The sequence below is a fragment of the Panthera onca genome, chromosome C1, assembly GCF_046562875.1.
Source record: "Panthera onca isolate mPanOnc1 chromosome C1, mPanOnc1 haplotype 2, whole genome shotgun sequence".
NCBI lineage: Eukaryota > Metazoa > Chordata > Mammalia > Carnivora > Felidae > Panthera > Panthera onca.
The window spans coordinates 180493336-181518133 of record NC_138346.1 but is presented as its reverse complement, the minus strand read 5'-3'; the positions used below and the strand labels follow the sequence as shown (position 1 = coordinate 181518133).

General features: G+C 38.5%; 6 protein-coding genes, 2 long non-coding RNA genes and 4 pseudogenes across 23 annotated transcripts; 5 read left to right on the top strand and 7 right to left on the bottom strand.

The window, feature by feature from the left end:
* Nucleotides 1-71127: 71127 nt before the first annotated feature.
* On the bottom strand, nt 71128-71510 carry LOC132671006 (D-dopachrome decarboxylase pseudogene; annotated as a pseudogene).
* A 43371-nt stretch (nt 71511-114881) lies between these two features.
* On the bottom strand, nt 114882-120947 carry DMRTA2 (DMRT like family A2). Of its 2 annotated transcripts, none has more exons than XM_060621428.3 (3): nt 120453-120947; nt 118291-118854; nt 114882-117049 (listed from the first exon to the last, which is right to left on the bottom strand). In XM_060621428.3, the coding sequence occupies exons 2-3, from the start codon at nt 118844-118846 to the stop codon at nt 115998-116000; spliced, it is 1608 nt and encodes a 535-aa protein (XP_060477411.1). In that variant the 5' UTR covers nt 118847-118854; nt 120453-120947; the 3' UTR covers nt 114882-115997. The 2 variants fall into 2 exon arrangements, with proteins under 2 accessions (XP_060477411.1, XP_060477410.1); XM_060621427.3 differs by having other exon boundaries at nt 120457-120947.
* Nucleotides 120948-120974: 27 nt separating this feature from the next.
* LOC144617252 (uncharacterized) lies at nt 120975-125432 on the top strand. 2 transcript variants are annotated; one of them, XR_013557605.2, is made up of 3 exons: nt 120975-121235; nt 121749-121898; nt 124467-125432. It is a non-coding gene; the product is annotated as an uncharacterized LOC144617252 (long non-coding RNA). The 2 variants fall into 2 exon arrangements; XR_013557606.2 differs by having other exon boundaries at nt 120978-121235; nt 124850-125432.
* A 12100-nt stretch (nt 125433-137532) lies between these two features.
* Nucleotides 137533-666913, bottom strand: FAF1 (Fas associated factor 1). Of its 4 annotated transcripts, XM_060621412.2 has the most exons (20): nt 666408-666452; nt 594386-594454; nt 510536-510602; nt 503772-503818; nt 493109-493314; nt 450822-450913; nt 437147-437238; nt 405012-405117; nt 360042-360128; nt 308387-308482; nt 298657-298783; nt 297631-297769; nt 296636-296717; nt 280991-281145; nt 250074-250210; nt 244757-244845; nt 195036-195116; nt 193726-193803; nt 179167-179382; nt 137533-137791 (listed from the first exon to the last, which is right to left on the bottom strand). In XM_060621412.2, the coding sequence occupies exons 3-20, from the start codon at nt 510590-510592 to the stop codon at nt 137708-137710; spliced, it is 1971 nt and encodes a 656-aa protein (XP_060477395.1). In that variant the 5' UTR covers nt 510593-510602; nt 594386-594454; nt 666408-666452; the 3' UTR covers nt 137533-137707. The 4 variants fall into 4 exon arrangements, with proteins under 4 accessions (XP_060477395.1, XP_060477394.1, XP_060477397.1 ...); XM_060621411.2 differs by lacking the exon at nt 510536-510602 and having other exon boundaries at nt 666408-666913; XM_060621414.2 differs by lacking the exon at nt 510536-510602 and having other exon boundaries at nt 297631-297694; nt 666408-666912.
* Nucleotides 308491-330582, bottom strand: LOC132672995 (uncharacterized; annotated as a pseudogene).
* Nucleotides 457400-458941, bottom strand: LOC132671007 (cytochrome b-c1 complex subunit 7 pseudogene; annotated as a pseudogene).
* A 7351-nt stretch (nt 666914-674264) lies between the features above and the next one.
* On the top strand, nt 674265-679174 carry CDKN2C (cyclin dependent kinase inhibitor 2C). Of its 2 annotated transcripts, none has more exons than XM_060621436.2 (3): nt 674265-674377; nt 674835-674974; nt 678420-679174. In XM_060621436.2, the coding sequence occupies exons 2-3, from the start codon at nt 674846-674848 to the stop codon at nt 678795-678797; spliced, it is 507 nt and encodes a 168-aa protein (XP_060477419.1). In that variant the 5' UTR covers nt 674265-674377; nt 674835-674845; the 3' UTR covers nt 678798-679174. The 2 variants fall into 2 exon arrangements, with proteins under 2 accessions (XP_060477419.1, XP_060477420.1); XM_060621437.2 differs by having other exon boundaries at nt 674269-674381.
* A 30017-nt stretch (nt 679175-709191) lies between these two features.
* On the bottom strand, nt 709192-803807 carry LOC132670840 (histone H3.3A-like; annotated as a pseudogene).
* A 25299-nt stretch (nt 803808-829106) lies between these two features.
* CC1H1orf185 (chromosome C1 C1orf185 homolog) lies at nt 829107-864816 on the top strand. Of its 3 annotated transcripts, none has more exons than XM_060624882.3 (5): nt 829107-829128; nt 838529-838634; nt 851349-851484; nt 862246-862282; nt 864102-864816. In XM_060624882.3, exons 1-5 carry the CDS (start codon nt 829113-829115, stop codon nt 864494-864496), a joined length of 690 nt encoding a protein of 229 aa, XP_060480865.1. In that variant the 5' UTR covers nt 829107-829112; the 3' UTR covers nt 864497-864816. The 3 variants fall into 3 exon arrangements, with proteins under 3 accessions (XP_060480865.1, XP_060480867.1, XP_060480866.1); XM_060624883.3 differs by lacking the exon at nt 829107-829128 and adding an exon at nt 829135-829261; XM_060624884.2 differs by lacking the exon at nt 862246-862282 and having other exon boundaries at nt 864102-864257.
* Nucleotides 864817-875183: 10367 nt separating this feature from the next.
* Nucleotides 875184-898506, top strand: LOC132673432 (uncharacterized). Its single transcript, XR_009608053.2, has 4 exons — nt 875184-875328; nt 876849-876907; nt 877763-877988; nt 898368-898506. It is a non-coding gene; the product is annotated as an uncharacterized LOC132673432 (long non-coding RNA).
* A 16592-nt stretch (nt 898507-915098) lies between these two features.
* RNF11 (ring finger protein 11) lies at nt 915099-955097 on the top strand. The gene is made up of 3 exons (XM_060625109.3): nt 915099-915716; nt 951157-951326; nt 952829-955097. The coding sequence occupies exons 1-3, from the start codon at nt 915594-915596 to the stop codon at nt 952998-953000; spliced, it is 465 nt and encodes a 154-aa protein (XP_060481092.1). The 5' UTR covers nt 915099-915593; the 3' UTR covers nt 953001-955097.
* Nucleotides 955098-961948: 6851 nt separating this feature from the next.
* TTC39A (tetratricopeptide repeat domain 39A) lies at nt 961949-1015981 on the bottom strand. Of its 8 annotated transcripts, none has more exons than XM_060625116.3 (18): nt 1015590-1015981; nt 993412-993519; nt 984731-984862; nt 983838-983914; nt 982598-982665; nt 980874-980938; nt 978746-978845; nt 977371-977436; nt 975368-975476; nt 974779-974846; nt 974636-974695; nt 973594-973755; nt 968926-969017; nt 966642-966762; nt 964456-964567; nt 963938-964052; nt 962738-962854; nt 961949-962190 (listed from the first exon to the last, which is right to left on the bottom strand). In XM_060625116.3, exons 1-18 carry the CDS (start codon nt 1015865-1015867, stop codon nt 962067-962069), a joined length of 1974 nt encoding a protein of 657 aa, XP_060481099.1. In that variant the 5' UTR covers nt 1015868-1015981; the 3' UTR covers nt 961949-962066. The 8 variants fall into 8 exon arrangements, with proteins under 8 accessions (XP_060481099.1, XP_078308041.1, XP_078308045.1 ...); XM_078451915.2 differs by having other exon boundaries at nt 993412-993516; XM_078451919.1 differs by lacking the exon at nt 1015590-1015981 and adding an exon at nt 1002752-1002866 and having other exon boundaries at nt 993412-993516.
* Between the last annotated feature and the right edge of the window lie 8817 nt (nt 1015982-1024798).

Here is a 1024798-nt window from a genome sequence, read left to right as displayed (position 1 = left end):
TTGGCAGGAGAAGACCAGCAATGACAGAGACAGAGCAATGACTGGGCATTGCTGCTCTAGGAGGGTAGTGGTCCGGAAGGGGTGACCCTGGGCTCAGGGAAAGACTCCTCTGTGCAGTCCTTCAGAACTCAGGTCCAGCTGGCCTTCTCTATTCTCCAAGTGGCCCTCCCTGACTCTGGACCTCTCAAGGCCCCATCGCACACCCACCTCTATCATGACCCCATGCTGTCATTGTTTGTTTACATGCCTGTCTCCCCATCCAGGCTGTGAACTCCAAAAGGTCTACCCTGATGTAGCTCTAGAGGCCCAGTGCCTCACTTGGTGCCAGGCATGCATTATGGGTTCTATAACTGAGCGGAACTATCAAGCCCTCCACAACCTTTGGTCCTGAAATCTCAAGCTGTTAATACCTGCCTCCATGTTAGGCCACCAGAGAAGGGCCACACTTTCCCATGCTCTCAGACCTGGGCATCTTGAAGGGAAGGCTTCTGTTACTTTCCAGTGAGCAGGGGCTCCCAAGCCACTGCTCGAGACTCTTCATAAAGCCAAGACCTTAGAGGAACCTGGGGTGTTCATCTGGTAGAGAAGAACGAAATGGGTCCCATTCCTTGTGAAAGGTTTTTCGTGGTGAAATTAGAAATGTAACAGCCAGCTTGACCAAGTGGGAGCCCTCAGCTATGCCCAATATTAAGTCTTTACTTGCTGGACCACAGGAAGGCTAAGGGTCCTGGGGGAAAGGCCCGGATAGCTATTGCCAAATAGTACAAAAATATTTCCATATTTTGGCAATCAGCTGGGCTCAGTTTGACAAACAACCCAGCCATTACACCTAGACACACCATGCCTTGTCTTCCAGGAATCTAGTGCCCAGTGGGGAACTAAGAAGCCAAGCAAAGAGGTCAACATCAGTTACCACCCAATGAGACAAGAGCAAAGCATGCTAGGAGTCCCATGCAGAAGGACCTGAGCAGTTAAGGGAAGGGAAAGTATTTTTGTTAGGGCTTGGAGTTTGGACCAGGCAGCTGAAGGGAGCCAGTAGTGCAGGCAGTGAGAACAAGGACCTGAAAATGTGTGGGGCCTGTTGAGGGATTGGGGCCAGCACGAATGTGGGAAATGATGCAGGAGGGACCAGGAGGCTTCTTTTTATTAATGTTTATTTATTTTGAGAGAGAGAGAGAGCATGAGCATGGGAGGGGTAGAGAAAGAGGGGCACAGAGGATCCAAAGTGGGCTCTGACAGCAGCTAGCCCAATACAGGGCTCAGACTCATGAACCATGAGATCATGACCTGGGTTGAAGTTGGATGATCAACCAACTGAGCCACTCAGGAAGTCCCTTAAAGTGTTTCTTAAACAGGCAAGTGATGGCAAGAAATCTAATTCTGGCTTCAGTGTAGATAGTGGGCTAAAGAGCCAATGGGGGAGGCAGTGAGGCCAAGTAGAGGCTGTAGCAGGCTTCAGGTCAGGGAAGATGATGGCTGGTCAGGGAGGTGAATGACCAGTGAGATGGAGTATGGAAGCCGGGGGATGTGAGTGGGCAGCACTATCTCAGAAGAACATCAGCCACGTAAGGCCAGACTTGGCCAACAGGAATATTTCAGCTTCTAGAACAAGGCAACCTTTAACCTTGAAGACATCTAAGAGTCAAGGGGAATGTGATAGGTGAGGAGTTTTATCTTCACGCATTTAGCCAACAAATGAGAAAATTACTGATGGGTCCTCACAGTACAGCTCCCAGACCGTTGCTATTTATTGGAGTCACCCATTGTGACCCCCCAGACCTTGCAAAACAAAGGGAGAAGTAGTTCCAACTCACTGCAGAAGGTTCACTCACTATTTATCTTTCAACAAAGGATGTGGGCCAGAGTAATTCTTAGGGGCCCCTGGATCATCATTCAACCCATCAGAGAAGAGCTGAAAAGTATAGAATCCAAAGGCTGTTATTTGAGGCTGAGCTGTGGAAAGATCTCTGGGCCAGGAGTCCTGCTGCCACCACTAACTGGCCGTGTGACCTTGGGAAAGTAAATCGCCTGCCCCCTAGACTGTTTCCTCACCTTTAAAGGAGGACTGTGCTGCACCTCACCTGAGGATAGCTCTTCTGTTCTCAACCCACCTTCTGTTCTGTGGTATTAAGCCAGCTATCCAACCCCTCAGCTGTCACACAAGAGCAACCATTTATTACGTACCTACTGTGTTCCAGACTCTCTAAAGGACAACACACACACACGCGTGCGCGCGCGTGCACACACACACGCGCGCACACACACACACCTACCTAAAATGCAGACAGACTGTAGTATCACCACTTTAGAAATAAGAAAATAAGACTCAGTCTCATTCAAGATCAAGGGCAAATCTGGGATTTACACATGAGTATTTCAAATGCTAACATGCACAAGTTTTCTGCAAGGTGATATAGGCTCCTGAGTGCAAGAATGCAAGTGGGACTCAGAAGGATTCAATATAACTTGTCACAGTCAGCAAAGTGGAGGGCCTTCCATTTCCTCAGTGCTTGCTCTCCCTCTCTAAAATATACACAAACCACCTGAAATGACATACTAACCATATGCCTTCCCATTCTTTAAAATGAGTCCTTCCTTCATCACATCAATAAAAGAAAGGACAAGAACCATATGATCCTCTCAATAGTTGCAGAGAAAGCATTTGACAAAATACAGCATCCTTTCTTGATAAAAAAAAACCCTCGAGAAAGTAGGGATAGAAGGAGCATACCTCGAGATCATAAAAGCCATATGTGAATGAGCCAACAGTAATATCATCCTCAATGGGGAAAAACTGAGAGCGTTCCCCCTAAGGTTAGGAAGAAGACAAGGATGTCCACTCCCACCACTGTTATTCAACATAATATTGGAGGGCTTAGCCTCTGCAATCAGACAACATGAAGAAATAAAAAGCATCCCAATCAGCCAGGAGGAGGTCAACCTTTAACTTTTCCCAGATATGATCCTCTATATGGAAAACCCAAAGATTCCACAAAAAAACCTGCTAGAACTGATCCATGAATTCAGCAAAGTTGCAGGATATAAAATCAATGCACAGAAATTGGTTGCATTCCTATACACCAACAATGAAGCAACAGAAAGAGAAATCAAGGAATCAATCCCATTTATAATTGCACCAAAACCCATAAAATACCTAGGAATAAATCTAACCAAAGAGGTGAAAAATCTATACACTGAAAACTATAGGAATCTTATGAAAGAAATTAAAGATGACACAAAAAAATGGAAGAATATTTTATGTTCCTGGATAGGAAGAACAAGTATTGTTAAAATGTTGATACTACCCAAAGCAATCTACATATTCAATGCAATCGCTATCAAAATAACACCAGCATTCTTCACAGAGCTAGAACAAATAATCCTAAAGTTTGTATGGAACCAGAAAAGACCCCGAATAGCCAAAGCAATCTTGAAAAAGAAAACCAAAGCAGGAGGCATCACAATCCCAGGCTTCAAGCTATACTACAAGCTGTAATCATCAAGACAGTATGGTACTGGCACAAGAACAGACACTCAGATCAATGGAACAGATAGAGAACCCAGAAATGGACCCACAAACGTATGGCCAACTAATCTTTGACAAAGCAGGAAAGAATACCCAATGGAATAAAGACAGTTTCTTCAGCAAGTGGTGCTGGGAAAACTAGACAGCAACATGCAGAAAAATGAACCTGGACCACTTTCTTATACTATACACAAAAATAAACTCAAAATGGATGAAAGACCTAAATGTAAGACAGGAAGCCATTAAAATCCTCGAGGAGAAAGCAGGCAAAAACCTCTTTGATCTTGCCCACAGCAACTTCTTACTCAACACATATGCAGAGGCAAGGGAAACAAAAGCAAAAATGAACTACTGGGACCTCTAAAAAGCTTCTGCACAGCGAAGGAAACAATCAGCAAAACTAAAAGGCAACTGACAGAATGGGAGAAGATATTTGTAAACGACATATCAGATAAAGGGTTAGTATCCAAAATCTATAAAGAACTTATCAAACTCAACACCCAAAAAACAAATAATTCAGTGAAGAAATGGGCAAAAGACATGAATAGACACTTCTCCAAGGAAGACATCCAGATGGCCAACTGACACATGAAAAAATGCTCAACATCACTCATCATCAGGGAAATACACATCAAAACCACAATGAGATACCACCTTCACCTGTCAGAATGGCTAAGATTAACAATTCAGGCAACAACAGATGTTGGCGATGATGCAGAGAAAGAGGATCTCTTTTGCATTGTTGGTGACAATGCAAGCTGGTGCAGCCACTTTGGGAAAAAGTATGGAGGTTCCTCGAAAAACTAAAAATAGAACTACCCTATGACCCAGCAATTGCACTACTAGGCATTTATCCACGGGATACAGATGTGCTGTTTTGAAGGGACACATGCACCCCCATGTTTATAGCAGCACTGTCAACAATAGCCAAAGTATGGAAAGAGCCCAAATGTCCATCGATGGATGAATGGATAAAGAAGATGTGGTATATATATACAATGGAGTATTATTTGGCAATCAAAAAGAATGAAATCTTGCCATTTGCAACTACGTGGATGGAACTAGAGGGTATTACGCTAAGTGAAATTAGTCAGAGAAAGACGAAAATCATATGACTTCACTCATATGAGGACTTTATGAGACAAAACAGATGAAATAACAGAAGGGAAACAAAAATAATATAAAAACAGGGAGGGGGACAAAACAGAAGAGACTCATAAATATGGAGAACAAACTGAGGGTTACTGGAGGGGTTGTGGGAGGCGGGATGAGCTAAATGGGTAAGGGCCACTAAGGAATCTACCCCTGAAATCATTGTTGCACTATATACTAATCTGGATGTAAATTTTAAAAAATTAAAAAAATAAATTAAAAGAAAACATTTAAAAAAATAAATAAATAATAAAAAAAATAAAATGAATCCTTCTTCTTCCCTGTGGAAATGAAAATACAATCTCACTGTTCTTAGAGTTTAGACTTTGGTCTCATTCAGACCTGTCACTTAATAGCTGTGTGACCTTGGACAGGTTGTTTAACACCTCTGAGCCTGGAGCACCTTATATGTAAAGTAAGGACAATGACAATTAACTACTCCTCATAGATTTGTAGTTAATCCATATGGAGCATTTAGCTCTGAGTCCGACCCACAATACTACTCAATAATAATATAGTCCACAGCAGAGATTTCTGGAGCCAGACTGGCTGGATTCCAGTTCTGGCTACACCATTGAGTGGCCCTGGACAAGTTACTTAACCTTTCTGTAGTTCAGTTTTCTCATCTGTAAAATCGGATTCTTATAGAACTTACCTCATAAATGGTTGTGAAGATTAAATGAGTTAATATGTATAAAATGTTTGGAAAAACACATTATCAGCACTCAGTAAGTTTTGCCTATTGTTATAGATAACTCTCACCATCTATTGTAAGATAAAGAACAGAAAACCCTTTATAAGATACATTGAATATTATACAAATATCTGGCACCCTATAGGAAATCATTAGAACAAGGGAAATTGGTGGGGAAAGGAAAGAAGAAAAGGGGTTCCACTGAGATCATCAGGGTTAAAGGGCCAGGCAGATATTGGAAGATTGAAAAGGAATTCATGGCAAAGTGCTGGCTAAGACAGAAGGAGCAATCTCTCTTCTCTCTCTCTCTCTCTCTCTCTCTCTCTCTCTCTCTCTCTCTCTCTTTCTCCCTCCCTCCCTCCCTCCCTCAATTGTTGTAAGAATAAAACAGAATGATGACACATGACAGAGACTTCCTAGCTCTTTACCAAACCCATGTCTTCTTCTCCTGGGCACATCACTAGACTAAACTTCCCAGTCTCCTGTCATTAGGAGAAACCACATGACTGAATTCCAGCAAATGGAACATGAGTAGAAGTGATGTGTGCCACTTCCTGACCTGGTACACAAAAACCTCCATCCTCTGTGCTCTTTCCTCCTTCTGCCACTGGGCGTAGATGAGATGAACCTGACAGACCCACAATATGTAAGCAGCCGGGGTCTCTGACTCACCAGCTGGAGGAGAGCTTCCTATCAATCAGGAACACCCATCCTGGACTTGACCTGAGAATGAAATAAATTTTCATAGTGTTTGAACCATATGCTTTCATGGGTTTTTTTGTTACAGCAGCTAGTGCTAATGTTTGAGAAGAGTTTAATGCAGTACCTGGAACATGGCGAGCACTCAGTTTATGGTAGCCAAGAATGCAGGAGATCAGAAAGCCCAACAGTGTTGCAGAACATAAAATATCAAGGCTTATATGGGTTCCAGAAAGCAAGTCTTTTGTTCTCTGTCGTTTCTAAATCCTCAAAGGCACAGAGGGGCACATTTCTGGATCCCTGTAAAATAAGATAGATAATCCTCATCTGCCATGGTGACCCTGAAGAATAAAGGAAATAATTATAACTACCATTTTGTCAAGATACTGTGCATCAGGCATTTAACTAATGGCTTTATTTACATACATTATCTTATTTTTTTCTCTCAAGTATACTAAGAATTCTTATTTTACAGATGAAGAAACTGAGGCTAGGAAGTTAATAGCATGTCTGAGCCACACAGATAGTAAAATAGGCAACCAAGCCAGGTCTGACTGACTGCAGAGAATCCTTAACCACTGGCCTTCCCTAAGTGAAGTGATGCCCTCCAGGGCTCATCTCAGGCCAATTGGCTCCACACAAGGAATTCAGCCAACAAGGGAGGACAGTTAGGTCTGGGGTCACAAGGGCTGATAAATTGAGTCTCATTGTAGGATGTGTAGGATTTGGGGTCTTGCTGGCTCAATCCATCTCTCCAGGTCAGCCCCATCCTCAGCTCCTGGGACCTAGCCAGCTGATGCCAGACCAGCATTGGTGCAACATGTAAAATGCTGAAAAGAAAATGGAGGAAAATAGCTCAGCAGTAGGGAGGAGGGAACTTGTCACCCCATCTCCGTCCATCCCATGCCCAGGCTCCCAGGAGGCAGCTAGAGTTTGGACCCTGGCTCTCTCCCAAGGTCACCTTCACAACAGTTCCACCAGGGCTCCGGCTGGCAGCACCCGCCAACGCCAGGCCGTGATGGATTACTGCTCGCTCTGGCTACTGTTCACTGCACAATCCAATCTAGGAGACACACATATTTCTCAATTCAGGGACTTCTTTTATTTTATGAAAAATCAGCCAGCTGCTCAGGCATGAGTGGCCGGGCTTGGCAAGCGCTTGGATTTTGTTAGACTTCTCCAGCCCTGTTGCCTTCCTAAATTCTCTTCCCTCTACCCTAGTCTACCCATTACCCACTCTTGGCCCTATGGAGGGTGGAAGAAAGAGCACAGATTTGGGAGTCAGACAGTCCTGGGTTAATGCCCCACTTCTGCCACTCGTTCTTTGTGAACCTCAGCTTCCTTGTGCATAAGGTGATGATGATACAACCCACACTTCAGAGTTATTATGCAGAATAAATTAGTCATCAGTTTGGAGTTCCTGGCACAATAAATACCTCACCTGTACCTCCTATGCACAGGAACTTATTCAGTTTCCTCTTCTCCATCTCCATTCTTACTCACTTGCTTCTCATTCTCTCTGTCCTTTGCTGTCTGTCCCTCCTTCTCCCTTCTTCTCTCTTCTCTGTTCAGGTCAACCTTTATACTTTCAGAGGATGTCCCAGACTGCTGTTTTAAAAGGCAGAGCAATTACTACCACAGGTCTCACTGAACTATACTTGTTCTTTATTTTCTACCTTTACCTGGACAACCATGGTCTGTCTTGTGTTGTCATTAGGACATAATTCTTATGACTCAGACAACAGTGATTCTGAGTCTGACTTCTGAAGAGGCTGATTCCAATGCACGCTTAAGATCCCTTGTCATTATCCTGGGGTGGCTGGGTGGTTCAGTCAGTTAAGTGTCTGACTCTTGGTTTCAGCTTAGGTCATGACCTTGCAGCTTTGTGAATTTGAGCCCTGCATTGGGCTCTGCTCTGGTAGTGTGGAGTCTGCTTGGGATTCTCTCTCTTTGCCCCTACCCCACTCACACTGTCTGTCTGTCTCAAAATAAATAAGCTTAAAAAAATATCCTTTGTCATTATCCTTTTAAATTCTAGTGAATCATTTATTCCCAGTTCTTTACCTCCTCTTTATACTTAACCTTTCTGATTTGAATAGGATACCCCCCACTGGCTCAAAGAGGGGGGAAAGTATTCTCTTGTTGGAAGTGACCAGAAGATTACATTCATGGAACTGGGTAAAAGCAAAATAGCAGCCCAATCTATGCCATGAGTTCAAGTTCCTCACCACTTCATGCATCATTTGAGTCATCTCAATGATAACCTTCTAAATGGGCAGAAAATCAAGAAGGGTTACATTTAAAAATCAAAGCTGAATTGGTGCTCCAAGAGAAGATAAAAATTGAGCACATCCTTATAAGAAACCCCTTATAAGGGTCTCCTTGTGACGATGCCGGCTTAAAGGTTGGAAGACATTGGTCTTTCAACCTAAGGGAGACCAGAGACCCTGGTCCAGAGCAGTCACACTCCAAGCACTGGCACCAGCAGCTAGAATGGAGTCAGTGGATTTGGGTGCCTGACTCGTCTGTCATACATGTCAACACCAGAACACAGCATCTTCCCAAACATCCTTGACTTCTCTAGTGGACCTTCCTCACTCAGAAACCCAGCTATTCTTCAAGCACTACTGAATCCATGTTCCTTTCTTCATCCACAATGCTTCTGCCTTAATCCAGGGCATAATCTTTCACCTGAGTCCTGCACAAGCCTTCTTCCTGCACCTTCAGACACCTCCCAACCCCCATCCTCACTACACAGCAATGGTGATCTTTTCAAAATGCAAATCTGACCCATGTCCCTCTACTCCTTGAAATTCTCCAATGCCTGCCACTGTTCTCAGGCTGGTATTACTAGTTAGAACAGCAAACGTTTTCTATAAAGGGCCAGGTAGTAAATATTTTAGGCTTTGTGGGATATCTATACTCTGTTGCGACCACTCAGCTGGGCCATTGTAGCAAAAGCAACCATTGACAATAAGTAAGCAAATGGGTGTGGAGTGTTTCAATAAAATTCTGTTTATAAAAATAGGCAGGGAGCCAGATTTGGCCAGCAAGCCATAGGGTGCCAACCACTGAGATTTAGACCAATACCTGAGTGACTTGGCCACTGCCTCAGAGAGGTTAGCCCCATCACTCACCATGCAATTTTTGCTTTATAGTTCAGCCACACAGTACAATTAATTTTCTCCAAGCAGGCTGTGTTCTATCAAGCCATCATGCCTCTACTCATGCTGCTCATTATGCTCAGGCCTTTACCTTACTAGTTCCTACTTATATTAGAAGGCTTAGCTCAGTCTTTGAAGGGAAATTTGGTCATGTGCATCAAACTTTGAAACACATGTTTCTGTTTGACTCACCAATTCAGCTTCTGGGAATTTATCCCACAGACAACTAACTCACCAAAAGCTTTCAAAGATATACCTATAAAGGTGTTTGTGGCAGTACTGTTTAGAGTGTTAAGATAAATTGGAAACAACCTAAATGTTCATCAATGGGGGAGTAATTAAATTATGGTACACACATATAATATGAATAGTGTGCTAGTATTGAAAATAATGAAGTAGATCCCCAGATGTTCTGATATAAAGTTATTTTCAAGATATATTAAGAAAACAAGATGCAAAAGATTGTGTATAACATAATCCGATGTGTGTAAAGAAAGGATACACACTCACAAATGCTTGGTATGTGTAAAGCATCTAAAATGATACACAAGAAATGTAACAGTGCTACCTCTGGGGAATGGAACTTCAGCTTAGGGATTGGAGCAGGGCTGCCAGATATGGTTGTAAAGCCTGTGCACTATACAAGCCCAGGTGGAGCCACGTGTCTAGACCACAGTGGCAATGGCCTGCCTGGAGCTGTGCAGTATAGCAGCAGCTCTGGTTTTGGAGAAGATAAACCTTTTGTTAGCTACCCTTTTATACTATTTGAATTTTTATGACACCAAAGCCTGAAGCTTGAGAGTCAACCCTGGATTTGAAGACTGTGCTGTAGCTATTTGCTTGCTTGCTAAGCTGTAAGTCTTTTGAGAGGAAAATGCCTGCCTTATTCACAGCACAGTGTGAATGATAACATCAAAGACAGGAAGGAGCTCAAGATACAGAGAGAGCACAGATTAACCTGATGTGGAGCTGGATCTTGCCAGAGAAAAAAGCAAGGAAGGGTACTTAAGCCAAGGGAAGAGCAAATGCAAAAGCATCGATGGGTGAAAAAAGTTGCTCATTCATGTGTTCAGAGTGATATAGAGAAATAGACTGCATGTGTATAGATGGGTATTAGATTTAACACAGTTCCTCAGACCTACTGTGTGCTAGAAAGTCAAGGCCAGCTGTCCAGAACTGGACATGTCATGGTCTTCTGTGATTCCAGTGCTCTTGAACAGGAAAAGGAGAACAAGTTCAAATTCCCTTAATATAAGGTAAGATGTTGTTGGCATCCTGTAGGTCAGAGGCAAAAGACAACTGCTGATAGAGACTATAAGAAAAACTTCATGAAGAAGCTAGTATATGACATGAGGAGGATTTTAACAGGCAGAGATGGAACATAGTAGGGCAGAAGGGAGCAGCATTTTAAGCAAAGGAAAGGAAATAAGAGAGCCCAGGACATGCTCAGGTTGCTGGAGCATAGAGCCACATGAGAGAAGGTTATAGATGAAGCGAGTAGGATTGGTTGGCTAAATGGAGAGGGCTTTGAACATGAGGCCAAGGATGCTGGCCTGTTTCCACACTGTTGGTAGAGTCTGGATTTCCAGCTGACATTCTCAGAAGCTGAGGGTTATTATCCAGGACATTAAGTGGCTAATGGGCCCATCCCAGTGCCCTGCGCAGCCTGGAGCACAAATGTTTTCCAAATGCTGTTTTTATCTCTTGGCAACAGTGAGGCCAAGCCCTCTGAGCTAAAAGCCCTGTATTTGCTGTGGTCCATTCTCCTTTCTACTGCCCATGGCCTAAAGCCGTGAGAATTGTCTCTTCATCATCACCACCCCACCCCAGCCACAGCCCAACCTAGCCCTTCCCCGGAAACAAAGCCAAGCCCACACCTGCTCTCTCTGACCTCATTTCTTCCCCACTAATTGATCAGAGCACAATAATAGCAGGCAGCAGGAGGACTAGTCCCTGATGGACGCAAAGCTCAGGAGAGAGCCTCAATTATTAATCCTGCACCAGCTGCTGGAGGCAACAGGCCTCCTGAGTGCCCAGAAGAGTAGCGTGGTCCCAGGTGGGGACGGGGTCAGAGGTGGGGAGGGTGGCTGAGTAATACCCGGCAGCTTCTAGGCCACATCTGGAGCCCCTGGGGCAACAGGGTCCGATGCCTGGCCTGAATGGATAGATCTGCTAGCCATCTTGGCGACGCTTAGGGGTGGGCCATTTGGAAGGTCCTGAAGACAGGGTCACTTCCCTTCTGCTTATCTGTGGCTAATGCCCTTCCTGCTGCCTCCCCTTCCCAAAGAGTTCCTCTGGACAGAATCAGAGGGAGAACAGCAGCGAGTTCTTCCAGCCATCCTAGCCAGGTCCAAGCTTAATGTCTCACAAGTGTTCTCTCCATGGTTCAAGTCTTCTTCCCATAGTTCAGATCATAGTCTTCCTAGGGAGCTGGGAGTGGAGACACAAATATAACTCCCCCACCTCTGCCTATCCCAACTGTACCCAACTTCTGTGTCTAACCTACCCAGCCTCACCTCCTCCAGGAAATCTTTCCTGACTGCTTCTGCCATTCCTGGCTCAGTTCTCCTCTGAATCCTTTTATTCTGAGCCACCTCTTGGAGTCTACATGACTATAAGCTGTTTTTCAGTGTTCTTTTTTTTTAAGTTTATTTATTTATTTTGAGAGAGAGAGAGAAAGAGACAGAGAGAGAGAGAGAGAGAGAGAGAGAGAGAGAACGATTGGGGAAGGGGCAGAGAGGAGAGACAATTCCAAGCAGAGTCCTCGCTATCAGCCCAGAGCCCAACGTAGGGCTCAAACTCACGAACCATGAGATCATGACCTGAGCCGAGATCAAGAGTTGGACACCTAACTGACTACACCACCCAAGCACCCCTTCAGTGCTCTTTAAAGGCTATGAGCCATTTGCTGTATCCCTGTAAACTTTTCAAGGGTGGGACTCTGTCCTCTCTTTGCTTGTGGGAAAAAGGAAAAGACATGGCATTGAGAGCCAGAAGAACAGAGTTCAAGCTTGATCTCTACCCACTAACAAGCTGTGTGCCCTCAAGGAGGCTGCCCAACCCCTATAAACCTCAGGTTCTCAATCTGCAAAATGGAGAAGATAATAATCCCAGCCTCCCAGGTAAATTGTGACAGGCCATTGGGGTTGTTCTTTCCATATCTCAGTACAGAGCCTGCTTTGGATCTTCTGTCTCTCTCTCTCTCTCTCTCTCTCTCTCTGCCCCTCCCCCACTCATGCTTGCTCGCTTTCACTAAGCTACAAGCAAGGACTGAGGGATTTGAGAATCAATGCAGTCATCCAGAAGTAGCCCAAGTCCTGGAGTCATCAGACATGGATTCAAATCCTACCTCTTATTTGAAAGCTGTCATTTCCTCTCTGAATTTAGCCTTCCCCATGTGGGGATAATTCTAACTTGAAGGAGTAGTAAAAAGAAGGGGCACAATCTCTGTAAAATGCCTGGCAAATTGTGAAGACTCAATGAACAGTATCTATGGGGTTTGGTTTTTGAGAGGTTCCTTTGGTCAGCTTTCTTGAGGTATAATTTACACAGCATAAATGTCACCAATTTTACATGTATAATTCAATGATTTTTTGACAAATGTATCCACTCACATATCACCACCACAATCATGGCACAGAAAATTTCCATCACCCTTTCCATAATACTTTGCTCAAGCCCCCTTTCAATAAATACCCCCTCCCACTCATAGCCCCTAGCAACCACCGATCTGATTTCTGTCCTTATAGTTTTTCTTTTCTATAATTTCATATCAATAGCATAACATATTATGCCATCTTTTGTGTCTTTTTTCATTTAGCATAATACATTTGAGATTCATCAAATGTATTTGATAAATTTATCAAATATATCAATAGTTCAGTCCTTTTTATTAATGAGTAGTTTTCCATGATATGAGTATACCACAATTTGCTCATCCTTTCACTAGTTTGATGGATGTTTGGGTTGTCTCCATACTTTGGCTATTAAGGATAAAGGTGGAGAGTGCCTGGGTGGTTCAGTCAGTTAAGCATCTGACTCTTGGATTCGGCTCAGGTCATGATTTCACAGTTTGTGAGTTCAAACCCCGCATCAGGCTCTGTGCTAACACCATGGAGCCTGCTTGGGATTCTCTCTCCCTCCTTCTCTCTCTGCCCCTCCCCTGCTTGCTCTCTCTTAAAATAAATAAATAAAATTAAAAAAAAAATGAATATGCTATAAACATCAGCTACAAAAGCCATCATTATCATTTATTCTGGAATCACAGAAAATCAGAGCTGGACAGGTCCTCAGAGGTCACCAAATCTAGCATCTTCATCCTGAAGATAAAGAAGATGAGGCGCAGAGGGGAAGTTTATAGTTTAGCTCCTTGCTGCTCCAAGTGTGGTCAATGAGTCAACAGCATTACTGTCACCTGAGAGCTCATTCAAAATGCAGAATCCCAGGCCCCACCCCAGGCTTTTTTTTTTTTTAATGTTTATTTATTTTTGAGAGAGAGAAAGCATGCGCACAAGCAGGGGAGGGGCAGAGAGAGAGGGAAACAGAGAATCTGAAGCAAGCTCCAGGCTCTGAGCTCTCAGCACAGAGCCCAATGTGGGTCTCAAACCTATGAACCATGAGATCATGACCTGAGCCAAAGCCGGACACTTAACTAACTGAGCCACCCAGGCACCCCACCCCCACCCCAGACTTTATGAGACAGAATCTGCTTATTAGCAACACCCCCAAGTGCTTCATAGGCACATTCAGGTTTGAGGAGCACTGTTCTAATAGGCAAGAGATGAATATGGAACTACTACCAAGGCATCTGACTCCCAGGCCAGAGGGGCATTCTCCAAGTCACACTGATTGGCAGTGGAGGTGGTGGGCAATAAGGGTCCAAGGCTTCAGTCTCTGGAGAGCCCTTTGACACTGGGATGGGTCTGGCTGGTCTAGCTAAGGACAGACTGCAGCTGCCTCTATAGCCTTTTGCGGCTGTGGGGCCTCTTGGTATCTGGGTCAGCTTGGACCAATTGCATAAGGTCCTGGGCTCCTTAATTGAAAAGCATAATAATATATTTAGGTAACAAAGCTGTTAGCATGCAGAATTAATGACAGCTATATGGCTTAGGTTGGGGGAGGCAGAAGAAGAGGGCAAAGGAGTCCTGGGTGATTTCAGAGCCCAGAAGTACTCAATAGACTCATCTCCGGCAGACACACCTTAACAGTGTAATTATGTCTATTAAACAGATACGCATGAGCATAATAAGCACACTTTCCCTTAAATAGCTAAGGGAAATAATAATCACTATAATTATTGAATTATATAATAATAATATTTTATAATATTATTAAATAACAACTACAAATTGTTTATAGTTTTAACAAATTTTAAAAGTCTTTTGTTCTCATTAATGGGTGATAATTTCAGGATAGGTTTAGAAGTGAAAATAATATTGCTAGTCATGAAATTTTCTTTTATTTTGTAATTGGCTATTACATTGTATTTTCCAGCTAGGACAGAAACAATAAACTTGATTCCCCCCAAGATGGACAACCAATTAGCAAGTCTAGGACCCAATACTCTAAAGGAGGTGTGATCATATCAGATCATATCTTCAGATATTTTTTGAATGTCTACGGTGTTCTGCTAACTGAAAGCAGGGGGTGGGCAAACTTGAATGAATCATTTCCTTCCAGGAACATATAGTCTAATGGGGGGAGCAGGATAAAGCTAAGACACAAATAAATAACCATACCTGGCAGTCTGTCCATGATGAGTGAGTGGTACCAAGTGTCAGTGCTTCTGTAGCTCAGAGGAAAACAGAATCTCTGGCTGGAGTAATTATGCAATACTTCCAGGAAGAAGTAAGACTGAGAAAGAGAATAACGGAAAGAAAAGGGGAGAAAGTTCTCCATCAGGAAAGGAGGACGGCTGCAATAGAAGAGTGGAGGTTGGGGGTGCCTGGGTGGCTCTGTCGGTTGAACATCCAGCTTCAGCTCAGGTCATGATCTCATGGTTTGTGAGTTCGAGCCCCACATCAGGCTCTGTGCTGACAGCTAAGAGCCTGGAGCCTGCTTCAGACTCTGTGTCTTCTTCTCTCTCTCTGTCCCTCCCCTGCCTCTCTCTCTCAAAAATAAATAACATTTAAAAAAAATTAAAAAGAAAAAGAGTGGAGGTGGGAAAGATATGCTGCAAACAGTTCTTGTATGACTGGAGAATGTAGTGGAAGAGAACAATGGTGTGAGATGAGTGCAGTGCGAAGTTAGGGCCAGCACTCAAGCCAGGCTGGGAAAGCAAGACTTAATCCTAAAAACAACGGGAGTCAGTGAAGAGTTTTAAACAAGGGCCTGATATGGTCAGATTTGTAACTTAACCTTGAGAAAATTACAGGCCCATAACATATTAAATCCAGGAAGACTTTATTCACATGGTCACAATCACATGGTTGTTTTGGAAGCACAGGTTCCTAGGCCCCATTCCTGGCCCAAGTAATTAAAGTTTCTGAAGTGGAAATCTGCTTTAGTTTAAGAATGCTGATTTTAGTTTTATTTAAGAACATTGATTTTAAGCCTCTCACTTTTCCAGAAGAGGAAGCTGAGGTTTAAATAGCAAATGAATTTCCCAAAGATCATAGAACCAGTAACTGGCAGAGCCAAGACTTCCAGACTCTAAAGTCTGTTCTAGGACTCCTCCATTGGAGATGTATTGTATTGTGTTGTGTTGTGTTGTGTTGTATTATTTTACTCTATTTTACAAAGACCTATGTAGTTCCAGATTCTCTTTTAGACATATACAGTAGGACTGTCTTACCCAAAGCCTCCCCAAGAGGAAGCATTCTTATACTTTCTGCTTCCCTTCTCCACTGGCTGCCCTCCAACCTCCCCTCCCACCCAGGTCACCCAACACAGACCAGCAAAGGCCAGTTTGGATCAGTCTTCAGAAGGCCTTCCTGTTGCTATACAGAACACTAATAATTTTCAGCATCTTCTGGACCCAAGTGATGGGTATCACTTGAGCAGATTAAGTGTAAAGAAAGGAGGAGTCAGTTTAATTGCATTTCATGTCACAGAAGACAGGGGATTCATTAGGGGTCAAATTTTGCAAAAACAGCAATAACTTCTCTTGTGCAATCTTCCTCAGCCTACCCTGCCTTCCAGCCCCAGTCACTTGGAACTCACTCCCACAGCTAAACTGGTGGCAAGGAGGGTGTGGGTGGGGGACAGGGCATGGAATCATACTTCCTAATAAGAAGAGATCCAAAATGCAGAATCAAGATTTAAGTAATAATATCCAACTCTTATACAGTACTTACTCTATGCTAGACACTATTTAAAATGCTTTATATTTTTGACCCTTATAACAACTCTCTGAGGTATTTACCATTATTATTCCCACTTCATAGTTGAGGAAATAAAGACCCAAAGAACTTAAATGACTGGCCCTGGGTCTTCACGCTAATGAGGGGTCAAGCTGGGAATGAAATACAGGCAGTCTGGCTCCAGAGCCCATGCTCCTAACTATAATGTTAAACCCACTGTGTGCCTAGCCTTGTGTTAGGAACTGAATACAAAGATGAGTTACAGCCAGCATTAGGGAAGCTCCCAATCTAGTGGTGGGAGGTAATTACTAACACAGACAATAATAGCACAGTGTGATAAAGGCTGAGACAGAGAGAAGCCCAGGGATCTGGAAGCCCAGAGAAGAGCCCTTCCCTCCCACCCCAGCAACCCAGCCTGGAGATCAGGGAAGCATCCTGAATAAGGGGTGCCTGAGCTGCCCAAGGAAGATAATCATCTGCCAATAATTGTTCCCCAGGAGGCTGGCATTAGCATGTCCTGTGCCTGGACCAACTCTGGTCCTGATAATCCCTTCCCCTCCTAATTGGATCTGTATGCTTCACACCCAGATTCTGCCCCAGATGAGAGAAGATTCAGCCAAGCGCCACTTCCTGGATTCTGTATATTCAGCTCCCACTGGAAGGCTCCAGTTTAACAGTCTCCCAAACTTCCATGGCCACAGTGTGGAAGAGATTCTTTGCAGTAAATTTTCTAAAAACCGCAATTCAATTATGTCCTCAAACCCCAAAATAGAGTGATTTTCTTATTCTCTCTTCTTTAGTATCTTTATGGGGAAGGGAACATGCATGGGGACTGGTGTAATCCAGCCACTGGAGGGTTTCAGCAAAGGAGGGACATGAGCAGAGTAGACAATAACTCCTAAGGTCCTGCCTGCATAATGGGGAAGACAGTCCTCAACTGAGATCAGGAACAAAGAGAGCATGTCTTGGCTGAGACAGCTTGAGCAACTGAAGGCATCCTAAGGAGTGTTCCAGCTGTTCCGGTGTTGCATCTGGCATCCTTTGAACAAAGAAAAATTTACAGATGGCTCTGTTTATTAGTTTGCAGGGGCATCCCATGCAGGTGAGGCCTCCAACACATTTCCGGGAAAAAGATGTTATCAAGCACTCCCAGGGATAAGTACTGAATGAACAGGGGGAAAAGACCAGTACTCCTCCTCAAGGCAAGAGGGAAGTCCAAGAGAGCATGACTTTGGCCTGTCTTCCAAACTGACTTGCATGAAGACAGAGTTCTGAGCACTAGGAAACTAGGGGATGGCTGGAAAGGAAGAAAGGGAGATGACCCTGAGGCCATACTGAGATTTAGCCTCTGAGCTCATCACTTTCTGGAGTCTCAGTTTTCTCATCTGTGAGATGTGGCTAATCATCTGTGATAGGCTCATCCCTATAGGCTCATCTCACAGAGCTGTTGAGGGAATTGGATGGGATAATAGCTGTGAATGTGCTTTGTAAATGGATTCAAGGTACAAATGTGAGTTTACAGTAACAATACCCAGTTTGCCTTCTACTCAATCACTGATTCCCCTCCAGGAATACAGTCACACTTTTTGTTTGTTTATACCTATCATTTTATTATTATGGGTATTATTCACTTTATACCATTTCCATTTTTTAAATTTATTTATTTAAATTCAAGCTAGTTAATATACAGTCGTGTATTTGTTTCAGGAGAAGAATCCAAGGATTCATTGCTTACATATAACACCCAGTGCTCATCCCAAGTGCCCTTCTTAATGCCCATCACCCATTTACCCCATCCCCCCACCCAACACCCCTCCAGCAATCCTCAATTTGTTCTTGGTATTTAAGAGTCTCTTATTGTTTGCCTTCCTCTCTGTTTTTATCTTATTTTTCCTTCCCTTCCCCTATGTTCATCTGTTGTTGTGTTTCTTAAATTCCACATATGAGTGGAATTATACATTTGTCTTTCTCTGATGGACTTATTTCACTTAGCATAACATACTCTAGTTCCATCCATGTTGTTGCAAGTGGCAAGAATTCATTCTTTTTGATCACCAAGTAGTATTCCACTGTGTGTGTGTGTGTGTGTGTGTGTACTGCATCTTCTTTATCCATTCATCATTTGATGGACATGTGGACTCTTTCCACAAATGGGCTATTGTTGATATGCTACTACAAACATTGAGGTGCATGTTTATATAATTTTTGTATCCTTTGGATAAATACCTAGTAGTGCAATTGCTGGGTCGTAGGGTAGTTCTATTTTTAATTTTTTAAAGAACTTGTATACCATTTTCCAGAGTGACTACACCAGTTTGCATTCCCACCAACAGTGCAAAAGAGTTCCCCTTTCTCCACATCATCACCAATATCTGTTGTTTCCTGAGTTGTTAATTTTAGCCATTCTGACAGGCGTGAGGTGGTATCTCTGTGGTTTTGATTTGTATTTCTCTGATGATGAGTGATGTTTGAGCATCACTGATGATTGAGCATCTTTTCATGTGTCTGCTAGCCATCTGGATGTCTTCTTTGGAAAAATGTCCATTCATGTCTTCTGCCCATTTCTTCACTGGATTATTTCATTTTTGGGTGTTGAATTTGATAAGTTCTTTATAGGTTTTGGATACCAACCCTTTATCTGATATGTCATTTGCAAATATCTTCTCCCATTCCAAAGGCTGCCTTTTAGTTTTGTTGATTGTTTTCTTCACTGTGCAGAAACTTTTTACCTTGATGAGGTCCCAATTGTTCATTTTTGCTTTTATTTCCCTTGCCTCTGAAGTTGTCTAGTAAGACATTGCTGTGGCAAAGGTCAAAGAGGTTGCTGCCTCTTTTCTCCTGTAGGATTTTGATGGTTTCCTGTCTCACATTAGGTCTTTCATCCATTTTGAATTTCTTTTTAATGGTGTAAGAAAGTGGTCCAGTTTCATTCTTCTGCATGCCGCTGTCCAGTTTTCCCAGAACCATTTGCTAAAGAAACTGTCTTTTTTCCATTGGATACTCTTTCCTGCTTTGTCAAAGATTAGATGGACACACATCTGTGGGTCCATTTCTAGGTTCTCTATTCTGTTCCATTGATTTATGTGTCTGTTTTGTTACTTTAAACCATTTCTGTAAGACAGATGAGACTAGTATCATCTCATTCCATAAACAAGAAAGCAGGGTCCCAGAGAGGTGACTCAGCTATAATCCCGGACTTTTTCTTCTATACTAGAGGAATAATAACAATTAAAATATATACTGCTTTATCACTTTATAATTAACTAAGCATTTATACTTAGATGTTCCTTCTAATCACCCCCACAACCTTAAAAAAGGGCAAAGTAGCCCCTCCCTCCTTTTTATAATGAAACTGATGCTCCTTGCACTGAGAATAGCAGGTCAATGCCACATAGCCAGAAAGAGACAGAACTAGAGCTGGAACCCAGCCTTCCAGATTCCAGAGTCCATGCCTGCTTCTCTCTATTGTTACAGCTCCTTCCTTCTAGTCATTGGTTTCAGAGTTAGAGAAAAGAATTTTGACATATGGTGCCTGACCTTGATTGATCTTGACCACTTCAAATGCAGTCTTTTGAACTTTGAATATGTTACTGTATAAAATGAGTGCACCTCCTTTGCAACTACATGAGGCCCCACATAAATTCTATCACTGTGACACTTGAATGCACCTACTCATTTCCATGTTCCTCCTTCTACTAGCTTGGGAAATTTCTGAGGGCAGGGACCCTGTCCTACCTGCCCTGTGTCCCCAGTGACTACATATAAAAGTCTGCCACAAGTGGCTTTATAATATTGAACAAATCCCTCACTTCTCTTCATTTCAGTTTTACTATCCATAAAATGAAGGAGTGGGCCACCTGGGTGGCTCAGTCAGTTAAGCGTCTGACTGCAGCTCATGTCATGATTTCATGGCTGGTGAGTTTAAGCCCAGTGTCAGGCTCTGTGCTGACAGCTCAGAGCCTGAAGTCTGCTTCAGATTCTGTGTCTCCATCTCTCTCTGCCCCTCCCCTGCTCATACTCTCTCTCAAAAATAAATACATATTTTTAAAAATTTATAAAATGGAGGAGATGTTCACTTCTAAGTTTCTTCCAGCATTAAAATGCTTTGATTTCATAAGAATGCTGTTTTCTCTACCTATAAAAATCACACCTTCCAGTGCCAGTTTGGCTACCAGGACTTCTCTAATCTCCCACAAGCCTTTGGGACTCCTTTCTCTCCTGAAATGCTAGAGTAGTCACTATCTGTGCCACCCACCTGTCCTTAATCCATGCTATCTCATCCATTACATGTTTCTAAGTACCTGTACCTTGTTTCCACACATTAGGATTGCAGTTTGTGAGCAAGGGCAACTTAATACCCTTGTGTTTTTGTCCCCTCGTGTGCTAAGTGCAGCCATGGGTTCATGGCTAGGCATCAGGAGAGCTGGATCTTATTCCCAGCTTCTTCACTGACTCTCCTTGTGACCTTGGACAAACCACTAGACCCCTGAGCCTCAGTTTCCTATGATAGAATATGGTACTAACATTAAAGCTTCCAGAACTATTTTGATACTCAAGTTAGATAACAGACAAAAAGCACTCTGTTAACTATAAAATCCTATAAATGCAAAAGATTACATTAGTGCAATTGGCATTATGATATGATTACTGTTGAATATATTTGACTATGGAGGAATATAAAGATTATGCATGTATTCATTTGTTCAAAAAATTTTCCAGACAATAAGATGGATTCCAGAAGAAAACGAAGGTAAACAAGACCAGTCCCTGCCCTCAAAGGCTTCTCTGACTACAAGAACATCTTAGCAAAAAGAGCACTGAATTTAGAGTCAGAGACTTGGGCTTGAAAAGTCTGATTTCTGTTCTTGTGTAGCCTTGGGCCAAGCCATTTGAATACTTTGAAGATCAATTTTCTTTATTTATAATGAAGAAGCCATACCAGGCCATGCTTCCCAGCCATGAGAGTTTAGGATTCCATAAATATAAGAAAATTCATGGCATCTTTTCAAACTCTAGTGGATCTGTGGGGATGGGGAGAATACATGGTTAACTTCTAAGTGGCTGCTGTCAAGCATAGGAATAGAAAAGTGCACCCTGCCTAGAACGGAAGATGCTGTCCTCAAATAGCGTATTTCCTAAGCACCACTGGGCCCTGGCCTGCCTGTGTCCTTTATTGCGGCCGTGAGGCAGAGGCTGTTTCAGCACCGTGGATAGCTCCACCGTGGTGCTGCCTCCATGGCCTGGAGCCTAAACAGGCCTTTCCACCACCAACCAGATGTTCCTGCTTTCTCAGCCAGCTTAAGGCTAAAACAAACCTTTTCAACCAGGGTTTATCAGAGTTTCTAAATTACATACTGGGAAGAAATTTAATTGGTTTAATTAAGAAAGTTTATTTCATGGTAATTCAGTTTTGTTATGCTGCAAGACTTAATGTGTCCTCTGGTGGGAGCGTCTGTTATAAATATTCATTGCCTCACTCAAATACCCTCTCCTGGCCCTAATCTCCCTCCCTTACCCCATAGAGTTTGAAAATGTGTCTGAAGAATATTGAGGAAAGTGAGGCCTTCCTGAGCAAGGACACCAGGCCAGGACAAGGTCAACTGAATTTAGAGAGGAAGGCACAGAAGATCAGAACTAAAAGAGACCTTTATAAATATAGTGTGCCACTCCTCCTGCGTTTTACAAATAGGGAAGATTGAGGTCTGGAGGAGAAAGGGCAGGTCATACACCTAGCTAGTGGTAGAGATGGAACTAGGGACCAAGTCTCCTGATTTCCAATCCACTGCTCTTTTATCTCCCAAATTCTAAATTCAGGCTATCTCCAAGCTAACTCTGGACATCATCTGGTCAACTTTCTTACTACAGAGGAGGAAACTAAGGCCCAGACAGGGGCCTATTGCCCTAAGCCATATACTGACCCATCTGCCTCCCTCCCACTTCAAGATTCCCCAAGAGAATCATGCAACTTCTGCTGGATCCTCTCTAGTTAAAAGCAGCTCAGTATTATATTTTTACAACTATGCTAGTTGTAGGGAGGGGATAAAATGGATATTTGACATTGCCCTTCCTTGAAGAAGCATGCCGTCCAGTTGGGCAAAGGAGATAAAATGAAAGCAGGAGAGAAAATGGCAGTAACGAGTACCCCTCATGCATTGTTCAAACACACTCCTCACAATTACCCTAATGTGTCCCAGTATTTCATGCTTTTGTGCCTTTGTAGTTAGATATCCTTCACCAATGCAACTACCTAGTCAACTCCCACTCATTCTTCAAGACCCCCCAAATCATTCCAATCCACCCCCTGACACACAGAACCATAACTGAGTTCCTCTCTCCTCCATGCCCCAATGTACTCTACCATCTTATCACATAAATCCTATCTCACAGCATTTACTTGTCTGTTTCCTCACCAGGGTAAACTCCTTGGACTCACTAGTGCCAAGAACATTGTCTGGCAAAGACTAGAAGCTCAGAAAATAGTAGCTAAATGGATGAATATGAAACTGATTTACTGTGGGGTTTCAGTTCATTGGGGTATAAACCTGGAATCGTTTTATTTTTCCAATAACTGCTACCAACTGTGCTCTGTTGAACCCTCTCTTTTCCTGCTGGGTAGCAGGCTGCCCTACAAACTCTCAGTCTGAAGCCATAACTTTTGAGTCACTTTTAGTTATTAGAACAGTCTCACTTGAGTTCTTTAGGATTCAATCCTATTTACTTATTTTTTCCTTATTCTTATATTTTATTCAAATCTCTTGCTACCCCACCACTGTCATTCCCTGCCTTATACCCCACCACCTCTAACCCAGTTAAAGCATCTGGCTCTTGTTATGAGAGGCGGAGTATGCTCTCACCACATCCTCCTCCCTCTTCCACTGCTCTGGTATGGGGGTGCAAGGAGGGAAGCAGGAGGTAGTGGATTCCTAATGTGACAGCTCATGGTGAGGTAGTCCTCTCCTAATTGTGCCTTAGCTGTAGCCACTGACCTGGTTTATTGTCTGTGCAATCCTTATGGTGATGCGGAGTCTCCCCTAAACTCTGCAGAGGAAGGCCCTCCCCAAGAAGCTCTTCTATGCACTGTTCCCCCCTGAGATTTGCCTCATCATTGGCTGACACACCCTATCATGATCTCACAACTCAATCCCCTGATGCCTCTCAATGATGAGGTCCCTAATCTCATCTAATCTCTGTGGACCTCCACTCAGAGGCCTGTGAACACATTCGAGAACTGAAAGGTGTAGGGGGCTTGTCCTTGCCTTTTATGCCTGGCCAAACGACCACCTAGCTCTTCTCTGCTCTTCTACTGCCAGGCCAGTTAGTTAAGTGGAGAAGCAAAATGTCAGTCTATTCTTTCCTTGGGGTCTTGTCTCAGGGAGGGGAAATCCTTTGTCTCTTCCAGGGCAATGGGGTGGGAGGTAACAGCTTTTCCCTTTCCCATTCCTCCTTTTCTAGTGAGGAAGAGGTCAGAGTGGGGCTTGTTTTCTAATCCAGGAGTCTCAGCCAGCAGTGGCCCTGACACCCCATCAGTCTCTGTAAAACGTGGGGACTTAGGGGCACTTGGGTGGCTCAGTCAATTAAGTGTCTGACTCTTGATTTCAGCTCAGGTCATGATCTCACGGTTTGTGGGATCAAGCCCCTCATCAGGTGCAGAACCTGCTTGGGATTCTCTCTCTCTCTCTCTCTCTCTCTCTCTCTGCCCCTCCCCTACTCATATTCTCTCTCTCTCTCTCTCTCAAAATAAATAAATAAACATTTAAAAATAAAATAGGGGCACCTGGATGGCTCAGTCAGTTAAGCAGCCAGCTTCAGCTCAGGTCATGATCCTGTGGTTCACGAGTTTGAGCCTCACATCATGCTCTGTGCTGACAGCTTAGAGCCTGGAGACCGCTTCAGATTCTGTGTCTCCCTCCCTCTCTGCCCCCCCACCACTTACATTCTGTCTTTCTCTCTCTCTCTCAAAAAAAGTAAACATTAAAAAATGTTTAATAAAATAAAATGCAGGGACTTGGTATTTTTTTTCTAAGTCATGAATTTCAGTTGTCAATTCCTGGACCTAAAAAAGGATCCACTCTGCACCTTACTCTCTCCTGCACATAATTTCCTGGAATTGAAGCTAGTGCAAGAGAGGTTCAGAAAAGAGTGACTTCCAGGGGTAATCAGGGGAAACTTCCTGAAGGGAACAGTCTGAAGCTGAACTTTAAGGACCAGACAGAATTAGAATTTCTGTGGAAATAAAGGTAGTCTAGGCATGCAGAAGAGGAAAAGGAATGGTTATGACATTTTACAGGAGATAGTACAGTGCTCAGCATTTAATGGACCCTCAATAAATAACATTAGTTAAACTGATCCATTCATAGCTAGGAGTTTTCTCTGGAAAAAAAATTAAATTTCAGGAACTTTGCAGCTATACTGACTGAATTCAGATCACTACCCTCCCTTTAATCTGGCATCTTTATTTTGTAAGTCCTCCGACCTCTCTGAGTCTCTATTTCTTCATCTAGAAAAAAAGTGGGGGATGATAAAACAATTGAGAGGACTGTTATGAGGATTAACAAGGTGCATGGTACCCTGTAGCTGAGAAAATGCCATGTATCCACCAAATAGGTTTATTTCCTCCTGTGCTCAGAGCTTGACTTCATTTCCCAGTTCCCATGAGGAACCATGAGACCGAACTCTGACCAATGGAATGTGGATAAAAGAGAAGAATATACCTTCAACCTTGGCCCTAAATCCACCATGCATCTTCCAGGTTTCTCTCACCCCTATCAGTGAGGCCCAAAGGGAACACTCCAAGAAAATAAATTTAGGAAAGAGCTCCTCTTGAGAGCCACCTGGCCAACCTCTGATTATGGCAGGTAAGAATAAACTTTTGTTGCTTAATCCACTGAGATTTGAAGGTCGTGTGTTTCAGCAGCAAGCATTAATACCTCAACTAGCACACACATAGAAAGTGCTTGATAAATGCTGGCCATTATTACTAATAATATGTTTATATCACTCTTCAGATTACAAGCACTTTTTATTTCTTCATGTAATTTGTCCACAGTGCCTTTGTGAATGGGGTATGGAGAAAAAAAAGTATTGCTCCATTTTATAAGTGAGGAATCAAACCAAGACCTACTGGTGAATGGAGGTCACATGACCAAGACCAAAACAATTATACTTGACTCAAGCCCCTCTTAACCTGCTTGACCCTGAACACTTGCTCTGCTGGGTCCCATAACCAACATCAGCCCCCCTGGGATCTGTCCAGACCAGAGGGTAACAGTAATCTTAGAGTCACTAGTAGGACACAAAAAGTTAGTAATTCCTGATAAGACTTGTGCATGGGCAGGCAGGCCAGATACCAGATACTAAAGTGAGATGTGGTGACATCATCATTGGCTCAGAAAACCACATGCCACCATGGAAAGAACTAGAAGATGTAGATTCTAGCTCTGGCTCTGCCACCATCTTGCTGAGTGACTTTGGGCAAGTCACTGTGCATCTCAGGACCATAGTTGTGCATCAAAATCTACAAGGTAGCATCAGAACTTAGGGGTTAGCCTTATCCGAGAGGTCAAGGACCCCATGATTGCAGGGTAGGCTGAGTGTCCCCCACCTCCAGGAGACTTTGGGAATCTCCTCAGAGGCCAGCTGAGAATGGGCCAGCTCCATCTCCCACCTCCACCCCAAGCAGCTGCACATGCTTCAAAACCCCAGTCAAAAGGCATCTGTCACCAAAACAAGTGGGCCGCCATTCCAGCAGGGAGCAAAAGCTGGGAACAAATGGTGTTTTGTCTAAACAATTGTTTCCAATAGCAATTCCCTTTCCAGAGTGGCTTTATTATTATTATTATGTTTGTTCACTAATTAGGTTGAGACACATAAACATTTCCAATGTACAGATAACAAATACCTCTATATGAGGGAATCAACTGCCCTCAGACTGCCATCCCCGGTGAATCACCATCTGCCAGGGCTGGGGGGTCCTTAGAACCAGAAACTGCAACATGAAATCCCAAGAGGGGAGGCACTTGATAAAGATCACATGTAGATCAGAGGCAGCGCCAAGATGATTCAAGTTATCTTGTTCCTGAGAGCAGTGTCTAACTAGTTACTAATATGAATATTGTCATATTGTCATTACCATTGTTATTTTAGAATATATCTAGGTTTGAACCCTGACTCTCCATTCATTAGCTGTGTACTCCTCTTCAAGTCTCAATTTTCTCTGCAAAATGGGTAAATAATTGCCATCATCTCAGGAAGATCAAATGAAAAAATATATATGTTAAGTGCCTGGCATTTAGTAAGCAACTGATCCTTCTTAATCAACATTTAAAAATAAGTGGGGATGGGGTGCCTGGGGGGCACAGTTGGTTAAGCGTCTAACTCTTGATCTCAGCTCAGGTCATCATCTCACAGTTTGTGAGTTCGAGCCCCGCATTCAGCTCTGCACTGATGGTGAAGAACCTGTTTGGGATTCTGTCTTTCCTTCTCTCTGCCCTTCTCTTGCTTGTTCTCTCTCTCTCTCTCAAAAACAAATAAAGAAAATTTTACAAAAATAAGTGGGAAACGCCCCAGAAGAAAAAACAGCCTTGTAGTTAAGAGAACAGATATACAGGGGAATTGTGAGGGTTTGAACTTGGCTCTACTATTTATTAGCTGCATGCCCTTAGGCAAGCTTCTAAGTGCTAGCAACTCTTCTTTCCAATTTTGCCTCACTCCTGTTCAGCTTTTAAAGAATTTTCACATCAACTCTCATTGTGGACTGGACGGTGTTTGGGGGTTGGGAGCAAAACTTATTTTACCCATTTCACAGAGGAGACAGAGAGGCCTAGATGCTTGCTCAGGTCACCCAGTCAGGAGGTGGCAGAGCTAGGATTTGAACTCAGGGTTCAGCTATGAGTCCTAAGCCCTTCCCTGTCTTCTAACAACAGCTGGCCCAAGCCATAGAACAGAGCAAAGACTGAGGCTCAGCCCCATTCCAGTTCTGTAATTCTGTGCCAATCACCCCCATCGGTGACAGTGGGTTGAGGGGAGCATGATCCGAGGAGGTGAATGAGAACAGATAATGCCGCACCGCTAGCTTCTAAAGTGAGCAGGTGAAGGAGAGGGCAGTAATTTTAACTGGATTGATTTCATCTGTAAGGCCATTAACTTAATGTCTCCCACTTGGTTAGGAGCAAAGCCAAGACTGGTTTCGGGTTCTTGCAGCCTGCTGCCTCTGCTGCTGGGGAGGGTAAAGAGAAGAGAGGAGTCACCCTCAGATGTGGCCAGACTGGCTGGGGCAAGGGTGAGACAAGAAAGGAGGCACTCATGCTCAGGATTATGAGCATGACTCTCTCAACTTTGTACTCTAGGCAGCTCACTGCTGAGAAAAGTCCACAGACTGAGGATCAGGAGCCTTGAGTTCAAGTCCTGACTCTGCCACTTACCAGACAATTAAATTAAGCAAATGGTTTTACCACTCCCCAGAACTAGGGGTGTGCATCCCTATGTTGAAGGGTTGAAGGGTGACCGAAAGGTGCTGAGCTGAGTGGATGGCAGCCCTTAGTGACCACCTACTCTGCAAACAGGGAGACCTGCTCTCCACTCCAAGGTCAAGGCAGGCTGAGCTCACCATCCTCCCCTTTACCCACCCCCTTCCATAGCCCAGCCTGTGTTTTACACTTAGTGCAGCCTCCGAACAAAAAGGGAGGCTCCACCCGCCTAGCTTCACTGTAGGTCACTAAAACCCTCCCCTTCTCACCCTTGACTATTCCCATCTTCTGCCTCTACTTCTCTAACCACCAAGCTCCTCCTTGCACTTCCACAGGACACACATGGCACCATCTTGCCACTAAACAATTTTCTGCCTGTTAGCCTTGGATCTCCAGCAATAAGAGTATTATAGACTGAATTATGTTCCTCTACAATGTATATGCTGAAGCCCCAGGCCCCAGTGTGACTGTATTTGGAGACAGGACCTTTGAGGAGGTAACTGGGTTAAATGAGATCCTAAGGGTGGGACCTTAATCTAAAAGGACAGGTGTCCTTACAGAAGAAGAGATACCAGGAGTGTTCAAGCACACAGAAAAGGTCACATGAGGACACAGCAAGAAGCAGGCCATCTGCAAGCCAGGAAACGAGGCCTCACCAGAAACCAACACTGCTGGCACCTTGGCCTTGGACTTGCAGCCTCCAGAACTGTGAGAAAATAAATGTCTGTTGTTTAAGTCATCCACTCTTTGTATTTTGTGGCAGCTCCTACAGACTAATATAGAGGGTCTGTGTCACATTTCATTTGTGACCTTGGGTGGTCACTTCCTTTCTCCAAGACTATTTCTACAGCTGATAAAAGGAGTCAGGTCTGCTGAGAGAAACTCAGGAATGTCCTTGTAGAGACGGTGATGGCCAAAATTGAGTAGATGCTGGCAGGAGACACGAAATCCAGCATAGGGAGGGTGCCCAGCAATGTCAAAGAGGCTTGAAACAGCCCATCCTGAACTTCCAGGATCTGAAGGAGTCATGTGTGATCAAGCTGAAGTGGGCAGAGCAGGACATGGAGTCACTGCTAAGCCACACAAAGGGCTGTGTCCTTTCTGCTGAGGGCAGAAGGAAGCCACTGAAGAGTCTTGAGCAGGACAGTGGCATGAGTTGCATCTTAGAAGGATTGCTCAGATGGTATGTGGAACCTGCTTTGGAAATGTAGGAAGGAGACTGATGTCAACTCCCTGACATAGGGTGATGGTCTCAAACAGTACAGCAGGAGGAGGGTCAGTGTGGGTGATAGCAGGAGAACAGATGGACCAGATGTGGTGCTTGTCTGGATGCAGGGGGAGAGAGAAGAATGCTGCACCCATTCTCCACTTGGCAGCTACTACACGGGGCTGGCCAAGGGTGGAGAGGAGCCTGTGGATATGGAGGTGCTTTTCCACATTGTAGGAGGGGCTGTTGTCCACCCCAGTAACCAGCAAAATGCTAGGTACATGACGTGTGTTCAGTAAATACTAACTCAATAAATAAATGTAAAGAAACAAAATGGTTATCATTTTGGCCACACCCTTGGTCTAAAATGGCAATCATAACTCCCCGTCGTGAAACTGGCAATCCCCCAAATTACCTCTTTGACCCCCCTGGACAGCCACATCCTATCAGGACCAGAACCAGAACTCAGATTTTCCTAGTTAGGGATCATGAACTATGAGACAGCTATGCTGTCACACTCCAAATTTCACTTAATCTCTGCAATGACCATTGTAGGTGGAAAGATCAGCCCCATTTTAGAGATGAAGAAACTGGGGCTCAGTGGGATTCAGCAAATGGCCCAAAACCACCTGAGCCAGACTCCCTCAGTCCATCCTACAGCTTCTTGTTTCCCTGAAGGCTCTGAACTCTTCACCTTTGATCAAGAACAAGAACAAATTCCTGGAAATCATCTGCTACATCGTTTGGCTGGAAAATATTTCTTTGAAAAAATATCCTGTCATCTTCTCCTTTTTTCTTCATATTTCAGAGTCTTGGGCCACAGCTTTTAACTTAATCTGCTGGAAAATATGGCCTGGCCATGTACCCTGTCACTCTGATCTGAGGTACAGATCCCAACCACAAATGATTTCCACTTCTCGTTAAGAACATTCATTCATCACATCCCATCCAGGGCCTAGTTGCTCCTCCCTGAGACATGTAATTAGAATAAAATTAGAAATTCAGAGTATCAGAATTTCCCATGGACTGCTTCCAAAGCCAAGGCCCAGAGAGGGGAAAGGACTGGCCCAGAATCACACAGCCACATAGTGGCAGAGCTGGATCTCAAACCTCTGTCTCCCAGCTCTGCATTCAGTTTTCTTCCCTCAGCTCTTGCACACGCTAAATGAAGTCAGAAACCAGCAGGTCCCTGTGGGTCAATTAGCTGTCTCCTTTGAGATGAATTTTTGTGGTGTGATTACTGAGGTTCTGAGCTGCCCACTGAATTCCCCTTCTACTCACTTGCTTTTGAAAACAAGAACTATGTAGCAGAGCCACATGCTGATACCATCATATAAAAAGCTTGAAGAACAAGAAAAAGGTGAGCTTAAAGGGAGTTGGGACAGTTGAAAAAAAAGAGAAGAGACAAATATTAAAGAAGCAAATGAACCCACATTTTGAAACATCTATCCTTGCCGGGCACTGTGCTAGATGAGGTGCATTCATTTCCTCATTTAATCCCCACATCAACCCTAACGGGGTAGAGACAATTAATATTCCCATTTTTTAAATAAGCAAATTGAGGCTGAGGGAGGCTAAAGTAACTTGTCCAAGGTCATGGTGCTGCCAATGGTAGAAGGGATCACAGTCTGACCTCAAGTACAGCACTAGATCTATTATGCCTGGCTCTCCTCATGCACAGGCTGTGTGCCCTTGAGTGGGTCTTATCTCTCTGTGGGCCTCAGTGGCCCCCTGTGTAAAATGAAACAAGTGTAGCTCCACCATTGGAGAGATCTATGGAAAAATAGGACAATAAGAGGAACAACCAGAAGAAGGCAAGGGAGCACAGAGCCACTCTGCCCAATGAGGCCATCAACAGAAAACTCTGTTAATCAGAGCAGAGGCAGGATTTGCACATTGTCATTACCATTCCCCATTCCACCTTCCACTTTAATCTGACTCAGATCTTCGTATATCGCTCTTTGGCTCCTTGGAATGTCCCCCCCCCCCACTGTGGGTGGGGCTTCTGATGGGCTTTGGAGGCCCTCACTGCCAGCCCAACAATGGATTCACACCCTCCTTTTCTGCCAGGGAGGCCAGGAAGGAGAAGGGAAGGGGCTGGGAAGCCTGAGTCTCTCCCACATGCCCTGTGAACAGGGCCAAGTCACCACCATGCCACGTAATACAATTTTAGTCATTCAAGTGTCTGTCCTGTGCGAGGCCCTATACAGGGACAGAGAAATACAAAGGTACAAAGAACATTAACCTAATTGAGCCTCAGTTTCCTCATCTGGAAAGTAGGGACAAACCTCTTCATTTAATCCACATACAACCCTATGAAATAAATATAATTGTTTATCCTATGGAAGTTCTGCTCAGTTCATAAAAAATGCTCAGTAGACATAACTATTATATTACACAAAAACATAGTCCTGCCCTCAGAGATCTCCCAGAGCCGTGAGGAAGGCAGGTCTACATACCCAAGTAATAATATGTGCTACCATTCATTGAACAACTTCTCTTTTCCAAGCATTGCATCTATAGTATTTCTAACCTTCAAAAAATCCTACAAGTCCTAGAATCCTTGCTTTTGGCACCCAAGGAGACTGAGGCTCCCAAAAAGGACAGGCAATTTGCTTCAAACCACCCCCTTAGGAATTTTACCCCAAGATTCCAACTGTCTCTTCTTGGCTCACTCTGTTTCAAAGCAGGCTTCAGTAAGCTCTGGAGTTGAGGTCTAGGCCAGGATCTGTATCATCCAGCACTAGCCCTTTTGGAGGACAGATATTAACAGCTGGAAGAAACCAAGCCAGAAGAAATCCCCAGGCCGCCCATTGGCAACTGACCCAGAATGCCTGGGCAACAGAGTACAAAGGTACAACATGCCAGGTACAAAGAGGGGGTGGGGGCGCCCAGAGAGAGTGACCATGGAACCTTGTGGAGTTTTGAGAAGGAGCCATTTTAAGGGCCAGTCTTCCTCCCTGCATGACCTATGAGAGGAACTGGCAAGACCCAGAAGGAGGCTGGGGCTACAGCCCAGGTGGCAGAGGATGAAGCCTCACCTGATGGCTGTGGAGATGGAGAGGAGGGGATGCCCCATCAGCAGGCATCCACAGGACACCATCTGCATCCCCAACCCTGTGGGGAATACAAAAAATCCCTGCCCTCCTGGGGGCTTCACTTCCTCCGTGGGAGGAAGCCTAACCATGGGAGACAAAATTGAATTCTTCGTAACAACTCCATGAGGCAGAAGTTATCATCAACCCTGACTGTCAGATGAGGAAACAAGGCTCAGAGAGGGGATGCAATTTTCCCAGGTCAGTCTGTCCCTGCCCTGAGGCCTTCTAGTTCTTACTACACTGAGTCATGTCCCTTGGCCCCTCCTTGTCCAGCTCCTCTAGCTTTCAGAGGAGGAGAGGGACACAGGGGCCTCCCTCACAGAGGCCTAGAGACTGGCTGTATGACATACACTTCTGAAGCTTTTTAAAAATTCAGATCCCCAGATCCTGTCCCTAAAGATTCTGATTTGGATGGTTTGGGCAGGGCCCAGGAATCTGAGTTTTAAAATAAATGCCAACTGCTTCCAATTTGCAGTGGTGGCTAAAAATGAGAGGACTTCCTTGAAATGTTCTTTGATCTCTATCCCAAGGCCCAGTGAGGAGTGTGGAAAAGTCACCACCACAGTATGAGCTGAGAGGGCTTCATATCTGTCACACAGGGTTTTTGCTAAAGTTGGTGAGAATTCAGATTTAATCATCATCTGGGTCACTAACTCCAAGAGATCGAGATTCTATTATACTGAGATTTTGCCCTGAGGTCTGGCAAAGCAAGGGATAGTGGTGGACTCTGCAGTTTCCTGCTAAGGAGTGAAGATGAGGCAGGCAGAACAGGCCTGGGGTAGTGAAAACAGCCTTTGCAATCTGTTACAACATTTGGCTAGCATCTAGCTCAGTGGCTAGCACAGCATAGATGTTCAATAAATACTTGTTAAGTGATAATGTATTTGTCAAGGTTACAGGTGTAAGAAACCCAGTTGAAACTTGCCCAGGTAAGGACACTAGGGTATCTCTCATTTCTGAGGCACAGCTGGGCCTTGGGAACCACAGTAGCCATGGGCTCAAATGCCACTGACCTCTCTCTGCATATCAGCATCATCCCATCCAACAAAGACCTGGCTTTCCCCCATATGGCATGAAATGTGATGATCTCCTCCTCCCAAACCTCACATCCCATAACTCCCAGTATCAGACAGGATCTAGGATTTTCCTTTGAAAAATCCTCAGGAAGCCCTCTGACTGGCCCAGCTGAGTTAGGGGTGCACCTCTTGTCAGGCGGGTGGAGTGACATAGCACTGACACTATTCCTTGAGCAGAAGGAATTGTTATGAGTCTGGTACTTACTCCTACTGGTGTCTATTGCCAAAAAAATTATATGAGTGCTTTCCACTGTACAGCATAGTGAATTGTTCATCTTCACGTTATGTTGTTTGGTCCTCAGAATAACCATGATTGGGGGCAATAGGAGAGAGACCTTCTCAAACAGGTTAAGAGGGGGCCCAAGGACACACAGCTAGGTTCCAGGGTGAGGGACTAGACCCCATGTATTCTGACTCTTATGCCACATATTTTTAAAAATAAAATAACAACCAAGGCGCCTGAGTGGCTCAGTAAGTTAAGCGTCAGACTCTTGAATTCAGCTCAGGTCATGATCTCGTAGTTTGTGAGCTTGAGCCCCACATTGGGCTCTGCACTGACAATGTAGAGCCTTTTTGGGATTCTCTCTACCACCCCCTCTTCCCCTCACCTGCTCACACACTCCCTCTCTCTCTCAAAATAAATGAATTAACATTTAAAAAACAATAACAGGGGTGCGTGGGTGGCTCAGTCAATTAAGGGTCCAACTTTGGCTCAGGTCATGATCTCACAGTTACTGAGTTTGAGCCCTGCATCGGGCTCTGTGCTGACAGCTCGGAGCCTGGAGCCTGCTTCAGATTCTGTGTCTCCCTCTCTCTCTGTCCCTCCCCTGTTTTTTCTCTCTCTCAAAAATAAATAAACATTTAAAAAAATTTTTTAAATATGCCACCACCACCAATAATAGCTGTCATATATTAAGTGCCAGTTCCTTTACATAAATTATTACATTTAACTCCAACTACCCTGCAGGTATTATTTTCACTCCCATTTTATGGATGAGGAACTTGAAACCCAGAGTTCTTATGTGGTTTGCTCAAAATTGGCTTAGAAAGGACAAAGCCAGGATTGGATTCATGATGTCTCCAATTGGAAAATCTGAGCCCTTCTTCTTCCACATGCTGCTGAAAAGCCATAATACCAGCACCATGTAATTTGGGAAATGCTAAAAAGTTCCTCCGCTCTACTCCTCCCCCACTTGCCAGTTATAAGTGAATGGCATTCCTTTCAATTGACACTATAATTCTTGGAGCACTATAATTCTTGGATGTTCAAGTGCATCCATACCAGGGATAGAGATAACCACTCTAAGCCAGTGGTTTTCTAAGTGTGGTTGGTCCCTGAACAAGCATCACCTGGGAACTTATTAAAAATGCACATTCTAAGGCTCCACCCCAGACCTACAGTTATGGGTTGAATTGTGTCCCCCTCAAATTCGTATGTTGAAGTCCTAACTCCCAGTACTCAAAATGTGACTATATTCAGAAACAGGGTCTTTAAAGAGGTAATTAAGCTTAACTGAGGTCATTGAAGTAGGCCCTAATCTAATATGACTAGTGTCCTTAAAAGAAGAAAAGATTAGGATACAGACACACACAGAGCAAAGACCATGTTAAGCCACCAGAAGATAGTCATCTATAATCCAAGGAGAGAGGCCCTTAGAAGAAACCTACCAACCCTTGGGGCGCCTGGGTGGCGCAGTCGGTTAAGCGTCCGACTTCAGCCAGGTCACGATCTCGCGGTCCGTGAGTTCGAGCCCCGCGTCAGGCTCTAGGCTGATGGCTCAGAGCCTGGAGCCTGTTTCCGATTCTGTGTCTCCCTCTCTCTCTGCCCCTCCCCCGTTCATGCTCTGTCTCTCTCTGTCCCAAAAAATAAAAAAAATAAAAAAAAAAAAAAAGAAGAAACCTACCAACCCTACAAATACCTTGATCTCAGAATTCTGGTCTCTAGGAGTGTAAGAAAATAAATTTCTGTGTCTAAGCCACCCCAGTCTGTAGTACTTTTTTATGCAGCCCTTGCAAGCTAATACACCTACTAAATCAGAAAGTTGGGGACCCAGCAGTCGTGTTCTAATAAGCCCACAAGGTGATTCTGAGTACACTAAAGTGTGACAACCACTGCTCTAAGCCATTGTCAGACATTGATACCTCTTTGTTGCTGGAATGTGTGAATATAAGCCTGACCTGGCTTCAGCTATAATTCTAGCCTAGTGGGACCAACCTGCTTGAGAGACTGCAGTCAAATACAGTGGGAAGCAAAGATGAAACATGGCGTGGAAGAACAGACTGAGAGTGACAGCGAGCAGAGATGGGAGGACATAGATGACAGTGTTCAAGTCCATAGAAGGCTACTCTAGGATAACCCAGGCCAGCTTACTCCCAAGTTTTGACAATTGAAAGTTACCTTTGTCAGTCTTGTGTCTGTAAATACAGTGTATACTCCCAACAGATTAGACATGGTTCATTTCCTGTACATGCTCCAGGGCACTGGGCACCAGGATCATGGAATACAGGTGTCTTCTCATGGGGAAGCCACCCCTCCTCCCCATCCTCATGACCATGGCTAAGTGCTGGCCTCATCAACTCTTGTCTAGATCCCTGCAACAGCCCTAACTGGTCTTTTACACCTAACCTCTCCTCCTCTCCTTCCTACATCCCTCCACCTGACTTGTTTGGGGGCCTCAAAAGAGCCTCTGACTCATCCTCCTGTCCAATCCCATTCACCCTTCAGTCCAGCTCCAGTTTCCCCTCCTCCCCAGTGACTTTCTTTGTTCCCTGTGTCCCACACCCCAGACTCAGTGGACCTCTCCTCCCTCTGCACTGTTAGAGAGCTAACATTTACTGAGTATTCACTATGTGCCAGGCTCTGTGTAAGACTTTACAATCACTACCTCTTTGAAACTTACAACCATGGATGCTACCATGGATGAAACACAGAAGGCTAAGTGACTTGCCCAAGGCCACACAAAGTGGCAAAGTTAGAATTTCAACCCACAAAGACTGGCTCCAGAGTCGTCACTCTTAATTGTGCCACAACACTGCCTCCACATGCTCTCATTTCTGTCTTTATACCAGGTAAGAATTTCTCCTATGGTAAGCTTTTTAAGTGTAAATTCAATATGATGTGATCTTTTAATTAGAGAGTGCAATTTGCACTGGGCAGATCAGATTGGAGAGAAAGAGTCTGCTACAGGGGAACTAGTGAAGGGGATGGTGGGGACTGGAGTTGGCAGTGTCCGATGTCTTTAGGATGCTTTAGCAGGGCTTGGCCTTTGGTTCTCCAGCAGTGTATGGTCAAGATGAATGGAAGGTGAGAGAAGTCTGCCCTAGTGACAGTGCTAGGGGGACAGAAAAAGAAAAGATGTTCCTCTTGAGCAAAAGCGTGCAGATGTCTAAGGCTGGATTTGCTCTGTGATGTTCAGGTTTTACAGCCATACACTTAGAGCTATAAAAGCACCTTTATTATTGCCATTCCTGAAGGAAAAATAACTTTGTTATGGCTAGTCTGAAACTATCCAGCCCTTAACCTCTTTTGCCCCATTGAAGCAATTGTCTCCATAATTCCATTTCTTATAACACAAGATTTTTTTAGGAATGCAACTTCTGCATCCTAATAGAACATAGCACACGACTGGTGTCTGGTAGGATGTCTGTGCCCCTTGACTGAGCACCCTGAGGGTGAGATCAGGTCAGCTCCATTGCCAGACTTCAGAGCACAGAGCAGGTGCCCAATAGCTGTCTGCTGTGTGTTGCCTCTGCCAATACCCACCATCCCACCACCCTGTATTTCTCCTCTCTGTCACTTCTTTTGGCAAATGTAATATCACCAGCTGGTCTGACCCACCCTGCCCTGTCTCCTTGCAAATGGCTTGGCTCATTTGCAAACCAGCATTGCGCAGAGCCCATATTCACATGAAACTACAACACACACACTCACACGCTGCCATCATTACCATTACAAAATTCTTAGCAGCCCAAAAAGACCTGGGTTCAAACTCCAGCTCTACTACTCCCCAGCTCAGAGATCTTGGGCAAGTTACACAGCTTCTCCAAGCCTCAGTTTTCTCATCTGCAAAATGGAGATAATAAAATACCTCATGCACATGGTTGTCATGAAGATTAAATGAGATAAGGTATAAAGACTGGCGTAGGACCTGACATATAGGCATTAAATGGATGAAGGTTGTTGTTTAGCACTGTTTCTTCCTCACAGAAGTTCTGGGAAAGCAGCAGAGATGGTCCTGGTATTAGTTTACAGAAGAAGAAACTGGGGCATAGGAAGCCTAGGTGTCACCTAAGCCTGTGAACTCTGGACCACACAGACCCCTCCAGCTCCCTTCCTGCTTCCATACCCAGTGGGCTCCAAAAGCCTGCTAGAGGAAGCAAACAGTTCCCTGAGGGGAGGGTAAGTGGCTTTTGTGTTGGCCTAGAGTTTAGATGAGCCAGATAAGTCTGAAGACTTTGGCCCTGGGAACTGAATCTACACTTGACCTCAACTTCTCTCACAAAGCCTAAGACCACATTAGCCATGGGATGCTGACCCCCTGCTCTGGCTACTCACGGTCCTGCACCAAGATGTGTGAGCACTGGGCTCTCTCTTCCACTCTACAGATCAGCAGGTATGTGACTTTGGGAAAGTCACTTTCCCTCTCTGAGCCTCCATTTCCTCACTCGTCTGTCTCCACAGATAATAACACCTGATCTGTAAAGTCATTCAAGGATCCAATAAACTATTGCATATGAAGTACCTAACCCAGGACACAAGACCTGGTCCACATGGTATGCTCAGTAAACAGAAGCTGTTTGACGATGATGATAATGGTGATGCTGGTGGTGATGATATAAAATCTCTGCTCAGCAGAATGGGACCAAGAACCCAGTGAGATTAAAGGCCCACTGGGATAAGCACTGGGCATGTTTATCCTGATGGGTCAGGGGACACTACTGATATTAGGGTGAATCCAAGCGCCACTGAATATTATTGTGCCCAAACCCTGTCCTGCCCTTACCTCTCTTCTTCAAGTCCCTGAGAGAAGAAAGAGTGCAAACAATAATTAAAAAGAATGACTCAGTGGGGTGCCTGGGTGGCTCAGTCGGTTAAGCATCCGACTTCGGCTCAGGTCATGATCTCACAGTTTGTGGGTTCAAGCCCTGTGTCGGGCTCTGTGCTGACAGCTCAGAGCCTGGAGCCTGCTTCAGATTCTGTGGCTCCCTCTCTCTCTGCCCCTCCCCTGTTTCCTCTTTGTCTATCTCTGTCTCTGTCTCTCTCTCAAAAATAAATCGACATTTAAAAAAAAGTTTTTTAAATTAACCATATCATTCTTCTCACTTAATTTGTCCCAGAAATTACAGTTATTTTTCATTTAAATGATATGATTTATGTGAAGATATAATGAGTTTGTTATGGCATTTGAAAATGAATTAATATATAAAATGGTTATTTAAAAACATTTTAATATAGTAAATATCTATAGCTATAACTCACATAAACAAAAGTTCTTTGGAATCTTGAAACTAAAATGTTTGATAACCACTGCCCTAGACAAACTTTTGCACACATGCACCAGGGACGTGATTATCTTTAGCAGAATATCTGTAATAGCAAAAACTGGAGGAACTCAAATGTCCACAAACAGGTGAATGGATACAATAAATTATGATATAGTCACACAATGCAATATTACAGATCATTGGAAATAAATGAATTATAACCTTAAAAAACAGAGGATAAAGGGACACCTGAGTGGCTTAGTCGGTTAAACATCCAGCTTCGGCTCAGGTCACGATCTGACGGTTTGTGAGTTCGAGCCCCACGTCAGGCTAACAGCTCAGAGCCTGGAGCCTGCTTTGGATTCTGTGTCTCCCTTTCTCTCTGCCCCTCCCCTGCTCATGCTCTGTCTCTCTTTCTCTCTCAAAGATAAATAAACATTTAAAAAAAAATTTTTAAAGGATATTTCTAAGATTTATTTTTATTTATATTTAGTAAAATCAAGGCAAGTCACAGAACAACATACTTTATGACATCACTCTTATAAAGCTCAAAAACAAACTATAAACACATATTTAAGGACACATGCATATGTGATAAAACTTCTTTTTAAGCAAGAGAATGATAAATACACAATCCACCCCCTTAGACAGAGGCTGAGGGCTGAGATAAAGGAGGGACACGTACAAGATGAACTGTTGTTGATTATATTCTAATTCTTAAGTTGGGTGGTGGCTGATGGGTAGCCATTTTGTATAATACTTCATAAATATATATATGGTACACACTCTTTATATGTATCAAAGGTAACATTAAAGACAGTGTAATCCCTAGTACTCAGACTGTCCCTCCAAATACCATTTCCCATTAGAAAGAAAGGGAGGCAATAGACAAGTTGCATTTTAAACTAGGAACCTACTGAAACCCACTTTCACTCCAAGCTCTTGAAGAAATGGCTGATTGTAGGTCTGGGACAGGAAACGTAAGAAATGGAACACCTTGTTATCTGAGAAAGCAAGGAAGCTAGCAGAAACTACTGAGGTCACAATCAAAAGGACTCAGGAGCCAAGTTGAAGAGGTTCCCACTAACCAAAGATGGGATGGGATCATTTGAGCATCAGTAAAGATAAAAACTGAAATGGGTTGAAACAGGTCACACTGATTTAGACTCATGAGTTCATAATGATACAAAATCATCTCACTGGTCACCTTTGGGTAATGCTGAGGAACTAACTCATTATTTAAAAAGCTAAATATAAACAGAAAGAATCAAGTTCTTAGCCTGCTTTGCTGTATGAATTGTATCTTGGCATATCCAAAGAGTTAATGAGAGGATGTTACACTATATAGAAGTTCAGCTAAAGAGCAAATAAAACGTGATGGAACTAGAATACCACTATTGTGCAAACTCTGAAGAAGTAGTTGATCTAGGTAATGATGCTGAATGGCTGCTAACAACAAAAAGAGACACGATGATTAGACATCTTTGTGCCTCATGGTAAAAGTTCATCCCACCACCTCTGAGGTGTCTCGCTCACAAATAAAAGCTGATGAGGGCTCTAGATTTAACTACTGATATCCAGGAAACACAAGAGCCAGACGAACATATCAAATATCACTAGGATGCAAGCAGCAAAGTCCAGATGTGGGTTATAGGATGAACAACCACTTTCTTCAACAAATATACAGCTGAGGAAAAATAAGAGGAGGGGCTATCCTACAGATCAAAAGAGATTTAAAAGACACTATCAGATGATTGCAGCATATGGAATTTGTTTAGATTTGGAGTCAAAGTGTAAAAGAAATTACATTATGAATAACCTAGGAAATTTAAACACTATGTATTTGGTGATATTAAGGAATTTTTGTTGTGTTTTTAGGTATGGAAATGACATTGTAGTTACGTATTTTTTCCCAATTTTTTATCGTTGTGATATACACATGACATAAAATTTACCATCTTAACCTTTTTTTTTTTAATGTTAGAGCATGAGCAGGGGAGAGGGGCGGAAGGGAAGAGAGACAGAATCTTAAGTAGGCTCCACACTCAGCACAGAGCCCAACGTGGGGCTTGATCCCACGACCCTGGGATCATGACCTGAGCAGAAATCAAGAGTCAGATGCTCAACTGACTGAATCACCCAGGTGCCCCCTATCTTAACTATTTTTAACATAGTGGTATTAAATACATTCATAATGGGGTGCCTGGGTGGCTCCGTTGGTTGGCCATCTGACTCTTGATTTTGGCTCAGGTCATGATCTCATAGTTTCATGAGTTCAAGCCCCCAACTGGGCTCTGCACTTGCAGCACAGAGTCTGCTTAAGATTTTGCCTTTCTCTCAGTCCCTACCCTACTCATGTGCAGTCTCTCTCAAAATAAATAAACAAATTTTAAATAAATAAATAATGTTGAGCGACCATCACCACCATCCATCTCCATAACTCCTTCTATCTTGTAATACTGAAACTCCCTACCTATTAAACAATTAATTCCCCATTCTCCTCTCCCTCCAGCCCCTGGAAACCCACCATTCTACTTTCTGTCTCTATGATTTTGACTAAGTATTTCATAGCAATGGAATCACACAGTAGTTTTTGTGACTGGCTTATTTCTATAGTTATGTATTTTAATGCATCCTTAAATTTATACACATGGTGACATGTTGTCTAGACTTTGCTTTAAAACAATACGGGGGCATGATAGGGTGGAGAGAGTGGGCAGGAGTAGATGAAACAAGATAGGCCATGGGTTGACAACCTTTGAAGCTGGGTGATAGGTACATGGGAGTTCATTATTCTCACATATATTATTCTACTTTTGTGTGAGTTTGAATTTACTATAATAAAACTTCTTGCAAAGAGCAAAGGCAAAATAAAGATCTTTCCAAGCAGCAGCAACAAGAGAAAGATAATGAAGAAGCAGGAGGTGGTCACGATCATTCAGGTGCAGGATAGGGATACCATTAAGAGAATATGAGAAACAGTTTGGGAGGAACAGTGTTGAGTCGAATTTTGCACACTTGACTTTGAGATGCCGTACTTCCTCATTTAAACATCCATCCAAAATCAGTGCATCTTGGAAAAAACATCACTGGATCACTTCGGAAAAACTTCAAAACTAAGCAAACAATTTCCAGCACTGCCATGGAGAGCTCCATCCTTTGTTCTTCCTATCCAGGAAAGCATGTTTTCCCTGTGCTTCCTGGCTGTAAGTCAGTTCCATATCTGTGACAGCTTCCCTAGTCTCATCGCGACTCAGACGTGACACAGCATTTGGTAACTCAAACACCATCAGAGAAGGGAGGAGACCTTGGCAGGGGGACCAGGAGGGCTTCTCAGAGTACACAATTCCCCTCACCTGACAGAGGGAAAACTGAGCTCAGAGAGCCGACGTAGCCCATCATGCACAGAGCTGATTCACAGTACAGCCACCAGCAGAACTCAGGGCTGAACGTTCTCAGCTGAGAGGGACTGGGCCAAGGAATCAAAAGATAAGTAGCATTTTAAACTAGGAACCCACTGAAGCCCTTTTTCACCACAAACCCTCTGGTCACTCTATGGAAAATCTGTAGCTCCTAGCAATACTGAATAATACAAGTCTATGGGGATTCAGACCTGCTGGAGATCAGCACTTGCAACTCTCTCTACCTTCCATCCCTGCCCCTCAGCACCTACAAAATGGAGCCCCTCCTCCTGACCTCATATCGGGAAGCCCCTACCATCTCTCCAGGCACCTAACCTGATGCCATGTCCCAATCCTCTACACCTCAAAAGGATCCATCCATTATTTACTGAGCACCTGCCATGTGCCAGGCACTCTTCTATTGTTGAAAAAATGTCGGTGAACAAAACAGACGAAAACCCCTGCCCCCTTGTGGAGCTTACATTGTAGTGGAGGGAGACCAACAATAACCATCACAAGTAAGTTAATGATGTGGCACATTAGGAAGTACAGAGAAAGAGCAGGTAGTAGGATTTGGGGTGCTGGGTGGGAAGCGGTCAGTCACTAAGTACCATCTCTGCATCCTCACTGTCCTGGTCCAGGCCTTTATCTTCTCTCTCCTGGATCACTATAGCAGCCTCCTCACTGCCCTCTGTGCCCTCACCCCGCCCCCTCCTATCCATCCTGGAGTCGAGTTCATCTTACTCAGTCCCAGATCTGGCCATCACTCCTTGTGTAAAACCCTCTTATGACTCCCCACTGACTGCAAATCCCTCCAGGACCTGCTCAGTCTCCTCACCCACCACACACCCCTCTGCCCTCCAACCACACCAGGGAATGCACCATTCCTGCCCTTCCTGTAGAAACATCAGCCCCCCTGGTTACTGAGTTCTGCAACAACCATCCTCAGCCCTGTTTTCCATGTGCTGATGAATCATGCCCCAAGATAGCCTGGGAGCTCTGGGTCTCCCACTACCTAGAAGATCAAGAACCACAGCCTCTGCCTTACATCGGGCTTCCAGAAATAGGCTCTGAAGTGAGAAGTTGTGTGCAGAAGGCTTACTGGGGAGTGCTCCCTGGTGCCACACCTGTAACAGGGCAGAGGGACAAGCTGACCCACAATGAATTGCAACTGATCCCACAGACAGCTTTGAAGCTGGGATGGCCCCTCAGAATTTTCCAAACTGAGGAAAGCAGGTTGAACTTTTATATCCCTCCATCAGCCAGTCATTGGCCAGGGCAATCACCAAGATGAAGCATACACTAGGATGAGGCAGTTTCTACAGCCAAGGGCAATTTCTAGTGAGCCACTAGCAACCAATATTCCCAGCAGCAAGGGGATTGTGTGTCAGCCAAAGAGATGGGATCTGTGCATAGCACCACAGTATCCACTACAGCCTCTAACAGACCTGAGTTTGAAACTTGCTTCTGTCAGTTGCTTCTGTCAGTTGTAACCTTTGTGGAGATAATAATAGGCTCTGCTGCTCCCTGGAGGTTGAGATTCTTAAATAAGAGAACTGTCTGGATAAAAATGGCAGTTTGAACTTTAATGCTTATCTTTTCTCCCTCTCTATACCTTCTCCCCTGAAAATGACAGTAAGGAAAAGAGAAGATATAAACATAGAGAACAGGAAGAAAGGAAGAAGAGTCATTAATGGATGCGAAGGTTCAACAAATCTCTTTAAGATGGAAAGGGGAAGGAGGAGTGAGTGGTACTTATTTGGAAGAATGCTGGAGCCCACAACACAACCTAAGCTCTTGTGCTCCACCACCACCCAGTGAGGACACTCAGAACAGCCACACTCAGGGCACCTGGGTGGCTCAGTCGGTTAAGCGTCCGACTTCGGCTCAGGTCATGATCTCGCGGTCCGTGGGTTTGAGCCCCGCATCGGGCCCTGTGCTGACAGCTCAGAACCTGGAGCCTGTTTCAGATTCTGTGTCTCCCTCTTTCTTTGACCCTCCCCTGTTCATGCTCTCTGTCTCAAAAATAAATAAATGTTTAAAAAAATTAAAAAAAAAATAGAACAGCCACACTCACCATTCTCTGTACAAGCTTTATGGGCTGGATACCCTTGTCTGGTAGGATGTTCCTGCAAATGCCCATGTATATCCCCTCTAGTTAATCTGTCTGCTTTCCCAGAAACAATTGCTTACTCCCAAACCTGTTTATGCCAGTTATACTTGCTTTTATAATTATGTGATTCAATTTAATATTAATAAACCAATAAAATATGATTGCAAAAAGGGAGTTGTTTTATGAAAACTAAGTTGAATGCCTTCAAATACTCAGTGAAGGCAGACTGCTATTAAAAAAATGTTCAGATGAGTTACAGACAAGCAGTTGTAACAGATTGGGAGGAAATGATATAAATCTAGAAGGAATTTGTATTCAGATCATTCCATAAGTTCCTTTAAGTGCTAGCTGCATTATAAAGAAGCTGAACCAGGAAACGATAGACAATGCTTTATGCACTGAGGTTTATGCAACAAAAACCTTACAGAATTCCATTTAACAGACCCACACTCAAAGAAAAGGGAGTAGGCATCTATAGATTTTAAGTTAAAATAAAATGTTTACAACAGGTTTCATTTTTAAATTATTTCTGGCTTGAAATAATTTTTTCAACAAACTAAAGTTGCACTATTTTCTACTGACCTAGATAAGACCTGCAGAAGGTGTACCAATGACATGGGAAGATGGGGTAGGGGTGGTAGGAGGTGAGATTTTGAGGCTGGAAAAGGCTGAAAATCTGCCCTCACTAATCTGCCCTGAAAATCTGCCTAGGGAACAGGTAGACTCCACAAATCTCTTCCCTACTCCATAGAGAATGTGGCTATAGATAGTGACCCCAGACCCATCACTATGTTCCAGGCTAAGAGCTTTAGGTATATGAACTCAACAACACATAGGGTAATATTCTTATAGGTCTAATTTACATATAGGAAACTGAGGCACAGAGAGATTAAGTGACTTGTCCAAGGTCATACAGTTACTAAGGGCAGAGCTAGGATTCAAACCCAGGTAGTATTCAAATCCAGGTAGGATTCAAAGCCAGGTAGTATGGCTCCAAAATCCACCCTCTTAACCATATCCACCCTCCTAACCACATCCTTCCTATCTTACTGCAGAAACAGGGCAGTGCCAGAGAACTCCCCTTGTTAATAATTATGTGTTCCCCAACCAAAAGACCAGGCCCTGCCTAGCCCACCTAAAAAGAAACTGGCCCACCTGCCTCCACAGCACACCCAATGCCAGTCAACTTCTTGGATCCTTGTTCTTAACTATGGACAAAGCCTAGGACCTCAACATCAGAGAAACCTTGGCAGTGAGAAAGGATACAGAGCCAAAGACAGACCACAAAAAACTAGCCAAACAGAGAAACTGGAGGAGACAGAGATAAGTGAGGGCACAGGAGGGAAAAATCACTAAGTAATATCCTCAGAGAGATAAATAAAGAGGCTGTATCTATGTTGGGGTGGGGTGAGGGGGAGACAGAGAACAAATAAGAACTCTTAGAAATTAAAAAATATGATATCTGAAATAAAAAATTTCATAGGAGAATTGAGACATAAATTCAAGGAAATAATCTAGAGAGTAGAATAGAAAGATAAAGAACAAGGGAAAAAGAGAAAAGAGATCTGGAAGATCAATCCTGGAGGTTGGGGATCCAAATCATAGGAGTTCCAGAGAGGACACAGAGAGAAGCAGATTATTAAAGAAAAAAATTTTTAATTTCATGGCACTGAAGGACACAAGTCTCCACTTTGAAGGGCCCAGCACAATGAATGACAAAAGTCACCAACATGTCACATGGATTGTGAAATTCCCGAATTCCAAGGATAAAGAGAAAATCCTAAAATACCGAAAAAGAGAGAGAGAGCAGTTACATATAAACAGAAATCACAAGGCATGAAGCTTCTGAACAGTAACTGTAGTTGGGCAGAGCATGGACATTCTAAAGGAAAATGATTTCCAACCCATAACTCTATGCCTAGCTGAATTATTGACCAAATACAAGGGTAGAATATAGATTAAGTCCACATATATGAAAATTTCTCACCTCTGCCCAATTTCTTAGGAAGCAACTGGAGTTTCCAAAGGCAGAGAGTAAGCTAACAAAGACAGAGGACCAAAAAACAGGGACATGGGAGAAAACCCTGGAGAAGAGTTCCTGCAAACAACTGAGCAATACAGTATGGAAGGGAACACCCCTGGGAAAAGGAAGCCCAAAACAGAACACAGAAGGTGACAGAACTTTAGTGGGGAAGAGAGGTGGATGGCAGTTCTGATAGAGCTTTTGGGGAAATAAAGAGTCACATTTTCTTAATAGGAATGCTGATTACTGAGTTACCTAAAAATAGTGCTCCAGATATGCTGGGCAGGAGGATGGGACCAGAACACAGCTAATTCCTTTATTCCAACAGGAAGACAATAGATGTCTGAAGTTGGTAAATTAAGAAATAGCAGTATAAGCATATTACTTTTAATTATGCAGATAAACAGCAGAAAACACAAGTTAAAAAAGCTAAACTGGTTGCTACCAGGGTGCAGAGCTGGGAGATGAATTAAGTAAGCACAGTATGGCTATTTTTCAATAAAAGCTTTCAATTTGAGGGTAGCCTGGGCTTCATATTTTATAAAGCATTTTCGGCTTCTTCGAGAAACTCCCTTGCAGAGACAGGAAACCGAGGCCCAGACAGGGGCAGTGACCTCTCAAGGTCGCACAGCGAGGCCTGACCTCCCAACACTCCTCACTGAAACGCCCCCCCAGCCCAGTCCCCATTCACACACGGTGCACCAGAAACTCGCTAAAGGCCAGCAGGGTGCCAGTGACTCGCACCCACCCCCGCAGCCGAAGATCGTGTCTCTGAACACGGCCACGCAACGGTAATGTGGGCGCTGGCGGACTCAGCCAGCCACAGCCTCTGTACCACCCGTCGCCGTGTCCACACTGTCCTTGGGAGGACACGCGCGGAAACCGCGCGCGGTGCAGCAGCGCCCCCTGCTGGCCACTGGGTGCTATGCTTCGGCCTGCCCCCCACCCCCACGCCGTCCTCTGGGAAGGGTTGGGACCTCGCCCGCGTGGCTCTCAGGACTTACTCAGACCCCGGGGCTGGCCGACTCTGTACAGCCTATGGCCGGGCAGCACTGTAATAACAGAGGGACCCTCTCTAAAATCACAGGACGCGCCGGCCTCCGGGGTCTCCTCCTTGGACGGACGTTAGGGCTCGAGAAGGTGACGACTTACCCAAGGTCACACAGCACGTCTGGTACAACCGCGACAGGCACCCAGACCTCCTGTGGAACCTTCTAGGGCCCAAACCTGGTTTTTAGAGCCCCTCAAACTGGCCTCTTGGACTTTGGGAAAGAGCCAGGGACAAAGAGAATTCGGGTGCCGCCCCGCTAGCACGGACCCCTGGGCAACCTTGGGCGGGACCTCCTCCCCACCCCGGGGCCTGGGTCGGGCCTCAGGGCGTATGACCTCCAAGGGTCCTTCGGGCGCCAAATCTGGGGCTGCGTTCCGCGCTTCTCAGCGGCTCACTGGAGGCGCCAACAGCGGCTGCGGCTGACTCCTGCTGGCCGAAGGAAGAGTCGCTGCGCCGGGACCGACCGAGACCCCACACTGGCCGCGCCTGTTGGGCCTGGGTGAGACCCTCCCGCCCAGCGTGCAGTATCAGCCCCAAGGAGCGCCTTGCGCTGCGCTCACAGCTCACACCGTGAAAACAGGCTCAGACGGGGGCCGGATCCGCATAAGAGGCCTAAATACCCTTCGCAGTTTCGGGTTTCAGATGAAGAGAGACCTCTACTGTGCTTCCAGAGGGAGCCAGGACTCCAGAGTTTGGTGTAAGTCATACCTTTGTCTCTTCTCAGCTGTGTGACCTTGGATATGTTACCAAAACTCTCTGTGTTTCAATTTTTGCCACCAAAATGGGGATCATACCTAACATATAGACACTTTATGTATGTGAACTCATATTGGAACCCTATTATGAGATAGGTACAGTTATCCCCATTTCACAATGAAGCACAGAAAGGTTAAGTAACTTAACCAAGATCATACAGAAAATAAGTGATGGAGTTAGGACAAAAATCCAGGTAATCTAGCTTTAGAATCATTGCTCTTAATTGCCATACTACACTGGGATGATAACAGTACCCACATTATAGTATCATTGTGAGAATTTTATGAGCTGATATATGTAAAGTGCTCAGAATGGTGCCTGGCACATAGTAAGCCCAGGTCATTGTTAACATGATTGTTCACTGAGCACCTACTATGTGCCAGGCACAGTACTAGATATGTTGGCTACAGCAGTGAGTAGGCTGACCCAGCCACTGCCCTCGTAAAGCTGCCAGAATGGGGGCAAAGACATTGAACAAGCCTGTTCAATGGAACAGGAGGGTACTGAGAGTCAGGTTCCCAGGCCAGAGGGTGGCCCAAACCCAAACAGCCACTCACCTGGAGCTGACAGAGAGAAGTGCTAAACGGCAGGCAAGAGTCCAGTACACAGAGATCCCAGACAGGAAACAAATACCTCAAGCTGAGGAAGGCAGTTGGGCTGAGCCTGAGAGGTGAGTTATTTGCCAGGCACAGGTGAGATGGGGTAAGGGTTCCCCTATGGCAGCTGGGGCCTGCATACCTGCCTGCAAGTCCTCAAGTCTCCCATCTAAGTCCAGGAATCACCTGAAGGTTGGTTTTGATTCACAAGACAAGTCATCTTGGTTTAAAGTACACTCCCACAGCCCAGAGGAAATATTTGCTCTGTGAGAACTGGGGTTCTGGTGTGAGGCCTCAGGGAGGTGAATTCTAAGTGGGCTACCTCAGGAGGCAGAGGACCGAACTGCTTCAGAGGTTGCAGGGAGCTCGGCCAGCGTTCCCCGTGCAGGGAGAGTGGTGGGACAGGCCATCTTTTCTGCTTCCTCCCACTGAGCAGATTGCTCTTTCAGAATGTCCTTGTTGATGCCTCGTGGAGAGCTAAATGGATACCACTTTCCCTTGTTGCCAACCAGTTTAGTCAGAATGCTTTCTTACTGGCTCCTGATTGCAGCCAGAGCTTGTGGAAGCGGAATTTTAATCAGGTTAGGAGTGATTCTAGGACTTCGGGGCCCTTTTAGGGAGAACAGGCGGGAGAACTTTCAAGGGAAGGAAAAGGAGCAACATTTGTTGAGCCCCTCGTTTGTGTCAGACCTTAGCAGGTGCTTTACCTCTAGGGTTGTTCTACTTTTAATCCTCAGAGCAGCTTTGCCAGGTAAAGGTAGTATTTGTTATTCCCCATTTCATATGTGATGGAACCAAGACTCCAGGCATAACATACCCACGGTCACAGGGCTGACCAACAGCAGAGGTGAGTTTTGAAGCTAAGTCAGGGTGGCATTGGAAGGGGAATCTTGCCCACCACACTCCAGTGCTTCCTTAGAGAGACCCAAGTGGGAGGGAGGGTGTGTCAATAAGGATGGCAGGGCACTGGAAGGGAAGAAAGGCTGGAGGAAGGATTTTTGCCAGGCCAGAAAAGGCAGAGAAATGCAGGTGAGCAGTCAATGTCTTCACCAAGGTCTTCGTTTTCTCCACAGGCCACACAAAATCAGCATGGCTGGAGCATCCCGCCTCTGCAGGGTATTTTTAAAACCACCCACCTCTAAACTCCTCTGTTCCTGTGCTTTAAAGTTCTTCTGAAAAGTTAGAATAAATTTGCCTGTCTTTTCTCCGAGACAAATGCAGAGGAGGAAAACAAAAAGAACACGTATTTTATGAGCACAAATTTGGGACAGTGACACCTCCAATCATCATTTTATGGCATGATGATATACAGTAATTAGGTGTCAGGAGTAATCTATGGCCATGAGAATAGAGTCATCTCTGGGGGAAAAAAAAAAGCGCTTTCTTCCCAGAAGGAAATCTGAGTAACTGGGAGAGAGAGGAGCAGGAACCTTGGCCTGCAGAAAGCACTGCCTACGAGGCCCTGGGCTGAGTCAGGCCAGGGCACCTCGGGTGTCCATAAGGGAGAGACCAGAGGGTAACAAGGAAGACTGGATTGGAATCTCTACCTAGCACTTTTCTCTGTCAGCCCCAGGTTAATGGCAGCATTTGGGTCTGGGCCACTCTCTGGCCTGGGATCCTGATGTCAGAGCACACTGCATGCTCCTCAGGCTTGTTCACTGTCTGTCCTTCTGGTTCTGACACTCCTTAGCGGCTGAGTGACCTGGACAAAGCTCTTTCACTCTCTGGAAGGCACGTCCTGGCTATGCCAGGGCTTGGAGTCCTCCTGGCAGGTTTCATGAGGAGTGTAGCTGGACCTAGGCCCTGAGGGACGGGAGGGTATGGATGGGCACAGAGAAGCAGGAAAGACATTCCAGACTGAGAAGCTGGCCCAGGCAAAAGTGTGGAAGGGGGAAATCTGCCTTAAAGACCTTCTTAGGGGAGAATTGTTTTTGAGGCTGCATCATTCAGAAGCATTGCCAGTTGAATCCTTTATTTCTATAAGCTAAAATGTCAGGCTTTTACTTTTATTTTCCTCATGAAAACACTACCCAGAGGGCACTTTGTGTCTGATGACCAGGGTTCAATTTGTCTCTACTACTTACTCAAGCAAGTGACCTCTTAGTGTCAACTATGCTCGTCTACGGAAGGGGATAATTATATCTGAGGCTATTGTGAGGATTACATGAAATAATATAACCAAGTCCTAAGCCAAGGGCCTGGAATTATCTTCCCCCAGACCTTCACAGGGCTGTCTTCTCCTTATTACCCTTCATATCTCAGATGCAACCTCCTCAGGGTGGCCTTCCCTGACCACCCAACCTAGGGATGGTGTTCCAGTCCCTTCCAAGGTGAAACCACAGTCTGAAATCACCCTACTTATCTCTTCACTTGCCTGTTGTCTGTCTTTCCCATAAGAATGTAAACTCCTAAGGACCCTCTTCTGTCTTATTTGCAATTAGACTGCCTCCTAGCACATGATAGGTACTCAGTTAAATTCCTGTTGAGTAAATGAATGAATACTAAACACAGCAGATCTTAATAAATGTTAGCTTTTTCCTTCCCCTCTTCACCCTGCTTTTCTTGCCTCTCTCCTTTGGCCAGTAATGATACAAATAGTGAAGCAGAGAAGCCCAGTCCACAGGGGATAGCTTGCACATCCTAAGGCTTGACCTCCCCAGCCATTTCAGGTTAACCTGAGGCATCCAGAGAGAGTCAGTATCTTGCCCAATGTTACAGTTATAAATGACAAAGCCAGGACTGACCCCAGGAACTCCAGCTATGGACATTAAGCTTTCAACCACTACACGGTATGCCTCTTTTAACTAATGTTTTTGAACCAAGAACAGTTCTGGGTAATTCACATGTACTATATATTTTTTCTCAATCTTTTGAAGGTTTTTTTTTTAGCGTTATTAAGGTATAGTTGAAAAATAAAATTGTAATATATTTAATGTGTACAATGTGATGATTTGATATGCATGTACATTATGAAAGGATTAACTCTAAGTTAATTAACTCATACTCATATGTTTACCTTTTGGTGGTGGGATGGTAGTGAAAACACACAATGAGATATCACTTTACACCCATCAGGATGGTTATCATCAAAAAGACAAGAGATGGGGGCACCTGGGTGCCTCAGTCAGTTGAGTCTCTGACTCCTAATTTTGGCTCAGGTCATGACCCCACCATTTAGGGGTTCAAACCCCAGGGGCTCTGTGCTGACAGCAAGAAGCCTGCTTGGGATTCTCTCTCTCCCTCTCTCTGTCCTTCCCCTGATTGTGCTCTCACTCTCTCTCTCTCTCTCAAAAATAAATAAATATATTTTTTTAAAAAAGATAAGAGATAAATGCTGGTGAAGATGAGAAAAGGGAACCCTTGTACACTCTTGGTGGGAATATAAACTGGTACAGCCACTATGGAAAACAAGAAAACAAGATTCCTCAAGAAATTAATAACAGAACTTCCATATGATCCAGCAATTCTACTTCTGGGTATATATCCATAAAGGATGAAAGTTCATTATCTCTAAGAGATATTCTGTTCCATTGATTTATGTGTCTGTTTCCATGCTGATACCATATTGTTTTGATTACTATAGCCTTGTAATTTAGTTTGAAATCAGGAAGTGGGATGCCTTCAGCTTTGTTCTTTCTCAAGATGGCTTTGGCTATTTAGGGTTTTTTTTTTGTGGTTGCATATGAATTTTAGCATTATTTTCTATTTCTGGGGAAAAATGGCATTGGAATTTTGATAGGGATTGCATTAAATCTATAGATCACTTTGAGTAGTGTGGACATTTTAAAAATATTAATTCTTCCTATCCATTAACACAAAATATCTTTCCCTTTATTGTGTCTTCTTCAATTTCTTTGATCAATGTTTTATATTTTTCAGTATATACATCTTTCACTTCCTTGGTTAAATTTATTCCTAAGTTTTTCATTCTTTTTGATGCTATTGTAAATTGGATTGTTTTCTTAATTGCTCTTTCTGAAGGTTCATTTTTAGTGTATAGAAACACAACCAATTTTTTGATATTAATTTTGTATCCTGGAACTTTACTGAATTTATTAGTTTTAACAGTTTTTTGGTGCAGTTTCGGTATATAGTGTCATGTCATCTGTAAACAGAGATAATGTTTCTTCCTTTCCGATTTGGATGACTTTTTTTTTTTCCTAACTAAATGTTCTGGCCAGGACTTCTAGTATTATGTTGAATAAAAGTGTCAAGGGAGCACATCCTTGTCTTGTTCCTGATCTTAGAGAAAAAGCCTTCAGCTTTTCACCATTGAGTATGTTGTTAGCTGTGGGCTTGCCACATATGGTTTTTATTATGTTAAGGTACATTCCACCTATATCTAATTTGTTGAGAGTTTTTATCAGATGATCATATGATTTTATCTTTCATTTTGTTAATGTGGTATATCACATTTATTGATTTCCATATGTCAACCCATCCTTGAATCCCTGGAATATATCCCACTTGATTATGGTGTATGATCCTTTTAACGTACTGTCAAATTCAGTTCATTAACATTTCATTGGAGATTTTTGCCTCTGTGTTAATCAAAGATATTGGCCTATAATTTTCTTTTCTGGTAGTGTCCTCTCTTTGGAATCAGGGTAATTCTGGTCTCATAAAATGAGTTTGGACATGTTCTCTCCTATTCTTTCTTTTGGAAAATTTGAAAAGGATTGGTACATATTCTTCTTTCTTGCTAGATATCGCCAGTGAAGCTATCCGGTTCTGAATTTTTCTTTGTTGGGCTATTTTTGATTACTCATTCAGTCTTCTTACTAGTAATTGATCTGTTCAGATTTTCCATTTATTCATAACTGAGTCTTGGTAGGTTGAATGTTTCTAGGAATTTATCCACTTCTCCTAGGTGATCTAATTTGTTAGTGTATAGTTTCTTATAATCTTTAGTATTTCTGTGTTATCAGTTGTATTATAATTTGTGATTCTCTAATAATATATGAGATTTAGCATCTTTTCATATATTTATTTGGCCTCTGTATATCTTCTTCGGTGAGGTACTTGTTCAGGTCTTTTGCCCATTTTTAAATTGGGTTGTTCATTTTTCCTATTGTTAAGAGTCCTTTGTATATTTTGGGTAACAGTCCTTTATCAGCTGTGACTTTTGCAAATATTTTCTCTCAGTCTGTGACTTGTCTTCTCATTCTCTTGAAGGTGCCATTACTGACAGAAGCTTTTAATTTTAACGAAGTCCAGTTTATCAGTTATTTATTTCATGGATTGTGCCTTTGGGGTTTTATCTAAAAAGTCATCACCATACCCAAAATCATCTAGATTTTCTCCTTTGGTTCCTTCTAAGGGTTTTATAGCTTTGTATTTGACATTTAGGTCTATTATCCATTTTGAGTTAATTTTTGTGAAAGATTTAAGGTCTGTGTCTAGATCATTTTTTTAATGTGGATATCAAGTTGTTCCAGCACCATTTATTGAAGAGATGATCTTTTCTCCACTATACTGCCTTTGCTGTTTTGTGAAAGACCAATTGACCATATTTAAGTGGATCTATTTCTTGGCTTTATATTCTGTTCCATTGATCTATTCATTTGTCAGTACATCATTAGATACTGTAGCTTTATAGTAAGTGTTGAATTTGGGTAGTGTCAGTCACCCGACTTGGTACTTCTCCTTCAATATTTTGTTGGATATTCTGGATCTTCTGCCTTTCCATATAAAAGTTACAATCAGTTTGTTGACATATGCAAAATAACTTGTATTTTGGGGGGGATTGTGTTGAATCTATAGATCAAGTTAGGAATAATTGAAATATTGAGTCTTCCTATTCATAAGTATGGAATATCTCTCCATTTATTTAGTTCTTCTTTGATCTCTTTCATCAGAGGTTTAGAGTTTTCCTCATCTAGATCTTATACATATTTTTAGATGTATATGTAAGTATTTCATGAGGGGGTTGCTAATGTAAATGATAATGTGTTTTTTATTTCAAACATCACTTGTTGGCTACTGGTATATAGGAAAGTGATTGACTTTTGTATATTTAACCTTGTATCCTGCAACCTTGCTATAATTTCTTATTAGTTCCAGGAGCTTTTTGTAGATTCTTTCAGATTTTCTACATAGATGATCATGTCATCTGTTTTTATGTCTTCCTTGTAAGTATGTATACTTTTATTTCCTTTCTTGTCTTACTGCATTAGCTAAGACTTCCACTGTGATGTTGAAAAGGAGTGGTAAGAGGGGATATCGTTGCCTTTTTCCTGATCTTACCAGAAAAGTTTCTAGTCTCACCATTAAGTGTGATGTTAGCTGTAGGCTTTTATAGATATCCTTTACTGAGTTGAAGAAGTTTCCATCTAGTCCTAGTTTGCTGAGAGTTTTTGTCATGAATGAGTGTTAAATCTTGTCACATTCTTTTTCTACATCTGTTGATATGATCATTTGATTTTTATACTTTGATGTTATTATGGATTCATTAATTGATTTTTTGAATGTTGAACCAGCCTTGCATACCTGGAATAAATCCCACCTGGTCATGGTGTATACAAAATTCTCAGTATATTTAAAACATTTTTATTATGAAAAAAATGTAAATATACAAAAGTAAGGAGTATAGTAAAACTGCATGTACCTGTCTCCCAGCTTCATCAGTTATTAACCTCTGGCCAGTCTAGATTCATCTACATTCCTACCCATTCACCTCTCCCCAAACCTTGGTGTTTTTTAATAAAATTCTTTTCATTTCATCCCTAAATATTTCAACATGTAGCTAAAAAATAAGAATTCTTTCTTTATTTTAAACAAATACCCTTAACATATCTTACAGTTTTAACTATTAGTATCATTAAAAATGTAATCAGTGCACACAAATATTTTTAACTAAACTTTTTTACTGATGTATAACAGACATATAGAAAGTGCACTAATCGTAAGCGTACATGAATTTTCACAAATTTTCACAAAGCCTCTGTGTAACCAGCTCTGAGATCAAAATGTAGAACATGAAAACACCCAAAAGTCTCCCTTACCACAGAGAAATTCCCCTGTTCTTCAAATACTTAGGTTTTCAGGGACACAGTCAAGCAAGAGTAGATGATTCTATGATTCTATAACCTGAGCACTCAGAACAATGATTTCAGATGGAAGCAACACAACTAATACCTCAACTACTTCTCCCATTAGTTCAGTTCTTTAAGTAGTCCTTGTGTCATTTAGTCCTCACCTTGACCTTGTGAGGTAGGCACAAGAGGCAGTTCTCCCATTTTATTGAGAAACTGAAGTTTGGAGAAATGGTATGATATGCCCAGAGTCACACAAGTAGTTAATACTCAGTAGAGAAAAAGAAAGGAACTTGTACTTTGCCAGGTACTTTGTACAATTTATATCATGCAAACCTCACAACAGCTCTTCTAAGGGAAGCTGAGGCCTGGAGATACTGGCCTGGAGATAATTTGTCCAGGTAACACCGCTAATGAGTGGCAGAAGCTGGGATCTGAATACAGGTCAGCTGGAGTCTAAAATCAGGCACCACCCATCCCTCCCTGGAGCCATGCCTTCTCTAGAGTCTTGGGGCTGAGCCTCACCCACAGTCACTGACCACACCCCAGCCCCTTCCAATGAGTGTCCATTCAGTTCACTTCAATGCAGTGACAACTGCATTGTTGTTACTGCTCAGACCCACATGAGTTGATTCCTAGTGTCCATCCCCAGGCCTTTTCCTGGCACTTTTGTGGACCTGAAGGAAAATCCCTATCTACTAAACCCCCAGAGGCATACAGAGAGGCATGGAGAAGAGTCTCCAGAGCACCATCCATCTGACACCCTCATTCCACCTCCAAGTTCCTCCTCCTCCTTTCCCCTCCCTTCTTCTTCCCCTCTCCCCCCTCACATTCCATCCTTACTTCTCCCCTCCCTTCCATCCCACAGCCACCCCAACCCACCACCTCTATTGACAAACTTCCGGATCTGCAGTGTCTTCAACAAGTTGGGGTGGGGGGAGGAATGTAATTTTTTTTTTCTTGAAGAGATATTTATTTTTTTTATTTTTTTTCAATATATGAAGTTTATTGTCAAATTGGTTTCCATACAACACCCAGTGCTCATCCCAAAAGGTGCCCTCCTCAATACCCATCACCCACCCTCCCCTCCCTCCCACCCCCCATCAACCGGGAGGGATGTAATTTAAAGTTGAGGCTCAGAAGAGAAAAACAAAGGAGGAAGGCAGAAATTAAAGTAACTCCTACACCAGGGAGTTGGTGCTGTCTTCCAGATCAGTGCCGGTAGGCAAGCCACTCTGGATACTGTCATTCCCTTATCACCAGCGACCTGTGATGAGCCCTAAAAACCAGCAGGGAGGAAAAAGGAAGAAACAGGAAGAAAAACAGGTGTGGGAGTGGGCCCGAGTGTGTGAGTAACAGTACTTAGTAACAGTACTTAGTTTTAGCCACCTCTAATTTTTCATCTTGTCATCACATGCAATTTCTTCTTCCCTCCCCTCCTCATCCCCAGCTGAACAATGATTTCCACACTAGTGGCTCATTCTGGCCTTTTCATGTAATAGATCTGTGGTCTGTACACTTCTCTCATGGGAGACCTCAAATAAGGCAGTGCACTGAAATGAAGCAAAGGGAAATACAGGGTACTTGTTCTAAAGTTGTTAGCTATGTGACCCTCAGTAAGTTATTAAGCCTCTGTGGGCATCAGTTTCCTCATCTCTAAAGTGGAGTTAGATAGATAGCTGCTACCTCATAAGCTTGACAGAGATTAAAGAAGTTAATATGTGTAGAACACCTATAGTGCCAGGCAAACATGAAGTGCTTAATAAATGCTAATATTACGATGAGCACCATCCCCCACTGCCACTTGGTGGCAGCAGGACTCTGTCTTACCTGGAGCATCAGCTGCCCCTGGGATTGCAGAGCTGCTGGGTTTCACTTGGGTTATAATTGCAACTCACCTTGCACACCTCTGGGCTTTACAGGTGCTACTTTCCCACCTCACTCTTTTCTTTCTCCTTTGGGAGAACTCTTTTGCATCTTCAAGACCAGTTCAAATGTCACTTCCTCTGTAAAGGCTTCCCGACTTCTCAGACCATTCAGCCCTCTTGGCTCAGTGTAGCCCCAGCATGTGGTGCTTGAAGAAACGGAAGGACTGAGTCCAACAGGTTTTCAATACCTGCTCAGCCCCTTTCAGGGGCAGGTGGTCCCTATGTGTTTCCTGTGTGGAGCTTAAATAGGAGGCTTCTGGAGGACAGGCACTGGTTGATGATTCATCAGCTAACATTCCAGCACAGATGATTACTAAGAGCCTACTGTGAGCCAAGGATCAAGGACTGAGTCTTTTACATCTTAATCTATAGCTGAAGTATTACTTATGTCAGGGAACAGTCTGTACCACAACATTCCAAACCTAAAGTCAGATGTTCAGTAGGAAACAGGACTCACAATATCCTTGCCCCCAGAGTCTTCGTTCTACTTAGCCCAACTTCTAAGTCAGTGGGCACAGAGAGACAGAAAGAAAATACAGAAATACGGTACACCTAAGATTAAACCCAGCTGTCACCAGAGGGGGTAAAACCAGCATTTATGGAGCACTCATTGCTTGTTGGAACTTTACATTCCTTATTTCATATCATTCCTTTAAGGCAGGGACTATTATTTACTCCCCAATAAAAAACCTGATGCTCAGAGCAGTGAAATGACTTTCCCAGTCTCACAGTCACCAGTGGCATATCTGACATGGAAGCCCAGTTGTGTCTCAGGGAACAACGTGTGCCTTTCTCTCCACAGGGATGCCTCCAATCAGGTGACCAGAGGCCATCCCATAATCTCCCATCACTTGGGTTGACTCAGAGGCTCCCTGACTTTCCTTCCCTGTTCTCAGGACACATTCCTGTCCCAAGCTTATTCATGAGCTCACCATTAATCAGAGATCAGCTGCCCACATATCTTCTGACTTTGCAGCATCCACAAGAAAAGAAAAAAACAAAAGCTCTATTCAAAGCTTTGTGTCACTTAGACTGCCTCTAATACACAGGTGTTGGAGCAAATTGCCACAGACAGGCTCATCAGGGACCAGTGAGACTCCAGGTACAGCCATAAGGTTGACAACATATAGTGGAAGATAGATGCTAAATTTCATCCCTATAAAATTCAGGTTAAAAAGGTGACATCAATATATAAGCTTTTTATCTCGGGCTCTGCCATTAAAGAATCACCCTCTTTCAACCTCTTTCCATTTTTTGAGATTGTATCAACCTAAAAAAAACCTCTCTATAACATCCACATCCACTCAGATCTCTAAGGCCTTCCTTCATGTTCTAAAAATAACGGCACATAAAGCCCCCCCTCCGCCCAGCTCGCAGCACCTCCCGGGCCACCCACCTGAAACAGGAAAGATTTTATGCAGCTGCAAAGATGTTTGCTGTTTAGATGACAACTCAGGTAGAATCCATTAGTACCTAAACATCTTTCAGTGGGAAGCCTCCTGCTCCAAAGGACAGCAGAACTACATGGTGGCAGAGCTTGCCTTTTTATTTTGTTATTTACATAAAGCAAATGTGCAGCGTACATGGCCCTTGCAAACAAGCACTTATCCGCAGGGAGCAGGTATCCGTGTGATGTTGCTGGCTTCCCTTTCATGCCAGCTGGAGGAGGAGGCTGTCCCAGGGACAGGGAATGATGAATCCAAAAGACCCCAGCCTCTTCTCTTGGCCCCTAGGGAGGCTCATGATTTCTGTTCAGTGGCATCCAGAGCTTTCCAGCTGCCCACACCAGCTGTGCTAACTGCGAGGCTGCTCTGGGGCCCTCCATCCATACAGCTGCTGCCCTCACTCATGTGGGCCCTGGACCAGACCAAGGAAAAGACCTGGAGACTGCAATTCCAATCCTGGCTCTGCCAGTTGATGGCTGTGTGACCTTGGAGAAGTAACTTACACTCCCTGAACTTGAATTTCTTTAGGTGTAAACTGGCCTCCAAATTGCCCTAGTTCTCATTTATGGGTTTCTACCAAGCACAAGTGCCATTCTCTTTAGGAACCCAGGATGAGTGTTTGCTGGAGGGCTAGTTCAGAAGACTAGAAGACTATTTCAGGTCCCTGCTCAGAAGTACTTCCCTCCACTGAAGACAGATTACTGAGCCCAGGTACTGCCCCTCATGGACACCCTTCCCAGAGTCCAGCTGCAGCATTTGTCCCCCCTTTTTCAAGTCCTAATATTGGTCTCCTGAAGCTAGTTTTCTTCACTGGTCTTTTTCCCAGCATGTCAGTGCATCGCCATGAAGACTGGAATCTCAGTGAGGCATCCTAACACCAACACCTACACCCACCCCAACATTACACCCAGCTAATAGAACTGGGTGCTCACTAGGACCAGGCCCCGGTCTGCTCATGTTATATGTAGCATCTCATTCAAACTTTAGTGTACCCCAAGAAAAGGCATCTGCCTTTTACACATAAGAAAATGGGCCTAGAGGAAGGACCAGCTAACTCTGTATGGGAGAATGAAGGCAGGCAGCCTGGAGGAGATGGCTTGGGAGCTCCAGCTTTCCAGATAGAGAAGCAGTGGGTCTTCCATGTGCCCCTCTCCCCTGACTGCCACTACCTTTGTAGCCTAGCAGCTGAAGTTAGGAGGTTGTTTTTAAAATTCAGATCCCGGATTGTGAGCCAAACCTTGGCAGAAGCAAAGGCTCTTATTTTTTTTTTTAATGTTTATTTATTTTTGCAGAGAAAGGGGGAGACACAGAACTCAAAACAGGCTCCAGGCTCTGCGCTGTCAGCACAGAGCCTGATGCAAGGCTCGAACTCACAGACTCACAGACCATGAGATCATGACCTGAGCCGAAGTCAGCCACCCAACCAACTGAGCCACCCAGGCACCCCACAAGCAAAGGCTCTTAACTATGTGCCCATGTATTTATCAAGCTAGCACAAGCTGAACATACAATCTCTCACAGTGAAATGTAAGCATAAATTACAGAAAGTTGCCTTTGACAAGGAACAGACTATGCTCCTAATTCTACTGAAGCAAAATCTGCCCTCTCCTGAGGGTGCCCGGGGTCAACAGGCCACATTCTGGCTGAGCTGGGGGCCATGTTATTGGACAGGGAGAGGCAGCCTGCCCCACCTGGCAGCACACTGAGAGGAAAGGGAGAGGGTGGCATAGGTGTGGACAAGTGAGGACAGAGGTGAGAGCATAAGCAAAGACCCACTTCCTGCCCGCCCAGGGAAAGAGCTGGGCCCTGCTCATTGCAACAGAAAAAGGAGGTGGGGCTGGCCCGAGAGGCCTGGGCCTGCCCATAGGATGGGTTCCTCAGCCCCATTCAGAGCAATGACACCAGCCCCAGCCGGGATTCCCATGCTTGCTGCAGGGCAAGGAGGGGCCGGGACAACAGGGGTGTGATCACCACAGCATACAGTCTTGTGCCCTTCCTGCTAACATCTGAATTGGGGCTGCTGATGGGCAGTCTTGGACCTGCATGCTGTGGACACTGTGACCCAGGGGTAGGGCTGGAGAAGGCGGTGAAAAAGAACTGATGCGGACAGCAGATAAGAAGGAAAGGATGGGAAGAAGGTTCCATCAAGAAGGTTCTCACCTGCCTCCTCATCTGCCCCAAACTGCCAGCTGCCAAGTTAGATAAAAGCCGATTAGCTCAGTGGCTTACACGATAGGAGATGTGTTCCTGCTTATACTCCTGACTGGACCACCTTTCACGTGCTCATTCAGGGACTTGGGCTCCTTCCACATGGTGGCTCTGCCCACGGTTGGCAGTAGGCCGTGGCATTGTGTCCATTGGGTCAGGACTGGGAGAAAGAAGACGTGGGGTATTCCATGGGAGGTTTCACAGCCAGACCTGGCAGGGCCCACGTCACTTCCACCCACCTCCCTCAGCCGGAACTTGGCCCCGTGGCCACACCTAACAACAGGCAGGCTGCAAAAACAGTCTGTGTGCCCAGGAGGAGAGGAAAACAGGACTGGTGAACAAGTCAGTTTGTCACCTCAGATCACCTCTCTGCACTTAGCGTCGCAGAACCTTACAATCATTAAAACCCCCGTTGGATGTTAGGACCATGAATTCAGAGAATCTTATAAGTATGAAGTCATAGAACTTGCAAGATCCACAATCATGGAAGCTTTGAAATAATCATGGAAGCTCCTAGATCTGAGGAATTGGTTGTAGATATGTCCATTTCCCCTATCAGATTATAAGTTACCAGAGGGACAAAGTACTTCCTCAGCACCCACAACACTGGCTGTGATGATCGTAGTGCTAGCAGTGGTGGAAGAAAGGGACATGGTGCCTGTGATGTGCCAGGTGCTGTTCTAAGCACTCTGGATATTTAAATTCATTTGCCTCTCACAACACCCTTGAGGTAAGACTATTATTATCCCCAATTAACAGATGAGAAAACCAAGGCACAGAGGTAAAGGAATACCCCTGGGGCCAGGCAGCTAGTGCGCATTCAATAAGTATCTGTTGATCTGGAAGTACTGAACTAGTGTGAACCACTGTCCACCACAAACTGTCTTCATTTTCTCTCTCACTTATAAAGGAAGAAGATGGAAAGCTTTTGGGACATAATTGAAATATTAAAGAGACCCACAGATAGAGAACAACTCACTTTGTTGTTTGCCCCCCAAACTTCTGAAATGAATTCCCCATTACAATGGGAAAATTGGTGGCCTCATTAATTTCTGGGAGGGGGTTTGAAGTCAGTCTGAAGCAGGTGTGGGGGAAGGGCTTATCCCCATGCTCACTGAGGAGGCCTTGCCTGTTCCATCTAATTAACAATAAACTAGACACCCCAACACAATCTGCTTCTACATCTATAACACGCTGACAATCTAAAAATGCCAGCCTCCTCCTTGTGTGTCAACGAAATGTCACTGGCGACATTTGATGCAATTCAGAGATGAAAGTAAATCCAATATTATTGCTGACTAAATAACAACAGGCCCAATCAGGGGCTCCCAAGCCCCAGAGCAGGATAGGGCAAGGAGGCAGTGCAGCATGAAGACAGAGGAAACAGCTCCTTCCAAGATGAACCAACCCCTAGCTGCCCATGGATTGGAAACTCCAACTTGCTGGCCCACTCTGCTGGGGAGAGGCAGGACTTACAACCCCCAAAGCCAGCTGGGTGGGCCAGAGGGAGCTGTCTTCCCTCTCTGAGCCACAATTTCTTCTCCTGTGAGCAGCTCTGTGTGACAGGCAAGGGTCTAGACACTGAGGACACAGCAATCTTTTCTTTTCTATTTATTTGTTTATTTATTTTTGCAGTGTCCATCCTCTCCACTAGACTGTGAGCCACATGAAGGTAAACACCAGCTCTCTCTTGCTCACCCTTGTATCCTAGCCCCACCCACACAGGTGCTCAATCAATACTTGTGAAATGCATGCATGCATGAGTGAGTCACCTTGTTTGGCTTCCCACTAGCCTGGGAGCTTCCTGGGAGGCTATGTGGGCTGCATACCACGTATGAGGTATCACTTATCTCCTGGTGCCCAGTTCCCAACAGAGCAATGACAACCTTGATGCAAACTACACCAGTTCTCACCACACGGAACCCTTCTTGGTGGCACCCAGTATCAAAAACACCTCGACTGGGGGATCAAAATGAACATCACCAGTGACAGGTAGACAGACATCAAGTGCTTCCTGATGTGTCCCTGAGAAGGACACAACATCATTTATGCAGTGTTATAGCCACTGGTGCAGCAGCTGAATCTAATTACAAAGGAACATCAGACAAACCCAAAATGAGAAGCATTCTACTAAAGAAGGAGCAGGGAGCAGGGGGCAGGGGCAGACTGTGTCTTCAAAAATGCCATTTTCATAAAAGATAAAGAAACGCTGAGAAACGATTCCAAGTTATAGAAGACCAAAGAGATGGGGCATTTGGGTGGTAGGTTGAGTGCTCAACTCTTGATTTCAGCTCAGGTCAAGATCTCATGGTTCATGGGATCAAGCCCTGCATCAGGCTCTGTACTGACAGTGAGTAGCCTGCTTGGGATTCTCAGTCTCCATCTCTCTCTGCCCCTCCCACACCCCTCTCTATCTCAAAATATATAAATAAACATTAAAAAAAAGAAGACTAAAGAGATATGACAATTAAATAGAATGTGTGATCATCTACTGGAGAGACAAAATGCCATAAAGAATATTACTGGTCAGGGGGAAAAGCCAAAATGGCAGAACAGCATGGTAGGTTTTTTTGCATCTTGCATCCATGAAATACAGCTAGACCAACACTAACCATTCTACACACCTAGAAAACTGATTTGAGGACTAACACAACAATCTGCACAACCTGAACCACAGAATTCAGCAGGTACGGGGTGCAGAGAGGTGAGCTGGGGGAGAAAGAAGCCACAGAGAGCAGGGAGCTGTTTTTGCTTGAGGAGAGAGGACAGAATGGGGTGTTGGGGAGGGGAGTATGGGAAAAGCACCCCCCCAAAAGCAGCTGGAGAGAAAGTGGAAAAGTGGAAATAGCCACAGGGACTGAACTAAAAAGGGAGAAAGGAGAGGGTTTAAATTCCATTAAGACTGTAAACAAGAGGAGTGCAGAGTCTGCAACTCCACAGCTCGATACCTGGTGGTGCTCTGGTGGGAAGGGCGAATCCCCAGGAGCAGAGTGAAGTCCAGGGAGTCTTTGGGCTACATGGAGAGAGGCGGTTCCCCTGCTGGAAGGACACTGGGTTCAGGCTGTGCGGCCACCTGGTCCCAGCAGACTTCAGAGAACAATCACATTCACGGGTGCTGGAACAAGGTCGTTAAGGGCTACGCCTTGTGCCAGAGGTATGTTGTGATTTTCCATGATCCCTGAAACGCTGTGGCTACATGATTGCGTGAACTTTTTCTGGAGCGGGCTAGCACGCAGCTGCAGTCTCGGGCATCGGCAGCAGCAAGGTCCCACAAACGTTCCTGGGTGCAGCCGGCCCCGGCCATTGTTCGGTGAGACCCTCCCAAAGAGCGGCAGAACGAGTCAAAGCCGCAGTCCCTCAGAAGCGAGGGGTCGGTAAACACAGCCGATCCGCGATAAAACTCAGAAGGGAGGTGGAACCTGGCAACCTGACAGCTTGGTCACAGACAACGTAAAAGCAGGGAGTGGACAGAAGCTGGAGACAAAGGATAGGCACGCAGTTGCCGATCAGAACAGCGCCCCGAGTCTGGGTAGATCGGTGAAGCCATTTTCACCCTCCGCCCCGCCCCGTGCATGCGCATATACATACACACCTGCAAGCTCCACAACAATCTACCCCAGTAGGCTAAGCAGCGCCATCTAGTGGGGAACGGAGCCATTACACTAAGCCCCGCCCAACTGGGCCAACCTTGCTCTTTAGGAACACAAGTCTCTGCCTGCTTAGTTTACTGACTATAAAGAGCTTCATACATTGACTTCTAGGAGAAAACGATGTAATTTCAATCATATTTCAGTCTGTTCACTGGTCCATCTATTCAATTTATTTTCTTCTTTTTTGTTTCTTTTTCTTGAATACAGAAAGAGAAAAAAATTATTATTTTCAATTTTTATTAAAAATATTTTTCTTTAATTTTTATACTATTTTTTTATTTTTTGTAAATTTTTAAAATTCCATTTTACTTCCATCATTTCATTTTATTCCACTTCAGTGTATTCATTTTTTCAAATTTTCAAACATTTTCCTTTTTCCCCCCTTGTTTCTTTAATCTATCAAGCTCCTTTCAACAACCAGATCAAAACACACCTAGGATCTAACATCATTTATTTGATTTGTGTGTGTGTGTGTGTGTGTGTTGTTTTTAATTTTTTTAATTTTAATTTTTTTACCTTATTAATTCCTTTTCTTCCTTAAAAATGACTCAATGAAGGAATTCACCCCAAAAGAAAGAGCAGGAAGAAACAATAGCCAGGGACTTAATCAACACAGATACAAGCAAGATGTCAGTATTTAGAATCACAATAATAAGAATACTAGCTGGAGTCGAAAATACATTAGAATCCCTTTCTGCAGAGATAAAAGAAGTAAAAAATAGCCAGAATGTAATTAAAAATGCTATAACTGAGCTGCAATCATGGATGGATGTAGCAGCGGCAAGGATGGACGAAGCAGAACAGAGAATCAGCGATATAGAGGACAAACTTGTAGAGAATAATGAAGCAGAAAAAAAGAGGGAGATTAAGGCAAAAGAGCACAATTTAAGAATTAGAGAAATCAGTGACTCATTAAAAAGGAACAACATCACAATCATAGGGGTCCCAGAAGAGGAAGAGAGAGAAATAGGGGTAGAAGGGTTATGTGAGCAAATCATAGTGGAAAACTTTCTTAACCTGGGGAAAAACAGAGACATCAAAATCCAGGAAGCACAGAGGACCCCCATTAGATTCAACAAAAACTGACCACCAACAAGGCATATCATAGTCAAATTCACAAAATACTCAGGCAAGAAGAGAATCATGAAAGCAGCAAGGGAAAAAAAGTCCTTAACCTACAAGGGAAGACAGATCAGGTTTGCAGCAGACCTATCCACAGAAACTTGGCAGGCCAGAAAGGAGTGGTGGGATATATTCAGTGTGCTGAATCAGAAAAATATGTAGCCAAGAATTCTTTATCCAGCAAGGCTGTCATTCAAAATAGAAGGAGAGATAAGAAGTTTCCCAGACAAACAAAAAATAAAGGAGTTTGTGACCACTAAACCAGCCCTGCAAGAAATTTTAAGGGGGACTTTCTCAGGGGAGAAAAGATGAAAAAAAAAAAAAAAAAAAAAAAAAAATATATATATATATATATATATATATATATATATATATGTAAATAAATACCAAAAGCAACAAAAGATTAGAAAGGCCCAGAGAACACCACCAGAAACTCTAACTTGACAGCATCATAATGGCAATCAATTCATATCTTTCAGTACTCACTCTAAACATCAATGGACTAAATACTCCAATCAAAAGACATAGGGTAACAGAATGGATAAGAAAACAAGATCCATCTATATGCTGTTTACAAGAGACCCACTTTAGACCTAAAGACACCTTCAGTTTGAAAGTAAGGGGATGGAGAACCATCTATCATGCTAATGGTCAACAAAAGAAAGCCAGAGTAGCCATACTTATATCAGACAATTTAGACTTTAAAATAAAGACTGTATCAAGAGATGTAGAAGGGCATTATAACATAATTAAGGGGTCTATCCACCAAGAAGACCTAACAATTGTAAACATTTATGCGGCAAATGTGTGAGCACCCAAATATATAAATCAATTAATCACGAACATAAAGAAACTCATCGATATTAATACCATAATGATAGGAGACTTCAACACCCCACTCACAGCAATGGACAGATCATCTAATCAAAAAATCAACAAGGAAGCAATGGCTTTGAAAGACACACTGGACCAGATGGACTTAACAGATATTTTCAGAACATTTCAGCCTAAAGCAGCAGAATATACATTCTTCTCCAGTGCACATGGAACGTTCTCCAGAATAGACCATATACTGGGACACAAATCAGCCCTAAGTAAGTACAAAAAGATCGAGATCATACCGTGCATATTTTCAGACCACAATGCTATAAAACTCGAAATCAACCACAAGAAAAAATTTGGAAAGGTAACAAATACTTGGAGACTGAAGAACATCCTACTAAAGAATGAATGGGCTAACCAAGCAGTTAAAGAGGAAATTAAAAAGTATATGGAAGCCAATGAAAATGATAACACCACAACCCAAAACCTCTGGGATGCAGCAAAGGCGGTCATAAGAGGAAAGTATATAGCAATCCAGGCCTTCCTAAAGAAGGAAGAAAGATCTCAGATACACAACCTAAACTTATGCCTTAAGGAGCTAGAAAAAGAACAGCAAATGAAACCCAAAACTAGCAGAAGAGAGGAAATAATAAAGATTAGAGCAGAAATTAATGCTATCGAAACCAAAAACACAGTAGAACAGATCAATGAAACCAGAAGCTGGTTCTTTGAAAGAATTAACAAAATTGATAAACCCCTAGCCAGTTTGATCAAAAAGAAAAAGGAAAGGACCCAAATAAATAAAATCAAGAATCAAAGAGGAGAGATCACAGCCAACACAACAGAAATAAAAACAATAATAAGAGAATACTCTCAGCATTTATATGCCAATAAATGGGTAATCTGAAAGAAATGGAAAAATTCCTAGAAATATATACACTACCAAAACTGAAACAGAAAGAAATAGAAAATTTGAACAGACCCATAACCAGTAAGGAAATCGAATTACCAATCAAAAATCTGCCAAAAACAAGAGTCCAGGGCCAGATGGCTTTCCAGGGGGAATTCTACCAAACATTTAAGGAAAAGGTAACACCTATTCTCTTGAAACAGTTCCAAAAAATAGAAATGGAAGGAAAGCTTCCGAACTCTTTCTGTGAAGCCAGCATTACCTTGATTCCAAAACCAGACAGAGACCCCACTAAAAGGGGAACTATAGACCAATTTCCCTGGTGAACAGGGATGCAAAAATCCTCAACAAGATATTAGCCAACTGAATCCAACAATACATTAAAAAAATTACTCAGCACGTCCAAGTGGGATTTATACCTGGGATGTAGGGCTGGTTCAATATCCACAAAACAATTAACGTGATTCATCATGTCAATAAAAGAAAGGACAAGAACCACATGATCCTCTCAATAGTTGCAGAGAAAGCATTTGACAAAATACAGCATCCTTTCTTGATAAAAACTCTCGAGAAAGTAGGGATAGAAGGAGCATACCTCGAGATCATATAAGCCATATATGAATGAGCCAACACTGATATCATCCTCAATGGGGAAAAACTGAGAGCGTTCCCCCTAAGGTCAGGAAGAAAACAAGGATGTCCACTCCCACCACTGTTATTCAACATAATATTGGAGGGCTTAACCTCTGCAATCAGACAACACAAAGAAATAAAAGGCATCCCAATCGGCCAGGAGGAGGTCAACCTTTAACTCTTCCCAGATATGATCCTCTATATGGAAAACCCAAAGATTCCACAAAAAAACTGCTAGAACTGATCCATGAATTCAGCAAAGTTGCAGGATATAAAATCAATGCACAGAAATTGGTTGCATTCCTATACACCAACAATGAAGCAACAGAAAGAGAAATCAAGGAATCAATTCTATTTATAATTGCACCAAAACCCATAAAATACCTAGGAATAAATCTAACCAAAGAGGTGAAAAATCTATACACTGAAAACTATAGAAAGCTTATGAAAGAAATTGAAGAAGACACAAAAAAATGGAAGAATATTCTATGTTCCTGGATAGGAAGAACAAATATTGTTAAAATGTCGATACTACCCAAAGCAATCTACATATTCAATGCAATTCCTGTCAAAGTAACACCAAGGTTCTTCACAGAGCTAGAACAAATAATCCTAAAATTTGTATGGAAACAAAAAAGATCCCAAATAGCCAGAGCAATCTCGAAAAAGAAAACCAAAGCAGGAGGCATCACAATCCCAGACTTCAAGCTATACTACAAAGCTAATCATCAAGACAGTATGGTACTGGCACAAGAACAGACACTCAGATCAATGGAACAGATAGAGAACCCAGAAATGGACCCACAAATGTATGGCCAACTAATCTTTGACAAAGCAGGAAAGAATATCCAATGGAATAAAGACAGTCTCTTCAGCAAGTGGTGCTGGGAAAACTGGACCGCCACATGCAGAAGAATGAATCTGGACCTATCTTACACCATATACAGAAATAAACTCAAAATGGATGAAAGACCTAAATGTAAGACAGGAAGCCATCAAAATCCTCGAGGAGAAAGCAGGCAAAAATCTCTTTGACCTCAGCCACAGCAACTTCTTACTCAACACGTCTCCGGAGGCAAGGGAAACAAAAGCAAAAATGAACTACTGGGACCTCCTCAACATAAAAAGCTTCTGCACAGAGAAGGAAACAATCAGCAAGACTAAAAGGCAACTGACAGAATGGGAGAAGATATTTGCAAATGGCATATCAGATAAAGGGTTAGTATCCAAAATCTATAAAGAACTTATCAAACTCAACACTCAAAAAACAAATAATCCAGTGAAGAAATGGGCAAAAGACATGAATAGACACTTCTCCAAAGAAGACATCCAGATGGCCAACCCACACATGAAAAAATGCTCAACATCACTCATCATCAGGGAAATACAAATCAGAACCACAATGAGATACCACCTCACACCTGTCAGAATGGCTAACATGAACAACTCAGGCAACAACAGACGTTGGCGAGGATGTGGAGAAAGAGGATATCTTTTGCACTGCTGGTGGGAATGCAAACTGGTGCAGCCACTCTGGAAAACAGTATGAAGGTTCCTCAAAAAATTAAAAATAGAACTACCCTACAACCCAGTAATTGCACTACTAGGTATTTATCCAAGGGATACAGGTGTGCTGTTTCGAAGGGACACATGCACCCAATGTTTATAGCAGCACTATCAACAATAGCCAATGTATGGAAAGAGCCCAATTGTCCATCGATGAATGTGTGGATAAAGATGTGGTATATATATACAATGGAGTGTTACTCGGCAATCCAAAAGAATGAAATCTTGCCATTTGCAACTACGTGGATGGAACTAGGGGGTATTATGCTAAGCAAAATTAGTCAGTCAGAGAAAGATAAATATCATACAACTTCACTTATATGAGGACTTTAAGATACAAAACAGATGAACATAAGGGAAGGGAAGCAAAAATAATATAAAAACATGGAGGGAGACAAAAACATAAGAGAATCTTAAATAAAGAGAACAGAAGGTTGCTGGAGGGATTGTGGGAGGGAGGATGGGCTAAATGGGTAAGGGGGTAAGGAATCTACTCCTGAAATCATTGTTTCACTATATGCTAACTAACTTGGATGTAAATTTTAAAAAGTAAATTAAAAAAAAAGAATATTACTGGGTCAATTGACAAAATGGGAATACAGTCAGAACTGATGAAACTATTAGTGTTAATTTTCTATTGCTGCTGTAACAAATAATCACAAATTTAATGGCTTAAAACAACCGAAATTTATTTAGGATGTGGACATCTTTGGGGGGCCATTATTCCTGCTGACATAGTCATAATTGATACAAGCATCTTACCAATGACAAAATTACTAAAGTTGTTAACTGTCCTGTGCTTATGTAAGAAAATATTCTTACCCTTCAAAAGTATACACTGAAGTATTTATTTGTTTATGGAAAACAAAGCTTTCTTCATTTATTTGACATGCAGGTGAGAAGAGGACTGTAATGTCACTGGCACATCTGCATGAAGGGTTTCAGAAGCTGGTATCCACCAGGCCCCTCCTCTACCAGGAGGACCCTCTGCAAGGGGCAGGCAGCTCACAGATGCCCTCCGTGCCAATCATAGAAAAGTCATGACTGTCCCTTTCTTGCCAATCTGCCAGGGTTCCAGGGGGGAAAAGCAGATAATTATCAGATCCTGGCCCAGGTCCAGCTCCTTGGTGAGGGACTTGAAAAATTGGGCTTTGTGACCGCAGTTCTCCCCTGCAGTGTCCTCCACACGTGATGGAAGAGATGAGCAGTTGCACGCAGGGCTCAGTGGAGCTGTTCACCACCAAGGCCAGACCTGGTCACACCATCACGCTCACATAGTCTTCAGGTTGGCCCAGGATGGCTGCACTGGCCGTGCGGAGTCGCTCTACCAGTCCTGTGGGCACGCCGCTGTTTTGGTAAGTTCGTATCCAGCTCGACAACTGGCATGTCTGGCAAGAAGGAACTGGAGTGGCCACAGCAGCGGAGAAAGAACAAGCAGAGTCTACACTCAAGTATTTAGAGGCAAAGGGTCACGGTGTATGCAACCTACTCTCATATGGAACGGAAATAACAATATACAAAGAGAGAATGGGAGGGGGGAAATGATAAAGCAAATTGACAATTTACAATAGGTACTTCTGGATAAGAAGTATATATAGTAGCCTTCCTACTATATTTGCAACTCTTCCATAATTTGAAGTAATTTCCAAATGAAGTACGTGTGTATGGCTGTGTGTGTGTGTGTGTGTGTGCACATGCGTGTGTGTGTGTGTGTGTGTATTTGCAATAAGTAAGAGTGCCAAGGAGCTGAGACAAGAGGTTTGCTGTGTCTTAGTTTCATCTCACCAAGTAGATTGAAGAACACCTCAGGCGCTCTCCGTTGTCGACAGAACACCCTATGTCCTCAACATGACATTCAGGCTTTTTCATGACCTTCAGCCTCCTCTAGCAATCACATCTTCCATCTCCCATCTATTCTTTTATCCACATCTGATTACTTACCATTCCTCAAAACTACATCATAAAAATTTCTCCACTTATTAAGCATCTAGTGTATACTGGCTCTACCCCCTTGTCATTTCATTCAATCCTCAAAACAGAACTTCAAGTTAGATACCAGTGTTCCCTCTTACAAATAGTGAATCAAAGGCTCAGACAGGTTACTTGATTTGCTTAAGGTCACACAGCTAGAGCTAGACTTTAAATCATGTCTAAAACCAGGTTCTTTTCCATATACTGCATTGCCCCACCCTCTAAGTACTGATTCAATAAACATTTCCTAAGCACTCACTCAGTGCTGGGCTCTATGCCAGGCACTGGGAGTACAAACGTAATCAATCCCACTTCAACCTCCCAGAGTGTATGATTTAGCCACAGAGATAGGGACAGGGCTGAGGAGAGCAAGGGGTTAAGGGTCAGGGTCAGCCGGGTTTCCAGAGTCTGGCTCCATGATCCTAGAAGCTGAGCCAGGAACCTAGGTGGTGGTGCAAGTAAAGAGGGAAACCTCCACGCCCTCAGATGGTGGGGAGTCCTGGGTGAAGGTTCCGGGAACATTTTTCTTTTTAGTCAGGTCTCTGCTGCCCTCTAGTGGGAGATGCAGAGATAACAGGAGGAGAAGTTTCACCCAGAAGTGGCGCGTGGGGGTGGGGAGCCACATTAACTCTGAGCCTCTTCTTAGCCTTGGGATCTGTGACATGGTTCCCTGACTTGTAAATGTAGAGGTCTGGGTTTGAAACTGCAGTTTTGCAGGGGTCAGTCTGCTTCACCAGGAGAGATACTCAACTTTTCTCAGGTTATATACTGAGCCCCAAAATTAACCCCAGACAGAGCCCCTCAAAGACTGAGCTATGATGAAGGTCACAGACTGAATTCTGACCTTGATTAGAGACTAAACCCACCCTAACACCCTACCAGACTTCTGCCACCCCCTCGCCTGCTCCCCAGTTGCTAAACACCACCATTACTAGAAATTAAATTATATCCATTCACAATTAAATAAGCTGTAAAGAAAAACAAAGATGATACATACTCAACATGTATTACTTCCTAATTATTTTATTACATTCTGCTGCTGGCTATACTCTTGAGGTGATTTAAATCTACAGTGTCTGCATGGCACAAATGCTATATAATGGCATGCAAATTCACATCACTCCCCAAGTCCCCAGCATATTCAGGGATAGCTTGAAATTAGCCATGCTGAGAGTCTTTACACCACAGAAATTGGCAAACATTACAGCATCAGGCTTGAATTATTGTTTTGTTAATTGTCTAGACCAGGAATCACCAAACCACAGCCAACATGCTATTTTTGTATGGTGACTTAAGAATGATTTTTACATTTTAAAAATGTTGAAAAAGATATAACAAAGGAGAATATGCAACAGAGACCATATGAGTCTCACAAAGCCTAAAACATTTACTATCTGGCCCTTTCCAGAAGGAGTTGGCTGATCTCTGGTCTAGACATAAGAACGTGTGGGGAAAATGTTAATAATGCAGATTATAAACATGTCAGATCTATAGCTGCTACCACATTATAAATCACACAGATTATTGAGGGAATATTTTTCCAGCATTTGAAAACTATTATCTAATGCAGCAAAAAAAGTCATTCACATCATTGACAAAGAAGTGAAATTCCATGCAAGCTGGTGCAGCCACTCTGGAAAACAGTATGGAGTTTCCTCCAAAAGTTAAAAATAGAACTACCCTACAACCCAGCAATTGGACTACTAGGTATTTATCCAAAAGATACAAAAATACAGATTCAGAGGGGCACATGCACCCCAATGTCTATAGCAGCACTATCAACAATAGCCAAATTATGGAAGGAGCTCAAATGTACATCAATTGATGAATGGATAAAGAAGATATGGTACACACACACACACACACACACACACACACACACACACTGGAATATTACTCAGCCATCAAAAAGAATGAAATCTTGCCATTTGCAGTGACATGGATGGAGCTAGAGTGTATTATGCTAAGTGAAACAAGTCAGTCAGATAAAGACAAATACTATATGATTTCACTCATATGTGGAATTTAAGAAACAAAACAGATGAACATAGGGGAAAAGAGAGAGGGGCAAATCATGAAATAGACTCTTAACAATAGAGAACAAACTGAAGGTTACTGGAGGAGAGGTGGGCAGGAATGGGTTAAATAGGTAATGGTATTAAGAAGGGCACATGTTGGGGGGCCTGGGTGGCTCAGTCGGTTAAGGGGTTAAGCGTCCGACTTCAGCTCAGGTCATGATCTCACGGCTCGTGAGTTTGAGCCCCGCGTCAGGCTCTGTGCTGACAGCTCAGAGCCTGGAGCCTGTTTCAGATTCTGTGTCTCCCTCTCTCTCTCTGACCCTCCCCCGTTCATCCTCTGTCTCTCTCTGTCTCAAAAGTAAATAAACATTAAAAAAAAATTTAAAAAGAAGGGCACATGTTGTGATGAGCAGTGGGTGTTGTATGTAAGTGATTAATCACTAAATTCTACTCCTGAAACTAATATTACACCACATGTTTAACTAAATAGAATTTAAATAAAAATTTGAAATTTAAAAAAAAGAGGTGAAATTTCAAAATATGTAGTGGTAAAGCTGAAGAGGTTTAAATGTAATGACTATAATTTATATGAGTTTTGAGAAACAGTTTTACAGAAGAACATGTATCAGATCTAATGACAATAAATTTATATGAAAAAAAAGCACATTGGAATGCAACTCCATTTGTCAAATTATGGTTGAATCTCAACTATCAGTTACAGATAAAAGAGTTTGGCAAAAGTCAGTGGAAGTATTCTACGAGAATCAATTAGCTAGATAGAATTTATGATAAAGAATATTGTAGAAACTTAACAGAAACCCATGGGGGAGGGAAAGGAAAAAAAAAAAAAGAGGTTAGAGTGGGAGAGAGCCAAAACATAAGAGACTCTTAAAAACTGAGAACAAACTGAGGGTTGATGGGGGGTGGGAGGGAGAGGAGGGTGGGTGATGGGTATTGAAGAGGGCATCTTTTGGGATGAGCACTGGGTGTTGTATGGAAACCAATCTGACAATAAATTTCATATATTAAAAAAATAATAAATACATAAATGAATAACTTAAAAAAAAGAATACTGTATATGTCATCACCATAAATTTTGTTACTCATATTAGTAAAATGTATAATGAACTTATGGATGCAGGCATATGCACACATTTTTGGAGAGCTGGTTGTTAAAAATTTGCCAGCATACTGCTGCTCAACAGCCTTCACATACCCAAAGCAACAGCTATATCCCTAGTTCTAAAAAGGCAGAGATTGCCAACATCTACCAACACCCACCCACTCTTACCATGGACCTTTTTCTAAGACTCCCACCTTTCAGAGTTTGGACCCTGGTATATATTTGCTCTTGTTTTGCATCTCTGTCTTTTTGCCTCACCTTTCAAAGTATCTCTTCAGATTTGTCTCATACCTCCTCAACTGATTTTTTCATTTATGCTCTCTGATATTTAACATCCAAGACTTTTTTCTTCCTGATCATTCTTTTTATGGCATTCTCTTCTCTAGTGGATTCAATAACTTCTCTTGATTCTCTGAAAATATTCATGATAGAGTGCTGGATTTTTTTTTAGAGTGTTTACCTCCCCATCTAGTCTCTTTCTGCCACATAGCTTTTATCTTTTTGTTCGTTCATTTGTTTTATTTTGTTTTGTCTCTGTCTTTTCTACTAGATGCTCTCCTTGGCTCTCTGAGGGTCTTTGCTATCTCTACGTGAGGCATTAGGAAAAGAACAAGCCTCCTTGATGAAATGGCTGATTCCCAAACTAGGGCAGAGAAAGTAGTAGATGAGTCCAGAATATCCCCTTATGCAAGAAAGTGCCAGAAAGTCCATCTTACGATGGACATAAGGGGCAGCAGAAAGGGGCTCCCTGTGGATAAATCTAGAATGAACTGAGCATAATATGCACATACAGCATAATATATTGAGCATAATATTTCATAATATACATATATATAGTAAAACTATATAACTCATTGATCGAAATAAAATCCATGAGATGACATTAATACAACTTCATAAATAAATAAATAAATAGCAAGAGGGGGAAAGCTCTTCCTTGTACCAGGAAAATAACTAATAAATATAAAAGGCAATGGTGGCATTAGAAAATTATCTCCAGATAACATCCGTATAATAATTGATTCAGGCAAGAATAATCGATGATTTGAAAACTGGTGGATAATGAATATTTATTAATTACAAAGGAAAAAACAATAACTTTACACTGAAGATATTTGGCAGACACCTCGTTTAAGCAGGTGATTAAAGTTAACATCACTGGCAAAGGGATAAATGGGCGTCATGTGCCTCCTGACATGTGAACTAACACAACATCATTTGTGTGATATTGCTGTCAACGGTTCCCTCAGGAGGAAACATCAGACAAACTGAAACTAAAGGACATTCTGCAAAATACCTGTCCTGTACTCTTGAAAAAATGTCAATGTGGCAAAGAAAGACTGAGGAATTGCTTCAGATTAAAGGAGCCTAAAGAGACATGACAACTAAATGCAGCACATGATCTGGGATTTTCTGCTCTAAAGGACATTATTGGCACAGTTGGCTAAATCTGAATAAGGTCTGTAGATATAATAGCCCTGAATCAATGTTAATTTCAATGTTAAAAAGAATGTCCTCAGTTTTGAGAAACACACTGAATTATTCAGGGGCAAAGGGGCATCATGTTCAGTGAAAAAATAATATGTTGATATTAGGGGAATTTGGTGAAGAGTAGACAGGAATTCTTGCAATTTTTCTCTAAGTCTGAAATTAGGCCAAAAAAAAAAAACAAAAAAAAACACTCCACACAGTCAAGAAAAATTCTAAAGCTGACTGGGAGCTGTGTGCGCATAGGTCGGGGGTGTGGACAATGGGCCTGGGGGAGGGGGCCTGCTGGGGCCACTTCATTAGGCGCCACCCCTCTTCCCAGTTTCATCTTCCATTCTCCTGCCTAGAGGTGTCTGCCTGGTTGCCAGGTGCCAGGAGTTCAATGGGGCAGGGAAAGTGGTGTTGTGCTGGGGACTCAACATTCACTTAATCTCCTGTTTTCCCACCCTCAAGTCCCCTCCTCCCAGGCCAGAGACCCTCTCCAAAGAATAAACCTCCAGTCCTCTGCCCAGGTTGGGGGAGGGGGTAGTCTGGGCTCAGTGGGAAGAAACCAGGGGGTCTAACTGCTCTCGGCTTTCAGCCCCACCTACTTCTAGAAGTGCCAGAGCCTTTTCGGAGTTCCCAAGGTAAAATCTGGCTGCTTGTAAATCTAGCAAACCCACTGCGGTTTAAGATGCACCTTTCCAAGTCTGTCGAGCTAAATGTCTGAGCTCCACTCCCAGCTTCCAAAAGCTGCTGTCATCTTGTCTCCTGTTCCCTTTGTCCTTGTGGCTTTAAATATTTTAATAAAACCATCCGCTGTCATTTTCCTGGAGTTTCAGGAAAGAGCATGTGTATCCAACCTGTCATCTTTAATTGGAAGTCCTTTGTTATGTTCTCTAATCTTTCTACAATGGCCATATATTTCTTGTGCAATTTTAAAATATATTTAAGCACATGAAAGAGTTAAATGTTGTGAAACCATGTAAAACAATTTAAGAATGGATATTTATCAGGTTTCTGACGGGAAGATAACTAAGCTCTGAGAAGGAGCTGGGCGGTGTAAGAAAAGTAATAGGAGATGCTGCTCATTGGCAATGTGCCGTGAACGCGAAAGCATTCCTCTCCGAACACGTTTTTAACCTTCCAACAGCGACTATTAAAGATGGAGAGCACCTGGTGTGTATTGGAAGGGTCCGCAGGGCGAAAAAAGCTAGCAAAAGACTATGACAGTTCTGGAGCTCAAATTTCACCAAATCCTAGAGGCGGCAGGTACGCGCACAGCACGAAGGCCAAGGCCCTCCTTGGGGCTGAAGATTTGAAAGAGGCTACTCCCGGAGGGGCTCACTCAGATCCCAGGTTAGAAGCAGGCATCTGTCCCCCGCACCAACACGAGGTCAGGATAGATCCAGGGGTGAGTCAAGTCTAAGGCTCGGTGCCAAACCCAGACCCTCTGCCAGTCGGATGCAGAGAGCGAGTCCCCAGCGCGAGCACCGCATCTGGATGCACCCGCGCTCACCTCCAGCTGCGTCCTCCGCTGCGCCGCGACCCGGAAGGGGTGGCGCCGCGAGGAGCGGCCTTTCCAGCTCTAGCCACACAGGGGCAGCAGAGGACAGGCGGAGAAAACCGAGAGGGACTTGGGGATGGGGGTGGGAGAGGGTAGGAGACTGGGAGAAAGACCTAGAGAGGGATACAAAGTACACAAAAAAGAGGTGGCAGAAAAATGGAGAGAGGGGCGAGGAAACTGACAGCCCGGCACTCAGGGAGAGCCTGGAGGCCCCAGAACTATAAAGGAAGGAAGCACTACTCACAGTGAGAGAATTCCTCACTTGTGCAGCGTGCCGCTGGCTCACCTTGTGATGTAAGTATAATGAACCCATTTCAGAGATGAAGAAACTCAGGATGACAAATTACACGGTCGGCGAAGTCACAGAATTGGCCCTAGATCGTTTACTGGTTGGGGAATTTAACTTCTCTGTGCCTTGTTTTCCTTCCCTGCCTCACAGGGTTGTTGTAAGGGTTAAATGAGACGACAGGCAAAGCGCTAGACTAGCTCAAGGCACATAGTAAACACTCAACAAATGCCAAGGGTTATTATTTATCTTTGTTGTTGAATCCTCACAACATGGAGAGGCGCCCTTGGATTCCAGGTTTGCGGAGTGCTGCTGAGAACTACTCCCCCCATGTTAGAGTTGGGGAAACAGGCTGGGAAAGATTGCATGACTTAGCATCCAGGTCTACAGCCAGGGTATAGCAGAGCCAAAATTCAAAATCAGGTCGCTTGTCTCTTTCTTCTACCATGCAGGCTGCCTCAGCAGGGGGCAGAAAGTGCGTGCTCAGCCCAAGTTGCTAAAGTTTGGTTCGACCCTTTCCCACTGAGCACAGCCTGCTGCCAGGCCCTGGGCTGGAGAGGCAGCCGGGGGGTCAGCAGCATGTTTTCATGGCCAAGCAGCTCACTGAGGGAATGACTGACCAGAGCTGGACAGGGGTGGGAGTTCTGTTGGACATGCTCTCTGTTCCTGTCAGGGACAAAGAGAAGAGATCCTGGTTCTGCTCACATACCCACAGTTTCCAGCCTTCAGTGACAAACATCTGGACAATGAGCACACCAAACGGACGGCATGGGAGAGGCACACATTGGCATGGGAAAGGGGCTGTACCTAGTCTTTGAAAGCCTGGTCTCCGATTATTCCTGGGTCCCCCTGGATGAGATACTTAACCTCCCTCTCCTTCCTACCCTCTTCATCTGCAAAATGAGGGTAACAGCAATCCTTTCTTCCTCAATGAGGTGGGGAGGAGGGGGTAGGAGGATGAAATGAGGTGACCAGTGCACAGGACCAGCCCGGCACACAGGATGTTCCAAGCAAGGAGCTCTGTTATTATTTCTAAAAGAGGAATGATAATGCTCTCACAGAATTACTTCGAAGAGTAAAAGAAATAAGGCATGTTCCAGTGCCTCCAACACAGCTGATACTCAGGAAATGAGACTTAAATCAAATCTACTGCCAGGCTTTGTAGAGTTGAAGGGGGACACACACACCCTGATACAGCTGGTCTTTCAGGCAACAATAACTTGGGGACAAAGCCCCTCCCACCCCCAACCACACATCTCAAGAAGAATGTGTTCATGGGACGGTGACGCCTTTGTAGGAAAGTGAGATTTGGGGCCTCCTGGTCAGCCCCTGCTGTGCCCACTGATAGTGAATGTGCACCACCTGTGTACCACCCTCACCCCTTTGCCTCATTCTCAGCAGGTGGCCCCAGACTCTGCATCAGTCCGCTGTGACCCCCAGCTTCCCCTTTTACCAGTTGCCAACATCCTCCACCATCCTTGCCCTTGCCCTTCTGTCCCTCTAAAAAGCAGGATCCATCCTCCTGCCCAAAACCACCTCCACCCCCCCCCCCCCCCAGCCATGCACCTCCTCATCTGTCAGCTCCTCTCCTTCCTGGCCCCTTCCCACCAGCACGTGAACTTGCCCCTCACACCAGCAGGCTGCCCTCCCACAGTCTTCCTTCCTCCCATATTTCCAAATAAGGTCACATTTTGAGGTTCCTGATGAACATGAATTTGGGGAGGATAATATGCAACCCAGTACATTTAAACTCAGGAGATTTCACATAAATATCTAAATCACCACTTCTCTTTTCTTTTTTTCTTTAAGTTTATTTATTTATTTTGAGAGGGGGGAGGGGCAGAGAGAGGGAGAGAGGGAATCCCACGTAGGCTCCATGCTGTCAACTGTGGTGGCACACAGCACGAGGTAGGGCTCGATCTCATTAACTGTGAGTTGGGCGCTTAACTAACTGAACCACCCAGGCACCTCACCACTTCTCTTTTAAGAAAACCAGATGTGACCCCACATCACCCTGCACCCCAGATCCCCGCATGGTGATGAGTGGCTGGAGCTGAGAGGTGGGGAGCACTACCGCAGTCTCTTCTGAAGGCGTCAGACGACTGCAGGAGCACGCCAAGATTAAAGACAGCCAGCACACTCATCTTCCTTAAAACTAGTGGCAACCTTCTGTCAGAGGAAGAGAGGAAGCAGCAAAGTGGTGTGCGTGCAACTTTTAAAGAGGCAACTGCTCTCAACCCAAGTATTTCTGTCAGTCACATTGCCTACCTGGTCCTGGTCAGGATTTTCATCTGGAGGCTGGCTAGATAGTAATGCCATGCTTATGTGACTGTCACTCACTGGGTGCAGCAGTCACTCTCCATACCCACAGCCCTCATTCTTACCATTCCTGCCCACCTTCCAACTGCCAGCACATGCACTGCTTTACCTAAGGGCCTCCTCTGGCTACTGGAGCCCATTTCTCACCTCCGCAGTGCCCCCTCCCCAGACACACGTGCCAGCCTTCAAACACTGGCCAACAGAAGTGGGGGTGTGAACACCCCAGCTCCCTCACCCTGTGGGCAGGATGACTCTAAAGCTCATGTTCCCCACTGAAGTTCCCAGATGGCTGTACAACGAAGCTCCAGCCGCTCATTGTAGTAACATGTTCAGTGACACTCCCTCAGGTGGCCCACTGCCTGCCTGTCTCACTTCCCATCTCTCCTGGGAAGTGCTTTATGGGGTCACCTGTCAGATAAAGTGTTTGCACAAGAGCACTTATGTTAGGGCGGGCTCCTGGAGGAACCTAGGTTTGAGAACAGAGACATGGCCTGCTTGCCTTGTTTGTCTTTCCATCCACAGCACAGAGCACAGTGGATGAGTACATCATAAAGAGTACTTATTATTCATTCATTTATTCTGCAGTATGTAATCTAGCTCCACTCTAGGCCTGGCCTGGATTAGATGCTGGGATACAATGATGAGAGGATCCACTGTGTTTCCTGCCCTCCTAAAGCTTCCAATCCAGGGAAGACTGACTTTTTGTTTTTAATGTTTATTTACTTTTGAGAGGGAGAGAGAGAGAGCACATGCAAGCTGGGGTGGGGCAGAGAGCAAGGGAGACAGAGAACCCAAGCAGGCTCTGTTCAGTCAGTACAGAGCCTGATGTAGGGATCAAACTCACGAACCATGAGATCGGGACCTGAGCTGAAGTCAGACATTTAACCATCTGAGCCACCCAGGTGGCTCCAGGGAAGACTGACCTTTAAGGAAACAGAGATTTCTGCCCTCCTAGAAGCCTACAGCTTGGCCCTTGAAAACTTAAGATCATAAAAAAGTGGAAACAGCACAAGCTGGCAAAGAGTGAGAACAGCACAAGCTGGCAAAATGAGTGGGGTGATCTTTCATTCACTAGGCAAATATCCACTGAGCATTTCTTCAGGCTCTCCTGAAGGCAGGGGTACAAACATGTCAACAGCCAGAAAGAACACCAAGAGGTCAAACAGAGACTATGGCAGCACCAAGGAAGGACTAACTCAGCCTAGCAGGTCCAGGAGGACTCCCTGGAGGAGGTGTCACTTGAGCTGAATTTTGAAGTATAGGAAGGCTTTTGAAAAATCTGGAAAGGAAAGAGCATTCTACACAAAGAAACTGCATGTAGAAAGGTAGGGAGGTGTGATGATGGGGAACGAGTGGCTTGATGCGGGTGGGACAAAGGAGAGGGCTCAGAAAGGAGGAGCAGGCAGGGGCAGGAATATGAAGTTGCTCCTGCGCTAGTCTCAGGCATTCACACCTCATTAGGACTCAGTTTTCTCCTCAGTAGGATGAAAATGTTGAGGCTCTTGTAAAAAATCTATTAATGCAAGAGAAGATCTGGCATTTATACAACACCTGGCATTTCACTGGCCCTCAGGGAACAGTAGCTACTTTATCCTGAGAATGAATCCCAGGAAGTCACTGCAGGATTTAAAACCACACAGTGGCATGGTCAGCCTGGAGCTTTGGGAGATGCCAGTGAGGAGGTTGCTGTGGTCAGAAGAGGTCACCTGCATGGTTTCCAGGCATACCGATAGTTTCCTATGTCTTTCTGCCAGAGAGCTTTCTCTAGTATTGGAGAGAATCATGTGCAGGGCAGGCCAGAAATGCAAAGGAGTTAATACTCCAGGGGCAACCCTCTCCCAAGAAGGGTTGAGAATCAGTGGATAAGACCTTCCAATTCCTGTGGTAACATGTTCAGTGACACTGCCCACTGTGGGACAGTTCACTGCCTCTCAGAGGGTCCCCAGTTGGATTGAGCTCCAGGTGATGCCAGAGGTAACCCACTCATTAGTATATCTTTTATTAGCTTCTCTCCATTTCCTATCTCACTACTGTACTCTCTCACTATGCCTCATAGGACCACCTCCAAAATAAACTACTTATACCCAAATTCATGTCTCAAGATCTACTCTTGGGGAAACCGAAACCAAACAGGTGACAACAGAAATGATCCTAGAAAGCAGGCCTCAGGAGGAGATTCTAGAATTAAATTACTAGGCAGCTAGATGGCCAAAAAAAAGAAAAAAATGCTGTTTCTGCTGGGAAGTGAGATGATTTTGTAGCAGCACAATTACTGACTGACTCTAGCCTGTGATAGACTGGGCAGATATAGAAGTGGAAAGAAAACCAACCACCATGCCATAGCTCCAGCCCTTGAAAGCAACGGAAGTAATGGTAATTATAAGGATTGTGGAGTTGATTAGGTTGTGTTACCTTGAAGAAAGATGATCTGTCAGGCTGTTAAGTCCTCCATCGACTCAGGGCACATTTGAAAACTAAAAGGTCTCCATGGCACAATTTAAAGAGACATTCATCTCCTGCAGCAGGAGAGCAAACTGTGCTGAAAATCAGCCCAAGACTTGATTGGAACCATGACTAAGTTACAAAAGAGACCGAATCCACAGCTCCAGTAAGTCCTGAAACAAAGTCCAAGTCCCAGTAGAGCGGCAGAAGTAGGACGCTAAGACTTGGTATTTGGACTTGAGAACCTTAGGCCCCACATCTTCCTGAGCCCTGTAGGTTGGCACAAATGCTTCCTCTCCCCGCATAGAGGGGAGTAGCCTCTCATTGCCAGGAGACCATGCAAAGTCCTCCTAAAGGCAATTGTCTTCCAAGGTAATAATTGTTTTCCTGCCTCCTCCCACCCCACCCCACCACCCATGACATGTAGGCCAAAAACTAGGTCTGATCTCAGCATGGTTTGATGGAGAAGTACTGTCCCTTACATGGCAGGTAATAGATTATTCACCATCAGAGCTGCAGGAACTAACTAATATATACTAGGAGGAACTAGAAGATTATATATGAAAGCATATCTTGAGGGTGCTGGGCCATGGTAGAGGAAGAATATTAAGCTGGATAGAAAGTAGTTTATCGAAGTAGGTGCTCCTCTCACTCAGGACTTCACATCCTGGCAAAGATGTTCAAAGCCAGTCATAACACATTGCTAGGGTGGTTTCTTGAAGCTTGGAGATGGCATTGGCCTACAGTAAATGAAGCAGAAATACCATAACTGCCTTGGCAGAGTATTATGGAAGAGGTCAGAAAGTTCAGAGAAGTGGGCACGCTCAAATGGATTTATGATGCAAGACCAGACAGCCACCGACGAAGTTCTGTAAGAGGGCTAGAGAACACTCCCTTTACTATGCACTATGGAACAACAGGGAATGCACTATTAAAAACTCAGTGTTGGCTTTCCTCTATAAGCCAAGTTGATGGTAAAGATGCAGCTATGGAACTGGGCTACCTGGTGTCAATGGGAAGAAGGAATTCTAGACTATCAAAAGTCAGATAGTGGCACTTAAACATCAGAAACAAGGTGGGTGTTAAATGGGCAACAAAACTGGAATGGTAACCAAAGACCCTGACCCACAGGGTTATGTGGTGAAGGCTAATAGTGTTTCCAGAGGAGACATATGGGCAGCCATCTAGAGTGTTGACTTACTTATAAACCAAAAAAATATAAAAAGCATGGAAGCAGAAAACTGATCATCAGTTGCCACAATGGAAAATCATGATCCTTTGCCTAGTTTCTAGAGTTGAACCAATTCTCAGATCCAGAGTCCATTAATTGAAGGAGAAGCCAGGTCCCCTTGAGGAAAGACCAAGAAATACCATAGCAAACATATACAATACATATTACCCCTGTCCCCAAAAGCCCTATAACCAGTTACCAGACAATCCATACTGAAGAAAGGGGAACACCCACGGCTATTGAATAAAACTTCTAAACTTCTAGCCAGGAAACTCAACATGCCATCACAGCTCCCTTGTTGGATTGTGGTTATATAAAGGGCAGAAGATATATGGAGTCTTGGCCCAAGTGCATCTCACATGGAATCCATCCCGTGAGGAAAGGTCTTAGTGAGAGCTCCTAAAACTGCCCCCTGCACAGGACAAGAATTGGAATCAGAAGCAGTGCTACAGCATGAGTAGAATGGCAGAAATTAGCGCCAGCATCAATGAATTAAAGAATGCAGGGGTGGTGATTTTTAGCATATCCCTCTCTAGTTTTCCATTATATTCCCTGAAAAAAAAAAAAAAAAGATCATTGTGGACAATAGTGACTACCAGAAACTTAACCAAGTGACAGATCCAGTCACAGCTGTTATGCCAGAAATGTATCTCCACTAGAATCAGTCAACACTTGGTATAGAGCTATTGGTGCAGCAAACATATTTTCAATCCCTATCAAAAAAGAAGATCAAAAGCAATTTAGAGTTCTCATTTCACATTCCCCTAGGATGAGTAGCAAACACATTGACCTTGTTGCCCCAGGGCTATGATTATCCTTCTTGCTGTCTCCATGTAACCAAAGGAACATTGGTCATTTTGACATTTCCACAGAACATCATCATACTGGTCCAGTATACTAAAGACATCATATTAATCAGATCTCATGAGCGGAAGTACTCTGTATACCTTGGAAATAAACATGTGTACTAGAAAGTAGGAGATTAATCCTACAAATATTAAGGGGTCTGCCACATCAATAACAACTTCTGGTACTCTAATGGCATAGGGCATCCTAGGACATCCCACTGCCCCAAAGTAAAGGCTAAGTTATTGCACCTTTTATTTACTATAACTAAGAAAAAGTCACAGCCCTTGATAGGCCCTTTGGGTTTTAAATACAGCCCACATTTACTTATACTGTTATAATCCAATTTTGGGGTGACTGAGAAGTTTACCTATTTTGAGAGGGCTCTACAGCTGGTTTAGGTTGCTGTAAAAGCTGACCAATAAATTCAGTGGTGTTAGAGGTATCCATGGTAGATAGGAGGCTGTGAGGAATCTCTGACAAGCACCCAAATCAGAGTTTCAGTATAGACTTCTAGGATTCTGGACGAATGCTATTCATATTTCTGCAGCAGAGAAGCTTTTGCCATTCAAAGACAGGCTGCTGGTATGCTATTGGGCCTTAGAAGAGATTGAGAACCTGACCTAAAACATTAAATGACTATGAAACCAGAGATGCTTATCAAGAGCTGGATATTATCACAACCACAAAACAATTCTATCATACAATATAAATGGTACATTTGGTACTAAGGTTGAGAAGGTCCGGAAGGTCCAAATAGGGAACCCAAATTCAATGTCTCCTACCTCCATTGCATTGCAGTCTCTCCATAAGTTTCACCTAGGACTTCGTTTTTGTTTTTGTTTTTGTTTTTAAGTTTATTTTTTAATTTTGTGAGAGAGAGAGACCATGAGTGAAGGAGGGGCAGAGAGAGAATCCCAAGCAGACTTCATGCTGTCAGAGCAGAGCCCAATGGAGGAATTGATCTTACAAACTGTGAGATCATGACCTGAACTGAAATCAAGAGTTGGACCCTTAACCTACTGAGCCACCCAGGCACCACATTTTCACTTATGGCTTCTTAGGAGATTTGCAGCAAGTGGCTGATAGGAAGGAGAAAAACCTGGGACTAGTTCATGGATGAGTAGACTCAATATGTTCGCACAAGTAGAAAATGGACTTCTACACTACAACTTGTTTGTGGGTGACTCCAAGACATGGGATCTCCTCCACCATCAGGGAGAACTTCAAGCAGTACATGTAGTCATCGATTTTGTGTGGTAAGGACAAAGGTAAAGATGTATATAGATTCCTGGGAAGTGGTAAAAGGTTTGTATGCATAGTCAGGGTCCTGGAGGAAAGAAAATTGGAAGGTCAGAAACAAAGAGGCTTGACAAAGAGTCATTTAGATCAACCCACAGGAGTGAGCATGAAGTGTAAAGGTATTTGTGTCACATGCAATGCTCCTCAGAGATCCACCAGAGGAGGCATTGAATAACTAGGTCAATAGAATGACTCACTTAATGGATGTTAGTCAAACTCTATCTTTGGCCAACCCAGTGATCATACAATAGGCCCATTAACAATCTTGTCCGAGTGGCAAAGATAGATACTATATATGGCTCAATGTCATGGGCTCTATCTTACCAAGGCTGCTCTAGCTGTGACCACTCTTGAATAGAAATTTTGAATTTCTACAGGTACTGTATCCCACAAGTCACAATACATTGGCCCAGGAGCCAAGTGCTGAAAGTAAAATTGGTTCCTTTACCACCAATGTTAGGACTCACTTGAGAATTCTGTACTTCTGCCCTCAGAACTTTAGTGTCTTTATGGTTAGAAGTTCTGAGGTTCAGGGATGAAATGTTTTTACTAAGGGACACCATAAAGTGTTCCAGTGAACCTAAAGCTAGGACTGTCTTTTGGTCATTTTGGATCCTTCATTCTGGTAAACCTCCAAGCAAAGAAAGGAATCATATTGGCAGGAGTAACTAACCCTGATTATCATAAGGAAATGGAAGTGCTGCTGTATAATGGGGGCAGGAAGGAGTTTGTCTGGAATTTGGTGCTTCCATGATAGATGATAATAACAACAACAACAAAAATGGCAATTGCAGCAATCATGGACTTACAAGAACAAGGTAACTAGGAGCTTAGATCCTTGAAAGTCTGGGTCATCCCCCTGGGCAAGCAATCTAGACTGGCAGAAGTTCTAGATGAGGCTGAGCATAAGGGAAATCCTGAATGGATGAAAGACGATAAATTATAATTACAGCTTCAGATTCACCTACAGTAGTGAGCACTGTAGTTTGTCCCACTGATCCTCCTATTGTAAATCTTTTTTTTAGGTATCATGAATGACTGTACGTTGGGGAATCAAAGTGGACTTAATGTGGTGACAGGTCGGGTCTTAGCAGTGCAAAGGGAAATTGTAGCAAATTCTGTACATGCCTCACCTGGTAGTACCCTTCTACCTGGTCAGCCTGCTTCCATTCTTGCATTCTGCATCCATTCGCAATTCAAGTAATAAGAACTTTCTTTGAATATACAACTCCTAATATCTCTTTCTAGTACTTAAAATCTTCCAGTTTCTGAATGCACTTTAAATCCTCAACATGGTGGGGGCGCCTGGGTAGTTCAGTTGGTTAAGCATCTGACTTTGGCTCAGATCGTGATCTCACGGTTTGTGAGCTTGAGCCCTGCATCAAGATCTGTACTTTCAGCCTAGAGCCTGCTTCAGGTCCTCTGTCTCCCTCTCTCCGCCCCTTCCTTGCTTGCTCTCTCTCTCTCAAAAAAAATAAATAAGCTTAAAAAAAAACTTTAAAAGCATCCCTTCTAAAGAGCATATGACCATAGTCTTTCAATCCAATCTGATAATTTCTACCTTTAACTAATGGGTTTAGTCCATTACATTTTTGTGATTTCTGGTATGTTTGAATTTATTTTTAACATCTTAATTTAGAACTTCCTATATTTATTGCTTTACTAATGCTTCTGTTTTCTCTGTTGCCTTCTAACAGATTGACTAGTTTTTTATTCCTTCTTCTCTAATTGTTTCAAATTATACAATTTATTTCCATACTTAGAGTTACTTTCAAAATTTTAATACATATATTTGACCTAACAAGGTCTAAAGTCAAATACTTTTTTTTAAGTTAAAGAATATCTTTACCTGTGTTTATATAAAACAATGACTTAGAACTTTATCTCTAATCACTCCCTATCTATGTTATCATTTTACAGTATTTTGTTCCACCTTCTATTAGACTGCTGAAAATTAACTTTTATTATCACTTCATATAATCAAATGTTATTCAGCAAATCCACATATTTATATTTTTATTATTATTGTGTTGTACATTCACTCCTGAGTTAGATTTCCTTCTTCTAGAAGTACATCCTCTAGTTGTTCTTTCAACAAAGGTCAGTTACTGGTAAGTATTTCAGTTTTTTTCTGAAAATATCTTATCTTGCCCTTACTCTTGAATGCTGGCTTACCTGTGGATAAAATTTCAGTAGATATTTATTTTCTCTAGGCACTTTGACAACATAATACCACTGTCCACCGTCTTCTCTTGTTGCTGTTGATAAGTCTAAAATTATTCTAATTGTCACCCTCTGTGGTTAATCTCTTTATTCTGTTATTTTTAAGATGTTATCTTTGATTTTAGGGTTTCTCAGTTTCATTTCAATGTTTATGCACAGATTTATTTTCATTTATCCTGCTTGAGATATTTAGGTTTCCTATACCTGAAGACTTCTGTCTTTGATAAATTCTGGATAAATCTTATTCAAAATTGCTTTACAGATTATCTCTGTCTTCATTCTCTCTATTTTCATCTTCTGAAACTTTTATTAGATGAATGTTGAACTCTTTTATCCTCCATGTTTCTTAACCTGTCTTTCATATTTTCCATTTCTGTGTCTATGTTTGTATCCAATTTACTTGCATCTATCTACCAGTTCACCAATTCTCTCTTCAACTGTGTCTAATCTGATATTTGGTCTGCTCATTGAGATTTTAATTTCAATGATATGTTTTTCATTTCTCTAAATTCTATCTGGCTCTTTTTCAAGACTGCTTCTTTCTATTTCATAGTATCTTGTTCTTTTCTTTATAATGCTAAGCCAATGTGAGGGTATTACCAAGTTATATCTGGGCCTAGTCTGCCTAATTCAGTATGCCTATTTGCATGGTTATTGCATTTCTCCCTACCAGATAATATGCACCATGAGGGCAGAGCCATATCTGTGCTTTAATTAATTATAGTCAATATTAATTTTTATGCACACATTATTTCTTTTCTTGGCCAGGAGAAGCCCCTGCCAACTTTTGTTTTTTTGACATAGCCTCACTTACTTTAGATGGCCTACTTTACAGTACAAGAAAGTGTCCCAGGCTCAACTACATTCCCAGCCTATGATCTGGAACTGGCCATTTTCCTGAAGAGCCATAGTTCTCCACAGTACCATGAAGTGAAGAAACAATATTTAGAGACCAAATTTTGGATGATAGGAGTTTTCTTTGCTCCAGATGGTCATTCATTGGCTCTAGGTCTTTTCATTGGACAGAATGAATAAATTTGAATTTTTTAAAAAATTCATGAGTTTATACTAACATTTCGAATTTAAATTACCATTGGAGTTTTACTTAACTCATTTGATTTCTTAATTATGGATGCATAATTTACATACAATAAAATTAACTCATTTGGGGACACAATTGTGTAACATCCAGCACCCATATTCCCTCATGCCCTTTTACAGTTGATCCCTCTCCTGACCTTCAACCCCCAACAACTACTAACCTGCTTTCTGTTACTTCAGTTTTGCTTTTTCTAGAATTTTATATACCATATGACATATATTTTTTTGTGTTTGACCTCTTAGCATATTTTTGAGATACATCCATATTTTTGCAATATTAGTATGACATTCATTTTTGTTACTGAATTAGTATTACAACATATGGATATACCACTATCTGTTTATCCCTTCACCAGTTGATGGACATTTGTTTTGTTTTTGTTTTTTTCAACTTTTGGCTATTATGAATGAAGCTGCTATAAACATTTCAGTAGAAGTCTTTTTCTCTCTCAAAAATAGACGTTAAAAAATTTTTAAAGAGACAGAATGCAAGCAAGGGAGGGGCAGAGAGAGAGAGAGAGAGAGGGAGGGAGACACAGAATCCGAAACAGGCTCTGGGCTCTTAGATGTTAGCACAGAGCCCGACTCGGAGCAAGCTCGGGCTTGCAGAGCAAGCTCGGGCTCACGAACCGAGATCATGACCTGAGCTGAAGTCAGATGCTTAACCAACTGAGCCACCCAGGCACCCCTTCAGTAGAAGTCTTTATGTGGACATATGCTTTTATTTCTCTTGAATAAATACCTAAGAGTAGGATTCAGGGAAATATGATGCATGTGTGTTTGACTTTATTAGATACTGCCAAACTGTATCTAAGAAGTAGTTGAACTATTTTCATTACCACCAGCAATGAAAACTCTAATTACTCCATAAGTTTGCCAGTACTTAATGTTATCACTCTGTTTTGCTTTAGTCATTCTAGTGGTGGATATTGGCATCCCATTGTAGATTTCATTTGCATTTCCCTAATGATAGTACTATTGAGCATCTTTTCATGTACAGATCTTCCGATTTTATAATTTTCTCTTGCACTGAAATCTTGGCTGTTAACAACTATTTGTATTGATGGATTTGTTTCTATCTTTTCTATCATTATAAGTTGCTGGTGGTAAAATTCAGTAATTCATGGGAAGCAGAAAAGTGGGAAACTGAGGGTTTTGGAGTTTGGCAGCCAAATGGAGACCCTGAACCATTACTTTCATAATGAATAGTCTTGGGCAAGCCCATTAGAGTCCCCAAGCCTCAGTCTCCAATTTTTTAAATGGGGATTGCCATCATCAACAAACAGTAATTATAATTATTAGCTATGACTTATTAAGCACTTTCTATGTGCCAGGCTTTATGCTAAGTGTCTTATTATATACTAAGTAAGTGTGTTTATATCATGAAAGTTCTTAGAACAATGCCTAGAACACAATAAGTCTATATTAGTATTAGTATAGTTTTTATTACAGTAAGGTATACATAAATTTTACTATTTTGATTATTTCAAGTGGCATTAAGTTCATTAAGTGGATACTAAGTTCAGTGGCATTAAGTACATTCACATTGTTGTGCAAATATCACCACTATCCATCTCCAGAAATTTTTCATCATCCCATACTGAAATTCTGTACCCATTAAACACTAACTCCCTAACTCCCCATTCCTCACTCCCCTGAGCTCCTGGAAACCACTGTTCTACTTTATGTCTCTATGAATTTGACCATTCTAGGTACCTCATATCAGTGGAATCATGCAATGTTTATCCTTTTGTATCTGGCTTATTTCACTTAGTATAATGTTTCTAAGATTCATCCATGTTGTAGCATATATCAGAACTTCATTTCTACTTAAGACTTTCTTATTTTCTATCTAGTTGTTCTATCTATCGTTGAAAGTTAAGTATTATAGTTTCCAGTTACTACTGCAGAACTGTTTCACTCTAATATCCTGTCAATTTTGCTACATGTATTTTGAGGATGTGTTATTAGGTACATAAATATATTTATCATCATTTAATCCTCACAGCACACTATGAGGTAAGACCATTATTATTCCCTTTACTCAGATGAGGAAAATAAGACTTAGAGAAATTATGTATCTTGACTGAGATCAACACATATAATAATATTTTGTAACAATTCATTTATCACTATTAGAGATAGCATTGTACCAATCCCTAACTGTGAGTATTGACAATTAATGAAAATAATTAAGCATTTTCCCCGCCTTTCCTATTCAAACTGTATGGCAAATTGCATGTAACCAAACAACCTTGGTTGATAAGGAAGAGGGTTTTGGTTTTGTCTTTGTTTTGTGTGTGTGTGTGTGTGTGTGTGTGTGTGTTTTACAAAAGAATTTCAACTAGAAAATGTTGATGGAATAATGAAACTAGAATAAAACACTTTTTTGCAGCCCCTCATGGAATAATGTTCTAACTGATGAACAATGGATGCAAATCACATTTGATAAAAGTTTAATATGTATATTCATTTTCTATAGCTACTGTAACAAATTACTACAAATATAGTGACTTAAAACAACATAAATTTATTACCTTACAGTTCTAGAGGTCAGAAGTCCAAAATGAATCCCAATGGGCTAAAAACAGGGATGTCATGAGGACTGTGTTCCTGTGTTCCTTGTTCACCAGGAAAGAATCCAGTTCCTAGCTATCCTGGGTTCTAGAGGCTGCCTGCATTCCTTGGCTAGTTGTCTCTTTCTCACTTTTCAAAGCCAGCAGGGTAACATCTCCAAATCTCTTTCTGACTCTGAACTCCCCTACGCCTCCTTCTTCTACTTTAAACGATCCTTGTGATTACATTGGGCCCACCTGGATAATCCAAGATTATCTCTTTATTTTAAGGTCATCTGATTATCCTAATTCCATCTACAACCTTTATTCCCTCTTGCCGTGTAATATAACATATTCACAATTTCTAGAGTTTAGGACACAGACATCTTTAGGGGAAGAGCACTAACTTGCCCACTACAATGGAGAACTAGATATTTGCCAGGTATCAAATTATCAACTCACAGGTTATTTAGAGGTCATAAGGGGGAAAATACACCTCAACAATAAAGGAGTCAGATTGTCACCACCTGAACCCACTGATCAATTTTAACATCATTATTGGTGGATGGTCTACATTCTTGTGTTATGTAATATGAAATAAACAGAATTACCAACGAAAAATTCTTAACAAGAATGTTTTACATGACTTTAAGCAACCTTTTGGGTCTAACTTCCAGTTTACCAGAAATACAGGGGGTAGAGGAAAAAAGTTAAATGACACCTTGAAGAAGCAATCAGATTCTTAAGATAGGTAATTCTAGAGGACAATTGCCTTGGTTTCTTTAGTAAACCACTGGCATTAAAAAAAAAAAAAAAAAAATGAAGGGCTGTTCTATGTTAAATGATAAGGTTTCCCCAGAAACAGACTCTGAAACATGGATTTGAGTTTCTGTGGGAAGCCCTGAAGAACCCATAGGGCAGCAATGAAGCAATACAGGGAAGGAAAGGAGCTAATGCAGGGTGTTTTGTTACACCAGGACTGCAGTGGGTAACTGGACCTCAGTCTCATGAGGAAACTCTGGGAAATGGCATAAAACACAAGACTCAGAATTATCACACCTGAAGAGCAAAAGAGCTGGAATGGTTATACACCAATTCTCAAAATCATTTGTAGAGGACTGGTCCCTGGGAGTGTTAATTCCCTGGCACTTTTGGCATGTGGCCAGCAGGTAAAGCAGACTTTTACCCATGGTATACCTAATATATTTGACACTGCAATGGATCACAGTTTAACAGCCCCTTTCTCTATATGAAAAAAAATATTCAGTTTTTAAAGTTTATCTATTTTTATTATTTTGAGAGAGAGCACAAGTGGGGGGAGGGGCAGAGAGCTGGAGAGAGCATCCCAAGCAGGTTCTGCACTGTCAGCACAGATCCCAACGTGGGGCTCAAACTCACAAACTGCAAGATCATGACCTGAGCCAAAGCTGGAGGCTTAACTGACTGCGCCACCCAGGCGCCCCCCCAAAAATATTTTCAATAATTAGTATGAAATAAAATGGAAAATAATCATGAATAGAAAAGAAATACAATGAGAATTTTCTTTTGTTGAAATTTATATGTATAATCATGCCATTAAGTTTTTTAATTTTAAATTAAAAAAATATTTTTAATGCTTATTTATTTTTGTATATTTGCTGCCGAAGCGAGCACAATGCTTATTTATTTTTGAAAGAGAGATAGAGCACAAGTGGGGGAGGGGTAGAGAGAGACAGACACAGACTCTGAAGCAGGCTCCAGGCTCTGAGCTGTCAGCACAAAGCCCAACCTGGGGCTCAAAACCACAAACTGTGAGATCAGGACCTGAGCTGAAGTCGAATGCTTAACCAACCAAGCCACCCAGGCGCCCCTAAATTAAAAAAAAAATTTTTTTTAATGTTTATTTATTTTTGAGAGAGAGAAGCAGACAGTGAACAGGAGAGGGCAGAGATCGAGGGAGACACAGAATCCGAAGCAGGCTCTAGGCTCTGAGCTGTCAGCACAGGGCCCTATGTGGGGCTCAAACTCACAAACCACAAGATCATGACCTAAGCTGGAGTCAGATGCTTAACCGACTAAGCTATCCAGGTGCCCCACCAATTTTTAACTTTAAATAAACAAGGGACACCTGGGTGGCTCAGTTGGTTGGGTGTCTGCCTCTTGATTTCAGCTGGGGTCATGATCTCACAGTAGTGGGATTGAGCCCCACATGGGGATTATATATCTGATTTTTTACTTGAACTCGCCATGCTTACCAAACAAAAATATTGTGCCTCAAATTTCACACTTTGTTTTACTGTTTAAAATTTTTTTAATTTTTTTTAACGTTTATTTATTTTTGAGACAGAGAGAGACAGAGCATGAGCAGGGGAGGGGCAGAGAGAGAGGGAGACACAGAATCTGAAACAGGCTCCAGGCTCTGAGCTGTCAGCACAGAGCCCGATGCGGGGCTTGAACTCACGGACCGTGAGATCATGACCTGAGCCGAAGTCGGAAGCTTAACCGACTGAGCCACCCAGGCGCCCTGTTTTAAATTTTATTTTATTTTTTTAATATGAAATTTATTGTCAAATTGGTTTCCATACAACACCCAGTGCTCATCCCAACAGGTGCCTTCCTCAATGCCTATCACCCACTTTCCCCTCCCTCCCACCCCCCATCAACCCTCAGTTTATTCTCAGTTTTTAAGAGTCTCTTATGGTTTGCCTCCCTCCCCACCATGTACCCTCTCACTCTGATTCACTGGCTGGGCAGCAGAAGTTTCCATGGGTCTACTCAGTGGGTTGTGGCTCTTCTGGTCCCATGATCAGTGCTGGGGTGATACAGTGAGCAAGAGCGTGCTTAGAGGGACTCTGGACATCACCTCCTTTGACATTCATATCACAGCCTTTTCTTCTTGGTCAACATTACTTGGCATAGTTGGCAGGATCCAAAGCTCCTAACCTTTGTCCTGAGCATCACCATAGATTCAAGCAAGGTACCTACAAGGGCCTGTTATGCTCTGACATCTCCCTGGTGGTTTCAGGTCCCAGTGGAAACCAAATGGGAATCAGTGGTTGAGTGAATGGCCCCAGAACAAAACATAGAGGACATGGAAAAATCTTGAGCTTTTCATGCAAGATCTCACAAGTCCTTTTTGATCAGCAAGTACAAAATTCACTTTCAAGTATGAAAATTTCTGCTGAGGAAAATACTCACTAGCATACAGTTTGTAACTGCTATTGTCATTTTTAAAATACTCTTTTATATGTATCAGTTGGTGATACACTCTTACTTGAAACTGCACTGAGATAATTGTATATATCATCTGGGATGTCCGTGTTCAGAATTTCATACCGTAAGTCTATTGAAAAAGAAAAAACTTGGTTCTGTCTTAGACAAACATGTTTACCTTGGAGAGGTTTGGGGCTTCTTCCTCTGCCTTCAAACTGGGAAGATCTTCCAACAGACCCTCAGTGGGAACTAGGAAGATACATAGCAACTCTCAGGGCGCACGTGGGGTTGCTCAGCAACTTGTCAGTGAGCTTTGCTAGATGTGGACACGATGTGGGAGTGTGCATGTGGGTGGTTAGTAAGTATGGACTGAGCTGCTGCTGGGCCATCCTCCTTGGTGGACAAAGGAAGGCAGAGTAGAGGAGTAGGAAAGAAATGAGAAACAAAGCCTTTGGCTTTCTAGCTAAGGGGAACATATTCAATGTGAAAGAGTCGACCTAAAAAAGGGTAAACCCTAAAGTGCGTGGTATGTTGTAATGATAGAGTCCCATGACCTCTCCTGCTTGTTTGAGATTCAGCCAAATTGCTACTATCATCTTAGAAAACCAGCTCTTCCCCAGGATGCCCATAGGCTGCTACTGCAGTGATTGCATCTTCTACAAGATTTTGTACTTTATTGGAAGACTGAAATCAATCTTAGGCAACTATCCTATTGTATTTATTCACTAATCAATCATTATACAGAAAATTAAATATAGAAGATTTAAAATACTGACATCCTACCATTTAGAAACTGTCCATCATGTGGTACTTTCTTTCCAGTCTTCCTTTCCTATGTAGTGTGAGTGTGTCCGAGTCAGTGGCTGCTTATACTGGCACAGGCCATCCAAAAAGTGGGAAGTTCATTATAGAGAGGAGGCATGGAGTGAGCGCTGACACTCTCTAACCCGCCATACAAGATATTTGCAACAAGGGTGTTGGGCACCAAGCTAACAACTAAGTTTTACATTGAGTTTCTGTTTTTCACTGTCCCTTGGGTGTGTGCTTACAGAATTTGAGCACTTCTAAGGCTTATGATAATATTTTCAAATACACTAAAATATATTGCTGATTCTTACCTGCTTTAGTCATTTACAAACAATGACCCCAGCACTGACATATGTTACCTGTACTGTCTTACATGGGGCCCCACACCTCTCAGAATCTGTGGGCTGACCAGGAGCATTGGGCTTTCTAGGCACATTTCACACCAATGATATGCCCAAATTGGCTCTTTTTTTTTAACGTTTATTTATTTTTGAGACAGAGAGAGACAGAGCATGAACAGGGGCGGGGCAGAGAGAGAGGGAGACACAGAATTTGAAACAGGCTCCAGGCTCTGAGCTGTCAGCACAGAGCCCGACACGGGGCTCAAACTCACGGACCACGAGATCATGACCTGAGCCAAAGTCAGACGCTTAACCGACTGAGCCTCCCAGGCACCCCCCAAATTGGCTCTTAAATGCACCTATAGCTGCTGCTTTACATGACCACTGAGGCCACCTTATAATGTTGGGCAGTGTGTAGGACCTCTGTAACTCTGGTACTTCCAGTCATGCAAATTGATGTTGGTAACTCCCTTGTTCTCTAATGATCCTGTGGCTGAGTGGTAAGTCAGGTCAGTAGCCCAGAACATTATCAGGACCCAGGCCTGGGTTCACACTGTGACTTTTCCACATAGGAGGTCAAGAGCTTGGGCCATTCATCTCTGCTCCATCTCTGTTGAGGAAAGGGAATATTGAAGAATTCTCCAGATACAATTGTAGTGAAGGAGGAATGAGTTAATGTAGGCAAAGTGTGCAGTGTGTGTCTTTTTTTTTTTTTTTTAAGAACTCTGACACTTGCATTGGGCTGTTTATCTTTTTAATGTTTATTTATTTTTGAGAGAGGGAGACAGAGTATGAGCCAATGAGGGGCAGAGAGAGAGGGAGACACAGAAACCAAAGCAGTCCCCAGGCTCTGAGCTGTCAGCACAGAGACTGATGCGGGCCTTTAACTAGTGAGCTGTGAGATCATGACCTGAGCCGAAGTCTGACGCTTAACTGACTGGGCCACCCAGCTGTGCCACATTCTGCTATTTAAATGGGAAATAGCTCCTGAAGAAATACATAAACCCACACATATTCACATTCACAATCACAACACATAGACTCACACATAGGCACCCTCCAATTCTTTCACACACAAACTACACCACCTAAATGCCCTACTTGCTTCCAGAGTCTGTCAAACATGGTCATAGTTCCTCACAGGACAATTTCTGACACTATACCCCTAACCCCCATTCCCAGCAGGAACCTGGAATCAGAGTGACTCTCCAAAGCAGTCAAGGAAGGCCCACCTTCTTAATCACTTAGATTTTGCCTCAAAAAAGGACTGAATCTAGAATACGTACAGTTTTCATTTCCTCCAGCATCCACTTATGATTAGAGAAAATAAAACACTATGAGGATCACACCATCCTATACATTGTTTTCTTGATGACTTCAGAAAGCCAGATGGATACAGTGGTTGAGTCAAATTAAAGAGGACATCTATGAAAAAGGCTTAGGCTTTGCATGGAAGATTTCTTAAGTCCATTCTGATCAGCAAATACAAAATTCTTCCTCACAGAGGAAAATTTTCTATTAATGAAAATCCTCACTACCATACATGTTGTAGCTGATGCTATATATATATATATATTTTTAGAAAGAGAGCATGCAAGTAGGTGAGGGGCAGAGGGAAAGAGAGAGAGAGAGAAAGAGAGAGAGAGAATTTTAAGCAGGCTGCACGCTCAGTGTTGAACACAAAGTGGGGCTTGATCTCATGACCATAAGATCATGACCTGAGCTAAAATCAAGAGTAGCACACTTAACCAACTGAGCCACCCAGACACCCCCTATGTTGTCATTTTTATTACCCATTTGCATCAGCTGTCAGCTGGTAATGTACTTAACATTCCCCTAATCAAGGAAATGGCATATACCATCACTATTATACGTTGTCAGATTTTCCTATCTACATACGATTGAAAACAAAAGAAAGAAAGCAAGCAACATTTCTACCTCAAAGAAAGAAAGGTGAGCTTAGCTTGGGGAGAGATGGGGCTCCTTTCTTTGTCCTGTCACTGGAAAGGTCCTCAAACAGGCCCTCTGGGGGAGGTGGGGGACACAGAGTAACTGTCAGGAATTCCTCAGAGAGCTTTGCTTAATGTGGACATGGAACTACAATGCATGGGTGTGATTGGTTAACAAGCAAGAACTGAGCCACTGCTGGGCCAACCTCCTTAAGGCATGGATGAAGGAAGGCAAAGGAGAGAAGCAGGAAGGAAATGAGCAAAAGCCTTTGGCTTTTTAGCTAAGGGGATCAAATCAGTGTGAAATAATCAATCTAAAGAAAGGAAAACATTAAATGCATGTCATGTTTCAATGACAGAGTCTCATAATGGGTCTTGCCCAGTGTAAATGCCCACTTCTTCACATATTAAAGGACCATTTCAGCTTTCATGTCTTCATATATGTGGCTTCTGTATTCATCATGTAGTCTACTGGATTTTTTTACTTTTTTATTGTGATGAAATATACATAACATTTAAAATATTTATGGATAAAATATTTAAAGAATAAAATATTTATCCTAATAATTTGTAAGCATAACTCAGTGGCATTAATTACAGTCACAATTCTTTGTACCCATTGCTATGATTTACACCCCAAACTCACTAGATTGAAAATAACCTCTGTACCCATGAAGAAATAACTCCACCTTCCCCTCTGCCTTTAACCCTTGGTAATCTCTCCTTTCTGTCTCTATGAATTTGCATATTCTAGATATGTCCTATAAATGGTATCATATGATATATGTCTTTCTCTGCCCACCTAATTTCATGGGGTGCCTGAGTAACTCAGTCCATTAAGCATCTACTCTTGATTTTAGCTCAGATCATGATCTCATGGTTTGTGGGATCGAGCCCTGTGTCAGGCTCTGCACTGCCCATCTCCTGCTCTCTCTCTCTCTCAAAATAAATAAATAAATAAATAAATAAATAAATAAATAAATAAACTTAAAAAAAAGATGCCTTGTCTTGCCATTCCATTCAACATTTTGTTGGAGATTCTAGCCACGGAAATGAAGCAACAAAGTGAAATAAAAGGCATCCAGATTAGAAATGAAGAAATATTGGGACCTCATCAAGATAAAAAGCTTCTGCACAGTGAAGGAAACAATCAGCAAAACTAAAAGGCAACCGATGGAATGGGAGAAGATATTTGCAAATGACATATTAGATAAAGGGTTACTATCCAAAATCTACAAAGAACTTATCAAACTCAACACCCAAAAAACAAATAATCCAGTGAAGAAATGGGCAAAAGACATGAGTAGACACTTCTCCAAAGAAGACATCCGGATGGCTAAACAACACATGAAAAAATGTTCAACATCACTCATCATCAGGGAAATACAAATCAGAACCACAATGAGATACTGCCTCACACCTGTCAGAATGGCTAACATTAACAACTCAGGCAACAACAGATGTTGGTGAGGATGTGGAGAAAGAGGATCTTTTTCGCATTGCTGGTGGGAATGAAAACTGGTGCAGCCACTCTGGAAAACAGTATGGAGTTTCCTCAAAAAATTAAAAATAGAACTACCCTACAACCCAGCAATTGCACTACTAGGTATTTATCCAAAGGATACATACAGGTATGCTGTTTCGAAGGGGCACATGCACCCCCATGTTTATAGCAGCACTATCAACAATAGCCAAAGTATGGAAAGAGCTCAGAGCTCAAATGTCTACGATGGATGAATGGATAAAGAAGATGTGGTATATATACATGTGTATATATATAATAGAATATTACTCAGCAATCAAAAAGAATGGAATCTTGCCATTTGCAACTACGTGGATGGAACTAGAGGGTATTATGCTAAGCGAAATTAATCAGTCAGAGAAAGACAAATATCATATGATTTCACTCATATAAGGACTTTAAGACACAGAACAGATGAACACAAGGGAAGGGAAGCAAAAACACTATAAAAACAGGGAGGGGGACAAAACATAACAGACTCTTAAATATGGAGAACAAACAGAGGGTTACTGGAGGGGTTGTGGGAGGCAGGATGGACTAAATAGGTAAGGGGCATTAAGGAATCTACTTTTGAAATCATTGTTGCACTATATGCTAACTAACTTGGGTGTAAATTTTAAAAAAAGAAAAAGAAAAAAAGAAATGAAGAAGTAAAACTATCTCTGTTTACAGATGACAAAGTCTTGTACAACATACACTAAGAGACCCAGTAAGAAAACTACTAAAACTAATACATGAGTTCAGCAAGGGTGCAAGATATAAAATCAATACACAAAAATTAACTATGTTTCTATATACTTACACAGAACAATTCAAAATGAAATTTTTAAAAATTCCATTTACAATAACATCAATAAGAATAAAATACTTGGTAATGAATTTATCAAGTACAAAATTTATACTTAGGAAACTACAAAACATTGCTGAAAGAAATTAAAGAAGACCCAAAGCAATAGAAAGACATCCCTTGTTCATGAATCAGAAGATTTAATATTGTTATGATGGGAATACTTTGCAAATTAATCTATGGATTCAACACAAGCCTGCATCAATTTTCTAACTGACATCGCTACAGAAATTGACAAGATAATCCTAAAATTCATATGGAAATTCAAGGAGCACAGTCAAAACAATCTTGAAAAAGATAAACCAAGTTGAAAGACTCACACTTTGCTATTTCAAAACTTACTACAGGGACTTTGGCTCAGGTCATGATCTTGCGGTTTGTGAGTTCCAGCCCTGTGTCGGTCTCTGTGCTGACAGCTCAGAGCCTGGAGCCTGCTTCAGATTCTGTGTCTCGCGCTCTCTCTGCCCCTCCAATGCTCATGCTCTGTCTCTCTCTGTCTCAAAAATAAATTTTAAGGGGCACCTGGGTGGCTCAGTCAGTTGAGTGGCTGACTTCAGCTCAGGTCATGATCTCGCGGTCAGTGAGTTCAAGCCCCGCGTCGGGCTCTGTGCTGACAGCTCAGAGCCTGGAGCCTGTTTCAGATTCTGTGTCTCCCTCTCTCTGACCCTCCCCCGTTCATGCTCTGTCTCTCTCTGTCTCAAAAATAAATAAACATTAAAAAAAATTTTTTAAATAAAAATAATAAATTTTAAAAAACATTAAAAAATATTTTTTATAAAAAACTTACTACAAAGCTACACTAATCAAGACAGAGTGATACTAGCATGGATCAATAAAATAGAACTGAGAGTCCAGAAATAAGCCTTCACATTTATGGTTGAGTTTTGACAAGGATGCTAAGACAATTCAATGAGAAAGAATAGTCTTTTCAACAAATCATTCTGGGACAATTGGATATCCACATGCAAAAGAATGAATTAGGACCATTACTTCACACATATACAAAAATTAATTCAAAATGGATCAAACACTCAATATAAGAGCTAAAACTATAAAACTCTTTGAAAAAGGGCTCCTGGGTGGCACAGTCGGTTAAGCATCTGATTTCAGATCAGATCATAATCTCATGGTTTGTGAGTTCAAGTCCCTCATCCAATGAGCTCAAGTCCCACATTGAGTGAGCATAAGCCCCACTTTGGGTGAGCATGAGCCCTGCTTTTCTCTCTCTCTCTCTCTCTCTCTCTGCCTCTCACTCACTTGTACCCTCTCTCTCTTTCTCTCTTTCTCAAAAAAAAAATCTCTTTGAAGAAAATATAAGTGGAAATCTTCATGACCTTAGTTTAGGCAGTGGTTCTTAAATGTAATACTAAAGATACAAATATCAAAGGAAAAAACAGATAAATTATATTTCATTAAAACTAAAAACTTGTGCAGCAAAAGACACCACCAAGAAATGGACAAGACAACCCTAGAATGGGAAAAAATACTTGCAAATCATCAAGCTAACAAGGAGCTTGTATTAAGAATATAGAAAGAATTTTTACAACTGAATAGCAAGGGGTGCCTGGTTGGTTCAGTCAGAGGAGGGTGCAATTCTTGATCTTAGGGTTGTGAGTTTGAGCCCCATTTTGGGTGCAGAGATTACTTAAATGAATAAAAACTTAAAAAAAAAAACCTCAATAGCAAAAAGACAATCTAGTTTTTTCAGTGGGCAAGGGACTTGAATAAACATTTGTACAAAGAAGACCTACAAATGAGCAAAAAGCACATGAAACAATGCTCAATATCATTAACTATCAGGGATATGCAAATCAAATCCACATTGATATACCACTTTACAACCACTAGGATGGCTGGAATCAAAAAGACAGATAACAACAAGTGTTGGCAAGCCTGTTACACAGTTGGTAGGATTGTAAAATGGTGCAGCTGCTGTGGAAAAGAGTTTGGCAGTTCCTCAAAAGGTTAAACATAGAGATGTAATGTGATCCAGCAATGTCACTGCTAGGTGTATACTCAAAGGAAATGTATATGCACACAAAAACTTATACACAGATATTCATAGCAACATTTTTCACAATAGTTACAAAATGGAAATAATTCAAATGTTTGCCAACAGATGAGTGGATAAAGAAAATGTGGTGTATCTATTCAGTGGAATATTATTTAGCAATAAAAAAGAATGAAGCACTGATCCATGCTACAACATGGATGAACCTTGAAAATAACATGCTAAGTGAAAAAAGCCAGACACAAAAAAACACATGTTATATGATTTTGTTTATATGAATTTTGCAAGACAGACAAATTTAGAGACAGAGAAAATAAATCAGTGGCTATGTCAGGTTGGGGAGTTTAGGGCAAATGAGTAGTGACTGCTAATGGGCACAGAATTTCTTTTGGAGGTGATGAAAATGTTCTAAAATTGATTATGGTGATGGTTATGCAACTGTGGGAATACACTAAAATCCACAGAATTGTACAATTGAGATATGTGAATTATATGGTATATGAATTATATCTCAGTAAAGCTATTATTTGAAAATCCTCAACTGTAGGAAAACAAACAACCCAATTTTTCAAAATATTTGAACCAACACTTCAGCAAAGATATATGGATGGAAAACAGATACATGAAAAGATGCTTAAGATCATTAGTCATTAGGGAAATGCAAATCAAAACCACAACAAGACACCACACCATTAGTATTAAAATGACTTTTAAAAAGAAAGAGTTAGACAACCAGTGTGCTGATGTGGCAACTCTCATATGTGGCTGGTGAGAATGAAAAATGGTATAGACCCCCTGGAAAACAGACAATGTCTTCTCTTTTTTTTAATGTTTATTTTTATTTTTGAGAGAGAGTGGCTGGGGAAGGGCCAAAAGGGACAGAGGATCCAAAGCAGGCTCCCCCCTGACAGCAGTGAGGCCAAAGCAGGGCTTGAACTTAGAAACTGCAAGATCATGACCTCAGCAGAAGTCGGCCACTCAACCCACTGAGCCACCCAGGTATCCCAATAAGCAATACCTTCTAAAATTGAACATACAATTACCATATGACCTGGCAATCATACCCCTGTGTATTTTACCCTGGATAAATGAAAACTTATGATCACACAAAAGCCTATTCATGGATGTTGATAGCAGCCCCATTCATAATCACCAAAAGCAAAAACAACCCAATGTCTTTCAATAGTGAATGGATTAACAAACTGTGGTGCCTCTGTACAGTTGAATACTATGCAGCAATAAATAAGAACGAACTATTGACACATGCAACAGCTTGAATGAATCTCAAAGGCATGCTGAGGAAAGAAGCCAGTTGTAAAAGGCTACATACTATAGGATTCCATTTATGTAGCCTTCTGGAAAAGAAGAAATTAAAGACAGAGAGCAGATCAGTGGTTGCCAGGGGTTAAGAGTTGGGAAGAAAACTGATTATAAAAGAGCAACACAAGGAAGTTTTCTGGGGTGATAGAAATGTTCTGAATCTTGATTGTGATGGCAATTAACAAATCTATACATGTGTTCCAACTTTTAGAGATCTACTATGGAAAAGTCAATTTTACTATATATAAACATAAAAAATTATAAAGTAAACATCTGTGATATATAAGTATATCTAAATACATTTTATATATGTGTGTGCATATCTGCACACACACTGCACATGCACACATAATGTAAACTCAACAATCACTGTGGATTGTTGAGAACTTTGACCACCAATGAAAGTTTTTGAGGTGAGTAATATTTTATCTCTGAGATTATTTAGAATTGCTAGGCTATGGTGATCATTTAAAAATCCAACCAGCTTGTAGTCAGTATTATTATTGTTTTAAATTCTCTGCCAACAATGCATCCTCTCATTGCTTCCTCAGAAAAGGGTGGCTTCCACCACCCCAACTCTGGTATTCCTCTCTCTTCTGTGGTTCTGGTATAAAAACCCTTAGACATAGAAAAATGGATCCTGAAATTAGGAAATTAGGAAATTAGGAACTCTGCCAGTGTCTGCTAGAGATGACCAAATTCTGGTATGAACAAATCAACTGTGTGTGTGTGTGTGTGTGTGTGTGTGTGTGTGTGTGTGTAAATAAGTAAGTCAGTCCCCAAATGGGGGCAACTGGGTATTGGGTATTAGATGATATAAAGGAATTATTTTTAATTTTTAATGTTTATTTATTTGAGAGAGAGAAAGAGAGAGAGGGAGGGGCAGAGAGAGAGGGAGACAGAATCCAAAGCAGGTTCCAGGCCCTGGGCTGTCAGCACAGAGCTGACACGGGGCTCAAACCCATGAACCATGAGATCATGACCTAAGCCAAAGTTGGATGCTTAACCAACTAAGCCACCCAGGTGCCTCTAAAGGAATTATTTTTAATATTGAGAGTATATGTGGAGGTTTTGTAAAAACATGTCTCATATTTTAGAGATGCATACTGAAGTATTTCACAATGTCTGTAATTTACTTTTAATTCTTCAAAGAAAAATGTGAATTATTAAAGTTATGTGATAAATATGAGAATTTATTATACTCATCTCTCTACTTATATGTTTGAAATTGTTCATAATAAATCGTCTTCAAAATTTTTAAAATTCATTAAAAAAATCCCAGATATATTGAATTTTTAGTGCTAGAGCCAGTGAACCCTTAATCCAGTAAGATCCCACAGCCCTATCCTGTACCTCCTGAGAAGATTTTAAATCAAAAAAAGGTTGGTGCATCTCAGTGTCCCTTGGAAAAGAAAACGGAAAAGCAAGTAAAATGCTTTATAAATAAAGCTTCTACCTTAAAATGCTAAAACAAAGACTATTTAGGGCTGCAATGGGCAAACATTCAGCTATGCTGAAAGTTTGGTTTTCCAGCCGGCAGGCCTTATTCTCTACAAAAGTCTCTGCAGAGAGACTTCCCTCTTTTTAAATCAAAGTGACTTCAGTGTCAGTCACTTGCAAATAGAAGAATCTTGTCACAGTCTTGACCTATGGGGCAAGGTCATAAAGGGCCATGTAACCTTTCACTTTGTTCACTGGAACATCTTCTCTTGGAGCCTTGAGTTAACATGCAAGAGTCTGCTACCCTTAGGCCACCATGACTGAAGGACTACAGATAGGTCTCCAGTCAGTGGTCCTGTTAAGCCTAACTTTCCAGCCATCTAGAACAAGGTAATGTCTTTTTTCCATTAGATACTTTTTCCATTGGATACTCTTTCCTTTTAGTTGGGTAATATCGACATTTTAACGATATTTGTTCTTCCAATCCATGCGCATGGAATGTTTTCCATTTCTTTGTGTCTTCTTCAATTTATTTCATATGCTCTCTATAGGTTTCAGCATACAGATCTTTTACCTCTTTAGTTCAGTTATTCCTAGGTATTTTATCATTTTTGGTGCAATTGTAAATGGAATCAATTCCTTGATTTCTCTTTCTGTTGCTTCGTTATTGGTGTATAGAAATGCAACTGATTTTTGTACATTGGTTTTACATCCTGCGACTTTGCCTAATTCTTGTATCAGCTCTAGTAGTTTTTTGGTGGAGTCTTTCAGGTTTTCCATGTAGAGTATCATGTCATCTGCGAAGAGTGAAAGTTTGACTTCTTCTTTGCCAATTTAGATGCCTTTTATTTTTTTTCTTGTTGTTGTTGTTGTTGTCTTATTGCTGATGCTAGGACTTCCAGTACTATGTTGAACAACAATGGTGAGAGTGGATGTATCTGTCATGTTCTTGAACTCGGGGGGAAAGCTCTCAGTTTTTCCCCATTGAGGATGATATTAGCTGTGGACCTTTCATATATGGCTTTTATGACATTAAGGTATGTTCTTTCTATCTCAACTTTCTTGAGGGTTTTTATTAAGAAACAATGCCTTATTTTGTCAAATGCTTTTTCAGCATCTATTGAAAGGATCATATGATTCTTATCCTTTCTTTTGTTAATGTAGTGTATCACATTGATTTATTTGTGAATATTGAACCAGCCCTGCAGCCCAGGAATAAATCCCATTTGATCATGGTGAATAATTCTTTTAATATACTGTTGAATTTGATTTGCTACTATCTTGCTGAAAATTTTTGCATCCAGGTTCATCAGGGATACTGTGTCTATTGAAATAATCATATGGTTCTTAGCCTTTCTCTTACTGATGTGGTGTATCACGTTGATTGATTTGCAAATATGGAACCACCCTTGTATCCCAGAAATAAATCCCACTTGATTGCCGTGAATGAGTTTTTAATGTATTGTTTGATTTGGTGTGCTAATATTCTGTTGAGGACTCCTGCATTTATCTTCATTGGAAATATTGGCCTATAGTTCTCTTTTTTAATGGTGTCTTTAACTGCTTTTGGTATCAAGGTAATGCTAGCCTCATGGAATTAATTTGGAAGTTTTCCTTCCTTTTCTATTTTTTTTAATAATTTAAGAAGAATAGGTATTAACTCTTTTTAGGTGTTTCGCGAAATTTGCCTGTGAAGCCATCTGTCCTGGACTTTTGTTTGTTAGGAGATTTTTGATTATTGATTCAATTTCTTTGCTGATAATCAGTCTGTTCATTTTCTATTTCTTCCTGTTTTAGTTTTGGTGGTTTACATGTTTCTAGGAATTTATCCATTTTTTCTAGGTTGTCCAATTTGTTGGCATATAGTTTTTAAAAATCTTTTATTATTTATATTTCTGTGGTATTTCATTATTTCTCCACTCTCATTTGTGATTTTATTTATTGGGTATTTCTCTTTTTTTCTTGATGAATCTGGCTAAAGGTCTAACAATTTTATCAAATTTTTCTAAGAATCAGCTCCTAGATTCATTGATCTCTTCTGTTGTTTTTTTAGTTTTGATATCATTCATTTCTGCTTTAATCTTCATTATTTCCTTCCTTCTGCTGTTTTAGGCTTTGTTTGTTGTTCTTTTTTAGCTCCTTCAGGGGTAAGATTAGGTTGTTTATTTGATATTTTTCTTGCTTCTTGAGATAGGCCTGTATTGATGAACCACTTTTGCTGCATCCTAAAGGTTTTGAACCATTATGTTTTCACGTACTTTTTTATGTCTCCTTTTATTTCCTGGTTGACCCTTTCATTGTTTAGTAGCATGTCATTTAACCTCCATGTATTCGTGGTCTTCCCTGATTTTTTCTTGTGGTTGATTCCTAGTTTCATAGTGTTGTGGTCAGGAAAGATGTATGGTATAACTTCAATCTTTCTCCATTTTTTGAAGCCTGTTTCATGGCCTAATATATAACCTATGCTGGAGAATATTCCATGTGCACTTGAAAAGAATGTATCTGCTATTTTAGGATGAAATGTTCTGAATATATCTGTTAAATCCCTCTGGTCCAATATGTCATTCAAAGCCATTGTTTCCTTGTTGATATTCTGTTTAGATGATCCATCCACTGTAAGTGGGGTGTTAAAGTCCCCTACTATTATTGCATTTTTATCAATTAGTTCCTTTATGTTTGCTATTAACTGTTTTATGTATTTGAGTACATAAATATTTATAGTTGTTATATTTTTTTTCATATTGTCTCCTTTATTATTATATAGTGTCCTCCTTTATCTCCTGTTACAGTGTTTGTTTTTAAGGTTATTTTGTCTGATATATGTATTACTATTCCAGCTTTCTTTTGACATCCATTTGCATGATAAGTGTTTCTCATTCCCTCCCATACAATCTGCTGGTGTCTTTAGGTCTAAAATGAGTTTCTTATAAGCAGCATATAGATGGGTCTTTTTTTTTTACCCATTCTGTCACCCTGTCTTTTGATTGGAGTGTTTAGTCCATTTACATTCAAAGTAATTATTCATAGATATTTATTTATTGTCACTTTGTTACTTGTTTAGTGGTTATTTTTGAAGATTTTCTCTGATCCTTTTATTTGTGAGTTCTTTGAATTTTTCAGAAATATTCATTTTTACTGCTTTTGTGTTTCTTACTTTCATACTGTCATTTTTGGTCTCTTCTTTCCACTCAAAGAGTCCTCTTAAATATTTCTTGTAGGGCTGGTTTAGTGCTCAGGAACTCCTTTAGTTTTAGTTTGTCTGGGAAACTCTTTGTCCTACTCTGAATGATAGTATTGCTGGATAGAATATTCTTAGCTGCAGGTTTTTCTCATTCAACACTTCAAATATATTATGCCTCTCCTTACTGGTTTGGAAAGTTTCTGATGAAAAATCTGCTGATAACTTTATGGGGTTTCCTTTGTATGCAACTGTCTTCTTTTGTTTTGGTGCGTTTAATATTTTTTCTGTGTCACTATATTTTCTATTTTAATTACAATATGTCCTGGCATGGATCTGTTTTTGTTGATTTTGTTGGTAGTTCTCCATGCCTCCTGGATCTGGATATCTGTTTCCTTCCTCAGGCTAGGGAAGTTTTCAGCTATTATTTCTTCAAATAAATTCTCTACCCCCCGCCCCCCCTTTCTCTCATCTTCTTCTTCTGGAACTCCTATAATACAAATATTATTATGTTTGATGGAGTCACTGGGTTTCCTAAGTCTACTCTCAGTTTGCATGATTTTTTTCTCTCTTTTCTTCAACTTGATTACTTTCCATTACTCTGTCTTCTAGGTCATTAATTCAGTCCTCTGCTTCTTTCAGGCTGCTGTTTATTTCATCAAGGGTGTTTCTCATTTTGTTTACTGAGCCTTTATCTCTGCTATGTTATCCCTTATTTCTGTGTTGTGATGTCCTCCACTCTTTTCTCAAGTCCAGTGAGTATCCTTACAACCATTGCTTTAAATTCTCCATCAGGAGAGCACCTGGTTGACTCAGGCAATGGAGCATGTGACTCTTGATCTCAGGGTTGTAAATTCAAGCCCCTGTTGGGCTAGAGATTATTTAAAAATAAAACCTAAAAAAATTAAAAAAAAAAAAAGAAATCCTCATCAGGTATGTTACTTATATTTGTTTTGCTTAGTTCTCCAGGTGTGGCCTTGTCCTATTCTTTCATTTGGGGCAAATTCCTCTGTCTTCTCATTTTGTCTAAGTCTCTGCACCTGCTTCTCTGTGTTAGGAAAGTCAGCTACATCTCTTGTTCTTGAGGTTAGTGGCCTTATGGGAAGAAGAGGTCCTGTAGTGCTCTGCAGTGTAGTGTCCCCCTGTTCCATAGGGCCTCCAATATGTGTTGTGTGCTGCACTCTGCTGTTGTGTCCTAGCCACTTTATACTTCAGGCCAGTGGTGTGCTGAGGCTTTCTTTGCCTGTTGTGCGCAATGTTTGGTTGCTGGCCTGGATGTGGCACGTTTTCACTAGTGTGTTCTGGTCTGCTTGTGAAATGAGACCTGTTGCCACCACCACCAGAATGGAGGCCTCACAAAACTCTGAGGTCAAGAGACCTGGTGTTGGTAGGGGTTTAGGACAGTCTTCTGGGTGAGGGGCTTCTGGGAGGGGGGCCTGCCATGCTAGGACTGAGGCAAGTGTGACTGGGAAAGGTGGTTCTTCTGGAGCACAGAGTATGGAGCTTGGTGTAAGCAAGTTAGGTAGGGAGTGTTGGCACTGCTCTGTGTTTATGCTGATGGGCAGAGGAAAGAAATGGCACCAGTTAGTTCATTGTTCCCAGAAGGGTCTCTCTGTGAATGCTGCCTCTTTGGGACATGCTCTGAGATGAGAAACTCACCTCCCCACTGTGTGCCCCAAGCACTCTTGAGATCACTATTTCCAAGCTGTATGTCCAAGGGCTGTTTGCCCTGCCTTTTCTCCAAGAGCAGCCCCAATGTCCTCCAAGCTTTCCCAGAGCCAAGCACACTGACCTTTAAAACTCCAGGCTTTAAGCCCTGCTGGTTGCAGGAACTCATGAAATTCAGGCCCTGTTACTTTCCAAGCCAATTGCTATGGGGATTTGTTTTCTCCCTGTGCTCCCCTGTGTGCTAACTTGTCTCTCACTCTTCCTTGTGACCACAGCTCCCTCCTCATGGAAGCGGCCATGATCCCTTTCTCTCCCCAGCTGTGTCTCCTCATTTCCTACCTTATTTGATGTGGGCTCTTCTCCACCTTTAGTTGTGGAGTTTGTTCTGCCAGTCTTCAGGAAGATTTCTGGGTATGTAGGATAGTTATCTTGTTGTATTCATGGGATGAGATGAGCCTAGGGTCCTCCTCCTCCACCACCATCTTCTCCTCCAAGTGAGGATCTTGAACTTTAAATTCCATCAGTGTCACTGGGACTTGGCGAAAGTGAGGACAATCCTCAAAGTAGAAGAATAAGAAAGGCTTTCCAGGCAGAGGGACTTGCATGGGCAAAGATTCAGGAAAGTTCATGGTCTGTTAGGTGACTCTGAGGAGCTCAGTGTGGCCAGAGTGCAAGATATAGGGAGGTGGGGATGGACATGTGGGGAAAGGGCAAAAACCCACTAAAGCTAAAGTCTCAGGGAGTAGAGAGCAGGGAAAGTTTGAAAAGGATCTGTACAGGTGGGGACACCTGACATTTAAGCTTCATTGGTGTCACAACAAAACCAGGCATAGGCTCCCCAGGGTCCTGCTCTGGGACAATAAACTTCACAGGGTACAAAATTTTAAGAGAATGATTTTCAGAGGCCAACCTTTTTGGAATGAACAGAAAAGATGAAAGACAGAATTTCAATGCCTGGGTTCTCAACATCCTCCACCCAGGCCCATGGTTTCCGCTAAGGGAGTCCTTTGTCCAATGGGATAAAGGGCTGGGCCACTTCATCCCTCCCAAGGCCCTGCTACCACCCACATGCTGACTCTTGACCATTTGGCGTCCCCACCTAAAGGCCCCATAAGTTCTGCAAATTCTGTATGTTGAATATTGAAATATTTTCTTCATCTTCCAATCTTGTGTCTGCTCCAGGGGCCCACCACCCTGCAAAGGGTCAAGTGGTCCAGACACCTGGGAATTATCTGTGAACTCTCCTCTTGGCTTACTCCCCTCACTCCCACCCCCACTGGATCATGAGTGGTGAGTCTGGTTCCTGATAGTTCTTTAAAAAAATTTTTTTGTGTTTATTTGTTTTTGACAGAGAGAGAGAGAGAGAGAGAGAGAGAGAGAGCATGAGAGGGGGAGGGGCAGAGAAAGAGGGAGACACAGAATCTGAAACAGGCTCCAGGCTCTGAGCTGTCAGCACAGAACCTGATGTGGGGCTCCAACTCACAGACCACGAGATCATGACCTGAGCTGAAGCTGGACACTCAACTGACTGAGCCACCCAGGCGCCCCTGGTTCCTGATAGTTCTTGAAGTCAACCTTTTCTCTCCCTGTCCCTGCTTCCCCTGGCCATTTTTTGGTGCTATCATCCTACACGACTTCTACTCAGGAGACCTGGTACACAGTAGACACTCAATAGTGTGTAGCTAGCTGCTGTTGTTATGAAGAAGAGAAGCCGGGGCAGGGGGCGAGGGAGATAATGTTGAAATGACCACTACAACAATCTGAGCTCTCCCATGGTAATCCAGACCCAGATCCTCGGTCCTCCCATGCCAGGGGCAGCTGCAGCAGACTTAGGGGAAAGTTTGGGAATAATATGGATGGTAGAGGTCAAGATGGAAATTCCCATGCCACCTTCCTCTCCCCACAAAGAAAAGGTGATTCTAAAGCCTTCCACAAGATCTCCCAGGAGATCTCAGCAGCGCTCAGGCCCCAGCTCCCTCCCACCTGCTGCAGAAGATCCTCCAAACCAAGGCAGGTACTGCCTCAGCCCCCACTCCCACCACTGCCACTTAACAAACTGGCTTGAGCATCCTGGTTTCTGATTCTGACTCCCTAGAACCTGAATGTGCAGCCCTGGGCAGGTCACTGTCAGTCTCTGAGCCTCAGTGCTCCTGACTCTGCAGTTGGAACTCACCAAAGTGTCAAAGCTGTGACTGCCTACCCCGGGTTTCCATCACTGCATCTGGGCCACCAAGACTCAAGGCCAGGGAGGAAAGGAGCCTGGGAACCTCACTATCCCACCCTCTCAAAGTTTCACTGCTCATGAATCATTCTAAGCTCAACCCAAACTGCTGGCAGCCGGTAGCTGAGGCAAACTGTTTCCCTTCTCCGAGCAGCAGGGGTACACATGAGGGGCAGTTCCTCAGAGCCCCCACCATTGGCCAGGAGAGACTGCTTCAGGAGAGGAGAAGAAGGAGAAGGTCCACTGGGGCAGTGCAGAGGAAAGGAGGTCCAGAGTCCTGGGATGGTGGACAAGTCTACAAACCACTCCGGACCTCAGTTTCTTTCTTCCCTTGTAAAACGAAGCCAATAATAAACAACTCACTGAATTATTCCGAGTTTGCTGTGAGGATGAACTAAAATCCTAATCTTGAAATCCACGAAGCTCCGATCCGGTTGTTCCTCAGAGTGGGAATGGTGGTTGCCAGGCCAACCCTTGGGGTCTGGCTTGAGCACCCGCAGGAACCAAGGAGCTCCTGGAGACTCCATGTAGGTCTCTCCTGAAACTAAGAGACCCAGAGTGATCTTAAGTTCACCTTGGATGGGGATGAAGGCAGAGGCCAGGAAGGGGGCAGCTGGAATCTATGCTGGAAGAGGACCAGAGGCCTCCAAAAAACTGGAAAAAGAGGGTGAGAAGGCTTGAGGGAGCAGCATGAAGGGCAAGAAAATTCACCCTTCTAAAAGTGCGCGCTTTCTCTAGCTTTCCTCTCTTTTTCTAGTAACTCTTCCCTCCTCTTTCTCCTCTCTCCCTCTTCTTTCCTTCCTATCTTCCTTCCCTTTCTCGTTCTCTCTGTTGCCCCCATCTTTCTTCTCTCGCTCCTTCTTGCACCACTTTCAGCTCATCGTCACCCTCGCACTTTATAACCAAACAGCCAAACCCCTTTCCAATTAAAGTGGAATTAGGCAACTCAATCAAATTAGTTCCCTATTAAAGCCCTTCTTTATTAAACCGTTTTTCTTGTCCTGCTATTAAGTTTCACCGCCTGGCGGAACTCGAGCCTGCCCCAGAAGTTTACCTTGGGATGACGCCGGGCCCAGACTAGGGGAGGGAGCACCCTGTTTCCCGGAGAGAGGGAGTCATCCTGCAGGGAGCCGAGCAGGTGGGAGGAGGGGGTCGGCGGGGGAGCCACTATTGTGCTCAGTCCCGCTGCAGGAGGGAAAGCCACTGGGGTGCTAAGAGAGATCTGGCCGGACGGCTCGTCCTCAAAGTCCCTTTCGGATTACACTGCCGCGGACGAGGGCAGCGCCCCCTCCCCCCCTCCGACCTCCATCACCCCAGAATAACTCCCGGGCCACGAGCCTCTGTGGAAGAATGGTCGCAGCCTTCCTTCCCCAGCCGCCTCCGTTGCTTTGGTTCCAAACCTCTTTGAGAAGGGAAGCGCGCGGTGTGCGACCCGTGCTGTGCCCAAATCTGCGGCCCGGGAGAACCGGAACCCGGCCTCCAGCCTCTCAGAATTCCGTAGGAGGCTTTGCCAGCGATCCGAGGATCCAGGGCAATGGCAAGACGACCCGCCGCTCCCGCGCGCCCAAAACAGGAGTGGGAAGGACGCAGGGTCCCCGACGCGTAGCGGGCGCCGCTCCTCGCGGGGTTCTGAGTCGCGCGTCACTCCCGTCGGCGGGGCCTTTCCCTGCGCCACGGAAAGTTTTCCGGCTCCGCACCCCCCGGGGGCGGACACCAGCCAGCCTTAAGTCATGCTGGCACTGCGGGGCCCGAGCGGGAAATCAAGACCTTTTCAATGTGGCCGCCCGAGGAGCGGGACGGGATTCGGTGCTGTTTTCTTAGAAAATAACATTTATTTCTAGCTCATGTCTATGCAAAGGAAAGCACAAAGTGAGCCATTCTCTGCAGCAGCGTTTCCTGCTGCTGTCCCTTCGGTCGGGCTTTTGGCGAGTCCCGGGAGGCGGGGATGCGCCCTCGGGCGGGCGGTTCTGGCTCAGTCACTAGTCGCTCTGTTCCTGCTTCAGTGCGCACCTTGACCACTCCTTAGGGAGAGATCGGCCGCAAGCAAGAGGGGCGGGTGGGCAGGATTTGTCCCGAGTTCACAATATATTTAATCTATAAAACCTGATAAGTACAATGCGCGCATAGTCTACTTCTTTCCATTTTGTCCTTTTTTTGCTTGTTTCTGAATATTTTTCACGTTAATACCGAGGTCACCTACAGATTACAATTAATAACTTAGAATTCCATTTTATAACATTATACACTGGCTTGTATATATATATGTATAGATTATATATAGATTTATACATATATAAAAACTCACACTGCACCAAGGAAACCCATGCTTATCGGCATAAGCAACAAAGAGAGCGACAAATACCGCAACGAGGAAAGTGCACCTTAGAACTTGTTTCCTTTTTTTTTTTTACAATTGATATCGATATATATATGTGTGTCCCAAAGACTCGACTCAGTGCCAAGAGATTTATACATCCTAAATTTATATTTGTTAGAGCGAATATTTTTTTTAAAAATTTAATAAGGAGAGGGAGACACAGAAGACAGACTCTCGGACTATCCTGCCATCCACTGGAGAGCGGGCGGGCGGGACGAGCACAGCAAAAAGGAGAGGCAGGAGCGTGTGTGGCGGCCTCAGCCTCTGAATTCTCAAGAATTCCCCGCCTTTCTTAGAGCTGATAGAGCCTTGAGGAGGGGTTTAGAGGACGAGGGTCAGGGCCACGCACCCCCTCGGAGAACACCTGTATCTGTAGTTGCTCCCTATTGCTCAGCTCTCCACCCTTCCAAAACAAAACTGAAAATCACCTTTGAGCGAGAGGACCCGAGCCGGGGCGCAGAAGGCGCAACGGGTGAAGAGGGACCCGCGGCCCGCGGGATCAAGGCTGGGGTCCCCGTTTGGGGGCCGCCCGGATGCCGGACCCCCGGCCTACTGCTTCTCTGGGGCGCCGTTGACCATAGGCCCGTACAGGCCGCCGCCGTAGGTGGGTTCCTTGTGCACCGCAGCGGCGGCGGCCGAGCGGTCGCGCATGAGGTCGCTGAAGGCGTAGTCCATGGGTGGGCGGAAGCCGAGTGTGGGTACTAGACCCGCGGTCGAGTAGGGAGCCATGAAGGCCAGGCCACGGCTGTGCGCCGCTGCAGCCGAATAGGCCAGGCGCAGGGGGCTGAGGCCGAGCGGCGCGCCCAGTGGGTAGGCGCCGGCGTCGGCGCCGAAGTGACTAGCGTTGGGCTGCAGTGGCGAGAAGGCCGAGCGGCTGCTCAGCGAGCCCAGCGCCCCAGGCGCCATGGCGCCGGCCAGCAAAGGTCTATGGTGCGGAGGGGCAGCGGGGCCGGCCTGCAGCGGCGCGGGCAGCCCCGGCCCCCCGGCAGCGGCGGCATCAACGCGGCCCGGCCACGCGTCTTCCGCAGCTGCTACCGCACCCACCGCGGCCTTATCAGGCGGCGCGGCGGGGCCAAGGCCGGCCGCCAGACCCCCGCGGTGGTGGTTCAGCACCTGCTCGATGGCCTGCACCACGTCGCCGCCGCAACCCTGCAACACCAGCTCCAGGACACCTCGCCGGTGGCCCGGGAAGACGCGCGTCAAGATGTCCAGCGGCGTCCGCTGCCGTGGACCCGGGCCCCCGCCCAGCCCTGGGGCGGGAGCGGCCTCTGCCTCTTCTTTGTCGGCCTCGGAACCAGATTCGGAGCCCAAAGGGCTGGCGGAGCCCGGGCTGTCCTCCTCGCCACCGCCTCCCGGGCCTGCGCTGCCCGGGCAGCTCCCACCTGCCTCCTTGGAGGCCCGGGCCAGGGGCGACCCGGAAAAGGACTCCCCGTCGCCGTTCTCAGAGCCCGAGCCCGGCCGCACCTCCGGAGAAGATGTCCCGGGACCCGAGTCTGCGCCGTCGGGTGATAAGGGCTTCCCCGGTGGCGGCTGCGGGCTGCCTGGGCGGCCGGTCTGAAGTAGCGTCTTGGGGAACAGGTCAAACTTCTGCAACTTGGCTTCTAGGAAGGGAAAAAAGGGTATATGAGGAGTGATTAGGAGCCGGGAGGCGACGGCACCCTCAGTACATTATCCCTTTGGACCCAGTTTCCTCTCTCTCTGAACCCGACGACCTTCATTCACTGGGCTCCAGTGCCTCTTTCTTTTTTCTCCAGTATTCCTTAATCTCTGAGCCCCTACAGTTTTGTCTCACTTCCCCTACCCCTAGGGTGCACTCTTTTGTATGTACCCAGGACCCTAACCACTTGGGCCCTGTAAATTCAATGTTCAGTTCCCCTTTCCACATCTGTGCCCCAACACTTCCACCTTTATTCTCCTTCCTATCTTTGCCTTGACCTGGAGAAGTGGCCTGGCCCAGGAGACAATATAACTTCCACCTATATAATCTACTGTATAGAGACCCCACTCCACATTCATCGTTCCAAGAGCAAACTCTGCCCTGGGTGCCCTCTGGCCTTGGGCAACATAGCTTGTAATGGAAGGCACCTTGGGTATCTAAGAGATCTCAAGCCTTTCTACAGGTAAAAATAGAGCCCCTATTTCTAATCCACCCTTTCCAAAATTAAAACCTAAGAACTTCTTCACTGCCAAGCTGGGGTCTCAGAAGGCCCCCAATGGCCCCAGACTTAATTCCTCCCTCCCTAGAAAAAGGCGAGATGTTCTTGAAGAAGAGGGTGGGGCCAGACTGGGAGTAGTGGGGGGGGGGGGGGGAAGAGTGGGGATCCAGGGAAGCGAGAGAGTTCCTGCTCGAAGGAAACCAGGACAGGTGGGGAAAGAAGCTAGAAAGAAGGAGCAGGCGCAGGATGCGGTTGTCCGGGGAGCATTAGGAACTTGAGAAAAGGAATCAGAGGGGGAAAAGGAAGGGGGTGTCTTCAATACCTAGAGAAAGCCGTTCGGGAAGAAGGAGGAAGACTGGGAGAGGGCCAGATTTCTGAAGAAAGTTGGGAAGGAGCAGAGGAACCACGGCGCGTGAAGAGCAGAACCAAGGTTAAATATGAGACGCGCGGATTTCCGAGCAAAGTGAGCAAGGAAACTGGGACCTGGCTGCATTTGGGTAGAGAAGATAAGATTACAGGGTCTACATTTGGCCCCGCAGTGAAAAACAGGGCCTGGGTGCGCGGTGAACTCTAGCAGTCGGGCATTTAGAAAAGGGGATTCCATACCAAGACAAGTAAGTCTCTGGGCCACGTCCCCTGGGGCCCCTTCCCTGCTTCCCTTCCTCCCCACCCTGCCGCGCGCTCACCTGAGCTCCCCGAGCCCGCAGTGCCGCCTCCGGTCCCTGCGGGCGCTCCTGCTCCCGGCCCCCCGCCGTCGGCGGCGCACACGGAGCCGAAGACCTCGTAGGCAGGTCGCGGCGGGATAATGCCGTTGGCGGCGGCGAGCGCTAGGCCCTCGGCAGTGCCGTAGAGCAGCTGTAGCTCGCGCGCCTCGTTCTCTTCCTGCGCCTGTTGCCTGCGCAGCGCCACCTGCGCCGCCATGACGCGCTGGCGCTCCGCGATGAGCGTGCACTTGGCGCACAGGCAGTCCTTCCAGCGGCAGTAGCGCTTGTGGCCCTTGAGCGCCGACACCACGCCGTGGTTGCGGCAGCGCGCGCACTTGGGGGTCCGCGGGTACTTCTCCGCCGCCCGCAACAACAGCGGCGGCGCTCGTAGCAAGCCGCCCGCCACGCTCACCGGTAGCGACGCGGCCGCAGCCGCCGCCGCTGCCACCGACGCCACAGACGCCACGGGCGGCCCCGTCGCTGTCGCCGCCGCCGTCGCTGCGCCGGGCACGCTAGGCAGCTCAGAGCGCAGCTCCATGGCAGGACCTGGCGTAGAAGACCGTGGGAAGAAGGAAGAGACTTGTGGTGAGGAGCGCACGATGTGCTAAGGTACAGCGTACCCACGAAGAAATCAGGCTTAGGGAGGGAAATTTCGGTCGCGGAAGTTTGGCTAGTGGTGCCAAATTGCCGGGAGGAGGTGCCTTCTGATCCCCCTTGTAAGGCTGAGTTCCCCCACCCCACCCCCACCAAGGCTCTTCTTATATCTGATTTATGCGCTGAGTCTAAGATTTCGTTTGACTCAATGGTTCCGCTGGAAAATAAAAATAAAAAGACACAAAGTTTGAAAAGTTATTGGTTCAGGTGGATATAACGAGGGTATGAAAAGTAAAATATTATTTCCCAAAGTTTAGCTTAATTGGAGTGAGACAGGTAGAGAGAAATATTTGTTTGATGGGACTCGGACTAGAGAGAAAATTTTTGATCCAACAGTTAGACCGATACCAAGAGCAAAACAGGAAAACCGAGGCGAAATGCACAGTTTTGTGGAAAGGTGAAAAAGAGAGAGCTATCAGAGCATACAAAACATGGAGTTCAGCTGGCTGGGTCTGAAGGTTTTGGTGAGAGCAGAAGAGTTAGAAAAATCAGGAACAGAAAGAACGGCTCGAGGAAATAGAGTGAAGGCTAGCAAAACAAATATTTTAAAAGCAAAGTTAGGCGCGGGGGGAGGGGCAGGGACCCGTGGAAATGTGGGGGCTACAAGTTTCATGAAGCGGGGCCTCCAGGGAGTGGGAGAGAAAAATGAGTGTGGAAATGAATTTGGGAGGCGTGGGGGGGGGGGGCTAAAGAGAAAATTAAGCCGAAGAAACTTAAACTTTGGAAAAGCAAACCCAGCCTCAAGGTTAGCTTGAGGGGTGAGGAAAACAACACCAAAACAACAGCTGATACGGGTGTCTGGGTCCCAGGGTTCACTCAGGAGAGAAAGGTGTGCATGAGAGGGAAAAACAAACAAACCCTTCAGGTAAAAGTTGTGGGTGGGGGTGGAGTAAAACCTGTGGCACAATTTTTAGTCTTGTAGCCTGGGAGAGTAGTCGAGAAGAAAAAAGTATCTTGCGAAAAGTTAGGTATTACAGGAGGGTGATCTTTTCTCTGACCATCTCACACTGCCTTCAAGATCCTCTCCTCCAGTCTAGGGACAGAATCGTCAGACACATACTCCCCATCCTGGGATCTCTGCGGGACCCTACTCGAGTGCAGATTCTCGAGAGCTCTGGTCTCAGAATTGGGATCCTGGGACTTGGATAGCCCAGGAGACAGCACCGAGGCAGAGGAGTCGCCTCTGGAACTGGCTATAGGCTAACAACGGAGTCTCACCTGAGCTGCGGACCTAGAAGGCCTAAGCAGGCCCAGCCCCGAATTTCTTCCCTGTCTCTTCTGGGTCCCCGTATTCCCGGGTCCCCGCCAGAGCCCGGAACCGAATCCTCCTGTTCCCGCCCCAGTATCCTAGATCCCTTCCCTATCTGAGCGGCCTCTTCCCTCAGGCCCCTGGGGCCGCTAAGTCCCTAAGGCCGGCGTGGCCCGGGCCTTGTCAACAGGGCCGGTAGACCAGGCCGCCTCCCCCTGCCCTCCCTGCGCCCCTCAACTACCTGCCTTGGGCTCGGGGATCCTCCTCCTCCGCTGGCGCTTCTCGCACCTCGCAGCTCCGCTCGCGATACAGGCGCTCTTGGCCTCTTCCCCTTGCCCCCTGGTCCCTTATCTGACCACGTCACCCTCCTTCGGTCACCATGTCCGAACTTCCGGACCCCCTCGGAACGCTGCGCAGTCCAACGCTTCCGTCGGAAATCCGAGCCGGGGGACTGGTTAGGGACCGGCTGTCTGGAACCCGCGACCCGGCCTTCGCCGCGCGGCGTCCCCTCGCGGAGCGCGCGGGACGCTGCGCACAGCGCGCCCCAGTTGCCCGGCGCTGCCAGACTCTCAATGAGCCGCTCGCCCGCTCTATTGTTGCTCCTTAGGGCTCCATTAGACAGAATTGGACAACAATGTGGCGCCTGCCATTGGCCAGGGGAGGCAGACAGCGCTCTGATTGGCCGGGCCCGCGCCCGGGGAGCCCCGCATTCTACAGTGTCCGAAAGATTCGAAACTCCAAAAGCTCCACAGAGTGCCTCCGGGAGGGGAGGGGCGCGCCGGGGAAGGAGTGGAAAAAAGTAGGCTAGGAGGAGCGTTGAAAATATCGTGACAAGTAGTTTCCGTGCGCCCGAGAGCGTGTGAATTGCGCCTAATTACCGTGTCCGGTGCGCCTCTACGTAGCCGTGTGTAACCCCTCGGCTTCTAGGACGCGGGCTCCGCTGCGCGGCTCTCAGAGGCCCCGGGCGCTTGGCAAGGCCGAGTTTCCCAAGTGGCCCTGGTGGCCGGGGGCGGGATAGGGGCAGGTGACAATTCAATTACCGCGGTCGGGGTGGGGTGGAACGGGGACGCAGGGGTGGGGAAGGGAGAGGGCATATAGCATAAATGCCAAGACGATTTTTCCTGCCTCCTTCCGGCTCTGTTCTACCAAGTCCAATGCGTTTGGGGTAGTTGGGAGCTGTTTTGTATTTTTCTCTTGCCGCCTTTTAAAACACAGATCCTTTATTTTAAAATTCTTGATACGATAGGCATCAAAAAAGGGTAAGTATGGTTTATGAGGATTTCTGTTGTTAAAGAGGAGACGGGAGAGAATTGAGATGACGCTTCCCGTCGGAGCCTTCCAGTTCCCTTGCGCTTCCTTTCCCAACCCTTAATTCCATTCCTCTTCCTCCTCTTGTTCTTTCCTTTCCTCACTTCTGCAGCATCTTGATTTCCTTTAGGTGCTGGTGGGATTCTTTTTGTCACTTTTGTTTCAAATTAACAAAAAGTTTAATTTCTTTTTTAAACGAAAGTAAAACGTGCCCTCTCTGTCTCCCTAGATCCTCTTGAACGCAGGACGCGCATCGGTCAGTCCGTCCTTCCCGGCCTGAGACAAGGTCGCCACGGACCCCCAGAAGTAGTTTTAACTTTCACCTTCCACTCCCGTACTGACGTCACGGCCCTGAGGAACAGCTCGATCTGCAGAGGAGGTAACAGGTTTTGGATTTTGTTTCCCTTTTGAATGGCAACATCTGGAATTAATACCGCGGTTTTCGGGCAGGATCACCTTGGGTTTCTCTGTGATTCTCTGTGCCCTTTCTTTCTGTCTTTTCCTCGGTCCAGTGTTCTCTCTCATTTTTACTCTCCACTTTTCTCTTTCCTTCAGAGTAAAGAAAATTTGTTTAATTAATAGAAAAAACGAGCTTTCACGTTGTTCTCCCTCCACTCCCGATCATGCGTTTCTGTGATGCTCTTTAGAACTTCCAGGGCCACGGGGTTCTGGCCCGCGCAGCCTGGGTCGCGGAGGTCCTGGGCGCGTAGACTCAGTGTCCCGCCCCCGGCCTAGGAACGCACCCCTTTCCACTGGCACAACTCGTGGGCGGCGACCCGCCAGCCCAACCTCTCTGATGCTAGGCACATGCGACTGGGGGAGGAAGGCAAGAAAAGTGGGGCCCCACCCCAGTTCACCGAGCCTCGCAGGGAGGTTCCTAGGATGCTGTCCGGGATGGCCAGGCTGAGGGAGGAAGAGGGAGAGGGAAGAAGGTGGTGTGTGGAAGAGCTGGGCAGAGAGCTTCCAGAAAGCTGACCAGGCCCTCGGGCAAGTGCCCTCCCACCCTGACAGAGTCTGTGATGGTAACATAAACCAGACCCTTTGCTCCTAACAAATTCCACTAGCTGGAGCCTGAGAATATGTTTGGGAGAGAGCAAGGGGTCAGCTCCACCTCGTGTCCTGCATGGAGTCAGGTAAGGGAATGAATCTGGGATACTATGTCCTGGCAGGAGTGGAAGACCCAGACCCCACCTTAGAACACCTTGACATTACAAGGTTAAGGAAATCTCTCTGTTAGCTGCACTCTGGCAGGAGGACATGTGGGAGAGGGGGAGGACTGCGACTGAATCCCGCACCAGGGTGTCTGGTGTCTTCTCCCAGAGCTACCTTGGACAAAGTTTTTCAGAAATTATTTTAAACCCTAAATGAATTGAACTATAGGAATAAGCCTAGCTTTTGGAGAGCGGTGGCCCAGATACTCCTCTTTTTGCTTGAGGCCAGGCCACTGTGTCCTCAACTTCAGTTCAGTGAACCTGGGGGCGCCAAGGGTCCAGCCACAAGGACTTGGGAACCCCACGTTCTTCCACTAGAGTGTGAGGAACCTCATTTCCTTAGGAGGCAGAGTCCACATCCTGGAACCCTGCCCAGAGGGGGAATCTGCTCACCCCTAGAGCAGGCTCCTCTTTCCTTGCCTTCATCACTCAACAGGTCTGGGACCTACAGCCTTTCTTCTGATACATCTGAGATTGGGGTGCTCATGGGAGTGAATGTGTCATGAATGGAGGGAGGCAGAGTCATCCTAGGCAGAGGTCATTGCACTCATACCTCTACAGGCCATCCTGGGGTTAGTCCTGATTTGGACTGATCCCCAAGGGAGCAGCCCTGAGGGCTGTGGCTGTGCTAGCTACCAGTGGTGCCCAAATTGAGGCAGCAGGGACTACCTTCTACACACACCAGAGGGTGGCTTCACACCTGGACATACATCCTGCACGTGGAACCTCATTCTGTGAAAGTCTTGGATACACCCTCACATCTGCTTGCAGTGACCACCCACGGGGTGCACTCACCTCTGAAGCTGCCTTCTCACCCAGAGGACCCCTTCAGAAAGTCTGATTGAATTCACAGCGATCATAATCATGCCCTCATCCTAGGATATCCACTTTGTACTTGACCTCATACCCAGATGCCCACAGACTCCCTGGTCAGTGACTGAACACCTAGATAGAAGCATATGCTCACAGACATGTGCCCTCGCTAGTCCATGGACCCAACCCTGTTCCAGGGCCCTGAAGTTGGACCCTGCACGGAGAAAGCCAGACCACTGGGACGAATGAGGCGGCTCAGGGCAGAAAGCTCATCCTCACACAATCAGGCACAAACACACTCCCTCAAGCACCTCCTCTTAGTTCAGAATCATTTGCTGCGCCGGCGTCTGGGGTTCCCGGGTGAGTTCTCCCAGCCAGGAAAATCCACCTCCACCCGTGTTCGCTGCTGGCCCCATCCCCCAGGACCCCTCCCGCAAAGGGGTGGGGTTCAAAGGGATGGCCCTAGTGGCGACCCAGGGTGAGGCTGGAGTTGGGGTTGAGGGTGTGGAGGGGGCTGGAGGTGCGGCGTGGTGGCGCTGAGTAGGAGCAGGGCCGGGGGCGCTGATGGGGGACCCGGGAGGCATTGACTTTTGCGCTGTTTGCCCGCGGCCTCGGAGCAAGCAGACGCCATCTGTTTGCCGGCTGCGGCACGTCCCGTTTAATTACCCTCCCGGCAGCCTAATAGAGATGATATTAAACTAAATCTTTCTGACATTAAAAGTAATTATCCCCAAACCGGTGGCTCCGGGACGGAATCGCCCCTCCCGTCCCCAGCCCTCCCCTGGCCGCTCCAGATTCCGTTAGTTTGGCTGAAACTCTTTACCGGGAAAGGGGCGCGGAGAAAAGGGGGGAAGGAAGGTACCTTTGGGAGAAGGAATCTACGCGGGCTGCCCCATACACGCTGTTTTCCCGCACAACCACAGACGCACGAACACGCGTGTGGATACACTCACATCTGTACACACACAGACCACGACAACATTTTCCTCCGGATCAACTCTCGCCGTGTTAATTAAGAGTCTCAGCCGCGTGCACCCCTGCGTGGACAGAGAAGTGCAGCCTGGTTTGCTGTCCCCGCCCCCGAGCCCGCTACAATGGCCCTTTTACGGGGTCAAAGCCACGGATCCGGCCTAAACCGGGGCCAGGGACCCAGGCACAGTTCTGCAACCAGAAAGAACCTCTTTCATCGTGGCCCTTGACTTCTCGGGCGCTCTTCCTGTGAGGGGCCCTGCGCCTCGCGATTCCCCTCCAGGCCCTTAAGTCCCGCCAGAGTCTGCGAGGCAAGTTCTATTATTCCACTTGACAGGTGAGACCACAGACCCAGGGAGGTGAGGTGACGGGGCCCCCATCTCAGAAGCAGTACGGGACAGAAAAGAATTCGAACTCAGGAGACCAGAGGAGACCCCTACCCAAGGCCCAAGTTGTGCACGGTTCCAGGCACGGCGTCAGGCTGGGCGCGGCAGATGGAATTCTGGCCCGAGGCCCCTCTCAGCACCTCTCCCTCTGGGGTCCGCGGGACCCTCTGGTGCTCCGCCTCTCCCCGGGCCTTCGACCCCCTTCAGCAGAGGAGCGGGCCAGGGAGCCACCTGAGGGCGAAGCAGCGGTGGCACCGAGTTGAGAGCGCGGCGAGAATCCCCAGCGCAGAGCCCCTGAGCCCAGCCGGCCGCAACCCTTCTTTGAAAGGATCAAGCCCGGGCGTCTGCAGGGTGCGTGCGGAAGCGGCGGCCTCCCAGTGTCGCCAGGCTTCCTGTCTCCACAGCTTTCTGGCTGGGCGCAGCTGAGCCTGGGACAAACGCGCGGAGAGTACTGTTCATTGCCCAACTATTTGCCTGTATTTTTGAGCGCCTAATGTGTACCGTTACCCTGATAAACTCTTGATGTTGCGCTGTGCTGCTTGGTACCCAGTCCTTGGGGGGAGGTGTGACGTTCCACGTTTTAGAGACAAGACCGCCGATGTTCAGCAAGACCCGGAATTCAACTTGCCCGGGGTTACAGTGCGGCTGAGCGTCGAGGAAGATGGGAACCTAGATCCCATTCCCACTCAGGTTCTTTTCTTCTTCAGTTCCAGTTGGACAGGGTCAGACCTAGGGGCTTTCGTTCGGTTCGATTCCATTCAGTTGAGAGATGATTCACAGAAACTCGAGAGAACGGGTCTTTAATTTCATTCATTTTGAGCACCTAGTAAATGCCTTAGGGCTCGAGGATAAATCAGTTGTGAAGGACCCTTAAAGTGTTCATGGACCAACTAGGGACACAGTCACCCATCAGTGACCTCACGATGAGAAACAGTTGAGGTGGGAGTGAGGAAAGGAGGGTTAAGGGAGACTTCCTGAAGAAAGGGATCCCTGAAGTGAAACGTTCAATTTCCCAAATCGAAACATTATTATTGTTTGTTCTGATAAAACATTACAAAACATTTTAGACAATATAGTAAATTTGGAATTCCTTGTCTATTTACCGTTACAAAAATATACTTTTTGTTACTTGTTTTATTTACAAATGTGATAAACATTTTTTCATATTAATATATCTACATAACCTTAAAAATTGCTTAATATTTCGGTGTGTGGATGTACTTTAATTTAGCCAATTTCCTCTTGAGGTATTTTGTTTGTTTCCAATTTTTGCTACAATAAACATTACTACAATGAACATTCTTTGTGAATTTGCCTAATTATTTCCTTAGGATAAATTCTTAGAAATAAGATTGATTGGCCAGAGGCTTTTTTTTTTTTTTTTTTTAAGGCTTTTGATAGCTACTTGTCAAATAGCCCCCAGGAAAGGTTGTGTCAACGAACACACTCAACAGTAATGTATCTTGCTGATCTTTTAAATCTTTGCCAATTCAGGCAGGAAAAAAAGAATCTTTTGTCATTGTAATTTGCATTTCCTTAGTTATTTCTTAGTTTTTCTTTACGTGTTAGTCACTCGTGTTTTTTTTTTAACTGTGTATATTCTTTGCTTATTTTTCTCTCATTGAGTTTCTCCTTTCCTTAATTTGTAATGGCTGTTTATATATTAAAGACAGTAGCATCCTCTTACCTGTAACATATGCTGCATTTCTCCCTTTTTGCTGTTTTATCCAGTTTTGCTGTTACACTGAAGTTTAATTTTTTTTATGTAGCCAAATCTGTCATTTTTTCTTTATAGATGCTTCTTTCTTTATAGATGCTTAAACAAGGATTTTTCAAATCCAACTTTCTGAAAGCATTCACCTATATTTTGTTTTAGCCCCTTTTCATATAAATGATTTACATTTATATCTTTAGTTCATTTGAAATTAAATTTGGTGGAAGCTGTGAAGTAGGTTTGTAACTTAATTCCCCCCCTCCAATGTTAGCCAGTTATCACAGCTTGTATCTAATGGTCCACCCTTTCCCCCTCTGCACTGATCATATATTATATACTGAATTCTCAGATGGCCTTAGGTCATTTCAGCACTTTTCTCTCTATGGAGCTATTTACTTTTGCACCAGCCTCACTAAAAAATTATTGTAGTTCTGTAAAGTTTGGGAGGGCAAGCATCTTTCTGATTCCTGATTCTTCTTTTTCAAATACTCTTGCCAATTTTGGAAAGATAGTCACCTGAATAAATATTTTAGAATTTTTAAAGCTGGCTCCAAAGTGAAAGTAAAATTTTAAAAACCTTTGGAAATTTTATTTAACTGCCTTTAGAAATTAATTTGAGGGAGATTTATCCTATACATCTTCACAATATGGGATATTTCCATCTCGGACACAGTGTGACTTTCTTATTCACAACTTTTATGTCCCCTTGTAAATTTTGTCGTTTTGTTCCTTGAGTTGTTTTTTAAGCACATTCTTTAGTATTTTATGTATCTATCGTGAACACATTGTTTCACCTATTGCAATGTCTAACTGGTTATGACAGGAGCATAAGAGAGTTACCGATCATAGTATATTTAGAGACCGGCCTCCTTGCTGACCCACTTTAAATGAGTTCTCACAGTTTCCCGGCGCTGAGTTTGGAAGGACCTGGAACTGACTAAGCTGACGGAGGGAAGGGCGATTCTACACAGAGGAAACGGTGCGAAGGGCCAGTGATTTGTGCACGGAGTGTACCCACAGGGTGGTCTTTTTTGGACCTTCCTTCTCGTGGTCTCCTTCTTGCAAGAGGGCCTTTGGAAACAGCGATTCCAGGAATCAGTCCTGTGTGACCGTGGGCAAGTCGCCTCCCTGCTGGAATCAGATTGTTTGGAGAACAGCAGCCTCCAGGCCATTGCATGTGGGGAGAGAAGAATGCGAAGATGAAGGGCATCAGGGCTCTTGGCTCTTGGGCTGGATCAGCCGGGGTTTGAGTGCCGATTGCTCCTCGGGTTTGAGTGCCGATTGCTCCTCGGAAGTGCGAGGGGTGTCCGCAGCCGCATACTCGCAGCTTGTAACCCTCAGGTCACCGACCAAAATGAACATATGGGGGAGGGGGAGGGGGCTAGAAGGGAGAGACCTAATCCATCTGCCCGGGCCACACACTCACACATACACTAACCCACGCACCTTTGGCATCTTTCCCTCAAAGAGTTCTACTCAGACTTCCACCCTCCCCTCGCCCTCCTACCCCCACCCCGCACCCCGTCCCATTTCCTGCTGGGACTGCGCAGTCTCCTTCCAGACTGTGTATGGTGGGTGAGTTCCAAGCTGCATGACTGGCTCAGGGCCCGATACTGGTTGGGCCAGAGCCCAACATGTTAACTCTCTTTCCTGGCGGGGCCCTGTGTCAGGGTGGGGAAGTTAGCTGACAAGTAGGTGGCTTCCTGCCCCCCCTCTCCCCCAGCAATGGGTTGAGACTCCAGGCTTGCAGTGACACGGATGCACAGATGCCTTCTCCAGGTGCTCAGGCCCAGGCCACACAGTTACCTGGAACACTTTTGTTCACTGTTTAGGACCCAGCACTCAGGTTGCCCCACTGTCTCTTGTTAGAGGCACAGTAGACACAGACCAACCCTGCAAGCTTAGTGCCTCTGCATTTTGCCCTCTCTGAAGCCTCACAGCTACCCATCTTCATCCCCAATTCATGTCAGAGGAAACTGAGGCATGAAGAAGTAACTTCCCAGAGTGATACAGCTCGGTGGGGGAGGGATGAGAACTGTTCTTTGCATCTGTGGAAGAGACTGGTGAGTCTAGGAGGTAGAGTTGAGGCCACTTCCCCTCAACCCCCACCCTGTCCAGTTCTCAGAACTGACCCCCTAGGAATAGGTGTAGGAGGGGTGGATGAAGGCACCCTTTCTTTTGGTGTTGGGAGCCTCTTTTCTTGGGGTTTTCTTCACTCCCTTTGGAGCATGTACACCCCCTCTCACCCCTCAGGACTGACCACACTCCGCTTTCACTTCTGGTGAAGAGTCTGGCAGCACCTTAACACCTTTGGGCATAGCCTGGCTGAACATGGGTGCTAGTATGGCACATTCCCTCCTGTGTAAGATGGAAGCTTTCATGGGTCACTGTGAGGATTCAATGACACAATTCATGGAAATTCCTTCTCGGTGTCTGACATGGAGAAAACACTCGGGGTATATTGGGTATTGTTATTTGTTAGTCAGTTGCTGAATGAACGATTCTTCTCTTTGCCTTCCCTCCAGAGGGGAAAACTGTTCCCTTCTCAGTACCCTTTTGCTTCCATTAGAAAAAGGACTGGGGAGCTGGGAGCTGATGACAGGTGACTTCTGCTCTTGAACCATAATCTGAAAACTCCCTCCAGAATCAGAATTCTGATGGGGTGTCATGGATTAGAGACCTTCTGGCAGGCCTGGGGTGCTCAAGGTCCCAGAGGGACTCTGGGCCATCTCCTTCCCTAGGTCACCTCATCTCCCCTACCCACCACTCTCTCCAGGGGCTCCATTAACCAGAACATGTTTGCTATAAAGCACAAAGTGATACTGCACCAGTAAGAAAGGAGCAGCACAGCCCAGAGCCCACCCCCAGCCTCTGGAAGCGGCCCCATCTGTCTCTTCTCAGGGCCTCCACTATTTTGGGCACAACATAGCCCTGCTGGTTCCTTGTGGGGCTCTGCAAAGGCAGGGGCTGGGTTCTTTTCCCCATGGCACGGTACCACTTTTATGCCAGAGAACATGGTCTTTCCCTTTGTGTCCATGACCTCCCATAGCATGTAAAAAATTCATAAAATGCACCTTGGTTTTTATATCAAGAACCTGAGGCATGTAGGTGATACTGCACAAGCTAGTTCCTCACTGATGCTTGATGTGGTTGAAGGCATGCCAGAATGGAGTCTTGCTCATTTCACTATTCTGGGCCTTAGTTTCTCCATCTGCAGAATAAGGAAAGGTAGACCTGCTGTATATGGAAATGCTCTGAAATGAGAAAAGGACTATGCAGACCCAGGTAGGAAGATGATGATTGCTATGTGGGATGCTCCATCCAGCTGAGACCTTGGCACTCTCCTTTAGAAATATAGTGAAGTTCCTGGCCTCCACACCTGATTTTCTTTACTTGTGTTTCCACTAGACTCCTCAAAACACAGAGAAAAGTTTCAGTAAGACTCTCCTTGTTGCCAACTCTTCAGAAAAATATCATGCAAATGTTACCAATGTGTGCCCAAGTAAGGCAGGGGACATTTCCAGGGGCCTGGACTCCTGAGCCCAGAGGAGCAGTCTCCATTTTGATCCTGTAGGATGCCTACATTTTGTAACTCTGGGATCTCAGATTGTCAGGCTAGGGCAGTGCCATTTATTACAGAATGGACTGGCCACAGCTCCTAGGTGGGGTTCATCTCTCCCAGAAGCCTATCCAACTATCCAATCAGGGAGCCTCCTCTGGGTTCCCATGGTTCCTGGAACTTCTCTAGCATTGGCCACACTGCCCTGAAATTTGTGGCCTCATCCCAGCCTGGAAATTCTGAGCTGAGGGTAGAGGCTGAGAATCCAGTGTTTACCAAAAAACCTAAATGATGAATAGATGAGTGAAAACTGACCCCATCTCCATAAGGCAAAGAGCACTTAAGTAATACTTCAATTAAATGCAGGTCTAATGAAAATGCATGATGGAAAAAAAAATTTGCTTTGGTGATAGACAGGGTTATGTTATATAGTAGTTATGAGACTTTGGGCAAATGATTTAACCTAAGCTTCAGTTTATCAATGTTTGAAACAGGGATAGTATGATCCATCTCACAGGGTAGTTTTGTAGTTCATTCATTCATATAACATTTACTGTCTGTGCCCTGTGCCAGGTCCAGTGGGGCAGACCAGTCATGGTCTATAAGGGAGACTTCTGTGCAAATAATCATAATAATATGATAAGTGCTCTGCTAGGGGCAAACACAGGGATTAGACAGGCTCCTAACTTGTCCTGGTGATTCCATGAGGCTTTCTGGAGGAAAAGGAGTAGAATGGAGTAATAGCCTCAACTCTGGAGCCAAACCACCCGTGTTTGAATCCTGGCTCCTTGGTTTACTAGCTGTATGACCTTGAACAAATTACCTAATCTTTTGTTCCTCAGTTTGCTCACCAATAAAGTGGGGATATTAATAGCTCCTACTTCATAGGGTTGTTGTGAGTGAAGCATTTAGTGCCTGACATTCAATAAACATATCAATGTTCAATATATTATCAACAGCTATTTACCAAGCATCTATACAGTGCCAGCTCTGTGTGGAGTGATAAAACAACAGATCAGACTGACACAGACCTTACCCTTGTGGAATTTATACCTTAGGCAAAATCTGAGCTGAGTTTCAAAGTACAAATTGCCTCCTATCTAAGGAGAGTTTGCAAAGAGCAAAGGGCAGAGGAAGGAATTCAGGGGCTGCTGACATTTCACAGGCAAGCAGAGCAGAAAAACACTGCACAGGAGACAGAGGGGTTGGAGGAAACTAGTGGCAGGCAGTATCCTAGAAGGCAAGGGGGAAAATGTGTGTGGGAATTTTTATATTCTATCACCTGTGGCTTAGAAGTTACAGCTACTAAAGCAGCTCAAGGATGGGGTGGGGGGCTTACTGATGAGGGGAAACAGAGCAGGTATGGGCTTTGGGCTCAGATCCAGAGTGGAATTTCAGCTCCTCTCTACTAGCTGTATGTCTCTGGACAGTGACATAATTTCTCTGAGCCTCAGTTCCCCTAACTGTAAAATAAGGATACTAGTAGAGTGACTTGGCAGATACTTCTGAAGATGGCATGGGGTGACACTGTGCAGGGCTTACCTGGGTATTCAACACCAACTCCTTTACCCTTTGTTTCTTCCCAGCAGCTCCTGTTGGTTTTGTTCCAGCTCCAATTAATTAACTGCTTCAGTAACCACTGGATGCATGACTGCTATGTGCCAGACCCTGGGCTGGCTCTGGAAATAGATGATTATGACCTGTTCTCTGCCCTTACAATGTTCCCAGATGAGCAAGGTGTTAGAGATGGAAGCGACCACCTGTACACAGACGTCATTTCTTTGTTGAAACTCAGTTACTGAGTCAAAATTTACCGTGTGCTTACTATGTACTAGTCATTTTGCCAGGCCTTGAGGATAAGAAGTGACTCAGACCTTTTGAAGGGCTCAGGAGTCTGAGGTGGGGGCAGGAAGGACATGTGAGCTGAGAGTAACCATTCAGAGTGATCCACGCTACGAGAAGGGTAGCACAGAGCCGAAGATTCACAGCACAGGCACCTAACTTGGAGAAGGTGCAGAAGGTGTAGCAATGGTCAGTGAAACCATTTTGGAGGAAATGAAGTCTAAACTGAAAGCGAAGGATAGAGGGGTGGTAGGAGTCTGGTGGTGATGGGAGAGCACTCAGGACAGAGGGGACAGTGTCCAAGGCCAGAGGTGATATGGAGCTGATGCTTTCAGGAAACTGCAGGTGACTCAGGAAGTATGAGAGGGCATGGCTGGAGGTAGATGGGAAGGGAGGTGGGGGCCAGATGAGAGGAGTTTTAAATCCAAGCCAAGAGTTTGGATTTTATCTGGAGGGCAATGGGAAGCCTCTGAGGGTATGAAAACAGGAGTGTGGCATGGTGAGGCAGGTGTTTTAGAAAGCTCTTTCTGGCAGCTGTGTGGTGACTGGTCTAGAAGAGAGGGACTGGAGAAAGGGAGCTCAACTAGGATGTGGTTTTATGACGCAGGTGGGAGACAACAAAGGTCTAGGGAAGAAATGCCCATGGGAGAACAGACAAAGGAGCAGGGGATGGACTTCGGAGATGTCAAAGATGTAGAAGCTACAGGATGCTTCTTAAATCACTGCATGTACTTAAAAACAAAGGCATTGCTTAAAACTTGGCCCCTGACACATTGGGGAAGGAGTCATTTTGGAGAGCTATATTTTCTATAGAAGTAAGGCTTTACCCATTTTTGTATCCATCAACATTTAAAAAATGTTATGATTGTGACTATGTGAAACGCTTGGTAATATGTCATACTTTCCTTGAACGTGGCACTGCATTGCCATAAACACAGTAGGAGCTTTGGAGTCAAAGGTCTGGGTCCCAAACTCTGTTCTGCTCTTTTATAAGCTGTGGAACTCAGGCTAGTTAGACTTTACCTCTTAGAGCTTGTTTCTTCTTCAAAATAAGGTCAAGATCACCCAGTCGACAGGGTTGTTGTGGGGTTACATGAGGTAATGTATGTACTGCTCTGAGCACATTACTGAGTACATCCTAAATGCTCAGCACGTTAGTCTCCTCTTCCCTCCTTCCCATGATGCCCCAGGATTAGCCTCTGGACACCAGTAACAGTGACACTTTGTGCAGGGGTCTTTACTCTTCCCTGTAGGGCCACAGAGCAGTTCTCTTGGAATTCTTCTGCTTCTCATATTTTCTGTGTCCTCCCCCATAAATGGCCACTTGTCACTGCTATCATCATTCCCGCTCTTTTCCTTAATCCACCCCCCCCCCCCATGTGAGTTTGTAGACCAGGTAATCGCTAACTGCTCTACATGTTAACTAATTGCTAAATGTTAGTTCATTTAATCTTCAGAATCTTATCAACTAGGTACTGTTGTTACCTCCTTTTTTTTTTAGCTAAAAAGTGAGGCACAAGAAGGTGAAGTGACTTCCAAAGGGCACACTACTAGTAAGTGCAGGAGTGGCTTGGATCCAGGCAATATGGCTCTAGAGGCTATGCTCTTAGCCACACATTGTATCACCTCTCACAACTGAGAACAACTAATAATGTGCAAATTGAGAGTTAACAGAATGAAGACTGGAGAGCAAGTCTCTTTTATTGGTATTTCCTTTCAGACCACGCTTTCAAAATACAGCAGGGAGGAGCTGTAAGGCCAGTTGGGGTTGTTAGAGGTCACCTTCCAAAGCAGATTATTTGAGACAAGAGAGAAGCACTAAATGCAGAGGGAGGTTCAAGTCAAGAAAGCCCAACTGTTGTATCTCACCCCCTTTGGGGGGTGTAGCTTTCGTTTAGATGAAAATGTAGCTTGATGAAAAGAAATGAACTTCCCAAATAGTCTGATGGTATCTGCATAAATGGTGGTTCTGAATTTTCTGGCATCAATATTACCCAGTGAGAATCTTATGAATACAGATTTCCTCTTCCAGAAAACTACACATTTAACTTTTTATACACAATTTAGGGGATGCCAAGCTCCATTCTTGGACATAAAATTTAGAGATTTGTTATAAAGAGCTGTGAAACTGAAAATCAGAACCTCGGGCTCGAGTGTGGACTCTTCTATTGACATCCTGTGTGACTTCAGGCAAGCACTGCCCTTTGAGCCCCACATGCAAAAATGGAATAATCATCTCTGCCCTGCTTCTCTCACTGCAGTGGGCCATGGTGATGTGTGTGGAAGGGGTGGGAAACTGCAAAATGCTATCTGAATGCATCAGGACATGGAGGTTCAGAGACGTTACTCACCTTAAGGTCACACAGTTATTAAGTGGCAAGACTAAGGTTCAAACTGGAAGACCCTAAAATCTCATATGTGTGTGTGTGTGAGAGAGAGAGACAGAGACAGAGACAGAGAGACAGAGAGTGAGGAAAGAGGGAGAGGAGGTGGGAGAGCAAAAGACAGAGAGAGAGAGAGAGAGAGAGAGAGAGAGAGATAGCTCCCTCTAAGAATTTTTAAAAGGATCAAATGAGATAATGCATATGAAAGGGTCACATACGTTGTGAAGTGTGATGTTTAAGTGATTACTCGTGGACTGAATTTAGGATTCCATGTTCCAGCCACCTATGGGATCTGGGACTGGGACTGGATGGATGAGGGGCTGAGAGGGATGGTAGAAATGTGCCAGTGATCCTGCTCATGGGGACAATTAGGACGCTCTCCCCCTATCCAAATGAACAACTTCTGTGCTTTTGGGAAAATCTGCCAGAGCTGTGCAACATCTTTAAACCCACTGACCAGCATACTCAGGTCAGCATGTGTAGCTTTGGGAGTAGCGATTTTAATACAACCACAAACTTATTTTATGTTTATAATGTCACCAAATAAAACTTATAAAAGCCCAAATCCTATTCTCCTACATTAAAAAAGAAAGATTCCATAAAAGTCTCATCCAACTCAAGACTTTGGATGCTTACAATTCAGAGATGAACACCTGTGTGTCCCATAAAACTAGTGGTGCCAGAGCATGGCAACATTGCAAGCCAGAAACCTCCCCAAACGGCACCTTCTTAGAGACTGTGGAATATTGTCAATACTTGCTTAAAACTTCAAACTAATGCTTCAAACATACAGCTGATAATCTGAGAAACACTAAGGAATGAACTGGAGCAGGAGTGAGGATGACAAGGAGCCCTGGAACTTCACTATTAACAGCTGGGCATAAGAACACTGAGCACTTGTTCTGACTGACTCACTGCATCTGGAGGCTGGGATGCAAAGCGCAAGGGAGTTTAAAGGTATGAGGAAGAATTGCCAAAAGACATTGCTCTTTCTGTGATAGCAGAAATGACTTAATAGCTCCTCTTGTGATAGCAAGTTGCTTAATGTTTTTCTTAGAACCTAACTTTATGCAAATTGTTTTAATGTTGTACTTGTTGGAAAAAGCCTAAAACTGCTTTGGTCTCCTGTTCTGGAGTTCGACAGAACAGAATGGCATCAGTCAACAGTGACAATTAGCTGAGGCCTTTCGGGGCAATGAGGGCCTATAGGATAGGATTTCATGAGACCTGAGTAAGGAGAATCTCTCAAGTCAGGGTCGAAAAAGGAAGCACTTAATAACTTCTATGAAATCAGTTTCAGAATAAAGTCTGTACCACTGGAATACAGAAGTGAAGATGACAGGGCAGAACAATATGATGAAGTCAAACCTAAATCCGACAGAACAGGTTAAACATGAAAGTGAATTCAGAGTCCTGTCTCTCCACCCCCACCCACACTCTTGCTGCTGTTCCTAAGTATGGTCTGCATTCAGGGCTATAGCTTCTGCATGGCAGCTACAGAACAAGGTCTCCCTGGAAAAAGAAGACCTGGTGCCCTAGTGCATCTGTAGCATTGGAGATGACTATCTTGTGGGACCACCAGGTAGGAAGGTAGGTGTGGACCGCCCCCACCCCCCAAAAAAAGGGAGGTAGGAGTGGAGCCGGAGAGGAAGTGCTCCCCCCACAATGGGTCTCTTTTCCTTTCAGTCTCCCTGGGAGACCTCTGGGGCCAGAGAAGGCCTGCACCTAAGTAGATGGAGCACTGGTCTGTTAGGAACACATCTCTTTCTTGTAAGAAAGTGTTCAGGGGAGGTCCCTGTTTGGAGCATCAGAGAAAAGACACAAGGTGGAATTTTCCTGGCCAATATCCACTTCCAGGCAAAGGGAAAATGACTAAACATATCTTAGGCTTCAGTTGGAGTGTTCTAAGGAACCCTTGACTTGGGCCAGGGGAAAAAACCAGCACTTAGACTATACTTGGGACAAATAGAGAATGTCAAAATCAGAATCCTAACCCCTGGGATAGAGACCACAGGTGACATAAAAACAGATGTGGAGAAACATTCCAAGACCAAAAAGAAATCACTGGCTGTGAAGGCATAAATAGTGCTTCCGTGAACTAAACTTCAAACCCCAAATCCACAGATTAACAAAAACCCACGGTTACTAAACTGTCCCCAAATTATTATATGTAGATTCAGGCAACACAGGTCTTCTGAGCTGAGCCCCCAAGTTTCCTCTCTTAAATACATGTAGTCAGAATTTTCAGCCATAGGATGGCATCCCTTTCACTTGAGAAGGGGACCCAATATCTAATACTAAAACATTAAAAGAGTGAAATAGTGGAGCAAGGTTTTATAGAGGCTCAGAGTCCATGGGGTGACTGATCAGAGTTTGGTGATAGACAAGGTGCTTAAAATACGAAATAACAAGGTCCAAACGTATGGTGGAGTGGAGGGAGGGAAAAGCAGGAGAGAACTGTGTTCAGTGTACACTGAAGGATCAGCAACATGGGAGCTGGTATCTGCCCAAATGCAAACCTAACAGCAGTTCCCTGCAGCTGGGCGAGATACCAAAGTCCTGGTACTGGTCCTCTTCACACTATCTCTATATTCACATAATGTGCTTAAACAGTTTCCCCTGTTGCATGGGAACAGCAAATACCTCCTAGGTGGAACCCGGAGACCCGAGGGAGCAGCAGTAAATAAGTATCTTGCATATATGTCGAATGCAGTCCTCAAACACATCTTACATCTTAGTAAAGAAGTCAGAAAGTACCAACAAAGATGATATGCTTTTTTTCCTACAACAATGTTTAATCTCCATGCTGAGAAGTCCCATTTAACTTATTTCCCCCATGCCTTTTAAAATTAGGTGACAGAGTAGAAATCCAGTCATGAAAATAAAAAGGCAGAGGTGGATGAGCCCTGGCTCAATGAGACATATCAAATACATAGCATCCTGGTGTCACAGGGCAGACAGAACTGTCCTAGACAGTGTGGGGAAAAGATGGGCACTCGAGAGGTAAAAATTCTACTTTGTGATCACTCACACTTGAACGGTGCATTAGTCATTGAACAAGGGCGAGGTGAAGGGGATAAGGGAGGGTGGTAGAGTTGTAATTCTCTATGAGGGGTGGGAACATATACTCATGGATGGGAACTTTTAAGTAGCTATGTTTATTATTACTTTTTTCCAGCAATCTTGCAAGAGGCAGAGTGTGACACTGAATTGAGTGAGACGAGCGTGTAGGTGGGTTGGCGAGGAGCCCTTCTCTTGACGCAGGCCTCTGGCTTGTCAAGGAATGGCTGGTTCCACTGCTGGGCTGTGTTTACTCTTTTGCTTCAAGGAAAAGGGTTTCTTGAGGGAACAACTTTACCTCCAATAGTGATTTATTTGGGTCCAGCTGGGTTACCTAAAAAGAAAGAAAATATATTCAAAAGACTGGCACAAGCACTGTTTTCTCCACATGGCATTCAGATCTTGTCTGTGCAACCTGACTCTCAGTCTGCTAAGCAGTGGCATGAACATTTCCAAACCTGTTCTCTTATTTGATCCTCACAATAAACCTATGACGTAGGTAGAGTTATTACCATCTTATAACAGAGGAAACCAGGCTCATAGAGGTCGAATCTCATAGTTGAGTGGAAAAACTAGCATTTGACCACAGGGCAGGCATAGCTTCAGGAGACTGGACCTCTTCCTGGGCAAGTGGAAGGTCCTTGCCTCCTACATAGCTCAGCTTGGCTGACAGGAGCCCCTAAGGAAAGGGTGTTGGCTGAACAGCTGGTTGGCACTCCTGGGAACTTTTGCTTGATTAACTCCCCACAGCATGGAAGGACTTTTCTGCTTGGTGGGAAAAGAGCTAAGCCTTTGGGGCTGATATGGCTAAACCTCCCTGTAGTAAACTGGACAATGTGTATTCTGCCATGCCCAAAGATCAATATCCTCCACTGAGGACACTCTCCCTAGGAAGGGATATCAACAATCTCCTTGGTGGGGTGGGAGGATTTTTAGTTTGAAAAAATGAGTCAATGCCACAATAAGACTTTATATTTTAGAAATAAAAAAAAATCATTATTTTATAATATGAACTGTTGGGAGTAAAGCTAGACAAAATCTTGGGTCAGTTGGGATAGGCTAATCATACAGGAACTCTATATTAGGTTTATGACCCCTTAGGCCAGGGCAGGGGTGGAGGATTTATGAATCTGAGAGTGAGAGAAAGAAACAAAGTTTTCTTATTTATCAGAAGGGAATATAAATTTTAAAAAGTTAAGAAATAGTAGTGTAGTGGAAAGGACAGTGGGGCTCTGGAACCAGAAAGATTCTGGTTTCAATCACAGCTGTGTTGGCTATTAGCTTTGTGGCTTTGAAGTTAATATGAACCTTGCATGACTGATGTGTGGATTAAATGAGAAAAAAAATACACAATTAGCACAGTGTGTGGCACAGAGTAGGTGTTCAGTGAAGGCTCCTGTGTATGTGAGTAACCGTAAGAATGGACAGACAGATCAATGGATAGTTCTGAGTGTGTGTGATGGGAGGCCAGGTAGTCTGCTATGTGAGAGACAGGGGCTCTGGGCCAGCAGTCTGCAGAGTGTACAGCATTTGAAGCCAGCAATCTTGTCCTCTGCTCAACTCAAGCCACACCTAATGAGATGGCTCTGCTTGTTTTCTCCTAGCCGAGGGGGATGGGGTCCCTGAGAGGCTTGGTGTCACAAGCAGGCTGGCGAGCTGAAGGAGGAACACGATCTTTGACTGTATCCAGATGGAAACCTGGTATGCCCAGGAGGGTCATTAAGGAGACACAACCACCTCCAGAATCCTCTCTGCTTATACAGACCCCAGAGCAAAGGGGCTCTACTGGTATCTCTTGGGTTCTGGGCAGATGGGCAGGCAAGACGGTGGGGAGGGCCCAGCCTGCTGTCTGTCTTCCAATGCACGGGGGGCAAGCTGCTGGCAAATGTTTACCCACTTCCCCAATTAACATACAATATTGTGCTGTCTTTTGTCAACAGAGCCTCTGCTTCAGACTCGTTGGTATTTTTTGCCCAGCTGCTTTGTCTATTGTTCTTAATTAACATGCCAGAGCTCTTCCGGCATCTTCTACTTTGTTATTTGTAGTTTGTAAATATGATGTTTGTTGGGAGAAACCATAATCATAATAGTGCCAGAACTATGCAGACTGGCAGAAAAATTATGCTATAAAGCAAAACAGGCTGGGAGGCTGCCTGCTCCCTGCTCCCTCCTTGCATCCTGCTTAAGTTGTCAACATGCAAGGTCAGAGGTTCAGAAAACATACCCAGTTTTCTTAGACTCAGTGTCCAAGAAAAGTTAAGGGATTTTCTCTGTTTTTTGGGGTGAGATGGCTGAGGCTCGAAAAGGAGGAAAATAAAGTTTCTCAAATCCTGTTACATGCCAGGGACTTTATATTATCTCATTTAATTCCTGTAACAACCATGCAAGGTGGGTGGAGATAACAAAACTGAGACTCAAAGTTGTAGCCACTTGTTTAAGGCCACATGGTAAGGGTCTGTCTATACAGCATAATGGTTAAAAAGGCTGAAGCAAACTTAGATTCAAATCCTTGCTGTCACTTTACTAGCTATGGGCCTTGAAGAAATTATAGAACCAGAGAGCCTAGGTTTTCCCATCTTTAAGATGAGGATAATCAGTTTCGCATTCATAGGTTGGTGTGATGGTTAAATGGAATATTAGTAAAGTGTCTGGTACACTGCCCAAGCCAGTACTTGCTCAGTTGGTGGTAGCCATTACTGGCTGGAATGTTGCCTTGGGGAGGGGTCCTGGTCTAACCTCAGAGCTGGAGCTTTCCCCTGAGGCCTCTTGGGGCCCAGTCTGCACCAGGCTGCCTTCTTATTTCTGCCCTGCTGCCCTTGGGTAATGCCTCAGTATCTGGAGACCCCCTTTGATAGCCTCAGTGGGGCTGTGCTGAACTACTTCACAGCAAACATGGCTATTTGGGGGCTGCTCCTTCTGGTACCCCAGATCAGAAGCACTATTTTTTTCTTTGAAGATCATTTTAAGACAGGAATTTTCAAAATGAACAAGGACAACCTCTGCTTCCATTTTTATTTGACTGTCTTGGACAAAAAGACTGTGGGGAACCTAGGGGGATGAGGTTTTCCCCTGCAAGATAGATGGCCCAGTGTTCTGGGTCCCACTTAAGAAGGATGTGGGGGCACCTGGCTGGGTCAGTTGTTGAGTGTCCCCGACTTCGGCTCAGGTCATGATCTCATGATTCTTGAGTTCGAGCCCCACATCGGGCTCACTGCTGTCAGTGCAGACCCTGCTTCAGATCCTTTGTCTCCCACTCTCTGCCCCTCCCCCCTCTTGCACTCTCTCTCTCTCTCTCAAAAAAAGAAAACATTAAAAGAAGAAGGAGAAGGAGAAGGAGGAGGAGAAGGAGAAGGAGGAGAAGGAGGAGAAGGAGGAGAAGGAGGAGAAGGAGGGGAAGGAGGGGAAGGGGAAGGGGAAGGGGAAGGGGAAGGAGAAGGAGAAGGAGAAGGAGAAGGAGAAGGAGAAGGAGAAGAAGAAGAAGAAGAAGAAGAAGAAGAAGAAGAAGAAGAAAAAGAAGAAGAAGAATGTAGAGCATGCCAGAAGGGACCTCCAGGCAGGGAAGAGCCTAAAAACCACATTCTCTGAGAAATGGCTGAAGAGTGGGAGAGAGAGGAACTGAGACGTAGTGGTGGTGGTTGCTGCTACAGGGGAAGGGCTACCCGAAGGACTACCAAGTAGATCAGATGTGTTATTCATTCATGTTATTCACTGTGCCAATGGGCAGAGCTTGGACTGGTGGGCTAAAATCGCAGGGGAAGCAGAATTCAGGTGGTCAGAAAGAACTTTTTAACAGAGCAGCAGCTGCTGGTGTGCTACTGTGCTACTTTCTTCTTCCTCCTTCTGTTGTTTTCTTCTTGTTCTTCATAACCATCGTCATAGCAGCAACTAGCATTTACTGACTGAGTACCTACAATGTAGCTAGAACCGTGCTAAGTGCTTTATATAGAGTACCTTAACCATTCCTCAAAAAGTCAAATGAAGTAGGTATTATTATTGCCATTTTATAGTTGAAGATACCATGGGTTATCCTGCTCAAGGTACAGATAGAATAAGATCTCACACTCAAGTCTGTCTGACTCCAAAGCTCATAACCAGAATGCTTCTGACTAACATGTCAATAGGCTGCCTTGTGGAAGTGGAGAAGTAGGGAGGGGAGGGGAGAATGAGTACATTCTCTGTTGACCCTCAAAGCATTCAAATAAGGGTATATTTGAGAAGATCATGAAGATAATAATAATGGCTAACATTTATTAAGCATTCATTTTGTAACGGGCATATTCCAAGCATTTTACATTTATAAGATAACTTAATTCTCATACTAATCTTCTAAAGTAGGTATAATTATTATTCCCATTATATAGATGAGAAAACTGATCCATGGAACACATTAAGTAACTCACCCAAAGTCTCAACGCTATTCAGGAAAGAGCCAGAATGTGAATCTAGCTTTGGAATCCATATGTAGAACCACTAGAATATTCAGCCCGAGGTGTGGCTACGAGTAGGATCCACCCAGACAAAAAAGTTGGATGAGATGGCCCTGAGGTTGTTTCTAACCAAGCTTCCAAGAGAGAAGATCTTCACTTTAAGAATGGCAAAAGATCAAGGGTCAGGAAAAAAAAAACCCTGAAATGTTTATAAAATACGAATACAAAAACCCAAACTGAGCTTGTGTTCTGCCATTTACTTGGGACTTTACTGAATTATTGACTCTCTAAATCAACAGAGAAACCCACCCTTTGGGACTCCTTGGGAGAAGAGGCGCATTCTCAGATAAGAGATATGGCCTGACTTTGTCTGTTAGAAAAGGAAAGTCAGTCATTTTGACATTTTATTCATTATACTTAGGAAAAGTGAATAATATATATTCTTATTAAATTAATATTTTAGCAATTCATCTTTGTGAAACTTATGTTAGCAAAAATGGAACAAAGCTATTCTTTCCTAGATCAATTTTCTCAGCAGTTTGAACTTTCATATACATCTTATTTCTATTACTTCCCTGGGCCTCAGTTCCTTTTTAAAAAAAGTCTAACATTGCTATTGAGAAAAATGTGAATCAATGTGACAGAATCTCATCCAGGCCACACCAAGTGAGTCCCAGAATGTTAGGGGGAGAAAGTTCCTTAAGTGCCAAAAGTCCAACCCCTTCATTTTCCACAGGTTGCCCACCTGAAGCTCAGAGAGGTCAAGTGACTTGGCCCAGGTCACACAGTTGATAAGAAGCAGAAGTAGTACTCTACCCTAGAATTTCTGACTTCTATTTTGGGGTTCTTTCTAGCCACAACATTCTGCCTCTCACTTAAAAAAAAAAACGAGCATAAATATACTACTACTACTACATTGGGGGCTACCTCAGAGCAGGAGCTGAGTGATAATAAAATAATAATAGTGGCAATATATGCATAGTACTTTATAGTTTACAACATATTTACACAAACATTGACTCACAATCATATAAGATAGATATTATTATCAGTTCTTGTTATTTTACTTAGTTTTGTTAACAAAGTTAATGCTTTTATTTTGAAACTGAATGAAGATAAATTTGAATCTAATATTTTCACATTTAGGAAAAAATGCTAGCTTCAACAAATGTTGCTGGAACAACTGAACACTGACAGGCAAAAAGACTGGATCTAGATGCAGACCTTACATCTTTCCCAAAAAATTAACTCAAAATGGATTATAGACTTAAAGGTAAAACACAACACCAGAAGATATTCCTAGAAGATAACATAGGACAAAACCTAGATGACCTTGGCAATGGCTTTGATTTTTGAGATACATCACCAAAGGCACAATCCACAAAAGAAATAATTGATAAGCTGGACTTCATTAAAATTAAAAACTTCCGTGAAACACACTGTCAAGAGAATAAGAAGACAAACCATAGACTGAGGAAAAATATTTGCAAAAGACACATCTGATAAAGAATGATTATCCAAAATATACAAAGAATTTTTAAAACTCAACAATAAGATGAACAACCCAATTAAAAAATGGGCCAAAGAGCTTAAAGACACCTCATCAAAGAAGATCTACTACAGATGGCAGATATGAAAACATGCTCCACCACATCATATGCTATCAGAGAAATTCAAATTAAGATAAAAATGAGATACCACAACATGCCTATTAGAATCGCCAAAATCCAGAATATTGACAACACTAAATGCTGGTGAGGATGTGGAGCAACAGGAACTCTCATTCATTGCTGGTGGGAATGGAAAATGGCATAGCACTTTGGGAGACATGTGGTTTCTTACAAAACTGACCATATTCTTACTATATAATCCAGTAATTGTACTCCTTGGTATTTACCCAAAAGGAGCTGAAAACATGTCCACACGACAATCTACAAAAGTCTGTACACAGATGTTTATAGCACCTTTATTCACAATTGCCAAAACCTTGGAAGCATCTTAAGATATCCTTCAGTAGGTGAACAGATAAATAAATTGTGATACATCCAGACAATGGAATATTATTCAACACTAGAAAAATGAGCTATTAAGCCATGAATAGACATGGAGGAAATCTTAAATGCTAAATCAAAGAAGCCAATCAAAAAGGCTACATAGTGTATGATTCCAACTATATGACATTCTGGAAGAAGCAAAACTATGGAGACAGTAGAAAGATCACTAGTTGCCAGAGGTTGGGATGGGTAGAGGGGATGAATAGGCAGACCACAGAGGATTTTTAGGACAGTAAAAATACTCTGTATGATGCTATAATGATGGTTATATGTCATTATACATTTGTCCAAACCAATAGAATGTGTAACACCAAGAGTAAACTCTATATAAACTATATACCTCTGAGTGATAATGATGTGTTAATGTAGGCTCATCAGTTGTAACAAATGTACTACTCTGGTAGGGGATGTTGATAACAGAGAATGTTGATAATGGATAATGGGGGAGGATATACATGTAAGGGAGTATATGGGAACTCTCTGTACTTTCTGCTCAGTTTTGTTGTGAACATAAAACTGCTCTAAAATATAAAGTCTTAAAAAAACATGCTAGGTTGCATTTTTTTGAAAGCTCCCAATGTATTTTAATAGCTCATGAGGGAAATGCACTGCAGTAGTACTTGAAAACCATGCATTGGGAATTAGCCACATTCTGTAGATTAGGAAATGAGATCCAGACACTGTGTTTGCCTATGATCGCACAGCATAAATGGTAGAGGCAGAACCAGAACCCAAGCCTTCTGACCTGTTTGTTTCCTTATAATTTCCATTATAACTATTCCCCCACCTTCTTCATGTGGTATAACTGTGTTCTCACTCTGTGAGTTACAGGCTTAAGGTTCAGTGTGTGGAATGGGGAAACAATAAACCACCAGTGGTTTCTATAATTTATTCTTGCTTTTAGAGTAAAATTTGCATTTCTGAAACTTCCGGCATCTTCAAGGGGAGAAAAGCTCTGTTCTCATATTTTCTGTAGTATTTGGCTGCTCTCCTCTGGGAGACCAATACCACCACTTTCTAGACTGTGTGCTGGCAGCACTGTGTGCAGAGGAGCCTTGCGCAGCCTGATCCCCAGGAGCAGTCCCTTTGCTACACTGGCAGAAAGTTCACAGTCTTTCTGTAGCCCACACAGACAACAAACAGTAGAATCTCATCCATACCCCTTCTTCCTTCTCCTCCCTCCCACAGATGTGAAAGACAACCAGGTACCATCCTCTACGTCTCTGCAAGCACTCATCACACAGTCTCTGCAAGCACTCACTCACCTTTCAGCCCTCAGCAAGCTCTCTCTCCTCCACATTCCTCTGTACTGACCGCCATGGCTGTATATTTATAACGGTGTCAGGATGTAATGGGCCAGGATGTATAGGTTCCAGTTCTGGCTCTAGTGGTGGGACTTTGGACAAATCACTTTTCTTCTCTAAGTTTTAATTTTTGCATTTAAAAAAAAATGTGGGGGGGCAGTGTAATGATTCACTGAGGTCAACTGGGCTGCAGTTGAGCTTTGGAAACAAACACATGGGTTCAAACTCCAGCTCTTGGCCATGCTCTAAGATGCTTAGAGATCCAGTTTCCTTCTCTATTGGGTGAAAGCATTGTTGTAGGGATTAAAATAACTATCATAGAGCCTCACACATGGAAGCAACTATAATTCAATGTCTTCTTTATATCTTAGTAGATGTCATTTGTGTGGTGCGAGCTCCCCAATGATCTAGGGAGGGAGACTTGGGTTGGATTCCTTTGCTAAAACCTCCTAACTCTCTGATGACCATCGATAAGTTACTTAATTTTCTGGTTCATTGTTTATTTATAATAGTGAGACATTTTTGCCACCCAGCATTGTTGTGAAGATTATAAGATGAAGCTTACAATCATGAAGAATTTATTTCATACTCCTGCTTCCACACAGAGGGACTCTGGGATGCTCTCCCCATTTCTCACACAGGGTGAAAGGAGATCTACCTGTTTGGTGAATAGGGTAGAAGAATCTAAACTCAGCCCCTTCCTTTCCCTTTTCTGGAGCCAAACCTGCTCTTCTGTTACAAGGGGCCCGCACTGACCAGTTGTATACCCAGGACTGTGTGGGCAAGTCTGTCTCATTTAGGGACAAAGAATGTATCAGTAAGACCCCTGGCTGCAGATCCCAAGCCATAATCTCTGATCAACATGTTCAGTAACAAAGGTGATATTTGTATTCCCCCCGAGTCCTACTCTTTCTGTTGGTCTTATGTCTTTCAATTAGTCTTGGACAAGTGAAGTGAAGGGATATTATTTAAATGTCACTTAAAACCCCAAATGCCCCCACAACACTGAACAGGGGCTTAACAGTTATGATTGATGTAACTTGATGTAAGGGTCATAACTCTTTTTTTCTCAAAGTCTATTCTGCTTTGGTTAGAAGATGAGAGCAACCTAGTCAGGGCATTAATCAATTCTAAATTGCCACAAAAAAAGCCTATTCTTAAAGACATGCTTTTTTTTTAAATTAAAAGTTTATTTATTATTTTGAGAGAGAGAGCACCCCCACAAGTTGGGGAGGGGCAGAGAGAGAATCCAAGCAGACTTTGACCTGTCAGCAAGGAGTCTGACACGGGGTTTGGGGCTCTATCTCATGAACTATGAAATCATGACCTGAGCTGAAATCAAGAGTTGGACGCTTAATTGACTGAGCCACCCAGGTGCCCCAAAGACATGCTTCTTAAAACAAGTTATCTGAGGGGCGCTTGGGTGGCTCAGTTGGTTAAGCGTCTGACTTCAGCTCAGGTCATGATCTCGCGGTCTGTGAGTTCAAGCCCCGTGTCAGGCTCTGTGCTCACAGCTCAGCTCAGAGTCTGGAGCCTGCTTCAGATTCTGTGTCTCCCTCTCTCTGCTCCTTACCTGCTCTCTCTCTCTCTCTCTCTCTCTCAAAAATAAATAAACATTAAAGAAAATTAAAAAAAACCAAACAAGTTATCTGAACACAAAATGAATGTGCTGACAAACTTCCTTCTGAAGAATGTGTACATAACACACTTCAAATCCTGAGCTCTTTCTGCTCTAGGAGGCAGCACAAAGACTGCTTACGTAAGTTTCCAAATTAAAGTGAAGCTGAATATATATATCTGCTTTTGGTTCTGTTCAAAATTAGCATTTACTTTGAACATGAGAGAACAACTAATCTTTTGGTATAAGTAATCTATTCTGTTAGTTACTCCATTAAAAAATGCACATTAAATACTACAAGTTTAAAAAATAATTACTAACATCATCAATAGTTACCATTTATTTGGCATTTTATAAGTGCCACATGCTATACTAGTTGCTCTATATATTATCTAATTAAATTGTCATAATAATCCTAAGAGGTAAGTACTCCTATTATTCCCATTTTATAGATGAATTCTTTGAGGTCAAAAATGGTTAGGGGATTTGCCAAGGATTACACAGGTAGAAAAGATAAGGCTAGAATTTGCACCCAGTTTTGTGAACTTCCAGCTTATATCAGATGCATCCCCCTTCATCATGTCTGATCCTACTTCTAGTATATGTGCTGCCGAAGCGAGCACTGATCCTACTTCTAAACAGGGAACAGGTAATGTGACTAACTGGCTTTCCTTTGAGCATAAAGAAAGCAGGCACTCTGCAACTTCATCACAGCCCATTTTTCCTGTTGTGGTATGAGCTTTGTTCTTCCCCACAAGAACACAGGCTGTTTTTTGTTACTGTCAATGTGGTCTTAATAGCTAATTGTCCATTTTCTTTAACTACCTTCTGATGAGTTGGGAATCCCTAAAAAGAAAGGCCAGTTATACCCACAAAGTATCAGAGGGAGAACTTAAGACCTGATCTACTGGTCATATGCTGATCAGGGTGTGAAAAGACTTTGGTAACTGTAAAGTCTTTTGCAAACATAAGGGATTACCCATCATCATCATCATCATCACCAAGCAGGACAATGCCAGTTTTCACTCATAGCAACTTCTCTTCTATATTTGCTGAAGGTGGTAATGCAACCCTAAAAGGAAAATTCAGTCTGGAAGGGTGCCACTACGGGACTACTCTATAGCTTATTTCCATCTCAGCTTCCTGTGTAGTTTCTAGACCAACATGTCATCTTCTTGCATCACAGGTAAGAAGTAGCACTGGAACAAGACTTTCCAGAAAACAATGACAGATCTCCTCTTTCCATTATTAAACTGTGGTAGAATAACTGGTGTGCTACAGAGTGAGGTTGGGTGGGCTTCTGCAGCTGCAAAGAATAGGGTCCTACAAGACATTTTATTTCCTTGACTTTTTTTTTTTTAAGATGGGAAGAAGGGAGAATGAAAGAAAAGGTAAAGGAACAACAAAGGGAGAGAAGACTAAAGTGGCAAAGGGATAAAAATTGTATCTTATAGGCTGCCCTATCTGTTCTTTGTTTTATCACATTATAATAATGGTAACAGTTAACCATTTATTGGGAGCTTACTAGGTGCTAACTGTTCTAAATGGTTTACACTATACAACCCTGTGAGGGAGGTGCTATTACTTCCACTTTAAAAATGAGAAATAGAAGCTCAGACAATTATATAACCTGCCTAAGACTGAACAGGCAGGAAGAGGCAGAATAAGGATCTAAAACTAGGTCTGGCTCCAAAGACTGTGTTCTTAACCATCACACCAGATAATATTAGTATTGCAGTCATACACTAGACTATTTATTTCTAAGTCTCGTACTTAGAAGGATCATCCTTTTCATGTAACTGAAGCACGTATCTCCCCAAAACAGAGTGTACTACTATGTCAGGCAATGGGAAAATATCACTATCTAGCTCCTCAATTATCACAAACCCAGTGATTGTTAGATCTGGAAGGGATTCTTAAGTTTATTTATTTACTGAGAGAGAGAGAGAGAGACAGACAGACAGACAGACAGAGAATCCTAAGTAGGTTCTATGCTGTCAGTGCAAAGACCGATGTGGGGTTCAATCTCATGAACTGTGAGATCATGACCTAAGCTGAAATCAGGAGTTGGACACTTAACTGACTGAGCCACCCAGGTGCCCCTGGAAGTTTAAAAAAACATTTTTTTTAAATGTTTATTTATTTTTGAGAAAGATAGAGACAGAATGCGAGTGGGTAGGAACAGAGAGAGAGGGAGACACAGAAGCAGAAGCAGGCTCCAGGCTCTGAGCTGTCAGCACAGAGCCCGACATGGGGCTCAAACTCACAAGCTGTGAGGTCATGACCTTAGCCAAAGTCAGATGCTCCACCGACTGAGCCACCCAGGCGCCCCTGGAGGGGGTTTTTATCTCTGTAACAGATGAGGACAGACAAGTCCAGTGAGGGAAAAGAATTTACCCTAGATTACTTAGCATTCATGGCAGATGTGGGACCAAATCTAGATTCTTCATTCCCACTCTGTGCTTTTAGACAGGCTGTTAATGAGGACACGGCTCTAAAGTGTTGCTAATGTCAAAATGGCCTCAAACTTGGCGCATTGTCAGGGAGACCCTGAACACCAAATGAAAGATGTGACCCTCTCCTTGCACTGGTATCCCTGGTGGTGGCTCTCGTCACTATACTATTAAACAACGATGTTAGTTTAATATCATCTAGTGGGGAAAGCCCAGAGGGAATAGAGGGGCTTCTATCAAGATGGGTAGGGTGGGGGTGGGAAGGAAAGCCTCTTTAGTCTAGAAACAGAAGATCCTAGTGTACAGAGTGAACATAAAAAGCAAAACAATAATAAAATAGTAGAGAACATAAAGAGAATGAGAACAGGCATGTGTCCTCATTCTGGGAAGACAGTTCCCAAGATTAGTCCCTCTTGGGCTCCAGAAGACATGATTTCAAGTAAATAAAAGAAGACCTACTTTATAGAATGGTTTGCAAGCTCACTGTCCCTGAAAGCCTAATAAATAGGGCATAGGCAAATTCACAAATGAGGATTCTATAGTGTGGCAAGAGAAATAAAGTGCAGATCAGCCCCAGTGCTGTGGCAGGTTATAGGTGTGCCAGGATACTAGACTTCTCATCCCTTAGGGCAACCAGAATCCTCAGGGCTGGGTTGCCTTCTAACCCTGAGCAACTTAGTGTGGTTACCCTAAAGAGGCATACAAACGTTTTCAATGTGTGCAATGATTTGTAAAAGGCTAGAAGCACTGGTCTAGGGGACATGCCTCACTTTCAGAGGCTGATATCATGGAAGGCAGCCAGGTCCTTATATAAAAGGTTCCCTAGGAGGCCTCTGATAAAAGATTGGTCTACAAAGCAACCACTGTGCTTGTAGAGAAACCTGTTCAGAACTGTTCAGAACCAGGTTCAGAACTGTTACCTCAGCTTAAAAACCTGAGAAACCCTGATTATTATCTGCCCTATAGTTTCACCACTAGGCATGGACTAAGTGCTAATTAGGGAGGCAGTAAGAATTCTAGTTCTGCATGTATGCTCTTGACCAAGTCATTGAACCTCCAGAAGACCCAAATTTCTCATCTGTGAGCTGGTGACAACATCACTCAACACCTAATAGGTTCTAACAGACCATTTCCCTCTGCATCTTTATTTCACACTGTCACTTGAGAGAGTTGACCAAAATGTCTGATCCTGGCTCTCTTAAATTTCTTACATGATTCCTTACTACAACAGCATAGTCCCCTTTTGCTTTGGCCACATTTTCCCAATTTCCCAATGGGTGGTGTTTCTGGCAAGGCTCATAGCATATCCATAATGGAAGAGATATGATTGGAAAGACAGTTTGGAGATAGATCATGAAGGGTTTGAATGTCTTATTAGGTTTAAACTTTTGAAAAAAAACTTTTCTCCCTGGCTTCAGAGGGATCTGGAGGGGCATGCTCGATGTGCTCTTCAGGCAGAGTGGCTAGGGAGAAAGTAAACATTTTGAATGCATTTTAGTACTCAAGCAGGGCCACGTGAGCTGGTGTGTGCGTAAGTCTGCACGCAAACACCGCTCAAGAGCTGGAGCTTTGAACAGGAGTTAAAAGAGTTGAGTCCCTAACGACATACAAAAGACTTGCCGGTGTGATTTATTCTGATGTATTTACTTATCCAATTACCAAAACAGCAGGAGATCATTAAATTTTCTAGTTACCAGATGCAGCACGTTCAATATCTTAAATGTTACCAAGGCTCTCTCTGAGCTATTTTGATATTACATTTCATCTGCCCAAAAGCTTATGAAACTGGAAGGCAAGAATCATGAACAGAACAGGTGTTTTCTTTGAAGGTTGGTCCAGCAGGCACCTGTACAATACCAAACTTATACCAGAAACTCCCAAACTCTCTCCTGGACTTAAGGAAAAGTACCATGATGGGAAACAAAAGTATTTAGGAAAGAAGATGCTAAGGAAATAGTACTTGAAGGTGGCTGCAGATATGCATTTTACCTACTCTGGTTTTCTTCATGCTCATTTCCTGTCAGTTCAGTCCTTATGTCCACAGAAGGTCAGGGTTCAGAGTAGAGGAGTACAGAAGGTACCAAGCATGCTTTGAGAGACTGCAATCCTGGCTCCTAACTCTAGCACACTGCTTCTAACTACCTGTGTGATCTTGGGCAAGTCACTGTTCCTCCTCTGAGTTTCCTTCTGTTAAATAAGGATGTTGCATCTGATGTACCACTTCTACACCTGCTGTGAGCATCTACACAGCTTGTTTTCCACTGTACTTTACACAAATGTCTCCTGGATAAGATTGAGCAACTTAAAGACAGGAACTGTGTGTTTCCGTTTTCTGTATTTCCAGCTTCCTGCAAAGAACCTGGTATATTATATGTTCTCAATAAATGATCAAACCAAAGAGGTACATCATGGAACACTGAAAAACACAGATAGCAAGCCTTTATTAACAACATTTGTAAAGTTAAGTGGCAAAATAGATGTTTATTCTATTTTATTTTGAAAAAAAATGCATCAAATAAGTGGTATCTGGGCTTAAATGTTATGAAAGGGTGGTGGTGGCTTGGCCTCAACATTCTTTCTCTAAATACTGTCCTCTCACAGACCTTATGCTTTAGCCAATTAGAGCAGTTTGTTATTCCCTAAATATATCTGGTGCTAAATATATCTGGTTCTCCTCTCTGAACCTTTGCTTGTGTTGTTTCCTCTATGTTATTTCCTATACTGGAATGTCCTTCCTCCCCAGTTCCATCTGTTGAAAACTTATATACATCCTTCAAGGTTCATCTTAAATGCTACTTTATCTATAAAACCAGGCCCTAGTGACAGAGCCTAAATTAATCTCATTCTCTAGTTCCTTGTAACAGAGTTAATCATAAGTGGCATCTTCTCCCATTCACTAGGCCATGGCTTCTGGAACACAGGGACCACATATGTTCATTGTGGTCTCTCCCTCAAGTACCTATTCTGCACATGTAGCCCACGTTTGCTACACTAATACCTCTGTTTCAGCTCATGCTCCTCAGACAAGGTGGTTGCCAATGTCTGTTGGCAGACTTAAGGGGAGTGTTTAAACTGAAATGTAGACACTGGCAATGCCAACCTTGTCCTTTGCTAAACCAGCCTTTGACCAGGCAAAGCTACCCATTTATGGAGGCTCTAGCTCAAAGGATCAGCTACAGTCTCACACTGAGTTATCTGTCTTTTGTGCCTCTCAGGTTTGTCTAGGAGTCTATGTCTCCAGTTGGGTTGAATTCTGAGGGCTTAAATGAGGTCTCACTGGCTGTCTATCCTCAGGGCCTAGTGTATTGCTGGAAACAGTGTGAGTTCAATCAATGTTTGTTGAAAGACTGACCTATTGAATGACTGAATAGAGGCTCCCCACTCTTCCCTGGAGTCTCCACCAATCCAAAGAAAGGGAGTCAAGAGGAGCTGTATTCCCAGGTCCCTTCTGTACCTTCCTAGCCTCACTCTGACAGCAGGCAGAGCTTGTCAGTAATACCATTAACAGATCATCCTAGCAGGCCCCCTGGCTGTGGACTCTCTCTGGCCCTTGCTTCAGTCCTGCTGCACAGACATAGAGACTGACAGTAAGTTTGCATCAGTTGCCCTTTCGGAAGGGATAGATTTTTCCTTGTCTATTTAAAATGCTGTTGGAATTGGCTAATTAGAAGGATTTAAAAAATCTTAATACTCTAAAGAGAGAAAACTGGTTCTGAATTCTTAAGCAACATTTTCAGTGCATCTGAATAACCTTAAGTGACTTAGCTGCCACCTGATCCTAAGCTCTGGCTCAGATAAATAAATGTGAAATATTGTCAAAGCTCCAGCTTATAGAACCCTCCAGCTACAGTAAATAAAAGCGTAAGTCCCCATAAACTGCCTGGGACAGAGACATTCTCATATAAAAGGAGAGAAGATGATCTTAAATAAAGCTAAAACGATCAGAAAGCCAATGGTTTTGTTCTAGTTTTTAGAACAGAGTTGTCAACAGGGCAGGTATTATCTATATCTGGGTCATTTAATCAGAGAATCACACAGTATCAGAGCTGAAAGATTAAGAAAGCACTTACTTTAATCTCTTCATATTTCAGATGAAGAAAGTAAGACCCAGAGAAGTACATACCTTGCTTGAAATCACAACAAATGGCTGAAAGAACTAAAATTCTGTCCCGGACATCTGGCTCCCAGCTAAGTTCCCTTCCTAGTCTATCATACTCTTCTGAGAACATACTGTCAATTTTTTTTTTTTTTTTAATTTTTTTTTTTTTTCAACGTTTTGTATTTATTTTTGGGACAGAGAGAGACAGGGCATGAACGGGGGAGGGGCAGAGAGAGAGGGAGACACAGAATCGGAAACAGGCTCCAGGCTCCGAGCCATCAGCCCAGAGCCTGACGCGGGGCTCGAACTCACGGACCGCGAGATCGTGACCTGGCTGAAGTCGGACGCTTAACCGACTGCGCCACCCAGGCGCCCCAGAGAACATACTGTCAAAATGAGAGGCTGACAACTGGCTGTTAAAAAAAAACACCTGAAAATTTTAACCAGAGGGGTGACTTCTAGAGCTTAAATTCTAGAGTCTCCATGGTTTCCCCCCAAAGACTTTGGAGTTCTCTTCCATGACTATGCAGGGGGAGGGAGGAGAGACATGGAATGAGGAAGGGAAGGAGGGAAATCCTAATTAAGTGAGGGTGAATGTGACTACATTGTGGTCCTCTCTTGCTTATCCTCAAGCTGTGAGGATATCCTGAGTTTCTGCCTGGTGAAGATGGAAAATACTAAAGCAAAAACCAAATAAAAACAGTGGATGCGTGAATGGGCAGGAATACTTTATTTCTTTTCATTTATTTACTAAACAAATATTTCCTGAATGTTTACTACAATGTCAGAATCCACGCTAGGCACTGGGATACAACAGTGAACAAGACACTATTTCTGTCCTCAGGGAATGTAGAATCTAGGACAGGATGCAGACAAGAAATTAGCCCACTACAATTCAGAACAGTAAAGGGCTATGACAGGGAAGAGGCTCAGCAGGGGAGCACGAGGAAGGTAAACCTCAGTCCTAGGGTGTCAGTTTATTTCTCTTTCCTCCTTGATGCATTCTAATATGCACACTTGTTTCCTCCAAGCGAATGAACCATTTTTCTGACTTATACTTTCATATACAATGAATCAGTATTAACTACTATGTGCCAAGCACAGTACTAGGGAATATTCAGATAAATTAGACATAATCCCAAATAACTTGATGTGTATAATTCTTTTTTTGTTTAAAAAACATACATCTTAACCTTCATTTTGTGACTGTGTAAACCAGGGCCAAGCATTTCTGCTTTTGGTATCTTTTGGTTTTCCTAGGCCTTGATCAAGTTACTTTCCTTCTCTGTATCTTGGTTGTTTCATCTATAAAATAGGGGTCTTTTCTAGTTCTCAAGGTCTAAAATACATGCATGAGGAAGGCCTGTTCACACAAGGCTCTTACATGAAAGCCAACTAGAGGAAGGAAAGTGAAATAAATTTGGAAATGTCAAAAGAATCTTCAGGTTTGGGATTCAGCCATAGACATTAAACCTGAAGCCTTGAGGTCCTGTTTCCAGGTAAGAAGCAGGGTGTGGTCAGGGTGCAGTAGGCTGGGGCTGGGCTGGGTCTGGGTCTGGGTGTGAGCCTGGGCCTGGGCCTGGGCCTGGGGCTGGGGCTGGGGCTGGGGCTGGGGCTGGGGCTGGAGCTGGAGCTGGAGCTGGAGCTGGAGCTGGCAATGCAGTGAGGCCCCGGGGGGGATTTGGCATGTTGATGCAAGTGCTAATGCACTCTGGAACTCCAGCACTGGCTTTGAAAATTACAAGGAGTGTCTAGAAAAGGTTAATCTGCGCATATACACGTTTGCAGTTGTTTGTATTTACAATGGGGTTATTATACAGACTTTAAGTGAGTAAAGCATGTCTGCAGAAGCACCTGGAATATTGAGCACAGAACTAATGATTTTTTATTTATGGCCAGAAGGAGTCAGATTGGTTTGTATGTAAAGCCTTTAAAAGTTTATTTGATTTCTGATATAGCAATTTTGAATGGTATAATGCTTTATAAACCCCTTATAAAATTAACTTCTGGGACAAAGTAAATAATTTTGTAAAGGTTTAAATACATCAACATACCTATACATAATCAGTAACAGTCACTCCATTTTATGTTTGCATGGTATTGGGAAGGGCCCTGAATTTTGGAAATTTAATACTGGTATTGACATTTATTGTGCAACCTTAAAAAATTTAAGAACTCTAAGCTTCCATGTCCTCATCTGTAAAATGGGAATAATATCTATCTTTCACAGAACTAATATACTTGATTATGCATATAATGGCACAAAAATAAATGGCTTTCATTCATTGTCCTCATTCCCTACCATTCCAAGTCCTTTGTAAATGAGTAGAAAGGGCAGAGACAGTTTGTGAAGGCTCTGAATTCCATTCAGCTTCCATGAAATGGCTATAATTGCCTCAAACATTATTTAAAACTCCTCTGTGTTTTCCTTTAATCTGGTCAGGAACATAAGTGATGGGTTTTCTTATAAATATCACTGGTCCTCTCAATACCTCTGTGGGTTAGCAAAATCCTTGCCTTTTCTTGCCATCAGCTTCATCATAATAGCTTAGATATAGACTTACTACATGCTGGTGCTTTAGAAGTATCAGTTCATTTCATTTTTACAACAACCCTGTGAGGTAGGTACTATCATCCTTATTGTATAGGTGAGGAAACTGAGCTATATAGAGGTTAAGTAATTTGCCCAAGATCAAAGAGCTAGGAAATGGCAGAGTTGAGATTCATCCTGGGATGTTAGACTCTGATCTTTTAACCACCACCCTGTACTGTCTCTCCATCATTCATCTCCTTCAAATCCACTCTAGTCACTGCCAGGGGCATTTTTCTGGTTTAGAGCCAGTGTCATAGTTTAAATCCTCTGATAGAAAGCACCACCTAGATTTTCTCCTGGTACCCCAGACTCAACAAATCTGTCTCAAGTGAAATTTGCCTCCTTAGCAGTCTTCTTTGATTTCTGTACATGGTAGAAACCATCTTTCTCATCATTCACAACTCCTTTCTACCCACCCCCCACCACTGACTAGTTTGACAATCACCAAATCCCATTGATTATTCCTTTCTCCTGATTCTGCCATTTCTTCATCTCTATTTTTTTTTAAAGTAGACTTCATGCCCAGTATGGAGCCCAATGCAGAGCTTGAACTCATGACTCTGAGAACAAGACATCAGCTGAGATCAAGAGTTGGTTGCTTAACTGAGCCACGCAGGTGCCCCATTCTTCATCCCTGTTGATGCCCTCTTAGTTCATACTTCCAAAGCTTACTGTCTTGTCTACTGCAATAGTTCTATCTGGTCTCATTTTTCCAGGCTCTCCCTACTCTAATTCCTCTTAATAAACATCCACAAGCTTTAGACGATAAGAAAAAGGCAAAAATATGGAATCAAAAGACCTAAGTGGAGCCACTGCTCTGCAACTTACTAGCTATGTCAATTTGTGTTAGCCACATGGCAGCTGTAAGCCTAAATATTTCATCTTTATTACAAGGGTTAACACCTACCTTAACTAGTTCAAATTTCCAGTGGGGTTGTTTTTTGTGAGGGCAAGAACATTGTCTAGCCTATTCACTATCATATCTCTAATGTCTTGTGCATAAGAGGTGCTCAAATAATATTTGCTAGATTAATACATAGAAGACTCTTCAGTATTTTTCCATCTCTTATCTCAATTCTTTCTGTGCCCAACTTCATATCCTAAATTCTATCACAGAAAACTGTGTGCAGTTCCCCAACATATACTGGCTTATATTCCTATGGTTTTGTTCATGCTTCTGCTTGGCAAATGTCCATTTATTTTTTTAACTTTTTATTTTGAAAAACTTATAAACTCACAGGATGTCAAAAAAATAGTAGAGTCTTTTGTACCCTTGACTCAGCCTTCACCCAATGGTACCATATTATATAACTATAGTGTGATAAAAAACAGGAAACTGACACTGGTATCATGCTATTAACTAGACTACAGGCCTTATTCACATTTTATCAGTTCTTTTTTTTTTTTTAATGTTTTTATTTATTTTTGAGACAGAGAGAGACAGAGCATGAGCAGGGGAGGGGCAGAGAGAGGGGGAGATACAGAATCTGAAGCAGGCTCCAGGCTCTGAGCTGTCAGCACAGAGCCTGATGCGGGGCTCAAACTCACAGAGTATGAGATCATGACCTGAGCTGAAGTCGGAGGCTCAACCGACTGAGCCACCCAGGTGCCCCCACATTTTATCAGTTCTTATGTGTATTCATCTGAGGGTGTGTATGTGAATGGTTATGTACAATTTCATCTCATGTGCAGATCCGGGTAACCACCACTATGATTAAGATACAGAATTAAACTATGAAATTTATAGTCACATCTATACCCTACAACCACACCCTCTATCCTTATTCCCTGGCAATCACTAATTTGTTTCCCATCCTTATAATTTTGTCAATTCGAGAATGTTATATAAATGGAGTCATACAGTATGTACACCCTTTTGAGATTACCTTTTTCTACTCAGCATAATGCCCTTGAGATCCATCCAAGTTGTTTCACGTATCAAGAGTATACTCTTTTTATTGCTGTTCCTTTTTAAAAACACTTGTTCAAATCCTGTTTCTTCTGTGAAGCTCTACTGACCTTCAAGTAGAACTAAACCCTCTACTGTTCCTTTGGTTCCCACTATAGCCAGTATAGACTATCACAACATTTTTGACCTTTGAATATCTTTATTTGGTCATTCATCTATAAGGCCTTTTGGTCACATCTTTGTATCTTTAGTACCTAGCAAGTACTTGGTAAAACTAGGCATGTGTTAAATGTTTATCAAATTAATGAATGTAGACTAACTTTAAGTTATGGGTAGAAGTATTTTTTTTTTTTAATTTTTTTTTTTTTTTTACACTTATTTATTTTTGAGAAACAGAAGGAGACAAAGCATGAGCAGGGAAGGGGCAGAGAGAGAAGAAGACACAGAATCGGAAGCAGGCTCCAGGCTCTGAGCAAGTGGTCAGCACAGAGCCTGAGGCAGGGCTTGAACCCACAGACTGTGAGATCATGACCTGAGCTGAAGTTGGACTGAGCCACCCAGGCGCCCCCGAGTAGAAGTATTTTTGAAAATAGTATGCAAGTGTTCCTAAAAGGCTACACAGCTCATATTATAGTTGGTCTTCATTATTCCAGATCCTACAATTTGTAAATTAATCTACTTGTTAACATTTATTTGTAACTCCAAAATCAACATGTGCAGTACTTTCATAGTCATTTGAGAACACATGCAGAGTGGTGAACATTTTGAGTTGCCTGATACACATGTTCCCAACCAAGGTCAAACAAGGCAATACTCTGTTTTATTGTTTCAGCTCTGATAGTGTAAACAAATGTCCTTCTTGTGGTAGATTTAGTCACATGTTTTTTTTTTTTATTTTTGTGCTTTTTGGGGTGATTTTGCAGTTTCAAATGGCCCCCAAGCATACTGCTGAAGTGCAGTCTAGTATTCCTAAGTTTAAGAAGACTGTGATATGCTTTATGGAGAAAATGTGTGTGCCAGATAAACTTCAGGCATGGGCTATAGTATTGCTGGCCATGATTCATTGTTAAAAACACTATATATTAAATAAGATGTCTTTGAACAGAAACACACATAAAACAAAGTTACATACTGATTGGTTGATGAAAACTTATAACCAGAGGCTCATAGGAACTTAACCCTGTATTTACCTTAGGAACAATGTTGAGTATTTGGTAACTCAGTGTTTGTGGCAACTTTATACAACATAACTACTGTGAAAAATGAAAACTGTACTTCTCAGTTCTAAAACCAACAGCTCCCTATAGCCCACAGAATGAAATAAGAATACAGTAATTTCTTAACCTCAGATACATTGCTCACCACAATCTGTACTACTGACAAAGACCTTTCTGTCCAGCCAAAGCAATGTATTCTTCTTCATGTTGTGCCTAGCTTGGCAAGATGTGTCCCATGCCTGCTATGGTGATTTCCCGCCTTATGTCCTCTACCAGACTTGGCCTTATAGGTCAAGACCATGTCATAATCATCATCACACCCACCATAGTGTGCCATCCATACATCCTTCTGTCTATCCTATAGTCAGATCTTGGTGGGTCCTTACTCTGTGGTAGGCCTGTGCAAGCTCAGTGCCAGAAAATGGAGGTGCAAAGGCAAATAAGATGCAGTACAGATACTGCCCAAGTGAACTTACACAGAGCAGACCCTGGAGAACTCTGACATAAATTAGGTAAAAATCTCGAGGAGGAAATAAGCCTGTCTCTTACCCTAGGAAAAACACCATAAACTAATTTAGAAATGTTTCCAACTATGAAAGAAATCTGCTGGTTTGGTAAAACAGAAGGCAGATATTAAACTCTAGATACTCCTAGTTGAACACCACTCTTAAACTTTTATTATTAGGCCTGTAAGGCACACTGTTTGATATCTTTACTTGAAAGCTGGTAGTTTCCAAACAGTTAATATTGGACCAAGATCCTGTCCTCTTGAAACCAAAACATAAAAGAAAAAATAAGGATAGGAAAGAAGAGGTGGGCAGAGAAATAATAACCATTAGCACCATACCAGTTACTATTATTAGAGTCTAACTATATGCTGTATGTATTAAATATTTTACATTTGTCTTCCTTTTAATGCTCACAAAAATCCTTTAAAGTAGGTATTGACACTCCCATTTTTACTAAGAGACTAAGTAACCTAAGATCACTCAATGGAAAGCTGATCCAGAATTCAAGGCCAGGTCCATTTGACTCCACAGCCTGTGTATGCTCTTGTTTCAGGATACAATGCTTCTGAAATGTGATTGAAAAGAAGAGGTAGTGTTGAATAAATCATCTTTACAGTGTTGATTTATATTTGCTTATAAAACAAGCAAGGAAAAATAAATACCAACAACTTCTCCTTTATTTTAAGTAGCCAGTTTGAAGAAAGTATTCTCTCTGGGAGGGAAAGTGGCTGAACCCTGAAAGACAACTGCAGAGGCTCTTAGCAGACTACTGCAGATTTTGGGGCAAGTTTATATTGAGTATGTTGGCACTCTAGAATTAGGAGATGCCAATCTCCAGGGATTGTGCTTTTCTCAGGTTCTGTTGAAAATCTCCTTTGACAATACAGGGTTAACTGGTGCTTATTAGTACAGTTGATCCTTGAACAAAATGGTTTGAACTGAGCAGGTTCACTTATATGTAGATTTTTTTTTGATAAATATAGCACTATACTATTAATGTATTTTCTCCTTAATAACCTTTTCTTTTCTCTAGCTTACTTAAATTGCAAGAATACAACATATATTACATATAACATACAAAATATGTGTTAAATTACTGTTGATGTTATTGGTAAGGCTTCCTGTCAACAGTAGGCTATTAGTACATAAGTTTTTGGGGAGTCAAAAGTTATACGTGGATTTCTGACTGCACAGGGGGTTGGCACCCCTAACACACCTATGGTGTTCAAGGATCAACTGTATTCTTTGGAGGCTACTTTGACCCTTCACTACAGGACTAAGTTCTGTTACAAGTGAAGGTAAGAGGCAAAGTCAAATGCTTAGAAGTTTCCCAGTTTACAGAGTTCCACCTACATATCCACTAGTAATCCCCAGAAATGAATTTGAGATGTGAATATATTAAAAAAATAAAATTATAAAAAAAATTATAAAATTATGTTCAGAGAAGGGTTAACATAGCAGACCTGACAGTTATTCTTTCGGAAGTCTTGCTTACAATGTTGGCCGTTGGCTGGCATTTAGGAACTTGGGTTTGGAGAAGCTTCCCACTATTCCCAGAACTGGTAAGAGTGTCTCACTATGCCCAAACTGTTTGTGGAAACAATATAATTTTTGCTGAACACCTGCTTTCCTTCTGGGATTCTGGAATTTTGGGACATGCCACTGCAGAGGGTACATACATGATCAGTCCTCAACTAAAAATCCTGGGTACTGAGTCCCTAATAAGCTTCCTTGCTTGGGAAATTAAATATGTCCTATGTGACTCTACTGCAGGTGGACCCTTGGAAGCTTGTGCCTGGTTTCTGTTGGACTTTGCCCCGTGTGCCTTTTCTCTTTGCTGATTTTGCTTTGTATCTTTTTGCTGCCATAAATCATAGCCATAAATATGACTGGATGCTCAGTCCTATGAGTTCTGCTAAGGAATTATCAAACCTTGGAATAGTCACAGTGTCAGCTGGTGTCAGAAGTGGGATTTTGGTGAAATATGGTGAAAGCATTGTTTGGATAAAGAAAGTTGGAAGGGATAAGGAATGGTCAACCTTTGGTGCCTGAGTGGATATGAAGTCATTCATCCATGGTATGAAACATGTGCTATCTGTTGTGAGAGGTAAAAGTTACCTATGGTATTTTAAAATGATAGATCTAATCTAGGAGAGTTGGCTTCATGGTTCCCTTAACTAGTTTTGGTTATGCTAACTAAAGTGAAGGAAAAAGGTGCAACCTTGTAAGGCCTTTGGCTTTGCTCTCTCTTTTAGGTGACAAGAGAAAGGATAACAAAATTTCCAAAAGTGAGCCTTGCATAGGCCAGAAATGCAAAGTTTTTATTGTTCTCTCCTTCAGGTGGGAGGAAGAAAAGAGTTAAATTGGTTCTCAGGGCTGGAGCATAATTTTAGATAAACCAGAGGGGGAAAAGGGAGAAAAACACTCCAGCCATTTCTGCAGCTTAGCTGTTGTTAGGTCTGTTGCTGCAACAGCCAAGAACTGCTCTCTTCCCCACTTCCCTTGCATTCCAGCAGGGGTCTTCCCCAGCAGCTTAATATTAACCCTGTAAATGCTAAATATACTGCTAGGTGAATAAATTTTCTATGAGAAAGAGGTGGGGGGGGAGGGGGGAAGAGAAGGATTAAAAAAATGGTTTTGTGGCTACTGTATTTGGATATATGGTAAAAAATGGATATAAAACATTACATACTTCTAACTTCATAAATGCTAGAGGTATCATCCCAATGAAAGCTGCAAATTGTTAGTAGAACACCACTTCCTTGATTTTGCCACTGGCGAGTGGGTTAGCATTTAAACTCTGAGTACTGGAAACAGAACAAATCTCCAGAACTAAGGATTTTTGCTTATTGAAGCCTCTAGAAAAAGGGAGATAACATTGGAAAGAAAAGCAATTTCCAGATAGAGATACACCTTGGGAATTAAAAAAAATATATTTTTGGGGCCCCTGGGTGCCCAGTTGGTTAAGTGCCAGACTTCAGCTCAGGTCATGATCTCACAGTCTGTGGGTTTGAGCCCCACATCAGGCTCTGTGCTGACAGCTCAGAGCCTGGAGCCTGCTTCAGTTTCTGTGTCTCCCTTTCTGCCCCTCCCCTGCTCACACGCTGTCTCTCTCAAAAATAAATATTGAAAAGAATTAAAAAAAACCCCACTTTTAGTTTGCTAATGAGCTTGTATACAATTAGGTCTCTGGTCTTTGGAGGCTGGTGATTTTCCAGTGTGGTGTGCATATTTTTGAGTACGTAAATTTGGACAATACCAAAAGGGCTTAGGAAAGCCTTGCTTGTTACTTGAACTTAGAACACTGCTGCCTGGTCCTGCATCATCTTGTCTTTGCTGCTGCTGAAGAAAAGTTGCTGGCTTCTTTTGGGACTCCTAAGTCCACAGATTCTAATTGTCTAGACTTGACTTTAAATAAAAACCTGACACTGTCTGTTGTGAGCTGTTTTGGCATCAGAATGTGCAGTGGTGAAATGAAAGCAAGCAGAGGCTCAATGAACAGGACTTTGACTCTGTGACTGTTGTAAATTTAGGATACCCCTTTTAGGGACCTGAAATTTTGAAAATATCATGAGTATTATCTGTATCATCTGGGTCACATACAAATGCCCATAGGAAAGGGTTTGTTTTTTGATAGGACCATCTAAAATCAAGCTGCTGATTGGCTTATATTTGGTATAGAGAATGACTGCATTCCTAATTTGTGATTCCTGACAAAAGCTGCAAATTGGGGTAGGGCACACCACGAGGAGTGTGACTCCTCTGCCCATTACTGACAGACCAGACTCAACTTCCTTTGGGGGATGTCTTACTATGGTTGACTTGTGTTTAACTTCCCAGATTAGTTGCAGTTTGCAACAACAGACTAATAAATAGCTTGACTCTATTTTTTAACCTTTCCTCTGGTGCATACCTTAGAAAGACAATCTGGATTTTTAAATGCTGCTGTGCTCAAAAAGGGATTGATTTTTTTCTAGGCTGCTCACCAGATAAATGAACAGGACAAAAGGGGTGGGAGGTTATGTAAACTCATTTAGAAAATTTTTTGTAATTCAGGATTTTGACCTGACCAATTCCTAAACATGATGGGTCTTTCTGGTGAAGTTGTATAAACATGATTTTCTATAGGGGTGCCTGGGTGGCTCAGGTGGTTAAGTGTCCTACTTCGGCTCAAGTCATGATCTTGTGGCTTGTGAGTTTGAGCCCCACATCAGGCTCTGTGCTGACAGCTCAGAGCCTGGAGCCTGCTTCAGATTCTGTGTCTCCCTTTCTCTGCCCTTCCCATGCTTGCACTCTGTCTCTCTCAAAAATAAATAAACATTAAAAATAAAAAATAAATAAAATTATGATTGCTAAATATAGGATATACTGATTTTGTAACAAAGGAGAAAACACAAAACAAAACCCTGGCACCTGGGGAGGTGTAGGGGAGGGAGGAAGGCATTAAAATGTTTGCTTTTCAAAACTATTCCTGGAAACTTTCCTCTCTTCCTGAAGGAAAACTCTCCATGCTGGCTTTCCAGGCTGTTGCAAGTACTTTTAATTCAAACTCAATGTTGAGTCTACAATCACAAATGACAGTGGTGACTAAGAGACAGAAGGCAGTAGCCCCACCACCATCACTTTCACACAAAACACCTTCAGAAGTCATGTACACTCATGAGGCAGATAAACTGGTATCATGGACAAGCAAATTTATTTGAGACTGCCTGCTTTAGGCAGTCCCTCTGAAACCAAGGACCGAACTAAATTGTTTGGACTGACTGAGAACCCAAGTGGGGGGCAGGTACCACACTGGGCCTAATGCATGTCCTGCTCGGGGTGCTCTAACAATTAATTATAGATTTTGTTTCCAGGGGTATCATGTATGCTCTCTGGGATTGTACTTCTTGTGTGTACCCTGATATTAAGACACTGCTTCAGCCCTGGAAGGTGTTCAGGTCAGCTTCAACTTAGAATTGTGCTATCCCTGAATTGATGCCTTGGGCCAGGTTTTAAAAAAAAAGGTTAATATAGAAACTTAAGGAGGAAGCCACCTTACTTTCTAAGATGGACTTTAATGATTAATAGGATTTGTTTTTTTAATTCAATGTTATTTTTTTAAACATTTATTTATTTTTGAGAAACAGAGACAGAGTGTGAGTGGGTGAGGGGCAGAGAGAGAGAGGGAGACACAGAATCCAAAGAAGGCTCCAGGCTCTGAGCTGTTGGCACAGAGCCCCATGCGGTGCTCAAACTCATGAACTGTGAGATCATGACCTGAGCCGAAGTCAGACGCTTAACTGACTGAGCCCCCCAGGTGCCCCGGATTTGTTTTAACTGGTGGAGTCCAGGACCTCTAAAAAGCATAACTGAGACCCATACTGCAAGTTGCTCTTACTTTTCTGTAAAAATGTCTTGGTCAAGAGTAAAGGGGGTGATATATGTAGAAAAGACTGATATTCTTTGAAAGCCTTGCTTTTAAGGTTGGCCTTTGGCTGGTGTCCAGGAACTTGGTTTTCAGGAGGGTTCCCAACATTCCCAGAACTGGTATGGTTCAATAAGTCTACACTGTGCAAACTACATAGCTTGTGTTGAATACCTACTTTTCTTCTGGAATTCTCGTACCTCAGTGGAGGGTACCTGCCTTTGTGATCAGGTCTCAATTGAAAACCTTGGGTACAAAGTCCCTAATAAGCTTCTTTGCCTGACAACACTTCACATGTGTTGTCTCAAATCACTGCTGGAGGAAATAAGCTCATTCTGTATGACTGTCCTGGGAAAGGACCCTTGGAAACTTGTGCCTGGTTTCCCCTGGACTTCTCCCCATGTGCCTTTCCTCTTTGTTGATTTTGGTTTGTATCACAGCCATGAGTATGACTACATGCTTAGTCTTGTGAGTCCTCTTAGGAAATCATCAGACCTACAGGTGGTCTTGGGAACCCCTGACACATTGTATGAAAAAGCATACACTTTGGATGTTTCATTCACAATTATGTCAGTTATTATGTATGTGATCTTGGAAATATTGCTTAACATCTCTTAGCCACAGCTGTTCTATTTGTAAAATGGGGCTACTATCTATGCCTTAGGGTTTGTATAAAGATTAAATGAGAGAATACTTTCTGAAGTGTCTGGCACAGGTTCTGGCACAGAGTAGGATATTAATAATTATTTATTCCCCTGTCTGACTGAGAGGTAGAAAAGGCTGTAAGAACTGAAGAGGTCACCAAATCAGCCACAAAAATTTCAAAGAAAACTTTCACATCAGAGATTCACCCACTTTTGGAAGGCTCAGACCCAATTCCTCTTGAAGGTAAGCAGGAAATTGTGCCAGTACATTTCACTGCAAACCTCTTTGGTGTTTAGTTATGTTTCCATGTAATCTCAGGACGATTCTGCTTTCTGGCAACAGTAACATGAAGGAAGGAAGAGAGAATATGCTCACTTAAAGGAAAGTATGCTGAAAGCGAGATGGTGTGGTTTCATCCTGCACACAGTGCCTTGCCAAGGTCATGTCCAGCTGGTGAGTGGTGTTATTTCTTGCGATCACAAGGTCTATACATCTTAAAGGATCATATGTCCTGAGTACCTACCATGTGTTATGTCCTTGCCTTCAAATCACCTCTCTTAATTCTACATCACCTCATATGTGGCTATCATTGTCTGTCTTTTACAGGTGAAGAAACAAGTTTAGAGAGGCTATGTGCCTCGCCCAAGGTCTACCTAATAACTGGTTCTTTATATCATCATGCTGTCTCCCTGTCATGATTGTCAATACTCAGAACACATTTTTTTCCTGCACTAGAGGGGCTGTAATAAATAATGGACTTCCTTCCAAGGAAGAGACAAGTCACAAGATGCAGGTCACCCTCATATTAGGAATGAGGAATGTGTGTAAAAACTTATTTTTTAAAGGTTAGAGACAGGGCAAAAGCAGTGACTTGCTGGAAATGGATAAAAGGAACTCAGCATTACCAAATCAAGCAGCATGGACCTCTGCCCTTTACCAGGTGTTTTCATTATCACTTTTGATCTCATTATCACAATATATTAGTGAGGACACATGACATTATCCTCACTTGAAAGATGAAGTAACTGAAATATAGCAAAGAGAAATAATGTACTTAATGTACCTCAGCAAATAGATGCAAGCGCCAGCATTAGAACCAACATCTCTCTGACCCCAAGTAAAGATGACATAGGAGAAACTATCGAACCATTTATCAAAATACTTAGTCCAGGTGTTAGGAGACTATGTTTAAGCATCTCTCTAATCTCCCCCTGCTTGGCTGCATTTTTATCAATCTCATTTTAAGTACTGCAGCATCCCTTGACTATTCTTCTGGCTTTAGTCTTTCTTTATGTCAATTCATTTTTCCAGGCTTCCAGTGAGATAGAATGGAAAGAATCAGTACCTTGATATTTAATTTCTACTTCCTGGCTATGTGATCTTGGTCGAAACACTTAACTTACAAGTTTCAGTTCCTGTATCTGTAAATGGGAATATTTGCTTGGTATAATAGATTTCGGACATGGGTTTGAAATCTGCTTTTTGTGCCTTTAATTTTTTCAACTATAAAGTTAATACCAATTTCATAAGCTGGTTGTAAGGATTCAATTAGAGGATACCTGTAAAGTGCATAGCATAGTTACTGATAGACAGTGGGAACTCAATAACTGGTAGATAGCCTAACGGTTGTCATTTAGAAAGAGAGGGGTTGCTGGGGCGCCTGGGTGGCGCAGTCGGTTAAGCGTCCGACTTCAGCCAGGTCACGATCTCGCGGTCCGTGAGTTCGAGCCCCGCGTCAGGCTCTGGGCTGATGGCTCGGAGCCTGGAGCCTGTTTCCGATTCTGTGTCTCCCTCTCTCTCTGCCCCTCCCCCGTTCATGCTCTCTCTCTGTCCCAAAAATAAATTAAAAACGTTGGAAAAAAATTAAAAAAAAAAAAAAAGAAAGAGGGGTTGCTGAAAGGAGGGAAGGAAGGCTGTTGTTTTATATGGGTTGGTCAGAAAGGGCCTCAATGAAAAGGCATCATTTGAGTAGGGACTTGAAGAACATAAGGGCATGAGCAATATATATTTCTAGAGGAAGAAAGTGTAAGTGCAAGGCCCTGAAGTGAGAAAATGTTTTGTTGTGTTTCACAAATAGTAAGGATGCCAAGACGACTTGAAAAAATTGAGTGGGGTCAGAGAAATATACCAGGGAGTCACATCAGGGAGGGCCTTTCAAAAATTCAGAACTAGATGGGGAACTATTACAGGGTTGGAGAAAAGAAGTGATGTGGTTTGCCTTATATATTTTTTAAAAAGTCTCTTGGTTTTTCAGAAAAAGAAAATGAAGGGGTAGGGTGGGTGGTGCATGGGTTGAGGCAGAGCAGCCAGTTAAGACATTACTGCAATAATATGGACAAGGGATTATAGTGGCTTGGCCTAGGGTTAGTTGTAGAGTCAATGAGAAGTAGATTCTGATATATTTTGAAGATAAAACCAACAGAATTTGCTTGTGAGTTGGATGGAGAAATGAGAGAAAGAAGAGTCAAGCAGGACTCCAAGGTTTCTGGCCTGAAAAAAAAAGGGGGGAATGAAATTGCCATTTAATGAGACGAGGAAGACTATGACAGGAGCAGATTTGGGTGAGGGGAGGGATCAGGAGTTTAGTTTTGACTATGTTTAATTTGAAATGTCAACCAGACATGAAGTGGAGGTGCTGAGTAGGCAGTTGTATGTATAAATATCTGGAGTTCAGGAGAGAGCCTGGGCTGGAGATATACACCTTTGGAGTTGTAACTGTATATATGACATTTAAAGCTACAAGACTGAGATCACCTAGATAATGAGGGCAGATAGAGAAGAGATTAGAGGACTGACATTTATTGAGCACCTACAATGTGCCAGGCAATGTGAATTTACAAATTATGGAGTAACGTACAGGTAATTATTCTTACTTTGATGATACCATGATGACCATGTCACTACCTTGCTCAGCAAATTTACATGAAATAAAGCCAAGTTCTCTTGCCTGGTATTCTGGGTTTAATACAATTCCCCTTTAGCCTTTTCCTAGAACTTGACTATATACAAACCCCATTTTTCAACTAATCTAGTTTGCACGCCACTATCTAGCCATGCCTTGTGCTTTCCAACATTAGCTTCTTTCTTCAAGCTGTCCTGGCTGCTGGAGAATGTTCTCCTCTTACCAGTCCACCAAAAACCCTATCCATCTCAAAAGTTTTGTTTATCTGCTATACAAAGCCTTTCCTGATCACCCAGGTCAGCATGCATCTTGGTCAACTTTAACTTCTGTTGCCCTTTTTGTCTAACTACTCTTAGAATGAACTCACTGCATGAACTGCATTATGGGGATTATTTTTGTATGAGAAACCCAGGTATTCTCAAAGGCAAGGACCATGCCTTATTCCTTGGCACTTAACAGTGTCTAGAAAAATAAAAGTTTTCTGGTAAACAGAGTGTGAAATACAACTAAGTATATACTTTATCTGGCTGTGACTTTGGAATAGGAATTACAAAGACAATATGAAAAATCAGAGATGATGAAATCTTTTCAAATGTGTAAAACTGAGTTTCATTTACACATTTAAAGTATTTTTTTAGATGACAAACTACTTCCTTGGAATAAATCAGGAGGCATGATAGCATAGGGATTAGGAGCAGACTCTAGAGTCACACACTTAGGTTTGTTTCTGGTTCTGATATTTACTATGACATTGGGCAAGTTACTTAACCTCTTTTGTGCCTGAATTTCCCCATCTCAGTGAGGACAGGATGAATGTTTACCTTCAGAATAGTTTTTAGGATTAAATGAGATAATGCATATAGGGTACTTAGATTAGTGCCTAGTATAGTAAAACCTCAATAAATACTATTATTTAAAAAAAATTATGCTGAACATTTGGCTATTGGATAATCATCATGATCATTATCACTTTTAATATTTCATATCTCACAGTTTATAAAACACTTTTATATACATTGCCTTATTTGAGCCATGATATGGTCCTGGGAGAAGCAGAATTTATTGCTTCTGTTTCAAGACAACTGAGCTTTAGAAAGGGGGTGTGCCTTGTTCAAGGTTGTACAGCTAATAAATGATCTTTTGATTCCAAGCCCAATGTTCCTTCCTCTATATCATTGCCTTTCTCTATTCCATCTCCTTAATTATTCCAACAATCAAGCACAGACACCTAAGAACTATGAGTTTTCAGACTGAGTCAATGTGTAAGGCATTGTTAAGGCATAGGATGCTTCATCTCATTACTTAAAAACAAAACTTATAATTTAGAAAATAATACATTTCAAAAAAAAAGAAAATAATACATTTCTTAAACAAAATGACTAACCTGAAGAAATATAAACCACTCTTGCTAGAAATAGTATTTTCTCCCTTTAATTAGACTGCTAATATACCAGATTAGTTTCACATATAGACCTATTTAGAAGTAACTATATTATTCTTTTAAATATTTTGTTATTTAGTTTTTTTTCTGTAAATATTATATGAACAGTTTAGCAGATGACTTCAACCTATAAATTCAAGCGTCCTGTGGTCAAAATATGCCACAAGCATCTTTCCTTACAACATCACTTTTGGAAATAAAGCAATTGAGAGGCCTCGTCTCTAGTCCTCAGTGGTCATGAACTGGATGTATGCTCTCAAGCAAGCCATTGTACCTGAGGCCCCCACTTTCTCTAACTGGCACTAACAATGACTGCCTTGCTGCCTCCCAAAGCTGACGAGAAAAGGGATAAGGTAGCTCTGTGAGTGCATTTTGCACCTGAGTGACACCTGTTGGTTTCTCTCAGGCAAGCAGTTTTTTGTGGCTTAAGGATGAGATGAATGTGGTAGGGAAGTAACCGCATGGGAGGTGGGGAGCAGGGGAGAAGAAATGAGCAGGAAGAGGAGATGGTGTGAGATTGTGTATGCTTCGGTAAGGAGTTTGGACTTTCTCTGCTAGGCCATTAAAACCACTGGAGGGTTAAAAAAAATTTTTTTTTAATGTTTATTTATTTTTGAGAGAGAGGGATAGACAGATAAGGCTCAAAAAGGGGAGGGGTAGTGCACAAAAAAACATAAAATACCTACGAATAAATCTAATCAAAGAGGTGAAAAATCTATACACTGAAAACTATAGAAAGCTTATGAAAGAAACTGAAGAAGAAACAAAAAAATGGAAAAAGATTCCATGCTCCTGGATAGGAAGAACAAATAGTTAAAATGTCGATACTACCCAAAGCAATCTACATATTCAAAGCAATCCCTATCAAAATAACACCAGCATTCTTCACAGAGCTAGAACAAATAATCCTAAAATTTGTATGGAAACAGAAAAGACCCCGAATAGCCAAAGCGGTTTTGAAAAAGAAAACCAAAGCAGGAGGCATCACAATCCTGGACCTCAAGCTGTACTACAAAGCTGTAATCATCAAGACAGTATGGTACTGGCACAAGAACAGACACTCAGATCAATGGAACAGATAGAGAACCCAGAAATGGACCCACAAACGTATGGCTAACTAATCTTTGACAAAGCAGGAAAGAATATCCAGTGGAATAAAGACAGTCTCTTCAGCAAGTGGTGCTGGGAAAACTGGACAGCGACATGCAGAAGAATGAACCTGGACCACTTTCTGACACCATACACACAAAAAAACCTCAAAATGGATGAAAGACCTAAATGTAAGACAGAAAGCCATCAAAATCCTCGAGGAGAAAGCAGGCAAAAACCTCTTTGACCTTGGCTGCAGCAACTTCTTACTCAACATGTCTCCGGAGGCAAGGGCAACAAAAGCAAAAAATGAACTACTGGGACCTCCTCAAAATAAAAAGCTTCTGCACAGCAAAGGAAACAATCAGCAAAACTAAAAGGCAACTGACAGAATGGGAGAAGATATTTGCAAATGACATATCAGATAAAGGGTTAGTATCCAAAATCTATAAAGAACTTATCAAACTCAACACCCAAAAAACAAATAATCCAGTGAAGAAATGGGCAAAAGACATGAATAGATACTTCTCCAAAGAAGACATCCAGATGGCCAACCGACACATGAAAAAATGCTCAACATCACTCATCATCAGGGAAATACACATTAAAACCACAATGAGATACCACCTTACACCTGTCAGAATGGCTAACATTAACAACTCAGGCAACAATAGATGTTGGCGAGGATGCGGAGAAAGAGGATCTCTTTTGCATTGTTGGTGGCAATGCAAGCTGGTACAACCACTCTGGAAAACAGTATGGAGGTTCCTCAAAAAACTCAAAATAGAACTACCCTATGACCCAGCAATTGCACTACTAGGCATTTATCCATGGGATACAGGTGTGCTGTTTCGAAGGGACACATGCACCCCCATGTTTATAGCAGCACTATCAACAATAGCCAAAGTATGGAAAGAGCCCAAATGTCCACTGATGGATGAATGGATAAAGAAGATGTGGTATATATATACAATGGAGTTTTACTCGGCAATCAAAAAGAATGAAATCTTGCCATTTGCAACTATGTGGATGGAACTGGAGGGTATTATGCTAAGTGAAATTAGTCAGAGAAAGACAAAAATCTATGACTTCACTCATATGAGAACTTTAAGCGACAAAACAGATGAACATAAGGGAAAGGAAACAAAAATAATATAAAAACAGGGAGGGGGACAAAACAGAAGACTCATAAATATGGAGAACAAACTGAGGGTTACGGGAGGGGTTGTGGGAGGAGCGATGGGATAAATGGGTAAGGGGCACTAAGGAATCTACTCCTGAAATCATTGTTGCACTATATGCTAACTAATTTGGATGTAAACTTAAAAAAATAAAAAATAAAATTAAAAAAAAAAAAGAAGGGGAGGGGCAGAGAGAGAGGGAGACACAGAATCTGAAGCAGGCTGCAGGCTCTGAGCTGTCAGCACAGAGCCTGATGTGGGGCTTGAACTCATGTACCATAAGATCATGACCTGAGCCGAAGGTGGAAGCTCAACTACCTGAGCCACCCAGGTGCTCCAAAAAGCCAGTGATCTTAAAAAGCAATGGCCATAAGAAAACTTGGGTTTTAGTGTTGGCTCTGCTTTTATAATTGATCATGTGACATAAGTAAAGTGCATCATTTTATTATGCTTTGATTCTTCCATCTGTAACATGACAGCATTGCTTTGATATCTCTGAGATCCTTTTCAAATATAGTAACGATTCCAATGTAATGTAATGATACATTATTTTGTCTGGTTTAGAGCATTTGGGTATTTTTAACATAAGTATCCATCATTGCTCTAAAGAAAGAATTCATTGCTACCATGCTTTCTTTAGCTGTAAGCCTTTCCTACCTCTTCTGCTTCTCTCCACTTAAGGTAATTACAGCAGATACTATTTACTATGTGGTAGGGACAGTTTACATTCTCGTATTTAATTCTTTCCACAACTCTCGAGATAGATGTTATTATTTTTCTTTCAAAGAAAGAAAGGTGAAGAAATAAACATTCAGCATGGTCAAGTAAGTTGCTCAGTGTCACACAGCAGGTATCTGATGGAGTGGGATTCAGATACAGGTCGAACTGCAACCAAAACTTTTATTTTTAACTATGCTCTGTTTCTACTCAGCCAACATATCTCTCTGCAAGACTCAGTTCAAATTTATTTCCTTTCTAATGCCTTCCCTTACCACTGCAGGGTGAAATTACCTGTCTTTCCAACTGTAGGTATAATTTGTAATGCAATTTGCTTTATGTGTGTTTTCACTAGAATATGAACTCTTCAAGGTCAGTAACAATTTTTTATTTCTGTATCATTAGCATCTGGTATGGAGGTTGGCAGAGTAGCTGCTCAGCAAATGTTTTGTCATATGGAAGAACAAATACATGAACGAAATACAAATTAAACTACTTCTATTTCCTTATGTTGGCAAAAAGGATATCCTTGTGTTATCGATAAAGTCAAACATCATCCAGCAGTAATTTGTGGATACAGACTGTAAGTTCTACAAGGGCAAGAATTATGTCATTATTTTCCACTCCTGTGTTTCCAGCACTGAGCTTAATGCTTAATGTAATAAAGGTGGATGGGTAACAGAGGAAGGAATCTGCATACCCTAAATTTGTAAGGTGTTCCCCCCACAAAGTTAATTTAAACAAACCTTTACTAACTAAGGGCCTACTCCACTAGAAGCTTGTTTATATTCACTGTCTTGTTCCTTTAAACATTAGAAAGAGAAAGAAAAAAAATTATAAGTTATACTTATGGATGGGGAAAAACTAGAAAGCAGGAGAAAAATACAAATACATTCATTACTTTGTTTTAGAATATAAAATGTCTGATACTATATTTCTGAATGTACCCATGTTTGTCTGTTTGGGGAGTTCATATCTATAGGTCTGGAGGAAGAAATGCTCTCAGAGCAAGAATGAGGGCTGTGTGATTACATAAGTGACAAGGAACACAGGGCACCAGTCCTGAAGCCAATCTGCCATTACCATCCTCCTTTCCTAGTATTCTCCAGTCATATTATAAACAGAAAGACCACACTTTCCAGTTGCAGCTGGAGCTTCTCTGAGTTGGCAAAAGAAGGAAAACAGAGGAGACAGTAATGGGAAAGAGTTATGGTATAAAAAGAAAAGGAGGCAGGAAGAGTGGAAAGAAGGGAGGAGAATAAAAAGAGTAAAATGGGATTGGAAAGAACAGGACGGGTGGGAAAGAAGGAGAGAAAAGGAAAGAGGAAGGTTGGGGGATATTGACAACCTCACACTGAGTGGCACTGGGCCAGTACCCAGTAGGTCCAGAGGGGAACTGAGAAGATGGCAGGGGCCCCTTACTGACTCTGAGGCAGGGGGAGTAGTAAGTAGTAGTAGTAAGTAGTAGGGGTTAGATCATTCCTTAACTTTAGGACTCAACTATGTCACTACCAACTAGCTTGCAATGCCCAAGTAAGCAAATGGGCCACTGATGTTCACATGGCTCTAACACATCCAAGAGGTATGGCTTAATGACCAAAGCTCTGGTAGTGAATACTTCTTCTCTTGGTAACTGTTATGAGCAAAACAGAAAGCAAAACAACAACAAAAATCAAATAACTCAATGTTCCCAGCACCTTGACAATCAGCTTTGCTGGGAAAGGCCTGTGTCTGCTGCTATTTTGCTTGTCCCACAGTGCTTTAATTCAGTGGCATACCCACCAGACATTTAGTAAATAGTTGGACAGCTGGGAAATCTTAACATGAAGTATTGTTTTGATTGGAGGGTGGGGGCACAGAAGAACGTTTACCATCCTATGGTGAGAAATCAGTCTCTGCTTTGTGGAGAAAAGGTTGAAGACACAATAAGACTCCTGGAGTTAAGTCTTATGTTATTTGTTATTAAAGAGGTGAGGTCTTAAGATGTGCTTTTTAACAGTCTTTAGTTTGGTTGTAATTTAAGATGACTTTTACAAATTAGATCCTAATCCTTGCAGACACAGATGGCTGTTACAGAATAGCCTTGCAAAAACACTAGTCATTTGACTTGAAAGAGCATTTAGAAAAGGATGAAGGGCTATTAACTCTCACCTCCCCCTGGCTCTAGGAGGTCTAGTGAGTCCTGGGTGGGCTTTCTGGGTTTAGGTCTGGGTCTGGAATCTGGGTGGGCCTATGGCATCTGTTCTTATTTGGAACAGCTTCTCTAGTTCACTCTGGAATCAGAGATTTAGGAACAGACTGAGATCATTAACATTTCACAACAGCAAGTAAATGGTTATGTGTGAGGTACCATTCTGGGAACTTCAGGGGAGATAGACATGAACATGATATGGACAGCCTTTGTAAGAAATCATAGGACAACAGGAAAAGTGATATGAGAGAGGGATGTACAAACTGCAATGGGTACAGAGCTGAGGAGCCTGGGAGAAGGGGAGGGCTTCTGAGACAGCATTGATGACATTTGAGCTGGGCATTAAAAGATGACCTCAAACAAGCCAGGAAAAGTGGGGAGAGTGGATATTCAAAGAAAAGAGAACAGAGTATACAGAAGCAGAGAAACAAGAGAGTCTCGTGTCTTTTGTGAATAGTGAGCATCTCATTATCTCCTGGTGATGGAAATAAGTAATGAAAGGCAAAGCTTAAGGTGGGAATGGTAGGTATGGGTCAGATTGTGGAGAGTTTTTGAAAACATTCTAATGGGTCTATCCTTATCCTAGGTCCATAAGGAACTATTAATGAGGTTTTCTGTTTGTTTGTTTGTTTATTTGTTTTAAACAAGAAAGGGAATGATCAGAATAGGGTTTTAAAAATCCTCTTACAGAAGCAAGCCTCTGGTTAAACTTTTCCTCTGGGGAGCTGGGCCCAACTTGATCTAAACTGGCCTTGGGATAGGGTTTGAGATAGAAATGGGGTTAGGTATGAAAGGAACATTAGAAGAGCCTGTTAATGAGATTGAATAGCATTCTTCAGCAGTGTAAAGAGTGAATGCTTGAGATCTAAATGAAGAGCAAATTTTCTTGGGGAGCTTGGGTGGCTCAGTCAGTTGAGCATCTGACTCTTAATTTTGGCTCAGGTCATGATCTCACAGTTGTGAGATCAAGCCCTGTGTTGGGTCGAGCTCTGCACTGGGCATGGAACCTGCTTGGGATTCTCTCTCTCCCTCTCTCTCTGTCCCTACCCTTTGCACTCTCCCCCCCCCCCCCATCTCAAAATAAATAAATAAACATTAAAAAAAGAGTAAATTTTCTCTAAAACTAGGTGACTGACCCTCGATTTAGGGCAAATCCATAGTTAACATAGTCTGTACTGAAAAGGCTGAGTGTTCAGTCAGTAGAGCTCAAGGTGGGCAGATAGCAGGCCCAAAAACCTCTGCATTTCACTTCACAGTTCCCTTGCTTATTTACAACAGCAACTTTGTACATTTCTACCATATAGTCATTAATACTAACCATAAAACTCAGCCTTTTTAGAAATTGTTCCTCTCTCTCTCTCTCAAAAATAACTAAAAAAAAACCATTAAAATAAAAAGGGGTGCCTGGGTGGCTCAGTTGGTTAAGCGTCCAACTTCGGCTCAGGTCATGATCTCATGGTTTGTGGGTTTGAGCCTCGCGTTGGGCTCTGTGGTGACAGCTCAGAGCCTGGAGCCTGCTTCGGATTCTGTGTCTCCCTCTCTCTCTGCCCCTCCCCTGCTCCTATGTCTGTCTCTCTCAAAAATAAATTAAAAAATTAAAAAAATTTTTTTTAGAGATTGTTCCCCCCACGCTACTCCCAGTAATTGGGTTTAAAAATTAATTGGAAAAAAAAAAAGTTTAATTTTAAAAGCCAGCAGCTCCTTAGACTTTCTCTCCTTTAGTACTTTCACTTTCAGATGAAAGGCCCAGAAGAGGAGTGCCTTAAAACCAAGGGTTGGGATTTTAGAAGTCCTCATCACAAGGGAAAAAAAAATTGTAACTATATGTGATGATGGATATTAGCTAAACCTACTGTGGCTATCATTTCGCAATGTTCACAAATATTGAATCATTATATTGTACACTTGAAACTGATATAAGGTTATATGTTAATTATACTTAAATTTAAACAAGCAAACAAACAAACAAGAGCTGGGAGGGACTAAGTTAGTTCCTAAGTTTTATAAGTTCTTTAAGAGAGATGTTCATCACAGAACATAAGTATGAGAACCAGGCTGATCTTGAACCCCTTGACAGGGGTTCTTTCCTAAGTGTTCACACACTTAGAATTTAACTTCAGTGTCAGAATTAAAGTAGTTTTTTACTTGGCCATGCAGTCTACAGAGCACGTACATGCATGTGTTCCCTGGGACGTGTTTGTGTGTGTTATATATAACAAAGAGGAAGAGAATGGAGCAGTAGGTGGGGCTAGTGAGAGAGGAACCAATGGCTAGCACCTGGAGTCCATTCCAGTGTCCTTGGCTGAGATATAAGTAGTAGGATCCTCATCCCACCTAGGGATTTTGTGGCTGAGTGGTAGAGCTAAACATATACCACTGGTTTCTGTCTCTACTCTGCAAATCTGACAGCCACTGTGAGGGACTAAGATGAACCTTAATTAAATTCTTGCTTTTGTGTTTTAGATGAAGTCTAAGTTATTAGAGTTTACATTATTGGATCAAAATGGAATCAAAGAATATTAAGATTTACTATGTATCCTAGAGGTAAGCTAGTCTAAGCCCTATCCCAGTTAAAGTAGGAACATCAGGAATGAATCCTTCCCCATGTATGTCCAGTAATGCTGGAAAGGGATCATTCAGTAGTGCATGGTTATCTCCAATGACAGGAAAATCACTACTTCATGACCCAAGATATTCCCTTCTTAGAAAATACTTCCCTATATGGGGCCAAATTCATCTCCTGTAACTTTGAAATCACTGGTCCCAGTAACGTCTTTGGAGCCTTACAAAGTAAGATCTCTCTTTTTCATGGCAGCCCTTCAAGTAACTGAAGACAACAATCATGTCTCCCATAGCCTTTCCATCTCCAGAGGAAATGTTCCTCAAATGACAGGATTTCCAGTTCCCTCATCTTCCGATCAGCTCTGCTCTAGACATGCTCTTTTTTCTTCAGGCTTCAGCATGGAGTCTAAGGACTGTTTTAGGGGGAGTTTATTTTGTACACAGCTGAACAGGACCATTAAATTATCTTCTTGTTGGGATTATACCTCTAAAAATGCATCTAGCATTTTGTTAGCAGCCACAACACATTAATGCTTATTCAGCTCAATTCAACAATAACTTCTGCTAAGGCATGGTCTTTCCAGCCCAAACATGAGTAATTAATTTTCTAAATCTAATGTGGGAATCTATCTCTAAATATTTCTGTAAAATTTCTATAGGTTTATTTTTGTCTATTGTTTTAGTATTTTAAGGTTTTTTTTAAATCTTGTTTTTCATAATCTATAAATCTGATAAAGTCTTAAAAGCATGGTGAATAATAAAGGATTGAATATAGAACTTCCTGGTCTACTCTAGCTGTCACTTTCTGGACACCACCATTTAGTCAGCAATGAGACTACCTAAGTATAGAGTTACATCTCTCTATTTTGCCCCAGAATACATTAGAGACTATCAAATACTTTGCTGAAATACAGATACATAATGAGTATAAGTCATTCTCTGTGACTTTCCAGGATAGCAAAAACTGTCAAATCACAAAAAACTCTTGGTTTAGCATGACTTGTTCTAGTGAACCTATAATCGTTGACCCTGATCAAACTGTTAAGCTGATAAGCACACAATTCTCAGATCTACTCTGAGGTATATAGAGATGAGATCTTGGGAAAGATCTTGAGTCTGCATACAGATGCTTGAATAGGGGAAATAGCTAGGAAGGAAGAAAGATTTAGTACCTAATTTCTCACATAGGCTCCTGGGACATGTCTGTTGGCTTGGGAAGACATACCTCCTCCAAAGGCTGAGAAGAGAATGGTGTGTGCAACAAAGTACTCCTAGGCTTGTGGTCTTGTAGTAGGCTGTACCATTGGACTTTTCTTGGACTACTTTGTCCAACCCTAATGATGGGATATCTCCCACTGGACATATTTCCTAAAATAGGCATGTGAACTTACGTCTCTCCTTGGAAAGGTACTCAGTAACTTGAACTCGCCCCATGGAAATCCTTTGGAAGCTACAAAATCAAAGACAATCTGGAGCTTATTGCTGGCCAGGAACCGCCGCTCAAGGAACTCGCCACTGGGGGTCCGGATCCGCAGTTTGCTCACAGGTTCAGCATTTTCTTCCTTTGGCTCTGGAGGCAGGGCCTGCTCTAAGGAGAGTCGAATGGCCTAAAGAGGGAAAAAATCAGGTGTCAAAGTGTGTAACAGAAAGGACTGTGGAGAGTGGGGCAGGGAGAGACTAGAAAGAAGCTGCTGCTTTCTAGAAACTCATCAAAAAGTTATTGCCCTTTATTAACCAAGCCTGATGCTTGAACAATAGAATCACATATTTTTCATTTTCTTAATATTAGCCCAATAAGCAATTAATTAAAAGAAATCCCACCTTAATGACATATTAGTAAACTGATAGGTAACCACATAGAAAAGAAATGTAATTTGTTTTTTACTGAAGGGCTCATGGGTATCAAATACCCAAATTGCCTCCTTTGTAGGTTATGAATTAAGGCTATTAGAAGCATTTACAAAAGACATACAAGTAAATAATATATTTGAAAAGCATACATTTTCCAAGTCAAAATGACTGAAGAGTTTGTAGAATACTAGATATTATACAAACATGAAAATGGACTGGAAAGATTCACTTGAGGTGATGAACAACTTTGGAAATAGTGGTGATGGCTGCACAACATTGTGAATATAATTAATGCCACTGAATTGTACACTTAGAAATGGTTACAAAGGCAAATTTCTGTTGTATATATTTTACTACAATAAAAACAAAGTGGAATGGAATGAAAAGAAATTCAAATGTTAGCTTTATTGGAGGCAGAAGACCGTAGACCTATTTTCAGCCTTGTCACTAACTTGCTGTGGGACTTGGCCAAGTTCCAATTTCTGGACCTAGAGATGGCCAAAATTCTTTACTTCACAGGTAAAAATACAGACTTAAACAGATGGAGTAAACTGTTGAGATCTGATGGCTAGAGTTGGGCTGAACCTAGGTTTCCAGGTTCACAACCTACAGTATTGCATTGTTTCATATTCATGATACTCCATTGGAAGGAAATTAGAAGGTCTCTGATATAGGAATCTATGGCAGAAATTCACTAAAACCTTTTTGTCTCTGGTACTCGGGAGGCATCTGATAAGTAAGCCTGCCATTAGTATGCTCAGCCTTATATTTATATTCTTGCCTGGTTACTCTGACATTTCCATGTTCCCAATTTGTCATCAATAGAAAAACAAAATATTCCTTCAATTTATCTGTGACTATTATAACCAAGTAACATGAATGAGAGAAATTGAAATTTATATTCTCTAAATCCTCAACAGCAATTTTCATTTTTTAATAAAAGTTTATTTGATAGAGGGAAAGAGAGAGAGTGAGCACAAGCTGGGGAGGGGCAGAGAGAGAGGGGGAGAGAGACAGAATCCTAAGCAGGCTCCACATTGTCAGCACAGAACTGAACTATAAATAATAAAGGGGAACTATAAATAAAAGATACAGAATATCTAGAAAACAATGATTGTTGAAATCCATCATGTTGGAATTAATGGGACTCATCCAAGGCAGTGCTCAGAGGAAATTCATAGCCTTAAAATTCTTCTATTATCAGAAAAGAAAGAACAAAAATAAGCTCCGTTGGTAGGGCATGCAACCCTTGATCTTGGGGTTTGTAAGTTCAAGCCCCATGTTGGGTGTAGAGCTTACTTAAAAAAAAAAAAAAAGACTAGGGGGAAACACTAGGGGGAAAAAGCCAATAAAGTAAGTGGGAAAAAAGCTTAGAAGAAAATAATAATAAAGCTAAAGCATACAGGAATGCATTAGAAAAAAATATATAGTTAACCAATAAATAAGCTGGTTCTTTGGAGAAAATCAATAAGCTTCTACAAATAAAAAGAAACGCATAAAAATGTTAACTTATAGAGGGTGGGGAAAACAGGGTGGAAGAAAAAATGTGTTTAAAATAACCAGCAAAGAAACAAAGTTTGTTCAGACACCAATATAGATAAGAAACTAATTTTGTGTCATTCAGGATAATTTGGTTGGTTCTAATACTGGTTTTCAAAAAAACATTAAGAATTTCTGTAGCGTAGGGGCGCCTGGGTGGCTCAGTCGGTTGAGCGTCTGACTTCGGCTCAGGTCATGATCTCGCAGTCTGTGAGTTCAGGCCCCGAGTCGGGCTCTATGCTGACAGCTCAGAGCCTGGAGTATGCTTTGAATTCTGGGTCTCCCTCTCTCTCTTCCCCTCCCCCACTCATGCTCTGTCTCTCTCTCTCTCTGTCAAAAATAAATAAACATTAAAAAAAAAAAAAGAATTTCTGTAGTGTATAGTGAAAGCTATTTTTCTCTATGACTCTGAAGTCATTTTCTTTCTTGAGGCATTGGATAATACCATCTACCTTAAAGGGGATAATAAAAGATGGGAATTACAAACACGATATATGTGAAGTTCCTAGTGTGGTGTTGGATACATAGTAGGCTTTAGTGAATGGTTGCTTGGGTTGCACTGGTTAAATAGTCCTATATTCTTGTTTTTTATATGGGGGAACTGATAACCCAGAAATGGAGACATAAGAAATATAATTCAAAAATCAGAATAATAGGAAGTTAAACCAGTTACTCTTGCCTTTTCTCCTTTCCTTTCTTTCCTTCTTTGGCTAGCATGAGGGAATTTACTTAATATTGGTGTTCTGATCAGCAACCAGTTTCAGCTGAACATTTTCAAATATTAAGTTATTTTAGTAATATTGTCATATATTAATAACCCAATGAATAGATAAACCTGTGTATATCAAAATTAAATTCCAGTTGTACTATGTCTATTACAGCATTCTCCATACTGTACCATAGTTATTTGTTTAATGTCTGGTTTCTCACTAGCTTACAAGTTCCTTAAGAGTATGGAAAATGTCTTACTGCTTATTGCAAGAGTAGCATATAGCACAAAATATATGCTCAATATGTATTTGATAAGAGAAGGAATAAACTAACATGTTAACTGAAATGATACATGCGAAAGTACTTAGTATGGTGATAAGTACACAGCATGTGCTAAATAAATGCTAAAAGAATCTGAATCTCAGGGGCTCTACTCCTAGTAACCAAGAACTCATCACTCCTTTCTCTGAGGTATGACTCCCTCCGGCATCAACTTCCAGACTAATTTTCAACATACATGTCCCTTTAGGGCTACCCAAAAGTTGCTTGTAGGAATAAACCACCTCTGTGGATTAGAGTTATATGTATTTTCTAAACTGTTAAATGGGATCATTTGACTATTTCTAACACTGTGATTCTTTAAAACTATGTCTTTGATGGCCGATGTTCATCACCACTTGCCATCAGGGAAATGCAAATCAAAACTACAATGAGATATCACCTCACACTGGTCAAGAATGGCTAAAATCAACAGTACAAGAAACAACAGGTGTTGGCGAGGATGTGGAAAAAAAGGAACCCTCTTTCACTGTTAGTGGGAATGCAAACTGGTGTGGCCACCTGCAAAACAATATGGAGGTTCCTAAAAAGTTAAAAATAGCACTACCCTATAATCCAGCAATTGCACTGTTGGGTATTTACCCAAAGAATACAAAAACACTAATTCAAAGGGATACATGCACCCCTATGTTTATACAGGAGCATTATTTACAATAGCCAAGATATGGAAGCAGCATACATGTCCATCAACTGATGAATGGATAAAGAAGATCTGGCGTATATATACAATGGAATATTATTCAGCCATAAAAAGAATGAAATCCTGCCATTTGCAATGACATGGATGGAGCTAGATGGCATAATGCTAAGTGGAATAAGTCAGTCAGAGAAAGACAAATACCATATGATTTCACACATATGTGGAATTTAAGAAACAAATGAGCGAATGGAAAAAAATGAGAGGGAGAAAGAGGCACACCAAGAAACAGACTCTTAATTACAGAGAACAAACTGATGGTTACCAGAGGGGAGGTAGGTGGGGCGATGGGCTGAACAGGTGATGGGGATTAAGGAGTATACTTGTGATGAGCACCAGGTGATGCATGGAATTGCTGAATGACTATATTGTATATCTGAAAATAATATAACACTGTGTGTTAAGTAATTGGAATTAAAATAAAAACTTAAAACTATGTCTTTGAGTTAAAAAAATATTTTTCCTGATTATAAAAGTAATATATAACCTTTGGAAAAAGAAAAATATTACAATTAATTTCCAGATTCACCATCCAGAGATAGCCACTGCTACCATTTGATTTTTTAAACCATTAATTTTTTAAACCATTTTTTAAGTGTATAATTTAGTGGCATTAAGTATATTTACGTGTTGTATTACCATCACCACCATTTATTTCTAAAACTTTTTCATCATCCCACTCTCCATCAATTTTCCATGCATAGTTTTATATAAATATATATTTAAATCTTTTTTAAACAAAATTTTAATCAGTGATATACTGTATAAAACTTTGTTTTGTTCAAAGCCATATGTTCTGTCATTTTAAAGTTTTTTATTGAAATATGCTATGAAAAGGTACAATGGATATAGATAGTGTGCAACAGTATACAACTTGATAAATTTTCAAAAAGTGAACATACCCATATAACTGGCCATCAAAAGTCCTTTTGCCCCTTCCTGAAAATTATCTTTCTCAAAGTTAATCACTATCCTGACTGCTAACACTGCAGTTTAAAAAACTTTAACAATTAAATGCTATGTATGGTTAGGAAACAGGCTTTGGGTATGACAGACAGAGGTTCAAATCTTGACTCATAGGCATATAACAGTCTTTATGAACTTCAGTTACCCCATATAATAAATAGGGCCAATAATACCTTCCTCACAATTTTTTTTTGTATAACATGTAGTAATGTTTGTAAAACATCTAGCAAGTGCTGACACATGGCCAGCACTCAATAAGTGCCTAGCATTGAAACTCACACTGTAATACGGTGCTCAGCAGATGACAGTTGTTGTTGTTGTTATCATTATCGTTATTATAATCCCTCTGCACCTATTTTAAATCAGAACTTAATGTGATATTTCCTGGTTTCTCCTCCTGTTCTTCCCTTTAATCCACCTGTATGCTTGCCTTCTATTTTGACATTTCCCTGCACACTATAACAACAGATGCTACATTATTGTCTGAACTCAACCAATTATACTACAGAAGAATAAACAACAGTAGCTCATTACCCCACTCATTGTGCAGACAATATCTGCTTCCTCAATGCACCTAGTCTCCAGGGCTTTTCCCCAGAATGAAAACAGACCTCAGATATCCCACACCAGTGGTCCCAATGTGGAAAACAATGAAGAGATATTAGGTAAGTTGGCAACCTTGGGATGTGAATACCCAAGTTTTACTGGCAAAAAAGAACAAACATACATCAGTAGCTAAGTTTCAAATATACTGGCTAAAAACAAAGGCCTCATATAAGTAAACACTGTTGTAAAACAATGACATAAAGGACACCTACACTTGAATAGCAGTCATAGTAAACACCATTGTTAAACTTCAATTTGATTTGTTCAACAAATATAATTTTTTATTTGTATTATTTTAGGTTTGTAACAAAACAAGGAAACCTAGTATAAGTTGGAAATATAAATTGATCTTGGACTTTTTGTTTGACTAAAAAATATGAATACTCAAAGCATTCACATTTGAAGGATGAGAAATGGGGACTTCTTTGAAGTGAAATTAGGAACTATAGATAGATACCCAGAAAAGACAGTTTCTATGCACTTACATTTTTTAAACAGGAAAAATAATATATTCTTATACCAATCTCTTACAGTAGGAATCAAAGACTGACTTAATTTACATACACAACATGCATACATAAATACATGCATATGCACATTATTTTCTGGGCTTCTGAGTACCCGTCATACTCACATATACAACAGTTTATAGCTAGTTGAAACAGAGTTTGAAATAGGCTAAAGCGAACAGTCATTAATTCCGTAAATTCTTACTGAGCACCTTCTATATGCCAGGCATTGTTCTAAATGATAGGAAAATAGCAGTGAACAAAATAGATGAAAAAAATTCTGCTTATGTGGAAACTATATTTTAGTAGGGTGGAAGAAAGACAACAAATACACACATAAGAAAATGTATAGTTTGTCACAAAGTGATGAATGCTATGGAGAGAGTACAGGGAGGCTGGTAGGGGGGAGGGGTACAACTGTAAACTCTGTAAGCCTCAATAAGTAAAAACTGTAGGCCAGTAAGCAAAGGCCTAAAAGAGAGAGGGAGTCACATGGACATTTAGGTCAGAGAGAAGCATCGCAGGCAGTAATCACAGTAACTGTCAAGCCCTGGCGCCTGGCCTGACTGCAGAATAGCAAGGCAGCCAATGTGGCAGGAACAGAAAGATCAGGGGGAGAAGGGGATGAAGTTGATTAGAGAGGAATCAAAGGAGAAGGGTGAGTAAGTCATACATGGCTTTGAGTAGCCCATGTAATAATTTTTTTCCTAATTTTAAAATTGGGGTATAATTGATATACAGTAAAAACCTGTCCCTCTAAGTGTATAATTTTGTGAGTTTTGGTAAATGCTTATATTTATATAACCATCATCATCAATCAAGATAAAGAACAGTTCTATCACCCCAACCCCCCCCCCCCAACACAGTTCCCCCATTCCTAGTCCCTGGCAACTTCTATTTTGTCTCCAGTTTTGTCTTTTCTAGAATGTTACATAAATATAGTCATAAATATCATATAAATGGCTTTCTTCATTCAGTGTAATGCATTTGAAATTCATTCATGTTGTTGACTATATTGTAGTTCATTCTTTTATTGCTGAGTGGTATTCCATCAAATATACCAGTGTGATTACTCCTTCTTCAGTTGGTTGACACTTAGCTAACTTCCAGTTTTTGGTGACTAAAATACAGCTACTATAAACATTAACTACAGATTTTTCTGTGAACATAAATTTTACTGTTACTTGTATTTCACCTGTGTAAATACCTAGGCATCTGACTGTTGGGTCATATGGTATGTGTATCTTTATTTTATTTTAATGTTTATTTATTTTTGAGACAGAGACAAAGCATAAGCGGAGGAGGGGCAGAGAGAGAGAGAGGAAGACACAGAATCGGAAGCAGGCTCCAGGCTCTGAGCTGTCAGCACAGGGCCCGACACGGGGCTCGAACTCATGGACCATGAGATCATGACCTGAGCTGAAGTCGGAGGCTCAACCGACTGAGCCACCCAGGCACCAGGTTAAGTATCTCTTTAAATATTTTGTCCATTTTATTATTGAATGTTGAGAATTCATTATGCATTCTGGACAGTAGATATATGATTTTCTTTTAGTCTGTGGCTTATCTTTTCAACAGTGTCTTTTGAACGGTGTAAGTTTTTTTTTTTTTAATTAATGTTTGCTTATTTATTTTGAGGGAGAGAGCAAGAGAGTGAGTGCAGGGTGGTGGCGGTGGGGGGGGGGGGTGGGCAGAGAGAGAGAGAATCCCAAGCAGGCTCCATCCACATTGTCAGCACTAAGTCCAATGAGAGGCTGGATACCATGCACCAGGAGACCACAACCTGAGCCGCAATCAAGAGTCACATGCTTAACCAAGTGGGCCACCAAGGTGCCCTGTGATCACAGCAGAGGTTCTTAATTTTGATTTGGTATAATTTAGATACTTGTTATTTTACGGATTGTGCCTTTGGTGTCAGATCTAAGAAATCTTGGCTTAACTCAAGATCATGAGATTTTTCTCCAATGTTTTCTTTGAGGACTTTAACAGTGTTAGGTCTATGACTTGTTTTTTGTGTATGATGCAAGAAATGGACTGGGAGGGTTTTTTTTTTTTTTTATTGTTTGGTGTTTTTACATTTTTTTGCATATGCATACTCAACTGTCACAGCATTATTTGTTGAAAAGATTATTATTTTTCTCATTGAATTGTCTTTGCACCTTTGTCAAAATCAATTGATCATATGTGTGAATCTATTTCTGGGCTATTCTGTTTCACTGAACTGTGGGTCTATCCTTCTGCCAGTTCCTACAATGTCTTGAATATGCTGTCTTGAATTCTGGTAGAGTCAATCTTCCAACTTTGTTTGTTCTTCTTTTTCAAAATTGTTTTGGCTTTTCCAGTTCGATTGCCTTTTCATAGAAATTTTAGAATCACTTTATCAATTTCTTTTTTAAAAATCCTGCATACGCTTAGAATCACTGTAAAGATTGAACTTGTATTTTGAGATATGAAGCCATCTGGGTCTTGAAGTGACATGATGTACCAATTGTGTTTAAAAGGACTTATTAAAAGACATATAGGGAAGGCAAAAATGGAGGCATCAAGTCAAGTTGGAAGGTTACTAAAGTAACCCAGGTAACAGATAATGGTGGCTTGCATGAGAATGATAGTGGTGGTATAGGTACGTAGCATTGGAGTTGTGCATATATTTTGAAGGTAAAGCCAAAAGGATTTGCTCATTAAGTACGGCATGAAAGAGACACGTCAAGGATAATTCTAAGGTTTTTGGTTCAAACAACTAGAAGATTTTCCACTTATTAAGATAGGGAAGACTGCAGGAGGAGTAAGTTTGGGTGGGGAGGATAAGATCAGCTGTTCCACTTAAGATATATTGTTTGTGATGTTATTAGACATCTATGTGGAGATGATGGGCTAGTAATTAGATATTCAAGTCTGGAGTTCAGGGAAAGGGAGGACCTGGAGTTTAAATTTGGATGCCAAGTGTACAGACAGTATTTAAAGTCATGATACTGATGTGATCAAAGGAACAGAACGGATCCTATATGAGAACAATTGGTCTGACCCAATTCTGCAACCATTCTCTGTTCTGGCAACCAATCATCCATCTAGAGAGTATTGACTGCTTATAACAAATATAGTCTTACTGCTGGATAAAGTAAATCGAGGCAAACAGTCATGACCAAAATTGAGATATATGAATTTTGGGCTGCTTTTGGGATATGAGGAACAGTCTGTAGGTTGGTAATTGGATACTGTGAAACTAGAATTTCTAGTCTATTTTAATGGTTCATGAAGACAATGGCAGAATACTTCAAATTGAAACTAATAAATTGTGGTCTCTATAGTTATAATAAGGTGAATTCATGTATTGGCACCTACCTTATTAAGTTGTTAACAGAGATTCAATAAGATCATGTCTGTAAAGTGCTAAGCACAGGGTTTAGCACTTATTAATTGCTTAATAGCTACTGACGATGATGATAGTAGGGATGATTACCTTTGTGGCTCATGTAGTGGTGTTACTTTTGTGGGACAAGAAGCAACTTACATAAGATAAAAATACAAATTATAAGGAACAGTTTGACTTTAATAGTCTACTCATGTTCCCACTTTCATTCTTCCAATGTAGTATAACAGGTAGCAAGTATACCAGTAGGAGCTCTGGTTCTGCTTTTACCAGGCAAATGTTTGCTAAGAATTTTAAAATAGGCTTTTTAGGGGTGTCTGGGTGGCTCAGTTGGTTGAGCATCTGACTCTTGATCAGCTCAGGTCATGATCTCATGGTTCATGGGATCGAGCCCTGTGTTGGGATCTGTGCTGAGTGTGCAGCCTGCCTAAGATTCTCATTCTCTCTTCCCCCCCACCCTGCCCCTCTCCCCTGCTCATGCTCTCTCTTTCTGAAATACAAATAAATAAGTAAATAAAATGGGCTTTTTAATCCTGCTATGATCTGATTTCTTCATCTGTAAGATGGTAATGATACTCAAGTGAGTTTTGTAGGATGGTTATAAAGAGCAGATCAGAAAACTAAAGGGAAGTACCAAGGCTTCTAATTCCATGTTCTTCTGTTCTCTCATTTAATGGTCTTTTAAGACTAGAGTAGGCACCAAGATGTAAAAGAAAACAACTTTGGGGGCGCCTGGCTGACTCAGTCAGTAGAGCATGAAACTCCTGATCTTAGAGTTGTGAGTTCAAACTCCACGTTGGGTACAGAGATTACTTAAATAAACTCAAAAACAAAACAAAACAAAAAAACCCACCAAAACCAGAAAACAGCTTTGGGCAGATAGGCAAAACTTAACCAGCAGCAAAAGGGAATAGCTTTGTGCCTATTCTCTCTCACCCATGATTCTCCAAAACTTGGCTCTTTTAACCTTATCTAATTATTAGACAGTGTTCTAAATTTGTCCATTTACTGTTCCCTGAAGAAGCCCTGTGTCTTTCTCTCTTTATTCATATTACCTAGCCCATGCCCTACCCTTTCCCATACATTCACCATCCACCTATTCATGACTCCATCCAAAATGCTCCTCCACTTCATCTTTAACCATAAAGCCATGTTCCCTCTGTGAAATCTTTTTTATTGCTTTCCTTGTCAGAAATCATCCTCTTCTAAATATTTTTAATACTCTGTGCTATTTTAATGATTTTTATAATGTATAGTATCTTTTCCTATAATTATTTTGTATTCATCTACCCTCCTGTATTAGTGAGCTCCCTGAGGGCAGGGGCTAGGTCTCATACATGCCGCAGCACCCGATTTAGTGATTTGCACAAAGGAGATTAACAAATATTTGCTGAATACTGACTGACTAAAAGACCTGAGAGTCAAAAATCTTAGCTGAAACCTTTTCTACTAACCAAAAACTTGGTGGCAAAATTCAATATTTAGGAAAGATTTCTTAAAGAATATGTAGCTCATACATTTCTCTAGTAACTATAAAATCTGTCCTTTAAGCTGGACCACCAAAAAATATATTATTTGGGCCCTGCAGAGATGCTTTTAGCAAACTGTGCTTTGGCCTTATGCTTTCAAATTATATAAAGCTGTAAGAAGCTGTTATATAGGACTTGCTTTTGCTATTATAGTTGTAGCTACAGTATTCACCATATTGCAGTTCCCCCCTTCCCCCCTTTTTTTCTTTTTTGAGAGAGAGAGACAGGGTACAAGCAAGTGAGTGGCAGAGGGGGAGAGAGGGACAGAAAGAGAGAGGGAGAGAAAAGCAGAGCTTATCCGAAGTGGGGCTCGTGCTCACCTGATGCAGGACTTGAGCTCACCCAATGCAGGGCTCGAGCTCACCCAAAGTGGGGCTTGAGCTCACCCAAAGTGAGGTTGGAGCTCACCTGAAGCAGGACTGGAGCTCACCCGATGTGGGACTTGAACCATGAATGGTGAGATCGTGACCTGAGCCGGTCAGATGCTTAATGACTGAACCACCCAGGTGCCCCTCTTCTTTTTTTTAAAAACATTTTTTTAAGTTTATTTATTTTTGAGGTGAGGGGAGGGGCAGGGAGAGATGGGGAGAGAATCCGAAGCAGGCTCTGTGCTATCAGCACACAGCCAAATGTGGGGCTCAATCCCACGAACCGTGAGACCATGACCTGAGCCAAAATCAAGAGTTGGATGCTTAACTGACAGAGCCACCCAGGTGTCCCTGCACAGTTTCCTCTTGAAGGAAATCATAAGAAGCATTGCTCTAAGGTCTTAGTGCTTGAAAAATCTGGGCATCTTTTGATAAACTGGTCTTTACCTGATGTAATAGATTAAGTGAAACTTGTAAACAATCATTTTAGCCCAAGAAAAGCACCGAACAAATTTTTGGTTCATCCTGAGCAGGTGGGTATGCTGGATTGTCTTTGGTCAAAATGTTAATCTTATTTTTGGCTTTATTTTCCTTTGTCCTGATTATTGTATCTTTTCTTTCTTCCTTAATCCATTTGAATTGCACATATTTATGTAAAATACTTGAAACTCATTTTGGAAGGAACACGTAAAATATATAAATTGGTAAAATATGGGAGGTTTTTTTTTGTCCTTTGAGAATAGCTTTAGAGCCTTTCTCCTTATCATGGTCAAAGGCCAGATAAGAATGTCTTCCTAGATTTTGCTGATTTCACCACAACAGGTACCACACAGCAAAATGAGACCAACTACTAAGGAATTTCACTGTAACCAAGGTGATTTGACTATTTAATACTTCATCTTTCCAAAAGATTTTGAAATACTAGAGATAATTAAAATAATAAAACCATTCTTGTTTCTCAATACAATTATACAGGTTAGGATTTCTGGTTAGAAGGAGAGGCAGTATTACTGTAAAAAGTCAGGTGACTGGGCTTCTAGTCCAGATTATGTGTCCAACCAGTTTGGTGACCATAGGGAAACTGTATAATCTTCCTGGGTCTCAGTTTCTTTAGAGGTTGCACAATAAAACCACCTTTCCCAAGGAGTTGTTTGCTGTACATGAGTGTGCTGAAATATGTTAATTGGTGCTCCATGAAAAAAAAGGGTCAAATAAATTTGGATAAGACTTAAGTAAATTAAGATACACAGAAGATAAAGAGTTCTTTAATGGTGGGGTTTATAAGAGCCTTTAACTGTGACTCTCTGGGGAGGGTGGGTAAAGTATGGAGTATTACCCGAACTTGGTTTTTTGGGAGTACACTCATGGATAAGTGCAATAATGACTAGTTGCAAAATAGAGTGTTCCATCCTCTCACATACTTGTAGCCAGAACATAGATATTGAAGTATGTAAAGGATGTTTATGGGGTCTTCTGTGAGAGGACAGGCTTTATCTACATTGGGAGAGAGAACAGATTTTAGCGTGGGGTAAATAAAATAAATCATCAGAAGAAAGTAAATGTACTACTAAGCTCTAGATCCAGAACATGTGTACACCTGACCTTTAGCAAGTATATGGTTTTAAGATATACTATTGTGAGAGTGTGTGCACTGTGAAAGAGCATCAAAAATGAGAGTCCTAAATTTTCAAACTGTTTCTTGAAATAGCCTAAAAGCATAGTGACAAATCTGTTTCTTAACTTCTGTGAAACATTGCAAACATGATTCCTATAGACACATGCAATGATGTATGACTTTGTATTGGAATGAAGTAAGTGAAACAGCATGAGCTTTGGAGTCATAAAGACTTGGTGAGAATCTCAGCTATATTTCAATTTCTTTTTTTTTTAATGCACGAACAGGAAAGGGGCAGAGAGAGAGGGAGAGAGAGAATCCCAAGCAGGCTTTGCTCTGTCAGCACAGAGCCTGGTGCAGGGCTTGAACTTCTGAACCGTGAGATCATGACCTAAGCTGAAATCAAGAGTCAGACGCTTAACTGACTGAGCCACCCAGGCATTGCAGCTTTTCCATTTCTTTGTGTGACTTCTCAAAGAGCTTTAGTTTTCTCATTTGTAAAGAAAAATCTCTAAGCTTGCAGCTTATTTTAATGGTCAATGAGTAAGCATATGTAAGGCCGCTAGAAAAGTATTTGATACACGGAAGATGCTCAATAAATCTACCTTCCATTATTGAGAGTTTTCAGTGTACACAGACTAGGGTTTGGCAGACATCGTATTTTGCATGTATGTGATAGGCACTCAATAATGTGTTTGAATATGAATAAACTTTGATTTCCAAACAGTGAAAGATTACACATCTTTTAAGACGTGGCTTGAATATCACTTCTTCTATAGTGTAGTCTGATTCTCAAAGCTGTGAAAGATTTTACTTTGCTAATGAACTCTCTAAGTATACTTCTATGTTATTTAGCATGGTTTTCCCTTGATTTGCTGTTCCTTGTAGACATGTCGTATCTTCCCTACCAGATGCAATTTCTTGTAGAAACTGTTTTATTATCTTTTGTTTCTCTTTCAGTGCTTAGCATAATTCTTGTTCAAAAAACATTTATTGAATAAGTATGAAATGACATCCTCTGACCAGGAACGATGACTAATGGAGTTTTCCTTAGCCCAAGTTAGAGCCTTCCAGGCCTTTCCATCACTTGTTAGATGACTTCTTTTTATAAGTAAATCTTGCTGTTAATCCCATGTCTAGAAAAAGTTTCAAAAGTCCTTCTTTGTGAACCCATCCTAGGAAATCATTTGATATCCCTTCCTTCTCTTTGTTCCCACTGCACTCTAGGCACATCTCTATTATAGCTTTTACACATAGTTTTGTAATTCTATTTTTACAAGACTATGAGCTCCTGGCGGGGATGACCCATGTCTCTATCCCTAGTCCTGATCAGATTTTTGGCATGTACTAAGTATTCAAAAAATATTTGCAAGATGAGTAAGTGAAAAATTCTCTATATTGTTATGCATATGACAGGAACTTGGGGAGAGGGGAATAAGCCATGCTAAATGGATTTCCCATATTTAGGGGCCCAATGAAGGTATCACAGAAGTAACTCACAGTGTCTTTTGGTGGGGAAAGTGAAGACTGGGAAGGGGGCCGAAAATACAGTTTTGTATTCTTGGGGTGAGACAATATCCAGGAAGGATGGGAGCATTTGTCATGTAAAAAAAGGGAAAGGAATTTCTTGAAAAGAACAGAAAAGCATGAAACTAGTATAAGGTCAAGTTTTCTAAGAGTTCCATACAATAGAGTAGGAATGATTCTTTCAAGGAAAGGTTAGGTCTTCCATACTGAAATGGGTCTGGGGAAAGTGGAAAGACGTTATAAGAAATATTAATAGCTTCAATATCAAATGCAGTGAAAATAAACCTAGCTTTTGAATAACTTTACTTGAAATTATCCCCTACCTCACGTTCCTCTTCTTGTTCTTTGCGAATCTGCTCCAAACGAAACTGTTCTGCCATCTCTCTCTCATGAGCTTCCCTCTGTCAATAAAAGAGAAAGGGAGCCAGCACTCAATAAACACTAGTTTACTTAAAAAGGCGGGGGATTGGGGCGCCTGGGTGGCGCAGTCGGTTAAGCATCCGACTTCAGCCAGGTCACGATCTCGCGGTCCGTGAGTTCGAGCCCCGCGTCAGGCTCTGGGCTGATGGCTCGGAGCCTGGAGCCTGTTTCCGATTCTGTGTCTCCCTCTCTCTCTGCCCCTCCCCCGTTCATGCTCTGTCTCTCTCTGTCCCAAAAATAAATAAAAAACGTTGAAAAAAAAAAAATTTTTAAAAAAAGGCGGGGGATGGAGGGGGAAGAGAGCTCACGCCCAGCACCGTCATAATAGAAGTGTTTCTCTCTGGAACAAGAGTGGAAATGGAAGGAACAATAAAGTATAGCTCTCTGATCATGTTGAGTACCCATATAAACACCTGTTCAGCTCTGGGAGTGTGGCATTCAAGATTCTTCGGAAGACCTTTCTCTGGTCTTCTTTTCTGGTCTTTTCTGCTATCTCTCCTATACCCAAATATCAGGCTCTATCTGCATTAGCTTCTATCATGCACCCATGCTTTCTGGCTCCTTGCTGCTAGCATATACCACCTCTTGTCTCCTACCCTTTTTCTCTATTCAGTTCACATTTTTAACCTCTTCCATGAAACTCTCCCTAAGCAGATTTCCACTTATTAGCTCTCCAAAAAAAGCTAGAAAAAAACTTTCCACTGAAACTCTTGTTTCCTAATCTCTCACAGAACTCAGTGCTTCCTTTATGACTTTTATGATCCTTGCCTAAGTGTTATAGCTAACTATGTTCTCGAGTTAATCTATTCTACACCACATTGTGAGTCTTTTGAGGGTAGAAATTGTGGCTTATTTTCTTTTCCCTCCTTCAATACTCAGTACAGAAGCAGGTACTCAAGAAGTATTAAATAAATCAGTGGTTTAAACATTGCTGAGTTTTTACTACAGACTGGTTAAAAAACAAGTAAAATAAATATTAGGCCTACTTTTGTTTTCATTTTTCATGAGTGTTAAAAAACTTTGTGTTGTCAAAATGAATCATGCTTCAAAAGCCACGGGTAGAATTATATTCTGTTAACTGAATCTAGCTTTCTCCATTGCAAATCTAACATTCTTATGTATTAAGATGATAAAAGGGCTGGCACTTAAATAAATAATAAAAGACTATTTAGGATTGAATTCTTTGTCTCAGAAGCCCCTTGACCAAACCTACCTTGGCTCTGTCAGCCTCAAGTGAAAGGCGATAGGCTTCATCTTGCTCTCTTTTCACATTTTCTCTGGCTTCACGTTCATCCTTAAAAGAAAGGAAAAGACTTAAATGTCTTTTACCATATTCCTTTTTTTTAATAGAAGAAAACAATGATGATCATCTTGTCTTAGTCCTGTGTAAATTTATTAGAATTAAATAAGGCACTTTAAAGTGTATAGGATAGAAATGAGCAAACAAGAAGAATAGCACAGTAGATGGTGAAATAAGAATGTTTGAAGCCTAGCTCTACCACTTATAAACTGTGTGACCTTGAGCAAGTTATTTAACCTCTCTGGATCTCAGTTTCTTCAATTATAAAATAGAAATAGCATTTGTTTCATAGGGTTGTTGCGAGACTCAAATATAATAACATATAAACGGTCTTGCAAAGCACTTGACATTTCATTTTCACAATGATTAGTTCCCTTCCCCTTTTCTCCTGATTTTTTAAAGATAAACTTGGAGTTGTCACCACTGAGGCTAAGGACTGGGAGAGAGTAAAGGACTAGAAAGTAATCCTCTGGTCAGCATGAGAAGAAGCTGAAAGCAAAATACCCTGGTTAACTACAGTCCACACTACACCACTAAAGCTTGGTTATCGAACTCAGTGTTTCCAACAACATTCACACTCATCAAGTGTGGATGACTTAAGCAGTTATCCAAGTTGAAGATCCTTTAAAACATTTTTAGCTTCTGAAGTGATTGTGCATCTGTCTACATTTAAATTACTTCATATGAAATTAAAAGTTAATTCAACTACCAGAATTTCTACATGTACTTAAATTTAATAAATACCCACACCTGTTGACATTAGAATATAGGTTCCCTTTTTGGCCATTTTGTGTCATAGCTGAATGAATCATATAAAGTCACCAATATCTGAATGTTTTTGACCTCTGAAAATGGAAATCTCATATGGTTGAACTTAACACTTTCTAATGTTTTGTCTTCCCAATTCAATATATACTTAGGTGCTCTCACTGATACCCATTTAAGACTGGCCTTCTCTCTGAAGCCTCAATCTCCTTTTAGTTTCAATGATTCAGCTAATTCCAAAATCTCTGATATAAATAGTAACATTTCACTGATTCCCAATCTTTTAAATAAAAAATTTGAAATAATTATAACTTGCTGGCTAAAGCTAATTGCTATACTATCTATGATGAAAGGGTATGCTAGGTGATTTATATCAGGAACAATATTTAACCTGAGAGATCACTCAGGCTGTGAAGCATTCAGGGATAATTTACATGTCATATAATATTACACATGAATAAAAATGGGTTTTAAACACTTCCACTTGGAGACTTGTACTAAGCAATTAGTATTCATACTTTAGAGAAACAGCATACATCTTTAAATATATTTTCACTAATTCCAGCTGGGTATTTCCCACTTTGGTATATATACTAGGTTTTACTACGACCAGATACAATCAGCCTGATAATTATATTTTGCGCATTTCTGTTTATATTAGCATTTCCCTAATTCATTACTCTGTGAACTCCTCCTCCACTCCATATCCAAGTTTGTACACAGTGGCCACTTAATAGTTCATTTAGCCAAGATCTATATTTGATATATAATGTCTTTATTTTATAAGTCACTGAGGAGAGGTAATGGGAAGATTAGCAGATCTGTATTCAAATCCAATCCTGGCCAGTAGCAAGCTATGTGTTTTTGCTTCTGTCTCCCTTTCCCGTTATTTATTATATTAAAAGATTGAATTTCTAAGGCTTTTATGCCTCTGTGGACAAGTCTACCTTTCAGAAATCCCCAATATACTTAATATAACCTATGGGAGTAACTTATCTTTCTATATTTCAAATGGGGAAATACTTAAGATGTTTAAATTTTTAATTTTACATTACTTTCTTGATCCCACTCCTCTAGTTTAGGTTTCTCTTGTAACATTCTGTACTGTCCCTTTAAAACTTTTATCACAATGACAATTAATTATCATATAATCATTTCCTTAATGTGAGATCCCCCCATGGCACTGTAAGCATCATAAAGGCAGGGTCCTTATCTATATTACACACCTCTATATTCCAAGTGTTTCACACATTGTGTAGTTTTTGGGAGGTGTTTAATAAGCATCTGTTGAATAAAAAAACTATCTTTCCAGGCACAAAATATTTATTGTCTGCAGTAAAAATTAAGGAGGAAGAGAATAGCTTAACAAAAATGCAACCCTACCTGACTCAATGAAATCAACTGGCTGGGCAGAAATGACCTATTATGACACTATGTACAGACAACAAAGGGACCTTCTAAAAGCTACCACAGCTGGAAGCCCTTTGAGCACAAATATAGTTGGTAATAAAAGCATTCTAAGTAAACAGCTCTGTTTTAAAACAGACTGTTGCAGATATGAAAGGCCATTAAATATAGGGATCTCTGCCACAAAATGTGGCACCTGTTATGAGAGGACTTCCTGCACCAGCTAACTTGCTTCCTTCTCTTCCCTGTACCCTCCTTTTCGTATTAGGCATCACATCAGCACTGAGGATGCAGACGCAGGCCATAGTTTAATAGGGGAAGACACAGATAATCTTGCTTGCTTGGATCACCTTCATCATTTTTTTGTGAAGAGTTCGGTGTTCAAGTTTTGCATTATTTTACTTTTATTCCTTAAATAATGTCACTCTCTTTCTACCTGGAATAGTTCTGCTCCATTAGCTCTATCATAAAATCCTACCAGCTTTTTATAGAAATATAAGAGGGCGCCTGGGTGGCTCAGTTGGTTAAGTGTCTGACTTCAGCTCAGATCATGATCTTACGGTTTGTGAGTTTGAGCCCCGCATCAGGCTTTGTGCTGACAGCTCAGAGCCTGCAACCTGCTTTGGATTCTGTGTTTCCCTTTCTCTCTGTGCCCCCTCCCCTGCTTGTGCTCTGTCTCTCTCTGTTTCTTTAAAATGAATAAACATTAAAAAAATTACAGAAAAAAAGAAATATAAGAGAACAACATGTACAAAAGAGCCACTATATAGATGGAGAAACTAAAATCACATGAGGATAGAGGATTCATACAAGACTACCCATTAAGTCAGTGGCAGAACTTAGACTTGAATCCAGGTCTCCTGACAGCTTCTTCTCTCCTGTCTGCTACAAACCAATGCTCTTTTCCTTGCTCACAGCCCTCCTGGACTATCAGACAGAAAGGCCAGATCAGGCATGTGGCTCAGCATGAATTTTTCTAAACTTATCATGGTCAGAACTTCCTACATGTTTGGTAGTTGCTTGTGAATGGCTATCATTTCTTCTTTTCTGTCTTATGGATTTTACATTTGCTTCTCTAACTGCCCTGTTCACTATCATCTCCAATTTGGATGTTTAAAGAACACTGCTTAGGCATCTCCCCCATATTATTCTATATGATTAGATTTTTTTAAAGGAAAATTCCAGGTGTGATTAACATATCATGCACTAATTTGTTCTCATATCTATACATGAGCCTCCTGGAACTTCTCCTCTACCCTACAAATATAGTCCTTGCGGAGACTCCCTGTGCTAAATCTGAGTGGGCACATTGCACAAAGTGATGAGAAATACATGTATATTGTGTGGAAGTAGAACAGCTGGTTCAGGAACTGGTTTCAGGTGCTGCTTGGGCTAGAGCTTGGGCTACTGGGTATTAAAATACTCTTTATCACACCAAAATGTGAAGTGGGATTGCTCAGAACTAAGTGATAGCCTCCACTGAAGCCTTTCATCTACAGCATACTTGTCAGTGCTCTCATACTGCTTTGTGCTACACTCATTTGTATGTTTTTTTACTGTTTCCTACCTCAGCTGTTAAGCTCCCAGAGGGAAAAGACTCCATTTGATATGTCTTTGTATTTCCTATGGCATCTAGCGTATTATCTTACATATGGCAAGCATTAAATACACATTTGTTAGATGAATGAATGGAATTACCAGTGCTCAAACAGTTCTACACCTCAAGTTCTGGAGTCTCTAAGTATTCTTCAAACTAGTAATTTTTATTTACATGTATACATGTATTTTTTTAATTCTGAGTAATATAGGGTGACTTGTTAAGAAGTACAAGAGTTAGAATTTAAACCTATGTTTAAAAGATTTAAAAACCTTTCTCACCCCAAAGCCTATGTTTTTTTCTCACTGTGTCAGACTAGGTGGCTTGGTATAGTTCTCTGAGACAGTAGCCATTGAGTCAGACTTCCCTATAAACCATTAAAAATAATGAAAACATTCTTGGGGCGCCTGGGTGGCGCAGTCGGTTAAGCGTCCGACTTCAGCCAGGTCACGATCTCGCGGTCCGTGAGTTCGAGCCCCGCGTCAGGCTCTGGGCTGATGGCTCGGAGCCTGGAGCCTGTTTCCGATTCTGTGTCTCCCTCTCTCTCTGCCCCTCTCCCGTTCATGCTCTGTCTCTCTCTGTCCCAAAAATAAATAAAAAACGTTGAAAAAAAAAATTAAAAAAAAAAAATAAATAAAAATAAAAATAATGAAAACATTCTGAGCTGTCAAATGGTTCCTAAATGAGCTACTTAACCCGAAATGGAATTTAGATGTAACTTGTTACTCCTCTGTAGTGTTTAAAATTGGTAATCATCAGTTAATCCCCAAAGGCTAATGCAAAGTTCTGAATTATCAAATTGAAGTAGGCTATAGTGGTTAGGCTTGTTTCAAATACTTACCAAATACATACACAAATATGTACATACATATATTATTTATCTCTTCTTCTGAATGCCCAGGTCAGAACATATACCTTGCTCTTTGCTCTGTTGAGTAAAACCTTGTAAATAGGGAGATGGCTCTGGTATGTATCCCTGAAGAGATATGGACCAAGATACCTTGAAATTCTCTCAATATAAATACTTAAAGACGATAGAGAAAATGTAACAAAATTTTTAAAAAGTATTACTCAGCATGTGAGAAAGAAAGAAACAAAGAAAGAGAAATACCTGGGTACCAGAAATAAAAAACTGAAAAATTAGAGCTGTAAATGATGAGGTAGCATGGAACCTGACAAGTTAGATTATCCATTTTGGTAACCTAGAGTCCCAGAAGATTTTATTTTGGACCCAAGTGAGGTAGGGAAATGGAAAGTCATCTATGGGATAACTTTTGGCAGTATGGTGTACGTATAATTTGAGTCTGGGAGTAGGGTGCAGGGGTGGGGGGAGAAAGCTTATTTTAGGAAATGATGGCCAAAAGTTTTCTGAATTTGATAAAGACTATAAAGCCACAGATCTAAGAATCTACATGAATACCAGGTGAAAAAAAAAAAACACAAAGGAAGCTACACCCAGGCACATCATAACCAAACTGCACAAAATTAATAATAAAAAGAAAAATCTTAAAAGAAATCAAAGACATAATATGTACTGGGGAACAAATTAAGAATGAAAGCAGTTGTCTCAGAAACAGTGCAAGTGATAAGATAGTGAAGCAACATCTTTTAAAGCACTGAAAAAAAAACAACATGTCAACCAAAAGTTTTATCAAAGGTAAAATTACCTTTCAATTGGAGATGAAATAAAGACTTTTTCAGATATACAAAGGGTGAAAGAATTAATCACCAGCATGTGTATCGAGGAAAAGCTAAAGGAAGTCCTTTAGGGAGAAGTACCCACAGTACCAACCAGATGGAAATCTGGATCTACACAAAGGAGAACTGGAAATGAGAGCTCCGTGGGTAAATTAACAGACATTTTTTTCTTATTGTTTAAATCTCTTTAAGAAACAACTGAGTGCATACCAATGACATTTTTTAAAGAAACAATCCATTCTAAACAATTAGAACAATCCATTCTAAAATTCATATGGAAACTCAAAGGACCCCAAATAGCCAAAACAGCAGCCAAAGCAATCTTGAAAAATAACAAAGTCAGAGGACTGACATTTCCTGATTTCCAAACTTACTACAAAGCTATAGTAATCAAAACACTGTAGTACTTTACCTATTCTTATAAACAATGGAATATTACTCAGCCATACAAAAGAATGTTACCTTGCCATCTACATCAATATGGATGGACCTAGATGGTATAATGCTAAGTGAAATAAGTTAGAGAAAGGACAAATACCATATGGTTTCATTCATATGTGGAATCTAAGGAACAAAACAAACCAACAAAGGAAAGACCAAAAAACAGACTTATTTACAGAGAACAAATTGGTGGTTGCTAGGGGAGATGGCTGAAATAGATAAAGGGGATTAAGAGTAATACTGTGATGAACACTGAGTAATGTATAGAATTACTGAATCATTATATTGTATACCTGAAACTAATATAACACTGCATGCTAATTATACTTCAAATGATGATGATGATGATGATGATGATGATAAAATAAAAACCATTGTAGTACTAGCAGAGGATACATATCTGGACCCATGCAACAGAGTAGAGAGCTCAGAAATAAACTCTCACATATAAGATAAATTGATTTTTGACAAGAGTGTCAAGATCATCCAAAGGAGAAAGGACAGTCTTTTCAATGAATGGTGCTGGGAAAGCTACAAAAGAATGAAGTTGGGCTCTGACTTTATACTATATAAAAAATCAACTCAAAATGGATCAAAGACCTAAAACTAAAGAATTAAAGCTATGAAATTTTATAAGAAAATATAGGTGAGCAATCCCTATCAAAACAACACCAGCATTCTTCACAGAGCTAGAACAAACAATCCTAAAATTTGTATGGAACCAGATAAGACACTGAATAGCCAAAAGCAATCTTGAAAAAGAAAATGAAAGCTGAAGGCATCACAATCCTGGAATTCAAGCTGTACTACAAAGCTGTAATCATCAAGACAGTATGGTACTGGCACAAAAACAGATATTCAGATCAATGGAACAGAACAGAGAACCCAGAAATGGACCCACAAAAGTTTGGCCAACTAATCTTTGACAATGCAGGAAAGAATATCCACTGGAATAAAGACAGTCTCTTCAGCAAGTGGTGCTGGGAAAACTGGACAGAGACATGCAGAAGAATGAACCTGGACCACTTTCTTATACCATACACAAAAATAAACTCAAAATGGATGAAAGACCTAGACGTAAGAAAGGAAGCCATCAAAATCCTCGAGGAGAAAGCAGCCAAAAATCTCTTTGACCTCGGCCGCAGCAACTTCTTACTCAACACGTCTCCAGAGTCAAGGGGAAACAAAAGCAAAAATGAACTATTGGGACCTCATCAAAATAAAACCTTCTGCACAGCAAAGGAAACAATCAGCAAAACTAAAAGGCAACCAACAGAATGGGATAAGATATGTGCAAACGACATATTAGATAAAGGGTTAGGGTACAATATCTATAAAGAACTTATCAAACTCAACACCCAAAAAACAAATAATCCAGTGAAGAAATGGGTAAAAGAAATGAATACACACTTCTCCAAAGAAGACATCCAGATGGCCAACCAACACATGAAAAAATGCTCAACATCACTCATCACCAGGGAAATACGAATCAAAACCACAATGAGATACCACCTCACACCTGTCAGAATGGCTAACATTAACAACTCAGGCAACAATAGATGTTGGCGAGGATGCGGAGAAAGAGGATCTCTTTTGCACTGCTGGTGGGAATGCAAGCTGGTGCAGCCACTCTGGAAAACAGTGTGGAGGTTTCTCAAAAAGTTAAAAATAGAACTACCCTAGGAACCAGCAATTGCACTACTAGATATTTATTCAAGGGATACAGGTGCTGTTTCCAAGGGGCACATGCACCCTAATGTTTATAAGCAGTGCTATCAACAATAGCCAAAGTATGGAAAGAGCCCATCGATGGATGAATGGATAAAGAAGATGTGGTATATACCATGGAGTATTACTCAGCAATCAAAAAGAATGAAATGTTGGGGCGCCTGGGTGCCTCAGTCAGTTAACTGAACAACTTCAGCTCAGGTCATGATCTCGCAGTCCGTGAGTTTGAGCCCCACGTTGGGCTCTGTGCTGACAGCTCAGAGCCTGGAGCCTGCTTCAGATTCTGTGTCTCCCTCTCTCTCTGCCCCTCCCCTGCTCATGCTCTGTCTCAAAAATTAAAAAAAAAAATTTAAAAAAATTTAAAAAATAAAACAATGAAATATTGCCATTTGCAACTGCATGGATGGAACTAGAGGGTATTATGGTAAGCAAAATCAGTCAGAAAAAGACAAGTATCATATGACTTCACTCATTTGAGGAATTTAAGATACAAAACAGATGAACATAAGGGAAAGGAAGCAAAAACAATATAAAAACAGGGAGGGGGACAAAACATAAGAGATTCTTAAATATAGAGAACAAACAGAGGGTTGCTGGAGGGGTTGTGGGTGGGGGGGATGGGCTAAATGGGTAAGGGGCATTAAGGAATCTACTCCTGAAATTATTGTTGCACTATATGCTAACTTGGATATAAATTTAAAAACATATATAAAATAAATAAATAAATTAATTAAAAAATATATGGGTGAAAATTTTCATGACCTTGGATTAGGCAGTGATTTCTTCAGTATGACAAAGCATAGGCATTAAAAAGAAAAAAAAAATAGATAAGTTAGGCACCAGCAAAATTAAAAACTTTTGTGCATCAAAAGACACTATTTAGAGTGAAAAGACAATTCACAGAATGGAAGAAAAATATTTGCAAACATATATCTGGTAACAATTTAATATCCAGAACTACTATAAGTCAACAACAATAAAAATGAACAATCCAATTAAAACATGGGCAAAGGACTTGAAAATACAATTCTCTAAAGATATATAAATGGTCAATAAGTACATGTTCATAGCAGCACTATTCACAGTAGCCATAAGGTGGAAACAATGCAAATGTTTATCAACAGATGAATGGATACACAAAATGTGGTATACAGATACAACAGAATATTATTCAGCCATAAAAGGAAGGAAGCTCTGATACATACTACAACATGGATAAACCTTAAAGACACTATACTAAGTAAAAGAAGCCTGAAAGAAAAGGACAGATATTGTATATTTCCACTTACATGAGGTACCTAGAGTAGGTAGAGTCATAGAACTAGAAAATAAATCAGAGATAACCAGGGACTGAGGGAAGGAAGAATGGAGAGTTACTGCTTATTAGTCTGGCTAGATCTCTAATTCAATGGTTAACAAAGTGATATGAACAGACATCCCAGCCTTTTTCCTGATCAAAAAAACAAAAACAAAAACAAAAACATTCAATCTTTCACCACTCAGTAAAATGTTAGCTCATAGGTTTTTTTAAATAGATGTCTTTTCAGGTTCTACTCTGTTCCTACTTTACTGAAAGTTTCTATCAGGAATGCATTAGCTTTTGCCTAGTGCATTTTCTACATCCATTGAGATAATCATATGGTGAATCACACGGATTGATTTTCAAATTTAAGGCAAGAAAAGGAAATAAAAGACATCTAGAGTGAAAAGGTAGGTACAACTCTGTATCACACATAAAATTATCAGAGATATGGAAAATTATATGGATTCTACCAAAAAGCTATTTGAACTAATAAGGGATTTTGTAAGGTTGTGAGATATAAAATTGATATACAACTAGCAACTGCATTTCTATTCACTAGCAACAAACAATTAGAACCTATAATTTAAAAAATACCACTTATAACAGCATAAAATATGTGAAATACTTAGGGATAAATCTGACAGAAAGATGTACACTGAAAACTACAAAATACTGCTGAAATTAAAGACCTAAATAAATGGAGAAATACAACATTTTCATGGATTAGAAGAGTCAATATTTTTATATGACAATTCTCTTCAAATGATGTACATATTCAATGCAATTCTAATAAAAATATTGGCAGTATTTCGTTTTCTTGTAGAAATTGACAAACCTATTATAAAATTCATACAGCAATGCAAAGGACCTAGAGTAAGCCAACACAATTATGAAGAGAGAAGACTTACACTACTTGATTTCTTTTTTTTTTTAAATATGAAATTTATTGTCAAATTGGTTTCCATACAACACCCAGTGCTCATCCCAACAGGTGCCCTCCTCAATACCCATTACCCACCCTTCCCTCCCTCCCACTCCCCATCAACCCTCAGTTTGTTCTCAGATTTTAACAATCTCATAGTTTGGCTCCCTCCCTCTCTAACTTTTTCCTTTTTCCTTCCCCCCCCCCATGGTCTTCTGTTAAGTTTCTCAAGATCCACATAAGAGTGAAAACATATGGTATCTGTCTTTCTCTGTAGGACTTATTTCACTCAGCATAACAACTCTCCAGTTCCATCCACGTTGCTACAAAAGGCCAGATTTCATTCTTTCTCATTGCCACATAGTATTCCATTGTGTATATAAACCACAATTTCTTTATCCATTCATCAGTTGATGGACATTTAGGCTCTTTCCATCATTTGGCTATTGTTGAAAGTGCTGCTATAAACATTGGGGTACAAGTGCCCCTATGCATCAGCACTCCTGTATCCCTTGGGTAAATTCCTAGCAGTGCTATTGGCTGGGTCATGGGGTAGATCTATTTTTAATTTTTTGAGGAACCTCCACACTGTTTTCCAGAGCGGCTGCACCAGTTTACATTCCCACCAACAGTGCAAGAGGGTTTCTGTTTCTCCACATCCTCGCCAGTATCTAGGCCTCCTGATTTGTTCATTTTAGCCACTTTGACCAGCGTGAGGTGGTGTCTCAGTCTGGTTTTGATTTGTATTTCCCTGATGAGGAGTGACGTTGAGCATCTTTTCATGTGCCTGTTGGCCATCTGGATGTCTTCTTTAGAGAAGTGTCTATTCAAGTTTTCTGCCCATTTCTTCACTGGATTCTTTGTTTTTCGGGTGTGGAGTTTGGTGAGTTCTTTATAGGTTTTGGATACTAGCCCTTTGTCCGATATGTCATTTGCAAATATCTTTTCCCATTCCCTTGGTTGCCTTTTAGTTTTGATTTTTTTCCTTTGCAGTGCAGAAACTTTTTATCTTCATGAGGTCCCAATAGTTCATTTTTGCTTTTAACTCCCTTGCCTTTGGGGATGTGTCAAGGAAGAAACGGCTGAGGTCAGAGAGGTTTTTTCCTGCTTTCTCCTCTAGGGTTTTGATGGTTTCCTGTCTCATATTCAGGTCCTTTATCCATTTTGAGGTGGGTTTTTTTTTTTTTTTTTGAATGGTGTAAGAAAGTGGTCTAGTTTCATTCTTCTGCATGTTGCTGTCCAGTTCTCCCAGCACCATTTGTTAAAGAGACTGTCTTTTTTCCATTGGATGTTCTTTCCTGCTTTGTCAAAGATTAGTTGGCCATCCTTTTGTGGGTCTAGTTCTGGGGTTTCTATTCTATTCCATTGGTCTATGTGTCTGTTCTTGTGCCAATACCATACTGTCTGAATGATTACAACTTTGTAGTATAGCTTGAAGTCTGGGATTGTGATGCCTCCCGCTTTGGTCTTCTTCTTCAAAATTACTTTGGCTATTTGGAGTCTTTTGTGGTTCCGTAGAAATTTTAGGATTGCTTGTTCTAGTTTGGAGAAGAATGCTGGTGAAATTTTGATTGGGATTGCACTGAATGTGTACATAGCTTTGGGTAGTATTGACATTTTAGCAAAATTTATTCTTCCCATCCATGAACACAGAATGTTTTTCCATTTCTTTATACCTTCTTCAATTTCCTTCATAAGCTTTCTATAGTTTTCAGCATACAGATCTTTTACATCTTTGGTTAGGTTTATTCCTAGGTATTTTATGATTCTTGGTGCAATTGTGAATGGAATCAGTTTCTTTATTTGTCTTTCTGTTGCTTCATTATTAGTGTATAAGAATGCAACTGGGGCGCCTGGGTGGCTCAGTCGCTTGAGTGGCCGACTTTGGCTCAGGTCATGATCTCACAGTCTGTGGGTTTGAGCCCCACATCGGGCTCTGTGCTGACAGCTCAGAGCCTGGAGCCTGTTTCGGATTCCGTGTCTCCCTCTCTCTCTGCCCCTCCCCTGTTCACGCTCTGTCTCTCTTTGTCTCAAAAATAAGTAAACATTAAAAAAAAATTAAAAAAAAATGCAACCAATTTCTGTACATTGATTTTGTATCCTGCGACTTTGCTGAATTCATGTATCAGTTCTAGCAGACTTTTGGTGGAGTTTATCGGGCTTTCCATGTGTAATATCATGTCATCTGCAAAAAGTGAAAGCTTGACTTCATCTTTGCCAATTTTGATGCCTCTGATTTCCTTTTGTTGTCTGATTGCTGATGCTAGAGCCTCCAACACTATGTTAAACAACAGCCGTGAGAGTGGACATCCCTGTTGTGTTCCTGGTCTCAGGGGGAAAGCTCTCAGTTTTTCCCCACTGAGGATGATGTTAGCTGTGGGCTTTTCATAAATGGCTTTTATGATGTTTAAGTATGTTCCTTCTATCCCAACTTTCTCGAGGGTTTTTATTAAGAAAGGATGCTGAATTTTGTCAAATGCTTTTTCTGTATCGATTGACAGGATCATATGGTTCTTTTCTTTTCTTTTATTAATGTGATGTATCACATTGATTGATTTGTGAATGTTGAACCAGCCTTGCAGCCCAGGAATGAATCCCACTTGATCATGGTGAATAATTCTTTTTATATGCTGTTGAATTCGATTGGCTAGTATCTTATTGGGAATTTTTGCATCCCTATTTCTCAGGGAAATTGGCCTGTAGTTCTCTTTTTTTGCTGGGTCTCTGGTTTAGGAATCAAAGTAATGCTGGCTTCATTACTTTGAAAGTTTTCCTTCCCTTTCAATTTTTTGGAAAAGCATGAGAAGGATAGGTATTATCTCTGTTCTAAATGTCTGGCAGAATTCCCTAGGGAGGCCATCTGGTCCTGGACTCTTATTTTTTGGGAGATTTTTGATAACTGATTCAATTTCTTTACTGGTTATGGGTCTGTTCAAGTTTTCTATTTCTTCCTGTTTGAGTTTTGGAAGTGTGTGGGTGCTTAGGAATTTGCCCATTTCTTCCAGGTTGTCCAGTTTGGTGGCATATAATTTTTTATAGTATTCCCTGATAACTGCTTGTATTTCTGAGGGATTGGTTGTAATAATTCCATTTTCATTCATGATGTTATCTATTTGGGTCCTCTCCCTTTTGTTTTTGAGAAGCCTGGTAGAGGTTTACCAATTTTGTTTATTTTTTCAAAAAAAGAACTCTTGGTTTCATTGATCTGGTCTACTGTTTTTGTTTTTTTGTTTTGTTTTTGTTTTTGTTTTTTTTTAGATTCTGTATTGTTTATTTCTGCTCTGATCTTTATTATTTCTCCTCTTCTGCTGGGCTTGGGGTGTCTTTGCTGTTCTGCTTCTATTTCCTTTAGATGTGCTGTTAGATTTTGTATTTGGGATTTTTCTTGTTTCTTGAGATAGGCCCGGATTGCAATGTATTTTCCTCTCAGGACTGCCTTGGCTGCACCCCAAAGCATTTGGATTGTTGTATTTTCATTTTCATTTGTTTCCATCTATTTTTTAATTTCTTCTCGAATTGCCTGGTTGACCCATTCATTCTTTAGTAGGGTGTTCTTTAACCTCCATACTTTTGGAGGTTTTCCAGACTTTTTCCTGTGGTTGATTTCAAGTTTCATAGCATTGTGGTCTGAAAGTGTGCATGGTATGATCTCAATTCTTTTATACTTATTAAGGGCTCTTTTATGACCCAGTATATGATCTATTTTGGAGAATGTTCCATGTGCACTCGAGAATAAAGTATATTCTGTTGCTTTGGGATGCAGAGTTCTAAATATATCTGTTGAGTCCATCTGATCCAATGTATCATTCAGGGCCCTTGTTTACTGATTCTGTGTCTAGATGATGTATCCATTGTTGTAAGTGGAGTATTAAAGCCCCGTGCAATTACCACATTCTTATCAATAAGGCTGCTTATGCTTGTGATTGTTTTATATATTTGGGGGCCCCTGTATTTGGCGCATAGACATTTATAATTGCTAGCTCTTTCTGATGGATAGACCCTGTAATTATTATATAATACCCTTCTTCATCTCTTGTTACAGCCTTTAAAGTCTAGTTTGTCTAAGTATGGCTACTCCAACTTTCTTTTGGCTTCCAATAGCATGAGAGATAGTTCTCTATCCCCTCACTTTCAATCAGAAGGTGTCCTCAGGTCTAAAATGAGTCTCTTGTAGACAGCAAATAGATGGGTCTTGTTTTTTTTTTTTATCTATTCTGATACCCTATGTCTTTTGGTTGGAGCATTTAGTCCATTTACATTCAGTGTTATTATAGAAAGATATGGGTTTATAGTCATTGTGAGGTCTGTAGGTTTCATGCTTGTAGTGATGTCTCTGGTACTTTGTGGTCCTTGCAACACTTCACTCACAGAATCCCCCTTAGGATCTCCTTAGGGCTTGTTTAGTGGTGATGAATTCCTTCAGTTTTTGTTTGTTTGGGAAGACCTTTATCTCTCCTTCTATTCTGTTTTTTTTTTTTAATATATGAAATTTATTGTCAAATTGGTTTCCATACAACACCCAGTGCTCATCCCAAAAGGTGCCCTCCTCAATACCCATCACCCACCCACCCCTCCCTCCCACCCCCCATCAACCCTCAGTTTGTTCTCAGTTTTTAACAGTCTCTTATGCTTTGGCTCTCTCCCACTCTAACCTCTTTTTTTTTTCCTTCCCCTCCCCCATGGGTTTCTGTTAAGTTTCTCAGGATTCACATAAGAGTGAATCCATATGGTATCTGTCTTTCTCTGTATGGCTTATTTCACTTAGCATCACACTCTCCAGTTCCATCCACATTGCTACAAAAGGCCAGATTTCATTCTTTCTCATTGCCACGTAGTATTCCATTGTGTATATAAACCACAACTTCTTTATCCATTCATCAGTTGATGGACATTTAGGCTCTTTCCATCATTTGGCTATTGTTGAGAGTGCTGCTATAAACATTGGGGTACAAGTGCCCCTATGCATCATTTCCTTTATATGTTAGAGTACGTTTATCCCTAGCTGCTTTCAGAATTTTCTCTTTATCCTTGTATTTTATCCTTGTATTTTGCCAGTTTCACTATGATATGTCGTGCAGAAGATCGATTCAAGTTACGTCTGAAGGGAGTTCTCTGTGCCTCTTGGATTTCAATGCCTTTTTCCTTCCCCAGTTCAGGGAAGTTCTCAGCTATAATTTCTTCAAGTACCCCTTCCCTCTCTCTTCCTCCTCTGGGATACCAATTATGCGTATATTATTTCTTTTTAGTGTATCACTTAGTTCTCTAATTTTCCCTTCATACTCCTGGATTTTTTTATCTCTCTTTCTCTCAGCTTCCTCTTTTTCCATAACTTTATCTTCTAGTTCACCTATTCTCTCCTCTGCCTCTTCAATCCGAGCTGTCGTCGTTTCCATTTTGTTTTGCATTTCGTTTAAGCGCTTTTCAGCTCCTCGTGACTGTTCCTTAGTCCCTTGATCTCTGTAGCAAGAGATTCTCTGCTGTCCTCTATACTGTTTTCAAGCCCAGCGATTAATTTTATGACTGTTATTCTAAATTCACTTTCTGTTATATTATTTAAATCCTTTTTGATCAGTTCATTAGCTGTTGTTATTTCCTGGAGATTCTTCTGAGGGGAATTCTTCCGTTTGGTCATTTTGGATAGTCCCTGGAGTGGTGAGGACCTGCAGGGCACTTCCCCTGTGCTGTGGTGTATAACTGGAGTTGGTGGGCGGGCCGCAGTCCAACCTGATGTCTGCCCCCAGCCCACTGCTGGGGCCACAGTCAGACTGGTGTGTGCCTTCTCTTCCCCTCTCCTAGGGGCGGGATTCACTGTGGGGTGGCGTGGCCCGTCTGGGCTACTTGCACACTGCCAGGCTTGTGGTGCTGGGGATCTGGCGTATTAGCTGGGGTGGGTAGGCAAGGTGCACGGGGGCAGGAGGGGCAGGCTTAGCTCACTTCTCCTTAGGTGATCCACTTCAGGAGGGGCCCTGTGGCAGCGGGAGGGAGTCAGATCCGCTGCCGGAGTTTTGGCTCCGCAGAAGCACAGAGTTGGGTGTTTGCGCGGAGCAAGTTCCCTGGCAGGAACTGGTTCCCTTTGGGATTTTGGCTGGGGGATGGGCGGGGGAGATGGCGCTGGCGAGCGCCTTTGTTCCCCAGCAAACTGAGCTCTGTCATCCGGGGCTCAGCAGCTCTCCCTCCCTTTGTCCTCCAGCCTTCCCGCTTTTTGAGCAGAGCCGTTAACTTATGACCTCCCAGACGCTAAGTCGCGCTTGCTGTCGGAACACAGTCCGTCAGGCCCCTCTGCTTTTGCCAGCCAGACTCGGGGGCTCTGCTTGGCCGGCGAGCCCCCCTCCGCCCCGGCTCCCTCCCGCCAGTCCGTGGAGCGCGCACCGCCTCGCCACCCTTCCTACCCTCTTCCCTGGGCCTCTTGTCTGCGCTTGGCTTCGGAGACTCCTTCTGCTAATCCTCTGGTGGTTTTCTGGGTTATTTAGGCAGGTGTAGGTGGAATCTAAGTGATCAGCAGGATGCGCAGTGAGCCCAGCGTCCTCCTACGCCACCATCTTCCCTCTCTCTCCTCTCTCCTTCTATTCTGAATGACAGACTTGATGGATAAAGTATTCTCCGCTGCATATTTTTTATGTTCATCACATTGAAGATTTCCTGCTATTCCTTTCTGGCCTGCCAAGTTTCAGTAGATAGGTCTGCCACTAGTCTTATGGGTCTTCCTTTAGAAGTTAGAGCCTGTTTATCCCTAGCTGCTTTCAGAATTTTCTCTTTATCCTTGTATTTTGCCAGTTTTACTATGATATGTCGTGCAGAAGATCAATTCAAGTTACGTCTGAAGGGAGTTCTCTGTGCCTCTTGGATTTCAATGCCTTTTTCCTTCCCCAGATCAGGGAAGTTCTCAGCTATGATTTGTTCAAGTACACCTTAGCCCCTTTCTCTCTCTTCCTCTTCTGGAATTCCTGTTATACGGATATTGTTTCATTTGATTGCATCACTTAGTTCTCTAATTCTCCCCTCATACTCCTGGATTTTTTAATCTCTCTTTTTCTCAGCTTCCTTTTTTTCCATTCTCTCCTCTGCCTCTTCAATCCATGCTATGGCCGCCTCCATTTTATTTTGCACTTCATTTATAGCATTTTTTAGCTCCTCATGCCTATTTCTTAGTCCCTTGATCTCTGTAGCAATAGATTCTCTGCTGTCCTGTATGCTTTTTTCAAGCCCAGTGATTAATTTTATGACTACTATTCTAAATTCCGTTATATTGCTTAAATCGTTTTTGATCAATTCGTTAGCTGTCACTACTTCCTGGAGTTTCTTCTGCGGAGAGTTCTTCCATTTTGCCATTTTGGGTAGTCCCTGGGGTGGCTCCAAACTGCAGGGCACTTCCCCTGTGCTGTATGGAGTAACTTGTGTTGGTTGGCAGTGCCACAGTCAGACCTGATATCTGTCCCCAGCCCACCGCTGGGGCCACAGTCAGACTGGTGTGTACCTTATCTTCCCCTCTCCCAGGGGCAGGACTCACTGTGGAGTGGTGTGGCCCCTCTCTGGGCTACATGCACACTGCCAGGCTTGTGGTGCTGCTTCAATGGGATCTGGCGTATTAGCCAGGGTGGATCCACAGGTGCACAGGGGCGGGAGGGGCAGGCTTAGCTAGCTTTGCAGTTGGTGGTTGCCTGTGGGAGGGGTCCTGCAGCACTGGGAGGGAGGAAGATCCGTGGGAGGAATGGATCCAAAGAAGCACATTGTTGGGTGTTTGCGCAGTGCAATCAAGTTTGGTGACAGGAACTGGTTCCCTTTGGGATTTCGGCTGGGGGATGGGCGAGGGAGAGGGCACTGGCCAGAGCCTTTGTTCCCCGCCGAGCTGAGCTCTGCCTTCTGAGGCTCAACACCTCTCCCTCCCGGTGTTCTCTCACCCTCCCGCTCTTCCAGCAGAGCTGTTGACTTATAACATTCCAGATGTTAAGTCCCGCTGGCTGTCAGAACCTACGCAGTCCGGCCCCTCTGCTTTTGCAACTCAGACTCGGGGGCTCTGCCTTGCTGGGCGGCTGCCCCTCCACCTCCCCGGCTCCCTCCCGCCAGTTCGTGTAGTGCACACCGCCTCTCTGCCCTTCCTACCCTCTTCCGTGGGCCTCTTGTCTACGCTTGCCTCTGGAGAATCTGTTCTGCTAGTCTTCTGGCGGTTTTTTACGTTATTTAGGCAGATGTGGGTGGAATCTAAGTGATCAGCAGGACGAGGTGAGCCCAGTGTCCTCCTATGCCGCCATCTTCCATATCTCCTCCACACTACTTGATTTCAAGACTTACTATAAAGCTTAAGTAATTGTGTGTGATATTTGTATTCAGATGGGCAAAAAACCACTGGAACAGAATGGAGTTCAGATAGAGATCTGCACATATATATCAACAAAGATGCAAAGTTCAATGCAAAGGACAGTGTTTGGAACAAATAGTGCAGGAACTACTGGGTATCCATGTCTCCCTCTCTACTCTCCCTCCCCCAAAAGAACTTCAATCCATACTTCATACTACATATAAGACTTAACTCAAATGGATCATGGACCTCAGTATAAAACCTAGTTATAGTTATAATACTTTCAGAAGAAATATAGGAAAAAATAGTGACCTGGAGTTAGGCAAATATTTCTTAGATATGACCCAAAAGCATGACACATAAAAGAAAATATAAATTGGACTTCATCAAAATTAAAAACTTCTTCTGTTCTCCTAAAGAGAATTGAAAATGATATTAGGCCACAAACTAGGAGAAAAATCTTTGCAAATTACTTATCAAATAAAGAACGTGTATCTGGAACATATAAAGAACTCAAAATGCAAAAATAAAAAAGAATCCAATTTAAAAAGTGGGCAAAAATTTGCAGACCATCAATAGACGTATGGACATCAAGAAAGCACATGAAAAGAAGCTCAATCTCATTAGTCGTTAGGAAAATTAAAGCCACTATGAGGCACCACTATATACTTGTTAGTATGTCTGTAATTTAAAAAGATTAACCTCACCTAGGGTTAACAAGGAGGTAGAGCCACTAGAACTCTCATACACTCCTGATTGGAATGGAAAATGGTGCAACTACTCTGGAAAACATTTCGGCACTTTCTTAAAAAACTGAGCACATATATACCTACTATATAATCTAGTCATTCTAGACCTAGGTAGTTACCTAAGACCAATGAGAAAATATAAAAAACTTGTATACAACTGTTCATAGTAGCTTTATTTGTAATAGTCCCAAACTAGGAAATAATCTAAATGTATGTCAACAGGTCAATGGACAAAATATATGAGAAAATACAGTTTTGAAAGCAGCAGTAGGTGCTTTCCTCAAACCATTGCTTGTTCAGGGCAGACAGGTATTGGAACCTCTGTCATACTGTAACAATTCCCCTTCATAGGATTTCAGAGTGAGAGTGGTAAGCCAATTATCAGTGGCTTTTCTGCCAATTTTAAGCCAATCGTGACTAGTCTGGAGAAATGAGTTCTGTAATAGAGACCAAATCTCAGAAACTCAAAAGAAGAGGTACGCTTAGAACTGAGTGACTTAAGGTCAGTTTACTGAGGGCAGCCATCACGAAGTGGATTCCTCTCAGGAATACAGCACTGAAATGCAAGGTTAAATGAGACTGCTCAGCTTTCTTCTCAAAACAGTAAAAACAGAGGAAACAGATTCAGTGAGCACTGAAATACCCATTCTCAGCTTTGTCTACCTAATTTTACTAAATGAAAATGATGACGATGGTATAGTGGTCATGTAGAAGGTTGAATCAAAGTGGAGGCTGACAGTCTTTCCACTGGGGACTAGGGGCACATTAGTGTTTAGAGTAAATCAAGTAAAATTTGCAGTGTTTGTTTCAGATACTGACAGGAACTAAGCTCAGGCAGTTACCATATAAGTACAAATAGCTATCATATTGTTCAGTGGCTACTGGAGGGAAGACTTATCCTATATATTAGTAGCCTATTTTAGGATCCAGAATAGCTAACAGTGAATGAAGCATTTGGATCTGCTGGAATACTGTGTGTGTGTGTGTGTGTGTGTGTGTCTGTGTGTGTGTGTGTGTGAGAGAGAGAGAGAGAGAGAGGGAGAGAGAGAGGAGCTAATCAGAAAGAAAAATACAGTGTAATGTGAGCTATTTTGCTATTTAAAAGCTTCCCTTAAAAAAGGCATTTATGCAAAATTTTAGATGCAACTGTTAAATTATTCTTAAAGGTATCATTAATATTGTTAGATGGTGGTTGTACAACATTGTGAATATACAGAATGCCACTGAGTGACACATGTTACAGTGATTACCTGAATGTTATGTTAATTCCACCTCTATTAAAAAATTATTAGAACTAAAAAAATAGTAAAATTTCTGTATATAGTGGAACACTACTAAATAATTAAATGGAATGAATTATTGACACAGGCAACAACATAGATGAATCTCAAATAATTATGCTGAGTGAAAGAAGCCACACTAAAGAATATATACTGTATGATGTAATTTTTTAAAATAAAACTTGAGAAGATGAAAGATCATTTGGGGCATGGGACCTGGAAGGTTGGCATGCAGATGCAGGAGGAAGGAATTATAAAGGTCTATGAGGAAACGTTTGAGAGTGATGGACATGAATATGCTCACTATTTTGATTGTAGTCAGAGTTTCATGACATATATGTATGTCAGAAATTTTCAAACTGCGCAGTGCCTGGGTGGTTCAGTTTGGTTAAACCTCTGACTTCTGCTCAGGTCATGATCTCATGGTTCATGAGTTCAAGCCCTGCTCAGCCTACTTCAGATCCTCTGTTTCCCTTCTCTCTCTGCCCCCCACAGCTCACACTCTCTCTCTCAAAAAGCAATAAACATTAAAAAAAAATTTTCAAGTTGTATACTTTTTATAGGTTAGGTTTATTGTGGATCAATTATACTTCAATATAGCTTTAGAAAATAAATGATTAAAGCATAAGAGACTCTTAAAAACTGAGAACAAACTGAGGGTTGATGGGGGGTGGGTGGGAGGGGAGGGTGGGTGATGCGTATTGAGGAGGGCACCTTTTGGGATGAGCACTGGGTGTTGTATGATAACCAATCCGACAATAAATTTCATATATTGAAAAAAAATAAAAATAAAATAAAAAAATTAAAAAATAAATGATTAATAGTACTAAAAAATTAATGGATGGATTAAGCAGCAGCTTGGACACAGGTGAAAAGAGAATTAATGAAAAAAAAAAGAGAATTAATGAAGTAGAAGTAATGTGAGAAAATCACCTAAACTGCAACACAGAGAGATATAGAGAAATAAAATATGATAGAGGAGTTAAGAGACATGGAGGATATAATCAAGAGTATTTAATATATATCTGCTAGGAATTCTAGAAAAGAACAATACTCAAAGAGATAATTGTTTTGAATTTTCTAGTATGAGATAATATTAAGTGAGTAAGGACCATTTCAAATGATAACCTCTAGTTCTATAGAAACTACTGAACTGCATAAACGTTATCAATTGGTTGAAGTCACCATAGTCAAGGAGTAGAGCTTTGAATGCCACCTCACATGAAGAACACCAGTTCTGCTTCTCAATTCTGCTAATCTAATGATAAGACCTTGAATGACTGGGCTGTAGTAATAAAAGTAGTAGTTAAAACCTTGCCAATCAAAGTAATTCAACAAGCAACACTGAAAACAATTGGAAGCTCATCAGAAATGCAGAATCTTGGGCCCCATCCCAGATTGGATGAAAGCAGAACATAAATTTTAATAAGATTTCCAGGTGATTCCTATGCACATTTAATTCTGAAAAGCACTATTTAAGAAGACTGTATAAGTCTGAGCAGAGAATCTTACAGAAAGCTAGAATCTCTTTGCTTAGAAGTAATATATCTATATTGCTTAATTACAAGTGCTTGGGATGGTTTTTGCTTGCAGTAAAGTTATAAATGGGGGAAATTCATACACACTGGTACACACTGGTACAGAAGAATGGTTCAATACTATTGGATGAGGACTTAATCTGTTAGTGTAGAGGCAGCAGTTTGGGAGACAAGACCTGTGCTATTGTGTGTGTGTGTGTGTGTGTGTGTGTGTGTGTGTGTGTGTTTAATGTTTATTCATGTTTGAGACAGAGAGAGAGAGAGAGAGAGAGGGCGCGAGTGCATGAATAGGGGAGGTGTAGAAAGAGAGGGAGACACAGAATCCAAAGCAGCGGTCACTCAGACTGCTCATATAGGAACATGTCCATTGAGAGCATACACTCTGAGAAAATTAAGAGAAAGACAGTTATATTTCCTCTCCCATATGGCAGCCCTATTACATGGAAAGTCCAGTTAAATGCTCTGGAGATTTTGGTGTGTGTGTGTGTGTGTGTGTGTGTGTGTGTGTGTGTGTGTGTGTTTGTAACAGAAATGATGTAATGGTCTCTGATAACATCTACATTTGGTTGCCACTTCTCTAGTTGGGATTCCTTCCTGAAAGTAAATAAATAAGACAGGAAGAGAAAGCTTGTTTTCTATCATAGGTGAGCAAACTATGGTTTTAGGGCCAAAGCTGGCCTGTGGCCTGGTTTTGAAAACAAGTTTTACTGGAGTATAGTCATGATCATTTGTTCACATATTATGTATGACTCCTTTTGTGCTACAACAGCACAGCTGAGTAGCTGTAACAGAGAGAATATGGCCCCCAAAGTTAAAAATATTTACTACCTGACCCATCACAGAGAAAGTTTGCTGACCCTTTTAAATCATTATAAATGCTGATTACAGCCTTTTTAACTTTTAACTTTTAGTAAGCAGGGAATAAAACTCTAATGAGTTCATGGGAATCTAGGGAGTACTTCAGGAAAAGGAAAGGTCAGATGGAAAGAGTAACTAATTTGTTCAGTACAAAAAACCAGAAGCCATAACCTAGCTCTGACATTAGTGTTAAAGATTTAAAATCAAAGGGGCGCCTGGGTGGCTCAGTCAGTTAAGCATCCAACTCTTGGTTTTGGCTCAGGTCATGCATGATCTCAGATCCATGAGTTCGAACCCTACATCGGGCTCTCTGCTGTCAGCACAGAGCCCACTTCAGATCCTCTGTCTCCCTCTCTCTCTGCTCCTCCCCTGCTTATGTATGTGCGTGCTCTCTCTCTCTCAAAAATAAACATTAAAAAATATTTAAAGTCAAAGGTCTCGTAGCCACATATTTCAAAATTTTCATAGGCTAATAATAGAAGGTCTTGAAAGTGATTTCGAACTACAGATAAAAATAATTCGATTAGGCATAAGCATGCAAGAGAATTATATACTTAGGTTACTAGAAGACGTGGAGGAATACTTTTTTTAAAAAATTTTATTTATATTGAGAGAGAGTGAGCAGGGGAGAGGGAGAGAGGGAGAGAGAGGGGGAGAGAGAGAGAGAGAGAGAGAGAGAGAGAGAGAGAGGGAGAGGGAGAGAAAGAGAGAATCTCTCCATGATGTCAGGCTCCATGATGTCAGCACAAAGCCTGACATGGGGCTTGATCCCATGAACTGTGAGATCATGAGGAGAGCCGAAATCAAGAGTTGGACATTTAACTGACTGAGTCACCCAGGAACCCCCGAAGAATACTTTCTAACTCTAGACACATTTGAACAAATCACCTGCCTTGGAGGCTTAGGTATAGAATTTTTTTTTGTTTTTCACTTGGTATCTTGGCTTAGTTTCAGGCAATGACTCTGTTGAATACCTACTATAAATAATACACTGAGCCAGGTACTGTGGGAAAGAGAAAGAACCAGGTACACTAGTCCTTATGTTAAAGAGTGTTTTTAATTTCATCTAGGAGAAAGGGACAAAGGATTTTTGTTTTTATTTTTATGGAGATTTTGTAGTTATATATTGCTGTTATCAAATTTCTATTGTTGAAAATATAGTGTCAGTAAAAGAATTACCTTTCTACAATAAAAATCACATTACAACACTCTTCTGTCAGTGATTTCCCCACACCTTCAGGATAAAGTCTAAATCTTAACACAGCTGCCCTCACATCCTTAATCAGCTTCATTGGCCACTTCCCCCGTCCACATATCCTATGTAGGCATATAGAGCCCTGGACAGACCAAGCTTTTGCATGCCTCCCTGCCTTTATACATCCTTTATCCTTGGCCTGGAATACTCTTCTCCTTTGGGCAAAAATCACACTTGTCTTTTAGGCCCACCTTAAGTGTACATGTATTCACAAGTACTCTTCTGGTAGAATGGCTTCACTTCTATGTTCTATTCACGTTGTAGTGTTATAGTTATGTATTTACTTATTTGTCTCTCCTACTAGACTATGCATTTAGAGGGCAAGGATACTGTTTTATTAATCTCTGAATTTCCAGCATACCTTAACATCACTAAGTGCCAACTTAACATAACAGTAGTTAATGTTTAGTGAATGCTTACTATATGCCAGGCACTTTTCTGATTAGTTTGTGTATTATGATTTGATTTAATCTTCATATATTGAGGGAAGGAGGAAAGAAAAGAGGTGATTATGTATATAAGAAAGAAAGGGAAAGGGCGCTAAGGTACCTGCTCTAGAAACTATTATGGATCCCAGAAGTGTGAACAGCCTTTCCAAGCTAAATGCTCTTCTTTTACTTTCCTCTTTTTACCATTACTGCTATTACTTCTATCTTGGGTTCTGAGACTTAAAAGATGGCTAGAAGCCTTCAGAGAAATGATAATAGGTAGGGATGGGTGTTAAGAAAACAGCTCTACTGAGGAAATAATCCTTTTGTGTAGATTGCTAGATTATTCCAGGACTACTCTCTGTGACATATTCTGCATGAACGACAAGTTTCTTTTCAGGGGACTCTTCATGCTGATTACTGGGCACAATGTTTGGCACAGAGGAGTTATTCAACAAGTGTGGACTGAATTGAACTGGATAGACAATTAACTGACTCCTTCTGAGTCACTAAAATAGACAAGCCAGTCCCTGGCAATTTTGTAGAGTCAGTGATCTCAAAAAGAAAAAAGTAAGATAATTCAAGTATATAATAATTTAAAGCCAAGTTTTAAAGCCATAACCTGCCTCCAAAGCCAGTGATCATTTTATTTTCTAAGTAAGTACCTGGTTGGTATGAGAACAAAGGAAGCAGAATTTAGTAATTAAATTATTTGTAAGGGGACTAATTGATTAGGCACCAGAAAAAATGTAAGAATGTGCCTTAATTTCTTCTTCAATGTTTGGGAGATGAAAGCCTTGTTTTTGTTTTTGTTTTTAAATTTCCATTTTATGATCTAATTGGAATAGAGCTGGAGCTTAGATATTTAAGATCTTATTTCTGAAAATTTCTTAGGCCATAGGATATTCTAATAATTTTGTTTACAAAACAAGATATTAAAACAGTATTTATTTTTAAAGTATCAGAATTAGACATTTCTCCGAAGAATATATACAAGTGGCCAGAAACATATGAAAAGATGCTCAACATCATTAGTCATTAGGGAAATGTAAATCAAACCACAGTGAGATACCACCTCATATCCACTAGGATGGCTAATATTTAAAATATGGGGTGGAGGGACAACAAGTGTTGGCAATTAGAAACCCTTGCACATTGCTGGTTGGAATGTAAATAATGCAGACAACTGTGGAAACAGCTTGGTGGTTCCTTGAAAAACTAAACAGAATTACCACAAGATTCAGCAATTCACTTCTAAGTATATATTCCCAAAACTGGAAACAAGGACTCATACAGATACTTGCACACTATTATTATTCACAACAGCCAAAAGGTGGAAAAAAATCCAAATGTTCATCAACAGATGAATGGATAAATAAAATGTGGTATGTCCCTACAATGAAACATTATTCAGCTATTAAAAAAAACCTGAAGTACTGACATATGCTACAGTGTGGAGGAACCTAAGGGAAAGAAGCCAGACAAAAAAAATCACACACTATATAATTCCACTTGTATAAAGAATCTAGAATAGGCAAATCATAGAGACAGAAAGTAAAATGGTGGTTGCCAGGGGCTTTTGGAGGAAGGGCAAAGGGGTTGTAGGAGTGACTGCTTAATGGATATGGGAGTAATGAAAATGTTTTGGACCTAGATAGAGGTAATAGTTGCACAACATTGTGAATGTAAAAAATGCCACTGAATTGTACACTTTGAAATGTTAATTTTATGTTATGTGAATTTTGCCTAACCACTCACCCAGTATCAAAATTACAGAGGGAAGTAATATGAGCTGCTGTCTTGATAGCTACAGAGCCAAGAACTAAATAACAACAAAGCTCTCTTAACAACAAAGCTCTCTAACAACAAAGTTCCTCTAAAGAGAGAGGAATATTTTTATTTTTTCTGCACTTGCAGTATAAATGATGAAAGCACTGCTTGAAAAGATGCGTTAAATTGGCATTCCAAAGAAGCGCTGCCAGGTAGCATTGGCTTCATGGTGTACTGCAGCCAAAACATTCACTTTCCAACCAAATAACTTGGATTACAGTCCTCATTCCATTCTGATGTCAGAACAGTACAAGGAAAATGTCATAGGCTTAATACACAGACTTGGTTTGAATTCTAGGTTTTGGTGTCCTTGGGTGAGTTCCTTGATCTCCTTCAACACTGATCAATTAAATCTCCAAAATGGGAGAAATACCTCCTGGCTAGATTACTGAAAGGATGAAATGAAATGATGAATACATATCACCCAGTATAGTATCTGGAACTACAATAGGCATTTGATAAATGTTATCTTAATCATCATCATCACCATCATCTCCCTAATAATATCAATCCCTTTCCTTCTAATAACTAGGTGTGTTATCTCAGCCCAAACAGTTGAATTTCTCCACTTTCTTTTAAGGACTGCCTGGGGAGGGCCTGGGGCAAATCACCATTCATTAACAGCATCATTTTTTATGGGTAGATTGGCAATGGTAGAGGAGGGAAAGCAGGGAAAGGTTCATGAACAATGATATGAACACAATCCTCGGGTCTCTGAAGCATTTTTCCATTCTTCCCTGGCTGACTGCTATACCTCATCCAAGTCACTGCCTAGGTATCAGGGCTGTGATAAGTATCCCAGTGCCAAAAATATGAACATTAGTGGTCCTAAGCATAACTGATACACCATATGTAATTTAGGAAACAAGCTTATACTAAACTGTAAAATAAGTTTAACAAATTTGACAAAATTCTGATTTTTCTGAAATGCCAAATTTCAAAAAGGTAGCTCTCTCTCTGTTTTTTTTCTGTTTATTTGGTGAACCTTCTCTGCTTATTCCATAAGTGCTTAGTCTGCCTTTAGGTATTGACATTCTAAGTTAAAGGTTGTAGGGGCTGATAGTGGAGGGAGGCTCTTTAACCTAAGGGCCCATGGTAAGCCCCTAAATTTGCTGTTTTTGGGTGACCCAGGTTTTGAGTATTAAACAGAGGAACACATGGTGAGGCATCGTTCTGAAATGTACAAAGATTCCAGACTGAAAGGGATTATCATTTTGTTAATGGAATCAGGAATGACTTAAGAAGGCCTGATCCACTCCATGATAAGAATGAATTCCTTAAAAAAAAAAGAAGGAAAGAAGGAAAGAAAGAACAAACGAATTAATTAATTCCTTGGTCCTAGGCCTAATCTATCACTGTGGTTTCCATTCTGTAAAAACCTCTCATTTCCTTGTTCAAATCAAAGCTACCCTTAATTATTTGCAAAGGAAAATGTAGTATTAATGAATATCTCCCACCAATATTTTTACCTACGACTTTTAATCCTTTAAAGTCTTATATTCCAAAGTTTAAAAAGCACTTTCACATGTGATACTCCCAATAATTAGGTTAGCCAGGAAGGAGCTTTTATATATATTCCCATTTAGAGATGAGGAAACAGAGACTAAGAAAGTTTAAGTGATTTTCCCAGGGTCACACAGCTTTTTAGAATGCAGGCCACCTGGTACCTCATCTTTAGCTCTTTCTGCCATTTCATTTCTCTTCAACCTATATGCTTAATGTGTTTCTCCTCTCTAAATTTTCTTCCTTCCAAATATTGTAAATATAGTCCTTCAATCAGTGTAAGAGATAGTCATGGAATGATTTTCCTGGGAATAAACTGTTTACCCTTGCTGAATGAACTGAATAATAGGAAAAACAAATACAGGTTTAATTTATTGTATTATCAATGGATTCTACAGAGACGAGCAAGAGAGTAAGAAATGGATATGTACCTCCAGCCTTATGCTGCAGAGTTGTCATCATCTACTCACATGTCTATTTTTCTCTTCAGATCCTAAGCAAATTGAAGAGACTTTTCCTTGTTTATTTCTGTATCCCTAGTCACAAACAGTGCCTGGGACTTCATAGATTCTTAAAAGTTGAACAATGAAATGAACATTTGGCTCTACAGACATCTGTATTATAAGTTTGTTTGTTAAACTGATTTGCCTATAAAATCATTAATGAACTGCTAGTGCTAAAAAACAGTGAAATAAGGATTATGGCAAACCTGATACTCAACATTCTTTCAGCTTACATACTTGAAAGAATAAGTTTGGTACCTATTATATAAAAGACTGAGTCTAAATGTTAGACTAACAAGTTATTTTTTAAACTTTAATTCTCCAAAGTTTTAAACAGAGAAATCTTAAGATAGTACATTGTAAGACCATGAAAACAGAGAGATGAATTCATAAGTAGCAAGTAACTTCCAAGCCCTAACTGAGACGGTCTTGCTTTGGTAGAATATAAGTCTCTGGAATTTCCGGTGGAGATGTTTAGAAAAGATTCTTTTTCATCTGGATAGAAGTGGTATGTGGGAGTGAGTTGAAAAGCTGGATTTAAGACTGGTTTGCTAATTTCTTTAGTGGCAGGATTTCAAACGATGGACTGCCTTGACTGCCGTCTCAATGTCCGTTTTGGAGGAAGTGGGCTAACTTGTGAGAGTTTATATGTTAAGGCTAAACCAGTCCAGAGAGAATCTACATATCTGCTTGGTAATCTAGGATGAAATCTGCACATTTTTCAAGCATGATGTCTCAGTTCAGAACCCTGTCATCTCTTGCTTACACTATGGCATTGGTCTCTTTATAGGTCTCCCAACTTCTAGTTTCTCCCTATAAAATTCATCACTCATTCATCCACTTACACATTTATAAAACATTTATGCATACCTTCTATATGCCGGGTTTTGTGTTAGGAACTGGAAACAAGCAGATGAGTAAGACAGTTTTTTTTTTCTCTTACTAGATGTAGGAGATAGAAGTATAAACTTGGAAAGGAAGGCAGTATACATGGGGGCCTATTGTGAGTTAGTCATTTTACATATGCTGTTTCTTTTCACCCCAACAATGGGGTATTATTATTTACACTTAACATATGGGGAAACTGAGACTCAAACTGGCTACATAATCTGCTGATGGTATAGAGTTTGTAAGAGATTCAATCAGTCTTTATACTTAGGTCTATCTGTTCTAAAGGCTGTGTTCTTTTCACTAAACCAAGGGTTCTCAAATTTTAAGATATACAAAAGTCACTTGCCATTTTAGGAAACTTGTGAAAACACAGATTCTCTGGCCCATCTGCAGAGATTCTGATTCAGTAGGTATAGCATAGATGCTCAAAAATCTAGTTGTAACAAATATCTACTCAATAGACCACACTTTGAAAAGCACTATACCTCAAAAAGAAGGTTTTCTTTCAAAAAGAAAACAAAATAACAGATAAATTATAAAATCAAGATAAGTACTATCATAAAGATACCAACAAAGTGATGAGCAAATAGCACAGTCATCAGAATTAGTTTCCTAAATTACAAATCTAATTATGTCAACTTCCTGCTTAAAAGAAGTGACAAATACTCCACTGCCCAGTTTAAGATCCAAATTCTATAGCAGAGTGTCTTCAACATGTGGCCCTAATGGCCATTTTCAGACTCTTATCTCCTCCCTTCCGTCTACCAACCCCTCCTTCTTGCTTTATTAAATTACTTCTCATTTTCCACATGTCCCGTATATCACACCTACAAGTTGTATCACATTTCCACATTTTTAAATGTACTTCCTTAGTCCAAATGATTACTTCCTACTCATTATTCCAAACTCAGTTTATATTATACAGAAAGTATTTCATAAGTACTTAGTAGATGCCAGGTACTAATCTAAGCACTTTACAGATATCAATGGGTTTAATCCTATCAAATAACTACTAACTGAGGAAACTGAGGCACAGAGAGATTAAGAGATTATTCTCAAGGTTATGTAGCTGCTAAGTGGCAGAATTAGGATTTGAATTCAGGCACTATGGCACCATAAACTCTTCATGACTAATTTATAGTTGCCTCTCATGAGACAGTGAGCTATTCTCAGGCAAGGACTTTCTTCTAGTTACCGAGGGCCTAATTCAAACCACATCTCTCTTCAGATTCCTTTAATTTATTCTTTTCTCTTAATCTTCCAAACAACTTCTTTCCATTCCACTTGTGTGTCTCCCTGTTTTGAACCTAATTATTCTCTAATTGCTTCATGTACTGAGGTTTCCTTTTTAGAGATAAGTGGCAAGCTCTCTGAGGGTAGAAACTGTGTCTCCCAGTGCATCTTGGTACATGGCAGGTACTGAAAGAATTTTTGTTGTACTAAAATGCAGAGCAAGTATTTTACCAGCTAACCTATGTTCAGTGATTAAAGAGAAAGTATATGAATAGGGAATGGGTAGTTCCTCCAGCTTGGAATGAGGGAGCAAGGGGGTAGGTATGTGTTAGTTACTTTTTTGACAGAAGGCTGTCATTTTGAGGAGCAAATATGAAAGGGCTCTTAGGCATATAAAGACTGTTCTCCATGGTTGACTGGTTCTGACTTTCAAAGAGAAGTTATGTAGTTCAGTCTTCTAGTAAATAGTAATTAGATAGCTATAGCTATATATTTAAATTGATATTTGGATTAAAAAGTTGTATAGAAACTTTCACCCCTTTCCCAGATAAGAGATGTTCACAAACACTTTAGGTTACTTGCAAAGCTGAATTTTTCTATTGCTTTGCATGAATAAACTAGTTTAGGACTACAAAGTACATGTTCTTTGTCTCAGTTACATCTGGAATATTCGCAGTGAATAGATTCCATAGGCTCTATTCTTTGCATTTTACATAGTTATTCTAGTTCATATTTTCCTAAGGATAAACCTTTTTACAACTGTTAAGGTAGTATAATCAAATATATACAAATGTTTATAAGAGCTTTATGAAAAAGAATTTAAGGAATTATTTTTTCTAGGATAAATCTATTTAAAAAGGCAAATGTGTAAATTGGTGCAGCTACTATGGAAAACAGTATGGAGGTTCCCCCCAAAAATTAAAGTAGAACTACCATATGATCCAGCAATTCCACTTATGGGTATTCATCTGAAGAAGACAAAAATACTAACTCAAAAACACGTATGTACCCTCATGTTCACTGCAGCATTATTTACAATAGCCAAGATATAGAAACAACCCAAATATCCACCAATGGATGAATAGATAAAGAAAGTGGAGTATAAATATGCAACGGAACACTACTTAGCCATAAAAAAGAACGAAATCTTGCCATTTGTGACAACATGGATGGACCTTGAGGGCAATATGCTAAGTGAAATAAGTTAGACAGAAAAAGACAAATACTGTGTGATCTCACTTATATGTGGAATCCAAACAAGCAAACCAAAAAACCAAGCTCATACATAACAAAGAAAAGACTGGTGGTTGCCAGAGGTGGGGTTGGCCGAAATGGATAAAGGTGGTCAAAAGACACAAATTTCCAGTTATAAGATAGATAAGCCATGGAGATGTACCATACAGAACAGCAACTATAGTTAATAATACTGTACTGCATTTTTGAAACTTACAAAAATCCATGGGGCGCCTGGGTGGCTTAGTCGGTTAAGCGTCCGACTTCAGCTCAGGTCACGATCTCACGGTTGGTGAGTTCGAGCCCCATGTCAGGCTCTGGGCTGATGGCTCAGAGCCTGGAGCCTGCTTCCGATTCTGTGTCTCCCTCTCTCTCTGCCCCTCCCCCATTCATGCTCTGTCTCTCTCTGTCTCAAAAATAAATAAACGTTAAAAAAAAATTAAAAAAAAAAAGAAACTTACAAAAATCCTAAAAGTTATCATTACTCACAAAAAATTCTATTACCATGTATGGTAAAGGATGTTAAGAAGACTTATTGTGCTGATCATTTGACAACATATACATATATTGAATCGTTATGTTCTACAACTAAAAGTAATATAATGTTGTATGTCAATTATACCTTAACTAAAAAAAAGGAAAATGTTACTTAAAAACAAAAGGCTGTAATTTGAAAGCATCTGAAAATCTTTCTCCCAACTCCTATACACCTACTGGATTTCCTATTATAAGAGAAATATTTAATTTCAATTAAGAGAAAACAACATTAAAAGGAGAAAAAATAACAACAAAAGGCCTGATTCTGTAAGTGATTTTGGGCAAACAACTTATATAACTCTCATTTTCCTCAACTGTAGTATTAAATTAAGATTAAATGATATCTAAAGTTCCTTTCAGCTCAGCCTAGAATAAAAATAACAGCAATAGATAATATTTATTTATATACCTTTTAGTAAATACTAGGTACTAGTACCTATTTTACACATATTATCTTATTTAATCTTCCAAACATGCCCATCAGGGTAAGTATAATTATCATCCCATTTTATACAAGAAGAGACTGAAAACCAGAAACATGCATTTTAACAGACTCCTCCGGTAATAGTGATGTTAGCAGCCACTGTACCATACTTTTTGAGAACTGCTACTCTAATAGATGCAGTCTATACTGGTAAAGTTAGTACAATCCCAACTGCTATGTATAAAATAAGATTCCCCCGACCCCCAATTTGTATCTGTCTTGGGAAAGTCATTTAATGCTGTGTGCCAGTTTCCTTTTCTGTACAATGGGTATAATAATACCTATCTTAAAGAATTTATAGGAGGAACACAAATGGCCTGGTCCCTAAGAGTAGGGACTCAATAAATGTTGTTATTATCACAGGCAACAAATAACATTAGTAATACAATAAAAAAGAACAATAAAAGAACTGTAAATTTTTGCTGAAGCCCATTTTATAGTTACTTCTATGGGCTGTTAATTTTCTTTGCTTTTGATCTTATTTTTTAAGCAAACATACTACAACATGGATTATTTTTGGTATATAGTTCTATAAGTTTCAACACACGTATAGATTCATGTAACCATCACCAAAATATGATACAGAAAACTTCCGTTGTCCCCCCCAAAAATCCCTGGTGCTATTCCTTTGTAGTCATATTCTCTCCTGAGTCCTAACTCCTCTAACAACCACTGATTGGTTCCCCATGCCTATAGTTTTATCTTTTCAAAACTATCATATAATGGAACTATATAGTATGTAACCTTTAAAGACTGACTTCTTCTACTAAGCAAATGCCTTTTTAATATATCCAAGTTGTTGTAAATATCAATAGTTTGTTCCTTTGTATTGCAGAGTAGTATTCCATTGTATGGATAGAACATGGTATAATTTATCCATTTATCCACTGAAGGTGAACTGAAAGATAATGAAGGACATTTGAATTGTTTCCAGCTTTGGAAATTATGAACAGAGCTTTTATGAACATTCATGTACAGGTTTTGGTGTGAACATTAGTTTTCACATTTTTAGAGTTAATATCTAGGCTGTGCGTTAAGCGTATGGTCAAACTTTCTGAGGAAAGGTCAAGCTTTTTCTGAGTGGCTGAAACATTGTGTATTCCCATGAGCAAATGAGTAAGAGTTCAAGTTGTTCTCCACCAGGCATATTAGTGTTCTCTCTTCTAATTCAAGGGTAATAAACATTCCTAGTCCAAGACTCCAAAGGTGTGCAAAGCTGTGATGAATATTTTAGTATATAAACAGTGAATTACTTCAATAAAACAATGCCGTGCAGCCAAGAATTCCAAAAGCAAATCCTCTATTAAAATAGTTTTCTATAGTCTGCCAAAATTTTCTCTAGGATATTTTCCTATATATGTCCAGACATTAAAACACACAAACATAAACACACATACATACACCTCTAACAGTAACAAAACTTTAGAAGTGTGGAGTGTAGGGAATCTTTTTTTTTTTTTTTTTTTTTTTTTTTTTTTGCTTTGACTAACTTTGGTATGCTTTATGGTAAAAATGGTCTGCAAAGATAAGTATTAATAGGAAATGGGGTGTATATATACTTATTGTTGAACTGAAATATCTAATCTGAAATTAGAATCTTTCTGCTAATTAATCAGGTAGTCCCCACTTAATTATAAAATGGGTCTTTCAGTCTTCACCAATCTAGCTATCTATTAGAAAAGTATCTTTGTTTTTTCTAGAAGACACTTCTTCACAAGTCTACCTACTACAATGTTGCCTTTTTTTTTTTTTTTTTAAGCTTAATAGAATTCTCCCTGGTGAGGTCTTTCTTTCTAACTCTGATAGGCAGATTTAACACCCTACATATGTCTCTATCATGGGAATTATATCATTATACTGGAATCCTTTGTTTGCATGTCACTTAACATCTAAGGACTGTATCATCTTGTACATTAGTGCTTAGCACAATGTGGGCATATAGCAAGTCCTTAATAAAAATGTGTTGGTTTAGGGGTCAAAGAAATGAATTAATGGTGGTTTACCTGGTAAACATCTATATATCATCCTTTAAGACTTAAATGTTTCCTCCTCTAAGAAGTCTTCTTTGGGTCATCTCTGTTCCTTGTATTTATTGCCATTGCTATGTTTTCATACTATAGTGCAACTACCTGTTTGCTGGCATGATAGCTAATTAGATATACTGCCTAGTGGGAGAGAAATATTCACAAAGAATATTTGTTTCTAAAGATAAGGATTTAGGTAGTGTCATATTTAAGACACGAAAAGTTTCTTCTGCCTCTTTTTAAAGGATTTGCCTTAAGAGAGTTTCAGTTAACATTTTCTTTGGATGCCTGTCAGGTTTATTACATTGGGAAGGTCTCAACAGCCACTTGAGAACACTTTAGAAGAAGTAGGTTTTAATTTTTATTTGGAGCTACTTTTAAAACAATGGTACACAAAATAAAATATAATAACTAAACATATTACCCCCCCCCCAAGCTAGGTAATATAGCATAATTAAGATAATAAACATATTTTGTTAGACTGTACTTTTACTAAAACCAAAAAGTGGACAGGTTGGGCAAGTTGTTTAACAATGATTGCTTCTACAGTAATACATGTTGACAGCCCAAATCAAAAAAGAATGCATTACTGAGATATCATCAATTGTGTTCTGTCATTACAAGGCAGCTCCACCCAGTCTAAGCTTGTCAAAAAGTGTTACTGTAATCCATGAAGAAGCCTCTACACCTCAGGCAAAGGAAGGAAAAAATGTGAAGGGCTGGCTCAACAGGTGTGTTGAATTGTAATGCCAATATTGAGTCATAAATCCCTTTACATTAGTTTCATATATAACAAATATTAACTTCACTCTGAAGTGTCAAGCATGGCTGGACGGATCCATCAGCAGGCACTTTAAGAGCAACAAATGTAAATAAACAGGGCGTGGATATAACTTTTTAACAGTGAGCATTATTCCATGCATAAGAGTAGACAGTATGACAAATTTTCTTATTCTACTCAAGTGAATATGGTATTTGGGAATCTAGGAATGTCTGACCTACCTTTCAGGTCAGCCCACTCTGATTCTACCTAATCTTGATAAGAACATTGCTTTCAGTTCATCCTTCAAATCTTTAATGTAAATGTAACTCAGCTTTACAGGGGATCATGATATACAAAAAGGACAGAAGTATGTATTCTGGTTTTGACACAGTTGTGTGACTTTGGGCAAACTTTTATAAGTATTATATGTGTCTGCTTTCTCTTCAATAAAATGGGGGTAATAACTATTTCACAAGGTTATGATGAAAACTAGAAGTGATTATTTTCAGGAAGAGTCTAACAGTGCTCAGCACTAGCAGATATTCAACACATTTACTTTCTTTTTTAAGGTACTTCAACTGACACCCTTGCTTCCCTAAGGTATGAAAGTTTGGAATTTAATACAGACTAATAAACTGCTCAGGATTAAAGCCCATGAAAGCAGGGCTGGAATCTTTTCCATTCTATGTCAGTTCCCAGTAGTTTCCAGCAAGTACTGACCTCAACAATCAAGAACTTCTCATGTTGCCAGTCCACAGCAATCTCTCACTTCTCAGCACTCAAAACCACTGAACGTGGATTTTGTTAGTGGGTTATTTTTTTATTATGCTAAAATACACATAATATAAAATTTACTATTTTAAGTGGACGATTTAGTGGCATTAACTACATTCACAGTGTTGTGCAAACCATTACACTATTTCCATAACATTTTCATCACATCAAACAGAAACTCTATACCCATTAAGCAGTAACTCCCCAACCTGCCTCATACCTCCAGTCTGGAGTAAGCTCTACTCTACTTGCTGTTCTTATAAATTTGTCTGTTCAAGATATACAAGTAGAATGATACAATATTTGGCCTTTTGCATCTGGCATCTTTCATTTCAGGGTCTTCAAGACTCATCCATGTTGCAGCGTGTATCAGTACCTCAACATGTATTATAGTTGAATAACATTCTTGGTATGGATATAACACAGTTTTTAATCCATTCATATGCCGATGGACATTTGGACTGTTTCCACTTTTTGGTTATTGTAAATAATGCTGCAATCAAAATTTATGAACAAGTATCTGAGTTCTCGTTTTTAATTCTTTTGGGTATTCATACCTGAAAGTGGATTATCAAGTAATGCAGTAATTCTATATTTAACTTTTTGAGGAACTTCCAAACTGTTTTCCACAGCACATGCACCACTTTACATTCCAATCAGCAATGTACAAGGCTTTTACTTTCTCCAAATTCTTGTGTTAATTTCTATTCTTTTTGATTTTAGCCATTCTACTGGATATGAAGTGGCATCTCCTTGTGGTTTTGATTTGTATTTCCTTAATGACTGATGATGTTGAGCACCTTTTCTTGTGCTTGTTAGCCATTTGAGAATCTTCTTCAGAGAAATGTCTATTCAATCTTTGCCCAATTTTGAATTGTGCTGCTTGGCTTCTGTTGTTCAGTTGTGGGTGTTCATTATATATTCTGGATATTAAACCCTTTTTATATATGATTTGCAAGTATTTTCTTCCATTCTGTGGGTTATCTTTTCACTCTCAATAGTGTCCTTTGAAGCATAAAAGTTTTTAATTTTTTCCTAAAAGTGTTTATTTAAATTCCAGCCAGTTAACAAACAGTGCAATATTAGTTTCAGGTGTAGAATTTAGTGATTCATCACTTACAACACTTGGTGCTCATCCCAAGTGCCCACCTTAAGACCCATCATCTATTTAACCCATCTCCCCTCCAGTAACCCATCAGTTTGTTCTCTATAAGAGTCTCTTAAGAGTCTGTTTCATGGTCTGCCTCTCTCCCTCCCTTTCTCTCTCTCTCTTTTTTTTTTTCCCCTATGTTCACTTGTTTTGTAAAACGTATGGTTAAATTATATGGTATTTGTCTTTCTCTGACTTACTTACCTTAGCATAATACTCTCTAGCTCCACCCATGTTACCGCAACTATTAAGATTTCATTCATTTTTATGACTGAGTAATATTCCATTGTATCTATATACCACATCTTTAGCCATTCATCAGTCAATGGACATTTGGGATCTTTCCATAATTTGGCTATTACTGAAAATAACAGAAGAGAAATAACAACCAACACCACAGACACAATTAAAAGACAATATTATGAAAAATTATATGGCAAGAAATTGGATAACCTAGAAAAAAATGGATAAATTCCTAGAAACATAAACTACCAAAACTGAAATCGGAAGAAATAGAAAGTTTGATAGACTGATAACCAGCAAAGAAGTTAAATCTGTAATAAAAAATCTCCCAACAAACAAAAGTCCAGGGCCAGATGGCTTCACAGGGGAATTCTACCAAACATTTAAAGAAGAGTTAATACCTACACTTCTCAAACTATTCCAAAATATGGAAATGGAAGGAAAACTTCCAAATTCATTTTATGAGGTCAGCATTACTGTGATACCAAAAGTCTTTGGAGACAAAGACTCCACTACAAAAGACAACTACAGGCCAATAGTCTCAATGAACATGGATGCAAAAATTCTCAATAAAATACTAGCAAACTGAATCCACAGTACATTAAAATAATCCCACCATGATCAAGTGGGATTTATTCCTGGGCTTCAAGAGTGGTGGTTCACTATTCACAAATTAATCAACAAGATATACCACACTAACAAAAGAAAGGATAAGAATCATATGATCCTCTCAAAAGATGCAAAAAAAACCCCCCACATTTGACAAAGTACAACATCCATTCATGATAAAAACCTTCAACAAAGTACGGTTAGAGGGAACATACCTCAACATAATAAAGGGCATATAGGAAAAACCCATAGCTAATATCATCCTCAATTGAGAGCTTTACCTCTATGATCAGGAACAAGACAGGGATGTCCACTCTCACCACTTCTGTTTAGCATAGTGCTGGAAGTCCCAGCCACAGCAATCAGACAACAAAAAGTATCCAAATTGGCAAGGAATAAGTGAAACTTACACTATTTGCTGACGACATGATACTCTACACAGAAAACCTGAAGGACTCCACCAAAAAGCTGCTAGGACTGACACACATGTTCAGTAAAGTCACAGAATACAAAATCAGTGTACAGAAACGTTTGTTGCATTTCTATACAGCAGTAAGTTTTTAATTTTTATGAAGCCCAACTTACCTGTTTTTTCCTTATGTTATCTGTGCTTTTGGTGTCATATTTAAGACAAAATCATGAAGATTTTTATCTGTATTATGTTCTAAGAGTTTTATAGTTTTAGGTCTTCGATCCATTTTGAGTTAATGTTTGTATATGGTGCTAGATTTGGGTTCAACTTCACTCTTTCCTATCTGGGTATCTAGTTTTCCCAAACCATTTATTGAAGAGACAGTTCCTTCCTCATGAATAGTCTTGGGGCCTTTGTTGAAAACCAACCGACCATACCTATGAGTACATTTCTGGGCTCTCTTTTCTATTCCATCGGTCTTTATGTCTATCTTTTATGCTAGTACCACACTGTTTTGAAACTATAGGTTTTTGATAAGTTTTGAAATTGTGAAATGTGATTCCTCCAACTTTGTTCTTCTTTTTCAAGATTGTTTTGGCTATTCGGGGTTCCACATGAATTTTAAGATGGGTTTTTCTATTTCTGCAAAAAAATGTCTCTGGGATTTTGACTAAGACTGCATTGCATTATGGATAGCTTTAGATAATGTTGTCATCTAAACATTATTAAGTCTTCCAATCCTGTGAACAGGGGAGGTATTTCCATTTATTCGGGTCTTCCTAATTTCTTTCAGCAGTATTTTGTAGTTTTCAGTATACAAGGCTTGGGTCTCCTTGGTTAATTTATTTCTAAGTATTTTATTATTCTTGATGCAGTTGTAAATGAAATTTGTTTTCTAAATTTCCTTTCCAAATTCTTCACGGCTAGTGTATATAAATACAACTGATTTTTAAATTTGGTATCCTGTAACTTTGCCAAATATACTCTAACAGTCTATTTGTGTAGAATCTTTAGGGTTTTCAAAATATAAGATCATATTATTTTTGAATAGAGATAATTTTACTTCTTCCTTTCCAATGTGGATTGGATGCCTTTTATTTTGCTTGCCCAATTGTGTTTTTTTTTTTTTTTTTGTGACTTATTTCACTTGGCATAATGTTTTTCTTTTTTTTTAATATGAAATTTATTGTCAAATTGGTTTCCATACAATACCCAGTGCTCATCCCAACAGGTGCCCTCCTCAATACCCATCACCACCCACCTCTCCCTCCCACCCCCCATCAACCCTCAGATTGTTCTCAGTTTTTAAGAGTCTCTTATGGTTTGGCTCCCTCCCTCTCCGACCTCTTTTTTTTTTCCTTCCCCTCCCCCATGGTATTCTGTTAAGTTTCTCAAGATCCACATAAGAGTGAAAACATATGGTATCTGTCTTTCTCTGTATGGCTTATTTCACTTAGCATCACACTCTCCAGTTCCATCCACGTTGCTACAAAAGGCCATATTTCATTCTTTCTCATTGCCACGTAGTATTCCATTATGTATATAAACCACAATTTCTTTTTTTTTTATTTTTATTTATTTTTTTTTAAAAATTTTTTTTTTCAACGTTTTTTATTTATTTTTGGGACAGAGAGAGAGACAGAGCATGAACGGGGGAGGGGCAGAGAGAGAGGGAGACACAGAATCGGAAACAGGCTCCAGGCTCCGAGCCATCAGCCCAGAGCCTGACGCGGGGCTCGAACTCACAGACCGCGAGATCGTGACCTGGCTGAAGTCGGACGCTTAACCGACTGCGCCACCCAGGCGCCCCAAAACCACAATTTCTTTATCCATTCATCAGTTGATGGACATTTAGGCTCTTTCCATCATTTGGCTACTGTTGAGAATGCTGCTATAAACATGGGGTACAAGTGCCCCTATGCATCAGCACTCCTGTATCCCTTGGGTAAATTCCTAGCAGTGCTATTGCTGGGTCATAGGATAGGTCTATTTTTAATTTTTTGAGGAACCTCCACACTGTTTTCCAGAGCAGCTGCACCAGTTTGCATTCCCACCAACAGTGCAAGAGGGTTCCTGTTTCTCCACATCCTCACCAGCATCTATAGTCTCCTGATTTGTTCATTTTAGCCACTCTGACTGGTGTGAGGTGGTATCTGAGTGTGGGTTTGATCTGTATTTCCCTGATGAGGAGTGATGTGAGCATCTTTTCATGTGCTTGTTGGCCATCTGGATGTCTTCTTTAGAGAAGTGTCTATTCAAGTTTTCTGCCCATTTCTTCACTGGATTCTTTGTTTTTTGGGTGTGTAGTTTGGTGAGTTCTTTATAGGTTTTGAATACTAGCCCTTTGTCCGATATGTCATTTGCAAATATCTTTTCCCATTCCCTTGGTTGCCTTTTAGTTTTGTTGATTGTTTCCTTTGCAGTGCAGAAGCTTTTTATCTTCATGCAGTCCCAATAGTTCATTTTTGCTTTTAATTCCCTTGCTTTTGGGGATGTGTCAAGTAAGAAATTGCTGCGGCTGACGTCAGAGAGGTTTTTTCCTTTCTCCTCTAGGGTTTTGATGGTTTCCTGTCTCACATTCAGGTCCTTTATCCATTTTGAGGTGGGTTTTTTTTGAATGGTGTAAGAAAGTGGTCTAGTTTCATTCTTCTGCATGTTGCTGTCCAGTTCTCCCAGCACCATTTGTTAAAGAGACTGTCTTTTCCATTGGATGTTCTTTCCTGTTTTGTCAAAGATGAGTTGGCTATCCTTTTGTGGGTCTAATTCTGGAGTCTCTATTCTATTCCATTGGTCTATGTGTTTGTCTTGTGCCAATACCATGCTGTCTTGATGATTACAGCTTTGTAGTATAGCTTGAAGTCTGGGATTGTGATGCCTCCTGCTTTGGTCTTCTTCAAAATTACTTTGGCTATTTGGAGTCTTTTGTGGTTCCGTACAAGTTTTAGGATTGCTTGTTCTAGCTTCGAGAAGAATGCTGGTGCGATTTTGATTGGGATTGCATTGAATGTGTAGATAGCTTTGGGCAGTATTGACATTTCAACAATATTTATTCTTCCAATCCATGAGCACGGAATATTTTTCCATTTCTTTATACCTTCTTCAATTTCCTTCATAAGCTTTCTATAGTTTTCAGCATACAGATCTTTTACATCTTTGGTTAGGTTTATTCCTAGGTATTTTGATTCTTGGTGCAGTGGTGAATGGGATCAGTTTCTTTATTTGTCTTTCTGTTGCTTCATTATTAGTGTATAAGAATGCAACCAATTTCTGTACATTGATTTTGTATCCTGCGACTTTGCTGAATTCATGTATCAGTTCTAGCAGACTTTTGGTGGAGTTTATTGGGTTTTCCATGTGTAATATCATGTCATCTGCAAAAAGTGAAAGCTTGACTTCATCTTTGCCAATTTTGATGCCTCTGATTTCCTTTTGTTGTCTGATTGTTGATGCTAGAGCCTCCAACACTATGTTAAACAACAGTGGTGAGAGTGGACATCCCTGTCGTGTTCCTGGTCTCAGGGGGAAAGCTCTCAGTTTTTCCCCATTGAGGATGATGTTAGCTGTGAGCTTTTCATAAATGGCTTTTATGATGTTTAAGTATGTTCCTTCTATCCCGACTTTCTCGAGGGTTTTTATTAAGAAAGGATGCTGAATTTTGTCAAATGCTTTTTCTGCATCGATTGACAGGATCATACGGTTCTTTTCTTTTCTTTTCTTTTCTTTTCTTTTCTTTTCTTTTCTTAATGTGATGTATCGCATTGATTGATTTGTGAATGTTGAACCAGCCCTGCAGCCCAGGAATGAATCCCACTTGATCATGGTGAATAATTCTTTTTATATGCTGTTGAATTCGATTGGCTAGTATCTTGAGATACTAGTATATTGAGAATTTTTGCATCCATATTTCTCAGGGAAATTGGCCTGTAGTTCTCTTTTTTTGCTGGGTGTCTGGTTTAGGAATCAAAGTAATGCTGGCTTCATTACTTTGAAAGTTTTCCTTCCCTTTCAATTTTTTGGAAAAGCTTGAGAAGGTTAGGTATTATCTCTGCTCTAAATTTCTGGTAGAATTCCCCAGGGAAGCCATCTGGTCCTGGACTCTTATTTTTTGGGAGATTTTTGATAACTGATTCAATTTCTTTGCTGGTTATGGGTCTGTTCGAGTTTTCTATTTCTTCCTGTTTGAGTTTGGAAGTGTGTGGGTGCTTAGGAATTTGTCCATTTCTTCCAGGTTGTCCAGTTTGGTGGCATATAATTTTTCATAGTATTCCCTGATAACTGCTTGTATTTCTGAGGGATTGGTTGTAATAATTCCATTTTCATTCATGATTTTATCTATTTGGGTCATCTCCCTTTTCTTTTTGAGAATTGGCATAATGTTTTCAAGATTTATCTGATATTGTAGCCTCTACCAGAATTCATTTTTAAGGCTGAATAGTATTCCATTGTATGCATATGCCACTTTTTTGTTGTTGTTATTTTTTACCCTTGTCCCTTTATGGACACTCGTGTTGTTTCTACCTTTTGGCTATTACGAATAATGTTGCTATAAACCATGCACAGATTTTTAAAAAGAGTTTTCATTTAAATTCCACTTAGTTAACTTATAGTGTAATATTAGTTTCAGGTGTACAATATGGTGATTCAACACTTTCATATAATACCTGGTGCTCATCACAACACATGTACTCCTTAATATCCATCACCCATCACCTATTTAACCCATATCCCTGCCCACCTCCCCTCGGGCAACCATCAGTTTGTTCTCTATAGTTTAGAGTCTGTTTCTTGGTCTGCCTCTCTTTTTTTACCCCTTTGCTCCTTTGTTTCATTTCTTAAATTCCACATGAGTGAAATCCTATGGTATTTGTTTTTCTCTGAGTTATTTTGCTTAGCATAATACTCTCTAGCTCCATCCACATTTTGCAAATGACAAGATTTCATTTTTTTTGATGGCTGAGGAATATTTTGTTGTACGTGTGTGTGTGTGTGTGTGTGTGTGTGTGTGTGCGTATATACACATCACATCTTTACCCATTCATCAATCGATGGACATGTGGGCTGTTTCCATAGTTTGGCGGTTGTAGGTACTGCTGTTATAAACATCGGGGGGCACATATCCTTTTGAATTTTTGTATCCTTTGGGTAAATATCTCATAGTACAATTACTGCATTGTAGGGTCGTTCAGCCACGGTCAATTTTGGGGAATTAAGAAGATAATATAACTGATTTAAGCAAGGAAAAATGAATATAAGTTTAACAATAACATGTGAATGACATAATAGTTCAGAAGCCAAAGTAAACTGCCCCAGTTAAATGAATTTGTCTCAATAAAACAACCAATGCAATCCTTGTTGTATATGAGCAGCCTATAAAACAGATATGATGAATGAAATGTGATTTATTTTACATTTCAAAATGTGAAATACATGTTAACAAAATTGATTACATTGCTTATTCATACCAAACTGCCTGGAATCCTTGGTGGATAGCTAAGTATTCTGGTAGTCTAGGAATTACACTGAGAAATACCTATGGTTGGCATGTGGCAGGAACCTGAAGAGTAGCTATTATTATTATCTTCATTCTCACCTGTTATACCTGCCTCATAGCTTACAATGGAGAATGCAAGAGCCCTTCTCTGTCCTCCATGTCAAGTTGCCTACACAGCATGTCTAGCTCACTCTGGCTAGGTGCTCCCAGGGCTCTATCTTCCTGATTACTTCCTGAGTTGTAAGCCCAGTGGCCCTATCTTGCTCACAGCTGTGGTACTGGTGCTTTACATAGTATCTAGTACATAGGAAAAGATCAATAAATATTTATGAAATGAATATACAAATCAAGATGAAAGAAATTATTATCTTCTGTGATCTGGGATTAACTATGGAGAAAAAACATTGGATAAAGAATCCTTTTTAAAATATTTATGCACCCAACATAGAAGTACCTAAATATAGAAAACAAATATTAACAGACCTAAAAGGGAGAAAGAGGCAGCAATACAATAATAGTAGGGGACTTTAATACCCCAATTTCATCAATGGATATATCATCCAGACAGAAAGTCAATAAGGAAATACTGGAATAAAATGATAGGTTAGATAAGATGGACTTAAGAAACATATACAGAACATTTTATCCCAAAGGGATCAGAATACACATTCGTCTCAAGCACACATGGAATGCTGTCCAGGATAAATCATATGTTAGGGCACACAAAAAATCTTAATAAAAACTGAAATCATATCAAGCATGTTTTCCAACTGAAATGGTATGAAACTAGAAATCAATTACAAGAAGAAAACTGGAATATTCACAAATATGTGGAGCTTAAACAACATGCTGAACAACCAGTGGGTCAATGAAGAAATCAAAGAAAAAATAAAAAAATACCTTGAGACAAATGAAGATGGAAATACAACCTATCAAAACTTATGGGACACTGCAAATGCAGTTATAAGAGATAAGCTCATGGTGATAAATGCCTATATCAAGAAACAAGAAAAATCTCAAATAAACAATCTAACTTTACTCTCAAGGAACTAGAAAAAGAAGGACAAAGTCCAAAGTTAGCAGAGGGGAAAAAATGGTAAGGATCAGAGGAGAAAGAAATGGAGACTAAAAGACAATAGAAAAGATCAGTGTAACTATATTTATCATGGTGAGCACTGAATAATGTATAGAATTATTGAATTAATATGTTGTATACCTGAAACCATTTTATATCAATTAAATTTCAATAATAAATAAAATATACCATTTTATGTCAATTAAATTTCAATAATAAATAAGAGTTCAGTGAAACTAAGAGCTGAGTTTTTGAAAAGATAAACAAAATTGACAAGCCTTTAGACAGACTCACCAAGAAAAACAGAGGGCTCAAATAAATAAAATCAGAAATGAAAGAGGAGATGTTACAATTGATAGCACAATATTACAAAAAGGATCATAAGAGACTACTACGAACAATTACATTCCAGTATACAAATAAATTAGATCATTTAGAAGAAATGGATAAATTCCTTGCAGGGTGCCTGGGTGGTTCCATCAGGTAAGTGTCGTCCAACTCTTGGTTTCAGCTCAGGTCATGATCTCACAGTTTGCAGGATCGAGCCCTGCACTGGGCTCTGTGCTGATAGCACAGAGCCTGCTTGGGATTCTCTCTCCCTTTCTTTCTGTCCCTCCCCCTCCTCTCTTTCTCTCTCTCTCTCTCAAAATAAATAAACTAAAAAAAATATTCCTTTCAACATACAACCTACCAACACTGAATCAGGAAGAGATAGAAAAATCTGGAAAGAAGTAATCCCTGCACCTATGACACTGAGGATTCCAAATACATTGTTGAATGGATGAACAAAGAAATGAATGAAATAATAAACAGACCAGGAACTAAGTATCATAAACTCTTTATAATCAGAGGTTTCTGGATTACTACTGGCTAAAGAAAATAGGGCATATGAAAATAATTGAATCTATTTACATGTTAGAAAGTATCTATTGTTTGGAACCAGGCTGTAAGTAAAAACAGATTTTAGATGTGGCTACTATCATGTAGTGATATTTACTCTCCTCCTCATCCCTTCATTGTCAATAAGCCTACATTGCAGCAAAGTACCTCTCTGTCCCCAGGACTGAGCCCGGAGCTATATACTTGATAGATGCTCAGTAAACACTTAAAAAACCAAACTAAATCATTACTGAAAGTGTCTGTGAATAAAACTATAGGCCGTTCTACCAAAACAAGAGGCTTATATAATGTATGCTTCTTGATTATATACAATGGAATATTCCTCAGCCATCAAAAAGAACAAAATCTTGCCATTTGTGACAACGTGGGTGGAGCTAGAGTATCTTCTGGTACCTAAGTCAGAGATGCTCTGATAAAATAAGATACTTAGATAAAATAAGTCAGTCAGAGAAAGACAATATCATATGATTTCACTCATATATGGAATTTAAGAAAGAAAACATATGAATATAGGAGAAGGGAAGAAAAAATAAAATATAAACAGAGAGGGAGGCAAACCATAAAAGACTCTTAAATATAGAGAACAGACTGAGGGTTGCTGGAAGGGAGGTCAGTGGGGGGATGGGCTAAATGGGTAATGGGCATTAGGAGGTCACTTGTTGTGGTGAGTACTGGGTGTTGTATGTAAGTGATGAATCACTAAATTCTACTCTTGAAACCAATACTACACTATATATTAATAACTAACTTAAATTTAAATAAAATCTTGGAAGAAAAAGAAAAGAAAATAGAACAATTAGTGATACAAAGGTTAGTGCATTCTGGGCCATTAAAGAATAATTCAGAGAATGAATATGTTTGGGCTTGGTTTTATTTAATAAAAGCTTTGTATAGTATAGGCATCTCTGGTTGCACGAATACAATGGAATCAGGGAGGTAATGGATACAACTGAACCAAAGTTAAGTTTACATAAATTCAGGCCTAGGAAGCTGTGCCCCAACCCTGTCTATGAATTTGATTATAATTGCAAGCTTAAGATAAAGCCTTACTTGAAATTTTTTGAAGAGTAAAAGCAAATTCGCCATTATAAGGGACAGTGTTTCTTGTCACGTACACAGCAGATACCAAATCATTTATGATCTATGCATAGTCCAAAACAAGTCGTTGAACCTAGAAAAGCTTGTCTTAGGAACTCTACTTATGAACTGAATAATAACTTCCATGAAGACACTAAAAACAAAGAGAAATCCTTACCTCTTACAGTTAAATTTCAATAAAAATTTCAATTATATGGAGCCTTGGATTTTTCCTGTAACCCTGATATTAAAATTTGTGCTCAGTATTAAAGGAATTAAAGTCAATTTCTTTACCAATGAATTATGAGGAACACAAATTAAGACGAAAGAATGAACTGGGAATATGCATGCAAATATAGTGCATTCATATTATTATACAGCATAATCTGTAAATCTAGTACTAATGAGACTCAAGATTTAAATGGCTGAAGAATGTGTTTAGTGAGTTATTGTCAATCAATGCCTCTATTCCAGGATAAATGTAATCATGAACGGCAACACACCTATTATTACAAATTCCTAAGTAAGTACAGTACTTCATTATTTCAAAATGTCATTGTCAATTTATAGAGTAACAGATAAACATCTTTCCACCATATACCTGATTACCTTTTCTTTAGAGTAAATGAAACATTGGCTATTAAGGAAATTACAAACATCATTTTTCCAGCAATGAAAGAAACCTAATGTGTATTAAAACTCTAAACTAGTTACAGCACTCCAAAGTTTCGTATTTGTTAATTAGTGCTAACTTGTTAATCAGATTTTATACCACTATAATGAAGAATTCTTTTTTTCAACTAACATTCTTTCTTTTATTTTTAATGTTTAGTTTTGAGAGAGAGAGAGAGAGAGAGAGAGCGAGCAGGGGAGGGACACAGAGAGAGGGAGAGAGAGTCAGAAGCAGGCTCCAGGCTCCAAGTTGTCAGCACAGAGCCGATGTGGGGCTTGAATTCATGAACTGTGAGATCATGACCTGAGCTGAAGTTGAATACTTAATCAACTGAGCCACCCAGGTGCCCCATCAACTAACATTATTTCATGTGAATTCTGCCAAGTATTCATTTAGTCAATCATTTAGCAAACATTTGTTGAGTGCTTACTTCATCCTAGGTATACTGTTAGGGGATACAGTTATAAATGTGAATATGACCCAACTCTTGTTCTTAAACTCAGTCTAATAGAAGAGACAAGCAAATAAAGTAAAAAATATGTCTACATGTTTTCCATTTGTAATAGCTAATGGGTATTGTATTGAAAGTACTCCCTATAGCTGGAAACTTTTCATCATTACTCAGAAATCAAACTTTCTCTATTTGTCTATGAAAAAAATTTTTTCAATTAAAAATATTAGGAGGGATAATTTAATAAGTACCTGTGAAATAAGCATCTCAAACGAACAAATGCTAGCATGTGTTTCATAATTTTTAGGCTGCTTTCCAAACCCAGAAATTTTTTGACTGATATAGCAGTAATGATTACTTGAGATTATTATAGGTCCTACTAGCCATGTGATCTTGGGCAAATGAACTTAACCCTTTCGATCTTCAGCATTCTCATCTGAAAAGTGAAGATAATAGTACCAATCTGTATTAGATTATCTCTCATTTGGTCCTCAGTATCCACACTTCACCTAGCTTTTTGCCCAGGGTGGTTCTCTTGATTTTCAGCTTCTGGTTGGGTTAGGTCAGTAGGAGGTACTAGTAGGAGATCAGAGCTTGGAAGGAAAGTAAAGCTATTTCCGGGTTTCCTCTCTACCAGGACACCAATGGCTATATCCCTCTACTAGATACAGTCCTCTCCATATACCACCTTCTCTAACGCATTTAGGCCTAGGGGTAGTTAACGGCTCCTCTTTGCCCTAGAGTTTGTACTAACTATTGCTGATTTCCATAAACCCTGACCTTACCTTTAAAACAGTTCTTTTATTAAATTGTTCTCAAATAACCATGTTTGAAAGTGCCATGTGTTTTCTGCCAGAACTCTGTGGCAGAGTTTCTGTGACTCATATACAACCTCATGGGGTTGTTTTGAGATCACTTCTTAGCTCAGTGCTTAGCACATTATAAATATTCAGTAAATGTTGACTACTACTGTCATTATCAATATTGCTGTTATTATTATTTTATTTGAGGTTCCATGCTCATGCCATCTATACCAACTGAATATACTAAAGAGACTGAGAAATTCAGAATTCTGGAGATCTTTTACTAAGCCTCCCAGTGTTTCAAAAATATGTTCAAATGTAAAATCTGTTCACTCCTAATCAATCTCAATATTTAAAAAGAGTAAGAGGATCTTGAAAGTGAGTGAAAAAACCACATAGTACACAGGATTTCCTGGACTCTCGTTTCTTTTGTAAATATGCTTCGGAATTCATTTCTTGCAAATTGACCTCCTGTCACCACTCCAAATCTAGCAAAGTATAAATGTCCATAAATTTAAACAAATTGTTGGGTCTTAGGGTCATGAAAAGAAAGGACTGAAAGGTAAACTCAATGGTATAAAAGTCCTTGGTTCATCTGGAAATGCATCTTCATTATCCTTATTTATCAATCATGACATAGGCAAGCATCTCCATTTGACAAATTATCCCATCAAAATCCTATTAAAAGTCTACTTAACCTTTCATCTTACCTCATCCTTTATATCTTCCTGTTGTTGGGCTGTGAAGATCTCCATTGCAGCCATGAGTCTCATCATTAGCTCATCCACTGTTGTGTTACCTAGCAACACACGGAGATTGCCAAATTTCACATTATTAAAGTTATAATAAAATGGAAAGCCATTCTAGAATTAATCAGTAAGGAGTAACTAAAGTCTAATAAAAATTGCAGACTACTATGCTAATATCTAGTTAAAACACTTTCACATTTTCATTGAAAAGTTTCATATGTTCAATGTGAAAGAGTAAAGCAGTATACAGGCAGTTGAAATTTCAAATACAGTAGATTTGAGGGAACCATCTCTCAATGAGAAAGATTTTTCAGCACTATGAAGAAGAATGGTTAAGTCATGAGGATCAGAAGTTCTTTCAAGGTAGAAAAATGCATGTACTTAAAGATACTATCAACAACTACCATTTGTTTATATGCCAATAATTAGGCTAAATAATATCTATCTATCTATATATATATATATATATATCAGTTGGGCAAAAATATAAGTATATATATAGTATTTAGATTATATATTTATTTACAATAGAGTATATGTTACATATTTATTATAATATATTTTATATTATATATTTATATATAAATAATATATTTACATTTTATATATTATTATAATATATATTTATATATTATATATAGTATAGTACATATTATATATTTATTATTATATACAAATATATTACAGATATATTATTTATATATTATATAGTATATATTTATTTATATCTATAGAATTTAGATTTAGATTATATATATAATCTCATTTAACCTGTACAACAATGCTTTGAAAGTATCATTATGATTTTGACTTTGAGAGCTCAAGTAACCTGTGCAATCAAGATCAAGCTGATTAAGTGGTGGGGCCAGGGTTTGAAATCAAATGAGCCTGACTCAAAAAGCCTGTTCTCTTTGCCATCTCAGTACACTATTTATTTAGAATTATCTCTTATCACTAAAAACTCTGGTGACGCAAACAGCAATTCATTTTCTGAAAAAAAAAAAAAAAAAAAAAAAAAAAAAAAAAAAGAGTTCTTTTTTTGCCCAACTGATATTTTTCCCTTTCAGCTGCTTTTAAATGACTATACTATAAACTTTATGAGAGTACTTATTTATTTTATTTTATTTTAATCTTTTAAAGTTTTAATTTTAATTCCAGTTAGTTAATATACAATGTTATATTAGTTTTATAAGAGAGTATTTAAATATTTGATTTCCTTTTGGGGTGCTTGGGTTGCTCAGTCAGTTGAGCATCAGACTTTGGCTAAGGTCAGGATCTCACGGTTCATGGGTTTGAGCCCCATGTCAGGCTTTGTGCTGATAGCACACAGCCTGCTTCAGATTCTCTGTCTCCCTCTCTGCCCCAACTCTGCTTGCGCACTCTCTCTCTCAAAAATAAATAGTAAAAAAATAAAAAAAAAAACAAATAAATGCTTGATTTTCCTTAATGCTATTTTATTCTCTGCCCAATGCCATGACAAAAGTATAGCACATAAAGCACATATACACCATTTCTTGAATGCATTGTCCTGTTACTTGCTTTGGATACATCTACAAGAGAGAAATCCATAAGGATACATAAAGATTTGGCAATTCTTCTTTTCTTTCAAAACTACATGCAAAAGTGCCCATCTTTCTCCACGGCCTGAGAGGAGGTCTTCTTGTCCCATTGATGAAACGGGACAACAAATAGCAAGCATCCTTGCTGGTGTTATTCTAGAGTAGGGCTGGACTAACATGACCTTTCAACGGTCCTTTTCTCTATTTTCCTTATGACCACTGGCAGCAGGTTAGGGAGCATCTGTGGTCCTTAGTAAAAGAAACAATCTAAATAAATCAGTCACATCAGCACCAGTCTCTGAACAAATGAGCTAGAGAACAAATATTATCTTGGTGTGATACCATGGTAGTGAGAAAGCAGAGTTGGTTTTATAGCCACAGTTCTAACCTAACTCCACAACTTAAAAACTATATGTTCTAGTGCCTAGAAACTGCCTAGCACATGACAAGAGCTTAATTAACTATTCACTTAGTAAGCGAATAACTAAGTGAATGAGTGACTGACTATAGCTCTCTAAGGATCAATTTCCTTATCACAGAATACACAATCACTGGTAGTTATTAATTGGTATGACAAATGGAAAGAGTTTTGGAGAAACTTCAATGCAGATTTTGATACTGGGCAAATCTTTGAGTTTCCCTTTCTTATTTGCAAACTGTAGTGACTAAGACTCAATGCATGGGATATGAATTCTTATGTTGTTTATTTATTTTGAATGAGAGAGGGAGAGAGAATACCCCAAGCAGGTTCTGTGATGTCAGTGCAAAGCGTGATGCAGGCTCAATCCCACAAACTGTGTGTGACCTGAGTTGAAATCAAGAATCAGACGCTTAACTGACTAAGCCACCCAAGTGCCTAGGAATAGGACTTCTTTATGGAGGGTACTGGCCATTCATTTTCAGGCTTAAGCCTGCTTATCAACTGTGCTTCAAACCTAACTGTAAGGATTCACTGCCAAACTGGACAAGACAGAGAAAAGGGACCAATTAATGCAGTTCTGGACAAGTTTTTTCTTTATAGCCTATTGCGGTAGTTTTAAAACTTTTGTTTTCAGAACTCATTTACACCCTTAACAACTTTTGAGATCCCCAAATAATTTTTATGTGGGTTATTGTTATCAACATTTATTGTGTTAGAAATTAAAGTTGAAATACTTAAAGCATATTTATCAATTCGTTTAAAAGTAACAATAATAAACCCATTACATGTTAGTGTAAATACCACATTTTTATGAAAAATGGCTCTATGTTCCAAATGAAAAAGTTTAGCAAGAAGAATGGTATTGTTTTAACATTTTGCAAATGTTGTTAATGTCCGGCTTAATAGACCATAACTGGATTCTCATATTTACTTGTATATTAAACCAGTTACAATATGTTGTTTTATGTCTTAGTTAATATTTATGAAGCAAATCTGGTCTCACATAGATATGTAGGTGAAAAAGAGAGGAGTATTTTAATAGATAATTGTAAATATTCTTTGATACACCTAAACTGACAAGTAGAAGTTTCTTCAAGTATGTGAAGAACTTGAAACCATTGATGAACTGTTTGTATTTTGTAATATTAAGATCCACTGACCTATCTTGCTCTTTGAATGGATCTTTAACCTATGCATGATTTTATAACATCATGCATTGGTTATGTTGAAAATATTGGTTCACTGACTTATGCATTTCTCCTCAATATTGACATACCTAATTATATATCAAAAAATCACATTTGTTAATCTTACAACTGATGTCATCAGAAAATTATTTAAGCTGTCAATTTTATGGTGGATGACAATGTTTTGCTTAAAAGCTCAAGTTTTATCAGTGGCAACAAGTACTATCAGTAATACCTAGGCTATTTAAGCATAGTTTGTCTCTCAGTATTTTCAAGTAAAAATGATGTTCTGTAAGAAAAAAATGACTAGTTCAGCTCAAGCAACCATACAAGTGTTTTTCTTTGAGACTACCTTTGTACTCTGAAATGCAGCAGAAATGTGTTATCCATACCTCTCATGTGTCACACAAACTATAAAAAGGGTGAAATTTAATAAAATAATTTTAAAATTGCACATAATAGAGGTAAAGAATATGCTACTGGTATAGTTTTGGTCATGACCTTGATTTGTGTGAAGGTGCCAGTAGTTTTACACAAATTTGATTTTGTGCCACCAATGCAAATGTTAGCACAGTAATAAAAAAAAAAAAGAGGCAAAAAAGAAAAGTCTTATCACTATCATGAAAACAATTTGATGTCACGGATCCAATGAAAGGGTCCAGAGGACCTCCAGGATCCACGGAATACATTTTAAGAACCACTGACTATTATAATACTGCCTTTGACAGGGAAAACAGGAATGAAATATTATTTTCATTATCCATTTACCCTATGTAATTCATTCCCCTAGAAGATCTTCTTTAGCATTGTTTATGAAACTCAATGCTTTAGTTACAGAGCAAACATAAAATACCAGAGGTTTTATTTTGAGTTTTAAAGGCACTAGAATTCACACCATGCCCCGACATCACATTATCCACTATAGAACTTTTAACTGAAATACAGGTAGAAATAAAGTATCTCAGGGCCACCTGGGTGGCTCAGTCAGTTAAGTGACCGACTCTTGGTTTCAGCTCAGGTCATAACCTCATGGTTAGTGAGTTCGAGCCCTACATTGGACTCTGCACTGACAGCCCAGAGAGCCTGCCTGAGATTCTCTCTCTCCCACTCTCTCTGTCTCTCCTCCACTAGTGCTCTCTCCCTCTCAAAATAAACTTAAAAAAAAAGAAAGAAAGTATCTCAGACACAAGCTTTAGCTTGGGGCATGCGAAACATCTTTTCACTATGGCATAGGAAAGATATACTGTTTTCAATTTAAGCTATGTTCTAAATAATAATTTTATAATAATCCTTGGGGTATATCAGTAACAGTTTTATAAAAAATCAGTCACTGTTTTTGTTTGTAAAGAGTATGCTATGTGATTAAACTTACAGGCATCCTATAGCTTCATGCCTTAGCACTGTATCCTAACACAGATTCACACAAATAAGGGGTACCAGCAACCACTGTGTGAACAATTGATTTATAATACCCAGTCACTGGCTTTTCTAGATAACTAAAGATCAGCATTTCTTTCAATTAATCAACATTACAGCAAGAAATCAATATATGTATAAAAAATGTCATGTTTGACAAGTGATTATGACTTAATTGTTGGAGAATTTAGCAGTTCTGAACAATTAACATGATTATGCTATGTCCCAAGGGTTGTACAATTTTATTAAGAAATTTCTGTTGGTGGGGCACCTGGGTGGCTCAGTTGGTTCAGTGTCTGACTTCAGCTCAGGTCATGATCTCACAGTTCATGAGTTTGAGCCCCACGTCGGGCTCTGTGCTGACAGCTCGGAGCCTGGAGCCTGCTTCAGATTCTGTGTCTCCTTCTCTCTCTCCCCCTCCCCTGCTGGCACTCTGTCTCTCTCAAAAATAAATAAACATTAAAAAAATGTTTTTAAATTAAAAAAAAGAAATTTCTGTTGGAATTTAATGCAGCGTATTTCATTTTTCATAGAACCTGTACTTTTTGAAGATGTTCTTTTTTAGGATATTCTACGTTTTAAAATACAAAGATGTTCACCAATATAGAGAATTACTTTCAACTTTGATGGTAAATATTATAAGGTTATCTCATACACAAGAAGACACTCTACTCCCTTTGTGACAGGTACTTTACCTTGTATCACATTTAACACTTCATTAGATGAACGCTTTCCCATAATAATCAGAAAAAGTGGAAACTGATCTGTTTTTTGAGTCCGAATGGTTTGTGCCACAACACTGCCAAAATGTCTATTGCACATTGTCAGAAATCTAAAATGAGACAAAAGTCAAAGTCAATTTCATTTCGGAGTTTAATAAACTTACTAGTTCCCCAACAAAAAACTCACTGTTTTACTAATTATGTTACAAATAGCCTGTCTGTTATCAGTACATACAGTCCTGCTATACAGAGTTTTCAACAATATCTTAAATGATACAGAAATAATTATCATACAGGAAAGCAGGCAGCAAGCCCTAAATGCTGGCTGGAGGCTGAGAGAATAGGATTCTTAGTCTTAAACATTGCAAGCTATACTGCCCCAAACAATGAGAAAAACAAACAAAATGAATTTTAAGAGGAAAGAATTTCTTAAATAGGACAAATACCGTGTGGTACAAAGTTAAATTGACTGGCAGCATCCTAGACTAAACAGGATTTAGCAACATTTTCACAAGTCTTTAGAATCAAGAATTGTACTTTAGAATTGTGTTTTTTCCAGTAGTAGTGGGCCTTCTAGTTTCATACTTACCATGAGATAAAAATAATAATTCTAAGCTTTTGACCAAAAAAGCTCAGAGATATTAGCATACTGAAGTCTAGCATTAGTATTCTTAACACGATCTGGAATAAATGAAAAAACTGATAAAGCTTTTCTCTTCTATTAGAGGACTGTTGGAAATTAGCATTTCTTTCAAGAGAAAAGGGTAGCTTATGATATGTTTTCAGATCTGATGGTAAAAAGTAAATGTCATAATAATAATGAATTATGAAAGACCAAATGCAAATATAGAATGCTTTAATAAGATCCAATTTAATAAAGTCTGTAAAAATAATGGACTTTTAATAACACAGGTCACAAAAGGCAAAACAGTGGAAATTCTGGGGACTAGCCACTGGTACTGGCTTATTAATTCTTAATTATGTTCATGAAAGGCAACTTAAATCGTGTGTTTTCTTATGCCTTATGATAATATTTTAGGTAACAACTCCTCTGAAATGTATGTTCTAGCTGATGAGCAAAATCCTGTTGTCACATGCATTAGAAGGTAAATCTATTTGAAAAGACAAACGGCATTAAAATGTCATGTGCTCAGATTCATTTGATATCCAAATTCAAAACAGAATCAAACCTCTTAATTTTTAAAGCCCATATATCTCTTGTCTATAGAAATTCATTCCAGAAATTTAGGCTGAATCCTCCACAAAACCTGTGCTGTGACTACAGGAAGTAGACCATGTTAAGGGCCACGAGAGCTGTCAGCAAGAGTGTCAAGGCAAGTTAGCACCACAGCAATAAGTTCACTGGGAGGCAGTTTCATATATATATTTAGAGCAGCAATAACCAGATCTCATGGCAATTTGAAATGACAAGGCCCTAAGAAATCAATTGTTGGCCATGAAATATCAGTGCTCCCATGAAAATTCAGATCTTCACATTCCAGAACTATTATACAATAAAAGGTGCTCAAGCAGCCTAAGCCTCCAGTACAAAATTTCACACTCATATAGTTTTAATTCATCAATGGAGATGTGTAGATCAAGACACTAGAATGTTAGGATGCCATTTTTCTTTCTGCTGTTACTAAAATATTTGAGGTCAATCTTGACCCTGATTTGATTGTTGGCAACCTCTGAATTTAAAAATGTCAAAAAACAGCTGGAATGTCATTCCTTACAAAAGGGAGAAAATAAGTCCTTGTTGCTTTCACACCAATGGATTAAGTGGATATCACAGTAGATGCCCATCATAGCACTAGCCTCACAAGTGTATTAAATACTACCTAAACAGGATACCCCCAAAAAAGGAAGGGAAGAAAGAAGCCAGGAAGGAAGGAAGGAGAAAAGAGAGAAAGCAGGCAGACACGCTGGTTAGCTTAGTGGTTTAAAGTATTCAATTTCAAGACAATTTGCCTGGAAATTGTGTACTTCCCAAATTGTCATTTTATGAAAACGAGCTAGAAGGGAAAATAATTATGAAAATAGAGGTAACTTCTTGAGTTTAAATTAATACACAACACACATTTCAAAACTTCACGAAGTGTATTCAAGAGAAATACAGCCTTCAAAGGCACATTAGCTGTTCAATTAACTATAAAAAACAACAAAGTGATCAGTTTTCTAGCAGGTATTGGCAAATCATTCTAATGTTTTGGAAGTTGTGGAGAAATACACAGGAATCCCGCAGCCAGTTGATGCTTTCTAGTGGCCTTAACTAACAATTTGTTCTAATCAAAGAGAGACTTTGTTAAATTTTTAATTAATCTAATTAATCTTCCTAAGATCTGAATCATGTTTACTTTGAGATTTTCAAATTACAATCAATGAGAGCATATAGGGCCAATGGACAGCCAAGTCCCAAATTACAAAATTCCTGCTTGTCAGTTCCTTCTATTACAATTTACAAGAACTTCGCCACACAGATATCACATCCTTCTCATGGCTAGGAGACTCCATTTCTTCCTCTCAACATCTATTCACAGCACAAAGTTACCATTCATAGCATACTACCAACAGCAAAAATCCATTTCAGAACATTAGCACAAAAACAGACAAGGGAAAAACAAATTGTTTCAAGAAAAAAAATGTGGTTTTCAGAATTGTGTGGCATTTTCTTCCCTTTTAAAGAGCTAAAAGTGTGCCAGTGCATCTAATGGCAGCACCAAACTTGTCAGCCTAACTGCATACGGTGTTCAAGAGAGTCAGGTGTCACAAAGGGATAAATGGTTTCCACAACAATTGGATTCCTACAATCTCAAACCCAGAAGGGGAAGCAATGGCAACTGTTCCCTGGCAAGGAGAAATGGCTTTGTTTTTTAATTATAAAAGCTTTAAATAAATGAAACAATTTACTCCTCATATATCTAATTAAGAGGAATCAACCCCCCAAAACAAAAAGCTAAAGTGACAAATTTAAAAGACAAAGAATGAAGGTGGGAGGAAGGGAGGTAAGGAGGAAGGGGAAGAAGAAGGAAAGGTTGAGAAAATGAATGAAGAGAAAACAGTTAATCACAAATCAAGTATAATAAAGCAATTCATTGGTGGGGGCTGGGTGATGGTAGTGGTGGGGGAAGTGAGTGAGAAGTCTCAAACTTTGGCCTTGCTGATGAAACAAAATATAATTAGTAGCTCATATTCACCAGTTCTTGCTCTTAGAAATCTAAAATTAGATACAATCTTATCTTTTAATCTAAAGTTTGGGAAGAAAAAAAGCAGAACATCTAATGGCTAGCATATATTAATCATTAGTAAAATTTTCAGTCTCTGAAGCATAGTACTTTTCTATGTTGCTAATGGAAACCAGGATTACTAATAAATCAGATATGGGAAAAAGTAATCTCATTTTAATTCAAAACAGGATATAGTTTAGTTTCTCTCAATCAAATTCATAATTAAATGAGTCACTGACTTTTACTAAGTTGTACTCCAGTATAAGATACATAATAGAAGAAACACAGCAATTTAGGAATGGTGAGATTCCACAAACATTTACTATCTACTGTATACCAGATAATACAAAAGGATGCACATCTGATAAAAAATGGAGGCTAAAAACTGCTAATGACTCTGTGAGGCTTCCTGATTATTACATTTCAATATGTAATATTGAGGTTCCCAAGGAACCTCAGATGTAAAATGGGAGTAATACTTACATTTAAAACATTTATATTATTGTAAGATACAAAAAGCATCAGAATTATGTTCAAAATATGGTATCCCTTCAAATTGGTAGCTATTTTATTACTAATTGCATAATGATATTTAACATTTTTATCATAACTATACTTTCAGGATTAAAATAAAAGCTTTTGGGGTGCCTAGGTGGCTCAGTTGGCTAAGCATCTGACTTTAGTTCAGGTCATGATCTCATGGTTTGTGAGTTTGAGCCCTGTGTTGGGCTCTGTGCTGACAGCTTGGAGCCTGGAGCCTGCTTCAGATTCGGTGTCATCCTCTCTTTCTCTTTCCTTCCCCCGCTTATGCTCTGTCTCTGTCTGTCTCTTTCTGTCGCTCAAAATAAGTAAACATTTAAAAATTTAAAAAAGAATCAAAAAACAACAACAAAAAAAATCAAATGATAGCTTATACCTAGGGGCTAACACTGAAAGATTTAAAAAAATATATATATATTTTTTAACGTTTATTTATTTTTGAGACAGAGAGAGACAGAGCATGAATGGAGGAGGGTCAGAGAGAGAGGGAGACACAGAATCGGAAACAGGCTCCAGGCTCCGAGCTGTCAGCACAGAGACCAACGCGGGGCTTGAACTCACGGACCGCGAGATCATGACCTGAGCTGAAGTCAGACGTTCAACCGACTGAGCCACCCAGGCGCCCCAGAAAGATTTTTTGCATAGTAAGAATTGTTGACTAAAATCCAAAATAGTCACTGGTTTTATTTTCATTTAGAGAATGAAAGGGGAAGTATTAATATTTGGAAAATAAGAAAAGACATGATGCTACAGCTGTGTAATACTACAAAACCTTACACATTTAAAAGTGGATATGATAGGCACAACACAATTATGTAGCTAAATGCAATCAGAGTCTGTTTTCCCAAACTTACTCATCTCTAATAAAAAAAAAAAATGAAGTAAAACAAAAAGGAAACAGAACTATAATCACTATTAAAAAATGTATTTACTGGGGCACGTGGGTGGCTCAGTCAGTTAAGCATCCGATTTTGGCTCAGGTCGTGATCTCACCTTCGTGAGTTCGAGCCCTGTGTCAGGCTCTGTGCTGACAGCTCAGGGCCTGAAGCCTGCTTCCGATTCTGTGTCTCCCATCCCTCAGCTCCTCCCGTGCTCACATTGTCTCTCTCTCAAAATAAAGATTAAAAAAAAATTTTTTTAAATGTATTTATGTTTAGCAGTGTTAACTGATTTAAAACCAAGAATCAGTATTAAAATTTCTGGCTGCTTACCCTTGAGCCATTAAACTAACATTAATTGTCTTTCTGATAAAGTGTGAACCATTTCTTCAAAATGAGAGGTTACTAAGCAGAAGATATTCATGTTCAACAGTGCTATGGGACTTCTCCAATATTACCAAATAGTTTAAGGCAGAATCTATGTATACATTTCCTTAGCTATAGCTGCTAATTTTATACTACTTCTTAAGTTACTTTGGTTTAAGGTTCTTCTCTTTATTTATTAAAAAAATTTTAATGCTTATTTATTTTTGAGAGAGAGAGAGAGAGGCAGAGAAAGAGGGGAACAGAGGACCTGAAGCAGGCTCCATGCTGATAGCAGAGAGCCCAATGTGGGGCTCAAACTCACAAACCATGAGATCATGACCTGAGCTGAAATCATGAGTTGGACACTTAACAAACTGAGTCACCCAGACACTCCAAAGTCTCTTCCCTTTAAAACAGACCAAACAAGCTGTTTTTGCTAGAGTAATAATCCTCATTACTCACACATGTGCATACATGTGGGTTTGTTTAACCACATTTATGCATATCAGTAGAAAAACCAGAACATAAAAGAAAGAACCCTTGAGATCATCTGCCTATCTAGCCATTCTTTCTTCTGCTTTTCCCTTTAATAAGAAAATTAAAGCCAAGGTCCTTTAATGTGTGAAGTGAGACTTATCAAGTTACTAGCACTGCCAAGCATACCAAAATCAGACCAAAGAGTTTTGTTTCCTACTGCAACACCATTTCCACGTCTGCATGCCTATCCCATTGTTTAGCTCAGTTCTGGAGTTTGTATTGGGAATGATCTTCAGCACCTCTGGTACACCCTTTGTCCTTTGAGGGTAGTTTTGATTTTTGGAAATAGTCTTAAGTATGATTCAAACTGAGTGAGGAAAAGGTATGTGACTAAGCTGGGGGACACTGATTATACAGGCCGTGATCTTTAAGCTTTAATGGCTTAGGAATCACCTAGGGAGTTTGTTTATTTTGGAGAGAGAGTGAGAGGGAGCGAGAGAATCTTAAGTCCTGACATGGGGCTTGATCCCACAACCTTAGGATCATGACCTGGGCCGAAATTGAGCCGGATGCTCAACTGACTGAGCCCCATTTTAAAAGGCAGGTTCCTCAGCCCCATTCCCCAGAGATTCTGATTCAGTAGATCTGGGGAAAGGCCCAGGAAACTGCCCATGTTAATAAGCTGCCAACCCACATCAGGTGATTTTTATATTAGGGGTTAATGGACTACACTGAGAAACACATTTTCAGGGCACAGGACTGCTTTCCTTGTAAAGCTTTAAGCTGTCTCTGAATGAAGTTCTTAAGGAAGTTGTCCCCAAAATGTTTTGGACAATGGCAGCTTCAGTGGACCATGTGTCTAGTCTCCTGGGGTGAAGACCATGTTGAAGATGTTAATTCTCACTTGTTCGTGTGAGCTGCAATGTCTCTATGAGACAACTAAAAATACTCCTAAAGCCTGTGAGCTACAGGTGATAGAGGAAAAACAAAGCAGGGAAAGGGAGCCTGCAATACAAAATAGTCTCACTGAAAAGTTGGTATTTGGTCAAAGACTCAAAAGAGGTGAAGGAGGAAGTGAAACACGTATCTCTGGGAAGAGAATTTCAGGCAGAAAGAACAGCAAATACCAACACCTCGATAGCATATTTTAAAGGTAAAAATAAGGTTAGTATAGCTGGAGCAGAGTGAAGCATAAAAAACAAAACTGATAGTTTTGACTATTTCTATATGGTAAAAAATAGCTTAACAAGGCCAAAAGATAAATGATGAACAGGGGAAAAAATTCTGAATTTCAAACCACAGAAAAAGGGCAAAGTTCCCTAATATACAGAACTCTTACAAAACAATAAGGAAAAGATCAACAAACAATATATAAAGACAGCTCCCAGAAATGGAAATAGCAGTGGCTCATAAACATGTGAAAAGACACTCAAAATAACTCAAAATGAGTTAACTTCTAATTAAAGCTACACTAAGAGGGGTGCCTGGCTGGCTCAGTGGGTGGAGCATGTGACTCTTGATCTAGGGATCATGAGTTTGAGCCCCATGTTGGTTGTGGAGATTACTTAAATAAATAAACTTAAAAAAATAAAGCTACACTAAGAAACTATTTTTCATCTGTCAGCTTAATAAAGCAAGTATTGTACACTGTTAGACGGAGTGAAATTTGTGCCAACTCCCTTGTGGGCAATTTGCCAGTATCTATGAAAATTAAAAATACACACATACTCTTTTTTTTTCTTCCAAGTTTTAATTTAAATTCCAGTTAGTTAACATACAGTGTAATATTATTTTCAGGTGTAGGATTTAGTGAGTCATCACTTACATACAACACCCAGTGCTCATCGCATGTGCTCTGCTTAATCCCCATCACCTATTTAACCCATCTCCCCCGCCCACCTCCCCTGCAGCAACCCTCAGTGTTCTCTATAGTTAAAAGTCTGTTTTATGGTTTGCCTCTCTCTTTTCCCCTATGTTCATCTGTTAAAAAATACACACATACTCTTAACCTAGCACTCCTACATTTGGGAATTTAGTTTAGATATGTTTTTATGTAGGAAATCACCTATGTGTACTCTTACTACAGAACTGTAATACTGGATGCCCATCAGTAGGATCTCATTAAATAAATTATAGTATCTTTGGAAATTTAAAGGGATATTTATCCATAAAGCAGAAAGAGTTCTTTATGAACTGATATGGAATATCTTTAACATATAATGTTAGAGAGGATCCTGGGAAGATGGCGGCATAGGAGGACGCTGGGCTCACCGTGCGTCCTGCTGATCACTTAGATTCCACCTACACCTGCCTAAATAACCCAGAAAACCGCCAGAACACTAGCAGAACGGAGTCTCCGGAGCCAAGTGCAGACGAGAGGCCCACGGAAGAGGGTAGGAAGGGTAGAGAGGCAGTGCGCACTCCACGGACTGGTGGGAGGGAGCCGGGGCGGAGGGGCGGCCCGCCGGCCAAGCAGAGCCCCTGAGTCTGGCTTGCAAAAGCGGAGGGGCCGGACGGAGTGTGTTCCGACAGCAAGTGGGACTTGACATCTGGAAGGTTATAAGCTAACAGCTCTGCTTGGAGAACGGGAGGGCTGGAGGACAACGGGAGGGAGAGTTGTTGAGCCCTGGACGACAGAGCTCAGCTTGGTGGGGAACAAAGGCCCTCGCCAGAGCCATCTCCCTCGCCCATCCCCCAGCCAAAATCCCAAAGGGAACTGGTTCCTGCCAGGGAACTTGCTTGCACCACGCAAACATCCAACGCTGTGCTTCTGCGGATCCATCCCTCTGGCGGGTCTGACTCCCTCCTGGTGCCGCAGGGCCCCTCCCGAAGTGGATCTCCGAAGGAAAAGCGAGCTGAGCCTGCCCCTCCTGCCCCTGTGCACCTTGCCGATCCACCCCAGCTAATACACCAGATCCCCAGCACCACAAGCCTGGCAGTGTGCAAGTAGCCCAGACGGGCCACGCCACCCCACAGTGAATCCCGCCCCTAGGAGAGGGGAAGAGAAGGCACACACCAGTCTGACTGTGGCCCCAGCGGTGGGCTGGGGGCAGACATCAGGTCTGACTGTGGCCCCGTCCACCAACGCAAGTTATTCAAGACAGCACAGGGGAAGTGCCCTGCAGTCCTGCACCACTCCAGGGACTATCCAAAATGACGAAATGGAAGAATTCCCTTCAGAAATATGTCCAGGAAATAACAACAGCTAACGAACTGATCAAAAATGATTTAAACAATATAACAGAAAGTAAATTTAGAATAATAGTCATAAAATTAATCGCTGGGCTTGAAAACAGTATAGAGGACAGCAGAGAATCTCTTGCTACAGAGATCAAGGGACTAAGGAACAGCCAGGAGGAGCTAAAAAATGCTATCAATGAGCTGCAAAATAAAATGGAGACAACTACGGCTCGGATTGAAGAGGCAGAAGAGAGAATAGGTGAACTAGAAGATAAAATTACGGAAAAAGAAGAAGCTGAGAAAAAGATAAGAAAATCCAGGAGTATGAGGGGAAAATTAGAGAACTAAGTGATGCACTAAAGAGAAATAATCTATGCATAATTGGTATTCCAGAGGAGGAAGAGAGAGGGAAAGGTGCTGAAGGGGTACTTGAAGAAATTATAGCTGAGAACTTCCCTGAACTGGGGAATGAAAAAGGCATTGAAATCCAAGAGGCACAGAGAACTCCGTTCAGACGTAACTTGAATCGATCTTCTGCACGACATATCATAGTGAAACTGGCAAAATACAAGGATAAAATACAAGGATAAAGAGAAAATTCTGAAAGCAGCTAGGGATAAACGTACTCTAACATATAAAGGGAGACCAATAAGACTCGTGACAGATCTCTCTATTGAAACTTGGCAGGCCAGAAAGGAATGGCAGGAGATCTTCAGTGTGATGAACAGAAAAAAAAAATGCAGCCGAGAATCCTTTATCCAGCAAGTCTGTCATTTAGAATAGAAGGAGAGATAAAGGTCTTCCCAAACAAACAAAAACTGAAGGAATTCGTCACCACTGAACCAGCCCTACAAGAGATCCTAAGGGGGATCCTGTGAGATAAAGTACCAGAGACATCGCTACAAGCATGAAACCTACGGACATCACAATGACTCTAAACCCATATCTTTCTATAATAACACTGAATGTAAATGGACTAAATGCTCCAACCAAAAGACATAGGGTATCAGAATGGATAAAAAAACAAGACCCATCATTTGCTGTCTACAAGAGACTCATTTTAGACCTGAGGACACCTTCAGATTGAGAGTGAGGGGATGGAGAACTATTTATCATGCTACTGGAAGCCAAAAGAAAGCTGGAGTAGCCATACTTATATCAGACAAACTAGACTTTAAATTAAAGGCTGTAACAAGAGATGAAGAAGGGCATTATATAATAATCACAGGGTCTATCCATCAGGAAGAGCTAACAATTATAAATGTTTATGTGCCGAATACGGGAGCTCCCAAATATATAAAACAATTACTCACAAACATAAGCAACCTTATTGATAAGAATGTGGTCATTGCAGGGGACTTTAACACTCCACTTACAGAAATGGATAGATCATCTAGACACACGGTCAATAAAGAAACAAGGGCCCTGAATGATACATTGGATCAGATGGACTTGACAGATATATTTAGAACTCTGCATTCCAAAGCAACAGAATATACTTTCTTCTCGAGTGCACATGGAACATTCTCCAAGATAGATCACATATTGGGTCACAAAACAGCGCTTCATAAGTACACAAGAATTGAAATCATACCATGCATACTTTCAGACAACAATACTATGAAGCTTGAAATCAACCACAGGAAAAAGTCTGGAAAACCTGCAAAAGCATGGAGGTTAAAGAACACCCTACTAAAGAATGAATGGGTCAACCAGGCAATTAGAGAAGAAATTAAAAAATAGATGGAAACAAATGAAAATGAAAATACAACAATCCAAACACTTTGGGATGCAGCGAAGGCAGTCCTCAGAGGAAAATACATTGCAATCCAGGCCTATGTCAAGAAACAAGAAAAGTCCCAAATACAAAATCTAACGGCACACCTAAAGGAAATAGAAGCAGAACAGCAAAGATAGCCTAAATCCAGCAGAAGAAGAGAAATAAAATAAACAATATAGAATCTAAAAAAACTGTAGAGCAGATCAATGAAACCAAGAGTTGGTTTTTTGAAAAAATGAACAAAATTGATAAACCTCTAGGCAGGTTTCTCAAAAAGAAAAGGGAGATGACCCAAATAGATAAAATCATGAATGAAAATGGAATTATTACAACCAATCCCTCAGAGATACAAGCAATTATCAGGGAATACTATGAAAAATTATATGCCAACAAACTGGACAACCTGGAAGAAATGGACAAATTCCTAAACACCCACACACTTCCAAAACTCAAACAGGAGGAAATAGAAAGCTTGAACAGACCCATAACCAGCGAAGAAATTGAATCAGTCATCAAAAATCTCCCAACAAATAAGAGTCCAGGACCAGATGGCTTCCTAGGGGAGTTCTACCAGACATTTAAAGCAGAGATAATACCTATCCTTCTCAAGCTATTCCAAAAAATAGAAAGGGAAGGAAAACTTCCAGACTCATTCTATGAAGCCAGTATTACTTTGATTCCTAAACCAGACAGAGACCCAGTAAAAAAAGAGAACTACAGGCCAATATCCCTGATGAATATGGATGCAAAAATTCTCAGTAATAATACTAGCAAATCGAATTCAACAGCATATAAAAAGAATTATTCACCATGATCAAGTGGGATTCATTCCTGGGCTGCAGGGCTGGTTCAACATTCGCATATCAATCAATGTGACACATCACATTAAGAAAAGAAAAGATAAGAACCATATGATCCTGTCAAGTGATGCAGAAAAGGCCTTTGACAAAATTCAGCAACCTTTCTTAATAAAAACGCTTGAGAAAGTCGGGATAGAAGGAACATACTTAAAGATCATAAAAGCCATTTATGAAAAGCCCACAGCTAACATCATCCTCAATGATGGGGAGGATCAATGGGGAAAACTGAGAGCTTTTTCCCTGAGATCAGGAACACGACAGGGATGTCCACTCTCACCGCTGTTGTTTAACATAGTGTTGGAAGTTCTAGCATCAGCAATCAGACAACAAAAGGAAATCAAAGGCATCAAAATTGGCAAAGATGAAGTTAAGCTTTCACTTTTTGCAGATGACATGATATTATACATGGAAAATCCGATAGATTCTACCAGAAGTCTGCTAGAACTGATACATGAATTTTGCAAAGTTGCAGGATACAAAATCAATGTACAGAAATTAATTGCATTCTTATACACTAATAATGAAGCAACAGAAAGATAAATTAAGAAACTGATCCCATTCACAATTGCACCAAGAAGCATAAAATACCTAGGAATAAATCTAACCAAAGATGTACAAGATCTGTATGCTGAAAACTATAGAAAGCTTATGAAGGAAATTGAAGAAGATATAAAGAAATGGAAAAACATTCCATGCTCATGGATTGGAAGAATAAATATTATCAAAATGTCAATACTACCCAAAGCTATCTACACATTCAATGCAATCCCAATCAAAACTACACCAGCATTCTTCTCGAAACTAGAACAAGCAATCCTAAAATTCATATGGAACCACAAAAGGCCCCAAATAGCCAAAGTAATTTTGAGGAAGACCAAAGCAGGAGGCATCACAATCCCAGACTTTAGCCTCTACTACAAAGCTGTAATCATCAAGACAGCATGGTATCAGCATAAAAACAGACACATAGACCAATGGAATAGAATAGAAACCCCAGAATTAGACCCACAAAAGGATGGCCAACTAATCTTTGACAAAGCAGGAAAGAATATCCGATGGAAAAAAGACAGTCTCTTTAACAAATGGTGCTGGGAGAACTGGACAGCAGCATGCAGAAGAATGAAACTAGACCACTTTCTCACACCATTCACAAAAATAAACTCAAAATGGATAAAGGACCTGAATGTGAGACAGGAAACCATCAAAACCCTAGAGGAGAAAGCAGGAAAAGACCTCTCTGACCTCAGCTGCAGCAATTTCTTACTTGACACATCCCCAAAGGCAAGGGAATGAAAAGCAAAAATGAACTATTGGGACCTCATGAAGATAAAAAGCTTCTGCACAGCAAAGGAAACAACCAACCAAACTAAAAGGCAACCAACGGAATGGGAAAAGATATCTGCAAATGACATATCGGACAAAGGGCTAGTATCCAAAATCTATAAAGAGCTCACCAAACTCCACACCCGAAAAACAAATAACCCAGTGAAGAAATGGGCAGAAAACATGAATAGACACTTCTCTAAAGAAGACATCTGTATGGCCAACAGGCACATGAAAAGATGCTCAACATCACTCCTCATCAGGGAAATACAAATCAAAACCACACCCAGATACCACCTCACACCAGTCAGAGTGGCTAAAATGAACAAATCAGGAGACTATAGATGCTGGAGAGGATGTGGAGAAACGGGGACCCTCTTGCACTGTTGGTGGGAATGCAAACTGGTGCAGCCACTCTGGAAAACAGTGTGGAGGTTCCTCAAAAAATTAAAAATAGACCTATCCTATGACCCAGCAATAGCACGGCTAGGAATTTACCCAAGGGATACAGGAGTACTGATGCATAGGGGCACTTGTACCCCATGTTTATAGCAGCACTGTCAACAATAGCCAAATGATGGAAAGAGCCTAAATGTCCATCAACTGATGAATGGAAAGAAATTGTGGTTTATATACAGAATGGAGTACTTCGTGGCAATGAGAAAGAATGAAATATGGCCCTTTGTAGCAACGTGGATGGAACTGGAGAGTGTTATGCTGAGTGAAATAAGTCCTACAGAGAAAGACAGATACCATATGGTTTCACTCTTATGTGGATCCTGAGAAACGTAACAGAAACCCATGGGGGAGGGGAAGGAAAAAAAAAAAAGAGGTTAGAGTGGAAGAGAGCCAAAGCATAAGAGACTCTTAAAAACTGAGAACAAACTGAGGGTTGATGGGGGGTGGGAAGGAGGGGAGGGTGGGTGATGGGTATTGAGGAGGGCACCTTTTGGGATGAGCACTGGGTGTTGTATGGAAACCAATTTGACAATGAACTTCATATACTGAAAAAAAAACATATAATGTTAGTGGAAAAAGCAAGGTGTTGAATGGTGTTTACCAGTTCCACCATGGTATAAAACAGGTGAAAAGTAAGTACATATTAGCTTTGGCTTGTTTATATATAAAATAGTCTCTGGATGGATAAATGAGAAACTTACAACAGTGCTTCTGGGGAGGGTAACTAACAGGGGTAAGTATGAGACTTTTCATTTCATACCTTTTTATGCCTTTTGAGTTTTGCTTAATGTCAATATATTAGCTAATCATGAAATAAATATCAAATTTGAAAGACAGTAGGTCCATTACAAAAATAAAGAAAAATTACATGTAATATAAATTCCATAAACTTTTAACACAATGCTAATAACATTTGTCTACTTCTTATCAGTGTTTCGTTCAAATATACCTTTTCCTTTTTGTGGTAATCACTATATGAGTGAATACCATTTTTAAGCCTTCTACGCCATAGTAATGAACTGGCATGGTACTTAAGTGTTTGAATAATATTCCATTGATTAGATGTATATATTGTCACATTCACAAATGTTCACCTATAGCTAGATTTTTCTTTCTAGTTTTTATTATTATGAATAATACTGGGATAATTTAACATGAAGTATTTCCTATGAAGTGAAGTGAAAGTCTGTGAAGTGAAAACATAGGGTAAAAGGATAGAATCATTTAATGACTACTGATCCATATTAGTAATATGTATCAGTCACTTTTTAAAAATTATTTTGAGAGAGAGAGCAAGAAAGAGCATGGGGGAAGGGCAGAGAGAGAGAGAGAGAATCCCAAGCAGGCTCTGTGCTGTCAGTGTGAAGCTCTACATGGGGCTTGATTTCATAAATTGAGATCATGACCTGAGCTGAAATCAGGAGTTGACACTTAACCAACTGAGCCATCCAGGAGTCCCTATACCAATTGTTTTGTAAAAGTATGGTATAATGTTTCTCCATGAAAATGCAATACTATACGCATGTTAGAACACAGCCAAACTAAAGGCAAATTAAAAAAAAAAAAACACAGGTGAGATTTTGGGAAGATTTAATCTAAAAAACATCCCTGGTCTTTTTGAAGCTTATTAGACTTCTTAGTAACAGTAAACTGTTAAATGTCTCAATAGATAAGGAGTCAGAATTTATTCTATTTTTGAGAGAGAGAGAGAGAGTGTGTGTGAGCTGGGCAGGGACAGAGAGAGAGGGAGACACAGAATCGGAAGCAGGTTGCAGGCTCCAAGTTCCAAGCTGTCAGCATAGAACCTGACTCAGGGCTTAAACCCACGAACTGTAAAATCATGACCTGAGCCAAAGTTGGCTGCTTAACCGACTGAGCCACCCAGGTGCCCCAGGAGTCAGAGTTTAAAAAAACGAAATAACTTTTTTTAAAAGTTTATTTATTTATTTGAGAGCTAGAGAGAGAGAGAGAGAGTGACTACAAGTGGGGGGTGGGGGGGAGCATAGAGAAAGGGGCGAGAGAGAATCCCAAGCACTGAGCTATCAGTGCAGAGCCTGATGCAGGGCCCAAACTCATGAAGTGTGAGATCATGACCTGAGCTGAAATCAAGAGTCTGATTCTTAACTGACTGAGCCACCCAGGTACCCCAAAACCAAGTAACTTAATTTATCTCCTTATTGTTACCCATAAATCACTCAAGTGAAAAGGCATTGAGGCACTGACAGTTTAATGACTATAGAGTCATTATTCACACATTTTTTTGGGATGGGCAATAATCATAAATAGATAATTGGCTGTCTTATTCTCACCACTAGTAAGAAATAAACAGTTATTTTAAGTACCTCATACAAATCTTAGTTGGGAGGAATAACAGAGAATATCTAATCCAATTTCTTATAAAATGGAAAAATTCCTTCTCTAGAAATGTAAAGAGAAGATTCATTTTCAGGGGCCATATAAGAGAGCAAATGTATGTTAAATCAAAAAAAATATTTCTTCTGTGTTCTGCCTTTTATCAATCAGTCAATATTTAGAAGGACCTACTAAACATATGACAAGGTAAGACATGGTTTGTGTCCTTAATAAGGATATTTTGGCTTTGATAAATCAAGGCCCCTAAACAGGAAACATAATCTGGCATCTAACTGGGGCCTGAATTTTAGTGGTTCAGATTAAGTACTGGAGAGAATGAGAGAAGGGAAAGGGGGCCCAGAAGTCAGGGAGAACTTTGTGTTCCATAATGGTACTCTTGGACAGCCAATAGGAGAGAAATCATCTCTTATTCACCTCTGCATTCCTAGCACCTACTGACTAATTATATTTGTTGCATGAATAAGCCAATTTATGCTTCAGTAACCTTTATCTCCACTACGATAATGTTGACCATACAACTTTTCTTTTCCTCTTCCAACTACTTCTGAAATCAGTTTAATTAAGACAGTTGGGGGGCGCCTGGGTGGTTCAGTCGGTTAAGCATCTGACTTGGGCTCAGGTCATGATCTCACAGTTAGTGAGTTTAAGTCCCGCATCAGGCTCTGTGCTGACAGCGCGGAGCCTGGAGCCTGCTTTGGATTCTGTCTTCCTCTCTCTCTCTGCCCCTCCCCTGCTCATGCTCTGTTTCTCCCTCTCTCTCAAAAATAAATAAACTAAAAAAAAAAGACAGTTGAATTATAATGGTCTCCAAGGCCTCTTTCAATGTGCTTCTACCATCATAAGTCATTTGGACCCTCAAAATAAGCAGGTATTGGTCCACAAGTTCATGATTCTAAGCTTCCCTCATCATTTTTAGCATACTGCAGTTTTTACATAATTTCATCCTGTCACCACCCACTGACTGAAAATGTGATTTAGAAGAGGTGTAAAATACTCAAATATTAACATATTAAAGAAAGTAGGAATTATTGCAAGCAGCATAATACTGTAGGGAAGAACACGCTTAGGAGTCAAATAAACCTGATTTTGTCACTTACTAGTTGTTTCTTTAGATAACTTAATTGTTCTGAGCGTTAGTTAGCTTTCTCACATATAAAATGAAGATAATGATACCTTTCGAACTGGTCAGCAGATTAATTAATATTACTTTATTTTCTCCCTTTTATGTGCTTCAGAGTCAAAATTAGTTTTTCCTTTATCCACCCCGCCCCCCATTAAGGATAAGGCAAAATGTTTCCTAAAATAAATTATAACAGCAATATCAGACTCACATCGGTCACATAACAAGGTGTTACGATTAGCACCATGCTTGGCACTGTATTATACTGCTGTATAACTTCTACAGTGTACCTCATTATCATTGTAGCATAAGATCATGTACTATTCTAAGGTACAGATTTGAAGTAAAGATATATATTCTTTCATACTGTCATGTTCCCTGATTTTTTCCTATCTGCAAAATTTGGAGATGTGATTTTATTATTATATTAAAAATTTTCAGCATCATTTATTTCAGAGTTGGTTGGCTTCTGTTGGAATGCTGACATTTATATGTAATTTATTTACATATTTGACTTTTTAAAAAGTTTTTATTTAAATTCCAGTTATTTAACATACAGTGTAATATGAGTTTCAGGTGTACAATGTAGTGATTCAGCACTTCCATACAACACCTGTTGCTCATCACAAATGCACTCCTTTTTATTTTCATTTTACTTTATTTTACTTTACTATTTTATTTTATTTTATTTTATTTTATTTTATTTTATTTTATTTTATTTTATTTTAAGAGAGAGTACTAATGGGGGAGAAGGGTAGATGGGGGGAGAGAGAAAAAGAGAGAGAGAGAGAGAGAGAGAGAGAGAATGAATCCCAAATAGGCTCCACGTTCAGTGCGAAGCCTGATGTGGGCTCAATCCCACGACCCTAGGATCATAGCTGAGCTGACATCAAGAGTTGGATGCTCAACCAACTGAGCCACTCAGGCACCCCACCAAGTCACTCCTTAATCCCCATTACCTATTTAATCCATCTCCCCACCTACCTCCATTCTAATGGATAAGAAAATGTGGGAGAGCATCAGCAGAAATCTCATACATAGGAGGAAAATCTTCAAAAGATAAAAGCAACAGTTCAGTATATTAGCATCTTAGTCGCTCATTAAAGCTTTCATGTAAAGCACTTGACAAATGCTCACTTGAGACAGTTGCTGTTTGATAAAGAGCACTGAATGGACAGGTTGACTCTATAGGCTTTTCCTTTATGCTCTATACCAGTTATGAATTAGATCATCAAAAAGGAATACTTAAGGACCATATCACCTAAGATCCCTAAAAAAATTACCATTACTACAAAATATTTAATACAAAGGCCTCTTCTTTTACAGAAGGTTGATATAAGAAACATCTATTTTAATTTAAAATCTGTCATATGCAAAACAGTAGAAAATAACTGTCTACTTTATTTCTTAATGACTCTTGAATAGATAATCATGCAAAAAAAATTCTCTCTTGAATTCAGTGCCAGAAAATCTTGAGATGAGCTGTTAAAATTTTTTTTATCAGTCAATGAGATCTATAAATGATAAACTGTAAACTCTAGGGCATAGTACCTGACACATACTAGAAACTCAAAAAATATATATTAGATGGATAGATGAATAAATGAGAAACATTTTCTGTTTCTCCTAAGCTGCCAGAATTACAGAGCTAAATTCAGTGTTTATGTACAAAACTTGAGTCAACCCAAGTATTTATAAATGTTTAATGGATACTTTACTGGATAAAGAAATGCCTCGATAGTAGAATAAATGGGACAGTAAAAAGCTAGAATAAATGATGATAAAAATGACTATCATCTGAATCTCTAAAAACAAGTTAATACTATGAGTTTCAAAAAGTACAGATCAGTAAACTGGATCTCAGTCCTCTACAAAAGCTAGAAAAGTCACTTAGACAAATGGCTTCTGAACACTTAGAATACAATAGTGATGACTAGGAGACAACATGGGTTATTAAGAATACAATAAGCCTAACTAGGCTGAATTACTAGGCTGAGAACTCATGAGCATTCCATGAGCTTTGAGTATCTGGAGTTCAGTAAGAAGTGATGAGGTATCTTGAAATATCCTTCAGGATAAGATTCAGAAATGCAGGCTAAGTTGGATAAATTCCTTGTCACTGAGAAATCGAACCTGTAGAGTGTTACCAAACTGAAAGTGGTCTCAAATAGCTTACCACTTGGTTTTGTTCTGTCAACATTTTTATAAATGTCTGACATAAACCAAATATACCTTACAGATACAATGCACTGAGCATTTACTCTGTGCCAGACTTTTTCAAAAATCAATTATCCCAGTTAAGTCCAATAACAACTCTAAGGGATGTGGTTTTTAATCTCCATTTTTCAATACAGAAACTGCAACTTAGAGGGGTTAAGCAACTTGCTCAAGGTCCCTATAGTGACCTACTGGCACAGATAGAATTCCAATCCTAGTGTGATTAAATCTAAATTAATTTATACTCAACCATTATGCTGTTCTGCATTTTTATATCATCCAACAAGTAATTATTAGTATTCAAGTAAGAAACACAAGTGAAGAAGATTGATGTAATTCTTGCCCTTAGGAATCTTACATTCTAGTGGAAGAATTAGAAAACAAAATTTTAGTAAACAAAAGCAATGGCTTATTATGAAAAGTTTTAAGAGAGTACTATGAAAAAGAATGATGGTGAAGAAGCTTTCTCTAAAAAGGTTCAACAGGTCTTTTTCAAGAGGAGACATTTATAGTGAGACCTGAAGAAAGAAAATTAAAAGTCATTTCTATCTGATGACTTCTGTTTTCTCAGTCCACTTGTGAGGGCAGCTGGGAAAGGGAGCAGAGAGGGACAGGAGATGTTTAATGAATGAGGAGTAGTATGAAACAGACATCTTACCAAGGGAACAAAAGCTAACTAGAGAATCATAGTAGGCTTGGTCAGCATTATTGTGTACTTGCTTGAAGTTTATGTTTGTTTAGAAAAAAAATTAGTGTGACTATCTCTAGCAGTGTTTAAGTGCAAGGGCACAGATATAAAGAAGGAGAATAGCTGGGTTCAGCAAATTGAGTGCAATGGATGGAGACACTGGTAAGGGAATTTAAGATATTACAAGGAAGTCATAATGATGGGCCTTGATATCTAAATAGGACAAAAAGGGAAATGAAGATTAGAGACACAAAAGGGCAGATGAAGTAAAGTGGTGGGCTCAATAGATTGCAGGGCAAAATGAGATAAAAAACTTTAGCACTTGAGCAAGTTAAGACAGGGATAGGAAGTGTTGGTCAGAGCCAGTGCTTGAAATAAAAATATATGAGGTGATAAAGCTTTTCTTGATGGCTCCGTCTAAGTGTGGTAAATAAGGAGAAGAAAAAAAAATTCTGGAGTTAGGTATAGCTAGGAATGGAAAGGATTATCAAGAATGACAGCAATAGAAATGATAGGAGTTACAATATCATTTATGAATGATAACTCTTGGGAGAGTTAACAGAATCTGAACTTCAAAAGATCTTGTCAGTCAACTGCATTAGTAGAGAATGGCAAAGATCTAGTTTAATGACAACCCAGACCCCCAAAATTATTTAAACAAATAATAACAACCCAGGCCCAGCCCATCAGGGTAGCCCCATATTTGAAAAACTGGTAGGGGGATTTAGTTGACTACCTCAGTTCAACAGGAGCCAACAATATAATTCCAGAATAGAACTGAGCACAGCGTGAGATAAACCTGCTCTAGAGCACTATGCTTGATTTGGGGCACCTTTAGAATGGGCTGGATCTAGACACCCTAGCATATAAGAAGCAATGGAAATAAATATACTTTGTAAAAAAAAAAAAGGCAAGAAAATTAGGGCAAACAAGATAGCTCTGGTTAAACTGACTGTAAGGCAGAACTAAAGTCAGGCTTATTAATCCCCAAGTTAGGCTTATTAATTCAAAACTAGAACCAAAAGGGAGAAAGTTGCAGAAGCCCTCTCTATGAAGAAGTACTGTAGCAAACACCTTTTCTAGCTTTTAGAGTAGCTCAAAAATGTACTACCTTCTGAAGCTTTAATTTCTCTGTCCCTAGCAGTATCCAGGTAGCAACTGTAGTAATAACAGTTAAGCACATTATGGGGAAACATACCTGCATGGCTGTAAATTAGATGTTGAGAACACCTCTAATCTCCAACTCTAAGATTTGGTGAATCCCATGTTTATTTGTTCCTTGAGCAAAAGGTCTAGGTCTTATATTCCCCTTACAACCTTCATAAGGCTTTGCATAGTTATTTAGTACATTTTTGTTGTTGAATAATCCAGCCTGACAAGGTCATGGGACAAGAAACATTATGAAGCAGAAAAGCACAGGTTGATTTGGAATTTATATCTGGTACAACCATTTGCATGACCTTGGGTAAATTATAGAACCTCTCTGAGCCAAAAATAATTTCCACATATGTGACATTGGACCTTGGCTATTTACCTTGCAGAATTGTAGTCAAATGACCTAATATATACACAGTGAGGATTAAATAAACTCATACATCTATTTATATCTATATCTGTATCTACAATTAGTATGGCACATAGTAGGTGCTTTAATGGTTGCAGTTATTATGTGTTTTGGTTTTTTTTTAAAGCAGTAACGATAGTCTTATTCTTAGCTATTGAAACTCTCAGTAGAAGCCCCTCTCATAAATGGCATGAGCTTGGAGAACAATTCTAAGGGTAAAGAAGCTGTCTTTATTGGTGAAAGAGGCAGAAAATGATTGTGGCATCCTTAGCTACACTCCACTAAGGTCACTCTAAGTTATCACAAACTGGTAAGGGCAGTAATCTACTTAAAAACTTTACTAACATTTATTTTGAAAATGAAATCTTGCTTACTTCTCATTTTTCTATTGAAAATAGTTGTGTCCAAGTCATCAGAAAGAGAATTTTAGAGATAAAGGTCAAAGGTCTCAGGTCGAGTAGGTCAGCTGTCAGCACCCTCTTCCCCAATTTTCATAGATGAAAAAAAAAAAAAAAGATCTGGAAATGTTATACCATTTGCCTAATATTTCCTTGTTCTTCATATTCCCAGACCAACTGAGTCCAACTTCCTAACTGCTCTACATTTTATGAATGATATCTACATAAACAGTGGGAAAATAGTTTATCATAGTCTTTTAAGAACAGCAACTGACATATTTAAATGTGCATAGATTTTGCTTTAAGAACTAATAAAAAGTTAATACTTACATAGCTTTCATAATGACCAAATAAATTTTTGTTGCTGTGGTACTGAGTAACTTATTTGGGAGCTACTCAGAGCCTCCAATACCTTATTTGATACTGGGTTCGCAACATAATTTTTCAGATTGAGATATAGCAATCAAAGCTTCTTTACTGTTCATGTTAACTTGCTTCATTCTTTCCTTAGTTGAGATGTGTAGAAAGGTATATTAAAGAGGACTTTCTTGGTGCTGATCATGCATTGAGGAAAAGAAAGATACATACATACAGAAAGATACATACATATCTTCAATTGTTGCTGTGCCTACAGACTGAGTCAGCCAACAGCAGATAAACTATAAAAATCCCTACAGTTAACTTTTAATTCATTAATAATATAAAAATATTTTGTCACTTTTCTCTATTACTGTAATGCAGTCAAGTTCAAAGACACAAACATGCTTGAGGAAAGGACACAAAATCTACTTCCTAATGAATTACCCAAATACATTAGGAAACAGGATTCCACCTGACTCTACAATTCCAGACTGACAGTTTTTGGTGGTATATTTAGCAGATGAGATCACTAAGGTAATTGGGCACTAAAACCTCTTTGAGTATCTATCTAGATTGAGAGGCAAATACTAGAAAAATGTCAGAGGAACCAGTTTCCAATAGGTGGTGACTGAACGAACACATTCCCTTTATAAGTTTTCTGAGTGTTTTACTATCAGTATTTATGGAAGAGGAGAACTGTGCTACTGATTTAAGTGGCATAGTTGATACATGATCAGTAAAAGTTCTTCAGAAACAACCATGAATATAAAAATTATTAACACTAACAAAGCAGTTCATAAAGTAAATAAATCTCTTGAGATCTTTCCAATTTCAGGCAAGGAGAAAAGCAAAAGACATGATGGGGTATATTACTTTAAAAAAGATATTTCATTTTGGAGATGTCTAATTTTTAGAATTTGTTTCATTAGATAACTCATGTTTTGTATTTTATATAAACACTGGAGCAAGTACCTCTGGCAGTCATATTTATCTGAATTTGTATATTCTAAAATTCTAGGTAACTAGCTATTGGGAGGGAATATTTGCATACAACTGCACACAAATTTAGAAAGTCACAAAACAGGAAAGAATCTGGCTACAGAGCACAGAAGGGCAAAAGCTTGGCATTTAGCTGAAACTCTGTGTATCTTGAAAAGATATAATGATTCTTTTTATTCTGTAACTCTTACAAATCAAGTACTTAGAATATTCAAAATACAAAGGGTTTAGCAGAAAGACCAAGGAGAACACCAACAGAGTAACAAGAAAGGTCTAGTGCATGAGAAAAATAAGATTTGCTAAAAACATATAATGTTCTCTTGGACTGTATTGTCAACAGTTCTCACCTTTGATTGTTCTTTTCTAAAACAGTCTTCATATAGACTGTGAAAACACATAGAAAACTGTATCTGAGTTAAATGCCTGTTTTCTAAATAGCATTAATTAGATTAATATCAAGGGAAAAATATATAGCTTGATTCAGATATAATGCATGCACCAGCAGGCAGTTATGATTGCAGTACTAGGTAGTAGTGTAGGAAGTATCCAAATCACAGTAAAAAGGCTTGTAAACCAGTAATTTAAAATTACCTAAAAGAACATTTTTTAAAGGATAATCTTCTATTTTAAAAAGAGTAAAGAATTATAAACAGTTTAGCCATCATCTATATACAGACTGGCTTGTTCTCAATCATAAGAGGCCATCATCTTTTATCCTGTCCCTCTTTTCCTTCCTTTCAGTACTATTAGTAAACTATTCACAACTGCACCCTTGGACAATGCTGAGCAGTAATTATGACTTGCTGACAAAGAGATATGAACAATTACTGAGCCCATTTTGAAACCCTACACTAATAAAGTCATTAGATGCTGCCCTTGCCATGATCCTTCTAAAAGCTTCTGAAGTTACAAGAACACACGGCATTGTTTGCAGGGACAATTGCTGCTGGCAGAACGCAAACCTTGAGTTAAACCATGCTGCAAATTGATCTTGACATTCTGTTAAGACCGCCACTAAAAATCAAAAGCAGAGGAGAAAAGGAGAAAATGAGTGGGTAGGATGTAATCATGGAACAGGAGGGGTTCCTCCTCACCTTCTCTCCTCCCTCTTCACAAAACAAACCAGGGAGAAAATGACAAACTCTCCTGGTGTTTTGGAACCTTTATTTTAAAGCATTAATTAAGCCCTTGACCTGGGATGTTTAGGATGGCAATACATTTCCTTTAAAAGTACTGGAAGGAAAACGTAGCACAAAGGAAATAAAGAAGTTTGGGGAAAATTATATGGAAATCTGGCATGAAGGCTCTCTGGAAGTCTTGGTTCCCTGACCACAACATGTCCATCTGTTTTATCAGCTACTTCTGCAGAATCCATATCTCCTCCTAGGGTAGCAGCTGGGAATTAACACTCCTTGTGTCTCCCATGCAGACCTCACACCTGGGCAATATTTGCTGGATCAAATGGAGGCGGAGGGTTAGAGTAACATGGTCATCTAGGCTTCAGCCAGGCATGAAGCATGGAGTAATTTGGAATTAAGGGTATGCCACTGTGAATATTGCTAATTGCTCAAATGGAAAGTGCAGGTGAAGACAGCCTACTGATAATAAGAGCTTTAAGTCAATTAACTCTTGCCAAAGATTAAGTAATGTGGAAAACTATCACTTGAATATTAAGGCTAAAAAGTACCTGTCAGCATAGCAGCAGAAGTTTCCAGTGATCTGAAATACTGCACTCAAGGACATTAAGTTCAAAAGCTAATATTAACAGGCAACAGAATTCTGTGAATACTGGTACTAACTGTGTAGGCAAAATTTAATGCAACATTATGTATATATATTTCATGCAACCTGTGTAATTCAGGCACTGTCAGCAATTCCTAGGTAACTATTTGCAGCTACTATGAACACCGCTTAGAAATAGTGCACAATGGCTGATTTAACACTTCATAGCATGTACACTGATGTGCTAAATATTTCCACCTCAGGAACTTACATATAAACACCTCATAGCTGGCTGATTACCCAGTTGGCATTATCCTAGTCAAATTCAAGTTTTCTAGAATTAAATAATCTAAACCAGTACTTATACTAGATAGACTGAGACATTTGCCTTGTGGGCCCTCCTGGTCAGAACAAGAGATACCCATTAATCCATTTACTACTGGTTAATACTGGTGGTTTACTGTGCCACATAGGTTATGTAACTTTCCTTGTTGAAGCAACTACAGCCAAAAACTCATAGCTTAACATCAAGGGCATTCCTGTGCCAATGTTCCCATGCAACTAATAGATGTCCAAATAACTCTAATAGAGGGAAGCAAATTAATGCTTATTGTGCTAGTGCTTTATATACTACTATCTATATTTAATTCAAATGATGCCCAAATGGAATTTGCTTGACTCCTTGGCATACCTCATCGTGTAGCCAGTTTAGCACTCTGGTCCTATGAACATGTTTACTTTAATCAATGCCATCACCATTGCAGAAGGCTCAGAGTACCATCCCCGAATAGCCCGATCTGAGGGGGCCAGTTGTTTCAGGGCTATCAGACTTGGTGAGTCTGGGGAAGAAACTCTGGAACCACAGGATGAACTCATCTGGGCTGGAATTCAAGTCTTTTTCCAGAGGGTGTGTGGGTGCCTGGTGCACAGAAGACAGACAACAATATTCTAAAGTGCTACAGGGCCAGCAGAAGACAAGGTACCTGGTCTGGACATTTGTAATTAATTCAGCAAGGAAAATGAAGGTTTTTGCTTTATTAGACCTACTAATGGCTATGGCAGAAGATCACACAATTAGAGTAGTATAACAGCATTTCCAATACTCTTTCCACTGCCATTTATTATTCAATAAGACTATTAGAGATTATTTATCAATATAACACTGACTTTTTCAAAGGCACTGTGTAACACATTGAGACTATAGATATAGCTCTCTTGGTGGGGGGTGACAACATAATAGGGAGACAGACAATAACCATACAATGTTAATGAATTCCATCATTACAGGTTAGTATATGGATATTATGGGAACATAAAGAATGTGTATTTTAGACTGAGAGGCAAGAGAGGATGGACAATGGCAAGGCTTCCTAAAGGTGATAACTGTCCTGAATTTTAAGAAATTATTCTTTTACAGCACAAGAATTTGTTCACTAACAATATATTGTCCTTAAATATATTTTATTGTAGTAGTTAAATCCATGATGATTTTCTACATGTTTCCACATCCAAAAGAGTATCTGATCTCTGCCCCACTGTCTGCCTGTAAGCATATGCCAATATTGGGGTGAATCATTAATAAAACAACTTCTTGGGCTCTGTCCATCCCTGCTAGTTGACCTTAAACCTTAATCTCGTTCAGACCATATATGATTACACTAGCTGGGCAGGTCCTTCTATTTTTTCTCTCCTCCACAATTATATAAACCACTGATTCTTCGTTTCTGATACTTAATTATGAGGTTTAAAATACTAATATTCCTTTATAAAAATAGCAGATATCTCCAACCTAATAAACTAGGAATGCTGCTAATATAAAAAGAGTAAAATCCTAATTTCATTTTTCCATGTGTCATTTCTTTGAAGTTCTTCTTTGGCCCACTCAGGTAGAGTACCTCTCTATGAAGTTCATCTATACTCCCAAAGCACCGTGGGCATACTTCATACTACATATTAGCTCTCTGTTTGTCTTCCTACTAAAGAGTAGGAATTTTGAGCATTATACACTGTATCTTTTTCACCTTCTCATCCTCAGTGCAAAGTACCATTCCTGGTTCCTATTAAATATGCAGTAAATGTTTACTCAATGAATAAACATGAAGAAAATATACCTTTCTTAAGATATTTTTTAGCTACTTTCAGAAATGATCTGCAGGATCTCCTTATTTACTGTTACCTGTTTCTTCAGCTCTTTCAGTTACAGGTATATCCTACTCTTTCTTTCAGGATTATTGTTCAGATGGATACTTGGGAAATTATACTCTCCAGGACTTCTTAAGACTAACAAGGGCTTATTGCCTACTGCTTTAAGAAAGAATGGCCCTGAATTGCAACTAGACATGACAGCCAAGACTGTACAGAGTTTTCCAGGAAAGAAACCTCCATTTAGATATATAATACTGAAATTATAAGCACATTCTTAGGTGGAAATGGATGCATACATTCATTGGCCAAATGCTTACTGAATTTCTTTCTCCTACAGTTTTGTAAATTTAAAGTACCTTGTTTACAGGGCACCTGGGTTGCTTGGTTAAATGACTGACTCTTGGTTTCAGCTCAGGTCATGACCTCACTGTTTCAGGAGTTCGAGCCTCGCATTGGGCTTTGCACTGACAGTGTGCAGCCTGCTTGGTATTCTCTGTCTTCCTCTCTCTGCCCCTTCCCATGCTTGCTCTCTATCTCCCTCTCTCTCCCTCTCTCTCTCTCTCTCTCAATAAATAAATAAATAAATAAATAAATAAATAAATAAATAAATAATGTGCCTTGTTTAATTAGACAAATAAAATGAATAAGACTTTCTGGGAGATCACAATCTAGTGAGGGAGAAGATAGTTATATTACCATTACTGCTAAAGTCTGATGTCTCAATTCATATTTGGAACGTTCCAAGATCAATCCAGAAATTATTCTAATCTATTTTATACAGGTTTAGGTTGGTCAAATTAAGTATTCAACTTAGAAAGAAAGTTATTAGAATCATTTTGGAGGTGGGAAATCCAAATCATCAACATCACAGGGGTGTATAATAGTGACATTCTATAGATATCTGTTTCTTTTTTACTCTAATTTGTTAGTGAAATTAAGAAATTTAACTTATAACCTCAAGTGACATTCATATTCTGGTAACTTTACCAAATCATTCACTTAGTACAGTATTCTTCTCTTATCTTCTACACATGAGAGATTCACAGTAAACTGACTAATGTTTCTGTAGGTTTAGCAGAGTATTTCTTCCGTTATTTTTTTTTTAAAGATTTAATTTTTTTTAAGTAATCTCCACACCCAACATGGGGCTTGATCTCACAACCCCGAGATCAAGAGTCGCATGCTCTACTGACTAGGCCAGCCAGGTGCCCCTTAGCAGAGTATTTCTTTTCTTTTTCTTTTTAATGTTTGTTTATGGGGGGGGGAGGGGAGAAAGAGGGCAACAGAATCTGAAGCAGGCTCCAGGCTTTGAGCTGTCAGCACAGAGCCCCACATGGGGCTCGAACTCACAAACTGCGAGATCATGACCTGAGCCAAGGTCAGATGCTTAACGGACTGAGCCACCCAGGCGCCCCATTATTTCTTAAGCAAAAGTAAATTTGCTTGGCAAGTCCAACCCCATCTTAGGCACCAATGTCCCCAGCTATCACGTCAGGGGGCAGTCCCAGAAAACTACTAAGGAGTCACCCAGACTAAATAGCATATAGGCTCAGGATTTAAAAAAATTTGTGTGATCAGTTTGAACTAGGAAAGCCAGATATGGGATGAAACAAGCCATCCACCAGGAATTTATTTCCACACTTTTTACATTTGTCATACGAAAATCACAGCAATCTTGTTTGTGATGCGTAGAAATCTCTTCTACATTTTCACATATTAATCTGTCATATTTTAGCTTTCTGGTAATATGCAAATGATGGCACAGCAACTTTTGAAATACAGCTCACTGATCAATAAATATTAGTTCAGTGGTCTTCTACTGAACTGAGTGTGAAACTTTGAGGTTTTGTTATTCAGTGTTAATAGTGTCAAATGGATAATTCAATAAATGTTTACGACAAACACCTCTGGACAAAATGTGGTACTAAAAATACAAGTAAGATCATAGAGATGGAAATGCAACTAGACAATTTTATTTAGATGATGGCTGGTAAGAAAACTGTTGCTAAGCTAATCTTTTCCTGTGATAATAAATAAGTCTAATTAATTAAAATATTTTTGCAGTTCAATATATCAAGGGAAATCTACTTTTACTCCATTTTAGGAATATGTCATTCCAATGAAATTTCGTCCTGGGTATGTAAAATATGTATTTTCCATTTGCCTTGACAACAATAATGTGGAGATGTACATGAAAAGCATCTACATGATTCTGTTGCTTTATAGAGAGAAATATAATACCTTAACTTAAAATACTTTTTAATTTGTAATATGGATAGAATTTAATTTTGAGTAAGGATGCCGAGTAACTTAAATCCCAGAAATGGTTAATTCTCTTTTGTCCCATTGGCCCTGTTTCTTGTTTGTATAAATATTTACTAAAGCAAATTCTTAGATGTTTCTATTTTCAGTCTTTAATATCACTTCTTTTCATTTTCATGAATGTAATAATAATAATGAGATGCCATATTTTTAAAAATGTAGATTGAAATATCTTATCATACCTCACAGTTGGTCCTGCAATTCATTGAGAAATAACTCTAAAGCCTTAAACAAGGCCTTTATTTTGTGTTTTAAAAAAAGTGTCATAAGGAGTTAATAGGACACAGCTGTACTGGCTCTTTCTAATAAGCAGCTTCTGTCGCTTTGGTCACCACAGGTGTCTCTGTAACCTGCAAACTCTTATTACTAGTGTATCAAAGTTGTGCTACTTAACAGACTTCTTTGGTAAAACATAACAAAGCAATTACATGGCTGTTGATTGCCAGTCATAAAAAAAAAACCCTCAAACACTGTTTTTCAAAAGAAACTACACTGCAATTTTTTGTCATTGTAAAATAAAAGGAACTAAGGAATTAAATGGAGGATAGAACAAAATAACAGCAGGTAGCCTGCTGAACTTAGCCATTACAGATGGTTTAGAAATAGTGTTTCCTTCTCCATCAAGTTGTGGATAAAAGGAAAGGAGGAGATTCCTTACTGCCAGTGAATGGCAAAAGATTTAGCCAAGTCTCCAGTCTATGTATTTTGCCTCATGAAAGACCTTCGATGCTGCATTTTTATCTGTTTTTGGCACTGCTTTTCATCACCTTTAACTGAGTGTGAATAATAACCTGATTTAATTTAAACAAATACAGGTGCTAAAGGTTCTTTATTTATGTATAACAGGGAACATTTCCAATGCAGACCGAAGTCATCCTGTGAAATTTCCTAACCATTTGCTTAAAGAAATGAAGTATTAGATGAAGAAATTGCTTCAACATTCTTTTGCTTCACATTTCAGGGAAGAATCATTCTTCTTTTCAGGTTTAGATTACATAAAACAAAGTCTAAATGATGAGCAAAAATTCAGTGAGCTATAAAATAATAAAAAAACAAATCAGATGATTTCTAATTGTTCTATAATCATTTAAATTAGGTAACTACAGTAGGCTTGCCTTGAAATGAACTTAATCTCCCTGTTCATAAACCAATACCCTGTGATTATGATTGTGTTAAACACACCCAAAGTAGCATCACTGACTGTTATGGCCACATGTGTGATTAAACATGATGAAATATATTTCAGATGGGAAACTCAAACAGGCAAAATATGAAGACTTATTCATCATTTATAGATATTATGATTAACAAATTAAGTAAATTTATCCTGACAGCTAGGAAAGGGATTTTTTTCCTACTGAGAATATGGATGTGTGCAAAAGAATGTGTGCAATAAGGCGATTACATCAATTAGTATATGCTAGAGTTAAGCTATTACCAACTCCATGGACTAGCCCAGAATGTCTTGCCTTCTTCACTGGAATTATTAAAAAATAAACTTACTACTAAGATTTTATGTTAGACTTGCTCTGCTTTTTCTCAACATTATTAAAAATAGATTTTCTCTCAATATTCAACAACATATGAGAACCTAAGAATATCCAGTAGGTGGAAATGTACTGTACCAGTTTTACTGCAAAACGATGAAAAACAATTTGGTATTTTGGTTTTAGTTTTCAGGTTGCTCTTGGATTTAAAAACCTTTTATAAATTGAGGTATATTTTCACAATTGTAAATAACTGCATACATTAGCTACAACAAATACCTTTTATCTAATTAAATGTAATGGTAGAGGATTTAATGCTGAGGATGAAAATGTTTATGATGATAAGAAACCAAATACAGTAACTTTTTTAAAAAATAGAAGCCCCACTTGTAACAACAGTATTACCTTGCTCTGTTGGCGTCCTTTGTCAGATCCCAAGCCCAGGTTATAAAGTTTTGACTCAGATAAGAGACAATAGATTCAGCACAAAGCATTTGTGAGCAGAACACGTTGGTTAATACACTTTCATCATGGTGGAGGTAGATAGCAAGAAGCTTTCTCTGAAAAGAGGAGAAAAGACAGATGAATTAAAATATTCACTAACATAAGATTTCTTGAATTTTGGAAAGGCATAATCTGTCAATATAAACAGCAAAGACAAAAATTAAATGCTACTACCTAAAAGAGCACCTGACACTTAAGAGTTCCTAAAGCATTCACTAATATGAATAAATTTTGCTTCCTTATACTCTAAAGAGGCTAGGATGATTATATTGTTTTATAGACTGTCACAGACCCCTGTTAACATGTGCAAGCCTATCTGTAGCAGAATATGCAATAGAATTGCATTTTCTTTAAATAAAACGGATTTACAATTCTTCATATTAAAACATGCTTATAAAAGGAAAATTAATTTTGAACTATCCAACTATGTACAGAGAAAAAATATGGATTAAGATTGATTCCCAAAGTCTCTTATGTATTTTTTTGTTTTTAATCTTAACTCTGAGAAGTCTCTTCTACTTGAAGGGAAAAGGTCTGAAATGAAGTTATGTTTTACTTCCACAAGTAATTTCAAAGCCCTTAATGTGTTCTCATATTAAAGTCTTTATGTAAGAGCATGTAACATCTAATTGCCCCTGGAAAGATGGTAGAAAGTAGTTCACATGAATTCTCTCTAGTCTATATTTCAGAAAATGTCCGCTGTGGTTTCTCATATGGTGAATTATTCTTTCCCCTTTGCTTGATAAAACTTGCTATAGAAATGACATTTGTTCTCTTAAAAGCGTCCTCTGTCATAGATGGATAGTTAATAAAATAACTGAAACTAAAAACTGAAATTGAGCAACATAATTTGCAACATGTCAGCTTTAACAACATCCCCCTGCGATGATGATTAAAGAGCCTAAATTGTTATTGACTAATTCTTGGTGCTACATTGTAGAAGAGCTGAGTTTAAAAACAGTCACTTGCCATGATATGGAAAAAAAAATTATGGTAAACACAATATGCAAACCAATCTGTGAAATTCTGGCAAAGGAAAATTTTAAGGAAGCTTAGGGTCTTCTCCCTTCATATTAAATAAGGATGTGATGATAAAAAAGAAAAACTTGCTGTGTGGGATAGGACATTTACAGAGAAATGTAAGGCTCATATTGATGAAAGGATATTGATATTTGAAGCTTGGAGTTATCCTATTCAATAATCCAAATGATGATGATGATAATAATAATAATAATAATAATAATAATGTAATTATTAAAATATTTCCTCCAAAGGTAAATTTTGTACTAGATGAGGGTAACCAGAGGTACATAGATAGATTAAGGTTCCAAAAGCATCTACTATGAATAGGAGGCACTATTAGTTACACACCCTTTACCTACTTTAATCCCCGGAATATACCTGTAAAATAGTATTCTTAAGTTTATTAGCAGATAAGAAAACTGAGGTTTAGAAAGAAGACTTGTCCTAAATTCTACCACAACTAGTAAGTAAGTAGTACATCTGGGACTGGAAGCCAAATTGATGGTACTCTAAGCCTAGTATTCTTTCTTTGGCACTACAGCAGTAGCAGGAAAATCAACCACACTGTAGTCAAGGCTTGGAGTGCTCATAGAATATGAAGATGCCAGATTGGCCCCTGCTCATACATCAGTGCTTCCTGGGCCTCAGAGACAATGTGTAATGGGAATAAGGACAGAATTCCTGAGTATAAGTAGCTCAGTTACTCCAATAGTAGCTGTTTCCATGGGTCAACTCATTTAATCATTCACTCAACAAGCATTTGTTGAAATACTGTGTCAGGACTAGTAGGAAGCAGTGGTGATAAAATGGTCAACAAGACAGACTCTGGGTTTCTTCATCCATGTTGGTGTCTGCAGGTAACAGTAGCTGGTTTCTAGGAAGTTTGTAATCAGATTCACAGTTGGGAGAGATACTTATCTGGTAAATTCCTACTCATCCTTTAAGGCTCAAAGCAAATGCCTCTATGAAACCTTCCCTGATTCCCTCAGGCAGAGCTAACAGCTTCCTTTTCTGGGCCTCTATCTCTTCCCATTAGTATTATCATTGTTTACCAGTTTCCCCTCTAGACAAAGTCTCTCAAGGGTGAGGACTGGGTCTCTTTCAGTCTTTGCATCCCTACAGCTAGCATGGGTCTCAGCATGTTTGATGAAAGAAACTTGAATGCTGATTATCAAACCCCTGGCAAAAAAAGATACCAAATGGCAGCAGCAATGCCAAACCACTTTCAGCAAAAGAATCTAGAAATCTGCTTTAGGAAAAGGAACATGAACCTGGCAGCACTAACAAATTCAGAACTCCTCTTCTTAGGAGCTCTCTAGCTGAATAGACAGAGGGATGTCAACCTCTAATTCTGCTTGATCGTATCTCAGCAACTACATTTAATGAGACACTGGGAACAAGAGAGCTGTCCACTTTTAAATCAGCATATTTCTAACCAAACAATGGCAATGGCTAAATCTTTAAAACGCCCATTTCTCTCAAGAATGCTGCAATGGAACATTTAGACTTTGAGAAAGAGATTAGCGATTTACATTGCTATCTCACTGATTTAATTTAAATGCTCTTCCAAACCAAACACACATGTGCCGAAGAGGCTACTAAGAAACCCAACATGCAGAGTTCCCTATAAGTGCAGCCGACAGTGTTGACTGAAACTAAACTTGGAAATCCAGGGCACTAATGCACAATATCAAGCAATAAAACAGCATCTCTTTGGCAATATTTAATTTAAAAAAGAAGAAAGAGGCAGGCGAAGATCAGGCACTGTCTGTTTTGGAGGATCAACCACTCTGCATTTCAAAGCATTGGTCCCTGCAATATCCAGGTTACTGTGCTAGAATCTCGACTATTATATCGCAGTTGTGAGAGGGAGGGCAAAGATGTGTTTACTCAGTGATTAGGCCCTTAGAATAAGCCTCTAGCTCCTAGAGAGACAGCTCACTACTTATTCATTTGGGCCAATTCACAAAGCCTAGGAAGATTAAACATCCATGCTGAGAAGACAAGCGAATGCAGACGGTGAAAAAGAAATAAAAATTCTTTAAAAACTCTGAGATGACTTCATTATTTTTCCACAAGGAAACTTTAGGAAAGTGTTTAGTTAGAGAAAAACCCACATTGACCTCTCTCTAAACCCTTAATCTTTCCTTTGTGGTGGCATTGCTTTGTGGTAAGCGACTGGCTCGCCTCGCCCCTCTTTTCACTGGAAGCTGAGAGAAAAAAGGCTCTGGAGAAACAGTTTTCGTTCCAGGGACACAAACCCCTGACACTGTTAAACATGAGATGCCAGGAAAACACACTTAAAAAAAAATTCTCACTTTAAGCTCTAAACTGTGAGAAAGGAGATGATAAAAAGAGTAATCAGAAGAGAATCTTCAGGCTGGGGGTGGGGGGGTGGAACGCCCAGAGTAGCTTTGAAAAGGGAAACTGAATAATCTTAAAATGATCTTTCTAACATAATATGCTTTCAACAAAAATTTTTTCTTCTGCTATTTTGACAGAAATACTTAGTAAAATAGAAAACTCTTAATAATATGCAAATGCTACTGAATATGGACTACATAAATCTTTGATTAAACTATAGGCACAGCTAAATAAGCCCGAGACACAGATTTCTGATTATTTTATTGAGCTCAATTAAACACAGGTCCAAACAGTGAGAACTGGGTTCAGCATATCAGAAAACTGCTTTTGTGAAGAAAGGGCGTCTAGTACATTGAAAAAGCATGAGAAAATGTTTTGTTTTCCATAACTATAACCATTTTTCCCTTTGGTCCATTAATAATTCAGTTCAATAACATTTACGGAGTGCCTATGTGTTAGGCATTGAGAATATAAAGATGAATAAAACAAAGTTCCCTTGTCTTCAAAGAGTTGGGGGGGGGTGGTTGTCAGTGTATAGGGGAGCAAAAATTTAATTGCAGTACCATAAGATAAGTGATAAGAATGGGACATTAAAGAAACTACATTTTATTTGTATTTCTAATTTGGCACAGAGGGTGTTAAGTCTGGGCGACAAAGGCAAGCAGACCAGCTACACTCTCCTCAGACTCCCTCTTTGTGATCTAGGTTTTGGTAACATAGTGTAAAGGTAAAAAAGCTCTGTGCTAAATCCAATTTTGCACTTACCATCTGTGTGACCATGGAGCAAGATGGGTGTTTATTCCAAGGACTGTGGATAAAGTGGGTATAGTACCTATTCACAACATCTGGCCCAAAGTAAGTGCTGAATGAAATGTAGGTGTTAAGATGAAGATTCCAGAATTATCCAAGTAAAATAAAGGATTTGAAAGCAATTTCAAAAGAAATGATAGCCAAGAAAATGTATTAAAGATTATGAAGCTCCTCTATTTCTCCTACTAGCAATAGTGTTTATATGCTAAATTGTGTCCCTGCCTTCAGGGCCTCACTAATCTTTACATTAAAATCCAAGAGCTGGGGTGCCTGGGTGGCTCAGTCAGTTAAGCGGCCGACTTCAGCTCAGATCATGATCTCGCAGTCTGTGGGTTCGAGCCCCACATCAGGCTCTGTGCTGACAGCTCAGAGCCTGGGGCTGTTTCAGATTCTGTGTGTGTGTGTCTCTCTCTCTGCTCCTCCCCCACTTGCTCTCTGTCTCTCAAAAATGAATAAACGTTTAAAAAAATAAAATAAGGTAAAATCCAAGAGCTAAGGTACTAAGTTGATGCTTAGGAAAATGCCAGGCTGACAGCAACCAATGTGATGTGGCCTTGAGTTACAGGAACTATTGTATTTAGACACTTAGCATTACAGAACCATAGAACATTAGACCTGGAAGAAATGAGCTGGCTATGTCTCAAAATAAGCCAGGCATAGAGCAGACACTCAGAAAATATTTGCTGATGGACTCAAAGGGAAGTTTTCTAGTTTCTTTTTGAGTACCAGAAAGTCCAGTCTGTGTATTTAGTAATTTTAAAGTTGCTATCATTTTTATAAATGGTAGTTCATAGATTTTTCAGTGTAAGAATTAAAACACATTAAAAATAAAATAATTTCCTTTATGTATATTGGGACCTGACTTTGTTTTCTTCTTTTCTATCATGATTTTCATCACCATTAAGAATCACCATCACTGTTACTTTTTTGGTTTTAAGTCTGGGAATGGTTTATTGATACAAAGACCTGACACAACAATAAACACTAATCCTTCACTTAGATTTATCAATTATTAACATTTTGCCATATTTGCTCTATCATTCATTGTATGCTTCCTTCCCTGAAACATTCAAAGTTGCTGTTTAGTAAACTATACTGTTTAGCTACACACATCTTGACACATCCACCCTAAATACTTCAGTGTCTGTCTCCTGAGAAACAAGGTCACTCCCTTACATGACCATATTTTTATCACACTCTAGACATTTAATATTGTTACAATTTCATCAAGTATATAGTGTCCATATTCAAATTTCCCCGACAACCTCAAAATGTCCTTTGTAGCTGTTTTATTTACTGTTTTAAATCTAGGCTCCAATTAGGATTGTTCCAGTCACTGCCTACTTCTATAATCCTATCCCTGTATATGAATGTTTGTAGATCCAGCCCAGCATCCAACTGAAACTCAAGATAAGTACAGGTGAGAACAGAGGCCAGACAGCATGAAGCCATGCCATTTGGTTCAAATTCCTGCTTTGTCACCTCCCGGTTATGTGACCTTGGGAAAGCTACTTCACTTTTTTGTGCTTTGGGTGCCATATAGCTCTGGAGGTGAGAAGTTCAACACTCTGTCTAGATGGGAGTGGTACTATGAGTCCTATAACAGAGGCAGTCTTAGGGTTTAAGCATAAACTTTGATTGGCTACTTCGTTATAAAGGGAATAACTGAGCTAAATTTGAAATTTGGGTGGTAATAAGGAAAATAAGAATAAAAAGAAGAAAAAGCAAAGAGAAAAGTTTGGTAAAAGGCCCAGTAATGTTAGTAGCCTGATATGTTCAAAGAACTCCAAGCTAATAACTTTTAAAGAGTGAAGAATCAGTGTAGATTGATTTGTGGAAAAAGTCATGACACTTTGTATTTTTGGTTCCCAAAGCTGAGTTCGGGGACCAACAATCAGCAACCAATTGGAGAGGTTCCAAAAGGAAACAGCCAGATATTGAAGGTGAGGTGATGCCAAGATGGTGTCTTTTTACTCTCACTTCCTGAAGCAGATGTTGGGATAGCACTCTGAAATCCTGAGAACATAAATGTATTTGAGCCTCATGCAGGGAGAATTCTCATATGAAAGTCACAGTTAAACCAAGAAAAAAGCCTAAAGTAAAATCAAACTCTCTTCATAAAAAAGCTGACCAACATTAACCGGGACAAAGCTTTATCAGTTTTCATTGTTCAGAGTGTAATATTCAAGTCATAAAGTATTTTTGAGGAAGGCCACCATGTGACTAAAGTTTTTACAAATAAGGAAATTAGAAGCTCAAGTGATTGGCTATTATCACAAAATGTAGAGAGGCAGGTGAGTTCTTTCGGGAGGTTGTGAGAGGGAGTATGGAGGCAAGAAAAGTAGGCAGTTGCAGGCCAGAGCAAAGATCTCATCTCACTGGTTTTCCAGGTGAACACCTAGAAGCAGTACCAACGACTGGAAAAGCAGCCTCATAAAAGTGCAGGCAGGATTTTATCATCTTCTCTTCTGAGAGGAATAACACTACCCCTAGTTAACCTGTGGTCTGTTAAGCAGGCAGAATAATACGAATGTGAATGAATGTGAAGTACACAGTTTGAAAGGCAATGGTACACAAATACTTCTTTTCCCACTTTTAGACCACTGAGAAGAAGAACCCATAGCTTATCCATCACATCATTTCCACATTCCAGGGGGTGGGGGAACCACAGCATAAAGAATTAAAGATAAATTAACAGTACTTTTTGAAGTATATTGATAACAATGCATTCTTGCTGAAAAATCACAGGAATTCTAATGATTTGTGAGTAAACATGTTCAGTAACTTTTTACTACTGTCAAGTACTATCTGGCAGATTTCACAGTAGAACAATGTAAATTATAAAAATAAGCTAAGGCTAAGCATATGGTAATTCTTTTTTTTAAATTTGATTTATTTTGTGTGAGAGAGAGAGAGAGCCAGAGAGTGAACGTGTGAGTGGGGGGAGGGGCAGAGAGGGTGACAGAAAATCCCAAGCAGGCTCCACACTGATCTAAAGACAAGATATCCATTTATGGATTAGTTTGTGGCCCATCAGAAAGACTCTCATAGACTCCAGTGGGCCCTGAATTATACTTAAAGGGACTGTAACTAACACTGGCCTAATGTGAATGACCTAACTGGTCCTTTAGAAAGCTCCATCTTGTACACCTGGTTAGTGAGAAGAGAGGAGAGGACCCTGTTTTCAGAAGGCCAAGTAGGCATGAAGGCAAAAGAAGACATGGAGGTTGTTAGTCTAGCCTTCATGCAAAGGTCAGGGAGAGCCTTCATTATTAGCTTGTAGTCCAGTCTATTTAACCCAGAGAGGATAGCCTACTGGGATTTGTAGTACTGAAATGTACATCTATCTGAAATGCCAGGTGTGCCATATTACATATATTTGAGACCCAGGATGGTTAAAGTCATAGTAGGGGGTTGGTGTGTATGTGTGTGTGTTTTAATAGTCTATCTATGTACACACATAATCTTTATAGCACAAAAGGAGATATACTACACAGTTATGCATCTCACTTTTTCCCCTTTACAAAGTATCTTGAACATCATTCCACATCAATATATATAAAGTGACTTCACTGTTTTTAATGGTCACATAGTATTCCACTGTATGAATGAAATTTAAGATATTTCGAATTATTTGCTATTATAAACAATGCTGTAATAAATATCCTTGTATTTATCTTATTTCTCTATGCTTAGGTATATATGCAGAAAAAATTTTGCTATTATGATATGTGAAAATGATGTATTAGTGTAGTTTTAATCTGTATTTCTTATATTATGGAAGATATTTAGTGGAAACATCTAATTACAGAACAGCGTATTTAGTATGGTTTCATTTATGTAAAACATATCAACATGTTTTCTGATATACATATTTGGAGATTTAAAAAAAAATCACATTTAAGGGGCGCCAGGGTGGCTGAATTGGTTGAACATCTGACTCTTGGTTTCAGCTCAGGTAATGATCCCAGGGTTGTGGGATCAAGCCCTGACTCAGGCTACTCACTAAGCGTGGAGACTGCTTAAGATCTCTCCCTCTCCCTCTGTCCCTCTCCCCAGCTTTTGTTCTGTCTCTCTTTCAAAAAAAAAAAAACAAAAAAAACCCAACAACCACACATTTAATAGTAAAATAACATTTAATAGTAATTATTTTCAGGTTTGGAATTATGTGGTTACTTGTTTTCTACTTTAAACGTACCTGTATTATTTTCTTTCTTTTTTTTCTTTACAACAATGAAAACATACATAGCAAAGTTATATTAGCATCATAGTTCTTATCTCACACATGTGCAGGATGCTGTCATAGCTGTCATAGAAAATTACTCTAAAGACAATGCCTGACTTTAAGGAATTTAAATTGAAAAGAAAACAAAGACAAAATGAAGAGACTGAGCATATTTTCTAAACCACAAATAAGTTTGTTTGCCTATTTTTTCTGGATAATGGAGGGATAGAAACTCACCAACTATGGCTGTAGCTTCAGATTTGTGAAGAAGTTATTTTTCAAGAAAAATATTGATCAGTGATGGTATTTACATTTTTAAACATGAAGTGGAAACAGCATTACTTTAAAATAGGCTGATTTTTTTAAAGTAAAGTAATAAATCTTGATAACAAACATTGTTAAAGCAAAGCAGTTATTTTAGTGCTGTAAACACTTATATAGGGGTTCTCAAAATTCCTTTCTGGAATTATTCTTAGAATTAGTTCATAAATTGTATGAATAAATCAGTTTTGTTATTTTACAAACATTTCAAATTTGTCCCAAATTGCTTCACACCACTTTAGCCATAGTGCTGGGTGCATTTAAGGATAGCATCCTATTTAATCCTCAAAAAAACTGTATCATCATCTCCCTTTTGGTTTTCTTCCCCAGATAAGAAACAAGCTGATTACTTGTTTAGGGCCACAGAATTACTAAGTGGGAAATTAAGAATTGAGCATTGGTTTCCTTAAATTATGTGTAATATTTGGAAACAGCACTGGGTCTGAAGTCAAGATCTAAGGAGGTGTAACAGGATTACTGATATCAAAGCCCAGTCTCCCAAGGGGATGCTAGGAAATGAACAACGCTTCATGTGGGAGATAAACCGTGGCACTGAGATTTTTAGTGCTGTTGGTTTTTAGTTATTACAAATGTTTAATCACTCTCTAGGGCACTTTTTTTTTTTTTTGTACAGAATTCAGAGGTAGCAGGAATAAGAGGTAGGGAGGCAATAAGGAGAAAAAGAACCATCTTTAGGAAACTCCTAGGGAGGGGCGCCTGGGTGGCTCAGTCAGTTAAGCATCTGACTCTTGATTTTGGATCAGGGTATGATCTCCTGGTTCAAGAGTTCGAGCCCTTTGTTGTGCTCTGTGCTGACAGCTCAGAGCCTGGAGCCTGCTTTGGATTCTGTGTCTCCCTCTCTTTCTGCCCCTTCTCTGCTTGCACTCTGTCTTTCTGTCTCTCTCTCTCAAAAAAAGATAAACATTGTGTATATAAACCACAGTTTCTCCATTTATCAGTTGATGGACATTTAGGCTCTTTCCATAATTTGGGTATTGTTGAAAGTGGCCTTTTGTAGCAACGTGGATGGAACTGGAGAGTGTTATGCTAAGTGAACTAAGTCATACAGAGAAAGACAGATACCATATGTTTTCACTCTTACGTGGATCCTGAGAAACTTAATAGAAGACCATTAGGGAGGGGAAGAAAAAAAAAAGGTTAGAGAGGGAGGGAGGCAAAACATAAGAGACCCTTAAAAACTGAAAACAAACTGAGGGTTGATGGGGGGTGGGAGGGAGGGGAGGGTGGGTGATGGGTATTGAGGAGGGCACTTGTTGGGATGAGCACTGGGTGTTGTAGGGAAACCAATTTGACAATAAATTTCGTATTAAAAAAAATCTTCATTAAATAGAAAAAAAAAATCTTAAGCAGCTGACACACAACTGGTGCTGCTATTACAATTCTTGATACGACAGCTTTTGTGAAGGCTTTGTAAAAATTTAAAAAAAGATAAATATTAAAAAAAAGAAAAAAACTCCTAGGAAATTGTGGTGTGGCCAGTGGTAACTCTTCTGCAACCTTAATTAAGGTGATTAACCATTGGCTCTCACTTATCTAAAGATAATATAAGCTTTATTCAATAAATATCTTTTAAATGCCAGGTAATAACAAGGAATCACAGCCCCTTCCATGCCATGGCCCCTGCTGATCTTCCCAGCCCTGTAATCCAACTGTCTTGCATTTTTTTCTCCTGGTCTTAATTTTTTGGTTGTAATTCTCTAATTTTAATCTTCTTGTCTTTGCTTTTGACCTTTTATTCTGTTTAGAATTTTGTTATTTGGCTAAGTATTGCTTATCTTATAAGATTCAGGTCAGATGTACCTCAAGAAATCTCCCTAAACTTTCTAAGGTAGATGAAATACTTCTCCTCTTTGCTTCTATAGCATATTATACTATATGGATGTTTATATTATCCTCCCCATTAAACTGCGAGCATCTCAAGGGCAGGAAAGCTCTATAGTCCAGGTCCTTAGTAGGCATGTGATAAATATTTATGGCCCTCAAGTGCATGAACATCTCTAACAGTTAAGGGCATAGGAGGAGGTCATAAAAGTGATGAACCTGTTGCCAGAAGTCTGTCTCTGTCACAACATACTTAAACACAAGAACTTACAATACCTATTTTACTAAAGTTGGAGCTCTGCTTTGGACGGTGTTTTAAATTTCTCATGAAAAAGGCAGAAAGAACCATGGGCACTCTCTTCATCAAGTACTCTCAAATGAAATCAGTTTGAGCAGTTTTCATTAAGATGGATTGAATGTGGCATCGTGAGAAACACTTTATCAAATGTAGTGTTTTACTTAGTGATTAACTATATACCAGTTGATGAAGCTCCCCAAATCCTTTGTAATCCCACCACTCCAATAAACATTTAATGAGTATATAAGTTCAAAAAGCCTAGCAGAGGATTTAAACCTTCAATCTTGTTTTTATTTACTCTTGGAACTCAATTTCTCACTTCAAGTAAAGAATGCTGGTGCTTGAGGCTCATCTGTTGCCCTGGTAAAATTAATGTGCCTCCCACAGTTTAAATTAAACATGTGATATTTAAGATGAAAGAAATTTAGTAAGAATGCCACAGTATCTGTCACACTTGCTTTTAAAATATGTGAACATCGGCCAACTGTTTTCTTAAAAATGTTTCATTCACAAGTTTTATAAAATAATATTGAAAAAGATGTGTTTTAAGTCTCAAATGTGAAATCTGAAAAGGAGAGATGAACTTTGAAATACAGTGGTATGGTGTAAATCACACTTACCTGTGTTGGAACCTGAGCTCTTATTTGGCCTCCAGTACTTACTACTGATGGGCTTTGGTTAAACTGTATTGTGTTTCTAAGCCTGCTCATCTTTACAATGGGAATGTTGACATTATATGCTCCTATCTCACTGGTTTGTTGTGGGGTTCAAATGAGATACGTATAGGAAAGATGTTCTATAAATCATACAGCACCATATAAATCTATAGTAACAGTATTATTTCTATGTGGACCCTGTTCTCTTTAATTAAAAGTAGATATATATAACTTGGCTGATGACTATAATAAATGTATCTGCTTAGATTTAATTCTGAATAAATTATCCATTATGTGGATAAATTTTATGTAAGTTTATAGTAATGTAGTAACAATGTGTAAACAGTTGTTCTTTAACTTGTAAAAGAGAAATGAGGACAGAAAATGTTGGATGAGGGGGAAAAGATAAAGACAGTTTAGGAATCCAAAGAGGTCAGTGGATTTTGGTATGAATCTAATATGAGGCAAAACATTTAATTTCACAAATGTGAAATTTGCTTTAACAAATGAAAATCATCCCAATGATTTTCATTTGTTAAAACACCGACACTAGTCAAAAGCAAACAATCAATAGTTTCATTAGACATATCCAGAAGTTAATAAGCAAGAGTTGTGTTCCCCTGGATAATCAGTTTGAATAAATCCAAATGCCAGTTTATTATATAAGACATTTAGAACAAGTTCTTTTGTCTATTTTGTACTGTATATTTATGGCTATTTGGGGAGCTATAGTTTAAGTTACAAAAGGCCCTAACATTTTCCAGTTACTTCAACTACTTTCAACCATATTTAGGTCCAATAATAAGTGATTGTTTAAATACAATAACATGGCCATACAATGAGAGACTCTATAACCTATTAGGTTCCTGTTTTAATAAAGTATTCAGCATTACTTACAAAGCATTCTTGCAAGAAAAGTTTGATCTGAATCTGACAAAGCTTTTAGACCTGATATCCATTTCTCAGGAAATACAGGGATAGAGGAACAAGTTAAATAATATCACAAGGAAGCAATTATACAAATCCAGAATTTGGAACAGTCTGTAAGTCATCTAGCATGATTTCTTCACAAAGCAAATGTTATTGAGGGGAGGGAGGGGGAGGAAACAGGACTGGGAAGGAGAGGGTGCTTGTTTAAAAGGAATTTAAGAAATCCAACAACAAAATATATTTTGTGATCCTTGAGTAGATTGTGATTAAAAAAAAAAAAGTTAAAAAGACATTTTGGGAACAGCTAGTGAAGTCCGAATGTTCACTGGATATTAGATGATATTAGGAAATTACTGTTAATTGTTATATGTGATAATGGTATTGTGATTATATAGGAGAATATAATTATTTTTTGGAAAATATATATAGATTTTTTAGGCATAAGATATGATATCTGTAATGTACTTTAAAATGGTTTAACCAAAATAATGAATATACAAGGGTATCACGCAGTTTAAGTTTTAATTATTTCAAAAATGTAACTGCCACAAACTTAAAAAAAAATCATATGAAACTTCAAATTCTTTATATTTGTTTGTTTTTGTATATTTTGAATAATAAATTTTACATTTATTTTCTGTTCTAATCAATGCTTGCCATTTTCAGAGAAGAACTGAAACAAAAATTTATCATAAAAATTTATCAAAATCACAAAACTAAACAAGTATAAAAATGTGAATGATTACATTTCAAATGCTGCTCTTTTATAAATGTTTGGCAGTTAAACTTTTGAAGTTATTAAGGCTGGGGTGCCTGGGTGGCTCAGTTGGTTGAGCATCCAACTTTGGCTCAGGTCATGATCTCACTGTTCGTGGGTCTGAGCCCTGAGTCAGGCTCTGTGCTGACAGCTTAGAGCCTGGAGCCTGCTTCAGATTCTGTGTCTCCCTCTCTCTCTGCCCCTCCCCTGCTCGCACTCTGTCTCTCTTTGTCTCTCTGCCTCTCTCAAAGATAAACATTAAAAAAAGAATGAAGTTTACTAAGGCTTATATCTGCATTGAAACTTTGGGATGTCTATATATGGAAGAAGCAAATATGGCAACATTTGTTAATTATTAAATCTAAGTATAAGAGATTTGGATGTTTATTGTACTATTCTTTTTACTTTTTCTGTATTAAGAATTATTTTAATAACGAGTTAAAATACTATAAAATAATTAAGCAAATGATCATGTTGTTAAAAGGTGAAAATAAGCTATTTTAACAGGATTATAACATGACACAATAATATTAAATACACGCAAAATGACTCATTAAAATATATTAAAAAATGGAAAGAATATGAATCGTAAAACTGTTAATCTATGTTAGAATATTTCCTTTTTGCTTTTCAGTATTTTCCATAAATCTGTATTTATGGAAACAATAAACACGTAAATATTACAAATATATTAATACTACTGTAATTATTATTACAAATATATTTTATTGTAAATATTTATTTCTTCAAAATAACATCCATTTAATATAAATGTAATGGTTAAAAAATAGATGTTTAAAAAAGCCTTTATAATGGGCTAGTCCACTATTCTTAGTTTAGGTAAAGAACAGTTTCTGTTTCTTAATCCACTTCATTCAACTATCATTGATTGCTCTAAGTTTGATCACTAATTATTGTCCATTTAAAAAATTTGTTTAAGGGGCGCCTGGGTGGCGCAGTCGGTTAAGCGTCCGACTTCAGCCAGGTCACGATCTCGCGGTCTGTGAGTTCGAGCCCCGCGTCAGGCTCTGGGCTGATGGCTCGGAGCCTGGAGCCTGTTTCAGATTCTGTGTCTCCCTCTCTCTCTGCCCCTCCCCCGTTCATGCTCTGTCTCTCTCTGTCCCAAAAATAAATAAAAAACGTTGAAAAAAAAAAAATTAAAAAAATAAAAAAAAAAAAATAAAAAAAAAAAAATAAAAAATTTGTTTAAGATGAAATTTTCCTTAGGTCAGAACAGGAATTTCAGGAATTTCGGAGGAATTCTTACACTTTAGTCTCAACACTTCTTGCCCTCTTTAATTCTAGTAACTTTTCCTCCACTCTACACTAGTTCTTCCTTCCATTCTCTTTTTTTCCTTCATTCAGTAAATATATAAAGTATTTACTATGTATAGGGATGTAGGTACACAGTCACTGCCAAAAAGAAAATCAAGTCTTTTGAGAAGACATATACAGAGAATACTTGTAAGCAATGTGTTAAATGTAACAATAAAAAGAGCAGAGGGTTTCCTTACAAAGTACTAAAGGAGGAGGTGGAATAGTGACAACAGTGGAAGAGTCAGGAACAACTAAGTCTTAGAGGAAGAGTAGGAGTCAACCAGGTAAAGGCAGAATGAAGGCATTCCTTACAGCAGAGAAGCATGAACAAAGAGCAAGATTATGGGGAAACACAAATGGAACATTATTACTAAATTTATTAATTGTAAGGCAGGGAACAGGAAGAGTTGAAGCCGTGCAGATAGGTAGGAGCCAGATTACTGAGGTCTTCACTGCTGTATCAACATATAGAGTGTATAGAATATTCTTGTTGCACTGTACTTTCTGAATTCGTCATAAGTGTCAGTCTACCTGATTTCAACATCACAAAGCCCATTTCTATATTTTTGTGTCTAAAGTGACTTTTGAGAAAAAAATATTGCAGTTATTAGATATGTTTTATTAGATGGTCATTTAGGGAATGACTGAAAGAAACCTCTTTTAGCAAGAACCTGTCAATCATGTAACTGAAAAGAACATACACAGGTAGCCTGGTCCCTTCTAAGCATGTCCACCGCCCCCTGCCCCTCCCCCCCCCCCCCCCCGAAAAAACCTCCTGTTTCAGAGCTTGACAAAGCCATCTACATGAGGCAGCAATACCCTATTATACTATTGCCCCTCTGAAATGGGCATCTTGGTGATGACTAGGATGGTAGATGAACCACAAACAAAATCAAGTCTTCAATCTGAAAAACACAGAAAACATTAAGCATTGCCTGAGGCCTGGTGGTAAACCTATAGGAGATGCACTTTTTAATCAGAAAACGTTTAAGATTGCACTTACATCTCGGGCTTTCACATAGAAGGCCTCTTGAAAAGCAGCTTCTAATGAGCCAATAAAAAATACAGGATGGCAGTCACCATATCTATAGGAAAAATTATGTCTATTAATTAAAATACATTTCAAATTTACCTCAAAGTTTCACAAGTCTAATCAGCATCTTCTAAGTAAATGTTGGGACTAGTATCTCTTAAGTACAGATCAAACATTAAAACATTTCTTTAAAGGCTTCACTAGTTCTTAGAAATTTTTTGGCCTATACTGATTATATCAGAATACTGGAATTTTAACTACATCTAGCAAATGGATTTAATAAATGCTACAAAACCATGGTATTTATAAGTAGTGATTCTTGGTTATCCACTTTCATAAGATTTCCCTTACAGAAGCCTTAACTTTCCATTTTAGTTAACTTATTCCAGAAGTCCAACAGAGAGGGAAAAAAATTGTATCTTGCAAATTTTCCAAATTATATTACATTGGAAAACAGAACTAGAGAGAAACATCATTTAAACAAAAGTTAGGGTTAAATATTCAAATCTTCTTTACTTAAACACCTTATAAGAATCTCAAATGCATATAAAACATTTTATAGTAGACTCTTAAAAGAAGAAATGTTAAACAGTTCCAAAACAAAAATTAAAAGAAAAATTCACTTATATTTAAAATTTTAAAATTATTTTTAAATTTAATACTATTTTAAAGGATATTTTTGTTTATCCTATGATATACTAAAAATTAGTATTCTATAACATAGTCCTTTTGGGAATATAGTCAATATATTAATTTGATCCACATTTTGTAATCCACTTATTTTGCTTCTATATAGAGATAACATGAATGCATCTCTGAAGTGGCATAAGTGGCTTACTAGTGAAACACATACTTTGAATACTTCACAGAAAAATTAAAGACAATCTGTGATTAAAATTGCTCCAGAAAAATCACAGTAGCATTAAAAAAACATCAATTTTATATATTTAATGTCCTAACCCTACCTTGAAGAAAACTCTGCTGTAAATTGTAATAAGGCATCTCCTTCATTTTCTGCGTTTTCTGGCACTAAAAAACAAACAAAAGAAAAAACAAAAACCAAAAAACAAAACAAATAGACACAAAAAACAAACCACGTAACATCTAATCCCACATATAAGAAATATATTTAATCAATAAAGAGGAAATAAAATTAAATTTTAGCTTTTGTGATATATCTGAGGAGACATTTTAACTGGACATACATTAGAAGATTTCATCAAACCTTAAAAAAATTCCAAGCTCATAAATTTTGGAAAACCAACTGACACGATCTTAAGTATTTCAAATATGTGCCAGCCATCATTAGGATTTTAATGTTGTCTTAAAATGGTATCTTGTAATTAAATGATATAAAAAGGATCTCGAGTTTCTTAAAAATCTTATTTATAAGGAAGATGGTCAATTTTAAGTAAATATCACATCTATTTCTGCTCAAGGGAGTTACCTAATTTCACTGAGTAAATGAGCCATTTAAGGATTTATTTTAATGGTAATTTTGCATATAGTATCACTTGTGATTCTATAGTATATATTTTGTGGAGTGAAAGAAAAGGAGATGTCCCATTTAGTTTACTTTTCTTTCCTTCGAAAGGTGATACCGGTGAATGGAAAAGCAATACTACTCTTAAAACTGATACCTCCAATAAGATGTGTGGAAACAAGTCAAGTCACAGAAGTATAGCTATTTGTTTATCAGGCTCTAGATTTAAAGTGAAGAGACAGACTCATAACTAATTATACACATGAAACAAATCTATACATTCCTTCACATTTTTAATGAATTTTACTGAAGCATTGGGAAATGTTGAGGTTAATAAAATAAAAATTCAAGAGGCTCTGGTTCTAATGAATAATGTGCCTACTTGCTAAATTTTCTCCCTGTAAACCTGGAAAGTCAGTAAGAGATTTTTAAGTTCATTGTTCTTCCTAAGTTTCTGCAGTAGAGAGTAGAATTATAACGTTGGACCCAAAGAGCTATTAATACTCACTCATTGGAGATTTTCTCAGGGCAGATGATGCCATGCCGAATACTTCTCCATCATCCACCCCAAATTCGGAAGCATCTTCAAAGTCATCTCCATCACTATCACTAACCATATGAACATCGGTGCTTTGCTATTTGAGAAAAGTCCTGATTAGCTTTAAATTGACTTTAGGAAATAAAATTCCAAAACATAAGTTATATAACTACAATAGAACATTAGTATTATAATAGTTTTATTAAATAAGAAGCCATTTGCTAGAGGAAATCTTAATATTTTTCATTTTAAGGCTTACATATTTCTAAACTTGCTGTGATACCCCTATACTAAAGGTTGGAACCTGAGGGAAAATGAAGGATGCTTACAAACTGAATGAAGACAGGGATTTTTGTCTGTTTTATCCCCAGCACATAGTACACAAGTAAGTGCTCAATAAATATTTGCTCAATAAATGAGGAGATGGGTACAGAGAGGTCAGACACAAAGCAAGCTATATGAGTCTTTTAAAAAGCTCACAGTAATCTCTATTTCAAATTGCCACTTCCTTACTGCAGTGGTTCTCAAATTTCTCATTAGTGAAAAATGGTACACTTTCCTCAGTGTTATTAGAGATAACATGAAATAACACTATATATGAAAGCTTTTTGTAAAGTATAGGCTATTAAATATGAGATGTATGATTCAGTAAATGTTCATTTACTACATGTTGGGCACCAATAAATACGCTGTTTATTTTGTTTTCAGCAACATCCGTTGAGATTTAAAGTATTACAATTAAAAACATCAGGTTCAAAAAAATGCACTAGGCTGCTAATCTCTAGGTAAGAACAGAATTTCAAAAATACTGGGATCGAAAACACCCAAACTGTGAATACTGACAAATATTTATGCTTTGAATGAGAAGAGGGTCCCAGCAAGGTATCTGGCTAAATGCCTGTCTATACTAGGTTCAGTAAATAGAATCTATAAAGACTATTTAATAAATGAAATTTCTATCTTTTTAAAATACGGTACTATGCACTTAAACTATGAAAATGGGGAAACTAGTTGATTCTGGTCTATGCAGAAGAGCCTAACTTAGAGATAAATATTTGCCAGGAAAACATCAAGGGAAACTAAGAATCAAAGACTCATAAAACTTGGCTAGAGGGATGTTAGAGTTTAGACAGTTATAAAATCATAGATTTTAAAGCTAGAAGAGATTTTAAAGATCTTTCTTATCAATGTTTTACCTCTTTCCCCTGGCCCCATGGCAAAATATTATGTAAAATTACAATGCATACCATATACAAAAGTAAGGCCACTCTGGCTGATGCAGGGGAGAAGGCAATGGGGAGCCTAAGGCTCCTGGCGTTGGCCTTTTCTTTCTCATATCCCTTTGATAGCTGGGGTACCTCCAAAGGATCTCAGAACACTATGAAACAATTTTTTAAAATAACTGATCCAGCAAGTCTAACAGCTCCAAATAAGAAAGCCAAGATATTTACATTTGACTCAGCTTAGCATTTCCTTCTTGGGCATAACCAAGCATTGATGCCCAGAATTGTAACATTTTTCCCTCTTATCTGAACGACAGACTTCTCAATGGCCTGAATAGAGAAGATAATGAACAAATACTTACTGCATGAGTAAAAATGAATGGTCCTTATCCTAAGCAGTCTATCTGCTATTTTGACCAAATTACTATTTCTCACAGACACCTTGGTTCTACTTAGGATTCTAATCCTACTTGAGTGTTTTGCTTTGTAGGGCCAAGATCTCCTCCGGATTTCAGCAATTCAATAGCCTCAAAATTCAAAAACCCCTTCTCATTTCAAAGTGGTGAGAGAGCATCCTTTACAAAATAACACATTTACTAGGACCATTACTGTGTCTGAATTCCCCCGCTATGTTTCAGTCTGGCAAATATCTGGAGCACGAAGTTCCCTGAACTTTGAGGCTCAGTCTTAAACAAGTAAAGGCTCAGGATCTAAAAGGTACACTACAGTTCCATCAGGATAGACTAGTGGAAAGAAACAAACGTCTAGTATGACAAACCACACATTCTCTATCAGCTAAGCTCTCACCTTAGCTGTCACTTAGTCTTGCCTAACATTCATCTTTCCTTTTAAGAAGCATCAGGTTAAGAAGAAGTGTTGCAGGACACAGAGAGTAAAGAGAAAAGGATTGTTCTACATACCATTTTTTTCCTTACTCCTTTTACCTTACTCACTCTCCTACATCTAAACTTCTTCTCCTAATCCAGTTTTCAAATAATAGCCCCTTTCCCTAACAACAGGACTTTACATCATACTAAGATAGTGATTTTAATTTTGTGCCTATGTAACTAACCCATTATTCATTTTGTCTTCATAAAGTGTAGAATTCCCAAATCTCTTAAGACCCAGAAAGCAGAATCCTACAACGACAACATCTTCAAAGGGAGTTATCTAAAAAGCCAATTTTGTTGAAAAAAGTATATTTCAAATATGAATTATTGAAGTATGTGCAAGAATGAGCTACTTAATTATGTATAAGGAACTCCCAATCTCTTCACATTTTCTTATCAGTCATCTAACAGGTTAGGAAAAGCTTTTTCTAAAAATGAGATAAACAATCTTTTTTTCATTAATGTTTGCTGATGAGAATACATAATCTCTTGGTTTAGTCATGGCAGACTTAAAATTCTTTGAATCCAGAGAAGTTATTTATTCAGAATTTGAAAAGCAGCTAAAAAAAATTTGTGATTCTATTTTGCCTGTTTATTGGCATTCATTTATTCCCATTATTATTTAAAAACATTTACAAAGCCCTAGTAAATGCCACACTGCCTGAACCTGTATGCAAGGTAGTCTATATTCTCTTATGGAACACTATATAATATATACAGATAATTATAATATCTAATGATAAGCGTTATGACAGGTAAAGTTCAGAGGAGAGCATTTAATACACTGGTAATGAGAAAAATCAGAGCAAACTTCCTAGAGGAGAAAGAACCAAACTTTGAGACAAAATTTAGACTTATATATACTTGGCACTAAGGCAAGCTTATAACTGAAGCAGATGTTCCTTTCAGCAACTACTTGTACAAAGGTATAATTTAGTTGCAGATGTGTCCTTTTCAGTGTGATAAGAGATATAATAAAAGTACAAGCAAAGGCTGTGGCTAATAAAAGAGTTACTCTAGCACCAGTGAAGAAGACTGTGCAAGGCTTCACACAAGTGGTAATTTTAACCCATACTTTTATTTTTTTTTCAACCTATGAAGTTTATTGTCAAATTGGTTTCCATACAACACCCAGTGCTCATCCCAAAAGGTGCCCTCCTCAATACCCATCACCCACCCTCCCCTCCCTCCCACCCCCCATCAACCCTCAGTTTGTTCTCAGTTTTTAAGAGTCTCTTATGCTTTGGCTCTCTTCCACTCTAACCTCTTTTTTTTTTTTCCCCTTCCCCTCCCCCATGGGTTTCTGTTAAGTTTCTCAGGATTAACCCATACTTTTAAAAGAGGTATCAATGTTGTACACAGTATGTAATGGAAGACTGGTAGGGAGGAAGTTGTACTCTAGGCAGAGAAAAAATTCAAGCAAGGAATTGGATATTTAGAAAATCAATAAAGAATTCAGGAAAGCAAACTGAATCATCAACCCCACATATGGGAGAAGAATATGAACTAGCATTAAGGCCAAAAATTTTCAATGGAACTACGTTGCAGCAGTCCTTAAACTGGCATTGGTATTTGGACTTTGATGGCAACAGAAGAACTACAAAAGGTTTTTAGGCAGAGGACTGCTCAAGGGAACACCTCTGATGGCTCTCTGTGTGTGTGTACACGTGTGTTTAGGGCAGTATGTTGGCATATGGCAGCTTTGATTTGGAGATGTGAGAAGAAAAACTTATTTCAAAGTTCCAAGTGAGAGGACTTGAGAGCCTATACTTGAGCAGTAGCGGTGGGAACTGTGCTGACAGCTCGAGCTTGGAACCTGCTTCAGATTCTGAGTCTCCCTCTTTCTCTGCCCCTCCCCTACTTGCACTCTGTCTCCCTCTCTCTCAAAAATAAATAAAACATTAAAAAATTAAATATATATGTATATTTATAGATATATATAAAATTATGATATATAAATATGTAAACATATATATACATATTTCAATTGGTGAAGAAGGAAAAACAGTACAAGAGATGAAGAGATTAGCTGTCAAAAATTAGAAAGTTAGATAATAGCCAAATTATGGAAAGAGCCTAAATGTCCAACAACTGATGAATGGATAAAGAAATTGTGGTTTATATACACAATGGAATACTACATGGCAATGAGAAAGAATGAAATATGGCCTTTTTTTTTTTCTTATTTATTTTTATTTTTTTTTAATTTATTTTTTAATATATGAAATTTACTGTCAAATTGGTTTCCATACAACACCCAGTGCTCATCCCAAAAGGTGCCCTCCTCAATACCCATCACCCACCCTGCCCTCCCTCCCACCCCCCATCAACCCTCAGTTTGTTCTCAGTTTTTAACAGTCTCTTATGCTTTGGCTCTCTCCCACTCTAACCTCTTTTCTCTTTTTTTTTTTTCCTTCCCCTCCCCCATGGTCTTCTGTTACGTTTCTCAGGATCCACATAAGAGTGAAACCATAGGATATCTGTCTTTCTCTGTATGGCTTATTTCACTTAGCATCACACTCTCCAGTTCCATCCACGTTGCTACAAAAGGCCATGGCCATGGGGGAGGGGAAGAAAAAAAAAAAAAGGTTAGAGAGGGAGGGAGCCAAAACATAAGAGACCTAAAAACTGAGACCAAACTGAAGGTTGATGGGGGGTGGGAGGGAGAGGAGTGTGGGTGATGGGTATTGAGGAGGGCACCTGTTGGGATGAGCACTGGGTGTTGTATGGAAACCAGTTTGACAATAAATTTTATATTAAAAAATATAGAAAGTGAGAGAGAAATCTTAGAAGCAAGGTCTGAGAAAATTTCAATGCAGACAAGAACTATAAACAGGTTCAGTAGGATGAAAATCAAGGAAGAGAGAGTTATTAGGTAGTTATTAGTTAGGTATTATGACAAAAAACCACATGAAAGAAACCTGAATTTATAACTGAAAGACCTGGCTCTACTATTTTCTGTATGACACTGGGCAAGTGTCTTTGCACCCCCACTATAGAATGTGACTAATACTGACCCAGAAAGGCTGCTGTGAAAATGAAAAGAGATGACATAGCATCTTATAAAAATGAGTATCTGACTCATAAATTCAATTTAAATCACCTGGTAGAAAAAAGCCCAAACTGTAGTCAGTTAAGTGAATAGAAGGTGAAGAAATAGTCATCCAGTGTAGATTAAAGCCCGAAGGAATATTTTTTTTTAGGGAAGACCTGAACATGTTTTTAGGATAAAAAGAAGGAACCAATAGAGGGAGAGGATAAAAATGAAATAGAGACCCCTTGCTCCTCCCTTGTTGTGGGAAAGGGTAGTAAGGGTAAAATCAAGATAATGGGTAGAACATAAACTCTGATAGCAAGAAATTTCTCAACTAATAAATTATGGTAATAAATTTGATGCTGACATAAAAATATCCCTATCTGAATAGTCAAAAGGAAAGGGTCATAAAAATCATGAGGTATCAGTTCATTTGGTGCAGTTTCAAAGAATAGCAGGTCTCTTAGTGACTGGAATGAACAGTTTTTGGCTGGGGTTGACAATGATTATTATTAATATGGGTGAGGAGATAGGTTTCTGGGGAGATATGGTAAGTTCAATTTCGTACAGAGTGAATCTGCAGTGGGCACTCAGATGGAAATGTTCAGAAGGAACCAGACTACTATTTAGCTTGTCTGCCTGTGGTGCAATGCCACATACTATTGACTCCTCCAGCAATACATGGCATTGACCCTAGCAGTATGTGGCATTGCACCACAGGCAGACAAGCTAAATACTTGTCTCACCAAGTTTTAAAAACTGAAATACAGATTTTTGGCAATTATCTGTGTTCAATTTCATTTTGTTAGGTATAAGCTCCTTAATGGAAAGACTTTGCTTTGTTCAATGCTATATTCCTGGCACTTAGACCAGTACCAGGCATAAAGAGGCATGTAACCAGAATTTATTGGATGAATACTGAATGAATCTTTTCCATCACTTAAACCAAAAAACCTAGGTATCATTCTTATCTCTTCCTTTTCTCTTCTCCCACAGATCCTATCAGTCACCGGTCCTACTGATTTTCCCTCCACAACACTTCCTGAATCCATATCCTTCTCTATTTTTACCAATGATATTCTAGTTTGGGATCTCATTATCCTTTAACTGTGCTGGTAAAATAGATTCATACTTATTTCTCTGCCTCCAGTCCTGCTTCCCTTACATCTAGCTTCTGCACAGCAGCCAAAGTGCTCTTCTCTAAAATGTGTATGTTAAAAAATACTTAAAAGTCTTCTATGGCTGCCTAGATTTCAAGTTCCCAACTTGACCTATAAGTCCTATTCACCTTCACCTCATCTCTTATCTTTGTCTTCCACTTTATTTTGCACAGACACCAAACTGCACTCATCTCTGTGCATATACTGCATCAGACCATGTTGTTTCCTTTGAATGAAATTCTATTTCTATGTTTCTTCATTTGGGTGACTGTTCTTTATTCTTTATAATTTGATTTGGATATAAATTCTTCTAGTCTTTCTTCCTCCTCCTCCTCCCCTCCCAACTTGTTCCTTTTCCTCTTCCTCCTACCCCTCCCTCTCTCCTTCTTTTAAAAAAAATATTCACTCACCAATATTTATTTTGTGGCTGGTACAGGCCAGGTACTACACTAGGTGTTAGGGCTACAGAGGTGAATAAAGCAGACACAGCTTTTGCTTGCAAATATTCTTGAACATTGTGCCTCCCACCCCCATATTTGTGCTCCCCTAGTATCTTGTGCTTGCCTCAATTTTCTCGTTGATTATATAACATGAAATTACCAGGTTATATTCATCTGACTAGCTCATAGTGAGCATTCAATAGATGTTTCCCTAACTGAAGTTATTAACTAATTAACTAGTCAACTACATTTGAAGTTTATTTTTTTATTCTTGGGGTACCCCTCCCTCTCTATCAACTGAGAATTGGGTAATTCTCCAGAAGACTGGGTCCATGGGTCTCTACCCTGTCTCACCTAAGCACCTGGGAAAAGGAGAGGGAGATATTTAGCTAGGTACCCAGAGGTATGGAAAGATCATTAAAAGGTGGTCAGGGGCAGGGAAGGCTGGGAAGGAAATTAAAATGGTGAATAATCATAAAAAAATATAGGTATAGGACCAGAAGGAGGATATGAGAAACAAAATTCCCCCAGCTAGAGGACAAATAACTATAATCCATAATATTCAAAACTTAAATTTAACTACTGATCTCAAGTATCTGCTTCCTAACTCCAGGCTTAAGACAGTCAATAGAAAAATGGTAATTGTCCTGAAACATGAAATCATTTAGGAAAAGGGTTAAAACCATAAAAAAAGCAGAACCACTGGATGGAGGCTGCAGGGACACAGGTTCCAGTTTAATATAAGGAAGATATCAACAGACAGAGTTGCTCAACAATGGAACTGGTTTGCCTCATGAAACAGAATTTTGTTACTGGAGATAAAACACAGGTATATTTTGAAGGTATATTCTGAGTGAGCTCTTTCAGCATACAGACTATGGTCCTAATGTTTAGCACCTAGAAGACATTAAATAAATGTTTAAATGAATGAGGGATGAATGGAGAGAAGACTGGAAATCAAATTAAAAAATCCCTTTCAGTTGTATAATTCTAGGACAGCATAAAAGCCCAAGTCACATTTGTCCGTCCATTTCTCACCAGCCACCTGAAAGGGTGATATTTACAATTAGCCAGAGAAGGAAAAGTAATAGTTTCATCCCAAATAATCACATTTTTAGATACTCCCAAGACTGTGACTCTTTAGTTTAGCAAAGCCTCCTAACTCTACTCTACTTCTTCTCTAACCTAGAGTGTGCCAGCCTCATCAACACTCCTTTTACTATATGGCACTGACTTCTTTTTTGCTGAAGGGTCTGGCCAAATAACACATATTTGTGAGAGTGAGAGAAGGAAATAAAATGAAGTGAAACAGGTTATCTGTCACCTTTCAGAGCACAGAATAATGGGGTGGAGCTAATTGGCCACATTTTAATGTAGTGGATTTACCCATTAAAGAGTTGGAGCATAACCTGCTTTAGCACTAAAAACATACTCAAGCACTAGAAAGAAATATTTCTTTTTTAAAAATGTTTATTTATTTATTTTTGAAAGAGAGACAGAAAGCACAAGAGGGAGAGGGGCAGACAGAGAATCCCAAGCAGGCCACACACTGTCAGCACAGAGCCTGATGTGGGGCTTGAATGCACAAACTGAGCTGAAATCAAGAGTTGGACGCTTAACTGACTGAATCACCCAGGCGCCTCAAGAAAGAAATATTTCAATAAATTATTTCTGGCAATTTCTGCCAAACAGTGAAACTCAATATTATGTTTTCTTTCATGAGGATTAGGGAGATAAAATGCTGAATAAAATAGTGTGGCCTCTTTAAAGGAAATTAACATTTTTAGAGGCCCAAGAAAACAGTGCAGTAGTATTTGTAGCAGAGGAAAACCTTTTCTTTCTTGTGGATTTCTAAAAAACGTTAAAAACCGGAGCAGCAAATTATCATTTTCACAGGATGAGCAGGGACTACAATATAATTTCTCTTTCACATATTTAAGTGACATAAATACATATTCAGAAGATGGCTGGAAAGGTCCTGTGGCAGCTTCCACAATAAGTATTCAAAATATATAGTCAGTTTAAATAAAAATTTGCAACTATATTTTGTATAGAATGTAAATGGAAAAAGGTTTGACTGGACTAGTCCATCTGTTGAATACTTGGATCATATGTTAGCCTGAAACACTGAATGAAATAAGTAACATTTTTTTTGTATTATTAGCTATGACCTCTATCACATACACTTTTTTAAGTCATGGTGATGATTTTTCTTAGCACACAGTGGGAGCTCAATAAAAAAAGCTCAATAAAAACTTTTTAAAAAGCTAAACTGTAATGTACAATCTATCTTTCCCCATTCCCTTGTATCCAAAGTCATAGCTGGACACAGAGTGCTATTTGTAACCATGGAAAAGATATTGCCTTTTAACACTGTTCAGACCCATAAAGACACACATCCCGTACACAAACACGCTGAATCTTATCTGCCCCTCTTCTCTTTTTATAACTCCCTATATGCTATCACTGCTTTTATTACATTATGCCATTATTATTAATTTGCTAATTTACCATGTTTGACTCTGAGCACCTTGGTATAGAAACAGTGTTATTCATCTTTGTTACCTAGTATTGAGCACAACATCTGGCTCATAGAAAGTGCTCCAACTCCAGGAGTTAAAGGACCTTCAGGATCAGTCCTAATAACTGTATTCTACTATATAGTTAGCAGCAAAGAAAACCCTTTAGTCAACCTGTCAATTCTAAGTAAAATTCATTTCAACCAATTCACCTGAATTCTGTCTGTTGAAACATGAAACTTATACACCAAGAAGGAGCACATTAGCAATAAACTCGCATGAAAAGTTTCTGTCTTCAAGAATTTACTGAGACTTTATTCACGCTACATTAACTTTATCTATTCATTTGTGTGGCAGATAAAAAAGAATAGGAAGTGGGCAGGTCGGTGAAAGACAGGCCTCCTATTCACCGAAAAGCTGGCAAACAGGCTTACCTCTTCGGACTGCTCCCGGGTCTGCGCAGGTGAAGATCTCCTCCCCACTGTAAGTCGATGGCAGGGATAAGATAGCCCTGATTCAGCAAGACACATCTGTAAAAAGAAGAATCCATCATTTGTAAACAAAATGAGGCCATGTTTCACAAAAGGACTTTACTTTTGATATTTTCTATTATTTTTGAAGTTAGACTAGAAAGCTCACTCTAGTAGTCCATGCATTATATTACCAGGAAGGCTTTGAAAATTTGAAATTTTTCCATATATGGGATGTTACAATAGTCAAGGCCTCTTTTTTGTTGGCTTAAACAACATAAATCTATTTTCTCACAGTCCTGGAGGTTGAAAGTCTGAGAAGAAGATGTTGGTTGGCAGGGTTGGTTTCTTTTTTTTCCTTTACTCTATTTATTTTTTTTCTTTTATTATATTTTCTTTTTATTTTTTCTAGTTAGAAACATTTTATTAAAATGTACCAGATTAAAACCCACATTTTCAGACCACAGGATGTTAATACATTCAACAAAAATTTATATTATCCTACTGCTGTGAATTTATAGAGTAATAACCCAAATCCATTTATTCAGATAACTGAAATACCCTTCCTAGGTTACACTTTGTAGACATCACAAATCCCTTATAATAATGTAAACAAAATGACCCTTCCCTAAAAGGTGAACTTGAGAACTTCAGTCCACTCTTTCAGGACTTGCACTTCTTTGTGTACTTCTTGATGGGGAGTGGCTTCTTTTGGAAATGGAGATCTGGACTTTGGCTGATTCTTTTTTTTTTTTTTTTTAACGTTTATTTTTTTGTTTTTGAGACAGAGAGAACAGAGCATGAACGGGGGAGGGTCAGAGAGAGGGAGACACAGAATCTGAAACAGGCTCCAGGCTCTGAGCGGTCAGCACAGAGCCCGACGCGGGGCTCGAACTCACGGACCGCGAGATCATGACCTGAGCCGAAGTCGGCCGCTTAACCGACTGAGCCACGCAGGCGCCCCATGGCTGATTCTTGATAGTGAAACAGAACTGATTCTTGATTTTGACCTTGATGGGGATCTTGATGTTTTTATGGAACCAGACGTAGACCTCTGTGTGAAGCTGATCTCGATCTACAGAGAAACACAGATCTTGATCGCTGAGGAGATGGTGATCTTGACCTCCTTTCCCTGCTCCTGCTATGTGAACAAGAGTATCATCTACCTCTGGATCTTAAATGTGATCTAGACTGTGACCTGCTTCTCCTCCACCAGCTGTCAAGATGACATTCATAAACATAATGTCCCTTTTTGCCACATTCATAGCATTTATCATTGGGATCAAAGGAATGTTGGGCAGGTGGTTGGTCTATCAAAATCAGAGCTCCGAGGCATATTTGTTGATAATTCAACTCTCACTTGGGAACCACAAATCACCTCCCTGCCCAGGCCTCGCATTGCATCTTCTGCATATCTAGGATCTTCAAATTCCACAAAGGTAAATCTTGGAGGATTTCTCATAATCCACACAGTTCTTAAGATACTGTAATAACCAAAAGCCCTTTCTAACTCTCCTCTGCTGACACTGGTTCCCAGACTACCAACATATACCTTGGTTTTCTCCTCCACACCACCCACAAGGTGACATGATGCCTGGCTGTTCTCAATGCCCAGGGAGCAATCAGTACAAAAGATGCAGCACCGACTCAGTTGCCAATGGTATTGGCAGCCTTAAGTTTTTATTTTAATTCCAGCAGAGTTAACATATACAGTGTTACATTAGTTTCAGGTGTAAATATATTGATTCAACAATTCCACACATCACCCAGTGCTCATCACAGTAAGTGCACTCTTTAATCCTCATCATGTATTTCACCCATTTGCCCATATACCTTCCCTTTGGTAACCATCAGTTTGTTCTCTATAGTTAGGAGTATGTTTCTTGGTTTGTTGCTCTCTTTTTTCCCTTTGCTCATTTGTTTTGTTTAAATTCCACATATGAGTGAATCATATGGTATTTGTCTTTCTGACTATTTTGCTTAGCATTATACTCTGTAGATCCATTCACATTGCTGCAAATGTTAATAGGTTTCATTCTTTTATAGGGCTGAATAATATTTATATATATGTCTATATACACACATATATATGTGAGTGTGTATATATATATAATCTATATACAATGTGTATATATGATCTATATACAATGTGTATATAATCTATATACAATGTATATAATATATATACACAGTGTATGCATAATATATATATATATATATATACTATATATATGTACACGTGTATATATAATATATACATTATATATATATAAAATATATCTCACCTCTTCTTTATCCATTGACAGATGGACACAGGCTGCTTCCATAACTTGGCTATTGTAAATAATACTCCTGTAAACATTGGGGGTGCATGTATCCATTTGTATTAGTACTTTTGTATTCTTTGGGTAAATACCCAGTAGTGTGATTGCCGGATCATAGGGTAGTTCTATTTTTAACTTTTTGAGGAATCTCTATACTGTTTTCCACAGTGGCTGTACCAGTTTGCATGTCCACGAACAATGCAAGGGAGTTCCCTTTTCTCTACATCCTTGCCAACACTTGTTGTTTCTTGTGTTTTTGATTTTAGCCATTCTGACAGGTGTGAGGTGGTATCTCATTGTGGTTTCCATTTGTATTTGTCTGATGATGAGTGATCTTTTGAGCATCTTTTCATGTGTCTGTTGGCCATCTGTATGTCTTCTTTGGAGAAATGTCTGTTCATGTCTTCTGCCCATTTTTTTATTGGATTATTTGTTTTGGGGGTGTGAGTTGTATTAAGTTCTTTATATATTTTGTATAGTAATGCTTTATCAGATATGTCATTTGCAAATATCTTCTCCCAGTCAGTATGTTGCCTCTTAATTTTGTGGATTATTTCCTTTGCTGTGCAGAAGCTTTTTATTTTGATGCAGTACCAATAGTTTATTTTTAGTCAAGGCTATTTTTCATAAGACAATAGACTGGTGCTCCAGGAAACTGTAATAAGTCTAAAATAAAGCTAATCATATATAACCTCCACATCACCACCCACTACTAGTATGTCTGTTACTTTTCCAAATAGAATAATACTTCAGTTTACTAATTCCCAGGGCAGTGCTCTATAAATCTTTTTTGGAAGGTGCTTGGAATAGTGTTTGTTGAAGGCACTAAAAAGAAAAATTTCCACAGATATTAACAATGTCATTTATTATTTAATCATATTAATCCACAATATCAAATTATTATAGCGTATGAATCTATAATATATGTAAAGCACCTAGCACAGTACCTGGCACACAAACATTCAGTTAATTTTTATTACCATTATGATCCAAGATGTTACCCAAAGAATCTGCCTAGTTTAGCCAACATAATTAAAGCCACATATATTTACTTCTATTGAAGTTTTTAGTGGTCAGATATTAAATAATTAATTTGAGGTTTAAATTAAATTTGGGAAAATGTGAGCACATATGAGTACATGTCATTTTTGTCTACATAGAATTAAAACAATATTAAGTAGCCAAAAGAGGGTGTTTTCTCTAATGTTCATGAAATGACACATTGGTGTATTTAATATAATGATGATAAAAAGTTTCTTTTATTATTATTAGAAATAAGATAGGGTCTCCATTAGCACACTGAAAACATCCATTGGTAACTTTTTGGGTGTGAATTAAACTGATATCTGAGGAAACCTAAATATCTGCAAATTCATAAAAACCAACCAAAGACACAATAGTGGGTTGGTCATGAGTACAATTCAAACGTGTTACAAATAAGCTAATTATCTGAAGACAAGTACTGGAATGAAAACTACAAATGTCACATAACTATACAGGTATTTTCAATCATGTGAGGTATGTGCTGTCATATATATTATACTGATAAAAATCATTTGTATTTGATTCTTATTTTTCCTTTAGTCTGGTTAGAGATTTTTTTAAATTATTATTTTTTTTTATTGGAGTAAAGTACACCTAACCTTTGCCATTTTAACCATTTCATTTTACTTATTTTTAAAGTAACTCTATGGCCAACGTGGGGCTCAAACTCACGACTTTCCAATCAAGAATCCCATGCTCTCCCAACTGAGGCAGCCAGGTGCCCCATGGTTAGAGATTTTTGTTAGTTTGTTTTGGCATTTATATATTCTGGCCCTGTACCTTACAAATGCTAGAAAACCTGATTAATAATAATTACAGAAAGCAAACTGCATCCTTCCTGTCATTCTATTCATCATTTATCATAATTAGCTCAATTTATTTTATTTCAGTACCAAGAAAAGCAAAGCTAATTTGGATAAGAAGCACAGGCTAAATTTAAGTCATGTTAACTTTCACAATAGTTTTCATTTAAAAAAAGTTCTCCTCCCCCATCCTGAAATCCTCTGGTAATGAAACAATAATGATGGTAAATGTCACTGACAATTAGAAGCAGTGTAGCATAATGGAAAGAAATTTGGACCAGGAGCCAGAAAAATCTTGAGTCAAGTACTTCCCAGCCTCCGGAACTTGTGAAAGTCTCTATTCTAAGCCAGAGTTTTCCATTTATTGAGGTAAGTAATCCCTGACTTAACTACGTCAATGGACTTTTGAAAGGGTTAAATTAAGGTAAGTAAAAGCTGATTTTGAAAGTATACGGACTAGGCAGAAGACCTATTATCAGTCCAATGATCATTATTTTTAGGACCTGGAGAGAGAAATGGTGATTAGATACTACTGTGACTACCTTTGCATAGCAGCCTAATCATGTGTAAGTTATAAGAGGACATATTTTAGAAGTTGGAGGAAAGTACTCGTTAAAAGTACATAGTACTACAAATGGGCTGGCTCCTCAATGGGCTGGTGTCTATAGTTATTAACATTAACCTTTCCCATAGCTACTAGTAATTCCTGAAGAGGAGTGGCCAGCACTTTCTCCTTAGCCTACAGCTGACCAAGTGGGCCTCTGCATCACTCTATTTCAGACACCAATCACAATCCACTGAGGAAATTACAGGGTCAGGAATTTCTGAGTTACTATGTGCCCAGTGTAAGTCTGTCCTGAGGGAACATATATACCAGGTGGAGAGACAAAAGATGCATATAAGAATAGGCACAAAAAAAAAGGAATAAAAGTGAGTAAAGATGGGGCTATATCTCCTCCAGGCAGTTTCTGTAGGGCTAGCAACCCCTTGGAAGGGACAATGGTTACTCAGAGAGTGATTTCAAGAATTTAGGGCTAAAGTAAATGTTTGCTGGGACTCATAACCTAAATTTATATAAAAGATGTGTAGTCAGAAGGCTGAGATTCTCGACTGGCTAAATCATTCAACTGCCCAATGACTATGGGAAAATCATTTAGAATTTCTGTATTTCAGTTTTCTTAGAAAGAGAATAGATTAATAAACCTGTCCTTAAATATAAAAATAGGGTAATACAATCTGTTCTCCCTCACAGAGTTGATATGAAGATCCAATGAGATAATGTATGTGAAACCAAATGGTTATATAATTATAAAGGATCGATACTATTATCGTTGGGGCATTTATTTTGCAAAAAATTGGAAAAAAGGATTAGGGCTGCAGGTTTGCTTGATTTTATAGTTGAAGAGGGTTGCCTTAAAAAATTTAGATTTGCATACATTATATTAGTTAATTAACCTATAAAAAAATGGTAATCTCTCAATCACAAGACTGCTTTACCCTAATATAATGAAGGACTGTGACTCATTTGCAAAATCTATTTCAAGGCTTTATTCAGGTTTGTTTTTTTTTTCTGGCCATGTTAGACTGTAATTCTCTGACTTTCCATCATCACAGATTCAGAGATTCAAAATAGGCTCACAAATTCAAAAAGAAATCAAGTCAAAATCCCTTTATTATTTAATTCTATACCTTTAAATAAATACAACACATCTGAGGGTATAATCTTCTGAATGCTTAGGGATAGGTTGGGGTAAAAGAATTTCATGCCTAAAAATCTCACTGGCTATTATATACATTAAATGGGTCATGGATTTAATTAAATCAAACTATTATATACATAAAATGGGTTATTTGTTGAATGGCATGAGAGTTATATGTATATTTACATATAAAGACTTTATTTTCTTTAAAGAGTAATTGTAGGTTTACAACAAAATTGAGAAGAAAGTACAGAGGTTTCTCCAATACCCCCTGCCATATGCCCCCAATAGGCATAGTCTCTCCCATCATCAACATCATTTACCAGAATGGGTTTTTTTTTTTACCAACGATAAACCTATACTGACACATTGTAATTACTCTAAGTCCAGAGTTTGCATTAGGGTTCACTCTTTGTGTTGTACACTTCATATGTTTGGAAAAAGGTATAATGGTATTTATGCATCATTATAATATCATACACAGTATTTTCACTGCCTTAAAAATCCTCTGTGCTCTGACTATTCATCTCTATTTCCCCTCACCACACCTGGAAACCACCAATCTTTTTCCTGTCACCATAGTTTTGCCTTTTCCAGAATGTCATTCCAAATTGGTCTCTTTCAATTAGTAATATGCATTTTAAAGTTCATCCATGTCTTTTCATGGTTTAAAATCTCATTTCCTTTTAGTATTGAATGATATTCTATTGTCTGGGTGAACCAGTTTGTTTAGCCATTCACCTACTAAAAGATGTCTTGGCTGCTTCCAGATTATGGCAATTATGAATAAAGCTGCTATTAACATCTGTGAGTAGGTTTTTGTGTGAAGCTGTTTTCAACCCCTCTAGGTAAATGCCAAGAAACTCAGTTGCTAGATCATATGGTAAGAGTATGTTTAGTTTTCTAAGAAACTGCTAAACCATATTCCAAAGTGGCTGTAACATTTTGCATCCCTACCAACAGTGAATGAGAGTTCCTATTGCTTCACATCCTCACCAGCATTTGCTGTTGTCAGTGGTCTGGATTTTGGTCATTTAATAGGTGTTTTTTAATTTGCATTTCTCTGATGACATATGATGTGGAGCATCTTTTCATATGCTTATTTGCCATCTGTATATCTTCTTTGGTAAGATGTCTATTAAGGTCTTTGGCTCATTTTTTAATTGGGTTGTTCATTTTCTTGTTGAGTTTTAAGAGTTTCTTGTATTTTAGATAAAAACCCTTTATTAGACGTAACTTTTGTAGATACCTTCTACCAGTTTTTGGCTTATTTTCTGATTTTCTTGAAAGCAAGACTTCTAAAGTCTGAGTGTCTTGAGTTCAAATTCACTTCTGGTAGTTATTATTCTATTATTTACTCCAATCAATATTTCATATCTTAAACCTCAGTTTCTTCTACAACAATGGATAATATTACCTTTCCTAACAGGCTTTCTGTAAGATGGCTTAAAGGAAAATAGATTTGCCACATACTAGGTATTCCATCAGTTAGTGAATACTCTTAAGATTTAGTATTTTCTTAGGAACATATTAACTATGCCAATGATTCTCAAAATGTAGTTTATAGACAGGGTTCTTGAGATCCTTTTAGGGGGTCCACAACATCAAAATAATTTTCATAATAACACTTAGATGGTATTTGACTTTTTCAATGTGTTTTTACACTGACAATGAAAAAACAATGGTGGGCAAAACTGCTGGTACCTTAGCACAAATCAAGGGAGTGACACCAAACTGTGTGAAAGTCTCCAGTGCCATGTACTCACTATAAAAATGTCCAGTAAAGAATGTCCCTGCTGAATCAGTAAAAAATACTACTTTTAATTAAACATGACTCTTGAGTACATACACCTCTTTTATTTATTTATTTAAAAAAAATTTTTTTTAACGTTTATTTATTTTTGAGACAGAGAGAGACAGAGCATGAACAGGGGAGGGGCAGAGAGAGAGGGAGACACAGAATCTGAAACAGGCTCCAGGCTCTGAGCTGTCAGCACAGAGCCCGACGCGGGGCTCGAACTCACAGACCGCGAGATCATGACCTGAGCCGAAGTCGGACGCTTAACCGACTGAGCCACCCAGGCGCCCCATGTACACCTCTTTTAAAACTCTCTGTGTGAACAAATGGGAAGTCTGCAAAAAGCACTCCTGCTGCATATGGCAAAGTATGATGGTTTTGCTGAGGAAAAAGCACTTGTGTAATTGTTTGCCTTGTGTGCTGAACCAACAATTTTTTCAATGGAACACTGTTTTTACTTAAATGACTGGCACACAAATAATGGCTATTTGGATTTAGGTGTCTGACAGAATTTTCTTCAAAAACGAATGAAGCAAGCCTGTTACTTCAAGGAACAGGTCTGAGTGTTATCAGTTACCCATGAAAAAATTTGAGTTTTCAAATAAAAATTAAAATTTTGAAAAACGTATTAGCCACCATGAGTTCAACAGCTTCCTAAAGCTTAAAAACTTTCTTTTCTTTCTTTCTTTTTTTAAAATAAGATTTTATTTTTAAGTAATCTCGACACCCACAGTGGGGCTCAAACTCACAACCTTGAGATTAAGAGTCGCATGATCCACCGACCGGGCCAGCCATGTGCTCCCTTAAAGACTTTTCCAATGAGATTGGTAGTGATATTAACAGGTGATCATTTTTTTTTACATCAAATAATGGAATATGTCAACATTAGAAAATCTGCATAACTCAGAGGACCGATACTCTCTGGATGAACAATGAATGCATGATATTATAAAATTATGCACTGGAAAAGGATCTATTTAAAGTGCAAGACAGATCAATGGATCTTACTGTAACAAAGTTACAAAATGTATATTTAAACGGCTGTAGATTCCATATCAAAACTAACATTTAGAGGGGCACCTGGGTGTCTCAGTTGGTTAAGTGTCTGACTTCAGCTCAGGTCATGATCTCTCAGTTTGTGAGTTTGAACCCCATATCAAGCTCTCTGCTGTCAGTGCAGAGCCTGCTTCTGATCATCTGTCTCCCTTTCTCTCTGCCCCCTCTCCTGCTCATGCTCTCTCCTTCTCTGTCAAAAATAAACATTAAAAATAATCTTTTAAAACTAACATTTAGCTATCACTTATTGAGTTCCGATCTAGTATCAGATAAGAATATTCACAATTATCTGAAAAGACTATTAAAATACTCCTTCTTTCTCCAGGAGAAGCCAGGATGTAGGCTTGGATTTTCTTCCTATACTTCCACCAAAATGATATATTCACAACAGGTGAATGCAGAAGATATGAGAAACTACTTGTCTTCTATTAAGCCAGACATTAAGGAGATTTGCAAAAGCGTAACACATCACTCACTAATTTTATTTTTTGTAAAATACAATTACTTTTAATTAAAAGGTGTTATTGATATCAACGTGTAATGGACTTATTATCTTTTTTTTTTATTTTTTAATATATGAAATTTACTGTCAAATTGGTTTCCATACAACACCCAGTGCTCATCCCAAAAGGTGCCCTCCTCAATACCCATCACCCACCCTGCCCTCCCTCCCACCCTGCCCTCCCTCCCACCCCCCATCAACCCTCAGTTTGTTCTCAGTTTTTAACAGTCTCTTATGCTTTGGCTCTCTCCCACTCTAACCTCTTTTTTTTTTTTTTTTTTCCTTCCCCTCCCCCATGGGTTTCTGTTATGTTTCTCAGGATCCATGTAAGAGGGAAACCATATGGTATCTGTCTTTCTCTGTATGGCTTATTTCACTTAGCATCACACTCTCCAGTTCCATCCATGTTGCTACAAAAGGCCATATTTCATTTTTTCTCATTGCCACGTAGTATTCCATTGTGTATATAAACCACAATTTCTTTATCCATTCATCAGTTGATGGACATTTAGGCTCTTTCCATAATTTGGCTATTGTTGAGAGTGCTGCCACAAACATTGGGGTACAGGTGCCCCTATGCATCAGCACTCCTGTATCCCTTGGATAAATTCCTAGCAGTGCTATTGCTGGGTCATAGGGTAGGTCTATTTTTAATTTTCTGAGGAACCTCCACACTGCTTTCCAGAGCGGCTGCACCAATTTGCATTCCCACCAACAGTGCAAGAGGGTTCCTGTTTCTCCACATCCTCTCCAGCATCTATAGTCTCCTGATTTCTTCATTTTGGCCACTCTGACTGGCGTGAGGTGGTATCTGAGTGTGGTTTTGATTTGTATTTCCCTGATAAGGAGCGACGTTGAACATCTTTTCATGTGCCTGTTGGCCATGGACTTATTATTATCTTAAGTAAACATTTAATTTTTTCTTGGGACACTTGGGTGGCTCAGTTGGTTAAGTGTCTGACTCTTGGTTTCAGCTCAGGTCATGATCTTGTGATTCTTGAGTTCAGGCCCCACCTCGGGCTCTGTGCTGACAGCACAGAGGGAGCCTCCTTGGGATTCTCTCTCCCCTTCTCTCTGCCCCTCCCCACCTCTCTCTCTCAAAATAAACTTATAAATAAGCAAAAAATAAAAAAACTTAATTTTTCTCAATATTAATTTTGAATATGGCAAATGTTATTAGATATAATCCTTGTAGACAAAAGCTCTTTGGGGTCTTTGATGATTTTTAAAGAGTACAGAAGGATCCTGAGACTAAAAGGTTGTAAATTATGCAAAGTATACAGATAAAACTAATTTTCATAAATAATGGCAATTATTTGAAACAACTGAGAAACTCTCAAAGTGCTTTCTTTTGTGAAGTTTTAGAATCTTCTCAATGTTTCCCCTTACATAATTAAGAAAGCATATAGTGTTTCCTCATAAACAAATTAAAATGAAATATTACAGCAATGTGTAAATGACAACTCCTATAAACCATCATAATTGATCACAGGCCACCTCTAACAAGCCATTGACACAGTACTATTATTTTAAGCTTAGTTGTCAGAATGTTTATAGGGCCCTTCTTAAATAACACTTTCTTTAAAAATATGAATTAGTTCTTCAAAGTATTTTTTATTCTGTAGCTAACTTTTAGCCCTCTCCCCCACATTGCAGCTTGTCTTTTTTCCTCACTGTTAAATCACTGAGACTAAGACATTTTAAGAGTTCTGAATTGGAGACCAAGTTATGGGACTTAGGGCTAGTCATCTGGAGCCTTAATATTCTCTTTTGTAAAATATGAGAGCAACCCACATGAAAGACCTCTCAGACCCTTTCCAGCTCTTATGAAATGTCATCTTAATACATCACTAAGAACATTCAGTTCAATCACCTGAAGGATCCTTGTCCTGAATGTGACACACTTAATAATAAAACCTAAGTATTATAAAACTATAGCTTTACTATTTGTATCTTTTAAAAATTAGTTTGTAAAATACAATGCTCTTGTATTTAAAAAATATTAATAAAAGAAAAAAATTTTAAACACAAGAGCATTGTATTTTACAAACTAATTTTTAAAAGATACAAATAGTAAAGCTATAGTTTTACAATACTTAGGTTTTATTATTAAATGTTTATTTATTTTGAGAGAGCGAGCGAGTGAGCATGTGCATACAAGCAGGTGAGGGGCAGAGAAAGGGAGAGAGAAGAATCCCAAGCAGGTTCCACGCTGTCAGCATAGAGCCCAACTTGGGGCTTGATCTCATGAACCCATGAGATCATGACCTGAGCCGAAATCAAGAGTTGGATGCTTAACTGACTGAGCCACCCAGGTACCCCAATATAAGAAAAGAAAAAAAAAACATTCAAAGCTTGTCACCATCCTGACAAGGCAGCAGCATAGAATACAATCATTGTAGTACAAAGAAGATATACACACACATCATTGAGTATTGCTTTATTGAGGTATAAGTGACCTACAATAAACCATACAGGTTTTAAAATATATAATTTGATAAGGTTTGAAATATATATACAAATACCCATGAAATTACTCAGTAGTTTTAAAAATATTTTAGTAATAATTGCTATTATTGAGAGCTTAACATATATTGGTATTATGTGTGTGCTTTATATGCATTACTCCACTTAACTGTCACAATAACTCTGCTTGGTAAGTATTATTGTAATCCCCATTTTAAAGAGAAGGATACTGAACCTTACATAGACTAAGGAGCTTGCCCAAGGTCACAGAGCTACTAAGTAGTGAGCCAAAACTCAAACTCAGGAAGTTTTATCTCAGAAGCATTTAGAAATAATTCAATCCTCTCTCTCTCTCCCTCTGCCCCTCTCCCCTGCTTCCTTTCTCTCTCTCTCTCTCTCTCTCTCTCTCTCTCAAAAAACAAAGACAAAAACAAAAATAAAAATGGTGGGTAGGGGGGTATGCTCGGGTGGCTCAGTCAGTTAAGCAACTGATTCTTGATTTCAGCTCAGGTCATGATCTCACAGTTGTGAGATCCAACCCCGAGCTGGGATCCTCTCTGGGCTCCTTGCTGGGTATGGGGCCTGCTTAAGTTTCTCTCTCCCTCTCCATCTGTCCCTCCTGCAAAAGCATGCGCATGCGCATGCTTGCTCCCTCCCTCAAATAAAATAAAATAAAATAAAATAAAATAAAATAAAATAAAATAAAATAAAACAATTAAGGTCCTACCATATGTTGTTTGATGGACTGATAAACAATAATTACTTTCTTTGACTTAAGCAAACAGCTGCTCCTGGATATCATCAATTTGTCAGGTACAATATTTTAAATGCTTAACATATGTCTACCATATATAAGAATCCTGCAAATTAAAAATAAACATGATTGCACAGATCACAAAATGGCCTCAGAGGGGTAGAATAACTTGTCTAAGATCACTGAACTACTAAGTGGCAAACCAGATTTTATTCCAAAAGCCATGGAGTTTTCAACTACATCACCTATCTGACCAATCCAAAGCTTTTTATGAATAAGAATCCCTGAAGATGACTGCTGGATCACCCCTTTAAAACTTTCAGATGCTCACTGTTCAGCTAGACAGATTAAGACAGTTATAAGCCAAACTGAATCATGAGGCTGAAGTTTCATTTACTGCCAACCAGAGTGCAAATCAAAAAAGCTTATTTATTCACAATCTGAGCTTTTTTTTTTTTTTTAAATCACTTATGTGCTAGAAAAGTCACAGAGCTTTAATTTGTGGCAGGTTGAAGCAAGCTTATTAAGAATGTTAGTTACCAAGTGCACATCCACTTGTCTGGACTAGCCCATTGCCACATTCTTGTAGCAGGGTTAAATAGCAGTTTAGTCACCTCATAAAAAAAAAAAAGCACACTGTTAAAAAGGAAGTGACTAATAACAATCTGGAACCAATGGAATCTTATAAGAGATGTGCAGGTCAAGATCAATTACCTACAAAACTCCTGTGTAAAGAGCTCAAAAACTGTGTTCTCTTCCTGGCCTTGCTCTATTATATAGTCCTCAATTGATTTGGCAAGGTTGGTAAGGTTTCATGAAATAAACACCAACAGTAACAAATTCTGAGGCTTTCTGTTATGTACAAAAACACGAATGTTATCTTGCAAGCAAGTAGAGTTGGAAGAAACAAGGATGGCTGTTATAGATATGGCTTCATTTTAGACTCAGAAGATATTCAAGTTGGAAGGGTCTTTGAATTCATCAACTGCTGATATCCCAACAAGGAGACCACAGATCTTTAAGTCTCAGCTGAGTTCAGTGCTGCTGCCATACTATCCCCATCAAGCATCCCTTGCTCCATTCAAAGCTAGTAATGTGACTCTCCTGAGAGTTTATCAGCAGCCACTCTTAAGCATGTTCTATCAGTAGCCCCATCATCCCCAGTAGACTCCAAATGAAAAGTAGTTCCTTCTTACAAGAGGATCTAGTCAAACAGTACTATTTAAGGGGAGAAACTGAGATGTAGAGAGGTAATGTTTTACCAAGTCAAACAGCTGCTTAATGATAGCACAAGCATGTTCTCTTGACTCTTAACCTGTTCTTCAAAGATGTTATAGCCAGTTGCCAAATACTATGTTTTGGTTTAATTATCCCAAATTTCTAAAAAAAGACAAAAACTTAGGAAATATATATAAATAAACTGTTCCTGACTTGTTTTTCTGTTTATTTTAATCTACCAGACACTGAAAAGATGTTTAACATGATTAATCATCAGAGAAATGCAAATCAAAACCATAATGAGATGTCATCTCACACCAGTCAGAAAGGTTAGTATCAAAAAGACAAAAAAAAAAAAAACAAAAAAAAAAACAAAAAACAAGTATTGACAAGGAAGTGGAGAAAAGGGCACTGTTGGTGGGAATGTAAATTGGTATAGTTACTGTGGAAAACAATGCAGTTTCCTCAAAAACAAAAGCAACCCTAAAAACAGAAATACCATATGATTCAGTGATTCCACTTCTGGGTATTTACTTGAAAAAAATGAAAACACTAATTTGAAAAGATATATGTACCCAATGTTTACTGCAGCAATATTTACAATAGCCAAGATATAGAAACAACCCAAGTGTCCATAGATAGATGAATGGATAAAGGAGGTGCAGTAAATATACATACAATGGAATATTAGTCATAAAATAGAATGAAACCTTGCCATTAGTGACAACATGAATGGACCTAGAGGGTATTATACTAAGTGAAATAAATCAGAGAAAGATAAATACCATCAAATACCATATGATTTCACTTATATGTGGAAATCTAAAAAACAAAAAAACCAACAACAAAGAATAACTGACTCACAGAGAACAAACTAGTGGTTGTCAGCGGGGAAGGGAATAGGGAGATGGCTAAAATAGGTGAAGGGGATTAAACAGTACAAACCTACAGTTATGAAATAAGTAAATCATAGGGATGAAAAGTACAGCATAGGGAATATAGTCAATACTGTAATAACTTTGTATGGTGACAGACAGTAACTATACTTATCATGGTGGGCATTTTGTAATGTATATAATTGTCAAATCACTATGTTTTACACTTGAAACTAATATAATATTAAATGTCAACTATATTTCAATTAAAAATTTAAAAAAAAACAAAGAAGAGAAAGAAGGGATTTCAAATCAATAATGACTTGAGACTGATCTTTGAGGAAATGACTGTCAAAATAAATAGCATTTCCTAATGCATTTATGCATTTCCTAATGCATTAGTATGCAGAAATGCCTTAGTGAAGCTACTAATTTGTGGCATTCTTCGATAACCACACTCTAAACTATAAGCTGTATAAGCTGGCCATCTTCTTGGGTCCTCAGTGAACATCTGCAGAGGACAAATTTCAATTAAAATTGCATTACAATATTTTTTTATTTTGGTTCTATTTAACCCATAGTTAGTGTCATAAATTACATGTAAATATTCCCAAGATGTGAACTGTAGATTTGACAAGTTGTAAATTCCACATGACACACTTAATTTAAACTGTCTTTTTAATAAAGAATAAATTTATTAAAATTTTTGAAAATATTTAAAAAACATGTTGGGATTCTTGAAAACAGAATCAACTGATGCTACTTTTTCACATTATAATTGTCCACCTTCACACTTCCCTGAACTGGCTCCACATTATCCAGAGTTCTATCAAAGAGAGGTTGCTCGACACAAAAGCTTTAGTTTTTAAGTCTTCTATTGCATCCTATCTCCTAAAACCAGACTGCACCATAAGGAGATAAAGATTTGACCATTGTAATAGAATTAGCAAAATTTCCAAAAAGATGTACTTTTATAAACTAAATAACAACATTCTTGCATTTTATTATTTGATTCTAGTGAGTACATTAGAAGAGCTTCTGAAGTACTTCAGAATACTAGAGTACTTATGAAGAGCATTAGATTGTATAAGAATGTAGCCTATTATTAGACCAGCCTAATGTAGCCTAGTACATAATTTCTCTCATACCTATTTAGTTAAGAATGGTCAGGTTTACGTCTATAAAGATACTAGCTCACACAGACAGACAAGTTACTATTTGCAAGGCAACTTTAAGCAAAAGAAGCTATTTCAGTTGAATCAAGACTTCTGTTTTAAGAAAGTCACCTATTTTGCACAGGGGCAATAATCCATGCTGTGAATGAAAATGGCACTAGTTTCTTAGTTCCTATTTCTACGCTTGGTCATTTAATTGCTTATGAGCACCCTCTGGTGGAGGGCAGAAGAGAGAAAAGAACCTATTAAAAAACATTGCTTCTAACCCACGGGATGGTGGTGGGGGGGCGAATAATCTGAAACGTGCAGAATTCTCTTGAACTTGCCCTTCTTCCCCATAATTATTTCAAAATTTAGAACTAGTTATTGAGTAAGTTATATGAACCATATAGTTACCCAGAGTCTATAACTTAATTATTCGATAAACATTTATGAAGTTCCCATTATGTCAGGTACTCAGATACAGATAACCTGGCCTTGGATCCTGGCTTTGATATTTTATACCATTTCCCAGGAAAGTTGCTTGATCTCATAAAAACCCACTTTTCTAATCTGAGTAATGGGAATAATATCTTTGTTGACAACATTAAAAAGATGATAAGTGAAAAAGTGCCAAGCCTAGTAGACTTAATTTTGCAACTAAAACAAAAACAAAAAACACACACATTTGATATTTGGCTCTTTGTCAGAAAAAAGGATTATCTAATAGGTGTTTTCAGATGCAATGCCCAATTATTTCTGTCTTTAAAAATTTAAGACTAGATGACAGTATTGGTATCAGATAGTTTAATAACACCTTATGTCACCTACATTTAACTTAATTGATATGTGTTCTGAACATACACAGAACAACCCAATGTATTAAACTTTTCCATACCAAAGGTATTCAGAAGATGTTGACTAATATTTAATAAAATAAAATACTTTCTTCCTAGGTAAACAAACCAAGCTTATTTAGGGGTTTCTTATCTATTCTCAACAGCTAGTATGTCATTCTTCTAAGTATCGCCCAGTGAAGAGTATGTTTGTTTAGATATATTTTAGCTCTGAGTACATCTAAGAGCCCATCTCTGACATTCACTACCTGCTTATGATGGAAATTTTTATGAGGATATTTTACAAGTGATGTCCAAAAGTGGAAACTCACTTCAGGTTTCCCATTTAATTCCTGTAAGATGAACTGAACCAAGACTGAAGGAGAGGAAAACAGCCTGCGGGAGGATGGCGGAAGGGGAGAGGAAAGAAGTGTTGCTATCTGCTGCAGTGACTTTGGGAGACTAAGCCTACTAAGGACTCAGCTTAAATACATTTAACCAGCCTGTAAGCTACTTCTCTTCTATCACCACCATTAAAGCAAATCAAGTACTATTGTTCTTTTATGTCTTAAGGCTGCATGGTGCTCTTTTATGACTTTCTCCCATCAATGCTGCCTATGATAGGATTCCACGTGTATAAAAATATTGGAGGGCTAATACATTGAAAGAACACTGTATATAGATAAAAGGATGTGGATTAAAATCCCAACTCTGCGACTTTATTGTGACTTTGATCAACTCTCTTCTCTCGGTTTTATCACCTGTAAAACGAAAAAACATGGACTAGGTGATTTCTAAGTTCCTTTAGCTCACTCTGAACAAAATTTTCAAGGCCATTTCTGGCCCATTTTTCACGCTATTATCTCCATTCTTTTTTTATACTGTATACATAGTTGCTCACTGAACCAAAAATATGCCTTGCACTTGCCTACTCCTAGATTTTGCTCATGCCATGACTTTTGCCTGGGTTTCCATCCCCATTCTCTTCTACCTGTCTCATAGGTATGCTTGGATCATAAGAGAAAAAGTAAGTGAAAGCACTTTGTCAACTCTCAGTTCAATCTCCTCCTGAAAGCCCCTACTATAACCTCCTAATTTCAAAATTTTCTGTTCTCTAAAACACCTGGTATCTCTAAAAAAAAATTTTTTTTTAAGTAAGCTCTACGCCCAACATGGGACTTGAACCCAAGACGTCAAGATTAAAAGGCATACACTCCACTGAATGAGCCAGCCAGGTGCCCCATAAAACACCTGGTATCTTTTGTAATCAATCATACCTAGTAAAACTTTGACAACTCTTCCAGAAATAAACATTTTTAGTCAGCTAGTTCCTGAGGGGAGGAGTACAATCCCAGGTGAGAGCTGAGTAGGAGGAGGCAGTGGGGATTTTAGCAACAGAGGTCTCACATGGGTAGGTCAGGGTCTGGGTTAAAGAGGTGAAAGCTTGGCCCAGGAATTGGACCTGACTGAAGGAAGGGCCAAATATCTAGGAATCAAAACTCTGTTATCCTACATTTATGGAAGTTTGTCCAGGCCTTAGCCCTGTATGACATTTCTGTATTGGGGAAGAGGTAGCCCTAAGAAAGTTATCAATGCCACTTCAATGGATGCAATGCATTGGTGAGCCTGCTGTTCTAGGAGGCAAAAGGGAGAGCAAGTGTCTCAATGAATAAAAAAGGAATTCCGCCCCCCCCCCCCCCAAAAATGTATTCCCAAGTCTCCTAAATCATTTACACCTGTGACAGGGAAGTTTCTGAGGAAACCTGTATCACTGTAAGATAATTTCTTTGGTAGTCATTGTTATTATGCTTCCTTGGAGAAGTATAAAAGCAGAGTATGAACTTGGACTCCAAAGTCACACTGCCAGTGTTTGAAATCCTATGTCTGCTGGCTAATAGCTGTATGACTTTAGACAACTCCCCCATCTTCTCAGTTCCTCAATTCCCTCCTCTGTAAAGTTTCTAACTTATAAGGTTGTTGTGAGGATTAAAGAGTGGGGTGTGTGTGTGTGTGTGTGTGTGTGTGTGTGTGTGTCCATATATACATATGGTAGGGATTTTGCTATATACCTCTGGGGAGTAGCAAACAGATAATACTAAATTTGTCTTAAGTAGAGTGCACAATATGACATTATTCATTCACTTAACTAATAGTGAGCATCCATGAGGAAATCAGCTGAGTGCTAGGGATACAGCCAATGGTGAACAGTTTCCGTTTTGATGAAGTTAATAACCACTGGTTTGTGAATAAAATATGCACCATGTTAGCTGTATTTTATCATGCTATATCTAATCTTTGTTACTGCCTTAGTGAATGTACCTGGCATAGTTTACCAAGTCCTATTCAGAAAAAAAAAGGTTCTTATTTTTCACTCAAGTTCACAAACCTAATAAATAACAGCAGAGACAGGACTAAGATGTTCATTCTTAGCTTTTTTTTTAAATGACATCACCTCCACTGTAAATGTGAACTAACCTGGCTAGCTTGTTAAACTTCTAATTTATTGGGTGTGGGAACATGCTAAAGTTAAATTATGAAAAAATTTCCAAAGTCTCTAGATGTCATTAGATTACCTGAAATCATAACTATATTTAATATATTTCAAGGTGTAGAAAGGCAATGAAAGAAATAAAGAGAGCAGTATATATTGTAATATTTCATCTGTTTTTTGCATGGCTAGTTTCTATAGCCTGGACATTTGTAGAGAGAAATTACACTTGAAATCCTCTATACTTCCCAGGTTAGGCAAACATAATCATTAGGTCATTTGAATTATTTTGTAAGTAAGTTAAAGTATACTTAAAAAAAAAAATACTACTGTTAAAGAAAACGGTTGGTGCTTGGAGAAAAGACTGGAAAATGCTTACCAAATCTCTCACTCAAGAAATACAGGACTTTTGCACCTCTCCAAGGACATGCATATAGCACTGTGGCTATGGTGACCTGCAGTTCACTCAGGTCCTTCACATGTTGTCTTGCTTCATACGGGCCAGTCCAATACTCTGAACATTTTTAAAGTAACTGAAAACCAAACTTTCAAACATTTTTCTAACTGTCAAAGTATCTTTTCCCAGAAGATAATGTAATTCTCTATACAATATTTGAGATTTCACACTATAATGGCTTTACTGAAACAAAAAGCATGAAAAAAACTTTTGTTACCAAAACTACTTAAATACCAAAAAGAAACCACATGTTAAAATAAAAACAAATGCATGTCTTCCAACAATTTATATTTTGTGATAATTGTTGTTATTGAGTAATTAGGCTTATGAAAAGATCTCTTGAAAGGTATTTAACAGTTTATGTTAAATGGGTAAAAAAAAAAAAATCTATCTTGGGTGCAGTGTGTTCAGGTTATAAAAGCACAAGTGCTTATTTTATCTCCCCACAAAGTGTTGCTGAGATAATTACTGCTGACAGCTTTATTCAAGGTTCATTTCACTTCTTCTGCTATTTTTCTCTGGTTAGAAGTTCAACAGAGCCCATGGGAAGCCACACCCCTCACACCTGTTAGGCTTCTTCATGTTACGGAGGGCCAGTATGGACATGTCACTTCAAATTAGCATTGTACCAGGGCACTAACTGTGACAATTACTTATCACAGGTTTAACTAAAAAAAAAAAAAAAAGTTTCTAATTCAACCACAAAAACAGTGTCACAGAATGTAATCTAAACCTGTAAAAGCAGGTTGCATAAAGAACATTCAGAAAGCTGAAGAAAAGGTTCCCAGGGTCGAGCTTTGTGCTATATCTGAATTATTCAGGAATGCTCTGCAACTGAACATTTCCCTTTAAAACAAAACAAAACCAAAAAAGGTAAACAAGGAAGAGCCAGCAATTATACTTTAACAGTAGGCCTCTCTAAATTTTCTTCATAGTCCTCTCCCAAGCTTGAATATGTGATTCATTTTGTTAATTGTTTTGTCATATAACAAATTCGATAATGAAATTTCCAGCTAAAGCAAAGCAGCTACTTCCAGATTTACCAAAGACAAAGCTTTATAACCAGGTAGGAAGGAGGTATTCTTCTCTCCTAATACTTGGTTTTTTCCCCCATTTATAAAGCAGAAAATTATAACTAGAGAGGGCAGACATTAACAAAAAACGAAAAAAGAAAAAGGAAAAACCTCATTCTTAAGTGTGTTTTAGGCTAGTTATTATAAGCCTCTCTGTTTCAAGTGCAAAATAATCTCAGAATTATGCCACCTCTGAAAGACCTGGGATGGTTGGCGGTGGTTTATATGGACTGCTGTGAGGCTAATTGTGGATCTTGAGTTAATTACTCTCTCTTAATAGGGGATTTAAAAAATAAATAAAATGAGCTTTTCCTCCATTTTTACTTCAGTTTGTATTCAAGGAAACACTGAATGATGATGGCTAAACTCTGAATACTTCATTATTTGCTGCTGTTATTTAGATAAAGATCTACAAAGTCCAGGAAATAAATATGTCCACACCATAATCAATGCTGATATACACTAACAAAACAAAAATGAATGGATCTATATTTGCTACAACATGCTCAACTTGCCCAGTGTCCATTACCTGGTCAAAGTTAAAAGTTCAATGTTGTTTCACAAACACAAACACACATATACACCAACAACCTGGCTGAAAGATATAAGCCAGAGCCTGTGGAAACTAGCTTTGAAACAGAATCTAGAAGTATTAAACACTCATGAAAAGCAAAGGACAAAATAATGACTCTGAGCAGGAATTCAGCAGGAGAAAGTTAACTGCTTGTTTATTGGAAATCACATCCATTGAAGAATCCTTTGGAATTTTGGCATGGCAACACAATTTCAGTATCTTAATAGTTCCACAAAAATTTAAAACCATCATACACATGGATAGTGCATTAGAAATGCAAAATTTTTCTCAAGCCAAAATACAGAAGGGGTAACTTATGAAAAAACAAAAACCCTCAAGATACTTTTATTCATCTTCTCTAACATTTAGAAAGTTATTTATTAACAAAGGCATATAAAGTCAACACGAAATATTGATGATAATCCTTTGCTTTATAATCACAACATATTCACAGAGAATCAAGATAAAATCTTTGGTTAGAAGGAGTTTTTACTTCAAGCTGGCTCCTCATTTTAAATTTGATAAAGAGGTTCTGCTGGTGGAAAAACCTCATTATTTTCGAGAGCTACAGTATTAATCAGTGGTGACTTCAGCTCATTATAATGACAGAATCTTCAGATATGCAGGGATAGATCTCAGGCCTGCTTTGTATGCATAAAGAGTACCAAGAAGCCATTTGGCACATGTCTAGTCAATAGTGGGATGCCATTTACCCCACAACACTGTGGAACTCTTTGGATAGCAAACATAGGAGCTGTGGATATTTTTCCAGCAGCATCTAATTCCTTGGCAAAACTCAGGCAGTTATGCTAACAGCTTTGGACATAGTGCTGCTGTGCATCTTGTCGTGGCTTTTCCTCCTGGGAAAAATAGTGTCTAAATTAACTATATGAAGTTAGGCACAGCACCATAAATGCTACCTAGAAACCAGAAAAAAAAAAAAAAAAAAAAGAGAGAGAGGGAGAGAATTTTACCTTGCTGGTTAATCCATGCTTGGCCTTTTCCAGCCATGTGATTCTTCTTCTGCTCAACTCCCATGCCCTTATTGTGAACTTGGAGAATTCTTGGTTTGTGATTCTTTCAACTTTACCTATGTCTCTGTTTAGGTATTTGATCCTAAGGCCCTTAAGGATTCAGCCTGAATCTTATATTCTCAGTTTTAGCCTCCATAGGGCTTAGAAGGTTTCTTTGATAGGTCAGTTATGTAATAAATGTCTATTACTTTAATTTAAATGAGTACTTTGCCTACTTTCCTTGCCAAGGTAAAATATGAAAGATCGTTGTAATTTTTAGAGAAATACAAAATCTGCCTAGGGGAAAAAAATGCCTGGGAACCACTCCAAAGTGAGATAAGAAATACTAAACACTATCATCAGAGTGCCGATTGACCTCTGGGTCTGAGTGAAAAGTATAAGGCCCAAAAGGATTCTGACCTAAGATAGCAGGTTAAATTTGATTCAGTAGTAACTGATAACCTAAAACCACCAGTCAAAATAAGCAAAATATAAACCACTCAAATTCAACATCAACATAATTTGAACTTAAACATTTTTATTTTTTGATAAAATATACTAGTTTCTTTCATATTTAATGTTTCTGTGTAATTATTTTTGCATTCTAATACATTTCATCTCTGTGGATTTCATGGGAATTAGAGTATTCAAATGTCATTTGCACTCCCAATTTGTAAAATATGATGACTCAAATTTATGAGGATGCATAATGTAGCTAGTAAGAATGTTTTCAGATTGGTATAAAACCTATCTAGTAATGTATACCACATATAAAGATACTCTATTACACTGTAAATTACATCTCACATAGGAATAAAAATAAATCAGCATTATTTTACTATCATAGTTTTTAAAAAGGACTCACACTCTGATAAACACAAGAACTGGTAAGTTCTCTAGATCTCTCTAGATACATGTGCATATATTTAGTTACTGGTTCACTGGGTTCTTGTATACACCAAAGAATAATCTTTTGTATTAAACGGAAAATCCTCAAATCCAATAATCTTTCGAAAACATTTTGACACATGATAAAATAATGCCTTATTCCTAAGTCAAGCATGTTTTTGTGGGCAAATTCATACCTGCAGCACTTATTTATGTTAATGCCAAAAACCAGCATAAAATGAAAGCTATGCTAAAGTGTTAACTCTGTAAGAAGTAATCATTTTTGTGTGCTAATATTAAGTCTTATTTTCCAAAAATTAATCAACCTGTAACTTTGAGCTGAATAAATTTACTGAAAAGTATTCCATTAAAGAAAAAACAAAAGAAAGAAAGAAAGAACCATTAATGTCAGTATAGCAAAACTTTTTAGTGAATTTTTTTTCCAGAAGCTAGGAATAGATCATTTTATACATTATTTTAATCAACATATAGTAATGTCAAAAATATTCCTTCAAAGCAAAACAAAATTTCTAGAGATCTCTCAGCAAAGTGGAAGCAAGAAATAAGGAAAGCTTTATTTTTTGAAGGACACTAGTAAGGTTGACATTCATAAGTTGTATATTATTTGAAATTTACCTATTTTCAGTTGATCCATTTCATTTGCTAAAGACTTACGCATCAGAATTGTATAGAATCAAATAATTTGAGAGTTGGGGGTGGGAAAGATGATGGAGAGAAAGGGAGAGGATTCCAATATTTGTAAGGCATCTACTGTGCATCACTTTAAATTCCTCCCCCAACTTTCCATTAACATAGGGTTCTTTTTAAAAAATTCTTTATTTAGAGACAGAGAGAGAAGCCAAGTGGGGGAGAGGAGCAGAGGGATAGAAAGAGAGAGAGAATCTTAAGCGGGTTCCACACTCAGCATGGAGCCAGACATGGGGCTCGACGCCACGACCCTGGGATCATGACCTGAGCTGAAAAATCAAGAGTCAGATGCTCAACGGACTAACCCACACAGGCGCCACTAACATAGGGTTCTATGAGGTAGGTACTATTACCCTGTTTCAGGAAACAGAAGTCCTGACCGACTATTTGCTCTTGGTGGGGTTGAGATTTCATTCTAATTCAAGTTGTTCTGATTCTAGAACATATATCTGTTCACCCATATGAAAAAACTAACTTTTATTTAGCCAGGCAACCCATATTCACTAACTCATTCTATCCTAAAGCTGCTAATATTCCCACATAGCAGATGAGGAAACACAGACTTCGTAAAATTAGTAAATCTGTCGAAAGCTACTTCAAAATCTAATTACATGGTCATATGTATATTTTCTAATATAATTCATTTGTCTGCTAAGTAAACCAAAGTCCAGAGGACTTATGTGACTTGCCCAAGGTTAAACTGGTGGCAAGTTCAGAGCAGAGACTATGAGCTGGGCCCGTGCCCTTCAATATATCATATTCTTCTTTTCATACTTTGTCATTCAAGACACTCCCACACTTCATCACCACCTAATCCAAGAGCTTCCTAAATGATGTCATATGAAACGTTCCCCAGCTAAAATGACATTGAAACTTATTCGACAGAATAAAAATAACATCATTCAAACTTAACTTTTTACAATTTCCTAACACTAAAACTTTTACTTACTTATGCCTTGGGAGAAAGGCTATAGGCTTTGGCTATAGCCAGTCCTGGGTAAAGTCCACTTAGGAAAGGAGGATAATGAAAGCATCCTCTTGTTTTGCTAACCTGGGAAGCATTGACTAAGGTTGGTTCTTAGGGGCTTGAGAACCAGTAGGCTGCCATTTAGGACACATAAAGACAGCTAAGGAGTAAGTGACAGTGATTAATTCTCTACCAGGGTGGGATGCCCTTGGGGATACTGTAAGAAGAGAATATGGCTCCTCTGGGCAACCTTTGATAGTGTAGCTACGTATATCTGGAAGGAGTGGTAGTCACATTTGGGCCCAAATGGGAGACAGCCTCAATTTTCTTGTAGACTCTATCCTTTCCCCCCAAATCCTCTTCTAGGACCTCATCATCTTAGACTCAGTAACTCCATATTGTACCCTACTCTATACCTTAGGCTCATTAATATCATCTTCTCCCACATCATGACCGTACTGCTCTTACCACCTCCCAACTACACTGAGTCTATATTGTGTTAATTCCCTCAGAGCCTAAAGCCTCAACTAGCTCAATAGATATACGAAGTCTGAACCAACCCCTACGAAGTAAAGAGCAGTTGAAGACTCTGCTAAATTATATTCTTTTATTTTTATTGTAGTATTTGAGGGAAAATGTTCCATTTTGACTGTATTTGGGAAATTTTCAGAAATTTTGGCCCAGGTTGAAAAACTTCTCACAGATAGGAAGATAAATGGCCAAACAGAAAGGCCATGTGGTTCCATGGGAGGCATTCTGGTAGACAAGTCAGCAGAATGGGATTCTAGTCCAAACTCTACAACTTTATCACTTTCAAGTGTTCTTGACAAAGTCATTTACCTCTCTGAATCTCAGTTTCTTTATTTGTAAGAGAAAAACAGTAACTCTTGCCTGATTAAAAGATTATGAAAGAAAAATGAGTTAGTCTATGTGAAATGAGTTTAAAACCAAAAAACAGATGAATGGTTTATTCCTCTGACATTTACTAGGCTCATTCTATGCACCATCTGACTCAGCGTTATTTCAACTTTAACTTTTCATATGTACTCACCTTGATTCCCTTATAGGATCTCAAAGTAAAACTCAAGTGCCATACAGTAAGCAGATATGTAATAAAAAATCTGACTATTAAGCTGATGTTGATGATACAAAAAGAACCCTAATTAGTCAAAGTCAAATGCCTTGTAACTCATCCCTGTACATAGCACCAAGATCCTAGAGCTGGCCTTAGTCTTAACAACAATAATAGAAGGAATCCACTACACAGCATGAATTTGACCCCACACATCTTTTTACTTTAAAGTCTGACCATTCCTCATTTCTCCTAGTCACTCTTCTTTAGTTACCTTGTCACTAAATATCAAGTATGTATCTATAGATAGATAAAGAGAAGAGTATTGCTGCTTTTGAGGGATCCACAAACAAGTAGTTAAATGCATTTACACCTAAGTGTAAGTAACTAATTTTATTACCAAAATGGTTAAGTCCCTTCATAGGAGAATAAGAGGAGGAAATGCCTAACTTTGTCTGAAGACTTCAAGGGAAAATGTCACAAAGAAGTGCCGTTGAATCTTAAAAGGATAATTTGATTACGGACTAGGTCACAAGGAATGCAAGCACCTTAGAAGAAGAAAGGAAATGATATAAACAATGGCAAAATGGCAAGAAAGAAGGCAACACATTTAAGAAACAAGTAACTTAATGTTATTGGAGGACAGGGAAGGTACAAAATAGTCAGAAATACAGGTAGAAGGGGGAATGAATAAGTCAGATCATGAAGGGTTATATATGCCCCATATAAGCTCCCATTAGACATTATCCTATAGGCAATGGGAAACCACAGAGAGATTTGAAGCAAGGGAATAATATGATGCAAATGCATTTAACAAAAAAAATTATACTACAGAAGGAAAGACAGACTAGGGGATGCAAGAAAAGGAGAACTGAAATAGAGAAACCAGGAAAAAAATGATAAGAGCCTTAAATAAACTATGGCAGGAATGTTAGAATGACAGGGGGGACAGATCAACAGAACAAAAGAATGAAAACTAAAACCACAATAATTCTTGCCATTTGTTTACATAATTCCAGTATCACAGCAAAATTTAATAATTATTAAATTATTGATCACTGTCACTTGCCCCTTGGCCGTCTTTATGTGTCCTAAATGGCAGCCTACTGGTTCTCAAGCCAGCCGCTAGGAACCAACTTTAGTGAATGCCTCCTGGGTTGGCAAAACAAGAGGATGCTTTCATTATCCTCCTTTCCTAAGCAGACTTCACCCAAAGGCTCAAAGATGATACATTAGAAGAACTCAAAGAAGACCAATGTAGCTAAAAAACAAGAGGTATTATAATGTAACACAACACTAAAGTAGTAAGCAGATATCAGAATATGCAGGGCCTGGTGGGTTATGTAATGATTATGGTCTTTATTTGGGAAGATTAAACAGAGAGATTATTTGAGCAGACATATATACTTTTTAAAAAGAAATTATCCTGATGTAGTATGAAGTGCAGACTGAAGGGAAGTGAGAGTGGATATGAGGGCCCAGTCTGTAGCCTTTTGCAATAGTCCAGATTCAAGAAGTTGGTATCTTGTAACAGGGTGGTGGCAGTGGAAATGGATAGAAGTGAATGAGTAAGAGATATATAGGTGCTAAAATTGACAGGAATTGAATATATGGATAAAGTCAGCAAGGGAGACAGAGGTATCAAGAATAACTTCTATCTGATTTGTGAAACTGGATAGACAGTGATGCCATTTATGGAATCAGGGAACTTTAGAGGGGGACCAAGTATGGTCAGGAAAAAATAAAAATTCAATTTTGGATACAATGAATTTAAGGTATATGGGACCTCTAAATGGAGATGTTAAGAAGGCTTTTCTGGAACTGACATGGGAGGACTGGGCTAGAAATATAAATTTGTTGACCATCATCACATGAATGACAATTTAATCTACAGGTATGATAAGAATGCCTAGGGAGAACTTATGAGACAGAATGAGTACACAGAACTATGCCCTAATGACCTCAAATATTTAGTAACTGGGTAGAGAGGATGAACATCCAAAGGCGACATTAAATGAAGGAGCAGAGACAGGGAAAAGCCAGGAGAGTATGGTATCCTGGGAGGCAGAGGAAGAGTATTACAGGAAGGAGGAGTTTTCAGTAGACTCTAATGCTGCTGAGAAGTAGCACTGAAAATAGCTCAGCAGTGGAAATTACCCAAATGCTTGTTCCATCAATATTAAAACAGGTGAATAATGTGGAACATCCACATAATGGGATATTATAAACCAATGAAAATGAATCAAGTATAGCTACATATAAGAATACAGATCAGGCAACCGACAGAATGGGAGAAGATATTTGCAAATGACGTATCAGATAAAGGGTTAGTATCCAAAATCTATAAAGAACTTACTAAACTCAACACCCAAAAAACAAATAATCCAGTGAAGAAATGGGCAAAAGACATCAATAGACACTTCTCCAAAGAAGACATCCAGATGGCCAATTGTCACATGAAAAAAATGCTCAACATCACTCATCATCAGGGAAATACAAATCAAAACCACAATGAGATACCACCTTACACCTGTTAGAATGGCTAACATTAACAACTCAGGCAACAACAGATGTTGGCAAGGATGCAGAGAAAGAGGATCTCTTTTGCACTTTTGGTGGCAATGCAAGCTGGTGCAGCCACTCTGGAAAATAGTATGGAGGTTCCTCAAAAAACTCAAAATAGAACTACCGTACAACCCAGCAATTGCACTACTAGGCATTTATCCACGGGATACAGGTGTGCTGTTTCGAAGGGACACATGCACCCCCATGTTTATAGCAGCACTATCAACAACAAAGTATGAAAGAGCTCAAATGTCCATCGATGGATGAATAAAGAAAATGTGGTATACATATATACAATGGAGTATTACTCGACCATCAAAAAGAATGAGATCTTGCCATTTGCAACTACATGGATAGAACTGGAGGGTATTATGCTAAGTGAAATCAGTCAGAGAAAGACAAATATCATATGACTTCACTCATATGAGGACTTTAAGAGACAAAACCGATGAACATAAGGGAAGGGAAATAAAAATAATATAAAAACAGGGAGGGGGAGCAAAAAGAAGAGACTCATAAATATGGAGAACAAACTGAGGGTTACTAGAGGGGTTGTGGGAGGGGGGATGGGCTAAATGGATAAGGGGCATTAAGGAATCTACTCCTGAAATCATTGTTGCACTATATGCTAACTAATTTGGAGGTAAATTTAAAAAAAAACAAAAAGAATACGGATCAATCTCATAAACATATGGTTGGAAAAAAAAGAAAGGGGAAAGCAAGGAATGAATAAAGGAGACAAACAGTATATACTATATGATTCCATTTATATATGTTGAAAACCAGACAAAACTGATTTAGGGTCTTATTTTTGGATGAAGGGGACCTGAGAGGGCCTTCTGGAATACTGCAAATGTTCTCTTCCTGCTTATGTGAAGGTACTTTATGAAAATTCATCAAGCTGTACATTTATCATTATACACCTTTCTGAATGAATGTATTTCAATTCAAAGGTTTTTTTCTCCAATACTCTTAAGAAGTCAAGTATAGCTACAATGAGAATTTGGAGGCCTACTTGGTTTGACAATATGGCAGTCAATGGTACCTTGAGGAAAGCTATTCCAGGGGAGAAATGGGTTGAAAGCCAGAGTAGAGTGAGGTGAGAAATCAGTGGAAGAGAAAAAAATATAGATGATAATTACAGATAACTCTTTGAATTTTGGCCACAAAGACTAGGAAAGTAGTAAAGTCTGAGAGAATTTGTTTTTGTATGTTTACATAGATTTGTTTTATGGTGTGTATATGTGTGTTTGATGAGAGGCTTTTTGTGTTTAAACGTGGATAGAATATCCAGCACAATGTGATTCATTAAAATACTAAAGAAGAGATCATTGATAATGTATAGTTGTGAGAAGACAGATGGGAATGGGGAACAGAGCACAGGTAAAGAGATGATCTTATACTCAGCTTGGACTAGAAACAAGGTTTTCTGACTTCCAAACCCAGTGCTCTTTTTCTATACAGTTACCAGATTTGAAAGTGTGGGATTAGGCTAGTGGCAATATTCTAATGTTCAGTTGTAAAGGAGCTTCCAGGTTTTAATCCTGTCTCTGTAGACTTGGACAAGTTTTTAAATAACTACCCATAGTATCTTTCATGTTAAAAATGAGAATGTGAACATTTAATATCACTTCTGGAGTTTTATGGATGAATTGGTAAATCCTCAGCTAGTAGCATTAAAAGATGCAAAAGGCTAGAATGAGGATACCTTCTCCTTGAATGTTAAAAGCTTGTGAGTAAAGTTGCCAATTATCTATAAATCAACGAATCTAAATGAAAAAGAATTGGCAGATATGATACACATGGTGGTCACGTTTCACAGTAAATTATAGAAAGACCTAGTTTCCATTCCACCTCACATTCCATAGAAGTATAATTATTGCCACAATGAATGTAGCATGCTCATCCATAAGCTGCTACACAGTGAACATTGTATCATGGTGAAGAACATAAATGACAGATAGGCTTTTACAGATGTCCTGTATTTCATCCACCTGTGCTATTATGAGAGGTATACAATGTGATAAGGCCATGAACTCTATTCTATTCTACTTGGGCTCAAATACCACTGCCACTGACTACTTATGAGATCAAATGAGTATGTCTCAGTTTGCTCATGTGTAAAATGGGGTAAACAATAATTACCCCATTGGATTGTTAGAAAGATTGAACTATATTTTTATATATATTACTAACACTAATATCTTGTGTATAGTACTTTTAAAGTACTATCTAATGTTATCATTATTCCCAGAAAGAGGTCTAAGATGAGCTGAAGGCAAAGGGACTAATCTTATGGGGACAAAACAGATTCTTTAAGGAAAATATCTGAATGCTTATAACAGGTGAGGTTGGAGAACTACTATGTAGGGAAGGAAAAATAAGAACTTGAGATTTAGGGAATCCCTTATGGTACAGTGGAAAGAGGTTGTAGAGTCAAACCTGGACCAGGATCCCCTTTCTACCAGTTCTTCTGTGTGTTGTTGCACAAGTTCCTAAACCACTCTGAGCCTCAGTTCCTTCATGGAAGGAGCTGTGTAAATAAAGGAATAATAACATCTACCTTTAAGGATTGATTAATGGGCATTTTAGGGATAAAACATATAAAGCCCCAGCAAAATGCTTAGAAGAAAGTAGGATAGATGAATATTGTTCCAGTTGTTACTATTTTTATTAATAACAACAAGAATAATAATTAGAGAGGTGAAGAGAAATGGTTATTTTCATCTAGACTTTTCTTTCTTTCTTTCTTTTACTTCCTGGGGTCATGTCATAAATGTATTCTATTTTTAGCTATAACTTTTTTTTTTTTTTTACATTAAGTAACCCCCCACGAGAACGTGGGGCTCGAACTCAAAACTCCGAGATCATGAGTCACATGCTCTACCAACCGAGCCAGCCAGGTGCCTCAATTGTAACATATCTTGTATCAAAATAACTAAACATCAATTTTTGAAAGTTAATTTAGTTCTCACTGAAAAACTGATGTCACACTGCAAAAGGCTAATTTTCATTAAATTATTTTTGAGTTTATAATCATCAGAAAATATATAAACATCATAATGAAATTTTTGTTTCTGAATTCAGGGAACAAGTGATCTTGTTAGTAAAAAGAAACAATTCCCTGAATAATCATTTTTAAACATGGAATCTTTACATTTTTCAAGAGACTGTTATACCCTTTCCCCCTATCCTAAAGGTTTCATTTTTCTGGTTTGTTTTGGTTTTTCTTTTAGTAACAATTATCAGCTGATATTTATCAGTTCTAAAACAGTGGATAACTAAATTTTGAGAGAGATTCCTAAATGGATAACCACAGAACAGAAAAGTTCATGATAGCACTGGGGTGGCTCAGTTGGTTGAGTGTCCGTCTCTTGGTTTCAACCTAGGTCATGGTCTCATAGTTTGTGGATTCAAGCCCTACATGGGGCTCCATGCTGACAGAGTGGAGCCTGCTTGCGATTCTTTCTCTCTCCCTTTCTCTGTCCTTCCCCTGCTTGCACGTGTGCTTTCTCTCTCTCTCTCTCAAAATAAGTAAACTTAAAAAAAAGAAAAGCGTATCATAAATAATACAACTCTTACAAATCTCTCTTCTTTTACTTAATTTACTGAAGCAGATGATTAAGATAACTGTAGAAGTAAGAAATGCAATGAACACCATGGGGTAACACACTGTTAATAAAGGTCTATTAAATATCATTTGAAAATGTCATACTTATTTGTCACTAGTCTGAAGGTTACCCTTTTTTGTCTGAATTACAAATATTTGAATTTTATGACAGATGAGTTTACATCTGCTCTAAATGAGACTGAAAGGTTAGAAACAAGTAACACAAATCAGATCTGCAGCTTTTCAATTGCACAACTAATCCAAGATAACCAATGAGATGATTCAGGTCAAATTTCTCTTCTGAGTCCTCATTCATGTGTTATCCATATGCTTGTTCACCTAGAATGATTCACTAGCATTTTACAAATCAGGGAATACATCTGTTCTTTTTCATCTCTTCAGATTCTCCAGTTACCTCTCTATTCAGCTCATTCTGCTTGCTTCCTGTTTAACTGTGAAATTACATTTAAATTTTAGGGGTAAGATATTTAAGTACTTCATACTTTCCTTCAGATTTGCATGGTTTAATTTGGGTTACTGTTCTTCCTTCTTCTTGGTGTTTTTTGTTTGTTTGTTTTTGCCTCTTTTCAGTAGTATCAACTACACAGATGGTGGTTTCCAGCTCTCACGGTTCTTCATACTTACCCACTGTTACAGGAGTTCTTCCAGAATTAAGACTACTAACTCTCCTAGCTTCTGGAGTCTAGGGGAAAAAGATGGCTTCTTAGGATGCCTATGCTTTCTCCAGATAAGATTCTATTTTCTCCAGTTATTTCTTGAAATGCCCATCCTTCTCCCATACCACAATGCTCTACTATCAGTGTTTTCTTATGAATTTGAAGCACTTTATATAAGCTGGTATTTATAAAACATTCATTTTTAATTATTCCACTGCTGAGAATACTGAAAAGAAATTAAAATAACCCTAAGAAAGTGTTCAAATACAGCTATTTGCCTTTAAACAGCAAGATGTTGAAGTAATGGTTTCAAATGAGAAAATGATACACAAATAAAAGATAACTTCTGAATTTTGAGATGGAACAGCTAGCATGGTTCACCAGCAATTTACAAGTCAGGTGCATTTACTTATTAAGCAAATGTCTAACTATATAATCAAAATAGCTTAAAATATCCAAATTAATTTGTTACATAAACTTGGAGAACATGTATTGGTTTTTTTAAGTTTTATTTGTAGTATCAGTCCTGTATTTTTTAACCTGTCATAATTAATTCAGTCCTCTTGCACTTTGAAATCTCCACAATAATAAGAACTTTATCAGGCTGGTGTTGGTATGAAGTGGCACAGCAAACTGAAATCCCACCGGGAGCAGTCCACAGACTTCTCTTCTAAGCAGCAGAAAGCTGTTATCATTTTCTGAATTACAGGAACTATAAAAGGACACTCTACTCAAGCTGGCGCTGAATGTCACCTGAAAAGCAATCACAAAAGGGCTCTGTCTTGGCTTATCTCTGAGCTCTGTCACTACGGCAACCAGCAGGGAATAAGTATCTGTGGGTCTATGAATTTCAGAATCCCATAAAAGCCAGGGCTAAAAAGGCATGTGCAGCCTCTCAGAGATTGACTGCATTAATACATTAGCAAATACTGTGAAACACTGGATAAATGTCAGCAATTATGGAAAAAGCATCTAATAACGATATTCGTTGCCTGTCAAACCCCCGTGAGGTTTGATATGTAACTGCCACTCAAAGCTGTCTGTAATTTTATCTCTTTTATACATCTGAATCCACAGCATTCAAATTTGTACTTTGAAAGTAATAAACTGTAAAGCAGTTCATTCCGTGTTGATCACAGCTGTCAACAAACATACAACAAAAGAACAAAAAGACTTTCATTGGCTGTGGGAACAATCACTACCAACAATCTCTTGTAGATGATTACCAAAAAAACCCTTACATACTATACATGTAGAATAGTAAACAATGTCATGATGTGGAATAGCAATTGATAGGACTATTGATTAAGTCACCTTGAGCTCAAAAAGCTACTTACCATGCAGAAATTTTCATTTTAAGCCTTCTCTTTCCGTTGGAAAATTTATAAGAATGTAGCCAATTGAACACAGTTGCAAACATCCCTTTTCTTTACACATCAAAAAATGACATGGAATCTCTGTTAGCTCCAAAACAGGTTACAACGCTATCCTCACCACTTTTCTCAGAGAATTATAGGCAATTGATTACATCTAAAACCCAAGAGTCTAAAGGCACAACTTAACAAACTGGGAACACTATTCTTCAGATTCATATTTCCATTGCTCAAGAAAATGACTTATTAAGAAATCTTATCACATATGTTACAGCTGTTCAAATACAATAGACAGCATGTTAACTTGCAAACACAAATGCCGGAGATTAAGTAGTGCACATACGTATTCTAAACAACCTTCATTTCTCAGTTATAGAATAGGGTCAGGTACAAGAGTTCTAATAAGACCTTTCTCAGTTACAGAGGAAAAGAGCTTGGTTTCTTGAAAAAGAGCAGCGGAGCCTCTGAAGAAAGCAGTAATATGTACTGGAGTACTTGGCTATCAGTTATTTATTGCGATTTAGAGCCAATCACTTGACTTTTCAGAGTTACATTTAATATAAATACAAGAAACATTTACTGTTTATTTTGTGCTAGGGACTCTACTAGGTACTTAAGACACAGAGATGAATAAGATCTGCCTCTTGTCCTCAAAGAGTTCATAGTCTTATAGAGAGAAAAGTATATGTAAACAAATAAGTTATTACAACTACTCTTTATAAGAGCCAGTTAGAAGAAAGAAGTGGTTTGAAATAGCACTGAGGAAAATTTACAATAATATCAACTGTATTCCACTGTGTACTATTTTTATCAAAAATTATTTACTTATAATCTGCTACTTGGCTCAAATGAGATCATATATATGAAATGTTTGTAAACTAAAAATCACTATATGAATGTCTCTTAATGTCCTCAACTACCAGCATATGGCTACTATTCAAGAACACACATATATGCAAACCAAAGTGCTACAATGAAAATCTAAAATTCACTTACTTTCAAAAACACATAAATGCTACCCAAATAAAGGAAAATGAAGACAAATTTTCTCTGTTTCTGCTTTTTATGGAATAAGTGTTAAGCTTCAAACCAGTATGAGTACAATTCTGGAAAAAATCTGACTGGATATTTAAAAATTGAAATTATCTGGAGAAACATGGAACATGGAAGAAATAGCATGGTACAAAAGAAGGTACATGGCATCAGGGAGGGAGCAGATTTGGAGTTGAATACTGATTCTGCATTTTGCCTTCTCATCTATCAATTATGGTTTTAAATCAACATATTCATCATCATCTATTTCTTTAAGTTTTTTAATGTTTTATTTATTTTTGAGACAAAGAGAGGCAGAGCATGTGCGGGGGAGGCGCAGAGAGAGAGGGAGACACAGAATCCAAAGCAGGCTCCAGGCTCTGAGCTGTCAGCACAGAGCCCGACATGGGCTCAAACTCACAAACTGTGAGATCATGACCTAAGCCAAAGTCAGACGCTTAACCAACTGAGCCACCCAGGCACCCCTCATCATAATCTACTATTAAAAATAAAACTTAATGAGGCCCAGTCACCTATAATAAAATGCACCCGTTTTTTAAAGTATTTTTTAAAGTTTATTTTGAGAGAGAGTGTAAGTGTGAGTGGGGGAGGGGCAGAGAGAGAATTCTGCACTGACAGCATGGAGCCCCACTTGGGGCTCGAACCCACAAACCACGAGATCATGACCCCAAAACAAAGAATCAGACACTCAACCGACTGAGCCACCCAGGCACCCCAAAATGCACCCATTTTAAAGTGTACAGTTTAAGGAGTTTTGATACATATATATTTGTAACCACCACCGCCACAATCAAAATATCAAAAATTTCTATCACCCCCCCCCCCAATTTCCTAGTATTATTTAGTTAAGACTTTTTTTTTTTTAATGTTTATGCATTTTTGAGAGAGAAAGACAGCATGAGCGGGGAGGGGCAGAGAGAGAGGGAGACGCAGAATCTGAAGCAGGCTCCAGGCTCTGAGCTGTCAGCACAGAGCCTGATGCAGGACTCGAACCCACAAACCACGAGATCATGACCTCAGCTGAAGTCAGACACTTAACCGACTGAACCACCCAGGCAACCCAAGACTTCTTTATATAATCTGGATATAAGGTCTCTGCCAAATATATGTTTTCCACATATTTCATCCAAGTCTGTGGTTGCCCTTCCTTTTTTCCCTGAATGGTGTCTACTGAAGAGCAAAAGTTACAATCTGTGATGAAGCCAAATGTACTTTTTTTTTTCTTTTATGGTGAGGGCTTTTAGTGTCCTAAGAAATTTTTTTCTACTCTCAAGTCTTAGAAGATTTTCTCCTATATTTTCTTCTACCAGTTTTACAGCTGTAGCTTTTGCATTTAGGTCTATGATCCATTTCAAGATAATTCTTGTGTATGACATAAAGGTTCAAGTTGTCCTTACTGACAACACTATTTGTTAAAAAAAAAAAAAAAAGGACCATCCTTTCTCCATTGAACTATTTTGATATCTTTGTACAAAACCAATTGACATATATATATAATTAATGTATGTTTATATGTGTATACACACACACACAATCTATTTCTGAATGCTGTATTTTATCCATTGATCTATATGCCTGTCTTTACACATATCACATTGGCTTGAATACTGTATTCTTTTTTGAAATCAGGCAGTATAGTCCACCAACTTTGTTCTTTTTCAAAACTGCTTTGGGAATTCTACATCCTTTATATTTCTATATAGATTTTAGAAGTAACTTATCAATTTCTACCCCAAATAAGCTATTGAGATTTCGATTGGGAATGCAGTAAATCCACAGATTAGTGTGGGGAGAAATAAAACCTTGAAAATATTGAAGTTCCAATCCATGACCATGATATACCTCTCCATTAAAAAAGTTTTTTTTAATGTTTATATTTGAAAGAGAGATAGATATGTACACAGTGTGAGTTGGGGAGGGGCAGAGAGAGACAGAAGCAGCCTCCAGGCTCTGAGCTATCAACACAGAGCCTGACTCAGGGCTTGAATCATGAGCTGCGAGATCATGACCTGAGGTGAAGCCAGATGCTTAACCAACTGAGCCACCCAGATGCCCCTATACCTCTCCACTTTTAAGGACTTTATAGGTACACCTCATTTTATCGTGCTTCACTTTGTTGCACTTAACAGATACTGTGTGGTTTTTTTATTTTGTTTTGTTTTGTTTTGTTTTGTTTTATGAATTGAAGGTTTATGGTAATTCTTTATGGAACAAGTCTATCAGTGCCAATTTTTCCAACAGTATTTTTTCACTTTTTGTCTTTGTGCTGCATTTGGGTAATTCTTATAGTATTTCCAACTTTTCCATTATTATTATATTTGTTACAGTTATATGCGATCAGTGTCTTTGAAGTTACTATTGTAATTGTTTTAGGAGACCATGAACCACACCCATATAAGGCAGCAAACTTAATCAATAAATGTTATGTATGTTCTGATTGCTCTAAAACCAGCTTTTCCCCATCACTCTCTCTCTCCTCAGGCCTCCCTATTCTCTGAGACACAACATTATTGAAGTTACACCAGTTAATAATCCTACAATGGCCCCTGAGTGTTTAAGTGAAATGAAGAGTCGCAGGTGTCGGGTGCCTGGGTGGCTCAGTCGGTTGAGCATCTGACTTCGGCTCAGGTCATGATCTCATGGTTTGTGGGTTCGAGCCCCACATTGGGCTCTGTGCTGACAGCTCAGAGCCTGGAGCCCTACTTCGGTTTCTGTGTCTCCCTCTCTCTCTGCCCCTCCTCTGCTCATGCTCTGTCTCTCTCAGTCTCTCAAAAATCAATAAACATTAAAAAAAAAAAAAAAGAGTTGCAGGTCTCTCACTTTATATTAAAAGCTACAAATGATCAAGCTTACTGAGGAAGACATGTAGAAAGACTGAGAGCTAGGCCACTTGCACTAGTTAGCCAAGTCATGAAGGCAAAGGGACAGTTCTTGAAGGAAACTAAAAGTGCTACTCCAGTGAATATATGAATAAGAAAGCGAAATAGCTTTACTGCTGATATGGATAAAGTCTGAGTGGTCTGGATGGAAGATCAAACTAGCCACAACATTCACTTAAGCCAAAACCTAATCCAGAGCAAGGCCCTAACGCTCTTCAATTCTGTGATGGCTGAGAGAGGGGAGGAAGCTGCAGAAGAAAAGTATGAAGCTAGCAGGGGTGTGTTCACAGGATTTAAGGAAAGAAGCCATCTCTATAAGATGAAACTACAAGGTGAAGCAGCAGGTGCTGATGTAGAAGCTGCAGCAGGTTATCTGGAAGCTCCAGCTAAGATAATTAATGAAGGTGGCTACACTAAACAACAGAATCTCAATGTGGACAGAACAGCCTTATATGGAAAAGGATGCCATTTAAGACTTTCATTGCTAGAGAGAAGTTAATGCCCGGCTTTAAAGCTTCAAAGGACAGGCTGACTCTTGTAAGGGACTAATGCAGCTGGTGGCTTTAAATTGAAGCCCATGCTTCTTTACCATTCTGAAAATCCTAGGGCCCTTAGGAATTACACTAAATCTATTCTGCCTGTGTTATTCATTCATTCATTCATTCATTCATTCATTCATTCATTCATTTAGACAGCAAGTGGGGGAGAAGGGCAGAAGAAGAGAGAATCTCAAGCTCAACATGGGGCTCAATCTCACAACTCTGGGATCATGACCTGAGCCGAAATCAGGTCATGACTCCCCATGTGCCCCAACTCTTCCTGTGCTCTTTAAATCAAACAAAGCTTAGATGACAGCAAATCTGTTTACAGCATGGTTTACCAAATATTTTAAGTCCACTTTTGAGACCTGCTCAGAAAAAAAGATTCCTTTCAAAATACTACTGCTTATTGACAATATTCCTGGCCACCCAAGAGCTCTGATGGAAACGTACAAAGAGATGAATGTTGTTTTCATGCCTGCTAACACAGCATCCATTCTGCAGCCCATGGATCAAGAAGTCATTTTGACTTTCAAGTCTGATCATTTAAGAAATCCATTTTGTAAGGCTATTGCTGTCATAGATAGTGATTCATCTGATGGATCTAGACCAAACGGATTGAAACGTTCCAGAAAGGATTCACCCTTCTAGATGCCATTAAGAACATTTCTTGATGCCAAAGTAATTTTGAAGAAGACCAAAGCAGGAGGCATCACAATCCCAGACTTTAGCCTCTACTACAAAGCTGTAATCATCAAGACAGCATGATATTGGCACAAACACAGACACATAGACCAATGGAATAGAATAGAAACCCCAGAACTAGACCCACAAAAGTATGGCCAACTAATCTTTGACAAAGCAGGAAAGAATATCCAATGGAAAAAAGACAGTCCCTTTAACAAATGGTGCTGGGAGAATTGGACAGCAACATGCAGAAGAATGAAACCAGACCACTTTCTTACACCATTCACAAAAATAAACTCAAAATGGATAAAGGACCTGATCGTGAGACAGGAAACCATCAAAACCCTAGAGGAGAAAGCAGGAAAAGACCTCTCTGACCTCAGTCACAGCAATTTCTTACTTGACACATCCCCAAAGGCAAGGGAATTAAAAGCAAAAATGAACTATTGGGACCTCATGAAGATAAAAAGCTTCTGCACAGAAAAGGAAACAACCAACCAAACTAAAAGGCAACCAACGGAATGGGAAAAGATATTTGCAAATGACATATCGGACAAAGGGCTAGTATCCAAAATCTATAAAGAGCTCACCAAACTCCACACCCGAAAAACAAATAATCCAGTGAAGAAATGGGCAGAAAACATGAATAGACACTTCTCTAAAGAAGACATCCGGATGGCCAACAGGCACATGAAAACATGCTCAACATCACTCCTCATCAGGGAAATACAAATCAAAACCACACTCAGATATCACCTCACTCTAGTCAGAGTGGCCAAAATGAACAAATCAGGAGACTATAGATGCTGGAGAGGATGTGGAGAAACGGGAACCCTCTTGCACTGTTGGGACTGCAAACTGGTGCAGCCACTCTGGAAAACAGTGTGGAGGTTCCTCAAAAAATTAAAAATAGACCTACCCTATGACCCAGCAGTAGCACTGCTAGGAATTTACCCAAGGGATACAGGAGTACTGATGCATAGGGGCACTTGTACCCCAATGTTTATAGCAGCACTCTCAACAACAGACAAATTGTGGAAAGAGCCTAAATGTTCATCAACTGATGAATGGATAAAAAAATTGTGGTTTATATACACAATGGAGTACTATGTGGCAACGAGAAAGAATGAAATATGGCCCTTCGTAGCAACGTGGATGGAACTGGAGAGTGTGATGCTAAGTGAAATAAGCCATACAGAGAAAGACAGATACCATGTTTTCACTCTTATGTGGATCCTGAGAAACTTAACAGGAACCCATGGGGGAGGGGAAGGAAAAAAAAAGAGAGAGAGAGGTTAGAGAGGGAGAGAGCCAAAGCATACGAGACTCTTAAAAACTGAGAACAAACTGAGGGCTGATGGGGGGGTGGAAGGGAGGGGAGGTTGGGTGATGGGTATTGAAGAGGGCACCTTTTGGGATGAGCACTGGGTGTTGTATGGAAACCAATTTGACAATAAATTTCCTATATGGGAAAAAAACTCCATTTTCAAAATTTTCTTTGGTGCTATATAGTAACTTTTATTTTTTTGCTGTATTAATCTTGCAGCTTGTGCCTGTGTTAATTTCACTTGTCACTTTTAGTAGTTTTTCCTTTGATTATATTGGACATGCAAACTACTAAACAAAGTGTATAAGAATAAAGATAACATGTAAATTACAAATTACATAAATTACAAAAATTTGTAATTTAATTTTGTTTTGGTCAGATATTGACTTTTTTGCAGTCCTCTAAAATGTACCAAAACTTTATTTATGGTCCAGGCTGTGGTCTATTTTGGTGAATGAACCATTGTTACACTCGAAAAGAAAGTGTACTCTGCTATTGCTGAGTAATGTGTCTATAAATTTCAATTAGGTCAAGTTAGTTAAGAGTGTTGCTCAAGTCTTCTATATCCTTATCTGTTATTTTCTGGCAACTGCTGATACAGGAATGAAATCAGTAGTTATGATTGTAAACTTGTCTATTCTTTTGGTCTTGTCAGGTTTTATTTTATGTATTTTGAAACTGCTTTTAGGAGCATATATATTTAAGACTGTTATGTCTTCTTGATGAACTGTCCTTTCAATCATATGAAATGTCTCCTTTTAATATTCTTTGTTTTGTACTTTGATGTTAACATAGTCATTATAGCTTTCTTATAGGCATTATACTTAAAGTAAGTTTCTGATAGGCAGCATATAGCTGAGTCTTGTTTTTTAAAATTCATTTTGACAATCTTTGCCCTTTAATAGACCATTTACATTTACTGTAATTATAATGCAGTTGGATTTAAATCTTTCATCTTGCTATTTGTCTTGTACATATCCCAATTTTTCTTTTTTCCTGCCTTATTCTGGATAATTTTTAAAATAATTCCATTTTATCCTTCTTAACAGCTTATTAGCTATGTTTTTTGTCTTTTTTTTTTTTTAGTGGTTGCTCTAAGGTTTACAATATGCATCTTTAATATAACAGACTATCTTCAATTAATATTATACTACTTCATGTAGTGTTATTTTCCTTTGGCTTAAAGAAATTTCTTTATCATTTCTTGCACTGCAGGTTTGCTGACACCAAATTCAATTTTTGTTTAGAGAAGTATTTTTCATTCAGTTTTGAAAGAACATTTTCATCTGATATAGAATTCTAGGTTGTCATTTTTTTTTAACTTTTAGTACTTTAAAAATGGCATTCTACTGCTTTTTAGCTGCATTGTTTCTGATGAGAAATCTAAAGAATCTACATTTGTTCCCCTATGTAATCAATGTTGTTGTTTTTTAACTCTTTCTGCTTTGAAATTTCTTCTCTTTATCACTTGTTTTCACCTTTGATAATGATACTCCTCAGTGTAGAAATCTTTGTGTTTACCTTTCATGGAGTTTATTGAGTTTCTTGGATCTGTAAGTGTTATGGTTTTTATCAAATATGTAAAAATTTCAGAGATTATCTCTTCAAATATTTTTTGTCTTGACCTCCTTCCCCTACCTTTTCTCTCCCTTTAGGATCCAATTACATGTATGTTAGACTGCTTGATTTTGTCCTAGGGGTCATTGACACTTTGTTCATTTATTCTTGTCTTTTTTTCTCTCTGTGCTTCAATTTAGATAGTTTCTATTGCTACATATTAAAGTTCACTGGTCTTTTCTTTGGCACTTTCTAATCTGCTATTAAGCCATCCAGTAAAATAGTCATTTCAGATATAATATTGTTTATCTCTAGAATGATACATTATTCCATTTTATATATTCTAGTCTCCCCTCATTAACTACATGTTTTTAAATACTTGAACATGTTCATAATATTTATAAAGCTCAAATCCCTATGTGCTAATTTAATTATCTAAGTCACTTTAAAAAAAAAAATTTTTTTTTTTTGAAAGAGAGACAGAGCGTGAGCAGGGTAGGCACAGAGAGAGAGGAACACAAAGAATCTGAAACAGGTTCTGGGCTCTGAGCTGTCAGCAGAACCCTCTGCAGGGCCCAAACTCAAGAACTGCGAGGTCATGACCTTAGCTGGAGTCAGATGCTTAACCGACTGAGCCAACCAGGCACCCCAATCTAAGTAATTTCTATGTGTATTTCTTTTGACTAATTTCTCTCCTGATTGTGAGTTAGGTTTCTCTGCTGTTCGTATGTATAGTAATTTTTGTCTGGATGCTGGACTCTGTTTTCTAGAGGCAGTTATTTGTTAATCAGCTTGTTCCTTTTGAAGATTGTTTTTAAGCGTGTAAAAAGGCAGTCCTAGAGTAGGTTCACCCTAAGCCTTGCTTATTCTCTCCATTAAGATGTGACTCTTCTGGTGGATATCCTTTGAATGCCCCATTTAGTCACTGAGGTGTCTCCACAATGGCCAGTGGGAACTCAAACTATTCCCAGTTCTATGTGAGCTCTGAGAATTGTTTGCCTTACAGATCCTAGTTAATTGTTCTTTCTCCTGGCAGTTGTTCTTTACCCAGCCTCCTGGAATTTCACCATCTGCATGCACAGATTGGTATTCAACTAAACACCAAGGGAACACTATGTAGATTTCTAGAGGTTTTTCCTCTGCTAGTACTTTGCCTTCCAAAGTCTAGCTGCCTTGACTTCCCTAAACACTTTCTTTTCAAACTCAATAAAATAACCAGTTCCTGCTTTGTTTTCATCTCTGTACTCTGGAATCCAGAAATTCCTCCAGGCAGAATGTAAGACTACCATAGGGCTCGTATGTCTCCTTCAGAGTCCTACATTATCTGTTGTCTAATATCTGAAAATAGTTATTTCACATATTTTATCCAGTCTTCCACTAGTTTATAGAGGGAAGAAAATTTCCATAGCAGTTAACTATTCATGGACAGAAACAGTAGTCTACAGGCTTAGGATTTTAATAAACCCCTTGTAAAATCAAGATTCACAGCATTAGGTCAAAATGCTTGTAAATATCGTGTTGGGGGCTGCCTTGCTTCCATGTGTTTGCCCTCATATTTACTGAGTAAATACGTCCCTTGAATGCTTCATCCACCCTCCCAAATTTCTCTCTCTGTTCAGGGTATAGTCCATTTCACAACTTTTCATTCCTTTAAAAATAAAACTTCCCTCTGCTTTCAAAGCTGTTCTTTCTGTTTAGTCTTTGCCTGTGTTATTTGTAAAAGACTCTATATGTTGACAAGGGCAACGGATGCTCTGAAGCAATGGAGTCTCACTACCATCAGAAGCAACATTATCTATAACCTTGCCAAACAAAGAGCCAGTGAAGACATCCAAAGATTGCCTAAATTTGTCTGACCTAGGATGGGCCAACAAAGTAATTTAAATAGCATAGGATGACCCTGAAGTTACTCAAAGAATGCTTCTGATTCTGCATGTGTATGTGATATACAGAAGGTGCTCACTCAAGGGAAAAGGAGCTAATGTTTGTTGAATGGCCTACTAAATGCCAGATGTTAGTTACACCAGGGGTTGGCAAACTTTTTTTTGTAAAGGTTCAAACAGCAGATATTTTAGGCTTTGTGGGCATGTCGTTTGTTGCAACCACACATCCCTGTTGTTAGTTATACTGTAAAAGAAGCTGTTTACAATACATATACAAATGGGTGTGACTGTGTTCCAATAAAACATTATTTACAAAAATAAATGTTGAGTGGGATTTGGGCTGACAGTTACAATTGCCAAACCCTGCATTATATTATGTGTATTATCTACTTGGTAAAACCATATGAAGTTGTTAATATTCAACCACTGTGTCCATAAAAAGTGGTAATTTCATGTTTCAACCTATTATGTTAATCCATTTAATCTTCACAATAGACTTTCAAAGGTGTCATCCTCACTTTGCAGATGAGGAAACTGAAATTCATACCATAACTAACTTATCCAAATAATAGCAATATTGGGATTCAATGAACTTGGATTGCCCTGCTCTCTCACAAACACACATACACACGTACAAATCAGCGTGGTGTTGCCCTGCTCCCCCACAACTATGTTGTTCTACTTGCCACTAAAGAAATACTGAGTTTTGATAATTTAATTTTTATCGGAAAGAAATTTGTATTAGAAAGATAATTTAATTTTTATTAGAAACTTGAATCTCAGTTTATCAAGTTACTAAAATCATACAAATTCATTGTTTAGTTGTTTATTATCATAGATGTCAATTTAGCAAAACTTTGAACAATTCAAATGAGTGAATGTATAAAACACTATGTTTGATCCTTACGGAGCATACAAAGATGAGGAAGACAGTGCTTACTCCTAATTTTTAGAATTTACAAAAGAGAGGAACACAAAAATATGAATTAAAATGTAATCAAATGTCGCTTTCTTGGGAAGTCATTTTCTTACCACTCCCATCTGTCAGCAAAATTGGTTGCTCCCTCTTCTGTGATCTCTCTGCATTTACGTAGACTGCAATTATCATTGTTTATGTATCTGTCTCACACTATACTTTGCAATCCCTAAGGAATTGGACCTGAAGAACAAACCTTATCCTTGCAACTTTAAGGGCAAGCATGGTTACTGGCCTATAAGAGTTGTTCTACAGATGTCTAGTGAATGAACAGATAGATGGATTAAAAACAGTAATAGCCAAAGGTTAACTACATTAGACACTATCTAGCACTACTTTAGTCTTTGAAATAAACTCAGGGGTAACTGTATTTATAAATACTGACTCTTTCAGTCTTCATAATATCTCTAGGAGTGATTATCTCTGTTCTATAGTTATAGAGACTGACACCCAGAAAGGTTCATTGTTTGTGGTTATTGAGATGGTAAGTAATGGAGCCAGGTGAGAGGAACTAAGGAAGGAAAGAACAAAATAAATAATTTTAAAAGTTTAAATGGAACAGAAATATAAACTAATTTCTAAGAGAGCTGGTAAAGGTGGCATGGGAAGAGGGATAAAGGTAAAGTTTCTTAAAGAAGGGTCTTGAGGAAGGAAATAATTACTGTAGGTATTCCAGGCAGAAGGAATAGTATGATTAACTGACACAGAGCAGAAGGGAGCACCAGGTATATTTAAGGAATGGCAAAATGAGTAGTTACCTAAGCTGAGATATATATGTTATCATATTCAACCATTTATTCAAGAAACATTTATTGATGATTTATTCTGGGCCTATGGGAAAATAAACCTACAAGAGACATTTCAGACCAAAGAATGAAGGGTTTTGAGTGCCAGCATAAAGATCTGTACATAAATCAGCAAGTGCTGGGTTGCCATTGAAGATAAGTAAGCAAGGATGAATGTAATTCATTCTGCACCTCAGAAATATTAACCTTGCAACAATGGATGGAATGACTACAGTAGAGGCTTATGAGTTTACTTAATAGAGAACTACTGTTTTCTAAGTATGTGGTAATTGTGACAGTCTCTTCAGACAGCAGCTCCTATAGAGTGGTGGGCAGGGAACCAGTGGCAAGGGAATGTCCATAATTTGACACCTGACAAACACATGCATCAGAGAGAAGTTACAGAAGAAAATGGTCCCCATTAGAAGGATCAAAGTAGATAACATTCCTATGTTCACAAATTCTTTTTATTTAAAAATACAAAAAGGCAGGAGGGATGTGTGTGGTTTTTGTTTTATTTTTATTTTATAGAAAAGTCACTGTGTAATGATTCTACTTGTAAATGATCTCATTTTCAATGTGAAAATATATAAGCAGCTTTCTAATTCCTAACACATGCCTAAAGACCTGAATCAAAAATTCCTATTTTCTCAAATTCTGGGTTCACATTCCTCTAGCCAATGATGGAACCCTGGCAGACCATTAGTAATCTCAAAAGAAAAAAAAAAAGGCACACAATAAAAAAGTACTAAAAACAGAAGAATTAAATTGTGCTTGCAGCGCTGCTGCACTGCCTCTAACTTGCCCAGCTCCAGCCAAAGGAGAAGGGGGGTAAGTAAGAGTTCTCTACACCATGGCTCCTAAAAAGCAGACTGCCAGCAAATCCAACACTTCTAAAGCACAGAGGAAGCAACCTGATACAAAAGCTGCTGACAAGAGTGCACCCCCTACTGGAAGGGTGAAGAAACCTCATTGTTATAGGCCTGGTACTGTGGCACTCTGAAATTAGATGTCATCAGAAGTCCACTGACCTTTTGATTCTCAAACTTCTTTCCAGTGGCTGGTGCAAGAAATTGCTCAGGATATAAAAATATATTTGTGCTTCCAGAGTGCAGCTATTGGTGCTTTGCAGGAGGCAAGCGAGGCTTATCTGGTAGGCCTTTTTGAAGAACCAGTGTGTGCTATCCATGCCAAACGTGTAACATTCATGCCAAAAGACATCCAGCTAGCATGCCTCATACATGGAGGACATACTTAAGAATCCACTATGGAGGCGCCTGGGTGGCTCAGTCGGTTAAGCGTTCGACTTCGGCTCAGGTCATGATCTCACAGTTTGTGAGTTTGAGCCCCGCATCGGGCTCTGTGCTGACAGCTCAGAGCCTGGAGCCTGCTTCACATTCTGTGTCTCCCTCTCTCTCTGCCCCTTCCCTGCTCATGCTCTGTCTCTCTCTGTCTCAAAAATAAATAAACATTAAAAAAAATTTAAAAAAAAGAATCCACTATGATGGAAAACATTTCATTCTTTAAAAAGAAATTCTCCTCTACAAGTTATTTGTAGTTCTGAACTTTTTTTTCCCCAGAGGGTCAAAATGCATATAAGTATATGATTATAAGTGAAAAAATAGGGGACAGAAATTAGGTACTGACAGTTTTTCCACTTTCATTTGTGTGTCAATTTTTAATATAAATATGGGGACATAAGGCATTAATGTGAGTCAAAATGTTTCAGTGGACAACTTTTGCAGTTCAACTTTATAACAATAGTAAATAAACCTGTTAAATTTTTCGGGACAATGCCAGCATTTGGATTTTTAAAAAACAAGTAAATTTCTTGGGGCACCTGGGTGGCTCAGTCAGCTGAGCATCTGACTTCGGCTCAGGTCATGATCTCACAGCTCATGAGTTCGAGCCCCACATTGGGCTCTGTGCTGATGGCTCAGAGCCTGGAGTCTGCTTCGGATTCTGTGTCTCCCTCTCTCTCTGCCCCTAACCCACTCGCATTCTGTCTCTGTCTCTCTCAAAAATGAATAAACATTCAAAAAAAATTTTAAAAACAAGTAAATTTCTTACTGACGGCAACTAAATGGTGTTTGTAGCATTTTTATCATACAGTAGATTCTAACCATTCACTATACTTTTCTGAGTTGTCCTACATGCAAGTACATGTTTTTAATGTTGTCTGTCTTCTGTGCTGTTCTTGTAAGTTTCCTATTAAAATACATTAAACTATAAAATATTGTTTTTAATAAAATAATCCTGAAGGATTTTTCTTTCTTTGTACAAGCATTATTAAAACTTGGAATTTTTAAAACTATGTATATTCAAATTATCTGCATTATAATAAATAAGGTGTCTAGACATAATTCAGAGTGTTAAAATTATTTCTACTCTCTGGAATCCAAGAGCGTCCTTGTTAAAGTGTAAAATGAGATTTCGCCTACTTGCAACTCCTTGTTCTCACAGCTGAACTGTCACAGCATGAAAACATTCCCCTACTGGTGCAGCTTTAGATACCTATTTCCCTGGTGAAAGAGTGCAAAAGGAACTGAAAGAGTTATTGACAATTCATACAGTATCCCATACCCCATTAGAGTACAACTACAAGCAAAGAAAATATTTTAACTCTGAAGGGAGATGGAACAACAATGTTTTAAATGATTGTTGACTTCATTGAGTAGCACTGAAAATGTCAAAAAAGTGTAGTCTATCAGATTGGTAAGAGACTTAAGATTATACAAGAATCTAATTATAAGGAGTCTATTTCTTTGTCCTGTTTGCTAAGTCAAAGGTTAATGAGAAGTACGCTAAAGAAAACATCTTCTGTGTTATTGCAAAAAATTTCTCATACAACATAAAAATGTAAATGAAAAAAGTATTTTAATCTAGTTCTCCATTAACTTTTATAAAAAATAGCTTGTGAGGTATAATTTACATGCTATAAAATTTACTCATTTTTAAATGTTCAATTAAATGATTTTTAGTAAATTTATAGAGTTGTGCAACCTGGCCATGATCTAATTTTAGAACATTTGCATCATCTCAAACCCATTCACTTCTTGATCTAAGATGTTTCCATAAATTCATGGAAGCCACTGTTTATCTAAAGCTACTATATATTCAAAGCCACACAAATATCTGCAATTGAGCAGGAAAAGCGCAAACTAACCTCACTTTTAATGACCTTTATAATCAATCCTCTACTCTGGCACTGGGAAGAAAATGTTCAGGTGCTTTCTCTGAAAGTTAAACCATTCTAAGTATTAAGTTATGGCACACTGTGTTGGAAAGAAATTAATTATATTTTTGTTGGTAACACATTTCAGGCTGTTTACACAGCTGACATTTCTCAGCTGTACCCAATTCATGCCCTAAGCTGTGAGGACGATCTTGTTTTGTAGCAGATGCCTCCACTTGAGTGATTTAAATACGTATAAAAACACCATCACCTGCAACAATATAGATTACAAGCACCAGCTTTATGAGTTTTCATAATCCTAATGAAAGAAAGGTTTCACAACATTTATTTGCCTAGAATCTCCTTAGAAGACTACAGTTATAAGCTATTTTTGCCAAAATTTAAGTACTGGAGCTAGTGGATCTGCTATGGCACCAGTTAAAAGCAGCCTGGCCCTGAACATCTTTGTTGTATCAAATCATACAGCTCAAGGCAACATCCTGCCAATGTGGCAACATTTGCTCTGGGGAGGTGTGGGCAGGCATCACTTCACAGGTTCTGGGACAAGGTGCAAATATGAATAATGAGGCAAAAAAAAAAAAAATCAAGTCTCTTAATGGAGATTCCCTCTTGTGTTAGCTGTGACTTAGATACAGCATGAGGTAGTATTATAGTCTTGAACGATGAGTTTAAGCTGCTTTCTATATTCTCCTATAGGAATGAAATTGTATTAGAACTCTTTGGTAAAAAATTAAATGTTATAACAATCATTAAAACATGGGCCTCATAAAAGACTGTGTCAATTTTCTTCAATTATTTAACACCTAAGATGTATAAGGCATGATGCTATAGAGCAATTCACTACTATAATACTAACAATTTTTCACTAAATTTTCCACTAAATTTGCCTATCACTCTTAGAACTTGCATCTGAAAAGTCTATTTCAGTCTGGTTTCCACAAAAATGGCACCTCAGGGCAGTTGGCTTTTCAAATCCTATGAAGTCCCACATTTCTGGACTTTATTACTTTGTGTTCTTGCTCTTCAATCAGAATTTCACCAATAATTTCACCAACAGGGAAAAAAACAATCCAAACTAAAACCAGCAACCACATCCCTACCCCTTAGCCATGGAAAACCAGCCAATAATTCTAATGATTTACTATATCAACATTAAAATCAGTTGCTTAGAAATAAATGTGCCTAGGGGCGCCTGGGTGGCTTAGTCAGTTAAGCAGCAGACTTTGGCTCAGGTCATGATCTCACATTTTGTGAGTTCAAGTCCTGCGTCGGGCTCTGTGCTGACAGCTGAGAGTCTGGAGCCTGCTTCAGATTCTGTGTCTCCCTCTCTCTGCCTCTCCCCTACTCACACTTTGTCTCGCTCATTCTCTCAAAACTAAATAAACATAAAAAAATTCTTTAAAAAAAAAAGGAAAGAAATGTGCCTATATGTAAACAATTTTTTTCTGGAAGGATTCACTTAAAATTTTTTTTCTCTATTTTCTGATTACTTAAAATATTTTTTTAATACTTATTTTTGAGAGAGACACACACTGTGAGAGGGAGAGGGGCAGAGAGAGAGGGAGACACAGAATCTGAAGCAGGCTCCAGGCTCTGAGCTGTCAGCACAGAGCCCGATGTGAGGCTCAAACCCACAAACTGTGAGATCATGACCTGAGCTGAACTCGGATGCCTAACCAACTGAGCCACCCAGGCGCCCCTATTTTCTGATTATTTTTAAAGTTTCATAATCTATAAAGCATTTTCCAAAGGCACAGTGTTTAAACTATGGAATAATTTAGACTCAAGTGGCATCTACATAAATTATTTAAAAATATTTCTATCTTCCACAAAATGTATGATGTTGGTGCTGAGAGAGAAGGAGTAATTATTATCCAGATGGAAATGTAATATTTACTAGATAATACAATATTATTATTTGGGTATTTATTATTGTAAGATGTTTACAAGGTCTCAATTTCTTTGCAGTCTGATTTATTATACACGTTAGAGTTAACGTCAAAATTCTTGAAACATTCTCATTTTTCACTTTTTTTTTTTTTAAAGGGTGTCTGGTTAGAACAGCCAAGAACATGGGAAAAAGTGGCGAAAATGTAATTACAATTGGCCTCCTTAGACAATAAAATTTACTCTCTTGGAAAAGAATGATCACTGCAAACAGTATAGATAAGAAAGGTTTCAAAATTAACAATAGGATAATCATTGTAAATAGATATAATAATAGGTAAAAATAATAAACTAAATCTTTTCCTCCAGCTTGTTATGCTGGTGAAAATTATGGGTATGTTTAAGAATAGAGTGCCATCAATATTACTATACAAATTAACTTTTTTAAAAAGTATCAATCTACTATGGGAAATGTAGTTTTAAAACTAAATATGATTAGGTTGATTTTGAGACATCTGTAATTTAGGAAAAACTATTTTGTGTTTGGGATATTTCATTAGGAATGTCTAAATACATTCTTTTTATCAAGGAAAAAATTAAATCAAGCAGCATCAAATTCCTGATACTGATACTGTAACATTACCAAAAGAATGCTGATGTTACTTGGTTTATGATATGTGTTCTGCAAGTGACCTCAAATTATTAGAACTCATTTTCACATTATTTGATTTCTAAAGTTCTTTCAGTGGAATATTCAAAGCATTTGATTCTGCTTTGTGATAATCACAGCCAATTAGACTGAAAATGGCAAAAGAGAGAAGAGAATAAAAAAATGACAACTCAATGGTCACTTACTGAGTCATCTGTGGCAGAAGCTGGCCAGCCCTCCCATAACTGATGGCGAACGGGGATACTCGTAAGGTCATACACATTTCTCTTTACCTATACAAAGAAAGAGACATCACAATTAAAATAAGGTTTCCATATGACTTATGATTGTTGCCACTTACATGATATACATTGTATTTCCTTTTTCTTCTGGATTGAAACAGAATTTGAAACTAGGAAAACAAGAGTCAGAAAAATTTTGTAAAAATAATCTAAACCAAATTTAAAAGTAGATCCTCAATGAAAGCTAGATGAAATAGTAGTTCAAGAAACATCTCCCTCTGCAGATGTTTTTATATTCCTGAATGGCTTCAAGTTTCTATTCAGTCAAGAAGCTTCAGGTACACAGTTTTCACCTCTCATGGACCATAATTATAAATGTTAATAATATATTAAATTTTTAAATGACTCATGATGTGTAATAAAAAAAAGATATACTTTAAGTTTCTATGTGGGAGAAAGAAGAGAGTAGTTTTTGTTTGTTTTGTTTTTTGGAGAGGCCAGGAAGAAAAACCTGAAGGTTTTGACTGTTTGATAGAAGTTTCACAGATATAAAACCACAGTGGGGCGGGGAGTGGGGGTGCCTAGGTGGCTTAGTAGATTAAATGTCTGACTTCGGCTCAGTGTTACGACTTCGTCATGCTCTCACAGTTTGTGGGTTCAAGTCCTATGTTGGGCTCTGTGCTGACAGCTCAGAGCCTAGAGCCCGCTTCAAATTCTATGTCTCTCTCTCTCTCTGCCCCTCCCCCGCTTGTGCTTTTGGTCTCTGTCTCAAAAACAAACATTAAATTTTTTTTAAAAGATATGAAAAGACAGATTATTTCTTTGATCTCACCCCAAATTAAAAACTACTTCAACAGCATATTTATTAACTGAGAGCCATCCATTAACATACTATTTAGGGTCTTCCTGAAAATTGCCTCTCAATGATTCTTTTTAAATACTGTTAAAGATGAAAAACTATTTTTCTCAACATGCAACATTATGCCTTTTCATTTTAAAAGGACAGGAGGTAAGTAACTTATCAGAATAAAGTGTTGGAAGGTTAAACTCTATGTTACCCAGTAATTAAGAGTTGTCATACTGGTCTTCAGCTTTTCTTCTAAACCGGTTACAGAAATTCTGTTTTATTCTCAAAGTACAAATTTAAAAAAATGACAAATCCTAAGAATGGAGAGATCATCCATCTTCATTAACTCTTCAAAGTTAGTTATGGGATTACCCGACTGTAACAAATGAAGCTAGTATTGAACATAATCTGTTCAATAATACCACTTCAATATAGAAAACAAGCAGCATTCGTTCATGTTTTAAAAATGCAGAAACCTAAAGTATCATGTTGTCTAATTACAGCATCTTGTATCACATTACTGTTTATTATACACAAACACATCTAAGTTATCCTTCCAGTGAAATAGAGATATATATTCACCAAGGAAAAGAAAAAAACAAAACAAAAAAAACATGGAACTCAATCTATTTTTATCTCTAATGTACACCTGTGAAAAAAGACTATGTAAGTGAGAACTGAGGAGCTTGGGGGCATGGTTTGGTCCCCACTCAATTCAAACAAACAGCTTTTTTCAGAGGTTCTTAGCAATGGCCTTTCTACCATGCAGTATTTTGTTTATGGTCAGTCACATTAAGTTTGGAAATTTTCGTTAGTTATTATCAACCCAACAATACAACCAAATGCAACTGGATAAACTTCTGACCACTTCCACTAGCTAAGATTATTTTGTCATGCTTAAGGAGAAAGGTGTTCCATAAATACCTATTTATTATTATATTATCTATTATATTAATAAAAGAGAGGGAAAGGACAGAAGAGGTAGTCTGAAACTTTATGCCTTAACACAAAATTCCTTTCTTAAAGTTATTTTTGAATTATGTTGTCTAGATACACTAAGTTTCATCAGCTATTTTTGGGGGGGAAAGGCAAGACAAGTATTTACATCTGTTGGAAAGGTGGCAAGTCTACCCTAGCTTTGGAGAGTATACACAAATACTACGGATTGAGTATATAAACAAATAACTCTGGAGTGGGATTCTTTAAATTCCACCTTAATTCCAAATCACAACAATATGGTATTATGAAATAAACAGTATTTTTCTTCTTCTATTAACTCATCTGTAACTGCACTGAAATGAATAACATTCCTTTGCTATTCTAAGCCTGAAAAGCATGTTCTGGCTATAGTGTTATGTTGGTATAAAGCACAACGCCAGACTGATGTGCTGAACAAAAGTGATCAAAGTTAGAGTAATGTTAGACATTGCACAAGTATTTGGCTTCATTGTTCTTCCCAGAATGACATCTGTTAAGCAACTTGTCATAGAATAAACTGGTTAATGCAGACAGACCTTGGCTGAGATGGTACAACATAAAACATATTAGGCTAATGTTTGACTGTTCCAATAAAAAAGCTAAATTGACAGTTTCTGAGATTTAGTGAAAAGAATCATGTACTAAACCACAACCACTAAGCAACAATTTAAGAGAAAACAAACTAGTTTTCCAAAAATAATTCTGTATTTTATCAAAGCTGTAACTATAGACAAATTTTACCATTATATGAAAGAAAGATAAGTGATATGATAGCAAAAGTACAAAATGAGTGATGCTTTTACTAATGTAGATACTGAAATTCTAGCATCTTCATTGATAGTTTTATGGAATTAAAATTTTACACCATAATCTTGCAGAGAAGGAAAAAATCCCAAACGTACACAAAAGTTAAAAATTATTCTTTTAAGAGATTAGTATTCTAGGAAACCTGAATAACAAAATATAGCTGTGTATAAAATGATGCAGATGAATTTAAGGTCATCACAAATCAAATGAAGAACACAGAGTTCTCTCAGAGAGGGAAGGAGGACAGAAAAACAGAGGAAGGAGAGCAAGAGATTGTGGGGACAAAGGCAGGACTACAGGGAAGGTGGAAAAGGGACAGGGAGGAACAGAGAAATTGAGAGTGACTAATTTGAGAGATTGGACAGCACTCAAGAGAGGCAGTAAGAGCACACACAGGTTAGGCTGCTGTAGCTGGCATCCCCAGCTGCCATTATTGTGCTACTTCTGATGGAGTTTCATCTTTAGAGATTTGTGTTAAATTCCAGTTAAGGACAAGTGGCACTTCACAGGGTAACATTTCCTAAGGGCCTTTTTGTCTTACACATTTTCTTTGATCAGCATTGGCTCAATATTTTGCTGAACCTTCATAATCTTTTCAATTCTGGTTATACATTAAGCTCTAAATCTATGAGATTTCAGGCTGCTAAACTATGCAAATGTTTCAATTAGTTCTGAAGAAATTTAATAATTGCTTTGATTACCAGACGAATATTAAAGCTATGTTGCAAACTATACTGTATATGGATCAAGTATTCTAGATTGACAATAGACTTTCCAGAGTTTGGAGATTTCTAGATTTCCTAAAAGGATAGTTTCATTTCTTCCCATTGCTTCAGATAAAATAGTTGTGACTAAGAAAAAAGATCAGATAAATTTGAAATAGTACAGAATATACTACCGATTTGTTTACTTGCTTTTCATTATTAATATCTGTTTATTATACTATAATTAATGTAAAAAGCTAAGCAGTGATCTTGACTTCAAACTTCACTATTTCCTCAATGTGGAAATTTCAGTGATAAACACAGCACTGGGGAAAGATCACTTTATTATGAACACGTTTAATATAAAATTAAACATGATAATCATCTCCCACAAAGTTTTCTTTTGAGTTCCAAAAATTTTCAAACAATTTTATTTTTTAGTTAAATTTTATCAGAATTTCTTAGAAAAGAATTCTTAGGAAATTATTCTGCTTAAAGGCTAAATTGTGAGTCTCTAAGATTAGCCTCAAATGAGCTGTTTGTAGGTATTCAAATTGAAATATAAAAAACTTAGTAGATAACTTGTCAGCCTTAATAAAATCATTCTTTGTGTGTTAAATGTTGATCAAACTACTGAAAAACATTTCAGAGAATTTTAAATGTCATTCCGGTATTATCCAAGTGAAAGAAGATTCTGATAGAAAAGTCACAAGGTTTGAGATATTATGGCATAATGAGAAGAGAGAACTAGATTTCTAGTCCTAATGTTGCTCAGCTGTTATTGTGGGCAAGTTGGTGAAATCTTTCTGAGACTTAGTTTATTCAATATCAGAAGAGAATAAAACAAGATCACTTCTAATTTTCAAAGTTCTAAAATCCTCTGATTTTGTGACAGTATTGGAGTTAATCCTAGGAACAGGAAGAGCTAAACATATGTAAGACAAGCAAGTAATGAGGGAAAGTTTAAAATCATTCAATGCTAGAATACGGAAGAAAAAGAGTAAAAAGTCAATAGATCAAAAAGGAAAACTGTAGATAATTTCAGGTAAAAAACACAAATATTATATATAATAAGCATATTAGGTGAATTTTTTCCTTAGATGAGAAAAGTCTGAGCTTTTGCTTTTATCACACTAAAAAGTCTACATTTTTTTAAAAGGCCACATAACATTTTCCTCTCGTGAGATTCATTTAAAAATTAAGCCTGTCATGTTGGTTTCCCATATAACTACTCCATGAACCAAATGTTATCATTCAGGCTATGGATTTGCCAGACTGCTACTAACTAAAACAGTTGTAAAGTGCTATTAACTTATGTCAACATCTTTAAAATTTTGAAATCTGGCCCAAGATTCTTAACATATCAAACATTTTAATAAAAATAGAAACAAAATAATTGCCATGGGATTAGAACAGCTACCAATTTATGAGCATTCTACTTCTCACATTTTTTGAATTAAGAATACTATGGCAGATTACAACTCTTACCAAAAGGCACCCTGAAACTACAATCATTCTCTTACCAATATTAGAAAGCCTTTGGTCATATTAGAATGTGAATTTATCCAAATTTTAAATATATCAAACTTTGAACTCCAAGTATTTCACACTATCAAATGATGCTCTGGTTAAGAGTTTGCTAAATAATAACTGCACTGAAAAAATAAGAATTTGTGTGTGGGTGTTTAAATCAAAATAAAGCATACAGACTAGGCTTACTTCCAGTTTCCTAGCAATCTTTGGTGCTCTGAAAGGCTTATACTTAAAAAACCAAATCATTCCTGATCCAGACTGGGTTTTGTACACATACTTCATATCTAAGGACTTTTCTTTTTCTTCTTCTTTTCTTAACATATTATATACTCATCCCAGTTGCAGATGGATTTGTTTTACTAAGATGCAAGTTAAAACCCTCCTAAAAACCCTTCCTGAACAAAAACACTTGAAACCGGATGGTGCAAGGGGAATGAGAAGGTGGCATCAGTAATCAAATGTTAATTAGCAAGCTTTTTTCCCCCTTCCCTCAGGGCTGGCCTGTGTTGGAGAATTCAAATCAGAAATCAATGCTCCAAGTGTTTAACTATTACTTCTTCTCATTAACCATTTAAAAGACTCAGCAATTCTCTCCTCATAAAAACAGTAACTGGAGACATTTCTTTTTCTCAAATACCATCTTTCCAGAAAACAATGAAGATGTTGTTTGAAGAAAACTATAAAATTGAAGTTGCTTTCAATTAGGCTTTGAACTAACTGTATTCCGCTCTTTAAAACATCTTTTGGCTCTAACTGAATTCTTCGTTCTAACAACTGTAACTAAGTTTTGCTTTGTATACCATACTTAAAAACTTATTCCACTTCTTACCTGTCAGTAAGGAAGTTTGACAACTGGCATTTTAAAAGATTACTGGGAATGATGATAATCAAACCAATCAAATATGGAAATGCATCTGAATGCATTTACTCGGAAATGGATTTTAGCCATCCTGCAAAATTACCAAGGATAAGATTTAACACTTACATTAGAAAAATGGTTATATTCATAATTCCCTTTCCTAAAATTTTGGTGTGGGTGAAAATGATGTAATAATTGCAAAGTTAGGTCATATTTTTTTTTCAATATATGAAATTTATTGTCAAATTGGTTTCCATACGACACCCAGTGCTCATCCCCAAAGATGCCCTCCTCAATACCCATCACCCACCCTCCCCTCCCTCCCACCCCCCATCAACCCTCAGTTTGTTCTGTTTTTAAGAGTCTCTTATGCTTTGGCTCTCTCCCACTCTAACCTCTTTTTTTTTTTTTTCCCTTCCCCTCCCCCATGGGTTTCTGTTAAGTTTCTCAAGATCCACATAAGAGTGAACACATATGGTATCTGTCTTTCTCTGTATGGCTTATTTCACTTAGCATCACACTCTCCAGTTCCACCCACATTGCTACAAAAGGCCATATTTCATTCTTTCTCATTGCCACGTAGTATTCCATTGTGTATATGAACCACAATTTCTTTATCCATTCATCAGTTGATGGACATTTAGGCTTTTTCCATCATTTGGCTATTGTTGACAGTGCTGCTATAAACATTGGGGTACAAGTGCGCCTATGCATCAGCACTCCTGTATCCCTTGGGTAAATTCCTAGCAGTGCTACTGCTGGGTCATAGGGTAGGTCTATTTTTAATTTTTTTGAGGAACCTCCACACTGTTTTCCAGAGCAGCTGCACCAGTTTGCATTCCCACCAACAGTGCAAGAGGGTTCCCGTTTCTCCACATCCTCTCCAGCATCTATAGTCTCCTGATTTGTTCATTTTAGCCACTCTGACTGGCGTGAGGCGATATCTGAGTGTGGTTTCGATTTGTATTTCGTTAGGCCATATTTAAAGTGACTGAACTAGCCTGCTTGGGATTCTCTCTCCCTCTCTCTCTGTCCCTCCCTACTCACTCTCTCTCAAAATAAATAAACTTAATTTAAAAAAAAATAAAAAAAAATAAAGTGACTGGACTAATGATAATAAGTTTATTAAAATAAATTTGTGGGGCACCTGGGTGGCTCAGTGAGTTAAGCGTCTGGCTCTCCATCTCAGCTCAGGTCATGATCTCACAGTTTGTGAGTTTGAGCCCCTGCAAAAAGCAGGCAAAAAGCCTGCTTGAGATTCTCTTTTTCCCTCTCTCTCTGCCCCTCCCCTGCTTGCTGGCACGCAGGTGCTCTCTCTCTCTCTAAATAAATACATTAAAAAAAATAGTTTGAAATAAGTTCGTATCTTAAGCTAAAGGTTAAACCTGAATTTTAAAAGAGAATTCCTAAGGTACTTAGATGAGCAAGGCTGAGAATGTTTCTCAAATAGGAAAGATGCTAACTTTTAAGAGCTTTCTGGAAAAACAAAAGGTTTAGAGAAATTGTGAAGTTGCAGAAGTTGAAATCATAAACAATAAATACAATAAATACAACTCTGTATAAATTAAAACTCTGTGTTTTAATGAGCCCTCAAGGTAATTCTTACTAAGCCAAGTTTAAGAAGCACTGTTTTAAGATGTATGAGTTATAGGCTTTCCCAGATAACCATACCTCTCTAGTATACTCATTCTAAAGTCTCTCTGAATTTGTGCCTAATGTAGCCAATCCTTTTTGAGAACAATTATGGTTAACAATGATTTGTTGCAAAAATTCTAGACAGGCTATAATTTTATTTGAATGATAAAGCGATCATTGTTAGTCTAAGAAACTAATGACACCCTACTACCTCTTTACCACAGACTTTATAGCACTGAAATAATTGATAATGTCTTCACCATTGAGAATCTGTGCTTTTCTTCAGTTTTCTACCTTAAACTAAGTGATTGCTTTCTGGCTATAATATGTATTTGGACATTGTAGTAAAACTGCAAATCCACAATAAATTATCTACTGGTCACACTAAATAAACTTGGAAGACACCTGTATACATCAGCTGAATTAAGAAATGTTCTTAAACATCAGAAAACTATATTTGGGGGCACCTGGATGGCTCAGTCGGTTGAACATCTGACTTTGGTTCAGGTCATGATCTCACAGTTGAGATCGATCTCCACATTGGACTCACTGCTGTCAGCCTGGAATCCACTTTGGATCCTCTATCCCCCTCTCCCTGCTGCTCCCCTGCTTGTGCTCTCTCTCTTAAAAATACATAAACATTTGGGATGCCTGGGTGGTTCAGTCAGTTAGGCAACTGACTTTGGCTCAGGTCATGATGTCACAGTTCCTGAGTTTGAGCCCCATGTCAGGCTCTGTGCTGACAGCTCAGAGCCTGGAGCCTGCTTCAGATTCTGTTTCCCTTTCTCTCTGCCCCTCCCCTACTTGTACTCTGTCTCTCTCTCTCTCTCAAAAGTAAATAAACATTAAAAAAAATTTTAATACATAAGCATTAAAAAAAAATAAAGGAAACTATGTTAGAAGCAAATGAAAAGTTTGTTTGTTTTTTGTCTCCCTCATAGGCTAGCTGAAACAAGACCCAAAGGAAAAATAACAGAAGGTTAACCTCCTATGAGTCAGTCAAGACCTTGTCTTACAGGGCAATATCTCCTCTCTATACTTTATGGAAACAGTAAGAGAGTGCAGTTTTTCCAACTATTTAATGGCCCAATAGAAACAAATACTTTTTTAATGCCTGCAATGAATGTATCAGTCATTCAATAAATGCTCTTAAAATTTCCCTTTATTATTTTTTTGAAAGAATTTATAAAAAGTTTATTTTTGTATTAGCCAGCACACATCAAACATTTGTTTTAATTTTATTTTTAAGTAAACTCTACACCCAACATGGGGCTTGAACTCATGACCCCGAGATCAAGAGTAATATGCTCTACTGAGTTGGCCAGGCACCCCAAACTATCATAACTTTTAAAGCTAACTTTGTTGGTGCCTCTGGCAAGCTCAGTCAGTAGAGAATCGACTCTTGATCTCCCCCTTTTAAAATCAGGTAAATTAAGGCACCTGGGTGGCTCAGTCAGTTAAGCAACCAACGCCTGGTTTTGGCTCAGGTCATGATCTCACGGTTTGTGAGTTCGAGCCCTGTGTTAGGCTCCACAGGTGACAGTGTAGAGTCTGCTTGGGATTCTCTCTCTCTGCCCCTCCCCTGACTGCACAGTCTCTTTCTCTCTCAAAATTAATAAATAAATTAAAAAAAAAAAAACAAATCAAGTAAATGAGTCAATCAATTTATAACTCCTTCCACAATGGAAAACACCAATTAAGTCAAAAGTCAATCCTAGAAATAACTAGAGCAATTATAAGAACATTTTTAGAAGTTTTACTTTAACTTAAAACCATTTTATAAAGTTCAATTTTATGTACTACTTCAAAGATTGATTATGTAAACCAAGAAATACTTGTATATCCAAAATGTTTTGATTTTTAAGTCTGAATTTTAGCAGACAATTTGATATAATGTCAGATGCAGTGTACATGTTAATCTTAAGGATATAATTATGTATAAAACCAAATTTATAAACCAATTTATCCCTATAGCTATAGAGATATTCAATGCACCTAGTATATCATCAGACACATGCAAAACTGGCACCATTCTTAATATCCAAAAATAGGATAATTAAATAAATAAGTAAAATATCATGCATCCACTAAAATGGTGATGTAGAACCAGGGTCAGTCAAGTACAGCCCAGAGGCCAAATTTGGTCTGCTATATTTGTAAATAAAGTTGTACTGGAATACCACCACTTCCATTTTTATATATTGTCTGCGGCTGCTTCTGAATTACCATGATGGCAGAGCTGAGTAGATGTAACAGAGGCTATATGGTCTGCAAAGCCTAAAATATTTACTATTTAGCCCTTTACAGAAGAAGTTTGCTGACCCTGATGTAGAAGAATATTTACTAACATTAAAAGTTGTTACATATTAGAAAAACAAGGCTATAAAATTATGTACATTTCTGCTTATTATATATATATATATGCATACTATATGTACAGAAAATAAGATACATAATAAATGCACAGAAAAAAAGATACATAATAAAGGTAAAATTTGTTCTCTCAGTATCATGGGATTATGAGTTAATTTTATTTCATTTTTATCTTTTTGAAGTTTCTATTACTTCTGTAACAAGAATTTTGTTTTGTTTGTTTTTATTCAGAGTAAAGACATGCCCTTGGAGACAGAACAACCTGGTTTTATTTATTTTTTTTTTATTTTTTATTTTTTTTTTAATTTTTTTTTTTTTAACGTTTATTTATTTTTGAGACAGAGAGAGACAGAGCATGAACAGGGGAGGGGCAGAGAGAGAGGGAGACACAGAATCTGAAACAGGCTCCAGGCTCTGAGCTGTCAGCACAGAGCCTGACGCGGGGCTCGAACTCCCGGACCCTGAGATCATGACCTGAGCCGAAGTCGGACGCTTAACCGACCGAGCCACCCAGGCGCCCCAACAACCTGGTTTTCATTTCAGCTATGCTACTAATTATAAGTAACCCTGAACAAAGGAAAGGGGAAGGAAAGAGACACAAATGAACATTTGTTCAGTATCTTCTACAAACCAGGAACTTGGTTTTAACATATCATTTTCACAATAACCTTTACATATACTACTATCTTCATTTTACAAGTGAGCAAACTGAAGCTCAGAGACAACAAATAAGTTATTCCAGTTAATAAATGGTGAGATTAGGGTTTAATTTAGTTTTCTGAGATTCTGAAGTCTAGATTCTTTCACCACTATAGTGTATCTTCTCTTAGCCTAAATTTCCTCTTCTGTAAAATAAAGGGTTATAATAAATTATCTTTAAAATTCTTTTCTACCTGACACTTTTATAATTGTAGTGTGTAAGAATTTTCTATGAGACCTTTTACACTTACTCTAAATGATGGGCATTAAGTGGTAACAAGTAAGAGTGACCAACTATGAATAAAACCTCTGTCATGAGACCAAGAGAGCCTTTTCAGACCTGTTGTGCTGTAATAGGCAATAAAGAGCAAGTTACAGGCTACAGATTTTTGTACTTTTAAGTGCTATAGAGGAATGACAACTGCCAGATCAAATAGAAACTTGTTATTGTTTCAACAATTGAATGCGGCCTTCACAGTAAGAGGGCAGTTCCTGGTGTCACACACAACTGGGAAAGAAATAGCAAGATAAAAAATTTTCAAGGAAAATAAATCAAGGCAAGAGAAGAACAGTTAAAACAGTAAACTTCATAAAGTGAGGGGTAGCAAAAACTCTTTCTCATATAAGCTTTTGCCCAAAGCCTTGAGTTTCCAACCCATGCTAATGTAAGAGTTTTGTCTGGAATAAAAGAATATGAAGACATTTACACTTTGGGCCTGCTGATATTCTACTTTGCCAAAATACAGTAAATCAATTATGCCCTACCTCATTATTCTAGTTTTCCTTCTCTCAGCAGTTGGGCACTCTTAACCAATCCCTCTTCTATGCTTTTGATCTGGACAAGTGAAACTCTGGTCAAGTATTTGTTTTATTTGCAACCTCTACATGTTCTAATGTAAAATTGTGGGGCAATGGCATTGATCTACCCTACCAATTTGTTTTCTTATAGAATTGCATTTCCTTTTAAATTTTTTATACACACAAATACAGAAATTAAACTACTTGCCCAAATGTCATTCAGTTAGTTAACATCTAGGTCTGGATGATAATGCAGATTTTTAAAATTCTTAATCCATTTCTTCTTTCCTGTTAATTTTTTTTTTTTTTTTAAATAAGAAAAGACCATTGCTTCTCTAGCAACTTCAAGTTTTTAAAAGTGCTGCCAATCCTACTGTTTGGGGCAAAGATCGTCTTTATATTTTGATGAAAACTGTGTACCCTTTCCCATTCTGGTAGCACTACACTGATGCTCAGACATGATGTTTATGTTTGCTTTGCTGCTTTCTGTTGCCCATCCAGGCCTTTGCCTTTCTCTGAGATGCTGAAAAAAGTGGTGGGAACCATCAGCAATGGAAGCTCAGTCTATAATCAGGTCTCTTATAATTTTATCTTTTCTTGTTAACAAAAAAATGCAAAAAACAAAGACAACAAAGGGACTTAGTGTTGGGGTCTGAATACTAAAGTGGCCTGGGGGTGTGGCTCATCAAGTGAAAATAAACCATTCAAGTCATCCACATCAAGGAGAAAGTTTGGGAACAACTAGGCCAGTGTTTGCATTTGGGGCCCTGGAGTCAGGAGAGTTACACTTCCCTTCACTCTGCTTAACCAAGGCACCAGAGACAACCTATTTAACCTCTCCTTTCGGACATATTAAGTAATCTCTTCCAAAGAACAACGCTGAGAGATATTGAAGTATACCTGGTTAGGTTTTCTGATTTTAACTTGCTAGTTTCCAAGATCAGCTTTCAGTATTACTCTCTCCAAGAGATATGTGGGTGGGAAGGCAGGGAGGATATATTAAGGAAAGTAGCTGCCATGGCTAAGAGCAAGGTTGTAATAAGACAATAGGCACCAAAATCACATACCTAGTTAATTTTAGGTGAATGAGATAGAGTTGGATGCTGGTTGCAAGGGACAATTTAATTAAAGCTTATCAAAGTGAATTGACACTATGAACTAAAGTCTAATACTGCACACCAAATCCAAACTAAGGACTGATACTGCCAATGCTCAGAAGCTCCATACAACTGGCTTTTAATTAAGGCAGTTACAATCCGATCCCAAGGATTTCGGTCTTAGGGCTGGCTCTGAAATGTAAATATAGCTATTTTAGAAAGAAAATAACAGGAATACCCTAGCATTCCACTTAATGTATAACTAAGATCAGAGAATTTCTTTTTTAAATCACGATTCATTAAATAAGCAGTCCTTCTAAATAAACTGTCTGAAGTCTCCTGTTAAAAAAAAATTACTCCTATTTATTCATTAACAAAGCTATTCCTTAGCTCATCCCTGCCATAACCTACTCTATTCAAAACCATATGGGAAAGGACATTAAAAAACCGCCACAAACCATGGACTTCTGGTATTAGTGCTACACACTGCATACCCCTATTCATTATTCTACCTCCCTTGTTTAATCTATCATTAAGATTCAGTGACCCTACACTAAATTTAAAGCAGATCCTTCCTTCCTCCCATGCCTAAATTCACATACTTTTCTAGTTGGGGATGCCCTCAAGTATTAACAACTCTACGGGGTTTCTCTAATCTCAGCTCTGAACTATGTCATGCTATAGAACCAAGAAATTGCTGTTTTACATCTCTAACTATGGAGGCTTCCATATAAAAGGACCATATAATTTACTTAATAAGATAAAGGGGGAAAAATCACCATTTAATAAGTATTTTTTTCATTGTATACGGTAAAAGAGGCGCATGGAGACACTGTCATATGCTATGTTGTTTTACAAGTTAATATTACCTACAGGCATTACTTCAACTGTATTTATCACAGAACTCAGAGTTTTAAGTAATGGTGAAAATGTCAGGTGTTGACTATCTTAATAAATGGAAAAACAAATGAAAAAAGAACATGCTGATTTAAATATATAGTTGATAAAACAATCATTTTGGAGAAAAGAGATTTCAAGAAATTAACAACGTAATGTTTCTAAAAAATATTAAACTTCATTTTCAAATTAGAAACAAAAAAATCTAATGTACAATGTGGCAAAATAAAGAGTAAGGAGTCACGTGTATGACGGTCTATCAGTGCTAACAGTGATACAGTGATGTCAGATATGTTCTATATCTGTGTTGTCCAATAAGGTGGCCACTAGTCCCAATGCGACTGCTAAGCATTAAAACCTAGCTAGCTAGTGTAGTTGAGTAAGGAACATAATTTAAACTTAAATTGCCACATGCGAATAGTACCTATCCTACTGAACAGTCTATTAAGATTACTTAAGAAAGTGAAGAATACAGAGCAACATAAAAACATACCACTGATAAAACTATATACTTACATACTTCATCTCATTCTTATTTCTTTATAGTCAATACACAAAGGTAGAAATATTGTGCTAAATTAATTTTTCACATGTATACTTTTGTTGTTCTTAACGATGATATTTTAAAGTAGCCTAATAAGTATAAATAAGAATTATATGCTTTAGTATTCTGAAATTGAAGGAACTGTGATAGCATACACATAAATGAAACCTTACTTGAAAAAAAAGAGCAATAATGGGCTATAATATAATCATTAAATATCCAAGAGAGTCAAATATTCTTTATTTAAAAATGTTACATTTGATTTACATAGCTGCCACATTATGTAGGTCTAATTATTCATCAGTTCATTCATTCATTCATTCACAAAATGGTTACCTGGGAACAATTACAATGATTCAGATGCTACTACAACAAATCATGTTAACTGTACACCTGGCAGCAGCATCTGATTTAAGAGAGTGATGATTCAAAATTAATTCCTTCTTTTTGGGCCAAGATTCCTAAAGCATTCATAGAAGCAGAGCTGGGAAGGGGCATCTGGGTGGCTCAGTTGGTTAGGCATCCGATTCTTGATTTCAGCTCAGGTCATGATCTTGAGGTTTGTGAGACAGAGCCCTGCTCTTGACAGTGCGGAGCCTGCTTGGGATTCTCTTTCTGCCCCCTCCCTCTGTGCACACATGCTTTTTCTCTCTCAAAATAAATAAACTGAAGAATTTTTTTTTTTTTAAAAAACAGAGCTGGAAAGAGACAGATATAATGGATGCTATAACTACTACCAGCCTTAAACCCAGTTCCTTATTGATTCAGTAAGTTCTTACGTCAGTGATTACAATACAGCAAAGAAAGTGCTGGGTGAACAAGATTCAGACGTCTATACTCCCTTAAGGAACTACATCTAGTTGGTAAGAAAATATGTGAGAATAGCTTATTTACAGTACAAATATACTTGTTACAGGTTTTTTTTTTAAGGTAAATAAAATGACTGAATGAATAGAAAAAAATGCAGATGGGACCAGAGAAAAGAGTTAAGAATTAAATATAAAACATTTCTCCTCCTTTAAAAAGTAGATCATTTTTTATTAATGCTAAAAATTAGGGTGACATTATAAAAATACTTTTAAGGAAAGTACATAATTCATTACTAATAAAGTACTAGGAGAATTTCTCACTGGATTTCATAAGCAACAGATAAACCTGTTCTAAGTTTAACAAGTACATTCATTGAGTGCTAATAACTCATGAGCATTCATATGGTCGTCCAGCCAGTCAAAAAATATCTGAGTGGCTACAATGAGGATGCTACTATTTTGTAGTAGTTACTAAGAGACAAAGTCTCTGCCTTCATGGAATTTAAATTCATTCTAAAGTATGTGTATGGCAGGTGGGGGTGGGCGGTAAGGAAGGAGACAGAAAATAAGTAAATACATAACAAGATAATTTCAGATTAGGTAAATTCTACGAAGGGTGATATTAGATTCCTACCAGTCATTCTCTACTTTAGGTGAGTTGAATCCTGAATGAGAAAGTACTTATCCCAGAAAGAGTGTTCCAGACAGAGAAACATGAAATGCAAAGGTACTGACAGGTGCTTTATATACATGTATATACTCTCTAATTCTTGCTATCAAGTTTCACCTAGCTTTTATTTATTTATTTTAACAGAAAAAGCATCTGAGGACTTAAACTCTCCAAGTAAGCAGAAACAGGATTCAAAAAGGAATCTATGGGACTCTGAAGCACTTTTTCTTTTTCACCTCACTATGATACTTCCTCCAAAACTCAAACTACAAAAGTCTGTTCTTCGAGAGCCTGAGTGGCTCAGTCGGTTATGCATCTGACTTTTGCTCAGGTCATGGTCTTGCGGTTTGTGGGTTCAAGCCCCACTTCGGGCTTTGTGCTGACAGGTCAGAGCCTGGAGCCTGCTTCAGATTCTGTGTCTCCCTCTTCTCTCTGTCCCTCCCCCACTTACACTTTGTTTCTCTCTCTCTCTCAAAAATAAATAAACATTTAAAAAAACTTCAAAAAAGAAAAGTCTGTGTGTTTTCAGTAGATTATTACTGCCCCCTCTATATTGCCAAAAAATGTTACCCATACTGATCACTTACTTGCCTAACTCTTCCTTCACAGATTGGGTCATGCATTAGTTCAACTAAATAATCATAAATCCCAAATTACTGTCAGCTACAAATTAATAAAGTTTATTATACTAATAGCTAACTCAAAGGGATATTTCAGAGAGTCTGATCAAAGATACCCTGTCTTCAAACACAGCTGGGTGTTGTTTGTATGTTTTAGCTCAAGTGAATAGATATTGTCATGTATTCCAAAATAAATGGCAAGTGCATTTGATCATATTTTATCTTTTGTCATGTTTCACTGCATTATGCTGGTACTGAATAAATTTGAGGGTATCTACTCTTGAAAATTGTGGCAGCCTGGCAATCACATCCAAGGAAAGCCAGTTATTTGAGAGCAACATTCTCTGACACCCCAATATTACCACACCTTCTTCATGCTCTAAATTGAAAAAGAGGACAGGAATAGCTGTTGCTAAAGCACAGCTAGACCCCTATTACCTTGTACATTTAAAAGTAAATCTGGTAAACTTTCTATACTTGTATATGTTTATGGCTCTTTAATTCATCTATTCAACGAACATTTGTTGGGCACTTCTGAAGTTCTGTCTCTGACAGGCATTAGAGTAGCCTTCTCAAATGCAAGTGTACAGAGCAGCTAGAGACGTAACATAAATGGGTGAAATGTGATGGGAAAATGGCATTTAGTTTTAGTTTTGAGGAAGCAAAATTGGGGTGCTGGGGACTACAGTAAACTGGAGAGCATGCCTCATCTACTGAGGCACCTACTACTCTATAACAGCTGATTGCTGCTATGGAAAATCTGGGATTCGATGTTGCCAGAATTTTCTCATTCGTTGAGAGAGGCCAGAAGCCAGGAATTCTGTTTTATTTTGTTGTTGTTGTTGTTGTTGTTGTTGTTGTTTTACATGTGATGTGTCCAAACTTTTAAGTGTTGGCAACCAGTTCAAATATAAAACACTCTTGAACCAAAACTCGTAGCCAAACAAAACAGTCATTGCAGTTGCCAGTTTGCAACCTCTGCAAGAGAGATACAGGGTAGATAAAGACACAATATTCTTGCCTTAAGGGAAGTCACAGCCCTGTGAGGGTTACATTCAGAAACAAACATTCATGGTACAATATGATAACTATTATGATAAAGATATCAATAAAGCATTAGGAGTGCATAAAGACTTAGCATAATGTCTTCTAGCTTTATCCATGTAGTTGCAAATGGCAAGATTTCCGTTTTTTAAGGCTGAACAATATTCCATTGTGTGTATAAATCATATTATCTTTATCCATTCATCTGGAGATGAGGCATCTGAGGCACAGAGAAGATATGTAACTTAACCAAGTTCATATAATAATAGTAAATGCCTCCATTTTATTCCAATTGTAACATACATGATAAGACAATAAATTATACACTACAATATATACTTTTTCTATAGTAAAACTAACAATGTGAATCAAGTGTTTCAGCGTTGTTAAAGTTCAACCATTACTATATGCACATTAATCACTCTGTAATTCAATAAATACCAAAGTAACTTGGTTTGGAAACTGTAGGGGCGCCTGGGTGGCTCAGTCAGTTGAGCGTCCAACTTTGGCTCAGGTCGTGATCTCACAGTCCGTGAGTTCGAGCCCCGCGTCAGGCTCTGTGCTGACAGCTCAGAGCCTGGAGCCTGCTTCGGATTCTGTGTCTCCCTCTCTCTCTGACCCTCCCCCCATTCATGCTCTCTTTCTGTCTTAAAAATAAATAAACGTTGAAAAAAAATTTTTTAATTAAAAAAAAGAAAAAAAGAAACTAATATCACCAAGATAAACTAATACATACAGAAAAATGCTTAATTTCACTAGTAATTAAGAAAATGCAAATTAAGAAATACCATTCACACCTTTCAAATGGGTAACAACTAAAAATATTGACATAATCCATTGTTGATGTAACATGCATGCTCACATAGCTGGTAGGTAAAGAAGAAAGCAAAGCTTTTTTTGAGTAGGGACAATTTGGCAATATCTATCAAAATAAAATGAATGTAACCTTCAACCCAGCCATTCCATTTCTAAGCTGCTATCTTAGAGAAATCCATACAACTCATGAAGAGGAAGTTATCAAATTTTTTTTAGGCTTCTGAGTCATTTACAATGAAAATATTATTTATGTACTTTCTGAGTAATTAAAAAGACAATGACTAACACTATGATGGAAAAATTGTTATGCTTTTCAATGCCAACCTGAATGTGCACAATAATTTCATTTTATTTCATATTACAAAGTTTAGAAAATTTTGAACTATGAAGCACATCTAGGCCATGTATGTAAACTACAAAAGTAAAATAATTTGGTTTTGGGGATGATTTAAGACTATTTGAGATAGTCACTACCCATTCAAAATTAACGCTTGATGTCAGGCCCTTTCCCTGCTCCAGGCAGCTTTAACCAACCCTACCGATCTCACCCTTAAGATACCCCACAGTACAAAATCTAAAAACTGCATCAGGAATTTCCCCTATCTCTCATAAATACAAATAGCATTAGCCTCATAGGCAAGTGAGCATCTAGGCAACTATACACTATTGAAACCACAGTGTCATTTTTTTATCTAACTCATGGGTTAGGCAGGCAATGTCAAGCATATATCTGAGGGCAAGTTCGTTAGTGTTTGACTAGGATACTTCAGGGAATCCTTTTTTCCTCTGTCTTACACATTTCACAAAACACTATTTTTATGAGTAAAAACACAAGGAAGAAGGCAAGAACTGGATAATCTGATAAAGTTAAATTAGTTGCTTTCTAAAAAATATATTTTCCTATGCCAGATTCTTCATCTACCAAACATGATAATCAACACACAGTACATTGTTTTATAACTGCTAAATAAGACAACAAAATTACTGAGGGAAAGAAAGCCAGTTTCTTAAAAAAAAGTGTAGTTTTGAATTTCAACTTCATTCATTTTGAATTTTGAAATCATTCACCTGAATTCATTCATTTTGAATTTCAACTTCATTCACTCCTTCATTTAACTATTAAGTGCCGCATGCTTTATACCTGAACATATCCCTCAGTATCCCTACTAAATAGATGGCATTATTTCCACTATACAGAGACAAATGACACCTAACAATTTGCCCAACTGATATACTTGCTTCTCTATGCAGATGTTATACTTGCTTCTCTATGCAGATGTTTAGATGCCAAAACTAAATTATCCTCATATCTAGTCCAATTTTAATAAATGGCACTACCATTCAGTTACTCAACTCAAAAATTTAGGAATCATCTTTCATTTTCCCCTTATTCTCACCATTCATTCCTTTTAATCCATAACCAAAACAAGACTGCCACTGTCTCTCAGCTGGACTAGTACAAGAACTACCTCAAAATTCTAAGTGTTTTCACTTTTGCCTTCTGCAATCCATTCTACACAAAGCAGCAAAACAGTATTTTAAAAAACATAACTAGATCATGTAATTTTTCTCTTTAAAACTTCTAAAAGCATCCAATTGCACTTAGAATGACTTGGTCTCACTTACTTTTCCAAATTAAGAACTAACTATTAACCTCTCAGCTAACAAGTTATTTGTTTAAATAATGTGACCCAAGCTGAGTATCAGGAATTCTGCTGTTAACTGTGAGAGAGGCAAATTTCATTAAAGTCACAAAACTGGCAGAATAAACTCAGGGCTTTATATAGTAGCCCTGGTATCAGCACTTGGGAAGATACTGACTGAAAATAAAGATAGTTCAAAAGAAAGTGGAAGCAAAAGATGGACACAGAGAATAGTTTATGCTGGCTTGTGCTAGACACAACACTTGTGCTTATTCATTATTCAAGCATTAAAAACTTACTATATGTCAAGTACTATACTGGATAGACCTTGACAGGACTTGAAAATACAAGAAACTTTTTTTCTAGATGTATCAGAAAAATGATGTTTCTTAAAACTCAGTTACTTTCATGCTTCCATGCTTTTCCTCTTGTCCACTTGGAAATTTCTTACCCATTTTTACACAGCCACCTCAAATATTACCTCCTGAGAAGGCCTTCTTCAGCCCCCATAAGTAAAGTTAATCCCAATACCTTCTGTTACAGCACTTACTAAATCATCTTTAATAGGTATGGGTTTATCTCCTTAGAAGTCCACAAACAAATTATCCTTGTGCAGTAGGCTATTAGCATGGTGCTTTGCAAATGGTAACAGCATCACAAATATTTGTTATGTGTAGAAGTCCACATTTCTTTTACATAGGCAGATCTTCATACAAATGACTCAAATGTAAGATATTACATTACAAGGTATCTGAAAAGTCATAAACAAAGAACTCAGCAAAAAAAGTCATTTTATCTCCATGAAAGATTAAAGAAATCTTTACAAAGGTGGCATCTTTGAGCACAGAACTTAAAAACTTTCTGGATATGGACATGGAAGGTAAAAGCAGTCAGAGGAGAAGAGAAAATGAACAAGGAAAAGTACAAAAAGCTAAGGGGTGTGTGTCTAAGAATTCAGAGCAGCTCTGAGTGGTTGGAGCTTCTGGTAACCAGGGGGAATAAAATGAGGTTATTTGTTTTTAGTTCATAGCAACACTCAGACATGAAGAGAGCAATTTTTATTATTCTGTAGATACTTAGGATATAGAATTAAATATCTAATGAGTGTTAAAATAGACCTGAATTTGCTACAGAACACTGTATGATATACATTAATATGGACAAATAAGTAAAACATACACCTACTACTCTCCTCCCGAAGCTTACAACAAAAAAGAGAGCAATGGACACAATGATAAACTATTTTCATGCAATCTAGACCATAATAAATATTAAAAAATATTAAAAACCTATATTCAATGCTTATTAAGTATTAAACATTGTGTTAAGAGCTTTAAATGCAGTAATAAAGTTAATCTTCATAACAAAACCCTAAGGGATGTCATCTTCACAGAGACGAAGGAATTAAGGCATAGAGAAGCTAAATAACTTGCCAAGGTCAGATTTAGTAAGTGGTGGATCTAGCATAAAGTGCCTCTTCAAAAGATGAAGAGAGTGAGTTTGAGTAGATAAGTTTCTTAGAGGCAGCAAAAATTTTTTGTAGTTGTTGAACTAGGTGCTTGGGTTATGCCAGGGAATAAGACAGACATGGTTTACTTCCATAAAACATATAGTCCAATGGGAAAGACAAGTAACCAAACACATAATTACAACTTGTGATCAGTCCATGAAGCAAATAAACGGAGTTTAATGATGGAAACTCACAAAGTAGTGGAGACCTAGTTATATAGGAAGATGGTGGCAGAGAAGGTCTTTCTAGGATGATATTTAAACTGAGACCTGAATGGGGCGCCTGGGTGGCTCAGTCGGTTAAGCGTCCGACTTCAGCTCAGGTCACGATCTCGCTGTCCGTGAGTTCGAGCCCCGCGTCGGGCTCTGGGCTGATGGCTCGGAGCCTGGAGCCTGCTTCCAATTCTGTGTCTCCCTCTCTCTCTGCCCCTCCCCTGTTCATGCTCTGTCTGTCTGTCTGTCTGTCTGTCTGTCTCTCTCTCTCAAAAATAAATAAACATTAAAAAAATAAATAAATAAACTGAGACCTGAAGAATGAGGAGCCAATCATGCAAAAGATGTTCCAGATAGAAGGCTAAGTAAGAGGTAGGCAAGACCCTTATACACATATGTAAAGGAGGCAGTAATTCTCAATTCTTAGTGAATACTTTCTCAGTAAATTCTTTCTTATTTCTATCAGTTGCATTTCAATTTAGTATTATTAAAAACACATTTTTACTGATTAATAAAATCATAACACTGTGTAGTTAAAATGTTAAGCACATAGTAGGTAAACAAAAATAAAATATTGGTAAGTGCTATGTATTTCCACATGTATTTGTATGTCACAGATATTCTAAATGCAAACACTAAAAAATAAAAGTTTCTATACATGTATTTTTGTAGAGTCTGAATCACACATCTTGGCCATTAACACATCTAATAACAACACCATACAGATTGACAATATATTCCATTTCTGGATAATGACCTAACCATGAATAAATCCCGGAGCCTAAAATTTATACCTTTGCTTCACAATAAGTAGTATTTTGCCTTGATATAAAATCCCGCTTTTTAGCAAAACCACTTTCACTATGCTATATCTAGTAGATATAGTAGGTGTTCACCAAAATAAGTCATTTTTGTTTCATATTTTAATTATGATTCAGAATTAGGTGATCTTAATTAAAAGATTAAAATAATGTTTTCCAAGCTGAATAAATGTTAAGCTCTGATAGTGTGTAGCAGACTGATAACAGCAACATCTAATTAATGTTTTGTAAAACTAGCGTTCGAGTGTCACTGACAATTAGTTTTATCACTAAATATTAGTTATAATTTTTTAAAGTTTGTTTCTTCTTATTCTTTAGATAAAATTCATTTTATAAAAGGATATCTTCATACAGAAGTTATAATGCTCTATCATATTATTAAGGAAACACTTTGAAAATCACAGATTCTAAAACTTTAGAGGCAAAAGTAACCTATGGGATCATCTGATCAAGACAACTACTCAATGCAGTATTCTCCATAACAAGAATCAGCATTTTGAGAGAATTTCTATCACTCTCCAAGATGCTCAGATCAACTTAAAAAGTACTTGTGATTTGACCATTCTTATAGTTAGAACACTTAAGCACAGAATTTATATGAACCAATTATCTGCAGAGTCCACTGAAAGCTATTCTGTATTGTAACCTGAACAGTTGCTTCTACAAATATAAACAGTTTATTATAATATAATATAGATCACAGACACTATATTCAGAATTCTAATCATTTTTATAAAATACCGGAAAGAAGAAAACTTAGTTGCATGCTTCATTTCTACCATAATTTGTGATGACCTTAACGTCTGAAAAATAAAAGTAGTTATTTATTTTATGTTGTGATTTACTGTAAATTTCAAAACCCTATTAGTCCCTGTAAATGATCCATTAGTATTCTCGAACACACACACACACACACACACACACACACACACACACACACACAATGGAAAACAAATACTAGCATTCTACAAATCTTTAACCCAAACAGGAATCTCCCATTTTTCTGAATTGCTTCTATCTCTTAACTTTTCCACAGAATAAGCAAGGTTGTATTAAAATGTCACCACTCCATTATCATTATTCTTGAATCAAACATCTTCAGTATCTGCAGTGCACTAATTCCATACAGGATGGAATTCCAACATGCAACTGAGTAGCTGATCCTGAAAGATGTACCTCTAGAGACAGAGTGCACTTGCACCTAATTAAAACTGTCTGAAATTTTTCGCACTTTCAATAGAACCAACAAATATGCATGTTGTGTAATGTCATTTTCTGTCTGTCTTGATTTTACCAACAAAATTAACCTATTGTGTAAAGTGAGAACAGAACTTCAAAAATGAAAAATTTATGTTGGTGATTTATTTACCTCCTTGGTTACAAAAAAGAACATGCTACTTATTCAATACATACTGGTACATCTCACCCTTCTTTTTTTATTTTTTAAAGTAAACTCTGTGTCCAATGTGAGGCCTGAACTCACGACTCCAAGATCAAGAGTCGCATACTCTACTGACTGAGACAGCCAGGTGCCCTCATTTCAGCCTTTTTGAAAGGGATTTAAAGTATTGTAAGTAACATAAATATTATTGATAGAACATAAACTGACAACTTCAGAAAGATGCTATTTCTATTCTTTTAATACTTAAGGTTGAGATCTGAATATAGTGTTTACTTCAAAATTTTAAAGAAATTAAAAATGGTTTTGAGCTTAGATGGCAATAGATGGCATATGGAATGGTCAGAAAGCACAGCATTTTTTTTTTTTTTTTGAAACTTACATGTATCATGGTTATGGAAAATGTTTTAGAAAAAATAAAAAAATCCAAATGACTCTTAACATCTTTAAATACCATTTTATATAAAGGTCATTTTTTATAAAACTGAAATTTTAATAGAAAAATAATAGAAAAAATAATGTAAGTTGTTTAAATATAGCAATTTTAGTAATATTTTAAGTCTAAGACATTATATTTTAATTTGTCGGTATTTGTATCATCTATGACTAGAGAGAATTAATCAGTTACCTCTTATAATGTGAAAGGAAATCTTTCGGCTAATTTGAGGTGGTTCACACTATTGGCTTCCAACTTGGAAATTGAAAGGTGAGTCAGTCAGTTAAGCAAGGATGCCAAAAACTTAGTAGGCAGCAAAGTCATAGCAGGAGTAGTTTAACAAGGTGATAATGGACAGAAATGCCATCCTTACTGTGCTATTGAAACATCTGTGTTTAATAGTCTTGATTTCCAATAGACTTTTTTTTTAGGTCAAACTCTGAAGGAGAAAGAAAACTGCAGCCCATGACAATGGGCCATTTTTCATCTTGGTCTCAAAAAATACACTTGACTCTGAAATTCAGTCTCTGCCAGCAGGAAATTAGACAGTAGAGGAATAAGGCAGCTGATAAAGTCAGTCACTTATTTATGCATTAATTCTACAAAGAGTATTCCTATCATAGGCTAGGCACTGAAGCAGAAATCAAACTGAAGGAATTCACAATCTATTCTGGGCTAGAGACACACAACTAGCAATGGCTGGTAAAATGGTTCTCCCAAACAAACCAAACAAAAAGCCACAATTTGTAGAGTTAGACAATTTACATGGTGTAAATACTCTCAAGTCTGGCCAATTTCAAACTATCAACAGTTTATCAGGTTCACAAAATTCCAGGGTATCTAGCAATCAGCTTTTTTGCACTGACGGGAGTTAGCTACAGAATTATACAACTAATGACTTCAATCATATTTTTGCAAGGTAACACCAGTTAAGTGCTAAAACAGATACATATGTTAAGTGTGATTAGAACAGTGGAATGGAATTCCATTTCAACATATGCTTTTTCTTCTTCTATATTCTCTACCCCCCCCAACTAATCTTAAAGCATTCTATTCAGTTCTGTAGAGAACATAAAGATCAGTAGGACATAGCTCCCCTCTCCTCAAAGACCTGAACAATGATCAATGACAAGAATATAAATTGTGCATGAAGCACAATATTATATTGTGGCATATAAGGGCAAAATCAAGAAGTAAGGAGAGCTTACATTTATAACTGGACAGAAGATTACAGAAGACTTCCTAAAGGATGTATCACCTGAGGATGGTCTTCCTGAAATATTTAGTGGGGAGGGATCTTTGAACAGTGTGAGGAGAAGGGGTCAAGCAGAAGGAGAAGAGTTAAAGAAACTCTTTTAAAAACAGTGAGGCATGTTTAGAGACAAGTAATATCATTTAGTAAGATCTGAGATACATGGAAAAAAGAGTAACTCCTATAAAAAGTATTTTAGAGTTAATAAAGTTATATTCACCTATACCATCTCACTTTTATTCTCATAATTAAATAATACCTGTGGCAAGTAATATTACCACTGCTAATTTTACAGATGAGCAAAGAGTCTATATAGTGAGATAGAAGGAGGATGAGGTAGGCGAGGCTTCTCAGTATAGACCATGTTAATGGATTAAAGGTTTAGTAAATGATATAAATGAAGGCACTACAAATCATACAATGGGAAAAAACAATGTCTTCATTGGGGACTCTTATACCACTTACCTATAATCTTCATCAGTACATCTATCTATCTATCTATCTATCTATCTATCTATCTATCCATCTACCTATTTTTAAAAGATTTTATTTTTTTAAGTAATCTTTACACACAATGGGGGCTCGAACCCATAACCCCAAGGTCAAGAGTGACATGTTCCATCAACTAAGCCAGCCAGGGGCCCCAATATCTCTATTTGTATAGCAGTAAAGGTGACTACATTCATTGAGTTTTACATTCACAACCTCATCAAGACCACTGTATTTCAGAATTTCAGAAGGTGCCATTTTCGACTTGCACAGCAATATGCAGCAAGTCTGACACCAGCAGATGCTATAAGAATCAAATGCATTAAGGTAAGGGAGAGGAAGTTGTAAAGTATAAAACACTAACATAATGTGAAGCTTCCTCCTCATTTCCCCTCAATGTAGTTATCAACAACTAGAATATTACTGACTGGAAGAATCTCCATAGAAATTCATTCAAATTACTGTGAAATAAAAAATCACTCCTTCTTTTAGTGGATCTCCACTAAATTATAAGTACATGATAATTTCCTCACAGAGAACATGTTTTCCTAACACACTAATTAATATCTTTATTCTCCATACAAAATATTTATTCCATGTTCAAATATTCTTCTACTACATTCACATTAACAGAACAAACTAATGGAAGCACTCTGCAAAAAAGCACTAGTCAAAGAAACTCTGTATGATATAATCAGTACCCTTTAACAGTACTTGTGTCCATGTTATCACTGTGCAGAAAAGTTGGTATTAATCCATTTGGGATGTTATGCTACTTGTGCAATACACTTATAATCAATTAGTCAAAAGCAAAGTAAGGATCTGTCCCCTTTTAAATATTTAACAGAGGGGTGCCCGCGTGGTTCAAGTCAGTTAAGTGTCTGACTTTGGCTCAGGTCATAATCTCAGGGTTGATGAGTTCAAGCCCCGCACTGGAGTCTCTGCTGTCAGCACAGAGCCCACTTGGGATCCTCTATCTCCCTCTCTCTTTGCCCCTCTCGTGTTTGCACTCTTTCTCAAAAATAATAAACAAACACTTAAAAATAACTAAATATTGGCACAAAAACAGACACTCAGATTAATGGAACAGAATTGTGAACCCAGAAATGGACCCACAAACATATGGCCAACTAATCTTTGACAATGCAGGAAAGAATAACCAATGGAATAAAGACAGTCTCTTCAGCAAACGTACAGCAACATGCAGAAAAATGAACCTGGACCACTTTCTTATACCATACACAAAAATAAGCTCAAAATGGATGAAAGACCTAAATGTAAGACAGGAAGCCATCAAAATCCTCGAGGAGAAAGCAGGTAAAAACCTCTTGGATCTTGCCCGCAGCAACTTCTTACTCAACACATCTTCGGAAGCAAGGGAAACCAAAGCAAAAATTAACTATTGGGACCTCATCAAAATAAAAAGCTTCTGCAGAGTGAAGCTGTGAAAGAATCAGCAAAACTAAAAGGCAACTGACAGAATGGGAGAAGATATTTGTAAACAACATATCAGATAAAGTGTTAGTATCCAAAATCTATAAAGAACTTATCACACTCAACACCCAAAAAACAAATAATCCAGTGAAGAAATGGGCAAAAGGCATGAATAGGCACTTCTCCAAAGAAGACAGCCAGATGGCCAACCATCACATGAAAATATGCTCAACATCACCCATCATCATGGAAATACAAATCAAAACCACACTGACATACCACCTTACACCTGTCAGAATGGCTAACATTAACAACTCAAGCAACAACAGATGTTGGCAAGGATGTGGAGAAAGAGGATTTCTTTTGCACTGCTGGTGGGAATGCAAACTGGTGCAGTCACTCTGGAAGACAGTATGGAGTTTCCTCAAGAAATTAAAGATAGAACTACCCTAGGAACCAGCAATTGCACTACTAGGTATTTATCCAAGGGATACAGCTGTGCTGTTTTGAAGGGACACATGTAGCCCAATGTTTATAGCAGCACTATCAACAGTAGCCAAAGTATGGAAAGAGCCCAAATGTCCATCGATGGATGGATGGATAAAGAAGACTCAGCAATCAAAAAGAATTAAATCTTGCCATTTGCAACTATGTGGATGGAACTAGAGGGTATTATGCTAAGCGAAATTAGGCAGAGAAAGACAAATATCGTATGACTTCACTCATACAAGGACTTCAAGATAAAAAACAGATGAACATAAGGGAAGGGAAGCAAAAATAATATAAAAACAGGGAGAGGGACAAAACATAAGACACTCTTAAATATAGAGAGCAGGCAGAGGGTTGCTGGAGGGATTGTGGAGGGGGGTAGGCTAAATGGGTAAGGGGCTTAAGGAATCTACTCTTGAAATCATTGTTGCACCATGTGCTAACTAACTTAGATGTAAATTATAAAAAATAAATGAATTATAGGAAAAAAAAAGAGTACAAGTAGACACATACAAAAAAAATAAATATTTAACAGAAATGCTTATAAAATTTGACTTCATAAAACTCTCCAAAGCTTAATAACATCAACCCCCAAAAAAATACCTCCAACATTACAAGGTCCATTTTCTCTTGGCTTAACTTAAATAGAGAGAGATTTAGTTACTATCTCAAAAAGAGTTCTTTAAATTCTTGGTAAACATTGGTAAATTGAAACTGGGTGTTTTTATATAATTTATCCTTGTAGCACCATCCCTGATTCTTTAATTTTCCTTTTTGGTACAATTATTCAACTTGTAGTTGTAGTTCTCTTATAAGCTCTCAGTTCTCCATATCCACTTTTGGTTTTGTTTATTTTTTATTCCTTTTAAGTGTATGATTCAGTGGTTTTTAGCACATTTACAAACTTGTGCAACCATCATCACTAACAAATTCCAGAATGTTTTCATCACTCCATAAAGAATATCCTCCTACATGGGCACAGGACTTGAGTGGATATTTCTATAAAGATATACAATGACCAATAAGCACATGAAATGATGCTTCCTCAACAAACAATACTAGCAATTAGGAAAATGCAAACTAAAACCACAATGAAATACCATTTCACATCCAAATGGATATTATCAAAATGACAGAAAAAAACAAATGTTAGTGAGGATGTGGAGAAATTGAAATCCTTATACACTGCTGGTGGGAAAGTGAAATGTTGCAGCCACTGTGGAAACCAGTATGATGGTTCCTCAAAAACTTAAACACAGGATTACCATATGATCCAGCTTTACTTGTGGGTATAATTTGAAAAGAATTGAAAGCATGGGCTTGATAAGGTGATTGTACACTTCTGTTCAATATTCAAAATAGCCAAAAGGTGTAACCAACCCAAATGTCCCATCATGAATGGATAAACAAAATATGGCATATACATACAATGAAATATTATTCAGCCTTAAAAAGTAAATTCTGAAAAATGTTATGACATGAGTGAACCTTGAAAACATTATGCTAAGTGAAATAGGCCAGTTACAAAAGGACAAATACTAATCCACTTATATGACTAGTCAAATTCATAGAGACAGAAAGTAAAATGGTAGTTGCCAGGGCTAGAGGGGAGAGAGGAATTGGGGAGTTACTGTCTAATGGGTATGGAGTCACAATTTGGGAAAATGAAAAAAATTCTGGGAATGAATAGTGGTGATGGTTATACAACACTGTGAATATATCTGATTCCACTAAACTGTACACTCAAAAATGGTCACAAGGGTCAATTTTATGTTATGTAAATTTTACAATGAAAAACACAGAAAAATCATACCTATGGCAAATTCAGATATTTATTGCAAAGCCAAGTATGCTCTTAGTTATATTATCTTAGAATTCTGAAAATGAGGGGCGCCTGGGTGGGTCAGTCAGTTGTGCTGGACTCTTGGTTTCAGCTCAGGTCATGATCTCACAGTTCGTAAGTGGTGTTACCTTGCAAAATTATGATTGAATTAGTTGTATTAGTTGTATAGTTAGGATTCTCTCTCTTCCCCTCCCGCCTGCCCCTCCCTTCCTCCCTCTCTCTCTGTCTCTCAAAATAAACAAATAAACTTTAAAAAAATTTAAAAAAAGAATTCTGAAAATGAGTTTAAGTAGGGAGAGATGTGCACAAAAACAAATTTGTACACACATAAACATGAAGATTTAAATTGACTTTCCTAATTATTAAACTCTGAATCCACATGTGAAGATCACTGTGTTTAAATTACATTATATTTCTCATTAGATACAACTTTATTTATAAAATATGTAAATAAACAATTATTTAAAGATATTTAATATTTTAAATGCATTTGTGTTGTGTAACTGGTGGGTTATTATTAATGAAATGTAAAAAACAAAACAAAAAAACAAAGCAAAACAACAAATATAACCCTGTACTCATCAGCAGTTACTACTCATTCCCCTTTCTGTCTCAGCCATGTGTTCCTGGCAAACACTAACCTACTTCTTAATTTTTTAAAGAGACTTTTTTTTTTAGAGTAGTTTTAGGTTCATAGTAAAATTCAGCAGAAGGTTCAGAGATTTCTCACATATCCTCTGCCCCAACAAATGCATGCCTTCCCCATCAGCAACGTCCCCCACCAAAGTAGTATATTTATTACCAATGATGGATCTACATTGACTGACACACCATTATCACCCAAAGTCCATACTTTACATTAGGGTTCACTCTTGGTGTTGTACATTCTGTATGTTTGGATAAATTTATAAAGACATGTATCCACCATTATGGTGCAGAGTAGTTTCACTGCCCTACTAATCTACCTTTTGCCTATATAAATTGCCCATTCTAGGCATTTCATATAAATGGAATCATATAATGTGTGGCCTTTCGTGTCAGGCTTCTTTCACTTAGCATAATTTTTTTTTTTTTTAAGATTCACCTGTGTTGCAGCATATCAGTACTGCATTCCTTTCATATGACTGAATAATATTCCACTTATGGACATACCATATTTTATTTATTCATACATCAAATATGTTGATGGACATTTGGACTGTTTCTATGTTTTGGCTATTAAGAATAATGCTGCAGTCAATATTCATGCACACGTTTTTGTGTGGACATGTTTTCAATACTTTTGGTATATGTCTAGGAGTGGAATTACTGGGTCATATGGTAACTCTTCATTTAACTTTTTGAGGAACTGCCAAACTGTCTTCCAAAGCTACCGCATCAGCAATATCTGATTTCTCAACATCTTATCAACACTTGTTATTGTCATCTTTTTTATCCTAGCCATTCCTAGTGGTATGAAATGGTATCTCATTCTGGTTTTGGTTTACAATTCCCTAATGACTAAAGATGTTGAACAACTTTTCATGTACATACTGACTGCGTATCTTCTCTTGAGAAATATCCATTCAAATCTTTTATCCATTTTTAAATTAGGTTGTCTTTTTATTGTTGAATTATAAGAGTTCTTTATACAGGTTTCTTATCAATACATGATTTGTAAATATGTTCCTCCACTGTGTGAGTATTCTTTTAACTTCACTGATCGTGCTCTTTGAGAGACCAAAGAGTTTTTAATTTTGATTAAGTCCAATTATCTATTTTTCCTTTTGTTCCTTGTCTTTTTGATGTCATATCTAGAGAAACCATCATCTAACCCAAGGTCACAAAGACTTAATCCTATATTTTCTTCTAAAAGTTTTATAGTTTTAGCTTTTATATTTAGGTCTTCGATTCAAATGATTTTTACATATGATGTGAAAGAGTAGTCCAATTTAATTTGTTTGCATGTAGATATCCAGTTGTCCCAGTACATGTTGAAAACACGATTCTTTCCATGTTTGTCATGGCAAACTTGCTGAAAATTAATTGACCTTGAGTGTTAAGGGATTTATTTCTTGACTTCTAATTCTATTCTACTGATCTATAGGTGTATCCTTATGTTGGTATCCTTATAGTCTGGATATTCTCACAGAATTTTAATTCACTTACCACAAGTGAAACTAAAGATGTTAAATTAAAATACCATTTACTTTTATGCATCTCAATTATTAAAAATTCTTCTTATATATTAGAAAAACTTGTTATGTTTATGCAATTCACCTTTAAAGTCTCATCACATCATATGTATTCAAGGATAGGGGCACCTGGGTGGCTCAGTTGGTTAAGCGTCCACCTCTTGATTTGGGGTCAGGTCATGATCTCATGGTTCTTGAGATCAAGCCCCGCATCGCGTTCTGCACTGACAGCACAGAGACTACTTAGGATTCTCTGTCTTCTTCTCTCTCTGCTCCTCCCCCACTCTCTCTCTCTGTCTCTCAAAATAAACATTAAAAAAAAAAAGGTTAAACTGTACTTTAAGATAAAAATACAATTCTTTATTATTCAGAAAGAATTCTCAATTATAGAACTTCAAACACCATGGCAACAGAGGCCTCTATTTCAACCTTGAATCTCTTAAATAACACCTTAAGGATTAAAGGGATATTTACATTCCACAGTGACAAATATGCATGTTTATACACACAGTGACTACCTATTGACCAGTTTTCTCTCTCCTCCATCCCCACCTCACACACAAGGTTCAGTTGAAGCATATATGAAGTCGCTAAATTCACACATCATGACCAAATTTTAGAAGCAGGAAACTCCTTTGAAACCATTTCCTAATTTTCATAAATGACTCAGATTCACAGCAGTAGTTAAATGGCTTGCTTAAATTCATACATCTATAATGCAAAACATCAGATATTAGAATCCAGGTTTCCCAATTTCTTTTCAACCACTGAATGGTGACTCATGTAAATGTGTGCTCATTCAATAATCATTTATAAGGTGCTAGATACTACATTTAGTACTATAAATATGAAGATTAAATGACTGAGATCCTACCTTCAAGAAGCCTACCATGAGAAGGAAAAACACAAAACAAAAGGATAGAAGAGCTGCAATACAAGTATACACCAGGTTCAATGGGACAAAGGGACTTTATGCCTAAAGTTCCAAGACATTTTATATTTTCACTAGCAAAAACTTTGAGTTTCTGCTGCTCTATATTATGAAAAAGTCAAACAAAGGAAAAATAAATACCAAGCTACTCAGGGCTAGATGAGCACGCAGCTGGTTAGTAGCAGGAAGATTAGAACTCAGATTTCCCCATACCCTAGTGTAATGATCTTTCCACTTATCACAAACTACTTAATTGTCAATTGAGAAATACTGTTAGTTTTATTAAAATCTGTTTCACTGCATTCCCTAGACTCAGAAAAGTTTTTAAAAACCAGCTATAACCTCATTTACAAAGAAAGCACCAAGAAGTGACCTGGCAGGTATTACAAATTAAGGATGATATAAATCTATGTTATTGTTAGAATTTTATTTTGCACTTTTTGTGCAAACTATCTATTCTCGGTCTCATTTTTAACAAGTAAGTGAGAATTTATATAGCCAAATCAGAGATCCTCTCATAATAACCCTCTTAACGAAGCACCTATTTATATCAAGATTAATTCTTGAAATGCTTGAGGGGTGCCTGGGTGGCTCGGTAGGTTGAGTCTGACTTCGGCTCAGGTCATGATCTCACAGTCCGTGAATTCGAGCCCCACGTCGGGCTCTATGCTGACAGCTGAGCCTGGAGCCTGTTTCAGATTCTGTGTCTCCCTCTCTCTCTGCCCCTCCCCTGTTCATGCTCTGTCTCTCTCTGTCTCAAAAATAAATAAACGTTTAAAAAAAATTAAAGAAAAAAAAAGAAATGCTTGAAAATACCAGAAACATTACTTGAATGACTTCACTTTTGCAAATGCCTTCAGGTGCAAACAAGCTCACTGAGTTACAGATTGCTCTCTTTAAATTCAGTCATTCATTAAGCATACAGACTCTGTAACAAATTCAGTGGAAGGTCCACAAATAAAGAGATGAATTTGATAGTTTTCCTGGTCTTAGTCTAACGGGGAAAAAATAATAGATAACTGCAAACGAGTGTGATAAATGCTAAAACAGAATATATATTCACAAGGAGACAAGAAGCTCAGGAAAGAGAGAATAACCAAAAATTTGACCACCCAGATTGAATACCACCTGCCTCACAACATTTTGTTTCCAATTACTTTTGGCAGTTGCAACAAATCAATTTCTCCCCATCATAGAAGAAAGACTGGCCATAAGTGAGGCCATTCAAAAAGAAAAGTAAAAAAAAAAAAAAAAAAAAAAAAAAAAAAAAAAATCATAGTCTCTTAAACTAGTTCTTGGAAATCTAAAAAAACTTTTGAGCAACAGAGGATATGTATATCAATAACACAGATGTTTAATTTGAAGGCATCAACATTCATTTAAATTGATGAAATGTATGCATGTTAATGTATCAATCACTTTTAGAGTCATGCTTTACATGTTGCTCCAGTCATTATATACAAAAACTAGCTACAATATTTGAAATTCCAATTACCAATAGAAATTACAACTTGTAAGACATTTTATTATATTTCTGAAATTTCCAATTCCAAGCAAAGTGATCCATGTACATACCTGTTATCAGCAACAAAAATTTTATCCATAAAAAAACAGCAGCCTTGCTTTAAAAATACCTTATTAAAATTCCCTTCTTTACAATGAGAAGGGTAGGGGAAGTATTTCCCAATTCAACAGAAATGAACTAATATTCTTTTGTTTTTTAATTTATTAATTTGGGAGAGAGAACGTGTGCACAGGGCACAGGGAAGGGGCAAAGAGAGAGGTAAAGAATCTCAAGCAGGCTCCACACTATCAGCACAGAGTCTGATATGGGCTCAAACCCAGAAACTGTGAGACCATGACCTGAGCCGAAAATCAAGAATCGGATGCTTAATCGACTGAGCTACCCAGGCACCCCAAACTGATATTCTATTATAATAATAATTATTATTATTAGACATTACAAATATACCTCTTAGCAGGAAATACTTCACATTTTCATCAGGCAAAGGCAGGCGTGTAAATAAATGTATATTGCTTTTGATAACAGAATACCAAAAGCACTAGAAACAAATGGCAACAGCATATTTTGAACTTAACATATATAATCTATAACTTAAATGTTTTTGAAATGTAATTTTTATAAAATTATTAACAAGAGAATCAGGAATGTCACTATCTCACTTGTAACCACTTGTAACTGAGTTTATTTAAATATGATTTGTTTTTTTTCCTTTGTAATGATTATAGGATCTCTTCAACATTAACTTCACTACCATAACATGGTAACAATATACTTACAAAAGAATTATGACAAGTATTAAATCAATGAAATAGGAAAAAATGGGAAAACAGAAGGAAAGAGGCTGAGAAAGTCAACTGATTTCAATTACTCTGAAATAAAGCTGTAGCTTGATATATAAATCTTTAACTTTCCTATATACATTAGGAATTTCCACTTTGGATAGATCTTCACTGTACTAACATTTAGAACAGGTTTAGCTCTATCAGAGAAAAGAGGATTACATAAATGGGTAGAAATTAATGCTCCAGAAAGATGACATATTCGAGAGAGGTCCAGCAGGTATGTAAAAGCTCTAGAGCTGCTTATCTTTAAAATCTGTAAAATGGAAGGTTCAGTCACTTACAATATGGTTTCTCTCTTTCTAGCTATCTGCTTTTTAAATTTTAACTACCTACTTGCAAAGCAAGGAAAACTTTATCAATATTATTAAATTTTGTCTTCATGGACAACTTGAAAACAATTCAGTCTGTATCAATCAAATAAGTCATGACACCTTGATCTCTAACAATGAAAGAGAAATTACATATACATGATAGAGTCTTATTTAGAACCTTTTCTTGTTCTCTCACTCCATTGGCTGATCCTGGACTCTCTCTGGAGTGTATTTTATGATGCTCTCCAAAAATACATCAATAAGACTTATACTTTTCCAAATGGGGGTTATTTAATCTTAAATATGTGCCCCCACACAAATATGAGCATCACTGTCTTTTGTACAGTCTTTGTTTTAGAGGGAAAAAATATTTTCTTGGATGCCCATTGTCATTTCTAAAGCTTAACCTGGGAGGTTCCTCTCTCACCTTCTGGAATTGGCCAAATCACATTTATTTCTTCACTGTTTTTTTTGTTTTGTTTTGTGTTTTTAAGTCTCTAAATCAACCCCAACAAACCTCTGGCTTTTATTCTTATGCCTTCAATTACACTCAATTTGTGGGGATTTGGCTTTTCTAACATAAAGATTTTAAGAAATTATCCATAATCAATGTGTGGAATAGCTATAGCCAAAAAGGAAAAGATTCCTTCCTTGACTTCATCTGCATGGATACCATACCTCTGGAGACCACAGGCTGAAACTGGTGGCATTTTAAAAATCCTATTTTGTACTCTTAAGTGCAAATCCAGTTTGTTTTCCACTGTTACGCATAGGACTTTCCCAGCATTACTGTTTTCCAAAGTACCTTCTTCCCTTATTTCCTTCATCCCTTTCCATCAAGTATTCATGTTCAGTATTATTTCTCCCCCTGCTCTCCCTCCACCCCCCATGCATAAGCTGTAAAATAGATGTAAAGCTTGGTGTAAGTCCAAAAATTTTATGATCAAAATACATACTTAGCAAATTGTTTGGCTAAATCTTTCATGTATGATGAAAGATTATTACCACAATTCATTAGCAAATTATAGACTTTGAAATGTAGGCAGACAAATATTTGGCCCTGTATCAATCAATTTGGACCAGCTGGGTAGAAATTCACACAATCCCAGGAAACCCGGGAAGTGAGGTGCTCTTTCATTTTTCATTCACTTGAAACATTAAAGAAAAATTATCATTCTATAAAAATGTCCACTTCTCAAGATTTTAGCAGAGCCATTTTAGATTGAGTTTTATTTTCAGTCAATTACTACCTTAGTGACCAATAAACTGATCATTTTTCTTTCAATCCATTGTGGAAGAATAATGCCTGGTGTTATATAGGCACCTTAATATTGGACCATTATAGCCCACCTTAAGATCTAAATATTTAATAATGGTCCTATTGCCCTAAAATGGGGAAGGGTATACTTCTACATACACTAAATCAGCTTGGAAACTAATTTTGCAGTTCTTCACAATAAATATCATTAACATTCTTTCTCTGAGCCTCTCTAGCCTAGTAAGGTGACCCTGTACAAAGATTCTGATTGATCCTATGTCTGTCTGTTTTGGTTAAGCTACTAGGCCATATATGGGGACAGCTGCACTTTGGGAGCAACTTAAAACAAATTTCATCTTAGTGGCATCTAATCCAGTGCTTGGTAAAGACGCATGGAGAAGTCAGTGTCAAAATTAAACAATGCCGGCTTTGCAATGAGCAGATGCTTTTGCCTTGCAGCTGTAAAAACCTTAAAACAATCCAGTACTCTACTGTCTGGTCACGCAATGACCACAAAGCAAGGAATACATTTTGTCATTTATAAAAAATGTTTGCTACAAGCTTTTAAAGTCTTTTTTCTTTTAAAAATATGTTTAAAAAAAGGAACATATTGAGGGTTATAATAAGGTTAATATAGCTCTAAACTGAGCTATAGGATTTTTGTTTAAGTTTTATTTTCCATACTAAATATGTCTGAAGAAGAACTCCTTGACTAGGTAGCATTAAGTCATATACAAGACACATTAGACAAAAGAAAAATGATCATAAACAGATGTTGTAAGGGGTTTATGGCCAAATAATCTTTGGTATATAAGGATAAACATGTAAATAATTTTCAACATGTAGGCCTTAATATACCTTGACTTGATCTAGGTTATGTTTATGAGCACTTTACATTCACTTACCCAACCTCTGATTTACTTCTGTCTCTCTCTCTATCTTTTTTTTTTTTTTTGCTGGTGTTGGGTAGGGAGAAGAATGAGGAAGTTATTATTCTTATTTAATGGCTGGAGGATACTTAAATGTTAAAATATTTCTCAGCTTAAGTAACCCAGTACCTACCAAGGTCTGTTAAAAATTTCAGCCTCTTCCAGACCTTAGAAAAAGGTTTCTTTCTCTTTTTCCCTTCCCTTAGAGGACAGAAGCTTGTCTCTGGCATCAGGAATCTAGGGGTTAATATTTTAATGTTGAAATAAACTCTTCTTCATGAGGAGAAAGGCTCAAACTACTATGCCTATGAAACCAAAGAATCAGCCCCACCTAAAGTAAGTGATTGCATGGTCAATCCACGTCTGCTAACTGAAGTCCTAGATTTAAAGATAGCTTTGTATGGTACCTACAAGAAAGAGAATCTAGTAGTCTTACCTTCGATTTAAACTGGAAAAAAAAAAAAAAAAAAAAAAAAAAAAAAAAAAAAAAAAATTTTTTTTTCAGTAAGCATTTCCTAGTCATTCATATTTTTTCTAGAAATCCTTATCTCCCTAAGGATTTCAATTTATTTACACCTCATTGCTTATAAATTTCATTATGTTTTGTTGGTTGAAGGTTTGAGGACTCCCCTTATATTCTTCCCCATCTCAAAACTTATATTTCAATGAACAAAGTCCCAAAGTAATGACATTAATAGGAAATAAATCAAATTTTATTTTAAATATCAAAGAAAGCATGTTACCCTCTATTAAAAGTCTTTGAAAAATAAAAATTAAAATGTTTTTGTGGTTGTTTTTACATTTCTACATTTTATTTCCTAAGACTAATTAAGACATATTAATATATAAAGCGTTATTGGTGTCTTATGCCTTTTAAAGTATAAATGCTAAACATTCATTTAAAGAGACAGGCCAAACTTAAGAAATAATCTTCTCTATGAATTATTTACAATTATCATTAACTTACATATTACTGGCATGATTTTGTTGTATTCTTTGCTAATAACTATAATTAAAATGAACTTGAATTATAATGTCAGTATGCCATCAAATAAAAGTATAACATGTGACAATATATCACAAGAGAATTAAACTTCAAAGTATAAAAACATACAAAATAATTGACATGTCCTAGATGTGATCTCCTGTATCTTCACACACATAACTTAGAAGAATTCATTATTTTACAGTGTCAGTATTCCAAATTACAAGTATTGTACACAAATAGCTTTAAGGATAAGAATAACTATAAATTTGCACAAACTGGGCTTGCTATATCTTCTTGTTATGTCATAATAACTTTGGCTAATTATTAGTATTATGCTAAGAAGAACCACGTGAAAATATGTTTGGAACTGCATTCCAATTTATGATAATTAATTCTACAATTCCAATTCACATTTAATGGACTTTAATATACTACATATTTTTACAGGACCACGTAAAAATTTGCAAAAACGGTTGGCTCAAATAAACGTTCTCTATTAAGTGCAATTTATCCCTTTGGGTTCACTCAATAACCGCAATATATTTTTGAAGTATATATTTTACTCAAAAAATACATAAGTAAGTCACAAACCAAAAGCTAACAGATGTGTGACTTCTAATTAGTTATAATAATCTCTGCTTCAATGCCATTAGAATGAGCCTTTCTTTTCTTTTGAAAACTAAAAAAGCTTTCCTTTGAATTTTAAACTGTCAGGGTGCTTCAAAGTCAATGTACAAAATCTGCTTTGATTAAAATTTTAGACATCTACAGTGATAACTTTATGAAAGGAAAATATTAAATTATAATTATCCTAAACAGACACAGTCTTGTGAAACTAACCCTACATTCATGTTAAAACACAAAGAGTTGAATATAATGAATTTGATTCATCCTTGGACACAAAGCTTCACCACAGTAAACTCAGTCAACTGTTGCTCTTGCGCCTATATTCATGGTGCTTAAATAGCGCACTTTAAAACAAAAAAAACTCCAATTGGCTTTTCATATATCCACCCTCCCCAAAAATAACGCACTTGAAAAACTCAAATGATATGAAAGGCTTCAAGGCCTCTTTTCTCCCTTTCATAGCCCTTTTTTTTTATTTCTGTTTGCAGTAATCTGCCTTTCTCTTTCTCTTTCTCATTGCTACAGAGCAAGCGAGGAGGCTCAGAGCTTTGAAAAGGGGGCTCAGTGTGTAATGGGTCCACTAGAATTAATTTACTTGCACCAAATCCATTGAGCACAGAGGGTTTTTTTTCCCCCTCTCTCTCCGTCTCTCTCTCTCTTCTCAAATCATTTGGAGTCGAACGCAGCCCCCAGCCTTTGTAATTCTAGTAAAGCACTTAAAGTGCACAGTAGGTGTTCATGAGGACCATCTGGTCAAAAGCAAAACAAGCTGCTGATTTTGCCTTTGAATAGAATGAAGCAAGTGTGAATTAGTCTCTTCAATTAGCACTATTACAACCTGTCAAGTGCATATTGTAAAACAGGATTATTACAGTATTGGTCACCAGTGCAATTATTTACTCTCTGCCTTTTCTTGCATATAAAAATGTCTTATGTTTATTAGTTTCTGATAACTGAACATAATTTCTCCCAACCCAGACATTTCGAAACTACCTACACACAAATCAGAGATTATGAAACATGGTCAGCTAAGAAGATGTTAGGATACACATATTTTAAGTAACAAAGGACTAAAGCATTGTCCTTAAATCTTAACAAAATTTCATTGTTCCTATCCTCTTGAAAGTAGGTGAAGGAATACTTAAATACTTAATTTCCCATAGAGATTATTCTAAAATGTTTTTGGAGAGAGAAGAGAGAAAAAGACTTGTCAGTTTCAAATGGCCACATTGTAAATTTTACTTAAACTTATTTCCTATGGGGATGATTCATTAAGAATCACAGGTAACCTCAATATTTATAAAATGATTATTAGCAATTTGTTCGCTTTAAGTGGTATGACTTCAACAGATTATAACATGTAACTTGAAACTAATAATATACATGCATATTTAAAAGAAACTCATAATCTCCTTTTCTGAAAGCTGAATAAAGGCTTGAATTCATTGCCCAGTTGCTTAAGAAATTATGTCTTTCATTCTTGCTAAGATGTCACTTGTGATTTCAAATTTTAAAAAATCAAACTATGATATATGCTAATTAAAATGGGTTCATTCTAATTGAGTTTATATATGCCATTTATTTTGAAGTAAATTTATAAATCACTTAAACTTTTAATTAAACAAGCACACAATTTAATTTACTCTCTTGCATATGCACATTCTCAGCTACTCTATTCTTCAGTTCTGTGCCAGCACCCCCGCCCTCTCCACACTAGAAAACAAACAAACAAAAAAACAAACAAACAAAAACACCTATACTTAAAACATTTAGAGAAAGGGCATGTTAGTTAAACAGTTATAGTCAACCCAATACCAGAAAATTGCTTATTAGTACAATCTGTAAAAAACTACATGTTTAATTGTTGTTAATGATCTCCAGCATCAGAGGAGACTAGTTTGAAATATACGTTAGTCAAGCAAGTTGAGAAAGTAGCAAGTAGGAAAATAGACATAAAACCCAACACGTTTCAAATTTGCAGAATCAGACTAGCCTCATGATTTCACAATTATTTAGTCAAGATTATTTTTAAGGACTGGTATGATTTATGTATTTAGTTCACTTCTCATTGCTAATTCAAACCACTGGCTTCATTTGACAATCACTAGTATTAGTAGTGAAATGTTTTACTCTTCTAAGCAAGATATATCTTTATAGGTTGTCAATTTTTCCATTTCATTTCCCTTAAGAACTAAATCAACATTAATAAGAACAGTGAGAATTCTAGGGTAAAGTGAAACTTGGAAGAGGATTTAAATAATTCTAAAAGCTATTCATCATGCTTCTTGCTATAACAGATAATACTCCATGATTCCATACCAAAAATACTTAGGTTTCTTATCACTGTTATTCTGGGTCATGTGTGTATTCCTTAAGTTTGTATGACATCTGCAAAGAAAAGTGGATATTTTGCCTAATAGAAGCTTTTGCAATAGTAATATGGACAACAAAGAATTAGTTTCCAAGAAAAGTTGGCTTGATTTCAGGGACTTCATATCCTTTTCCACACCTGGGTTTAGGATTTGCAGTAGGCAAATTGATCTTTTTCCTTTAATTTAACCAATCCCAAGTGCATTTGTAATCACAGATTTTAACAGTATTAGAAAGTAGTATTACTACAATCAATATAATGAACTGTTTAAAAATCTGAATTCTCAGTGAAGAAAATGCATTAAAATTAGGTAAGCTCGTTTGAATCTTCAAAGAAATTCACTGTTTTAAAGTGTGACAAGTAGCTACTTCAGGACCCAAAAAGGTGGAAAGAAAGACTGTCACAAAGTTACTGTCATATTATCTGATAATTTGTTAAATGGAAAAAAGAGAAAGGATTTTTAGGCTTACAACTACTTCCAACTTTCCAGTCTGACCGTTTTATGCTATCAATGTCTTTTCCTCAAGTAGAAGGATAATGTAAATGGAATGATTTGTAAAGAGATTAAAAAAAAAAACCCAATATCTAACTAGCCTAAATTAAAATCTAGAGCACCCGAAGGACATAAGTCATGCATTGTGAAGCAAGAGAACACAGAGCCAGAATGAACAAACACTTGCACAACTATCGGTTTATCACCACTAAGTTGCATGAACATATGGTCACTGAAGAGTTTATTTGAAATTCAAACTACATCTAAGTTCTATTTTCTAATTCAGTATTTTAAAAAATGTATTTTGTCTAATTAAAAGTTGAATTCATAGGACCTTTTCAACCCTATTTCATTTAATAGAAATTTCTCTCTGGGACAAAAATATTACAAAAGCTTTCTCTTGTATATGCAAGGTTTTCAAAATTTAAAAATATCAAAAAAATGGGCTTTTTTTCCCCCACCTATAGCAAAAATAAAATACTCCTACACTGGAAAAAAAATCAGGTGGTTTTTCTTCCTTTCCCTCACATATTGGTCAAAATTCATTCTAGGAAATATTAAACAACACTGAAAAGAAACTGATGACAGAAATTAATTTATAATTTAGGATGTAAGGCATCACTAAGCTTCTACATTCATAGCAAAAATTCTAACATTTCTAGTACTACAAAAATTCTAATATTTCTAGTATGACAAAATCATACTGACATTATATTTTTATTGTGTTGCAAACTGACTTTTAATCATACAACAAAAAAAGCCACATACTTAAGTGTCACTCTGGGTTGCATGGCTGTAGCATAAAAGCGTCTATTCTTTCCCAACTACCTCCCTGCCCCCCAAGTATTCCACAAGTTGAAGAAGAAAAGTCTTAGGACTAGACCTACAGAGTGTAATCCCAGGCCTAGAGAGTGTTATCCATATTCATTTTCTAAGTTGTACAGAATAAAAGAGCCTACATGTACCTGTCTACTCATAAAAGGCAACTGATATTAGAAACTTCATTTATTTTGTCCTGGCACCTAGCATTTCAAAATCTTATTTTAAATAAACTTAAAAAAAGAAAAAAGAAAAAGAGGAAACCAAACTGTTACAAAGAAATACGTTAAGAATATCTGTCTTTGCAAAAATATTTCTAGGACATTTTTCATTTAGAAAATGGTATGAAAAGGTTTACTGTTTTCAAGTCCTTGAGGCTTAAAATATATTTGATAATCTAAATTGCAGGCAATGGAGAACAGTTTCAGCCAACTGTGGCGCACAATGGCACATTTACAGAATTTTAAATATTTCTTTTAATAATTGATGTAGTCATTTTGAATCATTCTGCATAGGATATCAGGTGTGAGCAGATTGCATTAACGCTGCTTAAACATTTCAACTTGTCAGTATGGCCAACTCGATTTCGGAAATATTTGCAGTATTTTCCCATCGAAACAGTAATAAAGGCAAAATAAATATATGCCACTACTTTATAATCACCGAACATTAATGAATATTTTATGTCTTTTTAAATCTCCCTGTTTAATTTAAAAGGGTGAAATTAAGTCTCCTCCTTGCAATATGCCAATTATCTGTAAATCAAACAATAACTTGGCCATTATGCTCCTTTTTGTTAATATAAGAGAAGCTAATTTGAAAACACTGAATGGCATTTTTAGACTATCAGTTTAATAGTCCTTTCTGCCCTCTTGTGGGAGAAAATTGAAACACACTCAAACTATAGAAACTGGAAATGTTTAAAAAAAAAAAGTTAAAATTTTGGCTATAAAAATTTCAGTCAGAAAGGAAATAAAGAAGTGTATATTTATCCATCATGCATTATACTAGTCTTCAATTTAAAAAAGTAAATCAGAATGAAATTTACTTCATATTATTTTTGCTTTTCTTGATTAAAATGGAGTTACTTGTTAGAAACTAAATTTCCTTATTTAATTACATCCAATATATAACTTAAATTTTACCACCATAAAGTTACCAGAATAAATTCTGCAATATAGCCATAGTTAAACATTATTTTTAATGTAAAAGCAACAATGATTCTCCAAGGAATTAAAACTTTCAATTTAGAAACTAGAACACCCATTGTAGAGGTTAAGAATGAAATGGCAATTAATATTTTTAAACCCTGGGGAAAAAATCAAATTCAAGCTTATGATTCAAAGTATGGGCAGAGAAAAATTTACTAGTCAACCAACTATTCAAGTGATAAACAAAGAAAATAAACTTCAAACAGTGATTTATTTACGGCAAATTCAGAAGTTGAAATTCATTGACAAAACATCAAAAAAGGAAACCATTAATAGTCTAACCACTGCTAAAACAATTCATAAATGTCTGAAAAATGACTAGGTGAAAACAACTCATTCTTTCATTATGACATTAGTAATTATTTTAACCAATGTAGTCCAAGAAAAAAATTATGAAATAATCCAAGATTAAACATAATTCTCTTTATAAAAATATTAGTAGACAAATGATTGTTGTCTTAACAACTAACAAGAGGTAATGTGTTATAACTGTCATTTCAATGTTTCTAAACACAAGTCCTGTCAAACCCTTGAATATTTTCCCCCCATGGAGATAAATTACTGGCTTTTAAGTGGGTGGGGCCACAGGCAAGAAGGTACCTTTTCTCTCTTGGGGGCGGTTCTTTTTTGAAACAGTGGCCCTGGTTGGCCACATTGAAGAAAATATTAACACTATAAATAGACTCTTCTCAGATATTCTGAGCTAAATGACTGACAGTCTCCAACAGCATTTCACGAATACTGTCCAACGTTGGGATTGAGCTACTTAAGCAAAGCTTTCTCAAATTCCTTTTGGAAAAAGCCATGTTGTAAATAATGTATTTGAAAGCAACCGTTCAAATAAAGTACAAGCATGTTCGAAAATGCATGTTGTCCACAATTTCCAAATTAATATTTTAAATCATTACTATAAAACCATAAAATGCATTATGTAATAACAATGAGTTATTTCTAAGCAAGGTTTTAAGTTGACTATTTTAAGAGTTATCAAGAGCTCTCATTTATAACATCTATCTTTCTAGGTCAAGTCATTTAATATATCTACAGTAATCATTGATGCTCCAGTTAATTAAAATTAAGAACCCAATAATGAAACATAAAGAGAGTTTCCAACTAGAACAGATAAGCCCTCTTTAACAGGGTCAACATTAGCTATAATGAGCTACCTTTATTCCTTAGCTGTGAGACATAACTCACCTCTTGAATAGTACTGCTTCCTGAGAAGTTCAGGTTGTACTCCCGCTGGACTTCTCGGTGGGTGATGATCAGCATGAAGTTTTGATTTAATGACTCCTGCAGGGCACTGAAAGGGTTGAAAGAAAAACAAGGAACTCTGAGATGAACATGTTCTAGCTTGCTTTACAGCTAGCTGCAAAAACCCCAGGAGTACCATAACCTCCACACAGGCATGTCCGGGCCCAATGTTATCATCTCTTCAGCTCCTAAAGGCAAGAGAGCATGCTGAGAACAACCAAGGGGAGCTAACCTGTTAACTCCTTCTCTACCAAGGTGTTTTTAAACTTCAATTCTAAACACTTTGCATACATAAGAATTTTCTAGAAGTCATAGGCTATTGTCTACATATGTATTTCCTCCAAGAGAACCAAATTTTTCAATTATATCAAATTCCAAATATAATACTAAAATGTATACTCAAATGCTCTGGTTCAAATCCAAGTGAAACAGCTGTTTTAGAAGAACAGAAATATAAAATACTGTTTATACTCATGAATGTTGTGTAAGAATAGAAATATGGTTTCAGTCAAAATTCAGAAGATACTGACTGAAAACTACAGAATTTTAATTGTTATCCCCAGATTCCTTCAAAATATATGTGATTTCACTTAGGACTCAGAAATATACAGAATTTAGACACTGGGAGAATTCAAAGCAACATTAACCAAAATGTTAGAAATGTATCAGAACTATGAAGAGTAAATGAAATTAACCACCTAAGACAAGAAATATAAGTCATAGTTCTATTTGTTTATGACAATTTTAAGAAGCACTGTTAACACTCCAGAAAATAAAAATCTGTCACCATTATGTATGAATAATCTATACTGGCAGCCTCAGGTATAACTGTGCCAGACTGGTGGAGGTGGGAAGACAATTTGGGTGTGCTACACAGTTCTGGCCTTTATTATTCTTTCTTTGCTAATCTGTAACTATATGATAAACATACATTCAACAGAAGATTAGGGTTAGGCAGTTAATCTCTGTCCCACTGTCTCCCATAGAGTTCCCAGGTTAATTATAGACTAAAAATACCTAGGAAACACCAATATACAGCATAAAATATTACTGATCAAAATCAAAGGAAATAATACCTAACTAAAATAGAGTTTCTTTAGGCAGGAACCTTTGTCACTGTATCCTTAGCACTTAAGCATAATGCCTGTCACACTATAAATATGTAGTAAATAATGAATAAATGGTGAATTTCCAGAAGGCAAGAGTCTTATTCATTTTTGTATCTCACAAAGCAATGTTACTTTCTTGAAAACTACTATAGGTATTAAGATTTTGATTAATTTATTTATCAACATTAACTCAATGTCTTACATTATTCCATGTGCTAAGAATATCAACCCAAATAATACATAGGTCCTGTCCATAAAAGACTTCACAATCTAAGAAGGTAGACAAATATATAAACAGCCAGAGTATAATGCAATAGGTACAACTGAGAAATTGAAAAAAGTATAATGAAAACATGGAAGGAAGTGCTCAATTCTGTCTCTGAAAGAGGGAAATGGTTAAGGAAAGCTTTAGAGGAGAAGAAAAATATAAGTTGAAATATGCTGGATAAGTAGGACCTTTGTGTTTATCATTTGGAAGACAAGAAATTTTTGCTTCATCTGGGAAAGACAGAAGGGTGGCATTTTTTAGACAAGGAAATAACAAGTGGCAGAACGTAGTAAGTTCATTCACTCAGTTAACAAATATTTATTGAGTACCTACCTATGTTTATGACATTGTTCTAGATGCTAGGGGTTCAGCAGTGAACAAAAAAAAAAAAACAAAAAAACAAAAAAACAAAACATGATCCCTGCTTTCATGAGACTTACATTCCAGTAAAGGATACAAACAATAAATAAATGAGTAAGCAATTTTAGAGAATACTAAGTGCCATGAAGTAATAAAATAGGATTACAATTAAAAAGGTAACAAAGGAACAGCGTGAAGGGAATTATTTTCAACAGAACAGTTGGGGAAGGCATCTCTGAGGAAGTGCCATTTAAGTTGAAGCTGTTATGATAAGAAAGAGATAGCAGTAGTCTGATCATGTAGGTCCTTGCAGACCATAGTAAAGAACTTGATATTTATAGTAATTGCACGGGAAAACCACTGGAGGTTTTAAACAGGGAAATAGTTAAGAGCTGACTTACATTTACATGTATACAATATTATTCTGGCTGTTCAGGCTACAGTGAGGAAACAGTAAGGCAGGGAGAGCTAGAAGAGTTAGGAGGCTAGCCCTGGTAAGAAGTGGTGGTGACTTGGACTAGGGCAGTAGAGGCAAAGATGGTAAAGAGTTGTCAGGTTCAGATACCTTTCAGAGGTAGAAGCCAGACAAATTACTGATGGAATGAGAGAAAAACATAACCCCAAATTTCTGGCCTAAGCAAATGGAAGGACAGAATTGGATTTAACAAGGAAAACTGGGGTGGGAACATATTGGTTGGGGAAATTGAGAATGAAGTTTTGGACATGTTAAGATGCCTATTAGACATCCAAAAAGAGATATCATGTACAGCTATACAGAGGTGAAGGTCAAGGAAGACAGCTCAGAGCAGGACAGTTGACAGCGTACAGACAGTATTTAGATTTTGTGGGCAAAAGAAATAATCTAGAGAAATAGTTTGCTTAGAAAAGGAGAGAGGCCAGAATGGAGCACCAGGCATCCCAATCATTTGAAATCAAGCATAGGAGGAGGAGTCAGAGTAAAGGAGATTGATAAGTGGTCAGTGAGATAAGAGAAAGACCAAGAAAGTCTAGCATAAGGGAGTCAAAAAAAGTGTTTCAGTTAGGAAGGGCATGAGCAATTACACCAACTGATGCTGAGATGTTAAGTACAATAAGGTCAGAAAAAGGACAACATTCAGGAAAAAGCTCATTATGACCACAGCGAAGGGTGTGTGAAAGGCATGCAATGTGGCTCAAACAGAGGCTGGGTTAATTGTTCAATTATCTGCATGCTAAATGAATTTGGGGTCAAAAGTGGCAAGTAATGAAAAGCCTATTTGGAGTTCAAGGCCTTTCATAGGTAGACTGACTTCACAACTATTCTTCAAAATTTGGCTTTTGCTCTAGAGATTAGCTAACTTCTCATGTCAGAAACATCACACCATACTCAATTCAATCTCTGTTCATGTTATTCTCATCCTCCTTCACAACCACCCTACCAATACTGCAGCTTTCAGACCACCTTATGACGTACCATTTTTATTTATTATTGACCTTTTCTCCCAATTCCTTTATCATATACTGTATTTAATAATTATAGCATATTTTGTACAGTTTGATTTGTTTCATGTGTGGAAGTCCTCAATTCAAAACTACAAGTCTTTTAAAGATAGATATCTTATTACTCATCAGTATTTCCCTTGGCAACTAGCATAATAAAAAGTGATTCAACTGAATCCTATAAACATTTAAGGAGTAGTTAGTGCTGCATATTCTGAACTGCATATAAAGAACTACTAACTGTCATTTTTTTTTTTGAGACATTCACTCAGATAGTCATTCACAGATTGCCATTCACTATCTATGAAGTGCCATTTTATTCACAAAATTGTGGTTCAAAAAGGTCAAGTAATTGCCCAAGGTCATGCAGATACAAAAAGATGAAACCCAGTTTCTAAATTATATTTAATTCTATGTCCTTTACACATCAGTATCCTATCTCCCAAATGGCTAGGCTGCTTTGGGGATACAAAGATGATTAAGACTCCTGCCTGCTAGGAGTTCACAATTCATTCATTCCTTCTATAATTATTTGATTCCTATTATTTTCATTTATTCATTCAGAGAGAGTGTGAGTGAGGAAGGAGGGAGGGAGGGAGGGAGAGAGGGTAGGGGAAAAAAAGAAAGAGAGAGAGAGAGAGAGAGAGAGAGAGAGAGAGAGAATATCTTAAGTGGGCTCCACACTAAGCATGGAGCCTGATATGGAGTTCAATCTCACCACTGTGAGACCATATCCTGAGTGGAAATCAAGAGGTGGAAGCTCAACTGACTGAGCCACCCACTTGTCCCCTTATTATTGGTTATAGTCAAGATAGACTACTCATAGAATTTAAAACAGATGCGAGGATTGTGAAGAAAGGAAACGGTACTTTGAAGTAATACGAAGAAGAATGGATAGTAATTGGACACGTAGATATGGAGGGTGACTATAGGCTAGTTTGAGCAGAGATGGAGATTGGAGAATATAGGGAAAAGTGCAGAAAGCAATAAGGAAGAAGTATAAGGGGATGTGATGAAGGGTTTGTGAAAAAGAAAACTTCAAAAAATTAAACACGACCATTATGGAGGTTTCAAATGCCAGGCTAAGGAGCTCAGAATTCCAGAAGTCTTGATTATTGTATAGATCCTCCTTTATCTTTACATATGGATCTACACATGTCTAATACTTTTAGTGCTTGCCTTTATGCAATTCTTTAGATATGTCTCTTGATCTTGACTGGCAGACCTGTGCAGTAATTTTGCAAAAGGTTTGTTAGGACCAGCACTGACTCAGACTACTTTAGAAGAACATCACTTTAGTGTAGTTCTACAATTCCTGGATAGTCCCGGGGCAAGGTAACTAGGCAAGAAAAAATATTTATAGGTTTAAACTGCTCGAGAGTCACAGAGCTAGATTTGAATCCTTGGCTCCACTACTTGCTAGTTGTTTGACTTTGAAATGTCAATCATACATTCTTTCAATGTATTTGCTGAATGTCCACCACATACAAGGCCCTATTTTAGACACTTAATTACTCTGTAAATTCTGTTTCCTCTTCAGGAAAAGGAGAATAATCCTTCATAGAACTGTGAATATTAAATTTTAGAAAGCCAAGTGGAAATTTTTATGGCATATAAGCTTTAAGGTGCCCTGTTATATAACTTAGTGGAATCAGACCACTTTTTTTTTTTTTAGCTGTTTTATTTTTATTTTGAGAGAGTAAGCAGATTCATGGGAGGGAAGTAGCAGGGGAGGGACAGAGAAAGAGGGAGAGAGAGAAGCCCAAGCAGGCTCCAAGCTGTCAGCACAGAACCCAATGCGGGGCTTCATCTCAGGAACTGTGAGATCATGACCTGAGGCAAAACTAACAGTTGGCCCCTTAACCAACTGAGCCACCCAGGCATCCTGAAAACGGAACACTTTTGAGGGGTATTCATACTCTGAAATCTTACAATGACAGTGAAACATTAATAAAAGGATCTATGGTGTTTTTTAGTAGCATGTTTTAGTTCCATTCCTCTGCAGGAGTTCATAGAGGATAAAACTTTTTTTGATGCATTGAATGTAATTTTATACTAGGCCTAATGTTATCTAGACTCCCTCACAGTGTTCTTTTTTTACACAGGTCTTATTTGGTGTTGATATACCACATTCATATTCCTTGTGAGAATGGTTTGTCTGGAGGAGTAAGCTAAAGATATTATTTGTGACCTCAGACTCCAGCCTCACTCATTCACTTAGCCATTAACAATGATAGCTAGCCTTTAATGAGTGCTACTAGGCATCAGGCATTAAGAAATTCGTGTCAACTTTATGACGTTATGATTATCATTTTCCATTTCACAGATGGCAAAACTGATGTTAAGTTACTTGCTTAAAGACACACACAAAATAAGAAGCAGCCACCCAGGTCTAACCCTTAGGATTTGTTTTCCAGGTACTGAGAAAGGGAACCCAGTAAGATCACAGGTCTACCTTCACTGAGTTTATTGAGAGATGGGAAGATAAGTAAACTTACAATTCACATATGGTACTGTTTGCTAAGAATGCTAATACCACTTCTCCTAAGGTGCTATGGAAATAAGGAGGAAGAATACCTAAATTTAACCACAGAGGCTTTCCACAGAATCTGGCATGTGAACTGAGTAAATTTTGTTTCTTGGTTTTCTGAGGTTTTTTTTGGGGGGGGGGGGGTGAATTGAAATGGGGGTGAAAGCTGTAAAGAATTTACTGTGGTGACTGGTATAATTGGCAAAGACTTTATTGCTACAATATTATCTAGACACAGATTCTAGCTGCTACTTAGCAGAATGATATGAGTCCTCATAGCTATTGCATCTAGGAGCAATTTTTTAACAGTGCCTTCTAATGGTTGATTAGGATAGCTAGCCTCAGTTAATCTACCTTCAGGCAGTCTTTTACCTTCAAAATGCAGTCATTCATGCTATGTAACTTTTAACCTTTATAATAACTCTAAGGACTACTGCCAACCAAAGTGGGTGGGTGAGAAATAACATGAAATGATTTTTTTAATGGCATGTTTTCACTTCAATTAGAGGGAGAAGGAAAGGTATAAGCAAATGTACAACCTTCAATTTTAACCCAAAGCAAGAAATGGTTTCGATAGAATATATATTCTATTCTCACTGTAAGGTATTTAATTTTTGATTCTTCATCATGATTTTCCTTTCAGTTAGAATATTTGCATTTACCAACAAAAAGATTTTTTTTCTACAAAAGATAAGAGCTGTTAAAACTTGCCACTGCTCTACCCTCAGAGAGTGAAATTAATGTTTAAATTGTAATAAGAATCACATACATTATTCCCAAGCTTTAAGCTAGTGACTATTTGTAAAAAATACACTACAATATAATACAATGAACATTCACATTTTTAGGCAATTAATAGACCAAGTGCTAGATATTTTCATATATACCATCTCATAATTCTCCTAGCTAGTTTCTTCATTTTAAAATTGGGGCAACAGGGGGTGGCACCGGGGTGGCTCAGTTGGTTAAGCAGCCAACTTCAGCTCAGGTCATGATCTCATAGTTCATGGAGCCCCGTGTCAGGTTCTGTGCTGACAGCTCAGGGCCTGGAGCCTCCTTCGGATTCTGTACATGTCTCTCTCTCTCTGTCCCTTCCCTACTTGCCACTCCCTCTCTCTCTCTCTCTCTCTCAAAAATAAATAAACATTAAAAAAATAAAATAAAATAAAATAAAATAAAATAAAATAAAATAAAATAAAATAAAATAAAATAAAATAAAATAAAATTGAGGGGGGAATGATACAAGAGAGGGAATGGAAGGAAGGAAGGAAGGAAGGAAGGAAGGAAGGAAACAAACTACTCCCTTAAAATTCTCAATGTTATAGCTAAGCATCAATATTGAAGCCATCAACACAATTCCAGCAATAGTTTCAGTAGAACATCCCGCTCTGCTTTCTTTTTTGTCCACAAGTTTTACACTTATAGTGCCATTTCATTAGTAGAATGTCCACCTCTGCCTGGGGAGATCCTATTCCAATTTAACTATGAACATTTATCAGAAATCAAGAGGCCATCTATAAAATATCTGCCTTCTAGTAAGTACCAATTTCCCTTTAATTCACTGGCTTAATTTAATACATTTTATATTGCCCTCCAGTTTTAAGTTTGTTTATTTTTTGAGAGAGAGAGGGTGCACGTGCGAGCGGGGGAAAGGGCAGAGAGGAGAGAGAATAATCCCAAGCAGGCTCCATGCTTTCAGTGCAGACCCCAAGCCAGGGGCTCAAACCACAAACCATGAGATCATGACCTGAGCTGAAATCAAGAGTCAGACGCTTAACTGACTGAGCCACCCGGGCACCCTCTCCAGTTTTTTAATAAGGAGAAAATAATGTATAGCAAATCTTAACACAAAAGCCCCAGTAAGTAAATTTGAAACTACATACATTTTTATACATGTGGGCATAAAAAACCATCAATTATTAGCCTCTATGGATCAAGTACTGATAAAAGCAACAGCATTAAGAAATAAATGTAACGGGTGCCTAGGTGGCTCAGTTGGTTATGCGTCTGACTTCGGCTCGGGTCATGATCTCATGGCTCATGAGTTTGAGCCCCACGTCGGGCTCTGTGCTCACAGCACAGAGCCTGGAGCCTGCTTCAGATTCTGTGTCTCCCTCTCTCTCTACCCCTCCCTCACTCACTGTCTCTCTCTCTCTCTCTCTCTCTCTCAAAAATAAACATTAAAAGAAATTTTTTTAAAAAAGAAATAAATGTTAACAGTCTACTGTCTTGACTGAGTTCATTTCACACTGAAAGAGCACTTTAGAGATCCTCTTTCTGCAGAAAGCACATGGCTATTTAATATGTATAATGCAGTGATTTTTCAAGGTTAGCTTAACACTGCATTATGGTAGTGAAACAATCATTTGATCATCATGTAGCTATATACCTGTTGTTAATTCCTAATTAATAAGAAGAGGAATGGCTGGGGTGCCTGGGTAGCTCAGTAGGTCAAGCGTCAACTCTTGATTTCTGCTCGGGTCATGATCTCATGGTTCTTGTGGGTTTGAGAACTGCATGGGAGATCTGCACTGTCAGTGCCTGGGATTCTCTGTCTCCCTCTCTCTCTCTCTGCCCTCCCCGGCTTGTGCATACACTCTCTCTCACAAAATAAATAAACATTTAAATAGAAGAAGAGGTATGGCTTTCTTCCTGCCAAATAGCAGCAGGCCTATTTTATAGGGTAGCGCAGTAGCAGGCAGGGTATCTTGCATCCAGAATATGACAGTAATTTAAGAATTTCCTTTCCAGCAATTTCTTAAATCAAGAATTCCCTCTTAAAGTCTTCAGTGGGCAGATTTGGGCAGCCTATACCCTAGCCTTCCTATTAAAATAGTTAACAGTTCTAAGAGAAACATTGTTATAAAGTATACATCCATCAAGATTAAACAACCAAACTAGGAAACACAACAAATTCAGATTTAGGTTTCAGGGCTCTTATGGGCTGAATGTTTGCGTCTCTTTGGAATTCACAAGCTGAACGACTAATCCCCAATGTGCTGGTATTTGGAGGTAGGGCCTTTAGAAGGTTAAATTTAGCTAAATCATGAAGGCGGCGCCCATTATGGGATTAGTGTCCTTAACAGAAGAGGAAGAGAGACCAGAGCTTTTTCTCTCTCTGCCACGTGAGGACACAGCAAGAAGGCAACCATTTGCAAGCCAAGAAGAGGGCTTTCACCAGGAACCAAATCTACCAGTACCTTCCTTGATCTTGAACTTCCCAGCCTTCAGAACTGTGAGAAATAAATGTCTGTTGTGTAAGCCACCCACTCTATGGTATTTTATTATAGCATCCTGACTAATACTAATACTAATACTTATTACATTAACTAATGTAATAAGGGTTTTTAGAACTTTTGTATTCACCGCACCATATAAACAGCTGCTATCAGTTGAACACAAGCTTCTAAATGTATAAATATATAAATATATACACCTCCAAATTAAAACCTCACTCACTGAAATCCATGGTAGAAAACAATATGCTTTAGTCAAAACTCCTATAACTGGGAGAAACTTAAGAATTGTACATTTTTGGCTGAGGTATGGGCAAAATGGGTGAAAGGGAGTAGGAGATAAAGGCTTCCAGTTATGGAATGAATAAGTCACAGAAATAAAAAGCACAATATAAGGAATATAGTCCATGATATTGTAATAGCATTGTACGGTGACAGATCATAGCTACACTTGTGGTGAATACAGCATAACGTATAAACTTGTGGAATCACTATGTTGTACACTTGAAACTAATGTAACATTGTGTGTCAACTACACTCAAAAAAATTTAATTGTAAATAAATAAATTTGCAAAAACAATTGTATGTTATTGTATGTAAATTTGATCTCTATAGAAAAATGTAAACCATATAAATAAACTCTTGAACAATCTGATAGCTACCATTTTGCAATTGGATGGGCCCCTTATTTTTATCTTCACAAATACAACAGACCTTTTAATCAATGTAAATGGAAACCATGGATTTGTTGACACATCATGTTCACTGACACATATAGCTTGTTGACAGTGAAATCATACTTCTCAAAATAATGCTGTATATGTAGTTACAATAAGTAAAGTATTAACACCAATATAAAGATTAAAATATTTCCTGTTTCATTCCTGCTGTGTGTATATGTTGTTTATTTTCTTGTAGTGGATATTTTAAACAAAACTATCAGTATAAACTACAGACTTAGAGGGCTCATTTCCAGTAGATTTTACTTTTTAAATATGACCTGAATCTGAAGCAAAAACAGTAATTTTTTTCAAATTACTTTATTAGAAAAAAATGTAGATAATATACTTCAAATGTGCTACTGAATTTTTCATTAATACTTCATAATTTATATCTTCCCAAAAGGCCCTACAAAATGTTCTCTTTTTTGTTTCTGGGAATATTTTATGATCTACAGCGATCTTTTTATCCTTTCAGATACATCAAGATTTTAAATTAAAAAGCATCACACATGGCAATTTAAATTTCCATCCTAAACTTACAGAGTCATATGAGCTCTTGTCAACAAAAGACCAAATTTACTATAATTATGGATTATTTACACTAAAACAAAATAAGAAATCAATATGTAAATGTAATGTTTGTTGTAGCTAATGCAGCCAGCAATGACAGATTAGGTTCAAATAGCAATCAGTTTGAAAATCTGGCACATATGTAAATGAGCTAGGGACTTGATGTTTACATTTGACTGTATTTTATTCAGGATTTTTAAATTGTCTCAGGAAGAGCATAAAAATAAAATGTTAATCTTTCCACTATAAATACAACTTGAGCCCTTATCATAACTGAAACTAGGTTTTGCTCCTGTCCAGCTAAACTAACATATGATACTAATAATTCTGAGCTGCAGATTACATCATTCTTAATTAACACTCTGCTACAGTTGTTAACATCCTCCAAGACACCATGTTATCATCACCACAAGTTCTGTAACAATCTTAAAACCACGTTTAACGAAGGTTGGCCTCTTACCCTGCAGCTACTTTTAATTGCTTTCTTTGCTGGCAATTAAATATGTCTAGATAAACAAACATTTGGTTTCACATAATTCTTAATAACATTTTTCATGATAATTTCAAGTTCAGGTGTCTTTATAATTACTGTTTATCAATATAGTGATATATTGGATTCAGCAAAATGTATTAACCAAAGTACGTAAGATGAATCAAAATGTGGTAATTAGTGGTGATAGTGATATATTGTGATCCATCAAGTAGTTTATAGCAAAACTGTCAAAAAATAATTCCATCCATGTAGATAAAATGTGAAGAAAACAAAAAAAAAAATTACATTTACAGATATATTGATTTTTGTTTCATGAATTATGACCAAGTTTCTGACTGTTCATTAAATCAACTATAGAGAATACCTGCAATTCTTTTTCAAAGTGTGATGTTAACAAGCTAATATCTGTGGTCACTGACCTATCAATAGGCAGTAAACTGAATAAATGGGTTTGGTACATCAATCCAATTAGATGTGTTGTGAACTCCATCAATGCTTTAATTGGAGAAAAGTTTCTTCTTTCATCCAGAATGCATAACTTCAGGGAAATGTCCTTTTATTAAAATAAGCTACTTTTTAGTAACCCCCTTATTAAATTTTGAAACATTTACTAACCCAATACTTTCTAATGTCACTTTTACAAATTCTAATACTCACTAGAATTAAATTTAAGTTGAACAGCAGTCACAATAATGTACCTGAAGCACCGCTTATATCCACTAATTCTTGAGAAATAATGACCTACTTTAAAAATGATATATCAAAGTGTTATCAAATATCATAATGATTATGACACTGGTAAAGTATTCCCAAAGGTGACTATCCTTTGTAAAAACAACAAAAAGTTATTTTGTAAAGCATTTTGGAAAAAAAGTTACTTGATCCATTCAGAGTATTTACTTCCATATACAAAGTTTTCACAAAATTGTCATGTGTAGGCCAGTTAAGATCTCTCTTCTACGCTGCTAACATCTCACAAATATTGATCAATAAAAAGTCACCATGAAGAAGACACACTCATAGAACAACCATTTCAAATAACATGTCAGAAAATTATTTAGACATTAAAGCCTACTGTGTGGGGTTTTTTTTTCGGGTTTGAAAATAAAAATACTTAGACAAAAAAAGCCCCCCCTTGGAAGTTGTTCACCTCTTCCTAAAGGAGCTGCATCACTTTGTCCATCTTCATTTAAAGGATATTATGAGCATCTACTTTACACATGAACCAGGCTGAAGTGAGACGTTATATTCAGGACCATATTCACTCTGACCTTTTGAGCATGCTCAGAGGCACTATAATGAGTGGTTTAGAGTTAGTTAAGAGTTCCCTGACAGCCAAGTCCTCACTCATCCATTAACTAGCTCTGTGACCTGCACAGTGCTCACATGAGCTATCTTATTTAATCACAATGCCCCTCCCCAAAGTCCCAGGAGGCAGAAATTATCAACCTGATCACTCTGGATGAAAAAGCTAAGGCCTAACAGACTAACTTCTCCTTTCTGTACCTTAGTTCTTCCAGTCATAAAATAGGACTAGATTAGATGGTTGCTTTAAGTCCTTCCAAAGACGATACCCTTAGAATGAGAGCTTTCTTCTCATTCTAAGTCAGAACCCTGTGGGTGTGACTCTTCTTGCATAAGGAAGAATACCTTAGCAGGAAACACACAAAAGAGTGAAAAATATTACAAGAATTAACATTTGTGCAGAGATTGTGAGGTCCTTCAAATAACTGAATCCCACAAAATTACATGGTGCTTCTCAGTTATCTTTCTTCGTTGGGGTTAGGGGGAAAGATGAGAGTCAAGTAGAGTTTCAGTACAGGGTGGAAGAGACAAGAATGAGAAAGAAAAAGAAAAAGGCATACTACGTTTATATGAGTATCAATACACCTCAGCTAGAACCAAGGCTAGGAGCACAGGTGGATACTTACTACCACAACTGCTGGATAGTTATAAGAAGCTAAGGACAGAGGAGGAATACTTCAGTCTTTCCCTTTTTATATATACCATGCTTAATGGGTATAGTGAAACACATATGAAATGTGGAGAGTTAGAGACCTCAAGGATCCTGAGAAGAATGGTGTTTCATCTGCTTTTCTTCATTTCTGCCTCTGCTCATAGGGAGTATACTATTTCTGCCCATGCTGCTTCTCCCCACAAAGGAAGTTTTAATGAGAACACTTAGAGTATTTTTCCCCACTCTAGACCTGTTTCTCCCAGAGGAAGAAAAGAAGAGACTATTGCAATTATTCACAAGGTCACACTGTACTAGGTTAGGAGTCACAGAAGGCAAGGACTAAACCAGCAGCTTCCTCTTTCACTTCTATGTCCTAGTGCAATGAATTCTCTCCCACTTCTTACCCTCTGTGGTAGATACACCTGGACAAAGCTTGCCATGAACTCCCTAAGCTGTCTTTCCTACTGTGACTAGGTTGGTGAAGCAGGCCTATTGCACCAGCCCATCAGGCTCTAAAGACCCAGTCATAACTCTATTAGGCTACCTGAGTATGTGGGTCTTAAGATTTAGATCTGGAATAAGAGGTAAAAGACTCCACTTAGAATTCAAGTCTAAACCACATACTCCATTGGGTGCTTGTTTAGCCATTAAAATAGTTTTGTCACACAATGATTCTGTGGCAGAGCTGGGGTTACAACTAAGATACCTTTGACTCATTACTCCTCGATTCCTTCCACAGCACCCATTGGAAAATATAACACCCTACTCTTGCTTAATTCAAGACTACTGTCACCTGCTTTCCCACACCAATGGTTTTCCAAGGACCAAAAAAAAAAAGTCATATATTTTAACACTAGTGGTTTACTCAACTATCACAAGAGTCCCAATTAGCACCCCGAATTTAACCCTGCTTATACAATAGCAATGAACTCAAAGTCATAGTTAACAGCAACTTCACAATTCAGAGGCCACACAAGAGGACCATATGCTTGACTGCGTGACAGAGCTCAAAAACAAACTCATGGAAGTCATTAAAATATTAACTGGAACCATCCTCTGAGTATAAAAAGGTCAAAGTTCAAAGACTCAGTTACTACTTATAAAAGGGAAAACTACACAGGGATACCTTATTTTCTGTCACCTTTCCATAAAATGAAAAAAACCTATATAACTAAAATGGAACTGAACATTTTCATCACCTATTAAAACAAGGCCAAAGCAAGGTGAAAAGACTGCCCAAGACTCTACCGAGACATCCTCTCAGTCCTTTTCTAGCAAGTTATCATTAGTAATACCCAATCCAAAATGTTCAACCTCCAACTAATATTTACATATGACCTGAAAGCTTCAGCACTATTTCCCACACCTAAAATACTTTTTCTTCTGCTCTTCACTTTAATGGCTCCTCCACCATTCATGTCTCAACTTAAACAGTATATCTTTGGAGAGGCCTTTCCTGAGCATACAACCTATAGTAGCCACCCAATTCTTATCATGTCACTCTATTTTGGTTTTCTAGAAAGCACTTACTATCATCTATTGTTTATAGTTTCTTGCCTGTCCCCCCACCTCTACACATACTATACTGTAAACTGCATGAAAGCAAGCACCTTGTCAGCTTGTTCTCATTATATCTCTAGCACCTAGAACAATAACTTAACATATTGTAAGATGGCACTCAATCTATATCTGGTAAATGAGTGAAAAATTGACATCCTGCATAAATAACATGATAGATAGGACTCTCAACTTATCTGAAAAACACCTTATGATGAATTTGACAACTAGCAAAACAGCCAATGGAGAGAGTACGGATGCAAGAACCAAAAGTGACATTCTTCAATTAGTCACGAAACTTCTCACATTCATTACAACAAATGTTTGTTATTAAGGGCCTTTTACATACATGACACTTTCATAAGTTGAGGAAGATGCTCATTAAGAATGTTCTTGCTTTTCTTTTTTTAAAAAAAATTTTTTTAACATTTATTCATTTTTTGAGAGACAGAGAGAGAGTGCACAAGCAGGGGAGGGACAGAGAGAGGGGGAGACAGAATCGGAAGCAGGCTTCAGGCTCTGAGCTGTCAGCACAGAGCCTGACACAGAGCTCAAACTCATGGACTGAGAGATCATGACCTAAGCTGAAGTTGGATGCTCAACTGACTGAGCCACCCAGGTGCCCCTTGCTTTTCAAAGCTCAGGATCTGATTGGAGAAGATAGCCGTACATGAAATAATACTAAGGAAACTAAGACTTATAGAGGAAAAATGTTGCCTTAGGCCAAAAGGCCAGTGTCAGGCAAATACAGGACTGAACAGTCTATGTGTTCTATAAAGCCAGAGCTCCTTCCATTACTACATATTTTGATGGGAAAACCTTAAGGAACAGTAGACAAAAATAAAGGTTAACCTCATGCCAAGAAGTGAAGGCTGCCTAGCTCATTACATTTATGGGACACTTTTAAGATCTTCTGTTATTTACGTATAATTTTGTTTTAAAATTTACTAATTTCTTACTTGCTTTAGTATTATTTAATAGTTACCTTATTATGAAAACTTTTATGAATCTGTAGTTAAGTTCCCTTTTTCATTTCTGATATTTTTATTTGTGCTTGCCTCTTACTTTTTCCTGTCTTGACTTTCCAAACAGAGTTAATTTGATGTTGATTACCTCTATCAATAACTTCTGCTTTTTAATCTTTCTTTCCTTCTATTTACTTTTGGTTAACTCTGTTGTTATTTCTCTATTTTTTTAAGTTGAACATACAATGCAAGTGTTTTCTATCTTTCTTGTCTTTTAATTAGTGGACTTAAGATTACGTATTTCCCTCTAAGTACCACTTTGGTTATATTCTAAGTTTTAGTATCTAGCACTCTCAGTTATGTTCATTTCTAAATATCCAGTGATTGCTACTATGATTTCATTTTAACCTATAATTTTGAAATAAATTATCTGTAGTATCCAAAAGTATGGAGGATCTCAGAAATATCTTTTATTATAACTTCACTTGTAATTTTGTTGCATGATGGCCAGAGAATGAAGTCAGTATGATAGCAATTTTTTGATACTAGCTTTGTGTTCTAGTACATGGCCAATTTTCATTAGTATTGCACTTGTGTTTAATTCAGCTATTCAAATCTTCTACAGCTGGCAAGAATACAATTGTTTAATTCATTAGTTTTTGAAAGATGTTTGTATATGATTGTGGTTAATCTATTTCTTCTGGTGATTTTGTCAATTTTGCTGATTTGTACACACAAGTTCACAACTTGTGTTGTGAAAAGAATGCTATACATTCTTTCAATTAATATTGGCTAGAATATCATTTTCTGTCCCTTTATTTTCCCTTTTCTATGCCATTTCTTCAAAAAATGTTTCTCTGGTAAAGAACATATAGTGGACTATTTTTAAAACTCCTATATGAGAGCTTTTAATAGCAGAGTTTAATATTTTACTGAGATTTCAATATACCTGATTTCTTTTTTTTTTGCTACCATATTTTGTTTTTCTTCTACTTTCCTTGTTTCCTGTGCTCCTTTTTTCATATTATTGTTTGCTGATGCACTAAGTTTTACCATTCTCTTTCTTATTCTAGAAGTATGCAGGTTATTCTTTAACATTATCCCATTTAGTTATAACATTTATACCTATGTGTATGTTTTTTCTAATACAGACTAAAGTTAATTAGGCTATCTAGCCTTCTTCAAACAAGAACCTAAATGAACTCCCAATAATCACTCTTTCTCACCACCTCACCACTACCCCTAACTCAGTTTCCCCATCTACAAAATTTGGTTAATAATATTTCTGATTTATTGTGAAGATTTAATATCCCATATATATATATATATATATATATATATATATATATATATATAAAAGACTTGGCAAAAAAACCTGTCTTTATAAATGGTAAATGTTGTGTCACTGTCACCTACCAAGCACTTTAACTTCATACTTAACATTTTTATTCTTGTAACTATTACTTATCTTCTATCTCAGTCATTATCTATAATTTGTACTTTGTCACTAACTTTTACTACAATAGCTCTAAAAATCCAGAACCCAGAAACATTCTCCATTTGCTTCAATCTATTATTCTCCTATCTTTCCTACTGTCACTAAACCTGCTAGCTAACTTCATTTCCATACTTAAACCCTGTACTCCACTCTGCATCCCTGCTGTGGACTAAAATGCATTTCCCCTCTCCCCAACCAGAATTCTTATGTTGAATCCCTAACCCCCAATATGACTATTTGGAGACAGTCTTTAAGCGGTAATCAAGATTAAATGAGGTCTTAAGAGTGGGGCCCTAATCCGATAGAGTTGGTGTCTTTATAAGAAGAGGAAGAGAGACCAAAACATCCTTGCTCAGTCACACATACCTGCTATCTGTGTTTTCTCTCTCTCGATCATGGGAGCTTAGCTCATGGGAGCTAAGCCACTCCCATGCCCTCTTTGGCAACAGCCCTAGTTTTGGTTTTATATTTTCAAATTTTTCTTATCTGCTGTGTCTTTCTCCTCTTCTAATTCTCTAGTCTCTTGATGCTACTCATCCTTCAACTTCTTCTCTGCATAGTTGACTTTTCTGAAATAACAGTAACTCCAATTCCTCACTTCTCTCTTATCTCTTAAAATCTACTATAATCTGGTTCTCATTTTTTCTATCAGAAATAATCTCAAAAAAGTCATCAATTACTTATATGCCAAACTCAATGACCTGTTAAATAATTATCATCCTAATAGAACTACACTGCAGTATTTTGAACCATTGTACTTTAAGATAAAAAAAATATATAGTAGTACACATTTCTCAGTTCTAAACATGACTTTGAATTGCATATGGACACACACCAGTGAAAAGCTCCATTGGCAACTAGGACATGTGGGTTTATAAATAGGTATTTGTGTGTCATCTATACATATTTGGAAAGTGAAGGACTGAGAGTAGGTATCAGGGAGACGTTACAGTAGGAGGAACTGCTGAGAAAAGAACTCCCAGGAACACCAACCTTTAGAGTAGATGGAAAGAGGAGCTTACTGAATGAATCAACCTGAGTGGCAGACAGAACACTAAGAGTGAGTTATATCTAAGCAAAGTTTCTGTAAAGAGATGAATTAAAAAACAAGCCTAATACTTTTAATGAAGAGTATATAAGCTCATTGAAAACAGAACTTATTTTTAAAAAAGAGGTTAGAGTGGGAGACAGCCAAAGCATGAGACTCTTAAAAACTGAGAACAAACTGAGGGTTGATGGGGGGTGGGAGGGAGGGGAGGGTAGGTGATTGGCATTGAAGAGGGCATCTTTTGGGATGAGCACTGGGTGTTGTATGGAAACCGATTTGAAAATAAATTTCATATATTAAAAAAAATTAAAAGGAAAACAGAACTTATTTTTATTCACTATGTAACCAATAAATCTTGGATAGACTAAAATTTTTCCTATAATAATATGAAACCTGTATAATTAACCGGTTTTTTTCCCCCTTGCTAATTTTACTATCACTGATAGTATAGTCTGAAGTTTTGCCATTGAGGTACTATTTCACCTATTAATTAGTGAAATCTGACTTATTAAAAAGTGTTTTTAAATGATTTTCAACTGTTATAAAGGTTATGATTAAAGAGTTTGCTCTTAAATTTTCAGAAAGCTTGATATTCTATCTTCTGAAAAATATAATTTACATTCAAATATAATTCTAAATGTAATTATAAATCTATATATAATTTTCTGCTCTTAATGTTTTCTTTTTTCAGAAATTGTAAATACGTAAAAGACTCAATTACCAGGCACCCCCTAGTGGTAGTAAAATCAAGAAAAAAATTCTTATAGGACATGGTTTAAAATGTACTGTTCTCTATATGTACAGTTCTTGGGGTGCCTGGATGGCTCAGTTGGTTGAGCATCCGATTTCGGTTCAGGTCACAATCTTGCCGTTCAAGCCCCACGTTGGGCTCTGTGCTGACCAGGCAGAGCCTGGAGCCCACTTCAAGTTCTGTGTCTTTCTCTCTGTCTCTTCCCCACTCATCATCTGTCTCTGTCTCTCTCTCTCTCAAAAATAAACAAACATTAAAACAATTTTTATCTACAGTTCTCATCAAACCTTGAAAATAAAATGGTTTATAAGTAAATAATTTAAGAGCATGTTATTTTATATCTACATTTTAATAAATGATTAAGGATACATTTGAAAAAAAAAAAAAAAGGGAATCACACACTGAAATTTCATGAATATTCCTGAGAAGAACTACGATGAGTGAACTAATGTAATGCCCTTCAAAGAGTATATAACAATTACAAGGGAAAAAAAATCTCAATCTAAACAACTGCCTCCAAAAGAAAAGGCATATTTACCTTTTTAATGTTTATTTATTTATTTTGAGAGAGAGTGCAAGCACAAGTGAGGGACAGGGAGAAAAAGAGGGGGAGAGAGAGAATCCCAAGCAGGCCCCACACTCAGCACAGAGTCCGACGCAGGGCTCAATCTCACGACCATGAGATCATGACCTGAGTCAAACTTCAGAGTTGGATGTTTAACTGACTGAGCCATCCAGGCGCCCCAAGAGAAGACATCTTTAAAGTCTTATACATTTGTGTCAAGAATCCAAAAGCCATATTAGATGCAGAGTCACAGAGACTTCAGAGTGAGAAGTATTTACTATTCACCTTGAACAATCCAAAAGTCTTCTAAATACCTCAATTTCCTCATTTATAAAATAGATGAATCAAAATCACGCTGCATACTAGCAGGGTTATTTTAATATTTAATAAATTACTAATGGTAATTACTAATTACTAATGGTATTTATCAGCATAAATAAATCATTTTATTTATTGTGCTTTGTAATTTATGCATTTACATATAATGTACCACTGCTGCTTAATGAATTTTTACAACCACACTGACAACTAAAAACAATGCTTCCCATTTTATAAATGAAAAATCTGGGGCCGCAGCTAAACTGGGAGAGTAATCTAGGATTTTTCTCATTATACCTTAGTGTCCTTTGTCTGGAGAAATAGATTACGATCATAATACTTTCCTGACTTGGTTATAATAAACTTTGTCTAGGAGTGACACTATAATACCATATTGCCTGGTCCGATTATAGAAGACTGATACTTTATAAAGAATGAACCTAAAGTTTGCCATTTCACTGGAACTGCAATGGTAAAATCTGGCAGCAGGACCTCATCATAGTCCTCCACTGCAATTAACAAGCAGGTTATTATCCAACTCTTCTCCATCTTCTAATATACATTGACTCATCTCAAAGAAAAAAATAATAATAAAACCAATTAAACATCAAATGAACCACCTAAATAAAATAAACTATTTTTTTTTCAAAATTCCCAAATTTGAGATGAAGAAAGGAATGGGGACATTATATATATAAATTCTCCTATTTACAACAACCAATTCCAGAGTTCTTCTATTCACTTGCCAATTCTCAAATAACATTAAGAATCAGAATTACCCCTTATTTTATCCTGTTTAGATTATAAATTAGGTAACAAATTACAAACTTTATCTACCAGATTAGATAATATGATATGTTATATAACTCAATAGGAAATTTGTTTTTAGAGTCTACTATATAGTTACAATGTTGAAAACATATTTTTAATGTTTTATTTATTTTTGAGACAGAGAGAAAGCATGAGCAGGAGAGGGGCAGAGAGAGAGGGAAACAAAAGATTGGAAGCAGGCTCCATGCTGACAGCAGTGAGCTCCATGTGAGACTCAAACTCATGAACCATGAGATCTTCAACAGAGCTGAAGCTGGACACTCAACCAACTGGGCCACCCAGGTGCCCCTGAAAACTTATTTTTATTTGGTAGAATAAAAAATTAAAACCACAAGTTAAAAATAATTATAACCATTAGCTTTTAAGGTTCTAAATGAATTTTTTTAATGGTCTCCCATGAAATCAAAATTCAGATATATATCACCAAAAAAAGGGAAAATAATCTCTAGTTTTACTGAAAGATACATTAGATTAACACACTAAGAGAAAAACAACTTGGATTTTAGTTAGACTTGAATAAAATATGCATTGATATGATTTTTCATTACAAGGAGCCTCTACATGTCCTTCCTCCCCCCCAGATAGTTTGTGCTTCGGTATCTTCTGTTTGGCTTTGAATTCTTCTGTCTTACTGTTCCAACAAAGGAAACAGCATCAGTATAACTTGGTAAAAATCCATAAAGCCAAGTTGGAAGATGGCAGCAGAGTATAGGAACCTGAAGTTTGCCTTGTCCCAGGAATACAGCTAGATAATTATCAAATCATCCTAAATACCCTAGAAATCCACCTAAAGACTGGCAGAACAGACTCCACAATGAAAGGCAGAGAAGAGGCCAATCAAAGAAGGTAAGACATGTGGAGACATGGTTTGGGAGAAAACTGGATTTGTGGCTGCCGTGGTGAGAAGGGATCCCTGGTCTCGAATAAAGGTGAGAGACAGACCAGCACAGAGGGGAGCACATAGGGAAAACGAATTCCCATAGCAATTGGCTAGGAAAGCAAAAAGGGCCAAATTTCCTACAATTAGTAGATCTTAAGGCCTGGAAGTTTTGTTTGTTTGTTTGTTTGTTTAAGTAGGCTTCATGCCCAGCATGAAGCCCAACATGGGGCTTGAACTCACAACCGTGAGATCAAGACATGAGCTAAGATTGAGTTGGATGCTTAACTGACTGAGCCACCCAGGCAACCCAAGCCTGAAGTTTTAAAGGTCATCCAGCTTGGGGGAATAGAGCCCAAAGGGCATTGCAATGCTCTTGGAGAGAAGGCAGTCAAATAATCCAGGGACACATAGAATGGAAACAGTGATCTGAAGACCACCTGGGGCACACAGTAGGCAGGCTATTTGCTCATTTCAGAGCACATCCCAGAGAGGCAGCATTCACAAAGACACCACTATAGGAACAAAGGAACAGACCAACACCATTTCACTCACTTCCCCTCAGCATGAGCAGGGTCACGGACCACCTACAGGGACCAGTGCAGCATGGACACTCATGACCTAACTTGCTTACACCAAGCCCCACCCCCATGCTCCAAAAGAACCACCCTTCCCAGTCATGCTTGTATAAGAGTTCAGTGTGACAGCCTCTGGCTCCAAAAGATCAGCCCAAACCTGTGCTCACACCTTATCTCCAAACACGGGAGTTTTGTGGAGCTTCAAGTTCCACAGTGGTAGCAACAGGTCTCATTTCACAGATACACCAGAGCACACCTAGTTAAAAGGTGTCACATTCAGGCAAAGGGCCAAACACTGCCCACAACAGGCAAAGAGAACCTCTACAGATGACTGACCTGGGGATAAAGCACCCAGAACGAAACAACAGAGTGCACATAAAACACACTGTAGACACTCCTGGAATCACCATACCCTGGGGGAGAGGGAATAATACACAACAGGGCACTACAGGATCTCTTCTTCAGAATGCTATTATACTCAAGAACAGCATACATAGCTGACCTACCACACAGAAATAGGGATAGAAATTAAGACAGAATGAAAAGATAGAAAAACGTATCAAAAATCAAAGAACAGGACAAGGCCATAACCAGAATTCTAGGTGAAACAGATATAAGTAACATGCCTGATAGAGAATTTAAAGTAATGATCATGAGAATTACTCACTGCACTTGAGAAAAGAGTAGAAGGCATGAATGAGACCCTTAACACAGAGGTAAGGAATAACAGCAAAGATAAAGAGCTTGATAAATGAAATAAACATACTTGATGGAATGAACAGCAGGCTGGAAGAAGCAAAGGAATGAATTAATGACCTAGAAGACAGAGTAATGGAAAATAATCAAGCTGAACAAAAGAGAGAAAAAAGAATTATTCAAAATGAGAAGACTGACGGAATTCAGTGACTCCATCAAACATAGTAACATTAGCATTATAGGAGTCCCAGAAGAAAAAGAAGGAAAGGGGGTAAGAGAATTTATTTGAAGAAATAATAGCTGAAAACTTCCCAAATCTGAGGAAGGAAACAGATATTCGGAGCCAGGATAGGCACAAAGAACCCCATCAAAATCAACAAAAGCAGATTCACAACAACACATATTATAATTAAAACGCCAAATACAACGATAAAGAAAAAAATTTAAAAGCAGCAAGAAAAAGAAGACAGTCATTTATATGGGAAAACCAAAAGGGCTGGCAGGGGATACTTCAGCTGAAACTTTCTAAACCAGAAAGGAATGGCATGATAAGTTCTAATGCTAAATGGGAAAAATGTGCAGCCAAGGAGACTCTATCCAGGAAGGCTATCATTCAAAATAAAAGGACAGATAAAGAGTTTCCCAAACAAACAAAAACTAAAGAAGTTCATGACCACTAAACCAGCCCTGCAAGAAATACTGAGAGACTCTTTGAGTGGAGAGGCAAAAGTGACATTATAAAGGTAGGAAAGGGAAGATGGCGGCGTAGGAGGACGCGGGGCTCACAGCGCGTCCTGCCGATCACTTAGATTCCACCTACACCTGCCTAAAGAACCCAGAAAACCGCCAGAGGATTAGCAGAAGGGAGTCTCCGGAGTCAAGCGCAGACGAGAGGCCCACGGAAGAGGGTAGGAAGGGCGGCGAGGCGGTGCGCGCTCCACGGACTGGCGGGAGGGAGCCGGGGCGGAGGGGCGGCTCGCCGGCCAAGCAGAGCCCCCGAGTCTGGCTGGCAAAAGCGGAGGGGCCGGACGGACTGTGTTCCGACAGCAAGCGCGACTTAGCGTCTGGGAGGTCATAAGTGAACAGCTCTGCTCGGAAAGCGGGAAGGCTGGAGGACAAAGGGAGGGAGAGCTGCTGAGCCCCCGGACGGCAGAGCTCAGCTTGGCGGGGAACAAAGGCGCACGCCAGCGCCATCTCCCCCGCCCATCCTCCAGCCAAAATCCCAAAGGGAACCAGTTCCTGCCAGGGAACTTGCTCGCTCCGCGCAAACACCCAACTCTGTGCTTCTGCGGAGCCAAACCGCCGGCAGCGGATCTGACTCCCTCCCGCTGCCACAGGGCTCCTCCTGAAGTGGATCACCTAAGGAGAAGCGAGCTAAGCCTGCCCCTCCAGCCCCTGTGCACCTTGCCTACCCACCCCAGCTAATACGCCAGATCCCCAGCAACACAAGCCTGGCAGTGTGCAAGTAGCCCAGACGGGACACGCCACCCCACAGTGAATCCCGCCCCTAGGAGAGGGGAAGAGAAGGCACACACCAGTCTGACTGTGGCCCCAGCAGTGGGCTGGGGGCAGACATCGGGTCGGACTGCGGCCCCGCCCACTAACTCCAGTTATACACCACAGCACAGGGGAAGTGCACTGCAGGTCCTCACCACGCCAGGGACTCTCCAAAATGACCAAACGGAAGAATTCCCCTCAGAAGAATCTCCAGGAAATAACAACAGCTAATGAACTGATCAAAAAGGATTTAAATAATATAACAGAAAGTGAATTTAGAATAATAGTCATAAAATTAATCGCTGGGCTTGAAAACAGTATACAGGACAGCAGAGAATCTCTTGCCACAAAGATCGAGGGACTAAGGAACAGTCACGAGGAGTTGAAAAACGCTTTAAACGAATTGCAAAACAAAATGGAATCCACGATGGCTCGGCTTGAAGAGGCAGAGGAGAGAATAGGTGAACTAGAAGATAAAGTTATGGAGAAAGAGGAAGCTGAAAGAAAGAGAGATAAAAAAATCCAGGAGTATGAGGGGAAAATTAGAGAACTAAGTGATACACTAAAAAAAAATAATATACGCATAATTGGTATCCCAGAGGAGGAAGAGAGAGGGAAGGGTGCTGAAGGGGTACTTGAACAAATTATAGCTGAGAACTTCCCTGAACTGGGGAAGGAAAAAGGCATTGAAATCCAAGAGGCACAGAGAACTCCCTTCAGACGTAACTTGAATCGATCTTCTGCACGACATATCATAGTGAAAATGGCAAAATACAAGGATAAAGAGAAAATTCTGAAAGCAGCAAGGGATAAACGTGCCCTCACATATAAAGGGAGACCTATAAGACTCGTGACTGATCTCTCCTTTGAAACTTGGCAGGCCAGAAAGGCTTGGCACGATATCTACAGTGTGCTAAACAGAAAAAATATGCAGCCGAGAATCCTTTATCCAGCAAGTCTGTCATTTAGAATAGAAGGAGAGATAAAGGTCTTCCCAAACAAACAAAAACTGAAGGAATTTGTCACCACGAAACCAGCCCTACAAGAGATCCTAAGGGGGATCCTGTGAGACAAAGTACCAGAGACATCACTACAAGCATAAAACATACAGACATCACAATGACTCTAAACCCATATCTTTCTATAATAACACTGAATGTAAATGGATTAAATGCGCCAACTAAAAGACATAGGGTATCAGAATGGATAAAAAAACAAGACCCATCTATTTGCTGTCTACAAGAGACACATTTCAGATCTGAGGACACCTTTAGATTGAGAGTGAGGGGATGGAGAACTATTTATCATGCTACTGGAAGCCAAAAGAAAGCTGGAGTAGCCATACTTATATCAGACAAACTAGACTTTAAATTAAAGGCTGTAACAAGAGATGAAGAAGGGCATTATATAATAATCACAGGGTCTATCCACCAGGAAGAGCTAACTATTATAAATGTCTATGCGCCAAATACCCGAGCCCCCAGATATATAAAACAATTACTCATAAACATAAGCAACCTCATTGATAAGAATGTGGTCATTGCAGGGGACTTTAACACCCCACTTACAGAAATGGATAGATCATCTAGACACACAGTCAATAAAGAAACAAGGGCCCTGAATGATACATTGGATCAGATGGACTTGACAGATATATTTAGAACTCTGCATCCCAAAGCAACAGAATATACTTTCTTCTCGAGTGCACATGGAACATTCTCCAAGATAGATCATATACTGGGTCACAAAACAGCCCTTCATAAGTTTACAAGAATTGAAATTATACCATGCATACTTTCGGACCACAATGCTATGAAGCTTGAAATCAACCACAGGAAAAAGTCTGGAAAACCTCCAAAAGCATGGAGGTTAAAGAACACCCTACTAACGAATGAGTGGGTCAACCAGGCAATTAGAGAAGAAATTAAAACATATATGGAAACAAACGAAAATGAAAATACAACAATCCAAACGCTCTGGGATGCAGCAAAGGCAGTCCTGAGAGGAAAATACATTGCAATCCAGGCCTATCTCAAGAAACAAGAAAAATCCCAAATACAAAATCTAACAGCACACCTAAAGGAAATAGAAGCAGAACAGCAAAGGCAGCCTAAACCCAGCAGAAGAAGAGAAATAATAAAGATCAGAGCAGAAATAAACAATATAGAATCTAAAAAAACTGTAGAGCAGATCAACGAAACCAAGAGTTGGTTTTTTGAAAAAATAAACAAAATTGACAAACCTCTAGCCAGGCTTCTCAAAAAGAAAAGGGAGATGACCCAAATAGATAAAATCATGAATGAAAATGGAATGATTACAACCAATCCCTCAGAGATACAAACAATTATCAGGGAATACTATGAAAAATTATATGCCAGCAAATTGGACAACCTGGAAGAAATGGACAAATTTCTAAACACCCACACTCTTCCAAAACTCAATCAGGAGGAAATAGAAAGCTTGAACAGACCCATAACCAGCGAAGAAATTGAATCGGTTATCAAAAATCTCCCAACAAATAAGAGTCCAGGACCAGATGGCTTCCCAGGGGAGTTCTACCAGACATTTAAAGCAGAGATAATACCTATCCTTCTCAAGCTATTCCAAGAAATAGAAAGGGAAGGAAAACTTCCAGACTCATTCTATGAAGCCAGTATTACTTTGATTCCTAAACCAGACAGAGACCCAGTAAAAAAAGAGAACTACAGGCCAATATCCCTGATGAATATGGATGCAAAAATTCTTAATAAGATACTAGCTAATCGAATTCAACAGCATATAAAAAGAATTATTCACCATGATCAAGTGGGATTCATTCCTGGGATGCAGGGCTGGTTCAACATTCGCAAATCGATCAACGTGATACATCACATTAACAAAAAAAAAGAGAAGAACCATATGATCCTGTCAATCGATGCAGAAAAGGCCTTTGACAAAATCCAGCACCCTTTCTTAATAAAAACCCTTGAGAAAGTCGGGATAGAAGGAACATACTTAAAGATCATAAAGGCCATTTATGAAAAGCCCACAGCTAACATCATCCTCAACGGGGAAAAACTGAGAGCTTTTTCCCTGAGATCAGGAACACGACAGGGATGCCCACTGTCACCGCTGCTGTTTAACATAGTGCTGGAAGTTCTAGCCTCAGCAATCAGACAACAAAAGGAAATCAAAGGCATCAAAATTGGCAAAGATGAAGTCAAGCTTTCGCTTTTTGCAGATGACATGATATTATACATGGAAAATCCGATAGACTCCACCAAAAGTCTGCTAGAACTGATACATGAATTCAGCAAAGTTGCAGGATACAAAATCAATGTGCAGAAATCAGTTGCATTCTTATACACTAACAATGAAGCAACAGAAAGACAAATGAAGAAACTGATCCCATTCACAATTGCACCAAGAAGCATAAAATACCTAGGAATAAATCTAACCAAAGATGTAAAAGATCTGTATGCTGAAAACTATAGAAAGCTTATGCAGGTAATTGAAGAAGATATAAAGAAATGGAAAGACATTCCCTGCTCATGGATTGGAAGAATAAATATTGTCAAAATGTCAATACTACCCAAAGCTATCTACACATTCAATGCAATCCCAATCAAAATTGCACCAGCATTCTTCTCGAAACTAGAACAAGCAATCCTAAAATTCATATGGAACCACAAAAGGCCCCGAATAGCCAAAGTAATTTTGAAGAAGAAGACCAAAGCAGGAGGCATCACAATCCCAGACTTTAGCCTCTACTACAAAGCTGTCATCATCAAGACAGCATGGTATTGGCATAAAAACAGACACATAGACCAATGGAATAGAACAGAAACCCCAGAACTAGACCCACAAACGTATGGCCAACTCATCTTTGACAAAGCAGGAAAGAACATCCAATGGAAAAAAGACAGTCTCTTTAACAAATGGTGCTGGGAGAACTGGACAGCAACATGCAGAAGGTTGAAACTAGACCACTTTCTCACACCATTCACAAAAATAAACTCAAAATGGATAAAGGACCTGAATGTGAGACAGGAAACCATCAAAACCTTAGAGGAGAAAGCAGGAAAAGACCTCTCTGACCTCAGCCGTAGCAATCTCTTACTCGGCACATCCCCAAAGGCAAGGGAATTAAAAGCAAAAGTGAATTACTGGGACCTTATGAAGATAAAAAGCTTCTGCACAGCAAAGGAAACAACCAACAAAACTAAAAGGCAACCAACGGAATGGGAAAAGATATTTGCAAATGACACATCGGACAAAGGGCTAGTATCCAAAATCTATAAAGAGCTCATCAAACTCCACACCCGAAAAACAAATAACCCAGTGAAGAAATGGGCAGAAAACATGAATAGACACTTCTCTAAAGAAGACATCCGGATGGCCAACAGGCACATGAAAAGATGTTCAACGTCGCTCCTTATCAGGGAAATACAAATCAAAACCACACTCAGATACCACCTCACGCCAGTCAGAGTGGCCAAAATGAAGAAATCAGGAGACTATAGATGCTGGAGAGGATGTGGAGAAACGGGAACCCTCTTGCACTGTTGGTGGGAATGCAAATTGGTGCAGCCGCTCTGGAAAGCAGTGTGGAGGTTCCTCAGAAAATTAAAAATAGACCTACCCTATGACCCAGCAATAGCACTGCTAGGAATTTATCCAAGGGATACAGGAGTACTGATGCATAGGGGCACCTGTACCCCAATGTTTATAGCAGCACTCTCAACAATAGCCAAATTATGGAAAGAGCCTAAATGTCCATCAACTGATGAATGGATAAAGAAATTGTGGTTTATATACACAATGGAATACTACGTGGCAATGAGAAAAAATGAAATATGGCCTTTTGTAGCAACATGGATGGAACTGGAGAGTGTGATGCTAAGTGAAATAAGCCATACAGAGAAAGACAGATACCATATGGTTTCACTCTTATGTGGATCCTGAGAAACGTAACAGAAACCCATGGGGGAGGGGAAGGAAAAAAAAAAAAAAAAAGAGGTTAGAGTGGGAGAGAGCCAAAGCATAAGAGACTGTTAAAAACTGAGAACAAACTGAGGGTTGATGGGGGGTGGGAGGGAGGGCAGGGTGGGAGGGAGGGCAGGGTGGGTGATGGGTATTGAGGAGGGCACCTTTTGGGATGAGCACTGGGTGTTGTATGGAAACCAATTTGACAGTAAATTTCATATATTAAAAAATAAAAAAAATAAAAAAATAAAAAAAAAAAAAAAAAAAAAAAAAAGGTAGGAAACACAAAAATAGCAAAAATAAATATATCTGTAACAACCAGCCAAGGAAGTCACAATATAAAAAGATGTAACATATGACATCATATTTCTCAAACCTGGGAGAAGAGGAATAAAGAATTGGTTCAAACTTGAAAGGCCATCAACTTAATATAGACTGCTATATGCAGAAGGTGTCATATACAAACCTAATGGTAACCACAAATCAAAAACTAATACATATGCAAAGAATAAAGAGAAAGAAATACAAATATATCACTAAAGAAAACCAGCAAACCATGAAAGATAGAAAGACAGGAAAGGATCAGAGAAAATCTTCAGAAACAAACACAAAACAAGTAATAAAATGACAATACATAGATGGACAAAATAATCCAACCTAAAGACACCAGCACATTGAAAGTGAGGTGATGGAGAAATATTTATCATGCAAATTGTCAAAAGAAAGCCATATTAGTAATACTTTTATCAGACAAAATAAAGTTTAAAACAAAGACTATAACAAAAGACAAAGGAAGAGACTATATATATAATAATAAAAAGGACAATCCAACAAAATATAACAATTATAAATTTTATACACCTATAATGGATAGACCCAAATAGTTACTAGATAGACCTAAAATAGTTACTAACAAACATAAAGGAACTAATCAAGGAAAATACAATACTAGGAAGAGACTTTAACACCCCACTTACATCAATGGATAGATAATCTAAACAGAATATCAACAAAGAAACAATGGCTTTGAATGACACAATAGACCAGAGAGATTTACCAGATATATTCAGAACATCTTATCCTAAAATAGCAGAATACATATTCTTCTCAAGTTCCCATGGAACATTCTCCAGAAGAGATCCACAAAACAGGTCTTGTCAAATTTAAAATGATCAAAGTCATACCATGCATGTTTTCTAACCGGAAAGCTATGAAACTAGAAACCAATCACATGAAAAAAAAGTCTGGGAAGCGCAGAAATACATAGAGATTACATAACATGCTATGAAACAATGAATGAATCAACAAAGAAATAAAAGAAGAAATTAAAAGGTACATGGAAACAAATGAAAATGAAAATACAATGGTTCAAAACATTTGGGATGCAGCAAAAATGGTTCTAAGAGGGAAGTTTACAGCAAAACAGGCTTACCTCAAAAGCAAGAAAATGTCAAATAAACAACCTAACCTTATACCTAAAGCTACAAAAAGAACAAACAAAACCTAAAACAAGTCAAAGGAAGGGAATAATAAAGATTAGAGAATAAATAAATGATAAAGAAACTTAAAAAAACAACAGAACATATCAATGAAACCAGGATCTGGTTCTTTGGAAAAAAAAAAAAAATCAGTAAAATTAATAATCCTCTAGCCAGATTTATCAAGAAAAAAAAAAAAAAGGGACCCAAATAAAATCACAAAGGAAAGAGGAGAAGTAACAACAAACACCACAGGAGCACAATTATAAGAGAATTTTATGAAAGACTATGTGCCAACAAATTGGACAACCCAGAAGAAATAGGTAAGTTTCTAGAAACATAACCTACCCAAACTGAAACATGAATAGAATGTTTGAACAGACCACTTACCAGCAAAGAAATTGAATCAGTAATCAAAACACTCCCAAAAACAAAAGCCCAGGACCCGATGGCTTCATAGGTGAAGCCTACCAAATATTTAAAGAAGAACTATTACCTATTCTTCTCAAACTATTCCAAAAAATAGAAAAGGAAGGAATATTTCCAAATATTGAACTTGTGTCTAATGTGGGGACAATTTTAGAGGACTAAGCCCCGAACCTATGGGATTTTATGCTGTCTTCAGGTAGATAATATCAGAATTAAATTAAAATTGTAGAACTGGCATTGAAAAACTGCCTGGTGTGGGAGGGAAAGAACACCACACATTTCATAGCCAGAAGTATTCTGTGAATAGTGTATGAGAGAAAAAGAGTAATTTTTTCCTTTTAATACATAATAATAAAGATATTTCATAGGTGGGAGGGGAAAAGGTTGACAATATTCATAGTTTAAGCACACAGGTCTCTACCACACAAAATCACCAAATTGTATTAAGAAAGAAAGAAACATGTATAAAAATTGTGAAAATCTAAAAACAAATGTAGTTCTGGAGTGATACTGTACTCACAAACATTATGACTCTATTACTGGCATAATCATTTACTTTGGATCAGTTTGCTTTATCTAGCATTAACAATGTAATATATAATTTAATATTAAAATATTTTAATCATTCTATAAATGTCTTGAGTTTCAAGAATAATGAAAAAAGGATAAGATTCTTTATTTCAAATAGAAAAGCTTAACAAAAATGTATCAGTGCTTTTCAAACCCTATTCTGCAGGACCTGATGAACTTCCCTCAAAAGTATGCCTTCTTTAGCCATGGGGAAAGCTAGAGTTCCATTTACTCAATCTCTTCCTTCTAATACTAGTCCCTCCCCTTCAAACAGAGCAGCACTTTTTTTTTTTTTTTTTTTTAATTTTAGAGAGGGAGATGGAACAAGCTGGGGAGGGGCAGAGAATGAAAATGTTAATGAGGTTCAGTGCTCAACACAGAGCCTGACATGGGGCTCAATCTCAGGACTCTGAGATCGTGACCTCAGCCAAATTGAGTCAGACGTTTAACCAAGTGAGCCACCCAGACACCCCAGAGCAGTACCATTTTTGACTATTTTTTCCATAATGGAGTTTTGCTAAAGATTTTCTTTGGAAAAAAATTCCACCACTAAAATCAAACAAACCATCCAGACCAAAATAGTTTGAAATTTTATATAGTTAATAGTTGGTGGTAAGTTTATGCTTCAACAAGATTTTGATTTGATTTCATTTTGATATTTACATACAGCTTAAAGCAATGTAACAATCAAGCTTTCCATTTCAGACTCCCAGGAAAAGTAAACACCTTACCCAGCATGACTAGATGATGAAGGTGGTGGCAAGTCTGGTGTAAGGACATAAAGACTGTTGTTTTTTGGCAAATGTAGCGATTTTAAGACCGTCTGGAAAAGAAAAATTAAAAACAAAACAAAAAAAATGACTGTTGATTGTACATTATTCATTTTTTCCCTAAAGTTCTTGAAAATTTTTCAATATTATAGCTTACCTTTTCATCTTTTGATAATTTCCTAAATATGATAAAGCAGAACGACTGAATCCAAATAATTTGTTTCTCCCATATACAAGTGAGCATATAAGTATGAACATTAAAGATAAAACGCAAATTCTTTAGCTCATGATGAAATACAACTAGATAAGAACACAGCTAAGAGTCATTAATTTCTTCATTAAAGAAGTATATCCTTGAAACTAATACACACTTCTTCAAGGATCATTATAACAAAAATTAGCATACTGTAGGTTTTCAGAGATCACAAGACCTAGAAAAGATTATAAGCAAGCACCTCAACCCAAAGACTTTAAAGATAAGGAACTGCAGCCCAAGAAGTAAACTGACTTGGGTAAGAGATGTAGTAAGTGTTACCTGGGTACCTTAACTCTTACTCCAGAGAATTTTTTTGTTAAAATATTCCATCTAGGGTGAATAAACTACTCTTGTGATACATCTGAACTATATCTTGAAAGCCACACAAAACTTTAGTACAATTTTTTGCCATAAAAACCCTACATACCTTTTGCACTCCTAACTTGATGGTAAAAACTTACTAACATACTTCAAACTTTTTTTTTTGACAGAAAAACATATTAAGAAACACATTTTACATCTTTACATCGTAACCCAGGGCATACATATTTATTAAACAGATACTTACTGAGCTACCTACTCTGTGACAGGACAATTGTAAACACTGAGGGTATAGTGGTGAACAGAACAGTCTAAATCCCCTGATGGTATAGAGTTTTACAGTTTAGTAGGAACAAATAAAGTTAGCAACCTATATAGTTGAATATTAAAACTTGATAATTCTTTGGAATAAACATAAATCAGGAAAGGGAGGGTGAAGAATATGGGGGTGTGAGTTATGTAATTTTACACTGGGTGGTGAGGGTGGTTCTCACGTGGGGAATATGGCTTTTGAGCAAAGACTTAAAGAGGTGAGGAAGTAAACCATGAGAATATACAGAAAAAGAATATTTCAGGCAAAGAAAACAACCAGCACAAAATACTTAATGAACAACAAGGAGTCTAATGTAACTGAAGTCAAATGAGCACTGACTGAGATGGGTCACAGAAAGAACAGTGATGGTAAGGACAGGAAATATGTTGAGGTATTTAGGCTAATGTAAGGGCTTTGACTTTTACTCTGAATGAAATGGGAAACTACTGAAGTGACAGGATACTTAAATGATTCACGTTAAAATGAATCATTTAAATAATACATACATACATAAATTTGTTAGCTGTGTTGAAAACACTTGGGAAGGGGTTGGCAGAGAAGGACAGAAGCACAGAAGAGACTAATGGAATATACTAAGATAAGGATGATAATGGTTTATGCCAGTGTGATAGAAGCGATGTAAAATAGCTGGATTCTGGATATATTTTGAAAATAGTATCAAAGAGATTTCCCGACATATTGGATACAGTTTCTAACAGAAAGGAGTCAGTAATGATCCTAAAGATTTTAGACTGAGTAACTGGAAAGATGAAGTTGGTATCAATTCAAAGGCAAGACTGAAGATGAGGACTTCCATTTTGGGCAGGTAAGTTTGAAATGTGTATCAAGCATTTAAATGGAGAAGATAAGCAAGTGGATATATCAATCTGGAAAGCCGGGAACAGGTCTGGAGTGGAAATATAAACTAAAGATATAAAACTGTGCATATAGATGCACTTAAAAGTCATTACACTGGACAAGATTACCACTGAATTTAGTCACGTGGTCACTTCACTGGTGACTTTGACAGAAGCACTAGCAATTCTTTGCTTAGATTGGGCTAAGGAGAAATGGGGATAAATAAATTAGAGACAAGAAATATAAACAACTCTCTGGGGAAAGTTTTGTTATCAAGGGGACTAGAGGAATGCAGTGATTATTAGAAGGGGAAGAAAAATAGAAGACATAACATTATGTTTGTCGTTATGCTCTACTAGAGGTAATGGTCTATTAGAGAAAAATACCAATGATGCAGGAAACACAGGGAAGAATTAGGTCAAATCCTTGAATAGGCCAGAGGGGATAAAGAATGCAATCCAAAGCAAACATGGAGGCCTGGTCTTCAATAGGAGACTGGACAAGCCATCTAGAGTAACAAAAGGAGAATACTTTTGTAAAATGCAGGTAAGTAAACAGAGACCAAGCTGGGAATTTGTAGAATTTTGCTTATATTGCCTTTATTTTGTCAATGAAACAAAACAGGAAAGAAAGGCATCAGTTGAGAGTGAGAATAAGGGAAAGGTGCTTTAAAGGCCTGAGGAGAGGACAAGTACAAAATAACCATTTAGGAGTGTAGATAAACCAGGTAAATATACTGTGACTGCCTAGCAACAGTAAGGGGCTCTCTAAAGACCATGGTCATGAATTTAAAGGTACACCAACACCATGATTTTATTTGTCTGCAGCCACTTTTAGCTGTAAGGCACAGAACAGATGGAGTTGGATTTATCAAAAGTAAGGATTTTTGTCATGCAGGATCTTTAAAGAAAGAGTTGGGATTATACACAAGAAAGTGATTATAATGATTAACCGTGGGATTTAACCCACTGTAAGGAAGGAAGAAAAAACATGAAAGAGGTAATCATCTTGAGCAGATGGTAGAAACAATGGATTAGAAGCCTAAGTAGTGTTGAAGAACTGCTGGAGTTAGGACACCAAAGGAAATGAGCTAGAAAGATGAGATATGGTAAGCAGAAAATCAAAGCCTCAAATTAAGATTTGAGAATTATAATTAAATGATAGGAGAATGGGAGATATAGCTGATACAGGTTGGAGAAAAAAAGACCTCTGTAGGAAAGAAATTCAAGAAACTAAGAGTCCGAGGTACTGGAAGAACCATTTACAAAGATATTTAAATTACCAAGAATTAGGATAGAGAAAGGTGAATCCCCTGGAACACGAGGTCTGAGAGGTCTGAGGGCCATAGGAGGAGAAGTGGTTCTCCTCCTACGAGAGCATTTGGTAGAGGCTGTACAGTCTCCCCACAAGCAAAGGTCCCAACAGACCCTGGAGAACAGCCATGTTCACTCATATTGGAACAAAGACACCATGGTGTGATGAAACCTGGCACTGGCTGTATGTTGTGTTCTGCCATAAGCCCTGAACCTCTGCTGCTATGCAATTACCCAAACTTTTTCTGCGGCAGGCAGGCACCTGTCTACAATCTCTGAACTTCTGCAACAGCATAGCCACATGCATGTTCCCAAGGGGCAAGCGGGCACCTGGCCATTGCCCAGCGAGACCCTCCCCCATAGGGTCAGAGGGGGTCCAAGCCACAGGTTTCTCAAAAGTGAGGGATTTGGAAACACAGCCCCATATGAGATATAATTCAGGAGGGAGCTTCCGCCTGACAGGCTGACAGCATGGACACAGACAGTGTAGAAGTAGGGAGTGAATGGAAGCCAAAGACAAAGGTGGGGTGCTTGACTGCTGGTCTGTGAGAGCACAGAGTTCCAGAGCCAGAGACTGGGAAGCTGGGTGACCCCATTTTCACCTCTCCCATGCATTCGCATAGACATGCATGCCTGCCAACCAATCCACCCCAGTAAGCTAAACAGTGCCAATTAGTGGAGAAGAGAGCCCTTGCACCAGGCTCCAACCAACTGCGCCAACCAAGCTCAGGCCCTAGGAGACCAACACAAGTCTCTCTCTCTGCTTAGTGTAAGGACTATAAAGTGCTTCACATTTAGACTTCTAGGGGAAACCGGATGTAATTTCATTCAGATTTTCTTCTGTTTCCTGGTCCATCTATTTGGTGTTTTCCCCCCCTTTTCTTTTTCTCTTATTCTTGGATACAGAAAGAATTTATTTTTATTTCCCATTTTTACAAAATTTTTTTACTATATTCTCTTGTAAATTTTTTTATTCTATTTTACTTTCTTCATTTCATTCTATTCTATTTTATTGTATAATTTTTTTTAAATGTTTTACCTTTTTTTTCTTTTCTTCCCCTTTTTTCTCTATTCTATAAGCTTCTTTCAAAAACCAGACCAGAGCACACCTAGCATCTAGCTCCCTTTATTTGATTTTTTCTGTTGGTTTTAATTTTGAAGCTTTTATTTTTTTATTTCACTAATACTTTTCCTTCCTCCAAAATGACAAAATGAAGGAATTCACCTCAAAAGAAAGTACAGGAAGAAAGGATAGCCAGGGACTTAATCAACACAGATATAAGCAAGATGTCTGAACTAAAATTTAGAATCATAATAATAAGAATATTAGCTGGAGTTGAAAAAAGCATAGAATCCCTTTCTGCAGAGATAAAAGAAGTAAAATCTTGTCAGGACAAAATTAAAAATGCTATATGTGACATGCAATCTCGAATGGATGCCACAGCAGTAAGGGTGGATGAATCAGGGCAGCGAATCAGTGATATAGAAGACAAAATTATGGAGAATAATGATGCAGGAAAAAAAGAGGGAAAGTAAGGCAAAAAAGCACGATACAAGACATAGAGAACTCAGTGACTCATTAAAAAAGAAAGGCATCTGAAACAAAGGAGTCCCAGAAGATGAAGAGAAAGACAGAAGGGGTGGGAGGTTTATGTGAGCAAATCATAGCAGAAAACTTTCCTAAACTGTGGAAAGACACAGACCTCAAAATCCAACAAGTACAGAGAACTCCCATTAGAGTCAACAAAAAACGACCATCAACAAGGCATATCATAGTCAAATGCACAAAATACACAGACAACGAAAGAACTATGAAAGTAGCAAGGGGAAAAAAATCCTTAACCTATAAGGGAAGAGAGATCAGGTTCACAGCAGACCTATACACAGAAACTTGGCAGGCCAGAAAGGAGTGGCAGGATATATTAAATGTGATGAACCATAAAAACATTGCACTTTTTTTATCCTATCCTCCCTCTCCCTAACCGAAAACACTGTAACTTGCACAATTATATGTATAAAAATATGGCCTGTTGATAAATGTTATCCTCTTTATTTTATAGATTCACACTTATAAGAATATTTAGTGTGAATCTATACCTTAGAAAGCCTATGCAGCTTAGCTAGTGTTCAATTACTTTATCAAAGAGTGAGTGACTTAAACTTAGTATGGTGCCTTAGGTATAAATAATCCGATTTTTGGAAGACAAAATGGAGATTGTTATATAAATAAATAAATGATCTTTTATGTAAAAAAAAAAAAAACAAAACATGCAGCCAAGAATTCGTTACCCAGCAAGGCTGCCATTCAAAATAAAAGGAGAGATAAAGAGTTTCCCAAACAAAAACTAAAGGAATTCATGACCACTAAACCAGTCCTGCAAGAAATTTTAAGGGGGACTCTTTGAGGGGAGAAAAGATGAAAAAACAAAACAAAACAAAAAACAAAACCAAAAATAGACCAAAGGCAACAAAGACAACAAAGGACCAGAGAACACCATCAGAAACTTCAATTCTACAGGCAACAAAATGGCAATAAATTCATATCTTTCAGTACTCACTCTAATGTCAATGGGCTAAAGGCTCCAACCAAAAGACACAGGGTATCGCATGGATAAGAAAAAAAAGATCCTTCTATATGCTGTTTACAAGACCCATTTTATCTCTAAGGACATCTTCATATTGAAAGTAAGGGTATGGAGAACCATCTATCATGCTAATGGTCGCCAAAAGAAAGCCAGAGTAGCCACACTTATATCAGACAATGTAGATTTTAAAATAAAGAATGTAGGGGCACCTGGGTAGCTCAGTCAGTTAAGTGTCCAACTTTGGCTCAGGTCATGATCTCACAGCTTGTGGGTTCAAGCCCCAGTTGGGCTCTGTACTGACAGCTCAGAGCCTGGAGGTGCTTCAGATTCTGCGTCTCCATCTTTCTCTGGCCCTCTCCTGCTCGTGTTCGTTCGTCCTTTCTTCCTTCCTTTCTTTCTTTCTCTCCCTCTCTCTCAAAAATAAATAAACGTTAAAAAAATTTTTTTTAAAGAATGTAACAAGAGATGAAGAAGGGCATTATATCATAATTAAGGGGTCTGTCCATCAAGACCTAACAATTGTAAACAGTTATGCCCCAACGTGAAACACCCAAATATATAAACCAATTAATCACAAACATGAAGAAACTCATTGATAATAATGCTATTATAGTAGGGGAATTCAACACCCCACTTACAACAATGGACAGATCATCTAGGCAGAAAATCAACAAGGAAACAATGGCTTTGAATGACATCTTGGACCAGACGGACTTAACAGATATTCAGAATATTTCATTCTAAAGCAGTGGAATATGCATTCTTCTCAAGTACACATGGAACATTCTCCAGAATAGATCATATACTGGGACACAAATCAGCCCTCAACAAGTACAAAAAAATCAAGATCATACCATGCATATTTTCAGACCACAACACTATGAAACTTGAAATCAACTACAAGAAAAAATTTGGAAAGACCATGAATACTTGGAGATTAAAGAACATTCTATTAAATAATGAACAGGTTAACCAAGAAGTTAAAGGGGAGTTTAAAAAGTACATTGAAGCAAATGAAAATGATAACAAGATTGATCAAAACCACTGGCATGTAGCAAAGGTGGTCACAACAGGGAAGTATATAGTAATCCAGGCCTTCCTAAAGAAGGAAAAAAGATCTCAGATATACAACCTAACCTTAAACCTTAAAGAGCTGAAAAAAAGAACAGCAAAAAGAACTCAAAACCAGCAGAAGATGGGAAATAATAAAGATTAGAGCAGAAATCAATGCTATCTGAAAAAAATAAATAAATTTTAAAAAAATAAAAAATAAATAAATAAATAAAGTAGAAAAGATCAATGAAACAAGGAGTTGGTTCTTTGAAAGAATTAACAAAATTATAAATCCCTAGCCAGTTTGATCAAAAAGAAAAAGGACCCAAGTAAATCAAATCAAGAATGAAAGAGGAGAAATCATAACCAACACAGCAGAAATACAAACAATAATAAGAGAATATTATGATCAATTATATACCAATAAATTGGGCAATCTGTAAGTAATGGACAAATTCCTAGAAACATATAAATTATCTAAACTGAAACAGGAAGAAATAGAAAGTTTGGACAGATCCATAACCAGTAAAGAAATTTAAATAGTAATAAAAAACCTCCCCCAAAACAAGAGTCCAGGGCCAGATGGCTTTGCAGGTGAATTCCACCAAACATTTAAAGAAGAGTTAACACTTATTCTTTTGAAGCTGTTCCAAAAACAGAAATGGAAGGAAAACTTCCAAACTCATGCTACAAGGCCAGCATCACCTTGATTCAGAAACCAAAGACCCCATTAAAAAGGAAAACTATGGACTAATTTCCTTGATGAACATAGATGCAAAAATCCTCAACAAGATACTAGCCAACTGGAGTCAACAATACATTAAAAGGATTATTCATTGTGATCAAGTGGCATTTATACCTGGGAGGCAGGGCTGGTTCAATATCTGCAAATCAATCAATGTGACACATCACCTTAACAAAAGAAAGAATAAGAACCACATGATCCTTTCATTAGATGCAGAGAAAGCATTTGACAAAATACAGAATCCTTTCTTGATAAAAACCCTCAAGAAAGTAGGGATACAAGGATCATACCTCAAGATCATAAAAGCCATATTTGAACGACCCAACGCTAATCTCATCCTCAATGGGGAAAAAACTGAGAGCTTTTTCTCTAAGGTCAGGAACATGACAGGGAAGTACACTCTCACCACTGTTATTCAACACACTATTGGAAGTCTTAGCCTCAGCATCAGACAACAAAAGGAAATAAAAGGCATCCAGATTGGCAAGGAGAGTGTCAAACTTTCACTCTTCACAGACCATATGATATTCTATGTGGAAAACCCAAAAGATTCCACCAAAAACTTGCCAGAACTGACCCATGAAATCAGCAAAGTTGCAAGATATAAAATCAATGAAATCGGTTGCATTTCTATCCACTAATAATGAAACAACAGAAAGAGAAATTAAGGGAAAAATCCCATTTACAATTGCACCCAAAACCATAAAACATTTGGGAATAAACCTAACCAAAGAAGTGAAAAATCTATACACTGAAAACTGTAGAACGCTTATGAGAGAAATTGAAGAAGACACAAAAAAATGGAAAAATATTCCATGCTTATGGATTGGAAGAACAAATATTGTTAAAATGTCGATACTACCTAAAGCAATATACATATTCAATGCAATCCCTATCAAAAAAAACACCAGCATTCTTCAGAGCTGGAACAAACAATCCTAAAATGTGTATGGAACCAGAAAAGACCCCGAGGAGCCAAAACAATCCTGAAAAAGAAAACCAAAGCTGGAGGCATCACAATTCCGGATGTATTACAAAGCTGTAGTCATCAAGACAGTATAGTACTGGCTCAAAAACAGACACTTAGACCAGTCAAACAGAATAGAGAACCCAGAAATGGACCCACAAATTTATGACCAACTAATCTTTGACAAGCAGGAACAAATATCCAATGGAATAAAGACAGTCTCTTCAGCAAATGATGCTGGGAAGACTGGACAGCAACGTGAAGAATGAACCTGGACCACTTTCTTACACCACACACAAAAACAAACTCAAAATGGATGAAAGACCTAAACATAAGACAGGAAGCCATCAAAATCCTCAAGGAGAAAGCAGGCAAAAACCTCTTTGACCTTGGCTGCAGCAACTTCTTAACACATCTCCAGAAGCAAGGGAAATAAAAGCAAAAATAAACTATTGGGAACTCATAAAAATAAAAAGCTTCTGCATGATGAAGGAAACAATCAGCAAAACTAAAAGGCAACCAAAGGAATGGGAGAAGATATTTGCAAATGACAGATAAAGGGTTGGTATCCAAAATCTATAAAGAATTTATCAAACTCAATACTCAAAAAACAAATAATCTAGTGAAGAAATGGGCAAAAGACATGAATAGGCACTTTTCCAAAGAAGACATCCAGATGGCTATCAGACACATGAAAAAATGCCGAACACCACTCATCATCAAGGAAATGTAATTAAAAAAAAGGGAGGGAAATACAAATCAAAACCACAATAAGATACCACCTCACACCTGTCAGAATGACTAAAATTAACAATGCAGGCAATGACAGATGTTGGCAAGGATGTAGAGAAAGATCTCTTTTGCACTGCTAGTGGGAATGCGAACTGGTGTAGCCACTGTGGAAAACGGTATGAAGTTCCTCAAAAAATTAATAATAGAACTACCCTACATCCCAACAATTGCACTACTAGGTATTTATTCAAAGGATACAGGTGTGCTGTTTCGAAGGGTCACATCCACCCCAATGTTTATAGCAGTGCTATCAATAATGGCCATTGTTGGCTAAGAGAACAAGTGGGAAAGAGCCCACTGTGTGTTGTGTGTGTGTGTCTGTGTGTGTGTGTGTGTGTGTGTGTGTGTGTATACACAAAATGGAGTATTACTTGACAATCAAAAAAGAATGAAATCCTGCCATGTGCATCAACGTGGATGGAAGCAAAGTGCATTATGCTAAGCAAAATTAGTCAGAGAAAGACAAATATCATATAATTTCACTCGTGTGGAATTTAAGATACAAAACAGATGAACATAAGGGAAGGGAAGAAAAATAATATAAAAACAAGGAGGGGGACAAAACATAAGAGACTCAAATATAGAGAAAGAACTGAGGGTTGCTGGAGGGGTTGTGGGTGGGGGGAAGGGCTAAGTGGGCAAGGGGCATTAAGGAAGATACTTGTTGGGATGAGCACTAGGTGTTATATGTAGGGGATAAATCACAGGATTCTACTCTTATAATCATTATTGCACTACATGCTAACTAACTTGGATGTAAATTTAAAAAAATACATACATACTGCATGACATTAAAAAAAAAAGAAGACAGAGAGCAATTCTAGACCAATCAGGAAATGAGGGGAAACACCTCAATAAGTAGGTGATGATCTTTTGACATCAAATTCAAAGCTGAAGATTTTTAGAGAAGGACTGATAAAGGTCCAGAAGTGGAAGTGAGGAGCAATAAGGACACATATTTTACCAGTTAGTCCACTGTTATGATGGCTGCTAAGGAAAAGCAATGAACACGGAGAAGGCTACAAAGAAACAATGTCCTCAGGAAGGCAAATTTCAGTCAGAGGAAGATGGTGGAGGGAATGTGCAGGGAAGAGGTTGACAACAGAAGGAATTTTGCTAATAATAAAATTAGTTCCACAGGGAATAACACAGGGTCCCAGGCATTGTAGAGGAAAAGGCTAGAGACAGATGTGAGCTATGGAAATTTTAGTGAGGGATGATATGAGAATCTTAAACTCCTCGTAGTGACCAGCATAAACAGCAGGAAGAGATGTAATGAAATTAGTTGTGGTACAATCAAATAATAATGTCCAGGCTGAAAGTGTTGGAAAGCAAGGTGGGGTGCAATGTCTAGGAATCTCTCTTAACCCTACAGATGAAAGTAGAGACACATAGGGAGGCTGATCTTACCCAAGTATAGAATTCATTCTTGATCCCACTCCAAGAAGGTCCATCTTACTATAAGTATACAAGGACACTGGGATTTACTGTTGACTCATATTAGCTATCTGTTAAATAAATAAAAATACTTACCCTTACTGTTTGCAAAATACTCTGACATCTTCTATTCTATTTGGTTTTTTAATGTGGGCTATAACCCACTCATGTCACTTTACAACCCATTAATGGTTTGTAATGCATGGTCTGCAAAAATATTATGTTAGGCAATTACTCATAAGTTTACAATCTGTACAGAAACCTTTATGTTCTGAATCTTTAAAATATGTGTAAGCCCTTTTGCAATTGATGTGTGACCTTTACAGAGCTATAACATGCAAGCAAAACACCTGCATACACAGGAAAGTTATTTTTACCTTTTCATCTTTCATTTTTTTACTTGGTGGATTACTGTAAATACTCTTATCATTTGGATGGTAACTACTACCTTTTGCTATGCTATCATCCATAGATTTTCCACTGAATCTTCCCTCTCAAACCACACATGGCATAATTAAATAAATGGATACTTTTATTCATTCATTCCTTCATTCATTCCACAAACATTTGCTCAAGGTACTATGATGGAGAATGCTGGGATGGGAACCTAGTTTTATACAGAGGCCTGTTAGAGAAAGTAATGTTTAAACTGAGACTTGAAGGATGAAATAGAGGTACCCATATGAAGAATTGGGGATAAAGCATTCCAAGCAGTTAAAGGGACAGGTAAGGACATAAAGGGCTTGGGCCTATTAGAAGAATTAAAAGGAGGTTTCTATGGCTGCATCATGTAAAGTGAGGGTAAAAGGAAGGCTAAAGGTTGTAGAGGTGAACAGTGGGTAAATAATACAATGCCTTTTGAACCACGGCGAGTTTTATTTAAAGTGCAATAAAAAACTATGTTTTAACAGCAGAGTTATATAATTCAATTTATGTTTTTAAAAGATCACTCTGGCTGCTATGTGGAGAATGTAAGGAAGAACTCAAGAAAAATGCTGGGAAAACAATGATGAAGCTATTGCGTTGATCCAGGCATGAGATGCTAATGGCTTGGATTAGGCAGTGGAATAAAAATACTGAAATGTGACCACAGTTGAGGTATATTTTGGAGACAGATGTTATAGCACTTACCAAAGGATTAGGTGTTATTTGAAATGGGAAAAGACTGGATGCCCATGTTTTTGTATTCATTAGTGGCTATACAGTGCTGCCATTTATTGGAGGGAAACTGATAGAGAAATGTCATGGGAAGAAAAACCAAGAGCCCCATTTTAAACATGTTAACTTAAAGATGTTAATAAGGTATGCAAGTACAAAAGTGAATTACCAATTTGGATAAATGAATTCACAACAGTATAACCTGGAAATATACATTCAGGAGCAATCAGAAAATTAATGGCATAGGAATATCAGAAATCATCTTGGGAAAAGAGTATACAGAAACTGAAAATATTGTTGGTAACAAAAGACTATGTTCAAATATTAGAACAGATAGCTTTAAGAACATTTTCAAAATAATCGTCTTTCTCTTTACAAACTACTGAAAATGCCATGTACAACTGATTCATATCCATAGGCTTCTCAGTAAATGAACAGATAAATGATACAGCTATATAAACTAATGCATTTTCGTGTTTTATTTCTGCCAAGGTTGTTGATTTACTCAGGCAGCACTTCTTTTTATTTTTTTAACCTATGTTTCAATTACAACAGCCATATAGCACCCACCAGGGGTCAGCAAACTATGCCTATGGGACAAATCTAGGTCATTGCCTCTTTATATATGGCCTGTAAGTTAAGAATAATTTTTACATTTTTAAATGGTTGAAAATTTTAAAAAAGTATTTCGCAGTATGTGAAATTATATAAAATTAAAATTTCTGCATCCATAAAGATTTATTGGAACACAGTAGCGCTTCACATTTTCACATATGGCCTGTGGCTCCTTTCACACTATGACACAGAATTGAGTAGCTGCAAGGGAGACTATATTGCCCACAAAGCCTAAAAGATTTACAACCTGTTTCTGTATAGAAAAAGGCTGCTGACCCCTAAAACAGTACATCACTAACTTAAACCTAAACCTATAAATACCTTGCTAATGTGAAATTCATGTAAATATCTTATTTAAATACTCAGAACATCTCCATATACCAAATGAACTCACATATAGATATTTACAAGCACAATGTCTACCAGAAGTCACTGACAAAGAACTGAACCAAAAATTGAAGATTCTATGTTTATGCCTAGATACTGAAATATCAAGTTAATAACTAGTATGAAAAGATTTGATAATTATTTCTACCTCAAACATCTAAAACTTTAGAGTTAATTCATTTCCTTTCCATCTGTCCCCACTTTCTCTGTCAAAGAAAAAGTGTATGAAATATTTAATACCTGAGGCTGCTGCTGGGTCCTTAAGAATAGCAACTACTGCCTTATAACGGCAACACTTTATGAAAATTCTTAAAATACAATTCATTCCATGGACTTCCCACTATCCAAGTAAACAACGATTCTCACCATTTAAATTTTCCAAATTTAAAAAATTTGCTATTATTATCTCTGTTCTATTATCAATATTTGGCATATATATATATACATTGTATGTGACTTCCTTCAGGTCAATAAGTAATTGTTTAGTACATTATTGTTCCAGGGTACTTAATGACACCCTATGAGGTTTGAGAAAAAAGTAAAGGCTCTCAAAAAGAATGCCAAACTAACTCCTATATAACAGTTAGAAATATGAAAAATATGCCATATACCGTTTTCAATTACATACCTAACTCATTCAAAACTACTGCTAGTTTATCATGAAAATGTTTTCACTTGAAAAACACTGTTTGCTGATTCTTTAAACTAAGTTACTATTTTACCAAAATCTACTTCTGTCATATGTAATAAAAACTAATAAAAACCATTTTTTAATACACCATTTTATCAATTGTATAACTTCATATTCTTTTATTTTAGGCAATTAAGAAACTCACACTGTCTTCCACATCTCCGGTCTTCCAGCCTTTTAACAGCATTTTAGACACAGGTATCTGAAGTTCATTTTCTAGAATCTGTTTAATCTCTCCTGTATAAATAAGAAAAGACTGAATATTACTAACAAAATAATGCGATCATCACTTGTCTATATCCAGGGCTAGCTTTAATAGTAAGCATATGGTGCACAGTCAGTGACATTTCTCTGATGAATAAATAAGAAAAATTTCCATAGTCCAAACTTCAAATCTTGATCAAATAAAATGTCCCTTTGAGAACTTAGGCTTCAAGATTAATTCTGATAAAAGACTCTACAATTAATTAACTAGTTAATTAACTGCATATCTTTTTAAAAGAAATAGTTATCAGTGATTGGGGGTAAATAATCTGTTTTAAACCAATCAACTGACAATACCACTAAATGCTCAGCATGTGGTAGGAATAGCAGGTAAAGTATAAAACTTGAGGTATTATAGAAGGAAAGCAGATTTTGGAATGAAGATTTGGATTAAAGTCTTATCTTGAAAAAAATAAAATATCCATTCTTAGGTTTTGCATCATAAAATGGGGAATAATATTGCTATTCTTAACTATTTCCAGGGCCCAAAGATAAAAAGAGATAACATCCACAAAAGCAACTGAAAAAATAAAGCTAATGTACATAATCTAGAAGAAAACTTACATTGTTTTAAAGAGAAAGGCAACAGAATTTCAAAAAAGAAAAAAAAAATATGTTGGATAAATAGTCAGAGAAGGCTTTAATGAGAGAGAGAAAACTTAAACTCAGCCTGAAGGAGAGTTGGTTTATGAAAGAGAGCCAAACCAAAGGTTACTCTATTCAGTGAAGACAAAAGACTTAAAGATAAAAAGCAAAAATGAACATGATGCTAATGAAAAACAGTGAGGAATCAAAGTTTTCCCAGTGCCCCACAAATCATTTTTCAGGAATCAAGTCTACATGTAAATCAATCAGCTAATTTCTGGAACTATAGATTGTTGAATCAGAATGTACAAAGATTACAAGTATTTAACTTTTATTATGTTGGTGCTAGTCTATACTTTTAGGTTCAATCCCATTTGTAATAAGTGAATGAATACTGAAAGAACTGATTATGTCATATATTAAAAGAGGAAAAATAATTCCATGCTGATAAAGGAAAAAAATGGTGGCCGGTGGGGGGTGGGGAGAGGAAGCTTATGCTACCCAAGTACTATAGAAACACAGTTGCCAAAGTAAGCAATGCTACAATCAAAAACTTCATGGCCTTCGTGACATGGTTTTACTTCCCCAAAGAAAATTCCTATCTGGGCACTTTTGATTAGTGATTAAACATCACAATATATTTTACAAGCACAAACTTTATCAACCTTGACCTTCAAAAACGTCACTGCTGATAAAATATTGTTCCGTTTATGGAAATAGTAGAAAAATGAGCCATACTTTTTATATCAAATACATATAAACATTGTATTTTCGCTTGTGGTTAAGGTTGGTATTTCTAGAACAGTACTTGTCTGGAACTGGGCTTATGCTCTTATAAGTCTGCCCAGTGCTTTCCTCTTAGAAACCGATCTTCACCTGACACCTTCCACTTAGACTCTTGGAGACACTCTTAGCATTCATAACCTAAAAGAAGTTTCTTAAAGGAAAAACAAAAAGAGATTTTAAGTTGAAGACCCAGTTACTCTTTGCAGCAAGCTTAGGTAACACATAAATAATTCCTGGTAGAAAGGAACAGAAAACAAAACCAGAATCTTGACAACAAACTGAGTTCCTCATATTTTAAAAATTTATTCTCTGTTGGTCTCAATTTCTTCTGTGACATGGGGATAATTATACTATCAACCCTTCATTGGGGTCAAATCACGTAAAGGCATGGGAAATGTTTTGTAACAGTATGTACCCAATATACACAAGGGACTATAAAAATGTTAGTTATTTTGATTGTATTAACTAAGGTAATACACACATAAATGTTTAGCATAGTGCCTGGCCAGTATAGGTTGTCAATAGACAGTAGTTATTGTTTCAGGGATATCTGAAATAATTCAGGTCAATGAAGCACTAGAATGCAGCAAGTTTCAGAGGCAGTATTCATATCTGGGTCTACCTGATACCAAAGATCTTAACACAACATAGCACTGACACTATAGCACCCTGGTAGGTTACCTGAAAAATGTGAAGATAACATAGATGTCATCAAGAACAGTCCACTGAATTTGCAAACTGATAGGAGTTACTACCCAAAATATATAAAGAGCTCACAATACAACAGCAACACACACAATTAAAAATGGGCCAAGGTCCTGAATAGATATTTTTCTAAAAAAGATATACAAATGGTCTATAGGTACACAAAAAAGTGCTCAACATCACAAATTATTAAGGGAAACACAAGTCAAAACCACAGTGAGATATCACCTCATGTCTATTAGAATGGCTGTTATCAAATGCCAGCAAAAATGTGGAGAAAAGGACACCGTTGGTGGGACTATAAATTAGTACAACCACTATAGAAAACAGCATGGAGGGTCCTCAAAAAATTAAAAATAGAACTATCATATGATCCAACAATATATCCAAAGGAAATAAAAACACTATGTCAAAGAGATATCTGCACCCTTATGTTCATAGCAGCATTATCTACAATGCTTCCAAAATATGGAATATCTTCCATATGGAATATCCAGTATCTTCCAAAATATGGAAGCAACCTAAGTGTCCACTGACAGATCAATGGATAAAGAGGTTGTTATGCATATATACATTTCAATATTATTCAATCATTAAAAAAAGGAAGGAAATTCTGCCATTTTTGACAACATGGGACCTTGAAGGCATTATGCTAAGTCAAAGAAGTCAGACATAGAAAGACTAATAATACTGTATAACTCAACTACATGGGGAATCCAAAAAAAAAAAGAAAAAGAAAAGAAAAGAAACTCAAAGGAAAAAGACCAGATTATAGTAACCAGAAGTAGGGAGTTGGGGAATGGGACAAAGGTGGTCAATGGTAGAACTTCCAGTTATTATACAAATAAGTACTAGGGATGTAATATATAACATGATGACTATAGTTAACATTACTGTATGCTACATTCTAAAGTTGTTAAGAGAGTAAATCCTAAGAATTCCTATCACAGAGAGAAAAAGCTTTTTTTTTTTGTATTTACATGAGATGATGGATGTTAACTAAGCTCATAATGGTAATCATTTTGCAATATATGTAAGTCATTATGATGTACACCTTAAACTTATACAGTGTTGCTTATCAATTATATCTCAATAAAACTAGAAAAAGTTTTTTTTTAAAAAAAGCCGTTGAATTCAATAGCATACTTTTCAAAATCCCAACTTAGATTATGATTTACATATAATAAAACTCACTCATGAGTTTTGATAAATATATACACCAGTGCAACCACTGCCACAATTAAGATAAAGAACATTTCCTATGTCACAAAAAGGTACTCATACCTCTTTGAAACAAAAACCTAACCCTACCCAACCATGGATCTTCTTCCTTCTTACTCTAAAGATGAGTTTTGTCTGTTATCTTTTATGTCTGGGTTCTTTTGCTCTGCATAATGTTTTTTGATCTTCACCTATATTTCTGTGTGTACCAATAAAGTTCTTTTTCATTGTTTAGTAGTATTCTATTATATTGTAAGATAGGCAGCTTCTGAAATGGCTTTCAATGCTCTCCACCTCATGGTATGCATGTCCTTTGTAATTCCCTCCCTGTGATCATGGGCTGTACCAAGTTACTTCTAATGAAGACAATATAATAATGGTGATGGGATGTGGACTTCTGAGATAGGTTACAAGACTACAGTTTCCATCTTCTTAGCACACTCTCTCTTGCCCTTTACTTGTTCACTCTGATGAAACCAACTGTCTTGTTTTGAATTGGTATATGGAGAGACAAACATAATAAGGAAGGGAGAGAAGCCTCCAACCAAGAGTGAGTGAAGAGCTGAGTCTCTCAGTTCAACAGCCCACATGGAAATAAATCCTGTCAGCAACCACATTAGTAATCGCAAAAGTGTATACACTTCCCTAATTGAGCCTTGAGGTAACATACTAATTGCAGCCTTTGTTACACAGCAGCAAAGAAAATACATATGGACAGAGCACAATGTTTATACATTCACCAGCTGATGACCATCTGGGTTGTTTCTGTTTTTTTTCCTTACTGCAAAAAAAAGCTACTATGAACTTATTGTGAAAACTCTTTTGTAAATATGTGTTGATTTTTCTTGAATAAATACCTAAGAATGGAATGTTAGATTGTATGATCAACTTTATAAAAAAACTGCCAAACTTTTCCAAAGTGATTATACCATCATGCACTCCACCAAAGTTCCCGTTGCCACATATTACTATGAATAAGAACTTTCTTTTTGTATTTTAGCCTTTCCAGTGGGCGTGGTTTTGAACTGTGGCTTTAATTTATATTCCCTGAAGATTAATAATAACTAACAACACTGGACACCTTTTTGTGTGCTTACTGGCTATTTGCATGTCTTCTACAAAGCGCTGAATAGATGTTTTATGAGTGGACCTTGCATTGTTCTTGATCTTAGGAGTCAAGAATTTAGCCTTTAATTATGAAGTATTACATTAGTTATATGTTCTTCATCAATGTGCTTTATGAGGTTGACAAAGTTTCTTTCTATTCTTACTAGTTGTGAGTTTAGTTGTTTTGTTTTTTTAACAACATGAATGGGTATTAAATGCTTTCTCCTCCACCTACTGTAATGATCAGATAAATTTTCTCATTTATTATTCTAATATGGTAGATTACAAGAATAAATTATAAGCTGTTAAATAAGATTTGCTTTCCTGGCTAAACTTACTTGACCATGAGGTATATTATATACGTATGTGTATATTTTATTACATTTTACTGAATTCAACTTGCAAATACTTTGTAAAGGATTTCTCCGTCTATAATTGTGAGAAATATTGGTCTGTAGCTTTCTTTTACAATAATGCCTTTGTCTGGTTTTGGTATTAGAATAATGCTGATTTCACAAAATGAATTAGAAAATATTTCATCCTTGATTTATGAATGATTGCTAGTATTTCTTCCTTAAATATTAGATAGACTTTACCAGTGAAGCCATCTAATACCAGATTTTCTTTGTGGGAAGACTTTGATTGTCAATTCAATTTAAATAACTGATGTACATCTATTCAGATTTTATAATATTCTTCTGTCAGCTATAATTTGTACCTTTAATATAATTTTTATAGTTTCTTAAAGTCTGCCAAACATTAATTTACTGGTATAAATTTGTTCTTCATGTTGCCTTACAACCTATTTAATGTCTACAGGTTCCTTTCATTTCCAATATGAATAACTTTGTGGGTCTTTTGTTCTTATTCGCAGTACCAAGTAAATTATCAATTTTATTCATCGCTCAAAAAAAAACAGCTTGAAGTTTTATTTTTTGTTCATTCTTCTTCTATTTTCTGCTTTGTTAATTTCTGTGTGTGTGTATACACATATATAATTTGTTTCCTTCTATACTTACTTTGGATTTTATTTGCTCTTTAAAAAAAAACTTTAACAGCTTTATTATGATTGACATAAAATAAACTGCATATATTTAAAATCTACAATCTCACAAGTTTTGACAAATATATTCAAAAAGTAAAACTACCATCATAATCAAGATTGTAAATTTATCCATGACCCCTGCAAAGTTTTCTTATGCCACTTGGTAATTCGTCTACACTATCCTAACTTCATCCCCAGAGAATTGAGGATTTTGATTTCTGTAACAATGGTTTATTGAGAATTATCTAGAATTTTACATAAATGAAATTGCAGAATATATACTTTTGAAATCTGGCTTCTTTCAGTCAAAGTAGTCTGAGCTTCTCTCACATTGTTGTGTGTAACAATAGTGCATTTCTTTTATTACTAAGTATAGGTATACCACAATGTTTACCCATCCACTGGCTTACAAGCATATGAGGTTTTCTACAGTTTGGTGCTTTTAGAAATAAATTGCCATGAACAATAATGTACATGTCTTGAAGGACATATGCTTTTTTTTCTCTTGGGTAAATACCTAAATGAAGAATGGTCAGTATATTTTTAAGTTTGTAGGAAACTGCCAAACTCCTTTCCAAATTGGTTTGTAATATGATGCCCTCAAATTTATTAATCTTTTCTTCTTCAATGTCTAATCTGTTAATCCCATCTGGTAAATTTTTCATCTCAGACATCATGGTCTTCATCTCCAGATACTCAATTTGGATCATTTTTAACATTTCCAATGACTTATGATTTGAAATCTTTCATATCTTTTTATTTTTATAATTACAATAGACATTTAAAGTAATACATTTGTAGCTCAAATGGTTCTAATTGTATGCTTCATGTTTATCCAACTTCTTAAAAAATATTTGTAAGACAGAGGCACCTGGGTGGCTTAGTCGGGTGAGCGTGTGACTTCGGTTCAGGTCATGATCTCATGGTTCACGGGTTCGAGCCCTGTGTCAGTGTCTGTGCTGACAACTCAGAGCCTGGAGCCTGCATTGGATTCTGTGTCTTCATCTCTCTCTGCCCCCACTCCTCCCCGTCCCCGCCCCCAACTAATGCTCTGTATCTCTCTCAAAAATAAACAAACATTAAAAAATTATATTTGGAAGACAGTTACAACCACAGATATCAACTCCATGATTATTTCCTTGCCCATTCTTCTCTCTCTTTTCTTTCCCAAATAACTCATTTCAGATACGGTTCAAGGTAGAATTTATACTCTTCACATTTTGTCCAATGCTCTTTAGGCACAATCTGCTGCTTCATGGTCAGGTTCAATGCTCTCTTAATGTGAAACATCCTGTTGTTGTAAAAGTTCTCAGGAAGCCTTCTTATGGTCTCTTTCATATCATCATTCCCATATATTATGCCATCTTGCATTAGCCCCAGTTTATTGAACGCTGCCACAGGCTTGATGCTGCAATCACAGGCCTGCTGACAATTTTGAATTTTGTGGATTTTACCTTAATGGATGCTGAATATTTTTTGTTCCTATAAATATTCTTAGGCTTTGTCTAGGATGCAGATAAGTTACTTAGAAACAGCTCTTGGGTCTTGATATTAAGATGTCAGTAGGTTTCATGTGAACAGTATATAATCTAAAGCTAATTATTCCCCATTACTGATGCAAAAACCTTGAAGCCTTGAATACTCTATCCAAGCCTCGTAAATTAGGAGATTTTCCAATATAGCTTGTGAGCAGACACTATTCCTGATAGTACTCCTTCTAAGTCTTTTGGGTGGTTTATTTAGCTGTTTTAGGAGTGAATGTAAATTCTATTCCTGTAAGTAGAAGGAGGGGAGAGAACACTTCTTGGTGCAAATGGAACTAGTGGAACACTATTTCTTAGTTGAAATTGGTCATTGTTTTTAGAACTCTTTTGTAATTAAGCAATTGAACCATAAATTTCGCTCTCAATACCACTTTGTCAGCATCTAACAATTGTTGACATGCCATTTTCCATATTAATTTAGTTCAAAATATTTTCTAATTTCCTTTGTGATTCTTTCTTTGACCCATGATTTAAAAATATGTTGTTTAACTTCCAAATATATCAGGATTTTCTAGACTTTTGATTTCTATTTTCATTCCACTGTTTTCGGAGAACACAGTTCACATGGTCTTTAAACTTTCAGTGATTTGTTTTATGGCTAAGTATATTTTCTGCCTTAATGAATGTACCAACTGCACATGAAAGAATATGTATTCTGCTATAATTATGAGGAATTTACACACTTCAAATAGGTCAAACTGGTTGATATGTTGTTCATATTTGCCATCTGTTGTTCTGAACATTAGTATGAGAAAGGACTGCTATCATCTCCAACTATGAATGTGGATTTGTCCATTTCTCATTTCAGTTCTATCAGGTTTTGTTTCATATGCTTTCAAACTCTGTTATTAGACATGTCCACATTTATGATACTTTGGTCTTTGTGATGAGTTCCCATTTTCATCATGAAATGTCTCCATTTGGCCCTCATATTCTTGCCCAGAAGTCTACTTCATTTAATATTAATTTAGTAACAATGTTATTAATAACATAATACTGATTACTGTTTTTACATATATATATTGTTTTCATATATATACTGTTTTCATATATTTATATTTCATGTTTATATTTATATTCATATTCATATTTATACTGTTTTCATATATATATTTCAATATTATGCTTTATATTTAAAGTGGGTTTTGGGGTGCGTGGGTGGCTCAATCAGTTAAGCATCTGACTTTTGATTTCAGCTCAAGTACTGATTTTGCAGTCATGAGACAGAGCCCTGCATCAGGCTCCAAGCTGAGCCTGGAGCATGCTTGGGATTCTCTATCTCTCCTTTTCAAAATAAATGAATAAAAACTTTAAAAAATATATTAAGTGGTTTACTTGTACATATATCATTGGTTTTCCTTTTTTATCCAGTCTCACAATCTCTACCTTCTAATAAGAATGTAAGCTAATTTATATTAATTGTAATTACTATACAGTCTTGTTTTCTATTCATCCTATTTTTTATCATCTATTTCTATCTTCATTTGAATTTATTCAGTATTTTTAGATATTCCATTCTATTTTAACCCTTGGCTTGATAACTATTATCTGTATTTCATTGTTTTAGTGAATGATCTAGGGTTTATAATATGCATTTTTAATTTAATACAGTCTGCCTTCAAATAATATAGGACTTGTCTTACAACAGTATACTTATATTTCCACACACCTTTACTTCTACATAATTCATAAACCCCACAATATATTTTTAATCATTTAAAAATATTAAAAATTAAAAAATTTTCATATGTACCCACATATTTACAATTTCTGGTGTTCTTCATTTATTTGTATTAATCTAATTTTCTGTTATAATTTTCTTTCAGCCTAAGGAACTTCCATTAGCATTTCTTGCAGCTTTTGTTTGTGAAAAATATATTTATTTTGTCTTCATTTTAGAAAGATATTTTTGTTGGATGTAGTATTCTAAGTTAACATTTTATTCCTTCAACACTTAAAAATATCACTGATTGTCTCCTGGCTTGCATTGCTTCTGATAATAAGTCTGTAGTCATTATTTTTAAATCTCTTTCCTATATACAATGTGTCTTTTTTTCCTCACCTCTGATTAATATTTTTTGCAGTTTTATGCTTTTATTAACACAAATATGATATGCACAAAAGCCGCTTATTCATTTTCTTCACTGTGCAGCCTGGCATTGGGATTGGTGACTCTGACAGACAGCTGGGCTACTCTTCCCAAAATGGCTTTGCAGTTCTTGGAGGAGACATTATGAGCAATCTCTGCACAGTAAGATTTGTTGCACATCAGCAGCACTTCAAGCTCCTTGACGTTGTGGATTAGGAATTTCCAGAAGCTGCTGGGCAGCATGTGCTTTGTTTTCTTGTTGCTCTCGTAACCATTGCAGAGCATCAAGACTAGCCCTTGAATCTTGTGCACCCCTATTGTCAATGCTTCTAGGTTTCCACGAGTTGCACTTAATTTTGACAGACCAGTCTGACTGTTGCTGGATGAACTTCTTGTACTACTGATTTTCAGCAATTTTATTATGATCTGTCTTGATATGGCTTCCTGTGAGTTACTCCTACTTGGAGTTACTAAGTTTCTTACACTTGTCTGTGAGTTTACATTTTTCATGAAATTTGGGTAGTTTTGTGTTACTATTCTTTTAACATTTTTCCCTTTCTACTAGTCCCTCTAGTTCAGGAACTCTAATCACACATACATTAGACCACTCAATTTGTCCCCACTCAGGCTGCATCTACCACCTCACTCCTGTAGTTTTGCTGTGTGTACTTCATTTTGCATTGCTTTTATTGTTATGTCTTCAAATTAATTGATCTTTTCTTCAACAGCATCTACCTCTTAATTCTTTTGAGTAAATTCTTTCTTAGTAGATCTTATACTTTAGAATCTCCATTTAGTCAATTTTCAGTATTTTTCATTTCTTTCCTCATTGCATTCTCGATTTCCTTTAAACTCTTAAGAATAGTTAAAACAGCTGTTTTAAAATCTTCATCTGTTAATTCTATTATTTTTGCCATTTAAGGATTTTTATTTTCAAATTTTTCTCCAAGTTATGAGTCAAACGTGGATACTTCTCATGTCTACTATTTTTGACTAAATGCCGTTCATTATGAAAATTACATTAATGAGTATCTACATTTACTGGTTTGCCTTTAAAGAGCGTGGAAGTTTATTCTGACAGGCCCTTAATTTTCATGCATATCAGACTGATCCTCTTTAGACTCCTTCACAACACTTTTTAGGGTGGATCTAAAGCAGCGATTCTCAAAAGTATAGTTCACAGATGTCTAGGACTGCTTGAGACTGATTGTACAAAAGTAATGCTAAGTAATATTCCTGCTACTTTATCACAAATCGAAGTAGTGGTGTTAACCTGAACTACTAGTCCTTATATCCTTTTTTAAATTTAATTTTTTTTAATGTTTATTTATTTTTGAGACAGAGAGAGACAGAGCATGAACGGGGGAGGGTCAGAGAGAGGGAGACACAGAATCCGAAACAGGCTCCAGGCTCTGAGCTGTCAGCACAGAGCCCGACACGGGGCTCGAACTCACGGACTGTGAGATCATGACCTGAGCCGAAGTCGGCCGCTTAACTGACTGAGCCACCCAGGTGCCCCTAGTCCTTATATCCTTAACCACCAAATACTTGCATTAAAAAAAAAAAAGCCATGAAGTAACAAAAATGGTTACCTTTATTAAATCTCAGTGCATTTAATATTATGTGTGATGAAACCGGAAGTACCCATAAAGCACTTCTGTTACATATTAAAGTATAATCATTGTTCTGAGGAAAAGGACTTGTTTATAATGTGAGATGAACTGTGTTTCTCACAGAACACTATTTTTACTTGAATAAATGATATTACATTATGTTATTCAGACTTGACATTTTCTTAAAAAGGAACAAAGTAAGCCTGTCAACCCAAGGGAAAAATCTGACATTTTTTGGTCAATGATAAAATTTGAGGCTTCAAACTAAATCCCAAATTTTTAAAAACTTTGTATATGTTATTATGAGCTTGATAACTTCCCCATACTTAAAATACTTTTCTGTGAGATTAGTGATGGTATTAACAAATTATTGGGGCACCTGGGTTGCTCAGTTGGTTAAGCAACCAACTCTTACTCATCTCAGGTCATAATCTCAGTTTGTGAATTCTAACCCCGCACCAGGCTCCATGCTGACAGTGTGGATGGAGCCTGCTTGAGATTCTCTCCCTCTCTCTCCCTCTGTGCCCCTCTTGTGCATATTCACTTTCTCTCCCAAAATAAATAAACTTTAAAAAAAAAAAAGTGATTTACTGATATCATATAATGCAATTTGTCAATATTTCATTTATTTATATAACTAAGTGAACCAATATTTTCCAAATGACTATTTCATGGTATTAGAAAATCATGCAGTGAAAGTAAAGATATTCCAATGAATTTTCATATAACAGAATACCACAATTTCGCTGATGTGGTTTCAGATTTTACATTGCAACTAGCCTTTAAGAAATGATCATTTACCAGTTTTGGTTGTAGTATCAAATAAGAATATCAAATAAAACTATAAGAATATAGGGAAGAGTTAAGATGGCAGAGTAGTAAGGGGATCCTAGGCTTGTCTTGTACCTGGAACACAGCTAGATCAACATCAAACCATTTTGAACAACTAGGAAATTGATCTGAGGATTAACAGAACAATCTGCATAATTTAAGGGAGAGAATGCGGCAGGTACACCTGTCTGCAGAGGTGAACTGGGGGAGAGAAGAGCCACAGAATGAAAGAGAGGAGGGATCCATTTTTTCAAAGAAGAGAAAGAGGGGGAGACTGAGCAGAGCCTCCATTCGCACAACAAAAACACTCCCCCTCAAAGTACCTAGAGAAAAAGAGTGCAAACATGTGCAGGGGACTGCACAAGAAAACTGTTCCCCAAAACAACTGATGGAGGTGGGGAGAAGCAGAGGGTTTCAATACTGCCAGTTTTTTATAAACAGCAGAACAAAGAGTCTGGTTTCCGAGGCTAGCGCCTAGTAGCACTCTGGCAAGAAAGCAGGGAGGAGGCCCGGGAGTGGGCAGCACAGACTAAGGATCCCCTGGGTCTGGCAGGGAGAAGTGGTTACCCTGCTTGGAGCACATATTGTAGAGGCAATACAGATCTCCACAGGCAAGACCCGGTAGGTGCCATAGAGCTACCCACTCACCTATAATAGAAACAAAGGCGCTGGCTGTGTGTTGGGATTTACCTTAAACTCTGAGCCACTGCTGCTACATGGTCATGCAAACATTTTCTGGGACAAGCCAGTACCAGCCACAGCAAAGCGAGACCCTTCCCCAGAGGATCACCACAGGCTGAGCTATAGGGGTCTCTGAAGTGTTGGGTTGTGAAACACAGTTGCCTCTGGAGATAAAACTCTGGAGAGAGGTGCTGCCTGGCAGGCAGACAGCTCGAACATGGATGGGGGAAGGCAGGGAGCTGACGGAACTAGAGACACAGGAGGGGTGAATGATCACTAGTCTATGAGTCCAGAAACTTCCCTATCGGGGAGACTAAGAGAACAGGGTGAAGCCACTTTCACCATTAGCATAACACTGATCAACCCCAGTGAGCTAACCAGAGCCACCAAGTGGAGAATGAAGCAGTTACACTAAGCCCTGCTCCTAGCACTCCACTAGGGCAAGTAAACCTGAGAATCAGAGCAAAAGACCTCCCCCAGAAGACCAGCACAAATCCCTTCCAGGCACTTAGTCTACTGATCATAAAGTGCTGCAAGTTTCAGCTCTAGGGAAAACCTGATTCATTTAGGGGTTTTTTTTTTTTTGTATGTTCATTCGTTCTTTGGGTTTTTTTTTTTTTTTCTTCTATTTTGCTTGTTGTTTTTTTCTTGGATACAGAAAGAGAACTTATTTACTTATTTATTTACTTAAATTTTTTTTCTTTTCTCTTGTCTGTTTTAGCTATCAAGCTACCCTTAACAAGCAGACCAAAACACACCTAGGATCTAGCTTCCTTTATTTGATTTTTTCTAATTTTTTAAACTTTTATTTCATTTTATTACATTTTTTCCTTCCTCCAAAATGACACGATGGATGAATTCACCTCAAGAAAGAAAGAAAGAAAGAAAGAAAGAAAGAAAGAAAGAAAGAAAGAAAGAAAGAAAGAAACTAGGAAGAAATGATGGCTAGGGATTTAATCAATACATATATAACTAAGAGTCTGAACTAGAATTTAAAACAATGATTATAAGGATACTAACTGGGCTTAAAAAAAAGCATAGAAGACACCAGAGAATTCTTTTCTGCAAAGATAAAAGAACTAAAATCTAGTCAGGCCGAAATAAAAAAAAGCTGTAAGTGAGATGCAAACCCAAATGGAGGTCACAAAAACCTCCAATGGATGAGGAAAAACCTCATCCAATATGGATGAGGCAGAGGAGCAAATTAGGGACATAAAAGATAAAATTATAGAAAATAATGAAGCTGAAAAGAAGAGGGAAATAAAATAGATCACAAAGGTAAACTCAGGGACCTCAGCAACTTACTAAAATGTTATAACATTTGTATGATAGGAATCCCCAGAAGATGAAGAAACAGAAAAGGGGGCAGAAAGCTTATGTGAACAAATTATAGCTGAAAACTTCCCTAATCTGGGGAAAGACACAGAGATCAAAATCCAAAAAGCAGAGAGAACTCTCATTAAATTCAACAAAAGCTGCCCATTGCCAAGACATATCATTGTCAAATTCACAAAATACACCAACAAGGAAAGAATCTTGAAAGCACCAAGGAAAAAAACTCCTTACTATAAGGGAAGACAAATCAGGTTTGCAGCAGATCTGTCCATAGAAAATTGGCAGGCCAGAAATGAGTGGCAGGATATATTCACCATGTTAAATTGGAAAAGTATGCAGCCAAGAATAGTCTATCCAGCAACACTGTCATTCAGAATAGAAGGACAAAGAGTTTCACAGAAAAACAAAAACTACAGCAGTCTGTGACTACTAACCCAGCCCTGCAAGAAATTTTAAGGGGGACACTTTGAGTGGAAAAAAAACAAAAAACAAAAAACAAAAAAACAAGAAAACAAAAATCATGACCAAAAGCAGAAAAACTAGAAAGGACCAGAGAGCATCACCAGAAACACCAACTCTATAGGTAACACAATGGCACTAAATTCATAACTTTCAATAATCACTCTGAATATAAATGAACTAAGTGCTCCAATCAAAAGATGTAGGGTATCAGAATGGATTTTAAAAAAAATAACAAGAGGGGCGCCTGGGTGGCTCAGTTGGTTAAGCGTCCGACTTCAGCTCAGGTCACAATCTCGCGGTCCGTGGGTTCGAGCCCCGCATCGGGCTCTGGGCTGATGGCTCGCAGCCTGGAGCCTGCTTCTGATTCTGTGTCTCCCTCTCTCTCTGCCCCTCCCCCGTTCATGCTCTGTCTCTCTCTGTCTCAAAAATAAATAAACGTTAAAAAAATAAAAAAAAAAAAAAATAACAAGATCCATCTATAAGCTGCCTAGGAGAGACTCATTTTAGACCTAAAGACAGCTGCAGATTGAATGGACATCAAAAGAAAACCAGAGCAGCCATACTTAGACAAACTAGATTTCAAAACAAAGACTGTAACAAAAGATGAATACAGACATTATATCACAATTAAGGTGTTAGAATCAAGACGATTCTAACAATTATGAATATTTATGGCTCCAACTTGGCAGAACCCAAATGTATAAATGAATTAATAACAAACATAAAGAAACTCATTGATAATAATATCATAATAGTAGGGGACTTTAACACCCCACTTACAACAATGGACAGATCATCTAAGCAGAAAACCCTCAACAAGGAAACAATGGTGTTGAATGACACACTGGACTGGATAGATTTAACATATATTCAGAACATTCAATTCTAAAGCAGCAGAATACATTCTTTTCAAGAGCACATAGAACATTCTCCAGAATAGATCATCTACTGGGTCACAAATCAGTCCTCAGCTAGTACTAAAAGATCAATTATCATACCATGCATGTTTTCAGATCACAATGCTATAAAACTTCAAGTCAACCACAAGAAAAAATTTAGAAAGCCCTCAAATACATGGAGGTTAAAGAATAGCCTACTACAGAATGAATGGATTAAGCAGGAAATTAAAGAAGAAATTAAAAAATAAATGGAAGCAAATGAAAATGAAAACACAATAGTCCAGACCTTTGGGGTGCAGCAAAGGCAGTGCTGAGAAGGAAGTATATTGCAATTCAGGCCTATTTCAAGAAGCAAGAAAGGTCCCAAATACTCAATCTAACCTTATACTAAAGGAGCTAATAAAGTAACAGCAAATAAACCCTAAAGCCAGCAGAAAAAGGGAAATTATAGAGCAGATATAAACAATTTAGAAACAAAACTAATAGCTGGTTCTTTCAAAGAATTAACAAACCCCTAGTCAGCCTTATCATAAAGAGATCACAGCCAATACCAGAGAAATACAATTGTAAGACAATACTATGAAAAATTATATGCCAACAAACTGGGCAATTTGGAAGAAATGGACAAATTCCTAGAAACTCACACACTACCAAAACTGAAACAGGAAGAAATAGAAAATTTAAACAGGTCCATAACCAGCAAAGAAATTGAATCAGTAATCAAAAATCACCCAGCAAACAAGAGTCCTGGGCCAGACGGTTTCTACCAGGGTAATTCTACCAGACATTTAAAGAGTTAATACCTATTCTTCCCAAACTGTTCCAAAAAATAGAAACAGAAGGAAAACTTCAAAACTCATTCTACAAAGCCAGCATTACCCTGATTCCAATATCAGGCAAAGACCCCACTAAAAAGGAGAATTACAAACCAACATCCCTAATGAACATGGATGCAAATATTCTCAATAAAATACTAGCAAATTGAATTCAACAAAATACTAGCAAACTGAATTCAACAGTACATTAAAAGAACTATCCATCATGATCAAATGGGATTTATTCCTGGGATGTAGAGCTGGTTCAATATTCACAAATCATTCAATGTGATACACATTAATAAAAGAAAGGATAAGAACCGTATGATCCTGTCCACAGATGCAGAAAAAGCATTTGACAAAACACAGCATCCATTTTTGATAAAAACCCTCAACAAAGTAGGGATAGATGGAATATACTTCAACATCACAAAGGCAATATATGAAAGACCCATAGCTAATTATCATCCCCAATGGGGAAAAACTGAGAACATTTCCCCTACAGTCAGGAACAAGACAAGGATGTCCACTCTCACCCCTGGTGTTCAACACAATCTGAAAGTCCTAGGCTCAGCAATCAGACAACAAAATAAATAAAGGGTATATAAATTAGCAAGGAAGAAGTCAAACTTTATATACAAATGGCATGATACCATGTGTAGAAAACCTGAAAGGCTCCACAAAAAATTGCCAGAACTAATACAGGAGTTCAAAGTCATAGGATATAAAATTATTGTGCAGAAATCTGTTTTATTTCTATACACCCATAACGAAGTAGCAGAGAAAGAAATTACCCCATTTGCAATTGCACCAAAAACAGTAAGATACCTAGAAATAAATGTAACTGAAGAGATAAAAGATCTGTACTCTGAAAAGTATAGAACACTTATGAAAGAAATTGAAGAGGACACAAAGAAATGGAAAAACATTCCATTCTCATGGATTGGAAGAACAAACATTGTTAAAATGTCTATACTAATATAGAAAATATTCCTCTGGAGACTCTACTAACTGTATGTTCAACAGAGTCTCTTTCCTCTGGCAGGAAGGAATTTAATAGTCTCCTAACCCCAGGAATTGTTCAACTCAGCCTGTGATATTCAGATTACTATTAAGCCAAAGATTTGAGGGCAGCACAATCCAATTTCTGGAGTTTTCTCTACATAGCTCTCTTTTCTCTAGTATTCTGCCCAAAACATTCCAGTCATCTCAGCACCATGGATCTCCCAGGTCTTTTCATGTCAACAAGACTGTCATGTTCTGCTTGGGTTCCCTTTCTGTAAATAATGGTCTAGGAAACTTCTCCAAGGCAGAAATCAGAGGGAACTACAGAGCTCACCTTATTTGTTTCCCTTTTCTCAGCGATCATAGACCTATTACATTGCCTGTTGTCCAATACCTAAAGACAGTTATTTCATATATTTTGTCCAGTTTTATAGGTGCTTTCAGCAGGCCCACACCAATTATTCCTCTAGGGGCAAAAATAGAAATTCTTATAATTTTTATTTCTTGAAGTTATTGCCAACAAAAATCCCAATGTTTTCCGAAGTTTGAAACAGTTTCAGAAAAACTAACCAATCAGGGGCACCTGGGTGGCTCAGTTGGTTAAGTGTCCAACTCTTGATCTGAGCTCAGGTCATATCATGATCTCATGGTTCATAAGATCAAACCCCATACAGGGCTCCACACTGACAGTGTGGAGCCTCCTAGGGATTCTCCCTCTCTCTCTGCTCCTCCCCTGCTTGTGCTCTCTCTCACTAAATAAATAAACTTAAAAAAAAGTAAATCAACAAAAAAAGAAAAACTAACCATCAGAGATGTAGCTCATGAAAGTATAGTCAGCTATTGTTAGACACACTGATTCTATTTTACATGATAATGCCTACCTTTACATTGTAAATTATGATGTTTTATATTTATGTGGTTTTATATTAACATGAACCATAAATTAGTTCATCTAACAATTTATTCTATGCATTAATAAGGATATTACAAACATTGCTCTGAGTATAACTGCCTTTGCTTTTTTTTGTTTTGTTTTAACAGCAACATTTCTTTATTTTTTTAAAATTTCTTTTTTAACGTTTATTTATTTTTGAGACAGAGAGAGACAGAGCATGAACAGGGGAGGGGCAGAGAGAGAGGGAGACACAGAATCTGAAACAGGCTCCAGGCTCTGAGCCGTCAGCACAGAGCCCGACGCGGGGCTTGAACTCACAGACCATGAGATCATGACCTGAGCTGAAGTCGGATGCTTAACCGACCGAGCCACCCAGGCGCCCTGACAGCAACATTTCTTTAGAACTTTCCAATTTTTAATGACAAGAAAGCTAAAAAGAAAAAGGAAAGAAAAAAAGACTACTTCAAACCTTCATCAGCAATTACTCTAAACAGAAAGCTCCTTTAGACTGATACACTACAATATACTGAAAACAGATTTATAAACACTTTATCTGCCATTTAAATGCCTAACAAACAGACATTTTATACAGTTTTTATCTTCCTTCAGATTCCCAAGTTTTAACAAATACACTGTGTATAGAATTTATTACCTTCTTTCAAGTTCATTTGGAAGGAATATGTAGTATTAAACCTTTATATTTGTAAAGGCAACTAAACACGAGGAGAAGAAAAAGGATTCTATCAATATAAAATAAATGACTATTAATACATTCCAATTATTTCCTTTCACAGAGGAAAATGTGTAGTGAAAGTTGGATACTGGGACTGTATTAATAACTTCCACATGGAATTAGGCACATTGTTGCAATGTTATAATCACTAGGATGAAAAGCATTACCCCAGTTCTGTCACTGGGTAACTATCATTAAGGCAAATTATAAGCCCTCTCTGGGTCTCAAATTCCATATTAATTTTAAAAAACCTATGAATACATTTCATATTAATGATGCCTGTAATGCCAGCTGCTGCCATTTTTTAATTTAAAAAATGCCAGCACAAGTTGGGGCCAAAAAGTTAAAACTGCCCCCAAAAGAAAAATGATAGCCTATCTCAGTAGAAACAATAAGGAAATCAAACCTATAATCTAGAAGAAACAAAATGTATAATAAGTATCGCATGGATTTTTCCCCCAAGTACAATCCTCAAAACTGAATTTTCCCCCCCTTTGTCCCATTAACATTTTTGCAAGTCAGAAATACTTTAGTGCTCCCAATCATTTCCTTATTTCGAATATTATAACCTACCAGTCCCTACAAATACTTGTTTTAACTATGACAGCTATTCTTTTGAGAAAAACCAGATTAAGATTCTTTTTTATTTTTATTTTTTTAAATTTTTTTTAACGTTTATTTATTTTTAAGACAGGGAGAGACAGAGCATGAACGGGGGAGGGTCAGAGAGAGAGGGAGACACAGAATCTGAAACAGGCTCCAGGCTCTGAGCTGTCAGCACAGAGCCTGACGCGGGGCTCGAACTCACAGAGTGCGAGATCGTGACCTGAGCCGAAGTCGGCCGCTTAACCGACTGAGCCACCCAGGTGCCCCAAGATTCTGTATCAGAAGAAGTATATTAGACTTTTAAGGTTGGAAAGAACCCATCTCAGAGGCTGTGTAAAACCACTCTGAAGTATGACTTTATCCAAGAACAAGTAAGACTTTAACAGCAAAGACTACAAGGCAATGCTGCATTGTTTCTCCCTCTACACCACAGATTCTGACCTCACAGGTTCAAAGGTGCAGCTCTTGCATAACCTGCTGCTCAAACATATAAATTTAAACAAAAAGATCACTAACATAACACCTATAGTTACCAAAAGAATCATAAATATATGGATATTTAGAGGTTCTGAGACAAAAGGATTCCAGAAAATACTACTCATTTTTACATGGTTATTTACAGTGTGTCACTGGGTCCTACAAGAACTTGAGATTACACCCAACAATGCATACATACACTCTATCAGACTACTCTAAAAGCTAATATTTGTGTCTGTGAAATTAAAAGTCTTAAGTCATTTTTTTCCCCAAACATCAATGTTCCCCTGAAAGTTGAAAGAAACCTAAAGATTATAATTAATAGGTAAGAAAGTATTGAAAATAACTTTTTAGGGGGGAGCGCCTGGGTGGCTCAGTTGGTGGAACATCCAACTTGAGCTCAGGTCACAATCTCATGGTTCATGAGTTCGAGCCCTGCATCAAGCTCGCTGCTGTCAGCGCAGAGCCCACTTCAGATCCTCTATCCCCATCTCTCTCTGCCCCTCCCCTGCTCATGCTCTCTCTCTCTCTCAAAAATGAGTAACATTTAAAAAAATAAACAAAATAACTTTTTAGGGAGCAAAGGTTCGGGTCATTTATGAAGCATACTGGTCAATAAAGATTATCAAATAATTTTCATTAGTGGCTATTTTCTATTTACCTCTTTGCTTCTTGTATTGTAGGTCCTTTGCCCAAATAAAAACACTCTGTGCTTGCCATTGTTTTAAGATCTAAAATCTCATATCAATGTCACATCTACTCTGTGTAAAGCATTAAGTTTAGCACTCTGAAGAATACAAAAACTGAATATTAAGTCAGGATGTAAAGGGCTTCCCAATTACAAACATAAAGGGAAAAACTATGAAAAAAAAGTCCAATACATATTGTCAAAATAAAAATCTTCCTTATCCCCAAAAGCACAATAAAAATGTAAATTGGGAAACTATCTTCAAAACAGATAATGAATAAAAGGATAATCTCATTTATATAAAAAGTTCTTATAAATTAAAGTTTTTAAGTCAATAGAAACATAATCTCACATATAAGAGAACCACTAAACCTAGTGAAGTATTAACTCATTAGTTAGAGTGAAAGAAAAGTGAATTGAAAACAAAAGATATCATTTATTGCCAAACTGGCAAAGCACTTTCTTTTTTTTATTGTGGAAATATATTCATACCATAAAATGCACCACTCTAACCATTTTAAGGTGTGCAGTTCAATGGCATTAAGTACTTTCACATTGTGTAACCATCATTCCTATCCATCTCCAGAACTTACTCATCACCCCACACTGTAACTCTGTACCCATTAAACAATACCTCCTTATTCCCACCTCCCCCAGCTCCTGGTAACCACTAATCTACATGCTACAATTTGACTATCATCAGTACCTTCTATAAGGGGAATAATACATATTTGTCCTTTTGTGTCTGGCTTATTTCATTTAGCATAATGTCTTCAACTGTCATCCATGTTGTAGCATACTGCAGAATTTCATTCCTTTTTCAGGCTGAATAATATTCTATTGTGTGTATATATACATATATATATATGTATATATGTATACACCACATTTTGCTTATCCATTTTCAGCTGATAGCTTCTTGGAATGTTTCTACTTTTTGTTCTATTTTTCTGTAAATGTACTTACTTTCAATACTTTTGGGTATATACTCAAGAAGTGGGATTGGTGGATTACATGATAATTCTAGGTTTAATTTTTCAAGGAGCGCCACATTTTTTCCCCAGTAGCTGCACAATTTTATACCCCTACCAGCAATGAACAAGTGTTCCAATTTCTCCAGATCCTCACCAAATCTTAACACTTCCTGTTGTTTAGATGATAGTAATCTTGATGGGTGCAAAGTGGTATCTCATTTTGGTTTTGATTTGCATTTTCCTTATAATTCATGATGTTCATATTTTCATGTGCTTGGCCATCTATGTATTTTCTTGGGAGAAATATCTACTCAAGTCCTCTGCCCGATTTTTAAACAACTTATTTTTTACTGAGATATAATTGATATATAACATTGTATAATTTTAAGGTGTATGTATATATGTTGATTTGACACACTTATATATTGCAATTTGATTACCGTTGTAACAACTCTATCACGTCACAATTATTTCTTTTTTGTGGCGGGAACAATTTTAATTGGATTCTTTGGATTTTTTTTTGTGGGGAAGTTGCAGGAGTTTTTTATATATTCTGGATACTAATCCCTTATCAGATATATGATTTGCAGGTATTTTCTACCAGTCTGTAGGTTGCCTTTTTATTCTGTGAATAGAATCTTTGATGCACAAAAGTTTTTAATTTTGATGAAGTCCAGTTCACTTACTTTTTTTCTTTTGTTCCTATGCTTTTGGTACCATATACAAGAAATCATTGCCAAACCCAATGACATGAAGCTTTTCCCTTATATTTTGTTATAAGATTTTTCAAGTTTGAGCTCTTATGTTTAGGTCTTTGAGGTTTTTCTGGTTTTTGTTTTTTTAAATATCACAAACTGTTGGCAAGAGTATAAATTAGTATACTATTGATGGCAATTTAAACTAATAAGACTTCACTGAAGAGTAATTTGGTAGAATATGCCAAAAACTAAAAAAATGGGTGTGCCCTCTCATGCAGAATTACACCACTAGGCATCTATATTAAGAAAAATAATCATTGAGGTTCAACAAACTTCACTGCAGAATATTATAGTGAAAGATCAAGAAGGGAGGGGAGCTCAAAATAACCAGCAAAAGGGAAATGATCCACTAAATCATAGTATGGATTTTAAAAACTATGTATTTCAAGAGTATTTTCTTTTTGAGAGAGTGAATGTGCACAATCAGGGGAGAGGGAGAGAGGAAGAGAGGGAGAGAATCTTAAGCAGGCTCCATGCCCAGCATAGAGCCTGACATGGGGGCTCAATCCCAGGACCATGAGATCATAACCTGAGTCAAAATCAAGAGTCAGATGCTTAACTGACTGAGTCACCTAGGTGCCCCAAATATTTTAAAATACAGAAAATGATCATGATATAATACAAGTGAAAAAAACAGATTATAGGGTGCCTGAGTGGCATGGTTGGTTGAGGTCCAACTTCAGCTCAGGTCATGATCTCGAGCCCCACATCCAGCTCGCTACTGTCACCCTGTCAGCACACAGCCCGCTTTGGATCCTCTGCCCCCATCTCTCTGCCCCTCCCCTGCTTGTGCTGTCACAGAAAATATTTTTTTAAGTAAAAAAGCAAATTATAAAGCATTAAATAGAGTCTATCTCAAGTCTGCAAAATATAAATTTATACAACAGATGTAGAATGAAAATGGAAATAAATGCAGCAAAATGTTAACTGCAGTTAAAAGTAGAACAGCTGACCATTTTACTTTTTTCATATTTTGTCTATTTCATATATTTTCTACAGTGAATACTGGAACAGGAATGGACTGGACATGAGATATTTATAAACAGAGGGAGGCAATTTCTATGCCAGGGCTCAAGAAAGAAAGTGTGGAGGCACCTGGAGGGCTGAGTTGGTTAAGTTCAGTAACTGAACCTTCAGTTCAGGGCATGATCTGACAGTTCGTGAGTTTGAGCCCTGTATTAGGCTCTCTGCTGACAACACAGAACTTACTTCAGATACACTGTCTCTCTCTTTCTCTTTCTCTTTCTCTTTCTCTTTCTCTTTCTCTCTCTCTCTCTCTCTCTCCCTCCCTCCCTCTCCATTTCTCTCTCCCTCTCCCCCTCTTGGCCTCTTCCCTACTCTCTCTCTCCTAAAAATAAATAATCAGTAAATTTAAAAAAGAAAGAAAGGGTAAACAAAGCAATTAATATCTATTGAAAGGCTTTCTTCTAAGTACCAAGATGGTAACCATGTATATTGAGTACCAAGGGGAACTTGTTACAGATTTTAAGCAAGAAAATCTAGCAAAGAATTGAATGGCAAACAGAAAAGATGAAAACCTATTGGCACAGGATATTAAAATAACAAGAAATAGTAAAATGAAAATATGCACTGCCTATGCTGAAAATGGAAAAGGTGATGCATAAGACAGTAATCTGTGAAATAGACTCTGTTTTTCAAGATGTAGTTCTTGAATCAATTTCATCAGAATCACCTATGTTGTTTGTTTTTTTAAAATGCAGATTTGCGGTCTCTACTCCATTACAGAATTAGAATCTAAGTCTATGGGATTCAGCCCAGGACTTAAATTTAATTAGCCCCCCAACTCACTCTGTAGGTGACTTTTATGCACACAAAATTAGAAAGACTCCTTTGAAGTTCAGCAACTTGTAGAGTCTGAGAATGAGAGGGATGGAGGAATAGAAGAAATGGCTTAGTTTTCAAGCATGTTGGTAACCAGTATCCATGTTGCTATGGGCTCTCCATGTTTTGTGGCAAACAACATGGATACTTCATTCTAGTTTAACTTAACAAAGACTTTTGCCTAAAGGTACCTTTCTGTCATACTACCCAACTGCTTAATTTGTCCTCTTGAGACTGTATTTTATTAATCTCTGAAGCTGCTTACATTAAGAGCTTAAAACATTTTAATTCCACACCTATCCTTAAGAGACTAGAAGAGCATACACAGTAGGCAACCAATGAAATGAGAAATGGGTGCTTCTAAGGGAAAGAAAGCTGTAGGGCTAGAGAGGTAGGATAAGATCAGAGAGAAAAGGGTGTACATATATGCTAAACCAACGAGCTTGAACTTATCCTAAAAGGGTGCAGTTTGAGGAAATGAGATTTGGCAAATGTATACTCTTGTGAAACAACCACTTCAATCAAAATAAAGAACTTTTCCATGACCATGAAAGTTCACCCATATTTCCCCCATTTGTGGTCATTACCTACACTATCCCTAACTCCTGGCAACCCCTGATCTGATTTCATTCACTAGTTTTGCCTTTCCAGGACATTATATAAATGAAATTATATAGATTCCTTTTGGCCTGGTTCCTTTCACTTAGCATATTTTGAAATTCATTCACTGTTCCCTGCATTGGTAGTTTGTCACTTGTTATTGCTAGGAATTTTTCCTTTTTTTTTTATTTTTAATATAATTTATTGTCAAATTGGCTAACATACAGTGTGTACAGTGTGCTCTTGGTTTTGGGGGTAGATTCCTGTGATTCATTACTTACATACAACACCCAGTGCTCATCCCAATAAGTGTCCTCCTTAATGCCATTACCCATTTTCCCCCTCTCTCCCGCCCTCCCCCAATCAACCCTCAGTTTGTTCTCTGTATTTTAGAGTCTTTCATGGTTTGCCTCCCTCCCTTTCTTTTGTAACTATTTTTTTCTCCTTCCTTCCCCCATGGTCTTGTTAAGTTTCTCAACTTCAACATATGAGTGAAAACATGATACCTGTCTTTCTCTGACTTACTTCACTTAGCTTAATACCTTCCAGTTCCATCCACATTGCTGCCAATGGCAGGATTTCATTTTTTTCTCATTGCCAAGTAGTATTCCATTGTATATATAAATCGTATCTTCTTTATCCATTCATCAGTTGATGGACATTTAGGCTCTTTCCATCATTTGGCTACTGTTGAAAGTGCTGCTATAAACATTGGGGTGCAAGTGCCCCTATGAATCAGCACTCCTGTATCCTTTGGATAAATTCCTAGTAGTGTTATTGCTGGGTCCTAGGATAGTTCCATTTTTAGTTCTTTGATGAACCTCCACAGTTTTCCAAAGTGGCTGTACCAGTTTGCATTCCCACCAACAGTGCAAAGGGGTTCCTGTTTCTCCACATCCTTGCCAGCATCTGTTGTTTCCTGATTTCTTTTTAGCCCCTCTGACCGGTGTGAGGTGGTATCTGTGTGATTTTGATTTGTATTTCTCTGATGATGATGTTGAACATCTTTTCATGTCTGTTGGCCATCTGGATGTCTTCTTTGGAAAAATGTCTATTCATGTCTTCTGCCCATTTCTTCACTGGATTATTTGTTTCTTAGGTGTTGAGTTTGGTAAGTTCATTACAGATTTTGGATACTAACCCTTTATCAGATATGTCATTTGCAAATATCTTTTCCCATCCTGTCAGTTGCCTTTCAGTTTTGTTGACTGTTTCCTTTGCAGTGGAGAAGCTTTTTATCTTGATGAGGTCCCAATAGTTCATTTTTGCTTTTAATTCCCTTGTCTTTGGGGATGTGTCGAGCAAGAAATTGCTGCAGCTGAAGTCAAAGAGGCTGTTGCCTGCTTTCTCCTCTAGGGTTTTGATGGTTTCCTGTCTCACATTAAGCTTTCATCCATTTTGAGTTTATTTTTGTGTATGGTATAGGAAAGTGGTCTAGTTTCATCCTTCTGCATGTTGCTGTCCAGTTCTCCCAGCACCATTTGCAAAGAGACGGTCTTTTTTCCATTGGATATTCTTTCCTGCTTTGTCAAAGATTAGTTGGCCATACATTTGTGGGTCCAATTCTGTGTTCTCTATTCTATTCCATTGGTCTATGTGTCTGTTGTTGTGCCAGTACCATACTGTCTTGATGATTACAGCTTTGTAGTAGAGGCTAAAGTCTGGGATTGTGAGGCCTCCCACTTTTGTTTTCTTTTTCAATATTACTTTGGCTATTCAGGGTCTTTTGTAGTTCCATACAAATTTTAGGATTGTTTGTTCTAGCTTTGAGAAGAATGCCAGTGCAATTTTGATTGGGACTGCACTGAATGTGTAGATTGCTTTGGGTAGTATTGACATTTTAACAATATTTATTCTTTCAACCCATGAGCATGTAATGTTTTTCCATTTCTTTGTGTCTTATTCAATTTCCTTCATAAGTTTTCTATAGTTTTCAGCATACAGATCTTTTACATCTTTGGTTGGGTTTATTCCTAGGTATTTTATGGTTCTTGGTGGCTAAGAAGTATTTCATTACATGGTTGTACCACAGTTGTTTATCCACTCATATTTCAATTTTTCTTTTATAGTTTTAAAGTCACTTTTTGTTTCCTATTTGGGGAAGAAATGGACAAACTCTGCCTAACCCAAACTCAAAATTTTCTTTTTCAAATTCTATAGTTTCAGCTCTTACACTTAGCTTTGTGAATTATTTGGGGCTAATTTTAGTAGGTGGTGTAAGGGCTAAGTTGCTGCTGTTTTACTGTTGCTTCCTCCTCCTCCTGTTGTTGTTGTTGTTGTTGTTGTTGTTGTTGTTGTTGTTGTTTTTGTTGTTTTGGCATTTTGGATATCCAACAGTGCCAACTGCATTTGTTGAGAAGATTTACAGAGTTGAATTAACTTGGCAAGTTGTAAAATACTGAGCAGGTAAACGTGAGGTCTATTTCTGGACTCTCTATTCTATCCCGATGACCTATTTGTCTTTCTTTGCTGATACTACATTGTCACATTTACTATCTTAAAATCAGTCTTAAAATGATGTGGCATGGAGCCATCCAAGTTTCTTCTTTTTCAAAATTCTTTTAACCATTTACACCATTTGCATTTTAATATAAATATTAGAATTAACTCATCAATATCTTTTTTATAAAAAAAACTGGAATTTTTATTGTAATTACACAGATTTTAGAGATCAATGTGAGGAAAATGACATTTTAACAATTTGAGTCTTATAATTCATGAATATGATATTTATAATTCGTGAACATGATATATCTCTCCATTTATTTAGTTCTTTTTCTCAGCAATATTTTATGCTTTTCAGTGTAAGGCCTTGAGTATATTTTGCTAAATTTATCCCTTTTTAAAAATGGTATTGTAAAAAGTACTTTTAAAAATTTTACTTTCCAAATTCTTCACTGCAGTGTAAAGAAATATAATTGATTTTTGTATATGTGTATCAACACATATGTATCATGTATCTGTGTCATGTGACTATGCTAAAATCACTTATTATTTCTAGTAGCTTTTTTCGTAGATTCTTGGGGGCTACTTGATTATCATGTCATTTTTGAATGACAACGAGGCTTTGAATGACAATGTTGAACAGAAGTGGTACGAGTGAACATCCCTGCCATATTTTCAACTTTAGGGTGAAAAGATTCAATCTGTCATCATTAAGTATGTTAGGTGTAGGATTTAAATAAATGTCCTTTATCAGGTTGAGGAATCTACTTTTATTTCTTTTTTTTTTTTTTTTTTAATTTTTTTTTTTTTTCAACATTTATTTATTTTTTGGGACAGAGAGAGACAGAGCATGAACGGGGGAGGGGCAGAGAGAGAGGGAGACACAGAATCGGAAACAGGCTCCAGGCTCTGAGCCATCAGCCCAGAGCCTGACGCGGGGCTCGAACTCACGGACCGCGAGATCGTGACCTGGCTGAAGTTGGACGCCCAACCGACTGCGCCACCCAGGCGCCCCAATCTACTTTTATTTCTAATTTTGGAGTTTTTTTTTTTTTTCAAATGGACATTGAATTTTGTTAAATGTTTTTTCTGTATCTGTTGATATGATCATATGGATTTTTATGAAATTTTTTCTTTTTTTTATACTTATTTATTTTTGAGAGAGAGAGAAAGAGAGAGAGCACGAGGGAGGGAGGGGCAGAGAGAGAAGGAGACACAGAATCTAAAGCAGGCTCCAGGCTCTGAGCTGTCTGCACACAGCCCAATGTGGGGCTTGAACTCACAAAGATCATGACCTAAGCCAAAGCTGGATGCTTAACCAACTTAGCCACCCAGGCACCCCGAAATTTTTTTCCATCACAGGAGTGGCATGATTGTATTTATACATTTTTTGAGAGATCACTCATCATTAAGTTGCAAATTATTCCTTATAAATTAGTTACATCTATATAGATTACTAGACTATAAGTGCTTTTGTTGTTGTTGAGAGAGAGAAAGAGAGAGAGAGAGATAGCAAGTACAAGTAGGAGAGGAGCAGAGGAAGACAGAGAGAGAATTCTGTGTTGTTAGCACAGAACCTGACGTGGTGCTCAATCCCACAACTGTGAGATCATGACCCAATCTGAGGGTCAGCCAGGCACCCCTAGACTGTAAGTTCTATGAAGACAAATACCATGCCTGTTTTCTTCTCCATTCTATATCTAGGCTTGAATACAGTGCCTGAATTAGAGTAGAAAATATTTACTGAGGGAATAAACAAATGTGGAAACAAATGCAAATAGAACAAGAAGAACTATGAAGAATCAGCAAAAATTGAAAAAGACTAGAGGAAGAGAAAATAATTATTAGGAGGCTATCTGATTGAGGGTTGGTATTTCCACAACAGAACACTTAAGGGGCAAAAGATTAGGAATTTTCCAATTAGGAAAAACAAACAGACAAAACTTTCAAGTTTTCTACATGCCTAAGAATCCTGGAGAATTTCTTGTTGATGCTAGTCTATATAGGGTTTGAATTATTGTAATGACCAAGCCAAGAAATGAAAGCTACGCAATTTGCTCTGTTTTTCTAGGGTTATCACATATCCTTGGATTAACCTAAATCTTTGTATTTGTGGACAAAGAGTTAAATAAACTATGGCTGTCTCTTTGGACCTCACCAAACTAGAACCTATTTACCAAGTGTATAAAGGACTTTCCAAACCAAACCTGTTAATAGGATAGTCTAATATCCTCTAATGGCATAGATGACTAAAGGGGAGGGAGGGTTGGGAGAGCAGTAGAGGGAAGAGGATGAGCTCAAAAGTACAAAAATCCTAAAATACCAAAATGCACTAAGTTTTTACAAGAGATTAGTTGGTTGACAGAGAGGTAATAACTAGCAATGCCATAAATCTTCCTATTGCTTTCTCTTCTCTAAACTTCAGACTACTAAGATGGCAAACAAGTTGGTCTTAGAAATGGTCTGAACTAATCAGAAAGTCAAGCTGTATAGGAACTGGGACTGTAGAAAAGGAAGTTTTTTGCAAGAAAATACTGCAACTAAAAGAAAAGAAGAGGGACAGGGCAAGATATTTTTAACCTAAAAGTTTTAGTATTAGACCAGTGCTCATCCCCTTATTCCACATTCAACAAGTATTTAATTAATGCTTACTATTGCCAAACAGCAAGTACAATATAAAAACAAGAAGAAATCATGCCTGTCTTTAAAGAACTCACAGTTTAACAGAAAGACAGACCTGTTGAGAAACTGTGAAATAAATGGTTTACAAAAATAGAATAAGCAGAGGGTAGGAAGTAATACCAATCAACACCTCACTGTGAGACTCTGATGAAACATCATTAAAAAGTGGTTCCAGAAATTAATACAGATTACACTAATAGGAATGACATGGCTCAATCAAGGAAGAGGAAAGATCAACTGTGATCTCTCAACCCAAAGTGGACACTAATTTGAGTGTCACATTGTACAAGCAAAATGACCTCCTAAAACTAACCATGCTTCTAAAATGGAAAAGTATCTGAAAGTGAGGCCTCAGAAAATATGACTAACAACAACTATCATCTATAGTATGCATTTTTCAGTTTTATTATGATATAATTGATATATTAGTTGAAGGTATGTAACATAGTGATTTGTTATTATGTATACTGCAAAATGATTAGCACAATAAGTTTAATTAACATCACTTACCTCACATAGTTAGTCTTTTTCTTGTGATGACAACTTTTTAAGAGCTACTCTCTTGGCAAATTTCAAATATAAATACAGCATTGTTAACTATAGTCCCCATACTTTATACATTATCCCCATACAGTATGTATTTTAATTTCCATACAACTTTGTGCAATGGTTAAATGAACTAAAGATGTTTAGCCTGAAAAAATGGAGTAAAAACAGTACTGTTTTTAATAGCTGAAGAATTATTAAGGGAGAAAATACATTTACCTTGTAAGCTCCGTCTGTAAAAGGAAAGTGAGGTCAAAGGAATGCTTCTGAAAGCAACACTACATTATATGTTAACTAACTTAAATTTAAATAAAATCTTGTAGTGGGGGTGCACCTGGGTGGCTCAGTTGGTTAAGGGTGTGATGCTTGATTTTGGCTCAGGTCATGATCTCACAGTTGGTAAATTCAAGTACCGCATCAGCATCTTTGCTAATACAGCAGAGCCAGCTTGGGAGTCTCCCTTTCTCTCTGCCCCTCCCCTGCTCATGATCTCTCTCTCTGTCTCTCTCTCAAGAATAAATAAATATTAAAAATAATTAAATTTTGAAAAGATAAGTAAATAGAAAAAAGAAAAAAGGAATGCAGCTTATAGGTGGCAACTCAAAATAAGGAAAAAGAAACACATGCAACTGATACCTCTTTTTTTGCATGTGGTTGGTATATAAAATGTTTATATTTATAAAACTTTAGACAGAGTTACTGAACAAATGAATTAATGCCTTAAAATTAACAAGCATTTCCATTGCTAAAAGTATTTAAACACACAGTAGGTGACCCTAAGACAAAAATGTGGAAAAGACTGCTTAATTTGTGGCCATACAGACTAGACAATTTTTACAGATCCCTCCACACTCATTAATCTCCATAAACCAGTAAGTTGCTTTTTCTCTTTTCTCAATTCTCACATCTATAAAATGGGGATACAGGTTCTGGCTGTCTCAAGGTAATGTGAAAATAAGTAAGTCAAGGAGTATAAAAGGACAGAGGCAGGGACTAAGGTAGGATCAGGGGAGGGAAGGGCAGCATAAATTTGTCACTGGCGGAAAGGGAGCGAGGTTCTCCTGAAGTGAACTGTTCAACTAACTGAAGACCACAACCCCAACTCTATGCTAAAGACCGCATATTCCTCATTATTCCTCCAGACACATTATCATTCCTGCTTCTGTACTTTCCTTGCCTGGAATAAACTTACTTCCCCCGCCTAATGTGTCCACATAACAAATTTTGATTCATATTTCTTAATTCAGTCCTTCTCTGAAATCTTTCCTGACCACCCTCACAACCCTATCTATTCTCTTCCCATACCTCCAAGACACCAGCTAAAACTGAATCTTCCTTTTCAATATCCTCATAGCACAATCTACATTCATAATAGAAATTACTTTATTGGGAAGATCATGAGTTCTAGATTCAGTCTAAGATTGAATTCATGACTTAGGAATTCTCTGATCTTCAGTTTATTCATCTTTGAAACAGGGATAACAATGACTGCTTCACAGTATTGTTCAACTGTTGTATAGGAACCAAGTACACTAAGCATAGTGGCTGTTGTACAATAGGTAATGTGAGCATATGTACATGTGTGTGTGTGTGAATAAATGAATGAGTGAATGAATGGATAGATGCCCTTTATTTCCATGTCTACTTCACCCTCTTTATAGATATATAACATGGAGTCCTCTGGGATAATGACTCCCTTATTTTATGCACAGTCTGAAAACAGCATAACATTAAGTAAGCCCAAAGTAATCAACAAAAATTTATAATAAAATGATCCATTCTGATTAAACAAAAATCTTTTGGAATTTATGTCCTAATATTCAGCACTAATTGTTAAATATGAGACCTTGAGAAAGTAAAGTGCTATTTACTATTACAGCCATTACTGTGTGTTTTATTCCTTTAAACAGGAAAAAAAAGTCATCTTAGAGTCTTTCAAAGGAAGATGATACAGAATTATCAGAGGGAGAAGAGACTGAAAGATAAATGGCACAAAATAAGATGCTAGAAAACATAAGTCTATGCTTCTTATCTTCATTGCTTTGCTTTGAACAAAATATGACGTGAGTGATAAAAGTAGTTGAGGGAAAAATAATTTTAAATAAAGCTTAAAGACGCTTTATAAAATGGCAACTTTAAACTCTATACCAAACTGCTAACAGCAGGGACATAAGAATGAGAGAGAGGAAAAATATTCGTTTCTTTTTTATATACTTCTCTATTAAAATATTTTTTTTACTGAATAGAAGTTTTAGAAATGTGAAACTAGGTAAAAGAAACATTTCTAATGCATAAATGAAAATAACCTATGTACACGATGGCCCAGTCTGAGATGCTGCTTATTTATATATTAAAATAATTTTATAATTTGGGGAGTGTACAACTGTTGGCATAGAGGCAATAAATATCAGTTTGAAGACAGACCAAAGAACAGTGAGATTAATGTACGAAATTTGCAGACACCTCTCTCCCCCAAAGTACAAACTATGATTAGTCCTCATCATTTCATGCTCACAACATTTGTGTAAGACAAATATGATTGCTACTTTCTTTCCACATGCATTAATAACAATAAAAAATAACCACTTATACAGTGTTTATTATTCATAAAGAGTGTCTGAGCATACAGGGTAAAGGCATATGCCAAAAATTACATGGTTAATCTGAGTTACAGAGTCAAGACTGGAAACTAAATTCACAGATTCAAGAAAAAAACTGGTTTGAAATATCCTAAACTACTTTTTCAAGCTCAAAATGCACTTGCTAAATGTTTTAACTCTTTACATACTCAATCTTACTCATTTCAACTCAAACGTTATCCAACATAATAAAAGTAGTTTCAGGAAAGTAGATTAAAAACAGAAAAGAAAATGAGGCAAATGGTTAAACTAATTACAGACCTATTTTTCTATTTTCCATTCCAGAAATGAAACTAAGGCTCTGCTGAATAGGCCCAGCAAAAGTAAATTTTCTGGGAGCACTGATTCAACAAACTTTATTGAACAAATACCTGTATGTTAGGTTAAATCCTGTACTAATCTTCTATACATAAAACGAGACAATAATTCCCACCCTCAAGATCACACCATTTCACACTAGATAGTATTTTATAGAAGAACCAATGCTTTAAAATAATTCTTTAAATTTATTCAAAATAAGAAAACCCAGAAAGATTTTGTAACAAAACAAAACTGTAGAAACAAATAAATAAATAACACACTAAAAAATATTAACAAACTGATACAATTACCACTAGGTGTCACTCTGATATAAAGTTGTCAGCTGCCTTTAGGCTTGCTTTTATACATTGTTGAGTCTTCCTGGTAATAACCTGGAAAACTGCATCTTATTTACCATTTCTTTGCATTTTAACATTTATGCATACACAGAAAATTAGGATTTATACAATTCCTTAATAACAGTAAGTTGGTCCATATTTTTAAGTTTTCCTGTGGTATTTTAATATACATACAAATACATACATATGCTCATATATTGAGCCATTTATTTTCTCAACAGACTACCCTGTGCTAACCATTGTGCTTGGAGAATTTAGAGAAGAATAAGACCTAGTCTCTGAATAGTTTGAGAAGTTAATAGTCACAAGGGAAACTTGAAAAGAATAAGATATTTTAAAATCCATTTTGCAAGTACATATATTTTATGGGATCATACAAGATGAATCAACTACTATGTCCACGCAAATTAGGAAAGGCTTCATAAAGAAGAGATATTTACATGGAATATTAAAAGATGAGTATGAGTTTCCTAGAAAAACTAAAACAAGGAAGGGCAAATGAAACAGAATATAGGAAATAAGAAACCACTGAAAGATGTATAAGAAGATTTATATTCTAGAAAAATCATTATAGGGCAACTATGTAAAATACAGACTAGAGGAATAAAGATAACAGAGATGATAAAAATAAAGGAAGGATTCAAGTGATATCACTGTAAAACTAATACAACTTAATCAGTCAAATGCAATGAAAGAATAAAAAAATCTTCCATCAAGTTCCAAACATCCCTGCATACAACTTCCACAGTGATGCACATCAACAAACTTAATGAACATAGAGAAGATGTGCGACATGATTCTTTGACTGGCATGCAATTCATAATAAAAGAATAACCATAATCCAAAACAAATTTTAAAAACTGGAATAGTTAGGAGAAGCAGGAGGTGTGTATTGCACAATAACAACATGTGATATATAATTTATTTTGAGTCATATTTTATTTACAATATATTTGTAACTATCTTAATTTTATTTCTGTTTAAACAGAATGATTATTTGACTGTTTCCACTCTACCATACTTGGTCACAAGTCCGTTTTTAAAAGTGAATTATAAAGCCAACAGTTTTAACAAATGTGATCTCTGGAAATTCTATCATATGTTTTTGTAACAAAACTTTAACACAGTTTCATAGATTATTCTCCAAATTAAGATAGAATTAAAGTGTAACATTAACATATCCAGACAAGATCCAGACAAGCCAGCATTTCTGATCACCATCTTTGAAATAAGTAGGGATATCACTCCCACTGAGAGAACCAATGAAAAGGGTGGTTCAAGTGATCAAAATATCCTTTTACTTCCAACATATACCAAATATTCCATCAACCAAAAAAAATCAGGTCATTTTCAAATGAGAGTGTTAACTACTCAGCCACATGCTACATAATAGCAGTTAAAATTTATTTAATAAAGGACTTCTTTATAGTTTTTTTAACAGATAAAACACAGATAATTTTAAGTAAAAGTGTGATATGGTACTGAGTTCTTTCCCCTATAATAAATACATTCATCACTAAACTAAGAAAGTAAAAGCCTAGTAAAAAACCCTACATAAGGAGTTTCCTACTAATACACCATGGATACCTTACCAATATTACTGAAAATCTATAGGAACAATAAGGAGGGTCAATTCTGACAAATTTCTATGTAAAAATAAATAAAACTATTTTGCAAATATCAATAAATGGGCCTTTGGCATTTTAAAACTACAAATTCATTTTAAATATCAAAAACCTAGAAACTTACTCCAAAAAAAAAAAAAAAAAAAAAAAGAACCAAACAGACACCTGGGTAGCTCTGTAATTGAACATCCGACTCTTAGTTTCAGTTCAGGTTATGATCTCACAGTCGTGAGATCAAGTCCCATGTCAGATTCTCTTTCTTCCTCTCTCTCTGTCCCACTCCCTGCTCGTGCATGCATATGTGCACAAACTCTCTCAAAATAAATAAATAAGCTTTTTAAAAAACATATTTTGGAGCTGAAGAATATAATAACTGAATTGAAAAAGTCATTAAAAGGGCACAATAGACATGATCAACCAGAAAAAAAAAAAAATATGTGAACTTGAAGACAAGTCATTTGAAATTATTCAGTCAGAAGAGAAACAAGAAAAATTAAAAGAGAAAGAATGAAAAAAGCCTAGACAACTTATGGGAAACCATTAAAGGAGCAACACAGGCATTTATGGGAGTTGTAGAAAATAAGACAAAGGGTCAGAAGGCTTATTTGAAGAAATAATGGCTGAACAATTCCCAAATCTGGGGAAGGAAACAGACTTGCAGATTCATGAAGCACAAAGGATCCAAAAAATAATAAATCCTAAAAAGTCCATACCAAAAAACATTAAAATCAAATTGTCAAATTAAAGGACAAAAAGAAATCTGAAGGCAGCAAGTGAAAAAAGCTCATCACATAAAGGGAGCTGCCCCCAGTATCAACAGATTTCTCAACTAAAACTTTGCAGGACAGACAGAAGGGAAGAGAATAATATATTAAAAGTGTTGAAAGAAAAAAACTGCCAAAAAAGAATACTGTATTTCCAGTAAAACTGTTCTTCATATATTAAAGAGAAATAATGACTTTTCCCAGCTAACAGCTGAGAAAGTTCAACAGTAGACCTGCCTTATAAGAAATGCTAAAGAGAGTACTCCAGTTGTAACAAAAGTATACCAGATAGCAACACAGGAGTATAAAGCTCACTGTTAATGGTAAATATATAGACACTACAAAACACTCTACACAAGTACAGAATATTGTAATAATGGTGATTAATAACTTATTCTGGTATAGAAGTTAAAAGAAAAAAGTATACAAAATATAACTATAAAATGTTAATGGTACTTAACATGCAAAGATATAATTTGTGACATTGATAACAAAGGGAGGGAATAAAGAGTAGGTTTATGTATGACTTAAATTACCAGGTTAAAATAGATTATCAAAAATAGAAGATGTCTTATGTAAGCTCCATGATAACTACAAAGAAAACAACTACAGAAGATGCAAAGAAAACAGCTACAGAAGATACACAAAAGAAAATGGGGACAGGATCAAAGCATGATACTACAAAAAAAAAAAAATTGGGGCGCCTGGGTGGCTCAGTCGGTTAAGCATCCGACTTCGGCTCAGGTCATGATCTCGCGGTCTGTGAGTTCGAGCCCCGCGTCGGGCTCTGTGCTGACAGCTCAGAGCCTGGAGCCTGTTTCAGATTCTGTGTCTCCCTCTCTCTCTGGTCCTCCCCCGTTCATGCTCTGTCTCTCTCTGTCTCAAAAATAAATAAACGTTAAAAAAAAAAATCAACAAACAAAAAGGAAGACAGCAAGAGAGGGAAAGACAGAACAAAAGCTACAAGACAGAAAGGATATAATCAACAAAATGGCAACAGTTAAGTCCTCCCCTATCAGTAATTAGTTTAAATGTAAACAACCAAAAGACATAGGCTAGTTGGATTAAAAAAACAAAATTCAACTACATGGTATCTATAAGAGACTCACTTGAGATTCATGGACACAGAGAATGAGCGTGAAAGGATGGAAAAAAATTCTATGCAAATGGTAACCAAAAAGGAGCATTGTGACCACACTTACATCAGACTAAATAGACTTTAAGTCAAAACTGTCACAAGAGAGATAAGACATTATATAATGATAAAAGAGTCAATTCACATACAGTAAGATGTAACAATTATACACATATGCTCTCAACATCAAAGCACCCGATATATACGAAACAAACAATGACAGAGCTGAGGGGAGAAATACACAACCACAATAATAGTAGGGGATTTCAATAATGGATAAAATTTCTACACACAAGGTCAATAAGGAAACACAGGGCTTCAACGCTAGACCAAATGGACCTAACAGACGTATACAAAACATTACACTGAACAGCAGCAAAATTCCAAACACACGTGGAGCATTCTTCAGGGTAGGTGACATGTCAGGTTATAAATGAATCTTAATAAATGTAAGAAGAAATAAGCAGAAGGAAAACTGCTATTGATTTTTAGTTTCATTATACTGTGATAGGAAAACATTCTTGGTATGATTTCAATCTTCTTATATCTGTTAAGACTTGTTTGTGACCTAACAGCGTATCTATCCTGGAAAATTCACAGATGTATAGAAATAACTTAGGCCTGAACAACCAAAAGAGCAAAGAAAAAAATCGTAAGAAAAATTAGAAAATATCTTGAGACAAATGAAAACAAAAACACGACATACCAAAACTTTAGGGATGCAGGAAATGCCTACATTAAAAAAGAACAAAGATCTAATACACAACTTAATTTTACACCTCAAGTAACTATAAAAACAGAAACAAGCTAAGCCCAAAGTTAGAAGAAGGGAGGAAATAATAAAGATTAGAGCAAAAATGAAAAGAGAATAGAAAAACAATTTTAAAAAATCAGCAAAACTAGGAGTTGAGGCTTGAAAAGATCAAGAAAAAAATGGACAAACTTTTACCCTAAACTAAGAAAAAAAAGAAAGACTCAAGTAAAACCAGAAAGGAAAAAGTAGACATTACAACTGATGCTGCAGAGATAAATACAGAGACTACTATAAATAATTATATGCCAACAAATGGGATAGCCTAGTAAAATGGGTAAATTCATAGAAACATATAAACTACAAAGACTGAATCACAAAGAAATAGAAAATGCAAACAAATCTATAACTAGTAAAGAGTAATCAGTAATTTAAAAAATCAGTAACTAGTAAAGAGTAATCAAAAAAAAAAAAAAAATCAAAATCAGGGCACCTGGGTGGTTCAGTCAGTTAAGCGTCCTACTTCAGCTCAGGTCATGATCCACAGCTTGGGGGTTCAAGCTCCACGTTGGACTCTGTGCTGACAGCTCAGAGCCTGGACCCTGCTTCAGATTCTGTGTCTCCGTCTCTCTCTGCCCCTCCCCTAATTTCTCTTTCTCTCTCTCTCTTTCTCTCTCTCTCTCTCCCTCTCTCTCTCTCTCTCCCCCTCTCTCCCTTCCTCCCTCCCTCCCTCTCTTTGCCCCTCTCCTGCTTGCTCTCTCTCTCTCTCAAAAATAAACATTAAAAGAAAAAAAATTAATCAAAATCAGTAATCAAAAACCAACAAAGAAAAATTCAGCACCAGATGGTTTCATTGGAGAATTCTACCAAACATCTGAAGAAAAATTAACCTCACTCTTTTCAAACTGATCCCAAAAATTAAGGCAGAGAGAACGCTTCTGAATTCATTTTATGAAGCCAACACTACCCTGATGCCAAAGCCAGACAAAGACACTACAAAAACAAGAACAAAAACTATTACCCAATATCCCTGATGAATATAGATGCAAAAATCCTCTACAAAATATTAGAAAACCAAATTCAACAGCACATTAGAAAGATCATACACCATAACCAAATGAAATTTATGCATGTGATACAAGGATGGTTCGACATATGGAAATCAATGTGATATATACCATATTAATGAAATGAAGAGAAAAATATTACACAATCATCTTAAAATATGCAGAAAAAGCATTTGACAAAATTCTCCAACATTTCATGATAAAAATACTCAAACTAGAAACAGAAGAAAATTATTGCAACATAATAAAGGCCATATATGAAACATCCACAGCTAATATCATACTGAATGGTGAAAACCAAAAACTTTTCCTCTAAAGATCAGGAACAATTCAAGAATGCCTACTGTTGCCACTTCTATACCACACAGGATCTGAAGTCCTAGCCAGAATGATTAGACAATAAAAAGAAATAAAAGGGATCCAAATCAGAAAGCAAGAAATAGAATTATCTATGTTTCCAGATGATATTATATGTAGAACACCCTAAAGATCCTATTAAAAAAAAAAAAAAAACCTGCTAGACCTAATAAACAAATTTGGCAATGTTGCAGGAATACAAAATTTACATACAAAAACTAGTTATATTTCATACACTAACAACAAATAATCTAATAAGGAAACTAATAAAACTATCTCATTTACAGTAGCATGAAAAAGAATAACATACACAGGAATAAATTTAGCCAAAGAGACAAAAGACTTGCACAATGAAAACTACAAAACAATGCTAAAAGAAAGTAAAGATGAAACAAATGAAAAGACATCACATGTTCATGGATTGAAAGACTTATTAATATTGTTAAAATAACCGTACTACTCATAGCAACCTACAGATTCAATGTGATCCCTAACGAAATCCCAATGGCATTTTTAGACATTTTTGCAGAAAACAATGTTAAAATTCATATGGAACCACAAAGGACCCTATGTAGCCAAAACAATCTTGAGAAAGAAGAATAAAGCTGGGGGCCTTATATTTCCTGACTTCAAAACATTTTACAAAGTAATCAAGACAGTGTGGTACTGGCCTAGAGAAAAACATATTGACCAATGGAACAGGTAGCAACCCCAGAAATTAATCTATACATATATGTCAAATGATTTGACAAGAGTGCCAAGTCTACACAATCGGGAAAGGATGGTCTCTTTAACAAACAGTGTAGGGAAAACTGGATATCCATGTGTGAAAGAGTGAAATTGGACCTTTATCTTATTCCATGCACAAAAACTAACTCAAAATGGGGAGGTAGGCAGGCATGGGCTAATGGGTGATGAGTATTAAGGAGGGCACACGTTGTGTTGAGCATTCGCTATTATATGTAAATGATGAACCACTAAATTCTACTCCTGAAACCAATATTACACTAGATGTTAACTAACTAGAATTTAAATAAAATTCTGAAAAAAAAAAAAAAAAAAAAAAAAACATAGACTTAAACATAAGATCTGAAACTATAAGACTCATAGAAGAAAATATAAAGCAAAAGCTTCATTAACATTGGTCTTGGCAATGATTTCATGGATATAACACAGAAGCATAGACAACAAAAGTAAAAATAGACAAGTGGGACTAGATTAAACAAAAAACTGTGCAGCAAAGGAAACAATGGGTATAAAGGCAACCTACAAAATTGGAGAAAATATTTCTAAAGCATATATCTGATAAGGGGTTAATATTCAAAATATATAAAGAAATCCTACAATCCAACAGCAAAAAAGTAATAACCTGATTTAAAGATGGGCAAAGGCCTTGAATAGGTATTTCTCCAAAGAAAACATACAAATTAGCAACAGGTATATGAGAAGATGTTCAACATCACTAATCACCATGGAAATCCAAACCCAAACCACAATGAGATATCACTTCATACCTGTTAAGATGGCCATTATAAAACAAAAACAAAGCAGAAAATAGCAAGTGTTGACAAGGACATGGAGAAATTGGAACCCTTGTTCATTATGGGAGTGTAAAATGGTGTGGCCATTATGAAAAAAGTAACAATGGTGGAGCCATTATGATAAAAGTATGAACATTCCTCAGAAAATTAAAAATAGAACCACACATGATCCAGCAATCCCACTTTTGGGTATTTACCCAAAAGAATTAAAAGCAAAATCTTGAGAGATATTTGCAATCTCTTGTAGCATTATTCACAATATCCAAGAGGCGAAAACAACCTAAATGTTCACAGATGGGCAAATGGATACAGAAAATGTCGAATATACATACAATGGAATATTCTTCATCATTAAAAAAAGAAGAAAATCCTGTAATTTGCTACAATATAGACGAAACTTGAGGATATCATACTAAGTGAAATGAGCCAGACACAGAAAGACAAATACTGTATGATTCCACTTCTAGAATAGATTTAAAGTATTCAAAGTAATCTAAGCAGAAAGTTGAATGATGGTTACCAGGGGCTGGTAGAAGGGGGAAATGGGGAGTTGCTAGTCAATGGATACAAAGTTTCAATTATACAAGATGAAAAAGTTCTGCTTTCTCAAGATATGCTGTACAACAATGTACATATAGTTAACAAAACTATATTGTACATTTAAAAATTTAAGAGGATAGATATATTATGCACTTTCCTTTACCACAATTTGGGAGCAGGGGAAGGAATCTATAGGAGAATACTGGGGGCATGGGAATGAGTATGGGAAGAAATAGATGGACTAGGAAAGAAATCTGGGCAGAAGAAGGTATGTGTACAAAGGATCTAATAACCTATTCAAGGAACTGAAACAAGTCCATAAGAACTTAGGCATGGTGAGCAAGGACAAAAGTGGTAACAGATGAAAACTAGAAATGGAACAGGGGCCTGAGCAAGCAGAGACTTAACAGGCCATGGTAAAAAGACTTTAATTTTATCCTAAACCAATGGGAAGTCTCTAAATGGCTTTAAGTAAGGGAATAACAATCTGATTAGTGTTTGAGAATGATCAATCTTTTAACAGTTTAGCTTTTTCTCTGTAGTGTACTTCAATTAATAAAATTAAATACAATTAGGAAAGATCTCCCTAAAAAAGAACAAAGGCAAAATTTCAGAAAGATTTGGAATTTAGATTTTAGGCAAAACTACAGTAATGGGTCAAATAATCTGAATCAAACGTGAATTCAACACAGTTTCTCTGTAGAAATTTGGCAAAATCTGTCCAACAATGGCACACATACACTTTAAGTTTCCTTTGAAAAGCTGGCAGGGAGAAGGGTATTATGTCTTATTTCTGATTTCTCATTAACCATAACATGAAAAATGAATGGATTTCAGCTATAAAGTCCAATACACAATATACTTAAAGTTTGATTTGCATCTGCCCTAAAAGAACATCTTACACTATTTCATATAAGTGGAACAAAAAAATTATTCTCAAACTTGCCTCAATATCAACACAGTGTTTTAAAAATGCAGCATAATTATCTGTATGGAAAATATCAGTTTCAATTTGCTCTCTCCCCCTTCTTATTGGCAGTCAACTCAAAAGAAAAGGATATAAAATGAAATATTTACCTAAGAAATTATTTATGAAGGCTTTATGTTAGGAAAAACCTTACCAACAGTACAGCTGTCTTCAAGTACCACATCAACATTTCTGTCTCTGTACTCAACCCTGAAGTCCAGCATCCGAGGTTGCCTTTCTACAATTTGCCTAGATGGCATTACAGGTCGAAATGCTGAAGAAGAAGAGGGAGCGGGAGCTGAAGCTGGGTGACTTGTTGGATCAAATGCAGGTCCTGGTATGGTCTCACCTCCATAGTCACTGAAATATTGACATAAAAAGGATTATCATCAACCAAATCATTACAAATTACCACTAAGGATCCATTTCCATTCCTGGCTAGTGTTGATCTTCCTATCTTATGTTGTACTTCCTCCATAAAATCTTTCCTAGCGACTGAAGGCCACATTATTCTCCCTCCCATCCTTGCCTTTCTATGTCTATTAACAGTATCATACATATCATTTAGCATTTAATCAGGTTTTTGCCTCATTGTTAATGTTAGTAAAACATTATTTTAGTTTCTATGAATTAAGAACACTGTCTTCATTCACTTTCATTTACTCACTGAAGCACATTATTTAATTCATTAACTCTACTTTCCACAAAACTATTTCATAACTTTACCATCCTTAAACTTCCATTCTCCCTATCACACTCCTCAGTCTTTTTAAACTTTTTTTTAAGTTTATTTATTTATTTTGAGAGAGAGACAGCACGAGTTGGAAAGGCAGTGACAGAGAAGGAGAAAGAGAAACCCAGGCAGGCTCTGTGCTGCCAGAGCAGAGACTGACGCAGGGCTCAAACTCACAAAACCGTGAGATCAGGACCTAAGCCAAAACCAAGAGACAGACATTTAACGAACTGAGGCACCCAGGTGCCCTGCACTCCTCAATCTTAAAAGATGGTTTTTTTCCTACTGTGCAGAGAAAACGGATGCATGCCATCAAGAGGAAATTCCTTTACCTTTCTGATATCAAATCCACAAACTACCCATCATATGTACTCTTTTTTTTCTATAAAACAGAGGAGACATCATTCTATCTATACAAAATCTAAAACCATCTTCTAATAGCTTTGCATTATGGATTATGCTTTTCCTTTCTAGTATCTTCAACATCTCCTTCTCTTCTGGATTCTTCTCAATAACATTTAAACACGTTCAAGTCTTAAAATCTTTGCTCTGGCTACTTAATAGTTATCTCATTTGTAAAATGGGAAAATTAATTATATTTGCAGGGATTAAATCAGGTAAACATATGAAAAGCTTAGCACAATGCCTGGTGTCTAGTAAGATCTCAAACCTCAAACTCCATATATCCAAAGTTTAACTCTTTAATGTCTCCCCAAGCCTGATCCTCCTTCCATTATTCCTCACATTAGCCACCCAACCAGAAACTCCTGGCATTATCCTTGACACCATCTTAAGTCATAAGTCATCCACCTTTCCCCTCTGAAGCTGACACCCTAGGGCAAGTCACAAGAACCTCATGTATGGTTTGATGCAAAAGCCTAATGTCTATGTACCCCTTGCTCCCCTGCATGTCATTCCAGATCACCACTAAAATGAAATTAAAGACAGAAATGTCTTAATATCATTTTTCTTCGATACTCCCCTCTGGTCTTTATACAGAGCTAAAGAGGCATATAAGTCCCTGTATGATCCATATCCTATCTACCTTCCCATCCTTAGCTTGCTATGCTATCTCCATCTCTCTATGCTAATAGCCACAACAGCCTTTCATTTCTTCCATCTTACCTTGATCCTTCCCATTTCATGGGGGAACACAGACTATTCCTTCTAAGAATATTCTTCCCATCTCATCCCTATATTCCATCTTTCTTCTAGTTAATTATATTCATACATATCTCAGATTGAACATTTTTCAACTCAGAGCATGTTTCACTACCTTAGACTGGTTCTAATTCCTCACCACCAACAATTATAATTGGTATTAATCATTTGACATTTAAGACCCCCGTAGAATATAAGTTCCACAAGGGCAAAGTTCCCATTTGTGTTTTTAATGGCCATATTTTCTGCCTAGAGCTCAAGAATTCACAGAGAAGGTACTTAAATATTTAACAAATAAGTAAAGAAATAATTATTAAATAATTTGGTTTTCCTCTCACTTAATTTATCATATATAGCCACTTTTTCCCCCATTGCTGGGAGGAAAAGGAAAGAAGGGAATATAAGGAATGCTTCCATTGATACATTATTGTATATATGTTCCACCACTAAAACTACAAGCTCACAAGCTCTATTCTAAAACATCCTTTTTCTCACCCTAAATTTGAGGAAAAACAATGGACTGGCAACCTGAACAGGACCAAGAATGACTAAAAACACACAAATAAGCAGTATTCATTCAAGTCAGGAAAAAAAAAATTACATTTACTTCACACTATTGCTTTGATTAGTGTTAACCAAATTTATATTACAAAATTGATTTAGTGAGTTGTGTGATCAGTCTTTTAAAGAACAGGATAGGAAACACATTATCAGCATGTGGCACTTAATAGTTTGGACCAAGTATTGGTTCCTAAACTTTTTGATCCTGATACATATTTGCATATGTGTGTTTTGGATTCCAAGCATTCCTCATTGTAGGTCCTGGCCAAAAAAGTGTGAAAATGACTAGCTTAGATCTCAGAGTTAAGATACTCTAGTAATCACTGATGCAAATACAAAACCCAAAACTCCCAGCTGTTAAGCTCAAGGAAAGTAATCTTAGAAGGAAGACATGGAAAAGAAAATGACCAAAGCAGGAAAGACTATAACTGTTGGAATTCAAATTGAGCTCCTAAATATCTATGAACAGAATGTTGTGTAAGGTTACTTAGTATCTCTAAATTTTGTCACAACTTCTCAGAACCTCGGAAAAATAGCTGAAGTTAATAGGCTGGTCACTGACTTACTGTTTGCTTAACTCCAAATTCATTCTTCTTTTAAATATTTTTTTTAATGTTTATTTTTGACAGAGAAAGAGAGTGCGAGCAGGAGAGGGACAGAGACAGAGGGAGACAAAGAATTCAAAGCAGGCTCCAACATGGGGCTCAAACCCCAACATGGAGCTCAAACCCACAAACCATGAGATCACTATCTGAGCTGAAACCAAGAGTTGGGAAGCTGATTGAGCTACCCAGGCACCCCCAAATTCATTCTTCTATAGTCTATACCGTGATGCTGGTGCTAGCATTCTCCAAAATTCTATTTATTTCGGCATATGTTTCCCTAATAGATTCTGCATATAGGGGATACTAGCTAGGGATTATTTGTGAGGAGAGGAGGAAAGACTTCCTTCTTCCTGTTTGCATATATTTCTATCAGTACCATCCTGTAGCTTTCAGTCTCCTGCTTTTTTCAGCATTCATATAACCAGTTTCTTGACATCTCCTCAGATACCAGTAGCAGCTAAACAGTATGCATTCCACAGTGGCCTAATCCTCACTCGGGTCCAAGGGGCTCCTCGGGTCCAAGGGGCTCCTCGGGGCTTCAAAGTTCTGTTAATCCCTTTGACCTAGACCTAAGAGTGCTGACTTCCTGAAGCAGTTATTATATCAAAGTTTTTTCAGTTTACTTTTTTACTGTTCCACACCTGTGTAACCAATCCTACATTAAATTCCCTTTGTTGAAATACCCATTTCTTTTTTGATAATGGAGGCATCACAGGAAACAAAATTCAGGAATTGGCTTGATTATGTCCTTGACCTTCAATACACTGCTGAGCTCCTTGCCAATGGAAAATGAGATGCTAGTGATCCAAGTCATGCACTGGCATAATGATTAATTACATTATCACTTACAGTTCATTATGATCACATGCCTATTAAAACAAGTGCCTAAGGGGACCAAATGGCTATTGCACTTGGCCATTATGATAGTAATGACAATAAAGACTAGGAGCTGGCTGCTTCTGAATCTAATGGAAAGCTTAACAGAAGAAAATGACACACTTAGGGTTATTAACTTTCAGTTCAAGCCATGAGAAGAAAGCTATAGAACTTCTGAAGTAGCACTTTCTTATTTCCTATAACCACAGGTATGATCCTGCTGAGAATCACACACAAAATTTAATTTTGCAGCTTGCATAATTATAGTGAAAGTTGAATACATATACTTCCTAAATCTCTTCTGTGAAAATTACAGCACAGTTTTCAAAGGAGTGGGATCCTAAAATATGGAATGGGGATACCCAAATGGGTTCAGATGAAGGTTACAATCTTGAATCCATGGTGTCCTTCTGAACCTCTTCTGTAAGCAGAAACATGACTAAAGTTAGCCTCCTCTTGTTGAAAACTAGTAATGATCTTACTTGAGACCATTGCCTTGAAAAGGGATGCCTATTCTCAAAACCTACCCCCACCATTCCTTCTTGCCTCTAAAATCAAATTGAGGTAGGCTCCAAGAAAGTAAGTACAATGTTTTAACTGAGCGAGGGCTTAAATCCAAAAATAATTATAAAATTTTGATAAATTGTATCAGTAAAAACCTAGGGAACAGGCAAGGAAATCAATTGGAAGCGAATTTGACCAAAAGAGTTTGGGTAGGGCCAAATATAACATGTTTGCTTAAGCAGCTCTAAGTACCTCTAATAGTTTGCTTGTTGACTGAAACTTAAGTCCCAAAGGAGTCTACATTTAATAAGGATGAAATGCCCAAACTTTCCTGGCAAAATGTAGAAGAAATTCAGATGCTTAGAAAAATAAAGCTTAAGTGGATTACCATGTACAATCTGAACATACATATATCTTCCTAGTACATCACCCATGAGGTCCCAGAGGACATTGCACTAAAGCATTCAGAAATACATTTATTTGTAAAAGCGTCTGCCTTCTTAAAAAAAACTGTAGAAGCTGTCTTCTGTGGATTGGGAATGACATGGGGAGATGAAACCACTCAATAAGCCTCCCTAATGGGCATGATGAGATGCCAGAGTGTTGAGGTCAAATGGCAGAATTTAGTAAGAAGAAGGTGGGAACAATTATGTTAACAGACAACAGAGACAAAACGCAGCAATCAGAAGATTTCAACCTCCAGAGATCTTTAGAAGTATTTAACTGAACATGATTATATCTAAGGAACAAAATTAAAAGTCAGCCAACTAAAATATTACTTGATCTAAAACCATGAGAAACCCTAGACCTGGTAGCCTAAAACCTGAGGTCCATAACCACAAAGGAGAGTCATAGTCACTCTCAGTTTCCAAACACAAGTTGTTTCATAAAGCCCCTGATCCCCACAAAGACAATGCAACAGGACCACACATATATATTGTAAATTTTCCTCTAAGACTTCACCTAAGAGACCTGCAGCCTTTAACTAGAGTGCCTGTGTACCAATAAAAGGAAAATATCTAAATCTTTAGGGGATTACTAGATGCTAACTCTAAACTGATACTAATTCCTAGGGATATAAAAGTGGAAGATTATGATGGTAAATCAAGTTTTGGCCCAAGTCCACTCATACTATATTCAAACAATCTGTCAACCTATCATGCAATTTCTTCTCCAGATTCTGAATGTATAATTCAAAGAGACACCTTCAGTAACTGGCAGACATCCCATATTGGCTTCCTGATCCATGGAGTTAGGGTTACTACATAGGAAGGGATAACAGGAGGAAACAGATCTTTTTCTCTATATTAATTTGCAATTACCAAGACAAGCATTTTATTTTTACCCAGAAGGGTAAACAATATACCTTCACTGCCTTTTCTAAAAGATTATGTAAACTCTCTCTAGCATAATAATCTAGTCTAGGGAGATCTTGATCACCAAGCATTCCACAAAACAACATTACTTTGATAACAATGTGAACTGATCCTGAAGAACAATAGTAGCAAGCACTGAGATGCTTTATCTTATCAAATTAGAAGATACATGCCTCAAAAATGCAGGATCTCACCACCTTGGTGAAGTTTCTGGGGTTCAGTGGTCATAAACAAGTCAGGGTAAAAGGCAGTTGCTGTATCTTGCACTTCCCATCAATAATAAGAGATAACTAAGTTAACAGAGGAAGGAAAGATTTAGACTGGGAAAAGAAAAGATGGTTGTGTATACATGCTCACACCAACCAAAAACAAACTGCTGAAGCGTAACAGCCTCCAAACAAAGATATCCCAAAAAGATAGCAGTGAAAGAAAAGCCTCCCTGTGGGGAGAACTTGATATTGTACCACAGGTTGACCTTTTCATTTAGAAAGAGAGATTGCCTGAGGTACAAATCTATACTGAATCACAAGCAATAGCTTATAGGTTGGCCAGCTGATCAGGACTTGGAAAGAATAAAAGAAAATTAGGTGACAAGGAAGTCTGGGGGAAATTTATGAAAATGGATCTTTTAGAATGGACAGAATGTGAATATATGTTTTAGGGGAATGTTGCCTATAGGCTATCCGCTGGGGAAAAAAGGCTCTCAGTGTGGCATAAGATAACAATGTTCTATTGTTGTGAGTCAGCTTTTTTCCCTTACTACCCTAGGACTGTTCAATACATTAATGTATAATGTAGTCATGCCAAAAGGAGGGAGGTTAGGTAGAGCACAACATCAACTTCCCCTTACCAAGTCTGAATCTGGCTACGGAAACTACTGAGTGTCTAAACTGCTACCAACAGAGACTAATACTGAGCCCCTAATATGGCATCATTCCTTAGGGATCTGGTAATGCATCATTTCTATCATGGAGGAGGAAACAATCTGTTCTCACTTAAAAAGACACTTTTCTGGATATGAAATTGACTTCCCTGATGTAATGATTCTGCCAGTAGCAACATTCATGTATTGAGGAAATGCTTATTGATATATGGCTTCCCCTTGTTCTAAACAAGGAACTCATTTCACAGCAAAAGAGGTATAGTGCTGGTATCATTCATATATCCTGTTACCCTGAAGCACCTAGCTTGTCAAAACAGTGGAATGTCCTGCTGAAGACAGTTATGGCACAGGTTGGGAGACAACATACTCAAAGCTTGAGGCTCCACATTAAAGGATGTGGTGTATGCTTTATATCAGTGACCAAAACTATGATGTTTCTCATACTACCAGAAAACATGGGTATGAGAATTAAGCAGTGGTAGTGGTTCCTTTTATTATGCCTAACAACTTAACAGAATTTTTGTTTCCTGCTACTTTAGGCTCTGGTGGTTCAGAGATCACAGTTCCCAAAAAATGTAATGTTTCCACAATACTTTCGCAGAATTAGAACCTGAGAATGCCACTTGGCAGTTCTGTACTCCTCAGACTATTGAATCAACTAGCAAATGAAGGGATACTAAGTGAGATGAAAGGTCCTGATTACCAAACTGGATTGCTGCTCTACAATGGACTATTTTCTGGTCTTCTCTAGGTTCCCTCAATGAGTTAAATAATAGACAAAGAAACATACAATATATCTGCCTGGGTCAAAAAATAAATATGAGTTGATAAACACCATCCTTAGTCAATGAGGAAAATTACACTACTGGTTCATAAAATTTTTAGGAAACAGGGGCGCCTGGGTGGCTCAGTTGGTTAAGCATCCGACTTCAGCTCAGGTTATGATCTTGCAGTCTGTGAGTTTGAGCCCATGTCCACCTCTGTGTTGACAGCTCAGAGCCTGAGGACTGCTTCAGATTCTGTTTCTCCCTCTCTCTCTGCCCCTCCCCTGGTCACGCTCTGTCTCCCTCTCTCTCAAAAATAAATAAACATTAAAAAAAACTTTTTTTTAATTTTTAGAAGACATAGCATGTGCTGTCTACTAACATGAGTAATTCATTAGCTCTTCCTTCTAACAATAACTGCCTGCAAAAATAATGTTTAAAAAGGTTCTGGACAATATGCTAAATAAATATTATACCAAGATGTAGTAAATAAACATGCACACATTTGATGTTTTATGATTAAATTGTTTACATTTATGACAGCATAAGTTACACAGTTTATAAACATATGGTATTAGTAGTATACTGTCTAGTGAAATAAGCCTTGGAGGATGAGGCAGAAGACTTGCTTATATTCCTGACTCTATCAACATCATGCTACATCATCTGGGCCAAGTCATTTCATGCCTTATCCTACCTATAAAATGAGGGATAGTAACATCTTTGCTTTGCTTACGACTAAAATAGTCGTAATTGCCTTTGCTTGCTTACAACTAAAATAGTAACTGTAAAAACAAAGCTGTGGGATAAAGACCTTACACACGTGTATAAATTCCAACTTTTTTACCCAAAGGAAAAAATCTTAAAACAAAGGTGTGACATTGTCTAGTTTACTGAGTAAATTTACTTGAGTAAATTTATGTCAACTCTCTACCCTTCAGTTTCCTCATCTATGAAATATGAACACTTACCTCTTGAGGGTTATAATAAGTATTAAATGATGAAATATATGTCAATTACCTGACACAGTGCCTTAAGCATTAGGAAAATGTTAATTTCTTTGCTTTGAACTTTATGGGTACATTAAAAACCATATTCCCACTTTTGAATTCATACAAATATCTGATTTCAAGAAAAGCTATAAAGCACAGGGATTGGGCTGTTCTCCTTCCAAAAGTAATTCATATTAAAAAAATATTTTTGGTAGCTCTTTCCTCTGTTGAGGTATGAACTGACAAGTTAAGAGTCAGCTGTATTCACAGACTATATTCAATTTTACTACAAAAGTCAAATAAACAAAAATCCTTTTAACTACCTGCATATACCATTCCTACTACTGTGTCTTCCACTTTCGGTGTTAAGTAAATGAGAAATTAACATTTTCTTTTCCTTTGGTCAGTAGATCTACAAAAGGAATTTTCAGTTATGTCAAGTCCACACTGATTTCAAAGCTGAAGAAAAAGGTTAGGAAGGGAAAGAGTTGAAGACTATTACTAGATACAACTGATTTTCTTCTGTGCACATAAGTCATTGCTTTAACAAGCAAACAAAACAAACAAAACCCACTCTGATGAAAGTTAAACATCAAATATTATAGTAACCTCATTAGAAGTCAATTTAGTGCTGTATCTCTACTTATATTAAGCAAAAACTATCATCTTTGACAGGAGAGGTGGAATGTTTCCAGGGATGAAGGAATTTCTACAGTTCACCCATAGCATAATACTGTTAATGTTAAGATATATCCAATATGTACTCAGAACCCAGCAGCTGAATCCACAAGGGATTAGCAAGAAAATTTTGGCACAAAAAGTGGAATAACATTTACTCAAGAATAAAACTGGAGCCATATATAGCAGTCTAAACCTTTTTAAACCAAGGCGGGGGGAAAAAAAAAGATCATGAAGGAAGTTCCTGTAATCACCTGGTTTGCTTTCTAGACAAGGGTTTCAATAAAACTAAATGCTTTTGAACCAAAAAAGAAAAAAGGAAAAAAGAAAAAAAAAAGAAGAAAAGAGTAAACAAAAAAATTTTGGTACAGACTCTGGAAATCAGCCACATTTACTCTGGATGGAAAGTCTTTCTCACAGTTTTTTTGTTTTTTTGTTTTTGTTTTTGTTTCTTTTAGGGAACAGGTCTGTTAATCACTAAGGGTAGTATTGGTACCAAACAAAATTTGCTTCCTTTCTAAATATAGACAATTTCCTATAAAGTACAGCACATTTTGCAATTCATGGTGAATTTTTTGACAGTTTTGCAACAGCACTTTTCTTTCTCTTCAAAACAACCTCATTCTAGTCTGCTGTTTCTGTTTGCCTCATCTGCACTTAGCAGATCATGCTTCAGTGACTTAGAAATCCCAGCCACCAAAATTCAAGCCAAAGTTTGAATGGGGGATGGGGGGGAATCAAGTAATTAAACTACACTTGGAAGGGAGAATGGTTTTACCTCCTATGACTTTATAAGTGTCCTCTTTTAATCCAAACCAGAGTCTCCAATTTTAAGGAAAGAAAACTTAAGAAAAGTTACTTCTAATTTAAGGAATTATTATTTTGTAACTTAGAGTTCTCTTGGCATCATCTTCCAATTTTACCTTCTGGCAATGACACAAAACCATGAAGACCATTCCATATGTTAACAATGGATTCTTCAGATGAAATAGTTCAATGCTCTAGGAAGTTTCATCAATTAAGAACTTACTGAAATTGTTGCAAGTTATCATATACTTAATTTAGAAAACAAAAGTGAGTGGGAAAAAGAATGTAGTAAACTGGTTGGAGACAAGGCTGAATTGGTAGATGATAACCATGTTTTAGAGCTGCTGAGATTCAGTTCTTTCCACTTTATGAATTAGAATATGACCTTGAAAAGCCTTCTTTCTTCCTTTCTTTTTTAGTTTAGAGACAGAAAAAGACAAACAGTGTGCAGGCAAGCAGGGGAGAGGTGCAGAGGGAAAGAGTGAGAGGATCTCAAGCAGGCTCCACACTCAGTGCAGAACTTGACACGTGGCTCAATCCCACAACCTTGGGATCATGACCTGAGCTGAAATCAATAGTCAGACACTCAACCGAATGAGCCACCCAGGCACCCGAAAAGCTTTCCTAAAAATAAAATAAAACCAGCTTTAAAAATAGTACCACCCATTCTGAAATAACATAATACAGTTAAAAGCTAGAGACTTTAGGAAATTGATATAATAAAAATGTCTGTAAGAACAGTAACAATATTAATGAGCTTCTACACCAAAGAATGCTGTATCAAATGCTCTATCAAAAAGCGAAACAAAAAGATTAACAATTGTCTCTTTTTGCTTTGCTAAATTCTCAACCTATCATTAAGCACCTTATAACATACCTTTGTAGAATGCCATTTTCCTGGGGTATTACACCATTGATAGCTGCCTGCAAACAAAAAACAGAGAAGCCCATTTAACAAAAAAAAAAAAAAAAAAAAACAAAAAAAACAAAAAACAAAAAACAAAAGAACAAAAACAAAAAAACAGAAAAACAAAAAACAAAAACAAAAACAGAAAAATGCTCAGAGATGGGGTGGGGTGGAGAAGACTATACAGGAAAATAAGTGTAATTTTGGAAAATAAACTGTAAACAAATACTAAATGTTTCCCTAGTAATACAAAATATTCTCTAAAATGTTTCTCTACTTGCTATAATAAAACCGTATTTTAAGAAAAAAATGCATTTGGCATATAATATACCCAAATCTTGAGTCATAAAAAGCTTAGTTCCAGTCTTCATTCAAGCAAAACACCCACAAAAACCAATGTTTAAGAATGTCAGAACAAGTAAAATCAGTACCATAAAGTAGTATTTTTAACATTATTTCCTTCTTCAGATTAAGATATAAAATCACAAATGAAAAATTCCAATAAGAATTTTAGAATTAGCTCAGAAATTAAATTCACTCTTTCATGTTATAATTATAAATCTTCATAAAAAGACCATCTAGAAGGAAAAAACGTAGAGGCATAAATTCTTTGATAAACACAATACCACAATTGTACCAGGTTACAAAAGGAGGCAGGAGCATCACTGGGAAGTTTCCATAAAACATTCCTGAAGTTGGTCTCTATGCTAACAAGTCACCAATTACTCAGAACATAGCACAGAGGTGACATGATATGGACGTTTTTGCAGACTACTAAGCAAACAGGCTGCTACATCCTGGATTGTCACTACAGGTAATAGAGAAGATTCACTGGAGGAAAAACTTTGCATTTTCAACTCTGCCTCTGCATCATAACAACTTCTTCCCTCTCCATGCCCATCCAAGTCCACATCAAAATGAAAAAACAAACAAACAAAAAACCTAACACTTCAATGCTTTATCAGCTGCCTGAAAATCATCTCCCAAAAGGAGTTTGTGTATTTGGTGAAACATTAATCTAAATATTTGCCAGAAGTGGGTCAAGTTTACAATGTTATTCTGTAGAATGGAAACAGAGTAGAGTGTAAGGTACTTCCTATAAATTTTGAGAGTTGTAATGCCCCACTGGCAAGAAAGAAAGAAAGAAAGAAAGAAAGAAAGAAAGAAAGAAAGAAAGAAAGAAAGAAGGAAAGAAAGAAGAGAGAGAGAAAGAAAAATTCACATATTAATACAGAGAGTGGATTCCATAGAACCCTGACAACTCTGGAGGCTCATAAATCCTTTGAGCCAAACATGCTAACATGGGTTTTCAAAGCCACAAATGCAATGGAAGCATCTCTGTCTACAGCCAGGTCAATTATCTCTTTTCTCTTGACAGCAATGGTTCCACATACAAATATCTTCTTTGCTAAAAATTAGGAAAACAGTAAGAGAATTTTCTGTGCTGTTGGAAAAGAAACAAAATACCAGAGTTTGGAAAGACTGTGTTCAAATTTTCACTCAGGAATGCCAAGGTGTAATGGAAAGAATATTAAGGATTTATAAAGTCCAAAATTTGAATCTAGACTTTCCCACTTATTAATTTTATGATATTAATATGTTCTATAATCACTGAACCTCTTTCAGCCTGTTTCCTCATCTCTATAATGAACTATACCCTCAGCCAAACTGGGCCTTTTTGTTCCTCAACAGCATCAAGTTCCTCTTGTTCTTATGTCTTTTGAAGATATTATGTCTGTTTGAAATGCCCTTTCCTCATTTCTTGTCTGGCTAAATCTTAATGATAACCAAATTTTCTGTTAGATACACTTTTTCAAATAATACTTCTTTGGTCAACCCCCATCTATATAGGTTTATGCTCACATAGAACCCTGTGCTTTTCCTTCATAGTAATTAATAATTACTTATTTGGTGGTTGTTTTATGTCTGTCTTTCTCAACAGGGTGTAAGCTCTGTGACAGACAAGACAATAACAATTTTGTTCACTACTTTATCCCCATTGCCTAGCACAGTGCAGGAACTAAACAGCACTCAATACTTATTTGTTAAATTAAGGATGATAGGGAGTACAAAAATGAAAAACAAAACAAAACAAGTCACACAGCCAAGTGACCAAAGCTCAAAAAGCTTCCTAGATGAAATAATGTCTCAACCAAGACTGAAGGATAAGTGAAAACTAGCAAGAAGGGGTAGGACACAACACTGTTCAGGAACAGTAACATACCTCCACTTTCTTTTTCTAAGATCTTAGATTGTTTTAAATAATGTATTTCATTTTGGATAGGAAGTTAAGTTTCTGACCTCAACCTTATGTACATAATAAATTCTGTACATAAATATGTAAATGCAATCCAGAATGAACGTACAATAAAAGTATAATTTGCTAAAGGAATATAGAATAGGGAAAGAGATTTTTATGAGGATTAAGAAAAGTTTCAGAAAAGAGATGGCATTTGATCTGGACACTGAATAATGAGTGGATATAGAAGCAAAGGAAAATTTCAGAAGAGTTCAATTTTGAACATGTTAACTTTGAAGTGACAGTAGGATATCATTTGTTTAGTTAACAAGTATGTTATTAATTGCCAACTACATACCAAGCTCTGTGCTAGGCAATGGAGATATACTAATAAATATAACATAGCTTGCATTCTAGCAGGGACAAAAATATATTCAATAATTAATTTTACTATAAGCAGTTCAGGTAATATCCAAATGGAGACAAAAGTAATTTAAAAATTCAGAGGTAGATTAATTAAAGCTATATATGTTTAAAGGCAAATAAAAGAAGCCCTAAAAATATTTTAATTCTCCCTCCCTATAGCTTTCTTCTTTGGTGAAAAGAAGAGAGATAGAGTATTGGGGAATTCATACATGTAAGAAAAAGATAAGAGAAATCTAATGACAAAAATTAATATAGAAGGGTTAGATATAAGGGCAAAAACCATGAATATGTCACAGAGGGAGCAAAGAAGGTACTGTAGGGAAGGATTAGACAAAACTGAAAAATGTGAAAATAGTCTAATATTATGAGGCCTAAGAAGAGATTATTAAACATATTTTTTAAGTTTTATTAAAAATTAGATTATAAAAGTCTAAAAAATACATGGGAAATAAAGTATAACTCTTGAAACAGTGTTTAAAGTACAAAAATAGGATTATCAATATAATACTCATTATTCTCAGTATATACACATTAGTTACTAACAAACCACCATTTTTCCAGGCTTCAATGATTACATCATCATAGCATTATCATCAGCTCTATTCTTTTAAATTTTTTTTTTTTAACATTTTTATTTATTTTTGAGACAGAGAGAGACAGAGCATGAATGGGGGGAGGGCCAGAGAGAGAGGGAGACACAGAATCGGAAGCAGGCTCCAGGCTCTGAACTGTCAGCACAGAGCCTGATGCGGGGCTCGAACTCACGGACTGTGAGATCGTGACCCGAGCGAAGTTGGACGCTCAACCGACTGAGCCACCCAGGCGCCCCTCATCAGCTCTATTCTTATCAGCAGCCTCCTCAGCTGGTTAATCTCCAAATTACTGATTGCAGATAAGTAAAAATAAATATTTAATACATTTAAGTTACAAGAATTTATAAATAGAGAAAAACATTTAAAAGTTTATGATGATAGAATAAACACATTTTCATTATACATATACATATATATAATCGTATATATTATTAGTTGACAGAATTAAGAATATAGGCAACTCTACATATTCCACATGTTTGGAAAGCCTGTGAACTAGAATAATAATTATTGTTGTTAACACTGGCTTTGTTGTGTCCATTATCCATTTTTCCATCTCCTGAACATACTTAATATATAGAAAAATACTTTCTAAAATTAGTATACTTTTGTTAAATTTGAAATTACTACTCTATGGTATGTCAGATTCAAAATATTTTCAAAATAACTAAAAAATAAACATTGGGTCCACAAAGTACAGTACTAGTATTTTAGCATTCACAACTCTGATCTTGCCATCAAGTGAATTCTTCAAACAAATACAGACTTTCTCTCCTCCAATCATACTGATCCTTTACAGAATATCCTCTTTTCCACCAGTTCAAATTCCTTCATTCTTTTATTCACTGAGCACAGTGCTGGAGAAAATATAAAAATGATGAGACACATTCCTCCCAGGACAGGCAGTTATAGAAACAACTAATTGTAAAGCAATGTGAAAGGCAATATGGGATCATGAAGGAAGGAATGCCTATTGTTGCCTAATGGAGTTGAAGACCCAGATGTGAATCATTTTCTTCAAGAAAATTTAACTGACTCACACTACCTTTTTCTCAATGATTTTTCTTCCTTTATTTTTTTTTTTTAAGTTTTTACTTAAATTCTAGCTAACATACAAGGTCATATTAGCTTTAGGTGTACAATTAAGTGATTCAACACCGGTGCTCATCACAAGGGCACTCCTTAATCCCCATCACCTATTTAACCCATCCTCCCACCCACCTCTCCTCTGGTAACCATCAGTTTGTTCTCTATAGTTGAAGTCTGTTTCTTGGTTTGCCTTAAAAGTCTCAATGATTCTTCCACTGTGTTGTACTTACATAGCACTCATGAATCTTATTCATTCATTTGGTATTTCATTCACTCATTCCAACATTAACCCATCCCACAAATATTTAATTAATCATCTGGAACTATTCTGAGTATTGAGAAAACAAAAGAAGATATAAATGTCCACACTAAATTGATAAAATCATCCTCCTCTCATGATTTCACCCTGAGTAGAGCCAATCAGAAGAATTGTAAGAGCCCATCATTCTACAGCTATGAATTGTGGAATTTTCACCTTTAATCTTGTATTGGGGGGAGATGGAGGGACACTGTGTGTCTCCTCTACTCTCAATACTCCACTACAAACAATACTACTTCACCTGACACCAGATGTGTGGGTTTTCTATACACCAAGCAATTCTGCAACACCAGCTAAGTGTTCTACAATTTAACTCAATTCTGACACTATCTACCTGGAGATAGCAGCATCAGATCCCACCAGTTAAGGGCTCAGGACCATAAAACTACTCCCCACCACCCCTCTTCAGATGCTCATCACAAAGTCCAGACTATTACCTGTGCTTCTGACCCACCTGCCATACATCAGAGATTCCCACAACCCTCTCTTCAATTAATTTGCTAGAGCGGCTCAAAGAATTCAGGAAAACATTTTACTTCTTAATTTACTGACTTATTATAAAAAGATACAATTCAGGAAAAGCCAGGTGGAAGAGATGCCTACAGAAAGGTATGTGGGAAGGCATGCGGAGCTTCCATGCTTTCTCTAGGCACACTCTCCCTCCACATATACTACTCCCCAACCTGGAAGCTTCCCAACCTGCATTATTGCGATTTTTATGGAAGCTTCAATTACGTAAGCATGATCAATCACTAATTCAATTTCCAGTCCTTCTCCCCTTCCTGGAGGATGGAGTAGGACTGATAGTTTGAAGCTTCTAATCATGGTTTGGTCTTTCTGGTGACCAGCCCCCATCCTGAAACTATCCAGGAGCCCAAAAGTCTCCTCATTAGAACAAAAGACACTTGTATCACCCAGGAAATTCCAAGGGATTTAGGAGCTCTATGGTCAAGAACTAGGATCAAAGGGGCGTCTGGGTGGCTCAGTTGGTTAAGCGTCCGACTTCAGCTCAGGTCATGATGTCACAGTTCATGAGCTCGAGCCCCGCGTCGGGCTCCATGCTGACAGCTCAGAGCCTGGAGCCTGCTTCGGGTTCTGTGTCTCCCTCTCTCTCTCTGCCCCTACCCCTGCTCATGCTCTGTCTCTTTCTCAAAAATAAATAAATGTTAAAAAAAAAAAAAAAAACTAGGGTCAAAAATGAAATAGTAGAACAAAAGATGCCACTAGTATTATCCTTATCACTTAAGAAATTATAAGGGTTTTAGAAGCTCTGTGTCAGAAACTGAGGGACAGAGACCAATATATTTTTTTCTATTATTTCACAGACCTTATTAGTATTCTGTTAATCAAAGGAGCTATAAGAAAAGGATCCATTTTGGGATGAAAACTTTCCCAGCTACAAAAGTGACAGGCCAAAGAAACAAAAGTAGATATAAATGTCCACACTAAATTGTAGAGTTCTAGAGAAAGAATATGAGATAATGGTGGGAAACCAATGAGGCCTCAAAAAAGATGCTCTACACCATTTTCTCCCTCTTTCTTTCTGGGCAGAAAGGAAAGTTTTTTCCACAAATGATTATTTAATTTTCTGTAAATATCTGTAACAGACTGTTTCCAACAATCTACTATATTTATCCTCTTCTAAATGTTCTTTCAAATTCCTACTTTCCAAACATGTTCATCACTATGATAACCCTTCTTCAAGTACTCTATTGATAACTCTTCCTTCCACTGATCATAAACTTCAATAGAGGAATATATAAGATACTAAATGAAGGCAAAGGCAAAACAGTGGAAGTAATTTGAATGCCAGGAAAAAGCTGGGAAGAAGGGGTGATGTTTGAACCAAATGTTACAGCAGAGCTCTTCTAGGGGGAAAAGCTGAGTAAGAGCATTCAGGGGAAAAAAATCTTTTTTTTCTGTAAGTCCATTCAAGAAGTGGAAACTAGTTTTGTGTGGCTTCAGCAAAGGTTTGGGTGAGGAAGCAGTGAGGAGCCAGTTGGAAAGGTAAGCAAGAGGTAGATTATGAGAAGCAGTACAAATACAAGCATTAAAAGTTTTACTTAACCTGAAGATAATGGGCAGGCAACTGCTGCAACTGAAATTTGCCCTTCAGGAACATCATTTGGTCAGCACTGTGAAACACGAATTGAAAAGAGAAAATTGTTGAGAATGATGCCCAGGCTTCTGGCTTGGGTAACTGAGTAGACTATTCCTGCTCCAGTCCTCCCAATCATCACAACTGGCAAGCAATTCTAAAGATTCCGTCACTCAAGTCAAAAATATATAGTCATCCTCAATTCCTTTCTCTCACATTCCACATCTGACCTATGAGAAATTCTACTTGCAAAATGTAGAATCTCCTCGATTACCACCCTATCTAAACCATCATCTTTCCTCTGGATTTCAGCAGTTTCCAAACTGGTCTCCCTGCTACTGTCTTTGCCTCACTTGCTTACTGCTTGTTCACACAGAAGCCACCATGATGCTTATAATTGTCAAGTCAAATAAAACCCTTTCCATACTCTAATGCCTTACCATACCAGCAGAGTAAAACTCAATGACTGTATTCTGACATTGTAAGAAGACTGTATTAGCTGGCTCCAGCTCCTTCACTGACATCATCTTCTTACAATATCCCTGAGGTTCACTTACTCTAGTTGCTCTGATTTCCTTACAATTTCTTGAACAAGTGAAATATGCTCCCATATCAAACCCCTTATATTTATTTTTCCTTCTGCCTACAATGCTCTTTAGATATCCACATATCTCACTCCCTCACTTCAGTAAGGTTTCTACTCAAAGGTCACCTCAGAGAGACTTTCCCTAACCATTCTATCTAAAAGAGAACCTCTTAGCCATAACACTCTACCTAACAAATTGTTTGTCTTTTTGTGTTATCTGTCTAACCTCATCCTTATTGTGAGATCCAAATGACCTTATTTTGTTCACTGATGTGTCCTCAACACCAAAAACAATGCCTGGTCCCTAGGTGTTGTGAGTTAACATATACTGAATACATGAATGAATATGTATTCATGAACCCAAGAACATGAGCAAAGTGACAGGCTGGTGAGGATAGGGAGATTTGAGGCTTTCAGTTATAGGCATGTTGATTTTGAAGTACACTTGGAACATTCATATAGAAATGTCTTGGGGTGCCTGGGTGGCTCAGTTGGTTGAGTGCCCAACTTCGGCTCAGGTCATGATCTCACAGTTTGTGAGGCTGAGCCCCGTATTGGGCTCTGTGCTGACAGCCCAGAGCCTGGAGCCTGCTTCAGGTCTGTGACTCCCTCTCTCTCTGCTCCTCCCCTGCTCACACCCTGTCTGTCTGTCTCTCTCTCAAAAATAAACATTAAAAAAAATTTTTTTAAAAAGACATGTCCAAGAGATCAAGAATGTAAAATGTGTGAGTTCAATATTCTGACTTTGGAGTCATGGGTCATCTACTTGAAAAGTATTTGGAAAAAATAGAACTACCAAATGATCCAGCAATCTCACTTCTGGGGATATATCTGAATTATTTGGAAGCAGGGTCTCAAAGAGATACTTGTATACTGATGTTCACAGCAGCACTATTCACAACAGCCAAGAGGTGGAAGCAACCCAAATGCCCATCAATAGTAATGAATAAAGAAAACAGGGACACCTGGGTAACTCAGTCAGTTAAGCATCTGACTCTTAATCTCAGTTCAGGTCTTAACCTCAAGGTCAAGGTTATTTTATATATATATATATATATATATATATATATATATATATATATATATATATGTTATTATATATATAATGTATACATAATTAAAAATTATATATAAATAAATATATATATATTATATATAAGAGAAAATGTGGTATACTCATACAATGGAATACTATTCAGCTTTAAAAAAAGGAAATACTGTCACAGACAATAACATGGATAAACCTTGAGTGCATTATGTTAAGTGAAATAAGCCAAAAAATGTCAAATGTCAAAAAAATGACAACTACTGTATGATTCTATTCATATGAAATACTTAGAATAGTGAAATTCATAGAAACAGAAAGTAGAATGGGAGGAGGGAAAAAGGTAAAGTTGTAGATTAATAGGTACAGAGTTTCAGTTTAGCAAGATGAAAACATTCTGGAGATCTGTTTCACAACAATGTGAATATACTTAACACTATTAATTTACTCAAAAAAGAATAAGATGGTACACTTTATGTTTTATGTTATAAAACCAACTTTTTAAAAAGTCTTTGCAAAAGTCTTACGAATGTATTAAGTTTATCCAAAATGAAGGATAATGTGAACAAAGAAATGGCTCATGATGGAATCTATGGAATGTCAGTATTTAAGGAGTATGTACGAAAAACAAAATCAGAGAATATATTAAAAAGAAGTTATCAGAGAAGTAGGAGGAGATACATATATGCTCATCTGAGCCTCAACATAAATCTCAGTTACAGTTACATATATGCATTAACCAAATTTTTAATGGTGCAATTGGCCCCAGGGAATTTACCAAATATGATGACCTACTGTCATTAATAGAAAATGGATAAAAAAGAGATGGCATACAAACAGTAATTTTTATACTTTCTTTTTATATTTTCTTTTTTAAACAAACAAAAAAAACTACAGTAATAATTCGTATTCAATATTTCTCTGGTCTATAATCCACTATTATAGGATGGAATCAATTGTAGAATGTTCTATGTTCTGTAGTCTGACAGATCTGTTTTCAAATCCTTGTTCTATCATGTGTTTATTACCTGTTTGACTTTGGCCATGTTAAATTGGCCAAAAGATTTAGTTTCCTTATCTACAAAATGGAGTAATAATACCAACTTAATTCACAAGGTTGTTATAAGGATTAAATGAGATAATACAAGAAAGTACTCTATAAATGTTAGCCACTGTAATTATTCATCCTTATATGTTTTTTGTTTTAGTCTATTTTGCTATATGCTATGTACCACTGGTGCATAAATGTCTGCCTCATGCTGGGCTAAAAATACAGATATACTGAAGTCCTGAACCCCGTGATTCAAATTCAGGTAGTATGGAATGGGGCCCAGAAATTTGTTTTTTCCCCTCACAAACTCCTCCAGAGATTCTTAGCACGGCCAAGTTTGGGAACAAGTACAGATTGTTTACAGCATAAATTTTAGAGACCTATATAAAATCCTTTATTCTGACATTACATATACAATCTATTAATTCCCCCTAAACCATTTATTATTTTCGAATTTACTTAATGTCTAAAAGCATAGATCCTTCAGAAGCTCATATGTAGAATGAGTATATTATTAAATATGCTCAAAGTGAGGAGTGAAGGCTCTTACACCAGAATGCCAGTTTTTCCTAGCTCCATCATTTACTAGTTATGTAATTTTAAGAAAGTTACTTACATTGTCTCAGTTCTCTCATCAGTAAAATGAGAGTGATAACAGTACTTGTTCATTGGGATTTGATGAAACTTATTAACACATACTAAATGCTTGAATGGTATTTGATAAATAGTAAAATACTCAGTAAAGATGAGCTGCTTTTATTGTAACATTTGACATACCAAGATTTTTTTTCCTTTGTTTCAAATTCCAGTATAATTAATGCACAGTGTTATATTCATTCCAAGTGTACAATATGGTGATTCAACAATTCTATACATTATTCAGTGCTCATCACAGTAAGTGTAATCTTAATCCCCCTACCCCTCCCTCTGGTACTACCAGTTTATTTCTCTATATTTAAGAGTATGCTTGTTTGTCTTTTTCTTTCTTTTTGTTTCTTAAATTCCATAATAAGTGAAATCATATGGGTGTTTATCTTTCTTTGACTGACTTATTTCACTTAGCATTATATCCTCTAGATCCATCCATGTGTGCCATACCAAGATTTATTCCTGTTTAAAATCACAAATAGTTATTCATCACAAAATGTTGAAAGCAAGGAATGGACACTATTTAAAAAAAAAGAAGATTTTCAACATTTACCTATTGCAGACAACTTACTTCTGGAGATTTTTCCTTTCTTCACTACTTAAATAATGGTTACATCATCTAAATACTCTATCACTTACAAATAAGATGATGAAACCATAGTTGAAGAAAAGTGAATAGTTTAACAGCCCCACAAGTCTAAATTTAAATTTATTTAATGTGTTGGTTTTTTTAAATTTTTTTACCAATCTATTGCTGTTTACCTTTGTACTAAAAAAGAATTACAATTGGCAACCCTAAAACAGCTCCTAACAGCCAAATATTTCATTTTAATAAGGTCTAATTTGATTTTTTTTTTCCTTTAGGGAAAGAAACCAGAAAGCAGAACAATTTAGGAAATGTAACCATTCCACAATCTGTTTTTAGTCAAATGCAAAAAATGTTCACTGAATCCTTCCAAGTAGGTATCACTATCAAAATAGCTCAACATGCAGCATCAGCAATGGTGTAGACCAAATTAAAGTCAAAGAAATAGAAGACAGATCCTAAGATTAATAATGGTACCTGAGAGACTCACCCTTGTCAAATAAATATCTAAGGATGAAAAACCAAATAGCAAATTGGGAAAACCATATAGCTGGGATCAAAAGGAACTGGCAACCAAGATCTCATTTACTAAAAGCAAAAATTAGAAAAGGTGGTTTCAGTGACAGTCACTTCCCTTCTCCAGGTTCTTTGCCTCTCCTGAGGAAACTTCATGGTACTTAGACTTTGGTCAGCATCACATAAAGACCTAGTCACCCCTCTCTCTTCTGCTTAGTATAAAGTAACTGCCTTCTACATCCGGATGGCCAACAGGCACATGAAAAGATGCTCAACGTCGCTCCTCATCAGGGAAATACAAATCAAAACCACATGCAGATATCACCTCACACCAGTCAGAGTGGCTAAAATGAACAAATCAGGAGACTATAGATGCTGGAGAGGATGTGGAGAAACAGGAACCCTCTTGCATTGTTGGTGGGAATGCAAATTGGTGCAGCCACTCTGGAAAACAGTGTGGAGGTTCCTCAAAAAATTAAAAATAGACCTACCCTATGACCCAGCAGTAGTACTGCTAGGAATTTACCCAAGGGATACAGGAGTACTGATGCATAGGGGCACTTGTACCCCAATGTTTATAGCAGCACTCTCAACAATAGCCAAATGATGGAAAGAACCTAAATATCCATCAACTGACGAATGGATAAAGAAATTGTGGTTTATATACACAATGGAGTACTACGTGGCAATGAGAAAGAATGAAATATGGCCCTTTGTAGCAACATGGATGGAACTGGAGAGTGTGATGCTAAGTGAAATAAGCCATACAGAGAAAGACAGATACCATATGGTTTCCCTCTTACATGGATCCTGAGAAACTTAACAGAAACCCATGAGGGAGGGGAAGAAAAAAAAAAAAAGAGGTTAGAGAGGCAGGGAGCCAAAACATAAGAGATTCTTAAAAACTGAGAACAAACTGAGGGTTGATGGGGGGTGGGTGATGGGTATTGAGGAGGGTACCTTTGGGATGAGCACTGGGTGTTGTATGGAAACCAATTTGACAATTAACTTCATATATTGAAAAAAAAAGAAAAAAAAGAAAATAACTGCCTTCTGTTTAAAAAAAAAAAAAAAGTTTTTAATGTTTACTTACTTTTGAGAAAGAGAGAGACAGTGCAAGCAGGGGAGGGGCAGAGAGAGAGGGAGACAAGAATCCAAAGCAGGCTCCAGGCTCTGAGCTGTCAGCACAGAGCCTGATGAGGGGCTCGAACCCACAGACCATGAGATCATGACGTGAGCAAAAGTCAAACACTTAACCGACTGAGCCACCCAGACACCCCAACTTCCTTCCACTTTATTCAATGAATGTAAAAAGAGAAAGGGGAGAATGTCAACTAATCTGCCTTTTCTAAGATTCAGATTTTAAGCTAAAACATGGAAAAGAGAAATGTCAGAAGATTAGCAGTTTAAAGAATTTATGAAGGCAGACATCCTACAGGATTAAAGGGAAGGCTTTGGATGGTTGAGCAAAGCCAACAAGCCAGAGGTACTTTATGTTATAAGCAACAACATAAGGAAAACACTCTTCCTTGGTATTTAGCAGCCCTAAATATAGTTGTCTCCATTTTGAGGTTGATGAACATCCAAAATAAATTTAATTTAGGAAAGTAGGTTGCAATTACTCTGCACTAGGTTAAAACAACCAAACAAAAAGAACTGTGCCAAGTATTATGGATAACACATGGACAAGACAGCCCGAAACCTTGGGAAGCCAGGAGGAAAAATAAGAATACATAAAGCAGAATATAAAAGTGTCTCTATCTCAATAAGTGACAGTTGGTCCACTCAAAAACCTTGGTGTACCCTTGACTCCCTCGTTCCCATTCACTGGCAAATTCTGATAGCTGAAATGTTAAAACACATTCAGAATTTGATCACATTGCACTGCTACCACTCTGATCTAAGCCTCCATATTCTCCCTCCTCTATTATTGCAACAGCATCCTAACTGATTTCCTTGCTTTCCCCTGGCTCATCTACAGTGTATTATCAGAGTGGCCACAGTGAAGCTATTAAAATGTATGTCAGACCATGTCAACCCTCTACTCAAAATCTTCCACTGACTTTTACTCAGAGATAAAAACATCCTTAATATGGCTTATTTCTCCCTCACTCCTGTAATCTCTAACTTCACCTCCTCCTCCTTTCCTGAGCCACATTATCTTCTTGATGTTCCTAGAAAATGGAGGCCTGATTTTCCACTTAAGGGTATTTGTGGTTACTACTCCCCCTTCCTGAGATGTTCTTGCCCCCAGATACATGGCTCATTCACTAATTCCATTCCTCCAGGTCTTTATTCAATTGTCACCTGCCCACTTTTTTCAGAAAACTGCAGACCCCCCCCCCCACCTACTTTATTTATATCTTTCTTCCCTGTTTTATTTTTTTGCTTAGAAATGATCACTTTCTGACACATTATATAACTTACTTGTATCACTTATTGTCTGTCTCCTCCTATGAAAATGTAAGTGCCACGATGACAGTCTTACTTGTTTTGGTTCACTGCTATATATCCACCACTGAGAAGAAAGCTTTGCATATAGTAAATGCTGAATAAATGCCCTCTGACAAATTTATGAATGGAAGTGTTAAGTGAATTAATCTTCATTAGATGTCTTTTTGGACTTAGAGGAATAAAGGGAGAAGGAACATCTGTCATGTGCAAGACACTATGTAAAGTAATTACACATTATTACATGTCTCATTTAATCCTCACTCTACAAAGCAAGCATGTTATAGATGAGGAAAATAACATTCTGAGAGATTAAATGGTTTATCCAAGATCATACAGAATATGCCACTCAAATTCAGGCCCCTCTGATTCCCAGAAATCCTGATCTTTTCACCACAAAGCAATTTGAGAGGTCTGTTCCTTGACAACAACAAAGAGGAAAGAGTGCACTTTGTGTTTCAAATGAACACAGTATAAATCTCTGAACTATACCAACAATACTAATATTTACTAAAATCCTCATATTCTTGGATCACTAACTCTATTTTAGAAACTGAGAAATCAATGCATCTCTGATCTGTGACTGTATGGGTGAAGGAAATGTGTTGGCTCAGGTGAGGGGTTGTGGCTGAGGGGAGAGGTTTGACTACTACCATAAATATGATCATTCCTAGAAATGAACTACATTAAATTCCTGAGGCTACAGAACATCTTCCAGCCTTCCAGACTACAACTACCCAACAGAACTTTCTGCAATGATGGAAATGTTTTATATCTGCACTGTATAATACCCTAGCCACCAGCCCCACTGATCATTTAAGATATAGCCAGAGTAACCAACAAATTGAATTATAATTATTAACAATTATTAAATTAATCATTTAATTTAAATTCAAATACCTACATAAGAGTAGTTGCATCTATATTGGATGGCACTGTTCTGAACTCTCCATTCTACTTCAGCTTTCTTCTTCACATCACTCACTAGTTCACTTATAACACTTTGATTCATTTTAGATGATGACACTGCATACAGGGCAAAGTTCTTCTCTCAAAATCATCCCAAAGGAAAAAGGAAATTACTCTATAGTTGAGTCCTTACAAATATTTTATTTTTGAAGAAAAAAATATTTAAAAAAGACATAGGGTCTAAAACAACTTCAGGCAATACTAGTTTTGGATACTAAACACAGGTTCCCTGATGGAATCAGTTTAAAGAGATGGCAAAGAACTGGGTGGCTCAGTCAGTTGAGCATCTGACTCTTGATATTGGCTCAGGTCATGATCCCAGGGTCATGGGATCGAGCCTTGCATAGGGCTCCACACTGAGCATGAAGTCTGCTTAAGATTCTCTCTCTCTCCCTTTGCCCCTCTCCACACACACACACACACACACACCCCAAATAAAAAATTTAAAAAAGAAAAAAGAAGAGAAAGAAGTTCAACACAGATTTCCTAGTTGGGAGGGGGGAGTAATAATTTCACAATTAAAACTTTAGATGCCATTATAAATAAGCCTGTTAGAGGAGCCTGGGTAGCTCAGTCAGTTAAGCATCTGACTCTTGATCTCTTGGCTCAGGTCATGATCTCATGGTTTGTGAGATGGAGCCCTGTGTCAAGTTCCGAGATAGCACAGAGCCTGCTTGGGATTCTCTTTCTCTCTCCCTCCCTCCCTCCCTCCCTCCCTCTCTCTCTCTCTCTCTCTCTCTCTCTCTCTCTCTGCACCTCTCCCCCCTCCTTCTCTCACGTGTAAGTTCTCTCCCACTCTCTCAAAATAAATAAATATATAAACTTAAAATAAAATAAAATAAAATACACCTGTTAAAGATTGGGTTTGAAAAGGTTTCATTGTAAAGCTCACGAATAGCAAATGAGTTCTTGTGACTTGAGATTAAAATTCCCAGGAAAGTACCATATCCAATTTTTTAAAAATAACTCTATCTCAAGCCACTTAAACAAAAATTAAGATTATGTGCTCTGAAAAACTGAGAAACTAACCTGGTAATGAGGAAGAAACTAACGTTTAAAATGCATGTGAAGGGTTTGAATAATGTTCTTCATGAAACAAATATAAAAAAGGTAATAAGGCAGTATTTTATATTATATAATTTTAAATCTGTATGCATAACTTATTAAGCTGAACTTAAAGGCTATTTCTTCTACAAGCTTAAAAAAGTTTATATATTCAGGCTGACCAAAATATTTTCATTATCTTGTCATTGTGAAAATAAGAATCACCTTATATTCAGACATGTACAATAAATTCTTACATTTATTTTAAAAGCAGCTAGACTCATCTACTACAGCCAGTAGTCACAAGGCCCAATTAAAGTCTCTCCTCCATCCCCTGAGCATTTTCAATCATTCTCACACTCTCTCAATTTTTACTGCTTAACACTATTTGAAGACATTTAAATTTACACATATTATGTCCTATGTTTATGCTTCTTTTCCCACCTATGTGTTTTTTGTCCTCAAATAGAGTCTAAGCTCATGAAGGCAAGAACCATACTTCTTTGCATTCACCATAGCACTCAGAGCTAAGTGCTTTCTAGAAGACAGAAGGAAAGCTATGGATCTGATACTCCAAATATACTAAGGAGCAAGAAAACAAATGCCTTCAATCTACTAAACAATACATTTGCAGGACAATTACCTCAGGCTCAGTAAATCCGAGCAATTTGTACAAGGTTAGCACTACTATAATCCAGGTTCTTTCCAATTCTGAATTGTTAATGCTCTACTGACTGATTACCATCTGATTTGCACACTGTTTAAAACTCTTAACACTTTCCCCATACCACTACCAACACCCTCCCCCGCTCCTCCCACAGCTACCACAGGAAGGTATGAAAAGCAGCAGAGTGGAAGATAAAGGAAAGACAGTAATAGTAATTGGAAGCAGAGGATATACATGTGTCCAGGGCACACAATTTCATGGTAAATTAATCAGTGTCCACTTTGGAAATGTCTTGGGTACTAATAATCTGGTAATAGCACAGACCTTTCCACTCAGAAAAGAATCACAAATAACAGAAGATAAGGAATCACAAATAATTAAGACCTAAAAGTAAGCAGTATGAATCATTTATCATCCTGCCAAACCAATGAAGGGAAAAGACTCTCGGCTGATGAGAATCAAAAGTTGGAAGGGGCGCCTGGGTGGCTCAGTCGGCTGAGCGCCGACTTCGGCTCAGGTCACGATCTCGCGGTCCGTGAGTTCGAGCCCCGCATCGGGCCCCTGTGCTGACAGCTCAGAGCCCGGAGCCTGTTTCAGATTCTGTGTCTCCCTCTCTCTGACCCTCCCCCATTCATGCTCTGTCTCTCTCTGTCTCAAAAATAAATAAAAACGTTAAAAAAAAAAAAAAGTTGGGTAAACACGGGGCACCTGGGAAGATCAGTCAGTTAAGCGTCTGACTGGGGTTCAGGTCATGATCTCAGAGTTCGTGGGTTCGAGGCTGAGTCAGGCTCTCAGCTGATAGCTCAGAGCCTGGAGCCTGCTTCAGGTTCTGTGTCTCCTTTTCTCTCTTTGCCCCTCCCCTGCTTGTGCATGCTCACTCGCTTGGTCGCGCGAGTGCTCTCTCTCACTCCAAAATAAATAAATATTTTGAGCACTCTCACTTGGTGCTCTCACTCCAAAATAAATAAATAAATAAATAAACATTAAAATAAAGAAAAGCTGGGTAAACAAATCTTTTCTTTAGTGCTTAGTATCATCAGGGGACAGGAATAAAAGAAATATATACAGAGAATGCAGTATTGTAATCAATAATTCCAGTTCTAGAGTTAGACATCTAAGTTCAGACAAGGTCTATCATTGATAAAATGTGTCATTTTAGGCAAGTCCATATAAAAGTGGAATGTGATAGGGCACCTGGGTGGCTCAGCCAATTAAGCGTCCAACTGTTGGTTTCAGCTCAGGTCATGATCTCATGTTTCATGGGTTAGAGCCCCACATCCAGCTCTGCACTGACAGCGCGAAGCCTGCTTGGGATTCTCTCTCTCCCTCTCTCTCTGCCCCTCCCCCACTCACATTCTCTCTCAAAATAAGTAAACATTAAAAAAATTTTTTAGAAGTGGAAAGTGATAATAATACTTATTTCCTAGGGCAGCTGTGAGAATTAATAAGAAAAATGGATACAAACTACTTAGGATAAGATCTAATATATGGAAAGTAGCCAATATGCTTATTTCTTCTTTGAAGTAGGAGAGGGTGAGCTTCTCCATTTGGTTTTGATGTTTTGGGCAAAGCAATTTCAGGTAATAAGAGTGTTAGATTGGAAGTCAGGCGACTTGGGTTCATGCCCTGGCTTTCTCAGTAACTTGTTCTTTGACCTTGGCCAGTTCTTCTTCTCTTTGAGCCTTTATGCTACCAAATCTGTAAAAATAAAGGCACTGGGTTAAATAATTTTGCATTATTCAACATTCTTCAGAGGAACAGAACAGGATATGTATATGTGTAACTGGAGAGGGAGAGGGTCAGGGACAAGGAGAGGGAGTAAGGGATTTATTTTAAGGAATTGGCTCATCTAATTATGGAGGCAGGTTAAATCCAAAATCTACACGGTGGGCAAGCAGGCTGAAAACCTAGGGAAAAGCCAATGTTGCAGTTCAGATATGAAGGCCATCTACTACAGAATTCCCCCTTGCTCAGGAAAGGTCAATCTTTTGTTCTATTAGGCCTTCAACTTATTGGCCTTCAACTCCACCCACATTTGGAGGGCAATTTGCTTTACTCAAAATTCATTGTATCAGGGAATGGGTCAGGGTATTAGAAATGAAAGAATGAACAAAAAGAGGCATGGTCACCAGAACTATAAACCTCCTACGGAGGGGAGCCTGGGTGGCTCAGCCAAATTCGGCTCAGGTCATGATCTCACGGTTCATAAGTTCAAGCCCCGCACTGGGCTTGCTGCTGTCAGTCTGTCAGCACGGAGCTTGCTTCAGATCCTCTGTCTTCCTCTCTCTCTCTCTCTCTCTGTCCTTCCCCACTCACACATTCTCTCTCTCAAAAAATAAATATAAAACCTTTAACATTTTTTTAAAATTCCTTAAAAATTAAAACTTCTAGGGGTGTCTGGGTGGCTCAGTTGATTGAGAGACTGACTTTGGCTCAGGTCATGATCTCACGGTTTGTGAGTTCCAGCCCCGCATTGGGCTCTGTGCTGACAGCTCAGAGCCTGGAGCCTGCTTCTGGTTCTGTGTCTCCCTCTCTCTCTGCCCCTCCCTCACTCATGCTCTGTCTCTCTCTCTCTCTCTCAGAAATAAATAAACATTTAAAAAAAAATTTTTTTTTTTTTACTTAAAACTTCTAGGGGAAAACACAGAGAAAAAGCTTCAGGAAATTGGATCTAGCAATGACTTTTTAGCTATCATACCAAAAACATGGGCAACAATGTTGGGGGGAAGATACATGAAACTAAAATTTCTGTGTATCAAAGTACCACAATCAACAGAGTAAAAAGACAATCGATAAAATGGGAGAAAACATTTTCAAATCATACTTCTGATGCTACAACTCAGTAAAAATGATCAGATAAATCAATTTAAAAATGGGCAACAAGGTCACGATCTCACCGTCTGTGAGTTCGAGCCCCGCGTCAGGCTCTGGGCTGATGGCTCAGAGCCTGGAGCCTGTTTCCGATTCTGTGTCTCCCTCTCTCTCTGTCCCTCCCCCGTTCATGCTCTGTCTCTCTCTGTCCCAAAAATAAATAAACGTTGAAAAAAAAAAAAAAAAAATGGGCAACAGGGGCGCCTGGGTGGCTCAGTCGGTTGAGCGTCCAACTTCAGCTCAGGTCACAATCTTGCGGTCCGTGAGTTTGAGCCCCGCGTCGGGCTCTGGGCTGATGGCTCAGAGCCTGGAGCCTGCTTCCGATTCTGTGTCTCCCTCTCTCTCTGCCCCTCCCCTGTTCATGCTCTGTCTCTCTCTGTCTCAAAAATAAATAAATGTTAAAAAAAAAAAATTAAAAAAAATAAAAATGGGCAATGGACTTGAACAGACACTCAACATCACTAATCATCAGAGAAATGCAAATCAAAACTGCCATTAGGATGGCTACCTCAAAAATTTAACCCTTAAAAAGTGTTTGCAAGGATTTGGAGTTTGGAGCCCTTATGCCCCTTATGCACTGTTGATGGGATTATAAAATGATATAACCGCTATGAGAAACAATAAGGAGGGTCCTCAAAAATTCAAAATTTGATCCAGTAATTCCAATTCTGGGTATATATCCAAAAGGGTTTAAAGCAGGGTCCCAGAGAGAGTGCCGGAAGATGGCGGCGTAGGAGGACGCAGGGCTCACAGCGCGTCCTGCCGATCACTTAGATTCCACCTACACCTGCCTAAAGAACCCAGAAAACCGCCAGAGGATTAGCAGAAGGGAGTCTCCGGAGTCAAGCGCAGACTAGAGGCCCACGGAAGAGGGTAGGAAGGGCGGCGAGGCGGTGCGCGCTCCACGGACTGGCGGGAGGGAGCCGGGGCGGAGGGGCGGCTCGCCGGCCAAGCGGAGCCCCCGAGTCTGGCTGGCAAAAGCGGAGGGGCCGGACGGACTGTGTTCCGACAGCAAGCGCGACTTAGCGTCTGGGAGGTCAGAAGTTAACAGCTCTGCTCGGAAAGCGGGAAGGCTGGAGGACAAAGGGAGGAAGAGCTGCTGAGCCCCCGGACGGCAGAGCTCAGCTTGGCGGGGAACAAAGGCGCCAGCGCCATCTCCCCCGCCCATCCCCCAGCCAAAATCCCAAAGGGAACCAGTTCCTGCCAGGGAACTTGCTCGCTCCACGCAAACACCCAACTCTGTGCTTCTGCGGAGCCAAACCTCCGGCAGCGGATCTGACTCCCTCCCGCTGCCACAGGGCTCCTCCTGAAGTGGATCACCTAAGGAGAAGCGAGCTAAGCCTGCCCCTCCAGCCCCCGTGCACCTTGCCTACCCACTCCAGCTAATACGCCAGATCCCCAGCAACACAAGCCTGGCAGTGTGCAAGTAGCCCAGACGGGACACGCCACCCCACAGTGAATCCCGCCCCTAGGAGAGGGGAAGAGAAGGCACACACCAGTCTGACTGTGGCCCCAGCAGTGGGCTGGGGGCAGACATCGGGTCGGACTGCGGCCCCGCCCACTAACTCCAGTTATACACCACAGCACAGGGGAAGTGCACTGCAGGTCCTCACCACGCCAGGGACTCTCCAAAATGACCAAACGGAAGAATTCCCCTCAGAAGAATCTCCAGGAAATAACAACAGCTAATGAACTGATCAAAAAGGATTTAAATAATATAACAGAAAGTGAATTTAGAATAATAGTCATAAAATTAATCGCTGGGCTTGAAAACAGTATACAGGACAGCAGAGAATCTCTTGCCACAAAGATCGAGGGACTAAGGAACAGTCACGAGTTGAAAAACGCTTTAAACGAATTGCAAAACAAAATGGAATCCACGATGGCTCGGCTTGAAGAGGCAGAGGAGAGAATAGGTGAACTAGAAGATAAAGTTATGGAGAAAGAGGAAGCTGAAAGAAAGAGAGATAAAAAAATCCAGGAGTATGAGGGGAAAATTAGAGAACTAAGTGATACACTAAAAAAAAATAATATACGCATAATTGGTATCCCAGAGGAGGAAGAGAGAGGGAAGGGTGCTGAAGGGGTACTTGAACAAATTATAGCTGAGAACTTCCCTGAACTGGGGAAGGAAAAAGGCATTGAAATCCAAGAGGCACAGAGAACTCCCTTCAGACGTAACTTGAATCGATCTTCTGCACGACATATCATAGTGAAAATGGCAAAATACAAGGATAAAGAGAAAATTCTGAAAGCAGCAAGGGATAAACGTGCCCTCACATATAAAGGGAGACCTATAAGACTCGTGACTGATCTCTCCTTTGAAACTTGGCAGGCCAGAAAGGCTTGGCACGATATCTACAGTGTGCTAAACAGAAAAAATATGCAGCCGAGAATCCTTTATCCAGCAAGTCTGTCATTTAGAATAGAAGGAGAGATAAAGGTCTTCCCAAACAAACAAAAACTGAAGGAATTTGTCACCACGAAACCAGCCCTACAAGAGATCCTAAGGGGGATCCTGTGAGACAAAGTACCAGAGACATCACTACAAGCATAAAACATACAGACATCACAATGACTCTAAACCCATATCTTTCTATAATAACACTGAATGTAAATGGATTAAATGCGCCAACTAAAAGACATAGGGTATCAGAATGGATAAAAAAACAAGACCCATCTATTTGCTGTCTACAAGAGACTCATTTTAGATCTGAGGACACCTTTAGATTGAGAGTGAGGGGATGGAGAACTATTTATCATGCTCCTGGAAGCCAAAAGAAAGCTGGAGTAGCCATACTTATATCAGACAAACTAGACTTTAAATTAAAGGCTGTAACAAGAGATGAAGAAGGGCATTATATAATAATCACAGGGTCTATCCACCAGGAAGAGCTAACTATTATAAATGTCTATGCGCCAAATACCCGAGCCCCCAGATATATAAAACAATTACTCATAAACATAAGCAACCTTATTGATAAGAATGTGGTCATTTCAGGGGACTTTAACACCCCACTTACAGAAATGGATAGATCATCTAGACACACGGTCAATAAAGAAACAAGGGCCCTGAATGATACATTGGATCAGATGGACTTGACAGATATATTTAGAACTCTGCATCCCAAAGCAACAGAATATACTTTCTTCTCGAGTGCACATGGAACATTCTCCAAGATAGATCATATACTGGGTCACAAAACAGCCCTTCATAAGTTTACAAGAATTGAAATTATACCATGCATACTTTCAGACCACAATGCTATGAAGCTTGAAATCAACCACAGGAAAAAGTCTGGAAAACCTCCAAAAGCATGGAGGTTAAAGAACACCCTACTAACGAATGAGTGGGTCAACCAGGCAATTAGAGAAGAAATTAAAACATATATGGAAACAAACGAAAATGAAAATACAACAATCCAAACGCTCTGGGATGCAGCGAAGGCAGTCCTGAGAGGAAAATACATTGCAATCCAGGCCTATCTCAAGAAACAAGAAAAATCCCAAATACAAAATCTAACAGCACACCTAAAGGAAATCGAAGCAGAACAGCAAAGGCAGCCTAAACCCAGCAGAAGAAGAGAAATAATAAAGATCAGAGCAGAAATAAACAATATAGAATCTAAAAAAAACTGTAGAGCAGATCAACGAAACCAAGAGTTGGTTTTTTGAAAAAATAAACAAAATTGACAAACCTCTAGCCAGGCTTCTCAAAAAGAAAAGGGAGATGACCCAAATAGATAAAATCATGAATGAAAATGGAATGATTACAACCAATCCCTCAGAGATACAAACAATTATCAGGGAATACTATGAAAAATTATATGCCAGCAAATTGGACAACCTGGAAGAAATGGACAAATTTCTAAACACCCACACTCTTCCAAAACTCAATCAGGAGGAAATAGAAAGCTTGAACAGACCCATAACCAGCGAAGAAATTGAATCGGTTATCAAAAATCTCCCAACAAATAAGAGTCCAGGACCAGATGGCTTCCCAGGGGAGTTCTACCAGACATTTAAAGCAGAGATAATACCTATCCTTCTCAAGCTATTCCAAGAAATAGAAAGGGAAGGAAAACTTCCAGACTCATTCTATGAAGCCAGTATTACTTTGATTCCTAAACCAGACAGAGACCCAGTAAAAAAAGAGAACTACAGGCCAATATCCCTGATGAATATGGATGCAAAAATTCTTAATAAGATACTAGCAAATCGAATTCAACAGCATATAAAAAGAATTATTCACCATGATCAAGTGGGATTCATTCCTGGGATGCAGGGCTGGTTCAACATTCGCAAATCGATCAACGTGATACATCACATTAACAAAAAAAAAGAGAAGAACCATATGATCCTGTCAATCGATGCAGAAAAGGCCTTTGACAAAATCCAGCACCCTTTCTTAATAAAAACCCTTGAGAAAGTCGGGATAGAAGGAACATACTTAAAGATCATAAAGGCCATTTATGAAAAGCCCACAGCTAACATCATCCTCAACGGGGAAAAACTGAGAGCTTTTTCCCTGAGATCAGGAACACGACAGGGATGCCCACTGTCACCGCTGCTGTTTAATATAGTGCTGGAAGTTCTAGCATCAGCAATCAGACAACAAAAGGAAATCAAAGGCATCAAAATTGGCAAAGATGAAGTCAAGCTTTCGCTTTTTGCAGATGACATGATATTATACATGGAAAATCCGATAGACTCCACCAAAAGTCTGCTAGAACTGATACATGAATTCAGCAAAGTTGCAGGATACAAAATCAATGTGCAGAAATCAGTTGCATTCTTATACACTAACAATGAAGCAACAGAAAGACAAATGAAGAAACTGATCCCATTCACAATTGCACCAAGAAGCATAAAATACCTAGGAATAAATCTAACCAAAGATGTAAAAGATCTGTATGCTGAAAACTATAGAAAGCTTATGCAGGTAATTGAAGAAGAGATAAAGAAATGGAAAGACATTCCCTGCTCATGGATTGGAAGAATAAATATTGTCAAAATGTCAATACTACCCAAAGCTATCTACACATTCAATGCAATCCCTATCAAAATTGCACCAGCATTCTTCTCGAAACTAGAACAAGCAATCCTAAAATTCATATGGAACCACAAAAGGCCCCGAATAGCCAAAGTAATTTTGAAGAAGAAGACCAAAGCAGGAGGCATCACAATCCCAGACTTTAGCCTCTACTACAAAGCTGTCATCATCAAGACAGCATGGTATTGGCATAAAAACAGACACATAGACCAATGGAATAGAATAGAAACCCCAGAACTAGACCCACAAACGTATGGCCAACTCATCTTTGACAAAGCAGGAAAGAACATCCAATGGAAAAAAGACAGTCTCTTCAACAAATGGTGCTGGGAGAACTGGACAGCAACATGCAGAAGGTTGAAACTAGACCACTTTCTCACACCATTCACAAAAATAAACTCAAAATGGATAAAGGACCTGAATGTGAGACAGGAAACCATCAAAACCTTAGAGGAGAAAGCAGGAAAAGACCTCTCTGACCTCAGCCGTAGCAATCTCTTACTCGGCACATCCCCAAAGGCAAGGGAATTAAAAGCAAAAGTGAATTACTGGGACCTTATGAAGATAAAAAGCTTCTGCACAGCAAAGGAAACAACCAACAAAACTAAAAGGCAACCAACGGAATGGGAAACGATATTTGCAAATGACACATCGGACAAAGGGCTAGTATCCAAAATCTATAAAGAGCTCATCAAACTCCACACCCGAAAAACAAATAACCCAGTGAAGAAATGGGCAGAAAACATGAATAGACACTTCTCTAAAGAAGACATCCGGATGGCCAACAGGCACATGAAAAGATGTTCAACGTCCCTCCTTATCAGGGAAATACAAATCAAAACCACACCCAGATACCACCTCACGCCAGTCAGAGTGGCCAAAATGAAGAAATCAGGAGACTATAGATGCTGGAGAGGATGTGGAGAAACAGGAACCCTCTTGCACTGTTGGTGGGAATGCAAATTGGTGCAGCCGCTCTGGAAAGCAGTGTGGAGGTTCCTCAGAAAATTAAAAATAGACCTACCCTATGACCCAGCAATAGCACTGCTAGGAATTTATCCAAGGGATACAGGAGTACTGATGCATAGGGGCACCTGTACCCCAATGTTTATAGCGGCACTCTCAACAATAGCCAAATTATGGAAAGAGCCTAAATGTCCATCAACTGATGAATGGATAAAGAAATTGTGGTTTATATACACAATGGAGTACTACGTGGCAATGAGAAAAAATGAAATATGGCCTTTTGTAGCAACATGGATGGAACTGGAGAGTGTGATGCTAAGTGAAATAAGCCATACAGAGAAAGACAGATACCATATGGTTTCACTCTTATGTGGATCCTGAGAAACATAACAGAAACCCATGGGGGAGGGGAAGGAAAAAAAAAAAAAAAAAAAAAGAGGTTAGAGTGGGAGAGAGCCAAAGCATTAGAGACTGTTAAAAACTGAGAACAAACTGAGGGTTGATGGGGGGTGGGAGGGAGGGCAGGGTGGGTGATGGGTATTGAGGAGGGCACCTTTTGGGATGTGCACTGGGTGTTGTATGGAAACCAATTTGACAGTAAATTTCATATATTAAAAAATTAAAAAAAAAATAAAAAAAAAAAATAAATAAAGCAGGGTCCCAAAAAAATATTTGCACACTCATGTCCAAGAGATGGAGTCAACCCAAACGACCACAGATGAAATGAATGAATAAACAGAATATTATTCAGTCTCAGAAAGGAAAAAAAAATACTGTTACAGGCTACAACATGAATATAACCTGGAGAATATTATGCTAAGTGACATAAATAAATCACACACACAAAAAAACAAATACCATATGATTCCACTTATATGAGGTATCTAAAGTAGTCAAATTCATAGAAACAGAAAGAATGGTGGTTACCAGGCAGGGTCAGGGTGGTAGAGGTGGTGGAGAGTGAGGTAATTCTTGTTTAATCAGTACAAAGTTCCACTTTTGCAAGATGAAAAATTGCTGGAGATGTGTTTCACAACAATGTGAATATATTTAACACTGTTGAACTATACACTGAAAAATGGGTTAAGATGATAAATCTTATGTCACATGTGTTTTACCACAATAAAACAAAATGCATTAAAAAAAAAAAAGAGGGGCGCCTGGGTGGCGCAGTCGGTTAGGCCTCCGACTTCAGCCAGGTCACGATCTCGCGGTCCGTGAGTTCGAGCCCCGCGTCGGGCTCTGGGCTGATGGCTCGGAGCCTGGAGCCTGTTTCCGATTCTGTGTCTCCCTCTCTCTCTGCCCCTCCCCCGTTCATGCTCTGTCTCTCTCTGTCCCAAAAATAAAATAAAAAACATTGAAAAAAAAAAAAATTAAAAAAAAAAAAAAAAAGATTTCTGGGTGCCTGGGTGACTCAGTCCTTAAGCATCTGACTTCAGCCCAGGTCATGATCTCACAGTTCTTGAGTTCAAGTCCCACATCGGGTGAGCTTGAGTACCACACCACACTGGGTGAGCTCAACCCCCGCTTCAGATGAGCACAAGTCAGGCTTCAGGTGAGCTCGAACCCCACCCTGGATGAGCTCAAGCTTCGGGTAAAACATGAGCCCCGCTTCTCTCTCGCCACCCTTCTTCCCACCCCCCCCATCTCCTGAGATTCTCTCTCTCTGCCCCTCGTTCACTTGAGCCTCTCTCTCAAAAAAAAAAAAAAAAAAAAAAAAAGTAAAAAGTAAAAAAACCCAATTTCTGCCAAGAAAGAAAGAAAAAAAGTGAAGGAGGATTAAAATAAATATTCTCTGAGAGTAGCTTCCTCCCTGAAATGTCAACAATATATAAATTTTAAAAACACTTATATTAGCAGATTCTTATATTAATTGACAGTCTACATTTGTTACCACAGGGTTGTTGTCAAAAGCAGGTAAAAACAATTAGCAATGTATACATGATAGATCAATTTACTATAAAGGTTTAATCAATCTTCAATTTGAATAAAGTCTAATAATCCTTCTGTGATCTCTAATATTCCTCAGTACTCTATTAAAATTTCTCTCATACCAAACAAACAAACATCAGACCTGGTTTCTATCCTCATGAAGCTTAGAATATATGAAATGTTATAGGTAATAAATAAGCAATAAACATATAAGTAAATATTTCATTAGTTTCCAACAAGGAAAAGGAACCTACACCAGATAGATCAATACAGGGACCTCAATAAGGAAAACTACTTTTAAGAGTAATGGAAGAATTAAGAGGGTTGAAAACTCATTATGCTAAGTGAAAGAAGACTGACACAAAAAGTTACATATTATATAATTCCTTTTATAAAATATATCCACAACAGGAAAATCCAGAGAGACTGAAAATATATTAAAGGTTACCAGTGAGTAGGGAAAGGGGGTAAAAGGGAGTGAGGAAGAATTACTTCATGAGTCTGGGTATTTTTATGGGATGATGAAAAAGTTTTGAAACTAGAGCAAGCTGGTGGTTGTACCACACTGGGAATACATTAAAGGCCACTGAATTGTACGCTTTTTTTTTTTAACGTTTTATTTATTTTTGAGACAGGGAGAGACAGAGCATGAACAGGGGAGGGTCAGAGAGAGGGAGACACAGAATCTGAAACAGGCTCCAGGCTCTGAGCTATCAGCACAGAGCCTGACGCGGGGCTCGAACTCATGGACTGCGAGGTCATGACCTGAGCCGAAGTTGGCCGCTTAACCAACTGAGCCACCCAGGCACCCCTGAATTGTACACTTTTATATGGTTCAACATATATTATGTGAATTTCACTTCAATTAAAAAAAAAAAAAAAGTCTATGTGAGGCAACCTAGCAATAAGCAACAACAGGAAATCCCTACTACCCCAACAAGGGTGTGGATACAAAGGAAGAAAGTGTATTAATAGAGTCCATAAACCAAGACTACCCAGTAGTAATGGGAGTCATGGAGGAGAGGCTGTCCAGAGAGAGATGGAACTCTGGAAGGAACTAGAGACATACAAGAAATGGGATCACTACAGGACACTCCACAGAAGCAGGAAGAGAAGAGTAGCAATGGCCTAGTATCTCCCTCTGCAATGTCTTCACACTGCCTGTAATAAGATGATGGCTAAAAGCCAGATGGCAAGGGAGCTTGGGTAATGTAGCTTAAGTGGATCAGCCCTATAACTCAGAACATAGCAGGAGACAGTTGGGAAATTGGCAAATGATGAGCATGAAAGTACACCAAACTAAGCAATACAGAGGAAAAGAACATAGTGCTATGACAGAAATACCTGTGATCAAGAAAAACCCTCTGAAGAGGTAAAATATTTGTTAAGATCTAACAAGATGAGCAGAAGTCAGTTATTTTAAAAACTGGGGAAGGAACATTTGAGGTAGAGGAAACTACATGTGCAAATGTTGTAAAGGTAGGAAAAAATTAGTGCATTTGAGAAACTAAAGAGAGAAAAACAGTGACAGGAGAAAAACTTCCTTCCAACCAAAGTTAAAAGTGAAATGGTCAATGTCTAAAGATATTAGCTAGATTTATGACCAGTATTTGAGTTTCTGCAAATCCTTAGACATACTGGGCCAAGACCCCTTGAAGATTAGTATGACTCAAACACCTAGAGTTTGTCATTGAAATGTCCCCCATTTAAAAAAAGCCATCAATAAAACATGATATCCATGCATCACAGTTAGTTGAACTGAACTCTTGAAGTGTGCATATCACTGTATGTAAATTACTATATTCAAAAATTTTTAATTATAAACATTTTAAAAAAATTTTAATTATAAAACAAGCCAGAGAAAAGGGCAGATTATAATCACAGAAATGACAGTGAGAATGGCAAGTAACTTCCCATCAGGAACAAAAAAGTCCAGAAGATAATGGAAAGATAATGGAATGATATCTTCAACTGACGTAATGAAAGAAAATAACAATCAACCTATAATTCTATATCCAGGGAAAATATTTGTCAAGAATAAAGGAAAAGGGAAAAATAGATGTGTGAGACAAACTAAACCTGGAAGAGTTTGCCCCCATCAGATCTGCACTAATGCAAACTCTAAAGTATATAATACAGCAGAAGGAAAATGATTCCAAACTGAAGGCAAAGATGCAAAAAAGAGCAAAGAAAATGGGGGTAACTGCAGGTAAATCTAAATGAACACCGACTGTGTAATTTGTGAGGTTTAAAAATTTTCCACAAAACTAAAGTACCTAGTGAAATAATAGTATATAAGTTGAGAGGAATGGAAATGGAAAATAAACAGTTCTAAGATCCTTACAATGTATTAACATTAGAATTTGAGAAGTCAAATATCCATTGTCTGGTTTCCAAGGAAATTTGCCAGAAGATTTTTAAAGAGTATATAATTAACAAATGGGAAGAGGAAGGGGACATGACAGAGTAACAAAATAATCAATGTTTGCTCAACATCACTGATGATCAGGAACTACAAATAAAAACCACGATGAGATTCCACTTCATACCTGTCAGAATAGCTAAAATTATCAACACAGGAAACAAAAGATGTTGGTGAGGACGAAGAGAAAGGGGAATCCTCTTATACTCTCGGTGAGAATGCAAACTGGTGCAACCACTCTGGAAAATAGTACTGAGGTTCCTCAAAAAAGTAAAAATTAAACAATTGCACTATTAGGTATTTACCCAAAAGATACAAAAATACTGATTTGAAGAGGCACATGCACCCCAATATTTATACCAGCATTATCAACAATAACCAAACTATGGAAAGAGCCCAAATGTCCATCGACTGATGAATGGCTACAAGAGAATATTGTTCAGCCATCAAAAACAATGAAACCTTGCCATTTGCAACGATGTGGATGGCGCTACAGTGTATTATGCTAAGTAAAGTAAGTCAGACAAAGACAACGTATGCTTTCACTCATAAGTAAATTTAAAAAGCAAAACAGATGAACATAGGGGAAGGGAAAGAAAGAGAGAGAGAGGGAAGCAAACCATAAGAGACTCTTACCTCTAGAGAACAAACTGAAGGGTTGAAGGAGGGAGATGGGCAGGGAATGGGCTAAATGGGTAATGGGTGCTAGGGAAGGCACTTGTTGTGATGAGCACTGGGTATTATATGTAAGTGATGAATCACTAAATTCTACACTTGAAACAATTTTTACCACATTTTAACTAACCAAAATTTAAATAAAAACTTGAAATAAAAAATAATAATGTAACAGAAGAGGGAAAACAGAACAGTTAACAGGTGGAATGAGTACAACACACATAGTATCATAGATTTCACCCCAAATATATGAGTAATTACATTAAATCTGGATGTTGAATATCCCTCATCATCAGGGAAATACAAATAAAAGCCACACTGAGATACCACCACACACCGGTCAGAGTGGCTAAAATGAACAAATCAGGAAACAACAAATGCTGGCGAGGATATAGAGAAACAGGAACCTTCTTGCACTGTTGGTGAGACTGCAAACTGATCCAGCTGCTCTGGAAAACAGTGTGGAGGCTCCTCAAAAAATTCAAAGTAGAACTACCCTATGACCCAGCAATAGAACTACTAGGAATTTACCCAAGGGATACAGGAGTGCTGATGCATAGGGGCACATGTACCCCAATGTTTATAGCAGCACTCTCAACAATAGCCAAATTATGGAAAGAGCCTAAATGTCCATCAACTGATGAATGGATAAAGAAGATATAGTTTATATATACAATGGAATACTACCTGGCAATGAGAAAGAATGAAATACCATTTGCAGCAACATGGATGGAAGTGGAAGGTATTATGCTGAGTGAAATAAATCAGAGAAGGACAAGTATCATATGTTTTCATTCATATGTGGATCTTGAGAAACTTAACAGAAGTTCATGGGGGGAGGGAATGGGAAAAAATAATTACAGAGAGGGAGGGAAGCAAACCACAAGAGATTCTTAAATACAGAGAGCAAACTGAGGGTGGGGGCGGGTAGTGGGAGAGAGGGGAAAATGGGTGATGGGCATTGAGGAGGGCACTTGTTGGGATGAGCACTGGGTGTTGTATGTAAGCCAATCTGACAATAAATTAAATAAATGTCTGTATGTCTGTATGTCTGTATATATGTATGTATGTAATAAAGGGGTGCCTGGGTGGCTCAGTCGGTTAAGCCTCCAACTTCAGCTCAGGTCATGATCTCACAGTTCATGAGTTCAAGCCCCACATCAGGCTCTGTGCCAACAGCTCAGAGGTTGGAGCCTGCTTCAGTTTCTGTGTCTCCCCCTCTCTCTCTGCCTCTCCCCAACTCACGCGCGCACGTGCTCTCTCTCTCTAAAATAAACATTAAAAAATTTTAAAAAGTAAGTAATAAAGATTGGGGGAAAAATTAAAAAATAAATCTGGATGTAGAAAATGATAAAATTGAAAAGCAAAGATTAAATGGGTTAAAGATGACTCATCAACCAGCTGTATGTTATCATGGACACATTAACAATATAATGACACAGAAAGGTGAACAATAAAGAGTAAAAAGAGATATACCAAGAAAACACTACCCAGAAGAAAACTGGTGTACCTGTATTAATATTAAACGAAACAGAATGCAAAGCCAAAAGTGTTCCTAAAGAGAATAACTTAATAAGACAAAATTTCAGCCTGCTAAGAAGTTATAATGATTCTGTATGTGTGGGGTGCCTGGATGGCTCAATCAGTTGAGCATCTGACTCTTGATTTCAGCTAAGGTCATGGTCTCATGATTTGTGAGATTCAGCCTCATGTTGGACTCCGTGCTGGCAGCACAGAGCCTTTTTGGATTCTCTCTCCCCCTCTCTCTCTGTGCCACTCCTGCTTGCATGTGTGCTCTATCTCCCTCTCTCTTAAAATAAATAAATAAACTTTTAAAAAATAATAATTCTGTATTTGCATGTATCTAATAATATAGCCTAGAATGAACAGCATTACCCATAAAAATCAACAAATCCACAATCACTGCAGGAGATTTTAATATACCATGTTTAGTAATTTATAGAACAAGCAAACAAAATTAAGATTTAGAAGATCTGAACTTAAAATATTTGATCCAATGGACATATATAAAAAATATTATTCCCAGCAACTGCAAACATATTTCTAAAAATATAGAAAACAGTAAACAAACTGGATCATAAATTGGGTCATTAAGTATTAGTTATCTACTGTGTAACAAATTACCATAAACTAAGCAGTTTAAAACAATAAATACTGATTATCTCAGGTTAGCACCCTAGGTATGTGTGCATGGCTTAGCTGGAATCTCTGCTTCAGGGTCTCTCACAGGGCTGCAACTGGTGTGTCTGCCTGCCAGAGTTAGGATCTCATGTATAGGCTCAACGGGGTAAGGATTTCCCCATTTCCAAGCTCATTTATATGGTTTGGGGCATGTTTCCATTCCTTTTGGGCTATTGGGAGTTCCTTGCCACTATTCCTCACCAACATGGTAACTTGCTTCATCAAAGCCAACAGGAGAGAATCTCTAGCAAGACAGAAGTTAAATCCTATGTAACTTAATCACAGAAATGATATCACTTTGTTATACGGACAGTCCCCAACTTAAGATGATTCAACTTAAGTTGCTTTGATTTCATGATGATGCAGAAACAATACACATTCAGTAAAAATCATATGTCAAATTTTGAATGTTGATCTTTTTCTGAGTTAGTGATATGCAGTAAAACACTAGTGTGAAGCTAGGCAGCAGCAACAACCACAGTTCTCAGTCATCTATACAACCACAATATTGTGATTACACTTACAACCATTCTGTACACGTACAACCATTCTGGGTTTTTGTAATGTTTATTTATTTTTGAAAGAGGGAGAGACAGAGCGTGAATAGGGGAGGGGCAGAGAGAGAGGGGGAGACACAGAATCTGAAGCAGGCTCCAGGCTCTGAGCTGTCAGCACAGAGCCCAACGCGGGGCTTTAACTCCAGAACGGTGAGATCATGACCTGGGCTAAATCAGATGTTTAACGGACTGAGCCACCCAGGTGCCCCCATTCTGTTTTTCTACAGCACGGTATTCAATAAATTACATGAGATGTTCAACATTTTAGCATAAAATAGGCTTGTGTTAGATGATTTTGCCCAACTGAAGGCTAATGTAAGTTTCTGAGAGTGTTCAAGGTAGACTAGGCTAAACTAAGCTGTTTGGCAGATTAGGTGTACTAAATGCATTTTCATCTTATGGTGAGTTTTTGGGGACATAACTCCATCTTAAGTCAAGGAAGATCTGTATGAGCCATCTTAGAGTCAGTCTGTCACAGAAAATACCAATAAACTGCAAAGGACTGAAATGATACAAAGTGTACTCCGCCAAATTAACATAACACTGCATGTTACCTACACTGAATTAAACAAATTTTTTTAAGCGTACCCTCACATACTGCTGTAATTATGGCAATAAAAAACATTAACAATGACTACTTTTTAAACAATCACATTTGAAATTTTATACATATACTTCTAAATATATCCTTTTGAATTCTAAACAAATATATCCACACAAATTCAAAATAAATCCACTTGAATTTGATTGCTTCCATTCCTCTGATTACACTCTCCATTGTGGCATATAACAACATATTTCTAAAAACTTCTTGACTGATAACTGAAATATCTGATCTCCTATGGATCTGTTTCTATTGTCTGTTTCTCTAGGCTTTCAGTAAAATTTTTACTTAAGGTAAGCCTTAATTTTCATTGAGTAGATCAGGTAAAATACACTGAGAGATCTATTTAAAGTTCAACTGGGTTTTGTCCCTGGAAGACATCTAGGCAAAAAGATGAATCATCTTATTGTAGTCAAGGATGGAGATGATTCAAAATTGAGCCTCATTTATTCTGAGGACTGGTCTATATTTTCAGTTTACCCTCATTCCTTAGTATTCCTTCAAGGTCCCAAATGAAATTATCTGATAGAGTGTTCACCAGGGCTCTCTGACAGGACCTAATCTACACTCTCTCTCATCTCTCTTACCTCCTACCCTGTGAAATTATGAAAAAAGAAAAAAAAAAAAAAGAGGATAAGTGAAATCAGGAGCTTTGTAGATGGATTTAACATCAGATTAGACTTAAATAAAGGAATAATAAATGAATAGAAGATAAATCAGAGGAAAATTATCCAAGTGAAACATGGAGAGACAGAAGAATGGAATTAAATAATGACTAAAATACATATGAGGTACACAGTGAAAGATATTACACATACGTAATTAAATTCTAGACTTAGAGAGATAAAACAGAAGCTTTGTAAAAGAGACAGTACTAATATTTCCTAAAATTGTTGGACATCAAGAGGCATAGTAAAGAAATCCTAAGAACTCCAGGAAAGATAAATAAAAAGAAAGCCACACCTTGATACATATTAAATTGCTGAAAAAAATATGTATGGGGAGAGAGAGAGAAAGAGAGAGAGAAGGAGAGAGCAACCAAAGAGGAAAAGGTTTACTGTCTAGAAGCCTAGGAGCAAAATTAAATTCAATAGCTGCTTTCTTCCCAGAAACAATGGAAGTCAAAAGAAAATAAAATGATTTCAAAGTAATGAAAATAATAAACTTTCTTCATTTAAAATTCTATTTCCAGGGGCACCTGGGTGGCTCAGTCATATAAGCATCCGACTTTGGTTCAGGTCATGATCTCATGGTTCGTGAGTTCAAGCCCTACGTCGGGCTCTGTGCAGACAGCTCAGAGCCTGGAGCCTACTTCAGATTCTGTGTCTCCTTCTCTCTCTGCCCTCCCCCACTCATACTCTGTCTCTCCCTCTCTCTCAAAAATAAACATTAAAAAAATTTTTAATAAATAAAATTCTATTTCCAGTAAAAAAAAAATACTCTTCAAAAATGAAGTTAGAAAAAAAAATAAGGTGAGATTTTTTTGTTAATACACTCACAATAAAGCAAAAACCAGAATATGTTCTTCAAGGAGAAGAAAAACGGCATGAGATGGAAGGAAATGCAGAAAGGAATAAAAAGCAACAGAGTAAATAGAATTAAATCTAAATGCATATTGACAGTATAAAACAATAATGATGTCTTATAGGACTTAAAATGTATGCAGAATTAAAACAGAACAAAATACCTGAAACAAAAAATACATGGAGGTTCAGTGTTCTTCGAATGTCCTTGCTTTGTCTGAAAAGTAGTAAAACCCTTTGTTTATATTAGGCTTTAAAAAATCAAGGGTACGTGTTTAACCTCTATCATAATCACATTAAGAAAAATAGAATATATAATAAACAAAGATTATATATCCTTGTAGGATAAAATGTTAAGACATTAAAGTTACTCACTTTCGTATATACCAACAATGAACAATTTGAATTTGAAAAAAAAAACACAGTATCATTTACATGAGAACCCCCAAAATTAAATATTTAGGTCTAAATCTAAAAAATTCCAGGTATAGACAGCTTCATTGATGAATTCTACCAAATATTTAAGGAAGAAAACACAAATCTTACATAAACTCTTCCAGAAAAAAACGGATATAACATTTCTGAACTTGACCTATTAGTGACATTGCCAGATAAAATACAGGATGCTGAAATAAACAAACAAACAAACAAACAAACATTTTTAGTATAAGCCTGCATGAGATTTTTATATGCTAAACCTAGCAACACTTTATGAAGCCAGTACTAAAATACATTAACATTACGGGAAAAAAAAAATATCCTATGCCAGTTTCTCTCACAAACACAAAGGCAAAATTCCTAAATAAAAAATTACTAAAAGTACATCCAGAATTAAATGAAAAATAATAATGCAAAACATTCAAATATCAACCAGTGCTAAGAAGAAATTTTCTGTGGCCATTTCAAAGTATGCAAGGAAAATACTTACTAAACCTCAGTATCAATTATAATTGCTAAAAGATAATAAAAAAAAAATAGTAGGAAAACATCTCCTTAACTTGATAAAGGGTTGCTACAAAAAGCCTACAAGTAACATCACTTTTAGCTTCAACATTGAAATCTCTGTCTGGAATAATTCAAGGATGCCCACTAGTACCACTCCTTTGAATGCTGTACACAAGATATGAACCAGGAAATAAGCTAGAAAAAGAAATTCAAAATATTTTAAAAAATTAATGAAAACTTAAAAGCACACCATTTATAACAGTTCACAAATTTTAAGTACCTAGAGAATATCCAATGAAAAAAGTACAAGACAACAACAAAGACAACTAGAAAAAAGTACTAAGAGACAATAAAGACAAGTTAAAAAAAAAAAAAATGGAGTGATACTCTATGTTCAAGGATTTGAAGACGTTATGCTATAAATATGTTCATTCTCTTTCAAATTCATCCTCAAACTCAGTATAATCTCAATTACAATTCTGGCAGATTATAGGAAGTGATAACTGGATTATAAATATATATGAATATGCAAAGATCAAGAATCATCAAGACAATCTTGGAAAAAACAAAGCTTAAAAATCTACACCCCATCTCGGGGCACCTGGATGGCTCAATCAGTTAAGCGTTTGAATCTTGGTTTGGGCTCAGGTCATAATCTCACGGTTTGTGGGTTCAAGCCCCGTGTGGGGCTCTGAACTGTTACACAGAGCCTGCTTGGGATTCTCTCTCTCTCCTTGTGTCTCTCTCTGTGTCTCTCTGCCCCTCCCCTGCTCATGCTGTCTCTGCTGCTCTCAAAATAATAAACTTAAAAAAAAAAAAATCCTCACCCCACCAGATTATCAAGATTTTTAAAAAATCTGACAGTCAATAAAACAGGGTAGTACCAAAGCAAGGAAAGACAAATAGAGCAATAGAACTTTAATAACTGAGAAAAGGATCCACACATATATGAATATTTGATTTATGATAAGTATGGCACTGTAGAGAAGTAGGGAAAGAATGGTCTTTTCAGTAAATGATAGTAAGTCAAATAGATATCTGTGAGAAAAACAAAAAACAAAAAAACTTGACCTTTTCTCATACACGTAAAAACAAAAATCAACTCCAAATAAATTACAACTCTAAACGTAAAAGGCAAAAACAGTACAGCTTCTAAGGAAAACATCTAAAAGAACAACATCTTCATGATCTTGGAGCAGGCAGAGATTTCTTTAAACACAGGAACTATAAAAGCAAATTCAATAAAGGAAAAGGTTAATAAATGAAGCTACATTAAAATTAGTCTTTCCTGCTTGATTCTAGAAGATGGCAGCTAAGAAGGACGCTGGGCTCACCACGTCCTGCTGATCGCTTAGATTCCACCCACATCTGCCTAATTTACCCCAATAACCACCAGAAGACTAGCAGGATGGGACTCTCTGGAGCCAAGCGTAGACGAGAGGCCCACAGAAGAGGGTAGGAAGGGCGGAGAGGTGGTGCGCACTACACAGACTGGCGGGAGGAAGCCGGGGCAGTGGAGGGGCAGCCAGCCAACCCGGCAAGACAGAGTCCCCGAGTCTGGCGTGCAAAAGCGGAGGGGCCAGACAGAGCATGTTCTGACAGCCAGTGGGACTTAACATCTGGAATGTTTTATGTCAACAGCTCTATTCGGAGAGCGGGAGGGAGAGTTGTTGAGCCCCAGAGGACAGAGCTCAGCTTGGTGGGAAACAAAGGCGATGGGAAGCGCCATCTCCCTCACCCATTCCCCAGCCAAAATCCCAAAGAGAGTCACTTCCCCTCACGGAACTTGTTTGCACCGAGCAAACACAAAACGCTGTGCTTCTGCGGATCCATGCCTCCAACGGGTCAGCCTCCATCCCAGTGCCGCAGGGCCCCTCCCGAAGCGGACCACCGAAGGCAAAGCCAACTTAGCCTGGCCCTCCGGCCCCTGTGCACCTTGCAGATCCACCCCGCCTAATACGCCAGATCCCATCGAAGCAGCACCACAAGCCTGGCAGTGTGCAAGCAGCCCAGACAGAGGCCACACCACTCCACAGTGAGTCCTGCCCTTGGGAGAGGGGAAGATAAGGTACACACCAGTCTGACTGTGGCCCCAGCGGCGGGCTGGGGGCAGACATCAGGTCTGACTGCGGCCCCGCCCACCAACTCAAGTTACTCCAGACAGCACAGAGGAAGAGCCCTGCAGTTCCCCGCCACGCCAGGGACTATCCAAAATGACGAAATGGAGGAATTCTCCTCAAAAGAAACTCCAGGAAGTAGCGACAGCTAACGATCTGATCAAAAACGATTTAAGCGATATAGCAGAAAATGAATTTAAACTAATAGTCAGAAAATTAATCGCTGGGCTTGAAAAAAGTATAGAGGACAGCAGAGAATCTATTACTACAGAGATCAAGGGACTAAGAAACAGTCAGGAGGAGCTAAAAAATGCTATAAATGAGCTGCAAAATAAAATGGAGGTGGCCACAGCTCGGACTGAAGAGGCAGAGGAGAGAATAGGTGAATTAGAAGATAAAATTATGGAAAAAGAAGAAGCTGAGAAAAAGAGATATAAAAAAATCCAGGAGGATGAGGGGAGACTTAGAGAACTAAGTGACATAATTAAACGAAATAATGTACATAATTGGATAATTGTACATAATTGGGATTCCAGAGGAGGAGGAGAGAGGGAAAGCTGCTGAAGGTGTACTGGAAGAAATCATAGCTGAGAACTTCCCTAAACTGGGGAAGGAAAAAGGCACTGAAATCCAAGAGGCACAGAGAACTCCCTTCAGACGTAACTTGAATCGATCTTATGCATGACATATCATAGTAAAACTGGCAAAATACAAGGATACAGAGAGAATTCTAAAGCAGCTAGGGATAAACATGCTCTAACATATACAGGGAGACCGATAAGACTAGTGACGGATCTGTCTACTGAAACTTGGCAGGCCAGAAAGGAATGGCAGGAAATCTTCAATGTGATGAACAGAAAAAATATGCAGCCGAGAATCCTTTATCCAGCAAGTCTGTCATTTAGAACAGAAGGAGAGTAAAGGTCTCCCCAAACAAAGATAATACCTATCCTTCTCAAGCTTTTCCAAAAAATTGAAAGGGAAGGAAAACTTCCAGACTCATTCTATGAAGCCAGCATTGCTTTGATTCCTAAACCAGACAGAGACCCAGTAAAAAAAGAGAACTACAGGCCAATATCCCTGATGAATATGGATGCAAAAATTCTCAATAAGATACTAGAAAATCGAATTCAACAGCATATAAAAAGAATTATTCACCATGATCAATTGGGATTCATTCCTGGGCTGCAGGGCTGGTTCAACATTCGCAAATCAATCAACGTGATACATCACATTAATAAAAGAAAAGGTAAGAACCATATGATCCTGTCAAGCGATGCAGAAAAAGCATTTGACAAAATTCAGCATCCTTTCTTAATAAAAACCCTCGAGAAAGTCGGGATAGAAGGAACATACTTAAACATCATAAAAGCCATTTATGAAAAGCCCACAGCTAACATCATCCTTAATGATGGGGAGGATCAATGGGGAAAAGCTGAGAGCTTTTTCCCTGAGATCAGGAACACGACAGGGATGTCCACTCTCACCGCTCTTGTTTAACATAGTGTTGGAGGTTCTAGCATCAGCAATCAGACAACAAAAGGAAATCAAAGGCACTGATATTGGCAAAGATGAAGTTAAGCTTTCACTTTTTACAGATGACATGATATTATACATGGAACACCCGACAGACTCCACCAAAAGTCTGCTAGAACTGATACATGAATTCAGCAAAGTCGCAGGATACAAAATCAATGTACAGAAATCAGTTGCATTCTTATACACTAATAGTGAAGCAACAGAAAGGCATATAAAGAAACTGATCCCATTCCCAATTGTACCAAGAATCATAAAATTCCTAGGAATAAACCTGACCAAAGATGTAAAAGATCTGTATGCTGAAAACTATAGAAAGCTTATGAAGGAAATTGAAGAAGATATAAAGAAATGGAAAAACATTCCATGCTCATGGATTGGAAGAATAAATATTGTCAAAATGTCAATACTACCCAAAGCTATCTACACATTCAATGCAATCCCAGTCAAAATTGCACCAGCATTCTTCTCGAAGCTAGAACAATCAATCCTAAAATTTGTATGGAACCACAAAAGGCCCCGAATAGCCAAAGTAATTTTGAAGAAGAAGACCAAAGCAGGAGGCATCACAATCCCATACTTTAGCCTCTACTACAAAGCTGTCATCATCAAGACAGCATGGTATTGGCACAAACACAGACACATAGACCAGTGGAATAGAATAGAAATCCCAGAACTAGACCCACAAACATATGGCCAACTAATCTTTGACAAAGCAGGAAAGAATACACAGTGGAAAAAAGTCTCTTTAACAAATGGTGCTGGGAGAACTGCACAGCAACATGCAGAAGGATGAAACTCGACCACTTTCTTACACCATTCACAAAAATAAACTCAAAATGGTTAAAGGACCTGAATGTGAGACAGGAAACCATCAAAATCCTAGAGGAGAAAGCAGGGAAAAACCTCTCTGACCTCAGCCGCAGCAATTTCTTACTTGACACATCCCTAAAGGCAAGGGAATGAAAGCAAAAATGAACTATTGGGACCTCATGAAGATAAAAAGCTTCTGCACAGCAAAGGAAACAATCAACAAAACTAAAAGGCAACCAACGGAATGGGAAACGATATTTGCAAATGACATATCGGACAGAGGGCTAGTATCCAAAATCCATAACGAGCTCACCAAACTCCACACCCGAAAAACAAATAACCCAGTGAAGAAATGGGCAGAAAACATGAACAGACACTTCTCTAAAGAAGACGTCTGGATGGCCAACAGGCACATGAAAAGATGCTCAACATCGCTCCTCATCAGGGAAATACAAATCAAAGCCACACTCAGATATCACCTCACGCCAATCAGAGTGGCTAAAATGAACAAAATAGGAGACTATAGATGCTGGAGAGGATGTGGAGAAACGGGAACCCTCTTGCACTGTTGGTGGGAATGCAAACTGGTGCAGCCACTCTGGAAAACAGTGTGGAGGTTCCTCAAAAAATTAAAAATAGACCTACCCTATGACCCAGCAGTAGCACTGCTAGGAATTTACCCAAGTGACACAGGAGTGCTGATGCATAGGGGCACTTGTACCCCAATGTTTATAGCAGCACTCTCAACAATAGCCAAATGATAGAAAGAGCCTAAATGTCCATCAACTGACGAATGGATAAAGACATTGTGTTTTATATACACAATGGAATACTACGTGGCAATGAGAAAGAATGAAAGATGGCCTTTTGTAGTAACATGGATGGAACTGGAGAGTGTTATGCTAAGTGAAATAAGTCATACAGAGAAGGACAGATTCCATATGTTTTCACTCCTATTTGGATCCTGAGAAACTTAACAAAGACCATGGGGGAGGGGAAGAAAAAAAATGGTTAGAGAGGGAGGGAGCCAAAGCATAAGAGACTCTTAAAAACTGAGAACAAACTGATGGTTTATGGGGGCTGGGAGGGAGGAGTGGGTGGGTGATGGGTATTGAGGGCACCTGTTGGGATGAGCACTGGGTGTTGTATGGAAACCAATTTGACAATAAATTTTATAATAAAAAAATTAGTCTTTCCTCCTCATTAAGGACCCCATTAAAAGAACACAAGGCAAGCAACAGAACAGAAGATCTTTACAACACATATAACAAAGAGCTCCCAGTCAGAAAACATCTAGAACTCCTACAAACCAACAGGGAAAAAAACCCATATTCCAACAGAAAAATAAACAAGACATTTAAATGGATACTCAGAAGGGAGCATACCCAAATAACCATTAGCAATCAGGGAAGTACAAATTAAAACCACAATGAAATGCCTCTACCTGTTTAAGAGAAAGGATAAAATAAAAAGTTGACAATACCAAGTACTGGCAAGGATGTAGAGCAACTGGAACTCTCATACTCTGCCCACAGTAATATAAATTGTGTAATCACTTCTGTGAAAGAGGTAGTGTGATACAGGCAGTCATAATGTGGAAGAGGGGTGGAGTAGCGAGGTGCATTATTGCATGGAGCTGTACTCTAACATGAAGGCGAAAAGTGGAACCAGACCAGTCAGAAAGGTCTGTTGTTTAGTGGGACAGAGTACACAAAAAGGTACTATCCTTTAACTACTTATTCAATAAAGTCTCACAATTTGGCTTTCACAGTGTAACCCACTGTGAAATACTAACATTGTTTGCTGTAAACTATAAACTGATTCACCCTCAAATAAGCGACCTCTCATTGCAGCCTAACCTCAACAGTGCTGACACCCACTTGACGTGTTCCCCAACACATTCCATAAGAGGAAAACAGGCATATGTGCCAGGGTCAGTAGGAAACTGAGACTGCTGCTCAGGATTAAGGGCAGTTAAAGGTAACACCCCTTCCCAAAAGTCCATTCCTCTTTCAGAGTATTTTGTACTACTGAGTGGAAACATCAGGAAACCAAGAAACTACCCACACACCCTTCTCTTTTTCCTATTCCACTTGTTTCTTCTAAATCTGGGCAGCTACACTGCATCCCATAACTGAGCTGCCAATTATTGACAAACCAAAGCCCAGCATTTCAGTTGTTTAAACCTCATGACCCAAACTGCTCTTTCAAGTGAGTAAAATTTAAAAATATTTCATTTTAAATAAAAAAGCATTATTAGTAGCTTGAAAAGAATTGCGAGGTTATATAAGTAACAATAGTTTGGTCATTAGAATTTGGCATGCATGCACTACCAAAACCTTGGCACCTTACTATGTCCCTTTTAAGGTCAGGTAGGCTGACGGAAGGTATCTGCATCCACAGCACAGAAATTTAGACTAAACACAGACTGTTTAACTCTCTCCTCATGATCCTGAAGGTGTCATTTAAGACACAGAGACATCTGGTTGTTCTTATAAATTTTCTGTGGTAATCATTAGATCAATTCAGACTGACCACTAGATCAATTCAGATTTAACACTTCAGCAACCAGTACATCTTGTATAAAACATTTCCAAGTTTTACCAACCTACATTTTATAATCTGAACAAAATTTGTTACTAGTTTATCACATAGATAAGCTATTCTGTACTGTAGCTTCCTCTCAGGCTCAGTCTTATTTATCAACTCCAGTGGCTTCTCATCTCACTTTTAAAAAAAAAGCATCTAAATCTTTACTAAAGAAAATTAAAAGAAAATATGAAGAAATGGGAAGTCATCCCTGAATGGAAAGATTATTGGAATGATGCCAATTCCTCCTACATTACCTTATAAGAATAAAGAAATTATAACAGTAATATCAACATTTTGTTTTTGTAACCTAAACAAAATAATTTTAAAATCCACCTAGAAGAAAGACAGTTGAAACAAGGCAAAACATTTTTGTAAAAGAAGTGTAATGAAAAAATACTTGTCTGTCATATGCAATAAGTATGTATTATAAAGTTACCTTAAGGAAAACCACTTGAAGCTAGTTCAAGAACAGACTTCAAAAATCAAATGGACCAAAAGAAACCTAGTATACAGAAAAATTCAACATAAGCTAAAAAAGAAATTTCAAGTCAAAGAAAACACAGTTGTAAATATATATATGTATAATACTCATTAACTGAAATTAATAAATGATTAGCTGAAAAAAGATTGCTATTTACACAATAACAGATCCTATGTGAATTAAAGAGTTAAAAGTTAAAAAAATGAAAAAAAAACAAACAGTGCTAGGAGAAATATATGTGTATGTTTAATCTGATCTTGTAGTAAACAAGTCCTACATAAGCATACAAACGAAGGAAAAAAAAGAAGTTGACGGATTTGGCCATATGAAAATAAAAATTGTGACATTCAAGAATGCACATGTAAATTTAAATGACAAATGACAAAATAGGGGAAAAAAAACCCACCATGGGTGCATGTATATGATCATTTATCAAAAAACAAAAACCCTACATATTTTGAACAGACGGAATTATAGAACTAAAAAAAAGTTTTAGTACTTGAAAAAATGGACAATGGATACACAGGAAATAATACAAATGACCAACGCAACATATGGGGGGACAAAATATCAACCAAAGAAATAAAAATTAAAACAAAATAACACACTTACTTATCAGGCTGCCAAATACTCACATACATGTACAGAAAAATATCTAGTGTTGCTAAGAATCAATGAAAATGCTTTCTCATATTTGCAAGCAGATAACAGCCTTTCTGGAGGTTAATTTGATGTCAAAAACATTAAAAAAGGGGGGCACCTAAGTGGCTCAGTCGGTAAGCAACCAACTTCGGCTCAAGTCATGATCTCACGGTTTGTGGGTTCGAGCCCCGCGTCAGGCTCTGTGCTGACAACTCAGAGCCTGGAGCCTGCTTCTGATTCTGTGTCTTCCTCTCTCTGCCCCTCCCTCTGTTTGCAGTCTGCCTCTCTCTCTCAAAAATAAATAAACATTAAAAAAAATTTTTTAAAGTCAAGAAGAGAGATTGCTTTAAACCAACAACTCTATCCTTAGGTATGTGGTCTACGGAAATAATAAAGGGATTTTTTTACATGATTTTTCTACAAGGATTTCTCTGTGGTGTTTATATCATAAAAAATTAGAGCCAAATGAATAACTGGAGGCTGGTTAAGTACTACAGTCCATAATACGATATGGTGAGGCCATTCAAACTCATGCTTTGTAAAAATATTTAATGACATTTAAAAAGCAACAATAATTTATAAAAGAATAATTTGGGGGAGAGCCTTTTTAAGCCAAGTTATTAACAGTATTTATTTACAACCAGATGGAGAGATGGCTGCTCTATATTATTATAATTTTTATAAAATGAATTCATAGGACTAATATCATTGTAAAAAATGGGGAGGTTAAGTTTGAAATATTAATTACATCTGAAATATATTTTCAATTTAAAATGTAAATTTTTATTTATTTTTTAATTTTTTTAATCTTTACTTATTTTTGAGAGAGAGACAGAGTGTGAGCAGGGGAGGCACAGAGAGAAAGGGAGACACAGAATCTGAAGCAGGCTCCAGGCCCCGAGCTGTCAGCACAGAGCCCAATGCGGGGCTCAAACCTACGAATCGTGAGATCATGACCTGAGCCGAAGTCGGACACTCAACTAACTGAGCCACCCAGGTGCCCCTGTAAATTTTTATTTTTAATTTAGAGGGATATTTAAAAGGAGTTTTAAAAAACTATATGTCTGGATAGGATAAGCTATGCTGCAGTAACAACTAATCCCCAATTCTGGTGGTTTAACAAATCAGAAAGTTTATTTCTCACTCATGCAAAACCTGCTGAACATACGGGCAACTCTCCAGGAGAGCTGTCTTTCATGTGGCCACTCCAATAGTATAACTCTACCTTAAGAACACAGTTTCCATCATTGTCCACAGCATAGGAGGAAGGGAGGAGGGAAGGAGGTAGGGAAGGAGGGAAAAAAGGAAGGAAGGAAGAAGGAATGTCCCCATCTAACTTCAGAAGGGCTAGAAAAATCAACTTTTCTGTTTGCCCAGGAAGGAATAATATGAAAGGGACTTGGAAATTTATTATAGTATTGTCTTTGCCACAGTGTTCATAAGATTACTGAAATCCAGGTTCAGGATGTCAATGTTGTAAGATAACAGAAGCTTGTTATTCATTCTCATTCCTCCAAATACATTCTATGATGCAGTAGCACTTTAGAACCTGCAGTTTCCTAAGCCACTCTTTTTCAATCCATAGTACCTTTACACCTGATACTCCCTTTGTCTTAGAATCTTCCTTCAGAACTCAAATGTCAACTCTTTTGTTAAGTCTTTCCTGACTCTTTTCTTATCCCTCCTGGATCCCTCCACAACAAATACAAGATGAGTATATAGGCGTATTCAGCACTGAATGTAAGTCTCTATTACCCTGCTTATCATACTATATTGTAGACACCAAGGTTTGTATCTGCCTTCCAACTACATTGGGGTCTCCTCTTAAGAGTAAATAATCTGATCCATCTTTCTTTAAACTTATCCCTGGTATTACGTGGGCTTACTAAATGTTTATTGAGCAAATGAATGAATATGATCAGAAGAAAACAAGGTCTCCACCGGTAAGAGTTATCTCAAATTGTCAGCACTTTTCTGCAGTGGGTTGAATAGCATGCCAATAAAATTCATGTCAACCTATAACTTTAAAATGTGACTTATTTGGAAATAGAGTCCTCGTAGATATAAGGTAAGGACTGATATAATACTGGAAAAAGGTGAGCCGTAAATTCAATGAGTGTATCCTTATCAGAGACAAAAAGTATACACAGAAAAGAAAGCCATGTGAAACTGAAGGCAGAGATTGAAGTTATGCTTACACAAACCAAAGACCACAAGAAGCCATCAGAAGCTACAATAGCCGAGAAAGAAAGGATTCTTCCCTAGATCCTTCAGAGGGAATGTGGCCCTGCCAACACCTTAATTTTGGATTTCTGGCCTCGTGAATTGTAAGAGAATAAACTTCTCTTGTTTTAAAACACCAAGTTTGTGGTAAATTTTTACAACAGCCCTAGGAAGCTAAAACACTTGCTTTTAGAAAGATGAATGTGCAGTGTGGCTGGGAAAATACGAAGGGCAAAATGGGGAAAACCAACATTTCCTCACAACATAGTTGCAAATCCAGTGGAAGCATTATTTAAAGCTTTTAGAGTGGTAGTGGCATTACCAACAGCTGCCTCAACAGTTGTTTTATTGTCCTATACTAGCAGAGAATAGTTGTAGTGACAGGAACAAAAGTGATCATCCATGGCACTTCTCAGACTAGTATCAATTTTGATACCAGAGTTTTCTGTATTTCTTGACTATCTGGGGTAATAAGCACCCATAGCATCCTTACAGTAAAGTAGAGATATTTTCTAAAACTTCCTGCTGAACAAGTTCGAAAGCTCAACAAATTTAACAATGCTAAATTTAAGTGTGCAACTGCAATAATACTAATAAGGAGACCTTCTCCACAGTGGATGTTCCAGGGAGGAAAATCTCAAAACCAAAACTTCACAGCCTATGAACTTGATGAGCATGTTTAGATATCTGAGGGTTTTTTTTTTTTTTCCTGGTTGTTTTTTCAAACCATGGTTTTCCAACCTTTTTTCCTGACTTCATGCTTCTTCTGAATGATAACCTTCTTTCTATGTTTTTTTGTGAGTGGTTTCCTCAAATGGAAAAATAACACATTTTCTATGTAAATCTGGAAATAGCTATATCTCTGGTTATGTGGTTCCATCTTTCATTCTCTTTTGAAGTTAAGGTAGGAATTAGTGAGAAATTTAAGCTATTTACTCCTATAGTTTCATTTCTCTCAAAATAGAAAATCTAGTTCCTTATAGAAGCCAATACAAGCTTTGAATCTTGGAATCCATTTGAGGGGAAGGACTGAGCAGAAGACAACCCACTCTTCCCTCACCATTTCAAATTGTAAAGCTTCCCTCATAATTATTTCTCCTTTCCCAAATACTGATCCTGTATGAAATGCTCATCAAACCACATCAATCTTTTAACTGGTTTTTCTGTACCCATCCAGTCTATACCCTTCCAATCCAACCTACACATTCTGTCAAAGTGGAACTCTTGTAACACTGCTGTCAATGTGTCACATCTTTGCTCAAAAACTTCTCAGATGAAATCATAAAATCAAAGTCATTAGGAAAGATGGGTGGGTGTCAGAAAACACTTCATTCAACTTGTCATTAACTGGATAAAATAACTGAGCCTAGAAAGTTACACTGAATTGACTGAGAGTATACCAAATAAAGGGCAGAGCCAAAACTAGGAATCAGGTTCCCCAGTTACCATTCCAATACTGGGGATTAAATAAATAAATAAATAAATGAATGAATGAATGAATGAATGAATAAATAAATAAATAAATAAATAAATAAATAAATAAATAAAGTTGCAAAAACTCTATGCCAGCTTTCCAAAGGAAAAGTATTTTCATAGTGTTGGGATTAGATGAAAGTTCATTAACATTCACTGACCATCTAATATGTGTGAGCTATGACCCTCAAGGAGTTCACAATTTTATAGTAAAAGGCATGAAAACAATTAAAATGTAGATTTATAACATAAATATGTATAGGGCAAAGAAAAAACACCTAATTCAGCCAGTAAAGGTGTTAAGAAGACTTCCAGCAGGAACTTATACTTTCAAATCTTGAATAACAAGTATAACAGACAATGTGGCAAAGGGTGAAAGAGCTAGAGTAATAACAAATATGAGCGCATGCAACCATGACAGACTATAGCAACTGCAATTCAGTTTTTCAGTGGCATTGGACAGTAGGATAGACGTGAAGAGACACGTAAAGATGAGGAAAGAGAAAAAGGTAGGGTCTAGATCATACAAAATGCTTTACTGTTTTCATCCTAACCAATGAAAAGAAATATGGCTAGATTTGCTTTTTAGAAAATTCACTCTGTCAACAGCATGGAGGTTCTAAAGGAAATGAAGTAGAGAGCAGAAAGACAGATTAACTAGACTCTTGCAATAATCCAAGCTGAGATTTAAGCAATGGGAGTGTCATAAACCGCAAGAAAAAGATTTAAGAGAAATTTCCTTAGGATCACTGGAAAGAATGCAAACTTTAGAAACCAGAAAACCTAAATTCACTCCTTACAAGCTCTATAACTTAGGTCAAATCATTTAACTTCTTTGAACCTATTTCCCAGTCTCTACTATTAAACTGAAACTCTGAAAATGAAGACACCATCTAAACACAGTGGTTGTTCAAAGAATATTAGCAAACATATACAAGGTATTGAATAAGTACATGAAAAATATTAGTTCTCTTTCCCCATTTCTTTGCCTCCTTGAGCTAATTAGATAGAAGGATAGGTATTGTAGGATGAAGAAAAAAATAAATAAATAAAGGAACTGTAGGACAATAACTCAGTGCTTGACTGGTCTATCTACTGAGGCATCATTAACCACAGAATATAAAAATTGCAGTTAAGATACCTGTGGGACATCTGGATGGAAGTGTGTAATGAATGATTAGATAGAGGACTGCAACATTTAGGAGAAAAGTCTGGGCACAATGGTAGTTGGCTATGACCTTGTGTGTGTTTCTCAAAACCCCACATTGTTCATTTCTAAAATTAAAAAAACGCCACCGATCTCATCTATTTTACAAAATGGGAACAGAATGTATATAATACTCTTTATGTGTTCTTTAAACCATAAAACAGTCTAAAATCATGGTATGGCATTATTAAAATGAAAAACCCAATTAATAAATAATTATTGAGCATATAACATATTCAGAAACCTCTTGCAAAAGACAGAATTAGAGATAAAAATCAAACCAAAATAAAGTAAATACCATCCTAATGTTAAAGTTTACTCTGTGTGGAGATTTTGTCCCCAACATTTTTGTTTTGAAAGTTTTCAAAGTAGGGAAAAGCTGAAAGAAAACACAATGAACACCAATACACCTTTCGCATAGATTCAATAATTTTTAACACTTACCAAATTAATTTCATTCTCTCTGGCCATACGCACATACCTTTTCTTTTTGAAACATCTGAAAGTAAACTGTAGACATTATGAAACTCTACCACAGCATTTAATCTGAAGAACAAGTACATTCTCTTACGCAACCATAATATTATTATGACATTAAAAATTTTTAATACTGACATTAGGGGCATCTGAGTGGCTCAGTCAGTTAAGCGTCAAATTTCGTTCAGCTCAGGTCATATCTCACGGTTTGTGAGTTCAAGCCCCGCACAGGGCTCTGTGCTGACAGCTCAGAGCCTGGAGCCTGCCTCTGATTCTGTGTCTCCCTCTCTCTCTCTGCCCCTCCCCTGCTTGAGCTCTCTCTCTCAAAAATAAATAAACATTAAAAAAAAATTTTAACTGACATTATATTGCATCTAGGATATAGTGCAAATTTTAATTTCTCCAACTATCTAAACTATTCCTTTATAATTGTGTGTTGTTCTGGTTGTTTTGTTGTTTTTGTTTTGGATCAAGACCCAGATAAGAGTCATACACTGCATTTAAACTATCTGTTGCTTGGTCTCCTTTAATCTACAACAGGTTCCCTTTTTTCCTTTTCTCCTTCGTGTGTGTGTATGTGAGTGTGTGTGTGTGTGTGTGTGTTGTTTTATATGTCATTAAAAATGCTAAACCAGGTATTTTATACAATAACACACCGTTGTATTTGTCTGATTATTTCCTCATGATTAGGCTCATTTAAATATTTTGGCAAGAATACTACAAAGGTGATGTTTTTCTTTATGAAATTTATAACATATTACATGTACTGATTTTAATGTGGAACCTATGTGTTCTAAAAAACTACTCAAATAACTTCCATTATGTAAGTTCAAAGACAACATCTGAAGCATAATTCTATGATCCAACACTTATCAATAACAATTCGTCTCTAATACATACCCAATCCATAAACTCAATTCAACCATCATCTTTATGAAAATAGTAGAAAACACAGTTTTCTTTATACTAAGTGCCCTTTAAAACCATGAAGGCTCAGTCGCTTAAGCAACCAACTCTTGGTTTTGGGTCAGGTCATCATCTCACGGCTTCGTGGGTTTGAGCCCCACAATGGGGCTCTGTGCTTGGGATTCTCTCTCCTCTCTCAATCAACTCGCACTGTCTCTCTCTCAAAATGAATAAATAAACTTAAAAAAAGATTTTTTTATGGGCCCCTGGGTGGCTCAGTTAAGTGTCTGACTCTCGGTTTCGGCTCAGGATATGATCTCATGGTTTTGTGGGTTTAGCCCCACATCAAGCTCTGTGCTGACAGTGCAGAGCCTATTTGGGATTCTCTCTCTTCTCCCTGTCTCTCTGCCCCTCCCCTGTTCATATTGTCTGTGTCTCTAAGAAAATAAATGACATTTAAAAAAAATTTTTATAATAAATGAAACCATAAAGTACCTCCCACCACCACACCCAAAAAATCAAATTATAACATGCTCAACTCTGCAAACATTCTTTTTTTTTTCCTCCTGCAAACATTCTTTGGTGTAGTACAACAGGATGATTTTACAGACTGAACCACAGGGCTAAACCATGCAAACAGCATCAGATGGGAGATGTTTCCTTTTTTTTTTTTTCCCCCCAAAAAAAGTGAAAAATCTGTAACTAACATTCAACAACTGATATCTTTCAAAGCTCTCAATTGGTAAGAAAATTTTATGCTGAAAAGCCCATGTAACCACAGAAAGCTATAGTATAAACGTGTAAATTGGCATGTGTAGGGTGGTAACTAGAAATAAAAATTATTTTGGAATCTCTCCAAAAAATATATGTGACAATCAATTGCTACCATAAATGCTACCGGTTTTGCAAATATAAACATTCTGAAAATCATAATTTTTTCTCAGAGTGATATATACAAAGGATTTCATTTCATTTTGAAAATTCCTTAAATGTGATAACTATAAATAATATATCACTATTACTATTAATTAATAATAATTTTCAAAGTCATAACAATAAAAGTACCTAAATCAAACTTAAAACACAAACCAATCTTTCAGATAGTAAAGTTGGAAGCTGAAGATAAGTTCTCAGTATTCACCATTAAGGTATAAACCACTGAAATAAATGTTCATTATTAAAATACTAGGGGGAATATATTTAACTAACTTAGCTCTACTAATAGGTACTCCTAAGACCTCAGTTCCTTTCTTGATGTGCTCAGAGCACAAAGAACTCTCTATAGCAAGGAGCTGAAAGGTTTGTTTGTTTGTTCACAAAATGGAATATACATTTATTAGCCTGTTCCTTGCTCACTGACTGCACAATTTTTGTTGGCACTATGCAAGAAAAACAGGAAGAAGGGAGTTCATTTCTGTGGTACCTAAATTTCTATTATTATTTTATAAACAAAAACAATAAAAATCAAGTGGCTGTGTATTCATAAAACACATTTGCTTACATTAGTTTATATTGGTGAAACCAACACCAAGCAAATGGCCACTACAGGACAGCCAGCCACAGACTCCAAGTTCACATACTCGCAAACATCCAATATACACAAAACTTTCTGGTATACAGGAAGTCTGGTATTTATAGACTTGAGTCTTGTTTCATATTTATACAAATTACTTTATCTCTAGGTGTTTTATTCAACCAGAATTTTATAAGGCCTTTATCACTAAAAGAGGTCAGCAAATACGTATAAGCAATGGAGAAATGGCCTAAATATCGTTGATCTGATTTTGATAATCCCAGCATCTTATGCTTTCACAGAAAGGAAGAGTGGGGTGTCCTAAGGATGCTAATTACCTGTCAAGTCCTTCTAACAACTACTTCCAGATGGCTACTAACCTGTTTATTCCTCAATACCAGTAGATAATTTGACAAAACCAGCAGTTTTAAAAAGAGGGTGCGGGGGGGTATCCGAACATGTTCTGCTGAAAACAAGTACATTACAAATCAGATTCTACGACAGCCATCCCAACATATTGAAAACAGGCAAAAAAAAAAAAAAAAATGTAATTTTTAAATGAAAGCTTATCATGTCAAAATTAATCTACCTGAAGACATAAAAAGCCTAGATCCTGATTCCCTATACTTCAGCACTATGAACAAACCCATTCCTCAAAGCCAGAATAGAACACTTCTGTAAGTTTAATTCATTTTCAATAAGAGTGATAAGGTAATTTAATGAGGAAGGAATAATCTTTTCAAAATGATAATGGAAGAACTGGATATCCACTTGGCAAAAAAAAATAAAAAGAATTTCAAATCTAAACTCACACCATACACCAAAATTTCCTCAAAATGTTAACATAAAAGCTAAAACACAGAAGAAAAATCTATGTGATCTGTGTAAGGCAAGAATTTCCTAGACAGGACATAAGAGCATGAACAATAGTTCATAAACTGAACATCAAAATTAAAGTCCTCTGTTTTTCAAAAGACACCATGAAGAATATGAAATGGTGAGCAATATACTGGAAGAAAATATCTACGGTAAATGTATCTGACAAAGGACTAGTATATTTATACATGTAATGAATACATAAAGAACTCATAATTCAGTAAAATAATCAATCCAAATATAACACAAAAGACCTGAATAGATATATCATTGAAGAATATAAATAAATGGCCTATAAACACATAAAGAAGATTAAAAAGGAATCTTTTTGTGATAATGGGAATATTCTATATACTGAGGCAGGTATTAGTTATATAGGTGTATAGAATTGCCAAAATTCTTCGGACTATATGTTTAAGATCTGTACATTTCACTTTATAAAAATTATAGCTAATAAAGATATTCCATAATACCTAGTGTTAGCAAAGATAAACTTTGTTATCTCTAAATTGATACATTTCTCAAGTGCAACCAGGCAATTCATATCAAATTTGAGCAATTTTACTTATAGGAATATTTTCCAAGCAAACTGTCAGACAGTAAATAGAAAGGTATTTACTGCATCGCTATTTTGTTTACAACAAAGAAAAATTAAGAAAGGCCTAAGTGTATTCCAATAGAGAATTAATCAAATTATGGTACATCCTATAATGTAATACTACTCAGTCAATAAGAAATTATAACAGGGGTGCCTGGGTGGCTCAGTCAGTTAAGCATCCAGCTTTGGCTCGGGTCATGATCTCGAGGTTCATGAGTTCGAGCCCCACGTTGGGCTCTGTGCTGACAACTCAGAGCCTGGAGCCTGCTACGGATTCTGTCTCCCTTTCTCTCTGCCCATCCCCCCACCCTCGCACTCTGTCTCTGTCTCTCAAAAATGAATAAATGTTTTTAAAAAAAATTTTTTAAGAAATTATAACATGGGCTATTGATGTAAATTGGTACTGATACTATGTATTACTGAAACTAAAAATCCCTCCAGACCCAGCCCCTTGGTGCATGGGATGTCATACTTTGACAAAAATAATTGTGAACATGAACTATGAGAGTGATAACTATAACCTTACATCTAAACTACAACATTAGCGTAGCCCAAAGATCTGAGGCAGCAATGGCTCCACTGCAGATCTAAAAGAATAAGCCTCAAAACAACACATGATAATAAATGACAAAGACCTGTGATAATAGACTGAATCCAGAATCCCCCTGAAAATATATGTAAAATATTATCTTTAACTTTTATGCATTTTTCTCTCATCTATAAGATTTCAAAAGATTTGAAGGCATTTGTGATGCAAAATAGCTTTAAAAAATTATATATATGCACACGTGCTTATACATAAGCATAGAAGAAAGGAAAAAAAAAGACTACACAAAAATATACGAAAATATCAACAAAAGTTGTAGTGTAAGATTATAAGTGACCTTGTAACATGCTTTTATGTAGTTTTCTCCCTTGTAACATGCTTTTATGTAGTTTCTCCCTTGTAACATGCTTTTGTGTAGTTTTCAATTTTTTCAAAAATATCAATGTACTGTTCATGAATCAAAACATAATTATATTTTTAAAATAAAATTAATTACAAGAAACAGGCTAAACCTAGCTATGTTTTATATTTGTTTGTCTTTAAAGTTTTAGTAAAATGTAAGATAAGATAAGTACTCTAGGTCTTTAACAAAGAAAGAGAAAAAGATATGAAGTTAATGGAAAAGCAGCATTTTGAATTAGCCAATCAATATGATAAGAGACAGAAATAGTTGGAGAGAATGTCAGATAGTAAAATATTTTTTAAAAAGAAGTTATTAAGGTCAGAAGAAAAACCCAGCTATACAACATAACATTTTAAGGAGATCAATCAAAAGTGTGGGTTGAGGGGCGCCTGGGTGTCTCAGTCGGTTTGCTCGGGCATGTTTCTTGAGTTCGAGCCCCACATCGGGCTCTGTGCTGACAGCTCGGAGCCTGGAGCCTGCTTCGGATTCTGTGTCTCCCTCTCTCTCTGCCCCTCCTATGCTCATGCTCTGTCTCTGTCTCTCAAAATAAATAAAAAGATTTAAAAAAAAATTTTTTTTTAAGTGTGGGTTGAATGAATTAATGATTTCAAAACATTTGGGCCATTAGTTTGTTTCCTGCATTCCATCAAACTTTCATACCAATTGTTAAGCAATATCTAAGTTATGGACTACTATACTTTCTGACTAACTAGAATGCTGGATCATTACATTTCCAGACTAAGTAAGAGATTTGGACTCTGTTTTACTTCCTGACTGACTGGGAATGCAAAGGCCTCATTATACTTTCTAACTTACTTGGAATTTTGGACTTAATTTTATTTATAGACCAAAAGATCCTGTTATACTTGATGTAAGTGTATCAAGTCTTGTCCACTAGATAGTAGTACTGAGTCCAGATATACTAACTGCAAAAATCTCATTATACTCATTCAGAGTATTTAACTCCTTCCCACTGACCAGAACCAATAATTTCATTCTGATGTAAAACTCTAGATTTTGAGCTCCTAGATCAAGACAGTCCAAATGGTGAAAGACACAAAAAGAACTGAAGGTCTGGGTAATGATTTCTTCAGAACAGCAATGAGCTTTTACAGAGCTTGTCATTAGAGGTCTACTGTAAGAGAACACTACTTTGTAACCCAAACCAATATAATTTTATATCACTCTTAAGCATGTATTTAAATGTTTCATACAGTGAGAAAATCATTTTTGGATTTTGAGTTACCAAAGTGAAATGTTCTTAATACACCCAAAATACTCACCCATGGGGTCCTATAAAATCAGGTCCTTATGTCTTGATCTGACTTATAGCATTCTCTCTCTTTTGCTCATGGTACTCTGACCACATCAGACTTTGTTTCTCTTCTTCAAACACATGTTGACCCTCACCTCAGGGCCTTCACACTTGCTCTCTTCTCTGTCTGTATGCTTTTTCCTCAAATCTTTCCCGGTTGGCTCCTCATTCGAATTAAGAAGTGAAGGAGATACATTCATTTTGGAATTATATATTAGCATTATAGAATACTATGGCAAGTGCTGGAAACAGAGATGTTACCACTGCCAGCGATCTCTGTCTAAAACCAAAAATCTATATTTGCTACTTAAACATACTACTGATCACAACTCATTTTATTTTTTTATACAAATTATACTTTATTTTTTCAATATATGAAATTTATTGTCAAATTGATTTCCATACAACACCCAGTGCCATCCCAAAAGATGCCCTCCTCAATACCCATCACCCACCCTCCCCTCCCTCCCAACCCCCATCAATCCTCAGTTTGTTCTCAGTTTTTAAGAGTCTCTTATGCTTTGGCTCTCTCCCACTCTAACCTCTTTTTTGTTGTTGTTTTTTCCTTCCCCTCCCCCATGGGTTTCTGTTATGTTTCTCAGGATCCACATAAGAGTGAAACCATATGGTATCTGTCTTTCTCTGTATGGCTTATTTCACTTAGCATCACACTATCCAGCTCCATCCATGTTGCTACAAAAGGCCATCTTTCATTCTTTCTCATTGCCACGTAGTATTCCATTGTGTATATAAAACACAATGTCTTTATCCATTCGTCAGTTGATGGACATTTAGGCTCTTTCCATCATTTGGCTATTGTTGAGAGTGCTGCTATAAACATTGGGGTACAAGTGCCCCTATGCATCAGCACTCCTGTCTCCCGTGGGTAAATTCCTAGCAGTACTACTGCTGGGTCATAGGGTAGGTCTATTTTTAATTTTTTGAGGAACCTCCACACTGTTTTCCAGAGCGGCTGCACCAATTTGCATTCCCACCAACAGTGCAAGAGGGTTCCTGTTTCTCCACATCCTCTCCAGCATCTATAGTCTCCTGATTTGTTCATTTTGGCCACTCTGACTGGCGTCAGGTGATATCTGAGTGTGGCTTTGATTTGTATTTCCCTGATGAGGAGCAACGTTGAACATCTTTTCATGTGCCTGTTGGCCATCCGGATGTCTTCTTTAGAGAAATGTCTATTCATGTTTTCTGCCCATTTCTTCACTGGGTTATTTGTTTTTTGGGTATGGAGTTTGGTGAGCTTGTTATGGATTTTGGATACTAGCCCTCTGTCCGATATGTCATTTGCAAATATCGTTTCCCATTCCGTTGGTTGCCTTTTAGTTTTGTTGATTGTTTCCTTTGCTGTGCAGAAGCTTTTTATCTTTATAAGGTCCCAATAGTTCATTTTTGCTTTCATTCCCTTGCCTTTAGGGATGTGTCAAATAAGAAATTGCTACGGCTTAGGTCAGAGAGGTCTTTTCCTGCTTTCTCCTCTAGGGTTTTGATGGTTTCCTATCTCGCATTCAGGTCCTTTAACCATTTTGAGTTTATTTTTGTGAATGGTGTGAGAAAATGGTCTAGTTTCAATCTTCTGCATGTTGCTGTCCAGTTCTCCCAGCACCATTTGTTAAAGAGACTGTCTTTTTTCCACTGGATGTTCTTTCCTGCTTTGTCAAAGATGAGTTGGCCATGAGTTTGTGGGTCTAGTTCTGGGGTTTCTATTCTATTCCACTGGTCTATGTGTCTGTTTTTGTGCCAATACCATGCTGTCTTGATGATGACAGCTTTGTAGTAGAGGCTAAAGTATGGGATTGTGATGCCTCCTGCTTTGGTCTTCTTCTTCAAAATTACTTTGGCTATTCGGGGCCTTTTGTGGTTCCATATGAATTTTAGGATTGATTGTTCTAGCTTCGAGAAGAATGCTGGTGCAATTTTGATTGGGATTGCATTGAATGTGTAGATAGCTTTGGGTAGTATTGACATTTTGACAATATTTATTCTTCCAATCCATGAGCATAGAATGTTTTTCCATTTCTTTATATCTTCTTCAATTTCCTGCATAAGCTTTCTATAGTTTTCAGCATACAGATCTTTTACATCTTTGGTTAGATTTATCCCTATGTATTTTATGCTTGGTGCAATTGTGAATGGAATGAGTTTCTTTATTTGTCTTTCTGTTGCTTCATTATTAGTGTATAAGAATGCAACTGATTTCTGTACATTGATTTTGTATCCTGCGACTTTGTTGAATTCACGTACCAGTTCTAGCAGACTTTTGGTGGAGTCTACCGGATCTTCCATGTATAATATCATATCATCTGCAAAAACTGAAAGCTTAACTTCATCTTTGCCAATTTTGATGCCTTTGATTTCCTTTTGTTGTCTGATTGCTGATGCTAGAACTTCCAACACTATGTTAAACAACAGCGGTGAGAGTGGACATCCCTGTTGTGTTCCTGATCTCAGGGAAAAAGCTCTCAGTTTTTCCCCATTGAGGATGATGTTATCAAAACCCTAGAGGAGAAAGCAGGAAAAGACCTCTCTGACCTCAGGCGTAGCAATTTCTTACTTGACACATCCCCAAAGGCAAAGGAATTAAAAGCAAAAATGAACTACTGGGACCTTATAAAGATAAAAAGCTTCTGCACAGCAAAGGAAACAATCAACAAAACTAAAAGGCAACCAACGGAATGGGAAACGATATTTGCAAATGACATATCAGACAAAGGGCTAGTATCCAAAATCTATAAAGAGCTCACCAAACTCCACACGTGAAAAACAAATAACCCAGTGAAGAAATGGGCAGAAAACATGAACAGACACTTCTCTAAAGAAGACATCCGGATGGCCAACAGGCACATGAAAAGATGCTCAATGTTGCTCCTCACCAGGGAAATACAAATCAAAACCACGCTCAGATGTCACCTCACGCCAGTCAGAGTGGCCAAAATGAGCAAATCAGGAGACTATAGATGCTGGAGAGGATGTGGAGAAACAGGAACCCTCTTGCACTGTTGGTGGGAATGCAAATTGGTGCAGCCGCTCTGGAAAACAGTGTGGAGGTTCCTCAAAAAATTAAAAATAGACCTACCCTATGTCCCAGCAGTAGTACTGCTAGGAATTTACCCAAGGGAGACAGGAGTACTGATGCATAGGGGCACTTGTACCCCAATGTTTATAGCAGCACTCTCAACAATAGCCAAATGATGGAAAGAGCCTAAATGTCCATCAACTGACGAATGGATAAAGACATTGTGTTTTATATACACAATGGAATACTACGTGGCAATGAGAAAGAACGAAATATGGCCCTTTGTAGCAACGTGGATGGAACTGGAGAGTGTGATGCTAAGTGAAATAAGCCATACAGAGAAAGACAGATACCATATGGTTTCACTCTTATGTGGATCCTGAGAAACTTAACAGAAACCCATGGGGGAGGGGAAGGAAAAAACAACAACAAAAAAGAGGTTAGAGTGGGAGAGAGCCAAAGCATAAGAGACTCTTAAAAACTGAGAACAAACTGAGGGTTGATGGGGGTTGGGAGGGAGGGGAGGGTGGGTGATGGGTATTGAGGAGGGCACCTTTTGGGATGAGCACTGGGTGTTATATGGAAACCAATATGACAATAAACTTCATATATTGAAAAAAAATAAAAAAAATAAAAAATAAAAAAAATTTTAAAAAAAGAGGATGATGTTAGCTCACAACTCATTTTAAAGACACACTGAAATAAATTTGGCTACAATGAGACATATATGTCTATTGTAGATATTCAGAAGCAATTATATCACTTTTTTCTGCTAAATCTAAACATGATCCTATCAACATTAACACACTTTTTGAGGTATACATTATCAATTGCCTTTGCACACAGTGAAAAAAAAAAGTTGGCTTACATATTAAAACAGTTTGCCATCTTTAATATAGTGGAATATGAATCTAGAGTCAGGAGGCCTGGACTTCAAGTTTTGGCCCCGCAGTATTGTCAATGTAATGATGGAAAAACAACAACAACAACAACAACAACAACAACAACAACAACAAAGAAATTAGGAAAAGTGGATACAAAGGATCTGAAAGCCAGAGTAAAGGTGGCAGGACCCATGAATTTATAGATCCTATGTGCTTGAAGGATTGTGCAAGTCAGGTTGTTAAAGGATAGGAAGAGGAATACTTGAAATTAAGATTATGAGAGAGGTGGCAGTGACTGGTAATGAAAAGGCTAAGGTCAGGCACCTGGGTGGCTCAGTTGGTTGAGTACCTGACTCTTTATTTTGGCTCAAGCCATGATGAGCGTGGAGCCTGCTTAAGATTCTCATTCTCATTCTCTCTCTCTCTCCCTCTCTCCCTCTCCCCTCCCTTCCCCTCTCCCCAGCTCTCTCACTCTCTAAAAGAGAAAGAAAGAAAGAAAGAAAGAAAGAAAGAAAGAAAGAAAGAAAGAAAAAAAAAAAAAAAAAGGAAGAGAAAGAGAAGAAGAAAAGAAAAAAGGCTAAGATCAAGATTTTAACAGAGGGTGCCTGAGGCAGATAAATGTTTAACAGGCTGGAAGGAAAGATTTGAAATGCCAAGGGATGGCATTCCAAATGAAGAATTTAATAAGAAAAAAAGATACAGTTATATAAAATTTGATGGAATTCTGGACTTCATTTTATTTACTGACCAAAAGATCCTGTTATACTTTGTGTAAGTGTATCAAGTCTTGTCCCCCAAATAGGAGTACTGGGTCCAGTCAACAGTGGGTGCCTAACTATCTGCCATCCAATATTTCCATCTGTGTTATTTATCAATTTATTGACTCTCAGGTCTGAATGCACACTTTAATTATGACAAAAGAAAAAAAAAAAGAATTCCTTAACGTCTCTCTTTAAAGTGAGCACAATGTCTTCTCAGTAGAGAGGATACTGGAAGGACACTGCAGAGGAAAAAGTCTCTCTCCTGTAGGTTCCAGCTGCAGCACAGATGCTGGCAATGTGGGTGGGAAGTGAGGACACTCAATGGAGTTCTACCTCAGTCATGGGCCCAGAACATAGTCCATCTACAACTATGCAGTCTTGGGTTAGTGATAATCTTTTCATGGTCTTCTCCATGGGAAAACTCTCCAAAGGTTTTCTGCCCTCTAACTAGTGCCCTGACTCCTTCTTGCAAGCCGCTCTGCACAGCCACCTGTGGCCAGAGGGTTCACACCACGTTGCTGCTCCTTCTACAAGTCCCCCATCCTCTACACTCAGCTTGCCTGTGCCCAGAGGATTCCCAACTCTGAGCAAGCACACTGCACACCCACACTACTGATTGTTGATTTACTCCCCCATCTGCCACCAGAGGGTGCCAATTACTTACCCAATGACTACAAACCAGTTCAGGTCTAGCCAGTGAACTTCTCTCCAGTTCAATGAGCTGAACTGCTTCTCCAAAAAGGTATGAATACGTCCTAAGTTTGTCCTTTCTTAGGTACTCTCTATTAGCCCTAGGGTACAGTATAGATTTTTCTCATATTTTATACTTACTCCTTTATCATAGTTAATAATTCACTGCATTAAATGTCACTTCTTTAACCCACTGTGGGGTTTTCTGTATCCTGATTGAAGCTAAACTGTTGCACCATCCAAAACAATACTAAACAACAAAGGGGATCTAAAGCAAAACAAAAATCATGACTTCATCATGACTTCCAGAAAGAGAATACTGAAACTTCAAGATAATTGAATAAAAAGAGGAAAATTACCAATTCCCAGAGCATGGTCTCTCATATTCCTGGTCCCGCTGCTCCCCCACAACACAGTCTCACAAAACTGAGGGGAATACAGAAGAGGGAAGCTAGAGAAGTAGACTACAAACTGCTCTTAAACTATTGCCTAAGACCATAAGTTCTGTCTAAAAACATTAAAAAGGTACAAACAGATAAGCACAAAGATTACAGGAAAGGAACTTATAAAGGTACAATTTATAAGGGCAGGCATGATTACAAGGCAGTCTAAGAAACACATAGCTACTGTGGAGAAAAAGCGAAAGGAAAGTGAAAGGCTCCCTTTGACAGTCAAGTGGTAAAGGTGAAAAGAAGCAAAATGGGAAAATTTTGTGTTTTATAAGACAAAAGAGAGCCATGAAATCAAAGCACTCATTACTATTTACTACCCTTCAACTCCCCCCACACACTGAAACAGACCAACCAAAAAAAAAAAAACTGGCTTAAGGTATCTGAATTTTGCTAAACTGACAGAAGAGGGCGCCATTAAATAAAAATATTGTGATCCACACCATTACCATAAAAATGAACATGAATATACACAGACAAATCAACAAATATTTAAGAGCTATTGCAAAAAACATCAGGAAATGAAATTCCATACATATCTACTGAGGGAACTTCCTTACAAAAAACAACCATTAAGCAGGAAAAAGCTATAAATCAATACTCCAAACAATATATTTAAATGTACTTAAATAAGCATTTGGGGAAAAACCACCTTGAATCAGAAAAATTGAAAAACTATGAACAACAACCACAAGATCAGGGAGAAAGGAAAGTTGATGGTACTCAGGAAAAGGAAAAGAAAAAAAAAAAAAAACACAAGATATTCTCACAAATAAAGAATAAGTCACAAGGTACCCAGAGGAAAACAGATGCTAACAAAATTTAATGACGGGCATTGAAGAAAGGCAGGAAAACAACCAAGAGAATGAAAATAACATAATGAAAAAAAAAAAAAAGAGAGATCAGAGAGAAAATAGTGAAAGTAGAAGAGAGGTAAAGTAATAATAGTCATATTGCCTAGTTCCTATAACAGAAAACAATGGAACAGAACTAAAATTTAAAACTATATCATATTGCCTTGTTCCTATAACAGAAAACAATGGAACAGAACTAAAATTTAAAACTATAATCTAAGAAAGTTTTCTAGAAATACAAAAAGACATGACTGTGTATGTGCTGAATAAGTTCACTGGAGACCTGGGGAACACTAACTCAGAATGACCAACTCGGAGACATATCTTACTAAAACTACTAAATTTCAAATATAAAGAAAAATCCTCACAGCCTCCAAGCAAATATCAATAACTTACAAAGGCAAAAGAGTAAGACTACCATCAGTTTCAAAACCAATATATAAAGCAAGACAGTGAAGCAGCAGGTTTTTATAAATGCAAAGAACATATGAACCAAAGATTTTATACGCAGCCAAACTTCAAATATAGGATAACAGAAAAAACAAAAAATTCAACATATAAGAACTTAGGGAATTCTGCAGTATTTAGCCCTTCTTGAGAAATATACTAGACAAAGATCTTCATCCAACCAACTGATGACTAAGAAAAATTTAGTGCAAGGATCAATGATAAATATTTTAAGAATATATAAATATATAGGGAACCTGGGTGGCTCAGGTGGTTAAGTGTCCGATTTCGGCTCCAGTCATGATTTTGTGGTTTCTGAATTCAAGTCCCACATCAGGCTCTCTGCTGTCAGTGCGGAGCCTGCTTCAGATCCTCCGTCTCTTTTTCTACCCCTCCCTGCTTGTGCTCTCTCTCTCAAAAATAAACATTTTTTTAAAAAGAATATATAAATATACACCACTACACACTGTATCGGAAATGAAATCGGGAAGATGGCAGCATAGGAGAACGCTGGGCTTTACCACATCCTGCTGATCCTTAGATTCCACCCACATCTGCCTAATTTACCCTGACAACCACCAGAAATCTAGCAGAACGGACTCTCTGGAGCCAAGCTTGGAGGAGAAACCCATGGAGGAGGGTAGGAAGGGCGGAGAGGTGGTGCCCGCTACACGGACTGGCGGGAGGGAGCCGGGGCAGTGGAGGGGCAGCCAGCCAACCCGGCAAGACAGAGTCCCCGAGTCTGGCGTGCAAAAGCGGAGGGGCCAGACAGAGCATGTTCTGACAGCCAGTGGGACTTAACATCTGGAATGTTTTATGTCAACAGCTCTATTCGGAGAGCGGGAGGGAGAGTTGTTGAGCCCCAGAGGACAGAGCTCAGCTTGGTGGGAAACAAAGGCGATGGGAAGCGCCATCTCCCTCACCCATTCCCCAGCCAAAATCCCAAAGAGAGTCACTTCCCCTCACGGAACTTGTTTGCACCGAGCAAACACAAAACGCTGTGCTTCTGCGGATCCATGCCTCCAACGGGTCAGCCTCCATCCCAGTGCCGCAGGGCCCCTCCCGAAGCGGACCACCGAAGGCAAAGCCAACTTAGCCTGGCCCTCCGGCCCCTGTGCACCTTGCAGATCCACCCCGCCTAATACGCCAGATCCCATCGAAGCAGCACCACAAGCCTGGCAGTGTGCAAGCAGCCCAGACAGAGGCCACACCACTCCACAGTGAGTCCTGCCCTTGGGAGAGGGGAAGATAAGGTACACACCAGTCTGACTGTGGCCCCAGCAGTGGGTTGGGGGCAGACATCAGGTCAGACTGCGGCCCCGCCCACCAACGCAAGTTACTCCAGACAGCACAGAGGAAGAGCCCTGCGGTTCCCCGCCACGCCAGGGACTATCCAAAATGAGAAATGGAGGAATTCTCCTCAAAAGAAACTCCAGGAAGTAGCGACAGCTAACGATCTGATCAAAAACGATTTAAGCGATATAGCAGAAAATGAATTTAAACTAATAGTCAGAAAATTAATCGCTGGGCTTGAAAAAAGTATAGAGGACAGCAGAGAATCTATTACTACAGAGATCAAGGGACTAAGAAACAGTCAGGAGGAGCTAAAAAATGCTATAAATGAGCTGCAAAATAAAATGGAGGTGGCCACAGCTCGGACTGAAGAGGCAGAGGAGAGAATAGGTGAATTAGAAGATAAAATTATGGAAAAAGAAGAAGCTGAGAAAAAGAGATATAAAAAAATCCAGGAGGATGAGGGGAGACTTAGAGAACTAAGTGACATAATTAAACGAAATAATGTACATAATTGGATAATTGTACATAATTAGGATTCCAGAGGAGGAGGAGAGAGGGAAAGCTGCTGAAGGTGTACTGGAAGAAATCATAGCTGAGAACTTCCCTAAACTGGGGAAGGAAAAAGGCACTGAAATCCAAGAGGCACAGAGAACTCCCTTCAGACGTAACTTGAATCGATCTTATGCATGACATATCATAGTAAAACTGGCAAAATACAAGGATACAGAGAGAATTCTAAAGCAGCTAGGGATAAACATGCTCTAACATATACAGGGAGACCGATAAGACTAGTGACGGATCTGTCTACTGAAACTTGGCAGGCCAGAAAGGAATGGCAGGAAATCTTGAATGTGATGAAAAGAAAAAATATGCAGCCGAGAATCCTTTATCCAGCAAGTCTGTCATTTAGAATAGAAGGAGAGATAAAGGTCTTCCCAAACAAAACAAAAACTAAAGGAATTCATCATCACTAAACCAGCCCTACAAGAGATCCTAAGGGGGATCCTGTGAGACAAAGGACCAGAGACATCACTGCAAGCATGAAACCTACACACATCACAATGACTGTAAACCCCTATCTTTCTATGATAACACTGAATGTAAATGGACTAAATGCGCCAACCAAAAGACATAGGGTATCAGAATGGATAAAAAAACAAGACCCATCTATTTGCGGTCTACAAGAGACTCATTTTAGACCTGAGGACACCTTCAGATTGAAAGTGAGGGGATGGAGAACTATTTATCATGCTACTCGAAGTCAAAAGAAAGCTGGAATAGCCATACTTATATCAGACAAACTAGACTTCAAATTAAAATCTGTAACAAGTGATGAAGAGGGGCATTATATAATCATTACAGGGTCTATCCATCAGGAAGAGCTAACAGTTATAAATGTCTATGCACCAAATACGGGAGCCCCCAAATATATAAAACAATTACAAACATAAGCAACCTTATTGATAAGAATGTGGTAATTGCGGGGGACTTTAATACTCCACTTTCAACATTGGACAGATCATCCAGACATAGGATCAATAAAGAAACAAGGGCCCTGAATGATACACTGGATCAGATGGACTCGATAGATATATTTAGAACTCTGCATCCCAAAGCAACAGAATATACTTTCTTCTCGAGTGCACATGGAACATTCTCCAAGATAGATCACATACTGGGTCACAAAACAGCCCTTCATAAGTATACAAGAATTGAGATCATACCATGCATACTTTCAGACCACAATCCGATAAAACTTCAAATCAACCACAAGAAAAAGTCTGGAAAACCTCCAAAAGCATGGAGGTTAAAGAACACCCTACTAACGAATGAATGGGCCAACCAGGCAATTAGAGAAGAAATTAAAAAATATACGGAAATAAATGAAAATGAAAATACAACAATCCAAATGCTTTGGGATGCAGCAAAGGCAGTCCTGAGAGGAAAATACATTTCAATCCAGGCTTATCTCAAGAAACAAGAAAAATCCCAAATACAAAATCTAACAGCACACCCAAAGGAAATGGAAGCAGAACAGCAAAGACACCCCATATCCAGCAGAAGAAGAGAAACAAAGATCAGAGCAGAAATAAACAACATAGAATCTAAAAAAACTGCAGAGCAGATCAATGAAACCAAGAGTTCGTTTTTTAAAAAAATAAACAAAATTGATAAACCTCTAGCCAGGCTTCTCAAAAAGAAAAGGGAGATGACCCAAATAGATAAAATCATGAATGAAAATGGAATTATTACAACCAATCCCTCAGAAATACAAGCAATTATCAGGGAATACTATGAAAAATTATATGCCAAGGAACTGGACAACCTGGAAGAAAGGGACAAATTCCTAAGCACCCACACACTTCCAAAACTCAAACAGGAAGAAATAAAAAGCTTGAACAGACCCATAACCAGCGAAGAAACTGAATCAGTTATTAAAAATCTCCCAACATATAAGAGTCCAGGACCATATGGCTTCCCAGGGAAATTCTACCAGACATTTAAAGCAGAGATAATACCTATCCTTCTCAAGCTATTCCAAAAAATTGAAAGGGAAGGAACACTTCCAGACTCATTCTATGAAGCCAGCATTGCTTTGATTCCTAAACCAGACAGAGACCCAGTAAAAAAAGAGAACTACAGGCCAATATCCCTGATGAACATGGATGCAAAAATTCTCAGTAAGATACTAAGTAAAATCGAATTCAACAGCATATAAAAAGAATTATTCACCATGATCAAGTGGGATTCATTCCTGGGCTGCAGGGCTGGTTCAACATTCGCAAATCAATCAACGTGATACATCACAATAAAAGAAAAGATAAGAACCATATGATCCTGTCAAGCGATGCAGAAAAAGCACTTGACAAAATTCAGCAAACTTTCTTAATAAAAACCCTCGAGAAAGTCGGGATAGAAGGAACATACTTAAACATCATAAAAGCCACTTATGAAAAGCCCACAGCTAATATCATCCTCAATGGGGAAAAACTGACAGCTTTCCCTGAGATCAGGAAAACGACAGGGATGTCCACTCTCACCGCTGTTGTTTAACATAGCGTTGGAGGTTCTAGCATCAGCAATCAGACAACAAAAGGAAATCAAAGGCATCAAAATGGCAAAGATGAAGTTAAGCTTTCACTTTTCACAGATGACATATTATACATGGAAAACCCAACAGACTCCACCAAAAGTCTGCTAGAACTGATACATGAATTCAGCAAAGTCACAGGATACAAAATCAATGTACAGAAATCAGTTGCATTCTTATACACTAATAGTAAAGCAACAGAAAGGCAAATAAAGAAACTGATCCCATTCCCAATTGTACCAAGAATCATAAAATTCCTAGGAATAAACCTGACCAAAGATGTAAAAGATCTGTATGCTGAAAACTATAGAAAGCTCATGAAGGAAATTGAAGAAGATACAAAGAGAAATGGAAAAACATTCTATGCTCATGGATTGGAAGAATAAGTATTGTCAAAATGTCAATACTACCCAAAGCTATCTACACATTCAATGCAATCCCAGTCAAAATTGCACCAGCATTCTTCTCGAAGCTAGAACAATCAATCCTAAAATTTGTATGGAACCACAAAAGGCCCCGAATAGCCAAAGTAATTTTGAAGAAGAAGACCAAAGCAGGAGGCATCACAATCCCATACTTTAGCCTCTACTACAAAGCTGTCATCATCAAGACAGCATGGTATTGGCACAAAAACAGACACATAGACCAATGGAATAGAATAGAAACCCCAGAACTAGACCTACCAACGTATGGCCAACTAATCTTTGACAAAGCAGGAAAGAATATCCAATGGAAAAAGGACAGTCTCTTTAACAAATGGTGCTGGGAGAACTGGACACCAACATGCAGAAGGATGAAACTCGACCACTTTCTTACACCATTCACAAAAACAAACTCAAAATGGATAAAGGACCTGAATGTGAGACAGGAAACCATCAAAATCCTAGAGAAGAAAGCAGGGAAAAACCTCTCTGACCTCAGCCGCAGCAATTTCTTACTTGACACATCCCTAAAGGCAAGGGAATGAAAAGCAAAAATGAACTATTGGGACCTCATGAAGATAAAAAGCTTCTGCACAGCAAAGGAAACAATCAACAAAACTAAAACGCAACCAACGGAATGGGAAAAGATATTTGCAAATGACATATCAGACAAAGGGCTAGTATCCAAAATCTATAAAGAGCTCACCAAACTCCACACCTGAAAAACAAATAACCTAGTGAAGAAATGCACAGAAAACATGAATAGTCACTTCTCTAAAGACATCCGGATGGCCAACAGGCACATGAAAAGATGCTCAATGTCGCTCCTCATCAGGGAAATACAAATCAAAACCACACTCAGATATCACCTCACGCCAATCAGAGTGGCTAAAATGAACAAAACAGGAGACTATAGATGCTGGAGAGGATGTGGAGAAACAGGAACCCTCTTGCACTGTTGGTGGGACTGCAAACTGTTGCAGCCACTCTGGAAAACAGTGTGGAGGTTCCTCAAAAAATTAAAAATAGATCTACCCTATGACCCAGCAATAGTACTGCTAGGAATTTACCCAAAGGATACAGGAGTGCTGATGCATAGGGGCACTTGTACCCCAATGTTTATAGCAGCACTCTCAACAATAGCCAATGATGGAAAGAGTCTAAATGTCCATCAACTGACGAATGGATAAAGAAATTGTGGTTTATATACACAATGGAATACTACTTGACAATGAGAAAGAATGAAATATGGCCTTTTGTAGCAACATGGATAGAGCTGGATAGTGTGATGCTAAGTGAAATAAGTCATACAGAGAAGGACAGATTCCATATGTTTTCACTCCTATGTGGATCCTGAGAAACTTAACAGAAGACCATGGGGGAGGGGAAGAAAAAATAATGGTTAGAGAGGCAGGGAGCCAAAACATAAGAGATTCTTAAAAACTAAGAACAAACTGAGGGTTTATGGGGGGTGGGCAGGAGGTGTGGTTGGGTGATGGGTGTTGAGCAGGGAACCTGTTGGGATGAGCACTGGGTGTTGTAAGGAAACCCATTTGACAATAAATTTCATAATAAAAATATAAATAAATAAATAAATAAATAAACAAACAAACAAACACCACTAAAACAAAGATGGGACACAAAGTAAAAGACAAATGGACAAATGTAAGTGTTCTGAAAAAGTACAAATAACATAATTTTTTAAATACAAGAAGGAAAAGAGGAAAATAGAATAAGCCCATAGCAAAAGGTAAACTTAAGTAATACTTAAAAATTGATAAATCACATAGTAACAGACTGAAGAGAAAACATGAGACTAAAAGCATTAAGAAAAGCTCAAGTATTGGGCTGCCTGGTTGGCTCAGTCAGTTAAACATCCTACTTCAGCTCAGGTCATAATGTTGCAGTTCTGACTTCGAGCACCACATTGGGCTTTCTGCTGTCAGCACAAATCCTGCTTTGGATCCTCTGTCCCCCTCGCTTTCTGCCTCTCCCCTGCTTGCACGCATAGTCTTTATCTCTCAAAATAGACAAACGTTAAAAAAAAAAGTTCAAGTAAAAAAGTAAACACAAGAACAAACAAATAAGCCTTCTTAAATACCAATAATTTAAGAAAAATAACTGTAAATAAAAGGAATGAAAATACACCTCATAGAAAGCAAAGCAAGTACAACAAAGTATGCATAATTATAAAATATTACGACATTACTGAGATGAAACACATCAATCATATTAGTGAATATGAACTGACATAACTGTTTAAAAAAACATTTTCAATTTGGCCCATGAAAGAGGTCTCAACTGTATGTTATACATAAGACATTCATCCAAGATACAGTAACTCAAAATGACTAAAAATAAAATTTAAAAATCAAGCTAATGAAGACAAAAAGAGCAGTATATATATAGTAAATATGACAAGGTCACTTTTCTTTACAAAGGTCACTTTATAATGCTAAAAGCCACAATTCACAATGAAGATATTACTCTTAGGAATATGCATGTGTGAAATAACATAGCAGCCAACTTCATGAAAGAAAAACTAAAAGGTATTTAAAAAGACAGAAATACACTAATAATAGGAGACTAAATATAGCACTCTCAATACAAGACAGATCAAGTGGACAAAACATAAGAAAGGAGGTAGAAGATTTTATGGATATATATTAAATTCTACATTCTGAGAGTAAAGAACACACCTTCTCTCAAGAGCCAATGACAAACACAAAAATCAATCATAGGTTATAAAGACACATAATTTCCATGAAGTAGAAATGTTTAAGAACAACACTCTCTAAATCCAATACAATGGAATTAGAACTAACAAAAACAAAAAAACCAGGAAGGACCTTACATCCAGAAATTTAAAAACCACCTACCAAACATTTATTAGAGAAAGAAAAACTCAAAACAGTGGTTTTTCAAAATAATGGCATTCGATCATTAGAGAACTAGAAAAGAGTATTACTTCCAACCTTATAATGGAAGGAGAGAGCCCCCGAGTTCATAACTTTTCTGGAACCCCTTCACAGGGCAAACAACTGGCCTAAAATCTAAGAAAGGAACATGCAGAGAGAGACAAGGTGTCAGCACTGGCTTACTAGGTAGGGTAAGAGTTACTCAAGAATGACCGACAAATTGGTAAAGACTAACAGTGTACTGGTGAGAGAAGTTAAGGCCAATACAGGGGGTTTGCAAGTTCTTACAGGCTGTTTTCTCCATGACCACCACCCACCAAGTGCTCACAAGAGAAAAAAAAAAAAAGGCAGAATCCTGAGAATCAAGAGTCTACTAAGGTACAAAACAAAGAGAATAGCAGCAGACACTGTGTGAGGGGCACAAAATTCTTTCAGGACCCTTCCATCTCCTTTGTAAAACAAAAGCTTTAGTTTGAGAGGACAGGGCAACAAACGTTGTCACCTTAGGGCACAGCTCATGTCCATGGTGACCAGAAGAGAAAACAAGAGGAAAACCCTCTACCTCAAGAAGAGGGACAGGAAAACATGCTGGGCTCAGAATTATAGCTGGAAAGATACAGAAGCTTGGAGAAGGCCACAAACCCAAGACACAGGGATTTAATGCCTACAGAAGACTGAAGTATTGTCAGAACAACAGAGAATGACATCCGGTCTCCATGACCAGTCTAGCTAGCAGACTGTTACTACAGACTGTAGATTGTTACTATAAGTAACCTGCAAGAGACACCCTCTCTGAAGCACAGCTCAAAGGAAAAACCAAAAGCTGAGGGTGCAGTGAACATTAAAACAACAAAAAAACAAAGAAACTCCAGCAAACCAGTCAATACCCTAAACACAAGGTATCACAAAAGGAATTTGAAGGCTTTGATGTACTGAGCAAAGCCAAAGGAGAAATAAATCTCAAATCCAACACAACACAAAATGAGATCAACTCAAACACCTGCACATTAATATGGTCAAACTATATGTAATATTAATTTAGTCTCAATAAAAAAAGAAAAAGGACATTTAAAACCACAGATCCAAGTACACCAACCATAACTACAGAAGCTACACGCGCACACACACACACACACACACACACAGCCTCAGACAGATAACATTCAAAAAAAAGAAAATCTTGAGTACAGCCAGAGGGGAGGAAAAAGATATTATAGAGGAACAAATATAAGAAAATCAACAGACTTCTCTCCAGAAACCATGCCAGCTAGAAGCTAATAGAGTGACACAGAACTTTTAAGTGCTAAAGGGAAAAGAAAAAAACCTTTCAGCCCAGAATTCCATACCCATTGAAAGCATCTTTCAAAAACGAAGAATAAAACTTTCTCAGAAAAACAAAAAACTGTGACAATTTATTGCCACCAAATCTACTCTACAAGAAATATTAAAGGAAGGGGGCACCTGGGTGGCTCAGTTGGTTAGGCATCTAACTTTTAATTTCAGCTCAGGTCATGATCTTGTGGTTCGTGGGTTCAAGCTCCATGTTGGGCTCTGCACTGGCAATGTAGAATCTGTTTGGGATTCTCTCTCTCTCCCTCTTTCTCCACCCTTCCCCTGCTCTTGCACTCTCTCAAAATAAACATACATACATAAATACATACATGAAGGAAGGAAGGAAGGAAGGAAGGAAGGAAGGAAGGAAGGAAGGAATTCAGGCAGAAGGAATATACCAGACAAAAGCTTAAATCTACACAAAGAAAGGACACAAATGTTAAGTAAAATAAAATTATTTTCTCCATACATTTTATTGTTCTAAAAGAAAACTGTTTGAAGCAAAACCTGTCACAACATATTGTATTTATAGCACATGCAAAACTAAAACAACATGAGAACAAAAATACAAAAGATGGGAGAGAAGAATTAGAAACAAAGTGTTATATGGCCATCAGACCACACATTAAGCAGTATATTACTATTTAAATGTAGATTCTGATTGTTTAAAGATTATTTTGCAAAACTAGGAAAACTACTAAAAATAGTTTTTAAGAATAATGTTTATAAGAATAATGACAAATCAATAGAAGACAGAAAATCAGTGGGCAAAATTTTAACAGGATATTTATATAGTCTCAGAATATCTGCACATAAGACATTTACAAATTACCAAGAGGAAAACAGTAACTTTACAGTGAAGAAACCTGGGAGACATCATCTTAACCAAGTGTCAAAGTTAACATCACCAGTAATAAGACATACTGACATTAGACATCTTCTGGTACAATGAGAAAGGCACAAAATCACTCTGTGATATTCTTACCAAGAACGCATATGTTCAGTCTATTATGAGAAAACACCAGACAGCTCCAAACTCAGGAATATGCTATGAAATACCTGATCAATACTCTCCAAAGGTGTCATGGACATGAAACAAAGAACTAAGGAATTATCACAGATTAGAGAAGGCTACAAAAACACAAAAACTAAATGCACTGTGGATTCTAGCTTGAATCTTGAACCAAAATAAGTACACTAGTAAAATATCTAGTGATATTCAAATAAGGTCTATAGTTCAGTTAATAATATTGTACCAACAGTAAAATAGTACTATTGTGATAGTATGGTACTAAAATTACCAATAGTACTGTACCAGTTGTACTAATTGTTACCACACCAACTATACTGTGCTGTGTTACCAACTATACTGTAAGATGTCAATGTGAACAGAAGTTGGATACAGGATATCAAGAACCCTGAAGTATTCTGCAACTCTTCTATAATTTCTTAACATTTTAAAATATCCTCATATTCTACACATACTGTTATCAGTCATTAGATGTTTTAAAAATATTCATCCTCTATGCATTAGATCAACCACTAAGAAAAAAAATAATAAATCACAAATTCAAGCCAGGTACTTATGAGAGTGCTATTAGACTTGCCATATCCCTAAAATACAGACCTCTGCCTATAGAGACTACTGACCTGACCTTTAGAAATATACCTCAATTTTGACATTCAGAAAAAGATAATAAACTTCCTGGTTAAAAAAAAAAAAAAAGCCAACATGTTAGCAATAATGTGGTAATACATTAGGACTACTCAATTATCTTCAAAGATTTCTTCTACATAGCTGTTAGCCATAGATTAAAGGTATAGCATAATGATTTTCCAAGCTATATCCATGAATCAACATGTACACTTAGCCATAAAGTACATCCTTGCACACTCTAGGTGAAAGTCATCCTAATTCTTTCAACAATATTACCCATTCTCTTTAAACCTGTACATGTATATGCACACTGTTTGGGTAAAGGGAAGAGGAACAATGTAGCAAAAGCACAATAACGGATACAAAGCTTCAGAGACAAGTGTCCTAAGAGAAGAGGCTTCTAGATAATAGAAAGGATCAGACCTCAAGTGAGCCTCAAAGGAAGGATAAGGGGTATGCCTGGGTGGCTCAGTCGGTTAAGTATTCAACTCTTGGTTTCAGCTCAAGTCACAATCTCATGGTTCATGAGTTTGAGACCCACATCATGTTCTGTGCTGACAGTGCAGAGCTTGCTTGGAATTCTCTCTCTCCCTCTTTCTGCCCCTCCCCTGCTCACTCTGTGTGTGTCCCTCTCTCAAATAAATAAATAAATAAATAAATAAATAAATAAATTTCTTTTAAGAAAAAGGGAAGAGAAAATCTGAATGATCAATAAGGAAAAGGAAAAGCATAAGCTTAGCAAAAGGAATGCTTAAGGCATGTTGGAGATTATAGGCTAATTTGGCTGTATGAAGTCATACATGCTCTAGACTTATGGAAGCTCATCATAATGAATAGGGAGGGTTAAATGGGAGAGGGCTCTCAACATTAAGCTACAAAAGATCACCCAAATTCTGTGACAGAGGTATTCAAAGAACAACTCCACTGTTCAGTTTCCTGTAACTAAACTAGATATAGACAAAACATAGTTTACCTTAGAATACCTTGGTATCTGAAGAACTATGGAACTATGTTTTTAAGACATAGAGCAAGTATGTTTTGTACAGAAACCCATGCATAAGAGAGAAAGAAGTATTAGATGATTACATCAAAATTACCAAAACATCAAGCTAAACAAAATACAAACCAAACAAAAAAATCCAACAATGGATTATTAAAAGAAAATTAAGTTGCTGAAAGTAGGTCTTAAGCATTCTTATTGCAAAAAAAAATTTTTAATAAATTAATGAGAATGAAGAAAATGAGAAGCTACGGGGCTATAAAAGGAAATATAAATTTTTGTGTGAACATATTATTTTAACTGCCTCTTCCTTAAATACAGAAGTATAACTAAAATTTTTAAGAAGTTATATTATTGCTAAGTAGCAAAATTTTTAAAAACTGTCAGTATAAATATGAAAACAGGAATTCTAAGTGCCATATTTTTCTTTCCTAAGCACACACTGATTTATGTCAGCTGATCCTAGAAACCAGCAAGAGGAACTGCAAGTCATCACACTTACAGGTGTGCTAACCAAGGACACTGCTGCAATAATATTTTGTTTAAAACAATTCAAGTAACAGAAATAAATTAGTTAAGTACCATATAAGAAGGTAACTTGTGGAAAATATACCCATTTTTTAAAATCAAGCTAACCTGTAGGTTAGCAAGCTTTATAAAATATCAAGATCAGGGGCACCTGGGCAGCTCAGTCAAGTTAAGCATCTGACTTCGGCTCAGGTCATGACCTCACAATTTAATGGGTTCGAGCCCTGGGGCAGGCTCTGTGCTGACATCTTGGAGCCTGGAGCGTGCTTCAGCTTCTGTGACTCCCCCTCTATCTGCCCCTCCCCTACTCGCATTCTGTCTGTCTCTTTCTCTCTCTCTCTCTCTCAAAAGTAAATAAAAATTTTTTTTAAAAAACCATCAAAATCAAAATGCATCCGAGAGAACTGAACAATTTTAAAAACAAAACCATTTAAATTTTTATTTTCTTTTAAATGTTCAAGGCTTAATTAAGTAGCATATACTACTTCTTTCATAACTAGCATAAAGCTTTTAGCTTAGTTTCACAGCAGTGAGCTGACTCCTCATGATTTCAATTAAATAGTTTAACTGCATGTTCTAAAACATAGGTTAAACAAGTATACTAGAAATCAAAAAACAATAAATATTAGCCAGAGTTTCAAATTTCATTCAACAAAACATTCACACAACAAAATGTGGGCACATTATTAATTAACCATAAATTAACACACCACTTTTTTACTAGGTCTTAAAGTCTCTAAACTTTTACCTAACATAGGTTTTACAAAAGAGATGTTTGGGTCATGCAAGGAAGTAACTCTAGAATGAGATTATATTTAAAACAAAAGTAGTACAACATGGAGCAAAATCTAATGAAAAGATAAGCAGAAAGTCAAGTTGCAGTCAGGGGTAAAAATGTAGACCTCAAACAGTTATGTTTTGATAATGTGAACCACTGCTGAGGTTAGTAAACTGACAATTTCATGTTTGTAAAAATTTAAGTATTCTTCTAAAAGGTAGAATTCTTTCACATCCACTTAATCACACTTTAAATAGCAGTAGTCCTTCACTGTACTTAAGCTGTCTCCTGAGATGGAGAACTGATGAAAAACTTCAGACAGGTTGGGTCATGTGAAGAGCTTTCTTTATGGTAGCACAACCAGATTAGCACAACCAGAAATAAACAGAAGGAGAAAAAGACAGAAAGGATTTGTTTTCAGACATATTACTTAAAAAGCTGCAACAGAAGACCATCTAAATGTTATTAGAGAGATAATTAAATCAGCCCAATCATATTCCTTGGTATCTGAGTTATCCTCCCTCTTTCCTCAAACTTTATATTTGCCAGGTAAGGAAGAGTACTAGCAATAAGTCTTTTAACAGCAAGTACTTGTCAAATATGCAAAAGATGGGGATGGAAAATAGACTTAAAAATTAAAGTGTGGGGGCACCTGGGTGGCTCATTCGGTTTAGCATTCAACTTTGGCTCAGGTCATGATCTCATGGTTCGTGAGTTCAAGCCCCACATCAGGCTCTGACAGCTTGGAGTCTCTAGCCTGCTTCAGATTCTGTGTCCCCCTCTTTCTCGGCCCTTCCCCTGCTCACACTCTGCCTCACTCTCTCTCTCTCTCTCAAAAATAAATAAACAAAAAAATTTAAAAAATTTAAAAAAATTAAAAATTTTAAATTTTAATTAAATTAAATTAAAATTAATTAAATTAATTAATTAATTAAAATTAATTAAATTAAAAATTAAATTTAAAATTTTAAAAAATTTAAAAAAAATTAAAGTGTGCTAGTAAGAAAAGCAGTCAAATAAGCATTTATTAAACAAATGTCATGTGCCAAGACAAAATTAATAAGAAACACAATCCTGGGGCACCTGGTGGCTCTTGGTTAAGTGTCTAAATTCAGCTCAGGTCATGATCTCATGGTTCTTAAGTTTGAGCTCCACATCAGGCTCTCTGCTGTCAGCGCAGAGCCTATTTCAGATCCTCTGTACCTTCTCTCTCTGCCCCTCCCCCCACCTCTGCCCATTCCCCACTCACATGCATGTGCTTTCCCTCTCTCTCTCTCAAAAATAAACATTAAAAAAAAATGCAAGCACTTTCTTCCAGAATCTTAGAATCTATTTGAAAAAAATGCATAAATATATTTAAAGTACCACTAGGTAACCAAAGCAAAAGTTCTTTCACTTGACAATATGAAATTAGTTGTGAATGCCGGAAAGGAAAATATAGCAGTAAAGAGGAGATAGATACACACACGCTGCTATGGAAAATTTAATACCATGACTTTAAAGGCATGAACATTTTTATAGATTGACAAGAGTTCAGAATCACAGCTTTACTTCTTATCAGATGCACAAGCATGTACAGTTTACTTTATTGGGCCTCAGTTTCTCATCTATAAAAAAAACCTAATACCTACCTATCCACCTTTTGGAACTGCTCTGAAGATTAAATGAAATAATGTAGGTAAACCACTTGACATAATACCTAGCACAAAGTAAACCCTCAATAAAAGGGCAGATGGTAGAGATGGAATGATGGTCAAATTACAAACTGAAAAAGTGAAAACTTCTGTAGAACAATGGGCTTATGGTCCCTCAAAAAGAAGGAAAACAAAGAAGGCTATAGCAGAGGAGAAATTAATATGAGATATTCCTTCACAATAACTTCTCTTTTGTCATAGCAAGGATCTGTGCAAGTATAAGCCAGTGTCTAATGGCCATTGATGAAGGGCAGCACTCAATGCTTGGCTGCTTTCTGATGACAACAGAGACTCATTATATCACTGGCTAAACTAGTTCATTCATAAAACTGCAGGTGTTCAAAACACTGTATAAAGTAGAAAAGCAGTACACACTCAAGGAACTCTACAGCCACATCCTGAGTAGGGTAGCAAAAGAAATTTTCCTAAGGAATTTTAGGGTAATCATTAAGATACATTTCTTCAAAAGTGAAAACTGGTGTAATAGAAAGATCTCAAAGCACCTCAATGAATCTGAAAATGAGACAAATTATGTGCATGATAATTTTCCTTACGTTTGACTCTTCAGTGTTTACCACTACATACAAGCTTCTATTAATACAAATCTACCAATGAAGACTAGTAATTTAATAATGATCCAAAAATAAATAGGAAGATTTGTTTCATTTTTGCATTAATTTGAAACATGTAAAGATAAATACAAGCACTCTGAATAGAGTCTTTCTTCAGCAAAACAGCTATGTCAGCACAGGCAGAAAACTAGAGCAGAATTATGGTGCAAAGTTCAAAAATCATTCCCTAAGAGCATAGAGTACTTAATATGTAGTATGGCCAGGTTTACTTTTACTTTTTTTTTACTTTTACTTTTCATGTGGCACTGGGTTATTAAGTATATGTCAAATATCTTTCCCTAGATCTCCTTGAGCTTATTAGAAATTTTACTTTATTGAAGGAGTTTCATATATAAAGACCTGTGAAACAACTGGCATAGCATCTTGTCCTGCCATTATCTACATTACAAAGTTGTTAAAAAGATTAAACAAAATGGTATGTATACAAGTATTCCAAACACTGATGAAGTTCTACTAAAATTTTTGCTTATATTACTATTCATATTTGATTTTTACAGAATCTTAATAGGAATTAGAACATAAATGAATTTTTCATAAACATTTCATGTATCAAGGGATCTTGAATGTAATTTAATCCAAACCCCTTATTATACGTAAAAAAAAGTTCAGAAAGAAGTAACTCAGCTTAGACCATACTCAATAAAAGAATGACAAGAGATTTGAAAAGCCAGCCTCCTGATTCAAGATGAATACAATGGGTTTTCACTATAGTTAACTGTCTCACATTTTGGTTACTCACAATTAACACAAACTATATAGATTTCTATTCTCCACTGGCACAAATTCTTCTGTACTGAAAACAAAAAATGAACACTGGGTCAAATCTGGAGCCTACATTAAAATTTATAGTGATTACATAGCATGCTTCCATGCAATCTTTGTAAGAGATTCTAATTCATTGGCAGTAATTCTTCCTTATGTGCTCATCTTTCTGGATATAAACTGAAAATACTCATCTGCAAGGAAGGAAATTAACCATAACAACGTTAATCTCTTAAATGTAAGTGAAAACACGGTGAAAACTCAGTCTGAGGTAGATGGAGGAGGCAGGCAGAGTAAAACTACAGTCTTCATTTCAAGTAAAACAGTAGCTCGAGATACTGCCCAACAGAATTAAAGTTCATGTGGGGTGCCTGGGTGGCTCAGTTGGTTAAATGTCTGACTTTGGCTCAGGTCACAATCTCATGGTTTGTGGAATCGAGCCCCTCGTCGGATTCTGTGCTAACAGCTCAGAGCCTGGAGCCTGCTTCAGATTCTGTGTCTGCTCCTCTCTCTGCCCCTCCCATGCTCATGCTCTGTCTCTCAATAATAAATAAAGGTTAAAAAAAGAAGAATTAAACTTCATGTTATTTTGTTTTCAGAATTTTTGCATATATAACCTACAGTTACCCCAAAATAGAGTCAACTGGGGAGTACTTAGAAAAGGGTTTGGAAGCACTAGTTTGTGAATAGCAATATAACGAAAATAATGTACAAGATCGGGGTAAGTGACTAATAACTAAAATTCCTGGGACTCAGTGATATTTTCATACAGAATATGTAATTTGTGTCTACATCTATAAAATAGCAAAAATACTTGCAATCATTATTTTTCAAGAAGTTATTCCCATTTGAGTATAATATACATGTATAAGAAACCAGATGTCTTACCAAATTTTCAGTACACTTATCAAAGTCAGCTACCATATATTGTTACTTTATTTAAGATCCTACTCTATCTAGCATAAATCTGGATAAACTGTAAACACTCAGTACTGATGTAATGGGCTTTCTTAAAATCATCACAATCCCAAACTGTGGTACCTAACTCACATTTCTCTACCCTTCTCTAGCAAAATGGGCACAAAAACACGGGAGAAGTTGAACTGATGTATACAGGAAATCTTAAATATAGATATGTCCAAGGTTTAAAACTCAAATTATGCAAACTGTTCCATAAGGCCCATAAAATATACAGCAGTGATAATCATAATTTAGAAAGATAAAATACACTGCACAGGCAAAATACATAAAACACCATATAAAAAGTGCCATGATACCAATGAAAAGTTTGAACTAGTAGTAAGTTATTCAAAATGTTCAAGTTTCATTTTTTAAAAGCATAAACCTTGTATAAAAATAGGACAATGAGAGAATGTATAGTACACAGCACAGCAAATTTTTACTGTGGATACAAGTGGATTATTTGCAGAGAAAAGCCAGTTAGGACATATATTTCAAAAGAAACCCAAAGATTAAGGTTGTGAGAGAGATCCTGATGCTTTTGTGTGGGCCCGGAAAAGTGTGAAATTACATTTCTCCAGAAATTTAACACCAGTGTTTTTAAGTCAAGTGCTATTACAATATTTTCCAAAATCAAATAACTGAGAAATAGTTGAAGAAGAGTACTTGTGCCACGCAATTATTTAACGCTACCTAGGAAAATTGTCCTTTACAATATTCTAGATAGAATGGACTGAGAAAAAGGCAGAATCAATTAATGTTTTACCCTTCAAAGCTAAAGAACATGGACCAACAGAAAGGACATTAGGAAAGAGTTTACATTCATTTCCTGCCCCCTCCCCTTGACACCACAACTGGTAATTTTCAGATGAAAGACTTGTACTCCATTACTCTAAGCCCACAACCTCACTTAACTCTATCCCATACTCCTTTCATCAATACCACACAAGATTAGCTTGGTGGGATTTTTAATCTCAAACAACAATTTATATCAACCTCTCCAAAAGACACCCTAAAAATACACCAACTAAATAATGCACGTGAGATTGCAAAAAAAAAAAACTTCAAGACAAGAAACCTGCAGACATTATTCTGAATAAGTTCCTGACACTTTCCATCTCCATAGAAATCATGGACATGTCATCTATACAGTGCTTTGATAAAAATATAGCACAACAGATTAGGAAGATACGGTGGCAGAGTAGGAGGACCCTAGGCTTGCCTCATCCCACAAATACAACTAGATAACTATCAAATCAACCAAAATGCACCAGAAATTTATCTGAAGACTGGCAGAACAAACTCCACAACTAAAGGAAGAAAAGAGGCCACCTCGAAGAAGGTACAAAATGCAGAGATGCAATTTGAGAGACAAACAGATCATGGCTGCTGTGGTGGGGAGAGCCCCAGTTGCAGACAAGGGTGAGAGAGCAGGATACAGGAGAACACATGGAAAAACGAATCCCCACAGCAATTGGCTTGGAAAGCATCAGGGCCCAAATTTCAGGAGTTCTTGCAACCAGCAGGGGTTTAAGCCTAGAGTATTAAAGGTCAACATTCTTTGCTCTGAGAGAGCTCAAAGGACACTGTGGCTGCTCTTGAAGAGAAAGCAGGACAAACAGCCTATGGACATACAGCATGGAAACTGTTCTGAAGAGAACCTGAGGCAGTGGGGGAAATTATTTGCTCATCTTGGAACATGTCCCAGAGAGGCAGCATTCACAGAGAGACCCTGCTGGAAACAATGGAACTGGCAGATACCACTTCCCCCCACCCACCCCTCAGCATAAGCACAGGGCCACCAGCAGGAACAAGCACAGTGCCGACACTTGCTACCTAACTTGCTTAAACCAAGCCCCACCTCCCCATATTTCAGAAGAACCACCTTCCCAATCACAATTGCCTCACTCCCAGTGGGGTGGCCTCTCCCCAAGAAGACCCACCCCAAACCCCCACCCACCCAGGAGTTTTGCAAGGCCTTTCTTCCAGTGGTGGCAACTACAGGTCTCATTTCATAAGCAGACCAGAACATACCTAGTTAAAACATGCCATATTCAGGGGCACCCAGGTGGCTCAGTCAGTTAAGCATCTGACTTCAGCTCAGGTCATGATCTCATGGTTTGTGAGTTCGAGCCCCATGTCGGGCTCTGTATTGACAGCTCAGAGCCTGGAGCCTGCTTCAGATTCTGTGTCTCCCCTCTCTCTGCCCCTTCCCTGCTTATGCTCTGTCTCTCAAAAATAAATAAATGTTAAAAAAAAAAAAAATGCCACCTTCAGGCCAAGGACCAAACACTGCCCAACCCAGGCAAAGAGAGCCTCTGCAGACAACTGGCCTGAAGGATAAAGTGGTCAGGACAAAACAACAGAGCACATGCAGCACTCATGGGGACATTTCTGGAAGTGCCAGGCCCTAGGCAAATAGAATAAACTACACTGCAGGGCACTAGAGGACTTCTTCATAAAACCATTACCCTCAAAAAAAGGAAATGTTGATGACTTTCCTAACACAGAGAAAAGGGAACAGAGACTTAGGAAAAATAAGAAGACAGGAATTTGTCCCAAATGAAAGAATAGAATCAGACCACAGCTGCAGATCTAAATGAAACAGATATAAGTAACATGGTTGATGGAGAATTTAAAGCTACTTACTGAAATCGAGAAAAAAGTGGTAGACATCAGTGAGACAATTAACCCAGATAAGGTATAACATAGCAGAGATAAAGAGCTAAATAATCAAAATGAAAAATACACTTGATGTAATGAACAACAGGATGAAAAAAGCAGAGAAATGAATTACTGACCTAGAAGACAGAATAATGTATAGTTATCTAGCTGAACAAAAGAGGAAACAGAATTATGCAATACTGGAATAGACTTAAGAAATTCAGTGACTCCATCAAACATAATGATGTTCATTTTATAGGAGCCTAGAGAGAAGAGAGAAAAGGGGGGAAGAGAATTTATTTGATGAAATAGCTAAAAACTTCCCTAATCTGGGGAAGGAAACAGACATCCAGATCCAGGAGGCATGGAGAACCCCCGTCAAAATCAAAAAAAGAAGACCCACAAGACATACTGTAGTTAAAATGACAAAATATACCAATAAAGAAAATACTAAAAGCAGTCAGATAAAAAAAGGTACATACAAAGGAAACCACATAAAGCTATCAGCAGATTTCTCAGCAGAACCTTCCAAGCCAGAAAGGAGTGGCATGATATATTCAGAGTGCTTAAGGGGAAAAACCTGCAGCCAAGAATACTCTATACAGCAAGGCTATCATTCACAATAGAAAGAGAGATAAATAATTTCCCAAACAATAACTAAAGGAGTTTATGATCACTAAACCAGCCCTGCAAGAAATATCAAAAGGGACTCTGAGTGGAAAGAAAAGAGAAAAAAAAAAAAAAGACAGTATAAAGGTAGGGAACACAAAAGTAGTCAAAGTGAGTATTCTTGTAAAAAAAAAAAAAAATCAGTCAAGGAACTTACAATATAAAAGTATGTAGCATATGATACCATATACCTAAAATAGGGGGAGGAAAGGAGTAAAGAATGGGTTCAAACTTCAACAACCATGAATTTAATATGGACTGCTATATGCAGAAGATGTTATATACAAACCTAATGGTAACAACAAATCAAAAACTACTAATACACATACAAAGAATAAAAACAAAGAAATCCAAATGTATGACTAAAGAAAACAAGGAACCCATGAAAGAAAGACAAGAAAGGATCAGGGAAAATTTTCAGAAACAACCACAATACAAGCGATAAAAAGGCAATAAATACATTTCTATCAATACCTACTTTGAATATAAATGGACTAAATGCTCCAATCAAAAGACATGAGGTGACAGAATGAATTAAACAAACAAACAATGGCCCATGTGTAGGTTGCCTACAAGACTCATTTTAGACCTAGAGACACCTGCAGATAAAAAGTGAGAGGATGAAGATGCCAAAAGAAAGCCAGAGTAGCAATACTTATATCAGACAAAATAGACTAAAATAAAGTCTGGGGGCACCTGGGTGGCTCACTAGGTTAAGCACATAACTCTTGATTTCAGCTCAGGTCATGATCTCACAGTTTATGAGACCAGGCCCCATGTCAGGCTCTGTGCTGACAGTGCAGAGCCTGCTTGGGATTCTCTTTCTCCCTCTGTCTCTGCCCCTCCCCCATTCGTGCTGTTTCTGTCTCTCTCAAACTAAATAAATAAACTTGAAAAAGTTTGGCTAAAAATAAAAAATGAAAGGAATAAGCATAAATAAGTAAAGTTTAAAAACAAAACAAAGTCTATAAAAAGACAAAGAAGGACAACATAAGAAAGGGGACAATCCAACAAAATATTATAATTGTAAATATTTATGTACCCAACATGAAAGCACCCAAATGCATAAAACAGTTAATAACAAACATAATTGATAAATAATAATAATAATAATAACAATAATAATAGTAGTAGGGGACATTAATATCCCACCGACATCAAATAGGTCATTTAAACAGAAAATCAACAAAGAAACAACGGCTTTGAATGAAACACTGGGCCAGATGGATTTAACAGATATATTCAGAACATTCAATCCTAAAAACAAATACACATTCTTTTCAAGTACACAAGGAACGTTCTCCAAAATACATCACATATTAGGCCACAAAACAGGCTTCATCGAACTTACAAAGAGTGAAGTCATACCATGCATCTTTTCTGACCACAAAGCTATGAAACTAGAAACCAACCACAAGAAAAAAATCTGGAAAGAGCAGAAATACAGAGAGGTTACATAACATGCTACTTAATAGTGAATGGGTCAACAAATAAATAAAAGAAGAAATTAAAAAGTACATGGAAACAAATGAAAACACAATTCAAAACCTTGGGAGGCAGCAAATGTGGTTCTAAGAGAGAAGTTTATAACAATACAGGCTTACCTCAAGAACCAAGAAAAATCTCAAATAAATAACCTAATGATGCACCTAAAGAAGCCAGAAAAAAAACAAAACCTAAAACGAGCAAAAGGCAGGAAATAATAAAGATTAGAGTGGAAATAAATGATGTAGAAACTTAAAAAATAATAAATCAATGAAACTAGGAGTTGGTTCTTTGAAAAAAAAAATCAATAAAAGTGATAGACCTCTAGCCAGATTTAACAACAAAAAAAAGGAAAGGACCCAAATAAATAAAATCACAAATAAGAGAGGACAAATAACAATAGATATCACAGAAATACAATTATAAGAGAACATTATGAAAAACAATATACCAACAAATTGGACAACCTAGAAGAAATGAATAAACAGAAACAAAATGGAAACAAAAATACATAGAAATTTGAACAGACTAATTACCAGCAAAAACACTGAATCAGAAATCAAAAAACTCCCAACAGGGCTGCCTGGGTAGCTCAATTAGTAGAGCATCCAACTCTTAATTTTGGCTCATGTCATGATCTAGGGTTGTGGGATCAAGCCCCACATCAAGCTCTACACTGAGCATGGAGCCTGCTTAAGATTCTTTCTCTCCCTTTGCCCCTCTCTCCCCTGCTCTCGCATGTGTGCTCTCTCTCTCTCCCTCTCTCTCTAGAATAAAAAAATAAATAAAAACATTAAAAAAAATTTTTAAACTCCCAACAAAGGTTAAGACCAAATGGCTTCACAGGCAAATTCTACCAAACATTTAAAGAAGAATTAATACCTATTCTTCACAAACTATTCCAAAAGATAGAAAAGGAAGGAAAACTTCCTTCATTCTATGAGGCCAGTATTACTGATACCAAAACCAAAGACACCACAAGAAAAGAGACCTAGAGGCCATTATCTCTGAAAAACACAGATGCAGAAATCCTCAACAAAATATTAGCAAATAGAATCCTACAATACATTAAAAATATCATTCACCATAATCAAGTGGGATTTACTCCTGGGATGCAAGGATGGTTCAATGGCTAAACAATCAATGTGATACATTGTGTTAGTAAGAGAAAAAATAAAAACTACGATCATCTCAATAGATGCAGAAAAAGCATTTGACAAAGTACAACATCCATTCATGATAAAAACCCTTAACAAAGTAGGTTTAGAGGGAACATACATCAACATAATAAAGGTCATATATGACAAACCCACAGTTAACATCATCCTTAATGGAGAAAAACTGAGAGCCTTTCCCTTCAGGTCAGGAGCAACACAAGGATGTCCACTCTCACCACTTTCATTCAATATAATACTGGAAGTCCTAGACACAGCAATCTCACAACAAAAAGAAATAAAAGGTATTCAAATAGGTAAGGAAGAAGTAAAACTCTCATTATTTGCAGATGACATGATACTGTACACAGAAAACCCTCAAGACTCCACCAAAAAAAACCACTAGAACTGATACACTCATTCAGTGAAGTCACCGGGATACAAAATCAATCTACAGAAATCTATTGCATTTCCATACAACAATAATGAAGCAGCAGAAAGAGAAATTAAGAAAACAATCCCACTTACAATTGCACCAAAAATAATAAGATAACTAGGAATAAACCCAACCAAAGAGGTAAAAGACCTGTACTCTGAAAACTATAAAACACTGATGAAAGAAACTGAAGATGACATAAACAAAGGGAAAGACTAGAAGAACTAATACTGTTAAAATGTCTACACCCAAAGCAATCTACATATTTAGTGCAATCCTTATCAAAATACTACAGGCACTTTTCACAGAACTGCAACAAACAATCCTAAAATTAATATGGAACCACAAAATACCCCAAATAGAGCAATTCTGAAAACAAAAGGCAAGCTGCATCCCAGTTCCAGACTTCAACTTATATTACAAAGCTGTAGTAATCAAAACAGTACGGTACTGGCACAAAAATAGAAACGTAGATCAATGGAACAGAATAAAAGTCCAGAAATAAACCCACAATTATATGGTCAATTGATTTTTGACAAAGCAGAAGAGAATATCCAATGGGAAAAAGTCTCTTCAACAAATTATGTTGAGAAAACTGGACAGCTACATGCAAAAAGCATAAAACTGGACCACTTTCTTTCACCATACACAAAAATAAATTCAAAATGGATTAAAGCCCTAAATGTAAGACCTGAAACTATAAAAATCATAGAATTTTTTCTAGACAGATTCCTTGAGGCAAAGGGAAACAAAAGCAAAATTAAACTACTGGGCTTTCATCAAAATAAAAAGCCTCTGCACAGCAAAGGAAACAATTGATAAAACTAAAGGCAACCTATGGAATGGGAGAATATATTTGCAAATGACTATCTGATAAGAGTTAGTATCCATAATACATAAAAAATTGATACAATTCCATGCCCAAGAAACAAATAATCCAATCTAAAAATGGGCAGAAAACATGAACAAACATTTCTCCAGAGAAGACATCCAGATGGTCAACAGACACATGAAAAGATGCACAACATCACTCAATTCAGGGAAATGCAAATCAAAACTACAACCAGATATCACCTCATGCCTGTAATAATGGCTAAAATTAACAAAACAGGAAACAACAGGTGTTGGCAAGGATGCCAAGAAAGAGAACCCTCTTGCATTGATGGTAGGAATGCAAACTGGTACAGCCACTCTGGAAAACAGCATGGAGGTTTCTCAACAAGTTAAAAGTAGAGGGGCACCTGGGTGGCTCAGTCATTGAGTGTCAGATTTCGGCTCAGGTCTTGATCTTGCTTGCGGCTTGTGAGTTTGAGCCCCACATGGGGCTCTTTGCTGACAGCTCAGAGCCTGGTGCTTGCTTTGGATTCTGAGTCTCTCTCTCTCTCTCTTTCTCTCTCTCTCCCTCTCTGCCCCTCCCCCACTCAAGCTTGCTCTCTCTTTCAAAATAAATAAACATTTAAAAAATTTTTAAGTTAAAAATAGAACTACCCTATAATCAATCTAGCAATGGCACAACTGTTTAACCAAAGGATACAAAAACACTAATTCAAAGGGATATATACACTCCAATATTTACAGCAGCATTACTTACAATAGCCAAATTATGGAAGCAGCCTAACTGTCCATTGACTGATGAATGGATAAAGCAGACATGGTATATATATACAATGAAATATTATTCAGCTATAAAAAAGAATAAAATCTTACCATTTGCAATGACACGGATGGAGCTACAGAGTATAATGCCAAGAGTAATAAGTCAGTCAGAAAAAAACAAATACCTTATGATTTCACTCATATGTGGAATTTAAGAAACAAAACAAACAAGCAAAGGTGGGGGGGGAGACACACACCAAGAAACAGATTCTTAATCATAGAGAACAAACTAATAAGGGTCATCAGAAGGGAGGTGAGCAGGGAGGAAGTGTGAAATATGTGATGGAGATTAAGGAGTGCATGTGTCATGATGAGCAGAGGGTGATTAACAGAAAAACTTAAAAGAAAAGAAGGAAAGAATAAAAATACGTTTAAAAGAAGATTGTATCATTGTAAAAGCATGGATTTCAAGTCAGACCATAATTTCAAGCATTTGTAAACTTTGACAAGTAGCAAAGGTGTTCTTTGAACATTTTTCTTATATGAAAAATAAGGAAACTCTGGTTTAATGAAATAGACAATCTCAAAAATGTACATATTAATGCAACCATCCTGGAAGGCAACTGACTATAAATATCCAAAAACTTAAATATATATATAATTTGACCCAGAAATTCACTTATGATTTGAATTTATTCAATATCTTCTAGGAAAATAATAGGTTACACACACCACGATGTTCAACAATATTCTCTACAGTAATGTGTATATTAGCAAAACACTGCAAAAATCCTAAATGTCTAACAGCATAGGACTGATTGGTAAAATTATGCTACAACCATCCTTTGAAATACCATGCAAACATTAAAAGAACATTAAAAAGAATAAGCAGTCACATACATTAAAAGAACATTAAAAAGAATAAGCAGTCACATTTATTTAGATAAAGACATTCGTGATACGCTGTTGTGAAAAATGCAGATTACAAAACAGGAGGACTACAACTAACTCATCTGTATTTAGAAAAATTTAATCACACAATTAAAAGAAAACACCCTTGCATAATATACCAGAAAATGTTAAACAATTAGTTGTACAAGCTGAAAATAAAGATTTTTCATATTTTGAGTATAAAAATTAAAAGTAGTAAATTCACAAAACACATAGATAATTAATGGTTGATTATATAAATGCATGCATGGACTTGAACATAGCTGGATATCTAATCTCAGCCCTCTAAGCCCACATCTCAAGTTTTTACCTCTGAAAATTAACACTTCTTCAAAATTGTAATTTGGACTTTTTTAGCATTTCAAAGGCACTGAGGGACACCTGTGTCATCCCAACACAACCAGTATTATTCCAATACTGTTAAACAATTCATGTTTATGAGGCACTTGGGTGGTTCAATTGGTTAAGCATCTGACTTCGGCTCAGGTCATAATCTCACAGTTGATGGGTTCAAGTCCCACATCGGGCTCTGTGCTGACAGCTCAGAGCCTGGAGCCTGCTTTGGGTTCTGGGTCTCCCTCTCTCTTTGCCCCTCCCCAACTCATGCTCTGTCTTGGTCTCTCAAAAATCAACGTTAAAAAAAATCTTTTTTAAACAACTCATGTATAGGTTGCTTCGCAATTGTAAATAAATTACAATTCTGTAGTGCTGTGTCCGGACTTGATTTATGAGTTACTGCCTCCCACCATTCAAAACATTAAACCACTTCTATAATAAATTGTCTGAAGTTCACTAAAAAAAATTTTTTTAACCACACAAGAATGTCACTTCTTTAATAGCTTTAGAAAGGGGTGATCAATAGTGAGAGCTCCAGGAAGTGAGGAGGAAACATCAAATAGAATTGTTCTGACATTTAGACATGTCTGACTTTTCTCTCCTACCAAGCATCTCAATCAAAATATTACAGGGGAAGAGGAACCTTAATACAAAGTGAGAAGAGAACAACTTTAAGAACCATATAATTATCTAAGAATTCATAATAATTTAGTAATTTAATACTGAACTAAATATGAACTTCATATTAAAGATAAGACATTTAGATTTTGTGCACTGAGATTAAAATTATTAATGGCTATGGTATGCTGAACCATCTATAAGGAATGTTAAGGACACTGAAAAATTAATAAAATTTGATTACTGGTCAGGGAAAGAAAAAATTCTTGAAATAATTCTGAGGAAACAAATACTGTATGATCTCACTTTTATGTGGAATCTAAAAGAAAATGGAATTCACAGAAACAGATTAGATTGGTGGTTATCAGGGGTAGGGCAGAATGAAGGTGGTCAAAAAATACAAATTTCCAGGTATAAAATGAATAAATGGGGATCTAATGTACAGCAAGGCAATTAGAGTTAACAAAACTACACTGTATACTTCAAAATTGCTAAAAGAGTAAATCTTAAAAGTTTTTATCACACACAGAAAAGTAACTGTGAGATGACAGATATGTTAACTAACCTTATTGTGTTGATCATGTCACAATATATATGTATATCAAATCATCAGGTTATACACCTTAAATTTATATGCCATATGCCAATTATATCTCAACAAAGCTGCAAAAAAGAAAAAAAAGAAGTACTTACCACTAAGTCCCAATTATTTTGTTCAAGCAATGTAATAGCTTCATCAATGTTTTCAATGCCAGTACATGCCTGGAAACAAAGTAAGAATTTTAGATATGAGTTTGCGAATGGGGAGGTTAATCTTAAAAAGGTAAAGAGCATAATGTGTAATTTAAGTTTGAAAAGGTATGTGAATAAAGCCAAGACACTAAATGCCTAACACATCTTAGCATTTTACAAATATGGTTTGAAAATTAATTACAAAGTAAATTTACACTGCACTGAAATAAAAGACAATGAAGCAGTAACAGAAAGTTATGTTTAAATCTTGAGCTTTAGAGCCTAGAATAATCTCTAGATTTCTAACTGCCCAGAGCTTTCATTAAAACATTTCTGATGACAACCATGTAAAAAGAACTTCAACCCATACCTATACAAAATGTAACTCGAAATAAATAACAGATTTAAAGTAAAACCTAAAACTATTAAAACTTCTAGATCTGTGCTTTCTGATATCGTAGCCACTAGACATACATGGATAGGGAGTTCCTGAAATGTGCCTCAACTGAGTTAAGATATGCTGTGTGAAATACACGTGAGGGTGGGAGTTAGAACAAAAATTAAAACGTAAATTCTTTATTTTTAAGGGGCGCCTGGGTGGCTCAGTCAGTTAAGGGCCCAACTTTGGCTCAGGCTGTAATTTCACAGTTCGTGAGTTCAAGGCCCACTAGGCCCACATCAGGTTCTACACTGACAGTGCAAAGCCTACTTGGGATTCTCTCTCTCCCTCTCTATTCCTCCCCAACTGCGCACACAGGCCCTCACTCTCTCTCTAAAAAATAAAGAAGCTTTTTAAAAAATTATCAAAAGAATTAATAATAATTTTTCAGAGTGCTTGGCTGGCTCAGTTGGTAAAGCATGCAACTCTTCATCTCAGGGTTGTAAGTTCGAGCCCCACAGTGGGTGTAAAGAGACTACTTAAAATCAAAACCTTTAAAAATAATAATTTTTCTATTAAATGTGTGTTGAGATGACCATTTTGAACATACTGGCTTAATTAAAACATAATTTTTTTAGGTTTATTTATTTGGGAGAGAGCTTGCACAGCATGGAGCAGAGAAGGAGACAGAGAATCCCAAACAGGCTCCACAATGTCAGCACATAGCCCAATGTGGAGCTTGAACTCACGAACCATGAGAGCATGACTTGAACCAAAATCAAGAGTAAGACACTTAACCAACTGAGCCAACCAGGTGCCCCATTTTACTTTCTTAATACTAAAGAAAGGATACTAAAACCTTTCTAGTTACATTTATTAATTCCATTCTAATTTTAGTGCTGAAAACATATGAAGAATCTAAGAAATCTTCAGGAGCTTTAGACACAACAGCTAAAGTAAAGCCCAAAAATACTGATAAAATGGACTTCATTAAAATTAAGAATGACTGCACTTTGAAAGACACTGTTAAGGTTATGAAAAGCCAGACCACACACTGGGAGAAAATATCGGCAAAACACACCTAATAAAAGATTAATAACCAAAATATAAGAAGAAGTCTCAAAACTCAATTAAAATAAATAATAAAGAGGCACCTGGTGGCTCAGTCGGCTGAGCAACCGACTCTTGATTTCAGTTCAGGTCATGATTTTAGGGTTCGGGGGTTCAAGCCCCACACTGGGCTCTGTTATGACACTGCGGAGCCAGCTTGGGATGGTCTCTCCCTCTCTGTCTGCCCCTCTCTTGCTCATGCTCTGTCTCTCTCTCTCCAAATAAATAAACATAATTAATAAACAAATGGATGGATGGATGGATGGATGGCAAAAGATTTCAACAGAAACTTCCCCAAAGAAGATACACAAATAAATACACATGAAAAAATGTTCAACAGCATTAGTTAATAGGAATATGTAAAACAAACAGAGATGCCACTTCGATACATTAGAGTGTCTAAAATCCAAAACACTAACATCAAGTGATGGTAAGGATGCAGAAGAACCAGAACTCTCATACACTGATATATGTATTACATAAGAATCTCAAAATTATATGGCCACTTTGCAAAGTTAGTTAGCAATTTTCTTAGAAAGTTATGATATAGTAATCCCACTTCTTAGGTATTATTTATCTAAGAAATTAAAACTTATGTTCACGTGAAAATTACACATGAATGTTTATAACAGCTTTATTCATCATCACTAAAAACAGAAGACATCCCAAATTTCCTTCAACTGTACATTCATGCAATAGAAAATTACTCAGCAACAAAAATGAACACATTACTGATGACTCAAAACAACGGCAATAAATCTTCAAATGTATTATGCTATTGTACATATGTACAATTGTACAATGTACAACTGTACATTGTACAATGTGCTATTGTACATTACTATGCAATGTGTTTTGAGCCAGGCTCAAAAGCTTACACCCTGTATAATTCCAATTACATAACATTTTAGAAAATGCAAAGTTATAAGAACAGAAAACATATTAATTATCAGAGGCTTAGGATAGGAAGAAGGGTTGACTACAAGGACCAAAGGGGAAATTTGCAGGGAACACCTGGGTGACTCAGTCGGTTAAGCATTCCTGTTGGCTCAGGTCATGATCTCACAGTTTGTAGGTTCGAGCCCCACACAGGGCTCTGTGCTGACAGCTCAGAGCCTAGAGTCTGCTTCAGATTCTCCCTCCCTGCCTCTCTCTCTCAAAAATAAATAAACATTAAAAAAATTGGGGGGGGGGGTATCTGGGTGGCTCAGTTGGTTAAGCATCTGGCTTCAGCTCAGGTCATGAACTCACGGTCTGTGAGTTCAAGCACCACATAGGGCCCTGTGCTGACAGCTCAGAGTCTGGAGCCTACTTCTGAGTCTGTGTCTCTCACTCTCTCTGCCCCTCCCCTACTCATACTCTCTCTCACTCTCAAAAATGAATAAATGTTTAAAAAAAATGAAAATAAATAAAATGAAAAAAAATTTTAAAGAGGGAAATCTGGGGAATAAGGGAATAATTTGATTCCTGGACACCATAAAAATGTAACAAAGGAAACAAGTAAAAAAGGCAATCTTCATTTTAAGCTGAATGAAAAACCAGGGATAATCCAAAGGCTCCAAAATAGTAACAAAAGCAGCTAAGAACAATTAAGATAGGGCAGAAGCTGCACAGGAAGAAGTGGAGAGAAAAACTGTAAGAGGTACATAGTGAGCCCAACAGCAACAAACATCGGAAAGCACAAGCAAAATACACTTCCTCAAAGACATCATCCTTTTTTCCCTCAGAAATACATGTAGGTGGTAGTTCCAAGAGCCAATCCCTCCACAGAAACACAAAAAAATTGAACAAAAACCATCAGAATCAAATTTCTCAGAACTCTGGAAATTGGTCAAAGGTTTGTACAAACCAAACAAATGCTGAAACATGAAAAAGGTGACTTCAAAACAGTGTGAAAGCTTTGCAATGTTTTTATTTCCCTTTCTCCACTCTTGGCTCTGTGAAAGTCTTGAATATACTAACCCACATTCCTACAGTTGAACCCTAGTCCCTGGTTCTAGAGAGCAGAGCAGACACTGTTCTCAAAGAATTTGTCTGCTGTGACCGGTGCAAGGCTACCTGAAGGACTGACTCAAGGCTCTCGCCTTTGTTTTACCAACTCAAAATTCTCCTAGTACAGAAAGAGCAGCTATACTCTGAAGAGGACATTCTTCATAAAAATTTTAAGGCAAATGAAAAACTCACTGCCACTTGGGACAAAATATTCCAATGGAGGCAAATAACAGGCAAGCCAAAAACCTGGAAGAAAAAGATGGCAAGACAATTTCTTTGGGAAAGTACGGCACTAAAAAATACTGGGAGTTTAGAAACCCATGCACATGTCCAAGGCAAGACACCTACTCAGAGAAAACCTGAAAAAACTACCGACTCATCTCTAGGCTCAGCACAAAAAAAGAGAGAGTTGTAAACAGCCTAAGTGTTAGAGTGCTCCAGTACAGAGACAGCCTGCGTTCTTTCTTCTTTTTTTTTTCCTCTTTTCTTTTTATTTTCTTTTTTACTCCAGATATTTAAAAAAATCTCTCTCATACCATTAGCAGATCACAACTAAAGAAAAGATTTCAGAGACTGTTATGTACCAAATGTTTGTACCCCACTCCCACTGCCCACCAAATTCAGATGTTGAAGTCCTAAGCGCCACTGTGATGGCACTCAGTAACGGGGGGCATACGGGAAATTATCAGGTTTAGATGAGATCATGAAGGTGGGGCACTCATAATGGAATTAACGTCTCTTATAAGAAGACACACCAGAGAGTGCTTGGTGTGTGTGTGTCCCTGCCATATGAGAACCAAGAGAGAAAGTGGCCATCTGCAAGTCAGGAAGAGTTCTCACCAAAAACTAACCACACTGGCACCACTGATCTGAGACTTTCAGTCTTCAGAACTATGAGAAAATATCTCTGTTCTATGGTATTTTGTCACTGTAGCCCAAGCAGATTAAGACAGAGACAACTCATCACCAAAAAAAATTATAAAAATTGTTTAGAAAAGTCAGTGAACAAATAACAACCCACAGAAAGCAACAGAAATGAACCATAAGGAGAGGTAAAAACTTGGATTCCAGAGTTATCACATTATATATTTAAAATAATCACTTGTGAAAAAAGAAATTGTGATATATACAGAGCAACAGGAAAGTATGACCCATTCAAAGGAGAAACTAACAGAAATGGTCTGTGAGGGAGAAGAGACATCAGATTTACTGCACAAAGATTTTCAATCATCATATTAAACATCCTCAAAGAGCTCAAAGAATCCATAAACAAAGAGCTAATGGGAACCAAAATGACAATGTGTCAACAAACAGAGACTATCAATAAAGACATACAAATCACTTTAAAAACAACCCAAGGAAAAAAAATCTTGGGCTGAAAAGCACAATAACTGAAATGAAAAATTAACTACAGGGTTTTGACAGCAACTCTTGAGGAGGCAGAAGAAAGAATAGAGAACTGGAAGGTAGTTCAAATGAAATTATCCAATCTGGGAAGCACGAAGAAAAATGAACAGAGCTGAAGAGGGAAGTGAGACCCACCAAATACACCAACACATGCATAACAGGGAGTTCCAGAAGGAGAAGAAATAAAGAGGCAGAAAGAATATTTTAATAATGGCTAAAAACTTAATTAAATTTGGTAAAAGACTTAATAAACTACACATTCAAAATGTTCAAGAGATTCCTAAAAGGATAAACGCAAAGACATCCATACCAAAACACATTACAATCAAGCTATCAAAACTCAAAAAGAGGGGTACCTGGGTGGCTTAGTCGGTTGAGCATCTGACTTCGGCTCAGATCATGATCTCATGGTTCGTGGGTTCAAGCCCCGCACCAGGCTCTGTGCTGACAGCTCAGAGGCTGGAGCCTGTTTCAGACTCTGTGTCTGCCTCGCTCTCTGCCCCTCCCCCACTCGCACTCTGTCTCCCTCTGTCTCAAAAATAAACATTAGAAAAATTTTTTAAAAAAACTCAAAAAGAATCATGAAAGGAGAGAAAACTTCATCTACAAGGGACCCCCAATAAGATCAACAGCTAATTTCTCAACAGAAATTATAAATGCCAAAAAGCAGTAGGATGACTTATTTAAAGCAAAACAAAAACAAAAACAAAAACAAAAACAAGAAAAAACCATCCTTTAACACTAAACGAAAGGGGCACCTCGTGTGGCTCAGTCAGTTAAAAGGACGACTTCGGCTCAGGTCATGATCTCACAGTTCGTGAGTTACAACTCCACATCGGGCTCTGTGCTAACAGCTCAGAGCCTGGAGCCTAATTTGGATTCTGTGTCTCCCTCGCTCTCTGTCCCTCCCCCACTTATGCTCCTGTCTCTCTCTCTCAAAAATGAATAAACATTTAAAAAATTTAATATAAATAAATAAATAATAAATGTAATTATATAGGCAAACACAAAAGCCAGTATTATTATATTTTTGGTTTATAACTTTTTTCTACATTACTTAAGAAACAAATGCATAAAACAAGATTATAAATTGACATTAATGAACACAAAATGTATAAATTGACACTAATGAGCACAGAATGTATAAAGATGTAAGGTGTAATAACAACATGAAGAGGGAGCGATGGAACTGTATAGGAGCAGAGTTTTTGTATGCTACTGAAGTTAAGCTGGTATTAATTCAAAACAGATTGTTATAATATGGAGAGGCTATTTATAATCCCTAGAGTAACCACTAAGAAAATAAGTAAAAAACACACAGAAAAAGGGATGAGAAAGGAAACAAAACAGTACAGTACCAAAAAGTCAAGAACCAAAAAGGAGACAATAATGAAGGAATTGAGGAAACTGAGAAAAAAAAGAATGACACACAGAAAACAAACAGCAAACTAGCCAAACTAAATGTACCCTTATCAGTAATTATTGATTAAACTCTCCAATTAGAAGTCAGAGATAGGCAGAATGGATAAAAAAGACATGATCCAACTATAGGCTATCTATAAAAGACTCACTTCAAAATCCAAAGACATAAAAAGGTGAAAAGTGAAAGGACAGAAAAATATGTGTGCAATTAGTAACCAAAAGAAAGGCTGACTCACGATACTAATATCAGATAAAGCAGACTTTAAGTCAAAAATTTTCATAAAAGAACTGATAAAAGAACAATACATCAAGAAGATATAAAAATAAGAAATACATACATATCTAATAACCGAGTCTCCAAAATACATGAAGAAAAAATTGACAAAATTGAAAGGAGAAATACAATTCTACAGAAACACTTGGAGATATCAATACCATACTTTCAATAAAGGACAGAATTAAACAGAACATCAATAAGGAAATAGAGGAATTGAAATATAGTTATTAAGTGACTAGATTTAACATTTATAGGACACTCTACCCAAAACAACACAAATACATATTTTCTTAAGTGCAAATGGAACATTCTCTAGGAAAGAATATATAAAAACAAGTTTCAATGAATTCTGGAAGATAGAAACCATAAAAAGTATCTTTCTATGACCAAAAGGGAACTTACACCTGTAAATATCTTATTAAAAAGAAGATTAAAATAAATAACAACCTCACACCTTAAGGAACAGAAAAAGAACAAACTAAACCCAAAGCCTCTAAAAGGAAGAAAGTAATAAAAATATGAGACTAATAGCAGAAAAAACAATAAGGAAAATCAACAAAATCAAAGACTGTTCAAAAAGATTAACAAAATTGACAAATGTTTAGACTGGCCAAGAAAAAAAAGAGAGAAGACTCAAATTACTAAAACCAGAAGTGAAAGCAGGGATGTTACTACTGACCTTACAAAAGTATGAAAATAATACTATGAATAATTATATGTCACCAAATTAGATAACCTACATGAAATGAAATTCCTAGAAACATACTATCTACCAAAACTGACTCAAGAAAAAACAGAATTCAAATGGACTTATAACAAATAAAGAGATTGTATCAGTAATCAAAAGTCTCCTATAAAGAAAAGCCAAGGACCTGATGGCTTCACTGCTAGATTCTACCAATTATATAAAAAAGAATTAACACCAATCCTATAAATCATCCCCAAAGGGGCACCTGGGTGGCTCGGTCGGTTGGGCGTCCGACTTTAGCTTAGGTCATGATCTCGCAGTTTGTGAGTTCCAGCCCCACGTCGGGCTCTGTGCTGACAGCTCGGAGCCTGGAGCCCGCTTCAGATTCTGTGTCTCCCTCTCTCTCTGCCCCTCCCTCACTTCTGCTCTGTCTCTCTGTCTCCCCAAAATGAGTAAATGTTAAAAAAACATTTTTTTTAAATCATCCCCCAAAATCCAAAGAGGGGACACTTCCTAAGTCATTCTGTGAGGTCAGAAGCATCCTAATGACGTCAGATAAACAGAGCACTAAAAAAGAAAAACACAGACCAACATCCATTGTGGATATAAATGAAAAAAATTCTCAACAAAATAACAGCAAACCAGAACCAGCTACATATTAAGAGAGGATTTATCCCAGGATTGCAAAAGTGATTCAACACAGAGGAATCATTATACCACATATATAGACTGAAGGAAGAGCAAAACAAAACAAAACAAAAATATCAGCTCAAATGATGCAGGAAAAGTATTTGAAAAATCCAACAACCTTTTCATGATAAAAACACATAAATTATGAACTTTTGGGGAACTTTTTTTTTTAAGTTTATTTATTTTTTGAGAGAGAGAGCACGCAACATAGAATCTGAAGCAGGCTCCAGGCTGTGAGCTATCAACACACAGCCTGACACAGGACTCGAACCCATGAGGTGTAAGATCAGGACCTGAGCCGAAGTTGAATGCTTAACCGAATGAGCCACCCAGGCACCTCTTGAGGGGAACTTCTTTAACATAAAATATATTTATGCAGAACCCAAAACTAACAGCATACTCAATGATGAAACACTAAAAACCTTTACCCTAAGGTTAAGAACAGGATAAGAAAGCCCACTTTTGCCACTTCTATGTAACATTATATTTGAAATCCTAGCCAGATTAGGCAAGAAAAATAATAAAACACAACAGAACTGGAACAGAAGAAGTAAAACTATCCCTATTCCCAAATAATATGATCTTAAACATAGAAAATCCTCAGGGCTTCATACACACACACACACACACACACACACACACACACACACACAAAGTTGTAGGATAAAAAATCAACACACAAAACTTAGTTGTATTTCTATACACTAGCAATGAATAATTGGGAAAGGATATTAAGAAAATAATTCCATTTGTGATATAGACTAAATGAATAAAATATATAGAAATAAATTTAACGAAGGAAACACTGAAAACTGCTCAAAGAAATTTTAAAATACCTAAATCAGTGAAAAGACATCCAATATTCAAGGATTGGAAGACTTACTATCATTAAGAGGACCATACTACACAAAGAAATGTACAGATTCAATGCAATCTCTATCAAAATTCCAACAGCCTTTTTTGTAAAATGGAAAAGCTGATCCTCAATTTCAAAGAGAACTGCAAGGGACCAATAAGAGTGAAAACAATCTTGGGGGGAGGGAGGGGGGAATCAAAGTCAAAAGACAATTTCTGATTTCAAAGCTTACTATAAAGCTACAGTATCCATTGTGATACTGATATAAGACAGGCATACAGAACAATATAATGTAACTGAGAGTCCAGAAATAAACCTATATACATATATAGCCAATTGATTTTTTTTTAATGTTTATTTATTTTTGAGAAAGAGAGAGTACAAGCAAGGAAGGGGCAGAGTGAGAGAGGGACACACAGAATCTGAAGCAAGTTCCAGGCTCTGAGCTGTCAGCACAGACAGCTTCAGACGGGGCTTCAACTCATGAACGTGAGATCATGACCTAAGCTGAAGCTGGACATTTAACTGACTGAGCCACCCAGGCACCCCTATAGCCACCTGATTTTTGAAAAGGGTGCCAAAACAATTCAATAGGAAAAGAACACTCTATTCATCAAACAGTGCTGAGACAGGATGCCTGGGTGGCTCAACTGGTTGAGCATCCAACTCTTGACTTTGGCTCAGATAGTGATCTCAGGGTTGTGGGATCAAGCTTCACATTGGGCTCTGCACTGAACATGGAGCCTGCTTAAGATTCTTCCTCTCTCTCTCTCTCTCTCTCTCTCTTTCTCTCTCTTCTCTCTCTCTCTCTCTTTCTCTATCTGACCCTCTCCCCCACTCATGCTTTCTCTCTAAAATTAAAAAATATATATGTTTCTTCTAAAAAACAAAAAACAGTGTTGAGACAACTGGATACCCACATGCAAAATAATAAATTTGGACCTCTGCTTCACACCATATATACAACAATGAACTCAAAATTGATTAAATTACTCAAAATAGAAGAGTTAAATTTTAAGTCTTAGAAAAAACTGTAAGGGTAAATATCCATGACCTTGTGTTTGGTAATGGATTCTTAGATGTGACATCAAAAGCATGAGCAACAAGAGGAAACGCATATACTGCATTTCATCAAAATTAAAAATATGTGTGCATCAAAGTGCATTGCTGAGAAAAAAAAAAAAGCAATCTACATAATGGGAGGGAATATCTGCAAATCGTAGGTCTAATAAGGGTTTAGTTATCCAGATTATATAAAGAACACTTAACAACTCAAACACAAGAACACAATTTGATTTTAAAATGGGCTAAGAACTTAACATATTTCTCCAAAGGTACACAGATAACCAACAAGCACAAAAAAAGATGCTCAATATCACCAACCATTAGGGAAATTGAAATCAAAAGCGCAATGAGTACCACTTCACACCTCCCAACATGGTTGTAATTAAAAATAAATAAATATAGGGGCACCTGGGTGGCTCAATCAGTTAAGCGTTGAACTTTGGCTCTGGACATGATCTCACAGCACAAAGGATCATGAGTTCAAGCCCGACATCAGGCTCTGTGCTGACAGCTCAGAGCCTGGAGCCGGCTTCTGATTCTGTGTTCCTCCCTCGCTCTGCCCCTCCCCCGCTCATGCTCTATGTGTGTGTCTCTCTCTCTCTCAGGAATAAAGAAATGTTACAAAAATTAAAATAAATAAATAAATAAAATTTTTAAAACAGAAAATAACAAATGTTTGGAAAGACATGGAGAAACTGGACCCCTCACACACTGCTAATGACACAGTAAAATGGTTCAGCTGCTGCAGAGAAGAGTTTGGTGGCTCCTTAGAAACTTAAACAAAGGAGGAGCCAAGATGGCAGAACAGCATGGAAGCTTTTTATGTGTCTCGCATCCATGAAATACAGCCACCAACACTAAACCATTCTACACACCTAAAAAACTGATTGGAGGATTAACACAACAATCTGCAAAACGTGAACCACAGAATTCAGCAAGTACGTGGCGTGGAGAGGTGAATTTGGGGGTCAAGAAGCCGCGAAAAGTAGGGAACCACTTTTGAGGGTGGAGAGAGGATGGAGACTGGGGGGGAGCATACTGGAAAAGCACCCTCCCCAAAAGGGGTGCTTTTCCAGTATGCTCCCCCCCTCACCAAAAGCAGTTGAAGATAAAGTGGAAAATTGGAAATAGCCACAGGGACTAAACTACAAAGAGAGAAATGAGAAAGGAGAGGGCTTAAATTCCATTAAGACTGTCAACAAGGGGAGCGCAAAGGCTACAACTCTGCAGATCGATACCTGGTGGTGCTCTGGTGGGAAAGGCGAATCCTCAGGAACAGAGTGGGGTCCGGGAGGTTCTCGGAACACACAGGGAAAAGAGGTTCCACTGCTGGAAGGACATTTGGTAGAGACTGTTGAAGCCACCTGGTCCCAGTAGACCCCAGAAGGCGGCCACATTCACTGGTGCTGGGGCAAGGTCATTCAGGGCAAAGCCTGGTGCCAGATGTGTGTTGTGATTTTCCATAATCCCTGAAACGCTGCTGCTACACTGTCTCGTGAACTTTTTCTGGGGTGGGCTGGCACCTGGCTGCAGTCTCAGGGCACCAGTAACAGCAGGGTCCAGCGGGTGTTCCTGGGTGCAGCCGACATTCGGCCATTCCTCATTGGCCATTGCTTGGTGAGACCCTCCCGCAGAGGGGCGGAACGTATCAAAGCCACAGCCCTACAGAAGGGGCCAGGGAAAACAGCCGCATCAGAGACAAAACTCGGGAGAGACGTACTGCCTGGGGCCTGGTCACAGAGAGTGAAAAAGCAGGGAGTGGACGAGAGCTAAAGACAGAGGACAGGTGCGCGATTGCTGATCCAGGAGAACAGACTGGGTAGCTGGGTGGACCATTTTCACCGCTCCTGCACATGCGCATACGCACCTACAAGCACCGCAACATTCCACTCAGTAGGCTAGCAACTCCATCTAGTGGAGAGTGGAGCTGTTGCACTGAGCCCCACCCAACTGGGCCAACCACGCTCTTCAAGAACACAAGTCTCACCACTGGCTTAATTTATGGACTATAAAGAGCTACACAGACTGACTTTTAGGGGAAAACGAGACAATTTCCATCCTACTTCAATCTGTTAGCGGGTTCATCTATTCAATTTTCTTTCTTTTTTCTTTCATTTTCCTTTTTCTCTTTTACAATTCTTTTTCTTGAATACAGAAACAAAAAAATTCATTTTTTAAAAATTTTTATTAAAAATAACTTTCTCTATTTTTATTACTATATTTTTTACTTTTGTGTAAATTTTTTCAAATTCTACTTTACTTCCATCATTGTTTTAGTCTACGTCAGTGTACTCACCTTCTCAAATTTTCAAACAATTTCTCCTTTTCTTTTTTTTGTTTCTTTCTTTTCTCAAATGCAGAAAGAGAAAAACTTCATTTTTACTTTCAACTTCTATACAAAATATTTTTATTTAAGTTTTATTACTATATTTTTTTGCTTCTATGTAAATTTTTTCAAAATCTATTTTACTTCCATCATTTTATTCTAGTCTACTACAGTATACTCAGTTTCTCAAATTATCAAACGATTTTTTCTTTTTTTCGTTTTTTAATCTTTTTTCTCTTTTTCATTTCTTTTCCGTTTCTTATACAGAAAATGAAAAAATTCATGTTTATCTTTAATTTTTATTCAAAATATTTTTCTTTAATTTTTTTTCTACTATATTCTTTACTTTTGTGAATATGTTTTTAAATTCTATTTTCAAATTCTATTTTACCCCCATCATCTCACACTAGTCTACTTCAGTGTATTCATTTTTTCAAATTCACAAACGATTTCCTTTTTTTCTCTCCCCCTACTTTTTTTTCTCTAATTTGTCAAACCACTTTCAACACCCAGACCAAAACATACCTAGGACCTAGCACCATCTATTCGATTTTTGTGTGTGTATCTTTTTAATTTTTAATTTTAATATTTTATTTTTTTTTAATTTCAATTTTTCTACCTCATTACTTCCTTTTCTCCCTTCAAAATGACAACACGAAGGAATTCACCCCAAAAGAAAACGCATGAATAAATGACAGCCAGGGACTTAATCAACACAGATACAAGCAAGATGTCTGAACCAGAATTTAGAATCACGATAATAAGAATACTAGCTGGAGTCGAAAATAGATTAGAATCCGTTTCTACAGAGATAAAAGAAGTAAAAACTAGTCGGAATGAAATAAAAAATGTTATAACTGAGCTGCAATCATGGATGGATGCAGCGGCGGCAAGGATGGATGAGGCAGAACAGAGAATCAGCGATATAGAGGACAAACTTATAGAGAATAACAAAGCAGAAAAAAAGAGGGAGATTAAGGCAAAAGAGCATGATTTAAGAATTAGAGAAATCAGTGACTCATTAAAAAGGAACAACATCAGAATCATAGGGGTCCCAGAGGAGGAAGGGAGAGAAATTGGGGTAGAAGGGTTATGTGAGCAAACCATAGCAGAAAACTTTCTTAACCTGGGGAAAGACAGAGACATCAAAATCCAGGAAGCACAGAGGACCCCCATAGATTCAACAAAAACCAACCATCAACAAGGCATATCATAATCAAATTCACAAAATACTCAGCAAGGAGAGAATCATGAGCAGCAAGGGAAAAAAAGGTCCCTAACCTACAAGGGAAGACAGATCAGGTTTGCAGCAGAACTATCCACAGAAACTTGGTAGGCCAGAAAGGAGTGGCGGGATATATTCAATGTGCTGAATCAGAAAAACATGCAGCCAAGAATTCTTTATCCAGCAAGGCTGTCATTCAAAATGGAAGGAGAGATTAAAAGTTTTCCAGACAAACCAAAATTAAAGAAGTTTGTGACCACTAAACCAGCCCTGCATGAAATTTTAAGGGGGACTCTCTGAGGGGAGAAAAGATGAAAAAATATATACAAAATAAATGAATACCAACAGCAACAAGAATTAGAAAGGACCAGACAACACCACCATAAACTCCAACTCGACAAGCATCATAATGGCAATCAATTCATATCTTTCAGTACTCACTCTAAACGTCCATGGACTCAATGCTCCAATCAAAAGACATAGGGTAACAGAATGGATAAGAAAACAAGATCCATCTATATGCTGTTTACAAGACACCCACTTTAGACCTAAAGACACCTTCAGATTGAAAGTAAGGGGGTGGAGAACCATCGATCATGCTCATGGTCAACAAAAGAAGCCAGAGTAGCCATACTTCTATCAGACAATCCAGACTTTAAAATAAAGACTGTATCGAGAGATGCAGAAGGGCATTATATCATAATCAAGGGGTCTATAGACCAAGAAGACCTAACAATTGTAAACATTTATGCGCCAAATGTGGCAACACCCAAATATATAAACCAATTAATCACAAACATAAAGAAACTCATCGACAGTAATACCATAATAGTAGGAGACTTCAACACCCCACTCACAGCGACGGACAGATCATCTAATCAAAACATCAACAAGGAAACAATGGCTTTGAACGACACACTGGACCAGATGGACTTAACAGATATATTCAGAACATTTCATCCTAAAGCAGCAGAATATACATTCTTCTCCAGTGCACATGGAACGTTCTCCAGAAGAGACCATATACTGGGACACAAATCGGCCCTCAGCAAGTACAAAAAGATCAAGATCATATCCTGCATATTTTCAGACCACAACACTATGAAACTCGAAATCAACCACAAGAAAAAAATTGGAAAGGTAACAAATACTTGGAGACTGAAGAACATCCTACTAAAGAATGAATGGGCTAACTAAGCAGTTAAAGAGGACATTAAAAAGTATATGGAGGCCAATGAAAATGGTAACACCACAACCCAAAACCTGTGGGACGCAGCAAATGCGGTCATAAGAGGAAAGTATATAGCAATCCACGCCTTCCTAAAGAAGGAAGAAAGATCTCAGATACACAACCTAACCTTATGCCTTAAGGAGCTGGAAAAAGAACAGCAAATAAAACCCAAAACCAGCAGAAGACAGGAAATAATAAAGATGACAGCAGAAATTAATGCTATCAAAACCAAAACACAGAACAGATCAATGAAACCAGAAGCTGGTTCTTTGAAAGAATTAACAAAATTGATAAACCCCTAGCCAGTTTGATCAAAAAGAAAAAGGAGGGCGCCTGGGTGGCACAGTCGGTTAAGCGTCCGACTTCAGCCAGGTCACGATCTCGCGGTCCGTGAGTTCAAGCCCCGCGTCAGGCTCTGGGCTGATGGCTCGGAGCCTCGAGCCTGTTTCCGATTCTGTGTCTCCCTCTCTCTCTGCCCCTCCCCCATTCATGCTCTGTCTCTCTCTGTCCCAAAAATAAAAAAAAATAAATAAATAAAGTTGAAAAATAAAAATTAAAAAAAAAAAAAGAAAAAAGAAAAAGGAAAGGAACTAAATAAATAAAATCAAGAATGAAAGAGGAGAGATCAAAAACAACACAACAGAAATAAAAAAAAATAATAAGAGAATACTATGAACAATGATATGTCAATAAAATAGGTAATCTGAAAGAAATGGACAAACTCCTAGAAACATACATACTACAAAACTGACACAGGAGGAAATAGAAAATGTGAACAGACCAACAACCAGTAAGGAAATCCAATTAGCAATAAAAAATCTGCCAAAAAACAAGAGTCCAGGGCCAGATGGCTTTCCAGGGGAATTCTATCCAAACATTTAAAGAAGAGTTAATACCTATTCTCTTGAAACTGTTCCAAAAAATAGAAATGGAAGGAAAACTTCCAAACTCTTTCTATGAAGCCAGCATTACCTTGATTCCAAAACGAGACAGAGACCCCACTAAAAAGGAGAACTACAGACCAATTTCCCTGACGAACAGGGATGCAAAAATCCTCGACAATGTATTAGCCAACCGGCTCCAACAATACATTAAAAAAATTATTCACCACGAGCAAGTGGGGTTTATACCTGGGATGCAGGGCTCGTTCAATATCTGCAAAACAATTAACGTGATTCATCACATCAATAAAAGAAAGGACAAGAACCATATGATCCTCTCAATAGATGCAGAAAAAGCATTTGACAAAATACAGCATCCTTTCTTGATAAAAACCCTCAAGAAAGTAGGGGTAGAAGGAGCATACCTCGAGATCATAAAAGCCATATATAAACGACCCAATGCTAATATCATCCTCAATGGGGAAAAACTGAGAGCTTTCCCCCTAAGGTCAGGAACAAGGCAGGGATGCCCACCCTCACCACTGTTATTCAACATAGTATTGGAGGTCTTAGCCTGTGCAATCAAACAACACAAAGAAATAAAAGGCATCCAAATCGGCCACAAGGAGGGCAAACTTTCATTCTTCGCAGATGACATGATACTCGATATGGAAAACCCAAAAGATTCCACCAAAAAACTGCTAGAACTGATTCATGAATTCTGCAAAGTTGCAGGATATAAAATCAATGCACAGAAATTGGTTGCATTCCTATACACCAACAATGAAGCAACAGAAAGAGAAATCAAGGAATCGATCCCATTTACAGTTGCACAAAAAACCATAAAATACCTAGGAATACATCTAACCAAAGAGGTGAAAAATCTATACACTGAAAACTATAGGAAGCTTATGAAAATAATTGAAGAAGACACAAAAAATGGAAAAAGATTCCATGCACCTGGATAGGAAGAACAAGTATTGTTAAAATGTCGATACTACCCAAAGCAATCTACACATTCAATGCAATCCCTATCAAAGCAACACCAGCATTCTTCACAGAGCTAGAACAAATAATCCTTAACTTTGTATGGAACCAGAAATACCCCAAATAGCCAAAGCAATCTTGAAAAAGAAAACCAAAGCAGGAGGCATCACAATCCCAGACTTCAAGCTCTACTACAAAGCTGTAATCATCAAGACAGTATGGTACTGGCACAAGAACAGACATTCAAATCAGTGGAACAAAATAGAGAACCCAGAAATGGACCCACAAACGTATGGCCAACTAATCTTTTACAAAGCAGGAAAAAATATCCAATGGAATAAAGACAGTCTCTTCAGCAAGTGGTGCTGGGAAAACAGGACAGTGATATGCAGAAAAATGAACCTGGATCACCTTCTTACACCATACACAAAAATAAACTCAAAACGGATGAAAGACCTAAATGTAAGACAGGAAGCCATCAAAATCCTCGAGGAGAAAGCAGGCAAAGACCTCTTTGATCTTGGCCGCAGCAACTTCTTACTCAACACGTCTCCGGAGGCAAGGGAAACAAAAGCAAATATGAACTCTGGAACCTCCTCAAACTAAAAAGCTTCTGCACAGCAAAGGAAACAATCAACAAAACTAAAGGGCAACTGACAGAATAGGAGAAGATATTTGCAAATGACATATCAGATAAAGGGTTAGTATCCAAAATCTATAAAGAACTTATCACACTCAACACCCAAAAAACAAATAATCCAGTGAAGAAATGGGCAAAAGACATGAATAGACACTTTTCCAAGGAAGGACATACAGATGGCCAACCGACACATGAAAAAATGCTCAACATCACTCATCATCAGAGAAATACACATCAAAACCGCAATGAGATACCACCTTACACCTGTCAGAATGGCTAACATTAACAACTCAGGCAACAACAGATGTTGGCAAGGATCCAGAGAAAGAGGATCTCTTTTGCATTGTTGGTGGCAATGCAATGGTACAGCCACTCTGGAAAACAGTATGGAGGTTCCTTAAAAAACTAAAAATAGAACTACCCTATGACCCAGAAATTGCACTACTAGGCATTTATCCAAGGGATGCAGGTGTGCTGTTTCTAAGTATGGAAAGAGCCCAAATGTCCATCGATGGATGAATGGATAAAAAAGATGTGGTATATATATATATAATGGAGTCTTACTCGGCAATCAAAAAGAATGAAATCTTGCCATTTGCAACTATGTGGATGGAACTGGAGGGTATTATGCTAAGTGAAATTAGTCAGAGAAACAAAAATCATATGATTTCACTCATATCAGGACTTTAAGAGACAAAACAGATGAACATATGGGAAGGGAAACAAAAATAATATAAAAACAGAGAGGAGGACAAAACAGAAGAGACTCATAAATATAGAGAACAAACTGAGGGTTGCTGGAGGTTTTGTGGGAGGGGGGATGGGCTAACTGGGTAAGGGGCATTAAGGAATCTACTCCTGAAATCACTGCTTCACTATATACTAATTTAGATGTAAATTTTAAAAAATAAAAAATTAAGCTAAATTACAAAAAAAAAAAAAAAAAGGAATAACACATGTTACAACATACATAAACCAGGAAAATATTATGTGAGGATCAGCCAGACACAAAGGGAAATATACTGTATGATTCTACTTGTATGAGGTAGTCAGAATAGGTAAATTCACAGAGCCAGGAAATAGAACAAACATTTCTACGGACTAGGGAGAGAAAAGTAGACATGGTTGTTTAATGGGTACAGTATTTCTGTTTGCAATGATAAAAAAAATTCTAGAATTAAATACTGATGATGGCCAATACTGTGAATGTACTAAATGCCCCCTGAATTGTACATTCAAGATTAGCTAAAGTGGTAAATTTTATGTAATGTATAATTTGCCACAATTTAAAAAAGAGAAAGAAAAAAGATAAAGCTCTTTCCTCCTTGAATTACTTTAATAACTTTATTGCAACTCAATTACATGTGTGAATCCATTTATGGACTCTATTGTGTTATATTCATCTAAATGTCTAATCTTCTGCCAATAAGGATACTATATTTACATTAAATCTTTAAAAAGGATAGTATAAGTACTTCACCTTTGCTGTTTTTTTGGTTCAGTTTTTTTGTTTTGTTTTGTTTTTGACTATTTTAGGGCTCTTCTTCTCCATATAAATTTAGGATCAGTTTGTCAATTGCTGCCCAAAAAGTCATGTAGGATTTTGACTAGGATTGCAGAGACTCTATAATTAATTTGAGGAGACCAGGTATCTTAACAATACAGAGACTTCTGATGCATAAAAATCTATCCATTTAAAAAAATTTTTAAGTTTATATATTTATTTTGAGAGAGAGAGAACATGCACAGTAGGGGGCAGTGAGAAAGAGAGGGAGAATCCCAAGCAGGATCCACATTGTCAGCACACAGCCCAATTTGGGGCTCAATCCCACAAACCATGAGATCATGACCTGAGCCGACTGAGCCACCCAGGTACCCCACATCTATCCATTTAATTTAGGTTTTATTTTCTCAGAACTACTTACCTCATACATGTCTTAATTTATTTCTAATGTTTTTTTAATGCTACTCTAAGTGGTGTTTTTAATTTTTTAAAAATTCTTTTATAAAGCATGTATTGATTTACTTTAAGTAGTTTTTCCTGTAGATTTCTTATTATTTTAACTGCACGAAACCATGTCATATAATAAAGATACTTCTTCCTTTTCAGTTTAAAACTTGAAGTCTTTCACTTCTTTTCTTTGACTTATTGCACTGGACAGAATTTCCAGTCAAATGCTAAGTAAACATGATTAGCGCAAACATTCTTGCCCTTGTCTTGGGAGAAAGCATTCAATCTAACTATGATATTAGCTGTTGATTTTACGTATACTCTTCATCAGGTTGAGATTCCCTTCTATTCACAATTTCCTAAGAATTTTTACCATTACTCGGTGCTGTATTTTGCCAAATATCTTCCTGTATTTATTGAGGTGATCATATGAATTTCTGCCTTAAACCTATTAATATGGTGAATTCCACTGACTGACTTTAAAATGATAAATCAATCTTATATTTTTCAGATAAGCCCCATTCAGTCAGGATATATTATCTTCTTTCTATGTCCCTGGATTCAACAGCTAATATTTTAAAGATTGTCACCTCTATGTTCATGAGGATTTTGGTCTATAATTTTCTTTTCCTATGTCTTGGATTTGAGTACAAGGGTAACACTGTTCTCATCTATTTTCTGAAATAGAATTGGTATTTTTTCAGAGCACCTGGGTGGCTTAGTTGGTTAAGTGACTGACTCTTGATTTCGGCTCAGGTCATGATCTCACAGTTCATAAGTTTGAGATGCACATCAGGTTCCACACTGACAGCATAGAACCTTCTTGGGATTCTTTCTCTCCCGCTCTCTGCCCCTCCCTGTTTATGCTCTTTTTCTTTCTCAAAATAAATAAACAAAACTAAAAAAAAAAAATGGTATTTTTTCATCCTTAAACTGTTTGACAAAATCCACCAGTGATTTGTGCCTAAAGTTTTCTCAAGGAAAGTTTTTAATAATCAATTTACTTTTAAAAATTGTTGTAAGGGCACCTGGGTGGCTCAGTCGGTTAAGCTTCTGACTCTTGATTTGACTCAGGTCATGATCTCACGGTTCAAGGGATTGAGCCCCACAAAGGGCTCTGTGCTTCAGTGCAGAGCCTGCTTGGGATTCTCTCTCCCCACATCTCTTTTTTCCCCTTCCCCACTCACTCTCTCTCTCTCTCTCAAAATAAATACTTAAAAAAAACCTTTTAGTTGTTATAAAATATTCAAGTGTATTTCTTAATATTGGTAGTATGTATCTTCCTAGTTATTGAATGTAGCAAAAGCTATTCATAATTCTCTCCTAATGTGCTTTTAAGTCTGGAGGATCTATAGTAATTACCTCTCCTTCATTCTTGTTGGAGAATAAAAGAATTATTCATGAAGATGAACAATTATCCCATTACTGATCATTTCTGTATATCAGTCATCATACAATCAAAACATCATACAATCAAAACTTCTTTAATAACCCAGCCAATGGTGTGTATTGCTAAATGTTTCATATGCACTAAAATAAAATCTGTACTCTTCCATTGTTGTGGAGTACTTCATGAATTTATAACAAATTGAGATTATTATCAGTTCTCAATTAAACCAATTATGTCTAGTTGTTGATAGTTTTCTTCAAATCTTTTCTATCTTCACTGATCCTATTTGTTCTATTAATCATTAAGAGAAGACTGTAGAAATCTCCAGTTATAATTTTGAATTTGTCTATTTCTGCCTTCAGTTCTGCTCATTTTTGCTTGATATATTTTTAATGTATACAAATTTGGAGTATTATCTTCTGGAAGAATTGATTCTCTTATCATTGTAATATGTTCCTTTTATCTTTGGTAGTATCCCTTGTCCCAATGTCTAGTTTGATATTCAAACAGCCACTTAAGCTTTTCAATGATAATTTCATAACATAGTTTTTACCACACTTTTAACATAAATGTTGCTTTATTTAGACAGTGCATTTCTCTTAGCCTAGTGTGGCCTTTTTCACAGTCTGACAATCTCTGGCCTTTTAAATGGTGTATTTAAAACATTTTTTTCACAGTCTGACAATCACTGGCCTTTTAAATGGTGTATATAAAACATTTATGTTTAATAAAATATGACTGGGCCTAAGTCTACTACCTTCCTATTTGTTTTCTAATTGCTCCAGTCTGGTAGCTTTTAGCAGTTATTTTTGACTTTGCTATTCAGGCATAGTGTTTGACTGTCGGGGGTATTTTTAGAAGTCTGGGACATCCCCCACTTATGAATGTTATCTTTCCCACATAATCTATTCTCCCCTTTTTTTCCTATTTGTCATGTAGCTGCATCTCATTCTAGCCTCTATGTCACATTTTCAGTGCTCTCTCTATATTGTGATGATATGCTCCCATTATCTATTTCATTTTTTTAACTATGTAGCTTTCTAATTTACTCATCCATTCATTTTTTTTAATGACTTTCTTTCAGATTCTTTTTAAAATCCATTCTATGCTATTTGTCACTATAATCCGTTCCTGTCTTAGTTCTATTCTCTGTTGCTTTACATATTTTAAACACATGTATTTTAAAATTTGAGATTGTCATCAATTCTCAAGTTGTTAGTTCTTCAGTTTTAGCATCTGCTGACTATAACTGTGGCTTCTCTGTGGCATATAACTTCTGACATTAAGTTCATCTTCAGCAAGATTTTCACACTTTGGGTTCAGCTGTGTCCTTATAAAGTGTTTCTTACATTTACCTTGGCTGAAACGTCAGGCATTTCAATACTTCTGGACCAGTTCTTATTCATCTTATTCTGATTTCTTATTTAAATTCAGAGTCTCAATCTTTTGATACAATCTTGTAGTTACAGTTTTTTGAGGATAATGCCTTTTCTACCTATATTCCTATGTGAATGCTCACTTTGTTTACCATGGCCCTGAACTAATGGGTAGATTTTACCAGGTATTATTTTGGAGATAGGCACCAGGCTTTTAGAGCTCCTTACTTATACAGGCCTAATGTCTTATCCTTCATCCCCAGGCATAAGATCAGTGTCTAGCAACATCATATCTATATGCAGTTTAAAAGGGCATTTTTGCCTTCAGCAACTGGCCATTCCAATAGCAGTGATTTCCTTTTTGAGTTCTAGCATCTGAGAACTCTCCTTTCTTGATTTCTAGTTTGAAAACATTTAATTTTTTTGTTGTTACTGTTTTATTTTGTTGGCTGATTTAGCATTAACAGAGGGCCTTTAGCCCAGTCTTCCACACTTTGAAAATCTATCATTCACTATTTTTCTTTCCTTTTTATAACAAAATTTCTTAAACATACCCTGGTATAACCCCCACCCTTATTTAACAATTTTATTATTTGTCATGTATCTCAAATCCATTTTTTATGTGAGAAAAATTTACAGATAGTTTAAGTCCCTAATCCTTCTCTATTTGATATCCTTTCCTTCTTCCCTCCTGAAGAATCTGAGAGTTACAGCAGGTTTCATATTTTTACATTACACATACGAATTCAGACATAAAAGAATATTGTTTTGTGTTTTTAAGGTCTTAGATAAATCTTACCAATCCGAATCAATTCTTTAGTACATTTTATAAAACCAATAGTATGTTTTCTGGTACACATTTTGAATATATGGCTTAACGAGTTTATAAGATATTCACATCTTCAATTTTTCCTGATTTATCAGATTTTACTTCCAAATCTTCATATTAATTTATATGTCTATCAGATTTCAATGAGAATGTAACCTCAACTGGTCCACATGGTACCTAGCACATAGATGTTAAATAAATGAATAAATTAATGAAGAGAAGAAAACCTGACTACTGTATGGCTACATGAAATATCACCTTTTTGGTTTCATACATCTTTTCAGTGCATGTACTGTCTGTCATTATAACTATACCATTACTTTAGGTCTGATTTGACACATGAGGTCTATTTCAGAAAATACACGTATAAAATGAGTACACCCTTGCATTTTAAATTTTGAAATATTGATTTTTTAGTTTTTAAAGTTCTAAGTTTGCAAATGCACTTGCCTTACTGCCTTTCAATTGCTTTCCTGTCTTTCCATTAAGTGACTGGGTGAGAGCAAAATCTTCAAATTTTATATAGCTCTAAGCTTTCAGAAAATTAAAGTCAATTAAAAAAAAGTGCTATGGAGAGATTTTAAACATTATTAACTAAGATATATTTCTATTTGATCTCAAGGGTTAATTTTTCTTGTGAAGAAATAATGTCAAACGAAGGTCAAAAGTTTTCTTAGCAACCAGCTAGAGATAAATTCCTAACACAACATATTGAAACAGACTGCGTTAAGATATTGAAACAACTCTCTCCCCATATTTTTCTCTCATCTTAATGTATTTTATATTAAAATTATAGTTTTAATTACCTTGTTCATATGAGTGCTTTGAGGAGCTCACAAAGGAGGTGATGGCTTACATCAAGAAGATTATGATTCTGAGACTATGGCCTTTGTGACCACCTCAGGCTGGCACAGGGACAATATGCTGACCAGCAACAGCAAGACACATGGGTTCAAAGACTGGAAGACCACTAGGAAAAAAGGGAATGTGGCAAGCATGACACTGCTAGATGTGCTGGATTCCATTACCTCTTCCTTCTACCCCTCAAGCCTGCCCTACCAACAAGCCCTTCCAGGTCATCTACAAGATTGGGGGCATCAGCCCCAAGCCCATGGGCTGAGTGGAATAAGCCTTTGTCAGGCACAGATTAGTAGTGACCTTTGCCCCCTACGACATCACCACACAGGTCAAGTCTCTAGAGATGCATGCAACACAAGGCCCTGCCCAACTACAGCATGGGCATCAATATGAAAAACATGTCAGTGAAGGACATCAGGTGAGACAACAGGCAAAAAGAACAGCCTGCTTTCAGAGGCGAGTAGCTTTGTCTCTCAGATAATCACTCTCAACACTCCTGTCAAATCCCAACCAGCTAGTCACCAGTACTGCCATATGGCCCATATCACCTACAAGTTTGCTGAGTTATAGAAGACAACTAGCTGCAGTTCAGGCAAGAAGGCTGAAGACAACTCAAAGCTTTGAAGTCCAGGGGCACCTGGGTGGTTCAGTTGGGTGAGCGTCTGACTTTGGCGTACGTAGTGATCTTGTGGCTTGTGAGTTCGAGACCCACTTCAGGCTCTGTGCTGACAGCTCAGAGCCTGGTGCCTGCCTTGGATTCTGTGTCTCCCTCTCTCTGCCCCTCCCCTGCTCATGCTCTGTCTCTCTCTCTCTCTCAAAAATAAACATTTTTTTAAAAATTAAGAAAAAAAAAAGCTTTGAAGTCCAGGGACTCAGATGGAAAGCTTCTCAAAGTACCTGTCCCTTAGTCACTTTGCTGTGCACGACATGAGGCAAACAATAACTATAGGATCATCAAGGCCATGGAGAAATGATACCTAATAGCTAACAAAGTCACCAACTTGGCCATGAAATCAGCCAAAAAGTGAGTGTAACAACTATCTCAAGCCCTTCAAGACTTGGAGCCTATAGCTAGGTATTGTTTACAAAGCAATGAGTGCCCACTCTCAAGGACAAGCACCACCACTACATGCAAGCTTTCAGAAGCACACTTTAGCACTGTGGTAAAGAATGTTGACTAAACTATAGTTATGGCAGGCTGAAAAAAAATGGCCTCAAACCATAGATATTACTTTATAGAGCAAAAGATGTGATTAAATTAAGGGTCTTGAGAGAAGTTTATCCTGGACTATCTAAGTGGACCCAAGATGTGATTCTTACAAGACAGAGGCAGAAGGAGTTTTTGAGATAAACACACTTACAAAAGAAGATATGAATACCAATGCAGAGATTAGAGAGTTATGTGCCTATAAACGAAGAAATGCTGACAGAGAGAGTATGACCTTAGTGACATCATAATTTGGACTGCAGGTATCAGAAACAATGAGAGAAAAAAAATCTGTTGTTTTAAGTCATTAAATTTATGGCAATTTGTTACAGCAGCAATAGGATCTAATACAGTAGGCATATAGTTAGACAAATATTGAGCAAGACTGAGCTATCTATAGAAGGTCACACAAAGTTAGAATTCCTAACCCAAAACTTTAGTTTACAAGGAAATACTATTTAAATATGGTAGGGATTCTTCAGAGAAATTCAAAATGTGAAACCTAGACTCCCTGATTTTCCAACAATGTTGCAAATACCACAAAGAGGTAAAAATTCAAACCAATATTTAATAAGCACTATTTGCCAAGAACACAAGTAACAGGAATATAAACAACTCTGTACATTTTTTAGAAGTAACTAAACAGCAGAAGTTTAACAAGATGTCAAAGTGAATAACATATATAAACACATAAAGTATACACTGTCATGTACACATATGTCTGTTTATTTAATTCATTATCTCCCACTCAACCAAATTCTTTAACAACAGCACCCATCCCTGGTTAGCATTAACCACAGCTTTAAACAAAAAATGATAGGGGCACCCAGGAGGCTCAGACAGTTAAGTGTCTGACTTTGGATCAGGTCATGATCTCACAATTCGTGAGTTTGAAGTCCCACATCAAGCTCTCTGCTGTCAGCACAGAGCCCACTTCGGATCCTCTGTCCCCTTCTCTATCTGCCCCACTCACACTCTCTTCTCTCAAAAATAAATAAGCATTAAAAAAAATATTTTTGAGATTAAAGTAAGTCCTCTTTAGAGAAAGGCAGTCACATGAGTTGTCATGAAAAATCCTCTAGATTCACAGTTAATTCTAGGTAAGGACCAAAAAAATAAAATAAAATCAATCCTTTTTTGCAGCAAAAGATAAAACCTTGAGCAGACTGAAGACATGAAGTTTGCCATGGCCTCCAAGTGAGCTCTTACAAATCACTGACTTCAGAACTGCAAATAGTTAAGATCACAGGCAGAGGTTGTAAGCTATACCTACAATCACCTACTTCCTGAAAGCAAAGGCCTTCCTTCTCTAATCCAGCCAAAGATTTCATTAGCATCTAATTCTCTGTATGAAACCCCTTCCAGGTTAAAATGTCTAGAGGTCTATTATCTTTGGGGGTTTTTTTTTAACATTGTTACCATTTTTTTTTATTTAGGAATTTTATTTTTATTTTATTTTTATTTTGATAAAACTGATCAGACAGTTCTTCTAAACCATATTTTTATTTTTATTTTTTATTTATTTAAATCCAAGTTAGTTAACATATAGTGTAATAATGATTTCATGAATAGAATTTAGTGATTCATCACTTACATATAACACCCAGTGCCCACCCCAACAAGCGCCCTTCTTAACGCCCATCACCCATTTAGTCCATCCCCGCCCCCCACCTAACACCCTGCCAGCAAACCTTAGTTTGTTCTCTGTATTTAAGAGTCCCTTATGGTTTGCCTCCCTGTTTTTAATCTTATTTTTCCTTCCTTTCTCCTATGTTCATCTGTTATATTTCTTAAATTCCACATATGAGTGAAATCATGTAAGTGTCTTTTCTCTGACTGGCTTATTTCACTTAGCATAATACAGTCCAGTTCCATCCACGTTGTTGCAAATGGCAAGATTTCGTTCTTTTTGAACACCAAGTAATACTTCACTGTGTATATATATATACACCACATCTTCTTTATCCATTCATCAGTCGACGGACGTCTGGGCTCTTTTCTTACTTTGGCTATTGTCAACAGTGCTGCTTCTGATTGATACAAAATGGTCTTCCTTTTCAAATGACCTCCATTGAGTGATAGTTGTATGAAAAACAAGATATTAAGTACAGTGGTAGATCAGTCTTTCAGACCCTAGTTTTGGTAAAACCATTCACCCAAATCTCCCTTTAACTATCACTACCACTACTTCTTTTCCTCTCAAAAGCAAATGTTTTTCTTTTGTTTTGTACGACTTTTTTACACAAATGAGAATGCCCCAACCACTGCTGTGAAGAAGCCCAATGTCCGGCAGGGCAAATACATATGTAAACGAACAAAACTATAACATGATATACAATCCAGCAATCACTCTACTGGGTATTTACCCGAAGAATACAAAAATACTAATTCAAAGGGATACATGCACTTCAATGTTTATAGCAGCAATATCTACAATAGCCAAACTATGGAAACAGCCCCAAGTGTCCATCAACTGAAGAATGGATACAGAAGATGTGGCATATATATACAATGGAGTATTACTCAGCCATTAAAAAAAAATGAAATCTGGGGCGCCTGGGTGGCGCAGTCGGTTAAGCGTCCGACTTCAGCCAGGTCACGATCTCGCGGTCCGTGGGTTCGAGCCCCGCGTCAGGCTCTGGGCTGATGGCTCGGAGCCTGGAGCCTGTTTCCGATTCTATGTCTCCCTCTCTCTCTGACCCTCCCCTGTTCATGCTCTGTCTCTCTCTGTCCCAAAAATAAATAAAAAACGTTGAAAAAAAAAAATTAAAAAAAAAAAAAATGAAATCTAAGCCATTTGCAATGACACAGATGGAGTTAGACAGTACAATACTAAGCAAAATAAGTCCGTCAGAGAAAGACAAATACCATATGATTTTACTCATATGTGGAATTTAGGAAACAAAACAAATGAGCAAAGGGAAAAAAGAGAGACAAACCAAGAACCAGAAGAGAGGTAGTTGAGAAGATGAGTTAAATAGGGGATTAAGGAGTGCACTTATTATGATGAGCACTAGTGTTGTATAGAAGTGTTGAATCACTATATTGTATATCTGAAACTAACAGTACACTGTATGTTAACCAACTGGAATTTAAATAAAAATATTAAAAAAAAAACTATAACAGGATATGTGCTATAATGCAGGATATATAAAAGAATTTTCAAAAAAGAATGATTCAGAGAGAATTAAAGAACTACTTTCCACAGAAAGTAGTCCTTGAACAGACTTTTGAAAGATGAAATGAAGTTTCCAGGCAGAAAAAAATGGTGGAGAATATTCTGTACAGAGAAAGCAACATGGCCAAAGACAATGATGCATGAAATTATGGTATGTTTGGAGCAAGTAAAAGTAGGTCAAAATCAAGAACACCTGGCACCCACATCTTAGTTTCTAATACTATTCTCCTATAAAATGAACGAGGGTTCCTTGGAGGACTCTAGGATTAGGACAGACAATATAGATTAGCCTGGAACACCTCATAGTGCCAGAAAGCACGTGAAGTGTTCAAATACAAAACACACACACACACACAAAATGATAGAGATATGTCAGAAGGATGCAGTATCTCATTAAAAGACCTCCCTCAAAACTGGAGCATTTGAGCAACAAAATAAATTCTTAATGGATTATAACCCAAAGTATAAAATAAATATCTCTGAGTACTGACTAACACACACACACACACACACACACACAAACAAATAAGAGGCAAACCTCCCATGCAGAATTCCAAATAATTTGCGTATATACTCAGCCTTCACAAAGGTAGAGTATAATTCCTTACATGTGGGATGACTTCCTTTCAAAGAGTACAGTATATAAATGGGAAGGGTGCTCTATCTCAGCCAGGTGACCAAGGTCAAGGTCAGTATCAACAATGCTAAGTCATACATTGTGATGAAAATGGTAATTTACTTCTGTGGTTTTCCTCCCAAAAAACCATTACCTCACTCTAATCAACACCAGACAAATCCCACCTGAAGGACAACCTGACAGGTAATCTTGAAAACTGTCAAAATCATCAAAAACAAGGAATGCTTGAGAAAGTATCACAGTAAGAAGAGCCTGAGAAGACAACTAAATGTATTGCAGCATCATTTATAGAACAGAAAAGAACATCACTTAAAATACTATATATTACAAAATATCTATATAATAAATGTTCTAGTTACACTGTTACCTCTTTATATCGATATGTAACAGTTGGGCTTTGAAAGCACCCTCCTGGACTGGAAGAAATGCTTCCTCATTTTAATTAGCTGTTTCCCCCCTTCAATTTATTAATGACTAACAAAAATGGCTGTGCTCTTTAGACAAAATGAACTTAATAAATCAAGTATGAAAGTTGTTTTGATGAGTTATAAATGTTATAAAATTAATAATCAAAGTTATCTGCTTCCCTAAGTATTATTCAGGGAATTAATTATTTCTCAAAGCTACGATTCTAGTCAAATTATTCATAGCCTTTTGAGTCAGACATAGAGGTATCTGCTCTAGGTGGTTTCTTCTCTTTCACCCTAAGACCCAGAGATAAGACATGAAAATTAACTGTCAGAACTCAGCAACTAACACTCAACTGATATAATTCTCAAACTAGGGGAATGAAGCCAATGGAGAACACTCAAAATCAATTTGGCATTCCCAGCATAAAACTCTTACCCATTTGGAGCTAACAAGTTATTTATTGTAAGCCAAGCAATTTACATTCTCATTAAATCTTCCCAACAACCCTAAAAAGTGGGTACCATTATGCCCATTTTAACAATGAGAAACAAGTTTCAAGGACGTTAGGATAGTAAATTTCATGTTTTGTGTTCTTTATCACAATTTTTTTTAGATTACGGGGGTGGGGGGAGGAATGGTGGCAGTGGTGAATAAGTCAGAATTGAAAAACAGTTGTATTCACATTTACACAAATTGAATACAATATTTTTGAGACACTAAGATTTTCAGAATGCGCTGTCCATGGGTTAGAAATGTGGGTCTAGAATTTTATTTTTGGTAGTCATCAGCATATGGGTAAATAATTGAAGCCACTGGCATGGGTGACATTACCCAAGGAGAGCAAGTAGAGGGCTGAGAATGGAACTGTATTTATTTCCTACTATTACTGCTGTTAACAAATTATTATAAAACTTAGTGGCTTAATATAACACAAATTTATTATCCTACAATACTGGAGGTCAGATGTCCTAAAACAGGCTTCTCTACTTCTGGAGGCTTTGAGAAAAAAAATGTTTACTTGTCTCTGGAAGCTACAGGCTTCTGGAGGTTGTCCTCAATCTTTGGCACCTAGCCTTGCATTCCATACCCTTCGACTCCCTGCTTCTCTCAAGTCACCTTCTCTAAGTTGACCCTCTTGCCAAACTCGTAAAAGGACCCCTGTGATTATATTGGGCCCATCTGGATAATGCAGCATTTCTCCACCTAAATACCCTTAATTTCATCATATTCAAACCAGCTTTTGTCATGTAAGGAAACATATTCATAAATTCTTGAAATTAGGATATAAACATCTTTAGGAGGCCATTATTCTTCCTATCACAAGAACCCTGAGGAAAACTGAAGATAAAAGACATTTTAAAGACCTCTTTGTTTATATTATTAAAACAATCATTCTCCCACTCTTTCAGATACAAACTTCAATCACCTTTGAATCACTTCTTACATAACATCCACTTCCTTTCCTATTCAATCACATAATTTCAATCACTCTTTCTTAGTGATGTATTTGAAATTCACATCCATTTCATTCCATATCACTATACTTGTTTAGATTCCCAGTACCTAGTATTTGAAATATAATAGTGTTATAGTATTCTCTGTTTTGTATTTTCCTCTTTTGGTCCACCAGTATCAGATTAATCTTTGTAAAATTCTGCTTTGACCACTTCACCTTTTCTATTTAAAAATCTTCCATGGTAGGGGTGCCTGGCTGCCTCAGTACAGCAATGTGACTCTTAATCTTGGGGTTGTGAGTTCAAGCCCCATGTTGGATGTAGAGATTACTAACAAAATTAAAAGTTTTAAAAAATTTTCCACTGTATTCAAAGCCCTCTATAGTCTGGCTTCTGCAAACCTATTCCACTTGACTACAGTTAACTTTGTCTCCCAACACATGACATATATATGAACCCTATGATATCCGTTTTGATTTTCCTATCTGTATTCTTGTCTATCCCTTCCTTCTTTAACCTTATCTTTAAAACTGAGCTACCATTTGTCCATCATTATGTAGCTCTCTTCCTAACTTCTACAGTATTTAGAATATACATGACACTTAATATAATGTATATGCAATAGGATGTACATGCAACATTATAAACTTTATTTCTATGTATATAGCATGGTGGTTTCAGATGCTATTTTCTCAAATTAAATTTTCCCAACCAATTCCCTTTCCCCTTTAAATTACCAATTGAGTTATCTTGTTTGAATATTACTAAGCTACTCAATAGGCAGAGATCATGATTTACCCCCAAGGGGTGATACAGCTAAAGAATGGAGGAAGAAGCAGAAAAAAGATGGTGGATCTGAAAAAGAGTACAAGGTAGTCTGAATCCACATTCTTTAACAAGCAAGAAAATGTGATTTTTATATTTGTTGCATGACCAGCTCTATGGATAGCTGGGGCTTCATCACCATACTGAAATCCCCTTCCTAGAGGACTGCCCACTGAACAGGAGTACTCATAGCTTCAAGAAGCTTCATGATGCAGTGCTAGTAATGGGATGTGGGCTATAAAAAGATGTAGATAATATATGAGGACACTGTCCTACTTCTGAGGAAAATCCCAAGGGATGAGATTATAGCCATAGCTACTACTCAGAGAAAAAAGTAGGGCACATCTTAGAGCCTATGTCACCAAAGAGAGGGAGCACCTCGTGAGTTAATTTGGTTTTGACAAGACAATGGAAGTAAAAGGCTTATACAAGTATAATCATATTTTGTCCATTCTTTCATATATTGTTTTTCTATTATTGCTGCTGTTGTTAAGGTGCTGGTAATTATACTAAACCAATGATAATCAAAAGGAACTTAATATTTCTCAGTCATACAGAAATGAGGCTATTACATTTGCCACATGATGTGCTGTGGAAAGAATGTGACAAGGAGAGAAGCCTATAAAGTTAGTCTTTATTTACCTAGTGGTTTAGAATTAGGAAATAATGGTGCCTGCCACTTGTGAATGGAGCTCTTTTTGGTTTTTCCTACTACTGATGAGTGTCGAAGACCAAAAAAAAAAAAAATTATTACACATTTGTAACCAAGTAATTTATCCTAGAAAATGTTCCATGGTCCACTTGAAAAGAATGTATATTTTGTTGCTTTTGGATGGAATGTTCTGTACTTGTCTCTTAGGTCCATCTAGTCTAACGTATTAAGGCCAATGTTTCTTAATTGATTTTGTCTAGTCTATCCACTGATGAAGTAGAATATTAAAATCCCCTACTATTGCTGTATTGCTATTTCTCCCATTAAATCTGTTAATCTTTGCTTTATGTCTTTATATTTTTATATTTACATATTTATACTTATATCTTTGTTCCTATTGGACTGATGCTTTTATCGTTATATAATGACCTTCTTTGTGTCTTATTAAAGTCTTTGCCTTAGAGTCTACCTTATCTAAGTATAGCAACCCTGGCTTTCTGTCTCCACTTGCATGCAATATCTTTTCCTATCCCTTCACTTTCAGTCTGTGTCCCTAAAGCTGAATAAGTCTCCTGTAGGCAGCATATAGTTGGATCTTGTTTTTGCATCCATTCAGTGACTCTATGTCTTTTGATTGGAGAATTTAGTCTATTTACATTTAAAGTAATTATTCAGGTACAGACTTACTGCCATTTGGTTGTTTTCTGGCTACTTTGTAATTCTTTTGTTTCTTTCTTCTTCTATTGCTCTCTTCCTTTATGATTTGACTATCTTCTCAAGTGGTATGCTTAGATACCTATTTCTTTGTATCTACTTCAGGTTTTTGCTTTCTGTTTACCAGGAGGCTTTCATAAAACATATTTGTAACAGTCTATTTTAAGTTGATAATAACTTAAGTCTGAATGCATTATAAAGCTCTACATTTTTACTCTTTCCCCCTCCCACATTTTATGTTTCTAATGTCACAATTTGTATCTTTTCATTTTGTATTTCCATTAAAAAACTACTGTAGGTATAGTTCTTTTTACTATTTTTGTCTTTTAATCTTCATGCGAGATTTATAAATGATTAACCCTCTACCATTACATTAGCCTGAATTTAACCATCTATTTACCTTCACCAGTGAGATTTATACTTTAGTATGTTTTCCTGTTACTAACTGGCTGTCTTTTCACTTAAAGAAGTTCCTTTAACATTTCTTGAAAGGCCTATCTACTGCTGAAGAATTCCTCCAACTCTTGTGGTCTGAGAAACTCTTTTATCTCTACAATTCTGAAGAACGGCTGTGCCAGGGAGTGTTTTACTAGCTGGCAGTTTTTCTTTCACCACTTTGACTACATCATGCCACTCCCTTTTGGACTACAAAGTGCTGAAAAATCTGCTTACAGTCCAATGGGGAATGTATATAACAAGTTGTTTTTCTCCTTTTACTTTTCTCTCCTTACCTTTAACTTTGTGTTAAATAATTATGTGTCTTGGTGTAAGTCTCTGGATGATCTTACTTAAAACTCTCTGGGATTACTGCATCTGGATGCCTGATTGCTTTCCCGTAAGTCTTCTGCTTCTTTGTCTCCCTCTCTTCTCTTTCTGAGACCCTCATAATGTAAATATTGATTTTATGTTGTCCCTTAAGTTTCTTAAGTTATCATCACTCTTTTTCATTCTTTATTCTTTTTGACCCTCTGACTGGATGAATCCACCACCGTGTCTTCAAATTTGCTGCTTGCTTTCTTCCACTTCATGTATTTCTGAATCCCTCTATCGAATTTTTCATTCCGTTGTTGTATTCTTCAGCTCTTTGATTTCTCTTTGGTACTTCCTTTTATTTTCTCTTTGTTGAAATCCCCCCTTTGTCATGTGTTGTTTTCCTGACCTCAGTAAGCATCTCTATGACCATTATTTTGAATTCTTTATCAGGTAAAGCACTTATCTTTGTTTCATTAAGATCTGTTCCTGAGATTATATCCTTTTCTTTCACTTGGAATATACTCTTTGGTTCATTTTCCTTGCCTCTCTGGATTGGTTTCTGTGCATTAAATGAAACAGTCACCCTTTCCAGTCTTGACATAGTGGTCTCACATAGAAGATAAGCTTTATGTTTCAATCCTGCCCTAGCTCTTGGTTGTCTCTCAAACCCTTAGGATCATCTAAGGAAACTACTTTGTTCTTAGTGGCTCCCAGTAGCTGAAGGTTTGTGAAGAACTGTCAGTATCCCAAAGGGGAGGATCTCAGCAGCCACATGGAGGCTGATTAGAAACCAGATCCTCAGGCAGCAGCTGTTAAATATATCCCCTTCAGGATATATAAACATACCCAGTAAATATATCTCTTTTAGGAAAAGACTAGAGGATAGGTATATGTGTCTGCACTGGGGTGATACCCAGTTAAGAACTGTTTCTTTGCTACCATCCCACGTGACCCATGAACACAAGCTCTGCTGGCCACCAGAGCCAGGCTATCATCATAGGTGTCTCTGGACAACAGCCACAAAAGCTGGGTGCCAGATGAGCACACAAGCTCCTTTCATGGGTCCACCAGTGATCTGGTACAAAGCAGAGGGGTAAGCATGAAGATGGCACTCACTGGCTTCCCCATTCTCTAAAGAGTAATGCAGTTGGCTCCTTGATGTGTGTTAAAATAAAAGCCTGCCCCTCAGGCTGTAGTATTATGTATGATAAGCAAATAGGTCTCCTTCACAGAAAGTCTAGGCATTTCTATCTGCTGCCTCAGCACTGTGACCTGGAGGAATGCTGGTTAAAAACTGTTTTTGTTTGTTACTGTCTGATGTGACTCATGAATGCAAGCCATGCTGGCTACGAGAGCCAGGCGATCAAGGGGCATCCCCTGATTTGCAGCTGCAAAAACCATGGTGCCAGATGTGTGCATGAGCTCCTTTCTAAAACACCAAGGACCTGGAGTGGGGCAGAGGAAGAGCAGGAAGATGGTGCCTGCTAGCCTCTGTGGTCTCTGGAGAGACCCCTAGGGAGGCAGTTAGTCCCTAGATAGGTCTTAAATTAGAAACCTACCCCTCAGACTGAAGCTTCTAAGATAAGGAAATGGGGCTCTTTCGTGGAAGGCCTGAGTATGTTTCAGTCTGCTACCTGTGTTTTTGGCCCTGGGGGGTTAGCCACAGTGAGTCAACAAAAGCCCTTCAAAAACTGTCTCTGAGTTCACTATAGCCTTGTGGGTCTCATGGACACAAACCCATTTTCTCAAAGCAGGATGTTTTAGGGGCACATCCCTCAGGTGGAAGTCTTAAAAACTGAGGCACCAGATATGGGCTCCAAAACCCTTTTCTTGTCAGGGAAAAGCTGGGACTTCTTCGTCCCCCCCCCCCTCCCCCCAGGTGTGTTGCTAACCAAGGGCAGGTTTTATGGTTAGATTGTGTCTCAGGCTCTCCTAACCTTTTTGATGAATTTTATCTCATTTGCCCAATGAGTAGGAGTCACTCAGCTCATTTATGGATTTCTTTCAAAGGAAATTTTTCCATATGTGGCTGTAGATTTGGTGTGTCCATGAGAATAGATGATTTGAGCTTCCTATGACACCGTCTCACTGGCAAACTACATACCAATGCTAATCTTCATGAAGTAGATAAATATTGCACAGAGGGGAAAACTCCATCTATAGTTCTATCCAAGATATTGAGAAGATATATATATATTCCCCCCATCCCTAGTTTGGAGAATGGTTGTCAGAGAACAAGATTGCTTTAACACTTAGAACATTTTTCCAACCTTGACCTAATTCCTCATTCTTTCTCCCTACCACAGTGCCTCTTAGAAAGAACACTTACAAGTCAACAAACTTTCAAACAAACAAAAAAATAAAATAAAATAAAACACTTTAACTAGTAAGTTTCATACACTATTGGGGGAATTTTAAAATGGTAAACCACTTTGAATAACCACTGGGGACTTTCCTAAATAGGTAATATGTTACCTTATGACCTAGAAATGCCACTTTTTTTTTTTATCTTTATTTATTTTTGAGAGAGACAGAGTGCAAGTGGGGTAGGAACAGAGAGAGAGGGAGACACAGAATCTGAAGCAGGTTCCAGGCTCCAAGCTGTCAGCACAGAGCCCGACATGGAGCTCGAACTCACAAACTGCAAGATCATGACCTGAGCCGAAGTTGGACGCTTAACCTGACTGAGCCACCCAGGCGCCCCCTAGCAATACCACTCCTAAATATTTATTCAAGAGAAGTAAAAATTTTCATAAAATGAAATATCCACAGATTTATATAAGAATGTTAATATCAGCTTTATCCACAAGAGTCAAAAAGTAACCAACCCAAATATCCATCAACAAATGAATAAATGAATGGTGATACATTTGTACAACAGAATACTACCTCAGTAGTAAAAAGGAATGTATTTCTGATTCATGCATCAACATGGATAAATCTCATAAACGCTATGTTGAGTACAAAAAGGAAATAAGAAAATATATGCTATATGATTCCATATACATGATATTCAAAAGCAGAAAAAAACTAATCTATGGTGACAGAAATGAAAACAGCAGTTGCTTCTCTAGAGGTTGGAGAAATGACAGAAAAAGACATGAGGAAAATTTTAGGGTGATAGGAATGTTCTGTATCTTTTTTCTTTTTAGAGAGAGAAAGGGTGAGCAAGCAGGGGACAGAGGCGGGGGGGGAGAGAGAGAGAGAGAGAGAGAGAGAATCTCTCTCTTGGGCTTAATCCCACGACACTGGGATCATGACCTGAGCCAAAATCAAGAGTTGGACACTCAACCAACTGAGCCACCCAGGTGCCCCAGGAATGTTCTCTATCTTAATTGGAGTTATGATTTCATGAATATACTTTTGTTGAAATTTTTAAAACTGTACTCTTAAAATCTGTGCATTTTATTTTATAAAAAGTATACAACAACAACAAAAACAGGTATGTAAAAACATTAACGAGTGACAGGTCTCCCCAACCTTATTTCACTTCATGCCTCCATTTATTCATTCAACAAATATTTATTGAGCATCAACTGTGTTCTTGATCCAAGAGACACAGTGAATAAAAATACAGAAAACTCTGCTCTCATTACACATGCATTGTAAAAGGGCAATACAAACAACAAACAAGGTAAGTATTTTAAATACACATATTTAAAGACTGTGATAAATTAAGGACTAAAGCAGGGAAGGGGGATATGAAATGTTGGGAACATTCTATGAAGCCAGCATTACCTTGATTCTAAAACCAGACAAAGACCCCACTAAAAAGGAGAATTATAGGATAAATAAAATAAAAAGCACTGAGAAATAAAATCTAGGGAGAGAAAATTGCAGATAATGGAAAACAATTGGGGAGAGAAGAGAGAGGAAAGCATATGCGAAAAATGAAACTGATAAGCTTACCTCAATATTTAAGGTTTCTTCTTTTTTCAATTTTTCTACTCTCATATGCACATGGAATTCATGCTCAAATTAACTTTATTAGAGAAAAAACTGAGAGCTTTACCCACTGAGATCAGGAACACAACACGGATGTCCACTCTCACCACTGTTGTTCAACATAGTACTAGAAGTCCTAGTCTCAGCAATAAGACAATAATGACAAAAAAAAGGCATCCAAACTGGCAAAGAAGTCAAACTTACACTCTTTGCGGATGACATGATACTCTACACGGAAAACTCCAAAGCCTCCACCAAAAGACTGCCATTGCTGATACATGAACTCAGCAAAGTAGGAGGATATAAAATCAATGTACAGAAATCAGTCGCATTTCTATACACCAATCATGAAACAACAGAAAACAATATCAAGGAATCGATCCCATTTACAACTGCATCAAAAAACATAAAATATCCAGGAATAAACCTAGCCAAAGATGTAAAATATCTGTATGCTGAAAATTATAGAAACCTTAAGAAAGACACTGAACAACATACAAAGAAATAGAAAAACATTCCATGCTCATAGATTAAAAGAACAAATATTATTAAAATGTCAATACTACCCAAAGCAATCTACATGTTCAAGGAAATCCCAATCAAAATAACGCCAGCATTCTTCACAGAGCTAGAACAATCCTAAAATTTGTATGGAACCACAAAAGACCCCAAATAGCCAAAGGAATGTTGAAAAAGAAAACCAAAGTTGGAGGCATCATAATCCCAGACTTCTGCCCGTATTACAAAGCTGTAATCATCAAAACAGTACAGTCTTGGCACAAAAACAGACACACAGATCAATGGAATAGTATAGAGAATCCAGAAATGGACCCACAAATATATGGCCAACTAATCTTCAACAAAGCAGGAAAGAGCATCCAGTAGAAAAAAGATCTCTTTAGCAAATGGTGCTGGGAGAACTGGACAGCAACATGCGGAAGAATGAACCTGGACCACTTTCTTACACCATAACAAAAATAAACTCAAAATGGAGGAAAGACCTAAATATGAAACAGGAAACCATGAAAATCCTACAGGAGAATGCAGGCAGAAACCTCTTTGACCTCGGCCACAGCAACTTCTTACTAGACATGTCTCCAGCGGCAAGGGAAATAAAAGCAAAAATGAACTATTGGGACCTCATCAAGATAAAAAGCTTCTGTACATTGAAGGAAACAGCAAAACTAAAAGGTAACTGATGGAATGGGAAAAGATATTTACAAATGACATGTCTAATAAAGGGTTAGAATCCAAAATCTATAAAAAATAAAAAAAAAAAAAACTTACTAAGCTCAACTCCCAAAAAACAGATAATCTAGTGAAGAAATGGGCAGAAGACATGAATAGACACTTTCTCAAATAAGATATTCAGACAGCTAACAGACACATGAAAAAACGTTCAACACTGCTCATCATCAGGGAAATACAAATCAAAACCACAATGAGATACCCACCTTACACCTGTCAGAAAGGCTAAAATTAACAACTCAGGCAACAAGAAATGTTGGCAAGGATGTGGAGAAAGGAGAACCCTCTTGCACTGTTGGTGGGAATGCAAACTGGTGTAGCCGCTATGGAAAACAATGTGGAGGTTCCTCAAAAAATTAAAAATAGAACTACCCTAGGACCCAGCAACTGCACTACTTTCAATTTATCCAAAGGATACAAAAATGCTGATTCAAAGGGGTACATGCACCCCAATGTTTATAACAACGCTATCAACAATAGCCAAATTATGGAAAGAGCCCAAATGTCCATCAACTGATGAATGGATTAAGAAGGTATGGCATATATATACAATGGAATATTACTTGGTGATCAAAAAGAATGAAATCTTGCCATTTGCAATAACGTCATGGAACTGGAGGGTATTAAGCTAAGCAAAATTAAGTCAGTCAGAGAAAGATAAATATCACATGATTTCATTCATATGTGTAATCTGAGGAACTTAAGAGATGATCATAGGGGAAGGGTAGGAAAAATAAGATAAAAACAGAGAAGGGGGCAAACCATAAAAGACTCTTAAATACAGAGAACAAACTGAGAGTTGATGGGGGTGGAGAAAATGGGCATTAAGAAGGGTACCTGTTGGGGGCACCTAGGTGGCTCAGTCAATTAACCATCCGACTTCAGCTCAGGTCATGATCTCGTGGTTTATAAGTTCGAGCCCCACATGGGCTCTGTGCTGACAGCTCAGAGTCTGGAGCCTGCTTCAGATTCTGTGTCTCCCTCTCTCTCTCTGCTCCTCCCTCGTGCTCTCTCTCTCAAAAATAAACATTAAAAAAATTTTTTTAATTAAAAAAGGGGGGCACTTGTTGGAATGAGCCCTGGGTGTTATATGTAAGTGATGAATCACTGGATTCTACTCCTGAAGCCAAGACTACACTGTATAATTAAGACTACACTATCATTTAAGACTGAAAAGAATACAGGGACACTCAGGTGGCTCAGTCGGTTGAGTGTCCAACTTTGGCTTAGGTCATGATCTTGCAGTTGGTGAGTTCAAGCCCCACACTGGGCTCACTGCTGTCAGCACAAAGCCAGTTTTAAATCTTCTGTCCCTCTCTTTCTGCCCCTCCCCTGCTCACATGCTCTCAAAAATAAATTTTAAAAAAAGTTTTTTAATTAAAAAAAAGCCTGATAATATAAAAATATAAACATATTCACTTTTATTTTTTCAATGGAAAAATAGAGGACTTTTTTAATGTTTAAAAAAAGGGAGAGAAAGACAAAAGGGAAAAGTAAATAAGCTAGAATGCTTTGAATATACTTTGATGCATAGATTTCAGTGTAACCATGTAAATATCTTACATTATTATTTAACTACAATGACAAAAGATGTTTAAAGGATTCTCAAAGATTGAGTAACAGTGACTGGACTTATCCTCTTGTCTGATGAAACAAATTTAAAAATCAGACAAAATATGTGACACAGAGATCCAGTCAACTCAGGTATCCAAGTAAACTAAACTTTGGCAATTATTTCTGATACTTTAGGTCCTTCTCTCTCTACTTTCCAATGAAATCTGGGCATCTATTAGACTATATAGAATGATTATATAATCATTTGTTTATAAATCTCTCTTCTATCCTACTAGATTTCTGAAATATAGGAACCATGTCTTAGACATCTTTTTAGCCCAAGCACACAGCCAAATAATATTTGCTCATATCTAATGCATTTTCTAACTACTCCCACCTTTTATTCAAGTTAGTTCCTATGTTTAAAGTGCCTTTCACATCTTTTCTATTACTCAAGACACCTCATTCTGTAAAGCTTTCCCTTCCCTAACCATCCTTAGCCTTAACCCCTAAAAAAATTACTTATGTTTTCTTAGAACTGTATGTGTACCTCAAAATTCCTGAGATATATATACATATATAATAATTAGCATACCATATCCTAATCATTTGCTTATATATTGTCTTCTCAAAGATATGAGTAAACATTTGCTCATTTTTGTAGCTCTAGTCCCTGTAACTAACTCTAGTATAATTCGTCATAATAAATGCCTTTCAAAGGAATTAAATAACACATCTTTTGCATATTCAGGAATTGTATCACTGTGCATGCACTAGCAAAAATTCTGGTCTTGTAAGAAAAAATTGTTGGAATATTTGGATACCTAATAGAAATTACAGTAAACAAACAAACAAATAAATAAATAAATATTGCAGGGGTGCCTGGGTGGCTCAGTCTGTTAAGCTCTCGACTTCAGCTCAGGTCATGATCTCACAGTTACTGAGTTTGAACCCACGTCGGGCTCTGTGCTGGCTGACAGCTCGGAGCCTGGAACCTGTTTCGGATTCTGTGTCTTCCCCCCTCTCTCTCTCTACCACTCCCATACTCATGCTCTCTCTGTCTCAAAAAACAAATAAATACTAAAAGTTTTTAAAAGAAAAAAGAAATTGCAATAAGTAGAGAACTATAGGTGTAACAGAGCATTTAAAGGGAGGAGGGGATAGAATAGGAAGGACTCCATTTGTCAAACAACCATGTTAGTTATGTGGTAATATATCTCTACTGATAAATCCAGTAGCAGCAACAGATACTAACTACTACAGAGTTTAAGTCTCCCTGGCTTTCTAGAACAACGAAAGACAAAGGAATAGTCTCCACTCCATTCTATATAGTCTGGCTTGGCTTCCAGCTTGCTCTCTTAAAAAACTGTAGATATAGGCTATTTCCTGCAACTTTGTCCCCTGGAACCTCACAAAATTAGTTGTATAAATGAAAACTGTGTAAAATTTCTGTTTAAGTATGGAAGTCCTCAAAAAATCAGACACGGACTTACCACTTGATCCTGCAATTCTAATTCTGGGTGTATACCCAAAGGACTGAAAGCAGAAACTCAAACAGATCTTCATACATTCATTTCCATACCACCATTATACACAATAACCAAGACATGGAAGTAACCTAAGTATCCACTGACAGATGAACAAATGGAGTATATACATATAACAGAACATATTCAGCCCTGGAAGAGATGGAAACTGTACCACATGCTACAACATGGATGAACTCAAGACATTATGCTAAGTAAAATAAGTCAGACACAAAAGGAAAAATATCGTATGATTCCATTTATAAGAGGTACCTAGAGTAGTCAAATTCATAGAGACAAAAAGTAGAATGGTTATTACCAGAGGCTGGGGAAATGAGGGAGTGAGGAGCTATTATTTAATAGGTACAGGGTTTCAGTTTGGGAAGATTAAAAAGTTCTGGAGATGAATGGTATGATGGTTACACAGCAATGTCAATGTACTTAATGCCACAGCACTGTAAATCTAAACGTGGTGAAATGAAAAATTTAATGGTATGTATATTTTATTACAGCTTTTAAACACTTAGTTAAGGGGCACCTGGGTGGCTCGGTCAGTTAAGCATCCAACTCTTGATTTAGGCTGAAGTCATGATCTCACAGTTTGTGGGATTGAGCCCCATTGTACTGTTAGCACAGAGCCTGCTTGGGATTTTCTTTCTCCCTCTCTCTCTGCCCCTCCCCCCCAAAATAAATAAACATGTGAAAAAACTCATTTAATTAAGTTCTTTGTAATGCTTAGTTGTGTTGAGAGTTTCCTACCAATCTCCATTAAGTCAAATTTTCAACTCTAGTGGATTTCATTGTAGAGTCTACCATCCCACTTACATTACAAATAGTCCTAGTAGTTTATATTTCACTTTTCCCTATTTGAGCAAAGATGAACAGCCAGTTTCCAAACACCTACTGATAATAATATACCCACCAACCAACTAGAAAATTACATCATTATTAGTATCTTTGAAGCTTTCAGAGGGCTACTTCCTAATTGCCTTCCTTTTTCCACTAAGTTGACTCTTACCCTGAATTTTGCCTTATTATCTTGTTTTTAAGAAAAATGTCTTTCCATGAATGGGTACAATGGCCATGAAACTTACGTATGACTAATAATATTTAGAAAATACAAGACTCATTATTCACTTATTCATTACATTAATTGGGCACCGATTCTATTCTAGGCTTAAGAAGCTCATAGTTTGGTAAAAGAAACATAATAGCGGTGATGGGAGGAAGGAATAGGTAGAGAAGAAAACGTGGAAAGAAAAGATAAAGACAAAAGAGCAGTCACATTAGGAAACTAAATATAATTCATTTTTATTAAAACATACATATATGTCAGAGAAAAAATTTTAAATTAAGAATTGTCAAAAATGAAAGAAAAGAGTAATACATGAGTCATCTTCCATACTATGAGAAAATTCAGAAATATCCAAGGGATACTCAAAAGCAGAATGCTTAGAGGACTAGAGCACAACACAGAATAGACTATTATTGTCAGTACTACAAATGTAAGAACAGTATCATTTCCAGAAGGTCTCTTCAGAAAGAAAAGAGAAGGGCTTGAGCAGCAACATGACAAGTCACTATCACAGACAGCATAGGAGGCAGCATGGTAGACTAAACAGTTGTTTACAGTATGGCCCTTATTCTTCCTGCATCAGGTTTACTTGGGATGCTTATTAAAAATACAGGTTTTTAGGGGCGCCTGGATGGCTCAGTCGGTTAAGTGTGTGACTTCGGCTCAGGTCATGATCTCGTGGCTCATGAGTTTGAGCCCTCCATCAGGCTTTCTGCTGACAGCTGAGAGCCTGTAGCCTGCTTCAGAATCTGTGTCTCCCTCTCTCTACCCCTCCCCTGCTTGCACACTCTCTCTCTCGCCCGCTCTCTCTCTCAAATAAACATTAAAAAAGAAATTTAAAGGGGCGCCTGGGTGGCTCAATCGGTTGAGCCTCCGACTTCAGCTCAGGTCATGATCTCATGGTCCGTGAGTTCGAGCCCCGCGTCAGGCTCTGGGCTGATGGCTCGGAGCCTGGAGCCTGCTTCCGATTCTGTGTCTCCCTCTCTCTCTGCCCCTCCCCCGTTCATGCTCTGTCTCTCTCTGTCTCAAAAATGAATAAACGTTAAAAAAAAAAAATTAAAAAAAAAAAAAAAAAAAGAAATTTAAAGATACAGGTTTTTAGATCCTGCCTCATACTGAATCAAACTTTCTGGAAGTAGGGCTCTAGTTTTCCAACCATCCCAGGTGATTCTTACACTTACTAAAGTGTATCCAGAACCACCAATACAATGGTAAGAGAGCTTTGCCCACCTCCTAACTCCCTGCTGGATATTTTCAGGTAAACCACTTTAATTCTGCAAAAGTTTTACTGTTGTTAGAAAGAACTACTGGGGCACCTGGCTGGCTCAGTTGATAGAACATGAAACTCTTGATCTCAAGGTTGTGAGTTTAAGCCCCACACTGGGCATAGAGGATTGCTTACTTACTTACATATACACATACACACACAAATAAATAAAAACAAAAATCAGGGCTACTGAATTATATACTATTTTAAATTTTACTAAGCCTGGTTGATGTGTTATTGTTCTTCTTAACATCATTAGTCTATTCTAACAACCTACATAGATGCTTTTATTGACAATATGTGTGTACTAAGAAAAATACAGCATGTCTCTACCATTTCCCAAAATAAGCTGCCTGTAATTCTGTACTGATGTAATCTACTCACAAGTTGGTAAATGCAAATAAATGCCAAACAGTCCCACAGTGCAGATGTGTACACATTTTGCCAAACAGCAGTTTGCTATTGGGAAATACTATCAATCATCAACCCAGTTTGTTTTCTGGTTTTTTTGTTTTTTGTTTTTAAGTAGACTCCATGCCAAACGTGGGGCTTGAACTCTTGAATTCAGGTCAGGTCACGATATCATGGTTGGTGAGATCAAGCCTGCCCCATGTTGGCTTAGAGCTCAGCCCAAGAGCCTGCTTGGGAATCTTTCTCTCTGCCACTCCCCTCCCGCCCCCACCCGAGTGAGCTCTCTCCTCCTCTCAAAATATTTTTTTTTAAAAAAAGAGTAAACTATCAGCAGCAAAAGATAAGTATCAATCAAGCTAATCATATTAGTATAACTTAAATTTCTAACAGAAGGGTACACCAAATGTAGGGAAAAGAATCAAATTTACTGTTAACAGTAAAAAGTTTTTCATGCTGAAGGGAAGTGATACCAGATAGAACCTTTAATGTATAGAGTGCCAAAAATGGTATGTGGGTAAATACAAGACACTTCTTGTTTCTTATGTTCTTTAAAAACAATTAATTCTTTAAAGCTAACTAAAACAAGAGCAATGAATTGTGAGGTTTATAACATGTAGAAGTAAAATACGTGACAAGAATAAAACAAAGACTAGGACAGAATAAATGGGAGTATACCCTTATAAAGTTTTTATACTACTATACATAAAGTGGTAGAATTCAAGACAGACTGTGCTAAGTAAGCCAAATATATTATAATCCCTAGAACAACAAGAAAAAAAGAATATAGAAAGTATGGCCAAGATGACTCAGATTTACCTAAGCTGAAACTACATTTCTGAAAATTTCTTCCCTGAAGGGTTTCAGGTCAAGAGTGGCCATAAGAAAAAAAAAAGAAGGCAGATGAAAAGCAGCAGGAATTATTGCCTTCAAAAAGTCTAAGTATGGCACAAGGTGCTATTGTAGCTCATATACATTGTCACTGATCTGCTGACTCACCTCACTGACATGGAAAAGATAGGTCCACAATTTCTCCAGATCTGAACTAATTTTCCTCATAAATATGGATGCAAAAGTCCTTAACAAAATCAAGTCCAGGAATATATGTTTATATGTGCATGTGTGTTTGTGTATATGTATACACATATATATATACACATATATACATATTATAAAAAAGATAACACATCATGACCAAGTGAGGTTTTTTCCATCAATGGTGATTTAACATCAAGAAATCAGTGTAATTTACCATAACAACAAAATAATGGAGAGAATCTATATGATCATCTCACTTAAATAAAAAACATATCTGATGGGGTGCCTGGCTGGCTCAGTTGAAAAAGCATAGAACTCTTGATCTCAGGATTCTAAGTTCAAGCCCCACATTTGTTGTAGACATTACTAAAAAAATAAATAAATAAATAAATAAATAAATAAACAGACAAACAAACAAACTTCAAAACAAAGTATCTGAGGCACCTTGGTGGCTCAATCAGTTAAGCAGCCGACTCTTGATCTCAGCTCAGGTCACAATCTCACAGTTCGTGAGATCTGTTCACGCTGGACTCTGCGTTGACAGTACAGAGCCTCCTTGGGATTCTCTCCCTCCCTCTCTCTCTATGCCCCTCACCCAGTCACTCATGCACACTCTCTCTCAAAAAAAATAAACATTTAAAAAAAAGTAGCTGACAGGGGCGCCTGGGTGGCTCAGTCAGTTGGGCGTCCAACTTCGGCTCAGGTCACGATCTCGCGGTCCGTGGGTTCGAGCCCCGCGTCGGGCTCTGTGCTGACTGCTCAGAGCCTGGAGCCTGTTTCGGATTCTGTGTCTCCCTCTCTTTCTGACCCTCCCCTGTTCATGCTCTGTCTCTCTCTGTCTCAAAAATAAAAATAAAACGTTAAAAAAAAAAAAAGTAGCTGACAATATTTAACACCTGTGACAAAACAAAATTTTACCACACTAGGAAAAAAGAAAATTCCATAACTTGATGAAAGAAATCTATTTAAAAAACCTACACTCACACTACACTTAATAGTGAAAGAGCAAGTACTTTCTTCCTAAGATTGAGAACAAAGCAAAAATGTTTGTTATCACCAGTTCTATTCAACACTGCATGGGAGATCCTAGCCAATGTGAGAAAGCAAGAAAAAAGTCCTAAGTTAGTAGGTAAGATATCTTTTATCACAGACAAATGGCCGTATATAGAAAATCCTCTCCATTCTTTAAAAAGAAAAACCTCCTACAGTGGTAAGGAAATTTATAAGGTCACAAAATACATATGACAAAAGCCTACCACATCCTCAAAAAATTAAAATTGCCATTTGATCCAGCAATTGTACTTTTGGATGTATACCCAAAAGAACTGAAAGCAGGAACTTGAACAGACATTTGTATATTCATGTTTACAGCTACACCATTCACAACAGCCAAAAGGTGGAAACAACCCAAATGTCCACTGACAGATAAAGAAACAAAAGATGGTATATGCAAACAACAATTTATTCAGTCTTAAGAAGGCAGGAAATTCTGACACACACTATAACATGGATAAACCTTGAAGTCATTATGCTAATATAAACCAGACACAAAGGGACTAATTATTATAGGATTCTACTTATATGAGGTAGCTAGAACAGTCAAATCCACAGAGATAGAAAGTAGAATGATGGTTGCCAAGGACTGGAGGAAGAGGGGTATGAAGAGTTAATGTTTAATTGGTAGGGAGTTTTAGTTCAAGAAAATGAAAAAATTCTAGAGATAGATGGCAGTGATGGTGCACAATGTGAATGTACTTAATGCCACTGAATTCTACACTTACAAATGGCTAAAAAAAATAAATCTTATGTTATATATATTTAACCACAATTTTTTTTGAAAGCCTACCAAGGGCGCCTGGGTGGCTCAGTTGGTTAAGCATCCAACTTCAGCTCAGGTCATATCACAGTTCTGGGCTCAAGCCCATGTTGGGCTGCTCACTGAGCAGAGCCAGCTTTGGATCCTCTGTCTCCCTCTCTCTCTACCCCTCCCCCACACGTGTACACACTCTCTCAAAAATAAACATCTTTTTTAAAGCCTACTGTATGGTTTCCTGCACGTAATGTTTAAAAACAGGCAAAAATATAGGTTAGATTCAAAGTACTGGGTTATTCTAGAGCATGAGGAGATAATAACTAGAAGAAGGCTACTGAAGTTATATTGTTTTCTTAACCTGACTGTTGGTTTAATAGGTGTATTCATTATGTGCAAGTTCATGAACTTTTATGATTTGTGTTCTTTGCTCTATGAATATTATACCACAACATTTTGTTATTTGTTTGCTTGCTTTAATTAATGACAGACACATTGTGATTTTGGTGAGGTGAGGATCTGGATCATGCTTACAGCTAGACTGGTTTCAGGAGCAAGTCACCTGTCTAGTAAGCGAGCCCTACTGAGTCCAACATCCACATTACAGTGCACATTTATTGCATGCTATTTGTCTTTGACACATAGAGTATAATTCTTCTGCAATGGTGAAAATATTGTTTCTATTCCAAAACTAGTCTCAAAATGAAAGTCAACTTCTATTAATGACAGAAGTATACAGAAAATGGAGAGGTCTAACAAAATAATTTGAAGCTCTCTAAGCATACAGAGAAAAGAACATGAAGGATATATATACATGTGTGTTAAAAAGATTTTTCTACACACTAAGCATTCATAAGGCCCAACTGCTCATAGTCTCAGTTGCATTAATTATTTAGAATAAAAATAGTATGCCTTAAAAAAAAAAAAAAAAAAAACTAGAGGCACCTAGGTGGCTCAGTCAGTTGAGTGTCCGACATCGGCTCAGGTCATGATCTCACAGTTCATGGGTTCGAGCCCCACATCAGGCTCTGTGCTGACCGCTTGCTCAGAGCCTGGAGCCTGCTTCGGATTCTGTGTCTCCTACTCTCTCTGCCCCTCCCCCATTCACGCTGTGTCTCACTCTGTTTCTCAAAAATAAATAAAAATGTAAAAAAAAAAAAAAAACAAAACTAGACAGATGTTCTGAATTTAAAAGCTGTGAAGGCGGGGTGCCTAGGTGACTCAGTTGAAGTGTCTGACTCTTCATTTTGGATCAGGTCATGATCCCAGGGTCTGGTATCAAGCCCTACATCAGGTTTCTCACTGAACATGGAGCCTGCTTGGGATTCTCTCTCTCTCTCCCTCTGCCTGTCTTCCCTGCTCACACTCTCCCAAATAAAATAAAATAAAATAAAATAAAATAAAATAAAATAAAATAAAATAAAATAAAATCTGTGAAGACAAAATTAGGCTTTTGTTTTTACTTTGATCAAAACAAAGAATGTTTAACACCATTAGGAAATAATACTGTCAGTAGTACCCTCATACATAACTAAAACTAATAGAGTTTTAGAACTAAAACAGAAAGGGGCGCCTGGGTGGCTCAGTCGGTTGAGCGGCCGACTTCAGCTCAGGTCATGATCTCGCGGTCAGTGAGTTCAAGCCCCGCGTCGGGCTCTGTGCTGACAGCTCAGAGCCTGGAGCCTGTTTCAGATTCTGTGTCTCCCTCTCTCTGACCCTCCCCCGTTCATGCTCTGTCTCTCTCTGTCTCAAAAATAAACGTTAAAAAAAAAAAAAAAAACTAAAACAGAAAAAAGTTATTTCATCATTCATGTAATTTATATGAGGGAAAGCAGAAAGGGTATGCTCAAAAAGTGCTCTTAAGTTCTGACTTAATAATATATAAACTTTATCCTGGACATTAAAACATTATACTTCTTGAGCATGAATTCTGCATGTTTTATGAGTGTATGTGCACTAAAAAAACTTTATGGGCTGACAAAGGTATATGGATTACTATCTCTCCAAAAGGACAAAAATATTGATAAATTTTATACCCTATTTACAGTACATCTTTAAATAAAAAAAAAAAAACAACTAGAGAATAGATTCATTGTAAGAGCTTACATTCTCCTTTATAGCCACAAGAGGGAGCAAACATCTAACACATCTTTATGGGAATTTCATTACATACTAATTTTTACATAACTTTTAGGAGACAATAATTGGAAAAAAACAACTACCAAAAAGTATTTGACTGTTTACATGGGCTAAATAGTGTCTGGAAATACTGTGGGTAATATAGCTCCTGTTCCCAGGCTTCATACTACTTCACACAACAAAGTACATCTAGAGTTTTGTACGATTCTTTAATAAACGTGAATATTTGGCTTTTTTATAGCATTACTATAAACTGTAATTTGTAAGTATTCAGTCTGACTAGAAACTACAAATATGATGGAAAAAGACTACACAAATATCACTAATTTATATTCTACAACCCTAAGAGGCAAATAACATGCATTATGCAGTCAGTTTATTATATAAAGAGTTCACAGTAGGCTCTACAATACCAGTATCTTTTTCTGAATGGACTCCAATAATCTAAGCCACTTCATCTTTTTGCATTTAGCTTAATCAAAATGTAAGTAAGCTAACACTGATTTAGGGTAATTTGAGGCCATAGTTTTAACAAAGCATTTTAGGAGAGGGGCATCTTTAAAATGTACAATGAAGGGCACCTGGGTAGCTCAGTCATTTAAGTATCCAACTGCAGCTCAGGTCATGATCTCGCAGTTTGTGGGTTTAAGCCCCATGTTGGGCTCCATGCTGACAGGTCAGAGCTCAGAGCCTGGAGCCTGCTTGCACGCACGCGCTCTCTCTCAAAAATAAACGTTAAAAATTTTTCAAATAAATAACCAAACGAACAAATAAACAAAATGTACAATGAGGGCACCTGGCTGGCTCAGTAGGTAGAGCATGCAACTCTTGATCTCAGGGTTGTAGGTTTGTGCCCCATGTTGGGTGTAGAGATTACTTAAAAATAAAATCTACTGGGGCACTGGGTGACTCAGTTAGTTGATCGTCTGACTTCAGCTGATCTCATGGTTTGTGAGTTTGAGCCCCGCATCGGGCTCACTGCTGTCAGCACAGAGCCTGCTTCGTATCCTCTGTCCCCTCCTCTCTCTGCCCTCCTGCACTCACGCTCTGTCTGAAAACTGAATAAACATTTTTTTTTTAAATGCACTGATGAACAATAAAATCATAATGCCAACACTGAAAATTCTCAATAACAGCCTATTAATAACATTTGAATAAAGCTATTTTTATATGATTTAAAGAAGAATGGATTTCAAAAGGGCATGATGAATAGACAGGTGACCTGAGGAGAGCTCTGCTGATTAGTATTATCTTTATAGACATAAATCTTTATAGAAGCAAAGTATTGGGGATATTCCTTCACAGGAAGGCATGTTGACAGAAAACAATGTGTAGTTAAAAAAAAAAAAAAGTCTGAATTAAAGCTGAACTGGCTTCAAATCTGAGCTTTGCCAACTATTAGCCCTGCAACTTTAGGAAGAATAGTAATCATCTTACAAGGCTATTACAAGGATTGATAATTACACAGGTAAAATAACATAAGAATTCAAATATTAACTGCAATTTATAGATGAGAAAACAGAACAAGGCCACATGATTTACCCAGGATTAGAAAGTAGAAAACTAGTAAGCCAGAACTTCTTTATTTCTAGTAATACTCCTTAAAGTTTACTTGGCCTGATGTTGTTAATCACAATAGCTTTGTTATGATTAGTACCTACATGGTATAGGTTTTCTCACCTTAACATTTCCAACCTAACTGGATCTTTATGCTTCAAATGCCTCTCTTGTAAACAATATAGATCAGTTTTTCTTTCTTAGCCAATCTGTCTCCACTTTTTTTTTTTTTTTTTTTTTGCCTTTCCTTAAACAATTTTAATTACAAATGGGAGGGAGGGTGAAAGGGGTAAGGGAGGCAGGTAAAGAGAGTACAGGCTGGCTTCTAGAAAGTGGCAGCTGAGTTCATGCCACTCTCTTGAAAGTATCAGTGGGTGAGGTGGGGGTGAGTTCCGGAACCTTTGGTAGTAACAGTCTCTACCTTCTGATTACTGCTTTGTCTGTTTACATTTAACGTAATCATTAATATGACGAGTTTGTCTACCATTTTTTTTGTCATCTGTCCCAATTGTATTTACCTACATTCTTTAAGGTTGAACTTACTTTTTAGTATTCTATTTTATCTCCTCTATTGGTGCTTTTTTTTTTAATGTTTATTTTTGAGATAGATAGAGCATGCTGACAGCAGCAAGCCCGATGCAGGACTCAAACCAACAGAACCGTGAGATCACGACCCAAGCCGAAGTCAGTCAATCAACTGAGCCACCTAGGCGGCCCTCAGGTACTGTGTGTGTGTGTGTGTGTGTGTGTGTGTGTGTGTGTGTGTGTGTGTGTGAGAGAGAGAGAGAGAGAGAGAGAGATATTATAGCAGAGCCTTGGCATTTCCAGGGGATGGATTCTGAAAGTATGTTGACATGGATACAGAGTCATCCTTTGATGAAAGGGCAATAGTGACATACATAGTTGGCCCTGGGACTCAGTTCTACATGCATTCCTCCTGAGTTTTTGGGAGACCTTCATGAAGATAGCTGCAAGGAATTCCCTGCTGGCTAGGACACATCTCACAGTTGCAGATGCTGCATGTTACCCATGGGGCAAGTCTGAAATTGTAGTCATGGATCTTGATTGGTTTTCTATCATTGCTTTAGTAATCCCAAATAGGATGCTCTGGATTTGTTCGACAAGGCATTTACTCAGAAATACCTCTCTTCCGGTTGCTGTTGTAGTCAGATTAAGATAAAAGAGATGGGAATATCATGAATTTGGGTGGTATTAGTGATAGTGCTTGATAAATGAACAGCATCTTTAATTCTTAGTGCTGTAAATCTGTAAGTATGTTACTGAGGGTATACCAGACATTCATTTGTTCAACACATACTTGAATGATTCCACATGTATTGTGATGTGAGGATGTTAGAAAGAGAAATATGTATTACCTGACACTGTCTTGATTCATGTTTTCTTTTTTTCTTTGATTCATATTTTCACTCACTTGACAAAAATTTACTGAATACCTGCTCTGTGCCAGGCATTATACTAGGTAATTGGCATTATACTAGGTAATTATATTAGTGATTGCTACTTCTTAAGTCAGTTAAAATAGCTAATAAAAGTTTATCTCTTTATAGCTTATTTATTTACTCTAGACCTGTACAAAATTTCTTTTCCTGTCACATAAAGACAACTATGTTATCATTAACTCCTACTATCTGGGTCCTAATTTTCTAGTTCTTTCCACTATTCTTTATCACTTGCTTGCTTTCCTCTGGATGTTTTTATTTATTAATGGCACACTTCAATGAAGAAGCTTGGGGGTGAATACAATATTCCAAAAAGGAGTAGGAGTAGAGCAGAATGGCCTCTCCCTTAATTTGTATATTACATTACTATTACTGCAGTCACCTACCTTACAGCTTTGATACATTTTTAATGGCTAGAAACTTAAAATGCTACATGAATAGGTAAGACATACCTCCCTCATCCTAAATTTAATCATTTGCATTTCTCAAGCCTCACTCCTAACTTCTCTTGAACTCCATAGTCATTTGCTTATATAGGATGAAGGTCAAGTTCATTGGCATGCTAACAAAGCTCTTTGTTTTTTGTCCTTTTGTAGACTATACTTTTCCCATTGCCTTGTTCTGTAGTGACACTTTGATGCTTGTAATTTTCTTGAATTTATTTCATGTCTCTTTGCCTTTGCAGTTCTCCCAATGCCTACCTCCCAGTCTTCTATTTACCTCTTTTAGTTCTGCATAGGCATTATTTCCTGTGAAGGCTTCTCTAACAGTACCTATTCCCTCTATATTTTTCATTCTTATGCATGCATCTGTTATTGCAGCTATCACCTTACTATGTAAATATTTACTTGTCTTCCTTAGTAATGTGTGAGTTCCTTACAGCCAGGAACTAGATCTTATTCATTTTAGTATTCCTAGTGCCTAGCACACATTCTGGCACATAGTGTGTTCTCACTGAATAGTAAACTACTGAAATAAGATGAACATGAAAAGGATATGACTGAGTTTTTGGATCTTGATTTTGTCATCAGAATACTAGTTGTTTTAGCTTTGTATCATTTGCATATGTAAAGGAACATCATTCCATTAACCCTGAGTGTCCCAAGGCTTGGAATTATGTCATATTCATCTCTGTATTGCTAGTATCTAACTGCCTGCCAAATATCAGGTTACCAGTGTTTATTGAACTGAAGCAAATTAAATTGATATTAGATGAGGGCATTCATGCTGCAAGATACTATATGACTAGTAGCATTCATCTTTATTTCTGTATGTTATCTTTAAGAATAAATAAAAAAAAGTTTTGTCAGTTGCCTTATTGAAATCCAGATTTAGGGATATATTTTAAATTACTGACATGTATGTCAAATTATTAAAAAAAATCTTTGGGCATCATTTATTATCATGACCATACGCTCCTTTCTAAGGATTTATAAGGCAGCAGCAACTCTTCAGGATTTGTTTTAAAATTTGGCATGAATTGATGGCAAGGTAATAGTGGTAATTGTCTTAATGTTTCTATCTTTTTTCCTCTTTTGAAGTGCTCCTAGCATTCCTTCTATTAAACAAAAAATGTCCCCAAAGATGTCCTGTTGTTTGTGTGGATATCATTGGCAAGATTTTTCAGTACCTTAGCAGGCATGAGACATAAATTTACAGATTCAAGAAGCTCTGTGGGACACCAAAGAGGATTAATACTAAGGAAGCCATACAAAGGCACACCCTAGTAGTCACATTGCTGAAAACCAAAGATAAAAAGAAAAGTCTTAAAACACATCCCATGAAGAGAACAATGACAAGAATGGTAATTAACTTCCCATTAGAAAAAAATGGAATAAATACAGGGGACAACGGAATAATATCTTTCAGTGCTGAAAGAAAAATTATCAAACTAGAATTTTATATGTAGCAAAATTATCCTTCAAAAGTGAGAATGAAGACATTTTCAGAAAAGAAAACATGAGAGAGTTTGTTGCCAACAGACCTGCACATTATAAGAAATGCTAATGGCAGTTCTTTAGGCTGAAGAAAAGTGACACCAGACGGAAATATGGATCTATGGAAGAAGTGAAGAGCACTGCATATGGAATATATATGTGAGTAAACATAAACAACTATGCTTGCCTTTTTATTAATTTTTAATGTACTCATTTATATTTGAGAGAGAGAGAGAGAGAGAGAGAGAGAGAGAGAGAGAGACAGAGCTTGAGTGGGGGAGGGTCAGAGACACAGAGACAGAATCTGAAGCACGCTCCAGGCTCTGAGCTGTGAGCTGTCAGCACAGAGTCCGATGAGGGGCTCAAACCCACGAGCAGCAGGATCATGACCCAAGCTGAAGTCGAACACTCAACGAACTGAGCCACCCAGGTGCCCCGCCTTTTTATTATTTCTTAAAGAATATTCTACTAGCACAAAAATATACTGTGGAGTTTTATATTTCATGTAGAAGTAAAATATGACAACAGTAGTGAAAGAAAATAAGTAAATGGACTTTCTTATAAGGTTCTTATATAGAAGGTAGTAATAATATTAACTCAAGGTAGACTAAGAAGTTATAGATGCATATTATAATTTGTAGAACAACCACTAATAAATAGAAGAAACATAGTTAAAAAGCCAACAGAGAGGGGCACTTGAGTGGCTCAGTCGGTTAAGCGTCCAACTTTGGCTTAGGTCATGAACTCGCCCACTTTGGATCCTCTGTCTCCTTCTGTCTCTCTCCCACTCGCATGCATGAAACCATGTGGCTGTTTCCTGGTATATCAATATTTTTATCTTGGCATATTAAATTACTCCCAGATTATTCGTTAGGATTTATGATATAAGAAAATCTCTAATCTTGCGGCACCTGGGTGGCTCAGTCAGTTAAGCATCCAACTTCTAAGCATCTGACTTGGCTCAAGTTACGATCTCACAGTTCGTGGGTTCGAGCCCCGCAATGGGCTCTGTGCTGACAGCTCAGAGCCTGGGGCCTGCTTTCAGATTCTGTTTCCCTGTCTCTCTGACCCTCCCCCGCTTGTTCTTTCTCTCTCTCTCTCTCAAAAATAAATTTTTTTTTAAATCTGTAATCTTAACAATAAGAACATACTTCACTTTGGCATAATCCACATTGTAACTTTACATACTCTTCATGCATGCGTAAGTGGAAAGACTAATAACCTAGGCAGTATTTCTCTGTTCCACTCCGTTTTGGCAGAATATTTACTACTTTATTCCAAAGTAATCACTAAATAATGCTTTCCTCTTCTAAAATACAATGTACTTTATTTTTTGTTTGTTTATTGAAGTCCAAGTTAGTCAACAAAAATGTAGTATAAAACAAAGTTCTTGATTATGTATACTGGAATTTAAAATAAAAAATAATAAAATAAAAAGATAAAACAAAGTTCTTGTGTTTCAACCTGGAGCCAGCCTGCCCTGGCTGGAATCAATTCTATTATTTTTGCCTCAACATCATTATCTTTGTTTCAAGTCCCACTACTGGAACCTTAGGAAATACCCATAACTGATAGTACTCCCAGAAAAGTGAAGCCAAAATATATTTTTACATTTTTATTATGTATACTATGCATTTTATATATAGACAGCACAAATACAGACACATACCAACACAATACAGACACTGGTAAATGTAAAAGTGAAGTTTACAAGAAAAAAAAAGAAAAAAAGCAGAAAAAGGATAATCTCTTGCTAAAGTAATCATAGCAGCAACCTAACAGCAATCCTAATAGTACCTAAATAATCCTAATAGCAACTACTGCCACATACAGCTTCAAAATAGAAGTCAATTAAATTAAATCCAGTTTTTTATCTTTTGATCACTCTATTAGTCTCAGTAAATCCAGGGACAGCAGAAAAACTTTATTTTCTTTTTGTGTTTCACAAAGCTACAAAAGGATGAAGGAATCAAAAAATAACTGGATGCAGCTTTGTTTGTTTTTTTTTAAAGGCAAGCTTGTAAAGTGCAGCACTTACTAATTTTTTCCACTGTTGTAGTCACAATGATAGAGGAAAGGAAACACGGGAGAGGAGGAGACAACCCAAAGAAAAACAAGTCAGATCCTTACAATTTCTTTGAAATTTCATTTTCAATTTAAAATTCGTGCAAATTTCATATTTACTTCATAGTAAATTTCATATTTACTTCATAGTAACTGTTTTTAATTTTAAAAAACACATATTTATAAATTATTCTAGTAAATTGGTCCTACAAGAAGACATTGACATTTATTCTGTAGCTTTGAGTACTTCCTAGCATACCCATTTGAGAAATGTGCATATACAAATCACAGACTTGACTTTGGAGTAGAACAAACCTGAGTCCCAAACACAGCCTTGTTATGACTACCTGTCATTAGATAATTACTTAACCTCCTTACGCCTCCACTTTCTCATCTTTAAAATGGGAATAGTAATGACGGCTATCACAAATTGAAAGGTATATACCAATTAGATTGGATAATGCAGATAAAACACTTATCACATCGGCCAAAGTAATGCTGAGTAAACGTTAGTAGTAGTTATTATAATCACCATCTCTAAAAATCAATCTGTACAATGAAGGACTGCCTAGTTTACAGGGTGGTAAGAACTGTGAAGGATCTAATATTTTACTCACTTGCAAACCAACAATTTAGCATGTTACAATTTCAAAGACGCTAGAGGAAGACACAAGACTCCTAGATCAAGAATAAAGTACTTTATTACTCACAATAATAACAGTAGCCAGAGTATCAGCATTTTCTTACATGGGTTCCCAAGTCCCATTTCTCACATGGTGATACAGAGTGGGCCAGGTGACAACTGCACATGCAGTAGAGGAGAGGAACCCTGAGCTTAGGGAATCTTTTATAATAGACAGAGAGCATGGACACCTTTGCTTTGGAGGGAGAAGGTATCTTTATCTCCCAAGCTGTAAGCAAACCTGCCCTTTGGTCCAGAAGGAGACATTATCTAAGCTGGTCACAATACAATACCCCTGAAAAGACAGTTTGGAACAATCTGTCTCTATTCATAAGACGTGCCGAAATATGAGGCACAGAGACTTGTCTCTCTCACTTCTAACTATCTTGGCTGCTGACAAAGTTTCTCATGAGTATATGATTCTAACAGCTACTCTGATTATTCTGACTGACAAAGGGCTGGGACTAAATCCATTCAATCTGTTTCATACAGCATTTAATTAAAGTAGCTATCAACAGGCAGCAGGGTAAGATTAACCTTCAGAATTGATTTCAACCATGTTTCTCCGAGTCCTAAATAAGGACTCTGAGAATAAGTTGAAGAAATCCCATAAAACATCAGAGTCTACCTCAGAAAGTCTGGCAGTTCTGTCCCCAAAGTTCTGTATGAACTTTTCCACTTGGCCCAAGGCATTAATCCAGGAACAAGAGAATGTATTAACAATTATACAGACTCTGTTTCAGCCTACAAGGGAGAAGTCTAGGGCAATTTTATCATCCATAACAATGCTGGTGAGTTGAGGCTAATCTGAATGCTTTCCAGGGCCAGGGTATGTCACTGATTATGTCAGCTAAAAAGTCAGGAACAAATTCTGAACCACCAATTCTAATTAAATAAATTCCCTCATAGAGATAACTGTCTACAGGATGTGCATAAATAACAGATTGGTTATGACTCTGGGAAGCTTCCCCAAGAAAATAAGGATAGTGTCATTTTAGAGAGATCTCCATAGTTAACTGAAGGCTATAAGATCTACTGGTGGTATTCTGTTAAACACTCAAAGGTGCAAGAGTCCATATTTTTAGGAGGGAGGTATGTTAATGCCTGGCTTCCACACAAGAAATAAGATCCTGAGGGCAGATATAGTATACCTAGAAAACGTGGGTTGTTTACAATTATTGGGTCCTTCCAAATGGGACCTACATTAGTCTGAAAGACACAGTCAACCTGTGTCCCAACATGGCCTCCCAGCCAGGTGTCAGGCCTAGAGTTCCCAAATTCAGTTTGAACAACTGAGTCTAGTCCTTGTTTTTGAAAGGACTGAATGAGAGCAGTCAATCCAAACTGTCCCAATTATCCAGGCCACCAGTAATCTGCCCCATAGAATCTCTGAGAGAAGGCTATGGAATGGGAGTGGGTAGACATGAGGTGGTACCGACAGGTGTTGTGCATGGAAGGTATAGGAGCTGGGGCAACCCTTGCTTTTTCCAATAGATTTTTCAGTAAGATTAAAGAGAATGGCCATCAAATGGTGATCAGAGCTGAGCAATCTAATGGAGGATGGCACACTCAGCAGTCAATTAAATTTAATGTGCCTGCAAAAGTTTGGAAGAGCTGCACCAGGACATTTTCCTTCATAAGGAAAGCTTTAAGTGTGGTTCTGAAGGTGTCTCCCTTCCCCAAAGCTTCTGGAGTCTAAGGTGTTCCTTCCCTGGGTGTCAAGATTGTTGTTTTCCCTCTACTGCCACAAAATCAGTATGTTCCACTCCAGTAGCTATAATTTCATCTTTTTTCCAATCATCTCCTACTCATACTCAGGCCTTCCCCCTAGAAATGTCAGGTATGAAACAGTCAAGGGAATTTTTATTAAACCTACAGAAACCCATTTACGGTCTCTACTGACCCACATGGACCACTGTAGGGGAACTCAACAAGCAGTGTACTCAACCAGTAGTCATTATCCTTATGATCTAGGACCATGTCAACCAGCATGGGTTGCATGGGTTCCATGTCAACCCAACATGAAAATCCAGGTGGTGAACAAGAATTAAGTTTGAATCCCTCAGGACACCACCTTTTGGCAAGCTGCCATATAAAAGGTATACCGACAAGCTGGCACTGCACTGCAGCTAGGAGAAAAAAAGAAGCTCCTTGCCCAGAAATAGGATAGAATGTGAATTTTCAAAACAGGACTATATAACCTCTCACCCCTTCCACCCCGATCATTACCCATGAAGTGACCCAAGTTGAGATGATCCCTTTCTGGGCATAGCTGTATTCACTGGCCTAACTGACTTAGTAAGTAAAAAGATGTTTCAGTCTTCAACATTTATCCACATACCAGATGCCTGTGGATGGTAGGGAGCATGAAAGGTCCCTCAAATATCTTGACTATCAAGCTCACTGTTGAGGGGCTTCTGAGATAAAAAAGTACACCAATGTCAACTGCAAATGGCCCAGAAAGCCCAAAAGCATAACACAGATTAGTTTCACAAGCCAAAATTGTGTGGCCAGTCAGCCAACTGGACTAGAACAACAACACCATAACCAGAAAAAGTATCAACAGCAGTGAAGCAGCACTGATACTTCTGAGTGGGAGGTCAAAGTTCCAATGTATTAAATCTGCCAAAAACAAGCAGGAGCCACATTCCATGAAATGTGGCTTCTTTTATTATGTGACAAGTAGGTCAATTTTTGGCAGAAGTCACAAGTATAGTATGCAATGCTACTCTCTGCATCAGAAATACACAGTCCTTAAGTCTACACCCAGTTTATGATAGCTGATGCGTTATCACATCTAATATGATGGGTGGATCCAGACAACAATGATGGCTCTGGGCAGTGCAGTCTCAATCAGAAGCTTGATTCCAGTGGGCTTCATTAGAGAACAGGCCCTTATTGTGGGCATCTACATGAGTGATCCAGACAGTTTGATCAGCAGCTATAATTTGTTTCCATAGTTCACAGCTTCAAAGAGAGCTGTCTTTAATCTGCCAGTCTATAGTTTCCAAGTGGCAGACCAAATAGCTAGACCATTGGCAATAGGCCAAAGGGGCAGGAGAAATACAAGTTTCATGAAGGAAAGTACTGGCCAGAGCTATAAAAACAGCCTTGGGGCACCTGGGTGGCTCAATCAGTTGAGCATCTTGGTTTCGCTCAGGTTATGATCCCCGCATCAGACTCCACACTGAGCATGCAGCCTGCTTAAGATTCTCATTCTCTCTCTCTCTCTCTCTCTCTCTCTCTCTGTGTGTGTGTGTGTGTGTGTGTGTGTGTGTGTGTCCCTCTCCCCAACTCACGCTCTCTAAAATTAAAAAATTAAAATTAAAAAAAAGAACAGCCTTGAGCTCTATCCACTGAACAATCACATCCACTATCAATCTGCATAGCTGGTACAGAGGCTGAACAGCCCCAGGAAACAAGCAGACACAACGAGTTTCAGCTTGGCTGAACCACTGGTAAACTAGGCCTAGGTTTAAGGAAACCTCTATGAATTGAGGACCCCACTGAGGCGGTGGCTTTGCCTTAGACAGTGAAGTGGGGAATAAAGATTCCTCCAAAGGAAAGGCTGAGCCATAAGACATTATGCACCCCCATCCTCTCATCTCTCAAACAAACCAGTGAAAATTCTAACAACTTTGCTTTGTGCCCATAGAAGTTGCAAATTTGTCTCCTTTCACATTCAAGTGTAGGTGTACACAGGTCTATAAATGTTGTCTAAAAGGAGACAGAAACTTCTGCCCAGCCAGGACAAATCTTAGTACTAGTGGTTACATTGTGGGGAGTGGGGGGAGTCTGACTCTGAATCTAATAGACTAGTGAAAAAAATTCCCTCCACCAAAGAAGATACCTGAGGGTGGTTAAGAGTTAGCAACAACCAGAATGTTCAGACAGCTGTCTTTGATCCTACTTCCTGGTGCTCAGCCTGCAACCACCTCCCTAATTCTTCCTCATTAACAGGCAATAAAGTAGAGAACCACTTAACAATTTGCACAACATGTTCAACACCAATTCCCATAGACTTCTCTCAAATTCTGTTAACCAGCCCATGAGGCCGTCACCCTTCCTCTTCCAGAAAGCCATGTGTCTGTCGATATACCATCCTTGTTGCCAAAACTGTCAGAACAGTGAAAGATCTGGTATTTTTTACCCTACTTGCAAGCTAACAAGTTAGCCTGACAATTTCATTGATGCGGGCAGAAGACCTAGACTCCTGGGTTGGAGACAATGAACTTTATGACTCATGACAATATTCATAGCCAGAATATCACCATTTTCTTAGGCAGTCCCAGGCCCATTTCCCACAGTGCAACACAAAGTAGGCCAAGTCATACCTGCACACGCAACAGATTGCACTAGAGGAGGAACTCAGAGCCTAGACAACCCAAACCTTTCAAAATGCAAAGGGTATACATGCCTACCCTTTACTCCAGAGGGAGACACTATCTCTATCTTCCAAGGTAGCTCACTATACAAACATCCTTGAAAAGAGCAGAAACAAAAGCAGTCAATGTCTCTGATCACAAGACATACAGAAATCATGGAGAATTGTATCAGTGGATCCCAAAAAGGCCACCGTAGAGTTTAGCTATTAAGAGCCTAGCACAGTATCTGATACATACAAAGCAACAAACAGCTAGATACTAATGTTCTTATTCCTCCCCCATTAAACCTAAAATAAGAATGTTCAATTGTGTCTCCACCTCACTTTTATTACATGCCAAAGGATATAACTAAGATTTTATCTATATACATATGTGTGTATATATACGTATATATGTATGTGTACATATATATGTGTATATATATGTAAATTACAAATTTATAATAAAATAAACTAAATTAAAAATAATTTTTTTAAGTATGCTCCACACCCAACATGGGGCTCAAACTCCTGAGGTCAAGAGTCGCATGCTCTACTGACCAATCCAGTCAGGCCTCCTCCTAAAATTATATTTAAAAACACAAGTTCAGGGCACCTGGGTGGATGGCTCAGCTGGCTAAGCATCTGACTTCAACTCAAGTCATGATCTCACAGTTGCTGAGTTCAAGCCCCTCATTGGGGTCTGTGCTGACAGCTCAGAGCCTGGAACCTGCTTTGGATTCTGTGTCTCCCTCTCTCTCTGCCCCTCCCCCATTCATGTTCTCTCAAAAATAAATAAACATTTAAAATTTTTAAAAACTAATAAAAAATTTAAAAAAACATAAGTTCAACCACTACTTTTCCCTTGGGAGAAAGAAGGCAGGGAGCCAGAAGGGCACAAGAAACAAAGCTTTCCTCTCATTAACATTATACTACTACTACAGCTCAATCATTAAAGAGTCCAGGGAACCAGGGTAACTATAGACGGAAAAAAAACAGGTGGCTGAAACCTAACTCTAAAACCATTAAGGTGCACAAAACCTGAAAAAAAATTTCTGCTTTTCTTTACCACAACTTGACATCTCATCCTTCCTACCTCAATTATTCCTCTATAACCACAAATAAGACAGGTACAATTATTCTGTTAATGTCATCAAACTGCTTCTTGAAATTATCTCAAACTCACCTTAAAGCCAATGACTAATGATTTAAAGGGGTCAACAATTTTGATTTGAAATTTAAATCTCTGCCTTAAAAAACAGTTTGAAAGTGAAACCATAATGAAGAAGAGTGATTGGGGCACCTGGCTGGCTCAGTCGGTGGAGCATGCAACTCTTGATCTCCAGGCCATGAGTTCAAGCCCCACACTGGGTATAGAAATTACTTAAAAAGAAAAAAAAAAAAAAAAATCTTTAAAAAAAAAAAAAAAAAAAAGAGTGACTGACACATAATTCAATAACAGCATTCAAATTTCCAGAAGTTATTGACCTCAAGCCCTCTATTTTGCCACATTACCTTACTGAGCCCTCTATAAAAAGGAGAAAGCACCAGAAGGGAGGTGCTTTGTATTTCTCTATAAATGGGTCACTTTAAAGTTATAATCCTCAATTCGATAAAATAGGCTGATTTTCATTCTCTCAATGACAAATTTTATTATTCAAAATCATGTCAATAAATGGTAGATACTTAAAAATACAGCTGACCCTTGAAAACCACGTGTTTTAACTATATGGGTCCACTTATACCAGGATTTTTTTTTTCAATCCAGTACAGTACTGTGTATTTTCTCTTCCTTATGATTTTCCTAATAACATCTTCTCTAGCTTGCTTTATCGTAAAAATACAACATATAATACATAGAACATATAAAATGTGTTAACCGTTTATATTATCAATAAGGCTTCCAGTTTAAAGGCTATTAGCAATTAAATTTGGGGGGAGTCAAAATTACACGTGGATTTTCAACTGCATGGCAGGTTGGTGCCCCAAACCCCTGCATTGTTCAAGGGTCAACTATACATACAAACTTACAATTCTACTCTATTTGTACCATAACAGCTAACATTCATAATATTCCTTCAAAATATATTCACTGAGTCCCTCTTATAGATATTGTAGGAAAAGACGGTTAAGACCAAGGCGGTTGTTCAAAGAGCTGACAGTCGCAGAAAAAAACAAGTGATTACCAACAATCTGGCATAAGACTCAAAAGAAGAGAAACATACAAAAGATATACAACATATGTAAGACAAAATGATTAACCCTAAAACTGGGCAGAGGGTACTGATGTTATAAGCACAAGGCAGCCAATAGGTTTTAAGAGATAAATAGAAGTTTTCCAAAGGGCCACAAAAAATAAGGGTATAAAGGCACGGAGCCTTGGGGCACCTGGTTCAGTTGGTGGAGCATGCAACTCTTAATCTCAGGGTCATGAGATCATCCCCACAGTGGATGTAGAGCTCACTTGTGGGTCGTGGGTGGGGAGGATATGAAGCCATAAAACACATTCTACTGTGAGCATCAAATATATATAAAATACTCAATTTTCCTATGCCATAAAAATGCAACAGTACTTAAGACAACAAAATCAAAAAAGTCCCAAGAATGGATGTAACTTCTAAAGTCATCTAGATCAGTTGTTCCCAAGTGTAGATCTTGGATCATCAACATAACCTGGGAACCTGACTGAAACACAAATTTTCAAGCCCTACCTAGAATGCACTCAATCAGAAACCTGGGGTGGGATCCAACAACCTAAGGTTTAACAAGCCTTCCAGGTTATTCTTATGCAAATTCAAAGTCTGAGAATCAATGATTTAGATGAGGGTTTTTCAGCACTAAAGACATTTTAAGGTGGATAATTCTTCATTGTGAAGGAATGTCTTGTGCAGAATGTTTAGCAGCATTCCTGGCCTCTACCCACTAAATGCCAGGAGCACCCCCTAGATGTGACAATCAGAAATGTCTCTAGACATAGCCTAGTGTCCCCTGTGGGGAAATTATCCACAACTGAACACCACTAATCTAGATAAGGATCAGCAAACTTTCCTGTAAGGGGCAGGGTTAATATTTTAGGCTTTGCAGGCCAAGCAATCAACTACTCAACTTTGCTATTGAGGGCAAAAGTGGCCAGAGACAATATGTACACAGATATGCATGACAGCCTTTCAATAAAACTTTATTGACAAAATCAGGTGGTAGTTTGGCACTCAGGATGTAGTTTGCTGATCCCTAATCCAGATCAATTACCTAAATTATAACTGAATGTCTTCAACCCCAGCTGCTGGCAACTGATTGTCCTGACTCTATATGAATACCTAATCTAGTCCAGTCCTGTTTTCAGGTAGATATTGCTCTAGACAAATCTTCATTTCATAGACTGAGTAACTCAAACCGAGAAAGGATAAATGACTTGCTCAGAGAATCAGAGCCCAAACAACAACAAATGACAACAACAACAAAATAAACAGCAATAAACTAGAGCTCTAGTCTGCCTAAGTGCAATGTTCTAACAAATGCTTCCTACAGAGGTATATAACCATATAATGCTGTTTGTGAAGCATTCAAATATTCTAGCACTTTGCAGTTACTAAAACCTGGCAAGAATAGTATTGGTTTCATGGTGGGAGGAGGGGAGTGAAATAACTTTATCTTAAAGGTCCGAATAGTAAATATTTTAGGCCTGTGGGCCATAATGTCTGACTCAACTAGTCACCTCTGTCACTGCAGCAAGAAAGCAGTCACAAACAATAAGTGAATAGCTATGGCTGTATTCCAATAAATCTTTATGTATAAAAACAGGCAGCCAACTTACAGGCTATAGTTTCCTGACCCCTGATCTACAAAGTTCATAAACCCAGTCTGGAAAACAACAGGCATCAACCCAACCCCGCTCAACAAATCTAAAGGCTTTTTATTCCATGCCTTCTGACCACCTGCAAACTTAGAGGTATGGCACTAGACTGGAATGAGTGCTAGTCTAGGAACAACCAAAGTGCCAGACCCACCCTCACTTCCGCCCTTCTGGCATGTCTATTATATGCCAGATACTATTAATTCATTTTGTATGTAAATTTTATCATTTGGAGAAATTTCTGAATGGTGGGTCTTGTTTTCCTCTAGAACTCCAAGCCATGTGACACATTAAGCTAGAAAATAAACACTCTAATGTGCACCTGGACAAAATCTTTATTTCAAACCAACCCATGAACTTGGACAAGTCACTTCCTTTTTCTGATCTCAATTTCCACAAAAGGAAAAATGAGAAGCTGGAAATAGATGATCTCTGAAGTCTCCTTCAGAGAACAAGCATATACTTTAAAATTGTCAAAAATGAAAATAACAAGGCACTTGGGTGTCTCAGTCAGTTAAGCATCCGACTCTTGATTTCAGCTCAGGTCGCAATCTCACAGTTGTGAGATCAAGCCCTGCTTTGGACTCAATGCCCGTGGAGCCTGCCTGAGATTCTCTCTCCCCTCTCTCTGCTCCTCCCCCATGCATGCTCTTTCTTCTCTCTCTCTCAAAATAAATAAATAAAAATTTAAAAATAAAATGAAAGTAACAACTAAAACTTAATGAACTCTTTCTACACTAGACATCTATTCTAATCACTTTACAAGCATTAACTCAGTTTTCATATGAGGAAACTGAGGCAGAAGTGTGAAGTGATTAGTCAAAGATCACAAGATAAGTGAGTTGCAGAGCTGTGATTTAAATCCAAACAATCTGACCTCAGAGTCCATGCTCTTAACTACTAAACTTTATTCTACATGCCAAAACCTTATTTTCCCAATGACCAACAATCCAAACACAAACACAACATGCTTTGTCTCTCTAATGAATAAAGAGGATAGTGGAGAAAAGGAAGGACAATAACAAGACTACTTTCTGCCACAGTACTCAATCTCCTGCCTAAGGCAACCTCCCAGGAAATACATATGATGTTCCACCGATACATAGTTTGGTCCCTAATCCACAACATCACAAAGGACACCTATCCATGTGGATTAATACCATTTCTACTTGCACAGTCTGGCATCTCCTTTTGTAGAAGATTCACAGCTTCATTTAAAAGGAAAAAGCGTTATGAAGGGGCAGAAACTAATTTCAAGTGACTTACTGATAGTGTCATGGAAGAGTTCATGCTACCAAGAGAAGCTGACAAATAAAAATTTAAAAGTCCATAGTGACAGTCCAGTATGAAAATGCATAAAGCAATTTAGGCAGCAAAGGTTTCACTAGTTTGAAAGACCAGAGAGGAAAATAAAAGCACAACTATGTCATCCAGGAAACAACTGAAAGTAACATCAAAATCAAAGCCAAATTAGAGAAGAAACAGACTCACTCTGTGACCACTGGAACTAGGTTCAGAAAACATTTTCTTAGCATGGCAGATAAGGTTTTGCTTTCTTTTTTATGTTTATTTATTTTGAGAGGGAGCATCAGCATGCATAAGTTGAGGGAGGGGGGGAAGGGAGGAGAATCCCAAGCAGGCTCTATGCTATCAGTGCAGAGCCCCATGTGGGACCCAATCTCACAAACTGTGAGATCATGACCTGAGCAGAAATCAAGAATCAGACACTTAATGGACTAAGCCACCCAGGCATCCTGATAAGATTTGTTTCCTTAAAAAAATATATTACTATTATGAAAGTTGTTCCTTTTTTTTTCCTTGACTTGAGTGAAGCTATAATCTACATCTCTATATTAGACAGTAACAGAAAAATATAAGTAGAAAAATATATGAAATCAACATGTGACACTAACCTAAGTAGCTATAGCACCCGTTTTGTTCCCCCCCCCCAAAATTGTTATAAAAATGTATCTTAGAGGAAAAAGAAATTAGCATTGCATTAATTAAAAGGTTAAGCGGGAAAGGGAAAATTTTTTTTGTTCAGATAGACCTAAAATAAAACATAACTAACATTACTAAAATTATTTGATAGCAACAGCAATTCTATTTGGATAGTTCTTTTCACATCTGCAAGTAAACCAAATATATCTCAAAAGTTTGTTTGAGCAAATGATATTTGCTCTACACCTCAACCTTTAAAAAAAAAAAAAAGGCAAAGAATTCTACAATTACAAAAAGAACAAGATCTGGAATTTTCACCTGAATGCATCTATTTGTTATAAAAAAGACATTAAGGAAAAAAAGAAAACTGTCCTCATTTATTAATGCCTGCCTGTTTTTAAACCCAGGAAATTCCTCTACATCTCCTCCTAGCTCTAGCCAGCCAAAACTGTAGGTGTACTACTCTATTCATTCCTTTACCAGTATCATACCATGCTAACACTATTTACATTTAAAATTGATTTTTTTTTTTTTTGACTATTCCAAATTCTAAACTCACTTGCCCAGAGTTGAATTTACAAATAATTCATTAAACATGATACTGCCATTCTCTCCATTCAAGCTTTTGGTGGTGAGCCACTATGGATAACAGTATGGCAGTTCCTCAAAAAAAATTAGAAATAGAAATGCCATATGATCCAGTAATTCTACTTCTGGATATATACCTATAGGAATCGAAAGGAAGGAGTCAAACAAATAATTGTACACCCATGTTCACAACAGCACTAATGATTCACAATAGTCAAAACATGGGGGAAAAAGTGTCCATTGACAAATAAATGGGTAAACAAAATATGGTTCAGCAGTCCCCCATAATCCACAAGGGTTATGTCCCAAGGACTCCCAATGGATGCATGAAACCAAAGACAGTACTAAACCCTATATGTTTTTTCCTATACATACATACCTATGAGAAAGTTTAATTTATAAATTCAGCATAGTAAGAGATTAATAACTATAACAGAATAATCTTAGCAATACTGTATACTGTAATGAAAGTTATCTGAATGTGGTCTCTCAAAATCTTACTGTACTCACCCTTCTTGATGATGTGATATGAAAAAATGCCTACATGATGAGATAAAGTGAGGTAAATGACCCAGGCATTGTGTGTAGTATTAGGCTACTACTGACCTTCTGATTACACATCAGGAGGATCATCTACTTCCAGACAACAGCTGACCAAGGGTAAGTGAAACCATGGAAAGCAAAACCACAGATGATGGAGGACTATTGTATATACATACAGTGGAACAGTAGTCAGCCTTTTTAAAAATGAAGGGAATTCTGACACTACTAACTGGATGAATATTGGAAACCTCATGCTAAGTAAAATAAGCCAGCTGCAAAAGGATAAATAGTGCAAGATTCCACTTATTAGGTACCTAGAAAACTCACATTCATAGACAGAAAATAGAATGGTGGTTGCCAGGGGATGGAGTTCAAAAAAAATGGGAAGTTACTGTTTAATGGTTAATGTCACAGTTTTGCAAGATAAAAAGATTTCTGGAGATGGATGGTGGTGATGGTTGCACAACAATGTGAATATATTTGATGCCACTGAACTGGACACTTAAAGTGGCAAATTAAGATGGCAAATTTTATGTTATGTGTATTTCACCACAATTTTTAAAAATTTTTAATTGAGGGGTACCTGGGTGGCTCAGTTGGTTGAGCATCCAACTCTTGGTCTCAGCTGAGATCATGATCCCACGGTCATGGGATCAAACCTCCCCCTACTTGAGATTCTCTCTCTCTCTCTCTCTCTCTCTCTCTCTCTCTCCCTCTGCCCCTCTCCCCTGCTCTCTCTAAAATAAAATAAATAAATGTTAAAAAGTAAATGAAAATCCTGTACCTTTCTTAAAAAAGGAGAAAAAGGGGGGCAAACCAATTAGAAGACATTGAACTATAGAAAACAGGCTGATGGTTGCCAGTAAGGAGGATGGGTTAAATAGGTAATGGGGATTAAGGAGTACACCTGAGGGGCACCTGGGTGGCTCAGTCCATTAAGTGCCCGACTCTTGATTTTGGAGCTAATGGTTCTAGGATCGAGCCATGTTAGGCTCTGCGCTGACAGCGTTAGAGACTGCTTGACATTCTTTCTCTCCCTCTCTCTCATGTCCCAGACACTCAGGTACATGTGCTGCTCTCTAAATAAACAAACATTTTTTTAAAAAATCATGTCCCTTTCTACAAAGGCAGCACTGAGCTAAGTTACTATTAATTTCATGGTCATATGTTCACTTTTGGGTGGAGAAATTGATTTGCACAGTTACAGAAGAATCCAGCATCTTCCAAATGTCTACACTCCAAGACTTGAACTGCAATCTTTAAAATTACCCAGTTTCTGATAACTGGATCAATGCTAATTTTTTAAAGTTAATCCTATGAAAAGTTTATGTAATATAAAAAAAAAGGAAGAATAATTGATCTTAAAGCTAAGTCCACAAGAGCAAACTGATCTGGAATCATCATTTGTGAGAAGAATATGAGGTTCCTAAAAACACAAAAGGCTAATGTGCTCAATATATATATAGTTTCTAAGTAATTTTTTATTCTACCAATAATGTTCCTACCTACTTGACAATATAAAAGAAACCTTCATCATTTGGCAAACATGAGAATGCCATAGCTTTTTCCCATTTTGTAAACAACTGTTCACATCAGTGCCACTGGTTTGAAGAGAAAAACTTAGTAGAATATACTAATGTGATCAAAATTAAACCCCAAATGCTTGTCAGAAAATCTTACTCTGAGTACAAGAATCCTAAATTTCCTATTTTGGGCCAATATAAGGTTCATAGTAAGCACAATAACTGTCATAAATAATGAGAGAACAAGCAGCTACAAGTTGTCACAGGAAGTATAAAAAGTTTGGTGAAATCTCAACAAAGTTACACTTACCTTAAAGCTTTTAATGGGGTACACTACTCTAAATTGTCTAAATCCATTCTTACCAGAATATGCCAATTTTATTTTTTTAATGTTTATTTATTTATTCTGAGACAGGGGGCAGGGAGAGGGGACGAGGAGAGCCAGCAGAGGGGCAGAGAGAGAGGGAGACAGAGAATCCCAAGCAGGCTCCAAGCTGTCAACACAGAGGCCACACGGGGGTTGATCTTATGAAGCATAAGATCGTGACCTGAGCCGAAATCAAGAGTCGGATGCCTAATCCACTGGGCCACCAAGGCACCCCAGAACATAACAATTTTATAACAGGATAAACTACTCCTAGAAATAGAGTCCTTTTTCATACAACCATATTCCACATTAGATAAAAGACTAGAGAATGAAAAAAAGAATTAAGAAAATAAAAGACTTAGGCAAAAAAAAAAAAAAAATCCTAGACCATGCTAATCATACAAAACACCAAAATCTTGTGGTCAACTTTTATTTTCAGAACACTTCTTTCTGTCTGAGTTTGGAAGTTACAGTATAATCAAATACAGATACATCCATATTCCCAATAAATCTGGTAACCGGGTAAGATAAAGAACAAACTCTGGAAATGACTATCACAATATTAAGTTGTAAAAATAAGGAAATTTTAAAAAATCAGAGAAAGAGGGAGAAGAGAAACCCAACAAAATCTCATTAAGAAAAAAATGCCACCTGCTGTGCTAGTGTTAAACCATGGTGTGTGATGACAGTATTATAGAATGAAAAGTCTATACATAACAGTAGTTTCTAAATTAATCCCAAAATTATTGGTTAAAAATATCTCACTACAATAATTTTTTCATCATACATCAAAAGGCAAAGATGGCGTTCACAGGATATTAGCTCTAAATCCAAGTCTTTCATGAGGTACAACTCTACTTTCAAAGGGCCTCCCTAAGATACTTATATATTAGTGTAACTACAGTTGGGCTAAGTAAAGGAATAACCTTTGCTTATCCTTTAAATTATTCCTGGAATTAAGACACCAACCAAACAATTCAAATCTGGAGGAGAGGGGAATCCGCAAATATGAATTGGTAATTTATTAAGCTTATGAATTCACTGCAAAGATACTATGGTATATATATGCTATTTGCCTCCTCCTTATCTTCATACCCTCCAAAGATTCCAACATGGCATCAAAGTCTCAAATGTTTATTTCTCCTTGAAAAAGACCATACCCTCACCATTACCTTCACCACCACCCCCTCCTCCTTTTTCTTACTCTCCTCAATACACCACACCCACACCACCACGCTCTCCACGCCCACACTCCGTACAGCACGCTCTCAAGTAACAACCCAAAACTCCTGACCCAAAATACCCCATACTTAAAAGCCCCACAGTGAATACTCCCAAATTCTACCTGTTCTCTACATAATACAGAAAACATTACACACAGTCCACACACATACTCTAAACTATTATTAACACCCCTCACCCTACAAATCCGTATATAACACCCAACCCAGCATATGAATTGCACGTTCTCGGATGGTTCACCTCCCCCCACACCCGACACGTTCCCGGATGGTACCCCCCCCCCACACACACACACCCCACACGCGCGCGCGCCACGTACCATACAAAAGCCCAAACCACACACCACTGCAGTGCTCAAACAAACCCTGAGAAGAGGCAACCCTTCTGGCACCAGGAACCCACGAAGTTGGAGGTGGAAGAGGAACAGGGCCAGATACTTCACCTGAAAATCCGCCAGGATCATCTCCCGGTCCATGTTGGACGCCATGGCGGCCGCCGAGTTCCGCGGCTCCGGGAGCGAAGCGCGCACCTGGCAGGGAAACGGCGCCTCCTGCGGCCGTCGCCGCCGCCGCCGCCGCCGCCGCCGGGCGCCGAGGGGCTGGCAGGCGAGCCGGCGGGCGGGCCGGCGGGCCGGCGGGCGGGGCAGCGCGGGAGGCTAGGCGCTCATGCACTCAGTAACCTTCAGGCGCCCGGGCCGCCTGCTTGAGCCCCTTGGAGCCCGCGCCGCAGTTGTCCTGACAGGGAGGCTGGTCTAGATGCCGGTCTGGTCTTCCTGTCGCTGGCCAGGATGAGGACAGGTTACGACAGCGCGCACCCGGCTCTCTTCAGCGGCCGTGAAACCGGCGGGGGCGGGGAAACCAGGCGAACGAGCAGGCGGGCGAACCCCACGGCCGCCTCCACCTCCTCCGCTTCCTCCCTGGCCGCCGCCTCCGCCCCTGGTTGGCCAGCGCCACAGCTGTCGCACATTTTGCCTGTCATCGAGGTCGCAAAGCACTGCTTTGCGGCTGCCACGTGACTGCTTTCCTGTCAAGCTCTGGGCGCGCGACTACCAGGCGGGGATCCGCGCGCCGCAGGCGGCGACGCCAACTAGCAAGTGCGGGAGATTGAAGTCCCGCAACAGGTTATTCCGGTTTGGAATTAAGCAAAGGCCTCGGATACTGCCCCCCGCTGGCTGGGGCGGGGATGAGATTCTGAGCCTTACGAGGTTACATAGTTACATAAATAAACATCAAGCCCCACAAACCAATTCGACACTCTCACAACCCGTTTTACAAACAGCATTTCATAAATTTCATTTTCTCTAACAAAGTCTCACCAAAATACAATTTCATATACAGTCTTTTAGGCTCAACCTCACTGTCAAAACCTGCTTACACACTGTCACACTCAAACCCAAGTCCCCTGACACCTGCATCCTCAGATTCTCAGTAACACAGAGATAACCAGACTCCCAAGATAGATATGGGGGAAACATGGAAGCTGAGAAAGGTGAGACTATCGACCCCAAGAAAAAGATGAGCATTTTTGTTAGTTATGAGAAATAAAACCTTTTCTATTCCTACAGCATAACATTTATTTTTTGGACCTGAGGCAACATCTTACAAATGGGGAAACCTTGAGTCCAGCTTTGAATAGTCAATTTAAAATAATTCCGTAAGTGAAGAACTTATATTAAAATACTTACCGATTACTAAAAGTTTCAGTTTATGGTCAGAAGTTGACAGGCTTTGAGACAAGAATACTCAAAGGCTATGTAATGAAGTATGACCATTTGTAATTGTCATCATGGCTGTAGGAAAAGTGACAGTGGGATATGTTTGACTTGAGTAAATATCATTTTCTAGACTATGGTAGAGCATGACTTGCCTTGGAAAGTGCATAAAACCCTGAAAGAGTGAAGTAAGATTGCTGATTTTGTACTGTAAAGTAGATACTAGTGAAATCACCATTTAGAACAAGGCCTAGCTCTTTGTATTCCCTGAACACAAAGAAGAGCACTATGGTGTTCTAAAGATCTAGGTTTATTCTGTGTTTCCCTTAAGTGAAAATAGTCTGGCCTACAACTCTCATGCAATAATCTGTATTTAGACCAGAATTAGCTAGATAAGGAATAGAACCCTCCATAGTCACATGAATTGAAACATCTTGTTTAATTGCCATCCCATTGGAAGTAATTTCAAAATAAAGCACAAATGTGAATCATGAGGTGAAACACAGAACCAGCAATTTAAGTGTGGCAATTCAGTTGTCCCATTCATATACCTCATTCTCAGCACAGGGTAGGTAAATAATTGTCTCTAGTTACATGGCCAAGAATAATGCAGCCCTGAAAAGTTGGAGGTTTTTCCTCTGTGATGGCATGTGTATATACTGCAGAACCCATTCAAATCCAGTGCTCTTCCCTTTCTCCCTCCCTTTTCTCCATCTGGGAATTAAAATGATGTGGTAATGTAGAAAGATGGAAAGAATACCCTACACATTCAGGTATATGGGTTCTAGTACTGCCTTCCCAGCTAATTAGCTGGGAGAACTTGGATGGGTCACTTAGACTCTCTGACTTAATTTTCTGACATGACTGTTGCATGTGATAAGAAAACAATCATGAGAATGAATGGAAAATAAAATATTTTTACAAAATGAGCATAGATTTCACAGCATTACTAGGCTTCAGATCTAATTCTTCCCCTTAACAAAAAAAAAAAAAAAAATTCTCCAAGTCTCCATGTCTTTATGTCTAAAATGAGGCTTATAAAACTTATAGAGTAATTGTGGATATTGAGTGATATAATGCTTGTGAAAACTTTTCAGAAATTGTAAAGCTCTCCAAACATATTAGATGCTATTACTCTGTATACCAATTCCTAAATGTTTTTCTGAAGCCCACCTCTTTCATAAAACAGGCCAACAAGAATTCTTCTGCTTTCTAATCACTGCTTTTACTGTCTTTACAACAGAATTTAATGGTCTGGTAAATTCTGTAACTTTTTTCTCTAATTGTTTCATATATTAATGTTTTAATCTCTCCCCAGAGGCTGAAAGTTCCTTGAGATTACAAGCCATTTCATCCGGTGTGTTTTTATATCTACCATAATCCATATATAGCAAAGTATTGAGTACATAATAACAACCAATACTTTTGAATTGAATGTCTAGTATGTACACATATTTTACACATCTGATCTCATTTAATTCTCACAACAACCATTTTACAGAATAAAAAACTGCTCTGAGAAGTTAAGAATTTGCCCAAAGTCATGCTACAAAGTGACATACTTAGTATTCAAGGCTAGGTCAAAACTAGTGCTCTTTCCACTTAACCTGGTTACAGCCCTGCAATTCACCCTCCATGTTGCAAAGTTTGTACATTTCCCTATGACCTACCTATTCATGATTTAGTACATAGCATCCAGAGTAATTGTCCACTGCAGAAAACAAAATGAAAGAAAAATATTGAATTAAAAATAGTTCATTTTTCATTTCTCCAGAATTCTTTTCTTAGAAACAATTTCATTTCACTGTCACAAACTGAGGGAATAAAAATATATAGTGATTGTATGTAAGCATGAGCAAAGGAAAATAATTTTAATCTATCCATTCTCAGAGTTGATCTACTGCATTAACTCATGGAGCGGCCTAATTCAAATATAGATCTTTTTCTAGAATCTCCATGTTCTTTGATCTTACCATTACTTTTTTAAAAGGAATTTTTATTTTATCTTCCTTTCAAATATATGTGATAAAGGTTATTTGTAGTTATTTTGCTGAATTTTCATTTGAAATAATTTTAGATTTATATTTATTTACCTTCCTTACCTTATTACCAGCTTCCTCTAATGTTACCACCTTACATAATCATGGTACAGCTATCAAAACTAAGAAATTAACATTGGTATAATACTATTAATCAAATTCTAGAGGCTCTTTGGATTTTTACATTAATGTCCTTTTTCTGTTTCAGGGTCCAATCCAGAATACATTATATATAGCCATTTATTTCCATAATAAATTTATTTCCTAAGTTTCTTTAGCCACTTCCAATCTGATAGTTTCTCAATCTTGACTTTTGAAGAGTAGTGGTCAGGAATTTTAGAATCCCACAAATTGGGTTTGTCTAAAATTTTGTCAGAATTATACTGTTTATGGATTTGGGAGGAAGAATACCACAGAAGTGATATGCCCTCATCAAGTATTACCAGGGCACATGATATCAACATAACTTATTACTGGTGGTGTTAACCTTAACTCTTTGGCTAAGTTAATCAAGCTTTTTAACCATACTACTCACTTCTAATGTAATTCATAAGAAGATTACCACAGAGTTAGATCCACAGTTGAGTAATCAAAAATATATTTCATCTAATGATTTGATGTTCTTTAGGAGGCTAGTGTCTGATCCTGGACTCTTAACTAACAGGAAAGGCGTAAGATTTGGGCTCAAGATCTGAGTCCAAATCCTATATCCCACTACTTACTGGCTTTAAGTCACAAACTCTAACAAGCCTCAATTCCTTCACCTGCAAAATGGGGATAATTATCATATTTAACTCAGAAAAAAATGGGGATAATTACCATATTTAATTAAGAGTTGTGAAGATTAAATAATCTGTGCATCATATATCATAACCATGAAACAATATACATATATTAATTATTGCTATTATATTTAAGCTTTTGAGTTGCTTACTGGGCATTTATTTTCTTACTTTACAAATTGACTTTCATAAGTGGGTTGGAGTACCCATATAAGAAAGCCTACTGAAACTCAGAAATAAAATGGCAAAGTCCCAATTATGAAATGATAAAAAGATCCCTGAGGGTAGCAGTCTGTTTTCCACCTCTGTTGGGTCTATGAACACAACAAAGACTTTGATACTAGTAAAGAAATTATAGATACCACATACACATTTCCATAAGCTAATCATTCAGAAACCACATAATTGAGTCAATGAGGAAAAGAACAAAATAATTTGATAAATTATATTTCTATAAGCTCTAAAATGAGTATGAACTGCTGGGGAAAAAGATTTCCATAACTGTTAGTATTTAATATCCAACTATAAAGCCTCTTTTCCAGTATTTGAAAGACATGTCATTATTATGCTAAAAGTGAAACCACTGGTTTCAATATAATAGATGCTTAACTGTGGATCTTTCTCATATACCATGTTAGAATGTCAAATTATTAAAGGCAGAGATACTCACCTTTCTATATACTTCAATGAACTAGCACTTAATAAAAACTAGATTCTCACTGGAGTTACTTTGTAGTGCTTACCTATGCTCTCTGAACTAAGGCTGGAACCTCTGTGATGCCAGTTGTGGTTTATACAATAAGCAGACTGAGTATATGCTTTAGGACACCAGCAAAGCCAGAGTAAAAAAAACAAAGACTTCCTTAAAGACTTTAGTATTTCAGCAAAAGCACTGAAATAGTCATCATGGAAAAAATCAGAATTTCATTGGACTTCTTTACTCTTATTTTTTGGCTTTGTTTTTATTTACATATGAGGTGGGGGGTGATGGGACATCAAAATCTTTCCAGTGCTTATGACCCCCAAAAATCTTAATCCAACTCTGTATGCATCTTAAATTATCATAAATTTTATTTACTGTTATTAAGCCAAAAGTATTTCACAGAAACAACACATATATATCTATACATAATGAGTGCACTTTAAGATTCTTCCTCATTGCAATATCTTTTCTTAGCAAGAAACCAAAATAAATACTAAAAAGCAACTATAAATTTGAAATATCTAAATGTACGTAAGAAATGAGAGGAGTTAATTTCTGGTGTTGTAGTTCATACTTGACTCACAATTCAAGTTTAGTTGCCTAAGAAAAGAGCTGTAGTTATTTTTTTTCTCAACAATTCTGTTAAAGAAAAGACTGCTAATCTACGTCCTAGCCAGTCTCTTGCTAGAGATCACACAGATGTTTCTGGTGTGTTTTGTTGCTAATACTCTCATTATTCTTCAAGGAACTGGGTACAGATGTTGCTTGAGGATATGCTTGCTGGAGGCCGGCTGTAATTAGACCACTTGTCATTTTTTGCTTGGTTTCATTTTGACCACTGGGTGCACCATGTAACCGTGTTGCATGTTTTTAAGGGCAAAAAATATATATAGAAACCAGTAGTAAATTAATCTTACATAGCTTAAAGAGGAAGTTAAAAGTACAGACAACTGGTGTCTCACATGACTGAAATAAACCATTGGGGAAGAGACTATTTACTCCTTTACATTCAGACACCCTAACCACCCCCCCAAAAAAACCCCAAGCCCCCATCTAAGTAGTAAAAGAGAACCTAGGCAATAAAGAAATTGCCTTGATAGAAAACCCTTCCAAGAATTAGTGTAAATTTGCCTTTAAAATTAATTGTTTTTCTCCCTTTCCCCGAAGAAATGGAATATTTCATTGGTTCTCTTCCCTTGGAACATTAAGTCCTCCGAGTTCGTCATGATTTCCTCCTTACACCATGTCTTCAGTTTTCGTAAAAATCAGTGTGTGAAGACTTTTGGTTTTTCTCAACACTGTTCTCGCTGTCAGTCTGGGTCTCTTCCTTCACCCCCCCCCCCCCCCCACGGACACCTCTGCCCACCAGGACCCCGGGAGTTGGTCTGGCAGGTGCGAGACCAAGGCCCGGTACTGAGAAGGCTGCGGAGTTTACACCGTGCGCGCCCCAGAGGAGGCGGCGGCAGCCCTGGGCCTGGCCGCCCGAACTTCGAGAGCCTAGCGGGGGAGCACGAAGGCGAGCCGGCCTGCCCCGCCAGGGCCGGGAAAGACTTGGTTCGCGCCAGCTCGCTCTCCGCCTTCCAGCAGCCAGCACCGCCGAGCCTCTAAGGCCCTGCGGCTCTCTGCAGCCGTCTTAATTAACAAGCCTCTCCCCCCTCACCAGCCCCCGCCGGGTCCCGGGAGTCCGAGGTTTAGTGTCGCAGACTCCATCCCGCCCGCCAGCGGGAGGAGGCCAAACCCGGCTACACCAAGCAGAACTCCTTTCCAGCTGGGGACTGGCCGCGGGGCTGGCGGGTGGGAACCAGCGCAGGAGACGCTGGGAGGGAGGTGGGGAGCAAGGAGGCTGGAGGAAGGGCGCGGGTTGGGGGCGGAGCCAGGCGAGCTGCTAGCTCAAGCGCCTCCTGGGCAGTGGGCGGGGAGTGGGCGGTGCCCGGCCTTCCCGCTCCCGCGGTGCTGCAACTCCGCGGAGCCTCCTTAAAACTCTGCCGTTAAAATGGGGGCGGGTTTTTCAACTCAAAAAGCGCTCAATTTTTTTCTTTTCAAAAAAAGCTGATGAGATCGGAAAAAAGAGAGAAGAAACCGGCACCGTCTCTGCAGCGGCAACAGAAGCAGCAATTGTTTGAGCGAAAAAAGAAGCCAGGGAGGGAGGAAAGGAAAAGAGCTGAAAAGGGGGACAACGCTCAAGTGTCTCTAGGGGTGAAGAGAGCAGGGACCGGCGATTTGGGGGGGACCAGCTACAAAAGAAACTGTCACTGGGAGCGCTGCGGCTCAGGAGGAAGCAGAGCTCCCCGGCTCGGCTCCAGGGCACAGCTAGCTGGCGGCTGCTGCCCTGTCGGCGGCACGGACTGGGGGCACAGGCCAGGGGACCGAGAGAGGTTGGCGAAGTGGCACCGGGTGTCGGAGCCGCTGGGCTCTCGCCGACACGGCGGCAAGACTGGCTGTCCTCTAGCATTGTGGCGACTCCCCATACTCAGACCTTGGCCTGCGCTTCTCTGGACGCTCCCAATCTCCGGAGACCCCCCCAGAAAACTGGGAAAGGAAGAAGAAGACGACGGCGGCAGCTCAATGAGCCTCTACAGTGGGAAGTCTGAGCTGGTTCGGTCGTAGGCGGGAAGTTACCGGTGGGCTGCCCTGTGCAGTCGCGATGCTGCAGCGCGCTGCCCTAGCAGCCGGAGCCCCATAGAAGCTTCCCGCAACGCTAGCTCCCTTCCTCACGCTGCTGGGAGTCCCGGGACCTGGTGGGGCCGGCATGACCGACTTGCCCGGGGCCCGCCGCGCGCCCGGCCGCCTCCGGAGACGCGCTCCGAGCCTGGCTCCCACGGCCTCTGAGGCTCCGCGGGGCTGCGGCAGCTCGGCGGGCGGGCTACGAAGCATTCCCACACGGCGTTAGCTTGCAGTTCGGCGCGAACGCGAATAAGGGATCCTCCTGAGAAGCCGAGGCCACTGACGAGTCATTACGACCTGTAACTTGAGGGCCACGGAACTGCTACTCCCGTTTGCCTTTGGCGATCGTCTTTAACCCTCCGGAGCACGTCAGCATCCAGCCGCCGCGGCGCTCTCCCTGCAGAGGAGGACTCAGGACTACCCCTTGCGTGAGACGGATGGAGACCGAGCCCCTCCGAGGACTTGCCCCAGCGGTTCTGGCTCGCGCGGCTCAAGTCACCACCGTGAACAAGGGTGGGTTAGTGCCTTTTCTTTCCCCCGAAATGTCTTTTCTTCCGCGGTGTTTTTTGCCCTGATCTAGTCCCTTAAGTCTCCGCACACATTTCTCCCAGAGATCTGTAGTGTAGGTACGTGACAGATCTGCTTACATTTTACGTCCAGAGTAATTTGCCAGGAATATATGTGTGTCTATGTGTCTTTCTGTTGAGTCACCAGAATTCTTCACAGGGGTTAAGCTAAAAAGCAAGGAGCGGAGCCCCTCTCCAATGGCTCAGTTTTGCTGAATAATCACGTGTGAATCGAGGGGCGGGCTTTTGGCAGGCAGATCTTACTAGTATTTACTACCAAGCTCTACTCCAGATTAACCATCCCAGTCCTTCTGTCAGTCTCCGATGCCATCATGCAGCCTGGTTAGGAGCAAAGGAAAGGGGAAAAAAGAAAAACAACTAATTCATCTTTTCCCGATCGTCAGGACCCTAAAGAATGGCCGAGCCTTGGGGGAACGAGTTGGCGTCCGCAGCTGCCAGGGGGGACCTAGAGCAACTTACTAGTTTGTTGCAAAATAATGTAAACGTCAATGCACAAAATGGATTTGGAAGGACTGCGCTGCAGGTTGGTATCAAGAGAGGTGGGGAAAACAGGTCAACAATGTTGCCTACGTGACCCGGGTTTCTGGAATAACGGCTTTAAAGCTTTCGGGGGTACAAAATTTCACTGTTTTTAAGCCTAGTTGGTTGCCATATTTTATATCTTTAAGTGGATCCAACTCTCCAAAATGACGTACTTTGAACGAACTCGTCAAATTCAATAACATCCTCGATATCAAGTGGGTTCTAGGTTTGGTCTTAATTTTTGGAATGTTTTTGTGACGGTAAGGATTTAAAAGGAGTCCCAGAAGCGCCGAGGTGTGTGTGTGTGTGTATGTGTGTGTGTGTGTGTGTGTGTGTGTGTGTGTGTGTAAGACAGCTCTGTAAACACACTATTATGATTATTATTTGAAGTAAATACACTGCTATTAGTGGTTTCCGTACTTTGCTCCAATAATTGACTTTAACGTTAATTTTCTTGACTACTGGTGAGGGTGTTTTTCCTTCAAATGCTTCAAGTTTTGACAAACGACCTTTCCTCGTTTGGACTAGGTGGCCTGGACACGGGGACAGGATGTACATTTCATAGTTAATGTAATACCATCCACCCATTCAGGATTAAGGAGGAATAAAAAGTTGAATTTTCTAATCAGAGCTCAGTTTGTAGTATTTTTGTCTCTGCGGTCATGCGGTGGTATGTTCTAATTTTCAGTTAATTAGATTACAAGCAAGAAATGAAATATGTCCAGCTACCAAGTATTGTACCTGATAATTTTTTCCTCCTATGGACGTTAGTTATCATGTAACTTAGTTGGAATGGTTAGAAACAGAAAAATGGCAAAGTAGTCTTAAATAGTTGCTTTATCAGACTTCTGATGGTACTCTTCTGAACTATGCTTGTTTGGAAATGCAACATTTGAAGCTGTTTTTGAAAATCCTTTGGGGAGAAGGTTTTAGAGTGCTTTGTTTTAGTTACAAGAATTAGAAATTTAAGTGGCAGGAGATACACTATTAACAGACGAAGTTCAGTCTGTACATTTTAAATCAGAATATACTGACCTCGCAAAAATGTCAGTATTAAAGAGGCTTATGCATAGATACTAAATTATTTATCTTGTTATTTCAGGTAGATTCTGTGAGATAAGGATTTTTTTTCTTTGTCCACCTAGTAGTTTTTAATAGGTTTGATGATGACGGCAATGCTACGAATTTAATATATTGAAAAGTTTCCTATTGAAAAATCCAAGATTTTATAAATCTCACAAGGAATGAGCAACTTAACCCATGTTCAGAATAAGATCTTACAGGACTTTTGACGAACAGGAAGGCTGAGAGATTAATACTGACAAAAAAAAAGTTTTGACATTTTTAATACAACTTTGCAATCTTGTTTATATTAAGTACACTTATCAAGATACTAACACCCACTTATTGTGGCTTAATCCTAGTACATATAATGAAACACACACAAACAGGAGTCTCAAGGTTTATTTTCAGTATGTATAATCCTGACTCTGAAGTTGTGTCATAACTCAAGAAAGAACTTTCTTTCAAAACAATTTCCAGTGTTACTATTATTTTCTGTAAAAGATGGCAAATTTTCTTCTACAGTTATGTTCACTTAACTCCATTGCAAAAGCTTCCCCCCCCCCCTCAAAGGGTGTAAGCTTTTCAATCAGGGTAATATCAAAGGCCTTAATCGCACATTTGCTTTACAAAGATCCAAGGTATCTGCCCTTATTCTTCCCAGTGCAGGTCCTTAAATGTGACTAAATCTTTAGAGGTAGTTGTGGCAAAAATTAGATTGTGCTAATATTTAACCGAAAGTATATTTTTTTGAAATTCTCAAAAAAAAATTATGTATAATTTTTACCCTTACCCCAAAGGAAGGGCTAAATCAGCAGGGTTTTATCAACAGGGAAGTTTAATATCTTGGCCATCTATATAGCTTGCATTTATAAAATATTATTCATTCTAAATATATTTTATTACTTAATTTGTAATTATTTTTCAAGCACACAATTTAAAGAGGTGGATCATCTTTGTATGTATCTCCCAGTGTATTATATTTAATTTCACAAACATTTCAGTGTCTACTATGTAATCTATTTATTATAAATTAGATTATTATGAATATACCTAAATATAAATGAAACCAGTTAAAATGCTGAACTATTTTCTGGCATGTTAATGAGACTACACTTTTTTTCACAACTAAATTATATGTGTTGTATAATTGCATGCTGCTCTACAAGACATTTTATAATTATGAGAGCCTAACAGAGATCCCTATTAGGGTGACATGTATTCAAACAACAGTAGATAAGTCTTTATCATGTGAATTATTTGTATGTTGATAGCAAATTTTAATACCACATTCTGACTTTTAAAATGTTGGCAGTTTACAAATAGCTAGTCCTAAATATCTGATAATCACTGCAAAAGGAAATGAGGTGGCATCACCAGTTGATTATTAAATGCATCCAAACCCAAGACAAAATTGTCTGTCCCAAAATACACATTAAATATCTTATTTTCTCCTTTCTTGCTCACTTGAAAATCACTAGTCAGAACTTTAAGAAAAAGTAAGTAATATAGTAGGATGACCGTTTTATTCTTTTTAAGAACAGTTGTCATATAGTCATCTATCTAATGCATGGTGTATCATGAACTTAGTTTTAGATAAATCAGCATCACAAGCAATGTAGAAAACCGTTGCTTATTTAACACCTTAATAATCAGGAACATTTGAAAATTTTGAGTGAAGGATTCTAAGCACTGAATACACCTACTAGCCAATATGAAATAACTTGCAAAGAAAAAAAATTTAAAAAAAACACTTGGAAATTTGAGCTATATCTATTTGGAGAGAACTTGTGAAAATTAATAATTTAAGAAAATATCAGATCTGGTATTTTAATAGATCATTTTTATACTGGGTTATAGAGTCTAGCGTGTAGAAACACTTCTGTGGGGACTTTAAGAATCTCACTCTCATTTCTTTTGGGTAGCTATTTAGAAAATAAATTTTACCTACATTTGATTTTTCATAACTAATACCCCAGGTTTTGTATTTTATGAGCATAAGCAAGCAAACAGAAGACTCCCAAATTCCATTTCTTTTCTTTTCATAAATTCATGGAATTACACAGTTCTTTATGGGAGATAGAAAACTGAGTTGTGGGTGAATTTTACACAAGATGGACTGGTTCTATTTTATTGATCAATTTATCCTATTTTTGGACCTGTTTAAGATATTACATCATAGAAGCCCAATTTTTAGAAGCCCTCTTTTACCTACTAGTACCTTCTTTCCTGAAATTGAGCCCTTCAAACCCCATCATGTGGATCTTCCCCAAGCACTCTTTCACCTAAAATAAATACTTACATAAATAGAAAGAAAGATGGCTATTTTAAAATATTCCTGTAGGAGCACTTGAAGGATTCTCCCATTTTCTCTTCTCTCCTAGGTTATGAAACTTGGAAATCCCGAGATTGCCAGGAGACTACTACTTAGAGGTGCTAATCCCGATTTGAAAGACCGAACTGGTTTCGCTGTCATTCACGATGCAGCCAGAGCAGGTTTCCTGGACACTTTACAGACTTTGCTGGAGTTTCAAGCTGATGTTAACATCGAGGATAATGAAGGGAACCTGCCCTTGCACTTGGCTGCCAAAGAAGGCCACCTCCCTGTGGTGGAGTTCCTTGTGAAGCACACGGCCACCAAAGTGGGGCATCGGAACCATAAGGGGGACACCGCCTGTGACTTGGCCAGGCTCTACCGGAGGAACGAGGTCGTTAGCCTGATGGAGGGAAACCAGGCAGAGGGAGCTTCAAATTTGCAATGAATATGGGGAGGGCTCTCCCACAGTGCCTTCTATTTTGTCAGTTAACTGGTTGGCTGTCCTATTTTACTATCACTTGTTAAAATTCAGTTTTGTTATACTTTAAGCAACTAGTTAAATCTTCTCAAACTGCTAAGTGGAAATCTTATTACAGGTTTATGAATATATTTAAGCAACATCTTTTTCACCTGCAAAATCCTGAGTTCTAACATGTAATTGCAAATAGCTTTGGTTTTCTCCTGAATATGTTATCTTTCCTTGACTTTTTCCTTGCTTCTCCCTTTGCCAGTCTCAAAACCCAACTTAAGAGACTTTGTTTTTAAAATGGTTTGTCCTGACTCTTCTTTTGCCTAATTAAACACTTTTTCAAAACAGGACAATGTTTTTCTGTTATTTCCTCTATTACTCCCACACAGTTTGCCACTCGCTAAGGAGAAGTGTACTGAAAGATCACGATGCATTAAATCTTGACATTGGAGAAAATAGACCAATTGAAAAACTAGACGTATTCCATTGATGATTCAGTTATTCTTTTCTTTCTTTCTTCATGCCTCCCCTCCAAAGATATTACTTGGTGACTAGTATTTCTGCTCTACAACAAAATAAGGACAACATTTTTTGAAGACCATACCTGAAGTTATTTCATTATGAATTTATCCTAATGTTCAATCTTCCTCTTTTCTCAGAGTCAAGTTAAATAGTTGAAAAACAGGTTTCAGAGGTAGCGATCTGAAAACAAATATATGTTAACTTTAAAAGTCTTTTTTAAAAGATAATGCCACCCTGAAAGTGCTTTCCACTAGTTTGATTTTTTTAAATCACGAAGTCAAACAATTGGCTAAATAATATACTTCTCAAAATTTATACTATAAGTATACTGTCAAGCTTTTTCTCCCTGAATGTCAGAAATGTAAAATTACAAAATGTGAAGTCCTAAAATATAATGCAAATACAAATTTTTAGGGGATAAAAAATACAACAAGAAAAAAATATATAAATCATGTAAGGGTCATAACTAATTATGTATACATGTAAGGGTCTTAACTGCAGTATAATAAACATAGAAACTTTTACAATAAGTAAATAGGCCACTTCTATATATGGTACTTGATTCCCACAAAATTTTTTAGTAAAGGCTCATAAAATCTTTTTAAGAATACATCTAGCTAAAAATTAAAAATTTTGAATGAAATAGAAATATAAAATTTCAAAGATAATTGTTCAGTATCTACTACTTACTCTAATTTTAATTAAAGATTTCGCCAAAGGATTTCAATGCAGTTACCATTTATAAATTTATAAATACATTATTCATCATCTCCAACATGAACAAAGATGTTTTATGTGAAAGCTCCCCCCCTCTGCTTTATAAGCTCCCTGCCCTGGCTCCAAAAAGAACAAAATGCTTCAAGGTTTATTGAAGGACATGTTTCTGATGCCTGCCCTAACAAGGATTGGAATAGTCGCAGGCAAGTGGTTTTCAATAATTTATTTTCTATGATATAAAAGAATATAGGAGAAAATGTTTAATCCCTTTAGCACTGAAGTTCACCTTCCTTAAGTGCAGTAAGACTTCAACTTCTGCCCCCTCTAACCACAAATTACTGAATGAATATATTTTTGACACCAACATGATATTAAACTTCAAACACTTATTTTAAAGTTTTTTTTAAGTAGAAATTGAGATGTTTTGAAGAAAAAAGTGTTGTGTTTTGGATTTTAAAACCAGAATCAGCATACAAAATACACTGCTTGGGAAAGCTGAATACTTTCAAAACAAAAGGCTATTCCTAAAAAAAATAAAAACACTTCTTATAAGTTTCAACTGTAAAGATGGACGTTTCTGAATTTAAAGTGGAGTTTCATAAACTTGCAAGACCCAGCATTAAAATTGCTCTTTAGAAATTTCAAATATAAAGGCATAGGGTGTCTATTAAGCTAAACAGAAGTACTTCTACAGTTGCTTTGTTCTTAGGTGGTTGGAGCACAGTAAGGGGAGCGGGAGCGTCCTCTCTCTCTTCATTAGCCTAAATTTACTAAGCATTAAAACATCACCATATCTCTCTGGCTCTTCGCAGGAAATAGCTTTACTAATCTAAGTATTTTAGAAATGAGTTTTGTGGTCCTCTCTAGGAAATATGAAAAACCATTATTCAATCTCTCAAAAACCTCGACAATAGTCAGCAAGACTTTGGACATGCGAATTGTATAGGATGGGAAGAAAAGGTGCTGCGGAGTTTAATGGGACCTAATTTACATCAAACAGAGGTGGAGAAGGGTCTGAACTTAATTCATATGCGGAGTGGAGAGAGAAGCGCAAATTGATAGGATGATCAGACCCCCAAGAGACAACGCAATATAAAGGATGGAGGGTACTTCAGCAGGGATGCGCCCTCAGATTCAGTTCTTCACTGTGCCCGCATCCACTTTTGGAAACTTGGGCTCAGCCTTTGCTCAGAAAAGCTGAATTCAGGCTTACACCTGGGAGAAGAGGGGACACTAGCCAGATCTCAGGCCACGTTCTAGTCCTTGAGCCACTGAGCAAACTGCATTTTGCCATATTTCGGTAGAGAATCAATACTTTTCTGATCAACATTGCACATTTCACAATGGTGTGATGAGCTCCTCCTGCACACGCATTACACTGGTTGACTAATAATAGACAAAAGTATTCCATCCCGGGAAAACAATTCAATTGGTAATATTACAAAATTTCCTATCCTGTTGATCAAACGAACGCTGTGGAATCCGTAGCCCAGGACTGGTTTCGAAATCTCAGTTCCCAAAAAGGTGCTTTCGGCTTTTGCCGGGGGCAGAAGTAAGAGTCCAGAAGCGCTGGAAGATCAGTGTTGGAGAGAGAGAGGGTCGTACTCGCAGCCTTCCACACTGCCCTAAGCTACCTTCATCAAAAGGCTCCGGGGGGTGGGAGGGTCGGAGGGGGGGGTGTAAAGCTCCGGTCTTGCTATCTCGAGACTGTTTTGATTTTACACGGCAGATCCCCCCGCCCCACCCGCCAAAAAAAAAAAAAAAAAAAAAAAAAAAAAAAAAAAAAGCAGATCCACGGAGGGTCCTACTGAGAGGCAGGAGACAATCTTCCAGCCTGAGACCCAGGATAAAGCTATGCCCATTGCCAACCTAACCCAAGCCGTCTATGCAGTGGCTGCGAAGACATCCTTTCTGTCCTTTACAAACTCTCCAGACTCCAAACGGCAGCTCCCGGCTCCCCAGTGAGGAAGCTGGAGCCCAGAGCTCCCTCAGGGCGCGCAGAAAAGCCCGGCGTGGGGGTGGGGGAGTTTCAAAACCGTTAGCTGGCGTTGTTTTTTTTTTTTTTCCCCTCCCTCGCTAAGGTTTCTTTTCTTTTCTCTTCCTGTCCAAATATTTCAAATTTCCGCGCCTTAAATAACAGTCTCCTTTTATTTAGTTAGTTTCCTCGGCAGGTTTGGCCGCCCTCTTGTCTCTGCCCCCCAGCGGGCCCGGGGCGTCTCAGGCGCCTCGGTGCTGCCTCAACCCCCTGCGCGCTGCCCCCGGCCCAGGCTGCGTGGCTCAGAGCGCGCCCGCCGGAGCCACAGCCCCCTCTTGCCGCGACCTCGTTTGACCCGGCTCTTTGGGCACCCACAGCCAACTAAGGCCGCCCCCCACCCGGACGCCTGTCTACCTCCCAGCTCGACTTCCCTCCCCGGACTTTGGAGCCTTTTCTGCTTCGGGATTTGGATCCCGGTCGCCCTGGAGCGGCGGAAGGGCCGCAGGAATAGGAAAGCAGCGGAGGAGGCCAGTGGCCGGAGCCTGCCCCAGCCCCCACCCCGCGGGTAACCTTGGAGGCGCCCTCGGAGTGAGTGTGTGCGTTGCTGCGCCAGCCGGCTGGGGCGAGCGGGCGCACCGCGCAGCGGGCTGGAGGCGGGAGCTGGGGGAGGGGAGGGGGAGCGGGCTCCGGCGCCTGCCGGCCGCTGCCACAGCGCCCCGGGAGCTGCGGGCTACCGGGACGGCTAGGGTCCCCGGCCCTGGCCTTCAGGCAGCGGTCCCCGCGGAGGAGGCGGCCATCCCACTGGATGGTTCCAGCGACCTATGCCTGAGGACTGGGGCCGGAGGGCGACGTGGGAGCAGGGGCAAGCTGGCCGGTGAGTGCCTAGCTCTCCGCAGAGGTGAGCTGGCAGCGGGACGCGGCGCGGCGGCTGGAGCAGCTCCACGCCCAATGCCAATGCCAGCACTCCCTCCTCCCCCCGTGACAGCTGAGGACAGCCGGGCTCAGAGCCTCGCGTCCAACTGCGAGGAGGCAAATGCACCTCAGGCTTTTCAGCCCCTTAGACTATTCGGGAAGTTGCCCTATGGTGTTACCTTCCCCCTATAAACTGCTAGTAGTCCGGGACTGAAAATGCACTTTCAATTGGAAAGACCCTCGGCGTGAAATACAAAGATTGCAGGCCCGCCGGCCCTTTGGGTGGGACCGCGGCGTGCAGAAGCACCTAGAAGGGGTCTTCTTGTTTTGTTTTGCTTTGTTTTTACCCGGAATAGATAAAAAAAATCGATTATGGATCTTCAGCGGTGTCTCAAAAGAATAAAAACTCTCCAGATCTGGATATTGACTTGGTAAATTAAGGTTCCAGTGAAATGTTTTGCCATCTGCTCATAGAAACATTGTGCAAGCTTCAGGTGTTAGGATGTGGGTTTGAAATTTTCTGTACTGTCTTTAATTCTCAAAGACATTAAGTAACAGGACGGTAACACACCGGCAAGTGAGCAAAGGTTATCCTTGCCACCACAACACCTGCAAAAGCACAAGTGGAAACTCATATTTTGCTTCCTGAGTTCTAAAATGGCTTCTGAACGGTCCAGAGGTACCAGCACATACAAGGAGGGGGACGGGGTGGCGGGGGGGACGAGAAAAGGGTTTGTACACTAAAAAAAAAAAAAAACTACACAGACATTATTACCCTTCAATTAATCCACCTCACCTCTCTTTCTCCCAGCCCCCATCCTCTTTGGTCAAGGGACAATTTTAGTGTAGGCCTATTCTATAATTCTATATACAGCCTTTTTCTCTGCTCTCAGCCTCCCCCCTCCACACAAAAGTCGGCCAAAAACCTCAGCTCTTTTGCGGAGGAAGTAAAAAAACCACCAATCCTTATCCAAACTACCCGTTATTTCTTTTGAGTACTAAGAAGAAATCCTACATATAACCAATACTATGAAAGAAGAAATAATTTACTAGGACCTTAAACGCACTTAATTGGTATAAAGTGATATTAATGGTCTTCACATTAAATAATGAGACAGTTTCTGCACTTGATAAGTGAAAAGCTTAAAAAAATCTCCACCAACATGTTTGGAGACGTAAGCTTCTGCTCTTCTTTATATTTAATCATTACAGTAGTTACTTAGAAAAAAATCGATCCTTTATCTTGACCATATAAAGCAGTATCATGCTGACTAATTTTATTTTATATGCCTTAGTTTCTCAGATTAGTTATATACAGTGAAAGTTCACATATAAAGCAAAACTGACATCTTTTAATGCTAAATTTTTAACTTGGAAATGCAACTAAATTATCACAATCACATTAAAATACACTCTTCTCCCCTATTTCTTCTAAGTGTGCAATGTGCACAACTTGCTGGTGAAGAAGTCTGCCCTGACTTTAAAATCTATACCTTGGAAACATGATTTCCTGAAATAAAAAATAACTCACTGGTCTTTAAAAATAACTATTCAATAATTTAGCTATTCTGTGCACAGCTAATGTAACAGCATCTCCTTGTCTTACATTTTGGAACTATTGTAAAAGCCATTATGGCCCAAATAATTCTTGTTCCATAGTTTTCTCCTTCAGATATTTTTACTAAAAAGTGTCCTCAATGATGCAGCAGCATTCTGATGTCCATTCTGCTAACCAAAAACCTCAGACCAAACCTATACAGACCATTTTAAAAGGAACGTGCATTTCTTCTTATGTCAAAGTTTAGAACAGATGTGAATAAATGTTAACATTTGAAAATCCTAGAATAACTAATTTGCAAATCCATCACCATAGTGTGGTGATGATTCAAGATGAAATTTTTAAAACTTCATTTATTAGAAGAATAAGTGGGATCAAATTATTAAATTAAGCAGCATTTGATGATGATTAATAGTACAGTATCTCCAATCTCAGTATTCAAATAAGCAATAATGTGTATTCTGGTATGATTTTTAACTGTGAAGAAAATAATATATAATAATCATTAGATATAGAAGTAATTGATTGCTCCAAAGTCTCTTTTCCATCATCACCTATTTTTTGGCTGCCCCCCCTTTTTTTCTTTTTTTTTTACTTTTTGTATTTTTGTGCCTCCACGTTTTAGGTGATGAACAACAGTAGCATGTAGAAAGAGGTTTCCAGTTCTCCTTTATTCCTGTTTCCTCAGCCATCTATTCCTCTACTCATAAACATTACTTCAACTTTAAAAATCATATATTGTGGTACTAAAAAGTAACTCTTATTCCCATTAATTTAAGTTAATCATAGGCCTATCAATCTGTATTTTATTTAAAATAAAGTTAGCAAAAAAAAGTGTGGACATTAGGTTGTAGCAAGTGTATATTTATGTTTTGAATGTAAATTTGCTGGAATCTTAACACCTATTTAATATTTTGACACATGCTAAGACTTTTAGTGTAGGATCAAGATCTAAAAAATCTTGAAGTTCTAGTCTTCAAAAAATAATTTAATATATTTTAATTTGCCGTATTAAGATAAGGCCAATTGTTTTAACTAATAAAAAGTTAAAATGTTGATACAGAAAAATATGAAGGGAGGACTATGATATCAAATCTAATGCAATGACCTTTTAAAATAAATTATTCTTACTGGTAAATTGTACATTTTATTTATAGTGATTATTATTTTACAGTTAAATTTTGCACTTGGCACATGGATCAGAGTTTTCTATGTTTATCTAAAAGCATGTAGTTGTTCTCATGCAGGTATTCAAAATTACACTTCGTGGCCCTGTCCTATATTGGTATTTTTATGTACAAGTGTGCATGTTTAGGTATTTTTTACTGAAGTTCACTACTGAGCAAGTAGATATTTTGAACAAATACCATCAATTCACTTCATATTACTATTTTTAAGATGTAAAATCATGATCTGCTATGGAAATGTAAGCTGATAATTTTTTAGATATAGGTGAGATCATTTTCATTAATGATCCAGATGATATAAATTAAAATCTGAGAACTGAAAACACTGATGCAGGTCCTAGTTCTACCTAACTTACTGTTTCAAATTCTTGTCATGAGGCAAATACACATGTATGAAAGGAACTTAACATCCACAATCAATATAATTAAATTTGAAATAATAGAAATACAATTGTGACAAGAGGAAGAACGGACATTTAAAATGTTTTAGATGGCTATGGTTGTAGGTTAATTTAATTTCAATTATATGATGGGCAATTTGCTAAATAATCCAAAAGCAAGGATAAAACAAGACCAGAAAAAGATGTATCTGCCCAGGAATTCAAAAGCAGGGCAAACAAGACCAAAAAAAATTTTTTTTCATTATACCACCATAGGAAACAGAAACAAGTGGTATGAATAATTTTACAGTTTCTAGTAAGTTTTCTATCATCTCACTTGGATAATGCTTTTAAAACATATTAGCTAGAAGTTACCACTTGCTATTTATGGTTGTATTTTAGAAATATATATATATATATATATATATATATATATATATATATATATATATATTATGTTTTACTTAAATATGACAGACACATATTCTGTTCCAAAAGAGCAAGTTCAGCACCATTCTAAAAGGGCAAGTGGATGTAGTTGGACATCTGGACTAGACGGAGGGACTGTTTAATGTGAAGCCCGAGTAGAGCCACATGCAAGAGAGCATTGAATTGACTGAATGCTGCCTAATTTGCTTAAGAGTAATCAAAATGGTTCTGAGCTGGGTTACATTGTCTATAGTTGCTTAAATACACAATATACCTATTGGGAAAGCAAATAACTTTATATAAAGCACTTAAAGGAAGGAATATATAGATTTTGCATCCAGAAGGACATCACAGACGTCACAGGGAAGATATTAATGTAGCAACATAAAATAAAACTGTACATAGTAATATCAGCTAAAGATAAATGATTGGTTTCAGTTTCTTAAAAAAGGCTTATCTTTTAAAGATTTAAAATGTTCTTCAAACATATAACTACTATCTATAAAATACACAACACAAGCTTATTGATATTCTAATTTTTTAAATTTCCACAAAAAAGGACTCCGAAGTACCTTTGAGTTCATCAGATCCTATTGAAATATCATGCACTATCCCTAAGATCAGGAAGTAAATTTTGTGGCTTATCAATGTAAAATAGTTTTAAATAACAGTACTTTCTAAGGAAAATGTTGTCCTGAGTTGTTAGGATGATATGGGAATTTTTAGTAGCACATTTTGTCTTATACAAAAAAAACCCCATATTATACTTACGATCAATGTAAGATTAATTTGACATTTCTAGAACAAAGTAATATTTTATATCATTGTTTTAAGTTTAAATATGTAGAACTTAAACAGTAGGACTCTGTATGGCCATTGTGAGATTTTTTTATTCAGCAACAGAATAAAGAGAAATAAGATCAAAATATAAAATTCAGACATAAAATTCAAGTTACAGAACAACAATGATATTAAACCAACTAAGACAGAAATTGTCTCATGTGATAATCTTCTGTTAATTTGGAGAAAGGAATGTAAAAAACATTTAAATCCCTTTTCATTAGATTAAAAGATTGCTGCCTTCTTACCCAATATTGTAGGGACTAAAATCCTAAATATTTATAAAAGAAATATGAGCATCCTAAAAAACAAATGCCTCTCTGCTTAGGAAGTGTAATAGTAATTGATCTGAGAGTGTTCTCTGAAGTTATTTTAATGTAGTAATGAATATATTAGCATATAAAAGTACTGAATTATATTGAATTTTGTCATTTAGTAAGCTATTGTATGTATACAAAGAAAATAGGAGATAGTTTAATAAATGTCTTTTCTTTTTGGAACTTCTTAATTTATACATATACTAATTCAATTTACATTTCAGTAAAAGGAGAGAGAGAAGGAACAAAATCAAGCAAGATAATAAATCAATATTTATTATTTGTATCTGTATTACCTAATTTAATATTCATAACCCTCCTCATAGATTGGGCTTTATTCTCACATTTTACAAATTAGGAAACTCAGATTTAGTGATGCTGAGTAACTTGCCCATAATCATAGGCTAGTAATTTATAGCATAATGATACATAACTTCATTATGGACAGATGAAAGATCTTTCAGGAGAATTACCACATATCAGTCGATTCAACAACCACATCTTAAGTACTCATCATTATAGTCATTTAATAGATTTACAACCTTGGGACTAATTATATCAGAGGCTTCTCACATCTGTAAAATGGGGTAATAATACCTAATTTGCCATGTTATTGTAAATAATAAATGGAATGTGTGTAAATCTCCTGGTACTCAGTAAGCCTTTAATAAATGGCAATTATCATTATGAGGAATACAAAGCAACAGAAAATTGACCTTGGGGGACTTAAAAGCTATTTGGGTACATAAAGTTTACATATGGCATACATGTAACAACTGGAAAGTAAACAAGGTCTAAGTAAGTGCATGGGAGTATGTGGTGTAGATTTCACACACAAAAAGCAGTTTTATTAGGGAAAATCTTATTAGAAGACTTATGATATAGATTTAAATATCCTATAGTGGGCAACTTCCCTTATTGAGAAGAAAAAGGGAAAGCCACCTCAAAATAATTGACTGTTGTCCCGTTTTGCACTCTCTGAGGGTGTCTACATCTAACAAATACATCAGGTGAATAACAGAAAGCAACTGCAAAGACATAAAATGTATTATTAAAAGCATAAATAAGTAGGTATTTTGAAAGGTATCTTTCATTACTTTGGACTAAGTGACTATGATACTCTGATTCAAATGGGAATAGAAAAATACCTAGGAGTTTCATGATCATTATATAATAAGTGGTCAGTGTAGGCTAGTGAGTGAATAGTTTTAGAGCCAAATAAACTTTATTTATAACTCTGGTACATGATATGTATCTCATCGTGGAATAGGCAGTGATCCTTTCTGATTCTCACATCCACATTTGTAAAATGGTATAATTTCATTTACATTACAGTGTTGTAACAATTAAGAATAATATTTATTAATAAGTCATTTTGTAGTCTAATATAGGAAACTTTCTTTGACATAAACCAGCAGACTTCCTGAGACTTATATTTAGTTATATTAATCAAAATGAAAAGAAAATCCCTCTTAGGTGACCATAACCTCAAATATCGCAGGTATTTGTGGACTAAGAATAAAAACTTTGAATTAAGACTTAAAGTCCTTGTTCCAAGCAACTATACACATCTATGCCTGTGATCAATATGCACATATGTTCCGTTTAATAACCAGTTATTTTTTTATTTTTTTATGTAAGTAATCTCTGCCCCCAAAGTGGGACTTGAACTCATGACCCCAAGACCAAGTCGCATGCTCTTCAGACTGAGCCAGCCAGGCACCCCAGTAACCACTTATTAAATACCTATTATATGTGAGCTATTTTTCTATATGCTGAGTATACAAAGGTGAGTAGCAATTTAGTGAGAAAAACAAATACCATATACAGAGTATAATAGGATATTAGGCATAATGAAATCTAAAAGAAATAATAAATTAAACTTGGAAAGTAATAAATTACCTGAGAGAAACCAAACTCCATTTTCAGAAAGTTAGTCTAGAAGAGTCAAGTAGACTTTCATTTCCAACAAAATGAAGACTAGATTTTCTAAAAATAAAGATCCCAAAACAAAACAAATAAATTGCTGGATAAAATATTTTTTAAAACATATTTTGGAATGCAGAGTGCACTGGCAAGAAAGTAAGGGAAATCTACAGAGACAAAAAATGAGGGAAAGTGAGTCCTGATGCCAGCTGCTCTGGGGGGCATTCACTAATCTCTAATAGTTAGTTTCCTGAGGCTGCCATAACAAAGTACCACTAACTGGGTGGCTAAAACAACAGAAATATATTGTCTCATATTTCTAAAGGTTATAAGTCTAAAATCACGTTGATTCCTTCTGGGGGCTGAAGAAGAATCTTTTCTATTCCTTTCTCCTAGCTTCTGGGAACTTCAGGCATTTCTTGACTCATAGATGGTGTCACTCCCTGGGTCTGGCACTGTTGTCCTTCTATGTGTGTCCAATTTCCCCCTATTTATAAGAACACCAGTTGTGATCAATTAGGGCCCACCCTAATAATCTCATCTTGATCATCTGCTCAGACTATTGCCAAATAAGATAATATTCACAGGTGCTGGGGGTTAGAACTTAAGTATCTTTTGGGAGAGACCCATTCAGCCCATAACACCTGGTAACCTAAAGTTTTGATTTTAAAGAGGCTCAAGGAGAGGATAAAATACAATGGTTAGGGCAATCATGAAATAGGAAGACTGACAGAAAGCCCCTTTATAAAGCTAGAACCCCCACCCCAAATGATAATATGCTTATGCTCAAGGAAAAGTTAAACTGTCTATACAAATATTTTGCCCATTTTTATTGTTTCTTGTTTGTTTATTTTCTTATTGAGTTTTGAGAGTCCTTTGTGTATTCTGGATACAAGATCTTTATCAGTATGTGTTTGTAAATATTGTCTCAGTCTGTGGTTTGTCTTTTCATTTAATCTTGTCTTTTGAAGAGAAGATTTAATTTACTGAAGTACAATTTATCATTTTTAAAATTTTCTGGTTCATGCTTTGTGTGATCCAAGAAATCTTTGCCTAAGCCAGGGGAAAAAGTTTTTCTCCTAGAAACTTCATAGTTTTATAATTTAATTTTAGATCTATGATACATTTCAAATAATTTTTTATATATAGTGTGGGGTAAGGGTTGAAGGGTTTTTTTCATTGCATATGTGTACCTATGTTGCATAGGTACCTATGTTGTTCTAGGATCATTTATTGAAAACACTATCCTTAACCATTGAATTATCTTGACATCTTTGTGGAAAAATCAATTGACCACATATATGTAGGTTTAATTATGACTTTCTGTACCATTGATCTACATGTATATCATTATGCAGATGTAACACTGTCTTGATTGCCATACCTTTATAATAAATCTTGAAATCGAGTAGCCTTGAAATCAATCCAACTGTATTTATTTAAATTTAATTTTGATATTCCAGGTCCTTTGATTTCTGTATACATTTTCAGATTTTAGAATTAGCATGTAATATCCTCAAAAAATGGCTGAAATTATGTTGAATGTATAAATCAATTTGGGGAGAACTGACATGTCAACAACTTTGAGTCTTTTAACCATGAATGTCTCTCTACTTATTCAGGTTTAAAATTTTCTTTTTCTTTCATTAATATTTTGCCACTTTCAATATACAGATCTTGCATAAAATCTCTCAAACTTGCTCCTAAACATTTCATATTTTAAGCTATTTTCATTTTAATTTGCAGTTCATTGCCAGTATACAGAAATACAGTGACTTTTAAAATTCGAGTATAGTTAACATACAGTGTTACTTTCCTTACAGGTATACAATACAGTGATTCAACAATTCTGTACACCACCCAGTGCTCATCATGACAAGTACACTCCTTAATTGCCATCACCTATTTCACCATACCCCACCCACCTCCACTGGATAACCATCAATTTCTCTATAGTTTAAAGAGTCTCTTTCTTGGTTTGTCTCTTTCCTTTTTTTTTTTTTTTTTTTTTTTTTTTTTGCTTCGTTCATTTGTTTTATATCTTAAATTCCACATATGAGTGAAACCTTATGGTGTTTGTCTTTCTCTGACTGACTTATTTCACTTGGCATTATACTCTCAAGCTCCATTCATGTTATTGCAAATGGCAAGATTGCATTCTTTTTTATGGCTGAATAATATTCCATTGTCTATTATACCACATCTTCTTTATCCATTCATCCATGGATGGACACTTGGGCTGCTTCTATAATTTGCCTATTGTAAATAATGCTGCTATAAACATAGCGGTGAATGTATCCCTTTGAATTAGTATTTTTTATTCTTTGGGTAAATACCCAGTGGTACAATTACTGGATTGTAGGGATAAATATAGTGACTTTTAATTTTTTTTAATGTTTATTTATTTTTGAGACAGAGACAGAGTGTGAGCAGGGGCAGGGCAGACAGAGAGGGAGACACAGAATCCAAAACAGGCTCCAGGCTCTGAGCTGTCAGCACAGAGCCCGATGTGGGGCTCCAACCCACAAACTGTGAGATCATGACCTGAGCCAAAGTCAGACGCTTAACCAACTGAGCCAGCCACCCAGGCGCCCTGACAGTGACTTTTATATACGGGCCTTATATCCTGCAACCTTACTAAACTTACTAATTATTCTAGATTTGGTGTGGGTTTTTTTTGTTTTTTGTTTGTTTGTTTGTTTGTTTGGAGATTTTCATGGACAGCCATATTGTCTATAAGTAAAGACAGTTTTGTTTTTTTTTTTCTTTCCAATTTGTATGCCTTTTATTTCTTTTTCTTGCCTTACTGCACTGGCTATCACCTCCAATACAATGTTTAATAGAAGTGATAAGAGTGGACATCCTTGCTTTATTTCTGATGTTAGGGGTAAAGCATTTAATCTTTCACCATGTTAGCTCTAGATTTTTCATAGATGCCCTTTATTAGGTTAAGGAAGTTTCTTTCTATTCCTAGTATGCTTACATTTTTTTATTTTAAAATCATAAATGGATGTGGAATTTCTTAATTTTTTTTTCTGCTTCTATTGAGGTGATTATTTGTTGTCGTTTTTTTTTAGCCTGTTAAGAGGGTTATGTTGATTTTCAAATATTGAATTACTTTTGTGTTCCCAGGAGAAACCTCACTTTGTTTTGATGTATCATACTTCTTACACATTGCTGGGTTTGATATGCTAACATGTTGTTAAAGATTTGTATGAGTATGTTCATGAGTGGTATTGATGTATAGCTTTCTTTCCTATTAATATCTTGCTGTAGATGGAATATTTGTATCTCCTTAAAATTCTTATGTTGAAACCTAATGCTCAATGTGATGGAATGAGTAGATGTGGGAGCTACTTAGGTCATGAGGGTGGACCCCTCTTGAATGGGATTAGTGTTCTTATAAAAAAGATCCCACAGAGTTCCCTAGCCCCTTCCACCTGTGAACAAGAAAGCAGGCCTTTACCAGACACTGAATCTGTCAGAGCCTTGATCTTGGACTTCTCAGCTTCCAGAACTGTGAGAAGTAAATTTCTGTTGTTTATAAGTCACCCAGTATATGGTACTTTGTTAAAGCAGCCCAAATGGAATAAAACACATCTTTTTCTTGTTTTTTTGGTACTAGAGTAATGCTGACCTCATGAATTGGGAAGTGCTCTCTTTTCTTCTATTTTCAGAAAGAGTTTATATAGAATTGATGTTATAACTTCCTTTTTAAAAAATTTTTAATGTTTATTCATTTTTGAAAGACAGACAGAGCATGAGTGGGGGAGGGACAGACAGAATCCAAAGCGGACTCCAGGCTCTGAACTGTCAGCACAGAACCTGATGTGGAGCTCGAACTCATAGACCGAGATCATGACCTGAGTGAAGTCAGATGCTTAATCAACTGAGCCACTTGGGTGCCCCAATATTATAACTTCCTTAAGTGTTTGGTGGAATTCACCAGTGAAGCCCTCTGGAATTGGAGTCTTCTTCATGGCAAAGTTTTTATCTACACATTCAAATTTTAAAATATATATAGGGTTATTCAGGCAATCTATTTTATTTAGTAAACTTTGGTAGTTTGTGTCTTTCAAGGAATTTGTCCATTTTATTTTTATAGTCAAATTTTTTGAAAATAAGTTTGTCATAATGTTGCCTTATTTTTTAAATGTCTGTAGTATATGTAGTTATGTCTCCCTTACATTCTTAATATTGGCAATTAATATCTTCTCTCTCTCTCTCTTATTTATTTATTTTGATCAGTTGAATATATAAATTGTATTGAACTTTCCAAGGAACCATCTTTTGGCTTCACTGATTTTGTCTATTTTTTCTCTGTTTTCACTGGTTTCTGTTCTTACCTTTATTATTTCTTTCTGCTTGCTTGCTTTCAGTTTAATTAGCTCCTTTTTTTTCTTAAAGTGAAAGCTTAGATTACTGATTCAAGACATTTATTGTTTTCTGAAAGAAATAGTCCCTCAAATATTCCTGCATCCCACAAATTTTGATATGTTATGTTTTCATTTTCAGTCAATTAAAAATATTTCTAACTTCCCTTGTTACTTCCTGGACTATTTCTGCTGTCTGTGGTCACAAAAATATACTTTGTATTATTTCAGTTGAGATCAAATACATAGGTCATATCAACAAATGTAAATGGATTTGATTCACCTATTAAAAGAAAAAGATTCACATTTCAGGAGAAAACAAAAGTCAACCTATGCTTTACTTAAGAGACATACCTAAAGTTAAGTGAACCACAAATCCAAAAAAAAATGGAATAAACAAAGATATACCAGGTAAATACAAAAAATAAAAAAAGCAAGGCTTATGATCCCAATTATCAGATAAGGTAGAATTCATGCCAAAAAAAGCATTAAGTGAAACAAAGAAGGATACTTTATATTACTAAAAATTACAATTCCTGGAAAGAGCCTAAATGTCCATTGATGGATGAATGGATAAAGAAGATGTGGTATATATATACAATGGAGTGTTACTCAGCAATCAAAAAGAATGAAATCTTGCCATTTGCAACTCCATGGATGGAACTGGAGGGTATTATGCTAGGTGAAATTAGTCAGAGAAAGACAAAAATCATATAACTTCACTTATATGAGGACTTTAAGAGACAAAACAGATGAACATAAGGGAAGGGAAGCAAAAATAATATAAAAACAGGGAGGGGGACAAAACGGAAGAGACTCATAAATATAGAGAACAAACTGAGGGTTGCTGGAGGGTTTGTGGAAGGGGGGTTGGCTAAATGGGTAAGGGGCATTAAGGAATCTACTCCTGAAATCATTGTTGCACTATATGCTAACTAATTTGGATGTACATTTTAAAAAATAAAAAATAAAATTAAAAAAATTACAATTCACAATGATGATATAAAAGTTAGAATTATATGAACCAAATAACACAGCAACTTCATAAATAATACACCTTTTTGAATTAGTACCTATATGAGGCACAAGGAGAAGGGTGGCTGCTGGCTCAGTCAGTGGAGCATGCAACCCTGATCTTGGGGTCATGGGGAGTTCCAGCCCCATGTTGGGCCTAGAGCTTACTTAAAAAAAAAAAGAGAGAGGTATGAGGAGAAATAGAAACATACAAATTGTATGAATGTATAATATGTGATTCTTAATGTATAATATGTGAATCTTAATTTTACTTTTTATTTTAAGAGTAACAGTTTTTTTAAAAATTTTCTCCCAGCTACAAATTAAAAAACTCTCTAGCAAATAACTCTTGGCTGAAAAGAGAAAAACAAATGAAAAGTGCAGAGAGAGAGGGGGCTCTCCTATTCCTTTCCATAAAAAGGAATGAAGTACTAATAAATGGTACCACATGGGTGAAAATTATACTAAGAGAAATAAGCCTGACACAAAAGACTACATATTGTATAATTCCATTTATATAAAATGTCCAGAATAGGCTGCAGAGACAGAAAGTAGATTAAGTGTTGCAAGGGGTTCCTGGAGGGTGGAAATAGGGAATGACTGCTAATGGGTACAAAGTTCCTTTTAGGGGTGATAAAAATGTTCTGGAACTAGAAAGTGGTGATCACTGCATGATTTTGTAAAGATACTAAAAAAAATCACTGAATTGTACACCTTATTGAAAGAGTAAATTTTGTAGTGTATAAATTATCTATCAGGTTTTTTTAAAGAGGAAGAGAGAGGCAAAAACAACAAAAGAACCCAGACTTGTGTCTATTGCCCTGCTCAATACAAAGATGATGACCTCTAAAAGTAGGACTTATTCTTTCTAGCATGTTACCTGGCATATGATTGACACCCAATAAATAAGTGTTGATTGAAAAAGAAAAGTAGAGGGGCACAAGGGTGGCTCAGTAGGTTAAGTATCCAACTCTTGATTTCAGTTCAGGTCAATATCTCATGGTTCGTAAGATCAAGTCTCTTGTCAGGCTCATGTGTACTCACAGCTCAGAGCTTGTTTGGGATTCTCCCTCCCTCTTTCTCTGCCCCTCTACTGCTCTCTCTCTCTCTCTCTCTCTGCCTCAAAATACATAAATAAATATTTTGTTAAAATCTTAAAAAAAGAAAAGTAGAATGAATGATAGAGTTAAGAAATCCTATCTTGTAATTACCAGTGCAATACTTAGAAATTATTGTATGAAAGTTTGATAGGTAGGAAGATATTTACATGATCTCAAAGTATCAACCCCTAAGATTATTTAATCACAAAGGGAAAGGTATTGTTACAATGGAGAGATGTTTTGGACACTACTTTAATCAAGTTATCAAACTTAGCATGACCATAAGGGAATTAACTGACATTATGTACTTCCTGATGTGATACAGATGGGAGCACACAACACTATATATGAAATTTCTTACCAAGATTATTTAACCTGAATCTAATTTTGAAGAGGCAATCAGACAAAAATTGTGAGACATCTATGAGACAACTGTCTAGGTTGTTTAAAAATATGAGTATTAATCGGGGCACCTGGATGGCTCAGTTGGTTAAGCAACTGACTCTTGATTTCATTCAGCTCAGGTCATGATCTCACAGTTCATGAGATTGAGCCCCATGTTGGGCTCTGCACTCACAGGGTGGAGCCTGCTTGGAATTCTCTCTCTCTGCCTCTCTGCCCCTCTTCAGCTCACATGCGCTCTCTCCCTCAAAATAAATATCTAAAGAAAATCAATATTATCGAAGAAAAAAAAGCAGAGTGATATCTAATTGTGGCTTTAATTTGAATTTCCCTGATAACTAGTGATGGATTGTTTCTTGACCATCTGTATGTCTTCTTTGCAAAAATGTCTATTCAGGTCCTCTGTCCATTTTTAGTAGGATTGTTTGTTTTTTGGTGTTGAGTTGTATAATTCTTTATATATTTTGGATATTAACCGCATATCAGATATATCACTTGCATATATTTCCTCTCATTCAGTAGGCTGTCTTTTGGTCTTGCTGATTTGCTCTGCAGAGCTTTTTAATTGTTTATTATTTTTAAAAGTTAATTAATAAAATTTTTTTTGATAGAGCATGCAAGTGGAGGAGGGGCAGAGGGAGAGAGAGCAAGAAAGAGAGAGAATCTTAAGTGCAGAGAATCAGTGCAGAGCCCAAAACAGGGCTTGATTCCACAACTATGAGATCATGACCTGAGCTGAAATGAAGAGTCTGACGCTCAACTGACTGAGTCACCCAGGTACCCCAGAAGCTTTTTATTTTGGTTCCAATAGTTTTATTTTAATAAATATAATAACTTAATTTTGCTTTTTTTTTTTCCATAGCCAGAGGAGACATATCTAGAAAAATGTTTCTATGGCTGATGTCAAAGAAATTACTGCCTATGTTTTCTTCTAGGAGTTTTAGTTTTTTCAGGTTTCACATTTAGATATTTAATTCATTTTGAATTAATTTTTGTGTCCAGTGGTCCAGTTTCATTCTTTTGCATGGAGCTGTCCTGTTTCCCCAATACCATTTGTTGAAGAGAGAATCTTTTCCCCATGGTATATCCTTGCCTCCTTTGTCATAGATTAATTGACCATAAAAGCATGAGTTTATTTCTGGACTCCATTCTGTTTCATTAATCTATGTGTCTGTTTTTGTGCCAGTACCATACTGTTTTGATTACTACAGCTTTTGGAACTCTTGTGCACTGTTGGTGGGAATACAAATTGCTACATCCACTGAAGGAAACAGTACAAAACAGTACAAAGTTTCCTCAGAAAGTTAAAAATTGAATTGCCATTTGATCCAGTAATTCCAACACTGGGTATTTACCCCAGAAAACCAAAACACTAGTTTGAAAAGATGTATGCACCCCTATGTTTATTGCAGCATTATTTACAATAGCCAAGATATGGAAGCAACACAAGTGACCATTGATAGATGAACTGATAAAGAAGATGTGGCATATTTATTCATATTATGAAATATTACTCAGCCATAAAAAAGGATGAAATCTTGTCATTTACAACAACGTGGATGGACCTAGAGGGCATAATGCTAAGTAAAATAAGTCAGACAAAGACAAATGCCATATGATTTCACTCATTTGTTTAAGTTAAGAAACAAAACAAATGAACAAAGGTAAAAAGAGTGAAACAAAAAAATAGACTCAAATATAGGGAACAAACAGGTGGTTGCCAGAGGGAAGGTGGGTGGGTGGATGGGTGAAATATGTGAATGGGATTAAGAGTACACTTATCATGATGAGCAATGAGTAATGTATAGAATTGTTGAATCACTATATTGTACATTTGAAATGAATAGAACACTGTATGTTAATTATACTGGAATTTAAAAAAATCATTACTAAAAAAAAACTAAAGACAACCCAATTTAAAAATGAGTGTAAAATTTGAATAGATATTTCTCTAAAGGAGATATACTGATGGTTAATAAGCATATGAAAAGATGCTCAATATCATTAGCAAATCAAACCCAGAAGGAGATACCACTGAGACCCAGTAGTATAGCTGTAATCTAAAAGACTATATATAGTAAGTGTTGACAAGGATGTGGAGAAATTGAAATCCTCATTCACTGCCAGTGAGAATATTAAATAGTAGAGCCACCTCAGAAAACAGTGTGGAATTCCTCAAATCGTTATACAAAGTTACCATATGGTCCAGAATTCTCAGTGTATATATATCAAAGAAAAATGAAAACATATTCCATAAAAATTGCACACAAATGTTCATATTAGCATTATTCATAATAGCCAAAAAAAGTGAATACAACTCAAATTTCCATTAAATGATAAATGAATAAACAAAATGTGGTATATCCATACAATAAGCATGTTTTAAATTTTGATGAAGCCCAGGTGCCTTGTTAGTGCACTGAGTAGCACATCGGTCTCTTAAATTTTGATGAAGCCCATTTTGTCAGTCTTTCCTTCTGGGTTTTCTGGGTCTTGTCTGCAAAAACTCTGCCTAATTCCAGATCATGAAGATATTCTCTATTTTTTCTTCTAATAGCTTTAACTTTTATATTTAGATCTGTTACCCAACCTATCAGTTGTTGACAGATGGGTATTTAAGCCTCCAACTACAATTGTGGATTTTTCTATTTATTCTTTCAGTTCTATCAGTTTTTACTTCACATGTTTTGCAGACCTATTGTTTAGTGCATATGTATTTAGGATTGCTATATCTTCTTGGTGGATTCATCACTCATTATATAATGTATTCCTCTGTTTCTGGTTATTTTCTTTGCTCTGAGGTATACTTTAAAAAGTAAATAGCCATTACTATTTACTTTTATAAAAAAATTTAACAGGTTATTTATAATTACTACAGAGTTGAAATATTGAAACTTGTTCTCTGATTCATTTTGACTTACGTTAATGTCTTCACATTTATATTAAAAATTCACATACAAATGAAAATGAAAAAAACTGCCAGTACCTGATTTCTGTCCCCTATTTTTCCACTTGCAGTCATATACTTAGGTACCTTTTGACGCTATTGAAAAATAAACCTAATGTTTAGAACTACCAATAACAGGAAGAAGAGAATTTTTTTTAATTTTTCTTTTAATTTTAATTTTAGTCAGTTAGCATATCAATATTGGTTTTAGGAGTAGAATTCAGTGATTCGACACTTACATGCACCTAGTGCTCATCACAAGTATTCTCCTTAGCTCCCATCACCCATCTAGCCCATCTCATTAACCTTCAGTTTGTTCTCTATTGTTAAGAGTCTCTTGTGGTTTGTTTACCTTTCTTTTCTACCCACCTTCCCTTCTATTCATCTGTTTTGTTTTTTAAATTCCACATGTGAGTGAAATCATGTGGTATTTGTTTTTCTCTGATTGACTTATTTTACTTAGTATAATACATTCTAGCTCTGCTGCATCATTGTAAATGGAAAGATTTCATTATCTTTTTTAAAAAATATTTATTTTTGAGAGAGAGGGTGTGAGTGGGGAGGGGCGGACAGACAGGGAGACAGAGGATCCAAAGTGGGCTCTGCATTGACAGCAGCAAGCCCAATGCAGGGCTCAAACTTACAAACCATGAGTTCTTCTTGCCATTCATCCATTGATGGACATTTGTGGGGTTTTTTAAATGTTTATTTTTGAGAGAGAGAGAGAGAGAGAACTAGCAGGGGAGGGGCAGAGGGAGATCGGGGACAGAGGATCCAAAGTGGGCTCCATGTTGACAGTAGAGAGCCTGATGCGGGCTCAAACTCATGAACTATGAGATCATGACCTGAGCTAAAGTCACACACTTAACTGACAGACACCCAGGTACCCCAGGCTCTCTTTATAGTTTGGCTATTGTTGATAATGCTGCTATAAACATTGAGGTGCATATACCCCTTTGAATCTGTATTTTTGTATCCTTTGGGTAAATACCTAATACTGCAATTGCTGGATGGTAGGGTAGTTCTATTTTTAGTTCTTTGAGGGAACTTCCACACTGTTCTCCAGAGTAGTTGCACCAGTTTGCATTCCCACCAACAGTGCAAGAGGGTTCCCCTTTCTCCACATCCTTGCCAACACCTGTTGTTTCTTGGGTTTTAAATTTAGCCATTCTGACAGGTGTGAGGTGGTATCTCCTCATGGTTTTGATTTGTATTTCCCTGATGATGAGTGATGTTGAGCATCTTTTCATGTGTCTGTTAGCCATCTGGATGTCTTCGTTGGAACATGTCTATTCATGTCTTCTGCCCTTATCTTAACTGGGTTTAATGGTTTTGGGGATGTGTGTTTTATAAATTCTTTATCGATTTTGGATACTAACCCTTTATTAGATATGTCATTTGCAAATATCTTCTCCCATTCCGTAAGCTGCCTTTTAGTTTTGTTAATTGTTTCCTCTGCTGTGCAGAAGCTTTTTATTTTGATGAGGTCTCAATAGTTCATGTTTGCTTTTGTTTCCCTTGCCTTTAGCAACACGTTTAATTAAGAAATTCCTCAGGCTTAGGTCGAAGAAGTTGTTGCCTGTATTCTCCTCTAGGATTTTTATGGTTTCTTTTCTCACATTTAGGGCTTTCATCCATTTTGAATTTATTTTTGTGTATGGTTTAAGAAAGTGGTCCAGTTTCATTCTTTTGCATGTTGCCATCCAGTTTTCTCAACACCATTTGTTGAAAGACTGTCTTTTTCCATTAGATATTCTTTTCTGCTTTGAATATTAGTTGACCAGAGAATTTTTTTTAAAGAATGAAATGTTTCCCATTATGGTGGATTCTTTTTTATTTTTTTCAAAATATTTTTTACTTTTGTTATTTTAGACAAAGAGTGAGGATGGGTGGGGGAGAGGGGCAGAGGGAGAGAGAGAGAGAAAGACTCTTTTTAAAAAAAATGTTTATTTTGAGAGAGAGAGAAGAAGAGCAAGGGAGGGACAGAGAGAGGGAGAAAGAGAATCTTAAACAGGTTCCACGCTCAGCACAGAGCCCTATGCAGAGCTCGATTCCACAACTCTGGGATCATGACCTGAGCCAAAATCAAGAGTCCCACACTCAACTGGCTGAGCCATTCAGGCGACCCCATCATAGTGGATTCTTTTTTTTTTTTACGGGGGGGTTCTGTTAATTTTTCTTTTTGTTTCTTTTCATTTTTTTTAATTTTATTTTTAATTTTTTAAAATTTACATCCAATTTAGTTAGCATATAGTGCAACAATGATTTCAGGAGTAGATTCCTTAATGCCCCTTACCCATTTAGCCCATCCCCCCCCCCCACAACCCTTCCAGTAACCCTCAGTTTGTTCTCCATATTTATGAGTCTCTTATGCTTTGTCCCCCTCCCTGTTTTTATATTATTTTTGTTTCCCTTCCCTTATGTTCATCTGTTTTGTCTCTTAAAGTCTTCATAGGAGTGAAATCATATGATTTTTGTCTTTCTCTGACTGACTAATTTCACTTAGTATAATACTCTCCAGTTCCACCCACGTAGTTGTAAATGGCAAGATTTCATTCTTTTTGATTGTTGAGTAATACTCCCATATATATATATATATATATATATATATATATATATATATATACCACATCTTCTTTATCCATTCATCCATCAGTGGACATCTGGGCTCTTTCCATACTTTGGCTGTTGTTGATAGTGCTGCTATAAACATGGGGGTGCGTGTGTCCCTTCGAAACAGCACACCTGTATCCCATGGATAAATGCCTAGTACTGTAATTGCTGGGTCATGGGGTAGTTCTATTTTGAGTCTTTTGAGGAACCACTATACTGTTTTCCAAAGTGGCTGCACTAGCTTGCATTGCCACCAACAGTGCAAAAGAGATCCTCTTTCTCCACATCCTCGCCAACATCTGTTGTTCCCTGAGTTGTTAATGTTAGCCATTCTGACAGGTGAAGGTGGTATCTCATTGTGGTTTTGATTTGTAGTTCCCTGATGACGAGTGATGTTGAGCATTTTTTCATGTGTCGGTTGGCCATCTGGATGTCTTTCTTGGCGAAGTGTCTATTCATGTCTTTTGCCCATTTCTTCACTGGATTATTTGTTTTTTGGGTGTTGAGTTTAATAAGTTCTTTATAGATTTTGGATACTAACCCTTTATCTGATATGTCATTTGCAAATATCTTCTCCCATTCTGTCAGTTGCCTTTTAGTTTTGCTGATTGTTTCCTCTGCTGTGCAGAAGCTTTTCATTTTGATGAGGTCCCAATAGTTCATTTTTGCTTTTGTTTCCCTTGCCTCCGGAGACTTCTTGAGTAAGAAGTTGCTGCGGGAAAGATCAAAGAGGTTTTTACCTGCTTTCTCCTTGAGGATTTTGATGGCTTCCTGTCTTATATTGAGGTCTTTCATCCATTTTGAGCTTATTTTTGTGTATGGTGTAAGAAAGTGATCCAGGTTCATTCTTCTGCATGTCACTGTCCAGTTTTCCCAGCACTACTTGCTGAAGAGACTGTCTTTATTCCACTGGATATTCTTTCCTGCGTTGTCAAAGATTATTTGGCCATATGTTTGTGGGTCCATATCTGGATTCTCTATTCTGTTCCATTGATCTGAGTGTCTATTCTTATGCCAGTACCATACTGTCTTGATGATTACAGCTTTGTACTATAGTTTGAAGTCTGGGATTGTGATGCCTCCTGCTTTGGTTTTCTTTTTCAAGATTGCTTTGGCTATTTGGGGTCTTTTCTGGTTCCATACAAAGTTTAGGATTATTTGTTCTAGCTCTGTGAAGAATGCTGGTGTTGCTTTGATAGGGATTGCATTGAATGTGTAGATTTCTTTGGGTAGTATAGACATTTTAACAATATTTGTTCTTCCTATCCAGGAGCATGGAATCTTTTTCCATTTTTTGTGTCTTCTTCAATTTCTTTCATAAGCTTTCTATAGTTTTCAGTGCATAGATTTTTCACCTCTTTGGTTAGATGTATTCCTAGGTATTTTATGGTTTTTTGTGCAACTGTAAGTGGGATCGATTCCTTGATTTCTCTTTCTGTTGCTTCATTGTTGGTGTATAGGAATGCAAGCGATTTCTGTGCATTAATTTTATATCCTGCAACTTTGCAGAATTCATGGATCAGTTCTAGCAGTTTTTTTGGTGGAATCTTTGGGTCTTCCGTATAGAGTATCATATCTGCAAAAAGTGAAAGTTTGACCTCCTCGTGGCTGATTTGGATGCTGTTTATTTCTTTGTGTTGTCTGATTGCAGAGGCTAAGACTTCAAATATTGTGTTGAATAACAGTGGTGAGAGTGGACATCCCTGTCTTCTTCCTGACCTTAGGGGGAAAGCTCTCAGTTTTTCCCCATTGTGGATGATATTAGCGTTGGCTCATTCATATATGGCTTATATGATCTCGAGGTATGCTCCTTCTATCCCTACTTTCTTGAGGGTTTTTATCAAGAAAGGATGCTGTATTTTGTCAAATGCTTTCTCTGCATCTATTGAGAGGGTCATGTGGTTCTTGTCCTTTCTTTTATTGACGTGCTGAATCACGTTAATTGTTTTGCAGATATTGAACCAGCCCTGAATCCCAGGTATAAATCCCACTTGGACGTGGTGAATAATTTTTTTAATGTATTGTTGGAGCCAGTTGCCTAATACCTTGTTGAGGATTTTTGCATACACGTTCATTCAGGGAAATTGGTCTATAGTTCTCCTTTTTAGTGGGGTCTCTGTCCGGTTTTGGAATCAAGGTAATGCTGGCTTCATAGAAAGAGTTTGGAAGTTTTCCTTCCATTTCTATTTTTTGGAACAGTTTCAAGAAAATAGGTGTTAACTCTTCTTTAAATGTTTGGTAGAATTCCCCTGGAAAGCCATCTGGCCCTGGGCTCTTGTTTTTTGGCAGATTTTTGATTACTAATTCATTTTCCTTACTGGTTGTTGGTCTGTTCAAATTTTCTATTTCTTCCTGTGTCAGTTTTTGTAGTGTGTATGTTTCTAGGAATTTGTCCATTTCTTTCAGATTACCCATTTTATTGGCATATAATTGTTCATAGTATTCTCTTATTATTGTTTTTATTTCTGTTGTGTTGTTTGTGATCTCTCCTCTTTCATTCTTGATTTTATTTATTTGGGTCCTTTCCTTTTTCTTTTTGATCAAACTCACTAGTGGTTTATCAATTTTGTTAATTCTTTCAAAGAACCAGCTTCTGGTTTTATTGATCTGTTCTACTGTGTTTTTGGTTTCGATAGCATTAATTTCTGCTCTCATCTTTATTATTTCCTGTCTTCTGCTGGTTTTGGGTTTTATTTGCTGTTCTTTTTCCAGCTCCTTAAGGCGTCAGTTTAGGTTGTGTATCTGAGATCTTTCTTCCTTCTTTAGGAAGGCCTGGATTGCTATATACTTTCCTCTTATGACCGCATTTGCTGCGTCCCAGAGGTTTTGGGTTGTGGTGTTATCATTTTCATTAGCTTCCATATACTTTTTAATGTCCTCTTTAACTGCTTGGTTAGCCCATTCATTCTTTAGTAGGATGTTCTTCAGTCTCCAAGTATTTGTTACCTTTCCAATTTTTTCCTGTGGTTGATTTCGAGTTTCATAGTGTTGTGGTCTAAAAATATGCAGGATATGATCTTGATCTTTTTGTACTTGCTGAGGGCCGATTTGTGTCCCAGTATATGGTCTCTTCTGGAGAACATTCCATGTGCACTGGAGAAGAATGTATATTCTGCTGCTTTAGGATGAAATGTTCTGAATATATCTGTTAAGTCCATCTGGTCCAGTGTGTCGTTCAAAGCCATTGTTTCCTTGTTGATGTTTTGATTGGATGATCTGTCCGTTGCTGTGAGTGGGGTGTTGAAGTCTCCTACTATTATGGTATTACTATCGATAAGTTTCTTTTTTTTTTAATTTTTTTAACGTTTATTTATTTTTGAGACAGAGAGAGACAGAGCATGAACGGGGGAGGGACAGAGAGAGAGGGCAACACAGAATCAGAAGCAGGCTCCAGGTTCTGAGCCATCAGCCCAGAGCCCAACGTGGGGCTCGAATCCACGGACCGCGAGATCGTGACCTGAGCTAAAGTCGGACGCTAAACGACTGAGCCACCCAGGCGCCCCCAATGAGTTTCTTTATGTTTGTGATTAGTTGATTTATATATTTGGGTGCTGCCACAATTGGCGCATAAATGTTTACAATTGTTAGGTCTTCTTGGTATAGACCCCTTGATTATGATATAATGCCCTTCTGCATGTCCTGATACAGTCTTTATTTTAACGTCTAGATTGTCTGATATAAGTATGGCTACTCCGGCTTTCTTTCGTTGACCATTAGCATGATAGGTGGTTCTCCATCCCCTTACTTTCAATATGAAGGTGTCTTTAGGTCTAAAGTGGGTGTCTTGTAAACAGCATATAGATGGATCTTGTTTTCTTATCCATTCTGTTACCCTATGTCTTTTGATTGGAGCATTGAGTCCATTGACATTTAGAGTGAGTACTGAAAGATATGAATTGATGGCCATTATGATGCTTGTCAAGTTGGAGTTTCTGGTGGTGTTCTCTGGTCCTTTCTAATCTTTGTTTCTTTTAGTATTCATTTATTTTATATATATTTTTTCATCTTTTCTCCCCTCAGAGAGTCCCCCTTAAAATTTCATGCAGGGCTGGTTCAATGGTCACAAACTCCTTTAATTTTGGTTTGTCTGGGAAACTTTTAATCTCTCCTTCCATTTTGAATGACAGCCTTGCTGGATAAAGAATTCTTGGCTGCTTATTTTTCTGATTCAGCACATTGAATATATCCCACCACTCCTTTCTGGCCTGCCAAGTGTCTGTGGATAGTTCTGCTGCAAACCTGGTCTGTCTTCCTTTGTATGTTAGGGACTTTTTTTCCCTTGCTGTTTTCATGATTCTCTCCTTGCCTGAGTAGTTTGTGAATTTGACTATGATATGCCTTGTTGATGGTCGGTTTGTGTTGAATCTACTGGCGGTCCTCTGTGCTTCCTGGATTTTGATGTCTCTGTCTTTCCCCAGGTTAGGAAAGTTTTCTGCTATGATTTGCTCACATAACCCTTCTACCCCTATTTCTCTCTCTTCCCCCTTGGGACCCCTATGATTCTGATGTTGTTCCTTTTTAATGAGTCACTGATTTCTCTAATTCTTAAGTCATGCTCTTTTGCCTTAATCTCCCCCTTTTTTTCTGCTTCATTATCTCTATAAGTTTGTCCTCTATCACTGATTCTCTGTTCTGCCTCATCCATCCTTGTCGCTGCTGCATCCATCTGTGATTGCAGCTCAGTTATAGCATTTTTTATTTCATTCTGACTAGTTTTTACTTCTTTTATCTCTGTAGAAAGGGATTCTAATCTATTTTCAACTCCAGCTAGTATTCTTATTATCATGCTTCTAAATTCTGGTTCAGACATCTTGCTTGTATCTGTGTTGATTAAATCCCTGGCTGTCATTTCTTTGTGCTCTTTCTTTTGGGGTGAATTCCTTCCTTTTGTCATTTTGAATGGAGAAAATGAATTAATGAAGTAGAAAAATTGAAATTAAAAAAATTAAAATTAAAAAATATTAAAATTAAAAATTAAACACACACACACACACACACACACAAATCAAATAGATGATGCTAGATCCTAGGTGTATTTTGGTCTGGGTGTTGAAAGTGGTTTGAAAGATTAGAGAAGAAATAAAGGGGGCGGGGCATGAGAAAAAAAAAGGAAATCGTTTGAGAATTTGAAATAGTGAATACACTGAAGTAGACTAGTGTGAGATGATGGGGGTAAAATAGAATTTGAAAAAATATACACAAAAGTAAAGAATATAGTAAGAAAAAATTAAATAAAAATATTTTTAATAATTAAAAAGAACATGATTTTTTTCTTTTTCTGTATTAAGAAAAAAGAAAATAAAGGAAAAGGAGAAAAAGATAAAAGTGGGAAAAAAAAGAAATCATTCAAAAATTTGAAAAAGTGAATACACTGTAGTAGACTAAAATAAAATGATGGAAGTAAAATAGAATTTGAAAAATTTTATATAAAAATAAAAAATAGTAATAAAAATTAAATTAAAATATTCTTAATAGAAATTGAAAGTAAAAATGAAGTTTTTATCTTTCTGCATTCAAGAAAAAGAAAAGAAACAAAAAAGAGTAAAAGAAAAAGAAAGAAAAAGGAAATTGTTTGAAAATTTGAAACGTTGAATACACTGAAGTAGACTGAAATAAAATGATGGAAGTAAAGTAGAATTTGAAAAAATTTGCACAAAAGTAAAAAATATAGTAATAAAAATTAAAGAAAATATTTTTAGTAAAAATTTAAAATAAAAATGATTTTTTTCTCTTTCTGAATTTAAGAAAAATAGAATCGTAAAAGAGAAAAAGATAAAAAGAAAGAAAAGAAAAATCAAGAAAGAGAATTGTATAGATGAACCTGCTAACAGATTAAAGTTGGACTGAAATTGCTTCATTTTCCCCTAGAAGTCAGTCTATGTAGCTCTTTATACTCCATAAATTAAGCCGGTGGTGAGACTTGTGTTCTTGAAGAGCAAAGTTGGCCCAGTTGGGCGGGGCTCAGTGTAACAGCTCTGCTCTCCACTAGATGGTGCTGCTGGCCTACTGGGGTGGATTGTTGCAGTGCATGTAGGTGCATATGCGCATGCGCGGGAGCATTTACATGGCCTCACCCAGGTACCCAGTTTGTTCTCCAGGATCAGCAACCGCGCACCCGTCCCGTCTTCGACTCTCATCCACTCCCTGCTTTTTCACTCTCCGTGACCAGGCCCCAGGCAGTACCTCTCTCGCAAGTTTTGTCTCAGATGCGGCTGTTTTCCCTGGCCCCTTACTTCCGAAGGACTGCGGCTTTGATCCGTTCTGCAAACGGATCTCACTGAGGGTCTCACCGAGCAATGGCCGAATGAGCAATGGCCGAATGTCGGCTGCATCCAGGAATGTCCTCTGGACCCTGCTGCTGGTGGTGTCCGGAGACTACGGCTAGGTGCCAGCCCGCCCCAGAAAAAGTTCACGAGGTAGTGTAGCAGCAGCGTTTCAGGGATTATGGAAAATCACAACACACATCTGGCACCAGGCTTCACCCTCAACGAACTTGCCCCAGCACCAGCGAATGTGGCCGCCTTCTGGGGTCTGCTGGGACCAGGTGGCTTCAACAGTCTCTACCAAATGTCCTTCCATCAGTGGAACCTCATTTCCCCATGTGGCCCAAGAACCTCCCGGACACCACTCTGTTCCTGAGGATTCGCCTTTCCCACCAGAGCACCACCAGGTATCGGGCTGCAGAGTTGCAGCCTTTGTGCTCTCTTTGTTTACAGTCTTAATGGAATTTAAACCCTCTCCTTTCTCCTTTCTCATTTCTCCCTTTTTAGTTTAGTCCCTGTGGCTGTTTCCAGTTTTCTACTTTCTCGCCAGCTGCTTTTGGGGAGTGGGGGAGCATACTGGAAAAGCACCCTTCCCCAAAAGGGGTGCTTTTCCAGTATGCTCCCCCTGTCCTCCGTCTCCATCCTCTCTCCACCCTCAAAAGCGGTTCCCTACTTTTCACGGCTTCTTGCTCCCCAAATTCACCTCTCTGCGGTGCGTACCTGCTGAATTCTGTGGTTCAGGTTGTGCAGATTGTTGTGTTAATCCTCCAATCAGTGTTGTAGGTGTGTAGGATGGTTTTGTGTTGGTCCGGCTGTATTTCATGGTCTCGAGACACACAAGAAACTTCCATGCTGTTCCGCCATCTTGGCTCTTCCTCTCTATCATAGTGGATTCTTAAGCATGTTCTCCACTTATGCTATGTGCTAGCTGGATTTATTGTGGTATGATTGTTACTTGTTTGGCATGGATAGTACAAATGGTGGTTTCTTCAAAATGGCCCACCAGATAGGTGTCACTTGCCTCCTGAAATGCACCAATAGCTGCATTCTGGAAACACGTATCTGTTTTGAAGTCCTGAGCAATTTCTTGTACTAACCGCTGGAAAGGACGTTTGGTTATCAGAAGTGTTCAGTAGACTTCTGATAATGGCTAATTTCACAGAGTGCCACAGTACCAGGCCTGTAACAGGTTTCTTCACTTCTCCAGTAGAGGGCCCACTCTTGAGAGCAGCTTTTGTATCCAGTTGCTTCCTCGGTACTTTACCACTAGTGGATTTGCAGTTGGCTTTGTAGGAGTCATGGTGTAGAGACCTCCTTACTTACCCCTCTTAGGCTGGAGCTCAGCAAACTATAGGTGGCACTGGTGTGAGCAAGTCACTGTGGCCACTGTAGTGGCTGGGAACCCTACTACTTACTACTTTTAATTGATGTTTGTATGATGTCTTTTTCCCCTGTTCTTTTACTGTCAACCTGACTATATCATTATATTTGAAGTGAGTTTCTTATAGAATAGTTGGGTTGTGTTTTTAATTCACTCTGACCATTTATATCTATTAAAAAAAAATTTAATGTTTATTCATTTTTGAGAGACACAGAGACAAAGCACGAGCGTGGGAGGGGCACAGAGAGAAAGGGAGACCCAGGCAGGTTCCAGGCTCTGAGCTGTTAGCACAGAGTCCGGTATAGGGCTCAAACTCACAAACTGTGAGATCATGACCTGAGCCGAAGATGGACATTTAACTGACTGAGCCACCCAGGTGCCTGTGACCATTTCTGTCTATTGATTTGTATTTAGACCATTTACATTTAAGGTAATTATTGATATTTTAGAGTGTAAGTTGTCGTTTTATTTTTTATTTTCTGTTTGTCCTGTTTTTTGTCTTTGTATTTTCCTTTCCTGCCTTCCTATGGATTGCTTGAATATTTTTAGAATTCCATTTTTATTTATTTATCATGCATCTCTTTGTGTAGTTTTTTTAGGGATTGTTCGAAGTATTACATCATACATACATAACTTATCACAGTCTACTGATGTCAATTTATTAGTTTGAAGGGAGTATAGAAACCATATTGTCCTTTGTTTTCCTTTACACTCCCCCCTTTATAATGTCTTAAATATTTCTTGTACATACATGTATAACCACATCACTGTTAAACATTTTGCTTCAGTTGTCAAGCATGTTTTAGAAACCTCAAAAAAAGAAGAAAAGCTAATTAATTTTATTTTTCTTTACCATATTTCTTCATCCTTTTTAATGCTCCAAGCTTGCTTTTTTAAGTCCCTTCCTTTCTGTTTAGAGAACTCTTTTAACCATTCTTACAGTTGGTGACAACTTCTTCGTTTTCCTGTATCTGAGGATATCTTGATTTTCCCTTCATTCCTAAAGGGTATTTTTACCAGATATATAATTCTGGGTCCAGAGTTTGTTTCTTTTAGTATTTTAAAAGTGGTGTGTCACTACTTTCTGACTCCCATGACTTTCAATGAGAGATCCATTGTCATTTGAATTGTTTTTCTCTGATAGGCAAGGTACTGTTTCCCTCCCCCTGTTTTCAAGATTTTTAATTTGTCTTTAGTTTCCAAAAGTTTAACTCTATGTTTTGGTTTAGATGTCTTTGGGTTTATCCTTTCTGTGGTTCACTCAGATTATTGAATATGTAAGTATGTGTCTTTTCCCATGTTTAGAAAGTTTTCAGCCATTATTTCTTCAAGTACTTTTTTAACCACTCCTTCTTTCTCTTCTTCTTGGATTCTGCTGACATAAACATTAGATCTTTTGTTATGATTCCACAGATTCCTAAGGCTCTGTTCTTTTTTTTTTTCTTTTTGGTCTATTTTCTCTTTGTTGTTCAGATAGAGTAATTTCTATTGTTCTATCTTGCAGTTCATTAGTTCTTTCCTCTGATCCCTCTGTTCTGCTGTTGAGCCCATCCACTGAGTTTTTATTTTGGTTATTATATTTTTCATATCTAAAATTCTCATTTAGTCCATCTTTACATTTTCTATTTTTTTGCCAAGAATTTTTATTTTTCTATGATTCAAACATAGTTTTACATTTGCTCATTTTACATTTGCTCAAAGTATTTTTTTTTATGATGGCTACTTTAAACTTTGTCAGATAGATCTAATATCTCTATCATCTCAGGTTGTAATTTAGTTTGAAATTTTCCTGGTTCCAGGTGGGGTGTATGATTTTTTATTGAAATTTTGATATTTGGGGGTTTTGTGTTGTAAGACTATGGATATGATTTAAATCTCCTGTTTTAGCTAGCTTTCCCTGACATTTATATGGCAGGGGAAAGGAAATGCCCACCACCTCATCACTGACAAGTTGGGGTAGAAGTCAGGGTACAAGTCCAGATTTCCAGTTTGGACTCTGTTTACATGCAAGGTGGGGGCTATTCATTACTGCTGTGCAGGAATGGAATTTCTGACTCCCCACTAGTGCTTCAAATGATACCATTCTGCCTGGGAAAGACAGGAGTGCCTCATTTATGCCCATTATTGCTGGGCAGTGGTGAATATCCTAGCTCTCCACTAGACCTCCTCTGACCAACCTCCCCCTCCCCCCATTTTCCTTCTTTTTAAAAATAATGTATTTAATTTTAAGGTTATGTAATTTAATTTTTTAAATGGATATCTCTAACAATTGGCTCAAAAAATTCTTGAAAATTTAACAATCAACTCTTATGAGCCAGCAGAAGCTAGCTCCAGCACAACTCAGTAAAAACGCACATAACCTTTGATACAACAACTCTACTGCTAGGAATCTACCCTAAGGAATTCTAAATTTATCTTAAATTCATCTGTACAACTGTTTGCTGGGCATGTCTTATACCCATGTATGTCTAATAAGACATCTCAAATTTATTATGTCCAGAACTAAACCTTTAATTTTTATTCTATTAAAACTTTTTTCTCCTGTGTTTCCCATCTCAGTATGTGGCTACCATCACCCAAATGCTCAAGTTAATCAGTCTTGACTCTTCTCTTTCTTTTATACCATCTAAACTATTTGCAAATCCTGCTGACTGCATCATCAAAATATGTTATGAATCTGATGAATTCTTACCTTGTTTGTCATTGAGACTCATTGGTTCTAAGTAACCAGTTTCTGAAGTAATCACTGTGGCTTTGTCTGGCCAAACCTAAGTTTACCTATCTCTGAGAGTATTGAGCCAGTCCCACCTAAGCACTTGCATAAATGGATTCTGGCAAAAAAGACAATTTTGGTTCTAATGTTGCAACATGGTAATTTAGTTGCTTATGTTCTCTGTTATAAACATCACATAATTCTATATATATATAGTAGATTAAGTAGGAAAAAAGAAAAGAAAAATAAATACCGAATTTAGTGCTTATAATCCATTATACTTTCAGTAGCATGTTTTTGAATGTTAATTAACTCACATGACCTAAACAAATCCTTTCTTTTTTAAAGTGCTTCTTCTTTTGGGGCGCCTGGGTGGCTTAGTCGGTTAAGCGTCCAACTTTGGCTTGGGTCATTATCTCGTAGTTTTTGAGTTCAAGCCCCTCATCGGGCTCTCTGCTGACAGCTCAGACCCTGGAGCCTGCTTCAGATTCTGTGTCTCCCCCTCTCTCTGCCCCTCCCCTGTTCACGTTCTGTGTCTCTCTGTCTCTCAATCATAAATAAACATTAAAAAATTTAATACAAATATAAAGTGCTTCTTCTTTTGGGGTGTTTATTTATTTAGAGAGAAAGCATGAGCAGAGGAGGGGCAGAGAGAGAGGAGAGAGAGAGAATCCCAAGCAGGCTCCACACTGTCCGCTCAGAGCCTCACACGGGGCTCGAATTCATGAATTGCGAGATTATGACCTGAGCTGAAGTCAGATGCTTAACTGACTGAGCCACCCAGACACCCCCAAGAATCCTGTTTTTAAACAGATATTTAAAATTACCTAGAGCCATTTTGTTCTTTTAAAAAGGTCAATGTTTAATCTTTTTCCACATAGAATGGAATAATGTGATTATATATGAAAATTCATGGCAAATTCCTCTATATGGAAAACATAGTTTTCTAAGGTGCTCTTTAATTGACTGCTCACACACTTAAAAGTAAACATGAAAGAAAACCTGTTTTGCACCTTTGGGCCAGGACCCTTTTAAACCTCTGTTCAGCTTATTGCTGATTTCTCTGGTTTCTTCACTGGACCCACAAGAAAATAATTTTCTTCATTTGAAGTATATAATTGCCAAATAGAACATAGTTTTAAATTTGAAATGTTATGACTCTTATAAAAGTTACCCTGGCTTTTTAACTGCAGTTACTACTTTGTATTCAAATTTTGAAAACAATCATTAACTCATATGATTATCGCTATTCAAGAAATTTGCATCTGTTAGGTGCAATTTTTGTGTGTGGGGGGGTAGAATTTAATAAAGGGAATATATTTACAAAGGCATAAGCAGAATTTAAGGAAACCAACAAGGGATGAGGCAGTATTTGAGGGTTAATAACAGTGAGAAAATTAGTAAAAGAGGACATTGTTTACCAGTATTTTCAACTGTTGGCTTTGCCTTCCCCAGCTCATGCTTACTTGATACTTTTAGTACTTGGGCAGACAGATAAGTACTTTTGCAGTGCATCCTTGCCGCTGGTAGCTACTAATCTATATGACTATTTGATGGTTCGTAGGAAACCATGTGTGAAAGACTGAGCTGGATGCAATCTGTATGTTCAATACACATTTGAGTGCCATTGCATGTGAGGATTGTGATTAAGGCAGTCAAGAAGACAAATTTGATTTTTGTCTAAATGGAATCACAGTTTTGGCCTATTTATATAGATGATGTTTGTATTACTTGCATATGACCTAGATGCTTAATATAATTTTTTTTCAGTCAACCCCCAAAGCCTTGCTCCCACTAACTTCCTTGTTTTTCAGGTCTAACGGTGCTAATGACTTCTGGCTGTCTTTGGTTCTTGAGATCCTCTTCTTTCCTTGTTTCTTCCTTTAAACTTGTCCGTATTTCTGTAGATAGTTCCTTTATGAAATTCTTTTAATTTAAGTTCTTTTGAGCATGCTATCCATTTAATGCAAGTACTTAAATTAATATAACCTATTTCAACATGCGTTCTGACTGAAAGCCGATGTTAGAAATATTCAGGGGTGCCTGGGTGGCTCAGTCGGTTAAGCGGCCAACCCTTGATTTCAGCTCAGGTCCTGATCTCACACTTTATGGGTTCAAGCCCCACATAGGGCTCTGCGCTGACAGTGCGGAGCTTGCTTGGGATCCTCTGTCTCCCTCTCTCTCTCTGCCCCTCCTCTGCTCTCTCTCTTAATAAATAAATAAATAAATAAATAAATAAATAAATAAATATCTTTAAAAAAGAAATATTCAAGTTCTGGTTAACTATTGACTTGTTTGAGTAAATGCTTTAAAGAGCTAACTGTTTGGGAGCACTTGGGTGGCTCATTCGAGATCGAGCCCCATGTTGGGTTCCATCCTGAGCATGGATCCTGCTTAAGAGTCTCACTCTCCCTCTGCCCCTCCCCTGTGCGCTCTCTCTCTCTCTCTTAAATTTAAAAAAAAAAAGTATTTTAGTATCTAGCTACTTATCTTCAAAAGTACCATTGCCATCACCTCTTTTATGCTTCATCTCAATATTGTGTTTGTTTCCCTAACTCTTATCGAAAATTTTACTTTTTACTTGCTTATTTATAATCTTTTCTATTAGAGCGTAAGTTGCCTAGAGAGCATGTTTGTTTTTTCATAATATTCCTTGTGACTGACACACAGTAGATGCTCAATAAATATTTGTTCATTCATTTGACAAATATTGAGTAACTACTATGTGCCAAGCCCTGTTTCAGATTTTGAAAATAGAAGAAGTAAACCAAGTCCCCTCGCTTGTGAAATGAAGAAGCAATTGTGTTCCAAATATAAGGGAGATATAGACATAGACATAGATATAGATATAGATATAGATATACATATATGGGATGTTAATAGCCTTTACATGAAAACAGCATTCTATAGACAAAGGGAAACAGTGATTCAAAAGTTGAACTGATTTTTTGTTGCAGGTTTTCTCAACTGCCTTAATAGGCAAGTGTGAATTTACAAAAGGGGATTGATAGATGCAGTGTTTCCCACGCTCTTTTATCACAGAGTTCCATTTTCAAGAACAAGTCAAAATTAATATTTCAAAATAGGCCATAATTGGGGGGCATGGTTGTTGTTTTGGATTTTTTAAATTGTTTATTTATTTTTGAGAAAGAAAGAGAGACAGAGTGTGAGCAGGGGAGGGGTAGAGAGTGAGGGAGAGACAGAATCCGAAGCAGACTCCAGGCTCTGAGCTGTCAGCACAGATCCTAACATGGGGCTAGAACTCATGAACCGTAAGATCATGACCTGAACTGAAGTCAGACACTTAACCTACTGAGCCACCCAGGCACCCTGCTGTTTTGGGTTTTTTAAGTGGGTCAGGAAAAATATGACTAGAGGTGCAATTTCCCTATCTAATCCATTACTATTTATTATTCTTCAATCAATTGACTTAAAATATACAACATAAAATGATCTTTATGATTTAAGAACAAGTTATGCCTCTTTTAGAAGATATAAAACAAATTTGAAGTTTTACAGTTGACTCACAGGGTGATGTACAATTAACAACAGATCTTCAATGTAATAGTTTGGTCCTAAAGATGTGCACACAACATTGAAACAACTGGTATAATGTCAAATTCGTCTATGTTTAATTCTGGACCATATCAACATAGCTTAAATGCATTTTACCAATTCATCAGAATGGTCTACTACACAAACCACATACCTTTTAATTTTTTGCCTTAAATATTATTTTTCTCCCAGAAGAAGTTTGGTTTCCACCTCTTAATTACTGTGTCTTTGAAAAAATGTATTATCTCTGAGCCTCAGTTTCCTCAACTATTAAATGACATACTAATTCCTAGCTCACAGGATTAACTAAGATCACGTATATATAATTCTTCTCATGAGTGGGAGGTTACAGACAAGCCAGGGGAACAGGATAGACAGAATAAAAAATGTGGTAATGTATTAAAGTTGGAGACATCAGTAAGAATGCGTGTTTAGCCACCTGGGTGGCTCAGTCAGTTAAGCATTCACTTTAGCTCAGGTCATGATTCCCTGGTTTGTGGGTTTGAGCCCCATGTCAGGCTCTGTGCTGACAGCTCACAGACTGGAGGCTGCTTCAGATTCTTTATCTCCCTCCCCCACTCACAATCTGTCTCTCTCAAAAATAAATAAACTTAAAAAAAAAGAATTCACATTTAATTCATAGGTACAGATGGTTAAATATAGAAGTATTTATAGATATGTGTATACAGATGGGTTAGTATGTGCACACATACTTCTTCATTCTGTCCACTCAGCTTAGAAGAAATGACACCCCAAACATAATAAACACACTTAGGGCCTAGATCTTGGCTTCTAATACCGTTATCCATGAAACAGAACCAGGGTTCCTTGGAAAATGGCTGATTCTGGACTTGGGCAGGCATTTACAAAATGAACCTGGATCATCTTGTGGTGTCAGAAAGTAAGGGATTGTTCAACACACACACACACACACACACACACACACACACACACACACACACACACTGGGGGGCTATGTCAGAGAGGCATAAGAGCCAGGCGAAAGAACTCTCAATTCCAAAAATGGAATAAGTTGAGCAACACAATAAAAGTGGCATAGGGGACCTGGGTGGCTCAGTCGGTTGAGCGTCCAACTTCGGCTCAGGTCATGATCTCGTGGCTCGTGAGTTTGAACCCCACATCAGGCTTGCTGCTATCAGCCTGTCAGTGCAGAGCCCACTTTGGGGCCTCTGTCCACCTCTGTCTGTCCCTCCCCCTCTTGTGCTCTCCCCAAAATAAATAAATATTTAAAGAAAGAAAGAAAGAAAGAAAGAAAGAAAGAAAGAAAGAAAGAAAGAATAAAAGCATCAAATTGTAACCAAAAATATAAAATAAATATCCATGAGTCTATAATGGTATAAATGACTAAATTAATTAATTAATGGGTGAGAATAGGCAAATTTCCTATGCATAAAATTTCTAAATACAGTATATAGATACTCAAACCTAAAAGAAGGGGAGCATAAGTTTCTACTCCTTAAATGTAGGCTGCCTTCCTTCCTAAAAGTACAATACGGAAAGTTGTGGGTGAGGAAAATCTTCATAGTAGAAAAGCCTAGCAAATACTACTTCAGTCAGGAGATCAATATCAACAGTCCTATGTCATGTTGGTGGTATGTAACCTTGATATCATATGATGAAAATGGCACTTTACCTTTATAATCTTCCTCCAAAAAACCAGTAATTCATACCATTACACACCTATTCAAATGGCTAAACTCTAGATCATTGACAATATCAAATTTGCTTAATAATGTAGGTCAACAGGGACTCTCGTTCATTGCTGGTGTGAATGCAAAATGGTACAGCCACCTTGGAAGTTTGGCAGTTTCTTACAAAACTAAACATGCTCTTACCATTTAATCCAGTGACTGCATCCCTTGGCATTTACACAAAGGAGCTGAAAAGTAATGTTTACTGAAAAACCTTCACACAGATATTTGTAGCACCTCTATTCATAATTGCTGGAGCTTAGAAGCAACCAAGATACCCTTCAGTAGGTGAATGGATAAACTGTGGTACATCCAGATAAGGGAATATTATTTAGCGCTAAAACAAAGTGAGCTATAAAGCCATGAAAAGACATAGAGGAACCTTAAATGTATGTAACTAAGTAAAAGAAGCCAGTCTGAAACAGCTACATATTGTATGATTCCAACTGTATGACATGGAAAAGGCAAAACTCTGGAAAGAGTAAAACCATCAGTGGTTACCAGAGGTTGAGCATTTGGAGGGATGAATAGGCCCAGAAAATTTTTAGGCCAGGGAAATACTCTGTATGACACTATAATGAGGGATACATACCATTATATATTTGCCCAAATCCATGGAATGTACAAGACCAAGAGTTAACCCTAAGGTAAAGTATGGATTTGGGAGTGATTAAGGTGTGTCAGTTTAGGTTCAACAATTGTAACAAATGTACCAATTGGGTGGGAGATATTGATAATGGGATAATGAGACCATGCATGTGGGGGATAGGGACTATATGGGAAATCTCTGTACTTTCCTCTCAATTTTCCTGTGAACCTAAAATTAACATAATAAGCAATAACAAATAACAAAATATTAATATGTACATACCTCACTTAGCATATTTTTAATCATCTTAAAAATCATGTATCATTGGGGCACCTGGGTGGGTTGGTCAGTTAAGCATCCAACTCTTGATCTCAGCTCAGGTCTTGATCTCAGGGTCATGAGTTCAAGCCCTGTATTGGGCTCCATGCTGGGGGTGGAGACTACTTTACAAAAATTATTTGTCATTTATTATTTTTTTTTATCACTGAAACATTGTATGCTACATGGACATCAATTTGGAATCAGCATCCAACACACTCAAACTCGGCTACATATTTGTTGTAGAGTAAGTTCATAATGGTTCAGAATTGCTTGTGTTCACTACAGATGCTGTTCTTGTCTTCAGCCCCTGTGCTATTATATATTTCTGCATTTAAAGAGTAAATTTGATATAAAAATGATGACACAGAGATTGTAAAGATGAAGAAACAAAACTTCAGTTCCTTTAATTCTGTCATTTTACATAACTATATGGAGTTCTTGTTTGTGTTTAAAATTTTGAATTTAAAATGTAGACATTTGAAAGCGGTTAAAATCAATACTAAAGAGGGGCGCCTGGGTGGCTCAGCCGGTTAAGCGGCCGACTTCGGCTCAGGTCATGATCTCACTGTCCGTGAGTTCAAGCCCCGCGTCGGGCTCTGTGCTGACAGCTCGGAGCCTGGAGCCTGTTTCAGATTCTGTGTCTCCCTCTCTGTGCTGACAGCTCGGAGCCTGGAGCCTGTTTCAGATTCTGTGTCTCCCTCTCTGTGCTGACAGCTCAGAGCCTGGAGCCTGTTTCAGATTCTGTGTCTCCCTCTCTCCGACCCTCCCCCGTTCATGCTCTGTCTCTCTCTGTCTCAAAAAATAAATAAACGTTAAAAAATAAAATCAATACTAAAGAAACAAAGACATGTAATTTTTAAAATTTATTGTGAAATGGGATTTTGCCATTTCACAATATCTCTGCCAAACTTATCCTTTTTGCTTAAGACTTTTCTTATTTGTAGATATGTTGCTTCATTTGAAATAAACTTTTCAAAATTAAAGTCAATAAAAAGTTTTTCAATCAACAGTGAGTAAAGAGATTGACAAATCTGGCTATATTCTCTATTAAATATGAATATATGAAGAAGGCAGGTTTTGATGAAGTCATTGACAAATATGCAAAAGGTAAGGCTCAGGCTCAAAGGCAAAATGGTACTCATTACCACAACAATTTATAAATATGTTTCTTTCCCTTTTAAAAAATCAATTATTTAAAAATTATTATTTTTTAAATATTTACTTATTTTTGAGACAGAGAGAGAGCATGAGTGGGGGAAGAGCAGAGAGAGAGGGAGACACAGAATTTGAAGCAGGCTCCAGGCTCTGAGCTGTCAGCACAGAGCCCGACACGGGGCTCAAACTCAAAAACCGTGAAATCATGACCTGAGCCAAAGTCAGGTGCTTAACCAACTGACCTACCCAGCTGCCCCAAATTAATTAAAAATTATTAAGGGGTGCCTGGGTGGTTCAGTTGGTTAAGAGTCCAACTCTTGGTTTTGGCTCAGGTCATGATCTCACAGTTTGTGAGATTGAGCCCCACGTCAAGCTATACACAGACAACATGGAGCTTGCTTGGGATTCTCTCATTCTCTCTCTCTGCCCCTCCCCTGCTCTCCCTCTCTCTCAAAATAAATAAGTAAACATTAAACATTTATTAATCCTTTGTTTTTTAATTTTTCTGTACCGTAATTATTATTTAATTTTTTTTGCTGTTTTTAATTTTTATCAAGATATAATTGACAAAATATTTGTAAGTTTTAGGTGTATAACACTTTGGTTTTATTTTTAATTATTTTTTAAGTTTTTATTTAAATTCCAGTTAGTTAATATATAGTATAATATTAGTTTCAGGTGTACAACATAGTGATTCAACGCTTCCATACAACACCTGGTACTCATCACAACAAGTGCACCCCTTAATCCCCATCACCTATTTGACCCAGCCCTCCATCCACCTCCCCTCTGGTAACCATCGGTTGTTCTCTATAGTTAAGAATCTGTTTCTTGGTGTGTGTCTCTCTTTTTTCCCTTTGCTCATTTGTTTTGTTTCTTAAATTCCACATATGGGTGAAATCATAAGTCATTTATCTTTCTCTGATTTATTCAACTTAGGATAATACTCTCTAGCTCCATCCACAGTTGTTGCAAATGGCAAGATTTCATTCTTTTTGATGGCTGAGTAATATTCCATTGTGTATATATACCACATCTTCTTTATCCATTCATCAGTTGGTGGACACTTGGTCTATTTCTGTAATTTTACTATTGTAGATAATGCTGTTATAAACATTGGGGGGCATATATCCCTTGGAATTAGTAATTTCATATTCTTTGGGTAAATACCTAGTAGTGCAATTGCTGGATCATAGAATAGTTCTGTTTTCAACTTTTTGAGGAACCTCCATACTGTTTTTCAGAGTGGCTGCACCAGTTTGCATTCCTACCAACAGTGCAAGAGGGTTCCCCTTTCTCCACATCCTCACAAACACCTGTTGTTACTTGTGTTGTTGATTTTGGCCATTCTGACAGGTGTGAGATGATGTCTCATTGTGGTTTTGATTTGCATTTCCCTAATGATCAGTGATGTTGAACATCTTTTCATGTGTCTGTATGTCATCTTTGGAAAAATGTCTATTCATGTGTTCTGCCCATTTTTTTTTAATTTTATTTTTTTAATTTACATCCAAATTAGTTAGCATATAGTGCAACAATGATTTCAGGAGTAGATTCCCCAGTGGCCCTTACCCATTTAGCCCATCCCCCCTCCCACAAACCCTCCAGTAACCCTCTGTTTGCTCTCCATATTTAAGAGCCCCTTATGTTTTGTCTCCCTCCCTGTTTTTATATTATTTTTGCTTCTCTTCCCTTATGTTCATCTGTTCTGTGTCTTAAAGTCATCATATGAGTGAAGTCATAGGATATTTGTCTTTCTCTGACTGACTAATTTTGCGTAGCATAATACCCTCTAGTTCCACGTAGTTGTAAATGGCAAGATTTCATTCTTTTTGATTGTTGAGTAATACTCCATTTTGTATATATACCACATATTCTTTATCCGTTCATCTGTGGATGGACATTTGGGCTGTTTCCATACTTTGGCTATTGTTGATAGTGCTGCTAGTTTTAAACATTGGGGTGCATGTGCCCCTTCGAAACAGCATACCTGTATCCCTTGGATAAATACCTAGTAGTGCAATTCCTGGGTCGTAGGGTGGTTCTATTTTTAGTTTTTTAAGAACCTCCATACTGTTTTCCAGAATGGCTTCACCAGCTTGCATTCCCACCATCAATGCAAAAGAGATCCTCTTTCTCCACATCCTTGCCAACATCTGTTGTTCCCTGAGTTGTTAATGTTAACCATTCTGGCAGGTGTGAGGTTTTGATTTGTATTTCCCTGATGATGAGTGATGTTGACCATTTTTTCATGTGTCGGTTGGCCATCTGGATGTCTTCCTTGGAGAAGTGTCTATTCATGTCTTTTGCCCATTCCTTCACTGGATTATTTGTTTTTTGGGTGTTGAGTTTAATAAGTTCTCTATAGATTTTGGATAGTAACCCTTTATCTGATATGTCATTTGCAAATATCTTCTCCCATTCTGTCAGTTGCCTTTTAGTTTTGCTGATTGTTTCCTTTGCTTTGCAGACTTTTTATTTTGAGGAGGTCCCAGTAATTCATTTTTGCTTTTGTTTCCCTTGCCTCCAGAGACAACAGTGTTGAGTAAGAAGTTGCTGCAGCCAAGATCAAAGAGGTTTTTTTCTGCTTTCTCCTTGAGGATTTTGATGGCCTCCTGTCTTACATTGAGGTCTTTCATCCATTTTGAGCTTATTTTTGTGTATGGTGTAAGAAAGTGATCCAGGTTCATTCTTCTGCATGTCACTGTCCAGTTTTCCCAGCACTACTTGCTGAAGAGACTGTCTTTATTCCACTGGATATTCTTTCCTGCTTTGTCAAAGATTAGTTGGCCATACGTTTGTGGGTCCATTTCTGGATTCTCTATTCTGTTCCATTGATCTGAGTGTCTGTTCTTGTGCCGGTACCATACTGTCTTGATGATTATAGCTTTGTAGTAAGCTTAAAATCCGGGATTGTGATGCCTCCTGCTTTGGTTTTCTTTTCAAGATTGCTTTGGCTATTCGGGGTATTTCTGCTTCCATACAAAGTTTGGGATTATTTGTTCTAGCTCTGTGAAGAATGCTGGTGTTGCTTTGATAGGGATTGCATTGAATATGTAGATTTCTTTGGGTAGTATCGACATTTTAACGCTATTTGTTCTTCCTACCCAGGTGCATGGAATCTTTTTCCATTTTTTTGTGTCTTCTTCAATTTCTTTCATAAGCTTCCTATAGTTTTCAGTGTATAGATTTTTCACCTCTTTGGTTAGATGTATTCCTAGGTATTTTATGGTTTTTTGTGCAACTGTAAGTGGGATCGATTCCTTGATTTCTCTTTCTGTTGCTTCATTGTTGGTATATAGGAATGCAACCGATTTCTGTGCATTGATTTTATATCCTGCAACTTTGCAGAATTCATGGATCGGTTCTAGCAGTTTTTTGGTGGAATCTTTGGGTTTTCCATATAGAGGATCATATCTGCGAAGAGTGAAAGGTTGACCTCCTCCTGGCCAATTTGGATGCCTTTTACTTCTTTGTGTTGTCTGATTGCAGAGGCTAAGTCCTCCAATATTATGTTGAATAACAGTGGTGAGAGTGGACATCCTTGTCTTCTTCCTGACCTTAGGGGGAAAGCTCTCAGTTTTTCCCCATTGAGGATGATATTAGTGTTGGCTCATTCATATATGGCTTATATGATCTCGAGGTATGCTCCTTCTACCCCTACTTTCTTGAGGGTTTTTTTTTATGTTTATTTATTTTTGAGAAAGAAAGCACAAGCAGGGGAGGGGCAGAGAGAGAGGGAGACACAGAATCCAAAACAGGCTCCAGGCTCTGAGCTGTCAGTGCAGAGCCTGATGCGGGCTCGAACTCACAAACTGTGAGATCATGACCTGAGCCGAAGTTGGACACTTAACCAACTGAGCCACCCGGGCAAGTTTCTCTTGCCTCAGGAGGCATATAGAAAGAATTTGCTATGGCCAATATCACTGCCTGTGTTCTCTAAGATATTTATGTTTTTACATCTCACATTTGCGTCTTCCATCCATTTTGTATTGTGGTCCACTTTTATTCCTTTGCATGTTGCTGTCCAGTTTCCCCACACCATTTGTTGAAAAGACTATCTTTTTCCTGTTGGATATTCTTTCTGCTTTATCAAAAATTAGTTGACCATGTAGTTGTGGGTTTTGATCTGTGCATGTTTTTGTGTCAATGCCATATTGTTTTAATTACTAGGGTTTTGCAATATAACTTGAAGTCCGGAATTGTGATGACTTCAGCTTTTCTTTTCTTTTCCTTTTTTTTATTTCTTTTTTCTTTTTAAAATTGAAGTCAGTTACTGTACAGTGTGGTCTTGGCTTTAGTAATAGAACTCAATGATTCATGAGCACCCAGTCAGTGCTCATCCCCAAAAGTACCCTCCTTAATGCCCATCACCCAGTTACCCTCTCCTCCAGCAACCCTCAGTTTGTTCTCTGTATTTAAGTATCTCTTATGGTTTGCCTCCCTCTGTGTTTTTATCTTATTTTTCCTTCCCTTCCACTGTGTTCATTTGTTGTATTTCTTAAATTCCACAAATGAGTGAAATCATATATTTGTGTTTCTCTGATTTATTTCATTTAGCATAATACATTCTAGCTCCATCCACATTGTTGCACATGGCAAGATTTCATTCTTTTTAAGAAAAATTTTTTAATGTTTATTTTTGAGAGAGACAGACACACACACAGAGTGTGAGTGGAGGAGGGCAGAAAGAGAGGGAGACACAAAATCTGAAGCAGGCTCCAGACTCTGAGCTGTTAGCACAGAGCCTGACGTGGGGCCCAAACCCATGAACCGTGAGATCATGACCTGAGCTGAAGACAGACACTTAACCGACTAAGCCACCCAGGTGCCCCTGGATTCCATTCTTTTTAATCTCTGAGTAGTATTCCATTGTATGTATAGGATAGTTTGTTCTAGCTCTGTGAAAAAATGCTTATGCTATTTTGATAGGGATTGCATTAAATGTGTGGATTGTTATCAGTAGTACAGACATTTTAATAATAGTTTTTCTTCCAATCCATGAGCATGGAATATCTTTCCGTTTTTTTTGTGTTATCTCCAGTTTCTTTAATCAGTGTTTTATACTTTTCAGAGTACAGGTCTTTCACCTCTTTGATTAGGTTTATTTCTAGGTATCTTATTGTTTTTGGTACAATTGTAAATTGTATTGATTCCTTAATTTCCCTTTACGCTGCTTAATTATTGGTGTATAAAAATGCAACAGATTTCTTCTAATTTTTTTTAATGTTTATTTGTGAAAGAGAGAGAACAAGTGGGTAAGGGGCAGAAAGTGATGGGGACAGAGGATCTGAAGCACACTCTGTGCCTCAGACAGCAGAGAGCCCTAATACGGGACTCAAACTCATAAACCATGAGATCATGACCTGAGCCAAAGTCAGACACTTAACCAATTGAGCCACCCAGGTGCCCCTGCAACAGATTTCTGTACATTGATTTTGTATCCTGTGACTTTATGGAATTCGTGTATCAGTTGTAGCACTTTTTTGGAGGAGTCTTCAGGTTTTCAACACAGGGTATCATGTCATCTGCAAATAGTGAAAATTTTACTTCTTCCTTGCTAATTTGGACGCCTTTTATTTCTTTTTCTTGTCTGATTGCTGTGGCTTGGAGTTCCAATACTATGTTAAATAACAGTAGTGAGATTGGACATCCTTGTCTTGTTCCTGGCCATAGAGGAAAAGCTCACAGTTTTTTCCCATTGAGGATGCTATTACCTGTGGGTTTTTCATATATGGCCTTTATTATGTTGGGTTCCCTCTAAACCTACTTTGTTGATTTTTTTTTTTATATCATGGATGGATGTTGTACTTTGTCAATGCCTTTTCTATATGGAAATTATCATATGGTTCTTGATTTTTTTTTAATTTACAATTTTTTGTTGTTATCAACAAAAGATTTTCAACCCATGCATATATTGTCAATTAATTTATGACAAAGGAGCCAAGAACACACAATGGGTAAAGGAGAATCTCTTCAGTAAATGGTGTTGAGAAACTGGACAGCCATGTGCAAAATAATGAAACTGGACTACTACACCATACACAAAAATCAACTCAAAATGGAGTAGAGATTTGAATGTAAGAATCAAAACCATAAAACTCCTAGAAGAAAGCTAGGTAGTAAATTCCTTGACATTGTTCTTGGCAATGATTTTTTGGATCTGACACCAAAGCAAAGGCAACAGAAGCAAAAAACAAAAACAAAACAAGTGAAATGACATCAAACCAGAAAGCTTCTGCACAGTGAAGGAAACCATCAACAAAATTAAAAGGCAACCTACCAAAGGTGAGAGAATATTTGCTATTAATATATCTGATAAGGTGTTAATATCCAAAATACATAAAGAATTCATACAACTCACTAACAATAACAAAAAAGATGTGATTTAAAAATGGGCAGAGGATCTGAGCAGACATTTTTACAACAAAAACATACAGATGGCCAAACATACTTGAAAATGTGCTCAAGATCACTAATCATCAAGGAAATGCAAATCAAAACCACAATGAGATATCACCTCACAGCTGTTAGAATGATTATTTGTTTATCTCATTTTTTAAAAATTTTAGAGCATGTGAGCAGGGGAGGGGGACAGAGGGGAAGAGAGAGAGAGAGAGAGAGAGAGAGAGAGAGAGAATCTTAAGCAGGCTCCATGCTCAGCGCAGAGCATGAGTGTGTGCTTGATCCCACGACCCTGGGATCATGACCTGAGCCCAAATCAAGAGTTGGACACTCAACCAACTGAGTCACCCAAGCACTCCTCTTAGAAAGACTACTATCAAAAAGACAAAATATGGCAAGTGCTTGCAGATGTGGAGAAAAGGAAACTCTGTGTACTATTGGTGGGAATGCAAAGTCAGGGAAGCCACTATGTAAAACAATATAGAGGTTCTTCAAAAAAATTTAAAAGAGAATTACCATATGATCCAGTAATTCCACTTCTGCATATTTATCCAAAGGAAATGAAAACACTAACTTGAAAAGACATATGCACCCCCATGTTCACTGCAGCATTATTTACAATAGCCAAGATATGGAAACAACCCTAGTGTCCATCGATGATTAATGGATAAAGAAAATGTGGTATATATACAAAATGGAATATTATTCAGCCATAAAAAGGGAAATTTTCCATTTACAACAATATGGATGAAAATTTAGGACATTTTGGTAATTGAAATAAATCAGACAAAGACAAGTACCATACAATCTCACTCATATGTGTAATCTAAATAAACAAATAAACAAACAAAAACCAAGCTCATAGATACAGAGAACAGACTGGTGGTTGCCAGACGTGGGAGTGGGGAAAATGGGTGTAGATGATCAAAAGATATAAACTTTTCAGTTACAAAATAAATAAGTGCTGGGGATGTAATATGCAGCATTGTGACTATAGTTCATAATACTTCATTGTATATTTGAAAGTTACTAAGAGAGTAGATCTTAAAAGTTCTCATCACAAGAAAAAAATTATAACTGTGTGGTGATGGATGCTAATTATACTCTTGCAGTAATCATTTTGTAATATATACAAATATAAAATCATTGTACACATGAAACTAATGTTATATGTGAACTATATTTCAATAATAAAAGGTTTTTACTATCTATTTTTATTTTCTGGCTATTATGATTATTCATTTCATTTTCTGATTTTTACTAAAAATACTTTTGTCATGTAGAGGAGGAATGTGTTAATAAAATGACCCAATTCTTTTGTCAAATACACTAAGAACTGCCTATAGTAATAATAAGTTAATATTTTAAGAATGAGATTAAGAATATTCTTCTTTCCTGAATACTCCATGTCTCTATATATGGCACTTTAGTTTTCATATTTTACTGAATCATTCACCAGTTTGTGTATCTAACAAAATTACAAATTGTCTTGTCTCTCCAAATAGGCTACATTCCATGATAGCAGCTCATGGAATAGGAAATCAATAAATAAATATCAATGTAAAAAATATTCTCACTGCATCCTAACTAGACCAAAAACTGAATTTGACTTTGAGATGGAAAAAAGTTAGACACTGAAATGTAATTATTCAAAAGTTGTTTGTTTGTTTGTTTGTTTATTTATTTATTTTTATTTATCTTAACATTTATTTATTTTTGAGAGATACAGACAGAGCACGAACAAAGGAGAGGCAGAGAGGGAGGGAGACACAGAATCCAAAGCAGGCTCCAGGCTCTGAGCTGTCAGCACAGAGCCCGTTGTATGACTCAAACCCAAAAATTGTGAGATCATGGCCTGAGCCGAAGTGGATGCTTAACCGACTGAGCCACCCAGGTGCCCTGTAATTATTCAAAATTTAGATGTTCATATTCTGAGGCAACACTATTCTTTTTTTTTTTTTTTTTGACAACACCATTCTTAATTAGAAAAAAAATAATTATAACAATGGCACTCTCCCCTTCTGTAGCAGATATCTCTAGCACCACCCACATCACATACCCACAGCCCATCTCTGATTTTAGCCCTATCTGTTAGGTCATTCCAATTCACTTCACATTGCCCTTGTCTTACTCAAATTAGTCTGTATTCTGCCCTAGGGCCTTCTGACATCTTTAGAGCTTGCTCAGTCCACGTGGCCAGCACAGCCCAGATGATTGAGGGATTTAACTTCTTCTGCAACTTGCAGTTGATAAGATGTAGGGTTTGTTGATAAATGCTCCAGCCTCTTTAAAATGGATTACAAAAAACTCAATAGCATGTCCTTATATTTGATTTCCTCTTTTGCTATTTCACTTTACTCACTCCCTCCCTGCTGGTTCCTGGGATGACCTCCTAAATAAACTACCTGCCTCCTAAATAAACTGCCTGCATCCAAGACCATGTCTATGACTCTGCTTTCAGAGAAATACAAATTGAAAATATACTCAACCACTATATTCCAATAACATTAGGGATTTTGTAATTCTGTGAAAACGGCAAGCTCTTTCTTGCCTCAGGGTTTTTGTATATGCTATTCCTTCTACTTTTTGTGCATTTCCCCGCCTCATCAGTTAGGTATCAACTTAAGTAGTACGTTATAAGGAAAACCTTCCCTGACTCCATAAAGCAGGTTGCATGTTCCCTTGCTTAATGCTCTTATTAATCAGTACTTTTCCTCGGTGGGTGTTTTAACTGTAGTTGAGTATTTATTTGTATAAGTTTATGTTTAAGGTTGTTTTTCTGAGTTAGACTATAAGCTGCATGAGAGCAAGGATGATGTCTGTTTACAGTGAGTCTGGAATCCTGTGGGTAGTCAACAGATATGTACTTAGTGCCTATTATTTATCGAGCACTTTTCCAGACTCCAGGGGTATAGTAAAGGACAAACCACACAAAAATTGTACCCTCATGGATCTTACATTCTCTGAGGGAGAAACCAAAATATACAAATGAAATCTGTGCTATGCTAGTAGATGCTAAATGCTATGAGGAAAATAGCAAAGGAAAAAGAAAGAATTGAGGGAGTTGAAATTTTAAATAGAATGATCATGGAAGGCATAAAAGAGGTAAAATTTGAGAAAACATCTAAAAGGTATGAGCCATATTGCTATCTGGGTTAAGAGTGTCTAGGCAGAGGGAAAAATAAGTGGAAAGACCCTCAGGCAGGAGCATGCCTGTCATGAGCACATTCAAAGAACAATGAACCCAACATCGTAGAATTAGTAGAGTGAGTGAAAAGGAAAATAGAAAGAGATGACATCAAAGGTACCTGGTGATAGTGAGGCAGATGATGTATGATCTCGGAAACTACTGTCAGGACCCTTACTTTTACCCTGCATGAAATGAGAAGAAGCTATTAAGGCTTTAAGCAGGGAAATACTATGCTCTGAATTCCATTTTAATGCTATGATAGTGGTTGTTGCATTGAGAAGTAGGACAAAGACAAAGATAGAAACAGAGGGACCAGTTTGGATGCTGTTGCAATAATTTGGGCAGGAGATTAAGATAACTTCAATCAGACTGGTAGCAGTGAGGATAGTGATAAACAGTTTGATTCTGAATATGGTTTTTTTTAATTTTATTTTTTATTTTTTTTAATTTACATCCAAATTAGTTAGCATATAGTGCAACAATGATTTCAGGAGTAGATTCCTTAGTGCCCCTTACCCATGTAGCCCACCCCCCTACCACAACCCCTCCAGTAACCCTCATTTTGTCTTCCATATTTATGAGTCTCTTATGCTTTGTCCCCCTCCCTGTTTTTATATTATTTTGTTTCCCTTCCCTTATGATCATCTGTTTTGTCTCTTAAAGTCCTCATGTGAGTGAAGTCATACGATATTTGTCTTTCTCTGACTGACTAATTTCACTTAGCATAATACCCTCCAGTTCCATCTATGTAGTTGCAAATGGCAAGATCTCATTCTTTTTTGATGGCCGAGTAATACTCCATTGTGTGTGTGTGTGTGTGTGTGTGTGTGTGTGTGTGTGTGTGTATATATACACCACATCTTCTTTATCCATTCATCCATTGATGGACATTTGGGCTCTTTCCATACTTTTGCTATTGTTGATAGTGCTGCTATAAACATGGGGGTGCATGTGTCCCTTTGAAACAGCACACCATTATCCCTTGGATAAATGCTTAGTAATGCAATTGCTGGGTCGTAGGGTGGTTCTATTTTTAGTTTTTTAAGAACCTCCGTACTGTTTTCCAGAGTGGCTGCACCAGCTTGCATTCCCACCATCAATGCAAAAGAGATCCACTTTCTCCACATCCTCGCCAACATCTGTTGTTCCCTGAGTTGTTAATGTTAGTCATTCTGGCAGGTTTGAAGTGGTATCTCATTGTGGTTTTGATTTGTATTTCTCTAATGATGAGTGAAGTTGAGCATTTTTTCATGTGTCGGTTGGCCATCTGGATGTCTTCCTTGGAGAAGTGTCTATTCATGACTTTTGCCCATTTCTTCACTGGATTTTGGGTGTTGAGTTTAATAAGTTCTCTATAGATTTTGGATAGTAACCCTTTATCTGATATGTCATTTGCAAATATCTTCTCCCTTTTAGTTTTAGTTTGCTAAAAGTTGCCTTTTAGTTTTGCTGATTGTTTCCTTCACTGTGCAGAAGCTTTTTAGTTTGATGAGGTCCCAGTAGTTCATTTTTGCTTTTGTTTCCCTTGCCTTCAGAGACATGTTAAGTAAGAAGTTGCTGAAGCCAAGATCAAAGAGGTTTTTTCCTGCTTTCTCCTTGAGGATTTTGATGGCTTCTTGTCTTACATTGAGGTCTTTCATCCATTTTGAGCTTATTTTTGTGTATGGTGTAAGAAAGTGATCCAGGTTCATTCTTCTGCATGTCACTGTCCAGTTTTCCCAGCACCACTTGCTGAAGAGACTGTCTTTATTCCACTGGATATTCTTTCCTGCTTTGTCAAAGATTAGTTTGCCATACGTTTGTGGGTCCATTTCTGGGCTCTCTATTCTGTTCCATTGATCTGAGTGTCTGTTCTCGTGCCAGTACCATACTGTCTTGATGATTACAGCTTTGTAGTAGAGCTTGAAGTCTGGGATTGTGATGCCTCCTGTTTTGGTTTTCTTTTTCAAGATTGCTTTGGCTATTTGGGGTCTTTTCTGGTTCCATACAAAGTTTAGGATTATTTGTTCTAGCTCTGTGAAGAATGCTGGTGTTGCTTTGATAGGGATTGCATTGAATATGTAGATTTCTTTGGGTAGTATCGACATTTTAACGCTATTTGTTCTTCCTACCCAGGTGCATGGAATCTTTTTCCATTTTTTTGTGTCTTCTTCAATTTCTTTCATAAGCTTCCTATAGTTTTCAGTGTATAGATTTTTCACCTCTTTGGTTAGATGTATTCCTAGGTATTTTATGGTTTTTTGTGCAACTGTAAGTGGGATCGATTCCTTGATTTCTCTTTCTGTTGCTTCATTGTTGGTATATAGGAATGCAACCGATTTCTGTGCATTGATTTTATATCCTGCAACTTTGCAGAATTCATGGATCGGTTCTAGCAGTTTTTTGGTGGAATCTTTGGGTTTTCCATATAGAGGATCATATCTGCGAAGAGTGAAAGGTTGACCTCCTCCTGGCCAATTTGGATGCCTTTTACTTCTTTGTGTTGTCTGATTGCAGAGGCTAAGTCCTCCAATATTATGTTGAATAACAGTGGTGAGAGTGGACATCCTTGTCTTCTTCCTGACCTTAGGGGGAAAGCTCTCAGTTTTTCTCCATTGTGGATGATATTAGCGTTGACTCATTCATATATGGCTTATATGATCTTGAGGTATGCTCCTTCTATCCCTACTTTCTTGAGGGTTTTTATCAAGAAAGGATGCTGTATTTTGTCAAATGCTTTCTCTGCATCTATTGAGAGGGTCATGTGGTTCTTGTTCTTTCTTTTATTGACATGATGAATCACATTAATTGTTTTGTGGATATTGAACCAGCCCTGCATCCCAGGTATAAATCCCACTTGGACGTGGTGAATAATTTTTTTAATGTATTGTTGGAGCCAGTTGCCTAATACCTTGTTGAGGATTTTTGCATACATGTTCATTCAGGGAAATTGGTCTATAGTTCCCCTTTTTAGTGGGGTCTCTGTCCGGTTTTGGGATCAGGGTAATGCTGGCTTCATAGAAAGAATTTGGAAGTGTTCCTTCCATTTCTATTTTTGGAACACCTTCAAGAGAATAGGTGTTAACTCTTCTTTAAATGTTTGGTAGAATTCCCCTGGAAAGCCATCTGGCCCTGGGCTCTTGTTTTTTGGCAGATTTTTGATTACTAATTCATTTTCCTTACTGGTTGTTGGTCTGTTCAAATTTTCTATTTCTTCCTTTGTCAGTTTTTGTAGTGTGTATGTTTCTAGGAATTTGTCCATTTCTTTCAGATTACCCATTTTATTGGCATATAATTGTTCATAGTATTCTCTTATTATTGTTTTTATTTCTGTTGTGTTGTTTGTGATCTCTCCTCTTTCATTCTTGATTTTATTTATTTGGGTCCTTTCCTTTTCTTTTTGATCAAACTCACTAGTGGTTTATCAATTTTGTTAATTCTTTCAAAGAACCAGCTTCTGGTTTTATTGATCTGTTCTACTGTGTTTTTGGTTTCGATAGCATTAATTTCTGCTCTCATCTTTATTATTTCCTGTCTTCTGCTGGTTTTGGGTTTTATTTGCTGTTCTTTTTCCAGCTCCTTAAGGCGTCAGTTTAGGTTGTGTATCTGAGATCTTTCTTCCTTCTTTAGGAAGGCCTGGATTGCTATATACTTTCCTTTTATGACCGCATTTGCTGCGTCCCAGAGGTTTTGGGTTGTGGTGTTATCATTTTCATTAGCTTCCATATACTTTTTAATGTCCTCTTTAACTGCTTGGTTAGCCCATTCATTCTTCAGTAGGATGTTCTTCATTCTCCAAGTATTTGTTACCTTTCCAATTTTTTTCCTGTGGTTGATTTCGAGTTTCATAGTGTTGTGGTCTGAAATTATGCAGGATATGATCTTGATCTTTTTGTACTTGCTGAGGGCCGATTTGTGTCCCAGTATATGGTCTCTTCTGGAGAACGTTCCATGTGCACTGGAGAAGAATGTATATTCTGCTGCTTTAGGATGAAATGTTCTGAATATATCTGTTAAGTCCATCTGGTCCAGTGTGTCATTCAAAGCCATTGTTTCCTTGTTGATGTTTTGATTAGATGATCTGTCCATTGCTGTGAATGAGGTGTTGAAGTCTCCTACTATTATGGTATTACTATCAATGAGTTTCTTTATGTTTGTGATTAATTGATTTATATATTTGGGTGCTGCCACATTTGACGCATAAATGTTTACAATTGTTAGGTCTTCTTGGTCTATAGACCCTTTGATTATGATATAATGCCCTTCTGCATCTCTTGATACAGTCTTTATTTTAAAGTCTGGATTGTCTGATATAAGTATGGCTACTCTGGCTTCTTTTGTTGGCCATTAGCATGATAGATGGTTCTCCATCCCCTTACTTTCAATATGAAGGTGTCTTTAGGTCTAAAGTGGGTGTCTTGTAAACAGCATATAGATGGATCTTGTTTTCTTATCCATTCTGTTACCCTATGTCTTTTGATTGGAGCATTGAGTCCATTGACATTTAGAGTGAGTACTGAAAGTTATGAATTGATTGCCTTTATGATGCTTGTCGAGTTGGAGTTTCTGGTGGTGTTCTCTGGTCCGTTCTAATCCTTGTTGCTGTTGGTACTCATTTATTTTGTATACATTTTTTATTCTTTTCTCCCCTCAGAGAGTCCCCCTTAAAATTTCATGCAGGGATGGCTTAGTGGTTACAAACTCCTTTAATTTTGGTTTGTCTGGGAACCTTTTAATCTCTCCTTCCATTTTGAATGACAGCCTTGCTGGATAAAGAATTCTTGGCTGCGTATTTTTCTGATTCACCACCTTGAATATGTCTTACCCCTCCTTTCTGGTCTGCCAAATTTCTGTGGATAGGTCTGCTACAAACCTGATCTCTCTTCCCTTGTATGTTAGGGACTTTTTTTCCCTTGCTGTTTTCATGATTCTCTCCTTGCCTGAGTAGTTTGTGAATTTGACTATGATATGCCTTGTTGATGGTCGGTTTGTAGTGAATCTACTGGCGGTCCTCTGTGCTTCCTGGATTTTGATGTCTCTGTCTTTCCCCAGGTTAGGAAAGTTTTCCACCATGATTTGCTCACATAACCCTTCTACCCCTATTTCTCTCTCTTCCTCTTCTGGGACCCCTATGATTCTGATGTTGTTCCTTTTTAATGAGTTACTGATTTCTCTAATTTCTAAATCGTGGTCTTTTGCCTTAATCTCCCTCTTTTTTTTCTGCTTCATTATTCTTTATAAGTTTGTCCTCTAAATCACTGATTCTCTGTTCTGCCTCATCCATCCTTGTCGCTGCTGCATCCATCTGTGATTGCAGCTCAGTTATAGCATTTTTTTATTTCATTCTGACTAGTTTTTACTTCTTTTATCTCTGTAGAAAGGGATTCTAATCTATTTTCAACTCCAGCTACTTCTTATTATCATGCTTCTAAATTCTGGTTCAGACATCTTGCTTGTATCTGTGTTGGTTAAATCCCTGGCTGTCGTTTCTTCGTGCTCTTTCTTTTGGGGTGAGTTCCTTCTTTTGTCATTTTGAAGGGAGAAAAGGAATTAATGAAGAAGAAAAATTAAAATTAAAATAAACTAAAATTAAGAAAATATTGAAATTAAAAAAATTAACCACACAGACCCACAAATCAAATAGATGATGCTAGATCCTAGGTGTATTTTGGTCTGGGTGTTGAAAGCGGTTTGACAGATTGGAGGAAAAAAGGTGGGGGGGAAGGAAATTGCTTGAAGATTTGAAAAAGTGAATACACTGTAGTAGTCTAAAATAAAATGATGGAAGTAAAATAGAATTTGAAACAATTTACATAAATGTGAAAAACGTAGTAAAAAAGAATTAAAGAAAAATATTTTTAACATAAATTGAAAGTAAAAATGAGGGTTTTCTCTTTCTGCGTTCAAGAAAAAGAAAAGAAGTGAAAAAGAGGAAAAAAAATAAAGAAAATTGAATAGATGGATCTTCTAACAGATTGAAATAGGACTGAAATTACGTTTTCCCCTAGAAGTCCTACTATGAAGCGCTTTATAGTCCATAAACTAAGCAGGCAGTTAGACTTGTGTTCTTGAAGAGCAAGGTTCGCCCAGTTGGGCAGGGCTCAGTGTAATGGCTCAATTCTCCACTAGATGGCACTGCTAGCTTACTGGGGTGGAGTGTTGTGGTGCTCCTAGTCGCGTATACGCATGTGTGGGAGTGGTGAAAATGGTGTCACCCAGGTACCCAGTCTCTAGTATGGGAACTCTGTTGTACCCGATCAGCAATCATGCATCCATCCTCTGCCTTCAGTTTTCATCCACTTCCCGCTTTTTCACTGTCCATGACCAAGCCCCAGGCAGTACCTCTCCCCCTAGTTTTGTCTCAGATACGGCTGTTTTCTCAGGCCCCTTACTTCCGAAGGACTGTGGCTTTGACTTGTTCTACCCCTCTGTGGGAGGGTCTCACTGAGCAATGGCTGAATGTCGGCTGCACCCAGGAATGCTTGCTGGACCCTGCTGTTGCCAGTGCCCCAAGACTGCGGCCAGGTGCCAGTCCACCCCAGAAAAAGTTTGCAAGATAGTGTAGCAGTAGCTTTTCAGGGATTATGGAAAATCACAACACATATCTGGCACCAGGCTTCACCCCTAATGACCTTGTCTTAGCACCAGCGAATGTAGCCACCTTCTGGGGTCTGCTGGGACCAGGTAGCTTCAACAGTCTCTACCAAATATCCTTCCAGCAGTGGAACCGCTTTTCCCCATGTGGCCCAAGAACCTCCCGGACCCCACTCTGCTCCTGGGGATTCGCCCTTCTCACCAGAGCACCACCAGGTATCGATCTGCGGAGTTGAGGACTTTGCCCTCCCCTTGTGTACAGTTTTAATGGAATTTAAACCCTCTCCTTTCTCCTTTCTCATTTCTCCCTTTTTAGTTTAGTCCCTGTGGCTGTTTCCAATTTTCTACTTTCTTTCCAGCTGTTTTTGGGGAGAGGTGCTTCTTTTCCCATATTCTCCCCCCGTCTCCATCCTCTCTCCGCCTGCAAAAGCACCTCCCTTCTCGCTCCCCAAGTTCACGTCTCTGCACCATGTACCTGATGAATTCTTTGCTTCACGTTGTGCAGATTGTTGTGTTAGTCCTCTAATCAGTTTTCTAGGTGTGCAGGATGGTTTAGTGTTGGTCTGGCTGTATTTCATGGTCTCGAGACACACAGGAAACTTCCATGCTGTTCTGCCATCTCGGCTCCTCCCTCCTGAATATGTTTAAAAGAGAGATTCAGTAGGAGTTGCCTCCAAGGTTTTAAGTTTGAACTAATAGAACTGAGATTGGAAAAACTGTAGGAGAAACAGGTTGGGGGGATAGACATCAAATATGAGAGGTCTATTGTATATCCAAATGGAAATGATGAGTAGGCAGTTGAATATACAGAATTTTGGAGTTCAGAGAAGACAACTTAACTTAGCTGGAGATATAAATTTGGAAATTATCAGCACATAGATTATTTTTAAGGCCATTAGACTGAATGAGATCTGAAAGTGTAAGGTTAGATGGAAAAAAAGAGGAAGTAAAAGGTTTGAGCCTTGGGACTTTCCAATATTTACAGGTCAGAGCAGTGAAGAGAAACCAACAAAGGGGACTGAGAAGATATTGCCACAGAGAAACCAGGAGACTGTGGAGGGAGCTATGGAAGTTCTCTTCTGATTGCTTCAATTCTTAAAGTAAAATAGGAAGTAAAGTTATTAACTGAAAGTGTTGAAGCAGGAGGAGGAGTATGAGATCTAAGGAAGCAGAAGGTACAAATCGTTTTCTAGGAGAGTGGAAGAGTAAAAACTGTAGGGCAATACAGCATGATTTCTGAGTACCATTAAGGTTATTGATTTCTGATTGTGAATTTAAAATAATAGTTAGAATTTTATATAATTTTTTTAACGTTTATTTATTTTTGAGACAGAGAGAGACAGAGCATGAACAGGGGAGGGTCAGAGAGAGGGAGACACAGAATATGAAGCAGACTACAGGCTCCAAGCTGTCAGCATAGAGCCTGATGCGGGGCTCGAACTCACAGACCGTGAGATCATGACCTGAGCTGAAGTCAGACGCTCAACTGACTGAGCCACCCAGGTGCCCCAATAGTTAGAACTTAAAATAAGAATAGTCAGTATAATTGTGTATTTTTCTCTAGTCACATTTAGCCTTATGAGAGTAATGAAAGTGTATGAAGACAGTTCAATTTAACAAGTTTTGCCACAGGAATATGACAAAGTGAGAGAGAAGCAAATGGGTTGTGGAAGGGAAAAATTATAATCATTGGCCATGGAGTTTAAATTTGATAAGAAAAGTGTGAGGTCATAAGTGGGATGAAGGACAATTAAAAGTTCATAGGAGTAATAGGTTATAAGTCTCAGGGGAATTTGAGACTTACTAGAGTTAGAATCTTAGAGAGAGTGAGTGGAAAGTTAAATGATGGTTGGAGAATAGGACACTTGAAATTGAAATGATAGGAAGATTGTAGTTACAGGTAAGACAAGATCTAGAGTGCTGTTATAGTAGTAAGTGGCAAAGGTAGGTTGGAAAAGGAGTCAGGTAATGAAATATACATGGTCCAATGGAAATTACAGTCTCAGGTATGAGAGATGACCTATGAGATCTAGGTTCTTTGTAGCAATTGATATAAACAGGGACAAATAGCATCACCAGATTGTTTTATCATCCAAAGGAAGATGTTTGTGGTAAAGTAGTGAATATTGCAAAAAAGAAAAAAATCTTGCCAAAAGCTGAGAGTTTTGTGCCACACATTAAATTCTGGTAGAGGTATTAAAGTATTCAGAGGTCTCTGAATAACAAAATTTAACAATTATTGAATGTCAAAACACTGAACTCAGAATAAATGTAAGAAAATCTTGTGGTCAACTCACTAAAGTCTGGCTTCAATCCCTACCACTGTTCTGAAGAATGTCAGTGACCCTGATTGGGTTTTCTTGAGGAGGACTCTATACAAGACTGCTTGGAGGGTGAGGTGACCTCGATAGATGGGTGAACTTCCAGAAACTAAGTTTGAGGGGAGTTGTAATCAATAAGCTGGGAGAGTCATTGGGTACTGCAGTAAGATTCCTTAGGAATTGAAAAAAATGGTCTTTGAAAAAGCCCACAAAAGTACTCTATGAAAAAAGAGTCACTAATTGTGCCACTGCCATAAAGAAGACCCTTCAGGGAAATTATATCTGTATCAGTTAAGTGAGATTTTTCTGCCTCTTATCTCTCCTCCCTCTCCCTTGTTCCAATCCAGAATGGGGAAGGAGGAGTGAAAGAACAAGGTGGTAAAGTAGAACAGAAATTAATTACATTACTCTCCCCAACACAGGGTTTTACATCTGCCACACATAGGAGACTTTGGACTAGACGTTTTTTAGTCTCAAATAAAAGACTTTATTTATTTGACTGGGAGGACTTTTTTTTTAATTTTTAAAAATTTTTATTTATTTTTGAGAGAGACACAGAGAGAGCATGAGTGGGGGAGGGGCAGAGAGAGAGGGAGACATAGAATCTGAAGCAGGCCCCAGGCTCTGAGCTTGTCAGCACAGAGCCTGACGCAGGGCTTGAACTCGTAAACTGTGAGGTCATGACCTGAGCCAAAGTCAGACACTTAACTGACTGAGCCACCCAGGCACCCTTGACTAGGAGGATTTTTTAAAAATTACTAAAAGTAGGGGTGCCTGGGTGGCTCTGTCGGTTACACATCTGACTTCAGCTCAGGTCATGATCTCACAGCTCATGAGCTCGAGCCTCACGTCCGGCTCTATGCTGACAGGTTGGAGCCTGTACCCTGGTTCAGATTCTCTGTCTCCCTCTCTCCCTGCCCCTCCCCCACTTGTGTGTGGGCTCTCTCTCTCTCTCTCAAAAATAAACATTAAAAAAATTACTAAGAGTAACCCACAAATCTATGGAACCTCCTTAGACATCATCCAAGGATGGAAAATGAAAAGTTGAGAGCAGTCTTGAAGGAATCACTGGAAAGTAATAAAGTAACTTTCTGGTAGCAGTGCCAGGTCCACGTTGTTAGTAAAGAGGCTATAACTATAAATTAGAACATAATAAGTAACATAGGAAAAGAAGAAAAATTCTTTGAGAGTTGAGTGAAAAAAAGAACCCAGGAAGTAAAATGGAAGCGGGAGCATTTGAGTTGGACTTCAAAATAACATTGGATACTTCAGAGTGGATAGAATTTAAAGGTGAGAAGAAAAGACTACTAACTAACAAGTCATATTATCCTGAGTTTTCTGGAAAACAAATCCTGAAGCAAAGCTGAAGTATTAATGTAAGAGTGAGGAAGAAGGGCAGTGCAAATGCAATGTGATGGATTGCTAAACTGGCCATTATTTCTCAAAGTTAGACAGCCAGAAATATACCAAACAGGACATCTCCAGGCAGGTTATACAGAAACACCAGACCCAGTAAAGTCTATTTGAGAAGAATGAAAAGATAATCTATTGGTTGGCCACTCCTGTGTCCTCTCCCCATTGTCAAAGTTTGCCCCTTACAGAGTTAATTACCCTATACTTTCCAGTCATTTGGCCTCTGCTATACTTTCTGGATAAGCAAAATCGCATACTCTATGGCATGATCCTTCACTTGAGCCTGGAATTTGTGGGTAGAGCCTGAGACTTCAAGATTCAGTTGTGAAACAACTTGGATCCATTGCAGTCTGTATAATTGGCCAAGGAGGCAGTAGCTGGGCTTGAACAAGCAGCTGAGGTCCAGGAAAACTAGTGGAAAAACTGAGGCAATGCATAGAAAATGTCAAATATAGTCCCAAATCTGTAACTATGGCTTACATATTCCCACTTGGTTTGTCTACAGGCATTTCAGTCTCAAAATATCTAAAATATGTTCAAACCTTTTTTATTATGATATATTACATATCCACAGAAAACTGAAAAAAAGGTCACAGAAGGGGAGAATATATTTGCAATACATAAAACTTACAAAGGACTCATTCTAGAAGAATATGTAAAAATATCTTTTAAATCATGAAAAAGTAGACAACTCAGTAGAAAAAAAGAGGCAAAAGATGCAACATAAATTTCACAAAAAGGAAAATCCATTGCCCATAAATACATGAAAACATCTCATCTTAATTAGTAATCTGGAAAATTCTCTTTAAATCATGATAATTCCATTTGTGGATAGGATACAGCGGGAAGGATAAACCAATGTTCTACTGTAACATATAAATGGATAAATTCCAAAAATATTTTTAAATACATCAGTGTTGGGGCGCCTGGGTGGCTCAGTTGGTTGAGCATCTGACTTCGGCTCAGGTCTGATCTCACCTTTGGTAAGTCTGAGCCCCACGTTGGGCTCTGTGCTGACAGCTCAGAGCTTGGAGCCTGCTTCCAATTCTGTGTCTCCCTCTCTCTCTGACCCTTCCCCACTCACACTCTGTGTCTCTCTCAAAAATAAATAAACATTAAAAAAATGTTTTAAAATAAATAAACACATCAGTGTTCATTTAGATGAATTAAACTTTCAATGAGAAAAGCCCTCTCCAGGTAAGTTGACAACAGTCAACAGTTTCCTTTCCTCATTATATTTGCTAATTCTAGGCACTGAGGAATTGAGCTGGCCTAGTCAGAGGGACTTCGTTGGGAGAAAAAGGAAACAAAAAAGCATTTGACAGCCAAATTGCCCAGCATAATGGGTTGGAATTTAGAGGTACCCCCAATAAGCAGCCACTTAATCACATGGGATATTTTCTGACTGAGTGGCGCAGGAAGCTGGAGGGCCTGGGTCAGGGAGGTAGAGTGAAATTGCATAGTGCTTAGGAGACAAAGAATCTTGCTAAAGTAAATGAGCCTGTAAAAAACACACAGCAGGTCTCCCTCCCAGTAAATTCACCAGATGTTATATCTGCATGAGAAGAGATGCAAAAGAATTAAGTTTAAAACTTAAACGTTTTCAAAGAAATTTCAGAGCTGAGGAGACAAGAGACTCATCAAGCTTTCAATCAAAAACCTGGGATAGTCACACTGAAGGATGGGGCTGGACTGAAAAAGTAGAATGAAATCTCTTGTGGTTTCATAGTGTTCAAACATGTGAATGAATGTCCAATAATGTTTTAGTCTTCTCCCACAGTAGGTCAGTACTGTAGACTTACCAAAATTCCAATTAAAAGCTTGGAAGGGCCACTTCTAAGGAACAGGGACAAATCAGAGGTGGACTGAGTCTCACTAAAACTGTAATTCAACTTTGGACTAGTTCAGATTCCAGATTGTACTGAGGTGATCTTTACCTTATTTCATTTATTTAACAGAGAAAAGTATAAACTGTGGGGGAAAATAACATCACCAATACTCTCTGTGGTCATATCATACACAATGTCTGCATATAATTAAAAATTACAGTACACATAAAGAGGAAAAATGACACCAATAATCAAGATAAAAAACAGAGCCACAGATGATACATATGTTGGAAATAGCAGACAAGGACTTTAAAATCCCTATTATCAAATATGGTTTTAAAACTTAAGAAGGTTTTTTATTTTATTTTATTTTATTTTATTTTATTTTATTTATTTTATTTTTAAGTTTTTATTTTGGGGATACCTGGGTGGCTCAGTTGGTTGACTCTTGATTTCAGCTCAGGTCATGACCCCAGGTTTGTGGGATCAAGCCCTGAGTCAGGCTCTGTGCTGAGCGTGGGTACTGCTTGGGATTCTCTCTCTCTCCCTCTGCCCCTCTCCCCTGTTTGCATGTTCGCTCTCTCAAATAAAAAAATATACAGATTGTATTTTTAAGTAAACTCTACGCCCAATGTGGGACTCAAACTTACAACTCCAAGATTAAGAGTTGCATGTTCTTGGATCAATGAAACAAAATCGAAAACCCAGAAATGAACCCACAACTATATGGTCAACTAATCTTCAACAAAGCAGGAAAGAATATCCAATGGAAAAAAGGTAGTCTCTTCAACAAATAGTGTTGGGAAAACTGAAGAGCAACATGCAAAAGACTGAAACTGGACCATTTTCTTATACCATACACAAAAATAAATTCAAAATGAATGAAAGACCTAAATGTGGGACATGAATCCATAAAAATCCTAGAGAAGAACACAGGCAGTAGCCTCTTTGACATTGGCCATAGCAACTTCTTACTAATTATGTCTCCTAAGGCAAGGGAAACAAAAGCAAAAATAAACTATTGGGACTTCATCAAAATAAAAAACTTCTGTACACTGAGGGAAACAATTAGCAAAACTAAAAGGCAACCTGCAGAATGGGAGAAAATATTGCAAATGACATATCTAATAAAGGGTTAGTATCCAAAATATGTAAAGAACTTATAAAGTTCAACACCCAGGAGTGCCTGGGTGGCTCAGTTGGTTGTGTCTGACTCTTGATTTTTGCTCAGGTCATGATCTCCATGGTTCATGAAATCGAGCCCTGTATCAGGCTCTGCACTGCACAGTGTGGAGACTGCTTGGGATTTTCTTTCTCCCTCTCTCCCTCTCTCTATGACCCTCCCCCACTTGTAGACGCTCTTTCTCTCAAAATAAATAAGTAAACATTTTTAAAAAGAAAGATCAATTAATTTACCACATAACAGAATAAGAAGGAAATAATCATTTCAATAGCTATAGCAAAAACATTTAATGAAGTTCAACATGAATTCATGATAAAAAGGAAGAAAAAGAACTTTAAAATCTGATAAAAGTTATCTACACAAAACCTACACCTAGGTTATCTCCTCTAAATTTGGGAAGATGACATCAATGTTTACTACCATTTATTCAGCATTACACTAGAGATCTTAGGCAGTGCAGTGAGGAAAAAATTTGCAACGTTTGAAGATTGGAAAGAAAGTAAAAGTTGTATTTACAGATAATATGATTATGTATATAGCAAACCCAAGACAATCTACCAAAAAAAATAGTGATTTCGGCAAGGTAGCTAGATGCAAAGTTATTATATAATAATTAATTGTATTTCTATATGTCAGGTACAAATAATGGAAAGTAAAATTTATAAAGCTACACCATTGACAATAACATGAACAAAGTAAGTACAGGTACCTAGGAATATATCTAACAAAAGATGTGAAAGACCTCTACGCTGATAATTATAAAACATTGCTTAGAGAAATTAAAGCCCTTCATATAGACAGATAATTCATGTTCACAGAGAAAAAACCTTCAATGTCATTAAGATGTCAATTCCTCACAATTTTATTTATATATCAAATACAGTTCCAATCAAAATCCCAGAAGGTTTGAGTTTTGTGGTAATTGACAAGCTGATTCTAAAATTTATATGGAGGGGTGCCTGGGTGGCTCAGTCAGTTGAGCATCCAACTTTTTTTTTTTAGTGTTTCTGAGACAGAGAGAGACAGAGCATGAGTGAGGGAGGGGTAGAGAGAGGCACAGACAGAGTCAGAAGCAGGCTCCAGGCTTTGAACGGTCAGCACAGAGCCTGATGCAGGGCTTGAACTCACAAACCGTGAGGTCATGACATGAGCCAAAGTTGGTCGTTCAACCGACTGAGCCACACAGGCGCCCCAGCATCCAACCCTTCATCTCAGCTCAGTCCTGATCTCAGGGTTGTAAGTTCAAGGCCCATGTCGGGCTCCACACTGGGAGTGGAGCCTACTTAATAAATAAACAAACGAATGAAATAAAATAAAGTTTATATGGAAATGCAAAGGACTTAGGATAGCAAACATAATCCTGAATAAGAACAAGTTTTGAAGATTTACTATAAAGGTACAGATAATAGACTGTGGTATTGGCAAAAGAATAGACATTTGTGTCCTCCCCCCATTCATATGTTAAAATTCTAACTTCCAATATGATAATATTAGGAGGTAGGGCCTTTAGAATATAATTAGGTCTTGAATGGAGCCAACATAAATGGGATTTGTGCCCTTATAAGAAGAGACAGGATAGCTTGCTCCTGTCTATTGCTCCTATCTATTTTTCTGCTCTTTACCATGTAAGGATACAAGAAGATGGCCATCTACAAACCAGGAGGCAGGCTGTCACCAGAAGCTGGATCTGTAGGCATCTTAATCTTGGACTTCACAGCCTGCAGAACTGTGGGAAACAAATGTTTGTTGTTTACACCAACCAGTCTATGGTAATTTGTTATAGCAGTTTGAACTAAGACAATAGATATAGACCAATACTGGTACAGAATAGAGTTCAGAAATAGATTCACACATATATAGTCATTTGACTTACAATGAAGCTGAAACTTCAATTAAGTGGGGGAAGGACTTTTTAAAAAAATATTTTGTTTTTAATGTTTATTTTTGAGAAAGAGAGAGACAAAGTGTGAGTGGGGAAAGAGCAGAAAGAGAGGGGAACAGAATCTGAAGCATGCTCCAGGCTCTGGGCTGTCAGCACAGAGCCCCATGCAAGGCTGGAACCCATGAATCATAAGATCATGACCTGAACCAAAGTTGGAAATATCACCCAGTCACCCAGGCGCCCCAGGATTTTTTTTTAAATAGCACTAGATAAAGTGGACACCTGTTTGAGAAACAATGAAACTTAACCCCTATTCATACCATATGTTAAGAATTAGTTGAGATGAATCATGATGCTAAATGTGAAGGCTAAAACAATTAAGTTTAGAGAGGCAAACATAGGAGACCATTTTTATGATCTTGTGGTAGGCAAGGATTTAAACAGGACACAAACACTAACTCTAAAATAAAAATCAATAAACTTAATTAAGAACTTCGGTTCACCAAAAATACCAGTAAAGCAGTGCAAAGGAAGGCTGTAGTCCAGAGAATATATTCACAATACAGACATCTAACACAGGACTTGTATCCTGAGTTTACAAAGATTTCCTACAAATAAGATAGGGAAAAAAATAATTTACAAAATAACAAAAGAATTGAACAAGTACTTCTGAAAGAAGATGTACAAATGACCAATAAAAATCAGCATCACTATCATCAGGGAAACACAATTTAAAATTACAGTGAAATACCAGTTTGCTGACACCAGAGTATCTAGTAATGAAAAAAAAAACTATCAGATATTGATGAAGATAAGGATCAAATAAAATTCTTATACATTGTTGGTTAGTGTGTAAATTGGCATAACCAGTTTATAAAACTTTTTGGCAGTAACTATTAAAACTATACATCCAATTTCACTCAAAGAGAATCCACCCAACAGATCTGACAAAGAATGCAAACAACATATCAACATATCTGAAGAATGTTTATAGTTTTATTGTAACAAAAAATTAGAAACGATGCAATATTAGTTCACAGTAGAATGGATACACAGTTGTGATAAAATCATATGAGAGACTGCATAGCAATAAGAAAAAAAACACTATCTTGATGAAATCCCAATAGTTCATTTTTACTTTTGTTTCCCATGCCTCTGGACATGTGCCTAGTAAGAAGTTGCTGGGGCGAGGTCAAAGAGATTGCTGCCTGTAGGATTCTGGATTCTCTAGGATTTTCATGGTTTCCTGTCAAATGACATATCTGATAAAGGGTTACTATACAAAATCTATAAAGAACTTCTCAAACTCAACACCCAAAAAACAATCCAGTCAAGAAATGAGCAGAAGACATGAATACACATTTTCCCAAAGAAGACATCCAGATGGCCAACAGACACATGAAAAGATACTCAGCACCACTCATCGTCAGGGAAATACAACCACAATGAGATACCATCTCACTCCTGACAGAATGGCTAAATTTAACAACACAGAAAAACAGATGTTGGCGAGAAGGTAGAGAAAGGGAAACCATCGCACAGTGCTAGGAATGCAAACTCGTGCAGTCACTCTGGGAAACAGTATGGAGGTTCCTCAAAAAGTTAAAAATAGAACTACCCTATGGCTCAGCAATAGCACTATTAGGTATTTACCCAAAGGATACAAAAATACTGATTTGAAGGGACACATTCACCCTTATGTTTGTAGGGGCATTATCAGCAATAGCCAAATTATTTCTTAATGTATTTTTTAACGTGTATTTATTTTTGAGAGATGGAGCATGAGCATGAGAGGGGAGACACAGAGAGAGAGGGAGACACAGAATCTGAAACAGGCTCCAGGCTCTGAGCTGTCAGCACAAAGCCATTTGAGGGACTTGAACCCACGAACTGTGAGATCATGACCTGAGCTGAAGTTGGACACTCAATTGACTGAGCCACCCAGGCACCCCACCCCACAATAGCCAAATTATTGAAAGAGCCCAAATCAAATGCCCATTGTCAGATGAATGGATAAAGATGTAGTGTGTGTATATACATATATGTATATACACATGCAATATATATATACAATGGAATATTACTCAGCCATCAAAAAGAATGAAATCTTGCCATTTGCAATGACATGGATGGAGCTAGAGTGTATTATGTTAAGCAAAATAAGTCAGTCAGAGAAAGACAAATACCATATGATTTTACTCATATGTGGAATTTAAAACAACATAACAGATGAACATAGGAGAAGGGGTAAAAAAGAAAGAGAGGGAAACAAACCATAAAAGTCTCTTAAGTATAGAGAACAACTGAGGGTTGATAGAGTGGAAACGGGTGTGGGATGGGTGATGGGTATTAAGCTTGTCATGAGCACTGGGTGTTATATGCAAGTGATGAATTACTAGATTCTACTTCTGAAACCAATATTCTGTATGTTAACTAATACATTTAGTTAAAACTTGAAATAACAAAAAAATAAAAAATATGCTACTACTCCATGCATTAATGTGGGTGAATCACACAAATCTTGTGTTGCATGAAAGAAAAGAGTCTTAAAAAAGTACAAGAACAGGCAAAACTGATCCATGGTAATATAAGTTAGAATAGTGGTTACCTGGGTGATGGGTGATTATAGATAGGGAAGGGATATGAGAAAATCTGGAGTGTGGGAAATGTTGTATATCTCAATCTGGGTGATAGTTAAAAAGGTGTTTATATGTTAAAACCCTAAGGATTCTATCAAAAAGACTACTAGAACTGATAAAAGAATTCAGTAAAGTCGCAGCATACAAAATTAATATACAGAAATCTGTTGCATTTCTATATACTGATAATAAAGTAGCAGAAAGAGAAATTAAGAAAACAATCCCATTTACAGTTGCACCAAAAGAATACAATATCTAGGAATAAACTTAAATAAGGAGGTAAAAGATCTATACTCTGAAAACTATAAATCACTGATGAAATAAATTGACACAAAGAAATGGAAAATAGTCCATAATCATGGATTGGAAGAACCAATATTGTTAAAATGTCCATACTACCCAAAGCAACCTACAAATTTGGTGCAATCCCTATCAGAATGCTAACAACATTTTTAAAAATTTTTTTTAACGTTTATTTATTTTTGAGACAGAGAGAGACAGAGCATGAATGGGGGATGGTCAGAGAGAGAGGGAGACACAGAATCCGAAACAGGCTCCAGGCTCTGAGCTGTCAGCACAGAGCCCGACGCGGGGCTTGAACTCACGGACCAAGAGATCATGACCTGAGCCGAAGTCGGATGCCTAACCGACTGAGCCACCCAAGCACCCCAACTAACAACATTTTTAATAGAACCATAACAAATAATACTAAAATTTGTATGGAACCACAAAAGAATCCAAATAGCCAAAGCAATTTTTGGAAAGAACAAAGCTGGAGATATAACAATCCCAATTTAATTACTGTAGTAATTAAAATGGTATGGTCCTAGCACAAGAACAGACAGAAAAATCAACAGAACAGAATAGAGACCCTGAGGTAAACCCACAATTATATCATCAATTGATCTATGACAAAAGAGGCAAGAATATACAAGAGGGAAAAGACAGTATCTTCAACAAATGATGCTGGGAAAATGGTACAGCTATAGGCCAAAGAATAAAACTGGGCCACTTTCTTATACCATACACAAAAATAAATTCAAACTGGACATAATGTGAGACTTGAAACCATAAAACTCCTAGAAGAAAACATAATAATTTCTTTGACATTAGCCATAGAAACATGTTTCTAGATATGCCTCCTCAGGAGAGGGAAACAAAAACAAAAATAAACTATTGGGACATCACAATAAAAAGCTTTTGCACAGTGAAGGAAATCATCAACAAAATGACAAGGGAATCTACTGAATAGGTGAAGATATTTGCAAATGATATATCTAATAAAGTGTTAATATCCAAAATATATAAATAACTTGCACAACTCAACACAAAAAGATAATCCTATTAAAAATGGGCAGAAGACCTGAATAGATATTTTTCCAAAGAAGACATACAAATGGGCAAAAGACATATAAAAAGATGCTCAACATCACTCATTATCAGGGACATGAAAATCAAAACTATGAGATATCACCTCACACCTGTTAGAATGGCTAGAATCAAAGACAGAAATAACAAGAGTTGGTGATGATGTGGAGAAAAGGGAAGGCTTGTGCACTATTAGAATGGAAATTAGTGCAGCCACTGTGGAAAACAGTATGGAGACTTTAAAAAATTAAAAATAGAACTTCCATTTGATCCAGTAATTCCACTACTAGGTATTCACCCAAAGAAAACAAAAACAGAAATTCAAAAAATACATATACCCAAAGAACATAAACATACTAATTCAAAGGGATACATCCACGCCTATGTTTATTGCAGCATTATTTTCAATAGCCATTATATGGAAACAGCCCAAGTGTCCATTGATAGATGAATGGATAAAGAGGATGTGGCATATATATATATATATATATATATATATATATATATATAATATTATTCATATGTATATATATATAGAATATTATTCATATATATATGTATGGCCAACTAATCTTTGACAAAGCAAGAAAAGAGTATCCAATGGAAAACAGTCTCCTTAGCAAATGGTGCTAGGAGAACTGGACAGCAACATGCAGAAGAATGAAACTAGACCGCTTTCTTACACCATTCACAAAAATAAACTCAAAATGGATGAAAGACCTAAATGTGAGACAGGAAACCTTTAAAACCTTAGAGGAGGAAACAGGCAGCAATCTCTTTGACCTCAGCCGCAGCAATTTCTTGCTCAACACATCTCCAAAGGAAAGGGAACTAAAAGCAAAAATAAACTATTGGGACCTTATCAAGATAAAAAGCTTCTGCACTGCAAAGGAAACAATCAACAAAACTAAAAGGCAAACAACGGAATGGGAAAAGATATTTGCAAGTGACATATCAGATAAAGGGTTAGTATCCAAAATCTATAAAAACTTACCAAACTCAACACCCGAAAAATAAATAATCCAATGAAGAAATGGGCAGAAGACATGAATAGACACTTTTCCAGAGAAGACATCCAGATGGCCAACAGACACATGAAAAGGTGTTCAACATTACTCATCATCAGGGAAATACAAATCAAAACCACACTGAGATACCACCTCACACTAGTCAGAGTGGCTAAAATGAACAGCTCAGGAAACAGCAGATATCAGTGAAGATGTGAAGAAATGGAAACCCTCTTGCACTGTTGGTGAGAATGCAAATCGGTGCAGCCGCTCTGGAAAACAGTATGGAAGTTCCTCAAAAAATTAAAAATAGAACAACCCTATGACCCAGCAGTAGCACTACTAGGAATTTATCCAAAGGATACATGAGTGTTGATTCACAGGGGCACATGTACCCCAATGTTTATACCAGAACTCTCAACAATAGCCAAATTATGGAAAGAGCCTACATGTCCATCAACTGATGAATGGATAAAGAAGATATGATTTATATATACAATGGAATACTACTTGGCAATGAGAAAGAATGAAATCCTGCCATTTGCAGCAACGTGGATGGAACTGGAGGGTATTGTGCTAAGTGAAATAAGTCAGTCAGAGAAAGGCAGATATCATATGTTTTCACTCATGTGTGGAACTTGAGAAATTTAACAGAAGACCATGTGGGAAGGAAAGGGGAAAAAATAGTTACAGATACAAATATAGTTACAAATATTTTCCTAAAATATTACATACAGAGTATATAGGATTAATTATCTTGTGCCAAAACGATGGGCATTTGATTGACAATCTGTGCAGGTGTACCTCAAATTCAGCCTATCTGTATTACTGTAGTATAATACACTCTTTATCTTTAAACCAACAAAAAAATGCTTGCAGTATCACATCAAAGCTTATTAAAACCATGTGTTTGGTTATTATATTATTTTTAAGGTAGATTTGTAAAACATTAACTTAGCAAAGGTATAGTGAAATGTGTTTTCAAGACATAATTATTGCACTTATTTCATTATAAGTTTTTTTTAATTGGAAATTGAAGTTAAAGCCTCTTAAAAATCAATGTAACTGATCACATGTTAAAATATATAGAGTTGCTTATTTTGGTGTAAATTATATTTGAGATTGCCTCATCCATTACATTCTTACTGTTTTATTTACATTTTTGTTTTAATTCCAGTTAGTTAACATACAGTGTTATATTAGTTTCAGGTGTACAATATAGTAATTTAGTGCTTCCATATATCACCCTGTGCTCATCACAAGTGCACTCCTTAATCCCCATCACCTATTTAACCCATCTCCCCCCCCTCCCCCCGCCACACCATTGTATTGGTTTTGACAATACAATGTATCTGATGTAATTAATTAATTAATTTATTTATTTATTTATTACCAGACTTGAACATATTCTAAAATCTAGTACAGTTTAGTATAAATAACTTATGATGTTTTAATAGCAGGAAATCCTGTTGCTGAATTTGTTAATATCATCTACTTCTACTAGGATTTTAATGGTAATTTTGCTTTTGTAAACATAAGGTCAAAGTGTTATTTGGGAATGTGTATGCAAAACCAAATTTGGAAGTAAATCAACTTCAGTAAACTTTTAACAGAAATGCAACTTGAGGATTTATAAATTTATCATTTTAATGACACAAGAAATAAGTATTTCTCCTAAGAAGCCACCTGTCACACATTAAGTATAAATCATAGTTTCTCAAGTGCTGTTTTGGGACATTTATGCTGCAATTCCAGATACATAAGTTGATTAAGCAAGGGTATTGTTGCATTTGGGTGAGCAAAAAAAAGTGATGAAAGACAGGCCTTAAAATAATTTGGGGGATAAATACTTTGGAATTTACACTTGATATAGAGTAAAATGTGGGGGAAAATAAAGTAATTAAGAATTGAATGTATTATCTACATAGCAGAGGATCATTAATTTACTGGTATCATAGATTATTTTATAATTGTGAACAGATTCCCTTTTATTTAAAAACATAACAAAACACAGGCGCTGAGTGGCTCTGTTGGTTAAGCGTTCTACTCTTGATTTTGGCTCAAGTCATCATCTCATGGTTTGTGAGTTTGAGCCCTGCATCAGGTTCTGTGTTGACAATGCAGAGCCTACTTGGGAGTCTCTCTCCCTCCTTTTCTTCCCCTCCACCATTACTCTCTCTCTCTCTCTCTCTCTCTCCCTCAAAATAAGTAAATATTAAAAAAACAAAAACAAAAATGTAACAAAACAGCACCAAAAGTTGTAAACTAGAAGAAAAATTATATATTTAAACATTTAAATGCACCATATGAAATACAGAGTTCAGCCTTAACCTTAGATCCCCTTAAAACTTACTAAAAATATTAATTATTTTTTAGCATTTATAATGCTTACAAAATATCAGTTACTGTTCTAAGCATTTTATAAATATGAAATCATTAAATGATTATATATATGAGTTTATAATAAACTCATGAGGTAGGTACTATTATTCTCATTTTACAAATGAGGAAATAAATTGCTTTTGCCTGGATAAAACCTACAACACATTGAAGTTAAGTAACTTGCCCAAGGTCACAAAGTTAATAAGTAGCATGACTGGACTTGAACCTAGACAGTCGCTCCAAAGACTATGATTTTATTCACTATATGCTGTGCTGCTTCTCCAAAGCCTACTATTTAGTCTTCAGAAGATTAACTAGTATCAGGTATAGAACTAAACTAAATGGAGTCAGTTATATCAAGGGCAAAATGGAAAGGGTCAATGCAGGTGCATAAAGGAAACAACCTAACTTTATAGGAATTTATAGCTCCTCTTGGAGATCAGCAGAGGATACCAGTCAATACCTAACTCCAAATCTGTTTATGCCATCTCTGGACTTCCTAGTTCCCCTGACTCAGCTAGCCTGATCCAAGTAAGAAAACCACTAGGCAACCAATCAACTGAAAAAGCCAAATAAGTTCTGCATTTATCTCATAAAAAAATCCCTTAGTCTATGAGCAACTTTGAATTCATTGCTTCTGTATCATTGAGTTCCAGGCTTGCAATGAACTCATCTTTCTGCTTTGCTTTATTCAGTATGCAGAGTTTGGCTTTTGACACAGGAAATAATAATGTATTTTGAAACTTTTTCATTGAACAAAATGTCAAAGAATATAAAAGCTAAGGGCATTTCATTCTACTAAAACTCCCCATAAACATTTGAATTCCTTGAGAAGATCTTCAACAAAGTACCATAGAGATTTTACATGAACACCTCCAGTGAGAGGGAACTCATATTGAGGTAGACAATTTTATTTTCATAAATTAATTTTTTTCCTGAACTCTGCTTCCTTCAAGCTTTTACCTTCTATCTTATCTTCTAAAGTCACATAAAATTAACCTTATTGTTCTTGTACTACTGCTCTTCAAATATGTGAAGAAACAGACTGTGTTCTAAAATGTGTTCCTCATTTCTACTTTTTCTGCTCTGGATCTGCTCCAATCTGTCATGTATCTTTTAAAGTGTACCAGTCCTAAACTGAATTCCATATTCAAGGAGTATTTTGACTATAATATAGTAGCAACATTACCATTCGTTCTAAATACTATTGATGTAGATGAATATTCGCTTTTTTTAAAAGTAAGTTTCAGGGCACCTGGGTGGCTCAGGTCATGATGTTGCAGTTTGTGAGTTCCAGCCCGGCGTCCAGCGCTGTGCTGACAGCTCAGAGCCTGGAGCCTGCTTTGGATTCTGTGTCTCTCTCCCTCTCTGCCCCTCCCCTGCTCACGCTCTGTCTCTCCCTCTCTCTCAAAAATAAATAAACATAAAAAAATTTTTTAAGTGAGTTTCATGCCCAGAGGGAAGCCCAATATGGAGCCCAATGTGGTCCTTGAACTCCCAACCCTGAGATCAAGACCTGAGCTGAGATGAAGAGTCAGAGGCTTAACCAACTGAGTCACCCAGGCACCTCTTGATTTTTTTAGACAGCAAAAACTTACAGACTTGCATCAAGTTTATCATAAAAGCCTCTAAGATTTTTACATACATATGTTGCAGCTAGCAAACATAATGTACTCATGCAATTGATTTTTGAACATAAATTCAAATTTAACCTTATGAAATTGAATCTTAGTGTATATCAGCCTATCATTCCAGTCTATTGAGATCTTTTAAAATCCCAGTAGTCTTATTTAACAAATTAGCATCACCTCTCGTTTTGCACCATCAAACTTCATTGGGACACTGTCAATATTTATCCAAGGTAGTCATTTAAATACCAAACATGAAAGAAAAAAAGCCCTACTACTAACTTTTAAAAAAGTTTGGCTCAGGTCATGATCTCGTGGTTACCGAGTTCTGTGCTGAGAGCTTAGAGCCTGGAGCCTGTTTAGGATTCTGTGTCTCCCTCTCCCTCTCCCCCAGCCCCTCCCCCGCTGGAGCACTCGCGCGCGCGCTCTCTCTCTCTCTCAAAAATAAATAAACATTTAAAAAAAAATTTAATGTATTTATTAAGGGCATCTGGGTGGCTCGGTCAGTTGAGCTTCAGACTTGATTTCGGCTCAAGTCATGATCTCACAGTTTGTTTCATGAGATTGAACCTGGAATCCAGCTCTGTGCTGACAGTGTGGAGTCTGCTTGGGATTCTCCGTCTCCCTCCCTCTCTGCCCCTCCTTCACTTACGTTCTCTATCTCTCTTTCAAAAATAAAATAATTTATTTATTAAATTAACTGTTTACTTTGTAACAGTTGGAGAGGTATGGAGTTATTACAAAGATAGTATAGAGACATATATCACATACCCAGTTTTCCTATTATTAACATCTTACATTGTTAGCATGGGATATTGTCAAAATTAATGAAACAATATTGTTACATTACTATTAAGTAAAGTCCATAGTTTATTAAGTTTTCCCCAATTTCCCCCTGATGTACTCTTTCTGTTTCAGGATCTCATCCAGGAAACTACATTATATTTAGTACTCATATCTCCTTAGGCTACTCTTGGCCATGACAGTTTCTCAGACATTGCTTGTTTTTTATGACCTTGATAGTTTTGAAGAATACTGGCCAGGCATTCTTGTGAAATTTACCCACTGTTTTTCTCATGAACATACTGAGGTTATGGGTTTGGGGGAGGAAGACCACAGAGGTAAAATACTGTTCTCATCAAATCTTATCAATATGACTGCTATCAATACTATTGAGATGACTTATGACTGCTGATGTTAGCCTTGGTCACCTGGCTTGAGAGAGTGTTTGCAGGATTCTCCACTATAAAATCACATTTTTTTTTTTTTTTAATTCTCTTTTGGGGCACCTGGGTGGCTCAGTTGGTTGAGCATCTGACTTGATCTCAGCTCAGGTTACATTCTCACAGTTTGTGGGTTCGAGTGCCATGTGAGGCTCTGCTCTGACGGTGTTGAGCCTACTTGATTCTCTTCTCTCCATCTCTCTCTCTCTCCGCCTCTGCTCCTCCCCGACTCTTTCTCTCTCTTGACTAAAAACCTTAAAAAAAAAAAAACTCTTTCCATAATCTGTTTTTTGAAAGAAAGTCACTATGTGCAATTCACACTTGTGAAGTGAGGGTTTATGCTTTATTTATTTATTTATTTATTTTATTATTTATTTATTTGGACAGAGAGAGAGGAGAGAGAGAGAGAGAGAGAGAGAGAGAGAGAGAGAGATGAGCAGGGGAGGAACAGAGAGAAAAAAGACAACCCCAAGCAGGCTCTGCACTGTCAGTGCAGAGCCCAATGTGGGGTTTGAACTCATGAACCATGAGATCATGACCTGAGCCGAAATCAAGAGTTGGACACTTAACCAACTGAGCCACCCAGGCACCCCTATGATTCGTCTCTTTAACGGTATATTAACTATGTAAGCTATTTGGAATTCTGCATGCAATACTTGTCTATTCTCTCCTATGAATTCATTTATTTAATCATTTGTTATTATTATTATTATTATTATTATTATTATATTAGTATGGGCTGGCTTATGGATATTTATTTTAGACTTTGAGTTATAATCTAATGGTACTTTATTTATTTAAGTTAGAGACAAATTTCATATAATTTAACTCATGTGTGGAATTTAAGAAACAAAACAAATGAGCATAGGAAAAAGAGAGAGAGAGACAAACCAAGAAACAGTCTTAACTACAGAGGACAACATGATGGTTACCAGAGGGCAGGTGTGTGGGGGAGATGGGTTAAATAGGTGATGGGGATTAATGAGTATACTTGATGTGATAAGCACTGGGTGATGTATAGAACTGTTGAATCACTATATTGTACACCTGAAACTAATAAAACACTGTATGTTAATTATATTGGAATTGAAATAAAAGTTTTTAAAAAATTTTTAAAAAGGCTTACACATATAAAATCATATTTTAATGGTACAAGACGAAATATTTTCTCCTAATATCAGGATCAAGTCAAAGAAGTCCTCTCTCACCACTTTCTATTTAACATTTACACCAAATTCTAGCCAGTGCAATATGACAAGAAAAAAAATTAAAGGTCTAAAGATTTACAATTTATTTCCTTATTCCTAGTTAATGTTTATACTGATCACATTTATTGAAATACAATTTTATGTCTGTTGAATCTAAAATAAGAAATCTGACTTGCTTGTATGTCTTTAAAAAACTATTGCATGTTTTAAAGTGATGCATTTTTATTTTTTCAAAAGTATTATTATTGGATAGCTTGGAAGTAAAAAAAAAACAAAAAACAAAAAACCCTGATCATTCCCTACAGGGAATTTGAAAAGTGCTGCTCTAGACTAGTTTGCTGTCCAGGATCTCTACCTTTATAGAGAGTCTGGAAACACTTCTGCAGATTCTAAAGTTTCTATTCAACAGATAGAGCCAGTACTATAAAATAAAGCCTATAAAATCAGCCAGCCCCAGCCACTACTTTTTAAATGTATTAATCCAAAAGAAGAAAATTAGAAAAGGGGGTTGTTCATCCAAGAGCATAGAAAAGGATAAATGAAAGCACAAATATTAGCAATGCCCATCTAAGCAATGTCCAAGGGTAAGGGTAGGTGGCCACATTATTTATTTCTATCATATTTGCAAAGCCATGCTTATTAAGACAGATTGATAGAAGGAGCTGTTGCCAAAGGAATTGAAATATTCTCATTCTTTTAGTATTATCCTTCTTTCTATTGACTCATAACAATGGTATTAACCATTACATTCAAACTCTGGATTAGTGATTTCATACAGGTTGGTGAACTAGCAGTAGTTACTGGCTGTCTCAGTTAATTATGTTGCTGTTCCTGAGCTCCAAATCCACCATTCTATACTCTGCTTTGTGAGGCTATTGCTTGGACCCTGCAAACTTTGGGTAGCTGATATATTTCAGGACAATTCTCAGCAACTAGCACAGAGAGAGGCTGTGAGAAAATTTCTAGGAGATTGAAAATGGCTTTGCCAAAAGGTGGCAATTGAGAGACACTACAAGGCTTGAGAAGAAAGAAGAAACTTGCTCTTTTCTGTTTGTTCCATTTGGGCTTGTGTTGGCTTCCTATCTATTTGCAGTTCCTATAAGTGGCCTCCCAACAATTCTTCACCATGGCAAGAGTTCCTTCCTATCACTTCAACTAAATCCAGCATGCAGTTATTCCAATACTTGTTCCCAGCTTCATTGTTCCCTGTTCCCTCCAGAGGTACTAGCTTCAGCTTGGGTACCTGCTCCTAATGAGTTAGTCCCAGGCCCAGGCCCACAACCTCTATTCAAACTTAGTGCCACCAGTAACAGTTGAGCAACACAGCCTACTGAAATGTCTGAGTTTCATCTCTGTCACCCCTTAAGTTTCCAAATTTTAGTAATTCCAATATCTTCACCTCTTCTCAGCCATAGGGGTTTTAGCTGCCTTCTGCAGTTGCTATTTCTGGGGTACCTTCCAGTTCTCTGTTTACCCTTTCAGTTATCCAGGTAAAAATGTTTATATCAAATTCTTTATATACACATAATTAGTATGGTTACAGCTCCATGACAGACTCTGATCCACTGGCTCCCTCCACTGAATGCTTTACTGGAGATACCACAGGAAGGGGGAGTTCAGATCTCAGATCCATTCTCATCAACTAATTCAAGAACTGTGATAAAACTTTAGGGAGATTGAGGGTTTCTGGGACAAAGTTTAGGATAAAGAGTGTCCTGGACCCAGAGAGGGTTAGGGACCACAGATGGAGAGAGATTTCTAATTGCACTCTTTTCTCTTTACTATATTGCATCATACAAGTCTGATAACAATAACAAAAGTGTGATCTAAGTTGGGAAGATTGGTTTTATACTGTATGGTGACTCCTATTGCTTTACTACAATGAAAACACAAATAAAATAGCACACCCAGGGAGAGCTGATCAAGAGAAAAAAGAGAGATCAATAAAATAGGGGTGGGGGGAGGGAGAGAGGGAGAGGGAGGGAGAGAGGAAGAGGGAGGGAGAGAGAGAGAGAAACAAAGGGAGAGAGAAAAATAAAGACTTAAAATCAGAAAACAATCACAGATATATCCAAGATTTCAAACTAATGTAAGAAATGATGAAAAACTATATGCCAAAATATCTGAAAACTTAGGTACATAGACAAATTCCTGGAAAGATTGTTTTAAACGGAGAAAATAGCACAACATCCAGTAGACTTTCAGAAAGAAACAACATTAAAGAAGATAAAATGGGGATCAATTACCTCTTCCCTTCCCTATTTCTCCTTTCCAAATGCTAGTGTCAAGCAGTAGAGTTCTAAGAAATTTTCATAGAACATAGAAAAAGAAGTAGCACTAATTCTATTTATGAGACAAGAATAATCTTAACAGAGCATCCACATAAAGATAATACAAGAAAATTACAAACCAATTCCCCTTATGAAAATACATGTAAAAATCCTGAATATTATCTAATTGAATCCAACAGTGTACTTAAAAATTGCAACATGATCAAATGGGATTTAGCATAGTAATGTGAAGAAACATTGAAATTAGTCATGTTAATGGGCTATGGTAGATATTTTGGATAGTTTTCTCAATCTCCATTTCTCCAAATATTTGAAGAGTTTGCAAAACTTAAAAAAATATATCTTTCTAGATCTTTGCAGCTAGGGTTCTGGATAAGAATCAGGTTCTACCAACAGAATACACACAAGTGAGATTTAGAAGGTGAAAATGAGTTGGATGGTGTTCAGCTGTAGTTATGGTCTATTGCTGCTAGCAAGCAAGTTTTGTAAACATGCAGCTTTCTGCAAAGGTATTCCACTATCCAAAGGTAAGGATAACCAGCCACATTCTTTGTTTATTGCAATCATATTTGGAAACTGATGCCTATTAAGACAGTTTGATACAAGGAGCTGTTGCCAAAGAAGCTGAAATAGTCTCAGTTTCCTGTGACTAAAGAAACAATGGTCATGGCAGTGCTTCTTCATCTGAATTCATGCTTTGTAATCTCCTGTTTGCTGTGTTAGATACTCATTTGCTATCTTTGGTGTAAAAGACTGTTGTGGCAGTAGCTTCTAGATTTTAAAGTTTTTATTTAAATTCCAGTTAACATACAGGGTAATATTATTTTCAGGTGTACAATATAGTGATTCAACACTTCCATACATCACCCTGTTCTCATCACAAGTGCACTGTCATAATTCTCATCACCTATTTAACCCATCCCCCACCCACCTGCTTTCTGGTAACCATCAGTTTGTTTTCTATAGTTAAGAGTCTGTTAAGATTATGCATTATGTGTGCATAAAATTATGCATATGAGAATGCATATTTGAGATTATCCAGTCTGAGAACAGAAAGAAAAAAAGAATAAGCAAAAATGAACATGGTCTCCAAAACCTGTGAAACACTTTCAAACATTGACACATGCATAAGGTGAGTCCCAGAAGAAAGGGGAGAGAAAGGTCAGAAAGACTATTTGAAGAAATAATGGCCAAAATCTTTCCAAATTTGATTAAAAAAAACTATATCAATATGCAAGTAGCATAATAGAATCCAGAAGAAGGGAAATAATACAGATTAGAGCAGAAATCAATGATACAGAAACAAACAAACAAACCCAGTAAAACAATCAATGAAACTATAGATGGTTTTTTGAAAAAATAAACAAAATTGATAACCCCCTAGCCAGACTTCTCAAAAAGAAAAGAGAGAGGACCCAAATAGATAAAATGACAAGCGAATGAGTAGAGATCACAACCAACACCACAGAAATACAAACAATTATAACAGAATACTATGAAATATTAAATACCAACAAACTGGACAGTCTGGAAGAAATGGACAAATTCTTAGACGCTCACACAGTACTAAAACTCAAACAGGAAGAAATAGAAAATTTGAACGGTCCATAACCAGCAAAGAAATTAAATCTGTTATCAAACCTCTCCCAACAAATAAGAGTCTTGGGCCAGATGGCTTCTCAGGTGAATTCTATCAGATATTTAAAGGATAGTTAATACTTATTCTTCTCAAACTGTTCCAAAAAATAGAAAAGAAAAGAAAGCTTCCAAACTTATTATATGAAACCAGCATTACCTTGATTCCCAAACCAGACAAAAACCCCACTAAAAAGGAGAATTGCAGGCCAATGTCTTTGATGAACATGGATGCAAAAATTTTCAACAAGATACTAGTAAATAAAATCCAACAGTACATTAAAGGAATTATTCACCATGATCAAGTGGTATTTATTCCTGGGCTACAGGGCTGGTTTAATATCCACAAATCAATCAACATATATACCACATTAATAATAATAAAAAAAAAAAGGATAGAGATACTTGGGTGGCTCAGTTGGTTAAGTGTCCGACTTTGGCTTAGGTCATGATCTCACGGTTCATGAGTTTGAGTCTTGTGTCACACTCTGTGCTGACAGCTCAGAGCCTGGAGCCTGCTTCAGATTCTGTGTTTCCTTCTCTCTCTGCCCCTCACCTGCTCCCACTCTCTTTCTCTCTCGAAGATGAATAAACATTAGAAAAAAAACCTTAAAGGATAAGAACCATATGAGCCTTGTAATAGATGCAGATAAAGCATCTGACAAAATACAGCATCCTTTCTTGATAAAAACCCTCAAGAAAGTAGGTATAGAAGGAACATACTTCAACACCATAAAAGCCATATATGAAAGGCCCCCAGCTAATATCATCCTCAATGGGGAAAAACTGAGAGCTTTCCCGCTAAGGTCAGGAACACTACAGATACGTCCACTCTCACTACTGTTGTCCACCATAGTACTAGAAGGCCTAGCCTCAGCGATAAGACAACAATGATAAAAAAAAAAAAATAAAAGGCATCCAAATTGGTAAAGAAGAAGTCAAACTTTCACTCTTCGCAGATGACATGATACTATACGTGGAAAACACAAAAGACTCCACCAAAAAACTGCCAAAGCTGATACATGGATTCAGCAAAGTTGCAGGATATAAAATCAACATACAGAAATCAGTTGTATTTCTATACAACAATAATGAAGCAGCAGAAAGAGAAATCAAGGAATCCACCCCATCTACAAGTACACCAAAAACCATAAAATACCTAGGAATAAACCTAACTAAAGATATCAAAGATCTATGGAGAGCTTAGGAAAGAAATTGAAGACACAAAGAAATGGAAAAACGTTCCATGCTCATGGATTGGAAGAACAAATATTGTTAAAATGTCAATACTACCCAAAGCAATCTACACATTCAATGCAATCCCTATCAAAACAACACCAGCATGCTTCACAGAGCTAGAACAAACAATCCTAAAATTTTTATGGAACCACAAAAGACCCCAAATAGCCAAAGTAATGTTGAAAAAGAAAACCAAAGCTGGAATGATTGCAATTCTAGACTTTAATCCATATTACAAAGCTGTGAACATCAAAATAGTATGGTATTAGCACAAAAAACAGACACATAGATCAATGGAACAAAATAGAGAACCCAGAAATGGACCCACAAACGTATGGCAAACTAATCTTTGACAAAGCAGGAAAGAATATCCAATGGTATAAAAATAGTCTCTTCAAGTGGTGCTGGGAAAACTGGACAGTGACATGCAGAAGAATGAACCTGGACCACTTTTCTTACACCACACACAAAAATAAACTCAAAATGGATGGAAGACCTAAAGGTAAGTCTGGAAACCATCAAAATCCTGCAGGAGAAAACAAACAGCAAGTTCTTTGACCTTGACCACAGCAGCTTCTTATTAGCCATGTCTCCAGAGGCAAGGGAAATAAAAGCAAAAATGAACTATTGGGAACTCATCACGATAAAAAGCTTCTGCTTTTTTCTCTGATACTATGCAACTGACGGAATGGGAGAAGATATTTGCAAATGACATCAGATAAAGGATTAGTATCCAAAATCTATAAAGAACTTATCACACTCAACACACAAAAAGCAAATAATCCAGTGAAGTAATGGGCAGGAAACACGAATAGACCCTTTTCCAAAGAAGACATCCAGATGGCTAACAGACCCACGAAAGGATGCTCAACATCATTCATCATCAGAGAAATACAAATCAAAACCACAAGGAGATACCACTTCACACTTGTCAGAATGGCTAACATTAATAACTCAGGAAACAACAGATGTTGGCAAGGATGTGGAGAAAGGAGAAGACTTTTGCACTGTTGGTAGGATGCAAACTGATGCAGCCACTCTGGAGAACAGTATGGAGATTCCTCAAAAAATTAAAAACAGAGCTACCCTACGAGCCAGCAATTGCACTACTAGGAATTTATCCAAAGGATACAAAAATGCTGATTCGAAGGGGCACATGCACCCTAATGTTTATAGAGGCATTATTAACAATAGCTCAATTATGAAAAGACCCCAAATGTTCATCAGCTGATGAATGGATTAAGAAGATGTGGTATATATATACAATGGAATACTACTTGGCAATCAAAAAGAATGAAATCTTGCCATTTGCAGCAATGTGGATGGACCCAACTGTATTATGTTAAGTGAATTAAGTCAGAGAAAGAAAAATATCATATGATTTCACTCATATGTGGAATTTAAGAAACACAACAGATGAACATAGGGGAAGGGAAGGAAAAATAAGATAAAAACAGAAAGGGAGGCAAATCGTAAAAGACTCTTAAATACAGAGAATAAATTGAGGGTTGCTGGAGGGTATTTGGGTGGGAAGATGGGCTAACCAGGTCCTGGACATTAAGGAGGGTACTTGTTGAGATGAGCACTGGGTGTTATATGTAAGTGATGAATCACAGGGTTCTACTCCTGAAACCAGTACTACACTGTATGTTAATTAACTTGAATTTAAATAAAAAAAATTTTTTTTTAAATTTTTGAGAGACAAACAGCAACAGAGAATGAGCAGGGGAGGGGCAGAGAGAGAGGGAGACACAGAATCTGAAGCAGGCTCCAGGCTCTGAGCTGTCAGCACAGAGCCCCACGTGGGCTCAAACCCATGAACTGTGAGATCATGACCTGAGTGGAAGTCGGATGCTTAACTGACTGAGCCACCCAGGCGCCCCTAATTAACTTGAACTTAAATAAATATATTTTACACTTGGTCTTAGCCAAAAGGCCAAGAAGCGATAAATAAATAAATATTTTTAAAATAGAAAAAAAATGACTTTAGATGTTTTTAGGAAAACCAATCAGAGACATTTTCCACATCTAGGTTTTCACTTCACTTTTACCCATTTCTGGCTTCCTTCTGCAGCCGCTTTTTAAAAATGTTTATTTATTTTTGGGAGACAGAGACAGGGACAGAGCACGAGCCGGGGAGGGGCAGAGAGAGAGGCAGACGCAGAATCCGAAACAGCTCCAGGCTCTGAGCTGTCAGCACAGAGCCTGATGAGGAGCTCGAACTCACAAACCGTGAGATCACGACCAAAGCCGAAGTCGGAAGCTCAGCCAATTGAGCCACTCAGGTACCCCTCTGTCTGCTTTCTTAAATTTCAGTACATTCCTGCTGTACATCTTTGGCTGTTTTTGGAAATTCTCCCCACCCACTCATCAAATTTTCTTCTAAATTTTTCCTTTAGAATACTCCTTTAAATTGATTATATTAGATGTTTCATCAGTGTAATCATTATTACTACAGCTATCGTGAACTCAAATTGCAACAGCCTTAAATATTATTAACGATCATATATAGTTAACTATAAATAATAATTGTTATTAACTATACCAATTTCCATCTACCATGCAAAATGCTTATTTTTAAATAATTTTTTCCTGCAATTTTGGTCATTTTCTTTATGTTAAAGACTATCACAATTTGTTCAGGCTGCTATAACAAAGTACCAGATACAAGTGGGTTAAACAACAGACATTTCTTTTCCCAGAATTCTAAAGCCTGGAAGTCCAAAATCAGGATGTTAGTGGAAAACTCTTCCTGGAGTGCAGAAAACCATCTGGCTGTGTCCTTACATGGTAGAGAGATAAAGAGCAAGCTCTCTGATGTTTCTGCCCCCTCCCATCATGAGGGCCCCATATCATGGTATCATCTAAATTAATTACCCTCCAAAAGCACCATCTCTAAATACCTTCACACTGGAACTAAGATTTTTAACATATGAATTGGAGGGGGGTGGACACAATTCAGTTCATAGCAAAAAACCTGGCCTTTATATAAGTTTAACTTATGCTAGTTAATGGGATGCCACTAGGATGTTATTCTTAATCCTGGCAGTAAAGATGGAGGAAGAGATCATTAAAAAACATATCCATTAAGTTGTAATGTATAAAAGATCAAATTAATGTCCCTGTTACCAACTTTGAATATCATTTCATTATTGAATATTCTCTTTGAAAATATATGTTTACAAAAAATAAAAAACTTGATACTAAAATGTAATAATTTGAACACTTGAAGTGCACAATTAGTATTATCATAACGAATGAAAATTTGACAGTAATTTTGTCATATACAATGGCATGTCAAACACTTCTTTCTAGTTCTCAAATGCCCATGTTAACATGTTAACCATGGCACCATCTTGTGGATATTTTATCAAATAGCTGTGCAAACATTTAAATGGAAACACTGAAAATGAGTGCATCTAAAAAGAAAAAATAGGAAGTTTTAAAACTAAGTTAGTAAAGTAAAATGTTGGCATTTCCTCAGTCTCTTTTCTTTCAAAGGGCTTTAATATATAAGTGAATTCTTGTACCAACTCCAGCATGGTTATTTTTTCTTTTTAAGGCATTTTCTACACTAACTGCTTATATTGAGTTTCAAACTGGCCAATTGCTTCTGAATACATGATATAGATTGTGCTTTAGTGTTCATGGTGTATGTATACATTTGTTTACATATATAAATATAGGGGGACCTAGCTGGCTCAAGTTAGAGGGGCATGTACTCATTCTGGAGTTGTGAGTTCAAGCCCCACATTGGGTATAGAGATTACTTGATAAACTTAAAAAAAAGTGTGTGTATGTGTGTGTGTGTGTGTGTGTGTGTGTGTGTATGCTACTGTAATTTTATGCTGATCTAGTTTCAGGTTATGTTAAAAGATGGGAATTGATAGAATAGGTTTAAAAAAAAGGAAAAATGTTTGGGGTGCTTGGGTGGCTCTGTCAGCTGAGCCTCTGACTCTTAATTTCAGCTTAGTTCATGATCCCAGGATGGTGGGATTGAATCCTGCATTGGACTCTGCACTAAGCATGGAACCTGCTTGGGATTCTCTCTCTTTTTTTTTTTCTCTCTTTCTCTCTCTCTCTCCCTCTGCCCCCGTCCCCTGCTAATGCTCTCTCTCAAATAAATTTTTAAAAAATGTTTTTAAAAAGGAAAAAAATGTTTACGAAATTAAAGTTTAATCACTTATGAACTACTATTTTGAATCTAATTTTATGAGGTAGTATGAAACATACTGACAATTAGCAAATATTAAAGATTTACCAAAACACATCAAATTCTGACATCAAAACTATATATTATTTTAATGTGAAGGATTTAAATATGTATTGACTATGATAGGGAAGTATACTAAAAATATTACTTAGAAAAGTATTAACCACATAACATTTTGATGACTTCATCACAGAGTATGTGGAAAAATCATTGGTGTAACTGATGTGATTTTCCAAAAAAAATTGTTGAAAGTGGTTTTCTGTAACAATTTCATTGTAAAGTTTCAGAATTTAGGGTTTACAATCACATTTAAAACTTTTCATTACTATATTTACACAAAATAGAATAGCCTCTCTTGTAAACCCTACTATATGTCAAGCATTTAGATACATTATCCAATACAATCCTTCCAAAAACCTTTTGAGTTGGTATAATTATTTCTATTTTTCAGTTGAGGAAAATTGAGACTCTGAATAGTTATATAACTCATCAAGGTCATATATCTAGTAAGAAGTCATAATCATAACTTAAGTCTTCAAAGCCCAAATTCTTGTCACAACACAACCCTGCTTCCTTAGAAGTTCAGAAAGATATCAGAGACTTTAGTTCAAATTAAAATAGAATTTAAAAAGATATTTACTCAAAGTCCTATATTTATGCCAAATTAAAGTTGTTTAATTTTTCATATGCAAAATTTTAAATGTATGAAACCTAATATTATTGCATTTTGAGACAAAACTCTTCCAATAATACCACACTATGAAAGTACAGGAATGCCAGTTATATTATTATAACATTCTAGATAGCTATAAATAAGAATAAAACATAAATAGCAAATTTTCTTTTTTTTAAGATTTTATTTTTAAGTAATCTCTACACCTAACATGGGACTCGAACCCACAACCCCGAGATCAGGAGGCACATGTTCCACTGATTGAGCTAGCCAGGCACCCTGAGAGCAAATTTTTTTTTTTTAAATAAATAGCATAGCTTTATTTTATTTTATTTTTTCCAATATATGAAATTTATTGTCAAATTGGTTTCCATACAACACCCAGCGCTCATCCCAAAAGGTGCCCTCCTTAATACCCATCACCCACCTTCCCCTCCCTCCCACCCCCCCATCAACCCCCAGCTTGTTCTCAGTTTTTTTTCATCTGACACTTGCTTTTATTTTTTTTGTTGTTGTTTTTTTTCAATGTATGAAATTTATTGCCAAATTGGTTTCCATACAACACCCAGTGCTCATCCCAAAAGGTGCCCTCCTCAATACCCATCACCCACCCTCCCCTCCCTCCAACCCCCCATCAACCCTCAGTTTGTTCTCAGTTTTTAAGAGTCTCTTATGCTTTGGCTCTCTCCCACTCTAACCTCTTTTTTTTTTTTCCTTCCCCTCCCCCATGGGTTTCTGTTAAGTTTCTCAGGATCCACATAAGAGTGAAAACATATGGTATCTGTCTTTCTCTGTATGACTTATTTCACTTAGCATCACACTCTCCAGCTCCATCCACGTTGCTACAAAGGGCCATATTTCATTCTTTCTCATTGCCACGTAGTACTCCATTGTGTATATAAACCACAATTTCTTTATCCATTCGTCAGTTGATGGACATTTAGGCTCTTTGGCTATTGTTGAGAGTGCTGCTATAAACATTGGGTACAAGTTCCCCTATGCATCAGTACTCCTGTATCCCTTGGGTAAATTCCTAGCAGTGCTATTGCTGGGTCATAGGGTAGGTCTATTTTTAATTTTTTGAGGAACCTCCACACTGTTTTCCAGAGCAGCTGCACCAATTTGCATTCCCACCAACAGTGCAAGAGGGTTCCTGTTTCTCCACATCGTCGCCAGCATCTATAGTCTCCTGATTTGCTCATTTTGGCCACTCTGGCGTGAGGTGACATCTGAGCGTGGTTTTGATTTGTATTTCCCTGGTGAGGAGCGACATTGAGCATCTTTTCATGTGCCTGTTGGCCATCCGGATGTCTTCTTTAGAGAAGTGTCTATTCGTGTTTTCTGCCCATTTCTTCACTGGGTTATTTGTTTTTTGGGTGTGGAGTTTGGTGAGCTCTTTATAGATTTTGGATACTAGCCCTTTGTCTGATATGTCATTTGCAAATATCTTTTCCCATTCTGTTGGTTGCCTTTTAGTTTTGTTGATTGTTTCCTTTGCTGTGCAGAAGCTTTTTATCTTCATAAGGTCCCAGTAGTTCATTTTTGCTTTTCATTCCCTTGCCTTTGTGGATGTGTCAAGTAAGAAATTGCTGAGGCTGAGGTCAAAGAGGTTTTTCCCTGCTTTCTCCTCTGTGGGAGGCCGGGCCCCGGCGCCAGGCTGAGACCGGGTCGAGCAACGTTCCCTGTTGACTTAGCCAACCCGGTGGTTCCCCCTCCCATTCCCCCACTTTCAAGGGCATACGAAAGCCTTGTCAAGGCTGAGAAAGTTAATTCCTGAAGCCTGTGGTCTGCAGGTGTTGGCAGTAATGCTACCTCCCTTTTTCTACCCCGAGTCAGATAGAAACAACCATGGGAATTGTGTTTTGCTAGCAATCTTATCAACAGGGTCTTGTTGTGACCCGTCTAGAAAATGCACAAGAAACACAGAACTAAATGTTTTGGTTGGCAGCGATTATGCGATTATGTGAAACCTGTTTATTCTTAGAATGGCCTGACCCATAAGAGTCTGGATATAAAAGATTGTGTACAGCAACAATAAAGCCGTCACTTGGGCCATCAGCCCAGGGGACCCTCCTGTTCTCAAACTTTCTCTTCTCTCTTTTTTCTTGCATTCCCCTACCCTCAGGACCCTGACCTCGGTGTTTGTCGCGCCGGTCGCGACACTCCTCTAGGGTTTTGATGGTTTCCTGTCTCACATTCAGGTCCTTTATCCATTTTGAGTTTACTTTTGTGAATGGTGTGAGAAAGTGGTCTAGTTTCAATATTCTGCATGCTGCTGTCCAGTTCTCCCAGCACCGTTTGTTAGAGACTGTCTTTTTTCCATTGGATGTTCTTTCCTGCTTTGTCAAAGGTTAGTTGGCCATACATTTGTGGGTCTAGTTCTGGGGTTTCTATTCTATTCCATTGGTCTATGAGTCTGTTTTTGTGCCAATACCATGCTGTCTTGATGATTACAGCTTTGTAGTAGAGGCTAAAGTCTGGGATTGTGATGCCTCCTGCTTTGGTCTTCTTCTTCAAAATTACTTTGGCTATTCGGGGCCTTTTGTGGTTCCATAGGAGTTTTAGGATTGCTTGTTCTAGCTTCGAGAAGAATGCTGGTGCAATTTTGATTGGGATTGCATTGAATGTGTAGATAGCTTTGGGTAGTATTGCCATTTTGACAATATTTATCTTCCAATCCATGAGCATGGAATGTTTTTCCATTTCTTTATATCTTCTTCAATTTCCTTCATAAACTTTCTATAGTTTTCAGCATACAGATCTTTTACATCTTTGGTTAGATTTATCCCTATGTATTTTATGCTTCTTGGTGCAATTGTGAATGGGATCAGTTTCTTTATTTGTCTTTCTGTTGCTTCATTATTAGTGTATAAGAATGCAATTAATTTCTGTACATTGATTTTGTATCCTGCAACTTTGCTGAATTCATGTATCAGTTCTAGCAGACTTTTGGTGGAGTCTGTCGGGTTTTCCATGTATAATATCATGTCGTCTGCAAAAAGTGAAAGCTTAACTTCATCTTTGCCAATTTCGATGCCTTTGATTTCCTTTTGTTGTCTGATTACTGATGCTAGCACTTCCAACACTATGTTAAACAACAGCGGTGAGTGGACATCCCTGTCCTGTTCCTGATCTTAGGGGAAAAGCTGTCAGTTTTTCCCCATTGAGGATGATGTTAGCTGTGGGCTTTTCATAAATGACTTTTATGACCTTTAAGTATGTTCCTTCTATCCCGACTTTCTCAAGGGTTTTTATTAAGAAAGTTTGCTGTATTTTGTCAAATGCCTTTTCTGCATCAATTGACAGGATCATATGGTTCTTATCTTTTCTTTTATTAATGTGATGTATCACGTTGATTGATTTGCCAATGTTGAACCAGCCCTGCAGCCCAGGAATGAATCCCACTTGATCATGGTGAATACTTCTTTTTATATGCTGTTGAATTCGATTTGCTAGTATCTTATTGAAAATTTTTGCATCCATATTCATCAGGGATATTGGCCTGTAGTTCTCTTTTTTTACTGGGTGTCTGTCTGGTTTAGGAATGAAAGTAATGCTGGCTTCATAGAATGAGTCTGGAAGTGTTCCTTCCCTTTCTATTTTTTGGAATAGCTTGAGAAGGATAGGTATTATCTCTGCTTTAAATGTCTGGTAGAACTCCCCTGGGAAGCCATCTGGTCCTGGACTGTTATTTGTTGGGAGATTTTTGATAACTGATTTAATGTCTTCACTGGTTATGGGTCTGTTCAAGCTTTCTATTTCCTCCTGATTGAATTTTGGAAGCATGTGGGTGTTTAGGAATTTGTCCATTTCTTCCAGGTTGTCCAGTTTGTTGGCATATAATTTTTCATAGTATTCCCTGATCATTGCTTGCATTTCTGAGGGATTGGTTGTAATAATTCCATTTTCATTCATGATTTTATTTGGGTCATCTTCCTTTTCTTTTTGAGAAGCCTGGCTAGAGGTTTATCAATTTTGTTTATTTTTTCAAAAAACCAACTCTTGGTTTCATTGACCTGCTCTACAGTTTTTTTAGATTCTATATTGTTTATTTCTGCTCTGATCTTTATTATTTCTCTTCTTTTGCTGGGGTTAGGCTGTCTTTGCTGTTCTGCTTCTATTTCCTTTGGGTGTGCTGTTAGATTTTGTATTTGGGATTTTTCTTGTTTCTTGAGATAGGCCTGGATTGCAATGTATTTTCCTCTCAGGACTGCCTTCGCTGCGTCCCAAAGTGTTTGGATTGTTGTATTTTCATTTTCGTTTGTTTCCATATATTTTTTAATTTCTTCTCTAATTGTCTGGTTGACCCACTCATTCTTTAGTAGGGTGTTCTTTAACCTCCATGCTTTTGGAGGTTTTTCAGACTTTTTCCTGTGGTTGATTTCAAGCTTCATAGCATTGTGGTCTGAAAGTATGCATGGTATGATCTGAATTCTTGTAAACTTATGAAGGGCTGTTTTGTGACCCAGTATGTGATCTATCTTGGAAGATGTTCCATGTGCACTCGAGAAGAAAGTATATTCTGTTGCTTTGGGATGCAGAGTTCTAAATATATCTGTCAAGTCCATCTGATCCAATGTATCATTCAGGGCCCTTGTTTCTTTATTGACCGTGTGTCTAGATGATCTATCCATTTCTGTAAGTGGGGTGTTAAAGTCCCCTGCAATTACCACATTCTTATCAATAAGGTTGCTTATGTTTGTGAGTAATTGTTTTATATATTTGGGGGCTCCCGTATTCGGCACATAGACATTTATAATTGTTAGCTCTTCCTGATGGATAGACCCTGTAATGATTATATAATGCCCTTCTTCATCTCGTTACAGCCTTTAATTTAAAGTCTAGTTTGTCTGATATAAATATGGCTACTCCAGCTTTCTTTTGGCTTCCAGTAGCATGATAAATAGTTCTCCATCCCCTCACTCTCAATCTGAAGGTATCCTCAGGTCTAAAATGAGTCTCTTGGAGACAGCAAATAGATGAGTCTTATTTTTTTATCCATTCTGATACCCTGTGTCTTTTTGTTGGCACATTTAGTCCATTTACATTCAGTGTTATTATAGAAAGATATGGGTTTAGAGTCATTTTGATATCTGTAGGTTTCATGCTTGTAGCGATGTCTCTGGTACTTTGTCTCACAGGCTTCCCCTTAGGATCTCTTGTAGGGCTGGTTTAGTGGTGACAAATTCCTTCAGGTTTTGTTTGTTTGGGAAGACCTTTATCTCTCCTTCTATTCTAAATGACAGATTTGCTGGATAAAGGATTCTTGGCTGCAAATTTTTTCTGTTCATCACATGGAAGATTTCCTGCCATTCCTTTCTGGCCTGCCAAGTTTCAGTAGAGAGACTGGTCACGAGTCTTATAGGTCTCCCTTTATATGTTAGAGCACGTTTATCCCTTGCTGCTTTCAGAATTTTCTCTTTATCCTTGTATTTTGCCAGTTTCACTATGATATGTCGTGCAGAAGATCAATTCAAGTTACGTCTGAAGGGAGTTCTCTGTGCCTCTTGGATTTCAATGCCTTTTTCATTCCCCAGATCAGGGAAGTTCTCAGCTATTATTTCTTCAAGTACACCTTCAGCACCTTTCCCTCTCTCTTCCTCCTCTGGAATCCCAATTATGCATAGATTATTTCTCTTTAGTGCATCACTTAGTTCTCTAATTTTCCCCTCATACTCCTGGATTTTTTTTATCTCTCTTTTTCTCAGCTTCCTCTTTTTCCATAACTTTATCTTCTAGTTCACCTATTCTCTCCTCTGCCTCTTCAATCTGAGCTGTGGTCATTTCCATTTTATTTTGCAGCTCGTTTATAGCATTTTTAGCTCCTCCTGACTGTTCCTTAGTCCCTTGATCTCTGTAGCAATAGATTCTCTGCTGTCCTCTATACTGTTTTCAAGTCCAGCGATTAATTTTATGACTATTATTCTAAATTTACTTTCTGTTATATTGTTTAAATCCTTTTTGATCAGTTCATTAGCTGTTGTTATTTCCTGGAGATTCTTTTGAGGGGAATTCTTCCATTTCGTCATTTTGGATAGTCCCTGCAGTGGTGCGGAACTGCAGGGCACTTCCCCTGTGTTGTCTTGAATAACTTGCGTTGGTGGGAGGGGCCACAGTCAGACCTGATGTCTGCCCCCAGCCCACTGGTGGGGCCACAGTTAGACTGGTGTGTACTTTCTCTTCCCCTCTTCAAGGGGCGGGATTCGCTGTGGGGTGGTGTGGCCCGTCTGGGCTACTTGCACACTGCCAGGCTTGTGGTGCTAGGGATCTGGCGTATTAGCTGGGGTGGATCAGCAAGATGCACAGGGGCAGGAGGGGCAGGCTTAGCTCGCTTTTCCTTTGGAGATCCGCTTTGGGAGGGGCCCTGCAGCACCAGGAGGGAGTCAGACCTGCCAGAGGGATGGATCCGCAGAAGCACAGCGTTGGATGTTTGCGTGGTGCAAGCAAGTTCCCTGGCAGGAACCAGTTCCCTTTGGGATTTTGGCTGGGGGATGGGCGAGGGAGATGGCGCTGGGGAGAGCCTTTGTTCCCCACCAAGCTGAGCTCTGTCATCCAGGGCTCAACAACTCTCCCTCCCGTTGTCCTCCAGCCCTCCCGTTCTCCAAGCAGAGCTGTTAGCTTATAACCTTCCAGATGTCAAGTCCCGCTTGCTGTCGGAACACACTCCGTCCGGCCCCTCCGCTTTTGCAAGCCAGACTCAGGGGCTCTGCTTGGCCGGCGGGCCGCCCCTCCGCCCCGGCTCCCTCCCACCAGTCCGTGGAGCGCGCACTGCCTCTCTACCCTTCCTACCCTCTTCCGTGGGCCTCTCGTCTGCACTTGGCTCCGGAGACTCCGTTCTGCTAGTGTTCTGGCAGTTTTCTGGGTTATTTAGGCAGGTGTAGGTGGAATCTAAGTGATCAGCAGGACGCAGTGAGCCCAGCGTCCTCCTACGCCACCATCTTCCCCTAATGAATCGAGAGAAAATTTTCTTAATGGTAACTCTTAAGCATCAATATCCTTTTAACCATTATTTTCTTTTATTACATACTATAGCTTAAAATTCTTTATAAATCTTTTAAAATTATTATGCTAAGAACACTTAAGATCTACCTGCTTAAAAAAATCTTTTTATTCCCAAGTTAGTTAATTAACATAATGTGTAGTCTTGGCTTTAGGAGTAGAACCCAGTGATTCATCTCTTACGTATGACATCTAATGCTCATCCTGAAAAGTGCCTGTCATCCATTTAACCCACCTCCCCATCAACCCTCAGTTTGTTCTTTGTATTTAAGAGTTTCTTATGGTTTACCTCCCTTTCTTTTTTATCTTATTTTTCCTTCTCTTCCCCTATGTTCATCTGTTGTGTTTCTTTTATTCCACAATGAGTGAAATCACATATGAATGAAATCCACATTCATGCGTGAAACTAAGATCAGATATCTTAGTTGTGAGTAGCAGGCCAATATTTAGTACAGTGTGTGGCTTATCATAAATACTCAGTAAACACTTGTTGAACTGGGAATACCAGTAGATCTTCTGACTTATAGATTGGTAGTCTTTCCACTATATCACATCACTTTCCAGAATTCAAACGTTTGCAAAGAAAGTGTTAGATTTTCAGGCAAAGCATTTTAGAACTACCAGTTCAATAATTGTTCATTTTTATAGAATTTCAGTTCTTTTCTTGGAAACCTAGTTTCAAATACAGTAAAGTCCAATGATAATGAGCCCCACAATAAGGTGAATTTGAATATAACACAACTGGCAATTGGCTCTGGTCTTAACACAGCCACTTTCTCAAACATGGATGAGCTGAAGTTCTTATCTTTGTGTATGTGTGGGAGGGGTGGTGGGGGAGAAAGAAGAAAGGAATACAGAAAAAGGCAGAAGCCATACAAGGAAACAACATTCAACACCATCAAAGAGATCAGTAGGGCAGAGAGTGGACCCCCATAGCTCCATATTCCCCCAGTCCCTGTCTCCCTAGATCAGCCAACAAATTGGGTGCTACTACAAAGGAGATTCCTGAAATCACTGCAGCTCTCCAGAAGTCCCAACTTAACACAAAACCCAGAATCATTTCTGTCAATGTTTCAGCCAAAGTAAACAACTGCCAGCACTACAGCTAGTATTTGAATGGATTTGAACAGTGTAAGCAGACCCATATCTACAGGCCACTAGCTGCACAGACTTACCTCCATTTCACTTCCTAAATCTCACAATATTATAACCTTGTATTTTATGTAATTAAAAATTTTGAAACCTACTTGTTTCACATCAAAATAGTCTTATTATAAGACCATCCAGAAATTTTATCACTTATCCCATGTAGTTATTTGTCCCATGTGGTCACAAATGTGTGGTATTTTTTTTTCCTTCTGACATATTCATCAGAGTAGCAGGCAAATACCAAAAAGAGCTCCATTGACCAGTAGCACTATTGTCTCCCAATTTTTAATCTCAAGCTAAATAAAGACTAACTTTATAGACTCCTTAGATTGTCTGATTCTTCTCATGATACATCATGTGGCAAATATGACATCTTCATTTCTAAATAAGTGACAAATACTAAGACTCTGTTGACAATGATTGGTTCAGTGTAATTACCAACAACTCTAACAACAATAACAGAAAATGTATAGAAAAGAAAAAAGCGATACACTTCTCATGATGAGCATTTCTTTGTAATTGTCAAATCACTATGTTGTACACTTGAAACTAAAATAATATTATATGTCAACCTTACTTCAATTAAAAACTTCAAAAAATTTAAGAATAGGGGTGCCTGGGTGGCTCAGTCAGTTAAATGTTGGACTTCAGCTCAGGTCATGATCTCGCGGTCTGTGGGTTCGAGCCCCACTTTGGGCTCTGTTCTGACAGCTCAGAGCCTGGAGCTTGCTTCAGATTCTGTGTCTCCCTCTCTCTGCCCTTCCCTCGCTCACACCTCTGTCTCTTTCTCTCAAAAAAAAGTAAATAAACATCAAAAATTTTTTTAAAAAATAAAAATTTTAAAAATGAATAGGCAATGGGACGCTTGGGTGGTTCAATCGGTTGAGTGTCCCACTTTGGCTCAGGTCATGAACTCGCGGTTTGTGAGTTTGAACCCCACATCAGGCTTACTGCTGTCAGACTGTCAGTGCAGAGCCCTCTTCAGATCCTCTGTCCCCTTCTCTGCTCCCCTCCCCCACTTGTGCTCTCCCAAAAATAAATAAATATTTTTTAAAAAATGAATAGGCCAAATATGATTACATTTTTACAGGTCTTTTAGTTTGGAGTCTCCTTGTCAAAACCAAATTAACTCCCTAGGTGCTTCCTCTTTTTGGTGTCAAAGGCCCTAAGATGCACAACTTTCTTCACTTCTAAATAGGAGCTATGACCACAATATCGTTTCTTAGAATTTTCCTCAATAGTAGCATAGTGTCCTCAGTTAATTTATATATTATCCATTTCTTTTTATACCCATAGGCTCCATTATCAGCACTCCAACCTGAAACCTCTTGAGACTAGAGTACTCCTATTCAATGGGTAGCCCTCAAAGAAGGGGGTTTCAGCAGAGTGATTGAAGCCTCAGCTATCTACAGATACATTCAACATACATGAAAATTGCATTTCTTTATCATACTAAATAGTGTGGTACAGACTACCCTGATGTTCTTTTTCAGATCCACCATCCTTCTCTTGGTCCTTTCTCCACTTCTTAGCTTCACCAGGCTGTGGGACAATCAAGATCTCAACTACTTGAGTGGTTCAGCAATTTTCAAACAAGATAATCTCCAGCTCCCAAGTTAAAGGTGGGAGGGAAACACAGTTTGGGCAAACTTAATTCAGAAAAATGGCATCTCACACCACCAAGTAAAATACATAGAAATCAAGTTTATAATATAATGTGTATACTAAGTGTCAAGTAGTGGCATGTATATTCTAAATGGTATAGAAGTTCAGAAGACAGCTGCATAATGATGGATTGTGATTATGAGGGAAAACAGCTCAGTTTTAAAGGTAAGTTTAAAAAGCAAGGAAGAGATAGACAAGAGTATAAATAGGAAAATCAAGATGGGATGTGTATATGCACATCATGTGTTGGGAGACAAATTTAACTGAAGTCAAGTTGAATGTTTGTAGAGGCCAGACAACAGAGGGCTTTGAATATTATGGAATATTTTTTAATGTTTATTTAGTTTTGAGAGAGAGGGGGAGAGAGAGAGCATGCACACAAGTGGGAGAGGGGCAGAGAGAGGGAGACACAGAATCTGAAGCAGGCTCCAGACTCTGACATCAGCACAGAGCCTGACACAGGGCTAAAATTCACAAACCATGAGATCATGACCTGAGCTGAAGTTGGACACTTAACTGACTGAGCCACCCAAGCACCCCTATTATGGAATATTTTTAAGGTTAAATGGCCAAAGAAGTATTTCATGAAAATCAATCTGATATTGGTGGTCAGAATGAATCAAAAGGGGGAAAAGAAAAAACACACATAGAACAATAACACTTCACAGTATTTTAGACATAAGGTGCTGAGGATCTGAACAAGTAAGCATAGTGACATTTAGAATGCAAAAGGAGTGGACTCCAAATACATCACTAAGAAATAATGAAAAAAAAATGAATGAACTAGAAGTAGAAGATAAGGTGAAGAATAGAGTAAAAAATGACTAAGATTTATATCTAGCTAATTGGTAGAATTAATACAAAGAAGCTTTTGTGCATTCCTTTAAGTTTTCCTCAGAGTTCTTATGATATACAGGGAAATGGCCACCCCCAAATGTTAATGTGCTAATCCCTAGAACCTATTAATATGTTATTGACCTTGGATGGCAAAGGGACTTTGAAAACATGATTAAGTTAAGGATATTGCAATGGAGACATTATGCTGGATTATCCAGGTGGGCCCAATGTAACCACAAAGGCCTGTATAAGAGTGAAGCAAGAGGGAAAGGTCAGAGAAATTACAATGAGATGACAAAAGCAGAGGGACACAAGGCTATGTAATGCAAGTCCAGGAGCCAAACAATAATGGTAGCCCTTGGAAACTAAAAGCTTCTGGAAGCAAGGAAACAAATTCTTTTCTAGAGTCTAAAAGTAACCACAGATTCATTCCTGGGCTGCAGGGCTGGTTCAACATTCGCAAATCAATCAATGTGATACATCACATTAATAAAAGAAAAGATAAGAACCATATGATCCTGTCAATCGATGCAGAAAAAGCATTTCACAAAATTCAGTGTCCTTTCTTAATAAAAACCCTCAAGAAAGTCGGGATAGAAGGAACATGCTTAAACATCATAAAAGCCATTTATGAAAAGCTCACAGCTAACATCATCCTCAATGGGGAAAAACTGACAGCTTTCCCCCTGAGATCAGGAAGACGACAGGGATGTCCACTCTCACTGCTGTTGTTTAACATAGTGTTGGAAGTTCTAGCATCAGCAATCAGACAACCAAAGAAATCAAAGACACCAAGATTGGCAAAGATGAAGTCAAGCTTTCACTTTGTGCAGATGACATGATATCATACATGGAAAACTCGATAGACTCCACCAAAAGTCTGCTAGACCTGATACATGAATTCAGCAAGGTCGTAGGTACAAAATCAATGTACAGAAATTAATTGCATTCTTATACACTAATAATGAAGCAACAGAAAGACAAATAAAGAAACTGATCCCATTCACAATTGCACCAAGAAGCATAAAATACCTAGGGATAAATCTAACCAAAGATGTAAAAGATCTGTATGCTGAAAACTATAGAAAGTTTATGAAGGAAATTGAAGAAGATATAAAAAAATGGAAAAACATTCCATGCTCATGGATTGGAAGAATAAATACTGTTAAAATGTCAATACTACCCAAACTATCTACACATTCAATGCAATCCCAATCAAAATTGCACCAGCATTCTTCTCGAAGCTAGAACAAGCAATCCTAAAATTTGTATGGAACCACAAAAGACTCTGAAGAGCCAAAGTAATTTTGAAGAAGAAGACCAAAGTGGGAGGCATCACAATCCCAGACTTCAAGCTATGCTACAAAGCTGTAATCATCAAGACAGCATGGTATTGGCACAAAAACAGACACATAGACCAATGGAATAGAATAGAGACTCCAGAATTAGACCCAGAAAAGTATGGCCAACTAATCTTTGACAAAGCAGGAAAGAATATCCAATGGAAAAAAATACAGTCTCTTTAACAAACGGTGCTGGGAGAACTGGACAGCTGCATGCAGAAAAATGAAACTAGACTGCTTTCTTACACCATTCACAAAAAAAAAGAAAGAAAGAAAGAAATAGAGAAAAAGAAAAACTCAAAATGGATAAAGGACCTGAATGTGAGACAGGAAACCATCAAAACCCTAGAGGAGAAAGCAGGGAAAAACCTCTCTGACCTCAGCCTCAGCAATTTCTTACTTGACACATCCCCAAAGGCAAGGGAATCAAAAGCAAAAATGAACTATTAGGACCTCATGAAGATAAAAAGCTTCTGCACTGCAAAGGAAACAATCAACAAAACTAAAAGGCAACCAAGGGAATGGGAAAAGATATTTGCAAATAACATATCAGACAAAGGGCTAGTATCCAAAATCTATAAAGAGCTCACCAAACTCCACACCCGAAAAACAAAGAATCCAGTGAAGAAATGGGGAAAACTTGAATAAACACTTCTCTAAAGAAGTTATCCAGATGGCCAACAGGCACATGAAAAGATGTTCAACGTCGCTCCTCATCAGGGAAATACAAATCAAAACCACACTCAGATACCACCTCACGCCAGTCAGAGTGGCCAAAATGAACAAATCAGGAGACTATAGATGCTGGAGAGGATGTGGAGAAACGGGAACCCTCTTGCACTGTTGGTGGGAATGCAAATTGGTGCAGCCGCTCTGGAAAACAGTGTGGAGGTTCCTCAAAAAATTAAAAATAGATCTACCCTATGACCCAGCAATAGCACTGCTAGGAATTTACCCACGGGATACAGGAGTGCTGATGCATAGGGGCACTTGTACCCCAATGTTTATAGCAGCACTCTCAACAATAGCCAAATGATGGAAAGAGCCTAAATGTTCATCAACTGATGAATGGATAAAGAAATTGTGGTTTATATACACAATGGAGTACTACATGGCAATGAGAAAGAACGAAATATGACCCTTTGTAGCAACGTGGATGGAACTGGAGAGTGTGATGCTAGGTGAAATAAGCCATACAGAGAAAGACAGATACCATATGTTTTCACTCCTACGTGGATCCTGAGAAACTTAACAGAAACCCATGGGGGAGGGGAAGGAAAAAAAAAAAGATGTTAGAGTGGGAGAGAGCCAAAGCATAAGAGACTGTTAAAACCTGAGAACAAACTGAGGGTTGATGGGGGTTGGGAGGGAGGGGAGGGTGAGTGATGGGTATTGAGGAAGGCACCTTTTGGGATGAGCACTGGGTGTTGTATGGAAACCAATTTGGCAATAAATTTCATATATTGAAAAAAATAAAAAAATAAAAAATAAAAAATAAATAAAAATAAAAAAAAGGTAAAAAAAAGAGAAAGAGAGAGAGCAAGAGAACCTATGGGAGGGTCAGAGAGAGAGGGAGACAGAGAATAATAATAATATTATTATTATTCCCAAGTTAGTTAACATACAGTGTAGTCTTGGCTTCAGGAATAGAACTCAGTGATGCATCTCTTACATATGACACCCAGTGCTCATCCCGAAAAGTGCCCTGTTTAATGCCCATCACCCATTTCACCCACCCCTTGAACTCCCAAACCTCATCGACTCTCAGTTTGTTCTCTGTATTTAACAGTCTCTTACGGTTTGCCTCCCTCTTTGTTTTTCTTATTTTTCCTTCCCTTCCCCTATGTTCATCTGTTAAGTTTCTCACATTCCACATATGGATGAAATCGTATATCAGTCTTTCTCTGAGTGACTTATTTCACTTAGCATAATACCCTCCAGTTCTACCCATGTTGTTGCAACTTGCAAGATTTCATTCTTTGTGATTGCTGAATAATATTCATATATATATACCAAATCTTACTTAATCCATTCATTAGTTGATGGACATTTGGGCTCTTTTCATAATTTAGCTATTGTTGATAATGCCTCTATAAACATTAGGGTGCATGTGCCCCTTCAAATCAGCATTTTTGTATCCTTTGGATAAATTCCTAGTAGTGCAATTGCTGGCTCGTAGGGTAGCCCTATTTTTCATTTTTTGAGGAACCTCCATACTGTTCTCCACAGTGGCTGCACCAGTTTGCATTCCCACCAGCAGTGCAAGAGGATTCCCCTTTCTCCACATCATCACTGACATCTGTTGTTTCCTGAGTTGTTCATTTTAGCCACTCTGACCAGTGTGAGGTGATATCTCATTGTGGTTTTGATTTGTATTTACCTGACGATGAGTGATGTTGAGCATCTTTTCATGTGTCTGTTGGCCATCTGGATGTCTTCCTTGGAAAAGTGTCTATTCATGTCTTCTGCCTATTTCTTCACTGGATTATTTGTTTTTTGGGTGTGGAGTTTGCTAAGTTCTTTATAGATTTTGGATAGTAACCCTTTATCTGATATGTCATTTGCAAATATCTTCTCCCATTCCATCAGTTGCCTTTTAGTTTTGTTGATTGTTTCCTTCTCTGTGCAGATTTTTATCTTGATGAGGTCCTAATAGTTTATTTTTGTTTTTATTTCCCTTACCTTCAGAGACATGTCTAGTAAGAAGTTGCTTTGACCGAGGCTAAAGAGGTTGCTGCCTGTTTACTCCTCTAGGATTTTGATGGTTTCCTGTCTCACATTTAGGTCTTTCATCCATTTTGAACTTATTTTTGTGTATGGTGTAAGAAACTGGTCCAGTTTCATTTTTCTGCATGTCACTCTCTAGTTCTTCCAGGACCATTTGCTGAAGAGACTGTCTTTTTTCCATTGGATACTGTTTTTCCTGCTTTGTCGAAGATTAGTTGGCCAATATTTGTGGGTCCATTTCTGGGTTCTCTATTCTATTCTATTCTATTGATCTATGTGTCTATTTTTAAGCACCTTTTCAGATAAAAACACTCAAGAAAGTAGGGATAGAAAGAACATACCTTATCATAAAGGCCATATATGGAAGGTCCACAGTTCTATCATCCTCAATGGGGAAAAACTGAGAGCTTTCCCCCTAAGGTCAGGAACACAACAGGGATGTCCACTCTCACCATTGTTGTTCAACATAGTACTGGAAGTCCTAACCTTAGCAATCAGACAACAAAAGGAAATAAAAGGCATCCAAATTGGCAAGAAAGAAGTCAAACTTTCACTCTTTACAGACGACATGATACTCTACATGGAAAACCCAAAAGACTACCAAAAAACTGCGAGAACTGATATGTGAATTCAGCAAAGTTGCAGGATATAAAATCAATGTACAGAAATCAGTTACATTTCTATACATCAATAACGAAGCAGCATTCATTCAATAATGAAGAGAAATCAAGGAATCGATCCCATTTATAATTGCACCAAAACCTACAAAATCCCTAGAAATAAACCTAACCAAAGAGGTCAAAGATCTGTACATTGAAAACTAGAGAAAGCTAAAGAAATGAATTGAAGAACACAAAGAAATGGAAAAACGTTTCATACTCATTGACTGAAAGAGCAAATATTGTTGAAATGTCAATACTACCTGGGCGCCTGTGTGGCTCAGTCAGTTAAGCGTCCAACTTTGGCTCAGGTCATGATCTCTTGCTTCATGAGTTCGAGCCCCATGTCGGGCTCTGTGCTGATGTCTCAGAGCCTGAAGCCTGCTTCAGATTCTGTGTGTCTCTTTCTCTGCCCCTCCCCTGCTCATGCTCTGTCTGTCTCAAAAATAAACAAACATTTAAAAAACTTTAAAAAAATTACGATACTACCCAAAGCAATGTATACATTCAATGCAATCCCTATCAAATTAATACCTGCATTCTTCACAGAGATAGAACAAACAGTCTTAAAATTTCTGTTGTTTTTTTTTTTATAAACTACTCAGTCTGTGGTATTTTGTTATAGCAGCCTGAACAGACTAATATATGAATCAATTTTCTAAGTTTTCCTCAGGAACTTGGTGGAACTATGAATTCAACTGACAGTGGAATTCAACAATATATGCAATTAAATTTTATATTTTCTTTCTGGCACTATCAGTTCTGTGACCATAAGACAAAAGACATTATGATTGTCAAGGCCACTCTTTCGTTCTTAGGTCATGACTTTAGCTGAGAGAAAAAGATTTGAACTTGTCATTTACTTTCTGTAAATACTCAATTCACTCAGTAGAATACATTCCATACTAATTCTTTTAGTCATCATTGTCATAATGTTCAAATGCAGTAGTCACTTGGGCTCACAAGTGAGTCGTTTCAGTTGTTACTTGTTGCCAATTAACTGCAGGTAATAGCATGATTATTTGTGGTGACATTTCATGACATGAGCTACTAGCATCCCACTTCCTATTGGCAAGGATCTCAGCACTGCATTCAAGCCCAAGAGCATGATTAAACAAAGTCCCAAATTCAGTCTTTTCTGGTCTATCTTTTGGGACCACTCCCTATACTAAATCTGGATTAATTAGGGTCCACTTAGCAGAAATAAACTACACAATAATTTGAACAGAGGAAGTTAAGTATAAAGGATCACAAATTGTAACAAGGAATTATTATTATTTTTTAATTTAATTTTTTATTTTTTAACACTTACATCCAATTTAGTTAGCATATAGTGCAACAATGATTTCAGGAGTAGATTTCTTAGTACCCCTTACCCATTTAACCCATCCCCCTCCCACAAACCCTCTAGTAACCCTCTGTTTGCTCCCCATATTTAAGAGTTTCTTATGTTTTGTTTCACTCCCTGTTTTTATATTATTTTTGCTTCCCCTCCCTTATATTCATTTGTTCTGTGTGTTAAAGTCCTCATATGAGTGAAGTCATATATTTGTTTTTCTCTGACTGACTAATTTCGCTTAGCATAATACCCTCCAGTCTCCAGTTCCATCCACGTAGTTGTAAATGGCAAGATTTCATTCTTTTTGGTTGCCGAGTAATACTTCATTGTGTGTATGTATATATATATATATACTATATATATATATATATATATATATATATATATATATATATACCACATCTTTATCCATTCATCCATCGATGGACATTTGGGCTCTTTCCATAGTTTGGTTATTGTTGATAGTGCTGCTATAATCATGGGGGTGCATGTGTCCCTTCGAAACAGCACACCTGTATCTCTTGGATAAATGCCTAGTAGTGCAATTTCTGGGTGGTAGGGTAGTTCTATTTTGAGTTTTTTGAGGAATCTCCGTACTGTTTTCCAGAGTGGCTACACCAGGTTGCATTCACACCAACAATGCAAAAGATATCCTCTTTCTCTGCATCCTCGCCAACATCTGTTGTTCCCTGAGTTGTTAATGTTAGCCATTCTGTCAGGTGTGAGGTGGTATCTCATTGTGGTTTTGATTTGTATTTCCCTGATGAGGAGTGATGTTGAGCATTTTTTCATGTGTCGGTTGGCCATCTGGATGTCTTCCTTGGAAAAGTGTCTATTCATGTCTTTTGCCCATTCCTTCACTGGATTATTTGTTTTTTGGGGGCGGAGTTTGCTAAGTTCTTTATAGATTTTGAATAGTAACCCTTTATCTGATATGTCATTTGCAAATATCTTCTCCCATTCTGTTGGTTGCCTTTTAATTTTGTTGATTGTTTCCTTCATTGTGCAAAAGCTTTTTATTTTGAGGAGGTCCCAGTAGTTCATTTTTGCTTTTGTTTCCCTTGCCTCCGGAGACATGTTGAGTAAGAAGTTGCTGTGGGCAAGATCAAAGAGGTTTTTGCCTGCTTTCTTCTTGAGGATTTTGATGGGTTCTTGTCTTACATTAGGTATTTCATCCATTTTGAGCTTATTTTTGTGTATGGTGTAAGAAAGTGGTCCAGGTTCATTCTTCTGCATGTCGCTGTCCAGTTTTCCCAGCACCACTTGCTGAAAAGACTGTCTTTATTCCATTGGATATTCTTTCCTGCTTTGTCAAAGATTAGTTTGCCATACGTTTGTGGGTCCATTTCTGGGTTCTCTATTCTGTTCCATTGATCTGAGTGTCTGTTCTTGTGCCAGTACCATACTGTCTTGATGATTACAGCTTTGTAGTAGAGCTTGAAGTCCGGGATTGTGATGCCTCCTGCTTTGGTTTTCTTTTTCAAGATTGCTTTGGCTATTTGGGATCTTTTCTGGTTCCATACAAAGTTTAGGATTATTTGTTCTAGCTCTGTGAAGAATGCTGGTGTTGCTTTGATAGGGATTGCATTGAATATGTAGATTGTTTTGGGTAGTATCGACATTTTAACACTATTTGTTCTTCCTATCCAGGTGCATGGAATCTTTTTCCATTTTTTTGTGTCTTCTTCAATTTCTTTCATAAGCTTCCTATAGTTTTCAGTGTATAGATTTTTCACCTCTTTGGTTAAATGTATTCCCAGGTACTTTATGGTTTTTGGTGCAATTGTGAATGGGATTGATTCCTTGATTTCTCTTTCTGTTGCTTCATTGTTAGTGTACAGGAATGCAACCGATTTCTGTGCATCGATTTTATATCCTGCAACTTTGCAGAATTCATGGATCGGTTCTAGCAGTTTTTTGGTGGAATCTTTGGGTTTTCCATATAGAGGATCATATCTGCGAAGAGTGAAAGTTTGCCCTCCTTGTGGCCAATTTGGATGCCTTTTACTTCTTTGTGTTGTCTGATTGCAGAGGCTAAACCCTCCAATACTATGTGGAATAACAGTGGCGAGAGTGGACATCCCTGTCTTGTTCCTCACCTCAGAGGGAAAGCTCTCAGTTTTTCTCCATTGTGGATGATATTAGCGTTGACTCATTCATATATGGCTTATATGATCTCGAGGTATGCTCCTTCTATCCCTACTTTCTTGAGGGTTGTTATCAAGAAAGGATGCTGTAGTCTGTCAAATGCTTTCTCTGCATCTATTGATATGATCATATGGTCCTTGTCCTTTCTTTTATTGATGTGATGAATCATGTTAATTGTTTTGCAGATATTGAACCAGACCTGCATCCCAGGTATAAATCCCACTTGGTCATGTGAATAATTTTTTAATGTATTGTTGGATCTGGTTGGCTAATACCTTGTTGAGGATTTTTGCATCCCTGTTCATCAGGGAAATTGGTCTATAGTTCCCCTTTTAGTGGGGTCTCTGTCTGGTTTTGGAATCAAGGTAATGCTGGCTTCATAGAAAGAGTTTGGAAGTTTTCCTTCCATTTCTATTTTTTGGAACAGTTTCAAGAGAATAAGTGTTAACTCTTCTTTAAATGTTTGGTAGAATTCCCCTGGAAAGCCATCTGGCCCTGGGCTCTGGTTTTTGGCAGAGTTTTGATTACTAATTCAATTTCCTTACTGGTTATTGGTCTGTTCAAATTTTCTATTTCTTCCTGTTTCAGTTTTGTAATATGTATGTTTCTAGGAATTTGTCCATTTCTTTCAGTTTACTCATTTTATTGGCATATAATTGCTCATAATATTCTCTTATTATTGTTTTTATTTTTTGTTGTGTTGGTTGTGAGCTCTCCTCTTTGATTCTTGCTTTTATTTACTTGGGTCCTTTCCTTTTTCTTCTTGATGAAACTGGCTAGGGGTTTATCAATTTTGTTAATTCTTTCAGAGAACCAGCTTCTGGTTTCATTGATCTGTTCTACTGTGTTTTTGGTTTCGATGGCATTAATTTCTGCTCTAATCTTTATTATTTCCTGTCTTCTGCTGGTCTTGGGTTTTATTTGTTCTTTTTCCAGCTCCTTAGGGCATAAGTTTAGGTTGTGTATCTGAGATCTTTCTTCCTTCTTTAGGAAGGCCTGGATTGCTATATACTTTCCTCTTATGACCGCATTTGCTGCGTCCCAGATGTTTTGGGTCGTGGTGTTATCATTTTCATTGGCTTCCATATACTTTTTAATTTCCTCTTTAACTGCTTCATTAGCCCATTCACTCTTTAGTAGGATGTTCTTCAGTCTCCAAGTATTTGTTACCTATCCAATTTTTTTCTTGTGGTTGATTTCGAGGTTCATAGCATTGTGGTCTGAAAATAAGCACGATATGATCTTGATCTTTTTGTACTTACTTACGGGTGATTTGTGTCCCAGTATATGGTCTCTTCTGGAGAACGTTCCATGTGCACTGGAGAAGAATGTATATTCTGCTGCTTTAGGCTGAAATGTTCTGAATATATCTGTTAAGTCCATCTGGTCCAGTGTGTCATTCAAAGCCATTGTTTCCTTGTTTCCTTGTTTTGATTTTTTGATTAGATGATCTGTCCATTGCTGTGAGTGGGGTGTTGAAGTCTCCTACTATTATGGTATTACTATCAATGAGTTTCTTTATGTTTGTGATTAGTTGATTTATATATTTGGGTGCTGCCACATTTGACACATAAATGTTTACAATTGTTAGGTCTTCTTGGTCTATAGACCCCTTGATTATGATATAATGCCCTTCTGCATGTCCTGATACAGTCTTTATTTTAACGTCTGGATTGTCTGATATAAGTACGGCTACTCCGGCTTTCTTTCGTTGACCATTAGCATGATAGGTCGTTCTCCATTCCCTTACTTTCAATATGAAGGTGTCTTTAGGTCTAAAGTGGGTGTCTTGTAAACAGCATATAGATGGATCTTGTTTTCTTATCCATTCTGTTACCCTATGTCTTTTGATTGGAGCATTGAGTCCATTGACGTTTAGAGTGAGTATTGAAAGATATGAATTGATGGCCATTATCATGGTTATTGAGTTGGAGTTTCTGGTGGTATTCTCTGGTCCTTTCTAATCCTTGTTGCTGTTGGTATTCATTTATTTTGTATATATATTTTCATCTTTTCTCTCCTCAGAGAGTCCCCCTTAAAATTTCATGCAGGGATGGTTTAGTGGTCACAAACTCCTTTAGTTTTGGTTTGTCTGGGAATCTTTTAATCTCTCCTTCCATTTTGAATGACAGCCTTGCTGGATAAAGAATTCTTGGCTGCATGTTTTTCTGATTCAGCACATTGAATATATCCCGCCACTCCTTTCTGGCCTGCCAAGTTTCTGTGGATAGGCCTGCTACAAACCTGATCTCTCTTCCCTTGTATGTTAGGGACTTTTTTTCCCTTGCTGTTTTCATGATTCTCTCCTTGCCTGAGTAGTTTGTGAATTTGACTATGATATGCCTTGTTGATAGTCGGTTTTTGTTGAATCTATGGGGGTCCTCTGTGCTTCCTGGATTTTGATGTCTGTGTCTTTCCCCAGGTTAGGAAAGTTTCCCGCTATAATTTGCTCATGTAACCCTTGTACCCCTATTTCTCTCTCTTCCTCTTCTGGGACCCCTATGATTCTGATGTTGTTCCTTTTTAATGAGTCATTGATTTCTCTAATTCTTAAATTGTGCTCTTTTGCCTTAATCTCCCTCTTTTTTTCTGCTTCATTATACTCTATAAGTTTGTCATCTATATTGCTGATTCTATGTTCTGCCTCGTCCATCCTTTCACCGCTGCATCAATCCGTGATTGCATCTCAGTTATAGCATTTTAAATTTCATTCTGGCTATTTTTTACTTATTTTATCTCTGCAGAAAGGGATTCTAATCTATTTTCGACTCCAGCTAGTATTCTTATTATCATGATTCTAAATTCTGGTTCAAACATCTTGCTTGTATCTGTGTTAGTTAAATCCCCGGCTGTCGTTTCTTTGTGCTTTTTCTTTTGGGGTGAATTCCTTCGTTTGTTATTTTTAAGGGAGAAAAGGAATTAATGAAGTAGAAAAATTAAAGTTAAAAGACTTAAAATTAAAAGAAATATTAAAATTAAAAATTAAAAACACACAGACACACACACACAAATCTAATAGTGATGCCAAATCCTAGGTGTGTTTTGGTCTGGGTGTTGAAAGCAGTTTGACAGATTATAGGGACAAAAAGGGGAAGGGAGGGAAAAAAAGGAAATCATTTGAGAACATGAAAAATGAATATAGTGAAGTAGACTAAAATGAGATGATGGGGGTAAAATAGAATTTGAAAACATATACCCAAAAGTAAATAATATAGTAGAAAAAAATTTAAAGGAAAATACTTTTAATGAAAATTAAAAATAAATACGATTTTTTCTTTTTCTGTATTTAAGAAAAAAGGAAAGAAACGAAAAGAGAAAAACGATAAAAAAGGAAAAAGAGAAATCGTTTGAAAATTTGAAAAAGTGAATACACTATAGTAGACAAAAATAAAATGATGGAAGCAAAATAGAATGAAAAAAATTTACATAAAAGAAAAAATATAGTAATTAAAAATTAAATAAAAATATTTTTAATAGAAATTGAAAGTAAAAATGAAGTTTTTCTCTTTCTGCATTCAAGAAAAAGAAAAGAAATGAAAAAGAGAAAAGAAAGAAATTGTTTGAAAATTTGAAAAGGTGAATACACTGAAGACTAAAATAAAATGATGGATGTAAGTAGAATTTGAAAAAATTTACACAAAAGTAAAAAATATAGTAATAAAAATTAAAGAAAAATATTTTTAATAAAAATTTAAAATAAAAATGAATTTTTTTCTCTTTCTGTATTCAAGAAAAAGAGAAGAATTGTAAAAGAGAAAAACAAAAAAGAAAAAAAAGAAGAAAATAGAATAGATGAACCTGCTAACTGATTGAAGTAGGACTGAAATTGCTTCGTTTTCCCCTAGAAGTCAGTCTATATAGCTCTTTATAGTCCATAAATTAACCGGTGGTGAGACTTGTGTTCTTGAAGAATGAAGTTGGTCCAGTTGTGTGGGGCTCAGTGCAACAGCTTCGGTCTCCACTAGATGGCGCTGCTAGCCTACTGGGGTGGATTGTTGTGGCGCTCGTAGGTGCATATGTGCATGTGCGGGAGCATTTAAATGGTCCCACCCAGCTACCCAGTTTGTTCTCCAGGATCAGCAACCGCGCACCCATCCTCTGTCTTCAGCTCTCGTCCACTCCCTGCTTTTTCACTCTCTGTGACCAGGCCCCAGGCAGTACCTCTCTCGCAAGTTTTGTCTCAGATGCGGCTGTTTTGCCTGGCCCCTTACTTCCAAAGGACTGCGGCTTTGACCCGTTCTGTGCCTCTGCAGGAGGGTCTCACTGAGCTATGGATGAATGAGCAATGGCCAAATGTTGGCTGTACCCAGGAACGTCCACTGGGCCCTGCTGCTCCCGGTGCCCGGAGACTGTGGCGAGGTGCCAGCCCGCCCCAGAAAAAGTTCGTGAGACAGTGTGGCAGCACCATTTCAGGGGTTATGGAAAATCACAACACACCTCTGGCACCCGGCTTCACCCTTAATGACCTTGCCTCAGCACCAGCAAATGTGGCTGCCTTCTGGGGTCTGCTGGGACCAGGTGGCTTCAACAGTCTCTACCAAATGTCCTTCCAGCAGTGGAACTTCTTTTCCCCATGTGGCCCAAGAGCCTCCCGGACCCCACTCTGTTCCTAGGGATTTGCCCTTCCCACCAGAGCACTGCCAGGTATTGAGCTGCGGAGTTGCAGCCTTTGCGCTCCCTTTGTTGACAGTCTTAATGGAATTTAAACCTTCCCTTTCTCATTTCTCCCTTTTTAGTTTAGTCCCTGTGGCTGTTTCCAGTTTTCCACTCTCCCTCCAGCTGCTTTTGGGGAGGGGTGCTTTTCCCGTATTCTCCTCCCCTCCCCAGTCTCCATCCTCTCTCCACCCTCAAAAGTGGTTCCCTACCTTTCGCAGCTTCTCGCTCCCCAAATTCACCTCTCTGAGCCACGTACCTGCTGAATTCTGTGGTTCAGGTTGTGCAGATTGTTGTGTTAATCCTCCAATCAGTTTTCTAGGTGTGTAGGATGGTTTAGTGTTGGTCTGGCTGTATTTCATGGACATGAGACACAAGAAAAGCTTCCATGCTGTTCCACCATCTTGGCTCCTCCTAACAAGGAATTAATTAACAAAAGCAAAACAGAACTCTAAAGATTACTAGAATAGTAGATACAGGGAGCAGAACTACCTCCAGGACTAAGCAGAAGGAGCAAATCTGAAAAAGCTCTCCATCCATGCTCTGATCTAGCCCTCATTGGAAAGGATGCAGCTGTGGCCCACTGAGGTACCAGGGGGAGTCATTTAGGAAAGTGCCTCAGTGGTAGAACTCACACTGTGCAGAAATTTGCCTTCTAGGGGGCCAAGGGAAGCCATTAATGGTAAGATATCAAATGCTGATGGTCACTACATGCAGTGGCTACCACACACTGCAGAAGCTACTTACTACAGAAGACTGCTGAGGAAAGCATACTAAAACCAGGAAGAAAAACCAGTTTTTTTTTTTTCTTTAGTGTCCTCCAGCACCCTGTCCTGACAAAGATTAACATTGTATCATCAGGCAAAAGAGAAATGTTTACAGGCTCAAGTTCCATCTTACAGAGCAGGTAATGAAATGTGGACCTGAAGCTGAAAGGTACTCAAAATATCTCTGAACAAACTACTTATTAATCATAATGGTGAAAAACATGATCCCTAATTCAAATGATATTAGTTACCATCACCAATAACGGAACAAACCAGCATTGTGTACTACCTAATGGGAGGTAATTTAAAAATCCAAGAATGATTTTTTTATGTTCCTGCCAAAAATGCATAACCCGAATCTAATTATAAAGAAATCTAATTATAAAGAAACATCAGGAACATGTAAAAAGACATTCTACAAAATAAGTCTCCTGCAATGTTCAAAACTGTTGAGATCCTGAAAGTAAAGAAGGACTAAGGAACTCTTCTATATTGAAAGAGAATAAAAGAAATCTGACCACAAGAATCCTTTTGCTATAAAAGACATTACTGGGACAGTCAGTAAAGCTTTAGTGGGATTTCTAGGAGTTCTTTGTACTGTGCTTGCAGTCTTTTTGTAAGTTAATATTATTTCAAAGCAAAATACAAGAATAAGTTAAATAAATAAGGCATTCCCGTCTGTTACTACTGCTGCATGTCTCACCAAAGTAAATACACATTCCTTGGAATGCCTTCAAAGAATTCTCATGGATAAAATTCAAAAATATATAACCTTATCATAAAAAAACAAACATAAAACACCCAAGGAAACAAAATATCATTTATAAGAGCCAGCATAAAAACAGGTAGCAGAATCAGATCCACAGACTTCAGAATCATTACAAACATAACATAAAACATCCATGCTCAATATATTTTTTGAAAAGAAGGAATCAAGAAAATAGTTGAGAAAGAGGTTATTTTTTTAAAACAACAAACATAATATGGAAAAACCTGAATTCCTAGAAATGGAAATGTTATACTCAAAATGAAGATTAGAAAGATGAATTTCAGGGAATTATTTTACACTTACTACAGGAAAAAATGATAGTGATTAAGACACATGGAGGATAGATTAGAAAAGGACTAATTAGTGTCAGAAGGAGAGGATAGAGTGAGTGGAGAAGCAGCAATATTTTAAAAAATAATGCCTTAGAATTATTCAGAACTTATAAAAGACACGAACCTACAAGTTCAGGAATCCCAACACACACCAAATACTATCAATAGAAAATCTTTACTTTCATATCTTATAGTGAAATAGAATATAAGACCAAGAAAATCTTAAAAATTAGCCAGAGAGAAAAAAACATATGCCTATGAAAAGAATGCTATTAGACTGATAGCTGACTTATTAACGCTAGCAATAAAAGCTGAATGAGAATACAGAGAGTAAGCTTCAACCAAAATAGCCATTTTGTTGAAAATATCACTTAAGAACAAATATGAACTAAAGATAATTTTAAACATACAATAATTGAAAGAATTTGTTACAAACAGATCTCCAGTAAAAAAAAATTCTGAAAGAAAATTTTCAAGTAGGAAGTAATCACAGATAGAAGTTCTGTGAAATGTGAGATGAATATGCAAGGGATAAATAATCCTAAACCTAAAAAGAATAATAAGCAATTCTTATCCAAAAAGGTAATTCTAGCCAAATATTGATTTTTTATTCTTTCCAAGTTTTTAGTTAACATGCAATGTAATGTTAGTTTCAGGTGTAGAATTTAGTAACTCATCACTTACATATAACATCCAGTGCTCATCACAAGGGCCCTCCTTAATACCCATCACCTATTTAACCCATCCCCCTCTCCCACCTGCCTCCCCTCCAGTAACCCTCAGTGTGTTCTCTATAGTTAAGAGTCTATTTCTTGGTTTTGCTCTCTTTCCCCCCACTATGTCCATTTGTTTTGTTTCTTAAATTCCAGGAGTGAAATCATGGTATTTGTCATTGTTTGAATAACTTATTTTGCTTTGCATAATATTCTCCAACTCCAACCATGTCACTGCAAATGGCAAGATTTCATTCTTTTTGATGGCTGAGTAATATTCCATTGTATTTATATACATCTTCTTTATCCACTCATCAGTCGATGGACATTTGGACTTTTTCCATAATTTGATTATTGTTGAAAATGCTGCTACAAACATTGGGGTGCACTATCCCTTCGAATTAGTATTTTTGTATCCTTTGGGTAAATACCTAGCAGTGTAATTGCTGGGTCATAGGGTAGTTCTATTTTTTTTTTTTTTTTAATTTTTTTTTTAACGTTTATTTATTTTTGAGACAGAGAGAGACAGAGCATGAACGGGGGAGGGTCAGAGAGAGGGAGACACAGAATCTGAAACAGGCTCCAGGCTCCGAGCTGTCAGCACAGAGCCCGACGCGGGGCTCGAACCCACGGACCGTGAGATCATGACCTGAGCCGAAGTCGGCCGCTTAACCGACTGAGCCACCCAGGCGCCCCGGGTAGTTCTATTTTTAACTGTTTTCCAGAGTGGCTGTACCAGTTTGCATTTCCACCAACAGTATAAGAGGGTTCCCCTTCTTCTGTATCCTTGCCAATCCTGTCATTTCCTGTGTTGTTAATTTTAGCCATTCTGACAGGTGTGAGGTAATATCTCATTGTAGTTTTGATTTATATTTCCCTGATAATGAGTGGTGCTGAGCATCTTTTCATGTGTTTGTTGGCCATGTGGATGTCTTCTTTGGAGAAATGTTTGTTCATGTCTTATGCCCATTTTTTAACAGGATTGTTTGTTTTTGGGTATTGAGTTTTAAGTTATTTGTATATTTTGGATACTAACCCTTTATCAGATACGTTATTCCAAATTTCTTCTCTTATTCCAAAGGTTGCCTTTTAGTTTTGTTGATTGTTTCTTTTGCTGTACAAAAGCATTTTATCTTGATGAAGTCCCAATAAAATTATTTTTTAAAATAAAATTATTTTTAAAAATAAAATTATTTTTTAAAATAAAAAAAAATTATTTTTGTTTTTGTTTCCCTTGCCTTAGGAGACATCTCTAGTAGGAAGTTGCTATGGCCAATGTCAAAGAGGTTACTGCCTATGTTCTCCTCCTGGATTTTAATGGTTTCCTGTCTCACATTTAGGTTGTTAATCCATTGTGAATTTATTTTTGTATATGGTGTAAGAAAGTGGTCCAATTTCATTTTTTTGCATGCTGCTGTTCAGTTATATTACAAAGCTGTGGTGATCAAGACAGCATGATACTGGCACAAAAACAGATACATGGATCAATGAAACAAATTAGAAAACAGAAATGAACCCACAAGTATATGGGCAATTAATCTTCAACAAAGCAGGAAAGAAAATTTAATGAAAAAAAAGACAGTCTCTTTGACAAATGGTGTTGGCAAACATTTTTAACAATAATAACAATATCATGAGGGTTTAAAAAAGCAGAAGTACATGAAAAAATAACATTAAGTCAGGAAGGTTTGATCTAAATTATTGTACTGACTCAGTTGTTCCAAAAAAGCTCGTTTGTATTTTGTCTTTATGTTTGTATTACTAATGGAATAAAATCAAATGTCTTTCACTCAAATATTTAGATTAAATAATGATAAGAGCAAAAATAATTAATTAATTGAAGTATTCAGACTCTCTATGTTATTTGGAAAAGGATAAACATATTAAATCATTTTCATCTTTTTTAAAAGTTTATTTATTTATTTTGAGAGAGAGAAAGAGAGCATGAGCAGAGAAGGGGCAGAGAGAGAGAGAGAATCTCAGTCAGGCTCCATGCTGTCAGCACAGAGCTCCACGCAAGGCTCGATCTCAGAAAATGAGAGTGATCTCATAGTGGGTAAAAAAGTAAAATGAAAAAAATTCAGAAGTTGCAAAGAAAACAGAAAAAAACGGAATAAGAGATAACATAAAGTAAGATAATAAGACAAATCCAAGTATATCAATAATTGGAGTACATTAAAGTATATAAAAGCTCAGGTAGAAGACAAACACTGATACACTGGGTGAAAAAAAATCTAGCAATATCTGGTTTACTAGAGACAAATGTAAAACCAAAGAATAGAGTAAGATTAAAAACTAAATAGATGGTCAGAGATATACCAGGAAAATATTAACCACAAGAAAGTTAGTATCATTATACTAATATAAATATAGGTTTCAAGGGAAAATATATTTTTTAAAGGTTATTTATTTTGAAAGAGAGAAAGAGAGGAAAGTGGGGAGAGAGGCTGAGAAAGAGGAGAGAGAATCCCAAGCTGACAGCACGGACCTCAACACAGGGCTCAGTCTCACAAACTGATCACAACCTGAGCTGAAATCAAGAGTTGGATGCTTAACCTACTGAGCCACCCAGGTGCCCCTCAAGGAAAAAAATATTAACAACATAGAGGATAACAACATAATTTACCAAAAGTTAAAAGTTTAATAATTCTAAATAATTGTTGCATGTACCTAAAAAACTGTCATACATATAAACATAAATTCATATATGAATTGTCATACATATAAATATAATTTCTCACCATTTATATATATATATGGCATGCATTTATACATGACAAAAATAGAACTACAAAAAAAATAAGCAATTCCCAAGCTTGGTGGGAGGTTTTTATTCTTTTTTTATTGTAAAATAAAACACTGATTAAGAGTAATACATGAGGAGTGCCTGGGTGGCTCAGTTGGTTAAGTGTTCTACCATTGATTTCAGCTCAGGTCATGATCTCACAGTTCATGGAATTAAGCCCCACATCTAGCTCTGTGCTGGCAGCATGGAGTCTACTTGAGATTCTCTCTCTCCCTCTCTCTCTGCCAGCCCCCCACCACGTGTGTGTGTGTGTGTGTGTGTGTGTGTGTGCATGCGTACTCTCTCTTTCTCAAAATAAACATTTTTTAAAAAGAGTAATACATGAACATATAGTTTATGAATTATAAAGTGAATATTCTTGAAACTAGGAACAATTCATTGTGTTCCTCTGATTCCTGTTATTTCCTACAAGTTGATAGTCAGATCCAGTGGCTAGAACAGATTCGGGTTCATTCACATTTGCAAGACCATAGGAAATGTTGTGGTTGTTTGTTAAGAGGCATATCATGTCTAGTTGTGATTTAACAACCATTGCTCTCAAATGCTTACAGCTATTAATTTACTGAGACTTCCAAAATGCTGATATTCTAATGCTGAGCTTTATTTTTTATTAGATGAAATACTTCATTAAAGTGATATTTCTCTTTGTCTATTATTTGAGTACCAAATGACATAGTTCATGTAGAAAAGACAGGATAAATTCTTGACACTTTCCTTGGTCAGACTTCAAGTAACAAATTTGTTTCTTATCAATTTCTGAATGTGATCAATTTTTTTTTTGTCACTTTGAACTCATGGATTCTATGAGTTTCGATCTATTATAATTATTATCCTTCTTGAAATTCAATTTGTTCCATATGTGGCCAGTGGGAACTTCTTCAAGTTTAATAATGTGTCCTTTTGATTTGATCCTAGTAGTCTTTGATAGCTTCCTTGCTATATAGTATGACAAGATGTTCTAGGCTCATCTTGCATATTTCCTGGACTAAGCCATTTTTCTAAGAAGCTGTAATGGAAAATGTTCATTCTAGACTACAATCTGGGAATATAGGTGCTAAGATTGCTCGGTTAGTCATTTTTCTATTCTTTTTTAGTGGACACACTAACTCATACACATATATATGTACATGTACACATGCATACACACATCTGTATGATACCTCACACATTCATACTAACACTCCCAATTCAAATTTAATACTACAGTGTTTGCATATGATCTCTTCTGTCTTCTATATTACTTTATTTCCCCTCTTCCATACTGAGAATCTTGGCTTTCAAAGACATAGAATATGACAGTAATAATGACAGATTTTAACATACATCTGTCAGTAACTGATATATCATATAGATTTTCAAAAAATAGTAATATAGAATATGTGGACATTAATTCACAAGCTTGATTAATTAGAACTAAAGACATTGAATCTCAAACTGAAGAATTCATGTACCAGTTAGGGTCTCAACAGTAAACACAAGGCACATTTGAAAAAGGATAATTAAGTGAAGGTTTATTTACAAAGGAATATTTGTAAGATATAGGTACAAGGAAACCATGAGGGATAGTTCATTAACCCTGAATTTAATAGTAGCCAGGCTATCACTATCCCAAAGAGAAAAAGGAAGTTATAGTTTCGAAGGAAAGAGTGGCACTGAATTAGGTATCTTAAAAAGAACAATAGCTATTAGGCAACAGATACAGCCAAGTGACCTTGAAGGAAGTAATCACCTTACAGGGGAATAATTACCCTGACCTTTGTCTTATTCTTCCTTCCAATCTCCTGTTGGGGAATATTTCACCTAGATTACTTACTGAAACAACTTCATAAACTGTTCAATGCTTCCTCCCTTGCTCTCCTTCAGTATATCCTCAGCACAGCAGCCAAAATGATCCTGTTAAAACATAATAGAGAATTTGGGGAAGATGGCAGAGGAGGAAGCACCATGAATCTGTCTCCCCACATAGACAACAACTGCATCGTCAGAATCTGTCTGATGTAACTAATTTTGAAACTCTGGAGTCTGTTGAAGGTTTCCGACTTGCAGTATAAGGTCTGGACAGGTAAATTGTAGTTAATTTTAGTCAATTTCAGCTCTTAGCACAGTAGCAGCTATCTTCCCCCAACCCCCAGACACATGGCAGGCAGCTGTACATGTGTTTCTGGAGCAGCTTGCGCAGCTTGTGGGAGCTAGGGTGGGTAAAAAGGACGCTGTCCTACAAATATTGGTGATTTGTGCTCTGAGTATTGATTGCTGCATCTGATCACAACCGTACAAAGAGCCTGGCAGCCATTGTTGTTACATCTCCTCCAAGAGTTGAAAGCCCCTCCCCCTCCAGCTGAAGTGACTTGCAGGAGATTAAATTAGGGCTAGTGCCCTTTTTTCCCACCCTCATGTTTTCCTTTTCTCCTTTCAGTAGCCAGACATTAAAGACAAGTACATCCAAAAATAATTGAATATATGGAGAAAAATCACAAAGCGACTGTGCATGCCCCGAAAAAACTTAAGAAGACATTAAGCTTACTTTGTCAGGCTGATCTTCAGCACAGACAAAAATAATCAAAAAAGTAGAAATATTATTTTTAAAATAATAAAAAACAGCAAACCCTGGGGAAAGGAGAGAATCTGATTGCCAGAATTACCACATTATTCAGTTCAATGTCCAATGTTCAATAACAATAAAAAAACCCCACAAGGTGTACAAAGAAATAGAAAAGTATAGCCTATTAAAGGGAAAAAGGTAAATTAACAGAATCTGTCCCTGAAAGACTTAATAGCAAATATATTAGACAAAGATGTGAAAACTCTTATCTTAAAGATGCTTAAAGAACTAAAGGAACATGTGTAGAGTCAAAAAAGTGATGGGTGAACAAAATGGAAATATCAGTAACGAGATTAAAAAACTGAAATGAAACTAAAATTACAAAGCTGAAAGACCAGTAATTGAAATGAAAAGTTCACTAGAGGGATTCAAAGGCAGATTTGATTGAGCAGACAGAAGAAACAATCAGTGAACTTGAAAACAGGACAATAGAAATTGTCAAGGCTGAGGAACAGAAAGAAAAAAGATTGAAAATAAATGAACAGAGCCTCAGGGAACCTGTGGGACACTGATACTCATTGTGGAAGTCCGGAAGGATAAGACAGAGACAAAGGGGCAGAGAGAATATTGAAATAAATAATGGCTGAAAACTTCCCAAATTTGAGGAAAGACATGAATATAAATAGTCAAGAATCTCAACAAACTCCAAGATGAACTCAAAGGAACCCATTACACATTATAATCAAACTTTCAAAAGCCAAACCCAAAGAGTGAAACTTGAAAGCAGCAAGAGATAGGCAAATCATCACATAAAAGGGATCCTCAATGAAATTATTAGCAAATTTCTCATTAGAAACTTTGGAGACCAGAAGGCAGTGGACCAATACATTCAAAGTGCTAGGGGTGCCTGGGTTTCTTAGTTAGTTAAGTAGCCAACTCTTGATTTTGGCTCAGGTTGTGATCTCATGATTTGTGAGATTGAGTCCCAAATCTGGCTCTGTGCTGACAGTGGGGAGCCTACTTGGGATTTTCTCTCTCTCTTTCTCTCTCTCTCTCTCTCTGCCCCCCCATTCTCTCATTCAAAATAAATAAATAAATTCTTTGAAAAAAGAAGCAAAGTGCTAAAAGGAAAAAAAGTCAACCAATAATCCTATATCTGACAAAACTGTCCTTCAAAAGTGAGGGAGAAATCAAGACACTCCCAGATAAAAGTTGAGAGAGTTCATAACCACTAGACCTGCCTTGCAAGAAATGCTCAAGGTAATCTTGCAAGGTAAAATGAAATGACACTAGTCAGTAACTTGAAGCTATAAGGAGAAATAAAGATCTCAATAAAGGTAAACACATGGATAAGTATAAAATCTACTGTTATTGTAACAATGGCATATAACTTTTTGTTTTCTACATAATTTAAGAGACTAATGCATTTAAAGATAAAAAAAAATATTCACAGAAGGGTCCCTGGGTGGCTCAGTTAGTTAAGCATCTGACTCTTGGTTTTGGCTCAGGTCATGATCTCATGGTTCATGAGTTTGAGCCCTGCATCAGGCTCTGTACTGACAGTGTGGAGCCTGCTTAGATTCTCTCTCTCTCTCTCTCTCTCTCCCCCCCTCTCTCTGCCCCTCCCCTGCTTGCTCACTGTCTCTCAAAATAAATAAACTTTAAAAATTAAAAAAAAATTGGGGCGCCTGGGTGGCTGTCAGTTAAGCGTCCGACTTTGGCTCAGGTCATGATCTCACAGTCTGTGAGTTCGAGCCCCTCGTCGGGCTCTGTGCTGACAGCTCAGAGCCTGGAGCCTGCTTTGGATTCTGTCTCCCTCTCTCTCTGCCCCTCCCCCGCTCATGCTCTGTCTCTCTGTCAAAAATAAACATTAAAAAAAATTAAAAAAATTAAAACTATTCATGTAAAGCTACTATTACTGTAAATTTGGTTTGTATCTCTAATCTAGTTTTCTATATAATTAAGAAGACCAATGCATTAAAAAATTGTTTATGTTTTAGGCACACAATGTATAAAGATGAAATTTTGTGACACAATAACCAAAAGGGACAGAAATGGAAATGTAAAGGAGCAGAGTTTTTGTTTGTTATTTAAGTTAAGCAGCTATAAATTAATTTAAACTGTTATAACTTTAGAATGTTAAATATAATCCCCATGGTAACCACAAATAGCCATAGATTATACACAAAAAGAAATTAAGAATTTTAACTCTACATTGCAAAAAATCAACTACACAAAAAAAGAAGACAGGAATGCAGGAAATGAGGGACAAAGACACTATATGGCATGTAGAAAAAAAGAATGAAATGACAGAAGCAAATCCCTCCTTATCAGCAGTTAGTTTAAATGTAAATGGTTAAACTCCCAATCAAAAGACAGAGATTGTCAAACTGTATTAAAAACATAGGACCTTGGGGCACTGTGTGGCTCAATCAGCTAAGCGCCTCCCGACTCTTGATTTCCATTCAGGTCATGATCTCATGATCATGAGATGGAACCCTGCATTGGGCTCCATGCTAAGTGTAGAGCCTATTTGGGATTCCCTCTCTCCTTCTCTTTCTGCTTCTCCCCCACTCTTTTTCTCTCTCCTTCTCAAAAATAAATAAAATAAAAACAAAACAAAACACATGACCTAATTATATGCTATTTTCAAGAGACTCGCTTGATATCTCAAGACACAAACTGGTTGAAAGTGAAAGTATAGAAAAAAATACTAACCAAAAGAAAGAAGAAGTGGCTATACTAATATCAGACTAAATACACTTTATTTACTTACTTATTTATTTATTTATTTATTATTTTATTATTATTATTTTTAATTCACATCCAAGTTAGTTAACATGTAGTGTAATAATGGTTTCAGGAATAGAATTTAGTGATTCATCACTTACACATAACACCCAGTGCTCATCCCAACAAGTGTCCTCCTTAATGCCCCTTGCCCATTTAGCCTATCCCCCTCCCCCAAAACCCTCCAGCAATCCTCAGTTTCTTCTTTGTATTTAAGAGTCTCTTATGGTTTGTCTCCTTCCCTGTTTTTATATTATTTGTGCTGTCTCTAAATAAATAAATAAACTGTAAGGCTTAAAAAAAAGAAAGAAATTAGAATAAGAACAAACTAAACCCAAAGCTAGCAGAAGGAAATCGTAAAGATGACAACAGAGTGAAACAAAATAGAGAATAGAAAAGCAATAGAAAAATCAAAGAAACCAAAAGTTGGTTCTTCAAAAAAATCAACAAAGTTGAAAAGCTTCAGGTAGATAGACTATGAAAAAAGAGAGACAACTCGAATTACTAAAATCTGAAATTAAAGTGAGGGCATTATTACTGATTTTACAGAAATGAGAGTATTATGTATAAATGCCAAAAATTCGGATAACCTAAGATGAAATAAAATCAGCATCTCAAAGAGATAACTATACACTCTTGTTCATGGCAGCATTATTCACAATAGCCAAGATTTAGAAACAACCTAAATGTCTACCAACAAATGAATAAGGAAAATGTGGTATATACATACAATAGACTATTATTCAGCCTTAAAAAGGAAGGAATTTCTGTAATATGTTGTAACATGGATGAACCTTGGAGACATTATAGTAAGTGAAATAAGCCAGTCACAAAAAGAGAAATATTGTATGATTCCACTTATATGAGGTAATTAATCAAAATTATAAAGATAGAAAGTATAATGGTGGTTTCCAGGGCCTTGGGGGAGGGGAGAACAGGGAGTCAGTGTTTAATAGCCATAGAGTTTCAGTTCTATAAGATGAAAACAGTTATGGAGATGGATCATGGTGATAGCTGCACAGCAATGTGAATGTATTTAATACTAATGAACTGTATACTTAAAAATGGTTAAGATAATAAATTTTATATTATGTATGTTTCATCATAATTAAAAAAATGTGGATCAGGTTATTCATTGGTTCAGTATCCTTCAACAATTTCCATCTTATTCAGAATAAAAATCAAAGTCTTTATTATGACCCATAAGACCCTACATGATCTGAATTCCCTCTCTATATCACTCTGACCTCATCTTAATATCTATCTTTTCTATATTCTTTTCCTATCACACTGGCCTCAAGGCCTCTGCATTTAATATTCCATCTATTGGAATGCACTCTCCACAGATATTGACTTGGCTCTTTTCTCTTTTTTCCTTCAGGTAAAGTCCTCCTTGGCCATGCTGCCTAAAACTGCAAAAATCACCTCCACACACTTCCTATCCCCAATCTTTGATTTACCTTTCTGTTCAACGTTTATCATTCAAATGTGCAACATATTTAACTGATTTATATTTATCTTGTTTACTGTCTTAATCATCTCCAACCAGAATGTAAGTCCTTGAAGACAGGGACTTTTGTCTGATTAAGCCTGTTTCACACAGGTAAGAGATCAACAAATACCTGTTGGATTAATGAATGAAAGAATATGGTTTAAGAAGTAATAAAGGTAATCTACATTTTACATACATTAAAAAATGATTAATGTATTTTTACGAGCCTAATGTTTTCCTGAATTGCTCACAGTTACTAAATGCTAGTCTGGGTTTGCTTAATGATCACTTAGAGCTCTGCCTATTTCACTAGATGCTCTCTTCTTTTCCTCCACTCCATAGATGCGGCTAAATGAACTTGGAGGCAAAGGCCAAAAATATGTAGAAGTACACAGGCATAGGCTTTGGAATCAGATAAACCTGGATTTACATCCCAGACACTACATCTGATAGTGTAGGGTTTTTAACCTCTACATGCCTTCCTTGTTGCAAAGACAGTATGAAATAGTAGAAAAAGTATATTGGCTTCAGAATCTAAGTCTTGGATTCCAATGTAGTTGTGGCTTTGGGCAGTTATTTAATATATAACTCAATTTTCTCATCTATAGAGTGAAGATAATATCTCCTTCATAGGGTTCGTGTAAAAATATACGCTAAAGCACCTGACACAGAAGGTAACCAGTAAATGCTCATTTCTGTTGCTAATATAGGATAGTCGTTAATTTTCTGCCCAAGACAATTTTGTTCACTAGTAAGAAGGCATCTACCTTGGAGGATTTTTTTGTTTTGTTTTGTTTTTTAATGACTGCTACCTTCCAAATGAGTCTAGGGTGATTGTGTTTCAATATTACTATTAACCCATATCACTAGAGATTAAAACCAGAAGCATATTCCTATTAGCAAGATTTTACCCACAAATGTACATTTCGAAGGGAATGGAAGGCAGTAGCAAGCACTGCCAGCTTACAACATTCCTTTTGCATCCACTTTCTGTTTTCTATTACAGGTGGAATCTCATTTTAATGAATACCATTTTAAACATCTGTTTTTTACATACTGAGGCTATTTTTGTGTTCTAGCAGATGGGCCACAGGAACTGTGCTTTGTTGACTTGGCTAAAACAAATTCTAAAAAAAATGAAAATTCTTTCTTTACAAGTACTGTTTGTGCAGAAATAAGTATTTCAATAAGAGGTAATTATCATTTGTAAGTGATATACCCTGGCCAAGGCTACTTCCAAGAAAACAGAACTGGGTTGTGGGTGGGTGGGAGGCAAAATGGACTAGAAAGCAAGAGAAAATTAGAGAAAAACAGAGAAACCTCAAGTTAGTTCTGTTGGAAAATACAAACCTTAAGTCAGAACTCTACTTGTAAACATAACCTCTCTTCTTCCAGGGCTTACTACACATGTTGTTCCTCTACAAAGACTTCTATTCTTTCTATTCCTTCTATTCCCTTGTCCTGAATCTTTTGTGGTAGCATTTACCAGGGTTCATCTTACACCTTTAAATATAATTGTTTGGTGTTCTGTCCCTTCCCTCCAACAAGACGGTGAGCTCAGATCTGTAGGCCAAAGCTGATTCAACTTGCTATGACCAATACCTAGCACAGAGCTTAATCTACAAAAATGTTTAATAAATTCTCATTGAATTTAATATAATGAAGAAGTATTGAAATGCTTGAATTAAGTATTTTTACCTATCTTGGATGCTCCATGATAGCAAAAAATATTTCATTTCCACAGGATTTGACACACAAATGCTCAGTGCCACGTGATGGTTGAAAAAATTACTGAAATCAATATACTAAAGTTGGTAAAAAACAAAATCAGACTTTTAACATTTAATTTCTCTCAGGACTTTGATGCACAAATAAATCTACTATTCGCTGCTGAATTAAACCTGATAGCAAGTGACTAGAATATACCGTGAGCCTTGGGGAGACCCAGCTTAAGGCTCTTCATTCTCACCACCAGGAGAGGGGGCAGGGCAAAGGAGAAGCTCCCGGGGACAGGGACATGGAAGGGCGTGGCACACCACTGGGTGGACTGCATTAGCGGGTTACCTCAAAAGAACCAGAGGACAAAATGGGGACTGCGAGAATTGATTCGAAAGAGCCCACTGGGAGCACACTGGAAGGCTTGCTCCTCTTTCCTCAGATTACATCAACTCAGGAGTTGGAGCTAACTTCAGCCAACCATTCAGAGTGAGGCTACAGCTTCTGGACCCCCTGCCTCAGGTTTACCACCCTCCAGGGTTTAGCTTCACACCACACTTCCGCCTGTGAGGTTCCAGCTTCTCGTGGCGGGACTCCAGCTTCCTCGAAAGGCACCTTCCAGTCCAGAAAAGGCTGAGTGGGCACCTCGCCTCCAGGATGTAGGAAGAGCAGCGACCTAAGTGGCAGTTGGTCTTGGTCGTGCTGCTTCTCACTTGCTCAGCCTTGTCTTGTTACTCTCCCTAGCTGACCCCAACATGCTTCAAAACCGCTGAAAAAATGCCTCTGCTCCTCTCACTCCTGTGAAGATTGGCTTCAGTGGAGTCTCTACTGCAGACCTGAGAAGTGGCACCCATTTTAGCCCTCAAGTTTCTTTTGCTCCATTTCTTTGGCACCCACTGGGCTTTGGAGTTTTGGAGTTTTGGAGTCGATGACCATTTCCTGACCTAGAGTTCCTGGAAGACCCTATTTTAGTTAAATCCTCTGGCTTGCCATGAGGAGCCCTTTGCCCTGTTTGTAAGGGAAAGGTCTGAATCTTCTTAAAAGGATGATGCAAGTGCAAAATCTAAACTAAAAATGTTGCCCTATTCTGGCCCTTCCACAATGATCTTTGGAATAATGAGATAACCCGGTTTACCCTTCCTTACATCTGAATACTTTCTGGAAAGAAACCAACTTTCCTACCACATGCAAATTAAGGTAAAATTCAAGAGCTTCTCCTTCATGTATGAGCTTACTTTTGCAGGGGCTGTAATGCTAACAAAGTGTAAGCACTTTCACTGTACACAGTGGTATCTATGGCTAACTTATTCAATAATTAAGATTTGCTAAACCTTATGAACAAATAAAGTATAGAACATGAAAAAGTAACCATTTATACTTGAATATATTTTCCATTATTATAGTCCATCAAATATGTTTTTCCAAATGCAATTTATTTTCCTCACTGTCAAGAATGTATACTCAAAGTTCATACTTGACTCTTGAACCTTTATGTTCCCACTTCTCTCTGAGTTTATGCCACACATAAATTTAATTGTGGGCCTACCTAATGTGCCTAGTGAATGGGAAAAAGAAAGTTAAAAACAAGTTAGAAGTTGGTATAAATATAGAATGTAGGTTATGTAAAATCAGATGGACCTAAGCTCACTATTTATTAGCTATTTATGACTTTAAACAACTTCTTTTTTTTAAATGTATGTTTATATGGGGGGGGGAGGGGAGGTGAGCATGTGTGAGATCAGGGAAGGGGCAGAGGGAGAGAGAAAATCCCAAGCAGGCTCTGTGCTGACGGGCATGGAGATCAGTCACACCAACTGTGAGATCAAGACCTGAATGGAAATCAAGAACCAAATGCTTAACGGATGGAGCCACCCAGGTGCCCCTTTAAGCAACTTCTTTATCTTAAATTGGGTTTCCCCACAACAAGACTCTGAGACAAGGATTGGGATTCAAAGAACTTTCAGAAGCCTGATGAGGAAGTGACACAAGGAAGAAAGGAAAGCCAATAAAGTGTGTAAATGAGCAGGTTACCACTGAGGGAAATTGGAACTCAATTCTACTGGTGATCCTCTGAGAGACTATAGAATAAAACCCAGAATTGTTTCACTGAGGGACAAGAAAACTGAGACATTTATCTACTAATTCCCCTCCCTCAGTGGTTAAGGGTTATTCTTGGGAGTGTTAACTCTCTGGTACTTCCCTTAAGTAGCATGCTCCTATTGCTAGAGAAAACCTTCAGGCAGAAAGACAGATGGTTGAGATAGGAAGCCATTGGCATATCATTAATGGGAATTGCCATTGAAGCTGGAGGTAGCCTCCATGGTGGGCCAGGGGGATATGGGCATGCCACTGAGGATGTCTGATACATTCAATTAAGCTTTAGCTTATTTCTCTGTAAGCTGGAGATAATAATTAGAGATTATAGCTAGAGTGATATTAAGTTCCTAGCCCATAAAAAAACTAAAAAATCCTCATATATGTAATAATGTTGTATAATAATAGTTAAGAACCTCTTTATTTTTTTTTATTGAAGTGTAGTTGACATATTATGTTACATTAGCTTCAGGTGTACAATATAGTGATTCTATAACTCTATACATTATGCTATGTTCACAAGTGTAGCTACCATTTATAACCATACAATGCTATTACAATACCATTGAGTATATTCCCTTGCTGTACCTTTCATCCCCATGACTTATTCATTCCATAACTGGAATCCTGTACCTCTCACTCCCCTTCACCCATTTTGCTCATCCCTCACCCCTCACTCAGCCACCCACCAGTTCTCTTTAAAAAATTTTTAGGATACATTGATATTTAATTGTGGTTCCACTTGGTTTGTAGAACACATTTCTGTTTCCTCTAATCTATTTATATTCACTTATTTGGGTACTTAGCTGTCACATTATCTAGAAGAGTTCCTAAACCTGATTCTTTAATACCCTGCTCCTTCCCCTAGAATTATTTATGTCTCCCCACTAGACCATAATGAGAACAAATACAGTGTAATTTATCCTTCAACAAAAAAAATGTATGAAGCATTGTGACAAATGGGGGGATCATAAATATTAAAAAAGAAAGCTCCATTCTCAGGATTTTCCAGTTTAGGCTGGATATAAACCAAAACTTAAACAACTAAAATATATTATGATACTCTGATAATGGTAAATCAAAAGTTTTATAGCAGCAAATGTGAGGAGTTAACTCCAGAATTTAGTCTGGAAGGATACAAACCAGACTGTTAATAGCAGTTATCTGTGGAGAGAAAAGTGTATGTGTGTATATGTTGACATTTGGCAGAGAGAGATCGGATAAAGGAATAGTTAACTTTTTACTCTGTTGTGTGAATCCTTTAAAAAGAATGTGTACTTATCACTTCCTTGTATAAAGAAAAAAAAAGTGTAATGAAGAGGTTGAAGGGATACCAAAGAGAGGAAACAGCAAAGGCACAGACACTTTAGCTCAGAAGAATGCATTATATTCAGGAAGGTACATGTAGCATAGTATGGCTGATCCATAATAAGCCTAAAGACAAGTGTCATGAAATCAAATTAGAGAGTTGGATTTGGGCCAACTCAATTCGGTAGGCTATTACAGTAGGCAAGACAAAAGCATGAGAGCATTAGCCAGCAAAGCTGAAGGAGGGAGGCATGGAGGATACCAGAGACAAGAGGCAAAAGCTACTAACTTGGCGCATAGATATAGAAGGTAAATGAGCACATGTTTCAACTGAGTTCTGCAAAATAATTAAACCCTAGTGCCCTAAAGCATCTATTATATGTAATGGATTATTTTCCTATGTATCTGGAATTGTGCACTGATTCTTGGAAAAATTGAGTAATAATGATTTTTTTGTGTTCAAATATAGGTCCTGGATTGAGAAAGGCCTTGGTAATTCTGTGGAATATGGTTGTTTATTATTGGCTAAAACATGTCCTATATGTGTAGAAGCAAATTGAGTTTAGTTCTCAGTATATTGAATTTGAGGTATTTATGGGACATATAGGAGGAGAGATGGGATAGCTAGTTGAATAAAGGATTATGGAGCTTATACTGGAGATCTATACTGGAAATAAAGTTTAATGAGCCATCAGCATATAGGTGTTGTAATTAAAGACATATATTTAGATGGATCAACCAACTTCTGTAAGGAAAAAAAAAACCCAAAGATTTAAAATAGAGTCTGAGGGAACTATGACATTAGGAATGGGCATTAGATGATGAGCCTGATAAGAAGTCTAAAGCAAGAAATGGAAACCTGGAGAAACTTATGGCATAGTGGGCAAGGAAGAAAAGAATTACAAGAATGAAGGAGGGATCAACTGTGTCATTACCATAGACAAGTGTCCATTGGCCATGGTAATATGGAGATCAATGTGCGATCTTAGTAATATGGGATCTTAGTGAGAGCAGCTTTGGAAGAATATGGGCAAAAGGAATATTAGAGTGAGTTGAAAAGTGAAAAGGAGGTGAGAAAGTAGAGATAGTGAGAGTAAACAACTGTTCCAAGAGGCTTGACCATGAGGAATAATAAAGGGTTTATTTGTCTTGAGGAAGGAAGAGGCTTTTGAATGTTTAAATGTGAAGGGAAAAGGTCAATAGGGAGAGAGGAGGAATAAATAGTACAGAAGGAAGAGAGAAGTGATAATGGTTTCTGAGCTCAAGTGTAACATTAAGACTTAGGCAGAAAGGAGATTCTTCAGAAAAATATGCAGCCAAGAATTCTTTATCCAGCAAGGCTGTCATTCAAAATAGAAGGAGAGATTAAAAGTTTCCCAGACAAACAAAAATTAAAGGAGTGTAACCACTAAACCAGCCCTGCAAGAAATGTTAAGGGGGAACTCTCTGAGGGGAGAACAGATGAAAAAAACACACAAATAAATAAAGACTAAAAGCAACAAAGACTAGAAAGGACCATAGAACACCACCAGAAACTCCAACTCTATAAGCAACATAATGGCAATCAATTCATATCTTTCAGTACTCACTCTAAACTCAATGGACTAAATGCTCCAATCAAAAGACATAGGGTAACAGAATGGATAAGAAAACAAGATCCATCTATGTGCTGTTTACAAGAGACCCACTTTAGACCTAAAGACACCTTCAGATTGAAAGTAAGGGGATGGAGAACCATCTATCATGCTAATGGTCAACAAAAGAAAGCCAGAGTAGCCATACTTATATCATACAATCTAGACTTTAAAATAGAGACTGTATCAAGAGGTGAAGAAGGCCATTATATCATAATTAAGGGGTCTATCCACCAAGAAAACCTAACAATTGTAAACATTTATGCGCCAAATGTGTGAGCACCCAAATATATAAATCAATTAATCACAAACATAAAGAAACTCATCGGTAGTAATACCATAATAGTAGGGGACTTCAACATCCCACTTACAGCAATGGACAGATCATCTAAACAGAAAGAAAAACAAGGAAACAATGTCTTTGAATGGCACACTGGACCAGATGGACTTAACAGATATATTCAAACATTTCATCCTAAAGCAGCAGAATATACATTCTTCTCCAGTGCACATGGAACATTCTCCAGAATAGACCACATACAGAGACACAAATCAGCCCTCAACAAGTATGAAGAGATCAAGATCATACTGTGCACATTTTGAGACCACAATGCTAGGAAACTCAAAATCAACCACAAGAAAAAATTTGGAAAGTAACAAATACTTGGAGACTAAATAACATTCTAAGGAATGAATGGGCTAAGCAAGAAGTTAAAGAGGAAATTAAAAAGTACATGGAAGCCAATGAAAATGATAACACCACAACCCAAAATCTCTGGGACGCAGGAAAGGTGGTCATAAGAGGAAAGTATATAGCAATCCAGGCCTTCCTAAAGAAGGAAGAAAGATCTCAGATACACAACATACCCTTACACCTTAAGGGACTGGAAAAAGAACAGCAAATAAAACCCAAAACCAGCAGAGGACAGGAAATAATAAAGATTAGAGCAGAAATCAATGCTATTGAAGCCAAAAACAAAAACAAAAACAAAAACAAAAACCAAAAAACAAAACCCAACCAACCAAACAAACAAAAAACAGTAGAAGAGATCAATGAAACCAGAAGCTTGTTCTTTGAAAGAATTAACAAAATTGATAAACCACTAGCCATTTTAATCAAAAATAAAAAAGATCCAAATAAATAAAATCAAGAACGAAAGAGGAGAGATCACAACCAACACAGCAGAAATGAAAACAATAAGAGAATATTATGAGCAATTATACACCAATAAAATAGGCAACCTGGAAGACATGGACAGATTCCTGCAAACATATAAACTACCAAAACTGAAACAGGAAGAAATAGAAAATTTGAACAGACCCATAACCAGTAAAGAAATTGAATTAGTAATCAAAAATCTCCCCCAAAACAAGAATCCAGGGCCAGATGGCTTTCCAGGGGGAATTCTACCAAACATTTAAAGAAGAGTTAACACCTATTCTCTTGAAGCTGTTCCAAAAAATAGAAATGGAAGGAAAACTTCCAAACTCTTTCTATGAAGCCAGCATTACCTTGATTCCAAAACCAGAGACCCCACTAAAAAGGAGAACCTTAGACCAATTTCCCTGATGAACAGGGATGCAAAAATCCTCAACAAGGCATTAGCCAACCAGATCCAACAATACATTAAAAAAATTATTCACCAGGACCAGGTGGGATTTATACCTGGGATGCAGGGCTGGTTCAATGTCTACAAAATAATCACTGTGATTCATCACATCAATGAAAAAAAGGACAAGAACCACATGATCCTCTCAACAGATGCAGGGAAAGCATTTGACAAAATACAGCATCTTTTTTTGATAAAAACCCTCAAGAAAGTAGGGATAGAAGGATCATAACTTGAGATCATAAAACCCATATATGAAAGACCCAATGTTAACATTATCCTCAATGGGGAAAAACTGAGAGCTTTTCCCCTAAGGTGAGGAACAAGACAGGGATGTCCACTCTTGCCACTGTTATTCAACATAGTATTGGAAGTCTTAGCAGCTGCAATCAGACAACACAAAGAAGTAAAAGGTATCCAAATCGGCCAGGAGGAGGTCAAATTTTCACTCTTTGCAGATGACATGTTACTCTATGTGGAAAAACCAAAAGATTCCACCAAAAACTGCTAGAACTGATCCGTGAATTCAGCAAAGTTGCAGGATATAAAATCAATGCACGGAAATCGGTTGCATTCCTGTACACTAACAATGAAGCAACAGAAAGAGCAATCAAGGAATCAATCCCATTCACAATTGCACCAAAAGCCATACAATACCTAGGAATAAATCTACCCAAAGAGGTGAAAAATCTGTACACTGAAAACTATGGGAAGCTTATGAAAGAAATTGATGAAGACACAAAAAAATGGAAAAAGATTCCATGCTCCTGGATAGGAAGAACAAATATTGTTAAAATGTCGATACTACCCAAAGCAATCTACATATTCAATGCAATCCCTATCAAAATAACACCAGCATTCTTCACAGAGCTAGAAAAAACAATCCTAAAATTTGTATGGAACCAGAAAAGACCCTGAATAGCTAAAGCAATCTTGAAAAAGAAAACCAAAGCTGGAGGCGTCACAATCCTAGACTTCAAGATTTTACAACGCTGTAATCATCAAGACAGTATGGTAATGGCACAAAAGCAGACACTCAGATCAATGGAACAGAATAGAGAACCCAGAAATGGGCCCACAAACGTATGGCCAACTAATCTCTGACAAAGCAGGAAAGAATATCCAATGGAATAAAGACAGTCTCTTCAGCAAGTGGTGCTGGGAAAACTGGACAGTGACATGCAGAAAAATGAACCTAGACCACTTTCTTACAACATACACAAAAATAAGCAAAATGGATGAAAGACCCAAGTTAAGACAGGAAGCTATCAAAATCCTCGAGGAGAAAGCAAGCATGAACCTCTTTGACCTTGGCCACAGAAACTTCTTACTCAACATGTCTCTGGAGGCAAGGGAAACAAAAGCAAAAATGAACTGTTGGGACCTCATCAAAATAAAAATGTTCTGCACAGCGAAGGAAATAATCAATAAAACTGAAAGGCAACTGACGGAATGAGAGAAGATATTTGTAAACGACATATCAGATAAAAGGTTAGTATCCAAAATCTATAGAAAACTTATCAAACTCAACACCCAAAAAACAAATAATCCAGTGAAGAAATGGACAAAAGACATGAATAGACACTTCTCCAAAGAAGTGATCCAGATGGCCAATCAACACATGAAAAATGCTCAACATCACTCCTCATCAGGGAAATACAAATCAAAACCACAATGAGATACCACCTCACACCTGTCAGAATGGCTAACACAGGCAATAATAGATGTTGTGGAGGAGGTGGAGATAAGGATCTCTTTTGCACTGCTGTTGGGAATGAAAACTGGTGCAGCCATTCTGGAAAACAGTATGGAGTTTCCTCAAAAAATTAAAAATAGAACTAGCTTACAACCCAGCAATTGCACTACTAGGTATTTATCCAAGGGATACAGGTACGCTGTCAAAGGGACACATGCACCCCAATGTTTATAGCAGCAGTATCAACAATAGCCAAAGTATGGAAAAAGCCCAAATGTCCATCGATGGATGAATGGTTAAAGAAGTTGTGGTATATATACACAGTGGAGTATTACTCAGCAATCAAAAAGAATGAAATCTTGCCATTTGCAATTACGTGGATGGAACTAAAGTGCATTATGCTGAGCGAAATTAGTCAGAGAAAGACAAATATCATATGCTTCACTCATTGAGGAATTTAAGACACAAAACAAATGAACATAAGGGAAAGGAAGCAAAATAATACAAACGCGGGGAGGGGAAAAAACATAAAAGACTCTTAAATATGGAGAACAAACAAAGGGTTACTTGAGGGTTTGTGGGAGGGGGGATGGGCTAAATGGGTAAGCGGCATTAAGGAATCTACTCCTGAAATCATTGTTGCACTATATGCTAACTAACTTGGAGGTAAATTAAAAATATATATATTAAATTTAAAAAGATGAAATTTTGTAATAGTTGCTGAAGGGAATGAGAGGAAGACAAAGAAACTAAGATTTACTTAAAGTCTAACATATAATAGTTTGTATGGTAAAAGCTTGATATACACTATTGCATTTAATTCTAACAATCATCATTTTCTCTCTGTCTCTGTCTCTGTGTATGTGTGTGTATATGTATATATATGTGTGTGTGTGTGTGTGTGTGTGTGTGTGTGTGTGTGTGTAAAAAGATAAATATCTTGCTCATTTCTCACAGCTAGTAAGTAACAGCCAGAATTTGAACCCAGAGTTTTTCTGGCTTCAGATCCTATGACTGACACAACTTTATGTTTAACAAACCCAAGGGAGTAAAATTAAATTTGTGGACTATGAGGTTTTGTGATGGATAGGGAAAAAAGTAGGGCTGGAAGTAAAGCCAGAGAATAATAATAAATTGGGGGGAAATAGGAGGGTCAAGGGTTTAGAAACATCAAGGAGGTAAAATTAAAATTATGGTAGGATTAAGGTAATAAAGCTGGAATAATGATCAGAGAAAAGCATATTATGGTAAAGAATAGAATAGAGGAGTTAAAATTTTAGAGTTGAAGCAGATTGGGACTGAGGTGGGGTCAGGGTAGGAGAGGGCATGAAAAGTGGGGGAGAGTGATTATGGCTAGTATTTTTTAAGCTTTTAGAGTACTAGATACTATACTAAGCACTTTATATGCATTATGTCATTTAATCCTCACAATCCTTAATAAGGTAGATACTATCAGTATTTACATTTGCTAGTGGTTTTGGCTGTTACTTTCCTAAATTAAACTAATGGAATCAGATTTTCATAAGGCAGCTTCATTTTATGGTTAATTTTCTTACTACATTCTTCCCCCCACCTTCTCTCTGGTAACCATTAGTTTATTCTCTGTAGTTAAGAATCTTTTTCTTGTTTGGTCTCTCTCTTTTCTTCCTTTCCTTGTTTGTTTTATTTCTTAAAATCTATATATGAATGAAATCACATGGTATTTGTCATTCTCTGACTTTGTTTAGCATTATACTCTCTATCTCCATCCACTTTGTTGCAAATGGCAAGATTTCATTCTTTTTTATGGCTGTATAATATTCCTGTGTGTGTGTGTGTGTGCATGTGTACGTACACCACCTCTTTATCCATTTATCAGTCTGTGGACATTTGGGCTGCTTCCACACTTTGGCTACTGTAAATAATACTGCAATAAACATAGGGGTGATGCATCCCTCTGAATTAGTGTTTTTGTCTTTTAGGAGTAAATACCCAGTAGTGCAATTACTGGATCATACAGTAGTTCTATTTTTAACTTTTTGAGGAACTGCCATACTGTTTTCCACAGTGGTTGCACAAGTTTGCATTCCCATCAACAGTGCAAGAGGGTTCCTTTTTCTCCACATCCTTGCCAACACCTTTTGTTTCTTGTGTTTTTTATTTTAGCCATTCTGACAGGTGTGAGGTGATATCTCATTGTGATTTTGATTTGTATTTCCTTGGTGATGAGTGGTGTTGAGGATCCTTTCATGTGTCTCTTGACCATCTGGATGTCTTCTTTGGAGAAATGTCTGTTCATGTCTTCTGACCATTTTTAATTGTATTATTTGGTTTTGAGGTGTTGAATTGTATGAATTCTCTATATATTTTGGATTCTAACCCTTTATCAGATATGTCATTTACAAATATCTTCTCCTATTCAGTAGGTTGCCATTTAGTTTTGTTGATTATTTCCTTTGCTGTGCAGAAGCTTTTTATTTTGATGTAGTCTCAATAGTTTTTTGTTTTGTTTTGTTTTGTTTAATTTCCCTTGCCTCGGGACACATATCTAGAAAAATGTTGCTACAGCCAGTGACAGAGAAATTACTGCTTGTACACTTTCTAGGATTTTTATGGTTTCAGGTCTCACATTTAGGTCTTTAATCTTTTGAGTTTATTTTTGTGTATGGTGAAGGAAAGTAGTCCAGCTTCATTCTTTTGCATGTGGCTGTCCTGTTTTCCCACCATTTTTTTAAAGACTTTTTCCCACTGTAAATTCATTTGTCCTTTGTTGAAGATTAATTTACCAAGTAATTGTGGGTCTATTTCTGTTTTTTTTTTCTATTCCATTGATCAATGTATCTATTTTTATGCCAGTACCATACTGTTTTAATTACTACCACTTGTAATATAACTTGAAATCTGGAATTGTGACACCCCCTACTTATTTTTTCTCTTACTACATTCTTTAGCAGATTTTTTTCCAATGGCATTTTTGACTAATTCTTAGAATTTTATGAAATAACTTTAATCATAGTAATTAATGATTTAATATTGAATAACAAAGTGATTTAAAACATCTACTTTATATTGTTGTGATTATATTTTATTATGCTTTTCAATCAAATAAAAGAGAATCAATATTAGTGCTGAACAAAACTACTTATATTAGGCAGCTACCACCTTTAATTCAGAGCAGGCCACATTTCAAAGAATTTAATTTATTAAAGTGTTGGGGAAAAAATGATTTTATTTATTTTTTTAATTTTATTATTATTATTTTTTAAAATGTCCCATATTGACGTTTATTTATTTTTGAGACAGAGAGAGACAGAGCATGAACAGGGGAGGGTCAGAGAGAGAGGGAGACAGAATCGGAAGCAGGGTTCAGGCTCTGAGCTGTCAGCACAGAGCCCGACGCGGGTCTCGAACTCACGGACCGCGAGATCATGACCCGAGCCGAAGTCGGCCGCCCAACCGACTGAGCCACCCAGGTGCCCCGGGGAAAAAATGATTTTAAATAAAGGCAAGAATTTGCAAAACCTTTTATCTGGAAATATTTTAAGAATCATTTTATAAAGTAAACAAAAAGTATATTAGTGAAATCATAAAAACATCTATTTTAAAAAGATAAACAAGAAAAAAGAAACTCAGCTCTACTTAAACAGCAAAAACAATATTGTAAATTTGTAGAAACACAAAGGTATAAGGTTACATATTATAAAGGAATTTTAAATAACTTTAAGAAAGAAGGCAATTGAAAAGAATACTAATTTGACATACTTTCATAAATCTTAACAATATGATCTGACACATGATTGGTACATGCATTGAGCAGAACACATGGGAATAAAAAAGACTTAGTAAGCTTCTCAGTATTCAATTTAACCAATGCACTTCCGGTGACAAAAACAATCATTTCAAACTAAAATTGAAACAGATATTATGTTTTTAGTACGTTGCTAACATCTCTTAACTCAAAGTTAATTTATCAGAGTTTCAGAACATAGAAACCATATGGTTTGTTTAAATCAATGCATTTTTAAAATGTTTATGTGTTAAACAGAAAAATAAAGGAAAAAAAGAACCACAGTGTTTTATTTAAAGCATGTCATGGAGGATTATAATTTTTAAGTAGTTTCGTAAATGGTAGAAACACTTGGCAAGTGTTCTCAGAAAAATCATTTACCAAAATTTGCTCAAAAGGGAAAGTAAAAGTCCTTGATCCTTCCTAACCTCTATAAAACAAAAATCAACCAAAGTTCAAAAGAGTCACCAAGTACAGAAAATGTATGTTTGACTGTAATAGAATAAGCATTCAAAAGGTAACTCAAGAAAGTTTTGGGATATAGTGAATAACAGATTTGGGATAGTTACTGATTTTATTTTATTTTATTTATTTATTTTTTTTTAATTTTTTTTAATGTTTATTTATTTTTGAGACAGAGAGAGACAGAGCATGAACGGGGGAGGGTCAGAGAGAGAGAGGGAGACACAGAATCTGAAACAGGCTCCAGGCTCCGAGCTGTCAGCACAGAGCCCGACGCAGGGCTCGAACTCACGAACCGCGAGATCATGACCTGAGCTGAAGTCGGACGCTTAACCGACTGAGCCACCCAGGCGCCCCTGATTTTATTTTAAAAAACAAAAATAGAACAGCAGCTTTAGAATTTATTCAAGAAAAGCTAAAATTCCTATGTTCATTTAAATTGCAAAAAATATGATATTTAAATATGATCTTTCAGAACATCTTGAAAAAATTTCCCTCAGATTTTCAAAATAATAAGTTTCTAAGGCCAAATGGAAGATGTCACAAAAGAATCAAAACTTGTATATGATGTATTTAAATTAGTAAGTGGCAGAAATGAATCACAAAAGAGACAGGTATCTAAAGTAAAAAGTATTTTGAAGAAGAAGCAAAATATAAATATAGAAATGTGATCTATAGTCATCATCACATTTGAGTTATAAATCATAGTCAAATAATGCAAATATATCAAAAAGAGTAACCACTACATTTATTGGAAAATTCATGACAGTCTCCTAACAAACTGAATATATTATTAAAAGCTAGAAAAACTATAGTCTTCTTATAAATATCTTCTTTTTTTTAACTACAGAAATGAAGCATCAGAGGGAAGCACAGGAACATTTTTCACAAATGTAAAGTTTTATTCTGATGGATTTAAAACTTGAAAGCCAAAGAGTCATACCAGATAAACAAGATGAGAAAACAGTAGTTAATTTTATATACTCTTTAATGAATGGAATGAATTTTATATACTCAAAAAAATTTTTTAAGTTTATTTATTTACTTTGTGAGAGACAAAGAAAGCAGGCAGGGGAGGGGCAGAGAGAGAGGGAGAGAGAGAGAATCCCAAGCAGGCTCCATGCTGTCAGCGCAAAACCTGAAGTGGGGCTCAAACTCATGAACCGTGAGATCATGACCTGAGCCAAAACCAAGAGTCTGACATTTAACCAACTGAGCCACCCAGGTGCCCCACAATTGAGCTTTTATAAGCATGCTCCTTTGAGCACCTTAAGTAAAAGGAAGAAGTACTCCACAGATGATGAAACTGTCACAATAACTGTTGGTAAGCTTTAGATCATGATGTTGTTAGTATTTTATTATGTTATTTATTAATATTCTAAGGTTTGAACAAGTAGTCTATAGGCTATATATTTGTCCAGAAATTTCATAGGCTATACTTTTGACAGTTAAGCAGTTCTACAATTTTCATTATTTAGGCTTATGTCATTGCATTGAAATATACCCCAGGTTGTTAGAGAAAAGTTTCTGAAGACACAATTTCTCTGGTAGTAATATAAAAGAATTGTCATAAGGAATATGGACACCTTAGACTTCGATACATATCTTGAGTGAGAAATGAAGGATCATAGTACTTTTCCTCTATCCCCAAAACTTCTGTCAATTTTATGTGTGATGGTACTGCGCATAACAGGGACCTCTTCATTATTTTTTAAATTATTTTTTTGTTTTAGAGAGAAAGATGCAAGTTGGGGAGAGGGACAGAGGGAGAGAAAGAGAGAATCCCAGGTGGGCTTGGCAGTGAGCGTGGGGGCTTCCTCCCATGACCCTGGGATCATGACCTGAGCTGAAACCAAAAGTTAGATGCTCAACTGACTGAGCCACCTAGGTGTCCCAACTGGGACCTCTTTAAATAAAAGGTTAAACAGAGTTTAAGGGTATATTGTAGTGAAGTTGTAACAAGCTTTCTTTCTAGCAACAAATTATTTCTCTCTTGAAAAAATATTTGAAATAATTTTGAAATGCTTATGACCATTTCTCTTTCATTATACTAAGCATAATATAGTTCCCACCACAAATAAGCTGACAATCCCCTCCTTACCCGTGTACATTTGACAGAATGGAAGATTAAGTAGTTCTGTTTAGCAGGCCAGATGAGTTACAGGAGAGATTTTCTTTTTTTCCCTGTCACCTACTCTAAAGGTGCCTTACACTGATTGGAAAAGGGAATGAAAATGCTCCCCTTTCTTCTGATTGAACATATAAGGAAGCCCAAATAAGGTTCAATTAGTTCTGTGCTCCAGTTTTACAATGATAAAATTCAAATCACACAGAATATACATGTGAAAAATGAAAAGTTGAGCATGGTATCCCTAAATCCAGCTTCTCTTCCACAAAGTATGTGTCTGGAGCAGCATTGCTTCTCTTGGACCTTCCTTCTACTTTTGAAAAAATATCCCATAAAGATCTTTCTTTTCTGCATTCAAGGAGAGAGGATTATGCAGGACATGTATACCAGGGGAAAGCAATCATATTCATATTCTTACTAGCATAATTTTTAGATATTTTTGTGGTAAAAGAGCATCTGTCTCTACTGACCTTAAAATATGTTTTAAAGCCTTGTTCTGTTAACTTTGCCTTTGCAGGTGCCATGCCCAGTTGCTTCTTTCTTATTCTTGTGGGGTTTTATTATTTTTCCTTGAGTGCAGCAAATAGGGAGTGAAGTAAGAACATTCTGCACCTAGCTCTGAAAGAGTTTACAATCTAGTGGAAGAGATGATTTCCAAGCAATGGGAGCTCCTTAGAGAAAAAGGAAAGGAGCTTAAGAATTGGCATCTCAGGGGCACCTGGGTGGCTCAGTTGGTTAAGTGTCTCTTAGCTCAGGTCATGATCTCACGGTTCATGTGATTAAGCCCCGTGTTGGGCTCTGTGCTAGTGGCGTGGAGCCTGCTTGGGATTCTCTCTCTCTCCCCCTCTCTCTCTCTCTGTCCCTTCCCTGCATGCACTTTCTCTCTCTCTCTCTAAATAAATAAATGAAGATTAAAAAAAAGAACAGGCATTCTGATTGGAAGTGAGCCATTCTGACTGGAAGTGAGACTTAAAATATCAAATGGACAGAGGTCATCTGAAATTGAGGATAGTGGTAAATGGAGTTGAAAAGCTGAGCAAAATTGAGAAAGATCAGAATATCTTCAGTGGAGAATAAACAACTAAAAATCTACATAATTCATTGATTTAGTTTACTTCAATAACAAATAGGTGAAGCAGAAGTCATGAGAGAAATAATTGTTTCTAAAGCCTCTGACTACTCACATAAGCTATTTGATTGTAGAACCTCCATTATTTTTATTTATCATTGAGAATAAAAATATATATTATTAATGGTAGTTATGTTCTATAAAGTTGCTGTGAACACTGAATTAACAAATACTCAACTATTGCTCTTAAGGAAAAATATAGGGTTAGGTCCCTGCAACTTCTGATTACAATATTTTTGTTAACCAGTCAATATAGTTTTGTTTTATGTGTGCTTTTATGTAAAGACACTTTATATGGTATAGTTAGTTGATTCATTAACATTGAACTCAGTTGACAGCAGCACTATAACTCAAAGCTGAGTGAAGCTTATCTACCACACACTTTTTCTCTGTAAGGCACATCACAGCCTTCTTGCACTTAGGAACACTAGATGGTGTTTTACATTATGTTTGGGGGCCATTTTAAACAGTGAAATCACCAACAAAAAGTACAAAGCTGCAAAAACCATAACACTAAATAGATCACAAAAACGATAATTATTGGGGCACCTGGGTGGCCCAGTTGGTTGAGTGTCCCACTTTGGCTCAGGTCATGATCTTTTGGTTGTGAGTTTGAGCCCCACTTTGGGCTTGCTACTCTCAACACATAGCGCACTTCAGATCTTCTGTCCCTGTCTCTCTGTCCCTCCCCCACTGGCACTCTTTTTTTTCAAAAATAAATAAAACATTTTTTAAAAAACTTAGAAAAGGATAATTGTCTACAGTATGAGATCTACAATAAGAAGACAGAACGTCGCCTTGTTTGACCTCAGCTAAAAACATGTACATGGATGGGAATGCAAGCTGGTGCAGCCACTCTGGAAAACAGTATGGAGGCTCCTCAAAAACTCGAAATAGAACTACCCTACGACCCAGAAATTGCACTACTAGGCATTTATCCACGGGATACAGGTGTGCTGTTTCGAAGGGACACATGCACCCCTATGTTTATAGCAGCACTAAACAATAGCTAAAGTATGGAAAGAGCCCAAATGTCCATTGATGAATGAATTGATAAAGAAGATGTGGTATATATATATATATATATATATATATATATACACACACACACACACACGCACAACGGAGTATTACTCGGCAATCAAAAAGAATGAAATCTTGCCATTTGCAACTACGTGGCTGGAACTGGAAGGTATTATGTTAAGTGAAATTAGTCAGAGAAAGACAAAAATCATATAACTTCACTCATATGAGGACTTTAAGAGACAAAACAGATGAACATAAGGGAAGGGAAACAAAAATAATATAAAAATAGGGAGGGGGACAAAACAGAAGAGACTCATAAATATAGAGAACAAACTGAGGGTTCCTGAAAGGGTTGTGGGAGGGGAGATGGGCTAAATGGGTAAGGGGCACTAAGGAATCTACTCCTGAAATCATTGTTGCACTATATGCTAACTAATTTGGATGTAAATTTTTAAAAATAAAAAAGAAAGTTAAAAAAAGAAAAAAAGAAAAAAAAACATGTACATTGACTAAAATTTTTTGCCACTCTGCCCATACATATGTCTGTAAATAACTATAAAAGCACTGTGAGTATTGATTTTGAGGTTACAAATACATTTCACTGAGTAAATGAATTCACAAATATGGAATCCACAAATAATGAGGATCAACCAAAATTATTTTAGCAAGGTTTCAGATCCATCTTTCATTGCAAGATTTAAATGATTCTGAAAACAAACAAAAAAAAAATCTCCCAGACTCTTTTATATAATTTATTTATTTTTTAATATATAGTGTTTAATTTCATTTTCATTGTGTTCAAATTTTTCTTTTCCATGTCTTCCTTTAAAATATTATAATTTAAAATTTTTTACTTTGAAAAACTGCTTTATTGAAGAATAATTGAATACATATTTATGACATTTTGAACAAAGTTTTGACATGCGCACGCATATACATCACCATACTCAAGATAATGTATTATTTATTACCCCCAAAAGGTTTTTTTTTTAATGTTTATTTATTTTTGAGAGAGAGAGAGAGAGCATGAGCAGGGTAAGGGCAGAGAGAGAGAGGGAGACACAGAATCTGAAGTATGCTCCAGGCTCTGAGCTGTCAGCACAGAGTCTGATGTGGGGCTAGGACCCACGGACTGCGAGATCATGGCCTGGGCTGAAGTCAGAAGTTCAACCAACTGAGCTCCAGGCACCCCATTCCCCAAAAGGTTTTGTATACCCTTTTGTAATTCCTCCTTCTCATCCTTCCCTGTCTCTCATCTCTAAGCAACCATTAGTTTGCTTTCTGTCACTGTAGATTAGTTTGCGTATTCTAGAGTTTTATATAAATGAGATCATATTATATATAGTCTATATTTTTTGGCTTCTTTCACCCAGCAGAATTATTTTAAAATTTATCCCTATTGTTGTGTATGGCAATAGTTTATTTCTCTTTATTGCGAAGAGTATGAATAGACTACAATTTGTTTATCTGTTTATCTGTTGATGGGCACTTGAGCTCTTTCCAGTTTGTAGTAGTTTTCTCTTGCTGATTAACAAATTACTACTATCTTTTGTAGTAGCTACATAGAATAACACCCATGTGTTGGTTTTTAGTTATGTAGAACAGAAGTCTAGGTACAGTATGGCCAGATTTCTCTGCTTCTGGTATTATAAGTCTTGAAGTCAAGGCATCAACCAGGCTGTATTCCTTCTTGGTGGTTCTGGAGGGAAAAATCTGCTTCCGAGTTCATTCAGGTTGTTAAATGAATTTTGTTCCTTGTAGTTGTAGGGCTGAGGTTCTCATTTTCTTGCTGGGCTTCTCTCAGCTGCTAGAGGATACCCTCATTCCTTGCCAAATGGCTCCCTCTATCTTCAAGCTAATAATAGAGAACTTACCATACACAAATCCCCCTGAAGCTTCAAATCTCTGACTTTCCCAGTGTCTGACCTCTAGGCCCAGATTTTTCTCATGTTTCAAGTATTTATTATTTATTTTATTTGTTTTCATGTTTCAAGTTTTTATTTAAATTCTAGTTAGTTAACATATAGTGTAGTATTGGTTTCAGGAGTAGGATTTAGTGATTCATCATTTACATTTAACACCCAGTGCTCATCGCAACAAGTGCCCTCCTTAATACCCATCACCCATTTACCCCATCCCCGCACCCACCTCCTGTCCAGCAGCACTCAGTTTGTTCTGTTTTTTTTTTTTTAAATATTCTGTTTATTTATTTATTTTTTGAGAGGGAGAGAGAGAGAGAGCAAGCTGGGGAGGGGCAGAGAGAGAGAAGGAGAGAAAAATCCTGAGCAGGTTCTGCCCTGTCAGTGAGGAGCCTGACGCGGGGCTAGAACTCACAAACTGTGAGATCATGATCTGAGTTGAAACCAAGAGTCAGACTCAGCCACCCAGGCACCCCAACCCTCAATTTGTTCTTTATACTTAAGAGTTGCTTATGGTTTCTCTCTCTCTCTCTCTCTCTCTTTTTTCTTTCCCCTATGTTCATCTGTTTTGTTTCTTTTTTTTTAAGGTTATTTATTTTGAGAGAGAGAGAGTGCAAGTGGTGAAGGGGCAGAGAGAGAAAGGCGTTGGGGGAGAGAATCCCAAGCAGGTTCTGCAGCACCAGTGCAGAGCCTAATGTGGGGCTCGAATTCACAAACCATGAGATCATGACCTGAGCTGAAGTCAGACTCTTAACCAACTCAGCCACCCAGGTGCCCCATCTGTTTTGTTTCTTAAATTCCACACATGGGTGAAATCGTATGGTATTTGTCTTTCTCTGACTGACTTATTTCACTTAGTATAATACATTCTAGCTCCATCCACATCATTGCAAATGGCAAGATTTCATTCTTTTGATGGCTGAGTAACATTCCAATACACACACACACACACACACACACACACACACACACACACACACACACACATATATATATACATATACATATATATGTACATATATATATGTATATATATATATGTGTGTGTGTGTGTATATATATATATACACCACATTTTTCTTTATCTATTCATCAGTCAGTGGATATTTGGGCTTTTTCTGTAGTTTGGCTATTGTTGATAATGCTGCTATAAACATCAGGGTTCATGTGCCCCTTCGAATCCATTTTTTTTTTTATCCTTTGGATAAATACCTAGTAGCGCAATTGCTGGATGGCAGGGCACTTCTATTTTGAACTTTTTGAGGACTTCTAGACCCAGATTTAAAGGCCTCATGTGATTATGCCAGGCCCACTCAGATCATCTCTCTATTACTCAATTACTTTGGGACCTTAATAACACCTGAAAAATCCGTTTATAGTAGTATGTAGATTAGTGCTTCATGAATAACTGGGAAAAGGTGTATGTATACTAGAGGCTGGGAGTCTGGGGGCGATCCTAGAACTCTGCCTACCACCCAGTTTTTGACTATTACAAATAAGCTGCTGTAAGAGTACCTGGGTGGCTCAGTGGGTTAAGCGTCTGACTCTTGATTTCAGCTCAGGTCATGATCTCATTGTTGGTGGGATTGAGCCCTGCATCAGGCTCTGTGCTGATGGTGCAGAGCCTGCTTGGGATTCTCTCTTTACCTCTCTCCCTGCCCCTCCCCTGCTCATGCTCTCTCAGGCTAAATAAATAAACATAAAAAAAACAAATAAGACATATATTTTCTTTTTTATTGGATAAATACATAGGAATAGAATGGCTGAATCACATGGTGGGTATATGTTTAATGTTTCATGAAACTATCAAACTATTTCCAAAGTGATTGTAACATTGTACATTCCCACCAGCATAGTAAAAGAATTCCATTTCTTCCCCATTCTTGCCAATCTTTGGTATGTTTAATCTCATTTTAGCCTTCCTAATGGATGTGAAATGGTTTTTCAATATGATTTTAATTTGCCTTTCTCTAATGCATAATGATGTGGAGAATCTTTTCATATGCTTATTTGCCATTTGTTTGTCTTGTTTGGTGAAGGATCTGTTCATATCATTTGCTCACTTTTAATTGGGCAGTTTGTTTTCTTATTGGTGAGTCTGAGAGCTCTGCATATATTCTGGATGCAAGTCCTTAATCAGACATGTGCTTTATTAATATTTTCTCCCAGTCTGTGACTTGCCTTTTCATTTTCTGAGTAGTGTCTTTCGAAGAGCAAAAGTTTTTTTTAATGTTTATTTATTGTTGAGAGAGAGTGGGTGGGTGAGTTGGTGGGTGGGTGAGTGGGTGGGTGGGTGAGTTGATGGGTGAGACATTCCCACCAACAGTGCACAAGGGTCCCTTTTTCTCCACATGCTAGCCAGCATTCATTTCTTGTCTTCTTGATTTTAGCCATTCTAACAGGTGTGAGGTGGTATCTCATTATAGTTTTGATAACTATAATGAGATACCACCTCACACCTGTTAGAATCAGATGCATCAGATGCATCAGATGCATTTCCCTGATGATGAGTGACGTTGAGCATTTTTTCATGTGTCTATTGGTATACAAAATCTTCTTCATCCATGCATCTATTGATGAAAACATGGGCTGTTTCCATAGTTTGGCTACTGTAAATAATGTTGCAATAAACATAGGGGTGATATATCCCTCTGAATTAGTGTTTTTGTCTTTTAGGAGTAAATACCCAGTAGTGCAATTACTGGATCATAGGGTAGTTCTATTTTTACCTTTTTGAGGAACTGCCACACTGTTTTCCACAGTGGTTGCACCAGTTTGCATTCCCACCAACAGTGCAAGAGGGTTCCTTTTTCTCCACATCCTCACAAACACTTGTTGTTTCTTGTGTTTTTGATTTTAGCCATTATGACAAGTGTGAGGTGATATCTCATTTCCCTGATGAGTGGTGTTGAGGATCTTTTCATGTATCTCTTGGCTATCTGGGTGTCTTCTTTGAAGAAATGTCTGTTCACGTCTTCTGACCATTTTTAATCAGGTTATTTGGGTTTGAGGTGTTGAGTTGTATAAGTACGTTATATACTTTAGATACTTACCCTTTATCATTTGCAAATATCTTCTATTCAGTAGGTTGCCTTTTAGTTTTGTTGATTGCTTCCTTTGCAATCAAAAGAAAAAGTTTTTTATTTTTGTATAATCCCAATAGTTTATTTTTGCTTCTATTTCCCTTGCCTCAGGAGATATATATAGAAAAATGTTGCTATGGTCAATGTCAGAGAGATTGCTGCCTGTTCTCTCTCCTAGAAATTTTATGGTTTCAGGTTTCACATTTGGGCCTTTAATCCATTTTGAATTTATTTTTGTGTATGGTGAAAGAAAGTGGTCTAGTTTCATTCTTTTACAAGTGGCTATCTAGTTTCCCCAACATCATTTTTTTTAAAAGACTATCTTTAACCCACTGTATACTTATTCCTTATTTGTTGAAGATTAATTGACCATAAAGTTGTGAACTTATTTCTGGGTTTTCCAGTCTGTTCTATTGATCCATGTGCCTGTTTTTATGCCAGTACCATACTGTTTTTATCACTATAGCTTTATAATATAACTGGAAGTCCAGAATTGTGATGCCTCCAGCTTTAATTATTTTTTAAAATTTATTTATTTATTTTGAGGGACAGAGAGAGCATGTATGTAAGTGGGGAGGGGCAGAGAGAGAGAGACAGAGAGGAAGAGAGAGAATACCAAGCAGGCCCTATGCTGTCAGCATGGAGTCTGACACTGGGCTTGATCTCACAAACCATGAGACCATGACTTGAGTCGAAACCAAGAGTTGGACACTTAACTGAATGAGCCACCCATGCATCCCAGCTTTGCTTTTCTTTTTCAAAAATGCTTTGGCTATTTGAGATCTTCTGTGGCTCCATACAAATTTAGGACTGTTTATTCTAGCCGTGTGAAAAATGCTATTAGTATTTTGATAGGGATTTCATTAAATGTGTTCAAAAGTATACATGCACCTCGATATTTATAGCAGCATTATCTACAATAGCCAAATTATGGAAAGAGCCCAAGTGCCCATAAACTAATGAATGGATACAGAAGATGTGGTGTGTGTGTGTGTGTGTGTGTGTGTGTGTGTGTGTAATGGAATAATACTTAGTCATAAAAAAGAATGAAATCTTGCCATTTGCAACAACATGGATGGAGCTAGAGAGTATTATACTAAGTGAAATAAGGCAATTAGAGAAAGACAAATACAATATGATTTCACATATATGTGGAATTTAAGGAACAAAGCAAATGAGCAAAGGGAAAAAAGAAAGAGAGAGAAAGAGCGGCAAACCAAGAAAAAGAGTGTAGCCATAAAGAACAAAGTGATGGTTACCAGAATGGAGGGTGGGTGGAGGGATGGTTTAAATGGGTGATGGGGATTAAGGAGTGAATTTGTTGTGATGAGGTCGTGTGTTGTATGGAAGTGCTGAATCACTATATTTTACACCTGAAACTAATTTTACACTGTATGTTAACTAATATAAATAAAATAAATATAAATAAAAACTTAAAAAAAAAGAAATGACCCTATGTTTTTATCCTTTCTCTTATTCATGTGACATATCACATTGTTTTGTCAATATTGAACCATCCTTGCATCTCCAGAATGAATTCCACTTGATCATTCCACAGAATGATTTTTTTAATGCATTATTGGATTCAGTTTTCTCATTTTGTTGATATTTTTTTCATTTATGTCAGAGATATTAGCCTGTAGTCCTCTCTCTCTCTCTTTTTTCCTTTTTTTGGGGTGTCTTTTTCTGGTTTTATCAGGATAATGCTGGTCTCATAGAAAGAATTTGTAAGTTTTCCTTCCTCTTTTATTTTTTGGAATAGTTTGAGAATAGGTATTAGCTCCTCTTTAAATGTTTGGTAGAATTCACCTGTGAAGCTGTCTGATCCTGGACCTTTATCTTTTGGGAATTTTTTGATTACTGATTTAATTTCATTGATCTGTTCAAATTTTCTGTTTCTTCATATTTTAGTTTTGGTAGGTTATATGTTTCTAGGAATTTATCCATTTCATCTAAGTTCAATTTGTTGGCATACAGGTTTTCATAATATTCTGTTACAATTGTTTGTCTTTCTGTGGTGTTGGTTGTTATTTCTCCTCTTTCATTAGTGATTTTGTTTATTTGAGTTCTTTCCTTCTCTCTCTCTCTCTCTCTCTCTCTTTTATGAGTCTGGCTAAAGGTTTATTGATTTTGTTGATCTTCTCAAAAAGCCAGTTATTGATTTCATTGATCTGTTCTATTGATGTTTTAGTTACTATATCATTTATTTTTGCTCTAATATTATGTCTTTCCTTTTGCTGTGTTTGGGTTTTGTTTGTTCTTCTTTTTCTAGCTCCTTTAGCTACAAGGTTAGGTTGTTTATTTGATATTTTTCTTTCCTCTTGAGGTAGACCTGTGTTGCTCTAAACTTCCCTCTTAGAACTGCTTTTGCTGCATCCCAAAGATTTTGGATTGTTGTGTTTTCACTTTCATTTGTTTCCATGTAACTTTTTATTTCTTCTTTTATTTTGTGGTTGGCCCATTCATTATTTAGTAGCATGTTATTTAACATCCATGTATTCGTGGTCTTTCCAGATTTTTCGTGTGGTTGATTTTTGGTTTCATAGCATTGTGGTCAGAAAAGATGCATGGTATAACTTTGATTTTTTGAATTTTGAGACATTTTGTGTCTTAATAAGTGATCTATTCTGGAGAATGTTCCATGTGAACTTGAAAAGTTCATGTGTATTCTGTTGCTGTAGGATGGAATGTTCTGAAAATATCTGTTAAATCTATCTGGTCTAGTGTGTCATTCAAAGCCACTGTTTCCTTGTTTATTTTCTGTTGGATAATCTGTCCATCTATGTAAGTGGGGTATTAAAGCCCCCTACCATTACTGTATTACTATAAATTATTTCCTTTATGTTTGTTATTAACTGTTTTTATGTATTTGGGTGTTTTCATGTTGGATGGGTAAATATTTATAATTGTTATATCTTCTTGTTGGGTTGTTCCATTTATTATTATATAGTGTCTTTCTTTGTCTCTTGTTATATTCTTTGTTTTAAGGTCTATTTTGTCCAATATGAGTATTGCTACTCTGGCTTTCTTTTGACATCCATTTGCATGATGACTGTTTCTCCACCCCCTCACTTTCAATTTTCAGGTGTCTTCCTGTCTGAAATGAGTCTTGTATGCAGCCTGTAGATGGGTCTTGTTTTTTTTTTTATATACTCTTTCACCCTATGTCTTTTGATTGGACCATTTAAATTTTTGGTAGATATGTATTTATTGCCATTTTGTTTTTTGTTTTATGATTGTTTCTATACATTTCCTTTATCTTTTCTTCTCTTGCTATCTTCCATGTTTTGTTGGCTTTCTTTAGTGATATGCTTGGATTCCTTTCTCTCTCCCCCTCCTTCTCTCTCTCCCTCTCTCTTTTGCATATCTATTACTAGCTTTTGATTTTGGGTTACCATCTGTATTGTTTTCTGTTTTCTATTTCATTGGTTTTCACTTTAGTTTTTAATATTTTTTCTTCTGTTCACATTAGGCTTAATCAACTCTACTTTAGTTTTTAAGTTTTTTCACACATTTTTTTTTAAATTGCAGTTTTTTGGTGTAAATTTTTCCCTAAGTTCTTTTTTCGTGGCATCCCCCAAATCCTGATATGTTGTGTTTTGATTTTATTTGTGTTGAGTGTCCTATAAATGTTAATTAGATCCATGGTAACACATGGCTCCAAAGTTTCCTGGGGATAATCTCCATCCCAGTCAAGCCTAAAAGGAGAAAGAGTATGGAGAAAGGTGCTTGAGAGGTTTTTATGACATCACTTCCATTCAAATTCCATTGGTTAGAACTCCATCATATGGCTTCACCTAATGGTATGGGAAGCTAGGACACATAGTCTAGCTTTTTGCCTGGGAAGAAGAGGAAAATGTATTTGGACAAACAACCAGCAATCTCTTTCTATTTTCTGGAAGAGCTTGTATAAGATAAGAAATACTTGAATCATGGGTATACAGTAGAAATTGTAAAGTTATTGGGGCCTGCTGTTTTCTTTGGGGGAAATTTTGTAACTGCTGATTCAGTTTAATGGATACATGTTCATTTAGGTTTTCTATTACTTCTTGAGTCACTTTTTGTAAGTCACTTTTAGGTATATATAATTTTTATAAGTTTAAAAATAATTTGTTGAAAGTATTTTCTTATTTTAATCTCAGCTATACTTATAATTATGTTCTTTATTCATTTTAAATATTGTTTACTTATGCCTTTTTATTTGGTTATTAATATAGCTAGAGATTCATCAATCTTATTAATCTTTACCAAAAATCTTAATTTTTATTTCATTAATTTTTTTTATTTATTTCCTTCCTCTATGTTATTTGGGCTTATTTTGCTGGTCTTTTTCAACTTGTAATTTGAGGAATAAGCTCATTATTTTTCAGCTTTCTTTTCTAATATATGCATTTAGGGCCATACATTTCCCTTGAATTTGGTTCTAGCTTTGTTGCTACAAGTATTTGTACATATCATTATTGGTTATTTGTATTTATTTTCAAACTTCCACTGATTTCTTTTTTAATGCATGAGTTATTTACAGTGTGATTTTAAGTTTCCAGAAGTATGGGAGCTTTTCTCAGGGTATATATTAGGTTATTAATTTCAAAATTAGTTGCATTATTTTCAGAGAATGTGGTATATGTAATAATGATTCTATAAAACTTGTTGAGTCTTGCTTCATGGCCTGGTGTATGCATGTGAAGCTTGAGATGTCTTCCTGTTTTTTATGTTATTAATTCCTTGCAACATTATCTCATTTACTTCTAATTCTAGTCATGTGAGATAGATAGTATGACTCCATTTTTCAGATAAGAACATTAAAAGCCAATCAGCAAAATGAGTAATTTTTCCATATTCACAGACAGGTCTGGTTAGTTTTCTAACCACTCAGAGCAGACACCAACTAAAAAAGTCAGTATGGTCAGTTTTTTATACTGGTTGCATATGAGCCTTGCTTATATCTTATTATAGATTTTTAAAATTTCAGGGCAAGGATTCATTCTTATTTAAATGACTTTTTATCCCTCACTTGGTGTATGAAACAGTATTCTACATATAAATGGTGTTCAAAAGAGACTGAAAGCTGGCAAAACCCTAAAAGAGTATAATAAACAGGTAATTTGGGAATAACTCAAAAAATAAAACAGGATTTTTAGTTCTGAAATGATTGCAAAAAGTAATCTGAAAACACTCCTGGTACAAATACCTAGTAGTTTTGGGAAAAGATATAGATATAAGTATATATAGGTAACATCTATATCTATCTATATCCCTTAAATACCTCAAGACAGAATCTAAATCTAAATAGATATGTTAAAGGATATATATATATATGCACATATATATATGCAGTTAAAGGATATACATATATATACATATATATGCAGATTTATAGACATATAAAGATATATCCTTTATATCAATATATTTAGATGTATTTAGATATAGATAGATATGTTAAAGGATAGATGGGCTAAAGAAGAGAGACCTATAAAGGCAATAAAGGTTTAGACACATAAAGGGGAGGAAAACCAAGTGGATTTACTTTACTGATGCCAAGGCAAAAGAGAGAAAATGGCCACTAGTGGCCTTTTGATTTTTTGTGTTAATAGAGTTATTAATGCCTTGGAAATAGATGTGAAGAAATAGAAATTCTCATTTTAAGAGTTTAGGCTGCAAATGGTAAGGAAAGGATCAATTGTATGCTGGAGGGTCTGCTGGGAGAGAGTTTTATTTATTTTAAGATAGAAGAATCATAACCTGATTTAAGACTTAATGTTCTTGCCTAGCTATCTCTTACTTGTTCAGTAAGATTCAGCTCAGGTGTTATCTCTAGAACAGTTTCTGCACTTGGTCAAACCGCTTCTGTTGTCTTAGCACTACCAAAACGTCATTATCATAGCACTTGGAATATTGTAATGAACATACCCATTTAAACATCTTGTCTCCTCCAGATTATAAACTCCATTATCATGTGTTATTTATCTTTGAATTACCAATTCTTGGCAAAGGTTTGGCAATAGAAAGTTCTCAAGTAATGTTTAACTAAACTCCGGAGCTTTTTAAAATTTACCCTACCTTTTTATAAATCTACCTGCATCCATATTTTGTACTTATTTCTTCTATTACAATGCCTAGATAGTTTTTAATTGCAAGTATTCCTTTTCACATGTATGGTCTTCCTACTAAACAACATACTTATTTTATCCATTTTTGTAATACTAGCATTTAGCACGGTGACTTTCATTCATTCATTGAATATTCAATCATTTCTGAGTAACCAGTCATTATTCTAAATTCTAAGAATACCATAGTAAGAAAGACTTATCTTCTGGTAGAGGAAGAGAGACAATAGACGATAAACCAGTAAGTAAAGAAAATTATTTATAATAGTTATTATTAAAGATAAACAAGGTGATGCGATACAGTAACTGCTGAAAGTAAGGATTCCTTACTTTAGACAGGATACTTAAGAGCAGAATCAAGAAAGTAAAAATACTATGTTTGTATATAATGTTTCTTTAAAATATATATTGATTAAAACTTTAAAGTGAGAAGGAGATCTTAATGATCACAGAGTCCAGTCTTTTTGTTTTACGGATGGATTTAGAGAGAAAGTGTGACTTGTTGAAGGTATTAACAAATATGTAATGTGTCTTTCTCTTGGTAAAGTGGCTTGGAAACTTTCGGATTCTTTATACCTCATTGGGATTTCCCTGAGATGTAAATGACCTGTTTAAATTAGGGAGTATGATGGTGTACCAATCACACCTATTTTCTTCCCTAATGGAGATTTGGGGTGGGGGAGTGGAGTAAAGAAGAGGGCAGAGATCTGCAAGAGGAGACCGTTAACTATCTCCTCTTGCAGTTGGGCTATCATCACAGTGATAACAATAGAGAAGGTTCTACAAGGAGACGTGTAATATCAGGAATTACATAGGTGTCAAGAATTACATAGGAAGCTTCAAATTATTTTTCCTGATTTTTCTAAGATACTCATGGTAGAAAATATACACACACAGGTCTAGAGTGGAAAATAAAACTATAAGCCCTTACTCCAGGGATAACCAATGTTGATTGTTTTCCTTTTTTTTTTTTACAAAATTGAGACTACATATATGTATGTGTATTATATATATATATAATTATAAATATATAACTAATTATAATTATACACACACACACACACCAGGAAAGTGAAAAGAAAAAGGAAAAGGACAAGGGATGACAAGCACCCATGTAATCTACTCAATGCATATTTTTTTGGTCATATAAGCTTCAGATATTTCATTTTTTAAAGAAATAAAACATTACAGATAAAGTCTATGTTCCATTCACAGTCCCATTCCCCTCATTCCCTCTCCAGAAACAGTAAATATCATGAATTTAATGTATTTTAATACTTCTATTATATTAATGTGCTTTAAAAATAGCATTATTTTATGTTTTCTTTTAATGTGCATACATGGAATCAGTACATAACTGGAATAATTGAATCCAAATTTATGGAAATTGCTTTTTCATTGAACATTATGTTTTTCAGTTCTATTCATGCTGATACATATATATCTAATTTATTCAAAGTTATAAGTGTTAGCCTTGATGAATTTTCACTGAACACACCTATATGACCAGCACCCAGCTCAAGAAACAGAATATTATTAGCATTCTTGAACTCCTCAGATAACTGTGTTTGAATTTTATGTTGGTCTTCTTTTGCCCAACATTATTTATGAAATTTATCTACTTTGTTGTGCATAGTAGTAGTTTTTTCTTTCCCACTGTTATAGAATATTAGCATCCATACTTAACTGGGTTTTTTTTTCTGACAAAATCTAAAGATATTCCATGTCTCTTCTCCACCTGATCTAGATAAGGAAGGACCTTAGCAATTTTTAAATTACTATTGTTCCCTCGCTTAGCGGTTGTGTGCATTTAAGCAAGTCCCTTAAACTTATTTTGCCTCATCTGCTTCCTCATCTATAAAACGAAGAAATAACTATACTTAATTCAGAGTTGTTTGTGGGAATTAAATGAATTTAAATATATAATACATTGAACAATGCCTGGCATGTAGTATTTACTATATGAATATTAGATATTGCTATTGTTGTTGTTATTGACAAAAGGATAGACAACATGCATCAAGGGGAGAGAATAGAGAGTCTTAAAATTGACACTAATATAGCTATTTGATTTTTGACAATGGTACAAAGACAACTCAGTGAAAAAAGGATAGTCTTTTCAATAAACATATCCAAGGGGGGGGGGGGAAGAAATTGACATATACTTTACCCAAAAAGTAATTCAAAATGAAGAATAAATTAAATGTAAAACATAAAACTATAACTCCTTTATAGGAAAATATAGGAGAAAATCTTTGTGGCCTCTTAGGCAAAGAGCTCTTAGATAGGACCCATAGTATAAGCCACACAAGCAAAAAGTTAATAAATTAGACATCACCAAAATGTAAAAGTTTTGCTCTGAGAAAGACACTCTTAAAATAATTGAAAAGATAAGCCATAGACTTGGAGAAAATATTTCCAAATCACATATCTGACCAAGGACTTGAAGAATTGTAAAAAATCAGCAAAGATTTGAGTCAATTATTTACTAAGGAAGGTATATGGATGACAAATAAATGTGTGCAAAGATGCTCAACATCATTATTCACTAAGGAAATGCAAATTAAAACCACAGGGAGATACCACTGCACATCTATTAGAATACTTGAAATAAAACTAACACCAAGTGGTGGCAATGAATCAGAGCAAGTAGAACTGTCATAAAATGCTGTTGGGGAAGCAAGATGGTACCGACACTTTGGACAGCAGTTTGGCAGTTTTTTATACATTTAAATATATGGATTTATATATTTTTTAAAATGTTATTTTTGAGAAAGAGAGACAGGCAGACAGAGTGTGAGCAGGGTAGGGGCAGAGAGAGGGAGACAGAATCTGAAGCAGCCTCCAGACTCCGAGCCGTCAGCATAGAACCTGACACTGGGCTCAAACTCACAAACTGTGAGATCATGACCTGAGTGGAAGTTGGACACTTAACCGACTGAGCCCCTCAAGGGACCCCAATACATTTAAATATATACATGCTACATGACCCTACTGAAATAAAAACTTATGTTCAAACAAACACTTTTATGCAAATGTATAGTAGCTTTAATCTAACAACCCCAAACTGGAAACAACCACTGTCTCTCAGCTGGGGAATAAACAAACCTGGTACATCCGTAAAATGGGATGTTACTCAACAATAAAAAGAAATGAACTATTGATACATGCAGCAATGTGGGTGAATCTCAGATGCATTATGCTAAGTGAAAAAAGCCAGACTCAAAAGGCCACATGCTGTATGATTCCATTTATATGAAATTCTGGAAAAGGCAAAAGTATAAGGATAGAGAATGGGGATTGAAAATAATGGTTGCCAGCAATTGGTGCTTGACCACTAAGAGGCAGTATGAGGAAATTTGGGGAGGTGATGAAAGTGTCATGTAACTTGGTTATGGTGATGTGACTAAACACTCTTTGGGGCGCCTGGGTGGCTCAGTCGGTTAAGCATCCGACTTCGGCTCAGGTCACGATCTCGCGGTATGTGAGTTCGAGCCCCGCGTCGGGCTCTGTGCTGACTGCTCAGAGCCTGGAGCCTGTTTCAGATTCTGTGTCTCCCTCTCTCTCTGACCCTCCCCCGTTCATGCTCTGTCTCTCTCTGTCTCAAAAATAAATAAACGTTAAAAAAAAAAATTAAAAAAAAAAAAAGAAAAAAACCCACTCTTTGTATTTGTCAAAACGTATGGAACCACACACACACACACCAATTAATTTTATTATGTATAAATTTAAAAAATTTTTAAACTAAAATCCTTCTTAGGTTGTTGCTCCAGATACCTCTTCTCTGCTACTCTTCTATTCTTTTTTTTTTTTTTTTTGGAACCCATATTACTTTTAAATATACACTCCTAATCTTTTCCAAGTCTCATAATTTCTTTATATTTTTCGTTTCTTTATGTAACTTGGCAAGTTTCTCAGTCTTATCTTTCATTTTATTAATTGTGTTCAAAGAAGACTTTATCATGAAATTTTTTAATTTTTCATTTTCCAAGATTCCTTCTTGGTCTTTTAAAAAATTTTTTAATGTTTATTTATTTCTGAGAGAGAGGGAGCAAGCGTGCTCGAGGGGTTAGGGGCAGAGAGAGAGGGAGACACAGAATCCGAAGCAGGCTCCAGGTTCCATGCTGTCAGCTCAGAGCCCAATGTGAGCTCCAACTCATGAATCGCCAGATCATGACCTAAGCCAAAGTCAGAAGCTTAACTGACTGAACCACCCAGGCACCCCCTTCTTAGGTCTTTTATTGGTGGTTCAGGACTCCATTCGCACAGAGATTTTGTTACTATAGGGTCATTCACAGTACCAAAGGATGGTTTGATCTAGGTCTTGTCGCAATGATTTTCTCTGTTTCTTCTAGCTAATTCTTGCTTCCAGATCTCAGTGCTTCACATGCTTGTGATTTTAGCCTCTACTTATGTCTCTGTGTTGCTTTTCTTTCTTTCTTTTTTTTTTTTTTTTTGTCCATAGAAATTTTTATCTTTTTTTTTTTCAAAGTTTTATTTCTTTAAGTAATCGCTACACCCCTCATAGGGCTCAAATTCATGACCCAGAAATAAAGAGTTGCATGCTCTTCCAACTGAGCCAGCCAGACACCTCTAGAAATCTTTATCTTATATTTGAGTACAACTATTTCTTTTTCAATTTTTAAAAAATATGCATTTTATCTGTCTTGCTTTTATCATTGAATGCTATCTGATATTTCCTCATACCACTGTGCCAATGATTCTCAACTGGGGGCAGTTTTGCCCCCAGAATACATTTGCCTGGAGACATCTTTAGTACAATGCACAGGACAATCCTTACAACACATTATCTGGTCCAAAAGATAATTAGTATTGAAGTGGGGAAACCCTGCACTAAATAATTAAAGAATATGATATTTTTTATATGTAACATCATCATAACATATTTAAGTGACTTCCTAATGTGCACTTAAAAGGGTTTTTTTTTCGTATTATAAGTATCACTTTTTGGTATAACTTTTTGGTACCATTAATTCCCAAATTTAGACATTTTTTGAACCCAAAGAAAACTAAGACTTGAGAGGCACCATCTTGGAAACTGGAAATTACTTAGGAAATAACAAAAGTATGGGAACAACAAAGTCTTTATCATGTCATATTTTTAGTGGAATTTATGATGTGTTCTCATATAAAGATCTTCATAAGTTTTATTTTACTTTTTAAATTTTTATTTAAATTCCAGTTAGTTAACATACAGTGTAATATTAGTTTCAGGCATATAATTTAGTGATTCAAAACTTTCATCCAACACCCAGTGCTCATCACAAGTGCACTCCTTAATCCCCATCACCTATTTAACCCATCACCCTACTCACCTCTCTTCTGGTAACCATCAGTTTGTATTCTATAGTTTTACATTTTTAAAGCCTTTTTTTCCCAGGTAACATGCAGTCAACCTTTGAGCAACATGAGTTGAACTGTGCAGGTCCACTTATAAGTTGATGATTTTTGATATAGTATAGGACTATCAGTGTATTTTCTCCTCATGATTTTCTTATTATTTTCTTTTCTCTAGCTTATTTATTGTAAGACTACAGTATGTAATACATACAACATACAAAATATGTGTTAATTGACTATACATTGGTAAGGCTTCCTGTCAATAGTAAGCTATTGTTTATATATTTATATATGTAAGTAGTTAAGTTTTGAGGGAGTCAAAAGTTATATATGGATTTGTGACTATGCAGAGGTTGGTGCCCCTGACCCTCATGTAGTTCAAGGGTCAACTTTACTTTTAAATTGTTTTAAGGCCCTTCATGTTGTATACAGCTTTCTGTGAAAGTTTCCCACAACTTGCTTTATTTTTAGGTATCAGATACCAGAATCTTAATAAATACTTGACCAACTTGACTATAATTACATCATGTATTCTTTAGTTTTAATTCTTTTCAATATATGCCAGTATCAAGATGATTGGTAGTAGGGATAATAGGAAAAAAACAAAATAAAAACAAAAACAAAGGATTGGCTTTAATCTGCTGCCTAATCTCAATTCAGGTCCTTCTCTTACGTGGACCTCAATTTTATCATCTGTAAAATGAAAGAGTTATACCATATAATTCCAATAGGCTTTTCCAATTATAAACTTGCAAGTTTGTCTCCTGACCTCCTGATTAATGTCTTAACACTACACTGTGTACTATCTTTTGAAATACTATGTCATTTAATTTTACGTGGAGAATGAAGATATAGGCATGAAATAATCTTTTATAATTTATTTGTATAGGTTTTTTAAACCCTTAACCTATTTGTTATTTTATTGTTATTATTTTATATTGTTTTTTATATATTGATTTACATTGCTATTATTTTATGTTGCTTTTATTTAACTTTTGGCCATCATCTTTTATTGTTCCTAGGATAAAATGGAGATAAGACAAAGATTTCTAAAATAATTTGAAGTTTCTCACATTTGTTCTTTATTACCCCCATCTACTTTCTTGTAGTGATTGATAATACAAATTTTCTTTTATTTTTTTATTTGAGAGAGAGTGTGTGTGTGTGAGCAGGGGGGAGGGGCAGAGGGAGAGAGAGAAAGAATCTCAAGCAGTCTCCATGCTCAGAATGGAGCCTGACATAGGGCTTAATCCCACAACCCTGGGATCATGACCTGAGCCGAATCCGAGTTGGGTGCTCAACCTACTGAGCCACCCAGGTGCCCCAGATAATACAAATTTTAAAATGAGAAGTGTCTTATTTAGAGGACTGCAAAGAATGATACTGAAAAGATAACAAAAGATTCACAACTTGACTGGGAAAGGAAAAAGCTAGATAAGAAAAAAAGAGGTGATGGCTGTACAAAAACAAACAAAATTTAGGTATCAAATCCAAGCAGAGTCAAAGACATGTGCCCTGACCCTAATCATCACGAGGCCCTGTGTAAATCTCAAATTCAGAGTCTTGAAATTTGTTATAATTGCACAGGACCCTAAAATTCAAGTCTCCCAACTTCCTGGTTAATGTCTTAATACTACACTACGTAATATCTTTTGAAATACTTTGTTACATAATTTTACCTGGAGAATGAAGATATATGTATGAAATAATCTTTTATCATTTATTTGTATAGGTTTTTTAAACCCCTTAACCTATTTTCTGGCTGCTGGTGCTGTTACTTTGGGAATTGGTTTCTTTGCTTTGGCATCAGCTTTGTGGTTCCTGATTTGCAAACGAAGGTAAGGTTTATTAAATATTTAACTTCTTTCCCCTTAAAAATCCAATGAAAGACTTTTTCAAATGGTACTAAATAACTATAATAGTGTAGATTCTATAATTTGAGGTTTGGTTACAGACTCTTTGATTGGGGAGGAAAATCTTTACATGTTTAAAATAGCCTGGAAAGAGAAGTCCTACTAGAATAATAGTATAAGTACTATCATAGCAGTCTTCATGCATTAAAATTTTAAGGAATAATGAGATATATTTTATTCTTTGGAAGACATGGGTTCAAATTATAAGGCTTGACACTAAAAAATGTTTTGATTTCTAATTTAGAAACATTTAACATTTCTGATGTTAAAAACATTACCAACATGGAAAAATTCTCTTTCTTTAGGAGATATTTAAGATAAGAGCTGACAGAATGCCCTGGTATAGTCTAAATATAGTCTTTTTCCAGAGACAGAAAACCCTAAAATTTGGTGGTTTTGAATATTTAGTTCAGCATTTGCTTTGTTTGATGCTTAAAAATGTAAATTTTAACATGTTCTTGCACATACTCTTCCAATATTCCCTATTTCAGCAAATTAATGCATATTATCTGTTCACTTGCACAGGTCAGAAAACTAGAAAATCTTCACTTATTCATTCTTTTAACAAATATTTATTGGGTGCCTGCCATTGTTCTAGGGACTGAGGATACAACTGTGAACAAGTCAGACAGGATTCCTGTTTCATAGACTAGCAGTGCCATTGGGAGGAGACAGATAATGAAAAATAAAGTGGTCAAGGAATGTCTCTTCAAGTGAGTGGTATTTAATCTGAGATCTGAGTCAAAAGAAAGAGCCAGACATTTGAAGACTTTGTCAGAGAGCTTTCTAAGCTGAAGGGATAGCAAGTACACAAACCCCAAATGGTAATGTTCTTGGTATTGTTCAGTAAAGGGAAAGAAGGCTAGTGTGAATAGACTATACTGAGTGAGGGAAATAATGATGAGATTGAAGATGTAGATAAGGGCCAGATCAAATAGGATGTTGTAGGCTAGAAATGGAGTTTGATTTTATTTATTGTGCCATCATAAGGTTTTAAGCAGGGGAATAATATTATCAGCATAATAATGGCTAACACTGAGTGCTTACTACATACTAGGCACTGTTCTAAGTGCTTTGTATGTGATCTCATTTAGACTTCATAACCACCCCATGAGGTAGCAGTAATATCATCCCCCTTTTAAGGACACTATAATGTCACCTATAGATGATTTACATTTTTGTAACACTCTTTAAAATTTTAGATATAATTTACATAAAATAAAGTACATAGATTTTAAATGTATGATGATGAATTTCAGCAAATATATTCCCATGTATTTACAGCCTCAGTCAAAATGTACAAATTTCCATCACCCTGTAAATTTCCCTCATGCTCCTTTCCAGGCATCACTCCCCACCTCCCACCCAAAAGCAATCATTATCCTGATTTTTATTACCATAGATTAATTTTGTCTAGTCTTGAATTTCATTCAAATAGAATCATAGAATCATATGGACTTTTTTATGTCTACTTTTTTTTCGTTTAACATATTTTTGAGATTCATGCATGTTGTTGTATTTATGTGTATTCCATTCTTTTTACTAATGAGTAGTATTTCAGTGTATAAATATACCTCAGTTTACTTATTCTGTTAATGGACATTTGGGTCATTTCCAGTTTTTAGTTATTAGGAATAAGGCTGCTATGAACATTCTTGTATAAATATTTTTGTACATGTGTTTTCACTTCTCTTGGGTAAATACCTAAGAGTGGAATTGCTGGATCATATAGTTAACTTTATAGCAAATTGCTAAAGAGTTTTCCAAAGTGGGTACTTACTCCAACCAGCAATGTATGAGAGTTCTGATTCATATTTTTAAAAGATTTTTCTTACTTCTCTGTGAAGCCTAAATTTTAATTGAGCAAGAGTGAAAGCAGAGAGCTTTAGGAGGCTATTTCATAGTTCAGGTCAGAGATGATAGTGTCTTGGACTAATATGGAAGTAAAGGATATGGAAAGAAGGGGTTGGATTGGGGATGTGTTTTGCAGGTAAAGTTAGCAGGGCTTGCTGATAGGTTGGATGAGGTAAGGAAAGATAAGTGAAATGACAGAATTAATGCTAACATCTACGTTTTTACCATGAGGAACTGAGTAGTTGATCATGTCATTTACTGAAATGAAAAGATGATTAGAAAGAGGAGCAGGCTGAGGGAATAGTGATAAACTAGGAATTAATCCAAATTATATCTTGGATAAAAGTTTGAAAGTCTATTGGACATCCATTAGAAATGTCAAATCCTCAGATATACATGTAGGAACTTTTAGGAGAGAAGTCAAGCCTGAATATATAGGGTATCAATTAATAGAGGGTATCTAAGTTTATAGAACTGGGTGAGACTAACCAGGGAGTGATTGCTGGAAGGGAAGAGAAGAACTTCGGACTGTGCCCTTCAGCCCACCAACATTTAGAAATCTAGCAAAACAATAGAAGAGTCAATATTTAACCGGAAAAACAGAAAGGTACACTGTCAAGGAAGTCAAAATTAGGAAATGTTTCAAGGGTGCTGGGAAGATGGCAGAGTAGGAAGATCCTAAGCATACCCCCATCCCATATTTACAGCTAGATATCACTCATATCTAAGTCAATAAACCAGAAAGAGATCCAAAGACTGGCAGAACAACCTCCCCAACTAAATGTGGAGAAGCTGTATCAGAGAAACTAGGAAATGCAGAAACTGTGGTCAAGAGTTGCCCACAGGAGGGAGAGAGCTGTGGTTATGGAGAGGGGAAAATACCAGGAAGCCCACACAGGGAAAGCAAATCCCCATAAGTCTGGCTTTGAAAACCAACAGGGCTGAATTCTGTGAGATTGTATAACCAGCACAACTTGGAGCCTGGAGTTTTCAACGTCAGAGGGCAAGTGATAGCTGGGTGTCTGCCCTCAAAGCAACAACAGCCTGAGGAGAGGCAACATAGAAGCAACAGCTTGAAGAATGGGAGGGAGATCTGTTTCTACTGATTTCAGAGCTTATTGGGGGATTTCTCTGGGAACAAAGGAGTTGGCAGGTGCCATTTTCCTCCCCTGCCCCCAAACATAAACACAGAGCCATCTGGGAGGGGTGGCACTGCACAGGCACTTGCTACCTAACCTGCTAGTACTGTGCTCTGCCCAAAAATTCTTCTGAGGACTCACCAACTCCAAGCTTGCTGTCTCAGCTCTGGACCCAGTGCAGCTTTTGTTAATGCTATGCACACTGCACCCACCCACTGCCTGTACATGCTGTGCTCCTGCAGCCACCACACGTTGGAGGGTCCAACTTAGGACTAGTAGCTCAGTGCAAATTTTGCTAACATCACATGTGCCCCACCCAGCTGCCAAGCACCCCCCACCCCCGCTTTGGCTGCCACCACTACACCCTCCCACTAGGCTGTGGGAGGTTCAGCCTAGGACTAAGGGTTGGGTACAAATTTTGCTAACACCACCGCCCTGCCCCCACATCCTTCTGCTGTCACACCCCCAGAGCTGGCCTACCTGGACCTCACTAACATTGCAGAGAGCAAGCACAGCCCACAATAGGCAAAAAGTCAGGGCAGACATCTGGACTGAAATGAAAAGCGACTCAGACACAATAGCAGGATGCAGGCAACACACATAGGAGACTCCTCTGAAGAGCCAGGTTCTGGTGAACAGGGAATACTGCACTGCGGGACACTACAGGACCTCTTCTTCATAAAGCCACTACTTTCAAGAGCAGAAGACACAGCTGACTCCTAACACATAAGAAACAGACACAGAAGGTTAGACAAAATGAGGAGACAGAGAAATATGTCTCAAATGAAAAAACAAAACAAAATCACAGCAGGAAGTTTAAGTGAAAGAGAAATAAATCATATGCCTGATTCAAAATTTAAAGTAATGAACTTAAGATAGTCACTGGACTTCAAAAAATGGTGGAAGACACCAGTAAAAACCTTGAAAAAAGGATAAAAAATAATATATCAGAGATGAAGAACAGAATAAATGAAATTAAAAATACAATAGATGGAATAAATAGTAGGCTACAGGAAGCAGAGGAACATATCAGTGATGTGGAGGATAGAATAAAGGGAAGTAATCAAGCTGAATAGGTGAGAGACAAATACTGCATGATGAGAATAGACATTGCCTCCCAGCCTTTGGGCTAAGATAAAGTGAAGAACAGACTTATATAACTCAGTGGCTCCATCAAGCATAATTACTTTCATATTAGAAGGATCCCAGAAGAAGAAAGAGAAAGGGGGGGGGGGGGACAAAAAATGTATTTGAAGAAATAATATCTGAAAACTTCCTAAATCTGGGGAGGGAAACAGAGATCCAAATACAGGAGGCACAGAGATCCCCTAACAAATTCAACCCAAGAAGGTCCACACCAAGACACATAGTAATTAAAATGTCAAAAAAAAAGTGATAAAGAATGTTAAAGGTGCAAGAGAAAAGAAGATAGCTACTTACAAAGGAAACCCCATTAAGCTATAAGCTGATTTTTCAGCAGAAACTTTGCAGGCCAGAAGGGATTGACATGATGTATTCAAAGTGCTCAAAAGGAAAAATTTGCAGCCAAGAATACTCTATCCAGCATGGCTATCACTCAGAATAGAAGGAGAGATAGTTTCTCAGACAAACAAAAGTCAAAAGAACTCATGATCACTATACCAGCCCTACAAGAAATGTTAAAAGAATGGAAAAGTGAAAAGCATAAGTAAGAATAAGAAACACAGGAATCACAAAATAAAAGGGTGTAAAAATGATACCAAATATCTGAAGCATGGAGGGGAGAGGAGTAAAGAATGAGTTAAAAAATAAGTGAAAATCAGCTAAATATGGACTGCTATATGCAAAAGATGTTATATATAAATCTAATGGTAACCAAAAGTCAAAAAACAGTAATAGAAACACAATAAATGAAGAGTAAGGAACCTAAGTATATCACTAAAAAAAGCCCAGCAAACCATGAAGGAGAGAAAAAAAAAGAAAGGATCAGATAAAAACTACAAAACAACCACAAAACAAGTAACAAAATGGCAATAAATACATATCTATCAGTGATTACTTTGAATATAAAACTTCCAATCAAAATACATATGGTGGTGTGGGGCGCCTGGGTGGCTCAGTCGGTTGAGCGTCCGACTTCGGCTCAGGTCACGATCTCGCAGTCCGTGAGTTCGAGCCCCGCGTCAGGCTCTGGGCTGATGGCTCAGAGCCTGGAGCCTGCTTCCGATTCTGTGTCTCCCTCTCTCTCTGCCCCTCCCCCGTTCATGCTCTGTCTCTCTCTGTCTCAAAAATAAATAAATGTTAAAAAAAAAATTAAAAAAAAATACATATGGTGAAAGAATGGATAAAAAAACAAGACCCATCTATAGGCTGCCTACCAAGACTCATTTCAGACTGAAAGACACCTGAAGATTGAAAGTGAGGGGATGGAGAAACAGTCATCATGCAAATGGATGTCAAAAGAAAGCCAGAGTAGCAATACTTATATCAGACAAAATGACTTTAAAACAAAGTCTGCAATAAGAAACAAAAAAAGACACTATATACTAAGAGAGGGAAAATCCAACAAGAAGGTAGAACAATTGTAAATATTTACGCACCCAACATGGAAACATCCAAATACATAAAACAGTTAATAACAAACATAAAGGAAATGATCAATAGTAATATAATAATATTAGGAGACTTTGACACATGACTTTCATCAATGGACAGATCATCCAAACAGAAAATCAATAAAGAAACTGACAGAATGATACACTGGACCAGTTGGATTTAACAGGTATATTCAGAACATTCCATCCTAGAACAGCAGAATACACATTCTTTTTAAGTGCACATGGAACATTCTCTAGAATAGATCACATATTAAGACATAAAACAAGCCTCAACAAATTCAAAAAGATTGAAGTCACACCATGCATCTTTTCTGACCACAACACTATGAAATTAGAAATAAACCACAAAGAAAAAAAGTCTGGAAAGACCACAAATACGTGGAGATTAAATAACATGCTACTAAACAATGAATGGGTCAACAAATCAAAGAAATAAAAAGCACACAGAAACAAATGAAAATGAAAACACAGAATTCCTAGATCTTTGGGATGCAGCAAAAGTGATTGTAAGAGGGAAGTTTAGAGCAATATAGGCCTACATTATGAGGCAAGAAAAATCCCAAATAAACAACCTAACCCACACGTAAAAGGCTAAAAAAGAACAACAAACAAAACTAAAACCAATAGAAGGAAGGAAATAATAATAAAGATTAGAACAAAGATAAATGATATAGAAACTAAAAAAACAAACAAACAAACAAAAAACAGAACAATAGAACAGATCAATGAAACGAGGAGCTGGTTCTTTGAGAAGTTCAATAAAATTGATGAACCCTTAGTGAGACTCATCTAAAAAATAAAGAAATAAAAGAGAGAAAGAAAGGACTCAAAATCACCAATGAAAGAGGAGAAATAATAACCAACACCCCAGAAACACAAATAATTTTAAGAGAGTATTGGGGCACCTGGGTGGCTCAGTTGGTTAAGTGTCTTACTTTGGCTCAGGTCATGATCTTGCAGTTTGTGGGTTTGAGCTCTGCGTTAGGCTCTGTGCTGAGAGCTCAGAGCCTGAAACCTACTTTGGATTCTGTGTGTCCCTCTCTCTCTACCCCTCCCCCGCTCACGCTCTGTCTCTCTCTCTCTCTCTCTCAAAAATAAAATATACATTTAAAAATTTTAAAAATTCTGAGAATATTATGAAAAACCATATGCCAACAAATTAGACAACCTAGAAGAAATGGATAAATTCCTAGAAACATAACCCACCAAAACTGAAGCACAAAGAAACAGAAAATTTGAACAGACCTATTACCAGTAAGGTGATTGAATCAGTAATCAAAAAACTCCCAAAAACAATAGTCCAGGACCAGACTAGTTCACAGGAGAATTCTACCAAACACTGAAAGAAGAGTTAATAACCTGTTCTACTCAAACTATTCTAAAACATAGAAGAAGGAAAATTTCCACATTCATTCTATGAAGCCAGCATTATCCTAATACCAAAACCAAATAAAGACACCACCAAAAAAAAAAAAAAAAAAAAGGAGAACTACAGGCCAATCTCCCTAATGAACATAAATGTAAAAATCCTCAACAAACAGAATCCAACAATACATTAAAACAGTCATTCACACCACGACCAAGTGGGATTTATTCCTGGGATGCAAATGTTGTTCAATATTTGCAAAATAATCAACACGATACATCCCATCAACAAAAGAAAGGATAAAAACTGTGTGATCATCTCAATAGACACAGAAAAAGCACTTGACAAACAACATGATAAAAACCCTCAAAAAAATATGTTTAGAGGGAACATACCTCAACCTAATAAAGACCATATATGAAAAATACACAGCTAACATCATCCTCAATGGGGGAAAACAGAGCTTTGCTTCTAAGATCAGGAACAAGATAAGGATTCCATTCTCATCTCTTTTATTCAACATGGTATTGGAAGTCCTCGCCTTGGAAATTAGACAACGAAAAGAAATAAAAGGCATCCAGATTGGTAAGAAAGAAGTAAAACTGTAAGTACTTTCAGATGACACGATACTATATATAGAAAACCCTAAAGACTTTGCAAAAAACAACTACAAAAACTGATAAATGAATTTAGTAAAGTCACAGGATACAAAATCAATGTACAGAAATCTGTTGCATTTTTTAAATGTTTATTTTTGGGAGACAGAACGCGCAAGTGGGGGAGAGGCTGAGAGACAGGGGGACAGAGGATCTGAAGTGGGCTCTGCACTGAGAGCAGAGAGCCCAATGCGGGGTTGAACTCATGAACTATGAGATCATGACCTGAGCCGAAGTTGGATGCTTAACCAATTGAGCCATCCAGGTGCCCCTGTTGCATTTTTATACACTAGGAATGAAGCAGCAGAAAGTCAAATTAAGAAAACAATCCTGTTTATCATTACATCAAAAATCATAAGATACCTAGGGGTGCCTGGGTGGCTCAGTTAGTTAAGTGTCCAACTTTGGCACAGGTCATGATCTCACAGTTCGTGAGTTTGAGCCTGCATCAGGCTCTGTGCTAACAGCTCGGAGCCTGGAGCCTACTTTGGATTCTGTGTCTCCCTCTTCTCTCCCCACTAGCACTCTGTCCCTCTCTCAAAAATAAATAAACATTAAAAAAAGATACCTAGGAATAAACTTAACCAAGGAAGTGAAACACTTGTACTCTGAAAACTATAAATCATTGATGGAATTAAAGATTAAATTAAAGATGACAAAGGGGCACTTGGGTGGCTCAGTAAGTTAAGTGTCTAACTCCAGCTCAGGTCGTGATCTCATGGTTCCTGAGTTTGAGCCCTGCATCAGGCTCTGTGCTGACAGCGTGGAGCCTAGAGCCTACTTTGGATTCTGTGTCTCCCTCTCTTCCTGTCCCTCCCCAGCTAGCACTCTGTCTATCTCTTAAAAATAAAGAAACATTTAGAAAAATAAAAAAAAATTAAAGATGACACAAAAATGGAAAGACATTCCATGCTCATCGATTGGAAGAACAATTATTGTTAAAATGCCAATACTACCCAAAGCAATCTACAGACTTAATTCAATTCCTATCAAAATACCAACAACATTTTTCACAGAACTAGAACAAAAAATCATAAAATTTATATGGAACCATGAAAGACCCTGAATAGCCAAAGCAATTTTGAAAAAGAAAAGCAAAGCTGGAGGTATCACAATTCTAGAATTCAACTTATATTACCAAAATGCAGTAATCAAAACGGTATGGTATTAGCACAAAAATAGACACATAGATTAATGGAACAGAATAGAAAACACAGAAATAAACCTACAATTTTGTGGTCAGTTAACCTCCGACAAAGCAGTAAAGAATATCCAATGGGAACAAGACAGTCTGTTCAATAAATTGTGTTGGGGGGGTGCCTGGGTGGCTCAGTTGGTTGAGCGGCCGACTTCGGCTCAGGTCATGATCTCACGGTCCGTGAGTTCAAGCCCCGCGTCGGGCTCTGTGCTAACAGCTCAGAGCCTGGAGCCTGTTTTGGATTCTGTCTCCCTCTCTTTGACACTCCCCCATTCATGCTCTGTCTCTCTCTGTCTCGAAAACAAATAAACGTTAAAAAAATCATTAAAAAAAAAATAAATTGTGTTGGGAAAACTGGACAGCCACATGAAAAAGAATGAAACTAGACCACTTTGTGATACCATACACCAAAATAAATTCAAAATGGATTAAAGACATAAATGTGAGATTTTAAACCATAAAAATCCTAGGAGAGAGGACAAACAGTAATTTCTCTGACATTGGCCATAGCAACATTTTTCTAGATATGTCTCCTGAGGCAAGGAAAATAAAAGAAAAAATAAGCTATTGGGACTACCTCAAAATGAAAAGCTTCTGCACAGCAAAGGAAATAATCAACAAAACTAAATGGCAACCTACCAAATGGGAGATGATATTGCAAATGACATATCTGATGAAGGGTTGGTATCCAAAATATATAAAGAAGTTATACAACTAGACACCCCAAAACCAAATAATCCAATTAAAAATGAGCAGAAGACACAAACAGACATTTCTCCAAAGAAGACATCCAGATGGCCAAGAGACACATGGAAGGATCCTCAACACCACTCATCATCAAGGAAATACAAATCAAAACCACAATGAGATATCACCTCACACCTGTCAGAATGGCTAAAATCAAAAACACAAAAAAACAAAAGGTGTTGGCAAGGATGTGAAGAAAAAGGAACCCTCCTGCACTGTTGGTGGGAATGCAAACTGGTACCACCACTGTGGAAAACAGTATGGCAGTTCCTCAAAAAGTTAAAAATAGAACTACTCTATGATCCAGTAATTGCACTACTGGGTATTTACTCCCAAAAGACAAAAACACTAGTTCAGAGGGATATATCACCCCTATGTTTATTGCAGCATTATTTACAGTAGCCAAATTATGGAAGCAGCCCACCTATCCATCAATCAATGAATGGACAAAGAAGATGTGGTATACTGGGGAACCTGGGTGGCTCAGTCACTTAAGCATCTGACTCTTGGTTTCAGCTCAGGTCATGATCTCTCAGTTTGTGAGTTCTAGCCCTGCATTGATTAGATATGTATTTGGAAAATGTGTTGACAGTGTGGAGCCTGCTTGGGATTCTCCCTCTCTCAACCTCTCAACCTCTCTCTCTCTCCTGTGCCCTGCTCATGCTGTCTTTCTCTCAAGATAAATAAATAAACTTAAAAAAAAGACGTGGTATATATACACAATGGAATATTATTTGGCCAAGAAAAAGAATAAAATTTTGCCACTTGTAATGATACGGATGGAGCTAGGAGTATAATGCTAACTGCAATAAGTCAGTCAGAGAAAGACAAATGTCATATTATTTCACTCATATGTGGAATTAGGGAACAATAAAAAAAATGAGCAAAGGGGAAAAAGAGAGAGAGAGGGAAACCAAGCAATAGACTCTTAACCATAGAAAGCAAACTGATGGTTACCAGAAAGGAAGTAAGGGGGGGATGGTAAAATAAATCATGTGGATTAAGCAGTGCACTTGTGATGAGCACTGGTGATGTATGGAATTGTTGAATCACCTTATTTATATCTGAAACTAACATAACACTATATTAACTATACTGGGATTTAAAATTAAAGAAAGAAATAGAAGAAAAAATTAGAAAATGTTTCGGGAAGGAGGAGATGATGATATTGAGAAGATATTGCTTATGAAGTTGAGAAAGATGAGGATAGAGAACTAATTTTTGGATTTGGCAATATGTAAGTTATTGATGACCTTTAACAATTTCGTGGAGGGATGGGTTCAGAAGCTTATATTTGAATGACACAGGAGGTAAGAAAATTGAAACAAGCATGGACCTCTCTTTAAGGAAGGTTTTTGTTTTGTTTTGTTTTGTTTTGTTTTGTTTTGTTTTGTTTTTGTGTTTTTGGTGAGGAGGGAGTTGATAAATGGGCCAGTAGCTGGAAGAGAATGTGAGGTGAGGGAAGGGTTGTTTTTTCTCTCTCTGAAGATTGAAAATATGCTTGGTATCTTCCTCTTTTTCACACCTCCCCCACATTTGAACCATCACCAGGTTCTATTTATTTTACCTCATAAATCACTAAAATCTATTTGTTTCTTTCAATTACCACTGCCAACTTTTTATTTAAGTTATCCTTATCCCTCACCCCTCACAGAGATTACTGCAGTAGGAGTTATGACTGACCCACTACCTTCAGTATTATCCCCATTAAATCTCTTCTCCATGCTTCAGCCAGACATTTTCCAAATACATATCTAATCAAGTCACTCAACCATTCCATCCCATCCCCACTATATTATAAAAGACTTCCCATTGCTTTTGGGATAAAGACAAACAACACAACATTTAAGACTCTACATAGTTTGCCCATGCATACTCCCCCAGTTTGTCTCCCACTTTCCCTCTTGCTTTCACTGCTTCTGATACAGTGTCCTAATCTGGTCCCTAGGTCTTTACACTTGCTTTTCTTTCTGAAAAAAGACTATTCTTTTTTCTTAGGCTATTCTTTCTTCTACATCTTTCTTCCTCCATCACACCTACCTAATATCTTACTATTTCTTCAGATACCCAATTCAATCATCTCTTCCTCAGAAAAGCCTTCCCTGACCTCTCTAACCAGATTAATTCCCTTTGTTATGTATTTACATGGTACACCGGGTACCTTTCCTTGATAACACTTTCCAAAGTTGTAATTTTTCATTTTCTTATCAGTATTTTATTAATGTCTGTCTTCCTTAATAGTGTTTAAGCTCCATAAGAGCAATAACAGTTCTATGAAGCTAGTGGCTGTGCTTTTTTTTCCCTTGCTGCAACACCCAGCATAATGCCTGACATATAGTAAGTATTCAATAAATATTTAAGGGAATTGAATTCAATGAATTAATGAATCCTAATTGCCTATACCTCATTAAGTAACATAATGCAATCTCTTGAATTAATTTAGGAATTTTCTAGTACCTCTGTAAGAACAAATGGAAATCAGCATCATTTTTTAAATTGTTACATTTAGAATGACTGTTAGAAACTACATTTCCTCATGCTTAACTATCTTTGATCAGTTGGAGTTTTACTTGCTGATTGATTATTTTTAACAGTCTCTCAAAATTATTTGTGTTGCATGGATAAAGATCACAACTACTCTTGCATTGTAAGTATGAGTTTCAATTCAGTTTCCTTCCTCTTACTTTTGCCAGGTATATTATTAAATATAAAGCTGATGAATGAGTTTCATTTAATTTCATTTCCTTTGCCATTGAAAGCAAATTTATGAAAAGACTAACATTAAAGTAGATTGATTATCTCACAACCAGAAAGAAGGATATAAAAAAAATCATGGTTAATTTCAAACTGGAAATATTAACCCTGCATAAGAAGTAGCATAATTTACATACTACAAATAAAATAGGTGTAATGAAATCAGTAATAGATGAGAAGAAACTATATATATTGATTTGTGTTTTAAAAATTAATATATAATAATATGTTCTGATTTTTAAACCTTTATGTATAACTATTGGAAACAATTTAATTGGTTTATAATGGAACATATGTTTAATAATATTTTCTATAAAATATTTTTCAGAGAAATATTTCAAAATTCCAAATTTAAAGCAATTGATGAGAGATGCAGGCAAAGATCATCAAAGGCAAAGATTAAATCTCATTCTCAGTGTGTTTTTATTTCTCGAAACTTTCATACTGGAGGGTACCAATTACAGGTAATGTATAATATTTTATATAAATATTTTCAAATAATTTATTTGATACCATGTCATTAGCATTGTTGTCTTTAAATTTGAAAGAGTATCCATTGTTATTTTTAAATTTGAGAGACAATAACCTGGACCTAAATTTAAATTACCCAAACTGGTTAGTTTTTATGAGAAATTGAAAACTAAACGAAAATGTCTGCTTTTATAGTTGCTTCTCTATATTTATTTTTTTTTAATTTTTTTGCAGCTTATTTATTTTTGAGAGAGAAACAGAGTGCAAGCGGGGAGGAACAGAGAGAAAGGGAGACACGCAAAATCTGAAGCAGACCCCAGGCTCTGAGCCATCAGCACAGAGCCCGTTGCTGGAACTCACCAACTGTGAGATCATGACCTGAGCAGATGTTGGATGCTTAATGAACTGAGCCACCCAGGGACCCAGCTTCTCTGTATTTCTAACCTGAGAGCCTATACTCCTCATAGTGGGATTGTTATTGAAGATACATGGAATAAGAAAAAGCAAAATTGCCAGGCCTGTCAGAAGAAAGCGATTTAGAAATAAGAGGATACTTGGGTAACCAAATAATCTAACAAAACTAATTGAAATTAAGTACAATTAACAAGAACCTATTAAGACTTCATTGTACTCTGGGGCACCTGGGAAGCATCCGACTTCAGCTCAGGTCATAATCTTATGGTCTGTGAGTTCAAGCCCCACGTGGGGCTCTGTGCTGACCGCTCAGAACCTGGAGCCTGCTTTTGATTCTGTGTCTCCCACTCTCTCTGTCCCTCCCCCACCATGCTCTGTCTCTCTCACTTTCAAAAATAAATAAATGTTAAAAAATTTTTTAAAAGACTTCATTGTATTCTAAGCTCTGGGAGCCCCCTATTAAGGATGGTTAAGATATGAATCTTACCTTAGAGATGCTAGTGTAGTACAAGTGGGAAAAACAGACACATAGTTAACTTTCTGTTACGTGATATCAAAAACAGTGTTATATGCACAAAGTAAAACAAGGGAGATACCAGTAGAAGTTTAAATCTATGATATAACTAAACAAAATAAGTATTAGTGGTTGATAACATTATTATTATAGCAATAAATAAATAGCGACAAATTGGTAGGATATCAAAGTTTCATTTTACATATTGAATATTGAACTCAAGTTAAACTCAATTTTCATTTGTTTAACAAATATTTTTTGACAACAGTAGTTTTGGCACTGAGGCTACATAAACAAATAAGATATAAGTTCAGACCTAGTTAGTAGCCCCAAGTTAGTAGCAAAGAAAATCATATAAACTAAAATTATTACAACATAACATGGTAAGAGCCACAAAATTGACGAAATGCAGGCAAAAGAGCATAAATTGAGGAAGGCTTCACAGAGAAGAAATTTTTAGCTGGATTTGGAGAAATAATTTGCCAGACGGAAAGAGAACAAAAGATATTCTATGTTTAAAAGCTTACAGGTATGAAAGTAAGTAACATGTTCGGTAAAAATGCTATAATATTTAGAGCCTAGGGTTCATAGGAGGAAGTGGTAGGAAAAGATCCTGGAGACGAGGCTGTGAGGATCATTTGCAGTCTAAGCATTTTGGATTTTGCCCCATAGGCTTCACAGATCCACTGGAGGCATTATGGGATTATGGTCAAGGGCATAGACTGTAGAGCCAGTTGATGCAGTTTGGAATCCTGGCTCTTCCACTACTAGCTGTGTAATCTTAGGCAAATTACTTAACTTCTGTGTGTCTGTTTCCTCTTCTGCAAAATGAGGATGATTTCATCTCCATAGAATTGTTATGGGAAGTAAATGAATCAGTATGTAAAAAGCACTCAGAATCATGCCTGGCCGCATAGTGAGCAACATATAAGTATACCATTATGATTACTGGAGGGTTTTAAGCAGGTGGGTTTAATGATCAAGTTAATTCTAAAGATTAATAGCTCTGACTTTCAAATGAAAGATGGTTTGAAACTGAGATTGCATTGCAGAGAAAAAAAATGTTTCTATGTATACATTTAATATTAATTGAATTTACTCAATACCCATCACATGCTAGGCATTTTGCTAGGTTCTATTGGTATAATGATGTCTTCATACCTAGTGATGGATACAGACAGACAGTTACAAAAATATCTTGAGTGTTGTAATGGAAGAAATACATATATAGTAGCCCTGAATTTTAACTGTTTATTGTTCATTCAACAAATATCTAATAAAGGCTTATATGCCCGGCACTGTTCTAGGCAACTGAAAATTTGGTAGTGAACAAGGAAAATAAGAGTCCCTGCTCCCCTGACATTTATAACCTAGTGGGAGAGATAAATAATGCACAAGTAAATATAAAATATTATTTTGGACTCTTGATAGTCAGTGATAGGAACCTAATTTAGAAGAAAAGTAGTATAAAACATATAATAAAAACATGGTATGAAAAGAATAAGGTAGTGCTGACCTCAGCCATAATCACTTTCAGTACAAAAGGATTCTTTTTCTTATTGTACCTCTTTTTCTCATCTCAATTTCTACCTGTGTATTGGCCCCTTCCTCACCTACTAGAGACAGGCAGGCAGGAGGATGAAAGTTATAACAAAAGATATGGCTTAATATATAGAACTAGAGCTTGGTTTATTTAAAAAAAAGCTTTTATTGTGAAATACAGCATATATACAAAAGAGTACCCGCAAACAATTTAAAGACTAGTAAGTGTAATTATTTATGCCTATCACCCAGAATAAGAAATAGAATATTACCAGTAACTTTGAGGTGTCCTGAGTCTTCATTTATCTCTTACAATCTAATCCTCACCTTCCTGTGGACCCATTATCCTGTAATTGCAGTTAACCATTTATTTGCTTTTCTTTATGGTTTTACCACAAATACTATAGATCCTTGAGCAATCTACTGTTAAATTTTATATGTTTTTAGACTTCATATCTAATACATTCTTACCTTTTTATGCAACATTATGTTTCTGAGATTCATCCAGGTTGGTGCATATACTCATAGCTCATTATGGGCTGTTATACAGTATTCCATTTTATGAATAGATCAAATTTTAAGTTTTGAAAATAATTCTAAAATTAAAAGACCTTGAATAGCCAAAGCAATCTTGAGAAAGAAGAACAAAACTGGAGTTATCACAATCCTAGATTTCAAGATAAACTACAAAGCCGTAGTAATCAAAACAGTCTGGTACTGACACAAAAACAGATACACAGATCAATGGAACAGAATAGAAAACATGGAAATGGTCCCACAGCAATATGGTCAACTAATCTTTGAGAAAGCAGGAGAGAATATCCAATGGGGAAAAAGACAGTCTGTTCAACAAATGGTGTTGGGAAAACTGGACAACAATATGCAAAAGAATGAAACTGAAACACTTTCTTACACCATACACAAAAATAAATTCAAAATAGATGAAAGACAAATGTAAGACAGGAAACCAGCAAAATCCTAGAACACAGGCAGCAACCTCTTTAACATCGGCTGTAGCCCAGAGACAAGGGAAACAAAAGCAAAAATTAACTATTGGGACCTCATCAAGATAAAAGCTTTAGTGTCATATCTAAAACTTTTCTCCAACTGAAGGTGGTAAAGATTTATGCGTATGTTTTCTTCTAAGAGTTTAGTAGTCTTAGCTTTTATATTTAAGTGTTGGATCTATTTTGAGTGAATTTTCATATGTGGTTTGAGGTATGGGCCCAATTTCACTCATTTGCATGTAGATATCTGGTTGTCCCAACAACATTTGTTGAAAAGACTATTATTTTCCCATTGATTGTCTTGGCACACTTGTTGAAAGTCAGTTAGTTGACTACAAATGTGAGCATTTATTTCTGGAATCTCAATTGTATTCCATTGATCTATATATTTATCCCTTACATCATACCACATTAAAAAAATTTTTTTTTAATGTTTATTTATTTTTGAGAGAGAGACAGACAGAGCCAGCGTGCAAGTGGAGGAGGGGCAAAGGGAGAGGGAGACACAGAATCTGAAGCGGGCTCCAGGCTCTGGAACTGTCAGCACAGAGCTTAAAGTGGGACTCGAACTCACAAACCATGAAATCGTGACCTGAGCCAAAGTCGAAGGCTTAACCAACTGAGCCACCCAGGCACCCCTATCAGTATCACATTTTAATTATTATAGCTTTGAAGTAAGTTTTAATATCAGGAAGTTTTCCAACTTTGTTCTTCTTTTTCAAGATTATTTTTGGTATGAAGTTTTACATTCTATATTTCTATCTTTGATCTGCTTTTAATTTTTTAATAAGGTGTGAGGTTTAGATCAATGCTCATTTTGGGGGCTACTGATGTCTATTTATTGGAAAGGTATCCTTTCTACACTGTTGCTTTTGCAACTTTTGTCAAAAATCTATTGGGCATATATGTGTGGGTCTATTTCTGGATTCTTTATCTGTACTATTCACCTGTGTGTCTGTTGCTACCAATACCACACTCTAGCTACGTAGTAAGTCATAAAATTGAGCAGTTTGGTTCCTCCAATTTCATTCTTCTTTTCAACTTTTTTAAAGCTTTTGCCCCTTTATAAAATTTTAAGATAAACTTATCTCTAGCTACAAAATATCTTGTTAAGATTGTTGTGATGGGAATTGCATTTAGTTTACAAATTAGTCTATAGTAAATTGCCATCTTTACTGCGATTGATATTTATATTGACCTGTGCTCTGTGACGTTTGTAAATAAATTTATTTATTACTTCGAGTAATGTTTGTTGTAGAATCCATAGGGTTTTCTTCAATACAGTCACATCATTTGTGAAAAACATCAATTTTACTTCTTTTCCAATCTTTATGCTTTTATTTTATTTTCTCATCTTATTGTACTGGGTAAGACCTCCAGTATAATGATGAATAGAAGTGAGAACAGTTATCCTTTTTATATTCCTGATCTTAGAATGCATAATACATTCAACTCTTCACCAGTAAGTGGGAGGTTAGTTACGGAATTTACAGATGCATATTGTCAGGTCAAGGAAATTCCCTTCTATTCTTAGTCTACTGAGAGTTGCTTTTTTTTTTTTTTTTTTTTTAGTCATGAAGTTTGCTGAATTTTGCCAAATAGTTTTTCTGCATCTTTTGACATAATTCACATGGATTTTCTCTTTTGTTAATGTGAATTACATTTAATTTCAAATATTACACCAACCTTGTATTCCTAGAATAAACCCCCCTGGATTTGATTTACTAATATATTTTAAATCATTTTGGCATCTATGTTCATATGAGGTATTATTCTTGTAATATCTTTGTGAGATTTTAATATCACAGTTATTCTGGTCACAAAACAATTGTGAAATGTTTCCTGCTCTTCTACTTTTTGAAAAATACTGCTTTCTCAAAGTTTTTCTAGAATTTACCAATGAAGTCATCTACATCTGGAGTTTTCTTCAAGAGAAAGTTTTGCCTATAAATGTAGTAACTAATAGATATGGGGCTATTTAAATGTTCTATTTTGTATGCTTTAGAAATTTATGTTTTTTCAATGAATTTGTCCATTTTATATAAGTTGTTATTTATTGGCATAAAGTTTTTAATAGTATCCATTTATTATCCTTCTAATATCTATAGAATCTTTAGTGGTGGCACTCTTTTTATTCCTGATTATATTTCTCTTTTCTAAATCAGTCTTGCTAGGAAGTTTCAATTTTATTATTCTTAGACTTCCCTCCCTTTATAATATAAACATTTAATGTTTATATTTTCCTCTAAGCACTCCTTTTGCTGCATCCCACAAATTTTTATGTTTTCTTTTCATCATTATTCAGTTCAATATATTTTAGAATGCCCTTTCATTGTCTTTCCTGATATTGACATTTTGAAGAATACAAGCCAGTTATTTTATAGATCATAGATTCAGTTTGACTTTCCTTATGATCAGATTCATTTTATCAGCTCTGAAGACATTCAATATTTGTCTACTTTTCACTAGTGATTTTAGTTGATCACACAATCAGGATGGTGTCTGTTCTTCACCTACTGTATTATTCCAGTTTTTGCCCTAGCAATTAAATAATTTGTGTGATGACATTTTGTGATCATGTAAATATCCTTCATCAAACTCTACTTACTAGCTATATAAATTATTCTTGCCTGAGCCAATCTTTACAAAACTGTAGCAAAATGATGTTTTTCTAATTCTACCACTTCCATCTATATTTGTCATGTGGCTTTCTACTGTAAGAAAAAAGGTCCCCGTATTTATTACTTTATGTATTTATTTATTATCTGTATAGACTAATGGGTTTCTGTGTTATTCAGCAGATGATAATCCATTACTATAATTATTTTGATTGTCAGATTTTTCAAAATTTGGCCAGTGGGAACCCCTTCAAGGTTGTTTCTCTGTCTTTTTTGATATGTCCTCATCATTTTTTGATTCCTTACTTCTGATACTATAGCATCATTTTTAATAGTTGGAAGAATATCCATTTTATTAATATTTATGTATCATAATGCATTTATTTTTATTTTATTTTATTTTATTTTATTTTATTTTATTTTATTTTTTATTATATGAAATTTACTGTCAAATTAGTTTCCATACAACACCCAGTGCTCATCCCAAAAGATGCCCTCTTCAATGCCCATCACCTACCCTACCCTCCCTCCCACCCTCCATCAACCCTCAGTTTGTTCTCAGTTTTTTTTTTTTTTTTTTTATTTTTATTTTTATTTTTATTTTTGGGACAGAGAGAGACAGAGCATGAATGGGGGAGGGGCAGAGAGAGAGGGAGACACAGAATCGGAAACAGGCTCCAGGCTCCGAGCCATCAGCCCAGAGCCTGACGCGGGGCTCGAACTCACGGACCGCGAGATCGTGACCTGGCTGAAGTCGGACGCTTAACCGACTGCGCCACCCAGGTGCCCCTGTTCTCAGTTTTTAAGAGTCTCTTATGCTTTGGCTCTCTCCCACTCTAACCTCTTTTTTTTTCTTTTTTTTTTCCTTCCCCTCCCCCATGGGTTTCTGTTAAGTTTCTCAGGATCCACATAAGAGTGAAAACATATGGTGTCTGTCTTTCTCTGTATGACTTATTTCACTTAGGATCACACTCTCCAGTTTCATCCACGTTGCTACAAAGGGCCATATTTCATTCTTTCTCATTGCCATGTAGTACTCCATTGTGTATATAAACCACAATTTCTTTATCCATTCATCAGTTGATGGACATTTAGGCTTTTTCCACAATTTGGCTACTGTTGACAGTGCTGCTATAAACATTGGGGTACAAGTGCCCCTATGCATCAGCACTCCTGTATCCCTTGGGTAAATTCCTAGCAGTGCTACTGCTGGGTCATAGGGTAGGTCTATTTTTAATTTTTTGAGGAACCTCCACACTGTTTTCCAGAGCAGCTGCACCAGTTTGCATTCCCACCAACAGTGCAAGAGGGTTCCCGTTTCTCCACATCCTCTCCAGCATCTATAGTCTCCTGATTTGTTCATTTTGGCCACCCTGACTGGCGTGAGGTGACATCTGAGTGTGGTTTTGATTTGTATTTCCCTGATGAGGAGCGACGTTGAGCATCTTTTCATGTGCCTGTTGGCCATCCGGATGTCTTCTTTAGAGAAGTGTCTATTCATGTTTTCTGCCCATTTCTTCACTGGATTATTTGTTTTTTTGGGTGTGGAGTTTGGTGAGCTCTTTATAGATTTTGGATACTAGCCCTTTGTCCAATATGTCATTTGCAAATATCTTTTCCCATTCTGTTGGTTGCCTTTTAGTTTTGTTCATTGTTTCCTTTTCTGTGCAGAAGCTTTTTATCTTCACGAGGTCCCAATAGTTCATTTTTGCTTTTAATTCCCTTGCCTTTGGGGATGTGTCAAGTAAGAAATTGCTGCAGCTGAGGTCAGAGAGGTCTTTTCCTGCTTTCTCCTCTAGTGTTTTGATGGTTTCCTGTCTCACATTCAAGTCCTTTATCCATTTTTGAGTTAATTTTTGTGAATGGTGTAAGAAAGTGGTCTAGTTTCATTCTTCTGCATGTTGCGGTCCAGTTCTCCCAGCACCATTTGTTAAAGAGACTGTCTTTTTTCCATTGGATATTCTTTCCTGCTTTGTCAAAGATTACTTGGCCATAGGTTTGTGGGTCTAGTTCTGGGGTTTCTATTCTATTCCATTGGTCTATGTGTCTGTTTTTGTGCCAATACCATGCTGTCTTGATGATGACAGCTTTGTAGTAGAGGCTAAAGTCTGGGATTGTGATGCCTCCTGCTTTGGTCTTCTTCTTCAAAATTACTTTGGCTATTCGGGGCCTTTTGTGGTTCCATATGAGTTTTAGGATTGCTTGTTCTAGATTTGAGAAGAATGCTGGTGCAATTTTGATTGGGATTGCATTGAATGTGTAGATAGCTTTGGGTCGTATTGACATTTTAACAATATTTATTCTTCCAACCCATGAGCACGGAATGCTTTTCCATTTCTTTATATCTTCTTCAATTTCCTTCATAAGTTTTCTATAGTTTTCAGCATACAGATCTTTTACATCTTTGGTTAGATTTATTCCTAGGTATTTTATGCTTCTTGGTGCAATTGTGAATGGGATCAGTTTCTTTATTTGTCTTTCTGTTGCTTCACTATTAGTGTATAAGAATGCAACTGATTTCTGTACATTGATTTTGTATCCTGCAACTCTGCTGAATTTATGTATCAGTTCTAGCAGATTTTTCATGGAGTCTATCAGATTTTCCATGTGTAATATCATGTCATTTGCAAAAAGTGAAAGCTTGACTTCATCTTTGCCAATTTTGATGCCTTTGATTTCCTTTTGTCGTCTGATTGCTGATGCTAGCACTTACAACACTATGTTAAACAACAGCAGTGAGAGTGGACATCCCTGTTGTGTTCCTGATATCAGGGGGAAAGCTGTCAGTTTTTCCCCATTGAGGATGATGTTAGCTATGGGCTTTTCATAAATGGCTTTTATGATATTTAAGTATGTTCCTTCTACCTCACTTTCTCGAGGGTTTTTATTAATAAAGGATGCTGAATTTTGTCAAATGCTTTTTCTGCATCAATTGATAGGATCATATGGTTCTTATCTTTTCTTTTATTAATATGACATATCACATTGATTGATTTGTGAATGTTGAACCAGCCCTGCATCCCAGGAATGAATCCCACTTGATCATGGTGAATAATTCTTTTTATGTGCTGTTGAATTCGATTTGCTAGTATCTTGTTGAGAATTTTTGCATCCATATTCATCAGGGATACTGGCCTGTAGTTCTCTTTTTTTTACTGGCTCTCTGTCTGGTTATCATAATATATTTAAGTATTTCTTTACTTTTAGAAATTTAGAGTTTTAAAAATGCTTAACAGTATTGTAAAGAACATTCTGCTAACTGTATATTTACACAAATCCAAAATTATTAACTTGGAAAAAATACATTTCTAAAAGTAGATTTGTTATATTGCCCTCCATAAAAATTCTACCTAATTATAGTCAGCAATATGTAAGAATGTTCATTTTGTTATTCCCTTAGTTTGGGTGGAATTTCAATCATTCTAGGGCCTTATTCTGTGGTCCCCAGACCAGCAATATCGTCATTACCTGGGAGTGTCTATTAGAATTGCAGAATCTCAGACCACCCCCCTTCTGCCCCCAGACCTACTGGATCATAATCTGCATTTGAACAAACTCCCAGGTAAGACATAGGCACATGAAACTCTGAGAGGCAGCATTCTAATATAATTTATACAGGAGTCACAAATTGAATTGGTCTTAAATCCAGCAAGGTAAATCAGGAGCCTATACTGGCATTTATCTTAATAAAAGGTAAAAGTGACAAATAAGTAAAGTGACAAATAAAAAAAGTGACTAATAAAAGGTAAAAGTGACAAATAAGTAAAAGATTGTGAAAAAAGGGCTTAATGTTATCCTATATGTATGTATAAGACTTATATATATACACACATACACACACACATATCGTATATATATGTACGGTGTATCCTAAGCAAACCATTTTGGGGGACAGGACAATGCAGATCAGAACAGAGTACTAACACAGTTCCCCCAAAACACAAGAAACAGTGTTATTATCTCTCCATCCAATCCCAAACACCCTATGTACTAGCCGATTATTTGTCTTGTGGTCTAAGGAAAACCTGAATCAGAACCACTTGCAGAACGTGTTAGAATGCATACTCCCAAACACCTCCCAGAGAATGTTTTAGTAGGGTCTGATATTATGCCCAAGTATTAGAATTTTAATAAGCACAACAAGTGATTCTGATGCCCTGGAGTTCAACAACTACTATCCCATGACACTTCACAGAACACATCTGGAATGTATTGTTTGAGTAACTGTTTTATTTGCTTCAAAACAATAGACACATTTTTATAAAATTCATTTTTTTGTTGTTGTTGGTTAGTGAAATGAGTAAGTCTAGGAATTCTAATTACTTTTTTAGCCCTCTCTAGTTCTAACCAAGTGACTCTGAGTTAGTGAGCAGGGAGAGAAATAATTCTGATGAACTCTATTTCACCCTTTCATTCCCTATCCTGAGACTGCCTTCTTGAACCAATTCATATTCTTTCCAGATGATACCCCAACACTTTTTCTTTTCTGACAACGTATTTTTGATAAAATAAATTCATATCATAGAAAAAGAACATTCCATAGTACATTAATTATGAAGTTAAAATGTATTATTCTTATATAAATATATGTTAAATATATTTTAAAAATCACATAGAAACCATTCAGTTTTTTAAATACAAATAACTTTTTTTTTGCAGGAGGAACAAAGAAAAAAGGAAACAGCATGTATAAAAGGTAATTTTTCTCAACAATTTATTAAAAGAAATCATAACCAACTTATAACAATTCACATCTTAAAGAATCAAGAAGCTGACCTAAATGATACCTATTGTTTTGAAAACCATGGAAATTCAAGGGAAATGTTAATGGATTAGTATGTGAGCAGGCATATATTTCTTAGAAAACGAAACTTGCAATGTCATATCTTAAATTAAAATGTGTAATTTAAATTTTTGCTCCTTATTTATATCTAAAGGTATCATAGCTAGTGTCATATAGTAATCCTGGAGGGTCAAAAGACATGAGTGTTTTATAATCCTTTAGATTATGCTTATTGCATAGTCCCTAGTACCTCAAAATGTTATCCTCCTAAGTAATTTAAGAAATGTTGGAAATAAGGGTGCCTGGGTGGATCAGTCAGTTAAGTGTCCAACTCTTGGTTTCAGCTCAAGTCTTGATCTCAGGGTGATGAGTTCAAGCCCTGCCTTGGGCTTCACACTGAGCATGAAGCCTAATTAAAAAAAAAAAAAAGGAAAATAAAAGAAAAGTTGGATATACAAAATGTAATAAAGTATCTAAAACAGCTTTAAAAATTAATGTTATAGGGGTGCCTGGGTGGCTCAGTCAGTTAAGCGCCCAGCTTCTGCTCAGGTCATGATCTCATGGCTTGTGAGTTCCAGCCCTGCACTGGGCTCTGTGCAGGCAGCTCAGAGCCTGGAGACTGCCTCAGATTCTGTGTCCCTCTCTCTCTCTGCCTCACCCCCGCTCACACACTGTCTGTCTCTCTCAAAAATAAACATTTAAAAAATTAAAAAAATAAATAATTAATGTTGTACATTAATATCAAAAGCCAATATGTAAAAATATTATAACATATGCTTAGGATATTATATCATATGATATTTTCTAAAACTTAAATTTTAAAATACCAACTGTGCAGCATAAATAATGTAATGGGAGAAGCATTAGTCTTAGAGTACTAGAAGTCCAGATGAAGTCTAGATTTGTGGTGAGTCTTCAGTCTCTAAACATGTCTTTTCCTTTGTGAAGTGGTGCTAATAGTAACTACCTTGAAAAATTATTGATAAATGAGATATGTAAGTATATCAAATCGCTTTGCACATTGTAAGGCACTCTAGGAATGTTAGATGTTACTTTAATTGGTGTAAAACCAGCCCATTGGCCCTTCCCACTGTGGACCAAACATTTTGTAATCTTACAAAAGCATGTTTTTTTACTGTTTTATTTTTTAATGTTTATTTATTTTTGGGAGAGGCAGAGCATGAGCGGGGGAGGGGGAGAGAGAGAGGGAGACACATAATCTGAAGAAGCAGGCTCCAGACTCTGAGCTGTCAGGCAGAGCTGGATGTCAGGCATGAACTCACAGACCATGAGATCATGACCTGAGCCAAAGTCAGGCCCTTAACCAACTGAACCACCCAGGCACCCCCAGAAGCATGCATTTTTAAAATTTATTTTAAAAAATCAGGCCTTACTTAGCTATAAATACTGAAGAAACTATCTACATTTTCTGATTTAAGGGACATTCCAGAACTGAGCTTTCTAGCCTGTTTAGAATCTTCTCCTGTGAAAACAGGTTGATTTTATCCAGAATAGCCTTTTCTATTCTTGATTATCATGAAATTGTTAATTCCTAATTACATATTCAACATTGTACAGATGGTGATAGCAACTTAGAATTTCACTATTTCATCCTACTGTCCATTATAACCCTTAAAAGAGTCTGAATTTTAAAAAGAAACATTGTCTTTATAAGTAAGATTTGGCTCATGAATTATGTAATATTAATAGTAAGTCTAATTTTCTTTTACAGCAAATAGAGATCACTCTAAAGATGAATTCTGCCTTGCAACAAAAAAGGTCATTTGTGACCCTTCAGAGACTAGCTCGACAACACATCCCAGCAGTGTTACTTTAAGCTTATCGACACTACAATCTGATTCTCATTACAGCCAAAGTATAGACGCAGCTGATGACTGGTTTTCTGACGATACTCTAGCAAAAAAGAGCTCTCCAATGCCTTTTCTCAGAGAACCTCTAATGGAAAAAGTATTTTCATACCTGTCAACAATTTCATTAGAAGAATGTACTGAAAATGTACTGAATATGACACTTTATGATGATCAGAAAGATGACAGCATTAAGGAAATATTTTCACGAAGAAATGCAGAAGCTGAAATACAAAAATTTCAACATAATATTGAATGACTTTTTTCTTTTGAAACTTTGTGTACACTGAAATCATGGAAAGTTAAAACCAAATTACCAGCTTCTGAGTCTCTTAGAATGTCCATACTAATATTACTTTTCTTATTCCTTGCCATATAGTGGTCCTACTTCCCTTGCTGATTCTTATTTCTAGAAATAATTACAGGAAGAATTAGAGTGACATCATGAACATTAAGCTTAACTCCTTGTATCTCATCAAAAGATATAACAAATAATACAAATGTATTTCAACATGCAGGAAAATAAGAAATCTTCAGCACAAATAGAGTTTTGAATAAAACATTCACAACATTCCCTTATACTTTTGACATTTTTAATTTTATTTCAATGTGGGTAGGGCTGGGCAGAATACTTTCACCAGCTTTTCTGAATTTTAAATGCATCAATCACCTACAATTCAACTTTTATTTTGTCATGATTTTGGTAAACAATATACTCAATATCTGTTGCTCTTCTAGGGGAGCCTGGAACACTGTGAAGAATCCAGAATATAATTTTTCTTTGCCCTCTCCTATGTCTGCTTCTCAGAATGGTTTCCTAATCCTTACCCCACTGTGATGAAAATGTGGGCATCTATGTTCTTAAGCCTCTGATTCAAGCTAGATGAATCAGAGTTCCTCTCTAATCAGAGACCCTTGGTCAGAGTTCTGTGTTTGGTCCTGAGGGATTTCTGACACCCACTCTGTAATTAATCTTTTTTTTCCTCTTTATCCTAAATACTGTCCATGTACTTAGTCCCCTTTTTCTTTCTTTGGGGAAAAATTGCTAAATATAATATTAGCTTTTGTGCTTAATTTACTCATACCAACCCTTGTGCATATCTTCCCAAGAGATAAATCATACCTATTACAGTAAATGAAAATAAACTTGTCTCAGTTAAGATAGTAGCATTACCCAGGCTGTCCCATTACCCCTTTCTGTCCCAGGGGAAATAGTAAAAAGGATTAAAACACCTCTGTCTTCTAAAGCACCTTGTCATTTCTACAAGTTATCGGTTGTGAGAACATCTATCTAATATCCACCCCTACATCTAAATAAGCTATTTCAGCTCAATGTCTGTAAGGAATAGCATATATATAAATTGTTCTCTGTCCCTTGGTGTCCTACCAACTCATATCTTACTGCCTATCCCAGAAAAGTCCTCTCTAATTTTGGTGAGATGCTATAACTTTCCTACGAATTTGGGGTTGGAGATAAGAGATTCTAGCTTTGATCTCATTAGTCTTTGGAATAGAGGAAACAAACCGGGGAGCTGTGGGCTGCCATGTCCTACCTTGTGGTTTGGGAAGAAAAAAACAGTAAATCTGCTGTGAGAGAGCACTGAAGCACTTGCAAAGTGAAAAGCAGACATGAGAGGTCAGGAGAATGTAATTCCTGGCTTTCTAACAGTCCTCCATTTCCTTGTTCCAGCCCTTCATGAAGCCTGCCCTTGGCTTGGTATGGCACACGTTATCCTAATAATAAATTTACCTATTTTCTTAAGCTAGCAAGATCTGACATTTATTAGTGTCCTGTTTTTAACTATTGTTCTGGGCTTTGGCAAAGTACCTTGTAATTTTATAATAAATTATTGTTTTTGCATAAAGCAGAAAGAGCTTTGTTTCTGTTACTATGACCAAAGCATCCTAACCAAATTCCTGTCATTATAAGTGAAAAATAACTATATGTATGCATATACAGTAATTGTTATATTATGATAGAATAGATTGAATTTTGTTTCTCAAAACCTAACACATTTACATGTTGATTAAAATGTTATTCTATATCATAGGTATATACATTTTTCTCTTTGAAAAGACTAATGAACAGTACATATGAAATTACAGTGGTCTAAAATAATATTTTCAAGAATTGTGAAGATCTGAGATTTCACCATTGATGCCCTCTGACAAGTTAGCCTTCAATAATTTCATGTCTCATGGGTCAGTGACGAAGGACAGTTTGTTATTCATAGCAATAACAAGGGTGGCTTTTAAAAGAGGCTGACATCCATGAAATGGATCATTTTGTCCACTTAATTATTAACATTTCTTCTGATATTGCTCTTTGGGGAGCAATTACTTGAGACTCATTTATATTCCTATTCTGTGTCCATTCAGAGAAACTTACTGACATCTATTTTTCTTAGACTCCTTATCACTAATTTTCCAATTGTACTCTTTACAAGTCCCCAACCATTCAGCCAAACCATTAAGTACCCACTTCCAGTAAATCAGCACAAATATATAACTCTGAAAATTTATCTTTAGAGGCTATACAACTAGGTCACTGCTCAGTTATGCCTACTTAAATTTTCACCAAGGCCATACATAAGTGGTACTCTGGTATTCCAGCTGTGAACTTTGAGATGATGCTAGCATATCATGCAGAACTGTTTGACAAATCAGGATCAAGTATCTTCTTCCTCAGTGAACTGACGATAAGGAACTCTACTTGATACAATAGGTTATGTGGTGAGAGAGAGAAGACCAGGTAGCAGGTATAAGAGCCATGGGCATCTTAACCATCTCCTCATGCAATTTCTTTGTGCCTTCAGAATCCGCTCACATCCAGTTTTATACGTCCTAATGCCATTTGTAATTGAGTGCAGATCTACATGCCTAACTTTATGTCTTAGCAAATCATAAAACACCAGTTCATGGTGAACAGATCAACTCAAAGGTAAATTGGTGTCCATGGTCACATGTTAAGTCCCTACATCTAATAGTAAGCCAGAGAATACTTCCAAAAGAATAATTATTGGCAGGTGATAACATAGCTTTCTTTAGAATCCTACAGACTCTCATTAACCTAGAGTTGCCTGCTAAAGTCTCCATAGAGTATCTCTATTTGCTACAAACACTTCACATAGCATGAATCTACTGGGCCATAAACCCCAAGTGGCATAACAACTAACTTAGCCGCCTGGATCTGTCGCAGAGATTTCTATTCTTCCACGCTCCAAACTAGAACCTCTTTCATATTACTCAATAAGTAGGTCAGAGTAGCACATCCAAATGGAGTATATGTTACCTCCAATATTCAAAGGAGACCACTATGCATTGTGCCTCTTTCTTAGGGGTTGCAGGTATCAGATGCAGCAACTAGTCTTTCACCTTGAAAGGGATATCTGGACATGCTCCAGACCACTGGATGCTTAGTAATTTCACTGAGGCAACAGGCCCTGGAATTTTGTGGGATTTGTCTCCACCCTCTGGCATGCATATATTTTACCCAATTATCTAGGGTAGTTACTAATTCTTGCTCACCTTGTCAGTCAGCATGATATCATAAATGTCCTGTGCTGTCCATTTGTGTTGAATGAAGATTAAGGCCCATTTAGACTAGATTATGACAGAGTTAGGGAGATAATATAACTCTGCAGTAAAACAGTGAAGGTGTTGATGGGAATGTAAATTATTACAGCCATCATGGAAAATATTATGGAGTTTCCTTAAAAGATGAACAGAACTACCATACTGTCCAGCAATTCTACTTCTGGATATATATCTGAAGGAAACAGTATCTTCAGTATCTTGAAGAGGTATCTATACCCCTGTGTTCCTTGCAGCATTATTTATAATAGCTAAGATATGGGAACAACCTAAATATCCATCAATGAATGAGTGGATAAAGAAAATAATACACGCACACACACACACAATGGAATGTCATTCAGCCACAAAAAAGAAACCCTGCCATTTGTGACAACATGGATGAACCTGAAAGGCATTATGCTAAGTGAGATAAGCCAAACAGAGAAAGACAAATACTATGTGGTATTATTTATATGTGAAATCTAAAAAAAAAAAAAAATTGCATTTACTTGGGACATATTCCTCTGTCTCCTCATTTTGTCTAACTCTTGTGTCTGTTTCTGTGTGTTAGGAAAGTCAGGTGCATCTCCTGCTGTTGAAAGTAATGGTCTTATGAAGAAGAGGTCCTGTAGCATCCTGAAGTGCAGTGTTCCCTGTTCACCATAACCTGGATCTTCAGGGTGTTTTCTATGTGTGTTCCATGTGCCCTGCTGTTGAGTCTTGGCCACTTTTTCCTTCAGGCCATTCATCTGCAGAGGCTCTCTTTGCCAGTTGTGGGAAGTGTTTGGTGCCCAGCTGGGGAGGAGTGTGCTATTTTAACACGGTGCACTCAGGTCTGCTTTTGAAATGAGACTTTCTGCAGCCTATGAGATCAGGACAGTGTTGTCAGGGCACACAATTTTACAAAGGTGTTCCTTAGTCTTCCACAGGGCCCACCGACCTGGGAACCACAGCCTTAGCAAGGTTTCTTCCAATCTTCTGGGGGAGGTGACCTGTAGCACCTGAAACAAATGTGACTGGGAAGGGCAGTCCACCATACCATGGAGGGGCAGGTGGGAGTTTGTTGTAAGCAAGTTAGGTAGTGAATGTTGGCATTTTGCTGGTCTCTGCAGGTGGCTGTGTGTTTATGCTGGGGGCTGGAGAAGGGATATGGTGCCTGTTCCTGAGGAAGTCCCTCTGGAGCCCTGCTCCTCAAGCTGAGCTCTGAGATGTGTCAATAGCTCTCCCTTCCATGTACACCATGTGTTGTATCTGTTTCTATGTTGTATCTCCAAGGGCTATATGTCATACTATCTCTTTAAGAGCAGAGACTTGGCTTCCTATCACTCTCTGGGTTATCCTAGAGCCAAGCCCTCTGATTTTTAAAATTCCAGGCTTTAACACTCCCTGGTTGTAAGAGCTTATGGAATTAGACCCCTCTACTTTTCAAAGCCAAATGCTTTGGGGGTCTGTCTTCCCCTCTTCTCAGTGTGATAATGTGTTTCTCTTCCTTCTCCATGTTTACAGCTCCCTGCCAACTGTGGGTCCATTTTGCTCTCCATCCATTTCATTACTGAGTTTCTGCCCTTCTTACCCTCTTTGATATGGCTTCTTCACTCTCTTTAGTTGTGGAGTTTGTTCTGCCAGTCTTCAGGTTATTTTCTGGGCTATTTCCACTGACGTGAGTGCTATCTAGTTGTATCCATGGGACAAGGTGAGTTTAGGTTCCTCATACTCAGCCATCATGGCCTCCCTCCTCTCTGATTTAGTATTTTAAATATTTATTTATTTTTGAGAGAGAGAGATAGAGAGAGCATGAGCAGGGGAGGGACAGAGAGAGAGAAGGACAGAGGATCTGAAGTGGGATCTGCACTGAAAGCACTGAGCCTGATGTAGGTCTGGAACTCATGAACTGCCAGCTCATCACCTGAAGTGAAGTTGGATGCTCAACCAACAGAGCCACCCAGGCACCCTTTAATTTAGCGTTTTATTTTATTAATAATTTATTTATTTTAAAATTTACATCCATGTTAGTTGGCATATAGTGCAACAATGATTTCAGGAGTAGATTCCTTAATGCCCCTTACCCATTTAGCCCATACCCCCACACATAACCCCTCCAGCAACCCCAGTTTGTTCTCTGTATTTAAGGTTCTCTAATGTTTTGTCCCCCTCCCTGTTTTTATATTATTTTTGCTTCCCTTCCCTGATGTTCGTCTGTTTTGTATCTTAAAGTCCTCATATGAGTGAAGTCATATATTTGTCTTTCTCTGACTGACAAATTTCGCTTAGCATAATACCCTCCAGTTCCATCCACGTAGTTGCAAATGGCAAGATTTCATTCTTTTTGATTGTTGAGTAATACTCCATTGTATAGATATACCACATCTTCTTTATCCATTCATCCATTGATGAATATTTAGGCTCTTTCCATACTTTGGCTATTGTTGTTAGTGCTGCTATAAACATGGGGGTGCACATGTCCCTTTGAAACAGCATACCTGTATCCCTTGGATAAATACCTAGTAGTGCAATTTCTGGGTCATAGGGTAGTTCTACTTTTAATTTTTTGAACTTCCATACTGTTTTCCAGAGTAGCTGCACCAGTTTGCATTCCCAACAGCAGTGCAAAAGAGATCCTCTTTCTCCACATCCTTGCCAACGTCTGTTGTTGCCTGAGTTCTTAATGTTAACCATTCTGACAGGTGTGAAGTGGTATCTCATTATGGTTTTGATTTGTATTTCCCTAATGATGAGTGATGAGCATTTTTTCATGTGTTGGTTGGCCATCTGGATGTCTTCCTTGGAAAAGTGTCTATTCATGTCTTTTGCCCATTTCTTCACTGGATTATTTGTTTTTTGGGTGTTGAGTTTAATAAGTTCTTTACAGATTTTGGATACTAACCCTTTATCTGATATGTCATTTGCATACATCTTCTCACATTCTGTCAGTTGCCTTTTAGCTTTGTTGATTGTTTCTTTCACTGTGCAGAGATTTTTACTTTGATGAGGTTCCAGTAGTTCATTTTTGCTTTTGTTTCCCTTGCCTCCAGAGACGTGTTGAGTAAGAAGTTGCTGCAGCTAAAGTCAAAGAGGTTTTTGCCTGCTTTCTCCTTGAGGATTTTGATGGCTTCTTGTCTTACATTTAGGTCTTTCATCCATTTTGAGTTTATTGTTGTGTATGGTGTAAGAAAGTGATCCAGGTTCATTCTTCTGCACGTCACTGTCCAGTTTTCCCAGCACCATTCGTTGAAGAGACTGTCTTTATTCCATTGGATAGTCTTTCCTTCTTTGTCAAAGATTAGTTGGCCATACGTTTGTGGGCCCATTTCTGGGTTCTCTATTCTGTTCCATTGATCTGAGTGTCTGTTTTTGTGGCAGTACCATACTGTCTTGATGATTATAGCTTTGTAATACAGCTTGAAGTCCGGGATTGTGATGCCTCCTGCTTTGGTTTTCTTTTTCAAGATTGCTTTGTCTATTTGGAGTCTTTTGTGGTTCCATACAAATTTTAGGATTGTTTTTTCTAGCTCTGTGAAGAATGCTGGTGTTATTTTGATAGGGATTGCATTGAATATGTAGATTGCTTTGGGTAGTATTGATATTTTAACAATATTTGTTCTTCCTATCCAGGAGCGTGGAATATTTTTTACATTTTTTTGTGTGTGTGTCTTCAATTTCTTTCATAAATGTTCTATACTTTTCAGTGTATAGATTTTTTCACCTCTTTGGTTAGGATTTCCTGGGTATTTTATGGGTTTTGGTGCAATTGTAAATGGGATTGATTCCTTGATTGCTCTTTCTGTTGCTTCATTATTGGTGTATAGGAAGGCAACCAATTTCTGTGCATTGATTTAATATTCTGCAACTTTGTGGAATTCATGGATCAGTTATAGCAGGGTTTTTTGGTGGAATCTTTGGGTTTTCCATATAGAGTATCATGTCATCTGCAAAGAATGAATGTTTGATCTCCTTCTGACCAAGTTGGATGTCTTTTATTTCTTTGTGTTGTCTGATTGCAGAGGCTAAGACTTCCAATTCTATGTTGAATAACAGTGGCAAGAGTGAGCATTCTGTCTTGTTCCTGACCTTGGGGGGAAAGCTCTCAGTTTTACCCATTGAGGATGATATTAAAATTGGGTCTGTCATATATGGCTTTTATGATCTCGAGGTATGATCCTTCTATCCCTACTTTCTGGTGGGTTTTTATCAAGAAAGGATGCTGTAGTCTGTCAAATGCTTTCTCTGCATCTATTGATATGATCATATGGTTCTTGTCCTTTCTTTTATTGATGTGATGAATCACATTGATTGATTTGCGGATATTGAACCAGCCCTGCATCCCAGGTATAAATCCCACTTGGTCGTGGTGAATTATTTTATTAATGTATTGTTGGATCTGGTTAGCTGGTTCTTGTTGAGTATTTTTTCATCCATGTGCATCAGGGAAGTTGGTCTATCATTCTCCTTTTTAGTGGGTTCTTTGGTTTTGGAATCAAGGTAATGCTGGCTTCATAGCAAGCGTTTTGAAGTTTTCCTTCCATTTCTGTTTTTTGGAACAACTTCAAGAGAATAGGTATTAACTCTTCTTTAAATGTTTGGTAGAATTCTCCTGGAAAGCCATCTGGCCCTGGACTCTTGTCTTTTGGCAGATTTTTGATTACTAATTCAATTTCTTTACTGGTTATGGGTCTGTTCAAATTGTCTATTTCTTCCTATTTCAGTTTTGGTGTTTATATGTTTTTAGGAATTTGTCCATTTCTGTCAGATTGCCCATTTTATTGATGTATAATTGCTCATAATATTCTCTGGTTATTGTTTGTGCTTCTACTCTGTTGGTTGTGATTTCTCCTCTTTCATTCTTGATTTTATTTATTTGGGTCCTTTCCTTTTTCTTTTTAATCAAACTGGCTAGGGATTTACCAATTTTGTTAATTCTTTCAAAGAACCAGCTTTTGGTTTCATTGATCTGTTCCACTGGTTTGTTTTTTTTTGTTTGTTTGTTTGTTTTTGTTTTTGTTTTTGATAGCATTGATTTCTGCTCTAATCTTTATTATTTCCTGTATTCTGCTGGTTTTGGGTTTTATTTGCTGTTCTTTTCACAGCTCCTTAAGGTGTAAGGTTAGGTTGTGTATCTGAGACCTTTCTTCCTTAGGAAGGCCTAGATTGCTATATACTTCCCTCTTATGACCGCCTTTGCTGCGTCCCAGAGGTTTGGGACTGTAGTATTATCACTTTTACTGGCTGCAATGTACTTTTCAATTTCCTCTTTAACTTCTTGGTTAGCCCATTCATTCTTTAGTAGGATGTTCTTTAGTCTCCAAGTGTTTGTTATCGGTCCACATTTTTTTCGAGTGGTTGATTTCAAGTTTCATAGTGTGTGGTCTGAAAATATGCACGTTATGATCTTAATCTTTTTGTACTTGTTGAGGGCTTTTTTTGGTCCCTGTATGTGATTTCTTCTGGAGAACGTTCCATGTGCACTGGAGAAGAATGTATATTCCGCTGCTTTGGGATGAAATGTTCTATCTGTTAAGTCCATCCAGTCCAGTGTGTCATTCAGAACCATTGTTTCCTTGTTTATTTTCTGTTTAGATGATCTGTCCATTGTTGTAAGTGGGGTGTTGAAGTTCCCTACTATTATGGTATTATTATCAATGACTTTCTTTATGTTTGTGATTAGTTGGGTTCTCCCAACTAATATATATTTGGGTTCTCCCATATTTGGAGCATAAATGTTTACAACTGTTAGGCCTTCTTGGTGGATAGACCCCTTAATTATGATATAATGCCTTTTTTCATCTCTTGTTATAGTCCTTATTTTAAAGTCTAGATTGTCTGATGTAAGTATGCCTACTCCAGCTTTCTTTTGACAACCATTAGCATGATAGATGGTTCTCCATCCCCTTACTTCCAATCTGAAGGTGTCTTTAGGTCTAAAATTGGTCTCTTGTAAACAGCATCTATAGATGGGTCTTGTTTTCTTATCCATTCTGTTAACCTATGTCTTTAGATTGGAGCATTTAGTCCATTGATGTTTACAGTGAATACTGAAAGATATGACTTTATTGCCATTATGTTGCCTGAAGAGTTGGAGTTTCTGGTGGTATTCTCTGGTCTTTCTAGTCCCTGTTCCTTTTGGTCTCTTTTTTTTTCTTGTCTTCTCTCCACTCAGACAGGGCCCTTAAAATGTCTTAGTGGTCACGAACTCCTTTAATTTTTGTTTTTCTGGGAAACTTTCTCTTTCTCCTTCTATTTTGAATGACAGCCTTGCTGGATAAAGAATCCTTGACTGCGTATTTTTCTTATTCAGCACATTGAATATATCCTGCCACTCCTTTCTGGCCTGCCAAGTTTCCGTGGATAGGTCTGCTGCAAACCTGATGTGTCTTCCCTTGTAGGTTAGGGACTTTTTTTCCCTTGCTGCTTTCATGATTTTCTCCTTGCCTGAGTATTTTGTGAATTTGACTATGATATGTCTTGTTAATGGTCAGTTTTTGTTGAATCCAATGGGAGTCCTCTGTACTTCCTGGATTTTGATGTCTGTGTCTTTCCCCAGGTCAGGCAAGTTTTCTGCTATGATTTGCTCACATAACCCTTCTACCCCTCGTTCTCTCTCTTCCTCTTCTGGGAACCCTATGATTGTAATGTTGTTCCTTTTTAATGAGTCACTGATTTCTCTAATTCTTAAATCGTGCTCTTTTACCTTAGTGTCCTTTTACCTAAGTTTGTCTTCTATATCGCTGATTTGCTGCTCTGCCTCATCCATTCTTGCCACCATGCCATCGATTCGAGATTGCAGCTGAGTTATAGCATTTTTTATTTCATCCTGACTAGCTTTACTTCTTATATCTCCGCAGAAGTGATTCTAATCTATTTTCAACCCTAGCTAGTATTCTTATTATCGTGATTCTAAATTCTGCTTCAGACATCTTGCTTGTATCTGTGTTGATTAAGTCCCTGGCTGTCATTTGTTCCTGTTCTTTTTTGGGGGTGAATTCCTTCATTTTGCCATTTTGAAGGAAGAAAAGGAATTAATAAGGTAAAAAACATTAAAATTTAAAAATTGAAAACAACACACAGACACAAATCAAATAAACGATGCTATATCCTAGTTGTGTTTTGGTCTGGTTGTTGAAAGGAGCTTGATAGATTAGAGAAAAAAAGGAAAGATAAGAAAAAAAAAGAGAGAAAAGAGGGGAAAAAAGGAAAATGTTTGAAAATTTGAAAAAATGAATACAATGAAATAGAATAAAATGAAATGATGGAGGTAAAATAGAATTTTGAAAATTTACAGAAAATTTAAAAATATAGTGGAAAAAACTAAAGAAAAATATTTTTAATAAAAATCAAAAATAATAACAAAATTTTCTCTTTCTGTATTCAAGAATAAGAAAAGAAAAGAAAAAGAAAAAAGAAAAAGAATTGGACCAGCAAACAGCTGAAGTACGATTGAAATTACATCGGTTCCTCCTCAAACTGTGAAGCACTTTATAGTCCATAAACTAAGCATGCAGAGACTTCCTGAAGATCGAGGTGGGCCCAGTTGGGCGGGGCTTAGTGTAATGGCTCTATTCCCCACTAGATGGCGCTGCTTGGCTTACTGGGGTAGATTGTTGTGGCACTTGTAGGGGTGTGTGCGCATGTGTGGGAGGTGTGAAAATAGCGTCACCCATCTACCCTGTCTATAGTATGAGAATTCTGTTCTCCCTGATCAGCAATTGCACACCCATCCTTTGTCTCCAGCTTTTGTCCACTCCTCGCTTTACACTGTCAGTGACCAAGCCATCAGGTTGTGAGGCAGCACCTCCCTCCTGGGTTTTATCTCAGATGTGGCTGTGTTTCAACTCCTCACTTCTGAGGGACTGCAGCTTTCACCCATTCTAACCCTCTGAGGGAGAGTCTCACCAAGCAATGTACAGGTGCCTGCCTGCTCCCAGGAACGTTTGCGAGACTGTGCTGTTGCCATCCCCAGAGACTGCGTCTGGGTGCCAGCCTGCTCCAGAAAAAGTTCACCTGATTGTGTAGCAACAGCGTTTCAGGGATTATGGAAGTCACAACACATATCTGGCACCAGGCTTCTCACTTAATGTCCTTGTTCCAGCACCAGTGAATGTGGTTGTTCTCCAGGGCCTGCTGGAACCTTTGTCTGTGGGTGGCCACACAGCCTCTACCAAATGTCCTTCCAGCAAGGGAACTGCCTCTCCCCATGTGGCCTGAGGACCCCTTGGACCTTGCTAACTATTCCTAGGAATTCGCCCTTCCCACCAGAGGACTGCCAGGTATCGAGCTGTAGAGTTTCAGACTCTGTGCTCTCCCTATTTATAGAGTCTTCAGAGTCTGAAACTCCACAGCTCGATATCTGGAATGGAATTTAAATCCTCTCCTTTCTCCTTTCTCTTTTTTTGTTCAGTCCCTTGCATACTCTTTCTTTTCTCATCAGCTGCTTTCAGGTGTCACGGGTGGGGGGAAGCTTTCCCGTACTCTCCCCACCTCCATCTCCATCCTCTCTCTGCAAGCAAAAACAGCTCCCCGCCTTTTGCAATTTCTGTCTTCCCCAGTTCACCTCTCCGCACCATGTACCTGTTGAATTCTGTGGTTCAGGTTGTGCAGATTGTTGTGTTAATCCTCAAATCAGGTTTTGTTTTTTTTGGTTTTTTTTTTTTTTTTTTTTTTTGTATGCAGGATGGTTTAGTGTTGATCTGGCTGTATTTCAGGGACAAGAGATGCAAAAAAACCTCCATGCTGTTCTGCCATCTTGGCCCCTCCTAATTTTAGCATTTTAAAGGGTAATTTTTAGTACATCCAATTTTTGGCTTAGAACTTCCTTTAAATACAATTATTCCCTCTCCCCAACCACCATTAAGATACAATTCAATTGTATCTTTACTTCTTCTTTCCTAAGAGTTTTCATTTAATGTGTTAATATGTTTTTGGTAAAATATTTATTTCCTAAGGCATTATTTTTTAAAGAGAAATTGCAGTATTCATTTATTAAAGCAAAAGCAGTATTATGTAAAGTGCTTGTTGGCTGGACCTGGAAATGTATTTTTTAGATGCTCATTGGGTTGACTTGGCATGACTCTGGTGGGATGTAGATGAAGTCTTCATTCAGGTAAATATAAATAATAATGAACAAATGAATGTTTGTTAAAATAATAATTAATACACATCAAATAATACACACCAAAGTGCTTCCAGATGAAAGAATATGAGACATGATTGCAATACCTAAGAGACATAGAAATAATATTTATAATGATTGTGCACAGGCAAATATACTTCTCAAAAGAAAGCACTATTTTGTTGAGGTTGCTATCAAGGGGAAAAAGTACAACACTTTCTATATTCCCCAGGATTATCCTTCTACAAACACAGCATATAAAAATTTGGAGGGAATAGGAAGACAAGGAAAATACTTGTTGAGTTAGGATTTGGGAATTATTTTCATTTTAATAAAATTTTAGGGTCTAATTAGATGTAAACATTATTAAAGTCTATTTTTAAGACAGGTCAAAAATTGTTCTTTATTTTGCCATATTAAAGAGAGGAAGACTCTAAAACTTTTAAGAATGTTGAAAATAACAGAAAAAAATCTTAAAAGTATTCTTTAAAAAGCACTTCAAACTGTTCTTTTAACCAAGGAAACTGTCGATCTTCCTCAGCAGTGGGAAGGAAACAAAGGATGGAGATGAAAGCACTGTGATTTGTCCAAAAAGGATTTAGCTATTTAAAAATTCCATATGTTTTTTTAACCTTTTGATTTATTTAGTCTTATGCTTTTTGGCATAATTGAAACTTCCATAGCTGGTCTTCATGAGAGGTGTGTGTCTACATTAATAAAAGAAAGGAACGTTTGTTAGAGAACTGCAGCATTAATTTTATATTTTGAATATTTTTAAAGGATAATAATCCTTTTTTCTTTATTCAACAACTTTTGAGAGAAATTTTGCAATTTTTTATTTTTCAGAAGGTTAAAATAGTGTCTTCGATGGGAAGTTTGAATTATGTAACAAACAATGTCAGGTTTTCAGAATCTTCTGCAAAAACCTGCTGCTGTGACCCTGAGAAGAAAGGGACACTCAAACACAGAGAAGAATCAGCTCCTGTTGAATTTCCAGAAAGTCAGTCACTGTCCTCCATCACAAAGACTGAAGGAGGTGCTCCTTTCATTTTGTAATTCTCCTTTGCCTCAGGTAAGAACTTCCAGGACTATCCCTGCTGTGCATTTGGGAAGGTGAGGAGGGCAGGAGTTCTGCAGGGGTTGGGAAATGAAGAAGACTTGGATTGTACTGTTCTAGTTTCTCCTGTTCTAATGCTGCAGGGGGGACTTACCTGGAAAGGGAGATGAAAAATTCCCCTGCTCAAATGAGAAGAAATGCAGATATAGTAAATGTATTTCTACGTGACTGCCAAGACCTTTGCCCTTTCTTTGAAATCACCATCCCCCCAGCTTCAACTCTTGCTGTAGGGATTAGGTGTCCATGACTGTACTAGGTGACCCCACTCTCAGCATCCTTTTGACTATAGCAGAATGGATCAGAGTTCACACCTGGTCCAAGTTGAGTAAAAATCTTTTTTTTTTTTTTTCTTAGAAATTTCTAATTGGTATCCAAAGTTGATAGAATTCAACTGGGGAAACCAGAGGCTGTCTGAATCAACTCCAAAACTGGGGGGTTGCTGGGCTTTTTCAGGATGTTTGTATGAAGGTGAGGGCAGGCCAGAGCCATTTATGGCCAGGCATTCTGAGTTTGAATTCCACCTCTGCCATTTATTCAGTGTGTAACATTGGGCACATTAATCTTCCCCAAGGTTGTTTCCAAGTAAGAAAGATTCAGTTAAGAGTGCTTACCTTGCAGCACTGATGGGAAGATTAAATGAGGTAAATGATGTGAAATCAATATGGTTGGTTGGTTGTAGGCAATTTTTTTGTAATGAAATTGAATAAAATAGAAAATATCAGGCTATGATATGACACATGGGTGGGACACATAGTAAGGGTTAGTATTATTTTATGAAAGTTTGTTTCAGATATGTATGTATCTAAATGTGTATGTAAACTGGGTCATGATGGAAAATGTATTTCTTACATGTTAGTGGTGGTAATTTTTTTCTTATATTTAAAACTAGTATTGCTCAACATATAGTCCAGAGATACCTATATTACAATCATCTGATCCTGTTAAAAAAACAGATTTTTTAATTCCACTGCCCAGAATCAGAATTTCTGAGGGCAGAGTCCAAGAATCTACATTTCAGCTTCTTTCCCAGATATGTCTTACACACACTGAAATTTGAGAACCAGAGCTTTACGCCTTCAGAAAGTGTTAAAATCCTAGCTATTATTTATATAATTAAACTCATTCCTTTGTCCAAACTCTATTTATGGAACACAACTGTACTAGGAACTCTGTGAGGGGCATAGAGGAGAAAGCACTTTATTTTGAGTTATGTAGCATATGTCAACATAGGCGTCTGGTATTTTGGTTGGTCTAACATATATTGTTGTGTTTGACTTCTTGTTTACAAAAGACAACTAACTCTGAGGCAGGAACTCCCAACCATTACATTTTTAAGAGTTTACAATTTTCCCAAGGTATCATCCCCCTCAGCACTCAGAAGGGTGAATTATGAGAAGTTTCCTGTATTTCCCTAATGTGTCACTTTGGGAAACACTACCAAAGGCACAATATTGTTTTAAAAAATTGTAACTGATAGTCAAATGTGGATTACAATTCATGTACACTAAAGCCCACTACCTAAAATGTGGTCCACAGACCAGAAGCACTGGCATCATCTGGAAGTTTGTTAGAAATGCAGAATCACAGGCCCAGCCCAGAACTACATTAATGTTGAGAAGCTCTGTTAAAGGAAACATGTGATCAGTTAGCTAGCTTTTATTAACAACTTCATGCAAAGGTAACAATATCCTGAAAAATAATTATTTAAAGTATACCCACTACCACATCAGCACAAACATTGGTGTTTCATAGGTATTGTTTACTAAGTATAAAATCATACAATAATTGTAGACATTTTTGGAAATTCATAAAATGGGAGAATTTACTGATAAAAAATGTTTTCATAATTCCATTCCCTTTTCTTCAATAAAACATAAAAATATACATATTTTACAAAATTGGAATTATACCGTACAAGTAGATTTATATTTTACTCTTCATTTGATTTATCATGAGTATTTTAAGTAGTACTTTTAAAAAAAATTTAAGGGGTGAAGGGGAGTGGGGAGTATAGACTTCTAGTTATAGAATGAATAAGCCACAGGGATGAAAGGTACAGTGTCCAGAATATAGTCAATGGTATTGTAATGCATTGTATGGTGACAGAAGGTAGCTACATTTGTGGATAACATAGCATGACAAATAGAGTTGTCAAACCACTAAGTTGTTCACCTGAAATGAATGTAACATTGTGTATCAACTATATTTCAATTTAAAAATTCATTTAAATTAAAACCATTAGGGTAGGTGGCTCAGTCAGGTCACCATTGGACTTTCAATTTGGACTCAGGTCATAATCCCAGGGTTGTGGGATCAAGACCTGTGACAGGCTCCGCGCTGAGTGTGGAGCCTGCTTAAGATTCTCTCTCCCTCTCTCTCTCTCTCTCTCTCTGCCCCTTTCCCCCACTCTCACACACACACACTCTCTCTCTCTAAAATAAAAATAAAAAATAAAAAATAAAAAAGCAATTAAAACACAAACAGGTAGTACTTAGTTAAAATTCCTTTAGTATAGATAAGATAAAATATGAATGTAGGCAGGACATAAATGTGACATCCAATTCTAAAATATCAAGTTTAAAAGGGCCTTAGATATTATTTTGTTTAAACTTTTTAGTTAATAGTTGGAGAAATTTAAACCCGTGAAGCAAAAGTGATCATTTTCCTAGGCAAACAAATTTATTGATTGAATTATTATTATGTGTCAGGATCTGTGGGAGGGTGACATGGAACTTTTTTTGCTAACACTGGAACAGTGCCAGGCCAAGCTGGATGGTTGGTCACCTGATTACTAGGCATTAGAGACAGAACAATTTATGGGATCTGGCCTCTGCTATCAACTTGGAGAGACACCTTTGTGAACATATCACTACAATATTGTGTGATAAATATCAGAAGAGCACCCAGACAGTGAAAGACAAGACTTCTGGGATCCTGAAGCCTCTGGTACAAGAAAGGAGTTAGTCAGATGAGAGTAGTAGGAAGGGGGTAGTTTGGAAAGCATTCTAGTCTGAAGGATCACTGTAATAAAAGACATGATAGTGAAAAATAATACTAAGAATTTACTGACAATTCACTGTGCCAGGCACTACGCTATTGATTATCTCCTTTAATACAACCCCAATAAGATTGGATTTGTTGCATAAGTGATGAAGATACCACTGGAGGGTTCTAAGCAGGAGAGTGATAGAACTGTGTACTTTAAAGATCATGGCTCATTCTGGCAGTATGTAAAGTGTGTTTAAAAATTTATATATCCACTATGCGTATGCTATTTTGAAATACCCTTAACTTAATATCATCCCCCAAACTCAGTTTCATAAGAGGGATTCCAGATTCTTAGTATCATTTAAAACCAAATTTGTCCAATACCTTAACTCTTCTATTCTACTTCTTCTATTTCTTTCTATTTCTTCTATTGGCTTTCTACCAATGTACAAAGCCCAGTAAGGAAATTTTATTACGTTTTGTAACGTGGGCTCCCTCTGTTGACTGAGTAGCAATAAAACAGCAACCATTTGAAATCAAGCAGAAACAAATGCTTTTGATCTTTACAGTAATTCTTTTTTGTTTCTAGGAAAATCAGAGGTGTTTGCCCCTAAGTTACAGTGATTTATAAAGTATTTAAGTGCATATATGACCCAGTTTTTGAGTCATTTAAGTTTTAACCAAAGAAAATATTTTTATAATTGCAGTCACCATTTTCATTGATATATTCCATTTCTTCATCAAAGAGCCATTTACATTCATTAAGCTGGACAGCTGTTTGAATTTCATAATAGAATTATCCAGGCTTTCATTTCCTATCATACCCACAGTCATACAAATGAACTTTATTATTATCACTTATCAGTAATAATCACTCATTAGGAATGTCATTTCTGTATGATTACCAGATCATCTAAATCCATGTCAGGTTGGCTCCCATCCACTCCAATTGAATGCCTGGCAGAAGCTACAGAGAGAGCTGCACCATGTGGGCTTGCCCTTTTAGGACTATAGACAGAGTCATTCTCTCATTCAACAAATACCTACTGGCACTTGCTCTGAACCAGGTCTGTGCTTGGGAGGCAAACTAGTAACATAGACCTTGCTTCCAAGAACCCTTTGGTCTAGTGAGAGGGATATTTGAAGCAATACCTCTAACTTGAAGCAGACCATAAGTGTAATTACAGTAGTACATACAACACGCCATAAAGCAGAAGGATATATTAAATACAATTGAGAGAATTCAGGCAGACATTGTGGAGAGGATACTGTTTGGCCTGAAAAGAACCTAAGCTCTGTGATGGCAAGAATTTTTCCTGTTTTATTCACTGCTATATCCTAAGTTCCTGTGTGACTGGCACATAATAAATAGCTATTGAATAAACCAGTAGATTACAAAGCAAATAAGAATTTTACTGAAAGAAAAAGACAGGGAAAAAAAACTTCTTTTTTGAAAAGACTTATCCTCAAAACCATGGAAATTATTACCTTTTGTTTGTTTAACCTGCCTAAACCCTTCTCCTGGATCTCCATTATCTTTAGGATAAAATATTGTCCCCTGTCTGCTTCTCTTGAGTTTTATCTATGTATCCCACCCCAAGCCTTTAGAGCAGACAGATGTCTGGTGTGGAACCAGACATTCTGTATGTCACCTATCAGTCCAAGAAAGTAAAGATAAAGAATATTATGTTATGGTGTGAATTGCTCATATACCAGCTAATATAAACTATAATATAGGTTACTAATGAACATACTGATCCTCTGTGTATGTGTTTCAAATTGGGACCATCCAGTTTCAAGTAACAGAAAATCGAATTTAAATGGGCTTAACTAATGAAAGGTTTTATTGGCAAATATAACTGAAAATAAGTAATTGGGCAGACTTCAGTGCAGTTCAACCAGGGCTTCTCCTCAATTGCTCTTCAGTAGTCTCATTTCTGACCTCCTATATATGGAGCTTGTAATCCTTGGACTAGCTTCCCCTATGGACACAAATTAGCAGCTAGAAAGACTATATGCTATTTTGTTTGTTTGTTTACATGCAGTGGGAGAGAGCATCATTTCTTAAAACCAGTGAATAAAAGTCCCAAACTTGACTAAACTATCCCTGAAATATCTTCTGTAGTCAGAGGACTGCCAAATTTGATTGATTTGCACTTCATTTACCAGAACAAATCATCATGTCAAGGGGCATAAGATGATTCTACTTGGTTTCTGTCAGTCAGAGGCCACCTCTAGAGCTGGGTTTAGAGTCAATTACACAGAGAAGGAGTAGCTCCAAAAGGAAAATATGGGAATGGTTAGAAAGGCAGAGGGAAAGTAAATGCTGGATAGGCAACTAATGAACCTCTGACATATGTAACTTTTTTGATTGACAAACATACATCAAGAGTTAGTATTTCTTGCTAGCTGTAAAGCTACAAAGTTTTGAATTTCTTTTACCATTGTCCCATCACATATTCAGCTCTCTCTCCCCAGGACCCCCCTTTTGCCTAACGAATGCTTATTGACTTTTAAGGAATACTCTTACCACGTTGTCTGGGTGGCTCAGTCAGTTAAGCATCTGACTTCGGCTCAGGTCATGAATCTCATGGTTTGTGGGTTTGAGCCCTGTGTTGGGCTCTGTGCTGACAGTTCAGAGCCTGAGCCTGCTTTGGAGTCTGTGTTGTGTCTCCCTCTTTCTCTGTCCCTCCCCAACTCGGTCTCTCTCTCTTTCTCTCTCAAAAATAAATAAACATTAAAAAAAATTTAATTAAAAAAAAAAAAAAAGGAATACTCTTACCTGGAAAGGTTTCCCTGACTCTCAGTCTAGTTAAGCACCTACACAAGGATCTCACAGCCCCCTGGTTTTCCTCCAGGGCAGCATGTGACATACTGAAATGTGTTAATCTGTTTCCATGGTGGCTTTCCCATAGGCAAGGGGTTCCTCAAGGATAGTGTTATCAGATGCTTTCATTAAGAGTAACAGAAACCGGGGCGCCTGGGTGGCGCAGTCGGTTAAGCGTCCGACTTCAGCCAGGTCACGATCTCGCGGTCCGTGAGTTCGAGCCCCGCGTCGGGCTCTGGGCTGATGGCTCGGAGCCTGGAGCCTGTTTCAGATTCTGTGTCTCCCTCTCTCTCTGCCCCTCCCCCGTTCATGCTCTGTCTCTCTCTGTCCCAAAAATAAATAAAAAACGTTGAAAAAAAAAAAAAAAAGAGTAACAGAAACCTAACACAAATGGACTTAAACAATAGATAATGTATCATTTCTCAAAATAGGAATATTGTTCTATGAGTAAGGCAATCTCCAGGATTGGTTGATACAGTGGTTCAACAGTGTCATCAAGAGCCCACGCTCTTTCCATCTCTCTGCCATCATCAGTGTTAACTTTATCCTCAGGCTGCTAACAGGGTGGCTACAAAAGTTTCAGGCATCACATAATCCAGAGGAAGAAGAGGAAGTATCCCATTCTTTGGAATAAGAAAACCTTTTCCCGAAGCTCCCCTGAAGACTTTCGTTCATCTTTTTGGCCATCTCTAAATTGGTCAGTGGCAAGGGGAATAATATTACCACACAGAGTTTTAGGATAATCATCCAAGGGAGGGTGGAAATTGCTAATTGTTTATGTTGGTTACTACAATAAGGTTTTGTTACTCTTCATCCCCTGGATTCTGACACTCTGCAGCTCTGTGCATCTCTATGGTTATGTGCATCTGTCTTTTTGACTCCATTTCCCACCCCACCCTGAAGCTCACTACCACAGTCATACTCTATACCCTATCCTTACCCTGCACCCCCCCCCCCCCCATATTTCCATCCCACTGTCTTTAGTACTCCAACAATCCTTCAGTCCCACAGGGATTTATATTCCACTGATGATGCTACCACCTTTTTACTGTCCCTTGTCCCCTTCATGTCCTCACTTGACTTCCTACCCAACTTAAATATCATGGTCAATCATTATAATCACTCCCTTGTTTATTTTCAACTCCATTGCCTCCCTTCGTTTCATGATACTCTTTGGTGAGAATGCAAACCTGCTCACATCCAACTCTGAGCTTATTCTGTGCACCAAGACCCCTGCATATGACTGGAGAAAAACAAACAGCAATGTTAATTAGTCTTATTCTACTCTTATTGGGTCTTTACCACTGGATAGAAAAGCTGCTCAGCAATCACAATACATTTCAGTAGCCCAGCTGGTGAATTCTAGTCCAACCAGTCCATTCTCCTAGATGATCTCCATCAGATCTCCCATCTCTTAAAACTTCCGGCACCTCCTTTCATGTGCTTGCCTTTGGCTGCTTACTCTGCTTCCTATTTTGCTGAGAATTCTTTTCTCAGCAACTAGAAGAGAACTTCCTTAGGTACCTACCGACACATCTAGCCACGTAGCTGCATCCATGCCCATACCCTTTGCTTTCTCTGTTAATGTAGATTCACAGCCCATGAAACTAGCAGACCAATCCCTCTTCTTGGACAGTAGATCCCATCTCTTTTCACTAACTCAAAGATATTGCCCTAGCAATTCTCCCACTCTCTATGCTGCATCACCATATTCTTCTTTTCTACTAAATCAGTGGTTCTCAATTATAGGTGATTTTGCCCGCTCCCCTCCTTCTACCTTCTAGGGAACATTTAGCATGTCTAGAGACCCTTATGGCTACCACAACTGGGGAGGTGGGTGGGGGCATTACTATTCATTTAGTCGATAGAACACCAGGGATGTTTCTAAACATCTTACAATGCGAAGGATGGCCCTCCACAACAAAACATTATTCTGCCAAAAATATCAGTAGTGCCAAAGTTGAGAAACACTGAACTAGAACATTTCTTATAAGCACACACACAAATGCTAGTATTTCTCCTATCTTAAAAATTACCCTCTCCTGATTTCATATTCCCTTCCAACTTCAACTCTTATTTCCTGCTACTCTTTACTGTAAATGTCTCCAGAAACATTTCCTTCATTTGATTCCTAGAATGAAACTACATTCTTCTGGTTTTCTTTATAATTTTAATAATTCCTTCTAGTCTCCTTTTCTAATTTCTCATGTCCTGACCTCTAAATGTTGGAGTGCCCAGACCTCAGTCCTTGGATTTTTTCTTCTGTATACTCACTTCCTTCGTTGCCTCATATGGCTTCAAATAACATCTACATGTTGATGAATCCCAAATTTTTATCTCTAGCCTGGACCTCTCCCCTGAACTCCAGGTCCATATATCCAATTGCTTATTCACCTTCTCCACCTGAATATTTAATATGTATATAAAGCTTGGCATGTCTGAACTGAGCTCCAGATCTTTCCCTTAAAACCTGCTTCTTACTCAGTCTTATTCATCAAAGTAAACTACAATTCTATTTTTCAATTTCCTTAGTGTAAAACCTTGGTGTCATCCTTGACTCCACTCTTTCACAGTTCAATTTGATCCATCATCAAACTTACCAAGTATACCTTTAAAATATAGTATATCCAGAATCAGACCACTTACTACCTCTATTGCTATCTTCCTGATCCTAGCCACCATCACTCTCCCCTGGATTATTGTAATAGCCTCCTAGCTTATCTCCACTTTGATCCTCCTTCAGTGTATTATCAACACTGCAACCAGAATGAAAATATGAAATAATAAAGTAGATCATATCACTTCTTGATTCAAAAACTGTCCAATGGCTACTCATCTTTCTCAGAATAAAAGTGAAAATTTTTATAATTTTTACTCTGCCCCAGTTACATCGGCCTCTTTGCTGTACCTAGATCATATCAAGCAACACTCCAGCCTCACAGCCTTTGCACTTGCTCTTCTATGTACCTAGAATGTTCTCCTTTTTGTGAAAATGCAAGGTATTTGTTCAAAATCATCTTCCTAGATGGGCCTTTCCTGACCTGTCCATCTCATTGATACTTCCTGTCCCTCTTCCCTGCTTTATATTTCTTCCTGGGCTCTTACCACTATCTAAAATATTATATATTTTACATATTTATTTGTTTGTCTCTCCCTAACAGAATGTAAGTTCCATGAAGGCATGTCTCTTTTGTTTACTCTTGTATCCACAGTGCCTAGAACAATGCGTCACACATAGTAGGTTCTCCATACTTATTTGTGTTTCCACAAATATGAATGAGCCAACCACAATGGCCAAGGATAGTCTGTGTCTGACTATCTGAATCCTTGGGTGCCCAACAGAGGCACAGAATAAGAACTAGTAAAATAAATGAATCTTCATTGTTGTCTTGAATAGTTGTGACTGTCAAGTGTCTCGGGGCTTTCTTGATTCAGATGGATAAAAGTTTCTTCTCTTTCCTCATCCCTCAAATATTTCTGTGGGGAGACAATGATCTCCCTGGGCACTCTTCCTAAGTTACTTAGTGTCTAGGGTCTCTCTATTCCCTTTCTCCTTTTCCTGGAACTTTAACCCTGAAACCCTGTACCCCAGCCAAGCCCTGGGTATATATGACACCATCACTCCTGTGGGCTCCATTTCTGGAACACCTGTACTTTCCACCTAATTTTAGGTGCCTGACACCCTTATCAGTCTGGTTTCTCTTTCATGGAAAGGATGATATTCGACTTTTCTGTGTGCTTCTACTTGGTATAGGGCCCAGAATATCATAGACGCTTTACAAATGGTACTTGGACTAAACTTCTGCCTATTTATTTTCTGTCATTTTGTAGTCCTTATTCTCTCCACACTTCTATGTAGCTACCATAATATCTTAGTAAATTTATTAGTAGCATGTCCCTATGGTGTTGTGATTAAGAGCATTAGGCTTTGGAATTCAAAAGACTGAGTCCTGGCTCCGTATCTTACAGGTTATGTAAATTTGGGCAAGGTACTTAATCTCTCTAGCCTCTCTTTCACTATGGATAAAATGGAAATAATAAGACTACAGAAGTTATGGTGAAGATGAAATTCAATAGTGTATACTAAGCCCTATCACTCTAGCTCATAATAGCTCAATGAATGATAACAATAATATTCTCTAGTCAAGAACAACAACAACAATAATACCACAATGAATTTCTTGAGAATCAGGGACTGTGATTCTAGCATCTAGAGAATATGAACCTTGTGAGGGAGGAAAATGATGAGATGTGGGGCTGGTGAAGCAGCTGCAGCCTCATTAGGAAAGGTTAAGGAGGTTAACCTTTATTCTTTAGATTTAATGAGGAATAGTAAACACCTAATACAAAGAGCAAGCTAATTATGATATTTGTGAGTACCAAAAGGGGAAGACCAAGAGAACTGTGTGGGACTGTGTTAACAACTCATTGAACTTTATGGTGACTGACATCAGTAATACATTCAGGCCATAGTTACATGATGTCAGCTTTTCAGATGAAAACAGAAAACTTCAGTCAAACATCTGGTTGTTTAGTCTACCCAACATCAAAGACCTGGCTGTTCTGAAACTTTCAGATGTTTGGCCCAATGGTTTAGTTTTCATCTTCATCTAAGAGGTCTGGTAGACACAATCACTATGATTTTTGTCAGCTTTAGGTTTGAGGTTTAGGTTTTTTTTCAATTATGAAAACATTCTTATGACAGCATAAAAGGAATTTTTTAAAAATAAAAACAAAACTTCCATAATTCTACTTTTCTAAAACAACTGGTTTTATTCTTGCATATTCCCTTTATAACATAAAGTTTATATTGCTCACCCACAGTGGACATATGTTTGTGTCCTTTTCTTCGCACTTAGTGTTATATGGTAATTTTTAAATTTTAGCATAAGTCATATTTGAAAATAATTACTATATAATATTATCAAGTGGATGTGTTAGGCATGTACTAAACTTTAGCATCCTGAGACTGTTGGAAATTTTTATTGCCTCTAACTTTTCATTAAAATGAATAATTTCTTTGTTGCTTGATTTTTTTCCCCCTGTAAATAATTGCATAGGATAGCCGGTTAAAGGTTAAAGTGTTTTTATGACTCATTGTAGGTTTCGATATTCTAAAAAAACTATATTAATTCATACTGATAACAACAATGCATGAGCTCCTTATTTCACCACAATCTTATCAACATTGATGTTATAATTTCAGTGTTTTTATTTTAGTCAATTGAACCAGTTCTAGCATAATAACATATATAATATGTTATATATTATATATAACATGTTTTATATATAATATAATATAATATATATTATAATCTACATATGTGCTTATCTTTCCTCCTCTCCAAAAACATCAGTAAAATGAGAACAAATGATTGTTTAATGCTGTCAACTCACGAGGAAAGAGAATGCAGGAGAAGTTGTCAGTAGACACATTTTTAGAAGAGGAAAAAGTGAATAGGGTTGAGGAAGCTGAAGTGTATGCTGAGGGAAGATTCCAGTGGGAAGCTATGGAAACAAATAAGGATAAGAATAATATTGTATTATTATATATCTTAGTTGATATCAGGCATTGTTCTAAGCATTTTACATATATAAACTCATTTAATCCTCACAATATCCTTTGAGGTAGGTACTATTATTTTCACCAGTTTACAAATGAGGAAACTGAAGCATGAGGTCAAATAACTTGTCCAAGTTCACGTAGCCAAATTTCAAGCCCAGACCATCTAGGTTCAAAGTCTATTTCCTTACCCACTACATTGTACTGCCATTTGAGAAAGGCTCAGTAATTTGAGGCATGGAATATTGTGGAAGGCAGGAATGAGAAATTGGCTGAATGATGTCTATATAGAGAGAACTTAGACTTGCAGAGTTCTTCCCCCAATTCATCTAATCAGGCTAGATCTCCCTATCCTGGCAGCAGATCAAATCCATAGATTTGATCTATGGAAAATTTGCACCTCTGAAGCCAAGGCCCAGAGAAATTAGGCACTTAGCATGGGGAGAGAAGGGACAACAGAAAATGGGGGAATTAAGTGAATGTCCACTTACTGAATGGTGAGGCCTCTAGTCCCTTTGTCCTACTTAGCTTAGAGTACTTGGATAGCCAGGCAGCAATACCTGCCTCTGCTATCCAAGGGAAGAGTCTGGAGAAACTGACCAGCTTAATAAAAAAAAGAACTACAAATATTGATACTTTGAGGTCCACAGCAAAATGGTCAGGTAACTCCCCTATTAATCTATAGTGAAGCCACCAGTTGACAATCCCATTACTCACACAGAGCTTCCAATTGACATTTTAGTACCTCACCACTAAATATGAAGAGCTGCAAAATTTCACCAAATATTTGAAGAAAGAGGACAAAATGGGAGAAGCCAAGAGAAATAGAAAAATGGAACTCAAAGAAAACAGACAAACTAGGGAGTAGAAGAAAAATTTTAATTGATCATCAATGTACTTAGAGAGTAAGAATAGTTATTGCATTCATGACACAAGAGGAGGATGCTTTCTTTAAAAGAAAGAAAGAAAGAAAGCAAGCAAGCAGGGGGCCTGCGTGTCTCAGTTAGTTGGGCATCCAACTTCTGCTCAGGTCATGATCTCAGGGATTGTGAGTTCAAGCCCCGCATTGGGCTCTATGCTGACAGCTCAGAGCCTGGAGCCTGCTTTGTATTCTCTCTCTCTCTCTCTCTCTCTCAAAAACAAATAGACATTAAAAAATTTTTTTTTTAAAGAATAAAAAGAGAATAAGAACTCATAAAAATTAAAAACATGAAAGTGGAAAACTTAAAAAATCAATAGAAGAATTGGAAATTAAAATGGAACAAAAAGTCAAAGAGTTAAACAAATGAAGAGATAAGAAAACTGGAAGATCAATTCAGCAGATCCCAAATCCAAACAATATAAGTTTCAAAAAGAGAAAGCAAAGAGACAAAGATAAATAAATTATTAAAGGAAGAACATGAGAAAAAATTTCTAGAATAGAAGACACATATTTTCAGTTTGAAAGATGTACTAAAGTCTGTGCCAAATAAATTTTTAAAGATGTGTCAAGGTAAATCCTTAAGAAATTTCTGGACACTAGGAGATAAAGAAAATATGCTTAAAATTCCAGGGGAATATAATGGTATAATACAAAGTATAGAGAGAGAACTGAAAGAATATTAAATGTCTCAACAACAAAAAATAGACACTAGAAAAGAAAGTAGCAATGCCTTAAAATTTCTGTGTCAAGGGGCACCTGGGTGGCTCAGCCAGTGTCTGGCTGAGTGTCTGACTTCAGGTTAGGTCATGATCTATGTTTTGTGAGTTCAAGCCACGCATAGGGCTTGCTGCTGTCAGCTCAGAGCCCTCTTCAGATCCTCTGTCTCCTTCCCTCTCCGCCCTTCCCCTGCTCACACTCTCTCTGTCAAAAATGAATAAACACTTATTTTTAAAAAGTTCTGTGTAAAAATTATTTCCAAGCTAGGATTCTATACCTAGAGAACTGCCAGTCAAGTGGAAAGGTAAAATTAAGGCATAAAAAGACTTTCAAAGTCCCTATATATATATATATATGTATGTATATATATATATATATATATATACATACATATATATATACATACATATACATATATTCAAGAAGCTATTGATGGTATATGTGCCACCAGAATGAGGGAGAAAAAGAGAGAGAAACATGGAATTGGTAAAACAAAAAACAAAACAAAACAAATAAAGTACATATAATGCAGGGGAGAGGCAAAGAGAGTTCCCCAAGATGATAATAAAGGAGAATGTGAGGATTACAGTTGTTTAGCATATTTGAAGATTGGAACACGAGAATGGAATAAGTTCCAGGACTTATATCTTCAGAAAAATAAATGAAATGGATAAATTATCTGATATATTTGATAATGTAGAAAATAGTGGTATAGAGAACAAAACAAAGGAAAAGATAAAATTATTAATATCTCCAGTAAGAAAAGTACACAAGAAAAGAAATATAAGTATAATCCAGTGCTTAGCTTACAGTGAACAATACTTATAATGATTCAAAGAATGAATTTTGGTTTAGTAAAAAATTATATTTTAACTACATTTGGGAGAGGACAATATAGGCCTGGAGTGATGGCAGAGGGCTGAACCCTGTTTCCACAATAGGAATTCAAAAGATGATGTTTAAAGTTGATAAAGCAAAAAGAGTCATTATAAGCATATTATCTTTTAATGGAGGGAAATACCAGAAGAAATAGCTAAGAGAGTTTGGTTAGGGGGGTTGAGGTTAAGGATGGGAGGAGGTGGAGATTACAGTTTTCCATCAGAAGTCTGATAGTATTTTTTGACTTTATAAACAATGTGAATGTATTATTTTGATGACTTTTTAAGTTTTAAAATATTTTTGACGGTATTTCATCTGCATTTGAATTCCTTTAACTGAAGATTTTATCATGTGTTTATGTGCTGACTGCGTTACTTAGCAAACATTTATGTGTTAGGCATCTTGCCTGACCCTGGAGATAAATAAATGAGCAAAATTAAATCTGTACTCTTAAATAGCTCACAGTACAGGTGAGAGAGAAAGATAAGTAATCAAATAGTTGTTAAACAGATGACAAGTGCTGTAATAGAGAAATCTGGAGTGTGCTAGAGGAGGAGGAAGGAGTGCTTTTCTGGCTTTGCCTTAGGAGAGGTGGGTCTGAGCTGCATCACAGAGCAGGGTGGTGGAAGGGAGGGTTTTCCAGGCAAATGGAATTGATGTAAAAAGAGTTGGAGGTGTCAGCAAGTTTTCTTTGTCAGGTTTGTTAAGGCAGGATGTGCAGAATGCAGGATTTGCCTCAGCCTTTGTTCAGTTTTATTTGGGTCGGGTCAAGTTTTGTGGCCTTCTGTGGACATTTTAAAATCTCAGAAATGTGCCTGTTTAAATGCCTCTGGGGTCCTGTCTTTGAGGTAGAAATAATGCAAAGGCCAAGAAAAGACTAAAGTATTCAAACTCTTTTTATATGTGTGTTCTTTAATGGCCTCAGTGTGTTTGATTTACCTGCCCTATGTGGAGGACCACTGAACTGTAGGCAGAGTTTCTGATTTTCTAAATTATGAAAATAAGCTTTTTATCCAAGCCTCTCCAAGCAAAAAACAGGTCACATTTAATCAACTTTCAAAATCATGCCCAGTAGAAACTAGCTATTAGCTATGAAAACAAGCACTAGCCCACTCACTGTTTGTTTCCCTTTCCCCTATCCCCACCACCACTGTCCTAGCTCAGGCCTCCCTGTCAGACATTACAAAGAAGCCCTGACTACTTTCTCTATGCTTCCCATATCCTCCATTCAATCCATTTCCTCTTGCAACCAGATTATTGTTTCTAATCATACAGAACTAATTGTGGCATTCATTTGATTAAAAGAAAGAAGGAAAAGGAAAACAACTTCAAAGCCTCCTCATAGCCCAGAGGATCAAGTGCTTTGTGTAGCATTCTAGGCCTTCCATTACCCGGTCCCAAAGTATATTGCCAGCATCTTCACCTACCATTCTTTTCTCATCCTCCCTCCACTTCCTACTACTACTACTACTACTACTACACACACACACACACACAAATGTTCTTTCTCTAAATTTCAGCTTCCCTGAAATGTTATTCTTAGGACACAGGGAACTTTCTTGCCATCAAACATTTGCATCAACTATTTACGTTGTTTTTCCCTCTTAAATGCTCTTTGGCCCACAAATCTCTCTATCTTAAGACCCAGTTTAAATTTTCCTGCTGATGATTAAAAAGCATGATTCTGGTCCACCAAGATCCAATCCAGGCTTACGAAATGTGTGACTTGAGCAAGTCACCTAAACTCTCCTTACTTTAGAAATATTAGTACGGGATCCAGGGTGGCTCAGTCGGTTAAGCGTCCAGTGTCCAGCTTCAGCTCAGGTCACGATCTCGCAGTGTCCAGCTTCAGCTCAGGTCACGATCTCGCAGTTCGTGAGTTCAAACCCTTTGTCAGGCTCTGTGCTGACAGCTCAGAGCCTGGAACCTGCTTCGGTTTCCTATCTCCCTTTCTCTCTGCCCCTCCCCCACTTGTACATGCGCACGCTCCCTCTTTCTCTCTCTCCCTCAAAAATTAATAAATAAACATTAAATAAAAGAAATAATAGTAGAAAATAACAGTACCTACTTCACAGGGCTGTTGTGAGGCATAAATAACACTTAGAACAATGCCAGGCATGTAGTTTGAGCTCAATGAATGTTACCTATGCTTTAAAATAACAATAAAAGAATGAATAAATAAATAAATAAATAAGATGTCCTCTTTTCTGGGAGGCTTTACTCATTTCCCCAAGGAAAATTAATCATAAACAATTCACATTGCTCTCATACTTCATACAACAAAGAATATGTTCAAAATGGTCTTTTAAATAAAGTTATAGCCTCCAGAACTGTAAGAGAATAAATCTCTGTTGATTTAAAATAAATAAATAATAATAAATAAATAAATAAATAAATAAATAAAAATTATATTCACTTCTGAAGTCTTTGATTTTATTGTTTTTTTTTTCTTTTCAATTTTTTATTTAAATTCTAGTCAGTTAACATACAGTGCAATATTGGTTACAGGAATAGAATTCAGTGATTCGTCACTTACATACAACACCCAATGCTCAGCGTAAGAAGTGCCCTCCTGAATACTCATCACCCATCTGCCTCCCCACTTCTCTTCATCAACCCTCAGTTTGTTCTTTATCATTAAGAGTCTCTTGTGGTTTGTTTCCCTCTCTCTTCCCCCCCACCATAGGTTCATCTGTTTTGTTTCTTAAATTCCACATATGAGTGAAATCATATGGTATTTATCTTTCTCTGACTGACTTATTTTGCTTAGCATAATGCACTCTAGCTCCATCCATGTCCTTGTAAATGGCAAGACTTCATTCTTTTTGATGGCGGAATAATATATATAATGGAATATTAATCCGCCATCAAAAAGAATGAAATCTTGCCATTTGCAAGGACATGGATGGAGCTAGAGTAAGAAGATGTGGGATATATATATATATATATATATATATATATATATACACACACATATACATATCTTCTTCATCCATTCATCAGTTGATGGACATTTGGACTCTGCATAGCTTGGCTATTTTTGATAATGTTGCTATAAACATCAGGGTTCATGTACCCCTTTGGATCTATTTTTGTATCCTTTTGGTAAATACCTAGTAGTGCAATTGCTGGATAATAGGGTAGTTCTGTTTTTAACTTTTTGAGGAACCTCTACACTGTTTTCCAGAGTGGCTGCACCAGTTTGCATTTCCACCAACAGCAGTGCAAGAGGGTTCCCCTTTCTCCACATCCTTGCCAACACCTGTTGTTTCTTGTGTTGTCAATTTTAGCCTTTCTGACAGGTGTGAGGTAGTATCTCACTGTGGTTTTGATTTGTATTTCTCTGATGATGAGTGATGTTGAGCATCTTTTCATGTGTATGTTAGCCATCTGGATGTCTTCTTTGGAAAAGTGTCTATTCATGTCTTCTGCCCTTCACTTCTGAAGCCTTTGAAAATGTAGTTTCAGAGCTATTAGACATGGATTCCAATCCTGGATCAGCCACCCACTAATTATGTGATCTTGGGCAGGTAACAAAACCTTGGTTTCCATATGTATGAAAAGGTAGATAATCTCATTTATCTTACAAAGGATTCAGTGATAATTTTCCTTTCAAGGTGTTCCAGGGTCTGCAGATAAAGCCTACAGGCATTTGTCCAGGCCAGTAAGTCTCTTTAGCATCCAGCCCTGTTCATCTTTCCAGTTTCATCTCCCCCATTCTCCCTTGTACTTGAAACTTCAACAATTCTGAAATTCTTGCAATTTCCTAAACTGTTCAGGTTTTTGAGTTTTTGCACATGCTGTTCATTCTGTCTGAAGTGTCCTTCCCTTCACTTCTACATGAGCAGTTCTTTTTCATCCTTCAAAACTCATTTAAATACTTATTGAGTACCTAGTTATATATCGTCTATATTCCACTGATTATTCAACAAGTGTCTAAAAGCCATTTGGAATAGAACTGAAAATCAGAACTGTTAAGGCCCTTTGAGCTCACCTAACCTAGCCTGACACTGCCCAAGCTGAAGAAATAGTTCTAGAGAGAAAAGACTTGACCCAAAGTCATGGAGATCTCAGTTATCTACTGTTGGGTAACAAACTATCCCAAAGTTAGGTGGCTTGGGTCAACAACCATTTTATTATTTCTCACAATTTTTGAGTCAGGAATCCAGTCATGACTAAGTTAGTTGCTTCTCCTACTCCACATAGAGTCAACTGAGATCACTCAAAGATATTCATTTGGCTTCATTTACATGCCTTGAGGCTTGGTGGGAATGGCTAGAAAGTTGGTTTCATTTGGGTCCCCTTCACCCTACTGAGGGTCTCAGTGTGATCTTTCCAGCAGGGTACATGGTGGCTTACGGCTCAAAGAGACAATGTTCCCTAGAGACAGGAAGTGGAAAGTTACCATCATTTAAGACTTGAGCTTGGAAGCTAGCACAGTGTCACTTCTACAATATATATTTTTTAAATTTTTATAATGTTTATTTATTTTTGAGAGAGAGAGAGAGAACGTGAGCAGGGGAGGGGCAGAGAGAGAGAGGGAGACACAGAATCCAAAGCAGGTTCCAGGCTCCAGGCTGTCAGCACAGAGCCCAAGGTGGGGCTCAAACCCACCAACTGGAAGATGATGACCTGAGCTGAAGTCAGATGCTCAACCAACTGAACCACCCAGGCACTCCCACTTCAATATTCTATTGCTCAAAACAATGATAGAGCTCACCCTGACTCTAGAGGAGGAGATACACCACTTGACAATGGTAAAGGATCAAAGAATTTACAGCCATCTTTAATCTGTGACCATCTGCCCACGGACCATAAATTATTTTACATTCTTCTTCCTACATGTAAAATTCACTCACTTCCTCAAAGAATCTACCCCACCAGAAGAACCAATTACAGCATCAGACTCAGGAATAAGGTCCATGATCTCATCATCTGAATGAGTTCCAGATGTAGATGAGGTGCCTCAGATGTAGTTTCTAAGCTGTAGCTTCTTGAGCATTATTCCTTTCAACTGAAGATCTCTGAACTAAAGAGGAAAATTATCTTCCCTTACACACCCAACTACAATGTCAAAAGGTATAAAATAACTGCAATGGCACTTCAGTTCAAAAGACGGCTGTAGTGGTGGTAGGTTGGGGGAATGGAAGCACATTGCAGTCACTGGTGCATAGAAATTCTGAAATCTAGCTAGGCACGTGTTGCTAGTTCCTTACTTAAGGCCTATCTTTGCTCCCTGGGAATGAGAGTCTCTATGATTTTTGGGACTACCCTCTGAATTATCCCCCTTTTTTCCGTAATAAACAGCCCATTTTTGTAGCTGAGGAGTGTCCTCAGCCTACTCTCTCCCCAAAGCAGAATGGGAGTCCAAAGACCTCTTTTAATCTTGTATTGTCTCTGACAGTTTCAGGCCAAGCTAATATAATCCTTTTACAATTTGGGGAGTTTCCTTTGTATCATATTATACTCTACTCCATTATCCAAAAAACAAACCCACAAATCTCTTTCAGAGAACCTTTCTTGACCCTAGGTCCCCTGTGAAGCTGCTGTAGAATGACACCCTTAAGACTCTTAGAAAACCTATTGCTCAACATTGATGGTCAATGAAGCACAGCATTAAGATTCTTAGAAAGAATTTTCCCCTTAGGAATAACTTATAAAAGATCTATGAGACACAGCCTTAAATCTCTCTGAGGTCTCAACCAAAGATTTTATAGTTGTACCCTTGATTTGTTTTTACCCTGTAACCTTATTTTACTGGCAACACCTTGGATTTGACTTTTACCAAGAGGCCATTTATTCCTTTGAGATCCTTGTGCTGGCTAGAAATGCTATCCTGGGCCTTCTTTAGTTTACCGGTCTCTTCTCTTATTTTATCATAGACAGCTACAAAAAGCAAGTTGATACTTTATACTTTCTGCCTGGAAAGTCCCCACACAGATCCTCAAGTTCATTAGGTACCTTTCTGTTTTCTAATGTTACCATAAGTGACCATGTTGCCAACCTTCCTCCAGCTTCCAATAACAGTTTCTTGACTATTCTGTAAGTCTTCAGACTGGCTTCTCCAGGCCATTACCAATTTCATTAATAGACTCCTCAAGGCCCTTCAAGTCATCAATCATTGCCTAGTCTCAAAGTCAATGTCAAATGTCTTGGGTTTTGTGTCACAGAAGTGCCCCATTTCTAGGTATCAACTTATGTTCTGGTTATCAGTCATTGCCTAACAAACTATCCCCAAACTTAGCTTTTTTTAAAAAAATATCTTAATTTTGTAGGGTATATATATATAATATATTGTATATAATATATTATATATATATTTATATATATATATAATATATTATATATATATATATTTATATATATATAATATATGTATATAATATATTATATATATATTTATATATATAATATATTTTATATATCTTAATTTTGTAGGGTAATATTTGGCATATGCTTGGACGACCGATTGATTCTTCTGCTTCACATGGACTGAAATGAGCTCAGTTTATGGTGTTCAGCTGGCAATTTGACTGGTCTGCAGGATCCTAGATAGCTTCACTCACATGACTGAAACATTGGTAAGGCTGGATTTGGCTAACCCCATCTCACATAGAAGCTGGGCTCAGTCAGGCCCTTCTCTCTGCACGTAGTCTCAAAGCCCGTCCACGAGGTCTCTCCGGAAGGTTGCCAAACATCTTACCTATCATCCAATGGCTTCAAAAGGCAATGTTCTAAGGGATAGGAAATGAATGCTTCCATTTTTTTAAGCCCAAGTCTTGGAAATTGGCAGTGTCATTGTTGCCATATTTTATTAAAGCACTAACAGAGTCTCTACTCAGATTTAGGTGGAAAGGACATAGACACCATTTCTTAATAAGGAAAGCATCAAAGCATTTGTGGCCCTATTTAATCTGCCACATAAAGAAAGTTAACAGTGAAGCCAAGAGTTGAACCCATATCTCCTGCATCAGATGCATGCATGTGTCATTATAGCATTCATTCATTCATGATTCAACAAACATTTCTGGACTACCCCATTCCACTAGGCATCCTATTAGATGCTAGGACTAGATATAAACATTAAAAATATATAAACTCTATTCTGAGTTAGCCCACAGTTTAACAAAGTCAGCAGATATGTTTACAGATCATGCTATATGCTAATAGAGAAGTGTGCCAAATGCTGGGGGAACACAGAAGAGGGAGGAAATATCTGCAGTGGGGAAGATAGTGTATCAGGAGGGCTTCCCAGTGAAATGATCTTAGAGTGAGTTTTAAAAGCTGAAGAGAATTTGTTGAGGAAACAATGAAAGACTTTCTATGCATAGGCCAAGGGGAGGCAGGGTGAAAGAGCGCAGTATGTTTGAATTCATTGAATTCACATGGTTGCTACAGAGGATGTGAGAAACACAAACCACTAAGAAACTATTAAATGTCTTTTCCTAAGGCAATTAGAGAGATATAAGGAGAAAGTTATTGGAGACTTCAACTCAATATTTTTCTACTTGATGAGTCCAAGAGTTGGGACTCCAAAGCTTTTCTTTCTGTGTTCCCATATGCAACCCTCCCACCCCCATTTCTTCATTAAATCATGGCAGGAGGATTAGAAGAAAATAGGTCATTTAGTGTTCTATATTTACATCCAGCATATAAACTTGTCTTTCAGCAAGCATACAAGTCTGGTACGACTATATGTGAGAAATATTAATCATGTCTTTTCACATGGTTATTTGAAAACTACCCATTGAGCCTGGCCCCAGTACTTGCTGGAGTAGAGATTGATGTGGTACAACTAAGACGTTATTTTACTTGGCATCAGACTCCAGCACACTAAGTCAGTGGTCCATTCCACTAACTATCCTCTATGATGCCTTTGTGAAAATTAGAAAAAGCTACCCCTTCTGGGCAGATATAGCCCTACACCAGGTTTCAGTGACTCAGAAAGTAGAGTAAGGTCTGAATTTTAGTTGCCACTTGTTTCCTGGCTTGAGCACCTTTGTGACATATACAAGATGTGAAATTCTATGTTCTGGCCTTGCCTGATTATTGGTATTCCATTGTTAAATTCAGAATAAAGCCTGTGGACACAGACCAGAGAAGCTAGTTTCTGTTCCCTTATCTCCATATCCCTTGATTCTAATGTATCATGTGACTTACTGTTCAAACACTAAGCAATCATTCTCCTCCTCTGTGCTTAATTTCCTCTCTGAAAGCTCCAAGGACTATTCCTTCCCATCCTGGAATACATAGCCTCATTTATCAGGAATAAGTTTGGCAAGCATAATATTCTATCCATGCTTTCACCTGCCTCAGGAAAATAGCTTTTAAAGGTTTGTTTTTTTTTCATAGCACACACCACTTTGAAACATTAATACCAAGAATAAAGGGAAAGAGAGAGAGAGAAAAAACACTGCCTATAATCTTGTCTCCTATCAGAAAAATCATTTCCATTTCTCCACATTACCTTGGTGACCATTATCTCCAAGTTTCTAGGTTCCAAACTCCATCAACATGTATGCCATTTCTTTTCATTGTTTTAATGAGAGAAAACATTTCATTTTCTGTATTTTTTACTAAGTGGTATTTCCCAGGAACTTTTCATGTTTCACTTATGCATATATTCAACAAATATTTAGGTAGTTCCTAGAATTTGCCAGACTCTAGCAAATTTTAGATGCTGAGAATTCAGTAGTGAAAATGACAAAGCCCTTACCCTATGGACTTAATTATAGTGAGAGAGACATACAATGAGCAATACACACATAGTAAAATATCAGGTTCTATAAAGAAAAACAAAGTAAGGCAAGGGACTAGAGAATAATGTTGTAGAGAATGCTGGTTTTAGAAAATACCTCTTGAAGTGAATATATGATTATTTAATCAATTTCCTTTAATCAAATATTTGGATCATTATTTCCAAGATTTTCCTTCAGTAAATATATATATTATCTCCTGGTTTTTAATGTAAGGATATTGTGATCACCATAAGTTATTTTTTAGAGGGCAAAATGTTACCAAGAGAGGATTCTGGAAAGATGGCAAAGTAGGAAATGCCAAGATTCAGCACTAGCAGAATCTGCCTCATATAACTATGTATTTGAAACTCTGGAGTCTACTGATGCCTTGCTTACAACTTCCAGGGGAATACTTGGAAGATAAATTTGTGGTGAATTTCAATCAATTTCAACTCTTAGAACAGTAACAGCTATCTATCCTTCACCCCCAGTGGCAGGCAGCTATGCACAGCTTCCTGAAGCAGCTTTAACACAGCTCATGGGAGTCAGGGTGAGCATAAAGGACCCTGTCCTCCAAATATTGGGAATCTGTGCTCTGATTGGTGCTTGCTGCTTCAAATCACAGAGGTACAGACAAAGAGGTGGGCAGCCATTGTTGTTGTGGAACCTTCCCGTTGTTGCAAGCCCCTCCCCCTCCAGCTAGTGACTTCCAGGGAATTTAAAGGACTAGTGCCCCTTTTTGGCTCCCTTCATTGTTCTCTTTTCCCCCTGACAGAATTGAAGGGAAAAATAGGCAATTCTACAACATAGTTGGAGATGTCAATACCCTGCTCACAACAATGGATAGGACAACCATTCCAGAAGATGATAAGTAAGGAAATAAAGGACTTAGCACAATAAATCAACTCCATCTAACAAACATACACAGACTACTCTACCCAACAACACCAGCATACACATTCTTCTTAAGTGCCTATAGGACATTTTTTAGGGTAGACCATATATTAGACCACAAATTAAGTCTCGATAGATTTAAAAAGATAAATATTATGAAAAGTATCTTCAATGGGATGAAATTAGGAATAAATAACAGAAGGAAAATTGGAAAATCCACAAAATTGTGCCTATTAAACAACATACTTTTAAACAAACAATAGTTGAAAGAAGAAATCACAAAGCAAATTAGGACACACTTAGAGGTGAATGACAAACAAAAACACAACATACCAAAACTTATGGGACTCAGCAAAAGCAGTGTAAAGGGAGAAATTTATAGCCATAAAAACATTAAAAAACAAGAAATATCTCAAATCAACAACCTAGCCTTATAGTTTAAGGAACAAGAAAAAGAACAACCTAAACCCAAAGCTAACAGAAGAGAAGAGATAATATAGACCAGAGATAAATGAAATAGAGAATACAAAAACAAACAAAAGCAATGAAACCTGGGGTGCCTAGTTGACTCAGTTGGTTGAGCAGCTGACTTTGGCTCAGATCATGATCTCCAGGTTCATGAGTTCAAGCCCAGCATCGGGCTCTATGTTGACAGTTCAGAACCTGGACCCTGCTTCAAATTCTGTGTTTCCTTCTCTCTCTGCCCCTCCCCCTTCATTCTCTGTCTCTGTCTCTGTCTCTCTCTCAAAAATAGATAACAACATAAAAAAGCAATTTAAAATTTTTTTAAAAATCTTTGAAACCAGAAGATCAACAAAATTGACAAAACTCACTAGATGACTGAGGAAAAAGAGAAAAAACTCAAATTACTAAAATCAGAAATGAAAGTGGCAACATAGCTACTGAAGCTACAGAAATAACAAGGATTATAAGAGAGTGGTATTAGTAAGTATATATCAACAAATTGAATAACCTAGATGAAAAGGAAAAATTACTAGAAAAATAAAATCAACCAAGACTAAATCATGAAGAAACAGAAAATCTGAATAGACCTATAACTAGTAAGGAAATTGAACTCACAATAAAAAAAAAAAAAAATCCCAATAAAGAAAGCCCTGGGCCTGATGGCTTCACTAGTAAATTCTACCAAACATTTAAAGAACAAATGCCAATCCTTCTAAAACTTTTAGAAAAAAAATTGAAGAGGAGGTAACAATTCCTAACTTATTCTGTAAGTCCGGCATTACCCTGATACCAAAGTCAGAAAAAGACACTGTAAGAAAAGTATAGACTAATATGCCATATGAACATTGACACAAATCCTCTGTAAAATACCAGCAACCTAATATAGCAGCATATAAAAGGATTATACACCAAGATCAAGTGCAATTTATCCTTGGATTACAAGGATTTTTCTTTCCTTTTTTTTTAATATGAAATTTATTGTCAAATTGGTTTCCATACAACACCCAGTGCTCATCCCAACAGGTGCCCTCCTCAATACCCATCACCCACTTTCCCCTCCCTCCCACCCCCCCCCCCCATCAATCTTCAGTTTATTCTCAGTATTTAACAGTGTCTTATGGTTTGCCTCCTTCCCTCTCTGTAACTTCTTTTTCCCCCTTCTCCTCCCCCCTCGTCTTCTGTTGAGTTTCTCAGGATCCACATAAGAGTGAAAACATATGGTATCTGAATTTCTCTGCCTGACTTATTTCACTTAGCATAACACTCTCCAGTTCCATCCACGTTGCTACAAAAGGCCATATTTCATTCTTTTTCATTGCCAAGTAGTACTGCATTGTATATATAAACAACAACTTCTTTATCCATTCATCAGTTGATGGACATTTAGGCTCTTTCCATCATTTGGCTATTGTTGAAAGTGTTGCTATAAACATTGGGGTACAAGTGCCACTATGCATCAGCACTCCTGTATCCCTTAGGTAAATTCCTAGCAGTGCTATTGCGAGGTCATAGGGTAGATCTATTTTTAATTTTTTGAGGAACCTCCACACTGTTTTCCAGAGCGGCTGCACCAGTTTGCATTCCCACCAACAGTGCAAGAGGGTTCCCGTTTCTCCACATCCTCTCCAGCATCTATAGGCTCCTGATTTGCTCATTTTAGCCACTCTGACTGGTGTGAGGTGATATCTCATTGTGGTTTTGATTTGTGTTTCCCTCATGGGGAGTGACGTTGAGCATCTTTTCATGTGCCTGTTGGCCATCTGGTCTTGTTTAGGAAAGTGTCTATTCATGTCTTCTGCCCATTTCTTCACTGGATTATTTGTTTTTTGGGTGTGGAGTTTGGTGAGTTCTTTACAGATTTTAGATACTAGCCCTTTGTCCGATGTGTCATTGCAAGGATTTTTCAATACAAAAAGCAATATCAGTGTAAGATACCATATTAACAGAATGAAGGGAAAAAACCCACATCATTATCTCAACTGATACAGAAAAAGCATTTGACAACATTCAACACCCTTTCATGATAAAAACATTGTGAAAACTAGGGATAGAAGAAATTACCTTCATGTAATAAAAGCCATATATGAAAAACCCACAAGTAATATCATATTCAATGGTAAAAGACTAAAATCTTTTCCTCTAAGATCAGGAAAAGGCAAGAATGCCTACTTTCACCACTTCTATTCAACATATACTTGAAATTCTAGCTAGAATAATTAGGCAAGAAAAAGAAAGGCATCCAAATTGAAAAGGATAAAGTAAAATTATTCCTATTTGCAGTTGATATAATCTTATACGTAGAAAACCCTAAAGATTACACACACACACACACACACACACACACACACTATTAGAATTAATTAATAGATTCTGCAAAGTAGCAGAAAACAAAGTCAACACAAAAATCAGTTGCATTTTTATATACAATTGACCCTTGAACAACATTAGTTTGAACTGAGTCGGTCTATTTATAAATGAATTTTTTACAGTACAGTACTGTCAGTATATTTTATCTTCCTTATTATATTCTTTTTATTAAGTAGGCTCCAGTTTGGGGGGAGTCAAAGTTATATGTGCATTTTCAACTGCATGGGGTCAGTGCTCCTAACTTCTATACTGTTCAAGGGTCAACTGCATTAGCAATGAACAATTTGAAAAAGAAATTACAAAATGATTTTTTTACAATAGTATCAAAATGAATAAAACACTTGGGAATTAACCAGGGAATGAAAGACTAGTACAGGAACTTTATAAACCATTGCTGAAAGAAATCAAAGAAGACATAAATAAATGGAAACATATCTCATGTTCCACTGGAACATGGAATGGAAGATTTTATATTGTTACAATGTCAAAATTATCCAAAGCAATCTGTAGGGTCAATGCAAACCCTATCAAAGTCCCAACTATGTTTTTTTACAGAGATAGAAAAAGCCATTTTAAAATTCATATGGAGAGGTGCCTAAGTGGCTCATTTGGTTAAGCATCTGACTCTTGATTTCAGCTCAGGTCATGGTCTCATGGCTGTGAGACCGAGCCCTATGTCAGGCTCAATGCTGGGTGTGGAGCCTGCTTAAGATTCTCTCTCTCCCATTCCCACTGACCCTCCACCCAGCACATGCATGTGTGTGCCCGCGCTCTCTCTGTCTCTCTCTCTCTCAAAAAAAAAAAAAAAAAAAAAAAAAAAAAAAAAAAAAAGATGTTAAAATTCATATGGAATCTCAAGAGACACCAAACAGCCAAAACAATCTTGAAAAAGAAAAACTGGGGAATTCATATTTCCTGATTTCAAAACTTACTACAAATCTACAAAAATTAAAACAGTGTGGTACTGGCATAAAAATAGACATATAGACCAATGGAGCAGAATAAAGATCCAAGAAATAAAGTCTTACATCTATGGTCAAACGATTTTTGACAAGGGTTCTTCGACCATTCAATGGGGGCGGGGTGGGGGGAAGACAATTTTTTCCAAGAAATGGTGCTGGGAAAAATGGATATATATAAGCAAAATTATGAAGTTGGACCTTTAGCAAACACCATAAAAAATCACTCAAAATGGATCAAAGATCTAAATTTAAGATCTAAAACAATAAAACTCTTGAAAGAAAACATGGGATAAAACTTCACAGCACTGGACTCAGCAACGGTATCTTAGCTATGACTAAGGTTATGCCCTTAGCTATGACTAAGGGCACAAAGAACAAAAGAAAAACTAGACAAACTGGACTTCATGAAAATTAAAGTTCTTGCATCAAAAGACACCATCAACAGCATAAAAAGGAAAACTACAGAATGGGAAAAAATATTTGCAAATCATACAGCCAATAAGGGATTAAGAAGAACATATAGAGAACTCCTGAAATTCCACACAAAAACAGAACAATCTGATTGAAAAATAGGGACAGGACTTGAATAGACATTTCTCCAAAGAAAATATAGGAATGGCCAATAGACACATGAAAAGATGCTCAGCATCACTGATCATTAGGGAAATACAAATCAAAGCTATGGTGAGATACCTCCTAACACTTATTAGGATAGCTACTGTCAGAAAAACAGAAAAAAGCATTGGAAATGATGTGGAGAAATTGGAACCCTTGTGCACAGCAATAACTGGAGAGTTATTGTTTAGTAGGTACAGAGTTTTGATTTTACAAGATGAAAAGAATTATGGGGATGGATGTTGGTGATGGCTGCAAAACAATGTGAATGTGTTTAATACCACTGACAGGTACAGTTAAAAATAGTTTAGATGGTAAATTTTCTGTTATGTGTATTTTAACATAATTAAAAAAAAGAGTTATGGAGTTGGATTGTGGTGATTATTGCACAGCATTATGAATGTGCTTAATAACCACTGAACTGTATACTTAAAAAAATTGATTAAGATGGCAAATTGTGTGGGTATTTTATCACAATAAAAAAATTGGAAAAAATATTACCAAGAATCTAGATATGTTCTATTTGCAGTTTCCTAATGTGGAATGGCATTTTTCTCTACTATGCCTTCATCCAAGCTCTCCCTTCTGCTTGAGTCCTTGTCTCTGTCCTCCCCAGCTGCTCCTAGTCATCCAACAAAGCTCAAGTGTCAAGAAGACTTCTTAACCCTCCTAGGCCCAGTGTTCCTTAAACTTCAATGTGCATATAAATCTGAGGATCATGGTAAAATGTACATTCTCATTTACTCAGTTTTGGGTGGGGCCTAAGACTGCATTTCTAATAAGCCCCAGGTGAATCAGGTAGAGGTGATACATGGACCACATTTAAGTAGGAAGGCTTTAGACTAACAATTTCAAACTTTGATCTTAGGACCCCTATATGCTTTTAAAAATTATTGAGGACTTGGGGAGCCTGGGTGGCTCAGTTGGTTAAGCATCTGAATTTGGCTCAGGTCATGATCTCACAGTTGGTGGGTTTAAGCATCGTGTTGGGCTCTGTGCTGACAGCTCTGAGCCTGGAGCCTTCTTCAGATTCTGTATCTCCCTCTCTCTTTGCATCTCCCCCACTTACTTTTTTTTTTTTTTTTTTTTTTGGTCTCTCTCTCTCTCTCTCTCTCTCTCTCAAAAATAAATAAATAAATATTTAAAAAAATTATTGAGGACTTTAATGAGCTTTTGTTTATATAAATTATATCTATCAACATATCTCATGTTAGAAAATAAAACTAAGAAATATAATAAGTTTAATTCATTTAAGGATAACAATATTAAGCCCCTTTTATGTTAGCATAAATAACATATTTTTATTTTTGCAATATCTGTTTGGGGTGCCTGGGTGGCTCAGTCAGTTGAACATCTGAGTCTTGACTTCAGCTCAGGTCATGATCCCAGATTCATGGGATAGAGCTCTGCATCTGTGCTGAACAGGGAGTGTGCTTAAGATTCTCCCTCTGTCTCCCTTTGCCCCTCTCCCCCACTTGTGAGCTCTTTCTCTCTAAAATAAAATATAATAATAATAAATAATAATATCAGGTTCCACTCTATTATAAATGGACAAATCCAGCAGGCTTAAAATCTGTAAGGACATAGTTGAACTCAATGACACCATCAATTAACTGGGTATAATGGATATCTATAGACTACCTTATCCAACAACAGCAGAATATACATTCTTCTCAGGTTCATATGAAACATTTACCAAGATAGACCACATTCTAGGCTATAAAATATGCCTTACCAAATTAAAGAAAATTTTTTTTACATTTGTTTATTTTTGAGAGACAGAGTAAGACAAAGTGAGAGTGGGGGAGGAGCAGAGAGAGGGATACACAGAAATCTGAAGCAGGCTCCAGGCTCTGAGCTATCAGCACAGAGGGGGCTCAAACCCACAATCCATGAGATCATGACCTGAGCTGAAGTCGGACGCTTAACTGACTGAGCCATCCAGGTGCCCTGCCTTACCAAATTTAAGAGAATAGAAATCATACAATGTCTGCTCTAACCCACAACAGAATTAAACTAGAAATCAATAACAGAAAAATAGTTAGAAAAATCCCAAAATACTTATGTGATTAAACAACACAGTTCTAACTAACATATGTGTCACAGAAGAAATCTCATGAGAAATTAAACAGTATTTTGATACTTTTTTTTAAAGTTTATTTATTTATTTTGAGAGAGAGAGAAAGCATGAATTGGGGAGAGGCAGAGAGAGAGAATCCCAAGCAGGCTCCTCACTTCCAGTGCAAAACCCGATGCAGGACTCAAGCCCATGAAATGTCAGATCATGACCTGAGCTGAAGTCAAGAGTCATATGCTTAACCTACTGAGTCACCCAGGTGCCTCGACATTCATTTGAAGTAAATGAAAGAGGGAAATTTATAGCATTGAATGCCTATATTAGAAAAGAAGAAAAATCTAAAATCAGTCACCTAAGCTTCCATTTTAGGAAACTAGAAAAAGAAGAGCAAATTAAATCCAAAGTAAGCAGAAGAAAAGGAATCATAAAAATTAGAGGAAAAAAAATCAATGAAATTGAAAATAGGGAATTAATAGAGAAAATCAATGAGACCAAAAGCTGGTTCTTTGAAAAGATCAATAAAATCAACAAAACTAGCCAGACTAATTAAGTTAAAAAGGGAGAGGACACAAATTACTAACATCAGAAATGAAAGAAGGGCCATCACTACAGATCCCATGGACATTAACAGAATATGAAAGGAACACAATAAACAACTCTGTGCCCACATATTTGATAGCATAGGTGAAAATGGACCAATTCCTTGAAAGACACAATCTGCCAAAATTCACACTAGAAGAAATAGACACCATGAATAAATCTGTATCTATTAAATAAATTGAATCAACAATTAATAACTTTCCAAAACAAAAAGCACCAGGTCCAGATAGGTGCATTGGTGAAATCTTCCAAACATTTAAGAAAGAAATTATACTAATTCTCTACAGTTTCTTTCAGAACATAGAGCAGAGAGAAGAATCCTAACCTATTTTATAAGGCCAGAATTACCCTAATACCAAAACCAGACAAAGACATTACAAGAAAACTACTGACCAATATTTCTCATGAACATAGATGCAAAAAATCCTCAAAAAAATTAGCAAATAGAATCTAACCATGTATGAAAAGAATTATATACCAGGTGAGATTTATTCCTGGTTTGCAAGGTTGGCTCAACAACTGAAAATCAATTAATGTAATTCAGCACATAAACAGGTTAATGAAAAATCACGGGATCATATCAATAGGTGCAGAAAAAGCATTTGACAAAATTCAACATCCATACATGATACTCTCAGTAAACTGGGAATACAGGGGAATTTCCTAAGCTTGATAAAACTATCTACAAAAAACCTACAGCTTCCATCATACTAAATGGTGAAAAACAAATCTCTCCACTAAAATAAGGAATAAGGCAAGGATGTCCCCTCAACACTACTTTTTAATATCATACTGGAAGTTCTAGCTAATTCAGTACGACAATAAAAAGAATCAAAGATATACAGACTGAGAAGAAAGAAATAAGTCTGAGTTTGTTCATAGATGACATGATTATTTGTGTAAAAAATCCAAAAGAATGAACAAAAAAACTCCTGGAACTAGTAAGCAATTACAGTAAGATTGCGGGATACAAGGTTAATATACAGAATTCAATTGCTTTCCTATATACCAGCAATGAACAAGTGGAATTCAAAAATCAAACTGAAATACCATTTACATTAGCAACTCCCCCAGATTAAATACTTATGTATAAAGGTACCAAAATATGTACAAAATCTATTTGAGGAAAACTACAAAATTCTGGTAAGTGAAATCAAATAAGAACTAAATAAATGGAAATATAGTCTATATTTATGAATAGGAAGACTCAATATTGTCACGATGTCAGGTTTTTCCAACTTGATATATAAATTTGATATAATCTCAAACAAAATCCCAACAAGTTTTTTTTGTGGATATCAACACCTGATTCTCCATTTTTATGGAGAGGCAAAAGACTCAGAATAACCAATAGATTATTGAAGAAGAAGAACAAAGTTGGAGGACTGATGCTACCCTACTTCAAGACTTACTACAAGGCTGTAGTAATCAAGACAGTGGTATGGTATTGACAAAAGAATGGACAAATAGATCAATAGAACAGAATAGAGAGCCCAGATAGTCCTATAGAAATATACTCAACTGATCTTTAACAAAGGAGTAAATGCAAGCAATACAATGGAGAACAGATAGTCTTTTTAACAAAAGTACTAGAACAGCTACACACCCATATGCAAAAAAAATGGATCTAGACATAGACTTTACACCCTTCACAAAAGTTAACTCAAAATGATTCACATCTAAATGTAAAATGCGAATATATAAAACCCCTAGAAGATAGCACAGAAGAAAATCTAGATGACATTAGGTTTGCAATGACTTTTTAGATACAATGCATAGCACAATACATGAAAGAAAGAAGGATAAGCTGGACTTGGTTAAATTTAAAAATTTCTGCCATGTGAAAGCCAGTGTCAAGAGAATGAAAAGAGAAGCCACAGACTTGAATAAAACATTGCAAAAGATACATCTGATAAAGGACTGTTCTCTAAAATATGTAAAGAACTCTTAAAACTCAACAAGAATATAAACAACCCTCTTTTAAAAAAATGGGCCAAACATTTTAACACAAATGTCACCAATTAAAATATACAGATGGCAAATAAGCATATGAAAGGAAAATTTCAGATATATGGAAATTCAACAACAAGTTACAACTATACACCTATTAGTATGGTCAAAACCCAGTATACTGACAACACCAAATTCTGGTGAAGATATGGAGCAACAGGAACTTTCATTCATTGGTAAAGGTGATGCAAAATGTTACAGCCACTTTGGAAGATAGTTTGGTACTTTCTTACAAAACTAAACATATTCTTAGCATACAATCCAGCAATTGTGCTCTTTGATATTTGCCAAAAATAATTGAAATCTTATGTCTACACAAAAATTTGCAAACAGACTTTTGTGGGAGTGTAAAATGGTACAGCTGCTGTGGAAAATAATGTGGCAGTTCAAAAAAAAAAAAGAAAAAAGAAACATAGAATTACCATGTGATCCAGCAGTTCCACTTCTGGGTATATGACCAAAGAATTGAAATCAGGATCTCAAAGAGATTTTTGTACACCCATGTTCATAGCATCATGATTCATAACAGCTAAAACATGTATCCATCAATGGATGAATGGATAAGCAAAATGTGGTATATAAATACAATAGAATATTATTCAGCCTTAAAAAGTAGGAAATTCCGCAAAATGATACAAGGATGAACCTTAAAGTCAGTCACAGAAGGTCAAATACTGTGAGATACTTAGTCAAAAGTCATACAGACAGAAAGTAGAATGGTAGTTGCCAGTGGCTGCAGAGAGAAGAGGATGGGAATTATTGTTTAATGAGTAGTTTTGATTTTGTAAGATGAATAAAGATCTGAAGATGGATCTTGGTGATGGTTGCACAATATTATGAGTGTATTTAATTCCACTGAACTGTACACTTGAAAATGGTTAATGTGGTAAATTTTATGTTAAGTGTATTTTACCACAATGAAAAACTGGGAGGAAAAACCCTGTGCATGGATGTTTATAGCAGCTTTATTCATAACTGTCAAAACTTGGAAGCAACTAAGATGTCTTTCAGTGTAAACTATGGAACATTCAAAGAGTGGAATATTACTCAGTGCTAAAAAGAGATGGGTTATCAAGTCATGGACAGACATGAAAGAACCTTAATTGCATATTACTAAGTGAAAGGAGATAATTTGAAAAGGCTCCATGCTGTATGATTCCAACTATATGACATTTTGAAAAAGGTAAAACTATGGAGACAGTAAAGAATCAGTGATATCCAGGGGCAAGAGAGGGATGAATAGGTAGAACACAGATTTTTAGGTCAGTGAAACTATTCATTATGATGTTATAATGATGGATACATATTATAAATTTGTCCAAACCCATAGAATGTACAACAGCAAGAGTAAACCCTAATATAAGCAAGGATTTTGTGTGTTAGTAATGGATCATTATAGGTTCATCAATCAAGGATTCTGTGTGTTAGTAATGTGTCATTGTATGTTCATCAGTTGTAACAAACGTACCACTCTGATGTGGGATGTTGATAATGGGGAAAAGTATGCACGTGTAGGGGAAGGCTGCATATAGTAAATCTTTGTACCTTCTGCTCAATATTGATATGAATCTAAAACTTGTCTAAAAAATAAAATCTATTTTTAAAAAATCTAGCTCAATAGAAGATACCAGATTATCATATCTCCTTCTGCATTAGATCTCCTGCTGTCAGAGAAAACCAGAGCCAGACAGAAGTTAACATGGTGAAGGCAAATTTTATTCAGGAGCTGTTGCAATAGGGGAAGGGAGGCCTCACTATAGAACTGAGTCCAATTCTGAATACAAAAAGGACAAGTGTGGATTTATGGGCAAGGAACAGGGTGGGATCAGTGGATGGAAAATTACTAAGAGGAAATATCAGGGATAAGGGGAATTCTAGTTAAACCTTCTTGATAGGATTTTTGCTGAAGGCAGACTGTTTGTCAGATACAAGAATGAGGGGTTCTGGCTAAACTGACTTAGCTAGATTCTTGCTAAAACTGGAATAAGTGGGCCAAGGACAGAACCCATGTTTATGACCTTGAGGACTTTGGAGAAGCCTGACTAGAGTTAGGTCAAGGAGAGTCTTTGTCACTGTAATAGTCTTGGTTACTATTTTCAATTTTAAATTATGTTTTGTGATTAGGTCACACTCTGGTCTATAGGGCACTTTCCATGGGCTCCTTTCTAAAGCTGGGTTAGGAAGATCATTGATCAACTACTTCCTTACATGTGGATGCCAAAGGCTTCGAGATGTTTTCCCCCATTCCCTTGATTGTACAAACTGAGGAATACCAGGATAAAAAAGTTGTAGTCTTTTCCCAAAATCTAACAAAGGCAACTGGTATATGATTCAAATCCTGGCTTTAGCCCTGAAGAGCCATGTGAAACCATGTTTCTATTCTTACAAAACAGGAACACCAATATACACCTTTCTGGGCTCTTACATATCTGGCTCAGCCTAATACATGTCAGTTATGACTATATATTTAAAATTGTGTTAAAATAATTATACACAATATAATACAATAATAGATCCCATCTATTTTCTATCATTATATGTGTTCCAACTAAGTGAAATCAGGGACAGCTACATGAAGAAAGTAGTTTTTATTGAGGGTCTTAAAAGGTACCTGGATTCAACAGAAGGAAACAGCATGGCAAAAGGTCAGAGGTGGAGAAGCATAGTGAGAATTGAGGGCATAGCAAGTAGTGTGCAGATGGCTGGAGTGTAGGATGCTGGGTTGGAATTGGAGTCATAGGGGACATAAAAATGGGACCAAATGCTACAAGGCCTTAATGCCATGATAAATTTCTGAACCACAAGTCTATGAATGCTCTCTGGTCACATTTTTCATGGCAGTAGTGTGGAGGATGGATCGATGGTGCAGAAGCAAGGGCTTCATTAAGAAGCTATTTTGATAGTTCAGAGGAGACTAGGAAAATGGCAATGGTGGGTGGTGGGGTGAGAAGAGGCAAATGCTTGAAATTTTTCTTGCAAGGGATCCAATGATTTCACTTTTCAAGCTAGAGAAATAATGATTCGTGGGGATGTGTGAAAAGATTCTGATACAAATGTGGCAATAGGGATACCACAGGGATACCATATTTAGGTGGGAGCTATTAACAGGAAGCAAGGCAGGTCTTGAAGAAGAGAGAATGCAGAAAAAAGGTTATATTTAATATGGGATATGAGTACATTTAAGTAAGTAATTTTGTAGAACAGGGACTTCAAAGTTAGAGCACTCAGGCCCATACCAGTTTAACAGAGTCCTACCTCCAAGAATCCTTTCTGATCCTCACCCAAATGGTCTAATCACTCTCCTTAGGGCTCTCTAAAAACCTTTGGTTGGGGGAGGTAGAAGGACTCATCTGTTTGTCTTCCCAGGAGGACTCTGGGCTCCATTAGGGACAAGCCAGGTCTGATAAATCAGTTTCCCTAGTGCCTACACAGGGTCTGGTGAGGGTGGGGTGGGGGGAATCAGTAAATGGTGAATAAAAGAAAGGGAGTCAAGACCCACTTCTTGTCTTCTGGGAGCATTCTCATCTTTCTTGTTTCCTTCCTTTGCACACATTGCTTCTTGGGCTTTTTGTTCATTCAACCATGAAGAGGGCCTACTCTACCTTAGGCAATGTGCCAGGCCCTGCACAGAGGAGGGACAGATGATTCAGCTTGATCAGGCTGTGACAGGGAAAGGCTTAGGGACTGAGAGCACAGAGAAGGCGACTAACCCAGACTGAAGGGTTAGGCAAAACAAAGTTGAGTTTAGGAAGGACAAGTGGAAATAATGGTTAGCCTGACGGGAGGTAGAAGGTCAGGAGTGAGGGAGAAATGATAGGTCAGGGAAATAATATGGGCAAAGGCCTCAGCCAGTGGAAACAGTCTTCTAAGTTTTTATTTAGACAGCCTGGAGTTTAGAGTATTTGAGCGGACAATGCTCAATGAGATTGGGGAAGTAGTCAGATTTGTAAACCATTTAAGAATAGTCATAGCACTCACAACAGTTTCACGAAGCCATTGAAGGTTTTAAATGAATGACATGATCGAATTTATACTCTTAAAAAATTATCCAATTGTGAAAATAGTGGATTGGTTCACTAGTGAGCTTGGACTTTATTCTGAAGGGATAAAGGGGAAAAAGCCATTTAACATTTTAACCATGGGAGTGACACATTCAGATAAGGGTTTATAAATAGATCACTTGGCAGAAGGAGGTGAGAAGACTGTCAGGACAGTGCACAGGTAAGAACTGAGACGAGTGGGGAGGGAGAAGTGGATGTGGGGAGACATGGGAGACTGGCGGGAGGTTTCTGAGTCAGGTTTCAGGCCAACTGTCAGAGAAGCAGAAACTGACGCAGCCCAGAGAACAGCTGAGGGAGGCGGGGAGGGGGGCGCGGCCGCGCAGCGGGAGCCGCCCACGGCTCCCGGCGCCGGGGGCGGGATCAGAGCACGCACGGCGGCATGACGCAGGACCGCAGCTGGCCTCGTTCTGGGCGCCGCCGCCGCTTTGAGGCGGAGTAGGATGAGGCCCGCGGCCGCGGCTCCGGCGTCGGCAGGGGCAGCAGCAGCTGAGGCAGCAGCTGAGGCAGCCGAGACGGCCGCGCCCCCCCCTCCTGACCTGGATTAGGCCCAGCAGCTCCGTGGCCGCCGCCGCCCCGCGGGGGGGCGGGGTGGGGAAGTGCTTCGTCTCCCCGCCCCCCCCCCCCCCCCCATTGCCGCCTCGCAGGAGGCAACCGCCACGACCCCAGCGGAGCCCGCGGCCCAGCCTTGAGCCCCCACTCCTGGGGGCTGGCATGAGCGGCCCTTCGGCGGCACCGGGGGGCGGGGGAGCCGCCGCCGCCTGAGCCCCGGCCTGCCGTCCGACCCCACCTCGCTGACCGAGGCTGACCGCGGAGCGTGCGAACGACCCCGCCACTGCTTTCTTCCTCCCCTAGATCACACATCTTAGCTCCGGAAGATGGGGAACTGCCTCAAATCCCCCACGTCGGATGACATCTCCCTGCTTCACGAGTCTCAGTCCGACCGGGCTAGTTTTGGCGAGGGAACGGAGCCGGATCAGGAGCCGCCGCCGCCATATCAGGTAGGGGAGGGTGTGTGTTGGGGAGGAGGGGGTGCGTGGAGTAGAGGCAGCTCCGGGCAGAGATTGAGGGGACTTCGGGTCTGTCACTGCTCCTGGTCTTGGCAAGGCCTGGCTTGAGGGGCGTCGACCCTCTTAGGCCAGGATCTGAGGGTGACTACTCCCTACTCCCAGTTGGGGGGGATCCTTCACCTCCCCTCAGGTACGGTGTGGGGATGGTACTCTCTGTCCTTGAGTTCTGGGATCCGAGTATGTGATCCCCTTGGCCAGTGACTGGCGGTTCGCTTGTGAATTTGGGAATGCCATTCTCCTTTTATGTTTAAATCGTGGAGTCTGAGCTGTGAGGTTTGGGGATGATTTCCTCATCGCAGCGCCAGCTGGACTGTGTGTTCTGGATAGGTGGTTGCCCCCACCCCATTTATATTATGTTGTATGTTCATCCTCTCCTCCCTCCTCTTTCCCCTGTGTGTTTGTTAATTGGATCTGGTAGGTGTTCATTTCTCCTACAAGAGAAAAGATCTTAAAGTGGTTTTATTCCCAGCAACGTTAAGAGTTACTTGTTTATATATACGTATTTTTAATCCCTCCTCCTTTTGCTCCACCCCTATGACACACCTTGTAAACGCGCTGGTTCAATAAAACTTGATTATCTTGAACTTTGGAAACCTCTAAACTTGACTTAAATGCCTTCTGTTAATCCCTTTGTGTCCAAGTCTTGCTCCTGAATGGTTTCATTGCTTTTTGTAGAGCAATCAGCAGTCCCATCTGTTTACACAATTAATGAAAAGCTAAGACCTCTTGAACTCAAAATAGATATGTAGATGTTATAGTCCATAATATATATAAAAACCTTTCCTCTACTTTTCACTTTTAAATGAAATTGTTAAAAACTTTTTTTCCAGAGGGCCTTGGATAGTTAAGTGGCTTAATTTTTTTTCTTGAAGGAGATTTAGTTTTCTAACTGGGCAGTCTCCTTTGTTGTTTCATGTGGTGACATCATTATCTAGTGTTGTTCTTTTTTCATTCCTGTGTAAACCAGTGTCTCATCACACCAGAAAAACCTGATCACATATGCTGGTTTTCCAAATAAAACCCACAGGGGCCTTTCATATACACCAGTAAAGTCCAGTCTTAAAATTGTGACATACAGAAGTCTCTATGACTTATCTCTCACTTTTCTGTATTCCAGGCCTACCAAATACACCATCCTGTTCACCTCTCTCTCTGCCTTTGCTCCTGTTGCTCCCTTTGCTAGGATCCCTTCCCCCAAGGTCGGCCAGGTGAACATCTAATCCTCTTTAAGGACTCAGCTCTCCTGTTACCTCTGTCCAGTCTCTGCATTCCCCTCCCTTCCTCTGTGAATCCATCACTCCCTTGTTTCCCTCTTTCAGACCCTCTATTCCATAAGCAGCACATACAACACTTGGGTGTTAATATCCTTGTTTAGTACATGAATGTTTCATCCTAAAGGCATTTCCCTCCTTACCTAGTGTAAATTGCATGCAGGTGGGGACCCTGCATCTGTTATTTCCCCAGCATCTGGTTCATAATACTCAGTAGTTTGAGGTAAGTGAAGACTATAAGCCCTTGAGAACAAGGACTGTGTCCTCAATGCTTTGTGAAATTACTGGCACTTAAGAAGCACTTATGTTGAATGAATTAACGAATTTGAATTCAGTACTGTGTGTTTTATAAGTTCATACACCTGTTTCTTCCAAACATTGTCACAGGGAAGTCTTAATCTTTGTGATTTTTTAAAGATTTCACTCCTCATTTCCCTCAAATACTATAGGACCGTATGCTTATTTCAGTCTCATGAGCAAATTTTTTTGAGGTATGATTTTTATTTCAAAATCTCTTTCCATGGTCCCTAATCCCTTTCCAGACAAATTTACTGTCTTGACTTAACTGCCCTTTTTCTCATCCTTATCATAATACAGTGTTATGGATAACTTCTGTGGAATTTATGGGAATTGTATTTGCCTTTTCCAGGAGGAAGAGATGATAATGAGAAGTTTTTTGGTGTCATGAAGGAACATTTTTTGAAACATGTTATTTGTGACTGGGAATTTTTGTGGTTGTCCTTTCCTGAAGTGAATGACGCACATACTGATAAGCCAGTTTGGTATCAATTGAAAGAAAATAATTTCTTTAAAAGATGGGAGCATTAAAAAAACTTGTAGAAAAAACTTTTTCCCCTCCCAAAGGAAATAAGATTTTTAGTAATGATTTATTTAGATGATCTAAGAAACACAAGTCCAAGGGCAATGATTTATATATTCAGTAGACAGAAGTAACATTTTTTTCTTCAAAAATAGTATATAATTAACAGAGCTACAGGAGTTATCAGCTTATTTCTTTAAAGAATAGTCTCAGGGACACCTGGGTGGCTCAGCTGGTTAAGTGTCCAGACTTAATTTCAGCTCAGGTCACCTCATGGTTTATGGGATCAAGCCCCACCTTGGACTCTGCACTGAAAGTGCAGAGCCTACTTGGGATTCTCTCTCTGCCCCTTGGGCGTGACCTCTCTCTCTCTCAAAATAAACATTAAAAAAAAGGTCTTAGCTGCAGTAGGATTTTTTAAAATTCAGAAAGGCAATAGCTGGTTGTAAGGGAACACAGTATTTTTCTGTAGTTGGTAGTTTAAGAGATGTCCTTTGTAGTGCATGAGATTCATGTATGCCAAGAACTTTATATACTAAACTTCTCAGTTTAACTTATTTCCTATTAGCAGTATCTGATTTATTTATGTTTAAAAAGTAAATACTATACCATTATGATAAGTTTATAGGAAGTACCTGTTTCTTTCCTGGATTTGTTTAGTATCCTCCTAACTGGTCTCCCTGCATTCACCTTTGTCTTCCCTATAGTCTGTTCTTAACCCAGCAGCCAGAGTGATTCTGGTAAAACAGATCTTGTCACTCGGCTCAACCTTCTGTGGATCACCATTTCATTCACAGTAAAAGCCAAATTCCGTAGTGTCCCATAAACCCTACATAATCTTTATACCCCCACATATATCTCTTGACGCCTCTCTTACTATTCCTCCCCTGCTGGCTTCTCTTTTACCTTCTCTGGCCTGCTTGTTTCTAGGATACTCCAAGACGTGTGTATTCCTTGGTTGTTTTTATGCCTGGAGTACTCTTCCCCAGGTATTACTGTGGCTGACTCCCTCACTTCCTTCAAGTCTTTACTTAAATGACACCTTCATAAACCCTCTCTGAACACCTTAAGTTAAAATTACAACCTACCCCAACACCCTGGAATTCTCCCTTACCCTGTTCTATTTTTTTCCCCATAGTGTTTATCACTCTCTAACACACTGTCTTAATATGTGTATTGCTTATTATCTGTCTTCTCCCACTAGGGCTAAGCTTCTTAAGGAAAGTAACAGTAACTGGCATACATTAGGCCCTCAATTATTGGTTGAATGAGTGGATTTTTTTTTAATTTATTCATTTTTTGAGAGACAGAGCGTGAGTGGGGGAGGGGCAGAGAGAGAGGGAGACACAGAATCCAAAGCAAACTCCAGGTTGTGAACTGACAGCACAGAGCCCAACGCAAGGCTTGAACTCAATGAGATCAGTCGGCTTAACCTACTGAACCACCCAGGCGCCCAGAATGGATTTGTTTTAAATGAATTAATATATTTTGAGGCCAATGCAGTTTAATGTCTTGTAGGAATTATCCATATTCCTAGTGCCTTCATTCTTTTATTATGGATCATTTTCAAGCAATCCTAAAAATAAAATTTCAGTAATATTAAATATAGGAATTGGTTTAAAATAATTATAAAATTATTTAGGGTTTTTTTTTCACTGTATTCTATAACAAAATGTTTTTTTATGAGAAACTATTTGAATTCTTGTCCTTAAAGAAATGGGAGGGAAGAGGTTAGAGCTTTTCTTGAATTATAAGGTAAAAACAAAGAAATTGGGCACACCCTATACCCTCTCCTTCCTGAATCTTTAAAAAGAATACAAAGGAAATCTGCCAATCAAAGACAGTCTTAGAACGGTTGTGAGAGGGAAGATAAATCATGAAAGGCTGGAGTATGAAGGTCCATAAGAGGAAAGGTCAGCTGGTAGCCCAATACTGAAAGGTATATATGAACAGGTTTAAGACCTCCCTCCATTTATCATAGGATAATTCAGGAGTAGCACTTTGTTAAAAAGCTTAATATTCATAGAGCAACAACAAAAGCTGCTTTACAGTATTTCTATCTTAATACTGTGTATATATTTATATAAATATAAAGATTGGTACCTCAGTTTTGCAGTGGTTAGTTTGGGATTTACTGATCTCATCATCCTGTCGTATACTTTAATTCATTTGGGATTTTAATATCAGAAGAAAATACATTATTGTTAATACAGCAGTGAGTGCAATTGTAGTTCTGAATTTGGAGTCAGATGGATCGGAGTTCCAAGCCTGATTGTCACTTACGTGTAAAATAAGTTAACAGATTATATTGTGTTTTAAGGAACTTCTTTCATGAATAACAACATTTTGGATATTTCAATTTTTTTTAATATTTATTTTTGAGAGAGTGAGAGTGAGTGAGTCTGAGTGGGGGAGGGGCAGACAGAGGGAGACACAGAATCCAAAGCAAGCTCCAGGCTCTGAACTGTCAGCACAGAGCCTGATATGGGGCTCCAACCCATGAACTATGAGATCATGACATGAGCGGAAATCGGACACTCAACCGACTGAGCCACCCAGGTGCCCCAACATTTTGGATATTTCAAATTGTGACTGAATAAAGCTTTCTTCAAGATAACTTAAAAAAAAAACCAAAAGGCTTAGATTTGTTTGGAACTCATTAAAAGTAACCCATCTCCTTTAAAAATCTAGAATATAATAAAATACTGCATTTTTAAGTATTAAAATTAATATCTTGTAATAAATTAATACCTGTAATAAAATTAATACCTTGTTTTTCTGATAACAGTATGAAGTTAAATTTAGGTATTTGAAGATTTTTTTATGTATTACATTTTCTCTGACTCTTTGGTGGAAATTACCTCAATCTGTATTTCACACATCTTCATCTTATTATTTAACTTAAAAAAAAATTACTTTGTGTGATATTTTATCCCTCCCCTCTTAAAGTTTTCTTTTCCTTAAAGTGCAGATCAGTTCCAATCTCTTTGACAAAGCCTTCCCTGACCATTTTTGTTTGTAGTATTTTTGTTCATAATATTTATCTGGAAATCATGTATTGCTTGATTAGTTCTTAGTGCTTTAACAATGATTATTTTTCCAAATTAGTTACTTTAAAAATGAGAATGATGTGTTAAGATTTTAAAAATTTCTCAGTGGAGTGGAATGGCATTCTACACATTGTAGATACCTAGTGCCTAACTTAGAACTGTGCCTTTTCCCTTTTATACTGTCAGCATCATGATTGAAGTCCTCTAATGGTCTCCTCTCTTCCCCATTCATTTCATTCTTCAATGCTTGATAAACCTATCTAGATCAGATCCCTTGCCTCTTAATCCATAATGATTCTTCATGACTTACTACTGAAGATCTCTGTATTAGCAATCAAAGTCATGATCTGGCTCCTAACATACTTTTCCAGCTTTTTGTGTTCTTGTATACAACTTCTACTTGAGTCAGCCTGAAAAGTTTGCTATATTCTGTATATGCGTTCTGCTTTCTTGCTGTCGCTCTTCGGTTCCCATTGCCCAGAATTCTCTTCCTTAATTGTTCCTGGTATAAATTCTAGTTTTCAGGGTCCAGCTCAAATGCCATGAATCCTTTTCTGGTTTCCCCAATTTGAATAACATCTTACTCTGAACTCCTTTAGTACTTTACCACTATTAGGACACTTTACCCTTCCTATTTGATTTTATTCATAACAGTGTCATACCTCTTCTGTGAGACTACAACTCTGATTCATCTTTGCATTCCTAGAGCTGTGCTTTTCACATAGCAGGCACTCAAATACTTGAATAAATGTGAAAATCAGTTACTGGATTTTTCTGTTAAGTGGGAAGTTTTATGGTTGTTTGCTTCTATATGAATTGTTCCAGAATCCTGTGCCTTTGGCCTTTGTACTTTAAAGGATTCTGCTGTTTGTGTCTACCACATTATCTGTTTGATCTGTATACATTTTTGTTCTGTCACTTCTAATTTATAGAGTATATGAACTTTTTCATTTGAGATTGGTTTGTGTTCTGGTGGTTTAGCTTGCCTTGGTTTGTTTTTTTTGTTTTGTTTTGTTTTTAAAGATACTGCTTATTTGTTACCATTGTTGCAAGCGTTTTATTTATTTGTTTATGCCTGAAACCCATTCTGGGTGTTCTTTAATTAAGGCTGATTCTTTGCCATTAAGAATGTACCTACCTTTAAGAGTAGGACAGTTTACATGTCACAGTTTAATTCTAGAGCTAATTATAGGGTAACTTGAGAAGATAGGGGTAATGAGTTACTTGTCCATAAGATCTGAGAGGTTGACTTCCTTAAAATATTGAGTTAATACTTTCTAGAAACATCCATATTTTGTAAAATTTCAATTTATTAAAATCTTAGTATAATACTTTAGGTAGAATGAGAGTCTTCTTTTTAAAGATCTTAATTTTATTTGGCTTCTAAATAGAAAAAGTGTCACAGAATGACTAGTATAAGTTCTCCCTTCAACTTGTGCCACTTTTTCTCTTTTGTCTTCTGTCTTTACTATGTCTTAGCCAAGTTAAATTCTGTAAATGAGGAGAGGAATGAAAGGAAGATAATTGTAAATACAATTAGAATTAGATGTTATATTTGTCATCTTGCCTCCAGCCATTTCTGAATATAATTATCTTCTGTGTATAACCTTCCTTCAAGCAAAGAGTTAGGGATGATCTTTTTCTGTCCTGTATTCAAATAGGCTATTAAATAGGCTGTAACAAATTTTTAGAAGTTGATTCCTTTCCAGTAACTTTTAATACTGAATATAACAAATATTTATGATAGTTAACATGCTCAGAATTCAGGATCTTTGCAATTGGTATATAAATGAAGTGGTAGAGATAATAAAGACTAAGAGTGGAAATATGAGTGAAAGAGAAGGCAAAACTGGCTAATAGCTAAAGTGTGTGTTTTTAATGGCAAAAGAGATTGCTACATGCAATTGAAAAGTAAAGTGATAACGGAGAACTAAATATATTCTGCTCTTGGATAATCTGGCTGACCTTTTGATTCTGATATTCAACTTGGCTTTATGATATGTTCCTTTTGAGTCTTAGAGTTCCTTATTTTAACTGATCAGGAATACTTTTGAGTTCAATTTAATATGAATGCATATATACGTATCTTTTAATTAAATAGCCAACATGGAGTGTGCTCCCAGAGGCCAGTTGAGTAATTATCTTGTTACTTAACCCAGAGAGCATATCTTAAAGTAACTAAGGGATATGAAATTGTGGGAACGAAGAAAGCAATCCTGCAGATATATTTGTTTCTAAATTTATTAAAACTTTTCTGAATTCTTACAAAACTGAATGGTTTTAAAAAGAGTGAAACTTGTATAACTGGCCCAGCTAGCTAAAATTACATGTAATGGGGGCCCATGGGTGGCTCAGTCTGTTAAGTGTCTGACTTTGGCTTAGGTCATGATCTCGTGGTTCGAGAGTTTGAGCTCTGTGTGGGGCTCTGTGCTAACAGCTCAGAGCCTGGAGCCTGCTTTGGATTCTGTCTCCCTCTCTACCCCTCTCCCACTGGTACTCTGTCTCTCTCTCTCTCTCTCTCTCTCTCTCTCAAAAATAAACATTAAAAACATTTCTTTTAATTCCATGTAATTTTGTATAAAAATTTCTTTTAAAAATTTTTTTTATTTTTGGAGTGGGAGCAGAGAGGGAGGCTCCATGCTGTAAGCACGGGGCTCAAACTCACAAACCATGACCTCATGACCTGAGCTGAAATCAAAAGTTGATGCTTAACCAATTGAACCACCCAGGCACCCCAACAATTTAATTCTTATATTTGTGGGGGGAAAAGCATTTTATCATAAACTGAGTAAGTAAGGCTTTAAAGATAAAAACCAGGACACTCCATAACAGTCTTTTTTTTTTTTTTTTATCAGTCAGCAAGTTTATGTTACGCCCAAGGGGAAAGGAAAATGAGCCCTTTACCCCTAAGGAGCTACCATTTTATTTTAGTTAAGGGGATGAGATTAATGGATGTACAGGAAGCATTTGTTAGTCTGATGAAACAGTATATACTGAATGAAGTATTAAATTGATGTAGACTTTGGAAGTTGGGGGATCAATTTTGTGATACAGCAGTGAATCACAAATTTACTTTTTAGCTTCTGAAGATTTCAGGTGAAGTCTTACATGAACATTGGTGTAAGAAATGGAATAAAAACAAAAGAGTTGCCCTGAATAAAATATGAGTGGGGGATCTTGGAGCCAAAAGAGTAATCAGTAGGTGGTGAACATGAATTTAGAGAGAGTTGTATAATTGTGTTGCATTAAAGTAATAATATACGTGTGTAAATAAATTTTTTTATTTATTATGTACACTGAAGAGTATATCTTTAACAGTATATAACTAATAGTATCTTAAGTATATAGCCCGGTGAATTTTTGCATGTTATAACCACCGTCAAGATACATAGCCTGTTTCTAACCCGAGAAGTCTCCCTCATACCTCCTCCAACAGTCAATATCCCTTTGCCAAAGACAACCACTATTTTTTTAAGTTTATTTATTTTGAGAGAGTTATCTTTAACATAACTAATAGTATCATAAACTGTATAGTCCAGTGAACTTCTACATGTTATAACCACCATCAAGATAATATAGCCTGTTTCTAATCCCAAAAGATTATACTCATATTTCCTCCAACAGTCAGTACCCCTTTGCCAAAGATAACTGCTATTTTTTCTTTTAAAGCTTATTTATTTTGAGGCAGAGTATGAGCAGGGGAGGGGCAGAGAATGGGAATGAGAATACCAAGCAAACCCTGCAGTGTCAGCACAGAGCCTGATGCGGGGCTCCAACTCATGAACTGTGAGATCATGACCTGAGCCAAAATTAAGAGTTAGATGCTTAACCAACTGAGCCACCCAGGCGCCTGATAGCTGCTGTTCTGACCTTATCACCATATTCGTTTTGCCTGGTTTTGAACTTAAATAAAATAATAGTTCATTCAACATTCAATATATGAATAACATAAAATTCATTTATGTTATTTATGTAGCAGTAGGTTTATAATTTTCAATGCTGTATTCAGCTGTATAAATCTACATTTTTTCAATCCATTCTATTGATGTATATTTGGGTTCTGTTAGCTTTTGACTATATAAATCTGCTGTGAACATTCTTTTTATGTACATAATGTACATAACTATTTTATTTTGGGTATATAGTCTTTCCCACAGCATTTTATTACAGAATTTTTAAAAAATAAAGAAGTTGACAGAATTGTTTGAACACGCATATTCCTATGACTTAGATTCTGTGCATTTTGCTATTTGTTTTAACGCATATCCATCTCACCTATCAATCCATCTTATTTGTTGATGCATTTCAAAATAAATCGATAAGTAGTTTTCCAAAGTGGTTTATCAATTTACACTCCTATCAGCTATGTATGAGAGTTCTGTTTGCTCTGCATCCTTACCAGCACCTGGTAGTATCAGTCTGTTTTATTTTAGACATTTTGTTAAGTGTGTAGAAGTCTTTTCATTGTGGTTTTAACTTGCATTTCCCCAGTGAGAAATGCATACCAATATGCTTACTAGTATGTGGTCTTTTGTCGCTGGCCTTTTTCACTTAGCATAGTTTTCAGGATTCATCTGTGTTGTAGCATGTATTAGGACTTCATTCCTTTTTATTGTGAAATATTCCTTTGTATGAATCTACCACATTTTGTTTAGCCATTGTTCAATTAATGAACATTTGGGTTTCCACTTTTTGGCTGTTAGAACACTGCTATGGACATTTGTGTAAAAGTTTAAAAAATTTTTTTTAACATTTATTCGTTTTTGAAAGGCAGAGAGAGACAGAGTGCAGATGGGGGAGGGGCAGACAGAGAGGGAGATACAGAAACAGAAGCAGGATCCAGGCTCCGAGCTATCAGCACAGAGCCTAATGCAGGGCTCAAACTCACGGACCGCGAGATCATGACCTGAGCCGAAGTCGGCCACTTACCCGACTGAGCCACCCAGGCGCCCCTGTGTAAAAGTTTTAAATAAATGTCTTTTCATTTCTCCTCTTTATACACCTGTTAGTGGAATTGCTGTGTCATGATTCCATGTTTAACCTTTTCAGGAACTACCAGACCATTTCCAAAGTACTTTTACCATTTTATATTCCCACCAGCCATGCACAAGAGTTCCAATTTTTGCACATAGTTGCCAAAGCGTATTGTCTGCTTTTATTGTAGCCATCTTAGTGGCTATAAAGGGGTATCTCATTGTGGTTTTGATTGCATTTCCCTGAAGGCTAATAATGTTGAGCATGTTGGGGTACTTGGGTGGCCCAGTTGGTTGAGTGTCCAGCTTGATTTCTGCTCACATCGGTGAGATTGAGCCCTGCATTGGGCTTTGCACAGGGCGTGAAGTCTGCTTAAGATTCTCTCTCTCCCTTTGCCCCTCTTCCCTGCTCGTACACTCACTCTCTCTAGAAAAAAAAAAAATGTTGAGCATCTTTTTATGTGCTTGTTGGCATTTGTATATCTTCTTTGGAGAAGTATTCAAATTCTTTGGCTATTTTCATTCTTTAATTTTATTATTTTTTTTGGAAAGAATGCAAGTGGGGGAGAGGGAGCAAGGGGGAGAGAGAGAGAGAGAATGAGAATATCTTAAGTGGGGCTTGATCCCACCACCCTGGGACCATGACCCAAGCTGAAATCAAGAGCCAGATGCTCCACCAACTGAGCCATCCAGGCACACCCCCTTTGTCTATTTTTAATCAGGTTGTCTTTATTATTGAGTTGCTTGCAAGAGTTTTTTATATATTCCAGTCCCTTGTAAGATATATGATTTGCAAAAAAGTTTTCTACCATTTTGTTGGTTTTTTCACTTTCTCAGTGGTGTTATTTGAAGCACAAAAATTAATATAATTTTTTTGAAGTCCCGTTTATTTTTTCTTTTGCCATTTGAATTTTTGATGTTGTGTCTAAGAAGTTTGGCCGAACCAACAGTCAAAAAGATTTACTCTTTTGTTATATTTTCAGTTCTCACATTTTAGGTATAGATTCATTTTGAGTTAATTTTTCTGAATGGAAGGACCAAATTTATTCTTTTGCAAGTGACTGTCCTGTTACAGCACCATTTGTTGAAAAGAGTATTCATCCCCTGTTGTCTTGTCATTCCTGCCCCTAATCAATCGTCATAAATACAGGGGTTTATTTCTGGACTCTTCAGTTATGTTCCATTGATTTTTATATCTATCCTTAGTGCTAATACTACACTAACTGTAATATGTTTTGAATTCAGAAGTGTGAATTTTCCAACTTTATTCTTATCATTCAACATTGTTTTGGCTATTCTTAGTCCCTTTTAATTCCATATGAATTTTAGGATCAGCTGTCAATTTCTGTAAATAAGCCAGCTGGGATTTTGATAGGGCCACTTGAACTTTTTTTTAAGTGAATGTACACTGAAACATAATTTTCATCCAAAGTCCATAGTTTATATTAAAGTTCACTCTTTGTGTACATTGAGTTTGAACAAGGGTATAATGACATAGATCCACCATTAGAGCATCATTCATAACAGTTTCCCTGACCTAAAAAAATCCTCTAGGCTTCACCTTCCCTCCCTCCTGATCCCTGACATCTACTGAGCCTTTTACTTTCACCATAGTTTTGCCTTTTCTAGGATGTCATATAGTTAGAATCATAGAGGATGGGGCCTTTCCAGATTGTCTTCTTTCATTTAGTAATATAAAATAAAATTCCTCCATGTCTATCCATGGCTTAAGAACTCATTTCTTTTTAGCACTGAATGGTATTCTGTTTTCTTGATGTACCACAGTTTATCCTTTTACCTACTAAAGGACATCTTGATTACTTGCAAATAGTACTTATGAATGAATACAGCTGCTATGAACATCCACATGTACATTTTTGGGTGGACATAAGTTTTCAACTCCTTTAGGTAAATACCATGGAACACAGTTGCTAGATTGTATGTGGTTAAGAGTATGTTTGTTTTTGTAGGGAAACTGCCAAACTGTCTTATAGTGGCTGTGCCACATTGTATTCCCACCAGCAGTGAGTGAGATTTTCTATTGCTCCACATTTGATACTGTCAGTGTTTTGGATTTTACCATTCTAATAGGTTTTGTTTGTTTTAATTTGCAATTCTCAGTGCTTCTCAGTGTCATCCCCTTTACCCTTAGGTGGGACAGGATGGCAAGAGGAAGATGAGGTTGGATACTTCCCTTCCTCCATGTGGTAGGCTAGAACCAGTTGGATTTGAGTATTTCCATTTGATCAGATAGGTTAGGCTCTGATAAAACTTTCGCAGGTTGACTCTGGCAAAAGTTTCTCCAGAGTGCAGGCCGTGTTAAGAAGAATGCTCTGGTGTATATCAGAAGATCTTTTCCCTCCCCCTATTAGATGCATGAGGGGATTTTTCTCTGATATTTACTGTGGACCTGGTAGAGCTCTTGAAGATAAAGAGGTGGGGGCACCCCTGGAGTTTCTAACTCAGACTTGGGCACGCTAAACCTCTAGCAGTCTGTCAGTTACAATTCAAGTTTTCCTACCCTAGCACTGGTCTGCTTATGGATTTCTGCTCTGGTAAGTTTTGATTTTCTGTATACACTTGTCTAATTTTTGGGTCAGCAGTTTTCCCTGTGACCTCACTTCTCTGACAGATACAAGAAGAGTTGTTGGTTTTTCAGTTTGTTCAGTTTCTTTTGTTAGGATGGAGTGGTAGTTTGTAAGCACCTTACATGCCAGACCAGAAACTAGAAATTCTTAATTTCCATGATAATTCTATAAAAGTGAATATTATCCCATCTTACAGATAAAGAAACAGCTTTAGCAGTAGAGCCAGGCATCTATGAGATAGGAATTTTATTTTTTTTTATTTTTTATTAAAAAATTTTTTTTAACGTGTATTCATTTTTGAGAGTGACACAGAGCTTGAGTGGGGAGGGGCAGAGAGAGAGGGAGACAAAGCATCTGAAACAGGCTCCAGGCTCCAAACTGTCAGCAGAGAGCCCAACGTGGGGCTCGAACCCATGAACCATGAGATCATTACCTGAGCTGACGTCAGGCGCTTAACCGATTGAGCCACCCAGGCACCCTGAGATGGGAATTTTAGACAGTAGAAGTAATTGTACATCATGACAAAGGAAAATAGATGTAATATGCCAGATTTGGCTCAAAGGCCATGGGAACATGGGAGTCCGTTTCCAGTAGAGTTAACCCGTCAGGAGAATGGGATATTGGAATGAAGTGGCTTTCACAAGGATAATTGAAGTAATGGGGTTCCTTTAAAATGGAGTGGGTCTTCTAAAAATATTTCATAAAGGTAGGTTTCATATAGCACAACAATGTTCTGCTAAATTGACAAAAATACCCCTGTGCTTAACATCTGTTTTGTCATTTGAGGATAAGCAGCCCTGCCAGCTCAGTGTAATATTGAAGGTAGCAATGTGTGTTTTGGTGTTTCTGTGTCTTTTCTGTCAGTGATTCTCCTTTCTGTCTAACTTTTCTCAACCACATCAATATAAGAAATGGCATATTCATCACTGGTTGATATTAAGGCACCAGGTCCTGTCTATTAATTAATGCTAATTGCAGCATAGTGTGGATGTGTTTTATTTAGTGTTACCTTCTTGTCTCATGTGTCCTGGTTTCTTCTCTTTCATTGTGATATTTTTTAAATGTGGAAGTAGTAGAATTAAGGGAGCTAAGAGGGCTCTGAAGCCATAGGAACTAATAAGTAGTCAGTTCAGGGTAATAGTAATAGAGGAGCAAGGAGGTCCAGAAAACAAGTCTAAAAAAGAAATGAGTGGGGCGCCTGGGTGGCTCAGTCGGTTGAGCGTCCGGCTTTGGCTCAGGTCATGATCTCATGGTCTGTAGAGTTCGAGCCCCGCGTCGGGCTCTGTGCTGACAGCTCAGAGCCTGGAGCCTGCTTCGGATTCTGTGTCCCCCTCTCTCTCTGCCCCTCCCCCACTCATGCTCTGCCTCTGTCTCAGAAATAAACATTAAAAAAAAAAAAAAAAAAAAAGAAATGAGGTAGTAAAGTCACACAGAATGTAATGGATTCAGTTGTAGAAAGTACAATTGCAATTAGATTAAAGTGAGATTTACCAGTTTAAACAGGGATTTATTTTGGATAGATAAGTCTTGGGTAGAAAACTTCCTAGAATTACACATTTTAACAATTTTGTCAAGATTTTTTGTTCTAGTATAGTACCTTTGGTAACAATGTCTTACTCTCAACTGGGTCCTTTTTCAAACTTCACACCCCTCCCTTTTCATTGTTACTCCTTCCACATAAATCACCGAAATACTGACTTCTGAGCAGATTTCCATCTCATCTTACTGATTCAAAATTATTAAAAAGATTAGTTTATTATACTCAGGAAGTAGTAACAGTATCTTCAGAGTCTTGAATTAATTATGTAGGACTGTTTGCATTATTTGATGAAACCTATTCTTTTAATTCTTGTACCTGCTTTTTATCATTTTTTTTCCTCATTTTCTATTCCCACTATCAGATGGTTCTTCATCTCATGTTAATGCATCTGCCCTTGCTGTGCCTCTCATTCTGCGTATTGGAAAACCAGATAATCAGGCTTGTCATAATATTTCCTAGCAGCTGCCAATAGAGATTCCAAAGGCAGTACTGATGACTAAAGCAGCATTTTTATTTGTTGATAAAGTATTTGGGGATTTGGATACATGGCACCTTTTTATTTTTTTATTTAGAAAATTTTTTTCAATGTTTATTTTTGAAGGATAGAGACACAGAGAGTGAGCAGGGGAGGGGCAGAGAGAGGAGATACAGAACTGGAAGCAAGCTCCAGGCTCTGAGCTGTCAGCACAGAGCCCAATGTAGGGCTCGAACTCATGAACTGTGAGATCATGACCTGACCCGAAGTTGGACACTTAACTGACTGAGCCACCCAGGCACCCCAATTTATATTTTAAATGTTTATTTAAACACTGCTTTTGTGAGTGGGGGAAGGACAGAGAGATAGGGAGAGAGAGAATCCCAAGCAGACATTATGTTGTCAGTGCAGAGCCCAATGTGCGACTCAATCCCAGGAACTATGAATGAGATCATGACCTGAGCCAAAATCGAAAGTCGGACACTTAACTGACTGAGCCACCCAGGTGCCCCCATGGCACCTTTTTTTACAAAAAAAATTATTTTACAGTTTCCATGGCTCAAATTTGTTTAAGTAAATAAACTCAATTTTAGCATGAATTCCACATACATATGAGACTAGAACAATTGAAAAAAAAAAAGGAACCTTAAATACTGAGGTAAGCTTAAAAGTGTTTCATTTTTCACATATGCCTTCTTCTCTCCCCAGCTGTTTTTCATTATCTGGAATTTTCTCTCCCTGTATTTTATTTCTTGATGCTTTTTATTTATCCCTTAAAACATGTTTTAATTAGCTGGGACTTGTTACAACATCTAAATTCTTAAGCTCAATGTAATCTTTAAGTTGATGAATACTTACCTTTGGTCCACAGATACCTATAAGGTCATGGATAGAACTGCAGTTTCCTTGGTAATACAGGTTCCAAGGTAAAACATAACTTTTTCTTGCTAATCTTACGTATTCATTCAAAAAAACTGAGAAATGGTCCATAACTTTCCAGATTGCCAAAGGTTTCTGTGCCACAAAGACCGTTAAGAATCCCTGAGAGGCCGTCTCTAGTTGCAGGTCATGAGTTCATATCACTGCTGCCAGAAACCACAAAGCCTTTGGGTTGAGCCACAGAGTTCTGATAGGTGTGTGGTACAGGAATTCAGTTAAATTTTGTTGTTGCAACACTGTTAGGTAAGTTTTCAGACCTCATTTATGAAATGAGGCCATTTAAGAATGGCTGAAATTCTGAAATTTGTTGAGAAAATTAACTTGAAGTATCAATTCTTAAGTCATAGATGAAAAATGTATCACAAGGAAAATGACAGCATAATCTCAAAGTATAACAAGACTATGGGCTTTCAAACATTTTTTTTTTGGCACCTCACAATAAAAAGTATATTTTATTCCATACTTTGGTTTATAAAAACAGAGACAGGTTTCATAAAACAATATTGATCCTTGCTATATATTCTGTGTATTCTATTTCATTTTCTTAAAAGTCCTTGAACCTCTAACACTGATTTTACAACTCACGGTAGATTAGGACCTGCTGTTCAGAAAACATTCCAAGATGTAGAGCCAAAAAGATAAGATTGTGAAATACATTAAAATATTTTGTATGTTTGGCATCTCAAACAAGATCTCTTAGGAAATCAAACTTGCCTGTTGTAAAACAGCATTTTAGAGAAGTGGGTACATGTTTATACCCTGGGAGTAGTCATTAAGCTGCTTATGCCATGCCATTTATATTTATTATCTTAAGGATATCTTAGGGACTTTAGAGTAATGGAAAGCTAGCCACTAAATAATTTTAAATGGAGTTATGGGTGAGGTGATTATGTAAATTAGATTTGCATTTGAAAGATGTCTGAGAATAGGAAGGGGGTAGTAGACAAGGGAAGACTAGGAAGCCACTGCATTAGCTAATATTGTTGCCTAGGGTGTTGGCAATAGGGATGAAGAGTTATGAATGAATTGTGTTGATATTTAAGAAACAAACAATTTAGTAACGGATTATATGAAAAGAATGTATCCAAGAGGTCAGCTATAGAAACATCAAGAACGGGTTACTTTGGGAGAAGACTGGTTGCAAAGGGGTATGGGAATAGGACAATAATGGGATGTAAAATTGAAGGTGGAAGAGTTTGTTTTTTTTTTTTTTAATTTTTTTTTTTTTAATTTTTTTTTTTCAACGTTTTTTATTTATTTTTGGGACAGAGAGAGACAGAGCATGAACGGGGGAGGGGCAGAGAGAGAGGGAGACACAGAATCGGAAACAGGCTCCAGGCTCCGAGCCATCGGCCCAGAGCCTGAAGGAAGAGTTTGTTTTAATGAGAAACATTTGATCATGTTTAGGGGCACCTGGGTGGCTCAGTCGGTTAAGCATTGGGCTCTGTGTTGACAGCTGTGCCTGCAGCCTGCATCAGATTCTGTGTCTCTCCCTCTCTCTCTGCCCCTCCCATGCTCATGCTCTGTCTCTCTCTGTCTCTCAATAATAAATAAGCGTTAAAAAAAAAAAAAAAGACCTGATCATGTTTATAAGCTGATAGGAAGGATCCAGTGAAAAGAAGAGGCTGAATAGGAAAAGCAGCAAAAATCTACAGTATAAGTTTTCTCAAAGGTGGAAACAGAATCCACCTAAAGGGAACAGGATTGACCTGTTTTTATGATTAAAATTTATAATTATTGTTTTAATAATTGATACATTCATGTAGTCATTCTATAAGCATATAGATGAAACATCTTATTTCTCTTTTGTAGCCACTCAGTTCCGTATCCCATAGGCAACTAATGTTAATGTTTTTGTGGATCCAAGAGATTTTATACACATACAAGCAAATACAGATAGTCCTTCATCACCCGTTTACACAAAAAGCCCACTATACACACAATTCTGCACCTTGCCTTTTTTCACCTGTCACCTGTCAGTATACGAAAAGCTTTATTCTTCCATAGGGCTAAATAGTATTAATTGTACGTAATGTTATTTAACCAGTTCCCTATTTGATGGACATTTAGGTTGTTATTGTACTTTTTTTATTTAAAATTTTTTTAATGTTTATTTTTGAGATTGAATGTGAATGGGGGAGGGGCAGAGAGAGAGAGAGGGAGACACAATCCAAAACAGGGTCCAGGCCCCAAGCTGTCAGCCTAGAGCTCAGCCCCGGGCTTGAACCCACCAACTGTGAGATCATGACTTGAGCTGAAGTTGGATGCTTAACTGACTGAGCCACCCAGGTACCTCTAGGTTGTTATTGTACTTTTGATAGTGCCTCTACTTTAACAAGATGGAAGACTTTTAACTGGAGATAGGTGCACACGTGGGCAGGGGTGTAGGTTTGACTCTGGGACATCTAAAGGGGCCTGAATGATCTGATTGTAAAGAGTGAGGTGGTCCATTTTGGGACCATTAGATAGAAATGGAATATTTAGGGTCAAGAGTTGATATGTGGAGATTTTTACTTGGTCAAATGAACAGAAATTCACTTAAGGAAATCTGATCTGGTCCATGAAGGTGAGGAGTCACTGGACCAGAGTTGGAAACAGCAGCCAGGAAAATTCCTGAAACTGCATAATTTGTCAATTGAAAGTCACTTTCAGAAGTCACCTTTTAATAGAGAAGTAGGACTACTTTTGGTAGCCTCAAATTGGAACTCTCTATTCAATGTTAAATGGATCTAGCCCATCTGGAGAGCAAAAACTGTTTTGGGTTTAGAAGCTGTAAGAAGACATTACTGCCGAATCTGAAGAATTTCAGTTTTCATTTATAATTTATAATATATATAATATTTATACATCATCAGTTATATAACTTGTAATTTTATATATATATCAGTTATATAACTTGTAATGTTTATCTTAAATAGAAACATTGACTAAACCTAACTTAACAGTTTGTTTGCAGAGTGACTGAAGTCACCTTCAAAGTGGTTATAATTTTTTCATCAGCTTCAGTATGTGTGTGATACCACTTGCACTGGTAGATACCATGGACCAAGTGTAAGAAAAACATTTAACAGTACAAAGTCATAGTTGTGCTAGAGACAGAGAGCAAACAGGGGAGGGGCAGAGAGAGAGGGAGACACAGAATCCAAAACAGGCTCCAGGCTCTGAGCTGTCAGCACAGAGCCTGACATGGGGCTTGAACCCACGAACCGCGAGATCATGACCTGAGCCAAAGTTGGACGCCCAACCTGCTGAGCCATCTAGGTGCCCCCCCCCCCCACCATGTAAGTGTTTCTTAACCCTTTATTTGTTTAATAACTCTTGAGAAGTTGTAAACCACAAATCCTCTTTGTAGAAAGATGCACAGAATTTTGCATGCAATTTCAAGGAATTTAATAACCTCTGTTATGTTATATCAAATTTCTGTTCTACGTTCTTTCGTTGCCTTCTTCAATATATATTGTCTACCACTGCCAAAATAATAGCCTTTATGTTATACTCTTGCTTGATTCCTCAGTGCCTGCAGTTTAATAAAAAGGCCAAATATTTAAGAATGTTTATCCTCTACTTTTGGAAATTTGAATAGATGTGACAAGGTCACACAGCTCTTTTAGAACACCAGACTGAGCCAGATTTTCTTGACTTAAGGTGCACAGCATGTTCTGTAATTGCATTTCATTACATAATTCTAAACCAAGAGTGGCTTATGTACTTTAAAAAGATATCTTTTGGGATGAGCACTGGGTGTTGTATGGAAACCAATTTGACAGTAAATTTCATATATTAAAAAATAAAAAAAAAAAAATAAATAAAAACAGAAAAAAAAAAGATATCTTGAAGTTTGTTAATCGTTTTTCTTTTGTAGTTTTATACTTTAAATGTAAAAAACAAAGTTAATTTCCACTGATTTGTAGTATACCTTTTGCATTCAAAATTGCATCGTTGAAACCAAATGCTGTTTAGCTAATAGTCATACCGTGCGTTCAGGGGACTCTCAAAAGACATTGGAATTTACATATATATATATATATGATATATATGTGATACATTTATCATTCATATATATTATATATGATATATTTGATATATTTGATATATATAACATATATATGTGATATATAATATATATTTGATATATGATATATAGTATATATCATATATATGTAAGTAAATCTATATGATTGATTTACTATTTATATCTTAAAAATGAAGTAAATACAGTCTACAACTGATGATGAACCTTGAATACATTATGCTAAGTGAGAGAAGCCAGACACAAAAAGTCACATTCTGTGATTCCATTTATATGAAATATCTGGAATTGGCAAGTCCACAGGAACAGATGGTGGCCAGAGGCTGGGGAGAAAGGGGAATGGGTGGTAACTACCTAATGGGTACAAAGTTTTTATTTGTGAGTGATTAAAGTATTTTTTTTTTTTTTTTTTAAATGTTTATTTTTGAGACAGAGCGAGACAGAGCATGAACGGGGGAGGGGCAGAGAGAGAGGGAGATACAGAATCTGAAGCCGGCTCCAGGCTCTGAGCCCTCAGCACAGAGCCCGATGCGGGGCTTGAACTCACAGACTGTGAGATCATGACCTGAGCCGAAGTTGGACGCCCAACCGACGGAGCCACCCAGGCGCCCCGATTAAAGTATTTTTGAAGTAGATAGAGGTAGTGGTTGCACAACATTGTGAATGTACCAAAGACTACTGAATGTTCTCTTTAAGTTGGTTAATTTTATGTTCTGTGAATTCATCTCAATTTTTAAAAAGTAGATTTAGGCTCAAAAAAAAGAATTAGACTCATCGGTGTATACCATATTCTTAGCAGAATTAAATGTACCTTGTGAGTTGTCTCTATGTTGCCTTCATTGTCTTTTCAGCTTACAAATTAGAATTTCTAACTTTTAAAATTAGCTATTTACTTAGTGATACCAACTTTTTTTACTTTTTTACTTAGCTATTAGTGATACCAAGTTTTTTTTCTTCTTATAATTGCAAATTAAATAGAATTACATAGAAATAAAAATTAACTCATATTTTCAATACTGTAATGCAACCATAGTTAACATTTCAATGGGCATGTCTTTATGATTTTTTTCAAATATAATTATTTTGAAATGTATACATAATAGCACTTAAATATTTTTGCATCCTTTTACTTTTTTAAAAATTTTTAAAAAAATGTTTATTTTTTGGGAGACAGACAAAGTGGGAGAGGGGCAGAGAGAGAGGGAGACACAGAATCCAAAGCAGGCTCCAAGCTCCGAGCTGTCAGCACAGAGCCCGACACAGGGCTCGAACCCACAAAGCGCGGCATCATGACCTGGGCTGAAGTCAGACACTCAACTGACTGAGCCACCCAGGCACCCCTGCATTCTTTTACTTTTAATGTCAGTTTATAAGCATTTTTCATGTTGCCACAGTCTTCAGAACTCTAATTTTTAAAATCCATTAATTATTCTGTTGTCTGTATTATTCACCTGCATATTTATGTTATTGATATTCCAGGGTGAATTTCTTGATTCCTGATGGTGGTAAATGTAGAGGAGATGGTGGGGTGTGTTTCTCATGTCAAAATTGTAAAAAAAAAAAAAAAAAAAAAAAAAAAAGTGTGCTGTCAGCTTCAGTTGGAAAATAATTTGTAAATAGCTGGTCATCTCTGTTTACATAGCTGGATAACCTTGCTGAGAACAACTTCACATTTGGTTTCTAAGATTAATCTAGTAATCCTAACCTCTGTTTATTTATATTTGTACTATTGAGGTCAGGTTAGGAATCTTTGTTTTTTTGTTTTTTTGAGGTGCATTACTAAGAGGACTTAAGCACCCTGTATTCTATGTTCTGCTAATCTCCCATTTCTCTTACTAGTTAACTTTCCTGATGACCTGATCCATGGAATTGAGCTTGAGGAAGAATCTAAAGATTAAACCTAATTTTTCATTTTCAGACTTGTAGGAGCTGACATTTGGGACAATCTCAGTAGTCTAATGGACAAATACCAGCATCTCACTATGTATTCCATATAGTCTCAGCATTGAGATACAGGACATTCTCTCTATCTGTGTCTAAAAAGGATCATTGTAAGAAAACTGTAAGTTTTCTTCTTTCTTATGTTAGGGTGTGTTACATGAAACAACATATGAACAATTAGAAAGCAGGCATTAGGGATACTTGTATATTAGGGATATATGCTATCGAATAATGGCATTAGAAAGTAGGAACTACGGGTGGGGGGCACAGAGGCAGGGGCGCCTGAGTCGTTCAGTTGGTTGAGCGTCCGACTTTGGCTCAGGTCATGATCTCATAGTTTGTGGGTTCGAGCCCCACGTCGGCTCTGTGCTGACGGCTTGGAGCCTGGAGCCTGCTTTGGATTTTGTGTCTCCCTCCCTCTCTACCCATCCCTCACTAGTACTCTCTCTCAAAAATAAAAACGTTAAAAAATAATTTAAGAAAGTAGGAACCACCTATGTAGAAGCTGCAGCAACTGACCTGACTAGAGGATGTAGAAAGTCTGTATTTGGTCAGACTAATTTTAGGCATCCTTGAAGCACCCTGGTTCTTTCATATAAAAAGTCCTGTACGATTTGTATACTCCTCTCACCTGTACCCCAGAGTATTTCACTAGGCTTCTAGGAAAAATCTCATGTAAAAATGTGAGCATTTTCAAAACAGTCTTCAGCAAATGGTGCTGGGTCACCTGCATTACCACACGGAATGTATTTGGACCCCTTTATCACACAGTATACAAATAATAACTCAGTTGTTCGTATACTTAAATATAGAGCTAAATCTACACAAGCTGTAGAAAATATAGGGACAAGTCCTCATGACCTTGGTTTAAGCAAAGCCTTCTTAGATATGATATCAAAAAGCACCAGTGACCCAAAAAATACGTAAGGGAACATCAGAATTTAAAACTTGCATGTCAAAGGACACCATCAGGAAAGTGAAAGACAACCCATGGAATGCAAGAAAGTATTTGCAAATCCTTTATCTGATAAGAGACTGATGACCATGATATGTAAAGAACTTGTACATCTCAGTAGAGACAACCCAGTTTCAAAAAAGATAAAGGATATGCATAGACATTTCTACAAAGAAGGCAATGCAGATGGCCAGTCAGCATGTGAAAAGATGCTTAATAATCATTTGCTCTCAGGGAAATAAGAATCAAAACCACTAAGATGGCTATAAAAAAAACAAGGATTTGGTAACGGTGTGGGGTAAGATTGTAACTCTCATGCACTGCTGGTGGGAATTTGAAAATGGTACAAGTACTTTGTTGTTTTTAAGTTTTTAACTTTAATTCCAGTGTAAGTACAAGTACTTTGGGAAGGAGTGTAGCAGTTCCTTAAAAGATGGAACATAGTTATGTGGTCTAGCAGTTCTCCTAGGTGTATACCCAAGACACATGGAAACACATCCACACAGAAACTTGTTCACAAATGCTCATAGCAGTGTATTCATAGTAGCCAAACAGTGGAAACAACCCGGATGCCCACGAGTTGCTAAATACATTATATAACTGGTGATGTGTATATGCAATGAAATATTAGTCAGCAATTAAAAAGGAATGAGGTTCTGATACATGGTACAACGTGGGTAAATTTTTAAAACATGCTAAATTTTAGGCCTCCAAAGACCACATTAGTATGATTTCATTTATATGAAATGCCCAGAACAGGCAAATCTCTAGAGATACAAAGCAGATTAGTGGTTGCCTAGGGCTGGGGAATTTGGGGGAAAAGGATAAATGACTGCTAAAAGGTATGAGGTTTCTTTGGGGGATGATGAAAATGTTCTGAAATTATGATGATGGTCACATAACTCTTTAAACATAATAAGACCAATGAATTGTATATTTTAAAATGGATTAATTTTATCTTATGAATTAGAGCTCACTAATTGTTATATTAAGTATAGGCTTTTTACTTTAGTGGTACTATATTTCCTCAGTGTGGGGAGGTACTTTTTAAAACTTTTCAATGCTTTTTGGGGGTGCTTTGGTGGCTCAAACAGTGTATGGCTCTTGATCTCAGGGTTGTGAGTTTGAACCTCATGTTCAGTGTAGAGATTTGTTAAATAAACTTTAAATACATTAAAAAAAAACCTTTTCAGTGCTTTCTGAAATCAAATGTATATTTTAATTGATGTGTGTACATTTAATGGACTGGTCTTCCATATAGCCTCAAACTGTTAGAATCCAAGAAATACACCTTTTAAACTATTTTGCAAAATTCTTACAACCGAAGTTTAGCAATCTTTGGAGGAAATTAATTTTTATTGGTGATATTAGCCCTGGTCCTTCAAAAAATAACTTTAAAAAAAGAAGGGTGAGGGTATCTGTTAGGGAACTTATTGCAGTAAATGTAATACCAGACTTCCTGAGCTCCAAGGCCAACTTTTGGCTGTTACAGACACATTCTTTTTGGAATTAGTACCTTTTTTTTAAAGCTTCCATCTTTTAACTCTTTAAAGGCTGTGCATATTCTGCCTCTAGTTGGTTTTGCAAAGAATTCTTGGGCTTATTACTCTTAGCTTTCAAGGATTCCAGTATTTTTTGGCTGCAGCAAAGACATGGTTCCAACACTAACTCATGCACTAAGTCAGAGGAATATCTCTTAGCCCACAACTACCCTGGAAATCTGTCCTACTGGTAAATAATTCTCTGTCAATAATTGGGTGCTACTTCCCCTCTGGAAACCAACTTGCTTGATGAGAGTCTAATTTAGGAAAGAAAATGGTGGTAAGTGCTTAAGAGACTCTTATTTTAGACAAAATTAACTTAGAGGATCATTTTAATGATACACATGGATTGGAAGCAGAAAGCTGTCAAGGAACCAAGGCAGCCACTCTCCCATTTCTCTTACCCAGGGGTTTAAGGATTTTTTTATTTGTGGGCTCTCCTAATGTCTACTTCACTCGGCATCTCTAATCTGTTTTGAATACTGTCTGTTTCCTCATAACCCCAATTTATACATGCCTCTTAATTTGCTACTCGATGACCTTTTCAGGTCAGTTGATTCAGTTTTCCAATTCTAAGAGAAAAAAAGAATCTGATTGGTTCACGCTCTCTTCACCATTCAGGAGGTGCTGCAAGTCATCAAAACTGTTGGCTAGCCTATAGGCCTTTGGAATGTATGCCTGTCCCAGAAGCTGCCAGGTCATGGGCAATTTAGAGATAGTAGGAGCTGTGGGTGAGGTAGCTGTATTATTCACTTGTTTACTATTTCTGGATCCCTCTACTATAGGGGATTTAGGTTTCAGAAGAGCAGAGACCTTACTTGGTCATAGCTGTATCTCCTTTACCTAAAGCAGCATCTGAAATGTGGTTGGGTGTTCAAGAAGTATTTTAATTGGTGCCTGGGCTCAAAATGTGACCTTGATTTCAGTTGTCTTGAGCTTTAGATGAATAAGCTTGTCTAATGACTTGCTAATGCAGGGTACCGGTAGTGATAATGCCTACCAGTACCCTAATTAGGATATTGTAATTAACCCTGTACAGTAAGTGCTCAGTGAATAGTATACAGTGAATGAAAGAAGTCAATCTTTTCGTTTAAAAATAAGCAAACAGGGGCGCCTGGGTGGCGCAGTCGGTTAAGCGTCCGACTTCAGCCAGGTCACGATCTCGCAGTCCGTGAGTTCGAGCCCCGCGTCAGGCTCTGGGCTGATGGCTCGGAGCCTGGAGCCTGTTTCCGATTCTGTGTCTCCCTCTCTCTCTGACCCTCCCCCGTTCATGCTCTGTCTCTCTCTGTCCCAAAAATAAATAAAAAAACGTTGAAAAAAAAAAAATAAATAAGCAAACAAATGCCAAACCACCTCCATGGAAGCAGTGTTCTTCCTTGCAGATCATTAGTTTGTATACTTTCTCAGTAAATATAACTTCATCATTTGTCAGTATCATAGATGGGATGCTGGCTCTTTCCCCCTCTCTATAAAATTGTTACCCTTCTATGGTTCAGGAATTACATTAATGCTAATCTTTGGGGTTTTTGTTTGCTTGGCTGGTTGCTTGTTTGGTTTGGTCAAGATTAATTGAACATCAGAGTTAGAATATGCATTGAGACCATCAATTCCAAATCCTCCATTTTATGGCCTTAAATTTCAGCCTGGCAAAATTCAGAGAAAACATTCCCAGTAGGAGACTGCAGCTGGGGAGGGGGTGGTGCCAGCAGCAGCTTGTGAGGCTATAAGGAGAAAATCAGAAGAGCTGACTCTTACTTCCTACTGGAGCAAAGGATACAGCTTTTGGTGACAAGCTGCATTCTTTAGCAGTGACTTTATTTTTCCTTTACCACAAACCAGACTTGTACTATTTCCAGCCTCAGCACATTATTTAGGCACTTACCCACTGCATTGTTTTAGTTTCTGAAAACTCAATTCCCTAAATTGAGTCCAACTTTTAATGCACTGCATTTCAAATAGACATGTTTACACTTTGATATGTTTCTTTCTTGGCTTGTACACTCCCTAAGATTAGTGCCCTTTATATTTTTCTGCCTTCATCATTTTATAGATGGTTCATTATATATTAACAAACAACTGGAATGCTTCAGAGATTTTTCTCATCAGAAGGTCAAACCTTGCTTTTTTATGTGACCGGCTCTGTGTTTTCTCTTTGCTCTGTCTCAGCATATTTTGTAATCCTTTGTTCTTTTTCTGTTCTACCCCCTTCTGTGATGCTGCATTTCTTTTCCTAACACACTTTAATTTTAAATTCTTTTTCTTTATGGCAAATGCTTTTTTTTGGCTCTCATTTTGTTTTTGTTTTGCATGAAGGCGTAGAGAATTAAAGTATTAAGGAGAAAAATAGTGTTTAAATTTATTTGAAATATATTTGCTTCTTATTGTGAATTCCCCCTTTATCAAACGTTAAGCTCACAGGGAAAGTACACGTGTGTCTCCTAACAACATTGAGAGAATGGTAGTTATAGACGTTTATGTAGATGATAGAGATAAAGGGAAGGGGGGAAAGTCAGAGGAATTAGGAAGGGTAGTGATGTTGTTATAGGAAGGCCCAAATTTGAGTCCCTATGTTAGTAGGTACTTTATTTATATTTTCTTAGTTATTCCTTGAAAAACTCTTTTAAGATAGGTATTCTATTCATTTTTTCTGAGGAGGAATCTTAGGCTTGGAGGTATTGAATAACTTGCCTAGAGTTGCATACCTGATAAATGCCAGAGCCGAGATTAAATGAGATGTCTAATCTCTTTCCACTGTGCTTCTCTATCAATAACCTATAGTAGGCATATAAATACTGAGTATGAGAAGGATTGTGGAAGTAGAAAGAGATCATTAGTTTGGTTTTGAACGTATTCAAGTTCCCATGAGATAGGTAGGTAGAAATTTGAAAGGGGCAACAAACTGGGTATTGTTACTTGGAGAAGGAATGTTGGTTATAATTCGTATTGAGTTTTCTTTCTGGTTTTATTGTTGCTTAATCCAAATCATTAGACATTTTTTCGTAGCATGTTTACAAAATCCTGGTATGAATATATGACATGGATTACAGGAACATCAGTGCTTTGATATAAAATATTCAGTTTTCCAATAAAGTCTGTTGAATCCCTACTATGTGTCAGATGCTGTGCTGAGTAAATAGTATATATTGGTAAACAAAATAGACACATTCCCTGCCCTTATCAAGCTTATATTCTAGTGATGAGGAAATAAAAATAATACACAGATAATCACGTACATTTTTAATTTTTAGCCTAAGCACAAAATACCTCATTAAGGCACCAGCATTTATGTTAATTAGCAGTTTAGTGATTGAGATTTTAATAAACTGATTCATAGTATTTATTTCTGTAGTAAGTGACTTTATACATTGGAAATGATTTTGTGAACATATTTCGGGAGGCATTCAAAATCATTGAGGGTTCACATTTCAGGAAGTGGTGAAATAGGTACTATTATCAGTCATTCTTAGAGAATATACTTAGCAAAACAAAAACAACTCTAATCCCAATATTATGGCATATACACCAACTTTATTAAGTATTAAACACTTGGCTTTGGTGGTGGGGAGCACCTGGGTGGCTTGGTCGGGTAAGTGCCCAACTCTTGATTTCAGTTCAGGTCATGATCTCACAGTTCCCGATATCGAACCCTGTCAGGCTCCGCACAGATAGCATAGAGCCTGCTTGGGATTCTCTCTATCAAAATAAACTTAAAAGAAGCACAATTGGCTAGGGGTTCCAGGAAATGTAAAGAAGCACTAAAATGAAAAAAAAAAAACACTAGAATAAATTAATGGGTGACTTTAGCTATTAGTATGTAAGATTTTTTTAATAGACCTTTCATCTGCTGGTTCAGTGAGGAGCAAAAACAATTCCTGTTGTGGATCTTATAGTCTGGTGGGAAAGACAGATACTCAAATTATAACAAAATGTAAAATTACAACTTTGACAAATGCTGTGAAGAAATGTTACTTGGTGTATAAAAGCCTCTAATAGAGGAGAATGGTTAGTTAGGTTTCTGAGAAAGTAGTTGGATTGAGCTCTGAAGGAAGAAGAGGCATTATTTACGCAGTGTGGTGATGGAGGAGAGTATTTTTTTTTTTTTTTTATGTTTGTTTATTTTGAGGGAGAACATGCAAGGGAAGGGCAGAGGGAGAGAATCCTAGGCTGGCTCTGCTCTGTCTGTGCAGATCCTGACACGGGGCTTGAATTGTGAACCATGGGATCATGGCCTCAGCTGAAATCAAGAGTCAGATGCTTAACCAACTGAGTCACCCAGGTGCTCCGGAGGAGAATATTTCATGTAGAGTACAGCAGGTACTATGACTCTGTAGAGATGAGATCATGGCATTTCAGAGGAGCTGAAGGAAAACCAGTGGGGCTAGAAAGCAGTGAGTTGTTAGATGAGGATGGAGGGCCAGCTAGGTAACCAGAATATGTAGGGCTTTGGAAATCTTTTAAGGACTTTGGCCTCCATCCTAAAAGCTATTAAATGTGAAGGGGTTTTAGGTATGTGTGAGAAGGGCATAGGGTTAAATTGGATCTCTGTAACTTCTGGATAGAGAACAAATTCAAGTTTTGCTAGCTAATACTGTACACCAGGGACAAAATGGGAGCTTAGGGTATTGGCAATAGATATGAAAAGACATAAACAGATTCTATCAGTATTTCAGTAGACAACTCACTAGAACTTGGTGATGTACTGTATATGGAAGAGTAATGGAGAGGGAGGTACGAAGGATGCCTCTGTCTTACAGAACTAGAACGATGTCATTTACTGACATAGGGCAACCTAAAAAGAGGACCAGATTTTGGAGGGAGTTCGTTTTGGACATGTTGAATTTGAGGTACTTTGAGCACATTGAGTTGAACTGTCAAGTAGGGACTGGAATTTAAAAGGGAGGTTTAGACTAGAATATAAATTTATGAATCATTTGTATCAAGGTGGTAATTTCCATTGTCAACATGGACTTAGTTATTAGGTGAAGACTATAGGACAGAAGAAGAGGCCAGGACAAAACCAGTCACATTTGTGATTCCAAATACAGTCACGTTCTAAGATGCTGGGGATTAGGACTTCATCATAAGAATTTTATAGGAGACACAGTTCAGCCCAAAACAACATCTCCATCTCCCATCCAAGTAGTAACCAGGCCCGGCCCTGCTTCGCTTCTGATATCAGACAAGATCGGATTCAGGGTGGTATGGCTGTAGACAACAACATCTCTATCTCAAAAGTGTTTATCTTTATGATAAATAATGTTCAAAATAATAGTTCCCTCAGTCTTTTTAAATATGAGAAAAGGAATAAAATGCAAGTACTGTGTAACCACCATTGTCAAAATGCACCTTTTTTCCTAAAGGAGAATTTCTTTTTTTCTTTTCCCCACAAAGGAGAATTTCTAATGAACATGGCCAAATAAACTTTGAAAACAAGAGTCAATGTGGGGAACTCCCCATCACTCTAAAAACATTTATCTAGATTATTCGTCAGTTGCATAGGAGGACTCACAGAATATAGTTGGAGGACAGAATATAGAGGAGGACTTAGAATATAGTTGTAATCATAGCTCTGATTTATTATGGCAAAAGAATACAAGTCAAAGTCATCAAAGGAAAAGAGGTGTGTAAGTCCATAGGAAACAGGCAGAAGCTTCCAAAAGAATCCTCTCGTAATACAGTCACACAATACACTTAATTTCCCCAGCACTGAATTTTGCTAGTATGTGTGAAGGGTTGTCTACCAGGAGAACCTGAAATTCTGAGTAGGCACCCACTGCCTACTACATACCAAGATTCCAGACTCCCAGGAGGGAAGCAGGTGTTCAGTGTAAATCATACTGTTTACGCAAGGAGTTTAGATACAGTGAGCCATCAATTAGGGAATGGTGAGAACTGCCCCAGAATACAAATCTTTTTAAATTGCTGTTTTGGGGGCTCCTGGGTGGCTCAGTCGGTTGAGCATATGACCTCGCACTCTGGGAGCTCGAGCCCCGCGTCGGGCTCTGTGCTGACAGCTGGGAGCCTGGAGCCTGCTTCAGATTCTGGGTCTCCCTCTCTCTGCCCCTCCCCCACTCATTCTCTGTCTGTCTGTCTCTCTCTCTCTGTCAAAAATAAGCATTAAAAAAAAAACAAACATTTTGCCAACTAGAAAATACCATCGGATCCTAGTCAGTAAGCAGTAACTCATACATCAAGCCATTTTAACAACTATAATGGGATTAAAATTAGGTGTATGTGTTAAGAAGGGTGAGGCCATAGCATCTTTAAAATACCAGCAGTTCTTAGTCATTTCCTTTTCTCTGTGGCTTTCTGAAGAGTTGTATGTAAATTGAAATCAGAATGTTGAATCATTTTAAATATCTCAATGGTGCTTATTAGAGAGTTCCATTTGTTTAACAAAAAATAACAAAGAAAATACATTCATAATATGAATAATTAAAAGATAGGGTTTTAATTTAGTTTCTTCATAGAGCTTTCCTTTTCTGTTCTTTCTTTGTTCTCCGTACACATGTGAACCAGAAGACCAAGGAAATCTAGCCTCTTAAAAAGTACATGCTTAGAAATTACTAGTTCTAAAACAACTTAGAACAATTTAAAACAATTCTTTTTTGTTCGTAGTAGTAGGTACGTGCAAGGATTTTGGAGACCATTATTACCCATAGTCTTATACCAGTTGTTCTAGTGTGACTTCATATGTGTCATCTTGTGCCAAATTAGATGGATTGGGACTGAGAGTTAGGAGTGTAGCCTCACCTGGATGGAAATGGTAATCCAAGGGTAAAAAACTGAGCTGGCAGGGGTCACAAGAGAGGTCAAAGAATTTCTTGTATTCAGGGACAGGCTAGAAAGCCAGGACCAAAGCCAGGGGCAATAACAGCTTAAAGTCTGCAAACCAGAGTCATTTGGTGATGGGGAGAAAACAAATGGTTAGAATAACTTAGAAATGTTGACATTTACAAAGCTCTTTGATGTTATCTTATGATTGCATCATCACCTTCTAAAGTGGTGCTGTTACCTTGATTATTCAAAGGTTTTAAGGGACGATTAAAGATATTAACAGTCACCACAGTAAGTAAGAGTCCAGTCTTATGATTTAATTTTTCAGACTAAAAATTCCTTATTTTTAGATAGCAGCATATGAAAAACTGTTCTGTTGATTTGTGTGATTCTGCAAACATGCCCCAGGTAGGGGGGTGGAGATGGGGATCCTCATCCTTCCCAGGTCACATTTCATCCCAGCCCCATTCCACCATAGTAGCTCAGTTTCAAATATTCTAATTATAAATAAGAGTACTCTGAACAAGATAGTTATATGGCTCATAAAACCCATTGGATTAGTATGCCATGTTACCTTTTTAGAACAGGTAGTTTAAGAAAGTGACACCAGAGAAAAGATATCCCAAAGTGAGAACAAGGAGAAACTGTCCACTAGTAGCAGAATTTGACATCCCAGCCTTATGGGAAGAACTACCTGAAACAGCCCTCAGGAGTGTCAAACAAAGGACAGACAGGAAGGTATGATCAGACTTAGGAGTTTATTTTTCTATCAGTAATAGAACCTATACAGGCATAGTTTCAAAGATGGATTTGATATTGTTTGAAATTCTTAAAATTTAGAAGTTACAAAAATTATAAAACCTTTATCATAGATGAAAAACCTTTATAGAACCATTTATTAGATAGGCCTTTTTTTTGTGGCTTTCTTAAAATGTCATTTCAGTGTACTGTTCTTCAAAGTAATGTGAATAGTAATGTAAATAGACACAAGCCAAATCATTTAACTTGCAGAATCTCCTTGCTGTCTGGCAACCAGGAATGGTACAGTGGAAATTAATGACTTAAAAAGGAGACCAAAAAAAAAAAGGGAGACCTGAATTCTAATTCTGTTATTGTTAGTAATTATGTGACTGTATGCCAGTTTAGACCCATAAAATGAGAGTTGGTCTTAGTTGAATTCTTAGGTTCCTTTTTGAAAACTTTTACTTAGCTCTGCCATAATCCAATCCATTTCTTCTTTTTTAAAAAATTAAATTTTGGGGGCGCCTGGATGGCTCAGTCAGTTGAGCATCCGATTTCAGCTCAGGTCATGAACTCCCACTCATGGGTCTGAGCCCCAGCTCTGTGCTGACAGCTCAGAGCCTGGAGCCTGCTTTGAATTCTGTGTCTCCCTCTCTCTCTCTCTGCCCCTCCCCTGCTCGTCCTTTGTCTCTCAAAAATAAAACATTAAAAAAAAACCTTTTTTTTTTTAATGTTTACTTTTGAGAGAGAAAGAGCATGAGCAAGGGAAGAGGCAGAAAGAGAGAGAGGGAGACACAGAATCCAAAGCAGGCTCCAGGCTCTGAGCAGTCAGCACAGAGCCTGATGCGGGACTTGAACCCACTAACTGAAATCATGACCTGAGCCTAAGTCAGACGCTTGACCAACTAAGCCACCCAGGCGCCCCCACAACAACAACAAAAAACAATTTTTTTAAAAATTAAATTTTACTTCAGCTTTGTTGAGGTATAATTGACATGTAAAATTGTAAATCCAATCCATTTCTTAAAATACTGGAATGTTGTTCCATAGTCATAATAGTAGAGCTACAGTGATAATAGCTAACATTCAGTTAGCTTTTTTATGTATCTTACTGTGCCAGGAATAATACTTGGAATTCCTATTGTATTCTTACAGTGGTCCTAGTACTTTACACATGAAGACACTAAGGCTCAGAGAGGTTTAAAAAATATGGTCAAGCCTTTTCTTATAGCTAGTAAGTGGCAGAGCTTTTTCACATTGAACCATGAAACTTTTATGCTATTTTAAGTTTGCCTACGAGGTAAAAAACCTTGAAAGGGTGAGTATTTAAACCAAAGATGCAACAGTCATATTTATGAGCAGTAATAACCACAGGGTCTTAAGTTTTATATTCACTATAAAGCCTGATCAGTTATTTTTCTAGTGCATAAACTGTGAATTTAATATACATGTTGCATGTAACAGATTCTGAATTTGGGCTATAGACTGAAAATTTTTTGTGTATGTGCAAAGCTCATTTAAAAGGCAATACGCATTTAGGGGTGCCTGGGTGGCTCAGTTGATTAAGTGTCTGACTCTTGATTTCAGCTCAGGTCATGATCTCATGGTTCATGGGATCGAGCCCTGCTGTCAATGCAGAGCCTGCTTGGGATTCCCTCTCTCCCTCTCTTTGCCCGTTCCTTCCTCCGCTCGTGCGTGTGCCCTCGCTCTCAAAATAAACATTAAAAAAAAAAAAATAGAAATATGCATTTAAAAAAATGTCTTTAAAGCAAAAATTGCCTGTGCTCGTAGTGCTGTAGATATACAGGGCTGAAAGAAAGCTTTCGAGCTGTACTAGAGAAATGCAGTCAGCTTGGTACTTACTGGGAAAGCTGGAAGAATGGACAGTCTCTTTTTTTCACTTGATGACTGCACTGGTTAATTGACATTTTACTGTAATCTGTATAATCTTCCTATTTCTCTTATAGGTAGACAACACCTATGTAATTAAGCTGGGCTAGAGACAGACTCTAGGTGGTAGGGAGGAGGATTGGGGAAGGCTTCATGTCAATAACCTTCTGGGCAAGGCATAATTTGGACCACTGGACTGCAGGGAAAGGTAAGGGGAATAGCAAGAGCAAAGGCAGTAAAGTGGAAATGCATGGAACTTACAGGAAACAGCTAGTTTGCAACAATAGATGATAGTTCTTTGAATGCACTATTAATAGTTATAATACCTACCATTTGAGTTCCTGCCATTTCAAGGCTGACCATTCCTCATTTTAAGCCTTATAGCAACCCTGTATTGTAGAATCTAATCCAGATGGGTTAAATAGCTTAAACGTGGTTACTCTGTTAAGTGGCATAGAGACAGAGTGTGAGAGGGGGGAGTGGCAGAGAGAGAAGTAAACACAGAATCCAAAGCAGGCTCCAAGTTCTGAGTTGTCAGCACAAAGCCCAACACGGTGCTCGAACTCACGGAACGTGAGATCATGAACTGAGCCGAAGTTGGACGCTTAACCAACTTAGCCACCCAGGCACCCCTGGGTTTTGAGATTCTTAATTAAACATTTGTTCTGAATCTCAGAGAAAAGAATATTTAAAGTCTAATGTTGAACCGCCTTTGATAAATTCTAACTACTCTCAGAAAAGGGGCCTTATACGAATAAGGCCAGTTTAAAAGGACAAAGTGGTATGTTAGGAGACACTGGAAAAGTCTTTTTCCTTGAATCAAATATTCAATATTGGAGCCTAATTTATATGTATCTGAGACTTTCCACTAAAATTTTTTTTATTTCCACTAAAGTTTCTGTTTGGAAAGGATATTTATACTTGAGCCCTTAGAAAGTTTCTCATTATGAGTGCTCTCAATTATTTTATTTTCAACCAGAAATGCCATTAGTTCAAAGCAGTCTCAATTGATGCTAGTTCTGGATAATTATGGAGATCATTTCACAGAATTTTTTTAAGCTTAACACAGATTAAGCAGTTATTCCTGGAGGCATAATCTCACAGTTGCAAATATTAGTGACCTGGTAAACAAGTGCTTAAATTATAGAGATGAGGAGTGATCCTAAAGGATGAATGGAGGTAACATTTTCTAAAGTGAATTGGTAGTTGTGATTTGACGTAAAATTTCCCATGAAACCTCCATACATGTATTGGAAGTTGTCTGTCTATTCAGTAGAGATGTTCTCTGGAAAACCATTTTAGGTGGCTCAGAAATGGTGCCAGCCACAATGAAATCATTAGGTCACAGATGCACCATCTTCCTCATATTTCATTGAGGTCTCTTCTCAAATGTCGAATCAGAGAGGTTTGTTGTGAGCATCCTGTCTAAAGTAGCATCCCCTGGGGCACCTAGGTGGCTCAGTCAGTTGAGAGTCCAACTCTTGATTTCACCTCAGGTCATGCTCCTATGGTTTGTGAGTTCGAGCCCCACATGGGGTTCTGCACTGACAGCTCGGAGCCTGCCTGGGATTCTCTGTCTCCCTCTACCCCCTCCCACTTGTACTTTCTATAAAATAAAAGTAAAAAAATAAAATAATTAAAAATTAAATATAATAATTGGTCAGATATGCTATTAAGTAAAGGCAGGGTGAAATAATCTCATACGACTGCACACTAGCCCAGCATACCTCTCCCCAAGGTCCCCTCCCACCCACTAAGCCAAAAAAAATAAGAAACGGAAAACATTACCCCAGAAAACAGTGTTTAAAAAATAATCATTTTCTCCTTTTTTTAAATTTAGGAACAAGTTCCAGTTCCGGTCTACCATCCAACACCTAGCCAGACTCGCCTAGCAACTCAGCTGACCGAAGAGGAACAAATTAGGATAGCTCAAAGAATAGGCCTTATACAACATCTGCCTAAAGGAGTTTATGACCCTGGAAGGGATGGATCAGAAAAAAAGATCCGGGAGTAAGTTTTAATTTATACATGTTTCAGAGTTCTAGCTCCAGAGATTTGCTTTTGAAAAATATTCTCCTACATTTTATTTTTTTTTTCTCCTACATTTTAGAAGATGAATATTTAATTAGTTCATGCAAGAGACTATTAAGATACAGCAATTAAAGGGGCGCCTGGGTGGCTCAGTCAGTTCAGCATCCAACTCTGGCTCAGGTCGTGATCTCACGGTCAGTGAGTTTGAGCCCTGCGTCAGGCTTTGTGTTGACAGCTTAGAGCCTGGAGCCTGCTTCAGATTCTGTGTCTCCCTCTCTCTGCTCCTCCCCACACATGCCCTGTCTCTCTCTGTCTCAAAAGTAAACATTAAAAAATTAAAAAAAAAGATACAGCAATTAAGAATTTTCATTAAAAAAAAAAATAGCTATGAAATGGTGTGAATTCTGACCATGTTATATGTTGTCCCTGTCCATGTATCACTTAAAAATGATTCACCTGTGTAAGTGTGCTGGTGGCCTTGTCTGCTGGGAAAGCAGTTTGGCAATATGTCAAAGACTTTCTCAGGTCTATACCCTTTGAGACAGTTAATTCTAAAGCTCTATCCTAAAATGTGTACCTCACTCCAACTCTTAGCACTTTATACACAAGATATTCACCATGGTTTTATTTAGAGTAGAAGTATAGCTAAGTAAATTGTTTTATAGGAATACATTGGTAGATTATGCAGCCACTAAGATGGTTAAGGAGTTTTAGTGATAATTTGGAAAATCTTACACCTATTCTTAATTCGTGGAATAATTTTATTATGCCTGATGAGTTGAATATAAAATTTTACTTCTGGGAAGTTTTTGTCCTCAGAGCTCAAGACATAATTTAATTTACTATGTTGATGCTTGGCTCTTTGAGCCATAGCACTATTTAGTACTAGTACCTAAGATAATAAACTGTCTAGAATACGGACTTCTGAAATATTACAGTATTCGGTTGCTTCTTAAACCTGTAGAAAAATGCAGTGAACTTGAAACTAGGGTTAATGAAGAGATCTTTAACTATAACAGTCCAGTAAGTAGGCTGAATTTAGTGGTTGTTTTTACATATAGTTATTAAAATGAAAACTATCTTACTCTTGGGCTTACACTAAAAGCTGAGTTCAGGTACACAAATTTGATCTGATGGCTTCCTACCTTGAAGCATCACATTCTTCTTCAGGTGTCTTCTATAATATGTAGCTGCTTTATAAATGCAGTTCTAGGAATGGATTTGATCCCCATGTGGTCCATTCCTCTTTGCTCTGTTAGGTCTCAAACTTGGCACATTTCCAGGGGATCAAAGTAAGAGGTTGTTGATGGAATAATGCTTATTAGGAAAAAATTCAGTTTGCATGCTCAGGTGGTAGGATTACAGGCAAGCCATTTTCATCTGTTCAGTTTAACACTGTCTTTGTAATGAGATTTTAAAGAGTATTTTAGATGACTTCTCTAAACATGCTTTTTCTGATTTCTCTCCCTGACCCCCAACAGGTGTGTGATCTGTATGATGGACTTTGTGTATGGGGACCCAATTCGATTTCTGCCGTGCATGCACATCTATCACCTGGACTGTATAGATGACTGGTTGATGAGATCCTTCACGTGCCCCTCTTGCATGGAGCCAGTTGATGCAGCACTGCTTTCGTCCTATGAGACTAATTGAGCCAGGGTCTCTCGTCTGACTTTAAGTGAACCATCATTTTTGGTGGTTTTGATCTTTTGTCACTGAGCCCAAAGAGCCAGGGATTAGGAATTAAGATCATGCACAAAAGTTTCCTAAAAATTCCTGAATGGCTGCAGATGTTGGGGAAAAAATACGTGATATTTTAGAAACTTAGGGGGAAAAGTAGGATGGTATTTTTATGTAAAGCCTTGACCCGGTGTTTAAAAACATAATTGTACTTAGATCTTGTTATTGCTCCAGTACATAGGAATTGTGTAAAGTGTTACAGCAGCTGTATATGTTTAAATTGTGTGTGTTGAAGATTAGGAAAAAGATAGTGGTTGTTTTTCCTACATGAAATAATTTTCTTTTTCCCCCCACCAAAATTCTTTTCTGAAGTTGCTGGCATTTGGGTCAAGGTTTTATTAAAAGCTACATTTTATAACACTGGCACAAAAAAAAGTAGTTTTAAGCTTGTTTGCACAGTTCTTTTTTTCCATTGGAAATGGAATTCATTGCCTTAGGTCTTTTTAAATAGTGTATTATTATCGTTGGGGCTGGCTCTATGCTTGAAAACCAGTTTATTTATAACCTGTTATAAGTGCTATATCTGTTTGCAGTTAGGAAATGCAGAATTCAAAGTGATCTCCTAGCTTGTAAGCAAACTGAGATGCACTATCCCTTTTCTATAAAAAATGAGTTATGTCAAGAAACCAACTCTAGTAAAGTGGGGTTTACTATTACCCTTTCCTATGTGTTTTATCTAATTATTTTGGTTGTTAATATGGTAATAATTAAAAGTCAAGGTAAATTTTAAATATTAAGATTTCTGATTTATTGAGCTTGACTTATGCCACCACGCTTATGTAAAATGAAAGTGGCACAATGGTGAAACTGAAAAAAGTTGCTCAGTTGTAACCGTTTTGATTTATTCTTTCTTGTGACCTCTTTCCCTTATTGTCTTGAACCATAGCAAAAGGATACTGCATCTCTTAATAATTGTAGTGCTGAGGTTATTGAAGTTATATAAAACACATCTCAGTCTCTGTTTCTTGGAAAGGACAGTCCTGCTAGCTGACTGACAAGTCTAAGTCTAAGCAGGGAGAATTAAAATAAATGTATTTCATGTTTTGCACACAAATGCAAAATTTGTATAACCACGTGACTTCATAGTTGTGGTCTCAAAGAAGGAATTTTTCCTTTATCTTTTTCTTGCAGTTAATGTAAGAGCACTCTGAATCTCTAAGCTTCTGAAGTGTTAGAGGTAGAGATGGTCTAGTAAAGATGTAGTTTGTAATGTTTTATCCATTTAGCATGTGTTTATTTTTCCTTATGTACTCAAAGGTGACATTTGTTCAGCTCAGTGATATTATAGTTAAGAATCATTCATTAGCAAAAGGAGAAGCAATCTCAGTCTAACAAATCAGAAATGTTTATTTTATATTGAGTTGACTATTTGACTCTAACACTTTTCTACATACAAAACACAAGTATCTTGAGGGTTCTCCATTATTGCATTGTAGAGGAATTCAGTATGTCATAAAACCTTCTTAAAGATTTGACACTAGACTGTAGTATACATATGTTGGTTAATTTTCTTATGAGCCCCATGATGGAAAGACTTAAAGATGAGATTGAGAAAAACTGAGAGAAATTAGATTATCAGGTTCTTTTAAATTGTTACATGTATCTTGCTTAAGTTTTTGTTTATTAATTTATATCCACCCAATTACATAAAGCAAATTTGGAGGAAACACCTGAAGTTGTGCAATATTTTCAGTGATATATTACTTTTTTTATCCTGTGTTTTCTACTTAAACATGTCTGTGTCATCAAGTATTATAGTCAGACTTTCCTTTTTTTCTACATTGTTAAAAATGGTAAGTGAACTTTAAAAATATCATCTAATATGTTTCTGTTAGTTTTTATTACAAGGCTTCTTTCACAGAAGTTTGGCAGTAATATTGAAGGAACTAGTATTGAGCTGAAAATTTTAAGGTACTTTGTATTCTTTAATTTTGATTTCCATACATCATGTTAAGAACTATCAATTTTGGCTTTTACTAAAGTTAAATAAAGTTATAATACAGTTGTAAAGGGCTAGAGTTGATTACATTAGAATATTATTCAAATTATCTAATCTTTCTTTAAAACAGTGTATAAGTTTAAAACAATGTACACATTCATAAATTTAATCTCTAGGTCTATATACTTTTTGGGAAGTATTTTTTATGGTGTGGCATTTAATACCATCTGATCATAACTTAAGCTTGATAGCTTCCAATTTTCTATAGCTAGAAATAATAGGTACAGCATTTAGATTTAGGCAAGATGTGTCCAGGGTTGGCTATAGGATTTGAAATATCTGAAAAGCCTGATCAGGAAAAAGTAAGATTCTTACCCTTTTAAGTGTAAACACAACAAGTTGTATTACTTTCAAATACTTGTGTAGTTGGGTAAACAAAAACTTTTTCAATTCTGAGTGTTCTTTATAGGAAATTTCTTAAACCAGGAGAAGATTCCCCTTACTGTTCGTGTCTCCTGTGTGATATAAACCAGTATGATTTTACAGAATACAGTGAGCATCGAGGTGACAAGTTCTTTGCGTACCACAAATCTCATAAGGAAGCATGCATTTTACAAAAGGAATAACAATAGTCAAGAGCAGACCTGTGTATACTCCCGAGACTGAAATGGTAAATAGTAAAGAAGGTAAGTTTCTTTGGCATAATTTAGAAATGTAGGCAGTTTGGTTACCTCTGCTTACAAAGGCATTATAGCAGTTTCCCATAGCCAATTGGTTACACTTGCATGTAAGGGCACAGTGGCCACTGTAGTAACCCCAACTAATTTGGTGAGCCTTTAATTTTGAAATTAGTGGACATGAGAGAAGTTGGATTGGTTACTATCTTCAAATATTTTTAAAGTTACTCACTGAATATAAAGATCATCTCCTTTTTCTGGGTGGGAGAAAGAAGATTATAACCCCCTCTTTCTGTACCCTCTGTGCAGCTCCCTTACTCTAATCTTACACTCTTCAAAAAGCCACAGACCTGGCTGAGGATGTCCCCCTCATGGGAAGCGTGGGTATAAGAGCCATTAGCACCCAGAGCTGTCTTCCTGACAGCATTTATATTAACCCTTTGAGGACTTAGCTAAATTCCTTCTAATTTCTTCCCTTTTGGTCTTAGTTCTAAATTTTTTACCATTGAGGTCTCAATTCCATCAATTTCATACCTCTTTTATTCATGAAGGCTACTTGATGTTCCTGCTTCCTTCAGAAATGAATCAATAAACTATAGGCTAGCCTGCCTGTTAGGAGATTGGATCTACCCATTCATCTCTTTAAACACATTTTTTTCCTTGAAGACATACACAAATCTAGTTGCCTAATAAATGCTTGTTTAAAATATAGAGTAAAATGTCCAATTAGGAGATTTTCATTGTTGCTTTGAATATAGTGATTGACCTACTATTAGATGTGATTTTCCTGAGAGCCATTAAAAATGGTCTCTGAAATGATTTTTTCTTAGTTCTGTATATGTCAAAACACGTGGGGTGCCTGGGTGGCTTAGTTGGTTGAGTATCCAGCTCTTGATTTGGCTCACATCATGACCTCACAATTGGTGAGATAGAGCCCATGTTGAACTCTGCTGGCAGAGGGGAGCCTGTTTGGGATTCTCTCTCTCCCTTTCTCCCTCTCCTCTGCTCTCTCAAGCATTTAAAAATTAAAAAAAAAAATGTATTTGCCTACGGTCAGGCATTGGTGTAATGCTCACAACTCAGATTTAGGGCTTTTGTTAGTAGTAATTCAAGCGAAACATAAGGAAAGGATTTAATGGAATAACTGTAAATGATTGTATAACAAACATCTCAAAATAGTACTTTTTCTAAGTGGTTTGAAAGCCTAGAGTAAGTTGATTTTATGTATTTAGGGGAAGTTAATTGGACTGTTTATTAGCTCTGCACAAAGTATTTTTACTAGAGAAAAATGATTTTTTTTTAAAGATCCTACAACACATTAAGGCTTATATTAAAATGATATATAGATGTTAGTAAATGAATGAGGCACATATATTTTGGCAATATTAATTTAAATATACTTCGTAAATTGTTTCCTGAGAGCCTATGGATCTAATAAAAACATCCCACCAAAAAATTTAAAAAAAAATTAGCCCACTTAATTGTACCCAGTCCTTTTATAAATTATATAGTGGTAGTTTTAAAAATTAACAGCACAACTGGGTACTCACTGATTATTCAGAAGTTGATTGTCCAGATAGTAACCATACTTTGCTTTTCCGTTTGTCCTTTGGCTATTTTCCTTGCTTTTTAGCAAGTAGATAATCCACGAATCCCTTCACACCCATTTCCTGATCCATAAAATTGTTGATAGGTGCTTCACCAAAATTGTACAAAAGGGATTTGGATTTATCTGCTTAATTGTCCACATTGTTTTTTGCTTTATCACTCTGAGCAATAGGCATTAGTTCAGGAGCCATCTGATTAATGTTGCTGATAGACTAAAACCATTTATTGTTTTCATAAAGTCTTTAAGGCAACTTTAAGAGAGATACTAACTTTCCTTTACATTTTTTTTTTCTTGAGAGAAGTTTTTGTCCACTGGAAGATTTAGTCATCTTTGGATGCTTCCACAAAGTTTGTTTTTCTCTGCATATGAACGAAACAGCATTATGAGTAAGGTATAGACTTTAAGCATCTGAAACTGATTGTGATCAAAGGAGGAACAGGACCTGTTTGGTTTGGACCCCTTCTGTAACATCAGGGCTTGTAGGCTCCAGATTTCTTGGCCTTGAGAAAAAGTTGAAAAGGTAACTGAGGGTTTGTCTTAAGAGTCTGGTCCTAGTGGTGAACCGTGAGATTTGGTTGATTTTGAAAAAGTAATGAACCCCATTTCTCAATCGGCCTCATAGTACTTAATCTAGGCCTTCCAAAAGCAAGTTTTAGGCATTGTGTAAATTCGGAAACCTGGATTATGCTATCAGAAAGACATAGGAAAAAGAAACCATTGAGATTGGCCTCTGGCACTGTCCATTCTAGAGGTGTGGTAATAGGCTACATTCTGCCAGTTCCAGAACCATGTCACATAGACAAAATGCTCCATGTGTTCAAGCCAAGGATTCTGGTGTTTGAGCTATTATCCAGTACTTTTTCCACCCTTAATAGTGGCCCAGGGGCCAATATAAGTCAGACCCAGCTTTAAACTGATAATTTTACAGTTTGACCAGCAGTTCAGCAAAGGATGGGCTTTAGAATTCAACTGCCTGGCTTTAGATCTTTCTATTGTATAATACCTGTGTGATTGTGGGCAAGCTATTTAATCTGTGTCTCAATTTTCCCATCTGTAAAATGGCAGCAATAGCCCCTTATCATAGGGTGGTTATGAGGATCAGATACACGTAAAGTGCTTAGACTAGCAACTGGTAAATAGCGAGCACTTGATATTAGCTGTTATTCTTCCCAGAGCATATGGTATCTGGTGTTCTGACCAGTTTGCTAATGATGTGAGGAAAACAAAACCCAATCCAGTGAATTGTGAGGTATTGCCTGTGGTTTGTCTGATTAAACTTGAATGTCAACTTTTAGAAGTCCATAGCAACCTTCAATAACTGTCTTCCCAAAGGAAGGGCTCTACTGTATTTTGTCACTTAACAGTTGGCTTTATACAGTAGAAGCAATTCATAGATTGCTCATTTAGAAATGAATTTCTCAAGGCCTAGATTTCAAAAGAGCTTTGCTAACCTAAACAGAAAGGCGTTTTCCAACCTTGGAAAGCTGCATCTGAGAGGTGTGTGTGTGAGAGAAGTTCCCTTTTTTGCCTGGTATCCAGGTACCTCTCATTTACAGTGAATTAGTATGATGGTGCTAAGGATATAGACAGTTGTTGAAAAGGCACACTATTAACGCTTTAAATTTAAAGCAAAGGAAAAGACTTGTCTACTCACCATGATCTAAGAAACTTAGGAGTAACTCCAGAGAACTCTCTGGATGTTTTTTTCTTTGATTCTAGCACTCAGCAGGCCGAGGCTTTCTGAAAACCTCCTGGGTGCTATTCTTCAGTTGCTGGGACTCTTCCACCTGGGCCTCAGCCAAGTCTTGGGTTGGCATTGGCTTTTTAAGGGTCCTGGCTTTGCTGTCAGGTTATGACTTTTTGCTGTGAATGACGAAAGCTGTCTTGGAAACATTCCCATTCGGACTTGAGAGATAAGGCTTAAGGAATCCTGCCAACACATGGGAGAGCTGATAGGGACCAGCATACTGCTGGAAGCCACTTTGCCAGTCCAAGGGCCTATGACCAGTGAGAGGCAGAGGTAGACTTTCCATTCCCAGGGGCCTGTTTAGATCATATTAAATAGTTACTACTTCCTAACAATGGAGTTCCTTTGTGTAACAGGATTTAGGTTTTCCCAAAATAAAGATTATTTGCTCTCCAAGTGTGCTGGGCTATTACAGAGGTCTTTGATTGAGAAAGCCAGTCATTCCTGGTTAAGTTGCTTGGGGATACAAGGCTTTGGCAAAGGATGGGGAGGTATATATCTTGCCTCATTTTGGGGATGAAAAGCCAGAAATGTACTTGACCAGAGTACTGTTGACAGCAGGAAAGAGCTTTAATCTAGTGCAAATTACTAATTTTTAGAGGATCCATGACTTCCCAAGGTCACTCTGAAAATTGGTAGCAATCCAGGGACTAGAATTGAGGTCTCCTTCTCGGCCAGAATTCTCCACCTGATGTCTGCCTCTCCAGGGCAGATGTGCTGGAAAGCTGCACTACTTAGAGAAACACCAACCAGAAATGGCTCAAATAAGACAGAATGAGATGCCCAGGACAGAATTTTCACCTTCAAAGCCTCTGTACAAGGATATGGTATTAGACACCTGATGTTTTCACCCTACTTCCCAAACATGTTTTTAATAGACTATCTCAAGCCGCAGGGGGCATAAGGGAGACAAAACCCACTGATTTCACTTACTAGTCAGACTGCAGCCGTGGCAACAGAGATAAGGTGATGTAGGCTAATTAATGAAGCTCAGCAGGAAATCAGTAATAACATTGACAAGAAAAACATCCTGGCATAATTTTTAAAAAAAATAAAAGTGCCTAAAATGAAAAGTTTTTGTTTTGTTTTTAACTGCAGTTTTTGCCAACTGTGCTTGGTATTCTGTGACCAGTGCTGTTTTCTTTTTATACAGTAGTATTAGTGTTCTAATATGTGAGGGAACCACAAAAGGCCACCCTCATTCAGTAGCCTGGTTGTAGTCACCCCTCTCACACTACCCTAACAACCTAGAAATAGGCTGATCTCCCAGAATCCAGGCTGTGGAGGAGAGAGAACCTACAAAGGACTTGCTCTTGGTGTAGAGCATTCTTGTGTCTAGTTCTAACAAAAAGTTTTCTTTCATGACATTTCTGCTTTGACAGCACTAAGTGCTGCAAGATGATCTTGAATGAGGGTTTTCCGCTTTGTTTTTCTAATGACAATCTGCTTTGCTTAAAACCTAGGACTTCATTCGTATTAGTCACAGAAGACTGGTTGGCTGTATGTTAACCTGCCCCTGGCAAGTGTTAAGTGTTTACTAAAAATCCAGCAATGCTGGAAGATTGGAAAAGCTCTGTGGTTTCTCCCTTACAGAAATTGCATTCATCATGTATTTGAGGAGTCACGTTTCACAGATGAATATTTTTACTGTGTACATGATTTTTCCCTCCAGGGAAATGGTTAAGTTGAAGTATGCTGTCATTAGCTTGTGAATAGTAAAACTTGGTGTTGGTCACTAAACTTGAATTCTCCCTGTAACAGTCCCAGAGTTTGAAAATTCAGATGCTTTTAGGGGCCAGAAGGGTAATATAAGTGTTTAAAGCAGTCCCTACTCAGTTCCAACTGATTGTTGCCTTATTTTCTTATAGGGATGAGCCCAGTGTTGCTAGATTGGATTTTCTTTTTAAATAAGAGGCCAGAAACCAGATTTTTAGTGAAATCTCCCCATTCTTAAATGTTAATAACTTACTCTAAAACATTTTAGACATGTTGTCTAAATAAGACAGACCTGGGCCACATGGCTTCTGATCGAGACTTTCTGCCTTGCCCAAGAATTCAAGCAACATATTTTACTGAAATAGATGTTGCATGATCTCTTAAGTTGTGTAAGTTTTATTAAATATCTTTTTTTCTCTTACTAAAAAAATCTAAAATATATACAACAGGCCAAGAATAACCATTCTAAGAAAAATGCTGTCAGTAAATAAATGTACCTTGGAGTGAAATACAGAAGATTTTTGTTTCGTAAATTATTCCCAGTTGTTTCAGTTTGGCATACAGTGAGGATGCAGACTTGTGTCTGAGAACCTCCCCCCAACAGAAGGGCCACACAGCTCCCCTTCCATCCCCCCGGGCAACGCCTATTTCTTACTGGTGAATATTAATATATTTTTTTCCTACAGATGGACTCACATGTCTTTTTAGTGAGACAACTTTCATTTTTTTTAATTGGAGAGTTACTGAGGGAATGAAAATGAAGTGTAAGACGTAAGGTAGAGGGTGTCTTTATGCAACCTCTATGCCCACCCCTCAGAAGCCTTGAAGCTTTTGAGGTACAGACCCTCCGAAGGGTCCTTTCAGCCCTGGAAGCTGAGACCTTGCTGAATTTTGAAAAGCAATTTGGTCCTGGACATCATAGATTTACCTCCAGATTAGAATGGGTTAAAACAGATTTACAGGTGGTTGGTTACTTTTTTTTAAGCCAACTGTGATACCATTACTGTATTTCTAACATGTAAACTCTTCATACATTCTTTTAAACATCACAGTGAAAAACAAGTACCCGTATGTGTGATAGGGCAGGCAGAGGGCTCCACCTGCTCTGTCCTTGGTAAAGGCCCTTGGCCACACTGGTGAAAATGCCGACTTCTCTTCTGCATGAATACAAATGTTGTGCCATCCCACTGGAGCACCGGTGGACCCCGAAGGCAGGGCAGGGGGAGGGGATCTTTTTGAAATGTTTCCAGCTCTGTCCAGCTGTCTTCCAGCCTGGGAATGCTGCATAAAACTATAAGGACACTGATGAGACCATGGATCTGTTGCCATTCTCTAGGGAAGACTTGGCTTGGAGTATGGCTGCCTGGATTCTAAAATGTGTCCTTGACTCCATGGAGTAATTCTTGTAGTTTTGCCTGGAAGAGACCAGAGAATCAAACATAAGAGAATCAAACATAAAAGGCTGCTCGAGGAAGTACTTTTCCTTCAATCTGAACTATAGGAACCTACTAGGCCAAGGAAGATTTTTAGAAGCTTAAATCCTGGTCTGTCTAAAAGAGTTGGGCCTTGCCCAGTAGGGATTAACAGAAAGGATGGGTAGTCCCTCACCCTCTGGAACCAGTCTTATTCCTGTTGAGTCCCCAAGCTTGAGGGAATGATTTGAAGAAGTAAATTCATGAGGCTGGAAGGCAGGAGACCTGGGTGTGACCAGGTAGTTGTGCTGTGACCCTGGGTAATTCACTCCCTACTTCTGGGATTCCAATTCTCACTGGCAGATAATGAGGGAATTGCCTTCTACACCAGGTGAGAGCTGGGTACCCAGGGACACAGGCCTGGCTTCTGGACTGCCATAATGCCCTTGCCAGCACCCTCTCTTCCTGCGCCTGTGCTCCTCTGCCACCAACCAGGGTGAAGCTCCTGAGGGGGTAGGAAGACCAAGGCTATTCAAGCCTCCAGCCTTACTTGGCAGTTTCCAAGAGTTTGACAGCCTCTTCGTTTCTGCCTTGCTCCATGAATAGCAGGGCCAGCTCCAGCAGGGCATTTGGGATCAAGTAGTGGTCATACTTAATCTTCTTTTCACTGTGGGACAGAGGAGGACATGTCTTATAGGCTCTGCCCTTGAGACATCCTATAGGTTCTTGAGCCTTCCCCCAGAGGGAGGATCTAATCCATGCCCTCAAGTGGAGTTCCTGATAATGAATTCTGGTTGGAGAAGGTTTCCCTTCATAGCCACAGAAAGGCTTAAGATTCACTGCAGAGGCTTCCAGTCCTCTGCACCTAGAGCCCCCAATTCCCTAACAACTTCTGGCTCATGCCATGTATTGCCCATGCCTGCCTCTGTCCCCAATGCCCTTTGTCCAGGTTAAATGATTTACTAAATTGGGAAGTCTATGGTCTCCATTCCGGCCCTTCTGACTCACTCTCTTTGGTCTGCCAGAGATATCCTTTTGAAGCCCAAATCTGCCCTGCCCAGTCACCTTCCTGGATCTTTTCTGTCTACAGGATTAAGTTCAGCCATGTAAGCAAAACATCCAGGACTTTCTCAGTCTGTTCATCTGTACCTTTTCCCTCTATAACTTCACCAAGGCAGCAGAGGACCTAATCACTGTCACCCCAACCTCAGGTATTTTTCCTGTGTCCAGGCTTTTTTGCAGAATGCTGTACCTACTCTACTTAAAACTCCTGCCTTTCTTTCTCTGCCTGATGGAACTTCCCAGTTAAAATGGCATCCCTGAAAAGCCTTTCTTGGTATCTTACTTTACGTATAGGTCCCTCCTCAGGGCACCTGCTGTCCTCTCTGCTTTCCTGTAATAGCCCTGGTCATACCAGATTGAGTTGCCTATAGCTGTCTATCTGTAACATTTGTGCTCCTCAAAGGTGGAATTGAATTACAAACTCCAGGAGGCACCATTCACCTGAAACTTTTGTGTGGATGCACCCCTGTAGTTGGGCAATCTGGTGGCCCTAGGGGATGAGGTCTGAATGATCTCTGCCCAGCAAGGATCCTGGCATAGAAGAGACACTAGTAAAAGTGTAGTGGATGGGGGTAGGCTAGGGTCAAGCCCTGGAATGCATGTGAGGAAGGAGAAACCCAATTCTACCCAGGAGATGTGGGCCCAGCAGTAGGCCATCTGGAGTGGGAGCAGCCTCAGAAGCACTTACTTGGAAGAAATGCTCCTGAAGTTCTCCTCAGCCTCCTGAACACGGCCGAGGTATTTCAGACAGAGGCCTTTCAGCAACTTCACCAAGCATTCATCATCCACTGAGTACTCATTCTCTAAGAACAGGGGAGTGAGGGAAGACAGGCTTGTTTATTTCTGCAACAGTTCCTGCATGGAGCCCCTACTCTGCTGGGCCTTGGGGACAGAGAGTTAACTCACACATGGTCCCTGTCCTCAGCAAGCTCACATCTGGGAAGTAAAGACAGATACTGAGACAATGACCGTACAGTGAGATTAGGATTGACTGAAGGAGGCCCAGGGGTTGTGGGAGCCCAGAGGAGGCCTTGACCCTACCTGGGGGACAAGGGACAGCTCAGAGGAACTGCCACTGAAGCTCAGTCTAGAAAGGCAAAGGTTCATTACCTGGGTAGAGGAGGAAGGACATTTTTGGTAGAGGGAAACTTTAAAGACCTGTGGTCTGACTCAGCCTAGCAAATTCAAGGGCCTGAGGGTAGTCACCTGGGCCCTTTTCCAGCGTCTCTTCAGCTTTGGTGATAATCTCAAGTATCCCATCTGTGAGTTCAGGCTGCTTCCCAATCACAGCGTAGCCATTCCAAATGTACATCATTTCCTGAGGGTAGGGGAGCAAGTCAGTCAGGTTTCCTCCCCAGTGGAGCCTTGGTTTCCCCAGCTGTAAAATGGGCAGCTCAGATTAAAAGCCCTTATAGTTTTAATCTTTTATGCCAAGTCTCAGCCCAGCCTATGTAGTTGTGGACTTGAAGGGATCATGGCAGGGAGCCTCATCACTTTTTGGGATCTCACCTTACACCAGTGTGGATTTAAGATGGGCCCATATCCTTGATGTTCTGCTCACAGCTGCACATAGGTTTCAATTACTCTTCTGTTCATAGCTTCCCTGGGTGTTCAGCTCTTTCCCAAACCTCTCTGTCAAAACTCTTTCCCCATACTTTGAGGACCAGGCCTTGACCCACACTCTCCAGGAAGTCCTCCCTGTTCCAGCTGGCAGGATAAATATTGGAGGAACCATACTTACTTAAGCACTTCAGGATTTCCAATAGCTCTTAAGACTGTGTCACCTTCTCTTTTCCCCCAAGGCACTGGGCTTGAGTTACCCACATAAATACTATGAAACACATCTGGATTCCTTTCTTTGTCTCAACTCTCAGGAAGCTCAGAATACTAAATTAAATATTCATTTATAGTAAATGTGTTAGCATTTCCTAAACTATGAAACCAGGGAATAGATGTGGAAGTGATTTGTATACAAAAAGTTCTATAAAGATGTTATTATGTTTCTTGTTATACTCCAGGGATGGAATTTAAGTTTAGAACCAGTATTCCTCAAAAGGTTTATATGGTCCCAAGTTAGCAAATATTCCATTAAAAAAAGAGGCCTGTGGCCAGTTAAGTTAGGGAAAAAATCATCTTCATGCTTATTCTTGAAGACTTACAACATATTATTACATAAAGGCTCCAAAAGGTATATACAGCAAATAAACTTTTTTAGACTGTCTTGAATACATTTAATACACAAAACTATTTTAGGCATAAATAAACATTTTGCAGATTACAGTTTGGGAAATTCTAAATTTTTGGTATAGTTGCTTCCCCATTCCTTTCCTTCCCATACCCCCCCATATGATAGTTTTATTATGCATTTCAAACTATAAGCAGTTTCAAAATTTGTTTAAAGATATCCAGGATATAGAAGTTCTGTATTAATATTCAGTTTTTTTTATTTATAAAGTACTTAACACATTTTATCAGCTAATTCTCTTAACTGCTCTATGAAATGGGCAAGGTATATATTTTACATTAAGGGAAAGGGAACCCTATCCAAGGTCACACTGTCAGTGAATAGTGGAGCCAGGACCAGAAAAAAGCAGTGCCCTTTCTACTTTTCGGGTTACCTTAGTATTTAAACAACACTCTTAACAAGCTGGAAACTTCTGATGCCAGCTCAGATCATGCATGGAATTAGCATCATACAACACTGGTTCAGAATATGGGCTCTGGAACCATTCTAGATTTAAATTCTAATTCCCAACTCACTAGCTGTGTGACCTGGACAAGTTATTTTTATATTTATATCTATTTATTAGACATCTTTCTATTTATCTATTAGGCATTATTATCCCCGTTTCTAAAATGAGGATAACACCAGCACCTACTCTGAGTTGTTTTAAGGACCAAATGAGGCAAGGGGTGTAAAGAGCCTTGATCACACAGCAAGTGCCCAATAATACTGTCAGCTATTGTTATTTCAGAGGCGAACAGAACATGGTCCCAGGCCTCAAAAGCTTGGTCCAGTGAGGGGGACAGTGTCAACAATTATAATCATGTGACAAGACTGAAACAGACTGGGTGGGAACAGAAACAGCTGAGTGATGCCCCTGCCTGGGCACAGGGGTGTGAGCCTGCTCTTTCATCTTGAGGCATCTGAAGCCTGCTCACCTGTTTCCCTAGCCCCACCAGACCAGTACTTTCTCAGGCAGGGGATGGCTCAGACTCATTTGTATGCTTCCCAAACAGTCTCAGATAAACTGAAATCCTTTCCAGGCCCCTGAGGTATGAAGGTCTTGCTTCCTCATCCACTTCCCCCTTGTCATAGCTGTATCTCTGGCTCTCAGATAATCCCCACAATCCCAAACAAGTGCAGAGACAGTCAAGACCTTCCTACTTACCAGAGCCGGGATTGGCAACGAGATTGGTTTGGGAGAGAGGTAGCGTCTGGACTTCCGGATGGCAAACTTCTCTGTAGGTAGAGATTTCCCAGCAATCTTGAGCTTCAAGCCTGGCACTGCTCTGTGAAAGAGATGAGGAGGGTGAGAAAAAACTAAGGACCGAGATCCTCAACCTGCCCAGCCTCTGCTTCGCTCCTCTCTGGGCTTTGGTTCCCCAAGTTTATAGGATAGTGTTGGACTCAGCCTGTGGCTATGGCCTGCCCACTTCCTAAGGCTAGGCAAGGGGCCTCCTCCACATCAGCTGGCAGACATGAGAATGTCAGCAAACTCCCCAGGCCTGCTTTGCTAGTTGTCTCACCACTCCCAGGCCTCATTTCCAGAACGCCAGAGAAGCCTGACCCCAGTTTCACAGGGAAGACTAATACCCAGAGAAAGGGAAGGACCTGCCCAAGACCACACAGCTCAAACCTTTAATTAAGTCCTGCCACGTGAGTTGTGCCCTCAGCTGTTTCCAAAGGCAGAATAAAATGTGTGCAGCTGGGCAAGCCTCCACATGGGGGGGCTGGGGGAAACCTCACCCATTCAGCTCCATCCCACACTCCTGATTTGTGCCACAGGCACTGGGCGTGGCTGTGACCCTCAGGCTTCAGCCATCCAGGCCCAGGAAACAGCTGGATCTAGTTGTGACTTCCCTGCCAAACACCTCCCCTGCTTATTCACTATGGAACCTCTCTGGGCCCCAGTTTTCTCATCTCTAATTGGAGATAATGATATGAAGGGGAGTAGAATTTGTTACCCCAGAATATGCCTGTGTGACATAAGGATTATTTTAGGCTGATTAAGAGACAGCAGATATAGGAAAAGCTCTGAAAACCGAGTAGAAATTTCTCTTTTGTAAGAGATTTTTTTTTTTTTTAATTTTAATGTTTATTTTTGAGAGAAAGCACATGCATGAGTGAGTGGGGGGAGGAGCAAAGAAGAGGGAGACACTATCTGAAGCAGGTTCTAGGATCTGAGCTGTCAGCACAGAGCCAGGCATGGGGCTGGGCTCAAACTCACAAACCATAAGATCATGACCTGAGCTGAAGTCGGACACTTGGATGTTCAACCTAGTGAGCCATCCAGGGGCCCGAGACAATAACATTTATAAGGGAGACCTCCATTTGTAGGGGCATCTCCTCTGTACCTGGAAGAGGAGGAAAAGCCCTAGAAACTCTTAAAGGAGGCAGAGACTTAAATCTGCATAACAACCTTATCCCTCCTTTACTGTGCTTTGCCTGGAAACCTCCCATAACTGGCTCCCTGTCTCCAACATCTTTTATCTTTAGCTGGAGATGGTTTGGGTGATTTCAGTTACTGTTTTTCCAGAAAAACTGGGTCTCTCCATGTGTATAGGAGGTATACATGTTATTAAACTCTGGTTTATTTTTCTCTTGTTAATCTTTTATTAATGGGGGGCGGGGGGGGGGGCGGTGGTCTCAGCCAGTCTCTAGCTAAGAACCTAAAAAAGTAGAGGGTAAAAAAATGATCCTTCCTCCCCACAGATACTTAACCTCACAGGCTTTCTGGAAGAGTTATGAGATTGAGAAGTGGAGGCACTGGATAAATGATAAACACCCTACGACTGTGGCAACAGTAGCTGAAAGCTCAGGTTACCACAACTTCCAGGTCTGCAAATTAGGGTCAACCCTCACCCATGGCCAGAGGAAGGCCCTAGGCTCCATCCTCAGCCTGCTGAGGCTGAGCCCTGCTCTAGACACTTCGCAGAAGGCAAACAGCAATACAGACTAAGAAAAACAGCCAACATTTAGTGGCTCCAGACCTTACACCAATGTCTTAAATATAGTCTCTATTTCATTCACAAAACAACTCTGCAAGGCAGAAGTTGTTATTCCCATTTTATAGCTGCTGAAATGGTTCACAGTGACAGCTAAGAAATGGCAGAGGGTGGATTTCATCCTGTTTGACCTCTTTGGACAGCAGTGTCCACATCTGTCCCATTGACCAGAAGAAAGAGACTCAGTGGAAAAGATGTTGACAAACCACTTTCATGAAGTGGGGGGAAAGGCCTCCGAACAGATTCAAAGAGCTGGAACAAGCAGCAGCAGGAGATGGTGGTTATGGAAGGGAATGGGGCACATGGGGGAATCCTGAGTGAGGGTCAGGGAGCCCAGAGCCAGGGGAATTAAGAAGCCCACCACCACCCTCCCTAGTGCCTACACCTCAGGGCAGCTGTGGGCAGATGTGGCTGAGGCGTAGGATAGAGTGCGTTGGTAGGACCCACCTAAACAACTCCACTTCATCATCCCCGAACGGCTTGTAATCCTCCTTCCCAAACATGCTGAGGTAGGCGGCCTTCATGTAGATGTAGGTGGCCTGTGCAAGGCAGAGCAACAGGTGTGAGCAGCTGGCCTTCCAGTCAGCCCCAGATTGGCACAGATACCTCATTCAGACCTCACTAGGCCAGCACAGTAGCCAAGCCCCAGGGGAGAAACTGAGGGTAAGGAAGCTGAAGTACCTTGAGGACTTGAGCTGGGAGCTAAGTCCAGGAAAGGCCCATGTCTACTTAAAGTAGCTGCCCTCCCTCTGAAGCAGTGGAGAGAAGGACTCAAGCAACTAGTGGATGTGCAGGGCAGGGCAGGGCAGTGCTGAGGCAAGGATAGATATACAAAGAGGACAGTAAGAGCTTTGGGGAAGCAATTACTTTAGATTGGACCCCTGAGAACCATGGGAAGATTCACAGAGATCTGAAAAAGGACCTTTCAGGCAAGGGCAACAGCCTCAGCAAAGCCAGGGAGGGGCAGAGATGTGTAGTAAGAAGCATAAATCATAGCATAAACCATAGAATGTGTAAAAGAGATGTGAGGCTGCAAGAGTGTGTCAGGGGTCGGCTCAGGGTCCCTGCCTTTCTGTGTGCCAGGCACTGTACATACACCACCCTACAGGATTCAAAAGACCATGTTAGAAAGGAATCTGCACCTCGCCTCTGCTTCCTGGGACTGCAGAACTTATGGGGGCGGGGGGGGGGGGGCAGCAGCAGAGCTGGAAATGACACTAAGTGTGTGTGGCTTTAAGGGCCTTGCCCACTGGATCCACAGCCAACCCAGACAGGGAAGATGCAGTTGTGCAGAGACCCCTATCCCCACCTCCAGATACATCCCTTCCCCAGAAGTCCAACACCAGAGGAACCTGGTTCTGTACTGCCCTCCAGTGGCCAAGCCTTGAACCTCAGCTCCTGCTAGCTGGGGCTGTTGAGGAAGTACCTGCGGGTGGTCTACAAAGAAGTGTAGGGGGTGGAGAAGGAAAGGGAGCAGAAGATCCTGGAGTCTAGTCTCAGGAGAAGGCAGAAAGCAGCCTCCACCAGGGGCACCTCCCAGGCTGAAGCCAGGGTTACTCCCAGTTGCACTCTGCCCTCCACACTTTCATCCACCCTTCAAAAAATGAGGAAAAGCTGGTCTTTGAGGGGGTATGGGAAGAATCTACCCCCTCTGAAACTGTTGCCCATCCTGTCTTTAGCCTGGTGTCATCCCCTACCTTCTCCCTCTCTGCCCTGGAACTGAGTCACCAAGTCATGATGATCTTACCTCCTATAGCTCTTGAATCCCACTTACTGCAACCAGCCTCCACCTTGGGTCCCTGCTCCAGGCCACCAGGGATGTCTTTCTACTGCCCTTGTCCATACGGTCTCCTAACCCATCTCCTTGCTCCCACCCCTGTCCCTGCAAGCCATGTCCACCCCATTGCCACTCTGATATTTTAAAGTCAGATCATGTCAGTCCCTCTTTGAAATCTTCATATCCCATCATGCTTAGGATAAAATCCAGACTCCCTGTCAATGGACTATGAGCCCTCACCCTGTCTTCCTCAGTTTCCTCTCCAACTTTATCTCCTGTTGTTTCCCCCTCACACACATCACTAGCCACAATGGCCCCGGGGCTGTTTCCAGAACATATCAAACACACTCAGCTTCCCCCTCCCTCACGCTTGCATTTTCAGTGTCCTTGGCCTGGAATGCTCCTCATTAAGATACCCACATAGCTTTCTCCTGCACTTCATTCTGGTGTCTTCTCAGACAGGCCTTGCCTGATTTTTCTTTACTACACATACCAGCCTGACATATTACACTGCACATCTATTTGTATGTTTCTTGTCCCTCTTCCCATTAGAATATGAGCCTTGAGATGGAGGGGTCTTTGCTCTGTTCACTGCTGGATGTCTTCGACCTGGCACATGGGGTGCCAGCAACTGCAGGAGGGATTCTTAGAGCACAGATCCAAGCCACACACATCAGGGGCTCCCCCACTGTTAGACTAAAGGCCTAACAGCCACTTAAGGCCCTCTGCTTGTCTGGCTCCTCTTGTGCCATTCCTTCCCCATCAGTCCTGTGCCATCTCTCTGCCTGGGAAGCCACTCTCTCTTCTCACCAGGCTCAGCCGCGGGCTTCCTCCAAGAGCCTTCTCCTACCCCTCAGCCACCCAAAACAGCTTACCCTCACTGAATCACCAGAAGTTAGGATGGATAAAGTAACCTAGAGTTCTGAGACCCACAGACATCCAAGTTATCAAAGGATGCTATACAGCCACACCGCCGCCTCGCCTGCTGGGAGTCCTGTCTCCCAGGCTTATCTGACTGCCCAGTGACTCCACACATTTATTTTGCTGCATTACTCTACCAGGGTCTGTGTAAACAGACAGTACTTGTCCTCAAGAAGCTTACAGCCAGTGGCCTGAGGGAGATCCCTTTGTAGCCGCCTGCACTCCCACCCACAAACCCCTTCACCTGGTGACACAGAACCTCTTGGCAGCACCCTAGCTCCTGAGCCTCTGTCCTTGCTGTTCTCTTGGCTCCACTTCCTCCACTCTGCCACCCTAATTCCTCCTCCTCTGTCCTCTTGGCTGGGCTACCCAGGGCTGCCTGTGAGTTCCCCTTGGATTCCCCCACTACAGCCCTAAGCACACCACTGTCACAGAGCACAGGAGTGAAGGCTCCACAGGGATGACTTGGCACAGTTCAGGCAGAGGAATGCAGAGCAGAGGGGCTGGTGCATATGGCAGTGACCATAAGCTTAAGTACCTAAAGCTGGAAGTTGGTGGACTCTGATGGCCAAATGCTGCAGATTAGGAATGAATGAGGCCCCGAACTCGAGGCGCTACAACCCCCACTCCCAGAAAACACTTCTGAGGGAAGCACTGGAGAGGGAAGGGGACCAACCACCTCAAAGTCACACAGCAGGCTGGAGATGGAGCTGACTCATGTCCAGATTTCCTGACACCTGGGAGGCTGGCGCTCTCTCTGCTCCTCACAGCAGCTGTGAGGCCACCCCAGGCCTCTTCCCTGTGTAGGTGAACCCAGCTGCCTGCCTTCCACCATAGGAAAGCTTCTAGGTCACTTCAGTTCAACAAGGTTCCTTCCCTGATGTTGTTTTTCTCATTGGGAGTGGGAGGTGAAGAGGAATGAATGTCAGGCCCACAAAGGCTGGGTCTGAGAGTACACCTTCAACAGCAGGGTGGTCTCAAGGCAGGAGGGGCCTCCTCCGTGGGACTTAAGGAACAAGGGAAAAGCAAAGGCCTCTGAATCACACAGAACTGTCTTCAAATCCAGTGTCTGTCACCAACAGCTGTGTGGGCCAGGAAAGTCACATACCCTCTCTTGGCCTCCAGGTCCCTTGTGCGTCCAATGCAGATAACTTCTACCTCAGTGGGTGTAGTGTGGAGGAAATGGCAAATGCTGGGCACACAGAGCTCAGTGAAAACCTGCTCCCTCCTCCAGCTCTGCCTGCCCCGGACCTAGAGAATTTCCTTTCAGCTTGGTCTCCAGGCAGGGGTACTGAAAAGGGACTTCCATGCAGAGGTGGGGAGGGATGAGAGACAGGGATTTAAGGTCACTGAGACACAAATTCTATATATTTGCCAATACCAGATTGGACGCTCTCTGATGATCTCTATGATTCTGACTCTTGGTTCAGAATTCTGTGCTATCGTTACTATGATGGTAATATCTAGTACTTATTTTACCACTTACACTAATGTAAGTTTTCACCTATGGTAGACATCTATCTGCTTTGCTTTGCCTTCATGGTATCTTTTTAATGCTTCCCCCCAAACCAACACTTTTTATAGGGACATCACCTCATTTTTTTCCGGAGAACCACCCTTCTACTCTTGATCCATGAGGAGTCTTCCCACCCCTGTTTCCAGGCACTGAAATGTGATCTATGCTAGACCCAAGAGCCTCTGTTGTGGGACTATGGTTGAAACTGAAGGGAAGATGTTGAGTTAGGAGCAGGCAGTCCTTGGCCACCCTGCCTATCACATGGAGAGAACCTGCCTGCATAGCAAAGATGTCACAGAGCAGAGGACAGCCACAGATGGAAAAACGCCAAGCTGAAATGACATAATTTGAATTCCTGGATCCAGCTGTACCTGAAATCAGATGTGCCTAGAATGTTTAGTTCTATGAACCAAAGAACCTTTTGTGTTTTTTACCTGCATAGTCCAATACAGTGGCTACTAAACCCATGTGACATTTTAAATTTAAATTTGAACTAATTAAAATTAAATAAAATTGAAAACATCCAGTTTCCCAGTTGCACTAGCACACTGCAGGTGCTCAGTGTGCCCATGTGGCTGGTGGCTACCACAGTGGACAGAGCAGAAATAGAACATTTCCATCATAATGTCAACGTTCTGTTGGACAGCACTCACCTAGACAGTGTGAGCCATGCTTCTGTCCCTTATGACTAAAACTGTTGACTGATGCTTTGTAATTCTAAACTTTATCTGCTCCTCATGGTCTTTAGTTCCTTCCAACCTATTAGAATTTATGGTTCTATTTAAAATTCCAGCTGATTTTCAGGTTTCAGTTAAGGGTGTGGCTCTTATGGTCTGGAGTCTTATGGCCAGGCTGTGTTGGCCCGGTCCCCCAATGACCCCAACACTTGGTGTCAGCCCACCTTAGACCAGGAGTTCTCCTTGCTGAGCAGGTCGGCATAGAAGTAGGCCATCTTCCACTGGCCCTTGTAGGTGAAGCACCACATCAGCTCCCAGTAGCACATGTGGTGGAACTGCTTCCAGTGCTGCTGGGCCTCACAGCACTCCTCGAACCGCTGGATGGCCTGTGGGCACCTGCTGGTCAGCCTCATGGCCCCACCACCCCACCACATCGCATAGAAGACCCAGCCTTTTCCACAGGTCTAGTCTAGCCCTGTGCCAGGCTTAGGGAGGGAGGGCAGGCCGCAGCACTGGGGAGATGGGACAATTCTGGGCTCCAGTCCTGGTTCTACCCACTAAGTCTCACTTCCTGCCCAACTCTGGGACTCTAGTCTTTCAGCACAAAATGAAAGGATGGGATAGAGCTATAATGGAAGGATAGGAGACAGTGGAAAGTTATTAATATTAAAGCAGCATAATAATGTCTGCGCCTCAGAGCAGATTCCAAAGTTTCCAGTAGCTCTCATGAAAGGAACTGGACCTAGGGCATCTGTCCTTCTGCTTGAGGAATCAGATCCAGGGCCAGCTGGAGACCCCAGAACGCCACACTGTAACAGTCCATCCTGGGTATTCTGCCAGACCCATGACCCTCCCCCTCTAATCCCTTCATTGGCTCCATCCCACCTATGGAGTCCAGACTCCTTAGCCAGGCCACCAAGGTGCCAATCTCACACCCTGACACCACTACTGTGCCATTCACAGTGCCCATTGTCATGCCCTGAGTAGGCCTTCCCACCACTCTGCCTCACTCAAGGACCTCCCTCTGCAGGGAGCTGCAGTCTTACAGCTCCTTGCCAGATCCTACTCACCACAAATGCCACCTCCTCCCTCATCTTCCTAGACTGTCTGATTCAGAATTGCTTCTCCTACCCTGCTGTCTTGTTGGTTCTCCCTTGGAGCACTCCTCCCAGTCTGCCCTGTCTCTAGTGTGTCTGTGTCTGTCTGCTTACTGGTCTGGGAGACCCCAAGGAGTCGCCAGCACTGGCCCAGACTCCCATTACTCACTGTGTCAACATTGCCTTTAATGGCTTCAATCCGCCCCGCAAAGAACAGGAAGATGGCGCCCTGCAATGACACGCACGTGGGTCTGTGTGGGTCCACAGGTCACACATTGGCTGGGGGTGTTGCAGCAGGAAGCAGGGGCTCACCTTAGGATATCGCTTCAGGTAGGGGTTCAGGAGCTTCTCTGCCTCCTCAATGTTCACATTCCCAGTACCTAAAGGAGGTTGAAGGGACAACACACATCACCACCACCGGCTCTTGTAATCCCTCCAGCAACCCACTAGGAGCTTCTCAGGGCCTCTATTTCCCTCTCTGTGAAATGGGGATGATAATTCTTCTACCTCCAGGATGATGTGAGCATTAAATAAGATGATACAGATATCATCCTGGGACATCACAAGATTCAATAACAAAGAGCCATGCCTGCCAAGGTGGTGCCCAGAACCCCAAGGACCTAACTACAGTGCCCTCACACCCTGCACAAGGTGGGCATGGCCATCCCCATTTCACAGATGAGAAAAATGAAGTTGGAACCTGGTCACATTGTGAGGAAGTGAGTGGTCAGCAAGCCAGGCCTGAAGACAGCTGATGCGGCTCTGTTGATTCTGGTGTCAGCGCCCCATCCCCAGTCTTGTGGACCCAAGCAGGGTCTGCAATCCCTTGCCATCTCATCCCCTGCCCTTAGAGCCAACCAAATCCCAGAAGCCCCAGCTTTTGCCCAGGAGGCGCACCTACCGAGCACAAAGGTGAGGAAGGTGTGGTAGCAGAGCAGCAGCATGACACAGAGCACAGCACGGAAGCTGTGCCCGGATGCGCCCTCCTCCAGCTGCAGCAGCCCGTAGTCCTGAGGGAAGAGACCGACAGGCTGAGGCCAGCCCCAGCGTGGGCAGGGGCCTGGGAGGTGGCTGGACAGCCTTGAGAGCAGTGCTGCTGGAACGGGGGTGGGGGGGTAGTGGGAGGGGACAGCGCTGGACTCCAGACACATCTGGAATCCTGATGGCCAGGCCTCCTCTAGGGGCCTCAGCAGCCTTCCTGGGGGGGCAGGGGACACTGCTGCCAAGGCCAGGGCAGAGGCCTGGGTCTAGGTGTTCCCTATTTCTGCAACAGCCCCTTCCCTGTTCCTGCCTTTGTTCACCTGCTTGCCCCATGGTGGGTACTGAGCCCCTGAGCAGCCCCTGGTGGGGGAGGAGGAGGAGGCCAGATTCCATTTAGGCAAATAATCCTAACCACAGTCTCAGGGCATAGATGGGGCCAAGATGACTGCAGTCTGGGAAGGCTTCCTGGACAAGAAGACTCTAGAGCCTGGCTGGGGAAGAGGAGAAGCCAGATTCCACTTGTATCCCTTCCTGTAGTCTCTGCCCATCCTGTCTGTTCTCCAGGGTGTTCTTGTTCTTTCTAATACACAAATCTGACTTACCTCACCCTTACCTCAAACCCTCCAAAGCTTCCTTGCCTTTAGGATAAGACAAAGCCAGAGCTGGTGCCTGAGGGCCCTCACACTCTGACACTGCCTCCCTCTCCTCCTGGCCAGGCAGGCCACATTATCCCACCTCTTGGCCTTTCTCATCCTCTTCCCTCCTGTCATCATCCTGAAATCCTTCTCGTGACCCAATGGCCTTCTTAAGAAAAGAAAACTAAAAGGGACCTTCAGAGCCTCTGGCTGCTGTTTCCCCGGACCAGGGCCATGGACCACAGATGGCAACCAAGATTTTAAAGGTCTCCAGACAGACATGAGGCATGGAGTCCCAAGTAAGGGTCTTCCCCTCTCAATTCTCTGTCTTCATGGCATCAGGGAGAAAGCCTCAGTCCCATGCTGGTGTGCGTTCAACATCCCTGTTGCTCTAAAAACCTCTTCTCACAGGAAAACAGCCTCTACAGATCATACAACCTGCTTTTGCAAGATTGCTTGGCCCTCACCATATCTATGATTATGTTCTTATCGTGCCAAATAATGTGGGTTTTCTATGTAGTAATGTTTCCTTTAGATAAACTTACATAAAAAATATGAACCATTTTTGGGAAGAATAATACATAAATAATAATACAGAGGTCTGCAGACATGGCAAAAATCAGGAAAGGTCAGAGGAAGTTCAAGTTGAGAGGCAGTGATCAGTCAAAAAAAAAAAAAAAGTCCCTTGTTACACCCAAAAAAGGCCCAGAGGAGGTTGGTTTTTGCTCTAAATCACAAGGAGAAGGAGATGAGGCTGGAATGACCCAAGGCTCCTAACTTCCAGGCCACTGTTCCTTCTGCCACATGGGGCCTGCTCCACCAGGGAGCTTCCCCTGATCTGCTACCTAGTACTTAGACTCCTGCCCTTAGCAGAGCCTCTGGGTGCTTCAGTCCTCTGGTTTCTGCCCTCAAGGTCTGCAGGGCTTCCCTCAGGCATTTCCCACACAAGAAAATGGTCCCAAGGGAAAGAACCTGCTTAAGGTCTTCCAAAGGGAGGTGGACCAGGATCCTGACACCGGTCAGGCTGAGAACATGATTCCAGACCACTGCACGAAGCTGCCCTTCATACCCACCCTTACCCTAGAGCCTCTTCACTCTGTGTGAGGCCAGGCAGGTATCACTGGCCCCATCTGATTGGAAAGGAGACTGAAGCTCAGAAAGGCCTGGGCCTTGTCCAGGGCCACATACTGAGGGGTGCTGTGCCATTACTGGCACACAGATCCTGCAGCCCCTCAGCCTCACCCTGTTCAGCTGAGCCACTCAGAGGTCCCAGAAGTCAGGTGGTTACCTTGTTTCCTGAAAACCCCACAAACTCCAGCAGCCGCAGGATCCTGGTAGGAAGCATGGACAGCGTCTGCAGGAACAGAGGCAGGTGGGCCTGTGGAGGGGCTGGAGCTGTCCCTCCTACTCCCCAAGCCCCCAGAGTCCTGGGGGTAATCCTGGGGGAGTAGAACCTATCTCCAGAATGCCCACAAGAAAGCCCCAGGTTTCCCATAAAGCCAACTTCCCTAGATAGAGAAGTACTACAGTGTGACATTTAGAAGCAGACTGTGTCTAAATCCTAATCTCACCATGCCCACTGGGTCACCCTGGGCTAGCTACATATCCCCTCTATGACTCAGTTTCCTCATCTGGGAATAATAATGCCCCCTACCTCCTCGGGGTCCTGTGAAGATGGATCAAATTAATATATGTAAAGCATATAATGGAGCCTGCACATAATAGTTAGCCATTATTGTTGTTACAAAGAATCCCTGCTCTGCACCAGGGCTCCATCATTGCATTTGATCCTCAGAACAGTCCTGCAAAGAAAGATTACTGCCCCTTTTGACAGATGGAAAAATAGAGGCATGGATAAGTGACAGGACATGTCTAAGGCCCCACAGCTCATCAGAGGGGAAGCCAGTTCTTAAACCCAGGACAGTCCAGCTGTAACATGCTAAAGCATCCAATGAACTCTGCCGTTTGTACTTCTCAGCACTTGGGCCAAGATCCCCGTTCTCATTTTACATACAAGGAAACTGGAACCCAGAGTGGGGCAGGGACACCCCGCCACCCAAGGTCTGCTCTTGGAACAGGCTTTGCCTAGAGAGGAGAGAGCCATCCCCTGCCACACACACTTCTGGACAGGTCTGTGGACACCCAGGACCAAGAGTCTAAATTTTCAATGAGCAACTCCTCCTCCCAGGAGTAGGCTCAGAACCTCTCTCACATTCCTTCTGCCTAGGATGCCCTTCCCCACCTATAGATCCTTCAAGATCCAGCTCAGATACTCCTCGCTTCTTGAAACCTTCCCCAGCTCCTCTAGGAAGGGGTCTTGGCTCTGTCCCTGCAGGTTGCCTGCTGCTTCCAGGCCTGTCTCCCTCCCCACTACTGGTCAATGTTTAACCACCAGCTCTCCAGGATGGAAAAGGCCCTGATTTATTGTGTTTGTCTTTTTCTGGTCCTATAAATACTGCCACCATGGTGCATTTCAAGCTTTCAACTTGACTTGGGAAGAAATGCACAGAGAGACTCTGAAGCACCTCCACCCCACCTCCATCCCAGCTCTGAGCTCCCCATGACATTGGCAATGCATCTGCTTTATCACTAGGTCCCAGGATCAGCTCAGTGCCCAGCACGGTAGGCCAGCAGAGACCACGTGAAGGTGAATTCCCACTCACCAGGTTGAAGGCTCCCACGCCGAGCTTCACCCCTCCTTCAAAATGCCTGTGGTTCTCTCCCTTACAGTATTGTGAGGACTGCACGAGGCTGTCCAGCTCCCTGTGGAGACAGGCAAAGTCCTTTTCAACCACATAACAGCGGCTAGGTCCCATTCCAGCTGGGACTAAGGTTGTCCCCCACTCCCAGCTGATCTCAGAACTCCCTGGTGGTAGACTGATAACAGTTCTGGCAATCAGAGAGCTGACATTCAAGGAATTTCTGACCCCGTCTGCCTAATAACATAGTCCTTGCCCCTGAGCGTCAGCTTTATCAGCCCCAGCACACTTGCCTTGTCCAGCATCTAAGCATTTTCACATGCTCTTCATTCTGTCTAGAACAATTTCTCAACTTTGGCACTACTGACATTTTAGGCTGGGTAAATTCTTTCTTCAGGTAAGGAGGGGGCTATCTGTATATCATAGGATGTTTGGCAGCATCCTTGGCCTCCACCCACTAGATGCCAGACACAACCTCCCCCCAGGTTGTCACAACCAAAATGTCTCTGAATATTGCCAAATGTCCCAGTGAAGAGCCACTGGGCTAACTATAACACCCCCTCCTTCAGGAAGTCTACCTGGGGTCTCTTGGTTGAAATCCACCCTTCTTTTTCCTGGTCATCAATTGCACAGAGTCCATATCCCAGCCCGTCTTGGGCAGGACAGAAGCTTTAAAGATGTGCCTGCCTCTTTCCCAGGCTATGAGCATCTTGAAGCCTTTCAATCATCAAACACTGACTGAGGGCTCCCTGTGTCAGGCACTGGACGACAGCTAGAAGCAAAGCCACCAAGTGGTTGCCGTCACAACTCTCCCACTCTAGGGAACAGATCCTCCCCCAACCCCACCATCAAGTCACTGTGGGGATGCAGGGGGGCTTCAAAGGAGAAGACTCCTGGGGTTTTACCCAGTCTGGGGTTCAGGGAAGGTTTCCCTGAGAAGCCGACACTTGAGCTGAAACCCTAGGGATGGGATGGTTAGCCTGGCACAGAAAGAGTGTTCCTAGCAGAGATACAAGCATGTCCAAAATCCCTGAAGTAGGAATGAGCTCAGCATGTCTGAAAAACTGAGGGAAGGCACAAATGTTTGAGGCAGAGTGGGGTGGAAGCTGTTGCTAGGAGGGCTAGGAGGAGCTCCCGGAATGACTCGGGACTTTATCCTAAAAGCAAGAGGAGTGTCGGGAACTGGTAAGGGGGTGACCTGACAAGGTTTGTGCTTTGGAAACATCGCTTTGGTAGCTGAAGAGACTGGAGGGGGCAGAGCACAATTCCAGCACAGACCCACAAGGCCATGCAGTGTCCATATACTACATGGTGTGTTATATCCCAGTGGTACCTTGAAATCACACTCACAATCTCTCTCCAGGGAAACAGTCACATTAGATGGAGAAAATAAAGATGATAAGTAGTCTCAAGTCAATTCAACTTTTAATAGAAAGTGAGTTTTAATGCCAAACTTGGGGGAAGAAACTGGGCTTTCAAAGCTTTTTTTTTTTTTTTTTTTTTTTTTTTTTTTTTTAATTTTAGAATTAGAGACAAGAATTGTGGTGCCATGTTGAGTAGAAGTGTTCTGGACTGAGTCTTATTTCTTTCATCCCTAGACAAAGCCTGTGCTTGGCCCAGTGCCGAGATGGCATGGAAATGATCTGGCCCTCAGGGAGCTCCCAGCTTGGGGAGGCTGTGTGTGTGGACACCATCCCTGTGTACTAGAGGGGTCCAAGGAAGGCTTCATGGGGAAGGTGGCATTTGGATTGGGCCTTAGTGGATACACAGGGGTTCTGCTGCTGTTCTCAAAATTACTGTTCCTGTGTCTGTCTCCTAGCCTCTACCTCATCAAGCTATTTGTGCAGAATCTGTCTTATTTTCCCCAGGGTCAGGCATAGACTCAGGGGAACCAAATGAACAGATATACCCAGGAAACCACGTAAATAATATTCTGGAAAACTGAGGTCCTGAGGGTGAAGAAATCTGCCTGAGGTTACATGGCATTCTAGGCATCCAGCATCCAGCCAGTGCTACCTCCCACAAAGCAGCCTAAGAGGCACAGGGTAGTAGATGCTGTGGCCCCACGCTCCCCCAGACCAGCCCCACTCACTTGTAGGTCTGGTAGCTGTTTCGAACTTTGATGCCGCCCTTGATGAAGCTCACCATGTTCTCATCCTGCAGGAGGGAGAGACGCTAAGAGTCAGGCTGGATGGGTAGCCACAGGCTTGAGAGGGATCATACAAGGCTCTGGGCCCGGCCTGCCCCACCTTGGGCCCAGCTCTATGAGGGGTTCTGGGTGGCACTCAGAGGTTAGCCAATCCAGTCCTCTGTAACCCCTGGGACTTGAGATGAGGATCTGCTTGCCAAACAAGACCTCTAAAACGTCCAGGGCCTGGAGGAGGCACTCCCGGTGGTTAACAGTGCCTCCTCCAGGTAGAGGAGTTGTGGGAGAGCAAGAAGGACACTCAGTTTTGGACTATTTGTGTTTTCTACAACAAGCATCTATTTGTCACATTTGTAATTTAAAGCACTAATACCTACAGCCCACTTGTAGTTCCACTCCTGGGAGTACATGAGTATGCCCTAGAGAAACGAACAAACATGGGCTACAGGAGTTACCTTCAAGAATGTTCACTGCACTACTCTTCACAGAGTACAGAACCAGAAACAACCCCAATGCCCTTCAGCAGGAGACTGGATGAACAAACTGCTATACCCATAGAAGGGAATATTATACAACTACATAAGGTTGGGTAAAGAAAGCAAGTCCCACACAGCTTGAGGCCTTAAGAAGCCTGAAGCTAACTAAAATGTAACAGTATGCTCCTCACACATGAATAGGAAGCTGAGAAAACTGTTTTTTAAAAAATAGGTTGGGGGATAATAAAACTCTAGCCAATGGTTTCCCCATGAAGGAAGCAGGGGACAGGGTGGGTAGAAGACTCGCCAGCAGTATTCTGTTCTCTAATTGGGTGGGGGAATTCATGGGTGTTTATTATGTGTAATAATAGAATAAAAAAGGCCATACACAATGCAATTATTAACAGTGATCCTAATGAAGAATTAGGATTATCTAATTCTAATTATGTGAGGTACAAAAAGGGAGGACAGCTAACAAAAGTAAACAGTACCCCAATAAAATTCTTATGTGCCTGTATACCCCAACACACGTATTTACATGATGATTGTTATGTTATAACCCAGATTTTCTGGTGAAATCATGAAGTGATGGTTCTCATAATTACCACTGTGTGGTGAGGAGCACAGGCTCCAAGTCAACCAGACCTGTATTCAAATCCCAGCTCTGCCATTTGCTGATCACGTGACTCTGTGAAAGTGGCTACTCCCCTCTAATCCTCCCCTTTACAAGCCTATGGTGAAGATTTAACAATATATGTACATTTATGTAAAAACAACATGCAATGGGTGTAAGGTATGTAAAAACTACATACGTATAATATACGCATAAAGCCTGGTATGTCGTAGAATCAAGTTTGATTCATTCAAACTTGTTTGTTGAATGAATCAAGTACAAAGCAGGCTTTGTGCTAATGCTGGTCACCCCACGTGACCCTCAGCAGGAAAACAGCAGTCGTGAGGTGGAAGCACATCCTAGTAGTGGACGGAAACATGTGTGCTGAGTGTGGAGGGGGTAAAGCCCATCACCTCTGTCACCGAGCCTGGCTAGGGTTGGGAGTGTTGGGGTGACTGAGCCTCAGTCTTCTCCCGAACCATAAGGAGGCAGACTGTGGCTGCTTATAGACCCTCTGGCTTGGATTTGGTGACTGATCTTCTGAAATCCCCAGGCTGCTTGTACAAGAAGAGGGTTCCTACCTGTAGAAAGGTCAGAGCTGCTCTCTGCAGCAGGCACTCTGCATAGCAGACTTCAGCATGGATTTCCTCTGCGGGGAGAAAACCAGCCCTGAGGCCTCCTGGGACTCTCAGCAGGCAGCACAGGCCAAATCCTCCCCACTCTGGGAGGTGGTCTGGTTCCTTCACAGCTATCAGCACTGTCTAGAATTTTCTCACTCCTTGCACTTGCCTTCCACCTGGTTCCCCCATTCCACCATCCAGAATGTCAACATAGGGCCCTAGACCTTGTTCTCTTGTTCTCCACGCATCACAGTGCCAGGCAAGGAGAAGGTGCTGGGTTGAACAGATAAACAAAGAAGATCCTAATCCAGGGAAGCCCACAGGCTTCCCTGTGGGGAGTAAGGGAAGGAGAACTCACACAGCCCAGGGAGTCAGGAGAGACTTCCAGAAGAAAGGACATTTGAATTGAAAAGGAATGGAAAGGCGAGGCAAGAAGAGCTTTCTAGGCAGAGGCCTGGGAGAACCAAAAAACTCTGATGTTTGGGGACAGCCAAGCCACAGAAGGTCGAAATGGGGTTAAGGTAGGGAGAGACTTAGGGGACAGGTAAAGATGAGGGGCAGAGGTCTGACTGCAAAGGGCCTTATACATGGGAGGGGGGGTGCAGATTTGGCCCTGTGGGTATCAGAGAGCTATGGAAGGCAAGAAGGAGGAATGGTCTTGTCAGGTTCATTGTCTTATGTTAAAAACTTCAAGGGCTCTTGAGGCTAGAGAACACCATTTGCTCCTGCACTGAAGAGCCCTACCTTGCTCCAGCTGGCTGCTGCTACTTCCGCGACTGCTGCATGGGGTCACTGCACACAGGCTCTGGCAGCCTAGACCATCTCTCCCACTGCCTTCAGCTATCTGATCCCAGTGCAGGCTCCAAAACCATATTCCCCTCCAGGGCACTTGTGATCACTATGATCATCAGGCCAGTAAACCTAACCAGACACACAATTCTAAGCCCACCCTAGCCTGAAAAGCAAAGCTAATGACCTCGTGATGGCATTTTCTCTCCCCAGCTTCCAGGTCCTCAGCAGGTAATGCCATCAGGTAAGTGAGCCTCCCCTGCTCCCCAGCTCACCTGAGAGCAACTTCTCAAAAGGGCCCAGCCCACTCTGTGAAACTGGGAGATTAACCGCCCCTTTCCCCACCCATTCCTGGGCTGGGGACAGGGCTGCCTGGGGTCAGCGGGGTTGAGAGGACATTGAGATGCCACACCTTCCGTGAATTGGTCCATAGTGGGGCGATGCACCAGGTTGCTAAAGGAATCTGTTACAGAGGACTTCTTCCGGTGCCTGAAGAGGAAAAAGGGGCCTCAAGTCATTCAGTGAGGGTGAGCCAGGGGCCCAGGTGGGCTCAGATGCATCTCCCACCCTTCCCATGGACTCCACACACACTGAACTGGCAACTCTCCCAAGTCCAGGCTTTCTCACACTCTTGTTTCTGTTGTTACCCCTTCTTGGAGCCCCCTCCCCTCCTTCCTCTGCCCTGGCCAGTTTCCAGTCAACCTTTCAGGAAGCAGCTTCGGCATAACCTCCTCCAGGAAGCCTTTCCTGCTCCTCTGACAAGAACCCTACAGCCCCTGACCAGGCAGTTCAGGTGTCAGAGGTGGCCAGTGCCCACCCAGCACAGGGCCTGGCCCAGGGGTGTGCCTAGTGAAAGACGATTCCAGCTGTGCATAAACACTGAGGGTCCATTTGTTCATTCATTCACTCAAGTGGTTTATGTGTACTGAATACCAATTATGCACCAGGCCCTGTGACCTGTGTCTTCATTCAGTCCCCACAACAGCCCTACCTTCATACCTATTTTACATATGAAGAAAGTTGAGTCCAGAGAGAGACTTGCCCAAGATCAAAGAGTTACCACTTGACAGAGCCAGAATTCATCTCCTTAAAATCAGGCCTGGCCCCTGGAAGCTGCTTAGAGACTGGCTCAGATCATAAGACTCCTGAGGCAGAGCTGACAGGGACAGCTCCTAGCGCTTGGGGACACATCCTCTTAGCCAAAAGGAGCAGCATTAATAGTGGCATTTAGGCACTGGGATAGGCCAAGAAGACAGAAGGACAGACCTCATGACCCCTCGTCCCTGCCCGCCCCATGGCCCGGACCTCTGACACAGCGTCTGCGCCTCCTTCATCATGTTGCCAGCAAGCAGGATGTCCTGAGGGTCAAAAGTCATCATGGCCTGCATCTCCAGGATGGTGGCATATGTCAGCGAGTGGTACATGCTCTCCTTGGTTCTGCCAGAGAGAAGGGACATGAGAGCGCCAACCCCCAGACCTCCAGAGGTAGCTGGCCTGTGCCGATCACCGCCATAAACTACCCACCCAGCATGGCAGGGAAACAGAGATTCAGAGAGCGGAAGAGACTCTCCCAAGGTCTGACCCTCCCATTGCTGCTCAAAAGGCCTCAGATCCCAGCTCCTCTCCTTCCTGCTAGTGGCACCAAGTGACTTTCCAACTCTGAGCCTGTTTCTCATCCATTCTGTAGGAATGGCAGCAGCAAGAATGTTGTGTGGACTAAAGTAGGACTTCAGCAACCTGTTGGCCTGAGACCGTATGCCCAGTGCCCAGGGCCTGCCTCTCACCTTCTGCCACACCTCCTAGAGCAGAGCCCAAGTCCCTTCTATCCTCAAGCTCCCCTTCCCCACCCTGCCCCCTGAGCTTGCCCTATCCTTGTTCCCTGGGCCTTATTGGCCTCATCCCCTCCTGCCTTTCCCCATCCCATCATCTGACCATGTGGCTTTCTGCTTAAGTTCTCCCATGGCTTTCATGTCCCATGATATAATGCCTGGGCCCAAGGCTCCACACAACACAGGTTCTGCTGACCTCTCCAGCCCAGCCCTCTTGTCACTTCTGTTTCTGCCCCATGACCTGCCCTCCCTGACTCATCTATCAAGGCTCTCAACTGCTTCCAAGGCCACTGGGCATCCAAGGCTCCCTCCTCGGGGTGCATGTGTCTATAATGAAGCACAGGTCATACTGAATTTATATCAGCAGAGGCTTAGCTCTCTCCTCAGACTGAACTGTGGGCACCTCAAGGACAGAGCTTGTATGGAACTCATCTCTGTCCTCAGTACCAGCGCCACAGGCCCTTTGTGAGCAGCCTCAGGAAGCCTTCTCCTCCTGCCATCTTGCTTCTTCACAGCCCAGACCTCTCAACAGAAAAGCATATGGCAGGGGCTTTTAGTCTAACACATGGAAAGAAAAGCAGGAAGGGAGGGACAAGAAAAATGCCAGTTTCCCTCTGCACTTGGGGAAGTTACAACGTGTCTCAGCCTTGATTTATACTTCTGCAAAATGGGGACAATAATTCTGGCCTGTCCAGATCCCTATGGGATTGGCAGGGGATCACTCTTGCTCGTCACATGGTAGGAGCTACAGCAGTTTTCACTCCCTTCCCTACACATCCCCTCATTAATTATTTACAAAACTCCTCAGTGCCAGGCTTATGCTGGGAACTTCAGGGGAAAGAGATGACTGTTCTATTGTAAAATCACATGACTTCACCCCTTTTCATACCTTTCTCATTCATAAAACTGTAAAATTAAAAACGCTTTGTAAATTAAGTGTAAATTCTGGGTGACCTCTCTGCCCAGGTAATATTATCCTGGGGAGCCAAAGGTTTTTAAAGGAAACCAAAGGCTGGCCCACCCCTCACCAGCCCTGGCAGCTGTCCCAGGTCTTTGCTAGAACTCCTTAATCTGAAGGCAGTGGCTTGTGGAAAAGAGGCCACAGCCTGAAGTGGAGACAGAACTCAGGCTTCAGCGTCCCTGAGACACAGGCTGGAATCTTGGCTTTGCCAGTTACCAGTTGTGTGATCCTGGTGAATCTTATAAACTCTCTGAGCCTCAAGTTTCTCCTCTGTAAAATGGATACAATAATCATTCGCTCCCAGGGCTCTGGGTTGCTTAAATAGGACACCCAGGCCAGAGCCACATCATTGATGCTCAATAAACGTGAGTCTGCCAGGGTCAAGGGTCACTGCCCTAGAGAGAAACTCTCCCCTTCAGCAGACGTTTCCCTGGCAGTACCCAGACCCACCCCTCCAGATAATCCCCTCCCACCCCAGGCCTCTTGAGTTCTCAAGCCCCTGCCCCTCTCTTCCTCTTTCCACACCAGTGAGACCTGGGACTTAGCCCTAAGCACCCAGTCTGATACTGGGTCCAGAAGGAGGGGCAGCCCCACGTGGGCAGCTGGCAGGCAAAGTGGAATTTCTAGTCTGAGGCCAAGTGCCCAATATGCACCTGCAGCTAGGAATCCTGGCTCTTCCCCAGCCTACCACTGGAAGGCCCTCAACTGCGTTCTGGACTAGGACTTGTGGTACAGGCATACATGGAAGGTACTGAAGGTTTGGTTCCAGACCACTGCAATAAAGTGAAGCAAGTCAAATAAATTTTTTTGTTTCCCTGTGCACATAAAAGTTTAATTAAGTATGTAACAGCATTATGTCTAAAAAAAAAATACAAAACTTAATTAAAAAATACTTTATTGCTGGGTTATTGGGTGGCTCAGTCAGTTGTGTCCAGCTTCAGCTCAGGTCATGATCTCACAGTTCATGAGTTCGAGCCCCATGTCGGGCTCTCTGCTGTCAGCACAAAGCCCGCTTTAGATCCTCTCTTCCCCTTCTATCTCTGCCCCTTCCCTGCTCTCTCAAAAATTAAAAAATAATAAATTAAAAAAATAAAAAGTGAAGGTTCATTGCTTCTGACTGATGAGGGTGGTGGTTGCAGAAGGATGGGTTGGCTGTGGCAATTTCTTTAAATAAGACACCGGGTGCCTGGGTGGCTCAGTCAGTTAAGCATCTGACTTCAGCTCAGGTCATGATCTCATGGTTTGTGGATTTGATCTCCACACTGGGCTCTGTGCTGACAGCTCCAAGCCTGGAGCCTGCTTCAGATTCTATGTCTCCTTGTCTCTGTCCCTCCCCCACTCATACTCTGTCTCTCTCAAAAAAATAAATAAATAAAACATTAAAAAAAAAGATGACAATGAAGTTTTGCTGCACTGGTGGACGCTTGATTTCACAATTTCACAATTTCTCTGCACATGTGATGCTGTTTGATAGCATTTTACCCACAGCAGAACTTCTTTCAAAATTGGAGTCAATCTTCTCAAACCCTGCTGTTTTATCAACTAAGTTTATGCAATATTCTAAATCCTTTGTTGTAATTTCAACAATCTCTACCAGGAATAGATTCAATCTCAAGAAATCAAGATCTTTCTTTGCTCATCCACAAGATGCAACTCCTCATCCGTTCACGTTTTATCATGAGATTGCAGCACCTCAATCACATCTTCAGGCTCCACTTTTTTTTTTTTTTAATTTTTTTTTTAATGTTTATTTATTTTTGAGACAGAGAGACAGAGCATGAACGGGGGAGGGGCAGAGAGAGAGAGAGACACAGAATCGGAAGCAGGCTCCAGGCTCTGAGCCATCAGCCCAGAGCCCGACGCGGGGCTCGAACTCACGAACCGCGAGATCGTGACCTGAGCTGAAGTCGGACGCTTAACCGACTGAGCCACCCAGGCGCCCCCAGGCTCCACTTTTAATTCAAGTTCTCTTGCTCTTTCTGCCACATGTGCAGTTAACTTCCTCCCCTCAAGTCTTAAACCCCCCAAAGTCATCCATGAGGGTTGGAATCAACTTCTTTCAAACTCCTGCTCATGTTGATATTTTGACCTCTTCTCATGAATCACAAAGTTCTTAATGGCATCTAGCATGGTGAATACTTTCTAGAGGTTTGCAACTTACTTTGCCAAGATCCATCGGAGGAATCACTACCTATGGCAGCTCTAGCGTTATGAAATAGATTTCTTATGTGGTGAGACCTGAAAGTTGAAATGACTCCTTGAACCATGGGCCACAGAATGGATACTGAGTTAGCAGGCATGAAAACAACATTAATCTCATTGTACATCTCCATTAGAACTCTTGGGTGATGAGGTGCATTGTAAATGATCAGTAGTATTTTGAAAGAAATCTTTTTTTTCTGAGCAGGTCTCAACAATGGGGATAAAATATTCAGTAAACCATGTTGGAAACAGACATCTGTCATCTAGGCTTTGTTCTTCAATTTAAAGAGCACAGGAAAACTAGATTTAGCATAATTCCTAAAGGCCCTAGGATTTTCAGAATGGTGAAGGAGCACTAGCTTCAACTTAGAGTCACCAGCTGCATTAGCCCCTTACAAGAGCCAGCCTGATCTTTGAAGCCAGGTCCTGACTTCTCCTCTCTAGCTATGAAAGTCCCAGATGGCATCTTCTTCCAGTATAAGGCTGTCCCATCTACACTGAAAATCTGTTGTTTAGTGTAGCCACCTTCATTAATGGTCTCAGTAGAGCTCCTGGGTGACCTGCTGCAGCTTCTACATCCTGTCACTTCACCTTGCACTATCATGTCATGGAGACAGCTTCTTTCCTTAAACCTCACAAACCCACCTCTGCTAGCTTCCAACTTTTCTTCTTCAGCTTCCTCACCTCTCTCAGCCTTCACAGAACTGAAGAGAGTTAGGGCCTTACTTTGGATTAGGTTTTGGCTTAAGGGAATGTTGTGGCTGATTTGATCTTCTATCCAGACCACTCAGACTTTCTCCATATCAGCAATGTGGTCAGCAATCACTTTGTTATCATTCTGTATATTCACTAAAGAGCACTTTTAATTTCATTCAAGAACTTTTCCTTTGCTTTCATAACGTGGCTGTTTGGTGCAAGAGGCCTCCCTTTTGATCTGTCCTGGCTTTCAACACATCTTCCTTACTAAGCCTAGTCATTTCTAGCTTTTGATTTAAAGAAGGGACATGCAACTCTTCCTCTTACTTGAATACTCAGAGGCCATTGTAGGATTATTAATTGGCATAATTTCAATGTGGTATGCCTTTACAGAGGTAGGACGACTCCCCAAACCTCAGACACCCCAAGTTTAGTTTATAATCCAAAGTTCTTGTTTGCTTACAAAATCCTGACCCCTGAAAATAAGAGTCCCTCACCTCTGAGCTAAACCCAAATCTGGGACATGATGCCCATTGGGGTCCCACTTTCTGGGCCCAGACCAGCTGTCAAACTGGAGAGGGCACTGGAAGAGCCATCAGAAAAGCACAGTGTTGGGACCTGGGGACTCCTTGGCCATGTGGAGATCAGCTAAGCCTTGGGGCCTCCAGCTCTTCCCTCCTCTACCAAAGACAAAGTAAAATAAAGCTACTCAAAGAAGTGACAAACACAGAAAACAAATGCCCAGGCTGGGGAGGAGTGGGTGGTGGGGCTGGAGCTTGATGAGCCCATTACTCTCTGAGGGCAAAGTATGAATAACAATTAAATGAGACACTGCATGCATAATGAGGAACAGTGAATGAAACTGGACCCCAACATTTTTTGAAGCTTCAATGGCTACAAATGGAGAGGAAAGGTCATTTTTTAGCAAGAATTATTTCCCCTAGGGGCACCTTGGTGGCTCAGTCGGTTGTGTCCAACTCTTGGTTTTGGCTCAGGTCATGATCTCATGTTTCATGAGTTTAAGCCCCTGTAGGGCTCTGTGCTGACAGTGTGGAGCCTACCTAGGATTCTCTCCCTCTCTCTCTTCCCCTCCCTGACTTGCTCTGTCTCTCAAAATAAATAAATAATTAAAAAAAAAATATTTCCCCTAGACCAATGGTTCTTAATAAAAATGGGGAGATATTTTTCCTGTCCTCCTCACCCCAAGCCTCCATCCCAACCTCTAGCATCTGCCAAATTTCTCAAAACATGTTTTGGTTGTCACAAGGTGGGTGTGGGTGAGAAGTGTGTTAATAACATCTACTGTTTGGGAACAACACTCTTAAACTGAAAAAGAAAGAAAAGATTCTTTTCTGGAATGGGACAAGAGCTAAGATAAAGAGTAGCTTCACTACCTTAAGTGTGAAGTTAAAAGATACCCTCATGGAAAAACTGGTTTTCTCCATGGTGCCTCCTTCAGGGCAAGCATTTCCTCTCTGAGGCCTGAATTGTAGGGCCTGAGGTGTAGGACTCCTGAGGTGAGGGAATGAATGCCCTACTGAGGTGAGGGAGGATGAGACAGCCCCTCAACATGCAGTGGCTGTGGGGAGGGGGTGTAGAACATGTGGGGGAAGGTCGGCAAGGAAGGTGGCAGGGAAGAGCCTGCTTAGGGACAGGTAATGACCAGAAGGGAGGTGGAGCTGGGGAGTCTTCCAAAATACTGGGAGGGGAACCTAGATGTTCAGGGATGGAGCAAGACAGAGCTTGGCCTGCCTCAGACTGTGGCCACACTCTTGCTGCAGACCCAACCCCTACCCCACCTCAAGCCCAGATCCCCTCAGAGGGTGGGGATGAGGTGCGGGGACTGCTGCAGAGGGATCATTATAAGACTCATGATCATCACATGCTGGAATCCCCACTGCCCCCAGAAACTGGGCCATTAACTCCAAACAGGACAACAATGGGTCAGTCAAGTCTACAGAAATTGAACAGGTCAGGCTTGTGAACTCAGGGGAAGCAGTCCCCGAGTCAGCATTTGCCTTCCCTCAGAACTTGAGGGAACCAGATGTGGCAGAGGACAACCACAACCTAGAGCTGAAAAGAAGGCGTTAGGCAAGTAGGCAGCACACGTGATTAGCCCCCAGGCCCCTCACCCCTACCCCAATCCCAGAATTCAGGCAGCCAGGGGTACTCTGACCAGGCTGCGGAACAGCTTCTCTGGAGAAGCTGACATCTGGGGCCAGGTCATCCAAAAGCCAATCCGAGCAATTACAAGGTCAAGGAGCCAGGTGCTTCCCTTCTGGTCATTACCTGTCCCTCCTCCCTGCCACCTTCCTTGCCCACCTCCCCCAATATCCAAAAGCCAATCCCACCAATTACAAGGCTAAGAACTGGCTCTTAAATATGACCAGACAGTCAGGGACCATCAGGCATTTGAGGAAAGCCCCCACCAGAAGATTCTCCCATTACATAGAAAAAGGGAACCTGGAAAAAAATGGAGATTATACAGGAAAATAATAAAGCATTTAAAAGAGAAACATATTCTGTGATAAAAATAACAACAAATACTTACTAGAGTGCTCACTATATGCCAGGCCCTGTCCTAAGGACTCTCATACTCCAAATATAGATATAAAGAACAGAATGCACCCAGAAACCAAGAATAAGATGTTGTAGGGAAAAAAAGAACATTCAGAAAACAATGAGTCTGAGGAAATTAATCATATGATCTCAGAAAAAAAGAAAATAGAAGGATCTCTTCTAACTCAATAGAAGGATTTAATGATAAGGTTGAGGAAATCACCCCCAAACTAAGAGAAAACAAAAAGAGAAAGAAATGCAAAACTGAGCAGAAGGTAGGAGGCTTAGAAGAGGACTAGCCCAGGAAGTCCAATGTTTGACTTAAAGAAAGCCTGAGAAAGGGAGACAGAACATGGAGGGGTTGTGCTAGACAATGTCCTAGAACCAAAAGGCAGTCTCCAAATTATTTTTAAAAATACCTACATTTCAGCACATTATCATGAAATTTCAGATTTGCAAGGATAAAAGAGATGATTCTAAACATTTCTGGGGAAGGAAAAATGATCACGTGCAAAGTTAGAAAAAATTAGGGTTCCTGTGGCTATAGTAGATGCTAGAAAACAGGGATGCAATGCCTTCAAAATTCTGAGGGGGGAGAATTATATTCATGTAACTCCTTCCTAGGAAGTTTCTAAAGCATATGCTCTGATAAAATGAGGGAGGGTACCAGAGAAAAAGCCAGGTCAAAGAAACAAGAGAGAAGTAAAGAAGTAAATAAGAGAGAAGTTCCAGGAGATGGCTGGGAGATGCCCAGTAGACACAACTATCCTCCAGGGGACAGGTTTCCAGGAAAAACGTTATAAAGAGTTCAGGATGAATGTACAGTAAATTAGGCCAATGAAAAGACAAGGCAGGGGTACCTGAATGTCTCAGCCAGTGGAGCATATGACTCTTGATCTCAGGGTTGTGAGTTTGAGCCCCACATAGGGTGTAGAGATTATTTAAAAATAAAAATAAAAAATCTTAAAAAGAAAGACAATTAACTCCAAAAAAGAAATGTAATCTTACAATGTATGACTCATCTCTGTGATGAGCATTAGTTACCTAATTATAATAATGTAAATACTATAAATTTTTCCAGACACTGTAATATAAAGATAAGAGAAAGGATGAGGGAAGGGGAAGGGAGGTAGAGCAGGGTGTAAGAAAGCTAAATTCTTGTCTACCAATAAATGTTTAAAAGTAAAAGGTAAAAAAATTAAAAATGAAAAGGAAAAAAAGAATTTTATGGAGTATAAATTCTTAATGTTTTTAAAAAGTAGAAAAAAGTGATAAAGAGCAATATAAGCATATCATTTAGAAATAAGGCAGCAAACACTAGAAGAAATGGCTAAAAGACTTGAGTAAAAGCAACTCAAATCTTGGGTATTCTGGGGAAAAATGAAGAAAAGCAGCTGTGTTACAGCTGACAGGGGAAAAACCCCGAGTGGATTCAGTGGGAACAAGAAATCAAACTGGGAAAGGCCATAAGAACCCAAAAGTAAGGAAGTCACAGTGACCTTGGGGAGGACTGGGCTGCTCAGGGCTGTAGAATGGGGAGCCCGAGCCTCTATTTTTATGGGACTCCCAGGGGTCATGGTGACCCAGAAGGCTGAAGAGATTCAGTTACATGGAGTTCCTCTTACATAAGACCTCTGGTTCTCCATGACCAGACACTACACGTAGGCTCCCGTGTATGTGCACACGCGTGTGCACACACACACACCCGCCCCCACCCCCAATCTGGGCTTAAGCCTCACCTGGGCTTGAGGTAGCTGAGTGCTTCTGAGAACTGATTGGTGAGGAAGAGGTCCAGGGCAGTCATACACTGGTCCAGGGCCTCATGGAGGCTGCTCACAGGAGTCCTGCTGGGAGAGACACGGAAGTGACCAAGAGCCCTCAACCCCTGTCCAGGCTAGAACAAAGCCCCACAGGGCCCATGCAACCTCCCTGCCAGCCTTGGATGCCTGTCAAAAGCTCCTCCAGGGGAGGAGACACAAAGACACAAAGACAATTTGGACATACCTCTAAGTGTTCCTAAAGGTGGGAGAAAAGAAGAATGGGGGTGTCATCTGAGATCTGGTGGAGGGGTTTGGGGACACAAAGACAATTTGGACATACCTCTAAGTGTTCCTAAAGGTGGGAGAAAAGAATGGGGGTGTCATCTGAGATCTGGTGGAGGGGTTTGGGGAGGAGCAGAGGATGGAGAGCAAGGAAGCCTCAGGAACAAATTTATCTTACCCCTCACAAGGTTAAAGGGAGTCTTTATGGCCCTTCTGACCCATCAGGCTTTTTTGCCCCGCCTCCCAGGGGGGCACAGCCCACCCTCTAAATCCCACTTCAGTCCTTTTCCTCTTCCTCCTTCTCTAGGACTTCTCCTGCCCATCTTGAGCCTGCACTCTAGAACTCCAGAGACACTGTCACAATGGGCTGTGGTGTGCAGGCCTCTCAAAGGCCACCTTCCCTGTACCTGACCCTCTTCCAGCCCTTACATTTCTCTATAGCTTTTATCACTCTCTGACATACACATATATATTTCTTTCTTTCTTTCTAATTTTATTTTATTTTGTCTGTCTCCCTCCACTAAAAATAAGCTTCCTGAGGGCAGGATTCCTTCTTCTGTTCAGTGCTGCATCCCCAGAATCTAGCATCTGGTACAAAGTGGGCTTTTGATAAGTATCTGTTAAGTGAATGAAAACTGATTGAATGAAGAGTCTCAGGCTGGAACAAATCCCTGAGCTGTCTGGGTCTCAGCTTCCCCAACTGAAAAATGAGAGATTAAACTATGAAATCCCCAGAGTCCTATCTTGAGGATGTCTCTTCTCAAGGAGTCTCTTCTGAGTGAGAGAAGGTTCCAAAAGGGGCCTTGATGACCTCACTGAAAGGAGATCCTTTCCCCCAAAGTTAGTTAAGAGAGTCCCTTTCCACCTGGCAAACATCTACACATAACTTTCCCAGTTCTAATGTCTCTTCCTCTCTGATGCAGCAGCAGATCTTCCTGGCAAAATGAAACAAATTGAAACATGTACCTTGTTCAAAATTGAACTCTTGTTCATTCTCTCAAGCCTGTTCTCCCCCAGTCTTTGCCATCTTTTTTTTTTTTTTTTTTTAATTTTTTTTTTCAACGTTTTTTATTTATTTTTGGGACAGAGAGAGACAGAGCATGAACGGGGGAGGGGCAGAGAGAGAGAGGGAGACACAGAATCGGAAACAGGCTCCAGGCTCCGAGCCATCAGCCCAGAGCCTGACGCGGGGCTCGAACTCACAGACCGCGAGATCGTGACCTGGCTGAAGTCGGACGCTTAACCGACTGCGCCACCCAGGCGCCCCTAGTCTTTGCCATCTTAATGAATGACATCCCTCTACCCAGTTTCTCAGGCCAGAAATCTGACAGTCAGCCTTGATACGTCTACCCCATCACTAAGCCCTATCAGTTCCGCCTCTGGAAAATCTCTTAGCCCAGCCCCTTCTGTGCCCAGTGAAGGCCACCAGCACCTTCACCCAGGGCTGATGGAAGACTGGCCCTTCCACTCTCACTCCTCCTGCCCCTGTTCTCTCTCTGTTAAATCGTTCTGCTCAGTATTTCAGGTCTCTCAACTCTCTTCTTTGCAATCTCTTTGAATCTGTTACAGTCTAAGTGATTTCTTCAGATCTTTCATTTCACTAATTCTCTATAAGGCATGTGTGATTTGCTATTTTTCCTGTCTACTGAGTTTTTAATTTCAATGATTATATTTTACATTTACAGAAATTCCATTTGCTTCCTTTTCAAATCTGCTTGGTCGTTTTGGGCAGTATTTTGTTCCCTGTTATTATTTCAAGTCCATCTTGACTCCTTTACTTGTTTTAAAAACATTTATATTCTAGATCTCATAATTCTAGCATCTTTAGACTCTCAGTGAAACAAATTCTGTTGTTTCTTGCTTTTGGTGTCTACTACTCACAATGACTTGTTTCCTTGTGTGTTTTGTAATTTAACCATGAGTTCCTATTTGGCTGATCCCAAAGGGATCTTAGGAGAAGGATCCATTCCTCCAGAGAGGATTTTCATTTACTTTGGCCAGATTCCCTGGGCTACTACCATCCTATGATACTTAAGTTACTTTTTTAGGTTAGTATTTCTAGGACCACAAAAGGAATAGGTTTTCAAACCCAAAATTTGTGTGAGGGCAGATTAAAATTTATAAGTTTCTAGGGAGCCTTTTTTCTCCACTAGACCTGTCGTCCCCCTTTATGAAAGGGTGTCTACCTCTTTCTGGTCAATATTCCTATTTGTTGGGGGGATAGCTCTTTGGAGGTCCTAGATTCATGTGGTGGTATAAGGGGGACAAGTTTCAACTCCTCACACTATCACTGGGCTGGTCCATCCCTTGAATGGTCATTAAAACTCCAGGCTCTACCAACTTCAGCTCAGGTCATGATCTCGCAGTCCAGGAGTTCAAGCCCCACATCTGGCTCTGTGCTAACAGCTCAGAGCCTGGAGCCTGCTTTGTATTCTGTGTCTCCCTCTCTCTCTGCCCCTCCCCACTCGTGCCCTGTATCTTCCTCTCTCAAAAGAAATACACGTTAATTTTTCTTTGTAATTAAAAACAAAAACAAAAACAAAAACGAAGTCCTCCAGGTTTTAGATTTCTGGAATTTATAAATACCTTCACATTTGCTATGGCTTCATCTCATTTATCAGCATGATTTCAGCTTTTCATTCTTGGCTTTAGAAGATTTGTTACTTTGTGGAAACTCAGGAATGTATTTTAAAGCATGTTTGGAGTAACCCATCCAGCCTCTAGGTAGTTTTTATAAGGGAGAATATTGAAAGCATTATTGCCTCTAACCCATCCCTCTCATAACAGCCAAAGTTCTCTTTTTAAAACCTGAATCTGACCATGTCACTTCTGAACTTGAAATCCTTCACTGGCTTCCAATTCTCTTAGGTAAAGACCAAGTTTCTTTCCATGGCCAAAAAGGCCCCATCAGAAACAGCCCCTGCCCCTCTCTTCATGAGAAGGGCACAGTGTCTTCCTTTGTGCCCAGGGCTTAGCCTAGTGACTGGTGTTCAGTCTGCCTATTCTGTGAGCACTTACTGCCCTGGGTGTTTAACTGGCATTCTCTCCTTGAGTCTTCACAAAGCCTGTGAAGTAGGATTATTATCCCCACGGTAGATGAGGCACCGAGGAGAGGTGACTAGGCCAAGATCACATGCCCAAGCATGGGTCCTAAACAAGTTTCTGCCTGAGCCAGTGCCCTTCAGCTCAGCCCCAGGAAGACAAGTCTGTTGTCCTGGCTTATGACTACCTCTAAACAATTCCAGAGCCAAGAGCCTACCTCCCATTTCTGTATAAACACCACCACCACTACCACCACCACATCCACCTCCCATCAAGAAAGAGGTTCTAGGGGCACCTGGGTGGCTCAGTCCGTTAAGCATCCGACTTCAGCTCAGGTCATGACCTCGCAGTTCATGAGTTCGAGCCCCACGTCAGGCTCTGTGCTGACAGCTCGAAGCCTGGAGCCTGCTTTGGATTCTGTGTCTCCCTCTCTCTCTGCCCCTCCCCCACTCATGCTCTCTCTCTCTCTCTCTCTCTCTCTCTCTCTCTGCTCTCAAAAATAAATAAACATTAAAAAATTTTTAAAAAAGAAAAAAAGAAAGAGATTCTGCCTGCTTGGTCCACATGGAGAGAAAGATGCACAGACAGATGGACATAGAGCACAGAGGTGAATTCCCTCCCTTGGCAACGCTAGCACCTCTTCTGCTGAACCGTAGTGAGGTGATTCTGAGGTGACTCTCCAGACTGGGAGCTGCTTTGGGGTGGCCCTGGGGCTGATTTTCACCTTCCTTTTCTCCCACAAATACCCTCTAATCTCTGGTTCTGGCCCAGCCCTGGCCCTGCCCTTGAAGACTTCACGGTCTAGCAGAGAGACAGAGGCAGACAGAGGCACTGACAGCCAGAATCATCAAGGCTGCATCATGGGAATCACTGAAGGCTAAGGACGCCCAGAAGTGGAAGGGGAGCACTCAACAGAAGCTTTCTGGAAAAGATGGCACTGAACTGAGGACAAGATGGAGAAAGAAGTCCATGAAAGGGAAAAAGCCGAGCAAGGAGCTAGAGTCATGATACCACAGTGACAAGGAAGCACAAGCTATAGGGGCAAGGTGGCAAGACAGGCTCTAGAAAGCCTCCTCTGGAGGGGTGAGGCAGGGGTGTCCTGGCTGGCTGGGGAGCTCAGGAAGGCTGGGGACACTGACCCCATTTGACTTAATGACTGCATTAATTCACCACCACTGAGAATATCACTCCAAGTTCTCAATCCTCCCACCAGCCCAGAGGCAGACACGCTTATCTGCATTTGACAGATAAGGAGATAAAGACAGTGAGGGCAGGGGCCTAGTCTCCTCCACCCAGGAACCTAGGAGAAGGCAGAAATGCTTTCCATAAAAACAAACTGGCCAAAAACATTTTTCTTCCCCTGACTGTGACTGAGGTCCCCACCTCTCTGCAGGCTGTCCCCATGTCTTCAAGACCTCTATGCTCCAAGTCACCTTGCCAAGCCCAGATTAACACATTACTGAGCTTCTGAGGGGTTGATGGTGGCCTTTCCACTGTGCCTTGGAGAACCTGAGGCATGGAGGTGGGGAGGGGGGAGCTGAGCTAGATGGAGCATAGAGCAGGGCTGGTAACCGATGCCAGGAGCTTTGGCATCACAGGGGAGGGATGTTTGAGGCCGGAGTGAGAAGGGAGGTGGAGTAGGGGAAGGGGTGTCAGACAGCCTGAAGTCACCCCATTCTCCCTTTTTTTAGCAGATTTAAAAAAAAAAAAAATTATTTTTTATTTATTTATTTTTGAGACAGAGAGAGACATAGCATGAGCAGGGGAGGGGCAGAGAGAGAGGGAGACACAGAATCTGAAGCAGGCTCCAGGCTCTGAGCTGTCAGCACAGAGCCCGACGCGGGGCTCAAACTCACAGACCGTGAGATCATGACCTGAGCCAAAGTCAGACGCTTAACCGACTGAGCCACCTAGGCACCCCACCCCATTCTCCCTTTGCCTCCCCCTCCCCACTTTAGTCTGCCTGGAAGCTGCTACCCTGACATCTGATGGGCAGAGCTGGATGGAGCAGAGGAACCTCTCATTCCCCACGGGGGCAGTAGAGGCAGTGCAAGGAAGTCACTTAGGGAGCAGAATGGAACCACAGCTGGCTTTTCCTCCCTGCTTCACCATTCAAGGGGAACTGTGGCTGAGGGGAGCAGGGGGATGATCTGTGCATGGGGACCTATCGCTTCCAAAGTGACCTTTCTTCTTTTAAATTTTTTTAGAGAGCACAAGCTGGGTGGGGAGCCGGAGGAAAGGGGCAGAGAGAGAGAGAGAGAGAGAGAGAGAGAGAGAGAGAGAGAATCTCAAGCAAGCTCCATGCTTAGCGCAAAGCCTGACACAGGGCCCAGGCCTCAATCCCACCACTGTGGGATCATGACCTGGGCTGAAATCAAGAGTCAGATGCTCAACCGACTGAGCCACCCAGGTGCCCCCCAAAGTGACCTTCCCAAATCGCATATATGATTGTGACTCTCCTTCCAGAGAGTCCCCTTAGCTGTGAATAAAATTGAGCATGATGTGGCATGGAGGGATGTGACGTGGCCTAGTACAGTGTGGCCTTCAACAGTATTGAAGGTGGATAACCCTGGTCTCAAACTATAGCTCAGCAGTTACTTGTTGGAAAAAGTTAGGAAGGTTCTTTAACCTCTATAAGCCTCAGTTTTCTCATCAATAAAATGAGAGTGGCAGTACCCACCTCCTAGTGTTGTTAAAAAGAACAACTAAGACAATGTAAAGCACAATAAGAAGTATTCAGGAAATGTTAGCTGTTGTTACTTTTTTTCTACGGTTATGTATTTCCATCATGTCTGGAGCAACATTACGTTTATTATTTTTTTTTAATGTCTATTTATTTACTTTTGAGAGAGAGAGAGAGAGAGATAGCAAGCAGGGGAGAGGTAGAGAGAGAGGGAGAGAAAAATCCCAAGCAGGCTCCATGCTGTCAGCAAAAGCCCAACACAGGACTCCATCTCACGAACTGGGAGATCATAACCCAAGCCGTAACCAAGAGTCGAGCACTTAACTGACTGAGCCACCCAGGCACCTCTGCAGCAGCACTACTTTTATAATGAAACCAAATAACTTCAAAATACTGAATGTCCATATCCTATAACCCAGCAATTCCACTCCTGTGGGACAACCGAAAAGATAACTCATGTGTGTACAAAGGACAACCCTATAAGAATATTAACTGTTTGAATAGCAAGATGCTGGGAACTACCTCAATGTCCATAAAGAAGGCCGATAAATAAATGGGGGACTCTACATCGGGTGGTATGCCATACATCAGGGAAAGTGGGGACGAGAGCTGCAAGAATCAAGAAGGCTACATCTCAGAAACCTGAAGCTGAGTGAGAAAAAGCAAGCTGTAGAATGATTCATGCTGTATTTATATAAAAATTTTAAAGTCAGAACAGGCTACATTTTTTTTAGATTTATACACACTCAGCAAAAGAATAAAAACATAGAATGACAAAACCAATAATACTGTAACAGTGTTGTAGGGTGACAAATGGTAGCTACACTTGTGGTGAGCACAACATAATATAGAGTTGAATCACTATGCTGTTCACCTGAAACTAATGTAACACAGTGTGTCAACTATACTCAAATATAAAACATTTTTTAAAAATAAAAAAATGGAAGTAACAAAACCAAAATTCAGGACGGTGGGAGAAGGAAGAGGGGATGGTCCACAGGGTCTTCAACAGTCTCTGGTATAATTTATTTCTTAACAAGAAGAATATGAAATAAATGGGCATGATGTTAACATTTAAAAAGTTGGATGACAAGGGCATGGAGTTCATTTTATTATTTGTTATATTTTTCTGAAGGCTTAAAAATATTTCATAACTTCTGAAGTGGTGGTGATTTAAAGTTCAGTTTGTTTACCACTGACCCTCATATACTGGGTTGGGCCCAGAGCAGGCCTCAGGAGTGTTTGTTGAGTGACTAAATGAGTGTCTATGGTGTAGGTGGAACTGCTTTGCCTCTGCTCTGCTCAGACCCCACCAAGATGGCACTGACCAGGGACAGGGGCAGACAGACCTGTGTGGCCTCAAAGAAGATTGGGACCTGGAGAGCATGCAGTGGAGGCAGGTATGGTTCAGTATGAGGAAGATCCACTAGTGCTAGGAGACTGAGCTTGCTGCCCTGGAGGCCCACGGAGGGGCCAGAGGAGCCTGGAGTTGTAGAGTGGACTCAGGCAGGGATATAAGTGTGCAAGGAAGAGGATGAATGTGGCTTCTAGCCTGGGAGTTCAGGATTCTTTGATAGGTACCCTGTTCCATGCCCGCCTTCTCTCCTGGAAGCTTCTTTTCTGGGCCCAGTAGGGTGGTGCTTAGTCAGGGCTGGGCAGAAGGGACCTAACCAGACTCCAGATTTACAGACTTCAACTCAGAGCAGGAAGAGAGCAGCCAGGCCTGGACTCCCTGTATTTTCCAAAGGAGGGACCAGAAGTCTAGGGAGGATACAGAACGTGGCCAAAATCATACAATAAACATGGTCAAACATGGCAAAACTCACCAGGCAACCGTCCCCCAGGCTGGGTGGGGGGGGGTGTCCCCCAGTGACCCAACTTCTAAGCCTTCACCCAGGATGCACACACAGGCCCTATGGAGGCCTGCAGCTGCAGCTGGCACCAGCCTCACCTTCCTGTTCATGTGTTAGTCCTGAGGCCCTTGGCAAATATTGTCCCTGGTGGTGAGGCTCCAGGTAGGGCAGGCACCTCCCAGCTCACCTGAGCCAGATCTCCACCCAGCAACCTCCTAGCAGTCAGGGCTTCCAGCAGACACCCCCTACCCACCCAGGCCCAGGAAGGGGAGAGCTGCTTCACATCTCCCAGCACCTAACATCTATCACTGCTAACAGGGGCAGTGCAGGGATTCTACACAGTTCCTCAGTGGGGTGGGGATGAGCAGGAGAGCCATATTGAAAGTGACAACACCCACCTTTACAACCCCAGTTCCTGCTGCACCCAGTGGGCACAGCTGATTCATATCTTAGCTTTTCAATTCCTTCAAATATCCCAGAAGATGAAACAGTATGGCATGCAGGTGGGGGCTCTGGAATCAGAGAGAGCTGGGTTCAAATCCCAGGTACACCCTTCACCTCCCGGGTGAAGGGATGCAGGTCACCCAAGAGTTATGCCTCAGTTTCTTCATCTGTAACGGAGATGATAATAACAGAGCCCACCCACAGGTGTAAACGCCACGAGGGGAGGGAGACGGCTCTGACGTGGCCGTTACTACAGCCAGCTTCGTGCGAAAGTTGGGACCCAGAGCTGAGTGATCGCCCCTGGGTCCCCGGCGCTTCCACTCTCCTCGCGCGAGTGTCCGCAGCCCTCTCCCACTCCCCGGCTCCCGGACGCCGGGCGCGACGCCTGGCAGGGGTGAGGGGCTGGAAGCCGCAGTGCGGGCGGTGGGCCGGTGGCAGAGGGAATGCCCGGCCCGCGCCCGTCCCCCAACCACCCACCCCACCCCGGGGCCGCCCCCACCGCGCACTTACCCCGCCGGCAGGGCGTCCGCGGCGCCGGCCGAGCTCATGGCGGAAGGGGGCAGGCAGCGTGCCCCCGCCGGACGCCAGCCGCGCGGCCCAGGTGCTGCCGCCGGAACCCCAAGGCGGGCGCTGTGCGGCCCAGCCGCAGACGCGGCGGCCGGGGAGGGGCGCGCCGGGGGCGGGGAAGGCGGCGGGGCCGGGCCGGGACTCGGTCTGCCCGCCCGCGCAGTGGGGCCACGGCAGCCGCCCGTCTGTGGCCGACTGGACGGTGGGGCTGGGCGGGGGGCGGCCTCGGAATGCGACCCCCGCCCTCAGCTCTCACAGGGTAGAGGCCCGGGCACCCCAGGTCCGCCGGGCCCATGCCGTGTGCCCTCCGTGCGCAGCCCCAGGGGCCGGAGCTCGCCCCTGCCTCACACAGCCCCACCTATCTGTGGCCAGAAAGTTCGTAGGCCCGAGGTCCACCTCCCGGCCGCTCTCCCCTCCCCCACAGCTCCCGCCTCGCTGCGGCCCCCACCTGAGCCCTTCGTCATCCTACTGCATTGGTGGGGGGCATTCACGCCAGGAAACACGCGGCCTCCGGAGTCAGGCTTAGGTTTTAGCACTCCCTTTTGCCCGCTGCATGACTGTGCGTGCGGCAGCGGACAAGAAGATGGAAAATAGCGTGGTTTAACACTCACTAGTCAGTAGTTCACACTCGCCTTCTCAAATAGTCCCTATAGCTGCCATTTTACAGACAGAAGTTGAGGCACAGAGTTTATGTGACTTGCTCAAGTCAATTCACCTAATAAGTGGCTAGTTGTGATTGGAGCCTGGCCCTCCTGACTCCAAGGTGGACACACTCTTGCCTTTTTTCCCCCTTGGTGCCCTCCCCTCTGGGTCCCCAACCCGTATATGGGATCATCCATAACACTCCTCAAATTCTGTGTGCTTAGCCCTGAGGCATATGTCTAGGGCCAAGGTTGAAGCCCACCTGGCCTTCTGACAGAAAGAGCCACTGGCCCATGAAGAGTTAACCAGCCACGACTTCCAGGCCCCAGATGCTCTTAACCATGACTCATCAGAGCACGTGGCTGCCATTAGAACTGTCCCTTCACAAAGGCAGGGGACAGGAGGAGGAGGGACTCCAGGCCCCTGGATCAACCCTTAGCTCCAGGATGTCAGAAGAGGAAGCAGGAGGAGCCTGTAGAAGCAGCCATAGTAGGAAGATGGCTCAGACTAGGTTCAGGGAGAGCCAGGCAGATTGGGCCTTGCGGCAGAGGGGAGAGATTAAGGAGATTACTGTTAAATCTAGACGGGCTTCCTGGAAAGGTAGTGAATTCTTATCCTGCCCATATGTGAGCAGAGGCTAGATGTTCACTTTCAAGGATCATTCTACCTCTCTGATTCTCAGGCACAGGCACAGAAAAGGTAATTAAATACAAGAAGCAGACTATAATGACATCCATAGACTGGAGGGGTGGGGTGAGGGTTTCTTGGAGAAGGTGGGCACAGAGTTGAGCCTTCAAGTTTATATTGTTTATACACAATAAAGTCGTGGAAAGGGTGTACCAGATGGAAGCACAGCATGGGTGAAAGCAGGGAGGTGGGCAAAGGCACACAGATGTCAGCTGGAGTTTGTGAAGCTTGTGAGAAGACCAGCAATGTGCATGAAGAGGAGACTCAGTAAAGAGGCTGGGGCACCCTATCACACATCATGTCCTTTCAAGTCTCTGGGCACGTGTACACGCTCTTCCCTCTGCCTGGGACACACCTTCCTCCCTTGTTACTTATTATTCATTCATTTAATCAGGGTTAGATCCAGAAACTTACAATTGGAAGCCTTCTTTAAAAAAAAAAAAAAAAAAAAAAAAAGAATACAAATTTACCAACATACAACTTCCAGGGTCCTGTGAGAGCCCTGGAAAGGGCCGAGTGAGGGGTTCTGAAGCTTTGTGCTACATTAGCTACAGGTAAATCTTTGTTGTATTTGACCAACATTTATTAAGGGCCTGACATATGCCAAAACTTCTGGCCCTGCAGGTTTCAGTTCAGGCACTACATCTAGCTGGGTCAGGGGCTTCCTAGGTACACACTGCCCCAACCCCCTCTGACCTGCCCTCATCACCCTGGGCTGACACCATCTGTGTGTGAGAGTGGTAGAGTCAGGTTTGTATGTGACTGTCTCTGCCATCAGACTGGGAGCTTTTGGAGGGTCGAGTCTGGTCGGACATCTCTGTATCAGTGTCTGATTAATCACCAAATACCAACACTAGGCCTAGCACTTTACCATTTCCCTCTGAGGTAATTATAATAATGACTGATGTTCACCAAAAGCTTATTACATGACACACATGTTAAGTGTATAACATGGATTATCTCATTTAATCCTTTTAACCATCTCTCTGAGCTTCAGTTTCCTCATCAGTAAAATGGAAATACTGCCTGTGTCAAAGGGTGGTTGTGAGGATTAAGAATTCATGTATCTAAAATCCCCAGCACGGTGCCTGATGTGTAACACAGTTACATGCAGTGCTCTGATGGTGGTGATGGTGAGGTGGATGCCATTATTCTCAACCTTTTACAGATGAAAACTGAAGCTCAGCAAGATAAGCAGCCATGCTGCCTTTGGAGCTGGAGCTGTCCCCACACAACAGTGGCAGTGATGCTAGAGCCACTCACCTCATGAGTCAGAGCAGCAAAGTGGCCCACCCCTCAGGAGGGCTCCACCCAGGCAGCTCCCAGCCCCCAGGAGCTCTGGGCCCAGCCGGAAGCCTGAGCAGCCTAGGAGTCATCATTATTTCTGCCTCCCAACCCAGGTGACTTGCCCATCCCCACCTGGAGCTGACAGCCAAGCTGTGGGGACCAGGAGAGTAACCTGAGTCCTGGGTCCCTTCCTTCCTTGCTGGGAGAGTTTCCTAGTGCTTTGTGCATGCAAGCCGCCAGGCCTGCTTCCTCTCTTATTTTCTCCCTAACGTGCAAGAAAAATCACTGGGCTCACCACACCTGATGGCCCTGAGAACCATCTCTCAGCTTAAGAAGGGCCCCAATAAATATCTGTTTCATGAGACCTCCTCAGGATGCTCCAAAAAGCTCCACAGTGGCTTTATCTCCCATCCCACAGATGAGAAAACTGAGGCTTGGACCAAGTGTGATTTGGAATCAGGTCTTGACTCTTTATCCTGTAGGAAAAGTATGTGGAAATGGGAGGGGGTATCATAGAAATAAGGCTGTGAGCATGTGAACAGTGATGCCATTGTTGTAGAAACAGCTTAAGTTGTGAAATCTGCTCTGCCTCTCTCTCTCTGATCCTCAGTCTCCCCATCTGTAAACCTGAGATAACAGTGCCAGCCTTTCAGGGATGCTGTGAGGCTTACTGAACATTCCTTGGGTTGACCCTTGGCACCTTCCCCTTCATCCCCCCTTCTCAGTCCCTTCCTCCAGGCCTTTCCCTGGCATGAAGCACCTGTCCACTAGCTGTCTCTACCAATCCAGAACTAGCCAGTGAGACTTCAGAGCTACACCCCCCCAACCCAGCAGGCTAGTGACTGTAAAGCGGGTTTTCTTAAAGTGAATGGGCCCCACCCAACAGATTACAGGCTTGGGCAGGTTAATAATTCACAATCAACAGGCCCATCAAGAAAGGGCCCTTGAACAGGTCTGTGACAGTCACAGTTCTGAAATATTCCTTGGCAGGGACTCTTAGGGAGGACCTAGGCCTACGTGTTGGGCCAGCCTCCTCCCTCTCCATGAACTCTGACTCCGCTAGCTTGGGAGTAACCTCAGGCAAGTTACTACCCCACTCTAGCCCTTAGGTTCCTTTTCTCCCCATATAAAGGGGAGAGAAGGATGGACCAGGAGCTCAAAGCCCTTCCTTGCTCTGACGATCTTGGTTCTGGGATCTGAGCTCTTCTACCAAAGTCTGGTCTCCAGGAGCTGCTGAAAGTGGATCTAAGGAAGGAGTCACTCATGAGGGACCAAGAACTGTTTTGATTAAAAAAAAAAAAAAAAAGGAGGCAGAGCTCTAATGAGGTGTTTCAGGCATTGACTGGCATCATGTCGGGGGTTAGAAGTTGGACTGCAGAGCCAGGAAGATCTGGCTGGATTCCTGGCCCCACCATGTCCTAGCTGTCCAGCCCCAAGAAAATGACTGTATGAGCTTGAGGCAGGGCAGGGAGTGATTCAGAGAGCAGGTGAGCTCCCCAGCTCTGACATCCTGGATCAGTGACTTCAGCCCTGAAAGGGGGATGATGACAGCACCAACCTCATGGGCTGCTGCAAGGACTGAATGACGTAACACACACAAAACACTTGGAACAGGGCCTTATTATTGATCTTTGAGTTTTAGTTTCCTCCCCTATAAAGCAGGGATAACAGGATTGCTGTGAACATGAAATGAGCAAATGGACCCAAAAGAGCTTTGGAACCATATAAGGCTGTCCAGAGAAGAGGGATTTCTTCTAAGATGTGTACACAGGCCTGGCCAGGACCACAAGGACATCCAATTGGACGCTTACTACATACCTTCACGGCAAATGTGCTACCTCACACACTGCCAAAGGGAGCAGAAACTGGCAACATCTTTCAGAAGGGCAACTGGAATTTTGAATGAAAACCTTAGAAAGATGATACAGTAACACCTAGGTAACAAATGTGTCTTTTTTGTTTGTTTGTTTGAATTTTATTTATTTAAGGGCGCCTGGGTGGCTCAGTTGGTTAAGCGTCTGACTTAGGCTCAAGTCATGATCTCATGGCTCGTGAGTTTGAGCCCCACATCGGGCTCTGTGCTGACAGCTCTGAGCCTGGAGCCTGCTTCAGATTCTGTGTCTCCCTCTCTGTCTGCCCATCCCCCGTTTGTGCTGTCTCTGTCTCTCTCAAAAATAAATAAACATTAAAAAAAATTTTAAAGTTTGTTTATTTTGAAAGAGAGAGAGAGAGAGAAAGTGTGTGAGCATGCAAAAGCTGGGGAGGGGCAAAGTGATGGAGAGAATCCCAAGCAGGCTCCCCACCCTGGGCCCAGAGCCTGACATGGGGCTAGATCCTAAGAACAATGAGATCATGACCTGAGCCAAAATCAAGAGTCAAGTGTTCAACTGACTGAGCCACCCAGGTGTCCCAGACAACAAACATGTCTTAAGAAATAGTCATGGATATAAAGATTTCTGGTACAAAGATGTTCATCATAGTGTTTTCTATAATAAGGACACAACTGGAAATAACCTAAATGCCCATCAATAAGGAATTAATTCAGTGAATTATAGTGAATTTGTAGGGTGAAATATTCTGCAGATATTTAAATTATGTTTATAGAGAATTTCCTTTTTTTTAAGTTTATTTACTTTTGAGAGCAAGAGAGAGAAAGAGAGAGGGAGAGAGAGGAAAGAGCATGCACACATGGGGGAGGGGCAGAGAGAGAATCCCAAGCTGGCTCTGCCCTGTGGGGCTCAAACCCACGAACCAGGAGATCATGACCTGAGCTGAAATCAAGAGTCATATGCCCAACTGGCTGAGCCACCCAGGTGCCCCATTTATAGAGAATTTCTTTGTCTGGATTACTACATTGTCTCCCAGGTAGTTTCTCTGCTCCTTCCCTGGTCCGCATATTATCTTTTCCACATAGCATCAGACCCATTTGATCTGATCATGTCACTTGTTTGTTCAAAACTCTGCAGTGGCTCCCCATGGTGTTCAGTGCAAAAGCTAAAGTCTTCACATGGCCCGAAGCCCTGAATGACCTGCACCCCCATATCTCTCTCTGACATCATCTCCCTTTACTCTCTCTTCATATTCAGCCACTCTGGCCTCCTTGCTTTTTTCTAAATATGCCAGGCATGCTCTCACCTCAGGCCCTTTGCACTTGCTATTCCTTCTGCTCTTCCTGCAGATATTCATATAATTACTCCCCCACCTGCTTCACATCTCAGCTCAAATGTCACCTTCTCCATGAGGCCTTCCCTGACCATTCTATTTAATGTAACCTTTGCCCTCATGGTCCCTATTCCTTTACCCTGCATACTTTTTTCCATAGCACTTGTTATCTGACATCCTGAATATTTTGCTTATTCATTTATTTTCTGTCTCTCCCCATTAAATTCTATACTCCACAAGGGCAGGGCTGGTATTTTTCTTTTTTTCATTTTGGTTCTCTAATATATTTCCAGTGCCCAAAACAGTGCCTGGCACACAGATGTTCAGTAATTATTGCCTGAATATGTTTTCTGGAAGGTGGGAAAATATTTAAAAAGCAGAATACAAAATTAGTACTAAAGAAAAAAACCCCGGTGTGTATGCATTTGAGAAAGCACACAGAGGCTCTATTTCCTCATCTATTAAAATTGCAGACAACAAGACCTCCCTGGTCAGAGTTGAGGTGAATGGAAGGTGATGATGCATGTCAAATCAGGGCACAGCCAAGCACAGATCTCGCTGTTATCAGATCACTGAGGCAGCAGGGTGGCAGGGGATGGGGATGTTGTAGAGGTAGGGGCCTAGTTCAGAGGGTGCAGGGGAGAGAAGCTGTGGTTGGAGGGAGCAGTAGTAAGTGAGGGAGAAAGGAGAGGGTAGTGCTGGGCACTGAGACTGTGGAAAGATCATCCTTTTTTTTTTTTTTTAAGTTTATTTATTTATTTTGAGAGACCATGTGTGAGCAGAGAGGGGCAGAGAGACAGGGAGGGAGAGAATCCCAAGCAGGCTCTGCACTAACAGTGCAGGGCTCAATCTCACAACTGTGAGATCAAGTTCTGAGCCAAAATCAAGGAACGCTTGGAATGCTTACCCAACTGAGTCCCCCCCACCCCCCCAGGTGCCCTGAGAGGTCATCTTTCTTTGACTGGCCTGTCTTGTGCTCAGGGACAGTGCTTTTTTGTGCCCTTCAGTCACCTACGTATAAAGGAAGTATCCAACCATCCATCTACTTGGAAAGGCAGCAGAGTTACCTTCAATCTGAGACTTAGATACTCTATCTGGGGGAGGGTGTTTATTAGTTGGAGATGGATTCTTGCAGGGATGGGTCTTGCCAGGGCAGACTCTGCAAGGGAGTAGAGGGACACCTGAGGCTGTGGGAGGGAATGAGCAGGGACAAAGTTCATTCCATGAGGAAAAAAGGGAGTCAAAAGGTATGGAGCATCTAGCACAGGGCTACCTGGATGGGGCACCTGATGTCCCACTTACTGTCATAAGTCCTAATATAATTGTCCTGCTGGGGGACATGGGACAAATCCAGCCACTTAGTAGGGTGGGGGAAAGATTTTACCTAAAAGCAATAGATTTCTTCTTTGCTGTTCATCTGAAGAGGGCTGATATTGGGAAAGGAAAGGAAGGCCTGGGAATCTTGGCTTAAGAGAGAAATTTCCTCCTCTCTCCTGGGAAGGAAGATGTGGGAAAACATATACTGCACCATCACAGAAGTAGAAGTTCTATAGTCAGGCTCCTATCAGGATGGTTGAGGGACTTGATGAGGGGCCACAGAATCATAAAAGTCCTCTGTTACTGATTCCCTGAAGTGTTTTTTTTTTGTTTCTTTTTTTTTTTTTTTTTTTTTTTGAGAGAGACAGAGAGAGAGCGTGCACGCATGCATGAGTCAGAGAGGAACACAGGGATAGAGATAGAATCTTAAGCAGGTTGTATACCCAGTGCAGAGCCTGATGCAGGGCTTGATCTCACGAACCATGAAATCATGACCTGGGTCAAAATCAAGAGTTGGTCACTTAACCGAATGAGCCACCCAGGTGCCCACCCCACCCCACACACCCCCGCCCCACCGTAAGGTGCTTTAAAAAGTTGCAGCCTTATATATACAATGGAATACTACTTGGCAATGAGAAAGAATGAAATCCTGCCATTTGCAGCAACGTGGATGGATCTGGAGGGTATTATGCTAAGTGAAATAAGTCAGAGGAAGACAGATATCATGTTTTCACTCATATGTGGAACTTGAGAAATTTAACAGAAGACCATGGAGGAAGGGAAGGGGAAAAAATAGTTACAAACAGAAAGGGAGGGAGGCAAACCATAAGAGACTCTTAAAAAGAGAGAATAAATTGAGGGTTAATGGGGGGACAGTGGAGGAGAGGGGAAAATGGGATGGGTGATGGGCATTAAGAAGGGCACTTGTTGGGATGAGCACTGGGTGTTGTATGTAAGTGATAAATCATGGGAATCTACCCCCAGAACCAAGAGCACACTGTACACACTGTGTGTTAGCCAACTTGACAATAAATTATATATATATTTTAAATTAAAAAAAAAGTTACAGCCTGGTTTTAGGTCAAGCTGGAGAGGAATCGGGAAGGGTGTGTCCCATCCTTGGGATGGGGTGATACAGTGAAGAGCCTCAGGGACCATTGCTCTCTAAGTCCCCCCACCCCTCCTGGGCCAGTGTGGTGGTGGTAGTCAGGCTGAGAATGGGGCTGGGGTTGGCAAAGTCACAACTGCAGGAGAGTGGTGGGTGGCACAGGCCCCCAGAGGGTGCTACAAGGGACTAGTTCCCAGCTCTTAGGCTGTCTTAGGCTGAGCTGGAAGACTCTCAGAGCGACGGGCAGGGGTGCTCTAGGGAAATCATATTTTGGATACTTCATGAAACTATGACTTTATTTTTTTTTTTTTAATTTTTTTTCAACGTTTTTTTATTTATTTTTGGGACAGAGAGAGACAGAGCATGAATGGGGGAGGGGCAGAGAGAGAGGGAGACACAGAATCGGAAACAGGCTCCAGGCTCCGAGCCATCAGCCCAGAGCCTGACGCGGGGCTCGAACTCACGGACCGTGAGATCGTGACCTGGCTGAAGTCGGACGCTTAACCGACTGCGCCACCCAGGCGCCCCAAACTATGACTTTATTTTAAAGGCCTGCTCACTGGCCACATTTACCTTACAACACTGAGCCCCCCTAACTTGTTTTTAGGGACCTACTTCTCCTTCCCTCCTTTCTAGCCCCATTGGCCGAATGGTAGAGCCTCTTATTTGATTCCACCTCTCAGGGCACAGTGATTAGTTGAAGGAATGGCCAACTGGATATTTCCCTGAGCTTTTTCAAACTAGACTGGTGGAGAAGCCCCTTCTAGCTGAGGGACTAATGACAACAATCAGTAACACTCCTTGGTTACACTGTCTATGTGTTAGGCACTGTTCTCAGTGCTTTATTTACATAAGTTAATTCACACAATCCTCATAACCACCCCGTGACGCAAGTCCTAACATCACCCTCGTTTTACAGATGAGGAAGGTGAAATACAGAGAAGTTAAATAACCTGCCCAAAGTTACAGTCAGAAAGTCCCAGAGTCAGGATCCAAAATCAGCCTGTGTGGCTCCAGGGTGCTTTTCACTGCTTTGTCTTACTGTCCCAAGCCTTAAGCTTGGAAGCTGCTGGTAGCCATGCCTTGCACAGAATGGAGAAGTACAAGAGAATGACTTACAAGAGAATGGAGCTGACCGCAGAGAGAAACTGAATTGAGAAGCAGAAATTTTCAGAAGGACAAGCAACTCAAATCACAGATTTGGAGATAAATCAGGAATTGGCATGCTGGCAGAGCTAACACTGCAACCTACATAATCTATTTCCAATTGACCTCAAGAAAGGACCAAAAATGTCCCAAGTCAGAATCCTTGATAAAAAGGGACAAAGGTTACCTGGAGTTTCCCATGGTATCCTCACCAGAGATTGAAGATTTGAGGGCTGCAAACCCTCTCACACCCTGTGCGGCTGTCCTTGACAACGGAAGGTAGGTGGGAACCTTGGGACCAGAAACTTCAATAGTGTAGAACCCTGGAGTTTTAAATCCTGAGTCTCACAGTTCACCTGTGAATTATCACCCGAGCCTTAACTCACAGAATCTGAGAATCGTAGAGGTGAACACTCAGCACTGGTCTCCAGTCCAGATCCTGTCCTGAGGAAGGGCCCCCAAAGCTGCTCCAAGAATCCAGTCACCAAATTCGAAACTGCCTGCCTGGAGGCATCTGACAGCTCCTGGAGCTCAGGGCTCAAACTGACAGCAGGAATTGTGTTGATGGCAGTCCCAGGAAGCCCCAGCCTCTTTGGCTGGGCCCCTCCATTCTCAGAGGGGCCCCTCCCTCCCACAGCAACGCTGCTACTTAATCACTCTCTCAAAAGCAATCTGCCTGCTACACTTTCCCCTTTGCTCCCAGTGCTGCCTCCTACAGGAGCAGTCTTGAGTGTGGCAGGTTACTGGTATGGCTAAGAAGGGGCCCTGTTTGTAGTGCCAGCAGTTGGCAGTCCCCACTGTAAGATGTATGGGCACCATTTCTCTTTCCTAACACTTCCTGGCTACCCAATTCTAGTGCCTGGAATCCTACCATTGGCTACCAAACCTTTCAGAATCTCCTCTGTTCCCTAGTTCCCTCATACGAAGGCTAAGAAGGAAGTGAACTCACATTTACCGAACACCAAATATGCCCCAGTGGCTGTCTGTTAGGTCTTTAACCAATGGGACTTCATTAGGTCTTCCCACCACTCAGTGAGTAGCTATGATTTTATAGGTGAGTAAACTTAAGTAGGCACAGACCAAGTAATTGAATCAAGTCCATAGAGCTAGTAAGTGGCAGCCTAGGGGCTGGGCACCCTCCAACCTCTTCACCCTTTGGCCAGGCTGTGGGAGACCGGACAGCGTGGTGGATGAGGAGTGAGGGTAGGGAAGTCACAGCTGGGAGAATGGAAACCTGGTCTTGTGCCTCAGGTATGAGACTTTGTGGGGACAACTAGGAGTATTCTCTGGATATTTGTGTCCAGCAAGTTCCACCTGAAGTATAAAGGCACATGTGTTCAGGCCCTCCTATATACTCCCTCACCCAGGCCCAAGGAGGGATGCAGAAGCCTCTACTTGGCCAGTCTCCCTTCCCCCTCCCATCATTAGTGATTCTGAGTGTTACCTCCCAGTCTGTCTATTCACCACTTAGCAGTTCTTCCTCCTTAGCTTCTTTCCCCTCACCACCCTGCATTCTCCTAATCCGCACCCCAGAATCCACCCTGGGTCATCATGCCAGCCCCCCCTCTGGTCTCCCTACCTCCCTCCACACTGTGACATCAGCAGCATGCACACATTTGAAACTCAGAAGTTTCCTGGTGCCTACAGGACAGAGCAGAACCCGATTCTCACAGGCAGGGCAAGCTTTGGGCAAGAAATTCATCTGGACATAGCCATTGTTCCCTATCCCAACCAGGAGATCTCACCGTCCTTGGAAATTATTCCCTCATGTCCTCATCAAAACTGAAGCACACTCTAAGACCCTGTCTTCTGTCCATATGTACCGGGGAGACAGAAAAGGGTGACACGGACTCAGTGTTGAAATGGTCTGTCCCTCAACAAATCCTTTCTCCCTGGGGTAGCAGGGTTACCTTTTTTTTTCTTTCTTTTATTTATTTTGAGAGAGAGAGAGAGAGAGAGAGAGAGAGAGAGCGCGCACTAGCAAGCGAGGGAGGGGCAGAAAGAGAGGAAGAGAGAGAGAATCCCAACCCAGTTCTGCACTGTCAGCATGAAGCAGGGTCATCTTTAAATATATAAATCCTCTCCCTGATGCCCTCTAGTGGCTTCCCAACACACAATGAAATCCAAACTCCTTGCCTTGTTCTGGAGCAGCCTGCCTCCTGGATCCCATCAGACACTGATCCTCAAGGACTCCCTTTCTGCTCCCCAGACACAAATCACACTTTGACATGAGCTACCCTCACTGCTGGGAATGCTCTGGAAATGATATATTTTATTGTCCATCACATGGCCCTATTTTAAGCTTTATACAACATTGTTTATTTGCTTGTTTATTTGGTTACTTGTCTTTTCCACTAGAACATGGTCTCCTGAGATCAAGGAGTTGTGTCTCTGTAGTAATGCCATATCCACAGCACCTAGTACAATGCCCAGAGCATGGTACATGCTCAAAGTTGTTTGTTAAATGAGAATGAGAGAACTGAATGAGAACCATGAGAAGGAAACATAGAAGCTGAAAGCCTCTGAGTCTGACTCAAGATTGGGGTCAGAAAGGCTCTCTAAAAGAGGTCACCCTAAGTTGAGTCCTAATGGACTGAATGTCAGGAGCGGAGGATGGCATTCCAGGCAGAGGCAACCTGGAGAAGCCTGGAACAGTGCAGTCAGTGTTGCTGGACCAGAGTGAGCATTGGGGAGTTACGGGCCTAGGCAGGTCACCACCTCTCTTAAGAGCCTTGAACTTTAACCTCTAAGTGATAGAGAGCCATGGAAGTTTAGAAAAATGACATGGTCTGTCTGTGCTTTAGAAAAGTTCAGTCTGAAGGGTGCATGGAAAGAAGACTGGAGAAACTGGGAAAGTTAGGGGATGTTGCAATAGTCCAAAGGGGAATGAATAGCTTTGAGAGACACCAGAGAGAAAATCAACAGGACTTGGACACTGGGGTGGAGATGAGGGAGGGAGGTGAAAAGGATGACTTCCAGGTTCCGGGCTTGGGCAACTGGGTGGATGACTATGCCATTCACTGAGATGGGAAGAGTAACAGGTTTAGGGGTGAAGATGTGAAGTGTGATTTGGGGCTTGCAGAGTTTGAGGTTCTCATAGGACAGTCAGATGGAGGCACTGGGAGGGCAGCTGGATTGCTCTTCTCCAGGGAGTAGGAGGGTGAACTTTAAGTATGCAAAGGGAAGAAATTGGGGGGAGGGGGTGTCAAAGCTCAGAAAAGAGAGGACTGTCCCCTCTCCTCTTTCTTAAGGGAACACATCTGGAGACACCAACTCATCCAGGAGGTGGGGACAGCTAGGTAAGTGGAGGTGACACACAGGAAACAATGACACATCCCCGAAGGGCTGACCTTGGAGGAGCTGTGGGGGCACCTAATTCCACCATTGACCAGCACTGGCACCCAAGATTTCTTCCCCCGACACTGCTGCCCCCAGATAGGAACAACTCAGGGTGGGGGTGGATGCTGTGCCTGCTCTCACCTGTCGGGACACACAGGGTGCCCACGGCTCCCCTCTCGCAACGCTCTGGAGGACCAGGTGCGTGAGCCGTACCGCTGAGGGGAGACTCGGCAGCCCAAACCTGACTCCCAGCCCGCCCGAGGGCCAGCCCACCTGAGCACCCTCGCAGGTGGCGCGCAGACTGCGGCACCGGAAGCGGGGCTCGGGTGCGGCCGGGGTGGGGGGTGGGGGCGCATCACTAGTCCCCCGGTTCAGCCCCAGCCCGGCTGGGGGCCACGACACGCGAGCAGCGGGCACGTGAGGGTGTGAGAGGCGCTGGGCTGCCCCTCCCTGGCCCTCCGGCCGTTACCCCGCGCCCAGCAGCCAGCGCGTTGCGGTCTCCAGTTGTACCCCCACAGCCGTCCCTCCCGTCGGCTGCCGCCCGCCGCCCCTCTGTCCCAGGCGCGCCTCCCGCCGAGTCCCCGCCCCTGCCTACTACCTGCGGTCGTTCTTCCCAGAGGCCGCCCCCTTCCAGGCGGTCAGAAAGGCCATGGACGCGGGCCGGATTCGGACCGCGGCGCGGGCGGCCCCTCGTGGCGGCGTGGGCGGTAGCGGCAGCTCCAGCGGCGGCACCTGGACCCGGCGGGCGGGGCCGGACCGGCGGCTCCTCCCCGCCGCGGCCCAGCGCCTCCCAGTCCCGCAAGGACGTCGGTGTTCCCTGAGCGGACCTGGGGTCCCAGGGCAAGCCCACTCTCGTCCAGAGCCGTCGAGACCCATCGTTAGTCACAAGGAGAAACTGAGGCCTAGGGCCACATAGAGGACCAGTGACAGCACTAGAACATAATATACACCAGACCTCTCCAATCCCAGTCTAAAGCCAGTCCACTGAACCGAGGGGCGATGATGTCACCAACGCCTTTCCCTTCTGCTTAAGTACAGAAGTCTGCATTGCCAGGGCTCTACGTGAATGGGGTGGGCGGGTTGGGACTGTAGGAGTGGCAGGTAGGGGAGCAGGGAGGTAGGTAGGAGCTGCCTGGCCTGGGAGTGGAGGCTGCTGGCAAGCAAGGCACTGGGACAGGAGGCTGTGCACAGACTTCTGCTTCCCAGAGCCCCCGTGGGAGGTGTGGGAAAGAGAAGGAGCCACAGCCTGTCTCCAGTACAAACTTTCTTTGAAACCGCGTATTTTGTCTTTGGTTATGCGCATTTAAAATTTTCACTTTATTTTTTAAAGTAAGCTCTACACCCAAAGTGGGGCTTGAACTCATCACTCTGGGATCAAAAGTGGCATGCTGTACTGCGCCAGCGAGGGGCCTGCAAAATTTTCCCTTTATCCAGTAGATGAATCTGCTCTGGAGCAAGGTGAGCCCCTGACAGTGCAGTCCAGCAGGCTTCCACAGGAGACTCAGCTAAGGACTAGGAGCAGGGTGTCTTGAGGAGGATCACTATAAGTCCAGCATGAAGGATGGATTCAAAGGTCCCTGGAGACTTTCCTGTGAGAGGATGGAGGTTGAAAACAGGATGGGGCAGGGTGGCTGAGGGACCATTTCTGTCTCCCTTTGGCCTGGGTTTGTATTGCAGGCACTTGTGCAACACAAATCATGTATCTACTAAATGGTGACTGATTCTGACAAGTCTGAGCCCTTCTCTAATGTGCCAAGCCCTAAGCCAGGTGTTTTTACACAAGTTCTCATTTAATTTCATCTTATTAAATACTTACTCCCATCAGTTGATTAAACTGGGGCTCAGAGGGGAAAATGGACTTCCCTGAAACTAAGCTGTGGAGCTAGGTCTTACATCCAGGTCTGTCTGCTTTATCTGCTGCTGGCCCCCCAACCCCACCTGTGGTTGCACGTGGGCTGGGCAATGGAGTGGGAGACCTGGGCAGAGGGCAGAAGCCTCAAGGATTATCAGGGCAGTTTCTCTCAATCTTCCTTGGTAGAAGAGGAAACACAACCTTTCCCCCTTTCTCTGAGAATTCATGTCATGGTCTTCGCAGATCAATAAGGGCCAAAGAATGCTGCCTATCTGACCACAAAGCTAGAGCTTCCGGATCTTGAAATTCCAGTTACATCCACCTAGAGGCCCAAATCCCTCAGCCCACAGGGCCTTGCCCAGTTTGGCAGCATTGGGAATTACAGATGGCCAACTTCCTTCTGGGCTCACAAGGATGAGTATCACAAGGCCTCAAAAGCCTGGCCTCCTATAATAGGCCCAGAGCCCAGTCAAATTCCATTTGGAATTAAAGTCCCACCCAGCCTCTGTGCCCACAGGCAATATTACTTCCTCCAGGAAGCCCACCTGTATCTCCTCAGTGGAGGAACTTCTCCTTTTTGGAGGTTACATTTGTACCTGTCTCTTTCACAGCATTTAGCACTACGTATTTTTTAATCCTTATGTTAGTTATCAATGACCAGTTTTACTCTTCAGATTTCTAGCTGAAAATACAGAGAATATCTCACCTCTGTGTGTTCCATGGATGCTGGCACCACTGCTACACTAGTAGGTGCTCAGAGCAGAGTAAATGAAGAAGGAACTAATATTTATAGTTTCTACCCTGTGGAAGGCACTATGCTGAGGGCCTTTACATACCCTATCTCCAACTCAGACAACTCTGTTTTGACAATATTTGAGTCTGAAGTTAAGAAATGTTCCTGAGATCAAGTCAAGGAGCTAGGATTCAATCCCAGTGGTCTCAAACTTCAAGGCTTGTTTCCTGTGCTTCCTCTTCACCTTTTCCTTCCTCTTCCTCTTTGCCACCACCATCATCATCTTCTTCATCGTCGTCATCATCACCATCAGTTGTCTAGAACTATCTTAGGCATTATTCTAAACTTTTCAGATGTACCAGCTCATTTTATCCTCAGAACAACCCTATCAAGTATTTCCTTATACAATCCCAATTTTTACAGTTGAGAAAATGAGGCAGAGTAATAAGTAATCTGCTCAAAGTCAAAAAGGCTAATCAGGTGGCAGAGTGAGGATTTAACCCAAGCAGTCACCCTTGAGTCTATATCTTAACCCCCAGCCCCAGTCGGCCTGCCATACAAGCTCTTAGAATGCACTCGGCATTTGTGAATCACTTTCCCAAAGCTTATCTGATTTTGAATCTCATAACAACCCCAAGGTAGAGCAGGTTTTATTCCTTCTCTTGCTCTGGAGCCAGAATGCCTGAGTTAGAATTTTGGCTTCACCACTTGACAGCTGAGTATCGCTTCAGCAAAGTTACTTAACCTCTCTCTCTGCTTCAGTTTTCTCATCTGAAATGGGGACTGTGTAAAATGGGGATAAGAAAAGCACCTAGCACAAGGCTTGTTGTGAGGACTAAATGAGTTAATGCAAACAAAACAGAATAGTGCCAAACACGTAGTGTGTGTTATGTTCACCTCCTACTATGTAACAGTTTTATTCACAATCCATGAAGAATGAAGTGTTCTGTGTCAATAAACTGTTCAGTTATACTGAAGTTTATTCCCTTTAATTTAACCATGGTTACACATTTTTCCTAAAGTGTATCATTACCTTTTCTGTCTTCCTAAACACAGACATGACAGCTCTTAGTGAATATCTGCCATGTCAAAGGAATAAAGACTTCATATCCATCATCTTTAATCCTCACAGAAACTCACAAACTGTTATCTGAGAGGTTAAGAAGTATACCCACAGTCACACAGAAAATGATAAGGCCAGAATTTAGACTCATGTTCATAAGACTCAGAGATCTGGATTCTTTCTACAAGGCCAGGAACCTTCTCAGAAAGCTGTGATGAATCAGGGTTTTCTTTGAGAACATCAGTTCTGTTTAGGGCCCAGGTTTACTGTGTTTTATCTTTGTTACCACTTAGGTCCAAAGGCCTGCCTTTAAGGCCAGGCATACAAAAGGCAGCCTGGTAGTGGAAAAGCAGGTCTCAGAACCAAGGCACCTGGGCTGGAACCTGGCATGGTCTCTACTAGACTGGGTTGGGCTGGGGCAGGGAGGGTGGTCATTGCTAAGTTATTTCCATCTTTCTATAAACTCAAGTTTTCTTTCTGTTAGAAGTGTTTTGAGGATTAAATAGGGTTATATATGTTAAGAGCCTTAGTGCTAGACTCAGAGAAGCTCCTCAATAGCTATCAGCTACTTTTCCTTATTCCTTTCCCTTTCCACAAAATAACTCAGTTCTCTCAAGTTGGGACTCCAGAGCAAACAGGAGAGGCTGAAACTAAGCCCTTACGTCTTGGGCAGCTAAATACAGTCTATATATACTTACTGGGGTGGGGAAGAAAAACAGGTGGGGTCTTTCTGCAAAGACACACCTTCCCCTCCATGAGATAATCTGTATTATTAACCTGAATACATAACATTAGTACCTACTTACCTTTCTTATTTGAAGAGAGATGTTAAAAAAACCAGTGATAAACATTTTATCTTGTGACCCAGTGCATATTCAATAACAAATTCTATTTCACAATTTTAAAAATGATGCTCTTTAACATGCTGAAAAATTTACAAATGAAGTAGAAGATTTGCTTCAAAATAACATGAGAGGAAAAAAATAACTTGAGAGGCAAGTGGACAGGAATATAGATAAAATTAGATCAGATATGAATTGGTAACTATTGAAAGTGATTATTGGTACTATACTATTCTTTACATTTTTTTTCCATGCTGCTTGATTCACTAAACTGATTTCACAACCCAACTAATGTATCACCTGTTGCTTGCAAAACACCAAGTTCGAGAGTATAAAATTAAGCACATTTCAAAAGGATCCCATTACTCCATAATCTGATTGCAGGTACCTTTATTTCCTTCAAGCAGCACTTTCTCAAGATTTGTTTAAGGGGGAAAAAACAGCTTACATGTTCAAGCCATTAGTGATCAAATACCAATCAGAAATTAAGGTTATGAAGAAAAAGCCTCCTAAGGAGTTAGGATTTTAACCTGAGTGTGATGGGAATCAGCGTCATGCTTTATTGTAGGAGTGGTAGGGGCAGATTTTGGATTTTGATTCTACAGGAATCTGACTGCAGCATAGAGGATGGTTTGGAAACAGAAAAGAGAACAACAGAGATTAGTGGCAAGGAGATTAGGTTTTGGCAAAGTCTACAAGAAAGATGATGAAGGTCTGAACTGGGGCAGTGGAGATCCAACTGCGGATGGAGAGGATAGATTTGAGAAATATTTAAAAGGCAGAATGGTTAGGGCATGTTGATGGCTTGGAGGAGGATGGGTCAGGGAGAAGGCCTGGCATATATACACACAATAAATAATATAATCAATGAAAATGTGTAATCAAAGCCTGAGGGAGATGCTTCACTAAGAACTCAAATTGGGGAAAGTCAGCCTCAGGAGGAGTTAAGCTATAGAGTCCACATACAATGGATGAAAGCAAAGATATGCAAAGTCAACTCAAAGAGAGACTAGCTATAGCTACTCAACCAGCCAAACCAGACTGTAACCTGATTAAACATATTAATCTAAAAAATGTGTTCATCAGATGGCCCAGGCAGCCCTGGCTGCAGAGAGAGAGGAGCTTCAGAGGCAGGAGGCATCTTGGCACCACCAGCAAGAGGGGAGTCTTGTTCAACCAATTGTGGGTGTTCTAAACCCTATGGCAACTTTTGCTGAAAACTGACATTCTGGTCTCTACAGTAGTCCCTGTGAACTTGCTTAATGGGAGCTCTGTTTTACTGATGAAAATCAAGTTTCTAAACTTGAAGGGCAGACCTTGGGCCACGCTGAATTCACTAATTAATAAATGCTGCTTAAGAGGTCTCCTGGGAGACTGCCAGGATTTCTCAGTCAACAGAGCCCTAACGTCAATAAGTACGGCCTTGTGAGAGCTATACTTTTTAAAAGTTTCTAGTCACCATTTGTTTTTACCAATGCTAGAAGTAGAATACTTCCTCTGGGAAGACTTCCCCGATCATCTGGGCTAGAACTATTCTCTCCTTCCTCTGGGTGTCCCGGCATTCCTATTATAATCCTCAGTGTGTAATGTTGTGGAATTAATCAAGAGAAGATGTTTATCCCTCCTATTGTATCACCACTGATGGCAAGGCCCTCATAAGACTCTTCTATGTCCCTAGCCCAGCACAGCACTTGGAACACAATACACCTTAGCAAAAGGTGAATGGAATGACTGATTTTCTCACTGTACGTTTCCAACACTCAGACATTTAGGGATTTCTGCCAGTAAGAGGTACACTATAGATCTATGCATCGGAAATGTCTTAATATAAGGTTTTTTCAGCAGAACAGAGTGATTGAGGATGGATTCTGGAGTCAGACTGCCTGGATTAGAATCCTAGCTTGGGCACTTTTTAGTTCTGGATCTTAGGCAAGTTATTTAACCTTTTTGTACCTCATCTTTAAACTAGAAATAACAGTACCGAACTTAAAGGACTGTTATGGAGAATAAAAGGAATCATTATATATAAAGTGCTTCAAATAGTACTGGCAAATAGTTAAGTGTTGTTAGCTTCCAATAATTTTTTTTTAAATAACTCTATCCACAAAAAAAGAATGGAAGTGCTTTACACTATGAAACAGAATCCATAAGTATAGAATGACAAGGTGCAACAGCATGGCAAACTAAATTAGTAGATTTAATAAAACTTGCAGAATAGAGGCTTGGAAGTTAGCCTCTACTCCAGTGATTCTCAGAGTTAGGTTCCCTGGGCCAGCAACTTTAACATCATCTGGGAACTTGTTAGAAATTCAAATTCTTGGGTCCAACTCTAGACCTATTGAAATCAGAAAAACTCAGATAGGGTTGCAATCTGTATTTTAATAAGCCCTCCAGGTGATCCTGGTGCTTGCAAAGTTTGTGAACCACTCCTTTCACTCAACATATACATCTAATCAGCCTTGAAGGCCTGCTAATTCTCCTAAATTAATTGGTCCCCATCTCTCAGGCCTCAGCCATAGCCACATTTTAGCTCCTTACCATCTCACCTGAATGATGCCAGCAACCTTCACCTGCTCTTCTTGCCTTGCCTGATTTCCCCGTAAAGCAATCCTCCAAGTCACCACCAATAAGATCTTTCTTACATACAAACACAAATACTTCACTCTTTGCCCACAGACCTAAACTCTAGCCACAGTGAATTACTTTGATACCTGCTACTTGCTAGCACACTATACCATGTCCTACCCCTTTGTCTTTTTCTTTCTTTCTTGAGAGCGAGAGAGAGTGAAAGGGCAAGAGCGGTAAAGAGCATGTGCATGCAAGCAGGGGAGCAAGGCAGAGGGAGACAGGGAGAGAATGTTAAGCAGGCTCCATGCTCAGTGCAGAGCCTGACACTGGGCTCAATCCCACAACCCTGGGATCATGACCTGAGCCAAAATCAAGAGTTGGACTGAGCCACGCAGGTGCCCTCACTTTGTCTTTTATATGTAGTCATCGCCTCTGCCCAGAATGCCTCATCCCTTTGTGCAGCAAATTCTTCAAAAACTACTCTTTGCCTACCATTTTATGCATTTTTCAGAGCTTTGCAAGTACTGATAAATTACTTTTCATTGTTGCTACCTTTGTGATTTTAAAATTTGTATTTCTTTAATAAAAGCAACACTGACCATCTCCCCTATGTACTTATTTATCACTTATGGTAATATTAACAACTAACAATGGTTGAGTGCCTTCATGGGTCAGAAACTATTCTAAATCTTTGTAAGGATTAAGTATGAGAATGAATTGGAAAATGTCTTTGAGATGCCATGTGCTATGTAGTAGGTCTATTTCATTAATCAAGAGCAGATATTACATGGATTATTCTATTTATGATATTTCTCCTCTGGCTTCTCACCTTTAAAAGAAATAGCAAGTAGTGGTTAAAACTCTGGTGCCAGATTCCTGAGTTCAAAGTGGCCAACTCTGCCACTTACTAGGTACACAACCATGGCTTAGTGGGGCATCTCTTCTATACAATGGGGACAATAATAATTATTATTATGTTTACATTACAGAGTTACTGTTATTGTGAGGATTAAATGAACTAATATATGTAAAACACTAAGGATTCAGCCTGGAGATTAATATGTTATTTGTTGTTATTATTTTATCATGTCCTGTTCTTGGTATTTCCTAGAAGCAAACTTTTTCACACAAAGACAAAGCATGGTAAACCGGAAAGAGTATCATGTTTTAGAATTAGAGAGACCAGAGTTCAAATCCTGGCAAATCTACTTGTTTTAATTTTTTTGAGCCTCAGTTTACCCATTTCAAATAGAGGATGATAATAGTATTACTTAGGGCTGTTGTAAAATTAAACAAGAAAACACAGATAAAATGCTTAGTATAGTGCTTCACACTCAACATGTATTCAATAACCAATGGCTTTTTCTTTCCTTTTTTTTTTTAAGATATAATCAGTTTATTATAAAAGAGACATGGAAATTATTTATATGATGAAAGATTCCAGAACTTCAGTGGAATGGGCAGCTTCACCTGAAAATCATTTCAATAATGACATATTTCAGTCTACATACTTTCCGAGAATGTCACCATCTTTAAATAAGAAGTAATCCTTATCATCTAGAACTGCTCTGGTGCCTCCATTATTCTGGAAGAAGAACTTTCTCTCCAACTTTTACAACTGTTGAAATCTCTCCACCTTTAGAGCACGATCCAATAGTTACTACTGTTGCCTGCAATACTTTTCTTTTAGATTTTTCTGGAAGCATGATGCCTCCCCTTTGGTTACAGTTTCGGCTACACACCTTTCAACTAAAACTTGGTCAAAGAAGGGCACCTGGATGGCTCAGTAGGTTAAGTGTCCAATTCTTGATTTTGGTTCCGGTCACGATCTTATGGTCATGAGGGTTGTGAGATCGAACCCCACGTCAGGCTCTGTGCTGGGTGTGGAGACTACTTAAGATTCTTTTTCCCTCTCCCTCTGTCCTCCCCCCACATGCGTGCTCTCGCGTGCTCTCTCTCTCTCTTAAAAACAAAACAAAAAAAAACAAACAAAAAAAACCCCAAAAACCTTGGTCAAAGAGGGAAAGAAACTTTCTAAATGCCTGTCCTGCCATACTCCACTCTCACACTGCCATCACAAGGAGACCAATAGCTACTTTCACTACCAATAATAACATGGCTGACTTTAATTAAAGTAAGTAACATTAAAAAGCTGCCAAAGTGAAATCCTTCAGAAAAATCCTATGAGTCAAGTATTACAATATTCATTTAGATAACGAAAATGAGGCTCAGGGAGGCTAAGTAAGTTTCTCAAAGATATCTTTCTCCAAACTGGCAGACTAGGGATTCAATCCCAGGGCTGCATGAATTCTTTATGTCATGGTGCCCTCCTAGGGTCCAGGTCACAAATCCTCATTCAACAAATATACACAAAGCCATGTATGTTTCAGGCACTGTCCCTATGCATACACATTTCCTATCTTTCTTTCACAAAAACAGGACATGATAACTAAAAATAGTAGTTGATATTTATTGAGTATTTACTCTATACCAGGTACCGCATCAAGCACTTTACACATATTAATCAGTGCTGACTGTATACCTACCCCTCCTTGGACACAGCATGGACATAACAGAGAACTGCAAAACTCCATTTCAAATAGGATATATGGATAGTATGCTTTATTATTACTTAAAGTTTATTGTTCTCATAATTACAGGCTACAGTTTGGAAGTTTGAAACATAAGAGAAAAGTCTATAGAGAGCCCAAATAAATTTGAACAAGTATGTGGAAGATGGTTAAAACTT

Excerpts from the sequence above, each read along its gene's own strand:
- RNF11 (XM_060625109.3), top strand. The coding sequence starts at position 915,594 with ATGGGGAACTGCCTCAAATCCCCCACGTCGGATGACATCTCCCTGCTT. Across the intron at positions 915,717-951,156 it reads AGCCGCCGCCGCCATATCAG|GAACAAGTTCCAGTTCCGGT; the intron begins GTAGGGGAGGGT and ends TTTTAAATTTAG. Across the intron at positions 951,327-952,828 it reads TCAGAAAAAAAGATCCGGGA|GTGTGTGATCTGTATGATGG; the intron begins GTAAGTTTTAAT and ends GACCCCCAACAG.
- DMRTA2 (XM_060621428.3), bottom strand. The coding sequence starts at position 118,846 with ATGGAGCTGCGCTCTGAGCTGCCTAGCGTGCCCGGCGCAGCGACGGCG. Across the intron at positions 117,050-118,290 it reads TGCGGGCTCGGGGAGCTCAG|AAGCCAAGTTGCAGAAGTTT; the intron begins GTGAGCGCGCGG and ends TTCCCTTCCTAG.
- CDKN2C (XM_060621436.2), top strand. The coding sequence starts at position 674,846 with ATGGCCGAGCCTTGGGGGAACGAGTTGGCGTCCGCAGCTGCCAGGGGG. Across the intron at positions 674,975-678,419 it reads TTGGAAGGACTGCGCTGCAG|GTTATGAAACTTGGAAATCC; the intron begins GTTGGTATCAAG and ends CTTCTCTCCTAG.
- FAF1 (XM_060621411.2), bottom strand. The coding sequence starts at position 666,452 with ATGGCGTCCAACATGGACCGGGAGATGATCCTGGCGGATTTTCAG. Across the intron at positions 281,146-296,635 it reads TCTATGTGAAAGCCCGAGAT|AGAAAGCTTCTTGCTATCTA; the intron begins GTAAGTGCAATC and ends TCCTCTTTTCAG. Across the intron at positions 195,117-244,756 it reads AGGAAGATATAAAGGATGAG|GATGAACGTGAAGCCAGAGA; the intron begins GTAAGATGAAAG and ends CTTTCTTTTAAG.
- TTC39A (XM_060625116.3), bottom strand. The coding sequence starts at position 1,015,867 with ATGGGTCTCGACGGCTCTGGACGAGAGTGGGCTTGCCCTGGGACCCCA. Across the intron at positions 980,939-982,597 it reads CAGCTCTGACCTTTCTACAG|GATGAGAACATGGTGAGCTT; the intron begins GTAGGAACCCTC and ends TCCCTCCTGCAG. Across the intron at positions 978,846-980,873 it reads AACAGCTACCAGACCTACAA|GGAGCTGGACAGCCTCGTGC; the intron begins GTGAGTGGGGCT and ends CTGTCTCCACAG.
- CC1H1orf185 (XM_060624882.3), top strand. Across the intron at positions 838,635-851,348 it reads TTCCTGATTTGCAAACGAAG|AGAAATATTTCAAAATTCCA; the intron begins GTAAGGTTTATT and ends AATATTTTTCAG. Across the intron at positions 851,485-862,245 it reads CTGGAGGGTACCAATTACAG|GAGGAACAAAGAAAAAAGGA; the intron begins GTAATGTATAAT and ends TTTTTTTTGCAG.